Raw genomic sequence first — 1,052,776 nt, 5'->3', positions numbered from 1 at the left:
AAGAGAGTGTAACAAGGATGGACAAAAGACATAGAAACCCACAAGAAAAACTAATGATGAATCATCATTTGAAGGGTGAGTCATGCCTGAGTGCATGCATATGTCAAGCATGAGACTGGCATAGCTTCACTTGATTAACCCACATGTGCTTTGTTTAAGCCTTCTCTTGCAGCTCTGCTTTTAAGAAAACAGTAACACAGTGTAGTTGTTTGTACAGTGATTTTATTTCCTATCTATGGGAATATTTTGGTGGATCCCAGCAGAGAAGCCGTGGCTGAAAGAGATACCCAGTCTCACTTCTACTCCCAAGACAGGGTCAGTTCCGCTCTAAATCTTTTTAATAGAGGTTTGTCTGGTCTGCTCTTTAAATTCACTGGACATGGACATTCAGATCGTCCCCATCCACCACCGTAGACTCAAATCTCTCACAGTCATCATTGGATTTACAAGGAGAGGAGCAGCTATCCTTTAACAGGGGCAATTTCAGGACAACCCAAGGAACCATCCTGCTTTCAATGGCACCCTGCTCTCCCTGGAACCCCTTATCAGTGACATGGGGCCACAGAGCAAGAGATCTGTGCTTCTGCATGGGTGTCCCCGACGGCTGCCTGACCACTGGGGCTGGTGTGAGGGGTGGGCCCGGGCTGCAGCAGCAGCAGCAGCAGCAGCAGCCCAGGGTTAGGTCGGTGTGGAGCGATGGAGAAGCTGAGCCCAGGCTATCATCCCTCGTGCGGTATCTCCGGCTGCACTTTGACAAACACAGTGAAGAGTGGCAAGTGATGCTGAGTGAGGTGATGGTGGGGCTGCAGCTGCTGCTGGCACGGCTGCCCAGCGTCCCCAGAGATTAGCTGTTCCCATCAGGCTCTGTTCTGCTCCCTGCCCCGTGGTGAGGCTGATCTGCTGTTGGCATCCCTGCCAGCAGCAGGGCTACCTCGTGGTGGCCGTCAGAGGTGGGCTGAGCACTCAGCCGTGTCCCTGTGCTCGTGTGACACCGCAGCTGGGCAGCACAAGCCCATTTACTGTTGCAGTGCTGTGCTGTCCATATGGCTGCTGGACTGCTGACATCACCAAAGCTCTGCCAGAATTTGTCTTGAGTGCCACCAAAAAAAGCCACCAAACCCTATTATACTTGTTTCTATGTTTTTGGATAGTAGGAGGGAAGATCTGCTTCATGACAGCAGAAATTGTGTAGCAGCCTTCTGTGATAGGCATGCAGAATTTTCCACCAAAGTATTCACGTCTTATATATATATATATACTTGTATAGTAACTGTTAAGGATCCTGGGTCATTTTCTGCACTGATACAGAAGGATTTGGATCTTGAAACTTATTTAGAAAAGGATCCAGTGCTGGTAAATGCACCAAATTTTGCTAGGCAACCAGGTGGTCTGGAGAATTCATGATTTCTAGTCAAGTGCTGAGCAGCATAAACACAGAGATAATACTGTGTAACTCTTGCAAGCATTTAGCCATTGGCAAACAGCTGCCTACCAATCTCTTTATGAGATTTATTTCTCTCTCATGGTTTTGTCAAGGAAACAGTAGTTGTTGATAACATTCAGAAACACAGAGGTTCTATTTAATACTTGGGATAGTGAACAAACCAAAAATCTGCTGTAGAAAATAAGCTTGTGTGAACATTTGACTTTTAAAATAATTTTATAGATTATATGTGCCTAGTGTTTATAATTCAGGGAATATTTGTTTGCAAGTAACATCAGCCCCAGTATCCCTAGAGCTATAGGCTTTGTAGTTCTCTCACCCCTAACCCTAACGTTAGTGGCATCCTGGGGCTGGGGCTGAGGTCCCCAGCATCCTGAATGACCCAGATTAGAAATTAAGTGTACACAGCAATGTTGGTACAGTGCTGTGCTCCCTTTGGTATGCTTTTTCCAGCCCCAATGCTCTAGAGCTGTGGGCTCTGTGGTTCTCTGACCCCTAACCCTACTGCCAACTTGAGTCTGAGGTGCCCAACAGTAGCCCGGATAAGAATGGTGTGGAGGCAGCATGTTAGTGCAGTGCTGTGCTCCCTTTGGCATGACTTTTCCAGCCCCAGTGGAAAACTTTTTATTTTATCCAAACATCTCTACTCTAACAGGCATTTCACACAGCATTCATACTCTTGGTTGCAGCAAGATCACTCATCTTCCTGCAGGCAAATCTCTGTTTTGTTTTGACAGTCATTTCCTTTTCTTTTTGGAAAAAAAAAATCAAAACAAGGCAACTTACCCAAGATAAGACTTCGGGCAGCCATGAGAAGGAAACAAAATTGGAATGCAGTTTGCCCTGTTGAGGCATTTCTGCTTTTCCTCTTTCCAAGCAGAGCTGGATCATTGCTCCACAAAGGGTCAAACTGGGCAGCCAGTGCCAATGTCTGTCTAAAATTGAAGTACCTAATTTTTTCCTCAAAACAAAAGCACTGCCTTGAGTCCTGAGCCTGTGGGAAAACCACTCCTGACAGCTGAGCACAGTTGCAGCATGCCGCAGCTCTGGTGCTTGCTGACTCCTTTTGGAAGGGAGAGAGGGGAGACTGAGAAAATTACACTTGAAAATTTATTTCAGCACATCAGAGAAAGCTCCATCCCCTCTCACCTGCACAATTCCAGCAGATTCACCCTGCGAGAGGCAGCTGGAGGCCACACACCAGGCAAGATCCATGCTGCAGCATAACATTTTGCCTTAATGTTGGCTCAGTGCCACAGAAGCACCCCTATGAATCCATCCCTGCAGGCTCGGCAGGCAGCGCACGGCTTAACGCCATGTTAAATTGCCTCTTTCATTCAGCGCAGCGCAGCACAGCAGCATTGGCAGAGAGAAGGAAATGTAAAAGCATATCACATGAGTCAAGGAGATTCTGTACTGCAAACTTGCTCTCTCCATTAGGGCAGCTTTATAAGGGCTGATTGGTTCCTCTAGGGGGAAAGATGGGATTTGGCACTACAGTGCTCAAGTGCTTTCTCAATAAGAGGAAAAAAAGCTATTACAGCCAACTCTTATATCAGGGCTAGTACTGAGCTTGCCTTTAAATTACAAAACTGCATTTTATGGTTTTGCTTCTTTGCTGCTTATATTTTCCTCTGTAGGGATACTGTTGCATTTGGGAATTTCCATATGTGTTTGTGATGTGAACCAACTGGTCAAATCCAATTTCTGCTCAAATTTATAGCGAGTTTTCACTCCATCAAAAATAACCCAGATTTAATACCAAGAACATTAGAGTCTCTCAAATGCATACTTTTTCCTCTGACTCACAAGTAAAGAGCAGTCTTTAGGCACATCCTAAGGACACTAGTGTACATCATCAAACAGCTCCCAAACTGACAGAATGGTGTCAGTTCAGCTGAGGAAACAGCCTGCTCTTGCTAAGCTCGCAGCAGGGAAACGAAGGGATTGTGGCAGGTCACTGTTTTCACACCTAGGAAAGGACTTCCTGGGCGCTTCAAAGCTTGGTGCATTCCCTCTGTACTTCCGATTCCCGGGTTCATTTCCCCAAATAGGCATCACAGAATTGCAGACCCCCCCGGCTCTGCGCACCAGCAGGCAGAGCAAACAAGGAGAGGAGGAAGGAGGAATTACCCGATGATCCTTCCTGTGATTCCCCAGCAGCTGCAGTCCTCAGCTGACCCCGGCGGGGAGAGCCTGTGGAGTTACGCTGGATTACAGATCCCAGCTGCTCTTAACCCGGGGGCAGCCGCGCCTGCCTTGGCCAGTGGTGCAGCAGGAGCTGGCTGCATGCATGGCTTCATTGCACCCAGGCAGTCATTTATGCAATCTTCCCGAGTTCCCTTTTTCTTCCTTTTATCCCTGCAAATCCTTACTATGCCATTGTGCGGCAATAATATCATTGCCACTAATCTTGAGAGAGTTTGATTCTTACATTTTTGAATTAAAGTGGGTGGCTAGTCCTGGGAAGCCCCACAGCTCAGCAGAGCAGGGAATCTGGATCCTAGTGGAAGCTGATGGTTCTTTCGTCTGCTCCTTTCTTAAAAGGTCCTTCCTACATCTTGTGCTATTGACTGGTACAAAATGAGAGGATGAAATCAGCATATCTGGTCACCAGGACAGTCCCCAGTGGTGGAGAAACTCTCTTGAAGAGCAGCAGTACTGCAGTGAATTGGTTTATCTGATGGTAGCTGGGACCTCATACCTTTTCTGTTTGGATTCACCTGGGAATTCACACCTCTTGTGCACAGTGCATTTTTACTTCATCCAGGGGAAAATGCCTGCATTTCTCCTCTCCAGTTTTGGAATATTTGTATTTTATATTTGGTCTTCAAGGAAAAAAATACTTGTACTACCCACATCACTTCTGTCCTGGTAGCTTCTTGTTCTGTATATAGCTTTATTATATAGGGATATACCTCACAATCAATTACAACCATAATTTTTACCCCTCCTACCCCCCACCACTGCAGCTAGGCATGCCCAGAGCTGCCCTGTAAGAGCAAGGTAGCCTTGGGAGGACCCAGAACCGGGAGATCCCCTCTGCCCCCTCCCTTATGCCTGTCTTAAAGCAGCCCTGGCAGTGTATTCAATGCACTGGGGACAGTGTAGGGTCTCTGTCTGACACTCACGCTCATTTTTGCTTTTGCAGAATAAGAATATTCAATGCTCATAGCAGCAGATTTCCTAGCCTGCATGAGTTTTTCTCCCATGACAGAAGGTTTTGGGCAGCGTCTGGTGGGAGACTCACACACAAACTCCACAGGCTGGGGGGAACTGGGGAAAAATGCAGAGCCCTCAAAACCAGCAGGATTTGGTAGAAAATTTGGGTTTGGCCTCTTCCTTCAGCTGAAGTCCCTTTAGAGGGAATATTTTGGTTATTTTTGAGGCAGTCCTATTATAAAAATAAACCTGGGATAGGTTTGTTTGTTTGTTTGTTTTTGTTTTTGTTTTTTTTTTCATTTTGGTTTGGTTTTTGTGCATTATTTTTTGTTGTTGTAGTTTTTTTTTGTTTGTTGACTTGTTTTATTTTTTGCTGTTGGACCATCAAAGTACATTTTTACTCTGCCCTCACAGAGTCCTTATAAAAATCTAATGTTTGTATAATACATAGTTGTACTTAGAACCTGTTATTAGTCCATAGGTTTTTTTTTCAGAGATTTCTGTTGCACATTTCATTACCATAGTCCTGAATCTGTTCCATATATAGTGAATGGAAAATTAAATCAGTTCTGAATTAAATTATTTTCTATAGTTACTGAACATATTCTTTATAAAAAGAATCTCTGAATTCTATGAGAGATGATCAGGTCGAGGAATGAGCATTGTTGTCTAACACTCTTGCTTTATTCCAGAGATCTATATAATATTTAAAAAATTACCAAGTGAAATGTTTTGCCCTTCTTCAAGGGCTGCTGTTACCATTCTTCTCGTCTTCTGTGGATGCTACAGACTCTATCTCACACTCAGCACCACACCACAAGGTTTCTGGAAAGAACAAGAAAGGCCAAGTTTTCAACAATGACTTTTGCTTTCCTTTCTTTAAGAAAGGACTAATCCATACAATGTGGGAAACTAAGCATCCAGCTGTTCAGGGCATCATGTAAGCACATGCTTATCTTGAGGCCGCAGCTATGAATGGACATGAGCAAAGTTATGGGGTTTTGCTCAGCCACAGCCTAAATTGTCCAGCATATATTTCACTCCTGTGCTTAGATATCTAAGTCACTCCAAACCTTATTGACTGATCAAGATCTTTGTGTGTGAGTTTATGTAGCTGAAAATGCCACGTTAGATGTAACCAAGACTGACAGTCTTCAATTCCCAAGAATATGGGACAGGTCCATGCTCTGGCTGTGGGAAGCGAGGAGGAAGGAGCACTGCAGATCTGGCATGATCTGCCAGCAAGCAGAGGACAGGCTGGCTCTGTGCAAATCAGTCCTTCCAAGTGCCATAAAGTCATGGTGCTTATTGGGTGAGAAACCTTGAGCTGGTGGGAACAATTTCTGACAGTGTACACCAGAGCAGTCTGGTGTGTGAACACCTTTATGTTATCAGCAGTGGGTAGGAAAAGAAAAAGCCATATTCTCTCCAAAGGCAGTAAAATGCCTTGTGGCCCTGGCTACTTATGAAACCCCTAAGAATAGACCACAGTTTCACAAATTTGTGAATTAGGTTACCTGTTGTCAGAAACAGGAACTCCTACATAATACCCTCATAAATACCCACAGGACAGAAATGAGTCTGCTGTTCCAACACTTTCTGTTAAATAAAATCCTACCCTGCTTTGGTTAATACACTGGATATTTAAAACTTCTTATTCTTAATCTGTGTTTGTGTGCTAGAGGAGTAGTAGCCAACTCCAGATGACAGGACAGATGGAGTTTTACAGTGCATAAAAAAAATTGGGTTCTCGATAATAAGTCATATGTTACTCTTGCACATTCTTCTACAGAATTAAGATATTTCCTTTAACAATTAACAAAAATGGAAGAGAATTGGCACCACAACATTTTGATGTAGCTCTAATAAAACTGCAGAGCTGAAACTATGGAACATCCACATCCTTCCCACAGGACACTACCCAGAAAAACAGATTTAAAGAAGCATGGTATGCTCATCGGGCTATACTGCAGCAGGAATTAATTGCTCCTCTTTCTGGGTCAGAAAGGACTCTTTCAATAAAGAAGGCCACTTTTCTCTTGATATTCACAATGCACAATGGACTCTGAGACAACTGGGTTGGCTCAGCTTTCAAATGCAGTCCTCTCCAAAGATGTGCAATAGGAAAAAGAGTGTAAAACTTGAATTCCCTCCATCTTTGCTACCTTTTAGTAGCCAGCATTGGACATCACCTTCACCTCATAGCCTTCTAGTTGCTCCCTCTTCCAAATCATGAGGAGAGGAGGTTATCAGTTCCCAAGAAGTGGGACACACTCCCTCCACACCTGGAGCTCCAATGTTTGATGTTGTTGAGTTTCAGATCTAGATAGTAACTAAAAACCTTTGCAAAGACTACGTAAAGATTCCAGAAAAGATATTGAAGGCAGGTTTTCAACATCATCCAATATGGGTCTGGCAGCCACCAAGCTAGCCCTCAAGCCAAACCACACTTGTTTTTTAAATCTGTATCTTCTCTTTTCAAAGTAGTTGTTTCCTTGGTGATCACCATGACCCTAAGTTTCCACTCATGTTGCAACAGAAAAAGAAAAGAGAAAAAAAGCTAATACAGAGAGAAGGGTTTGCTAAAATGACTTTCATCTCCTTACTAACTGCAGTGGTAATCCAGAAAGGAAAGTTTTTACCTGCCTGCTTTCTGATTAAAGATTTTTTGTGTGATAATGGTATCTTCTGGAGAGGGATATTGCAGCCACAGGACATTGCATTATTAAGTGAAGGAGGAGCCAGGTCAGATCCTGAAACTTAAATCTCCTCCACACTGTCGCCACCTTTGCTGAGACCTTTACTTGGAGACAGCCTTCCTTGTGAACATTTTCAGGAGCAGATGTGCCAGTCCCAGGCCAGCCTGAGAGAGCCTTTACTCTCTGTATTGTCACAGCCTCTGGTCCCTGAGCAGCACTCCCTTCATGTAGAAATCCCAGGGGTGAAGTCTGCAGTCCAGCATGAGTATTTCTGATTACCTGGAGATAAATCCCCTCTGTCCCTTGACAAAATGTATTCAGCTTCATGATAGCCACAGAAGCAGAAAACTTTCCCTGGAAACTCTTTCCCATAAAATGTCTCAGAGCCCAGCCAAGTGCTACACTGATCACTCTGCTGATGAGCTCAGAGCAATCAAGCACAGCAAGTAAAGGGCTCGCAGCTTCTCAGAGAAGATCTTCAGCATCGTGAAGATATCAGTATGATGCACTTTCCCATAAGTCCATAACTGAACAATGCTGGAGTATATTATTTTCTTTCTGTTTCTACTGATACTTAAAGCTTAGTCGCTCCCTCTGATGGCCTTAGGTTAGGTAATTTCCTCCCTGTTATATTTGCATAAACTAGCAGATAACAGGTGCTGTCAGTATTCCAGCATCAGTTGGTGGGGAATCATCCCCACACCTACATCTGCTGGTCTAATCTGTAAAGAGGCCAGTTAACAATGATGTAGATGGCTGGGAAGGAAAGCCAGGGGTGCATGGGGAGAAAAGAAGCTCCTGGAGTACCCCTGGAGTTCTTTTCCTAAGGCACCCCATGAAATGGCTCTATCCTGTGCCAGCCTTTTATATATTTATTTCTTTTCCTCAAGAACCTTGCAGCACAACTCAGCCCTAAGGGCAATGCTCATGACTGTGTTTCAAAAAAGTCTTTGCTAATAATCTGCACTCAAGCAAGAAATGACTGTATCTTATGATATACCCTTCTGTAGGACTGAATACTTCATTTCAGGTAGCCAGATGCTAGGTCTCACACAGTCTCAACAGACTGCAGTGGGAAAACATAACATTTTCAGTGGGAAAAAAAAAGGATCTGTAATTTTTCCTGCATTTTTTCACTTCAGAACCAACTCAAAAGGATCATCTCTTTGGATTTGGATCCTGTCTTCAATTTAGAAATATTTTTTTTGCTACAAAGAAGTATTTTGATTGTGATAGTTCAGAGGTGAGGACAGATTTTCAACAGCTATGGGTTACCAGGGGTGGGTTTTTGTGCTTTTCACCTTATCAAGCAGTTTTGAGCAATTCTAGTGAATATCTGGTTTTCTATGGCTTTGACTGACTGCTTTTTCTAACTGAATCATATTCAGACTTTCTGTCATCTCTGAATATGTCTATTTTGGTGATAAAATGCAAGTGACTATATTTATTTGTAGAAAAAGTAGGTCAGGGTAAAAGTTGTTAGGTGGACATTAGAAATGGAGCCATTGGAAGAACTTCTTGGTTTCTTTTCATAGCATTTCTGAGCTTTTTTAACACTTCCAAATATTCTCTCCATCTGTGAGTATTTTTGACTTACATTTGCAGTATCATTATAAATTTGATATTTATTTTTGCCTGTTTCTTCATGCAGAACCATGAAGAAGGTTGGTTCTGAGGAAGAATGAGAAATAAAGACAGATTCTGATGGATTCTTAATGACAACTGCAGTTGAGAGTGTATGAAATCTATGCATCATTTCTTTGTTCTTACATAAAAATGATGGGGGATCATGCTGATGTTAAGGTGAGTCTCAGAAGTATAAGCACCTCCATAATAGACCACTATGGAAACATCTACCATAGGAAAACTCTCTTTAAATCCACAGCATAGGTATTTATCTTAGATGGTAAACTCTGAGGGTTTCTGTTCCATGTGTAGAAACACTTTCCATTTCACTGAAGGTATTTGCATTGTCTGTCTGTGCTTTAAATCCCTTTTGAAATATGTATGTTTATATTTGCTGCTCTTTTTGCATCCTCCTGGGTTCCCAGTGTCTTCACTGAGATGATGGTGAATTTACCAGGGTGTCTCTCCTTTCTCAGATAGACTCTACATGAATTCTTCTGTACCAGCAGCCATCTCCCTGGCAGCACCTCTGTAAGCTATGACAAAGTCATGGGCCAGCTGAACTTTAAGAGCTTCATGCACCTTGCAAACAAGTTGTTAAGAAGTCATTAGCCAGCAGGCAGATAACCTTCTGGGAGAGCAAATGAACTCTGAATGACAGTTTGGTCCCTTCTTCCATACCAAATGAAAGAATATAAAACTAGAAAAAGTCATCTCCTGAAACTGCTGATATCACAGGTCTTTGCAGCCTTCAGAAAGTTCTGAAGGAAAATGGCATGTCCTTATACCAGAACTATTGCTCCCAGAAAAATGCCTCCCCTACCATATTTGACCTCAGTTGTCCTTTGACTATGCTCCAAAGGCAAACCTATACTGGTAGACTCCCAAGAGTAGATTGTCTGATCTCCTTGATCTGATTTCCTTCTGAGGAACAAATTTACCTAGAAAGTGTGAATTTAAGGAAGCCCAGGAGTCTCTGTTCTGATGGGAGCTTGTTTGGTGACAGGTTTCTTCCAGTTTCACTGTTTCTGCTACAGATGTCCTCCTAGAAAATTAAAGAAGTTTCATAGAATCATGGAATCATGACAGAATCACAGAGTCACTTATGTTGGACAAAACCTCTGAGATCATTGAGTCCAGCCTTTGACTGACCGTTGCCTTGTCAGCTCCACCATGGCACTAAATGCTACCTCCAGCCTTTCCTAAAACACCTTCAGAGATAGCGACTGCACCACCTCCCTGGTCATTCTGACATCTAATCACCCTTTCTGTGATGAAATTCCTGCTGATGTCCAGTCTGAAATTCCCACGGCGCAGTTTGAGGCTGTGTCCTCTTATCTTGTCACTCATAGCTTGGGAGAAGAACTCAACTCTCACCTGGCTACAACCTCCTTTCAAGTGGTTGTGAAGAGCAATAAGGTCACCTCTGAGACTCTTTTTCTCCTGCCTAAACAGCTCCAGTTGCCTCAGCTGCTCCTCACAGGACTTACCCTCTGGACCCTTCACCATCTCTGTTGACCTTCTCAGGACATGCTCCAGCCCTTCAATGCTTTTCTTACAGTGAGTGGCCCAAAACTGGACAAAGGATTAGAGGTGTGACCTCTTCACTGCTGAGAACAGGAGGACAATCACTGCCCTGGTCCTGCTGGCCACATTATTGCTGATACAGGGGTATCAAGCCAGGGTGCCACTGGTGTTTTTGGCCACCTGGGCTCACACTGGTTCATATTCAGCTGTTGTTAAACAGCACCCTGAGGTCCTATTCCACTGGGCAACTTTCCAGCCACTCTGTCCCCAGCCTGTAGTGATGCCTGGGGTTGTGACACAAATGCAGGATGTGGCACCTTGCCTTGTTGAACCTCATACTGCTGGTCTCAGCCCATCTGTCAGTCTATCCATCTATTTCAGCCTGTCTAGATCCTTCTGCAGAGCCTTCCTGCCCTCCAGATGATCACAGATTGGCTTAGGTTGGAATGGACATTAATGATTATTATGTTTCAACCTCTTGTCCCTTCTCCCTTTCACAGACAGGAATGACGCTCACTACATCAGTTTCCCTAATTTCTGTTGGCTAATTGCTGAGAAAGTGAGATTTGCTTGTTTTGATGTTTGGAGCCCAAAAAGAAAGCGATCTAATGACTGACACCAGGTGTTATGTTTTAACTGACACCAAGTGTTATATTTTGCTGTATTTGTTGTTATAATTCTGTTCTTCTCCATTTAGTGGGCAGAATGGTGAAAAATGAGTCACTGCATCCAATAGATCTTTTTGGTTAATTCATATTGAATGACAGAGTCCTTCAATTAGCCAGTGCTAGCTTGGAAATCAATTACTTGGAAAAGTGCATATAACATCTTGCCTAATGCACCATGTCTCATAGTTTGTATCATCTGCTTACAGCCAGGTATGAGCACTTTGCACTGTAGTAAATGTGCCACTCCATAAATAAAATTTTAGTGGATGGAAAAGGAATAAAGATGCATGAGCTTTGCTCTAGTACTGAGGGGAATATCAACAGGGCAGTAAAGAATGAAGACATAAATTTATGTGGTACTTCTCTGACACTGATTTGCAGACACATATGCACACAGGAGAATTGTCTCTGTGACCTCTGCTTGACAATGATAATATGGTAGTGATTGACTTCTCACTATTGTGTAGCTATTAGAACAAAAATGAACATACATCTAGAAGCAAATTTATCATGTGTCATAGCTCCATCAGAAATTCTTTTTAGGTATTTTCTACCTTAATTCAGCTCTGGAGCCTAATTCATTTTGTAATTAGCAACTATGGTGCATATTGAAATATAGCACATAGAGTAGGCAAATTGATGTGAAATTAATGTGTATGGTTCACACCAAGTTCCTTGAAACCTGCTATTTCTGTTTTTCTTTTTCATAATATGGACAAGCAAGTCTACTTTAAAGAAAATTACTCCTTGGCAACAGTGACCCAAGAGGTCTGCAAGTCTGCATAGCAAGCAATCTCGACAGCTTGATTATTTGTTATAAGAACAGCTCTGAAACATTTAATCTATAGAGCATGCTATGATTTCAGCTGAGAAATTTCATCTTCAGTATTCCTGAGGACTAAACTAAAGTGAGAGGCGGGCAACTGCAAGTCACTCATTAGTACCCACACCATGGTTTAATCCTTGTTAGAGAAGAATAACAAATGTGGAAGGGTTCATTTCTCCCCTCACATGGGAAATGCCATTCAAAAGTGTATTTTTTAGCCTGCTCAGAAGCATGCAAAAATAATGTTCATTAGCATTAAGGAAGATAAGATGCTGTGTGAGAAAAGGATATAGCGATGATCATTGATTCTGGCAGAAGACTTCAGGAGGTCTCTTTGAAGTCTGACAACAGGAATCTGTGCCCAGATTTGCCAGGCTTTAATCTGTGACAATTAAATTAGGGGATAATGAAAAAGATGGTGCTGTCTTCATTCTTGGTTGAATTAATGATTTCTGCATTGTGGGAAATGCTTAACTTTCAGGCTGGTCGTTACAGAACTTCTGTTCCATCAAACTTTGAATGTAATACTGGATTTAAAGCCCTCAAAGCACCTACAATTCTTCTTTCCTGTGACTCCACTGTTACTTCTGCAGACCACCAAGTGCACAGGCTGTAAATGCTACTGGGATTTATATTAATGGTGGTCCAGGAGGTGCAGCCAGACATGCAGGGGGCAGCTTTTGGTGATGGGGATTGTGTTGGTGGCATAACGTCACCCCTCTCCATCCTTGTACTGCCTTGCTCATTTCTCTGTCACATCTCTACACACTGAGCTTTTCTTCTGCCTAAAGCTACCCACAGCCAGTGCCTGCACATCCACTGCACGCCTGCACTGCTCCTGCAGCTGAACCGGGTTCATGTGACCTGTTATAAAACCATGTTATTGTCTAGTTTAAAAATGACATAGCTCAAAAATGTCCCAGAGTAGCTTAAGTTTTTCCTTCTGGAGAATGCTTGAAATAAGATTTACAACACTCCCATTTAAAAATCATGAAGTTTAGTAAAAAGAAATCACTATTTTCTTCAGCGACAGCTGGATTACATATTGCCAGAGGTACACAGCTAATAGGAATTTGGAGTTTATTAATATTTGTCCTCGATTTTTTATACTGTTAACATTTCATCATATTGGAATGCCTTACCTATGCCCCTCAAACAATATTTACTTATCATTACAGTCAGCATTTAGAATGTATGACGTGACAGCTAATATTTATATAAATGTTACAATAACGGATATAAGTTCAAAGTTCCCTGAGTTGATCAAGAAATCTCTGTCTAAAATATAATGTGATCCTTAAATTCCTGGAGGGAAGGTGAATGTTCCAGTCAGGCATTTTGTTTCAAAAAGTCCATTGTACTACAGCTACAAATAAAAATCTGCTTATTTTTCATAATTTCTCCTAAATATGGAAGAAACCAACATGTTTATTCTTGAATATAGACAAGTTATGTAAACTTGGAAAAGAAAGAGTTGCATTACCTCAAGATGAATTGCTGCTGGGGGCAGGAGATGCAAACCATTACAGCTTTTTAAGCTCCACATTTGGAAATGCATTAAACTTTATTAAGCTTTCAACATATTTTGTGTGTTTTACTCCAGTTGTACCGTGTCTAGGCAGGATATATCTGTTGTAACTCGGGCATCTGAAAGTCAGACATCTAGGTTTGACTTAGTCAGCCAAACTCCCTTTCATAGTCAAAGGACAGAGGCAAGCACCTGCAGAGAGTATTTCATCTCATGGTGGCGCTGGGGTCTAGCAGGAGGTCAGACCAGCTGCCCCAGGGGAGTTACAGAGTCTCATCAACCATTACAAGATAAGCCTCGAGTGACCAGCCACCTTAGATCTTGCAAACATCCTAAGTTAAGCGTGACAACTTAAACAGAAAGGTTCCCCCAAGACTGGTGATGACAGAATACTCACCCATTTACAGAGCAGAAGGCTTCAGGCTGGTTCCTGTAAAGAAGATGAAGTATGTGACGTGCACCAGATGTATATGAGTGACTTCTCTTGCCAAATTTATTGTATCATATTTGTCTGGGTCTCTGTAAGTCTTCATGGGGACTAAAGGATGCCAAACTTCTTGAGGTCTGATTAGTTTCAGCAATGCAGAGCCTTTATGGGGATGCTGCTGATTGACTCTGAGAAGAAAACAGGACTAAATTGCTCTGTTCACTGTGTTAATTAATTAAGGCTATCTAGCAAGGTAGGCTGCCTGCCTATTTATTTTCATCCCAGTTTCAACAAGAAGCCAAGACAAAAATGAGGCAGAGAATTAGCCTGAAAAAGCAGTTGTCATGGTGTAGGCAGGCATTTCAGCTACACATATTTGTGTACCATAACAGTTCTGAATTTGCTGAAGTTGAACGTGATATGTTATAGTGCTTCCACTGATATTTGCCTTGTGCCCTAACAGAAAATGAGAGCCACTGTCTTTGGCAATATGGAAGATAAATGTTTACAACATTTTTTTCTATTTCAATATAATTATTCAAATATTTAATACATTATTCTATTTTAATTTCTAACATATATTCTGTTTTTGACTTGCCTGCCAGCCTTTGTGGTTTTGACTGTCTCTTAGCTGCTCGATAGCATGAGACAGACACCTGACTTCCACCTCAAGAAAAGCCTTTGCTGTTCTCTTCTTACCTTTGTGTATTCTTGTCACCCTTCCCCAGCTCTGGTGGAGCCTAGTGAGAGAATCAAACTCTGCGTCACGCAACAGTTGCCCCAGCCTAACGCAGAGAAAGCCATCAGTATCCCAACAAGATTAACTGCTGATTGTGTCTGATCTCAGGCAAGATCCTGGAGTGAGCCACGTGCACTTACCTGCTCTGCAGGCTGTGTAGTGTGCTCCTGTGCACTGCTACAGCCTAAAAGGGCCAGAGAAATGCCAAGTGGCCAGCCAGGGTGGGGGAGTCTCCTGAAACAGTTTGTGAGCCAGTTAAATGCAGAAGCTCTCATCCAACAGAGAGGCATTTCCATATCTAAGAAGGGAAAAAGCCCTGTTATTTTATTTAAGAGAGTAGTCAGAATGCCTTCTGGCAAGGAAGAAATAGTGTGAACTGCAAAATGACAGATGAAACTGGTCTGGACCCCTCAAAGAGCTCAAAGTGAAGCCTGAACACAAAAGATAATATGATTATGAAAGAGAGGTGAGCTGATCTTGAAGCAGAGGTGAAACACAAGGAAGACAGGCACTGGGGACAGCTCTCTGGTGGGGCTCCCCCAGAGAAGCTGTGCATCCCCAGTGAGATGTCTTGGAGGTGTCCCAGAAAATGAACCTGGCAGTGCCATGCACAATGTCTGGAGTCCTGGATGAACTTGTCAGGTCTGGGGACTGATGGATGTCTACCCAATGCAGCCCCATAACTTCCTATTGAATTTCATCCATTGCCTATTCTATATACATTTGTAACTGTGTTGCCTGTTTTGGATGCTATGAATAAATGACTGTATTTGCCTTTTATTTTAACCTGGTTGAAGTTAAGTGTGATTTCAGGTAACAGGATAACAAGCCTTTCTTTCCTCAGAGATACAACAAATCTATAAACAAGGGTCTGGTTTAGATGACAGGTCACTCCTGCTATCTTTTTCTCTGCCATCTCAAATGATGGGTGTCTGTGTGGGGTATCGGTTCAAACAGCAGCAATGAACCATGCTGTAATCAATATGATGTTCTGGGATGGAATTTCAGTCTTCCTCTTTTGATTTTTTTATAAACTTAGGAAATTAGTAGCACAGACCATGTTGTACAGAAAGAATATTAGTAAGGTACTGAATTGGGCAACCAAAACCTAATATCAAAGACACAGTCAGTTCTGTACATACACATAACACTGACCTAAGACAAGATCCTTTAAAATCCTCTCTGTTGCCTCAAGATGTCTCCAATATATTTTTTTGGTTTATCACTGGTAGATGCCTTTCAAGATATCTTCATACCACCTAATAACTCATGCAGAACACAGTCCCATTTTATTGTTGATTCTGGGACAGTTGCCTACAAACTTAACACCATATCCTCAGTGGATGTATATTATCATAGTCACCATGGAGGTCAACAAAACAGAAACAGTTTGTGAACCTATCACAGGAATAATAGGACAATTCAGATTGGAAGGGATCTCAGGAGGTCTCCAGTCCAACCTCCTGCCCAAAGCTGGGACAGCTTTGAGGTCAGGCTGCTTGTGGCTTTGTTTTGAAAAAATTCAAACAAGGAAACAGCACAGCCTCTTGGAGCAACCAGCTCTCTCAATCAGTTTGGATTGGATATAAGATGTCCTTATATCCAATCCAAAACTCTCTTTTTTCACCTTATGGCTTTTACTGATCCACTTGTCCTGCGTTTGAATCACAACAACACCAGACAGTGCTACAGGCTTGGGGAAGAGTAGTTGAAAAGCTGCTTGGTGGAAAAGGACATGGAAATGCTGGTCAACAGCTGGCAGAATGGGCCAGTGTGTGCCCAAGTGGCCAAGAAGGTCAGTGGCATCCTGGCCTATATCAGCAGTAGTGTGGCCAGCAGAACCAGTGCGATTGTTCCCCTGTTCTCAGCAGTAATGGGTCCACACCTCTAATCCTGTGTCCAGTTTTGGGCCACTCACTGCAAGAAAAACATTGTGAGGCTGGAGCATGTTCAGAGAAGGGCAACAGAGCTGGGGAAGGGTGTGGAGCACAGGTCCTGTGAGGAGCAGCTGAGGGAGCCGGATCTGTTTAGCCAGGAGAAAAGGAAGCTCAGAGGTGACTTTATTGCTCTCTGCTACCACCTTAAAGGAGATTGTTTTTTCTCCCAAGTAACAGGGATAAGAGGAAATAGCCTCAAGTTGCACCAGGAGAAGTCTAGATTGGATATGAGAAAAATATTCTTCATCAGAGGAGTTGTCAGTCATTGAAACAGGCTGCCCAGGAAAATGGTTGAGTCACCAGCCCTGGAGGTATTTAAAAGACATAAATAATGTGGCACTTGGGGACATGGTTAATAGTGATCTTGTAAGTGCTATGTTAATGGTTAGACTCTATGATCTTAAGGATTTTTTACAACCTAAACAATTCTATGATTCTGTGATTGTTTCTCACCCTCCAGCCTTGTGAGTCTGTGAAGTGCCAGGTTTTGGCTTCTTCATGGCCTCTCCTAGATGCTGGCCAGCTGTTAGGTCTCCTTGAAGCTGTCTCTCCTGCAGACTGAGCAAGTCCAGATCTCCCCTGCTCCACACGCTGATGCACAGGAATTGCATCTCCCTCTGCTTTCTCACCCAAGAGTGAGGATAAAAACACATTTTGCTCCTCTGGATGTGCAGAGCTTAGCCCACCACACATTCTACTGGTGTCAGAAGATTTTTGAGGGGTGGATCTTGAAGCACCCACTGCGTGAATCCGGTTCCTATACTTGGACTTATGACTGTGTACAGGTCTTAAAAGTTCTGGGTTTTTTAATGATAGCACTGTCTTTGCCTCCCCTTCATTTGAGAGTGAGATAGGCTCTACTATCTCTCTAGATTGTGCTATCTCTCATTTTCAGCTAAGTGCACTGTGCTGTGGTGTCATTTTTCAAACAAAGCCAAAAGACTTGCTCTATCAGGCGCGATTTTGATTTCTTACTTTACCCACTCCCATCTCCCTCCTCCCTGCAACAAGATGAAAACATCAATATCTGTTTTGGGCTCCCAAGGTATGACATAATGTCAATGGAATTTGTTTTTAATCTGGGTGACTAACGGTTATCTGACAATTCAAGTAATATTTCTCCACATCCATCTGTCAAACTCCAGCAAATGTACAGGGGAGACAGTGTCAGATTTAGCAGCCAGGCAAGCCCATTAACACCCTGAGACTGCAACTTCGACTCCCTGCAATACGATTTTCCCCATGCCTGTCCTGTGCTGCCCTTTTCATTTTTTATTTATGTAAAATTATAACTCTTCTGTTTGAAAGTCATCTTCTTTTATTTCTGAGGCTGTTCCCTCCAGTGAGTCAGGTCAGGCGAACTATTATTAGGACCATGTTTATTTATAATGGGTAGTTTAGCATTAAGCAACGAGTTGTGACAGGCTGTGCATTTCTGGAGGACGATGGCAGGCTCGGGGTTCCTGTGCAGGCACGATGCCCAAGGCGGAGGGCTCCTGCCACCCCAGCCGGCCTCCAGACACGCCGAGCCGCCAGCGGCTCCCTGCGCTGCGGAAGGGAGCTGGAGAGCGGAGCGAGGACATGCTGGAGCCAGCACCGGTGCTGGGGGCTCGGGCAGCGCGTGACCATGTCCCCCTGGCAGCGCCATCCCTGCCTTGCTGGGTGCCCTGGTGAAGGGCAGCTCACAGGTGGGACTCTTGAGGTGCAGAACCATGTCCAGAAACGGAATTCTGCTGCCCTAGTTTTTGTCCAAGTGTGCCTATTTTTCACAGCCTGTGTTGCCTTTCATAACATCATGGAAAGGGGTTTATTGCCCCCTCTCTATGCTGTATTCCATGTAGTTTTTTGACCCTACAGCAGCGCTTTCAAGGTAATTAAGCTATTTATTAGTTTTTATTCTATTCCATCTTCCCTGACAGCTTCAGATTCCACAAGCCTGACCAGAGGGCTTGCCTAAGACTGCAGAATGTGGATGAGACAGGCACATTCCTGCAGTGATACCCAAACCAGAGCAGCAAAGAGGGTCAAGGGTCATGGAGACCCTTCCCTTTAGTGGAAGGTAAGGCAGATATAATTCACCACTTGACTGCCACACAGTGAGGCAGCCTACGCAACCCACCTCAGCTTCCTTTGGAAGAAGATGCTGGTTTTTTTTTTGCCATCTTTCCTCTGGTCCTGTACCCTGAAGAAGAGCTTGTGCTAGTTGAACTCTGTGCAGAAATGTGTCAGGTTCAGGCACATAATTTCCCCCCTTTCCCTCCCATGCACCTGAATGTCAACCTGCAGCTCATGTGGAAGGCATCTGATTTAGTACAATAAATTCTGCTGCTGGAGGCCCAGGCAGACACATGCTGCTGAAGGTGTCCTCAGGAGAGATGGGACCCCCACACTGGCAGGGGTAGGATGCATGTGTTGTGGCCTTGACCCATGGCCTGTTTCTTGCCGAAAGCAAGCTCACACAGCATCCTTGCAGCTGTGGAGGCTTTCATCTCTCCTCTTACCTGACTCCAGTACCTCTTCTATTTCCCTGTGAATGTGAGCAGTGACAAGGAATGTGGTACTGGGGATTGGTGAGGGGATAATCTCCTGTTTTTTTATCTTTTTCTAGTAAATCTTCGCCTGCACTTTTCTTCTTACCTATGGGTTTGCGTTTGTTTGACTTCAGCCCTCATTTAGTTGAGGAGATGGAGAACCTACTTGAATGTTTATCATCCAGCAAATCCAAGATGACATCTGTGCTTCTGCATCCATCTCTTAAGTGAGAAGCTGTGACCATGGCTGCAAGGAGATGCATGTCCAAATCAGCTACCAAGGAGCTAATCCAGCAGCTCATTCAGTTCTTAGCTTGGCAAAACTCCAATGAAGATAAGGAGAATTTTAACTGATTGAGAATGTCAGGTTCCAATAATGAGCATGGCTATAGTTCCTGAAATGTGTGTTCATGAATTTGCTCAAGAGTATATTGCAGAGGTGTTTCTGACATTTGGCAACATTAATATTTAAACGTTCCTGTGTTATTTTTGCTAAAGGAATTAGAAATTAGCATGCCATGATCATAATAGAGGAGCTGAAAATAAAGAACCAGATTGTGCCCTCAATCCACATGCGCAATTCCCATGGATGTCACTGGAGGTTGTGTGCACATGCCTCTGAGGGCAGTTTGGCCCAGCACACCTCTTTCTGCCGCGCCCGTGCTGCGCTCGCTGCTGACAGCAGGAGAGCAGTGCAGGCCTGAATTGTTTAGTGCCCTAGCCACCTGCTGTGTTTTTCCTGCTGTCTTTTTTCTCCCTTTTTCATAGAGGCTACAGCTGATGTCTTTGCAGGCGAGTCCTGCGCACCTCTGCTAGCAGAAGGGCAGTGAATCGCCTACAAGGTGTGTCTATGGCAGACCATCCTATTGGAATCTGTACCATGGGATTACAGAGGTGTCACTGGGACTGCCTTGGGCAAGGGCATGAGCTCCATGACCTCTTGCTATTCATTGCAATTCAGCCTGGGATAAATCGTTGCATCTTTTCTGCCCTTGAGCTGGGACCTGGTGGACTTGACGTGTTAAATGTTATCCTATTGAAGGATGCTTTCCTGAGCCAAGAGTTTTAGCTGTAATTTTTTTACTCTACATGACCTCTGAAGAATGTTTACTTGCATCACATTTATAATGATTATTAAAAATAGGAAAAAAAGGAAGGTTCTGATTTAAGAATTGCTCAAAAGGTAAGGACAGGGATGTTTCATTGAAAAATAGTTTATTTTTTACTTTGCTCCTCCAAAATACTCAGAAGTAAGCCAGTCCTAAAAAAGCCTTGATTCATCAGCAACAGAGTACTCGCACGTAGCAAACTCTAAAAAAGGTGTCAGCTGTGACAAGACTATATGTGCTATACATATGCTTTAAAAATGAGTAGTAGCAGACATTTTGAAACACCATATTGTGATCCAGCAAATTACACAAATACAAGTCTTCATCATTCAGGCAAGGCATCTAACTCAAACCTTGATAAGGTTTAAAGGACTGCTTTCCCATTGACTTTGTTGATGTCTGCCCTGCCCCAGTTACCTGGAAGGGCAACTTCTAATCAGTGTCCCACCAAGTCACAACTGTCAATTGCAGAGAGCTGTGCTGGCCCACAGTCTTACTCCCTCTGTTGCTTCCAGCTGCAAAATTTCAGTAAGAGAAACACACCAAATACTTTCCTAATACTATTTACCCATGAAAGTAGTGGTTTTATTGTAGCTGCCACACGGATCAGATGCCACTGAAACTAGAAGTACTTGCTTTGAATATGGTCTGCCCTGTGAAAATGTGAATTGGTTTTTCCTATACTTCCACTTTGTATTTTAAGAAGAATGGACATGCAGCTTATAGATCTTCCCAAATGAAGAACGTGTGAACTTCAGTCTCTATCCCAACAAAGATATAGCCCATCCCTAGGCATTTCTGAATGTTTAGGATTTCAGGCACACAAAAACACACCTGAAGAAAATATCCAACTTTCTTGCTCCATAGTTAAGTCAGGCAATCAGTGAAACCAAAGACAAAAGGCACTGGCAGCAGATTTATGCATCTGCTGGCATAGCAAGAAAGAAGAATTAATGCTCAAAGTGGTGAAAAGAAAACCATTACACAGGATTCTGTACATTGCACTTTAGGAATCGGAGTTGATAAGAGGCTTTCAGAGCTCTGGGACAGCATTTCTGGCATCATTATTAAACATTCTGTATGAAATAGTTATGGCAGACTGGGGAAGAGTGGGTCAGGGGTTGCAAATCTTGCTGTCAGTTCTAAGGCCTTGCTCCTGCTCCCAGTAAAGGGAAGGGGACATCTCCTGAGGCACATTGGAGAAAATATATGAGTTGACACTTTAAAAATTAAGCCTCCCGGAACTGCTGTGTCGATTATTATCCCAGAGACAGCTTAAGTGATTTGCCTACAGTCACGCAGTGAATTGGGGTTGAGCCAGGAATAGAAGATAGGGCTCCCAGCTTCTGTTCTTTTTCTCTTACCAACCAGGCACATCCCCAGATGTACAGTGTAATCCACATGGGGATGAAAATCCAAAATCAAAGATTTAGCTCACTTCCTAGCACAGCTGTATACAGCTCTGCAGCACAGACACAGAGACAAATCTTACTGCCCCAGTTAAGCAGTGTAACCCACTGATTCAAGAGGAGGTGCTCACCTGATGAATTTTAGTCTTCTCAATACCAAATAACTTAAATCCCTAGAGCATCAATGCCCGTCATGACAAGAGGAGACTGCATGACAGCCCAAATTATGTGCCTGGGATTAGAGCCTTGAACAATTTTAGCTGAATCTATGATATAAAATTACAGTTGTGTGTTACCAGTGCTTCACTTGTCAACATGCAAAGGCAAATAACTATGCTGGAGCTCTCAGTATCACCTAGCTATGCAGGGAGGAGAGGTTAAATACAGAACAGACCATACTTGTAAGAAGATTAATACATACAACAGGGATAGTAGCAGGCTTCTGCTGGGTCTAATCTGGCATCTGACCGGGACAGAGAGAGAGAGAAGGAAACTCTAAGCCAGTTAAAGTACTGGATTATTGATGACAGAGGATTCACAGCTGATAGGGGAGCTGGAAAGAGCAGGTAGTAGGGATGAAATGCAGGGCACAGCACATAGCAAAAAGGAGGTAGAAGATACTATATTTTACAGGATAAGTATAAAAAATGTGAAAGACTACTGAGCAATGAGAGAAGGACCCAAATATAGCTTCCTCTCTAAAATTGTATCTTAGACACCAAGGAAAAAAACTCACATCAAACTACTGTTCAGGTATTTGTACTTGGAAAATAAATGATCCAAGAAGATGTGCTGGGTAAAAAGGCTTCCAAGACCTCTCTGACTTGTTCTGCTCAGACAAATATGGAATGGAGAATAACAATTTAAATCACTGATAATTACTGAAAGTCTGTCTGAAACTTCTATGTAGATAATGTTATCTTGGGTAACAGGCAGCTGAAGTGGGCTGGGGAGTGCAGGACCTCTGCAGCACAGCTAGCTAATCACAATAACCCTTGACAAATATTTTTTAATGACATTTTGAGGAAAATATCTAACTTTGTAAAGTTCTGGAGCAATGTTTAACAGGGACATTTGGGAGTAGCTTTCTTCTTTTTGTTTGCTTGCTTGTTTCCAAAGGAGGGTGCTTCAGGCACTGAGAAAGGTTCCAAGGTATCAGGAGTAGGTGACGGCTTTGAGGTGAGAAGGGGAAACCAATTCCTTCCACTGACAAGGAAATTTGATTTAGCAAAATGGCAAATTCACAGTTGGCAAGCACTTATTAGGGCTTTCCTATTACACCTGACAGGCTGGGAAGAGTTACTAATAAAGCTCTTCTAAGGTGTTTCTAAGAATTAAAATCAATGCACTTAGAGTGTTTCTGGCCTGGTACAGAGTTTGCTGAAGCCAGCACTATCACTGCTTCTTATCTCTGCAATTTCTTCTTGTACCTTCTCTGTCTCCTAAGTCCTGGCCAGTTCTGCCTGAGCTGACATGTCTGCTCCAGGTGGCTGCTGTTTTAGCTAGGTTTTTCTCTTCATTTGGGGTGTGACTAGGACAACTTGCCTGTAGCAATGTGTTGAGATCATACTATAGTCTGTATTATGATTAAGTTACAGTAAAATTACAGACTGTCTAGAAGAAAATGAGCTATCTCAGCTCTGAATATCACAGAATACATTATCTCATAGATTTATTTATTTTATATTGCCTGTTTAAAATTCTGTGTGACTCCCTAAGCTATCTATAGGCACTAGTTTAAATCAGAAAGGAAAAAAAAAATGTATGTTGTGTTATATTTGGACTTAGAATTTTAAAAATGAGACAGGGTTTTGGTACACTTAGTTTTGTTAAAACAGTAGATACTGCTAATAGTTGATACATCAAACTAAGTTAAAGAAACTAAAATCTAAATGGCTTGAAAACCTAATTTCAATTTCCGTGACAGCTTTGTCAATGTACAACCTGTTACTGATTTTCTTGCAGGAATGTATTGGTTATGTAGGTACTAGAATTTAAGAACAACTCATTTTCTTTTATCTTAAATCAATTTCTAATCAACTTAGCCCAGCAGAAATAAACTAGGTTTAAGTGTTTAAGTGTTTATTGAACATCCACATTTTACTCATTTGGCTATACTGATTTAAACTGAGACCTTTAGTTAAACTGTCCCAAAGACAGATGCAGGTAAGGGCCTCTCCCAGTGAGTGCAGTGTGGTGGGTCTGGGGCTCTGTGTGCTGAGAAACAAAAGAGATGTGGCCTGAGCATGACTCAGTCATGAACACTGCTTGATGGCTGGCTTGCTCCCTGGTCTGCTCCTGAGCTGTTTCAACTGGGGAACAGGTCAGCTGCAGAATTTCTCCCCAGAATCAGCAGAGATAAGAAAGAACCAGGTTTTGACTTCTCTACCCTACACAGACCTCCTTGAGGCTTGCACATGCCCCATCCTACCGCCTACTGGTCCTGTCTTGGTCAGAAATAGACACATAGCCTTTGTGACTGGATCCTGAGCAGGGGTAGACTGAGACCTCCAGGGCAAAGACAACACAAAGTTAAAGGCAATAAGAACAAAATCAAAAGTGTCTCTTGACTTTTGATGGATAGGCATGTGCAAGTTCAGTCAGGTGCACACAGTAGTCTTATCTTCTTGTTGGTTAGAAAAATCTGATGACATTTGCTGAGCATCTGCACTAAGCACTTAACTGCCCTGGTTAGTCAGTGTCTGTTGCCTACCCCCCATAGTAAAAGAATTTCTTATAAAATTCACTTTTCTTCCATACTTTTAACAAATGAAAAATGTACCTCCTGTCTTTGTGCTAGAAAAGAGCAGGTGGAGAGGGTCACCTCTAGTCTGGCTCTTCCCCCTGAGCTCAGAGGTAGCCCCCCTGGTCTCACATTGCCTTGCAGGTTTGAGGGAGCAAGATAGAACTGATGCAACCTGAACAGTGAGGAAGAGGATCAGTGCCTGCACTCAGTCCATGTCCCTCTTACCCAGATGTCCAGACATCACCTCTGACTGCCCGAAGGGCTTAGAAGGTCCACAGCACCCCGGGAGTCACCATGTTCCTCTTGCCAGGAAAAAGTGCAACCATGGGCTGGGATGCACATGGTTCACTCACAGCAGTTTGGCTGTCTATTCCTACAAATATTGACTCCCTGTCACCAGCAACAGGAATACTGGGAAAGGCTAAATCAAATCTTTATCATCTTCCCAATCCTCAAGAGAGCAGACAAGAAATGTTAGTCAGTACAGCAGGAAAGAAATCAAGTATGTAAGAATTTGGATGGATATAACCAAAATATAGTGTTTCAAGTTTCAAGTTGCAAGGATACAATTTTACCTGATGAGTAATTTTCTCCTGACCGAGTGATGGAAACACCTACAAAAGGAAAAAAAACCTCCCAACCCCAAGAGAAAGATGGAAACCAGATGCCAAGCTCTCTAGCCCCAGTTTGCTCGGCCCCTGTCAAGTTTGGGTGGCATTTTGTATGTACCAGGGAGGTCAGTTTATACCTCAGACTATGCCCACACATCCTTGGGGAACTTTGAAATAGCAGAGATAATGTCAGCCCAGTTACCATATGCTTTCAGTCTGCCCAGGCAATGATTGTATAATAATCCCTAACAGAAAACTGAAGACGAGATTTCAAGTGGCTGCCAGAAAACAGTTTTTCACTTGGAGTGGCAACTCTGAATAAGGAAGCATCTGGCACATTTGATCAGACAAAGAAAATTAGGTCACTCAGAAAAATATTTTATGCTCTTCCTGAGGAACATAATACTAAAAATGCATCTATCTAGAAAGGCTGCATTCTCCTCTTTGGCGCTGTTTCTCATATTGTGATGCGTTGCATTGTTCTGAGTAACGGCACTATATTTAGTATCTGTTAAATAGTGGAATAAAGATTATATAACTGATCGTTTTCCCTCTGCTAGTAATAGGAGTTTAAAATCAAAGAGGGTTTTTTTGGCCATGGGTTTTAAAAAAAAAATCAAGGCAGGACAACTGTTTTTGTGCAGTTGACTGCTGGATGTTTTCTATGAGGTATTTTTTAAAACTTGTGTTGAATTAAAAAGTAAATGATATTTCTAAAATATTTTTCTTCTGTTGGTTTTAAGAACTCCCCTTTTTTTATCCTTCCTGAACAGTCAGTGGAATGACACTTCACCAAACAGATCTCAGAGAGGGAGGAGTACTCTGCTAAATGCCCCTTGTCAGGGAGAGGAGGGGATGAGGATTGCAGGGAGGGTCATGGCAGGAGGGACAGAGTTAAGGGTGTGATCCTTTGCTAGGTGAGGACAAGTGTTTCTGCTCACTATTCCTGCCTGGCAATCATGTGCCCTCCCTATCCCAGCAAAATACCATCTTCAAGGTATTCAGAATGGTTGAGGAAATAAATACAAAACAACACCAGTATAAGTAGTGCTGAGGTTCTTTGATGACTTCAGTGAAGGGAAGAGCCAGAAGCTGAAAAGTCCAAACAATTGCATTTGTAACATGAAGACATGCAGTGGGATGGGCTTGGGCTGTTGCTGAATCCTAGGGCCTGGGTTATGTTTTGCAGCAGCCAGCAATTCAGGGGAACAGCCCAAGCATTTCAGACAGCTGGCTACAAGTGAGCTGGTGCTGACTCCAACACTATTAATCAGCACCTGGGTGGCATGGCTTGTCACTGCTCTGGGAGATTAGGGAAAAACAGGAGTCCTCAAGACAAACTTTTGCTAGCTGAATAGTTGGCCTTGTTTGTGGCTTATGGAAAAAAACACACATCTCCAGCATTCTTGCTCCATTTACTTAATTTCCCAGAATCCATCCTCAAAGGGAGTTTTAAAGGCAAAAATCTGGATAATTAATGTAGCTTTTCCAGCTTCCTAAAAACAGGAATGGAAGCAGTGACCACAGAGTTTTCAGACCCTACAAACTCAAGTCTGATTTAATACATGAAGACATGGTTGTTGCTGCATTAATCCTTCCAGACGGCAAATGAATCAGCTTGTGGTATTTTCATTTGATTGTAAAGATGTCAGGTAACCAAAAAGGAGTTCCATGCTGCCATCTCAGCCTAATTTGTGGTAGTGTTGTACCATGACTGGTTTATTCACATCAAATATATGATCCTTCAAAAACTGTCTAAAGAACTGAAGTAGTTATATGATATGCATAAAATCTGGTCTTGATTTTCATAATATTTTAAACACAGATGTGAAAGTGTTCTTACTTACTGCCATATTTAGTCTTACAAATTTTATCAGCTGTTGGAAGAAAGTTTAATAAGGTAAAAAGCTTGCCCCAGGTCAAGTGGCATGTTATTCAGAAGTGGAATTAGGCTTCAGGAGTTTTTTGCCACTTAATCATAATCTTGGTTCATTGGTCCTGCCTCTTTACAGATTCTCTCATTCAGTCTTTAGTTTTTACAAAGGTTTAACTGCCCTCATAAATCATAAATGCAAAAGTTTTGAGAAGCTTATTATATTCAACAGCCTCAGAATGGAGTTTTAGCCTGAAAAGGTTCTTTTGAGAATATACAAATTCAAAGCATCTGGTGTAAAAGGTGGCTGAATAAATGGGATAGTCTCAGTTTCCCAGCATCTATCCCATTCTCCCCAGCCTGGAGGAGCTGCTTTTCCCCCCTCTTCTGCAGGCTAAGCACTACTTTTTTAATCCAGATGAGTTATTTCACTCTCTTGATTGTAAAATTGTGTAAATGGGTAAACACTTGCTTTAGGCTCTTTTCAGGTTCAGATCCAGTCCACACCACAGAGGGATTGCCAGGGTGGTATGTCAGTATGCAAACTTTTGATACAAAGTCTATTGACAGATCCACATTTTTACCCCTGGGAGCTGTAGACTGGGAGGTGTTGGGTCAGTGGGCTCACTGGTCAGGTGCAAAGGGTTGCAGTGAATGGTGATATCTGACTGGTGACCTGTCACTAGTGGGTTCCACAGGGCTCCAGCCTTGCCCCTCTGCTCTTCAACATCCTCATAAAGGAGGGCTTTGGAGATGGTGAAGGGCCTTGAGGGGAATCTGTATGAGGGGTGACTGAGGTCAATTGGATTGCTCAGCTTGGAGAAGAGAAGCCTGAGGTGTCCCTCATCAGGGTCTACAGACGCAGTCACTGATCTCTCTGGTGATCAGTGGCAGAAAATGAGAAAACATCATGAAGCTGTGTCAGGGGAGGCTTGGATCAGATATTAGAAGAAGGTTTTTCACACAGAGTCAGGCACTGGAACAGGCTCCCCAGGGAAGTGGTCATGGCACCAAGCCTGACAGAGTTCAAGAAGTGTTTGGACAATGCACTCAGGCATATCTTGGGGATGGTTCTGTGCAGGACCAGAAGCTGAACATAGCTTGTGGGTTCTTTCCAACTCAGGATGTTCTGTGATTCTATGAGTGCTCCCATTTCCACTTGAGGGTTGTGAAAGAAGGGCACTGAGCCCTTCAGAGCAGTGCATGATGGATCTCCCAACAGAGAAATAAATATTCATGATTTTTATTGCTATTTATATTTTATCACAAGGCTGTCCCTAACCAGGAATTTATACTAATAGCCGTTACTGTTGGAAGCTTTGGAGAGAATCTTTTTATTTTGCAACATCACCAAAAGAAAATGCATTTTATTCCTTATTCAGTGTTGCATAGAAATGTTTCACTTCTTTCCTCTATTGACCAGAAACCCACCAAAAAAACAAGTTCAGGGAGCAGATGTCAGCTAATCCCAGAGTCTGTGCTAAGAACACAATGGCAACTTCACAGAGAGTTCAACAGAATCTAAATGTCTTGCTGGTTTGGTACAAGATTATGCTTCTAGCAGATAAGCCCCTGCATTTTAACTTGGGAGCTCAAAAGGGATAAATAACATTTCTCGAGCCAGCCAGCCAGCAAATGGAATTTCTTAGCACAATGGAATCTTGCTCTGGGGGTTTTCTCAGGCACGTGTTTCCCATTGGGTGTTGTTACACTGCTGCATGTATAGGGCTTATCTCCAAGCAAAGGTGGTAATGCTCAGCCATTGATACCCTACAACTTATTGAAACTGTAAGATGGATGAGGAAGGATTACTTGAGGCATTTGATTCATAGCTGATACTTTTAAAATAATTTCAAGCATGTGACGTCACTATTTGTCATAAGTGTTCTTGTTGTGGTAAGGTGTGTACATGGCAGGAGGGGAGAGGAGCTGCAATCATGTAGATAAGCCAGAGAACTCTAAATCATTAGCAATGAATAATTCACTGCACAGAAGAAAATAACAGAACGATGTCAGGCAATGGAATAGTGCTAGTTCACTTACATATCTTTCTGTGCCTCTGATGAAAGGTTTTTAACCTTGATTATACCCTGTCTTAACCATGAGATTTGCTTTCTGTGGGGATGCTCAGCTCCAGGCAAGATAGAAGGATGTTCCCAAATCCAGTAACTGGGTCAAATCTAATTATCATAGATAATTTGCACATTTCATTTGTGGTAAAGGGAAATGTGTCTCAAGGTAGGTGAATCCAGTTTGGTTTGACAAAGGCAGACTAAAATAGCTTCTAAACAGAAATAAAAAGGTCTTTCTGCTAGACCCAATTACTGAAATGAGAAGACAATTTTAAAACCTTCATTCCAAACCAATTTCAGCAATAAAATTAATCAAAGCTCTGACAGACAGTAAATCCCCCTGAATTTCTCCAAAGCCTGGAGTTCCCCTCTTGTCTGAAATGCTGAGAAGTCAACATGCATCACAGCTGAAGATGAAATGGGAATTTCCTAATTTTTTTGCAGGAAAAAAATACGGGATTTTTTCCTTACAAATTTAACCATCTATCCTACTTGGATGTAGCCTTCAGTTAGGACAAGATTAAAATACTGACAAGAAGTAATTTTTTCATGTAATCTAGTTTATTACAAGTAATCAAAGCATTTCAATGTTCTATTTTGAAATAAAAGTAAAAATAGTAGTACTGAAACTGAACTTCCTGTATGGTCAAGGGAAAAAATGAATTAGTTGTCATCTCTAAATAGATTTGATGAAGTAATACAACCCTAGAGAACATTATTGTTCTCTTCAATAGAACAGCATTTCTGTTTGGAAGAGGGTTGTGCTATATTTTACAAGTACTTTACACCACCCGAAGTTGGAGGTGAAATAACTTTTCATCAATGTCTCTTTTGCACTCTCTCTTCAGTGTCTTAAATGCAACCCAACCAGATGTGAAAATACCGTAGAAACTTTCAATGAATGAAATAAAGAGATAGGTTTGTTACAGTAGGAAGTTTATTTCTGTGCAGAATTAGTTTCTTTAAGTGACTTTCTTAGAGTACATTTGTTCCCTCTCTATCTCCTTTTTCTCTCTGTTTAGCTAAATAATAAATTTTAAATACCTCATAAAAATGTACACAGCCATAATGACTGGGAATTTTATAACATTTTTAGCACTCAGTATGATCAAGCAGCTTTACAGAAAATATCTGCTTTTGGATAAATATCTGTGCTCTTGAATAAGCAAAATGCAACAGATATTCATAAATGTCCCTAAATTTACTATGCTGTGTGTTCTGTATTTCTGAAAAATGGATCTGGAATATTAAATGTGGAAATGGTTTATGCACAAAGTGTCTATGTGTATGTGTTTAGGCCCAGGTGCTTGCTGAGAGCTGGCTCAATCAATATGTCTATATGTTTTCCTCTGCCTCATTTTTTCACTGTGAGGTATTCATATCCTAGCATGCAGCTGTGATGGAAGTGTTCAAAAGTCAAGTGCTGTAATTGGTAATAGAGGCTTTTTGAAAATAAAGGAAAAAGGTGGGGTTAAGGGGAAGAAAAGCAACACAAGGCAAGATAGTGGAGATAAAAATTACATATTATTTCATAAGAGAAGTATGGAGCTGCTGAAAAAAATCAAAGAAATTGAGGGAAAATTATTTGGTTTTGTTTTCTTGATGTAACAAAGAATGCTAAATCTGGAATCATGTTTCTTTACTTTTACCTAAAATTCCAAGAATGATCAGATGCTCTACTTCAGCTTCAGTCCAATTTTAATACCTCTGGGTTATTTGTGCCTCCTGACTTCTTTCTTTCTTTCTTGATTCAAAAACAAGTGGAAAGGGAGCTGGGCATGCTGTCATGCCAGGAGTCTCAGAAGGTATCAGTTCTTTCATTAATTACTTCTTTGCTCTCCCTCTGCTTTATGTTAAAAACAGCCTAGCTGAGTATGTAGAAGTTGTGTTGGCTGCAGTGAAAACGTACTTATGGGACCCTTTAAGCTGTCAGGTTACATCACGCAAACTGAAGGGATCATATTCAAACAATTGTAAAACTATTTTCTTGCCCGAAAGAGCACACCATGATGCCATTTAGCTGGAACCTGAAGCTATGGGTATCCTGCTGTGGTATCATGTGCAGCGAGTGCATGTGATTGTTCTCCTGAGGCATTTGTTACATGCATCTTGTTAACCCTAGTTCAGTCAAAATAACTGCCTTCACTGCTGCTTGACCTATTTTAGCATAATTTAGCCCTGAATGTGGTGGGTTTCGGTTGCAGTAAGTTATTCTGCTGGCATTAATACCATGGGAACTTAAAATGGAACCATAAGGGTTTGAAAATATCAATCTTATTAACTCAATAGTTTGGTTTCAGTAATTTATGCATCTTTCAGAACTGACCTAATACTTAAATGTACATAAAAGAGCAAGCAGTAATCAATCCCAGACTTCTCAGAACAAGCCAGGCTTTTCCCAGGTTTCAGAAAATGGAGCATATTTAAGAGTTTTCTAAGCCTTGTGAATAGCTGCATCTATATGACTTGTAGAAGTGCAAGGAGGATTTACTGCCATTTCTGCAATAGTCAGAATAGAGTTAGATTTATTTAAGAGTTGAGTGCTAAGGGCAAGATCCAAATCACTTCCTTACTGTCTGTGTTGAGATTGAGGCATAATTCATGCATTTGTTCAGAAAGCACCCAAATCCCAGCAGGCACTCCTGTCTGGCCTGGACCTCTCTGGGCAGCTGCTGCTGTGATCTGGCTCTGTTGCTTGCACAGGACACTCCCTGCTACCCAAGGGGTCCAGCAGGTACCCAAGCCCACAGCACATACACAAAGTTCAGCTTGAAGAGCTGTAGCAGTTAGAATCACACTTGCATAAACATCCAGAGCAAGTCCCCAGTAAAAAATCTCCAGGAAAATGTTTGAATCCACCAACTCCAGTACATGGGCTTACCACCATGCTAAAGAGGAAGCAGAGCAAACACAGTAGGAAAGTGCTGTGCTGGAAAATTCTTGTGTAAGGGCTGCTGTATTAAAAAGAGGCAGAAAAAAGGTCCCAGGCCCACTTCAAGAATGTTTCTGATTTTCCCTGGTAATTGTTGCATGAAAAAAAACATGAAGGCTGTGAAGATCAAGAACCTCCCAGCTGAGAGTTATAATCAATTAATTGCACCTCCCCAGCTCCTAGAAGATGATGGGGAGCAGCTGTGCCTGCAATGCCCAGTCCCTGGTTACCTATTTCACCCCGCCAGATCCTCTGACTAGAAAAGGCATAAAATCTTGGGTTTCACGTGAAGAAAAAATCATGACAGTCCTGCTCAGAGGCACAGGGCAGCACCAGGACTTGTCAGTGCCTTTCAGGTAAGGGGGAGACTGCATAGTCCAGGTTCTGCATGGTGAATGGGGTTGGTTATCAGTTAATAATCAGGCCCTGAGCTATAGAGGAGGGTCTCTAGATCATCATTTGTATCTCAACAGCTCTGTCTTTAACAAAGAAGGTTTCTGTAGAGCCTTTATGTCTCAGTTACCCTTCCCACTGCCAAACTGGTAACTGTACCTCTCCTGGGGCCAGCAACTATTGCTGTGGCATCACAAAATCTCAACCTGACAATTAAAGTACAGATCAGCAACACACACTAAAATCTGGTCGGAATGTGCTTTTTAACTAATAAAACTGCTGTGTGCTTAAGGTTAGACACATACTTATAGATGTTGCCGAAATGGGGTCAAAGAATACAGCTCTCAATCTTTGCTTCAGGAATTGTTGTGCACTAAGTTATTGTGACCTAAATATTGTGGCCTCTGCTGACACTTCATGTGATAAGGGAAAATCCATTTTAGAAATTTTAAGGGTGACATATTCAGTGGTGGGGAGCAATAGCAGACAGAGTTTGCCAGTACTGGGACTACTCCTTCCTTTCCTTGGGTTTAAATTAGCATGACATAATTTAAGGTTTGGGCTTGCAGCCTTTTAGCAAAGGGTGTAAATTCTGGATTTACACCTGCAGTCTCCTGTGTGAGCTCTGTGACTGACAGGAATGCCTACAACACATATTTTCAGCTGCAGCAGAGGACTCGTGGTCCCAAATGCACATCTGCAGAAGTGAAGGTCCAGCCCAGGTGCAGAGGAGGGAGAAGGAACCAGAGCAGTGCCCAGCAAACCTCACAGCAGAAGGGATCTGCAGGAACTTTACGTGGAGTCGAACTTCACTTCCCTTGTCAGCCTGCTCTGAGTGACTCACTGAAGGTGCTGAACAGACTAACGAGTGGGAGGAGGAAACAGGGTGGGGGGAGAGGAAGAAAGGGAGACAGGCAGTGAGATGAAACTAGGAACATTGATATATGACCAAAAAAAAAAGAAGAGAGGCTGTTTTTTAGAAAGTTTCACTACTCTTTCCACTAGTCCTTTTCCAACTCTAATGTGAGTGGCATAGAATCCAACATCTCCAAGATTTGAGGCAGAAAAAAGAAGTATGAATAGCTAAAGTGAGATGATATCACTTTTAACCAGATAGTTATGATGAAACTCCAGGGGTTTGATTTATTCAGCTGTCACTTACTGTTCATCCCAAGCATAACAAAGGACATGTTGGAATTTAAACCTTTATTTAGGGTTTGTTAGCATGATTCAATTTTTTACTGGCCTTCTGGGAGTTATCTTTCATCTTTAGGCAGTTATCATTGCTACAAGGAAAAATTTTTTTTTTCCTTTTTTCTTTTTTCCTTTATTATTTTTTTCTTTTTTTTTCTTTTTTCCCCCTTTTTTCTTTTTTCTTTATTCTTTTTTTTTCTTTTTTCCCCTCTTTTCTTTTTTTTTTTCCTTTATTCTTTTTTCTTTTTTTTTCCTTTTTTTTTTTTTTTTTCTCTAGCTCCTAGCACAAGGATGTTTTTAAGTAAATGGGAATTTGAGTTTGCTGGGGTGTGTGCTGGGATGTCCCCTGACTTGTGATGGGAGATACTGCAGTGTTGGGTTTCTTTAGAGGATCAGACCTATAGGGCAGAAGTGGCTCTTTTGGGCATCTCTCCTTTGAAGATACTGCAGAAGAGCAAGTATGCTTAACACCAAACCAGTTTTTTTTACTATTATTGAAGAAAGGTATTTTGTTTGGAGAACTGTGATAGCACAGGGACACACAATGTCTCCAAAGACCAAAAGTAATGTTTCTTACTTTTTCTGGAGAGGCTCCCTGTATTTTAACCTGCCTGTGTTCCCCTCATCCTTTCCTTACCCCATCCTACTTTCAGTCTCACCTGGATCTCCTGAGAGCTGTTTCTCATCAGAGCCTCTGAGTTTGCCATACTCTGCATTGGTGGTGTGATGTTCACAAACAAACATTTCTTTGAGATAATTTTCTTCATTCAAGGAGTAGTTTGAGATTTATACCCTGATGGCCATAAATGACAGGCCCCAGAGTCTGTGGTCTGTGCCCGTGGCCCCGGATGAGCTGGGGGATTGCTGTCTCCACTGAGACTCCCAAGGGCAGCCAGTGAGAGTCGAGAAGTGGCTTTTCCATCCAAAGCAGGCTGACGTGAAGGTACATCAAAGAAAACAATGAATGCCTCCTGCTCTGACCTACATATTTCATTCTGAGAGACTCAACTACATTTGCTAGACCACTTGGAACAACTGTTATCTTTTAGAAATGAAAAGTCATTTCTCCAGGGAATAGCGTGGGGGGGGGCGGGGAGGGACCCTGTAGTGGCTTGCTAGGGTGCAGAACATTTAAACTCTGCTGTATTGATTGTAGTTTATGATTGAATGTGATCATTACTGTGTCTATATTTTTCTGTTTCAATGAAACCATCAGGCAGTGAGTCATGCTGTGCATGTAACCCGGAGGAAAGTGCAAAGAGGCTGCTGAGGAGTAGCAGTACAAAAATACCATTGGCATCTTTTCCCTAGGAGAGCAGGGCTCTGGACAGTTTCCACAGTCTATTGCTGTTTTTCTTTTACATGCATTTGCTGCTAAAATGTGTAATAGAATTGAGGACACGGTTGTGAGTAAAGAGTCTTCTCACACATGCTGTTCCATAATTAAAGAACAGCTATAATAGAAATCCTGCTTTGCTTCTTTTCCTTTTTTTCTTTTTCTTTTTTTTTTTTTTTTTTTTGCATTAATGAGCTCAAATTCTTATAGGCATTAAAAGGGCATATGCTTTTCTTCTAATTTAGAGATTAAAAAATCTCACAGCAGATCAAGAGGAAGGCTGCAGTTTGAACTCTTTAGTGAAAGAAGATGCACTGTCATTAGCTACAAAACAATTTTAATTAGCTTGGTCCTGGATTTGTGGTAACACATGCCAAAAGGATGGTAATTTGGAAGAATGGGAGATACTATCCTCTTGGTTTAGTACAGAGGGTTCAACTCCATAAGAAATGAGCACCCTTCAAAATTTTTTAATTGTAGTTTTTAGTTACCTGGATTTTAGATAACATTTTTGTTGTTGGGTTTGCCTTGGTTTTTCCCACTGAAGATACTAAAATCCAATTTGGGAATTCTTTGCTCTTCCCTAGAATTTGGCTTGTTTCAGTCCAATTTGTGGATGGAGCGTATTTTTATTAAGCTAAAGAGAAGAAAGTCATTAGCAATGCCTCATTGCATTAGAAATCAGGGTCTGTGGCTATCAACCTGTGGAGACACAGTGGGAAGACATGATTGCAGTTTGATTCAGCTGTGCCAGGCACTGAGTAAAGATTATGCACTCAGACAGGAGCCCTGTCTCGGAGCACAAGTGAAGAACGCTGTCCTAACTGCACAGAGCATGGTCGTGCCAGCGTGTGAGCAATGGCAGAGCCTTGCTTTCGTGGTTTGAAATGTCAGCTCTGTTGAGCTAAAAACCAGAGGATTTCTAAGGGAGTTTCTGAAAAACCTCATCTCTGGGACATATGTACCAAAACCACCCCAGCAACTGCATGCTGCAGCACAGTGGCTCCTCTTCTGCCCCAGCAGAGCCTGGAAAGATTTTAAAGAGAAATGCTAATTGCAACACAAGGTAACTGCATGCCGGAGCTGGCTAACACATAAGTCTCAATTTCTCATCCCCCTGCTTGCTAACTTATATCTGCTGTGGTTAATGGAAAGCAGATGCAGAGCTACTTTAATAGTGCCCTGCAGTGCTGTTTCTGGGCCTCCCACCCCACAACTTCCCAGCTGAGGGGATGTGTTAGAATCATAGAATCAGAACTGTGTGGATTGGAAGGAAACTTATGGATTATTTAGTGACAGCCCCCCTGCCATGGGCAGGGACATCTTCCACTACACCACGTTGCTCAAAGCCCCATCCAAACGGGCCATGAGGTATCCACAGCTTCTCTGGGCAAGCTGTTCCAGTGTCTTACCATCCTCACAGTAAAAAATGTTCTCCTACTATCCAGTCCAAACCTTCCTTGTTTCAGTTTGAAGCCATTCTCCCTTTTCCTACCGCTACATGTCCTTGTACTTCTCCAGCTCTCTTGCAGGCCCTTTTAGGTGCTGGAAGGTGTAAAAAATCTCCCTGAACCCTTCTCTTCTCCAGGCCAAACTGCTCCAAATCTCTTGGCCTTTTCTTTGTAGGAGAGGTGCTCCAGCCTTCTGATCATCTTTGTTGCCATCCTCTGGACTGTCTCCATGTGACACACCTCCTTCTTATGCTGGGCACCCCAGAGCTGGGAAGCGGAGGATGAGATTTGTGCACGTGGTCATGGTGCAAACCCTCCCTCCTGCACTGCCCTGCTAAATGACACTCTCCATGGCAGGAGAAGCAGGCACCACTGGAGAGCACCTGCCTGCTGAGGTGTCTGTTGTGCACCTCTGCGTGGTGGCCCTGGACACTGCCACCCCTCTTGGGTGTCCAGCCCACCCCACTGCCCCTCCTGGCACCCAGCACAGTCCTGCCAGGGGGCTACACCACAGGGCTGCAGGGAATGCAGGAGAGGCATCTCGCCAAGGCATCCCAGGCTTAGACTTCATAACCAAGTCAGAGTTTAATTTTTTCTATTTCTAAGAAAAGAGAAAAGAATCACTAGTCCTAGGGGCATCTTCAGGAAGAGCAGGCGCTCAGGAGCCCCTGCAGGTTGACAAAGCCTTTTTAAATATTTAATTTCACTTGAGGTGTGATATATTTTTCTGTCTCCTGGGAGACTATTAATTTGTGCCCTTTTTTTTTTCCTGAGGGACACTTTACTCTTCTGGCTTTTAAGTTCATTTTTGGTATTCTGTCACATATTGGTGTGTACTCTGAAGGGATCTTGTCAATGGAGACAAAATAGCAGGGGTAGCACTTCTGGTGTTTCGCACTATTTACTATGGTGAGGGCCTTTTCCATGTTACTGAGAAGAATACACTCAGAAAACCTAAGCAGGGATTGGGTTTTCACTCTCTTTATTGCAGCAGAGCAGTGAAAGGTGGCATTTTGGCACTATGTGTGGTTAAATCAGATTATATGACTTGGAAACAGAGGTAAATATGAGGAATTTTTTAACAAAATCACTAGCTGTGAAGGAGGCCCTTCAAAAGAAGGGTCTCTTTCATAATGTCTGTGAAAAAAAACCCCAAACATAGCCAGTCACTGATAGCTCAGAAAAAGACTTTGACCCAGTAGTTTTGTGGAAAAGGGGGCTGGATTTTGATAGGAACATCTTGTTAGGTTGTTGAATCCTATGTTGCATGGAAACAGCATGAAACAGAAACACAAGTGCAGAAATCAGACAACTTGCCTAAAAATGAATGGAGAAATGTTTCTTCTTTCTTTATGCTGGGGTAAAAGTACATTTTACATCTGTCACGTGTCACTAACCCTAGGGGTGGCCCAGGCAACCTCTCACTGGCACCAGCTTCCTCCCTGTCCAGCCTGGCAGTCTGAAACCTTGTTCTTCTGCCAGTACACAGAGCATATTTGAGCTACTCGTCATTGGGATGGCAGAAACCCCAGAATGTCTGCATAAAAGTAATTTTTTTTCTCAGTGGAACTGTATTTTCAAGAGAATTTTGCAACTTACTGGAAAAATACTTCCACCTTGAAGAAACAAATGAATGGAAGTAGTCTGCATACTTACACAGACAGCTGTTATCTATTGTATTAGTCAGTGCTTGGATCTCAGACTCAAAATCTGAAATTCATCAACATTGGCAACACCCTACAGCATCTTCCCAAGAAATGAATACTTCTGACCATAGGCATTTTGAAGCAACTTTGATATTGGCATAAAGTTGCTGTTCAGAATTATTTATTTGGGAGGAGATTTCACAAAACTCCTTCCTTTGTTAATTAGAAATGTAACATATCAAAACACAGGCATTTGGATCCAGTTAACAATAGCAAGATTTTTCTTCATTAAGAAAACAGAGAACCACTTCGGCCCACGCTGTTGTTCCTGCTGATGGGGTAGTTGTTAGGAAATAATTTCTAGCATCTTCTTCTCTTTGCATTTTTATTTTGTGTACTGTCTTCTGGCAAAGGCACCATATGGGGTAATCTTTAAGCCTTTTCAAAATATGGGCAAATGCTCCTTTTTTTTCCTGAAGTTGCATACTAAATTATAACAAGGAGCTATTTCATTTTCCACTCATTTGTCTAGGAGAAATAACCATTACAAAATCAGAAGTAATTCATAATCTCCAGACAACAATGTTATGCTTAATATGAGGGAAAATATTTTCCATTTATGTTACTGCCACACAGCCCTCTCAAAGAGCACTTGGCGTGTAACTCTGATAGTACAGTAAAGCCTGACTTTCAGCCTAGATTTCGGGAAATCTGAGATGGTCAGGAAAATATTCTGGAAAGTATAGTCCCTAGATTATTAATTTTTCTACTAGAATAGCAAAATACATCCAAAGCTGGGATTTTCCAGCTATGCATCCAATGATGTATAACCTGGATGTGGCACATGTGCCTGGATTTGTGGGCATGTGTGTATATAGGCTTTTGGTTCCCCTTTAATGCTGAATTTCCTGACAGATGGACAATGACTACTCCTATCTCCAGGTGCTACAGAGATATTGCAGTAAATTAGGAGAGGCTAATTTTCAAACACCTCATACAGACTGTGAGTTTTTGCAAGTCTACTCAGCATTCTCAGCTGTGAGAAGAGTGGTTGAAAACTGAACTAGCTGTATGGACAAATCACCTGTGAGGCTGGGAGCATGTCCTTCTAAAAACAGTTTCCTGGTTCAGAACAAGGCACCTGGGTCTGGCACCTCTGTGCACCAGCACACTGGAAGCATGTCAGGGATCTGCTGAACTTCCTCTTCCCACTTTTGGAAGTACTCTGTCAAGAGAAGAGTCAATGGCCTCTGTTGCATCTCCTCTCTGTGACTGAAGCCCAGTGGCAAGTATTGCTGTCCTTCAGCTTGTCACTACCTCCTTACCTGCTCCTGGGAGTCAGCTCTCTGGGCAGATGCCTTTTTGCCCTAATATCAGGACATGACATTTTCTGCAGGATTTTTCTTTTTCATTTAAATGTTCCTTTAAAATGCATATTCGTTTCTCTTACCTCATAAAAGGAAAGCTTGGCCCCTCTTTTTTTATCACTTAGATTAAATTAGCTTCTCAACTGATGGTAGACAAGATATACTTCATATTCCACAGGCAATCTGACTACAAGGCCTGAACTGAGCAAGAGTAATTCAATTGACTCAAGCTGCACTAATTTACACCAACTATAAATTAGTCTTTTCTTGTGAAATATGTCCAGGAGTGACCTTGCGGTATCCAACTGACAGAATTAATTCTGGGCAGCAACTCACCCTTAAAATAATGTAGAAGCCCTTTTTAGGAAATTAGCCAAACCTTTGCATTTTCACCTTTAAAGGATAAGTCAAAGGGCAGCACTCTAAGAGAGATGACGGCAGAATTAGGCCAATCTCTTACACAATCCACATACTAACTATATTTGTCTATGATATAGGTGATGAAAATATAGTATTTTTCACAGAATTTTTATTTTTTCTCCTTGCTTGTTCCTATCTTTTCATGGTATTTTTTGTTTTCATTTCCACACAAAAGCCTGTACAGGCTGTATCAATATGTACAGTTTATTAATATGAAATACCACAGAAGATGAAAGATACAGATGGCTGCATGGAGGCTGTGAATCCTAAGAGAGATCTTTGCATCTTTGTCTTAAGCCACCCATGTTTTGGCTTTTTGTGCAGGGTCAGTTGTTGACAGGACAGCCAGCATTGCTTCAGGGAGACGTCATGCCAGAGGAGCAGGGTGCTGTTCTCCCCAGGCAAGGAAAGGCAAAAATGGGCGCATAAAGTTTTCTATAAGGGACACTCGATTTCACCCAATGAACTGGGGCTCAGGCCAAGCAAACCTGGCCATGCCCTGCTGCCTGCAGTTTCTTTGCCACCACCATGCAAATCCATATTCATGGAATCATTCAAACTGAAACGTTGTTGTGCTATTTGGGACTGCAATGGCAAAGGTCCCAGTCAGCCTGAAGCTCCCTGGTCTTTCTATGCCAACATAGATTCTGTGATTTTATTCTATGATTCTTTGACTTACTGTCCCTTCTTTGATGAAAAGTTAAACCAAAATTCCCCATCCACCCTGTCTACCTGGCAAATGCAATCAGAGCTCTTTACTTAAAGTAAATAACCGAATACATTTGCCTTAAGCTACCCTTAGCACCTTTTTAATCAGGGAAAGAAAGCACTTACAGCAATTAAAGCAAAAGTCAATGTGTAAAAATCAGCTTTTAAATTAGTTTCTCTTCACTGTCAATTATTTTAAAAACATTTTTGACTGCTTAAATTAATTCTAATTTGAATTCAAGATGCACATTGCTACAGAATGAAATTCAGGACAGCATTTTTTTCCTCATCACTACTGAGCTTTTCATATCTTTTCTCTTTAATTTTTTTCTGCTTCTCTTGAGTCATTGCTAATGAAAGTTCTAAATATAGGTATGACTAACAATGCAAACTTTAGAAACTGTATGTAAACTACCACAAGAAAAACAGATCAGAGAGTTATGCTCACCAGAAATTCAAACAACTGTTGCCAACCACTACATGCAAGTGATGATTACTGCATTTTTCTCATTAGAAAGGCAGCTGTCATATAGCTTACGGTTTGGACAGAAAGAAATAAGTTAGCATATTGCTTAAGAGCTGTCTGCTAAATCCTTGCTCTATTTTGCCAAAAATACACTAGAACATAAAATCCTTCATTCTGCAGAATAATAAATGTCATGTTTCCCTCTCCCAGTGTCTTCTCAGATGGTTTAAGATAATCAGGATCAAATAAGACAAACACAATGAGCTTCGGACCTCAGACTTCAAAGCAGTGGTGTTGACACTCCAAAGACAAGTGACAAACCAAGCAAAGACTAAGTGCTTGGTACTGTTGCTTAACCCATCACAGGAACGAAGTTTTTCTCTTTTAATCCCATTTTTTGACAAGAAGCTACCAATACATCCCGAGACCTCCACCATCAGACAGTAACCCTCAAAAACTGGCAGGCATAGAGTCAGGACCAATAACAATTATTTGGCAATTATTTGCCAAGCCCAAGTAGAGGCATTGGAATCAGATGGGCAATCAAACATCCCTGAAGATGTTTTGGGCTGGAGGACCCAGATAAAACACCAGCTGATCAACCACCAGTTGATATTTAATACTACTACTCCTACTACTAGTAATAACAATGATGACGCCAATGGGATAATGCCAAAGGAAGTTCACCACTGGGCTCCTTTTCCCCCAGTGATTCTCTGCCTCTAATTCCCCTGTGTTCAAGTCAATTTTTCCCAGTATCTGACAGTCCAGATTATTTGAGTATTTTTTTACAACAACTGGTAAATGGGTTACTTATGGTTAAGACCATTCCTACACAATTGCAACACGTAATTGGACAGGAAAAATCAGGGCTGATTATTTCTAGCATGTGGGGTAATTAAGTATTCCCTGTTACTAAATGAAATTTATTACCATGAAATTGCTTGAAGAAGTAAAAACTAATGTGAAGATAGCTTGACCAACATCTAACCAGTGTTGATGCCAGATTTAGTAAATTCAGTGATGCTGAATTTAAAAGAGTTCTACCATCTTCTGTGGACTTTCACTGGAGTCTTCTGTTCTATCCTATGCTATTGTCAGCACATTCAACACTGAATTATCTGAACCCATAAGGCTAGCTTTGAAGAAATATGTCAGTTTGAGATGAGATACTCACTGAGATTTTCAAAAGAGCTTATGTGTTTTTTTACCTTGGCGTTTAGAAAACTGCCACGTTGATGAGAACGATTCCCCAAGTTTTGCTGTACCATATGGTCCATGTGCTGTTAGGAGGCCATCTACTGTGTTTCCTTGTTAGTCATTCAACTACATATTGCGTCCATCTGCAACTCTCATATGTAGTTTCACTGTAATTGCCCTTTTCATAGTGCATTTCATTCTGCTTCGTGCTGGCTTGTGATAATGTTCTTTCCAAGACATACTTCACCAAACACTTTTTGAAAGGTGCAGCAGTGCCGTGCTGAATGGCAGTGTTGATGCAGGCGCAGCGTGCAGCTCTAGTGTAAAGGAGGAAGGGTACAGGTGCTCATCTTGGGGATGAAGAAAGAAAAATTACTTTCCTTGCTCTCCTTCTCCTCAATCCTCAGCAAAGCATTTCAGCTCTTCCAGAGATGCAAAGGGTCTCCTCAGCCAACTGGGCTTGCATTAATCTTTCATTCCCCACAGTTTGCCACACTTCAGAAAATCTTGTGCCAGCTCCGCGTCTCCTGAAGAGTCATTAAGAAAACTGTCCTCAGCCATTAGATCATCGTATCCTTAAAGACCCCTGGAAGCAGCCCTAAGAGTGGTATTTGTGAGAGGCTGGGACTGTGAACAGATGCTGCAGCCAGATAACTGTGCTGTGATCACACCACTGGCTCCAACCTGGGCAGGAGCAGCCAGTGTGAAGGTCGTACACTGCACTCTGGTGTCAGCAGAGTGAGCAGGAGGCACCTTCCCCTCTGCCGGCGCCCGACAATTCCTGCACAGTGCTGGCTTTTGGGATAATTCGAGGCTGACACAATTTGTATTCCCTTAAAGACCTCATTACACATATTGCTCATTTAACCTTTAAAAAAGATGGAAGAAAGTGTGCCAATGGATTCTGGCTGATAAATATCTAAATTAAGTAAATTTAATTAAAAACTGTTGTAAATGTCATCTAATCTGTGGATGCTGTGAAAATTATGGTTGAGCTTTGAACCAGTTTCAAAATGTATAAGGATCTCCTTACACAATTTTCTACAGAATAATTTTTTTTCTTTTTGGTTTCAGAAGAACAGTTAAATTGACTTAATTTTATTGCTCAGTAAAAATATTGCACTCAAAACTTGGAGAACTTTCTTGCATCTTGTTACTGCCAGGTGCTGCTGGCTGTAACACTGGTTTCTTTCTAAAGCTATTAAGTATTATTTTGCCAGATAAAAAGATGAGGAAGGAAAGAAAGATATGTGCTAAGTTTCATCTAGGGAATCCTACTTCTCAGTACACAGGAAATAAAAAGATCAATGCATTTTTTTTCAGCTTCTATTTTGGCCATGTTGTGCTGTTTGGGTGAAAACACCCTCAGCCCCTACGTTACTTTAGTGCACACCAGTGACAGCTACTCAGTGGGGAGCACAGTTTGATGAATTTAACAAAATCTTGTTGGCTGACCTTTCCATGCTGGAGACATGATTTCATTTCTGTTGTCTGAAAATGAGCACCAACAAGACAAGTTATTTCCATGTCTCAGCTGGAATATCAGAATCCTAATGTGTTTCCAAGTATCTCTTTATCATATAAATGCTATGACTTTCAGGTCTATCTAAGAATAATAACATTTTTTTCCTTTCTGCTTTCTTTGTGTACTAGCAAAAAGCTTATTTTGATCTGTTGTTTTCCAGTTACTCTGTATGCCACCTATATCAATCCAAAAACCCCTGCTTCTTGGAACAGTGTGGTAGGAAAGCTCCCAGAGATGTATTTGCAAACCAGTGCTGAGGCACATGCAGAAACTGGTTCAAGACCCATTTCACAAGTAGTGTCCACCAATAAGTAGGATCCCAGACAGACAAACTGAGTGGAGTACTGGCGATCCAAATTCAGTATTTTATCCCAGTCACCTTCTGCCACTGCTGCCAACCTAGTTCTTCTGGTTTAATCATTCTTCTGGTGTCATTAAAACTTAAAAGCCTGATCCTACTGTAAAGGGCTGGGGTTTTCTTTTTGGTTTGTTCTCATAAAGGCAAAGGGGATCACTCAACAGATCATTTGTGGAGAGGGTAACCTGGCAAAGCCACACCAGCAGAGTTGGTGACCCCAGAGGTGACCAGCAGCCAGGAAAGGAGTAACCAGCAGCTACAAGTAACCCACAACAGCAATAGGAACAATTTATCAGACTATGCTCTTAAACTCACCATCCTCTGTGGAGGTGTCAAACCCAAACACCTGTTTTCCTAAGAACTACATGGATATAAGGCGTGTCTGAGAGGATTCCAAGAAGCAGTAAGTGTCTAGGAGCCCTTGGTGCTTTTGCTAATATTCCCCTGCAATTGCACCCTTCAGTGGAGTGGCTCATAAATCCCAAAGAAATGCAAAAAAGTGTAAAAAAAGTTCAGAAAATTCAAAATATTCAAATCACTGTTCACTAGGTCACAGGTTAACCTCTACCATGGTTTGAAATATACTTTCATCGCATTTAATAACTCATCTTTTGAAGAGTTATGAAACCTTTCTTTTCTGCCAGAGAACAAATTTGGCTCTAAGGAACATTTATGTTTTTATTGCTTTTTGTTCAGATAGTACAAAGCAATGTACCAATTCTGCTCCCAGTGAAGCTGGTGACACAAGTAAAACTGAAATGATGGAACAAATTCAATAAAAGGTGAAATAATGCAGCTAATACATGTATGGATGTACAAAAACTTGTGGTTTGGGTTAATCCTCTTTTGGGACAAGGAGAGAGGAGCAAGGACAATGTTTCCCTCTTAAAGTTCAGATCTCAGGTTTTTATGAGTCTACTTATTTCAGAGAGAATTCCTTTCTGCTGTTTTTTCCTGGTATCTCCTATGCAGGGATGAGCAATTGGTTTTTCCAGTTTTAGCTGAGGATTACTATAGCAGGTACAATATGGAAAAAAAGATATAAGGTACATTGATTTCTATTTGCAACATATTTTTCGGCTTTGCCTTCGGCTTACTCTTGAGACCTTATTTCTTTATTTCATACCCTACTACTTTCATATCCCCCAGCTAAAAATAGCCTTTACCTAGGAAAAAAATCCTGCTAGCAGTTCCAGATCTAGATAGAACATACACCCCAGCTGACTTCAGAATCTCCTCAGACCACATTTTTCTCTATTACTCTTGTTAACACTGCCTTTCTTACCATTTCCCACACTCTGAGCTTTCCTTGGGAGCATGATGACCTTGCATGTGGCTATTCTGCCCCCAGGTGTGCCTTTGCCCAGACCCTTTGCCTCAGGAAGACATTTCCAGGCAGGTGCTCCTTGCAAAGCTGGGACTTGGTTCCTGGTGGTCTTCAAGGCACAGCCAAGAACAAGCCTCAGTGACAAGAGCTAGTTGATCCTGCTCAGTTCTTGGGGCAAGGGCAGCAGGATCCCACAGCTCTATATCCTCCTCTGGCTCGTGCTGCATGGGGGAAGAGCGGAGGAAAGGACAGGACATCAGCCAGGGAGAAAATCTGCCCCATGCTTGCTGGTATCTCCACATGCTTCCCAGATCAGCATGCAGAAAATCCCAGTGCTGTAAGTACAGCTCAATTACTTCAAAACCTGATTCCATAAAAGACTCCCATAGAAATTGTTGGGCCAGTTTAGGAGAATAAGCTCTATCCATGTTAGCAATAGCTTTTAACACTGAGCTGTACGAGGGCAAACCTGAACATGTGTAACCCCAACTCTTCCTGTCTGAATTTCCATAGATACTATTCTGCTGTTCAACAGAGCAGAACATCAAGGTGGATGAGACTAAAAACCAACATTCTTTAACATTCATTTGCACATATTTTCTTGCTGCCTTCTCCCTCTTTGAAAAAAACAGAAAAGAAACCCAAGCACAAAGACAACAATTTCCTCTTCTCAACATTCACACAGTCACTGAGCTGGTTCCTGTACATGCACAGCCAGCAACAGAAGTGGCAGGTAATCTCACATTCTCCTACTTGCAAGATGCCTATCATATTGCACCCTTACAGCCCATGAGCTTTTCCGCTGAGCTGGACACCCAGCACTGTCACTCCTAAAATATCTGTGAGTGCTACAGGATTTTCTAGGGAAAGATTTCTTGAGGCAAGATTTAGTCAAATGTAATCCAAGTCACTCGGTGCAGCTCCATTTGTTAAGAACAGCTCCTGTGCTTGAGAAGAGCCCATCACTGTGTTTTGCCTCACAATGCTGCAGAACACAATAACAACAACATTAAACTCAATACCCTGAAGGGGCAGTTGTAGTCAAGGGTCACATTTTCCTTCATTCCAATTAACCTACTTGTCATATTGGATGGTAGATGCACTCTGCAAACTGCCCTCAAGTGTTTCTCATGCTCTTTTAGTAATAGAAAGTGGGGAGAAATAAAATAGTTCATGCTTTGCTGTTTGACATGTCCTTGGTATTTTATCTTATTGGGAAACCCAAAGAAATTAATACTATTGTAAAGATTTTAAGTGTCTGAAGGCACAAACAGGCTTCTGACTTGTGCAGTATGCCCGGAACACCAGTTCTGGCAACACCAATCCCAGAGAGAAGAGGGACCAGATCCTTTGGTTCCTGACCAGATTTCGCTCAACCCATCTGCCCTCATGCAAAATAAAAGAGTTGTGGTGGATGCCAGGTACCCACCAAGGCCATTAAATATCTTCCTCTCCTCAGCTGAACATGGGCGAGAAAATATAATAAAAGGCTTGTGATCAATAAGGACTGAGAGGGATTGCTCACTAATTACCTTCACAGGCAAAACAGACTCAACTCAGGGAAAAATTAACTTAATTTATTACCAGTTAAATAAGAATAGGATAATGAGAAATAAACCCAAATTTTAAAAACAGCTTTCTCCCCTATCCTTCTCTTCTTCCTGGACTTAATCCAGAATTCTCTGCCTTCTTTCCATCAGTGGTGCAGTGCAATGGGGAGAAGAGGTTACAGTCAGTACATTACACATTGTTTCTGATATTACTTTTTCCTCAAGAGGAGGACTTCTCACACTTTTCCCTTCCCCAGCATGAGGTCACTCCCACAGGAGACAGTCCTCCATGAATTTTTCCAACCTCAGTCAGTCCCACAGGCTACAGTTCTTTACAAACTGCTCCAGTGGATCTCCTTTCCATGGGATGCAGCCCTTCAGGAACAGACTGCTCCAACGGGGTCACAAGCCACAGAATCATTAAGGTTGCAGGTGATTATCTTGTTCAACTATCAACCCAGCATCACCAGAAACACCCTTAAACCATATCCCCAAGTACACATCCAGACACCTCTTGAACACTTCCAGAAGTGGTGGTTCCAACACTTTTCTGAGCACTTTTTTCTGATGTCTAATCACTCTTTCAGTGAAAAGTTTTTTCTAATTTCTTATCTGAACCTGCTTTGCCTCAAGGTAAGGCCATTTCCTCATGTCCTTCCACCTGAAACATGGCAGAAGAGACTGACTGCCACCTCACTACAAGCTCCTTTCAGGTAGTTATAGAGAGCAATGAGGTCCCCTTTGAGCCTTCTCTCCTCCAGACTAAACAACCCCAGTTCCCTCAGCTGCTCCTCCTTACACGTGTTTTCTAGACCCTTCACTGGCACTGTTGTCCTTCTCTGGGCATGCTCCAGTATCTCAATGTCTTGAAGTTAGGTGCCCAAAACTGGACACAGGAGGTGTCACTAGTGCTGAGTACAGGGGGACAATCCCTGCCCTGGTCCTGCTGGCCACAGTATTGCTGATACAGGCCAGGATGCCACTGGCCTTCTTGGCCATCTTGACACATGCTGGTGTGCCTTCAAGGCTCTCCAGGGTTGTTTCTATGTGGGTAAGAAAGGCAATGTACAAATTTGTATGAAGCACATCTGAAAGTGTGAAAAACACTGTTCTAAAGAGCATATTTGCAGCTACTCTGTTTCTTCTAAGTTTGTATCTAATTTCCAAATCCTGCCCTTGTGCTGGAAAAAAAATGTCATCTATATTCAGGACTTGGTTTTGCATGGTAATCAGTAATCTATACCCATTTTCAGCTAATTCATCCCATAAATACAAGCAGAAAGTGTTTTGTGCCTGTTTCTCCCTACTAAATTGAATGTATTGCTTTTGGGAAAGAGTTCTATCAACTTGTCAGAGGCACCTCATCACCACTTTATTTCACATGCATAATGAAACACTTCTGAACTATGCAAGGGCCCTGTCAAGCCAAAAGAGAGCAGTAGATGTTTTTGGAGACCAGAAATCTCCCCTTTCTTGGCACCCCAATGGCTCATAATCTGCATACTCACCAAATCACCATCTTCATCTCTGCAAAGCTGTGCTCCAGCCTGCACCAGGAGTGCAGCCACAACCTGTCCCTGAGGAATCCATCTTCGTTCTCACTCATACCTCAGAGTGCCCAATGCTGTCACTGATGCCTTTGGCATCTTGAATTGCTTTTGACAGTGTGCTGCAGGTTCACTGGACATCGCTATGAAGTTTAGTGATTTAGATGATTAAACTATGAATACATTTCAGCTCTCCAGTTTTCCAGGTGTGTTTGTGTCTCATCTTCATCTGGTTAGAACAAGTATATGCAGCAGGACCAGCAAGCTTATGTGACTTCCCCATATGCCTTGCTGTGTTGATTTCTCTCCTGCTCATTTTTATGGGGAGTTTGGCACTTTTAACATTTTCATGCTACAGTTTTATTGTTTACTTTTCCTGCTTGAGTTAATTGAAAGCTATAAAGCACCTGAAATGCCTCAGAGGCTTCCACTGTCAATAGTGAGATGAGCTTTTCTCATCTCTTCAATTTCCTAGGAACATTTTGCTTGCAGATACAGGATAAAATGCAGCTGGAACTTTGCTTGGTTTTTTCCCCTCTGTTTCCAGATGGTTTTGAGCTCAGGTGAAGATTTTAACTGCTCCAGTAATCCATAAAATGCAAAAATATCTCAGCACAATATTTGATACTGTGAGACACTGGGGCATCTCTCTGAAACCAATCTCTGTGCTGCAGCAAGGATATTTCACTGATATTTCCAGATACTGCACTGATATTTCCAGACAGAAGGGACATGGCTTTTCACAGCTGTGAAACCTACTCTTCTCCTTGCTAGCTCTGCCAGAAGTGGGAGCTCTGCAGGTCTGGATGACAGCAGCCTGACATACTCAATTTTGCTTTTGCCTAAGCTGCAGTTCGACTCTCCTCCTTGCTCTCTGCCAGCATTCCTCTTTCACTGCATCCCTGTTCTTCTATGCTTTGGGTATTCCTAACCTTGAATCATAATGTCCAGCAAATTGTGTTTTGTCTTGACTTCAGCCCAAGCCTGAAATATCCTTTTTACTGAGCAAATGGCAACTAATGAACAAAAAGGATGTGGGGATCATCCCATCTTCAACCTAAAGATGATGGATGAGACCTACCAAGCAGTGCAGACCACTAGGCAGCCATGGGGGACATGGATGGGTGTGGGACACTCATCTGCATGCACCTTGTTCTTAGGTGGCTTGCAGATGACTTGGTGTCACACTGGGGCAGCAGCAGCAGCAGTCTGCTCTCCACAGCCATGTTCTCCTGTCCCTTGGCAGTGTCAGCAGAATGCCTGCCCTGCACATCTCCAGGTGTGAGACAGAGGGGCTGCCACACAGAGCCATCCTCTAATGAAAAGCCAGCTGGCTGAAAAAACTGCACACCTTTTTCTTGAAACAAAGAAGGTGTTTAGTAGCCCTGCAAAATCACCAGGGAAAGCAAGGAGCTCTGCTTTGTCATAGAACCATAGAATCACAGAATGGTTTGAGCTGGAAGGTACTTTAAAACCACCAAGTTCCAGCCTCCCTCCTATGGCCAGGGACACCTACTACTAGACCAAATTGCTCAAAGCCCCATCCAACCTGGACTTGTCATGAACTTGTTTTTCTCCTGGGTCTTCACCTGGAGCTCTGGGACTCAGCTTGCATTGAATGTGAGAGCTGTGCAAAAGTACCCTGATTTATTAAAGCACGTGCTGGATTTTCAGAATACTGTACTGAACTCTGGTCTAATAATTATCCAGCCTGACAGGGTTCCTTAGATGGGGAACTTCCAAAAGAGGCTCAGAGCGAGGGTTTGAGCTGAAAGCATTTTAGCCTCAAAGAGATGGAATTTCAAAAGCCTGAATTACTGTATGATAGTACCAAACATCTTCCTCTCAAGCAGAAATCTGGGAGCAATCAAGATGGGTCTGCCATACCAGCTGCTTCCACAGAGCACAGTGGTGTTGCTGTCTCCTTGTAAGCAGGATGAGGGGAAAGGCAAAGGAAAGGCTCCCGTGAAGTGGGGATCCCACCAGTGCAATGTCAGCCCCAGTCCACTGCCACAGGGGAAATCCTCACAGCTGATAGCCCAGCTATGGATGAGGAGTTTCCTAATCTGGCTCATCTCTTGAATCCATACAGTTTATCCTGACCCTTGATACTCAGCTCTGCTTCCTAAGGACACATTAATTTGCCTGAGTTTGCATGAGCACAGAATCCTATGAGCTCTCAACAGAATTCCAAGATCTTGTTCATTACAGGGACATAACTGAGGAGGCAAAGTGGGGCACCCATGCTGATAATTTAATTTTATCATCACTTCCCTTATTTTTTTCTCTCTGGCAAAACTGTCTTGAGCATCTAGTTATTCTCTGACAGTGAGAGTGATAATAGGAGGATTTTTTTTTTTTTTAAAGTATGGTGTTATTCAAGATCAGAAGACTTCACATCATAAAATATCATTAAAGTGTGAATTCAAGGTTGGGGGAGATGAGGCCTTTACAAGACTAATGCAATTAATTCTGCTCATTAACTACAGGCTCAAAATACATACACAGAGGCTGATCTCACTCCTGCTGTGGAGACTTAGGTCTGAAAAATTATTATTTTCCAGTGTATTTCCCAGTGATAAAGTGGCACAGAAAGCTCCCTCTCTGTATTACATACCAGTGAACATAAAGTCATTGCTGGAGGAATGCTATATGCTCTAAATCTTTTGGTGTGCACTAACTTTTTGTCAAAGTAAGAAGCTTAAAGAAATTGAGGTCCAATACTAAATAATTTTAGTAATTGAAATGTGTTAGATTGAAAGTGGGTTTCTTTGCCTTTTTTTTTTTTAGTATAATCCTTCTCACTCTGCAATCTGTCTGAACACTTGAATTCTGGAAGGCCTCAGTTCTCTACAGTTTACCAGAGCTAATATCAGTCCTTCTTGCTTTCTTTTCACAGAGGAATTCTCACAGTGGGATATTTTGAATATAACTGAACTTTGATGTAAAAAAGCAATTTATTTTTCCAGCAGCTCTCAGTATTCCCTTTGCTATAGCTGAAGGTATAGCAATATCACCCTCATAATCAACCTCTTTATATTTGGTGCTACAAGAAAGCCTATGCTTGTTTGCCTGCAATCATTAAATGTGTGTGTTTGTGTGCATGTGAGAGAAAGAAGAAGAGAGGGAAGAAATAAACATTTGTCCTACCAATATACAACCTTATTTTCTGGGCCCTGGGGAGCTTTCCTTCTCTCCTTTCCCTTTGGCACACAGTCACACTGCTTTCCTTATCTCTGCTGTGATTGCTTGTATTGTATTCCCACAACTCCTTGGGAGACAGCTCCTTGGGACAGGGATATTGTCCTATGAACCAAAAACCATAATGTCACCACCCCAAACTAGCCATTCTGCAAAGAGCCAAAGCAATGAAGCCTGGTGTCCTATGGACATGAGGTGGAGGGTGAGAAGGGAACGGAGGGAAGAGCAAATAAAGAAGCTCTTAGTTCTGCCCTGCAATGGGGAGAGAAGAGATGGGTGGGTTTAGAAAAACAAACTCACTGAAAAATTTCAGAGCTAACTCAAACAACTTGCTAAAGTTAATGATCACCAGAAATTTGATTCAGTGCAGTATATTTGGGGTTCTGCCTTGCTTGTACCAAAAATGCTGCCCTTGGTTTACTTTTATCATTGCGTGAATGCGTCTCTTCAATGCTTGTTTCATAATTTTTGTTCCATCTTATGGTCTTAGTGTCTATTAGAAATATAGCCTCGAGGCAAACTTTCTCACAGTAGTGCCTTACTTGGTTGTATGCTGCAGTACACGTAGTTGGCTCTGACAGCATTAGTTTTGCACTGGTACACTGTCAAACTGGCTGCAAGAAGTATTGTGAAAAAACAAACCATCTGCTAAGTGAAAATAACATCCTGATTTGGGTTTTTATGCAACTATTTAACTCCATTTAAATATCCTATTTTCCCACATCTAATTGTGAGACCAAAATCTTACTGCATCACTTGCATTTGACGTGACTGCCAATCTGAGTCCAACTGATAACTGCTTAATGTGGTTTTTGGGCTCCCTGTCTGTCAGCCCTTCTCTGAACTACTCAAAAGTCAAGCAAAGTCATGATCTGACTGGTTTCTTGGGTCCTTCTTTACTCAAAACTCCCTGAGAAAATATATTTGGGTTGGATTGGATAATCTTAGAGGTATTTTCCAACTGAAATAATTTTATTATTTCATCCTGAGGATGCTAACTCAGCCGAATGTGAAAGTTTCTCAAGACCCAAGGCTCTTTCAGTAAACCTACACCAAATATTCCTGTTTAATAATGACACAATAAGAATCAACAAATTTTGCAGTGAAAGGTACACACTGCTTATATTGTATGAACAACACAAACAGTTTCAACATCTTCAAATTTATGTCTGATTCAGCCTTTACCCAAAGCATTGGAGCCTAAATGGATCAAGCATAGAAGCATCTCAGCCTGGGGCACTGGGAGTGTATCTCTGAAGGCAGATAGGATACTATGACATGGGAAAAATAAAGTGATCTGCAGAGTTTTAAAAAATATTATTATTATCATTAATCATTTTATTATTATGATTTGGTATGTACAAAAAAAAATGCACAAGTATTGCCTGCTAGGGAAAGTAGTGTGACAGGTGATTGCCATGCTTGCATCTCATGTCTCTCAGGTGTTTGGGGCTGGTTTAGAGGTCCTCCAAAGGTAAGAATTGCTCACATGACACCATCACCTCCAAAGAAAGAGGGCTGAGGATTCTTGTTATTTTCAGTTGCTCTTTTCCATTGAAAAAGTGAAGAGACATGCTCAAAATCCCAGAGTGGCTGATGAGAAACAGGCAGCTGTAAATATAAACAAGCCTTTACATCTCGGCTGTTGGGTCAGGGTCCATGTGGGAAAAGTAATAGCCTTGCTACCTTTTCTCTCTTCTCCCTGGAAGGTGCATGTTTATGCAATGGGTGTAGTGGAGAATACTTTTAATTTCTCATATATTCTTTTCTCTGGTCGCTGTGATGCTGCTCATTATTTCTTCTCACTTCACTGGAATTCTCCAGCTGGCAGAAATGTAATGAGAAATGTACTCTTGTGAGGGCATTAGATAAGGAAAAAAATTGTTTTCAGAAGGATGTCATAGATGAGATCCTGAAACCATGTTTGCATAGCTTTTAATATTTTTTGCCATATTGTTTATCCTTAGTGAAGTGTAAAACTGAAGCACATCAGTGTTGCCTAGGAATCAGTATGAGGCGGCTAAGACAATTTGTTAGTACGCACTTTTTCTCTTACAGCACTTGTACGTATTTGTGTATGGAAAAGTACAGTGAACTTTAAAAAGCTGTACCATTATTTAACTGTACTGACACCATGTTTTTCTCTGGAACGAAGGAAATATGTTTCAAACTTATATAAAGACTGTCACTTGTGTCCCTTTTAATATAACTCATTGTTCATGCTGCTGCACTGACGAAATAATTATATTTTTAAAGCTAATGTAAAATGTAAGAAAAATAATGTATGTCTATTTCTCTCTCTCTTTACCTTAGCAAAATACTATTTGCCATGTCTCATATCCAAATTATTTTTAGAAACATAAGCAAGACCATTAACTTAAAACTGCTGTTACAATTTGTGGTTGGTTAATTTTCTTGGCCAAACTCAGATATGAAATTGGTATTGCAGCTAGAATTACAACTGAACATAGAAATGCATAGCCAAGCCCTATTAAGTTTCCATAAGAATAAAATAAACCTGAAATAAATAAATATTGTAATATTGTTTGCATTTTAGGTTAATTTTATTGAAGTGAGAGTACCTCTCCCATTTTGGTTTCATCTGGAAGCTAAGAGTTGCTCTGCCATGAAAACCAGTGTTTTAAGTGGGGACAGTTGAGATAGTCCCTCCTGAAGTGCACTCCTGATCTGAGCTGAAATACCAATGTAGCTCATTCAGAGTTTCTGCCAAAAAATGACTCACAACATCTGCTCTGAGCTGCTTTCTGGAAGTGCACTGGCTAAAGAGGAACATAAGAGAAACTATGCCTAAATGTCACTGTCCTGAGCCAGCATGAGCTGCCCTTCCTCTTTTCCTTTCCTACCCTACCCTGGCATTCCCCGCATCCCTTAGATCACTCTTCCATTTCAGCTTTTTGTAAATAAAGAAATAGTCTTAGTTATTGTTTTGAAAGGCTTTTTCTGTCATCCATAGCCTATATTTTGTGGTGTGTATATCTGGTATCCAGCTTTTCCAAGTTTCAGTGACATATTGCAATTAGGTTGTACGGTAAAAGTTTGGGAATTAAGTTACACAAAACTCACTTTAAGCTCTTGATTTTTCTGGCAAAGTTACAATGAGAAATCAAAGTTTCAATTTCCCAATTTAGAAAAAAGGATGATCAAGTAAGAGCTCAGAAAAAGCGTGTCTGAATTACTTCCTTTTTTTTTCTTATGGAAAATTGGAGAAGGAGTTGGGTATTTGGGACACAAATACCAATTCATTGTGTACTGTCCTCATTTTCCCCACATAAAGTGCAGTTGGGAAGAAAAGCTCTCGTGGGCTCACATGCTAATTTTTCTCATTGCCTCTTTAACTTGCACAGATTTTTCAAATATTGACTAGGCTTTGAACTTGACCTACTTAAGGCACTGGATATGGTTTTCACTTAAACAAACGCCCCTTCAGATCATGTCAGTATTATTAAGGGGCCTTGAAGCTACTTTGAACATTGAGAATATCAGCATCTTAATACTCCTTTATACTACTGGACATACTGTGAGGGAAGTCAGCTGTCCTTCTCTGCTTCTCGTGGCTTTCAGTGTTGCTCCTCAGGACCAGTTTATGCTAATTGGTATGAATTTGAATTTATTCTCAAGACCTGCTGATCACCTCTAAGTTGAATCCCTCAGATCAGCCTTAGTCTTGAGCTGTGCCTGAAGCAGGAAACTCTTTTTTGAGGCAGGGTTGGAGGCTGAGGAGCTTCTCTGTCCTCTCCTTCCCTGCAGCAGCAAACTCACAACTCATCTTCCTTCTGCATTTCATCTCTCCTCTCTGCTGCCTGGCGTTTGGGCTGCTTTATTTACTCTTCATCATTCAGGGAGGCGTTTTGTGCTTTTCATGCGATCTTCCTAGGTTTCTGATTATGCTCCATGGGCAAAGAAGCAAAATACAATTCAAAGTCAGCCTGGTGAGAAAACTCAAAGGCATCTGCTGACAGAAAGAAAAAAAAATTATACAGTGTTGTGGCTTGCATGGATTTTTGAAATGGAGACTTGCATACATTTTTGATATATAATCCTTTTCCTTCTACACAGTTTAAGGAATATCCTTACTGTCAAGAATATTCTCAGCTCACCTGAGAAAAACAAAATAAATGACCTTTGCAATCTTAACATTTTCAGTCACCCAAGAAGAAAAAAGTATATCTTTTCTACTCCTGCAAAATCAAAGTACTTCAGTCTAAAAAGCAAGGAGAATTTTAATAGTAATAATAGTTAAAATAATATTATACCTTCTTTGTCTAACCAAGATTTCTGCAATGAAAATAAACATCATCTAGGAAGCTGGAGTACAAACGGGACAGGGAGGGTGAGAAGAGACAGAGCTTTACCCTCTGCGAGTGGAGGGGTGGTTTGTGGGCTGGGAGTTTGCAAAGGGGAGGAAACTCAGAGAGCCAAGGAGGGCTGGAGAAGCAGGCCCCAGTGCAGAGGAAGGAGGGAGGTAGCTATCATACAGCTCTGGCTCTCAGCTGGAGGGTGGTGAAGGGTAAAGGAGGGCTGCAGAAGAGCAGATGGACAAACTTATCTGGGGACTGGGCCACGCTGATGAGTGACTGGCCAGCAAAATACGGAGCAGCCCAGCAAGTGACGATGGATCTCGGTATCCCAATCTTCCGTGGCTCCCTAATGCTTCTCCCCTGCTCCGCGGGGCAGGGTCCCGCTGGAGGGATGCTCCGCAGCACGGCCCCAGCCCACAGCTGCCTTCTGCCGACGGCCGGCAGCCAGCCGTGCTCAACAACTGAGCGCTGTTCACTTCTTAAACCCGCGCGCACTTTAGGCAGATTATTTTATTCAGCCTGATGAAAAATATTCTGTTTGATGTTTTCACAAACAGCATCTTAAGGCGTTACTTCTACTTCTTCTCTAGTGCTGCCCTTTCCGAAGTCATTATTACTCATTAGGTATATTGTGTGGAAAGCAAAGTAGGTCACGGATGAAAAGCCCCATCTTAGCGAGAGGTACCAGTATAGCACAAAGCTATTTTCAACTTTCATGAGATAAAAAATGTTTTCTGTAGGATGAAAGCTGTCACTGCCAGCTTACAATTGAATGCCAAGTATGTAAAAACTTCCATTTTGGATTCCCAGGCTTTCATATGTTAAATGCATTGTTTTAGCAATTCATTTCAAAGACAATTCCCGCTGTATAGCCCACACTGACTTACAGGTACCAGTAGGGTATGTGCTGAGGACAGGTACTCATTGTCAGCTCCATCAAGATGGGGCCATCTCAGCCCATGAGGATCTGTCTGCAAGAGTCCCCAGAGGGGGAGCAATAGAGGAGGTGATCTGGGTGGGTGTTTGGGGGTAGGATGGCAGCCTGGAGCTTGGGCTCTGGAAAATCCCTCATAGCCCTGCCTATCTGTGCACGGCACTGAAAGAGTCAGTTGGCACCTGCAGTCTGGGATGGCCTCAAAAGCCAAGATGACAACTTCAATTGCAGCACCCAAGTGCACATCACTCTGCCATCATTATTGCTTTGCACTCTGACACATTAGTTAAAACAAAGACTTAATTTTTGTTTGATTGCTCCTCCAACTTTTATTCTTCATCATTACTTTATACTATAATTACTTTATACTTACTTTATACTTTTATGTAACTACTTTCCTAGTTGGAGATGTCAAATAAAGATGCCAAATATAAAGTCAGACATTCTGGAATGACCCTTAATCTCTAAATTGTTGGGTGTCTCTCTTCTGGCTCTCAATTTAACAAAACACTCAGCAAATTTTTTGTTTTACCCAATTTCTAGTAGGACTTAAGCTTTGGGTTTAAGTAGGAATTAGACTGCAATCATAGTATGTCCCTTCATCAACAGAATATGTCTGAAGTACTTTCAAGTGCTAGAGAGGTAATTATTATAATTATACTTTCAAGTTCTTACTGCATTAAATAAGTTGACATATATGGCAACAGAAATGTTGCAAAATATGTTTTGTTGGTGCAATCAACTTGCTCTACTGATTTGAATCTATTGATATTTTAATTTAAAATCTGTACATTACATTTGAAATGAAATCTTATTTTTCTCTTAAAAATATTAATTGCTTAAAACTGAAATGTAAAATATGACAACATAAGGGAAAAGCTCTATTTATTATCATAGTTAGAATAACATAAATTACAATAAAAGTAACCAACTATATTATTGCAGCCATTGCTTTAAGGAAAGACAGCCTTCACCTATGGAAAGTTATTTAATAAACACTTGGAAATAGGGTTTGCTACAGTTACAAATAAATTTTTAATCAGCGATAACTTCTACTGTAAGTACAAATGGAACATCTTCTGCTTTGTATTTTCTTCAAGTAGCTTTGGTAAAGGACTAGGTCATTTAAATTGAAAGCCAAGTACTCACTTAGAAAACCAAAAACACTCCTAGTGAATGAAAACTAATTTAAAAGGATAAAAATTACTAGTTCAAAGATAATCAAAAGGTAGGTGGCCATAAGTAATCCATTTAATTAGACAAACAGAAATGTTACCTTCTCTGTTTATTACAGATATTTAGTTGCTTAAAATGCTATAGCACATTCACTTTGGGGAACACAGACAGTGCATCTAAGTTAGCTTTGCTGAGATGATTCAAACAATTACAAAGCATTGATTTCACATCTTTTAATTAATTCCATTTTCATTTATATTGTAAGTAAGAAGGAATAATCATCTAATAAATAAGAAATGCTTTGTTTGGCATTTCAAAATTAAGTAACCCACAAATTAAGGATCTGAATAAGTGTTTGTAAACCATAACTGCACAGGTAATTTGATGTGGATTTGCTCACCTTCTAGTGTTGCAAAAAAAAAAAAACCACATCAATTATTGATGAAAGGCTTTTGTGTGGGGAAATATACTGAAAGTATTAAGTTAAAACAAGCAGAAAAAAATTATTCACTGTTTTCTGTTAATGATTGAAATCATAATTAGAAACAATTGTTTACTTTATTTGGATTCAAACCAGTATCTATGACATGTAGGTATCCACTAGTTTATTATACACCTCTTTCAAGACATACAAAGGCAATTACCTCCTATGAAATCCAGCCCTGAGGACCATGCATGTATTCAGGGGGCTTGGCCTCCCTTCCTCCTCCTGCTGTAGAAGTGCTCTCAGTGCCAAGTGGATTCTTTAATCCTTCAGAGGATCACAAGCTGTCCTGTCCAGTACAAGACTTTCAGGTCCATGATCTCAGTAGGCATCCAGAACCACCCTGACACTGAGTAGAGATGTTCTGTGCTGTTTAAATGTATACAGTGACCTGCTGCTGCTGCATGCACCACTTGGTTTATTATCTCATTGTCATTTCAGAAAAGTTTAAGCTAAACCAGGCAGGACAATATATAGCATGTGTTTGTCTTGGTGTGGGTTATTTTATTTTGCCACATCTGCATTTTGGTTTTCAAGTTGCCCAGAAAAGATACAATGCCATCCAAAAAGAGAGCTGAAGTGCATGGAAATTATTGTATGAAAGATAAATAAGAAATCTTAACTCCAAATTTCTGTGCTTTCCTATGTGCATTTTTGATACCTCCAACCAACAAAGGATTTTTGTCAGATGTTTCTAAGAACTAACGTATCATGAAGGATTTCCAAGTCGCAGCAGATTTCTTAACCACTGACTCTGAATTTCCTGAAATGGGCTTTTCAAGGTGGGGTGAAACACAAAATTGATGCCAGAAGAAAGGTAAGAGAGATGGAAAAACTTGGCGCCAAAGTAAAGTAGCACAAAGCAAGAAATTCTGATTAACTTAGCAATGTGAAAAAATCCCCCCAAAAAACAAGCGAAAACCACACAAGTACTTGATTCCTTGATCAGAAGAGAAAAATGAGTAAACCACCTGGATTTGTTTGAGGAAAAAACCCTTGGGTCTATAAAAAGAAAGGTAAACTAAGTAAAAAGAAAGAGATTAGGAAAGCCTGAAGGCAAAGGCTGCCATTGGTGAGTCTCTTTTGGGGTGGCTAGAGGAGGCTAAAGGAACTGGACAAGCAGCAGACAGGAATGCAGGGATGAAGATTTGCCTGCAGGAGGTCAGGATTGCATCCTCCCTACATGCCCAAGGGAACAGGACTAATTTTCCCTCCCCATCACTTGTTCTTCACCATGTATAAGGGGAAAACCACAAAGCAGCTAACAGTGCAAGGCCACAAGTGGAAATTCCCAACATTGCATCTATCACGTCTTCTTGGAAAATGAAATGTCAAAAATACTCCAGGCTTTTAGGAGGACATAGAAAAATGAAAATCATTTTAAGTAGTGACTTAGTCAGTAATAGAATAAGACCATAAGAGTTTCTAAAAATCATTTGCAGTAGACTCAGGCACACAGAAATTGTAATATATGTCACTCTTTGGTTGTAAAACTCCACATCTCTGTAATGTGATTTGTGAAGCCCACACAATATGAGAGGATGAAGGTATTTCAGTCTCTGAGATGTCCACAGATCTGCATTTTGGCTTGCAGTGCTTGAACTACAAGGCCTATTTAGAGAAAATTATATGCGCAGAGTGTATCAAATGGACGACTGTGCTAAACCTCTTCCTTTTCAGCAGGTCAGGGTTTATTTCCTGTCAGGTTTGCATTAATGACCCACTGACCTACTTTTCTGATCCACCAGGCAGAACTCTGCATCCCTGAAATCTGAGACTTTGCTTCAAAGATTTGTTTTGGTTAGGTTTTGTGACAGAAACCATTAGGAGAGTGACAGTGCAGATAAAAATGAAATGTGCTCTGCTCTTTGCTATCACAAGCGTATTTTTATTTAATTGTGTAAGCGTTATCCATCATGATAGAATTGCCTGCTCCCTTTTTTTTTTAATGGTCTGTTTTATAAGGTTTTCTTCTCCCTCCCTCATATTACAAAGAAAAATGAGCTGTGTACATTTATCCAGTGATTTCTAACCAGTGCTGCTTCTTTGCCTGCGCTAGAGTAAGAGTAAGTGAAAAGGCAGGCATAATGGATTAGTGAGGAAAAGGCATCTTCTGCCTGTCTTAAATCATCTACTTTACAGAGAATCTTAAATTGCTAGAAATAAAAAAAAAAAAAACTCCTTGGCAGCGTAACAACTGCATATAAAACAAATCATATTTTTCAGTGAATCGTAAATGTCACCATCTCAGATAACATTTATGCTTTCATAGAAATAGGAACTTAATTTTCCCCATTTATATTATTAACTTACTTTGGTGAATCAGATCACCTACATTAAAACAGAAGCAGCCGGTGACTCAGAACAATGATACGTTTAAAGATCAAGCACAGCATTTGCAAGTACGAAGCAGTACGCAGATGGAACTGCTTCTTTGAACCACCAGATAAAGATTGATCTGTTAAAATCTTGCTAAAAACGGGCACCAAATGCTTGTTGTCAGAAGTGACTGACAGTCTTTGTCCAAAGCTGAAATGAAGTTGTGTTTGCCTATTCATTCAGTGGGTGCACAGTGACAGTGCAGGAGAGAGGGAGGGCTGCAATGGGCTGGGATGTGACAAGCAGATTGCCATTGCTTTGCTGTCCTTTTATAAATTCTCCAGGCTAGAAAATAAACCCAACAAACCAAAAAAAACCCTACCAAACAAACACCTCTGTTATTGCAATACATTGTTTAATATTTCAACCTTTCTGGTTTGCTCCCTCTCCCTCTGGCTTGGAACTTTTATGGTCCCTCAACACCAAACCTGTCATGACCATCTAGAAAGCCAACCCTGTACAATATAGAAGCCAGAATCTTTATTCCAGCTTGTCAGAAGAGGAGTTAAAAGAAATATTAGGAAATACCAAGGCCTCACAGAAAAATGCAGATTCAGTCTAGTGCCATGACCACAGTCCTCCCATCTCCTCTTCTCCATCTATGTGCACTTCATTTGTTTAAGAGCTGGCAAACAGTGACTAGAATATGCCCACAATACTTTGTAGGCAGAAGCAGCCTTGCTTTGCCTGTGCTCTGGAGCAGCCAGGTGTGTGGTGTTGTGAATGAACACAAAAGTGGTACCATACTCAGCCTGGTACCAAGTATGAACCCTTCAGCTTGCTGTGTCTAAGGGTACACTGAACTCAGCACTAAACTCATGCAGCTCCAAGAATGAACAGAGCCCTCTCAGGACTCACTTGCTTTCTCCTATAGACATATCCCTAGTAGGGATATCTCTCATAGGGCAAAGACTGGTCTTACAATATTCAGTTAATTCATTTCCCATATGACAAACTAAAAAAAAATAATATTCACAACACTGTAAAAAGCAGATATCTACCTCAGTCCTAGCAAGTAAGCAGCTGCATGTAAGATAGCTGCATTTAAGATGGGCATTACTTATTATAATTTAATTTTTGCTTGACTCATCTCCACTTTAGAATAAAGAGATGCTTCTGGTGACACTGCCAATCTTTTTCATGCAGTTATATATTTACTTTAAAGTAAAAAAGCTCAGAGACTGACACAAATGCTTTGAAAATATGAGCTGCAAGTCTAACTCACACAAAAATATATGTGTGAATGATGATAGCAAATCCTGCATGCCAGCAGAAGTCTGGGTGATGGTAGTATTTCATAATTATACCTAAGTGAAAGGTTCTCTGCTAGTTTAGGGGTTGTGGCATCTAATCTGCATTTTCATGAATTAGTGGTTTTCTCCACATGACGAATACATCTTGATATATTAATGAAAGCAAAGTAAAGCATATGTCCTGTCAAATTCCAAGCAGGAAAAAAGTGATTATATTTCTCACCATGTATATCACAACCATTACAGCCACATGCATATTCTATTTCATCCTAGCATCCCTTACTTATGAAAGCAAAATGAATCAGAGAGTAGACTGTACAGCTATTTGATTCAGTCCCTGCAGATTGCATTGATTTTTGTAACACAATAAACATTCTTTTCAGCAGTATGTTTTGCTCAAAAGATGTTTATATTGCACTTATTAGACTTCAGAGCTGTTGAGTTCAGAGATATCTTTTAAAGCAAGTCTGTAGGGGTTTATTTTTATGTTTCTGATTTTAAAGGCTGTCTTGACATGTGGCTGATTTAAGTCTCTTTTTACGATGCTAATGTTGAATAAAACAAATTTACAGGTGTCCCTGGATTCAACCATGGTTCTTCCAGAAACCCCTAAGGCCCCAGAGTGCCCACTAGCGACATTAGAAACATGGAGACACAAATTATGGCCCTATTTATTTATTTATTTAACTGTGGAGCATTAGAATCTGTGACCCAAGGAGCAGTCATCAAGGAAAGATACAGAATTGTTGAATGCTTGTGAGCTGACCCACTGTGAGTATTTATCTGTATTCAAGTGTCCTGGGGCTCAAAAAATGCAGTCTAATAAACATTTCAGACATCTGAGCTTCTTTTCACAATTTCTATTTGTTCCATCCATTCCAGTCTTCATTGCTTGCCTTCATGATCTTTGGGGTCAGTAGTGGCTTGTTTTTCAAACTAAGCCTATGTTGAGCTTAATCCTCAAATAAACATCTACATACACACATTCATAGATGTTCCTCCATAAAAAACAGAAAAGTAGAAAATTCAAAGTTTGCATTTGATTTAATGTTTTTTGAGTCATTTCTATGATGATGATGATATTTCTAAATAAATAAATATTTCCTTTCCAAATGGGAGCTCCATCCTGCACTTTGGCTAAGTGCCCTCCTTTCACAGCCCTTGAGTGGAAATGGGAGCACTCACAGAATCATAGAACATCCTGAGTTGGAAGGAACCCACAAGGGTCATCAAGTCTAATTTCTGGTCCTGCACAGAACCATCCCCAGGAGTCACACCATGTGCCTGAGAGCACTGTCCAAATGCTTTTTTAACTCTGTCAGGCTTGGTGTTGTGACAGCTTCCCTGGGGAGCTGCTCCAGTGCCCAACCACTCTGTGGGTGCAAAACCTTTTCCTAATATCCAGCCTGAACCTCCTCTGGCAGAACTTCAGGCCATTCCTTTGGGTCCTGTCACTCGGCACCACAGCGATCATTGTCCATACTTCCTCTTCCCCCTTTCACCACCTAGGACTGCAATGAGGTCTCCCCTCAGTCTCCTCCAGGCTGAACAAACAAACTGACCTCAGTCACTCCTCATGTGGCTTCCCCTCACGGCCCTTCACCACCTCCACAGCCCTCCTTTGACGCTCTCTAATAGCCTTGGATCCTTCTTATGCCTCCCCAGCTCAGAGCAGAGCAGGACAATCCCTCCCTTGCCCGGCTGGCCATGCTGATCCCCCCAGGACAGGGCTGGCCATCCTGGCTGCCAGGGCACTGCTGGCTCACCTTCAACTTGCCACTGACCAGGACCCCAGGGGTCTTTCCACAGGGCTGCTCTCCAGCCTCTTGTCCCCCAGCCTGGCTGTGCATCCAGGGTTCCCCACCCTGGGAGCAGGATCCAGCACTTGTCATTGCTAAATTTCATGTGGTTGGTGATTGCCCAGCCCTCTAATTTGTCAAGGTCCCTCTGCAGATTCTCTCTGCCCTGAACAGAGTCAACAGCTCCTCCCAGTATAGTATCCTAGGCATACTTACTTAGTAACCCTTTGAGTTCTCTGTCCGAGTAATTTATAAAGATGTTGAAGAGAACTGGGCCTAAGATGGAACCCCACTTGACTGGTCAGCAGCCCCATGTAGCCCCATTTACTCCAACCCTTTGCAGCTGATCCATGAGCCAGAATGCCTGTCTTGGCATTTTGCAAAAGAAAGCCCCCAGGCCTCTCTTTTCCATGCCTTTTCTTTCACATCTTCAGCCAAAGAGCTATCTATAATTTTTGTCACTTTCATTTCTAGTATGTCACTATGGATTATGAAATGTAAGCCACTGTCCGCCCATTTAATGGAGCACATCACTGTGGATAATCTTCCTGGAATGCAAATCAGTTTACTGTTACCTGGTTACTGCTGGTATATGCACAAAATGGAGAGGAAATGGCTCTAGCAGGCTGTAGCTTTAATATATGGTGTTGAGTATCTATCAGACCTCCCTTATTTTAATAGCTGTGCTCAGAACAACACAGAGGTGTGATGCATTCATCTGCATGCAGGGGAATATGTCCATCTGTATTTAGAACATCATGATGATAAAATAATTCCCACAAGCCAGGTTTAAATGGAACTTGCCTATCACATAATTTTTTTTCTTCCAGAGGAGCAGCTTGTGGTCTTTCCAGGAGGAATCTAAGCAGACTGCCTAAAGGGTAGGAGAGGGTATCATGCAGATTCGGAAGAAGGTCAGCCTGGGTCACAGAACTCCATTCCTAGCATGGCATCCACCTCCACCAGTCTGAAGGAGCTCATGTCAAACAACTCAGTAAGCATGGCATAAACCCTCTCATCCCTGCAATTCATGTCTAAATTGGAGAAAAACATTGCAGAAAGGAGCAAGATCCAAATCAAGCCTCAGTAGCAGCTCTGGGAACAGAAGGTGTGGGGCTGAGGAGAGCATTTGGTGCCGCTCACTTGTCTGACAATGCTGATGCCATTGTAGCTTTAAGTCAATTGTCACTGAAGGATCCAACATCCTTTAAATCAGTTTTTCTCTTACAGGCAGACTTTCTTTAATATGGTTTGAGAAAGGCTCTGCCCTAGAACTGGAGGCATTACAATAATGATGTAGGCTTGCCTTGCTTTTGTCCCCACAAAGTGCTGAACACAGGTATAAGGGTATTCTGTTTCCACAGTAAAGGCTTGTGAAAAAGCACATATGCACATGCATACATGAATACAACACACAAGTGGTCACAGAGATATTGGCACAAAAAGATGCTGAACCTCTTAATGGACATGTCAAAACCTAAATCCTTTGTATTCTGAAAAGCTGTGGCATTTTGATGGCAGAGTTCAATACACTCTCTACACTTACCCACGTAGAGAAGTGTTTGCTGCCAGAAACAAGGGCACTTCCTAGCAACAAGTAGACTATGTGGTGTTTATATTTTAGCACAGAACCCAATGGGCCTTACAGGAATGACCAGCACTGACAGATGTGACCAAATTGTGTCTGAGAGCAGTGACAACCATGCAGCTGACCCCTAATGACACTAAGCCCCTGAAGACATTGACCAAAACTCTTTCTGATTCTTGCAGGATGCCACGTCTTTGACAGGTTGTATATTCACCATGCCAAAATATTTTATGACTATCATTTCCTATTGTGTTGCATTCCTAGATGTGGTCCTCAGAGCCTGCCAGGTGGAGAAATCTCTATTGCTAAGGAAGTCCCAGGCAGAGGATGAGGAGAGGGGACAGAACAAGGTTGTGAAGGTGACTAGTTTTCCTTATTTGTTCTGGGGAGAATTCAAGGGCTATCTCACAATGAAACCTAATTTGTCCTGATCTCTATGTAGCAGTGTCCTGGACTGCTGATTTAATTAATGGGCATTTGACAGGTTGAGGAGTGGGTGGTCTAACGAGTACCTAACCAGATCTTTGATTATTTTGCAACATTTAAAATATGTGAAGTCCTCTGTTCATAATGGATCATTACTTCTTATTATGAGCCTTTATCTTATGCCATTGATCAGTGACTGATTAGTGGAACCTAATCTTCAAGTGCAAAAATATTTTGCTTTACCTCATTCTGCCAAGTTTTCAAATTTCCTCCTTTTCTGTTAACAAAATCACTCTACAATAGTTCTGATTTTCATGCCAACATGCAAGAATTCAGAGACTCTTTCTGAATTACACAAGAAAATTGATTCAAGTTACCTCTTGAGCCCACAAAGGATCTTTTACATTATCTGTTGGCATGGACATTTTTCCTACAATTGTATCTAAAGATTATGCATATTGCATTCAGGTTCCCTTCCTTGAAATGCATAAAGTTAAAAGAAAACATTCTCAATATCTTATTGTGTAAATCCTTCTGACACAATTTCCACGTTTTTGTAGGAGATGAGAACTGATCAGTACAAAGTATGTCAAGAACTCCTAAGAGACACAGTGACTGCTTTTGATTTTTCTACCTTGAAGTTCAAAGAGCATGACTAAGTTCATTGAATGAGGAAGAAATGAGTTATTTAAAGAAATAAGGATTCCATTTTACATGCAGTGACCAGAGAACTTGAGAAAGAGGAGCAGGTCATAAACAAGGTGGGGTGCACACGCATATGCATGTGCTTGTATGTACTTTCCAAATATTGTTTTGAGACAACACTACTATTAATTGAGGATGAACTCCTCCTAGCATTAAAATTTGCTCTTTTAATAATGAGTTTGGTAAGAAGTTTCATTCTATATGCTATATCTGTACACTATGTTTTATATAAACCACAGTAGAGCAGCTACATCTTCAAAAAGTTTACTAGAGCTAAGGACTACATGGACTGAAATTTAGAAAAGACAGCAGCTACCCTCTCCTTCAGCTTCTGTAAGCTAACATAAGTAGTCTTTCAGCATGGGAACTGTATATTTTTACAGGAGCTGTACCCAATAAGCCACTTGGCTTTAGGACCAGGCATTAGTACCTAATCCTCTTTTGTTTGCAGCACAGATATTGCCTACATGTTTATGGTGTAGAGCAATAGAAATGTTAAAGAGAGTGATGATACACACTAGTGAGGAGTCACAGGATTGGGACTTAGATCATCTGTGAGAGAACTATATCCATCGTGAAGAGTGACATTTTTCACTGTTCTTCTGTTCAAGGGACAAACTAACTGGGGAGTTTCAGGGGCATCAGCCTCAGCTGCCACACGAACGTGTGCCAAATCAGGTAATGAGGAAAGAGCTGCACCACCTCAGACCCTTCTGGCCACATTGTGGATGCCTCTGGAATGGTGAACTGCCATTTAGGAAAGAAATCAGAGGAAGGTTAATGTGACAAATGGAGACAAATACCAAGAAATGATGGAGGATTTATCCCAGAAACACTAGCATGGTCAATTTAAAAGCTGTTACTTGGATAAATTCCCCTTTCAAGTTGTGAAAGATGTTTGATTAAAGCTGTGTAGGTGGCTAAATTCTGTTCTGTAGAGCTCCATCACTATTAGAGATATACCCTTTGTTTCATACCAGAGAGTGGGCAAGAAAATCTGTCTGCTGAATTAGAAGTAACATGAGCAAAAATTGAAAGTAAATCGCTCCAATTTACCTTGAATTTCTTTACTTTATATATTTTTGTTAAACACTGCATATTACTGCCATTTGAAAATAGGCTTTTCGTGCTCTGCACCACTGAAAAGATGTGCTATAACATGACAATGAGCTCTTGCTCATTCATGCTTTCAGTGGTCCACTCAGAAAAGTCATAGGAGATGGTCTGTACCTCCTATAGCTCAGTGGTGGTGTCTGTCTCTCAGCAAGTCCTGGATTTGCCTCAGGAAATGCCTCTTGTCCTCTTGCTTTGTGCTGTGAGTGTTCATCCACTGCCAGGCAGGCGTGCTTGTTGTGTGGTACCTAGGGAGGAAGGGTTTGTTTTGCCCTACAGCTTTCTCAAGATAGAGGAATATTAGTGAAAGGATTCTCTGAGATATAGGATTGCTTTGCTTTGATAAAACTTCACCTATGAACCATACTGTTGGAGCACCCAGCTCTCCCTGAGCCCAGCATGGGGCAAATAGGTTTTCTCTGGTGGTCTAAGAGCACATCCTGTCTCATGGCATCTGTGGCCCTGGCATGAACAGGCATCACCTGTCAAACATAAGCACATAAAGCTGTTGACAAACACAAAGGCACAAAGAGTATTTTTAGAGGCTTCTAAGCCTTGCAACTGTTGAATAATTATAGGAATTAAGACCAATGTTGCAAGCTGTGATTGTCAGAGATAAATGTAAGTCATCATTAATAGTGAAGTAATATTTCTTCCTAGATTGGCTGATGTAGCTGGGGAAAAAAAAAAATAGCCAAGATGAACCCCAGGGAGCAGAAGCCCTTCTTCTGGTTGCCAGGTTCTGTTTCAGACCTTGATCACAGCCCAACAACTAGTCTATTCTAACTGAATCAGTGAATGTAAGGAGAGATGCTACTTCTGCTAACAGCCCTCATCTAGCTAAAGTGGAGAAATCAGATTTGCAGCTCTGGGATAGGCTGTTTGAGAATAGCTCTGATTCTTTTTCCTGCTGTGCAGTGACCTCAGCCAACATGAATTGCATAGCTCTCCTTCACTAACCTGTGAGTCTAATTGGTATTCTGTAAAAGTCCTCACAATGCCTTTTAGTTAAAGCAAATGTCAGAAAACACAAACTCCCGTTTTCTTTGTGAAAATTCCTCTAAAGGAAATTGCAAGAACCCTAACCACACAAACACTATCTCTCAGCACAGGCTGCACATCCAAGCACTTAATTTGGACTTTTGAAGGAAGGGCTGTGCAATGCAAGCTTCATTATGTTTACTTTCCAAAGTCTCTTTCTGGCCAAGAAGAATGACTTCATTCACAGGGTGGTCCAAGCTTTGTTTTGTGTTCCTGGAGCCCAGATGCCCTTTTGGAGACTCCCCTCATGAGCCATGTGGATACAGCACCTCCCCGAGCTGAGGGTTTCGCTGCACTTAAGCACAGTAGGAACATGAGGAACTGCTGGACTTCCCCCAGGGTGCAAACAGCTGCTCCCCATCACCTCCCATCCCACCACAGTCACGGCAGAGGCACAAATAAGACAGATGGAGTCAGCCCACAGGCTGGATGTGGCCTCCAGCTGGAGCTGTCTGACTTCATAGCTTGGAGCTAGTTAAGCTAAGGATTGATTACTTGATGGCATTTTATTTTTCTCTAATGACATTAATATAATCTGTGAAAAGCATGACAGTTTTACTCTGGTGGCTACTGGCTATCCTACCTAACCTCGGATTCCTGCAAGTTAGGCTTTGAAGCCTGAAGCAATCACCCGAGGCTCCTTGTATAGCAGATGTAGGGACATGGGCATCTCCAGAGGGTCAGTAGTCTTATCTGTTTTTGCCATCTCTTCTTCTTTTTTTCCTACAAAGGGAGTAAAAGTCTGTCTTGGCTTAGGCTTGAACACTTTAGCCTTTGAGTATCAAACTTCAGGCAGATGAATCTCCCACTTAATAAAGTAGATTACCAAATTAACTAGAAAGTCTCACCAGCCCCTTTCTCGAAAAATTACCCTCTCAGAAAGCTGGTAAATAAGTAGGATCCTCACTCAAAAAATCCTTCTGCCCTATATGTGCAAAAATAAAGATTACAGTCTCTGGAGTATGGTGATTTTCTGGCCTGTTTCTGGGACAGCCTATTTTACTGTACCTAAGAGCTTTCCTTTTATAAGAAAAGGTAGCAAGCCCCCGTCAGATTTTCCTTTTCCATCTCCTTTAAATAAGGAAGCAGCACCTTTCAGTGAGCATGGGGATCCCTATGTCCCCCTCAGTTGTCCATCACTTGCCAAGCAGGTCTGCAGTGGACCCCAGCTAAGGGGCCCACTCCTCCCAAATCTTGTCATAGGGCCTCCAAAACACAGCCCTGCTTCCCTCACCTGAAAGCTTCTTTCTAGCAATTTCAATAGAAAAAGCTGGAGAGAAACCCTGCTCACCTCAGTCCTTCTATTTCTCCCTCGTTGACAAGAGAGCTTTCAGATGGCGGACAGGTATTGAATTTCTGTGTGCCTGAGCCATGTGCAGTGCAAAGCAAGGTTAATAGATTTTGCAGCCAGAGGGAGTATTCTGATCACCTCATCCAACCTCCAGCATCACACAGGCCAGAAGCAGGAGCTGTAATTACACCAAGTTTCCAGCAGAAATGAAAGAACACAGTCTGGACCTAATTGTCCTGCCAATCACATCATCCCACAAGTCCCCAGATTCTTTGACCCTCAGTAATTTTGCTGAGGAGAGTTTATAATCACAAGGTGTCTCAACATGCAGCTCGCATCGCGTGCTAAAGAAGACTGATGTATTTGGCTTCAAAAGAGGAAGAGAAGAAATCCACATGTACCTTCCTGCAAGTGAAGTTCTTATTTTGCTTTTTACATTTTTTCTCCACAGAAGGCTAAAAATGCAAAAGGTAGGTGTAGCTTTCTTCTTCCCTGACAGCTCTTTACAGCTGTTTACAGCTGTGTTACACTCTCTCCATCTGAGAGAGGCTGAAGGGCAGCATTTCTTCTCCTGCCTGGATGCAATTAATAGTGGCTGTTGGCCTCTTGACCTCTAGTCTGGTGATGTGTTTCCAAATGCATTTCTATGCAGTTCCAGGACTCGAATACCCTCACAAACTCAGAAGACCTACTTGGAAAAGTATATAGAGGGTAAGGAAACAGTTACCAGACAGATTTATTGCTGAGTTTTCTTTCCGTTCAGATATGTTAATAAAATGCCATTCTGGTTTAAGGAAACTTGGACCAGGGAGTGTTTAGACACGACTGCAATTATTCCTTGGAGCTGGTCTCATGTAAGCTTCTGCATTAATGAGGGATCATCTCTATTTGCACCAGTTCGCCAGCAGCACGACCAGCAAGCAATTAAATTCTAACAAGCACTAGGCTTGCAAGAAGACTCTCCCTGCACACAGACAAAGGTTGCTTGGGCTTGAAACCAAGCAGGGGGATACAACTCTCCTTTTCTCACCCAGCCAGCCCCTAATAGATATGGATTTTTTTTCCAGTTAATACAGTGGCATGCCCTTATCAATTGCTATGTCATCAAGTCCTATGGAATGTGTAAATTCTCCCTCTGCTGGAGTGTAATCCTATTTGGCAGAGCATTACAAGGGCTGTACCAAGAGTGATTGAGAGGTCGCAGCAGAGAAGCAGGAGAGGACTTTTGCCAGGGTGTTTTCAGCTGCAGGGGCCAACTTGGCAATTTTCTTATCATCTCTTTCCATTTCCATCCTCTGACATTCCAGCTCAGTGTTTAGCCACCATTTAGAGCAGGTGTACCTCTCCTTTTTGGATTGCCCCGATAATACCCTCCGAACCACCTTTGGCAGTGCCAGGCTCCCTGAGGAAGGCAGGAAATCTGCCTTTCTCACTTGGATGATCTGGAAAGAGGTGAGCTTTCTGGAGAGCAATACTGCTCCTGGGTACATCAGTGGCTCAGAGATGCCAAGTGCAGTCCAGTACTGAAATATGCCCTCTCCCCTTTACATGCTGTTGTTTTTGTACTACCTTTTAATGTTTTAGTATGATATGCCTAGTAAATCTTGAAATTATGATTTTTAAAGTTTCTAAGATATAGAAAAGCATTAATAAAAACTTTATTATTTTCTTTTTAAACTTGCCACTTTACTAGTAGTTGAATTTCCAAGTGAATTACTTTCCTATAAAATGTCATACTAATAATAATGCCTATAACTTCCTAAGTCATCTGTTCCTTTCCTTTGTCCAAGAGGAACAGTTACTTAATTTGGTTTTAAAGACTCCCAGTGGGGTCTGGGGCATGTCTCCTCACATGATTCTGTCCAGTGTTTCATTTTCCATCCTGTTAGAAAGCTTTTACATAATGCCTAACTTAAGATATTCTTGCTGCAATATGAACCCATTATTTCTTTTGCTTTCTCAAGGAAGAAGAACTTTTTCCTCTTCTCTCAGCAGCAGTCTTTTGCATATTTGAGGAATATTATCATTCTCCCTTCCCCCATTCTTAATCTTCTTTCCTTGAAGAAAAGCAACCCAAATGGAGTAATTCTTTCTGGTAGGTCATTATTTCAAGCCCTCTGATCCTTCCTGCAGCTCTCTTCTGGATTCTCTCCAGCTAGGCCATATCTCTCTGGGATGCAGTGCCCAGTGCTACACAAAGTACTCCAGCTGAGACATTGTCTCTGCTGAATAAAACAGACAAGCTAGTGTATGAGTTTTCTGTGCTACATTTAGTAATTTCCAGAGAATCTACTTTTCCAGAAAGAGTAATAAATTATGCCTTTGATCCTGATCCAAGCAGACTTTCTTACTAAAAAAACTGGGAAAGAGAGAAATTAATAGAAATCAAAACTTTGAATGAGTCTAGGAAAAGAAAACATTCTTAATCCCGTGCATGGTGCACTAGATATTCTTACATAAACAAATATTTGCTGATATGTACTGGCAGAACAGATTCAGGAAGTTAAAATAAGGAGGTTTAGCTGCTAGTGAGGAATGAGGTCTTGTGTTTGCCTAGTGATCTTTGGTAGACAGCAGCCCTTAGTCTCAGTGTTCATGGTTCCCAAAGTCACCACTGTTTTGGAGAACCCTGGGATGTAGCACACGGTATCAAACTAAGCAGCACATCCAAGGCAGTTGTTCCTTCTGTTCCAAAAGTCTAGCTTAGGATCTAGCTTTTCTTCCCTTACACTTGTGTGCTTGTAATGACCCTCATGAACAATGAAGAGCAGTGCCATTTCAATAGGGATGAGGTTTTGCCGGAGAGCCTTGCATAGCAGCACAGGAAGGTGTTTCAGCTATGGTAAAATGAGGACAAAGTTCACCCCGCTTGCCCAGAGCTCCAGGGCCCTCCCATAAAGCCTGCAGAGCACCAGTCTCCTTTGCTGTGGAGACAATGACTGGCACAGTGTGAGAGGTGCTGCTCAGCCCCGCTGGTACGGCAGAGCTGCTGGGCTTCAGAGCGGTGAGCGCCCCAAGCCCACCTCTGCCCCACCATCCCCTGCCTCCAGCCTGGGCTGCTGGCACCCAGCCCATACAGGTTTCTGCCAGCAGCCTCCTGATGTGGTCAGCCTGGAGCCCTGTGTGTCCCTCTGCAGTTTGTGAATGTCACCTTTTAGCAAAGATTATTAGTAGGCTTTGTCTGACTGACAAGCACTTGTGTTTCGCCTCGAATCTTCGAAGGCAGCAGGCGAGGGGGCAAAGAGCACTAATAGAATTCTTCAATGTCATTTTAATAGGATCACTGCTTTGTGCTAGCTATTTTTTCCCTTCTTTATCTTTTCCTGTCCTCTGCAAGGCTCTGTGTTAATGCCCTCTGGTGATACTGAATTCTTTCCAAGTTTCTCAAAAAAAAAAAAAAAAAAAAAAAAAGTCCCACCAGCATTAATTATTGTTCCAGGAGGATATCTTCCCTTAAAAAGATGCAAGGTTTCTCTGAAGCCATCTGTCTGGATTTTCTTCCCTTGGGACAGAGAACAGTTAGCAACTCAGTATTTCCAAAAGGAAAATCACAGCTCATGTAGATAATACAAATGACCCAGTTGCCCTGGGAAGGGAAGGAATCTCGTGTGCAGTGTGGATATGCTATCCAACCACCTTCCTCAGTTAATGAGGCTCAGACTTCTTCATGCTGGTCAAGATAAATATAAAGCTCCCTAACCCTGAAATCACCATAGTGAGGTTGCCATGGAAAAAAAAAAAGAAAAAAAAAAAGGGAAAAAATGATCAGTTTATCACAGATTATGCTAAAACCTGATGCAAAGAGAGGCACTAACAGTGCATTGAGACATGAAAACATGCCTGTAATGTTCTCCAAATTACTGTGGTCTTGGTACAGTTTAGATTTTATAAAATATCCTGTAATGTTCATTTTTCTAACAAGATACATTGGGATTCTGCCTTATGGGAAGATGTTCTGAGAACAGGGCTGGGATATTGGAGCTTACTAAACATCTAACTCAAGTATTGATGTTGAGACACAAGCAGAAATACTGCTCCACACTACTTGTATTAATGTTTTGTGACATGACCTGCAAAAAAAAAAAAAAGATATCTCATCCAAAATTTAGTTCCCAACTCCACATTTCAATTCTGCTGTTGATAACCAGGCAGCTTAATTACCTCCCTGAGTGATTATGAGGCTGGGTTATTTAAAGTTTGAAAAGCTCTGTGGAGGTTCTAATAACTGAATGTCAATCACATACAGGAATAGAGATGTATGGGGTGCTCTGCCTATGGGTACGGGCCATAGGCTTGTATGGGCACTGCACATAGCTAAGCCCAGAAATTTTCTGACCCACTGTGGACACTATGGAATGCATGGGCCCTTGGAGAGCCCTTCTGCTCTACGTGAATAGCATAAATTGTGGATTGTGACTCCTGCAGATTAGAAAACTAAGCTTAGGAACCTGAACTGCAGAATCCCACTTCAGCAGGGCTCTGAAGGAGAAGCAGACTGTCTGTTACACCTGGTAAAATGTTTATTTTGCTCTTTTCTGAATGAGTATCCACAATCCAAGCAATAAACAAAGAAACAAGACACAGAATCCCGAAATCTCACAGAAACAACATCACAAAATCACAAAGCACAGCATTAGATCCTAAGACTTGAGAGACCATACATCCTCCCTTGACTGCAAGATATGATGTCTACTCTGTCACTCTCATTATCAATGGGATTCTGTTGTGCTCCAGCAGTTCTAGTTGGGTTCTCTCTGGGCATTTCCTAGTGTGCCCAGACAGAGTCCAGCTCTCATTTCTAAAGCGTCCAGGTTTTATTTCTCCCCTCAGCCTCATACTTGATGGTCTTTGGCCATAAAAAGGGGTTTGACTTCATCTCTAAACAAAGTTTCAAAGCAATACTCTTATGAAAAAATTTCCTCTGATCTCAGCAGAAAGATCAGAGGAAAGTGAACCCATGAAGAGATGCTGAATCACTATCTGTAGCAGAGAGTTGGGACAAAAACATTATAAGAGGTCTAAAATCTCTCTTGGTCTGCTTATGAGGGACAGACACTGAAAAGTTCCTCAAACGATTATGCACCACTGTTCGTGCAGATGGAGGGTGCCTAACCCTCAATTACTGAGCAATGCACAGGACTGCACCTTGATGTGCCCTCACCGAGTCTATAAATTATTTTTGCTGGAGGAGATGGCAGATTGCGCTGCTCTGCTCCTCTCCAGGGCCTGCAGAGCGCTCCCGGGGGAGCAGAGCTGCAGCGGGCAGGCAGCGCAGGCTGCAGCGGCGCGTCCTGGCGGGTGGCTCAGCCGGGGACGCCGGGAGCGGCGGCTCCGCAGCCCTGCCTGCCGGGCCCCTGGCCGCAGGGACCGGGGAGGCGCGCCCTGCCTCCTCCTCCTGCCAGCTGCCTCTCCAGCGGGGTGGCAGCCACCACCCCGCCTGGTACCTGCAATGCAGAGCCAGGGACTCTTCTGAGTCTGATCAGAAGATCAAAGGGCCCTGAAGGGACTCTCACATCTGATCAATCTGGATTGCTATTTATGAATATTCTTTACAATCAAAACCATTATTCAATACAACTTTTTTTTTTTTTTTTCATATTTTAACTTTCTGGGTCTTTCTTAACACTGCTAGCCCTCAGATTCTTAAATCCAGATGTTTTCTTAGTCTAGAGGTGTCCAGTCCTGTGGTTTTCTTGGTCTAGAGGTGTCCACTCCTGGTCCATGGTGCTCTATACTCTGTAAATCATGTGAGTCCTAATTCATAACCCATGTAGCTCACGCTGTGAAAGTAATCTATTTATGCAGGTGTTTCTCCAGAGGAGTGTAGATGGTACTAGAGAAAGGCATGGAAATTATCTTACCTCAGATAGGAACAGCGACAAGGAACTCGCAGCCCTGTGAAGACTTTCACATGTCTCATACATTGGGAGGCGCCTGCCTTGCTACAGACAGCTCACACCTCAGTCTTCTGGATTTGGATCCAGGTTCTTTCTGGAGACTGATTAGATGTGATGTTGTTGTGGACAAGACATCTGGATCTGTGGTGATGGGTGAATCAGAGGTTTTCACAGTCAGCTATTGTGACGAACATGGTGCAGATTTATTCTTCCCAAAGAACAGTCTTACAAAGTTACCTGTCCAGGCACTAGGTTTAAGTGCACTAATAGTCAGGTCATAATGCAGAAAAAACAAGCTGAGGCAGGTGCATTCACTGGAACTATTAGAAATCTCTGGGACAAGTTTACACGTGCCTGCAGTGAGACACATTTGAACATACAAATGGAATGCATATCTCACTCTCTGTATTCACACGGTAGAACTGAACACGTCAAGTGCTGCCACTGGCATTTTACAGAAACCAGATCATGTCTCAATGTACACAGGCACTTTAGCAAGCAAGGAAGGAAAGGTCCTTTTCGTGGAGAACACTGCCATCTTGTGCACAATTGCATTTACTTAGTTCCCGGCATGATTGTGAGAGATGATACTGCAGGACTTGCTCACTCTTCCTGCCTCTCATGAAAACTCCAGCAGAGTTCAAGCCCTTGAATAGAGAAGCATCCCTAAAGAGCATCAGCTGTTCCAGTCCTCAAGGAATGATAACAGGATCTGAACTGCTTTCTGGGCTAGCACATTTTTCGTCTTTGTCTGCCCAGGACCTTCAATAAGTATATTTAATGGAGAAAGCAGCTGTATTGCAACGAAATCAATAAAATGGAAAAGCAGGACTGACAAAGTTCTACAGAAGTTTTTGCTCTTTAACAAGTGGAATAGCAGAATTTATTCAGAGACTATCGGCATGTGCGGGAAGCCATGCAGACTCACAGTAAATATAGCAACAGAAGAGAACTCCTGTTCCTGCCAGGAAAACCTGGCACAGATGGACAAATAGACAAACCAACAACTACTCTAGTTTAGCAATTGCCCTCACACATTGCTTCATAGCTCACTGCAGATATAAATTACAAGAAAAACTTGAAATACCAATATATGGCCAGTAAACAGGAACGTGAATTGTCCTGGTGAGGAATATGAGACCCAGAGAAGCTAGGTTTTTTATGTAAGGAAGAGCTGCCACAGCTATAACAAGAGAAGCTGATCCCATTTCCATGCCTCATCCATTAGTATATCCTCCCTAAAACATAGAACCATGCATATCACAGCAGCCTGAGAGTCCTTCTGCAGAGGTATGTGGCAGATCAGGCACTCCATCAGTCTCAGGATTTCCACACTGTGTTGCCATCCACACTCTCTTAATTATCTCCTTCACGTGGGAAGGTCTGCTCCAGGTAAGTTTTTGTCTCCCTGTGCCAGCAAAGCTGGAAGTGAGCCAGTGACTCCAAGCACTCCCTGGATCCTAGTGCACCTGAGTACCCCAGCAGCTGCTTGCTCTCACCCAGGGTCCCATCCTCCCTCACTTTGGTCTGCACATTGCCCCCCTTTTGATGGGGTAATAGAGTGAAATGCACCAACACTGTCACTGCACAGAGGTGCCCCATTCGAAGGGGACCTTTGTCCAGTGAAAACTGCTTGGGCCTTTTGACAGAACCTCTATGGAGGAAAGATGAGACTGCAAAAAACTCACTTTCCTCCAGCCTATATCCAGCTGAGCACCTGGATCTTCAGGGCAGTATCTGCATTTCAGAACAAGGTGCATGATGTACTACCCAGGGCCTGGTTTCTTGGATACCTCTGTAAGGAAATCCCACATGGTTTACAAAAATTTGAGTGAGAGCTACAGCTGGTGGGGCTTTGATGATAAAGATTTTCCCCTGATTGAAGCCTAGAGTGACAGAAGCATACGGGTATTTTAGTTGGGAGGATGTCCCTGTGCTCACTGGTTGTCCTACCACCAGGAGAGGAAGAGGACGGGGGGGGGGGGGGGGGTGTGTGTTTTGCAGAGGGGCCACCAAAACCCTTGGTCACCATTTTGTCACCAGGAGACAGCTGAGCTTTTAAAGCCTGAAGTGTCAGCTACTCATCACTAAAAGGACAGAGATGTTTTTTTCCCCTTCTCCCTTTTCTAGCTGCATTCAACATGGGACTGCTACTGATAAGCCAGTGATGAGATTGTTATCAACTGTATTTAAAATGAAATTGATATCTCTTATATAATACAACACAAATGCATAGGGCAGCAGCTAACTTTGAAAATGACAGTGTAGTAGTGTTTTTAAACTAAAAATGCCATTTGACATAATAATGTAGTGAGGAGGCTTGTATTACCCACCGGGCTCTGTAACATTACCCACTGGGATCTGTAACATGTACCAGATGCTACGATGCAGTGAGTGCTTACTATGTCTTGTAAAACTGTATACAAACAGTGCCTCTCACCTGAAAGATTCAGAACTTTTCCTGAGCTTATGCTAAATACAGCTTATTAGCAGGCAAACAGTACAGCAATATATTTTCCTGGTTTGAATTGCACATGATTATTTTCTTACCAATCAATTTTACTTATTGAAAACCTGCCTGATTTCTACTCTCCGTGGTGCTCACTTGCTCATCCCCCAACATTTATCTGCAGATCACAGCATGCATCCTTACCTTTTTTATTCCTATACACTGAAGTAAGGGAAGAAGTTTTCATAGGTCTGCATGAAATTTCCTCTGTGATTTAATGCTGCCATCCACTCTGCTATCCTGCACAGTCTCCAGCTACATACACAAAGTCCATCTTTTGAGAATAGTGCTTCCCTCAGTTTATCCCAACACCAAATATTCCTGAATCCTACCATAATGCAAGCTCTAAAATTTTTCATTATCTTCTTCACCTTTGCCCTTCTTCTCTAGCAATGGTCAGATTGCTCTTCTAAGCTACTCATCTGAACTCCTTTCATCTTGCCTGTGCCTCTTGCCCTTGATCTCTTCCACTTTCTCAAGGGCTTTCTCAAGGGCTCTTGCTTCACTTTTGTCTCAGGGGGATAAGGAAGACAAGGAAAAAAACTTCTTCAAGGTCTTCCAGGATGAGACCTTTGATCTGGACTTGGTTTACATCTCATTCCTCAGGACTATTAAATTTTCTAGATAGACATAATCAGCTGGAGAAGTTTGGGGATGTTTACAAGGCAGAAGGTTCAACTCCACATCTTGTATGTTCTCCTGCTTTGCTACATCTCACAAAAATTTGTACCCTTTTATCACCAGCACTTTCTTGTTAAAGACTGTAGTTGATGCTTTAATGTTGCGGCTGGTCTTTGCAAGTGTCTGTTATTGGGCTTCTCTGCCATGGAGGCAGCCCTCAAAATTTCTCTTCTAATCACCTGAGGCCAACATCTAAACCACAGGAAGTGACAGCCAACTTGGAGGATCCAGGATATCCCTACTTTCAGCTTAACAAAAATCATCTGCATATGACAGACAATTAATGAAGTTTCCGAACACCCCCAAATGGTCTCTACTAATTCACAGAAGGATAAGCTGCAGTCATGCAAGACGGAGTTTGGTACCTGTCTTTGCTGCCCTCCTTGTAAATCAAAGTATTCCCATGGATATTGAGGGAGGGGGATCAGGATAACACATGCTATAGCATGAGTCAGTTTCTGTGGGGGTAGGCAATGGCTGTCTGAAAATGCAAGACTTGCTCTCACTAGCAAATGCTGTAACTTTTGCCTTTACAAGAATCAGTTTTGTATTTGATGGAATACTGGAATTACTTTTTGGAAGAGACATATTGCAGCAGAGGCTTACAAGTATGCATAATTACATACATCTCATTGTCCATTAATAACTTTTATATGGACTTAGATCACAGTTTCTTCCTGATTTTAACATTTGAAGTGTTAAATAGAAACAACCTCAGAATTACTTGATATTTTCCTGGCATTTTTATCAGACCTCAGCTTCTTCAGTCAGCTCCATAAATTCAAATTAATGAGAAGTCCTGAAAAATATGTCATGTTGTCAAGAGATTAATTTTTTAATGTGGAATATGAAAACAAGTTATATTGTTCATCAGTCTCCCACAGAAGCCTGGAGAGAATTTCTTGCTGAGAGTCTCTTGCTGCTTTGTTTTCATTTTTAATGGTTCTGCCTTCTACAGGAGGGAATGAAGGTTTTTCCTGCATTACAAGAGCCATCTGCAAGTAAAGAGACCTAAGAAGTTCAATACTTCTTTTTAATTCTCTGAAGAGATAAATACATCAATAAAAAACTTTATGTCTCCTACAACCCTTTGATGACTGAATTAACTAAATGAGATCGAAATGAAGAGTGATTTATAATGGGCTGTAATAAGAAATGAGAAATGAGTTCAACTGCCTTCCAAACAATTGACAGGGAATGTGTTAGTTTTAGCAATGAGAGAGAAGAATTCTCCTTTGATCTCAGCCAGGGTAAAGTTTCTTTAGACATGATCCAATCACAACAAATATGCAGCAAAATATTCATATAAAGGTGAGGGATTTTACCTCCTTCACAAAAGAAGAGCTACTCCAAAACAAGTTACTGATGCTTCTGTTAGAAGTTTCCTTTCTCATTGCCTGTGAAGTAGATTAACTTCTCCAGATTTCCAGAACAAAAAGACAAATTACTCTGAACTTGAGTTTTTAAAACAGGAATAAAAAGTGCACCTTAACTTTCATGAGAATCTCTGTAGATCAGAACTACTTTCTTCATGAACTCTACAAAGACAAATACTAGTGTGCACATGTCAGGCTAAGTTGTGGCTTAGCATTGTGTGCCCATCTTGAGCACTGATCCAACAGAGCTGGATGCACACACTCAGCTTTCTCGTAGTGAGCCATCTCACCTAAGTTAAACTGCTCTCAGCAACAGGGCCAACCAAATATCTACCTGAGAATATTTGGGAAAGTGAGTGATAGGACAGCCACAAGGAAGAGGCAGGAGAGGCTGACCTGAGCCCTGGGAATGTAGGACCTGGCCAAAACAGGTACAGGATAGCATAGCCATTCAAAGGACTCTCCTTTATTTCACTTTCTGCAGCCACAGTCCTGCAGATGCTTCTATCTGTGTACAGGTCCCTGACTGTGGGACCTGGCTGGATTCAGGATCTGGAGAACTAGCAGCCTCACCATGGCTTTGCTCTCTTTGCACAACACCTGGCTCTCCCTCTGCAAGTGAAATTGATGCAAAACACTGCCCTGCAGGTTTGGTGAGACCATATTGTGAATAAAATATTTGAAGGGGAAAAAAAATCAGAACAGTAACTTACCCAGATCAGGGCAGCCTGCCGTGAACCTAATGCAACTGATCACACAGCCTGGCTAAACAGCAGACTTCAGACTTGCACCATGAAGAGAACTGTTTTATTACTAGTGGTGCATTTACATTTCACACAAAAAAACTCCAGAATGACTGTCCACTAATGGCAAATCATCTGCCCATCTACAGCCCAAAGTTACTTTTCCCCCTCCCACCACCCAGTGGCACGGCTGCAGTGTGGGATGAGTCAGGGATGCTCTCACAGCAGTATGCAGGACAGTAACCCACACAGGCCTCAGCACTCAGTTTACAGGATCACTGCCTCTGATTTCTCCCATGATAGCTGACAGAAAGACCCTTCTTACACCGATGAAAAGTGAGCATTGATCTGACACTAACTGTTGACAGGCTGCAAAAATGTTGATAGTGCATTTAGCAACAGTGCCCCAAGCCTTGGCAAATGACAGCTCACACTCTCCAGTTATTTTTTCCCATTATATTGCCCCTTTCTGCAATGTGTATTAATTAGCTGTTTTGGTTTGCTATTTAGCAGCCAGCTTCCTTTTAAGCTAAAGCTCATTCCCTTAACTGTTTCCACAGCTCCTGCTCTGCCAAAAGGTTAAACAGACCTCATTATCTGTTTCCTGCAGAGACCTAATTTCTACAAAAGGCCTTGATCACGGCAATATGATTGGCAGAAAAAGTAATAATATTAGAAAAAGCTGTTTTCACACCTAGCCAAAGAGTGAGAAGCATAGATACCGTTTCAAATGATGTTCCACGTGGGTCTCATCAGCCGAGCAGGACATTCAGCCTCTTCTGGGTTATGATAATTCTCACATCTGCCCCTTTCAGCATGCCATTCTCCAGTGGCATCCCCAAGGTCAAAATATCTCAATTTCTCCTGAATTACTGTTCCAAAATACAGCTGCCTATGAAACTGCAAGGCAGCCCCTGCTGTAGCCCCGATAGCAGGGAGCAGGCACTCTCCCACTCCCCAAGGCAGTCTCCTGTGTAAACCTCCCAGGCAGACCAGGTCCGCTTCTCTCTGCGACCTGGGGGTGCCACAGTTACCATTCCCAGGCACAGGAAATCTGGCTCCCCACAGCTACACAGCTTGGGACAACCTATATGCAGCCCTGGTCCCCTTCAGGGGACTCAGTCCTCTCAGTGGTCCAAGATCTCACAAACCCCATTACACCACACACAAAAAGGGAAGGCAGCTATGGTTTTAAGACCCTGCTAGAAGAGACTGTGAACGAAACAGTCTGAAATACCACCTCTCCTTTTTATTCACCCCCTAGTTTCTCTAGTTTCCTCCAAAAGAAATGCAGTCCATGCGATCAGAGGTCACTCTAAAGCACAATTCAATGTGAACAAGCAAAAGATAAGCAAAATACGCAGTGTAGGCTTCTATAGAGAAGAGTGGTTCTCCTTCTAGACTGTATGAAGTTGTAGGTGAGCACAATGAAGCATCAAGTCTTGATAGCATTTGGGATTGTCCTGTGCCATGAGAAGAGTGCTGCTATGTAATCATATTCAGGATCTATCAGCATTTATTATACTGCATTTGGCTGACTTGCACAAGATTAATATTTTAGCTACTCTGCCAAAACACACATAAAAGAGACAATTGAGACTCAAATCAGCATTCACATCTCAAAGAGGAAGTTTTCCATCAGGATCTTATAACCTCACCTGAAGGAATGGTTAGTTGTTGTTTGAAGTACACACTGATTTGTCTCAGAGTGCAGAAATTGTGCTTGAAAGTCACTACAAACTAATAAAAAAAAAAATCTTAAAAATACCACTGCTTATAGAGTATAGCATTCTTTACCATCCACCCAAAAAATTCACCAGCAAAGTAACAAAATGCATTGGGGCAGCCTCATTAGCAAAAACCCTTGGAGACTGCTAGCCTGAATGTAGACCAACTGAAAGTGTAGGTGGACATTAAATCCAACCCAAAATAATCAAGCAGCTCCAAATGTCAGCAGATCTATAATCAAGGTGATATTTAAATTCATGCTCTTCTAAGGCATCACTTACTGTAGCTGGAAAATGGAAGTCTTTAACATAGCAAGATGTCAGTTCCTCAAACATCATCCTTCCTCCCATTTGGCAATGGCAGTACTGCAGGAACACCTGACTTCTGATATGCTTGAAGAAATGAGAAGTTTCACACTTGAGCACCACTGTCTTGAGTTTCATTCTGCAATTAACAGGCAAAATGGTGCACAAAGTTCAACCCTTGTGAAAGGCGAAACAGTGCTGCTAACTCAAAAGTGGCATTCAGGATTCAGCAGATCCCAGGAGAGGCTGGCCATCCTCAAGGCCTCTCTCAAAATGCCTGGAATACCAGCTTATAGCCTCATGTTGTCCCTCTGGTGCCAGCACATCTCCACAGAGGACCACACATCACCTTCAGAAGCATCTGCATCGTAGGTACCACCCGCCACAACTTTCTGTGAAGTCCAGGCTGTCAGAGGTCTGAGCACAGTGGGCTAAGAGATGGCTCATTTAAGTGCCATAAGCAATTATTTAAGACAGCTATTTAGATTTGATTTGTACCATTTAAGCTTGTTAAAAACAGTGCACTTAAGACCATATTTCAATTTTTTTTAAAAAGCAGCAATTTACTATTAAAATAATAACAAGAGACATGTTTCTACTCACGTCTATATTTTAAAACCTTTGAGTAAGATTTGCTCAGGCTTCACTATACAAAATGTCTTTCAGCATCTTAAGTGAAGCTGAAATTTTTAAAAAACATAAAATGCTTTAGTTTCTAGAGGTTTCTAGAATGGATGTCTTGAAAGGCTACCCTTTCTAGGGCTCAGCAAGGCCTTGAGGAGTGTCTCCAGTGCTTGAGGTGGGAACACTGGCTGCAAGTGCACTGCATCAATCTGGATGCAGTCGCAGGAATTAGTCATCCTCTGAGTCACTCTCCCCTCTGGCTGGGACACATGCCCTGATTGAGGACATGAGCTGGTCCTGGATCTGCTTCCTGGGGTTCTCTTCAAGGTCTGTCTTGATGGCACCCGACTCAGAAATCTTCCACTCTAATTCTGTGCAGTGCAAAACAAGAGTAATGAATGTAGGGGAACAAACTGGAGGAAGCCCACCCTTGGCTCCCCAGATGACTTCCCTTATCATCCTACCACCACCACACCAGGGCCCTCCTCCTCTTCTTCTTCCATACCCAGATCCAAGCTCCTGCCCTGTTTACCACACCAGCTCCAGCCAAGCCCTCCTTTCCCAGTGCCTAGTGCTGGCACAGGTCTCAGCCCAGGGCACGAAAGTCAAGCTATTGCTCTGTACCCACCAGTGACATCCCCAGTGTCACCCTGCTCACCTTGCAACCAGGAGTGCAAAAGAGGTGATAGATACAGAGCAGCAGCTTTAGAGGCAACTCTCCTGTGAAAGTGAACTCTACCTCCTTCTAACCACATAAGGGCAGAGACATATTTGCACATCTATTGCCAGTGAAGGAATACTGCTCATACATTACAGCTGTTCCCATCATATACTGAGCTCATCACAATCAGAAGAGGCAGGGAATGAACTTAATAAAGGGAAAAAATTGTGGAAATTTTATTTACACATCTGAATTATAGGTATTTTCCAGGGATGTACCTGATAAATAGAATTCACCCATTTGCCTCTACATCACACACTAAATATTAGTTCCTTTAGACAGTAAATAGAGACTTCACCACCAGCAGTAGGCCAAATTGGACTGAATTGCTTTCCAGAAGTGGTAGAAAGTCAATACAACACATTCAGTTGAAACCTTTCACCTACTCCTGCTGACAATCCTATCATCAAATCTAATTTTTTTCAGATATTACAGAATAATGAACACAGCCTCACACTTTCTTTAATCTTCAGTGGAAGGCACCTATGCTTAGGGGAGAAGGAAAACATAAAAGAAAAGTGCAGAAATTTCAGTACACAGCTTTCTGTGATGACTGAATTAAGCTGACTCGGTCAGGGACAACAGGCAAACATATGCCATCATCTTGAAAATGAAACAAGGAGCCCTATAATCCAGTAGGCAAGTGCACAGATTATCATGTCACTGCAGGCAAGGGCAGTTGTTCATGTCCAAGACACCCTAAGAACATACATGGGTACTGTTTACCCTTTAATATATCCAGCAAAATTTGTTTCACCCAACACAAGGCATAAATACTTGCACACACAAGACAGATACCTACATGTTGGCCTATCACTGCTTTTACAAGACAGCCATGTGGTTGAGCCATAGGGGTGAAAAAAAAATCTAATATCGTTTTCAGTACGTCCCTTCTCCTAAACCACATTTCTCTCATTCCCAGCAAAACAGTTTGCCTTTTCCTTTGGAAGAGCAGAGATGCAGACACTTACCATCCCTTGTCAGGTTCATGCCACCAAACACCAAAGGCCCAATGAACTGAGCTTTGATGTCTCCGTCCAGGTACACAAATATCGTGGGCAGGTTCTTATCGGGGTAGTTGGGAATGCAGGTGGTAGAGATAGCTTTGATGAATTTCACATCTCTGAACTTCTTTGCAAGCCCGCTCATATGTTGATTTATTAAGGCACAGAGCGGAATTCTGTGAAGAACAGTAGCAGACACACATGAGGAGAAAACAAGAGACAATTTAAAAAATAAACAGTTCCAGAAGAAAGGTCAGAAATATCAGATTAATGACTTTCTGGAAAGGCAAAAGTACCAGAAGCAACTTCTGTATTCCAGCATTCAAAGGAGATCATCACCACTGGAGATTTTGGTGTGTGGTGAGTTTTTTGTCTTAATATATTAGTAATGCAACCTTTCCCTCTACCCCCTTTGTATTCAGGGAAACTGGTTAATGAATTTAAGATACTTAGAAACTGCATAAGCACAGGCAAAATAAAAGCAAAGCTGCTCCGGGAAGAAGGTATGCAAATGATGATCAACACCTATGAGGCAATTAGAGACAAAAAACAGCAGCAAGTATTTATAAACTTTCAAAAAAAAAAATCTAGCAACGTTAACAGACCTTTTTGACAAGGATTTCTATGATGATGACAGGACAGCAAACCTTTCTCACTCCATTTGTACACCACTGGAAACCAATCACAGCCCCTTGCATTTAATCCAGAATAATTTCCAAAGCTTGGATATTTCAGTGGCAGCAGCTAACTCTATGGAAGCTGTATGGTACACATCTTGCTGTGTTATAGAGATGTACAAAAAAGCCACCTCCTGGTAACATCATTCTAGAATGAAGATTCATGAACATTCAGCAGTCTTGACTCAATAGTATTAAAATTACTAATTTGTTTTTATTTCTTAGAACTCCAAAATCAGTCCTTAGTTCTAAAATAACTACACATTTACCTTGGAGCATTTTCAGCTATTGACAGTGCAGGGCTTAATGGTTTAAAGAAAAAAATCTTACCCTTGCTTGTAGAGGTGTAAGACTACCCATATATCTTTTCCAGCTTTTGTAACCTCTTGAACATAATCTTTTCCTGAAATCTCCAGAACTTCCCCGAATTTATTCTTCATTTGAGCTGCCTTCATTTCTGCTAACCTTTGCTGCCTGAATAGCCAGGAATGAAAAAGACATCTTGTGAATAGATGCATTTTTTGACAGAACATAACTTGAAGGAGCTGGTTGAGGCCTAGACTTCAGAGACAAATTACAAACTTCTAATCCCAGAGCAATAAAAGCAAAATGACACAGTACATGCTCTTGTATTTGCATCATAGGCTAAAGCCACGTGCAAGAAGTAAATCTGTGTTTAGTGAAATGCTTTTTTTCTCTCATTTCTGGCTTCACTAGACATTTCTTCTGCACATAACACACTACCAAACTAAATGGCAAAAGCCATGAGAGATGTTACGAGATAGAGGGAAACCACCACTAATTATGCAAATCTGCAGCACCTTAATCTCATTCACACAAAAATTAGGAAATACTGGAGGTGATTTTCAAAGCTCTCAGGTTCCCTGGCCATACACTCAGCAGGTGCACATTATCTCTGCAAAGCTAGGCTGTAGATAAAGGATACTGAATTCAAACGCTGTTATCCTTTTAAAGACACTTAGAAGCTCCACAAGACAGCAGAAACACAACCCCCTTCTTCCATCATCTTAAAAACATCCTTTCTCTTCAACAATATCTAAAAGCATATAAAAGAAAGACCCTCCAATTATCATTAAAGCCAAATTCTGCACACTGCCCTGACCTGTACATTTCAATAGCTCTCTCATCTTCCTCATTAAATTCATCTTCATTCTCTTCTAGCTCTTCCAGAGTCATGTCCTCATAAGTTTTCACTAGAATAGAAGAAACATTAAATCAGCAAAAATCTCATTCCAGGATTAACACTCATTAACTTTCATCAGTCCAACAGAATTTATTTACTCTAAAGACAGATTAATAGAAAGTATGCTGTGGATTTTTTAAAATATTATCTTAGAATAATAGAATGGCTTGGGTTGAAAGGCACCTTAAAAATCATCCAGCTCCAACCCTTTCTGCCAAGGGCAGGGACACTTTCCACTAAACCAGGTTGCTCTAAGGCCCATGAAACCTGGCCTTGAACACTTCAGCAATGGGACATCCACAGCTTCTCTGGGCAGCCTGTTCCAGTGCTTCATAACCCTCACAGCAAAGAATTTCTTCTAAATATCTAATCTAAGCCTACTGTCCTTCACCTTAAAGCTATCCCCCCTTGTGCTATCTATCACTATATGGTCTCGTAAAGTTGGAGTTGCCCTTAGGTGTTGGGACTTCAGTGATCCTTGTGGGTCCCTTCCAACTCAGGATATTCTATGGTTCTATTCTAGGATTCTAAAAAGTCCCTCCCCAGCTCTTTTTTCAGTCCCTTTGCCCCTGAGCCTTCTCCACTCCAGGCTAGCTACCCCAGCTTTCTCAACCTGTCATTATTACTCCTACTGGATTGTTAGGAAGTGCTATGTGCTTTAGACATACACATGAAAAGAATATGATGGAAAAGGCCTCTGAGCTGAAGGCTGCCTAGACTAGCACCCAACTACCTGCACAAGCTTTCAAGCTTTGCAGCTGCAGCACAGCCATGCACATTCACCTAGCAGACTCCCTTTGCACTGTGCTTCAGTTTCTAAACATTTACTTCCATAAAAATACAGAGCTCATAAGAAGAACAAAGCTTTAATGTGCTGGAAGAATCCATGTGTTCAGGAATGCATTTGTTTGATACCATTAACAGCTGATCATCCTGCACAGCTGAAGCTTTGGTATCCCCACAGACCCGGAAAATGACACATTGCTTTACAGGCTTATAAATATTGATGCTGGTCATTTCTTTGAGAAAGCTTCCCCCAGGAGCCATTCCAAGGCTTGTTCTGCTGCTGCCTGAGTTGGCTGGTCACTCACCCAGAGATTTCTGAAGGATGGCAAACTGCTCCTCTTCCTTTGCCCGTTCCTGTTCCTCCAGGTTTTCCTTTGGAGGAAGGATACCTTTCTTGCGCAGAATGTCATTCCACTCCGTGTCTTTATTTGGATCCTAGAACAGGACAACACATGGGTATTTCTTCAAGGTGAACTTTACAGAAGTTCGGAATTTAACACAGCTGCTAAACTGGTAACTGGACGGATGGTGCCAGAAAATCACAGTGCAAATCCTCCTGACCTTGAGGCTTCTTTCCAGCCCCAGACCTGCAGCACCCTGAAGACTGACTTTGTTTTATTCCATCACACTCACAGCACATAGAGGAGGTCTTGGCTGGGTACCAAAGTTTGAAGCATTGTAACCACTGCTGCATCTCTCACAAAGTGCAATGAAAGGAGAGGGTATTAGCTGGGTGACACAGAAGCATGCTAGCCAGAGAGCTTCCTTATAGACTCTCAGCAGGACAGGCCACCAAACCAATGGTCACTGCATCAGGAAGCACTAGTGACAAGACACACACAGGGACAAACCTTACAGACCTAGCTCTCAGTACATGGGAAGTCTCCTTGCTATATTCAAGTCAGAGTGACTATGTAAGTGCTTAGAGAAAAGCAAGCCATCTCTGTCAGCCAAGACCATTGCTAAGGATTCAGATCTAAGTCTATAGCTAGACTATTCCTGAGATTTTTCTGTAAAATAGTTGCAATAATCCTGCAAAACAAGGTCAACACACCCCTATGTATTGTTGAAAAGCTGAGTAGCTGAGTATATGCTTTTCCTATTTAGCAGGCAATTTTATTTTTTTAAATACAAGAAATCTCGGTGATAAACACCCACAGGTTGATTGTGCTTCCTTGCTATCTTGGCCTAGGAACTTTAGAAACTGAGCATACATACTGCTTTGCTATAGCCCGCTTCAGTACACCTTACAGCAGGTCTGTTCACAGCCATATAACCCTATACCTTCGACTAAGCCCCAGTACTTACGGACTATCGGGGACAGGAAGGGAGGGGTAGGGGGCAGAAGGGGAGAAGAAACATAAGAAAATAAAGAAAAAGAACAACGTAGCTCAGCAAACACAACACTAGATATCTTCACCCCCTTCTCTGACGGCGGTCACCTTTCCCTCGACCCCGCATTTACTATCATTTATTATCACACTGATGCAGTGCCTGAAACGCCGACCGCTCACTACAGTAGTGCAATGAGTACCGTAGCTGCAAAAAAAGCAACACACTGCCACAAACCCAGCCACGGAGCTCCCGAACAACACCGCCGGGAACAGCCCCGAACAACACCCAGCTCTGCCCCGAGGGCGGCTCGGCCCTCGGCCGCCGGGGGGCTCGGCTCTCACACGGCCGGGAGCGGGGCTCGGCTCTGGGCCGCCGGGGGGCTCGGCTCTCACACGGCCGGGAGCGGGGCTCGGCTCTGGGCCGCCGGCGGGGCTCGGCTCTCACACGGCCGGGAGCGGGGCTCGGCTCTGGGCCGCCGGCGGGGCTCGGCTCTCACACGGCCGGGAGCGGGGCTCGGCTCTGGGCCGCCGGCGGGGCTCGGCCCGCGGCCGCCGGGGGGCTCGGCTCTCACACGGCCGGGAGCGGGGCTCGGCTCTGGGCCGCCGGGGGGCTCGGCTCTCGGCCGCCGGGGGGCTCGGCTCTCACACGGCCGGGAGCGGGGCTCGGCTCTGGGCCGCCGGCGGGGCTCGGCCCTCGGCCGCCGGGGGGCTCGGCTCTCACACGGCCGGGAGCGGGGCTCGGCTCTCGGCCGCCGGGGGGCTCGGCTCTCACACGGCCGGGAGCGGGGCTCGGCCCGCGGCCGCCGGGGGGCTCGGCTCTGGGCCGCCGGCGGGGCTCGGCTCTGGGCCGCCGGCGGGGCTCGGCTCTGGGCCGCCGGCGGGGCTCGGCTCTGGGCCGCCGGCGGGGCTCGGCTCTGGGCCGCCGGCGGGGCTCGGCTCTGGGCCGCCGGCGGGGCTCGGCTCTCGGCCGCCGGCGGGGCTCGGCTCTGGGCCGCCGGAGGGGCTCGGCTCTGGGCCGCCGGCGGGGCTCGGCTCTGGGCCGCCGGAGGGGCTCGGCTCTGGGCCGCCGGCGGGGCTCGGCCCTCGGCCGCCGGCGGGGCTCGGCCCTCGGCCGCCGGCGGGGCTCGGCCCTCGGCCGCCGGCGGGGCTCGGCTCTGGGCCGCCGGCGGGGCTCGGCCCGCACACGGCCGGGCGCGGGCCGCGGGGCACGGCGGCTGCTCACCTGCATGGTGCCGGCGGGGCCAGGCCGAGCCGGGCCGGGCAGGGCCGGGCCGGGCAGGGCCGGGGCAGCGGCGCCGGGCCGGGCCGGGCAGGGCCGGGGCAGGGGCGCCGGGCAGGGCCGGGCAGGGCCGGTCCCGGCGTGCGCGGCGCGGCCGGAGGAGGCGGCGCTGCCGGCGGGGCGGGCCCGGCGCCGCCGCTGCCCGCGCCGCCTAATAAGGATGGGCCCGGCGGTGGGAAGGGTGACGGAGTAGTTTGGGTTGAACGGCGTGTGAAGATCGTAAATCGCCCTGCCGCGGGGATTCACGCCTTCCCGTAAACCAGGTTGCTGCAAGCCCCGTCCAGCCTGACACAGAGTAACCACGCTTGAGCAGGGACGTTGGGCAGGCGACTCCCTGTGGTCCCTTCCAGTCTCTCTCTGCGATTCCCTGTAACTTTTGTTTCCACTGACCCTTTTTTAGCTGTTTGTATTTCATACCCTCTTTTATTTCCCCACTTGTTAATCTTCGTTTTTTCTTTCCCTAATCTGCTAATAAAATAAAATAAGCAATCAAGCCTGTATTATCTATTCTTATTAGGCACAATCAGCTTTAATACTTGTAGTATTATTAGGATTGGATCATAGCCAACTGGTATTACCAGAAATTTGTCTCTTGATAGTTACTTTTATTTCAGTTTTGAGTCTATGTTAAAGTGTCACTCAGAAAACACTGAAAAGAGTGTTGCATGTGGTGACCCAAATCCGTTTGGGATCCCACCCTATTCCATACTGTTATAAATGAAGTTCTATATGTCTAATTTAATAAACAACAAAATTGAATTTAGCAGCAATTTTAATTGAACTCAAATTTTTTAGAAATTAATACAATCAAGTATGCTCAATATAATCAAGCATATACAAAAAAAAAATTGGGAGTGACTAATTAAGTATGATTAAGGTTCATATAAAGCATAAGCAAAACCAACTGGGGTACAGGGAGGGCTTCTCACCCTGTCTCACGTATGAAACAAAGGAATCCAAACTAAACTTATGTACTGTATGCCAATACATATTCATCAATATTTTTCTGTAAATCTCCTCCTATTTTTGATTCTTGAAATCTATGTCACTACACTGCATGGTGCTCCTCTTGTTGTTAGGGGGTCTCCTGGCTTTTTGGTGGTCTTTTCAGAGGAAGGCTTGCTGTCTTCCTCACTGTCCTCTGAATAACCTTACAGGTTGCACGCATGCACTAAGCTTTGTGCTATATAAGTAAGCATTATATTCCAAATCAGTCGTATTATTTCATAGATAAAACCACAACTTAGATTCCATATCTGGGATCATCCCAACTTTGCTCATCCCAAGGCTGATTCTGCTTTGGGAATCATCCCAACTTTGTTCATCCCAAGGCCAATTCTGTTTTGGGATCTTGCTTATCTCAATACTACATCCTGTATCCTGTTTTTCACACCTAACATCCATGAAGGGGCCCATCTGCTTTTCCTCTATTACTTTATAACAATTATTGATATAGTTACAATTTAGTTAGCATGAATCATATCCCTTTATCACAATACAAACAGGCACCTAGACCTGCCCTTTTGAAGAACTGAGCAGATCTTTTCAGCTTTCTTTTCCAAGAGACATAGCAGAGGGAAGAGACCTGCTCCTGCCTCCCTTCCCCTCCTTTTATGCTCTAGCCCAATGGACAGCATGCTTACCCAGATCTCAGTCCCCATGAAAGAGCCCTAAAGAACCTGCCAGCAGGTCTTAAGAGTGTGTTTAAGCATGTGGAGCAAGGACTGTCTCGGCTCTGGCAAGGGCCTGAAATGAAAATTTAGAAGCCCCACTTCCACATGTATAAGATTGTGGGCATCCCATTAACAGCCAGTTATTCTGGAGTGGGCTGGCCACTTTCTCTGAGCTAAGTCTGGGTTGCTGAAGGGAAGGCACAGGCACCTTTTCTGTCTCTGAATTAGAAGAAATGGACAGCTGTGCTTTGAGAGGACATCAGTCCTTATGGTGAGCATTTGGACGTGCAGAGGGTACCCCATACTGGCTGTTCAATGCCCTGAGGTGGCAGGAAACTCAACCTCACTCAGCTTAGACTAAATGCTCATCCGTGTAAGAAAAGTGGGTGGGTGCCACAAATGCAGATGCTGTGAAGCTGTGACCCACATCTGGTGTCTGACAGGCAGAACCAAAGGCTGAACTGTTCATGACAGTTTTGTTGTCTGAGTGTTTTGCCAGAGCCTGGCTTCTGGGAGTACCCTCTGGTTTAAATAGTCATCTTCTGTGGCTGAAATACCATTCACACCCAAGGCTCTTGTATGTTGCTGGTTGGAAACTCCTTTGAATGCCAGAAAACAAACACAAAAAGAGCATGAGCAAGAAGTGAGCACTCATTTCTTTAAAGGCTGCTCAAAAATATTCCTTTACCTGAGGTGAGGTTTTTGCTCAGGCGAAAGAAGAGGAACTAGCCAAGCACCCTCAGCACCAGAACCACAATAAACTCCGAGCCTCATCTGGGACAGACTTACCAGAAAAGGGAGCAGCCCCATCACATCATTTGGTGGGGCTCAGACACAATGTGAACCAAGCATGACTCTACTCAGGACACATCTAAAGCAAAACACAGTTTTCTCTTCCCACCCAACTAAAAATATATTTACAAAGCCCATTTTTCCTATGTACTTTCTAAAGCAAGCTTCAGCAGAAAAAAAGAAAGGCTATTTTTACACATAGCACGCAGACAGAAATACTCCAGCTAGAGTAAGTGAGAACTGGCAGTGTCATAGTGAGGCTGAAATGTAGCTATGGTTCAGCCCTTGCAGACAGCCTGCCTTCTTCCCCCTCACCCCAGCCAATTTGCTTCTGAGCAGCTGTAATGTATTTCTTCTTTTTGCCCCAAATCAGGGATTAGGTGAAGGAAGATGAAGCATGTGTGTAAATGACTCATTAATTATCCAGGTGATGCAGTGATGAGAACAAAAAGTTAGTAATAAAAAGGTTCTGAGCCTGGGGTTGAGGTGTTATGTGGCTTGTTTGTGCTTGAGTGTAGATTGTAGTAAGGTACAGACTAGGACAAAATAAGAATTTTTGAAGGTAATGTGATGTACTTTTAATTTATGATGCATTGGGGAAGATTTGGGGTTGTGGACTTCATGTTATTTTGTAAGATAGCTGCCTGTATTACACAGTATGACTGTACTGTGAATAATTTAGAAAAAGTATTGTCTGGTAATAGGGATAAGGAGTTATAAGGAAGGACTTTGTTTGCTTGGATTTTATTAGGAGCTGGGTTTTTTAACTTTTACTATTTTTTCACATTCTTTTCAAAGCTCATTCTGATTTTTCTTAAATAATTAAATCTCTTAGTAAAACCCCTACATGTTAATGTAGTGATGGGTGTTTTTGTATGTTGTAGCCAGGTGTACTGGAAGTTAACCAGCCCCATTTACTTATAGACTAGAAATGTTATAAATAAGTAGTTTTGCTACTCCAGTTGCAAGAATGTCCTAGCTGGGCTGAATTTCCTTTGTCATGAGGTGGTAATTTCTGTTCTTCCGTCTGCATAGTGCTGTCCAAATAAGTTTATCCTTTTCTTGGTACAGAAGACCTCCAGTAGTATTCTCAAATAAGCCAGAGAATACCATTTAGGGAATTAATTTAAAGCCATATGAAATGTGTGAAAAAGTCCTGAAGTATTTTGGATATAACAAGATGTAGGCTGCAAGAATTTTTCCATTTTTAGATTTGAAATGGAGGGAAGTTGTTACTCGATAGTAGAAGTTGTAATGCAGATTGCTCTTGAAGGAAGAGACAGGCCTCAAGTTAGCTTTGAGGTAACAGTTGTGGTGTTTAAAAAAAATCTTGCTGAAGAAAACCCACTGTGCCTCAACCCTAAATACATTCCAAGTAGCAGGGGAAGCTTGTCTTCTTTTGAGCCCTTCATATCTAACTTCAATAACCCTTGACAGGTTTTGCAATGAGATCCTTCTCCAAAAAGGCAGGCTGTAAAAGGGCAATAACTGTTAAAATTTTAGCTCTGCTGTTGATGAACTGTGGTGTGCGGTGAGCTCTTTCCTCAAGAGAAGAATGAGCTTTCTGCTTGATGTGGAAGAGCAGCACTGACCTTGCTGTTGCCTCCTCTTGCTATCCATTAGCTGTAGCCCAAGTTTTGAAGCCCTCCAGCCCTCTGTGTCTCCTCGCCTGCCAGAATGTCTGGACGTGGAAAGAAACAAGCAGTGGCTGGCAACCCTGGAAGTGGAGCAAAGAAGAGCAAGTCGTCCAAGGCAGGTCTGCAGTTCCCTGTGGCCCGTGTCCATGGACTCCTGAGGAGAGGGAAGTACGCAGACAGGATTGGCTCTGCCACTGCTGTCTGCCTGGCTGCGGTGATGGAGTATGTGACAGCAGAGGTGCTGGAGCTGGCGGGGAACGCTGCGCGTGACAGCAGGCAGGTGAAGATCCTGCCCAGGCACATTCAGCTGGCTGTGAGAAGTGATGATGAGCTGAACAAGCTCTTTGCCTGTGTGACCATTCCTCAAGGCGGGGTTATGCCAAATATCCTTTCTCAGCTCCTTCCAAAGAAATCTAGTGGAAGTGTTGCTTCTTCTCAAGAATATAGGGGCAGCCAGTGAAACTTGTTCTCCCTAGTCTTGTCCGTGCAATTATGGGGGCTCAGCACCACTAATTTATGTTTCCTTCAAGTATTTTATCAACTGATTTTAAGGCATTTTAAAAGTGTGCAATAAAGTTTCTAGAATGCAACACTCTGGTCTCCTTTTCTCATGGATGGAAGAACAGAGAAAATGAAATTTTTAAAAATAGCCCAGCATAGCATCTGAATAACTTCTTAAAAAGTTAAGTACATAGTTACATTTGGAAAACTGTTGCAGGTAAGTGTTGTGGAGCAGGGAAAGGAGTCAAGACACACACTGTGTCTTGGAGCAATTAGTTCAATGCCTCAGAGGATAACTCTGCTTTAAAGATTAGTAACCCTGTGTCTTTTAAACCCTTTTTGCACGTAAAACTGTAGTGAGCATCTGCCTCTCTTTGGACTGCTCCATCGCTCCAAATCTCTATCAGGGAAAAGCATGCAGAATGTGGTAGTGCCATGTCTTCTCCTAACACAGATGACAAATTCAGTGTTTTCCATTGCACGAAGTTCTCAAGAACTTGAGAAGGGGTCTACTCCCCCCACCTTCTCCCCTCCAAAGTCTGTTGGTTTTCTTCTATAGATCCATAATTTTTTTTAAATAGTAATTCTTGCATCTTTAAAAAAAAAGGCTCTTCTGTATTCAGGGGCATTTAACTAACTTTGACTGTAGTTAACAAGCAGCAGGACCTCTCAAAGGAGACTTGTTCTGGTCTCTGCTTCATAGCATGTTCTTCTTCAGAGCATATTCACTGCCTTTTCCCTCTGTATTGGGATACTCTGTGCTGGGGCAGCAGGAGGAGGAAAGGGTTAAGCAGAAGTTGTCATTGATGAAAAATAGTTCTGAAGTGGTAAGAAACAGTGTGAGAATGGAGATGAAAATGCTATAAAAATAGAATGAGAGATGAAGAAAAGAGCAGCACAGATGTCAGCAGGAAGCAAATGTAAAATTTATGTGAGGTAGCATTTCACAATAGAATAAAGAAAAGAATAACTCCCTTTTTGGCAGGAAGAACTGGGTGATACTCTTTTGTTTACACTATAAAGCTTGTCAAGCAAGAAGAATATCAGGATACTTTCTGGTTGTTCTAGCTCTGCATTTATACCTGCTGTCCTGTTGCTTACACAAAAGCACTACTGATATTTTCTAGACATTCTTTCTTCCACAACACTTGTTAAAACTTAATGCAGCTCATTAAGCTTCAAACCAGCCCTGGCATTGGCCACCAACAGATCAAATGTTCTGCTGCTGAAGAGGAAACAAACAGTTATGGCTCTTCACTGCTGCCTTACAACACATCAACAGTGAAATTATAGATCCTCAGAAACCTGGGGCTAGAACAATGAGAAAAGTTGGTTTGTTCTGGGCTTCACTTTTTTCATAGAGGAGTTGCCACTCTGAGAGGGGAAAAATGCAGAACTCAGAACCCAGTTTTGCAAAACATGTGCTAAGGAGTATTTAAACATTTACTGGAGTAGCACTAATTACACTGATAAATAATGATGCATTCATGTAATCAGTAAACAAGTTTTTAATCAATCAAGTGTCTTATTTGATTATAAGATAAGCTCTCAAATATTACTAGTCTATTATGGTCATTTATGCCATTATTTGTTCCAAACATAGGCATTGGGAGCAAGTTCGGACAACTATCCAGATAATGAACATTTGGCTTCCTTGGAAAGTTAGGGTTCTATCCAGGTTGAATAATAGGCACTCTGGATGATTTTGAACAGAAATGCACAGAGTAACATAGAAAAATGTTGAGGCTATGTAACCATACCCTTTTTCACAAAGGGGGAAGATAGAAAGGTGTTATCAGTGAAGATGCTTAGCTTCATACCCACAGGTAGTACCCTGTTCAATAAAGTGCTTGGTAAGTTTAGAAATCATACCTCTAGGTCATTCTAATGAAATTGCGATAAAAATTTTTTTTCATACAGTATAGGAGAGCCTCTTCAAACTACAAATGCAATAGCAATAATTTTACTTCTTCTCTTGATCACCAAAGTGCTCATTTATTTTGAAGAAACAAGACATTAATTGCATGGTATTTTGGCACATTACTAGTTCTCATGTCTCATGCTATAGGCTTCAACTTAGCTCAGTCACCTGTAGCTGAGGCTGGTATGTGACTTAGTTAAAAATCAAAGCAAAAATAACCCATTCAAAACACAGTTCCTCTGGCTTCTCTCTTGTTACTGATGCTGCAAAACACATTTATCTTGATGTGGTGTTACTCTCCTAACTTAGTTATGCCCTGGCACCAGGGTGTCAAGGAAAATAGATGTCTTCAATAACACCCATTAGGGAATGTGTGCACATGGTGCTCCGCAATTCAATGAAGTGGTGAGCAGATGGAAGCATGGGGGTGAAATGATGCCTGGAAAAGCTCTTCTTTTACCTGTCTAGAGGACTGGATGCTGTTGACGGATGTCTTGGTTGTGCAGGGTGCTTGTAGTTCACTTTGCACTGAGATTTGTGTGTTTATAAGCCTGATATGGTCTGTCACTTTCACTTGCTGTGTAAGGAGAGGAAACATCCCAAGTTATGGGCTGAGACAGTCTTGTCTTGGTGAGCACAAGGGATACACAAGGTCTGAACCCATTCGCTACCCGAGCTGGTCAAGCATAGCACCGTGGAGAGGGGTAAAGCCCAGAGTGCCTCTGCTTTGAGCATCCCAGATTTGATGCTGGCCTTGCCCTCTGCTGACCGGTCCCAATACTGCAATTCCAAAACACCGTTGTCCTCTTGGAAGTTAAGTGCTGCTCGTTTGAAAGTCACAGAGTAGTGAATTTGGGTTATAATCTGAGATTATACATAGGCTGTGTAACCCTGCAGACTAGACTGAGCTGTAAAAATGGAGGAAAATATGTTGTACAAGACTACTGATAATCAAAGGCTATTTTGTCATTTTTTCATGTAGCATGGTCTCTGGTGTCATTACTGGAGAGATCATGCTGCCCAGCAGGTTAGGTGGCTGTGGCCCATCAGCTCACACCACGTTCATGAGAAGAAATATGACCTTAATGCTATGCTGAATGAGGCTCCTGAATTTTGCTTCTTTTTGGATGGATCACACGATTGCCTCTGGGTGCTCTGAGGTCAGTTCACACATGTTCTACATTTTTGCATTATCTGCTGGAAGTTCTAGTCCATGCATAGGAATTTTTCTGGTTGATGTTTAGACAGCTGTGCTCCAGAAAGCTGTATTTATGTGTACACATCTTTCAGTGCCATGATCCAGCAGGTACTATCTGAAATGACTGTATAGTAATCCCCACATGCAGAAGCTTTGTAGTAAATATATCCAGAATTATTTTCTTTCAAGTTTGCATTATGTTCTCATTCAGACTTCCTCTACTGATCTTTTAGCAGGTTGAAGGCTAATAGGGAGATGAAGTTTGGTGTACAAGGTTCTTTGCACCAGAGAACTGTCAAAATTTTAGGTGGTGAATCATAGCCTGCCATAAAATCAGTCTCATTTTTGGTTTTGTACACTGGAAAAAGTTGATCCAGAAATGACTGAAGGACACTTAGTAGCTCCTTCTAGTTGTTCCGTGCAGAAACCTATCAGAGCAATGAAGACAGTTTATGTAGTCCAGCCCAGTCAAAGATATGTTTCTACCCTGTTTAATAAGGTATAGGAATGGCAATTGCAATGTGGGAGTTGTCTAGAACAGGTAAATAAGTCTTAAGAGTGATTGCCATATAAGCAGCCAGTAGACATCCTGGGATCACTGCTCGACTCTAAAAGCCCAGCAAATAAGTAAACACAGGCATTGATGAATGCTGACAGGGATGGTGAGTTTAAAATTAAGCATTTTATCATTCCTCTCCTCACACTTTCCTTCTTGCAAATCAACCCCACTTCATTCAGAGTTCCAACTTTCCTTGACCTCTGCCTTTCCTCTTTGTTGGTTGTTCCTCTCTTTCTTCTCCTGTATTGCTCTCCACATGAAGCTTTACTACATTAGCAATGCAAGCCCTCCCATGTAACAGTCTCTACAGTTTCTTATTCATTCCACATTGTATTTTGTGTTCTCCTCAACACTATGATATTTGACTGTCTAGTTACCCATTCCCTTTGCTGCAAAGCTGCAATTGTTTATTCTTCACTATGTGCAGTCACTTCCTCTCATCCTCTGTGAGCTGTACATATTTTTTTCCATATGTATCTTTGCCAAGGTAATTCTTCTGAATGCTGATTCTGTCCTGCAGCATTGCCATCCCTCGCAGCTTGCCATCACCTCAAAATTTACTAAGTGAGCTCTTCCCTGTGGGAGCTGAGCAGGGAGTGAAGCTGTCCAAGGCACAAGATCACGAAGGACCAGAGAGAGGGAAGTAAAACACCAAGAAGGTTTTCCTCTTGTGCTTCGTGCTCTGTCCCTTTGGTGAGCAGCATGTCGTGAGGCTGGGCAGCACTTGCTCCTCCACAGTGCATTTCCAGGTCCCTTGCTGTGTGCTCTGCTGAACAGCACCTTGCTGAGCCCAGCTCCAGCTAGGCCAGCCTGAAGTGATTTTTGAATCAAGTTAGGTGGCACAAAGACATGCACTCCTGAATATCCCTGCCTTTCCAAGAGTCCACCGAGCTGATCTTAACCACACGCTCTAAGCTGTGGCAACTGATTCCAAGAGTTAAGTGCTACAAAAATTTTCTCTTTTGCAGCTGAAACATGTTGCTTCTCAGTGTAATTGAGTGTCCCTTTTTGCTGCTTTTTATGACAAGAGGATGGATAAGTACCCAATTTACTGTTCTAAACACACTAAGTACTTTGAATATCTTGACATAAAATTCTATATTTTTCTCTTCTCTGCCTGACAGGGATAACTGAGCTTTCACCTCTTTTTCTTGCAAAAGTATTTCTGTGCTTCTAATTGTTGTCACCTGTGTCTGCACTCCTGAATTTCTGCTGTGAGTTTTTCAGTGGGATATTCAGAATGAATTTCAGGCCAGAGATGACCTTTGCATTTCTATATTACTAATTTCTCCTCTTTCACAGGTGACATTTGAATTGCTTCAGGCAGCAAAGATTTCCACTGGGCAATGAATAGCTCTTCTGTGCTTCTTACAGAGGAGCCACAGTTACTACAGATATATGACTGAGGAACCTAAGATAGGTTCTCACCTGAAAATTATCACCTATTTATAAACATTATTTAAGTTTCAAGGCCCAAATAGATGTTATTGTTGAAACCTACTGCGGGTGAAGGAAGCCTTTGCTGACTCTGAGAGCACAGCACAAGTTGTTTATGGTACAGTACTGCTTCAGTATCACCTCACCCATCTTGTTTACTTTCCCCAGCAGGATGGGGAGAGAATTAGAAGGGTAAGGTGAGCAAAGCTGTGGGCTGAGACAAAGACAGTTTAATAGGTAGAGCAAAGTAGAACAAGGAATTCATTCATTGCTTTACATCAGCAGGCAGGTGTTCAGCTATCTCCAGCAAAGCCAGGCTCCATCACCTAACTGTGACTTGGTTTTGTACACTGGTTTTGACTTGGGAAGACAAGCACCATCACTCTGAAGGGGTGTGTGTCTGTGTCTGTCTGTCCCTTTCTCCTCCCCAACATTTATGGCAGAGCATGACAGCATACAGTGTGGGATATCCCTTCAGCGTTGTGTCAGCTATCCCAGTGGTGTCACCTCCCAACTCCTTGTGCACCCCCAGCCACCTCACTGGTGGGGTGGGAAACAAGTCTTGAGATTGTGCAAGCCCTGCTCAGCAACAGCTAAAATATCACTGTGTTATCAACACTGTTTTGGTCACAGATCTAAAACCCAGCACCATAAAAGTTGCTATGAAGGTGATTAACTCTATCCCAGCCAATACCAGTACAAATACTTATGTAGACCCAAACAAAATTTGATACTTTTCAGCTTTGGACTCTGAGATGAAACAAGGTAGAAGTGCTATTGCAGTACTTTCGTAATCATTATCTCTTATTTTTTGCATTGACAGAGTGCATCCCCACCACTTGTATTTGGCTTAGTTGGTCCTTCCAGAGGGACATCCTAACTGGTCCAAGATACCTGAGAGGCCAGAGGAGCCAGCATCCCTTTGGTAGTCTTTCCAAGGGCTAATAATTCCCTACAGGATTTGACAGTACACTGAACAACAGCTGTCTGCTTGATGACCCTCATATGCACTGGAGAGTCTGAAGGCATCCCTCCTCCAGACTGAACCAGCCTAGTTGCCCTTGCATCACCTTAGGGGCAAGTGATAGAGTTCTCACCACCTTGGAGGCCCTCACTCCACTTTTTCCATGGCCTTCCTGTATTCTGAGCCTCCAAACTGAATACTCTGCCTTAGATGCTGTCAACAATTGCCAAACAACTCATCGCTTCCCTCTAACTACCAGTCAAACTTCTGTTAACACAGCCCAAACTGGGAACTTATCCAGATAAAACCCTACTAAAAACCCCACAAAATGACAAAACACCGGTATCTCAGGGTTTGTTTTTAAAAGCAAAGGTATCTGCAAATCTGGTTCACATGCAGCTGTGCCAGCATTACTGGAACAGTACTATACCACAGTAGCCAAAGAGAAGGAGGGGTAACAAAGGGCTCAAGGAAATCAATTCAGCCTCATTTGTATCTCCAGAGCCTCAATTTTACTGTGCTCTTTTCTTCCTAAGGAAGTAACTGCATAGTACTTAAAGTTTTGTGTCCATAAATGTCTCCACGTACCAAAATATTCCATACAGCGCAAGCACAATCAGCTGCACTACATTTTCAAATGCATGATTTCAGAAAAAAAAGGGCAGATGTTCAGAATATTTCTAAAAAGTGCCTCATTTGTGCTTTATGATAGCCAGCAAGGCAAGGCTGAAAAAAAATGCATCTGATCAAATAACATCTGTATGTAGCAGTACTTGTTCCTCTTCTTTCAAAGTGCTTTGGATTCATCAATTATTACACTTGAGCACTTAGTTACTCAAAATAAATCATTAAAATGTCCATGATGATTTTAGTATGGTGTTGTTCAGGATGCCTATTCTGAAATAATTGGGAAATATATTATCTAGTCGAAAGGACAAGCTTATCATTTATGACCCTATTAAAGAAGACGTTATAAAATTCACTGTTGCATTTTAAAATTGTCGATATTGAAATGATGGATTTTCTTTGATTACAGCTGGCACCAGGCAATGCTAGACTATAGCCCAAGGAAGCCTAGTATGGGCTTCAATAAAAAAAGGACAACAAAAAGAATTACTGATTGCAAATTTATTACATGGAACAGCAAATTCCAGACAACTGAGTCACATAATAGACAACCAGTGCAATGGGACGTCTCTTTCCTTTATGTAAACCAAGTCATCAAACTGGTGAATGAATCCATGAACGTCACATTCCATGATATTCTGCAACAAATTAACACAGTGTCATATCTTATGTTGAGATGTTGATCTGAATATGACTTAGTACTCAGCTCTGTACATCTGGTTCTTTTCAAAGCTAGAAATTAAATAGCTTCAGATTCTATAACCAGAAGATTTTGATATTTGAAAGTCCAGAAAAGTGCTCAAATCTGTTACTTGTACTCCAACATGAATCCTTTCTTCTCACAGAGTTATCTTTCTACCATACTGTAACCCTGCTGATCTTATTTTAGAGTATGGAAGCTTGACAAAAAATACCCACCCATCTGGCAAGGGTGTGCACTCTAAGTCTCTGAGCATGAAAAAACCCTACATTTCTGTCAAGACAATTTTTAGTGTCCATATGAAATATGTGTATCTAGGTTTGTACTAGGTTTGTAATGCTTCTCAGTACCTTCTTTTGTCATGAGGCTCCTCACTGGTGAAAAGGCAGAAGAAATTCTTGACACTTTTGATTGCCTACTTACCACTACCTTCAACAGTTCTTCCATTTCGAGGCTGAAAAACATAATAATTAGATGATTGTACATAAGCAATGGATTACAGATTTATAAGCACACCAAAACACATCCCCATCATGCAGACAGGGTACTGTATAAAACTGCAGTGAGATTTTCTTTAAAACAGCAGGTCAAATACCAGGGGGATCCATGCAGGGTGGGTTATGTTTTTAAATATGAGAGAAAAAAAAAAAAAAAAGAGAAAAATATGCCCAAAAAGCTAAACATTCTGGCTTTAATTATTCTCATTCAGGTTTGGGTTTAAATTCATTGGGGTAGTATAGGCACATGCCTAAGAAAGAGCATGTAAATGCCAGCACTGAAAGAACCTAGGTGAACACACTTGAAGCAACAAATAACTTGAAATTAAGCATAAATGACAGCTGAACTGGTACTCTGGTTACCTGACATGACCTACTTTACAGTATTTTAATTCTTTTTTTAATGTGTTGAAGATATTCCTAAAACTTAGTTTGGTGTTAATCAGTGTGTCTGAACCAGCACACTGGGCATTAGACCATATCATAGCTCAGCAAGCCAATGGATGAAAAATGTGAGACAAATTATGATAATTTTGCTCTGGTTTTTCACCATTATGCAGTGTGACTTCACTTCCTGGGCAGACCTTTCAGGCCAGGTGGGCACTCAGCTCAGGCACATGTTTGATCTAATTTATTTAGCATCAGTGCACCCTGACAGCCTCAGAGATACAAGCCACATGAATGATTTGGCTCAAGATAAAACATTTGCAGAGCCATATCTTCAAACAAAAAGAAGTGTTTAATCCACCAGTACCCCAGATCTCATTATCTTGTCATCTTTTAGTCAAACCAGAGCTTTTTGAGCAAATGGCCCCCTAAGCTTTCAAGCATAGGGATATTTGGCTTCTATTCAAAACAACTGCAGCAAGAATTTGTGAAACAGCTGCTTGTTTGTGAACATATAACAATATCTGAGATTCAGAATCTTTAAAACAAAGAGATTCAGATACCCTGAAAAGGAAGAAAGGCCGCCCCAGAGTTCCAAGACTGTCCTATAAAATCAAACACAAACAATAACAAAATACTTTTAACTCAGTTCCATAGGTCTGTCACCAAAGTTCACCATTCTATCAAAATATTGGTAATCTGGAGCTTTTTTCAGCAGCATGCAAACAAGGTGTTGATAGTCCCCAATGCCCATTCATCTGAAATGCTGATTAAAAATTAATGCCTTAACTAGCACATTATGTCTAGTGTAAATAAACTAGGTTACCATAATTAAAGATCTACAGGGTTAAAAGAGATATAAAAGAAAGCTTTACATGTAGGGTATGAGCAGGGTCATCACAGATCACTTCCCAACCACTGGAAAAACCCAAGCTGACTTTAAAAGAAACAAGGAAAGGGACATACTTCCCCATCCACCACTGCTACTGCCACTGCTTGTCTTCATATTTACATACCTTCTTTGTAAACTTTGCAGAAGCAATCTGGGATTCCTGCAAGTGGACACTGTATGTTAATCAAGATGCCAGCACATTTTGGTTTGTTACAGTGACCCTCTGGTACTGATGAGGTTGGTACACTCGGTGTGAGAAGAGAGATAACCTTACACTTATCACAGACAGATGTAAGAAAGCAGCAAATGGATCTTTTAGAAGACTGATGTGAAGCCTTTCCTGGAAGTTGCTCTGTTCATTACCATCATTCAACAGGCTTCCCCCTCTGCACAGCAAAGTGCAGCTGTGCTCTGGGGGGTGAAGCAGAGCTCAGCCTGGAGCTCCACTCCTCAGGCTTGAATTGTACTGATAGCTCTATCTTGTAAAAATGGGGCTGCTCTTCACCTTTCAGACTGCCCTTGGTTTTAACCCAGGAAAGATTGCTGGGTCTAAGCCTTCCCCTGCACTCTTTATTCTTCAGAAAATTGCTTATTTTTCTACTCAGCCTTACTTCAAGGAGTAGAAATTTTCCCCATGACTTTATATGAACAGACCAAGTTCTACATGTAATGCAGCCCTGAACCTGCAGCCTGTTTTGAGAGCTCTCCTGCCCATGACACATCTGCCAGGCTGTATGCTCCCAGCCAGCCAGGAATGAGATGGGATGTCTGTGTGGCACAGCCCATCAGTCACCCATCAGTGAGTGGGTTTAGTTACCTGGAGTGGGCTTGAAAAACAAATACATGTCATGGGCAAGAAAGGGAAGATGGGCAAGAATGCAGGAAAGCATGTGGATTGGAAACTGCAGAGAAGGAGTTTTAAAAGACAAAATACACAAGCAAGAAAGAGGGAATCGTGGTTCAGGGTATGAGAAAATGATTACTTTGGTTCAAGCAGCAAGACAACAATTTATAGAGTGACTGACATTAACTTACAGGGCTATGAAACACTAGGGAAGAAAAAAATGCTTGCTCAATCAAGGTGCTTTAAAGGATGCAAAGGAGGAGACTACTACAGAGAGACAATATGAGTGCTACCTTTGTTCTGAGTTCATTATTACACACCAAGCAGAGATAGAGATTGGCTCATGACTCAGCCTGCAGTTTCAACTATCCTAATTTATAACAGGTGAGAGATTACTATGTGGAAGAAATATGGTAAAAACTAAGCTTTTAAATATCTTTGGGGTGGAAATCTCAAACACACAATGAAGTGATTGGACATTGATGCTAAATATTCTTAGTTCTCACAAAATATTTTAAATTCCCCAGGTGGGGTCAAAGTCCCATTCAAACCCAAATTGCTATGGACTTTGCCTTTCACAGTGCTGAGGTCTCATTCCTTCTCTTAAAACACCATCTACATTCTCTATAGGATCTGTAACTCTGACTGAATATTTTTTTAATTCACAGAAATATAGAATGATGTAGAAAGCTAAATTCAGCTGACATTAGTAGGATTTCATAACTGTTTCACTGGGTTCACTACATACAGACTCGTGTTTGTAGTGTCTTCTGAAAGTTCCTTGTGGGCTAGGAAAGTAGGATTTCATGTAATATGAGATTTGATCAGCTGGGTAATACTTCACATAGTTCTTTGTCCATATTTCACATATTTATTTTATTTGCTGCTTTACCCAGACCACATCTAAAAATCATATTGCAGGTGTGTAGCTCTTATAATTTTAAAGGATATTGTATGAGATTCAGCTTCCAATCTTGAGGACACAAATTTTTTTGCAAAGTTAGTAACTAAAATAGTAACCAGGAATAGGACGCTGTTCAAAGTTACCAGGTGATTCTGGACATTCCCTCATTGGCTAAGATGTGGAAGCATAAGAGTCAACAGTGAACTCAAAAACATTTATTAGATTTTATGACTGAAATGCTAGAATTTTTTATACAATCAGCTTCAGTATTGTAGAGTTTAGTGATTGCTTCAGGAAAGCATGCTTAGAATTATAATAAGCTAAAGACACTGGCAAGAAGAGATACTAAAACGCATTTCAAAATACTTCCCATTATTGTCTTGAAGGATCTACTCCTCTTTTGAAACAGCAGAGGACTCAGCCTCCACAAGTAAATTGGCTTTTTTTAGCATATAACCAGGGTCTGAATGAATTTTATGGAAAAGGTTCTTAATGAAATGGTGCTAATAAAAAAGTGATATAAAGCATTGAGGTAGGTCCTTATATGACTGCACCAGCAAAGAAGAGCTATACTCAATAACTCCAACTTAATCTCTTTACTCTGAGTCAGAAACAGAAGAAACCCAAACACAAATAGAGTCTTAAAATCAGTGAAGCAATTCATACACATCTGTGTCCTGCATAATCTAAGGTTTGCAATTGATACAACGTTATGCATATTTTTAGTGTATTTAAAGGTGTGTTATTCAAAGTTGAGGATCAGGTTAAAATACTGACTGACTGTAAGTGAATGTTTTTGTTCTTAAGCTCTGAATTGGTGAAAAACATCAGTTTCATATAAATAATTTAAAGTAACTAAGAATTACATGCAAACTACTAACAAGAAGAAAATCTTTTATATACCCTCTTACATCTCTTAAACCATTATAGTATTAGATTATACATTATTGTTCAGAGAGAAATATCAGAAAGTGGGTCGTGGAGTGGTTGCTTTCTATGAAGGGAGTGCTTTGGAAAAAAACAAGCAATTGCACCTTACCTCATTTTTATACATGTTGTTGAATATGGAATAACAGAGATCCAAAACAGTGCTTGAGATCTGAAGAAAAAACCAAACAATACTTTAATACATTTACTGGGAGAACATGGTGTACATGGTTTGATAGAAAACAGGATTGATTCTGATCCCAGATCAATTTAGATTGAGCACAGTTCACTAAAAAAACTTAGAGCAAGGGAAAACTTACTGAAGCTATTATGAGCTGAAAAATTAGTCTTTTGTTTGAGGAGAATACCCACAATAAAACCGTTGTCAATACAGTCTGGTGCTATAAATAGATCAAAATCAGCCTCTTATATTTAAAATACATTTTTCTATGCTAATTGTTCTAGGGGTAGCTTTGGTTTGAGGCATGTTTAGTCTCTGCTCATTTTTAACTACTAGCCTTTTGGTCAATCATATAATCTTTACTTATATACTGAAATGCACTGTCCCATACTCATTGCCACAGGATGGACACTTGCTTAGGCATTCAATTGCATTAGATGAGAACTACAGCTCCAAAGGAAGTGAGGTGTAAGACATCTGAAAAACAGGCTCTGGGAACTGTTTTCTACAAGTTTTGGTTCACAAAACTGCAACATTTCATAAAGAGAAAAATCAACACAAAATGTTCAAAATTTCCAAATACCTCCTGATCCCGCAAATATTTTTCTCCCTGCTTTGAAAATGATCCTTGGGCTCGATATTAAATGAAGTACAGCTAATCTTTCACATACTGATCTTTTCTTTTAAAGTGCTTGTAAGCCTTGGGCCAGCAGAAATGATCTGTGAAAACATCCCCTTGCTCCCTTCTCCTTTAAGCACCCCAGAAAAAACCCATCCACCATCAAGCACCAAGCCAGGACCAAACAGGACCTCTAAATCCTGCAAAACTCTCTGGCACATCTTCTTTCAGTGTTAACTACTACTGGCATGGCAAGAATGGGAAAAAAAAAAAAAGTGCTTTTCTTTACGTCTGCATTAGCTTCATGAGGAGGAGAGCACATACACCAAGAAACTTGCTCTTCTCTCCAGAGCTGCTGGCTCTCTGGCAGAGGCTCTGCCACCTGCAGACATCGATGCTCCAGGTTACAGAGGACAATTAGTATGTCTGGAAGAGAGAGTCTCAGCAAACACATTACAGGAGTCAAGTTACCTGGGGTTGATCGGACATTTCCATCCACTGACTGAAACACAGTGCCAGTTGCTTTAAAAAGTAAAGAACAGACATTAACAGTGTGTCTATCGTACCTTCGGACCTGTGTTTTTGCTCGGAAAGTCCGGGCTGGCTTGTTATTAGCCTGTCTTTTGCTGACCCAGGTGTCCTATTCTGCACCCTGCTGCACTCCACACCCCTGCCCATACCTGTCCCACCTGCCGCTGCCGGCGGCAAAGGGCGTCAGCGTCCCTCCTCTCTTTACCAGCCCCCAGGGTATTTAATAAGGTATTTATTAAGGTATTTATTAAGGTATTTATTAAGGTATTTATTAAGGTATTTATTAAGGTATTGCCAGTCCGTTGCCGATTTCCTACCTCATTTCCCTGCCACATACGAGCCTCGTTTCCCACCTTCCCCGTCTCTTCCCTGCCTCTCCAGCTCGCATGGCTGTCAGACGGCAGTGACAGACGTACCTGGTTTGGGGGCAGCTCCACGCCGTCCCGGGAGCGCGAGAAAGGCTGCGGGAACCCTGCGGGACGGGACACGGGCGTGTTGGGATGCCGCGGAGCCCAGCCGGGACGTGGCTCCTCCAGAGGAGCCGACCCTTTCCAGGGCTCTGCGGCGTCCCCCCGCCCGCGGTGCGGGACGTACCTGAGCCCCGCGGCAGGGCGCAGAGGCAGCAGGCGGCCAGGAGCCAGGGCAGGGCGGGCGGCGAGGGCATGGCGGGGTGGGGACGGGATGGATGGATGGGCGGCGGGGCCAGCGGACGGGCGCCTTTATGGGGCCTCGCCGAGCCCCATATGGAGCCGCCGAGCCAATGGGCGCCGGGGCGGGCCCAAGCGCCGCTCCCACGGTCGCTCCCGGTGTCGCTCCCGGGGCTGGACAAGCGCTGCCGCCCCCGCCGCCCCCCGGCTCGGCCCGCCGGGACGAGAAACCCCCAGGCCAGCATTAGGGACCCCGCTCTCCACCCCCTAGAACCCTCCGTCAAAACTGCTTCTCTAGAAGAGGTGATCGAGAGGAGAGAGTGAGAAATGAGAAGATGCTGTGCCTGGTCAAGTGACAGAGCAACAAAAAATTCACTTTCGTAGTCGGGCTGAATGTTTGGAAATTATATCTCCTCATAGCAGCTTGGGAAATAGTTTGCCTTCTAATTAGAAGGGTTGTGAACTTTCCTATTGAACAAGTCCTATTTTAGTACATTTACCTTCACATGAAATAAAGAAAGCCATCCACCTTTTAATTAATTTCTTAGCGGGTATGGCTGTAGAAAAGATACAGATCTGCTATCAACAGAAAGTGATTCTCCTTTTTTCCTGATTTAATCAATGGGTTTGACTATGGAAAACTCTCCTTGATTTTCTCTGTGCAAGTTCTAAGAGCAATGCTTTCTAATCAGATCACAGACTTAGAGAGGCAGAGTCCTCCGGAACTCTTTTATTTCATAGACTTTGGGCCTGCTGAAGCAAATATATATTCAGTTGTCCAACTTCTAACATAGCAAGGCTGGAGCTACATGATCCCTTCCAGCCCTAACTATTCTATGAGTCTGTGTATTAGACATGCTTGGGAGGCAATGGCTCCTGCGTGGGATATGAGACACAAAAAGCTGCAGAAGGTATTATTGTCACAGCATCCCACCTCATCTCATAATGTCCCTCAATGGCTGTGCTGCACACTAAAAGGATGATGGCAGGACTGTTCCTGGTGGGTGCATCTCAGAACAGTCAGGGAGGAGACACACCTGCTTTCTCACAAAGGAAAGGGGAGCCAGACTTCATCGACTTTTGTCAGCCACACATCTGTGTGTCCTGAACACATAAAGAGGCACAGGAGTAGGCAAGTGACCCCAGCACCATTAGTTCACCCTTCCCCTGGGAAAGATGGCTGTCTTTGCCTCATCACAGCCTTTTGGGGACAATAATCTGAGTGAGGAGATGTCAGGAGAGGTCAGATGTTGCTGGAGCAGACACTCAGTTGTCAGATTCTCACTGTCTTAAGTGGAATGAGAGATTCAAGACAGAATAGAATTCAAAGAGATTAGTCCCTCTGACTGTATAATTTTTATCCTCTGTGGGAGCTAAAGCAGATTGCAGCAAGTTTTGTGATGATGGTTTCTCACAGCAAATCTGCCCAGGCTTTCATTAACAAGAAGATGCAGTGTTCCAGGAAGCCCATATATCCTTTTTGCAGAGGACCTGCTTTCTACCCAAGCCCATGAAATCCTGGAGTGAAAGCATTCTCTGTGTTTGTTAAATTTGCTCATAAAAGGAGGATGGTGTTTTATTTTTGATGGCAGCAAGAAGCAGGTTTTTGTTTGGTGTAATTTATTTAAGCCAATGTAGTAACAGAAATGTGAAAGCAGAGCACCACTAAGTATGAGCTGGGCTCATCAGAGGTAGTAAAATGAGAGAAGGTAAAGATACTTTGAAAGATTACACATTTTCATATTAATTATCTTCTTTCTGTCTTTCAACACTTTAACCAAACTTAAAATTATTGTCCACCAGCAATGTTTCTCTTGCCCTGCTTATCACAGATTTTGTATCCAAATCACTCCCATGCTGCAGAAACACAGGATCTTAGAGAGCCATTATAGATTCACCATTTGCTGTTATTTTTTAATATTTACATATGAGATACCAATCCTTTTAAATCCTAATACTTTGCTATTTTTTACAAGAGAATAATATTAAATTATGACCAGATTGCTAATGATGGTTCATGGAAATGGGATGTGCTTCTCTGGCTTTCCCTCTTTGGTGATAAAAGCACAGTCTTCTGCTTTCTGCCTGTTATATGGTAGCCTCTTTCCACTTTTTCAAACACATTTGAGTTTAGGAGTGTAATATTTTTTGTAATAGCATGTGATCATGGGTGGGTAAAATCTACTTCTACCTTACACAAAATGCTGGATGCTATCTGGACCTTTCCTTCCTCCTTCTCATGCACAATAAACCATCTGCTGCTTTATTCCACCTTTTACCAGGGAGTAGCCTAAGTGTACTCTGTGCCTTCTTTCAGCAAATTTTGCCTACAGTGAAGCCCATGGAGCTACTCATTCACATCAAGTGAGGTTTAATACTTGAAGATGAGAAAAAATTAACTCATTCAAGCTCCACTAAAAAAAAAAATCACAACTTATTTCCTAACTGAAAATAGTATTTTATCACAGCTATGCAATATGAGAGAAGAATGGGGAAAGTGTTGAAAACTAAAATTTCAAATATATGATGGTGTTATATTATGAACACATTCAGCTTCCTTAAATCAGAACTTTCTTTGCTGCTAGATGTTTCATTTCAAAAGTGTTAGCTAAGGTGCAGCCAATTGATATATCAACACCAAGCCACATTAATGAGCCATACTTTCACTGCATAAATAAATTTCCTCTTTCAAGGTCCTGGGCTTTCTGCATGAAATGAGAAAAATAGGGTGACTTTCAGTGTCCTCAGTGATTCACAATGGAATTAAAAATGAAGTTTAGCAGGAGGTTGATGAGAAACCAAAGGATTTTTATTGTGAGTAAGGAGTCTTGGCATATATTTAGCAACAGCAATATTATGACACCCATAATTTTAGAATAAAACATGCTGTGATTGATAAATGAATAAGAAGAAAATTTGGCGTCAATGGGCAAAAAAAGGTAAAGGGCTGGTTTCATTTTTGTAAATGATTTCTGCAATGAAATCAGTAGTTGTTGCAGACAGAAGGACAGAAGTGTGCAATGTCACGACTGAGCAGCTCTTGAGTGCATCCCAGCTCATCCAAGCTGCTTCTGCTTGCTCATGCCTCTTCCCCCTCCACAGCTCAGCAGTACTTTGTACAATGCCTTGTCGTGCTCTGAGGACTTTCAATACCTCACCCACGACCTGTTTGGAAAGATGAGGAAAGCTGCAGAAAATGGAGGATATTTATTAGGCAAACCTGCCACAGAGCCTGCAGATAGCTCCCATTACTCATCTTCTATTACATATGACAGTGCCTACTTATGTTGAATACAAGGCTGTGTTTGATGTGGTTTTAGTTAATACTTATTTACCTTTCCAGCACAGACAAGTAGTCCAAACAGTGGGAGCTTGTCTCATTCTTGTTTTCACATGGGCTCTACTTGGCACTCAGAGCTGTATGCCCAAACTTTGTTTTACCAGCACATATCATACTTTTGTAAAACTGACATCTGCTAAAGGTGCTGATTTGGTTGTCAGAATGTCAACTAAGTATGATATTATCAAGTAAATACAATCTTATGCTTTTTTTGTGGTTGGGTTGCTATACTTTACAGCTGTAAAGCTACATTCATAAAGTTGAGAAGGCCAGAAAGTAAATATTTCAAGGGGATCAGTTAAAATCATGTCCCACTGGGCAGGAGTTCAAAGACAAGAGTTAACCAAGAACATCAAAATGGAGGACAAATGCTACTGGTGAAGTTAGGAAACTAGACCAGGAATCTGAATATTTGCATTCTTTTGGATAGCTTATTGGCTAATTTTTGGAGAAATGTGATTTTATGTCCGCTAAACTCAGCCAGAGAAATGTAAATTCCTCTGAAATGGAGCAATTTGCACCTACCATGCTGCGCTGTATGGAAACAGTGCTGTAGCAATGGGCTGTATTTGGCAACAGTGGAATAAAGGATCAGTATAATTTCTAGATTTTGAGACATTTGGAAAGATTTTTAACCTGGAGCTCTGACTTGGCTTAATTTTATTTGGTGTTGCCCCAGCTGAACAGGGAGGCAGTATGTTCTTCCACTTAGACAACTGGTGAGATAACTCAATATCTGCAGTTTAGCTTTCACCGAGGATTTGTCCAGAATGATTCATTCCTGGCATCTTAGGCCAGCCATAAATTTCCAGGTGGTCTCTGAGTCAAATGCTGGCATGGCTGACATATACTTCACACCACCAGCTGAACAAATTTGATTTTAATAGCTGAATTATAATGCTGACACTCATTCATCCATGCCTCCTAAATCTGAATTATTTAATCTGTAGCTTTAATTTTCTCTGGGTAAAGCTATATGTAAATCATAATTTTGTGTTTATAGAGGGATCACCACAGTCTATGGACACCTTACACTGATTAATAAAGGATTTAGATTAACATGCATACCATACATCTCAGGGAGAGCCAGTCCCAGACCATTTTTACTACCTGACCATGTTTCCTTGAAGATCGCTCACTCTAAACCCACCAGCCAGTGAGAAGAAATCACCAGACTATGTTAATCCATTTCAGTATCATATGACCCATCCACCCTGTGCTGGTGATATGACCCATCATCTGCCTGACTTTAATATGATACACAAAAACCAACTCATCTGGGAAGCTGCCTGCTTAAATAACTGGAGCTCAGGCCTTGGACACTGCAACTTATGTGTCACTTATCATTGAGTGAGGAGCAAAGAGTTTAACCCAAAAATATGCTTCCCTTAGCTATACTTACCAGCACTTAATCCTGTCAGACATCTGAGTTGAGTGCTATTCAAAATCAGTAAGTACTCAAACATTGTCACTCACAGTTATTGCTGAAGGTGTCTGTATTTTTCTTCCTAAGTAATTTGACTTAATTAATATGAAAGCATTCTGTTTCAAGTAAGCTATATCTTTACAGAGTATTGCTGGTATTGAAAATGAAGTGATTACTTCTTTGACATATTCAATGTCATTTGTATGAACTGTTGTATGCCTTCTGGCTCCTGACTTCAGCTGTAAGACTTAATCTAACTTTTACACTGTCCTTTGACCAAAGTAGTTATGCCTTGACACTCACTGGCTTTTTTTTTTTTTTTTTTTTTTTTTTTAATCTCATTAGATTATATGACTCCACAAAAGCTTTACTGGAGCAAAATGCAAAACTTTTCAGCTGTTAGAACATTTTATTGGCCTGAAAATATTGGAATTGTAATTAAGTTTCATGGAAATGGCCACTCCTGGGTCTAGCAATCAGACTAGACTGTAAACCAACAATAAACTAAGAGCCATTAATACTAATTCTACTACTTGGATTAGGGTCCAAACCTGTCTGTCAGTAGTGATGCCTTGTCCATAGCCTCTACTGAGAATTGCTCAGAAGCTGTTTCTCTCCAGACCTGAGTCCTAGAACTCTTTGTGCACAGAACACATACATCTTTTCTCTATGGCAAAAGATCTGCCTTGTCTGCCTGTAAGCAGCTGTCTAGAAGAATCATAGGCAAACAAAAGGCAGGTTTTCCTTTGAAGGAACCATTTTACAGTTGAATGTCTTCTAAAAGCCTTTCATCTCCTTCTCAAATAAATTTGAGTGAGGTTTTTTTTTTTTTAATTATTATCCTTTCCCAAAGGTCTGTCTGCAAAAGCACGGTGGGATTTGTTATACATGCAGAATTAATTTGTGTCCATTAACATCCTATTTACATATTATCTTGTGGATTTTAGGTGCTCCATGTCAGTCAAACCTTGAATTAAGAAAGCTCTCCCTGCTTAGGAATAGACCCCATGAATGAGCCATTCTGCTTGCTTGATGTCTGCTCTGGGAACTGTGTGTTACTCAGTCCTTTCCAGGCCCAGCAGGGGCCAAAGCTCCAGTCCAGGATCTAGATACACCATTAGACACAAATGTATAGAAAAAGACCTCCCATAATATGATGCACCAGCTAGACAAGAAAAATGAGGGAAAATTATAGTGTGGTGGCAGGAATACAGACATTTGTAATTCTTATCCTCCATCTGCATTTACTTTATCTTCTTAATAAGTATTTCTTGACAGCAAAACATTGTGTGGGGGAATGCTTTTGTGGACCACCCTCAACAAAATAGCCTGGTAAGACAGGAAGTTGAGTGTCAACAATTCACATGAGTGGAACACCAGAAACTGGCTGAGAAGATGCTTGCCCAAACTGGTGCTGCTTTAGGGGAAGAAGACATCACCAGGATTTAACAGTAACCAGGAAATTGAAGTCTTTTAAAACAAACTTAACTCGAAAAACGCACAAAAGACACACCAAAATTTGCAACTGTCAGTAGGGCCCTGGTGATTGCAACAAAGCAGGGTTTGACAATGACAGGGGCCCTGCTCAGCACCAGCACTGCAGCACCCATGTGGATTGGGGGACACAGAAGCCACCCAGGAGGAGTGATCCAGTGGATGTAGTGCAGATTCTGCACCTGTGCTCCAACAGAACTTACTTGGTGACATGAAGGTTCAGAGAGTGTAGGGAGCAGTGGGGGCTCACACACAGCCAGAGCACACACATCCCCCAAAGGAGAAGTGGGGAGGTAGGGAGCCCCTTACCCTAGAGAAAGAGGTAGGCACTTGTCCCTCAGTGTGCAGAATTTGAGCATTTGGGGATTAGTTATACAAGGGTGTTCAAAAATTTCTAGTTCAGTAGCAGTTTGTGAGTATCTAATGTTGAGGTTTATCTGTTGTAGCTCTTAAATATATTTTTCACAAATTGCTGATCAATTATGTGCTGTTAATAATTAAATAAACTACTTCAGTCTTGAGTTGATTTAAACTATGAGAAGTTTTTCCCTGGGGAGAGGTTTGGCATAGATGACACATTGGGACCTCATCTCATAATTTGTTATTATAAGATACAGTGCAGTAACTGGCAAATCCTGTTTGGTTTATCACTGTAAACCTCAGAGATTTATTATGGAGAGAGGTATGTGACTATAATGAAGTCACATGGAACTGGGGATTATGCTTATTTCTCTGGATGAATAGTCCTGAGACAGAAGAATTAATTGCATTAAATTCCAATTATCTTTTTCTTTCTGTTGACAGTGTTATCATATTCCTTGTTGGCAATAGACTGTCTAAAGAAGATGGTGTTTAATGGAATAGTGAGGAATTATTTAAAGTTAAAATCAATTAATCTATTACAATCTACAGTAAGATAACTGAGTACAACATTAAAGAAGCCAATAAAGATCATGATAAAGCTTCAGGAGGCATAATAAAGTTACAAAAATAATTTCTAGAGAGTATATGAAATATATTTCCAAAATCCAGGCTATCATTGGAAACATATTTTAAATGTGCTCTGTTCTACAGGAGAAACATATTTGTGTATCCAGTTTCTGCTGGTTTTACATTTTAAAAAATACACATTCACTTCACATTGTAGTCTGGCAGGTTCTAGAAATTTGCTGAGATTTTGGAATAAACCAGAGATGCTGCTGCATTTCCTCCTCTTTCTTGCAACTCTGAAAGCAGTCTTGAAGTAACTTCTGTATCAAACTACCATTATCAAACACTTTTTAAAAGCAGCTTTGTTTTTGTCATGGAATCAATAATGTGCCTTGCTTATCCAGTTATAAAATTCTATTGAAGAAAAGAGATTTCTCCTGTATGAAGGAGTTGGATAAGATTAATTCTGTGTGCAATGGCTTAAGGATAATCTCATAATGATTACAGTGTGACAATAAAACTAAAAAAAAAAAAAAAAAAAAAAAAGAGAGAAATCAAGCAGAGCTCCCCACTTTCTGTTTGGAGAAAACATACCCAAAAATAATTTTCCTGTTCTAACTCCAGCAATATCAAGAGAATAGCAGAAGCTGATATGACCCAATAACTTCTGTAACAGGAACACATCTAGACAACAGTGCAAGGCACAGTGTGGCACCATGAGTTATCCAAGAGAATGAGGCTCAGTGTGTTGCTGTTGTTTATCATTCCTGAAGGACAAAATAATCTGGCCTCTTTGCAGTGGCTGGATCAGTGGGTCACTGCTCAGTGACACGGTTTCCTTAATAAAGTGAGTGCTCAATGAAGATGTGTAAATTAGGAAATAAGGATGTCACAGCAGAGTACATGCTAACTGCTCTGGTAGGTTTTTTTCAAACCAGGAAAGCCCACTAGTTAAATGATGTAAAATATAAAAGGACAGAATGTCTAGAGGGAATTGGTAAGTGGGTGGATGGATGGCAGCCTCCTTTTCTGGGGATACAACTTAAAACAAAGATAGTGTTGCTGTGGAAATATGCCTGCCTAAGTGATGTGATGCTTCCAAATGCAGGACTGTTCCTTATAATAAAAAAAGAAATAGTTGTAATCCTCAAAGATTATTGTGAGCACAGCCTGAAGGTGAACAGAGGATCTAGTGCCCTTCAGCAAGAGCTGACAGCCTAAGGAAAGGCTTGGCTCTGAATGGCCAAAAAAGATTGCAAGAATTTATGATGTTATATGGTAAGAGAGAAATGCTTAATACAGCTGATATGGGCTACTCACAATATTTTTAAAGAAACTGACAAAAGAGTCCCTAGGATCTGTGCTACAAGATGGTACCTTGTATCACTGAACCAATGTACTTTTTATGATAATACTTAGTTCACACTTGAAAACCACAAACCACATCTTGGCTTGGCTTACTCTTTTTAAATTTAATTTCATAATTTTGAGCTCAGAGTAGATTTTGCAATTTAGAGCAACATGACTTGAAAGAACACATCATGATACTTTCTTAAACACTACAGTGATGGATGTAAGGCATTAAACAATGATGTTTTTCTTTGGTTGAAGTATAAAGCTGGCAACTTCCATATTGCCTTTATCAAATACCAATTGCAATAATAACAGGTGACTTATTAATTTAACTGTGTGCTTTTTAACTGAGTATCTTAAAATACTTTTCAGAGATTGTCTGTGAAGGTGAATTCAATCTTGTTAACCTTCTTTCATTTAAGTTGAATACATAGCAAGAAGATGTAAAATCATTCTCCCTCTTTTTAAATGAAGAAATTCTAGAGATAAAACATAATGCTTTTCATGGTTGATCTATCATGGGTGGTCCTGACACAAGGTTTGATGAATTACTAGTGTCACACAGTTCCAAAACAACCACTGCTGTCTTTGGGTGAGCTGAATAAATGGAGAGGCTAGTTGGAAACCACCAGTTATACTTTGGGAGATGTCAAATGTTATATTAAATGTTGAAATCATCTTATACACTTAAGCCTTTTCCTTGTAGTGAGGCTGAAAGCAATGTCACTAAAACTTTCCATATTTACCCTATGTCTTATATTTTCAGGTTCTTTTTGGTCATGGTTGTCATAAGTGGTTATTTTAGAAATGGGCATTTTCAAATAGACAATCTCCCATGTGTTTTCACCTAGATGAGAACAAGTTTTATTGTTGCAGTGCAACACTGTGCAGGGCTGTGCCCTAATATCGTGGGAAACATTAAGCTGAAGGAAATAAAATTTGCCACAGACAGAGAATCAGGGTAAAGCTAGGTCTTGTGAGCCTGATGTTTCTGTATTTCAAGGGCAAGAACCTTCAACATAACTTTCAGTGACTGAAGAATTTGTCTCACCTCAGGGTTGCAAATCCAAAGGTCACATTTTTCAAAACAGTCCAACTTCTCCCTCTTATTCTTTCTCCCATCCCTATTTCTGTCTACGTTGTGACTGGGGAAGTTCCTTGTCTTTTTTTTTTTTTTTTTTTTTTTTTACTTTTTACTATTGTAACGTGAACATACGTGATAAGCTCAAGGACACATGATAACATAGTTAACAGCTCATATTCAGAAATGCAGCAAAAAAAAATCCCCTAAAAACACAAAGAATTTTCAGCCTGTGTTTCTCTTCTTTTTGTGGGCGAGGGGATTTTTTTCCTTCACCTATTTGTTTGTTTGTTTTAAAGAGTCAAGGAAGCCATGGAATAGGCTCCAGACTCTGTAAAATGGTGGGCTCCTAATTTCCACTGGAAACAGTCACACATAAATAGCTCCAAAATTACTCTTGGATGAGGACCATGCCCCTAGAGGAGCACACTCTGAGGTATGGCACAGGAGCCACACCATGCAGGAGGACATGGGACTTCCCTGGGGAGCTGCTCCCTATAGCCAGAGCACAGCCTGCCTTTGCATGGCCTTGGTCAAGAGGATGTGCCAAGAGCTGTGAAGTCCCCCCTCTCCCAGACTTGCCCTCCTGAGTATTAAGCTATAAAGATGTGGGAAACAAATGTTCAAATTCCTCCTGATAGATACTGCATCTGCCACCTCCCAAGAGCCAGCCCTAAACAGCAAGTTATAAATTATTTGAAGCACTCAATGTCCCTGCGAAAGCTGTTCCACTTAATGTAAAACATTATAATCCTATATACATTCATTAGGAAATAGGACCCAGGTTCTGTACCTGCCTCCACCTCTTTTTTTTTTTTTCTTTTAATCTTACACCCCCATGACCCAAGTCACCCCTCAGGCTCCCTCAGGTGTTTCTGCAATGTCACTCTTGCAGCTCCTCTTGAGTCAAGGCACAGAAGTGGCAGGTGCATGGGTACCTGCAGCTTACCCCCACTGGAGCCTACGTCACAGATGCAACCTTGAGCATTGTACCTGCAGGGTCACAGCAACTTTGTCACCTGGAAATAATCTGTCTCTTGGGGAATGCAGCAGGTGAATTTAAGGTTCACCTGCTTGATGAGTTTGACTGCCAGCTGAATCCAGCTGTCTGATTTGGGCCATGGGGAAAGGGGAGGGTTAAAACAGGGTAGCAGGTCACTTTGCAATACTTGTTTTGCACACTGATTCAGTCAATTGTCTTAATTTCACTACTTCAGAAAACACCCATAACTGGGACTTAAAATTCAATTGTTATTTCTGATTTTTATTTAAATAATTTACTTATCTTGCTACATTGACATGATAATTTGTCGATTGGCTACACTCATTTTATGACCCATATAATTAATTTTGAATCATTAGGTTCAATTTTAATTGACATTGATTTGATAATTAAATGTAGTTTTTTGCTACTCTAGTCCACTCCTAGCAGCACATTTTGTCCTTTGCTATTAATACACTTCACAAATCTGTTTTCATTTTCAGACTACCAACTCAGACTAAATGTCTGAAGAATACAAGATAAATTAGATGGTTCAGCTAATGACCTACTTACCTCAATCTAAACTTTTTTCTCCTTCTTAAAGGGCAATCAAATGGTGTAATTATATGCAAAGATTTAAGAATTCCAAGTCACTCATCATAAAGTAATACTTGCTTCTAACCCAAAATAAAAAGTTAACTTAATCTTCAAATGAACATATCTCATTGTCTGCTTACAGATTTAATTTTACCCCCACTACAGCCGGTATGATTTTGCTGCAGATATTAGGCCCGAGTCCCCCCAGTCCCTCCACACACCTCAATTTTTCCTATGAAAGAGCTGGTTTTGATGTGCACTTTATGCATTGTTATAAAAACAAAATAATCCAGGAGACACATTACTTTATAGATATAATATTTATGGTGTTGTAAATCATGCATCTGTATGAAGTTGTACCTCCCTGAATGTATTGGCCTGCTTTTTTTTATTTTTATTTTTTTTTTTTTTTGTTTCTGCAGTGTCTCTTAATAATGTAGAGGCCACCAAGTAGTCTATCTTGTATCAACACAAACCACATTTAAATAAGCTCCATTAAGATCCAGAAAGAGACAGAATCTGGTGATGAAGATTACACTCTAATAAATGTATTAATACTAAAGGTGCCATGTCTGACCTGTAAATCAAGGTACTTGTACATAAGAGGTCTCCTCTGGTGGTAAGTCATGCCTCAAAAATGCAGTCATGAAGCAGATGGATGATTTCACTAATAATGGCACTGCACTAAGAAAAACATGCCTTCCTGCTGATTTAAATAAGATTTATTTAAATACTCGTGAGTACTTGATGCTGAGCAGGTGACTTGCCTTAAGGTCAGCTCTTATGGAAACAAAGCATGACTAAAAAGGGCTACCAAGACTAATCCTAGTAACTGGCATTGGATTAAATCCTGAAATAACAGCGAAAAGCACAAAATAAACGTAGCATAAGTTTAACAATATGGGCAAGCCTAGGCTTCTGCTGAATAGGACAAGCTTGGAAGGTGAAGAAAATGAAGGTTCTTTCAGTGTGATTAGGCTAGATGTGTTCAAATGTAAACTGCAGTATGGATGATTACTTATCTTGTCCAAGACGGGGCTCACTTAAACATCTTGGTATGCTCAAATGCCATTTAGAGTTAACTTACATTAAGGGCAATCAAGACAGCCTGACACTGACAGATAACAATTCCTTAAAATGCTTGAATGAGCCACACCTGGTCTTTCTTGACTGGCAAAGCTGCAAATGTGGATCTTCCGTAGGACCCTTGCAGGAGAAATGTGAAACCTGGAATAAACATACACAAGAGTTATTAGAGCATACATCCTTTTTTTAGTGGAATAAACATTGAACATATTATTAAGATGAATTTTTTAGGTTTAGGCCCATGTCTTTACAGAAAAAAATTTGTACATCACTTCCATTGGCTTTAGCATCATTTATCTGAGAAAGACACTTCAGAATATTCAAGAGAAAGCAGGATGACTTTTCACCAGCTCAATTATCCTTTACATTGCTCTGGCAATGTAAAAATTCTCTAGTATTAAAATTAACCCAGACTCACACATTGATTTTGCTGCCTATTTAAAGCACTAAACCCTACTACAGCTTAGCATTATTAGTAGCAAGAATCCTGTTGCCCTGAACTAGCAACTGTATAATCCAACAGTACAGTTGCCTATGCAACACATTTTTCAACTTCATCAGACACTTTCAGGCTCAATTACTGACAACAAAGCTTATTAACTGGGCTTAATTTGGAAAATTGGTCTATTTTGTACTGGATTAATTATTATACATGTCAGTAACAACATACTTGAAAGGTTAAAATTCCTAGGTTGAGCCTGATAATCTGGCAGGAATTGGTTCCACAGCTGGAGACTGCTTATTCATAAATCCACGTGTAGCTGCAACTGTAGTCATCACTGAAACCTGGAGAAAGGAGCAGCTTTCTAGCCTGTGCAAGACTCAGACTGGTGACAGCCACAGATTTCCAATGTGCTTTGCTAAAATGGTAACTGTCACAATCATAATTTCTATTTCACAGGCAGACAGGAAGGGATGCACAAGAATGTGGTGTCCCAAGGTGCCTGATACAAGCAAACACAGAGTCTGGCAGAGAATTAGGTTTCTGATTACTGGCTTTTGGCCATTGGTTCCCAGTGAGAAAATGTTTCTGCTATGTTTCTACTGCTTCACTGGACACCAGAAGCCACCAGTGTAGTACTGAACACATGGTTGCTAATATTTTTGCATTAGCCTGTTCTACTCCATAGGCTGGCCATGGTATCTGTACCAGTGACAGAATCCTTGGACTTCCTTGGTCAGGCTTCAGCAAAGTGCACCACAGTAGTCAAGTCTGAAAATGCATGGATCAGATCATGGTCTAAATCCTCCTCTAACAAAGAGGAATGCACTGTAAGACTGCAATATGTCCTCAAGAGGACCTATTTAAAATAGATAGTTAAAAGAGCACATCACCAGCATCTGGTTTTGATGGGGTTTGTGGGTATCAGAGTCCTGTAGGTGAGCATTTTGCTTGTCCAGCGAGCAGAGCACTGAGTGCAATGACTGTGTGCACGACACAGTGACTTTGGGGGAAGCCTGGGCTGGGCTACAGCAGCATTCAAATAACACCTGCCATCACACTACAGCTGTTCTTCACAGTGCTTTAGGACAGCTTTCTTCTCCTGGGGCCTACACCCATCCTGTGTCTGCCATGTCTGAGTGAGGGGCTGGGGAATGCCTGGCTCTGCCAGCTGCTTTGGGGTGAATTGTTTAATTCCTGCCTGACCAAGGACAACTTTTCTGCCTGATGGTGGGCTTCAGAAAATGGAACAGTAAGAGGTGTTTGGAGAAACATCAGGGAGGAAAAGTCACATGGAAAGGGACCCTATTGGTCTCAATTCCCTAACAGGAGGTTGTAGGCGTGCGTGGACAGATTTCATGTCACAAGCAGCAAGTGATGGGACCAGAGGAAACAGCTTCAAGTTGTACCAAAGGAGATCTAGGTGAGGTTTCTTAATGAAAAATTTCTTCATGGAAAGGTTGTCAAACATTGGCAGAGGCTGCCAAGGGCAATGTTGGAATCACCTTCCTCAAGCGTTCAAAAACCATATGGATGTGACCCTCGGGGACAAGGTTTAGTGGTGACCTTGGCAGTGCTGGGGGAACGGCTGGACTCAAGGATCCTAGTGGTCTTTTCCAATATAAATTATTCTGTAATTTCCAGATGCACATATATTTTTTAAACACGAGCGTATCTATCTACGTATTCGATATCTATCTACGAAAGCTATTTTAACAGTTAAAAAAACCCAAACATAACATCCCAAGCACAGGCACTCAACGGTATACGCGTGAGTCCAGCGGGGACGCCACGCTCGAGGGGAAGGAGGGAGAAGGCGGAGAGGGGAGGGCAGAGCTGCCCAGCCCGCCCTCTATTCCTCTATCCCTCCCTCCCTCCCGCCTTCGGGCGGCCGGGTGCGGCGCTGCGTCTCCTCCAGCCGAGCCGGGCCGTCCCCGCGGCGGCCTTCATCCTCCTCCCCTTCCCGGCGGCGGGGCTGGGGCCTGCCCGCGGCCCCGGGAGGAGATGGAGGCGGCGGCGGCAGGCCCGGGCGGCGGCGGCAGGGGCTGAGCGGGGCCGGGAGCCGCCGCCGCCCGCCGCCGGACGGGGGGGATGCGCCGGCGGCCGGGGCCGCCCGAGCGGGCCGGCCGCGCCGCCGCGTGAGGCGAGAGCCGCCGCGGGCCGGGCTGCGGCAGCGGCGCTGGAGGCCGGTAAGTGCGGAGGGGCCGCGCAGGGCCGGCGGGAGGCCTGGCGGCCGCCAGCCCCACACAGGCTCCTCCGGCACCCCGGCTCGGGCGGGGAAGCCAGCGGGCGCTGCGGGCAAGTGCTGTCCTCTCTGCCGGGTGAGGGGAAGCCCGCTCAGCTTCGTCCTCCTCCTCCAGAACGGGAAAAGTTGATGTCTGTTCATCCCAGGTCCTTGAGCCCGGAGCCGGGCTGGGACCGGGGCCGGGCATTGCCTCGGCTCGTCCCCTGCCAGCCAGAGCGCGGCCCTGTTCCCCTCTGCTTGGCGGTACCGCTCCGGTCTTACGGAATGATCGGAGTCCGCGTGAAGCCTGGACGCTGCCGTTCCCAGCTGCGAAGAGCTGCAGCGGGAGCTGGCTCTGTCGGACGGGGCACGGCTGCAGAGGACAGGAGGGTGCCGGTGGGAGCTGGCTCTGTCGGACGGGGCACGGCTGCAGAGGACAGGAGGGTGCCGGTGGGGGCTGGCTCTGTCGGACGGGGCACGGCTGCAGAGGACAGGAGGGTGCCGGTGGGAGCTGGCTCTGTCGGACGGGGCACGGCTGCAGAGGACAGGAGGGTGCCGGTGGGGGCTGGCTCTGTCGGACGGGGCACGGCTGCAGAGGACAGGAGGGTGCCGGTGGGAGCTGGCTCTGTCGGACGGGGCACGGCTGCAGAGGACAGGAGGGTGCCGGTCGCAGCCCGGGCCGCCCGCCGGGCCTGCCCCGGGCCCAGCGGGTCACGCAGCAGGTGCCGGCGCCCTGCCCTGGTCCTTGGTTCGCAGCCACTGGAGGTGAACTGCGAGCTGGAAGAGCAGACACACCGGCCTTTGGGAGGAGGAGAGCCTTAGGAAGGAACCAGCCTGTTATGCTGTATGTTAGAACGTTAAGTAGCACCACGCAGCCTGCCAAAGGAGCGTCTGTGATATATGTTAGTCTGAATGGTTTTTTTTTAAGTATAACAAATTGGCCAGATTTTCTTACCTGTAAAATAACACAAAGGAAGCATTGATGAAAATGTAGTAGGTTGTCCCAGTTAGCTGTTGCTTGGCCTTCCTTACCGGTTCCATTTCCAGTGATGTGAGTCATCATGTGCTGATGGGCAAGCAGTTGGGAGTTTGAGCCTCCTGGCGTGTCACTGCCATTGAGCCATTGACAATGCATGCAGGGATTGTCCCTGTGCAAAAAGCATAAGCTGCAGGGCCAGAGACTGTGCACCGAGTTTTAATGCTGCTTACATCGTTTGCCCTTTGTCCCATCATTCACTTGAAGACAGCAGTCTTCTGCAAAGAATGAGTGTTTATTCAAGGTAGCAGGTTACTTGTGGGCCTCGGGTCAAGCCCGCAACCTGTGTCTTGATCTCTGGTTTATGTTTGTGTTGGGGTGTGTGTGTTGGTGATCTCATTTTTTCTCATGCAAAACTCTTCAGCTGGCTAATCTGAGGGTTATGTGATCGTTTGCCTTTGTGGTAGCCGTGAGAGGGAAGGACAGAAGAATGGGTGGGGACAGGAGTTTTGAGACCTCATGCTCCTAAAAAGTGTAGAATTGCAATAAGAGGGAGAAACTAACCAGAGAGCTGTGTATTTCATGATGAGAAAATGGACTAAACCTTCAACATATTTCTTGCTTTTGTCTAGTTGTAAAGAAAAATTATGTTTTAGACAACCAGAAATAGAAGATTGTTTTGGAAGCTGAAGGAGCCTTTTAAAGAGAAAAACCAGAAGTTAGTACCTGTATTTACTAGAAAATAAGTGCAGGATAGGCAACAGAAATGCAGTAAGGTTACAGATAAAATAGGGAATGTAATAGCCCTATGTGAAAACAACAAAAATATTAAGGTAAAGACAGAGAAACAGCATAAACATTATTTTTTTTTAAGTACTGATTGTTGCATTTAAGTGAGCATAATTGCTGAGGTACTCCTCAGTATTCTGTAACTTCGAATAGTTCTGCTTCTTGAGATCAGTGAGGAGCTGCTGATACAGATGTACTTTAAGATGCTAGAAGTAACAGTGTAGTAACATAATAATTACAATATGACAGATCCTCTGACAAGACTCTTACATTCATGAGTATGGTTGCAGATTTCCTGTGCTCATTTAAAAAAAAAGAGCAGACAAAACTGCTTAATGTTTTCCTCTTAATGCTTTCCTTCCACATCTTAAAGGGTAAAAGGGGTGGTTCATATGGATGGGGCCGCAGTTCTGACCTCTTCCTGCTCTCTAAGCCCTGGCTTTAAGGTGAGAATTGTACTACTTGTAGGTGTCTGGCTGAAATGCTCTCCTGTCCCTACAGCACAGGACCTGGCAGCAGGGTCCTCTCTCCACTAACTGCATTTCAGGTCAGAGCACACAAGAACTGCATTTCCCATGTGATTTAACACAATTTCTTAGAAATCCAATAAATAAATTACATAAGGGGTTATAGATCAATAGTCCCTACTGAATGGTGTGCATCCATCATTGTTACAGAAGTGGGCAGACTAGCAGGGATGCTGTGAATGTTGGAGGCCATTTCTACCCTGCTTTATCTAGGACAAATATACTGAGTTGGGCAGAGAGATTTGGCCCAGACTTTTCATTATACCTCTGAAAAGCCCACAGCTGATTGTTAGAGATTTTCCTCCTGCAGAGTGTTCTCTGCAAGCTTCTGTCAGTCTGCTGCATTCAGCATTTTGAATGTTGAATAGTTCTCATGGTTTTAGCAGAGCTACCTAAAAAGTAAAAAATGTCATTGCTACAGTTATGTCTTGATATCATATCTGAATTTTTGTCTTCTGTGAAGCTGGAAATTAATGCCATGTCTGAGGGGAAAGATAACATCTCAGTGCTTAAGTGGAAGACGGTGCATTTCACAGCAGACTGAAAAATGAGGACCTTTGAGACCTGGTGGTTTTCAGTATGAATCTTAGGGCAGGCTTGCACTAGTGCAGTGGTAGGATGGGGAATAACTTTTGAACTACTTAGCTGAAAAGAGGCCGGTCTGATGGAATTCCTATGATATTTGTATTTCCTGGTCAACAGTTTTCCAGATCATGAAGACTAAACATGTTTGGGATGTTGCATGATCAGTTGTCAGCCCAGGAATTGCAGCAAAAAACAGGAGATGACAAACATTGTCTTAATGGAGGTCACAGCACCTGCAGTTGTCCAAAAAACAATTAATACTTAGATGTGGTGTTTTTAGAAGTACTTAAAAATGGACTCAAGAAAGAAGAGGGGCCAAAGAAAGGAAACTTTCAGAAGCTGAGCTGAAAAATAAGATAAAAATAAGCCTGAACACTGCCATCATTGCTAATTTTTTTCCCCTTTAACTGGAGATATTCTGTTCTTTTCATCCTCATACCCATTTCTTGTATTTCTTGGCAGTTCACGTAAATGCCAGTATAGAAATTGTGATCACAAACCATGCAGACATGACTCTCATTGAAGTTGCATGTGGCCACTTTAGGACTGAGTTTGATCCTATTGCTAGTTATAGGATTGTTGTGAGGATGTCATTGTATGAGATTTTTGTATTAGAGCTTCCCTCTTTGGTTAAATGCTTGGATGTTGTGTTGCATGTGTTCTCAAAAAGGAAGTTCACTTTTTTCAGCACCTGAGTTTAGCCCCTCAGATGTCTTATCTCTCCAGCAACAGTAGAGACAATAGTGCTATATTTTTGTAGGTTTTGGATGTGGGTTGTTTTTTTATTTGCAGTAGAGCTTTCACAGATACCTGGTGTCCACCCCTGTGTGTATTGCCCATCAGAAGTTGGAAATTCAGCTAAAGATACAGCCTAAAATTTTCTATTTCTCTTAGAGGATGTGAACTTCAATCTTACAGTAATAGAAAAAAAATATTAAGATAGCAGTTTCAAAAATCAGGCTATAACTGCATGTATTCAGTCAGTTCCTGTGGGTGGTTTCTTTGCACATTAAAACTACAGTCTCAGTTGTTTGGGTAACCCTTCCTGCACTCATGAGGAAGTTCTGTCTTTGAGGCTTACCTGCAGGGAAACAGCTACAGGTAGTAGGCAGTGCTGCAAGGAAACTGAAAAATACCTGGTCAGCTTAAGCTGAGTGTTCCAGCTTGGTAGCTTCCAGCCTGTAATTTCTATAGGCTGGGCAGGGGAAGAGTCCATGTTACATATCATAAGCTGACTTGGGATAACCAAGTATAGTGTTAACCTTACATGCACCACTGAGAGCACTGCTTTCTTCATTCTCCCTTCCTTTCCTACGATGGGCTGTGTTGCTAAGATGAATCAAAAAATAATCTCTTATTTTTAAAAAAATGGTGTTTTTAATGTATCTCTCCAAGCAGTCAGACAATGCTATTCCCAGCACAAGCAGGAATGGGGAATGTGTACTCGGGGGTGAAGGAGTGAAGCCTCCCTTTGATAGCAGTCAGTGGTTACATTGTCTCAGCCTCAATGTTGCTTAAAAATATTGTTGAATGGACAAAAAGTTAAACGTGGAATCTCCTGCTATGGTTTATGACACACGTACATATTAAAGTTTTTTATTTTTGGTTATGGAAAGTATTTTTTCTAAACTGTAACAAAAATAATTAATGTGTAAATCTTTTCTATTTCAAACAGGGAGTGCCAACTTTATATGGCTCACATCTGACAACATGCACCACCAGTGGCTGCTGCTAGCTGCATGCTTTTGGGTGATATTCATGTTCATGGTTGCTAGCAAGTTTATCACATTGACTTTTAAAGACCCAGATGGTAAGTTTAGCTTTAATGTTTGATGTGAAACAGAAAACTGAATAGTGCTTCACAAAAATACTCATTTCTGTGAAAATAGTTCTTGGCATGTTATCACTTCTTCATTAGGACTGAGAACAGAACAACTAAATTTCTGGAAGTGACAGTGCTGATATTCAGCTCCTTTTTTTGCTAGAAGTCTGCAAAGCTAACATCACAGGAAATTTTTTTGTTGGTTAAGAACAGAAGAGATCATGTTTGGCAGTACTGAAAAACTTGCTTTTTCAAATACATTTAGTTTCAGTATTGTGATCTACTTGGGGTATAAGTTATGTGCAAAAACAACAGATCACTATTACCTGTTTGAAGTCAGAAGAGACTCAGAGGGTACTGAAGAGTTAATTTCACATTATACTAGTTTCTTGTATGGGGTTTTTGTCTGCTGCTTTTCTTGTTGCTGAGGCATTATGTAAAACTTGTGGAAAGTTTTATTTCATTTGCAGTGCACTTTGCCTAGCCACCTCTGGCCTGCTTCTTGCGTTCAGTTTTATCCCCTGCTGTTTGACTTGTAAACAGCTTATAGGCTTTTGCTTAGCTTAAGTAGCTGAGATGTTATTAAGATGATGAGGAATTTAAGCCATTTGATGATTGATGACACCACACAGTATGTTACTTTTGCGTCTGCTTGGGAGCTGCTCTTACAAAGTCACCCTAGAGAGAGTTTTGGGTGTAGGTGATGATATGACTTCAAGTGTTAAGAGATCTTCCTAAGACATGTAAAAAATATGCAACTTTTGAAGAATTGAGACATTATCAATGACTTGATAATGAATAAATAAATTAGATGTACCTTTATAAATAATATGCATCTATGTGAAAATTTATTCAGCAAGTCTTACAGAGGAGAAATGTAGACTAACTTAGCTTTCCTTGGACCCAGCTGTTCCATCCTCATACGTCTGCAAATCAGCTACTCTTATGTTAGGTAGTTATATGTTCCAGTATCTCACTCTATGACGACTTGTTTCCCAGCTCAGGTATTCTTTGGGTGTTTATTTTCATCAGGATTTATCAGGAAAATTAAAATGTAGTTTAAAAAATAATTACTAGAGCATAGCCTCTGCATTTATTTGCTTTTTATTATCTTGGCTTGCCAAGTTTTTTCTCTTTTTTTTTTTTTTTTCCTATGCTGAATCTTCCACTCCTTTTGAAATAGTTCTCTGAGCAGATAATACATAAACTCTTAAGGTTGTCCTGCAAAGGCATGACTATAGTTAAGTGTATATATGTGTTGGAGTGTTTGTAATAAAACTAATTAAGGGAAATACTTTGAATATACCAACAGAATTTTGGAGGAAGTCCAAACAGGATGGCAAATCCTAAAGAAGCTCTTCTAGACTTAATAAAATATGACTTGTCAGAAATTTTTCTTATTTGGATGTGTCTTCCTAGCAGATGGAATAAAACCAGCAGATGCTCAATGAATCAATGTTCTTTTGTTTAAGCCTTTTACTGATGTCTTGGGTGCATGAGCAATAGGAACTTCTTAAGGAGCAAGTTTCTGTCCATCGTTGGTAGTAGCATCTACAGGCATGCTTTTACACAATGATAGTGGAAAAATAGTTTAGCTGCTCTTTCACTGAATCAGATTACTTGTATTTTACAGAAGAACACCATGAAGCAAGTATGTGCACAGCAACAATTACAGTTTCTGAATGCTTGAATGCTTACATTGCTTTCAGTTTTAACTTGCTTTTCCATGCATGCCCTTTGTTAAAATCCAGTGTAGGCAGAGTAGAGTACTCCTTGAAGAAAAGGACATAGGCAGTGCACACATTTTCTCAACCATGAAACAGTAAGCCCCTGTGGATGCAGATGAGGAAACATTACTCACAGAAGAATCTATGTGAAGGGAAAAGTAATCCAATATGGATGAAAATAAATTTGCAGGGAGAAAACATGTTCTTTTTGCTTTGTAGTTAGGGAAAGCTGCTTCAAATTATTTTTTATTTTTCTGCACTGTGTAGACTAAAGCTAAAACCTTGTGTTATTTTTTTGTTTTTCTGTACCATACTAAATGCAAAAGATGAAAAGGGTTCTTCCTTACATGCTTTAATTTAGCTGTCCTAAAATCACTAAAAAAGAAAAGGAATATCAGCTGAGTTTCTTGTTGTGAGAATCTCTAAGGAAGTCCATTGGTCCAAGTAATAAAGGAAGAGGGGAATCTTTTTTTATTGTTGATTATAAATGCTTATTTAGAGTACCACAGAAATAAAAGGGTGTCCATAATGACACTTCTTTTTGCAAATTTAATAGTCTACAAAAGAAGAAACGTTTTTACTAGTATAAGGGGAGAAAGGAACCTGATAGATTTAAGTTTTTATTTGGACGTGCTTTGGCAAGTTCATTGAAAAATAAAAATCTCCTATGCAGAAGTTATATCAAATTGTCTATCAGTTGCAATTTGGATTCAAGACGTTGATGTCTCTGCACACTTTTTAGAAAAAAAGAAAAGAAAACAATAAAAAAACCAAGTAAAATATAATGGGTATGTTTCTTTGATAAAACTCAAATGAAGTTGCATCCAAAATTCTCAGAGTATATCCTTTAAAATATTCATAGTCTGTATCTGTCTTGTCTAGTACCTTTCCATGTAGAAAGATATCCTACTAGTGTTTTGTAAGCTTAATACAGAAAGTAAAGTTCATGTGTTTTAGTTGTAAAGCAGAAATAGTTACTTTCCCCTCATCTTCCGTAATGCTGTTATCTCTCCTTTTAGGCTATGGTGCCAAGCAAGAGCCATTGATATTGACAGCTGTGACAAAAGTGGAAGAGGTACATGTGCCAGAGGAAAAACATTGGCCTGAAGAATTCCAGGTGCATACTGTTGAGATAAGGGTTATGTGTATTAAAGAGTAGAAGAAAATAAGAGATTAAGGAAGGGCTTCCTGTTGTTAAGATGAATTGCTAGAAAGGAATTATTTATTCAGACTGTTCTATTTAGATAGAGCCGACAGAATTCATTTTTACTTCACAAAGCTGGTTTGTTATGGTAACCTGCTGTCTTGTATCATCTGAATGATTCAACTTAATGTGTTTCCATTTCTAGGAGAAAATTGTTACGGTACTCCTTTATCAATTCAAGACAGTAGTTTTTGTTAGCCTTTTTAATATAATGGCCCAGTTTTGTATTTCTTGTGTTCTATCTTGCCATAACAATCAGGTTTGTGGTTGTTGAGGGCAAGCCTGTGTCTGCTCTATTTTCTTAGATTTCGGCCCAGTCTCTGTTTCGTTTTATCGCTGTCAATTTCTTCTTTGTATTTTGTCCTCTTTCATTTCAGCATTTTTCCAAAGTAGAGCATGAACACAATAGTAGTCAATACCAGTTGATCTTTTAGATGCATAGTTCTGTGCTTTCAGCAAATCGACAATGAAACTCTTAAAATCCTTTATACAAATGTAAATTTGAGACCAATTGCAGAGTGCACTAAATCTTTTTTTTTCTTCTTTTGCATTAGTACATAAGTAATTTTGTATTTAAAGTATTTTTATGCTGCATCATGGAAGGTAGGTTAGCTGTGTAAATGTGACTCTTTTTGTTTTCATTTTTCAAAAGCACAAAATCTAAGTTACCTTCAAAATACTTGGGAAAAACATTTGTTCAGTGGAAGGTAAGTATGTATAGAGAGTTTTAATAGCTTTCTTTGCTAGTATGGAAGAGGATAATAAGGTTTCTGGATCTAAAACAATTCCCTCTTGACTTCCTGACAGCACGGAAAGTAGACTAACAATATTAATTTTGGTTACATGCAGAAAGAATTGTTTGGACAGATAAAATAATCTGACAGATGGTTCAGATTACATTCTGAGCATCTGGGGTATTGGAGAAGAGTAACAAACAGAAAAAGGAGATTTTTTTTTCCTCATGAAAGGTTGGGACAAAAAGTAAAATAATTCCTTTTTCATCTGTAGCTTGGACATGGAACCTAAAATCATATAATCACAGAATGGTTTCAGTTGGAAGGGTCTGTTGAACATCATGTAGTTCCAAGCCCTCTGCTATGGACAGTGACACCTTTCATTAGCCCAGGTTGCTCAGAGCCCCATCCCACCTGGCCTTGAACATTTCTGTGGTGGGTCACCCACAGCTTGTCTGGGCAACATGTTCTAGTGCCTGACCACCCTCAGAGGAAAAAATTCCTTCCTAATGTCTAAACCTGCTTTTTTTTTCAGTTGAAAATCATTACCCCTGTCTTGTCACTGCAGGCTCTGGTAAAAAAATCTGTCTTTCTTACAAGCCCCTTGTGAGCATTGAAGGGCTGCAGTGAGGTTTTCCTAGAGCCTTTTCTTCTCCAGGCTGAACAGCTGCAGCTGTCTCAGCCTGTCTTCATAGGTGGGGTACTCCATCTTGGACCATCTTCATGGCCTCCTCTGGACCTTCCCTTAGCAGGTCCATGTCTTTCCTGTGCTGGGGCCCCAGGGCTGCATGCAGCACTGCAGGTGGCAGTAGAGCATAGTACAGGGAAGAATTGCCTCCTCTGACCTGCTGGCCTCTATGCTTTTATGCAGTCCATGGTGCAGTTGGCATTCTGGGCTGCAAGTATGCACTGCCAAGGACATATCCAGTTTTTCACTCATCAGTATCCTTAAGTCCTTGTCAGGGTTGATCTCAATCATCCCCTAGTCTGTATTGATATTGGGCATTGCCATTCAGTTAGTGGAAAGGTGAAAATTTGTCAGTAGAAATTTCAACTTTCCTATCACCTCTTAAGGAGAGATGCTCCTTTTGCCTCTCCACTATTTGTGAGGCAAAAGGTGGTTGTGGTTCCTTTCTTAGTCTCTGAAAAATGAGACATGTGAAACAGCTCATCCATTTTTGGGGAGATGTATCCTGCTACTTCTTTTATTTGTCACACTGATGCTCATTGTTCACATTTTTATTTACCTGATTTTATTTCAGCTTGGATAAATGGAAACACTGAATGCCTAGAGGTGCTAGAAAACAGCACAACACAGATCTTTCATCTTAATTTTTTTTCCCAGCTAGATGAGTCACAAAATATTCTGAGTTGAAAGGGACCAACAAGGATCATACAGTCCAACTCTTAGCCTGCACAGTATGTCCCCAAAAATCACACCATGGTCAGCCCCATCTTCTCAGAGCTTAAAGCATAATTTATGTTGAAATTCCTGTCCTAACCTCTCAAAAATTTTCTTACAGGTTGTTGAAACTCTGTGGGAGTTCCAGTATTTGATCATGGCATGTTTTATCCACACATATAAGGCTCTGCTGCTGTGCAGCAGACTTAAATTGTTGTATGGAAAAGCTCTTACTATATACTACCATGTAATGTGTTAAGAGCTGAACCAAAGTACAGCAGCAGCACAGAAAGCAAACAGTGGGCTACTCCTTTTGTTAATACGTAGCAATGTTTTAATCACGAATATGGGAGTCATTAGGGTGCATAGTTTGGGGATTTATATACTTTAGAATTTGATTTGAAAACTAAAGTCTTTAACTCTTGTTTTTTTCTTTCTCCTCTGCATTTCATAAAGCCAACTGGAAAAGCTTTTTCAGGAAATCTGATCCGCCAGCCCCTGGTTCATATGGAAAGACTTGAGCTTCTCAGGAATGTCTGCAGAGACGCTGCATTGAGAGATCTCTCTCATACTGCAGTTTCCAAATTCGTCTTGGACCGAATATTTGTGTGTGACAAGCACAAGATCCTGTTTTGTCAGACACCAAAAGTGGGCAACACTCAGTGGAAAAAAGTCTTGATTGTTTTAAATGGTATCTACTTTTCTGTGGGTGTGTAGCTTTCTTTGAGGAAGAGGAGGAAATTGCTCTAACTGGGGCAACTGAAATGGATTCTTTCTGCATTTCTGTACACTGATACTTAATTTCAGCGTTTCATTTATCACAGTTATTTCTAGTCTATTCAAAACATCCCCTTAAAATTAGACCTGTTCTTTCTGTAAAAGTAAGTATTGTTATTACTAGGCTCTAAAGTTGAGTCATGACAAAGTATCCATATGCATGTAGAAGGTAGGTTTCTTATCTTTGAAGTAGTGCACCAAACTAAAGAATTTGAAAGTTTATTACAAGGTATTGCTAAGTAACAATAACATGAAATTTCTGGCTAAAGGCAAGTGACTTATAACTAGAGATTTTAGCCATGAAGAAAGCCAGTTAAAAATTGGCAGCTCCTGTTGGGCTGTCTTGCTGAAATTTTGTGTGTGTTCTGTCAGTGAACCATCTTGAGAGTTATGAAGATTCTGAGGTGCTTAACACAATAGTTTGGTCACCAAAGGTCTGTTATAAAAGATGGTAAAAGAAGGAATAAAGGGATAAGTGTGTTTGAAAAATTATAAAATGAGCTGTGTCCCTTAGCAATGCTTTTCTAGCAAGCAGTACTAACATTAAAAACTTTAATGTTAATTTCATCCTTGATCTATGGATGTGAGCTAAAATCTAGCAGATATTCTCATTCATGTATGTGTATATTTCTTAATACATATGAAAGCCACAAAGTACTAAATATGGAACCATGTAAGGGCATTGGAAGTACCTGCTCTTAGCAGCATTTGAGAGATAACATGCAAAGAATGGCTCAGGATGGGGAAGCATGTATTGGCTATGCTGAGTAGAGGATAATTCACATCTTAACAGCAGGGTTTCACTTTGAATTTCCTAGTTCTGTCATGTTGGATAATGATAGAAAATTGCTTCCACATAAATACTGGTCTCTTTTGCCTTAAGCTGCCAGCATTGGTATCTGCTGATGAAGGCTACTGCTGTAGTTGACCTTACTTTCTCCTCTTTGGGTAGACTCAGAAGGCAAGGCTGATACTTGAGGGGAATAATTTATATACAAATGCCCAAGTGGTATTTGGAGGTTCAGGAGGGGGAAATGCAGCTGTGGCACTGTGAGGGAGCTAACTCTTCTACTGCTTGTACTGACTGTGTTCTCTGAATGAATGTAAGGTATCGGTTTCTGAGGGTATCTCATCTGACATCTGTTGTCCACATGTGATTCACCTATGGAACCAAAAAATACAATTGGAAACTTGAAATTGATAAAATACAACCCCAGTCCCTACCCCTCACCCCTCTAGGAAAAAAAAAAATTTGGAAAACTGAGCAGCTGAGTGGTGTGTGTTACTTCAGTTCTGGAAACAAGAAGGCTGTAGAGGCATTCACTTAACAGGCTTGTTTTGTAGCACTCTGTGCTTGTTGATATTCTGAAACAATGCTGTTGTGTGAAGGCTTATGCCTATAGCCCAGGGGGCCACATGAGATGTTTCTCAAGGTCATAAAACCTTCCAGGATCAGGATACTAAAATCAACACAGCAGAGTTAAGTGATGTTATTTTTCTTGTCAGCTCATGTGCTTGCAGAAATGAGTATCTGGAGACTTATGTTGTTAATTTTAGTGCCTTTTAATCTGTGGAGTATTCTCTGATTGGAATTTTTGTTTCAGAACAGCATACTTGTTAAAAAAACTTTATGGATCCTGAAAGCAAAGTACTTTTGCACTGAAACAGTTCCAAAAGCAGCTCATAGCATTTATTTTTGTTGGTGGTTGAAGCTTAGCCAAAAATCTGGTTCCTTCTTCTGAGTTAATCCTGAAAGTCTTCCTCCATTTATATGTGCAGGCAGAGGGAAAGAGAATGGGGACACTGACATGTGAGGAGTTACAGGCTTAGACATAATTGCTGATGAAATTTGCATAATATGCTTTTCTGAGAATTTTGGGGCCATTTGGTCTTGGACCTTGATGTCACATACCCTGAAGAATTTTAACAGTTTTCAGCTTCACAGTCAGAATCTCTCATAATTCAACAGTTTTAAACATAGTACCTTTAAATGGTAAAAATAAAGACATAAAACTGTCAGCCAAAGGCATGCATGCTTGCTTATACTCACTGTTGTTTTTTTTCCCCTTGAATGACTCACTTACTCTCATTTTGATTTGTCCAGGAGCATTTTCTTCCATAGAAGAGATCCCAGAAAACATTGTACATGATCATGAGAAGAATGGCCTTCCACGCTTGTCCTCCTTCAGTGACTCTGAAATTAAAAAACGGTAAGTGGCCCTGCCAGTGAGTGTGGGAGGGGTTTGAGGTCAGTGGTGTTATGAGCAATTGAGGGTACAGCTGAAGTCTGCATCTGAAACTGAGGGCAGCAGGGTTTCTGCTCCACCACTTGTATTATGGCACTATTCTGTTATCCTCACAGATGTTGCTGTATCTGCCTTCCTACTGGCTTTGAAGGAGAACACCAGTGTAATTTGTGATATAGTTAGGTGAGCCAACCAACTCCCTGGGATATAAGGTTTCTGTAATTCATGCCTACTTAGTTGTTAGATAGCTGACCTTCAGAACTGAAGGTTTAATTGGACAGCCCATCCTGATGTCTCGTGTGGTAAACCTTACTGCCTACAGGTAAGATTGTCATTGCAGCAGACTTACTTACTGGGATTGAGCTGGTTAGATTTAAATTGTTAGTGCTTCTTAGCCCCAAAATATTTTCCATTCAGTGGAACCACTTTGTCTTCCTGTTTAAGTGTTTCTGGTTATTTTCAGAATCAAAAATACTCTGCAATAGAACTTCTACATTACTTTGGCTAGATTTTTAACTGTGCCTGCTCTCATCTCTTAGAGCCTATGCCATATATAATCCCTGTAAGGGGTGGCAACATGGAGAGAACAGGACATAGGATGACTGTGGACACTTGTAAGCATGTGCTTGCATGAGTTTGTGTGCATTACACCATTCTGAAAAGTCAGCCCTTTATACCTGTGTCACATGTTAGTAGAGCTCAGCCCAAGGGCTTTTATTGCATGCAGTGGCACAAGGACATTTATCACAGCTGTGCCTGTAGAATTGGGGTAACTTGATTGTGTTGATAGTGTCCAAAGGAAAATACAGTCACTGCATTCTTGAGAATGTGGATCTGTTTCCCTCCCTGTGAGCAGCCCTGCAGAAAGGAGCTGTTCATCTGGGGGTAAGCCCTAGTTAGGATATATGAAGTTGAATCCATTATTGCTTGGGTTGCTGCATTTTGCTCAGTATGGAAGCTATGCTGGAGGTGTGTGATATGGGTTTGGTTTGGATCTGAAATTACCAGAGTTTTAGGTGTGGAAAGAAGGATGGTGTGGATCTGTTGACTCAGTTTGCTGACCTCTATCAAGCCCTGCCTGGCTAGGAGTAAGTCAGGAGTATCTGAAATATGATTCAAGTGGTGTGCAGGCAGAAGAATCCATCCACGTCCAGTTTCTCCATCCTTATTTCAGTGAGGACTGGGCTCTCAATCTCTTTTTTTAGCTATTTATTGAAATCAACTTTGTTTTCAATTTATTCCTCCTACAGATAAACTGACTACAGAATATTACATGTTACAGTATCACAGTAATAAATTAAATTATGTTGAAAACTGGTCTCATGTTTCACTGGTGCTCTCAGCCATTATTGAAAGCATGACAAAACATCAAACTAAAATGCCATTCTTAACTTCTTTGTACTTAAGCAGCAATTTATCTAACTGCCTGCCACTGAAAAATGCAGCCTTCTATATGCATTCAGCTGCACTAATGCACTTTTCTCCTTGTCCTTATGTATTTTGGTTTTTTGAGCTTGATCACATGACATTACAAATATCTTTAACTTGGATCTCTCAGTGTATTTTGTCTCCTGTTTATTATGGATTGAGATAAGCTAAACTCCTCCAAGTTGAATAAAATGTGAAAACCAGGATTAACCATTTCTTCTTTGTCCTGTATGTAAAGACTGCTAGTAAGAAGACAGAAATTGTATTTAGTCCTATTGATTGTAATATTGAGGGAAGTGCTCTTAAGATTCATGTTGCTGTGTCTCTGGTCAAGAGTTCACATACATTTTGTAAGTATATGCTAAACACTTTCCTTAATTATTTAATTTTTTTCTTCCTCTGTCTAGACTGAATTTATACTTCAAGTTTTTTATTGTTAGAGATCCGTTTGAGAGACTTATTTCTGCATTTAAGGACAAGTTTGTGCACAATCCTCGGTTTGAACCTTGGTACCGGCATGAAATTGCTCCCGGCATCATTCGTAAGTACAGGAAGAATCGCACAGAGACCAAAGGGCTGCAGTTTGAGGATTTTGTGCGCTACCTGGGGGACCCTAATCACCGATGGCTGGATGTTCAGTTTGGTGACCACATCATTCACTGGGTAACATATGTGGAACTTTGTGCTCCCTGTGAAATCACATACAGCGTGATCGGACACCATGAAACCCTGGAGGACGATGCTCCATATATCTTGAAAGCAGCTGGCATAGACCACTTGGTATCATACCCCACAATCCCACCAGGCATAACAGTGTACAACAGAACAAAAGTAGAGCGTTATTTTTCAGGAATTAGCAAGAGAGACATAAGACGCCTCTATGCACGATTTGAAGGCGATTTTAAACTCTTCGGTTATCGTGAGCCTGATTTCTTGCTTAACTGACACCTGGGATAAGATCTGAAAAAGTGTCTCGTGGATTAATCTAATCCTGTGTGAATGCCAGCTGCAACACTGGCAGAGCTGAGAATGACCATTTGTTTTCTAGCTTTTTGATGTTGCTCCACTTTTCAGTGAAATATTTGTCATATGAACAAGTAGGGGCTTATAGTTGTTATTTCCTGACCATGTTTTCAGTACATTATCGCAATCTGTTAGGAATTATGTCTCTGTTATCTAAAATACAGAATTTGACTTCTCCCCTCTTCCCTCCAGGAAAAAAGAGGGAGAACAAATGGGCTATGATCTTCCCCTCCTCCCAGACATAATGCCATTTTTGAAATACTGTGAAGTATTTGTAAAGATGGCAATTTCACTGTAGGTTAACTCTGACATGTGGGTAAACATAATGATTCCTGTTTATGAGAAAGTCATGTAGTCTCCCATGAACTTTGTAAATGAGGCCAGTACAAGACTAGAAATTAATTAAATGCTTGACAAATATAACCATCTAGGTTCTGTCTTGTGACTGCTGAAATAACGCTGATCTAATCCCATTCTTGTTTGAACAAAAATGAACTTAATTAGACAGAAGCTTTTAAGGATGTAAGAAAACAAACTGGTTCCACATCCCAATTGTCTTTGTATTTTTGTCAAGTGTTTACTGTATTTACTACTGGTGTATTGAGCCTCATAATTCTACTTTTGATTTTCAAGAGATTATTTAACTCCTGGCTATGTAATTTATGTGAGACCACCAGCTGCAGGTGGAGCATAGAAGAAATATGAAACTGCTAAGGAAACTGTTAAGGAAAATTAATTTAAAGTATCAGTTGTATTTGTGGGAGCAGATATAATAATCACAAGATGCTCTCACGCAATTTAACTTGTCTTTTCTTCTAACAGTTAAGATTAATAAAGAAGATACAAAAGCAAGATGTCATATTAAAGACCTGCTTACTTGGATTAAAGATCCACCTTTTTCTTATATCCAGCCTTGCCCAGTTCAGTACGTCAGAGAACAGAGAGTTTGTCCCCTCTGAAAATTCATCTCCCTACTGCTAAAGGAGAGAAGGAGACAAGATGAATCCCCGATTTTTTCAGTGATTTACTGCCATGATGTCCCAAGTCAAAAATTACTAACATTTATGTTGCTGATGTGGTAAATTGGCTATTTGCCAAAAGTTTAAATGTTACCTAAATTTGTGTACCCATTTTATGCATTAAAAAAAATAACTGAATTGAGTGGATGCAGCCATCATATTTGCTTGTGCTTGTATTATGTCTTATAAAGAGCAGTCTCTTGTCTGAGTTCACCAGCAATAAAAATCAGCGTGCTGCCAGAAGACAGATGGACCAAATATCTGAAATACAGGAATTGTTCTGTCGCAGTGAGCATGTGAACTGTATTTTTAAATCATAGTCCCAAAAGATTATGTTCAGATCAGCATAATATTGCTGGCTAGAAATGCTAATGATGGCCAGTGCTGTGGAATCTGCTTTTAAATCCAGCCGCTGTGTGTTTTTGATAGCTTTCTGTATTAACACAAGGAAGCATCTTGCACTTATGTAAAAGGAAAGCTGTGCCAAGCTGACATGTGCTGCTACCCACAAACAGGAAGCCTTGTTGTAGGTGGAAATGATTTCAGAAAGATCTCAACAGATGAACTGAAATAAAGGAAAATCATTAACTGGGCATTGTTAGCAAGAGAATAATCCAGGGTGGCAAAGTTGGAAGGTAGGATATTTTTTCAAGTTTGTTTGTTTTGATTTTTTAACAACAGTTACAGAGCCCTAACTTGTTAGTTCTTAACCAGTGATAAAAAGATGTTAGCAGCTCCAGGTTTTTCTGTGGTTTTCTTAATATGGAAACTTAGCAAAATGCACTGAGAAAGGCATTTTGGAGCTAATAACCTGATTGATTACCTTGCTGCCAATTTGAAATGTAACAGTGAATAATGTGTAGTAAATTCAGGCCTTAAAGTTTAATAAAGTAGAATTGTTTTCCTCTGAAAGTATAAGCTACTGATCACACAGAAAGCCATTGTATGTTTTTCTTTTTCTTGTAAATTACTTAATGTATTGCCTGCTTAAAAATTGCCAGATGAAAAGTGCTACAAAAATATTAAGTAATAATATTTTTTTCTGATAACTTTCTCTGCATTGAGTTCTGAGCTCTGAACAGAATTACAGACTGACCTAGGCAGAGGTGTATAATCTTGTCCCATCTCTGTGTTCCCATGCTTTTCAGGCTGGAACTGGAATGCATGTTACCATTTCTTCAATTCAAATGAAGCTTCTCCTTTCAGTTATATGTTCCTGAGCTATATTTTCTTTCTGGAAGTGTGTTTTGTTGTTTTTTTTTTTTCTTTCATGGCTGAAATAACAATGGTGCAATTTTGGCACATCTCTTGAGGCAACTTGCATACTGTGATGGTCCTTGGCAGGGTGTAGTAGGGGCTCTCCTTAAATTGGTGCGTTGTAGGCAGGACAGTCAGAATGTGCTGTGTTAGGGAGGAGGCTCTTGCCACACCAGTCATGATAAATTAAATGCTTGTGGTTTGTTTTAGCTTGATTGTACTCTGCACAAGGCTTTTACAAATGTAGTCTCAGTGGCACGCACAAACATCATTTGGCTGTTCAGATGTTATTTGCATACCACTTTCAAACTGCAGATGATACTTATGTCATATTTTTGGAACTGCTGCCCCAGATTATTCTTTCTCCTTTCTTATTATTGTTGTTACAGTTTCAGAAAACAAATTCACATCCTTACTTTGTGCGTCTGTGTCTCTTTGTTGTCTCTTCTCAGCAGCTTTTGAATCCTTTAGCCCATTGAATTCTTGGTCCAGATTTTGCAAAGGAAATTCAAGGGGGAGTGAGTTGAAGTTATTTTCTTGAAAATAGGAGGAAAAACACTCCTGGTTTCTAATGGACTCCCTTCCCAAGTGCTCCCTATAGTATGGCCTCTTATCTCGGATAACAAAGACAAAAAGTAAATTCAGCTGTAGTGCATGGGTCTGTTATCGTCACATTCCTAATAAAATTGAGCTGACTGGGTTTTTTGAGATCTTGGGAGTAAGAGGGTTTGTCTTGTGAAAACGGATTCGGAATTTATTTGCTTGTGAAATAACTTTATGGTAATGCCTATCTCCTTTCCTTTTAACTTCAGCACGCAGCTCATTGTCACTGCTGTGCTTTCTGATTGTGTGCCATGAAGATGTTTTTCTGTAGTTAAAAATACATGTGCTTTTTTTTTATTTTGGGAACTGTTCTGTCAAAGAAAATGTCTCGAAAATACGAATTCTTCCCAAAAAAGCATGTTGTTTTCTGATTCATGCGCAAATGCTGCTGTGTTTGTACTGGGGGTGAGGCTCCCTGCTGTTCAGTTGTGTCTCCATCCTTAGATTTGGGAAGCCATCAGACAGCTCTGGCTTTTGTGCAACATCACTTTTTCCTTGAGGTGTTAATAACTTTGTTGGCTGGGAAAGCAGCCTTTGATCTTATCTGTGCTTCAGAAAGTTTGCTGAGAAAAAGAGTGATTATATAGGGATTGCTTAAGCTTATTTTCTCAGATGAAAAAGGATGTCTTTTCAGTGTACCTGCCTGTATCTGATATCTCTTAATTGACAGAGAGAGAGGGAATGATCTTTCTGCTTAATGATCTTGTATTGACTTATGCTAAGCCCTCATCCTATTTTTTGTTATAGCAACATGAAGGGACCTGGAATGAGGTGTAAAGTCAACATGTGCTTATTTGAAATGTGAGGGTGCAAAGGAAACCTGAAACGGGAGTTGGTTGCCAGAGATTTATCGTGTCCAATTTCTTGTTACATGTCATCTGCAGAGCTGGTGTGCATTCTTTGTGGCCTGTGCTTGAGAAGATTTATGCAAGGTAGAAAGAGGCTTGTGGGTGGTGGAAAATTCCCTTTCTGCTGAAGTTAGCTGTGCATGTTCCTGGGCTGCTGCTGTGGGGAAGGTTTTAGAAGAAAATGATCCTATTAGCAGCAAAGCCTGCAGTGCTTGGGCTGGTGAACGGAGTGCCTCTTTCCTGGAGGAGGAGTGACTTTGGCTCCTAGTGATGTGTACAGCCAGCTTTGGTGCTGCCTTGTATAAATCTCTATTTTTGTGTGTTTAATGCAGTTGTGTGCAGCTGAGCTGTCAGCTTGGTTTCCTGCGTGTGGCAGTAGCCTGAGGTGACTCATCTCTTTGCCACCAGAGTGGCTTTGAAAGGCCTGCAGCCTGTTTTGCTATGCAGCAGGAGACATTTCCCTTATGAAGAGAGCAGCATTAAGCCTACAGCCATGCAGCCAGTGGCAACTGGCTGGTGTAAGCACAAAAATGGTGCTGTTTGGGGCTTCCTGATGAAAAATAATCATTTTCCCTTTTAATCCAGGCAGGAGTGAAAGAGAACAAAGATGTGTGTTTGCTTTGAGTCATGAAAAGGAACCATGCTGTTAGAAATTCCAGACTGGTAAACCCAAGTAGGGCAAAGTCTGGGACAGCAATGCTGAAGAAAACATGGGCAGTTTTTTTAAGGTCCCCTGAGATGCTGAACGTGTTGGAGAGTTGCTGAAGCTTCCTGGGAGCTGTCAGAGGAGCAGATGCTGATGGGACAGCAAGCACATGGCAGGCTGAAAGTGTGAAGCATCCACTGTGGGTATCTGTTTGAAATCACAGAAAGGAGGAAAGAAAAAGAAAAGGTGTGAAGGAAATCATGGAAAAATAATCCTGAAGGTGGCGCCCCTGGAAATGCAGTACCCAGTCTTATTGCCAAAAACATGCCAACTGCCCTGGATGTGTACAAATAATTTCTGAGCAGTTTGCAGGACTAAAGCAAATCTGCAGGTGGGAAGGTAAACCACGATCATGGGGCATCTATATGTGTTCTGGAAAGTGATTTAATACTGAGAAGCTAGCCAAGGCTCCCAGTTGTGCCTAAGTAAGTGGATCTCATCTAGGAAAATGCATAGCTGTAGTGAAACCATACAAGTAGAAAAAGCTCGTGGGGGATAATTAGCTCTCTCAACAACCAAGTGTCAGGCACCTGCTGTGATTTAAGAAATAGGAACATTTTCTCTTGAAGATCCTTTTTTTCCTGTTCTCTGCAGCCTGTCTGTTTTCTTCAGTTTTCTTTCCTGTGTCCTGAGAGGTCTTTGGATGATACACTGCAGTAGGACACATCATTGTTTTTTTGTCAGAAGGGTGGAAGAGGCTATAGGAAATAAAAAATATTCTCCATAATTTTGAGAAACACAAGAAAAATACATGCAGTTTTTATCAATCATGAATGAACTTCAGTGGTGACTGAAACATTAAGATTGCATGGGTTGCTTCTTAGATGTTTCACGTGTTGGGCAGAAATCTACTTAGTGAGAAATTATCACTGTTCTGTATTTGCCATCTTTGTTATGTTTTGAATAACCCTCAGTAAGATTTTAAAGCAAGTAAAATTTGAAGTTTCCAATACCACAAAGCTTCAGTTTGGATCCACTTATTTTGCTCTCATTCCCCTGTAAGTATTTTGTTAAGAGTACAGACTTTGCCCTTACTCAGTTTCTTTGATTTCTGACTGTTATTTGCAATGCTGTAGCACTTGTACGTGTGAAAAGGGAATGATAAAGAAGAGTCAGCAATACTCTGGAGAGAACAGGACTCCAAAGCAGACCTTTATTTGTATGCTGCTTCCATCTACAGCATCTGCTTTCATTATCTTTTCAGTCTAGTTCTTTGCTATAAAACCCATTGGGGTGCATATTTTTGGTTAAAGCTACAGATTTCAAAATATAAGAGGAAAGGGATTAGGAACAGTGTTGCAGCAGGAAAGAAAGAAACTGCATGAGGAAAGGGCTTCCACACCCTCTTTCACAGTTCGAAACCTTTATCTCCATCTTGTATACTCTTGTTTGACAGCTTTCAGGACAGGTTCTTGGCCTTACAGGAAGCATGGTGTGTAGGATAGCTGCATTTCTCAGTGTCTCTGCATTGAGTTCTGAGCTCTGAACAGAATTATAGACATTTGGTTATATGCTTGCACACTCTTGCTCTTCTCTGATGGAATCAGGGAACGTTCTCATAGGTGAGACCTTTGTTCCATCAAGTGTTACAGTACTGCGTAGCAAAGATGGAGCAAAGGTGTTATTTCCCATTTCTGAGCAGTAACAGTGTGTTCCTTATTTCTCTTGACTACCAGATAGTATAAATATGATTTCACTTTTCTGGAAGATGACCAGTGATAACAGCAGTGTTTTTAATCTTAGCAGGCTGTTTAAATGCATCTCTGTGTGACAGTAAGGTACTGCAGTAAATTGTAATTGGTTTTTGTGGGTTTAGAGTTGACTTAATAGATAATTGGAAATGCCATTCTGACAGAAAACAACTTAGGTGCATTGCTTCTGTCTCCGTGTAAGGATCTGTCATATGATTGCTTACCAGTCAGAGGAAAATAACTTCATAGATGGCGATGCTTTTTTATTGTAATCCTCTTGTGGATTTGGATCTTAAAATACAGCATGGTAGTTTTGTCTTGTGTACTCCCCTCCTGTTCTAAAGTAGTATTGGCAAAAATTTCATACCTCTGTTATTTTGGGAACTCTTTTCTGCAGCTTCTAGTTGAAACTGTTTCAGGTTTAAGCACATGCATTGGAAAGTGTGTAATTGGACTGTGGGTGCTCCAGAAGGACAGTCTGAAGGTTTTTGTGAAGAACTAGAAACCAGCACTGTAACATGGCTGTGAGAAAGCTACCACCTGATTCTGCATCCATCCAGGTAAGTATTTCTGGTAAGTATAATTGGCTATGCTACTGAGAGGCCAATAGATATGAGTATTGTGACTCAGGCTGTGGAGAGGCCTTGCCTTGACCCCATTTCCAGTTCTTGTCAGCTGTGACTCTGGGGAGCTGGCAGAGTTGCAGAGCTGCTGGTGTTTGAATGTCTGGAACTTGTTCAGCCTGGGAAAGGAGAAGGGGTGTAACAGGTGTGTAAACCCGCACTGGGACAAATGAAGGAGCGAGAGAATCTCACATCAGAGAAGGAGGGGAGCCAGAAGACAGTGCAGTCACAAAGACAAAGCAGTCGGAGTTGGCCAGGAGCTAGCTGAGGCTGGAAAATAGGAGGTTTCCTACCCTCAGGCTGTGTGTTTTCATTTGGTATATACAAAAGGAGCAAAATAATAACAGGCTGCTATGCCACTGCCTGTTCAAGCAGCAGAGACCTTGACTTTGTAGACTTGTTTAGGTTGGAAAATACCTCTAAGGTGATGGAGTCCAGCCATTAACCTAACACTGCCAGGTCACCACTAAACCATGTTTATGAGTGCCACAGCTACACATCTTTTAAATACTTAGAGGGATGGTGACTCTACTGTTTCCTTGGGCAGCCTGTTCCAGTGCTTGACAACCATTTCGATGAAGAATTTTTTCCTAAAATTCATTGTAAACCTCCTGTGTCACGACTTGAGGCCATTTTCTCTTGTTTTCTCATTTGTTACATGGGAGAAGAGACACATGCCCTGCTGGCTACAACCTCCTTTCAGGTAGGTGTAGAGAGCAAGATGGTCTCCCCTAACAACCCCAGCTCCCAGCTATCCTCCAGGTCCCATCTCTTAGCCCAGTGAGCTGTGGCTGTGAAGACAGCAGGGCAGGGCTGGTGCCTGAGTGCTGGGTGGTCTGACTGGGAGAAGAAAGATCCACAGAGGTAAGGTTTTGCAATGCCACATAGATTCAGTTCAATCTTGTATGCCATGGTATGGGTTATATATATCTGGGGAGATGTTGCCACCTCCTGCCCCATTTTCTTCTTTAGCACTTCTTAATCACATTTAGAGATGGTAAAAGAAATGTCAAATTTTGAAAGAAGCCAAGAGCACACTGTAAATTCCGTGACATTTTCTTTAGTGGAAGATTTATTGTTCCTGTAGAAAGCTTATGGTGCTTCCCTTGTTAATGTTTGATAAAAACAGAAGTGACTTGGTAGAAAACAAGGGGAGGTAAAGAATCTCATTAAGTAAATTCTTCATTTAAAGTTTTTGGGATCCCTGGCCTCTCTCCCTTCCTAATCCAGGGGGGAGGTTGGACAGCATGCTGCAACCAGACTCCAAATCCAGATATCCCATCTCTAATTGGCCAGACTGACTTGACTGTCAGCATGGCAGAGTGCATGTAGATGTCATTGCTCAGAAAGACCTCTGCAAGGCATCACTACTGCACACTCTGCTGATCCCATTCCAACAGGTATCTTCTCTAGAAAATGAATCATGAATGTCCACCTCCTCTTTCCTGTCCCTGAAGAGGAGATTAAAGAGCACTTTTCTGCAGTGGGGATATGCCATTGCCAGACATGAAGCTATCGCTGTGGGGCAGCACACCAAATAAAGCTTTATTGATGACTGAACCTTATAAACAAAGCTTTTGGTATGAGGCAAAGTCCTGAAGGTATCAGTAACACATTTAGAAAATGTGAAAAGTTCCTGTAGGACACAGAGCAGAACTAAAATATTTATGGCTTTATTATCAGCAAACACCTGTAAAAGAGAATTGTAACCTCTGAGTTCAATCACGCAGAGTGAAATTAGCATGCAGGCTGCCAGTGCTTACAGCTAACACAGGGTACACAGGATACTGTCAAAAGCTTATTTTGATTCATTATTTTAATTTTTCCCCGACACACAAATCATCAGGGGTGTACTTGCAATCCGGAGCAACCTAATGCTCCAGACTGCGAGCAGTACTTTGATTTGCCATCTGAAACTTTAACGTGTATTTGAGGGCTTTCTTTGTAAAGTATTATTCTGAAACACACTAAGTCAGCTGCTAGGCATTTCACTTGAACTAAAGGCACAGAAAGATCTAGTGTAGTCTCTGCTCCACCTGGGAGGGCAGAGTGTCAGGGAACCTGGACTTCCATGCAGTCACCTGAGTTTTGCTTTGTTTAATATCTGTTACTTGAGATGAATTGTACTTGGAGGAGCTTACAAGCAGTTTAGAGCATTTGGCTGAGGTAGTTAGTTTTACAGGCTGTAGAGCTGAAGTTGCCATGTGCAATTAAATTTCTGAAATGCTTTCTTTATAAACTTCTGGCTTTGATTATTTCTAATTTCACTGATGGTATCTAAGAGCTAAAGTGATTATGTGATTTCTGAGAATACCCTTAAGTAAAGTTACTTAGGTTGTGTTCTGCCCTTGATGGAAAAACTCTTGTGCTACACCGGTCTCTTGCAGGGGATGAAGGATTTCAAATTCAGTGAGAAGGTGAAGTCCCTCTGGTGTTTGAAATGTCCCCATGCTGTCTGTGGGACAGAACCCCATGGAAAATGGCAAGCTTTTGAATACAGGCCATGCAACCCAGTAAAATTGTCCTAGAGCTTGGTGGCTAAATCCTTTATACAGGGTATGTCCTGGCCTGGCCTGTGCATAGTGAAGAGGGCTCTTCCATCAATCACTGCTCCTTGCTTCAGCAGCTTACTGCAACCTCAGGTACTAGACCTCCCGAGCCACTGGAGTGGCAAAGATAATTCAGGGAATTCAGCATATAGGCTTGCATAAGGAGAATGAACACTTAAGGGAGCTTTTGGGAGGGAAGGTTAATAGTAGTGAATTCCAACAAGGTGGGAGGTGGAGTAAAAGCAAAGGACTGACTGTGCAAGAAGTCTTGCAATATAAGAACTTGGAAAGGATCCTGAGGGTGATGGGATGATAGGACTTGCTTTGCTTTTTCCCTTTTTTTTTTTTTTTAACCAATGTCTAGAAATTTACATTGAGTAATTGCTGAGTTTGCACCAGTTGGTACAAAAGGCTGGGGCATACCAATTCTAGGGACTTCCCCCATGCTCTTTTCACCCACATTTCTTAGCATAGAAGTTATTCTCATGACATTGTCACATGCTATTTTTTCCACAGAATTCATGTCTCATTCATTATACTGCAGAAATGAGGCTTCTGGCTTGAGCAAGTCTTGAAGATGAATAAATACCTATGGTTCTTCTTTCTTACCTCTTGCAGAAAACAGGAGGTGGGTACTGAGAGAGGAGAGAACTTCATAAAGAAAAAGAATAATCTTGTAATCTGTGAGCAGTTGCCACAAAAGTTTTGCAAAATGCCAATTACGTGACCAAACCATGAGTCTCACAAATCCTGTCCCTGGTTACAGGTTCCTCATTCTTTAACTGCAAACCTTCAGCTATGACTTGTACAAGCCCTGTTTGTTCACAGCTGCAACTGAAGTCTGAAAAGGCAGGAGCCTCAATTGGATGCTTGAGTTTAGGTACCTCAGCTGACAGGCCAAAACGGATTTGTATTTTTTCTTTAGGCTGCTGTACAGTAGCTCTCCACTTACAAACCCAGATTGCTCCATCTCACAGGCTTGCTTTTTGAGAAAGTAATTACTGGCTAGAAAAAGAAAATGGGGAGTTTCTCAGTCAGTGTCATATAAACATTATCTGAAGGACAAAACTAAGCAGAGAAAAGCTGCTCAGCCATGAAGGAGGAGAACCAGGCACAACACATAGATGGGGAGGGGACAAGTTAGGGAGCCAGGATTAGCAAGCACATTTCCCTAGAGACCAGAATTTCTCGTATTAATGTTGGCTATGAAGTCATATACTGTCCAGAGCATGCCTTTGTAGAAGTTATGAGTGGGGGTCAGAGCATTTCTGTGAAATAAAGCTCTTACTGGCCATTCCTTTGATGCTGTTGTTCAAATGTTTTGTTCATGCAGCATGAAAACTGGGCTCCTCTTATGATTGTGAACACCTAACAAGTCCTGCTGAATAGAAACCCCTCAAGTGTGGATGTAGCATCCCCATTTATTGATCCTGTCTTCTGCTAGACTTTTGTCCATCTGATTAACATTACTTTCTTCAACCCCTTAGCATGCAAGCAAGACACTTTGTAGAATTCCTTGCATTCCAAATCCCCTATTTGAGACACAAAGTTAGCTTGGCTGTACTCTTGACCTCCTTACCCTGTTTTCCACCAGCACCTTCGTACCCAGGCAATGTGATCTCCTGCTCACACGCTGTTTTCCAAGTAACATAGACTGGGTGTGACGTGCTGGGCAGAACACAAACAGCAATTTCACTTGTTGGGAGTTCCTCTGCCTTGACAGCTCATGCTGTTGACTCACTGGGAGGCTTTTAACCTGGAGCACTACAGCTGTGGGACCCAGTTTTACTGAGGCCGGTCCCTCTGGCACACCTGACTGGCTCTGTGCATGTACTGTGCCTTTCAAAGATACACAGTCAGGAAGTGTTTGATGGCTGCTACGCATTGCCTTGATTGAAGCCTGACACCCACATAGCAACTGGGACATTCAGTGTATGGTGGGAAGGGAAACCACTGATAGTAACCCTTCTACAGCTGCAGAAGCCATAAGATATTTGTGTGAAGGTAATGAAATGTGCATGGAGAAAATCCTTATAAATGGGTAATGATCAGTTTACATCATTACTGCTTATCTGGTCTGTCATGAGGGGTTTTGGTCATTTTATGGTTTGGGAGGAGGCCAGAGTCAGACTTCAGCAACAAAGAGTATTTTCTGTTAATTAAGAAAAATTATGCTTGAGTTCTAAATTAAATCAGAATACTCTTAAGCTGCCCTGCTGCAAATGCTTCTATGCAGATCTTCTGGCACCAAGTCAAGCATTGTCACCACTCCTGTGCCTACTATTTCTTATTTAGGCATGTACATGGAGATTTCTGGTGAAGACAGGGCAATATTAATGCTGCTGTGCAAGCCCTGGGTGAAACTTCATCCAAACATGGGCAAACAACTCTGAGAGACTTCTGAACCAGAATGAGTGCAGAGAAGCTTGGAAAAAGATGTATTAAGGATCTGTGGCCTAGACTGATTCGTAGGTTGTACAGAGACTTCGTAATAATATTTTCTGACTTTCTGTATTACACAGCCATTAAACTGTACTCCTGGATTGACTCTGTTTTGACCACAGGTGTATGTTTAGGAAATGGCAGGAGGAAGGAATCTAACCTGAATTTACAAAAGTTTGTTGATGGAGAAGTCATCACAGCTCTTGGTAAAAGGTTTTAATCCTTATTATCTTCATAGGTAATTACCTTTCATTAGCATCACCACAGTTAAATGCTTATTATTAATTTATACTCTAAACTTTCTTCAAGCTTCATATGTTCAGGCTTGGGATGCTTTAGTTTGCTACAGCCAGGAGATTCAGTGTGATGTCTGTTCTGGCACAGATGCCAGTGGAGGATCCAGCACCATACCAGAAGAATCATTAGAAGTGGGAAGAACCAGGACTTGTAGCAGTGGGGTTTATAGCCTAGTATTCTCATGTGTGTCACCAGTCCAGTAACCCTCATGCAATAAGGCTCTGCTTCTGGCATGCACTGCAGAGGCACAGTCAGCTTTTCAACTTCTTTGACCTTGTATGTCAGCCCCATGATATGTGGGATCAAGAGAAATTCACTTTAAGAATCAAATCAAGCTGACAGAGCCAGGAATTAACAAGAGAGGCATTAGGAGCTAATTTATTTCCTCATGGTGTAAATCTAAACCCCTAGCACGGTATCCAGAAAACATTTAATTTTGTAACTGCATAGCAGCAGTCTGTATCTTTCTGCAAATCACCTTCATCTATTCACATTTAACAGCACTGTTGTTTGTTCTCTCTGACCTGACAAATCAGAGATGAGAGAATTAGGTTTCCAGACACTGTGAGTCTTAGTGACCAATTTGAATTTGAGGCTCAAGTGAGCCAGTTGACTGCCTGGTGAGATATGGCATACCTTGGAACTAATGAGCCTTGACTATAGTTGTAATTCATCAGTGACACCTGCCTGTAATATTTTACCTGGTTAGCTGGCATTGACTCTGTGGTATGTGAGATCTGCTGTCTTTATTGAAGGATTGAGCAGACTGCCTCACTTAGAACACTAAAGACACTGAAAGATGCCATCTAAATAAGGTTTACAGAAGACCTTGGCCAAGCAGTCTGGAAAGAAGAGACTGCTGAAAGAGATCAGTGGTGTGTAGTCTGCTGATTACTAGTTTAATAAAACCAGAGAATAGGTGTGTGTATATTGCAGGGAGAATAGGTGTGTTTATGTATATGCAGGGAGAATTAAGGGAGACTATGTATTGTGCACAGGTAAGCTGGGAAAAGATCTATTCGTGTAATAACCAGTACATTAATGGTCTGCTTTAGTGGTCAGCTGTGGCTATCCCATAACAGTACTTTATAGGAATGACCATTTAAAATAAACCTCCCTATAGGTCTTCAAAGTAAGTGCCATGTATTTCTGGTTTTGTTTAAGTCGTATGGATAGAAGAATGTTCTTTATGTATAAGCTTCACAAGCACTTAAAAGCCATATCTAGTTCTGCATGATTCTGCTAGCTGTTCTGAGTACATTTCACTGGAAACCTTAACAATTTTCAGAGACCTCATTCTAAATATCTTGAAGAAAGACATTCTTAATATGTTCTTATGCATTCTAATCATAGCTTCTTTTATTAAAAATTATTTTGAATGAAAATCACTACAAACTCTCTACACCTATTTTTATACTCTTTCCATGTACAAAAAAATTTCTTGCATGCTAGCTAACACACTGCAATTGCAATTAATCACAGAAATATTTTTCCCTTCTTGTCTTATTTCTTTCCAAATAATTAGTTTTAACTGGGGAGATTATTGTTACACAAGCACTCACTTTCCAGTGTTCTTCACCTCCTGGACAGTGATTCAAAAAATATCCATTTGTTTGTGATGGAGCCAATACCTACATGTTGCTTCTGCAGTTCTTTTGATAGACAGGGATGTGTTCAGATATTTCATTAAAGAGGCTTATCCTTTGAAGTTTTACTATTGGCTTCCTTAGATTTATATCAGTCTTAAAAGTAATCAGTTCTTAGCTGGATAACACCCAGTGAATCTGGGTGGTAATAAAGCAGAATTAATAATATCATTTTTGCAACTGAGAAAACCTAAATACACATAACCTTATTTTTGGCTGCCAGCTCCCTTAAGTGATTTTGTCTTCTTCAGTAATTAATGATGAATTCCATTTACATAGTTTAAAAAAAAATCTAAGCAAACATTTTATCTTTTTCTCCTCTACTTTTCCCATCCTCCTATTCCTGTGGCTGAATCCAGTCTTTTTTACTCAAAATTCTCTCCACTTGGAATCTTGCTTATTTCTTCAAGGTTAAAAGACACTTGAGACAACATCCCAGCTTTTTGAAAGAGTCTGTTCTGTTTCATACCCCCATGGCACTGCTGCTGTAGAAGCTTAAAACTTCTTGCCTTCTTCAGCCTCTCCTTCCCTAGTGACTGGAGCCTCTAATCTCCTGCCTTCTCTTACCCTTTCCTTGTGCTTCCCCCCAGCTTCTTACCAGCCTATGTGGAAAATGTCAATTCGTGCAGCTGTCACACAACATAGCGCTGCCCTTACTGCCTGCCACCCCTCACCTCCAAACACCATCAATGTGCCACTCTAATTCTACTTTAGGTCACTCCAGTATTTTTTTGTGTCCTACCCAATGTGGTCTTCAGTAACTTCCTGTCCTGTGTGGAAACCTTGGAACCATTGCCTTCTGATTCCCTTTCTTTCAGATCTTAAGGCAGAAGAGTGCTGTCCCTTAGAGCTTTCCTCTCCAATGCCTCTCTGAGTGATGTGAACCCCAAACACAGCTTCAGCTCTTAACTTCATTCTGCCCACAGATAACTCCCCACCAACAGGATTCATGCTCCTTGGTGGGTACCTAGCTCTTGACTAGCCCACTTAGTCACAATCAGCAGTATCACTGTACTTCTTATACATCAGACCTGTAACCTTGGTTTCCTATGGTTAGATCCTAATGTTCTGGTTTTGTCTCAATAGTTTTGTTCCTGCCTGCCCTGCGTTTTCAAAACATGACCCCATGTCTCTTCATAATCCTGTATTATTTTCCTGGTCTCAGCCACACTGTTCCCATATAACTGAGTAGCCTGCTCTCTCTCTCTGGCCTCTTTTCAGATGATGCTCATTTATTAGTGAGTTGTTCAAATCTCCTTCCCCTTCTGTTTGTTATTCTCTTATTTCTCCTTCAGGTTATCTTACTTCCTCACCTATTCCTGAAAAGGAAACCCCATCAGACTTCTCCCTCCTCCATAACTTTGTTCAGCCCTACTTGCCTGGCTTCTTAGCTTCTGAAGCAGTCTGTTCTGCCATGGTGACCCAAAATCAGCTTTTGATTAAAATATGAGAAACCACTATACTCTTCTTCCAATCCTTGCCTCTCCCCCTAGAAAACCAAACAAAAAAAAAAAAAAAAAAAAAAGACAAACGCTCACTGCTTAGGAGATGAAAACTTGCCTTGTTCTGTCTGTTTATTACTGGCAAACAACAACAGATATTATAGTTTTGCTCTCCCCAAATTTTATCATTTAACCTCCCTATGCATTTTGTAGACTGCCAGACTCCTAGTATCTGGGATGTCATTGAGAGGTTTCTAGTGCTTGAGCTGATGAGAGTAACGTGACTCAAGATGACAGGTCCTCTGTGAGGGATCCACACCAAACACTTTACCAGGAATCACTGATAGCTGCAGTAGGGACTTCCAGAGCATTCCTTGAGTGGGGACGTGAAGACAGCGACTAGCAGTTTCCAGGGGAAACAAGGCATGGTACTACTCCCCACCTGTAAGAACATGATCTCTCCTCTACCTTAACACTGTCAGCTCTTCACAATGTTTTTCCCATCTGACCCACATTTAATTTTGCCAGCATAATGTCTGGGAGTTTTCATGAAAATGTGTCATAGGCTGACTCACAGTAAAGAAGCAATTAAAACAGGACAAGAAAATCTCTTTCAGGCAAAATAGTATCTCATGTATGCATCTAACTGATGTTATTTGCCTTTTTCTTACTAGATTGCCACTGAACAAGAATTTCAAAGTTGGAAAAGAAATGTGTGCTTGAGGTCCAGCTTTCCCTTCAGTGAATCCCAGGCAGCATTCCCTAAATGAAAGCCCTCACAGCTCTGTTAATAAGGGTAGTACCTGGGCCTCAGCACACAGAGCATAGCAAACTGTGACCACAGGTAGGATGCTCAAATGCAGCACTAGAATGTCCTCCAGTCTCCTAGAAAACTCATTCCGGAGCACAGTCTCAGAGAAGACTTGCTGGCCTGTGGTGTTACTCCAATACTGTAAAACTATAGAGGAATTTCTTATTAAATGAATTTAAAGTGCTTCATTTCAATTGATACTTTTCCAACTAACAGTAGTAGTCAAAGAACAAGATGAAAAAAAAAAAGCCATTTAAAAAGAGAGATGTAAGATTATATGTACTCAAGTCAGGCGTGACATGGATGAGAGAAAACATCTGACAATATAATGGTGTCCTAGCAGGACTGGGAGAGAAGTTTGAGAAAGCTCCTCCTCAACCACATTTTTCTCCCTTGAGAAAAGCTTCTCCCCAGCCACATTTTCAAGGGAGACCATATCCCTGAAAAATGTTAGTGCAGGGCTGCAGAAATGGAAGAGGCCCCCAGATGCCAGTAGATGTCTCTTGTCCCCATGGAGATGACACCTGTGGTGCCTGCCATCTGACTGGATGACCACCCTTGCGGATGGCTGGCATCAGAGGGATTTGGTATGCCATGAATTGCAACATGCTGTCCTGCTTTTTAAAATGAGCTCAGTGCCAGATGCCAGAAGAGTCCTGGGTATGTTGTAATCTCACTGAACTTCAGGATGCCCTGTGCAACATGAGGCAGGTGACTGCTTTCCACCGTGCAGGTAAATGCACCTGGCTGTTGCCTTTCAGCCTGGGCCAGGTGCTGCTGCACTTCAGCATCTGCAGCAGCTCAGAGGAGTGTGAGATGTGCTTTGTTAAGTCACAGCTCAAACAGGGATTGCAAACAAGTGTAACTTCACCCAATTTCACCATGGATTTGTTTGCAGAACCCTCTCCCCTCAGTGGGCAAACTGACCCTGGGTATCAAAAGTTGGACAGAGATCAGCATGAGGACATCCTGCTTCAGCCCCGTGCCTGACAAAGGCCCTGATGGTGCCAGCAACAAAGAGAAACACAGGTCTTGATATTTCTTCAGGTATGCGAACTAGCACAGTGGAAAATACCAGTATATTATTCTGAAAATCCAAACTGATGTTTACCAAACAAGACCAAAAAGTTCCCTGATTCTGTGCTGGGAGAAAGCAAAGCAGCTGGGACTGGGCTGTCCTTCAGTTTTTTACTCTAGCAGAAACAATGCTACCTCATTAGACTACAGTGTATAATGTGAACTAATACATAAATTGAAAAAGTTAATACACTTCATTCTATAAAGACTGATTGTTGTCGTAGCTAGGGAAGGGGGTTTTCTTAGAAGTGCTTATCTCAGAAGCTATTGGAAAGGAATCTGATAGTACACTTTAATTGGCTGCTTTTGCATCATAAGATGTGTTAATGATTTGTTGGACAATTATTAAGCTGTTTAATCTTCCCATCAGCCCATGCAGGATGTAGTTATGAATAACATTGCTTGTACAGAACACACGTGTGACTCTGGAAAGATGAGTCCCTCTTTAGGATCTTGCAAAGAAAAATGAGAGTTTACAGAAACAGTCCTAGCTCCTGTAATTCACAGCAGCTGTATTAATATATTACTTGTCTTCTGGGGAAAAAAAAGATCTTTGTTATGTTTAACATCAGTAGATTTTAGCTAGCACCTTTTTCATCACTGGCACTACCCTGCAACTTTCTTACAAAAATACTTCTGAAAGAAGGCTTTCTTAAAAAAAAACCAAAACTATACTATTGCTATATAAGTTGGGGCAAATTCATTAAACTGGTAAAGACTTTCGTAGTAATAAGTATAAGCTGACCTTTTCTTTTGAAAGCTGGAAAACTTGTAATAAATGAATCAGTGATTAAGGAAGGAGAAAAGCATTTGAGTGCTGGCTGGAAGAACTGCATTCAGCAGTCTGCTGTGGGTTTTCTCTGTGCCAAAGTGTAAGGCATTTACATCATGCCTTGGGAGGTAGTGGTGGTGCTAATTGTATAGCTCTTGTTTGCAGAGTGTTCTAGCTGAGGCCCAAACACAGACTGAAGTCTCAACACCTCTGTCCAAGTTGCAGCCCAACCCAAGGAAGATGTACTTCTGAAATAATCTGCATATGTGAAAAATCATATTCTGAAATTTCATCCACTAAATCCAGTGCCTCAGGTTAGTGGCCACTTTGAACCCACCTCAATCTTCTCAGCTCTCAGAGGATGAACTATTATTCCTTTTGACTTATACTCTTGTTGAAAATATAAATGTGTGCATATTTGTAAATATTCCAGTGCTGTATTCTGAATTTTACAGAAAAACACACAAGGAAAATTATAATTTTGCTACTGCAGCAAATTATGACTAATACAAATTAAAAGGTACAAGGGGACTTTACAGTGACCAGGGAGAACATTACACTTTGGATGCTGACTAATCATCTTCTTTCCTGTGACTAAACCAAGACAAGCATGCATCCTGTAGAGAAAATAGTATGTCATTAATTAAAATCATATCAGGTTAATGCATGAAGGAGACATTAAATAAGACTACACAGACTTAATTAACCTGTACCCCAATTTTCGTGTCTTTGACTTTACAACTTCAGTAATATTTCAGCATGGTACCTGTATGTGTGCCTGTGCATTGATTATAGCCTAATTAACTTGTTCTGAAGTAATAAAAGACAGATTTCCTCCAAAAAAATAATCATCAAAACAAACTGGAGTTTAATACTTCAAACTACCTTGGAACAGAAAAGTGTTAGAGGAATTAAAAATGCCTTCCAAATATGTAAATGCTGTCACTTCAAAGTTACTTCATCTTCTCCTTTACCCTTCAAGCTCCAAGTAAATTCTACCCTGGGGAAAACCCTGTGGAAGCTGGGCCTCAGGAAAAAGTTGAAAATTAGGCTATGAACTTAGAGGCAATCTCATGACAACTTTGAAGTGTGTAACCATGACTCATTGGAATAAGTACCTGTAATTCTCCCTTTGGGAAGTGAATGGACTTCTACACATTGCTTGAGAGTGCGTGATGAGGACAGTCCTAAAGAAGCACAATATTAACAGGAAAATAATATTGCTAACAGAGAGAGCCTCTAACAGCCTGCCACAGAGCAGCCAATTTTGGGTGATGGGGCTTTTTGAAAAATGATTAAGTCAGAAGCAGTTTTACCTGCCGGTGAATTTGTGAGTACAAGATAAGTCAGAAGCAGTTTTGCCTGCTGGTGAATTTGTGAGTACAAGAGATGGTCCTTTATTTCCTGTGGTAGTTAACATTTCAATCCTATGTAGTAGCTACAGCTTTTCTTCAAATAAAAATTATAAATCAACTTGGTGTTTCAGTTCCTTTATGGAAAATCCATTCTGTTTTGTGGCTGTTGCAATCAGTTGCTTGTAGTTTGTCCAGCAAGAAGCCATAAACCACATGACCATGTCATGGGGCACCTATTCCTCTGGACTTTCTTGGCAGGAGTCCCCATGTCACGTTTGCTGTGGTAGGTGTACTACTGATAATTTCAGTAAGAAGAATGAGCTTCTAAGTATATATTTTTAATAATTTTACTTTTTTTTTTATTCCTTTCCCCCAGGTTCTTGCTGTTTCTTAGTCTATCATTATCATTCTTTCCTGAAAATTATTAATACTTTGAGGTGGCTCAAGTGGTGACTCCACATTTTCATCATCCCTCCAAGATCTGCAGCTTAGTGAATTCTTACGAATTTTGCAAAAGGCAGCTGCATTAAAATGGCTTTGTTGCTCAGATAAGAAAAAAGCAAATACAAGTGCAGTTAGATGTAGAAATGAACTATGTTCCAGAGCAAGAAGGCCTGTGAAAGAGCACAGTCCCCAAAATATACATCGGGGAGAAGAGTGATACAGGTGTGCTCAGACACAGGTGGCAAGCAATTCTGCTCCTGGGAAGCAAGGAAAACATGGCATGCTGGGCCAGTTTGAACAATGAGGTAATTTTATTCCCTTGCAAATAAATGCCTTGGGAAAAAGTAGAGGCTGTGTGCCAAGAGGCTATTGATCATGTTGCTAAATAAAGTAGTAGCCTCACTTCATGGGAGGTTCTTCAAGAAGAACCTGCTAAGCACTCATGAGGAAAGGACTGGAGCCATCTCAGCATGCCAGCCTAGCACAACACATGCACAGCAGCAAATGGAGACCATGTTCAGTACCAGCCCCTGAGCCAGCAGCTCCAAAATCACCACCTGTGGAGACACTGGGGAGCATTTCCCTAGTTTGGGGAGACACTAGAAGCTTCCCTCAAAAAGCTGTTAGATCCCATTTGCTCCTTTCCCTGTTCCCGTGTCCCTGGGCCACTACCTCCCTATTCCCTGATTGGTCCTCATCTTTGTACTGCTCAGAGACCAGGTTCACCCCTCCGGACAGGGGAGAGCTGGGAGGCAGAGCTGGGGATGGGTGTGCTGGGGGAATCTCTCTGCATCTCAAGGCGTGGCTGAATCAAACATCTGTGGATACCATGCAAAGGTCTTTTCTGCTTCTTTACCCTGGACTTGTAACAGTTCAGACTGCTACAACCACCCATCAGAAGGGACAGGTGGAGCTGAAGGGCCATCACACAGCAGTCCAAAGACACGTGGGGAAAAGTGGCATGACGGGATGGACTTGCCTGGTATCTCCTTTCTCAGGAAAACAAGCAGGGCTGCTGGGGAGTTCCCAGCTAAAGAGCCTAATCGCCAGATGAGTGGGATGGAGGCAGTCAGCAAAAATGCTGCTGTTCCTTATTGGGATCATAGGAATGAGAGAATAATGCTGTGGAGTGGCTCAAGCAGTGAGTCCACATTTCACCTTCTGTCCAAGATTCCATGGCTTGTCCTTGATATTACAGAATAGAACGAGCCACTGTGTTTCTGTCTTCTATGCTATCAATAATGTCCCTAAGTGACTTAGATAAAATGGCAATGGGATTCCATCCTGTGATAAATGGATATGATTCACGCTAACTAAATTGTCACTATACCAATATTTAGAAAATAATTGTCATATAGTAATAACGGAAAAGTATATGTGATTAGTGTTACAAAGCTGATGGGCCCCTGTGCAGATGTTACATGTGAAAAATAGGATACAGGATGTAGTATTGAGATAAGCAAGATCCAAAACAATCAGTCTTGGGATGAACAAAGTTGGGACAATTCCAGGTATGGAATCTAAGTTGTGGTTTTATCTATGAAATAATAAGGCTTATTTTTGGAGCATAATGCTTACTTACATAGCACAAAGTTTAGTGCACGTGTGCAGTCTGTAAGGTTATTCAGAGGACAGTGAGGAAGACAGCAAGCCTTCCTCTGAAAGATCACCAAAAATGCCTGGAGACCCCCTAACAACAAGAGGAGCATGCACCATGCAGCGTAGTGACATAGATTTCAAGAATCAAAAATAGGAGGACATTTACAGAAATATATTGATGAATATGTATTAGCATACAGTATATAAGTTTAGTTTGGATTCCTTTGTTTCATACGTGAAGCAGGGTGAGACGCCCTCCCTGTACCCCAGTTGGTTTTGTATATGCTTTATACGAACCTTAATCACAATTAATCCCTGCCAATTTTTTTTGTATATGCTTGATTATATTAAATATAATTAATTGTATTCATTTATATAAAATTGCTGTTCAATTAAAAGTGTTGCTAAATTCAATTTTGTTTTTTATTAAATTAGACATATAGAACTTCATTCATAACAATCCCATCTTAACTCCAAGTGAACATGTCAAGAAAGGGAATGATAAAATACTAACAGGATGCCAAAGTCACCTTCTGAGTAGAAACCTTGAGCCAAGGGGGAAGGTACAATTGTTGGAGCAGTGAGTGTTGCTCAAAGAATCAACTGTTAGAAACATGAACAGTGCAAAATGGATAAGTTCTGGAGCAACTTAGTGCAAACATATTACTATTCTGAAGACCAACAATACTTCTATAGCCATCATCCATCTGCTTCTTTATTGACTAGATATCCCAGAGTCAGTCTTGCTGCAGTTTCTAATCTATGATGAAGGTAAGAGGAGGGTTTTACAGAGGTACTGGAGGGGCTAGGATGGCTGGCACTATCTTGGTAGTCCCTGAGTATCCTTTATCTGTCATGAATGGCTTTGAGGATCTGAGGAACAAAGGTCCTGTTCCCTGCTGTTAGCTGGGGTCCTTTGGTCATGCTCATTCCACCATGGATACTGATGCTTACTTAAGCCAGACTGCGCAGTATGACATCAACCACACACATCTAAAGAAAGTTAATACCTTACTATTTAGAAAATCAATACACTTTCATAGTATAAAGACTATTTGGTACAATAGTTAATGAATGAGATTTTCCTGATTAGCTGGGGGCCGGAGGCCTAAAAGGAGAGAGGCAAAGCCAAAAATACCCTCTGTTGTCCAGCTGCAGCCCAAAAAGCAGCTGGATGTGGGTTATCTCCCCATTGGATTGACAGGCTTTCCGCTTCTCAGAGCAGTTTGTTTACAGCTGTGTCCAAATAAACGTTGCCTAACTTTATTTTTTTTTCCCCGCTCCTGTTATTCCTGCGGAGCAAGTTGGATTCCTCTCTGACTCACCCATGATTAACTAACTTCCAGCTGCATTATCTTTATTGTTGCTGCCGATGCACAAGCCAGCGCTCAGCACGACCCGTGGATCCCAAGCTGTGCTGGCGAGGCTGCCACTTACAGAAAAGGATTTTTTTTCCAACAGTTGTGGTGTTTGGGAAATGTTATTATTTTTTTATTTGTGTATTTATTTATTTAAGAGACAGCAAGTACCTGCTGTCTCGGGGACCAGAGAAATGAAAAGAAACAACCGATAACGCTCCCGGGACCGCACGGAGCGGTGCTGCTGGTGGAGAGGCCGCGCTCGGCGGCGGGGCGGCACCGAGGGGGCCCAGGCACACGGCGGGACGGGAGGCGATGGGACAGGAGGGTCCGGGAGCCCCGGCGAGGAAGCGGTTAACGCCGGGCACCAGGATACGGGAAGGAAGGGGCTGAGCTCGGCAGGAGCCGCACGGCGGAAGCTCCCCCGACCCCGACCCCGACCGCGCTCCCGCCGGGAGCCGCCGCCGGACCGGGCGCACGTGCGGGCGCGGCGGCGCAGGGGCACGTGCGGGGCGGGCACGTGCGGCACCGGCACCGGGCAGCGGCGGCCGGGCGGGCACGGAGGGAGGGGTGGAGGGAGGGGAGAGGCGCTCCCGCCGCGCCACCGCTGCCCCCGGGGAGGGCGGGCGGTCTGCCGGCCTCGGGTGCTTTTACCCAGCCGCTCGCCCCTTACATAAGCGGGGAGCCGATCCGCCCCCCGCCATCGTTCCCCGTTCCCCCTTCCCCCTCCGGGAGCCGCCCCCCTGCTGCAGCGATGTGACACGCCCCCTCTCCATCCCTCCCTTCCGTCGCCGTCCCCTCCCAGGAAGAAGCCGGAGTCGGCAGCGCCGCGGGCCCAGCATGGAGTAGGGCGGCCCGGGGCCGGCGGCGCCGCGCGGGCATGGAGCTGGGCCCGGGGCCCTGCGCGCTGCCGCCCGCCGCCGGGGCCGGGGCGAGGGCGGCGGCGGCAGGGGGACCCTGCGCCGAGATGCTGCAGGTGGCGGAGGAGGCCTTCCGCGGCGGCAACTTCGAGCTGGCGGCCGAGATCTACGGCTCCGAGCTGGCGGGGCTGCCGCAGCCCGAGCGGGGCCTGTGCCTCCGTCGCGCCGATGCGTTGGCCAGGGCCGGCCGCATGGCCGAGGCGCTGGACGCCTACGGCGCGGCGGCGCGGCTGGCGCGGCTGCGGCCCGAGGAGCTGCGGGAGCTGGCGGAGAGCGTCGCCCTCAGCATCCGCGACAAGGAGCTGCGCCTCCCGCCCTGGGGGAGCGGCGCGGCCGGCGGCGGCGCGGCGGAGGGCGAGGGGCTGGGCGACCCGGCGTGCTGCCGCCCGCCCGAGCTGTTCGCCTGCCCGCTGTGCCGGCGGCTGCTGTGCGAGCCGGTGACCCTGCACTGCGGGCACACCCACTGCCGCCGCTGCGCCGAGCCCGGCGACTGCGGCCGCTGCCACCGCCCGCGCCGCCCGGCCGAGCCGAGCCCTGCCGCCGCCGCGCTGCCGCCGGCCGCCGGCCGCCCGCGGGTCAACGTGGTGCTGGGCAACCTGCTGCACAAGTGGTTCGGTGCCGAGAGCCGGGCGCGGCGGCTCCGCGCCGAGGGCGACGCGCTGCGGGAGCGCCAGGAGCTGCCGGCCGCCCTGGAGAAGTACAACCAGGCCCTGGAGATGGGTGAGTGGCGCCGGCGGGGAGGAGGAGGAGGGGGCGCGGCGGGGGCAGCGCTGCCCGCCGGCAGCGGGCTGGCCCCCGCAGCCGGGCGGGGAGGGGGCGCCTGGGGGAGGCTGCGAGCGGGAACCCTGCCAGCGGGTCTCCTCACGCCCGCCCCCCGCTCCAGTGAATGGCTATTTTTGTTCCACTGGTATTTTTGTCCTTGCTCTGAAGGTGCTTGGCGTTTAGCTGTTCGCTGCCGATGACTCATTATGCAGTATTTCTAGAAAACCCGCTTTCCTATTTATGGGGAAGCCATCATTCAGTGTAGGATACGCAGTAGTGGTCGTGTTGAGTGAGTATGTGGATCAGATTCATTCAGCTACGTGCAGCTGCACCTTCAGCAAGATAAAAGCTGTGAAAACACCTAATGAGATACCAGTAGGTGTAAAGGCTCCGAAAATTTCCTTTATCTTGCACTGTGCAAAATACTCAAGATTATCTACGTTTAGCCTTGGAGAGATGGTCCACTCTTGTGGACCAAGAGTGTTTTGAGCGTAGCTTCTTTGTTGACATGCAGGATTTCTGTGTGCAGGGTGTTCTCTGAAGAGCTTGGCTTTAAATAAAATTGCCTGCCTTCGTACTCTGCCAAACCGATGGCAGCCTTATTTTATCAAAACTAGCTTGTTTTCAGGTTCTGCGCCGAGTAGTAGGTGGATCCTGTTCGCTCGGTTGTAGCCTTGTAGTAGTGGATGTGTGCGTGCGTGCGCCCGACTTGTTTGCCCTGCTAGCGGTGGGGGTGGTACCGCACCGTGGATGTCTGGGAGGCATGGAGCCGGGAGAGCCGCGATCTCGGCAAATCCCCCGGGATCTGCCTCCCCTCCGGTCTCAGCGTGATGGATGTCTGGTTTAATCGAGGAGGAAGGGGGGAAAAAAGCCTCCGTCGTTTTAACACTGACGAAATCCTGCGGGTAAATGTCTTTGAAAAACAAGTGTAGGGAAAACTGTGCCGCTCCTCTGTCATTGAGCTCCTTCCTTCCGTGCGTTGGCTAAAAATCGTCTTCCTTGATCGTAGCTGTTACATGGAGGGATTCATGGCTCTGATTTCTTTACATTTCTTTTGCCGTGGAAGGAAAAAATTTCACCGTTATTCCAGTCCTTGACTCACTTTCATTTTTTTTTGCCACGATTTAATGATAGGCATTGGAGATAGAAGAGTTTGGGATGGGATAGCATATTAGCTCCTCACAGCTGATGCTGGCTGTGGAAACCATTACTTCCACTGTTTCTTCCACTTTTCCAGCTAGATGTGACAAGTTTTCAATCCTGAGTGTCTCTATAAAACTATTATGTAGTTTAGCTGAAGTAATCCCTATTAAAGTAGGGCAGGATGGAGCCCAAGAAGGAAGGTGAAGCAGAGGTAGAGGAGAGGCTTAATGTAGGTCACTGGTGGATATGGTGAGTTTTCAGTAGGGAAGCATCCTAATATTTTGGGTTCAGGGTCCTACTGCTGGGGAAAATAGCATCTCATCAATGAAATTAGTGCTTGAAGTGTTTTTTAGAGAACTGTTTCTCACTGTTGTCTCTGCTTCTTGCTGTATCTGCATGGGGGTGAAAGGAGAGGGAAGACTGGTGTGCTGCTCTTGTTGTCACACAGCACGTGTCTTTCTCCTTCCTGTCTCTGGAGCACAATCTCCAGCCATGGCTGTTGTGCATCAGAGTCTCAAGATAACTCCTTTGCATTGTCCTCATTTCTGTCTTCAGTGATTTCCCAAGCAGCCTGGGAGTCCGTTCAGAAACTCCTCACTCTGTCAGCAAACTTTCATTTTCTTCTTTTTAATAAAATTGTAATTGGAAATAATAAAAGGTATCTTGCTAGCTTTTGAAATCCAAAAGCCATAGGTTCACATGGTGTGACTTCCCTGTAGTGGATCTAAATTCCTCCTGATGAAGGGCATCATCTTTTTTTGATGTTTTGTGCATGCTATGCTGTTCCTCACAAATTGAACTGCTATGTATGAGCCTCATGTTCTTAAATTCTTGCCACATGTTCATCAGGTATTGCTTTTGGCATGCTGGAGTTGCCTTCTTGTTTTCCAGGCGAGTATCATGGTAAATAAGGAAGAAAAACCCCACAGCTCTTTTCTAATTGTTCAGTATTTAAATGTTAGCATGATTTAAATGCACAGGACAGCCCTAAGAGTCACAGCAGATGCCTGAGAACATTGTCCAAAAGCTTCCTGAGCTGCCAATCTTGTGGCTATGACCATTTCCCTGGGGAGCCTGTTCCAGTGGCCAGCCACCCTCTGAGTGAAAAATCTTTTCCTAAAATCCAACCTAAACCTCCCCAGACTCAGCTTCATGCTGTTTCCTCAGGTCCTGTCCCTGGTCACCAGAGAAAAGAGATCCATGCCTGGCCTTCCACTTCCCCTTGTGAGGAAGCTGTAAATTGTAATGAGGTGTCCCCTCAATTTCTTCTACTCCCAGCTGAACACACTTCTGATATGAGAGAAGATAAGTGCTTTTTACAACCTCCAAATGCTCGTGTATTGCACAAGCGTGTCAAGGGCCTGGGTATCATTAGAATTTCTTTTTAGTGACTGAAGGCACATGAACACATTGATTATATAATTGTGATATAAAGTTGGGTGAAATTCCAGGTTTCTTGGCAGTGCACATACTTCAGTGGGATTTTTTTACTGGTGTTTTTTGTGGAATATTTCCTACTCTATTTATTACAACTAGCTTTGGGTGATGCAATATTAAAGCAAGTTTTCCTATCACTTTGGTAGTTCTGATTGTGACCTTCTCCTGATTCACACTTTAGTTCTTGAGGTGCTTCAATTCTTGAATTACATTTCTGGTGTCATCTGGAATGTCCGGTACATATTTCAGGCCTGGGAAAAGGTCTACATGCCTTCAAGTTGTCAACTTTTTCCAGTTGAACTAGTTAGTCTTACAAACTCATAGTCTTAGTGAGTATGTTCATCTTTTGTTCTTAACGCATCTACAGCAACAGTGCTGCTCCCGTGTTTACTCCTGTAGTCTGCTATAGATTCAGGTGTGGTTGAGTGGGGTTATAGTTCTTAAGAAAATCATCTTTTCTGTTTGATCCTTCCAGTTCCCTTGAGATGCGATCTCTGCTGTATTATACAAAGTCACTTGCCTTTTTTTTTTCCCTGCTGTAGACATTGTAATAGATCCTCCATTATTGTAAGGTATCTAATTACCACAGCTTCAAAGCAAGCATATGTCAAGCTGCTTGAAAGAAGGTATTTATTTCCAGATGGATCGTTTTTTGTGCCAAGCTTTATGCTGTTCAGCCATCATAATATCAAATATTGCCCAAATGTTGCTCTCATGGCCATTACCCCAGCTTTCTGAATTTCATTTCTGTGGGGATCAGAGCTGGGCTTCCACTCTGACCTCTCTTCTCTTCTAATTAGTCTTTTGATTGTCTGGACTCCTAGGTTAATTAAACTGAGATATATGATATATGTGTGCAGGATTGCTTTGTTTGTGGGGTTGTTTTCTTTTGTTTATTTGGGTTTGGGGCCTCTTTGTGCAGTATGTGCTTTCTGCACCCTTTTTTCTTTCACCTCCTGCTCTCTTGCTGATGGAGATAACTCTCTGGAGGGACTGTGCTTGGGAGGAGTACAGTCATTTCCCTATATCCAGGCATACAGACTCTTTAAGTTGTGTGCCTAAAGTTAAAGTAAGCTAGATTTCAGTGACAAATAAATGTATTTTGAGAATATGCTTTTCGGAGTGTGTTCTGGTTTTGGTTGGTTTTTTGTTTTAATTTCTCCAGTTCTCAGTTACAGAAGCAACAGGTAGCTGTTGCTTCATTGGGAAGATTGTGAATAGAGCTTTTCCCAAGTATAGCTCTAAAAGAGATGAAACTCTTGTTGGGATGAGGGTACATTCATTAGACAGCATAGATGTTACAGGTCTTGGGTGGTCTCTCAAGCCTGCCCACAGGGCTGTGGCTTTGCTGGGGAGAACTGTGACCTTGTTGTGACCACCTGACCCTAATCTTGAATGAGCTTCTTTGGGTGTGGAGAGGTGACCCTGCCTTGGCTCCTGTGGTGTGATGTGTGGTGTTTTTTTTGCTTGCTGTGTGCTGTACAGTTGGGTCCCAGCCCTGAGGGTGGCACACATCCTATCTGGATGCTGGCATTCAGGACACCTTGTTTCTGCATGAGACATGTTGGCTTCGGTGTGTAGTTACCCACTGCTGCAAAGTTTATCAGGCCCGAGAAGATCATTGTTTCTGGAGGGCTGTAAGAGCTCAGCAAACACTCAAAGTGGTTGTGTTTACTTCTGGTGTGATGGGCTCTTTCTGAGCAGAAGTATGTTTGTCCTGGGGCAGGGGGGGATAGCTAATGCATGCAGCCACTCACATTGCCCAGAATTTTTCATCCCTGCCAAGGGTTCCAGAATGAGCGTATAGGAGATAAAGCTCAGCTGTGTCATGGAGTTTTCAAAACACAGGGAAAGATTGAGGCCTTAGGAGGAAAAGGCTCCTTTGCACATACATCCGTGTGGATCTTTGTTTCAAGTGATAAAGGATGGTGGTGTAGGAAGGCCAAGGAGAGGAGGTGAGTTTGTGCCAAGCCCAAAGTAGTGTTAGAGGTAGCAGTGGTGCAGAGCAAGCAAGGGGGATGCTGCTGTGTGGCTGCTGGGGTTGCTCCATCTCTGGTCTCTCAGAGTGGAGAGCTGCTCACTGACCTCTGGTCCACAGGGTGGTGGTTGTGGTGTAGCTAGAAACAAAATGCAGAAGCTTTCTTGAGCTTTGGTGGAAAGAAGAGTATCTACCTCTCTTGGCCAGACCTTGGAGAACCCTCCCCTCTCATCCCAGTGGATGATCATCATAAATTGGTCTCATCCAAAAGAAAGCTAATTGTGGCCACTCAACACTAATTACTTTTGTGGTAAAGCAATTAATGGAAATTTATCTGATGCCTACCAAATTCTCTCTGTAAGAGTTGAATTAAGGGGGTGAGGCAGGCCAGGAGGCACTAGAAAAAAAGACAGAAGAAACTACAGACCTTCAGTGTGAATTGATTCAAGAGCAGTTGCTGTAGATTTTCCTGCCAGATAAACGTCAGATTGTGGGGTTGTACTCCTTCCTGGAGAGCATGGCATAGGTAAACTTCAAGCCGAGCATTCTTGGAGTTAGACTGAGTGCTTACAGCCATAAGATAGGTGTTGGCAAGTGCTCTGCCATGCCCCAGAAATAATTTGCTCGTGCATTTTCCTTCTATTTCTAAGTTGTTTCAGATAAGGGAGGGAAAGGATGATCAGAATTTCTTGGTGGACTGGTGGAACACCCTTCAGGTGCTTTCCTACTGCAGCCCTGACTAGTGATGGATTTCTCTGTTAGTCCTGGGTCAAGATTAGAAGAAGCAGAGTCCCAATCTGTAAAGGGACTGAGCTGTCTTTAAAGAAAGCTCTGCTTAAGTTTTTTTAGAGATGGCTGATGCCATTGTATGCATTTTATTAATTCTGTCACTTTCTAAGGTCGTACCCTTGTTAATGGTGCACCGAAGTCTTGTTCAAAGAAAACTGCTAGAGAGCATCCATATGCACCTGTATATGCATTACATGTATTAGAACACTTTAATGGTCTATTCTTTTGTATACCATTTCTACAAGGCTGCTATTAAAATATAAGGTCATTTGTCTTTTCCTGATGTGGTAAAAAAGATGTTGGTCAAATCTTCCTTCCTCACAGGGTCTTGGGTACAGTTTCCTGTTTGCCGTAGTAAAGAAGCAAGTCTTTGATGTTGTACCAGCCATTTAGCAAAATGGCAGACAGCTGTCATGACTCCTGCAACAGCAGCTCGTTCGGTCATTTTAATAATTTATCAGAAGAATATTTAATTTTTTACCTTCTAATGTAAGGTGACTTTAAGAGAAGAATAAGAGGTAGTGTTTCTGAAATTACCTGCTACAAAAAATAGCAGTTGCTTGCTGCTTAGAGGAGTTGTGCTAAAAAAGGAACTTTCCCATCCCTCTGTAAAATTATGTCTTGGAATACGCTTGAAGTGTGTGTCCAAAACCTCTTCGCTCTGTTCTACATGGACAGAAAATGTGTAAAAGTAGGAGTCAAGGTTACCTAGAGACTGTTGCAGTAATCCCAGAGTTATTTTTAAACTTGAAATATTTTGCAGAGTTCTGCCCTTCATTGCCTCCCCACCTTCTTCCCATCCCTCCCCCCCCCCCCCCTTTACTGTGATTTAGTGCTTGAAAAAATAGTAGTAAATACTTCATGTATGTCACCACTGGAAACATGTCAAGTCATTTGGAGGAGAAGTTCATGTTACTCTTGGTTTGTACAGAGCTTGTGGTTGAGTGCTCCAGTCCTGTAGTTGGATCTCTGGAAGTTTTTGCCTGCTTGCAGAGGGTCTGCTGAAGGCAGAGGCATTGCTGAGCTTCAAGACAGGGTGGTCAGGAGGCTTATTCATCACTGGCAAAGGGGAGAAGGCATCATGCTGTGTAGTAGACAGTCTTGCTGTGGGTTTTTTGGTGTTTTTTAAAAAGTAATTGACATTGCTCCTGTGACTTAGTCCATCTTAAATGGTACAGAACTGTATTTTCCCCTCCCCCTTCATTTATGTAACCCAGATGTAATTTCCTATAAATAATTGAACTACTTCGGCAAATGTTGAGAATGAGCTATATCTACTTAAGAAAGTCTGAAGAATTTTTGAAGTCTGTTCAAACAGCATACTCTTTTTTCTTTGATTAATATAACAATGTCTTTTGCTTTTGAAGGAAGACATTTATAGAACTGGCTTGTGCTTCCTTATCTTAAAATTAGTAGGGTATTGCAGTACTCTTTTCTTTTTTGCAAATGTATTAAGGGACCTACTTGTTTTGAGGACAGAAGAAGTGAGGTAGTAACAGAGAAACAAGAGGGTCCTTTTTTGCAAAAGTCAGAAATTATGAAACAAGCTTTAACTGGAGGAAGAGCTTACAGAGAACTGTTCTAGAAAAGTAGCCTATGTAGTAATCATGTCAAAGAAGGCAACTATGTTGTCACTGGTAAAGTTGTTTTATGATAGAATATCTTGTTGCATATCTGTCTGTAAACTGATCTTATATAAACTGTGATTGTGGGAGATCTACTTGGCTGGTCCTGCCTTGTCTGCAAAGTACAGTGATGTCTTTGGAGTCTCCTTGCAGTCAGGTTCTTTTGCACCTAGCATAGATCCCTGTTTCTTTGGGAAGATCAGAACTTTTCCTTGGGTGCTTTGAAGATCTGGAGAGGGGGACGGGGGGTTTACCCCTTAATGTTTTTTGTTTTGGTTTTGAATCTTGCTTGTTATATCGTACTTCAGTCAGTAGATACCTTGATTTGGGGCAGTCTCTGTACCTGCTGTTTGAGAGGATAATTCCATTCTGACTGAGGCCTTGGTAGGAAACCTTTCTCAGCCTTGAACTAAATCCTGGGTGAATTTGTAAACATTTGAAAAATGACTCATATTTGTGTACTTATTGCTCTTATTATACTGGTGGCAAGAGGCCATAGATGAGCTTGGGGTATGTCATGTGAAGCAGCCCAAATGTTCAAAGGGTAGAGTGGGAGCTGAAAATACAGGGAGAGTGTGTTGTTTCATGCTATATTATCTGGAAAGAGTAGCAGGTATCTATCAGCGTGTTGAAATATTAGGATTTGCATAGGAGGGAGCAATGACCTCATATATTGTGCTTAGCTCTATGCTGGGGTGTTCTTCAATTTGGGACTTTTGCTGCTGCTGCAATTCATGACATGGATTTGGGAAGAAGGTTATCATTGACTTTGGAGTTGTGGACATGGAACCTAAACTGTAGGTTAATGTAATTGGTAATACATTAACTTGTAATAATGTAATGTAATGGGCATGCTTCTTCCTCATGAGGCCAGAGCTACAGCACAAAAGCAAGGATGCAAAGTTAGCTGCATCATCTGTAGCAGCTCTTATGGGTAGCATACAACTTCCCTTACGGTGTTTCTCCTGAGTAATAATGGGAACAGTGATTAGCTGTGCTTAGCAGTGATGACAGTCCAGCTTTAAATAACATATGGAGCTTCCTAACTGAGGACTTACTGAGCCTGAAATAAAACTGCTGAGAATCTAAAGTATTTTGTTCAGCACACTGCAAGAGCTGTGTTCTTAAGCCTGGACTTTTGTGCAGCAAAATACAGGGGCCCAAGAGAAATTAGTATCAATCTTAAAATTACATCTTCCTTAAAACTGGTGGCACAGGCTTCAAGTGGAGGATGGTGGTGCCCTGTGCTCCTCACCCTCACTGCAGCCTATTTCAAGGGTACCTAAGGCCATACACTACTGTCTGCCAGTGTTGGTCCCTTGGTCCCCCAGGGAAAATGCGTGCAGAATTCTGTCACAACTGTGTGCCTCAGAAGTGCTGTGGGACGGTGCTGGGTTGCACAAGTAGACTTCTAGAGGAAGAGCCATCTTTTATTGCATTCTCTGTGCACTAAAAGCTCTTGCACATTTCCTCTGGGGTCTTCGGTTATTCCACTTCAGGAAGATGGCAGTGATGTAAACGCAAGGAGGAAAAGATATGTTATTAAGAAAACATATATCCCTTATAAAGTCCATTGTTAATCCAATTAAGTGGATGATGATTTAGAAAACATGGGTTTGCTGATTGCAAGCAGGTGGTCATGTTCATTGTCTCCCTTAATCAGGTTTGGGAAGCTGACCCTACTTTTCATCTTTGCTGTGAAATGAAGTTTTATTTTAAAGTCCTGAATGTCTATTACTTCTGCTAATTCTTTTATGTAACCTACACCTTTCTCTTTGCCACCCCCTCTTTCCCTACCAAACAACCCTGTGCACCCATTTTTTGTGTGTGGACTTGTCATGCTTACACGAAGTTGGAGATGAAAAGCTAATTTGCTATTCAGTTAATTACTAAAACTTGCTAATTTCTCACTGAAATGAAAATATATGTTTCATATTATTTTTCAAGCTTATTAAAGGCTTTCAATACTGAATTGTTCAGTACTAAATGCATAATGTAGCATAACAAGCCAAGTTTCTTTCTCTCTCCAAGCCAGAAATATATTTAAAATGTGGGAGAAGTTTCTACTGAAATACTGTGCAGGCTGACTCGCACAAGCAAGAATGAAAAGAGTTTGTGATGACACTATTTCAGTTCTGCTCACGCTTTCAGGGAATATGCTTAGTATTGAAATAGGTGTGAATAAGATGCAATTTTTTAGGAAGAATTGTCAGATAAGGAGAGTTAGAGAGTTCTAGCAGCTTCAAACCTGTTCTTTCTGTTCTGAGTTCCTGGAAGAAATCACAGTGTAGTTTATTACAACAAAACTTCTATCATAATCTATGGTCAGTTGGGCAAATTCTCATAATTCCTCTAACTGCCTTCCAGACACAAGGAGATTTTGGGGAGCCATGTTTTCCTACCAGCCTCTCAAACGCAGCAGAATAGTTTTTTATAAAACTTGAATTCTTGGGCATATCTAGAAAAGTAATTTTGGGTGATAGCTTCTGCATAAGTGAAAGCATAGTATAACAAACATGCAGATGAGCACAAACATTGTGTGAGAGGAAAATTAATGATTTTGGAGAAATCCAAGCTGGCAACCACGCTCAAGGTAGGCAGTATTTGGTGGTCCAAAGGAGGGTCCAGGAAGCAAAGACCCAAACATACCTCTACTCTGGGCCCTGTATGGGCCAGGGTTTTGTCTGGTACAGTGGAATTACGGCTGGGGGGAAGGGTGATGCTTGGGAAGACTTCCAGGACTTGTGTCTTGGATGAAGTTCCTGTATTCCAGCTGCCCAGAGCTGCAGATCCTGGGAGCCTCAGTACTGCATCCCCGATGCTGACAAAGACATAAATTTTGCTGTGCAGCTGTAGATTCCCAGGAGGGGATGGATTCACAAAATGCCATCTGCTGGTATTGTGGAAACAGTAAAACTTTTTACACTTGTCTTTTTTAATATGGCCTAAAATAATAAGTCATTTCATAAAATAAACATTGTTTTTATCTGCTCTTTATCTCCAAAAAAGAGGGTGCATTATTTAAAACAAACTTTTGACTATTGTGCCGCTTTTTCTTTTAGGGTTGTTTCTTTGGGTTTGTTTTGTTTGTGGTTTTTTGATTGTTTTTATTTTGTCTTTTGGTTTTTGTTTATTTGTTTTTAATTGAAAAAATAAACTTGACAGTTATTATACTGTAGAATCAAAACGTTTGGAGTTGGAAGGGACCTTAAAGATCATCTAGTCCTATGGGCTAGGACACTTTCCACTAGATGACTGGACTAAGTTGCTCAAGGCATTGCCAAGCCTGGCCTTGAACACTGGTATATTTCTATATTGGCATCCAGCAGCGTTCACAAACTCTGTACATCCTCAAGCCCTCTTCTTCCACCTTTTGTGACTAATTATTTTCACCACAGCATTTGCTGCGGCATGGAACAACTCAATATCATGGTGCTCTCAAGAAACCCTGTAGCTGTTTAGGCTGCAGGTGGGTATACACTCTTTGATCCCACTTCCACATTAACCTTGAGTTGGAGTCAGATAGCTGATACCTCAGTTCCACTGACAAAGAATGAGGTTTCAGTCCACCTAGCTTTGCCCTGATGAGATGCAGACCCTCCTGGGACAGTTCTGCTAATAGCAAGAGGCTGGGAATTAGGGATGCATGGGTTGGGTGTAGAACCAGCAAGATTTCAGGCTGTACTGCTTGTGCTGTGAGTGAGGTGAGCCTGAATGGAGGTGGCTAGGCACCACTCTAGCTATGGCATCTAGTCTAGACGCTTCATCTCGTTATAGAAGACCTGTTACACTATGGCCTCATAAATACTGTTATCTTTAGCAAAGTTGTTTGATTTGTTGGGTTTTTATCCTTTCTCTCAGTTAACTAAACATTCCTTGCCGGTTATTCATTAAGATGGGCCACACCTTATGCTTTCTGACTGAGTCTCAGTGAATGAGAGGTGCTAGCCCTGAATATACTTAACTTTTTCTGGCTTGCCTCCAGGTTGGTTTATTTTCCTTTCACATTGTGAGACCCTTTGGACTGTGCTTCAGGAGGATCTGCAGCCACTGCCACACTGCTCTGCAATGGCTTTTTTTTTTTTTTTTTTTTTTTTTTTTTGCTTAAAACTTTTGCAGTGTAGATAAGTTCCTGAAGAAGAGCTGATGAACCTGTTCTCGCTCTGGATCTTTTGTGTGTATGAACTCTTTTGAAGAGTAGAAAGCATCAGTGTGGCCAAAATGTGCAGTAGTGAAGAGAAGCAGAAAGCTGACTTGCTTTGTCCCCTAATCTCACACTGCTTCCTTTCCCTGTGGTGCCAGAAATACCCCACCCTGTACCCTGCTTTCCTGAGGAGGTGCCTACTCTGCTTGCTGCTTCTACCCACCTCAGCATACCCTGCAGCTGGGTACCCTAGAGCAGTTACAAATATGGAAATACAGTATGAATTCCTTACTGTTCAAGTGCAGCTAAATAATTTATTTGAGTATTTGCTAAAAGAAACAAAAAACTTACTTGAAGATCTTTGGTTAATTGCTTTTCAATTTCATTTAACTTTTTAAAAACCATCAGGTAGAAATGTGGATCACTAAATGCAGCAGTATGTGTGTGTAATAATTAAAAAAACCCACAACAAATCATGATAAAACCACACAAGGAAAAACCAGTGCAGAACCCCACCTTGTGAGCTTTTGCACTACACTCACTACATGCTTGAAGTGTAGTCTCTAGCTGTCACTGCCTGAGACCAGTTGGAGAAGCCCTGGTATGTCATGCTGCAGTTAGTATATCTGGCATCAGTCCATGCTACAGCCAAAAAAGGCAGCGCTCCTTGCTGCTTCTTTCCTTTTCATCCGGTGTCCTGGCACTCAAGGTTGTGTGGCTGTACAGTGAACTCATTGAGGGGAAACTGATCCTCTTAAACCTTTCTATTTATTTGTTGCTGTTGAATTAACTTCCAGTCAATTGATTCTTTGCTCTGGTTCTTGGTGCAACCGTGTGAGCCTGGTTTGCTGCACAAGCAGTAGCCCAAGAGGGAGGAGGTGGGAGGGGGATGTGATGTTGGGCCATCCCTCCTTGTAGGTCCTTGAACTTAGAGTGGCGGCACCTGCAGCAGTTGTGCTTGCTCTGTGTCCATGCATATGTGTTGTACCTGGGCTGTCTATGGGCAATACAAATGTTTTTACTGAGGGTGTGTTTAGGATGCTGGTGCTGAAGTGAGATCCAAACAGTGAAGCCAAAGCAGGCTGAAGAGACCAGGAGAAGTATGGAGACAGGAGCCCTGTGTGTGAACACGCGTAAGGTGACATTTCTTGGTAAAGTTTAGATGTGAGCTAGTTTGCACGTGAAGTTTAAAATTTACAGAAATGTGACACTGTCTCTCAGCACACCTTGGTGCTTTTGTAAAGTTTATTACCCGTTCTGACACTTTTAACCAGCTCACATTTGAGAAAGGATTACTGCCCTTAGCTGCTAGCAGCCCCCTTCCAGCCTTCCAGAGGCCTCTCCCACTACATGAAAGTCAACAGTGACCAAGAGTAAATGTCAAAAATCTCATCACCTATGATGACATATTTGTTCTAGTGAACAAAAGCAGAACATTATTTGGGACTTAGTGTGTATTTTGCAAGGATGCTGCCACAGCCTGCTGCAATGTCCTTGCCAAGCTGGGGACGTTGTGGCAAGGAGGTGGAGTATTGTTGGATCATGGGCATGAAGTGGTCACTAGTGGCTTGAGAGCTGCTGGGCAGATGGCTGTTTTCCAGGTGTTGGTAGTGAGGTTGATGCAGTTCAGCACCTTATTAACAGCTTCCATCACAGGCAAGATGTTACTGTGTTACTGATTCCACTGTCAGTGACACCAGACTGGGAGAGGAAGAAGTGATTCATGTGTTGAAGGGCACGGCTGCCATTCAAACCAACAACCTGTGGCATGGGCTGACCAGTGTTGCCTACTTCTGCAAAGGAAGTACACCTGGGACACAGTAACTCTTTGCAATAGGATGGGCTGGACTAGACAGCAGATCTGCAGAAAAGAGCTGGAGGTCCTGGACAGGTTGATCATGGATCAGCCAGTGTTTCTGTGGTTCTGTAAAATCAAAATGTGTTCTAGAGACCTTAAGAAAAGACAGATTAACAATGCTTGGGAACCATATAATCCATGTGAACTTAATGATTCATACATTTGTGGAGGCAAGGTGTGTGATCATGAGAGGTTTGCTTGCCCTGGGGAAGTCAAGCAGATATGAAGTGTAAAGGCTGCGTGCATTTTTGTTATTTAATGGCTTCTGGGAGTGTTTTAGCTGAAGTCCTGCACTGGTGATTTCTTTCTCCATATCGAGGGTAGAAACACTTGCAGCTTTGTTCTTTTTGCTTTCTGAAGTGCCCTGTAAGCAAGATGGGGAAAAGAGCAGTGGCGTTCTGTTTGTGGATATGAAATATGTCCTGCGAGATAAAGCACAGAGATTGCTTCAGAGTGAGAAGAATATATTTTAAGCAGGAAAGAATGAAGGAATTGCCTCTTTTTCCATTACAGAAGAGTAAAAATGCAGTGGGTGGGAAGAAGTGATTTTTTTGGTTACGGTGGTTGAATATGAGGTTATATATTTATAATATGCTGGTACTTCTTTTAATGAAGTTCCTTGCAACTGTTTTTGTTTTCCAGCTCCTTGCAAGTGTTCATTAATAGCACAGCGGGCGGAGCTCTGTACGTTGATGAAGAACTACCAGCAAGCTCTTCACGATGCAGACATCCTGTGCCGGAACAAACCCCACTGGCCCGCGGTACGGTGCTCGCCTTTTGTAAAGATCAAAATGAAAACTGCTTCTCCTTGGGGCTTCTCTGTGTGCTGGGGACAGTGCTGCTGGGAGTGTTGTTGGAAGAACATCGTGGCATTAACAGGGCCAAAAATGTCTTAAGTTCTTCAAAGAATAAGTCTGGAAGGTCCTCAGAATCTCTTCAGTGGTGGGATTTTGGTAGTGGGCAGCTGGTGGTGTGGTTTTGTTCATGCTGATGCCTATTACCTGTTACAGCTTGTGCTGCAGCTTGGCAGCTGAATTAGTCCCTAAGGCTCCGGCAGCCCAGGATGGCCCTTGTGGGATGATGTGTCCCCAGGAAGTGGGTGGCTTTGACAGCCTGCTGGCCAGTGTGTTTTTCTGAGAAGCCACCCAGACTGTATTTCAGGATTATTTTCTTTCCCTCTTTAATCCTAAGATTTCATATCTGTGCTGTCTATCTGTGTCATAGAGGTGTTTCATAGAGGGTTTAGGATTTTTTTCATAACCAAAGCATGTGCTACAAGGAGCAGTGGGCAATTTGAAGCAAGTATCAGAAATTATGTTAGGAGAGAGAAATGGAAGAAGAATGTGGTGCCCATAAGTAATACTGGTTGCCTGAGGTTGGACTGAGTGTCCAACAGTTCACCCCACCTAGGATTACACCTGCAGTCAGTCTGCAGCACAGGTTTGAGCAGATAAAGCCTCTGGATGCTTACTAGGGAGAGTGTGGCATTGGGAATTGGAGAAGGATTTTAGGCAGACATTGTCTTCCTGTGGAGACTAAGTAGGTGTTGCATAAATGTCTCGGCCTCCTGCCTGAGCAAGCAGGGCTATGCATCTAGTGCTCCATTCCCAGTCAGGGGTGATGCAGGGCAGGCAGAGAGGTGCTGTCTGAAACACCAAGTCTCTGGCAAGTTAGGTAATTTTCTCTGAAGGCTATCTGTGCTGTCACCCATTAAAGCCTTTCATGTTGGAATGCAGTTCATAATCTTCCCCTGCATCCAGTTTGGTTCTCTGTCTTGGATAATTTCTCATCAAGTCAGAAATCCCATCTTGGGTGATGCCGGCTGTGTTTCTGTGCAGAGGGAGAAAAAATAATAACGCACGTTCAGATTTTTTCTTGAAGTGTCTTCTGTTTGCCTGAATCCATGGAAATGTGATGCGTGTCAGTCGTAGGCGGATAAAGGTTTCATTAATCACATCTCTGAAGAATGTTAATTGAAAATGAAATTTGTCATCGTGGCATAACCAGCAGTGTCTCAGACGTACTTCACTTGTGCTTTCATGTTTTTGAGGACATCAACATAAGTTGCGCTGACCCAGAATCTATGTTCTCCAGGAGTTCTAGGCATCTGCTTTGTTTTGTGTATTGCAGCATCTTATCCAATGGCAGAGATTTGCTCAGACATTTCCTGTGTAGTTAAAAAAAAACAAACCCAACACAAAATTAAACTTAATTCTGAGAGTCGCTCCTAGGATGCAAGTGTTCACCTACCGGTATCTTTTGACTTACTGGTAACAGATGTAGGCTTGCTGAGTTACTGGTGAAACTCCTTGATATGTTGTAGTCATTGGAGCTATAGATAAGAGTGTTTCTTTTCAGTTGTATGAAAACTGGGACACTGTAAGGCAGGGAGAAGTCCCCAGTTGTGTTTTTATATAGAGGGTAGACAGAGGTGCCCTCCTGCCTGCTACTCATGGTCCTGCTTGGTTCTTCCCTTTAGTCTGATGCTTGTCAGCGGTATATGAAAATAGAAGAGGGAAGGTGGCAGCAGTAGTCTCTGAAGTATAGGGACCTCTTGTCCCTGGGCCTAAAACCTGATGTTGGATCTTTAGGTACTTTGTCTGTGGACCACCCAGCTCAGTCCTTCCTTGCAGGTCAGATAAGGACATTGCTCTTAGGGCCTCGAAGGACAAGTGCAAACAAGCTTGTAGGCTCCCCAGTGCAGTGCAGTAATGCTGACAGTGATGGCAAATGTGTAAAAGATTGTAGGGAGGTTGTGCAAGCATCCAGCTAAGAAGGTCAGGGTCAGGCCTCCAAGTGTCTCTTCTTACTGCATTAAGGAAAAGAAAAATGTATCTTTCCTGGAGAGAATCGATGTGTACTGAAACTTCTTGCACAGATCACCAAATGATAATTGTGTTAACCTGGCCTATGCAGTGTTTGCTGCTTGCTTTTGTCATAAGCTTCCTTCTTCCAATTCCAGTGGAATGGTAAAGATCTTAACAGGTCTCAGCTTGGACAGCAGTATTGAAAGAATGAGGGAGTTACCTGCTCAGGAAGACTATGTGATACTGGACCTTTCAGCATTATTATGAAGCAAGAAAAGTGGATCTGCTTATCTAGCCAGTTTCTTAGATGAATTAAGCTGTACTTCCAGTACAGCCTAGAGATGTTCATGTGGGTCAGGGGTGGACTTGCAGAGCACACTTCTGTCTAATAAGCCAGAGGGAAATGTTTAAATGCACACTTAGTTTCTTTTCATTGTAAAGGAAGTAATTTCCATAATCAGATTAGAACAGTAGTTTGATATCTGCAGATAAATTCAGAGGCAAAGCATTCCACTTTTGCTACTAATAACAAGTAAAGTAGGATTTATTCCCAAGCTGGCTACCATAACTGTTGGTCATGGATGTGTTACTCCAGAACATGGGAGAGGTTGGGTAGGCTAAAATACTTCAGGTTAAGTGTTGGTACATTGCCCTAAATTAATTATGCTTTTGGGCCAAATAAAGCAGGTGAAAAATTATCTCTGTCCTAGTAAGACAACCAGGAGAAGTGGCTATTATGAACTCTCTCAGCTGCCAGTTCCAGGCAGCCCTGTGCCACTGCCTTTTCTGTGTAGTTGTCTTATTTTTTAAGTTTGTCCTGGTATGTGAAACTGTTCTCTGGTGTATCCAAGCACAGTGGGATGTGTAGTAGACTTTGTCCCTGGGGGGAAAAACACCCTTCCTTATTCCCAGTTCTTCTCTCAAGAAATGAGCAGTGCCTTTGGCAAGGGATGATGCAGCAGAGGGTTCCTGGGGAATCTTATTTTGCCAGAAGGGACTGAATTTCTTTCAGTCACACATGTCAAAGAGTCTGCTACCTCTTGTTACCTGTTCTTCACCTGCAGAATGATTTGGACTTTCAGGTTTGTTTTCAGGTGTATTGCTGCCACTTCTGAAATGATCTCTAGATTGTACATTTCCTTTGTGTGAACAGGGCCATTATGTGAAAGCAAAAGCTCTTTCTGGATTGGAAAGGACCGAGGAAGCATTGAAGGAGTTTCTTTATTGTGTTGCCTTAAATCCTGAATGGAGCTCAATGAAGAAAGAAGCCCAAAAGGTATAAAATGTATTTACTGGCTATTTGGCCGTTGTACTGCTTTTAATCCCACAGCCAAGTAAAATTCATGGTATTTCAGGTGATAGTAAACACCCAAAGGATAGTTTGATTCAGAAGATTCTCCTCTAAATTCTTCTCTAAAAAGATTCTTCTCTAAAAAGTAAACTTTTTTAGCATTATGCTTTGTGAGGCACCTCTTGGTTTTGGTTGAAGCCTCAGCCAGAGGGATTATGTATTTGTGAATTCCACTGCGTAGGCTTAAGGCTGCTAATTTTAGTATCCATCAAAAAATTACTTTTATGTTGGAAGTGGCAGAGGATTGAGGAGAGGAAGCTGTGTGCTGCCCTGTGCTGGAAAAATCCTGCAGTCTTCCTAGCATTTTGTTCCTTATGGGAAGTTAGACACATTAAGTGCTAAGAGCCCATCATCAGGTTCTCTGTGACCATCCATACAGGCAACTTTTTATAAAAATGAGATGAGGATTTGGCAAGATGCTTGGTGTGGACTGGTGAGAAGAGGAGCAGGCTTTAAGCTAGGGGTTAAATCTGCTTGAGGATGGAGGAGATGGATGAAGAACACAAGGAATGTTTAAACACATCTCTGTTAACTGTTTTTGATGGGAAAGCATGGTCTGAAGACTTCTGGAGGCAGGGTCAAAATGGAGATGGGTAGGATCAGGAGAAGTATGTAACAAACTGCTGCCCTGGATGCTCTTGGGGAGCAGAATCATTTTGGAAGGGAGATGGGCACTGGAGGAGCACCTTGGCATGTGACTGGTTATAGTGGGCGCTGCCATTCAGGTTTCCTATGGGCACTGGAGAATGCAGGATGTCTTGGATGTTGCAAGCTTCTTGGCATCTAGAAACTGTGAAGTTTGTGCATCTGTGTTCACATAAACATAAATATCTATGTTGTAATTATTATATTTTCTTTTTTTTTTCTCTCTAATTGACTAGATAATGTGTGAGATGTTTTTCCCAGCCTTTGAAAATGTGCATGATAGTCTAACAGCACCTTTCTCTAGTCGAACATCCCATACAAGATTGAAACCTGCATTTCTGAGTAGCATAAACACACAGTCAGCTGTGGAAGATAACTCTGTTGCTGGGTCCTCAAAGGTAAAGCAAACATGTTCAACATAAAAATAGCAAAAATAGTATATGGATCTTTCTGGTCTGTGTGACATTGTCTGCAACTGAGTGGGCTTGGTGGTAAATCTGGTAAGCTTGTTCTCTTCATTGCTATCAGATCTCTTATTGGGATGTACTTCCTCAGAAAAATAAGAGAGTGAACCTTTTTCTTCAGAAAACAATGTGATGCCTTCAAGTGGGGTCAGTTGTGTTTGTGTTTTTTCTGCTGAAGATCTTAGTCTGACAGGAACATAATTTCTAGAGGCTGGAGCTGTAGGGACAGGCATGGCCCTACTTCATGCAATTGGGAAGTGATCTTTGATACAGACCTTTCTCAGTTGTTAGGCTCCTTGTGGGAACATTGATCTATTGCTAATAAAACTGACAGATAAAAGCAAACCAAAGTTGTCTTATGATGTATATAACTGTTCTTATTCTTTTAGGATACTATGTTCAGGTTAACAAAAACCCCGTCCCAAGAATCTGATGTATTCAGAAGCACTGAGTCCTCTGTTACCCATCATGTTCTGGATCTCTACTTTGATGAGAACAAGAAGTCTTTGGGAGCTATTCTCTCCAGTTTACCTGGGGTTGGCTTAAAAAGAAAGCTGTCCAGTGATACGAGGGATTTGCAGAGTTTGGATGTCCCCAATAAGATTCTTAAAAAAGGTTTGTGTTGTGGCTTAGAAAAGTGATTTCTCTTGCACATACTGTAAAACTATAAACTTTTTTACTCTCCTCTTTTTATAGGAGTCAATAAAACGTTCCCTACAGGAATTGGGATAATATTTTATTCTCTGGTGTGTCTGTTTCTGCTCTGACAACGTATTTACCTTATTCCAGAGCAGCTTAAGTTCACTGACTGAAAGCTGTATTGTTCTTTCTCAAGTGGGCTATTTCCAATGTAATATGTGTATAATGCACTTGCAGTTTAGTCTTCATGTTGGTAGTGCCATTTCCATTTTCTAGGTCTCAGCTGTAGCTGAACTTTATTGTCTTTCTATATGATTGAAAGATGGAGTAAGCCTGGAAACTAATCCTTAACTGGCATTAGAAATGGTCACATGCAACTTTACATGAAATTTTCCAAGTAAACAAAGAAGCCTTTTAATGGGTAATAAGCCCCCACCCCCCAGTTTTCTGTTACTTGATAGCTGTGTTTACAATTTGCGTGCTTCTCAAGCTTCTAACAAAGACCTCCAGAGTGGCTTTAGTGCTCAGGGCTAAAAATGCTGAAGGCAATACTTTACTGAGTAGTGTAATAATTGGTTAACATAGACTTTGAAAATGTTGCTGTGCTGGTATGACTTTTTTCCCTTAGAGATAAAAAAAACCCAACCTACACCTCGATGAGTTTGACTTGTGCCTGAAAATGTTGCAAGTCTTCAAGTACAGCTGTCTGTCTTTGACCTCTACAAAAGATCAATAATATGGCCAGTTTTTGATCACCTTGCTGTGGAGGAAAAAACCCTGTACTTGCCTGTGAACAGCAGACTGTGTACATAGATTGTGAAATGTGACCCACTTGTATCTTTACAGGGAAGGCCAGAGATCGTGTTTTACCCATAAACACTAATTTATGGTGTGTTCTAGGTCCCAGTGCCACGTTACTATTTGCAGAATTAACTCAGCCAGGTTCTTGCAATTACTAAATGCTAACATGTGAGATGTAGGTTAAAGATAGGACTGTTTTTCTTTGTAGGCCACATACCACCTGTCCTGTCTGTGCTGGAGATAAACCAGATGCTGAGCATAAGTTATTCTTTAACAAAGCATCCTAGTGTTTTAACTCAACATAAAAAGTAGAGCTTTTAAAAGATCAAGAATTTGGTTAATAAAAAACATGTGGAGGCAGCAGTCACGGCTCTGTTGCAGCTCATCACAAAGATACAAATTGTAAAAAGTTGAGAATTTGCTTGTGTAAATGTCAACAGAAGCTGGAGTTGAATAATTTTTGAGCCTAAATAATGCTGCTGTGAAGTTTGAAGTGCATACCCTTAAAGCGAGTTAAACCCAGAGATATAAACCACCCCCAGAAATCAATCTGGGTACAATTTTAAGTGAAGTGAAAGCGTCTCTCTTTGTAGTTTGTTGAGACAGTAAAACTGTGTTAGCTAATGCAGTTGCAGTAGTCCTTTTAACTTTTAAGCTGTCTAAAATTTGGGATTTCTACAACAGCCTAGTCTAGAAAAATGTAAGCCTTTTTATATTTGTAAGAAAAATTACCCTTGCTGAGAAATCCATAATAAACAGTGATGAAATATTTTGACTGTGTGTAAACAAATTAAATTCTGGACTTAATGTACTTGAAAACATCTGGCCTGGCTGATGTGGGGGTAGTGGTGGGAAAGCAATAGCAGAATATTTTAAAAACTAGCCTAGAAAAACCCACAACACAATCATTTTTGGAGAAGCAAATAATGGGTATTCAGCTCTAAAGTGTATTGTCTGGCTGCAGACATCATCCTCTGCTCTCCAAAAGATCTGCCAAAAATCTAAAACTTAGTTGGGAAGTATGTTTGTTAGAAACAAAACTTAAGAAAAGACAAGAATTGGATTTTTAATGAAAAAGTCAACAGAAAAAAGATTGGAAAATGCAATCATGCCTACATCTTTAATATTCTTCTTGACTACTTAGATGGAGATGTTTTACCTGAAAACACCACTGACACTTCAAGTGAAATACCAACAACTCTAGTGGATGCATCGGACTTTGAGTGTTCCCTCTGCATGAGGTATGACTGCGTTGACCTGGCATTAACATCACAAAGCCTCTCTAGCTTCTGAAAAAAGTTATCCTGGTGTAAGAAGAGTATGTCTAAATCACTACTCTGTTCCTTTTTGCTGAACCTTACATCTGGTGAATCTTTACAGATGCAGTTTTCTCCATTATGTATGCAGTTCTCCATTGTTTATCACTTGTAAAAATGAAAATCTCTTTTGTATCCTTGGATAACGCTGTCACCTGTGCTTTATAAAAATGCAGAAAAAAAAAAGAAAGAGCTAGGACTAATCACTTCTCTCCACACATTGGGAATTGTTTTTGTTAACAGCTTAGCATTTTTTATTCCATGTTTTCATGTTAAGGTTGTTCTATGAACCTGTTACCACACCCTGTGGACACACCTTTTGCCTCAAATGCCTTGAGCGTTGCCTTGACCATAATCCACTTTGCCCGCTCTGCAAGGAAAAGCTGTCAGAAGTAAGTATATGTCCTTGACCCAATTAACAAAACTGCACAAACTTGTGTTCTTCTGAAAACATCTGTGTGGATATTTTCTGTGCTCTACTTGTGAGCTGCATCCAAAGCAGTGTGGCCAGCAGGGTGGGTGAGGGGATTCTGCCCCTCTACCCCACTCTGGTGAGACCTGCCTGGAGTGTTGCATCCAGCTCTGGGATCCCCAGCACAGGGGAGCAAGTCCAGAGAAGGGCCATGAATGTGGTCTGGGGCTGGAGCACCTCTCCTGTGAGGAAAGACTGAGTGTTGTAGTTGTTCAGCCTGGTAAGGAGAAGGCTCTGGGAAGACCTCTTCTTGGCCTTACAGTATTTCAAGGGGGTTTATGAAAAGATAGGGACAGTCATTTTATTAGAGGGTAATGCTTTTAAAGTGAAAGAGAGTTGTTTTAAAGAGATTAGATGTAAGTAAAAAGTTTTTTCCATGAGGGTGACGAAACACTGGAAGAGATTGCCCAGAGAGTTGGCAGATTGTCCATCACTGGGAACATTAAAGTCATGTTGGATGGGGGGCTCTGAGCAGTCTGATCCATTTGAAAATGTCCCTACTCAAGGGGTTAGACTGGATGACATTTAGAGGACCCTTCCAGCCCAAACTTCTATGATTCTGTAAAAGCAGAACAAGACAGTACTGACACCACCAAGCTGTACACAGACCTCATTTACTCAAGGATATATTTGGCATTCAGTGGAATACAGATGGTTTCACTGGTTCTTAAAAAAATGGAGGCTTCCAGTATCACATCAGGCTCATGCCTGGGGACGTCCAGCCCATAGCTGTGTTCATACCAAATTTCCAGTTTATGTGGAAACTGGTATATCAGGAATGGTTGCTCCTTGGTCAACACTTGTCAGCAGCAGACACAAGGTATCCCATGCCTAGTGCTTCTTGCCAGTAAGCTGACAGCTGTAGATGAAGAAGATACATGTATCTTTGCAAAAGTGAGGATGGACTGCCTTTTCTTCCTGGTAGTACAACTTTGCCAAAAAAGGGGATGGAGTTAAAAAGGACGGTGGGGTGAACCACATAGGCTGAAGTGGAAGTTGTGATGCCCGGAGGCTGAAAAGGGTAAGGAATTTGTACAGTCCTAACTAACGTGTACTTTGGCTTTGGGGGAGAATGGGCTGGGATGAAGGGATGTTACTTCTTTTCTTGTTACCAGACTTAAGAGTTGACTGTTCCTTGTAGTTTCTGGCAAGCAGAACTTACAAGAAGACCGTCCTTACAGAAGAACTGATAGTCCGTTACTTGCCAGAGGAATTATCTGAAAGGAAGAAAGTTTATGATGAAGAAATGAAGGAATTGTCAAAGTAGGCTCTCTTTATACTACTGATAGCTGTTAAAAAATGTATTTTTCAGTCTAAATTACTGAAGAAGATTAATTTGCTTATGAAAATGCACCAAAAGAATGAATTTGTAAATGAACCTGCCAGATGTTTTGTATTTTTGATGTGTATGCTGCATCTAGATAAACAAGTAAGAATGTGCTTGGATGGTGGAGAGGCAAAACAGTATTCTTAAAATAAAGATAATTGCTTTTTCCTATGAAATAACATAATAGCTTTAGAAGTTATTCTGGGAGTAGAATTCAAATTATCATTGGGTTATACTTCAGGTCAGGAAAAGTTCAAGGATCCAGTTTTGTCAGTGACTTGTGAATGTTGTGGTGTAAGTCAGCAAAAAACTAAAACAAAACATGCAGTTAATCCTGAAAAAATGAAGTGGATTAATAGCTTTGAAATCAAAAGGGTTTACTGAATTTGGGGATTCTCTGCCATCTTGCTTTGAACATGGCTGGGTCTTAAGTACTTTATTACTGTGAAAAGTTGTCACCAAAATCTTGCCATATGTGTAAGCTATATCACTGTGCATGTTTTTTGGCAATTGGCTATTTCTTGAGTTTTTTTCCTTTATGGAAGTAGGTTAGAGGGATTGTTTACCTAACATATTAAGGGAAAGAGTCCTGAAATATTTTTTTGTCTTGTGAAAATGGCAAACCTTAAAGACATATGCATTTACAAAGATTGAGTCTAAGGAAGCCATTTGTCTTGTATTAAGGATATATACTGAATATAGCAGCACTCAGAAAAAAGTGATTTTTTAAAACAATTTTCTTACAGTTTGAATAAAGATGTTCCCATCTTCGTATGTACCATGGCCTTTCCTACCATCCCTTGTCCGCTCCATGTCTTTGAACCTCGTTATCGCCTAATGATAAGAAGATGCATGGAAACTGGTACCAAGCAGTTTGGCATGTGCTTAGCTGATGAATTAAAAGGGTAAGGAGATGAGCTGAGAATGTCCTGTTGTTGTAGAGGCTGCTGTGAGCTAATGGAATACTGCAACACAGTATACTTGTCTCCCCAAACCACTGTGGTTCCTTCCAGTCCTGTATGAACCAATACTAAAGTTGGTTACTTCTTAGTTTTGAACTTTAAACATTCCTTTTTACACGAAGATGTAATTTTATTACTCCCCTGTTGGATAATACCAAGAATGCAACTCATCCTGCTACTACAGGCTCCAAAAATAGCATTTAATTGGCTGTGTTTTTGGAAAGCTTGCTGGCCTGTTTGTTCCAGTGAAAACTGACTGTCTGGGTAAGGTTCTCCCTCTGTCTACTCAGTTTAAAAAGAAACAAAACAAAAATAAAACAAAACATCCAGACCTCCCATTGCTTTCCCGAAAGAGTGGTATCATTTTAATGAGACAAAGTATACACTTGGCTGAGAAGTATGTTTTGCTGCTGGATGTTGAATTTGAATGTTTGTCTTTACTGCTGTGTTGCAATGTCTAAACTATCTACAGTGAGTGGGTTACATCGTCTTTCTATATGATCATACCTTTCATTCATATTTGTGAATTCTGACACTGATGTTTTTCCAGCTCCCTATGCAGAGACTGACTAGATTAAAGGTCCCTTAGGACACAAAACTACTCTCTGATGCTATGAAAGCCTTCAAGTTTAAGTATTTCACAGATAATGGGGTTTTGAGACCATGCTCATGGAAGAAGCATGAGGTGATCTTGAGAGGTTTGCCTTATGAAGTGCAATAGTTGCTGACTTCAGAAGCTACATTGGCAGCCTGTAGAATGGATGACAAACATCGGAATTTTTAAGAACACATTAGGCATCCTCAGGAGCAGCATTTTTGTGTGTGATCATCACTGGAGCTGAGAGGGGGGCAGTCTTTACTGAGGCTTGGCAGCCTTTCCTTGTCCACTCCATGCTTCTTGCAGGGGGGAAATTTTACTTTTCTCCCAGACTGGACAGTAAGGTAGCTGTAAGAATACAGGAGATGCTGCAGCTTCCAGTCAGCTGTGGCTGTGCTGCAATGCTGTTTGGCATGCTGTCAGTACTGCACACAGTGGACTTCAGACTCCAGCAGTAGCTGATGCTCCACAGTCCCTTTCAGGTCTGTTACCAATTTTCTGGAAGTGAATACTTGTGAGAGTGAGGATAGAATTACCCTAGGACTTCAGTGATAACTCTGCTGACATCCCTGCAGGCTTGTGGAAGGCCAAATTTATTTGGAATCAGGTATAGTAATATAACAGAGGGCCAAGGTATTATGATCCCCAAAACACAATAATTAGTTTGTTACATAACATCATGAAGGATATTTTACATTGTAACAGTATGGTTAGATTTGTGTCCTGTCTGTTTTGAGTTACTAAAATAATCAAACTTTTTGAGCATGATGACTTAAATAAAACACTGAAGCACAGGAAACCTTAATCTGTAGACACCTGGCAGGCTGTTCCAGCTTCTTGCACAAGTAAAGAAGTTCTTCTGTTTATTCAAAATTGTGAAATCAGCTTGGGAATACAAGAAGTGGGGAAACTTGTTTTGCCTCATCTGCTGAGACAGGGATACATACCTCCCTTTAAAAACACAGTGACAAAGCATGTTTAGTTCATTACCTTCCTCTGTTTTACTTCTCCATTTTAATTTATAATTGGTAAAAGAATATAAGCTCTTAATGCTGTCAGCACATTTTATGCCTGTCTCCAGGTACTTTCTTGTCTCTCTGATTTAGGTCCCTGTCTACCCAAAAGTACCTCTTCTAATAAAAAAAAGAAAAAAATCTTCACTTCTATATTAATTTCTAAATCCAGTATGAATGTCACTAAAATCGTTAATTAAAAACAATTATATAGCTATTTAAATAGTGTATAGTGTAATACTGCTATAATAAACTAACAGACCTACTTTTTGAATCAGTCCTACTGGTAGAGCACCAGGACTTAGCTGTGTGGAGCTCTGCTCCTCCTGCTCTTCCTGATTTTTTCCTGTACACTGGCTGGGAAGAGAATAGTTGTTCACAGTGGTGAGCTTGCCCCCTACCTCTCCCAAACCCATGATTTCTGGTAGAGCAGAAACATGAGTAATTTCTTCATCACTCCATTGTAAGAAATTACCAAACCCTAGTAAAACAAGCATTTCCATGATAAAAAATTTATCTGACCCTGTAGGGTTTGGTATCTTGAAATGAGACTAGATATAGTGCTTTCTCGTGCTTAACAGCAGGCTGAGGTATAGGCCTGCAAATGTATTGTGGTGAAGAGTCATTGTGTAATCAGCCTCTCTAGTGAAATCACTGCACCACAAAGGTAGAGTTAAGTAAGCTTGATAAAGTAAAAGTTAATTTCATGCCTTTTCTCAGGGTGTTTTTTTTTTAAAACACAGTACTACTTTAAATATAGTGGATAAAAATGCGTTTTTGAAGAGGGTATTTTGAGTTTGATTTGACTTTTTTTTTTTTTAAAGGAAACAAATGCAAGAAAATACTTGTTATATAGAAAGCTTTTTCTTTCTAAAGCCTACAGTCTTCTGTTTACACCTTGGAGTAGGGGGATAGCCCTCACAGCCATGCATTTGTTTCTCACTTTCTGTACTTTCCTTACAGTATCTTTACCCATCTTGTTTTCTTTGCAAACCAGATGAATTTGCCACCAGCAGCTGGCAACTCCCAGCATGAAACATGCTTCATGTAGTTTGCTGTCCCTTTCCAACCCTCCCACCCCACAAACCTGCCCTGAAAATGCTGCTGCCCAGGTCCTCTGAGGGAAGGCAGAAAGGGTGGGGGTTGTGTGACTTATGTGAGTAAGCAGAAATGTATTGTCACCAAAGCAGAAACCTCTTTCAAGTAAGAAATGGTGAATTAGGCCCATTATTTGTCCTGATGTCTATAAACACTTGTTGATGACTTCCACTTTTATGCCCTTCTGTCATTTCAGATTTGCAGATCATGGCTGTATATTAGAGATCAGGGACGTAAAGTTTTTTCCTGATGGACGCTCAGTTGTTGATACAGTTGGTGTCCGTCGTTTTAGGGTCTTAAGCCATGGCCAGCGAGATGGATATAACACAGCAAACATCGAGTATCTTGAAGATAAAAAGGTGATCTATGGTGCAAAGTTATTCATACCCATGTATTGCTGGATTCACTTAAATAGCCTTTCCTTGTTGCATTTCAAGCTAGCTGTGCATTATTTTTAAGCCAGTATCATTACAAATACACTAAATCTCTGTTTTAAAAACCATGGACCAAACTTTGTATCTTCTTTCCCTTTCTTCCCTTATAATTACCTCTGCTTAAAGTGTTATACTCCTTTCATGGATCTCAAAGTAGTTTCTGGGATGCTGAGGTCATAGTGTGTAGGTGAGGTCAGAGTAACATTTTAAAACTGGTACAGAATTTAAAGCCTTCTAAAAGCACATGCTCCTGTTGGTAGAGAACTGACTGTTCTCTTGCACTGAACAGACAGTTGGCACATTTCATATATCCTCCCAAGTTTTCATTTACAGAACAGGTCCTCAAATGTACTAGTCTGCTCTTAAAATGGGTTCTTAGGGGCACATAGTTAACCATGCCCTGTACAAGCATCCATTAGAGCTGACTGAGAGCAGAGAAAAATGCAGAGAGGAGAGTAGCTTTTAAAAACAAGTCCTCTTAGCAAAGCTGCTTCAAGGCAAGTGTTTATGCTGGGTGTTGGCCGAAAGGTGAATTTTTGGCCATACTTTCTGGATCATCTTCAGACCATATCTATAAAACCTTGGTGGCTGTTAACATTGAGCTTAGCAGTAATCTCCTGCTGGTTGATGAAGTCAGTTGGGTCATACAGCTCTGGAGCACTCTCACAATTGAAGTGAAAGTCTGTAAAGCCTTAGCACTGCTTTTCTGACCTGTGCAGGGTGATAGAGTTGTTTGCCAGGGCATGAAAGGTTGAGTTCATGGAGGTGTCCCTGCCTTTGAAAAGCTGGAATAGGCAGTCTTCTCAGAGTGAGGGCTGTGCTCTGTTTAAATCCTTAGTGAAGAGTAGTGGAACTCGGGTATACTGGTATTGTTTATAGATGGTGCCAGAGATCCACCTCTTCATAATTAGAATGAGATTTACCTTGTCTCACAGTGGAGGCTGGTGTCTGTTCAATGCCCTACATCCATATGTCTGATGGTCAGGAATCTCAGTCCAAAGATACCTGTTTTATATGCTCTTAGATACTTTCAGATGAGATTAATTGTTCTCTAGAACTGCTTCTCCTTGATTGTGAAGGGCATCTAGAGCAGGTAGATCAGATGTGTACCTGAGTGAGTGGTGTAGGTGAAATCACCCATGTGATGTGCACATGTTAAAGGGAAAACAACCAAAAAAACAACCCCAAACAAAAATCCAGAATCCAAACCCCCAAAAAAAACAACAAATCACCAATTTGTAGTGGTTTTTGCTTATGCTTTTTTTTCCTCTAATAGCTAGTAGTAGGCCTGTGCAACTAAGACACTGCTTCAATAAGGGTGTTTCTTCATGGCTGTTTCTGGTATTGGGAAAGCATCACTTTCCCTGCTTCCTACCTGCTCGGGTGTCTACCCTCCTCCTTCTCCTTGGCTGTCCTACCATGGCCTTACCACTTCTAGAAAATAGTGCTGGTCTCTGAAGTGCTGTAGCCCCCTCGTCTCTGTGCTCGGTGGCAGTAGTGTTTGTTTTGTTTTGCCAGATGATGTACCACTGTCCAGAGGTCATTCTCTAACAGGGACTTGAGGTTGTGGGTTTGAGATGATAAATATGTCCCAGGATTAGAGAGCATACTCTGCTATTATGCCAGCATTTAGGAATGGATAATAGTGAGGCAGTTACTGCTCCAAGAAATACCACATCAGAACACCTAGGGGAGGGTAAAAAAACTCCAGCATCACAGGTTTGAAATCTGAGACTTAGGCTCAGTTGGTTTACATAAGGGCATTTGAACAGCTGTAGTCACTGCATTATTTTGCTTCGTTTGCTTCTGGGGAAGCATATGGACTCTACGATATCAAACCTGTTTTGTTCCATCTCCCTTCTTTTAACAATAAGGTTGAAGGACCAGAATATGAAGAACTTGTCCGCCTTCATGATTCAGTCTATGATCAAGCTGTTGCCTGGTTCACTTCACTTAAAGACAATATGAAAGTGCAAATTCTCAATCATTTTGGATCTATGCCAGGAAAAGAACCAGAGCCACAGGTAATAAAACCTGTCTACTTATGCAGCCTTATTCTACACAGAATTTTAACACTAGACTATTTTCTGACATATTTTTGCTGTGGTTTATACAGTCTAGATTTACTTACCCAATTTTGGTCTGTCAGCCTGAAGCATGGTAAACAATATACCTGTGTAATTTGGTAGCTGAAGAGATAAATCTTAATGGTGTATACAGATAAAGAGGACACCTGCAATTAAGTGTTCAGTTGTTGCTTGTTTTGTGACTTTCTTAGCAAATAGAAGGCGACAAGGTGATGTTCTTTATGGGGCTGGGCTGGTGAATACATAACTGTGTTTTTCCATCTTTTTGCAGAGCAACCCCAGCGGTCCTGCCTGGTACTGGTGGCTCTTGGCAGTGTTGCCCCTGGAAAACAGAGCTCAGCTGGCTATACTGGCTATGACCTCCCTGAAGGATCGTCTGATTGCCATCAGGCGCGTATTGATATTTGTGACTCGCAAAAGACCCAGATAACATGGACTTCCGTTGTGAGTGGGCACCAAAAACATCTCATGACAGGTTGTTCTGGGGGAGGGCAAAAGGGGAGGGGTTGTTTTTTGTATTTTTTTAAGATTCCTTGAAAAAGGAACAGCCCTTTCTGACTGTGTCCTGCATCCATTGATTGCATTGGTTTGTTATCTGGGTATTCACCAAACCTTGCACACTCTCCTGTTGTCCTGGTGAAAACTGAGCCTCTGCAGAGCTGTGCTACATTTAGAATGTAGCTGATGGATGTGAATAATTGCTTCAAAGTACTTTGATAGAATTGATGTTTCTAGTCAAGAGAGTTAAGTACTAGAGTAGTGCCATTGGCCTGCATGTGATCTGAATTTTCACTCAGTAGGAAGAGGAAACTGGACAGTGGATTGAAGAGGTGTTTCCTAGACTTTCTTGAAGGTAGTGAATAGAAGAGGAGTAATGCTGCCCAACAGTATGCATGAGAACTACAACCAACAGTACTCTCTGTTAGTGAATTGGAAGGCAGTCTGTCATACACCCCCATCTCTCTCTCTCTCTCTCTCTCTCTCTCTCTCTCTCTCTCTCTCTCTCTTCAGCAAATAACAGTCTGAGGAAAAAACTGGTTAAGCTGTTTGTAGTCAAGGCATCTGAGGATGTTTATCTGAAAGAATAATAGCTACTGAATAAGCACACTATTTGGTAGCCTTAGGTAATCCCTCCTTTGTGATTTACATGTTGTAGCAGAATAAGTATATACAAAATATTTTGGTTTCTTTGAAGAGAAAACCCAAATCCTAGCCAGTCTTACCGCTAAATTCAAACCAAGCCGCTCACTAAAGTATAATAAACACTGCTGTGAAATAATGATTTCACCCCGAGTATGAGGGAGGCGTTCTGCAGTTTGCTCTGAACACCTGCTCTGTGAGTGGAACCAGCAAGGATGAAAGGTGGGGAGGTTTCCATCTCCCTCCTTCCTGCAGTGTCATGCTGACCTCCTGTTACGTTGGGGTGGTCTCTACTGAACGTGTTTCAAACCGAAAGTATTGTAGTTAAGTACCAGTTGCTGTATGTGACGGAAATCAGTCCACAGTAACACCATGAAAGGAGTCACAAACCGAACCTACAAAAGCACGTCTCAATGCAAGCTTCAGTCAGGTGTTAATCTTCATTTGTCTCTTTGATTATTTTTTTATGCATTGTTTTGTTAATCTCTAACATTGATAGCTATTAAATTGATCGCTTGTCAGTCAAATGATCACCATATGCTCAACTGCCAATGAAATAACTCAGTGTTACCAATTCAATTGGCATAGTTTTGTATAACTAGAACTGATACTACCAACAGGGAAAAAAGTTGACTTGAACCTCCATGTGCTGCAAGCATAGTAAGACCAATGTAAAGACTTGTTCTTGTGCAGAAGTCTGGTAAGAAGAAATGGCTGCTTACCTAAATGGTCAAAGTGCCTGGTTTCTTTGTTAGTTTTTTTCTCCTTATTTGTCAGTGAAGAGGTATTTAAACTTTTTTTTTTTTTTCCACTTTGTACATGAATTCTGGAAGAAGACTGCATTAAAATGCAGTAATTGGGATATATTACCTGCTATCTTTGGGTATTGTAGTTATAACCTCTGTGGTCTGGGAAACAAAAATTCCAGTTTTTTTTTCCTTTCAGCAAATGGCTACCACAAATGGTTTCTGTAACATACCCTGAATGTACTGTAACTGCCTCTACCTTGAACACGCCTTTTCTATTTAAGTGATCTGTAAGTGTATTCTCTGAATTGTGAAGTGCGTAATATACAACCAATGATGTCATAACCTCTAGAGTAGCCTTCTGCAAGTTCTGCTACCACCACCAAAATACTCAAAATTCAAGTTGAATGCATTTCCTCCAGGATTTGAAGATGATGAAGAGGAATTCACTGAAGTATAAGGAATTGTTGTATTTGTGGGGAGGAAATGTCAGAAGTCAGTAGGTCTTCAGCCAACTGTTAGCTGAGCTACTGAAGGATGATTCACAAACTAATTCTCGGACCAGAAGATGGACTGTATTTGATCTCGCAATCCTTTCTGTTTAGCTTCCTGTTCTTCCCATTCCTTTCCATGCTGTGTATTTCTTCAAGACTCATTCATCTTGCTTGTTTGTGTGTCTGGCCGAGTTTTGAGTATTACTAGTTTAGCTGGAAGAGGATGTTGATGGTATTTGTATATTGCTGGTCTCTGATCTTATATGTGCTTAATTTTACAGATAGGAGTGCATTTAAGAAAAAAAAAATATCAAGGTGCTACTAGTTAGTGTCTTCTTGGCTTTGCCTCAGTAAATGTTAATGTTAATATTCTTCTCTGCAAAAGTGATTTTTTCCAGGTATCTACTTTTGAGGTACTTCTGACAGAAAACCCTATGAAATGAGAGGTTGTTTACTGCTGTTTTGTAATGTATAAAGACATTCTACATGGGACGTGACATTACTGTGTTCATGAAGGCCTGCATAGTTAATAGAATGATTGTTATTGAAAAGAAAGCTGAACTGTAGAGGGATTTTTTTTTAGTCAAGGTTTAAAGCAGTTTGTCAATATTTCAATGACTGATGTTTTGGATAAATGATAACAACAAAGGAATTGTCTGTGTATGGATGCAAGTAATAATATTAGCAGCCCAAAGCTGACATTTCTTCCAAAACATTGTATGCTGATCAAATAGCAAAGCTTTAATAAATAGACAAAATCACCACTGCCCTGTGGTACTTGGTTTTTAAGGGGAAGTACCAGTTTCATTTTTACCAAATCACCTCTGCCATATAATATCTGCAGCATCCAGTAGTACCTCATGGGAAAAGCTGTCTCGTTGCTCTCTAGAGGAAATGTCCACGTTACAGCCAGTCTGTGCTTAGGTGTAACTTGTTGCCAAGGTACATGTGGAAGCATTGGAGCTGAGCTCCTGGAAGAGATAGACAGGATTTGTTGCCTTTCTAGCTCATTAAACTTTTCTTGCTTGCTGTCCAAGCAAGGATGCTGGGATATATGATGAGTCTTTTCACTGTGGTGAATGTGGCCCTTCTTTATACATCGTAAAGAGGCCAAAAAGAAAAAAAAAAAAAATCCCTCTACCTCTACACCTGTTGTTCACCTGTAAAATTTCAAGCTACAAAATGATATATATATATTTTAACTTTTTTTGTCTTTCAGAAGCATACTAATTGTTTGCCACTGAGGCCTTTTATCTACTGTATTTTAATATGTTCATTTGATAGTCATCAAGATCTCTTTGTACTTCTAACCTGTAGAACTTGTCATGTTTCTTACTGCTCCTTTTTCCTTCTTCTCCAGTCCACTTTTAAATTGATAAATAGAAAGCTGTACACTCTATTCCTGTTACATTTTACACTAGTGGAACTGGTATTTTGGTAGCGCCTTAATTTTGCAGTTGTGAAATGATTGTATCAACTCTTATCTGGGGCTTCTGACCAGATGTAAATGAGTATGTTTAATGTAGATAAACTTGAAACCATTTTTTACTGTTTTAAAGCTAGAAATGAAATGGAGTGTGTACATATGTATAAATATAAATTATTAATCTGCACCTTTTTGTATCTAGTAAATACAGGAGAAGTTCATGTTCTAACCACATTTGGCACTTCTTGTTGCATAAACAAAGCCAAAACTTTTTTTAAAAATTGCAGTGTTCATTTCATGTGTATTTGCAATATTCATGGGAAATGTGTTTAATTTATGTGATATTTGGAATAAACCAGGTTGAATTTATGTGAGTGTGAGTTCATGGGGAAAGCTTTATCACTGTGAGGACTAAGAGCTAGAGCTGAGGTGAATACTGTCTGAAAGAAACAAGCCACTGATGAGCTGCTGTCAGAAAAGGGGTGATAGTTTGGTTTTCCTGACAGGAGCCCAAGGGCTGACAATTGGTCTGATGAGGCTTTAAGAAGCAGATGACATCCCAGCAGCAGTGGTTAGATGTTGGGGTTCATAAGTTGCAGTTTTAGCCCCTGTGCAAGGAAGTGGGGAGGCTGCAGAGGTTGTGGCACAGTGGGGTTTGCTGGCACCCAGGGCAGACTGTGGCACTGGGTGTGAATGTGAGGGGTGGATTTGAAGGAGGGTTGGTGGGCCTCAAAATGAGGGAGACTGGAGGAGTTGAAGGGCCCTCAGCAAGGGCTGGGATGGAGGAGGTGGACCTTTCTCAGGAGTGGGTTGTGACAAAGGTGGGGTGTGATCATGAAGTGGACTTGTCCTTTTGTAGCTTATTGGATTATTTGGTGGCCCTAAGCATGACCTCACTGGCCCATAAACTAAGCTCTAAAAAAATACATGGTTACAGTGAAGGACAACAAATGCTATATTGTCTAAGCCCAGTAAAATAAAATACCTTTAGGGTGCTGTGAGGGAGGCAATGTTCCAGAACAAGGCAACTGGACATGGCTAGCACCAGTGTACTGGGGGGTGGGACACTGGTCAGCAGCAAAACTCTGATGGTCCTCATGGGTTTCTTCCAGCTGAGGATATTCTCTTCTAAAAGAAGAGTTATGTGAAGGCAAAAGCCAAGCCAGATTGTGGAAAGCATATCACATTCCTCAGTTACATCTTCCTGCCAGCTAAGCTGTGGAGCAAAATTGCTGTGAAGTCATTTTTGTAAATACTAGCCTTTTTTTTTTATTTCCTTTCGGTGTTTGAGTGACTGACCCTTGTGTCTGTATTGATTGAATGTCTGAGCATACAAACATCAGTTACAGGACTGCTCTTTTAGGTTGCAAGTGTGTATGAGAATGTCTATAAATGCTGCTTGAGTTGCTTTGATATCCTGGACAACAACTTTTTGAAACAACATTCCTTTCACTGAAGAAAGGTTATCAAGGTTCCCTTTTTATTAGCCAGATCCTTGAGACTTGAGAAGAATAGAGGTAAAGTAACTGCATGAAGTTAGTAAATAGTTTTTTCCTCCCCATTGCTCTGCATGTCCTTTGCTAGTAGATAGCAAAGGGAAGGCAGCATCTCAGACTATTGCCTGCTTCCCTGAATTCTTAGAGTGTGGAAACCTTAGTGGTCTGTTGTCTTGCCTCTAATCAAATCAGGAATCAAAAATGCTGCTTAACTGTCCAACAGGACTTGCTTGAAGCTGTTACCTTTTGAATAATAGAGTAAGAAAGATCAGGAGAAAATCTGATACTATCAGGTGCAAAAAAGAATAAAAAGAAAGTGAATCCATGCCAACACTTTGCTTAGTTCTTCTAACGACTGTGCCTACTACTTGCAAAGCTAAAAGACAAGCATGTTTTCCATTGCATTTACGTTACATGGTAGGAACAAGTTGTTTCTAAATTGAGATGAATATCACTTGCTGACAACTTTTATAGCTCTGTTCTGCCATATGTGGGGTTCTGCCTTGTCTGCTAAATTTGGGACTTCATGCATCCATGGAAGAAATGTCTTCACTTGTAAATGTTGCTTACGTTTTTTCTCATAAGCATATGCTGCTCTTTTTGTGCAACAGCCATATTGGAGCCCTGCTCCTGGGAGGACCTGGATTTTGAACACAGAAGCTTTTGTTGGGGTCAGGCTAGTTAACCTCACCATCAGCAAAGTTATAGAAACAGCTCTGGTCCCCTTTTGTCTACCCAATGTGCTCTAGAGGCAGAGCTGGAACTTTCGAAGTTGTAGACCTTTGTCCTTGCAAACCTGAGGATGGCATGTTGAGAATGGTATACAGCAAGTGATCAAGAGGAGAATCTGTCTTTACCATAGCAAAAGCCAAAGGGAGGCATCTCCCTGTAGCCCCTTCAGCCCATCAGCCTATTCCTGTTCACAACATCATAAAATTCTCAGTTCAGCTCACAAAGCCCTCAGGAGACCTACTACCCATTATCCTGAATCTTGCCTGTGATTTTCTGCTCCTTCTCATCACAACATTTGTTCTTCCCTTGCTGACCCACTGGCTTTCTTTTCAGGGGAGAAAATAGAGGAAAGATAAATAAAATCCCAGGAAGGTTTTGCTGACTTTTGCTCCAGTTGTCAGTTTTTTGGCCAAAGCTATACTAAGAGAGCAGGTTCAGGCTGCAGGGCTTCTTAAATCAGAATTGATCTAGCAGGGAAAGGAAGATTTTTCTAAAGCAGGAGGGAGGAAATATAGTGTCCATCATCATAAGTGGAGAGATCTCCAAATTCAATCTTGGCCCTGCCTTGGAGTGAGTACCTCATGTTTTCTGCTATTGGCTGGGATACCTCACAGTGCTGGCTGGTTGCCCTTGCTGGCTAAGAGAACACAGACTTGATGCGGTTAAGTAGTCATGGTATCAGAAAATGCCTAACTGCTGTGTGCCAGCTTTATTTTCTTTTATCTGAAATTATTCAGCTTGGGCAGAAGGAGGAAGATAATCAGATGCCAGAATGGAAGTCCACCTAGCAAGGCCACAACACCAGTGTGATTTCCCTGTGTGTTCAGGGAAGATCTATCACCATGAGGCTGCATGGAGATCTAAACCTGTCACCAACATGTCTTTCATCAGTTCCAGTTAAATCACAGTGATGATGTGTGTTACAGAGACCAGGTCTTATATCGAGAGGTGTACCAATCTGCCACTTAGGTACATGTCACCAGAGCCTAAGCTGCATCAGGGGCATTGCTAAAGGGTGACTTCATTACTGATACCTTCATGCATCTGCCTGGAGCCCTGCCCATACTTAGAGAAACACTGTGGAAAGGACATTGTTGTCTACAGGCACGTCAAGAGGCACTTCTTCATGTGGAGCACGCTCAGATCAACTTTTTAATTAAATCTGTGTAGACCCAAAGTTAATTGGCCAATGGAAACCAAGATTCAAATAGATATATATTCAAAGAAAACAGAAGTTACTTACCCAGAACTAGAAATCACTATGTAATTTCCCCTTCCTCCTGGTTTTTTCTTTCCCTGGTCTCTACTGGAGGTGGAGGGCAGGAGGGCACATGAAGGAACATCTAAACCTCAGGCACTGAGCTCTGTGGTGGGGCCACAGTAAATTCCAGAGGAAAGGTGAATGCTGAAATACCCAGCCTGGTTTGCTTAAGGTGCAACGTTCCCAAACTTTATGTTTATTTGTGGAAAAACTGTTTGGAAGATAGGAAGTTATTTTAGGGTAAATTTTTATTCTCCCTTGCTTGCTGTTCTTATGCATTGACTCTGCCCCCACACCAAGTTTACCTGCAAAGCTCAAGATTAAGCTCATTTGCACCCAGGCAGAGTAAATGCTCCCTAAGAATTGGATCAATTTGCAAGTAGGCTAATGTTCTTTCTCAGTATTGAATACTAGCAGACACTTGAACAAGAAATTATTGAATGAGAAAAATTAAAAGAATCTGGCAAGATGTTTCTCCCAAGTCCCTCAATCTGATTCTTCTACACATCCTGGAAAACTTTTTATTTTCCAAATTTATATATAGAATTTGACAGAGGCTCTGAATCTGAGCTAGTAATGTGGCGTAATCATGTCATTCATAAAAAGCAATTGATTCCTTCTATAATTCTGCAATATTGTGACCTCAGTACCACAGTGTATCAATTCCTCAGATTAATTGTGCATAAAGATCTTCCATTTTTCCTCATTTTTGCATTGTTTTGTCTAGACTCAGAGCTTCTCTTATTTCTGGTATGTTTTGTGTTGCTTAGAGAGGCCCAAATCGATCACACTTTCCTAAATAAAGGAACTGTAAAAAAAATGTGCCTCCTACTCTTCACACACTGAAGTGTTTTGTTTGCTGTGTAGACAGCTACGAGGTTGTGTTCAGAACTCTTTATCTGAATCACGCGCTCCTCATTTCACAGAGGTGCCTCCTTACCAGATGGTGCTTTCAAGAAAGCAATTTTCTTGTTTACTTTGCAGCAATTGATTCTGCCTAAATGCTGGCTTTGGCCAGTTATTTTCAAATATTTTCAGTATGTGCTAATTCTACAGTGCAGAGGCTTCTTCATTTTATTGTTGAGAGTAGTAAGAGGTAATTCCTCTTGGAGAATGTGTAAGGGCTGATGTTCTTCCAGTTGTAAGACAGCCTGGGTTTACATCCTTTTCTTAGCAGCAGTATCTGTTCCCCTTTAAACAGACGGCTGCTTATTGCAGTTTGCCTTTTGCTCAGCACTCTGTTTCTTCTGCGTCTGGTGCTGGAAAATCTCCTGGCACAGAGGAGTTAAATATTTCTGAGCTCTCACTTGAGTCATCTGTCCCCGAGTGGGGAGTGGGTTTGCTTGCAAGCACGTCCTGCTTTGGAGCTGGTCCTGGAACAGGAGCGCGGAGCTCACGTCCCACATGCACGGCACAGGCAGGAGCCAAGGCACAGCCCTGCAAATCCAAACGGCAGCGGGGACGGGGAGCCCAGCCCTCGGGAAGGAGTCGCCAATGGCACTGTTGTTTTGCCTCCGTGCATTCCAGGTGGAGGAAGGAATACAGGAAAATCAGGGATGGTTTTGGCTCTGCCTCTGTTCATAAGCTGCATGTGAGATGCTTTCTGGCACAGGCACTGCTTGGCACAGAAGAGATGTGTGTGGCTGCAGTGTGAAATCCTCTTTCCCACCCAAATACACAGCTTCACACAAAGTACCTGTTGGGAATGGTTCCTGAATTGTACAAATTTGAGGAGCTGGGGAGGAAGCTGGTGTAATATTATCTGGAGTCCAGGGAAATACTAGTACTTAGTTTCTCAGCCTCTAGCACTGAAGAGACTTCCTAAGTTAGATGTGATCTCTGTGTGTTTCAGAGCCCTTAGTACATCTCACACCTTTATTTTTTATAGCATCATTTTGAGCCCACAGACTTTTTTGGTGAGGATGTCCACAGGCTGACTGGAGGGTCTGTAAAGGATTGCTTTTCATTTTGGACTATGATCTTACTGGCTCTTGCATTGGAAGATTGGAGGTAAACAATAGGAACTTAGACTTTGGGGGGCTCGGGTGGGTGAGGATAGGCTAGTGAAGGCAGATTTTTGGAAGAAGCTATGGGCAGATGGCTTTAACCTATCATAATTTCTTCCAATAGACAAAATTAAGGGGCACTAAGAGATGAACAAGGAAAGAAGTTGTTCTTCCAAGCCAGTGGTCTCTTTTTTTTTCCACTTCTGCTGCACTGCTAGTGTTTTATCCAACCACAGTCCAGGCTTAGTCTCCACATAGATCCCTTCTGTAATTACTCGAGGTCAGCCTTTGCCTGAATGACCCAGCATTATCAAGAGAATGGTCCTGTGAGGGGCTGAGGGAGCTGGTGTTGTTTAGCCTGGAGAAAGGGAGGCTCAGAGGAGCCACTTCAGCTCTACTCTCCCTCTACAACTCCTCTGCTCTCTCTCTACAACTACTCAAAAAGAACTTGTGGTGAGGTGAGGGTTGGCATCTTCTCACAAGTAACAAGCAAGAGCACAAGAACAGTCTCAGTTTTACATCAAGGGAGGTTTATACCAGGAAAAAGTTCTTCACCAAAAGGGTTGTCAAGCATAGAGCTGCCATCCCTGGGGGTATTTGAAAGACCAGCAGATGTGGTACTTGGGGACATGGTTTAGTGGTGAACTTGGCAGTGCTGGGGTAAGAGTTAGACATGTTGACCTTAAGCATAATTTCCAATTTAAAAGATTATGTTATTCTGATTCATCCAAATGCTTTCCTTCTGAAAAATCTTCTAAGTCTAACAGTCCCTTGCTGAGTTTTCCTGTTCTTCGTTGCCTAGGCCTTTTCTGTCTCTTTCTCTTTCCTGTACTGGAATACAAAGGAGCTCACGGGTAAGGAGGGGAGCAGAGGGAGCCTGAAAAGAAGCCAGAACTTGGGTGTTTTTGCTAAACCAAATCATTGACATCCCAGCCGGATTCACTGCACTCCATCACTCATGCCAGCCCCTCCTGGATGATGCAGGAGATCATGGAATTGTGTGTAGCTGTTGTTATGGTGTGCTGGTTTTGCTTGGGATAGAGTTGGTTTTCTCTGCAGTAGCTGAATTTTGGATTTGTGCTGGAAACAGTGTTGACAACACAGATGTTTCAACTGTTGCTGAGCTGTGCTTACACAGAGTCAAGGCCTTTTCTACTCCTCACCCCACCAGTGAACAGGCTGGGGGTGCACGAGGGGCTGGAAGGGGACACAGCCAGGACAGCTGACCCCAGCTGACCAAAGGGATACCCTGCACCCTATGGACTCATGATATAAAGCTGGGGGAAGAAGGAGAAAGGGGGAAAGTTCAGAGGGACATTTGTCTTCTCAAGTCACCATTATGTGTGATGGGGCCCTGCTGTTCTAGAGCTGACTGAACACCTGATTGTCTGTGGGAAGGGGTGCATGAATTCCTTCCTTCTCTTTGCTGATTGTGTGTGGCTTTTGCTTTACCTATTACTGTCTTTAGAACTGTCTTTATCTGAACCCACAAGTTTTTCTACCTCTACCCTCCCAGCTCTCACCCCTATCCCACCAGGGGGAAGGCAGTAAGTGGCTGTATGGTGCTTCATTGCTGTCTGAGGTTGAGCCATGTTATACAACATGCACACAAATCTTTTATTTTGGTTACCACTGGTTACCCAGCTCCCCTCATTGCATAACGTCTGACAGGAGCACCAGGTGACTTGTCACCTTATCTTCTGTCACCTCCACTCACCTCTTGGCTCTTGCTCAGGCAAAAAGGCAGCTGCCTGTGCTGCACTGAGCCAGCCCCAAGGGCTGCACCCTGACCCTAACCTGGAGCCACTTCCAGGCACCAGGGAGAGGGGCCCTACATCAATCCTCCCTGCCACGCCCCACCAACTCTGTTCTTGACCATAACTTATGCCTTCAGGGCTGTACATATGCTGTACAGATGCAAATACAGAAGTATTTTTCCTAGGCACACTTGTATGTTCTGCACCCCTGTGGGAGTTTTTAGTACTTTGGGAAAATTAGTATCTTTATTCCTGGGAGCCAGGGGTTCAGTGCATGTTCCCAGAAGAAGCTTGGGAAGAGCCCTATGAACCTGTTTGCATCCACACATCCTGCTCAGAGAAACTTGGTTGCTGATTGCTTCTGGAAAGAGGCACTGACACTCCTTCTAATGCCTCATTTCTCTTGCTAAATTTTTAGATAGAAAACCCTGCCTGGGTGCAAGGTGGTGCCTCTGTTGTCAGCCACACCAGTGCAAGATGACTGAAACCAGCTACCTCTCCCAAGAACTAATGGGAGGTAATTACATTATCCTGCCCCTGCAGACTGCTGGGACTGAACCATGACAACCACTGACAGAGGCAGTGTTATGTTGCAACCACTAGTCATTATTGTGGTTAAAATATACCCAGAGCACATAAAACATGAAGTAATCCTTCCCATCTTTCTAGAGGGCTCCAAGTGCTGCTGCCAGCAGGGACAATAACAGTGGGACTCTGTAAGGTCTCATGGCTGGAGCAGCAGTCCTTCCCTCCACAAAATTTTAAGCTGTTTGGTGATTTCAGCAAGATTTTCCAGTGAGAGAGAAGCCTCAGTTCTTGTAGCTTTAGTGAAAAGTGGTGGCCACACAGAGGACAGAGACACTGATCCCAATTCCTGTTCCTGCTAAGGAAAAATCTGCATTTTAAGAGATTATTGATCAAGCAGAAGGAACATAAATTGAGAAAATAAGATGGATGGTTCTGAGATCCCTGGGAATGACTTGTTTTAGTATTAATCTGTTGTGTTCTCTTGTTGCCTCAGAGCATGACTAATCCTGCAGTACACTGCAGGGCTCTGGCTGTCACTCTGCCCAAGTGTGACCAGAGCAGTCTTTGGCTTCTGGACTTGTGACTAATTCAGGACTGCTTTTATTTTTGTAGGCTTCCAGGCAGGAACCTGGTCATCCTGTCCTTGTACCCCTCCTGCCCCCTTACCCAGACTACTGTGGGTTTCCCCTTATCCTTTTGCTGTGCTCTGGGACATGGTGGTGCTTCTCTCACAAATTTGTCTTGCCTGGGGGGCAGCGCTCTGGCACTGGCCCCATGTTGGTGGAGCACTTTAGCCCAGGAATCACAGGGATGCTGTGCCTCAGCTTCAAGGAGAACCCCATGTCTCAGACTCTGGCCAGGAGGACAATTACATTACTGTAAATGACCATGCATCACTTCAAAGAAAGGTAATTAAACATCTGAAGGCCAGAGACCTGGATTAATGGGAAGAGAGATCAATCAAAAGCTGTGGGGGTAGTGTCACTGCCTAGGTGAAATGCTGACCCCTGGTTGTGCTGCTGCCAGTCTGCTGTTTCTGAAACTCAAGAAAGAAGTTTTGAGACTTATGGAAATTCAGAAATCATATTAAGTGATGAATCTTAAAAAGTAATTACAGAGAAAGAAAAACAAGCAAAATGAACAGTGCTTTTTTTTTTCCCCCCTTCCTCCCCCATGTGAAATGGTAATGGAATAAGCTTTCCTGGTGTGATGCTTTAAGTACTGCATGTCCCAGTTTCATGATGTTCCGTACAATGTGTGCAAAAAATAATATGAGTATGTTGTGGTTAGGCTGTTTATCAGCTATCTACTGTACTAAGGAGAGATTTCTATAAAGGTAGTGTTTTCATTATGAATTAACTATATAAGTAAAGAAAATGAAAGATTTTTACCAGTAAATTTAATCTCACGGGATCCTGAAAAGAAGCTGCAGGAGACAGTCAGTGTCAAGAAGGTAATCTTCTGGGGTTTTTTCCTTCTACTTTGGCTTTTTATTGGTGGTGAGGAGGAGGGAGCATGTTATTTGTTTTAATAAATGGTTCCTGGATAAATAAAGCAACTACAGTGGCACTTTGCAAAACTTACTGTGTCTCCTATCCTCTGCTGTAAGTCCTCAGAATATGAGATTACTGGCATCATTCAGCCATCATTTTGTGCCAATACCTGCAGCTGACAGAATGTTCCAAAAGTCCATTAACAAACCCTGGTTCACATTTCTAATGACTGGTCATTTCAGCCAAGTGTATGTTCCTTTTTATTTGCTCTGCATGGAACAGCTTGTTTTCTTCCATAAATGTAAGTTGTTGCTTTTGTCTCTTCCATGATGTATATGGAAGGGGTGTTTAAACTTCTTTTTGCTACACGTCACTCTGTTTGCAGTCCCTTCAGGTTCCTCATATAGTGGTGGGACTTTGATCCTACACCTACTGCAGACACTGACTGGTCAAAGCAAAGACTGCAAAAGTTTCTAGGCTCAGTGTTGGTGTCTGCTCTACAGATTTCCCCTTCCATGTCCTCCAGCCCAACTGGAATGGTTCAGAATAATCATAATTTTCTTCTTCTTTTTCTGGCTGAAGCAAGATAACTTTGTCCTCTTCTCTGACAGTCAAAAGTAGCCCATCTCTTCATTAGATCATTTTCCAAGTCCCTGTGTCCTTATTATACATGCCTAGAAATGCACACTCTATTATATTCCAATATTTCCCCACCTGGATGGGACACCCCTCTCAAGACTGAATCTTCTCCTTAATGGATGCCAGTGCCATTAATGGGCCATCAGAAGCTCACTCTTCCTTTCTCTCTTTTCAGCATTTCCAGGTTTCTCTTCCTATCTTCCAGATAATTTTTATTGCTACTTCCTAAAATGTATTTTGCATTATTGAGTTTCATTTCCATTTGGTTCAGTCCTGTAGGTGTTCAGACACATTATCCTTTTCCTCCTCTGTGCCAAAGTCTTTCAGCTTTGTAAAACACTTCCATGGGTATGTAAACCTCAGGAGTTACTAACAGGAAGGATTCCTCCCAAGACTAGTCTTGGGAAAAAAACACTATGTATTTTTTCCCCATATCCAGCACATAATTCCTTTTAATGAAGCATGGATCACCTCTCCTATGAGGAAAAGGATGAGGGAGTTGGGTTTGTCCAACCTGGAACAGAAAAGGTTTTGGGGTGAACAAATTGCATCTTTCCAGTACCTACAAGAGAGCTGGAGAGGGACTTTTTACAAGGGCATGTAGGGACAGGACAAGGGGGAATGGCTTCAAACTGACAGAGAGTGCATTTAGATTAGATATTAGAAAGAAATTCTTTCCTGTGAGGGTGGTGAGACACTGAAATAGGTTGCCCAGAGAAGCGTTCTCTGAACCTTTCAAAGCCAGGTGCATGGGGCTCTGAGCAACCTGGTCTAGTGGAGTGTCCCTGCCCAAAGCAGGGAGTTGGAACTAGATGATCTTTAAGGTCTCTCCCAACCCAAACCATTCTGTGTTTCAATGAAAGAGATATTCATGGCCTGTGTTTGTTCATCTGGCCTTTCTGCAAAAACCTACCAGCCCTTGACCAGAGTGTAGATATGACTCAGCTGCTTTGGCATAAAGCTCAGGCTCCTGGTTTCAAACAATGCTAACTGCAGACCACACATCTGTTTACGACTTTGAGAAGCCACAGCTAAGACCAAGTAAAAAGTGGCACAACATGCAGCTGGAAACAAAAAACAGAGGTACGGTGCAGAACATCCTATGATACTAGTCCAAAACTATATTTTGTGTCTGAAGTCAAAAGACAAATTTGTTAGCCCAGGTGAAGTTACTACTGACTGGTTTTGCTCAGACAGATGTCACCTCTTTAACTGGAAATACCAAAGTCTGTCCATGACTTCTAGTTACAGTAGTATACTTAATTAGTAAGCCTCAAGCCCATCCATTTATTTTTTAAACCAACTCTCTTCCTGTTCAATACATGTGCTATTTTCCTTTCTAACTTAAAGATCTGGTACACTGAAATCAGGGATCTAGTAATAAACTTGATCAAGGGAGAATTTGTTTCTTCTTTTTTTAAGTTACAAATGTATTAGAAATGCCAACAAATGGATCCAAAACTACCACCAGGTTAAAATAACTTGAATTAGAAAAGATTTTGGAAATATCCACAAGAGGTCACTGTTATCATTAGCAATAGCTAAACAGAACTTCACACTTGAGAGCCTTTCTCCCTTAGAGGAAACATAAGGTCGTTCAGAATAAATGTTCCCCCAATTATATCTCTCTCATCTATCTTACAAAAAAAAAAAAAATCATTGAGATAACAGAGTTTTATTCCTAAATTAGTCCTGAGAATCCCAGATTTTAGAGAAACTAAAGCTATTCAACATTTTCCTTGTCAAATAATGACCTTTGCAAATCAATATATTTTAACTGGAAGGATTTAAAGGGATGTGCACACAGTTTCTTTATGGTTTCCCAGGATACTACAACAGAAAATATAAATAAATAAGCCTCAACATTTTGTCTTTTTTAGGTTGGTGGAGGATGGAAATCTCCCTTTGGGGAGAAAGGGGAGAAAGGTTGGGGCCTTTTCTTAAAAGGCGTGCAGACTGGAGAAAATGTGTGAAAATGCCAGCAGAAATAAAAGCATCCATCTTTTAATCTTACAATATAAGATCCATAAATTTCTTTAGGTTATATTAAATAGTAACCTGATACCCTGACAGTTAAATTTGGTGGTAAAAAAAAGGGGCAGTTTTGGTCTCGGACCTCCAGAATGCCAAATTTTCAATCCCACAGAAATACAGGGGCTTCCAGTAATTTCCACCATGCCAAACACAAGGGGAGAGTAGGATCCATGTTATTTGAGCAATCTCCTTTTTCAACTAAATTGCTTTCTCTTACCTTGAAAGAATCATTGAAAAGCATCATATTTGAATGATTACGATGCAGACAAAGGTGCCTTTCCTTTCTAGGTCCTCATATGAAATGGAAAAAGAAAGTAGGGAGGTCACCATAATGTGCTATAGACAGTAATTCATAGCAGCAGCGTTGCCTACTTAGCGTGATTGCGCCAAAGTGCTCTGCTGTCCAATGGAGGCAGTCACTCCTCACAAAAACAGCAGTCTGCATCCTCAGAGGGAAACAAACAGGATGGAAAGGACAGAGGGATATTACTTTAGGACAGATGCAGATCAAATGAAGCAGTGCTTGACTTAGGCCTTCTGCCCAAATGACAGTGTAACTGCTGTGTTAATGGAAACCCTGGAGGTGGAATGAATATGGGCCTTTCTCTGGGCAGGCAGTTGCTGGACCAGAGTAATTCTATACTGTGATTGAGGCACAGATGACAAGAGACAAAAAAAAGCTTTGGTTTTTTTTCAGCATCAGTTTTGATCCTGCTAAGTAAAATCTTCCAGGCTGCTCCATATTGCTCCTTAACCTCTGGGCAAGTTGGTCCAAGAGCATTTCTAGTCAACACCTCTCCTGACCTTTCTTACCTGAGCAAATTTGCTATAATAACTGTTACAGAATACATTATCTCCCAAAAGTTGCTTGGGAGTGGTTCTCACTAGGTCGTGCTAGTTGAAGGAAAACCAGTGCATTTCCAGAGGGCAGTGATTATTCATGGGAAATTATCTTTTTCAGGAAAGCAAACCTACCTGATGAGCCATTCTAGAGGAGCTATTGCAGCATGTGTGTTTTGGAACAGTTGTTCTGGTCTAAAAGGGCCAGAGGATTATCAGATAACCTGGTGTTCACACACCCCCACACCCTGCAGCTGGCTGGGAGCGTGCAGTTGTGCACCTATCTACACAATTATGTGGATATATTACATGGCCAGGCACTGACAAGTATTAGTGGCGTGTGGCACTTACTGATCACAAAAGATGCATTCTGTATGCAATGGGAAATATTGGACAAATGTTGTAGTTTTTCATATCACAAATTCATAGAATTGGTAAAATTGGAAAAGACCTTCAAGTTCATCAAGTCAAACATTACCCTTGCACCACCATGTTCACTACTAAGCCACGTCCCCATGTGCCATATCCACATGTTTTTTGAATGCTTCCAGAGATTTCACCCTTCCCTAGGCAGCCCATTCCAATGCCTGGCAACCCTTTTGGTGAAGAAATTTTTCTAAATATCCAGTGATTTGGCCCTTGTCTGTAAAATATAAGGCTGCCTTTGTGATTGAGGTGGACAACTTTAATTTCTCCTCAAGTAGCTTAAAATCTTTAAACCTCCTTTTTGACACGATCATTGATATATCTGAATTTTTCCTCTCCATACAGCACTATTACAAACTGTAATAGTCTACCACCATAATTACTTGACAGTGGCATGAAGTACAGCTTGTTTGTGAGCTTGCTCATGAACCATTTTTGCAGCTGATGGAAAGAACAGCAGCATCTGAGCCCAGGCATTGAAGAGGTAAATCCTGTGTGTGAGAGACAAGCAGGGATGGCAGCACAGCATAGAGCTGGAAATCCTTTTGCAGTGGTTTTCCTGTGGGAAGTGAAAAAAGTTCTCTTGAAACACAATTAAGTGAAAGGCAAATGCTAAAATTGGTGCTTTGAAAAATGAACGTAGACTTTTCTAGGCCATCTGTTTGCTAAATCTGGGAGGCAATCCAGTCTGGAAGCGTGTTCCCAACCACCTTTCATGTACAGCAGGGGGCTTCTCCCACCCAAAGCTGAAATTTTTTCCAGGAGTAGGTGCCCTGTAGTGTTCCCGAGCTCATCATATTACCTTAGATGATAACTAAAGAACAGGAACTTAAGTGATTTTTTTTTTTTCTGATTCAGCTATAGTTACTATAAGGAAGGGTAATCTGTGGGGTGCACTCAGATATACCTTGTGATTGAAGTCCACATCTGTGACACAGTTTGATTCACACTCGCTGAATATTAGAAAAGCAACATTCATGATAGCGATCAATATATGTGCTGCATATAACAATGGCAGTTCAGGTAATTAGGAAGGATGCCTAGAATGAAGCTGGCATCTGAAACCTGTAGGTTTCTCTTCAGAGAAAGGCATAAAAGAGTAAAGCAGGAGGAATTAGCACATTTGGCTTTCAAGCCCTGTGGAAAAATTCTCTTTGCCAGTGGCAGAGGCTCTATCAATCAGAGGAGGATTGCTGCCTTTGAACCTCTTTGCTTTCTTACCTCACAGAGCTTTGGATCATATCAAATGAGGGATGTTGGCAAGGATGTGTGTGCACACACAACAGCAGCAGGTAAGGACATTGTAGCCACCAGAAAGAAAGGTTTCTTCATTCAGCCCTTGTAATCCTTGGGCAAGGCTTTATTTAGATGTTTCTAATTACCACAGTATGTTTAAATAGATACCCAGAGTAATCAGCAGGGAGCAACAGCTCTCCTCACTGCCTGGCAGGGCTGATGATGACAAGGGTCGTGTAATGGCTTAATATGATGCCACTTAATATCCTACTTAAGCAGTGTAATTACGGGGTTTATTTGATAGAGCAAGAAGGTTTATCTCCTGCAGAAGGCGTGAATGAGATTGCCAGATGCAGGTGCTGCTGCATTATAAGGTTCATTTTTTATATCATATAGTTTTTACAGCCTTGTCCACTTGGGTGATTATGATTTTCTAAATCCAACGCAGTCTGTCTCTTCAGTCTGTCTCAGTGGTGCCCCTGTATAAATAAGCCACTTTTCTCTAGTAGTTGGCAGCTCTCATTACAAATATTTTCTGCCAGCTGCTCTTGGAAGATTTCTTTATTTTAGCTTTTCACCACAAAATGGAGATCTCAGACACTCATCCCGTGTTTTAACGTAGTATGCCTCAAAGGAAGTGATTCAGTCTTTGTATACAGTCTTGGTCGACAGCAAAGTTTTCATGCAGAAACATAAAAAAGAGATTTATGTAACTAATATAACACTGAAAACAAACAAGCCCTCCAACCAAGTTCAAAGCACCAGGTTAGCGTGTACTTTCTAAATAAATATGGTGCTTTCAAGTTCGTCTAGACCTCATGATCTAAATCTTAAGATGCTCAAAAGAGCTGAGGGGGAGGGAGGGGGGGACTGTGCTAAAATTTCAGAGCCGTTGCGGGTTTTCTGTAAGAATTCACAAGTGCTGAGCTCTTGCCACATCTTCTGAAGGACTGTAACAGGAGAGGAGGGTGCCCAGCACCGAGGGCAAGGGCAAGGCCCTCTGGGGAAGTGTACCCCCATCAGTGCAACACTGGTTCCTGCAAAAAATACTGAAACAAATAATCTGACACCTGGAAGGGAGCAGGGAAGGAGTAGCTGCCAATGTAGGCTTGTCAAGCAGACTTATTTCTTTATGTGACAGGGTGACAGATCTGGCTGACAGAAGCAAATGCATGTGTGGTCACGGCGTCTCCCACAGAGCGCTCACAGGCAAGTGCAGCAAGTGTGTGGTCTAGACAGATCTACTGCGTGGTGGGCACAAAACAGCCTGGAAAACATTACTCAGAAAGTAACAGCGATTAACTCATTATCAAAATGGAAGTTTTGATCAAGAAGGGCTCAGTGGGAGGCTGCTGTGATTGCTCAGAGTCTTGGGCAGTGCAGCAGTGCCGATGATGGACTTGAGAATGAGATTGGTGCATTTACAGACAGCAGCAAAGAGTGAGCACCTCAGTGGTGCTGGGGGCAGGCTTCAAAAGGCTTGAGGTATTTAAGATATGTCCTTGTAAAGAAAAGAAAAGAAAAAAAAAAGGCAATTTAATGCAATTTAAAAAGAAAGTGTCCAAAGTCCAAATGCCAGAGAGGGATCAGCTCTGCAAATAAACAAATCTATAAAAAGTTAAAAACTCTGGTGGACTGGTTGTTTAAAGTAAAAATGATAAATCTCATGTTCCTACATGTACATAAGAATTTGTAAAATAATGCTTTAACTGTGTTCAGCTCAGGCATGGTCTTAGCTGGAAGGTTATGTCAGGTTTGTGGTACTGCACCTGACAAAAGGTGAGAACCAAGAGGAAACAGCACAGAAGAGACCCCTGGAAATGCAGAGCCAAGAAAGCAGGATCTGCTTCCCAGATCTGAAAGACATGGGTTTGGTTTAGCCTGAAGAGAGACAGCTGATCCACCCTTCATGCTTCTCCTAGAGGAGACAGCTGAACCCATGCTACAGCAAAGGTGGTAAGGTTAGACATAATATAGGCTTCCCTTGCTGAGGCAGGAGACATTGCCAGGCCTCAGTCCCAGTGGCTGAAGGAGAGCTGAGACAGACATCTCTGTGGAGCAGCCCCCATGCAGCAGACACAAAGTGTCTGAGGGTGGTGGTGGGTGACCCTTCAGGGAGGGCAGCCAGCTCTGCTGGAGTGACCCAGGTGCCTCCAGCACCCACACATGAGCTTAGACATCCGTCACTTTGCTGAGACTGGTGGCCAAGGTGGTCACCCTTCTTCCAGCTCTTAAACTTGGCTTGCTCCCTCTGCTAAATGATGAGAAAAATAATGGAAAACATTAATGAAAGGCATAAAGTTGTTCTTGGAACCTAGGAAGTATATGCAAGTGACCTCGATGTGCTGCCTGTCTGGCATGTGCCTGTGTACACATGTCTTTACCTTGAAGTCAGTGAGACAATAACCTGTGGTTGGGTCAGCACCTCTCTTCAAATTTCTGCAAGATTTATCTGTATATTACTCAAATGTAACAGTTACAGCAAGGTGTTATTTTACAAATGCTATTTAAAGTATTGAGTCTTCTGGAGAAACCAGTGAGTCGTGGGCTGTATGGAGTCCCATGGTTTGAAATTCTCAAAAATATGTAGGTATCTTGTGGTGAGCTGAAGTACAGGGCACTAACATCTAACCTTTCTTTAAATAGGTAGTATCTTGCTTTTCTTCCTGTCCTCCATCTAGTACAAGGGCATGGCACAGTCACCAGATATCTTGGGCTTTAAAAGAAAATGAAATGAAATGGAAATGAAAATGAAAATCAATGAAAAGAAGCTGCTACCATTCTTACCTCAAGAAGAAACAGCTTTTTGTCCCTGGGGAGAACACAGGTTTGTGACAAACTAAGGGGAAGGACATCCTGCTCTGCCTGCCAGCTTTTGAAAGCCGTATCATGCCCTCTCAGCTGGCACAACCAAGGAACTGGCTCTCTTCATGTCCACGGGGAATTAAGGCTGGCTGAAGGAACTTAGAAAATCTGAAGTGATTCAGACAAGCATGACTCAGCCACCCTGTCACAGTAAGTTTATAATGCTGAGGAAGAAATTTACTCTTGAACATATTTTAATTGACACACCAGAAAATATACACTGAAATAATATCTTTCAAAATAAAAGATGACAGACTTTCAACATCTGGTCTAATTCCCTGCAACTATACTAGCAGATGTAAACTGTTATGTATTCCATTAGCAAATATCCTTCCTTTATTTCCTTTTTCTAAGAATATAAATGCAGATGTATATATTTTTATTGCAGCTATAATAATCTATCTTAATTTTATATGTTCATGCTTGAATTCTTGATTTAAACAAAAACTGCTCATGGTGCACAAAATTCTGCTTGCCGTAATGGCAAGGAGTTTTGCTAATTGCTTATGTGAGGCCAGGATTTTGCTCAATAAGATTATTCATGTCTTGGGAGTTTCTAGAAGCAGTATAAACTGTGAGTCTGAAGCTGAAGTTGTGTTTATATGAACAGTAATTGCACCAGAAAAATTCTGGGGTTTTTGTTGTTGTTGTTGTTGTTGAGCTTATTTGCATTTTTTCTTCTGGAGCTGATTGAATGAGGATTGCTTATCAGCCCTTATTTTGGCTGTTTCATGGTGATCAGAGAATGACAGAGTGGAAGAGCTGTTCCAGCTTCACTCACTGCACCCTGTCCCATGAGGACTCAGGGAGGTTTTGCAGGGATCCAAGAAGGGCTCCCAATTGGGTCACTGAGGCCAGGGAAGAAAACCTGCCAAACTACTGGTTCAGATGATTTAAAATTTAGCTTTAATTTTTATTTATATTTTTCCTGCCCACAGGAATTCCTCACAAAGATTCCCAGCTTTGGCTGTCCTTAGCCATGCCAGCTCTCTGCTCTGGTGCATACCACCTAACCTCTGTCAGTCCCAAAAGCTGACTTAGCACAGACTCAACATTTCTCCCTCATTTTCATATGGGCACCTCAGCTGCTAAATCTGGGGGGCAGTAACTTCCAGCAAAGCTGTAGTGGAAGTAATTGGGGTGGGTGACCTTAGCCACTGGGCAGAACCAGCTGGCACAGGATGTGTCACATCCTGTGCCCCACTGTCCACGACAGCCAGTGTTAAAGTCCCTGTTTTTATTGACCACACAGAATTGTTTTGGTAGGGCTTTACTCAAAGCATCTAGCACAGCATCTTCTCAGACAAAGTGTGTTAATGGAATGGGAGGGGGAAGCCAGCCTCTGAAACAGCAGTAGGCTGTCAACAGACACAACACAGTGCTCATTCATCCAACATCAGCTTCTCCAAATATCTGAGTTAAAAAGTAAGCTTTGAAGCCAGCTTGGGAGGTAAAAATTGAAGGAGATGAGAAATTTGCATCTTTTTTTGTGCATTCAGTCAAAACTGCTCCTGCAAAAACACATAAAAGCCTCTAACTATTATGAATTTGTATATGTAGATTTAGTTTTTCAGCTGCTTTACAATAAGACAGAGAAACCTGTCAACAGAAGCACTGTCGCTATGTTCCATTACCATGTATTCATTTACATGACTATCAGAGACCAGCCACTTAAATACATCATTGTTAGGGAAGTGGTCTACTTAAAGAATGTGTGGCCCATTCACCCATAAAACACTAATTATCACAGCAGCACCTCTCCAATGAATCACTGGTAATGAGACACTATTATGGAAAGTATCAATTTTCAGTGCAACTCAGCCACACTGTATATGGTCAAGTAATTGTACCGAAGTGCCTAACAAATAAAACTTTTCCATGAAAATACATTGCTCTCTGAGCAAAATCATTTTCCAAGAGGGCTTAGCAGGTTTTTTTGTTATTTATATTAAGAGCAAATAACACCTTGGTCTGCGTGTTGCCTGTTGCTCTTAGGAAACCTGGATAGATCATTACTAACAAGAAGAGGAAATCTGTCACAACCTGTCATCCTCAGGTATGAGGTCACGTTTGTGCTTCCTTTCAGGACCAAAGAAGATTTACAAGGCTTTTAATCAGAATCACAGAATTACAGAATTATAAAATGGGAAATGTTGGAAGGGACCCCAGTGGGACATCTGGTCCAACCTCCCTGCTCAAGCAGGGTCATCCCAGAGCACATGGCACAGGATTACCTCAAATGGTTCTTGAAAATCTTCAGTGATGGGAAGGAAACTCCACAACCTCTCGGGACAATCTGTAACAGTGCTTGGTCACCCTCACAGTAAAGAAGTTCTTCCTCATGTAATGTGATTTCATGATGTGGACATGCAATTGAAAATATTCTCTGTTTGATATTTTTGTCCACTTCTTGGTAACATCTAGAGGCAGTGTATTTTTGTCATGAAGTAGATAAAACAGGTTTTTCAGATTTTCTGATTGTCTTTGTAAGATTTCCTCAGGAGCATATTTCCATATACTGAGAGGCAGAAAAGGCATTTTTTTAACAGGTGTAAAATAGAGCAGGGCTTTGGTTCATGGAAAAATAAAATCTGCTTTCTCTAAGAAGTAGATATCTATCTCAGATGTTCTGTGAGTCAAGAATCCCTTCTCTGAAGCAGGTGCTCTACATCTCTGCCCTGACAGCACACATTACAGAGAATCAGGTCATTGCCAGAGCTCATTGCAAGCTTCAGGTTCATTTTAATGGAAGGAGCTGGTGCCTCTTGCTGCAAAGTGTCTGGAACAGCTGGAAGGAAATCTGCACAGCAATGTGCCTCCCTTTCCTCCTTTGGAAGGAAAGCAAGTGAAAGGACAAGTCACGTCTGCACAGGGCTCAGGAGGTGGCAGCCTCAGGCAGTGACAAGTTCTCAAAGCAGGTGCCTTGGCAGTCTATTAGGCAACCTCCACTGCTGCTGGCAGAGCTTTCCAGGCTGTGGAAGCAGGCAGCAAGGGGAAAGACAGTGCTTGTGTTAAGCCAGGGAGCTTTTTACACTATGATAGGCCCCCGTGTCATGATGTCCAAAGCTGGACAAAGACACTACTCTGCCAACAAGTTCCAGAGGCTGGCTTCCTCCTAAGTACATCAATGAGACAAAGCAGGACCAGGTTGATAATTATGGCTAGCACTTACCACGGGGGCTCTAAAAAAGAGAACATACCATGGTTTTTCTCATCCTTGATCTATGTGCACACTGAAGGCCTATTGTAAAAGCTATTCAACGAGGAGCACATGGCATCAGTCCATAGAAGGGACCAAATACTTCCTCCTGTCTGCTCTGGCTGCAGTGCCTGGTTTAATTTTGAATGCATTCTTGCAGGGGTATGGATATGGGCCTCTCCTTCATCCTCTGAGGACCACAGCTGCACACTCATACGCATCACAGTTCTGCATGTCTCATGTATATAGATATATTTCCCTAAAAAATTCAGTTTTCCGTGTTGATCTCTGTAGGCTGACAATTCTGCTCACTTTTCGCATTTACAAGAGCATCTCCTAGTGTCCATGGGATGCATTTACATAGCCATGCGCTGCTTTTATCTTACAACATCTACATGAAGTAGGTTTTTTGGAGGCTTGCTCTTTTGAGGGATCTGCTGATGCCTGGGATGTTGTTGGGAACAAGACAGCAGGACATTTATATTCTTCTCTTTCCTTAAGCAGCTGTCTCTTCCTGATTCTCTTGTGTGAACTCAAATCTCCCAGCTCAGTTGTTCACTACTAAATATCTTTTTGCTTTCTTTGATATGGGACTGTGCCAAGGATATAAGTATATCATAAGAGGATAGATGTTTAATATTTTTCAGTCGGAATGGGCATTTAGTGGGCATGCTGCCTGCCTCATTCCAGAACAGTGTAAGCTTGTGAGTAGGATTTTATGGGGCCTGATTTATTACAGGTTCGTTTATCATGGATTCAAGCAGCTGGCAGGAGTGGCAGGTGCTTGTTCTCCAGGGCACAGGGCTCTGTGGCTGCAGGCAAAGCAGACCCACAACTCTCACCCAGGTCCTGTTCTCGGGTGCTGCCCTTATTGACTGCTTAATTGCTCCTGCCAATGAGCAATTCAAAACCGCTGGTAGGCAGCTCTGGTTTTGGCAGGACAGGAGTTTCCTCTGATCCATGAAATACTTCTGGCTGTTGACTCCACACATCAGGTTTCTCTCTGCAGAAAGCTCAAGGCAGCAGCAGATATACACTTTGTGGGTTGGATTTTTTGAACCTTCATTTCTCAAATAACTGCCCCTTGTCAAGCCTGGGTCTCGTCCAGGGAACAAGACTTACCCCCACATTCTTTAAAAATATTGTATTTATTTTTTTTGAATTAAACACCCAAGTGAGCTATAAACAGAGAGTAACTGCCATCCACAAGAACAAAGGGTTTGCTAAGCAGTGATAAATAATAAATTGCCTGGGAAAAATGCATCCTGTACTTTGGGTTTTATTTTGCTTTGGCTTAGCACAATTTCCACAAAATTTTTGCAATCATGCTGCCATTATCTTTTCATGACAGAGTCTCTAGGAACTTGTCCAGCCCACAGTGAGAGCCCTTTATGTACCTACTAATGTGCTGGTTCACAGACAGACAGAGGAGGATGCTGATCTGAATAGCAATCAGATGCCAGCGTACACCGCCTCTCTACAAGAACTGTGGACATTAATAATGTCTCTGGGGAGTGGCTGCAGCTGTAATAAAGAAAAGATATCTGCAGTGTTTGCACAGCTCTCTTCATTCATCCTGATATGTAGTGAAGTGTGATAATAAGGACTTTACAAAATCTGTCAGTTTTGGGGGGAGATTCATCATGGGGGGAAAAAGATGGAAGAAACATTTGTTTCTGCCAAGCATAGTTGAAACACAGAGATATTCTTAAAAGTTACCCTCTTCTATTTTTGTGCTTTTTGGATTTTTGGGGGGTTGGTTATTTTTTGTACATGAAACAAGGGTCACAACACGGTCACTTCTGAGTACAACTGAAGAGATTTCAATTTGGAGCTCTGACTCTGGAAAAATGTTGCAACACGGGTCTGCATGCCTTTTATTTTCCATCCACTACAACAGTTGTGATTAAAGCAAGTTCAGAAAAAATAATTGCTTTTCCTCTGAAGGTCCAGATACAACAACAGATCAGTTACATGGTGAAAAACAAAAACTGGCTATCTGGTACTTTTGAAAATATTATAGACCAGTTCCTGTGAATGCAGCATGTCCTGAATCAGGCCCTTTGTGCTTCGTCCAAGACATCAGGAGTTAAGTATCAATATACACAGGATAACCATGGTGGACTTGCACTGCTGCATAACCTCCTGGGGCTTCAGGAGCTGCTCACCTTCATAGGGCAAAGCAATACCTCAGGCGCTTTCCCGAGAGTCACAGGGCCTGAACTTGGATGCAGTGCCCAGTGTTTCCCTCCCTGGGAAGTGCCAGCAGATGCCCATGAGTCAGGTCACAGCCAGGCTCCAGCCTCAGGGTTAAATCACACCTCAACAGAGCTAAGTAAATGCAAGGGGAGACTCAAGGCACAGCAAAGCTGACCTAGCATTACGTTTCCAATCTAACATCTTTCTTTTGGTGGCTTTTAGGCACGTAACTTCTCATTTGTAATGTTGCAGCAGCATGCAATCACCTCCTTGCTCCAAAAATGAGGGAAAATTCAGAAACACCGAGACAAAAGTGTTGTGCCAACTTAGTGACTCACATCTCTGACTTGCACAGCAGGTCAGTCTGAGCCTCAGCAAAGAGGAGGAGATACATCTCTGCAGTTGCTGCCCAATGAGACAGAGATGACAAGGTACCTCAAAGTGTTTGGAGCACAGTTTAAGGTGTTTCAACCTTGGTTCCAGTGCAAAATCACATTTCCACCAGCAGTATCACTTGGAGCCATGAAGAACCTGGGGCAACTCTATATTCTCTGATTCTCTGTAACAGGAGTGCTTTTGGTGACAGTAAAATGCAAGATGGGAAAGTACCTATGGACGACAGAAGTAGCACTTAAATTAAATGCAAGAAAACTTACATAAATAGATAGGTAAACAGGCACAGTGTCAAAAAATGGAAAACTTAATGTCTCAGCAGTGTTGCCAGGTCTTTTTACAAGCTTCTGCCTAATTGAGCTTTAAAAAAATCTCAGTTGCTGGAGTCTTTTGATTGTGGAAGGATCTCATCTTCCACTTCAAATACCAGTTGGACTGCTAGTCCTTTTGGCAGAGTATAAATACCCTGAAATGATGACTTTAGGATTCAGAAATAAAAAGAACTCCACATTTATGAACTTTAAAACACTTTTGACTCTTAATTGGCCTACATTGCATTTTGCGAAGGCTTCAATTTTAGGTCATCTGAGCATCTTACACATGCTCAGTGTAAGATATTTCTCCACATAGCAAGTATATGACAGGTATAAGGGTAGAAGTAATCCCATATGCACATATTAATGCATCCCTATATTCTCTAAAGATATCAAGAATGTGGATGTCAAGAAAAAAAGTCCCTAAGTATAAAGATGTCACCGGTTTATTATAGGGGTTGGTTGTTTTGGGGGTGGGGGTGGTTTTTTTCAGTTTATGACAAACTAAGATGTAGTGCTGGGCATGTCCTCATCACGAGTCCCCAGTCTGCCTTTATGCTACCTCAGGGGTAGTCTGGGGCAAGAAGAGCCTCATAAAACCAGTTTGAGACAAAACTGATGCTCTCTCAAAGCTGTGAGTGACTCCACTGGCCAATGCTCCTGTCTGGCTGTCAGCAGTGCTCCACCACAAATGCTTTTCTTCACTGTCAATGGGCAATTCAGAGAAAAACATGATCCTTCATCTGCTGGCTCATGTTTGGGTTGGTTCCAGCTCCCAGTTATCCAGGCTTGGCTTAGCTCAGAAAGGATGTCTGAGGCGCTTCAGCAGCAGCAGTAACAGCAGCTGGGAAGCCATGCTGCAGGAGTGCTGTCAGTCCATGGCGTGGCTGGGTGCTGGGGGCCTTCCCCGTGTCCCTGTCAGAAACATCACCTCCCTCTCCACCACACAGAGGGATTTCAGAAGATGCCCAGCAAGGGCTGGGACAGCACGGGGTGGGGATATCTAAGCCATAGCAAAGAGAGCTCTCAGTGGGACACCACTGGCACTGAGAATTAATGAAAAGTGAGATACCAACCCATCCATCTTTCTTTCACGTTTCCCAGCCTTGGAGACAGTAACTGCTCTAATGGCAAGAAAGGGTTTGCAGGATGTATGGCAGAATAGTTGGTGTTTGCTTACACTTATTTTTTTAAGTGGTTGAAAGGGGACAATGCAAAGTTTCAGAGTCCCCCTAGTTCCTTCACAGAGCATATATAGATGTTATTAAGAACAATACAGATGTTATTAAGATAAATTCTGTCTCTCCATATTGTAGTATTATAAAACTCAGAATCACGGGCAGATCACAGTGTCTCACTCTAACTAAATATACCTGTGCCTGTGCAGGCCAGACAGTCACCTTTGTGCTTTCACAGCAGAGCAGGCATCCGTCAATCCTCCAATATGTGCTTCAGGCCCGGCTTATATATGTCTAAGTGATTAATTAATCTCTGTGCAGCAACTGGAAAATGTAAAGTGCTACATAAAAGATAAGTATTACTATTACTAAATCTGTATTCGACGAGTGTGACTTGACATAAAGTGGCAGGTTTTATCTTACTCATTGCCACTATCTGAGAGAGGCCATTGACAGCAAATTTCTGGAGCATAATTTATTCCGCGGCCAGAGTGGGGTAAGGTGGTGCACGCGAGCAAGTTGCGCGGGGCGCGCTGCGGGGAGCGCTCTGCCGGCAGAATCTGTGATGGGGTTTCACACATCGCTCCACTACCTGTGACTCGGAGGCCCAGGCACAGGGGCATCAGATGGGTACGCCGCGCTCCCTCGGGAAATTTGGACTAATAAATCCATTGTGGCATATGGTAGCAGAGCCCCCAGCTAAGGGAGGAGGGTGGGGGTTTGCGGAGTGTGGCAGACTAATGGCAGAGGCGTGACTGGAAAGCGGTGACGCCAGGGGGGTGCTGAAGGGCTGCGGGAGAGGATGAAAGGAGATGGACAGCAGCTGACAGTGTAGGTGGAGGGCGGTGGTGCTTAAACCTCTCCAGCTGGGCATGTCTTACAGGGCTCATTGGCTGGGTAGAAGCAGCAAGGGGGGGTCAGGAAGGCAAGCTGGCAAGTAACGCAACTGGTAAATACATATATGAACTTATGTCGGGTGCGCTTGTGGGGAGCCTGGTGCCCTAGTGAGTTGATCTGACTATTCCCTCTGGGCCCTATGGTAACATAAATATTTAATATTAATGATAATAATAGTAAAGAGCTTTGAAAATGGAGAACCCTGTAGGCAGTTATTTTTATTAATAGTATGGGCTATTTGTGACTTAATGGCTGCCAAAAACTTTCAATTGATTTGAGTCTATGAAGCCAACCTGAGCACATGATGGAGGCTAGAAGCTTAGTGGCTCACTTGATTTCTTTGAATTTGGTCTTCATTCAAGAAAAATAAGTGCTAGTTGAGCTGGCTTCTCCTTTGATTTTTTTCAACCTTTCATGGCTCTTGACATCCTTTTGCAAAATAATGAAGGAACCAATCCCAATGCTCACATGAGCATGACCCCTGCCTTTGGCCCTTGACCTGACTTTCTCTGTCTCTGTGGCCACAGCCTAATATCATGCACATGTTTGTCTGATGCAATGTATGCTGGAGGGTGTAAATCCACCTGCTTAGTGGTTCAAACCTCACTTTTTTAGTAACTCAGGTGATACAAGGCTCTGCTTGGGATCCCTCCCATAACAGATGCAGTCTTTTGTTTCAGCCTTCAGTCTACCATTCCCTCTGGTCATTTCTGGTTTCCCAGAGTTGAGTAGGAAGTGCTTAACTTTTAAAGGGCTTTAAGTTAATAAATGACAACTACAGCTACTGTCAGGTAATGTGTCATAGCTTAAGGAAAAGAAAAAGGTCATGAGCAAACCTCAGATGCAAAATACGTGGTTTCCTTGAAAAACCTCAAATGCTCCAGGAGAAATTTTTCTTCTTGTGCCAAGGAAGGTTTCTGGATAAGTTCCCAAGCACCACTTTCTTACGGGTCTCTTGCAACATCCCCAGCCCTGCACTTAAAAATTTAGCTAGCCTCTGAATTTGCAGAAGAAACAAAATTAAAGTAGCTGTAAGGAGAAGGGAAAAGACCTCTGAGTTGTGAGGAAGTCCTTGCAAAAATGCAATGAGGACAGATAGAGTGCCAAATGGAGGCAAATGCAGGGGAAGCGTGAGGAAGAAACAAATCTGGGCTGCCAGTATCAAACTGGTATTCCAATTTTTTTCCCTTCTTATTAGCTAATTTGGCTATCATCCTAGTTTTCAGCAACAATCCCACACAAGCAGACAAAGCTGGCTCCACCAGAGAAAACTGTAAAGAAATTTTATGCAATCCAAAGTTAGCTGATGCACCAAAAATATGTGGTGAATATGGTGACCTGGAATCATTCTAGGGCCTTCAGTGAAAAGCACAGAAAAGGTGCTACTTTAACCTGGTGAAGGTCAAAAGAAAAATGGGACCTTAAGCAGAACCTAATCAATTCTGCAAGTTTTTCGACATGATCTTGAAGTTCGTGGCAGGATTTAATACAAAATTCACTGACTGCATTTAGTTTTGAGTGAAACTTCTGCTATAAGTCTCTCATTCTCTTGGCAGATGTGACTTCAAACTTCTCAACCCCTGAGGTGGACTGTTGTCCCCAGGTGGAGCTATGCTTGGCCAGGACACTTCTTTAGCAGGAGATGGGATAATACAAGATGGAAATCAAGAATAGAAACCTGAATGAGGAGGGGATGGAGAAATTGGGCAACTTCTTTTGTTGGGCATCTGTTTTCAACTCTGGTGGCAAAATTCCTGTTTTGGCCCCTTTTTCCTTCTATCTACAACATGTCCACTTATCCAGTGCTTGGATCAGGGGAGGTCATGGGCTGAGGGAGATCATAGTGGGTTTGCTGTGCTTGGCAGCCTCTTGCCTGTGCCCATGCCTGCAGCTCATTGCTGCCAGCACTGCCTCCTGTGATGGGGCAGGGGGGAAATGCTAAACTCTGCCTGCAAGCAGCTGACGCGTTCCACAGCACTGCAACTTTGCAGCTCTTCAGATGCTGCTCAGGCATGCACACAGGGGTGAGATTTTTAGCTGTCTCAGCATCCCAGAAGATGTTTGGGTTGTGGGGTTTTTTTTATATTACTATTTCAGCAAGTTGTTTTTCCACTTCTTATTTCATTGTTTTATAGCCAGTCTCTGCGAGTACATCACGAGCCCTCCATTTGCAATGGACTGTGGGTGCTGTGGAGTTATTTGATTGAGTATCAAACCACTCAATACAAAATTATTGAGTAGTCTTGTTATTGAAGTAACCCTTTGGTGTCTCTTACATTCCAACACTGGACCTCTTCCATTTATTTCTGTATAGTCCTGCATTTGGAAGTAATTTGGATCTTGGAACAGCAGTCTGAAATTATTGGCTAGCCTTGTGTATAATATAATGAGTGCTAGACATTTATAAGCTTAGCAAGTTTGTCAAGAGAATATCAGCTTCTGCTCCTCACCCTATTACCAAAGGTGTTCTGGCTGACCCTACAGTTGCCCCAGAGTTTTAGTCATCTAGAAGTTTTGGCCTGAAAATCAATACAAGTTTCAATGATGTTCATATATTTTCAGCCATAGTAGAAATCAGTGGTCTCTGCATCCATCTGATCTTGGAAGCAATGTTATCTAATAACTGAGAGAGCAGACAGCAGCTGGGCTGTCTTGGGCATGCTCTGCTGAAATGGATTTTGAGACCTTGAATAAAGCATTTAGTTTTTGTGCTTATTTTGTGGTCTCTAAAGTGTGTGTGTGTGTGTGTGTGTGTGTGTGTGGGTGTGTGTGTGGGTGGGTGGATGTGGGGGGGGGCTGTGTGTGAAAAGAATGGATAAAGGAAGCAGAGAGAAAAATTTCTTCCTGTAAATTTCCATTATTTTGTACAAAATTCTGTATGGGGTGTAGTTGCACACACAGCAAATAGAGTGTCTATAACAGACACTTGAAAGAGGTGGAGCTTTGCACCACTCTTGGAGACCTTTCTGATGGCAGATGAGAGAGGTCAGAATCTGTTGTAATCCATGCTGTACTGACATGCACAAATTCTTAATAAAAGTTAAGAGAAGCTACACCATGTGCTCAAATGCCCACTAGAGCCATGTAGATGAAGGATTCAAGCAGGACATCTTGCTTTAGCTGAGCTGCTTTGGTGATTTAATGTGCATATGTTACTTTGACACCACCTATTAAAAAAAAAGTAAACAAATGCATTAAAAATATGACACCTGGTTCGTTCCTCTAGTGTGGTCTATTCAAACTAAACAGATGTACTTCACCTTCCAGAGAAATCATCATTCCTCATTCTCTCAGTTTGAAAAATACTTCAAACATACAGCCAAGCCACTTGATGTAGAAATGTTACCAGTGAAACAGATTGGTCAGTGTTTTGTTACAATTCTCTAAACATTTAGTAGTCACTGACCTACAAGTACAACAGCTATAGCCTCAATAAGGTTTTCCAGTAGTGTAGATAAACACTGCAAGTGAAGACTTGGCTTCCACGCTTGGTTCTGTTCCGTTTTCTGGACAGATGATGGCATTGCAGTCCTGCTGTACTCTGCAAACCCAGCCAAGGTACTCCCAGAGCGAGATCTTGTTTTGATTGTGCTATGCACGCTTTAGCAGCTTAAGATTTTGTCTTTTGCTTTTCATGTCTTCAGTGAAACAGATGAATGCTATAATAGCAGTACTTTCTAAAAGGAAGACATGAAATTCCTACATTTATAATAAAAAAGTGTTACCAACCTCATTGTAATTCAGACTTGAACTGTTCACCCTGTGCACGTCCAGAAACTCATTCTCTAATACTAGATGCAATGATCTCTGGAGGGAAGTTTTCCATCTGTTTCCTTATGATGTTAAGCTGTTAGTGCTGTTCATTATTTATTACATCTACTGGAGTATGTTAAGCTATGATTTTCTTCTTGTCTGGTATTAAGAATTTGACTTGGTTAGTATAAAAAAAAACCCCAAGGATTTGCATATTACACATTGATATTTAGTGTATTTGGACGGAGGGGTGGGGGGGGGGGGGAAGATAGGGGGCTGTAATTGCTCCCAAGCTGCTTTTGTGCTAGCAGATAATTTATATTTAATTCAGCAATACAGAGCTAAATTAACCACTTTAAATGGAGATAAATATAGATGTGCTATACATAGGTTGAATCTGCCACCCATACTCCTATTAAGGAGCGTTATCTCTGCTTGACTTCAGTAGGACTACTGCAGGGTAAGATGCTTCTCATTATGAGCAAGGTAGGCAGAATTGGGCCCATCATAAATACGTATGAGTATATATTTCACCTATATGAATGAAAGTGAGAGACTGGGATCTGTAAAATATGAGCATGCAGTTACCAATGTGCACATTAAACAAAAGCTCACAGGAATACGGTCTGATTTCTGTGTTTTCACGTCTTCTATTACAAGAAGGTGTGGCAGACTTTGGTTATTATGTTATTCTATGCAGAATAAATGATACATAATAAATAATTATCTCCTTGGAGTGAGGGATGGTTCAACCTGATTCTCCATTTCTTCACAGAAATTATTACATATTTCTGCAGGTAGATTTCTCATTGAGTTTATCCTATTTTATCACTGGTTCCATTAAATCCTGACAACAGTTTAGGTGTCCCAACATAGCCAGAAGGGATAGTGTTTGTGTTATTATTTGTACCTTTACATCCAGTGTATTTCTCACAGAAATATCTTTGAAAATGTACAGCAATTAGATCAGTTATCTTATTATACTGTAATTAAAGTATCAGTTCAGGCTGTGAAACACTATCTAGATCAACCTTTGAGGTTACTCTTAGCAATACTGGTTCTTTTGGAATAAATATATGTGTTTCCAAACTGCATAATGGCAAGGTTTTGCATATCATTCTCACATGTAGTGTCTTTTGATGTGATGGAGAATTGTAGATGAACTGAAATGTTCACTTTCCTGTCATGTAGCTGGTTCTTTATCATAATATAGATGTTATTAAGATAAAATCTGTCTCTCCATATTGTAATATTATAAAACTCGGAATTAGAAATGCTTTATCATTTCTGAAGAACAAAGACTATGACTACTTTAAGCAGTATCAAAGTCATACTACCTATATCAGGGGGGAGCATGAAGGAAAGAACCAATATTTGCAAAGCACAAGTTAATTCTTGTCAGACTTAAAACAGGATATTTGCAATTACCAGGCAGAATAATCACCAAACGATAAAATAAACAATTTTTCCTAGTGGTTTTTTAAAGTGGTAGCAGAAAACACCTACCTGATAACAAGATTGTTTGATTATGCATCTGCTCTTTGGACTACCAAGCCAGATGCTTATGTGGAGTAAATCAACTCTGCTTTGGCACGCCAGTGGAGCTATATTGATCAGCACCTTCCAGGGTATATCTATAAGATACTAAGTTGGTAAATTTAAAGGTCATATTAAGGTGTTCTGAGCACTGGAAAAATTCTTGGATTTGCACCCACTGAATATCACATGTGTAATACCAAACTCATCAGAGAAACTTTGGAGAGGAAGTTTGCATTCAGTCATTGATAGACTTCTCACAATGACATCACCCAGTGGTTTTTGTTTGTTTGTTTGTTTTGGTTTGGTTTTTGTTTGGTGTTTGTTTGTTTGTTTGTTTGTTTGTTTGTTTTTAAGGGACATGGAAAAGGGTGGTTAATCGCCATGTGGCCATAAGGATCTCTCCTGGAGCTCTCAAAACCTATCCTCTGTGCTGGATCTGGAGATCATTTTTGTAATATGTCTCTTACAAAGAGAAGCTCCTCTCCCCACTTTCCAGACAGTTTTAAATGGAAGCTATGGTATTAAATGAACAATTTTGTATTCCTCCTCATACATGTTATGGCCTTACTGCACTGTCATTCTGCAAAAAGTATGTTTTGTCCACCCAGCCAGGTAGCTGTGCAGTTTTCTTCTTCAGGCACCCTTCCACCTATTTTCTCTCTAAGATGGACACATTCTTTAGTCCTCTCTGGCTATTGCCGCACCCTTTCAAGAGTTGACAGACCACCAGTAGATGCTCTGAGGTTGTGTTTCTCCATGCTGTCAGGTGGCTTTATCAATGGACAGTTATATGTGATTATCTGGGTAGTTCTGAGAGGTGGTTAAGGCATTTCTAGGTCAGACATTCCCACTGTCCAGGCACTCAGGCAACAGCAGTGTTCATATACTTTCAATCATGGCCAGTTTCTGGATGCCTTACAAAGAATTCTTTGTATCAAAGTGTTTCAGGTTCCAGTTTAAATGTTTTTCAAATTTTCTTTTTTTAAAAAATATTTTCATAGCAAATTAAACAGGCAAATATGACTGTTCAAAATAATTAGAAAAGCACAGATTGTACTGTATGGTTTGTAAGCTTATTTTTCACAGAAGTATATCTGTTGATCCTCACTGAGTTTGCCCAATAACCTCTTAGAACATTTGATTTCAGAAAATGATGCACAAAAGTGTGGAGGTTGCTTCCATACTTCTAACAGATTTATAATGTAACCTATGACAATTGCTGCATGTTGTCCTGTATTAAACTGGATATGAAGCAATGTGGAGCAACAACAAATTAAATAATTTTGATATTGGTTTGGAGGGATTCTTAATTACTGACAAAGTTTTTAATTCTTTTTTACAGTCAGTTCTTCAGTATTTTAAGTTAATCCAAAACATTAGCTCCTTACTCCTATTCCTAACATTAGCTTCCTACTTACTATTTCAAGTGTATATTGAATGTATAATTCAAAAATCTCCAAAACAAGTAGATGGAGTCCTTAATGGAGTGAAATAAAAATACAAGATTTTTGACTCTTTGAGCTTGCAGTGCTGCAGGGTATACCACTAGAGGCCTACTCTATTAAATAATTTGGGGACATACCATTTGGGATCAGGCTCAGATGGCATAGGTTTAGGAAGTGCACATCCTACTTAACCAACTTGACCTCCTCTTATGACCAAGTGACCCACCTAGTGGATGAGGGAAAGGCTGTGGATGTAGTCTAGCCAGACTTCAGCAAAGCCATTGATACTGTTGTCCTGGAGAAGCTGGCAGCCCACGGCCTGGACACATGCTCTCTTCACTATGTTAAAAACTGGCTGGATGGCTGGGTCCAGAGCACAGGGTGAATGGTGTTACATCCAAGCAGCATCTGGTCACTAGAGGGTTTCTCTAAGGCTCATTATTGTTGATAGTCCTGTTTAATTGATGATTTGGGTGGTGGGAACAGCTCCACCCTCAGAAAGTTCACAGAGGAGAGTAAGTTGTGCAGGACTGTTGGTCTGCTGAAGGGCAGGAAGGCTCTGCAGAGGATCTGGACAGGCTGAGGCCAATTGTGTGAGGTTCAGCGTAGAGTTGTGTTTGCACTGTATATCCCCTCATAATGGTTTGTCCCTCCATATCCCCTCTTTGTACCTGTTTGTCCATCCCAGCTTCCCCATCAGTACCTGTATGTCCACCAAACCCCAACCCATCCCCCTGTCTCCTCCCAGGTGATGTGTCCATCATCTGGTGACCCTTCCCCTTTGTCCAGATCCTTCTCCCAGGGTCACAGGGTAACTGGACCCTGGTTGTGGCTCCTCCCCGACCCCCTCCTCAGGGGTCACTCTGAGGCCTTGCCCCAGAGAGCCGCTCCCATGTCCTTCCCCATTGCCTGCTCGGGTTTCCCCGCCCCCCCATATCTGGCAGCTCTGGGCAGGGAGACTCTCTCTTGCTCTGGAGGTCCTTCGGAGTCAGATGTGGCCTGGGATCTCTACAGACCCCCATTAAACTTTGGAACTAATCCTGAGGGACAGCGCCTCTTTCCTTTGCTTGTGGGACCAGCTCGTCTTTGGACTCACGTGGGAGCTTCTCCAAGCCCCCAGGATCCAAGGAGAAGTTCCTTCCCTCTGCCCAGCTCATCCCACTGCCCAGCTGGCCGGGATCCACAGGGGATCTGTCCCTGTGGATTCAAGGCGGAGACGCAGCAGTTCGGTAAGGCAAAGTGGCGATCTTGGGTCACAACAACCCCAGGCAGCACTGCAGGCTGGGGGCAGAGTGGCTGGAAAGCTGCTCAGTGGAAAAGGACCTGGGGGTGCTGGCTGACAGCAGCTGAACATGAGCCAGCAGTGCCCAAGTGGCCAGGAAGGCCAATGGGATCCTGGCCTGTATCAGAAATAGTGTGACCAGCAAGACCAGGACAGGAATTGTTCCCCTGTCCTGGGCACTGGTGAGGCTGCACCTCAAATCCTGTGTTCAGTTCTGGGCCCCTCACTGCACTGAGGTGCTGGACCACATCCAGAGAAGAATAATGGAGCTGCTAAAGGATGTGGAACACAAGTCCTGTGAGGAGTGGCTGAGGGAGCTGGGGCTGTTTAGCCTGGAGAAAAGGATCCTCAGGTGGGACCTTATTAGTCTCTACAACCACCTAAAATTAGGTTGTGGCCAGGTCGGGGTTGATCTCTTCTCCCAGGCATTTCTATTTCTTCAAAAAGACATCTGGGAAGACACAGAATTGAAAAGCCTGAAAATTGAACTCCCCAGCCCACTCTTTTCTCCTGCTATCTTCTAGGCAGAGAGCATGGCAGAGCACAAACACCAGTTCTGGTCAGGGAAAAAGGTATCTCAAAATTATGTGAGAAACCTGAATGACCTCTCCAGAGCAAGTACTCCAGAGCCACCCAGAAATGTACACTCTAAGAACTAATAGTAATGGATTTGTCAACTATATATTAATGCAAATGTAAAATTTTATCTTGTTATATATGCTTTTAGTAGGTGGATTGCACAATCATAACAGTAACACTCTGAAACCACAACTAACATGGCACTTACATTCTAAACCTTATTTTCTGTCACTTACAACTTTCTGAGAAAAGTAGCTTTCACGTTGATTTATCATACTCCACCTGGGACCAGACACAATCATTTTGTCGACAAAAGGGAAGTTTTATTAACATCCATCCAGCCACTTAGCCAATTTGGAGTTGTCTGACTGAGAAAAAGCCTTTTTCACTTTTAAATCCAGCACATAAATTTTGAGGGCTGAGATAACTCCAGACTTCTTTGTTTTAAAAAACCCACCAGCAAACTCAAACCAGTTTCAACTGGCTGGAGTAGAGCCTTCATTTGTTCCCTGTCTGAAGAAGAAATAACAAACTTAAAAATATCATAATAGCATTGCATGAGAGTCCATGCTCACACATCTGTATGTGTGCATATGGGAGTGAATGTATGGACCAGTTTCAAAACCAAACTGCCACAGGCAAAATCTTCAACTTGGGTCCCAGATACTGAAAGGGTCTAAAACACATGCCAGTCTTTAATATTATCCTCCAAACTCCCCACACACAGAAAGTGCTTAAGTCTGTGCTAAACTGGAGTCCTTGAAAGAAAGGAGATATTAATTACGGGGGTTGACAAATCTCCTTAGCTTTTTGACTGTTACCTGCACAGTGGTTGATAAAATGTTCAAGCTAATGGTATAAAGAAGTCAAATAATGATATTGCAGACTTAGAGGTTTATCCTGGGATTAATAAATTGCAGGAGTCCACAGTGAGTTGTGTTTGAAGGGATAGCAGCTGGATCCTTGAAAACAGATGGCCTTACTTGTCAAAGTAGTCTTGATCTTGTCTAATCTGAAAAGCTAAGCAGGTTTGGGTCAGAAAGATTCACCAGAGAGTATCTGACTCTCCAGGTTATTGCTTCTATAGCAGGAATTGCTGCTCAGCATTTGATAAGAAATTTAATGATAATTTTGTGAAAATAAATAAATAAATGCAAAAATTATAGCTTGATTTTATGGTTTTTGTATTACTCTCAGTATCATATTGTTAGAAATTTTCTGTGTTCTCAGGATGATAGGAATTTAATAGAAGTTTATTTTGCCTTAATATATGATGCTTTGTTCAAATGGGAAAACATTATCAGCCTGTTGCTGTGACCTGCACCATGAGTTTGAGAAAGATTGTTCTCAAACGAACTAGAGAAAATTGAAAATTCCTGAAAATCCTAGATCCCCTGCATTTATAGCATTTTTTGACTAATGAGCTTTTTTGGCTGCAGGTTGGTTAGTTGGTTGGTTGGGTTTTAATTGCATCAAATGTAATTTTCTTGCAGATTTTCTTGAAAACTGGGGCAGTTAACAAACTGCATGACCTCAGAACACTGCAGTATGACAATTCAATCCTGGCAGATACTGAGCTGATGCTACTTATTTTTCTGAAAGCTGGGATGAGTAAAGATTTTGCCTTTGGCTTTGGTGAGAGCAGCGTGAAGCCCTGGGACAAGTGGGGAGCATTTATAGGTGACCACTGAAGCTGGCAAACACTGGTATTCAAGACTGATCAGATTAATTAGTCTGTCAGCATGGAAGGATCAGGTTTATAGCCACTTGACTATTTGTTATGGGGCTTTCTCTCTGAGCACTGTTAACCAAACATAAATGCTTGAAAATTGCACTATTCATGAATCAAGTGAACATGGAGAGAGTAATTGTCACCTTCTTAAAATGCAACAATTCAAAATGCTTTATATAAGAATCTAGGATTAGAAAAATGCTGTTCTTTTCTGGTAATTTATTTTATATTGTACTGTATGATAGTCAGTGTAGTAAAGACCTATATCAATTATAGCATTTCATTACACAGTAACACAAAACATAATGTTGTACAATAGTTTGCTTGCTCAAGAATAGGCAACTCTATCTCAGACAGTAAAACCTCCCTTAGAAATCCACAGTTAAATTACATCAAACATCTCATACTGTTGCAATCAAAAAGAGCGTTTTATAAAATCCAATTGAGCAAAATTAATTATTTCTACATAAGCAATGTTTCAACAACAGAAAATTTTACAGCCAAGCTAAAATTTTTGTGAATGATTATTTTATGCTTGTCATAGAATTTCTGATTACAAAAGGAAACCATTATCTTGTAGTAGTTTCTTACTGAACTCTTAAAAAAGACAGGCTTGCAAGCAAGGATATTACACAAGTATTTATATAAATGCAATTCCAGATCTCCCAAGTACATAAGTGTAGATAGATGCTCATGCACAACACACAACTACATGTGATTGCTTTCCCATTGACTGCAGTGTCCCTTGTAGCCCATTTGCCCCACAACATCAGTTCAAAAATTTTCTAGGAATTGAGTCTCTGCAGACAGTGATGGCATTATTCTAGCTCCTAGTCACTTGCAAGACCGCATACTTGACTTGCATATACCTTTATTTTTGTATTTTTCTTGTTATAACAGAAGCTGTTTTTGAAAATCAGTGTTCTTAAAAATCATTGGATTGTGCTGCCAGAGGTAATGTGGATTAATTTTGTAATTTTGATATGATGAGATAAATGGGCAAACAATAAACTAGCAAAAACCATTTAATACTCTCTAAGACAGAATGTAGTTTCTGCTATGGAAATACGTTCATGAATTTTAGACAAATTACTAGATAAGAAAAGTGAGAAAGGAAAACTGCATGTTTAATCATGTGGAAAAGTCATTATTGGAATATCAAAAATATTCCTCAAAAATATAATCTTTAGTGATTTTCTGAATTTTCATCTTTGCGCCAATACTCAGTGATAGGGGCCAGCTACAGTTATGAATAGGTACTAAATTTTCTTCTGATTACATGGCCAACTTACAAAGGAAATGTTTAATAACAACATGTGAGTGTTTGCTCTGTGTGTAAAATATGACAACAGTCTTTGCAGCAGCCACAAGAAGAAACAAATCATAGCGGGTTTTTTTTTCCTCAAAGCAGAAAGGCAGGTGACCCTGCTGCTTCTGAGAAGAGCCCTGACTATAGCACTTTGCATTTCTTCAGTGCTCTTCACATCACAATTTCAGTGGGGGAAATAAAAATGTGCTTCTTAATCTAGCCTCCCCTTGGGTGCTAAGTCTCGTTGCTCCTATTTATGTTTGAGGAAATTTTTGAGTGCTCTTTAGAAAGATTAAACCCCTTTGTTTTTTGGTAACCCAGCTTAAGCTGGACCAGCCTCTATGTTCTGAGGCGTCAAAGGGGCTGCATCCCCTTCCACCCATGGGAATTGGCAAGGTAAGCACTTCTAAATTCAGTTTTCATGAACGAAGATAAAACTAAGGAAAATAATAGTGAAAAGAAATACAGCAATGCCCCTTTTTAGAATTAATTTTTGAGAACTTCTATCCAGTGCATCATTAGTTCACTTTGGAAACTGGTGGAGGAGGATTTCAGAAAGTATTCCAGAGATTTATAGGTCCATAAACTTTTCTATGAGACCAGAATGATTGCCAGCTCACTGAGGCAGAAGTGTCAGCTCTTGTCAGAAGGACAAAGATGAGGAGGAGGGTGAAGGAGAGAGAGGAATGAGTAGTCTGAGGGAGCAGGTAAGTTTATTAGCCTGGGCTGAGCTACCCAGAGGCTGCTACAAGCACTGCGTGATACAGCATCAACAACTGCATTTGCTGCTTCCCCAAAGGCAGACCTTGATATACTTGTTTGTGTATTGGTGAAGAAGTCAAATATTAAAATTGACACACTGTAAGAGGGTTTTCTCAACTGTACTGAATAAAAGGGAAAAAACTCCAAAGGTTTATCAGGTTGAATAAACCACTAGGATAAAGGGAGCAAAGTGATAAAGGCTTAGATCCAAGCTACAGAAACAAGCATGAAAACACTTTTTTTTTTTTAAGTACATGGGGTGTTGGGTCAGCCAGCTAGTGTGTCTGAACTATGCTTTTGAATGAATGTGAGATCTTACAAAAACAGCTTCCCTCATGGGAAAACAGGGAAAAGCTGTTGCACTTTCTAATGCAAAAGAACTTTGAATGGTAGCACCAGTATTGGCATTGGCATTTTCATTTGATCATAGTTCACTGCAGGGACTTTTCCTTTTCTAAAAATAATTGATGAAAAAAATATAATAAATATTTTGCAAATCAGATCTGTACCTAAATAAGACTATTCCAAAATGTATGCAGCATTGGAAAAACATGCCTGAAATGGAATAATCATCCTGTCAAATAGAATCTTGCTATTGTTCCCTTACTTTAGAAGGGGAAACATATCTATATAGATATATATAGATATTTCAATTTGTTGTTTATGTAACAGTTAATCTCATATATATATATATATATATGTAGCTACCTCATAGATTAATTATTTTCCAACACTTTCACAAGTATTGTAACTGTCAAGATAAACTTCCAGGACAGTCAGTGAAAAAGTTGATTTCAATGGGATAAAGTCAGTGAAATTTCAAAAAAAGATAAAAAATCCAAACCAAATAACAAACCCAAGCTACCAAATCCCAAGTATTTCAGAACCTTGCAAAACTTATAAGGTTATTTTTCTTTAATGTTCATGGAATTATACTGTAGCTCTTTGAGATGGAAATTTGGCCTGATGACCCCTTCTCTGGCTAATTAGCACTGGCTTCACCATTCTGTTTTAAGTTTATAATTGGCTCAACTTGTGCAATAAACTCTTTTTTAAATTATTTGACTTCATAAAAAACTCTCTGTTTGTAGCATTGATTTTCTTTGCTAAAGAGATAAATAAATTTAGGAATGTGTTCCATTGAACCATTTAAGTGGGTTCACACCCTAAAATACTTGTAGAGCCCCATGGGCTTCTCCTGTTGAGGTTATATTCACCACTCTCATATTTAAATGCTAAAAAAAAAATTATTTCATAATTTCGCTTTCCCTTACTATCTTTCCTACCCACCTTCTTCTCCTTCCCCTCACACAAAGAATGTGGTTTCCATTTAGGATGGAAAAGACTCCCAAGATCACTGCTTATAGTATTATGTCTATTCACAAACTGCAAAACAGTCTATTAGCCAATGCAAAATCCAACACACTCGTAGAAGATATTTCGGAGCCATGGCTTAGTTTGCTAGAGCTTCCTGTGGTTTACCAGAGGCAATCTCAATCCAATATTGCATTTTGTTTGAAAAGCAGTCGAATTCATGTGGTAATCTTAGTGGAGACACTGCAGGTTGTAGGGCTTATGGTGCACCACGCAAGGGAATGTCATAGGGAGAGTTGCTGCCTTTTACTGCACGTCTCAGACATGGCTGGGAAAAGTGGCCAAGCTTCCAGTCTCTCTCAAGATCCCCGAGACCTCAGCCCACCTTTTGCAGTTATGGTTCCCTGTTCAACAGAGGGAATTTATTTTCTCTGTGAGCTCTGCATCAGTTAGATGGGAGGTTCTGGTACCTCTCAATTCTGCCAAGTTGGGCAGGCCACTGAGATCAGGGCCAGCAAGGGTCTCAAATGCCACACAATACTTTGAGCTGAGGTAAAGATGAGCCAGTGCTGGGACAGGAGAGTCTCCTCTAGGTCTAATTTTCCTTCTGGTATTCAAAGAAGCAACAATAAGGAAGGAGATTTTACACATAATGTATCTCCAAAGGTGTTGAGGCACCTTTATGAGATATTACTTTCATAGTGTTCCCTGGAGTTATTATTGGTTCCACCCACACTAATTCACTTTCACAGAGCCTGACTCAGAAAAGAACTAGTGCTTGTTTCATCTGACAATATCCTAAAAATTAACAAAAATGAGTGAAAAATAGCTGAAGAGGTTATTTTATGATGTCTATTTTCAATAGGAAAAGGAAATGCCACTGGTTTTCTTCTTTTAACTACATATGATATTTTGTCAGGTGTAACTCTCAAACCTGTTAATTGATTAAAAGGATATATTTTTTAAAAAAGAATACTGCAGTACCTGGGCACAAAATTTGCAGAGTGGAACAACCACATGCAGTACTCTTGGTCTTGATACAAAGGTCCTTGTTAAAATGTCAGTAGGGTGATATTAAAAGAACCACTTGAGTGACTGGGTCAAGTTAAGGTACTTTGGCATCCACAAAATAGAACACTACTCTAAAAGCTCAAAAAAGGTGGTTGAAGCTTAACAACCAGCAAGATGTTGTGTTGGCGTGTTTGTGAAAGAGAGAAGCACGCAAAAAGTCTCCAAGTAAGATGCTTGCCTGGAACTGGAAACAGATTTAAAACCATGTTGAGCTGACAGACTCAGCAGGATCTCAGTAACCTTAATAAGCCTGGAAAAATACTTGCTGTACTTATCAAGCCAAATTGACCTACATTAACTCTTCTTCTGTTTCTTATGCTCTTACATTTCTTCTTATGCACACTTATAAGATCTAAGTTTTTCACCCTCACTTCAGTGTTAGGATGGAGACATGCTTTATGACACTGAAAATTCTCAGCAGCGACTATAGCACACTTCTGTTCTCTGGCTGCACAGCGTGGCCACAACCTTGCTGCCAATCCACAATGGTTAAAGATAGATTATATCTGCTGCAGAAAAAATCAAATAAGGATCAAAGCAGCATATTGATTTATTAACAGCACCTAATTAACCAGCAATGAGTGAACAATACTTTAGGGATCAATACCAGCGTGACAATAGATAAACCACAGCACTAGACTCCCCCACATATGATTCAAGCACACCAGCAGAACCTTTGAAACCAAGTCTATTGCTATATCAAGGCAACATAGAGCTGCTTTTCCACATTATTTGCTTTTAGCTTATAAAGAAAAATCAATTTATGGAAGAGTTATAACCTTGTGGTAAGTCAATCCAGAATTATGAAGGTATGCGGAGCTTAGAAGAGAACACTTTGGGTTGATCTAGATATGGAATCAAACGTGATCAACTCTTCCTGAGAGAGAACTACAGTCCTGACCTGTCATTCCTCTGCCCACTTTCAGCCCATACAAAATGTAGTGTGAAAACCAGCGTGAGCAAGGTTTGCTTTGTCAGAGAAGCTGGTACAGAAACTTCTTTTACTATTTTTGCTTTTCATTGCAAGAGCAATCTTTCAAAGATACTGACCTGCAAAATTCCAAGTCCAAGCCACTGGCATTTTTTTAAGGGGTGAGGACCTTTCGTAGGGTTGGAGGTAGGATTTCTCTGGAAGTGACTTCTGCAGAGCAAAGAGTCAGGGATGCAAACAATATAGGGAAATTTTTATTGCATTTTCTTTTAATTTTTCCCAACACTACCACATGTAATTGAATGACGCATCTTAATTTCTTTTTGTATTGGTGTTAAACCTCTTTACCCTTGCTTTTTGTAGTCACTTTCTTCTAGTGATGATGAATGTTGTACAAATAGTGCAAGCATGATAAATCAGTTCTTAATTTCCTTCTAGTTGATCTTGGATTTGGCTGGTGGCTATAAGTGAAGCAAATGTACTAGAAAAATAAATTGTAGGTTTTGATTGTCATAGCCAAATAGTCATTATGAGTGTTAATCACCAAAAGTGAATTCCAGTGTATACTTAACTGCACACCTGTCTGACATCTGGAAAATTGAACTAATCCATTTTCTGAAAGGAACTCCAACTTGGAAATCACATTTGCATGTGGCAGTGTTATGCCTACTATTGTTACAAATAGCCCTGAAGAAGATTAGAATGGAAGGAAATAAAGGCAATCTCCTTTGTTTTGCAGGTTGTGTATGTCGTGGTTTTGACAGCACCGGGAGGGAGTTATTTGACTTGTTTATCAGCACAAAGCTCACATGCAGCACCAAGAGTGCTCCTGAAATGCTTGCCCCAGGGTCTGCAAGGGAAGAGTTACACAGCAGAGATTTTGGGAAGGAAAAGGTGCAGGAGGATGGGCACCAGGGCTGGGAAGGGGTGCAACTTGTGATGGAGGAGTGAACCCCATTATTTGGTATTTTTCCCCATCTCTTACAACTGTCTTAGTGAAAGCAGAGCAAAAAATGGAAGGTTTAATGTTGTGCCTACCAAAAGTGTTGAAAACTCCTTTGGAAGATTTTCCACATTAAAATAGCCAATTTGTTAGTGGCCCCGTTTCAAAATCTTCAGAATCATCAGGTGAGTTTGTTTCTCTTGAGCAAAAAGGGGAGAACTACATCTCATGCATCACCCACAGCTTCTCAGGATTCCTTAAGCCCACCAGCATCTAAATACAGGTTTTGGTAGCAAACCATAAAAGTGAGTGTCCAAGAATCAATGTGCCAGAGATTAAATGGGCATATTTATCCTAATATAAATTCATTTTATCATAGGTGTTTTTTATTTTTTTATAGCTTTTAATTCATCTACCTGTAAATAAAAGAGTATACCTTCTATCACTAAGAGTGACAGTTATTATACCATAATTTTGTATTATCTTTCTTAAAAAAATATAGAGAATCTTATGGGCAAATATATTTATTCCATATGTCTTAGTTGTTTTGTCATAATAGCGATACCTAAAAAAAAATAAAATTACACATTACAGAAAATGAATCAGGAAACTGATTTTAATTTTGGATTTTTTTAGTCCTCTCATAATGTATGATTGAAAGTTTGTGAGGTGCTCAGTGTAGTTTATAAAACCCTGTCAAGCTTGTAACTTTGGCAAAGAAAGACTTCTTAATACACAGTTTTTAATGTGAAATTACCATATTCTCTCTTAGCAAGAGAGGTCTTTTTCAGCAGCTAAAATTAACTGTTGAAAAACGTTGGAAATGTGCATGGTAATGAGTTCATTCCTGTCAAAATGAAATCATTAATATTAATTTTTATCCTACTCTGAGTGACTCCTGCACCATTTTTCAAGTTAGGAAAGAAGTTAAAAAATTTGCAAGACCATTTCCAGCAATACAGGGGTAACAGGTCTCCCACCATCACCAAAAGACTATTTTAATGTCTTGACTTCTCCTTTGAAAACTTCTTAATTCACTGTTTAACTTTTCCTCTGATTATTTACATATTTACATATATAACTGTAAAGCTGTTAACTTATAAAACACATAGGATGTACAGACCTTGAGATTGCCATAAGATGGTCTTCCAAAAGGTTTTGGGGTTTTTTTTGCAGCTAAGTAGAGCATTACATCTGAGTTCATACTGTTCCCAGAGGACCTGTTTTCACTGAAGTCAATGGAAAAATTCCCATTGATTTCAGCATAGCTGGATGAAGTCCAAAGTTCAAACATTTACAAGAGGTCTCTGAGTACAGCAAAAAAATAGGAGGATTCACAGGCTCTTTATTCTTTGGAAGATTTGAGTAGGTATTTAATCTATGCTGCTTTTATTACACTTAAACATAACACAAAAATTTTAGTTTAGCATAAAACTAAAAATAAAATAAATATAAGCATGAATTTAAATGTCTTTTAAAAAAAGTTCAATTTATTTTAAAAACCCCACCCAATACTATAGCTGTGCTTACCAAGCAGGCAGGTAACATGGAGTCTCAGTGACAATAGCTTTGAACAATAGAAATGTTTCATTTCTGTGTTAAAATTGCAATTTTCACTCCACAGTGCATTGTAAAACTTTTAAAAGATGACACTAATGCAGAATCTTTTTAATTTAAAAATGTACTGATATTTTTAACTGGATGTACCTTGTTGGCTTTTGTTTTAATTTGGGGGGAAGGGGAAGTGATCAACTTTTATCCTTGTTTAATGCCAGCTAAATATTCCTTAGCTACTGAAGTGACTTAATGACATGAGTATGTGGTCTTATCAAAGTCCCATTATTGTTCTGACAGTATCTCATTTGTATGCAAATCCACTTGCATGCAACTTATTCTTTGGCAAACGGTGCTAGCAAGCCAGCGAGCGTCGTTTTAATTATGTGCATGTCTGTGCACAGTGTATTTGTTACTGCACAGGAACATTATGCTGCTGTAACAACTACAGCACCTTATATCACGCTCATGAAGGATGCTGCAGACCATCCTGCAATCTTTATTGTGAGTGATAGACATGCTCTGCCAGTCTCTGTCACCCAAGGGTAATCGCAATACATAAGGCAACCTTTTAGATGAAATATTAATGGGGCACTTTTTTGTGTATTCCCATCTTTTTCATAATGATGCCCAATGCATATCTGTTCAATTGGTGCCTTGCCTTCTCTTATTTCGCAAATTCTTGACAATTAAGAAAAATTAATCCTATTAGATGCAAACCAAGAGGGAGAACACTGTGCACTTGTATGGTAGAGGACAACTTCTGCTTAGCAGATGTAGGTTAGTGTCAGAGGATGACTGGTGCCAGTAGATGTACAGAGGGGAGAGGAATAGGGTGTACATGTATACCTGATAGGGGGTATCAACCCAAAAATAAGGGGAATTTGCCAGGTGACTTACAGGGCCCCTTTCTGACACCCCTGAGAAGGGCTTCCTGGGAGATCTGGCCCCTTGCTGTGCTTCTGCAACCTCTAGAAACACTGCCTAGAGGATGGTGGGAGGGACACTCTCTCTCCTCAAGGCCTTATGGACAAATCCATCCTTCTCTGCACTTCATCTGGCTTGCAAGATAAAACTAACTCTGCATTGTGCCATTACTTCTGATACAACCCATGCTAGGGGAATGCTCTATGGGGACGAGTATCATCATATTTGGAAAGATGACTTCAGAATTGCATGATTCCAGAAAAAAAAGGACAGTGTGAATGTCCCAGCTTCAAGCTAGCAGAGTTTTATCATGAATCTTTGGAGGAAAAAAAGTGAATCTATCAGGAGAAACATAATAATGCAAAAATTAGTTAGCAGAAACACAGAGGCACAGATAAAGTGCAACATCCACTTCTGAATGTAGCCTTATCTTATATGGTTAAATAAAGGTGGATGTGAGTGTACAGCACATCCATGTGTGGTGCTGTGGTTGATCTATTTAGGAAGACAGGGCTGGAGGAGCTGTCTAGGTCATTATCTGCAGTGTTCTGCAATTGCATATGCCCCTGTATATGTTAATGTACTTCTCTGTGCACGGGAAGCATAAAATCTGCACACCTGCAAAGTAAACTGCATTCAGAGAAACATTTTCTGTCTGCAAGGAAAGAGAGGCTCTAGTCGAACCAGACAACAAAACTTCTGCATTTACTAATAAACCTGACAAACTGATTTATGGCTGTTTTTCTTGCTGTGATTTGTTGACAGATTGTTCTTTATGCAAAAATTACCAAGGTTTAAATCTGTATCATATGGCCTCTAATTCAACTGACAATATGTTACCAATTAAATTCCGCTTAAGCTATCATCAACTAGCAAACCACAGACTGTGTTAAAGAGAATGACAGTCAGATAGCCAGTAAAATCATTTGTGCCATTATTCTGAAGGTTGGCCTATAAAGGAGGGACATTAAGTAACCATCTGAAAGATAAAAAGATTTTTTTTTGTAGTGAAAATCTAACTGCTGCTGTTTTATTCATTTAAGGAATCTCCTGTTGGAGAAAAAGAGATGGGATTCCTGTCCTTGGCATCCCATACTGTTCTCTCATGCAGAATGAGAGGCATAGCAGGGTCAGTGGTTAGTGGGAGGAGTATTAATGAAACTCTACTATTTGCCCTTTAATTTGATCTTCAATTACTCTTTGGCTGAATTCTGGGTCTTGCTCTCCAGTACTGTTGTTTTCATTTGTAGGAAGAGAATGCATTTTCTTCCAGCAAATGTGTAGATCTGTCAGTAAAAAATGTGTTTCTAAATGAGTTTAATTTCCCCAAGTAAATTTCTCCTTCACCAAGGTGAAAAAAGGACTTAGCACACAGAATGACATTGAATATCATAAAGAAGAACACAGGTCCTCCCTCCCAATACTGATCTTGGCAGCACATGGAATTGGGTAGGGCATTGATAACCCACCTTTGCAAATTTGCATAGGCAACCTCACCTGCAAAAGACATTGTTTAAATGTTCCTGTGAGATAAAAGCTGCTACACATCAAGGTCTGTGAGAGCTAAAAAGAACCACCACCAACAAAAAAGTGCTTTTCTGAGCAGCCATAAGCTGGATTTTTTCCAGGAGAGGTGAGAACTTCCTGGGAGCCAGAGTTGTGCTGTGCAAAGTGGGCTGAGGTTCGCTTAGGTGTGGAGGTGGCCTGATTTGCTTTCTTGGCTTAAACACTGTAGTGCCAAAGCCCAGGGTTTAAGCAGTATGGTGGGAGCTTGTCTGTAAATGCTGCATTGTACAGAGCTTCCTGCTGTGAGCATTATCTACCTCCTTATCTCAGATTTAATGTTGCAGTTGAGTATTAAGTGTATGCGTGCTCCAGAGAATGGGTAGTAATCTTTGTTTAGAAAATAGAGCCTATTGCTATTAACCCTAGTGAATTGAAATTTTACTCCTTTCCCCACTACATCATCACTGCAGTCATTATTTACTTAAGAGCTTTTTAATGGTTTGATGTCTGTAGTGTTGATTGCAGTGTCCTAGGCAGGGACTAGGATGTAGAGACTATGATTTTGGGATCTCATTGTGAGGTATCTCTAATGAATGGTGAACTCCCCTTCATTTCTGTATGTTGCAATATAATAACATGAGCCAAAAAAACCCCACTGAGATGCAACTAAAATCATAACACTTTCAAAAATATAAACATCCCTCTTACCAAAGATTACAATGTAAATCAGGCATCTATTATTTCTGTGTCAGTATAATAATTTAAAAAGAATTTGCACATGATAAGAGGCATCCTCTAAGGATGACAAATTAGCTATAATAAAACAGTTCGATGAGAACATAAACAAGAAGGCATTTGGGCCTTTTCTTCCTTTGCAGTCATACAAATAAACAGTTTGGAGGATACACTTCTCTGCTTACAAAGGCTCACAGATCTCATCAAGTCGCTTGTCCCAACTGTCCTCCACAGAAAGGAAGGAGAGGAGCAGCAAAGTCTTTGGTCCTTGCCTTGCATCATGACTTTGTGGTCACAAATGTAAAGATTATGCTGCCATCTCACACCTCTCCATCGTGGACAGCTGTGCCTGCCCTACAGGTAGTTGAGAAAGAAAGACCTGGGGCAGAACAGGCTGCCCCTCTAGTCAGCACCAATATAATGGTTACACATAAAACTAGATCTATGTCTCTGTAATGTCTATATGTATATCAGTGAGGTCTCCATCAGCTCTTGTTTGTACAAGAAATGCAGGGATATTCTGATGTAAACTTAATTGATCAACTTCATATATGTTCCTACATGAAATAAGAGACAGTCCCCATGCTAGTCAAAATTAACTCCTTCATTTTATCAGCATTGCCAGGACGTAATGTTTTTCCTATTTTTTTAATCTCACCTGGGCATCTATGTGTGGTGCTGGAGAAAAAGGCAGTCCTGCAACATCAGGTGAACCTCTTGCTGACAGCTCTTCTATAGTACATTTGTCAGTGTTTTCTGCTGCTCTGCCACCTCGTTCAGATTTTTTCTGGCTTATTTTATAGCTTGGCCTGAAGACCACTTGGGAATGCAGATCACTTCTGCTGAAAAATATAGTCATGAGGGATGTCACACCAGGAGCAGGGATAGCTTTCTCTTCTCCATTTGCTCTTTGAGAAGCTGACACTGCAGAAGCCCTGGGAGCCTCAGGTCTCTGCAGCCCTACTTTACTAAATCTGGCAGACTGCATGTTGCCTCCAGATTTCTGTATCTGAACTGCTGGGCGTGCAGGAGTAAGATCCAGGACCCTACTGTTCAGATGCCCTCCCACTCTCCAATTTCCCCTTTCACAGAGAAGCTCCACCTCATATACAGCAGAGGAAAGAGGAAAAGTCACCTCACTTCACTACAGACAGTGTTTTATTACAAGCAAGAGAACAGGATGGAGAAGTCATAGACCATTTCCTCCAAAGAGCTGGGTGATCATGAGCAGCTGACGTAAGTTAGGGTAGACTTTGTTGTAAATCAGCAGATCCTGGCTCCAGGATTAGCCATAATGGTCCCTCTGCTCACTTCTGTCTCAGCACAGCATGGGCCAGACGTAGCTTAGCTCCCCGCTTGGGCTCTGAAGAGGAATGCGTTTTGGACTGCTGCTGCAGTGGGATATATATATATATATATAAAACGCCCCAGTGGGAACCTCCCTCCTTGTCTGTTGCACTCCATGCAAGGGGCTCTGCTTGTTGTAGCAGAGGTTCTTCCTACTACTCCAGGTCCCCAAGCAGATGGAGAGCATAGCTTTGCATAAGCTGGGTTGGTAGTGGTCAGTATTACAATTTAATTTGAATATTTGGGAATACAAGACTGCCACCCTTCACTTTTTATGGAGCAATGATATAAATTAGAAAAACTTCATTAATATCTTGCTGTCTTCCATCCTAGCTTTTTTACTCCTTCTTGATTTTTCAGATGAAAGTAGATTTGTTCAGAGGCTCTCTGATAGTGATTGCATGTTTTAGTTAGATGTAATGAAGAGCAGGCTGCATGATACTTTGCAAGATTTCCCTTTCAGTTTTATCAGCAAACAATAGAGATAACCACTGCCTTCCAGATTTCCATGCTCCGTTTCTTTCTGGACATGGTCCAACTTGTCCTCAAGGTAGTTCAGAAATTTTCTCTGATTTTCATGGACTTTGGTCTCATCCTTTTTAAGAGAAAATTTAATTTATACCAGAAATGCACACTTAGTGGCATCTAAACTGCATGTGGACATAGGAAGGATATAGGGAAAAAAGACCGCACCATGAAACATCATCTAGTCCCAGTTACTGTATTTGATATATTTCCTAATTTCTACAGTGATTTAATATGACAGCAGGTCCAGCTCATTGAAGTAAATTTATATGCAGGAGCACTATTTTAATCTTAGACTTAAAATAATTTTAATTAGTAATAGCTTCCTTTTCCAGTCTGTTAACATACCTCCACCTCTTGGCTTTTTAAGAAATAAGGTAAATATAGAAATAGAAGTATTAAATTATTACCAGGCAACCAGAACAAGGAAAACACCCAAACTGTCAAACCTAGAAATGTGAAAAATGACCTAGACTTTCCAGTTCCAACCTATCTCCTCAATACAACTTTACCTGGTTCCATCTTATTTAAGGCTTGCTAATTTGACTAAATATTGAAATGAAATAATGAAAATACTATAATAGACCATCTCATCCTTTATTCTTTCAGTCACTCAGGTGCCAGGTTTCTTTCTCAACCTGCAACTGCTAACAAATATCACCTTCATGACTTTGCCTGCGGTGTTTATCCTGCTGCTGCTATAATTTTGCTTTCTCTTTGCAGGAGACAGCTGCTCTACATGGGTAGCTCTTCTGCAGCACGGTGAGGCATTATCGAAAAGCTTATTGCTGATGCTAATGGAGCTGGTCTAGCTGCTGACACAGAGCATATGGCTTTACTGGATTTCAGTTCCAAAATGCTGACCCCCTCTTTCAGGAGGAAGGAGCATGGTGATCTGGAGGACGTGGCTCAGCCACCTCCTCACCATAGGAGACTGAGAGATGTATGGGCTATTTCACCCCCCTTGGTTTGGAAGGGAAAATTAGCGTGCCTACACTTCCCTCATCCAATTTAAAGAAAACAAACAAGAAATGTTGTGTTCAGAAACCATCATGCTGGTACCAATAGGGTAAAAATTTCTCCAGCAATGTGCCTTTTCAAGGTTTGGATTTTTTTGCTATTACTTGGATAAAAAACCCAATAAAGATAAGACATGTGTATTTCTTTTTCTAAGTTTGTACTAATTTAATGGTTGAATGTGAAAGGGGGACACTAGAAGCATCCTGAATATATTTTAAATGAGCTTAAAATTCTAATTGCTTATAGCTTATGAAAAAAGTGTCTTAAACCAAATGGTCTCAGTGGGGTGATGCATGGGCAAAATGTAAAATGACATATAATGAAATAAAGTAATTTTATTTGCAAACCTGTTTGAAAGGCTGGTACAGAATGTAACAATTGAGTAGAAGCAGTCTGGCATTTCTCTTGGTGTACTTTTGCAGAATTATGTGACCCAAGAAAGAAAACATTAAGATGTTCTGATTTCACCCTATAGGACAGAGAAATACACTTTGGTTAATGCTTACCATAATTCTATCTACTTGGCTCAGACAGTTATATTTTTATGAATCTTACGTTACTTTCTGTCACCCTCTAGGCAACAATATAGAGTTATTGCAGTATAAAGGAAAATGCTTCCTGTTGAGCTTATACTTGAACAAGTCTTAACCAAGTGGAAGCTCTTAATAAAAGGGCAAATATACTCAGGAATAAACAGGTAGAGTGAATAAAAAGGACATAGGCTTTATGGATGCTTAGGTTGATGGCACAGACCAGTGAAACACAGAAAACTCCAAGGTAAAGCTGACATGCTAAGCTACATCAGAAATCTGAGCGGGTTAGAATTTTGTTAAGTGAATTTAGTGCTCATTAAGGGATTTGCGGTGTCAGCATTATAAAGCAAAGTCCTCTCTCGCCCTCAGAATTGGAACAGCACAATGCAGCAATATTAATTCCACGGCCGTTCCCTTCTTGGCCTTGCCAATAAAATTATTACCCAGGGACCCAATTGTTCGGCACTGCTCGGCGAGTGCCTCCTCACTAGAAACGGAGCTGAGATCACCGGCTCTTTTAATGTGGCAGACAGATTGTAGCGCACTGTGCCATGCCAGGCTTGAAACACAGACAGCTTCTGCCTTTAGTTTAAGGGAAAATATTGTGAATTACTCTTGTTGCTTTCTGTGTCTCCCTGAAATACCCACACAAATGATTTCCTTCTGCTTTACGTCTCTCATCATTTCCTCCTTTGTTCTCAGCCCAGTTATTTTGACTAGAAGTTTATTTTGTGCAGCATAGGAAATAGAGATCCACAAATACTAACCAGACACAGAAAAAAAAATATCAGTGTGTAGGTTTTCAAATCAGTTGTGTGGAGCAGAGATCTACTGGTGCAGAAAACACTGATGAGGTTGAAAAAGCTGTACTTGCTCTCTCTGGTTTTATTTCCTCTCTCAGCTGAAAGTCAGCTAGATATAGTTTTCATTCCAAGGAAACTCTTCATAACAAGTATACATTTATATTGCAAACCCTTATTCCCTGTGGCCTCATGTAGCTTTTTAAGACCAAATATAAAGCCTTCTTCAGCATTACTTTATCCCTTTGTCTGGACATCATTCAGAGCTACAGCTGATTTTCTAAATTACATCATATGTAAGTAGATTTATTTTTACTTTTCTGCAGATATAGTTTAATTTCCTTTTCCAATTTTCATGGGTGCACACTCATAAATTTTAAATATATTTAACCTTTTTTCAAAGAATCCTTTTAATTTCTCTAAGGTCCATGACCTTTAACTTTGATACACAACATTTTGTACATTAAAACCCCACAAAAACATCCAGAAATAATGCTTTGAACACCTTACTACTCTTCCAAATGTCTTCTTTTTTCCCTCATGAAACAAAACATTCCCCTGCATGGTGCTCCTGGTAGCCCAGAAACAAGGGCTTCAGCTGAGAGGCATTTGCTGGGGCTTTGCTAATCACAGAGTTCATCAAGGATCTACTTAATGAGGGAAGATTGGATGGGCCACTCTGGACCCAAACAGGAATCTTGCAAGCCCAGGAACTGATCAGCACCTCTGGCTCCTAGAGGAAGGCAGAGAACACATTTCCACATGGCTGTGATAGGTTAACTTGCACCCATAGCAAGTCCTTTGTCACCTCCTGAGATGTTACCAGTGATGAAAGGATCCCACCTTAAACTGTGGTGTTTTAAGTGCCTGCTATTTCTGAATAGTCACCTTGTCACCCAGGCAGATTGTTACCACTGTCATCTCTTGTTCCTCACCATTATATGTCCCTTTCTAAGAGTAACTTCCCTGGGAAGTCCATATCCACACCTGCCAGGGGATGATGCTGGACCATTTCCCTGGATCTAATAAACCTTTGCTGTGAAGGGCAAGGAGCAGGAAGCAAAGGACGTGCCCCAAGGTGAGCATCTTTGCTTAGTTTTGAAGAACAAGTAGCAGCCTCCAAGCCCAGTTTGGGTGACCTGCCTAGGAGAGCAAGAAGGGACACCCTGTTTCAGGTGCCAGAGAAGATGACCAGGGGACCATTACTAGCCAGCATGGGAATGACATGTTGGCTGTAACTACATTTCCAGCTCATGCTCCACAGCAGGTCCTGGCTGCTGGTACATAAGTCCAGCTCATAGTAGCACCTGAGATCCCCAGAAAGAGCACACAAGTCTCTGGGACTGTTCAGTGAGGATCATCTGCCTCCTCCTTGTTTTGGTTTGCAAATGCAATTATCCCAAATATATCTATTTGTACATACACATACACATACACATACACATACACATATACATATACATATACATATACATATACATATACATATACATATACACACACACATATATATTTTTAATTTCACTGCGATCTTTCTCAGATTTCTCAGTACTGGCACTGCTCAGGGCTTGCCTCTGAGGTGGAGGCAGTGGAACAAACACAGCCTCTGGCACAGTGTGGAGGCAGGCAGGGATTGTGCTGTGCACCACTGCCTTTGTCTCCAGCTTGTCTCTGTTCAACGAAGGCTGCCAGGCAGCAACCTCGGTCACATGGAGGTTTTCTTCAGGGAGCCACTGCTCCAAGAGATACTCTAAAAAGATGCAGCCTTAAACTGGTGCAGTCACTGAGAATTGTAATTATGGCATTTATTAAAACTGTTTACAAGGCACAAATGTAAGACAAAAGGAAATAGGTAGTAATCACTTAACAGAATCTGACACCACTCACAAATTCAGAAATCTTTGGAGGAAAGATAAGGGATAGGTTAATAACCTTTCTCTTTTGGGTTCAAGGGGCATTGTGTGCTGCCAACAGCAGTGACCAGCTTGAGTGTCCATCCACTGATCCCTTGGCCACCTTGTGAGATGGCTCCTGACATCTGTTGGGGGGTGACTGGCTGGCAAGTGTAATTGGGAGCTGTCACTGGGGACACCCTCTTTGCTTCCCCCCTGGCCCCTGTGCCTGACCCCAGCCTGCAGACCCCTCGGTGGGCTCTGGTTTGGAGGGTGGTGTGTACCTGCCATGCTCATTGCCAGCAGGTCGTGCCCTCCCCATCACCACAAAGCCACCATGCAGCAAAAGGGCTTTGTTTGACCTGGACCCCAGGGAAAGCCCACTCATAGCGTTGTGTTCAGTCCTTTTGTTTCCAGGTTAAAAACTTGACCTTCCCCTCCCCTGAGCTTGAAACAGCCCTCACAGCACTTCTGTTCGGCAATTACATTTTCTTTTAAAATCTTTCTTTGGGGCTCAGGTGACAAAAAGACTTTGATAATATAAATAGGTCTCCAGACCTTTTGTGTGGGTAAAAAACTATAGGAAAGAGAAAAATAAGCAGAAAAAAAAAAAAAAATCTGTGTCTCTCTAATTGGCATAATTCCATCAGCCCTGGTTTATAATTTAAGATGGATCAATTCTGCAGCTGACATGATAGATGTTGTCATCAATACTTGGAAGCAGCAATTTATATTTCTTTGTTTGGGGACACAGCCATGCACCTACCTCTGTGGCGGTATTATGTGTGAATCAAGAGCAATATGTGGCCAGTAGACTAAGACTTGACTTAGACTTCCAGCCATGCACCTTATTAAAATAATAAATATTTTCTTTATCCAGAGAATCCATTATAGTTCTCTGTTTTAACTATTGTTAACTAATAATTTGGATTAATTACCAAGTTAAATCATTAAAAATTAAATCCATATATTTTGCTTCTTTAAAAGAGTGATAGCTTCAACCATTTGTGTATTATGCATGTTAAGTGGGAGAGTGATGAAATATGTTGTGTTAACTTAACTTTGACAGCATCTGTATCCATGCCATATTACACTCTGGTCTTATCAAATCTCAGAAGCTACAGTGTATAAATAGACTGTGATGATATTTACAGGAGAGAAATCATTCACAATATTTTTGGCATCTTTTGTAGTGACTAGAGAAGAGCCACCTAACGAATACAATATACAATAATGCAATAAAGGAGCGTGTAAGAGCACAGAATCAAGGAGCACTTACACCTGCTGAGTCAGTTAAGGTTAGGCGTATGTTAGTGATCAGGCATAAACACAAGTTTCATCCTAACGAATTTCAAAGCAGATTGCAAGTTTAAATAAATAGGGAAACACAATTCAGAGCTCATTTCTCTCTCTGCTGAAGCAACGCTAACCATTGTGCTGGAACTTATCACTGATTTAATGAAACATTATCTGGTTGAAGACATAAAGATACAGGGAGAAAGTAAAGTTAGTTAGAGAGAAAAATTGTTCTCAAATGTGCATTTTATTACATTAAGAGTACTAAACTATGGACTGTGCATCTGCTCAAACTGCAAGTTACTGAGCTCAATATGGGAAGAACAGTGATACTGGATAGGCTGTGATATACATATGGCCAGACTAGATAATCCAGTGGGTTTGCCTTTGCTGTAAACTATGAGGTCATGAAAACCCACTACTATATTGAAAACTCTTTACACTTAAGCGTGTAAGTATCCACATTGGAACACTGTATTTGAATTTAAATAGCAAACCTATTATAAAGTATACTCATTAGACTACTTTAGAGACCCCTGGAAAAACAAAACACATCCAAAAGCACTGAGGGACTGATTCTGCAAAACTAGCTCTAATTTAGGATCTCTTGCCCCTGTGGAGCTGGTGCCCAGCAGAAATAGGTACTGCTCAGAATGGTGATGAGATGCTAAAGCAAGACTAAATAATGCTTCTTGGCTTTTCAACTCATGGAAGAGATTTGTGTCTAGGCGTTTTGCAAACACTCACCGAGGAACCACGTGTGTCCTGTCACAGCCTGCACAAGGGCTCAGAGCAGTTACCAGAGCTGCCATGGGAGCACTGCCTTGCAGTGAGAGGTGGAAGTCATCACACTTCCACACATGTGACTGTTTGGTAACCCTCCCTGCCAAACAATGCAGCAGTCTGCCCTCTGAAGGAATTGCTGATGGATTAGGCTGTTGGGACAAGAGCAGGCATGGATTTACTGAAGAGATGTGGTGAGGTGTAACAGCCCTCACTTTGTCTCCGACACCACAAGATGTGACATGCACTGTCTCATCCTGGACCACGCTGCATGTACATGGGTTGTCTCCAGAAAACACTGAAATTCACAGGCGAAAAAGAGGTTCTGCCTGAGTCCCACCACTCTGGTGTATCACAAGTTGGGCAAGATGTAGAATTTCTTCTTCTTGAGACACGCTGTACTAATGCTAAAACATTTCCTAAACTGGCCACCTCCAGAATTCCTCTCTTTTATTCTTTGAAAGCATTCAGCTAAGGTCTTATGAATTCACTAGGAATTAATTTCTTGCTGGGTACATGTTTTAAAGGTAGGTCATACCAAAGAGATACTATGGTGGTATTTTGCGTACAGGATGTTGACTAGGAATGTAGTATTTCTCACCTCCCCCTTATTTTATGTTACATTAAAATTATCTTTACTCTTCCTCAGGCAGTTGCTATGCCACACATAAGACAGAGAGTCTGAGAAGAGGGAAATGTCAACTTTTAAGATGATGTTCAGCTTCCCTGTTGCATGCAATCTTTATGTAAGGGATTTGAATTGCATATTGTTCCTAGGCCTTCTGGTCTTCTTAAAAAGTCTGCTTGACTGGGCACAGTTGCTTGCTTATACTTATTGAATAGTTGTTAACAGGAAAGAGCACAATGAAGAGGCAAGTAATGTCTATATGGATAATGAAAAGTATATGTATAATGAGCAGGGTTAGCACATGACATATTTTTATTTATATAATGGCACGCTTTTGTAAAAATGCAGGTTTCATTCCCTACAGGAGTTGAAAATACATTGACAAGTCACACAGCAAGGGATGACAGGGGATTGCTGGTGGCTGTGGGAAAGCTGTGGATTGCAGCAGGCAGTGGGGAAGGACTTTCTTCAGTCACCATCCTGGAGTTTTTTTAAACAGTCTGTGTCAATTTACTGTATGTTATGGTTTTGATCATGGAACCCACTGAAGATAGATGGGACACTTCTAAGTAAGAAAGCAGCAGGTGAGTTTACTGTTCAGTGGCTGGAAGGAGGGAAGGATTTGAATGAATAAGACATGGAGCACAGGGGATGCTCCAGCCAGAGGGACCATCCACAGCATTATACTGAGGAGCCAGCAGAGGAGCCCAGCCAGGCACATCACAGAGGAAGCAAATTTAGGGGTGGAAGGTTAACCTGTAGGTGAGGTCTCACATACAAAGAGTTTAAAAAATGCCACCAGGGTCAGAGGAAACATTAAGCACCTGGCAGATAGCCAAAGCAGTTGGGATTTTGAATTGACATTAATTTCAATGCAATTAGTCTTGATGTTCTCTGCTCTGCTTGAGAGGAGAATCACGGCCATGATGGGAAAGAAAAGAACACCAGGATAATGATACACAATCAAGAAATGTAAAAGAAAAATAATAATTTTTTGTGCTAAAACATATTAAAAACAAAACATACTGCCTATCATTATGTATTACTCTTTGAAATTTAATTCACTCAGTGCTGTTTATGCTGTTTACATTTTCTATTGATCTCAGTTTGGAAGATGAATTTTGCTTCCAAGTCCCCACACTTCAGCTACCACTTGTGAGCATTGCAATCCACCTTGCTCTTTACAGAATGACCTGGGGTAAATTCCAGCACTGGTGTAAAGGGGGTCCCACTTCTAGTGATATAGTCCATAAAGGCAGCGTAAGCTTGCCCTGCTGTATGTACCATTTCAGAGGTGATTTAAGCACTTCTGCAAATCATTGCTTAAGTTGGGTCTCAGGGAAAGAATAGGGGTCATGCTGCAATGGGTGTTGCACAACCTCCCTTAAAATAAGAAGAGTGAGGCAGCACAGGCTGTGGTTTGAAAAGGTCAGCATAAATATGCTGCCCTTCACTCCTTCACACATAAGTAATGTATTTGTTGAGAATGTTACCTGCTTTCCAGGCTCAATCTTCTGTTGTGGTAAGCTTTACCCCAGCTGACAGAAAACCTGTTTTCCGGTGGCTTTATGTGCCTATTAATACTGTACCAAGCCTGGCATCTGAACTGGCATGAATTTTTTTCATTTTCATTTCATTTGCTCTGGGTAGGCAGGGGATGCCACAAGACTGCCCAACCGGGACACACGCTGGGCAAAGTGAGGAGACAGGCATTACAGGAGCCGGCTCCCATGTGTCACTCCAGGCTGAAGATGTGCCACATCCCGAGGGTCGGGGGACTTCTGGCAGTAGGAGGCAGCACCACCTTGGCTGTGGAAGGGAACAGAAGCAACTGTGGAGTGGCTTGGGACTTTCAGATGACTTGTCGACATTGGCGTGCAAACTGTTTTCAGACCCGTGCAAACGGGTTTTCGAACCTTTTCCTTGGAGGGTGCCTATGCCGCAGCCGAAGCTGCGCCGCAGCTTGTGCAAGGTTACCAGCCCTAAATTAAATCAAGCTAACTCGGGAACGAACAACATACAATCACAAAATCCAACGAAAAGCCTGCATAAATACTTGAGCCTGAGCACTGCTTTGGGCTGCCAGGGTGTCATACACGTCAGGGTGCCCTAGCCAGCTGCCAGCTGGGTTGGCTCGGTCTCCAAGAGCAGGGATCTCCCAGTGTGGGATCGCTCTGCAGATATTCACGTTGGTGCTGTTGCATGAATAGCCCCGTTTTCGTCACGGATTTTGCACATTTCTTCTCCCTGTCTGCGATGACATGGCAGTTCTCTGGCAGCTACTCACAGCTTAGCTGAAAAGCCCAGTATTCTGGAAAGTATTTAATGTGTGTTAACCTCTCTTAATGTGATTCAGCAACTACAAATCAGAAGCGCCTGCCTCCCCTGGCCAGCCAGATATCACAGCCGGTGCCTCACACAGGCTGGATGGCAGTGCAAGGCATCTTACTCGCTTTGGGTGGCAAATGCTGATGATTGGTACTTTTATTTTTAACCAGAGATCACTCATTTTTAAATGCTTTGTGCAATCCAGGGACCTTTATTTGCCTGTGCAGGTCTAGGTGGACCTGTACGGACATGAAGACTTGCACAGGTGCAGTTTATTACATATCTAATGAAGAACTGGTGCAAAAAGGCCTTAACCCAGCCCAACCCCTGGACTGCGGAGAGAGCCGGTGGGAGCATTCCGGGCCGCTGGCTCCATCACGGCGAACAACGGCTATAGCCCCGGCCCCGGCCCACAATAAATGCCACAATTTCTCCCCAGCGCTTCTCAGCCGAGCATCGTGGTGCTTTACCACGCGTGAGGTGCTGGTGACCCGGGGTGTTGTGGGCCACCCCAGGGTACCTGGCCAGGAGGAGGAGGAAGAGGGGGAAAAAACCCACCCCAAACCCAACTTCGGCGGGCCAAACCCCCCACCCGGGCGCAAGTTGCCAGCACTCCCCCTGCCCGGCGGGCTGTGCCGCCCCCCCGCGCCGGGCGGGCGCTGCGCGGACGCGGGCGCTGCGTGCGCGGGGCGGGCGCCGCCTCGGCCGCGCTCCCGGCGGCGGGCGGGCGGGCGGGAGGGAGGAGGAGCGGGGCGGGAGCGGAGCGCGGCGGCGGCGGCGGCCGAGCCGAGCCCAGCCGAGCCCAGCCGCGCCGCGCCGCTCGCACACGAGCGGCGGCACCGTGTGCTTTCTTCTGGGGGCAGGGTGCTTGCTTCTTTCCTAGGGGGAAGCGGAGGAAGGGGGCTGTGGGGTCCGTCCCCTCCCGCGCGTGTGCGGAGAGCGGCCGGCGGCGGCGCCGGGGGTGCTCCGCGCCCTCGCCCTGCCCGCGGTGCAGTTACGATGCGCCCCGGACGCCGTGTGGTTGCAGCGCGGCGGCGCTGACATCGCTCACCATGGACAGCTTCGACTTAGCTCTCCTTCAGGAGTGGGACCTCGACTCTCTATGGTGAGTGGTGCCTCTGCTCCCCCCGGGCGCGGGGACACAGGGGCTGCGGGGGATGTGCGGTAACTGGAGGGGGCGCGATAACTGGGGCATGTGCAATAATTTGGAGTGAGTGTGCACTTACCTGGAGAGATGCAGTAAATTTGGGGTGCAGCAATAGTGGGCGTGCAATAAGGGGGGTGCATTGGCCCGAGGGTACAATAACTGGGGCAGCGGGTGTATTAGCAGTGTCTCCTCTGTCACTTGCTCTCCAAGCATCGCTGGCTTGGCAGGGGCAGAGGGACGACTGCCCCCATCCCCTGACTTCCAGGGTGGGTCTGGGAGATGAGTGTGGTGTTTGGCTGGAGGGGTCACCTGCACTCGTCCCTCCGCCCCCCCCTCCCCCCCCACCACTGTCACCCTCTTCCCCTCAATAATACCTTGTGCCCACCCACCTCTGGTACCTCGAGTTGGACTCATCCCCCATCTTTTCTGCACACCCCTTTCACCCCCCACCCCCACCTTCGCTCCTCAACTCCCTCCCGGGCTGTCTTTATTGCACCCCCCGCGCTGCATGCCCTTGACCTCCCCCTGCACACCCCCGTCCCTGCCCGCCACGGCGGCGGGTGCGGGGCTGCCAGGGAGGAGGGGAAACAATTTCTAGAAATGTCATTAGCGGCTGGAGGTGGGAAGCGCTGCCCTCCCCCCTGCACCACCCTCCCCAAGCTGCTGCCTCTGCCAAGTCCCGGAGTTTGCTGCGGGAGTCACGCTGCCCCCGGGCGGCCGCCGCTCCCCGCCGCCGGCCCCGGGGCGGCGGGCCCCCGTCGGGTCCAGCGGAGGTCCGCGGCGTGGGGAGGAAGCGCTCCGCTCCCCGCTGGAGCCCCCGGGGTGCGGGGAAGCGCCGGGACCCGCGGGGCGATGCCGCGGTGGGAGCCCGCGGTGGGACGCGAGTGCGGTGCCGCGGAGCCGGCGCGGGCAGCCGCGCTGCCTTCCCCCGCGGGCCGGGCCGGGCCGAGCCGAGCCGGGCCGGGCCGGGCCGGGCGGGTGCGCTCCAAGCGGGCGCGCTCCGCGGAGCAGCGGCGGCACTGCGCGCCCGCCCGCCGGCTCTGGAGTGCGGGGAGCTGGGGTTTCTTTTGCCGGGAATCACATACCGGTGTGCATTTTGTTTAAAACCGTGTTAGGTGAGCTATGGCTTCTGTCAGTAGGGTGCGCGTTCGACAGCGCCGGCTTATCTCCTCGGTGGCAGGTGTAGCGAAAGAAGCTGGACCAGCGAGTCCCGTTAGTTGAGCTGCCTCTCGCAAAAGACTTCAGGATGATGAGAACAGCTTGCGCGGAATAATGTGGGTGCTCATAAATGCATACATTGATAACATTGAGCCCAATAAAACTTTTACATTGCTATGGGAACTTTAAAGAGCGTGGATAATACAAAATTAGTTATTACCCCATAAAAGTTTTTAATTATAGTGTTTCTCTCTGTGACACAAGTTAAGGTTATGTCCTCGTTTCAATTATAAATACCGATATTCAGTTTATATCCAAACCATAACATTTATCTCTGGCCTGATTTTAAGTTTACAGTCCATATGTATGGCTTTACAATTAAATTACGTGTTTTTTTCTATTAAACAAAAGTGGCAGAAATAATGCTTTTACACATTTGAGTGCTGTTCCCTTTCTCCTTGAATAAAGACATACATTGGGTCTATTTTCTTTTTCAGCAAAAGTGGGCTGTCCATTACTCTGTTCTCTGAGCAGGCTATTTGAGTTAATAATGATTTGAAAAACTAACAACGTAACTCTGGGACATTAGGGATCTAGGCTGTGTCTGGCCATTGCTTCTTCTCATAACCTTTTAAGCACACTTCTTGACTGCTCTGGAGCCACTTTCAAATGACTGTGGTTGCCACAAGACTCCTGTATGGGTCCAAAAAGACATCAACTCTTTTCCAGCTAAATTACTGTCTTAAAAATATCTGTATTTGCGTTTCTTGCAATCTTGTGGTTTCATAGCTCTTGTTACTTGTTTTCCTCTACAGCTGTTGCAGTTTAGAAGGTGAGTTCATCAGAAGGACTCCAAAAAGCACATTAGAAATCATTGCATAGTGGCAGGCCTGCATTCACTGCTAAACTTACCCCTTTGTAGGGGTTGAACTGCACAAATACGCAGAGCAGTGCCTAGTGAGGGGGGCAGGGGGGTTGCTGTCGTGTTTCTGAGTCCTTTTTGGGGCACTAAGTTTTGCCATCAGCTTTAGCTTGGAGTATCAGATCATGGGCTGAAAGTTTATCACGAAGCAGCTGTTTGACAAGTGGTTTGGAATAGTAAGTTTTGAAAAGTCGAGCAAACAGTAATAAATAAAAGCTTACTTTGGCTTAGTGAAAGCTTCCAAAGCCTGTTGTGAAGGTCAGCAGTGCCCTGGGGCCCTGGGTCATTCTCCCATTTGCAGGCAGGGTGGATGTTGCATGCTGCCCTCCTGCCATCCTGCCTGCTTGCCACGGGGCAAGTTATGGACATTCTCAAGAAATCTGGTGTGAATTCTGTACTTAACTGGCTAAAACAAAGCTTTTGAACTTGGTGATGTTCAGCTATGAAGACTTATGAGAATGTCTTCAAAGTTGTGCAGTTGTTGCCAAAAAGGGAAATAAAATACACTACATAGATAGAAAGTACTTCATGGCAAAGAGCAACACTTAAAGAGACTTAATTTTCTCTGCAACAAGAATGAATGTTGTCCTTTATTATTTTGAATGTGGCCATAATGGCAATTTGTGCACTTAATTTATGACTGAAAATCCACTTTTTGAAGTATTTGGTGAACATTTTGCTTAGAAGTGCAGTAATTAAATATTAATGTGTTGTTCTAAAGTGTTGTTTTCTTTTTTAAATTTTCTTAATTTATTTGAGATGTTTTTGGAAAAATCAAAAGGTGTTTCCAAATGAACAGAGGCATGCTAACCAATTTTAATAGATTGTTGCTATTATACTATTAATGAATTTTGTTTCCAATTAATACATGCTATGTCTTTTGCTTTGCTGTAACACAGAAAATGTAATGATATATCATGTAGTGACTATAAGACAGTATTTAGCTAGTAAACTCTAATGGTAGAATATTGTAAGCTATTTTCTACTAAACAGTAGTTTTCCCAGATTGTATGGATGCCAATAGCGCTTCTGCTTTCCAGAAAACTACTATAATTCAAATAGTGAAAGCTGAGCACAAACTCAAAAGGAATTTTAAGAAAACATACCAATCTGTGGCATAAACAAAACTTGTGCCAATTTGGGAAGCTTTTTTTGGAACATTTTAGGGTGATCAGCCCAACTTAACTCAAGGTGTTGTTAGTGCTGACCAACAGAGTAATCTGTTATATGTTATCAACAGACTTCAAACCACAGCCCTGACTCCTGTTCTTCTTTCTCTATGCATTTATTTGTGTGCTACATGTGTAGTTTTACTTGTCCAGTGTCAAGGATGTGGATTCTCCAGTGTGTTACAGGTTTGCATTTGTTTACAGTGGACAAAAAGAGATGGAAAATCACAGATGGAGGTGTTTTATACGCCTGTTGTACATCAGTAAACATACTATACATGATGGAAAGCAGCAAATGAACAGACCAAAGGACCTAATCAGAGTGCCCAGACTAGTTCTGCATTACAGGCATTTGTTTTGTTATTTGCTTTATTTAACAAATCAAGATCAAAATTCAGCCAGGTCCTTAACTCTGTGCTTAGGTTTAGGCACAGCAATAGTGAAGACCAGTCAGTAAAGGCTCTCCTCAAAAGCTGATGTAAGATACATGCACAGGCAGAGTTGTTCCCCACTCATTAAAAGCAATTAGCAGATGTATTAAAGCACTTACTGTGTTGTACCAACCAAGAAAATAATTTTGAATGTAAGATGTTTGTTAGCCACAAACAAAACAGTGTTTGTTTAGGTAAAAGAAGCTGAGTATGTAATTTGTTTATTTGGTAGTTACCTGATACTTCTGTGCATTTTGAGTTAACATTAGTTTTGTAGGGGTTGGATAGTCCTGTAAAAAATGTATGGCTGTATAGCTTCCAAGCTAAGATCAATATCAGATGCCACAGTATAAGATGGCCCAGTGTGTTTTACAGACCTTGTACTGAATTATTAGTTCATTTGCTATCTTTGGGTCTGTTCCTGCTCCATTTGAAGTCAATGAGCGTTTTGTTTGGAAGTTGCTATTAACAAAAAGTGGTCAGACATCCAGCAGTCTTATAAATGAACCTTTTGTAACTTCTTGATTCCAGGTTGCTTGGCTTTTAGTCTCTACATTTTATATTTGAGTAAGGCAAGATTTTTTTTTTCTTATGTTGCATGTTGTTTACCAGAGACAGTTTTAGAAAGCTAATTCTACACATACTTCTTCAGTCAAAGTAGGAGATCACAATGTTTACTTTCAGATAACTGTAAGCAGCTACTTTGGGGTGAGAGGGGTCACTCTCTCAGTATGGTAACAGGCTGGACCAGCTTGACCTTTTTACAGAAAATGCTCAGCAATTATACCTCCCTCTCAAAAAAAAAAAAAAAAAAAAAAAAGTGTCCTCTTTTATCTCACATCTCCTTTACAACTCTACTCCAGCCTGTGTCTTGGACTTTACCCCTTATTTTTTTCTTTTTACCTCTTACCCCTTTTCAACCATTAATGCTTGAAATCATCTTTGGCTTTTTATTTCTCTCTGTGTGGTGTTTCCTATTGTCCCTTCCTCCCAGTGTCAACGCACAGTTACCACCTGTCCCTCACTGAGATCCCATCTAAAAATTTTCTCTTTCTGTGATGATTATAAGTTGTAAGAAAACAATAGACAAGTAATAACTATAGATTGTTCCCTTCTCCTGCTTTCACAGCATGTTCTCTCTTCTTGATGCTTGTTTTTTAGGCTGGAAGCCCTTTGGGTCAGGAACTGCTTTTATTGTTTGAACTTTTTTTTCTTTCAGCACTGAACAAATTGTATGTGCTAAAACATTATAAATAATAAGAAGAGCAAGCTTTTCATGGTCAAAGTACTTTATAAACATTGGCTGAATAATAATATTTTAAAAACATGTCTGCTGTGATGTGTGAGTGTTCATTTGCTGGATGTAATATACCACATCCTCTTCATTTGAATCTCCACTGAGTCCAGAGGATTTGCTAGTTTACATCAGATGAGAATCTGGACTATTATCTCTAATTCACAGTACTTAATATTTTTTTTTAAGAATAATTAGTTTTTAAGCTTGTGATTTGAATTTGTCTAATAAGTAAAATTCTGTTACACCAATAGGACAATGGATGTGCTTTCATTTGTCTCCCTGAGGACTGTTTGAGTACCTGTGCCCAATTGTGTGATGCAAGAGATGAACAACCCTTTAAGTTCATTCTGACACTCAGACGTGTAGATTTGTTCTCCTCTGGGGATGTATTCATCAGAAGTTGAGGCAAAACCCTTACTCTAGGTTATTGGAGAAGGGTTCAGAAGAGTGCATGAGATGCATGCAGCAGTTCTCATTCTTTGTGAATATTTTGAGGAAAATACCAGGTTTCTTAAAACTAGTTGACAAGAAGCATGGGCCATTAAAAAGCAGCATTCCAAAGAATACTGGCTGTGGGAACATCTTGTCATCCATATATTAGAAATAATTTCATACTCAACTCCATGACACTGTCATTAAGGAAGCAACTGTTTAATTACAGGGGTTTCTAACTTCATAAAACAAATTAATCCATTTGCTTCATATTTATGACTAGGAAATGACAAATCATGAATAAAAAGAGAGATATGTTACAGTCAGGTTATTACTTTTTTAATAATAGGAGTGATAGAGTAAAAGCTGTAGAAATGAAGAGAAATTGGCATCACATACAGGTAAAAATCAGGGAGGTTATATTCTGTGTGACATGTTGTCTCATCAGACAGACTGATCAGGTTGTTACTGTGAAGTGGCCCTGTCAAAAAATGAGATTTCAAAAGGATGGCATTTTCTAGGAAACCCATGGAAACTTTCTGTGTATATGGTTGGTTAGCTGTAAGGCTGATTCCAGGGGAAAACCATAAGTTCTTAGGGAAAAACTGGAAGTAGGAAAAGGGAAAGCTGCGATCAAACTTCCTTGGTTTTGAACAGAATTAGCTCTTCATAAACCCTGCCCTGCTGGCAGTGGGACTCCCCATTTTGGTACTGCTGCTGAGGACTGGATTCACTGTCTGACTGCTCCCAGGGGGGACACTGGTCCCTGCTCTGGCCAAATCCATTGGAGTCACTTAATTGCCAGTAGGGCAACTAAGAGTAGGACTACTCTTCTGTCTCTTAAAAATCAGTATTAAGACATTGGTTATACTTGCTGGTTCTGCCTAAGGCCCCAGGAGAGCAAATAATGGATACTTACAGTTGAATACTCAGGTAATACTGTGCATAATTTCTGAATAAATTGTGGGTAACTACAAATTTGTACTTAGGAGAAAGAGTGAATGAACTGTAGTGACAGTTAAATGAACATAATGACAATTATTAATATTCTGTGCTAAACGTTTTCTGTATCTTTTCAAAGGTAAAAATGCATAACTTGTGTTCCTCTCTTACAACTTGATAGCAAAACTTTCCTAGTACCTTAAGCAAACAAAAATAGTGTTAGTGACTTAGGAGGACTGCATTTTGTCCTCTTAGGGAGATTTAAACCCGAATGCATGTACCAAGGAGCTGGATACAAATGTATCTTGGGAAATATGACAGTAGGAATGCAATTTAAACTTAGCCTCAGAGACCCTTTATGTATTTCTTAAAAAATAAATTAGTTCCAATGCAGCAGTGGTGGTCTCAGCAGGAAGGAAACACTTAAAATTATGCAGAAGGGACCAGAAATCTTTGCTAAGAAGCTTTTTGTTGCTATGTTTTGTTTCTTAATAAAGATGATCCACAACTGTAAGTACTTAAAACTAAAAACAAGAGGGTTGTATCTGACAAAGCTCCACAACTTCTTAATGTAACCCAGTCTTTCTGTGTGGTTGTTTGCACATGTTCTTGAGCAGAGAAAGAGTCCTTTGTGGCTCACCCTGGTTTGACTACATGGCAGGAGTGTACAATCAGAGGATGAAGGTTGTGTCTTCTTACAGTGAGCATGTTTTGATTGCTTTGAGCTGCAATCATTTCTTTCTGCACATATCACTTTTGAAATATATTAGGGAGAAACTCATGGCTTCCCTGGCTCGTGCATTGCCATGATGGTGCAGTCTAGGTGCCAGGTATTATGATGACCTGTGGTGGTAAGAAAAATGCAAATATGACAGATGGATCAGAAGGAAAAAGGTTTGTTGATATGCATTTGCAGAGTTCAGATTCAAAAGCCATTTCAGCAGTAGTCTCTCCAACCATGCATTTCCCTGTTTTTCTCCTTGCCTTCTTTGTTTTGGTCACTGTGAAGGTTTTGGGGAGCCTGTTCTCAGGCATTGATGTTGGCAGGTGTCCTAAATCTTCTCTGGGGGGATGTTACCTTTTGTTCTGCTGATGCTAAATGGTGTCTACATCCTAGTGATGCACCAAGAGAAAATTGATTCCTTCTGTCATTGACCACTTGTGATTGACCAGAAGGGTTCATCTCTCAGGTCTGTCAATTTCCTGAGAGAGTGATGTAAATAATGTCTCATTTGCTTTAGAACAGCAACTGCAATAGATGGTTGTACCTTAGCCTAGAAAAAATTAACAGACTGAGCTGACAGAGACTCTGGAGAAGATAATTACATTGATATGCATCCAATAGAGCACACTTTTTAATATTTTTTGTTTCTGACATAGGGAGGGAACTTGTCATGTCATCAACTGTTTTTAAAGGACAAAGTAACAATAAAAGCTAAGCATGCATTTCTTCATTTGTGTTTGGCAAAGAGAGTGTAACATTTTCTCCAGGATGATGACCTTGAATTAACTAAATGTCACTAGTTTAAAGAGTAAATTAATGTCACAATGTGCTTTATTTGTGGGTAGGCTTGAAGACTGTCAGGAATTTCTTAATACAAAAGGTGTTTTTGTGCTAGTCCATTTGCCAAGGCTCCCCACAAGGAAACCACCATGATCCTGACTTGCCTGAATTTGTGTCACCACATTGCCTTGTACACCAGCATGTTTGCAGCTCGTGGAGCTCAGCCTTTCAAAGTGTATCATGGAATCACAGAATGGTTTGTGTTGGGAGGGACCTTAGAGACCACTTAATGCCAACCCTGCTGCCTTGGACAGGGACACTTTCCACCAGACCAGGTTGCTCAGAGCCCCATCCAACCTGGCCTTGAACACTTCCAGGATAGGGCACCCACAGCTTCTCTGGGCAGCCTGTTTCAGTGTCTCAGCAGTGTCTTTACCCTCACAGTAAATAATATCTTCCTAATATCTAATCTAAACCTGCCCTCTTTCGGTTTGAAGCTATTCCTCCTTGTCCTGTCACTACATGTCCTTGTAATAAGACTCTCCCCAGCTTTCCTGTCGGCCTGCTTTAGGTCCTGGAAGGTGCTAAAAAGTCTTCCCCAAGACTTCTTGTTTCCTTTTTCTAAGGAGTGAATCCCATTCACAACCCAGTCTCTCTCTAATGTGAAAAGGGAAAGGAGTATAGTTGGGTTTGGGTCTGGTTTTTGGTAGCTGCCAGTGTCTATGAAAATCTGTTCCAAACCCATAGCATCGGTAACAAAAATATACGTATTGCCAATATCTGTGGTAATGTATACCTGTTAATGTATCCCTGGCCATTTAGTGCAGATGATTCTGCAACATCTGAGGTAAAATAGTGTTGAGATAACCCCAAAAAAGGAAAGCACAGATAAATGCTTTTGATGCTGGAGCTGAACCAGCTTTTGTAGATCCAAGCAAACTATCTCTTTATGGCATTCTTCAAGGCTTCACACTTCACAAGACCTTGCCAACTTGGGTGTGTGGCTGTGTGAACATGATTACATAGCAAGTGGTATAAATGCAACCCTTTTTTTTTTTGTTGATCTTAGAAGTATATAAGTAGCAGTATCTTGAACTAATTACAGCTGATGTAAAGCACATTTAAGGAAACCCATTAGCAAAGAATTAAAACTAGAGTAGATTAGCTATTCTTTAATGGCCTTAACTGTAGATCTTTTGATGCCTTGGTAACTTTTCTAACACTCATTGCTCATCTGTCTTTATTCAATGACTGAGAAGCTTCTTTCAAGTCACAGTGTGGTTTTAATGTGAATAATTTGCTGTTTTCTGCTGAAAAAATGATTACCTGGAAAGGTAAATTCTATGGAGTTCTGTACTGTCTTTGTTGTTGAGATTTAAAGCATTTTGCTGCTCAATGTGTCTGTATAATAGAATGAGCAATCCTTAATATGCTTCCTAGGAGTTATTAATTATTTACTTTCTTGAAATACAGATCATAGACAATTTTACATTACTTCCCTTCATACAGACTTTCTTGACTCTCTTTTTATTTTTGTATGCTTTGCAAATGCCTATAAATTCATTTTCACTGAAAGGGGAAATAAGTAATTTAGATGATTGCAGCTGTTTCATAATTAATTAATTTCAATTTAAAATAATCAAGTAGTGCCCATCCATTGTTCTGTGTACTTTTCCGAGGCATTAAGATTCACAATGTCAAAATAAGTTCCAGATGGCAGTGCATACTTTATAATATGAGAAAAAATAATCTAGTTTTGTCAAAAACCTGAAGATTCCTGCCCTGATCTAAAAAGGAAGTATTATGTTTAAGCATATTTTTCAGGCTTTGAGCCATTGCTTTAGGAATTACTTGAAAGTCCCAATTTGAAAAGTTTTATAGGGTAGTAACTTACAAACAGAACTATAGAGTAAGAAGAATATATATGGCTATATATTAATTTGTTTCCTCAAATATTCCTGGCATCTGTTAAAATGTAACAAGTAATAAGGCTTAGCACATTTCCCCCTTTTTTGCACTCTTCTGTGATAAAGAGAAATATTTGCAATTATAAATCATCTCTTTTCGAATAATCAATAAATATCACATTCTCCTGATAAAATATTCATGGTAAAATGAAATAAAAAAATTGAGGGGAAGGAAAAATAGTGGAAATGGTGTGCTGAGAAAGTTGGTATGTTCTTGTACTTTAATATGTGCTAGGGTTAATGGAAGAACTTTAAGGTGGCAGTTTGCAATAGGAATAAAAAATATTTTCTGAACTTGAAAGACTCTTATGTAAGAGGTTTACATTATGTAAATGTTAGTGTTATTGGCAATAGCCCATTATAAAGGAAAACTTCATATTCAGAAAGGCATTTGCAAATAATGGCATAGATGCAGCAATCTCTACTCCTCACTTGGACAACTTTCTCTTTGAAGTCAATGGAAGTTTTGCCTGAATAAGGTGGAAGAAATTAGCCCATTCATTATTATCTGAATTACATCAAGAGCTGACTGCTAAACAATAAAATCATGATTCATAACGTAACAGCTTCACTTAATTCTTTTGTAGTCTTAATATATCTCATTATATGGTACTTCTGTTCTTTCCTCTCTGTGCAGTATTCAAATTAATAACAAGCACCTTTACATAACTGATGGTTCGACATGTTTTGCTGCCTTAGCAAGATCAAAGGATTTTATATACCCTTTTTGGATAGATATTAAGAATAGGGTGATCAATCTCTTCAGTAACCATTAAGCACATTGTAAATATCTCAAGGTACCCAATTAGACACAAGTGGTTTGCCAGATGCTGAGAGCATCACCAGTTGTCAGGAGATCCCCAAATCTGTGGGACAGTCCAGAATTTATTAGGGATTAGTGGTGGTTTGAGTTGTCACTCCACTGATTTGTGGTCATTCAGCTGTGCCCTTCCATAAGCAGCCTGCATGATATGTGGAGATAAGGTTCAGGTGACAGGCATTTTGTCTTGCCCCCCAGGCACCTTTGGGTGGGTTGGGGGCAGGGATGGATGGACACTGGTGTTTCAGTTCCTCTCTTGTGACCAGAGAGGAATGCGAGTCATAGTAAGTGAAATAGCAAAATTAGAAGGGCATAAGAGAAGCAGACTGAAGAGAACAGCTCAAGAAAAGGGACCCCCAAAAGGCTTTATTAGGAAGCTGGAGTTAACCCATTAACCCCTCTCCAGGAAGCCATCTGCAGCCTTCTGGGTTTAAGAATTCTTTTTATCTAGAGATGTAATTGACACAAGATGTGTAACAGCTGCAAGATGTCAGGTTTGTCAAAGTAACTAGAAAAATTAGTTCTACGACACACACAGAGCAAAGTAATGTATAGCTAAAAAAAGGAAAATGAATAAATTATCATAAAGGTTAAAAAGAAGAAGAAAAACAGTTGAATAATGAAAGTTGCAGTTAATTCTGGAGCATTGATGATTTGAAATTAAGTTACAATGAAAGTTTCCAAGAAGAGCCAACATTCTAACTATTTACCCCAATAGAAATAATAGTGAAACTCCTTATGTTCCCATTATAGCCAAACTTTACTGAGGGCCTGGAATGGTCAATGTTCTGCACTGAATCCAGAGTAGGGTGGCTGCTGTGTCATTTTACCCTTCTGCCTGTTGCTGTTGTTATTCAGCATTACCACTGCACTTTGCATCTTCATAGGGACCCAGATTTGCTGTAACAAGAGCTGCTGAGACTTGGGACAAAAATCCAGTCATGGTACTAAAAACTTCATAGACAAAGTGAAAAATTGAGGAAAATTATGGATAAAAGGCAAAACTGGTCAGAAAGGAAAGACTGGACTATTTTAATAATCTGAATAAACAGCAATTGCAGCAAACCACCAGCCTGACAGTGCTGCCAAATCCATGAGTGTGAGCATGATGGGAAAACGGAGAACTTTCTTTTTAAGAACCTCCAAAGGAACAATGAAAAGATTTGGGCATGTTTATGAGGACTCCTCCCAAGTATGAGTGACAGCACAAGAATACCCTGAGGGGGATTAGCTGGAAACTTGGAGAGCCTTAATGGGTCAAGAGAAGACTAGAAAGCCTTATTGTAATAATTTTTGGTAATGACTTTTCATAATGCTGGCGACAGGCCACAGAGGGCCTTCATGGTGAGGAAAGTGGGAACCAGTGAAGGGCTGTAAAGAAAAGAGGCTCATAGTCAAAGCACCCTGCCTGGGAAATGCTGTTGGCTGTGGCATCTCAGTTGGAGATGGCTCTCATTTGTGAAATCCAGTTGTGCAAACTAAGGCATTTGCAGCAGCAGAAAAATGCCCTTGCCCAACAAAGTCACAAAGTCGGATGGGTCTCAGTAACACATTATAATTTAGAGCTCCTATAATCCCAATGTGTTAAAGGTCTGATACTGTAATGCTGATAACTATTGAGTGTTCTGTAAGGCACTTCAGCACCTCATTAGACTACATGTGTTACCAATGGGAACTAATTAAATATACCTATTACAGTACTACTATGGAGTACTGCTACAGTACTGCTGCTTTGGATCAGACTGAGTCTTGGAACATTGACCTGGATGCCCATCAGATACACCTAGTTCCCACTTTCCAGAATTACTTGGAAATATAGTAAAACCTTAAAGAAAATGGAAAGCCTTAAAGAAAATGGAATTCTGATTTTTTGAACAAATATGTAGCTCGAGTGTTTTTCCTTTGCTCAACTCACATTCATGTGCCAAAACAACTAATAAAATTTCAGACTTGCTTATATTGTAATTTGGTTGGCAGAAGAAAAGTCATCTATTAAAGCTGAAGTCATCATAACTCGTTAGGTGCTAATGTATCTGCTGTGCGGTAGAAAAGCTCTGTTGAAATGCTGCTAGTTTGCCCTCATCCACTCACAGTTATCTCTTGAGGATTGGGAAGTATAAACAAGTTTTCTAGGAATATGTGCTAAGAGTATGCTGATGTAGCTGCATTTACTTTATCCCAGAATTCTGTCTCTCTCTTCAGGCAAGCATGGAACCAAAGCGAATGCAGAAGTTTGGGAATGGTTCCTGTATTTCCTTCTAGGAAGTCTCAGGGGAATAGGTGATTGTGTGTGCTCACAGATGTCCTGGGTATATGCAGTAAATCCAACATTTTCTGAGCATGCTTCTGGCCTTGCTGCACCTGGTAATAAACCCTGGCAATAAATCAGGTGATCTGCACATGCATAATAAATCCAATGCACCTGAATGCCAGAATACAGGATGCACATGCTGTGCACAAACTGGCGGCTTTCCAGGTCTTCTGGATGTCAGGTTTCCACTGTGACAGGCTTGCCTGGGAGTTCTGGCAAAACTGCTGACATTCTCTTTTTATTTCAGCATTTCCAGGGCACGTCCAGGGGGAGGGGGACATATGGGGGCTGCTAAAGCTTGAGCATCATTTTTAAGTGTGCCTGTACTCATTCGAGCCATGATACAAGCCTGAAAATATAAACAACCCCATACCTGTAAAGGTGCTCTTTCTGTCAACTTAGGCATTTTAAAAAAATAATACCCCAATTTCTTTAAACTTCGAATCTATTCTCCAATTTCTTTACATTAATTTTGTGTGTATCAGGTGAATGTTCTTACAGCTTCAAGGCATCATCATCTTGAGTACCCTCTCAGCATGCCTTAAAATATTTATTTTTGTAGGAGAACTTTAATTCAAGAGCTGTCAGTGTGTGAGGACCTGTGAGGACCTTCCTGAGGGCCATGGAGGTCAGAGCATCCCAAGCAGGGAAAGACTGGAGCCTCTAGTCATGCACTTTGATTGTGTATTGTTCTGTCACCTTGGAGGATGCTCAAAAGCAGACAACTTCAAGATGGGTCATGGGTTGTTCCCTGCCCTGTAGGCCAACTGACTTGGCACAAAATACCTTCACATGCTGGAAAGTAATAGAATTACAGACTCATAGAGTGGTTTGAGTCAGAAGTGACTTTAAAGATCATCTGGTTCCAACTTCCCTGCCAGGACAGGGGTGCCATTCACAAGACCCCATTGCTCAGAGCCCCATCCAACCCGATCTTGAATGCTTGCAGGGATGGAGCGTCTACAGCTTCTCTGGGCAACCTGTTCCAGTGCTTCACTACCCTCTGGCTAAAGAATTTCTTCCTAGCATCTAATTTAAACACACCTTCTTTCAGTTTAAAACCACTGTCCCTTGTCCTGTCACCATCTGCCTCTCCCTCATTTTTAAAAGCCCCCTTTAGGTACTTGGTGAGGTCTCCTTGGAGCCTTCTCTTTCCCATGGTAAACAACTCCAGCTCTCTCAACTTGTCTTTTTAGGAGAGGATCTCTGATCATCTCTGTGGCCCTCCTTCAGGCCTTCTCTAAGAGGTAAATGTCTTGTGTGGAGGACTCCAGATCTCTATGCAGTATTCTGAGTGGGATTTCATGACAGCAGAGTAGAGGTGGAGGATTGCCTCCCCTGACCTGCTGGCCACTCACCTTTTGATGCAGCTGAGGATTCCATTGGCCTTCTGGGCTGTGAGTACACACCCCTGTCTCATGTTCAGCTTTTCATCTGCCAGAACCTCCCAAGTTCTCAGCAGGGCAGCTCTCAGTGACTTCTCCCCATCCACTCATATCTAGGATATACCCAGGTGCAGCACCTTGAACTTGGATTTGTTGAACATCATGAGGTTTGGGTGTGTCCACTTCTCAAGATTTTCCAGGTGCCTCTACATGGCATCCTGTCTTCTGTTGTGTCACCTACCCCACTCAGCTTCATGCCATCTGCAAACTTGCTGTTATGTGGGACCATATCAAAGATTTTACAGAAATCTAGATAGATTAAATTTGTCATTTTCGTGCCAACCATTGCCATAACTCCCTCATAGAAGGCCATAAATAGTAAATAGGACCAACTAAGTTTTACATTAGTAAGATAAAAAAAGGTAGCCACGTGCAGCTTATTTATTGAAAATGCTTCCTTACCACTTGGTTATTGGAAACCCTAAGTATATACACTAGGGTTTGATTTTATTTTGGTCTGAGTGATGGAGGTAATGAGCCCCATTGAGAAATGGCAGCAGAGAATCATAACGGTGACCAGACTGGCACTTCCTTCATCCCCACTTCTGCATTCATTTGGGAAATGAGGGAAAGGACCTCAGTGCTATGAGAGTTGGTGACTGATTTTTTTAAAAATAAAAGCATCTTCTTCTTTATGTTATCTAGTAAATGATCCTTCTTTACCATGATATGGGCTGCATAGAAATGAAGCAGGGGACTTTACTGGACTGTATGTCACTGCAGTTGTGTTTAAATAAGGAGTATATTCAGGGCAAAGATGCTGACTTGATTTCAATAAACCAGAAAGCATGTAAAATACTACTAGACCCTATTGACTTACAGTGCTGTATCTCCTTTGGACTTTCTCATGGTGGTTTGCTGCGCCGATTTAGGGCAATGCCTTTAAGCTAATTAGAAATTCTGAGCAAAGTTGGAGGGAATTTGTGTTTTTCTTCATCTGGGTGACATACTTATCAAGTCAGCTACCCCCAGTCTGATACAGGCTGCCAACAGACCTGTCACAGCAATGGAGAGGGATTGTGGTGGAGAGAGAAAGTATAATGAAAGTCACATCTACCAATTAAACACCTACATTTCCTACATTTCCTTTAGACTCCAAACAATGGACGTCTTTCCTTTTGCAAAAGAGATTTCTCAAATCAAAGCAACTCATAGAAGAAATATAAATTAGGAAGGAAGCTCTGAGCAGATCTTTAATGAGTCTCTGGCACAATGACACAGTGAGGTGTGACACATTCATGAATATGATGTAATTGAAAAGATTTAGGTTTGCAAAGGTTTGCTCAGCAATCAGGCAAAAGTAATGCAGCCAAATATGAGACATGTTCAGGTCAAGTTTCTGGTACCTTAATATCAGTCTTATGGATAGGAAAAGAGTACACTTGATGCTTTTCTTAGTCTGTGATACATAGTTTTAAGACCAGAAAAATAGCATAGGTTATATTTTTACTCAAGTGAACAGAAACTGACCTTCTTATAATAATGACAAGACATAGAAGAAGATCTTTGAAAATAACTGTGGACTAGTTAAGCAGAGGATGAGGTAGAGCCTGGGCATGACACATTCAGCAATACTGTAGATATAGAGGTAGGAGCAGGAGCTTGAAGAAGAAAATTGGAAGAAAATCTCTGGTATAAAAATTTAATTGCAAGGACACAGAAGAGCAGAAAAGATACTTCAGGGAAAGGGTGTAAAAATTAACACAATTATCATACAATTGATATGGACCATATAAATTGAAAGATAGTGGAAAAGTATACTGGGTGATGATAAAAACAAATTGCACTATTGTTATAAACAGTGGGCTTGTATTTACCTGAGGTAATGTTGTGTGATACTTGCCATCAGGTGCACTGAACATCACATCTGCAGAGCTGTAAAAGTTCTGCTGTGTTCATAGAGAAAAACATCTGAGTTGATCAGCTTTGTCCATGGTTGTTTTTCTTCATGAGAAGAAAGTAACTATTTTGGGCTGAGCATCATGCAAGTACATCTATGCTGCTTCTAAAACAAAGCTATAGGTCTGCCTGGTGCTATATGTGAAATCCCTCCTCTGATCTCTGTTAGCTTGAGGATCTCTGCCCTGCTGTGCTGTGTACATGTGCCCAAAGCTTCCCAGAGGAAGTGAGCCAGAAGAATCCTCTCTCTGTGAGCATGAGCACCTTATAGGCTTAAAAAGAGAGAGGTTAGCCAGGCTTATTTGTGAGACTGTTTCCTAAGCATGATAGAATGTCAGCAGATTGGTTGTTGTACAGTATTTCGTACAGTGATGCATCCATCTAAACCTGCAGTCTGTAATCTAAGATGTGTGATTACTGAGAAATTCAGTCAGTTCAGGCAAGAGACATTCCTTATGAGGAGAATGGGCTAAAGGAGCACAGAAGAACCTTAGGTCTTCAGTGGAAATCAAAACTAGGCTGTTCTGGAAGGTCAAAGTACAGGAGTAATCCACAGAGGGTGCTTGTTAGCAGGCTGGAGACATACCTATGTTGGAAGCTGAATGCAGGACTAACCATATACTAGTGCCCTATTTATCCAAACCACTAAAAATCACTTTGATTTTATCTGTCATTTAATGTGCCTAGCAATTGCAACATCAGCTAGAAATTCCTCTGGCTTATTTGGAGACTGGATTTTGATTTTTTTCACTGAACCAGGCAGAGCAAGTTTATGCCAGGAGATTAATTTAGCTGATGATGTGCCACTGAAGCAGACCCTTACTTGAGTTTTACCACTTTTAGGGAAGGTGCCACATAGTGGTTTATGTGCACAGTCTTGCCAGAATTAACATAGCAAACCCCATGACCCAGAAAAACCCCATGACTCCCATACAACTGCACTGGGCACCCAAGATGATGTTTTCTGGCAGAAGAATATTTAGATTTAGCTCCAACTTTGCTACTTCACATACCTAGAAGCAATTTGGGGATTATCAGACTCATTAACCTGGTGCATGAGGGCATGGAGAAGTCCAAGATACGCTATGGCCACGTGCTGTCTGTGCTGCTTGCATGTCACACATTGTTGAGTCTTTGGGGTGATACCACCCAGGGGCATCAGGACTCCCCTTTTCCAGCTGAATGTTTCATCCACTTTACTCCTGGCCTCATGCTCCCTCTCTTCCCAGATCAGGCTCCAGGGAATGTGCTGAAGGGCTTTGAAGGTCTTCCAGAGGTAGCCTTTGACCTAGTAAGTAGCACATATTCCTTGAGACTGAATCTCTGGATGTGAAATTCATGCTAGAGAGATACTTGGATCTGGACTTCCCATTTTATTATGCTGCTGCTTTAACCACTGGAGCCTTAGCAAAACAGAGTGTTTAGCTGTGTCCTTTGGTTTTCTTTTCAAAGAGAGGTATGCCCCCCTTGTCTGACCTAAATACCCAAGAGGGCACATAGGTGACACTCAAGCTGTGAGTTCTGCTTCCACTGGGAAGTCTAATCACAGCAAAACCTGAAAGTTCTCTTTGACATTTTCTTTTGGCCAGCATAAGATTTGCTTCCTAATGTAGCCTCTGGATGTTAAGAACTGGCTCTTTGATGCTGGCTTCTCCCCATTTTCCCTATGGGGAGCTTTGGCACCCAGTGAAGCACACTGAGTTGCATTTTGAGAGTTGGGTGCCAAACTCTGCATGCAGCTGTGCAGCTCATCCCTGTACCGAAGTAGCTTAGAAAAAGGTTTAGATTTTAATGTCATTACATTTATTAAGTTTATTGTTATCCCACCAGATTAACTGAAGCCAGCTGCTTCTCTCTGGCAAGAGGTAGTAAATATTATTTCAGAAGAGATGGGAACATTTGTCCTATCTTTCAATTTTTCAGTTTGCCTGGAAAATATATCCTTTTTTTTTTTTTTTTTTTTTTTTTTTTTTTTTTTTTTTTGTTAATGCTAAAATGGTCTAAAAAGACAGAAGATAATTCTAATCTAATCTATTTAGAGTATTTCTGGAGAGCCCATTACTGGTGTCTGAGTGACAAATGAAGGTCTGGATTGCACCTGCCAGGTATGTGCCATGGGAAAAGGCATGTGCAGTACATAAGGGTAAAGACATGCCTGTCCTCATGCTCTCATGCAGGATTTATCCTCTATCCAGCATTTTCTTGTGAGACATATTATAATTCCCAGTAGACAGCAGGTCAGATTTCTGAAAGAATATCAGTAACTATGGCCATACCTATATATGAGCAAGCAAAATACATGAGGATTTAAACTGAATAGCCTGCTCTACAGTCTGCAGGATGCTGGCATTGATATGTGGAAAATTACACACATACAAGCAGTTATTTAACTGAATTTACATGTATAGATTTAAAATATAGCTAATGTAATGCCTGTACCAAATTCTGGGAGTTTAAGAGTGAGAAGTACTACTATAAGGTAGAACAGTCAAAATGAGCAGCTTCTATCCAAATTTTGATGATAGCCTCTACCTGTAATTGGCAGCTTCTCTCATGCTCAGCCTGGTGCAGACACAAACATGATGCACAGATTTCAGCATTAGCAGCAGCAGAAAATTTCCCTCCAGAAAGAAAATGGGACAAATAAGCATCCTGTTCTGTTCCTGTCAGCAGGAACATTTCTATCTGTTCCTGCTGCAGTTGCTCACTCCTTAGGGCCACTGACACCAAACAACCCGGAGCAAACAGTACGAGATTTCACACCTCAGGCTTCAGCTGTGCCTTTGCAACACTTCTGGGCTCTCTTAGGGAAGTCACTGGCTGGTCCAACATTCTGCTTCCTGTCTCAGTCTTCTACATGAGCTGCATTGACCACAAAGGATTAGGACCAAAGCTAGGACTGGGTTGTGCTGGTCAGCTATGGCCATAGGAGAAAGGATGATGCGCTGTACAGGGATGTGACAGTGGGAAATGAGAGTTGCTTGGGGTGAGGCTGCACATAACTGGCTCTGAGAGGCTGGCAACTTGCCCTCCTTAAGGGAGATGCTGACAGCTTCTCAGAGCTGCTTCTCAGAGCAGCTCCTCTCCTGCTGTCCCTGACCATGCAGGAATGCCATGGCAGCAGAAATGGGTTTATTCAGGGGAATGAGAAAGAGAAAAGACTCCCCACGCCCTTCAGGATGCTGGTAAGCATCACTCATCTGACAACCAGAGAAAACAGGGGAGATAAGGGGACTTCAGATTTCACACCTCATCTCTATTCTGCAGGCTTGAGAGGGGGAAGAGAGGATGGCTGCCTGCAGAAGGTTGGTTGCTTCTCATGTCCCTCAGCTATTTGGTTCCAGCAAAAATGAGTTTCATTCATGAGGATGATGGGAGCTCAGTGGAGGGTCTTGCCCATTGCTGCTGTGCTGCAGTGGGACCCTTGCCTCCCACCCCCAATATTCGGTATTTTCTCATCAGTGAAGCATGTAGGAAGCTGGGCAGCAGCAGAGCTTTGTGTCAGAGGGCTTCTTAGTTGGAGCAATCTTTATTTGCTGGCTGTGTCTGGCCTCTCCCAGTGCAAAGAAAAACAGGGAATCTGGCTGTTAGCATGTATCCTCCCTAGACCTCAGCCTGCACTCAGGGATGTGGGTTATTTCTGGAACTGGGTACAGTGCAACATGTATACATTAGCAAAATCAAGTCCTTATGCTGTTCAGGAAAATTTGGCTCGGAACTGAATAGCTAAAAAAGCTATCTGTCTGAGCTGCTTAGAATACTGCACAGCTTCTGCCAGCTGAATAAAACCAATAGCATTTCTATGAACAGAAAGCTTTTGACAACAACCTTTGAATTATGAGTGGCAAGAACCATTTGCTTCATTTTTAACTTCTAACCCATGATGTATAGCATAGCCCTCATTTGAGGATAAGAGGTTACTATCTTATTGACTTGGCTTTAAATTGCATTTCATTGTATTAAAGAGCATCTATCTTTTTTTTTTTCTTTTTTTTTTTTTTTTTATTGAGTGAGATATACTGTAATGTATTACATATTTGATTTCCGTTTGGCTGTAAGGCTAAACTTCCAGAAACATTCAGACTCAAAGCTAAGATGGTATTTAGTGGAAAACATCCCAGAAAATTAAGATTATACAATTACCTTATTGGTAGTTTGATTTTAATATAGTTTTGTTGATAGCTACCTTTGTACTTAAGGATTGCAAATTAATTAGACATACTGCTTCATCTACTCAGGAGGCAGGAGAAGAGCTGAGCTAATAGCTATGGGAGTGCTGTACCAATTTGAGACTGAGGCTAAAATGACATGATAGAGGGAGAGGTTAGTCCTCTCCCAAGGATGTCACTCCTGGTCACATTTTAATGTGAATTTATTAGACTGAAAGAGGTTAAAGAGGTAATTCTGGAAAGAAGAGAGAAATTTCTAACATAAAATGGAACTCATCAATAGTCCTGGTGTCTATGGGGAGTTGTCAGATTCCATAATATTAACCATGTAATTAACAGGATATATAAAGTGATGTGCTTTCAAATAATTTATATTTCAGATGCCTATCGATGTGCTAATAATACCTCTATTTTTTCTTTCAGTCTCTTGAAATCTCTGCATTCCTTTTTTTTCCCCCCTCTCATCTGTACAAAACCCTTTGCATCTATCAGAGAGATCTAACTAGTGCTTATTCCCAAGGGTGACTTAATGGACAAAGTATAGATAAATCCACATGACAAATCCACTTTACAATATGGCACAGCTGGCATTCCCTGCTCAAGTTCAGCTCACAAATAAACTTGTAGGGGAACTGCATTGATGCAGAGTGCAGGGCAGTGCTTATTGCCTCACTCTGTCCTGGAAATGACCTCTCATAGGCATGGTGGTGACACACCAAGTTTTGCATCTCGCTTTCAGACAAACTGGGGTGCAAGGGGTCATTTACGCTGTGCTTTGCAAGTGGCTGTGTGCTTTTGTTGCTCTTCAAAACCTTATTTTTGTTTTTAGTGATTGGGCTTTGAATACCAGAAGGGTATTGACTGACAGTTGCTAGAAGTCAGCAGTTATTATTATTATTATTATTATTATTATTATTATTATTATTGGTATTGGTATTATTATTAATCTAGATAGGAAAAGAAAAAGCTTCCCTGAGCAGTGGAATAAAAGCAACGCTATAGTTTTGTGTCCTGTCATGCAGGTGCCCCACTGCATAAACTCGTTGCCAGTGATGGCATCTTCCCTTGTGCTCCTCTCTGGTGACATGGGGAGGGAACAGGTCTGGGGCAGTTTCAGGGATGTGTTTGGACTCAGCAGGGCTCATGGGTTGATGGACAACTGGCTGCCATCAGCTGGTATGGATAAGGACCAAGTTATCAGCACTGTTAATAACTAAATTTCTGCTGATTTCAGTAGGACTTCTTGGAAACTTCTGTCAGATTTGGCCGAAACCAACTAGCAGGTTCAAAAGAACAGCTGTCTAGATGCTTTGCTTTCTAAGGAAACCCTGTTGACCATGCAATACGTGTCAAATTGTGAAACAAACATGGGTTTGGAAAATAAATCTTCCTTTTAAATATAGTTTCAAAACCATATTTATCATTAGATGAAGGAAAAACGTTCAGGTTGAATATCTGGCACTGAGCCCAAAATACAAACTCGCAGGAAATTTCCTTATGGGGTAATTTAGGTCTTTCAGGAAAAATGGTGTGTAGGAGGCACCTGGAGTCTGTGAAGTCACTGTCCATATGCTGGACCTAGTGCAGCATCTTGAACCGGAAGAATCCTGATCTCTGGTGTTTTCAGCTAAAATGATGAAAAAGCTACAGAAAGCTGAAGGGAAAAGAAGAGTGGAACCTGGACTTGATTCTGACGCAGGCCACCTTTCCCAAAGCATACTGAGCAGCACATGGAGAGCCGGGCTAAAGTCTGTACCCTCAAACCCTGCATGTCTGTCTGTCACATCCTGGGCTTGCAAGATCACTGGATTGGTGGGCAGTCTAATGATTACCTTTTGCTCTGACTGAAAATGAAATGCCTGGTCTAGTTACAGGATGTGGGCCTGAACATAGACCCATGTGAGAACATATGTTCACACAGAGTAGCTGAAGGGTGTCAAGCTAGTTTTCCCTGCTATATATAAGCAACATACGGGAAAAATTCCATTTCCACACTCATTTATACTAGAAATATTTTTCTCTTATATCCATAATACTTATAACTGATCAACATAATGTAATGGCATTCTAGACATATTCTAGTGACTGCATGTGTTTCTATAAAGTGTTGTCAAAGAGCAAGATTGTATATTTACATTTGAGGCATATCAGAAATTGAAGCATTTTCTTCTCCTATGCCCTGGCCATACTATTGTAACAGTTCAGTCTTACAACCACTTCCAGCAACTGAACAATAAAACATTTCCAGTCACCCTGCAAGTTCATTTTATAGTAATTTAAAACTGCCTGTTACAACCAATAACTGGGTGCTGGAAACGAGTGCAGCAGTTATAAAGTCCTGGCATATGACTTCTTATGGAAAGCAGTGGTTTTATCACAGCCGTGAACACACAAGTGACCCAAGGCATAAAATTACTGCTCAAAAAAAAGAGATCTTATCTCCAGAAAATGCTCAGATACCTACTTATGACAATTACAACAATGATGATTTCACATCTGTTAGGCAGACAGTTTTAATCTGTAAAAGGTTAAGTATTTGACAGTTACTTGTTCTTACATACAGATTAGCTGCTTGAAGGTTTAACCTTTAGATGTACTTAAGCAACTACTCTTTAAAATTTATTGTGTAAAACCACCCAAATAAAAACTGTCTCATCACTTGTAACTCAGAAATACAGGATGTTTCTTAGGTTCAAGATATTTTCACCTTCCTTCTTACCAAATTGTTTAGCTGACTTTGCTTCTTCCTTTGTGCCTGAAAATATTTGTAAGCAAGGCTGCTTTAATTTGAACAGGCATCACTTCATAATTAAAGGATAAAAGAAGGATTTTGTGATTAAATGTGTGGAATCAGTTATTTTGACTCAGTAAAGAAGGCTGCTGAGGAACATGATTATTCCTTCACATCACATTGTCCTGAAAAGTTGGGCTGGGTAGGGGGAGAGGGAAAGAGGGAATGAATCTTTATGTGGCCTTTGCACTACCTAGGAGTGGAGGCAGAGGAATTATTTATGTAGTAGCAGACACATTTCCAGATTTCTGTAGGCTTTTATTGATATTTCCTAAGCATCATAAAACATGAGATGTTTAAAACCTCTTGCATTGTTATAAATTAAATTAAGAATTATCATATGGAACTCAGATTTTCTTTTCATTTACACGGCTAGAGTGAGTCAGTGGGAAAAGCTTTCTCATTCACAGTAACAAAGCTGCCCAGTTCTCATTTTTCCTTTAATAGGTGTATCAGACTATCAGTGCCCATATGTGTTGGGTGAGCATTCCATATGGGCAGCAGCTATGGTGGGCATGCTGCTCATGGACTGGAAGGAAGCCTCAGCACACACACTGGGCAGCAAACGTGTTCCTTTCCTCTCCTCTCCTCTCTCTCTCCTCTCCTCTCCTCTCCTCTCCTCTCCTCTCCTCTCCTCTCCTCTCCTCTCCTCTCCTCTCCTCTCCTCTCCTCTCCTCTCCTCTCCTCTCCTCTCCTCTCCTCTCCTCTCCTCTCCTCTCCTCTCCTCTCCTCTCCTCTCCTCTCCTCTCCTCTCCTCTCCTCTCCTCTCCTCTCCTCTCCTCTCCTCTCCTCTCCTCTCCTCTCCTCTCCTCTCCTCTCCTCTCCTCTCCTCTCCTCTCCTCTCCTCTCCTCTCCTCTCCTCTCCTCTCCTCTCCTCTCCTCTCCTCTCCTCTCCTCTCCTCTCCTCTCCTCTCCTCTCCTCTCCTCTCCTCTCCTCTCCTCTCCTCTCCTCTCCTCTCCTCTCCTCTCCTCTCCTCTCCTCTCCTCTCCTCTCCTCTCCTCTCCTCTCCTCTCCTCTCCTCTCCTCTCCCCTCCTCTCCTCTCCCCTCCCCTCCCCTCCCCTCCCCTCCCCTCCCCTCCCCTCTCCTCTCCTCTCCTCTCCTCTCCTCTCCTCTCCTCTCCTCTCCTCTCCTCTCCTCTCCTCTCCTCTCCTCTCCTCTCCTCTCCTCTCCTCTCCTCTCCTCTCCTCTCCTCTCCTCTCCTCTCCTCTCCTCTCCTCTAAATTAGAATATTTAAACTCTGCAATAAAAAGGAGTTAATAAAATCACCTTTGAAGTTGAAAATATGATTGAGGGTAATGAGCTGTTTTTTCTTCAGGTGTTTGAATAATAGGAATGTTTTTAAAAGAAAATTGATCTGTCATTTTTTAAAGGCCAAGAAACACACAGAAATATGTCTTCTTTTCCTGTTTTCTCCATATATTTTAATGCATATTTAGTAACCTAGAGTTTTATCTCTTCCACATTATAATGAACTATTTCAAAACTGATAACTGGTTGATTCATGTGTTTAACCATAGGTTTCATTTCATATATAGAGTAAGAACTTCACTGAAGATACAGAATGCCAGTGGCATGAATATTGCACTTTTATAGTTTTTTCATCCTTTCTCTCTCTGGGATTGCCAAACCCATCTGTCTGGCCTCTGAACCTGTTTACAGGTATCTAAATTTAAAAATAAAAATACCCTTAGTTGCAATTTCAGAACTTTTTGGTGAAAGTGGGGAATACTCACCTTATTTGTGAACTGCAAAATAAATAGAACAGGTTTTTTTTTTTTTTTGTTTTTCCCTTTTGTGCTTCTGGTGAAGTGCAGTATATTGTATTTCAGTTCACTTAGTGGGAAGTTACAGGCCAGACACACAATGTGTAAATTGGTAGAGCTACATTGACTTCCATGGAATTAGACCAGTTGGCTGATGGTAGCTATGGATGTGGCCATCAGAAATAATGAAATTCATATATTAGCTATAGCTGTCATGTGTGGAAGCTATTATTTAGGTTAATTGAATTAATTAAAATAAATATTTATGCTTAAAGCAAAACAGTTTGTGTTCTAATAAGATAACAGACACATTTTACACATCCTTTTCTTTGCTGGGTTTTCTTCCCTGCAGATAATGATCTTTCAATCTCTGTTCCATAAATATGCATGTCATGTTCAGGTTTCTATTCAATGCATGCATGAGTAAGTACCACTGAATTTGATTAACTTCATTAACGATAAATAATGAAGAACACTATTTTAACTATTTTAGGACAAACAGTCACCTGGATAATGTTACTTGCTTGAGTAACCTTCATCCTAATGGGATTGCACACAAGGGTAAAGTTACTCAGATATGTATGTGTAGGTTCAGTCTTTTATTATGTAGCAACCTTTAGAGCTTTTACTATCTGGCAAGCCATCATTTATATCCTTTTTAAAAAATATTTATGGCTTCCTTGACTAATTGCTTCTTACATGACTTAGAGGCTTTTGCATTGGTATCATTTGTTAAAACATATCCAGAAGCAAGCAGAGCAGAATCATTTTTCAACTTTTTAGTGTCATTTTTATAGACAAATAACACTTGTAAATGATGGATAATAGCCAGCAGAATGCTGTGTTGTATAAAATGAGCATGAGTTATATTTGCTGGGAGATAGAAGGTTAACTTGGCTATGAACTAATTGAGGAACCTCATAGTAAATGCAAAGTGGTGCATGCACACTATAAACAAGACTTGAACTATCTAAAAGGAGGATTTAGGTTAATTCAGTTTTCTTTTTTTTTTTTTTTTTTTGCACACTAGCTGGTGTTCTCTTAAAAAAATAAACCTCAAAAGCCATATTGAGTCCTAACGAGCTTGTAAAAAGTCTAGAAGGAGAGACACCAACAGCATGTTTAAAAAGATGAGACGTTAACCTGTCAGAGTATTGAGGGTAGATCTTGTGTTCCTTCAAGTCTGGTGCAGGCATGGTCACTTCCATTTGCAGTTTTGACTTGAACATTTGTTTCTTGTCTCATAAAATACTGCTTACTTGGCCAGTATTTGAAAAAGTCATTACATTTTTTTGTGTTCTGCAGTTCATAGTTTACACTTACGCTGTATTTTATGGCAGAATTCAAAATAACTGCCTTTTCTTTACCCGAGAAATATATGCAGTTGCATATTACCAATGTGTGCAACTGAATAACTTTTTTATGGAGAGTACTTGACAGATGCCAGTTAACGTCAAGTGATACAAATGCTTGGTGCCAAGCGATGGCAGGATATACAAATCAACCTGGTACCAAATTTTTTTCTGCATAAACAGCACAAGGCTGCGACCTAAATGGACCCTGTGCAAATGTTTAACTTGATGCACAGGAGGAGTTGCAGTGATTTAAATGGAATTATTCGAGTATTTTAAATATGTGTGCTTATGTGCTCACAAAATGGGGGCTACATGAAGTAAAATCAGAGTTTGAGCTTTATGGTTCTGTAGAGCCCTGTGTAAATGTTCTTTCACTCACCCTAAAATTCCAAATAGGATCACTTTATTTCTTATTAGAGGGGCTGGATCCAATTTGTCTGTGCTACCTGACACTTTCAGAGATACTGCTGCAGAGCAGATGTGGCCAAACTTTCATCTGTTCACTGATTAGATACTCTTCAGTCGCTTTGGGGTTTTTTTTTTTGCACCTCATTACTGGCAGGCTGCTTGCCTGCCTCATCACATTGGCTGCTTTGGTTATGAGAACTGAGAAAGCTGTAGACCATCTAAACTGTTGTGGTGGTCTGTCTCAGGGGTGGTCAGCATCTCCTCCCTGATATGATCAGATCAAACACGCCTCCAGCATGGCCAAAACAAAGGCATTATTCATGCTGGGCACCCCATGCCAACTCCTGTGCAGCTCAGCTTTCTTGCTCCAGGACACCTACAGGTGAAGGTCATGGTCTGATGGGGTCAGCCCTGTGCCCACTCTGCCTGGTGGGACAGAAGCTGGGGACAGTCCTGATCCCACCCTGGCTGCAGGGCGGGCACCACTCCTATAAACTCAGTTGTCACAGGGCTTTCCTCAGGGATCCCAAGTGTTCTCTGAAGCCCAGCTCAAACAGGGAGTTTGAGATGACCTTTTAAATTTGTGTTCCCAGAGGTTTTTCCAGTACTTGAGTAGGGCTAGCTTGCCCTTGTGGGTCATTGTAAATACTTAACATTGTATTTACTCATCCTGTCTTTAATTTTTGCAATGGTTTCAATTTGACTTTTAAATAAATATTTAGGGTGGGGATAGAAATTAAACAGTTGAACTCTTGCCAATATCCCTTTTTTGTCCTTTTTCAAAGGCACTCATGAGACTCAGATGTAAAACTCTGGATAATATCCTTCCAGTTATGGCATCTGGCTTCTTGGCAGTCTCTTTGAGAAGTTGGCAGGCTTGGTGTTGCCTTTAAATCCAAAACTAGCTCTCTTGTAATTTTTTTAAGATGCTTTCTCCTTCTGCTTGCCATTTTTGCTTTCTTTACCTTTGATTCAGATGAATTCTTGCTTTATTAATAATTTGATTCTACCATGCTTGCCCAGTTTTCCATCTAGCCAGAATCTCATGGTAAAAAGAGATTTTTTTAATGGTTTTAAGATGGGTACATATATATGCTTTAAAGTGATCTCCAACTGTTTGCAAGAATCTGGTTTTGGTTTTTTGGGTGAGGTGGTGGGTTGAGTGAATCAGGAATAAAGGTAATCTTAACTATACTGGAGTGGGTAGCCTGAAAGCTGTGTTTCAGCAGCTTCTTTATTGCTACAGTAGCACTCAGGTCCATGTTTCTAAAGTGATAGCTCTTTAGAAGGTAATTTAACACCTTTAGCAAAAAAGAGTTTTTGTAGGGAATATTTTAATACATCCACTTTTCAGATATTCTCCCCCCCACACCACTTTTTTTCCCTTGCAATTTTCTTTGGTTTTCAGGATCCATGTGAAACCTGAGGATGTCTTTCAGTTTCTTGTAACTTCTCTTTTACTGTATTTTCCCCCCATGTTGTACATAACGTGCAGCTGCCCATGTGTGAGTAGGTGTTGGGGTGTGAGCATGAGTGGGAAGCAGCACTGCCTCAAGGTGGCTGGCAAGCCTGCAGAGGAGAGCGTGCCTGGGCACACACACTGCCGTGCAGCCCCCTGCATTGCAAATAGTCAAAACATTCTTTTCTTTGTTTTAGTTGGTATTACAGAGCTGCTCCATGATATTCCAAGTGGGTCTGGGGGAGGTGAATCCTCCATGGCACAGTTTCACCCCAGTCTCAGAGAGAAGGGCACCGAGGCTGTGATACTTCTTTGTCGCCCAGGGAGAAATATTCCATGCTGAGGTCAGTACTAATTGAAGCCTTTTGCACAGCAGCCGCAGGAGCGGGCACCAGACAGGCTCCCTGGGAAGCAGCCTTGCCTTTTAGATAGTGTCAGATCACAGACATGGCTTAATGGAGCTGTTGCTTATCCATCAGCCCTGAACTGAAGATGGATGCATTTTCCCTGTGCTCTCTGTGTCTGGGACGTTGGGTTAAAATAGTGTTACTTTCTGCTAGGAGTAATAAAGAACGTATGACTTGTGTGCTAATCTGTCTGTTTGCACAGGTAGGTTTCCTCTGGATGCAGTATCTTTGGTTCATCCCCTTGTTCTTTTGGAAAAGGCTGTCATGCCTCAGTCTTTGTTTGAAAGGCAAGAGGAGAAGGACAAGAGGAGTGTAAATGGAGGGTTCTGTACCCAGCTGGTTCCCAGCTGCACCAGCAAGGCAGAGTGCCCCCCTGGCTGGCCAGGCAGAGCTGAGGCTGGTGTGCTCCTTCACACTCAGTGAGCTTACTACCTGGTGGATGTGGGCTAAAAGTAATCAAAAATCTCTGAGGTGGGTCAGCATTGCAAGCATTGAAGAAAATACCAGGCTTCTCTATGGTTGTTTTTTTTTGTGTCAAAATGGGCTGTGGTGGGGTGAAAAGAATCAGATCAAGGTGAATGGTTGGTTGGAAAAGAGCATATATCATTGCTTTTAGTCAGTTGTTGCAGATAAAAAAAAACCTTTTGGGAGCTGGAGGATGCATATTGAAAAAGCCTAGAAAGTGCCAGCCCATGGTTACAAGAAGGTCTATGTCAGTGGGAAAGTGTTAGAGTAAATCAATATATTTCTCCTATAAACTCATATTCTTCTGAAGTATGCTTAATATAACAACTACAGTCCTCTTTTTAAAGGGAATGTTCCTGCTTTACATGTATATTTCCTAAACCTTTAGAACTCAAAATCATTACAACTGCTTGTACCATACAAGTACATGTATTTCTGACTTCAACAAAATAGCACTACTACCTTCATTTAAATTTTAATTGCTCATGCCAGAAGTTGCTTGTGTACTGGCTTGGTTTTGTTACAAAACATGGCTTTCTCCATTTTAATTTAAAAATTTAAAACAAAAACACCGATCAGAAATTTTTACTAATTACATTTATTTTCAATTCCCATTTATCATACATAGTTGTGCCTCAGACTCGATTTGGTATCCTACACCTCATTATTAAAGATAGTTAGCTGTTAGAAATGTCCAGTGCACTTTGTATAACCTCCTGTCCCCGCGCACCCTATGTAAATAAAAGAGAAGGTGCTATTAGTGTAAGGTCAGAGATGGGGTCCATTAAGTCAGCTTTTGCTACCAGTGACCACACAGGGTGGATAAAGGTGACAGCAGAACAGAGGAGGCACTAAATACTTGAAGTGAGCTTCTGTACATTAAAGTGTGTTAAACCCCTGCATGACCGTGTTTGGTCTATCCTCAAAGGGATCTTACATCAGTGCAGTTGATCCCTTTTCCTCTTGGCGGAAGGATAAGCTGCCATAATATATGTTCATCTGACTGGGAACTGACTTCATTCCCTCCGTTGATTTGCGTTGACTTTCCTGAGAACCCCTGTGAAGATGAATCTTCAATTGCAGCAGTATCTCTCTCCTCTTAACCTACAAAATAATTGCCTCAGCTGAGATATGTCTCTGTTAGCTTTTTTAAAATGCTGACTTTTTAAATAGCTTTTTCTGAATTACATCAGGCTTTCTATTTATATGCTGTTTTCTCTTCTGTGTTGCAGTGGGTTAGGAGAAAGGAGGTATATGATCTTTGGCCACATAAGATAATTAGATTTCCATCATTATTTATGCATTGTATGTTAAAGAGAAATTTAACTAGAAACAAATTCCCTTTGTGACAGAGGTATCAAATGAAGCCCAAGCAGTCCAAAGTGTGATGATCTAGATTCCTGTATTTGGTCATTATAGGTGGCCCTGCTGATAGGCACAGTTGTTGCACATCATTCCACAGACAACCATTGCCCCTGTTTGGGGGACTGTAGCCCTGTGGAAGCCACTTTGACAGCATCATTGGCTGCATCCTTTGAGTGCCATGCAGCTGCTGTGCCCATGGAGTGACAGTGGAATAGTAAAAATGTTAACCTTGATGGCTGAATGAAACAGCACCTTGTGACACGGAACTCACTGAGGCTTCCCCCCGGCTTGTACAATTTTATCTGCAGTTTTATTTTTTCAGAGAGCTGAATTTTGTTGCAAGTACTGAAATAATGTTATTTGAAAGCAACAGTATGTTGTGTTACCTGCTAATATCATTTGCATAGAATAGGAGCAACAACTATCAATTAGAAACATAACTCTTTTTTAACCCTCACTTAAGGTTTAAAATATAACACTAGGAATGAGCTTCTGGGAGGTAATTTGTAAAGAATTTTTATGACTGTCTTCCTTTTTTTATCTGTGTGAGTGGATAGATAATACAGCTTCCACTGGAAAAGCTCAAAGAGTCATATTTGTAAAGGATAAAGACATTACCTTTTGGTTCCCAAGAAGTTTAAATTGCACCCGATTTGCAAATTTATAAAGTACTTTGTAATACGTAAGACTAACTCTAGATATCAGTGGATGAGTTTTGTAGTAATTTCACAGTGTGAGCATATCTGAATGAACTGTGGGCTTATCTGCATTGATCCTGAGTTTATGATTGCTAAAGATGGTTCACCATGTCAGTGGTTTAAGATCTTTGATGAAAACAGTTGTGCTTGTTGTTTAAACAGAATATAATTCTGGTAATCTGCAATTACTGAATACAGATTAACAAAAATCAGAGAAAGCAGTGAGGTCACATAGAAGGTGATACCCAGTCACCAGATGTATTTATTAGTGTCACATATGAAATTTATGAGGCAAAGTAGCACTGAAAGAATTTGCTGTCTTTCTAAGCAGTAGTCATTTGAGGAATTGCCCAAGATAAATGGGTTTGGCTAATTGAATAATACACTTTCATAGTGTGCTACATATAAAAGTAGACTAGGAAATAAATATAATTAAAGTAAACATGCCCTTCTAATTAGTAATTGTTTCTGCTGTTTTAAGCGAATTTCAGTGGCACAAAGTAGCTGTTCCAGTACAAACCTAATAATGAAGGCTGTAATAACAGGTGTAAATTAACACAATGGAAAACATTTACAGTGTAACATTCTAAATTAAAAATGACATTAACAAGCCTGATTTTTAAAAAGCTGTATAATTAACATTTGTTCAACCCCTGACAAATTAGTACAATACAAATACTAGATGATTTTATTTATAGCTTATAACATTTTTTTCATTTTATTTTTGTTAACCAGTAAATGGAGCAAATGTGGTTCATTTTTTCTGAGAACATGTCATATAAGGGCACTGTCAAAGGAAAGGCAAAGAAAAAGAAAAAGCAAAGATATTTACCCAAAGGCATTTTTTGGTAAGTGATGTGCAGGAATTGTTTGAATACTTAACAATATGACCCAGTCAGTGTTCTTAGTTATGTATGCTCTGAAATAAAATGTTGCAAATGGTTTAAGTTTGGAGAAATGAAAGTACAAACAGAATAATATCTACTGTGCAATAAAATACTTTGATTCCCCCAAGTGCATCTTAAAAAAAAAATAACATACTGCTAAGTGCTTAGCATTGATGCCTGTCTCTGGAAGAAATAACACCAACAGTATTTTCTTTTTATGGTGGAAGTAATAGAATGCCATGCCATGAATAGGTAAGCAAAAATATCCAAACTAGTTAAAAAAGGAAGTCTTTACTTCAATTTGTGACAAAACATGTCATATTTTCACCTTTTAGAAAATATCTAATCTGATCCCAAGCTAGAGTATAATATATCTGTACCATACAGACAAGTTCTTCTCTTCTTTTTTTTTTTTTTTTTTTTTTTTTTTTTTTTTTTTTGCTAAACTTATAAGACCAGAAAAATAGTTTTCTGGTAGGATTAGGGGCAGCTGTAATTTTTTTCAGCTTGCCTATCAGTAAAAAATCATCGTTTCATTTACTTTTTTTTTTTTACAATGACTTCTTGGTCTGTCATAAATTACAACACAAGGTAGGCAAATTTAAATATCATGACTTTTATTCCCAAAGTGAATTTGTTAGACTGTATTTACCTCACATTTGCAAATCCTGAGAGAAAGTGAAAAAGTAGTCCTTGTAATGTACCGTGTACAGTGAACTTAAGCTCTGGGACTCAGCTTTTGATGCAGATACCTTCTTGCTAGCCATGATTTTCTACCACATTTCATGGACGATCCCAAAGCCCATTCTGATGAGAATTTTTCTGACTTGGTTATGAATGGCTGATGCTTAGTGTTTGGCTTTACACTGTTGGGAATATTCAAGATGTCAGGTGTTTGAGTTTGGTCACAAAATCATCTTGCTTATAGGGACTACCTTTCCTGTTGTAAAATGGGATCCAGATCTTTTGTGCACCAGATAGTTTTAGGAATGAAGAGTAAATTTCTAGTAGAAAATATAAATAGAACTGCCCTGAGTAGAACCCCATCTGTAATTTTTAGTGTCAGAGGTAATTCTAAGTTCTTTGTAAGCAAGATATTTTAGAAAACCTCTTACTTATTTTTGTATGTCACCTTTTGCATGCCTTGCATGCCTGCAGCAGCTGAACATAGTTGATTTGGAGGTCATGGAAAAGATGTTCCTACTCTCCCATCTTACAGATCAGTTTCTGAAAAAATTAAAATTTCTTTGTCCTTTAACCCATATATTAAAAGAAAAGCACAAATTATTCCAAATAAAAATTACTGCAAATGCTGGGCTGCATAGAACCTTTATTCCACCCCCAGCTTTAAGTCAGAACTGTCTCAGGGTTCTGTGGTCAAGATGACCCCGAGATCGTAAAAAGTCTTTTTCTCCCAGCCTGTGCAGCCAAAGAAGAAGTTGGAATGCGTAGGATTGGCTTCTCAAGGTTTTTTATTGTCTCTTATCTATAACTTGCTTTCTCAAGGAGCTGTGGTCTGTCTAGCAGGTCAGTCTGCGACAGACTCCAGCCCCCTTGGGGTGGTGTTACCATTTTATACTAAAAACTATGCGTACTATGTTTACAATAATGTGCCAATATCTATCATTTATGTTGGACAGTGTGTTTCTACCTTAAACCAATAGACAAGTGTCACCATCACAGCAAGACATGGAGAGCAAGGAGAAGGAGGTCAGGACACGTCCATATCCGTCCATCTTGTGCCCTTGAACCCCTTATTTTAAAACCCTAAAATTCTACTTTTTCACCCTGTGTTAATTCAACTACCCCACTATTCAAAACCCTTGTGGATTGTAATTCCTCATACAAAGTTGGCAATTTTCCCCATGGGCTAAAATTGAAGCCACAGATGTCTTTGACTTTGTGCCAAGGTCTCTGAGTCACCTGACAGGGTCTGGAGCCAGCCGGGGCATCCAGAGGGATTTCCTGGGTTCCCACAAATTGCACCTAGGACAGCCTGACAGATGAGAATCTAACCTTTATAGTGCCTATGAGTCCTTCAAAATTGTGGAGTAGCCACACAGGCACTTCTATAGGTCCCTACTCCAGAAATAACTCTTTTTGATGTATGTTCCTCCCAGAAAAGTGTCTTCATTGTTAAGGAGAACAAGTCTTACTTTGGTAAATGATAACAGGCAGGTATTTATGAAGGAGGAGCATCCCTGTAATAGTGTCAGAGGGCAGTTTTACTCATCTGGAAGGAAGATAAGATGTTGTGTTGTTCAGTGGATAAAGATTTCCTATTCTTGCTTATTTTATGTATTAAACCTGTCTAAGAAGGAACAATCTTAACAATAACTGTCTGTGGTGAGGACAAGTTGTGAGGAAACTGGCATAAAGAAGCCAAAGACTCTGTGGAGTTGATAGCCAGCCTCTTAGAACCCTTCCTTTTAAAGTTAGATAGCATTTCTAAAATCGTATCTACATCTCCTCTTCTGCAAATTAAGTTGCATGACTTAACAGAGAACACAATTAATCATTGTCCGCTCTGCAACAAGTTTTTATAGGTGGGTAGATCATTATCATGTGTCTTCTCTTTTCTAAACCAGACAAGCTCAATTTGTCCCTTTTCATACCTCACTCCTTTATCCATCTGTCTCTTTTCTGGGCTACATCACAACTTTCCTACAGCAGAGGTCTTCAGGGCAGCGTGTGATTTCCTCAGTGCCCAGCTGTGGGTCAGTTTTGGGTGAATCACAGCATCACAGAACGGGTGAGGTTGGAAGGCACCGCAGTGGGTCATCTGGTCTGGCCTCCCTGCTCAAGCAGGGCCACCCTAGGGCACATTGCACATGAAGTTTGTTATCTTAGCTTTAAATGATACTACTTTCAGCTTGATACTTAGGCCTTACCAACTATTAAATTAGTTTTAATTTAATGGAACACATAAGGAACAGCAAAATGTTCTCTCGAACCATGTACGAAACTCAGAAATCTTTTTTGAGTTACTAAGAAAGAAATTGTCTTGGTTCACAGCAAAATAGATCCATGCATATCACAGTTATTTCATAGTATTTTTAAGAAACAGCCCCAAATAGAAACTTGAACAAATTCACTGAGCTTATTTTCTTTTACTTGCATTAAAAAAACACCTAAGTGGATTATCATAAGTTTTTTGCTTTCCATAAGCTAGCAGGAAGTAATTTTCTGCCATTCCCTTTGTCACTGAGAAACTGTCAGCATTGCTACTTAGGAAATTTTAAGGAAGGCTAAATGTAGTAGCAGTTTCCTGCTGAATATGGCATGTTAACAACAAAATATTCTCTTGTTAATAACAGCTTCTGTTTATTTTTTGCACTGGGATATTCCAGTTACCAAGTGTAAAATTTACCTTGGTTTGTTTGGTTTGAAATAAAAATCAAGTTCACTGGTGATTGGTGTAGTTTTGTGCTCTCTCTAACTCTCACCTCTGTCATTTTTTTCCTCACTGTGGAATCCATCAGGGTTAGGAAGGAAGAGCAAGCAGGTTCCTCATCTTTCTGTGCAGTGCTGCTCTGGGTTTCTGCAAGCCAGCAGCACTGTGGAATGCTGCCACTGTTCACTTGTCTTACAGCCCACCCCAGGAACCGGCTTTTAGTGGGAAAAAATTGTTCTACTACATCTACCAGAATCACCCTACCAGTGTCTTTAAAATGTTAAACACCTTCCATGAGGTTCAAATCTTATCCCTTGACAAGAATTTGGGTATCTACTGTGAGGGTTTGGATGCCATCACTTTCAAGACTAGAGAGCCTGAGAGCATGTGAGCAGTGAAATCCAAACTGCGTGATTAGCCTACTTCGAAGTTCAGGATTTTTAGCATGGTGAATGTGAGTTTGAGTGAACTGAAGCTGGTTAGGGATCAGGGCAGAGCTTGTCTTATTTTCAGAGTCCTTTCTATTTCAGTCCTGTCCCATCCCCAGAGAATTGTGGGATTGTGGGTTGATAATCTGCCGATACAAAGAAGGAGGATGGATTCCTCCAGTATGGAATCTTTTAACATTGTAGATCTCTTATCTTAGGCATCAATCAGCATTTTCTTCGCTTTTCTGAAGTGGAAAAATCAGGAGAATTTCCTTTGGCCTTGTTTCCTGGTTTTCTTTAATTCCTTTTGGTTATATTCTATTATCCTAGTGAAACAGAACAATAATTAAATTCTGGCCCTTTTTTTAATGCACCACCTGTCAGAGAATTATTTCAGTCCTTCTAAGTTGTTCCCATGAAATCAGCTTCAGTGGGCTTACTGACAGGTCACACAAATTTGATATTCATGAGCACTGTAGTGAGAGAAGGTCAAACTGAAGTCAAGTGTTTTGAAACATTAAAAAAAAATGTAGAAAAAATTACTCAAAGATTTCTAAGCTTCCTAACACAACAAAAAGGGATCTTTACTACAGAAGATTCAAATAGAAATGCTATAGACATCTCCCAAATACATGTTTTTAGAATAATACGTACAATTTAGATCCTTCCTCATGTTTCTGCAACTGCACATAGAATTTAGATACCTCTTAACACTTTCAAAATGAAACACTGAATAATTTTACACCTTATACTATACAGGTAAATAATATCCTTGTAATTTACTGTGACACAAATATACATTTATGCACTCAGACTTCAAGTAGAGTATGCAGTAAAAATAAAATATTTCTCTTATAAGCTTTGTTGTTCTTGGTAAAGCTAAAATTTGCAGAGAGAAAAGTAGTCAGGTCAAGGGAGCAGTTAGGGAGTGAGGGAAAAATGTATCCAACTTCAGCAGGTCACTGGCTTCCTGCTCTGGCCTGGAACCAGGCAGATTCCCCCAAGTGACAGCATCTGCTCTGGCACCACCCTCACAGGCATCTCTGGCTTCTGCATCTATCACAACCATTGAAGCTTCTGGGTGATTTTTTTCTGTCATTTTTATGTCATTTCCTTCCAATTATGAAATATTTAAATGCAATTTAACCTACTTGAAAGTGAGGCACTTGAACAGTCACACTGTTTCTGCAAGTTAAAATATAGGAGATGTTTTTGCACTTAAATGTCATTTAGCCTTTTGTATTTCTGAAGTATTTAAGTTTTGGTTTGGATTTATGGCATGGCCACTCTTTTTAAACAGAAGCAGAATGTTAAGGGAGGCACAAACTGAAATTGTGATGCAAATGTTGGAGGTTTTTTTTCTATAATGAGAGATAAAATACCTCACTTCCCATTGCATGTGACTTAAGGGGGGAAAAACATGGATGCTTCTCTGTGCAGCTCTGAAGGTGAGCATGAGTTATGTGATATAGTCATCTTTGTAGTCAGAATTAATTTGGACTAGCATGAGTAAGAAACTTACATGAATTACACCAGTCACAGGGCATAAAAGTTTTAATTTTTTCATCATTTTAACATGTATGCATCTTTATTCATGTATGGATGTAAATTATTCTTTTATTCATGGGTATGCTGGTTTTGACTAACTTCTCTTTCTAATTTTGATTGCATAACCCTTGGGGCTAATGTGTCAAAATGTGATAGAACAAGAAGGATATAATGAATAAGATACTAAAAATGTCATATGTTTTGTGTGGCAGGCAGTTTTCTTAGGCAGGTTCTGAGGATATGTGGTGATACTATTATTTGGTAAAGCATAAACCTCATGTATAGTTTACATTGTCCATTTTCACAAGAAAGAACTGGGAAGGAATTTGCATTTTTCTTAGTTTAAATGTATGCAATGTATTTAAGAGAAGTTGCTTAGCTTTATGGCACCATGCAATGTTTGGCTACTACTAGTATTTTGTGAAAGGAGAGTGAAATATCCTCTATATAAGCCTTTTTTTCACTGTTTGTATCTTGAAGTTATATAGCCACAACTTTCTTAGGTTCTTGAACCCAGATTTATTACAGTGGTCCTTTTAGTTCTGTGAAAGTAAGCTGCCTACATATGTTCTAGAGAGATAGATTTAGGTATAAATTTATATATATAGCCATCTTTATAAATAAATATGGGTGTCTCATTCTATTTTCTGTTGAAATGTTTTCAGTTGAGCAGAATGAAGATGGAATTTCATAATTCCCCGTAATTAGATTTTATGCTTACAGACACTGATACAAGCAAATTATTGTAAAAACAATCACATTTTCTTCTTCTAGTGAGCTACATTTCTGTGTTCATGTAAGCAAAAGTAGGAATATTAGTGGAATTATTATTTAGGCATTTACAGAGGTTGATTTTTTTTAATCTCTATGATTAACATAGGATTTAACTTCTTTGGTTGTTTTATCTGCATGTGCAGTTATTAATATCATCCAAAAACATCATCCAAACATATTTTTATCATGTAGATATGCTAGTACAGATCTGTTTAAAATTTATTTCAACCTTACCTGTATGGAGTGATGGTTTCTCTGCAATATATATAATAAAAGAATGAAAAATAAATCAATAAGATTGTCATCTATCTATAAGATCTGAAGGAAAGATAAATTAAAACAAGGCATCTCAAAACATATTAATTATATTTTTACAGAAAGCTAACTCAGTGCCTGTCTGCTGAAGATCCTAAGAAGTGATTTTCTGTGAATACATAAAATCTGATGACTTACGCACTGATTTGCTAATAACATTTTTTTTTTCACAATGGGGCTGTTGTGTGGTTTCCATAATGCTGTAAATCATGATTAAACACATAAAAAAGATTGTCGCTCAAGATCCATTTTAAGCCAAGTGAAACATAATGCAGTATAAAATTTACATCATTTTCTTGATTAACCCTGATGAACCTTCAGTCATTATCCATTGTGGTAAAAGTAAATTGGAAATGTTGCTTTGTTAATAAAACATGTATAGACATTTTCATGAGTCATAGATTTGATGGTTATTAATAGCTGACACATTCATAATGAAATACTGTGCTTTGGCTTTCTATGAAAGTATAATGCTGTGTAAGGCTGCAATCCTGTGTCCTGTACTTCAGGTCTGTATTTTGGTATGCTTTGGATATCAGATAATTGAATGTTGATCTAAAACCAGAACAGAAATACAGGAAAGAGTTTTCAGAATCTGTAAATTGAGATGCTGAATTTGTGTATTTTTTCCTCCTGTTTTATAGGAATTCTTAGCAGCACCAAAATTGTTTAACTACTTAAAGCTACTCATCTTTGTCATCCTGTGAACTTTTTCTCCTTCTGCTTGCACGTCAAGAATGTTTTTAAATACACACTCTGTTACCTCTGTACTGGTAAACTGGTCTTGGATGTGGCTTAATGATTTAAACTATGTTTGAATTGGGAAGGGTATAAAATCAGGCTCAATAGAGATAAGCCCAGGGGTTGCATGCCAGTGTTGGTGTGAAATGGATAGCCCAGCTGAAGTGCAGCTGCACCAGTGCAGCAGTATGAGGAGCAAGCCAAGGAGCTGGAAGCCATGGTGCACCAGGAAAGCTGCCACATGGTCGCTGTCACAGAGGTGTGGTGGGATGACTTTCGTGACTGGAGTGCTGCCATGGATGGCTGCAAGCAGCTCAGAAGGGACAGGCAAGGAAGGAGAGGTGGCTCTGTACGTCAGGAAGAGTTTTGCCTGTAGGGAACTCAAGCAGAGTGATGATAAGGTTGAGTGCCTGTGGGTGAGAAAAGGGGGAAGGCTAACAAGGCAGATGTCCTGGCTGGGAGTCTGTTACAGACTACCCAAGCAGGATGAAGAGGCAGATGAAAGCTCCTATGAGTGACTGGCTGACATGTCATGATCTCTACCCCCTGTTCTGGTGGGACACTAACTTGCAGGATGTCTGCTGGAAACACACAGCAGAGAGGAGGCAGTTTAGGAGGTTCCTGGACTGAGTGGAAGTTATCTTCCTGACACAGCTGGTAAGCAACCCTACCAGGGGCAGCGCCCTTCTGTGCACTGCTAACGTGCTGTTCATGAACAGAGAAGGGATGGTGGGAGATGTGCTGATCAGAAGCCATAATAGCAGTCACAAAATTATAGTAATAACAAAATTATATTGTTTTCATTTCTTGGTGAAGTAAGGAAGATGGTCAACAAAACCTCAGCCATGGACTTTCTGAGAACAGACTTCAGCCTGTTTAGGACACAGTTCAGAGAGTCCCTTGGGAAACAGCCCTTAAAAGCAAAGAAAGGCTGGGCACACATTAAGACAAAAATCTTAAAGGCACAAAAGCAGATCATCCCAGTGTACTGAAAGACAAGCTGGCAGGGAAGAAGAATGGTGTGGCTGAATAGGGAACTTCTGCTGGAGCTCAGGAAAAGAATGAGAGTATGACCTTTGGAAGAAGGGGCAGGCAACTCAGAAAGAGTACAAGGATACAAGGATGTCTTTAGGTCATGTAGAGAGAAAATTAGAAAGGTGAAAGCTCAGCTAGAATTCTATCTGGCCACCACTGTGAAAGATAATAAAACATGTTTTCATAAACACATTAACAAAAAAAAAAAAAAAAAAAAAAAAAGAGGGCTGAGTAAAGAACATCGAGGTGCTGAAGCAGGTCCAGAGATGGGCAATGGAGAGGAAGTCCTATGGAGTCAGCTGGGGTTGTTTAACCTGGAGAAAATGGAGAAAAGGAGGGTCAGAAGTGACCTTATCACTCTCTACAGCCACCAGAAAAGAGGCTGTGTCCAGGTGGGGATCAGGCTCTTCTCCCAGACAACTATGAACAGAAAAATAGGAACCTCCCTCAGCCTGTGTCAGGGGCGGTTCAGGTTAGATCATCAGGAAGAATTTTTTCATTGAAAGGTGGTTAAGGGTGTTTGGAAAGGGGTGTCCAGGGAGGTGCTGCAGTCAAGTGTTCAGGAAATCATTGGATGTGACACTTAGGGCTGTGATTTTGCTGGCATGGTGGTATTTGGTCAAAGCTTAGACCTGATCTTGAAGGTCTTTTTCAACCTCAGTGATTCTGTGATTCTCTAATTCTATGATTGTGATCTTTGCTTTTGCTACTTCAAGTCAGGTCATATCAGGGTGAATTGTATGGTAAAATTTTTCTACCAGTTGCAGAGCTTTGAATTTGTGCATACCATGTGAAGTATACCTTGGAGTACTTAGCAGTCCTGCAAACAGCTGTGGGTAGATGGGTCATTCTACAGAGCCCCCTGGAAGGAACAGGCTACTTAAGTAGCTTTAAAAAAATGGAAGTGAAGAGGGATTTTTTTTTTTCCCTAAAATACCTAGAGGCAAAACATATTTTTTCACAATTTTCAGGACACTTTTTAATTTATTTATATTTTATAAAGTCTCAGGAAACTTTTAAACTTTTATTAGGTTAATTTTTATGAGTTTTATTTTTTTTAATTACTGAAACTAACACTGAAAATCTTTATTGACTGAAATCCAGTTTTCAGCAAACATATCAAAAGGAAGTTCAACAAACATTTTAAATAAAGTATTAAACACTTACTGCAAAATGTCAAATAGATTTTTTAAAAGGCCAGAATTTTTTCATTACATTTTAAAAGTTCAGAGCATCCCTAGAAATCAGGCAATGATAAGAGTAAATTCAGTTTATGGCACCATTCAGTCTGACCAAGACTATATGAATAATTTATCTATGTGTGCACATTCTCTACAAGGATGAAAAAAAATTTTAAAAGTTGCATTTTTTGACTAATTATGACTGTAAGAAGCCTAAAGAATAAAAGCAAAGGAAAAGAAGAAAGTGCACAGGCTTGGCAGTTTGTAACTGGAACAGTTTCCCATGCATAAGGATATCGTGGAAAGCAGAAATCATTGTGGAGGAAAACAGGCAAAGGGGTGTTGTGTCTGACATCTTTGGCAGGGAAGCAATAGGAGAGGAAAGTGCTCAGATAGAGGAACTGCTGAGTTAGGTAAGGTCTTTTGTAGCAGCAGCCCAGGGAATTCAGCACTGTTAGGTTAGGCAGAAAACAATTGTTCTCTCAGCTGGGAGCAGCCTGAGGAGGAGGACTTGGGGGTGCTGATTGACAAGAAGCTCCATGTGGCCAGGCAGCTGGCACTCACAGTCCCCAAAGCCTGCTGTACCCTGGGCTGCAGCGAAGCAGCGCGGCCAGCAGGGCAAGGGGGGACTCTGCTCCTCTGCTGCCATCGGGAGAGACCCCAGCAAGGCTACTGCACCCAGCTCAGGTCCTCAGCACGGGTAGCATGTGGACTCGTTGGATGGAGCCCAGAGGAGGCCATGGAGATGATCAGAGGGCTGCAGTGCCTCTGCTGGGAAGACAGGCTGGGAGAGTTGGGACTGTTCAGCCGAGAGAAGACAAGGCTCCTGGGACACCTTATGCCACCATCCAGGACCTAAAGGGAGGCAGCAGCAGAGCTGGGAAGGATCTTCTTACAAGGGCCTGTAGTGATAGAACAAGGAGGAATGACTTCAAACTGAAAGAGGGTGGGTTTAGGTTAGAAATGAGGTAGAAATTCTTCACTATGAGGATGGCAAGACAGTGGAACAGAGCTGTGGATGACACATCCCTGGAAGTGTTCAAGGCCATGTTGAATAGGGTTTTGAGCAACCTGGTGTAGTGGAAAATGTCCCTGCCCAGGAGAGGGGCTTGGAACTAGATGACCTTAAAGGTCCCTTTCAACCCACACCTTTCTGTGATTCTGTGGTTCTATGGGCTGTTGTATTTTTAAAATAGAACACAAAAGTAACATTTACAAAATTAAATTAAAGGGTATTATTGTGATCTGTCAGGTTTGTGCTCTTCAGTCTTAATTTTTTTTTTTTAATCACTACCTGGGTGATATGGATGAAGATACAAAAGGAATACTTTGTCACATCTACAGTATCTGTTTCTTGGTAGGCAAGATTTTCACTCAATTTCTGGGGGTTTTAAATTTAATTTTGAATTGTGAAGAAAAAGGAACCTTTTCCAGGTGTAAGATTATTGTATACTATTATTAGTGGTAAATTTTACACTTGTGAATATACTTTCAAAGAATATATTGTTAGAGCAGTGCAAAATTAAAGCTGTTGTAATGTTTTGTTTCTAGCTCGGCTCAGTGTTGTTTTAAGATCTTCAACCATTTTTGGCAATTTTTCTAGCAGATTTAGGGTTATAAAAGAAAATAAGGTATTGAAAATAGGATTACCTACTAATACAGAGTGGTGAATTTTTGAATATCTGTGTAATGTAAGTATGGACTGGTAATTTTTATCATATGATGAAGTTATTTTTCCTGAAACTAAAAATAAATTAGAATTATGTCTCAATTTCTCATTGAGCAAAACTTCACAGAGGGAAGAAAATGTGCTTGTTTTGTCTGTAGCAAGGCTGGAAGAGGTGCTCTTTCAAAAGCAGGTGTTTAACTAAATGCAAATTTTCAATGTTCCTCTATGGTGATGTTCTGACTCAACATCTTAGGTTCCAGTCTTAACTGCAGTCCTAGGTCTTCTCAGCATTTTGATACATATTTAAAATTCAGTCAGGTTGCATGCAAAGCACTTACATTTTGTGAATGTCAGGTAGCGTGCCTGTAAGGTAATAACTGCACCCACAATTAGCCTTGGTTCCTTCCACTTGCCTACTGTTAACCCTCAGAAGACCTGACCTGAACACTCCAATGCTGGTTTTGCTGATATGATATGTGTATATTCATTTGTTTGGTGGATGCAATATATCTGCCCCTGAAAATACAGCTCCTTGTTTTGGACTTGGAATTTCCAGGCAGATAATTAAAGTAATCTCACACCTTCCAACCTGCACCTGCCGCCGTGCGAGAGGCTGCCCCAGCTCAGCTTCCCTGATCATATTCATGTTTGGTCGGTAGTGTTTCATGGCTAATACAAATCATAAACAGGCTGTAAAAGCTGAAGCGTCAATGAAGCCTAGCTTTAAAATTGCTGGAAGCTAAAGTTTTAAAACTGATACTGCAAAGTAAAAAATGAAATTTAACCAGGCACTTTGGTGAAGGAAAAATAATTTATTGGATGTAAGATGAAAAGCTGTGAGAGTAAACATCAATCTCATCTTAGACACATGTCATTGATTGATGTTTGCTCTGTGCTGCTGCCTGGAGGTAAACTCTTTGAAATAGCAAAATAGGTACTTTATCTGTCTGTGGATAGGAGCACAGTTTGTTAAGTTACTGCTTTTTTGAGACCCTGCTACATCTTTATGTTCAATCAAAGTGAAAACAGTAAATCAGAGTAATTGCTTTACCCCACGGCATTCCTGTTTTTAAATGGGAAAAAATACTGTAAAAATCCTCAAATTAACTTCTGCTGTTTAGGACAGATAAAAAGTCTAAAAAAAGCCAGTTGTAGCCTAGGAAGGTATTTTATTGATTATGACACTTGTTCATCAAAGGCAGCTCTTTTGTTATAATTTAACCAATAGTTCAAATATCATTAGGGAACATATTTAATGCTCAAAAATGAAAGGTTGCCATACCTTAGAGTTCCCTATACCATGTCAGCAATGAGTTTTTAAACATACACCATTTATGCTTCTCTGGAAATGGAACTGGTACCTAGAAACTGGCCAGCAAAAACCATGGACATGACCAATGAAATAGAAAACATTACCATGTTATGCACGGCAATTCAGCTAGCAAGACAATCTCAATTGTTCCTAAATTGTTAGAGTTAAGACTATTTTCTAAAAATGTTTGGAGCTTTTGCCTTTACAGGGTCTCAGTCTGACTGGTCCTTTTGAGATATTAAATATGGCAGAGATACAGGAATGATGGTACATTAAAATGCAGAATCCAGTATCCATTCTGAGTTGAGTTTCATAATCACTGTTCTGCATCAGGGCTGGACTGCTTTTTTATGGTGTTGTGTAAGTTTTTCCTTTGACTTACTCTATTTAGCTACTTTGGCATAAATGTAGTAATTCAGGGGAGAATTAGACTATTAAATATTTAAGAAAATGTCCTCACTTCAGCCTGAAATTTAGTATATTGATTTGTGTGCCAGATTAAAATTTGTTGGGAAATGTTGAGAATAATCAGTAAACCATTTTAAAATTTATTTGCTTGAAATATTGCCTGTTTTCCACTGCTTTGAAGCAGTTCTAGCTTTGTTCATAATTCAAAAATGACCGTGTGCTAAAATTTAATTTCAAAGATATATATGTCCTTGCAGAAAACTTGTTCATGGGTCTAGGTTTATTCTTGAAATGCACATATCTTTTAGTCACTTACTGTATGGGTTATGTTTTTGAGGTGGAGTTTTTTGTTTGTTTGGACCAACATCAGCATGTGCTGATGTGGGCTGCACCCAGCAGCTTGGGGATGGTATCACTCCCATGAATGATACCCAGGAGTGGGTATTGTAGTCTGATGATATTTTGATGGAGCTTTTTAATTTCCTGATGGAAGAAGAAGGGTCAGTTGAAGAACAAGTGGGGAGGTTGACAAAATCTGGGAAAGAAGTTCAGCCCTGGCAAAGTTCATTTCTTCCCTAGCAAAGGATTGCCAGCAGCCCACAGGAACTGTGGATTTGCCAGTTTAAGCTCTGCTTTTGTAATTATGTCTAGATTTCAGGTTCTGAATGTTTTGTGCTATGTGCCACAGATAGCTGCCAAGGTGAAGGAGATCAGCCTCCTAGGTGAATATTACCTGCAAACAAACAAGTTGCTCCTGCTAAATTTCTATCACAGTGTTTATGTGCATGGGGAGGTAGAAGGAAGATGTGCATGTATGTGGGTGTGGCAAAGCCCTCACAATTCAGAGAATAATGAACTAAGTCTTTGGACTGGAAAATTATATTGGAAGGTCTGGAAAGGCAAAGGCAAGATTGCAGGGTGCTGCAAATGATAAGTTCAGAAACTGTGGCCAGGTCTCTGAATACATGGGTAACACCTTCCTCTGTCATGCTGGTAACAGCTGGCTGGGTCACAGCCCCCTTCCTTTTCCAGAAAATAAACTGATGCCAAGAAAAGAGAGTACCAGCAATCTCACCCTCAATTTACCTATCTGTGTCTTTAACAGCCTCAAAGATGCCAGCTGTTAGGAGGATGGTGATCTTGTAACAGAATAACAGTACTCTTTCAGAATCTCCCCTCTGTGATGCAGCAATTTTGTGGTTTCTGAAAAGGTCAAGCAGCATCGTTAATGCACACCATGTAATTCCTCTGTGAAGGTGCAGTGCTTCGTTTGTGGAAAAGGACATCTTCCTCTGAATGCAAATTTGGGTGTTCCCAGACTGAAGGACAGGAGGATATGTTGTTGCACTGTCGCCACCTCATTCATCATGGAGATGAGACCATTTTATTTGAGTTGCTCCAAAAAGTGATATCTGAGCAAGTCAGGAATAGAGTGTTTTGGTTTTTTTTTTTAAGGAAAGAAAAGAAAAGGAGGCTTTTCAACACCTAAAACTTTAAGCTTTTTATATTATTTCTTTCAGCCTAGCCTGAGAAAACATAACTCTTTGGACTTCATAGGAGATTAAATCCAGCCCCAGGTTTCTCAGGTAAAATTATTGCTCTGCTCTTAGGCTGTCCCCTGAGCCATCTCTGTCTATTTCTAATTAAGGACTAAAGGAAATGGTTCCTTCTGGTGGCAGCTATAGCATGAAGAAAGCTGTGAGTGTTTTTGTGGGGAGGCTGGTGCCACTACCACCCTCCCATCAGGAACCTGCATGCCTAGGCTCTCCTCTGCGGGCTGGTCTCACAGGGAGCCACGCTCACTGTGGCATAGCCAAAGACAGGGGACCATCCAGGTAATCTGCCAAAAGGTATCACAGCAGATCAAAATTCATTAAACATACTACTCTGAGATGTTTAGCAATTCATTGGAAATCTGATCTGGCAGATATCTGGGAGTACAATTATTCCATGTACCCTGGAAGAAGTAGAGGAAGTAGAGGTTCTGTGACCAGGGTGGTGGCGGTGTGCTGAAAGCTCTTTGAGCCTGAGACACTGGCATTTAGGCACAATTCTTTGCTATATCCAGTATGTGTCTTGGCAGATCTTGGGGCTGAGATAAATCAAAAAGCAATGTGCCAAATTTGAGAAAATTGAATTTCTATAGTACAACCTTTATTCATATATAACTTTTGCAAGTGTTTGACTTGTTGCTCACGTTCTGGTTCATGTCCTTTAAGCATGATCTTCAAACAGATGCAAAATTTAAAAAATAACAGTATACCATTTAAAAACTGTTTGAATTCACCTTTTGGAATTTGACCTGTATGAAACAAATATAATTGACAGTGACTTTTGAGTGGTGAGTGTTTGCATGTTTTTTGGCTCCAAGTCTTACAAAACTGAGCATGCATACTACACATATATATGCATAAATCACTCACATATGTAAAAATGCCCTGATGAGGAAAAAGTAATGAAGTTTTCATGAGCTTGTTCTTCATGGCTTAGATATTGAAAAACACACGTTAAACCATTAAAAGGTACCTCTGGGATTGTTTTAAATTGCAAATTTAAAAAAAATAAAGAAGAAATCTATTAAAAAGAATCATTTTCCATTAACTGAAGTGTTTGCAATAAAGACAATTACAGCAGTTGGCAGTATTCTCTTTGAACCAAAACAAATAAATACATTTGGTGACATACGTTCAAGGAAATGTGATTGCTGCAATGTTCATGCAAATAAGGAGCAGCTTCACAAATGCTAGACATTTTGCCATCTGGTATTACCAAAGGAATACAACTCTCAACTTGTAGCTCTTCCTAACTTACTGCTTGTAGATGGTGTATTAGGCATTGTCACACAGTTCTGACATTTGCATAATCATTCTGAATTACTGCAGGTTGTGCATTGCATTGCCAGCAGTGAATTCATTTGAGAAGAGTGTTGAGAAACCTGATGACTTGTATGGCTTCATCAAATATATCTCTGTCCAATAAAGAGATAAAAATCTTCTTCCACTTTAGGACTACCACACCAGGGAATTTTTAAATTTGTTTGAGGACTAGTGAAGAATGCTGCATCCGTTTACTTCCTAGAAATTGGGTAGACACCAGTATTACAATTAATCTCAGGGAAGCTTCCCATCTCTATTTGGCTGCAGGCTAGAGTGCAAATGCAAATCATCTCAAAGAGTCAAGAAATTCTGGATGGGGACACATAGTTAAGGATGAAGTTATAACCTGATCTCTTAAAACTCCAGAAAAACCCAACCTGACAACAGTTATTAAGTGTGACAGAAGTCTGGTTTAGACACAGGTGGTTGTTAACTGACAGAGCTGATGGGAGGAGGCTCGATGGCACAATGCAGTAACTGAAGACCCCTGCTCTCACAGCATCAGTGACAGCTGGTCTGCCTCTGGTCTCAGCAGCGTGTACAGCATGTGCAGTAGGTGATCTCACTCCCAGGAACACATGCGGAGGCCTTCACCATCCCCTTCTTTCTGGAGGAAGACATTTTCCATGCCCAAAAACTCCATCCCTGCAATTGTCTCCTCGTTATGCTGATTTTCAAGGAGAGGATTTTGGAGCGAATAACATGCATTGCTCATGAAAAGTATGGGATAAAAACCCAAAAACTCTCAGCCACCTGTAAGTGGTTGTAAACAAGATGGTGTTTGGATGCTGTCTCCAACCTGCTGTGCTGAAACCCTGTGTTCCACAAAGAACCCTCTGTTTGAGAGCTGTGCTCGGCCCCTGGTGTCTGCCCTCCGACCCATCAGAAGGCGACTCTGTGGTCCTGTTCTAGTTAGCAACATCAACAAGCAAACAAGGTTTTCTGTTCATTTAGTGACTGTTGAGGCATTGTTTTTAAATACTAATAGCATCTAACATATCCTGTGTATTTTCAGCTCCCTCAAGTCCCGAATTAGAATCAGATAGCTGTTGGCCTTTTGACTGCCTTTCCTGAGGCATGCTAGGTAGCATCATGTGGGTAGCCAATGCAACATATGTTTTGCTAACTGGGAAGCTGGTTAGCAAGACGTTTATCTTATTAACACATGGTGCACTTACATGACATTAATATATATTCCTACTTTACAGATTTACTGTGCCAGAGGAAAAACATTAGCTGAGCTAAGCAAAATAGGAATCAGCATACTTGTCACATTGTCCTGGAATAACATGTTAACTTTGTTAGACATGTTGGCTTCCTTTGTGAGGAGAATAAAACATAATAAACTGAAATGTATAAACCTGAAAGGTGTTGTTCCATAGAAATTCAGAATAAGAATTCTCTGGTTTATGTTGTCATGTATTAAACTAGAATTAAGAAAATAAAATAGTTAATTTTTATTCTGAATGTTTATATTGGAGCTAGAGTTGTTAATTTCTAAAAATTATTGCTGTTGTGTAATGTAGTGATTTTATTCTCTCTCCAGCTACACTCTACTAGCCATACATACACTGTTGTGCCACTATTCATTTATTAATGTTCTGTGGTGGTGATAGTGTCAAATCCATCAGAAAGAGGAATTGTTTCAGTAGTAGTTTCATGACTTGGCTGATTAGCAGAGATCAGAAGAAGCAACCTAACTGTGGAAACCACTCCAGCATATAGTTTTAACAGCTCTTTAGGGAGCTAGTTAATGAAAGAATCACTACAGAAACACAGCCATGTGAAAAAAAGGAGCATTTTCATACAACACTCAGAGGATATGTCATAAGTGGGAACATGTTCATAATTTCTATTTACTCACAGCTGTAATTACCATCTGCCTTAAGAGAACTTCTAGTCTTTGTCAAAGTTGCTTAGATATTTCCTTTGTCACGTTTCAAGCTGAGAAGTTCTGTACAGACTAGATCCTGCCGTGTGATTTCGTTTCTATTTTTCTGTAAGAATTTAATTATCTATTCTCTGTGTGAAGAAAGCACCAGCATTTCCAGAGACCTGAACCTCCCCAGCCTACTTGAACTGGCATTCATCTGATTCATGTTTGTGCTTATTTTTGCCATCTGTCTTCAAAAAAGGGTTCTTAACTTTTAAATGCCCACTGGTTTATATGTTGCCCTCTAATTTTTAACTCTTAAAAAGCTATTTTTCTTTTCTTTTTTCTCTAACTCCAGTGTCTATGAGCCAGATAGAAACGTTCTGCGAAGGAAGGAATGGGAAAGGAGAAATCAGGAGGCCCAGCAGGACAATGGCACGTTTAACATGAGCTATTCCCTCTTCAGTGAACCGTACAAGGTAGATGCTTCCCAGCTGGGCAAATCTTTGCTTATTTATTTTTTCCACAGTACAAAAATGTAGCCTGCAGAAGGCACTGTCCAGGTTTCATCACCCTCCCACAAGTGGTAGCTTCCCAAAATTCACAGAGAGTATGCATGATTCCCTGAGAGTCAGATTTTATATATATTTATATTTATGTATATGTATAAAGTTTCTTCTAGTGTTTATTAGCACACGAAAGTGAAATAAACTAGAAATATCCCAGCAGTATTTGACATGGAATTAAAATTAGGAGGTGAAGGTGAAGGTATCTTGTTTTTGCAATACTTAGAAAAAAACAATTGTGTTAAACTAGTGTGTGAAGGTCAAGCAGTATTGTAAACATTGTGCCCTGGCCAAGGTTATTGTACTGAAATATCCTTTTTCCCCCCCTATAACAATTACCAGGATAATAAGAAAATTTGTCTGCTATACATGTTTTTCCTCCACCAAAGGCAGAAGTAGCTTAAGAGTCTCAACTCCCTGTGTTGTTCCTCATGGTAACAGCAGCTTGATGAGGCACAACTCTCTTTCATCACTCCCTGTTAGAAGGTCAAGCAGGGCCTTTTACCCTCTGCAGAAGCTTGAAAATGGTGAACAGGACCAGAGAGCAGTGTCCCATGGGGGCTGCTCCTCCCAATGACTGCGTGTATGTATCAAACCATCATCATGTATTTTCTGCTGTGCCTTTCCAGAAATGTCCAAGTGACTGTAACAGCTGCCACACTGTGAAGCCTTTCCCTCCATGCAGCATCACTTGCCCTTGATGCTTAGGGTGCTTTAGTGCCTCTTTCCAGGAGACCTATTTGGAACCTGGGACCTGGCTGCTGTTTTGACTTCCATGCTTGCACTTTAATTCTTCTGCTCCAGGGTCAGCTTTTAGTTTGCTCTTCTTCCAGATTGTTGTTTGTATTTAGTTCCTAATAAAAAAGAAAGATCTGCCACTTTCAAACCATGTCCCTTGAAGGAACACAGCTCTGTCTGCCTTGAAGCTGACCTCCAGCAGCCTGGATTTCAGATTCATTACAAAGGCATTTAGAAACCATGTCAAATGTCTTGAACTCCTCAATGACTTACTTGAAAATGTCTACCGTGAGACCAGTCAAGGGCTAATCCATGGAAAAAAGCCTGGAAAGCATAAGTCAGCTGTGTCTTGGCATTTCTTGAGGGCTGTGCTGCAGTGACGACTTAACGATCTTCCATTTGGTCCAGTCAAATAGACCACACACAAAAAGGACCTGGCCTTTTTATGTGTCCCCAGTACTATTTTGTCTTTGGTGCCTCAAGTTGGTGATACTGAAGCTCAAACCACTTTTAAAAGTGGTAGGTATCACTTCTATTATTACTTCTGTGCCAGTGTACCGACTGTCATGGCACAGCCGTGATGTGCCATGGACACACCAGAAGTTTCTGAGTTAGAATGTCAGAGGACACCTCTGTGCAACCACAGTATAATATAAAGTATATAAAAATATACTTTAGATATAGTATATGCAGTATAATATGAATAGAATAGAATAGAATAGAATAGAATAGAATAGAATAGAATAGAATAGAATAGAATAGAAGTGGATGAAAAATCATTGCCATCTCCAGAAGCAGAGAGGATACCAAGTGGATAATCCTATGAGGCAAGCAGAATAATGGCTCCATTCCTGGTTCTCACCTTTAAACACTGTGTCCCTATTTTGAACAAATGTGTAAAGAGAGTGCTGCATAAATACATCCTATAGCTAACTTTGTCAAGGTGACATGGGGAAATGCAAAGCCCAGGACAGTAGTATAACTCACAGCTGTGTTCGTGTAGCAGAGCTGCTTGGGGTGATCAGTCATTCTGATAGTATTGGACATCAAAACTTTTATCAGTGTCATACTCTGATTGTCATGTATACGCTGGCGATGGACCATTGGGCTCTCTGAACTAAGCCAAGCATTTGTGAGCCTTCAGTACAGGGAGAAAGAGATGTGGCTTTCTGGTCTGGCTGTGGAGAGAGCCTATCTGCAAAAGAGGAAACCTTTCTGCAAAAGCAAAACTGAAACCCACTTGTATTCCCTTTAAAGATCATGTTCACCTTTTAGGGATTTCCAGAGGGGAATGAAGTTATAGCAGACATTCACTGCAAGCTCTGATTAAATTCAGTATTCCACTGCTCAGCTTGAGAAACACAAGCTAAAGCCAAAGGATATGCTATTCAGAAGACCATATCTGAAAATCAAAGGCAGACTGGAAATCTCTTAAATCTTACATCCTCTCTCACCTTGACATGTATCACTACTACTGTAACATTGAATTTTCTCAAAAATCCTGACTCTTCAGGTTGCCCCTTATCCTGTTCAAAGTATCCATAGCAACCCTCTATGAAGGATTACAGGAAATCCAGTATCTTTTACATAAAATCTCTTTTATAGGGGAGTGAAAAAGTAGGAAATTAGTTCTGGATATTTTCTGGACAGAATACCTTGCCCCATTACCTATGTAAGTATTTTTAGTGAAGAAAAAATTCTGCTGGCCTTCCATGCAGCCATCAAGTTTATTTTTAGAAGCATTATATGTTGCCATCTTCAAATGCTTGGATTTGTCTTGCTTTGCAGAAGAATATCAGAGCACTGTAAGTAAGACATGTTTGCACAGATGCTTTTCCTACTTACCCATTTTGTGACCATGTTTTCCCTGTGGGAATACTTAAATAAGGCCAGCAATATTTCAGAGAAGATAATAGGACAAACTAAAGCTCATAACAAGTTACCTCAGATTCCATCATGTTCCCAAGAGGATGTAGGTGAACTCTCCTGTATGAGATCAGCTCAATACAAAATTTCACCTGAAGCTGTCCCCAGTGCATCTTGAAGGAATAAACAGCACAGACCAGTTGTCAGCATATGACATGATACTAGTTTGCTGCAGTTATTCTTGTAGTTATCTGGGATCTCTCAGTACAAGATATTTATGTGTGACTTTCACATCACATCCATGTAGAAGACAACCTGATGACTTCTCTGAGCTATTGATAGTCTACAGATAATCTGCAATTAGGCTTTTGTTTCCTTTCCATCCACAGAGCAGCCATCAGCAAAAACAGATCTTATTTTAGGGAAGTTGGACTTCTTAGGGACAAAACCTGCCTATGAATTTGTTTACGTTCATGGAGCTAGAGGTAGATGGGTGGAGAGCTGTCCTCACAAGATGTCCACGCTGTGGGAGGGTGGTCCCCATTCCATTTGGTGGTCATTGTTGCCATGCTCCTGGCAGGGAAACAAACCTCAAATGTACTCTGTCTGAATAATAATGAGTACAGGCCCAACAGCAGATTTCTCACCTTAGAGGGAAGCTGAAACAATACTTCTCTACAAGGTATCTACACAAGGCAGAGGATCCAATGAAGCATAAAGAGATGCACTGGGTAAAAGGAACACTTTGATGTGTTCTGGAACACAATTCTGCTGGTTAAGGAGATGCCCAAGTTTAGAAGTTATATCATTGACTTCAGGAGACATTCTTTCTTTTCAGATGTATGTGATGCTTCCCACATCTTTAGCCTCATGAATAGTTTCCTCTTCTTTAGGACATTGATGTAATTCCTGTTAAGTGGAAGAACACCCTTTTTTAAAGAGACTTGCTATCTGTGAGTCAATCCTTCAATTTTTTTTTCCATAGCAGGTTTTTATCTTTGTAACAGTAACAGCCTCATGTGCAGAGGGAAGATCAGGCTGTAGTGGTTGAACCTTGAGCCATCTTATTCCAAGTTTCCAATGCAAAGTTTCAGATGCAAGACTTTCACATTCTTCCCTTCCTACCCCCCTTCAATATATATTGATGATATATATATTTAGCTCTGTTAGCGTAGTTACAAAAACTTATCAGAAAGCTAGGTGTAATGCATTTTACAGATACAAGGTAGTGTCCTTGAAATTTGAGGGGAAAAGTTTGAAGAAAAACAGGACTGCTTCTACTGTTAGACGTAAGGATGCTTCCACTGTAGACCTCTAAAAGTCTGCATGTGGCATGTACAGCATTCATTTACTGTGCATTTTTTTTCATGGGTTCAGGTTTTCTACTCAGAAACCCTAAAAAGAAAAGATTCCAAACTGGGGAGTTTCCCTTGAATACCTTCCCTTCCATATCCCCAGTTTTCCAGAGTAACTGATGTGGTTGACACATCTTTTGTGTTTTTAAGTGTAACTTTAAGGGGATCTCCTCCGCTTCCTTTACTCTCTTCTCTCTCCTTCTTTCTGTTTTCCTCTAAAACAGAGAGTCTTGAGATGAAAACTTGGCCTACTGAAACCAATAGGGGTTTTCCCATTCACTTTCCATATCTAGAAGAGAGAAAGGTGAACTCCACTGCCTCATTACTGTCTTCCTCTGAAAACATAAAGCAAAGGACATAACACGCCTGAATCTTGGCAGGGTTCAAAAAAATCTCTGCGGTAAAAATACTAATGATATACCCTTTTGATTGCAGTGGCTTTTTAAAGCAAGAATTTTCAATCTTTTCCAGTATGTTTTGTTTGCTTGTTTTATTTCTTTGTGAAGCTTCTGCCTTTTCAGTCAGGAAGTAAATGGATCATTTTTAAGACAATAATTAATCTTGAAGTGGAGGAAGGGTGGCTGTATTCCCCTGCTATGCACAGCAAGCACTGAGAAATGTGAAGAATTTGGCAAGGGTTCTGTTCACCTTTTTTTTTTTTTTTTACAAGAGGAGAGTGCCCTGGAATGAGCACCCTGTCAGAGCATTTTTAAAGAAAGGACATAATCTGTACTTTTCTCATTTCCCACAAGCTGTTTTCAAGTCACCTCAGAGCATTTGGCTGGCTTAGATGACAAATTCATTCAGCACTTACATGGGATGTTGTGTGGCTTCCCAGATGGTTATGAAAACTTAGGCAGGCTGAGGAAGAAATTGGGAATGCAGTGTTTTCATTCATGACTGAAGGAGAGCTTGCATTAGGTTACAGGAAAAGTTTTATCATGGTCAGGTTTAATCCAAACCATTCTGTGCAGTTGCAATAATAAATTTTCCAGTTTCCAGGTAATATACTTTAACTACAGCGTGATATCTGTGATAGATTTCTTTTTTTATATACTCAAAGGCCCTTTATAGCTTTTCCAGTTCAGGGTAGATTTAAGATGTTGACAAGTGTCTTCAGAGACAATAAGGATTTTTGATTTCAACCCTCAACGCTGCTGCTGAATAAGGCTGTCTTACTTCAGTAAGGATTTCAGCAGAAGCATGCAGGGAATTTTGTTTTTCTTATGTTGACTGTAGCAGAACACTCGATTTTTGTTTTGCAGACTAACAAGGGGGATGAGCTTTCCAATCGCATCCAGAATACTTTGGGCAACTATGATGAAATGAAAGACTTGTTAACTGACCGGTCAAACCAGAGCCATCTCGTTGGGGTTCCAAAACCGGGGGTTCCTCAGACACCTCTCCCCAAGGCTGATGAGCATCATATTGCAGACTCGAGACCACCACCTCCTCCTCCTATTTCCAGCACTACTTCTTCCACACCAGCATCCCTAGCTGCCCAGCAGAGCAAAAGTACCACAATGGGCTGGCAGAAGTCAGGGCATAATGCCACTTCAGATGGCCAGCAGAGAGCAAGCAAACATGGACACCGGTCGCTGGAGTCACACAAGGGTGACTTCAAACTGGCGAGCCAAAAATCTAATTTGGAGAAACTAAAACACTATGCATCGAGTCCCACCTCCTCCTCTTCCTCCTCCTCCACTTCCTCTTCCTCCTCCACCACTTCCTCCTCCTCCTCCTCCTCCTCCTCCTCCTCCTCCTCCTCCTCCAATACTGCCCAGCAAAGTTCACTGAGGGCCACATTAGGAGACAACACCAATAGAGTTCAGCAGCCAGCAAAGCTCAGCTGTAGCTCAGAAGGAGGAACCAAAGTCCAAGAGAGGCCAGCAAAGCATGGTGGGGGGCACTGCGTCCAAAACTTCCCACCCTCTCTTGCTTCAAAGCCCAGTCTGGGTCAGCAGAAGCCAACAGCTTATGTAAGGCCAATGGATGGTCAAGACCAGGCTCCTGATGAGTCTCCAAAGCTGAAGTTACCAGCAGAGACGACCAAGTCATATCGGGGAGTGCCTTCCAGCAAGCCTGATTCGGCCAGGACCAAGTCAAAGATCACCAAGTTCAGCATTCCTAAGCAAGAAGAAGTAAGTGTTTTTATATTTCTTATGACATACCTCCAGTGATGGATGGATGGATGGATGATGTTGCTTATTGCACCTACCTCTTTATAAATTTTTAACATATTGATTTGCATGCTGATATTTTTGGTGACATTGATACAGTATATTGCAAATAGAAGCCTCACAGTAATTCAAAGGTATCTCAACAGAAAAATGCTCATTGTCTTCAGGACCGAAACACTTCCTACAATGGCACATTTTCTAGTAGTATATATTATTTCACTGATTTTTTCCAGAATGCTCATTTTTAAAACCTGGATTTTTTCTTCCTGGCAGGTGTATTGCTTCTTGCTGTTCATATTTCATTGATTTCTTTCTCTTTGGCAAAGATGAAATGAAGTGAATGTGACCAGAAATAGTTCTGCCATCCTCAATGTCAAAGTAGTTTCACAATCCAAATAAATTACTTACACAGTATGAAATCTGTGGAATAGATTGTGTTTCAAGCCAATTCATGAGAAGACTGAAGTTTCCTTAAAGAATTTCCATCTGTAGAAACCTGGTGTAGTGGGTTGACCCAATACACCTGGCCATACTGCAAGTATAAGAACTTGTCTGAAAAAGCTTTTAGACAACATTTATTTATCAGCAATAGATATAAAATATTTCTGCTTGGATTTACTGTATATTCATTTATTTTACATTCCTTTAATGCCAGGAGGACACTTTCCTTTAGCACTTTGTCTGTGATTGTTTTTTGACTATTTGGTCTTTTTCGATGGGAAGGAAGCGATTCGTTTTGGCAGAATAAAGGGTATTTTTTTATTCAAGGGTGTATTCAATGGCCTGCATGTCAATACAAAAGTGGTCACATCATGCTCTTGTGAAAATTGATAGATCTCCCATGAACTCAACAATTTATAGTATTTATAGGACTATAGGACTCTATTTGACTGAATCATGGTGACTTTGCCAGAGAAGAGGCAATGATTGTTTACTATTTTTTACAGCTGTGGTGTGTCTTGAGATGTTTTAAGTCTTAAAATCTTGTTCCTGGCATTGTTAAAGGAGAGGAAAAATTTAATTTTTGGTGGAGTTCTCTGGCCTCTTAATGCCTGCTTTTCAGAAATGGAGTTGACTCGTGTATTCCCCTTGGGTTTAGTTTGGGAAAGAAATCTCTCTGGAAGCAATTATTTCTGTGATTTTTCTCTAAGTGAAAGTTCCATCAGTTCCAAACAACATGTAGGTGATATGCTGTTCCTGAAAAGGGGTTGTTTTAGGCTTTTAAGCTAGATCTTATAAGCAAATTTAGCATTCACAAAGTGCTGTAATTGTGCAGATAGATCAGGTAACGGCAGATAGTAATATCCATTTAGCTGTTATTGCCTCTTTCAGACTTGTGCTAGATAGTAATCTGCAACTGGGAAGTGTTGTTAGAATTAAAGATGCCTGTGGCAATTATCTGACTCTTTCAAATTTCCCCCCTTTACATGTATGCAATACTCTAAGGACTAGTATGGAAAGGAGTTCTGATAGGCAATCATTTGTCTGAAACTCAGGATTTACCATTTGCATTCCAAATATGCCTACCTCTGGAAAGAAAAATTTAATTTGTTGTATGCAATCCATGCTGCTGCATAAGCATAAGTTTATACTGCAGTTTCTAGATGAGGAGACATAGCTGACTTTAAACTAACTTGTTTAGATACTGATGACAATGTAGATTATCGTAGGAGAGAGTGGACTGCAGGTTACCTACTAAAATATTCACCAATTTGTCACAGATTTTATGTGATGCAGTGTTAATGAAACAGTATTTGATAAAAGAATATTAACATTCAACTGAAGTTGAAGGACGTGGACCAAAAGCAGTGTCTGCTGGTTTAAAAAAGATTTTTACGAAAAATGATGGACAAATTTCTAAGGCGAGGAATAGTAGGCACTATAGGTGTTGGGGTTTGAAACTGGAGCTAATGAAAGACAATGTTCAGATGTGAAAAATCAATGAAAGATAACAGACCAGCTATTTTTCATTTATCCTGATATTTTGCTTGTTCTAACTTTTTCCATCCCAAGTGGCTCAAGTTGAAACTTGTAACCCACTTGTATTGCTACAGGGAGAAATATTGTCCAAGACTGAAACTTTTTTATTCAGTGTTGCCTAATCCACCCGCTCTTTGATTTTCAGTTGGACTTCTTTAATTTCAAAATGTTTTTCCATTCCTATTATTTGTATCATAAATCTTCTAGTAGAGTTGTGTAAGAATTCCCATACTTTTAAAAAATTTCTGCTATTAAACTCATAAATTTTCTCCTTTACATCAAATGTTTGCCATCCCCTCTTAGGGCCAGAAGTTTTAAGCTGCTTGCAGCACAAAAGCTGCCATGGGCCTGTGAATGTTTGCAGGCAAAATGAGTCATCTGTTGTTCAGAGTAAGGCTAAAGGTGCTGGCCAGGACAGACCTAGTATCCCTAGAGGCTGTGGGAAGAGTAGAGATGTCATATAGGATCACTGTGAGGGAAAGCATGCGGATAAGTAAGCTCCAGCAGCCTGGAAGCTACACAGAAACAGAAATGAGAGTGGCAGAATGCTGCTTAAGAGCAGCCAAGAAAGAAGGAGAGGAGCAGAGGGCTTGGGGTAGGGTATCTGGTAGTGAAATGAAGCTCTATATCTGCTAAAACAAAAGGTGTGTGTCTGAGATGGGCTAGGTAGGGCAGTCACTGTGCTCTGGGGTTCGTGCAGGCAGCGCTGGGAGGCCTTCCTGGCTCCTGGGCAGCTTGCTGTCCACCAGAATCCCCATGTCCTTCACTGGAGAGGTCATGTCCAGCCAGTTAGTTCCCAGCCTGTATTGTTGATGAGGTTATCCCTCCCCTCAGTCAGTATTTTCCCTTTCTAGATTCTTATCAATTTATCTAATACCAGTTCTGGGGCCCCCAACCCAAGAAGGATGTGGACCTGCTGGAGCAAGTCCAGAGGAGGGACACCGAGCTGATCAGAGGGCTGGAGCACCTCTCCTGTGAAGACAGGCTGGGAGAGTTGGGGTTGCTCATCCTGGAGAAGGGAAGACTCCAGTGAGACCTGATAGCACCTGGACCTAAAGGGAGCCTGCAAGAAAGCTGGGGAGGGACCTTTTACAAGGGCATGTAGTTACAGGACAAGAGGAAATGACTTGAAGCTGAAAGGGGGTAGGTTCAGATTAGATATTAGGAAGAAATTCTTTATTCTGAGGGTGGTGAAACACTAGAAAGTGTTGACCAGAGAAGCTGTGGATGCCCCATCTCTGGAAGTGTTCAAGGCCAGGTTGGATGAGGCTTTGAGCAATGGGATCTAGTGGAAGGTGTCCCTGTCCACAGTACTGGAGTTGAAGTTAGATTATCTTTAACGTCCATTCAAACCCAAACCCATTCTATGATACCTGTGCACTTCCATTTGTGTTACCCAATTTAAAAGAACCACCAGTGGAAAAATAAACACATAATGAAAGAAAGTTAAGCTTCGCTGTAAGGACTGGAGAATAAGAAGCAGTGTGACAAAAAGTGTGTGTGTGTGTGTGTGTGTGTGTGTGTGATCAGCAGGATAGAAAACCCTCTTCTGCACATTACATGAGGTTTTCAGAGAAACAGGGCAGAGTTGGCTGCACTGCAATTATTATCCACTGGAAATAAGATCTCTTGAATACAAATTATAGACCATTACTTTTCAATACATGAAAAGGGTTGATTTTTAATGCAGTTCAATAACTCATTTTATATTTTTAATCAGTTTTGGAAAGCCTTCAATACCTTGACACAGACTGAAGCTTATAAATTTTTTAAATTGTTTTAATGAGAATAATTTGGATAGACCTGTGTGTAGAAAGGTAGCATTTACTCATTTGGGAATTTAATCTTTAGTAGCCAGGTTCAATAGTGTTAACTAGAATCCATACCCAACCTCCTGGTCATTCCAAAATTATCATACTGCTCTGTAGAGATGATAGCTCATCATCTCAAGTACTGGTATTCCACATTTTCAACTACTTAAAAATTATATTGCTGTAGGTAAAAGTCCACTGCATTGGATAAAAGGGAAGAAAAATTTGATACCAGAGTATAGAGGAAAAGAGGCAGGGAAATCAAGTGCCTCTCTTACCTAAATGTTCTTGAGTGAAACAATAAGAAAAAGCAAAGGGTGGCAAATCATATTCTTTATATCCAAGTTCTGTTTTTGAATTTCATCTCGTAGACTGCATGCTGCATTTTTATTACATTGAAGAAGCCTTATCTATTGTTCTCTGCTTGCTTTTCTTAAGGGTTATGAAGCAAAGAAATAGAGGTTGTATTCAAAAATGACTATGAGCCTAATGGTAAAAAAGAAGATTTGGTTTTGTTAAATTTGGAAACACATTTATGTGAAACATAGGGAAGGTCATCATGAGGACATATACTTTCTTATTCACTTCATAGAGTACTTACACAACTTCTGCAGCAGAAGGAATGCACCATAGATTAAAGGTTGAGTTTGGGGTTGTTTTTTGTTTTTTTTTTTTCCTTTTTCTTTTTATTTTGCCCTGATGATCTTACTCAGGCAAATTCCTATTTGCTTGGGTAAGATACTCTCTGCAGTCACTCTCCTTTGAGTGGCTATTTATAGCTATCAGCATCTGGCACACACTCTAGCAAGTGTCCTTTGAATCTGCAATCTCTTTTTTGCCTATTAGCTCTATCCCCACGTATTAATGGAAAGCAAAAACACCTCACAACTCTTTTCTCTGTCTGAAAGAACTACAGTTTGGCCTCAGTGTTGATAATTTTATCAAAATCAGTCTCTTTGAAGAAGAAGTATGTATAATAAGCAGTTCCATTCCAGTTTAAAATTGAAGATGCAAGTTCATGTGCTGCTACATTTCATTTGAGAACAGAAGGTCCAGTGAAAAAACTAAATAGGGAATATAGTCAGTTCATGCTTCATCTGGAAATCCCACATATCTGTAGGACAGTAGAGGGGAAACAGTATCTCATGAGGAAGGAAAAGGGTTTAGAGGAGATCTAAGTGCTTTTCCTCAGAGGCACAACACCACATCCCCCTGGCTGCAGTGGAGCCTGTTGAAGTGTTGCAGGACTAAGAGTAGAATCAGGTTTTTCTTCTCTGCTTCCCAGGGTGTTTACTAGAAAGGCAGAAATGAAAATAAAAGCACAGTCAAAGATGCTTTTAGATGAAAAGGGAGGGAGAAATTGAATGCATTAGCAAAAGGGTCCAGACTTCTTCCGGCACCGTTTCAGGATGCGCCCGAAGAGGCTGGAGACATAAACACAGAATTGTGTGTTGATACTCCTCTACCATTTATTGACTTCATTGAAGAATTGCAGTGCTTGAGAAGCCAGTTAGCAATCACAGCACTTGAGTACTTGTAAGTATGAGCCAGTTGTAGATGTTTTCTTTCCCAGATGTTCGTGCTGCATTTACAAGGAGACACAGATCAATTCATCCCTGTAATGGTAGCACTGACCTTCCCCACAAGTAAAGAATGTTTTCCCACATTAAACAGGAAGAACTGCACAACAAGAGCAGTGTGGTGCAGTGATCCCTGCTAGTGGTGAGTTACTCAGGACCTTCAAGTGTGTCTGTGGGAGGGCTGTGTGTTACTGCCTGTATTTATGTAGCAGAGTTCAACAGGGTAGGACTTTGAAGAAACAGTGTATTAAATAGAGTGGTATTGGAAATGCTCTTAACAAACACAGTGGAGACCACAATGTGAAAGGTTTTTTTTATTTGGTATAGTTTTTGAATCATGACACAAGCCTTTGCCTTTCTCCCCTTCTGCAGTCTCCAAGGCACACGACTGTGTGTGAGGGCAGCTTCAGTGAGCACAGTGGGCCTAATCTCTCTGATTATTCTTCCATGACAGCTCTTGTAGAATGGAAATGCTATTTAGACACCTTAACTTTACTTTTAGAGCTCCCTACATTTACTGTTTCTACCCTCAGTGAAACAAATTTCTCTTTTGAATTAATAGTCAATATATATTTTTTTTCTGGGACAGCACTAGCTAAACTTATTGATAGGTTTTTGAAAATAAAGAATTTAATAGAATAATAACCTGTAAAGTTTTCTGTATGGATTGATTACCATATGGTATGTGCTGTGCATTTGTTGCTATGATTAATCACTTGTTCCTCATTGTTTTTCATTGGTAGGATGACTATGATCAGAGAAAAATATCTTGAAACTAGATGTAAATTTACAATTTTCAAGGATATTCCTTAATGTTTTTGCCTGTTTTTTTGGCTAGTTTTCCCTGAGATTGTTGTTTTTTAATTATTGAAAACATGCTTGAGCAGTTCATTCGGATCTCTCATAAGTCAGATCCTCCCTTTGATAAAACTGGTCTTTTCATCTTTTCTGAAGTGGGAAAAGTAGCCACTTTTGGAGTAAGGAAAGCTCAGTGGATGTAAAAAACAGATTAATTGTGAGGAACTTTTCTTGCCTTTTAGTTTTTAACTGCCCCTCCCTGCCCCCACCTCCCTTGAGTGGATGGTTTAGTTTATGAATCAGCTCTGGAGCTGATACAAGAGTGCATACATAAAAATGTCCACAACCATGTTTAATTGCTTCTTTAGTTCCCTGTGGTAAGCACTAAAGTTATTGATGAAGGAAATAAGATTTCTGGAATTACAAACCCCAGATTTTAATTGCACATTTTGTCTGATTTTTTTTAATCCATTGTAGTGCTTATGATGATAACTGCATGCAATAAAAGTTGTCCTGACCAGAAACAAAGTAGTCTAATAGATGTTCTTTGTAAAATGTGCCTGAAAAGATACACGGTATTGCTATCACTTTTCCACCTTTGGCCCCATTAGCGTGGATTGCTCCCAGGCCTGTAAGGTGTTCAGCAGCTGGAGAAAGCAACTGCTCTGGATGTGGTTGCAGGAGCTGCATGCTGGAGCATGGCATTCCTACCAATACAGAACTGTCCTCTACGTGAAGTTTGGCTGAGCATGTTCTCCCCATCAGTTTCATGGCTACTTAAACTAAAGAGAGGGTCAAGGTACGGAGAGGAGAGCAAGGGTGGGCTTGCAGTGGAGTTCAGATTACCAGTGGGATACTGAGGGACTCTGTTTCCCAGACCTCCCCTTGCACAGCACTGGAGAGTTGTGTCAATGTGCAGCCAGGTGAGGAGTCCAAGCCCTTGCTGCCTCTGCAGAGTACTTATGTTAATACCAGCTCACATCCTCCTTTCCAATAATTATAGCAACGTAGGGCATTTCTGTCTACTCTTCACCTTCACAGCAATCTGTCAGGGATAATGTAGGATGTAAAGGTGGTTTAGGATATTTTAAATTAAAAAAAAAAAAAATCCATGAAAATTATTTAACTTCTTTGTTCTGTAATTTCCCAGTGTTTCATGAATCAGAATGTCATGAAAGTGCTACCACTGAACATACTCACAGGGTTCAGGTATGACTGATGAGTAAGAGAACTAAAGGAAAATACAGTGAGCTTCACAGATCACTGTTAATTCCAGCTAAATAAATAATGTATATGTGCTGCTTGATGTATAAGGTTAAAGAGGTCAGATCTCCGGCAAATGTCACTTCATCCAGCCAGGCCAGAAGCAGTTAAATTCTTTATTATTGGTCACATATTCACATAAGGATAAATGAAGACAAATATACTTTCAAATATCTGCATGTTACATACTTGATTTACACTGTCTGTTGTAAAGTTTTCATTTTTGTACCACTTCTGAATATTGAAGATCTATTCCTGTGGTATCACAAAATAGCTTCCTAGAAAAGTAATTAACAGGAGGGTGTTTTTTTTTCAAGTTCAGAAAAGATATATAATGTAAGCATCTGATTTCCTGTCACTCTTGGTTAACTTTGTATGAAAATGGATAGCTTCCAAATTAAAGCAGGCACCGGACTGTCTGGAGAAAAATGCATCTGTAAAGAAATGTGTACATTATATATTCATGTTGTTCCAAATCTCTTAATTGTATTTCATACATAACAGTTGCATGTTCTGAAATATGGTACCTTTTTTATTTCATGGGTCAAAACCAGCATGCCAGAAAGGATGAGGTTGCTCCTTACATGGTTTAGGACAAGTATCTCCTTTCCGAAATTCCCCTATACATTTCCCACTTTCTTCCCTTCCCACCACTATGTTTCTCTGAGAAATGAAGGCATGATGTGAAGTCACTTTTCACCATGTTTTATTCAGAAGATAAATATACAAAAATAATTCAAGCCAGCGAGCCACCAGGTCAGGAATACTGAGAACCAGCATTTTCTCTCAGAACCAAAAATTGCTATTCATACTCCTCTGCATTTACTGCAAATGGCTGTAAGGGAAGCTTATGTAACTAGAAAGAAAGGAAAACCAAGAGCATTTCATGTTAGCTCTTATCACTAACAGATGTTTAAGGAGAGGGCTGGAAGACTCTCTGCTTTGTAATTACTTTGAAATGAGATATTAAAGGTGATTTTTTTTTCCTTGCACATGCTAAAGATTATTAGTGATATTGCTAATCAAATCTTGCATTTATTTAAAGGTAGTTGTATAACCACAGTCAAACACAGAGGTAGATATAACTTCATGTGACTGCTGAAACTTTGAGATCTGAAGTAGAAAAGGGGAAGACAGCTGTGAGATTATTGATCACAGATATAATCAAACAAATTATTAATACAAAGTGTATAAAATGACCATGATTTGGCAGTTCTGAAATATTTTCCAAGAGGATTTCTCTGATTTTAATTACACTCTCAGGGACATCTGATATAAGAATTTATATTATCAGAGACATCTGATACAATAAAACGTATTATATTAATAATTTCTGATTTCATGGAAGTAGCAGTCCAGAGCAGAAGTATGCTGTCTAGAAAAAAGGCATGGGATGAAGGACCAAGTGTAGTGTGAGAAGGACAGTTGGGAAAATACCATTAACAGATGATGAATTGTCTTCCTTGCACCAAAACTTTAATGTTTAGCATGCAGGAAGAGTTAAAAGTACATAGATAGAGAGGACATAAAAATGAACTGTGCTCTATAACAGTGAAGGAATCTGAGAAAATATTTGTGTGGGAAACTGAAAAGAATGAAATTATGCTTTGGGAAACTCACCGAAAAGAAGTTAGTCATGGTCTAAATTTTTGTCCTCATGGGAGGATCAAGTGCAATGTGAGACAGTTTGAAAAATACCGTAAGCAGCAATCATAATTTATGATAAGGTCTGCATGCAAGATCTTTCAGTAGCTTAGAGATGGCTGAGCAGGGCCCAAAACATTATTGTATTCTGTAGTGTGTTCCCATGAGGAAGCCTTAGGACAGCCTGCCTTCCCATGCAGTTTCTGCTCCCAGGTAGGAATGGACCTATGTCCAGACTACACCGCTGAAAAATAATCAAACTTCATGGTTGTGGTTATTTCTAAAGAAGCTTGTCCTCTCCCATGAGAAGAAAAATTTAGATAGTGGGGCATCACTGCCTTCACAGATTGTGCAATCACTGTCTCAGGAGGAAAATGCATTACCTGTTTTGCCCTCATAAGCAGGACTGCAAAAGGCACAAATCTGGGCTTGTGTGTACAAGTAGTTTCTGTGGGAGGTGGAAGAGACAAAACCTCATTCTCAAATGGTGTCTAAGTATTTGTGAACAACCTCTACAAAGAGCTGACATCTGAAGCATGGCAGATCCTTTTTTCCCTCCACCCCTACGCCTAGGGAATATAGCTTTTGATAATACCCAGATGCATTCTTATCAATAAACAAAAAATTCTGGGTTTTACTACTGTAATCTATTGCATTCAGGAGTTTCAAAGCTCTTCATAAGCATTAATGACATCTCTGAAAATAATATTTTGAATATGGTTACAAAAGGGATTAGCTGAGGTGAAGGCAGATGGGGACACCTTCTGTGATACTGCTGCTGCCAGAACAGGCCTGCTTGCCTTGGCCCCACTTCCTGGTGGTCTTAGTGGAGGGGTCAGATGGAAAATATGTGAGAGGCTGCTAGAGGACAGGATGGCACACCTGAAATATGCACCTTATTCCATTCCCAGACCAAGACTGGACAGAGTTATAGTTGGCCACAGGCTCACAGTAAGCAGAGCCAGGGTGTTTTGGTGTCAAAGCTAAGTGCAAAAGCGCCAAGACCAAACCCCCAGTTCCATGTTGTGTTGCCTGTGCCACAGCTGACCCCATACAGAGTGACACATGAAACTCTTCCATAACTTCGCGCTGGAGATGGAGGTAAATGCAGAAACATAACTAAAGGCATCTTACTAAAGTCAAATTAGTGTTCCTCACTGTATTTCTTCCTGTCATTTGGGTCACTTGAGGCAGAGACCGTTCCTGAGTGATTATGTCACTTATGGTTTACCACTTCCATCTGAGTTATTTACTGCACATCCTCCACTAGAAATTAATAGGAGTTTTGCCATTGCATTCAGTGGTATCAAGACCAGGGTTTGACAGGGAGGAATATTTCTATTCTACATTGTATGAACTTCCTTTGGTCAAGAAGATATTGCTTGAGGGAAGATGGTCTTTTGTCTTCAATCTTCCTTTGTTTTGTTCCAGAGTGCAGATTTAACACTTGTGGTTATTTTTTGGTGTCATTTTTACTTTGAAGAAAGTCAGCGATAGTAATACAGAATAAAAATTGGAGCAGAAGCCAGCATTTGAACTCAGAAACACTATGGTGCATTAATCTATTAATTTCAGGTCATGTCTTTAGCGCATCAAAGGAGCTTCTTGACCAGTCTGAGGTGCTTGAGTAATTTTTTTCTCTTGTGTAATTAAAGTTTCTAGCTCTCTTTTCAGAATTGGTTTCCTCACCAACTGTTCAGTGAATAAATCTACGTGAGTGATTTCCTGACAATCGTACATTAGGAATTATAGCATATCTCTGCTCATAACTTACAGAACTATCTCAGTACAGAGAAGAGACCATAAAACATGCCGAATGGGGATTTCTCAGATATGCTAATTGCTGCTATATAAAGAGCACGGGATGAAGAGCTGCCACAGAGGAAGTTCAGCTAAAAAGTATCTGCCACAAATCTTTGAAGGTCCACAGAGAAGCAAATCCTTCTGCTGCCACTTATCGGCAGAGCTCTGCTGAGCAAAGGCATTGTAGCTGAGTGAGCTTGGGCAGGGAGGGCTGGTGGCTCCCTGCAGCCCAGTGCAGTGGCCAGCAGGAGCTGGGACAGGGGTCGGCCTCTCCAGGATGCTGCCAGCATCTGGGGGCCTGTGGGGTTGGCACAGGACCAGTATAGGAAGCATTCCCCACCTTCCTGGATTCTTGGTTGTGGTGCCCAGGCAACGTTTTTGTCTATTCTAAATTACACCCTAAATGAAGACCTAATTAATTTCTCTTGAAATGGACTGGATCACATTTCCCACTCCCATCTTCTCCTCTATGAGATGGCTCTCAGAATAAAGCTGCTGTTTTCTTAATTTTTGTGTATTCAGAGCAAGGGCTAAACTAACTAATGGACATCCACTGCCTCTTCTGAGAAGCTTAGGTTTGCCATTCAGTGACAGGAAGATGGTGTCCATGTAAATACTTTCCTTTTTTTTTTTTTTTTTTATTTATATGAAATTGATAGCTGTGCCAGACTTTGCAAATGAACTCCTTATCTGTAGAGTACCACAAAAGAATTTACAGCATGGAGGGGAAGATTCAGTTCAGCAAATCTGCTGTAGCCAGGTGTGAGTTACTCTCCTGTAGCTTTTCTATATGATGCATTTTATGCATTGACTACAGATAGGTATTTTTGCACTCAGCAGAGTGGGGCTGGATCACTGAACTAATTTTAAGTAGGCCATAAAGTATCATTGTTGAATACTGATTTTTAGCCATTGCACTTCACTTTTGCCGCAGATTGACCCAGTAGACAAAAACCAAAATTGCTGTGCCCCAGGAACTTACTGCAGCTCTGCTACTACTACTGATACACCTATACACTTTTATTTGTTTTGTGAACAAGTTTTCTGTACTGTGAAATATGTATCTTACTGAAGATTAATATGGAAAGATTAAACCACATTGCTATTATTTATTAATCTTAATATGGACTACTTTTAAAATAAATCAGCTAGACAAATATAACAGTACAGAAATGGAATGTGCCTTTGTAGGCGCTGTGGGAAACTCAGCTGTTGAACTGAGGGATATCAGTTTCTAGACAGCAAAGATAGTCTGCTTATTTTAAAGAAATAAGTTCAACTATTTGCCTCCTTATTCTAAAATCATGGTTTTGGGCATGATCAGACAATATGAAAAAAGTAACTTTCAGTGCAGCCTTGTGTGTTTTGAAACACCAAGTGAAATACGATTAACTTTAAAATGGTAAATTGTAATGCTAAAAAGAAAATCTTCTGTCTTCCGGGTGTGACTATCTTTTTAATTTGATGATGTCACCCTGCAAGCCATTAAAGCAATATCAATGAGCAGGCTGTGCATTTTCTAATGATTACTGTGGAGTTGAAAAAGACTCTATAATGTTCCTGCAGTTTGTTCATCATTTTTGTTTGATAATTGTCCTGAAAATCAATGACAGCTACTGAGTACAGAAATTTGATTGAACCAAGTATAAATATAGGCAGCAATTTAGACTGTTCTTACTCAATAGGAAAATGTCTTTGGCTAATAAGTGGATTCCTATCTAAATTCATGAGTTCTTTTATGACATTTTGGGCTAAGCCTGAAATAGATTAATCTTTTTCTGATAAAGTTGCATAAGCTGTGATTTTTCTGGTGACCACATTTAATTGGATATTAAATAAAGTGCTTATCTTTACACCAACAGGTTTTATAGGCTGGATTTCACAGATTAAATAACAAGTAATAGGCACACACAGTATTTTTCTGATTAAACCCTGATATGCTCAGATTAAAAATTAAACTGTCCTGATTCAGGTAGGCTTTTGAGGTGCATGACTACAGCTGTGGGTTAAATGCACAGAAGAGAGGAAAACTGCATGATGGTGCAAAGAGCTGTGAGAACAGGTCAGCTCTGTATATTCTTCTTTCCTGCTTATTCTTCAGCAAATATACAGGAGGGTGGTTTTCTGTTGGGTTTGACAAGAAGCTTGAATTCTTGATAATGTTTTTGAAAAGCCTGAGGTTGGGATTCATTATGCAAGGTGCTGTACAAGCACACAGCGAGAAGTATCCTGTGATAGAGACTATCAGCCCTGGAAAGGCAGAGGAAAGGTTAACAGAAGCCTGGAAAGTAAATTAACCTATCGCACCTGAAGGAAGAAGATAGCGACAAGACTGAGAGAAGTACCCAGACAGAAAAACATGGATGGTGTTTGGGAGGAGGAAGTCTTAATAGGGTGAGCAAAGACCACAGTTGGAAGGAAGAGTGAGGTAAGGAGGAGGGGATGGAGAAGCTGAAGCTGAAAGCACAACTCGGCTGTTAGAGGAGGCATTTGTCTGGTACTCTGCGATGGAGAATGCAGACTGACAAAAGAGCTCCGAAGAGGCAGAAGAGAGTTAGGGCTCACTGCATTCCTTTTAATGATAATGAAGGACACTCTTTGGAGCTGAAAGGACACTTCTGTCCCAGAAAAGTGCAGGACATTGAAAGAATTCTGCTGGATGGCTCAGACGAACATATGAGATCAGTGGAAAGGAATAGAGCAGAGGGGAACCACCAGTGTGAGGCGGAGGCCTGCATGGGGAGGAAGTAAATGAAGACATTTCCATTGAGTAGGCTGTGCTAAACCAAATGATGTGGAGCTCATGCTAATTACAATTTTTTCCTCCACTTGTATGACATACTGTGAATGTGAAAAGAAACTGATGCCTCCCGATGTAACCAAGTCAAAAGATAACTTGGTACATGGAGCTGGCAGCTGGCATGTTTTGTTGATTTTGTGCTCATACACAGGTGAGGGAATTGAAGTAGCACTAAGCTCAGGAACTTGGACAGCCCTCTCCTGATGGATTTATTTTGACTCTCACAAGATCAGCCAGAAAGAGTTGAGGTGTGAGTTTGTCAGGTGTTTTTTCCCCTAAATAAAATTGACCTGTTGCACATAGCGTGCAATTGTTCTTGAGCTGATGTCAGACTTGCAAATGGTAATTTCTCATGAGAGGTTGGTTCCTTCTCACAGCAAGTCAGTAAGGCTGGCAGGGCTACAGGTGGCATTGTTGCCCAGGCTCTGGTGACTCCAAACCACTGGCATCATTTGGCTGAGACTCAAGGCAGAAGGTGTTAAACATCCCAACGGTGTTACTGAAAGATAAAAATGGAAAATAGTTCCACTGAGTAATGGGAACAAGCATAATGGCCTTGTGCTGCGCTTCAGTCTGGGGTCACTGGGCCCTGTCTTTTTGCATAGTTGAAATAGCTGGTGTCCAGATGATAAAGATGTTGACAATTATCTTCTCCTTCCTCCAGAGACCACACAAAGCTAAGCCTTTTTCTTTCACTTTTACATAACTTCCTTATATTTTGGCTTGTCATGACTTTTGATATTGGCATGAGGATATTTTCTGGAGGAATTTCCTTGGCCTTCTTGGCATTTGGTAATGCAAAGCATTTTGTTAAGATTTTTTTCTTTGAAGCCGCATTTTTTGTTAAGACCTTTCAGGATGGTGTTCTATTTGCTGCCTTTCACAGAAGTCATCTAGTAAATTAGCAGCTGCTATTTCCCGCTAAGCTTCAGAAAAATGGTAAATTACTTAAAATTTTTCTCTGACTTGTCTTATGTTTCTGGTAAAACAAGTATTTCCAAAGAAACATCAGGAAAGGGATGACAAGCTTCAGAGCTCGTGTTGGTTTTGGAGGCCAAGAGCTGGTGAAGGGCTGTATTAGCCCACATACAGTGGCTTCTGTGGCGAGGAAGGCAGCACAGGGCTGTCTGCTGGCAGCCACAGCCTGCCCTCAGAGACAAGACAGGATGCATCTCAGTGCCCAGCTGGGAATTCCCAGAGATGTCTGCAACCTCTGCTGTTAGCAAGCAGGTGGCATGTTCCCTATGCACTTGAGGCAGTGATAAACTATTATCTGACTAGCTCGGAGACTTGAACTTTTCTTAGCAGAGCTGTGTCTGTTTCTAAACCTTGTGTAAAAACAGGAGTACCTAACTTAGCACACAGTGTACCCTTAGAGATGTGGTTTGCAAGGGGTCTGTTTGTGTGTAGATCTCATTTCTTCCCTAATAAGTAGGGAAGACTTATAATAACCTGTGGAATTGTTCAAGGGGAAGCAGATCTCTGCCAAAGTCTCTGCCTTGTCAGGGTGCCGGTGCTGATACTGAAAATGCAGTATCTAGATCAACACAAAAGATAGGCATGTTTCATTTGTATGTAACATCAACCAAGGCTCTACAGGTATAAATTGGTCTCATGCCACCAACACTAGACATTTACCTCTTCACTTGCTGGTGTCTTAACTAGATGGAAATAAGTTCCCAGTATCTATGCACCCTAACACTAGTTAGATAAGGACTGCCTTAACAGAGGGTCTTTGTAAAATTTGTGTACGCAAATAGAGTGTTTCTAAATTGCCAACACAACGGCAGAAGCTTAAGTGCAATTTTTATTCCAATAAAGATGTGATGAAATTATGCCTAATGGTCTGCAGACTGCACTTTTATATGCACTTGCAATGCTCCCATTGACTTCAACTGCTGCTGTCAAGGTATTTCAGTAGTACTGAGCTAAGGATCATTACCCTGTGCTATTATAATACATTAAACTAATGCTACCATTTTTCCATTATAACAACAATACCTGACGACTGAAGGCTACCTCCGACCCAATAACTTGCAATCAAATATTTGTTTCAGATTTCAAAAGACATATAAATTATGAGGCTTGACGAAAATGTTCAGATAAGACTAGCCCATACCTCCACCCTGGTCTTTAATTCTTTGCATGCAGACAAAGCAAGCTTGGCACTGATGGACAGTGTAGACATACTTAGATTTTTAAGAACATGAGGATTTTAGTTTGTAAGCTAGTTTGGTAAAGCTACATTTGAGCTAAGATTTTCCCGACTTTCATGCAAACAGCATGAAATGATATATCTATACTGTTCATATTCCAAATCCCAAAGCTTGTGTCCTTCAAAAACAAAGCCATTCCTAGACTGCTGTTGATTCAGCATGCATTAGGGAATACCAGTGTCCTGGAGCTAATCTCAGTTGTCTGATTTCTGATATTAAAACCAACCCACCTTTTTTTTTTTTTTTTTTTTTTTTTTTTTTTTTTTCCCTGAGTCCTGTTTGCTCTTATGCAACAAAAATTACTGTACTTAAGTGCAAGGGGGAGATAGCTTTGCAGAGGTTAGTCTACTGGTTCCTAAGAAATTAATAATTTTAAATATATAAAGGAAAACAAGACTAATTATATCACCTTTGCTACACTTGCTGATTGCTTGCTACTTCTTTTATCTTTTTTATAACTGACTAAAAAAGAAAGCAATAAAGAAAAGGAACTGCAAAATTCTTCAAGAGCTGAGTGATACTGCCTTTATGATAAAGTGAACCACAGACAAGATAAAAAAAGAAAGAAGCCCTGAGTTCCCTTGGAAACCTCTGTGAACTCATATTAAAAATGTACACACAACATCTGCCAGACAAACAGGAATGAGGACTTGATAACCAAAACAGAATCCAGATGTGCACAAAAATAGGCTTCTTGCTGATACCCTTTTGTCATTTGTACTGCATATATAGAGATGAGATACACAAAACCATAGGTGATTCATATAGCAGGTCCTTCTGATATTGTTTTCTCTCCAAAATACTTTTTTCTCTTTTAGTGTATATTGCTATATGTTGTTTGTCATTACAATGGGAAATATCCTTAACCCTATCTAATTTTTTCTTTACTCTTTTCCTTTTAAGAACCTGCTTTTAAGAGCTATTCTTCAGGATGAAACTATTGTTATGAAAGAACAAATAATAAAGTTACGCACAGATCTGGAAAACTGTGTTTTTCAAGACATCAGGCCAACAAATTTCATTGCAAAAGTATTTCATGGTTCAAACTCAGGGCTTACTCTAATATGGCTAAGAATTTTCTTTGTGGAATAGATGCAGCCTTGATTGCAGAAGTCCTAATTTGGCCACTTTTTTCTATTCATGCAAAGTTGCAGATACAGATTCACCTGCTTGTGCATCTTACTTTAAGTGATAGTTTATCAATGTGTAAGGTCTACTATTGGCATTATAGATGTCTTCAAACATAACACTACCTGTACAGTGTGGCACCTCTCATCTCCCTTGCTGAAGGGACAAGTAAGATGGGGGAAAAAAAAGGATTGGCTGGTGCAGGATCATGTAGTCCTGTGTCAGAGGACACATTGCAGTTCCCATTAGGTTCAAGAGATCTCAGTTTCTGGTACTGTTACCTCCTTGTTGTTATCTTCTACTGCCTGTGAAAAACATGGCCAGCTCTCTGTATTTCCAAGAACAGCAATAGAAAGTGCTCATCTTAGGTCATTTGTGCTGCACAAATCATCTCATCAGTGCTGCCACACTGGCTGAGAGTGGTAGAGGCAGCTGGAAGGTTTAATGGAGTTTCTTGTATTACCTGGAGGCCCTTCCTGCAAAACACACACAAGCTGTACATAGAAAAAAGGCATATACATATTAGCACCACTTTGCTTTCCTGGCTCTGTAGCCCCCCTCATTTTTAATGGAGATTTAATTGAAATTCTTTATGCACTGGTTTGCTGTTAAAATCTTGCCATTTACCATTTGCAGATAGTTATGTACTTCTGTGAAATAGCATTTATGATGCTTTGGTTTAATTATTTGCCTTATAATGGTGTCCACTCTCCAGGAACTGGTTCTCAAGCAATAACCCTTTTTTGTAAGCATGCAAAGATGTGCATGCAGATATCTGCAGGAACACTTTACAAGTCTCAACCCCTCCACTTAAAGGTGAGTATCACTAAAATGTGCAGATTTTAAATCCAAGCTTCTGCTTCAGCTTCTGAAATGAGTACCAGAAGAGGAGGAGTGAGGACACATCAGTTTGAGTACTTACAGTAAGAGCTGTATTCAGGCTTCTTTTATCAGACATGCATCCATCTGAAAAAAACTGCGCTTCAACTTAATAATCTAGTTCTGCACAATACTTAAAGTAAACAAATTAATTCTACAGAGGGATTTAAATTGAACAAATGTATTCACTAGGGAAAGCATAGTGGCATGGCTGAATGGCTTAAAATACAGCTGAGGCGAAACTGTTCTTCAAATTATCAGCAGATCTGCAGATTTGCTCCTTAAACAATTTATAGACCTTGATAATCACATTCATTCTGAAATTATCATAGATTTACACGCAGGAAACAATTCCAAAAAACTGCTATGATAGTTTGACTAAAGCCAGTGATATTGAGCTATGAAATAGCCCATAGCTTGGAAAGATGTGACTTTGGAGTGAGGAGAAGACAATCTAAAGAGTCATTGTGTTGTAAGAGAGTCTCTCAAGATACTGCAGCTTCTGATGGACATGCTGCAGTTCTGGGGGCCCAGTCACTTTTGCATTAATAATCCTGCCCTGCTTTCACAGGGCATGATGCTATACCATTTTTACTTTGAGAGGGTTGCGTTCCTTCTCCACTAAATGATGCTAGGTGACCTTTTAAAATGTGTGGATAAATGAAAGGGCAATAAATTTTGTGCTTGTCATGATTTAAGGAAGTAATTGTCATATTTTCCTCTTTTTTATTTTGCTTTTAAAGCATGTCATTTACAAATAGAAGTGCCTCAGGGCAGTTCAGAAAGCAATTCAAAATTGTATCTTATTTGACATAAAAAATTTTGGTATTGGATTGCATGACTGAAATGTGGCCTTATTAGGTATTAGTGTTGCATTATATTTCACATACTGATTGAATGAATATGATGAGCAAAGACAGGATTATTATGCAAACCACCCCCATTGTTTCATATTAAAAAGTGAATATTTAAGAGCTGAAAAAGCAAATTTGTTTCAGTTACACAGCACACATTTTTCAGTATGCAAATGTGCCACATCTGTGTATTTGTTTTGCTGCAGATATAACCAGCAAGAGTTTAGTGATGAAATCTGTTCTTAATTATGATAGCAGCTGTTGGAGCAGTAGCCATTTTTTCCTCCTGATGTGAAGTTGCCTGATTTACTCATTTTTGTCTGCATTTGTCAGGGCTGCCAGTGCAGAGAGAGAACTCTTTGTGAGGGGTTGCAATTTGTTTTCTGTGCGAGAGCCAGTGAAAATTGACTAAATCTGCGCAGCGGGGTAGTTTTATCTTTTCTTTCCTTGCATTGCAAGCTGTTGTACCTCTGCTCCAGCACAAGAGGCCTATAAAACTACCAAACAAATGAGGGAGCTGTTAAGTGTTCCAGCAAGTATCTTAAGCAGCAGTTCATGTAAACGAACTATGCCTTAATGAAGAAGGAAGAAAGAAGTCTGACATCATAGCTGTGGGACAGATGGCATTAATATAATGAACTGATAAACACTTTGGAAGCTTATTTTTCCTTCCTCAGTTATTTCATTTCCATATATGAGCATGAAGTTTGTAAATTCCAGACAGTTTAATACTCTCTTTCCTCAATATTTTGATAATAGCAAGAAGGAGTGGGAAGGTTATAAAAGGATGATAAAATCCTCCTTTCTGAATACACGATATCTTACAGTAATTTGTTAACGAGGCAATACTGTTGCAAATCAAGACAGAAAACGACCAAGAACGCTTCACAGCATAATGAAAAATTGGCCAAAAATTGCTGTGCAAATGAAAACAGAATAAAGAGAAGACATAAGTTATTGATACTAAAACTTCTGTGCTAAAAGCCTACTGAATGAAACATTTATCGTCTCCCTACAATCATAGACTAATCGTCTGTTTCACACTGGATTGTTTCCACACCAATATTTTATGCCTTGTTTTTCTTTTGATCTAGGCAACACTAAATTTAAACAGATTTCAGCCTTGTTTGTTTTTCAGTTAACTTTTTGATGTCTTATCCTGCATCACTGAAACCAGTGAAAACTTGGCCACAGAACACAGTGAGAGCCTGTATAGTTCTTGAAAGAATATGCAAAACTTGCTGTTCTTTATTGAGAGAAGCAATCTGCTTTTGCTTCCACAAACAGAAAAGGGTTCAACAGATTGTGTAACTCTTCACTTAAGGGTTCTCACTTTATTTTCTGCAATTCAACTTTTCCTCTTTCACTTTTGACCTTCAAGTGTTGCATTTAATTGAAAGAAGCATAAAATCATGAGAAAATGAGAGAATGCAGGTAACCTATATCTTACTTAAAAACAAAGGGTATCTCAAAGTTAAGCTATCTGAAGTAGTAAATCTGTAAGTATGAAATGTCCCTCAATAGAAGAATATGCTTATATATCATGGACATGTTCAAAATAAGAATTGATGTTCAGAATAAGAATATGGGCATGGGTAGGATGGGAGAGTCATCAGGAATTCCTGTCCACAAGTAGTTGTTTACTTTAAAAGAAACGTAAAAAGAAAAAGAGGGTTATACAGTGGATTCCAGTGAGGAACTGGAATGGTATAAACACAAAGTAGGTAGGCAGGAGGACACTTTATCCAGTGATGGGCAAAGCATGCTGCCCATGTGCAGGGCTTGCCTTGGGTACCTCTGCCTGGCTGCTGCCATGGCAGCTGCCTTCGTGGTGAATGGCAGCAGGGCTTCACCACTGCAATAAATAGCATCTCTTACCATCTACAAACTCCTAGTTTGCCTTATTTTTCCTGAGCTTTCCAAGATGTCTGGGCATGGCAAATTTTACCCTTTTGAGCTGCATACATTGTTCCCATTAGCCCATGTATTAGAATGCAGCCTTGAACCTCTGCAGTTGCTCATATTTTTCTTAAACTTGACTTTCTTCAGGAAGTTACTTCATCTCCTGTAAGGAAGCCCAGGTGCTATTGCTGCTGGAATATAAAAAGGATTTTTCAGACTTCTTGTCCATATCACATGCATGTTTCTATATCATGTGCTTATTTGCTTGAGAAGTATAGCTGTGAGGACAGCAAGAAGTTACCGGATAAGTGAGGAAGCTCTGGATTTTTCACTGAAGTTACATTTGAAATTTTTCTTCTCTGACTATTTATTTTCACCATTTCTTGTCTTCTGTCTAATCTACCATTAAATATTTCTAATGCAGAAGTGAACTAGTGACTCAAGGCTCTAGCTGCACTCAGTTGAAATAAATAGGCTATTTTTAGCTGCAATTAATCTGACCTTCCCAAATATCCATTTAGAATAAGATCAATCCTTAAAAGCATATAACCCTCTCCATCAACCAGCAAGGGAATGTGGAGCAGTTGGATTACATTTAGATGTCCACAGTTAGTTAGATAAATCCCTCACTTTCTGTGTCTGTTTTCTATTGCTGCTGCGCCAAGCATGTTGCATACCTAAATAATTACTGTAGTTTTAAACAGTAGTCACCGAGTCTGTAGCTGTGAATTGCATATTATTCACTTAGTGGATTTTTTCTTCTCAAAAAAGTCCCATTTACAAGAGGTTATAGGTTTTAGCAAGGTGTCTTCACACTTTAGTGTTGTGATTACAGTAATAAATATACAGAAATGTTGCTCTGTAGCATTATGTCACTGAAATTTGCTGACACAGTAAATCGTAAATGGGATACAGTGATTTATGGCTTATGACTTCAGCATATGTTACATAGGGTACTTTAATAGAAGAGAGGCGTATGATACTAATTACCCTGTGAAATCACACTATAATAATACTTCAAATAATCACACTTCAAAGTGACAAGATTTTCTGAAAAGACATCCTGTCAGGAATGCTGCCTGTTCCAACTTCTTATGCCTGTTCCTTATTATGTAAGAAAATTTACTTTTGTGTTGGCAAATAATTTTAAATATATTTCCTATAAAAGCAAAGGTCTGATACTGTATTTAGATCCACAAATGCCATTTCAAAGCACTTGAGGCAGCAAAATCTTTGCTCCTCCTAGGTGACTTGATGTGAAAATAGAGAAGATATGGTCTTCCCACTGAGGCAGAGAAAAGATTTAAAGATGTATTTTAGATGTCACCTCCTGCTATTGGGTAATTTATGGTCTGTCAGCCAAGATAAGGGAAAAAGATGCCCTATACTCAACACCTCAAAACTTGAATGGTTAAGAAATGTGTTCTGTCAGGAATTTGGAGAAGAAACCATGCCCAATCCTTGCTGATCTGAGTAGCATCTTTCCAACAGTTCCCCAGGGCTAGGAAGGAAAAAGTGGGACATTTGATGCACTTCTGCGTCTCCACCCTACCACCCCACATTACTGCAATTACAACATATTTGAGGATGAAGTAGACAGCCCTGCTTCCTGATGGAGATCTACCCACAAATACCTGAGGACTCAGCTCCAGCATCCCTCTCCATGTGGGATGTGCTTGTTCTTACAATGTTAGTTATCTTATAAGCATCATTGCCTCTGCAAGATGTTTGTAGGGAATTATTCTTCCTTGGATAACATGAATTCTTTTCCTCCCAGATGATTCACACAACTGACTTCTGGAACAACAGTTCAAAAAGTAGTAGCTTATAAGCAAGTGCATAATGCATAAAATCTATATCAGTGTCGCTTAAAAATTCAGAGTATCAGGTTTGCTCACAGCCCTTTCTAGGAGAAGCACAATATCTTTATTCTGCAGATAAAGAAAAAGGGAGAAGTCTGACTCTATTGAAGGGAAAGGTAAAGTTCTCATGAGTTTCAATGAGGGCTTTTTTAAAATGTTTGACATATTATTGATAGAGCAAGGTTAATTTTCTGTTTCTGATCCTTCAAAGAGGTTGGTGTAGAGACAATTAACTGCTTTAGCTGAGAAAATAAATTTTTAAAAAAAGAAACATTGAAATAGTTACAAAATTTCAAAGTCAAATGTTTCGGATTTTTAATGTGAAAGAACTCCCTCATTTAAAAATTTTCCTTAGTTTCTTACTCTTTCAAGTAATGAAATTATCATAATATCAAACCATCTGGATTCAAATAAAATAAATTATTTTGATGGACGTAGTGTAATTTAATATTCCTTCTTTCCTTTTTGAAGGAAAAAACAAACAAAAAAATATTCAGCTCAAATGAGAACAGTTTTTCTTACAATTTTCACTTAAGCTGCCAACCCAGAAAATCCATTATTTTCACATTTTTAATTCATGGTATAGTCTTAGTAGCTATTTTGGCCTGTCACTTGATGGGCATATTGCATAAAATACCTGAAATATTTATGAGTGTATCAAACTCTATGACACAAGTAGCTTGACTATCAGATTTGTTTTCTAAAGTAAACTTTACAGATATAACTCTGTATAATGAAGAAAATCTTGCTTAAACTGATGCAAGAAACATCTAATTATAAAACACATGGCTTAAAATAGAAGTAGGGGAACCCAGAAGCTAATTTTTGTCCTTCTGTCTTGGGTCATTGTTGACTGAACTACACTAAATGTTTCATTCATGACCAAGAATATATGATTTTTAGTAGCTCTTCCTGCTGGAGTACAGCCCTCCGTGACTTAATTGGAAATTTAATTTAATTTAAATTGAAAAGTTTTCTCATTTGTGATGTATTCCCATCAGAAATCTATGATATCCTGCAGAATTAGACTCTGTATCATTGTAAAACCCTTAATTGACTATTTGCCATCAATGTGTTCTCATAGTCAAAAGTCTCTGTGATGAATTTTGCATTGTGTGTATTTGATGATACATTCTCTTCTTTAATGCATGAATTTTTTCCAAAAAAAAAGAATGACAATGAAAATAATAAAAATTACAGAGACATTAGGAAGTTATTAATTTATTGATAATTTGCTGAGAAAATGTTGAAGTAAACCCACAATACAGGTGTTCTGGATAAAGAACAAGGACAGGCTAGCAAGGAAGATTAAAACAAACAAAAAGCCAACTACTGCATGGCTGGCTGACCCCAGTCTGACTCTGGTGGTCATTTCTGTGCTCACTGGGGGCTGGGCTGCAGGCACAGGGAATGCACTGGTGCTGGGTTGGTGTTCTGGGGTTAAAGCTCCGTGCCAGCTCCTGTAGCACTGCTGGGGAAGCTGGAGAGAGCCAGCTTCACTCCTGGGTCTGTACACCATTGCCATGAAGCTGGAGAAAAGGCTGTGCAGAGTGGAGCATCCATATCCATACTGGCAGCACAGTATCAGCATTTGAAAGTCGGGCCAATTTGTTCCAAAACTGGAAAACTAAATACTTATCTCTAGGCATTGAGCTCATGCTCATGTTCTTCTGTTGAAGCCTTGAAACCAAAGCCCACCAGACCCTGCATACTTTCATGGTCTAATTTTTAAATTTCCTGACTCAGACTTTAAAAATAATGATTCTTGAAAACATTTTCCTAAGCACAATGCACAGAAAAAAAAAAAAAAAAAAGTTGAGAAGTAAGATCAATATAAACTATATATGGTCTTATTTTTATTTATCATAAGGCTCCTTTATCTTGCTTTTTATCTCCATTAAAAAGAAGCCCTAAAATTAGTGTAGAAATTGCAATTTAAAACCCATTACTCTCACTGTAAAGCAATTCACTGTCAGGATGAAGGAGGAGAGGCATGGTTTGGTGATAAAGAGAATCAGGCCCATTATTCCCAAGAAATCCAGTTTGCTTGAGTGAGAGAAGGGGAACTTCTAGGTCATTTCAGTAGTTATTTTATTCAGTAAAGAATAAATAAAGGAGACTCTGTACCACTGGCAAATTTGATCTATAATGCCTCATGCACAAATCAGATTTTTCAAATGAACCTTGATGGCTGCAGAGGAGTGTAAGAGAGACTGACAGGCACTGCTTGGTTTGAAGAAAATAAGTTTTTGTTCTGCAGCTGATTGACTTGCTCACCTCTTCTATAGAGATGAGAAATGTAGTTTACAGGTGGGCTTGTGGGCACCATTCCCTACACTTAAGTAAGGTTTTTTTACTGTATGAGACATTCAATATTTGTGTATATGTGGATATCCATACACTTTGGGAAATACCGTATTCTGTTCCTCAGTGTGCTCTCTAAATCACTTTCACTGTAGTTTCCTCAAGTTAGGAGCACTCCCCAATAACACTGCTCACCATGTTTACCAGTATTTCAAGGGCCTTCTCCCTGCTCAGAAAACAGTAGTAAACTATATTTACTCACTTTTGTTCATGGCTTAAAAATGGCTTAAGGGATTTAACTGAAACTACTTATCAGACAAGGCCAAATGTGAACGATACTAACCAAAATGTTAAATATTTTGAAAAACTGTAAGCTGAAAAGAGCAAGAAATTATTATAGAGACAGTTTTGATTAGATGCAAGTAAATTACCTTTATGAAATCATGTGATAAAATTTTAATTTTCTTCTCCCATTCATGACATACTGAGGTAAATTAATGGAATTTTTTACTTTACCTATTGTAGGTATGCTAGCACCTATCAAAATATATAATCTTTTTACACAATAACTTAATCCAGTGCTGATTATAACACCAACAAGACATATTTCTGCTCTTCTTGCTCTTCTTGCTTTGGAAATAATGGCATGTAGGTCCAGGAAGACAGGCATGCCTTTCTGAGTTGTCTAATCTTCACTTCCTTTCAATTCCATAAGGAGTGTTAATACAATTGGTTTGTGAACATAGAAAGGGGAACGTGTGTTAATAATTTGTAGATCAGTCTCTTGATCTCCCAGGAGGATTTTATCTTCTAGCTACAGTAGTATGATGAGGTATATGACTGGGTTTTGTTTTAATTAATGTTTTAGGCTTCTCATTTCAGAGAGTGTGGATGGAGATGGTGTGGTCATATTGCACCACTGTGTCAGGGGTGTTGAATAACACACTTACTTCTCTGCTTGGAAAGACTTAATAATGAGTTCACAGATGTTAAACTAGAATTGTTTTAAAAGTCAGGCACCAATTAGTTTCTCAGCATTGGTTAGGACAAACTAAAGAATAATCAGGTAATTTTGAATTCCTATAGTAAATTGCTTCTTTCCTCCAAGGCACTGCATTCTGACACCTAACAGGTTTGGATTTTTTTATCTAAAGAAAGACTAGCCTTACAGATAGGAACTCAATTGGTGTAAACCAGTAAGTTTGACTAACTGTGTCTCTCTCCTATTGTAATACAAAAACACCCTCTTATCCCAAATCACTGCTAAAGTTCTATTCCTTTTGGAATAATATTCAAACAATGCAGAAATAGTGACTTCTGGAATTAATTAATGTTTCTGCTGGTTTGGGTGTCTCTCTTGTCTCTCGTGTTCTGATTACAGGACTTGACATGAAGCTCTTATTAAGAAAGTGTCTCATTAGTACACGAGTTCCAGAAGGGAAGAATCCTCAGCAGACATTTCCTCCTGTTCGGCAGATCACAACACAAGGTCCTTGCCACAACGATTAAAAAAGGAAATGGAACCAAGCAGCCTAATTAAAATAATATCTGCTGAAACTGTATGTGCCACCAAAGACCCATACATGAAGTAATCATTTTCTGTAAAAGGTTTCATAAATAGAAAACAAAAGAAGCATCTAGTTTCAAATAAAAGTAAAGAAGGAAACTTCTAAAGGAGGAAACACAGTATTTATTTGTAATTAAAAACATGTAAGCCCAGCTTCATCAAAACCACCTTTGGAGAAAAATGTTGAAAGAATGTCTGTTTTTGCAATATATATTACCTCATGTGTTCTCAAAAAATATTGAATTATACAAAATGTCAAAGGCTATCTATCAACCTTGACAAGATTGAAATCTGTGAATATACACAGAAACAAGGACTAAAAAACCAAGTTGAAATCCCTGAGCAGAGTTGTGAGAAGGTTTTTTAAACATCATTTTAAACCTGTTTTAATCCCCCTGCAAAAGTACATGAGACTTGTGCTGGATTCAGGCAAGGGTAAAATAATCTAGTCTGAATTAGCAGCATTAGCAGCACTTCAGCAGGGAGAGGGAGGAAATGATCCTTTCAGAGCTTGTTTTAAGAAAGCTTCAACTCAGTGAATAAGTAGCTTCTCTTATTAGGGCATCAATAAAAATCCCTCCCTTATCTATGTTACCATTCAGTTAATACTAATGTAGAGATGAGCTGCAAAATAGTGGAGAGGGCTTGCTTTTGAGAGTTGCTCATGTAGCTGATGACAAGAGATGATGGAAGTTCTGCCAGGGATGAGTGCGGGCGCAGGATGCTGAGAGGAGCAGGTTTAACTTCACCAAGCAATCAATATGTTGCATCTGAAGGTCAAAGGAACTTGAGAGCATTCAAAAATATATGAGGTATGTCAAGAAACTTGAGAGGGTTGCAAACTGTACATCTTTCTTTTGGTCATTTTCTGGGCAGACAGGTAGCTGATGTGATTTTTGCACAGGATGTTTAAGGGTGTATTTGGGTAATGATCATTTGGCCAGATAAGACAGTCATGATAATTTCCGAATAATGATGCAGGTGTACTGATACGTTGTGACAAAGCAATTGCAGGTGGTTTTTGACTTCTTATATGGTAGAAATGTTCAGTTAATTTCAATTGATGTCATCCATTTGGCCTTTTAAGGAATGATATCTAAAGTCCACAGGCAGAAGAAAATCTGGAAAGCTTCAAGTCATTCTTCAAGAGCACAACAAAAATCCCCATCTGAAGGCAGATTCTTTTTACCTGGTTAAAGCACCAAATGTGTGTCTAGTTGAAGACAGGACTAGGTGAAACCACAAATTTCCAGTTTGAAGAAAGTTTTGATGTTTCAAAAATTTGTTGTGCTTTCCTTCAGGGTCCCCATTAATGTGCATATTGTATTGGTATATCCTGGCTCCTCCATCTGAGATAGAGGTGGCTCCCAAAGTCTCTGGGTCATTTGGAGGAGCAGTAGTGATTGCCCCCAGCTCATCTGTCCAGCATCATCATTCCCCATTGGGAGAGCTTTCAGGGAATTACATGGGCTAGTAAGAAACCAGTCCAGCTTGAAGTGGGCTGGGAACCCCCACTTGGGAGATGAATTTCTAAGGTTCCCAGTTTTTTTCAAAAATAGTATACAACTGCAAGACAGACTGCAGTACTCTGAAAAAAAGATCTCTTTTCAGATAGTCCTACAGCTGTATCTGAAGCTCAAAATGTGCATTATTAATTCAAGTTCCCTTGTTCCAGTTGGTATGTATAAAACTGGCTCCATAGTTATTATCAAATATGGATGTACTTCTAACAGCTTCCTCTTAAGTGAACTAATGTAATCTGAAACATACTTATGTCTGTGTCAGATACCTGTGGTTGAAATAGATAATTTCACTGAAAGTCCTAATGCATGTTATGTCAAGAAGTGTTTTCCAAAAATGTCACATTTTACAAAAGAGACAAAGATTCATCAATACCCTTCAGAAACAACTGTTCAATTTCCTGATCACTTTTCCCACACTACAGTGTGTGGTTTCTGTCCAGTTCCTTTTTTCCTTTCCTTTCTTCATGAAATGCAGGCAATTCCTATGTATCACACATTTGCTTGACTTACAAAGGCAAGTGTTTTGGAGGACCATCAACTGTGAAATCCAGGAGAAGGAAAAGTAGTCTTTGTGTATGTACAGTGTACGTTATACATGGTTACTATTTAAAGTAAACCTGTAAAAGAGTAATGTAAACACATGGTAAGAATTTTAAAATGTTCAGCACTAGTCTTAATTCCCACTGACTCAAATGCGAGCAGAGAGAGGTTGAATTCAGTAAGAATATTCTTGAAAATGTCACCCATGGTGGTTTTGGTGGTGTTTTATGGTGTGTGGTTTTTTTTTTTTTTTTTTTTTTAAGCTAGTTTGGAGATTGGGAAACAATGAACATGTTCTGGTCTTTGTCAAATGATGTTTGCTGCCACTGAGAGCAGAGAAAGTAGCAGAAATGGAGTACATTTAGAAGATGCTACAAATATACCTTCCTCCCCATCAGTACTTTGATAAATAGCATGTGCTCTGCTGTGTTTCTCTTGCAGGGCATTCAGAAGCAGTAGAGTTACACACACACACACTCATTTTGTTTATATGACAAGCCTTCCGTTTGGAAAAAACTGATGAATGAAATGCCACATGTACAGCAGTGAGGGAGATCTCATTTCTCTTCAGGCTGGGAAACACATACTGGCAGCTGTGCCGAGGAGTGCAGCTCAGGCCTGTGCCAGGGCTGCCTGCTGACACCTCCTGCAATGAGGCAGTGGGGATGCACTCCCCTGGCCTCGCCTCTCCCTGCTGCAGTCTCACTTTGCCACTGCCCACCCCCAGCTGCACCAGTCCCTGCCAGTGCAATCCCTGTGGCCTTGCCAGCCACCACCTGCTCTGGACACTGCAAAGGTACGGTTTCTCTGTAGCTGGATGTGATACAGGTGAACGGATACACCCACTTTTGGGTTCAAATTCCTGTTCCTCCTTTGTGTCATCCCACTGTTGGTTGATTCTGACCCCTGAGCTGCACGTGGCTCCCTGTGGGAATACATCCCATGGCGCTCTAAGGCAGTGCAGGCAAGGGGGGTGGAGGGGTAACCCAAGAGGAGCTGCCAACGCAGCCAGGTAGAGATCAGGCTCTCTCTCACCTTACAGGTGTGGGTGGTACATGTCTGGTGGGTCAGAGAGATGTTCTGTAGGTGGCCCAGAGAGGCAGGGAGGTTGATAGCACTATCACAGCTTAATGAGTATAGCCCTGGGCTTCTGCTTCCCATTTAGCAAGGCTCTGGCTCCAATTTTGGCACATAGGGTCATAATAGCACTGCCTGAATATTCTGTCACATCATCTCACCACATGTGAGAAGCCCAGAAGTTCATGCTTCCTTCTCATTACTGTGCCTGGGACTCGCCTCCTCACAGATCCTCTCCATGATGATCTTATTTCTCATGCCATCTCCTCAACTACCCATAAACAGCTTATTTCAGGGGCTGAGAGTCCTTGTCTGGCAGCTTTCTCCAAGGTCCACATCTTTGTTTCACACAGAGAGCATGTGTATTAAACAGTTTGACTTTTGCATCTCGGGAGACCCCCTTTGCCTCCCACATACCCTTTGTGTTTCTCTGGGGCAGTGGTGCCAGCACTGTCCTCCTCACAGTCCCCTAGGAGCAGTGTTGTTGCCCTCCATGGTGATGCTTCTGAATTAGACAAAACTATCTGCATTTTCTGTTTTAGTGCCTTCACTGTTTGGTGTTTTTCTCTTGAAAAGTCTATGCCATATTGTGTATATGTCTGTGGTAAAATCCTCCAGCCTTAATCCTGTTTTCTGCTAATACCTGTGTAATCACACAGTACACGTGCAGATGTACATTTTTCTTTATTTATCTTTGTGTGTGCCTCTTACATCAGGTGCAATAGGAGGTGGGTGAGCTTTTTAACTGGAAATGACCACAAGGTATTGCCTATAGAAGTTTTGAAAGCTGACCCTGTAAACCATCTCAGCAATATCTGAGAGGATGAGCACATGCTATCTGCCTCATAAAAGCTTACATTCATGCAGTTAAACTATTTACTCATGGCAAAGGGGTGTTGGGTCAGAGAAGGAGAGAAGAAACATCAGGCAATTTCTTACTACAGTGCATGTGCTGTACCACAGATCAGAAAGGCAGTGGGTTTTGTATTTTAGGAGCTTCAGGTGTCCCTCAAGATTGGCTTCATGTTGTCCATGCTCAGTGGAACAAACTCTTCTGATCAATCCATATCCAACAGGATGAGGCCCCTCCTGGGCAGCAGGCTTGAGGCACTGCGTGCTGGATGCACACCACCCCATATATCCCACCTGTGCCTTTCTTTCCACTCTGCTGGGAGGAATTTAGGCTCATGGTAAAGGGAAGAGTGGTTTTTATATTTTCTCCTTAAAAATGCTTCATTCTTGGCCCTAACTTGCATCTCTGCGTGCTTGGCCTCACAGCAGCCAGCAGATTCAAGCCAGCTAGCTGCAGCTCCCCTCTTTTGCTGCAAGAGGTTGTCTCTGTTACCCACACTAAGTGTTTCTCTCTCCATCCAGCCTCCACATCACACCTTACCTGGTCCTGCACATCTGTGGAGGCCAACTGCAAATGTAGAATCACCTGCAGTGACTGTGATGTCCTGAACCCACTGGGAAATACTGGGGCTGGAGAATGGAGACCATCTCTTGTAGCAAAGGAGGAGGAGTTCTGAGCTGTTGAGCTTGGAACTGGCCAACACTAACGAGAGAAGCACAATCAGAGTTGTTGAAGTGGCATCATCTGACTGTTTATGGCTGTACCATGACTGAAATTACTTGTCTTGTTTTATTCCATTTTTTGCTTATACCACAGGTATGTTGGACTAGATTGCATTCAGTGGTCCCTTCCAGCTTTAGCCATCCTTGATTTTTTACTACCTGCCAACTCACCCCTTGTTTGCCTTCCTGTCTTCAGTCTTTAGGAGTCTCAAATTCAGGCAGCATCTGCTTTTTGTTTGGAAAGTTCCTGGTGTATTGTAAATGCTCTTGAATTAAACAAATGAAGACAATAGTGATGGCAGTGTAATGTAGACAACTTGTGAAGTGAAATTAGTGATTCCCCCAAAGGAGTTCTGGGTCAAATTTGGCTCTTCTTACGTCCATACAAGACGAGAGAGTGGAATCAGCTTAGATTTGTGGGAAGACAGAAATCTGATTTTTCTGGGCTCAGATATAGATTGGAAGGGAAAGCAAGAGAATTCTGCTCCTGATTATGCTGTAAATCAAATTAAATTTACACGTCTGTTATGTCTTTCAAGTTTTGTGTTCTCTGAGTTACTGCCTTCATGTTTACACTGTTAAAGGTCTAATGCATTAGCAAGCAGCAATCACCACAGCTTTGCTCTACATTAGGGAAAAAAAACCCACTCTCTTTACCAAGAAGGACTGTCAGGGATTACTGCATGTGCATGTCCTGACAAGCCAAACAGCCTCCAGGGTACTTATCCCTGCTGCTGCTTACTTCATGTTTTATCCATTAAATGAACATTATGATGGTATTTTTTCTTATTTCTGAACATCACTTAGCATGCTGGCAAAATTTAACATGCAGTCATCTTGGCTCAGTATAAGAAGTAATGTCATATAAATTAGTTTTGAATAAATAATTTTCCTTTTAATCATGGATTAAAAAACCTCCCTTGTTCACTGTATATGTTTTCAAGGGAAAGACCTAGGTTCAGTAGGTTTAAATTTGGCAAGATTAAGATAGGTATGAAAAGTTTTCTCATATCACGGGGGTTTTATTATTGCCTTGTTTTTATGGGAAGTATACACATTTTAAAATTATTTCAATAATACATTTAGGTTCATCACATAGAGAAGTCAACTGCTAATATAGCACTACTGTAATTTATAACAGAGCTGGACCTGTTTTTTTTTTTTTAACAGGTCTTTCCAAAAGAAGAGGAAATGTTTGAGGAAATAGGTTTATTGTAAATGTGTTGGGGTTACACTCAATAATGGAGTTGATGTTCCCTGGGAAAAAGCTTTTCCCTTTTTCTCTGTTGTATGTCAGTCTTTATTTGCATTTTTAAAACATTTTCATTGCACTCTGTGGAGTTTCCTGACTTCTTCTTTTAAGAATTTAACATAGCTGAAAGTGATATTTGTCTCCAGTTTCTCTGGGAAAAGAACAACTGCTGCTGAGAAGACAGAGAATTTCTGATTGTTGAGTTTTTCCACAGAACTAATTACAAAATTGCGTATTGCCGGGCATGACAGTCTTTGAGCTGTGGCCTCAGTTGGTTATGGCAGGATGAGAGGGCATACATGCCTGGCCTGCCAGATGGGATTTGTATTATCAGGAAAATTCTGGTTTTGACAGGGCTATCGTAGCGTCCCGCTGCTCGCCTTCCTCAGTATTGTAGGGACTGCTCTATTCTTCAAACACTGCCTCATCTCTTGTGTTTCTGATGTAGAACACACATCAGACACGACAAGAATTTCCTAGATCCTGAGGTGGATTTCCCCTGAAAATTATTTCGCTTGCTGCCTTTATCATCAATAAATTTTGACAGCCAGACAGCACAATCCGTCGCCATTCACATCTTGCTTTGTGTGAAAGTTACCCTGAACCTAACGGGAGCCATTTGATCCTTTTCAAACTGCACGCTGTCTTTGGTGAGGTCCTGCTTTTCAAATACTGTGCTGCAGCTTCAAACAATTGTTTTGCCCTTGTCATCACCGTCGTCATCCATTGTTCTTTTTCCCCCAATTGTAGTTAATCTCCTATATCGAAATCCAGTCTTGCATGTAAAATAAAAGCAGAAAAATTCTCTTCACTTGGTTGTGCATGATAATATTTAATAAAAACAAAAGTCATGTGGTAGATAAACATTTAAGAATTATTCAGGTGCACATTTAATCTGAGAATCATTTACTAAATATAAAAAGGCTACAATGCCTCCCTGACCACAGCATTCTGTAAAAGCAGACCTTTACTCAAAATTATCTGTATCCCAGAGAAGAAATGAACCAGTTTGGAAAAAAAAATATTGCTTTATTTTGTGGTGTCTTTGTACGTGTGGGTATTATTAATAACAAGATTATGCCCATGAGTAGAGCTGGTTTTATTGGGTTCTGTGCTCTAACCCTGGTGCATTTTTGTAGGTTAGAAGAGTGCTCTCATTTCTCCTGTTAGTGTCAATCCCTCAGAGGCATGAAACACCCTTATATTTTTGGTGTGAAATAAAAAGGTCCTGGAGTCAGAGCCCCATACTCTGGGGACCAGAGTGGGCCTGTTGTGTCACCCAAAGCTTATTTCTTCTCTCCATCTGCAGATCCATGCTGTGAGCACCCACCAGTTCACATCCAGTGAGGGCAAGATGTGCTCCCATGTAGGTGCCCCTGAAGTCATGTGAAGTGTCAGACAGCGAGGCCTCCCCAGGGGATGGTCAGCTATGACACAGGTATGGTCTGTGGTATCCCAGCTGGTCTGGAACGAGAGTCAGAAACTCCCCACAAGACCCCACTAGTGGTCATCCAGTGGCCCAGGAATTGCAGCTGCCACCAGATAATTTTTAAGGTAAAAGTGTAATATATTCAGAGGGTGTGTTCTGCTTTAAATCTGGGTGAACTACATGAACTCAAGTAATCTAACATTAGATTTTTCATTCTGGGTTTCAGAATTTTCAGACTTCTTTAGCTTTAACACTCCGTCTTCTCTCTATCAATGACAAAAGCAGTTCAGTTACTGCAGCTTCATAATTCACAGCCTTGATTTGGTTTTAACACAGGATTTGGAGCTAGAGATGTAAAAAAAAAATATTTTAAACTTAAAAAGTAAAGCTTCAGGTTGAATTAAACTGTGTCAGTCCAGATTGAAGTAGTTGAGGATTGGCTCCATAGGCTAGTTTGTAATAGTTCTTGAGTTTGGTTTGTTGGCAGAAGACATTTAGATAGCCAAGCCCATATCCAGTAGGAAAGAAAGTCAAGAAAAAAGTTGTTTTAAAACATTTTTCAATGAAAAATCATCAGATTTTGAATACCATTGTATTTTTTCCTTTGTAAGTCTTCTATTCATTCATTCTTTTTAGGCTGAAAGAGCCAAAGCCTATAAAATACTTTAGGTATTATATAGGAATTGCTTGAATGTTTTAGCAAAAACTTTGCAAGCAGCTTGAGCAGCAACACTGAGACAATAAGCTTGCTTGGAATTTTAGATCATTAATCAGGGTTCTTTATATGGAAATGTTGCTTGAATTGGCACAGTCCCACACATTGATGGAAAAGAACTGCAGAATGGAGAAATCCTTTTATTTAAAAGCAAAAAATAACACTGTAGAAGCATGACTAGCAATGTTATACTAAAAATAGATGCTTTCTTTGGCATTTTATCTGATTAATTGGTTATGTAAGAGGAATATTTATAGCATAGGAGCAGCTCAACCTGCTGCATGCCCAGAAAGCATTGCATGACATGTAAAATTTGGGAAGAGTAGCTGAAAAAAAGTCTTGTCTTTCCTTTTGTTCTAATAGTATGTTATGATATATGATATATAATTGGCTTTGATTATTTGATATGATTTACCACTGGGGCCAAGAGACAAACTAAATGAGGATTGATTTAACCTCTTTAGTTGGTTCTTGGGGTGACAGATTTTCTATGAATGAATGAATGAATGAATGAAAAAATTTCCTACAAGCAGAACTGGTCGGTAGGTTTAGGTTTGATTGGTGGATTGTAGTAAATTGAACACAGCAATGTTAATGTCTCATAGTAATGACAGTTTCTCTCCTTCACAATTTCAAGTGACTTTACCTTGCTATGTTTAGTATTTTTCTTGAAGAAGTGAAGGTGCCATATGCCAAATATGTTTCATGTCATGGCATCTCCACCAACTCTGAGTGATACATTACATCTGTCTTAAGGATTTGACTCCATTTTTGTCATTTTATGTAAGACTGCCAAGGTTTTCTCAAAGCAACCGAAGCCACTAACTTACCAATCTGTTGCCAACGCATTAGGAGTAGAGAAGGAGTAGAGAATAAGAAATATGTGAAATGCATTCTTTTTCCTCTTTCTAAAATTTTCAGCACTTTTCATTTCCTTGTTTAAGGATAGGCTCATGAAAATGAACTTCTGTGCTCTGCATATTTTCTGTTTCTGGTACAACTCTTTTATTCTATGCATATGACAACAAAACTTTTCTGAGTTAATAGCATGTGTGAGATTAAGTAAGAGGTGAGAAATTACCAGCCAAATAACAAGTAAATCTTGGCTGCAGCCAAAGCAAAGGAGGAGAGAAGGCAGCACACAAGGAGGGAATAAGGACTCCCAGAGTGAGAACATGTAGAAGTTCTGTCTGCAAGTGTGTTGTTGTCACTTCTCTTTTCAAAACAGACTCATGCAATCTTCATCATTATTGCTGCCCCTTCTGACTATGCCCTGCCATTAGCACTGCTCCTTACATAAGAAGACTGCATTCCATGTAAATGCTCAACTTTTATTTTCTGTAAGGCAAACTGAGAGAACAAGCTGTCCACAAGGGAGTGAAATACCAATTCTTCCCCTTAAAAGTTAATCTAAAAAGCATAAAACTGTTTTTTTCCAGTGCAGCTACATCAGTGCTCTAGTTTGGATCAGGAGTTGCATCTAAAGTCAATCTTGGTCATCCTCACTTGTCAAATTTTGGTTTAGGTTGCTGAGCAGTCAGTGTCCAAACTAGGTTCTTTTCAGGCGAAAGTAGCCCAAAAATTTGTTCCAGAAGCATGCCTAACACACTAATGGGCACTCTAAGGAGCAGACTAAGTGCTAGTCTGCAGTATGACACACAGAAATTCAAGTAGGGGGCCTCAGCACAAGCTGTTTCAGTCTACTATTCCACTTTGTCCCCACTAGTCAGTGAAATACTCTTCTTTATACAGGTTCTCATGCCCTGACTGTAACCTTGGTTCTGTAACCAGTCTGTCTCTCCCCCAGTTCTGCCTGCACTGAGGCCAGTTCTTCCCTTCACTGTTACAAATCAGCAAAGCATGAGGAAGTGAGTGAAGTGACATAGCTTCATACGAGCTGAAGATCTCAACTCTCCTGCTTTCATCTGCCAGCTCTGTCTCTCTCATGCTCCAAAGATGAATAGAAAGAAAAGTAGGACCTGTTGGGATATACACAGCAGCATATTTGTGACAGATACATCCAGTTTTATTTCAAATTTACTTCAACCAGCATTTCACCTTTGGATTGATTTTTAAATGGTAGTGTTTATTCCTTATTAATAACAAGACTGTCTTATAGTAGACAGTTTTGGACCAAATCTGTCCAGTTATCACATGTTTGAATAGTCACAAAAGAATTTTAACAGTTGCCTATAAATTTAATTGCTTCATAGCAATTATTATACAGAATAGTATATGTTTTTTATTACCCTCAGGTCCCTTTTAATAGGAGTGCTGTGCTTTGTACAAGTCAATTATTTTTGATAGCTACAGTAATTAATGTTTAATTATATTTTATTAGTCTCATTTTGTTCAACTATCTTGGAACCAATCCAAGTATTTCTAAATGCTATACTTTGTGTGTGCATGTGTGCACACATCTGCATACTCTTCTTATGCTGATAAAGGGAACCTCTGAGTGCATTATTCTCACAGAGAGGGAAATATGAAACTCAGAAGACTAAAGAAACACATGTGCAGTCCTCTTTCCCATGGCTATCAATGATATCCCTCATGCTCATCTCACAACTGCAAGACAATATCCCAATTTTCTCTTACACAGATATGTTTCTGATGTCTCCTGATAGATGTTTCTCAGGAGTTTAGAACTGTATTTTCAATGGCTTTCACTGTGCATGTGTGTGAGTGACTTTTTTTCCTCTTCCTTATTTTTCACTTTTTCTTCTTTGTTGGCTTTCTGCCTTTTTTCTCTTTTATTTCTCTTTTCCCTAGGAATTACTTTTGCTACTATTTCTGAATCCTCTTTGTGCCTTTTTTTTTTCCTGTAATGCTTTTCCCTTTCCTTTACTGTCATTCTTTTCTGTTTTAAAGGGAGAAGAAAACTTCTGTCTTCCTCTGAAATCCTTTTCCTAACTCTCATGTTACACCAGGTGTAGAGTATATCTCAGAAGTAAAACAACTCTATAATTTTATATTTTGTTTGACTTTTTCTGTTTGGGTTGGTAATTCTCTCCTCCTCTCTCTCTTTCTCCTCAATTTTGTCACTCTGCCATCTCTCCTCTCCTTCCTCAATAAACAAATTGTTTTCACTTTGTTCTTTCAAAAATGCATACTTTTTAATTTTGGCTTTTCATTGTATCTTTGCACACTTCATATGTTTGTCAGTTTTTCTGTGAAATGACAATAGCATGAAAATACTGATAATAATTTACTGGAACTCTTTTTTCTTGAAAGAATATACCACCATTTGAATTGCAGTGACCAAGTATTTTTTCCCCAGCAAATATAGTAGCTTGTGATCTTAAGAATCCATAGAAAATCTGTTAGCTACACATACATTCCTCTCTGCTGTCTTTGTTGTTTGGCTTTTTCTAGGTTCCATGTTTGACCTTTCTCCATCAGTGCAGCAGCTGTGATTAGTCTTGTTCTGAGTATTATTTATGTTATGGGAGTATCCAAAGGCCTTAATCAATCCTGGAGATTCATAACCTGAGTGTCTTACATTCCTAGAAAGGAAGATTCATTCATCTGGAGGACCTACTGCTTAAATGGCTGCAAAGAGAGCTTTGCTGTGTGCAGTTTTCAAAACTAACCTTTCTAGCATATTTGCCTAGAACACAGTGCAGTAAAAGGCAGCTGCTCATGACTTCTTGAGGCTGTCATTTCACTGACAGGTGTTTTCAGTTCCCTTCAGTGATGATTGAGTTCATCACAGTGAATTTTGCACATAAATCAGGCATCAGAGTCACCAATGAAGTGTGGGAAGGCGCCTGAGTTGTCTCACTCATTAATTCCTTTTTATTGATATAACTATGGTAAACTAGTGTTGACAATGTCATATTTTGGGGACAGATATTTTGCATGTTGAAGGACAGCCAGTGTTTTGAAGCTGTCTCTGCTTGCTTCTTGTTCCTGCTTCCTTCCACTTTGCTGTGAGTACTTGCAATGCAGTGTGGTATTCAATATAATCCTTCTCACACTGGTTTAATAATGCTCACTGGGTATGAGTTATGAAGAACACACTGGGAATAATACAAATGGTTGTGTACTGACCACATGTTAAAGAACATTTTAGAACTGCTGAAAGAAAAACTTCTTTACACAGTATATTAGATAGAGCAATGTAAACACTGAGGAAAATTATCTCTTCCGAGAGACAAGGAAAAGATAAATAAAAAATATTTCCCACAGTATAAAATGCATTGACAAAAAGGCAAGGTTCTCAAAAAGCCACAAAAAGGCAAAGTTCTCAAAAAGAGATCACACCTCAGAAAGACATCCAGGAGAAAGAATGGATTACATGACTCACTGAATGCTCCTAGAGGTGGACAGAGAGGGGTTCTGCTGTCCTACACATACTGAGTCAGAATTATGGTACAGGTTTACTTTGTGACTTCTTAAAGATTTCTGAGTTGGAGTGGTCCTTGCCTCCCTCCAGGCAGAATGCTTTTGCTAATACTCATTATCAGATCAGACCAAATATCTTCTGAATATATAAAAATTCAGATTCTTCCCTAATAAATCAGAGTGGGGCCTTGAGTGAGTACCTGACTATTCATCTACTCAGAAGAATTACAGGTTTTTTACCACTCTGCCCTAAAGAACCTATCCAAAGCCACTTAATCAAACACAATATATTCCTATTAAAAGCTTGAGCAAATCAGCATTTCCCATCGCTTATCATGAGAAGTTTACCAGCTAGTTCTAATTTGTCAAATCTAAGTGCCAAGCCAATAAACATTTGTAGAGGGACTAAAAGTGAGTATTGCTCATTCATCCTTAACCCTTTGCCTGAGCAAAGACTGCAGAAGGCACAAACAGCTTTGGCAGAAGCACTTCTTGTCCTTTGTACCAAAAACAAACTCAATGGCAGCCTGCTCAGAGTTATCCACCACCTCATAAGGATGTGTAGTGGAGTACTCAAGGGAGTTCTTCAGTCACACAACACTGTTCAGGAATTATTCAGCCAAGTGAAATGGCCCTGTTCCTCACTTCCCTGCAGTAATGCTCACGGGCGTGACATTAAACAAACTCTTACCACGCATCTAATTAAATGGGGCCTGAGCACTGCGTCCCTCGGTGCTTGAGCGCGTTGTGGATTCTTGTGGCTCACTCGCATCACGCCAGAGATGGCTGGTTTGTAATGAGGTTACAAGATCTGATAATAGCTCTCCAGTTATTATCTCTGTGCCAAGACATTTGTAGCTGTAAAAGGTACTATGAATAGGAGACTGGAGGGTGCACTCCTAAGCCTCTGACTAGTAGATGGGAAATAACTTTGCCAGTTGAGCAGATTTACTACTTCCCCCAAAGAAATCCCTGTCTTCCAGAACTGAGAAAGACAAATTGCTGGAGAATGCCCAGATGTGATTGTGTGCAGCCACTTTTGCTCCTGTCAGCTCCAGTCCCAGGCATCTGCTTGCAGGCTTGGACCCAAGCAGCATCAATCAATGAGCTGAAACAGCGCAAGAGGAAACACCAATTCCAAAAAACTCATGGGAATTTTTTGCTGGGTGTTTCCCAGCAGAAGACTTAAAAAAAAAAAGACTAAAAACTTTGTAGTTTCCAGTGTGGTTGGTACTAGCCTAAGAATGCAAAGGCAAATTCAAAGAGAACATTAATTCAAAGAGATAGCACTTAAAAACAGTGAAAATACCAAGCACTCTGCAAACTATTTCTTAATCTTAGTAATAAATGTAGACTGTAAAATATTAACAAAGATAATGACTAGCAGATTAGAATTTATTATGCAAGACTTCTTCACCATAACCAAGAGGGATTCATTAGAAATATATTACAATGTACAGCAATAATAACAGACAATTATTGAACATAATAAATCTATGTAAAGAGAGGGATGAGTTAATGTCTGTCTTTTCTATTAGATGAAGAAAAAATTAATCCGATCATGTAAACTCAAGTCACTCTGTTCTGTCTTCAGATTTTCCAGTGAGAATGAACAGGTCTATGTGTGACAGAAGAGAGGCATGAAAATCCAGAAATGAACTCAAGGAGATGTTGCAGAAAGAGTCATAAGTTCAAAATGCCCCACTCACTTTTAGGTTTTTTTTCCCGTAGTTAAGTGTAGCCTTATGTAACAATCACAAATAAATAGATTGGGTAAGGATGAGATACATGACACTAGTAAATCATATATTAATATTTCTATCACAACCAGCATATGCTATTTGTTATTATTCTACATTTTTCTTTCTTACTCAGTTCAGTTAGATTGTAAGCAAGGAGGGTATGTGCGGTTTTTAACACAGCTTTAATTAATATTCAGAGTGCATTGTGGCATTATATTTCTAATATTCTAAATTTTGATGTTATTTTAGGCATTTTATTAAAAAATTTATTCCAGTGGGAACTTGTTTTATAGTGCTTCAAATTGTCAAATGTTGTTATCTGTGGCAAACTTTATACAATTCCACCTGCAGGAAACATCTGCTTTGCAAATTTTCCAAATAGTAAACAGTTTTTTTCTAGGTTCTGTTGTCTTTACTCTGGTTTTCCTCCAGACTTTCAGTCCTTTGCCAAGCTCAACACAAGAGAGCTAATCTCAGAATGATCCAGTGATCATGTAAGGCCATTTTTCTTAATCTGAACAGACAGACTTTTCCGATGTTGCCAGCTGACTGTATTGGGACCCAGCATGTTGGACTTACTCATGAAGCTTCATGGATCTTACAATCAGTTGAACTTTGCATCCAGCTCCTCCTGGGTTGCAGACAGGTGGACACTTGTCTGTGTCTTCTGCTGCAAAGAGCAGAACCTGTTCCACTGGCTGGTGACAAATAGCACTATTCTTGTTATTGCTCTTATTACTGAAAATAATTATGGTAATAAACGTCGCATCAAGAGTTACTTATTTAGACAAATGTGTTTCCTTTTCCTTTTTCACTAAATAGGTACTTAGGTGGTGTATTTTTTAAGAAGTTAAATGTTTCATTTTAATGAAGCAGTCCAAAGCAGCTGGCAGATACTCACTGCTCTTCAGTATGATTGACCTTAAGCATGATGCAGTGTTCAAAAATTTAAGGGTTACAAAACATAACTTTGAGAACAAGGCTCTTGATGCTATCCTGTGAATTTTAGCCCTAAATCTAAATTTCTGATCTCTGTTGAAAAATACAAGTAAAAGCTGATAAGGCTAATAAATCACTCTCTGATTTGAACTGAGCTCCATTAGAAATAGAAATTTGTTGCTTATAAAGTGCACCTCTCGGCTCTCATTAAATCCTTGTAGAAGTGATATGCTGCACTTGAAAATCATAGACTGGAAAATAAACACATTCAAGCTGCATTGCTGGGCCAGTACTCTGTATCCCAGTGGTAAACTTAGCCTATTAATGGCTAATGCTTTAAAGAAACACAAAAGCCCTAAGGCTACACTTGTATTGCATTGTAGCTGCATAGTAGCTGTGAATATTAAAGCCTTTGAACTTGTGAAATAGCACATTGTCCTTGATTATCTGTAACTCAATCTAGACCAACTTTTGACACATTTTGGCTAATTGCTCCTGCCTGAAAATGCCTGGTATCTTTTATAAAATAGCTTTATTCTCCACTTAATTGCCCAAATAGAGCCATGCTCAATAGGTCACAAAGCAGTGTTAGGCATTGGATACTGGGGACCTGATTTTGCACAGATGTCCATGCTCATCTGCTCCTTTGATGTGACTTCAGGAAGCCCCATAGAAGTCCCTCTCTGCCCTTGCTCTCACATCTCCTTCCCTGCCTTTGCAGTGAGCAAAGACCCTCAGTACTGGACCTGTCTTTCTGACTTTCTTCCCTTGCCTTCCTCCTACCCTTCCAACGCAGTCTTCATCTGAAGTCCCTTGAGATAGGGAAAAAGATCTCTCACTGAGATTAGAGAAGAGTATTTGCAGCTATAGAGATCATAAGAACGTCCTTCTCTTCCTTCCTATCCTTCTCCCTTCCCTGCTAACAGATCACTGGGCTTTGGGGACTTTGCCGAGTATTGGCTGTCCTGAGCAGCTCCATGCAAGGAGAGAAGACAAAATCCTCTCCTGGCCTTTCTTTTATCCTGAGACAGACAGACACACTAGAGGAGTGTCTTTTCCTTCCATTCTGATGGTCTACATGAAGCACACAGTGCCAGCGGTTACCCTGCCACATCTTGGCTGGCTCAGTGGTTCCAAGAGCATCCATCAGTACTCCTGGCTCAGATCTGGGCTTAAAGAACCAAATGTTTTAGTCTTGCAGTTGTCTGACACCTCTATTATGCAGCATTCAGAGGACCAACACACAGAACATGGTACAAGTATGTTCCAACACTTTTTCCCTGTTTCTGTACTTTTTACATGGCATAATTACATTGAAATCCTAACAAGCAGGAGGGTATGGGATGAGGTAGCCCCTTTATTTCCAGAGCTTTCTCACAGAAGCATGCTTGACCCCTTGTGTGTCACGAGTGGCTGCATCTAGTTCCTGTGAATTAACACTGCATCAACATAGAAAATTTGAGCTGCGTCACTGTGAAAAGAAACAGCTCTAGTGACATGAAGTGAGTCACCTTGGAGTGGCTGGCAGCAGACTGAAGGGCACAGTATGCTTCTTGGGACAGTAGCTGCTCCAGGATTTGTTTTTCCCAATCTCTTGTTATGAGTAAGGAGCTAAAAAAGAGTGTTCTGTGCATTTTTCAAACTCCAGGAAGGGTATCAGTCAATCTGATCTTTATCAATTTTGTAGACAAGCAAGCACAGTCAGGAAGAGTTGCTCTCCCACTGTGATCTGTTTGGGCAGCCAGCAGGCACAGGTCCTCCAAAACCTCAAACCTCTTGTTCTGAGTGTGGAACCTGTTAGGCTTAACTTAGGTCTTTCCTGCCTGGTTTTGGTCCTGTCACTGATTGTTCTATTTACATGTGGTTTATGGGACTAAATGTTGGTGGTGTTGCACTGCGCATTCAAACTACACCAATACCTTTCTTTTAAATTTGGTACTGTTTGCCTTCTATTTATCTCAGGATGTACAAATCTGCAGTGTAATTTGTTCACTGTGAAGGCTGTGCTTACTCAGTTTGAGAGCTGAGAAACTGAAATTGCAGATTGCTGTCAGAAGACATGGACCACTGTTTTAAATATTCTTTTTACAAAGCCATTTTATTTTACACATCCAGTGTTACATGGGAGAGTGATTTCAGAAGGAAACTATGAGGGAATACAGTATAAATTCAACTTGAAAAGGTTGCCTTTCACTAGTTACAAACAGAGTTAAATAATATCACCACCTTGTTCTAGGTTCTTTCCAAGATTTAGTTGTTTAGATTATGGCATTTTATTCAGACACGTAGAGCAGCAGCTTGTTGAAGATTCATATGGCTATGATGTCTACAGTCTCAAGATGAAGAACTGGATGAAAATGATGCACATATTTAAGTTAATTTAAATCTATTAATTAGTTTTAAAAGAGCAAATAATAAATATTCGTATGATAAAATATAATAGAATATATAGAATCCCCAAAGGACTGAGCTTATATCCTGGATGAGTGACTTGCAAATTTACCTTTAAAGCAGGGGCTGGGAAGAGGACACAACACTATTTTTTAGTTGTAAGTTAAGAAGAAGAAGCAAGGTAAGCCAGAAAATATAGATAACAGCACATGGTTCTGCTCTTTTCCAGGTTTGTTTTAACTGATTAGGGAAAAGAGTGAAACCTATTTCACAACTCAGAAAATGTCAACAAATGGGTTTTGAGAGCTGTAATTCAATATCAATGATTCCTTCTCACATTCAAGCAGTAGCATCAAGCTTGAGAATAAACATAATTATAAGAATTAATAAAATTAGTTAGAGGACACACCATTGTGCTGAAGATTTTCACTGCGCAGAAATATTCTCAGCTGGTATAAATCAGTATGGCTCCATTGACGTCATTGACGTCAAAGGCTCTGCAGCAATCTGCACTGGCTGGGGAAGCAGTCTTCTGTGGCTAAGAGTGTTTTCACCCAGGCCAGACCTGCTGAAGATTTTAGAAAAAACAGAAGAATGCTTCATGGTCTTGTGACAATTGCTTGTTTCTGTCGGAGAAAATATTGTACTCAGTGTGCATCGGCACAGGCTGCTGGAACAGAAAGACACCTTCATTTGTGAGAATTATATCTGAACACTTCGGACATTATTCAGTTTTACTGGCCTGTATTTACTTTAACTGGGTTTATTTATTTTCTTTCCATACAAGAATTTAGTGCATACACATAATACTTTCTCTCTTCTTTATGATTTGATTTGCTTTATCAACTTATCTCCCTTAAATTTGTTTTAGTTATAACTGAGCTGTTACTTTTAACATATAAACAATGAAATGTAGGAATTGCCATTCTGGGCAAAACCAGCTATCCCTCCAGTCCAGCATCCTTCTTCTGGGCTCAAGGCAAGGCACTGAGGTTAAAAATAACCTGCTGATAGGGAGCATTGCTTCCACAGTCTTGAGGTTTCTAGGTGCTTTATACTTTTGGAATGTGAGGCTTTATACTTCTCATTAAGAAAACTGTGTTTTCCAACTAAAGTAACAGAATGTGTTCTCATTACCTGTGTAAAGATCCTGTTCCTTTTTAATCCTGCTATGCTCCAGGCTTTTCTCATTACTTTGTGACAATGAATGCCGCAGTTTAATTATGTTCCACCTAAAAAAAATTAAATCTGTCTTCAGCATCATCAGCTGTTCTCTTATGTTGGTATTGCAAGAAAGTTCAAATAGCAGCATCCAATTGACTTCTGCAGGCATAATCTGTGACCCATTCTTCTCTCAGCTAAGCCATTCAAGTCTTCCATCTGTGTTCATCTGGAAGTCCACCCATGCCTTTATCATTTTTACCGGTTATGTCAACTCCTCTTTTCACTCTGTCCTCATTTGGTCTCTGTCCTAACTGTAGGACTTCGCAGCCCTGATCCCCCAATGATCAGAGAGATTTCTGCAGCATATTGATGCCTCTTTTCTCCCTACATACTTACTTTCTGTTAGAAGTCAAAGCACTGGGTGGTGCTTAAAAATCTAAGCAAAGGCTGTTACTCAACTGGGCATTCTTCCCCAGTTAAAACACAACTGTTGGGACCTCAGAGCTGAGAAGTTCTCACACACCCCAGAGTTAGACAGCAAGAACTAAACATCACATTACAAGGCAGGTCATTAGTTTCAAGCAAACAAACCTTATCTCTTCTAACTGGAGGGAGAGAAGGTAGGAAAGATAAAGGGTCTCACTAGATGTGACCTTTTACCTTATGAGATGTGTCCTCCTACCTGAAATGTAGCAAAACTGATTTGCAGATTTGTTCTACCATCTTGTTGTCTTCACAGCATGGTGACTTTGTCCAGGGTGTATTTACCAGAGTACAGAATACTCAACAGTGCAAAGATTAGAGTGAGTAAGCTAATCATACAACACATTCCATATGGCACGTAAGACACAGATGTGAAAAAAAAATATTGCCATTATGATGAGATCAGTTTTAGAGCAGAACAGAAGACAGAAATTTAAAAATCTGTAAGATTGCCTAGGCAACATCAAAACCATAAAATGGCTTGCAGCAATTGGTGGGAAAAACCACAAATCACTATGCAAAACAAAAGATATATAGGGGGGCAGAATTATTGCCCCTTAGCCCATATAGTATTTATAGATATTGCTTTTATTTGTAGTCATGCAAAAGAGAATAAATGTAAGTATTTCCTTATTTTTGATAAAAGAAGAAAAAATAATGTTTTAGTATTGCCTTAAATTTATAAACAACTTTTTGTCATGAAGGATCCCTGACTGACAGGGGAACTGAAATGCAATATTCAAAATGCATCCTTCAAAATGCTACACTTCATATTTCTGGTAGCATTGTTCATTTATTTGAAACAAGAGCCTCTTAAAGCTCTGTCTGTCTTTTCTATGTTCAATATAAGTTTAACAATTTTGGAGCTCCACAGATAAAAATATGCAGTTGAAGCAGATTGCTCTTCTAGTCTCAGTAACTAAACTATGGCCTAGAAAAAATGTCTTTGCCTAAGCTAATGGCATCTATTGGTGTGTCTTGGTGAAAAGATCTTCCTCTTTTGCAGAGGACAGGGTGGTTGCATAACAGAATTTTTGCTATATTTGCAGCAGAGCTGTTTAAAATTATGACTCTTTATGCACCTCCTCTAAGAGTGTCCCCTGCCATCTCTAGCATGTAGTCCTCTTCCCCTGAAGGTAATGCTGACCACAGTACTGAAAAAGAGCATATTCTTGAGTGCCAAGTAGGGTGCTAGAGAAGGGCCTTCACACCCACACTCGCAACAGAGCTGTTGTTGGTGAAGATATTTATGAAGATTATAGCTAATGTCACTTGACAAGTGCAAAAGATTCTTCCTCGAGCAGTCACAATGGCTGCTGGATCATTAGGTCTCCGTTAGGGATTTATGTCTTTTTGCACAAGAAATAGTCCTGTCCTGATTTTTGGACAAGTGCGATTTTTCAGTTCATTTTGTCACTCTGCCATGGACCCTGAAATCTAGTGATATTAAGCAGTGTTTCAGCCAAACTGGTTTTGAGAGTGCCTCTCTTCTTTTCTGCTTTCTCTTTATTTTTCAATACTGTCAGCTCTCTCCTCTAAATTGCCAACCTGTGCTTTATGAGCGTCTCAAGTTTTGTTTTAAGCAGTATTAATACAGACAGGCTGTCAGCAGCCTCATTGTGTAAATACTCCATTGGTTCCCTGAGGGAGCCATCTTGCTTTGAGCTACTTAGCACTTGGTCTACTGGTTGGTGGCTGTAAGGAGGCTGGTGTCCCTGAGGAGCAAGGTTAAGCAAAACCCCACAGCTTGTCTCCTCTTCGTTTTTCCCCTCCTGCCTTAGTGAATGCAGAGTGCTTTTGTTGGCAGCTGCTAAATGGATCCCTTATATAATAAAGCAGCAATTTTTATCATTGAGGGCCATCAGGCTGAGTTTGACTGGGAGAAGGAGGACCACAGAAAGAGTAGTTCTGAATAGTGGCCCTTAGCTTGCATGTCAGAAATGTACAGCATCATCAGGCTTCAGTCATGTTGTGCCTTCTCAGCATCTCCCCCAGTTTAGCGGCAAAGCAGAAGCAGCTGTCAAGATTGCCAAGAAAAATACATTGAAAAGGCAAACTGAAGAGATAAACACATGCAGACCGTGCTGCTGGACTGGAGCAGCACACCCGCAGTAGGCACGAGCAGCCTAGCGCTGCATTTCATGTCACACTGTTGTGCAAGCTCTCCGTTGCCTGCAGCAAATGAACTCTCAAAGCCATAATAGTGGAGCAAGTGACAGGATGAATTAAAGAGCTGCAACAGCAAGGCAGTAGTGGAAGCACAGAAATAGGGTAGCACAGCTTATAGGGTATCAGAAGTGACATCCAGTAAGGCTGCATCTAATATTTGAGGACAAAAAAGATGGTTAGGATCTCTCTACAATGTTATGGTCATAAAGTGACATCCATGTAGTGTTACATGGGACACCCTAGTGAACTATCAGTCTCCTGGGATAGTTCAGGTGAATCTTTCCATATGGGTGCTGTCAAAAAGCCCTCTGGACTCCAACTGGTCCATCTCCTTTTTATGCAGGGGACCCCAGAGCTGGATGCAGTGCTCCAGTGGGGTTTCACCAGAGAGTAGTGGACCTGCTAGACGCTGCTTTTGATGAAGGCCAGAATACATAGTTGGCTTTCTTTGCTGCAAGTGCACCTTGCCAGCTCATATCTAATTTTTTGTCTTCACTGTCCTCAAGTCTTTCTCCTTGGGGCTGCTCTCAATCCATTCTCAATCCATATGTGTTTGTGTATAGATATGATATCTCAGAAAAGGCAAGAAAATGTGTTACAGTCTCTTCTTTTGATCCTTTCCTATAATCCATTGATTAATTGTTTGTTGAAAGGAAAATCAGAAACTGGAATTCTTCACTGGATGAATGCCATGACTACCTAGCCACACAGTTATTTTCTTGTCATTAAATACAGGCTTTGCTGTACTGCATGTCTCATAATGAGAACTTTGCATCTGCTTTTACACCAGACATTGTGTGATAACAACAAATTTCCATCACCTAAGAAAACATATTGAATATTTTTGAGGATATAGTTAATATTAGTATTTCTGTGTCTATACTTTGATGTTCTGTTCAGTCCCAATAACAAGTGCTCCCCTTCTACCATACCTATAACATCAGTCCACAGAGCTGAATTTTGGATTTGGCAACACTTAGGTAGGTATTTTTCTGAAATATCTAAAATAAAGGGGGAAAAAGGCAGAAGAAAAAAGTCCAGCATTCAAGGAGCTGCATTATAAGTTTCTCACTGCAAGGCACTTTCTCTGCAGCAGGTCAAGCATCACTGACTGTGCTGGGATCTACTCAGAGCTGAGCACATAAATACCAAATCCATGGAGGCTTATGCTGAGATGGCATCAACCTCCAGGAAGGCATGCTTTTCCTTTATACAAGAGAATCCTGTGCATGTGGGAGCCTGTAATCTCAAGCATTTTAAAATATGCATAAGAACTTAAATTTTTTTTTTGATTGTCAGAGGAACCAGTGTTAACTCCTGCTGGTGATAAGCAGACCTCTCTGGAGTGTCTCAATCCCTTCCCTCCTCCCACTCCTATACAATTTATAATGCTCCCAGGCTACTTTTAGCCAGTTGCTAGAGTGAATTGGAGGAAATAAATTCAGGAAATAACCATTAACTGATTGGTTTTGCTTAAAACTCAGAAGGTTCAGTTCCACTATTATCAGTCAGTAGCAATAGGAAAGAAGAAAAAGGGACATACAGCCTTGTGTATGTTATATTTGCTTTCTTTCAGTTCTCTAACCAAAGAAAAAATACATTAAAAATGTATAAGAATTATCTGAAAGTGAAAATACAAGGAGTGTTTTTTTCATTAAAATCAAAAACTAGAGGAATTGTTTCTAATGGAACAAAACATCCTACTCAAACCCAAAGGTAAAATGCTGCTATAGAACACCCCTGTCCTGCAAGCAAAGCCACTATCAAATTAGACTGATAAAATGGGATGAGGAAGAGATGGCACAGGTACCTCTACCTAAAAGCATTTGAAGGACAGTACAACTGCAAGCCTGCAGGATACTTCAGAGAGGACTGAGAAGGATTTTCCACCCTTTGCTTTGACCCTATTCTACTTTCTTCTTGCAAACTGGTGCCTGGCATGGAGACTAGAACCTAGGCATTCTGTGTCCTGAATTAATTCCCCATAAAGCAAGGGAGCTATTTACTAGCTCCCTTTCTTATTCAGTGTAAAAATAGTGGAACAGCTTTAACAGGAAGAAATTGCTTATGTCCCATCTTCACATTTCTGAGTGGGAGTTCAGCTGTGCTGTTACTGGGACCAGGATGGATCTAAATGTAGCACTCTGGTCTTCCCAAGTGCATCTAGTGAGCACGTGACATGCACAACAGGGCCAGGCTCACTCAGTCACTTCTGTGGGAGATATTCCATTTTTGCACCCTGCTTAAACATGCAGTGAACCAGTGGGAGAAAGTGTGATGACCTAGGCTCAAATCCCTGCTTGCAGTCAATCAAGTTGCTGAGTATATTTGCTGGTTCTCATCCATATTGTGTGCTGAAAGTGGGGCTAACAGTAAACAGATTGCTGTCAATGTAAATGTATACCTGATTTTCTTTTCACCTCAAATAATTTAGTAAGTTTATAAACAGTTCTGTGAAGGCCAGCATTGAAATTTGAAGTTCAGCAAAATATTTCTACACTAAAATTTTGAATCTCTTGTCTCGAGAACGTGATCCAGGCCTCCTAGGACTTTACAGATAAATTGCTGAATTTTCATGCAGAGACAGCATGAATAGCCATAAGCTGCTGTGCAAGCATGGTGGCCAAGCATGATGGCCCTGCCAATAACCTGCAGAAAGCAAGTCCAGGTTTTTATTCTTAGAGAGAAAAATTATGGTATTTTAGGTGATGAAACTTATTACCCCTCAATTTATATTGTGCTTCACCAACGTCCAGATCTAAACAAAGCAGTAATTCAAAGGTTCTATCCAACATAGTGACCCTGACCTATGGTCTTATAGGCAAGCCACAAAACTGATCAGGAATTTCAACCACTACTGTCAGGATTTTGCAATGTAATGGGGAAATCATTATCTAAGTCTTGTATTGTATTCACTCCAGTACTAGCAGTAGGGTTTTGCTATATTCAGTCTGGAATTGGAGTGATGACACTGTGTTGTAGGGTGGTCACACATGTTATTTTTTTAAATTCCTGATAGTCATTAAGTTCTATTTTAGAGAGAGCTATCTTTCATTCCCGTCTCTAAATATTTTATGTAGTTATTTCAAACTTTTAAGGGTCAACAGATGAGTGTCAGCCCTCAAAATCATTCACAGGTCACTGTGTACTCCTAACACTTTTAGTTGAAAAATACATCAATGAACATACTGCAAATGTACTTGGAAACCATTTACCATGACCATGAGAGTCACTGGTGATCACTGGAGCAGAAATTAGAAAGAAATCACACCAATAGCAAGGCCAACATAGAGAACATATTTAGAAGAGAGTTTGATACATCTTTTCCCATTTGAAAGTGATGTACTAGTATAGATCCTTCTTCTAATCAAGTAACCATGATATTTTGAAACACGGTGACATCTGAGATTTGAATGCAGTTCAGAATCACTGCGTGATACCGAAGACAGTAAATGAGCTACTTAGACACTGTCATTGAAAGATTTTAGGGGAAGGCTCTATGGGTCATGCAGTTGTTCTCATGAGTTTTTAGGTTCACTGCTACATATCTGTTTGGGAGGAGGTAAAAGTGAAAAGTTGAACTGGAAATCTGATCCTCTAAGTACTGTTCATTCTGCTCGTAAATACTGACTTCTCTCCCACCAGTAAACTGGTATGAAAAAGACAATTGAAAAGTAAAAATTAAATCGTGTGTTTCTTAGGTGAAGACGCCACTGATAGAGACAAGTGCTGTGCTATTTAATGCATTCATTTTTGTTCTGATCTTTTCAGAATTATTCCTCACACAATTTAAAGATGCAAATATTTGGGAAGGCAGGGGTTTTTTTTTCTTTCTTAATGGTAAATTAAGGCCTGTCTCCAGTAGAAACATTGTACTTTTTCTTAGAAATACTTAGACTTCTTCATCTGTGAAAATGTGAAAAAATCTGCTGGATGGAAGCAATAACTAAATGCCTAGAACATAATCTCATTTGCTAAAAATGTAGGCACTTGAGTATTCATGGTTCTTCCTCTCCAAGAAATCTTAGGTTGTGGGACATTCTGGGGGTGCTCTGTCCAGGACAAGCAGAAACTTCTTTCTGCATCTGTCAGTGCGTAGAGTGTCAGCAGGGTTGATCATCTTCTGACTCCCACTGTGTGATCCTATTCTGCACATAGTCACTTCTAGTGTCAATGAGGTGCTCCAGCCTGTGTCTGCTGAGTTTCCTGACAATTCTGTGGGGTAGTTCCCAGACAGCTGAGAACCAGTTTGACATCACCGACTTGTATTCAGTTATATAAAGAATCACAGAACCATAGAATCATGGAAGGGTCTTTAAACATCATCTAGTGACAACTCTCCTGCCATGGGCTGGGACACTTTCCACCAGATCAGGTTGCTCAAAGCCCCATCCAACTTCACCTTGCATTGCATTAAGAATATATATGTGCCTGTGTCTATAAGCTATATAGGTTTGTCATTTGAAAATGTGGAAATTGTGAAAATTTACATAAAAAATAAATCAACGCAGTCCATACTGGTTTCAGAAATAAGAAAAATAAAATGTACACCTGAACTCTTCTCAAGCTGGCAGCATCCTGTTGGTGAGCTCACCTGACCAAAGGTCTCTATGTGCTAAAAGAGGCAAAGGATTTTAAATGCTTAGATTGTAAACAAAGAATGCTTTATATGGTAAATGCGAAGTAGAATAAATTTTTTAAAATAATAGGAGAGAAGTACCAGATTGAACAAGCTGTAAATTATTTATTCCCTTTGGACAACTAAACTACACTGAAAGAGAAAAGCTTTTATAAGAATTGATTGTGTACTAGTGCATTATGACTGGAGCAATACCACACCAAACTAGTTCTTCAGGGTTTTTATTTCTATAATATTTTTATGTAATAGCCAAAACAATAAATAAACCCCAGAAATTTCTTTGTACTCTTTGTGTGGTGGGATAATGCAGCACCCTTGTCAGGCAAGAAACTACACGGTCTGTCATTTATTCTTATTATTGGCTAATATAGTATCTGATGTGGGGATGTTACTTCATGAGAAATCTAGACAGGAAATAACAGGAAAGGCTGTTAATCCCCATTAAGAAGAATAACAGTGTCATGAGAAATACGAGGACGCTGTTCCATTACGGGTGTTAAATGATGGGGAATGCACCATCCTAAGAAGCTCTCACTAACATCCTTTCTATCTGCAGGTTTCCGTGAAAGTGCATTTATGACCCTTTGCACAGCATTTGTCATCATGAACATAACCTTTAGAAGGTTTCCCTAGGTAGCTCCTGTCTCCCCCCTTTCTAACACCTGGCCTGGGTCACAGTGCACTGTGTCCTTAGCACTGCAGGCAGACGGAGGACAAGGGAGATCTGTGTTTGCACACATCCAGTGCAAACACCGTGAGGATTACATCCCCCAGCTATAGGGAGAGGACAGTGCCTGCATGGAGGAACAAGCTGTGACCTTCTGCTTGGTTTTGTCATGGCCTTCAACTGCTCAGGAGGAGCTCCTGCGTTTGAGACCAGTAGTTTAAATATCACAGTTTCATCAGTAATTGCTATGCAGGCGTTAACCCTAAATCAAAATCTATAAAATGACAGCCATAAACTTTGGAATACAGATTTTACTGCTGACCTCTTGGTGATATCATGGCCAATTAAAATTGTTAAGGTGTGTTCACTGTGCTCCCTGGAACCTGAAGTTCAGTTCTATTTCCAATACATAATTTGCAAATGCTACTGCCCTGAATATTATATATGTATAAGAGACTGAAAATGTCTGTAACCTCAGTATAATTAAGGAAAGTAGTTAAAATAGGGCACTGGAATGCACAGCAATATATCACTATGAGCCCCTTTTTTCAGAAAGTACTATTTCAAACAATAAAATTTTAAAAGCATTTATAAAAAATGACCTTTAATTTTTTAGAGATCAGTCAAATTTATATTTTCAATCTACCGCATTTTAGATTCATTCTGCTGTCTTATATATCTAAAAACCTGATTTCTTGATGGATCCAGATTGTTCTATAATTCTATATATATATTAATTTCTGAGTTTAAAACTCCAGTTTGTTATAAACTTTTGCCTCATTAGATAGCATCTGAAGAACATAAATTCTATATTGTTAGAACAAAAAAGTTATCATATTTTTAACAGGATCATTAAGTTAAATAAAAATCTGAAAATCTTCTGAAGAAACTTAATTTTTTTTTTTTTTTTTTGCTGTGGTAAGACAGGGTTGTGACTCTTTGCTAATTATTTGTACTAATCCAATCAATCATACATTTATGAGCTGTATTTGGCATAATACATAAAATTTTAGCTAAAGGTAGAGCTACTGTTTTGCACTTTGGCTGGCAAATACTTTTATATTGGTCATAGTTGTTCCCACTCTAAGAATTTAATAACACCCAACATTGCTGGGTTAAGTTAATAAATGGGAAGTTAAATTTTATAGGCTAATCATTCCCACTTATCAAAGTTCACTTCTCTATAAGGAGAATACGGCATTTTTGTACACTTTGTACTTTCCATTTCTAAGAACTTACAGCATGTTTTGTCAAAGTAATAGCAATATATTACATCTAGATAGCACAGTGCATGGAGGTTCCTGTGGGTCAGGGAGAAGCATCCAGAAGTCCTATCAAAGCTGTCCATGTGGCAATCCTACAAACAGGGCTGTATTTTCGGGCTGCTCTCCTCCCCAAGGCTTGTGCCTCTAACTCTGGACTGCAGCTAGGTGCACTTGGCTGTAGGTGCAGGAGAAAGGATTACAAGTGACCTCACCCCGGGTAAGTCACAGTTCTAATTACCAAAGGGGAACAGCCTGGCCCTTAAAGGGTTGCAACTGTGACTAATAAAAGTAAGTGTGATAAAAGGGGTGGGCTGGCTGGCCAGGGAGGGCCTGGAGGAGGTAGTTCAGCCCTGTGGGAGGAGAAGAGCTGAAGAGACACAAAGAAGAATGAAACAAGGAAGAGAGTTGCTGCTGCAAGAGATCTGCTGTGAGGTTTGTCTGGGTCTGATAGAGCTGGAACCTGCAGTCATAGCTGAGCTAGGTAAAAGCCTGTGGTCAGAGGCAGCAAGGAAATACTTGCAGTAATATTCCAGCAGGAAATAGCCAGCAGTCAGTTTGTCAGGAAAGCCTACAGTAGGAGCTCGCTGTAGTTGGAGACAGGATGGCTAAGCTGTAAAGAAGGATAAACTGGGACCCTTTTCAGTTGTGAAATGAGAGTCTGAGTCTTGGCTCATTTCTACCCCTAATGAAAGGTCTGCTGCAACACCTGAGACTAAGACAGGATAGCTGAAGGCAACTGATAAAGAAGGAATAATCTACCTATTATCTGGGCTGCAGCACAAGGGAAAGGAGAGCTAAGGCCAAAGGCCTCCTCCTGCCTACAAACTCCCTTAACTGGATCTAGTGGTTTACAGGCACAAGAGTAATTAATTATATAGTCCACCTTAAACTGGGAGTTGATGGGATAATGATCTGCCAGCTTGATCATCTTCTTGAAAGCATCATAAATGAAGATGAAGCTGGTCAAGGAGGAAAATCCTTTGGTGAAGCAGGTGAAGTACTTCACCAGGAAGCTGGTGTCAGCAGCCACAAGAATGAGACACTGAAAGGCTGACCAGAGGTGGAACCCCAGGTAGTAAAAAACATTTTATCTGTAACACTTAGCTACTCCAAACTTGCTTGCTCAAGCCACTAGCTATCCTGACAAAGTCCTCCAAGGCAAAGCTGTCTGAGGTGCTGCCTATTACTATCTTTTTCCCTTTACTACTTCTTCAGCAACATGTCAGCAGTGAGAGCACTCACCTGGAAAAGAGAAAGCCCATTTTCTCTCCTTAGTCTGACAAGTTTTCAGTCCATGTTGTCTGTCTGATAGATGCTCTCAGCTCCTGCCAGCTACCACCCTTTCTCTAAGGGCAGATGGCTCTGCACCTGTCCCTGCTGGTTTGATTTTTCCCTGAAATAGAGGCTCTTCAGACTGCTCGAACAGTGTTCCTTAACCTTAGCAAAGTATCCTTGCCAGGGAGGCCCTGACTGAAAGGAAACACCATTCTCCTGAAGGTCATGTGTTTTGTGGTACCAGACCTACAGTTGGTTGCTAAAAGGCTCCTCATGGTGAGAGCAGCAGGCTGGGAAGCTCGTTGCAGATCTTTACCTTGGGGCATGGGATGTGTGCGTCTCCAGAGCCTGAATAAAAAGGTGTCTGAGCCACTTCAGTACAATCCTGGTGCCCACACTGGGTGATAACTAAGTCAGTATTTTCCTAACTGGGGAGCATCCCTTTTCCTCAAGGAAAGGAGCATGGAAATACTTGTGACTGCAGTGGGAGGAAGCAGGAAGCACACAGCCAAATTTTGTTCATCTTGGCACATCCAGTAGTAAAACAAAGATGCAGTGTGTGAAGGGACAGGGAACTTCAAGGTGTAGAAAGTTCTCTCTAAAGATCCTAGGCTTCCACGTGATAGACTGAGGTGCCTGTGGGTCTAAGTGACAAACTGCTCTTTTTGGGTTGTTGATGATTTGGCTTCTCTCTGTTTTTAATATGGGAATCTTCTTGGGTCATTTAGTTGTGTCTGTTCCATTTGTATATTCTAATTTTTCCAGTCACTGTGCTTTTTTTTTGGTCTATTACACTTTGTAAGTTATGCATTTTTATGATTTTTTTTTGTCCTACTGCTAGTAGGCTTAATGGTATGCTAAAAAAAATTATTATATAATTGCACTTAATTTTTTTGTTGTTTTTGTACTTCACAGTAATGAGTCTCTATCTAATATAGTCAAATAAAGGTTAGAAAGAAAATAAAATCCAAGTACTTGTTACTTTACAGAATGGAAAAAAAAACCCAGCCTGAACTGTTGCAAACTTACTTACCTGTCTAATATAAAGGCACAACTAGTGCCAAAAACATCTGACATAAAGGCTATAAAATCATCTTTATCAAGGGCACATGAAGGAGGCTGAAACATTGCATTTAATCTGAACCTCCACAGATCTTTCAGAAGTGGCTGGCTTGTAATATAAAATTAATTAACCATGATACAGGGGAGAAATGAGGTGGACTGGAAACAGCTGCAGAGACTCTGGAAGATGCCATGTAGCCCATGATGTAATTAGGTATTTTAGTCAGGCAGGAGGGAGGATATTCAGGGAGATGTAGGCATGGCAAAGGTTACAGAGTGCATGGGAGAAGGTGCTTGCGTCACACAGGTCGTGACCATGCCTGGAGCTGATGGCAGGATATGTTGTGCAGCTGGCAGAACCCACTCCTCTTGGTAAAGGGTTTGCTGTCCATCTCACCAGCCACTGATTCTCTTCTGGGTCTCATTGTACATTATATGATGGACTCTAAGAAGACCCAGGTATCACAATTTGTAAATTGTTGAGCATCTGAGCCTGAGTGTCTCCCATGCAGGTGCCCATTGCAAGGCCCCTGGGAAATAAAATGTACGTCAGGGTGCCACACCCTATTTACTCTAGCATAGCTGATATAAGAAGAAAAGATGGCACATGGCATCTATGTCAGTTATGACCCATGCTGAAGTCCCAGGGCATTGTCTCCTGCCTCTCAGGCCTCTGTAGTTGGGTGGGGTATACACCAATAGGTAGTACAGCACCCAGGATCACTAGTCCTATGTGGTTCAGAAGGAAACTCATACTTTTGAAAGGGTATAGTAAGAGTTGTATGGGCCTGGACATATTTGTGCTATTTAATTTGTTTGGCAAAAGTTTGTGCAGATAATCTATCTGAAGTGCACATCTCATGATGGAATAGTCTTTTATGTCCATAATGCATGACCATTATATTATAGTAACAGGCAGGACAAGGAAATAACAAATGGGAAGATAAGAGATTAGTATAGTCTTTAAGAAATGTCTATTATTATTTGAAACTCTATAACTGTCATTGCTAAAGACAAACTGTATTATGAAAACACAGTATAATGTTACCTGAATTATGGAATCATGTCTTCTAGTGGCATAAATACCATCATTTTGGCATTTCTGCTATGATGTCAGTACATAGTTCTGCTTGTTCCATAGAATGTGGAAAAGCGAAATTAAAGTTTCCTGATGCAGGAACTTCTGATTCAGCAGTTTTTACAATAAGTAGAGGTTGTATCTACCTGAAAGCCTGTTTGAAATATAAAAGAAAAAAAAAAAAAAAGGGAGTGAAAAGAGAGCATGAAAGACAAGAGGCAAAGACAAGGAAAGAGACTAGAGACATGGAGAGAGGTAAAGAGCATCTGCTGGGTGCTTCATCCAGTTGGCAGCCAGTCACTAGTGGGGTTCCCAATGGCTCAGTATGGGGGCCAGTCCTGTTTAATATTTTTATCCATGATCTGGAGAAGGGGGTTGAGGGCATGCTGTCAGTTTGCAGATGACACCAAGCTGGGTGAGAGTGTTGATCTGCTGAAGGGCAGGAGGGCTCTGGACAGGCTGGATCCATGGGCTGAGGCCAAAAGTCTGAGCTTCAACAAGGTGAAGTGCTGGGTGCTGCCCTTGGGTCACAACAACCCCATGAAGTGCTACAGGCTGGGAAGATGTCTAGTGGAAAAGGACCTGGGGGTGCTGGTCCACAGGAGCTGAACATGAGCCAGCAGTGCCCAGGTGGCCGAGAAAGCCAATGGCATCCTGGCCTGTGTCAGCAATAGTGTGGGCAGGGCAGGGATTGTCCCCCTGTACTCAGCACTGGTGAGGCCACATCTTGAGAACTGAGTTTAGCTTTTTGGGCCCGTCACTGCAAGAAGGACACTGAGGTGCTGCAGCCTGTCCAGAGAAGGGCGACAGAGCTGGGGAAGGGTGTGGAGCACAACATTTACAAGGAGCAGTTGAGGGAGCTGAGAGTGTTTAGCCTGGAGAAATGGGGGCTCAGGATGGGTCTTATCAGTCTCTACAACTACCTGAAACGCTAGGTGGGGATTGGCCTCATTCTCAGGTAACAAGTAACAGAATGAGAAGAAATGGCCTCAAATTGCACCAGGCAAAGTTTAGATGTGATATTAGGAAAAGCTTCTTTGCCAGAAAGGTTGTCAAGCAGTGGAACAGACAGCTCAGGAAAGTGGTTGTGCACCATTCCTGAAGGTAAAGACATGTAGATGTGGGGCTTGGGGACGTGGTTTACTGATGGACTTGGCAGTTCCAGGTTAATGGTTTGAGTCAATGATCCTAAGGGTATTTTTCAGCCTTAATGATTCTGTTATTCTCTGAATACCAGACTGAATAAAAATCTGAGGCCAACAAATGTGGTTAAAGCATAGTTATTATCCAGTTAACTCAATTTAACTTGAACACACATGGAAAGTGTGTTCAGTTGACCTGGTTAATGAATAGTTCATGAACTGAAAGTCTTCCTTCTCATGGAGAAGAGAACTAGGTATGATTTGTGCAGCTTAAATGCCTGAGCAAAATACATTATTTTCAGTGGCTTCTACTCAATTTGTGTAAATTATTTGCATTACTTAGATTAATCAATGAAGTTAATTTCCTGTCTTCTCTGCCCATCTTCTAAACAGACCAGAACACATAGAGGAGAGGTAGAATTCCTCAGCTCCACAGCAATACGGGGTGTCAGTTTGTATGTTGGCACCTGCAGACAGATGCCACTGGAAGGCAGCTCTGTGTGGGACACTAAGACCCAATGTCAGGGACCTGCATGGCTGGTGAGGTGGACAGCTTGCAGCTTACAAAGACTTTGGGCACACATGCTCCAGAGAAGACATATAGACTGTAATATTAAGGGAGTCTTTTGAGCCTTTTTTACATAGAGATGCTTTGTGTTTGTTGGCCAAAGCAAACTTCTGCTTATAGCCTCTTACCTCTGCATGAAAATCATTAAGGATACCAGTAAACTTCCTTTTCCATCAAATTCTTAAGGAATATATAACTGGTATTTTAATATTATCTTGTGTACCTGCAGCCAATTTTTTTTTTAACTGTGGTTAGTCACAGTATTTAATTAATATGTGAGTACCTTGCAATGTCATATGAATTTTTTGGGGTTTGCATTAACTGTGACCATTAAATTGGTAAGCCAGCTTGTCCTATATGGTGCTAGGGATTGATTTTCTTAACTTTTTGAAGTTATTGCCCAAATCTTTCCACACAAAGAACCAACTCTTTCCCCCTTTTCCACCATGGTTTGTAAAAATGGGATTCAACTGATTGGATTTCACTGCCAACATCTGAGCTAATTGCCTAGACTGTCCTTGCTGTCACAGGAGAATAAAGGTCCTCATCGGTCTCAGTTCACTTAAGACAGACCAGATGAGTGGCACATTCTCAGTGCATGTTTCTCTCTGGTGATTCATGTGAATCAAGATGCTGTGAGTGTGGATGCTTCAATGTAAGTGAGTCTTTACCACCTGTGAGTGACATCTGTAGGGGAGGGATGATCCCCCTTTAGCAAGGATTGCAGGTGTAAGGGACCTTACTGAACAAAACAGGTTTTGATTATTAATTTCCCACTGCATTTCTTAGAAACACTTTGTCTCTAGAAGAAGCATGCATTTCAGAATGATTCTTACATGCTGGGCTTATTTTGGACTGGTTTGGGTTTTGAGGAGGGAGATGTTTTGCTTTTCTTCTCCCTCTTCCATTGAAATGCTTAACTGTGGTTTGTTCACCAGAGTTTCTTGTCTGTCTATTGCAAAAATGTTCATGTGAGAAGCATGGCAATGCTTGAAGTCATGGCACTGACTTTCATTGCTTTTTAAAGACTCTTTAGGAGGTTCCTAGAATTATCTTGGGACCAGGAAGAAGTAGTGCTGTGAGTATTCGTGTTTTAACACGAGTATTGCCCTCAATGGACTAGCATCTGCTGCTTCCCTAATGTGCTGTTTCTTCCAGGAAACTGGATCAGTAACAGTCAAGTTTTATCTTGAATTTGTGCTGATAGTGTGATTCTTTATATGAGAAGGGGAGAGTTTACCTAAATAGCCAGGAGCAGTGAAGAGTTCTTCAGTTTCTGGAGGTATTATGAAAAAGTTAAGCAGCTTTTACATTGTTGCTAACTAAAAGAAAACCAGCACCAGCCATATCAAAAAAGAGTCAAAATAAGCCCCACCTCTGGGTGGCCAGTTGAATAGATCCAAGAACAGATTTCATCCTTATTAAATAGCACAGACACTTGCCATGGGTTTTGCAGTCTGTGTATACAAGAGCAAAATTCTGCCTTTTGCTGTCCTGCTGGTAAGCAAGGCCAGATCCTTAATGACCTACTTTTTATTATTTGGTAAAACAATAATATATTATTCAGCAGGCTTTCCAATTAATTGATTTTCTGCTGTTTGGGATGTAAGAATTCAAGCTGATAACATAGATGGTGTTCATGATGGTAACACAGGCAGATAATGCTAGAAGGGAAGATCCAGGGTTTTTTGGCTTTTAACTGATGCAGCGAAGTGTGTTCATTTGTTCATTAGAAGTGCATTTAAATTGGCTTAACCATATGTTCATTTAGCTCTTCATAATACTTTAATACTGGCAGGAGTGAAGCCTCCCAAAGAACAATTCCTTTACGCTTCCAAACATGATGTTAAACAGATCTGTTTTAATATTCTTTCACTGCATAAAGCAAATGTGTAAAACAAACTCATTTATCAAATGAAAAGAATACAAACACTGAAATACAATTACTTTTCTGATGGCTGTTGAACAGGTGCTATATTGTAATGTATGATAAAATACCAAACAGATTCATTATGATTATTGCTCACCATTACAATAAAGGCAACCTTCTTTAGGATCTGATCCTTTAAGCATTTGTATACCTGCCTAACTTTGCAGACGACTTCAAAGCAACTGGTCCCAGGGGCATGTTTTCAGGATTGAGAATTTAATGCCTGGACTCTTAAATAATACATCACTTAAAGTGTAAAAAAGTGGATGAGTTAATTATTTAGCTTGTTTTTCCTGTTGAAAACAGTTGCCAGGGAGTAGAACAGATAGGTAAGAAGAGTCACAACCTGTAGTGATTTTTAAATACAGAACAAAACACACAAAGCATTATCTTGCCATTTTGCATACATTCCTAGAAGTTACAGAGAAACTCAGCTTGCAAATCAGAAATTGTGAATGAATTCAGCACATTTGTCAAATAACATGATTTTAAAGTAACTGATGGGTATAGCATACGTCAAAACAAGCCAGACAAGGCAGCTTCACTGCCCATGCTCCTTCTTCTGAGGGAGTCAGAAGAGACTTGCTATCAGCCTTGCTGAGGAGAGAGGTTTACCTCCCTTTGCTGGGAGAGGGCAATCTGCCTGGAGCCTGGCTGCACCCTTACCTCACCCCACCATCCCTCAGCCACTGTCCCTGGGCACATCTGTGGAGCTGTGCCCAGCAGTGGCTCTTTTATCCCCTTGCTAGCAGGATTTCTGTTCTCTTTTGAGTCAATTGCCTTCCGTGTCCGATGTGTTATGGCTCAGAAACATTCTGCTTCTTCAAAGCTTTGCAACAACAAAAATTTGACAATCTGTTGGTGTTAAGCCAGGTTTATATCAAAGAACAGAAGTGAAGTAATACTGCATATAGTGGCTGCGGGACTGATTTTTCCTTTCAGAGGTATGGTTGATTTGCCATCTTCCCCAGACATATGGAAGATCTTCAAAGAACAGCATTACAGAAGGGGAAGAGTTTTATTGCTGTCCAGTTCCTGAGCCAAAACAGCATACCAGGCCAGAGGAAGCATACTCTGTGTCATATACAAACCAGTGGGAAGTAAAAAAAATGAAGTAAGAAAGAAATTTATACTAAAATACATTTATACAGAATATATACTCTGATATCTGAAAAATATTTGTATATCATGCATGAATATTGCTGCTGGAACATGGGAAATATTGTACCTCTACTGTTTGTTTCTGGTTACTGTTGGAAAATTAATGGTTTTCTGGAGCAAATAAATCATCGCTTAGCAGCTGTTACTGGCAGGACGGGGAGTAAAACACACATATGCTATGCACAATATTTGTCTCCTTTTCTTTCTTATGAATGTGAACGAAATAAAGTACTGGTAGGTGTTTCCAACCAGCATTAAGCTGTTCTTTGTTAATCCTGTTGGACAGGATAAATACATGAAGATTGGCTGTAGCTGATTTTCTTTAGTGCCCAGCTCTGGTTCATTCCGCAAGTTGAAGTCATATCTGCACCTGGGAAGATTCAGACATGTGAACAGTTTTCTTGAAGCATGTTTCACCAAGAAGAGTCTGGATGAGTGCCTGGGATGGACCCTAAAGTTGGCAGATCCTTGTCATTGAAATGTAAAGCACCATCTTCACCTCCTGAATTCTGTCTGGATTCATTTATTGTCTGGTAGTCATCTGTGCTTGGCAAGGGATGGTCACCTGTGCGCCAGTGAAGTTTGCCACTTGGTAGCCAAAAGCAGTAGCTGCTTTTATTGGATTCCATTAAGGCTCTGTCAGTGTAAAAGCCTACACAGCAGGTTAGGATTTGTAGTCTTTTTTACCAAAGAGTGAAATAAAACATGGTGCTCCCAGGATTTTCTCTTAGGTCTCTGAGATGAATGGTATGTCCTATGGATCTAGGTGGTTATCTGAGTGGTCATCTGAGGAGCTGTGTGGGGGTGTGGCCCTGATGTCATCAGAAGGAACCTGGATGTCAGTTCTCCTTGCCCTCGCCTGTCCATGGCAGGCCTTTACAAAACTGTAGGGGCTGCCTTACTTTAACCTCAGGCAGCAGGGCTGGAAGGTCTCAAGAAGGCCATAGGGGCTATCTTGCAAGACTGAGGTATGGTGGTACTTCTCAAATATCAATTGATATGTCAAATCAAAGTTTTTTTTCCATTCAGACTAAAAATAATGGTCCTGGACTGTGCCAGTGTATTTCTTTCAATAGAAGTTTACATACTTAAACCAAAAGGAAACTTGCTTGTTTATTAAGTCCTGTCAGCTTTTGTTAGTTCTCTTTTCTTCATGCCCTTCGGTTTCTTTGCATTAACCACCTAACAAAATCTTTTTTTTCTTTTATTTAGCTAGCTGTGCTTTTGTAGTCCTTCAGGCTTTGAAAAACCTCTGTGTCTAACCTCTTTCTTTCATAAGAAAGTATCTCTGCCACTTACAGACTTCTGCAGCCATTCATGCTGAAGTTTCATAAAGTTCCCTTTCCTTGCTTCTCTGTTTCCCTGTCTGCCAGCGTCTCCCCTGTAGCTCCAGTACCTTAGATAAGGAGTCCTCAGAATTCTTGTTCTTCAAGGGAGAGCGGGGCACTGCCTTGTGAATTTTACAGAATTAGTATGCTGCCTGATGTGAAATCAAGCCCTTTACTTTTCTAAGCAACCCTGTGCTTTCTGACTGCCTAAAACGTGGTAGCCTCTTCCACTGTTCTTCCATGAGTTTCCCACAAGCCCGCTGAGGAGTCATAAACCTGGATATTTCTTCCAGTGTCATCACTTCATTTAACCTCATGCAACCATTTAAAACTGCTAAAAGTCTAAGATCATCAGTGTATCCCTGTTTTGTTTGGTTTGGGTTTTTGGGGACATTTCATTGGGATTTTGGTGAGTTGTTTTAGTTTTTAGGCTTTGTGGGGGTTTGGTTTGTTTGTCTGGGTTGGTTGTGGGGGTTTGGGTTTCTTTTGCTTTGGGGTTTTTTTTTCTTGTTTGGTTTGGTTTTGGGGATTTTTTGGGTTTTATTATAAATTTGATGACTACAGGAAAGACAACTTAATTTGTTGAACAACTATCTACTGCTCTATCACTTTGGTGAATTTAGGATGTCTTTCTTATCACTGATACTCTGCATAGGATTGATTTCCCTTCACTTGCAATGTTTAAAATTTGCATGTCCAAGACTACTTTGGACTCTTTTCATAGTCAAAAGACCAAAACAGGTGTCTCCAAAAGATGATTCATCTGTTTTTTTCTTAGGCAAAAGCCACGGAAGGGGAACCACTTGCAGAAAGTGTCTAATTCCTTCCATGAACTGTGAGCAGAGCAGAGAGTGACTAGTCATGACCAGCCAAGTAGAGTTTCTAAAATCTTTAATTTAGACGGATGGCATCCACCTGTTACCTGAATGTCATATAAATAAAAAAGTGCCACACACCTTCTCTGTCATTTTAACTCAATGCCACTGCATTTATTTTCTTTTTCTTTGCATATATAGCTTTGCAAAAGTAGACTCATAGTTTCTTGCAAAGACAGCAGTTCTTTATGTCTTAGACAAACCTCATGTTTGTCCAAATAGTCTCTTACCACCTTAAATTCACATCATAATCACAATGTAGCAGGCTCTGCGTGACTTTTGCACTGTAATTTTTATAATATCCTTGTGACTTCTTGAAGTAGTTATTATCCTGCTTGCAATTAAAGCTGCATAAAGTCACTTCAGAGCATTCTCATTACTTATCAACTTGAATATATTGGCTGTTACCACATGTCTTTTATTTTTTAAAGCAGAATGCATCAGTACAATTGTGATTCAGATTCATTGCAAATATAAAGGCTCTTCTCCCTTTTTGTTTCCTATCATGTATTTCCTATCTTGTGGTTATATTCTACTTTATATACAGTAATGTTCATCCTAATTCACCAAGACACATTCAGAATTGCAAACAAGGCATTGTGCCTCAATGGTGGAAAGTCATATTTTGTCCTCCTTTTTAATACTCAAAGCAGCATAAATATAATCCTGATTTTTCAGCTCAATGCCAGCAGTCTAAATATGTTCCCATTGTTCTCAAAATCTTCATATGGATAGTATTTCTTCATGATAGCATTTATTTATCAAAGTTTATGCTGCTTTGACTTCTTATAAAATAACAGCAAAGATAAATGAATCGATTGACCCCAAGAGCAGTTTATTTATCCCTTTAGTCACACTTCAGTGGCAAAATCAATACGCTTCTGAAATATCTGATATTACAGTGGTTCCAGTAAATACTGACATTCCTGAACTATGTGAAGGGGGAACAAAAATTTATTATCAACTTAGATTTTTAGTACCTTTATTGATTTTTCTGGGGCTGCTTGAATTTTTATTTATCTGTTGCTAAGTGACCTTTGTTTCAAAAAAACCCCAAAACCTGCAAAGCGAATCCAAAAAGCCTTAAGTTTAAATCCTGTAAAAACAAAAGGAGAAAAAACCACACATCTAACATTATCAGTGACAACAGTTTTTGCAGAAGAGTGTATCTGGTTTTAAATGATGCATAGCACATCACTGTGTGTTCTTTTTCATGCCATCTCTGCATTTGAAAGAGCATAACATGTAATTTTTTTTTTATCCTGATACTGTTGACATTCACTTTGTGTGACAGCAAAGATGTTTCTGAGTCATGCATTGCTACCAATTATTTTGATACAAGGGTGAAAGATATGAGTGACCTGAAAGAAAATTTAATTGTACACAACAGGTTACATCTTTCATCCAATAAACTGATCTAATTCCTGGAAGTATGGAAGAAAATTTTCTCTCTCTTACCCTGAAAACTTTTAAAATATAAAAACTGGATGCAAAAGGTAGAATTTGAGGGAGTTCCTGAGGGCAATGTGGAAATTCCAGTCTGAAACAGTGTTTGGATTGTATAGCAGAGAACAACTAATTTTCCCAGTCGTGCTAAACTGAGAGGAAGCCACAGGATCAGAATTTGGAAGAGAGGTTTGACTAAGCCAGTTTGGGGCAGACATGGTTGGGAAAGCCTAAATTTAGCAGTCACCAAGAAGTGCAGGCTCATCCTAGGTGGACACAAAGGGACAGGAAGAGGTCATCAGGGGTCTATAGCAGCCTTGCCATTCCATGCTTATGTGCCCTGACTTGTGGCATAGTTGTCCCAAGATGTGGCAAAGTTGGACTAAGAGTTAATACATTGCTTGGAAGATTCCATGTGACTCTGCTATCCCTTTGGAGCATAAAAAGGATACGTGGAATGAAGGGGATAAGTGGAAAAATCAAGGTATAAATCAGCTTTCCCACTGTTTAGTGCCCTGGACAAATGCTGAATATTGCCCACGTTACTCACCTGGGCAGAAAAAAATTGAATGTAAATTTGAAATGCATGTAGAGGGGGTGCCTGCATCTGCATGTTTATATAAAAGAGTAGAGTTCCTTAGGGAAGTTATCTTGGAAGAAGAATGACCTTTTCAGTAGCAGAATATTTGAGACCTTCAAAAAATTTGTAGAAACTGGCAGAAAAGCAAGCCATAGTTTGAAGTTTGAAAAGTTACTATTTTCTGCCAATTCCTTTTCTTGCTGGGATAAATGTGCTCGATTCTGAACTGTTTTGATGTTCTTGAAACACATCTAGATTTAAATCTTGAACATTCTTCGCCAAAATTCACCAAAAAAATAACAGACAGCAAGTGCTTTAACTTGGTTTGTCAGTCCTTCAGCTGTCTCTCTGGTCAACCCTTTACCTCTACAAGTCTGTCCTACTTTCCATTGGCATCGCTCAGAAACACGATCTGCCACCAGCGAGAACTAATGGTATCTGTTTATAGCTCCTTGATGGAAGTGTTGTTCTCTCCAGCACTCCTATTAAGAACAAAGATTAAAAGGCTCAGTGGTCCTGTACAGACTGAGATGTAGGCCAAAAGGTGTGGAAACTCAGCACAAGCTCTCGCCATATGTTGGTAGGTACTGTGGTGAGAGTCAGTAAAGCAGAGGTCTTTTGTGAATAAAATTCTCTCCAAGGGCTTTTCACTGTTCCTGGTACTGAAGTATTCAACAAGCACATGTAATATTAAAATCCCCCCCCCCCCCCCCGACATTTTCTATGGGGTTTTTTTCATTCTTTTCTATCTACATCCCTTGTTAATCATGAAGTCATCCAGAGAGAACTATCTCACTGAACATTTCCTCCTCCTTTAGACCTGCCGAAAGATTAATCTTCTTCATAGAAAGAAAATTCCATAGCTTCATTCCATCACTTCCTTTCAAAAGACAGTGTAATTAAAATACATTTTCAGAATTTGTATGAAAACCAGAAAAGCTTTAAGTAAAAGTTCTGATCCATATGAAAACTAAAATACATGTGTGGTTTCAAACTTAGTCATTGCATAAACTTCACATAGACGATGGGTTAATCATGACCTTCACTTCTTTGCATAGGCAGGGATACAGACTATTGAAACAAACAAAAATACCCAAACAAAACCACCACCCTATTTCAAGCTGTAAAGCTAAAAGAGAACTGAGTTACTAAAAAAAGGTCTGGGAGCAGATAACTTTCCGGAAGTTTCAAAAACATCGGGACAGTGATTGTAATGTCTTGGAGCTAGAAACAAGAGAGTACATGAGGCCAGTCTACAAGTATTTTTATGCTGAATCTAATATCGAGAAAAAACTTGCCAGAGGACAAAAGAGAGAAAATAGACTGAAAAATGTTCAGAATGGCTGTTATGTGATGGAGATTTTCTCTCCAAATGTTGCAATGCTCTTTCCCAGGGCCCTTTCCTGCTGTGCTGCTCCTCCAAAGAACTGATAAGTTCTGTCTTATTTCCTTGTCTTCTATCTCTAATGTCATTGTTATAAATCTGCTGAGAATCAAGTATATTTTTCATTTTTTAAATAAAGTACCACCAGAAATTACTGTATACATTGGCAGATCTAGAGTAAATTTTCTGACAGAAGCATTTCTCACAGTTTCTCTTAAGTCTTGTTTCACAAAGTTCATGCCTATAAACTGAGTATTGATTGCTTAATTCCCCAAAACAAAAGAAAAATCTATTTACCAATGGATTCAAAATTGGCTGAAATTCTGAAACTTAGTGCTATTTATAAATGAATGGATATCTCACTTTCAGTTAAAATCACTATGTCTGACCAAGCAGAACCACATCATAATTAGTTTTACTTTGAAATAGCCCCAGACACAAAATGGTTTGGAAGCTGGCTGAGTGAAGAATGTTTCCCTTGCAGTTTAGTGTGTCAGGTGCTGAAAGGTTGTACTAGACCAAGTTGTTGTGTACGCAATTCTCCATTAAATATAGGAAATAAAAGGATGTTAACAGATGTATGGGGAGAAAGACTTAGAATTCTCTGCTTGCTTTTCATTTCTACCCCATTCCCTCTGTGGCAAGTGCCAGCATATGTGTTTGGAGCACCAGCAAGGGTTCCTGCCATATGCCAGCCCATTTCAGTGGCTCTGCCTGTATGTGTTTGCTTATGTATTCATATGCATATATGCATACAGGTGCAAATGACATAAGGTCAGTGTTCAGTGCCAGATATGGAAAGCAGTCAGTGTGGAGGAGGGGGAGAATCATAACTTTGACTGCTTTGAACTCAAATTAAATGTGAAAATGAGTAGTTACTTGAAATGGATTTGTCAAAATAGCCAAAGGGAGTTTTGACCTCATCACTGATATATGAATGGCTTATGGACAACTAAATCCCTGGGCTCCTTGAAAATCCCAAATCTGAAGGATGTTTTTTAGAGCTAGCAACAAGACTCAGTGCCACTGACATACTTCTGAGAAATTGGCATCATGAACCTTCAATCTGATTAGTTACACAGGTACTTGTGAAATTGCTTTATGCCAAAGCCTTAAAAAAAATTTACAGGATATATTCCTGTGCTTGGAGAAATCATCACTGTAAGAAATACAGGGTGCCAATGGGAAAAAACAAGTCAATATTCCCCTGCCTTCATATTTAGCCAATCTGCCTATCCAAGTATTTTCTTTAAATTTACTATAAATTTAAAAGGTTTAAGGGCATGCAGTTGTATCATCATTTTTAAGGCAGCCAAATTAATTCTTTCATGCAGTGCTTGAACTTAATGGAGATTGACTGTCCTGTTTTCCTATTGTAATGATGTGTACCAACTCAAAAATGAAGATGTTGGAGGATAAAAAATAGTGCTGTGACTGCTATTGATTAGCTGTCTTGTTTGCTTCATTGTTCAGGTTCTGTTGGCCTCTTGGGCAGAAGGACACCCAAGTATAACATCCCTGACATTTTCCTGAAAAGATGCATGCTTTAAAAGTGACAGCCTTACTTAAAAAATACAGTTTTGATGTATAAATGTGGTAGTTTTACCTGAAAGGATTCTGATGGATTAGAGCAGACAAAGAGAAAGATTTCTGAAATGTACCTCAGGTCAGCCTTGTATTGAGAATAGATTTAATAGCAAGTGTCTTACATGATGATGACACTTCTAGTGTCTCTGCATTTCCTTGTGTGTGGGAACGAGCAAGAAAAGTGGAGTTTATCTTCAAAGACAGAGTGATTAGGTTATTCTGACTAATGTGCTCAAGTTTCATTAAAGGTTTGAGTGGTCATGAATTCCAGAAGACTTGGCTGTGTGTGCTGACGAAGAAAAGTGGCCCTTGAACTGGCACATAATTTTATCAAAAATATTGCCTGTATTTTTAAAAGTGGCTATATAGATTGTTTTTTATAGCCTTCAGGCAGTGGGCTATTTGATACCATTTTGTTTATTCTCTTGCCTGTTTTTCATGCAAAATATTTAGTACAAGAGTCACGTAATTAAATTTGTAAAAACAATCTTTCTTAATTGCATACATATGATTTTAATGCCATGTGAGTGTGTATATTCAGATGTGGCTCTTGCTTATACAGAAAAACAACTCATAATTTACTGAACTCTGTCAAGGTACTTAAAAGAGTCAAGTACACTAAGTGATTTCATGCATCACCTCTAATGAAATGCACAAACATATAAGCATGACTGTAGGACTGGGTTGCAGCCAAAGTTAGAAATGCCTCTGCTTTTATCAGTGTTATGTTACAAAGGGCCAGATTCTACTATGTGTACTGTCATGTCTGGGAGAAAGTAGATTTTGCCAATGAATGACTTGTCACTCAAAGGGGTGGAGATATTTGAGACTCAGTTTGCTAATGGCTCTGTGGCAAAACTATGCTTTTCATTAAATCATGTAACTACTTTGCAAGAACCTGGGCAACCAATTAGTAAGTAGAAATCAGCCAGGAAAAAATGAGGTTTCTGATGCGCTTCAACTGGAGGTATTGCAGCACTAATCTGACTCTTCCTTTCCTCTCATCCTGTGCACCTGAGAGCAAGCCAGGGTGCTGCTTCTCTTTCATTCATGCTTTATGAGGGTCCTGCCTTCACATCTAGTCCTGCCAGTTGCTTGGTGTGTCTCATCTCCTGGTTCATGGCAAGGTATTTTCATTCTGCTCCTGCAAACACTCCTCACAAAGACCACTGGCAACCTCAGCCCATTTCTTATCTACCAGATCAAAGTTACATTTCTTCTTTTCCTCCTCAAAGCTGCTGAGAAGCTTGTTCCTGTCCTCTTCTTCACTCGTCCCCAGTGAGCTCAATTCCCTGCTCCAGTGGGGACACAGCGTCTCCTGCCCTTCTACCTGTCACTTTGGACAATGGAGCTCTGAGGAAATGACCCTCAAGGTCACAATTCTTCCCTTATTCAGAATCTCCAGGGAATTAATCTAGCCTGCAGCATCCACTGAGATGTTTATTTATTAAAAGTAAACTCTAGAAAGTCTGACAAGTCCAAGTCATCCCCTAGCCCACTCAGTTCTCTGGTATGTTTTGTTCTTCTCTGCACGTGGTATTTCTTGAGTCCATTTCAATGGCAAAATATTTTGGGGATAGAACCTGCTTCTTGCCTTCTGCTTACTTATGTGTTTTTGAATGAAATGACTTGAAAATTAAGTTCTCAAAATTGAGCTGCTCTTCAGAACTGAGAAGCAGCTCAATTTTGGCAATGGCAATCTTAATGACAATCTTAATTTTCTTTCCATGTGCTGTGATTTGATGTTTCATTATATGGTCCTGAACTGTCTCTCAAATAATACAGCATATTTTTTTGGTTGAACTAAGAATCATTAGACACATATTTGAAGTATCTTACAAGCATTACCGTGCATATATATGCATACATTCATACAATTACTTGACATAAGAAAAATCTTCAGTAAAGTGTAGATACAGTGAAGATGGCATGTACAGACACAAAGCATATTAAAATGATTTCAGGCAATATATTATCAGGTGTAATTTACCACCGAATTAACTACATGCATGTTACTTGGAGCAGAATCCATGTTTTAATTCTGTGAGTACTCATTTCAAAACATGCAAGTATATGATAAAAAAGTGCAGTGAGTACAATGTCAACTGTAGTAAGGAAAAAAGGGTAATCTGACATATTCAATGTTCATTTGCATCTTTCAGCACTCTCAAAATCTATTTCTTCTTCAGCATTCACATTTTACCCATTCTTGATGGGTTTTGTTTCTAACTCCTGTGTGCTGTACAAGGATATTCAGAAGAGGTTTGTGACTTTCGGGACAGCAAAAGCTGCTAAATGCACTGTATAAAGGATTTTTTTTTCTTCTCACTCATTGTCTGTTCTGCCCAATTCCCTTTGTAATAGTCATTTTTGGAGTCTGTACAATGTAGAAAACCCTCAAGTGCAATGAAGGAGCCATAGCTACTGCTGCCAGAGTCAGACTAACAAGCTCCCATGTAACAAGCAGCAGCACATGAAACCAGCCAAGGAGCAGGAGGAGCAGCATGAGCTTGGGGGGATGGGAGCATTTTCCACAGATAAGTTTAATTCTGCTACTTCCTTTGTGTTTTGAACTATTTTGCTTCCATCATTGTTGTTAACATTGTAATCATTGCCAACAAGATGAACCCTGCATAACAGTCCACTTTGTCAGGACCATACCTGGGCTCCAAATGATGACACTTATTTCAGGGTGTGCTTTAAAGGGCTGCAGGTGCCAAGGAAGAGCAGAGGTTGTAAGTTCTGGTTGGCACCAATGGCTAACTTCCATGTAGCCTTTCCATCTGCTGCAGGAAGCATTGAGGCTTCTGTGATACTGAAGAAAGCCAGGATCTTTGGGAGCAAGCCTCAAGGGCAGATCAGTTCTATTAACTTTTCCTTTGTTGCTGTTTCTGTTAGATTTTATAAATCAAATTAACACTGATAAAAGGAAAGGAAAGAAAGAAAAGAAAAGAAAAGAAAAGGAAAAGAAAAGAAAAGAAAAGGAAAAGAAAAGAAAAGAAAAGAAAAGAAAAGAAAAGAAAAGAAAAGAAAAGAAAAGAAAAGAAAAGAAAAGAAAAGAAAAGAAAAGAAAAGAAAAGAAAAGAAAAGAAAAGAAAAGAAAAGAAAAGAAAAGAAAAGAAAAGAAAAGAAAGAAAAGAAAAGAAGAAAAGAAAAGAGAAAAGAAAAAGAAAAAGGAAAAGGAAAAAGAGAAAAGCAAATTAAAAAGCTGTTACATCCTGTTCTTTTTAAACTATGCCATTAAAATTGTGGCATTGTGGATGAGCTTTAAAATAGTGAATCTATAGTATTCTTATAATGCCATAATGAAATGCACTCTTTTCTAGCCGATAATCAAAGTAAAGGGTTTTTGGTTTTTATTTTCTATTTTCTCACTTTTTGGGTGAACTAAAGACTAACAGGAAGATTTTTCTGGACTCTTTGTAGCTTTGTGATTCAGTTTTGGACAGCTAGCTGGAAAAACTCTAATTTGACCCAGTATATAGGATCCAAGGATCAATGTTTTGACTGTAGTGTAAAGAAATAGGTAATAAAAGGTACTTAAATACATCAGTGAAAGGATAGTTAGTAAACTACAGGTAGTGTACCTAGGTGTATTGTATGTGCACAAGGATGTGAAAGGCAGACTTTTCATCTAGTCAATATTCTTGAGTTTGAAGATTAGCTGAGCAAAGTATTAGCTCAGATAGCTGCTGCATCATGCAACTCTTTGTGACATATTGAGTATGTTTGAAGTATCTTCAAATATCTTTTCAGCTTCAGCAGCTTATTCTGCAGGCATAAAGTCTTTACTTAATTTGTAAATTACTGTCTTCATTTATAAATTACTATACTGTATGCATTTATTTTAATCAATCACTGCAGTTGTGAATTCCAGTCTGATTTCTGAATCAGCACTCAAAGATAAATGATAGATGGTTTGTTAAGCTCTCTCAGCTAGAGTTCATGATGCTTAATTTTCTTAAGTGATAATATTTCATGCCATAATACTGATCTTTTTTTATTCTTCTTTCTGTTTAGTTGAGTTTAACCTAATTACATGTGGTCTCTCTAACAGTTGCAGTATAGAACCTTCACTGAACTTTCATAAATCACCATTTTAACTTTTTCAGAAGAAACCCTACAAAAGGTCACCTGTCATCAAAGATATTCTAGCTAAAAGTTCTAACACTTAACCTCGTCTCTAAGCTCTCTTAACTCAATTACACCAATGCATCACTCAGCTCTCTTTGGGTTTGCAATAAAAGGAGTATTGGTCTAGGGCCATTTTTTTGGATCCTTGGCAGCAAGACACCACTCATGTACTTACCTCATTCACAGCTGGATGGTTTCATTGTAACCCCTCGTGTCTCCCTCCAATATTTCAACCTCATAAAAGCATAATGTCACTAAATACTGAGATTTGATGTAATTTATTCCGAAGATTGTGGATTTTAAGTCTTACATATGCAGTTTAATAGCAGCATTCTTGTCATCAGGCAAACTTTGCTCTCTCAATATTTTCATCTGCCTTTTGTACACACAGAAACATATATACACCCAGATTAAGCTCAAGATGTTTTTAGAAGCATTAGAGGAGGAGGAAGAGAAGGGAAGAGGCAGAGAACAAGATAACTGAAGACTAATACCAAAACCAGGCATGCTTTTGCTGTGGTTTTTTCCATTCCTGTTATATTTTTGTTTGGATTGGCTCCAGAGAAGCCTTGTTCCTTGTCGCTCTTGTTGTTGTGTGTGTGCTCATGCATAAATTCAGGTCAAGTATGAAACATCTTTTCTGCATTCCTGGTAAGAATGTATAATGTCCTTATCAACAGCTAACAAGAAATCTGAACTAATTTAGCTCATGACCCTAGATTCTTTTCTTTTTTTCTGCCATTAGCAAAAATACAGTGTTTGCTTAGTTGTTAATGTATTTGGTTCAGTAAATTAGAGCTGCTTGAAATTTCTTCTAATCCTTTTCCATTGAGGGTTTCCCTGTACTAAGTGACACTGAATAAAACAAAAAACCACATGCACGCACAGGTATCTGAGATTTTCTGGATCAAATATAATTTAAGGAGCACAACATTTTAAAATGAGGAATTGTGCTTTTGTCGGTTTTGGGTTCTTTTGGTTGGTTAGTTGGTTTGTTTCGGGTTTTTTGTTGGTTGGATGGGGTTTTTTTTGACTTTTGGTTTTTCAGTGGTGGTTTTTTTTTGGGCTTTTTTTTTTTTAATTACTGTACCAAAAGCAGCAATGAATAAACAGTGTTTACTGAAAATATGCTTTGCTTGAACTTGGTCATTAAAGCATACAAGGGCTAAGGGGTTATTTTGTAATGAAAGAACGGACCAATATATAAGGATAAAAGTAGAGAAAAGGTTTAACACACAGCACAAAGATGTTTTTGAATGAATCAGTCTTTGCTATTTAATTTACATTTTGAGGGCTCATTAGGATGACGAATGACACTGCTGGAGAATAAAACATACTTCCTGAACAAAAGAAAATCTCTGTAGCCTAATAACATTTTATGCCAGCACTTACATTTGTCAGAAGTGGATGCTATTTATCCCTATGATTATTTAAAAATCATTTTTATTGTCCTTTGTGCTGTGTCCTCTTCTGGGAATTTTAATTCAGAGTTTGACACCTACTTATTAACTTCCATGAAGTATGGAGTACAAAGGCTTATACTATATAAATGATTCTAACGAGCCATGTTTATATTGCCTGAAGCTGTATACAAATTAGCTGAGTTTGGATTCATTTCTCTTAGAAATGGAAAAAAAAATGGAGTTGTGTAACCTTTACCACCTCAGCAAAGTAAATGTGAGTTGAGCACGGCTGACCTCAACTTACCAGGATATGGCAGTGAGTCAAAAGAACAAAGAGGAGAAGTTTATGGCATTGATGGCATGAATTAGGAACCTCTGTGAGTTGAGAGCACTCTATTTCATGTCTTCACCTTCCTCATCTGGAAGGATGAGGGTGAAATAGGAATGCTAATGTTTGAAACTTCAAGCCCATCCACTCCTTAATCAGTAAATAATTATTTGCTGTCTTGTCTTCTTCTGTGCTTATAAATGCCTATACTCTAGAGTCAAAGATATGCAAATACCAGAAAACAGACTATCTCTGGAAAAATGTCAAAATATTTTGGCAAATTATACGCTATTATAATAATTGTATTTTTATGGTTTGTCTCAGAAGATGCACTGCTTTTGTATCAAATATTAGATTTTAGACCCTTAATGAGTGCAAATCATCCTTTCCCCTACACTCTCTCTTCCACTCTCCCTGCAGCAGATCTGCTCAGCAGCAGTGATATCCAGTGATATCCAGCCTGAAGAGAGAAACAAGTCAAAGATCCCGTTTGTCCTGCTGGGGGAGTGCGCTTGTTACTCAGTTAACTTCTTGTGAGAGCATGTAAAACAAGATGATATACAGATTTGTTTGGTCATTATGATAGGATATGAGAATGTTTGATATTGTTTTCCTTCCCTTTTCCAAAGCCATCCTCTATGCCCTTCAAGAAGTCTAGCTAACACTAAAACAAGTATCTGTGCAAGAAAAAGTATTTCCTTATATCTAATTCTACAGCATTTCATATTGATTTTTGAGGTAGTGCTAATCATCTGGAACATTAGATCCCAAATTTAGCTATCATTTCATTTTTGAAGAAATTGCTCATGAGCCTCCAATATATTCCAAAGATTTTCTCTGTTTCATATTTTATGGGCAAATAAACTATTGGAACACTTTGTAACAATATGTGCAAATGTTACATGACTCTGTGCAGGTAATGGGTGAGCAGAAGGAACACTTGGCTACTTTAATCCCCAAATGTGGTAGAGGTATTTCTGGGCATCAGTGGCAGACTGCTGTTTGGAGAGCTCCCATGGAGTTCTTGCAAGCCTCCTTCCCTTGGCTGGTCCCAGCTGCTATGAGAGGAAGCCCTGGAAATACTGCTCCCATCCTATGAAGGACTGAGCTTGAGAAAGCTTGATGTCTGCAGGCTTGATTTTGAAAAGCTGAGGTCTTGTGGACAGGCCTTATGTTTGTTTTCAGAATACCCATTGTAGATTTTTAAAGACATGTGTGTGCATGTGTGTGTATTAGAGTTTGTTAGGACTTCTCTTGTTTCACTTGGTACTGTAATTTTCAGAGGGAGTTCCATTCTGCCTACCTAAAATGCTTCCAGCCCTTTATGCTGCACAATGTACTCTTTGTTATCTTTCCTAAAAATAAATAGTGTTGCCCATATAGAACTGTAGCTATATCTTGTATTTAAAGTTATATATACCAATGCATATGCAGATTGTGAAGTGCTATACAAGCCTTCATGGTAATGTGCATGCCTACAAAATTCAGATTATTGCAGATTATTTTCAGTCAAGACATCTGTTTAACATTTTTGTTGGTGGCACAGACAGTGGAATTGAGTATACCCTCAGCAAGTTTGCTGGCAACACCAAGCTGTGTGCTGGCAGCAATGTGCTGGGGAAGGGACACCATCCAAAAGCACCTTGACTGGCTTGAGAGGAGGGCCTGTGCAAACTTGGCTCAGGGCAAGCCCCAGCACAACTACAGGTGGGGGGGATGAATGGATTGACAGCAGCCCTGAGGAGAAAGACTGGGGGATGTTGGCTGGCAAAAAGTTCAGTGTGACCCATCAATGTGAGCTTGCAGCCCAGAAAGCCAATTGTATCCTGGGCTGCATCCAAAGTGTGGCCAGCAGGGCAAGGGAGAGGATTCTGCTCCTCTCCTCCAGCCTGGTGAGACCTCACCTGGAGCCCTGCATCCAGATCTGGGCTCCCAGCACAGGAAGCACACAGGTCTGTCGGAGCAAGTCAGGAGGAGGACCACGATGATCAGAGGGCTGGCTGTGATGCTGTGATTTAATAATTTTCTTTTGATCAAATAGCAGGATATGCAACTTTCAAAGTTGCATCTTTTGTGTTGGTAGCTTTGCTCGAGGTCTGAACCCTAATGAGACACCATGGCTGACTTTGGGTAGGTTCACACAGCAGTCTCTATCTACCATGGTTAGTCCTTGCAGAGGCTGAGAGGTCTGATGCACAGGTGGACACAGATGAAGAGCTTCTGTCTCTGCTGTAGAGATCCATCAACTATTTATGCAAATTGCCAAAATCAGTGCTAGTTTATTTTAATATGCTAGACAGCAAACTGTAGCAATTCAGCAGCTGCTATGCAAGCAGGAACCTCTGAGACAGTATTGGTACAGAGAGATAAGAATGGAAATGTAAGCTCGGATTCTGTATAATTTTTGATGGTTTTTTTCTTTAGCTTAGAGGTACAGTTATTCTGGGTAGCAAATGAACTGATATCACACCTTTTCAAAGGCAGTGGTTTGATTTTGCAATTATTTCCTAGGAATGAGAAATCCCATTGTACCTTAAATTTATATATAGGTGCTGTCAACAAGGCAGCTGGGGCAGTGAGTAAGGGGTAATTGTCACCCTGTGCAGACAGGCTGCTGTGCTTATACAGTTCCCATGGATAAAGTGATACAGGTATTCAGCACATAATATTGATTGTTTTCCCAACTGCAGGTATTTAAAATCCCATTGTATTTCTAGCATAAATATATATAAAATTTATATTAGTCAGGAGCTGTTCTTAGATGGGGATTTTCCTAGTAACCCCCTAAAGCAGAGGCAATAGTGACCAGCCAGTTCTTGGCTGCCAGGTCTGTGCCTTCCCCTGCACAGAAACAGTTAAAAGTCTTTGCCTGAAACCCTTGTTAGAGTATCTTGTTTCATAGCTGTATTTCTTTACCAGAAAAAGAATCATGAAAAAGAGAGATTTTTGCCAAGAACATTTTATTCTGTTCCTCACAAAATACCTGTAGCTGCAAATGGTGCAGGTCAAACCATGTTTTGGAGTGGCTTCCCCATCTTCTACCTGTCCTAATATAACTGGGCTACAAGGGACTTGGAATGACATCTGCACATAAAACATTCTGGAACTGGAAGTATGGCTGGGGAAAGGCAAACTGGAAGCTTGAGGAAGCCTTTAGAATATATGTAGCCTTTTGCATCTTCATTTTTCTCTGGTGTTACTGCCTGATGTCCTTATATGGTGGTATGGGCACACAAATGAAAATCAGGGCCCAAGTGTAGTTTTGCCTTTCCCTCCTCTCCAACAAGAGCCAGGAGCTGAAACTCCAAACCCTTCACCAAATAGTTAATTCTCAGGAGAATGAGCCACTCATTATTCCCTTCATAAACAAACAAATAAATAAAAGATACAAGGATCTGATCTGTTTAATACGCACCCTAAAAAAAAAAAAGAGTGCAGACTAAACATAGTAATCTGATGATTACAAATTATTCAGTCCTATAAACAAAGCATGACAATTGATGACAATGTGGTATCATCTATCATAAATGCAGAGCATCCTCTCTCATCCATAACAAATAATTTGGAGTATTTCAAACCCATAACAAATATATTTAATGTAGTTCACTGTAAAACAATGTGTGTTTCTCTGTTTCTAATGCTATATTCAAAAGCCAGCCAAGAGCTTTTTGTGTTTTATTCATTATATTCATTTATGCTGCCAATTCTACTTACTATTCTAGTATTCTGATTTGAAAAATCAAAATTTAATGTATTTCAAGCAACACTTAATGCATGTGTATCTTCAAATTATAGGAGATGGTTTATAAAGTACATGATGAGACCATAATATAATTCCTGAGTTTCAGACAGATTTTTATCTTGCTAGTTAAAGTATTGATCACAACCCTTACATTCTATTGGTAGCTTTTTATGTGAGGCAAATCAGCTGCCATTGTTACCAGTGCTGAAAATCTCCCTGAGTAACTCATGATAGGTTTATTACATAGGAAGCTTTGATCCTCAGGAGTCAACTAAGATATTCAAGGTTCTTATAAAGGTGTCTTAGAGACTGTGATACAAATTCAGATGTCTGCTGTCAAACGACTCCTATTCAACAAACCCCTATGAGCCACCTTTGAAAGTGAAACAGCAAGATGACACCATTCATAGCTTGGCTTTTGGAGAGATCTCTGTGCTTCCCTCCCTTTCGGTACCTGACAACTCATTCCAGGCCCTATCAAAGTTGCATAACAGAATTTGTAAAAAGCTACATAGAAGGGTTTAATGTGTTGAGAACAAATAACTTCTTTGTTGATATCCACTGTCAGATCAAAGTGAATGAGGGTAATAGGCCCAGGACTGCATTACCTTCAGTTACACCGGGGAACAAAAGAATAAAATAAAACAGCAAAGGGCAGCAGAGAACAATAAAAAGAGGAAAATACTAACAAGTTTAAAGGATTCAATGTCCTGAAACATTAATAAAAGCCACAGAAATAAATTCATCAAGATCACATAACAAAAGGGAAGCATGTGGCTTTTCACCTGAAAGGCTGTCCAACTGCACTCCTGCTTTCTGTATGTGTTGCTGAAATTCAGGGTGCCACAAGACCTGCCATTTTCAACAGGGACAGAGAGCTGGCTCTACTGCTCAAAAATGCAGATTTGTTGTACTTGACCTAGATGGAAATGTCTGTAAGCAGTATTAGGGATTTTCTCTCCATTTAGCTTCCATTTAAAATGAAATGGGGCTACACTGAACATTTCTTTCTCCAGAGACCAAATAACCTGTTTTTAAGTGGAGAATTGTTGAAATAAAAAAATCCTGGAGGTTTTTTTGAAGCTTTCCAGTGAAGGTTTTGGAAATCAACCCAAACCAAACCTAAGGGCAACATAACCTTTCTGTGAAAACTCACAGACCCCTTTAAGACATGGTGGTCCATTAGCTGTGTGGGAGGGCTCAATGCCAGCAGGTGGAAAATGTGTGCTTACTGGAAGGACAAGCATGCTTTTCCAGACAGAAAGTCTGGGAAAGCTGAGACTAGTTTTTCTTTCTACTTTCTTTCTGTATTTCACTGTTACTTGTAACAGTGACAGCAAAAAGAAAATCAGAAAACATTGTGACATTCAGATGCAATATCCCCTTTAAAAATGGATGCCTTGAGAGACTATGAAAAGGGAAAGCCAAAAGAAAAAGAACTAGGATCATTTAAAGCAAACCTTTTGTCCTCCAAGACCAAAGAACCAATGTGGCTTCCATCAAAAAATGTTAACAAGTGCCATACCAGTACTTGGGAACTACTTGCAACTCTCCCCCAAATCTGGGACATCATTTGTTCTCCTGCTCTTGGTCTTTGTGATTGCCCAAAAAGTGGGGTGCTGTCATAGAGCCCACAGGAAAGCAGGGACTAGTGCTGGGAATCTGCCCCTCCTTGGGATGGGTGGTTTTACAGATGTGGAGATATCTTCAGCCCGGAGGTAAGGGGGCATAGGATAGTGCCTGGCTTCTGCCTAGCTCCCAAAAAATAGGACTGATATAGGCTTGCAGTGGAGCAGTGGCAAAAAAAAAATTTGTAAGTGGGATTTGGGAAAGAGAAGACGGGAAAAAATAAGGAAGGTATTTCTCTATTCTGTAACTTTATAAATGTGATGAATTTATTGGTTCCCATATTAAGACTACTGTTGATAAGATTTGACACTTGTTTGGTCAGTTTGGGCATCTCTAGGAAACTTTTGGAGAGTTTTTTTTATGTGGCATGTACATACTACATGCATGTGTATGTATACCTTGGTATATATATTATACCTTGATGTATACATGGTGTCATGTACATTCCTAACTGGAAGGAACTTATATCTGTGAGCTCTGAGACATCCAGTCCTGACATTTTAGTTGAAATTTTATGTGTCCTATTAACTGCAATACATTTAGAAAGTACTGGTTTCAGTAGTTTTGTTGTGAGTATGTTCCCATCAGTCTGTCAGTGACCACAGTATGGCTGGATTTTTCTTTTGACTTTCAGGAATGCTGAAAGCACAATAAAACTCTGCCAAGGTTTTCACTATAGCTTGAAGAATTGTGCTATTTGTCAGCCTCCATGTGGATTTTAAGAGACTCTGCCTGAGCTTACCAGAGGCATCAATGGATTGATTTAAAGATGCAGATGCATACAATTGTATTTCTTCATTGATAATGCTTTGAGTTTTCAATAACAAATTATAACACTCTTGGGCAAATAAGTGTCCAGGTCATAATTGCCATCACCATGATATGTTTTTTGTGTTCTTAGCATTAAGACTGAGCTATCCTTATCAAAACCATGTAAGGCTCTCTTCCTTACACATAATAGATGATTTTTTTCAAAGTCAGTTGTGATCCATATATTCTATGAAGCACTTGTACTCTGTGCAAGTCAGGGAAATCAGTGCAGTGTAAGTGAAGGGAAGGGAAAGGGAAAGGGAAAGGGAAAGGGAAAGGGAAAGGGAAAGGGAAAGGGGAAAAGCAAAGTAAATATGCATCACCTATGCCCAGGCAAGGTAGAAAAATGGTCTAGCTCTGGATTTGCAAATAGGTTATTTGACTCTGCTGTCTTTACCACCAGATGCTCACTGGTCAGACTGGCTCAAAGGTTCTTGATGCTTGTTGCCCTCACAGTAGCAGTTACAATGAAAGGTTGAGATTTATTTCCCTGGGGAGGAGACACTGTCAAAGCCAAAACTGTCAGATGTTGGTGACATTCTTAGACTAACAAAAGCTGTTAACAGAAAGCCTCTGGTCTCCAGATCATGGGGATTTTTAGATTTTTAGATCAGTCTCAGTCTCTAAAACTGTGAAGCCTGCTTTCAGCATTAGGGATTAGTGAGAAGTTTTTTCTCCCCAGGAAAGTTTTTTCATCTCTGTGTGTTTTAGGAAATAATCCAGTGTTACCTTCTGGAGCTACAGGCTGCTGATCAGTGTTTTGGGCTTCTGGCTGCTGCTTGAAGATCCTGTAATACACTTTTAGCTCTCTGTGAAAGCCTCTGTTCTTAATCTTTGAAGGAGGTATTGGGTAGAGTGACATCCTTGTTACCCATCATGACAGAAAACACCCTTGTGTCCTTTGTCCTGTCCTCAGCTTCATTAACAGGATGGTCATCCATATTTTTGGTAGCATTTCAATGTTAGTATCTTTCCTGTAAACTTTGTAGAGATGTTGTTTGGATGATGAATTTTATTAATATTGAATTTCTCATGCAAGGTTCCATTTCTTATTGCCTACACCACTGCCCAAAGGGTAGGTTTTTTCCCCCAGTGTTTTCTAAATAGATGTAAATAGGCTTTGAGGAACACCTGATAGTTGTTACTCTTTCCACCAGCACTCATGTACAGGGGCATTCTTCCATCAGGGGCTTTTTGTGGGAAAGATTTCTCCAGAGCTGTGTACTGTAAAGCCTTCAATCTATAAAAGGTTTAACCCTTTCTGCACAACAGTTTGTAATCACATAACCTTTAGCTCAGTGGGAATGAATACCAATTATCATTTATAAACAGTTCCTCTCATTATGCGCCTATTTATGGCATCTTTTATAGCTTGCTAATTACAAGCACACAAAACAGAAATGTTTGGAGTTAAATAATGTAAACAGGGATGTAATTGATTTTCATCTTGAATAGTTTTTATTGATTTATCGTTAATTAACACTTTTAAAGGATCTCTTGGCAAAGTAATCCATTTAATTTATTCAGTGTTATACTAGCTGATGCTAAATTCATGTTAAAATTCACAAAAATATCAACAGTTCCCTAATACCTGTTTTTCCAACTGTTGCCATTATGCAGATATTACATATTCTCCCCAGACAAACACAGACAATATATTAAATGCAATCAGTCAGGCTCAGTCCAGGTCCCAGCCAACAAATGTCCACATCACTTAAAACACCACATTCCAGCTGGCACTAATTGGCCATCTGTGCAGCAAGGAGGACAGGTATCTAACGAGGAGAAGAGCTCATCTCTGTCAGTCTCAGGGCAGGGTCCTTGGGTGGGCTTTTGGAGAAACTGCATGGGCTGAGGGAAGAAGCTCATGATTCAACTAAAAATCCTTTTGTGCTGCAAAACCAAAAGACTCTGGTGTCTGTAATGGAAACTTTCTGACAAATGCACCCCTGTGTCAAGCAGCAGTCACTTGATGTGTTTTGGGCATGCATATAGTACTGCAGAAAATTTAACATGCTGAAGACTTTTCCAGAGGTCCCCAATGGCTTTTCCAGTTTTTTCAGTGCAAAGGAGGGACTGTGGAGTCCATTCAGGGGAGTTTTGACAGCATTTGCATGTATGTTAGCTCCCTTCCTCTCCTGCTGACTTTTCTGAAAGCACAGGTGACTTACTAAGCACCTCCCCAGGATCAAGCATCTAGCAAGGAGTAAAATTGCAAGGTGCAGTCTTCATTATTACCAGCCCATTATATTTTTTAAATGGGTAGTAAGAGAGTGTAATCACAACAGGCCCTGTTTTTTCATTAGTGAAGAAAAGCATTAATATACGGTGACATGGTATTGATTTGATGCAATCAATCTTTCCGAATAACAATAAAACCTTTATATTTTATTAATAGAACAATGCAGTTCATCTCCATTACAGCTCCACTTTATTGTTCTGGGTCATGGTGTAACTCTAGCATGTTTGGAATTTTATTTTTATTAATATAATGTAAAAGCCTGTAAAATCACTCCACTGATCTGTCAGTAGGTTTCATTTGAGGCTCCCAAGCATCTTTTACTAGATGAAATGTTACCAGGGCAGCTCCAGTCATTGATTGTTCAATGACCCTTAGGGGTGGAGAGAGTGGGGAGGGTTAAGAAGGGTTCTTGGCCTTTAATTGTCTCCATTTTTTTTGTGGTGTGGACACTGAGACTTAGACTCAGACTATCTCATCAGTTTGAAGACCTCTCAACACATGGCCAGACCCACCTTTTCCAAATACTCTCCCAGCTGGGCTGTAGGAGGCTGAGCTCTGCTGAAGCACCCAGCAGCTATGCAGATGGCAGCCCTTCAGCATCATTTCGCTTTCTTGTCCTGGCTTTTCAACATTTACTGCAGGCCAGGCACTACATGGACAGGAAATGTCTCAAACTCTGGAGCAGGCCATGGGCACATATTGGAGGACTCAAGCTCTAACATCACTTCCTGGCTCTTTTAAAACAATCCAATATGGTGAGTGGCTTTACTTACACATCCACAGTACATCCACCTTCACCGAGACTCAGATCTGCTGTAAGACCAGCACAGCCTAAGGCTTGTGATATTCTGGGTGATGGCTCTGTGAACTCCTCTCTAGTCTTTCTTCTGGAGGGTCTTGCTCTCCAAAAGCTGCTGATCTGCCTCAGCTGTGGCGGAGCTGCTGTGCACACTGCTCTGAGAGTGTCATTCACCAGGAGCAAAATGGGCTCTTGCTTCTCTTTTCTAGTGTGCACAGCACACAGTACACAGCACTGGCGTTTCTCTCTATCTACAGATATTTTTGATGCATCTCCTTTAATTAGCCAGAACATATTCCTGGTCCTGGTACAAGACTAGGGCATCATGATATTCCAGTTGCAGTGAGGCCCCCAATTAGTACAGATACTTTCATTAAAGCAAAGCTAGATGACTTTCATCACTTGCTTTTTTTTTTCTCCTTGAAATAAAATCTTTTTAAAAGCTACTCCTCTTCCCTTTTGAACCAAGAACAGTGTTGAAAGATCCCTTGGTAGGAAAAATAATCCCCATAAAAATATGATGGGTCCATTTCAAAAGATATGGGTTTATTAAAGGTAACAGTTTATTAACAGTGACTGTGAAATAGATGGATTTAATGACTTTAATTAGCACAACACTTTCTGACACAGACCTTGAAGAGAATTTAGCTCCTCTTTCCCATCTCCCTCCTGCACTTCTCTGTGTCTAAAGAAGTGTCAGCAATTCCTCATAGTAAAAGTGAAACAGCTCCTACTCACAGCAATGCAAAGCACAGGAGAAAACTACTGTATCAACAGACCGTGGCCACTGGAACTCCAATTAGTGGTAAGGCATAGCATGAGTGCAAAGCAAAGCTTTCAAATATCAGGAACAGAAAATCAAGCTTCCTGAGCCGTCTCTTTATATCTACTTCCTTGGTGTAACCTTACATAACTCAGCCCTGCTTGCCTGCATCCTCAGGGAGAGATTAGGAGTTTTCTTCACAGAAGGCACAAATATTATTAATGCCACCAGTGAGATGAGGGTGACTACAGTGTGCCATGGATTCCTGAAGTCTATCCCTCTAAAGGTATTGGAGACATTGCTGATAGGTCTCACATCACTCAAGATCAAAATGCCATCATTGTTAACGAGGGAGAAATAAAAGATAAATATAATTTTAAATTCTGGTCTGTTTTTTCCTACTCACTCCTTTTTCTATAGGATATCCCAGATTATCAGAACTGAAAATGTGTGCTTCCATGTTGATTTTGACCAAACACATTTTCATTCTTGTTTGAAGAAAATACTTCCTTAAAGTAAAAAACTCTAATATTTGGAGACAAATATTTGATATTTTGCTTTAACGTCTTCTTGATTTAGGCCATATCTTATTCTGTGATTACAGATTATATTTCTTAAAATTTGTCATTTAAGTCTTTTGATCTGATCAAATTTTGATTTCTCAACTGAATTGAAGAACGGTTCATAAAATTTCATTTTTAAGGTAGTGATGTGACACGATTGCATTTTGAATGGAAGCATAGCCAAAGGGATAAAATCAACAAGTAGATAGTCTGCCCCCAGGTACTCATTCAGAATTAATTTTTGACTAGTTTGAAGCCTAATCTTTTTACCAGCCCACATGTCCTGTGGTTCAAAGTCCTGCCTTTTCTCTCCAAGAGCTGTGTGGGTTCAGCACAACCACTCCATAAAGAGCATTTTGGAGGATGTAGCACGTGTAAGGAAGTCAGTAACAAGTTAAGCCCTGAATATCTGAAAACCCTCCTTGGGCATCTGCAAATGGCACTTCCCTAAAATTCCTTTCTACAGCCTGGCTATATTTCTGCAGAACCTCCAGAAATCATATCTCTGATCTCAGGCAAAAACCCCTGTTAAACTCCAGCAAATTCCACAACTTGAATGTGTTAAGATCTCTTTAGAGAAATGATTGAAGGGAAACTTTGAGAGTAATGATTCTCCTGAACCCAACAGGCAGAAGTCACACTTATGGATATGTAAAAAGATAAGGAGTTTACTTCTTCATACTGGATATTCCTTTCTAGCAAATGGATTGCATAGAAAATGTATATATGTATCTGCAAGTGCATGTGTGTGTGCCTGGCTAAGAAGCATTTCTAATATGCTATCAGATTAAGGTCCATCTAGGTGGGATTTTCCCCCCTCTTTTTTCCTATTTTGTTTCATCATGGATTTAGGTTATTGCCTGCCAGCATTCAGTGCCTGGAGCTTCCCTTCAGGCCCCAGGGGAAGTCCTGCAGCCCCACAGTGAGCAGTGCTGTGCTGTGCCCGTGCAGTGTGGGGCGGACATGGGGTGGCCGCTGTCATACTGCTGGCTGGAGGTGACACAACCAGCCTGGCTCCCAGGGGAAGAGGATGGGTATGTACCTCAGGCTTCTGGAGACTGTCCTCACGCCTAATTGATACTGGAGACAAAAATCCAATAGCTTCTGAACACTTTGTAGAAACACCTAGCACAGTCAAAATAATGACAGCACCAAAAGCTTGAATCGCAAAAATTTCTTGGGCTAAAATGGAAATAGACACTTGCAGAAGATTTTTCTTTCTTTCCTCAATATAAAGATTTGAAAGGAGGGAGAAGTATCACAAGATAGGTAATTCCTTCCAGAGAGGTTTCTTTATATATCTCCATGTGAGCGCTCTAGGTAAGGGAAGAAAAAAATAAAGTAATGCTCTGAAATAAAATTTGTACAGAGGTAGCTTTTTTTTTTGAAATGACATCCCGTTTCCCAAGAATACCATGTAGCCTTTAGTCAGTCTCGTTTCTTACAGCTCTCTGTGCTTTGCATGGTAATTAGCTGCTCGTGTTATCAGCAGCACGACGCTCCGGGCTATTTCTCCGGCAGCCGCCGCGTTATCCTCGGCAGCCGCCCGTGCTGCGGGAGCTCGGCAGGCTGCGCTGGCTGGGGGACAGCATCCCAGCGGGAAGAGCCTGAGCCCACTTTCCCTGACAGGTCCCCAGGACTTGCCAGAATTTCGCTGATGGTCCGCTGGAGGTTCAGTGAGGCAAGTTTGTTATGACAGATCGCAAAACAGAAAGGAGAACAAACCAGACGGGTTCGTCAGCGTCAGAGCAAACACCGGGGAGCAGCTCCTCAGCTTAGTTTGCGACGGCAGCCTCGAAGTCTTGATTTAGTTTTAATTTCCATTTAAAAAATAATAATTAAAGCGTTCATTGCACGAGTGTCCCGTGGCTATGAGAGGGTGGAGGGACCGCTTTGCCAGCGGCGGCGGCGCCAGCCTTACGCAGGGGCTGCGTCACGAGCCGGCACCAGCGCAAGAGCGCTCGCACGGGCAAGTGCGCCGAAGCAAATCGCGTGTCGAGGGCTCCGTGCTGCTCGTTCCCCGCAGCTAAAGCAATCCCTTCTTTTCATTTACATTTCAAGAAACATTTGCCAGCTCTTGTTGGTTTGGTTTTTTTTTTTCCGAAGTTAAACTGTGGCCACAAAGTTAAATTCAGTTTGCCGGATTCCATGGCAGCGGATGTTCCTCTGTAATGTCAGCAGAGATTTTAGACCACCCACTGATGGTCTAGAAAGTAATGTTAAGATGTTCATAAGTACTCAAAGAAAAAAAAAAAATTAAGAAATTTCTATTTGGCACTCAAAAAATGAAAACCAAAGAGGAAAATGTAGAAACTGAGGGGTTTCCCCCAAATTTTATATCAGTTTTACATAGTCTTTAGTTTTATGTTTCCAGCTTATTTTTCACCATTTGAAATGCTGCATGATGATATTGAGAGGAAGATGTGAAAAGTTTTTACTTCTTGCCCAGAGAAATGATAGGCTAGAAAGAAAAGCTAAAGTTTTAGTTGTGGAGTAATAGAAAGCAAAATTTCTTGCCGATGGGTACTTGCAGAATTTTTTCACTACGCTTCTAGGAGAGTTATTCAGTTTTGTAACAGACGCTTGTTCCTAATCCTAGTCTGAAATAGCCTGTTGCCAAATTCACATTCAGTATTTTTATCCTCACAGGGAAAGTGAGATCATAATTTTATCATATGTTCAATGTAGTCTGTACAGCATCAGATCATACGGTCATCTCATCCCTTCTTCTGTAAGATGGCAACAGACTAGAACAGACAACTTAAGGATGGCAGTGAATTTGTTGCTCTCTGAACAAGGCATTCATGATGAGGATTTTACACTCTCCACTGTTAGTGGGATAACAAGTGAACAAACTGGGGCTTGGGGAAGGAAAGGGGAAAAACAGGTGGAAACTCACAGAGAAGAGAGAAATAGCAATTATCTAATACTAATTTTTAAACTATTAAATATACAAAGATTGTTGTTTCTCTCCATCTTGCTAGGTTCACTGACAACATGAACACTTGTCCTCCTGCTCCTGTGACAAGAATATCACACATGGTGCTGTGCAGCTCCTCAGGGGCAGGTCTGAGGTCAGAGAGCAACTATCTGCTCAGGGCAGCAGGTTCTCTCCATCATCCATATATCAGATATGAGTAATTCTCCAAAGTCTCACTTCACCACATGTTTAGTACCTTTGCCTTTGAAATCAGTGGTGTAATTTGTAGTGAACTGTAAAGCTGATGGACTGTGTTTCACCAAGTAGAGTTAATGTGATTCATTTGTCTAACAATCAAAGGCCATATTCAGCAAAGATTCAGCAGGAGTGCAGGCAATAAAGCACTTACGACTTTCTATGAATTGGCGTGAAACAACAGCCACAAAAAATTGGAAAACATAAATTTTTCTTTTGCATATACATGGCTGTTGTTCTCCTGACCTTGGTTACAGCTGGTGGGCTTTAGGCAGCTGAAGATCCAGATGTCCTCAGTCCCTCAGCTCAGACTGGAGAATGGTGATAAAAGTGTCCAGGACTAGCACAAATTGGTCTGTATGATCGTTTGGCTTTAGTATGCAGAAGTATCCATTTTTGAAAATGCCTTGTGATTTTTTGGATGCACAAATACAGATGTAGTAGAGAAGTCCTATTTCCAGATGAGAAGAACTCAGCAGTTTAGAAAAACTAATTGCTATATCTCCAGGTGCACACCTGAAAATTCAGAGCATCCAGGGGTTTTTTGAAAACAAGAGAAGACCAAGCTTACCTCTCTGCTAGCTCTCTGGGTACAGTAATTAGCAGATGGATTTTTTTCTATCCCTCTTTTCCCACATGGGAAGACCTCAAGTCCCCTGCTTCCTGAGTTACTTCTGTTCTGCAAAAAGAAGGAAGCCTTTTATTGTGGGGGATTGCCAGGGAGTCTAGTGTGATGAAGGAAATCCCCTGACAGCTTGCTGGATGCAGCAGCCACCTGTATCTTGTGGAGAGCTGTAGGAGATGGGCACCCCCTTGGCATCCTCCGTCCAAGTGTGCCCTCTGTTCCCAGCTGTGCTGGGCAGTGCAAGCAGCCTGTGGGCAGAGGGCAGGCAGGAGGGAGGGGGTGTGTGCTCTGTGTCTCATGCTGCCTCGTCCTTGCTGGCAGAAATTTGGTTCCAGTGAGCACCCAGGCTGGATATGTAGGTGAGGCACCATCTGGATGGTTCTTGCCACATCTCTGATTTCCCCTGTGCAGAGTAGCTCTGGAGTGAGCCATACTGCTTGGGAGAGAGGAATTCTTCTGTGCCCTCAGTCCCACAATGCATGGGTGGGCTTAGGGTCGGCACTTGAGGAAATCACTGAGTCTTCTCAGGACTGCTGTGCCCACGCTCGGTGTTGCTGCCTGTGTTGCAATCTCTGCAGCTCTCCCCTTGGCATCACATCTACCCTGTACATCCCCAGGCTTTGCACAGACAGTGTCACTGCAGAGCTGTGCTGCACAAAGGATGTGGAGAGATGTTATTGACTTAATAGAAATAATTGTGTATTGTATCCATGTACATGCAATATTTTCTTTGCTTCTGCTTACTCATATGCAGTAGAGCCAAAACTGCAGAAACAGCACCCAAAAGTGGTGTGAAAAAAGTCCGTTGAATTTATAGACAGATGTTGCAATCATATGTAAACACAGTAAATATTGCATCTTCCTGTGATGCTGATAGGGAATAATTTGAGAATTTTAAGCAGTGCAACTTTTTAGATGCTGGAAGACTTGGTCTCATTTTGAATCTGTAATAGAGGTCGGAATATATTTCATGTGACAACCATGTCCTCAGACCAATTTGTTGTTTCTTTTTAAAACATAAACAAACTGTCTTCTCATTTTGTTTACAGGACAGTGGAACAGGAGATAACAGCTGCATTGAAGAAATATTGCGGGTAGGAATCCTAAAAAATCATTTTTTCCAGTCCAATTTTGTTTGCTCTGAAAAGACAAGAGAATAATAAGAATATCGCAATTACTGTTGTTAAAATTTTCCTACTTTGGATTGTCATCTTTCTAAGGAAAAAGTAGGCAAAATTATTTCCTTATGAAAAATAATTGAAAAATTTGTGAGAACAACCTTTCAAAGCCTGTGGATTTCACTGCTACTTTATGCCTGTACAGCTGACCTTCATGCATGGAGAAGCAGATAATGGGATAAATTATAAACTGAAATGTACAATGATGTTTCAGGTTTACAAACCATGCAAAGTGCATGTTTCCATTAATCATGACTGTCAAAAATCTTAATTTTGAAGGGAGGTCTAGGAAGGTCATTTGCCACCTGGTTTAATTATGTAATGTCATTATTTTCATTATGTCCATTACATAATGACAATGTGCAAAATCTGTAGTTATTTCCATATTTCATTATTATTTCTTTTAACTTTGTAATTTCTAGTTTATTTTCATGGAGCAAATTAATACACATCCAGACAGATCTTGGCTTGAATTAACTTGGATATTGATTATTTTCTGTGGCAGAAAAATTTATAAACAGTGAAACTTTTCTGTAATATTTTAACTCATGTAGTCATTTTGCTTTTTTTTCAAAAATGATAATTCAATAATTCACAATGCTTAAAAATCTGATGTAAGACTGATTGAAACACAAAGCTAGGTAGATGGAATGATAAAACCTCACTGTTACTGTGTGTGCTTCTACCTCTTGGATATTCCACGACCCAAATATTTCTGATGATTTATAAACTACAGGGTTATAAATATTTGGTTTGGAGGTTAGCAGTGCATCAAGCCTGTTGTTTCTAAAGGCATTTCTCCATTCTCCCGCAATATGTTAAGTGCAGCTTTTAATTCTTAAGCTGCATTAAGAGTTTATGGAAGGGTGATGATGTATTGCTTATGACTTCACTGGCAGAGTTTTTACTTAGCTAACAATTACAAAGTAGGCTTTGTTAGGACTCAGGTGCATATTCAACAAGCCTAAGCCACAGTCCCTGGTGGTTTGTTACAAATTAGTAGCAGATATCATGAATTCATGATGTGATGTGACACTCAGACTCCCATTTTCATTTTAAAGCAAGGCTTTTAAAATGAGCATTCAGAGAAATTGGTCTTCCTCCTTTAGTTTCTGTAGTTTGACTCATGCAATTGAGCTGAAATGTAGAAGAAGCACAATTCCTTCCACGCAGAGGAAGAGGGGTGTGTAAGAGACCCCAGCTGAGAAGAAAAATGCACTGTATGACTAAAGATAGTAAAGTGCATCTCCAAAACAATGAACACAGCTGCTGCTCTCTTTTTTTTCCTTTGCAATGTTCCTCAAGAAATATTTTTGTCAAGCTTCATGGTGGGTAACCTCACCAATCTACCCCTCTTCCATGTCTGCAAACCTGGGCATCACTTTCTATTCTGACCTTCCCTTGTGTCTCTGTGCCTACAGTACACATAAATCTTCCAGGCTGTTACTCTATTGTATTTCTGACTGAAGCTCTTTATTTTCAAGGGTGTAAGTCTTTGGTCCAAAATTTTCATTACACACTTTGATTGCTGCTGCACCCTTTCCTAGTTTTTGACAAATGCAATGCTACCCACCTCCATTCATGCTGCTGCACAGATCATTTTCCTAGCTTGACATCTTGCCCAGAGACATTTGTCTTCACATCTCACCACTGTCATCTCCCTCTCTATCACATCAAGTATGGCTATTTATCTCTGATTTTAAGGCCTCCAGTCCATGCTAACATATTAAATTCCACTTTAGCTTAGCTGGTGATGTCAGAATATTGCTAAGTTTTACATCAATTCATTTCTCCAGTGTTTCCCATCAGATCTGGGAAGAGCCTTGAAAACTTTCCCAATCAGCTCCATAGCTACCTCCCAGTCTTAAGGGGTTCCTTTTTTCCCAAGGATGGTAGAAAACCAGTGGTGAGGTCAGGGCTCTACCACTGTTTCTCATGCTTGAACATTTTTGTCCCAATTGTTTCTTGTAGTACTGTCAGGTCAGATACATCCATCTTCTCTCTTTTGTACTGAAAAAGGGATTTTCTATGTCAAGGAACTGCTGTGTATTACAAAAGCAATGCTTAGGTACTCTTGTAACACAGATCCAGATCTGCAGTTGTTGATGTTGCTGATAATTACTGAAAACAGCAACAGTAATAGTGTGCCTTTGCTGCTCACTTTGTAATTTACTGGCATCTCCAGTAAATCACATCTTCCATCCCTCTCCATGCCCTCTTTTTGTACTGAGCAGATCCATGAAGTTGTAACACAGATTTTCTACTTTTCTGAAACAGACTGTTTATAAGGAATGCCATTTCCATGGTTTTGTTGGAAGTGCTATTCACATCATAAAGCCCAAGTTTAGCTTCTTTTTAAACAATATATGAAGTTGCTATACAGGTGCCCAAAGGCAGACAATGAAAAGCCACAGCAGCTGAAATACTTGTCTTCCCCTCAGAAGAGATGGCTGGCCTGCTGGAATGTGTTTATTATGGGAAGAGCCACTCCTAATGTATGGAGCATCAGCAAAAGGAAGAAGATACTTAAAATTCATCCTTTTAAGGAAAGTTTCACTCTATTTGGGCTGTCTATTGCACAACACAAAGCAGAAAACATCCCCAATTTCTAAGGGATGTGTTCCCTGAACAAGTCAGGCTGTGGCTTTTCCATGAAGCAGATACTTCCATAGCATGTCCATGTTTCCTCAGTCAAAAGTGAGGGCAGTAGTAAGTGTGCCCCAGGTCTGTTCCATCTGCTTCCCTGTGTTCCCTTCCCCCAGCAGGTGAGAAGAGGCAGGTTTGTGCACAGATCTTGTCACCCTCTGGTTCCAGCATGTGGCCATGGCCAGAGCTAACATCTGGACCTGGGCTGCAAATCAATTTAGGCGTAGCTTTAAAATCACCAAATCTGATGTTGCACTCGCTGTGACATGATTTTACAGTTTTTTGCTGTCTGCTGCAATACAGGTTGTCACAGCTTAAATCTAGCCTTTTTTGATATTGTTTTACCAAATGTATCAAAGCTCTATAGACTTTTTAAACTGACAGATACTTCTGCACAAAACTGCAGCTTCTAGAGAATGCCCCCAAGTACTGAAACACGGAACCTCTTCCAGTCCTCAAGGAGGTTGATTAACAAGACAGTAACCCTGTTGAGTTGGAGCTGTTGTAAGGTCTCCTGTAGAGTTTATAATCACTGCAGGAATCCTGAACCTCATCTAACCCCATGCACTAATTTATAGCAGCTTCTTCAAAGTGTGCTGACTTCTCTGTCCAGCTGCAGGCACACACTTTGAGGATTGAGAAATTTTCAAGACAGTCTTCAATGTAAATAACTAAGTAAGACTAAGTTACAGATGTAATGTCAAAACATGAGAGAAAATCCTCATTTCTTGCTAGTAGATTTGAAAGGCAATTCCTTGTAAGTTTTGCATTGTTCATGGAGGGCATGATATAAAACTTTGAAGTGGAAAATAAAAGTTAAGACTACACAAATACCCGTTGTTCCACCGTGCATGGAGCAGTTGCTGTGTGAGTTCCTGAGACATTGCCAAAACCAACCTACTCACTTCCTTGCTAAAACACAGGCTGGCTAAGCAAGATTTCTTCAGTTCTGGGGTCCCCAGCACAGGAAGGACATCAACCTGTTGGAGCAAGTCCAGAGGAGGCCACCAAGGGAAGGAGCACCTCTCCTGTGAGTAAAGGCTGAGACAACTGGAATTGTCCAGCCTGAAAAAGAGATAGCTTAGGGGTGACCTAATTACCGCCTTCCAGTAACTAAAGGAAGCCTACAAGAAAGAGAAAGACTTTCCACAAGAGCATGTAATGATGGGACAAGGGGGAATGAATTCAAACTAAAAGAGATTAGGTTTAGATTATACTAGGAAGAAATTCTTTACTCTGAGAGTGGGGAGGCACTGGGACAGGTTGCCCAGAGAAGCTGTGGATGCCCCATCCCTGGAGGTGCTTAAGGCCAGACTGAATGGGGCCCTGAGCAACCTGGTCTCGTGGAAGGAGTCCCTGCCCTTGGTAGGAAAGCTGGAACTAGAAGATCTGGAAGGTTCCTTCTGACCCAAACCATTGAGTCTGTGATTCTATGATAGTAATTTTGGCTGATTTCTATTTGACTATATTAGTGTGTGGAACTGTGTATTTTGTTATGACTGTCAGGGTTTAAAGTAAACATTCATTTTACTGTAGTACCTTCAAGGAACAGGAGCAACAAGAGTCCTGCCTCTCCACAAAGTTAACTGTTGCAGTCGATATTGGAGGCACTCTGAGAATATTTGCTATGGAGCTAAGTAAGGGAGTGTGTTGAGTGCAGGCAGTTCTTGATTTGTAAGGTAAGTGGAGATTGATCTGGCTATTCTTACAGTCTTAGCTGTGATTTCCTAGAGCTGTGGTAGGAAACCCACAGGCAAGCTGAGCTTTTGATTATTGAAGAGGTTCTTTGTGAATTCCCTGGATTTTTTTGTGTTGACATGAGCAGTGTCATTGAACTGAGTAGAGAGAGGCATAGTTTGGCCTGCAAATGGTGTTTGGCTGCAGAATGTGAAGACAGCGGGAAGCTGGAGGAGCAACAGGAATGCAGAAGAAGGGCTGCAGAAAATCTGAGGACAGCCAGTCAACACAGAAAAAGCCACGTCCTTTGAAATGGCAGGGAGCAGTGGGGAGACAGGCTGGGGTCTGCAGTGGAGGAAAGATAATTTATTTCAGAAGAGATAGAAAAAGCCATTGGGAGGCAGGGAAAGGACATGGACTCCAGCTGAGAACATCCACCCTAGTGAAGGACAACTCTCCTTGGTGCCATGAACCTGCTATGCAAGGAGGGATAAGCACCCACAGATGGCTTTGAAATAGGTTGTGACTCCTCAAGGCCACAGGACATCCACTTATGAAAATGACATTTTAAGTGTGATGGCTTTGATAAGTGATTTACTTGATTCTCTCTACCCTGTGAATCTAATCAGAGTGTGTAAAGCACTGCACTTCTTATTTGAGCAACACAAAAAAAAAAAAAAGAATATAAACAGAATCTAATTCTGTATTTTTTCCCTTCCCCACTTGGGATCCCTTGGCTCATTAGCAGTCTTGCTAATTCTTTAGCAGAAAGCATTAAGGATCAACCCATCAAATATTCAGGGCCTTTTTTCAAACCTGAACAGCCATATGTGCCATGAGATCAGCTGCACTCCATCAGCTGATTGAATTAAAACAAGAGCAGAGGTAAATTAGAAACTGTCTGCACAAGACAAATCCTGTGAAAACATGAAATTCTACCAAACACACTGTCACTGTGAATAAGCATCACAGTCAGTGAAACACGTGTCAATACTTAGAGGGGAGAAAAATCAGTTTCTTAGAGGTAGGTTGTTAGTTCAACAACTGTGAACTGCTGCCTTGTAAATGTTAATGACTGTAAGATCCCACTGGCTGCACTTAAGCTCCTGGTGGAGTTGAACATGTGAAGAATTACAGAACACAAATATGGTAATCAGCAGTATATTTCTAAACACTCCTGTTGCTTTCCAAAGTAGAGGGGAAACCCTACAGGTGGAGTGAGACCCACTTTGCTGCACAGTGCTCATGCAGTAGCTGCCTCTGCACTAGCAGAGCGTTTTGTTGCAGTCTCACTGCTGGGAAGAAACTGCTGGGCAACATTAAAAGGGAGGTGAGAAGGCCAGCCTCAGACCAGCACCTTTCTGGAGAAATTCAGGTTAGCTGTTGTGACTGAGCCTGATGGGAAACTCCTGGAAAAGTTTCTAGAGGAATACACCAACTTCAGGCAAAAGAGAGATGGTCAAGGAGAGAGAAGGTATGGAGATTTATAAGCAGCCCCAGTTTTCAGACACTTGATTAGTCTCATTGAACACAGAAGTGCCAGAACTCATTGAACTCCAAAGTGTCAGAATCATATAAAATAATGTATCAGATGCATAAAATACCACTCTTTTTTTTTATTGCAATCTTTCAGAAGAACTTCCACAGCATGGCTTTGCTTTCAATATCCTAAATTTCAGAGCAATTAAAGCATTATTCTGGCTGATGTATACTGTTCATTGAATTTCTTTAGTATTATTCTTTTTGTCTTTCTTACTCAAATAAATGAAAAATCATACACCCCCAAGAGTGTTTGGAAAATCTAGCATTTCACTCAAGACATTAAATCCCAGAAACATTAAGATACATTTCAAGCTGTCTCATCCAACCTGCAGTACTCACCTATAATCGTTGGCCTTCTTACCACACCTACACCAACTCATCTGTACAGAACTCTCTGAGCAGTCACTGTGCCTTTGTTAGCTTTCCTCCAGTCAGGCTGGGTACTGCTAGTGGTGTGGACAGGAGTAATGTAGAACTTCAGCAAGCTCTGCATGGAGCTTCTCCAGCTTCTCAGTGAGAATTAGCAGTCCATAAGGTACCTTGTTCTGTTAGAGCAAAATTAGCAGCAATACCAGAGCTAAAGATATTTTGTCTTTGTCCACATAAGCTGCAGTGATTACAGAGAGCCATACCTGTGTACACCACCATCCCCTTGACTCCTCACACCATGAAAATTTCAGGACATATCCTCTGTATGTGATGCCTTGGACTATCTCTGTGTATCTGCTTGAGCCAGGGTCTTTCTCCATCCAAAAGGCTGGAGGGAGATTGCTTACTTTTCACACATTTTGTCCCTTTTCATGCTTTCTCAGATCATCCGACTCCCTCTCCACGTGACTTGTTAAGTATTGCTAGCTCATCTGAATAGAATCTGCTCCTGGTTTGGCCACCACGCATGGCACATCATTTTATTGCCCACATTGTGGTTTTCAACTGTCAATAAACCTTCACAGCCAACATTTTAAACCTAGACATGTAAATATTGCTTCCCGACCCTTAACAGATAGAGTCTAAGGTACAGAACAACATGTAAAATGCATAAAATGCTACACTAACAGTTTTAATGTTAGCCAACCATAAATTAATTGTACATCAGCTGTTCCCTTGAATTTTCACTCTTTGATTTTTTCTGCCTCCACTGGTTTTGTTGAAAATACTATCTCAAAGGAATCTGAGGTTGGAAGTATGCTGTATATTTAAACCTTGAACATAGTAAATCTTGATGTCAGTTAATAAATACCACCTTAAAAAGACAAAAATTATAAATGTTTTAGTGGAAATAGGAGATCAAGCTAGAAACTCATATGTAAGACTATAACTTAGAACTAACACCACTCAAAGGTAATCTGTCTTTCACTCTCAGGTGCCAGTGCAGGATGTGGAGGCACACTCTCTGCCATTAGCCACCCATGTGCTGAGGCACATTTTCAAATCCAGCAAAACCTGGGTTTTTTTAACTGAATAGGGTGCTACAGACAAAAGAGACCCACATTCCTTTTAGAACTCAGGTAGCTGGTGTGCAAAGGCTTTGTGGTAAGGAAAGTCAGGTCAGTTTAAAAATGAAACACTACAGTACTAATTTAGTGGAATTAGTTTTAAATATTGCTGTTTTGTAGAGAATGCATATACCCTGTTATTTGACAAAGCACAACAGAATCCAGAATGAATTATTCCGCCTCTCTGTTATGCAAAAACAATACAGTAAAATACTTACTAATTTTTCCCTCCGTTTAGAGTGTTTCACAAAGCTGGGGAAAAAAGCACAATCACCATCTTGTTCCAAAACAGAGAAATGATTCCTTGTTATTAAGGGCAAAGGGCCAGATAGATCCTCATTTTGTATAGCCCTGCCACAGCTCCTCTGAGGCCAACAAAATTAATACCAAAATAATACCAGAAAGGATCTGTATTATCAATCCTAACAAAAGAAGAATAAAAATTTGGCAATAGCAGGTATCTGCACTGCTGGGAGCCTGGGGCTTGAGCCTTCAGCTGCTGTCTTTAGAGAAAAACTGACTTTCTACCCCCTTGGTAAGACTAACACAAAACAAATTGAAACCACAGGGAAGTGTGACTTGAGATGACAGAGCCCTTCAGTAAACCCTATGGTGACAATAGTTTCCTTCTTGATTAAACAGACATTAAGGAACTGACCAAATGTAACTAGATGCTGGTAAATCGTCTGTCTGTACAAAGTTTTGGTTTGCCATGTTTCCAGGGATGGCTGTAGGGCAATGGAGGAAGAGGCAGAGCCCATACTCCATGTGTTCTGGGCTGCAGACTGCAGCTGTGGCTGCAGGGCCAGGCAGTCACTGCCCCACGGTCCCTGATGCCTGCAGACACAGCCCTGGTTTGCCCTGCAGGGTGACAGACCTGCTGCCATCCCCTCCTTCAGCTGTGTCTCCAAAATCCTGCGCTGGTTTGAGGTGCGCGTTTCTGTGGCTGACACTGCACAAGTACTTTGGCCATGCACCTTTTGCTGTCTCCTACACTAATATTTTCAGTAGACATTCTCTTACATCTAGGAAATTCCTCTGTGGTGCCTGATTTTCCACAACTGGAGATGATCAGCAGGAGCTCTCCCACCACTGTCACATTATGGTCTGACCCGGGACGCATGAGCTCTCTGTTTATGTCTGAGAGAGGCAGCTCTCCTCATTTGGAAGCTGACACAAATATTCTTTTGTTAATCATATTTAGGAGCAGCACATGAGTTAGCAGTTAGCTTCACTTGGCTGAAAGACTTCAAGGAAATTGTGGGAGAAGAGAGGAGTATAATAAAAGGAAATTAAATCACTTTCAAGAATATTCTATTGCAATGTCTGTACTTACTAATAAGTAAAATGGACTAATTGGTGTTCTCTTTGCCTGAGGCTAAACAGCATTGCATGGCTCGTGCCCAAAAAGCTAAGCTGTCTTGCAGCAGAGTGGCTTCACCCATGCTGCCTGTTGGGAGAGACCCCAGGCATGCAGGGTTTTTCCTTACAAGGGCCAGCCCCAGTCAATCCATGCTGCTGTCAGTGATTTGATGATACGAATGGCTGTGGGCCAGCACTCAGGTGTGATCCCCTCGCTGTGTTAGGAGGCATACAGTCTAATTTTCTGTGGTTTCCTCCTGCCTTGTGCAAAAACTCAGACTTTACAATACAGTACAATACAGTACTAGCCACACTGCAAAAAAAAAATGTGGTTGAAAATCTGTAACATTTCAAATTCTATCTATTTTGGCACGTTTTTGCCATTGTAGTTCTCTGCACTTGGGACATACTGGGTTTGGTTTTTCTTTGAAAATGTAAAATTTTGTTTTGAAGGAAATAGAAGAGCATAAGCAGCCACTTGTCTGCAGTGATGTTAATAGCATCATTTAAGAGAGACTGAATACCAATCAAGTTTTGACCAACCAAAATGCCATAGTAGCTGTCCTTTGTGATTAGTGCTAAATGCTATTTACTGTGTATGGTGCATTGTGTCATTCTTCAAGTTATTTAGGATTTAGTAGCTTAGGAAGTAACATGCTATCACATGGGTTTCAAAAGTGAGATACTTGGAAATCATGCAGTTGCTTAATGTACAAATTTTTAATGTTTTCTGAAATGATGGGCCTCTGAGTGAGTTATCCAAACAGTCCCACTGTACAGATTGTAATGAAGATGGTGATAAAACATGATAAAACATCACATTTCTGGCAGTTACTGAAAATCTAATTTTTGCCAACAGAATTAATTCAGTTTAAAAAAGACTTTTTTTTTTTGCAATAATATTGACTATACTTAAAGTCACCCAGACATAAAAGGGCTTACATACAGGCTTCTGTTAAAAACCATGCAATTTTATATAGAAATTGCAAGCCTGTCACTTTACCCTTGGAGGGAAAAAAAGTTATTCAGAGTAATGACAATAGCTTGGTGGGAGAGAAAGCAGACTTCATGCAGTAAAAATGTTTCTCCCCAGCTGTGTGGGTTTTCCACAGAATTTTTTTTCATTAATATTATCAAGTTATTTGTTATTTACTCATGAATGCTGAATAAATACTGAGCAAATCCAAGACATTATTAATTTTTCTCATATTGCATGTACGCATATGTAATGTTTCATTATAACTCTGCTTTTTCAGAGTATTCCAATGTAAATGAAAAGAGCCCAATTAAAAAAATTGTAGACCCTGATCCAACCTTTGTTGACTTCAGATCCTGATTTTGAATTAAGCACCAAAAGAGAAAATCACGCCTATTAAATTGAGTAAACATTTTCTTCATTTATCTGGGTGGCTTTTTTCTGTCAGTGAAAACTATTTTTTGCTAAAAATGCCAACCCTTAAAAACTTAATGAGTATTAATGAAAAGCTGGAATAATTTAGCATGGACAAAAAGAGGGTAATTTCCCTCACACATTTTGTTAATAGGAACTGAATCTTAAAAGGTCTGTTCTCCTAGTGGTTTGTCAGAATAATTCTCGTTATAGGTGATAGGTACTAGGTATATATGCATCAATAGCAGAATAGACTGCTAAATATAGCTGCTGCTGCAGCAGCTGGTTCTCTCTCCTGTTCATCAGATGAGAAAGCTCAAAGCTGCAGCAGCCTCATAGCATAGGAAGGATGATGCTTGAAGAAGATTTTTCTTGGGAATAGGGACATGAGCTTGTTTTTTCAATTCAGCCACTTCAGCCTTTTTCCAAGCACATGGACAATGCTCATCCTGCTACCTGTGGGCCTGCCCAACAGGGACAACCAGCCTGCCTTAGCCTAAGGAGGCTACCCAGATGTGCTGTGTGCATCACTTTGTCCAGGCCTTGTGACCACAGCAGGTTCTGCTGGCTTTCAAAAAATATAGGTGGTTGGGGTTGTTCCCCATTAGATTGAGAAGCAGTGTGTATCTCTAGACAAAGTAATAAAAGATTTGCACACTTTTCCTTATCTAAATTTTCCTATCATGTTTTGCTGTCACTCCTCAGCTCCCTTGCATCTGAAGATGACATTTCCACTCCGTCTTCCAGGTTCAGCCTGGCTTTCCCTCTCCCCTCCCAGGCAGCAGCATCTTTCATCCTCCCTGGTGTCTTTCTGCTCAGAGAGCTGCCTCCAGGCTCTCCTCTCCTAAACAAGCTGCCTTTGTCTCTGGGCCCTTGCAGTCTCACAGGAGTCACTTAGGTTCTCTGATTTTTTTTTAAGACCCAGGATTAGTATCTGATATCTTTTTTCACTTGTCTGGGATTTTCCACTATCCACATCTAGACCCCTCTGGAGAGGCAGAGGAAAAAAAACATGGCCCTTGTCATGGTTTGACACTGGCACAATGCCAGTGCCCCCATGAAAATGTGATCCCTCCCTTGAATGCTGTGAAGTGGAATCTAGAACAGAGCAAAGCAGGCTCAAGCTTAATAACAGGGAAAAAACTTTATTAACCACGGCACCCTTAACCTTTTATTTGCTTTGGGTAAAATCTTTTCAGGTGCTGATGATCTTCAGCTATCAACCTTCTCATGCACAGACATAAACTTTTTTTCCTTATCTTCTTAGCATATGGAGTATAAAGCATTACATAGTAAAAAACAGCCATAAGGAATTCATAAATTATACATAGGCAGATTCCCCAAATCATCAAACATTCCCTTCTGTTAAAGATGTTCCCTATCAGTTGTTTTTTTTTTTTTCCTGTGGTGTATCTACCTTTCCATATCTTGTCATCTAAGCTTTCATAGGTTTTTTTCTTCTTTCTTGTTTTTCTTGTTTGGTTTATTTGTGTTGATTGGTTGGGATTTTTTTTTTTTTTTTTTTTTTGTTTTGGTTAGGATTTTTGTTGTTGTTTTGTTTTGTTTAAAACAAACCAACAAGAGTCTGATTTTTTTACCCCTGTCTGTCTGCCTTTGCTAGCAGAAATCATGCAGCTTGGGTGAACAAGTGAAGGGATTTCTCAGTTTAGACCCAGACCTAGGGTGTTTGGTTTTGGTGTCCTTTCTCAGATGCTTTGCTTGGCAAAAGGAAATTCAAAAGCTATGCCAGCACTAATGTGAGCACTAAAAAACTCTACACGTGCAGAAATGGGTTGATCCATGATGGCATCTTATTCTGCTGTTGAAGTGCCTGTTTTTTGGACGAAACCCATTGAATTAGTACGCACAGTACACCATAAAAAGCATGCAGGATGTAGGGCCAGCAAGTACTTAGTTGTGATGAAACCATTATTATATGATCTATTGCAATGTGTCCTCAGTTTTTCCACAAAAGATGCCACTCTTACTAAGTTTTTAAGGTCATGTTTCAAATCAAATCTTACAAGTACAAATTTTGGTGTCTTTAAAATACAAACCAAGGATTTTAAAGCATTGTTGGCTTGGCAGATGCATTTTTATGAAGCTCATATCCCAAAATAAAAGCACTTTAAGAGCCCTGCAACTTAAAGCGTGTTAAAGTAAATGAAAATGGAGCATTTTTTGAGATGAAGATAAGGAGAATCAAATATTGAAGCCAACAGAGGTAAAAGGGTAAATATAGATGATCATACGCCCATGCACCGCAGCCATTCCTCTCCAGCTCACCTCCACTCATCTCTCAGCTGCTCTGTTGCTGTTTCTGTATCCAGAAGGGATTTGGTGGAGGGTCAATCCAGCCAAGCACTGCAGTTTTTCTGTGTGGAACAAGTCAGGCTCCTGCTGTGAATCACGCTCATGCTGCTGCCTCCTGTTCGCTGGGTCCCGTGAGAACTGAGAGGGAGCAGGAACCCAGCCCCGAGTTCAGGGTCAGACACAGCCAGTGTGAGCACCCCGTGCAAAACAGACTCAGCACTGACAGATGAATGCTTTGTGTTGCTTCTGAGCAGGAGGGATTTGAGCAAGAGCCTCAAATCTAAGATGTGATATGTTATAAAGATCTGCAAAATTAGATGCTTGGTGTAGGAGAGCGCTGACTCCATCTAAGCTGTTGGTGGCCAGGAGGTCCCTCTGATCTCACATGCCTATCTGGGTCCTGCCTGGACAGCAGGACAACAGACCTGCATAAATCAGTCCACACAACTTTCCTGCACCCTAGTTTCAGTCCCAGATCCCCTGGATGTATAGGTTGAAGGGAGTCCCAGTGTAGCTCAGCTGCATTATGGATCTAAGAAATCAAGGAGCATGGAAAGCAAAGTACAGCTCTGCAGGTGAATTCAGACTAAGTCAGAAGGAAATTGTTCTGTTCCTGTACTATCCAATGTTTATGTCATTTATCTCAAAATAGAGTTAAGGTGTGAGAAAGCCTACAAAATGCACAACTGCATTGCTCTGTAAAATTACAGGGTTCCTTCTTTTTGGAATAATGACTGTAAATTCTTTGGTATCGTGGAGACTACTTAAGGTCACATTTACCAAAGCGTATTTAAAGAAAGTTCAGACCTTTTGTGTCTGACACATTCTGATTATCTATCTGGAGGCAAGGCTCCTCATTTTGATATGCAATGAATAAAATGCAGAAGTGGAAGGAATGAGGATAATGAATTTGCAGGATAATTTTACTAATTATCTTGTTGCTGATCGTAAAACTAAGGCTCTGCAAGTCAATCCTACCGCAGCTATTAATATGCAATGCCTAAAGCTGTTCTTGTAACATTTATTATGCATCTCTCTGGTTCTGCACAAGTTGATAGTTTACTATTAAATTTGTAAAACTGGGGTTAGTAACATGTGCATTTTTCTAAGCATGACATGTAGAATTACACAGGTTTGCCAAAGTCTGAGGTAAGCGGAAGCATATAAAATAAGATTTTCTTTTACTGTGTGAATATTACATGATGAGTTGAGATGGAATTTATCTCACCTTGTTGTTATCTGAAGATAGGCATCTAATCTAAGTTAGGAATTTAATCTCCCTACATAGTCACAAGAAAGAGGGACAAATTAGCCTCTCAAGATGATTTTCTCCTCGCTGACTACACAGGGATCACAGTACCTTTGCTATTTTTTTTTTTTTTAACTATTAAAGCTAAAACATATTAAGTTTGTTGTTGAGAAGTGGTGAATAGGAAAATTTTCCAGGAAAAGAGTCAGAAATAAGAAATAGTATGATAAGGTTATGATTGACCCACCAACAATTTAGATGACAATGTTTAAAAGGTAGTTGGAGGACATAAACATAGAGTCAGTCCACAGTGGTGAACAAATTTGGGAACAAATCAAGAACATGAAAAACTATTTGTCAAAGTGAGACAAGCTCAGGAGACATAATGGGATGCTTGGTTTTGACTTTAGGAACAGGAACTGATGAGTGAGTGTGAAAAATTACTGGCAAGAAAGACAACAGCAAACACAATACTGGAGAAGTGAAAGTGGGAGGAAGAAAGTGGATCCTGGCACCTATTTTTTCTGCATCCAGAGGACTGGGAGCTCAATCTCCTCCCTCCCCAGCAGTGCAGAATTGTCTCCCTCCCTGTGTAATTGACCACAAATCTCCTAAATTGTTCCTGTGACCTTCATTTCTTTGCACTTCCCTATAGAGAAGTTTAGATAATACCCATAATTTCTCCCATGTAGAAAAATCTGGTCTTTAATTCATTATGGTGCAAGAGGGAATCTAAAGAGAAAAATCTGTAGGCATTAGAAATGAGGAATTCTGTAGGATGACTCTGGCATGGGAGTGCTCTGGGAAAGTGGCATGCTAGATCTTAAGCCTGTAACCTGAGTTTTGTGTCATTCTGCCTGGGCTCTGTAGGCACCTTGTCTCCACCTCACTCAATATTTGTTTAAGCAGACTGTAGTCATTGGCACTGCCCATATAATGGAGAGCATTGTGATGGGTATACAATTTTTTCTTAGAAAAAAAATACAAATCCTCCCAAAATGATCTATTCAGACTACTTCTGCAGGAAGCTAAGATACCATAAAGTTTTTGATAACTAAATCCATTTGGTGTTTCATCTCCCACCTCAAGTCATTTCCTTCTGATATTAGACAAAACTACAGCACAATAAAAACCAATAATGATCTGACACTTGGCTTAATAAAAGAGTCTTTTGAACTGCCATAACAACATAGAAAAGAGGTCATGCATTTCAGCATAGATCTTAAAGTTAGCTAGAAATATTTATAATATTAACAGAAGAATCAAAGCTGTTTCTCTGCCAGCCATGCCACAAATAAGAATTCTGCAAGTAAGGACTTTGGAAACCCCACAGGACTCTGCTTTAATAAGCAAGTCATCTAAAAGCACTGTTGCAGACAGCCATGGGGTACAAAATAACCCAGACCAGAAATTATCTGGCTGCAGAGAGACATTGGAAGCAACAGGTTCTCTCCAGATAACAGGATAAAAAACAAGACAGTTCTGAAAAATAAATATTTTTCATGTTGCCTTTTTTTTTTTTTTTTGTTTCATGTCTTGCTTGGGCTTTTCTCTCCCATAAAAGCTCATCAGAAACAAAGTGCTATTTGCAGGTTTTGGTTTTGTTGTTGTATGAAATGGAGAGCATACTGTGCTATAAATAAAAATTTGTAAGCAAATTAAAACCTGCCTAACAGGAGATTAAGATGGTCTGAAGTCACTGACTCAGATCATAAACAGTGCCGCCGTTAGCTGAAACTATTAATCACTGTGGGATGAAATAAAAGAGGAAATTTGTTAAAAAATAAGCAGGGGCAGGATGCTAACTCCAGGGGCATGCTGTTTGGCTCGTTAATAATGTATAACGAAGCGTGTGCCAGATCAAAAGCAAATCACATGCAGCTGGCAGAAAATGAAATGGCATTAGGCAAAGTATTTGTCTAGCTATGAGGCTATTTAAGAAACTGCTGTCTATTAATGTGATGTTGATTAAAGCTTTTCAAATTAAGCTTTTCAAATTAATTTTTGCTCATAGAAACCCCATCAATAAAACATGGTATTGCCTTTTTATATATAAGGTTTGCACGCATATGGGGATACCCAATTGTATGTATTATATATTATAAATGCCACAAATATTTAGTCACAACTTTGCAAAATTAGCAGGAGTTATCAGCAGCTAATTAAATCATCCTCACATTCTTATTGTAATTGATACTCTGTGTGTGTGTGTAGTGAATAATCGTTATTTGTCTGTGTTACGCTATTTTTGATGTGACAGACATTGATGAAAATCTATACCAGAGGAAAAATTGAGTGCTGATGTCACATCCCTGTTCCTCACATGTTAAATTGTTGGTTTCAAAAATCTAGAAGGGACACACCTGTCTGCAGAGCTCCTTCATCTTTGACTGTGTTAGCTGAGCAAGGAGTCAGGAAGCTGAGGTGCAGTATTTACACAGATGGATGCTTTTCCACGTGCATTCTGTTTTTAAGACGCTGATACACCCATAATGGCTGAGGTTAGGCTTGTGCAGGAGGCCAGAGACGTGCTTCTCTATCTGGGTGCAGTGTGAACCTGTTTTCCATCAGTGAAAGCCTGAAGCACCAGGCCTGGCCTGAAATACCCATGGTCTAACCCACAGACTGGAGACGTGACCCTTGGTCGTGTCTGTTGGGCTGGCTTGGGATTTTCTACCTTTGCCAGAGGTCTAGCTTCAACAGGAGGGAGTGGGCAGTGTTTCCTCCCAAAACTCAGCAGGGTCTGAAGGTCTCCTGAGAAGCAGGAGCTCTTTGAGGCCGGCGAGAGCTTGCCCAGTCCCTGGTGTTGCGGCTGCTGTGGGTAGCGGAGCACAGCCAGCCCCTCTGCCACCAGCCATTGAAAGCGCAGCCCCGCGCCCTCCGCCAGCCGCCAACAACGCTGCGCTTCTGTCACCGCTTACTGAAAACATGGCACAGTTACCGAAATAAGGGAGCACTTAAGGGAAACCCAGACCTTTTATGTCTGCCACTTATTTCCTGATTATCTTCCTGGAGGTCAGGCCCTTAGTTTTGACACTTAATGAATAAAATGCCCACGTTGCAGGAAATGGGATAATGAATTGTGAAAAGACATAATCAGCAATGACTAAATAATTAAGGGAATTGAAATGTAGAGTCATGTGGGAATGTATTAATAATAACATGATTTTTCCATATGCTAAAAAATTCTGTCTGTTTTTAGAAAATCAGTCATCACACATGCTCCGTGGATAAAAAAAAAATTAATGTAGACTAATATGAACTGTAATTAGATGTTCTGCTTTTAAACAGCTGAATAAAAGATGAAATCATATAGAAAGTATATTTAGATACAAGCCAGAAAGTAAACTGATTATTATTCATAGTACTGTTAATAGGAGCTGTAATTTATGCATCTAGTGGGAATCATGTTAGGCAATTAGGAAAGGGAGTCACACTTGACTTCCCTTTATGCATTTACATATTTATATATTTTTCTATATCTTGCCAATGTCTCCATCTTTTCAGTTACCTTTAATCTACAAAACTGCTTAGAATAAGACCTCTTACACTGAAATTTTCTGTTGGAGCTCAAAACTTGGCCTTCACTTAGATTAAAGGAAACCACACAAGCTTATCTTTGATCTTATTTGTCCCCTGACACTGGACTTTTGCAGGTCCTCAGTACTACATGAAGAATGGGAATTTTAAATTTTTCTCCACACTTCACCTTCAAAGTCTTGCAGCAGAAATTATCCTGGCAGTAGATTCGGATTGTGCCTGCTTGTGCTCCCCTCCGCCTATGCTGCACTCTCCCTGCTTACCCAGGACCCAGGCTCTCATTTGCTTTGTCCCTGTAGTCTGCACCTGACAAATCCTGGAATCCTATAATTCACTACACTCCCAGCACTGAAATCCCAATGATCTGGACTTTGCTTGCTGGCATTGCTGAATTCATAGAATACACAATCCATTATGAATATTTAATACTTTCAGAAGTTCAATGCAAGAATGCATTGTGCTTACCTTGTGCAATAACATGGTTAATGTTTTCATCTGAAAGTGTCCTGGTATCTAGTCACATGCTAATGCAGACTTGCAACAATCCCATAAAATATGGGTCAGCTGGAGAGGGTCACATCACCAGATATATTTGAACAGATGGGTGGGTTGAGGTACAGGGAGCTGTTGTGGTTTGCTCAAGGTAAAAAAGCAAGTGGCAGAGCAAAGATTAAAATTCAAGGCATTAGATCGGCAAAGGATTAAGTGCCGTGTTCATCTGCTTCATTTCTAGACATATATAACATGTATCTCAATTAATCTGCAGATTTGGAAATATTCCAGCATTTGGAAATATTCAGCCCATAACTTTCAAGAAAAAAGAGGCAGGGAGATATGACAGAGACTGGGGACAACAAGGGACTATAGGATGGGGTGGAGCAGTGACCCTTCTCCCACAGGAGCTGTGCTGCCACTGGGTTGCAGGGCAGTTTCACAGGTATCCTGTCCCTGTGAGTATGCAGGAACAATGCAAGGTGATAACCTGAGCCAAGTCCCCACTCACAGCAGATAAGAAAGAGATTTTCCTCTCTGTGTAAAGTGTAACTGAGCCAAACTACCCCATAAGCCTGACACTGGATGCTGCCAGACCTGTCTGAGAGGAGTCCTCAATGAGCCTTGTGATACATTACCAGTCCTAAACTTTAGGTTATTGTGATCTGGTTTTACTTGCCGTGTTTTGCTAAGGCTGTTATTCTCATCACTTAGCTGGATGTGATGCTGCAGAAGGAAAGTGAGCCCCCCACAAGACCTGGGGCACTTCCCCACTCATTCTGTTCCCTCACAAGCCCTCCTAGAGATGAGGACCTGGTGTCTTGGCACAGCCCTCTGGCCGCAGGGCTTTCATTTTGGCCGTGGACCATCTTTTGTAATTGGGCTGGCGAGTGCTGCCTCTGCTTGTGCTTGGGGCTGGACTGCCAGTGCCAGCTGCTCCCCCTCCACCCAGGCTGCAGATTGCCCCAGCAACACCCAGAGGCACCTCAGCCTCTGACAGTCCCCTCTTTCACCCTGTGATACAATATTCACAGGACTACTTTTAGCAGACATTATGCAGTCACGACCCACTCTTTGGCACACCCTGACACCCTCCTTGCCTCTCCCATTCCAGAGCCAGGAAGCAGGAGGTACTCTGTGAGCAATATCATGTTAAACTACAAGCCACAGAAGAAAAGAAAAAGCAATAAATGCATTCCCATGCATTCCAATAATGCTATTTTTTATCAGACAGAAGGTGATTTTAATTCACCCCCCATAAATGCATCTCTCTCCCGGGCGTTGCACGGGTCTGCCTCATTGCATTTGTTCTCTGTCAAAGTGTGATATCTTGGGATGGATCCTGCAGGTTTAAAATAGAAATGTTCCTGCTTGCTGCAGCTGATGTATCATTGGGTAATCATTAAATAAATTCAGTGTTTTACTGCATTAACAAAAACACATGATTGTTTAACAGAGTATATTACAGAAGATGGAGGCTTTAATGGTCTCTATGGATTTTTAGTTTGTAAGAGTACATTATGAAGCTGTCTTGGTAGGGTGCTGTTTTCATATGTGAAAGAAGTTACTGGCGTTATACATCATTTTTATATCTTGTTGCTAGGCAACATATCATAGTGCAGTTATTGCAAAGGTGTCTGCTTCCTCGTTAAAAATCTTCATGTTGCTCCTTAATTCTGCAAAATTAGCCCTGTTCTTGATCCTATCCTGCTTCCTCAGATATCTTTTGATTGAGGTTTCATCTGTTGAGTTTTGGAGAAATATAACAGGTCTTTTATTACCTGAATTTGGGGTTGAAGCCTAAAGCATGTGCATTAGTGCTAATCTTTAGTTTCCACCTTCATCGCAATTTGTTTTCACTCAGGGAGCCACACGTTTCCATCCACTTGGGATTCAAAATCAGAGAAGTCATTTGAGTGGTGGTGTATTTAAGATATGTCCTATGACAGCTAGGGTTAAAAAAACAGCAGCAACAAAATATAGGGACTACCTAGGGTAGGAAACTTATAAAATTCCCTTTCAAACTCATTTCTTCTGCTCTTCAACACAATCTGCAGCTCCTGCTTCAGCATAGTGTTGTTGCAAACTCGTAGTGTATTAGCATTTTCAAATCTAGGGACAGCTTTTCCTCAGCTTGGGTCAGATTGTGTAGGATTTGAGGCTTTACAGGACTGAGCTGACTTCATCACCTCACTTCATTCTCACCTGGAGAAGGCAAATCTATTTCAGAAAAATGCAGTTGGTAATAACAGGCAGTATCACTCACAAATATCTTCCACACAACAAAATAACTTTTTTTTTTTTTTTTTTCTGAGTGCCAGCATTTATTCCCTTCATTGCCAGTTCTCCCAATTTTCTTTGACTTGGAGAGCTGTCTGCTAGGGCTGTATGTGCTCTCCAGGCACAAGGGTGGCTCTGGCACGTGTACCCCCCACCCAGATGCTTTTGCAGGCTCACATGGATCCACAGCACATGAAGGGGCTGCCAGCACTAGGCAAGGGGGAGCTGGGGGCTTCCACAGACCTCAGCATGCAGCAAATGCTTTATTATCCTCATCCCTCATACCTTTGTTGGTAGTCTATTATAACTCTTTTCATTAACCAAACTTAGTGCACTGGCAGTTAGTATACCTACTGTTCATTTTGGGGCAAATGGTGCTATTATAATATCTGGTTTTAATTAAGCTGTTCTGGATAAAAGCTGGCATGCTAAAAGCTTTTTTAAATGCTGTTGGTACACACCCACACAACAACAATCAGTAAGTCAATGGGATTTTGTCTAACATCTCCCTTGGAAGATATAATTTGAGGTGTGGTATCAGGGCAGTTATTTCTAAAGGCATGTGCACCAGAGGTGGGGAGGAATGAAAGAAACATGAAAGAAGTTAATTTTCTTATTCTTTTTAAGCTGTAGAAGATTTAAAAACAGATATAAGACTTATGCTCTAAAGCCTACTTTTTAAAGGATAAATGTGCAAATAATTAATTTATATTAAGACTAATTTCACAATTCTGTGAAATTTTAGTAGATAAAATTGCAAATGAAAGAAAAGAAATTGCAAAGGTCAAAATGTTTGACTTCATTATGAATAAATGTACCTTACTAAAAAATACCTGCAAATAATTTTGACAGTGATTTAAAGCTGATTAGTTAAAGCTGATAGTCTGAAATAACTGCGTACCTGCAGATTTCACCCCAGAAACACACTGGACTATGTCTGAATAACCACATGGCTCCAATTTCACCCTACCTACTGTGACTTGCAAGGAAAGGGATAGAGTAGACTCATGCTACTCTTCCATTGCTTCCAACCACACAATTTACCTTTAATGTTTGAGCCTCTGGATGGTACAACAGCTTTGACTCTGTTCCTCCAACATAATTAGTGAAAACATTAGCATTGTTTTCCCACTAACAATTTCTCTGCTCTGCACCCAGGTCTGATCTTGCTAGAAGTGCGTGATGCATATCCAACCTGACCAGCTTGGTCTAATTCCTTTCTTCCCCTGGCTCCCATCAATTTGAGGAGACATTGTTAAAATGCATGCAACTCACTGTAGTCCAAGAAGTGTAGTCCGCATCCAGAGGAACCTTCCTTCCATTTCAAAGAAAGGAGTTTTGAGAATCAGCACCACTTTTAGTATCTGTTTATCCATAAAGTCGTATTTTGTTTGAGCAATTTTACCAGTTCATCTCCTTTGGTCCATAGAGAAATTGCAAAAGCAATTGTATCCCTTCATGACCGATGAACTCAGTTATCAGTCAGAATCACCTTAACTGGGACATTTCTAACATAGGTAGTTGACTTGGCTTAATTACTTGTCTTTTCTCTGTGCAAAAGACAGAGGAGAAGTCTGTCTTAACCCATATCCAATTCAAAAATTAACCAAGACCATGCCACAGAAAAACAAGAGTACACTTGCGAGCATTGAAAAAGCTCTTGCTTCTCACTCAACAACTCCAGAACAAAATGGAAGGCACTCCAGAACAAAACAAGTGGTGAGACTCCAACTCACACATCATGCCTCATACCTATGTTGTACATTATTTCACTGGTTTATAAAAAATGCATCTCTGGTTTCCAGTGGCACTGTAGCTCCATGGGTTCCCATTGGTTCAGAAAGGCTATCCTTCCTATCAGTAGGCCAGATGTGCATCAGGACTGCTTCTTCTTACACCTACAACAGTACTTCCCATCATGTTGATGTGCAGGTTGTCAGCTCAGGAGTGAAGTGGCAGCCTCTGTCTTGGATCAGTGGCAGACATGAAACCGCACACAGTCCCATCCCAGGGACACGCTGTCCCACTCCAGGGACAGTGCAGGTAATGACAGGCAACCTTGCCCTCTGCCATTACACTCATGAAACACTTCATCTGGGGCCTGGGGAACAAGAAGGGGGGCTTCTAAATTATTGTAAAGTAGACTATGCTTATTTCTGGCTGCCACCAACTGGCACAGTCTGTAAAATGCCCTACCCCAGCAACTCAGCTTTTCAGGACTCTATAGGGATTCATGGATTAAAGAATAGCTGTGACCAGGAAGAATGATGTTACCAACTTCTATTTGCAATCACTTCATTAAAAACCCCTTGATGTTTTACTTCAATAAATTCTCTACTTCCCCACTGACTCTCTAGATGCCTGTAATTCTTAGAACACTCAAATAAACAGAATCAAGACAATTTTATTTGTCCAATGTGATGAATCTTCCATCCCTGTCTGTTGCCTTTCTGTGAATCTTAGTCTCCCAGGACCAGAGCCAAATTTAACACCTGGTGCCAGCCAACACCTGATAGTCCAAGTTCTTTTGGCCAACACTCCTCAAAACATATTAGTGCCAGAAAGCTGATCATAAGAATTGTATGGTCTGGTTTGCTTCACAGCAGCTCTCTGATCAGCTCAGTCATGATACATCTTTCTTGTTGGAGCCCAACAGCAGCATCTCACCATCTCATATCACCATAAGTGGTCTTGCCGTTTCTATTTCAGTTCAAGTTACCAGGAAAAATATAATAAGCCAAAACAGAAGGAATGCCGATCAGCATCTTCAATCATGGGACAATATTTCTGACATCTACTTTCCTATATTTTCAAATATGCATGCCTTAGGCCTTGATGGTCTTCCCCCAACTAAGTTATCATCTCTTGGTTAGGATACAGAGGTGAATGTTGCCTTTGATAAGCCCACTTGTTAAATGTGCTGTGGTACTTCTAGGGAAAAAAAAGAGCAAATATGCCTAGTAGCACTTGGACTTCAAAAATACTGATACACAATCTTAGTGTGCTAAAGTCTATTTGGTAGTCAAAATTCGGTCATTGTTTCCATGTATTGCTTCTTTTGTCTGCATTGATCTTGAATTTCATCTCATATTCGGACTGTCAGTGTTTGGGTCAGGAAATGCTTTTTCAGTGTCTCTGTGGGGCACTTTGCTGACTGGATCCAGACCAGGACTCATGAAAATAACTACGTTTGCACCTCCCATTCACAATTACCATACAGATTCACAATCCAAAGGCAGATTATTTGCAGGGGTCTTGTGTTCCTAACTGGAATGGACCCTTCTTCTTAGCATTTCAATATGGTTTACAGCAGCCTGAAAGTACCTAGAGAATGGGGGAGAGATCCAGAATGTGTTGGTTCACCCCTCCACTGCTTCATCCTTTGAAGGACAAAGTTCAGCCTCATCTGAAATTGTCCCCTAAGTTAAAAAGATTCTGAGAGGTCCTCAATCCTGGGTTCCTTTTCCAATAATTATGTATCTGTAATGTGTATCTGTAGCTTTACTTGTCATGAGGCATTGCTCCCAAAGGCACCTCCACCTTAACTAGGCCATTCCAACTTCAGGCTCTTGCAATGTCTTATGAAGATACAGAAGTGAACCTGTTAAACTTGTTTATCTGGAGGAAAAAAATTATAATCCCTTCACTACCCTAGAGCATTCATTCTTCTGACAGCTTTCAATAAAGTCCTGACACAATGGAAGTTCATCACTGGAAATGTTTAGCTTATGCCATGACCTGCAGACGGTTTTGGAGACTTTTGCAGATTTCACACACATCTCCAGCTCCATCAGTTCAGCCTTCTACTTGTTTTCTTCCCAAAATCTCAGTGCAGTCTTAAAAGAAATAAGGTGGTGATATGTCATTTAACATGTAAAGGATTGACACTTCTAAGTGATCCTCCAAAATGGCTCAGATGTCCAGTATGAAAGGGTTAGAAACCAATTTATTCCTATGCAGACTTGTCCAAGTAGATTTTGTACTATATTGCTATTTCCCATGAGTATCCTCCAGAGGATACTCTAGGCTTTGGGACCCCTTTTGACTTGGCTTGCTGAGGTATCTCTTCAACTTCCCACTTCCAGCAGAAAATCAGAATGCTGATCAAATGTTGCTTTTTGGGTAAGATTTCTCCCCTTGCGTCTCTATTTAAAATATAGTTGTTCATTACGAAGAATTCTTCATCTCTTCAGCACTTGAAAGAGAGGAGCAGGTTCCTTGACACTAACTCTGGTTTTCTGCAAAAGGTTTTCTACACAAACTCAATGACCCACGTCTTTTCACTGCTGTCACTGCTGGCTTGGAGCCCACTGCTCTGACACACCTCACTGATAAGGTACCAAGTGGCAAATGCCCTCCCTATCAGAACCTGGCCCTGGAAAGGGTCTGGATGGTGGGGGTGCACCTGGGGCCACCTCAGTCTTGTCACTGTAGAGGAAGCCAGTGACCCCTGTACTGGAAACTTGCCCCTAGAGCAAAATCCATGTGGAAGCCTCTCTTCTAAAACCACAGTTAATGCCAGGTAAGTTACCTTTTTTCCCCCTCCATCTCTAATTAGACATCCCAATTATGCAGTTTAATCTAATTAAAGTAATGATGCAATTATACAATAATTGATATATAATCGACATGCAAAAGCCTGTTTAAGTATTATTTAACCAAGACAGTAAATTTTAGATGAATCTTTTCAGTCTCTTAAAAGTGTATTATTTGAGCAACCAGCTTGAGGAAGGGATTTGGCCTAGTCAAGCATTTATAAATCCTTACTGCCACTAATAAAATTACTTTTACTTACTATTTATGGGCATTAAGCTCCCATTGACTTCAATGGGAGTTCCCACAGGCAGAAGTAAAACTTAGAGCCTCCAAAAGGCTCACCACAATTATCTCATCAAAAGATGGCAAAGTGCTATGAAGTCATTTCAGGAATGCCTAATACTGGATTGCCTGCTGCTACAGATTATAAAAAAATATAATAAATCTTATTGTAGATTGCAAGAGAAGACATCTCTATGGTACCTGTACTGGTACTTTCCCAATAAAGCTTACCACTTAAGATAATTTTTTTAAATTAACTGCAAATTGCTTTCTCATTATCCAAAATAAATGTGCAAAATGTGCATATTACATATGCACCACACTTGCAAATGTATAAACTAAGCCTTAGCTGTGTATCCACCAAAATGATAGTGTGAACGAGGATGCAGGAGTACTGGCTCTAATAGTATAAGCAAGAACCTGGTTTTCTTCATTCGTTTTTCTAAAACAGATAGACTGAGAAGTATTGTATGAGGATGTTAGCTGTATCTGCAATAGCCAAAGACCCATGTTCTGAAATGACATCAGAGACCTGGGGGCTTGTCTGATAAAAAATGGGATTTCTTCTCATCCTTGGATAATGCTTTCTTTAGCCTACTCACCATCCCCTTTCTGTTGTGCAGTGAACCGTGCACTCTATATGGGTTTTTCTCACCTATGATGTGGCTGAATATCAGCAATATTTTACCCTTGTTTTGGGAAGCACTGCATTCTACATTTATATAATACTCTGTAAGTAATCCAGCATGCCTGGATGTGTGAAAAAATGAGAATGGTCTGTCCCTTTCTTTGTCTCTGTTGCATAACTCATGCTTTAAACTATGTGTGTTGTATTGAGAGATGTTATAAAGTGAGTTTTTCAAAATACCCCAGTATCTATGTCAGTAGAACTATTTACAAGCAGGCAAATTTCAGAGGAAAATGTGAATGTTCCCTGACAGGCAGTCACTTCAGCTTTTGTTGTTGTCATTTTTTGCACGATTTGCTGCTAAGGTTCTAGTTTTAATTGTTATTACCCATGTGTGTGGAAGTATAATTTTGATTTGATCCATATTATTTTTAATGCCAAAATTGCTGAGAAAAGCCTTTTAAATTTGGTTTCAATTCAAATATGATGGGTTTACTGTCATTTTTTAATTGTCAGTATTCATATTGCTGGTGTAAGTGTTTAATCCTTTTCATGATAGACACTGAAAATATGTTTTTAAAAAGCCCACAAATGAACAACTGTTCATTCCTGGTGATATAAATTTGGCTCTACATGTGGAGTCACTGTGAGCCTGCATATATGGCCCACAGTTTCCAAGCTTAAGAAGAAGTCACAGGTGCTCATCACTGGTAAGGGTCACATAGGGAGGAATTTTATCTCACAACATTTTTTTGTCTTCCCACTTGGTGGTTTCAAACTGAATGTAAGAGGACAGACTTGGCTAGGCAGTGTATAATAAAGTTTCCAGTGCATACTGAGTTCTAGTTCTTTGACCTAGAGGATGCAGTTATTTCAAAGACAGGGGGGAAAAAGCCTTTCCCAAACCTTTCTTAAATAAAATTATTTTATTGATGGCCTACACAACATCAGTAAGTCCATCAGAAAAGACTGCCCAGGGAAGTGGTTGAGTCAACATCCCTGGAGATATTTAAGAGACATGTAGATGTGGCACTTGGGGACCTGGTTTATTGGTGGACTTTGCAGTGCTGGATTAATAGTTGGACTTGATGATCTCAGAGTATTATCCACACAGAGGTCTTTTCCAACCTAAACAATTCTGTGATTTAGTAGCAGTGATCTAGAGATGGCAAGAAAGCAAGGTAAATGTTGCTAAAAGGTATGAAAAAAATCAGCAGGCATACTATTGCACAAAAACTCCCAGACCTCTAGCATGTTTATATTCCATGGAAAAAGCCAGCATAAAAACCTGGACATAAATGTCCATTTATTTCACAGTTCTGTTTATCTCTATTGCTAACAGAAGTCTCATCACTGTAGATTGCAGGCAACATCATTGTGCTAATTTTTCACCAGTCCTTTTTTTTAATCAGCAAATTCACTCATATTTTTTGTAGGAACTTGAGTCTGAATTTGCCAACAGTTTAGTGATTCTGGTAGGCCACGGGCTGCCATCTTTGGTCAAGATACAATAACTACAAAAGTACAGCTGATCTCTTATGGCTGAGCATGATTTAAAGGGAAATCTTTGAAAGAAGTATAACTGCCCAAATTACTACTCTTTTATATGTTTTTAAATGAGAATGTAAAGGCCAAGGGCATTTTTTCTTATTTAATACTATTAAATCCATCATTAAATCTCTCACTGAACACTGAGAGAATTTAATGGTGCCCTCAAGTGCCGATGCTGATGCTTGACTGTGTTAATATTGTTGTATATACAGATACAATAAATAACACTTAGCTAAGGTCGTGTTAGCAACCTTATTGGGTATATCAATACAAATAGCTGCACTAATGAGATTAAACATCAGAAACCAATGGCAATGTGAATTGAGGCACTGAGGCTAAAATATGGATAGGGATTCAACACATTGAACCTATCAATAAAACCGAACAGACTCTACTAAAAGCTTTACTGCTAGTTGGCATTAAAGGATTCATTTGAAAGTACAGTTTTTATCTTTTCTCATCTCACTTTATCACACCCTCTGTCTTAAAACTCCTCTCTTTCTGGTGCACAAGTATTATGAGTGCTTCTGTTTGCTGAACAGTCTGCAAAACCCTTTGGTGGGTGATGGTGCTGTGCCTTGCTGTAACCCAAGTTCCCTTTGGTTGATGTAATCCAGCACTGGGAATGCTCTGGGTTTGTACCACTGGTATTTTTTATGTCTGGTATTCTGAACACAGAGTTGCACTAGTTGAGTCACCTCTAGATCACTGTTTTTTCTCTCCACATTACAAACTACATCTTTTGGATGTAGCTGCTTTGCCCATGCAGATTATTTTAAGCCACTTTAATTGCAGGAAGCCCAAATGTTCATTTTTATGGTACTCTTTTACCAGTGCAGAGATCTCCAACTGACTCCATTGCATTTTGAGGGTATTTCCAATTTATGGTTTTATTGCTAGTAGAGAAAAAAGCTTTATTGTTGTGGTCTTTCTTCTGATGGGCTTCTATGTATGCTAAAGCTTAGAAGAATATATCCACTGCTTTATTTTACTCTTTCAAAGTGAAACTCTTTCGAAGTGAAAAAGAACTGACCTAAAGGACTAATTTTAATCAACAGGGGTGAAAACCTTGCTTGGGCAGAGAAGTCCCTGAAGGCTTAAGTGGAGATTAATTGCTACATAGACATTATCTGAACCTTCTCATTTCAATGAATTGCAGTTTGATGCTTCTTATAAAGAGAAATCAAAAGAAATTAATATTTGCTGGCATGAAACAATTTTTTGTGACTTTTAGTATTTTAAATTTCCAGTGGTAAGGCAGTTATTTTTTATTTTCTGCACTCTAAAAAATAGGTAACATAATTAAATAGTGGTAATGATATGTCCTGTTTCCTTTTTTTATGTATTACTTTAATTTTCACACATGATTTCTATGAGGTTGGAAAAAAAGAAAACATATACATCCTCATTTTTTTAATGTCAGCAAAGGAATGTTAATTATATTGTAAAGTGGATAAGTGAATCATGTAGTTAAGAGCTCAAAAATAAACAAGCATTTGTAACCATCTTATTTCCTTGCATATCTCTGTCATAATGTAGCCTGTAATTTCATAATCACCTACAGTTTGCTGGCAAACATATTGAGGAATTTTTTAGAGAGTCATAAAAACTTTTGCTAGCATCATTTTTCATATCATTCTAGCTGTAAAACCAAGCTGTCTTTGTGGTGAGAGTCTGATTCAGCACCAGCAGAGAATACCTAGAAATGGTGAGGCAGTGTGACATGCTGTCTCACATAGGTTTTCTGTGCCCCATACAGGCCCTTCTGCATTTCAAGTAAAACAGTTAAAAACTGTTTCAAAGATCTGCTTATTTTGCCTTCTAATAATTTAATGTGATTTTAGAAAAATTAGATGAATCTAAATGTATTTCATTTTAGTTAAAATGGCTCAAAAACAATTGCCTTTTTTTAAAAATAGATGTAAATTTCTTATTCAGACAATGTCTACAATAATGCATAAGATGCTGATGTCAATCTACTTTTTATGAAATAAATGGTGTAACGGATGAAGCCAGAACATGTTTTCAGAGTTGATTGAAGTCTTTGATGTATATTTTCATACCTTGTACTGTTTTTTCCATCTAGAATCACAGATTGTCATTGTTACCCTCAGTGCCATTTATATTGAGACAAGGATTTTCTTAAGGGACTTTCTGACTCAAGATTCTTTCAACCTTAGTTCCAATTTTATGAGTTGTAACTCATAACAATATTATGGTGCTTACAGAGATTAGGGGGGTGCTGGGATGCCTAATTCAGGTGTGCAGACTACCTTGCAAATGAAAGCCAATGCATATAATAAACACAAAATACTGTTTCAGAGCTTAAAACAGACAACGCTTGAGACAATAATATTTTTGAGGAACACGTTTAATATAAGCACTAGACAAATGTAAATTGCACAGCTACAGAATGGTCCCCTTCACTGCTCCATGGCTGTGTTTGCAGCTAGAGAGAAGCACACACACAAAATGAGCTTTAACAAGAAATGCCAGATTGCCTAGGGACATCTGAGGCAAACAAAGGGGCTCTGCCTGCCTCTGACAGCATCACAAAGGCCACCCCATGTGTTGCAGGGAGAAATGGTTAAGTGCTGTTTTGTGCCCATGGAATCTGGAAAATATGAAAGCTAAAACTCAAGGCATCAGCGCTGGCTCCTGAGAACAGGATGGTGAGTAGAGCTCCCAGCCAGGCAGGCTCCCTGCTTGAACACAATGTCCTCACAAGGACTCCTGACACACCGTGCTGCTGGCAAGCCTAACATTTCTCTACACAACAACAAGGGACTGGCCTCCAGCTCTCTCCCCGCTCTTCTAGAGTCCAGTTCTTAGGTCCACTGATGTGCCCCATGCTATCTTTCTGCAGGCCATAGCAAGAGTCTTGGGCAAATGCCTCCATTGTGTTTATCCCGACACTCAAATCCCCAAGGTTTATTGTGGTGCATTGGGAGCGTATGAAATCAAAAGCAGCAGAGGACAAGTATGGGCTATAGGTTACTGATACATAAGAACATAAGGAACTTCTGCTTCTATGTTTTCTAAAGCACAATGGGACATTCCTTTCTCAGAGTCACTCATTTTGTGGTCAGCACCTAACATTCATGTGTGAATGCAAATGGTTCACGTGTTTTTTGACTTAAAAAATATGTATCGACAGCCATAAATGCTGAAGATTTTGATGGACTGAAAAATAAACAATAAAATTAGCTACATTTTAGGTGTGAGTCTGAATAGTGTATCTTATCACCCAGAATGACTAGTGGTCTGACCTGTGTGACAAGCCAGATAACTTCAGCCACTCTCCTCTGTCTTGAACCTATTGTCTTGTATTTGATTGAAGCATATAATTTGGAAAAATATCCTTGATCTTATGACTTGAAGACATAAAGATGGGCATTTCCATAGCACTGCATCCCCGCAGTGAACCACCAGCTCATGAGAAGTTGTTTTTTTTCTACCTTCACCTTGCCATTTGGTTCTTCTATCCATTGTCTCACAATACAAGAAGTATGTGTATTGTAACCGTAATGATTTTAGTGATTTTTTTTCTTTTTCTATTATTGTGGACTGTCAACAGTTTCCACTGATTTTTTATGTCATCTCTTGAGAATCCTATTGAAGATGTTGAGTAGAGGTTCTGCCTTTTCTGGGGACACTTGACAGTTAGCTACAAATAGATTTTCTAGAAGCCATGTTACAGGGGGGTTTTCCCCCATGAAGATGCTTACACAAATCAAGCATAGTGGCTCTTAGTGTAACAGAGCTGATTTAATCTGTGATCTTTCCTCTCTTCCATTTTTCTTCCCCACCTCTTCAGAATTACCAGCATTTCTGAAGAAACGTGTTCAAGGGAACAAGCTATTACAGCATTGGCATAACCATTTCTGTTATGCTACCTTATTCGAATGCACCCCAATGGATTGAGCTCCTTGGGCAAGAGTATGAGATGTGGGATGTTTGTTTTTAGTTTCCTGTCCTCTGATGACACCTTTCTGGGTCCAGTGTCCCAGTCTATGGTATTCTTAATTTCTGGACACGAACCTATGTTCAATTCTGTACACCTCTGTACCCTGAGCTGAACTAGTATCTGTTGGCTTCAGACATCACATTGTGCCACTGTGCTACTTCCAGAATACAAACCAGCAAGATTTAACATCTTTCTGTCAATTCAGATCTAGGAGGCACATGATGTAACCTTGAGAACAGATGGCTGAATTCACATACACTGAAGCACACAGTGCTACGCTGATTTCTTAATCTCATTCAGAATAAATGACTTGTATATGAACAGATTCCCCAAGTTGTCAGAGCATCATAAACAAAATTGTCTGCTAATTGCAGTCAGCCACATCCATGCAAGGTTGTCCAGGAAGTATTTACAGGCTGCTTTGCCTTGCAGAGCCTCTTTGTTTTATGGCAGGGAAAAGGGGAGTCTCTGTCTTGGTGCTCAGCTCTTCAGTCCAAGGCTCCAGCCTGGTGTAAATTTCACCTGTAAATTGAACAAATTTAATTTAATTGCATTAAGAAACCACAAGTGCAAAACCTCTTAGAACTTTACTTTATAGAGCTACATTTGACAGCGTTTTAACTTCTAATACTTTAATTCTGACTTCTTTCTTTTTATGGATTTTTCTTACCCTCTCTATCATCTTTTCACACTGACCCTCTCTATCATCTTTTCACACAAGTTTGTTGTAGTAGCACAGAACAGAAGCTTCCTTGCTTCTTGTTATGGTTGGCAGCCTTCACAGGTATGTTAGCCAAAAGGCATTCTGGTAGCACTTTAAGCCAGAGTTCAAAGTACATTTACTTCATGTAGTCTCTGCCCACAACTTGTGCACAGAGCACACAGGCATCACTGTGTTACCCCTAAGTTCATGAAGGCTGACACGCTCAATCAGTTGGCTGAACAAGCTGAGCTAAAAATACCAATTCATACCCACCGGTGAATCTCCTCTGTGGATGCATAAAAGTGCCCTTTGAGTGAGCCCCCAGGCTCCCAGGAACCAAGTAAGTCTTTATGGTACCCCCAGTCCTCTTAAATTTACTTCAGGGGTATGAAATTAGAATTAATGGCAAATTAAACCAAACCAATGACCTGTTATTTCATCTTCTGACCAGGGAGTGATCTAGGACTGCTAATGCACCTATCACAAATCTTCCTGCCTCCCACAACATAAGAAAATGGAAAAAATTGTCTGGCTTAAAAAAAAAAAGTTTAGATTTTTTTCCCCCACAAAATTTGCTTCAATGACCTCCCTGCATTTAGCAGTGTATTTTTGTCTGAATTAAAGGCATGTTTATATTAGAGCATTGCATGCATTTGTGGAAAAGATATTTCAGTATTGATAAATATTTACCATGATGGTATTTCTGTCTTCTCCAAAACACAGATGTTTTCCTTACTAAATGTGTCTGGTTTTCAGCTTTGAGCATTTTTTTCTCTGCTTTTTTTGTCTGTATTAATACAATCATCCATCAAAACAAGAGTAAGACCCTGACCAGCGTTGTGGTATTTTTTTTCAATAGCCTTTGTTTTAACTTCTTGAAATGTTTCCAGAGCAATTCTGAGGCCACTACCATTGCCTAAGAATTAACATGCTTGTTACGGTCTCTGAAAATGTCAGCAATATGCACTTTTTCATTATTATCTGAAATCATGCAGAGATCTGGACCTTGAAGTATCCCAGGTCTTTTCCTTTCCTCTTCTTCCTCCCCCCACTCCCAAGAGGCAGCTATTCATCTTCATTAGCCACTTCTGTTAGCTTGCTGCCAACTGAGAGTAGAAAACTAGCTGCATCAGTCTTGCATGGCAATTCAGGAATTAGAATCCACAGTCCTTGGGTGCAGGAGGTTAATGTACTAATAAAGATTGTACCTTGATTAACCACATCATCTCAGCTTGCCCAAGCAAGGTTGGTTTTCAGACACTTTGTTGTATCATATGGCTCAATGCATTCATCTAGAAACATAGCTTCTTAGCTAGGAAGAGATATTCATCTTTGTGACTGAAGGAGAAATTTTATCTTTTTTTTTTTTTTTCATTTCAGTGAAGAATATATTAAAAAAAAAAAAAAAAGGAAATGTCTAAATGCTTTTCTGTGATTTACCTGCAAAAGAACACCCTCCTTTCCTAATAAGTGGGGGGAGGAAGGTTTGTCCTAAACTCTGATATGAGAGAGCATGTTATAAGCTAATTAATTTATTTTCAGAATGAAACCACATTTCTTTTAGGTATCCATAACTTCTTCTAGACTTACAGGCTCATTTATTTCCCCCCCCCCCCACAAATGAATAAAAATTTGCAAGCCTCTACGTTAAAGTATTATAATCATACAAATTAAGGACCTAAATAAGTCAATTTGATAAGTAAGCAGCTGTAGCCTTCTTTTACATTTATCTGTCCTAGATTGCTGAACCTTGACTAAGTGTTGAGGTTATTTTCAGGATGGTTCCACTAAAGCAGAGATAACATATTCCAAACAGAAACTTATTGCACTGGCATTTCTGATTTGCTGTAGGGTGAATTGATCCACAGATCGCGTTGCAAATGTTCATGATTTGGAATGGTTTAGTTCTGTAGATACCAAATATCTGGAGATTTAATACTGAACATATTCTTTAGTGCTGCAGTCAGCAAAATCTCTTAATCTTCTTCCTTTTCATGGGCCAAATTTCTCTTTTTTCCTTCCCTTCCCAGCTCATGGGCATGCACACACACATACACACACACACACACACTCCCAAGTCCTGTTACTATCAAGCAGTTTCTGCTGATAACTATCTATGCACATCTGAAGAACCAAGCACAGCAAAAATGGCACAGTCACAAGCTACACAATTACCTTTATTTCTTTGTTTAGAACAAAAAAAAAAATATTCCTTGACAAGTACTTGGCCCTGGATTGTCATCCATCTTTGGACATTGTACCAATGAAGCCTAATGAAAGGAATTCATATTACAGAAAGCAACAGAGCATTTGGAGAGTCTTGGGACTGGTGCCAAAGGGGAAATGTGGTAGAATGTGTTTGCAGCAGATTGCCATGAAAAAAAGTGACTCCCTGAAATCATTTTAGCAGGAGTAGGAGAGACAGAAGAACTGCTGACTGAAGTTCAGTGCTGAACTGACACCCAGCTCAGTGTCCTTACTGCAATTTCAGCACCGTGACAGGGAGCTCACTGTAGTTCCCTTATTTCATCCTTCAATTATTGGGTGAAACCATGTGTGCCACTTACCTCAAGTTTAGAAAGCATTTTGCATCATACAAGACAAATATTAACTATACATTAAAACCCACCAACCCACCCAAATGAGCGGAGAGAATGTAAGTGAAAAAGGAAACAACAGAAGCTGGAAAATTACAAGGTATTTTGTCAGGTGGTGATGGTTCTGAATAGCATGTTATCAAAAGCATAATGACCAATAAGAGAGGCTCAAATGGAAAGCAGAAAATTATCAATTGCTCAAAGGAAACTATGGGGCTGATGAGAAAGTAGAAAAAGAGTTCTAAATATGGATAAGTGACATCATAAAGAAACAAGATGAAACAGCTTCATCTTTCCATTTTATAGGTGCATATTGGAGATTTGGGTTAGAAAAGTCACAGCAATGACAGATACTACAGGAACCAATTTTGAAAAAAGAAAATTGGCTTTTCACATGATAGGAACCTTACCACAGTGAAATACTGTCAGCTTCAACAGAGTCTCCAAAAGTCTCAGTGTCTGACTCTTTGCTTTGGATATTTGACACTAAAATCATAGCCATGTTGTCAGCTAGTGGCAAGGTAGCCTCATTGAATTGAAAGGGATATTTGCCAACTGACAGCAGTTAAAAAGAGAGACTCGTATTTAAAAAAAAATTAAAAAAAAAAAAGATAATATTGTGAAGACAGAAGAGTAACGTAACTAGATTAGAGGTTCTCAGACTGTGTCTTGTGATCACTTGCTAAAGGGTCTTGGAAGGCTCTGCATTAGTTTTGCATGGCCTTGACTTCCAGTGAATAAATATATCTAATGCTTCCCTAAAATCTACATTTCAGTGTAAGCACTACAAAGACAGATCCTCTTCAGTCCCCCTGAGCTAACCAGCAAAAGTATTTGCAAAAGAAAATTGTGTCTCACAAATCTCCTATAATTCCTGTGACATGTCAGTAGAGCTAGTGGATGAAGTTGAGTCAGCTAAAATAATTTTCAAAAGGTATTTGACAGGGGCCTTTATGAGGTGCCACAAATATTTCTTAAATCATCATGTGTAGAGAGACAAAACATTATGAATCAAAAATCAGCTAGGTGAGCACAAGCAGAGAGGAAGATTAAGCAGTTTGTTTTCTTCATGACCCAATGATAAGTTCTAGTTTTGGCACCGAATGAACAGCAAGATTATTCATGTGGTGAGACTTTAAATCTAGATGATACCCATCTCCCTACTTGTTATTAATTATGATTTTTCTAAATCAGTTCAACCATTCCCGGTATCATATGCCACACAGCAAGACCAATGATACTAGGTAAATAGCATTGCCTTAAACCTAGAGTGAATACTATTATTTACCTCTGCATGGTACTTTTCCTGAAAAATTATCAACAAGCCAGGGTTAAAAGCTCCAACAAAACACTGCCAAGCAGTCGTTAATCCCCAAGAAATGTCTGGTTCCTTAATTGTTGCTGCAGAAACTGAAATTGGAGCAAGGATATGCAATACTATAGATTTCTTTATTTGTAGGTTTTCCCTTCAGTGAGAAGAAAAGCCAAGTTGGCATGTTGAGTAAGATTAACTAGGCTTGGACCTTTATAGCTTGTAAAACTGGACATTTATGTATGACTGCTGAAAACTGATTTACTACAGGTACAGAGGAGTAGAGCTGCAGGGTTGTAGAGTTACAGTATGCGTGTGAATGAGATGTGTCATCACCACCAGCACCACAAAGATGCCAGTGCAAAACAACATTGCTGCAACTCTCACAAGGAGAAATGTGTGTTACAAAAAAAAAAGAGAATCTCTGAGCTGCTCCTCAGACTTGGGCATCTGGCTGCAGGAGGAGGAGGGCAGTCATTGTCATCTCAAACAAGCTGTCTTCCAGTTGGGCAGGACATATCATTATCCACATATATATTTTAAGCAGCACACCACCACAGCTTCCATCTTTGATCTAGAAGTCTTTGTTTTCCCCACTTCTGGACCCCAAATATTTTCTCAATACTTTCTTTAGTTGACAGTGTTCAGGCTTTAGGATTAAGTTAATCAAGTTTGAAGAAGACTATAAATTTGTTTTAAATTGGACTATTATCTTGTAGTAGCTGGAACATTTTCTGGTGCCAGGTGTTTCTGACTTACTTGTTGTTTGATTTCTGCTAAAAAAGACCCTGTTTTTTTCTCTTTATAATTTCAAAAACCTTTTGTGTCAATCAATGGTCTAACAACAATTTGAAGGTGCTAAGGCTCTTAAATACATTTAAATTTTCATCAGTCCTTTTCAAACCATTTTTAGTCCAGTGGGTGCTTTATGGCAGTACTGCCAATCCTAAACTCCAAAAACAGGCAATTTTTATGAGAAAATAAGATGTGCATGAAAGTTCATTTTACAATAAAAGTTGAGTCTTTTCTTTAGTTAGTTAAATAGTTGCCATTTAGGCTTGCATTTTCAGACATTTCACACCATGTACCAAAAAAAAGATCTCAGTATAATCATATGTCCCTACTAGTGTTTTGAATCTGTTTCAAATATCTTCAGATATAGTCTAAAATCCTGAGACTTGGCACACTTAAACATATTCTGGATTTGTTTCTGCTTGATCTTGCAAAGTGTTGACATTTTCTGGACACCTAAATCCTTTCTCCTGATTTTTGAGGCTCTGTTCCTGGCAGCCAGAAGGAGACTCTGCACATAGTTTAATGTTTGTATTTTCAAAAAAATATTATACTACATTTAAATCTTACCACTCCTTAGTGCTGACAGCCTGTTGTTTGGGACATTTTTCATTGTAGCTTTCTGATTATTTTTTCCTAATTTTATTTAATTTTATAGTTGTCTGAATTTCAAATGACAGAGATAAATAAGCAATATAATCACAACTCAATGTATTATTATAGTAAATTCACATTCAGATATTCATTATAATGGCAATTATTAACCCTGGCAGATATCAGTAGTCTTACTAAATCTTTGTGTCAGAAAGGGTTACATCAAATTTAAATTATGTAGAAGACTTTATTATATACCACAACTGAAAGTGAAAAAAGGAGAAGAGAAACTAGTTGGGGAAAAAAAAAAAAAAAAAGACCATTAAGGCTATTTTTCATTGAAGTGTGAGTGAGAAATAATGTTGGAGAAAAGAAGAAATGAAAGATTTTGACATGTCAAAAAAAAAGGTCACCCTTATTTTTAATCAACCCTCTGGTCCTTTCCCTGGATGAAGGCATCACTGTCAGACGTGGGCAGGCAAGGTGGGAGGAAAGAGCTCTGCTGCCGTAACAGATTGGCTCGTGCTGGCACAGAGCAGACTCCTCAGGAGACGTCTCCCTGAAGGTGACACTGGGGTCACCAATTGTATAACCTGGAAGAACTGCATCTTGAGCAAATGGCAATCACAAGCACTGAATAGAATATTTCACAAGTAGCATAACTTTAGGTCAAAGCCACCAGACGCTCCCAGTCTGGCTGCCCTCATTCTTCAGTTGACAGAGATAACATAAAGCATTGCCCTTTGGAAGAAAGGGACACTTAGTCATTCCCATGTGTTCTTTTGGGTTCAGCACCTCAACTTGCAGGGAAAAACACTTTGGTTGGGAACACGGTTTTAGCAGTGGAAACACCTCTAGTCTATGTAAGCAACATCACATTTCCTACAAAATAAATGGTCCTCTGAGGGAAAAGCAAGAAAGGCAGGTGTGAAAGTGGTACTTTTTTAGGTAACACACTTAGGGTTAAATATCCACATTGCAATGTTTCCACATTGCATTTTTGTCAATCTATAGTCATACACCTTTACTGTTGGAATATTCCTTAATACATAATTCCTTAATCTTTTGCAAATAGTAGCATGTGTGCCAGATACTTGAGGCAAACAGCAATCTGATTGCCTATGTTTTTTGCTGCCTGAGTTTTAAGAAGTTACTGTGTATTAAAAATTGCTATATACTGTTATTGCTGGCACTTATCAGATAAGGAAGTCATAAGATGAATGATCTGCCTCAAAGAAGTGAAAAGCAAAGCAATTCTGATACTGAAACTGCAAACCAGATGATGCTCTGATTAGAGGCATGCACATAGATTACAGAAGTACAATAAATCATGTAACTTTTTAGCCCCAAATAAAATAAAAGAATGCAATTTTTATTAGGAAATAAACTGTTTATCAAGAATGCTTTAAAGGTGACATTTATTGCTAATAAACTGTGTTGAAAGGGCTGGTCCTTTCATTGGCACAACAGCTGGCGTCTTTCCACTATGTAAAAAATGCAGCAACTCAGTCTGTGCCGGGTCAGGAAGCAGTTCTGTCAGCACTAATGAGAAATGGGCAAGAGACTCACACACACTTTTTTTCAAACAGGAACATTTCTCTTTAAAAAGGAATGAGTCATGGAAATATAACTCCAGCATTATTTTGGGAGGTTGTGGATCTCTGCATGGCTCCTTGGAATATCACTGAGAAACAATTCCACAGTCAGTTAATGGCAGCAAAACCCAGCAAAGCATCTGCCAGGCAGACTCTTGATAGCGTCAGCAACCCCCCTGCTTAAGTCAGGATGTTATTGGCTCTTCAGTTCTTCTAACATATGAGCCAACTTTCAGGATTGTCATGCTTGGCACTATTTCTCATATTAATTCTCTTAAGTTACTGCGTACCAAATCCTGTGGCTGTTAGTGATGAAAATGTCAAAGAAACATGTCCATCCCTTAAGATCCTGCATTAGAGAGGAACAAACTTCTTGTCTGAAGTGTTTAATTTACCTCTCCCCAAAAGCTGCCTTGCTTTGGAGACCAACTCATTCAGACTCGAATCATAACAGTATTGAAGCATGTGCCTACCTTCTACCTGAAGCTGTGTAAAGGATGATTACATAAAATTCAGGTCAACCTACATCTGTCTCTTAGGTATGAAAAAATGTCCATTAAGATGAAACAGAGAGGTGAAAAATGTGGGGTGCAGCACACCTCATTTGGGGCTTTCCACATATCTGTGTCCTGCAAGGCACAAACACGTTGGAGTTAGGAACTTACTCAACTCCTTCACAATGATAAAGGCAATTTTAGGAATTAACTGTTAGCAAGTGGTAAGCATTTACCATTCTGACCTTGCCTGTGAAATCTGTTTTGTGATTAGTCCACAGTGTGTATCCCGTTACTTGGTCATGAACTGAAATTTCTATTCCCCTCTACAAAAAATGCTCTTCTGTTAATCTCACCAGCCTGAATACCTTGTGTGATTAAAATGTATTTGCAGATTGTCAGAAAAATCAAACCTTTTGCACTTAAGATGCATTATTTATTCAGGAAAATGAGACAGTGCTTAGGAACTGCTCTCAAGAGTGTAAAAATCATTGTAGCTCATGTTTTGTCTAGATTATAAGAAAACTGGGCATTTCCTATAACTTGATACTCCTTAACTTAAATATTCTACTGCCCAGGTACTCTTCCTACTGATATGCTATCATTGTCTCCTTTTCTACTGACTTTCTAAATGCAGTTTGCTGAACAATATTGTTTTTCAGGAGATGACGCATTCATGGCCTCCGCCACTGTCAGCTATTCACACACCAGGAAAGGCAGAACAAAGCAAGTTTCCCTTCCCAAACAAGGTAAGACTTTCAGCATCATGTAGAAACATTCCTCCTGCACCTTAGAATATGTCCTACAAAGCCCTAAGTGAGTGAGGTCTCTGGGCTGAGGTTGTGATGCCCTGGTGATGATCTTCATGTGTGTGTGCCAGTGTTCCCTTTCTTTTCCCTTCTTACAGCCTCAGCAGGGCTACACAGTCTGCATGTCTTGGCAGCAGAATTGATGGGGGTCACAGGTGCCTCACCTCTGGTGGGATGTTCAGATGGGGTGGCCTCTGCTGAGGCTGCTGACTGATACCTTAGGGCACAGACAGCAGTGGAAACTCAGGGAGCTCCTGCATCCATTGCTCCTGCATCATTTGGCTTCACCAGCTGAGATTTTGGTTGACCTTTGACCTTTGAGGTCTGAGGAGGCCTTCACTAGTACACTGGCCTCTAGTTGAGCCTGAGGACTGGCCATAATTGTCTGCCACCAGCCTGGCTTCAAAGGGGCAGCTTCACAAGAGAGGCAGTCAACCCAGTGCCATGATGCCCAGAGAGGCCACAGAGGCGTTTGCCACAGAAACATTTGATCCCCCAAGAGACCATAGCCACTAGTCCTGCTGATGCTCCCTTAAAACCAGCCCCACTATTGGATATGTATCCAAGGAAGGATGCAGTGCAGCATGGAAAAGCTCATCAGCACAAGCTTGGGGAAACCACATTATTTATACATGGTAAGTCAGGAGGGAATGAAATCAGCTATCTTGTGCAAGAGCCAATAAATTTCACATTGTATCACCATATACTGTGTAGATGTCACAAGCATATTTCATGGAGCCTTCAAGCTTGAAAGATGGTATTGATGCTGTTTATAGTCTTTCTCTTGTTAAAGCAAGCTCGTTTGGCAACTTTTAAGTCCATTCTGCAAAATTTAGTTCAGGGAATAATTATAACTACAAAGCCAAGAAAACTTCATTTGCTTACAGTAAAAAAGGTTTTCTGTGGATGAGAGTGTCATGATTTTGAAATATCAGGGGTGTAAACCAAGACATCTCTAGTATGTTATGAAAGAAAAATAAGGAAATAACTCACTATTTGCTCGTTGAAGGCAGACAAATGACTGAAGATGGTAGGTGAGCTGGAGGTTTGTTAAGTTAGAGTAAGTCCTGTAGGAGAGAGGTGGATCAGCAGCTTACAAGCAGGTGAAGTGCTTGATAAGGATGACAAAGTGAGGTGGTGCTTGTAGTGCTGAATTTCCTGCCACGATTATCACCACACAATTGTTTCTGTGGCACACGTGCAGATGAGCATGGGCAAGGCACCTGTCAGTGGGTCTGTGTGGCCATTGTGAATCCACTTCCTCATAACTAAATGTGTTGTGATAAATACAGGAATAGGAGAACCACAGAGCAGAGAGCAAAGATACGTGAATAATGGTTGATATTGACTTTCTCATCTTCTCTCTGCCTGTTCATCCATCTCTCTGGGAAATTTTCTATTATTTTGAATTGCAGAGCCATTTCAGAGATCTACCATTCATTTTTAAAGACCTTTTTCAAGGCGGCTTCTTTTTTCTTTTACCAAAGTAAAATTTCCTTTTTTTTTTTTTTTTTTAAGCTTAGGATGAACAAGATTTCATCTAGCAATAAATAAGCATATGTCTGTACATATAATAACGTCACAACTGTATTGTGGCCTGGGTGGTCTGCATGGCCAGAAATTAGAGTGCTTTGTGTGTGATGGGAAAGAAGTACCTTAAAAAACTCACCAGACTCCTAGAACAATCAGGTATTACTTGCCATAGATTATGTTAATTTTAGACACCACTTCTATTTTAAAATCTTTTAAAATAATTAAAAGCTATTCTGTGGCTTAATCTGGTAATCTGTACAGTTACAGACTATAGAAAGCTTTTCAGGCTCCAAAATGCAAAAAACTAGTTTCCTAATTTTTCAAACATGTTTTTCAAAATTCAGTAAGCTAGCTATTGCTTTTCACAAAGCATGGTGTAAAATCTTTATTGGACCTCATAGGAAATGTTTCCATAGGTCTTGGAAAGCTTTCCTACAGGTAAACTACGTAGCTGTCCCTATTTTTTAAAACCTGAGAGCTTCACCAAACTTAGTGGATCACACATTATTCAGATAAATGGGTCTGTCAGTTAAGTAGTGACCAAGGCCAATAAAGAGACTGAAAGGATAAAATCAGGGCAACAGTTTCATCTCTTAGTTCCAAGTCATGCACAGTTACATTATTTCCTTTTCATTCTTAATGGCAGTGTTGAGACATCAGTCCAATCCGTTGCAGAGACTCTTCCAGAAAGAGAAGCAAGTATGCTGCACCCACTTTTAACAGAAGACAGTTCCCAAACATAAAAATACTCATCATTTTGGGAATAGGAAAAAGAGAAGCTTTTCAGGCTCTTGCCCTGTTACAAGGATGCAAATCATAACTACTTTTCTGTCCATGAAAACTGAGTGTCAGCATCATTAGTTTGCATTCACGCCACACTGCTTTTAACCTGCAATTCAAGTAATTAGCGATCTGACAGCTTGAAACTTGAAATTTATTAATTAGGCTATTAAAGTTGCAAAGGCCACAGCAACTAGAGCTAGAGTGGTTTTGAAATCAGTCTAGTAAAAAAAAGCTAAATATCTGAGATTTATATATCACAAATATAACGGAATTCCACATTTGAAACTGCACATGTGGATGTATCAATCAATATAACTAAATACTCATTTGATGGAGGGGATGGCTGTGCATATGCTGTGCTTCTATATGAAATCAGGCCTTATTAGCATGGGAGGTTTGCATTGATTCACAAGAATGAGAGGAGAGTCTGGGTCAGGTTTGACACACGTGGCAGTGCCCAGTAGGTTTCCAAGTACTGTGCTGCTGGAGAAGCACCACTAGAGACCTGTCCTTTATGTAATGGAGGGCATAAAGTTCCATTTCATCCTTAACTTTGAATTTTCTTTCTCTCTGGTATTAATTTGTACTCTTGAATTTACCAGGAAGGGGCAATGACAGTCTCTTTATTTCTTGTTTTTCAAAGCTTAAGGATAATTGATTGAATGTGTGATGTGACAAACTGTGTGTGCTTTTCTTTCTCCTATCTCTGCCAGACTTTGTTATGTACAAATGATCAGACACTTCTTGATTTTAATTTTATTAAAAGCATCTTAATAAATAAACTTTAAATGAATAATTAAATTTGTAAATAAGAGCTCACTTGATGCTTATGTGGATGGGCTTTCATGTTCACTCTCTTGTGCAGGAAAAAATGCTGTTAATTCTGCTGCCTGCTTTGCTCTCTTTCTTCATTTTTACTGTGATTTCTTGTCTTGATAGTTTGATCAGGTGTTTGATTTCTGGTTAGGTATATGTGATATTATGGGATCAGCCATCACTTTGTTATTTGAGAATTAATTTAGCTGCTCCAGGAGAGCTGGTTTCTTGTCACAAAGCTATTGGGTAATTATTCTCAGCAGATGCTAGGTTATCATAGTGATGTTGCTCTTTAGAAGTGCAATTCATTTGTTTTTTCCTTTCTTGTTGGTTTTAACAAGCTGGAGGAAATATGCCGGACAATAATCTTCAGAAATGAAGTCTTCACCTTTTTTATAAAGTTACGTTCTTTTTTTCCTCCATTAGTGGGAACATCCTGTATTTCTCTAGGAGATATTTTTACTAGCCTTTGGCAGAGGCAAGATACTGTGCTCAGTCAAAGGGGAAGGTGCACTCGTCCTGAGGTTCATGAAAAGGTAAAAGAGTGAGCAAGATCCTTGTTTAGAAGTTTCAAATACAATTACTTTTACAAATACAAGGAAATTTCCCTCAAAATTGTATTTCCCTGAACTTCTCCAGGTACATAAATTCTCTGTTTTGGAAACGGAACATGCTCTAAAAGCCTATTTTTATTGGGAGGTGGTTGGCTACAAGAATAGCATTTAAATTCAAGTGTACATACCACTACATCACCGCTGCAAGTTGATCTTGACTTTTTAAGATGGCATTCAGTCACTCAAAAAAAACAGGCTTTAATCTCTCTTCATCAGAAACATTCACAAAAAGCTGATGAGATTTGTCAAAAGTACACAATTTCAGATTACTGAGAAATTATTCTTGGCATGTGAAACATGGTACAGATCTTTTCATATTGCAGTTGATGGTCGAAACTCTTGGGGCATGCCCAAAAATTGGACATCTCACATTACAGGTATGTAGGATGGAAGCAAGTTGTAGATGTGTGTTATGGTATTAAAATTACAGATCAAAGCCATGCAGTCTGGACAGAGCAAAATGTGCAGATCGAGGGATTCTGATCAGCTGAGCCCTCAAGACACCGGGGCCTGCTATCCAGCCAGCCTCTGTTTAGAGGGGCCATGAAGCTCTTGGGTCCCCAAGCCCTTGAGAAATTCTCCTGAGTGACTTAGCATCCCAATCTCAGCCCAACCAAGTCAGAGCATCCTCGGCTCTCTGGGAACCTGCAGTTGCTCTCCCATGAGCTCTGTGCTTGGCTCATCCCTCTGTCTCTGTGGACCTGGATCTGGTCCAGCGCTCAGTTCCTCACTGAAAATGACCCCATGTGTTCCTGTGGCTGCCTGGCCTCTCTGAGCAGTCTTAACTACAGCTGTAACTGCAGCATGGATATGAGGTGGTGTTCCTGTGTGTGCCTGGGTTATTCAGAAGCAGAATTACATATGGGATACTTTTCCTGCTGCCAACCATGGCAAAGAATTATTTTTTTTCCTTTATTTAATTATTGCTTTTGTTATGGTTTATAGTTGTATTTATAGGCTTTTTTAATATATCTTTTTATGAATGCAAAAAAATTCTGTGAGTAAAACACAGTGAGGTAACATTTGCACTTGAGGTAAAAGTGATCTGATTTATTGCACCACATTCATAGATATTGCTGTTGTCATACAGGATCGACCTTGTAATCTCAGGGACCCAGTGGATTTTCATTTTCTGATGCTGTCAATGTCAACATGTGAAAAGACCAGCTGTGCTACTACCCCAGGAATCCAATGGTCCATGAAACAATATATTGGCCTTCTCTCTGTCTTCTCGTCTGAACTTGTAGAAGATAATAGACGAGTTTTGGCTGATCAATACATGAATAGTGAGCAGGAGAGTCATAATAGCTGTACAAGGAATTGCATCATTAAAAGGTTGTTTTGAAATAAGTTTACAAGCCTAATAATTAATGGATTTTCCAATAAATATTGGACTTATTCTTGTAAATGAAAATTACTTTGAAACCAAATGGACAATCATTAGTGATGTTTGTACTGTTAAGGTTATGTCAAGCAAGTATTGCAGCAAAAAAATGCTGAAAAAATAATACACCTTCCTTTTTTTTCTGTTATCACTGTAGGAGTCACAACAGGGATCTACAGGACACAGCAATACAAGTAAGTACCAGCTCATTTTCTGCCTTCATTGGGTGGAAGGGTAGACAATTACTTAGAAAAAGAAGTGACTGATGAAGTAATGGATCAGTGGGAGACTGGAACAGCACAAAGCCTTAGCAGGCAGAACTCAGCTATGGACAAATATGGAGAAATGAAGAGTGACCATCAGAATGTCAGCTCTTTTGGTGGCCTGGGAAGAACAAAAAGTTTTCATTTCACTATGGCTATTCCATTATGTAAATGAGAAAGACTGAAAAGAGCAAAAGAGTGGTTTTTTTGGAAAGCCAGAAAAAGGCTGACCTACTTGTACAGTGAGATGCAGGCTGCCAGAACATTGTGCAAGAAAACTTGTAATCATTTATCTTTCGTAGGCAATGGTATATTTTGTGGCCGTTGCACAGTAATAAGCTGCATAAATCCTGCCAAACTAACACTAGATAACATTTCAAAGACCCTATAGCTGTGAGTCTTTTTAGTTGGCAGTGTGGGTAGGGCAGTGATGGGTGCCTGTGTGGCTCCTGCTCAGGTCTTTCCAGTGGACTCCAGTTTACAAGTCATGGTGCACATCAGTAGCACTTTAATTACATTTAACTATGGTAAAAAAACTTAGCATCTGTTTTGAACAGGAAGATTGAATTGTTCTGCAAAACAAAATATTAATCCTCTCCTTTGACACCTCTGATGGTTGTTGATGGTGTCTTGCATATTAAAAATACATGATTCTATCCCGCTTTCCACATAAATCATCACAACCAAAAGAATTATTTTGCTAACTTCCTGACCTGTCAGCAAACACAAAGCCCAGTTTGCAAATTGCAGGGCTGTGACTGAAGGTGAAAAATGCCCTGAGCTTGTAGATAAGACTTTGAAAGGGTCTGTTCACCCACTATGTGAGGGAAAAGACATCCAGAGAGACAAGGCTGGGATATGCAGGCTTTTAAAATGTTGTGGCTCTTCACTGGGGACAGGTCAGCATGAGGAAGACAACGTTGTGAAGAAACATGCAGTGATGTCACTTAATTGGTTTGATATTGCTGCAAGTACCAGCACTAAGGAAATAACAAAAGGCAAAGGGTATGAGGTTCTGTCAGAAAATAATGAATACAGTAATGAGAGAAAGAAGCACAAAAGAACCATAATAGAGAGGGCTATGCAAACACAGGCAGAGGCACAAGCATGACAAACACACCGGCTGAGCTGAGGGCGTTGCAATGACAGCAGAGGACACAGTATTTAGCCAGCTTTGGGCCTAGCTGAGTATTTCCTTCTTCCAACACTTGAATAAAATAGGTTGTTCTGCAGATTTAATGAAACCTGCATTCCTTTGTATTACAAAATGAATCCTATGACCTTACAACTTTTCCCTGCTTCTTATTCCTGTGGTCTCTGACCCCACTTCATTTCTTATTCTCCCATCCCTCCTACACTCCCATACTCCAGTTTCTCCTCTCTTCAATCATCCTGCTCAGTAAAATCTGCAGCTGGGCAGAAGCTACACTTGGTACTGCCTAGCTGATGGCAACCAAACTGAAGAACAGCTGGACCCATGCAGAAATATTTTCTTTATTGGTGGCAAAAGTCAGGGTCACTGTTGGATGCTCAGACACATTTTCTAACATCACAGAGTTTGACTACCTCTGAGAGCTGTATCCATGAGAATTCCAGGTGAAGTGCTGGAATAAGATATCAGATAAAACACTGTTAGAATGAGATATAGAGTTTACCAGTCATGTATGTCAAACTTAAAGGAAATCTGGGAAAAAATTATTCAGATGTGTGGTGGGTTGAACCTGAGTGGACACCATGTGCCCATCAAAGCTGCTCTATTACTGTCCTGGACACAGGAGAGAAAATACAACAAATCGTGGATGGAGATAAAAACAGGGAGACAGCACTCACCAATTACTGTAATGGGCAAAACAGACTCTACTTGAGAAAATAAATTTAACTTATCACCAGTCAAATCAGCATAGGACAATGAGAAATAAAATCAGACCTTAAAAGCACCTTCTCCTCACCCATCTCTTCATCCTGGGCTCAACTTCACTCCCAAATTCTCTACCTCCTCCCCACCAGCAGTGCAGGGGACCAATGAATGGGGGCTGCAGTCAGGAAATCAAATTGCACCTTGTCTCTGACACTCCCTCCTCAGGGAGGGGACACCTCTCTGCTCTGGTGTGTGGCCCCTCCCACAGGAGACAATCCTTCCTTAAATTTTCATGAGCCCTTTCCACAGGCTTTGCTTCTCATAAACTGCTTCAGCTTGGGTCCCCATCCACAGGGTGCAGTCCTTCAGGAACAGGCTGCTCCAGCATGGGTCCCACAGAGGGTCACAGGTCCTGCCAGCAAACCTCCTCCAGTGTGGGCTCCTCTCTCCATGGGTCCACAGATCCTGCCAGGAAATATTAGCAAATTATTCTGTGAGAAACAACTCTAATGGTCAATGTATTGTGTTATCCAAGAGCACATCTTCAGAGTCCCAATTAGCTATTTTATTCCCATTGCTCCCTGACTTCTTTGGAGTGGCTCTTGAGCCTGTCATCTGCAGTGGTTTTACTGCAGCTGCCAACATTGTCTTTCTCATGGATAGCATTTGCATTTCTGTCATCCTTCCCCCACAAGGAAATCAAAGCATTTAAAAACTCTTAATGGCTGAAATTACACTATTCCTTCATAATAAATATCATTCATCCCTGTTACCCAGAAAGGGAAACTTAATCTGGTTGAGTGATTCACCAAAATTCCAACTAAGAGGAGAAAACTCCTTTTCTGGCCACCCACTATTCAATAGGGGAAATCCTACAAAAGTTCATTTGAAATTTATTTTGAAATTTGAGAAATCTGGACACATCTTCTGCTTGAATCTAAAAAGGTTGGGTAAGACATTTGATGAGATGAGGCAGAAACTAGCAACGACCTCCCAATTCTGTGGCTAAGGATCTGTGGATCGACTATTTCCACTGTGTGTTTTCTGCATAGACTGATGCACATCTGTTTCAGGAGACATACACGGTGCTTAGCATCTGAAACAAAGTGTGCTAACAGCAATCCCATAGCAAGGTGGGTAGCGTGTTCTTTGTTAATTCCAAAAAGACTAAGAAAAACAAAGGTTCACAAAAATTTGCCCATAAGAAGCAGTCAAAACTAGAGAAGATTTAGCAGTTCAGCAAATGCCAGCCTCCCTCAATGGTACCTGCATGCATTTGACAGGTTACATGAAAAAATCTAAAGCAAATCTTAATTTGGTTGAGTGATTCACCAAAATTCCAATACCTTTTACATACCCTTATCCAAAAATATTATCTGTACTGTATCTGTGACATTCAGCTGTGCTTAGGCTATACTCATTTGTAAAATTTCTATGATTCAGTCAAGTGAGAATGAAGTTGGTAAGAACTGATAAAGCATTAATGGCCAGATTTTCTACTCTGATAGGCTGGACTGATGCAGTTCTACCATCTGTACAGGCTCCGTCCTTCCTCTCCACACAGAAGTATGCTAAGTGACAATTAGCATAAAAGCAGCTACAAATGCTTATGGTAGGGTAATCCATTAATATCCAGTTTGGCTAAATCGCAGACATTCTGTTTCCTCACAGTACGTATGCTGTTTCCCTTGTTGCTGCATTAGCATGCATTGCTGAAAGTAGAACTGATGTGAACTCTGCTGGCAAAGCACTCAGGAATCCATATTCCCTTTCACACTCAAACAAACCAGTGTTCATGGTAATAATTCATCACTTAGAGAAGACCCAAGTTACAAATAGAAAATCTTTGAATATATGCCAACTGTTACTGTTGGTTTCTTGTTCCAAATTACCATAATGCAGATGAGCTCCAGGGCTCCAGGCTCCGGAAGGCTGACAAAAGTATATTGTAGCAACAGCTTCCTAGCCAGCAAGTTCACCATCTGGATATACTTTCTGAGGTCTCTGCTGAAAGTGAAGGGTGCCCTAGAGATTATGGAGTGGATATATTCCATCCTGTGTAGATGCCCTGCTCATGCCTAAATTTTAGGTGGCTTTAGCTGTCCTCTTACAGTGAATGCTGAGCTTCCCTAGACGTCCATGAAGGCATTGGTGGTATTGAAGCCATCCAGAGTCTTACCCATCCTGTTCAGTAAAGTGTAGACACCTCAGCTGAATAGACACAAACCCTACCAGAGGGGAGGATGACATCTAAAAGCACTATGTCAAGGTGTTCAAGATACCCAGAACTACCACTACGGGACAGCTACCTCCAGAAGGTCACTATCTAGAGTGTCCTTGAGCTTTCTTCTGTACTGCAGTGGAAGAACACTGGTTGCAGAATCCTGCCTTTCTGAAGGCAACAGCAAGTTTTCCAGAGGTGCCTTTACAGCTGCTGCTCTGTGGAAACTGAGGGTAAGGTCTTTGTCAGCAGCAAACGGATGATGCGTAATGCTCATGTGCATGGACTAGGTCGGGACTGATTCCAAAACCCACTCAGCTCAATGAACAGGACATCAGGCAACACCAAAACAACCCATCCAAAAGAAGAATTTCTCACATTTTTTTCAGAAGGAATAGGTGGATTTTGGCTTAACACAGCTCATTATAGGGTAATGGAGAAAAAAACATCCATCAGTAAACCAGTCACATTCAACCTCTGCGCCTCCTTGTCTGCTAGGCAACATAAACTCATGTGAAGACAGCTATTAGCATCCAGCGACACACAAGAGCAACAGCATCTGCACACTCACTAGGCCCAAAATTCAAGTTCAAGGTCATTCAAGTGAAGTAGCATACCCTCTAAATCCATGGTATAGCTACACAGAAATCTTACACTGGAGTGCAGCTCTCTCAGATTACTCAGAGAACATTAATTACAGCAAATAACATCAGCCTTACTGTTTTTTGGCAGGGGTAGAAAGGACTGTGCCTGACTCAGGAGAAGCAATACCACCCCACCTGCTAACACTCTCTATGCTATGTAACTAAGTTGTGTTGGGCAGATACATTATTTTGGACCCAAGATGGGGATCATCACAGGCTAGCATACCAGGACCCATATGATTCATAAGGAAATGTGCAGAGGCACCCCTTGGGCCTCTGGTGCCTCTCAAGCATTTGTGTATTTGGCTTCTCCTGGCACTGAGTGCCTAAGCCAGCATAGCAGAGAGGGCTTCCCCAGCCCCCATGTACAGAAGCTAAAGCTCAAATCCTTAACGTGACAAAATGAATGTGAACCAAAATACCCATTGGCAGAACTGTGCCCTGATCACTGCCTTCCTCTCTCGGCTGATGCTGTTTTGTTTTGTATTAGACAATTGCTGTTCCTGGAGCAGGGTTCTGGAGCAAGTGCATGTTGTATGGAGTACAATCTCAACAGCAGAGCTCTAGGGCCCTAGAGAAATCCTTTTCATTGTTCCAAGGTCTGGTCTCCCTGGTAAAGCCTGTGTTCTCTAAGCTTCTCCTCTTGTGGAGTTTCTCTGCCTACATTTACGGAGCACTTGTCAGTGACAAGGAAAGTCAAGTCAGGATTGACTGCCTGCTTGCAAATGCTCCAGCAGTGCCCCTGCAGCCCTGTGGTTGCCTCCACAGCTGTCTGTGTGTGTGTGGCAGGAGTGGTCAGTGTTAGCAATGAATAAAGCATTGATGACTCACATCTGAGCAGTTTTTTTACCCATTTCTGATGTCATTTTCTTCTTCTCTTTTAAAGGGAAAAGTGATGTAGAGCCAAAGACCCCAGAGAAAAGCGCAACCCATACATCGTAAGTCACATTTGCGTTTAAGATTGGAGAAGGCAGCTGTGTTTTTATCAGATTTGTTGGGCAAAATAGAATTTGTTTGTTTTCATTAAGATAAAGCTCTTTCACTGATGCTTTTCGTAAAACGGCTTTTTAGATAATGACTAAACATTAATTATTCCTAGAACTTCTGCATGCTAGTAAGTCAGCAATCTTTGCAAGTGAAATGGCTCCATATCACACTGAATAGATATGAGATTATTTTTGTGGGTGTGCAAGGCTGTCCTTTAGAACCTTACTTCAACATTACCTTAATGCTGCTGGAGTTTGTCACACTTGCTAAAAAACATCATGTCACATATGCCTTTGATGTACTGATGTAATTTTAAAAGACTGCAGTCTGCAGCTTCACCTCTGAATTACTTGAAATCCAATTACAGTTATCTCTGGTCTCTCACGATTTTGTTGATGTTTTTGAATTAACGAAAGAAGTCAAGAAATAGATAGGAACAGGCACTTGTAATATATCAGTGTTCACCTTCACTTTAGTGCAACAATAGAACCTTTTACCATTTTTTACTCTGGTATACAAAAGACTGAATTGTTTTGCCCACATAAACCAGTCTATGAAACAGATAGGCTGCAAGTTAAAAAAATTTAAAAATAGCATCAGTCTTCCAAACTAAGCAAGATAAGTTAATTCTTTTAATAACTACCAGACAGAAGCATTATGAATTTCTGCAAAATCATTCACCTTTTTAATTCCATTTGAGAGAGAGAAGTTCTTCTAACAGTCAGTCATGTGAGTTTTAAAGTGCATCTGGCCCATAATTTATGTTTTCTGATTCCTGTTATTTAAATTCAGAGCATTATATCATGTAAATCTCACAAGGTGTCACCATTTGTTACATGGCCAAAAGTAGTCACAGAAGGAGGTACAATAACAGTGATTTATGGTGGGACATTTTGATTTCTGCTGCAAATACGCATTAAAAATCTTCTGGAAATTAATCTGGAAAAAGATTTGACACGGTGTAAGAAATGGCTTGTCCTGCAGATTGTGTTGTGGAATGTAATTATAGTATGCAAGCGCATTTAGGCAAACTTATTAAATGAATTAAGCATTAGCAACCTTATGCCTTCTGATAGCATGATTGCTGGGAACATTTAATAGAATGATTTCAATAATTATCATTTTTAAAAATAATATTGCAATAAAGAGCAAAAGAAGAAGGGTTTTAATGCCATCTGGAGGTATTTTGGAGAAATGAACACATTTATTTTTACTGATATTTAGCAATATGTAAACCATAAGCCATCCTCCACAGTGTTTTTTCTAGTTAGTATTTTATTGATAAGGAATGTTCTTTTCTTCTTCATTGGATTAAAAACTGTAAGATTTCTGAACCACAATAGTGGTATTTCTAAAACCAAATCATGGGTTCAGAGGTACACCCCCATATAGTTATGGTCTGGATTTGAGACTACATACTGGGTGATATAGTGTGTCAGAATCATGGTAGGTGTGAAAGGTTTCTTGCCTAATAAGAGATCTTGGTACATTCTGAAACTGTGCTGTCTACTAGATACAGTATATTTCTAATGCTTATCTTTAAATTATTACTATATTCTAAGGCTACCCCACTGCATACATTGGTTCCCAGAAAAAAATTTTAGAGGCAGAAACAACTTGTTACTGTCGATAAGTTAATGCATCCAGGAACCAGAGGTCCCTCTAGTTAGCAAAATTCCATTGAAATGGAGGCAAGAGAAAAAAGAGGAGATGAGAAGAAGGGAGCTAACAAGTGCTGTGTCAAGAGAGAAGGAAGAAAGTTAGAGAGATACAGTTAAGAAGTTGGAAAAGGAATTGCAAACATCAAGTTTTCAGAACAAGATACAAAACTGGGAACAGTAGAAAAGAAAATCAGTGATCAGAAACTGAAGACAAGTAAAAGCCATTAGCAAACTAAAGATGTACATGTTACTCAATAGAGGGCTGGATCTGTGAGTGTTAGGAAAGGAAAGTAACTCACACTGATACGTAGGCAGACACCAATGCCCCAGTTCTCTTTATGCTACTCTGCTGTTGGCCTTTTCTAGGTTTCTTCTCTTTTCCACCATTTTCTAGGACAGCTTTTTATCCCTGCTATCTCAGGCAGTCATGAATACAGAACTCCTTTGCTCTTTTGGGGCTGCAGCAACTCGTACCTGTGCATGCAGTGCGCAGCCAGAGAACCTGCGGTGCACACCTGCACATGAACCTGTGAGCCTGTGTGCCTGGTCTCCCTGCAGATGGATGTTCTCTTCCCTAATGCACGTGGAGATGACCACGCCTGGGCAAGAGCTCCAGCTGGAAGCCTCAGGGGTATGTGGGTAGCATGAATGCTGCCAGGGGTCCCTGTAGGTAAAAAGGCTGTACCCTCTTGCAAGGTGTCACTCCTCTCAGAGTGTCAAAGGAGCCCAGTTGGCATCTCCTAGCAGGGGTGCTAAAAAGGAGCAACATTGATGTAGGAGAGAGATGGCACTTTCAGGCCTGACAAGGAGAAACTGTGGATGCACCTCTCTGTGAATCAGCGTTTCCCTGTGAAAATGGAACAAACAGCAACAAAAAAGCCCCCCACAAAGTCATTTTTGCCTAGAGGAAAACTACAGAAATGATAGGGAGGTTTAAATTAATGTTTTTTTTCTTGAAAAGGTCTTTTTTATTTTCCTCAGGCATGTTGCAAGCCTCACACTCTAGCCAAGCGTATATGATTCAATGGCAGTTAATTCATCCCTGGTGCAGATATACTACCTCTATCCAAACATTATTTATGCAGCTTCAAAGGACAGGTTGATTACCCTCCTGAATCAGGCAGTGAGGCATTTGTGAACCAAGCATTAACATGACATCTCCCCTCAAGATAACTCTTGTGCATTGCCCACTGGGCTCCTGGTCCTCAAAAACAAACATAACCCTGAGACCTGGAGCCCCAGGACCAGAGGTGCTATCTGTAACCTCCACGGGTACAGAAAATGAGAGTAGTGCTCTGTTCAGAGGCTTTGGGTACAGGAATCATTTGGAACAGCATTATGCATAGGGGCTTTTCCTGTATATCTAATTCTCAAGATAGACTCATTGCGACATAGCCCTCCACTAATAATAATATTAAACATTAAAAAAATAGTAGGCATTAGATGATGCATATTAATTGATGCAGCATCCTAATGAGGCAGATGAATAAGGGCAGTTATTGCAATGCTAAGGATAACAGAGATGGATTTAGGAGAATAAGACTTACGGAAAAGCAGGAGGGAAATCTAAGCAGAGCTGTATCATTTTGCACAATATTCCTATGGCTTTCACGGCCTTGGCATTCACAATAATCACCTGAGCTGGCACTAAAGAATTGCAATAAAAGGTGCAAACAATACAGAAGTGTTAAGCTGTCTGGAGTCTTCCCCAGTTGATTCATGTTCCTTGTAATTGAATGCTTTTAAAGCCATGAGCATTCTGTACTTGAAGGGGTTTTGTTGTCATTGTATTCAATATATATAGCTCTCTATGGGTCATATGGTTATAGCTTTGCTGAGAATTTCCAAACTTTTAGGACTGATCAGAAATATCTAGTGATGTTTTGTTCTTTTGGTTTTGTGATCAGAGGGTCAATTTTCAAGGGTCACAAAACTTTCACAAATTTTGTTTAAAACATCTGATTTTTATTAAAATCCTCCCCTCCCCCCCCCCCCCCCCCATTTTTTCCACCAGAGTCTGGAGAGCTGCATTAATACATGGGTATGGATAAAGGAAGATTGGTCTTTGGTTCTTTGATATTTGCAGTTACACTATTTTAGTCTTTCTTTGACAGATCTGTGTCAAGGGCCTTTCATTAAGCCTCAGATTGTTGTAATTAAAGCTTTTAATTTTATAAAGCTTCTGTGCAAGGCAAAGTGATTCCAACCACTGCATATGTTTCAGAGGACCTTGCAGGGCCACATAAACTCCTCCCTGTGCCAGGGATCTGGGATCTTCCATCTTCCCACATGCAAATATGACAATAATTTAAAAATGGCAAATATACAAAGCACTCAGCGTGACTCCTGCTCTTGGAATGACTTTCAATGTACTGTCTGTTGCGATGTTCTTCAGCACCTTTGTGTTTGTAAATGATTTCCAGTTCAGACTACCCAAGGTTAATCATGCCTGACTGTGATTCACTGCTATGCATTTACCTCGACATTTCTAGTGCACTTACTTAATGATATCAGGGCTAGCAACTAGATACCTCAGTGCTGTCTCTTTATTAACCCTCCCACAATTGTTTTCATGCTGAGCTGCTCCAGATTTTTCCCTCCCTTTTTACAAGAGAATTAACTAAGATTGAGGGAGGCTTTTACAATTTATGGCAGTTGTGCAGGTTTTGTCCTTTGCTAATACTCTCTGAGAATCACGGTGATCACTGTGTGTGTGTGTGTGTGTGTGTGTGTGTGTGTGTGTGTGTGTGTGTGTGTGTGTGTATGTGTTTGTGTATGTGTGTGTGTGTTGGCTTGTTTGCTTTTGCCAGGCAGAAATAGATGTTGGCTCTGTTCCCTTCCTGTACTGGTCCCCAGCACCATGTGCAGAATGGTTTGCTCAGGGGGATCTTCATTAACAGTGCTAAAGTCAGCAGCTTCTAGGCTGCCCATTTGCAGACATTAGTGTTACAATTTCTTGCCCATCCAACACCTGCTCATCATTCTTACCACCCTGATTCTCCTTCAGGAAGGAAACATCATGTTGGAGCAACATGTTGTGATGCATCTTTCTTCCTCTCTTGTCTTGCCCTTTGTATCTTTGGAGTGGCTTGCAGGTAGTTATTCAACAGCTAAAATCACCTGCTGGTTTCCCCCTTTGCAGGGGGAAGCAGGAGGCAGAGGGGTTACAAGGTGCCTGTAGAGAGCAGAGAGATTCAGTCTCAAATACAGATGATCAGTTTGAGCAAGTGCTGCCAGCTCACCATCCAGCTCTTAGCCCTCAGGGAGCTTCTCCTCTCACATCTGCTGACATGTGGTCTTGACCTCAAGTCTCTCAGGCAACAACTGCAACCCGATGGGACATTGGGAGTTGGAAGAGTAACCTTAATCCCACCTCACTTTACTGAAAGCCCTGGTGCAAGTTATTTTAAGTTAACCTTGGGCTTTTCCCCGGCTAAAATAATTAGACCACCGTGAAAACTATCTCATTAATATTTGTACCAAGTGTTGAAAATGTAATGTCCTGTAAAAAAAGCTGAAGATTACTCACCCAGAACAGTAAAGGAAATGGTAGTAGTTTAAGTTTTCAAAGACAGATTTGGGTAGTAAATGGTAGATGTACTGAGGAGTACATCACATGTAGGGAGAAAGGGAGAGCAGAAGCTGCTGCCTTTCCCAGGTACCCACAGACCTGGAGATCAGTGGCAGCTCCTGCCCCATCACCATTCTCCCATCCTCTCCCGTGAGTTTCAGTCTTGGAACAAGGGTCACACAGTTTAAATTATAAAGATTTGGCTTTAGTCTTGCTGAACTGGAGGGAGAGATGTGACAAAGCATAAAAACTGCGGAGGAAAAAAAACCCTCCAGCAGTACATCTTCAATATCCTTCTTTTTGTTTGCCAAAAGGACCATGATGGATCAAGTCAATTGAACCAGAAAATAGCTAACAGATGGGCCTGGAGGACAATGGAAGGGGTGAAATCCATGCTAGTGAGGAAGCTGGTTCCAAAAAAAAAAAGGCTGCATACACTGTTATGGGATATAATCCACTTTTCAGCTTTCTGATTAAGATACTGGGGCAACTTTCGAATCTCTCACACTCAGCTTGTGGGCAAGGACATCTGCAGCAGACACATCAGCCAGTGATTTGGTGAAAACGCTTTTACTAACTCCATGGGCTCTATCCAGGGCTGTCCTGGAGCATATCAGTCTGCTCACAAACCACAGATGACCCTGCTTTGCTGAGAAACACAACTTCCAAAGGATGGTAGCCAATATGAAACAGCACCCTTTATGATAATTTTTGAAATTTTTGTTTCTAGAAACTTTAATATGTCAATGGCTTTTAATGTATATCTGAGATGTTTCTGAGAGAAGTCTTGTAGTCCATGAAAAAAAAAAAAAGGAAAATAAGAAAGAAAACAACTCCTTACTATGATGAATGAAGGCAGTGTTTTTCAGAGTGATGGAGGTCTTTAAAACTGCAGAAGTGAAAGTCTGGTGTTTATCCATGAACTAAGTCTCTGGCAGAAGAAGAAGGCTGGTTTCATTGCACTATTCCACCTGTTTACTTGAGCCTCAGCTTGCAGAGCTAGCCCCCAACACTGCCAGATTCTCACTATGCTCAGCCAGTCCATCAAAGGCAGCTAAAATTTTAAAAACCCCTCCTCAGCTCTCAAATTTCCATGAAAAAGTTCATTTTTTCTGCTCTCTTCCCTGAAATATTACCATTAGTCCATGTATAGAGTGTTTCTCTGTGTGTTAAATATATAGACTGTTAAAAAGGCAATTCTACCATAACTTCCCACTCCCAAAAATGAAGTGATTTCACCTCTGGGATGCATCAGAGTCACCATGGTATTGTCACAATGCTGATGTGAACTTTTCCTGCCAATTCCTAACCTTTTCTGAGCACAGAATTTTTGAGTTTACAGAGCACAATGCTGCTGATATTTGACAAAAAAACCCTATTGTAAGTTGATTCCAAGAAGTCTATTTTGTTCAAATGCTATAAAGACATTTTCTTGGAAGACATTTGCTCACACACATCTTGACTGAATCGGTCTTTAAGATCTACAAAGTTCAGGATAAAGAATAAATTTGTATTACTGGTCATTTTTTTTGCCATGTAAAAAATATAGACACACAGGAGTCAAAGTTGATACAAGTAAAAATAATCTTTAAATATCACCTAAAGTCATAAAAAGATCTCAAAAACATGATCTCCCTAAAAGAAAATGAGTTGGATCTGATTTGCTGAGTTCAGAAAGAAAACATATGGAAACATGGAAACCCAATTTGACCTTAATTTCAGCTGTGGTTTTCCTGGGACAAAACTGAGCTTCTGTTGACTTTGACTCAGACCAAAAAAACATTATCTGAGATGTCAACAAAAATGGGATAGGTGATTGCTAAATAAAAGTACTAGTGAGGTCTGGTGAAGTTTTGTTTGAATTAGATGGGGTGAGATAGGGCTTTCGCTGTCCTATTTTTAAATGCTATCGCTCTCTTTTACCAGATGTAACAAATAGCTTGCATTAACCACCTTTATGGCTCAATGCAGAGTTTTATTTATAAAGTACCCGTGATACAGGCCCTCCTGTGTAGCACCTTCACTTTTACTATCTACATGTACTCTGCACACTGTAGGGAAAAATAATTAGTTGCAGGAAGCTGCCCTCATTTTGATGCCACCCTTGGCTCAAAGCTGAAGGGGAAAGTGGTTTTATGCAAGAGAAACCTTCACTCCAAAACAGCAGCTTTTGTCCCATTGGAAAACTTGCTATTATGCAGGGCATTATTTCTAATTTTATACCAAATCAAAATTGCCTCTGTATCACCAGTGTTCATTGAATGCCATTTAGAGTAAAGCTGACCAACTTAACTGGATAAAATATCATCATATTTGAGGAAATGTTTTCCTGTGTTTCACTGAAAGCATATTTTTCTCTTAGGGACAGTTTTCCTTGTACTTTGTAATTTGTAAGGGACTAATTAGGAATTTTGTTTGTGTTACATATTAGCTCAGAATACAGTGGTTAGAGAGGGGTTGACAGGAAGGTGAGGAGATGCAGGTGCCTGGGAAGAAGTCTGTGTCATTGGCAATGCCTCCAAGAAGGCAGACACCACCGACCCCACGCTGTATTTTTCCTCTGAAGAAAATGATAAATGGAAGCTCAGCGTCTCGCACGTTGGACTCGCGGTGTGCGTGGTGGTGGTTTTTGCTGGGCTAAAATTCCTGGTTGCCAGGGTAACACATTTTGGAAATTCTCTACCCTGGGCGAAAGCTGCTGCAACTTGAAACCTGCCGTAGCTGATGCTTGGCGGGGGCACCACCACTGCTGTGTGTGGGGGGCTGCTGGCTTTGCCCAGGGGTTTGGGGCAGGGAAACAAAACAAAATGGGTCCAAAGGAAGAGAAGAGTGAATGGGAGCGTTCAATACTTCCAGACTTCCAGGATGTCATAACCTGATTATTTTCTCCACAGCATGTCAGCCAAAGATGAGGGGGTTACCTCATCTCAGGGCTGAATTGCTGGGTGGTGGGAAGAGGAGAGGTGTGTGTGTGCCTGGAGGGTGGGGAGAGGAGGAGGGTGAGAGGGGAGGAAAGAGAGATACAGGGTTCTGGCCACCTGCCAAGAAAAATAACTAACATTTTGCAAAAGAGAAATCCTAAGACTGAGGTCATAGTATGGAAAAAGTCTGTTTCACAGACTCTTGAGCCTGAATACAGGCCAAGTTTTTAGGGCTTTTTTTTTTTTTTTCCCCCTAAATGCAGGCATCCTATTAACATTTGAACACTAAAGCTCGTCTAGGAATGGAAAGATTTTGGTATCTGAAGTGCCTTAGTTTTACATTTTATTGGTACACAGATATAATTTTTTAATAACAAGAAAGTGAGATTCTGAATGAGAAGTGCCTTCATTTTGCTGTTAACTTATTTTATGACTATGAAGAATAAATTAAAGGAATCTAAAGAAGCGCCTGTTTCTCCTACAGAGTGACCAACTCGAAAAAAAGAGACATTTCAAGCTTGGTGGACAACTTTTTATTTGCCATGCAAAATACAAAAAGATACTGAAACCTGAAATGATGATGAATTTTCCTGTGTGGAAAAGTCTGACTGTTCAGCCATGAATAGCTATGATTTTTTTAAACCTTTATAGTGGCAGGCCGGCAGTTTCATGACAAATTACTTTTCATACCTAACTAAACAAACTATTGAAGTTCTTCTGCCTTAATCTTTGGATTTGGATTAAAAGTCAGAGTGTGGATATTTTTTAACTGGGGAAAAAGAACCCTTTGGATTTGTTAGGATGTTATTGCAAGCAAGTTTTCTGGTCTTTGATTTGCTAAGCTACAACTGGAGTCTGCCTTCCTCAGGGTAAGAATATTTCCACATTATCATTTCACCTGTGGTATTTTAAGAGGAGAATATTATATCTCAGCATGTATCTTGGCTTTGTGCATTCTGTTCTTTGTTTAGCATGCAGACAAGCTTCATCTCCCAAAAGAGATGTGGAATATATTTATCAGCAGTTTTAGAACTGATGATAGATTTGACAAGCAAGCAGGGTGACATACCGAAGCTATCAAAGCTGGAGATGAATCAGGACAAAGGTTTGGATGAGGTATATTGTTCCTGAGATTCAAAAGGATTATACTTACTGATCATTCCAAAATCAGGGCAACTGTACCACTGACTTACAAAGATAAAAGCTAAGTTTTTCCAAAGGACAAAAAAAACAATCACATGGTTTGATTGGCCCACAGACCTTTTATGGCAAAATAGTGCAATTACAGCTGGCATTTCTGCATGCTGGTTTTTATTAGTTTTGTAAGGTATTTTGTCAGGATTCATTTGTGCTGATTCCCCCTTTCATAGCATAAACTGTAAGCAATTGTCAGTAGAGAGAAGGAGTTTCTCGACATATTTCTTTAGAGACACACTCCAGGAGGTGTGATAAATCAGGTATACTAAATTAAAACAGAACTGATCTGTTACCTGGTAATCATGTGAACTTACTGACTATTTAATTGTATTAGAATTTTGTGCAATTATGGGTAAAAATCCTGTACATTCACCATCAGCTTTCCTACTATCAAAGCAAAGCAGACAAATCAGCACAAATAATATCTTAAAAGTATTTAACAGCACAATACAGACAAAGAATGAGCAAATTACCCTTTTATACCTGGCTTGATGACCAGTTTTTGTGGCATTCTAAGTGGGCATAGAGGGGGGCCTTCTGTCCTGAAATCCCCCAGGGAGATGAGGCAGCCACCAGATGTGTGACCTCCCTTGATGTAGTTCCGATGAAGGCCAAATACAGAAAATAGCAAGGAAAATGTCTGGGGCTGGGAACCCCAGAACATCACAGAGCATACCTTCAAAAAAAATTTGTCATTACTCTGGTCTATATTGGTTTTAACTTTTGGTCTTAAGAAACAATTCAGGTCCCTGCTCATGTAAAATACATGTTTTCCTTGTAACATACAAAAATGTGATACGAGGCACAAACTTTGAGGCACAAACACAACAAAATAGTTGTTATAACTGCAAGCAATGGCAATCTCTGTACACTTCTGTGGAACAAACAATGAAGCATTTTGCCACAAACTTAAAAAAATTTGCATTTGTCACATGGGAAGATTTTGATCTCATAAATAACTAAAGACAAGCATGCCTTTTAGCAGGACTTCTTTCAGTATTTTTGTTTGAAAGACCAAGAATTCCTGTGAGTACCTAGATTTCTGCTTGTGCGTGGTGCCCATCTCCAGTTCAGTTAGAAACATTTCCCTGAGAGCAGCAGGCTTTACTGAGAGCAGCCTCAGTAAAGCAGGATGACTTGCAAGTGTAGAAAAAAGGGCTTGCTGCAAAGTGACTGCACATGGAATGAGTCGGGGGTTAAAAAAAACGTGTTTGTCAGAGTGGAGGTCTGCTTTTCCTCCACATCCCTCACAGCTGCCATCAGCACCCTGAGGTCGTCCGGCAGCACAGCAATCGCAGCACGGCTCCGGTGAGCGAGCGGTCCAGCTCCGAGGCCAGGAATCCCAGCAAGACCAACTCAGGACAGATGTCCTGTCCTCTCCTGGAGAGTTTTACTCTTGCAGGCTTTTTTGGTTTTGTTTTTGTTGTTTTTTTTTTTTTAATTCAGGAGAAGGAAAGCTCACCCTAAGCCTTTTGCATGTATTTCGTTACTGTCTAGGAGTGGCTGGCTGATGCTCCTCTTCAGCAGGCATGCTCTTGTGAGGAGCCCCACAACACCCACAGCAGCATCCTGCGACTGGTGCTGAGTAGGCAGGAGTCAGGGACCAAATTGCCAGCTCTGAAGCCTGGGAGAAAATGGAATAAAGAGAGAAGGGGGAAGATCAGAGGTATGGTAACAGAAGACTTGTCATCCAGGATTTTAGGAGTTTTATTACTATTTGTAACATGTAAGACTAAACAAAAATAAAGACATACATAATACATAAACAATGAGAGGTGGGAAGAGAGCTGGATGCTAAAGGTGAGATTCGTAAGACCTATAATACTGATATTATTCCAAATTTGAATATATTCCCCTCAGACAAAAGTAGGTGGATTACTTAATAACCGTCATCTCCAGGCCTTGTAAAAAGATTATATATAGCAACCACCCTCCTTTTAAAATTATTTTGATTTATCTTTATCTAACAGAAATGGCCAAGTATCCCTTTAGTGTGATCCCATTTGGCTCAATGATATTGCAGAGCTATGAATTCAGTATGAGAAGAACAACTCTTTCTGTGCACCAAAGACCATAAAAGCTCGAGTGCCTCACTGCAAAGCAAATACCTCCTGCTCAAGCCACTTATGTTTTTCTACTTGAGAGAAATTAAAATCTCATCTTATTTCTTTGCATGCTCTTGTCATCCACTCAGATATTTGTTCAAATAAATCTCTGGTTCTTTTCAAAGAATGGCCTCTCTAAGAGTTGCAGTAGCTTTAAAGACTCACCAAGAACAGCACAGTCCAGGCTGACACTCTCCCATCAGAGAAGGAACTGTATGAATCTTATCCTACAAATTCTGCAGCTCAGTTAATTAAGTATTTGATGTCCTAAGAAGCTGCTGCCTCCCAAAGCCAAGGAGAGGAAGCTGCCAGACCCCATTTCCATCTTTGGCCACCAGACACAGTGACGTTCAGAGACTTTCCACCCATCACACCATGTTACACAACTCTTCCCCTCTCCCCAGCCCATGGTGTTGATGAAATTAAGTAGCATGAAAAATTAACCCCACTGCTGTTGTAATGCAGCTGAGTAATGTGTGGCCTCATTTGTTGCTGCAGGAGAATATGTGTTTGATGCTTTGGTAGTGTGGCACTGTGAATGGGGCAGAGGGTAACCCAGTAGAACAAACCCAGGGAACAGCCCCAAAACCCTACCCACTCTCCAGGTGCCCTTGGACACCTTAGGCTCAATGCAGACTATGATTTCTGATTTCTTTTTCGTTGCCTTGTTACTTGCTGTCCATCCTTTGCCTCCCACCCCTTCTACTTTTTTCCCTTCATTTTCTTCCTTGCTGCAACCTCTCTGCTGTTTTCCTACCATCGCATCCTGTTTTTGTCAGGATTCATCACCTGCATCCTCATTTCTTATTGTTTTTCATCTGTGTGGGCCCTCCTGTTTTCTATATTTTCCTTACAAAACATTACTCCATGTCTCCTGAAAAACAGAAAAGAAATAAAGGTATGTATGCAACAAGGGATACAAAAAATACACCCACAGTAGCTCAAGTTTCTGGATTAGTGCATATCATCATTTGCCTCCTTTCTCCCTTGATTTTTCCATCACATCATCTCTGTTTAATGGTAAAGACTGACTTTTAACTCTTTTGTCAGGTGATAGGTATTGGCCCAATCTTCCTTTAGGGCACATAGTTTTTCATTACTTCTCTTTTAAGAATCACATAAGAAAAAGAAAATAAAAAGAGAAAGAGAGATTAGTATAGAGAAAAGTTTTACTTAGCTACAAAATGTTTTCCTTTTATAATTTTAGACATGATTGACAGATAGGTTTATTTAATCAAATTGCCTTTTCTGACAGTGTATTATTTAATGAGAGAGTTCTCTTTTTATGATTGCATAGGAAGTGTGGAAGCATCTGAGAATTTCTGATGTGCTATTTACTTATCCATTATGTTGGGAATCAGTGTAATTTTAATGTCAGCAGTGGAATTAATAACCATAACTGTTATCTGTCACAGAATGATCTATTTGGGGATTTTCTCAGCAAACCAGGATATATCCCCCATCCTTACACCACAGAAGGAAGTTTTAAAAAATAAGTCAAATTTGAACATATTTGTGTTCTGATTATCCCTTCCAGGCTAATGGTAAAGGCTCATATCTTTGGGGTTTCATTCAGCATGGAGTCACTGATATTAAATCCTTTAGCAACATAAATTATCCCTACTTTTTTCCCACCAAAAACACCTCTGTCGAGGATGGCTCCCCATTTAAGTGCACCCTCCCTTCCCAAAAACAAAACCCCAAACAAAACAAAACCAAAAACAAAACAAACAAACAAACAAACAAACAAAAACACCAACAAAAGAAAACAAAACAAAAATGTCCCTGACATTCTAGTTTCCAGAGACAAGAAAAAAACCCCTTTTGGGGATTTTAGTGTGAATTTAGGCTGACTTTGTTCTGGTTTTGGTGTTGTACTTCACCGTGTGAGAGCAGGGGAGTATCTGAGCAGACAAATAGAATTACATGAGGGAGGCAGACAGGACCCAAATCTGATTCTACTCTCTTTAGGTTATGTGCAGCCTCACATAAGTAAATAACTGATAAATGAATAAAACCTTTCAGCTGATACATTTGATAAGTACCAAGACTTTTTATATTACTCCAAAGTAAGGGCAGTAACTATTAAATTAATAGCTTTTTAAATAAAACACATAAGAGAAATTTTTAAATCCTTCATTGTTCCTAGAAGTGTTTTAGTGCCTCATTAATTCTTGATTAGCCTGGTTGTTAAGAGGCCGTTATAATGTGGTAATAAGGTGTAGGAAATTACCTCTAGGACTATAGTCATGTCACACAGACCTGCTATAGTTAGCACCTCATCAGGTGCTCAGACCAAGTGCCCATGGTGTAAATCAGGGGTGCCCCACCTGTGGTGGGGCTCAGGATGGTGGCTCTGTGTGATGGGCTGTTAGCTGGGATGAGGTGAGTCCTCTGGACTGAGAAGTCGTGACAAATTATGATCCTCTCAGCAGCCTCCAGTCCTTCAAGGGCTTGCCACTCTTGCTTTTGACAGAACAGGAAAACTGCTATAAAACAGTGGAATAAAATTATTTTGCAATTACACTAATTTAAGTAATTTAAAATATGCCTGAAACTAGTGTAGATGAAAGCTCACTCTTTGCTATATGATTTGTTAGGTAGAGACAGAGGAGATTTGGTGCCAGTCCAAGAGAATATCCCCAAAGTAATGACCTCTTCAGGTCATTAATATTTCTTCTGAGCTCACAACCACCCTCAAAGCCTGCTACAACCACTGGTAAAGCTAATTGTTATTACCCTTTTGCAAATAGGAAAATGAGCCTTGGGGGCTATTTTATTGTGATTTGATGCAACATTAATCAGCATTCTACGGAAAATAAATATTTCTATGTCCTAGTCTGCATTTATTTATTTTTCAGTGCGTATTATGATTTTTTTCCCTAAGTCTTTTTGAGGTTGGTGATCTAATGCTCACATTATACAGCTCTCATTCATTACCTGTCCAAGGAACTAATGTGATACAGCAGCATCACCATCTTTGAAGAGCATTGAAGATGCTCCAGCCAAAACCACAAAGTGAATTCTCACTAGTACCTTCCTCCTTATTCCTTCCTTGGGTTCAATATTTGCACAGCAGATGAAGCACAGTCCTCAGAGGAGGGAGAGCAGCTCAGGGCTGGTGTGACTCCAGTGCCCAGGAGTGATGCTTTGCAGGGTGTGCCAGCACCTGCTCCCTGACTCTTCCTGCTGTTGGGTGTCAGAGGGCACTCACACCTTGGGAGTGGTGCCAGAGCAAAGATGCTCATGTTTTCCTGAGCCCCTAAAATGGGGCTGTGACCTGGATTTCAGTCCTAAATATCCTTGTTTGTTGTTATATACTTAGACACTCATTTCTGTGTGCTTTTGCCCAGGTCTTCAACATTTTTAAGCCCCTGGTGTGGTTCCTCTGGGCATGTGTGACAGTGTCCCTCGCCCTGGCCCTGAGTGCCATCCCAGAACTCCTCAGGGACTGACCCTGAGCCACAAGCAGTTGGGGAAGGACCCCTCCCATGTCTCCATTTCGCCCTTAGTCAGCCTCAGAGCTGGGACAAAGTCTCCATGCTTGGTGTTTCATCTGCATCAGAAGTAGCCCCAAGACCTGTGCATGGGTAGGTGCTGCAGGCTATTGGCACCACTCATCTCATTCCTGAGCCACCAGATCCCAGTGCACCCCAGAGGGCATGGCCATCCTTCCAAGCTCATTTTCACCCACGCTGTGACAAGGGACACCCCCGAGTATGGCGCTGTATTTGGCTTATTTCAGGGGTGCTTGCCTGCCTGGCGGGTGACAGAGACGTGGCAGTGCTGGGCTGGGACAGAGCCAGGTCCCCACAGAAAGCCGTGCTGGTGATGCCTTGTGAAGGTTGACCTAGAACAGAGACTGGACTGAGCTGGAGAATAAAATAGGTATTTATTAAGAGGCCTCAATGGATACACCTTGGGCAGCATGAGAGCCCAACCAGGGCTACACTCAAGATGAACCCAAAATGGTCACAAAATGGACAACCGGTCACGGGGTCTCACACTTTTATAAGTTCTGGTCCATAAGCACATTGGAGCTAATTGTCCAATTACTTGTTTCCTCTCTTCAGTCCACTGTTTATGCTCTTGGGCCTGAAATTTGGATAATTTGGTTTTTTTTCCCCAGCTAGAGAAGAAATTGTTTTGCCTACCTACTCTGTGAAGAGAGTTTACTATCCCCTAATATGAAGCCCAGAAGTACACACTAAAGCAGTACAGAATCTGAAAAATATAAAACCTAAACCTGAGGCATCCCCAGCAGAAGAGCCATCCCCAGCAGACAGGCAGCCAGGGCCCATCACCCCAGCTGCAGTGACATCCCAGTGGTCCCAGGAAGGGCTGAAGAAGGCATCTATCTGCTGCCCCTTCGTACTGCTGAAATGTATTTTTAGTATCACATTATAATAATTAGCAGGCCAATTGTCATAGGTATTATAAGGATGGGGGGAAAATCTCCACCAAAAAAACGAGTATTTAAAGGGTACTTCTCAGTACAGTTTCAGACCTCACAAAAACTAAAGTGATTACAGCCCAAACCAAAGACTTTAGGAGTTAATAACTGCATGAGTGTAGCAGTAAAGAACATCAAGAATTAACAGTCCCAGTGTGATAAAAGTTTATTTAATCCTACTCTAAACAAGCAATGGAACAAATCCTTGTTAGGAATGAATGATCTCTCACATGTAGCTTAAAACAATCAAATTTTGATGTAAAATACCAAAATAAGTCAAATGTTATGGGTTTTTCTGGAAGAACTTGAAATCGTCCAGTCCAATTTTATTTTTTATTTGCAGCATTTTGCAGATGAATAAAAGCATTCTTTACATAAAACCTGCTTGCTCTGTCTCAGGTAGGAATGCCTGTTTGCCAGAGAATTAGGGGCTCTGGAGTGTTGACATACTCTGTTCCAGTAGCTCTGCTATGCTCTGATAGAAGAGAGATTGTTATATGGAGGAAGGTACAGTTTCTGCACCTCTTCACCTTCCCACCTTGGCTTCGGCTTTCTTTCACTTAAAATTTCCTCCTAGCACAGGCTCCAAAGATGAAGTAGAGAGCAACCCAAAGATGTTGGGTCACAGGCACATCCGAGGCAGTGCCTATCCCAGCAGGACCTGCAGTTCCCTTCCCAGCTCTGAATCTGGCTGAACAGTGTAGTGTGACTTTGTTTAAAAGCAGTGAATCTCTTTGCCTCTATTTCCTCTTTCTGACTCAATGAGAATTATTGTGGGTTTGCTCACTTTTCATTTCAGGGTGTTGGGAAACGTACCTACACAGAGATCTCTCACTAGAAAACAGTTCAATAGGATAAAGCCCAGTAGCAAATTGGTCTTGATAGGATGGATCCTGTTTCTTTCTAGTTAATGATCCTGGTAGTGAGGAGAACAAGTCCTCATGCCTTGGTGTTCAGCTAGATGGAAGAGTGAGATAAAGTATCACTAAGAAAATTCTGACAGACCTTTTTTTACTCCCTGTTCTTCTTTGGCACTCCTTTAAATTGCAAATAAACTTGAAGCTTTCGAGACATTTATAAAAAGATGTAATGAAGGCTGGTTGCTGCATTTTTGGAACAGGAAAAACCTTTCTATAGTACACTGAAAAATACACAGTGATTTCTTTAGACTAATAAACACTCTGCTGGAGATAATCTAAGGGTTTGTAGAACTTCTAGAAAGTAATTTACATATTTCAAAGCTCTTTATTGTCAGTCTCCTGCATTTTGCCTATTTTATTTCTTATTTTTATCAGCCATCTCTGCAGTTATCAGCACTAAAAATATTTAAGTGCCTGATGTAATACATACATCTGAAGTTTTTTCTCTTATCAGTAAAAATCACTTGCCTTGAAGGTAATATAGTGAGCTAAATTAATTGCTGATGAAATTGGTTTTACTAGAGTGACACTGATGATAAAAGTAACCCAATACATTTAGTTCAGGAGATCTACTTTTGACCATAACAGTGTTAATACTAAATTAAATTCTTCAAAAGTCAAGTTTCATTCCTTGTATATATGACTTTTTGAATATGAATTGCACAATATAGACACCACATTTGATCACAAACTATTTGCAGTTGTACTAAATTAATGTATGATTATCTGTAGAGTTTATTCTTACTTAAATATCAAACAGATAATTATCCACAGATCTGTCAATATTAACTCCTGCATATTTTATTTCCACACCCAAAAATACTTCTGAAATAATAGTGATTGTTTTGATTGGACTCAAGTTGCCATCAAGTAATAGCAAGTTAAGTGGTACTTAAAGCCATTTTTTCAAAGGTGGAGGCCATAGGTAGGTCCTGTTGGGCCTACATAGAATTCTTTTCCTGGGAACTCAGTATCAGATAATCATAAATGTCAAACATACAAACCAAACAACCAGCTATATAATGGAGTAGATTTAAGCAAGTGCTCTTTATTCCTGTCTGATTCAATAAAACAAACAAACAAAACTAAAAGCCAGCAACATAAATCCTTCCATTTCAGTCATGTAGCAATCTGAGAATCCATCTCCTGTATGCTCAATTCATTGCAACACTTGTTCATGACACTGCTGAGGATATTTGCATCTATTAATGTCAATCTGACAACTGATGACAGAAAAAAATATTTCACTAAAAGTTTCAATTAACTGCCAATGAGAGGGAAAAAATGAAAGAAGCCAGTAAGTATTGTAGACTCATATGAAACTCAAAACAAATCTAGGTTTAGAACTTTACAAATGGGATTAAATTAGCTTCTGAATCAGCATGGGTAATTGATATTTTGCTTAGTTCAATAAAAACTATGTGGGGCAGCTGAAAACAAAAATACTTTTGTTAATTTTCTCAGCAAAATGAAAAAGAACTACATTCAGGGCTAATAATTTCATTTAGGTTACCTTACTCCTGATAGCGCTTGGGGAGCCCTGTTACAGTACTAGATACAAGCATATTTCAAAGTAATGTTTTTGAAAGAAGGAAACAAAAGCACAGCATTTCATAAATGTTGAGATTTATAATTTTATATAGAATTTAGACTTCTTTAGTTATTTATAAAAAAACATTGCTCAAAGCTAGCAATTGCTAAACATTTTGGCTGGTCCTCACACTGTTCCTGATGGTTAAACTGTGTTAGAAAATTCCCTTCATCTCTGAGTCCCTCACACAAGACTCTAGTTAGTCTTGTCCATGTTTGAGCCTTTGTGAAAAATTATTGTTAACTTTTTTTTCAAGATGATTCAACATTTCCAAAGCTTTAGGATGGCAGAAACCATTATCAGACATCATTTAGACTTCCAAATGAATATTTTTTATGAGATGGTTGTGGTAGTTTGCTGCTGGGTGGTAGAAGTTGGCAATCAGAATATAGTTGTGATTAATTCGTTTTTATGCACTATTCCTATTAGTTAAAAAAGAATATTTGCAAGTGACATTACAATCCTGACATAGGATTTTTGACTGATTTTTTCTCAGAAACTGCCAGCATGATACTGCCAGTATGCCAAGCTGGTGTCCAGAAGAAAATTTAAGAGCAGTGATAAAAGGAAAGGATAAAATAGAAGTGCTTCTTGCAAACAAGGGTTTGTAATAGATATTCTGACATGATATGAATTATGAGGGATGGAAAATTCATAAGGTTGTGTGGAAGTGCAACATACACTCTGAGCATGGAAGACTGACCTATAACTCATAAGATAGTGTGTTTCAAGTGAGTTATGAGAGTTGTTCCCTGGTGTATATTTAAAAAGAGACATTAGAAAGGAGATATAGTGTGGTTTACTGTTTGAGAGCTAAATTAATAATTTTTTCCAAAGAGTATTTCTAAGAAAAAAGACTTTTTCTTTTCTTTTTTTTTTTTTTTTTAATACAAATATATTGGAGTGCAGGTGGTGTAATTCTGCACAGCATGTGCATCTGAATGCTGGGAATAAAACTCCTCTCATCCAAGGAGCAGCCCTCAGCTGATTATTTTTGCTGTTGCTATGTCCAAAGGAGATTATTTCTAAGAAAGAGGAATAGCCAATTTTGCATCGTAGAAGGGGTTATCTCAAAGTGAAACAAGCAGGCTAGAAGCACTTGGTGACATCAGACCCCAGGGCAGCTGAGCAAAAAACCCCTCCCACACCTCCACCAGAGCTGCAGAGCTCAGTTTGAATTAATGGGACCCTACATGAGCAACCAGCCCTTCCTGGCTGCTCTGTGGGAAGCAAAGGGATTATCTGACACTGCAGGTTGCACATGTTGTCTTCCCTCAGCAGCAAAGTTCATGTCCCTGAACTTGCCCCAGGTGCCAGTGCCAGCCTCCATCTTACCTGTCCCTGCAGAACTTGTGCCCCAAGTCCTGGAGCACCCTTCGCAGCCCCTTCCCTCCCTCCCTTCTTCATTCAGCCCATCCTTAAGCAAGCTGAGCATTCCTGTATTTTGGTGGGACTACTCTCAGTTCAGAGATCTCTGCTTTGTTGGGATTATCTTTTCCCCAACATATCAAAAGAAGAGAGGAATAGAGAGTACTATTACTAATGTACAAGCTCCTAATCAATTAATCTTGATAAGCTAAGCAACCCTGTAACCCTGTTGGAAACACCCTGGCCATGGATGTAGCTTCAGGAGCAGTGCATTCCCTCTGTCTGAGCAAGCATGCAGGGTGCAGGATTCCCAAGGAGCAGCAACCCATCTGCCCCATGGGGCAGAATCTGCCTAGTATTGGGCAGAGAGCTTTGCTTTCCTTTTACAGTCTGCCTTGGAAGGAAAAAAAAAAAATGCATTTTTCCCTGTGCCTATCTTGGCTGAAAATTAAGGGCTCTGAGAAATCTGCTCATGGGAGAGGTTTAAGCCCATTTCCACAGAAATTTGAGGGCTGGAAATTTTGACAAAAGTCATGATGGCCCTGCATGTTTAACGCACAGAACTCTCTACAGCTCACTCCTCACCATGGTACATCACCTTGGCCATATGTGAGCTTTCAGGTCTTTCTGCTTTTGTTTCTTTCTTTTCCCCACCCTCTTTCCACACAGTGAAATAGTTATTTGACAATTTATTCTGACATTGTATTATTCCAACAATAGTGGAATGTAATGGCATGTAATTAGGAGCCAGAATATAACAGTGGTATGAAGATGATTTTTGCAGTGAGATTTTCTTAAATTAAAATTTCATTACTTGAAAAGAGTCATGCTTTTGCCCTTTCCAGAGTGTGAACAGTGTCCATGAATGAAAGAGATGACCCTCAGGGACTGAAAGCATGATTTTCAGTCTCTTGCACTCCAGTTGGAGATTCTCCCAAGGTACTGCTCTTCCATACTGTGTGAACCTATAAGGGAATGATATATTTTTAAAGTCTCTGTAAAGTGTTGATTTTACAGTGAAACTCCTTCCACTTTTGAGGGGGTGGGGTTGTTTAGGGAGCTTTCTGTGTAGCATCTGGAGTTGTGAGAAGTCTGTAGCACTACAGACCTGTCAATTTTTTATAGATTATCCTCACAGCCCATATCTTTAAATAAAATTGTATGCTTCCTTTCACAGTAGCCAACTGGATTCTTGTCTGTTTATTTTCTTGTTTTAATAATTTTTTCTCCATCTAGTCAAATAAACCACTAAATTCAGTCTGTATGCTATGGAACTTCATCCAAAACTCTACTGTCTCCTTTCTGACAAGGCTGACAGAGAGTATAATCACTTGTATTGTCCAGAGTACTGTTTACATAAAGGAGCAATAAATACCTGTTGAAATTTTTACTGGAGGCCTCCCAGATGGATGGTTCATTTATTATTACAGACAGGGTTTCATTTACTTAGTTATTAAAAAAAGCAGGCCGCTACAGCCCATTTATAACTATATTAAAACTAAATGAAGCTATAAGTATTGCAGACGGGACTGAGTAAAATACATTTAGTGACTTTCCAGGAAATGGCTAGGCAAAGTATTTGAAAGGAAATGCTGAAAACTTCGGGGGTCCTGGTGTGTCTTTCACAGATGTGCTTCTACTGGCTGGTGCTGCTGAGGGAATGGAGGAAGTATAGTTCCCATATGTTCCTGTGCCATTCATATATTCTGCAATAGCCTCTCTGTATCAGCCAGTCAGCCATGTGTCTTTGGGAATTGTTCCCTTCCTCCTCTAGCCTGTCTTGACATGGAAAACCCCAGCTCAGGATGTCCAACAAACTTCTTATTTATCCCAGAGACAGAATATCAACTGAGTATCATCTCCAGTTACAAGAGGGGATGTAGGTGCTCCATCAGCATCAATCTGTAAAGGAAAGGCAGGTTTATCAGCTGGATTGCAGAAATCTTAGTTTGGAAAGTAGCACCAGAGGTCCACACAGACTGCAAGTGAAGATTGTAGATGGTCTTTGTGGCACTTTTCTAGCACTGATGAGGTTTCACCAGACATTCTCACCCCTCCTTTGAATAAAGATAAATTGGTTAGTGGATGGGAAGCACATGGTTGCCTGTGTACCAGGCCATGGTTTTATTATGTCCAAGCTAGACAAATAAAGGACAGTCCCAATAAGGAAAGGCAGGTGTCCCAAAGCATAAAAAATATTTGACCATAAATTGATGAGGTAGAAAAGGTGAGAAACAAGGCAGCTTGAAATTTTTTAAGCAGTTTGTTAGGTTAGCAAAAAGCTGCATTTCCACAATCAAGACAAAAAAAACTTTACTGAAAGCTAGTTCAGCTTCAGTGGTCAAGTAAAAGTAGTAATTAAAAAGAAAAAGCAATTTTTGCAATAGACATGAAATTTAAAATATATGTAATGTGAATACATATATATGACATATAACAGTCTAAAAAAGAAAATGTAAAATACTGAATATGGATAAAAGGAATGGATGATACTAGACAAAAGCTCAAGGACAATGAGAATATGGGGTTTCTTAACGTACATAAAAACAACATTAATGAAGAAATTCTAGCAATTACCCCTGATTAGCTGGAAGTATTAAAGCTGTAATAATGTTAGAGTCAATAAATATTTTTTAATACATGAGAAAAAGCAGGTTTGCCAGACAAGAGGCTGAACAGTGTCTAGAGACAATAAGTTATTTAAAATCAGCTACCCTAGAGAGAAGTATCCATACACCTCAGATCTTCCATGTCACACTGCAGGCACTGGCTGGAAGACCACTAGCTAGTGGTCTGAGGGTCATTCATGATGTACCTTGAAATGTGGGGTAAACCTCACCTTCATGATGACTCCAGCATAAGGACAGATGCTCGTCCTGCTGGGGATTAGGCAGTAAGAGATCATTTGAAAGGAAATAATCACTGAATACAAAATCACATGCTGCACATTCAGCAGGGAGACTTGGCAGTGGCAGCTCTGTCTCAGACACATTAAATTCCCCAAGATTTCTGCCACAATGGCTGACACATTGGCAGTGCTGCAGTTCATGCACTCTTACTTCATTTCACATTTGAAATGAATATTTTTTTAGGTGGCAGCATCAGCAGTGGCTCAGAAATCAGAGGGAGAGGGTTAGTAAATAACTGCTAATCACACCTAGAGAAGCTTTGGGGGTGCAGGGGCAGGGAGGCAAGAAATAGATCAGAAAATTGTGAGCAGCACATTCAAAACTCTTATTCCTCAAATGTGTTTCCTCCTGTCACACAGAGCATGATTAGCCATGAAACTTTGGCAAGCCCTCAGACTGATTGGACTGCTTAGGCGTGAGCTGCTGATAAGAGCTCATCACTCTTCCCTTTTTCTGAGTATTTGTGCATTTTTTTGGTGGCCTCCTTGCTCAGGGAGTGGCCTCACAGGGGTTTGTTTCCTTGCTTTCCTGAATCTCTCTTATTTTTAAAGAGGTATTCTGGGTCCTTCTGCCCAAACATCACTCTCAGGAAGTGCTGTGCTCTGTGGGGCACTTTCTCACCACCCTGACAAGGACTTAAAAAATTCAGTGTATGATTCAATTGCATTTGTTGTCCCTTTCTTTGTAGGGGAAAAACATCACCAGGGCAAACACAGTTGCTCACAGGGGCAGCTGCTGCAGAAGAAACCTTATTTCAGCTTCTGCTCCTAAGAGAGAGTGATGGCTGTATCCCTTGGAGAGGGCTGCCTTGCATTTCTAATGAGACCATCAGTGTAATGGGAATTTAGCAGAATATTTAGCTGGTCTAAATGGTTTTGAAGAGCAGTGCAGACCAGTCTAGATGGATTCAAGCCAAGGACAGAAAACTTTTCCTTCAGAGTATCTATTTTTTATTGGAATTGCTAATTCTATTTCTGTAGACTAAGTCCGTTTTTCAGGCATTTAAATTCTACGCTCTGGAATTAAATCTCACATTGATATATAGGCTTCATTCCAGCATTAAGTACATTAATATTTCACCAGCCTGATTTTACTGGCTTTCTCCCTCTGTTTTTAATTAGATTTGATGGTATTCCATATAATCATGTTTTCCTGCATGTTTCTGTGTAGCAGAACTTGCACAAACTGTTTGTTAGGGGAATTTTACAACTTAAACATCATATATTCGGAATGAATTTTAGATGCTGCAAGCAGTGCTTGCAGAGGTCTTACAATCCTGCTGAAAGCTCTGTTACAGCACTTATAAAATATCCTCTTGATCTCACTGTTTACCTTAATCCATAAGCTTTTGACTTTATTTTGTATAAAACAAAATTAAATACTACTCTTTTCAGATAATATAAATGCATGAGCTTTTCCAAAGTGAAACATTTGCATCAGTTATAGCACTAGAGTGAAAAATAATTTCAGCAATCAGAATCTTATTAATTAAAAATTACTACTGTATAAAACCAGCCACTCCTATATTTAGGATTAGTAAATAAAGCTATTTGAAATACCTATTTTGGCTGTAGATAAGTAGTGAATATAACTGTCCATCTGTTATGTGCAAGTAACCAAGGTTATAGCAACAACATTAGTTTTCCTTTTCTTCTCTCTATCTTTTCATTTTCATTTTCCTTTTTTTTTTTTTTTTTTTTTTTTTTTTTTTCTTTTAAGAAATGAAACATGTTCATCTGTTTCTTATGAATTCTCTGTACTTCTTACCAGGCATATTTTTCCTAGGATTTCTCTTTTAGAAAGCAATGGAAGACAGCCAGAAATTGAAGGTACATTTGTCTTATCCGAGCTTAAGTCATATTATGTACGTGAGCACTCATAGGTGAAACAATCCCAGTAACATAAGGGCACAATCTGGGTAAGAACATCAAATTCCCACCTTGCATTCTCTCTCATTTTGCTGGGGACAAGAGTTAAAGGTCTTACATTGTGCTGTGCCCCTGGGAAGGTTTTGTTTTGTTTTTCTTTATAATGTGAAGGAATAATTTTCTTCTCCTATATCAGCACATCAGTTGTGACTTTAAACATCTGGGGTCAGTCTGAAAGTCTTCTAGCATACTGCTACTTAGAATAATACCTGTTTTCTTTCTGGTTTTTTTGTAATATCAAAACTAATGTCCAGTTCTTGAAAGGTCAGTATGCATTTATGGGAAAGAAAATAAAATGCCAAGAAGGTACATTGAAAATAAGTTAATTTTTCAAAAGCATTCAGAATGAAACATTGTGGTAGCCTAAACTTGAATGAGCACTTAGTTATTTGATTTTGGTATTTCATTACAACTCTTTTCTTAGTGGGGTTCCTCTTCAGATAAAATCAAAGCATTTTTCCACTACTGAAGTTCCTTTCCTACATAAGGATCTGAAATCATAGAAGTCCATAATACCCACGGTATTCTGACTGAGATGCTGTCTAGAATTAAACTGGAACAATATACTTGATCAGATTAACACATGTACAAAATATTTTACAGATTACAAGGACAGCAACTTCTGAGTTTATTTAAATGACAGTTGCAATATACATGTATTTGTGCCCTGGCCTCACAAACCATTGGCATGCTCTCTCCTAAAGTATTAGTGTTAATGATTTAATTGCTATCAATACTTTTCCCTTGCCTTCTTGATTTTTTTTTCTGGTCATTACAATTATCAAAATTATCATGAAGAATGACTTGTATAGTAGCTTAGACCACCAGAGGGACATAGAGTTTTGTCCCTCATTTATATAACCTCTCTTGAGATGCCAAAAGAGAACCTTTCATAATTTGCAGGGAGAAGGAAAGAAAAATTAGGCCAAGGAATGTGAAATTTATCAGAGGTTAAAAGGAAATACAAGGTGTGGTGCCTGCTGCTTCTTTCATGTGCACCAGCAGGTGTGAAGGATGATTCCAGGATTCAGGCATGTCTTCACTGTGGAAGAAAATAGATATCCCTCAAGCAGGGCTATGCTGGAAGCACCTCAGAGTGGCTCCATATGTCAGAAGTAACAACAGATTGTCAGCTGGCTCTTGAGGACAGCCTCCTCCAGAAACTGCTGCATTGGCATCTCCTTCCCCAGCAGCTCCTTCTTCTCAGAAGGAGAATCTTCCAGCTCTGTCAGAAGTCACTGACATAAGGTCTGACTCTACCCTCACACTAGAAACTTGTTGTTACTTGGATATTAGTTCCCAGAGGAGAAACAATGTCTTCCTGCTACTCCCTGCGCTCAGCTGGGGCTGAAGATAACACTTGTTTGGACTTAGCTTTTCTGCAGTGACAGATCAGGAGAAAAGGCAGCCAAGCAAAACAGTGGAGTTGCAATTCTCAACTATTCCATTTGAGCAAGGTGGTTCCCTGGAAGCCTGTGATGAACTCTTATCCCAAATCCCCTGTAATTTTGATCAGGAGCAACTCCTGGCCCCTTGACATGTTGGGATGAGCAAGAGTCCCACAGGTCTCTCTGCAGTCCACCACATGGCTGCCCCAGCCCCAGTACCCTTCTGAAACCAATGGAGTGAATAGCCCTCACATTAAAGCAGGTCATGGTTTCTAGTAATCTGGGTAGGAAATTTGGACACATAGTCACATGTTGCTTATCAGTGCCCTCTAGACCACTTTGTATTTTTCTCTTGGTGTAAGTAAGCCTGCACACCCCCTCCTTTTCCCCTGTAACTGAGTGGCCCACCACCCCAGGCTGCAGCCCCTTGCTTACTGGAGAATGAAACCAGCTGGCTTGCTGAGGCATTTCTCAATATCCCAAACCCATCCTCCTTTCCTTTCATTGTGTCTCTACCTGTCACATTCTTTGTAGAGAAAGGAACAAATGCATTAATTAGAGAGCAGTGAGCACTCCTGCCTGAGCCCACCCCTCGATGCCTCCACGACCTCACAGAGCTTTCACTAAAACGTATAATTAGGTTCTGCAAAGTGACTTCCTGACCATATGTGCCCTTTTCAAGTGCAGAAGCACTAAGTGGTGCTGTGTATTTTTCAGAGTACCACTTCATTTTTCTGGCTTTTGTTTACAAGGTTGTATTTGCTTACCTCTTTACCAGTGCCTGAATACATCAAATTCAGATTCATTTTAAAGAATCTGAAAGCCCATGGATGATGTCACTTTCTGGCCTGAATTTTGCATGTTCTGAAAAAAGTATAAAGGCTGCGTTTACATATGAGCTTGTCCGTGCTTGTGTCCCCATCCTTACACAAAATTTGCCAGAGTATTTAAAGAAATCCCATCCCAAACAAGGGTTGTTTTAAACATGGTCTGAAGTGCTCTGCTAACAGGGTGTACTAAAGCTCATTCTGTGTCAAAGTGCTTTTGAGATAAATTACAATTTAATGTAATACCTCTTGTGAGCTTAAAGTATTTTACTTCTATTCTCATTCTCTTCAAGTGGGGTCTTCTTGTCCAGTTGTAGAATTTTTCTTTCAACCACCATTGTTTTCATGATGGAAATGAGCTGTTTAGGAGAAACATTCCTCAAAAGCATCCATACTCAAAATTGATATACCTTACTTAAGACACTTGCAACATGGAATCCCTGTAACATAAACATGTCCTCTTCACCCTGGGTATGCTTCAGCCAGGGCGGTGAGAGCTGCCCTGGTGGCCAGGGAGCCTCTCTGCCCAAGCCAGGTGACAGTGTGTCCTGCTCTGGCTATGGCTTTGTGGATTAGGGCTGAGGGTGAAGGCTGTCTGGGAGCCAGGGAAGACTTTCAGGCACAGAGGTTATACCTGCACAGCTCCTGCTTTACAAGGTAGACCTGTGCACTGGCAACCTGATACATCCTTGTATCAGCCAGATCCTGCTCTGGGGGAAAAAATGGCAAGCAAGTGAGCATTTGATGATGACTTGGTCTTTTTCCTATCCCCAGTGTTAGGAGCATGTTTGTAGTATGATGATAGTTCCAAAAGGGGCCACGAGCCCCAGGCAGGCAGTGCTTTTCTTGGAAAGCAGCACTTCTGAAATGAAAAGCAGACAGGGAAAATAAAGATGGTCTAAGATGTACAAGCAAGGAGAGTTTGAAGGATCAGTGCTGCCGTCTGTTGTTCCTTTTGTCTGGGTGGTACTGGATCGTAGTCCTTGTCTCACACTGCCACACAGCCTGAAGGCTTCTAAATATCCTAGTTGGTTCAAATGACAAGCTTACAAAACACTTTTTATATGTTAATACAAAAATCCAGGATAGTGATAAATACACAGAGGTATCTAGAATGTTTCATTATATGCTTTTGATTTTTCAGCTTGCATTTAGGAGAAGAACTAAATTGCTAAACCTAAAGTAAATGTACTTAGCTACCACATCAGTAGCAGAAATTCACGCGCTCAAGGAAGAGTAAGAGGTGACACCCTGGGAGTTCTTTTCACAAAAGCATACCACTTCCTGGTTAAATCACTAGCACTGCAGATTTCATCACATAGGTGCCAAATCTCAGATCTGAACTTTCTATTTTCATGTGCTGTTTTATGAGGGATGGCCTGAACAGATCAAATTAAATGAATGAACAATTATAAGATTGTTTGGAACCCTGTAAGTGACGGGATCCAAGGCCAGTGTGGATCTTGTGGTGTTTACAGGAAGTTCTGCCTCTGTGACGTGGTTTATCTCTCAGGAGTTGTGTCCTGTGTTATCACACCTGTCCTGTTTGCCCACTTCTCAACAGGGCTTGTTAGCCGGCTCAGTGCCTGTGTTGATACATCCATCAAAAGGAGAAGGCAGAGAGAGCTCTTTCCTGACAATGGACATACTTTGAGATAAAAAATAGGCAAGTCCTGCTGGGAGATTGTCAAGTCCCTCCAACTCAATATATAGAGTCCTATATATTCGAGGTGTCTGCATTGCCAAGAGATTCTGCTGAGTTTGATACGTTGATTTTACAGAGGAGAAATGTTGGCACAAGTAGAAGGAAATGTGGGAAAAAAGCAAGAGGAGAATCTTTAAGATGATGAACTAGCAAGAATTTCTGCTCCGACCTCCAGTGCTGTTCTTATACACCTACGTTCCCTGAAGGTGCCGTGGGGAAAGAGGGAAGCAGCTGTGACAGCAGCAACAGGCAGGGACTGTGCGTACAGCGAGGAGCTGAGCAGAGCGTGGTGAGGCTCTGTGCTCTTTTCAGACACAGCACACCATGCAGCCCATGTAAGAGTCATGCTTTTCAGGCACGCTCCTGGAAGATCTAGGCACAAGTACAAGGAGGTGGTTTGAAATTACTACATATGTCTTCTTGCAATACTTACACTCCGGGGACCACCCACGGCACAGGATGTGTTTGAATTGCTCACCAAGCTTTCTTCTGGAGCCGAGATGAAATTACAGATTCTTTTTTCCCAGAGTGCAAGAAAAATTAGCAACTTTCTGAATTACTACTATTATTACTGAGGCACTTTTTAAAAATAGGTCCTATTCTCTAAGACTTTCCAAGCACTGGGGAAAATCTTTGCATGTCTTCAACTCCTTTAGCTTCTGGTTACTTAATCTTAGATTGTAAAAAAAAAAAAGTGTGGAGGTAAAATCAGATTCCTTTTCTATGTGAACCAGCTTAATCCAGTTGGGGAAAGGATATGGGAAGGTGGGATGAAACCCTTATTAGAAAAGATGCTTTATTTTCTACATTTACATGATGGTGAAATCCTGTGGATACTCCTGTGCACCAAGAAAATATATTTTAGTTTTAATTGTTTCAGTCAATGTCATTTTTATATCAAATATGCAATAAAGTAAAAGTGGCCTTTGGGAAGCATCACTGAACCTTATTTTGTGCTGCAGTATTGCCAGTGTAAACATCTACTTCTGTTTTGTAAGCTCAAAGCCAAATGGACAAAAAATTTTCTCTCAGGGAGACTACTGACCTGTTACCATTAAATATATTATTTTTAGCATATAAACTTTCTTGCCAGTGATTGTAATAACAAAAATCTTTGCAAAATCCATTATTACTCTAAAAAACATTTTCTTTTAGGCAGCAATAGTAAGAAATTAATTCAAATGTTAGCTGATAGCAACTGGATAAGATATAAAGTGTCACAGCTACAAAGTTCCTGGGAGAAAATATATTTTCTTTCTGTTTACATTATTGAATATTTACAGTAAGTCTGAGAAAATATCCAATCTATAGCATTTTGATTAGTTATAATTCATTCTGCTTGCTTTCCAGAATGCTAGAAGATGACCTCAAGTTAAGCAGTGATGAAGAGGAGAATGACCAGGTAAGAACCAGACAAGTAACATGTCACTTGAAGCATTTTTCATGTTGAGACTGAGCTACTGCAAATATTTTGCTAATACTTTTTCTAAATATACAGAAAGGTTATCAAAATATATGGCAGTACTGTAACTGGAGCAACAGATGTTGCTCCTCAGAGCCAGCCTGCGTGTGCTAACTGCTGGATTGGTAGGGAGCAGGCTGCAGTGCTCTTGATTTATTACCTTGATGCAACCCAGAAGGTTTTTGTATCAACTTCCTTCTGATTTGAATTTGTTTTGTTTTAAAGAGTGGCCGAGGAGGGGAGAAACAGGAATTCTGGATTAAGGGTTCAGGCCAACTTTGCAATCATGAGCTGGCCCTGGGGATTAGCTGCTGGGCTGCTTATCTCTTATCTGCCTCCGGCATCCCCCCAGCCCTGGCCTCTCCTCTGAACATTTTTGGTCCTGACTCTGCATGGCCCATGCCTGCTAAGAAAACTAAAGAAAACTGAGAAAAAGCCTTGGCTGTGCATTTGATTCACTCCATAACAAAGTGATTACAGCAGCTCTGTTTTAAACACCCTAAACTACATGACTGGCAGCAGATACACCATCCAATGTTTTCCATGTGTCAGGGGAGCTGGGTTTTGTTGGCTGTAGGACTGTCTCCCAGTTTTTCCTTAAAATATTGTAGTGTTTTGTCTAAATAGTTAATGACTCAGTAGAATAGGGCTGGAGCTTGACTTTCCCATGACCAGCTGATTGCCTTGTTGCCAAGCAGTGCTATGCTGTGTTCTCTCATTCTCAGTATCCTGGCTTGGATGATTTGGTTGGGAATAAGAGGCCGAGACCCCCTTCCCTTCCTTCTTTCCTTAAAATGCACGACCCATGCCTTCACCAGAGTATATGAGGGTAATACTGCTCCTGGTTGCATCTCACAGATATGTGGTTTTCTCTCCTGGTTTGGCTGGGATAGAGTCAGTTTTCTTCCTAGTAGCTGGTACAGTGCTGTGGTTTGATTCAGTGTGAGTATGGCATTAATAAGTCCTTGATGTCTCAGTTGTTGCTGAGCTTACCTCAAGTCAAAGACTTCTCAGTGCCTCCTGCTCCACCAGCGAGCAGGTGCACCAAAAGCTGGAGCAGCCCATGGCCAGGACAGCTGCCCCAAACTGGCCAAAGGGGTTTTTCTTCCACAGAACACCATTTCCAGTACATAAACTGGGGGAAGTTTGCTGGGAGGTGCCAAACACTGCTTGGGAATGGGATGGGCATCAGTCAGTGGATGCTGAGCAATTGTATTTTGCATCACTTGTCCTTCTTTGGAACTTATTTCTGTCTTTTTGTTGTCTCCCTTTTCATTGCAATTCTTTTTCTTACAATATTATTATTTTATTTCTTTTATTTCAACTGTTAAACGGCTCTTATATCTACTTATGAACTACTTTTTTTCCCCTGCCTCTCCTTCCCCTCCCACTGGGGCAAGGGGAGTGGGCAAGCAGCTGCATAGTACTGTTGCTGGCTGGGGCAAAGCCATGTGAGCTTCAAATGTGATTATTTCAGTCATGGGTAACTGGAGTACCTAGATGAGCAGGCTGGATGGATATCTAGAGGTTGCAGAAGATAGATAAACATGATTATCCATAAATAATACAGCCAGGATGAGAACAGTTCTCCCAGCTAGCCGGACAACGCCCCTGCCTACAGATGGGTCCTGGGGTCACGTGGACTGTTCCATCTCACCCCCCAAAAGATGTACAGCTCACCATGTACCTCTGTCCCTCCCCTAAAACATCAAGTGCCTGTAACCCCATTGGCCCAAGCCTTGTTCCAGCCCACCTTGAATTTCCTTGAAAAGGGGGCTTCGAGGGGCCACGCAGTCTCTTGGAACTCCCTCCCCTCTCCTGGAATTTCCCCTCTCCTTGAGCATCCTTTTGTCTCTTCCCTCCCCCACCTCTTTAAGCCTCACCACGTGCTGCATCTGGCAGCTTGAGGCAGGACCTTTCTCCATCCCCAATAAACCTCATTCCCCAAGAGCAACCTTCAGAGATCTCTTGCCTCAATCCACCTACACTGTCCTGGAGCTGGCAGCAATATTCCACATCTAGACTTTTGAAATTCAGGAACTTAGACAAATAATTCTAGGTTAATAGGATAGGCATGATTTTCTTTAACTCTTTTTATTAGATGTCCCTATTTTACAATATATTCCAAACAACAGGTAAATCAAAACTTTTTAATATTTATACTAAACCATTGTTTTATCTATTTTGAGCAGAGCTTCTTGGTGTTAAGATTCAAGACATAGATTCTATTATTTACATATTTATTCAATTTCTTTCTGTTTAACATATTTCATCCTGAAACACTTCACATTTAATTACTCTTCCTGCTTGTCTAGATAGTTTAAAATATAGCTCACAGACAGCATAGGACAAAGTAAAGAAAGGGATGGAAGGGATGTCTGAAGAGGAGCAAAAGCAGACCAAGATGCCATGATATTGCAGCCAGGGGCTTGGTGATAGGGGAGGCACAAGCTGCTGACCAGGAGAGATGTCCTTCAGGCAGGGGGACAGAATCCTGAGTAATGGATGTTAGAGCGAAACAGGCTGGGAGACCCAGAGAGAAAAAATTCTGACTTGCTTCATAGCAAGAAGAAAAGGACATGTGAAGGTATTTATTGTGCATAAAGAACATAAGTAGCTTAGGCAGAGAAGGGATTGTGGAAAAGTCCTGCCAATCGAGAAGACACACATGGACCTCTGGTTTAGCACTGACTTGTAACTATTAACACCTTCTGTGTGTTCATGTGCTGTGCCAGGTCTCTGCTCAGTCACAGGGCTCCAAGATGCAGCTGATACAGGCTGGGTCCTTCACCTCGGAACTCCAGCAAGCTCTGCAGAGCCAGGACAGAGCTCACCACCCACGCAGCAAAGAGCAGGGCTGAGATCCCATGACTCACTTCTAATCATCACAGGCCCTAGCATGAACAGACTTTGGAAATTACTTATTTATTTGATCCCCTTTCCTCGTCACAATTTTTTTCCTAACTTGGCTCTACAGACAAAAATCTCCCAGAGGCATAGTCTGGCTCCTGCTGTATGAAATGCTTTGTAGAGCCTTAGCTGAGACCCCTAGGTTTGCTTAATGAACAATCCTAAATAAATATACCTGCTGAAAAAACAAAACACTACCTTTCCATCCACCTTGCAGGAAATAGACAAAAAAAGAGTAACACAGACTCTCTCTTCCAATAACTGCTCAGATGGCACTGTGTTTAAATGTCAGCAGAACTCGTTTCCTTTTACTTCCTAACTCAGATGCTCTTTAATCTCATCTTTCCTGAGCTCAGAAACGGGAAAGGAAAAAAGATTTAAAAATCAGAGATTAATAGATAGGAGCAGTACATGAGAGATTCCCAGATATTCCTCATGTAATAAATTAACCTTTGAGCAGTTAGACTCATTCAGGTAGTCCAGCTCCTCAAAGAGCTGAAGGTGAGCTATACACAAGCTGGCAAGATTTTAATTTTGATGATTTCTAAATGGGGAAGTTTAGAGGAAAAACTTTGAAAACTTTGGAGGAGATTTTGCATTTAAGTCTGAAATTGCCAAGCAGAAAATGGGAAGTTGTGCAAAGGGGGACAGGTGCTTCTGTGCTCCCAGGGCTGTGACCAAACCAAGGAATGTGAGCCATGGGTGAGGGACGCCAAATGCAAGACTGAGGCATGATTAAAAGCTTTGAGACTGCAGTGAGCAAAGCATTCCCAACCCTTCCCTCAACACCAGCAATTAAGGTAGTGAGATTCACAGACCCATGAGAAGCCAAAGAGGCTGGCTTTCAGCTGAGTACATGTGCACCCACAGTAATTATATTATCCACACATATTAGTCTCATAATTTTAATTACATAAATGTATTTTTCCTCTTTAATGAGCATAGTTTATCCATTTAAACTGATCGTTTCAATTTTACAGGCAATGATCATAGGATCTAATATGCAAAGAGAAAATTTCCTGTTGGCATATTTTACACCACACAGATTGAAGAAAATATACTTTTTAATCCTCAATCAATATCTGAAGAGCATGCAATTAGCAGATACCAAGGTAGTTAACATAAATCTGCAAGTTAAAGATCCAATTCATTCTGATTTATAACACATAGAGTAATAATTTCATCATCATCTCTCCCAGAAAGCATCTGAAGCTTTGTAGCATGAAGATGTCAAAATTGTACTTAAGATTGTTCAGACTACTGAATTGTAGTGGTTATTGCCTTTTGGTTCTTTGAAGTGTGGCACAGCACATGAAACAGTCCCCATTATAATACCCTGCTCTTCTCCATAGAGGTCACTGGATAACTTAAATCAGTCTTGGGTGAAATATTAAAAGGAGATTGTCAATTGTAATGTGAACAATTCTTTTTTCCCCCCCTCACTTGTCCTTTTACAACATGAACATTTTGTAATAGAAAATAATTCCTTTAAGGGGAGAAAGATCCCTGGCATCATTTGTGCAATTCATGTCAATCAATAGCCAAATAAATTAACCGACTGGTACACATACATGGAATAATAATCTAACATATTTTTGCAACCCAAGTCTGCTTCCTCATATGCATTTTTTTTTGCACAGGATCAGGTTGGTTGCCGCTGAAGTTTTGTGGCTGTGAAAATTTATTACCCACAGAGTCAATCTGCATTCTGGCTGCCAAGTCTGAATAAATAGAGTCATTGTACTTGTCTGGAATATGTAACCAAAGTTCATCGAGTCAGCTTGACTTTCACATCCCATGAGGTTCATAAAAGCCAACACCCTGGTATGTGCTCTTGATTCCTGCCAAAATTTTCTAAAATTGTATAAACAGAAGTTGAAGAAGCAATCAGAACACACTCCCAGGGACATGGCTCTGCACTGTAGACCTGGCTGATCTCAAAAGGAAAGACACAAGATTTTTCTTTTCAAATAAAAAAATAGTATGACTATTCTCCTGAGGTGGCAAATAACCACAGGGGCTCAAGATGCCCCCCTCGCAGAGTGCACAGGGAGGCAGCAATCAATCCTCTCAAGTTCCTTCATTTTGCTCATGTGTCCTGCACTGAAGGAAGAGATCAGGCAGCATTTGCCTTCAAGTGGCCACCTTCCTCAACAGAGGACAAGGACAGACTGGCCCGGCAGGGAGTGAGTGGTGTCAGCGAAACCAGCCCCTCCACAGGCGAGCCAAGGCAAACAGAAAGCCTTGTCATTTCACAGGAGACCTCAGGGGAAGAGCAGCCCCAGAAAGTTCACAGCTTTAGCACAGTAAAAGAAAAATCTTGTCAGCCTGATCTGGCTCGCCACTCAAGCCCCATAGGGTGATGGAAGCCCACCCAGCCTGGCGCCTTCCTGGGCATCTTGGGGTTGCCTCCCACCCACGGCAGCCCAGGGACAGTCGGGGTGGGCTGCTGGCCCTGGGGGTCTTGTCCTTGCTTCAGCATCACCCTGGTCATGGTCAAGCCATAAAAACTGATGCTGATTGGAGTTACACTTGTAGCTCCCGTGGGAACACACATGCCTACGTTTTGTTCCCATCCTGTATGCGTTGAGGGTTACCAGGGCATTGCTGGAAATGCATCTTTCTGGTAGAACTCTCAGCAGCACAGGCATTTAGGACAAGCCAAATCTGTCACAACATTGCAACAGGACAAAAGTCCATCTATGTGCTCGATGGCAATTGGTGTGGGACTTTTCCCTTTCACTTCTGGATATGGAGTGACAAGCAACAAAAAGAGGAAAATCATCCTGAAATTAACAGTCACACATCTAGTCACCCAGAAGAAATGATTTTTAGTAGAGTCATTATAAACATTAATTCTGCATATGAAATGAAATATTTCAGCTAATTTGAAGCTGTCTGTAATGAATTCTGAAACAAATTGATAAAGGAGTGAAGCTTTCTTTCTGTAAGCATGTTAGGATAGCACTTTCCAAAGTCAAAGATGAACTGAGCAGAGCACCAAGGCAGGAATATCTAGAGAGAAGTTTTATTGGGCAAATTGCAACACAACATTGCATAGCTCTGTTCATTATTAGAACCATTTTTAGACAGTGCTAATTGCGTTCACATATGCCATGTCCAAATATTTTAACCACATTATGTAATTTTAGTGTTTTATTCCCTTTTATTCACCTCTTCATCAGTGCAATACTTGATGCTTGATCAGAAAGGAAAATGAGTGAAAAAGAAGATGAAAACACTCAGGTTTAGAGAAAAAGTGCAGAACCTGCATCATTTCTGCAAATGAATTTCTCTCAAAAAAGTGCCTTGATAAACTTGGAGAAAAATATCTTTCTGATGAGAAGTTTTTCACTCCACTGAGCACAGAAAATTTATTTGATGAAGTCTGGCTACACATGAGTCTGACTGCAACCAAAACTGCACAAATCAGAGATAAGCAAAAGTGGAAAAAATTAAGTTTTGGGTAAAGGAATGGCTGAAACTTCAGGTAGTTTTTGGTTTTTTTTACTTAATCCAAGTGCTCTGTTCAGCCTCCTGTCACTATAATGTGAGTGTGCTTTTAGACGAGAGGACTAAGTGCTGTAACAGCCTTACTTAACTTGGGTAAGTCCATTATTTCCTGTGTATTAGAGAAGCAATTCTTTTGGTATCCAACTTAACTAGAATCCAGAGTAAGATTTAAGCCAGCTGAGCCAAGGTTTTTTTGTGGTTTGCCAGCTCTGATTTTAAAATCTCCATGACATCTAAATATGCACTTCCACAAGGCATGACAAGAAGACCAAGATTGCCTCACTGAAACTGTCAGATGAAACAAAATAAGAGCTCAGTCTTGTCCTGCCAACTTGGCTCACATCACTGCCTATCTTACAAAATCAGATTCTAAGGCTGGCAGGCTGGATCAAGCTCTAAATTTGAATGCCACAACTATAAATGACAGTGAAAAAAGTTAGAGATCTGCTTGGATCTTGGACATGCACAAAATTTGGGGACATTTGAGCATGGCACTTCGATCTGCATGCTCCTTAGTAGCAAAACTCCAAAACAGACAGGAAATTAAATTTAAAGTGTAAGGGCATCTTCCTTGTCTCTTCATGTGGATGCTGTGACTAAACTAAGTTTTAACTTGGTAAATCTCCAAAGCCTGCCCTTTTCCACTCATACCACTTTTTTTTCCCAAGATTTCTTTCTCTGTCTGATGTAACATACTTAACCCCATCTTCTTGACATATTTTATTAGAACTTTTCTCCCCTTGTGAAGTAGAATTACTGTATGAACATCTGTTTTGAGTGGCGTGGGAATGTATCCTACTGCAATCAATTCAGCGGTGTTGGCTAACTTGAGGCATAAGGAAGGATTAGCTCCAACATTTCCAGGCTGGATTTTGCTTCTCCCTGCCTCTCATAAGCCTTCCAGGCTGTGCAGTTTTCTTCCTGCTGCAGAGAGCCCTTGCTGCATCCAGACACTGTGCCTGAGTCTTGGTTCTGCTCAAGCCTGGCCACCAAGCTCTGTTTGCCTCCAGGCAAATGCATTCCAGCATGCTTGCAAGAGAATGGTTAAATACCCAGCAGTCACAAATAATCAGGGCTGTTGTAACATCACAGCTGTCTCTCACAGGTGTGCACACACTCAGGCTTGCACACAAACACAGTCTCACAGCCTCCCTAGGAGCTGCCTGTTGCTCCCTGCAAGGCAGGAGGTCAGGCTCACTTCTCTCCCCCTGGCCACGGAGCCCGGGCAGGGCTGGTGTCAGCACGAGGAGCTGTGTGAAGGAGATGTGGTGCATCTCCTTCACACAGCTTAGGGGTGGCACACTGCACAGGGGTGGGAGAAAACAAAAACAGAGAGAGGCAGCGGAGAGCATGTCAGAAAACAAAACGAACACAAAGGTGAAAGGGATTAAGGGAAAAAAAAATTAATGAAGAAAATAAATTGTGCGAAGAAAGACATTATAAATGGAGTAGAAGCTATATTAGAACATGATGAGAAATAAGTAAAAAGATTCAGAAGACAATCCCTCAAAACTACCATTTAAGAAAAAGAGACTGAGGAACCATTGCTACAAATTTTCCTGTACCTGGGATGAAAACTGCCTTCACTGAAGTCAGTGAGAGTTTAACCACTGGTTTCAATCAGCCTAGGATGTTACCCCTGTCTTCTTTTTTATTTACTTGCACAATCCAAGCAGATACTTGGGTAGTAGCAAATGCATCACAGTTGATTGACATAGCACATCCCTGAGAAGTGTTACCACTATTTGGGGAATTTAGGCTTGTCTTTCCCCTATTTTCACATATATGGACTTCTCAAAAAAAATCTACTTTAATTTCTGAGCTTTCAGACTTTCCAATAAATCTTTTAAAGCCTATGGCACAACACTGACAATTCTTGTCTGCAATAGCCTAAGTGCAAGCAGCACTTCAACCAAGTTACTTTTTTCTGGATAAGGATACTACTTCTATTGAGACAGAGGGGGTTTTCCAAGGTGACTTTGCAATGACTTTCCAATGTTTGCAATGACTGAGACCTTCCTAACAGTGGCATTGGAAATTAACCATTTATTAATGTAAAATAACAAAGATTTTTCTTCTGCTCATCTCCACTGAAAAAGATTAGTTAGCTCATCTGTGTTGAAACCTTGCATGGTTTTTGGGGCCAGACTGCAGGAAAAATCTGAGCAGATGCAGGACAGAAGACTAAGCATTTACAGATTTATAAAATTCTCTGAATGGTTAATACCCATGATGATTATACAGCAATTTGGAGATCCAAATCACTTTACAAGTATTAACTACTTAATACAATGCCTGTGAGAGGTATTTAGGTAGGGCTAAGCAAGAATTATTATCTCAGTAGTACTGACAGTGAGACTGTGGCTGAGATGTGGCTTGTTTGAAGCCACACGACAAGTCAGCTGCAAAGTCAGGATTAGCACCTGGGTCTTTCACTCCCAGGTGCCATGTTCAAGTCACTAGACTGTGTTGCCCCCGAAGATTAATAAGGATTAATGGGCAAAGCAGAGGAAAAAGAACAATATATGCCAAGAACATAATAATAAAACTCCAGGGTGAAAAATTTATACTGAGGTGTTGAAAGACCTAAGAGAAATCATGAAATAGAGAAGGAGTTTTACAGTTTCTTAAAAGATGTGGATCTGATGATAACCAACTCCAAAATGGGAAGAAAGGAAGACCCTTTTAAGTCTTACAGTCTGTAAACCTTAAATAAATATGAACCAGACAGTGAAAATCACATTCATAAATTTATATTGCAAATTTACAGAGAACCACTCAAGTTGCAGTTTACAAGTGATTTTAAATCCTTCAGAAATTCACACTGGAAAGCAATCCTCAAACAAAGCCCCTAGGAACAGTGAGTACAGAATAATGCAGTGAGAGAAGGCATGTCAGGAATCATTTATGATAAATTGCCTGACCTGATCTCCTTGGGCAGCTTCCTGTGGCCACAAGAGACTCATGGGCATTTAACCAGAGTAAGTCTGTGGGTGCAAGAGGTTTCCAATACCCCTGTTTTCAGCCCTGATGAGCAGCTCTGCACTCTTCAAGGAGAACACCGAAAACTGGAGAGAGTTCCAAGGCATGGGAGAAAGATGCTTAATGCATTGGGAGAATATGCCTTGGAGTAAAAGATATCCACAGGATGAACTGAGCTTGTCTAGAGCAGGGCTGCTGGCTGGCTGGCTGGATCACAGCCTATAAACACCTGAGCAGGGAGGGGAGCTGGGAGGCTGTAGGGCAGCTCTGTGGCACAGGCACGGGTCTAACTTCTAGCACAAGAAGGTGTTTATAAACTCATCTTAATGTGGAGGGTGGAAAACTGCATGTGGCTGGACTGAGGTGGGTTCACAATAAGAGAATTATCCAGAAGTTTTGCTCTGGATCCACAACAACACCCAGGTTTGAAGCAGGAAAAAAACCACTCTGTGGAGTCCCATCGTCCAAATTGCAGTATGAAATCAGGTTGTGCCCTTCACAAAAATTCCTTCCTGGCTTCACTAGCTTAAGAATAAACTGCATTTAAGCTAAAAAACAACAAAATGTTTGGAAATGAAAGTCAAATCAACATGGAAGATATGTGAAGAGTGAAATGTGAAAGAAGACAGATATAAAAGTGTTTTTCCTGGTTTGGTTCCCAAATGGCAGTATATAGTAATGACATCTTTCCTTAACCCTGGCTTGGAAAAAGTGTGTCTACAGCTCATTAACTGCAGTCCAATACAGGGTGACATCCAGCACTCTGGGTGGTTGCTAATATGAGAGCGGCTGACTTAGAGAATAAATGGTTCACTGCACAGTTCCAGGGCAGCATCTACCACCCAAGGAAGACAAACAAGATGGTATGGAAGCTATGCAATTTACTCATGCACAGGCAGCATGTATTGCTTCGCTGTCACAAAAGAAATGGTTCAAATTCTCACCACATGTACACCTGTGCCATCTCAGGGAAGTCTCTGGTGTAGCTCATGTAACTCCATACAGTCACTGTAACTGAGCTCTCTCACAAAAACAGCAGTTAATCCACAGGACAGGCAAGATGAAAAGCAAAATGTCTGAATCTGCCAACAGCCAATTTATTGGCTTTTATTTGCCAAAGGTTGCTGTGGGTGAGGTATAGGAAAATGCATCTACAGTCAGCCTGCAGTGCCTCCATGACAGTCTTCCAAGCCCAACAGAACATACTTCAGTAGTTTTCATTTGTTTCTTATCCAAAAATGCCTGTGAGCCCAGCAGTTTATGAAGAAATCCTTTTGCAGAAAATTAAAAAAGAGGGATTTCTGGGGAACACTTTTAACACTCCTGTATCTCCATCTCAATAGCTGTATTCAACCCGTTCTGCACACTGCTCAGACCCAATTACAATGAGCTAGCTCACTGCTCAGTCCCAATTACAATAAAAGTATTTAATTTCCTCTCTGATTTCCCTTCAACAACAGATTGCAACTTGTCACACTTCAAGCTAATTTTGGTAGCTCATTTAACACACACTGAAACCTGAATATGTTCCCAAGCTCTGGCTCACTGCAATAAAGGATAGAGAAAGGAGATGAAATCTCTGGAGATTGAGAACCTGACCATGATTACTGCTGGCTGAAAACTTGTTTTGTCCCAGTAGTCTTGGGGTACAGCTAGAATCTTCCATGAATGATTAATACCCTATAGACAGATCAATGAAACTCTGCCTTAATTGTATCTGAACCAGCTCAGATGGGGATCAAAGAAGTCTTACCAGCCACTGTCCTGTAATTTGCAATTCTTGATGTAGTGAAACAGCAAAATTCATACTAATTTACTGTGGCTAGTTTCTCTAGCTGAAGTACCTGAAACACCTGAGTGATTGGTCTTTTCCCTTCCCTGCTTCCTACTCAGCATTTAAGTTACTGTGTGGTAAGTTGGCCTCCAATATCCATGTTCATATTGAGGAGAATCTTCCTCCATTTAGTAACCCCACTGATTCCAAGAACTGAAAATTCAGGATTATGTTCCTTGCTAGTGAACACTTTCTACCACTTATCAAGAGAATATTAAGCTTCCCATAAAGCACTTTTTAGTGCTAAGTCCTGTAGATATTTAAATTCTGTCAGCAATATCAAAATTATTTCTTATCCCAAATTTCTATAACCAGCATAGTAACTTACTTCCAGGAATAATAAAGACTGTAGAACATATTCTCAGATTTCTTGATGGATGATGAGTTGTACTCAGTAAAGTTGTTAACGATGTAAAATAAAATGCAAATTAAATAGCACAATCAAAATGTAGCTATTAAAAAAATATTCATGCAGGCATTATATTATACTAAGTACCACCCCTTTGCTTACATTGTTAGATAGATAATACCAGCATATTAGAAACATAATAAATCACAAAAAACCCGGTTTCTATAGCTGTGAGTTCTTCAAACTATGGGTCATAACCCTCCATGGGGATTCCTGAATGAATTTGAATGGGTTCATAAACTGTTAGCAAGAAGTGAGGGCAGATAATTCCCCCTAAATTGAGCAGCCCAGTCCAGTGGCAAGGAGGGGAACAGGAGACCAGATTGCAATTAGTGGCTGCAAGTATTTATACTTGCTAGGGAACTGCTAACTACCTTTAATTACAACAGCTCACTTTCTCCAGGAGAGGGGAGCAATATAGGCTAGAATTAAAATTGCTGGATAGTTGCTAACTGCCTTTCATTGCAGGCAATAGATCTTTTTCTCCAGGGAGGAAGAATAAACTTGTGACTGGATCTTATTCCCCCATCATTTAGAAATAGGGCCATTACCAACTCAGGGGGTCACACAAATATGCAGTCCAACACAGTTGTATTTCCAGCCTGTGTAAGAAAGAAATCAATAGTCTCATTTAGAGAATGTGTGACCACCAGATGAAGACTGAGGTGCCCCATGCAATCTGCATTGCACCTCAGTGGAAAAAGATGTTTATTAAAGGACTTAAAATGAGAGGGTAATTGAAAAAGTAGAATGATCTCACTGAAACCCACTTGTACATTTCTTTCTGTGTCCCTGCCTGTCATCTGAACCCATTTTCTTGTCCAGACGTGATCACCTTTTCAAAGCTTTCAGCAACTGAATGCATCAAGATGGAACCTGAGGACTGGCACTTGAGGCTGCAGTTCGCACAGTCTCCTGGCTCAGTTAGCACAACCAAATGGGTCAAGACAAGGGACCTCTCCTCTTCCCTCCTGAGGGCAGCTTTCCTCAAGCCTGGAAGAGAAATTATCCAGCCCTTCTTCCTCTCAAAATTAGGGATTTTAGGGAAATACAACAGTGATATGAATCCCACTTCCCATATTTGGGGCTTTTAGCATCCTCAAAGTTCATGTTTGCTTTCTTGTGGTCTCTTCAATATCCGTGAGGCCTGTGGCTGCAGAGCAGCCTGTCTCCTTCAGTGCCTTCTGGCTACCACAGCAACCATGCACCTTTCTCCAGGATGGCTCTGCAGCTTCAGAAGGGAGTGAAAACAATGTCAGGTGGAAGTGACCTTGTTGGTGGACATGATCTTATGTCAGCAGCAAAGGTCTCCAGTATTCCCCCAGTGCCATTCAGATTCTCACACTGCACCCTGTGATGTGACACCCTCTCCCTGGGAAGCAGCTCAGAAAAGGGATCTAGGTTAGAAATAGCATAGGGGAAATCAGGAGAAAAAAACCCAAAAAACTAAGGAAAATTGTTATTTTTTGACTGGATCAGTTTTCCAACCTGTTTTATTGCACAACCACATGAGCAGCTGTGGTGGCCTGAGCCAAGAGTAAGAAACATGGAAGTGTCTCGAACAGCACTGCCACATCGTGGCTGTGTGAGACGGAAAGACTGGCCCTGGCTATTGTGGGGAGGAAAAGAAGAGGTGACCTGGATGCTGTCTACACCACTTGGCCATGGAAAATGGCTCAGATAGTGAGAGAAGCTCCTGAGTTTCACAGACGAAGATGCAATGTAGTGCAGGCATTGAAGCTAGGCAGCTTGAAATTCAAAATGGTCATAGCCTCCTGCTAGTGGAAGTGATTAGGCATGGGAGCAGAGGAACTTGTATGGGCCCTGGGTGTTTAAAAAGAGTTTAAGTCATAAGTCATTCTTAAACCTAAGTTCTGGGTATCCTCTGAATTTGAACTTGCAAGAATGTTGTCCTAACAAACCCCTTGCAGAGGAGAGAGGAAAAATTATGCCAGTCCATGGAACTGGAGAGTGGCAGCACTCTTTAAAGACTGTAGCCAGTGGCATGGATAGTTTTGGACACAAAGAGCATGGAAATAGTATGACCTCCTGGAAACAGTGAAAAATACCAGATTTGCCATGTTATTTTCCTAACACTAAAAACAGTGTGTTCATGCCATGGGAAAACTCCCACTGAGCTGGGACCTTCCAAGCCCTTCCCACAGATTCTCTGCCCACTGCAGAAAGTCAACACTAAGGAAAAACTCTCCTGTGAGCCACGTCACTGTCTTCTGACAATCTGGTGGGTAATACACATCAAACTACATCTCTCCAGAAACCCAGCAGGCCCAAGTTGTTCCAGAAAGTCCCAAGGGCAGAAATCCTGTTCCCAGAACCAAGTGGAAACTCTATTCACTCCTGTCAGATCTTCAGAGGTCCATTCAGGGGATCTTTTCACACCTTTCTGTGAAATACAATGTAACTACAGCCACAAGTCAGGTTTTCTCAAGTTTTTCTTTGTAATTTGTCAGCAGCATTTTTGCCAAGCCAGAAGGTTACGTCCATACTCTCTGGTGCTGAGCAGGATACCTGTAAGTCATCTAACTTGTTTGGAAATAGGGATGCGGCCCCCAGCAGGCTGATGAGACAGGAAGAACAGTTTCAAAATGTATTTATTGGTAACTGCAATGATAAAAACTTTTATTTCCCTGCCCCTTGACTGTAGCTCTATGTCTATTCTGTGTCGTGTGAGGGACAGCCTGGACAGGTGCAGCTGAGGATAGGACACTCTGGGCATGTCCAAGTGGAATAGAGTCTTTAAGGCAGATTTTCAAAACATTATGGATTTCATCTTTGCTTAGCAGCTGGTTACTATGCCAAAGCCATGAATCACCACTTGAAGTGACTGAAGGAGGGGGGAAAATAATATTAGTAAAGTGGCAAACTAGCTCAGGGATAGGTTTTGTAGTCCTACTAAACTTGAGAGGCTACAATTTCTATTCCCAGACCTGGAGGTTAACACAAGAACAAGAACCATGTTTCCCCACCCCATCCAAAGAGTTGTACTAGGCAAAAACTGCAGAGCAAACCAGCAAAAGGTCAATCCTGTACTGTGTAGACAAATGTTGCCAGAAGATTAACATGGCAATGTTCATGAAAAGTTTGCAGCAGTTCTGGCAAGCTTTGCAAAATTTATAATTCATCGCAGAGGAACCAAATATATGATGTTTGTTTCTGTGGAAGAATGGGAGGAGACTAATGGTAAAGGAGAAGGAGTGTGAGTGAGGAAGCGGGGAGAGGGGAAAGCAGAAAACTGAGCCCTGGCGAGTTTTCAGGGACCTACAGACAAAAATTGTCTAAATAGAGTAGTTCAGACCTCAAATACCGTGCGGTGCTTTGACAATCTTCTGGGTTTTGGCATTTTAAACAAAGTGCTCTTACATTAACTAGGCTGGAATGTCCGTTTGACTATAGACTCTCTGCTACTTTGCTCATACTTTAACATTTTGGACATGTGACAAAAATGTGTGTAACGCATTTTTTAAACTGTTGATTATGCTCGTAATTTTCAAGTCAGAATATAAAATAAACATCTCTGCCCTTTCTTCCAGCAGGCAGCACAGAGATCTGCTCTCCGCGTTCTATCTGACAGGTACATTTTGTCATTTTTATGAACTATAAATTGCTTTATGAAACGTTGAGCCCTATTTATTGTGGCATATAACTCATAATCGGATTTTGTCCCCAAAGTATCTGTGAACTGGGATGTTAAACATTTTGCATGCTTGGATTTGTCATGCATGTGTAGAGTTTATTACTGCAAAAATCACAGTCTTGTTGTATTTCATACAGAGTATGCAGAATCCCTTGTTGTGATACCAAATGAGAGATAAGAAACTTACTGGAGAAGGCATGAATGATGCAGTAAATTCTGAGCTTTAGAGTTTGCTGAGATATATCTGAGCTCATTTCTCAGCAATAAGTACTTCATTTATTCCGAGATGTTATCTTTTGACTTTTTCCAAATCCTTTCCCTGGGAATTATTCTTCCTTTGATGAGATTCTCTGTATGTTCTATGCACAAAAACAATGCCCTTTTTTACCCCTTAAGTTTTAAGAGATTGATATTTTGGAGGAATTTAATTAATTTTTTCACTTCTTCTGGAACTGCAGCAGTGCTCCAGGCAGATAAGCAGGGGACCAAATCCTTAGTGTTCAAGTTTTACTCAGCTCTTTTTCAAGAAAAAAAATCTATTCACTTCAATGGGAAACTTGCCTGAGTGAGGAATTCAGGATCTGGGCCATAGTAAATGTTATAGTTGGGCTGTAGGTCTGCACAGGTATTTACCTTAAATGACTTTTATGAAAGAGGATTGATTGAAATATAGGGTAGCTTTCTAAGACGGTGCTGATTTCTTTTCCAGTTTTGGGAAAGGGGGTAGGGAAGGGGGAGGAGACACTGTACATTTTAGTGCCTGTGAAAAAGAACTAGCAGATTTACATTTTTCCACAAATGAGGTACTGTGTCATGCAGGCTGACACAGAGTAAATTTCCCCATGTCTTGTTGGCAGCCCCCTCTGCTCTGTCTGGCCCCCAGCCCCCCGCCTCCCTGGGAATAAGTGGTAATTGACTCTGGAAGCCAGCTCAGGCCAGGATTTCTCCAGAGCAGAGCCTGTCACTTAGGCTGAATTATATGTTGTGCATGGATGAATAACATTTCTCTCTGCTCGGAGGGTAAGACCGCCAAAATTATTGACCTTCCCTCCCCAAGTTTACAAACACCGTTTTGTTTAGAATTTTTTGCCTGCTTTAAGGAAAAAAAAAATCCTGAGTAAAATGTATGGGATGTGGGTGAAATTGCTGGCGCAGTTAGAGGGCTCAGAAGTATTTGCTGTAACTGGAATGAATGCAAGAAGAAAGTGGAGTTGGAGTCAGCATTATGCCCCTGTCTCTGGAGGTGTGCAGGCTCACTGCCGAGGCAAAACAGATTTTGCACTTGGTGCGGGCAATACCGTGACCAAAGGAAATATGGGGATTTTTTTCACAGCATTCTCCCCCGGGCTGCACGTGGAACATTCCTGCAGGAGTGGCCCTGGAGGTAGTTAACAAACCCCAAATCCTGCAGTTTGATTTCTGTCTCCCTGGAAAGAAAAGTGGTGGTGATGGATAGATGTTCCCTACCTCGTCAAAGGTGGTGAGGTAGCTGGGTGCAGGATGCCTTCATCCACACAGCAGAAGGGCCTCAGTATTAATAACCATCATGCCTCAGATTTAGGATTTATTATCAAATATTTCCCTATCTGCCCCTAAAACATGTCAGGGACTACAGCTTTTCCAACCTGCTCTGCAAAAATTTGGCTGCCAGAGTACCCTCCTTCTCCCCCCTCTGGAAGGGGTGCTGGGAAGGCTGGGGGTGCACCCTGGGGGTTTGCCTCCCTGCCACACATGACCTCACTGCAGCAAGCAAATGGGAGGGCAGGAGGCCAAAATCCCCCACTGTGACCGCAGTTTCTGTCTCTTCTTGGCTAGAGCAAGGACGCCTGTGATACTGCTGCTCATTAGTTGTGTCCCAGTAGCAATTCAGAGCTTCAGCCACACACCAGCACTTCCCAGCAACAAGGGAGAAGGCAGCTTACTATAAAGCTTTTTTAAAAAATATTTTCCAGAAGTTCCTCTTGCAGTTCTTGCTTTCAAGTTCTATTAAAGATGTAACAGTTAGCTAAACTAAAAGATGAGGAAAAAAAATCTAAACAAACATAAAAGAGTTTTTAAACATAGCCATTTATTTCTGTAGTGTATCACACTCAGTCTTGTTTTCAGAATGACACAGTAACCCCCAGCAGATTTATGTGCAAACACAAAGATTAGTGACCCAGAAGCTTGACTGAAACAGCTTTTCTGCTTCCAGAAGACAGGTTGCTCTGCACATGCACTGACTATTTTGTCAGCAAAGATGCACTGGCCCCATTAGCTTTTCATTCTCTCATGAAAAGCCCTTGGTGTTTATTCAGCACAGCTTGGTTTTAATTTTATTGTGCTTTTCAGTAAAGTGGTCAAACTATGCAGATGACTCACTTTCTGGGACAGGGAAGAGCAAGAACTTAACTCATATACCTTAATGGTATAGAGCTGGCATATTTTCAATTGTCTCCTGTATCTACAGCCTGAATAGCTTTCAAGTGAAGAAAAATGCCTGTAACTAAAATATCCAGCATGTTCTGTTGTTATTTAACAGTAAGCAGTGTGGTTAAGCCAGGTCTTAAACTTGCTTAATCCCACTGAGCTAAATAGATTTTATTATTGACTACCATGGTTCCAGAACTCTGACCTTAAGGCTGAAGTTAAAAGCTAATTTTTTGCAGTCTGTTTCACTAACCCAGAAGCACTTGCTTGCTGGATACCTTTGCAATGGAGAACGTCCAGCTGTAAATTACAGCTGTTTGCAATTCTATCCAAACACAACACTCATTATTATTCTTTTGTTCTTTTTAGACTGAAAAGTCTGCCATGAGGGAGACCATACAGTACTTAATCCACACATTAAATTTACTCACAGCTCATATTCATGTGCAAGATAAGATTTTCCATGAAGTAAAGATTTACAGTGGTCCTAGGGCACTTTTATTGCCCTGGCTGTTTTTAGTTCTCTGTGCTGGAGTGTAGGCCAAGTGGGTCTGCTGAAGAGTTTTGGACACTTAGAGGAAAGTGGTGGTATACCACTGCTGAATTTCCTCTCTGGTTGTAACAAGGGAAAGACAGGTCCTTTGCCGAGTGCTTGGGTGGTACCTGGGAGTCATGCTGACTTCACAGCCACGATCTGTTCTCCTTTCTGTGCACTTGTACTGGAAGAGGCAGGCAAAACCCACCAGCTCTGCCCATACAAACCTCAGTGCAGGCGTGTAAGGTACTGGCAGAGCTGAACCCAGTCATCTCAGCAGCCATACAGCTGTGCTGGCAGGCCTGCTATTCCCAGCTGATAAGCTCTGTAAAGAGTCCAGCTCAATAGCTTGCTCTCAGCACCTCGGTGATACAAACACGTTGTCCAGACCTGAACTGGGAAGCACAGGCAATGATAAACCTTTTAGATCTACCACCTCCTGCTGTTGACAGAGCAGGCATCTCAGCACTAGCATCCATTTGGCAGTGCAGACAAGCCCCCTTCATGATGGCTGGTGAGCTACACAGCCTGTCTTGACCTTCATTCTGGACAGGAGGGATAGTGCTTGCACTTCCATGTAACTATGCCTCCTCTGTCCACATATGATCACGGTTAGGACACCAAAATGCGGGTCGTACCAGACATGAGCTGGTTTACCCTAATGGGACTGACCAGGGCAAATGAATTTTCCCCCTTCCCCACTGGAGAAGTGAAGAGTTTGGGCAGCTGAGAAGCAGTGGAGCCTCACATCTGTGGGGAGAGACATTTGGAAGCAGAGATGCTGCTGCACTGCCTCTCATGGCTGCATGCATGCATTTAGCATTCAGGTGCAAGAAAAATCATAAAAGTTGACCTTGGACAACCCAGTCCCTTGCCCTGATACTGTAAGCAGACACAGAATTGATGATTAGTCCAGTGGGATGTGTAGCACACCTCTTCTTCAGACAAAGCCACATCAAAATACACTATTTGTGTTGGGAGGCCAGGCAAGGCACTGCCTGTAAAATATTAAAGCAACAGTAAGAGTCAATGTAGATTTTTTAATAGATCACTTAAGGCAGGCAAGGCAGCTGTTCAAGCAGACTTAAACCTTTTTGTGAAAAGAGACAAAGTTTTCTTGTTCTCAGGTATCTGCTTGAGCTGTGATTAGGTGAAGCAGTTAAACTTACAATACCCCAAAGTAGGTAAAGAGCCCAGTGACAGCTAGCAAAAACACTGCTGTGCTTCATGTCGCTCACATACTTAATGTTTGTGTTGGACTGATGTTTTCAGTAACGTCGCCTTTCACACCATGAGAGCTCTCCACATGAGAAGCTACATGGTCAGCTTATCAGTGAGTGACTCAGCTAGCTGGCTGGCCAGAAAAGCTTCATGTGGCAGCACTGTGCAATCCGTGACAGCCAGGGGAAGCCTTGGCTTGGGACAGCTGATCTGGGACCCGGCAGAGAGTGATGGAACTGAGATCACAGGCTCCACAGGAGTCAAAAAGGTTGGCCAGAGAAAACCATACGCACACAGTGCTCACTGCCACAGAGGCAGAAATGCAGCTCTCAGCATTAGCACATTGCTTAAACTTTCTGGATTATCTTTGAGAGGAAAAAGAGAATACTTCTGAGAGGGAATATATGGATTTATCATTTATGTCTTGCATGAAAGCTTGGCTGTTTGGAAATGCTGGTGTCTCACACTTGCCCCCTCCCTGTCCTCTGCCCTAATATAAGGTAGCAAAGGGCAGCTGCTCCTTGGAATGGTCTGGAGTTTCTCAGCCCTGCTACTTACACAATATGAAGGTGGAAAAGTAATGATACATATTGTATATAGGATAGTTTCTCCAGTACTGGAGAATGTTGTGAATTAGTGAAAAGCGGCTTTAGCAGAAGAGCCTGTGTAGATAGCTTGGAGTGAAAAGTAATAGGTATCTCTGTAAAACTGAGACTCCCTCTACATAATTTGTGAGCAACACCTGTAGCACTCACCTTTTTGCTGCTGGGTGTTTTGTCATACCTTGACTATTGCTGGTGTTTTAGAATTGTTCTACCATAGCACCAAAGATGTGATGTGGATGTATTGTGTGAGAAGGTGGAGCAGAGCTGTCCCAGGAAACTGTGGCAACTTTGAGCACTACTAAATACTGGAATTCATTTGATGTTTAAAGACAGAAAAAGAAAAGTTAAGATGTATTTTTCTTTTCAAGGAAGTGATAGCATTTTGCTATCATGACAGCCAAACATTTCCCACCTCCCTATGGGTAACCTCATGCATTTGCTCCCAAAAGATATCTAGGGGAAGTCAGTCAGTTGTAGCTCCCAGAAACATCTGCATTTTTAAAAATATCTATCTGCTAGAAGAAAGGTCTGACTAGTAATTTCTCACGTATTTTGTTTTACTTCCTTTGGCTTTTAAGAAACAGTGTGAGGATAATTACAGCATGAATGTGGAAGGTAAAAAGGCAAGGTGTAGGTCTGAGATCTTTCATATATTAGTAAGGAGAAAACAGGTCCCATTGCTGGCTGGCAGCATGAAGAATATGCAAAGTGCTGTTGGGAAGAAGAGTGTATATGTGTGCAGCATCTGAAGTGCCTCAGCATATGATTAACCTCACCGGGTATGTAGTAAATAGTAGATAACTGTGATAAAAAAAGTATTCATGTGATTTATCAAACTGAGCAACTGTGCATTTTGCAGTGAAGCAGGAGGTCAATCCTGAAATCTAGGGCGAGTAGAGCAATAGGAAATTGCGGGGACTAAGAAGTTAATCATAGTGTTGGACTGCTTCCATCTGGTTTTGAAAGACGGAGTCAATACAGTGCTAGCGAGGATGCTTCACAGCAACAGATCAGGAATTAATTTTTTCAGCAAATCTTCAGCTATCATTTGTGGTAACACAGGCTTATAAAAATGTAATTTAATTTCTTTGGAATAAATCAAATAGGACAAGAAGTGTGAGAGTGTTTTTTAATGTGTGTATCTGAGGCAAAAAATAAAAAGTGTGAGTAGGAGAACAGCAACAATCTAAGAGGAAACAAACATTAACAATATAAAACCTGGAAGGCATATATGGCCATCCAGTTAAATTGTGCACATAATTTTCTTTGAAAAATTAGTTTTCAGTTGGGAAACTTCTACATTTTTATGACCCTTGGAGGTATAATCTTGTCTAACCTGTCTGTCCATCTTCATAAATGTGGATCAAAGGAGCACTGACCTAATGTTTTGTGGAATTGATGCTCTGAACACTTAGATATATCATAAGTGCACCGCTATAGGCAGCAAGTTTGTTAATAAATTCTGTTTTCCTTATTATTGATACTACTTATGATATGTAAGTGAGATTTGAACATCTGGGCAATAGAAGTTCCTGTAGGCAATGAGCATGTTGTAAAACAAAACAAAAAACAAAAAAAAAAAAGGGATTTTAACCCTGATAGTAATTCTGCTAGCTAAAACTTGCTTTCTTCAAACAGGCAGGAGGACAGTTAGCTGATAACTTTATGCCTTTCTTATTTCAGCAGTGGGATAAGAGAACAGAGACCTTATACCAGGAGTAACATGTTGTGCTATTTTTAGTGGTAGGCTGCAAAAAGTGAATGTTGTAAATACATTAGTATCAATTTCCTGGCAGTCTGATGAAAGAGAGCTCAGGTTTACACAGCACCAAAACCAGGAAACCGACAGCCACTCTGTTCACACAAATCACGACTTTCATTACCACTTTATTTTAAGAAAAGGTGAAAATTCATAGCAAGCAGCAACACCTCAGCCTGGTCCAGTTACATGACATGAGTTTGGACTTTTGACTCCTGTATGCTCGTGAAGCACATCCTAGCTGTAGCTTGGGGAGTCTCCAGAGCAGGTGCAGCAATGCAGAGGAGAAATCTCAGTTCCTGTTGAGTGAGGCAGCAGTCCATGCAGCAGATGGAAGGAGATTCCCCCCTTCAAGCTTTAATCGTTCGGTAATCAGCCAGGCACAACAGGGCTTTCTGGCACCAGCTCCATGGATGATGACATGCTTGCTCCAGTTGGTTTTTTCTGCCTTCCTACAAAGATGGTTGAGAAATCTTAGTTAAATTTCTAGGTTTGCCTTTATCACTGATAAGGCTATCTGCCTTCTGTTCTCTGTAGTTTTTAATTTTAGATTCAAGAACATTTTCTCCTTGCTCTTGCTTTTGTTCTGACCCTGGCAACAATGGAGACAGAAATTGAAAGGGGAGACTGCCTCGCTCAGAAGAGAACAGTCAGGTTCTGCAGGAGGCCAGTCCTGTGAAAAAGATATGCTTGTGCTGAGGATGGGCAAGGGATTCCTCAGAACAGGTCTTCCTGAGGCCCCAGTGGGGACAGCACTGTGCAACACCAAGTCTGTGCTTTGGCTGCCCCTTTGTTCTCTGAGGGGTGAAGAAGGTATTACAGATACAGAATTGTGTCCAGTTTCTTTGCGGGCAAAAAAAAATAGGATGAGTTAGTACAAAGAATGAGGTACCCTGTGATTTGTCCATGGGGATTAGTTGTGGTTGATCAGGCCTGAAATGCTCCTGCAAGAAGTCACATTGTTGTGATCTGAGATACTTTGCTCCCCTATGCAGTCCCATCCAGATGTCTTCTCCGTTTTTTCATGACTACCTCAATTTTGATGTAATTTGCAGGAAAAGTTTTATCTTTTCCTTTCTCTTGGAAAAGTATTGGATTTACTCTAGCGTTGAGGAAGGCTTCTACTGTTCTAGGTTTCTTGCATTTCAGTGAAACGAAATGTGTGATCTTTGAAAAACCTGGGTTTCCTCCCAAAGAAAAACTGAAGCATTTGTGAAATTAAACAAAGCTCTTAAGGTGGAACAGCTTTTTACCACAGCTATTTCACATATGCTGGTGAGAAGGTACAGCATCAGTGCAGTAGGCACTACTAGCTCCCCCAAAACCCTCACTGGCAACCTGATGGGCAGGGAAAGTATTCAGGCTCTGGAACCATTGAAGCTTTTTTGTTGTAAACTGAGATCCAAAAATCTCAAATGGCTCATTTTCTAAAGTTACAAGGTTGTGGGTTTTGTTTTTTTTTTCTCACTCAACATTTCCAGGGAGTCTGTCTGGTGACATTTTCTTTACAAATTTTCAGACCAAACACTTTCTGCTTTATTTTTCATTATTATTGCTTTCTTTTGAGGTTCTGTTTCATGGGTAAATTCAAAGTTGGAGGGCTTTGTTCCAAACTGGAATGGCATGAAATTTCAAATTCCTTCTCCAAATGGAAGGCCTTCCTTCTCTCAAGAGCTATATTTAGTGTAGGCTGCCCTTTTTGCAGTCAGAGAGAGGCCAGATTATATTATCTGTTATATTAGACATGTTTGCTCTAATGTGGTTTTATCTGAGAAGAAAAATTAGGCCTGGATTGAAACTGGGTGTAAAAAGTCTAAGTTCAGACATTACATTTTTATAACCTGAAAATTGTATCATTTTGAAAGGCAGAAATAAATAGAAATTACTAAAATTAAATTAGGTATCTTTCCACTACATATGATTTAAACATGATACATGCTACCTTTAATATGGTCTGCAATCTTCCTTCATTTTAGTCAAAAAGAAAGTTGTTTATTTTAAAGGTAGGTATTTTATATCCTACAAAATTTATTTTGTATAGCAGTGTATCTTCTGTGTTAGATTGTTATCAAGATTTTAAAGGGTTTTTTCATTCTTGACTCGGGGGCAGAACTCTTTTTCAGGCTGAGACACTGCCTCTCACCCACACATTCCCCCAGAAGAGAATAGGCCCTTCTCTGTGAAAATTTAGAGGCCAAATAATTCACAAATAGCTCTCACCTATTACTTACTGGCACAATCAAACATAACTGCTCTAAATGAAAAGTTTGTCAAATAAAATTAAAAGCAACAACAACAACAAAAAACAAACAAACAAACAAAAAAAAAACCAAACCACAAAAACAGGGAAGTAGGGGTAAAGAATCACATGATTCTGATTTAACAGACAAAAATCACCCCTCAAAAAGTCATAGACACCTGCCAAGTAAATTTATTGCTTTGCAATGATCCTTTAAGACACTTGATATGCTCTTTCGGGGATCTGCTGTGGCCATGGTTTCATGCATAGCCAGGGAGGTTTGTATTGTTTCATGCCCAGGAACATTATTCCTGTTGGCAGGGAAGGTGCTGGTTAGGGGACAGCTAGACCCTGGTTCCCAGCAGGAACCAGGGTCTAGCCCTAAAGGACTTTGCTTGACATTCCCATCTTCCTTTTCTTCCTTCCTACATCACTTTTAGAGGGAGAAGAGGAAAACCAGACATGCAGCCTCTGTCTCATGCACCTTCCCCTACGTGGACTCAGAGCTCCATGATTTTGGCTGAGTTTCCCAAGGGGACCTTGTCCCAGAGCTTCTCTGTCAGTCCATCATGGACCCTTGCTGTGTTTCTTGCTCAGGCTGCCCTTTCCCCATTCCTCCAAACCACTCTGACCCCACTGGGGTGCCTGGAGCCCCCATCTCCTCCCAGTCCCCTCCAGCTGCCCCAGTCTCGGCTGGGCAGCAGGAGCCAAGCCCTTCTGCTCTGCAGTGTCACCAGTGACGCCCAGTGCAGGGTACCCAAGCATCACCCACTGCTGAAAGCATGATGTGGACCCCATCATTGGAGGGGAACAGCGGAGGAGCAGCTGTAGAGAGGACCAGCCCTGTTTTGCCTTGTTTCAGCCCCTCCTTTGGCTGAGCCAGGGCTGCGCTCGGCTGCCGGCCCGTGGTGGGGCTGCCACGCCAGCAGCTGGACACGGGGCTCGCTCTGCACCTCCAGCCTTTGCATTCAGCTCCCCGCAGGGACCATTGCTCTTCCCTGCCCTCAAACACTGATTTCCTGAAGCCACTTCTAAGGCCATGACGTCCCTTTTTCGAAAACCTTATAAGCTTGATACTGACCATGTGGAGTTAGAGTGGGTTTGTAAATATTTGTATCTTCAGTATTATTTCTTTGATAGCAAACACTAGGACAATAATTCCCACATTAAAAAGGCTCTTGGGAAGGGTTTAGGAACTCTAGCCAGGCAAAAATAGTTGCCTGAAGGAAGAGGAAAAACCTTGGAGAATTAACAGACTCTTTTTTTAAATTTTGAGACAAATGGACTTTTCAAACTTTGCCCTGAAAAGGGATCTGGTCATGACCTACTATAAATCTCATATGGTCATTTAAAACCTCACAGTGTTCTGGTTAAACAGCATTGCACCAGACAAAACCTCCAGGGCATGGGGACATTGCTGCGGTTTTTCCCTTTCAAACTTGTATATTGTCCCCATAACATATTGCCAATGTTCACAGGACCAAATGAGACTGTGGCCTTTCTTTAATGTACTCAGAGCTCTTGTGTTGAGAGCCTGTGAGGTCAACAGGAAAACATGGAATGAAATCTCAGCTAAATATCGTTTTTTCCCAGGCTTCCTGGCAATTTCCAACTTCTCACTCCTTTGTTTTCACTTAATAAGATAGAGCTTGTCCTGCACTCAATTAAAAAAAAAAAAAAAATGTTGTGAAAGAGCTAAGACTCAGAAAATGAGCAATTTTATAAAAGCCTGGCAGATTCCCAGTCTGCTGAACCTAATAAGAAGCTCACTCACTTTTCCAGTTTGAAACTTTTTGGTGCAAACACCCCTAGTGCAAATATCTCCCACAGGACTTGTGGGAAGAGTGCCATTGTATAGAGAAATAAGAGTGCTGGTATTCCAACATGAAAGCTGTAGCCTACGTTTTTGAAATAATGGTGTTGAAAAGTGGAGCTCTGAGAAGAGCCTAATTTTGGGCTTCTATGGCTGTCAGATCATCCTCAGCTTTTCTACTTCTCCTTCTGCTAGAGGGACTCACAGTACAGCACCTCTCTCTGTTAAAGCTGAAGAGGAAAGCAACAACTGCAACATAATTTGTGCAGACCCAGAGAGCAGTCTGAGAAAACAGCATACCTAAACAGTCCTTTGAGATTATAATTCTCTAATTGATAGAGATATACCATTTTCTGTATTAGCATATTTTGTGCTTGTCAAGTTCAGCCAAATTTTAACTTCAGATTGCTGATGTTTTGAGTATTATATAAATGTATATACATATTTCCTAAATTATTGTAAAGGATTTAATGTTGATGAAAAGCAGCAGGTTGACACCTGATTACCCGGGAGTTTTTCCCTTGTGTTGCAAGTACATCTGCCCCCTCCTGGAGCCTTGAGTTATCCCCATGCATATTCTTTATGTGTGCAGACAAAGGGCACTGTTGAAGCAGATGAAGCCTCAGCATTTGATGTTGTTAACTAATCTGAGCCAATACATTACTTTCTAAGAAATATAATGTATTTCTGCCATTGTCTACTGTATGTTGCTGTCCTCTGCCTTTGTGACCAAAATCTGGTATCACTGTGGAGCAGTAGTAAAAAAAAACACAATGGATCTGGTTTGAATTGTTTGTATGTCAGTCATTTACCACACCAGCCTTTTAAATATATTACAACAAACTATGAAAACACTCTCTGATTAAATGAGGGAATGTATGGAAAATTAATTCCCACTGTCCCAAATGGAGAAGACATACTTCAGTGTCACAATGCACTCCTTGTCTGTTTTGGAGTCAAGCTGCACAGGGATATCGTGCACCAGTGTTCATCTGCTGAACTGGGAGGTTAGCTGGAAGAACTGGTGACTGCAAACTCTGTAACTGTATGGACCTGCCAATCACTCCTCTCGTTAATCAACAGCTGCAAGGATGAAACAGAGGTGCAACGCAGGTAGTCTGGCCAGTATAAAAAGGGACATCATGGAAGGAAGGTAAAATCTGGAAAGAGAAAAGATGAACCTCTGTTAAGAGATTCTTCACTACTTTTTATTAAGGCCATACCATACCTGAACGAACAGATTTTCTGATACTGTTTACAGGTTGTCATAGGCTGCAATTTGATTAAGTCAAGGCTTAGCTTCTGAGAATATTTGGGGTGTTCAAATACACTTTCTGCACTTGTACTGAAAAGAATAATTACCCCCAAAAGTTGCACTTCTTCTTTTTTTTTCAGAAGTGACACTCAATTCACATTGCCATGATGATTCTAAAATTACCAACATGTGTCCAAAGCTAAGACGTGACAAGGGTTTGCTTAGTTAGGAAGCAATTGCACTGGATTTGCCTTGCAGCTGGTGAAAGGCTTGTTAAAGGCAATAGTGAAACCCTGAGTTTTTCTGTGTTTAATTTCTTACTGAGACATATTTTAATATCTTTCTTTTAATGTTGATATGGTCTTGTCAGGGTTAGAGTTATTTATTTGATTGCAGGCCCACATGCATGGGAATTATGTTATTAAAATTACATACATCTTCAGTTGACATGACTCCTGTTACAATTGAAATGAATAAGCCAGCCCTATATACTAAAAATAAGCAAACAAATGTAAAACATCACCATATTAGCAGAACCACAACATGCTGATTAACGGTGGACAGCACAGTCATCAAATCAAGGTCATAATCAAGATCTGTACCAATGAATCAGAGCTCTGAGTTTTCAAACAGACGCATTCAATGAAGAAGTTAAACAGCTTTACATTATAAGCTTGACATGATTTGGAACTACATTCAATTAGTTTTGCATCAGGAAAAGCTAAAGAGAAAACAGTTCACGTTTCAACCAACCTCCTCACAAATGTTCAAGTCAACACAAGCATTGAATAAGGCAATCGAGTACAGCATTCTTCAGTCCTTGCCAGTGGTGCATGGAGGACTGGTGCTGTTATAGTTCAGTCCAGAAAAGTCCACCCATCAGAGCAAATACATCAGTGATGCAGAGTTTAGAATTTCCTTCTCATGTCATATAGTTATCATGTATGATTATTCTTCTGCTCTTATTCTCTCCTGGCCATCAAATTCAAGTCAGAGGTCACTCTGAAAATCACATGCTTTTGCAGCTTTTAAATTATTGATGTAACATTTATGAAAATACTTCTTGCATAATTACTAGGTAAGGACTATGAATAACTTCTGGAATAACTCACTAGCAGAAAGTGAGGGATCTAAGAATCAGGCATTTGCTGCTATGCAAGCAAGCAATTAATATGTGCCTTTTCACTTTTTTTCCTTTTTTGGCTAAACAACTATGCATCTATGTGAAATAAAGTGGGATCTTTCCCTTAAAAGAAAAGAAAGCGTTCAGCCTCATCCTTTCTTCCTAAGGATCTTTATTTTACATGGTTGCTGGCTGCCAGCTCAACATGGCAGAAGCTTTGGCCAGGATAATGACAGACTTTAAAACTGACATCTCCTGCTTGGTGGTCCCAAAAAGTGGCAATGCTTCTCACAGATCCATCCTTTTTCCTGCTTACTTCACAGCACAGCTGGAGCCTTTTTTCCTGGATGTGGTCAATACAGCCTGGTGTCTGGATATAGATCACTGCTGGATATACCCATGGCCTTGCAGGCAGAAACAACAGGCTGAGGTGTGACACACCAGCCTCCTGCATGGTGTCTGTTCCAGCAAGTAATGATGACCTTTTCCTGCAGGGAAAGCACTTAAAACCTACACTCAGCAGGTGCCACCTCCTCAGGACAAGCTAATAACCTCATCAGCACATAGTATCTCCATGTCTTTCTAATAATAATCACTTCTTTACCCTAAATTAGGAAGCTAATATGAATCAGTTCACAGTTTGCCCTGATGACTTTTAATCTAAAGACCACAGCTGGCCTTTGTGCTTTTCATCAGATTAATTCCAATAATCATTAAACAAAGTTTTCTCAGTTCTCCTTTAGGTCTGGCCCAACATATCTAGCAGACTTTACTCCTGTGCAACACTGGTAAAATCCTGCCATCCTGTAAAATCAGTAATGGCAACATGAATAATGAATTGTTGTATTTATACAGCATCAGACTTACAGTTATTTTCCAGTTGTCTATACTTCTTTTCTTTGTATCTATTCTTACCCTGGGGAATACAGAGAAGTCTGCAAAGTTTTAGTCCACGAGATCATCCTGGTAATTTCTTACTGCAGGCACTGTCTGTCTAACTTTGGTTCCCCATGTTAAATAATTGTGGTATTGTTTCTTTAAAAACCTTGACAACAAAAATCAAAACAACCATAAATAATCCACAGACATATGGAATTGTTTTGAGAAGGAAAGCAAATTGCTGAGACTCCTTAAAAATGGAAACCTACCAAGGAAACCCCAGCAGCCTCTTTGACAGTCTGTTCTAAAACTTTTCCCTTGCTTTGATGTTGTTTGCAATTTATGTTCCTCAGAGGCTTTTAGATGAAGGAAATCATCTGTTTTAATAATGTGAAACCTTCTTCTGGCTACTCGAAATGGGAATTCCTGACCTGTTTCCTGTGCTTCTCTGTCATGGCCAAAAGGGGAAGGAGGGCTTAAAAATTGTAAGGCTGTTCGTGATCAAAGCTGTGGCATCACCACCATTTCAAAATGTCGACCCAAATATAACTTACCTCTCACTGTTGAAGTAACATGTTAAGGAAACCTGTCTTTTTAAGCTCATTCTCCACTGTGGTGTTATTTCACTGTATTAGTAATTCATAACGATAGGTTATGTGGTAACAAGTATAGGACAAAAGCAATTATTGAAATAGTCCCTTTAATTCAAAATTATTTTAATTACTAGGGATACCTGTCTTTTTTTTTTTTTTTTCCTTCATTTCTGTCCTAAGTCACTTCATGATTCAAAAATTGCCACTGGGCTATCACCTCTGGTAATTACCATTCTCTGAGCTGAGTGAACAAAGGAAAAATTAAACTGGAGTGTGTCAGGCAAGCAGAATAGGAAATATATGTTCCTGCAGGAAAGCTACTCTCCTTCTAATTACCCTGAAATTGCCAGGTTCAAAATGTAATTTATGAGAAGCATAGATAGAATGGCTACATTAGTCCATTATTTCATGATGATCTTTTCTACTCCTGATTTCAGAAAGAAGGGATTTTGTAGCGGTCAGTGCATTGACATTGTCAGCAGCTGCTCTGGGCAATGATGCTAAACAACTGCACTGGAGAGATACTCCCAAAAAAATGTAAAGCAGTCTCCTAAAAGCACAGTTTTATAGAGGAGAGGTGCTGTAAAGTACAGCTCAATAAATAAAGCTTAATCTGATGGGCTGCCTCAGACACTGCTGGTCACATTCAGAAACAGATCCAGAAACATTTGAAGAAGGAAGTTTTCCAGCCTGCGGCTGCTGCTGTTGCACATTTCACTCACTGTGAAATACACCGAATGCAGTAAATGAACCTCATAAACATGCCCTGAGTTTATTTTATCCTGACAAGTATGGAGTAGCCTGCAAAAGGATGGAGTAGGGGATGAAGCTGAGAACATGGGATAGGCAGCTGACATGTTTCAGCTGTAGGTTTGGTGCCTGAGGCCAAATCTGCATTTCAGTCAAGTTGGAGCAGTGACATACTTGTCATCTGAGTGAGCTTTAAACACCAAACAGGGGGACACTCATGGCCAGATGGAGCTCAGGATAACTGAGCCCAGGATAACCCAGCTCAGGATAACTACGTGCCCACGTAGTTATCACATTATCACATTAGCTAGCACCAGTTTGTGGTACTCGAGCTAGTCCCAACAGGGTCACAGAGTGACTGAGGCTGGAAGGCACCTCTGGGGATCATCCAGTCCCACCCCCACTCAGAGCAGCATCAGCTAAAACAGTTGCTCCGGGCCAAAATTGGATCTTAAATATCTGCCATGGTGGAGACTCCACAGCCTCTCTGTGTAACTTTGCAAGAGTTTGACCATCCTCACAGAAAAAAAGAAAAAAAAGTTATATTTAAAAGGAACTCCCTGTGTTTTGATTTTTGTTCTTTGCTTCTTGTCCTGTCATTGGGCACCACTGAGAAGAGCCTAGCTCTGTCTTCTTTGCTTCCTCCTGTCAGATATTTATCCCTCCCAGTCATCTCAGTCTCCTCATGTGAAAGAAGTTCTAATCCCTGAATCATCTTCACGGCACTTTGCTGGTCTCCATATCTCTTCTGCACTGCAGAGCCCAGATCTGGATCCACGGAGAGGCCAGGGGAAATCAAAAAAGTAAAATAGGAAAGGCTAAGTTCAAAGGCAAAAGGGAAAACTGTCTTGCTGATTCTGGATGTGACAAACCTCTGAGTCAACTGCCTGAGAGTTCATTGCCTCCCAACTGTACACAAAGTCCATCAATATTTTTCTTTGTTGCAATCTAAATCCATAAGGAAGCTTGCCCCTTCCCTGAGAAAGCATTAGATTATATTGCTTGGGAGTATCAGTCCTAAATATTCTGTTTCAGTTTCCTGCAGAGAAAGTTGGACAGAGTGCTCTTAGGAATGGGAGATGCCTGCTCTGATTCATTCTTCCAAGGTTTTGTTTTTACTTTGCCCCTGAGGAATTGGCCATTTTTAATGACTTTTATGATTAATAAAACTGTCTGAAGGCCTGCTGGGGTCTTCAAGCTGGTAGTTATCAACAAAGTCATCTAGCTTTCTCCCCTAGTGTCTAAGATAATGACAAAGACCCAGTGCTTGATCTTTCTCCCCAAGCTGAAGCCTGCCTAGCTGCACTTAGGGTCATGTTGGGGTGGTAAAAAAAAAAATCCCCAAGAGATACTTTCATGCTGCACTGTATGGAAAATCATACTCTCCTGGAAATCTGTGTCTCATCTTAGCAAAGCTCTCGTGCAGACTCTCCAGCTTTCCCCCAGCTGTTTCCCAGCTGCAGGCAGGTGATGTGATACCCTTTTAAAGAAGCACTGAATGTGTATCCTCACAGCTGGGCACTGAACTCCCAGCAGCAGCACATGTTGACTCCTACACCTTTTACAGTCTCCATGCTGGGTCCCACTGCTGAACACACATTCCTGCTCTGAAGAGGCTCACCACTTGACACAGCACATCCTAGGCCATGCAGGAGCTCAGGCAGGCAGAAGCATGTTTGAGGCACTGCAGTAAGAACGCTGCCAGAAAGGGACTATTGGCCTGGGGGCAGAGAGAGGAAAAAGGCAGCAACAGCTTGTTGTGCCACTGGGAAGGGGAAGCAGCACCAACTAGCAATATTCCTCCCTGTCCATGTACCCTTTCCCCACTGTCAAATGTGCATTTGCTTTCTGCCCCTCTGGGAAAGGCAGGGAGAGAAAAATATGCATTGAAGAATAAGCAAGGGCATCTCCACATGCTTTAGTGACATTGTAAATTCACAGGAAACCTAAAAAGATGCATGGTGGTTAATGAACAGCAAAACACGTGAGATACGGATTGAGAGGTATATTGGAAGATATATGTTTAACTACATCAGGACACAGCATGGTATAAGACCAATTTTTTTTTTTTTAATTAAAATGTCATACAGATCTAGTGTTTTTCGTAGTAGTTGGTAGCACATTTCACAGAAATAAAGGATTGATAACATCCTGCAGGAGGTTGCAGCTGGGGAACCACTGAGTCCAGACACATTGGTACCACAGTGTAGATTAATAAAGCAAATAAAATTATATTTACTTTGAAATTTATTTCTGCCTCCCCTCATCATCTGTGTGTGCATGAGTAAACCTCAAGTTTACTTTCCATGGATAACATCTAACAAAAAGATGCAATTCACATTCAATTTTCCTTTGATTTGTAAAGGGCAATTTATATAACTCTTTGTAACATTTATATATGTATGTATATCATACTTCTTCATAGTTTTTCACAGATCACATTATACCTGAGGAAGGCACAGCAAAAGTTATTCATAGACACTGCTCTTTGCTTCAAAATCCTTCATCAAGTATCTGCACACTGTGTTTGCTGGGTTACAGTGGGTCAGATCCTAACACCCCCACTAGATAGACTATTCCTGCTCTTCAGGAGCACTTCTGAGTACTCTTATACAGGCTGTAAAGTATAATATCACTAAACCAGAATAAGGGGTCAAGAATCTGAGCCTGGTCAGAATGGGAGAAGTTTTTTTGCCAGTGGCTCAGACCCCTGAAAACCTAAAGCTGAATCACAAGCAAATACTCAACAGCTAAAGGTTCATTTTAAACATTCTTTGTTCCAGCTAACATGTCAATTATAGGTAAACAGTGTATTCTGGGCAACTCTTTCTGAAAACATATCAAAGTATTTTTGGATTACGATGGAAAACAGGCTGTGCCTACAACAGAAAGGAGAACAGAAGAACCTTTTACAAGTCTTCAAATAATCTCAAACTAATTAGCTTTAACATCCTCTCTACTACAATTCTGGGCTTTATTAGCTGTTCTGCTTGCCATTCCTGAGCCTGCCTAATGTCTTCTGTAGAACAACTATGCGTTTTTTTTCAGGCATTTGTCATTTCTTGAAACATATAAAAGAGAGCACTTGGATTCAAATAACAGACCATCTAAATGCTGTTCTGCATAGGGAGTGATATATGCTGACAAGGACTAGAAGTCAAATGTTCTTTTTATGGTTCTTTATGGTGAGCAAACCTACTTAAAACAAGCTTCTTCTCAAGGCAGCATATTGATTAGAGCTGACGGGCCAAAAAGACCTTTGGGAGACAACAGAATATGGCTTGAGTCAAAGAGTAACACTAAAGCTGGCAGCAGCAATATTAAGAGTCAGTGAAACCTAAGAGAGTTTGTCTCATGCTGAAATTTATTGCACCCATTTGGACAGCCATTATGGTAGTTAGTAATTTTATCTGCACAAGTTCATCTGTATTTGGACTCTTAGAGCTTAGTGAGAGGTCTTGCAAGGCAGAACCCTACCCAGGGCTCTGCTGACTGAGGCAAAGGATTTCTGTGCTGAGGCAAGGTGTGACTGTGTCTGAAGACTACGAAAGGCTGTTTTGATGGCCAGCCACAGCATTAACAGTAATTCTGAAATAAGGTGATGGCAGGCCGGTGCAGATGAGGATTTTCTAGTCTGCACTACTGTGGTTTTCATCAGAGGCTTGATGAAGCTGTCATTCGCAAGCAAAAATGGCTGTTCTCTTGGATAGAAGCAAATTTACACTTCATATTTTAGGAAATAAATGAGCAAAAAGAGCAACACCCAATCTAATATCCAGTGAAACTGTATGAAAATCTCCTCATGAGATGTATTGAAAATGGTGGGTTAAAGCCACTCTACAGAATATATTGCATTGCTCCTTTGCCTAGTTTCTTCAATTACCATTGCAGTGAAAGTGCCATTGCAATTTCCAGTGAAGATGTTTCTTATCTTCACTGATGACTGGTTCCAGTGCTTTCTAACATGTCTCTTGGCGAGTTGAAGCCAACCCAACTGCTGGAATCACCTTCAAAATTTTAGTGGAGGATCTGTTCCTGAGACAGATATAATTGTTCCTGATACAGATATAATTGAATCTGACAGGGCTTTTGATAGTGGTCTAATGAAATAATGGAGTACTGAGCTGGGAGTGGATATAGGTCATCTTATTGGATACCAACCTCACCTTAGGACAAGTGGAGAGAGGTGACTGAACCCTGAAAAGAAGATTATGAAGAAGAATCTGAACCAAACTTTCCTGGCTTCCCATACAGGTTACAATTCACAAGGAGCTGGGCATACCAAGCACACAGTTTAAGCAATCCTTAGGATCTTAGATTCTTTCTGAGTCCATCAAGAGAAGTAGGAATCTCCAGAGAGCACAAACTGGCCTTGACCAGACAACAGCGGGATCTCAAATAGAAAGTTCCTTCCTATTTGAGAAACATGGCCAAAATAGCAAAAAAAAAATAAATAAATAAATAAATTGAAAGTTCTGGGGTGCATAGGAAGGAAAACACACAAAATCTATTGCCCTTGGTCTCGGGGAAATCAGAAGCAGTGTTCCATGACTGAATCTTCTCAACAACTTTATCCAGTTCCAATTTATTTCTGCCCCACTCCTCCTCCCCCTCAAAAAACATCTCTATAAAGATTGCTTCCTGATTTCATATGGGAGGCAGAAGGGTGTTGTTCATGGACTATTCTCAAAGCTGTTCATCATTCTCCAGGCCATTGGTCCAAGGCCATGCTCCAAGGACAATATAGGACATAAAGACTATGCCAGTCATTTCTTCAAGTCACTGTACTTCGACACATTAAGAGACTAATTAATCTAACAAGGTAAAAAGAATCTATTAGTCCTCTTCTACTAAAGAGTTAACTTGCCCGGACCAGGGGTTCTCTCCACTCATATTCATCTGATGCAAGGTCAATGACAAACACACCAAGGAAGTCAGAGTTGCTTTATTTTTCTTGTGAGCAGGTCAAATAAAACACTGCTGATGCTCCATTTATCTGGAGCGACAAGCATACACTTGGCAGCAGTGGAAAGCAGACGCTGGAATCTGGCACCAGGCTCCCAGCACAGCTGTCAGCTTGCTGACTAATCACTTCACCCCCACCTTAATGCTGCTCCAGGTCTACTGGACCCCTTCATCTCAGATACCCCAGCACATGCTCCTCTTGATAGACCAATTTATACAGAGGTGTTACCATTAATTGTTACATAGCAATTTATTTTAGGAGGGTTTTTTTACTAAAGGTGTGTTTTTTCTAGTGTCTTTCTCTTCTCTACCCTATTCCTTCACAATGGGAGCTGTGATTTGACTGCCTCCAGTCTCATCTAGACCTTAAGTAGACACCCCTTGCCAGAATGGATTTTCTTGAGGGTTTTTGTATATTTGTGTAACTGAGCTTCACAGATTGTTCTTTTAAACTGCCTTTCCTATCTGTAGGAACGACGGTGGGTAGGACAGTCGGGACAGACAGAGACGAGAGATCTCTTAGGCCAGGTCTTGGAACTTGCAGTTCATTGCAAAGGGCGTGGGTGCAGGGGCCCTGTTTGGAGCTGCCAGCCACAGCTCGGAGCAGGCCCAAAAAACAGACCCAAAAGAGCAAGAGGGCAAGAGAGGCCAGAGAGAGAAGTTCTGTTACAATACAATAAATCTTCTTCTGTGCTGAATATACTAATTTCCACTAACCAATCTAGTAAAAGATACAAATGCTATAGCATTTACATACAGTCTTTAAGAATCATTATATTACCATACTGTGTTATATTTTAAACCCTAAAAACTACTCTTTGGACCCCTTCTGCCAAGCTAATAGGGTCTGCTCTGACCCTTGGACCTGTCAGCAAGCAGAGGGTATTTTTTAATCAAAAGGACATCACCTTCAGCCAGCCATACTATTGTTTTCCATTTGTTCAGTAACTAAGGCTTAGTATCTCAAAGCTTGCCTTCATTTCAATCTCGCTTACAGTTTCCATATTCTCAAAATCTTTTGCCAGGCAATCATATTTATAAGACTTTCCTTTTTCATCTTCCCCAACACTATAATTTTTTCTTTAGTGACTATTCTAACAAGCTGCAATTGTACAGTGCACACCTGACTCTTCAGATAGATCTGGTTTGCCTTCAGTTTGCGTTATCAGATGATACTTGTAGTCTTGTCAGCACAAACTATTTAAGAAGCTCCCTGGGAAAGTGTTAAAATATAGGTAGGGCCTATGAACTCTATTCTTGGCAGCTGTGCTTTATTAGCTAAGCTGTGCAAAGGTGGTGCAGCTAAGGTAATGCAGTGCTTTCACAGAAGCATTATATATTGTGACAAGCCAAACAACCTCCAGGACTCTCACTCATCATGACTCTTATTTCATACCTCATCCATTACAGGAATGAGGTATGAAAACAATTCTCTGTTTCCTAAAGATATTAACAGACTCCTGGGAAATCGTTTACCTGTAGAAAGGAAAGTGTTGAGCCTCATTTTTTTGTGATCAGGCTGAAACAGCAGGCCATGGCAGGATTCACTGTCTTTTCCTGTTAGTGAATGATAGGTTTTTGCAATTGTTAACTGGAAAAAAATCAGACATTTAGTTGGTTTAATGCTTATAGTTAGCAAAGGCACAAAAAAAAAAAAAAAACCATAAATTTGTGTCATTTTCATACTGACTTCAGAAAAAGGATATCCAAGTGCTTTTTAAAGAATAATGAAGGACATCTAACACACTGATGGTAGGAAGTTCAGTCACACCTATGTTTGGGATGGTGGCTGGAGCCAGTGAAAGGTTGTTTTGATTTGGTCATTCAGACACAATGGGACAGACCTAAACCTAGAGCAGAGCCTTATTATCACAAAAGCATAGAGTCATGGAAAAGCTTGGATTAGAACAGACCCTAAAGATCAGGGGAGTTGGAACTAGATGATCTTTAAGCCATGGTGGTATCTGTCTGTTGTCTGTGCATGTTCTAGAGTTTATGGTATCATTTCCCTTTTCTCAGCATGGTTTTGTCCTGAAACAAATGGATGAGGTCCACCTCCATTCCGTAGGCTGTCCTTATGGTGCTATTTCTTGGCATTCTACAGTTTCCTCAGAAGGTATCTCCATATGTTCTGTTACAATTTTGGAATGGCCTGTTCTTCAAGTCCTTATAATTCCCATGCTTCAGAGGTCTTTGCTAGAAGAGAATTTGAAAAATGCACAGGGACAGCAGCAAGAAGTGGGCATTTCCATGGCTTCTGTGATCCATTCACAATTATTGAGACAGGAATTCCCTATTGTGTGCATGAGAGACGTGCAATATCTTCAGTGCCAGGCAGCAGAGATATTTATATAGATCTTGGCACAATGTTCTGTGCTTTGAGGAAGCACCATGTGGAATTTGCTTCTTGCAATAAAGGGATAAAGAGTTTTCCATAAAAGACCTTCAATGTGTAGTAGGTTGGCTCTGAGGGAAGAAGGAAGTGGTGTTTCAGATACTTTAATCTGGAATCAAAATAGAGACTCTGCCAACAGGGCTCCTTTAAACCATGGAATATGTTTTCATCACTGAATTTGAAATACTGTTTCAGAGTCTTGGTCAGATTTTCTGTTGGATTTAAATCACTGTAGCCTAATTGAAGTCAATGGAGCTATGACAGGTTATACCAGCAAGGGGACTGATGTCTGTTTCAAAGTATTGTTTTCCCACAATTGACCTTGATTTCTAGACAGTGATAGACTTTTCTTCTGGGTATCCCAAGTACTCTAAGTATTTATACAGCCTTTCATAGGATTTTCTCAGGTGTTTGTGATATATGAATTTGGATCACCTTTTCCACGCTTACCTCTCAGTGTTGGCAATGTGATCCCTAACAATGTGACCTGTTTATTCAAATAAGCTCTTCTCACTGTTTATTGCATTTCTCTCTCCTCTGGGAAGTCACAGCAATTTAGCAGCTGCACAGCAGAATGAGATTTAGAAGAAAAAGAGTTTAGATGATCAGCTGTGCAGATGACACTGGATAAATTGTGTCCTATCTCTAGACACACACAAAAAAAAAAACCCAAAAAAAAAAAAAAAAAAAAAAAAAAAAAAAAAAAAAAAAAAAAAAAAAAAAAAAAAACAAAAAAAAAAAACAAAAAAAACCCAAACAAGATAGCAGATAATGTCTGATAGTGTTAGTGACCTTTTTGGTAAGAAACCTTTGGATGCAATTCTTGTAAAGTGAAATTACACAGACCAATTGGACTCTAAAATATGACTCCTTTTCCCCCTGCTCAGCACTGGTGAGGCCACACCTCAAGTACTGTATTTAGTTTTGGGCACCTCACTATAAGAAGGACATTGAGGTGCTGGAGCATGTCCAGCAAAGGGCAACAATGCTAGTGAAAGTTCTGGGACATAAGTCCCATGAGGAGCAGCTGAGGAAACTGGGCTTGTTTACACTGAAGGAAAGGTGGCTCGGGGTAGACCTTATTGCTCTCTACAACTACTTTAAAGGAAGTTGTGGTGAGGTGGGTGTCAGCCTTGTCTTCCATGCAACCAAGGAAGGACAAGAGGAAATGGCCTCAAGTTGGGCGAAGAGATGTTCTTGTTGGATATTAGGAAAAATGCTTCACTGAAAGAGTGGTAAAGGGAAGTGGTAGAGTCACTATACCTAAAGTGTTCAAAAAATGAGCAGACATGGCATTTTGCAATATGGTTTCATGTGCCTGGTGGTATTTGGTCAAGGGTTGGACTTGGTGATCTTGGAGGTCTTTTCCAACCTTCATGATTCTATGATTCTATGAGCATTTGTGTAGCCTTTGTTGTGGAAAAGTATTTGAGATATGTTCCTTTAGCTGAGTCATTTCTCCAAGGCCTGATTCTCCCTTGCATTGCTCTTCTTGATAATCATTCATGCCTGTGTAAAGAGGTATAAAGTGCCTTCATATTGTAATGCAGTGAGTAGCTGGGACCACAAATTCTGCAGCATCAGAGGGATTTTCCTCTTTATATTGTCACTGAATACTTGCAGTTTGGTAAAGAACTGCTTCAGTTTTACTTGTATTTTTATCCATGCTGCATGTCTCTGAGCATGAATTCCTGCAATGCAGCATATGCCTAGCCTGGGAAATTCTTGTGGCCAGTGCTGAATGCCTTTATTTATTACCATGGGAAGTAGTGCAGCTGTAAGCAGCAGCTTAATATGAAGCATAGAGTGGGACTCAGATCCTGCATGATTAACCTGAAGAGGTCTCCTGAGGGCCACCAAAGTAATCTCATTTGGGAATCTGTCTCCACTGACTGAATAACCAGCTCTAGCACCTTCCTGCATAACTGTTCAAACCACCTTGGTGCCATTCAAAGTCTGGCTATGGCCATGCAGCCTCATGGGGCTAACAACTTGTCCCACACAAATAACCTCTAGGCCTTGTCCAGGGATTGAGATGGCTCCACCTCTCAACTTGGATCACAAGTTAGTTTAAGTGGGGAAGAAGTATTAATCTCCCCAAATCACTGGATTTCTGAACCTGCACATATGAGAAAAATTGCGGCTACAACGAATCTAGCAGTTCTTTTAAAAAACGTCAGATGTCCACTAGACAGTACAGGAAAACAGGCTATTGGAGACCTGCATGGAAATTAGGTGCCCAGGTCCCCTGTAGCCAGGGTAATGGGAGATATTTGATCAGAAACTTCAGATGGTGTGCTGATTTTTAAATGGTCTTATTGCTGAACTTCTGGCAAATTTACAAGGTATTTAGTCTCTCTCTTAAGTCAGAGAGTGCAAGTTCTGATTAAGAGCTTTAAAGAAAAATGGGTCTCACCCAAATGTCATTTAATTCCTTAAAATAAAAATAGAAATTCTCTGATGTGGTAATTAACTCTGGGACATAAACCAGTAGCAAAATACGCTCAAATGTTATGTCCCACAATCATTAAAATGTAGATCAGTCTAACTGCATGATCTGGCTTACATCCTTTAGAAAGAGCAGTCCAAAATAAAAGTTACCAATTTTTTAAAAAGGTTGTTTTTAATAAGAATGCATGAAGACAGATGTAACTGTTATTACCCTGGTCACTATAACATAATGAGGATCCTTATAAGGATATGCTATATTTCAAATTTCAAAAAGTAGAAGGGGGATAGGAGACTTCAGCAGTATCAGCATAAATGGGAAAATATTGTAATGTTTAATTTTTTTAGTATATTGGCTACCATTAGAACAGCAAACATAGATTTCCAGATGTTTGTGAAGAGTCCAACAGTTATATTTTATATCTAGGGCTGTAGTAACAATTTCTGTTCAGCAGCCTAGAAAAACATTTCCTTTCACAAAAGGAAAGAAATATTACAATGGGCTTTTTCCCCCTCATCCCCTATATAGCAATTTCTAAATATTTCAGTCAATGACAAATAAAAACGATGGTTTAAAAATTAAAACCACAGTCACTAAGGGCAGGACATAAATGTGCAGATGTTTTGTGATGTTCAAGAACTTTTCAGTCACAATGCTGCTGTGGAGAGGACTGGAAATCCATCAGTCAGACACTGTCAAAGGCATTCCCTAAGCTATGCTGTCTGAAAAGGCAGTTAACTTTTCATATTCTTTCCACATTTTCTTGAAGAAAAAAAAATCAAAACCACAAAACCTACTCATAATGGCTTGTATATAGCTCTCACTATTTTAGTAGCAAGGGATTAACTGCAATCTGTTAATGTAAGTGAGCAACTTAAATCTAGAGTTCACTGGGCAGCCTGTACAAGTCAGGAAAGCTGCATTGTCCTGAAACTGTTTACAAGATATCCATTTTGCTTCTCCGAGAAGGAATTTTTTTTTACAATCTTACCAGCTGTTTCTGTCACCTCTGTGCCTTAATGAAGTTATACAAATGGCTGCCTGAAAATCTTGTCTTTACTGCACCTACATGGCTAGACAAAAAAACAGGTTCTTAAAGGCACTCCTTGTAACTGATACATTTAATGCCTGTGCATGAAGACAGACCTCTTGCCACCCAGTAGTTGGCAGACACTTCTGTGACCACGCTGGTGGCACCAAGCCATCCTGACAGAGCACAAGCTTTTACTGCCACCTCTCTCTCTACTGTCCAGTAGTAGTTACAAGGATGGAAATAAAAATCAAAAATATAAATAGATGTCAGCTCCTCCCTCTCCTGTTTATTTTACTTGCTTTTAATTAGTAGGGTGAAATCACAGCTGAGATTTTTGTCCACTGCCTGGTCCCACAGTGCTTTGAAGGGTGTAGAAAGCTCTCCAACAGTGTCAGGATTCCCCAGGCCACCACAAACTCTCTGGAGCAAGAAAGCCACAGGCAGCTGTGCCACTTCCCAGCAAAAGGTAGCATGGATGCTGCAAGGCAATGTGGTGAGAGTACTGGTTTGTGCAAGACAAGTGGTCCAGAGGGGAAAGGCTGGCAAATGTTAGGGGAGGCAGGGAGAGGGCCAGAAAGTGTGCAGCCATGGGGAATTCAGAAGTTGAAACTGCCTCTCTGATGGCCTGGCCCTTTTTCACAGCCTCAGGAATTGCCTCTCATATGTGGCTTGTGCAAGGTGTCAGGTATCAGTTTTCCATAATGAAAAACACCATTACCACATAAAGAAAATTCATTAGGCGAAACATAGCAGAACTGTAATTAATTATTAGATATTATTTCTCACAAAATGCATCTCCAAGATCACATTGCATTAGCCACAATATTGGACTGATGGAGCATAAACAAGGGTAATGATAAACACCGGTGAATGGAATTGGGAGAGATGGTTATCTGGGTACCAGTGTGTTTCACATGGGGTTTATTTAACAGTCTCATTAATGATCTGGAAAAGGAAGTGAATAACCATTTAATTAAGTTTGCATTTGGTACTAAATTAGAAGTTGCTGCCAACACCTCTGAGGGCAGCAAAATAAATCAAAAGGAGCTAGAAGCTTACAAGGTAAAAAAGGAAAATGAGATCTGGTATGAAGAAAAAAAGTGAGCTAATCTCTCTGTAGCAAATAATCATGTAGCTATCAGTAGAGGAATTCTGAAGAAAGCAGTGTTGAAAGAGAGGTAGGGATGTTAATGGACTATACATTCCCTCACAGCTCGGATATATGTTTACAGAAGCAACGCATCAAGGAGCAGAAAGGTAATAGCCCTTCACTGCAGGGCTATAGTGAGAAGCCATCTATAATGCTGCACTCTGTTTTGGGCACCCTGTTATCAGAGAGATATAGACAAATTGGAATGAGTTCAGAAAAAAGCCATAAAAATGATCCCATATCCCTGGAGATAATGACTTATGAAGAAAGATCAGAAGAAGCAAATGTGTAAGGCCTTGTCTGAAAGATGGCTGAAGAAAGACAGGAAAGCAATCTGCAAAAATGTGAGAGTAAAAAGGGAGGATAATTTATCATAGTAACTATTAGTAATACGATGAAATAATAAGTAACAACTATAAATTCTAAAAGGGCAACTTCTGGTTGAATGTAGGAAGAAATTTCTGACAGTGGAATTTGGGTTAGTTTGCAGAGAAGTTTCCCAGGGGTAAAAGTAAAAGCTGCATTCAAGTCATTTAAAATCAAATTGGACAACTCACTAGAAAATGCACTCTGCTATAGGGAACAATATTGCATTACCTAGGGAATAAGCTGGATGACTTAACATGATATTTCACACTCAGGTCTTTATCACTGTGATATTTTTAATATGTATGGTCAACTGTTTCAGGAAAATACACATTTCTTCTGCTGTCAAGCCTGATAATACAAATACTTGCATGCAAACATAACTTTAAAGAAGGCAAGTAGCTCTGCTGACAGCACTGCACTGCTGACATGCAAAAACACAAGCCTAAGCTCTTCAAGTTTTTGCAGGCTGAGTCTTAGATCTTGAATTGTCAATATCAGGATGGTATATGCAGGTAACCATATCATTTATGGGTAGGTAAAGAAGTGTGCAATATGGAAGATGGGGCTGTAAGCTCCAGTGAAGATGTATCATTATTGTTATTTTTATGGTTATTGCTATTACTACTTATGACTGGTAGTGTGGGGTTCAACTCTGTTTCTTAATTGCTCACCTTTTTGGTCTCCTGCTTTCACCTCTGGGCTGAGTGTTCATTAGACAGCATAAAACTGCTTCCTATACTGCTTTTTAACACTTAGTACTTTTAATATATCCTAAAATATCTGTGGAATGGGAAAATAGACAAGGTGAAGTGAAAACTTGACTCTCCCCCAGGTGAAAAAGATGGCAAAGGCTATGGATTTAAATGGATATGAGAGTAACCCCATATTTTCCCCCCAGTTATAGCAATGTAATGTTGAAGTCGTTTCACTATTTATTAGCAGCAGAGACAAGCTCACAGGCATTCAAAGAGTATGCTCCCTAAAATAGCATGGTTCTTATATGTGGGGTTTTATGTTTAAGTTCCTGTTTTCTTCTCTTCCCTCCCCTGTCCCCACACCCCTGCGGGCTGTGTGTTGGGCTGGCAGCCTGGTGGTGCCTCAGTCCAATGCCCGAGCCCCAGGACTCTCCAGCAAGGGGTCGAGCAGCAGCAGCTCCAGTGAATCCGAGACCAGCTCAGAGTCTGACTCAGAGAGCGAAAGCAGCTCTAGCGAGAGTGACGGCAGCAAGCCCTCGCATTACTCCAGCCCAGAGGTAAGGGCTACTTTATGATTTAGGGTGGCACTCCATCACTACACACACCCACACCTTTTCCCAGCCAAACCAACACAAGGAGGCTGTGTGGAGATGCATGAAAAAAAAAATGGTAGAGAATGGCCCAAGGATCCTCCTCCTGGCATGCTGTGAAATGCCAGTGGCAGTGGATTTTGGGGCAGATTAAAGCATTTGAAACAAAAATGAAGAAAGAAATAACCCTGTTACATTTTCCTCAAATTAGAGATGAGTGGAGCACCTTGCAAGGCTCACAGCATGCTTGAAGTTTTATGCAACTCTGCCTCCATAGTAATGCTTGCTTAGTGTATAAGTCTTGATGTGGGCTCCCAGCACTGCAAGGGAACTAAAGGCTTCTCTACACAGGGAAGCTATTACAAAATCAGTTTGAGGGTAGATTTTTAAAAGAAACCAGTTGTTCACTCTCGCACTTCCTTTGCCTCACACTCTAAGTGAATTACTCACTGCTACTGCTGCCTTTATACGATTTCTTTCAATTCACCTCCAAAATGGACTAAACTGAATTACTCATGGTACAAAACACTGAGGCCAAACTAGTCATCTGGAAAGCTAGCACTGAAAATTTCCACATGTAGACAAGCCCTAGCCAAACTACAATTAAGCTGCCAGTGCTGTGACACCTTCTGCTTTCACCTCTGCAGAAAGCTCAACAGACACAACAAAGCTTCTTTCTCTGCTCTGCTTTTCTACCAGGGTTGACATTTTTACATGTTTTGGTCAATACACACGTTTAGAATTAAACTATGAACTCCACAGCCACATCACACACATTAATGTATGTAAAAATATTCAAAAATCTAGTGGCAAGATTGTAAATACACATGAAATACTGTCTGTGTATTTTCCTACTCCATATAAACCATCCAATCACTAGAATCCTCCTCCCAGAACTATGTCTCACCTATTCTCTCACCATGAAAAAAAAAAATATGCTGCAAAACCAGCAAACCTTTCCTCATATTTTCCTTGGTTATTTGGAGATGTATTTCCAGTTGAGCAAAATGCAGTACTCACAGAAACATCCTTAATATATTTTTCTCAGGTTCTGTCACTTTTGTTCCTTGTTTAACACTTATCTTCTGTCTTTCATTCACAGTACTTTCAGACCCATTTCCAGTTAATTCTCCTTTCACTTTGTCCACTTCCTACGTCTCTCTCTTCTTTCCAGTCTCTCTTGTTACTCTACCTGCAGTACCCCATGTCTCATTTCCTATTCTGAGCTTTCTCATCTGACCTGTTAATACCTTGTTCTCTATTTAATTCCCTGCTGGAATTAGTGCAAAGATCTCATTCTTGGTTTCTCCTCTCCCTGTGGGACCTCAAAAGGAAGAAAAGGAGCAAAGACAATAAAGAAAGGGGAAGGAAATATGAGATGAAAGGAGGAGAAGCACAGGAAGGGAGGAGTGGTTACTATCTAGGCAGATATCCATGCTGCTTGGGCCCAAGAGCAGAAATTTCCGAGAATGCACAAAGCTAATTAACCGAGGCAGATCTTGGATTTCATCAAGTCCAGGAGAGAACTAAGTCACAGAAACATGGAGGAAGTGCCTCCTCTTAAGCATTTTATACATATCCTCTTGAGATCTGTGGAACTACTTTTGTACAGGGCCTGAGCTGTCAGTTATCACTGTCATGAAACAGCTGCCCCACTCCAACAGATTGCTTGTCTCTTTGCATTATATATGTGTGGTTTGCCTTCTAGGACATGCTGTATGAAACATGCCTACACAAAAATGTAAGTGACTCACAAATGTGATGGCTGCAGTGTTTTTCATAGTCAATTTTCATCCCTTGGTGGGATGTAGGAGACAACACACACAGATAGGGTATGGGTGTCCCAGGGAAGTAGAATACCTGTGTTTTCCTCAAGGGTAAATGCTTTCCCAGGGCTATCATATTACTGATGGAACCAGTTCAAACATGTTCAAATGATGTCTCTGACTGGAAGCCCTTTTAGCTTTGCATAAATCCCTTAACTTACATTTATGCACCCATAAATGAAGTGAAGCCATATTTCTAAAGTACATACCAGTTTCTTACTCAGTAAATGGAAAGAGACAGGTCCTTGGAAGCTCCCTAAAAGAAGGCCATGTCCACCTAAGTTTAAGTAGTGGACTCAATTCTAGATTTAGCCTTAAAATTAATGTAATCTATTGGCTAAGACAAATAAATTAAAAAAAAAAGTAAATAAATCTTGATTTTTGATTTAGCATTAACTGTTGCTTTCAGGTTTAATGAACTTGAGTAGTCCAGCACAACACTGGGCACAACACTGGGCAGACATGCCATATTTAAAGGCTGGGAGGAACTTAATGTAAAAATCTGCAAACCATTATGATGCCTTCATTCTTTTTTTCACCTCCATAATCTGAAACATTATATGCATATACTCAAAGATTTTTATTTCTCGGACAGTGTATCTTCTGCATTTGAGGTTATATAACAATTCAAGTGCTGTTTCATGTCTTCTGTAATTTTTTTCTCATCTAATTTTGAGATTTTAAAGTTGTCCTCGGGTGCCTAAATGCAGTTGCCTAGAGTGAAAAAGCAGCTCATTGTAAAGCATACATATAAAGTAGATTAGATGAATTGCACCCTAAAAGTGTCTGTTTCTTTCCACTGACTATTTAGAGCCAGTAGTGACTAGCTCAGCTGTCTTCACTTTATGTCTGCAGTAAACTAAGAATAATGGCTGAGCTAGAACAGGAGACAACATTCAGACTAGTTTCAGTGATGTGGACAAATTAAGGTGCCTCAGACATTAATGGGAGTAGTTAAAGTTTTGTGGACTGCCAAACCTAAAATTACGAACAAGGAACTGAGACTTCTATCTCCTGTTTCTTTGCTGAAGTCGTGAATTCTCTGAATGACCTTAACGTCATAAATGAGGAATCTGGAAAACAATGACGTCTTATCCTTTTTCAGATGGCTGAAAAAATTTGTGTGAAGTATATAGAAAAAGCTACATTTCTAAAGTTAAAAATTTGGGTTGTTTGTTCTATGTTCCATTGAATTATCCTGCAGGCCTTTACTAAAGCTTTCTTTGGTTAGACAACCATGAATTCCTACTATGAGGGAGGACAAGAGTGGAGAATGGGCAGGAAGGAAGCAGAGAAGCTAACCCATGGGACAAAGGATCACTGGCCTCACCAACAGTAACCAGTCCAGAAAAGACACCCCTTTCTGAGCCTCACCAGCCCCACATACCAGATGCAATGGCCTTTACAGGTTTTGCTGTTGTGACTAGCTCACAACCTTTAGTTTCTTTGTCCTTTTTAAGTAGTCGCATATACAAAAGAAAATGGAATTTTACCACTAGACCATCTGTAGACGCTATAGTTACCTTTGCAAGTAGGACTCGTGAGTTTTGGCTGTCCTGCGGACTATTATTGACAGACTGCAAACTATACTCTCCCATCCCTCCAGAAAATTTGTGTCAACTACCATCCCTTATAGTATAGGTGTGCTGTGTCTAATACATGGGAATGCCCAGTTCTAATTTGTTAAAGCACTAGCAGCAGTGTTAATAGTAGCAATTAAGTAATAGTAATCATCATCGTCATCATCATCATCTTCTTCTTCATTGCTATCTGCACCTTAAACATAACAAGAAAGCACCACATTTTCATTGGGCTTGCCCTGGATGAAGTATTTGATAACAAGGCAGCACAAGCAAGTTACCACAAGGGTAAATTAGTACATGGATTTACAACAGGCAGAGTAGCTTGTAGGGATGGTGTGTAAGTCCATGCATATGTTATGGGCTCTCTTATCTCTCAATTTAAGTGGTGCTGTACTTCAAGTTTACCACATACTAGCCACATTTTAGGTCCCTGTTTGTAGTAACAAACATAGAGTGACCCTATTACACTGGAATTGTTTAACAGCCCTTTATCCTAGAAAGCATTTCTGGATAACATTTTGACAAGTTTCTTTCTGGATGCATGCCATTCATGCCTCTGGTTGCACTTGCAGCCTTGAAGAGATCTGAGACATGCTGTGTGGGAGTCATCCCACCTAAATTTGCACACTTCTCCTGTAGATACCTACATCTGCTCACCACCTCAGCCTCCCCTTTACAGTCTGTGGAGCAGAAAAGACCATTTTAGGGCCCAGCTCATCTGGCCTATTTCATATGTCTATTTCAAGAGGGAATTTTTCACACCCTAGAAGAGTAGTCCACTGACTGAAGAAGGAACTTGTTGACTAGCTAAGATATAGGTGTCTATGTTGTACAGATGAATCCACCCAGAATATTTAAGGAAATGTATCACATCCTGTTTCTTCATGAAACCTGGCACATGTCTGTGGTATGTTGATCCCTGAAAGTATCTTTGTTCTGTTAAGTTTCCTGGCTTGAGTTTTCATGCCAAACCTATATTTAATTGCAAATCAGCTGATCACAGAGTGTTATTCCTATTACTAGTGCCCATCTGGACAGCACTGGCTTTACCCCAGTTGAAAACTGCCCAGTTCTCTAAAAGGCCCTAGGGGCAGCATATTTCCATGACATCAAAACCAATGAGCGAGAGCATTTTGGTCTCAGAATACTCTGGATATATATTCATATGTATTTCTGCTGAAAAACTTCCAATTCAAGTAAACCAACTTTTCTTCCACAGAAAGGTTTGTGAAGTGGAAATTAGGGATTTTCTTTTTCTCCCACAAATAATTATAATAAGGCACATATAATGGATGGGCAAAATTATCAAGTGAATTTTCTCAGTCCATTTTTTACCAGGCCTGATATTTATTCTTAGCTGTCATGATTTGTTCTCTTGCAAGGTGCCTTTTTTTTTTTTAATGTGATCTCAAAATACAGTAATTTTCAGCTAGAACAATCAATTGAATAAATTACTTCCAAAAATGAACTGGCATCACTCATGTACACTGAGAATCTCAAATATTCAGAAATGGTATCAGGGCCCAGAATGAGTGAGAAAAGTTTTAAAGTTCTGATTTTTTAAATTTGGATTCTTTTAATTTACCTGATGGGCTGCAGACATTTTACTTTTATCAGATAGATCTTCAAGGATTTTTTTAGCAGACATATCTTAGGGATTATTATCAGAAGCCACAAGGATTTGCATTTTTATTTAACTAAACATCAAAAGTGCACCTGAAACTCCTGACAAAACCAGTAAAGCTGGTAATACTGTTGATCCTTTTTATTAAACTTCATAGCTGGCAGATAGGTTGGTAGGACTACAGGTATTATGCCAAATAGAAGACATACTACTCTAGAAAAGTCCTAGAGCACTGCCATGTAATGACACTGCAGGGTGTAATCACTTTTTTCTCCTCATTACTGTGATCCCTTGAAATCCATGACCTACCATTTTCAAAAATTACAAGATACATAAAGAGGCAGAATGGGATGTTATAGATGAATTGGAAGTTTTTTAAACTTTCAAGCGACACTCACTTTGACCTATACTTATGGGCAGAGGTGTATTTTTCCCTATGTGCTTCTGATGTATCTCCTTTTCTGAATACCTCTGAACAGTGGAAAGACTTCAATGTATAGTGAACCTTTTATTATACATCCAGTAAATTCAGTATGTGAACAGTGAATGGCACCAAACAAATCTATATGTATCTTCAACAGCAATAAAAAAAATGCTGTTTATTTTTAGATAAAGAGTTAAGGGTTGTAAAAATACAGCTTCATCCAAGAGAAATATTGACCATCTATTTGCAAGATTTACAGCTCAGGAAAGAACTTCTTCATGTAAGATATTAGGGAGTATGCTTCAAAAAGCATAAATGTAACTCAGTCCTGCAAACTTCCCATAGGTCACAGCTAGCTCAGTAATGAGTAAATTAGACACTTTAGCTAGAAGGAATAGTTTTGTCATATGAATTCAAATGTCTAATTTTTTTTGCTTATTTTAGGAGCTTTTGCTCCATGTAGAGTGCATACAATCCTCAGTGGGTGATTCTGAAGGCGCCCTTGGCTGTACAAGAAACTTGTGTTGCCCTCAGGCACCTACTTTAAATAAGAAGTAAGATGCTCTTTTAAGTTAGACTGTGGATATTCTCTCTTGAGCAAACTTTCTTCCAAAGCACTGATGGTTTTCATGTTTGACTCATGACACAGTTTTTGATTATTCACGTGCAATAGCCTAGTGAATCAAATATTGGTTCCATCTGAGGAAATTAGGAAATTTCTTGCTTTGGCTTTTGTGGGGTTAGGTTATGGCTAGCCATCTACTCCATCAGCTATTTCTTTTTTGCCTTTCCTCTTGGTTTTATTACATTCAAATTACTGATTGCAAGAAACACTAGAAAACAGTCACAAATTGTTCTGAAATAATATGTCTCAACTGTGGTTACATTTTAGATCATAATTATCACACTTCTTCCCTGTCCGAACACCATTATATTTTAGATGCACACTTATAACTTGATAGTGTTGTGATAGACATTAAAAGAAAAACTAACAGGCACACAATGCTCACAAAATGAACCCTTGACAGCACCACGACACAACAAATATTTGTGGATTAAAATGTCAATACTAATCAGGTTATATGAAGCGCCTGGTTAGCCCTCCAACTCCCTACCTCATGCCACTCTGTATGCTTCTTAAATGCTTTCTGTATTTACTACAATGGCACAGGACGCAAAATACACATCCCTAGCTTTCCTGATAGCAATCCTCCCCTAGCTATACCTCAGCTACACCCTGCTATACCCTCAGCTATACCCTGCGTTGTTTTCCTCCCTTCCTATTACCATTGCATTTTTTTCTATTTGGAAACTTGGAAGTGTTTCCTAGTAGAGCCAATGGCAGTACTGCTGTTGTGAATCACCCTTGGAAATTATGCATCACAGAAGCCCTTCTCCTTCTCATCTTTAAGCCTCATTCTGACACCAAAAACATCCCCGCTTGCAAAGCACGAGCCCTGTCCTGCGACGCAGGGCCAGTGCCAAGGGGTTGCTATAGGGTGGGGCGGCTCTTGGACCGAAGGGAAATCTCCGCGGTGCCCGGAGGGATGCGGCGTCCCTCCGTCCCAGAGGGATCCCCGGGGCGGGGGCAGCAGGGCCTCGGCACTAAGCTCGTTGCCATCTGTTTCCCTTTCAGCCCGAGCCGCCCTCGTCCAACAAGTGGCAGCTGGACAAGTGGCTGAACAAAGTTACCCCTCACAAAGCACCCATCCTAGCCCACCACGATGGCCCGGCGCTGGAAGCCCATCCCTACTACGGCCGGGTGAAGGCAGAGCGGCAGGAAGGACAGAAGACCCCGGCTGAGGGCCCGGCCGAGCACCGCAGCGAGGAGAGCCGCACCGCCGCCAGCGCCGCCGCCGCGGGGGACGGGCCGCGGCCCAGGACCGCCAGCAAAGCGCCGGGCAGCAAGGGCAGCCGGCAGAAGTCACCCCTCGCTGCCGACGGCGGGCCGCCGAGGCGGGCGGCAGGGAAGAAGGCGCCGCGGCGCGCCGAGAGGAGCTCGGCCGGAGACGGGCCGCCCTGCCCCAGCGCAGAGGAGCTGCCCCGGAGCCACGGCTTCCCCGACAGCGCTGCCGGCGAGGCGCCCAGGGCCCGGCCCGCCGGCGGCTGCAGAGCGGGGCACCGCCGCGAGCCCCGCTCAGCTGCAGCTGGTGAGAAGCGTCGGGCCCGAGGGCCGAGCAAAACGGCGCCCAAATCCAAGGAGTTCATCGAGACCGAGTCTTCGTCCTCATCATCCTCCTCCGACTCGGGCTCTGAGTCGGAGCGGGAGGAGCGCCCGCTGCCCAAGGCGCCAGCGGCAGCCGGGCCTGAGCCGCGGGGTGCCAAGGACGCGGGGACCGGCCCCGCCAGCAAACCCCACGGCGGCTGCAGTGCCTTTGGCTCTATTAATGCCAGGACTAGTAGTGAAATAGCAAAGGAGCTGGAGGAACAGTTTTACACCCTGGTTCCTTTCGGTAGGAATGAGCTCCTGTCTCCTCTGAAAGACAGTGATGAGGTAAAGTCGCTGTGGGTCAACATTGACTTGGCTCTTTTGTCCAGGATTCCAGAGCGTTTGCCCGAAGAACCGCTGGCCATGAGCGCCGGAGCAAACCAGGCGGCCAGCTTCCCGCAGGGTAGTAGTGCTGAACCCCCCGCAGAGAAGGGTTTACCGAAATCTAGAAGGAAACGCAAGGTGAGCTGCTGGGGAGCCGATCACAGGGGGTAGGGGAGCCTCCAGCAAGTGGGAGGCTAACACCGCTTGCACCCACGTCCAGTGCTCGATGGCAGCATCTTCTCCAGGCTGGCCTTTCAGAGCTGGGATTTGTCCCTGCTTTCCACGTAGGGAGTGGCCAAACTCCTGAGGAAATGCCAGCCCTGAAGGTGATGAAATTCCTGGCCTCGAGGGATCACAGCTCCTTGGAGACAGCGTTGACTGCTGTGGGCGTGCCTTTGCGTGCCTTAGCGAAGGCACTGCCTTTATAGTAGCATAATTTTATCTCCTGAGGCTTCTCTCAAAACCTGAGTATTTGGAAATGACGCTCAGGTCAGCGAAGGTCCAACTGTCTGCTGCCTTGTCGTAGCCGACACAGTATCACTGCATGTATGGTAAAAGAGGCAGGATCTTCTTTCCCTTCGGACTCAGCAAGAGGCAAGCCCTTCAGGCACAGCAGGGAGCCCTGGCTTTGTTAGGGATGCATTCGCAGAGACCTGGGACCTGACTCTTTCTGGATGTTGGATCCTGGCTTCCTCACACCCTGGTGGCCCCATTTTCCCTTGGGGCTATAAGTGTAGGACCATAGTCTGTTAGCTGGCCCCTCCTCAGCAACACTGTCACAGTGCTTGGGTGGGCACAGCCCTCTGCTCACATCCACCCTTCTGCCCTGCTTCTCCCACTTACTTTCTGTTGCCAAGGGGAAGGCCCCCTCCGCTCCATTGCCAAAGCTGTACACCGTACAGTCTTTCTGGTCTGTTTGTACTGATCTGACCTCAAAAGTCATTCTGAACTGGAATCATCATCTGCTCAATTTCCGAACAGTTTTCTGTTGCCCTCTAAGCTACTGTATGTGTGCAGATGGATCTGTATATTTTTTGAGTACCATTTATCTAAAGCAGTCTTCCATATTGTTTTATCTTTCTTAATTTTTTCATTCTTGTTTTATTAGTACCTGAAAAGTGGCAACCCTGGTTCAAGTGGGGAAATGGTGGAAACCAAGTTTTATATTGTACCCATCTCTTTACATGCTGCCTCTTGAGATTTTATTTTTTAAGACATGGACCAATCGTCTCTGATCCATGTTAGCCATATACTCAAACAAAGTATCATCATTTGTAACAAAATGACACAAAATACCAGTCCCTGACTTACTGAAAGATTTTTGGATCTGTAGTAAATCCAAACCATAAAAAAATATTACTTTTTTCTTCACTCAGTGTGAGAATGAGGAAGAGTGCAGAGACAACAAGAAGACTCACTTAGAGCGGGAGAGTTCTTCACGTTTAGCTGCCTCTGCCCAAAGCATCACAACAGCAAATCACTGCAATATAAATGAAAATAGGTAAGCTTTTTCCTTCTTAGTTACCACTGAATCATACAACTAGTTTCAGTTTATTGACAGGTGTTACTTTTTCCTTTAGTAGGATTTATTTTTTAATTATTGCATTTTATGTTGAAAATTTAACTGCTGCAGTCTCTGTTCTTCTGCTTTAATGATTAAATTGGTAGCTCCTGACACATTCATGTACTTGCATTTTTGCCCTGTTGCACAAAGAAGTTGTGAGCTCAAGTATGAGGTTCATGGAACAGGTAATTATAGCCAGAGCAGTGTGATTGTCCAGGACATCTTCCCTAACACTGTGTTGTAGGCAGCAATTCACATATACAACCATCCTGTATCCCTTTCTTTACTTATATTTTCTTTAATTTCTTTACTTACAAGTTTCAAGCTTTATGTTTGACTGTATAAATAGAATTATGTATCAGCTCTGTGGAAAAGATTGAAAAAAATATTCATAAAAATGCCTGCAATACTCAGCTCCAGAATATATCTGAGAATCAGTATTTTTGAGATTACAAGCATTCCATTCTGTGTAATTAGTAAGAACTCCAGGACAAGGAATTTAAGACTTTTTTAAAAGTGAGATTTTCAGAGGATATAGGGCATGAAACAAAAGATGAATATTTAGCATTCACTGGCATGGTTTATGCACACAGAGCCCTATCAATGTCAGAGCAATCACACTTGAGTTTCTCTGGGGGCTTCCAGCAGTCAAACTTAGACATGCACAGTTTCAGAGTTCAGCTGCATGCTGCTTGGTACATGCTGGCTATCAGGTTTGGTTTTTTTAATTATTTTTCTGGTAGTATCAGGGTACTTCTTGGCATGAAACTGCTACAAAATAAGAAAATATTTGCATTTATTGTAGTCGGCTTTGCTATTGTACACATTTTTTATGAGATTGTCATTAATAAGAGAAGAAATCATTAAGAAAACTGATATATATAGTGTTTATTAAAAAATATGCATTCAATTTCTTTGTTCTGACATGTCATATACGTTTCATAAAGTGAAAACAATGCCCAGAACAATTCCTTTCTTTTGTGTGGCTGCATGCAGACATGCTGTTCCTGTTACCCCAGTGTCATATGTTTTATGTTGCTTTAATTTTCAGAGAGTAGCATGGCTGACATAGCTTGCTGTGTTACAGAGTTAATTCTGTGCTTCCTGGAAGCAAGACAATAATTTGTGTTTTTCTTAACATTATATTCAGTACATCAGTAGCAATTGTGTGTTAGAGGAACAAAGAGTTTCTGAAATGTACAGTTGCTTCCTAGTTCCTACAGTTGCCTCCTGGTTTGCTCTGCTTCCAAGGTGTTCCTGTGGTTTGTGCCGTGCTGCAGGACATGATATCAAATGCTGGTATTCCCACAGCTGAGGAAGAGCTACGGAGGCTGTAGCTAAACCAGCAGGGCAGATATCAGGACCTCCTGGTCCTCTTGCAACCAACATCTGCTCATGCTGGCACATCCCCTCTCCAGTTATACCATGCCTCTGAGGTTCACCTGTAAATATACTCAAGAAACTTGTTTGAAACCAAAACTATTTCTTCTTTCCTTATCCTTATCCTTTTCCTTCTTCTTTACCTTTTCCTTCTTCTTAATTTTCTTCTTCTTTTTCTTCTTTTGCTTTTCCTCTTTTCCTTTTCTTTTTTTCTTTTTCTCCTTCTGTCTCTTTTACTTACCCTTTTTCTTTTTCTATTTTATCTTTCTTTTTCCTTCTTTAGTTTTGGGTATTTTGTTTGACAGAGGAGTAGTATTCATCTCCCAGTAAAGCCACCCAGACAGTTTTGGCAGCACAGCTGAGGGCTGGTAGCAATGAGAGGAGCAAGACCACCTTTAGCCATAAACATTTTCTATTTGTGGAATTACAGTCTGGAAGGCAGACTAAGTAATGTCCTTTTTGACAGGAAGGGCTGCAGGCTCAGAAATACCCAGGTATCTTGCACCAATATCAGATCCACAGTCTGCTCATTTCCAGCAGATCACAGCTCTGACAGTCCTCTGCTGCAAGTTGTCCTGCATGGCCTCTCAGTATAACATGTGCTGCTGCACTTTGCCTGCTCACACTGTTTAGGTGGGCCCTACTTCGTGACCAAAGGCCATGTAGAAGTTGTGCAGCACAAGTAGAAATTTCAGCTACTCCTCACAAGTTCAGAGCTAAGCTTTTGAGGGTTGGGTATACTTCCAAAGAGCCATGGCTTCCCTTGGATGCTTTGGGCCCACACTTTGACAGTGATGTATAAACATGGGTTGCCAAAGCATGGATTTGTGTTTGGAAAGAGGAAAAGAAATGACAGCATCAGCCTGCACATTCAAAATAGTGCTAAAGAGTTTGTTTTTCTTAGGGGGAGAAGAAGGGCACAGTTGTCTATCTTTCACACTCTGAGTCTTGCTTTTGTAAACACCAATTGGTCATTAAAGCAAAACAGTTGACATGGTGTTTTAAAGGTACTATGCCATGTGAAACAGTAAAGGTTCTGAATTACAATTAATGGCTTCTTTTACAGCTACTTTTTAAAGACTTGTCAGATAAATGGACAAATGTATGATAAGAGCACATTTAATTAGCTCTGTTCCCTGAAATTATGTGCAGAAATGAAGTATAGTTTTTACTGTATTCTTTTTTGTGATTCCATTAAGTGTATACTGCCTGATACACTTCTATAAAGAAGTGAGAATTGTCCATAAAAACTAATAGGCTGAATAAAGGGGAATGTGACAGGGAAAGGTATAGTATTAAAATTGTCTTTCTGACCTTAATCACAGTTTTAGTCTTAATTCCAACTATCTTCTTAAAAAAACTTGCAATTTTTGGGTGTTGTTTTAAGTTTTTCAGCTAAATATTTTCTTCAAATGATTGTATCTGAGGTTTATTTCTGGGCATATTTATATGGTGTCTGATTTCTCATCCAAAACTTCTCCCAAGTAAATGAAAGCTGAAAATACTGTCTGTATTACAGCTTTCTGCTTTAGAAGATAGAGCAGCTCACATTTCTCTGTGTCTACTGTTTGCATATGTTTCCTTTTGTCTGCATTATCAGCCTATCTTTCTTTGTCTTCAAAATCTGTATTTGATTAGTATAAACACTGCTACCAAAGGCTGGGCACTGAGCACAAAGACAAGCCAGTCATCTTTAAACCCATTTCCTGTTTTAGTTCACATATGGTTTTATTGCCATGGCTTATAAATTGTCACCTGTAATGGTGAAATAGGGCTCCATAACCTGAACTTACACTTCAGAGCCTAATCTTCATCTCCAGCTATCCCTTAAGAAATGGTGAGCAAGTAGCCATTTATCTCTGTATTTTTTTTCAAGTACTCTGATACAGACTTTATATTAACTCCAGAATGACAATTTGCCTTGAAGGGAAAGAGAAGAAACATGATACAAATTTGTAAATGAACTCTTGGTCCCAATACTGTAAGCTCGTTTCCAGATACCAATAGACTTTATCCTGCCAGCAGGTTTTAAATTCGAAGTTTTGGTAATATATAAAACATTTACCTTTCTCAAAGCCAGCTTTGTGACACTCCATTACTGTAATTTCCATTTCCAGCTTGGCAATACCAATAAATAAAAATGAGAAAATGCTTCGGTCACCCGTCTCTCCCCTCTCTGATGCATCAAAACACAAATATTCCAACGATGATTTAACTTCCTCCAGCAGACCTAATGGCAGCAGTCTATTACCTTCAATCTCCTCCAGCAAAAAACATAAGGGTGAAATCCAGTCACAGCCACATCCTGGGGACCTCAATGTAAGTGTGTGCTGTTTTTCACAATATAAAGCTTAGCAGTATATTTTCCACTTTGTATTGCAGTCCGTGATAGTTTTGCAGAATATTATGCAAAAAAATAAAAAAGTTGTAATAATGAATGTTATTTTCTAAGTTCAGCTTTTCTGGTTTGGAGTTTAGCAAGGCATAGAAGAAAGGAAAGAGGGCAGGCTGTAAAACAAGCAAATAGCAAAGGCTACATAAGCAAAAGGTAAAAGCTAATAGTCCAAAACAAATGGCTTTAGGCCTCCAGAGCATCGCTTGGGCATGATGCAAGCCCCCTATTCATAAGCATAAGGCCCTACTGTATAAGGGCTCACTCAGCCACTGCCTAACCATGGGTGTGCCTACAAATTCTTCTGTCTTAGAACAAACTTCATAAGGTTCTACTTATACTTGTGACATCTTAGCACCAGCCTCACAACTGAGTTCCATCAGAGTTGTATTCATATCCTCATAAGAGAGTCTTGCTCCCACTAAGTGTGCCCAGAGTGCTCTTCCAGATAAGGCTGTATTACAGCACTGCATTGTGGCCTCTGCCTTCAGAGCAGAGAGAGAGTAGATGCTTCCCCCATTTCTTCATGAGTTCTGTGATTAGAATACTGGAGTGAAGAGCCTGTTAGCTCTTTTAATTGGAGGAATTTCCATCTCTCATCTCATCTTTCAAAATCATACCCTACCCTCTAGCCTACAGACACTGTGAGCAGATGGTCAAGGGCAGACTACCGTCACCTCCTGCCTATGACACTGTTCTGCATTATGTGAAATACCTAGAAGAAGCAATTTGGATACCATCATCTTGATGCCCAATGCTGTAGCATCTAGAGAAGCTGTTAAGACACTCTGCTGCCCATGCTCCTCTCCTTGCTACAAATGTTATTAACGTTTTTTATTCTTTATCTATTTTCTGTGTTTGTTATTTGATGCAAAAGAGGCTTCAAAACCCTAAGTATTAATGCCTAAGCAACTAGGAAAACAAGCTATCTGAATGGTAGCAGTGGCCTCTTCCAGCAATTTTTGCTGTGGGGATAAGTGGCCTCCTTGTATCTGTTAAGCATATATGTTTATACTTTTTTTTTTTTTTTTTGAGAGCAAAGGAGGAACTAGTAGATATAATCTTAATTTTGGACATGTTTTCAAAAACAGGTTAGCAAAAATTGTGTTTTCCAAGAATATCTCACAGATGCTTTTGGTAAATTGAAAAAGAACCCAATTACATAAAATATTCCAGTAAAAAGTCCTTTAACATATTATAGTTATTACTTTATTTTTCATTAATTAAATGTAAAATTTTAAACATTTTAATTTCCAAAACATAAATTTTAGAAGTTTATAACCCATTCAGAATTATAATTATGATTCTTCACTGGGTATCTTGAAAACAATTTAAATTCATTCTCATGCAAATGTGCTGGAAATCAAAAGTAAAAGGTGATTGCTTTATGATCCACACCCTTAGCAAATGGATTTCACTGAGATTTTCTGCATAGCCTAGCAATGCACCATTTGGTCAACATTTAACAACCTTTGCAATAAAATTCTTATGTATCTGGTTATTCATCTGAAAACTTTAGCCTGATGAGCTGATCTGGATGCGCCATATAGAAGATGAGAGCTCATGAACTATAAATGTTAAACTTTGCTCTGTTTTATTCCATCTTCTCATCTGGCACCCAACTGGCAGGCCCAAGTGAGAAACTGCACTCAAAGCTTATCCACAGTGGGCATTTATCCATTTGAACTTTTTTCCCATGTCCCTGGTGCCTTTCTGCCTGTCATCTGACATTGGAACAGCATTTTTTGGTTATCAAACAAAAACCACCTGGAGCCCTCTGTTTTGCTCCATACCAGTGCACAGTAGCCCCCACAGCAGGTCACTTGGTGGGATGAAGGTGCTCAGGAGGCCACAGGAAGAACAGGGCTGCAGCTGAGGGAGTGCATGAGACCCTGCCAAAAGACATGTGCTTCCACTGCAGCACAGAGAAGAGGTCTTACAAGCTGATTAGGGGAGCTCTGGAGCACAAAGAAACCTGGACTACAAATTCATACAGCACAGGCACATCACCAGTGTAGCGTGAAACACGTCAAATATGAGCTGTGCTCTCCTAAGCAAGGTACTATGCTTGGTTGGAAGCTGAAGGCAAGAGGTATAAGTTAATCTTCTAAATGACAACAGATCTATTCTTTAATAATTTCACTTTCTGTGTTTCAGAGTACTTTAATAGTTACTAAGAGTTTAGCCCAGTTTATGCTGTTTATCATATTGAAACTCAAACCCTTTACAAAGTGCTTTGAGCAGTATCTGTGACTTTGTGGCCATCAGTGTCAGGACACTTACACATACTCTCTGCTGAGATAGCAGGAAAATTAACTTTCAGTATACATCACAATGCAAAGACTCTCTGGTTTTTGTTACTTGGGTTTTTTTTTAAGTTATTAGCCAATTCCTAAATGTCTTATCTACTGTTTGTTGTCTAGAAAGCAATTCACATCAATTCAGAAAATATTCTTCTCTGCAATAAGCCACAGTTCCAAACAGAGCCTTGGCCACCTCTATCCACCACACCCAGGGACTGCAGAAGAACAAAGCTTATCTTTGATGATATGTGAGTACATATGACTTTAAAATAAAGAAAACAATGGTATTTAAAGAGAGAAAAATACAATTTGTCCAATGGGATCTGAGACATTGCTAGAATCATGGAGTCATAGAATGGTTTGAGTTTAAAGGTACCTTACAGATCACTGAGTGCCAATTCCACTCTGTGGGAAGGGCTGACACCCACTAAACCAGGTTGCTCCAAGCCCCACTCAACCTGTCCTGGAGCACTTACAGGTATGGGTAACTCCACAATTTCTCTGGGTAATCTGTTCCCATACTTAACCTCACAGTAAAAAATTTCTTCCTAACAGCTAATCTAAAACTACCATCTTTCATTTTGAGTCACTCCCACTTGTCCTGTCACTGCAAGCCCTTATCAAAAGTCCCTGATCATCTGGGAGCAGTGAGGACTGGCTGTTCCCTAAAGGACAGGGAGCCAAGAGCCAGGATGCAGCTGGCACCAGTCCAGTCCCACAACACCCAAGCAAAGTGAGCAGGGCAAGCCTGAGGTTGGAGATATCCCGGCCTCCCTGAGCCTTGACAGCTGCTGCTGTCATGGCTACTTCTGCTCAGCTCAAGGTATCACAAAGGCAGGGGCAACAGGAAGCAGCAATGGTTAGCTTGAGTATCTGGAGGGATACCTGGCCCTCCCCACTTCCACTTCATTCTTCACATATCCTTCTTCTTAAAATAATTTAAGCTTGTAATTGTCATTATTTTTGGTAAAGGAAAAAAGTTGGTTTGTCCCCAAGGTCGTTTAGTACATAGTATTATTTAGTGAATATAATGGTGAAACTGAAGATTGAAATCCTAGTATCTAGATGTGGGAGAGAGAAAACCCAGTTTCTTTTTGACTGTTAATGCTATGGCATGCAAATATTGATATTTGTTTCTGGGTAGTGTAGAAGAGGTTCTGTTCAAGGTATGCCTCAAACTGCCTAAAGCTCTGAGCTGTGTCACCTTGACATATTTTTAATATTTCCAGACTTTTACCCATGACATCTCAAACTCCTTTGTACCAAAGGAAACCCTGGGATAACAAACAACCTGATTTCCTAAGGAACTGCTTTCTACCAAAATTGTGATTTTTAATTTTATTATTATTATTATTATTATTATTATTATTACTGTTTTTGTTATGCTTGTTCACACTATCTGGTCTCAAGGTTAACTAGAGAAACAGCAACCTCTCATAAAAAGAAAACATATTTCCTACCAAAAGGTATAAATAATTCCTGTGGACTTCAAAAGGATGTATCTGGTTTGTATGTCAAGAAAAGAGGACTGGTGAGATTAATTTTTGTGCATATTCATGGCAGTCATAAGCAGTTGTAACTGAATAAATGCAATCAGTTTTTCTGCCTCTTTCGGAGAAAACTCTCCTGTGTATATATCCTTATTCACCCTCTTTCTCCACTTCCCTCCATGTTTTTAACTCTCTTGGTACACTTATTCAACAATCTCCATTGAGGAAACATGAAACTCTTTATAAGTACTACTTAACTCTTCATATCTCTTAAAATACTCTATCATCTATAATTTACTTGCAGCTGCTCAATTGTTTTTGCTGTTTAAACATGTACATACAAGGCAGAAAGGTGTCAGAGTGTCCGATAAAAGTCAAAATTGTAGGATTAGAAAAAAAAATAGAAACAGCTACAACAAAACTATTGTGTCTTCATCTGATTTTCCCTGAAGCTGCTGCCAAAAAAATAAAAAAATAAAGGGGAACTGGTTTATTTTGGTTTTCCCCTAGGATATAGTCATAGGAGATCTGCTTTGGTCACCGTCTCTATCATCTAAGGCTTTTATCACCAGCTTTCTCCATTAGTGTTACAAGTGATTCCTCTGGCAAGCATCTCCAATAAAACATTTTCATCTTTCCAGAGAGAGATACAATTAAACTGTTCATGTGTAGTGCCTTCCATGTAAAATATCCCCAAGCAACTTGTAGACCACTAAAACAAAGTTTAAAACGGCAAAAAAAAGGTAAAACACAGAAGCAAATATGTTCTAATTTGGCCTAAAAAGCCAGAAACGGTTAAATGTCAGTTGTGCTAACAAGAGGAGGGAGCCTGTCAAGTACTACAGCTGTCATCTTGTAGCTGGGATACACCACCAGAATACCAGCTACACTGGATCTTCATTCTGAAAATCCTGTACAGAGCAGTCACTGAAATACAGCAGATTAGACTGGCTGCAAATGTTAAATGTCAACAAATTTGACTCACATGTTAGAAGGATCAAATTAAATATGGCAGCCAGTGCCTTTCAAATTTGTATAGCACCACAGCAGAGGATTTGAAGGAATGCAATACAGTAGGTCAAAATTATGTAGTAATCCTAATGGCAGCATTCATCGTAAATGATGCCTATGAAGTATTTCATCTCATAATCCATGAAGTTCTGAATTACTGTAATCCAGCCATGGCTTTAAAGTCTTAATTTTAATCAGACTCTAAAGTTTTAAAGATACTAAATCCCTTCTATTTGATTTAAAACAACAACTAATTTTTTTGACCAGTCAGTGTCTCTTTATTGTAATCTCAATTTATTTTCTCCAGATCATTGACAACAGCTGTCACTAGCAATAAATTGGAACACAAGTAGGTCAGTAAAAAGTATATCTTGCTTGGCAGAGTGCTGTACACACATACACTGCAGTGTAACAGTAAATATAACTAACTGTCTTCAAAAGTCTCCTTCCCCTGGTTTGCCATTGTTTGCTGACAAATCTGAATATACTTAAGAGGTACCCGGCATGCCACATGTGTCAGTGACATCAATGCTGTGTCCAGTAGTAATTTTTAGTGAGATTTCCTGGATTTTTGGAGATTTCTGACTCCATGAAGAGAACATTTTCAAGGCTCCATAATACTGCTTAAAGCCATATTGAGTACTTACGTAATTTCACTGAATAACAGAATTCTCAATAACTGCATTTAGGAACAAATACTGTTGTCCTTGAAGTGCTAGGCATAGACATCCTGTGGGTGCCCAAGGGCACCCTCAAAATACTGCTTGTGTAGTGTAAAAAAATAGCAGAGTGTACCCAGCTTCCCATCTTTCCTTAGAACTAAATCAGAATATGCTCCTCGGGGTTATTTTTTTGCTTGAATTTTGAGTTATAATTTCAAACTTGGTGTTGGTTTTTCTTCACTTACACTTAATTTTCTTTTTTTCTTGCCTTATAGGAGCAAGATAATACATCTTCAACAGCATTTTTTTAAGTTCATATTTTGCTGAATGTCTCTTCCACCTTATGGGTTTAGGTGCTACAGACAGTCATCAGCTATACGTTGTCTAAGGGACATATTCTGCAGTGAGATAGAATTCCTGCGTTTGCCAAACAGTAGACTGTATACCCAGAAAATATTCACCTGTAAAGGCGTTACACATAGAGCTTATGAAAATAACTTCCTGATGCATATCTTTGTTTTGACTTGAACCCCAAGTGTCTCATTTTCAGACTTCTTTTCCTTGTTATTCCTCCTCAGAGTGGAAAAAGTGTTCTTAGGTTGTGACTCATACATCTGGAAGTGATCTTACTTGAATTGTTCAAAATGCCTTAAGGATTAGTGGAGTATTCAGAGGTACTTTTGTGGTGTTGAACACATCCTGAGGAGCACAGTTCAGGAACAGAGAGTGGCTCCTCTTTCTTCTCATCAATAATCTAGAAAAGAACTAGTCAGACCAACACCTATGACACTAAGTTCCTTACAAATTCCTAAGCTTACTGTGGACTGCTCTGAGTTTCTTGGCTTTAGGGGATTTCAAGACTTCACCTGACCTACCCAGTCTTCCTCTTCCTCCCTTCTTACTCATGGCACTGAATTTCTCATAGGTATGCTGACCATGAGAAAATAACATTAGACATGCCAGACACTGCCTCCTGTGATTAGATAATTTAGCTGCCTGCTCTCTGCAAGGTCACCTTTAAAGGGACTCTTTATGAGGGCTTGTTTTGGTGGGAAATAGATGCTTCATAAGCTCTAGCAGGTTTTCACAGAGTAAATTTTTAGCCTCTAGTCCCTGTCATCAAAGGAAAGCCAGAACTGTGGACCTCTTTTGAACTTAGCTACATCCATGTGCCTCCTCTGCTCCTGCAGGCAAGTGGTTCAGCAGGCTTATGTTTATATGATTAAACTGTCTTCACTCCCCAAAACAAAGAACATTCACTGCCTCCTGAGAATAGTCCCTAGCCTGTGCTGACTCCAAGCTGTGCCCAGGCATTGTCTGAGCTCAAAACTATGCCAGGGAGAATATTAGCAATTACACTGCATGGATGATCAAATGATAAAGCTGGCATCCTTGCCCTCCTTATTTCATTTGCACAGGTATAGCCAATGGTTTTATTGATGGACTCAGGTCTGAAATAGTCTCTGAATATTTTGCTACTTATGAAAGAGAATTTGTTTGTATCAATTAATTTTAATGTAGTTTTTTCTTACTCTACAGATTGACTAGAAAATACCTTCAGTCCACTTTAAATCATAACAGCAAGCAAGACAAGGGTCTTCTAATCAGGTTCAGCAAACACACTCTTCCAGGTTCCAGAAGTAGAACTGAATTTCACAGATGGGAGAAAACAGTCTCTTCCACCCGTCTCTCTTGGTAGAAGAGAATCTTTCCTCACCTCTGCACAGTGAGCCATGAGCAGATGTCAGCATTGAATAACAAAGACAGTCCAAACCCTGCAGCTCTTTGAGTAGTCTGTCTCACACTGAATTTGAGGAAGTCTCATCCAACTTCCCATTGTTTTTGCTGTTCTGTCACATCTCTGGTTCTTGTCAGAGCTTGTTTCCCTAGGTTTTGTTTTTCTACTAATATCTACAAGTCCATCACAGTGTTACTGGGGATTTGTCTGCTTATGCTGGATCACAGAATGATGTGGGTTTTCATCATGCTCAATGCCAGGATTCATGGCTGGGATGTGGAAAAGGTAGTCTAATGCCTCTATCTGAGGTTTAATTCCCAAGACAGTTAGCTGTCCTTGTGGCAGTGGAAAATAACTTTACATATATTTGAAGAATGTGCTTCAAATCCATTTTTAACAATATAGTTACCCAGAAGTTTCCCTTTTAGACAAGAAGGCTCACTGCAATTGCCCTAGGGTGCAAAGGCTGTGATTCCTCAAGGATGCAATACAGCTTTTGTGATCATTCTTTCAACATATAAAGGATGTTTTCATCTTTCAGTGATGACAAACCATACTGGGAAATAACAATAATCTCTTTAGAGAATCACAGGTAAACCATTCAAACTGATTTTTGCTCTGGGAATACCCTGTTCATTTTGAGAACCAACAATAAGGCATAGAGCTGGAGAGGGGTTGTGATAATTTAACACAAATGAGGGAACATAAATTCCCAAAATCCTTATCAGATGTCTTCCTAGTCTTTAGTGCCTGGTTATGATTTCTTTCAAATCCTGTGATTACTGAAGTGTCTTAGGCAGTCTCCGCAGGACAGGATCCCTGGATAGGATCTTTGTTTCAGGATCACCTGCTTTTTTCAGCATAGACACCCCATTCACTGACCAGTCTTTACACTTATTCTCACCCAATGGTTTCCCCCATACCTTGTCTTCTCCCTCATCAGTGCTAGAAACATCAGAGCTGGCTGCCAGGTGGACCCTCTCCCAGGAAGGTCTTTCTGCCTTTGCTTTACAGATGCTTCTTGAGAATTCAAGGTGTCATTCTGTGACATTTTAAAACAAAATAGATCTGGACTGCTGTGGTCCCGCCCTGTCTCTGTAGGACTGATTATAAAGGCTGTTGCTCTAACTGAAATTAGCTTCATTCAGAACATCTATTTAACTTACATCAAAAGAGACAAAATTGTAGTTTATCGGCAAGCACATATTGTTTTCTGCCTCTGCTTTTAAAACAGGAACTCAAGTCCCTATTGTGAATAGTTGTTCCATTCTTTTCTCTTCACTTGTACACTTTGCCCTTGTGTGTTTTAGTCTAGATATTGATTTCACAGGAATATCTTTAAGTCATGAATCTGGGTCATACACAGGAATTTGTATTAGATTTTGACTCTTTCTCATGTTCTTCTGTATTTCATTACACTGACATGGTTAGTCAGGGGGATTTTGCATTTTTGCCAAAATAGGAGTCCCCACTTACTTTTGAAATTCTGCATTTCATTTCTGTTAGATGCCAGGCTTTAATTTTGTCTGCTATATTTTTGCAACAGTAACTCATCCTCTAGGTATCTGTGCAATTCATCTATTCATCTTATCTAAGCTATTGGCCTTGTTATACTAAACCAAACAAGATAGTAGTTGTGTAGTAGTGTGATTGGGTAAATTTTTCTCACATTTTGGCCCAACTCCAATCAGATCCTTTGTTCCTATCTTTCTGAAATACCTATAGTACTATCATTTAAAAGGCTCGATATTTGCCTCCTGGCCTTCTTCACTTGCATGCTCCTCTGCTGAACTTCCAGGCTTGCTGGGTCTGCCAGAGTGATCATGAGACTTCCATAGAGCTGGGTACTCACTTTGGCAATGCCATGGGCTCTCTCCCAGCCTGTGTTCCGCTATGTGTGCCATGCCTCAGACACAGCAGGCCACAACCCATAAAAGAACATTTAATTTAACTGGTGGAATGGGCAGGAGGCTAGGATCCATCGGGGGAGAGCACTCTTTTATATAGTAACACCTGCTGAGCTCTATCATTCACCCCAAAGATTAACACCCATATCTATGACCCAGCATGTCAAACAAGCTGGGTCATATCCTGTTATGAGACAGCAAATAGGCTGTGTATACCTGCCTTTCACATTATGTGGTTTTCCTGCTCTTACAGGATTTGCTTCTCCTGGACCGAAAGTTCAGGGCATACTGGCACAGCTTCAAAACTGCTCGTGGGTTCACCCTGGCTCGGCTATTTCTTCTGATTTGCCCCTAGCTCTAATCATATTTTAAAGTTGCTCATTTTGCTGTTCTACTCCTTTCCAACACATTCATTTTTTTTTTTTAGGGTTTAGATTACCAAAGTTGTGAAACTGCTCCTATATATAGAAAGATGATTTAAGCTGCTTTTACTACATGAAATTGTTGTACATTGAGGAAGCACTAGGTTGTTTTTTTACAACACTTCAGCAGTATTATCTCTGAAGGGTATTAAAATATGCACTTGGCTACATTTATGATGTTTAATTGAACTTTTATTAGGTTTTTTTAATGTATCCTCATAAAGCACCATACAACAGTAAGAAATAATGTACAAGTGGTAGATTATGTAAATGAAGCAGAAAATGCTATAGTTTAGTATTTTGTTCACATAAAATATAAAAATTAGATTAAAAATGTGGTTTTCAATGCAGTATAATTAAAATTGTATATTGGACTCTAAGCTACACCATACTCTGTAAATACCAGTGGCTGCTCTGAGTTCCAAGGAGATTTTGCAGTAGATGCTGATAAATTACTATACAAAGTAAGGCTTTTATTGATTCACTTTGTTTGATTCTCTTCCTTTTTTTTATTGCATGAGTTTACATTTTTGCAATTATCCACTAAACTGGAGTAAATTAAATTCAGAGGAGTCCGCAGAAGACAAAGGTGGCAGAGATGCACTGTAATGGCATGGAGCAAAATAGGATGAGAGAAGCTACACAGACAGGCATTCACCTGGGTAGTGGTAACACCCCTCTTAGGAGCTCAACAGCCTGGAAATTCTGAAAGGCTGCTTCTGGCAGAGGAGTAATTACAATGCCCACAGCCATCTCACCTCACGCTGGGATCCCGCGCAACATAACAAGCAATGGATATGCTGTCCTTCCTGCTGGTTTTCAACAAGCTCCCAGGGAAAGTGGTGCCAAGGCGAGTGGGAGAAATACTGGACAGTAGTGGATTGTTTGATAAATTTTATCCTGGATTCAGCCACAGCAATGCTACTGAGGCTGCCCTTGTCAAAGTCATAAATGGTTTGAATGCCACTGCTGAAAAGGAAGCCTGGCCTTGTTTGTACTATCAGATCTAGCCGTGGGGGGGGTTGTTCTGTAAAAGGCTGGATTCTGTTGCAGTGCCTAGGTGACTGCTTAGTGTAGACTGAGAATGCGTTGAAATCGTTCCAGCGGTACTTGATTGCTTTCCCCAATCAACAGAGTAGGATAAATTCTCCTCGAGAGCAGCCAGTTTCACATAATGACACTTGATCCCAGGGAGAATTCACCAGTGGCCTGACTTAGTTGGCTCTAATGCTTTACACTCTTTCTCTTGCCATTCAGAGAGATATATGAGAGGCATTAGAGCAGTGTATTAGAACTCCTTTTTGGCTTTGTTGAAGAGGACTATATTTCTAAAAGTACCAACAATCATATATTCAGAAACAAAAGACTTTCTTGTGCAGTTTAATAGAGATAAAACATTTGTTTCTACCTGTTAATTTGAAGTCAGACTTCTTTTTAATTTTTTTTTAACAAGAGGTCTGAATTCTGTTTGTAAATCTGGAGTGAAAGTTATGATGCCTATAGATATATATAGTTGCAACTAACTTAAGAGGAGAATCTGACTCAATTGTCTGAAAACCAGAAGTCACTGAATAAGTTTTCTTGTGACTTCAGTTTATATTCATAAAGAGTATCCAGTGCTGCTTCTGCTGCTCACAGGCACTCCAGTTCAACCAGTAGCCTGGTACCAGAAATTGTTTTATTCTCTTGGTTCTCTGGCTGTGGCAAGGATGTGATCTGCAGGGGAGTTAAAATTTTTTCCTGTTCTCTCATTTCTCAGGTTATAGTAAGGCTGTGATCTGCAGGGGGATTGCAAAGCAGAGACCAAAGACCTGAAAAGGGTTTAGCCACAGATCTTTTTGAATCTCATCAGTGGGAAAACACATTTGCTTTTCCTCAAGATGCCTCTCTTCAATAACATATAGTATCTGAAATTAGCATCCAGTGACATTACCTGTAAAGTCTCCAGTCTGAGATTATCACCAACATAACTAAATAGGTCAAGCTGCAGAGGAGGTTTGCATAGACCTTCATGTTTGTAGCAGACATGAATTCTTGGTCACTGTAACTTCAGAGTCTGTAAAATCAGGATATGACTAACAAACTTCATAGATAAAAAATGTGCAGTATGAAAAAGAGCTATCCAGAATAATTAATTTATGCATCAGTTTTCTCATGTGTCTGCATATATCCGTGAGCTCAGGCAACGTCTTACCTTCAAGGAGCCCACAAAATAGGGTGCTTTTCTTATTTTTTTACTTCATGACATAATAATTTAAACTAGTACACTGAATTTAAAAAGGTAGATTATGTTCATGGGCAGTGGGAACCTAAACAAAACTGAACTTGAAACATTTAACTCTCATAAAAAACCCTAGAAAATAATTAAATTAAGCATCCCTTTTTGTTACTAAAATGATACAAAAACATACATTGATTCTATTGGATATTTTAGCTTCCCATTTTCACCTAACATGCACATTAGTTATCTGAATAGAAAGGTCATTAACATGTAGCAATAAATTGAAGAGTAGTATTTCATAGGTGGCATAAAGACACCAGAATTTGACTTGGCATGTTTATTAACACTACTGAACAAGTTCTGTTTAAGAAGCTAATAAAAATGATACCCTATCCATTTTTTCCCAATGCATCTTAATTTCTGTTAGGCATGCCCTGATTTTTAAATCAATCTTGTATTTTGCCTATGGAAATACCTAAATGTTCACATGGAGAATATATTTATGCTTTGCTTTAAAATGGCATTTTAATAGCTTCTTTTTTTATATTAGATTTTGCCAGCAGCTTAGTACAAACCAATGGCTTCAGTTTTTGTCTTAGGCTTAACCATCCCATAGCAAGGCCCTCAATGCAAGTCTTCTTGGTCCAGGAATGTTCATGTATCCTGCTAATACCTTCATTGCTAATCATAACTCAGGAAAATAAATCCTGCTGCAAGTTGAAAACCATTTTACAATTAACGTATAAATAAGTCAACCATAATTACATTGTGTTATCTCACTTTGTTTTTACAGCCTCTTACCATGCTTCAGACAAGAAAATTAGGCATATAGTGCTGGGTGATATATAGGAGGAACACTGGAGAGGATGTATTTTTATGACCTGAGTCTGACAGGCTCATGTAAAAGTTCATCACTTTCATCACTTCAGAGAGATGAGACTTGGTTTGTTCTACTTGGCTTTGTTTTTTGAGTTTTCACAGTAAACCATCTTCCCTAGGTCATTGCACAAGACAAAGAGAGACAGAACTTAACATTTTTTTTAAAATGCATTCACTGTTTCTGAAGGCATAGCTATTTTTTTGCATCGAGCTAAGACTGTTTCAATGTGTAATATTTTATAACTGACCAAGACCAGTTTCAGATCATTCTTCTTATTAAGAATGTCTTCTGGGACATAGGAAGTATTTGCATTGGCAGTAGATTATAAGAGACTAGGACACAAATCTGTCTAGTTCCCTTTCTGACCTAATGGGTAGAGTAAGCTGGGGTGAAATTTCACTCTGTAGGAGAATATTTAAAAGAGAGTTGGAACAAAGGAACTACTTTTCATATCTACAAGGTCTTTAGGACAGAAATCATTCTTTGAATTTCATTTCTATCTAGTCATATTTAGCCTTTTTTCTTTTCAAAATAAGGTTGAATAACTTCCTCTGATGCAAATAACTGTCCTTAAAACTGTGTGCACATAAGTAGAAAGAAACAGACTAAGGAAATCCCCTGTTCAAATATTATGTTCTTGAGGAGGTTTTATGGCTGCCTTCTTCTGTCAAGAGGTTCCCCCATGCTCCCACTTACCTCAGTTATGGATCTGAGCATGTTCTTACTGCTATCAGCACCAATGTTTTACTCATTCATTCCACTTCACGTTTTAGATCTGCATATTCTGTGACTGACACAAAACATTTTGTTGAATACATGTGCTCAGAAATCCCACTTTCAAGAAAAAAATGTTAGGAATATGAATTTTTTTGGCTGGAATAGTCTCAAGGCCTTTACTGCCTCGAGGCCTTTTCTGCCTCTCACCCCACACCTCCAAGAGGGAGGCTGGGGTTGCACAAGGAGTTGGGAGGGGACACAGCTGGGACAGCTGACCCCTGCTGACCACCCCATGGTGTCATGCTTGGTATATAAAGCTGAGAGAAGAAGGAGGAAGGGGTGAATATTTGGAGTGATGGCATTTGTCTGCCAAAGTCCCTGTTAATCACATTGAAACCCTGCTTTCTCATGTGATGGCTAAACACCTGCCTGCCCATGGGAAGCAGTGGATTAATTCCTTGTTGTACTTTGATTTATCTGTTAGTCTGTCTTTATCTAAACGTGCAAGTTTTCTTACTTTTACTCTTCCACACTTTTAGTCTTCTGATTCTCTCTCCCATCCCACTAGAGGGAAGTGAGTGAGTGAGTGTGTGTAGCTGAGCTGCCTATTCGAGTTAACATACAACAGATTGCTGAATGGCAATAATAACATAACGTTTACAACACCAAGCTCTTAAAAGCATGAGTAGTAAAAACATTAGAATTCATACTCCAAATACTCAGGAATATCTTGTTTTCTTGAAATGAGGACAAGGGAATGACACTCTAACTGATACTAAGAAAACTTTTTTGCAAGTCAGAACTTCCCTCTCTGAGACAAGGATGTCATAACCACAGTATAAGCTAAGAAGAACCAGGACATATTTTAACTAAGTAGAGGAAGGTCACCTCCCACATATATGAGACAGGAAGAATCTGCAGGGTCAGGAAATGTGAAGACTTTTATGAGAGGCAATGACCAAATATGCAAGGTTATGGTCTGAAATGACACAGCAAATGGCTCTTCTCCACAGTGACTTATAAATGTGCCATAGGGAGATCTTGTGGGAGGAGATGAAGAAATTAGCTCCAGCCATGAGGAGCTCACTGACACAGTGACAAGGAGACGTCAGTTTGTTTCCAGTTTGAATTAGAGTGGATAAATCTGTTTAAAAATGCACTTGTGAATTTCAGGAGAGAAACAAGTTGAATTTGTGTCCTGCAGCCAGTAGGTCAAGTAGGTTAAGGAAGGGTTGGAATCTCCCAGATCTATTTGAGGAGAAATCAATGGAGAAATTGGCATGAGGAATACCAGTGGAATTGCATGAGGTGGCCCAGCACTGAGTCAGAGATGAACTCCAGGAAGCAAAAGTAAACAGTACTCAGTATGCTTACACATAAGAGGGACAAGAGCGAGATGTAGCTGTGGAGGCAAGCAGGTTCAGTGTGTGTTTTCAAAGTGGAGAGATTAAACACACACTTGTTTTGAGAGGAAGAAGAAGCCAAGGCAAATAACAATGTACACAGAGGAATAGAAAAAAAGGTAAGCAAGCCACCAGGAAGAGGAGAAGACAGAATATCTTTTTCTGCTCAACACATGTATCCATTTTTCAGATCAGAATTGCACTAATTTGGGAAGCAGTTTATATAATCCATAAAAATGCATTTTATTAGCCTTTCTTTACTTGAATCACTGACTTCTAAAGAACGAGAACAGCCATAAATGCTATTGTCTCCACAGGCAGAAATTTGAAAATAGAAGATGCATGGTTACACGATAAGTGTATTTTCTTCATAAAAGATGTTTGTAAATCAGGTTTAAAATAAGGGAAAAAATAACCTTAAAATATTCTGCACTTCAGAAAATAATAAAATGTCTTCTTATTTTCCCCTGGTAGACCACGCAATGCAGATTACTTTATGCAGGAAGCTAAACGGAAGAAGCATAAAGCAGATGCAATGGTGAGAACATTTTCTTTCCAGTTACATTGCTCCAAATAATTTTTGTAATGCCGTTTCTTCATCAGCACAGTATTGCTGGGGTAATTATAAAATCTATTATAAGGATGGCTAGGCTTGTTAAATTAAGAAATGTTTATATAATCAAATGTTCATAGCCCAGTAAACTATGACTTAACAAATAATGACTTACTGAGATAAAGGCCTGGCTAAATAAAACTTTCCATTTATCCCTTTGCTTTAATTAGTAACTATAGTAATGGAGGCTGCGTAAAAGATCCACATACCTATCTTGTCAGCTTAACTAGCTGGCTAGATCCTATAATTGCATCTCCATCCAAATTTGGTCTGATAGCTGAGGTACTTTCACTTTTTTTTAAAGAGCTTTGGCTTTTCAGTGCCAAAAGAATCCTGGTTTTGTGGCAGATGTTTCCCAACATAATCAGAAGCACACAAAGAATTTTTGTAACTCTAGAGGAACACCTAGCACACAGAATACTGTTGCAACAAACAGATTCTTCAGCCTGGCTTTGACCTGTCTAAAAATGTAGCCAGAAAGAAAAAGGGGAATCTGAGGTTATATGGAGCACTGAAGAAATGCTTGTCTTTCCAAACAAATGGGTGCAAAATATGCAGCTCTGCTCTGCAGCAGAGCTGTGCTTAGCTGTCCCTCAGTTCTCTGCAAGGCTTTGTTTGACAAGTGCCACAGATAAGCCAGAGCAACATGAGGTCTTTGAGATGGCAGTATATGGAATGGGACCCTGCATTAGGGTGGCTGCATTGCTGGTGGGGGTAACTGCATTCCTGTCTTGCCCTGTCAGACAGACAATTTGTTGTAATACCATCAGGAAAGAAGAAAGGTTTTTCTCAGCTGTGCAGAATGTAGAGAGGCCAAGGAAGTAGAAACAGGTCCTTAATTTAGAACACTAACACAGTGTTTTACACTCTACCTGAGTTTATTAGCACAAATTTCTGTGGTTTATTCAGTTACATATTACTCTAAAGTGAGTCTTAAAATCAGAAAATATTGTGGAGAAGTACAAATGGTGAATTTTAGTGTGTTGCTTTAAACAGAATGGAAAGGATCACTTAATATGCAAAGGAAATTGTTAGCCTGGAGAGAAATGTTTTTATGGTAGACTCCCAGAAAGCGGAGTTGCAAGCATTATTCTGTGCTGTGCCACAAGTTTGCTTCATGAAAGTCACCTAGGCACAGTTTAAATAGCTTTCTATCAGTATCAGGTGATTGAAATATCCTCCACATTCAGCTTCCCTTCACAGTGGACCAGCAGCTTACTTACACCTTGTAAACAGCCCTTCGCAGGTGCTTCCTCTCCCTCCCTGGCTGTGTAGGCATCCTGGGGAAAATGCCATATTGCCAAAGTGCCTCCAGGCACTTTGAATCACTTTGCTGGGCTCAGCACCTCCTACTTTGGCACTGCACTACCTGACACAGGCACTCACAGTGAGCAGCTTGAAAATTACTCTAGGTCTCTCTGCTCCTCAGTCCCCCATCTGTGAAATTGGGATAATAGCACTTCCACCCGCACTGGAGCATCAGGGGGAGAAATATAATAAAAAGTTTGTGAAGTTCTCTGGTATGATCGCAGTGGGAGTCATATAAGAACCTAAAATAGATTGAAGCTAGTGTGCCATTCCAAAGTTACTATTTAAAATCTTTATCCCTTAGAAAAGAATAAGGTCCATTAACCTTTCACTGTGTGCATCAGATTTCAACCAAATGCATCCAGTCCATTAATGGGCTTTATGTACCGCAGGAGTTCTGACTGAAGGAGAGAGATGTCAGGACAGAGAGGTATTAGTATGATTCATCTCTCTCTTCACATGAAAAATTAAATTTTGAGGGCAGATAAGTGGCATGTAAGTGTACACATATGAATATTAGATGCAGATTTGCATGTACAGTGTTACTGAGGACATCCATGTATAGGCACATAAGTGCACAAATACACACACAAAGTAAAAGAAGTACCAAAAATAGGAGAAGAAAAAGGTTAAGGAAGGAGGATGGCAGAAGATGCTGAGGCTGCAGAGCAGTCCCTGAAAGAGGAGAAGGATATAGAAAGCAAATTCCTGACAAGAAGAGAACAATGCTGAAAATGGTAAGGATAAGAAAGACAGGAGAACAGAGATGAGCCTTTGTATAGGAGTTAGTAGTCAAAGCATTTAATTCTCATCTCTTAGTTCACGATATCTGTTACCATTCTTTGTTGAATGATAAAAAACTACACTTACAAAGATGTGTGAAACCCTTTTTAATGAAAGATGAAAGCTGGAACAAAAGGCAGCATGAGTTTGTGGAATTTCCAGCACTGGAAGAGCTTTAACAAACACTGTTGGGAATGTCCTAGGCACAGCTGACCCTTCTTTGGACACAAGACTATGGAACAAATCATATCTCAGACCCTTTTCTAGTTCTATTTTCTGTATCTTATGATTTTCACTGATGCACAGGGTTTGATGGGTACCTGAAGATAAACTTGTGTCAAGTTTACAATATTTGTTGAGAAAATCCCATCAAATGTAACAACATCTTGATGATTACACTACATCTCTGTGTCCTTATTTTTTCTCTCTAGGTGGAGAAGTTTGGAAAGGCACTGAATTATGCAGAAGCAGCACTATCATTTATTGAGTGTGGAAATGCAATGGAACAAGGCCCAATGGAATCTAAATCCCCTTATACCATGTATTCAGAAACAGTTGAACTCATCAGGTAGGAAAGGAAGGAGATGACCCCAGAGGTTGCACTGTGCAAACACGATCATCTGCATTATCACCTATTTTCATACATGCAGTAAAAGGGTAGAAGTTAACTCCTTACAAGGGCCTGGTTATTCATATGTAATGTATATGTATTATCTGTGATTTCTTTGGAAATTAAATCAAGAAACTGAAGAATGAAAAAAAAGAAAAAATTAAAAGAAATAAACAAAAACACAAACAAAAAACCCCAAATATTTTCCTATTACTTGAGTTGCAAATTACTTCAAGAGTTTCATGATGTAAGTCCTGAGCTACTCAGTGGAAGAAACCAGTAATCCATAATAACAAAACATTTCATAGAGTGATAACTTGAAAATATTGCAACATGTGTATGATTGCTGTGTAAAGATAACCTGAAAGAAGATGTAAACAGTGATAGAAAAATGGACACTCAAAGTCCATTTGATGTGAGTGCTCTAATTTAGTCAGTGAAGTCAGGAGCACAGCTCACCCCAGAGCTACCCCTACCTTTAGCTACCTTCATGGCTCTGCAAACAGGGTAGTCTAGAATCCAGTGCCATCCACAGTCCCTCTGAAGTAAGTATGTCTCTTAAGTCCTTTTCACCATTATAGCTAGTACCTAAAATTGATGTTATTGGCAGTGTTATTGGTAGAGAAAACCATTGCAGCAGCTGAGGGACTGTGCAAGAGAGCAACCCCAGACACACTAGTGGAGAAATCTGCACTGACAGTGACCATGGTATCATTCCTTAGGACAGTCAACCATGCAGTTCTACCCAGTGAGGATTAAACTCATAGGAGGTAACACATTTTCTTTTTTAATCATATCCATAGTGAATCAGAGCTTCTAAAACAAAAGCATTCTTTTGGACTTAGTGTTGATGTGAAGATTTTCTTGCATGTTAATAATTCCACTGGCATTTTATTCCACTTAGGGCTGTCTTCTCATGCATTTCAGTGGATTGAGGCCAGCTTTCTAACTGGAAGGTTATTGAACAAAATCAAATACTCAAATACTTTTTTTTTCTGTTACAGAATAGTACATTCCATCTCTGCAATTTTTTTCCTTCTTTTTTTTTTTCCATCTATGTAATTTATGTAATTCCTCCCTTCTTTTTTTTTTTTTTTCCCAAAAAGGCAAAAACCTCTTTTTTGTCTGCCCTGTCTTTTCTCATGGTAGTAAATATATGGTCCTAACTCTGGAATTGAATTTGCTTGCAGGTGCATAGCTTTCAATAATGTGTATAGCTGTGGCTATGTTGTAATGTGAATTGCTGTTGATCTCTCTGCAACTCAGAAAAATAAGTGGTTTGCTAGGTATGCCTGTAGAAACAAAATGTTCATACAGAATCTTTTCACAGATATCAGAATTAGAGTTTGAAAGCAAAGGTAAGAAAAAATCACAAGCCGCTAATTATGGGGAACAGGTATTTTTCTGGAAGTGAGCCCAGAAGCGCTGTATGTTGTTCTAACCTTGTCTGTTGTTCAGGTATTCAGCTGGAAGCTGAGATTTCCAGAAACCAATTTGTGTTTGCATAGCACATACACTCTTGAAACACCAGTGCTACCTCTGTGGATCTTTAATATTTATAGAGTTTGAATGTAATGTCATGTGAGCAAAAATAGCTCTGAGCCACATGTTCCCCCTCTGCTGTGCTGTGCTCGGAGGAGCAAATCTAGGTAGACACACTCAGAACTGGCAGGGTGAGGTCAGCACCAGCTTCCAGGCAGGCTGTCTGCCTTCAAAAGCTCCAAACCCCTTTCTGCACGAACTCTGTGTAACTGTGTCTCTGCAGCAGCAGAGGTTATTTTGGCAGGACAGTGTCACCTCGCCAGCTAGGCTCCCCTCAGGACTGATGGATGATCAAGGGAGTTCACGGCTGTTTAAAGAGTGCAGGGATGCACTGCTAATGGCAAAACAGCTCTGAAACACAACTAGGAACAACACATGTATGGCTGGTAACTTGAACAAATATGTATAAAGGACCAGATCAAGCGACATTGGCCAGCATAGCTCTCTGATCAGTAATACAAAGCTGTCTCAGTTAACTCATGTTGGCTTTTTTCTTCTTGCTTAAGGTATGCAGTGAGACTAAAAACCCACTCAGGCCCCAATGCCACGCCAGAAGACAAACAGCTGGCAGCATTATGGTTAGTAGATCAAGCTTTCCTCAAAAGCCTTCTTTTCTGCAGTGAGCCAGTTCTTGAAAATCGGATGTTGGATGCAGCAAGATAGAATTATGTTCTCTATTAAAATTAAGAGAATACTTTCTTCTCTGGGAAGGTCCAGCCCTTGTATCATTGTACCAAGTCTGCATTCTGTCTCTGTAAATAAGCAATTCATACTTATTTATTAATTATGACAGGTTGGCTATGGTATATCAGTATAATTAATTTTTGAATGCCTGATGGTTTGTTGTTTTTATGAGTGATGCACTTTTGTACCAGCAGCTCGGTAAGTTCTTTTGTGGCTGACATTTTAGGCTCAATAATCGTAAATTATATTTATGTTATATGAAGGGTAACATTGTGATGGGGATAATTAAGCCTCATGGATTATCTATTAAATTGAGATTTCTAAACATATATGTAAGCACCTTAGATTCTATATGAGAGTTTTTGATTGCTAGTAAAATACTAGAATGTTATTAAAATCAAGTTTTAATTTAATATCATTGTAGTTAATACATAAAATACCTATTACATGGTTACTGAGTCACAGTAAGTGGACATTTACAATCAGCAAGTGTGTTTTTAACATCTATTAACCATCTGTTAAAAATCCAAATTAAATGCATCTTTAGCCTCCATAAAGAAGGAGTCCTAATTAATCATTTGTATAAAAAGGAACAAAATACTCAGAGATGCATTTTTTTTATTGCCCTTTCTCTGTCACTGGTTTTCTGTTCCATTGGGAGGCCCACAGAATGCATTAGTGGCAATTGCTTTAAAAATGCTTAGGTGGGAAAATGACTAAAGAACGGTTTAAAAAGGACATTTAAAGCCATATTACAAAGGCTTGCTGAGAACTGCCGGAGCGCTTTGGTGCGTGCAGAAGCACATCCAAATTCAGGGAGCCGCTGCATCTGTTCCAGCAGGAGAAAGGTCAGCGCGAGGGAAAGCAGACGGAGCCTTCTCTGGGCGATGAATGGCAATCCTAACTCACCGTCTGCCAGCCAGCAGATGAGCTGACCCCATTTGCATATGCGCTGTACCTGTGAAGGTGACAGAGGGAGAGTGATGGTGGTGGCAGCGCGGCCGCCGCATCCCGCGGCTGCTCCCGGCGCCCGCCGGGCAGGCTGCCAGCCCGCCGCTCCCGGCCCGCTTCTCCTGGGGAGACACTGTCCTCCAGCGGCCACGGCCGGCATTCCAGCTGCCTCGGCAGCCCTGCCTGCCATTGGCTTTTCTCAGACTATTTGCTAGTTCGAGGCGTTCGCTGAGATGTGGGCAGATCTTGGGCGCGGGGAGATGGGGAGCACTCTGCACTTCCAAACTCAAGGCACTTCCTGGTGCTCCGGATTGGCTCCAAGACTAAATACTGCTTTTAAAAACGAGGCCTCTGCTGCCAAACAAAAAGCAAAACATACGGGGATTTTGCTTTTAAAGCAGTATTACTGTGGGGCACTTTCACACTTGCCCCAGTTTTCACACTTTTTCAATCCAAGAACCTTGCTGGGTAGAGATGGTGGTGATTCTCAATTCAGAAAACAGACAGGTACACCTAACACCAGTAGCAAAGAAAAGTGTATGTGTCCTGAATACTGACTGTTGTGGTACATTACTATAGTCAATAGTCATTACTCTCATTTAATTATGTAGCTTTAAAGATGTGTGGCACTCTGCAGACTAAAAAGGAGCACAGAGGCAGACAGTACCAGTACAGCACATTTTGTTTTTCAACCCACTGCCTGATTTACTTTGGGGACCAAATTAGGCAAGTAGCCTGGGAGTAGCCTCCAGGCTCCAGCACTGTTCTGGTTTCCTACAGAGAAGCTTGGCCACTGAAATCTGTGCCAGATCCAAGGTTTCCCTTTATCCCAGCCATCTCCTGCTGCTGGAAGAGACCACTGGATGTATACAAAATACATCCACTATGACTCGAGTTCACTATATCCAGGCTATTGCAATAAAGTCCAAATATGTCTCAAAAAATTGTTTATGCATTTGCAAGTAAATTTTTTTTTAAATGTGTATGTTGAGTTCCAGGATGTCTCTTTTCATGGGAGAGGCTTTTGATCAAGTGTGCAGACTTCAAGCCAGAATGAAGGCCTGGGAGCCCAGACCCTTCTGAGTATGGTTTGTCTAGTACCTCACTGTAGCGTTTGTCAGTATGACCTGCCCTGGCTGTAGTACCTAGCTCTGCTCATGAATCCATGTCAGAGTGTGAAGAACTGCCGACAAATGGTGATAAAAACTGTAAGCAAGGTGCTGTCAGCCTTCCACTCTGTATCAGTTTGAGGATTTAAGATATTCATTGGGATTTCTATTCAGGAGTCACCCTTTACTTTCTGCTCTCACTTATATTCCAGTTACCGCTGCCTGGCCCTTCTGTACTGGAGGATGTTCCGACTCAAGAGAGACCACGCGGTCAAGTATTCAAAAGCGCTTATTGAGTATTTCAAGGTGCATTATTTATGGCATGTTTTTAGATCGGTGTGCCTTTACAGGAGATACAGCATCTTAGTAGATCAGTAGTTGTGCTGGGATTAGTTTTTCCCCTGTGAAGTCAATGATGTTTTACCACAGACATCTGAGCTCTAGTTAGTTCAGTTATCTTCACAAGGGTCCCTCTTTGAAAAATACACACTGTGACCCTTCACAAAGGATGATAAATGTGTAGTACTAACAAACAGGTATTTTCAGATTATTCTTGGTCCATTGCCTAGTGCTATCCAGCTCTGTTGTGAATAAGTTTTGCAGATTTTGCTCTAAGAATCCCCTTTGGGATTACACTTCCCACGAGTTGAAGACTTTGATCTAGATTAGTCCTCAGATGCAGGCCTTCCACTCAGCAGCACCAGTAGTAGTGCAGTGGGACATCTTACCCAGGGTACTGTCAGACAGCCCACACTGAGTTCAGGAGGAATTGTACAGAAACATTAGAGGGCAGACAGACCTCCTGCCATGTATTTGACATGGCACTCTTGGCTTCCCCTTCCTGCTTTGCTTCACCTGTTACTGCTTCAATTTTTAATTTCTGACAAAGTGAAACTTCTTGCAGTCAATCCATCCAGCATGTGATGTACAAGCACAAAAAATAGCCATTATCTTCCTAAATGTAAAAAAAAAAAAAAAATGAATATACAAATGTTCTAAGACAAACTGCTTTGTGGGACCTGAACAACCATTTGTCTCTGAACACAGGGCTCATCTGCTGGGTTTTTTTGTGAACAGAATAATCTTGAAATGGAAAAAAAATCCATCCTTTGACATTTTGTTAATAAAAAAATTCAAATACAAGCACGAATGCTTATGACCAAATTCTGAACACTTGAAGACAGGGATGGGAATTAACAGATCTGTTATTGTAAAATGGATATTGAAGTCAATGTAATTGCTTCAAAAGTTTAGCAGTATATAGTTCAACACGTTATGTTTCTCTAACAACTACTTGATTCCAGGGGAAAGAAATATGTGCCTATTGAAGTACTTTATTTTTCTTGACCAGTTCAGAGAATAGCTGTATTAAGAACAGCTCTCAACCATGTAAAATGTCTCCTGCTAGCAGACGGAGACTGCTTCACAGGAAACATAAAATGGACTTAAACTCTACTGTAGGCAAGAAGAGTTTGTTTCTTTGCAGAGCTCCTGCTGACACAGTGATAGCATTGCATCACATTAGAAAGGATTCTCACCTTTAAGAGCAAAAATGGAAAAAAACATCCATTTGCTATAATTTTCAATGGAAAGCAAGCCAATTATTCACTCCTTTCATATTTGGTATCTAAAAGCTTTCAAAACCAAGTGACATGAAATGCTGACTGCATTAAGAACTTCCTCATATTATCAATCAGGGAAGGATTTTAAATCACACATTTGCAAGGAAAATTAGACATACTTTTCTTTTAGATTCTTTAAATCTCCTTTAGGTGTTTTATTTCCATTACAGAAAAAAAATGCAGCAGAGAATTAAAAAGAAGGCACAGATATTCAGGGGCACATATGAGAGAACAAAGAAAGCAGGAGAATAGGTTGCAGCAGGGAAAGTGGGATAAGAGGTGGTCCCTTACAACATTATACTCTTTAGAATCCTTACCCCTACCATTCTGGTGCAGAACTGAGAGGAAACTGAAGCAATATACCTAAAACATGAGAAAAAAGGTGTGTGGGAAGTTGTAGAGTAAGGCAGAGTTTGGTTACATTTACAGTGGAAGTATCCACTGTAATGTGGATAAATGTACTCCAGTTTTCAAATTTTCCTGCTTCCAACTCTGTAAGTAAACAACAGGCACTCCATTTCCATTACACTAGAAAGATGAAGACAAGTAGCTCTGAGATAGATCAGAAAAGAAAAGGGGAAAAAAAATCTATTCTGTAGCAGAATCAAATGCTGAGGATTCCCAGGTTGGTTTCATTTAAAAGAGTACATGAGAAATTTTTCATCTTATCACACTTTAGCTTTTCCTGTCAAAAGAAAAAAAAAAAAAAGAAGAAGAAAACCCTCTGAAGGAAGAACCCTTGTGGGATACTCCAAAGCTTATTTTTCATGTCACATACCTGGGACATAGAAGACCCAATGTCAAAATGCAGGAAGAATGACAAGGTACACACAGCACTGGCATGATCACTGCTAAATACAGCCAGTGTTGGGGTGCACATAAAAGATGTGAAAACCTGTCAATACCACAGAAACCCAAGAGGCAGTTCAGAAGATACATTACAACTGGGAAAATAAAGTTTTTTAAAGAGAGGGTTAGGGAATGTGTCCAGTTTAGTGCTGAATGGGTAAAGAGATCATTGGAAACAGAGCTGATAATTTTCAAATTACATGCGGTTTTGCTGGCTTTGGACCAACAAAATCCAAAATATAGCACTTTCAATATTGAAACTGTGAAACAGCATTTTTTTCCTAATTGTGAGGCCTGCTAAACATAGAACAGGACAGAGAAGAACAAGGAGGATAAATAGTGTCTAAGAATTTCTATATGGCTATCTGTCCTTTTTAGAAGGAATAAAATAAAATACATTTCTTAAGTAATTTATCTTTTCTTAGAAGTGGCATGATTGGTGGAAAACAGACATTGCAGATTGTGTGCACTGCAGGATTACTTCTGGCCTTGAAATCAATGAACATTTGAAGCCCCTTGTTTACCATTTTCCTTCCTAAGCCATGAGAGACCAAGAGGTTTTGTACTGCTGATACTGCTTGTAACTCCTGCAGTTTACACCTACAGCCTTGCATTTAAAGCAGTATCCATAAACAGATCTCATGCTGCAGGACATGGAAGTCAGGAAGAGAGGGCTGTTCTCCAGCACACAATTACTTGCAGGTTCAGCTTCAGGGGAGAGCACAAGGAGGTTACTTTCCTCTGAAGGATCAGGCTGACCATTGCTGAATGTGAGGCCATGGATAGGATGGACTAGAAAACTTATTTTTTAGACTTCTTTCTCACAGGCCTAGGACTAAATCAGTCACTTGGGATAGAGATGGAGTTTTCCTCAGGTCAAATGGTCAGGAACCAGTGACTGAATTCCCTCCAGCTACCGGGGTTTTAACTGCTAAAATAATTTTAAAATTATAAAATCATTTATCCAGTCTCCATTACTGCTGACATCTGAATTTCTCCTGCTTTGTAAATACAGTGCTTGTACAAGGTAGTCTCTCCTCAAGTAATGAAATTCTTTAGCCTAAGCACAGTATACCAGAGAGCATCTTAGTGACTCCATGTATACAAGAGACCACACTAAATGATCAAATGGCCCCTTCTGAGGTTCTCTGGGAAATGCTCCAACTATGAAAATGACCAATCTACATGGGCAGTCTCTCTGACCTTGTGAATGCTGCCATGTTTGGACCAAGGGGAACAGCTCCATAAGGAGCAATCATGAGCAGGATTTTTGAGCCTGGTGGTTAAAACACCCACCTGAGCTGCAGATCCTCAGATTTACATCCCTATGGATGCTAGGCTGAGCAGATTTCCACAGTCTTGCAAGTCCTAGGGGAATGACATTGTCACTGGGAGCAGGAGAGTGGGAGGAAATCTTTCTGATTTTCTTCATCACAAGAAATTCCAACCTAAACTTCACAAAGACTCCTGCAGCACTTTTTTTTTTTTCCTGAATTCCCAGGACTTCTGTGAAAAGTTTCCATTTCACCTAATGTTTTTTTAATCAGCCCCTATGCCAGGGTGTTGAAAAGACTATGTTTCAACTCTGTTCTGCAGCCCTGCTTCATCATAACATCAAACTAGGCTGACTGGGCTTATTACTTCATGAGATGCAATTCCATCACTTTCCTTACATTTCTATACTTTTATATTCTTTAATGTTTTCATTTTGTAGTATTATATAACTTATATGCATTGTGAATTACTCTTTCCTTTCCAGAATTCATCAAAAACTCACCAGAATCCATCTCCTTGGGGTGCCAGTGGAAAGTAAGTTGCACAGAAATTTATATCAGATTGGCAGTTAGAAAGCATATATTTTTACCTGTGGTATGTTCGGATACTCTTGTGTTTTTAACCCCAAACTTTTTAAATAACTGTATTAACACTGGTTTCTAGGAGCACAGGAACTCCATCACCTATGTCCCCTAGCCCTTCTCCAGTCAGTTCTGTAGGATCCCAGGGGAGCACGGGGGCCCCTTCCCCATCTCCTATCATCACCATCCCACAGCGCATTCATCAGATGGCCGCCAACCACGTCAGCATCACCAACAGCATCCTGCACAGCTATGACTACTGGGAGATGGCTGACAACCTGGCCAAGGAAAACAGAGGTGAGCAAGGCAAGGCAATGGACTATTCTAGAAGACCGTTGCATGATTTGGATCAGGAAAATAACTATTTTGATATGAAAGCTATCTGCAGAGATTATTTCTTTCTTCAGTCTGCTCCTAGTTTGTTCCAGAACAGCCAAAAAAGGCAATTTTGATATCTGTCTCACTCAGGAGAGCTGAGCCAGGACATGACAGACAGGTCACAGATTTGGCTGTGAGTAGCACTTCCTGCCATCTGTGCATTCTAGAGAGAAAGGTTTGTGGGAGGTAAGACAGCTTCCTGCCCCCAGAGTCATGGAGCTGCATGGGATGTGTTTAGTCAGACCACATCAAAAAGCAGGAGCACGCCTCCTTTCTGCAGAAGGAATGAACAGCCCCTAGCCCTTCCCCATCCATAGGATCTGTAGACACAGATTGGAACAAGGTGCCTGCAGCAAACTTCTTTCAGGTGAACTGGTTCCCACAAGAAAATGCTTTAGCATCTGACTTGATGGTGAAGTATTCCTTAGTTTTCAGGCTAATTTGTGCATTTAAGGCAGGGACATGGGCAAGATCCAAGTCAAAACAAGGGTACCTAAGTGAAGGTATGTAGATATGAGTTGGGGTCTCATCTCCCATTGCAACTGATGGAGCTTTGTTCAATACAAACAGCAGTTCAGAGTGCTGTTTATTCAACCCTGAAAGGGAGACAGGGATACAATTCACTGAGATATTTTTACCTAAACTGCCACTCCAGAACTCTCCTGCACATCCAGTATTAGATCTGCCAGTCCAGGCTGTACATATCAACTCCCTGAGAGCATCTCAAATGGGCACTGCATGCCTCTGAGTAGACAACTGAATTGCCCCTGTCCATTGCACAGGGGTTAGAACTGGCTGATCTTTAAAGGTCCCTTCCAACCCAAACCATTCTATGCTTCTAACTCCTGACTGGCTAGTTAGCCAAATTACTCTGTAGGCTGGGTTGGCCGTGTTGTATAGGCCTCTATTTCTCTGTCATGGTAGCTTAAGTAAATAGCATATCACAAATGTGTCATTGGACACTTGTATGTGGGCTTTTTGATCTACTTGTCCTCAATCTCAGAATAAATCTTGCCCAGAGTCTGTTTGCTTTATCAAGACTCAATGGAAATTAATGAAAAGCTAAACTGAAGAACTCACTGCTTTGTTTGTTAAAAAGAAAATTGTTTTGCATCAGCCTGTAACATCATGAACCACAGGGCTTTAAAATTAATCTCACCAACACTAAACTTTCATTCCCATGTAATGTTCAGCCTGACTCAATTTGCAAGAGAATAAAATCTGTTAAAGGGTAACAAGTAACAAATAAAGATTCACTCTTCTGATGCTGAATTCCTGCAATTTTTTTTCCCCTGCAGATTTTTTTAACGACTTGGATGCATTGATGGGACCTATTACCTTGCACAGCAGTATGGAGCATTTAGTTCAGTACACTCAACAAGGACTTCACTGGGTGCGGAATAGTGCTCACTTGTCATAATGACTGTGTGCCATTCACATGGACAGTATCCCTTTCATGGATAATTCAGTTATTCTGGACACTGTGCTACAGAAATAGTCAGCTACAGCATTGATCCAAACAAAGGTGAATATTTCTTCAGTATTGAGCAAAATTCTTCTGAGTGTAGACATGTATGTGCACAGAGGTACAATATACAATAATGTCTCTTCAGAATGAATTGTTCTGTATCACTCTCCAAACATTTTCATACACTAGAAATACTATAAAGAACTGATCTTAATGCACAAACATACCCTTTCTATTCTTGTACTGAAAAACTCAGAAACCAAAATCTTATGGTTTGATTGAACCAAGTGCAATAAGCACAGATCCCTATTCAGGAAAGCTCACAATAAATTCTTAACTTTAAGCTTGTACTGAAATCCTCATGACTTCAGCAGAGCTTAAGCACATACACAAGAGCTTTCCTGAACTGGAATGAATGAGAGCAAATTGTAGACATGGAGAATTTTTACTGCGAGCATGGACACATCATGGAAGTTCCATATTAATGTGCCATCTCCCTGTTACTTCTCCACTGGAGCACAGAGAGGAGGTGTGTAATCTGCATTAAGTCGGAGAAAGACAGCATTCCTTCACGTGCAATAAGTTTCAACAAATTGCATGCATTTCTTTATCTCCTGTCTTTATAAATAACTCTATATCTCGTTCAGCTCCTCACCAACAGTGCAACCTACAGTATCAAGCAAAAGGAAGGCCTGAAAACAGATATGCTGCAGGAAAAACTTAAAAGAGATGGTGGGAAATTGCATTCTGTTACTGACAGTAAATAGATAAGGAAAAGATATGGCAAACATTATTCCCCTTAGGAAGGAAAATGTGTTCATTTCAACTGCACACACACACAGACAGATATTTATAACAGTTGTTGGCTTTGCATGGGAAGGCTTCATCCTGCAGATTTTGACTTTCATATCTTTTTCATCTAGCAGAAGCTTGCAACATTTTCTTCCAGGCTGTATGGGAGCATTACATGCAATTTCCTTTATCTAGGAAGCTGAGTTTGCTGCTCATCAGGCTAAGAACTGTTTCCTATCATAATCCTCTCACTCTTCACGCATAATCCTCAACTAGGCTTTAACGTTTCTTGATTTATGGGATGTTTTCAGTTCCCGTTGACAGGCTGTGTTTTTCATGCCAGAGAATTAATCCCACAATAATTGGAGTTTAATTTAGGTCAGATGAGGTCAAGGCCAGTTCATATTAACTGCGCTTGCACTTAGTGCATTTTTGTTCATTTTCAGTGATTTTCACATATTTAGGGTTTTTTTTTTCCTATATTGGAAATATTTTCTTTTGCAATCAGATTTGCTGCCTTTACTCAAATCAGCAGCTCCAGCGACTTTCAATTGACCATTCTTGTTCGAGGTATTAGTTGAACCCTTTTCCTGTTATTTTCTAATCTAATTTGCTTACACATTAAGAAAATGTGTAAAGACATTTTCAATAGAAGATACAAGTAGAAGTAGCCACTGATACAAATGGTTGATTAATTGGTACTTGCTGCCTTTATTTTTCCATCCCCCATTTTTGAAGAGCTGCATTTTGAAGAAAAGATACCAAACAATATGGCACAATTTCTCAGTCAAATGTCTTTGGTAGCACAGACTCCATGTACCCCGTGGTAAAGAGTGGGCTTATGAGCACACTGAGCCCCACATAGCTGTGTTTTTCTGCCAAGGCTGCTCACCATAACTCCAGCTATTGCTCAGACTCAGTATTCACTGTGTTCTCTGAAGCAGCCACTAAGGACCTGCTCAGCCCCAAGCCATCCTGGGCCAATATTTATGTGCCCATCGGTGCTCAGATACTTCCCCCCAGGAGATTGCTTGTAGCTGTGGCCACCTCTTAGCATGGACTTGAGCGTTATGATGTGGCTGGCTTTAGGAGAGAACATGTACTTGCCTCTAAATGACAAAATACATGACCTCTGAGTCCTGCCGTCACCCTTAGCCCTGGCTGTCACCCACCCTAGAAGGAACACAATTTGTTTTGTCACAAGTATCATGGAGAACTCGATTGGTGCCTTTCTGCTTATCACTTGCCTGATCTCCAGCTGTGGAAGTCTGTCAGGATTTGCTACACTAGTAGCAAATCTGTCAGCTGCTTCAATGCCATCTGCAGGTACTGCAGGATTTCTCCTCAGATCAGGAAAGTGAAAGTCCAGCTAGATTAGCTTCTGTTTTCTTTGATGGTGCCTATGATGTTTATCTTCAGATAAGTTTGGGGGTGTGGGAGCCCTTTCTGATATTTAATGTTGAGAAATTTTAGAAGTAATGTATATTACTTGCCTTAAATGGAGTTTAGTTTTATTGCACATGTGGCATTTGAGTTTCAAATATGGAACTTTGAAGCATGTTTATTTTACTAAGATTGGGATATTTTTCTTAATCATGATGAACTCTTTGTATGGATATAATATGTCAAGAAACTTCAAAGAAATGCAAGAATTAATGGTGTTCTGTTGTAACATTTCCAAGTACTAAGCATCTCTGTAGATTATTGTCCTTTCCTGTACTTTGCTCTTATATTGAGTTATTTCAGCTAAAATACCTATTGCTTCCATGGAAGTCTTACTGATTTTTAGTTTTTGTGCTGGCGTCATCTGTGTCGTCTGATGAGCACACTGAGCCTTAATTTCTGGTGGTGTCACAGGATGAGTGGATTAAAGGGTTTGGCCTTCTCTCCATAGGGTTTCTTGCAGCTCTACTATTTTAGTGAGGTTATTTAGAATACTCCTGTGCAGGCTATTTGCTCTATAGGGTTGCTGCTGATTGGATGTCTGAATGTGGGACAGTGACAACAAATCTAAGGGCCTGGTCTGCAAAAGTGCATGTGACTTTAGGTCTGGTCCAGTTAAGCATATGCACCACTTTAAGAACCGGAATAGTCTTAGGCATATAACACTGAGAGTCAAAGATGCTCTGTGTGTTTTGGATGGGACCAGAGGAGACTGTCCTTTTTTGCAGTTCCATGAAATACACTGACTTATTTTAATCTGCTGTGAAAGGCCAGGAACATGCAGGCTTCTTTAGCCATAGCAACATCCAGGTTCAATTTTGGAACAGTAAGAAGTCATTCTGTACAAATCCAGAAGGATTATGTCTGGAGGAAGAAGTTTGCTTACAGAGGCTTCTGAATCAGTAAGAGTTCATACAGCAATGGGAATGGATGCAAAGGAACTGTGTATTGCTGGTGGGCTTGACAAATCCAGAACAACCTCTAAGATTCTCACAGAGAGCAAGATCATACAGAGCCCTTGGCCTTAAACCTTTATAGTATGGCATGGTGGCATGAGTGTCAGATAAGAACAAAGCATATGCAGAGGTTCCAGTGTGGTCAAAAGCCAGACATAGTCCTTCCTGTCACATGGCAGGATACCCAAACCCCTTGTTTGCCTATTTCTTTTGTTCAAATACCAGAGCTCCAAAGGAAGAGATTATAGTGAACAGAAGACCTTAGGTAAAGGAGGTTAAGAGGATCAAGCCCTAAGTGTAGATACAAACATATATGTATATACTGTAAATCTAAATAGTAATAAAAGTCACTCAGCATGAAGGGTATTACTAGTGCCTACCATTGATCATCAAGTACTCATCACTGAGCAGCCATATCACCTAAGAAGTGCAGTAGCTGTTGTCAAAATAATTTGTGTAGCTAATTAATTTATATGAAATGCACCTTTGGGACTGTGCCATAGTATCTTTTTGTAATACAAATGTTCAACCATTTTTCATGGCTACTGATTCAAATCAGAAATGTCAGGATATCTTTTCTTCCCCAGATGAGGACATAAACTTAGACCTGGCTAATCTGTACTTAGTTTATCTACCCAAGAGACTTTAGTAGTCACCAGCCTTAATGCATGTACAGTATATGCTATTCACTGGCTTAGTTGTAGGTTTTCATCCAAATGAAATTGGAATTTTCAAAATTACTTGGATTAATGACATCTGCCTAGATATCCCCCCGATGTGACATTAAATGATTCATGATTTTAAGCAGAAAAGTTTGAATTTTATGTAAATAACAGTGGATTAATTCCTTGATCTTTTTACAAAATGATTTTTTTTAAATGAAAAGATTGTCAAAGCAATAGGCTTTTTTTATTCTCCTAAATTTTTGGCAGGTCGTGGGTTCATGGTAAAAGCTATATTAAGAACATCTCCTTCTGCAATATGCCTTGTCTTTACATAATCCTCTTAATGCTTAATATGTCAGAAAGAAATGTTTCTTGTTCACAGCGATGGCAACGTTTCCCTCCCCCATTCAGTGAGAATCCTCAAACTTAAGAATAAAATTTCCTGGCACAATAGAAATATAAACAATGCCTGAAGTATACAGACTTGTTAAGGTAACAACAAGTTACCTTAGGCGCAGACCTAACATGCCTCTCATTTTTTTAATCTTTTTGTTATCATTTACACCACATATTTGACCTTACTGTGTTTGAAACTAAATAATTAGTTTAGTTTTCATGTCTTAAAAATTCCTGGTTGGTCTGATCAGTATCATTATTTTAACTGTTATATTAGGTTATGTGCTGTGCACCAAAGGCTGGGGAGGCATATAACCATATATAGATTTTCAGAATGTATTTAGAAAAGCATTTGGATAATCTTATCCAATATTGTTAGCATGAAAATTCAGCTACTTTAGCATCTCTCACAAAGATGTTGTTTGCCCTCAAAAAGGCCAAGCCTCCATTTCCCGTCTCACTAGCCCCATGCTATAAATAGCTATTAAGTTTAATTAACAAACTGGGAAAGTCACTTTAGGTCTTGTTTGTGCTAACCTGACTAAAGCTTCAGAGAGGAAAACACTAAGATTTAGAGCATCCATTGGTCTTTCAAAAGACTATGGTTTTCCTTGAGTGAGATGGGTGAGACTAAGCTGGGGCTATTTCTTCAAGTAATTCCTCTGCCTCCCTTGCTGTCTAGCCCTGTTGCTCTTGGCAGCCCACAAGCACGCCTGACTTTCAGGGGTGTTTCCCACTTTGCAGCCCAAGCTACCTTTCCAATGGGATGCTGGAACATGGAGCAAGTAACTCACAGGTTGGATAAAGGGCCTGGCTTTTGCCCCCAAAACCAGCAACCAGCTCCTTCAGTTTTGCAATTGTGTAGCTTGAATTTCACACACTGCAGCTTGAAGCCCAGCCTTATCCCTGTTGCCCTCAAAGAATTCAAGAAGGCCCAAGAAAAACAACAGAATTGGGGGGGGGGGGGGGGGGGAAGGGGGATTTCCTCTGTCTCAAGGCATTTAGTAGTTTTTGAGAGCAAATACAGTGAACATCATGAATGATAAGGCACTCAGGTCTCATGTTTCTCATATGCACTAACACAGGGATACTTAACATTTATCTGCCTCATAGGGCTTTATGAGAATTAATTAATGTTTGCAAATCACTTTGTATCCTCAGAAGGAAAGTGCTGTTGAAGAGCTATGGAAAAAACAGCTAAGTACACTGGATGAATTTCACCCCTGAGTCCAGAGCTACAAGACACACAAAATCCTTAAATACTATGTAAGCTCTTGGTGTAAGCACCAGAGTGTATAAAACTTGTGCTTAGATCCAAAGGGTGTCACAGTCTAGGTGAAATTGCCATTCCCAGAGTATCTATGACTTTGATCCTGGCAGAGAGCAAGAATCACAATAGTACATAACGGGACAAACAGCATAAATTAACAAAGTGCTGCATGGCCATCCTAAGAGTGTCAAATCTTTTAATGTCTTTCAGTCACTTTGTATTTCTGCAAAAGAAATTTATACAAAGCATGTTCCTTAAAACAGCCTCAAGCATACAAATAATTTTTAATCCAAATCCAGCTTCACATAACTTCAAATCAATGGAAATTTTCTTTTAGCATGGTGCACTGCAGATAACAAGTTGTTTAACAAAACATTTTTTAAAAAATTCTCTTGTGACAAAATATATGTCTGATTTTGATGCACATTACCAGTAACCAAAGTGGGAAGTCAGAGATTGGTTGGGAACACAATGTTCTCCCACTCTGTGTGGGAGTGACCTTCCCAATCACACCATTGTGTATCTCCAGGGCAGGCTTCCAGCTCTGTTCTGACACATTACCCCTAGAAGTTACCAGTAAAGCGCTGCACCAAGGACTGAACATCAGTCAAATCAACAAAGTATTTCTAATGTGGTTCATGTTACTCAGTCAATACTAACAAGTCCTTTCTTTGCAGTAGTTATCCTTTTCTCCTCCACTTGGCATTCTTATATATGGAATTCTCTGTCAACAGACATGAAAGGAAACATTTCCTGCAGGAACAAGCTAGACATAGATAACATTTACCAAAGGACAGGCCCTTCTTATTCTTTTTCTCACTTACATTTTAGACTATACCTCTATTTTTAAAATAGTATTTTCCTGCAGTTTAGATTTATCACAGAATCATAGAAGGGTTTGGGTTGGAAGGGACTTTGAAGATCATCTAGTTCCAACTCCACTGCAGTGGGCAGGGACACTTTTCACTAGACCAGGTTATTCAAAGCTTCATCCAGTCCAGCCTTGAACACTTCCAGGGATGGGGCATCCACAGCTTCTCAGAGCAACATGTTCCTATGTCAAACGATACTCAGTGTAAACAATTTCTTCCTTAGATCTAAATTTCCTCTCTTTCAGTTGAAAAATGTTTCCCCCTGTCCCATCACTATAGGCCCTAGTAAAGTCTTTCTCCATCCTTCTTATAAATCCCCATTTTGTACAGAAAGTTGACAGCTACAGTAAGATCTCCCCAGAACCTGCTCTTCTCCAGGGTGAACCCCAGCTCTCACAGCCTGTCTTCATAGGAGACGTGCCCCATCCCTCTGATCATCTTCACAGCTTCCCCTGAACCTGCTCCAACAGGTCCATGTCCTTCCTGTACTGGAAACCCCAGATCTGGACACTGAACTCCAGGTGGGCTCTCACAACAGCAGAGTAGAGGAGAGAATCACCTCCCTCAAACAGCTGGTCATGCCTTTTTAGCCTTCTGGATTGCAAGGGCACGTGTCTGGCTCATGTTTAGCCTATCATCTGCCAGCACCCCCAGGTCCTTCTCGGCAGGACTGCTCTCAATCAGTACATCCCTCATCTGTATTGATACTGGGGCTTGGACAAACACAGGAACAGGACCATGTTATTGACCTTGATGGGCCTCATGAGGCTCACATGAGGGTCTTCTCTCTCTCAAGGTCCCTCTGGATGCTGAGGTCACTTCCTGCAGTTCTAGACATTTTTTTCCTCAACTCCATCTCCAGTCTTGCGACATGCAGGACAAGGTAGAGTAGAAACTGGTCACAGGAAAAAGGTGAAAGGCAGTGCAGAGCTCTCAAGCAGTTCAGGACCTTCCTGCTTTCTTTCCATCTGTGGGACTGGCATCTACCTTCTCCCCTTATTTCTAGCAAGAGAATTCAGTTTCCTGTGGAGGAAGGACAGTGAGTACTGATGAGTCCATGCACATTTTTTGACATGTCTTCTGCTCAGCATGGAAAGGCAAATGGGAGGGACCAGTAATCTGGGGACCAAGAGCCCTTAGTGCTGGTGACTCAAATACCTTGTGTGAAACAGCAGTGCAGCTGGAGGGGTGCCAGCAGCATCTCCTGGCCCAATGCCTTGGCCTGACTTGTGCTACCAATCCACTTGAGTGAGCTTTGGCACTTCATGGCCCTGCAGTAGAACCAGCAGGAGCTGGTGGTCTCACCTGTACAATGACCTTCCTTAGGCCATGGAGGATACACAGTCAGCCTCGTAACAATTCACTGGGATTAAATAGGAAAAGAAGATGAAATGAGATAGTAAAAGGATTCTGATTTAAACACAGAAGTTGGAAATCACGTCATCCTGAAGGTCTAAAATAAATACAATTAATCTCACCCTAGAAATTCTTATCTCCACTGGCTAAAAAGGGATTTTAGGTAACAAGCTGAGATACAGAGGTAGTATAAATCCCATCCCAGGTTTACGATCATACCTGTTGCTGACAGGAATGCCTCACGAAATTGGTAAATATCTTAGGATGCACTGAGGCAGGATGGGGCTGAGATTATGTTGGGAGGGAGCACATGTGCAGGAAAATAGGTATGTGGTAAATACATTTCTTTCTCAGATGTTTCAAGTACATGTTTCAGACTAGGACCACCTCTTGACCAGTCTGTAATTTACTAGGCCTAAATCCAAAGTAGATCCTTGAGAACTGAATGTGCACCTTTTTCTATTAAGATTACTGAAATATCAAGAAAATACATTTTACAGCTTACTAAATTATTGCAGGCACTTTTTCCTTATGTTGCCTGGAAGTAGAACTGGACTCCTTTAAAAACAGATGAAGTTTTTCTGTAAATGTTGAAAGAGATGAGATTGGCTGTGAGCCTAAGTGGGGCCACCAGCATTACTCTCTTTTTTATGGAAATTCAACAGCATTTTTCAATTCATTATGTGAAAATGGAAATTTTATCCATGATGAACAGCCCATAGGCCACATGGGGCACACCTAAAGCTCGTGGCCTGCCAGCAGACAGTAGTCCCACAGCAGCTCCTAGGGCTGGCTTCCCTTGCTGTTGGTGGAGGCAGAAAGAGCAGTGGTGTGTTGGGAGCTCCAGAGCAGCCAGGTCAAGGTGGGCTTGCAGTGCCATTGTCTCTTTCCATGGATGGCAACAGGAGGGGCAGGAGCCAAAGCAGAGGAGCCAGGCAGTGATCTCTGGTACTACTGTGCAGGAGCATTGTTCCTTGCTGACGCTGGGAGATGGAGACAATAGCCAGAGTAATAAATCATGGCTGCACTCACATACTGCTTTTGGCAACTCCCTGACTTCCTGGGCAGATCATTTATGGAAACCTGGACTGCAGTGGTGCCTGCTGGCCAGTGCCATGTTGCATCCTCCTGCAGGATCCATGGAGTTGCCACCAGGCAGAAGTCAAAACCAAACCACACTGTGAATGGGTGAGGGAAACAATTGGGTGGGGATGGCAGTACAGGGTGGGCAAAATAACAGGAGGCTTATATGTGTCATTACTTCTCCTGCCAGTTGCAACAATCACAGGGTTCCCTCCCCATTTCCCATGCTGCACGTACCACCAGTGGCTGAAAAAGCAGTGTGGCAATCCCAGTGTGGGATCAGCTGTTGGCTGGTAGCGCAGACAGCACACAACAAGGAACTGCACGTTGTGACTCTTCCCTATCTCCCTTTTCACACAGTGAACTCCTGAGCGAGGTTCCCTGGCCAGGTGAGGTATGCAGAGACCAGTTTATGACTAGAATTGTTTTTGTAACAAACCACAGAGGTTCATTTCCATATTTCATTTATAGCAACAAACGTCAGCAGATTTTTTGTAAAATTATTCAAGTCGCAACAGCTTTGTTTGCAGCTCATAAAATAATGCTCATGTTGCTCTCTGAGGATGTACTACCCACCCTGCTGCAGCAGTTTATCTTTCTGCTGACCATAATCCCACAATATGTCCCCATACAGCAGGCAATATTGTTTACACAGGTTAATAAACGGAGTATTCTGTACAGTAATTTATGCTGTAAAGTATGTACATATATCACAGTAGCAGTCACAAATGCTTTAAACTGCCTTATTTATTAGATTGGCTAGCATTTCCCCCCTTGCTCCAGAATACTTTAAATTATTTTTATCTTTGCATTAGGTATTTTTTTAGTTGCTGCATTTTGACCCAATTATTGGAAAAAAAAGTTTTTACAATAAATAAATATCTAAAATTTAAGTAGAAATAGCAAATTCACTGCCCATCCAACTAATATAGCTCTAATTATGATTACAAAGAAATATGGTATACTCTTATCTGTGTATCATAGTATATGCCAGAAATCATATTCCACTTGTAATCAATACGAACAAGAGCTTTAGTAACTTTCACCTATTTCATTCTTCCATTGTGAGACAAAAATATAATGAACTACTTAATGTAAAATGTCCCCCGTGAGAGCCCTGGTCTTATTCTTCCCTCAGGCAAAACTCACTTTGGCTTCAGTGGGAGATTTGCCTAAGTACAACATAGGGACATTACAAAAATAAATATATGGCATATAAACAGTACTTGTGCTTTGTAGTCGGTCCTTTTCTCTTTAGTGAGATACATAGGGTAAATGCTACATCTGTATTGCTCCTGTCTCACTCCTTCCCTTCTGCTGTATGAGTAAAAAATTGGGATTTAAAACCAGTTGTATTTGTTCCATTTGCTCAAAAAAAAAAATATATAATTATTTTGTGGATCAGTTCCAAGCCAAACTAGAAAATAAAAGAAAATGTTGCTTTTGTTTCTTTTCATGTTAAATTATGTTACACAATTAAATGGGATAATGCATACAAAGGCAATGAAATTATTAATTATTTGTTTTACTGTTTGGAGATTTTGCTATGTCCACAGTTCATGTAAAACTCATGTAGCACAGTTTCTGGGATGGTGAAAAATCCTACTGTAATGTAACAGAATGAGCCTTAAGGATTTGTAAGAATAAGCACTTTTATATTAAAAAGCAAATATTAATTCATCAGTAATATTACTTTTTTAATGTGACAATAAACCACGAAATCAACATCCTTCTGTCTCAATTATGCCTCATCTGTTTCTTTCTTAAACCTTTTTCCAAGGGAAGCAATTGCCTGGTTTTTTATCACAGCTTTTTAATCCCATCACAGTCACCTGTGTTCCTGCCTAAGTCACACACCCTCATCCACACTTCCTTCACGGGTGAGCTCATGAAATCTTCGTACAAGGAAGGAGGAAAGGCTCTTTCATTACAGCACATCTCTGTAGCAGGGCACCAGTTTTAACTGGGGTGTATGGCAGAAAAAAAGAATTATGTGAAAAGAGGCAGCTCTCTGGGAAAAGGAGAGCAGTCACTGCTGCATTTTAGTGAGGCACCAGATGAACACATCACCAATCTGTATTTCTCTTTATGCAGATGTAGGAAACAAGCCCCTCTACTTAAGACCAGTAACATCTGTAAGTAGTGCCAAAGCCAGCCACAATTTCAGCAGTTGCAGAGCAGGAGTTCACAATTTACAGCCACAATTATAATAAAACCACAAGAAATACAAGTCACCCTCCAGCCTGCCTTCCCGTGTCCTCACACACACACACACACACAGTGTTGACAACTATTTCCCAATTCCTATGGCTTCTTCCCACACAGGACTGCCATCTTTTAGGAGTACTTATTCCATACTTAGGCCAAAACCTAAATGCTGCTGTTTTAACACGGCTATTTTGCAAGTGGTGGAGTCTTGTGGTTCTTTTCTGCATTATCAATATCTGTGGAGTCAAGGGTTAGACATTTTCATGCTTCTTGCTGAGGAAGATGTATTTTTCCAGGCAGCATCTGACAGCCAGGGCAGGTACTGGTGGAACATCTCAGGTTCAGCACAGAAAAAATGACCAAACAATGTTCTGCACTTTGATGAGTCACCACCATACACAAATCCATGCATTCAATGGACTGTAACCATGACAGGCTGATGCACAGCTTCACAGCTATATGGAGAGCTTTGGTCCTGAGGATGGAGAATGGATTTCAGGAAATGAATATGACTCAGGATGGGCTGACACATGGCATTGCTGCTCCTGATCACTGCCAGGAGACTGCTGCTGGGACAGAAAAGCCGGCAAAGGATGGTGTGCCCAGGCACTGCCTGCAGCATCGAAGGATGGGAGATCACTTCCCCAGGCACCGCCTGCAGCAGCTGAGGATCTGATGAACCACACACAGAGGGACAGTTCCCCATAGCTGTGTTTCCAAGCCCACCAAGGCTCAGAGTGAGCCCAATGCCATCTCCCAGTGATGGTTCAGTCCTACACACCAGATACGGTTCATTAACTTCTGCCAGTTAATGGAGCTCCTTGTTTTAGCACTGCTCCTTCCTCTGAACACCTCAGTGCTTGGCTCAAAATCCTGTGAAATATTTAGAATATGCAGAATTTTACCTCCTGGCTTGTTCCTCTTAAACTTCCTCTTCTCAGTGTAATTCAAGGTCAGGAAAGAAATTAGGCACCCCTGAGCTAAAGACCTGGAGGGCCCATTACAATGATCTAGTCTTACTTTCTAGGAAAACACAGGCCATAACATTTCATCAAGGGATTCCATTATGAAAGCCTAATAACTTGATGAAGAGAAGCCTAACCATTTATTAAGGCACCCAGTCTTGATTTAAAGACACAGAGCAATGAAAAATTTACCGCAGCTCTTCAACTCTTATTTGCTAAAAATTCTGCCCCAGTGTTTCACCTTGAATGGTATCAAAGCTAACTGCAAAGTTATAAGGAAAAAGAAATTAAAAAAGAAAATTCAAAACCTGAAGATGGGCTATGTGTTCTGAAAGAGGAAAAAATAGGGGAACACTTTGCATTTTAGGGGAATTTCTGTTCCAAATTTGAGGAATGTATGCATAGACAGTAGCATTTGCTATTCTGAAATAAATTAGTCTCTGATCTTGTTCACTGAACATGCAAATCCACAAGACAAAACACAAAAGGAAACATTGCAACAAGTCCAGCAGAAATGAAGGCCCAGTCATCATACTTCCACATTTGCATCAAGCTCACATTCACAATAACATGATTCTTACATTTCTTTAATTTAAAAGTAGGAACCAGCAGCACATCTTAATGTTCCTTAGCATGAAAGCCAGGCCACTGAACTGCCTGGATAGGGATTATTAACTTGAAATCTCCCATCCTATGAGGAATTACAAATCAGTAGAGATGCACTGTAACAGTGTCTTCTAGGACCATTATGCAACTGCTGACAAGTGTGAATTTTAACTGATTTGATATTCTGTAGTCATTTTTCAAACACCAGTGTTACAAATCAGCTGTAATAAGCTAAGGTTATGTATATCAAGAACTGTGACTTGAGAGCACATATGTCTACATGCAGTTTAAAATAATGGGGAACACAGTCCTATAGATACGATTTTTCTTTTCTTTTTTTTTTTTTCCTGCTCCCTAGGAAAAAAAAATATTAGTCACACAGTGCTATGGACTGCTTATGATTTACAAATCCTTGCAGGTACGCAGGAGAATGAACACTAAGCACAAGGAGTATATCCATTTTGGAAAGCCACTAGGGAAAGCATACCCATCTTTAAAAGATTTCCCTGAGAGATATTCCCCAGCCCTCTCACTGCTGTCACGCTTCTCAAAAAGTACCAAAACCAAGCTTTTGTAGCCATGTCTGCTTAATGGTTTAGGCTTTGTTAGAAGACACATCCTTTCAGGTTCCTGGGATCTGGATGACTTAAATGAACCTCCACTTGAGGGAAGAGGCCCTAAATCCAGGCAGACAGTAGTGCCTAAGCAGGGCAGTAATCTCCAGTCCCTTCTAAATTATCAGTACCTGATGCAGAGCCCCAGACAAGACCTTCCATCCAGCTGGATTAAAAAAAGTACATTGCTACAGGTGTTCCTCAGGGTACCAAGCAAACCTCTTAGGAAATGAGTGAACCAGGCCACAGTTCCAGGTTGGGAGGTTTTGATTTCTTGTTATGGGGTTTTCTTTGCAAGGTAACACAGCAGGTTTTTTGTTATGCCTTATCATGAACAAGCCCTCTCTCAGGAAGAGACCCCACTCCAAGCTCCCCATTGGGATCAAGTACCTATTTATAATACTGGTGTTTGAAAAATGAGCACAGAAAATCAAATCAGCAGAAACTCACACTCCCAAGACAGGTCCACAGTCCCAACACCAGCCACAATACAACCTCTGCCAAGGGCCTGTGTGACCTGTTCCACCACACCAAGTGTGATCCATCTTTATGTCATTCTTTCACATCAAACACTAGCAGCAGCTAGTAGGAAAAAATTAACTAGTCACTTAATGGTCCTTTAATATGATTAAGAGAATATTACTTAGTGGTATCCTAAACTCACTGATGAACCAAAAAAAAAAAAAAAAAAAGAAAGAGGAAGCTAAGATTGATAAAAGTTCCTTAAACTGCAAGGATATAAAATGTAAATAGGGTGTCTGCTTCTGCAAGTGAAGACAACCTGGTCAGTCGGGATTCAGTGAATTTTTTTTATAGCTCTCTTCATGATGCTGAATGGACTAAAAGCTTAAAAACAGGTTTATATAAGTCAGACATAATTTGTTCTTGTTTCATCCGAACATATATTTTGACTGGGAAGGGATTTAAATATCTAAGCTTAGATCCTGTAACTACCTTGAGCTAATAGTTTCTAATCAAAACAAGGTACTCTTTGCTGTATATGAAGTTATTTGAGTTAAAACACTGCAAGAGTGAGGATTTAAGCTTAAACACTGTAAATGAGGTATACACGACAATTTATTTTGTATTGGCTGCTTTAGATCAGGCTCACAAAAATCATCATCATCATCCAGACAAAACCACAAGAAGAGGATAAAGCTGTCCTGTCTGTTTCCAAGCATAAGACAGGGGTAATTTGATAGCCACTTCACATGCTTTCATAAAGCTCCTGTAAAAGCATGAATAGGTGCTTTGAGACGACAGAAGGCAGTTGGAACGCTGAAAGCAATCCAAAATTCTCTTTTGATTATACGTTTATCATGCATGCTTTCTGAAAATTTTACACTAAAGAAACAGAAGTGACCCACCTGGGTTTGCTTCTTCAGTTCAGCTGTTCTATTCACCTTTCCATTTGCCTTACCAGTGCCAATTTAAAACATGTGGGTCAGGCACAACTGGCTCCTAATGAAGAGATGACATATGGATTACATTGCATTAATGAAAGTATTATTAAAGTAAGAAAAAGGTTTCACTAACAGTTTTCCTAATTTTAAGTAGTAAATTGTCCACCATCCTAGTAGCCCTCCCTAAAATAACCTGGACAGATCCTAATTCCACTACAGCTCTTTTTTGAGCAAGATTGCAGAAACAAAAGCTTTGTAGATTTCAGCACATAGTATCCCCATCTCAGCACTGAATCCCCTCAGCAGCATTTTCCCAGATAATACTCTTCAGATTACTCCTGAACATCATTCAGTCAACTTCCAATTCACTCACAACTTCCTACCTGTGAGAATTTATTAATTTCCAAAATTATGTATTAATATGAAAGACACCTTGGTTTATTTAGCCAACACAACAAAATAGCACTGTAATGTGAAGTAGGCTCAAAAAAATAAGAAACACCTGAAAGTCAATTCCTTTTTCTGCTTCCAGAATGTTTGGAGTTTTAGTTGCAAAAGACAGACAGGGCCCCCATACAAAAACCATGGCCCACAAGAGCTGCACGGGAGAGGAACCTTTAACACCAGAACTCTAAGAAAGCTTGCTGCACTGTCATAACAGGACAGGAAGATAAGCTATTTAACCGAGATGCAATTTAGTGCCTGGTGCCCCTGACAGCCCTGGAGATCACTGCCTAATGCTGAATGAATCATCTGTGACTTTCCAAGGAGCAATTCTCACAAGCAAGAAAGCACAGCCAGCAAATGAGTACCTCAATACCAGAGCATTTAGCACATATAGTCAAACAGGTGGTGAAGTAGTTATGGTTCTTTTGACATGGAAGACACAAATTTGCTTTAATAGAACTACTCTATATACCAACCTGGGCTGAGTGGGTTGTAAGGGATACAACTCCTGCTAAATATCAAGGGGAGCTCCACCTTCATTGTGCTGCTTGTGCATTCAGATCTGGGTACATCTTCCAGGCACAACATGGAATTCCAGATAATCCTGCCTTACTACCCTTCACTGCATCTGGGACACATTTGCAGAAAACTAGACTTTTAGGATGTTCTGAATGACTACAAAGAGGTAATAATAGGAAACCCTTAGATTGGCATGGAAAACCTCTTACTATGGAGACAGCACGGACAGTGTGGGCAATGCATATCAAATCTATTAATACATGAAAAGAAAGTCATAAATAGCTTAAGGATGGCATAAAAACAGACAGACAGTAAAAGGAAGTATTGAAAAGGCTTTTTCAATTAAGGGTAAGACCTGTCTTCTTGAAGTGGTAGAAAAAAGGGTCTAGGAAGGGGAGATAAGGTCAGGTTATCAGATAATGCAGTCTTTCTGTGTGGCAAGATATCTGCCAAATTAAATGAGACAGCATGAATGTTAGAGATGTCAGAGAGGAGCTGATTACAGTAATTAAGGTCTGAGGTGCTGAGCTCAGCACCAATTTCCTAAGAAACAGTACAGACAACTTAACCAAGACATCTGACCAGGGTACAGCTGCACCCCACACTGCTAACATGATATTCAGCTACTCAGCCACCACTGAATTCTCCTCTGGCATACTGTCCATGCCCCTCCCCAAGCAGAGAAGATCCTGGGAGACAAACAGAGATCAGAGAGTAAGAATGAGAATGAACGAGTTGGAGGTCAGAGGGTGTAAAGGTAGAGGCAGAGACTATCACCAGAAGAGATTGAAAGGAATGAGATTTGTTTATCTCAGAAAAGAGGCAGATAGGAAGGCACACAGTAAGATAAAATACCAAATATTCTAGAGAAGAAATATCTGACATTTTTCTCTAACTTGCTGCATAACACAAGAATAAAGGAACATTCAATGAAATGAAGACCTCACGCATTCAAAGCCAATCAAATGAAATTCTCTTTCACATAATGTGTAATTGGACAGTGGAAGATATCACCACAGGAAACACTGAGGTCAAGAACTGTGCAGGATTCAAAGAAGGATTGGATGGCTATATGGATCACAGGAATATTCAGTCAGAACAATTATGCTAAACTTTGGAAAAAGTAAAAAGACAGGCTTTCAGAATTTAAGCCAGTACCTGACTACAGAAGAATTGAAATTAGGTTTCTATAAGGGTAGATTTTCCCACATCTTTCTCAGAGGTCCTTCTGTCTTTGCAAGAAGTTGATGTTGTTCTCTTTAAGCCAGCAATTTGGTCTGCATAAACTACACAATTTCTATCTTCCCACTTCCATATAAGCTTTAGAGGCACTGAATAGCTTTGTGTAGCTGCAATAATGTCAGCAAATTCAAACCCTCCTTTTTTCACAGCCATGATACCGCCATGGCACCACCTGCAGTTAATCAGCACAAGGTGTTTTTATCTCAATTTCCTTTAACAGAGTATGGTTACAACTGTGGAGCTGCAGCCTTGCAGACATGGAGTGACAGCATTCTCTACCACCCTCATCTCACCCCAGAGACAAGCTCAGTCTTGTCAGCTCCTTTTCACTGTCTTGCATTCCCTCTTACAGAAGAGACAAAACTTGATCAGGACCTGTGCTTAATCCAGTAGCAAGCTCTCTGTTGGAAGGCTTGTGTGAATGAACCTCTAATTTCCTGACCATTACCACAAATACTCTCTTCTCTGGCCATGGTGCTAAATGGACCAAGTTCCTGTCAATGTCCATGCAGTTAATCTGTATGCTCAAACCATGTCTACCAGCTTCAGGACCTCAGGACTCGGCAGGATATACAGTCTCCATCCAACTCCTGCTGCAGTGGCAGCAGTTCTGTATTTACACCTCAGCACAGGTCAGTAAATTTACTTCAAGTGCCTCTCTAATGCCTGCCCAACCATGCGCTATTTTTCTAGGCACAGATAGTTTCCTAGACAGGCATAGGCACCTGAAACCTATTTAATTGCAGTTTTAGTGTTTACATCCACTTTTGCAGGTATACCTGCTTCCAGTTTTTCCCTCCTTCCCTAGCCTGGTAAACTACCTGTTGACCTCAAATTCAACCTGTTGCTATCCCAGCTTTTCACAAATAGCAGCCCAACAATCTCTATCTTAACTAGACCTGAAGGAAGACAGGGCAACATTTACCTTCCCCTTACCCTTTTCTTCTCCTCTTTGAATGTGGTTTGGGGGAACCCACATTCAGTATGGCTCATATGCAAAGGTTGTTCATTCTATTAGTAGGCAGGTAAGTACAGCTTAGGAATCTGCACAAACAGAATCCAAATAAAAACAAACCCTGAAACCCTGGGGAGGGATTCTTCCCTCAAATGATTTTCCTACTTTTATCTGTCTTTACCTGTCCCCCTACTTGTAGCACAGGACACCTCCATGCACTCTAATTGTGCATCATTCACTTGACTGAGTTATGTGTTCCTGAAGCTGTATTTCACTATAGCCAACTCCATGGAGTCAGAAGGTAACTGTCCTTTTCTTGTCCAGCAGTTTGTGAAGTTTCTGCTCTCTACTCAGTACCACTTCCTTAATTTTTATAATCTTGTATTACTACAAGTATTTTCTGGTATCTGTACTTATCATTACTGTAAATATAAAATCTCTTTAAGGTCTCTTTGACCCCTCAGAATGAGCCTCAGAACTTTGCCTCAGAACTGAAATCATTTAAACCATTAAGAGTTTAGTTGTTTTATAATGGACCTTTCTCCAAACATAACCTTCCTGAGACAGTGACCCATGCTCCCTGCTGTAGTCTGAGGCCTAATAACCATTTTCCAGGGCACTGTATTGCCTCTTTGGTGGTGTGTTATAGCTCACTGTTCCATCGGTCTAGTGTCTTGTTTGCCTTTTTTATTGCAGCTGTGCACTGAAGTGACATTTCCTATGTGCTTTTTTTTCCACAGTAACCCCTTTCTCTCTCTGATCAGTGTGTTGAATGTAACACCCATTCCCTACATTTGCTCTTTGTTCCCCGACTAATTACGTTTCATTTTCTACACCAAGCAGCATTTGCCATCTGCTGGCTCATCAACTAAATGATCCAAATCCCTTTTGAATCTGCTTGCATTGCTCCTTATCATTTCTCTGTGCTTCCAGTTTTACATCCAACCAGTGGAGATTCCTTGCACACAGTGCTCAGCTGAGGCACAGTGGCAGAGAAATGGGAAACCACATGATCTTCTCATACCTAGGGTAGAGTATCCTGCCTGCATTTGCCACTTGCTGCATTCACATAAGAAAGAAGGGTTCCCCTCGGAAAAAATTAGGCTCACATATGCTTCAGCCTACTTAAGATAAAGTTTGGCTTTAAGCCCGGGCCCTGAGCTGGAGGACAGCTTCAGGAGCAAGGCAGTCTCTTCCACCAGGGATCCCAAGATGGGATGCAGCTTTCAGAGACCTCATCTGGTATGCCCCCACCAAGACACAGCACGTACTCCACTGCCCACCTCACAGCTCCCATAATGTGTCCTGGAAGTGGCACATTTGTCCACATCTCCTTTTTGTGTGTGCAAGGGCCTGCACATGGGGAAAGGGGAAAAGGAAAGAGGAGCATGGAAACAAGATGAGATTTCACTCATATATAAACCAGCACCATCATAGCCCTACAGGCAAAATTATTGATTTCCTCTCAGCCCAACAGGGCAATTTGTGAAAATCCAGCACAAAGACCTAATTGGGTCACCCAGTTGTGGCCTTATGGTACTTGAAGGGAGAATACAAAAAGATAGACAGAGACTATTTTCAGGGGCATGTAGTGACAGAACAAGGGGGAATGACTTCAAACTGAAAGAGAATAGGTTTAGATGAAATAGTAAGAATAAATTCTTTACTGTGGGGGTGGTGAGGCATTGAGACAGGTTGTCCAGAAAAGCTGTAGATTCCTGGGAGCTCAAGACCAGTTAGATGAGGGACTGAGTAACCTGGTCTAGTGGAAGATGTTCCTGCCCATGGCAAGGGCGTTGGTACTAGATGATCTTTAAGGTCCCTTCCAACCCAGGCCATTCTATGATGATTTTATGAACTTGTTCTGAAATACCTCAGGAAATGTCCTGTGTGTGGAAGGCCAGATGTATGTGTAAGAATCAGGGGTCAGCTGGGGACACACATTTTTTCTAGGCTCTGAGAACCAGAATAGTGTGGGCTAAGCACTGATACTTTTAAAACAGGGGTTTGGGGCAGCTGATGCTGTGCTGAAGCATGTGCCACACAGCATTCTCTTGGAAACTCTTTTCTGTCTCAGCAATAGGAACTCTGACTTGCTGGTCTGTTGCCTTTGCCTTATTTTGTTTCTCATTTAAGGAAAAAAAAATGTCTTGAATCACCCAGAGTGAGCAATCTTTGGGATGATTTTTTTGGTCTTCCCTTGAAAGCATTGCACACACTTGATGGATTAGCAGTTGCCTATCCAAGCTACATTCAGGTAAGAGAACTAGACAATCTGTGCATTGCTTGCAAATTTTCTAATAATTTATTTATGTGGAAAATGACCACAGAGTGGTTCGTTCAGAAGGTTACCATTTTGCAGCTGTTTTAGGGTCCACATGTAAAATGATCTATTTTTTTCTTTACAGTTCATTGATTTTCTGAATCCCAAGTTCAGAAAGACCAAGCTTGATTTCAAACATTTTCTGCTCCCATTTATAGCATTTTTACATGGTGATTTGAGTTAGGACTGCAAAACATAGATTAAGCTATGAACGTCACAGGAAATAATTTGTGCTATGCCTTTCTCGGGCAGGCAATCAGCATAACCAGCCAAAGTAACTTGTCCTTGGCTGTGACTGGAGATACTACTTTTAATCCCCAATTTTTCATGTTTAAAACCAGCTGGAGTTCTAGATGCTTGGCATTTTTGAAAAACCATTTTTAACTCTAATTGAGCATGGAAAAATTAGCGTTTACTCCTTACTACACTCACATCCTCTGTTCTGCTACAACAGTGCAGTAGGAAAAAAAGAGTTTTGCTAATTCATGGCATTCTTTATTAATATGTAAATCAGAGGAATTCATCACAGTCATGAGTGGAAACATTTTTCATAGTCTTCCTTTTAGTCTTAGGCCTCTAATAAAAGAATGAAGCTCCATGAATGAATTTCACTTAGTTTCATGTCTGAAGAGTTAGCATTCTGGGAGAACAGTGACAGCCAATATTCAGCATTTTTAAACAGAAAAACTGCTGCAAGCTTGTTTAGACCCATTCCTGTACATCACAGCTGTATCATTTGTACAGCTCACAGCCTCACAGAACTGCCTGGAATTTAGGAGTGTGATTGGACCATGCACCTCTAGGATTATTCGATTCACTGGAACTTCTCAAAACCTTCTCTATCATAACATTTAGACCCCACCTGGCACCTCAGTCCTGGTTTCTCTTCTGGCAAATTTGCATACAATGAAAATAGGACAGGGATCTTGCAAAAAGGGAAGCATTTCAATGTTTCCTCAATGACAGTAAAATTTGCTCTATGTCATAATATGAAGCAATTTAAATTCTCTCCAAAAATGCTGCAGAGACCTCTGTCTACATGCAACCCAACCAAACCAAAAAAAACCCAAACCTGGATTGACCAGTTTCCTCCTTTGGCTCACAATCATCTTTTCATACCTCTAGCCTCAGCAGAGATTTTTTTTTTCCTTTCTACTACTTTCTACTACTGGCATAGTTGTAACACTCACGCCATTTCGTCCTTGCTGACATGCTGTCCTCTTTTTTCCCATTTTACTATCCACATTCTACTTGTTTATCCCTTCCTTTAGTGTTGTGGCAATTCTGACTCTCTCTGGGACTCCACACTGGGCTGAGAGCCAGCATAGGCCAGATCCATTCAAGAGGCTGTTTTCTCACGAGCTGTCAGCTTCCCTGTACCTCAGAACAGCCAAAGGATAAAGTGTTAAGAAGACTGTGATGCATGGCAGAGAAGTGAGAAGAATATGAAAGACTGACTTTTGTGACTAACATTCATTTAGCTAATATCAAACATTCCAAACCCCAGACATTTACATATGAGCTTGACACCCTAGAGTCTGTATAGTCAGGTACATTCAAGGTTTGCTCAGCTGTGGGTATCTAAATTAGGATAAATTAATTCAATCCTTCACTTCTGGTTCAAATTGCATCTTCTGTATCAGCATTCACTAAATCCACTACATCCACTTCACTGATGCCAATACTATTTTTCAATATTTACATTCTTAAAAATAACACAAGCCATAACATGAAAAAGTATGCCAGAGTACAGCTCTGTCTTCCAAAGTACCTCAGGATCTTTTCTGCCTGTTAACTGCAAGTAGCAACAGAATCTGTAATTTGTTTGGTATTCACCCTTACTCAGGAACCCCGAGAGACAGAACAAATACACTGACTAATTTCTACCATGGAGAAGCTGAGCTCTCCTATGGCTTTAGAGAGAAAGAACCCTAGCAATAATTCCTTGCCTCTGTGCAGAGAGAAGAGAATATGTAAGCCTGTTTGAATGTTGTGAATGACATCCATTAAATCTCTGATCGCAATACCCACCAAAAAAAAAAAAAAAAAAAAAAAAAAAAAAAAAAAAAAAAAAGAAAATCTTGGCAGGAAGTAAAATATGTGGGCTTCCATACAACTGAGATCTCAAAAGATTCTGAGGAGGAAAATACTAGCTCCAGGCAGAAAAAGAGAAAAGAACTAGAGGTAACTGGCCTCATAAGAGAAAAATCCTTCCCCTTCCTAGAGTTCACAGCAGAAAATGAACATTTCAGAGGGTAAGAACTCTCTTCCTATGCAGCTTGTAAACAGGTCAGCAAGGGGCCTTGCAAAGTCCTGCAGTCAGCAGGGAGTGCATCTGCTGGGTCACTGTCAAGAGAGATCCATGTCTCTGGATAGGGAGAAACAGGGCAATTAGGTAAGAGACACAGCTTTAGGCTTCCTTATATTTTTGTGATCCAATATGTCTACCCAGGGTTTTGTTGTTGGTTTGAGGTTTCTTCCAGTTGTCTGACAGTGACTGTTGTTTTGAATAGACTGTCCTATATTGTAGCAAGCAACTGCTTTAGGCAGAACCCTGTATGAATGTCTGTGTCCAACAATGCTCTGAGCTCAGCTGGGAACAATCAAGAAACTGTAAGAACAACAACAAACAACATCAAGGACTCCAACTTCTCTTTGAAACAGAGAGGCAAAACTTGTAGTTTTGTAATTAGTGAGTATTAGCCTATGAAGACTAAGAAAATAAAAGGCCAACAAAATAAAGGTACACATTATATCTATATATGCATAGTATACTCTTACTTAATATCTTTGAGTACTGAGCCCCAGTTTCAGATTCATTAAAAATCAGGCTGCAGGTGGCAATCCAATAATGTATTTTTGCTCTTCACACAAGCAATTTTGCATGGAGGGAACTGCTGAAATGGAGATGCCAGAGCACTATTGAGATGATGTAGAAATCTCTGCAGATGTGCAATTTTCATCTAAAATAAATTCTGCTGCAGTGTCCTAAACTGTTTCAGCACAAATTAGCCAGAATAAAACTTATTTTTATGAATTCTTCCCAGTTGCAAGGGCAGATGCAACCCTGATGTATGACTGGAGGAGGATTCTTCACCATTCAGCTATGCTCACAGGGTCTGCACCAGCTAAGAGTGTTGCACCCACCAATGGTAATAGGCAAGAGGAAGACAGAACAAAGAGATCTTTAGACTCTTCAGTAAATAAACACTTTGTGTAAAATAGGCCTGATACACTGCTCTATTCTGGGCACTAGTGCACCTCTCCAAAATGATTCCTGGGGGGTAAAGTAGGTTTGTAAAATAAAGCCATGAGAACAGGCCCACATGCTGGTATAGTAAACACGGTGTTCAAGCAGCAGGAAGAATGATGCACAGAACTCAAATGACTTCAGAAGGCTAATTAATTACTTTATTATACTATATTATACTATAACTATATTACACTACATTACACTAATAAGAACTATCACTAAACTAGGATAACTCGTGTCTCTCTGCCTGAGTCCCAACACAGCTGTGGCCTAATTGATCAATTAATCCGAAACACCATCACCAGAATCCAATCAAACAATCACCTTGGGTAAACAATCTCCAGAACACATTCCACATGAACATAAACACAGGCGAAGCAAATGAGGTAAGAATTGTTTTGATTCTCTCTTCTCTGCTTCTCTCAGGTAAAATCCTGAGATAGCTAAGTCTCTCTCTGTTCAGAGGGTATGTGAATACCACATGCCAGAATGTTTTACTTGTCTTAGCTGGGCAGTTTGAAGACATGAGACAAATATATATTGGTGACACCTTTCCCTTCAACCACTGGTCCTGTAATCTGCAGTAGTAACACAACAACCATATTGCTCCATCATTAGCAAAATGCCTGAAGCTAAGGTTGGCTCTGATTCTTTCCAACAGCATTTCCAGGTCTGTTTGTTTTTCATAATTGCTTTGCTTCCCACAATTTTTTACCTAGTCTTTATTTTTGCCTTGAGAATGCCTTTTGTGCAAAGAGCCTCAGAGCCAACTCCCCTGATGCCAGGCCCAAACAATATAGACTGATGCTCTCTGCAAGTTTTGATTTTATGTTATTTCATCCTTTCAGGACTGTTCTTAGTTACACGCTGAGAAAAATGTTTGGGGGGGGGGGGGGGGGAGGAACAGGTTGGTTGCAAGTGTAGATTATCCTGCAGAGGTTTGGAGGGTTTTTGTTATTTGTTTGATGTTTTTTTTTCTGTGATGTTTAAAAATCCTACCAGTGGAACAGGGATTAACTAATTAATCATAATTGTAATAAAACATTTATTCCGCTTCAAAATATCTGACTGCACTGTGGCTTAGGAGCTAACAAAAACAGGCATCATGATTAAAAGGTAGGTGTAGGCAGTGATATGTAGTATATTAATGCTACAGCTGAGATTTTACAACAGCAGTTTCACTGGTTAACATGAAACAATAGTGCTCGGCCAGGAAACGACTGCAATAATCCTGCAGCTTTTACATGTCAATATTTAGGGCATTACTACGGCAGGCTGTGTTACTACAGCATTGCAGGAGTTGTGAAATGCGTCTCGGCCTGCGAGAGCGGTGCGGGACTCCGGACGAGCCCGCTGCCCTCCCTGCGGCTCCGCGGCCGGGCCGGGAGGGCGGCGCTGCGGCCGGGCACTGGAACAGCCTTCCGTGCCTTGGGCGGAGACACGCACCTGAGCGAATTACAAGGCTGAACCTGGTGGTATGGAAGGGTCCAGAGACACAGATGGATTCAGTGTCTCCTATTCTCATCCCTGTGCTGCCCGAATAGCAATCGCCTCCGAATGTGTGCCTGAGAACTGAACCCGAGTTGAACCCACCCAGCGCGAATTCGACACAGGTGATCCTTCCAAGAGCTCCTGAACCAGGAGAACTACAGAGTAAGAAGTAAGGACCTTTCTCCCGTGGAACAAAGAAAAAGACCACTGCTGCTATTCTCAATTGTTTATTTGTCTGTCACAAATGCTGCTCACAGCAGCTGCAGGCTGGTGATTGCCATGGTAAAACGGTGAGCAGCAACTGGTTGTCAGTTTCACCTTATGGACTCTTTCTGGACATGGATGAAGATGGCAAAGACATCTACGATACAATCAGATTGGCTCTGGTAGAGCCAAGCAATTGGAAGTGCTCTGCTCTTTAAACATAACTACCTGCAGACCAGCAAAACAGCAAGCAATGGCATAGCCCAAGTTTTCTTCTTCCTCTGTGCACTGGCAGAAGACTGGCGCTCTGTTGGCCCTTGCATCGGTGTGTAGTTGACAGGCCAACATTGCCCTGGGAAATACGTGAGCCTAGAAAGAATACACAGAAATATCAGCACGGGGAGGGATCTTCCATCGGTGGCTTTACATGCCCTTTCTGACAACATGAGATGCAGAGATATCCCGACAGAAGCTCTCAGAGGCCACAGCAGCCACAGTCACTGCTTGGTAACGCCTCCTATATGAGGCTGCAAATAGCATGGCCCTGAGCCTCTCGGGTTTCACCTGGAAATGCCTTTGTGCTGAAGTTACTGAAATTACATCAGACCTACTTTCCGTAAGTTGGAGCAGATTTTGACTCAGAAAGTGAGATTTATAGGTAATGGCTGCTCAACAATAACACCTCATTGAGATGCCCCACCTGAAACCCCAGTCCCACTGAACACCTAGTGCCTCTCTCCCAATCCTCAGATTTGATTCCAAACTCAATGAACACAGCAATAATGCTTTTACTGAAGTCAGCAGGCTTGAACCAGGCTTCACCCTGTAAATATTTACCAATGACTAAGCAATAAACCCAGTTCCAGTGTGGCTACTAAACCAAAGATGTTTCTCTGTCAGTTCAGGAGCTCACTGGTGAAAATGAGTTATATAGAGGGAGTGAAAGCATTAAAAGACAGAAGATAACTCACTACTTTTCTTTTTTGGCCCATTTCCTAGACTTCCCTATTTTTATCATCTTTTTAACTTTAATTCTGTTTTCTGTTTCTTCCTAAACTAATATTGGCCTATTTTAACTAACTGTATCTATTCTTTGCTCAAAGTATAGAATGGCTATTTCAGATTTTTTCACTGGTAACTCTTACCCCAGCTATATTTCACAAAACAAAATAGCTGTCCCCACATGCCTCTCTAAATAATTGTTGGTTCCTCTTATAATTTGCTTATATGTCAGTTTCTATTTAAAAATAAAATACAATCATTGACTAACCATTTTAAAGCTGTTCTTGCTAACTTAAATTAATCCCTATTCCACTTGTCTTTCTGCCTTTCTGCTCCACAACTGCCCCCTAGAGAAATAGCTCTGTAAGAAAAAAAAAAAATTGCACATATCCAGTCATGCAATACTTTTAACAGCTAGTTTACTCCAGACTGGCAAGGACTGGGATTGGTAGTCACTGTCTGGCAAAACTGGAAAATACTGGCCCAGTGAAATGGATATATCCTAGATAACATATTTTTAAAATAGTATTTTTCAGAATTTTTTTTCAGGTAATATAATTGCTGATAAAAATTAGACTGAAAGCAGCCAGCCACAATGTCTCCAAAATTTGATATAAAGCTGGTCAAAATTCTAGTTAATGCTTTCCTCTGGCAGGAAACACCCACATTGTGAAGACAAGTTTCATTAAAATACTGAGCAAAAGTCAAATATTTGGATTTTTCTCATGAAGGTGCTAAGAGTTGAGCTATAAATAATTCTCAAAGTGAAATGAAGCAACCATTCTGGCTAAAACAGCTGATGCTCAGCTGAGAGACACAGACCTGAACTCAAGTTTTTCTTATCCTGCATGGATATCTTAAGCAGTGTGTAACTAGATATGGGTGAAAGGCTGGACATTCGTTGAGTTTTTGATGTTATCAAGGAAAGTAGAGGGGAAAAAAATTGAAATGGTAACATTTTTCACAGAACAGGATAACTGTGGCTACGCAGACGGAGAAAAGAAGGTTTCCCATAAGCCCTTGTCTTACAGAGACAGCTTTATCCCTGGAACTAAATCCATATGGGTCTGAGTCCATCTGACTGGTGTGGTTATAACCAAATTGGAGTTTTGCCTAGTACCACTGGGGATTCATAGCAGATCTGTTTACGTAGACACAATTGTAGGACTGCAGCTATTTGTTATTTATATAACAAATTCCATATACCAGAATCAGAAGAAGTCAATAGTAATTTTTATGTAAATTGCATAAAGTAGCACAATTAATAAGGCTGGTGTTTCTAAGTATTTCTCTCTTGTTTCCCCTACATTCCCACACCACTATTACACCTGCTTTCCTATACAGGAATCTCTCCCCACAATTGGCCTTCTGTTCTTTCCAGCCTCCCCATGAATACACTTCAGAGTACCCCCAGCGTACTGAAAGGAGGTTGTAACCAGGTGGGGGTTCACTCTCTTCTCCCAGGCAACTACCAACAGGACAAGCTGTGCCAGGGTAGGTCTGGGTTGGACATCAGGGGTAATTTCTTAATGGAAAAACTTGTTAAATGTTGGAATGGACTGCTCAGGGAGGTGGTGGAGTCACCATCCCTGGAGATGTTCAAGAAAGAACTGGATGTTGCACATAGCACTATGGTTTAGCTGACAAGGTGGTAACTGGCTAGAGGTTGGATTTGACAATCTTGGAAGTCTTTGCCAATCTAAAAGATTCTGTGATTCTGCATTTTTAATTGCAGAATCACATGGGGAGTGCCAGTAGGTGTTATTCCTGTATCCAGCACGCGAGTGGAACACGCAGGCCCTTCTTCTGTGGAGGAAAGCCCTTCTACAGCGAGGGTGGTGAGGCCTGAGGCTGGCTCAGCTCCAGTCCTTCCAGGCGGACCCAGCCTGGTCAGGGACAGGGCTGGGCGGTGACCCGGCTCCCGGCCAGAAGGGCGAGCACCGCCGCAGCCCCGCTCGGGCCTTCCCCGCCCGCTTTCCGGCCGCGGGGCGGTGCCCGGCCGCGGGAGCCCCGGGCAGTGCGGAGCACGGCGACTCCCGGCGCCCGCTCCGCTCCCGTCCCGCTCCCGAACCCGCGCCCGCCCGAGCCTGCGGCGCGCCCGGCCGGCCGCCAGGGGGCGCCGCCGCCCCGCGCCCGCCGCAGCCCGTCCGCGCGGCTGGAGTGGCGCGCGAGCTCTCGCGCCGCGCCCCGCCCCTCCCGCCGTCACGTGCCGCCGCGCGAGCGCCCCCGCCGCCGGGCGCCTCTGTCCGTGCGCGCGTGCCGCCAGGGGGCGCCGCGGCCCAGGGGCCCTGCCCGGGCCGGCGCGCGCCGCTTGTTGACCGCGCGGCGGCGGCGGGTTGGTGGCGCGAGACTCTCTCGTGACGCGCTCGCGGGAAGGGAAGGGAAGGGGTGGGGGTGGAGGAGGGGCCGTGCCGGGGACACCGAGCGAGGTGCGGGCAGAGGGAGGGGGGGGGAGAGGGAGAGAGCGCGGCTGGCGCTGGGGCGGAGGAGGAGGAAGAAGGCGGGCAGGAGGCGGCGGTTGCGTGCGTCCGTCGGTGCCGGAGGGGGAGCCGCGATGTGAAGCCCCACGCACACACACACACACACACACACACGCACGGCCCCGCAGGGCAGGAGGCGGCGGCGGCGCTCCCGGGAATGTGCGTCTGGGACGCGGCAGAAGGTGAGCGGTGCGGAGCGGGCTCTTCCCCCCACGGCGGGAGGGACGTGCGGAGCGTGGCTCGGGGCCGGGCGAAGGCAGGCAGGGAGGAAGGGAGAGGAGCGGGAGGCGGACGCGGGGCCCGCAGCCGCTGCCCTGCCTCCCAGCCCCTCCCTGGGCCCGCGGCCTGGGCCTTCCCGTTCTCTTCCCGGCGCGGGAATGGGGGGAAGGGAAGGAAGGGAAGGAAGGGAAGGGAAGGGGGCCGGCGCGCGGCGTTATGTAACCGGCGCGCGGGGCCTGGGCCGCGCGGGAGGGGGACACGGGGACAGACCCGCGCGCGCCCGCGAGGCGCCGCGGGGGCGCGCCAGGTGCGCGCGTGTCCGGGTCACCCGCCCCGCCCCGCACCTGTGCGTCCGTCTGTCTGTCTGTATCTGTGTCTGTCACATGGGGCCTGCGCTGTAGACACAACACGGGTCCCCCAGGCAGAGCGGCGGAGAGCGAGGCTGTGCCACAGCTGTCTGCCGGCGCGGAGGGGTCACTGCAGGGAAATAGGCTGGAGGGGGAGGAGAGGGGAAGCCCGAGCCCTGGCGCTGCCGTGCCCTCTGGAGCGCTCCCCGCGCTGTAGCGGCGTGAATCTTGTCTGCGGTTTCCCGTAGTGTTTGTCACAAGTTGTATTTGCTGAGCAATAGTGCTGGGTATAACTGGTGTGCAGAAGGGAACAGGGAGGACCTGTGCTTGATGAGTAAGCCTGTGCTTACCAAGACTGAGGGACAGACGTGTTCACATCTTGACCCCTTCCCAGTCTGATTTTGATGCTTTTTGCTATACAGATACCATTGACTTGACCTGTGATACTGAGCTAAAAGCCCCTGATGGGAAATGGGCTGTAATGGCATGTTAACCTTAAGAAGGAAGAGGAACGTAGCACGTTTGTTTCTTTCCTTTGGTAGACAGTCTGTGTTGTGTGCTGTAATATTCCACTGTTCCTGATGCTTTAAAATTAAGATTACAGTCTTCAAAATGACAGGGCTGTGAATAATTGTGTTAATAAGTGTCTTAATGAAAAGATTAGTTGATGTTTGTTATGCATCTTGATCTAAGATCCTGCCTCAAATTTGACACCATAATCCAAAGAACCAAAACCAGGGGACTTTAATTTTATAATCTGAATTCTTTATTCATTTAGATGCAATTGTTGCTCAAATAGAACTGTTTTGAACAGTTACCTAATAACCATTAGTTGCAAGAAGTTACAGCTAAAATTTTTTTCTGGAATAGTCCTGTCTTACTAAGGTTTATGGCATTTTACCCAAATTTCTGACAAATTCCATGCCATCTTGCCTCAAGCATGTAGTTATTGTCTATTACCACCATATTGGACTTTCATTCAGTCTGTTTCTTCTGCTGGATAATGTACCAAATCCCCGTTAGTAAATAATCCCAAACTGTCACAGTGGAGGTCACTGGTAGGACAGTGTTAAGTAGAGGCACAGTGCAGACACCTACCTTGTGACTCACTCACGTTTAACTTCTTGAAGAAAGATTGTTTTAAAAGCAAAGCGCTAATAGGAAAAATTCATGAGTATAATTCAAGCCTCAACTGTGAAGTGATGGTATGTTTTTTTCTGTATACAGTATGTCTTTTTTCAGTACATTATTTAGTAATGAGCCCTTCAGTCCTAGGACTGGTCCATCTTTCTGAATAGTAGATACACTCTGGTACAGCCTGTTCTGGTGCAGTGATAGTGTATTGTAACAGAGTGCCAATTTTCATTAGTTGTTTCTGATCTCTTGACCCACATGACTTCTTGAATGAATTTTTATGGCAAGTTTTCAATCTTTATGCCATCCCTTTCATTTACTAGAGAGATTTAAAAAATAAGAATTAAATCTGGCTTTGAGTAGGTAGAAAAAAATTAACGTGATTACACAGACTTTTTTTTAATAACCCAGGACAAGCACGAACAAAATAACTGGCCTGACCCTGCCATGTACTTTCCCCATTTAATTTGTTAGCTATTGTTTATTTCATAGAGAATGTTTTTTGTTTTTAAATTCAGCATTTTTCTCTTTGAATTAAAGGGGTGTATTATTATCACTGAGATTTCTGTCAGCTCTTAGGAGGTTTTCCTGATATATGTATAACAAGGGAACTAAATATCCAAATGTTGAAACCCTTCATCCAGAATACAAGGTAGATTAATTTGGTGATAGTGCCACATGTTTACTTAAGCATAGCAAAATGAGGAAAAAATTGGAAACGAATAGAAATGAGAGTGGCCATGGCATTATGAAAAAGAGTTGGAAGTAAGAGAGCAAACCTTAAGTGGATGCAAAAAATCATGAGGGATTTTTAGACACGTGTCATACACTATACTTGTGGAAGTGTCTTTGTCTAACAGAGAGGTATTTGTAGTGCTCTGCCCCAAGAGCAGGTTTTTGCTCTATTGTGGAAACCAGACAGCATTTAATTGGACATACAAATGTTTTTAGGGAAAAGGGCTTGCTGCGTCTGTGATCCCCTCTCTCTGTATTTCACGTGGAATATCTGGTGCTCATAAGATAGAAGTCAGAATTAGGAAAGGCTTCTCTTTCATTGCTCAGCAGAAAACAAACGAGTATGCAGAACAGCCCTGAATTCTGGGCTGTAATGATAACTTCCATTCCTGTGGCTTTTATTTCAAAATTGACTTAAGGACTGCTGCTATTGTAGCTGAGGAATCTGTGACCATGAAATTCCCCTAGGAGATACTTTTAGTTTGGTATACCCATAGCAAGGATTGTATATTCCATATTCCTTGCTTTAAATGCCTAGGTAAACTGTGGTCCCTGAATTTCAGAGTTAGCTCTTGGGTAAAGGAGCTCTTTTCCTATCTCAAGGTTTCAAGTTTCCTAGTTGGTATTCTACCTATTTGGTAGTACTGAAACTGGTGATTTGAAATTCAGTTACTTGCAGAAGTAAAGATTAGTCATGCTGTGGTTAATTCTGTTGGTTTTGTTTTTCCATTCCCAGCTACATATAAATACTTTACCCAAGTCCCAGTGTAATTGAATTCTTGGTTGTAACCTCCTTATTTGGTTTGCCTCAACTAATGCACATCTCTTCAGTGTCTTGATTTATGAAATCAAGAACAGGGAAAGAACAGAGAAAGGTGGATTCTCTTAGGAGAAGACACTGCTCAGGTACCTTGCAGAGTCATTCTTGCACATGCAGGTGGATTGGTTTGAATGCCAAAGTGAGAAAGCAGTGCAGAAGCTGTGCAGGGTAGGGTCAAGAACTACTCTAAGGTTTTTCCATATTAACACAGAGACTGGCAGTCTTTGGTAAGGTGAGGTATGTGGTGTATTTTGGCAGAATCCTGGGGACTGTTGATAGTATGTTTTGTCAGGTTCTAGTTGTCAGTGAATATCCAAAGTAAAATAAAAGTTCTGTCTTCCATGTTCATGACTTCATCACTTTGAGCTGACTCGCATCAGGTGTTTGTTCAGGGCATGATGAGTTAGCATCTTGAACAAATGTTTGAGCTCCACTGAGGTCATTTTGGAAACCTAGGAGCTGTTGCTTTTTAAAGGAAGTGATGAAATTACTATTAATTCTTACAAACAGGAAAGCCCCTGACCCCATGGCATGTAAGGTAAATGATTAATGCGGTTTCCCAAGTAGTGTGAGTATATTTTACCATTCTGTAAAATTGAGTGTAACTCCTAGCTGAAGTAAAGAACTAAAATAATGATTTATATTGAAAGGATACTGTTTCTGACTTCTGAATCTGCTTGTTTTCAGGAAACATTAGAGCACTCGGCTCAAATACTGCCTTTTCAGTCACAACTCCTTGATTTTCCTGCTGTAATTTCATTATTTGTTAAGCAGTTCCAAGAGTCCTCTTAATAAATCAATTGTAGGAGAGAGGTACAGTTGTAATTTGTAATGACTTTTTACTGTAATTTCAAGCTGATTTGAAGTTTTACGTGTTGCCCCTTCCTGTAACTTCTATATTGATTTTTAACCCAAGTTTTACAATTGTAGCATTTGCTTGGGATAGGCCATTTTTGCTCTGTAGCCATTTTGTGTTGATCTGTCTCCACTAAGCAGCAGTGTAACTTCGCTGGTTTTATGTCAGAGGTGCTTAAAATACCAATTTAGAACCAGTACTGGCCAAGAACACAATTCAGATTTGAGTTTAAATTAAAGGATCTTGAAGAATTAGAGCATTTGTAGTTTTTTGCTGTATTTTTCCTGGAAAATACAAAAAAACTGTGCTTTTCATATTTTTCTTTGAATCTAGGAAGAAACTTGGTAATATGTTGGGTCAGATCAGAAGTTTGTTTTGTTAACAATAAGCAAACACACGGAAATATTTTCGCTTTGTGTTCTGAGCTTCTGTTGTTTGTTACCTTAAAAAAAAAAGTTTTTATTCCATTTATCTATTGAACAGATACGGACTTTTAGCATCCTTGGCGTCCAGTGTCAGATAATCTTCAAATAAACTAGGCTATAGATTAAAAAATATTTCCATTTCTTTTGATCTCTCCACTTGCTAGTTTTATCTGATTCTTCCTAGTCTTGTTGGTCTGAGTTGATGAAAAAAAAGTACTATCCGTGGACTAAAGAAAGATGTAGAAAACTTGAGTAGAAACTTGAAGCTTCAAGGCTAAACACAGAAGCCTTATGTTGTGAAGATTTTACTTCAAAAAAGCTTTTGCAGCTTTGAGAGTTTCAAAGGCAATGTCAGAAAAGCATTTGGGAACTTGACTATGCAATGTCAGTTGAAATTAAGTAGTGTCATTCAAACACTGCTGTGAACGGAAAATTTACTTATTTCAATACTGAATCTGTAGTTATCAATGCTTTTGCTGGTGAAGTTGTTGAGTTCTTAGAGTCTTGCTGCCCATACATGAGTAAAGAGTCCTCCTTAGTATCTGACATCATCTGCCATTTGCAAAGTGGATGCCTTCTCTCTTGTTTTCCTTGAAAAGCCTGGTAGGATCAACACTTGCTCAGTGGTAACATTGGGTTGACCATAAAGCACAACAGCCTTGGGCATATCTCCTAAAAAATCCCCAGCATCATCATGGAATAGTCAGGGTTGCAAAGAACATTAAAGGTTGTATAGCTCCAGCTCCCCTGTCATGGGCAGGGACACCCTCCACTAGGCCAGGTTGCTTAGAGCTCCATCCAGCCTGGTCTTGAAGACTTCCAGGGGTGGGGCATCCACAGCTTCTGTGAGCAACTTGTTCCAGTGCCTGACCACCCTTACAAGGAGAGAATTTCTTCCTAATATCTGATCTAAAGCTACTCTCAGTTTGAAACCATTCCCTCTTGTTCTGTCCCTACATGCTCTTGTAGTAGTCTCTCCCTTTTTCTTGTATTCTCCCTTCACATACTGGAAGGCCGCAGTTAATCACCCTGAAGCCTTTTCTTCTCCAGGCTGAATAATGCAAATTCTCTCAGCCTCTCCTTATAGCAGAGGTGCTTCATGCCTCTGATCATCTTGGTGCCTCTTGTCTGGACTTGTTCCAACAGGCCGGTGTATTTCCTGTGCTGGGACCCCAGAGCTGGACACAGCACTGCAGGTGGGGTCTCACCAGAGCAGAGCAGAGGGGCAGAACCCCCTCCCTGGCCCTGCTGGCCACACTGCTTTGGCTGCAGCCCAGGCTATGCTTGGCTTTCTGGGCTGTGAGTGCACATTGCTGGGTCGTGTCCAGCCTCTCATCCGCCAACACCCCTAAGTCCTTCAGGGCTGGTCTCGATCGGCTCATTCCACAGCCTGTATTGATTCCAAGGGTTGTCCCCACCCGGTGCAGCACCTTGTGCTTGGCCGTGTTAAGCCGCATGTGCCTTTCATTACACTGGTGACAGCGCTGACCCAGGGCGGGCAGTTGTTTCTGTGCCAGTCACTACTGCCAAAGTAAGTGGTCAGTCTGAGTAGCGACCACTCGCGTTGGTCAGCAATAAAGACCAGTTTGTTGTATGTGCACGTGCATACAGATATCCATACACAGGTGTATAGTCAAATACCTAAATCAAACAAAAAGATGTAGTTTCTTCTGAAGGATTTCACCCATCTCCTGAGCTGAAGTCTGGGGAAGCTGAAAGTAGCATATGTCAGGTTTTCACAAGCACAGTTCCTCTGAATTTGATGTTAATAAATTCAGAGCATCCACAGATTCCTTGCTTTGATCATCTCATGAAAATTTTGCAGTTATTTTTGAATAATTACACCTCCACTTACCCACTTTTTCTGCCTTAAGTTTTTCTTTAGCTTTACAAGAATGTTTTGGTTTTGCCTGAAAAGTCTTAGAAAGTCCTAAATCATTCAGCAATAGCAACTCTTCTCATTATTTGGAGTGGTGATCATGAGTTTACTTAGGCTACCTACTGACTTCTTGGCCTCTGCCTTAGCATAGGTTGCTTGGGGAAGACAGGAGTTGTGGGACTGGATTGTCATACTGAGTGCACAAACTGAAAACCTTCTAAACAAGTTCTGTTTATTTATTAGTTATAAAATTAACATCCCAGTCTTCATTTTCAAAAAAGAAAGATACATAATTCTCCCTTCTCAAATATTATAGATAGGTAAACAGAAGGGATTGAAGGAACACTAGGCAGCTCATAAGCTCATCTTGTTTCTTGCTTTGGATACTCAAGTCCAAGAGAGCATTTCCTTTTGGTGATTTAGTCCTTTCACTGTGTTGCTATTTAGAGTCCTAATTTCACAAAGTGTGTTTTTTATTCTGATTTTACTTAATGGTTTTTATTCTGAATTCTAGGCACTTAGAAGTTGGCATAAAGATTATCAATGTGCAAAGTCCTTTTGGGGTTGAAGCCCCAGAAGAATTTAAGCACAGAAAAGAAACTAAGCCAGCTGATGGAAGTTTGCTGAAACTTATAATTGTATTGTGGCACTAAGAACCCTTGTGTGAAAGAAGTGATGCTTGAACTACAAAGTGAATTGAACTACCTGGTTACATATAGCAATAACATATGCGAAGAGAAGCTGTTCATCACTGGAGAACTCTAAAGGGGCTCGGGAGGTCATGACTTAGACAAAAAATGCAGGAATGTTGAAACTGAAGGCCAGTCTTCTGTAAGCAGAAGAAGAAAACAGGTTAAACCACTACTTGTGACAGGCTATAAAGGGACTGCAGCTACTACTGAGTGTTATTCCTAGAGGGGAATTGATAGTTGGTTTCAGGTAAAATCTGTCTTCCTATTTTTCAAAGAATTAACCATCTCAAATGCCATGTATAAAAGCAAAAACGATATATTGAAAGCAGGTTGTTTGAAGCTGGTGTAGATTGTACAGTGATCCTGATTTCTGGACCTCATGCTCATGCTTCCTCAAGTTGTGACAATTAAAACTTGTCTGTCCCAGACTCCCAAGTTAGTTGTAACAAGGTATAAAGACTTTTGTCTTGTACAGCTCTGATATAAACAGTTACCTGCTATACAACTTTTGTGCTGTTTTTTGTGTTATTGTGACATTTAGCCAGCAAAAGAAATCTATATTTCTAAGTTGTTACTTGTGTGTTAAGTATTTAGTCCATGATTGTACTGATTATGAAAAACTGATCTGAAATAAGGATCATTTTGAATTGCAAAAATAGTCAGTTTGGAAACTGGATTAGTTTAGCAAAGACTTCTCTTTCTAGGGGACCAACTGAACTGGAGGTTCTCATAGTATCATTTCTTTGCTTTCAAGTTCAAATGAAAGTACACACATAACATAGTTTTAGAATAGTTATCTGCTCATAAGGAGTTGATTCTGAATGACTTGGGGGTTTTTCTATGTTTTATGTGAGTTGTATGGTATTTTGCCTTTCTAGCAAATGCCATGGATGCTCATAATTTAGACAAATGGTCTTTTTAAATTTCTCAAACAGTTTTTTCTAATATTTAAATTGCCCAAGATTTTGAAGTTTATTCTTTCCTTATTTACACTCTCATCTTTACAGGACATGGAGGTAGTGTTGGGTGTTTTTGGGGATAGCTATTGGTTCAAGCATCCTTCAGCTAATTTCATTTCTCTTGGTTTAAAATATCATCAAAGATTGAACTGCAAAACAGAACATGCTGGGTAGCCCTGCAACATCAGGTGCTCGTAGTTAGCAGTGCTTATCCTGTAGGGACAGGTGGCATAAGACATTGAGCTGTTTGATTGTAACTTTTTTTTTTAAGCCCTTACCCTATGGAAAAGGTAAGGTAGCCTATCCCTCTGGTTTATTGCAGGGAAAAAAACATAACCAGCATTACTTAGTGAACAGTAGCCAGCTCATTGGGACTCTGTATTTACATTTATACTGCCATTATTTATAGTCATGACCCAGAAGTTAATTTCTAGAAATGGCTAAGATAACTTTAAGATCCCATCCATTTCTCTTTCTTTGCGTCTGCTTTGGCTTTATCTGATGCTTTTGTAAGTCACTTTGTCTTGCTAAACTTGTGGAAAGCAAAACCATAATATTATGTCATTTTTATGTTGATTTAGTGGGCTGAATTGCACATAGCACAGGTGTGAACATAGGGGTCATGTGAGCTTGGAAGTACTGTAGAGGTTGGGGAAAACCTGTTAGGCCAGCAGAGGCTGAAGAGCAGAGTCATCCCTTTTGGTAGTCAGCCAACAATTTGGCTCAAAAATGTTAGGAAACTTCACCCTGAGACTTTATTTCCCACCTAGAATAAAATTCAGTTGCTTTGCAATGTACTATTTAGTAATTTTAATGCGGAATAGTAGTGCTAACCTTGAATTGTATGAAATCACAGGTGTTTAGGCATATAATATCTTTAAAAAAGCTTTTGACTTTTTTATGAAAGTTTTTTGCTGGATTCTGGACTTCTTAATATGTGGTAGAAAATAGTTTCCTACCCTGTAGCAGCAGCTCTTTTCCAGAAGACTCAGCCAAGAATAGGACTCTTGTGCTTAGAAATGTATAAACATGTAAGATAGTTCTTTGCTCAAAGGGCTTGAAGACTAGTGCCAAGCAGAGTGGTGAGTTTGATGTGGGAGCTGGAATGTAGAGGCATGAAACTCAAACAAGCCACAAAATACCCACTTGATGGAAAAAGTTTCTAAGCCCTACTGAGCTGGGATGAATTCAATCTACAGTTCAAGGAGAAGATTCTGATACTCATTAGCAGTGGCCTGAGACACCCGTATTTCTGCTGGAGTTGCACCTTTTATATAGCCTTGTGGCATGTGAATATGTTAAATAAATCAAGTTCTTTTGCAGTAGAGGACAATGACAGCATGGGTCTACTCTGGTCAGAAATGCAGAATAGCTTTTACAGTATGTTATACTTCCATGCAGCTTTCAGTTACCAAAAAATTGGATTATCTGGATGGAACATAACTTGTGTGATGTATTTAGACACAATTTTGGCAGGGTTATTTGTTGAGTCAGAGTGCAACCTCATTTTATCTTTGGAAATAGTTCATATGTAGGGAAGAACCATAAAGTTTATATTCTGCCATGCTCAAGTTGACTACTTGAAGAGGTAGCAAAAATACATCTGCACTGTATATATGCTTGGCAGAGAGACTGGTGAAACGTATGACAGAAGCAGGAATTAGTACTGCACTGGAATTAAAAAGCCCATGACAATCCTTTTTCACCTCTTACAGAGTCACTGAGATCTGTATTCTGTTATCCCAACCATTTTCCCCCATAATACCTATGGTTTTTGTCTGGTTTGGACCCCTAGCCATGTTACCCCAACTGCCCAGGATAATGGAAAGCCAATGTCTTGCTATCATTTATAATACAAATATTTTAAAGAAATAACTTTCTTTAGTCTGTACTATGGATGAGACTGAAACAAATATTAGCATCAACATTCAGATCTACATTCCTTGCTGTATAAGTCCTATATGCACCAAGACATGTTTATAGAATTTATATAATGTACACTTAACATTTAATTCCATTACCTGATCTGTGGACTTTGATAAGCAGTCTTTAGTACGAGGGTTAAGTGGTTGTGGATTGGGAAGTATAATGCTAGACCTGTGAAGCAGGGTGCAAAGAGATGTTACATATCTTTGGCTGTGTAGACTATTTCTGAGCCACTAGTGATGTACAAAACATCAAAACTTATTGTTTCTCTTCTAGCTTAAATATTATCCAATTAAATTTGAATTTTAGCTAACCCTGGCTTGTAGAATGATAAGATTTTAACTTTTATATATGATCTAGAAGGAGATAGAGGGTCAAATTATGCTAATTTTGACCACTGGAGTTCTTAACTTTAGTTTTTTGCTTGCAAAGTTATTTCTCTTGCACTGAAAAACACGAATGTATTCCTAGGAATACTGTTTATATCTTTTCAGGCTTTTGCAGAGTTTCAAAGTTTGTTGGTGTTCATTTTTTTAATTGCAGAAGATTTTGTTATGGTCACAGGTTCAGAATGTGAGCATTTGAATTTTATTTAAAAAGCTTTTCTCTGGGCAGAGGGTCACTTTGTAGCTTGTTGTTCAGGCTCTAGAAGTAACCAAAAAACAGTAACTATAGTGGTTTGCTGAGTCTCTGTGAATTTGTGCAGAGAAAACTGTTCTGAAACAATTTAGGTACTTTAGAGAAAGAATTACAAGAAAAATGAACTCTTGTCTGAAATTGGCTTGTTTGTGATGGCTGTTGGAAGTCCCCTGTCTTGATTTCTACCCACCCACATCTCATCTACTTCCCACCTTCACAGGTTCTTTACTAAGTGTTTCTCTTACTCATCCCTTGAGGGGAGATCATCATACCATCCTTACATTTCTCATTTCATGAACCAATTAGCATTTTCCTCTGGTTTCAAAAATCTTGGGGAAGATATTTCTCATGCTCAGTTGTTCCTTAGGTTTCATCAAGGCAGCTATAAGTGGTTACTTTCATTTTCAAGGAAAAATTCACACTGTGAGGACAAGTCTTTAGCAGAGAGGTTTCTCTGTAGTCCAGAAGCCTTGGTTTATCATCCAGTTCCTGTAACTATAAAGGGAGAAATTAGTCTCCCATGTTTTCATATCAGCATTGGGAAAATAATCCGTGACCCTGAAAGGGAAGACTTGAGCCAGAGGCATCTAGTAATCACTGAAGTACCATGTTCCTAACCTTAGTGTTCAAAATTTAAGTGGACTGGCTTAGGTGGACTGAGTCAAAAATTGCATTTGCTAAGGAAATGGTAAATCACTCTCAGATGTTTCAGGTAGGAATTATAGCCTAGTTTCTCTAGTTTTGCAGGCTCTAGAAAGACATCTTCTGAGCAATTGTTACGTCAGGTTTTTAGCACCTTGACCTAAGTAGTTTTGTTTAATTCTAATTGTAATCAAACTCTGCATGTAACCATGACTCTGATTTTAATTGGCTTCACTTTCAGACTAGAGATCTTTCTTCCTCACCTTCCAGTGTCCTGAATAAAAATGAAACATGTTTCAAGGTTTCAGAAAAGCTGATTCTTACAAAGTCAGTTCTTCAGTTTATCAGGCATTAGATATTTTAGTTTAAGCAGGAGGTCGTTGTATTGGGGTCAGAGTTAAGACCTATCAAATCCTGTCTTCTCAGTGATTTGAGTTGTGGTGATTTGTAGTATGCATTTTGTACGGTCTTTTTTTTTTTTTCAGAGCAAGAGTTTATATTTGTATGAGTTGTTTTTATATGCTCTTAGAATGATAGAACAGTCCATATTGGAGGAGACCTCAAAAGAGTACCTAGTCCAACTTTTCATGGGTAGGGAAGCCTGCTTGAGGTTATCTGGTGCCCTGTCCAATTGCAACATGAAAATCTCTAGAGACGAGGACTCTGCTGGGTTCCTGTGTTCCAGTCATTGATTGTTCTCACTCTAAAAACTATTTTTCTTTTGTCGAGATGAAACTTCCTGGTGCAGCTTGTATCAGTTGCCTCTTATGCTCTCCATGTGGCTCCTTATGAAGAGAGAGTCTCTGGCATTTTTGTAGCCACCCTTTAAGACTTTGTCATCCTTTATTAAGAGGGAGAAAGAGTTAGTTAAACTTCTGGTGTCTCGTATGAGCTCATACACTGATATCTGTAGTATCTAAAAAAACTAGATGACAGTTTCATTAATGTTTTTTCTTTTTCCATGAACTTACCCTTTTCTGTTTTTCCAAGAATTTCTTTGTCGAAAGTGATAGATGTGAAATACATTTCACTTCAGCTGATGGAAAAATACAAATTTTCCATATGAAAGAAGTTATCAAGCCATTTTCACAATACACTGTCCTCTACAGGAAAAAGTCAATTTTGTATCTTATGTGGTCATCTAGCTCATCTTCTCTGTTTCCTCAGTGTTCCTTGAGAGTTCTGTTGTACCTACAAATGCAATCCAGACCACTAAAAATTAATTTCAGAAGGCCTGATGTCTTGGAAACAGGTCTCTGGGTAAGAAATGCAGGTACCTAGAGGGGAAATACAGCAGTCTGAGAAGGGGTTGCTTTGTTGTGGATGTTGGTGTAGAGCTCATCTCCTTGACATGGGATTGATCTTCATAATTGCACATATAACAATGTGTACATCAGTTGTGTATCAAGTTACAAGCAACTGTTAGCATAGAACCAAGTGCATCATGATCTTTCTGTTTGTGGAGGTCCTGAAACAAAAGAGATGCTTACCTTTTCAAAATACCTGCTACCTTGCTTTGACTATAATTCTGTGTTTGCCTCATTTGACATATTTGCAGTAGTCCGTGAAAGTGATAGTACTTAAAAAAACTTCTGCTGCATCTATGTCTTTTTTTGCAAACCTCAGGGTGCTTTAACTGGATATCAGAGTATGCCTGCTTAGTCCTCTAGGACAAACGGGAATTAAGAAACAAAAGCTAGAACTCACTTTCTAGTAGGTTCATAAGAAATGGAATGTTAATACAATAAATGAGGCAGTAAGTGGCCTGGATAGGAAAATGGCCAGAATGTGTTGTCATCTCCATACACAACTGTATTTGCTTTCTGGTGAGCTGGAAACTGAGTGAAGCTTCTGTGCACTTCTTACTGGACAATGCTGTGGATAGTCCAGAGACTCAAAAGCAGGCAAGGATGGAAATAAAACCAGTTGACTTCCTTTTACGTATTTACTGTAGCTTTGCATGGTTTTTAGGGAGGATAAAGGAATATAAATTAAATATTTAATGAAATAGAAGACTTAAGACGGTCACCTTTTTTAGTTTCAGAGACTTGTCTTGATCCTCTAAGAGCTGATAGACCTAAAAGACTATTTTGTCTTTTCATTTAGAGAACTATTTTGGTTGGAAAGTGAGCAATGTAATGGCAGGCAGTGACCTCATGATCTTACCACATCATTAATCAATATTCTAAAATCAGTTTTACAACAGCTGTAGTAAATATGAATCACTTGGGTGCAGTGAACACTTGGCCACAGTCCAAGCACTGCTTTTTCTATCCAGTTCCGCTCTAGCCAACTACGAGCTCATCTGGGGACATAGTGGTCCAGGGATAAGTGTCTTGCATAAAGGAAAACTGAAATTTGTCTGGTTGGGTTTATTTCTTTATTTATTAAGCAATGCAAACAAAAAGCCCCAAAGACTCAAATCACAGACCTAACTATAGATCATACTAGGTCATTTAAACAGCTGCCTTTTCTTTGACCATAAGATCACCTTTGATTTTTTGCTTTGATGTGATGTATTGCATTACAGCAACATATGCTTGGATGTTTTATAATCAGCTGCAAATCCAGTGGTGAAATTAAGCCTGTCTCTAATACCAGGAGGGGGCTGCCTGCATCACACCATGTCTATGGTATCAAACAGGAAATAAAAGATAGTTCATGACCTAGACAATATTTTGCATGGATATTAGCAGTTGTAGTTGAGAACCTTTTATTATTCCTTTTTTAATAGGAGATGTATGATGAACAGAAAGAATTTAATAAATTGTAATGGACAATGAACATGTAAGGAGTTTTTTATATTCAGGGTGAATAAAGCAAAACGTGTATATGTGGTTTTTGATATGTCGCAGAAACCACAGTATGCATTACTACAAAACTGAGGAATCAGGTTTTATATGCTCTTGCATTTCTAGATTGGCTGTGAAACTTAATACTTCAGTGAAGTATTCAGTGAATACTTCAGTGATTTAAAACATTTAATCTTTGTGATAATCTGTAAATGGCCTGTAGTGCCATCATTGAAGTGCCACTGATGAACATTTAATTGATCAAGCATTGTTGTTCCTCTGCAGAAGCTCCAGTATGAGGCGAGGTGGATGGCGGAAACGAGCTGCCGATGGCGATGGATGGGGAATATGGGTATGTTCAAAACCTAGTGGCTTTTTTTAAACAGGTAAATGGTACTGTGGTTAAAAAGGGGTTACAATTTTGTTTTACATGCTAAGACAACCCTATAAATTAAACCCTTCTGCTTTACTTGAAGACACATAATTAAGTTGGAAATAAAATTTTTAATTACCAGGTTTTGAAGTCTGTGTTCACAATAATCACTAAATTTCATTATTAATAAGTGCAGGCCCTCGAATAGTTTTAAATCACCATTTAAAAATAAACTTAAGAAATTTCAAAGCTATCTACAGTTATCTCCACCTGTGGTTGCACAAACACTAACTGAGGCACCTAATTTACATCAGGGTTTATAATACTACTGTCCCGTATATATTTAAGAACTGAAAAAATATGGAACCACATTGTTTTTTTAGGCAATGAGTCACCAATTTAGCACCCAAATTTACATCATCCCATTTTTTATTCTTTCTTTTTATTCTATAAGAGTATTTATATATATAGAATCTTTTTTATATATAGAATCTTTTCCTATAAGAAAAAGATTTAGTATAAAATAAATTCTGCCATGTTGATAACAAGATGAAGTTATCTAAGTTTATGGTGGAGTATTTGCTGTTTTTCACTTGAAAAATGAATGTCTTTCGTGTGTCAGCCAAATACAGTTTGGAGGAATGTTCCTTACCTTTGTAGTCTTATAATTGATCAGTTTCTGTATGTAAGTATTAAAAAATAGGACTGTCATCATGGGTTGTGTTTTGTTTTAATTTAAAAACTAGGGTGGGTACATGTCAGCAAAAGTTAAGAAATTGGAGGATCAGTTCCGGTCAGATTCAGCCATACAACAACAGAGGGATGGAAATTCATCAAGTATCTTTAGTGGAGTCGCCATCTACGTCAATGGCTTGACAGGTGAGCCTTTGTTTTTTTTAAGAATCTGTATTGTGTTGTTCTCATATGTACCATCCTGAGTGGAAGTAACTGCAAAACACATGAATTTGCAGCTAAGTAAATACATGACAATTACTCTGTGTGTTTTTCATGATTAAGGTTTTCAATAAAAAAATCTGATTTACATTCTGAATATAAATATTACTTTACTATGTGATTTACATAACATAACTTTTAGAAATAGGAGTAGTTTCCATGTTTCTGTGATCTTATTATTTGAAATCAGGCCTTTTAATTTCCTCCATCCACTTACACTTACTAAATTTTTAATTTTTCAAATTAGTGATGGTTAGACTGTATGCCTTACATTTACATTTGAGAGAATATGTTTCCTCAAAGTTTTCTTGCTCAGAATGGTATATGGTGTGAGACAGAACCTACTGATAGTGGAAGGAGGAAGAAGAGAAGAGGTAAGAGATTTATGTATTGGAGGGACCATCTGTGGTGGACTAATAATGCATGTTAGCTGGAGTAAGGTTTTTAATCTACCATGCTTATGTTCATACTTCTTACTTCTGTAAAGCAGTTTAATAACATTATGGAAACTCCCCAGAAGCCTTATTCAGGGGTCTCTGCCAGGAATGTTGTGATTATTATGTAACTGATGCATAGAGCTTCTATGGGATAGATTAGTGCTGGTTTAAGCACAGGGCTCAAATGGATTGAAAAAGGTTAAGGTGGATATGTTGAACCATTAATACATCTGGATTGGTTGTTTAAGCAGGCATTTTCTTTAGTGAAAATCCAGCATTTGTGTATTCTTCAATTGGCTAATCCCTAAAAAGAGCTCTAGAAGATGGTTGTCCAAAAGGCTGGAGTAGGAAAGGTAACACTTGGACCAAGTGTGTGCTATTTTTAGTTACAAGTTGGAGGAATAATGAATATTAGACTTATTTTGAGAGTTGACAGAAAGGAATTGTAACTGTATCCTTTAAAAAATTTTTCCTCCTTCTCATATTGTTTGACTTTTAAAAAAAAAAATATCTTGTGCTAGATTCACTATTCAAACATTGTGTTAGTGGTGACCCAAATCTTTTGGTGCCTGTGTGACGCCACTGCAAACATTTTCCAAAGCTAACACTTTTTTCCTTTTTTTTCTCCACCTCTGCTTACAAAATAAGTACTCTTTTTAAAACAATTGAGGAGATCAGAAAAGTTGTTGATTTTTAAGGTATTCTTTGTTCCTTGTAACAAAGGTATTCTTTGTTCCTTGCAACTCGAGACTAACCTGGTAAGGAAGGAGTGAGTTAACTGCTTCAGTACATCAGAAATTACATAGTAGGAGTTCTGTGTGGTTGCTAAACACTTTTTATATCAATTATTTTCTGTTGCTTCTGGGTATAAACTATTCTCCTGAACTCTGGTGAAAAGATAATCTAATTTTGTATTATGTTGATATAAAGCATTTTTTGATATAGTTTAACATTACATCTGCATGAGTATTTTTTCCTACCTTCTGCCATTCATATTGTGGGAAGCTCCTCTAAAGCAAGTAAAATATTCGCATTTTGAATTAGTGTTTTCAAAACCACAGTTTTCTGCTTTTTTTTTTTTGCAAAATGTTTTTCTGAATTGTTGTTTGAAGAACTTGTAAGTTTTTTTCCAGAGTAAAACAATGGTTTGCACTCTTTCTGACCATGGCATCGTATTTATCAGTTAAAGTTCTTTTTCTCACTGTAGTTGCTGACACTAAACAGGAATATTTCTGGTTTTAATTTTATAGATCCCTCAGCTGATGAATTAAGACGGTTGATGATGTTACATGGAGGCCAATATCATGTGTACTATTCCAGATCAAAAACAACTCACATTATTGCCACCAATCTTCCAAATGCCAAAATAAAAGAATTGAAAGGAGAAAAAGTAGTTCGGCCAGAGTGGATCGTGGAAAGGTAAGTTTATGTCTACTGTGTTTGGAGATTTTCCCTTTTGGGGGGAAAAGAAACCAAGAAAAAACTGGGGAGAAAAAAACTTCAAGATTGCATTTTGAGATTATGGTTTAGCTTAAAAATTAAGTCACAGAACAACTGAGTAGAAATACTACTGTTACACTGAAGATTTGCTTCTTGGGGATCGTTCTCTAGGAAGCTTCACCAAGAACATTCAGAAAGTCTCAAGCATATTAGGAAACTGAACGTTATCCTGTTAATTCCATTTATTATCTAACCAGTTAATCAGACTTCATCTCAGGATGTTAAATAACTACTATGTGATTGTTTTATATCTCCTGTCATGTGATTTGCATAAGTTTCATGTCATCTGTATATAAAGGAGGATGTTAATTGAAAGTGTTCTCCATCTAAACATTTATTGTGTTGTGACTTCATAAGAAAATAATAAAAACTAAATTAAAAAAAAAGTATGCATTTTATTTACAAAATATCTATGTTCTTTGGTTTCTCCATGCACTGGAATATATAGAGTCCACTGAAGTTGTCCTTGATAAAGACAATAGCCAAGCTCAAAGCAGTTAATGTGGCTTGCATCTCTCTTCTTCCATCTGAGGAATTCACAGGAAATAGAATAGGCAGGAATATGTTCTAGAAATTATCCCGCCAGTGTCATGCCATTCTTAAGTAGCCTCTTTCTTAGATAACCAGTAGAAACAAGCAAGGAGCTGTTCTGCAATGCATGTGTGAAATCTTATTTTCAATTTGCTGGTATTCAGTCCTTTGTAATCAGCTGTTTCATATCATGTATCTTTATCGTCAATTTTTAAACTTTAGTTAGACATTTTAAGTTACTCAGTTTGAAAAAGACTTCAGATAGATTCTCACCCCCCCCCCCCCCCAGCAGTTTTAAGGCTTCACCCCTCTGTTTGAGGACTTGGAAAACTGATGGCAAGTGTGGTTTTATTTGGAAGATGTGACTGTTTTTAATTGGTGCCGCTAGAGCTTGCTATTATTTTGACCAGATTTGAAAGATCAATTTGTATACATTCAGCAGAGACTTGATACAATCTGATATGTCAGATCTCCTAAAATTTTTATTCTGGTTTCAGGTTCTGCATTGCGGCTCTGGAAGGTTATACTGTAAAATAAGTCAGAAGAACCAAGTATAGACAGATACATGAGTTTGAGCACAAGGAAATGGGGGAATTCACTGTCTCAACAGAACAGGGTACACACCACATCTAGAATAGAAGCTAATTTCACAACCACCTTTCTTTTTGTTTCTCTTCTCAATAGTATTAAAGAATACTCAGTGATTAAATAATCCTTCTCTGTATATGGAATACCAAATTATGTTCTCAGTACATCAGTATGTGAAAATTAGTGTAGTAGATGTAGAGTTTCCAGTTTCATAGAATTGAAAGAGACCTTAAAGATCATCTACTTCCAACCTCCTTGCCATGGATTAGGTCACCTTCCACTAGACCTTGGATGAAGTTGCTAAAAGCCTCATCCATTCAGGGATGGAGCATCCACAGCTTTTTGGAGCAATCTGTTGCAGTGCCTCGTGATCCTCACAGTAAAGTCTTTCTAATACCTGATAAAAACCTACCCTGTGTCAGCTTCAAGCCATTCCCCCTTGTCCTGTCACTACACACTCCTGCAAAGCACCTCTCTGCAGTTCTCTTGTATGCAATATGATAGGTTTGCAATTTTTTTAATTTGGTTAAGAATCTACCCTAAAATGTTGCTGTCACAAACTGCTGGTAAAAGTGTTGTCAGATCTTTGGTCTTGTCACCTAAGGTTGCAAAATTAGGAAGTTTTTTGTCTGTGGAGCTTTGATTTGTTTCTTATGTGCATCTATTATGATTTAGTCCTTAATTACATAATCACATGCTATCTTTTTTCACTATGGCACCTGCCACATTCTCTGCAAAGAAAAGATTGAGTTCAGGATGCAGACTGCTAATACAGTGACATGGCTTTTCCTTTTGTCTCCTGTTCGTTACTTATTGCATGTGACTTGAATTCTTTGCTGGTAATGAAATGAATAATTAATTCCCGTCTTTTATTGGTGCTTATCACTGTAGCATCTGTCCGCTTTCCAAAGATTAATGAATGTAACATAGCACCATTACAATGGCTGTTATTTAATTTAATTTTTTTTAGAGCCACCTAAAGGATATTGAGGTAAAGCATCAGAAATGTTCATAATTTGGAATATGCCATGGAAATTCTGCAGAGTTACTTGCATAAGGATAGTAAGGCATATGTAGAACTTTATCGCTGCATTAAAAGCTTTGAATATTCTGAGCTATGGTCTAGAGTCAGACTCTTATAAACCTGTTGTTAAGTGGAAGTAGCTCTAGAATTTTGCTTTAGTTAGCATCCCATAGAGATCTTCTCTAACAGCAGTTGCAAAATCCTGTGTTGCAGGGTAATAGTGTGGTTGCTGTAGTGACAAAATTATTCTTTCTGCATGTCCCTTATTGTGTGTTTTTGCTACCTCTCCATGTTTGCAACAAATGAAGAGAATTACAGGCAAGCCTCCTTTCTAAGTCAGTATTCCTTTATTTGAAAAATACACAATTACTTTATTTGAAAATACATTCATTTATTTGAAAAATGCACCGTTACACCATACTACCATTATGTAACATGTAAAGATTGTTGTGTAGTGAAAGCCAAATTCAGATGATCTGAGAGCTTGACTTTCAAAATTGAATATTCTTTTAACATTCTTTGACATTTATAATCACTTTTCAGAGACTGAGGATAACTAACATGAGGTACCAGTATTTGTGGATTCCTTATTTTGATTTTCAAATTAGGTGAATATTTCTCCTAAAGACCTGTCTTAATCTAATACAAATATGAAGAAAATAGTTTAAAATAATAAGAAAAAAATGCTATTCTGGTATGACACATAGTTTTCCGATGAGGATTGCAAATGCAAAGGAGAGGAGTAGATATCATTTGCTATGACTACGGTAATGCTTTTGACACAGTCCCGTGTTGCATTACTGAAGACAAATTGGGGAGGTATGAATTGGATAGTGGGCTGCTGGCTGAGGGATGCAAGTACTGGCCCTACTGCCTTGGTCACCATAGTGGTCAGCAGTTTGGAGTCAAACTAGCAAATACCCACAACGGGCACTTCTGAACGGTTCATACTGGGACAGATAAAGTTTATGTCTTCACTAACAACATGGACATTGGTGATACAGTGGAAAGTAGCTTCAGCAAATTTGTGGATGATTTAGAAGGCAACAGCTGAGATACTGGAGAGAAGGTCTGTCCTTTGGAGAGCATCAACAGACTGTAGGAATGGGATGGCAGAAACTTGGTGAAATTCAACAAAGCAAAATGCAGAGCCCTGGACGCAAGACAGAATTAGTTCCATGCAACCAGAGAGGCTAGGGACTCCCAGGCTGGGACACACCCATGTAATCCACCAGGACCCTCAAGTCTTACCCTAAAAGATAACCATGAAGCTGCAGTTGTGCTCTTGTGGAGATAAAGGCTAACAGTAACTGGTTGCATTGGCAAGACCACAGTCCAGATCAAGGCAAGTTATTCTTCCAGTTTGATCAATACTTCTGAAGTTAAATCTGAAGTTGTGTGTCAACTTTTCAGTAAGAGAAGTTACTAACAGCTGCGGTGTTCAGTTCAGAGGAGTACCACCAATAGGAGCATGTGATACATAACAAGAGACTGAGGAAAGGAAGCTGGTTCTTCTCTGCTTGGAGAGAGGACTAGGATGGGGTCTAATTGTTGTCTTTCATTACCTGTATGGAGGTTACAGAGGGTGTGGAGCCAGATTTTTCTTCAAGATGTACAGCAAGAAGACAAGAGGCAATAGTCACAAGTAGCAGCAAAGAAAATTTCAACTATAAGAAAGAGATTTTTCACAGTTAAAAGAGAGTAAGCAATGAAACAGGTGCCTAGAGAGGGTTATAGAATTTTTGCATTTGGAGATACTCAAAATTTAGGTGGACTTTTTGTCCTGGACAACCTGATATGACTTTAAAACGTAACGTTTTGATCAGTGTTTGGGCTAGAGACTTCCAGAAGTCCTTTTCAATGTAATTTTTTTTTGTGATTTTGAATTCTGTGACACCGGGAAGGTGAAATGGGTTAAGATGTTGAATGGTGCATCTAAACTAGTATTCCTATTGCTGCATGTTGGAAAAAAACAACTGTTTGTTTATCTAGTAATGCAGCTACTCCAGTAGTTAAAACCATGACATCATAAACAAGTTCTTAAATAAATGTAAGTTTGTTTATTCATCTTGAAATTGTAGCAATTACTCTGAAATATTACCAAGTTGGTTCTGCACCTATGTTCACATGGCCTTTGGAGAAACAGTCAAGTCAGGCATTTTAAAACTCAGTTGCTGCATTACCATTTTGTGTACAAGAAAGCTTTGGAACTCTCCCAGGGGTATTTTTAATTCTGTTTGGCAATGTTTAATGCAAATAATCTTCCCTATGAATGATACATATTCATGTATCAAACAATATTTAATTGATACATTTTTGGGGCTGTTTTGCTATTCCATTTCCATAGAAACCTTACCAGGTATATGTATATGCTTAACTAGTTTTAATTTATCTAATTGGGGAATGTGATCTCCTGCTATATTGTCTCTAATTGCAGCCAGAAAGCTCCCAAGGGCTTTTGTTTTACTGTCCAGCTCCCTTGACAGTAGTACAGATTGGAGCAAGAGAAAGCATTCAGGTGCTGAAAAACAATAAAGCACAAAGCTAAATTATCTTTAAAATCTGACTCCAGTTCTGTCTTCAAAACTAAATGCTAATACTAATCTGCTTTGATATGGGGGAGGTTCCTCTGCTGGAAGAAGTCCCAGCATCTCTGAGCCAGTGTCCAGTATGAAGAATTGTATACAGAGAAGAGGTGAAGTGTACGCTTGGAAGGCTGTTACTGCTTCTGCCAACAACAGGTGTTGAGGTGGAGAGATTAAATCATCCTCTGGTGTATTTTTGAGACTATTTCACTTCCAAGTGTGTGGCTTCCCTAAGGAATTTAGCAGTTACTCAAGTATAATTGCAGTTTCAGTGGAAGATGAAGAGGGAGATAGACTGGAACACAGTAGGAATAACTGGAATGATTGCTGTAGATATTTATGAAAGGTCTGTTTGGAAATTATTCTTCTGTTTCACTTGCCTCAGTGAATGTTTTACAAGAAGAGGTAATTAGTCTCGTGGAATGGAAAAAGTAGTTAATTTTTAACAGTGAACCACATCCTAGCTGACCTCTTTCAAATTCTACCCCAATTTGTTCCATGTTAAAGAGCTCAGTGAGTATTGTTCAGGTAGAACAACCTGGACCACTAACCAAATGTTTTCTGACTGTTTTGTTTAAATTAAATATTTGAGGTTTATGTGTGTCAGTTGGAAAGAGAACTGGATTTAGACTACTGACCAACACATCTTTGCAAATACCGTTTGTTGCACCAGTTGCCACAGCACAAATTACTTTTCAGTTAGTCCAGTTAAGGTGAGAAGGGGGTTGTGGAAGGCACTACATGTACAAATAAGGGAGTTCTTTTAGCAGAGAACGTTAGTTTTTTTTTTTTTTTTTTATTTGTTAAGCAGTAACATGGTTTTTCTTTTTGTTTTTTTTTTCAGCATTAAAGCTGGACGTCTCCTTTCACACATTCCATATCAGCTTTACACCAAGCAGTCAGGCTTTCAGAAAGGTCTCAACTTTAACAGCATACACAAACCTGAAGATGCTGTGCCAGGTCCAAGCAATATAGCTAAAGATCTCAACAGGGTGTAAGTATTTCTGATTTTGTAATGCAGATGCTCATCATTCACCCATAATGAGTTTGCATTTGTAAATAGCATTTTTAAAGCTCATTTCAGCATTGTAAGAGGCAAGCTTTTGAGGAGCTGAAATTTAAAAGTAAGGTATAGCTGTATAAATAGTTGAGGAAAAAGATCACCGAGCCTTGTCTCTAGTCTTTGGACCACAGTTTGTTTGATAATATGACCTAGGAGTCCTAGGATGTAATATATCTGTGGAACCAACAGGCATGCATTAAAGGATTCTGATAGGTGACACTGAAAAGTGAGGCTTTATTTCAAAAATAAAAAGCTGCTGACTACTTTTGCTAAAGGTGCCTAGGAATGAATATAAATGCATTCTAGTTATTAATCGCTTTTTTTAGCCTCTTAAAAAAAAAAAAGGAAGTCACAACATACATTATGTATGCTAACACCAAGGTTTAAGTCATGCTTGAGAGAGAAGATGGATTGAAAAATGAAATTACAATATAAAAAAGTATTCTAAGAGACCTAAGACCTTAACTGGCAGAGGAATTGGAATTTGGAAAGAAACATTCCACTTGAGCGTCTATAGATTTTTTTCTTTTTTATTAAGAAGGTTCCTCATCTTTTTCAGAAATACACATTTGTTCTTTATAGGCAATAATAATAATATTATAGAATTTTTTAGTTTGGAAAAGAAAGCTGGATGTCATCTGGTTTAATACTACTACTCAAGCAGGGCCAAGGATATTGTGCAAGATACTATACTTCCTGATTTGAACTGGTGATCTGAGTTCTTCCAGTCTGCTGATTTTTTTACAATCCAGTCGTGCATAATGCTGAGGAGACTTCACCACATGACTGGGATTTGTCTGGAAAATAAAACCAGTCTCACAAAATTACTATCATAAGCAGTATTTCATACCCATATTTTAAACAATCACATCTTACTATTGTGTTGTTAAAGATTTTTTAAATGAGAATATTCAGACTTCCCAGCATGTCAGTGTAGTCTGAAAAACATGACTTCAAAAGCCTGCCTATCCACTAAGTATGTGCCACTTAATATACCATTTTCAACCACACAACTCTTCAAAAATACTATGTTTACTGCAGTTTATGTTTGGATAATCTTAACCAAATTGTTTTCATGCTTAATTGAGTTTCTGGTTTCAGTGGTGTACTGAATAGCTAATTTTTTCCCACATTTTTTTGTGTACTTAAATTACTAGCTTTGGGAGCTGGGAGTGATAGTTGGGTTTGTTGTTCTTTTTTTCCAGCAGATCAAGAGTGTATAGAACTCATGAAACACTTCGGTTTTCATTTCCAGTGTCAATTTTTTGAATGGAAGCTTTATCTTTGTGCTAGTGTGCTTGTGACAGAATATTTTGGTTTATGTGCTTAAAAGCTGAAAATCAGTTTGTGGTTTTTATCAAAGCTAAGTGATTTCTAGAGCTTGAACAGATTTTTCATTACAAAAAAACAAAATGACTCTAACGGAAATCTAAAATAATTCCCCAAAAAGTAGTTCTCTGTGTATACATTCTCTTTTCTTTCTGTTTGTTTATAACTAATTAAGGAAAATCACATCTCCTGATAAAAGGACAGCTCCTTCTGATGATTTGCATACTCCTGCAACATTCATGCTGTGTGTGGCAGTACAGTTCTGTTAACAAACAAATAATTACTGTAGTTCAGTGGGAGACAGCCTGCCGGATTAAAGGCCTTGGAAATAGCTTTTCTCATGTGAGCATGGTCACTCCCATATATACTCCTAGTTAATATTACATGAAATCTGTAAAATCTTTGGTAGGGCATTATATTTTGTGCTATTGAGAGAATGTGGCTCAGAATTTGAGATAACTGTCTTGGGAACGTAAGTGAAGTATAAATTGAGAACAGTTAAGAAGGAAATGCTTGAAATTACATGTAAATGTGCCTTTGTTTCTAAAAGATATGGTATTTAATTATTATATGTTTCAGAAATCATATTAAAAAGTATGAAATGGAAAATGAAATCACACCCAATGGAATAAACAGCTGGAATGAGGAAGAGGAAGAAGAAAGTGACTATTTTGGATTTACAGAGCTGGAGGAGATTCTTCCCATACGGAAACAAAATGGGATTCAATCTCATAAAGACAGCACTACCCTTTTTAATGGACACACACACACTTCTACCAGTGCCTTAAAGACACAGGATTGCTTGGTGCCCTCCGGCAATGGTGTTGCAGGCAGGTTATCTCCAGGCCCTGTGCAGGAGGAGGGGAAGACTGACAAAGGCATGGTTGACTTTAGAGACTGCACAATGCAGCAGTTGCAGCAAAGCAACAAAAATACAGACTTTTCCTGGAGTCCACACAGGACTATGAGTAACTCATCTTCATCTTCATTTTTGCACAGTAATGCTAAAATAAATGGTGCTCACCACTCAACTGTTCAGGGGCCTTCAAGCACAAAAAGCACTTCTGGACCTGCTCCTAGCAAGGCAGCTTCCTTACCTGTGTCCAAACCTTCAGATTGTAGTTTTATTTCTGACTTTTATTCGCGTTCAAGACTGCATCATATATCAACATGGAAGTGTGAACTGACAGAGTTTGTCAACAGTCTGCAGAGAAAAAACAGCGGTGTCTTTCCAGGAAGGGAAAAAATTAAAAAATGGAAAACAGGCAGGTCTGCACTTAAAACTGACACAGGTAGATACTTGTTTAAGAAGGTCTATGTTAAGAAGATGCCTTGTATCTTCGTACATTAAATGTTCAAATGAGACTACATAGTTTAGTATTGAGTATTCATATTATAGTCAGACTATCTGGAAAAACTTGATGACTTTGGTGCAGTGAACACTAATGGATGCAAGTGCTTTTGGCTTTGTTGGGGTTTTTTAACTTAAAATGTTACTTAATGTGATACTCTGGTCTATATTCAACTCTTCATTGTAGAAATAGTATTTCTGACTTTACCAAGATACCTGGATTGATAAGGGAGAAAAATACTATGTATATCTGAATACACAAATCTGTAGTTGCTGTGTGAAAATCTGGAGCGGGGGGGGAAAGAGAAGAAAAACCCTTACTGTTCAGCATGAGCATTTAAAATATGAGTAATATTTAGACGTGAGTTAAAATCTAAATTTTTTTTGTTAGTTAGAGTTTTATATAGCTCTGCGTCTGTTAAAGTGGGTAGTAGTGTCATAAAGAGACTTTTGAACCTGGCTTCAAGAGAAATATTTAATGTCATTGCAACAAGGGCCAAAGTGAAAAGATGTAGAATTAATTAGAGTCAAAGTGTTACAGATAAAATATTTTGCATCTTTAGAATCTCTTGTTTACAGTCTTATTAAATTAAAAGGTTAGCTCTGTACCATTAAAGAGATTCTGACTCCTGTGCTGTAAAATTGCTCACTTGTAATCATATGAAAATATGCTTGAGAAATTGCCACATCAAAAAAATTGTTAGATAATAAATTTACTTATTCTGTGTTTGTGTTAGGACACCCCAGTTATCAAACATGTTAGCTTATGGACTGCTTAATGTGTATTTTTTTAAATCAGAATGTGGTATAAGCTAATACATTTTTATTTTCTCTTTGATTTGGCCTAGAGTATTCAAATAGTTAATGCCTGTGATTTAGTTGGCAAGTAGCAGCTCCTTTACTTGATCGCTTGATTTGTAAATACGTCATTATAAGACAGGCCTTATTTTTCAAATAATGAGTTCAAAATGTAAATTATTAAAATGAAGAGGATATTTTTCTGATTATTCAGTAATTAACTCAGAGGTTAAGTGGAACAGTTCATTTGATGTATTGAAGTATTTTTTCACTGTTACGCTTTATGCATTGTTCAAGTTAAATTTTTTTGTTAGATATTGCCATCTTTAGTAGGTCAGCTACATAGAAATGCAGACTTGAACTTGTAGAAAGCACTTCTAGTATTTTAGGCATGTACGATTTTCAGTGAGGAATCACCTTGCTCATCTTCGCTGAATGTTTGCATGCATCTAAGTACAGCAGTGACAAAATCCAGTTGCATGGGACTTTCAAAACTAATTGTGGTGTGTTTAATGAAGAATAATGGTAGCTCGTAGTGCAGCTAAACATACATTTTTATCTTGCGAAGCAGTCTTCTGATGAATAAAAAGGAGCAAAATTCTCTTCTGATTCAGTGTTAACACAGCACAAGTAAGATCAAGTTCCAACAATATGCATTAGTCTCCTTGGATTCGGGGAACCTTGTTAGGGTAAAAGGTGTTAATTATAAGAAAATAAAAACCAGAAACTCTTAAGTTAATTCATTGTTTAGGCTGTTTGTCTACTGCTTATGTTTATCTTTCTCAGAGTAAATACCTTCTTGGTGAGAGGAAACAAAAATATTTATGGTTTAGAGGTGGTAAAAACTAGATAATAGACCTTGATGACTACTATGAGTAGTACCAAAGTGTATAAATTAGGGTTCAAGTTTTCTATTGGTGTATCTTCATACTAGGTAATGTGTCTGTTGCGAGCTCAGCCAAGCCACAGAGCTGTATAATGCACGTGGATATGGATTGCTTCTTTGTGTCTGTGGCTATCCGAAATAGACCAGATCTCAAAGGTGAGTATTTTAAGTCTATGTGCTACAGTTTACTTAGTTAAGCCTCTAAAAAAACCAAACCTGCGCAATTATAAAATTAATTTGGCATATTATCCTTTTTTTTGCATCTGCAGTAGTTAGGCCATGCAACTTTCGTATTCCTGTTTATTTTCTCACAATCCAAAAGCAAGTGGAAGAGAGAACTGGAATTCTCCTTGCTATGTCCTTTCAATATCTAAAGTAAGAAGAGAGAAGTTAAATCTGTAGTAATTATTCTCTGTGACATTGTACATAAACTTACTCAGATTTCAATCTACCATATTAGAAATTGGAAATCAAATTCCAGTTATATTAAAAGTGGGGTATGGACATTGTCTATTAAAAGAAAAACAGATAAATTAAACAAAATGGGATAGCCTAATATTCTTCCTGAAGTAGTTTAAGAAGCTTCGCTTAACTAGAAAAGTGGAAATGTTGTGGTTGAGAATTAATTGTCTCTACCTGATGCATATTTTTCAAGAGAAGTCTTGCTTCCCCTTTCCTTTCCTCTCCAAGCTATTACACATGAGCTATTATAAGAGCTGGAGAATTCAGAAACAATTTGGTTGGCATTTTAGAAGTCTGAGTTGCATGATCATCCTTAAGACCTATGAGAGTTAGTGGAACACCTTAGCAAATTTTGGTGGGTTTGTTTTCTCCAAGTGTACCATTCAGAAGTGGAGATCCTAGTTCTGTGCAAACACTGAACTTCAGGGATGCACAAGTTTGAAGACTTGTTGCAGTGGTGACCATCTCACTCTCCCAGCTCTCACAGACCCTGGGAAAAGAGTAAGATGCATATATGGTTCCATTGCTCTCTTCTGTCCAAAGGCAGGAGCAGCTGTATCAAAGATTCTTCTGCTATGTTTGGTTCTTTAAAACTTGATTTCCTGCCAAGTTTCAAATTCCATTACTGGAACATAAAGAACGTAGGCCTTTCCTGCAAAAACTTTTTCTGTTCCACAGAAGTTTGCCAGACTTTTCAGTGCATAAATTAGCTTTCTTTGGAAGCAGCATGGAGGTGTTGATATTGCAGAAAAGTCAAAAGTTTACTAAAAATTTTGGTTTTCACAGTTAAACTAAATGGAACTAAGTGTTTTGGCATTTTTCTGATATACTTAAGCTAATAAACATGTTGAAGTATTTAAAATCAATCCAGTGTTTGCTGTATCTTAAACTAATGAATCATTAGGTCATTGGTGAAATTTCACAGCTTCCATTTATATTTTTTATTAAAGACAAACTAGTATTAACTGTCTTTTCACTTGTGAAAAACTTTTCTTCTTTACATGTGACTACAATTAAGACAGGTTCGTTGTCACAATTCCAAGGCCGTTTCGTAGCTGTTCCATCTTTAGTGCCTTGAGAGCATCTAAGCTTGAAAGAAATTATAAAAAGTAAATTAAAAAACCTTATGATCTTATCCTAATTGTGCTGTTATTAAAATGTAAGCTATTACAGGTATTGACCTATAAGTATATGCATTTTTTCTCCACAGGAAAGCCAGTAGCTGTTACTAGTAACAGAGGTACAGGGAAGGCACTGCTGCGCCCTGGTGCAAACCCCCAGCTTGAACAGCAATATTACCAGAAAAAGCTATTGAATGGCAAAGCAGGTACAGATAAGTCTGTCTGTATGTATGTTTTTAACTGTTGTTGTGGAAGATTTTTTCTTTAAAATTATTCAGAAAGTGTACCATGGATAAATTTATTTCTTTCATGTGGGAGATTTCAGAAAAGAAATACCTTTGGACAAGAGAGTGCTCTGTGGCCTCAGTAATAGCAGGACACTGTGGCTTCTTGTCAGTTAGTTAGTTAGTCTACCCACACTTTGCTCAGTGTGGTAAATTTCAGGTTTTACTCACTTTCTTGAGGTTGAGTGTAAGATAGAATGTTAGTAGTTATTTCAAATGAAAAATAAATACAGGTTGTCGAGGATCACTTTTTTCTCAGAAAGTCAAGTATAGATAAGGTAAAAAATAAATTTTAAAAGTCTACTTCAGAGGTTTTTTTCTGTAAAAGTAGTAAAAACAGCCCATGGCCAGTGAGAAACTGATTGTTTGAAGTTGGCTTTTGAGTTGCATATGTAGAATATCTCTGTACAATGGCTTAATTTGGGTGGTTCATAGAGCATTTTAGGTCTCTGGAAAGTCTGTGCCATTTTAATGAATTGTTAGTTTAATATTTTGTTTTTTGAAAACCAGGTTGTGTGTTGTAGTTTGAGAATTCCATACTTGCCTGCAATAATTTAGAAATATGTTACTTTCTATGTCCTCAAGTAGTAGTGTACTAATATAAACCAAAGTTTTATTAATAAGTTTTATTATACTGCCTGAACTTTATTTAGTATGAGAAAGTATATTGCTGAATATTGGCAACTTAAGTGGCCAGTAACAGTCCTGTGTAATCATCTAGAAGTGTAGTTCTTGCTACAAAGTTGGTAAAAAGTGCATATGCAAGGGGTAGCTGCTATTTAAGTTTGATTTAGACGTGAAAATTTAATTTCTCCTTTGCTCTTTTGTCTAGGCAGTTTTTACCAAATTTGTGATACTAAGTACTGTTGTTATAAAGTTTACACCTCAGTTTTTTATTTTGGTGAGACAAGATGGGGCAAAAGACAGGCTGTTCTTCCATGGTTGTTTATGAAACATTAGTTCTTTGGAAATTGGCAGGTTGTTGGGGGTTTTTGAAGACATTTACTGAACCAAGGTATTACTGGAACTGATGCCATTTCATTTGTCTTTTTTGCTGTTGTTTAAGAACACTTCAAAACTGAGGTAGAATATATGTTTGTGGAATCCACAAGCTTTTAAGGACTTTTCAGTATGCTCTAGACAGAGATAGCTGTGGTCTTTATGGAGTTGGATTTTCTGTAGTAGAGCTTGTGTATGAAGTATTTATTGGTAGTTCAGTTTATGCAGTGACTTGTTAACTTTTATTAGGGCCTTAGACTGGATAAGGATGTGACTATACAACTGAGTGGTTTGGAGAGTTAGGTGATTGAATTACAGTTTAGCTGATACGTAGCATGTTCTTTTGATTGACAAATTCACTAGTATCTCTTCTGCTGTATTTATTGCTTAAGTGTACAGCAGCTTTCAACCTCATTTGTATAACAAGCTCAGTTTCTTACTGTGGCAGATTTTTCTGTATATCACACGTTCATTTCTTTAACTTCAGCATTCAGTCTCAACTGGCTTGCATGCAGGCAAGCAGCTACCTCTCTTTCTTTCTTGACACTTAGGCTTGATTGTGTAGCCTGTTGTTTTGGTGAAAGGATTTTTTCCAAACACTCTTTTTATAGTCTCAGTTTCATTAGCTACCGTTCATAATATTTTTGAGTCTCTGTTTATTTTATCTCCATGTGTAATTGTTTTGCCAGTTAAAAAAACCCAAACCTGTTGTTTCTGCTTGCATTTTTTCATGGTTTGTCTTCTTTTTGGGGTAAAGAAATTATAGTTAGTTATGGCCTGAGATGTAAAGGTGGAATTACTAATTAGGCTTCTCAGACATGACAGTATCTTAGAAAGTGACACACTTCACAGCATGTATTTAATTGTGCCATGCCAGAGGGAAATACAGTAGCAGTAGGCACAAGCATTACATGCAAGAATGCTTTTACAAAAATGTCAGAAGTACGGAATAGTGAATTAGACTGTTAAAACAGACACAATGGGGACATGTTATATAAATTAAATAGAAAGGTCGTTGGGAGGAGCTTAGAATATGAATATATTTTTACATCCATGCTTCAACATGGAACCCACTTCAATTTTTGGTGCTTCATACTTCCCAGGCTGTTCTCTGATATTGCCTTCTCCAGATCTTGCTTATTTGAAAAAAGGTTCCAAATTACAAACCAACCACGGAAACAGAGCACCTCGCCCCCTCAAAAAAAACCCTAACAAAAATATAACCAAAAAAGCCACCCAAACACAAAACCCCAAACCCTTGTGAATCACTTTTGACCAAATACTGAAAATACTGAATTCTGCTGCTTCATTTACTTCTTTTTTTTTAATTACTTCTTTAGTGATACTAGTTCCTGACTTTGATCTGCATTGCTAGACAAGTATCTAGTGTCAACAGAATCTTCAGTCTTTTATGAAACACTTTCTTTTTCTTGTATTGATTCATCTAAAAATGCATAACTTTTAAATTTAAAAACTTGATACCATTCTCACCCTAAGTCCCCAAATTGGAGATAGGCTTTCTAGATAGTAGAAGTTACTTCTCTACATACATGCCATCTTTAACATCCATGTTCTAAAGATAAAAGATTAACATATGTTAATCAGGATTCATAGTTTGGGGTCTCTTCCATGGCCAGGATGCCCAAGATGTGAATGTTTTCTAGACTTCCTTTCCCTCAACCCTAGAATCTCCCTTTTCATTCTAAAGAGCAGCAGATTTTAACCATCATATTAGTCACAGATTTATTCTCAGCGATTTCTTTTTCACAGACTTGGGTCCTGGCCTCTGATTTCTCCATCCGTTGCTCCACATTCACCATGTGCCTGTCTAGTTTCCCAGCTTTTGAGGAGAGGTTCTCTACCTTGCCTTCCATTGAGGACAATGTGTTCTGCATTGCCCTGAATTTCACATGAAGTGACTCCATCAGCTCATGGGGGGATCTGCTCAGCTGCGATGTGGAAAAAGCCGACGAATCCAGTGAAGATAGACAAGATGACAGCATCATCTCAGGCCAGGGCACAGGAAGGCATGGACTAAAGAAGTTGTTCTTGTCATTCTTATCTTTATTTGGGGCATAATTTTGCTCTAATTTTCAATTGCAGACATCTTAGGTAACTTACTGAGCTCATCATAAACTAAAATATTTAAGAAATTTAAAAGTGCACAAATTTAGCAGAAATTCTGAATAAAAGCAGTTTTCCACCTGAGTTAGGCTCTCCCCCTGATATCTCCACTCACTCATTACACCACTTTGTCTGGTTTGGTAGCTACTCATATGTGCACATAGCACCAGGTTTCTTTTCAGTCAGATTGTCGGTGTGTAAGTTGTTAGTACTGTGGAATATAGTTAGGCATTGTGGCACTCTAATGAACTCCCATTTATTGTATTATGAAGGTGTATGGTATTAAATAGACTACAATAATGAAAAAGAACTGCGTAGTGGATTTCATTTTAAATAAATAGAAGCATTTTATCTGTATGATACCTCATTGTTTGATTCTGATGGGAGTTGGGCAGGCATAGTAGTTTCTGTGTCTAGTGATTTTTTTCAAGCTGATTCATATTTAGAGTATAGCACATATTTCAAGGTTTACATACTGTGAAAACCCAAGTAGAATGAGAAATCTTTTGCTTATTTCCATTATTCAGTGTCATGGAATTCTGTCTAGTATCTAGTACTCAGTGGGCCTGAAGGATCCTTTAAAATTTATTTAAGACTATGTAGTAAAGTTTTATAGAATTAGGGAAGGTCTGTCTCATTTAAATCTGAGGTTGTGGTACTTGTAATTGCATCATTTCGATCCAAGATAAGTTTGCGGTGATATTTGAAATTAACATATCCTAATAAGGGAATTATTAGTAAGTAAAAGCAGAAGATATTTCAGTTTCTATTCCCATAAGAGCGTTAAAGAAAATAAAAGTTTCTAGCTAGTGTTTTTTATCTCAACTAATTGGCATTCTGGTTTTCACTTCTTAAAATTCACTTAGTGGTATCTAGTCTATTAGAAAAATAGTTTTAAGTACAATATGAAGTGGATTTATATTCTATATGAAATTTCAGTATTCTGATATCAGGGTGCATTTTATAAAAAGGAATATAGCTAAGTGTCTTCCTGTTTAGTTGAGCAGTTGTTAAATAATTTTTATTGTCTTGTATTTGTTGGCAGGATGTGGTTCTAACAGTTAGCCATGTGTGTTTGATCATTTTTATGGTCAGTTAAGCTAAGATCATTCTTATTTTACAGTATGGTATATGTAGACACCAATGAGCTGCTGTCTAGGGATTTTTCTATTAATATTGTTCTCAGTAGTATGTACAGACCTATCCAGAAAGATATTACTGGGGAAAGGGTCTGGGTTTTTTTCTGGACCACAATATGAATCAATATTATTAAGAACATCTTCGTCCAAAGAGATAACAGTATAGAAATTGTATAAGATAAAATCCATTATTTTTATTCTATTTGCATTCATTCTGTTGAACTCTAAGGAAGAATAACATAGACAACTTTTATTTTTTTAAGCAGAAATTAGAGTACCTGATCAGTTGGACTCATCAGTCTGGGAGAATACGGATTCCACACATGTGAATGGAGCCAACTTCAATCTCACTGTTCTGTCCATGGCTGAAATAGCTTCTTGTAGTTATGAAGCCAGGTAGGTCAAAGTTACCTAGAAGTTTGCTTGAAAGTCCCATGCAGATAGGCATAAGGTGCCAAAAATAGTGGTTATTAGTGTCTTTGAATTTATCTATAGAAGAAGTTTCTGTTCAAAATTTGTAATTATATAGGTTGTTTGAATTTAACAGAAACTCCTCCCTGTGGATGCTGCTGCTTTGTAGATGCTGCTCAGTAGCTCTCAAACCAGCCTAGGTATAACTTGAAATAAAGCCTCTGAAGAAAAACCTTGTGCCTTTCTTTCACTGTGATATTCTTGAATTCATGTTATCATCCTGTCTTTGTATCAAAGTTGCAGTAGAATTAATTCTACATTCTGAAGGTTTTATTTCAAACCAAAAGTGTAACCATTAAAACCATTTTTTGCAGAGACTTTGCTGACTATCTCCAATGACCTAACTTACAAAGGTTTAGAATATGAAACAACTTTTATAAATATAAGCAGAGTGTTCAAAATACAGAGGGTTTTCCCTGACGGAAATAATACTCCAGAAGTTACTTCTTGGTTGTAAGCTTTCTTAAGCTTGCTAGGATAGACAGACTTCTATTTGTATCTCAGAAAGACTTAATTTATTAGCAGGAGCCTAATTATGTAAGCTTGCACCTTGGAATATAACATCTCGCTACCTTAGTCACTGTAGTATACGTGTGGTTTTAATTTGAAACAGAAAATAGCAAGTATGCTTTCTGGAATCTTTGTCTTTAGCATTTTCCTGAAGGGAGATTTCTCATGCTGCATGGCTTAATAATAATACACAGCTTGTTCAGATATTCTAGTTGCAGTTATTATTTTTAACCTGTTAAATTTCTATCTTCTATTGACTGAATTCTAATTGCCATTTTTGTGGGAAAAGACAAATAATTAAATTGAAAGTACTCCCAGTTAATTTATGGAAAAGTTTGCACTGCGTTTACTTGGGGTTTATTTTATTATTTAATTTTAGACAAGTTGGCATAAAGAATGGAATGTTTTTTGGCCAAGCAAAAAAGTTATGTCCAAATCTTCAAGCAGTTTCATATGATTTTGATGCATACAAAGAAGTTGCACGGACAGTATATGAAATACTAGCAAGGTAATGTGCTGTTTGTTTGCATAATCTTCATGGTAAGGTTATCAAGCATATTTTGTTTGCCGCTACTGAGTGCTATTATTAATTTTGTATTTTCATCTCCCACTCTTCAACTTCAGTGAAGCTATTCCTGTTTGAGGTTTTCCTTTGTAGTATTTTTGTTACTTTAAGCACCATCCTTCTTGGCATTCTTTTATCCTGAAGCCAAATGCTGTAAACAGTCTACATCTTACTTCCAAATGAATCACTGTTAAGTTTTTTTACTGTGAGAAGCAGATCCCTGCTTAGAAGGGAGATCCTTCCAAGAGATGTTTTTTGAGTAATTTAAGAACAGGTTATTAGAGTAACATCTATCAGAAACTACTTTCTGGTTTAAAATGCACTTGAAATAAAACAAAAAATTTGTTATTGTCAGTGAAAAACAAGTATTCAACTTCCTCTCTAGCTGTTCCTTTAAAATCAAAATGCATGTTGAAATTAGTCTTACATTATATTACTGTAATTTACTGTTTTAGCACTTTTAATATCTAAGTGATGTGTAATACAAAATAGGCAGGGAAATGCCACCACAAAAGGAAGACTTTATTTGCTACGTATTTGTTTTAACAGATGGTGAGCTGTTGCTGGTGTTTCACCTCCTTTACTTTGTGTTGATAGCTATACTCATAACATCGAAGCAGTCAGTTGTGATGAAGCACTAGTAGATATCACTGAAATCCTTACAGAGACCAGACTGACTCCTGATGAATTTGCAAACGCTATCCGCACTGAAATCAAAGACCAAACTAAATGCACAGCTTCTGTTGGGATGGGTAAGTAACTGCATTTCTGTTTACAAGCATTGACTGCTTTTGCTCATGTATCAAAGCTGAGTTTGCTAAAACTCCTCAGTGTTTTTGGAATATGTTATCATTTACATTAAATTAGTGTGACTAAAAATGCAATAAAATTTTCGTAACTGGAAGGTTTTAAGCAAAAATGTATAAAATTTCCAAATCAGAGATCACAGGATGTTCTTCTGAATTGGAAGAGACTAGCAAGGATCATCAAGTCCAACTCTTAAGTCAACAGCCTGTCCGGCTATAATTTCTCCTTTATCTGAACACTATGCTAAAATTCCATTCTTACATTCATTTTTATGAAATGCTTCCAGTAAATTGTTTCCAGTAAATAGAAAAAGAAGCACAGATTGTGTTCCTTAATGGAAATAGCATTAGGAGTTTATAGGCTGACATGATTTTGCATAGTTATTAGAAGGTATTGAGGGCAAAGATTTGTGTGATTTGTAGTACGTATTGTATATTAAATCACACATCTGAAAATACTTCCTTGATTTGTTTCGTCTTGGCTGGTTCTTTTCTCCTTTCTTTTTGTTCCTAATTAGTATTAGAGTTGAGTATCTGTACATACCTGTACTGAGCGTATATAAATGTGTGAAATCCACTTGTGAGACAAGCTGAAATTCATGACTCCAAGGAGAATTCTTCCCTTATTAACTTTGCAATTGCAGTTAGCACTACATTTTAACTGCTGTTAAGGCAAATAAGTGCTGGCTGGTAATTTGAAGGACACATTGCAAATATAGATGAATAGATTTCATTAAATTCTTGGTAAAAGTTAAAGAATTTGATTGTATTTTCTGCATTTTTTCCTTGAATGTTAAACTATGGCATTCTACTTGAGAATTGACAGAAGTTACAACAGACATGCTTTAATTTGTTGTTTTTATAGGTTCCAATATTCTGCTGGCCAGAATGGCAACTCGTAAAGCAAAACCAGATGGACAGTATCACTTGAAACCTGAAGAAGTGGATGATTTTATCAGAGGGCAACTTGTTACCAGTCTTCCAGGTATTCCTATCTTTTAGAGGGTATTTTGCCTCCTATTAAACCAGTTTCAGCTACAAATTTGCTTTCTAGATCAAACAGGATTGGCTGCTGTTATTCCCTGTTTATGATCCAAAATGTGATAGACAGTAAAGACATATGGCATCCACCTGTATGAAAACATATTAATATTAAATATTTAAATATTAATAGAATATTAAAAGGTTTGTAACATAAAGCATTTTCTGGCATGTAACTCTATATTGTTATTTAGTACACATAGACAGTGTACCGTGACACAGGCATAGTGCAAGAAGTGCTGAGTAAGCACTCATTTATGTTTTCAGTGATCAACTGACCTCAGTCTGCATGTATACACATATATTTAGTGTTAGATATTAAAAAATAGTATCTATCTGTTGAAGATAAAACAAGAGGGAGGGACAGTAAAATACAGGCAGCCGTAGACACTGAAATAGAAGACTGGCAGAAATAGCATCCATAGACAGGTGCAGGTTTGCCAGAAATTCTTGTTACGTAACCCTTAGTGGCCAAACACTATTTACAGCACTGTTGTGCTGTAATTTATCTTTGGCATTACTTACAGGAGATATTTTTCCTCCAGACTATTACTTATATAGTACTGTGCTTTGACTTTAACATTTTAAAGTTTTCAGAATTCACTTGCATGTTCATAGCAAAAGCATTTTAGTATTTGTGTTAATAATACCCTCTCAACAGAGAAACAGATTATCAATAATAGAATCTGATTACCTAAGATTTCCAATTTTTGCTGACTTTGGTAGTGTGAGGTCATAGGATTAATATTTTCTGGAAGTAACAGGCCATCTCTCCAAAACCCAGAAATATACTTCAGTTTATCACACTTCCATATGTGCCGTTGCCATGGATACCTACAATTTCCAGTGCTTGGTAATTCAAAGCACAAGTGATACAGGTATGCTATCACTTCTACCTGAAATATTATTTTTCTGCCTAGGAAGCAGTGCAACAATGGTCAAAATATTTGGTGGTTTTCATTTAGATTAGATCACTTGTACATGAGGGGAAAACATATTACTTGTTGGACACTCATTTTGGACTGAGTTTGGACTGAGTTGTTGGGGGGATTCAGAATGATATAATCGTAACAGGCAGACAATTTCCAAGCGGGATTCATTCATATTTTACCCAAAAATAAACAAACATTCTGTAGTGTGACATCTTAAACTAAATATGTGAAACAGATTAAAGATACACTGGTGATGACAGCAAAAGTTTTCATTCAAACCGTTTTATGGAGCAGAATTTATTTTATATATATTTATTTGTTAATTTGATATGACTTAATATAGGTTTAAAAATAAAAATTTTATGTAATCAGAACCTAACTGGCTTTGAATTGTATAAGGTTAACAGAACTAATTGCTTTGTTGTTAGGAGTTGGCAGGACAATGGAATCTAAGCTGGCTTCTTTGGGAATTAAAACCTGTGGAGATCTGCAGTGTGCTTCAATGTCAAAACTACAAAAAGAATTTGGTCCAAAAACAGGACAAATGCTCTATAGATTTTGTCGTGGTTTGGATGACCGACCTGTTCGTACAGAAAAAGAAAGAAAATCTGTTTCAGCAGAAATCAACTATGGCATAAGGTTTACACAGGTAAATTAAACTTGCTTCTTTTTTGCAGTGACTTCTTTCACCTGTAGAAAAATCTTCTCATATCCTGATTATTTTCACTTACACTTTGATCTGTTAGTGCACCATCTTAGCGATGAAATAGAAATGGGGAAAATGAAGAAATAGGAGACCAAACAAGAGAGAAGAGACTGCAAAAGTATTGTGCTGAAAAGGAGCTTGCACAAAATTAGCTGGCTATTCTGTATTTGTTACACAAGTCTGGTACAGAAAAAGAGAAGTGCAGTAGGTTTGTCAGCACCTAGCATTCTCTTTCATTTAAATGCTGATTATTAGAAGATGCTAGTGCCTGGCCTATCACCAGCTGCTCCCATACAGCATTTTTATTAGATTTTTTTACAAATATTTTTTGTTTGGGGGGAGCATTATTATCAAAATTGTATTTAAAAAGTAACTCAGCAGTTTTTTGAGATCTTGAGTATTTATAGAAATGATAGGGGAAAAGGGAGTTTGAAGAGACCTTATGGTGTTGTGTAGTCCAGACCTTTACTCAAAGCAGGGGAAGTTAATAAATCAGACCAGTTGCTCAGCACTTTATGTAGTCTGGCACTGGAAATCTCCAGGAACAAAGACTGCAAACTTCCTTGAGCAACATGTTCCACTGCTTGACTTTCCTCATGGTGAAAAAGATTTTAAGTCCTATGCTCTTCATCTTCTAGATTTCTGCTTAGACTTGGAATTCCGTGCTGGAGTTTCTAAATACATTTTTTAAAGACGTCTTTCAGCATTAGGACAGGAATCTGCCATCTTGCCTAAATTAAGTGAACTACAGTGAAAGCAAACCACTTGAAGTTAAATGAGACAATTGCTTATGAGTCAGCTTGCTCTTTTCAGTGTACACAACCTGGATTGTATTAACCCTTAATGATTTACTTTCAGTATTTGAAAACTAGCAATTATCTAAACATGTTGGTTTTCCCCTTCAGCCGAAGGAAGCAGAAGCTTTCCTTCTGAGCCTCTCAGAAGAAATCCAGCGTAGACTTGAAGCCGCTGGTATGAAGGGTAAGCGATTGACCCTTAAAATTATGGTCAGAAAGGCTGGAGCACCAGTAGAGCCTGCAAAATATGGAGGTCATGGAATCTGTGATAATATTGCCAGGTAAGTACTAGGCATGAACACACTTCTGCAGGATCTAAAATTTATAGGAAGACAAGACAGAAATTTCAAAGTGCTTGGTATTTCTTTGTCTGTGTATAAAACTTGCACCAAAATAAGTAGAGTATTATTATCAAAACTCCTATTACTTTGTTACTTCTACTCTTTGTTCCTTATTGAGAAACTGGATGATGTTTACTAAATATTTTTTAATCTGATTATTATTTATGTACTTGCATACTAAAAACACAGGGATATAATCTAGGCATAGAGTATCATATTCTGTTTCGTACAAGATTGTCGTGGAACCTGCATACACATATATTCTTCAGGCATACACTTGTTTATCAAAGCAGTTGTTCTTCAGTACAGGATGATCCTGGCTTTTGACAGACAATAGGTCTTTCTACTTTTCCTTCTGTCTCAGGTGGTTGTAACAGACTAATCCCTCCTGAACTGGAGGTCGTTTGGCGGGTGTTGCTTCTGACAGAAGAGGTGGTGGAGTTCACAGATCACAGAATATGCTGAGTTGGAAGGAACTCACAGGGATTATCAAGTCCAGGTGCTGGCCCTGCATAGCACCATCCACATGCCCAGGAATTGTTTCAGTGGGTTAGAGTTAAGTAGTAAGACTTGCATGCATAGAGCCCATCATGCTTGTGATACATAGAATTCAGCTCTAATAAAAGCTGAAACAACAAAATTCATGTTTCACTATGAGAAGCTCATCACTTTTTAGAATTGGTATATATACCAAGAAGAAAATCCCTTTTGTCTTCTGGCTATCCTGAATTCTTTGAGCTGAAGATTTATTCTTAGCAGCCTAAGAACACATCTTAGTATTGAGGTAGAGCTTTATTCCACCTTTATTTTAACTATTGTCAGAGTGCTTTTTCCTGAACAGATGAGTGCTTTGGACCCCTTTTCTGTGGTCAGACATGCTTGTGTGTACACATGCCCTGAAATTTCCCTAATTCATAAAGTCTTCAGTAAGGTCAGGGGGGCACCCAGGAGTGAAAAATTGTTCACACATCACTAAAGCAGTTCAGATGCCAGGATTTTGTTTGGTGTTGTCTCTGTGCTTCTGGCTTCCAGTGACCTTGTCAACCCCAGTCAATCCAGGTTATGCTGTAGGTGTTCTAGTTCTGTCTTTGTTAGAGCATTTGTATTCAGCCCAGTAAAAAGCTTTTTAGCTGTGGAAGGGTAAAGTCCAGAAGTTGAATCCAAACAAATGGATTAGAATCTCAGTGTGGTGTTCCCTCAAGTGACCAGTTTCTCTCTTCAGTTTAAGATTTTCTCTAGCTATAGCTCATGACCCATTTCTTGCCCCTTTGCCTCACGGGTGAATGGCTTGCTACGCTTTCTCATCCTACAGGTCAAGATCCCCTAGGATGATAAGCATAGTACTACAAAGGATTCAGACTTGCCAACATGCTTAAAATCAAACTCAGTTTTTGAGATTAAATGGTATTTTTACTGCATCTCTGAAACCCAGTTATGATAGTTCAGCACAAACCTTTTTGAAATATCTTTCTGAAATGTTGTGTACCTTTAGTGATACTGATCCTGATTCTTAAAAATACTAACATGTAAAGCTTAAGGAGATCTTCATGTGGTTCACAGTCTGAGGGTTGTTTTCATATTGGCAGAACTAGACCTTTCCAAAGAGCACTTGGACGTTCATGGTGGTTTCTGACATATTCAGAAGCAGAGGAACACCATCAAAGTGTTTAGTAACTTGACAGGATGGCACCCTGTCAAAACACCAAACTTAATTTTGTTGATAGAGCCCACCCAATCAGAGCTAAAACTGCATCAGTTATTCAGTGAGAAACTTTACATCACTCATGTGCATTTGATGAGCCACTTGAAATTTTGTCAAAGGTTAGACAATTAGAGAATCCAGAGCTATCCAAGCACTCCTGCTGCCCTGCCATACTCTCAAGTAGTAATCTGTAAAACTCACAGCCAGATTGTTTTGTGAGACTTGTTGCAAAAAATTGCCCACAGCTTAAGATAATTTGGAATGTTGTTTAAAGCTACTTGCCATTAATTTGAATTCCTTCTTGCTTGTAATCCACATGCACATGCCTACATCTGCTTCCTCTCTGAGTTCCTTTTGAAACTCTTGCTGTAGACAATTGACAACTGAAATAATACTGACCAAACTTTCTGTGAACCAAGCTTGAATGAAAGACAAAAATGCAGGAGTGTGTTTTTGTGCAAAGTGTAAACTTCTTGTGAAACTTTTTGTCTGGCTTCAGTAGATTGCATGTATATATATATATTTATATATACTAAATTTGACCTTTTAATGTGTGGACTGCACACCAAGAATGTTCAGTTAGTAAATATTCTGCTTTTCTTACTTTTCTGTAGATCATGCTTAGTTTTCACTACCTTTAAAAAGAAACCACAGGACAAATAAAAAGTGTTCAATTTCTATATGCCAAGAAATTATGATCTGTCTTTCAGGTCCTCTCTAGAACAAATACAGAATTTTTGCCTTCAGGATTTGTGACAGTTTGCTTTTTAACCGTACTTGTTTATTCTTTTTAGGACTGTGACTCTAGACCATGCAACAGACAGTGCAAAAGTAATTGGGAAGGAAACTCTGAACATGTTTCACACAATGAAACTGAATATATCTGATATGCGAGGGGTGAGTTCATGGGAAAACTGAAATTCATTCTCTTTATCATCCTATTTCGTTGTCTTTTGTGGATTTTCTATTCCTTATGGTAGATGATAACCAAACTTAAGCAAAAGTGTAGATAATACAAAGCTTATGTAAATTAGTGTATGCAGTTATATCGTGTTTTGTAACCTTTGAAAAATGTGGTTACAAAGCAATAAATGTAAAAAAAATAATTTTTTTTTTGTGGTATAAATTAAGGCACAACTTAAAACATCCTGAGATGATGAAGACTGTATCTTCTACAGTTCTATCAGCATGTGTAAATTTTGTCTTAGAATTTTCTGTAAACCTTTGCCATACATTAATTGTGTAACTAATGTAAACTAATATTTAACAATTTGTAATGCCAATCAAAAATGGAGCTTTTGTTGTAGACTGCAAGTTTTAGAGCAAGAAAAGTTACCAGCCCATGTTTTGGCCTTTGTTTGAAGGTGGTTTTCTGGCTCATTTGATTCATGGCTTATCTGAGAACTCCTGCTCATCCCAGTTGTTTTGTCATAGCAGTGTGACCCCATGATGGTGCTATTTTGACATCGGTTTGTTAAAGTTACAGTAGAACACAGAGGATTTCTAAAACAAACCTGCATTAATTCATCATCTAGATATAGAAGTAGGGTTTTGGTTCACAATGTTGCCTTGCAAAGTTAGCTCCCTGGCTTGGAGTTGAGGAAATATTTACTTTAAATATCTTATCCCATTATTGCAACTAAGAAGGTGTTAATAAACAAAGTCCTTACTATGTAATTATAGAAGAAATCCTGGCAGAAATATATGCAGTAGCTCCTTGATGCTTTCTGAGTCCCATATATAACTTTTTCTAAGTGTCAGGTTTCGTTTCTTTAAATTATGGAGGATTGGCAATAAACTCATAACAGTGCACCACTGCATTCTTAATTAAACACGTTTTGAACCCCTGCTGATTGGGTATTTAAAAGTTAAATGAAAAACTAGGATGTCAGGAAAAATGAGGAACACCTCATCTAAAAAAAACTATTTCTACCAAAATACTTTCATCCAGTGAGACTTTGCAGAAACAGTGTTTACAAGTGAAACAATAGTATTTTTCTCATTTGTAGACTGAAGTGGTGGATTTAGTATAGATTGTCTCTGGGGAGAAGCATTGCTGGGTAGCCAGATTTAATACTAACCACATTTTGTCAGTATTTCTGTATTTGTTAGTGTCTAAGAAATTTCATAAAAAACATATTGCTTAATAATCCTGTTGACAGCACTTTTTTATATCAGGGAAGTTAAGATGGTAGTACCTTTGTAATTTCTTAGTTGTTGGATTATGGTGGGTAATCCTGGGATTTGTTTGGGATGTTTTTAGTGGCTGTTTATGTGTATTTCAATATATTTTTATTTGTCCTACCTGCAGCCACAACAGGCAGGCAATTCCAAAGAAGGCAATGTTATTATGATATAATTACATAATTTTAAATTAATTTTATGTATTTCAGACTTCATTAAATGAATGCATTTATGTTTTGGATTTAGGTCGGAATACAGGTACAGCAGCTAGTTCCCATCAGTAAAACAACTTCAGCTCTCTCAACAGTACAATCTGGACATTTACCTGGTGGATCACATTCAGTTGTTGATCTTTTTCATGTTCAGAAAGCAAAAAAACACTCAGAAGAAGAACCTAAGGAAGGTCAGTAAGCTTTGTACTTAGCATGTGTGATCAGTTCTGAAGGACCCTAACATAGATCACCTTTTGTAATACTTACTCAGTATTATATCAGTGTAAAATACGCAACATAAAATTTCTGAGTGGGGTTTGCTGCTGCAAATGAAAATGCTATTAATAAAACTTTGTACAGGATTAGTCCAATTGGGTTTTTTGTGGTTTAGTTGTTTTAGTTAATAGTAACAGAGTATAATTTGAAATAAAAGGTGTTATGATGGTGCTATTTGTTGTGTAAACTCTTCAAATAAGGCTAGAAAATACCTTTTCCTGTGTCTTGAATCTTCAGAGTATTTTAAACTATTAGATGATCACTCTGTATTTTCTTTCCATATGTATAGTATTTTTGGCTGCTATGGACCTTGAAATATCTTCTAATTCAAGGACGTGCACCTTCCTTCCATCTCGTGGTACCAGTGTCACACCTGGTCTCAATTCTAATGCCAACAACACTGAGTCTGCTGTCAAGTGGAATGGTGTGCATTCTCCTATCAGTGTAAAATCCAGGCTCAATTTGAGTATTGAGGTTCCATCTGCTTCACAGGTAAACCTGAGAGTATTAAACAGCTGCAGTATATTGTAATAACTTGGGATTGTCTGTTTTATTTGGACAGACCCAAAAGGAGCTCTTCTTAAATAAGAAGAGTTCTAGTAAAATATAGTGCACTGTAAGTAACTTATTGATGAAAAATATTTTGCCTTAATAAAATAAATAATGTTGAAGTTAGGATGCACACTTAACATTTGTACAGGATACCACTATTTAGATGGGAGGAGGACAATCTTTATTTAAGTAAAATATTTCTGTGCAATTTGGAGTTTTTTTTAGCTGTGTTTTAACAAAGGGACAGCCTTAATTATTCCCTCTCCACATGCTGTTCAAGTAGACTCTGTTAGAAGTGTCTGCTATGAAACAGCTGCACAGACTTCTGCAGGTATTTTAGGTATAAGCAGATTTACTTGCTCTTCTGTAAAAATGTCATTTAAATGTCTGTCATTTAAATCTGTAAAAGCATTTCTGATGTTTTTTAAACAGCTTTCTCAAGTATTTATCCATTTTAAGAAGCAAATTATGCTTTTGGCAGGAAACGTTTTCCTATAATGCAATATCCAAGCCAGCTCAGGATCTAAAAGTAACTTGACTGAACAGTGCAAAGCTCTGTACACTCAGATGCTGCCGTAGCAGGAATATGTATAAACAAGCGAAAACACAGTAGCTGTTCAGCAGAGTTCCTACTTTGCTGGCCTTATGGCACAATATAATATGGAATGTAATAAAAAATTCCGGGCTGGGAAGGAGTGGTGAGACTTAGTGCTACACTGCTGTTTGTATACTATTACTATTTTACTTTACTGACATTACATATGTTCGTATACTGACAGATTTGCCAGAGTTGGATGATGAAATAAGCTTTTACTTACTATCAATTATTCACTTGAAACAACTGAGATAACCCCTCAGTGTCCAGAAGCTGCTGTGTATACAATGACAGCTCCACTAGTGACTGAATGAATACAACTGACAAGCATAATTTTTCTCACAAGTAAAATTTAAATAAAACTATGTAGAGAAATGCCAATGTTTGCCTCTAAGTTCTGCTGAGTAAGACTTCATAGCTATGTTACAATAGAACACAAAGGATTTCTAAAACAAACCTGCATTAATTCATCATCTGCATATATAGAAAGTAGGGTTTTAGTTCACAATGTTGCACCTAGAACTGTATAAAAAAACTAATTGCTTTACAGCTTTATGCTGGACACCAATTTAGCATTCATATCAACCTGTTGCCTGCATAATTTGAACTCGGAATTCAGGTTACTTTATCATTAGGTAGCTGTAGAGGAAAACCCGTCTATGTTTTTTGGTAAAAAGACTGGTCATCATAAAAAGATAAAACTGAGCCTTCATATTTACTGAGCTGCTTAATCTTAAATGATATTTTACTGCTGCAGAGTGTAACTCTCAGGTTCCTAAGGATGTTTGCTTACACAGGGTAATATGTAGCAGATTTTGTAAAATTCAGGAACTGTATAATTAATGTTCTGACTAAAATAGCTCTTACCTATTCCTTCGAAAAATCTAAAAGCTTTTATGTATTTGTAGCTAGATAAGTCTGTGCTAGAAGCTCTGCCACCTGATCTCCGAGAACAAGTAGAGCAACTCTGCACCATTCAGCAAGGAGAGAGTTACGGGGAGAGCAAAAAAGAGCCAATAAATGGATGTAACCCTGCACTTCTGTCACAACCAGTTGGAACAGTGCTTTTACAAATACCAGAGCTCCAAGAACCAAATACCAATATGGGAATCAATGTAATAGCCTTGCCAGCTTTCTCACAGGTAGGATGTTTGCATGGTATCAATAAACAATTACTTTTCATCTGTAGGAAGTTAGAAGCTCTTTCTTGAGACAGCATTAACTGGAACCTATGACTTCCCACAATCAATCATTCACGGTCCTTTAATGTCTTTTAAAAGTCTGTTTTTAAATGTTACACTATCTGTCAGAAACATAGTTTGGTAATATTTATTGAAGATTATAGTAATCAGTTTGCCTATGTTTTTGCTCTTGTTTAATGTAAAACCCCCTCATATATGGTCTGCTTTGCAATCCAGGCTGTAAATCTCTTTTTTTCTCTATTGCAGCTGAGTTACACTGAACTGTAAGTCTGAAGCAGTCTTAAAATCAGCCTAGCTAAGTCACAAGAGACTCTGGTTAAGTGTGTGTTCTGATGGGGTAAAGCCAACCTCTGCTAGCTTCTCTGTAGATGTGTTTGTTTGTATCCCATTCCTGAGAGAAGGGTAGCTATGGCTAAAGCTTGTGCATATCTCCATAGCTTTGAAATATACAGCATGTCCAGGATGAGAAAAGAACAAAGATGTTTGTCAAAATAGGGACCTGAAAGGGCAACAGGGAGCAGTAAGAATGCTTCTAATTGTTAGTCTGCTCTTCAGCCAAAGAAGTTGCTGAGAAATGTAGTGTAAAAATTAAAAGAAAAAAAATTAAAAATCAAAGATTGGGTTACCCAGAGATACACTGTCTTGCACTGCATCATTTAAAATGGAGCAGTGTTTTTATTTTTCTGTTTCATTGCACCTTTGCTATTCTTAAATGAAGTAATTCCACTTAATCACATTTATAGAGATCTGTTGCTGTTTCTAATGCATGATGTTGCTTAGCTGACAAAAAATCCAGGGAAAATAATGTAGAAATTCCACTAAATAAGGAATGCATAATTGTTATTTAAAAAAAAAAAAAAATTGTAGTCTATTCTTTTACTAACATTTCCTCACTTTGATTCAAGTTTATTGGTTCAGAAACGGTTGTGTCAGTTTTTATTCCTGAACTGCGAAGTTTGGTTTTCCCTATAGATTAGTGTGCAAATAATGTCTGAGTTCTCTCTGCCCCTGCTGTTTTGAATTTTGTAGTTACATCTGTCCATAAGCAAGATGTGTGTTAAATTAGGCTGTGCTCTGAAGTACACTCCTCTGCACTTGGCTTGCCACTCAGTACTGTTTTTCAGAGTAAATGGTAACTGTATATGGCTTTCTAGAAAAATTCTTTTAGTTTGTTTATGCTTTATCTGTCTAATAATTAGGTAGTCAAGAATTGATTGTTATTTTTTAAAACAGCATTACTTTTTGAAGTTTTCTTTAAAGGACCTAGGTTTTTTGCACTGTTTTTTCTGTCTCTGTCTACTAATGTATTTTGTGACCGGGTTACTTGATCCAAAAATACAACTTAGTAGAGCAGCCTCTTTGTTTGAAGATGTAGTTCAAGAAGAATTGAGTACTTTCTATTTATTTGTCAAGGATATCTATACTATCTATTTGAGAGTGCCTTATGCTCATACTCAACATTTTTTTGTGAAAGCCTTTCAGCTTTCTTTATTGGCAAAAAGAGGACTAATACTTAGAATTTTCATTTTCTGAGTTAGGTCCAAGTTTCATACCTAGAATAGTATGGTTGAAAAGCTTCCTGTAGGCTTGGTGGTGAGAAAAAAAAATGCTAAACCCAGTTCATTAATACAGGAGGAATTTTTTCTGTGTTAAAGTCAGACATTAATTTAATTCAAAAATATCATCTTACTCTAAATAGTTTGACACATTTTTTCTCTTGAAGTCTTCGTGGTAGTGTATATGCTATGACTGCATACAAACATTTAAATATACTTTGTGGTCCGTGAAGCAGTGAAATGAGTAGTAATAGGTTTTGGGTATAGAAATACTGCCAAGCACTCCAAAATGAGAACTTTACATCAGAGGTAGATTATGCCCTGCCGTCTTTTTATAGCTTAATAAAGTTTGTTTTGCAGCTCTTCATTCCTTTTGTCTGAGCTGAGATTTTATGATCAGGTGCAAAGCTAATTGGCTGATACTGATTTATTTATTAGAAAACATGTGAAAAGTTTCCTTTGTTGGGTAAATTTCTCCTGTGAAAGGGGTCTAGATAGGTTGCATTCCTTTCCAGCAGTTGCTGAAGTAATCTTAAAATTTAGAATAGCTGTATATCTCTGTAGCCTGGATCCTGCAGAAGCATGATGCAAAAAGTAAAGATTACAGATGCGTAGAAATGGATGAAATTTGTAATAATGGTGTTAATTGATGGTGGCAGGTTTTCATTTAATCCTTTCAGTGTCTTCAAGTGGTTCAGATTCCTCCTAAGGAAACTGATGTAAGCACATCAGAAATACTGATAGCTGTGTGCTGAGGTCATCCATGACTATAAAACCAAGGTTCTCCATAATGTGAAAGCTTTCAGATATGACATTGTTAGGACATTGTACAATCAGTTACCTGAAACTCCAGTTATATTGGAGAATTCATGTGAATTCAACTTATGGCTCCTCTAATTGAATTTTTCCATGTTACACTCTGAGTGAGCAGTGATAGGGGAATAACAAAAATGCTTCCAGTTCATGTATTGCATTGTTTCTGCACAAATTAAGTGGTGTACACAAAAACAGTATCAATGTAGAGCATTCCAAATCCTTGACTCTTGAATCTTTACCAGAGAGCATTACCTTTTTAAAAATGTTTTATGAAGTAAAAGTTGTATTTAAAAAGATAACTTACACCTGTGATGTAATTGGCTGCATTCCACTATAGTGCTTTGTTCTGCACAATCTATATGGTAATTGAGGCCAGAGCTGTTCCTGTTTCCTTCTTCAATTAGTGCATATTCTGTGGTGAAAAATTTATGTTGACTCATGGAGTTCTGAGAAAGGAACAAACTTATGCTAAATTGGTGAATTCTAACCCGTAAGAGCACATTCATATTTATGATCTGTATTATTTAGATATCATGTGTGTGACTAGCACACTGTACCTCCCTGTCATAGTATACATGTTTTGGTTTAAAAAAAAAAAAATCTTTGTTGAAAATAAGAGATACATTTTAATAACTTTCCAGATTGATATTAATATATACAGTATCTCAGATAATGATAGAAATTGCATTGTACTCTTAGAATAGTAATTGTCATTTTGACCAATTTTTTGTTGTTTCTGCTCATCTCTGAATTTTACCAGTGAAATGAAGGGCACTCTCCCACTGGCAGATTTATCCACTAAACTATAGGTTTGCTTTGAATTAGGTTTTGAAGATTATGAGCTAAAAACACTGTTTAGTTGTAATGGGAAACTCCAAATACAAGATGAGTCTGTCACTGATGTGCTACTTCAGACATGCAATGAGAAAAAATAACTGATAATACAAGAAATTTTATTTTGTCCATATAAGTGTGTCTGGCAATTGGCATCAAATTATTTCCTGATTAGAATCCAAGTCCCTGGCACAGTTGCTAGGGACTATGCTTTTCTCAGTCAAGCAAGTGGTGGTCAACTGTGGGAGATTAAACCCTTTTGTGCTAGTTCAAAATATGACATAGCTGGATTTGGCTTTTCCTGTCCTTAAAGAACTGAGACCATTTCCAAGAATATTCTGAGTTATATAGCAGCTTGCAGGAATTAGAAGTATCAAAAGAAAAAGAGGAACAAAATTCTGTCAGTCATAAGGTTTATGTTTTGGAATTTGAAGGGGGAATGCTCTCTGGGTTAGGCTTAATCCTGCTCTTAACCAGCTATACTGGGTATCAGTAGGTGGGTAAAGATGGTTAGTGCATTATATGCTCATAATAGTAATTTTAATAAATAGAGTAATATTAAATGTACATTTTGTTGGTTTTACAAACTAAAATATACAAAGAAAATGTACAGTGTGTTTTACAGTATTTCAGTTATATCTCCTTTATTTTTGCTTAGCATAAAATGTAAATACCTTTCTCATATGAATGACCTAGAAGGAAGCAAACGGTGCTGCTCACTGCTAAAATAATCAAATGAATCTGTTATTCTTCAGGTGGACCCTGAGGTTTTTTCTGCACTACCTGCTGAGTTGCAAGCAGAGCTGAAAGATGCATATGATCAAAGGCAGAAGCAATCAGAGCAGCAGCCTGCTAACACTTTAGGTGAGAATATGTAGTTGTGCAGTTGTCTTCTGGTATAGGAGTTGTTTGCTACCCAAACAGCTATGCAACCCTAAGTAACAAACTGCAAAATATAACCAAAGCTTCTCTGAAGATGCTGTGTTCAACTGAATTTCTGTATTTATTTTTAACAGTCAGTTACCACCAGCTGTGGTTTCAGTTTGCAAACAGGTGCCCAGCTTTACACAAATTGGTAATTAATTCAATTTGTGGCACTAAACTCGCCCACATCCATATACTTGTCAAATGGAATCCAAACTTCATGTCTCTTGTGATTTAAAGTAGTGCACTTTAAATCACAAGACACGGTAGTTAAACTCTTTTCAGGGTTCCCTGAAACCTGTAGCAGTGGCAGCTTTTTGGAGCAGCTCGAGAAAGATATACTGCATCTCACTGACTGTCTGATAGTCAGCTGGGTTTACTCTGAGCTGATCATCCAGGTCTCCTTTCTATAATCAGTAGAAAGAAATAATTCCCTGTGAACATGCTTTGTCATAAAAATAAGTTGTAAATGTTATTGGCTTGATTGCCAGTTAAACACTGCATTGTAATTATAATCACACCCTGATTTCATAGCCAGTGGACTAATGCAGATATGTGAGAATGATGGAATGAGAGATTTCCTTTATAAACTGATAAAAGCATTGTGGAGGCTTTACACTGCTGGCTTTGCTGATAACACTGGTGGGATAACACAGTGCTCTGAATGAGGTGAGGCAGTTTGTCCAGTAGATTCAGATTTCACCAGCTGCTTAATGTGAGCATTCAAGTACTGAAATGCTCACATGAAAAAGCCTATGAACAGCTGAGTGTCCTCTGCGTACACTGAAAGTCCTTTTCAATTTGAAATGGTGTGTGTATTCAAGTTGCTTTATCTAGGCTGTGTTTTCTCAATTGATTATTAGATTTTTGTGGGAGATACAGAGTCCCCCTTTCAATGAAAAAGTATTAAATTTTAAATGTATCGACCACTGACTATTCTTGTGTTTTTCAGTGTCAAAAAATCCTTTGCTACACCTGAAGCATACAACTGTGAAAAATAAGAAAAAAATACAGAAAAAAAATCCAGTCAGTCCTGTGAAAAAGATTAAGAGTCCTTTAAAAAACAAACTTATTGGTAGTCCTGCAAAAAACATGCCAGCTACATCTGGAAGCCCACAGAAGCTAATAGATGGCTTCTTGAAACAAGAAGGAACAGCTGCTCAGGTACTTCTAACATGCACAGCTTTTGGTAAAGCTGTGTCTGCTTCTTTAGACTGAGTTCAGGTTGCTATTTTTCTTTACTGGATTCTTCACTGACATTTTCCTCTGTATGTATATGGTGCTCCCATATTTGTCAAGACTGAGCATTATCCACTTCCATGTTTGGAACAGGCAGAAGCAGTTCCATCAACTTCAGATTCTGCAGGCCCATCAGCTGTGCAGACGGAGCAGCAGCCAGGCTCGTTCAGGCCACAAGCCCCAAACCTCGCTGGAGCTGTGGAATTCAACGATGTGAAGACGCTGTTGAAAGAGTGGATCACGACAATCTCAGGTGCGGGATGTCGCACTGGCTGATCTTGCAGTGCATCACAAAGAAAGCTGCTTAGAGTAGGCTTTTTGTACTTCCTTTCTCCTTCCCTTTTCCTTTTGCTGCTTATTTTTCACTTGTACTCTTGAAGTCTTACTGCCTTAGCAGTCTTGGAAGAACTTGATTCTTTTTACCAGTTGTTATTCTGTGGCTTTGCCAGCTCCCCTGTCTTGCTTAACATCATGAAAAGTAACATGATCCCTCTTCAAGCCATGTGTCTGGTCATTGTCCTATGCCACAATCTTACTTGTGTCTGAGGTTTACTGTCTTTTTCCAACATATTGCAACAACTAAGATGAAAGTTCTTGAAAGGGAATTCATTTTTTTTTGTGAAGATCTCTTCTTAGTGGCAAAGGAGTGCAGGGTTTGGGGTATCGTCAAAATAAATGCTGGGAAGAACCCCAGATAAAAAAAACTGTGCAACTGTGATATTCTTGCTAAATTGTGATTTGAATTAGGTCAGACAAATAGCAACTCCTTAAAACCTTGGGAAATTTGACCTTCCTGCCCTAGACATTGTTACTCTCCTAAGAGTTTCAAAACAGCCATTGCTTTCCCTTTGGTTACTGTTAGCTTTGCTGTCAGTTGTTCTTTCTGAAAAAAAAGATGTCTACAAGACAGGCATTTCAGGACCGTGAAGTCCTGTTATGAGCAAAGCTTCTGATGTTGGGAAGATGTGTGAGACTACAGAAATTGTCAGGTGGGCCCCTAATATGCTGACACTGCAGAATTTTTTTCTATTGTATTCCCATTATTCCGTGATTATATTCTAAGTATACTTAGAGAAAATACCTGATTTTTAATTTTTTTTTTAATTACAGATCCTATGGAAGAGGACATTCTACAGGTTGTGAAATACTGTACTGATCTAATAGAAGAAAAAGACTTAGAAAAGTTAGATCTGGTTGTTAAGTACATGAAAAGGTAACTTAATTGCTAGTATTTGTGAACTTCAGACTATTTCTGTTAGAATCTATACACTAGATGCTGCATTGTGAGCCCATTAACCCATTAGACATTCCACTGATGAATGGTTTTAAGCTTGAAAACTGGGGTTGAGGGAAGGAGTTGGAGCATTAAAATAGGTAATTTGTGAAAAATGTAAGAGTAATATTTAGTAGTAATTCATAGAATCACAGAATGCTTTGGATTGAAAAGGAGCCTACGGGTCACCCAGGCCCGACTCCCCTGTCATGGGCGGGGACTTCTTCCACTAGACCAGGTTGCTCAGAGCTCCATCCAGCCTGGCCTTGAACACTTCCAGGGATGGGGAATCCACAGCCCCTCTGGGCAACGATTTTGAGACAAAGATTGTAGTTTTCATCAGCATTGTCCCTTTTCTTCATCCTGTTTTTGTTCATTTTTTCATGGTATCTCTTGACCAGATTTCATTCTCTTGCTGTATCCAGATTCTTTCTCACCTCCAGCCTTTAAATGCATTCCTGTTACTTTGTAATTGTGCTCCTATTACTCTTCCCATGAGTTTATGAGGTTTTAATTAATTTATGACTTGATTACTAACTAAAGGTTAACCATGGGGCTCAGTTTTCTAGGTTTTAGATCTGCAAAATATGTTTCACAAAATGAGTCAACACCAAAAAGACTACAGAAGTGTAGGAAGTTCACTGGGCTTTTGTATTATGAGATATCTTTAGGCCCTGGAAAATGCACAGTACACTGTGCAATGAACTTTTTCATGAAATCTGTATAGTAAATTCTTTATAAATTCAGAATTGTCAGAATGTCCCATTCCTGATCCCTGCATGTTGGATCGGCACTGATGGCAGTGGGTCTCTCCAAAGGGCTCACACTCTCCCTCCAGAGCTCTGAGTGTAGGAATCCTCTGCTCCCCTGCACTACAGGGATCTAGAAGGGAGACTGAGTGCAGAGCTGCTTTGTTTTCCTTGGGCAGTTCCTTCATACACTTCTTGTAGCTGCTGATCATAAGAGTAACTCGCATCATAGGGAGAACTCACAGTTCTCTGTGGATTTTGTTTTTAGCAATAAATATAAAAAATAAAAAATTAGCATAAAAATAATATAGTGCCCCAAACCCTATTATTTAAATGTGTTGACTGCACTTGGTATTTGTTGGAAATAGAGAAATATTGTCTTGGGATGAGCAAGTAAAGATCAGGATTCAGAAGCTTGCCATTTCTGGTCTTCAGTAGGCAGTTGGTGGAAGGTCACACACTACTTAATTCACAGGCTCACACCACTGCCATATGCCAGCATTCACAAGCTGCTGTGACACTGCTCACACTTAAGTAAGGCTTGGTGTGTTTAAGTAGAGAGGGAGGGCTTTACCAGGACTGAAACAAAATTCCATTTGTGGGGAACTGTTGTGATCTTGTTTTCCAGTGTGAAGACCAAAAATTATTGTAAAAAGGACTGGTTCTGTAATGGTAATTTTCAGCCTCTTCTTCCTTTTCCTCTTCAGGTTAATGCAGTCATCTGTGGAATCGGTTTGGAATATGGCATTTGACTTCATTCTTGACAATGTTCAGGTAGTTTTACAACAAACTTATGGAAGCACATTAAAAGTTATCTGAACTTGTAAAGTAAAGAGCTTGATGAGAGCCTGGAGCTCTCTGCTAGCTGTGCCATAAGTGCTTGTGAGGTATTTGCAAAGTGCATGATAGTAATGCCCTGAGTTTTTATAATTTCAAATTTCTTTTTAAACAAAAAAGTGTTTTGTACATTTCTTTTCAGAAAGTGCCAAATTTGTCAGTATTGCATGTAAATAATTGTGTTAAAATTCTTTTATTGTAGTATAGAATCTATTTACAAAATGTTTGTTTATAAAGTTTTATGGATTTTTACAGTGAAGTGTTTACAGTTGTTTAATAAAGAACTGTATGTATATTTTTGTACTGATTCTATTTTGTGATGCTTCAGTTTGAATATAGTGAACCCCTTTTACTAAAGCTGCAGCTTTGATTCATTTCACAAAGTTTTACACAGTGGCACTGCCTCAACACATGGAGAAGGCTGCTGTACAGGCACCTGGCCACTTTTTGTTTCTTCTCCACTAATATTATTACAGATTTTAAGCTGAGGGAAGAATATTAGTTCATTTTCAGTTTCATCCTTCAGAGATGCAAGCCAGGGTGGCCCAGCCACTCCTGAAGCACACACGGGATGTCAGCTGAAGCCTGGGTGCTGTCTGACCTTGGGTGTCCTGTCACATTTCACATGCTTCTGGAGGAAGGCAAGTCACCCCAAAAAGCAGCACCGTAAGGAGGAGGGAGTAGCCAACACGGAGCATTGGTCAAGCCTGCACCCATCCTCTACACTGCCCCTTACTCAAGATAGAGACACGTGTAAAACACTACCGTTCTCCCCAGCCTGTGGCATGCATTTCCTTCATGCAGCATAACAAAACAGGTTGTAGGGAGTGGCTGAGACAAAATAAACCATCCCATCACTGTGTCCCTGCCTGGGGGCTGAGCTTGCATCCCGGCAGTTCGTTTTCCGGGCAAGTCTGCTTTTCACAGGTGTGCACCAGCCTCACACAGTTGTACTTGGCCCAAGACGTTCAACAAGGCTGTTGGGGGATCTGGAGAGAATGAAGAACACTTGACAAAAAACAAGTTGGTAAGAAGAACCTCTTCTGAATAAATGATAGGGGGAGGTGAGAAGTATCCCACATAATGCTGGGTGTAGAATTGAGAGCAGGAATGTAATTTAAATGGAAGCACCTTGCCTAGCACAGGGCAGGAGCTGCTGCACTCAGAGCAGCTGCAGCTGCCAGTACAGCTGGGGCAGAGAAAGCTGTGTGGTACATCCCTGTCTGCAGCACAGCTTACAGCAGTGGCAGCATGGTTTTAGCTTTAGGGTGTGACCTTGGCTTCCTCCTGCCAAACACTGGGAGAGGTACCAACCTCTACAGCTGGGTGATGTTTGAGGAAAGGGCAAGGAGATGTCACTTCCCATGACATCAGTACAGCTTTTTCTTAAATCTCCTGTACCATCCTCAGGGAGAAGCTGATGAAGTACAGGCTGGAGAGAGAGAAGTTTACTGAAAACTGGGCAGGCAGGCCCTGGGCGTGGTGGTCAGTGATACAAACTCCTGTTAGAGGCCAGGTCCAAGTGGCACCCAGAGCCAGTACCAGGTCCAGTCCTGTTCATCACCTTGGTAAAGGACCTGGGCGATGGGGCGGTGCAGCCTCAGAACGTTTCTGATGACTCAGGGTGGGCTGAGAGGGTGGGGGCTCCTGCTTCCAGGGTCCCAGCAGGTGCTGGGAACCTCATGAGGTTCTGCTCCCAGGGAGGGAGGGGCCAGCTCCGCAGTAAGGCCTGGGGCTTGCTCAGCACAGCACAGGCAGCTGCCAGGCTGCAGGAGGAAGATCCCCAGGAGTCAAGGCAGGAGCTCGTTTGCTCTGCACTGAGAGGCAGCTGCAGTGCTGAGCCCTGTGCTGGGCCCCTGGTACGACAGGCACAGAGCAATCCTCAAAGGCAGGCCCCAGTGGTGCCAGTGGGAGCGGAGCTTCTCCCACAGCACAAGGAGGGCTGAGACAGCACAGACCTTGAGCAGGCTGTGATCCATGTGAATGATCACCTGATGGTGCTCATTTCCCTGCATCCAGTCATCGATACCATCATGTCTAGAGAGATGGGCATTGTCTGAACCAAGATCTCTTAAGTTTCCATTAGTTTCCAGGTCGAGTCTTTTGGGCCCCCTTCAGTCCCTGCTTTGTACTCTTCGCCTTGGTTTAGAAAAACCAGCACATCAACTGCTCACATCAAGGCAGGTATTGCTGAAACTCAAGCAGGTATTTTACCAGTCAGGTTTCAGGTACAGCCCTGGTTTTGGAACCGGCGCTCAGACAGTTTAAAATTGGCGTCTTTAAAAGAACTCAGCATTAATTAACTGTCAGGCTATTTTCAGTTCCACAACAGGAGCCTGCCAAAGGAGCGTATCTGTTTCCCAGAGACTATATCTGTGCAAAGAACACCCTTAGGGATTTGGGAGAACAAAGAAGAAAATGTTGACCACACTCTTAGACATCTATGTTCTTAAGAACATTTTATTAGTGTAGTTTTCATGATTGCATAGTTTGCAAAATAAAATTTTAACAATTAAATGCAGTCTCCTCCCTCTGATCATTGTGTTCACCCACTGATGGGAAGTTGCACCACACACCAACCATAGTGAAAAGTTCCTTTTCAATGGCAAGTTTAAAGTGTAACCAAAAAAAAAATCCAGAAAGTTAAATTCCATTTGCAAAGGAGGCAAGTTACTAAATGTTCCTTTGCAATGGAGTCTACATAATCTCAATCATAACATTCAGATTTTTCCAACACAAAAAATAATCCAAGTGACAGAAGAAATATGATCAAACTGCATGTTGAACGTTAAACTCTTGTAAGTATCTTAAATGCTAAAAATCTCAGCTGCATAAACAATCCTTGCTTTTGTTTCAGCTTGTGCTTCTGAAGAGTGTTTTGCTCCCATCAACATGAGCTGCAAGTTACCCAGAGACAGCCTCAGCAAGAATACCTCAAGCTGTCATTCCAGGCAGGGAGGCAGGGGGGGTAGGAAAATCCTGGGATTACAGTGACTCCAGGTCATCACAAACATCCGCGCTGGAGCTAGTTCAGACCCACGCTGTCAGGTGACTCCACAGCTGGGATGCAGCAGCCAAAGTTCACAGCTCCCGGGCTGGAAGCTGTTGGCAGGTGCTCACACCCCTGAGCAGCAGCTGGAGAAGAGATGGCAGCTCTGAGCTCCTCCGGGAGTTGTGCCGTGCTAAACACCTGGCTTGCGCTCCTGTGCCTCGGGAACACTGACATCACCGCCTTGAGCACACAGGAAGTGGATTCTGAGAAGGAAACGCCTTTGCTGGAACAGCCTCCACCCTTCTGCCGAGCAGAGAGAGGCAAGAGGACCCCTGCCTGGCCTTTGCACGTTTACCACAGCCCAAGAACAGAAATTTTGATTACTGAAGCAAACTGTAAAACAAATGGGCTGCTATGTCCATCTCCTTTATTTGTGGCTCTGCATTATAATGATTACAGGTTGACTTCCATGAACTGTACAAGCAGAAAAAGGTGGGCAGCTATGCTTTACAACATTGTTTCACACAAAGCAAACAGAAATACCCAATTGCCTAATTTTCTATTTTAAAAAACTCTATAGGCACAAAGCAGAAGAATGTTGGAAAAGAAAGTCAAGAGGTATGCATAAATAAAGAAGTATTTCTTACATCAAAAATGTTCTGAGAATCACAAAGTCTGCAGAAGCTTGGTTAATCAGATACTGCAGTACTGCTCTCATCAGTATAAAAGTGAAAGAGCTTTAGTTCTGTAATAAAAATTCAATTTATTTTATTTTGGAGAGAAGGAGGGAGAAAGGGTGGAAGGAAGGTGTAAGAGAGGGAAGGGCAAACTTTAAAACAGCAGCCAGTATTAGGAAGGGTAATAGGAGAGGTGAACAGGCACATTGGAACCATGGGAACATGTAAATTGACCACTGTCAAACCAGTGTAAATTTCTTGGTTTCTCATGGAAAACATTTTATCCACATATTTTCCTCCCAAACATATATCCAACACTGTCTTCAATATAGGACTTTGTTGGTAACTTTTTTAGTAACAGGAAGAGTGCGTTTATTCCTGCCTCCCCATTGCTGTAGAAGTTATCTAGATGATTTCAAACACTTTCTTCAGTTCTACTATAAGCTGCCAGTCAGACTTCTGCATCTCATCCCTGAACCAGTCCTTCAGAGCATCAATGGACTGACGGCTGATCTGTAACACAAGACAAACCCGTCAGAAACACAGAGGAATTAACAACAGCTTTCAGCACACTGGAAACAGTTATTCTGAAGAAAAGACAGTCTGCACACCAGGTACACTCATTCTAAGCCCCCATTTGCTACCGATTAGCTGAATTACGCACTTTATTTGTTTTCCTTCATTTCTCCTCACACCATGTCCCTTGTCTAGAGGGGCTGCAGCTGGACAGACCATCCCACACCTTATGCTGCAAGGCAAGAACTGGAGAGGTCTCCTGCTTCCACCAGGGCCTAAGGACCAGCAATCCCAGCCTGTCCCTCTCCCAAGCCCTACTTGCCCTTCATTGGTGGGCATACATCCCTGACACATGTGTGGCAGGAGGTGTCCTATGACATGGTGCTAAAGCAGTTGGGAAGGTGGAGAGCTCTGGCTTTACTTCCAACAGCGAAAGACAGAGCAAAGGATCATCTCATTCAAGCCCAGTGCCACACAGTCAGAGCAACTGGAGGATCACTATTTGTTGTGCCATTCCAAGCACAGGCTGTGGTGCCCTGGAGGACTGCTGAGCTCCCTGTACAAACAGTTGGCAAATAGTGAGTGTGGCATTTTGCCCTCTCAGGTGCTCTGAGCTGCAAAGTCTTTGCAGCCACAGCACCTTTCCTTTAAGCCTCTGCGGAGGCACCACTATAGACCTCAAACCACGGCTCCAGAAACTTGGGCTGCACGATGCACACACACACCCTGCCAAGTTCATGTCAGTCTGTGACAGAAGGCTCCTCCCATTTCTGATGCTTCATGCTACATTTCCACTTGAAGCAAGCTGCCACTCTGTCCTAAGCCCTCTCCACAAATGCAGACTGCTCTTACCTTGCTGACGAGGATATCTGTTGCTTCAAAATGTCGTCCATACATTTTAGGTGATTCCCCAGGAATAGGTTCTATTTTAACACAAACTTCTTGGCCTTTCTTTGCAACATCCACTGGTTTGTGGTTTATTTCAATACTTGTAACTATTCCAATTTCAACAAACTGTAATACAATGAAGCAGCTGTAACACATCCACCAAACCTCTGTGCACACACCCTTCTCTAAACTCCTCTCTGTAGGTACAGACTTGCAGGAAGTGCAGCACTGGCAGAGCTGCTGCCTCAGCACAGGCAAGCCAAACACACAGCACAGCAAGTGCTCCGTCCCAAAAAGGGCAGGGACACCAACAGCTCATCTGGTGTATCAGCTGGTTGGCCCTTAAAATCTCAAGAGTCGGTTGTCCCCTTTTTTTAGCTACCAGGTAGGACAATTTTGCCCATTACTCAGTAGTAGAGCACAGAACCAGCAGGTGCCCTCCAGCCACACCTCCTGTGCCCCGCTCCAGGGCTCAACTCTTCTGGCAGAAAGCAGTGAGATATTTGAGCACCAGAAGAAAGACTCGATCTGCAAGTCTGACCCTCATCTCCTACCCGCAATCTCTGCACTGAGGAAATGCATGCAAGCACTCTATGGTGCATCATCCCAGGAACTACCAGCTGGATCAAACATGCAGTGGGAAGAGCCCTTACTTACATTTTTGCTAGGTACACACATGGGAGTCCCCTGCTTCACCTGGCCGGCCTCCACCACGACACCCATCACTATTGGGTCACGAGAATTGAAAATGAACTGAGGGAGTATTTTCAACTTGCATGGAAACACTGCTATATGCCTGGAAGATGACAAGAAAAGGCACTTTGAAAGATACACTGGAATGATGGATGTAACATTAACAGTTCTGCCTTCCCCCACACTTTTTGGACATTTATTCTAGGAGTGTTACTTGGAGAAAAGCAGGGAAAAAAAAACTAATTTCCAATATTGCTAATTCTAGTCCATACCTGTTCTTCAAGAACTACAAGGAGCAATAATCATTCATGCCTGGCATGGATTTTAATTTGACAGGCTTGAGCACTCAACTTCGACCAAGACCAAAGGAGTAGTAGTAATTTTACAGCCTCACAGGAACGCAGGAATATAAATACTACTGCCTGAACTCCAGAATTTCAAGGTGGTTTTTTTTTTGCCAAATGAACAAACACATTTAAAAGCTGAGCTAAACAAACTCAAGTTGGGATCAATATGAAACAAAATACATTTTCATTTATTTTGACGGTCCTTATTTTACTGAAGGCCACCCAATGACACATGATTCCAAAAATTAATTTTGGGTCCCTATAAATCCTTGAATGATTACATATTCATGTTACTGCAGTCAGAATTAAGCCCTCTAGACTGGGATCACATGAATATGAAACAACAGAATCCAAATCCTTTTAGTTTTGTTTTTTTTTTAACTCTGCAAGACTAACTCATCTGCCACAATCCAGGAAGAGAAGCCAAGTATAGAAAGCAAACTGTAATAAAACACTCCATATTATACAACAGTTTTAGCTGAATCCTGCATCTGCTGCACAACTTTCACAGCTCTCACCCTAGTAAGCCTAATCCAGATCTAAACAATTAGACTGGAGCACTGAATTCTTGAAAACTATCAATTTATTGTCCTACCATTTTCCTCCTCTCCTCCCTTTCCATCATAACCAAATGCTAAGTAATAAAGAAACAAGTCGTTAAATGCAGCTTCATTTATACTAAAGTAAGAGAGACATTCATTTGGAAAACATCCAGAACACAACTGCTCATACTTACTTGAATTCCTCTTGTTTCTGTTTTTTGTAATCTTGTCTGTATTTTGTGAAGGCATCAAATAAGTGATAAATTATTTCAGCACTAAATATCCGAACTCCTAAGCTATCAGCCATCTCCTGTGCGTCACGTTCAATCCTCACATCGAATGCCAGAATGACGGCGTACCTGCAGGGAACAGCCCAACAGCTCAGCAGGCTCACCACAGACCCAGAGCAGGCCAGGCCTGCCTGCAGCACCACTGCACATTTATCAGCACAGTAAAGCAAAGCTACTTACTGTGGGTCATGCTCCAGCATAACTGATGCCTTCATAACATCTTTTTTATGGACAGGACCTATATTAATTCCTGAATACTGTTGAAGAAAACCACAAAAATCAAGTTACTAATCTCTGAGTGAAAAGGAAACATTTACTGAATAAACACAGAATCAATGGCATCAGACAAAGCACAAGTAGTACTTACTGGCACTTCTGATGTTTTAAGAAATTCAAGTAATGCCTCTAAAGAGCCTAGAGTAGAAGCCTGGACATAAACACCTTTCTCTTCTAATTTGATTGCATTCAGTGTTTGCTTCAGTTCATGTATTAGTTCATCCTTTAGGGAAAAAAAAAACAGGAGAGAAAAAAGCAAATTTTAGTTCTCTTGCTATTTATGCCTCAGGGTACAAAATCTTCCTGTTCATGAGTTGCTGAAAACATGCAAGAGCCATGGTGATAGGTCCCAAGTGACACAACTGCAGTGTAAATCATAAACAGCCTGTGAGACACTGACTGTTTCTAGCATTAGAAAAGCCCGAGCTGAACTAGACCTGAGGATTCTGTAGGAAGATGATCATATGAAACTGAGCAGATGCCCACCTTCAGAGCTGGTAACATTTCTCTGCAGACTACACATCTCTTTCCCCAGCACAAGTTTCTGTTGGCAAGGCTGAGCAAACACATGGCCCACACTGTGTGGCAATGCCTTCAGCTGCCTGAGGATCAATGACAAAAGCCGACGTCTAAAACCACGAGCTGGAAAGGGTCCTGAATACTCTTTAGGCCTGGGTACCAAACAGGATGCAAGAGCAGCAAAGCCAACGTGTTGCTTTTAGAGAAGTGAAAAAGCCACATTTTTCAGAGCCTATGCCTTCTAACCTCAAACACTCAAGTCTCTTCCTCTGGCAGATGAATGGGTTTTGCCATTGACTTTTTAGCCATTGTGTATCTACTACCAGTAGTACACTTGAAGTAAATATTCATACAGACCCAGCAACAAGGTGTATGACTGGACATCCCAAAAGTTCAATCTCCCTTCGAAGGCACAAGTAAGTAGACAGAAAACTAAAGGAAGACTATGATTAAAAGTAAATTAGCAATGTGTAAATTGGCAACGTGTAAATTAAAAGTAAATTAGCAAACTAACTTCCTGCCTTTGGAGAAGGCAAAACAGCAGTTTTGAGTTTAGGATAGCTACATCCTTTTCTCTACCATTTTTAACATGCAAGTCACAAAATAAATTTATTGCAAAAGTCTTAAATTAGTATTGCAATTAGGAGTTTACAGAACTCCACTAGTATATATGTACCTAATATAATTTGATTAGAATACATCCATAAATTACTACAAATACCAAATCAGTAATTAACAGAGTCAAACTATGCCATGATACTTGTTTTCAAACCTTATTCTAGCAGCAGAGACACCCCAGCAAAACACCAGGAAAAAAACTAATGCTCAAGATACTAAAAACATCACACCACCAAAGTGTCACATGGGCACAAGGCTAAAACATGTTACTGGAACAGTTTTTAAAACACCAAAAAACCCAGTTATTTGCAAACTGAGCTCTCAACATTTGAGTTTCATTACCAGAAAGCTCAAGTTACCCTCAGTGTGTTCAACATCACCCACCTCACCTTGAGAACTGGGACTTCATCCTCTTTATGAGCTACAAGCAATGGCAAACCAGCCAAGGTTTTTTCCAAATCTTTCCCAAGAATCTTCACGCCTTGAGCAGCAACAACCTCTTTGTGCTTTTCATACTGGTTCTGAAAAAGAGAATATACACACTAGCAAAGGGTTCTGCGCAGAGCAGCTGAAGAACACAGCAGAGAGCAGTGAAGTGCAGCAGCTCCCTACTTTGATCATGATCATCTTCACTTTGCACTTGCATGTTTCAGTCCTCCTGCTCCTCTCCCTTCAGATACCCCCTGCACCTCTGCCAAGGTGGGCAGCGCACAGGGAAATCTTCTAAAAGCAGAGAAGGGGGCCGAAAGGAACATAGAGTAGTAAAAAGCAAGCAACAATAGGCAGCTAATCACTAATAAAACCCCACAAATTCAGCCACATAGGCAAGTGATGGGAAGATGCCAACAGCTTAACAAAAACACTAAGGCTTAGCTGACACACAGTTCAAGCCTCTCTGCAGGAAAGGCTGTCTTACTCTCCCACTGGAGGCCATCCAGCCTTGTCCAGTGCATAATTTCGTGTTCAATTTCCCAGGTTCTCTCCCCATCTAGTGCTGCATCTCTCCCTCAAATCCACAGGGATAAAACCTCTGTGGAGCCCGGCCAGCTGGGCAGTGGGGTGAGGCGGGCAGAGGGAAGGAACTTCTCCTTGGATCCCGGGGGACTTTAATCTAGGGGAACCTCAAAGATCTCCACTCAGAGCATGGCTCTAAGACATAACAAAACCAGTTATTTCTGAAGATCTTTAAACTGATGTTGGAAGGATTTTCTGGTTTGTTTCTTAATTTCTTTTATTTAGATGTCCCACCCTTTTCTTAAAACTGCAAGGCAGCTTCCTTCCTCAATAAGCACTTTGTTCCTCCAAACCTCTATCCTTTAGCCCTCCACCCCAAAAATTTGAGTCTTATTTCAAGGATGACAATTCCAAATGAATGAGTTGAATTAAAATGCATCTTCACTGCCTGCCTCAAAAGAGCCTAATAGCTATGCTAGGTTTACTTCCCCAGCTCAGGTTCCCTAACCTGAAAGGCCTATCCTATTACATTCACCTACTTTATCTATTTGGTTTTCTTTGCCTTAAAACAAGTCTGTGCAGATATTTATTCCTTCCCTTTTAAACAGGAAACATCAGAACGGCTCTTTTCATCATCTTTGAATTGCATGCATTAGTTTTAATATACATTTTTTTTTTTTTTCAGCCTTTTGATTCTGCGTCAACTCCTCGTTTTATATAATGCCATGCAGGAAGATTTCAAATTCAGAGCTAAGGCTAATAGGACTAAGGCAGCAGAACCTACAGCTCCTGAAAACACCAAGATGCTGCAGATTCTGCAGAAGTCCTGGTCACTGCCACTCACCAATCAGCCTTAGAAACTCATGCGTTCACTTTTCTCAAACATAAATGCATATGGTTTTTGTTACTAAAAAAACCACTTCCATATTTTCTACATTATAACTTTAACTCAGAAGCCACTGTACCAGTACACTCCAGTTTCCATTTAGGATGAGTATCTCCCTCTCACATGTAGCCACATACTTGAATCTCTTATTAAAGCACACACACCCTAATCCTCCTTGCAAGGTAATTCCTTGATTGTCCTCCCTGCCACTGCTGTGACCACACCCCAACAGGAACATACAAGAACATTTGCACAAAAGACACCAGATGTCCCCTGCATCCTCCTTAAAGCCCCCTTTAATATAACCACATTCTAGTACATTATCTTTTTATAAAGCTTGATTTAGTTTTTTCCTGGTTCTAAATGTCAGTACAGTAACCAGCTGCCATACCTTAACTCGTAGCTCCTTCATAGGAGGAGGCAGCAGCAGACCTCTAATCTGAGTCACAATAGGACCTTCTACCCCAGGAACAATAATGGTGTCTCCTTCTCTCAGACGTCCATTAATCAGAATAACATCTATGGTAGTGCCCATGCCTGGAAGTGCTTTAACCTGAATGAAAGGGGAAAAAAAGTCACTTCCTATTTAAGCACTTCAAACAGAAGGAAGGATGCAGGGAAGGGAGAAAGTTCTATACAAATTTCAAGAAAGAGTTTCTGTATTACCTCCATGACTTGAGCTCTCAGCTCCTGACACTCAGCCAGTCTCTTGGTCAGCATGGTTTGTGTCAGCTCAACAAGAAGAGCTATCAGACTTCCCATGCCATCCCCTGTGTGAGCAGAGGTAGGTACAAGAGAAACAAAAGTGCGGGGATCCTTATTCTCATAAAACAAGGCAGCGTTCAAGCCCTGGAATCAGGATTAACAGTTAAATAGGGAAAAGCACATCAGCATTGACAGTAACATTCAACCCCAGGCAAATACCACTACATTTTTAAAATCCCAATTTAAAAAGCCAACACTATTACTGACAGAATGCTATGGAACATGAAGCCTCAATCCACACTTGGAAACAGTGTGGGATAATTCTACAAAGCTAATTACCCCATCTAGCTTCTAGACAGCATTGTATGTCACCAACAGAGGAAGCTCCCAGAACTGATGTGATTCATACCCTGCCAGCATCCAAGAGAAAGACACAGATGGGATTCTCTCAGGCTATTCCCAAAGAAAGAGAACAGTAACATAAAACTTCATCTGCTATTCATGACTCCATTGACCATGCACAGCAATTAGCTATTTTTCTCCAAACCAGCAGTAAAGATGGAGCAATTAAAATTATGCAAAATGCAAAAACAACAAAGTTTGGTTTATGAGAGATTAATACCAATGTGTCAGAAGAGATGCAACAATTTTCTTGATATTCCAAGTTGTTTTGAAGAAAGGGAAAAAACAAAACAAAAACCACCCATTAACCCAAAACAAATCACACCACACACCCACCCCTCTTTACTACCACTTTTAAGCAAAGAACCTTGAATATTCCACCTACCTGTTTTGCAAATTCCACTATGATAGCTTTTGCACGTTCTTCAAATTCATCTTTTGTATTTTTTTTCTGCTTCTTTAAGGTGATAGCTACATCTGTATCTGGACTTTTTTTCCAGTCATATAACCTATCAATCTTGAAAATACAACAGTATGTCAACTTATGCAGTTTACTAAGAAGTGTCTTTATGCTTATGCCACATCATCAGTGAGAAATACTTTATTAACCAACTCAGCGAGCCATCTATCTGCTCCAGTAATCAAATTAAAGTGTTCTTTAGCTGCTATATTTAGCTCTGTTTATGTCAGGCAGTATTATAGAATAGCAATATTACTTCAGATTTCAAAAATTCAAGCTATAGTAATCTTTTTCATATGGAAAAAGTTTATATGAATAAATGACATCAAAATTAAAATAAAACATTAGAAGAGACCTGTTTATAGATTCACATACATACAAAAAAATCCCAAAACCACAGAGGTGTTTGTGGTTTTTCCTGAATAGAGACTACACCGGTTTTACAAAACTTCTAAAATTTACTGGTAAATATGGACCCCTTCCCATGTTGCTACAGAGAAGGCACCAGAGTGGGGTTGTTCAAAGACAACTATTTCAGAAACATTTCCTCACAATAGCTGCCAAAGCAGGACAGACTCAGCCCAAAAATCTACAAAAATCAGACTTAGCCCAAAAATCAAAGCTACATCTTATTATAACCAGGTGAAATAATACAACTATAACTTAAAATGCAAGAGAAAATGCAAGAGCTCTTAGCTATTTAATTTCAGGCTTACTGTAGGCCTTTCATGCCAACGAGAGTCAGGTCTTTGACCAAGAGGGAACTCTCTACTTCTCTGCCATAAGGCCTGGACACCTCTCCATCCAAGAGGCTGCATTCTTTCAAAACGTAGCTGGTTTTGGCAATGAGATAATGGCCTCCTCAATTCCAACCACCTTCAATCTTAATGCTCCTTTCATTTTTGAAGTATATTGCAATTTGTACAATGCACATGAATAGCCTTCTGACAGCTCTCCTTCAGCATGTCAGATGACTTCCAAAGTCATTGGACATAAGTAATTTCCATATATATATAAAATAATTCATTGAGTCATCACAAACAGGCAGCATAATTTCTCATGCATAGGATTTCTAAAAACAGGGCAGAAAATAACTGGCTGATTTTCCATCTAATATAGCAAAGCCCAAAACACTTCGCACCAGTGATCAACATTACTGCTCCATGGCCTAAAGTCAGCTTGTCTTTAAGTCAAACTGACCAGTATCAGTGGCTGAAGTATGACTCATCAATCTGAAGCTTGTGTTGGAATTTTATCAGAAAATGCACATAAATCTATATAAGTAGGCACAAGGGAAAAAACCCCCACAACTGAAGTACAACTTCCAGAAGTATGAATCATATACAAAAGTTACATAAGGCAACAAAATTTTCCAGTCAGGACTCCAAGAAATTCTGATTGTTCTGCAAAGCTCCCATAGAGCCATTGTGGTATCAAGGATACAGAAAAATGCAACACACAGGATCCAAGAACCACCCCTTTAGATTTTACACAAAACAATTCCAGTTCAAGGAAGAAAACAGAAAATTGTAAAATGCCAAATGCAGCATTAGAGTGGAGGAATATACTATTAGGATAAAAATCTATCCTACCTTGTTGAGAGCTACTATAAAGGGGCATTTCTTTGATTTCAACAGATTTATTGATTCAATTGTCTGTGGTTCCAAACCATGCATGATGTCAACTACAAGTATAGCAATATCACAAAGAGAGCTTCCTCTATTTCTTAGATTGCTGTGACATTAAAACACAGAAAAGAAAAATCAGTCCTTTAGGAACAGAACCTTTATAAAAACACCAAGTACAAGGTCAAACTTACACTGACAAACAAAGCTAAAGCTCATCAGTTATTTCCCTTCAAAAATGTAAACTGTTCAAATGGCAATTTGTAATTTTCGTTTAACAAAATACATTAAAGAATGTGTAAGCAAAACTAAGAAATTATTACCCTCAAAGTTTTCATATTATTATATATTTTTACAATGTAAGATATATTCTGATCATTTTCTGAGCAACAATTGAGACAGTTAAAGTGAAATGCAGGAGTGTAAAACCTGAACAAGACTTTTTTAATATACTACTGCATAAACACTATCATGATTTTATACAATACAAGGTAAAGAGACTATCACATCTTTGTTGCCAAACAAAACCTGGCTAGAAGATGGAGAACTGTAAGAGGTACTATGCCAAGGTATTGATCTGAACATTACCAATCCAATGCCTTCAAAGGTTTTTACTGAAAAATGCCACATCAAAGTCTTAATCCTTCTGTTTCGAGATTTCACCCAAGATCTCAGTAAGTTCAGTTATGTATGTCAAGCTGATTTAGTGGCTTGCCTGTCTGCCCTGGTGTTCCTCGAATACATTTGATCTCTGCTAAGACTCAGATGACTTGGATAATTAGTAACTTCCAGTCTTACAAACTCAGTTACCATAACTGGGACACTATGAATGAGAGTCTAGGAAAATAAATTTAATTTTTCATAGCAGAGTACTTAAGTCACCTGAAATCCTCACCTTTTTCCTCCAGCTAGCTTCCTGCTTCCATCTTTCCTCTTACACTAACTATTTATTTACATGCTTTTTCAGATATTCATGGCTCAATTGGCACGAAGACAGAAAATTAATCAGCTATAAAAGGCCAGCAATTAACCAGATATAAAAAGCACCTGCAAATGAAGCAAATCCACTTAATTCCTCTACTTTAAGTTGGTTTTGTCGGACTTTTTTCAAGTGAGAACCAAAATAATGAATTAAGCAAAGACCACACTTGACTAAGAGTATCTCCAGATGCTTTTGCCATCAGTTCTGAGAAGTACATTATGAGAAAATGTTACCTGAAAGACTCATGTCCTGGAGTGTCGATTATCAGCATGCCTGGAATTTTTATGTTCTCTCTGTCAAACTAACATTTCAAAATATTAGACATCTTGTAGAGATCACACAAGAAAAAAAAAGGAACAAAATAAGAGCTGGCAACATTACTGATAGCCTACACTTCAAAAATCCAGATACATATTTTAAGGCTAGCACCCTCTATAAACCAAATCAGTCAACAGTCATTTCAACATTAAGAAAAGTGATGCAGCACATTCCTCCAGGTGCCAACCGGCCACAAGCTAAGATGAAGTCTGTAAGACAAGGCAGCCTACAGAAGAAAAACCATTTCTAGGTACTGAGATGTACCACCCTTATCTTGATGATTTTCTTCTCTCCCCTACATTTACAGGTTTACTAAGTTGAGCAAAATCTTGGAAAAAGCCATTACTACACCAAGGCTTTTCAGCCAGCTGCTTCTGCAAGCAAAATAGGATATAGTATCCAAAACAAATGATACAGAACAGTTACTATTTCTGTAACATGACAAAATTCATCACCCAGAAACTGGCCAAATTTCAGCATACGCAGAAAAGGGTATGTTCTTAACAAAAAATATACTCAGGAGGTTTCAAGAGTCTGAATTTACAATCAAAATACTGACAATAAGCAGTCTGTGTACATATGTGCACTGCCCAGAACACAGTAAACAGTATTCGCATATTTTTCTGAAGAAACAGCAATGCATTAACTGAAATCAGATGTATGAAAAATGAGACAGCCTCCCCTTTGCTGGTGGAATGATAGGAATTAAAAAACAATCAACCACAAAATTGGAGACGGGGGGGTGGGGGAAGAGGTACATCTGTCCATGTCAGGAAACGTCACAAGGCCTTTATTAGTCTACAATCCATATTTTTTAAGATGCAGTTGCTGAAGTGCTGTAACTTACATTTTTCACCATCTTGGTTTGTTCATTAATAGCTTCAAGAGGAACATTAGTTGCACCAATCTGCTGAGTGATACCACCAGCTTCACCATCCTGCACATGAGTGTGGCGGAGCTAAAGACAAAAAAAAGACCAGAAATACTTACATAGAAGGGACTAAAGTTAACTGTCTGAGCACTCTCTAAATCTTTCTGTCTTCAACCAAAAACAGAAATACATGAACAAGAGGCACAGGCAGTGCTTTCACACTCCACACCTTACCTTATCTAAAATTTTGGTCTTGCCTGTGTCTACATGCCCCAAGACACAGATAACTGGCGCTCTGAGCTTTTCAGTGTTCATATTTTTGCTGTTTTCAGCTCGTCGCTTCTATGTAAAAGACACATAAAAATTGGTGAGTATAAACCAAAATTCCCAGCTCACCTCTTAACTTGATTACATACATACAAACACAGACTTAGATGTGGGACTTACATTTTCAAGGCAATTTAAGGGCTGTCATTTCCTCTTTTGGTAAATCAAAAGATTTTGACTAACAGTTACATTTTTGTTTGGTTGGTTCTTGTTACAATTTAGGAGGCTAAGCTGTTATATCCATTAACAGTAGCTTTGCTAAAGGTGCATTCTGAACAAGCACCTTGGGTGAGGAAACCAAAAACATTAGCAGCTATGAAAGCACTGAACAATTTAGACACATCTTATAGAACTTGAAAATATCTATCTGTAAAGAATAAAAGCCTCTTTTTCCAGGAGGGATACAGAGGTGAAGGGGAGCAACACTGAAGTTGCCATCTTTGTGGTCAAGTAACCAAAAACAAATACTTTATCTTCACACAAAACCAAAGGCTTTTTTTCTTAATTAATGCAATTTCTGAACCTTCTTAAATATTAGCCCTGACACAACCACCATTTTGACAAATTTGACAAAATTAACTGAAAATTAATCTGTTTGGTACACAAGAATCCAAGTGTATTTTAATACCTCAATTCTCCGTTTAGCTTTGTCATAAGCACGCTCCTCCTTAGTGCGGTCATCATCAGAGTCATACTCGGAATCAGAGCTAATTTCCTTGCTAGGCTTTTTTTCCATAGATTGTTTTCCAATAGCCTGGGAGTCTGGCTCTCTCTCATCTGAAGTCTTTTCATCCTCGTCTTCACTGCCTTCACTGTCTTCAGATTCTTCACTCTCTTCTTCCTCTTCCTCCTCTTCATCTTCTTCCTCCTCTTCATCTTCCACTTCATTTTGTTCTTTGACTTCAATATGGACAGGTTTGCTCTCTGTTAAAAAAAAAAAAAAAGTAAAGTAAAAATTCTTTATTAAGTTCACACTTCTGGGGGGAGATAGCACCAAAAAGCAAAAGAGACTATTAGAGAAGAATGAGGACTGAAATAGGTTCTACAAGAAGTGCTTGTCAGGATAATTTTTTAACTTCCAATGTGAAAAAAAAAGTTTAAAAATTGCTTCATGTTCAGAGTTGTTGGCTTGTGTTTCAAATCCACAAAGAAAACAAGTTTAGGGTGGAGTGAAGAATGATATTATCAGCACACTTATGTTTAACATTATTTGCAAAAACTCAGACATTCTTTAAAGTCATGTGCGCTTCATAAAGGAATAATGCACCAACACATTTTTAATAAAGCCGAATCATTCCAAATTATTACTATATGGGTTCTGTACACTACTGATCAGGAAGGCACATTTAAGCAGATGCAATAATCAAAACAAATGGTCTATTTTATACAAATTTTAAAAAATCTCATCTTCAAGTTCAGAGATCGACATTTTTCATAGGAATTCTTCAATAAACAAAGAATTATCAATAAGTAATTTTCTTTCTTTGAAAGCTTCCTATTTATAATCACCTGTAAAATCAAGAAAGGCAAGCTGATGATCACTTTAAAACCCTGGATTCTCCTTCTTACAAAACTGGCTGGCAGGCTCACTGCTCTTAGAAATTAGTAATGTTTCCTTGCTACACTTATAGTCCATCAGCTTAGTAATACACCAAATCTAATTCCCAGGAAGGCTCTTTTTCTGTATCCCATTGGCAGAGCCTTCAAGCAGTAAGAAGTGCTGTGTCCTCTCCAGGCAGTGGTGCCAGACTAGAACAAACATTCAAGAAGGCGAGCAGCCCTTAGAACTCAAAAGCACCAGAGGAACACACCTGTGCTGGAATTAAATTCATTCTGGTATATGTATCTGTATGCCAAGTATTACACTCAAAAGTATGGTGTCAGAAGCATAGGTAACAAGTACTTGATGAATAAATAGTCTTTAAGCATAAGAAACAATTAAGACATTAAGGAAGCACCAAGTCCAGTAATCAACTCCTGTTCAGGATGGTTCACAGAAATACACTTTCCTCTATCACTGGAATAAACTATCTGAGAAGTTATCCCTGCACTGTAGCACACCCCTATGTTTCCCATAAATATTGCTGTTGAGTACAAACAGAATATGACCTTTTGTATATATGCACAGGAATATGTATGTTCTGGCAATTCTTTCCTTTCTTCTAAACCTGCCTCTCAAAGAAGCACATCACAGAATCACAGAACGGTTTGGGCTGAATGGGACCTAAAGACCATCTAGTTACAGCCTCCCTGCCAAGGGCAGGGACACCTTCCACTAGAGCAGGTTGCTCAAACCCCATCCAACCTGGCCATGAACACTTCCCGGGATGGGGATCCACAGCCCCTCTGGGCACCTCTTCCAGTGTCTCACCACCCTCACAGTAAAGAAGCTCATCCTAATACCTCAACTAAACCTACTCCCAGTTTGACTCAATTTCTCCCAGTTTGACTCAATTTCTCTCAGTTTGACTCAATTTCTCCTTGTCCCATCACTACATGGTCTTGTAAATCGTCTCTCTCCATCTTTCCTATAGGCTCCTTTTACATACTGGAAGGCTGCAATTATGTCACCCCAGAGCCTTCTCTATTCCAGGTTGAACACTCCCAATTCTTTCAGCCTCTCCTTGTAGAGGAGAGCTTACAGCACATGCACACTTAACCTTCACACCATTTTATTCCTCCACTTCTTTGGAAACTTCTCACAGGGGTACTCTCCTAGATGCTGCCAGATTCATGTAACAAAAATACTAAAGCTTTGAAATTATTACTAGAGAAATACAATATCAGGTAAAATGTTTCCCCAAGCTCACAAAGATGGCTTAAGCACATATTAGAGGACTTTTATTCCCATAACAAAGAGCAAAAAATTACAACCCATTTATTTTAGATGGTAACTCCACATAGGAGTATTTCCAAAGGGTTGTTTTAAGCAGTATGTGCATAGCCTCTGAAAGCTCTGCTTTTGGGAAGAGGTTATTGTGTGTATTTATCATCATACTTACCTCACCATTTGTCTAACAGAACAGAGGAAAAATCTAAGTAAAATATTGTTTTCTATAGAAACTGAAAACTTAGCCCAAAGCCTCTGAACCAGAAAAAACATACATTTGGTATTTACATGCCCACCTTTCTCTCCATCTTCATCACTAACCATAGCTTCCCAGTCATCCAGACCTGCATCTTCAGTTTCGTCTTCTTCCTCCTTTTCTTCTAAAACCAAGAAACCCAACACTGAAGTTAAAAAACATCAGTCCGGCAACATATAACATTTTTAGATGCCCCTTCTTTTGATATACTGACAACTGCAACTTTCAAGTTTGCTGTTACCATAATTCTATTGAAGTATCTCCACATTCCATAAAAAGAAGATGCTGCAAGCTTAAAAAATAATCTCCAATTCTGTCCACAAAAATCATGTAGTGCTAGCAGTTTTGGCTAGACAAACCTTTGTGGAAGACACAGAAACCTACTCATCTAGTTCCTGTCTGCATATCATGCCAATACCTACATAATGCCTGCCACACAAACCTGTAACACAATTATGATCCTTGCAAGGAGTTGCCCAATTAACAGTCACCATGTGTAACAAAGTGGCAGAGAAACAAGAATACAAATTACAGTAGAATTTTAACTAGTGAGAATATACAAATTGTCTATAAAAATGACACCGGGTGCCTTAACATAAATATACCATGGATTCCAGAAGCATTAAACATACTCATTCAGCAGGAATTCTATTAAGATTTCTGAAAAGACAGCAGCTCTTAGTAAGAGATGAATGGAAAAATGCAAACACACAACCCTCTCCAAAAAAGGCATTACACAATATATATTTGCTGCAGCACATGTGTCATACATTTCAGGCTCTCTGAAATGAAGACTAAGTTCCACACTGCTAGAATATTAGCTAGGAACTAGTGTTCTGCCAGTGAGCCCTTCTCCTAAGGCAACGGAATAGCAATCATGAGATAAGTCAAGCTAGAATCACAGGACACATTCAGCTTTGTTTTCAAAAGCTGCATTTTTTGTCAGGATTTGTCTGACTTAATAAGGGCAAAAACTGAAACAGTCTCTTGCAGATAAAGAAGTCCAGTACAATGTGATTTTGACCAAGCAAGTACTGTGTGCAGGCAAATATGTGGGCAACAATCTGATCAGCAAACTTGCTGATAACTCAGTTTCACAAGTTAATACATATCCTTTTCATTCAGCACTTGTGAAAGCAAAGCATCTGGCATAAAAAATTCAATCACTGAATATCGCACTATCAGTTTTAGAAGCAGTATACTTCCTCCCTACCTCCACCTAACTGTTGACAAAATAGACTTGGAAAAGCAAGTGAAAAGTCATGGGAGTGAATAAGGCATTGAATGTGCTCATTTGAGATAACTGACCAAGCCAGTTGAACACTGGTGTTCACCCAGAATAAGGAACCTTTACATGATCATTCTGAAGCTTCATGCATTCTACTCCATAAAATTTCATCAGTTCCTTCCTTCAGAAAGGGAAAAAAAAGAAAAAGGCAACTACCTCAAGAAAGGATGGCCACTCAACCCCATCCAGCAAGGTATGATAACTATGATGCAGCACTGACACACACAAGCTTAAATGTTTGAAATTTATTAGCATTACCACCAACCTGGATCTACAGGAAGAGCAGCCTCTTCTTTCACTGGTGTTTCCAGTTCTACAGCATCTTCAGCTGGGGAAGTTACCTCCACACTTTCTGAAATTGTAAGACAGGAAGTTGGTTGCTACATACTTTCAAAGTGCAAATTGAATGACTTACACATACAGCTCCACTCCAGCTTATTTGGTAAACAGGTTTTTAAGATAGGTCAGTTACTGACATTAAAAACTCCTCCCTTTTTTAAAAGACAAGAGAAAATGAAGTAATACTAGTGAATTACCCACATCTCCCCTACTGTTTCACTAAAATTTTAAAATAAAGATACAATTTAGATAAGCATCATTTTCAATACTTTACACACACTCCATAAACGATAAGCAGGCATGTAACTAATGTTAAAAAAAAAAAAAAGAAAAAAAACCCAGCTAAGCAAGAAATACATCTGAAAATTTTAAACTAAGGGATAGTCTTCAGAAAAGCAACAGTAGTCCCCCAGAGGAAAGTAACAAAGCACAAAAGTAAAAAACTGACACATTCAACCTACATCTACCAGTACAACTAATTCTAAGGTTTCAAAAATGCAAGTTCTTTGAACTGCCCTGAACAACTTGCACCCAGAAGCTGAAAAATGGTTTTATATACCAGAAAGCAAGAAAACAAATTGTCTCCAATTTAATAGTACTAAAACTAGGATCAATGTATTTTCATCCTGGAACAAACTCAGACTTATAATTAAGTCACTATTATTTAAACTACTTTGTATTTGACATACATATGTACACAAAGCATTCAACATCACATTTGTAAAAGGCCTTTACACCCTGTACATCTCCAACATTTAGAAAATCTAAACCCAGAAATGTGACTGATCAACTATGTATCCCTATATGCAAATTACACCTTCTTTATTTTCTGGCTGCTGCTGCTTCTTTCTCTTTTTGTCTTCATATATTGGCCTCTTCTTTGGCACAGAGTCTTTTGATGGCACTTCAACACCTGCAAAACAAACCAAAAAAATGTTAAAAATAAAATCCAGATAATTAATAGACAAAGTTCAGTTTAAAGGAGTACAGGTTTTCCAAAATTGGAAGATGGAGGAAGAAAGACTAGGAAGTAGGTTCAATGTATATTTTATCTTTTATAGAAGTCTGAATTCAAAAGCTAGAAAACTTGAGTTAAGTATAGTTCCTCAGATACTCATGTCTGCTCTCAAAAAAAGTCAGATAACTGAGGAAAGTGATGGCAATGAAACAAAAAATAAACAAAACAATCAGATTCTATGACTGCAGGTTTGAAGTTATCACAAACCTGCATAAAATACATCATGATTAACAATTTAAGATCTCCTATGCAAAACATCACTTAGAACCCGTCTGCCAATGGTCCTAGTTTCAGACAATTTGGAGTAGTTCACAGGCAGAACCCTTCTTAAATGTTAAGTTTGTCCAGCAGATAATATTTCCAGCAGATAACCTTTCCTCAGTGTGGGAAGGTTTGTGGTTTTTTGATTTGTTTTGTTTGTTCAGGTTTTTGGGTTTTGGTTTGTTGCTGTTTTAAGGGTTTATTTTTTACTTTTACAATACCGATGGTTTCAGGTATCAAAATAACGCCAGGTTCAATGCACGAGCTTGATCTTTGCCTCATCAGGAAGTGAGTGCTGTAATATATGAAGGGATTAATGCTGCACATCCAAATTTTTTTTCAGACACAGAGATTTATATTGCAGATCTAACAAAAATCCATTTGTAGGGGCACATAAATAGAAAGATTTTAATAGCTACAGCAACAACCAAGGAGAAATAGCCTTCACATATGTTTAAGAGCTCCAAACATTTTACTAGCTACGAAAATTCCTACATTTATACATCCACCTACCAGTAGTGTCAGATAGTGTACTCTACGAATACCCTCAGCTCCCACAAATTACTTTTTTTTTAGTCACAAACCAATTGCCAAGAACCATTTAGGACATTTTACTTACAACACATTGGACAATTTTACTTCATTCCAATGGAGACATATTCCACAGAAAAGCAGGAAAGCTCTTACATACACCTGGCAAATCCCAGAGAAAAACATATTTTCTCCAAGGACTTACCCTATTGTTTTTTAAGCAATACAGCGCACTTGCCTAACTAAGCATGTGAATTAATTCAACAAGATCTAGGTCTTACAAGACCTTCAGCACAGCCCATGTGCTTTTCCTGGCTTTTACAGTACACCACTTTAAGTGCTTTTTCTGGAGTTCCACACGTAACATCTTTAAACTGCAAGTAGACTGTATTAATCAGCTGGATATTCAAAGTGTACAATAGAAATACAGGCACTTAAACCTACTTAAGAAATAAAGGGGAAGGGAGGGCAAAAACTGCCTTCCTTGGCAAGGCAGCAGCTTTACATGGAATCACTCAGTACTTGCCCTCCTAGCTCCAGATAGGAAAAAAAACAAACACAGAACCATAACAGATATAATGTTTGGTTGGGTTTTTTGGTTCCATTTTGTTTGAATTATTATTAAACTCTACTGCTTACCCTGAGCTTGGAGTAGTTTAAGAGTAGCCTCGGCTCTGGCTCTGGCTTCTCGCTGAGTTTTTGTTAAAAGCTTTCCCTCTTTCTTCAAACGCTCCTTCCTCTCTTTTTCCTTCTGTTTCTTCCTTTCTTTCCTCTCTTGCTCTAATCGTTCCTAGAGAAAGATAAATAAACATGCAGAAACTCTAAAGTATGCTTTACACAAAAGCTTCCCAAGTATATTCTGTTTATGAGAAACATATTAAGGATTAATTCACCAACTGCACCGGGAAGCAGACAAAGTTACTCTCTTCCTTATTTTATCCCTGGAGTGAGATATATGGTACCTCCTCTTTGCGTTTTGCTTCAAGTTCCTCCAGTCGTCTTATGCGTTCTTCCTCCTCTCTTTTTGCCCTTTCCTCCTCCTCTTTCATTTTAGCCAGGGCCTCTTGCATGGCTTTAACTGTGGCTTTACTGGGACCCTTCTTCTTCTCTTTCTCTTTTTCTTCTTTCTCACCTTTCTTTTTTTTCTTCTCTTTTTTCTTTTTGTCCCCCTCATTGTCATCAGCTACAGAAAGGAGAGGCATATTTTCAAAGACCCCAGAAATTTCAAAGATACTCTAAATACAATATATGTTTAAAATATGACAAATAACATCAGATGAGGAATATTCTCACTGGCTACTACATAAACATTTCATAATGAAAACATTAAGTCTTGGCCTGAATTCTTAAAGTATCAGAATAACAGGGAAGTGAAAAAGTACTCTTGCAATACAGAACTGTAATCATATACTGTAATGACAATTCACCATTTGGCTTGTTTGCTCACATACCTGAACAAATTGCAGGCCAGAAAACACAGCCACCTGTCAGCCAACACAGAGAGGCAGACAAGGCTACTAAATTTCCAGTATTCACAATTCAAAATAAACCGAACACACTATCCTCACTGCCTGGCATCCCTCTGGTCTTATAAAAATGGCAGTATTTAAATTAAAGAAACCATGTTACAAACCTTCTGCTCCTGCAGCAGTCTCTCCTTTCTCCCCAGGGCCAGAGATTGCTGTAACTTCAGGAGAAGCCTTCTCTTCAGTTTTTTTTAGCGATTCCTTTGGCTTTGCTGGTTCTTTACCACCTTCTAATTCTTCCTTCTCTTTCTGTTTCCTCAATTTGGCTTTTTCTTCTTCACGTTTTTTTCTTTCGCGTTCTTTTTTTTCTGCCTTCTTCTGAGCCACTGTTTTTACTTTGAATGAAGGTTCCTCTTCATCATCCCCACTCTCTGCAGCAGGAGCAGACTTTGGCTTTTGGTTTTTCTTTTGTCCTTTTCTAGACTGGGAAACCTCATCTGATTCATCACCACTCTCACCTGTAGACACTCCTCCCCTGCGCTCTTTGCTTTTCTTAATTTTAGTTTCATCTTCTTCTGACAAATCGTGTTTTTTATTTGACTTCTGAGTTTTCCCTTTGCTTTTCTTAAGCTGTGTCTCATGATCATCATCATCACTACCAGAAAGCATGTCGTGTTTAGCTTTCTGAGGTTTTTTAGATCTTTTATCTTTATCTTCCACTTCCTCACTGTCATAGTCATTTTCCAGATTGGCTTTTTTACCCTTTCCTTTTCTTGTTTTATCTTGTTTTGATATGCTTTCTTCATTATCATTTTCAACCTGGTAATTAAACAATTCAATAATCAGCCATGAAAAATTACTTGCCATCATGAGCTAAGCATTGAGACACATCAAGAAAAACCTCTCTTATGGAACACAAAGTTTGAAAGCAATAACTATTTCTGCTGAGTGTACCATACTTCAGCCCACAAGTAAGATTTATTCTGACTGCCTTTGAATAATTATCAGCACGGAGACGTGTTTTTTTCATTATTGACTTTTTACTATGAAAAGATGATTAAATTTAATTAAAGAACATAGGATTTCCACTATACTACAACTAGAAGTTCTCTGGGACAGAAGTGTCTCATATTTTAACTATTTCCTATTAAAAAGCCCACCTCCCTCTCAGTGTTCACCTTTCCTGTAGAAGGTTGTTCCCTTTCAATTTTCCCTCCTTGCGCCTCTATTGACAGTTCCTCCAGCTCCTTCAGGATATCATCTTCACTAAAATAAAAAAAGAAGTTAGGGTACTTCAGCAACTGTGTTTTTGTACAATGGAGTAAGATCAGGCAGGTGTAAAAAAACCATAACTCACTCAAAATCTTGTTTCTTCTTCTCTTTTTTCTTTTTGCCCTTGGATTTTTGAGGCTCTTGATCCTTTGCAGCTCCTGCACCTTCTATCTCAGCAGCAAGGGCATCAATATCAATATCATCTTTTGCACTAAAATTAAAAAAGAAAGCAGAGTTATCAGCACTAAAATTAAAAAGGAAAGCAGGGTTATCACTAGTTCAAACATTAAGTTTACAAAAGTAGAAGCCATTGGACTAAAAAAACAAAGTTTCAAAATGCAAAACTAATCACAAAATATATGTAACGCAGGTAAATCCTCCACGTTTAACACATGATTATGCACTGTTACCTCATTCCACTCAGTAGGAAGAGAAGAAAAAAACCTCCATATGTGTGGTCTGCTTGAAGGGAGGTGGAACAATAAAACACATTCAGTTCTTGCAACCCCAACTTTAAAAATTGAGCTGTGCAATTTGATGCAACTTCTCGGAAGAACATAACTAGATGTTTGACTTTGGTCATCTAAAAGATAAGTTGTTTGGCCCTTCAATTCACAGGTGTCACTGTTAGAAAAGCAGCCACTACAATCAAAGTGTAAAAATGAAGCACAAATTCACAACCAGGGGATCCTACAAAGAGATATTTATCTGTTCCTTCAAACATCCTTTAGTAAAGAAAGAAACTACTATATTTTTATTTAGAAAATAAGTGGAAGTTCTTTGCAGCTTCCAAATCACAATAACAGTTGTCTGTGCTTTGCCATCAGACAAAAAATTTTATTGTCTTTAAAGAAAAGTCACACAGATTAAGAGAGTTCAGCCCCAAGCCACACTTTCAAGCATATCACAAAAAATACCTATGTAGTTGGCAAGCAATCATTTGTACCATTTGCCTTAGTATTACCTCTGAGGCCTAAAGAAAGCCAGAAGATTTTGTTCAGACATTTTTACACACACAGACATTTTTACCTAATCACACTCACAATACACTTGTAAGAAAGGAGTCTTACTTATTCCATGCTTCGCACTTGAGCTTCAGTATTCAGATCAAAACTGGTCTGACACTACTTTTACCACAACTTGCAGTTTCAAAACCCATTTACTCAACAAGCTGTTAATATTTCATTTAAGTGCCTCTTAGATAACTGGACAGAAAACCGCTGTTTTAAAATTTAACTGTCTCATTTATTAGCACCCACTCGGGATAAATCAGCCAAAGGCTGACTCACCAAATACCCAAAACTATATCCAGAAAATAAGGGAAAAAGTTTTTTTCAGATTCAGGACTTTCAAGATATCAGCAAATTCTAAACTACCAGTGCTTCAGTTGTGCAAATATAAAAACCCAGAAGTTGAATCTTAATAAAGAAAAACAAGTATTTATTTATTCAGCTACAGATTCTAAAATTCAGTTAGTCTAAGTTGCAGGTCTCTTTGCAAAAAGGAAAGGGCTGGATTCTCTCTCAAGTGAAAGTCGACATTAACAAACATTTTATCCGACATATTGGGAATATGCAAGTCACCAAAAACTGTCTACATGTGGCAACAGCACAAGTAAGCAACAAAGTATGTCATTTCTTTAAAGGCCAAGATTGATTATTTGTATTTTTAAGATCTTGTGTTTTCTTCTGGGTAGACTGAACAAACCAAATAAAAAGCAGCACAATGAAGTACCTCACAGTTCAGCACCTGTATTGCCAGAAACTTTTAGTCAAAAAAAAAACACCTAGTAACACTTCCTCATGTGTTGACTTGACTTCTAATACATTTGTCAAAAGAAATGTATCTCTGAAATAGTTAATGCAAGATCTCTAAAGTAATCCTCACCTCCCTCAACAGAAAATACATATTTTGGCCATTCTTACTCTAAGATGATTTGATGTTTCAGCAATTAAAGTTTAATTAATTAAAGCAGTTTAATTGGCTGCATATCAGGGGTAACAGCTGAACTAAAAATGCCACTCACTTCTATACCTAGAATTAAAGCCCTAATGTCAGGCTAACTACATTATATCCAGGTCTACACGCAGGCCCTTGAACTTGTTTTTGCATTAATTGCTAAATATCAATTTTATTAAGCACACTTGTTTACCTTCTTTTCCTCTAGGAGCTAATGGAGGAGACTGAGTCATAGCCAACCTTGAAGTAGTTTGAAAACACATGTTCTACTACTACTACTTCTTCCAAGGCAGTACTGCTCCCCTTACTACAGGATCTTCACCATGTGATTGTTCAGACACCAAAGCACCAGGCCTTTAAACAGCTCATATTTTACATAGCTATCACCAAGGCTGACTTTTCACAATGCAGTTTAGCAGAAAGTTATGTCCAAACATAAAACACATGTGTTTTTTACTACAAGCAAAGATGTCAGTGGTATCTCATGTTTTCCAGGGTACAGGCTTTAAGAGGGTAAGATTTTATTTGCTGTTAAATCAACTCACTTCAATCAAACTTTGAAAACTTCTTTAGGGAAAAAAAAATCTCAAACCCTGAAAAGGCTATTTGACAGACATTAAGTTTTAACATCCACCAACAAGAACACTTTAGGAATTATAACAACAACAACAAGAATAATAATAATGATCACCCAGCTGTCGCAATAGCAGCATCAATACAAAAGCCTTTTCAGACTTGCCTTTCACTGTTTAGTTTCTGAAAAAATGGTCAGTGGTTTCTGACAAAAAAAAAAAAAAAAAAACACTCAAACCAAGCAACCAAAAATCCTCTCTACTTTTCACTACACACTTCCATTTACTAAGAAATGACAGAGCAAGCTTCAAGTATTTGAGCCTCAGTGAAGTAAGAAGTAAAATTAACACTGCATGCAATTATATATACAGCTACAACTCACAAGAGCTAACAAGCAAGAATAGCATTGGAAAGCCAAGGAATTCAAAGATTGTTTTCTATTACTGTGAGTTTATCCCCATATTCATCTTGAATTTCCTTAGCTTTTAAAACTCCAATAATATTCCACTAGGAATTTATAAGAAAGCAGAAAAGAAAACTAAGAAGTTGCTCCCCCCACTCCTAGGAGATTCTTACTCCTTTTTATAAGGAACCCACTAAACTTACAACACATAACATGTTTCACATTTCCTATGGGTATTGTTAGATACACCATGGAACTTCTTGTAAAGGTTTTTAACCATTCCTCCAACACACATTTCAGAAGCTCAAACATTCCTTTAGGATCCTCCTTCTCCAAGATCTCCAAAAGGTCTTCATTCAGCCTTTACTAGGGTCCAACCCTAAGAGGGCTGAATATAGGAACCTGAAAGGACTGGAATGCTCATGTAGTTTTCAATTTTGACCTCGAACTGCTTTTGCATGATGACTTTACAAACAGATTTCACAGTCTCACTACTTTAAACCATTCAAGCTCATAATGCTTTGGCACTAAAAAAACCCTTACATTTCCCCAACACAAGAAGCTCAAGGAGATCTGGAAAACAAAGTGCTGCTGCACCACAGAGATGGAGTTACTTCCCTGATACTCCTTTGTCTTTGTTTCACAGGTGAAGCCTAAGCCACCTCTGTTATTAACGTACTTTGATTCCAGCCTCTATTTTTGCTGCCAGATATAACAAGAGCATTGATACAGCTAAAGCAGTATTTCAACGCATTAAATTACAGCAGGAATTAGGTGTGTGTACTTCACTCAGACCTAAACAAGCAGTATTCAAAAAAATGGCTGCAGACATTTTTCCACAGAGGTCTGTGCCTAAGATAGGGCAAAACTCTGCAGTGGGAAAAGACAAGTCATGTTAATTAAAGCAGAGTGCAGTAATCAATAACATGTACACAGAGATCACTATATTTCATGCATCAAACAAAATATTTTTTCTTTAGCATTACATCACTAATCAAAAAGAAAAAGTGCTCAACATTTTCCCTATAGAATTTCACTGCCTTTTGCCATTTAAACAAGATTACAGTAATGTAAATCTTTAAAATAGCACACAGAAGCATTTACATACTTTATACTGAAAAAATATTTACCTTAATGCCCTAGGAGTTACATTAAGAACTCTACTGTTTCCCCAAAGGGTTTCAGTACAAGCTGTCTGCACAGACTAATGAACAGTTGTATTACATGGGAGAAGCCACTTAAGGGATAGATTCCTGAATATTCACTGGGTCACAAGTTAAATGCTGTGCTAACACAGCATTCTGTACCAAGCCAGGATCAAATATTCCCAGACCATCCCAAGTAAGTGTTTGGAGATTTTTAAGATGGACACAGGCAACAGAAGAAGTTCAGTAACCTCTCACACAAAGAATCAAATCAGGCCAGTTGCAGAAATTGATACCCAAAACACAACCCAAGTTGCTCATGTTACATGTTAAACAAACATGTTCAACAACAAATAAAGGTACAATTCCAAATCCTGTCTATAAGAGAAAGCATTACATTTCTTTTAGTGTGAAGATTAAAACAGCTAGGAAATAAAAGAGCTGTCACCTACCACTGCTCAGTCAGATGTACAAAGACATCCAGTAGCTCTGCTATTTATAAGATCCCACACAGTTGCAAGCTATTGAGTCAGAAAAGGGAAAAAAATTCTTGGGACTGATAGAGGCACAGTCTGTAGAAAACAAACAAACAAAAAAAAAACCTCGGCTGTATTTCTCTTGCTGTTATAGCAAGGAAACGCTATTAAAGACTAGAAACAAGCTTTAGAAACAAACCAACCAACCCCTCAGCAAAAACATCTGCCAGAAAATACTAAAAACACCCTAAGGTGTTGGGTTTATTTTATTTGAGGGGGTGTTTGGTTTTTGTTAAACATGAGTAACAAGCACAGTTTTGCATGAAGTTCTTTTTCTGATGCAATAGCCTGCAACAACCAGAACCTAGAAATTCCCTGGGGAAGCCATCTGGATACCAGAGATGACCTTAACACAAACTCTGATTTACAGATACTATTAACGTTAATCCTAGTTTTCACATTCTAGGGTTTACTCTAGTCTTTTACAGGAATGCTTTCCCATTTTGCTTAAAAAAAAACTCTCACACACTGAAGTTCACAGTTTCTAATACTTGTTCACAATTGGCAAGATTTATTTTTAAGTTCTGAAGTTCCACCATTTCTTTCAGTCAACAATATTACAGGTGTTTATCAGTGCATCACTCATTAGAACAGAAGCTGTCATGCTCCAAGTCAAGATTTAAACCTACAATTCTCAAATAACAAAAAAATATCAATGCTCCTTAATAAAGTACATCAGAACAGTTACAAGTACATTTCAGCTATTTATCACTTCTCTCTTCCATGGAAGGTTAACAACTTACTTCAAGTACTAATGTAGTTAATACATTCATCATTAAGGGATTTTCATAGTGTGAACCTGCCATACTAAGGACAGATACTGTCCCAGTATAATCTCTGCAACAGACAAATGTAGGCACGGAAATTTGAAAGACTTCTTCAGCATTGCCCAGGAAAATAGAGCCAAATGCAGAAAGACAGTATTACAGCTATTGAAATAAGAATTAATAAGCTTTTATAATTTTTATTTGCTCAGTGAACTTCTGCAGTTAAAATGTGTAATTGCCTTTCGTTGCCAAACAAGCTCCTCCAGCTTTCCCTGCTGGTTCTAGTGAAGGAAAGCCTGACCACAGACACTCTAACAAAAGACAAGCTCATCACATTAGTAAGACCACCAGCAAACATGCATGTTTTCCTCCTATGCTTTCATAAAACCACACACAATTAGAATTTCCAGTGCACTTATTACAGTACCTATAATACATATCCCCAGACAGAGGAAAAACTTCATTATAAACAGGCACCATGCAGCTACAGAGATGGTATCCTGATTAGGCAGCAGAGAGATCAAGGGTAAAGGAAAACTACTAAACCATTCACAAACGGAAAGAGTGGAGCAACAGATTTATACAATGGAGCTGCGTTGCCCTCATTCATATCAATTTGACTCTATTGAAATTAGGTAAATGAACCTGCAGAATATAAATGGAAGAATTCAGCTTAAAATGAGACAAGCCCTAAATTACTGTAAATCAAACTTCCAGCTTTGCAAACAAAGGATAACGCTGTCCCGCTGAAACCAAAACTAAAGTGTACACACAGGCTAAAAAATTACAAGCACTTTTTGATCCATTGCACTGAGCAACACAAATACAATTACTGCTATGCTTCCCTTCATCTTACAGTGAACATGCTAACTCAAATCATGCTAAAATCTTTTATTTAGGATTGGTTTTCAGCTGTCTCTGTTAAGGTGAAGTTGAAACATAAGAAAATACTGTACAATTAAAAAAAAACTGAAACAAAGAAACTAAACTTTCATGTGCACAGGGCACAAGAGTCAGCAAGTTGACACAGCAAGAAAGTTGCATCACTGCTGTGAACTCACTGCCCACATTCCTGCATAATCAGAAGACTCATTTTTGCTGAGGCAACCTTGGAGATATTTCATCAGATACATTACACCAGCTCTTCTAACCACCTTCAAAAGAACGTCACTGTCATTAAGTAATTTTATTTGCTTAAGAAAAAATGTCCTTGACCTTCAAAAAGACTGAAGAAAACCTGAACCACCTCTTTCCATGTGTTTGGTTTTGCAGTAATTTTAGACCAAGTAAAACTAATACCTCTAGACAGATCTTTATCATTGTTTCCCTAGAACACCTTATCCATCCTCCATGTATGTGACCTGTAAGCCCCATAATAAGATGCATTTCTAAATACAAGATTATCCAAAACCAGCAAGTTACTAATGCTGAATGACATACTTGTTGTTTTCACCTGTAATATTAAGATTGTTTGAAAGACAGAATGCTAATTGAAGTTCTTCTAGAGCAACTGGTTTAAACAGTACCAAAACATAAGCTACTTTGGAAGTAATAATTTAATTGTTCAAAACCCTGCATCGCCAACTTGTTCTTTTAAGTGGGTTATGAAATGAAAACTGCAGGCTTCTGCTAGCTCAGCAAGGCTATTCAAAACATGAAAACAAAGCCCTGGCCTTTTTCTCATTTTGGCCTATCAAAGTACATCAAGACCCCGAGCTTCTTTTTTTTTTTGTTTTGCTCCACTGAAAACATTTAACTTACATATGACTGAGACAGTCTGAAATTCAGGAAAGAATGAACTGTGCTCCTTTCTCAGCCCAGAAAATGAAGGAGTGTCCACGTGAGTACCAGCTATGTAACCCACAACTGCTGCTTAAAGAATAAAAATAAAATCTCAGCCCCAGAAATAGGGCACCCTCCTCTTGCCTTTTCCTCAAACCAAGATGTAGGGGAGTGAAAAATTGACATCCTTGCCCATTCCCAGCCACATTCTCCCCTCTTACCAGCTCAGGCAAACCTGTGGCCACAAGTCCATGAAGAAAACCCTTTTTGGGCAGCAGATGAAAACACACATCTGATTTGTACTGTGGGCCCATAAGCACAGAACACACTGCAATGGAAGCAGGTACAGCTGGCAGCTGGGGACAGCAAGAGCAACACCACAGGGTTTGAAATGTCCAGCAGCTCAGCTGAACTGGGTTTTACTTGGAACTACACCTTTGTGATTTTTCATAGATGAAGGAAGCTGGTGAAGCTACCTAATTACATGAGAGAGCAAGGAAGTAAAATCTGACTAAAAGAGTAATTGCTTTTCATTCAAGCTCCCAAGACAATTATTCCATTATTAATATTAAAGAGTCATGCCTTCTCTTTCGAGTTTGGCTGGGGAAAAAGAGTGGTATAACTATCAGCTAAGAAAAACCTTCTGAAGAAAAAGATAGAGAACTACACTTCTAATCCAAACAGATTCTAGAAAGATAGGAAATCTCCTTTATATAACCCCAATTAAAAAAAAAAAAAAAATCAAACCTAACGAGCAATCAACAAAAAAGGAACAAAAAAAAAGTCACCAAAGGAAAAAAAAAGCACAAACCACAACCCCACAATTTAAAATTCCCTTAAACAAAGATATAGCAAAGCTTCAAGATAAAAAGCTTCTCTTCATCATCTCAAGAGAATAAGATGACTAAAAGCATGGAATATGAAACACTAAGTAAAAAACTAGCATTCAGTCTTCCCTGAACAAGTTCTCTTGGGTTTTTTTTTTTGTTTAAGAAAAGTGCAAAGACAACAGAAAGTACCAAGTTCAGTGTTTCAGAACTTCCATATCCTACCTCACTGTATAAAATCAAAATACATCCCAAAAACACCATTTAAAGCAACTTCAGAGCTACACTTTACATTGCCTGTAATCCTGAAGAACAAACAATGCCCACCTACATGAACTGTAATTAAAACCAATACTTCATCTTACAGCATGTATTTAAAGAAACATATTTCAGACTTTCAGAAGTCTTCAGAGAACTGAAACAATCTACAATTCCCGATGGCTTGCATTGTACTATTTTAATATTTTCCTTGAACAGTAGTTACACATGAGATTTAGATGCCACCATGAAGATAATAAAAAGAATAAAGATTTCCACAAGAAAAGCAGCTTCTTTCAACCTTCCTAGTGTAGTGCAGTGTTTTTTGGTTTATGCTGCCCTTACCACAAATATTTCATGATCTTTATAGACTTTTTACAATCATGCTTTGCTTTAAAATAAAATTCAACAATTTCTTGTAAAGATGAAATGCCTGTGTTAAAACCTATAGGTTTGGGGGGAACAGAAATACAGAAATTTGTTTTCCTGTTCTATGCAAATGTGTAATGGCAAATTTATTTTGCATTATTTTACTCCATCTTTCAGTACAAAATCTTCCATCTTCCAGATGAGACTGGAAAAACAGGGATTTCAAGGGTTTATCAGTTATTGTCCTTGATGGAGCTGCAGAAGCCTTTCCTAGTGGAAATATTTTTGAGAAGCAGATAACTCACAATGACACTCCGGTGTACAGAATGTTTCCAAACTCCATTCTAGCCTTCACAGAACTTTCCTACACAACATTGGAAAGATTTTTAACACACTAATAGAAAAGGAACCAAACATACTGAGTAGTAGACAATACCAGATAAAAAGCAACACACAGTATCAGTAAGAGCACTCTAAGTCTTATTTTAGCAGCTGTGTTCACTCTCGGCTGCAGAATCACAACCAGCACCTGTAATTTCCAAACCAATAAGCATGAATGATCAGAGTGGAATGCCTAGGCAACAGGTCACATTATTAAAGGGCAGAAGAATAAACACAGCTAAATACTACCTACTGGAAGCTAAAAAAAAACCTATTAAGAGAAAAAGAAGGTGACTTAAAGCTGGGAGAAGAGGAAAAGCACATGAAAAGCTAACACCTTCAAAGGGGAAGCCATATTCTAGGCAAGCAATAACCTGTAATGTAGAATACATAGCACACTCGCTAGGAAGTCTACAGCAGCAATCTGAGGCTCAGATTCAAAGCAGAGTTCTGTAGTTTAGAACAGCTTTTCTTCACAAACATTAAAAACAAATCCTAACTAAATTCTAAAGACAGTAAGATAGAGCCTTGACAAACCTTCTACTATTACAACCATATCAAAGAACCAAAGCATAACACTCATCACAAAGGGAGCTAGACTACACATCAGAGCACCTGCTCTTCAATTAGGAAAGCTTGAAAACTCAGATCTCTCAAATTTTTATTGCAATATTTGCTCTGACATTTCATTTGAAAAATAAGTGATTACCACAAACACAAAAATTCCAATGAGGAAACAATTAAAGCAACTTCCCTATTCAGGCTTAGGAGCTATTTTTGCCCAAGCCACTCTCCACCTTTACGAAGCACCTAACACACCACAAAGTGACCAAGTATTTGACCATTCTAGATAAATATGTTCTTTGTTGGCAGATGCACAGCAGTGGGAGTCACTAACAGAGTTCCAGAAGGGCATAACAGAGGTGATGGTATAGTATAGATTTGTTGGTATAAATTTGTAGTGTTTTCATAACAGTCTTGCATTTTCATTCTTTTCCTGCTCCTAACAGCTATCATTCACTCAGGGTCTTACTATACAAACAGGATATAAATACACAGGGACAAAATTCATCCTCAGCCTCACTTCCCCGCACACATCAGTGTCCACTGGTATGACTGCTACCATACTCAGTGGAAAGAGGGGAGGAAGAAACTACAGAAGTCCAAACTATGGGGCTGAGGGGAAAAAAGCAGAGTAAAGATTACTTGCACCTTACATAATTTGTCTTAGTGTGTCAAGCAGAAAATCTCCTTCCTGTCACCACATCAATTCTCAAACAAATATTCACAGCATAAACATAACCACCTGCACCTTCCCACATGCTTCCTCTGGAGAAGACAAGTTGTGCCCATGAGCAGCTATGTGCCTTGGGAGCTGCAGCCAAAAAGGATATAAGGGATTGTACCTGTAACATAACTGTGGGGGGAAAAAAGGAAAAGGAGGGAATAAATAGTACAGCACTATATGGCACAGAACTGAAATGCAGCAAGCAAATCCACCTGGCAGCCTTTGATTACACAGGGCCATTCCTCTCTCACTTGACTGGAAATGGAGGGGAGACTGATGGGGGATTTTGGAACACCAAATGCAAGCCACAGATGAAAACATGCAGTGCATCCTCTCTCTCAGGGGAACTTGACATTCACAAAGACGTCACCTAGAACCAAGACCATGAGAAAATTAAAGTTACCTCTACAGGTAACACCGGTTCCAAAACATCACTGGCCTTCCAGGTCCATCCTCACTTCCACCCCTCAAACCCCCTGCTAAAAAACACAGCCAGTGTAACCATCCTGTCCTCTTTCCTCAAAGACCTGCCTGTTTGTATTCTTGCACACCATCCCTCCCCCTGCCATACTACTGCACAGTCCTGTGACAGTACTGTCACTGGCAGGAGCTATTACTAAGCTCGGTACCGCATTGGCAAGACCTCGGGACTAAAGCCTATCAAGGCTTACTTTGGCTGAACTCCTGACCTGCCTGCAACTGTTCCTTGATTTAGCTGTGACACCGATTTCTCTAATTAACCAGGTGCCTATTCCTCATTGGTTCTACTTTTGTTTACCTGGGCATGCTTAGTTTCATACAGAATCAGTGACAAACAGTCACTGCACAGAATGAGATAACCACAAGTCCACAATAATCACGTAGTATAGAGAAATACAGGCCTGGTATAGGAGCAGTGGCCTTGGGAAGGGAAGAGACAGGACACCGTAGGGCACAGGCATGTGCAATAAACAGAGATGGCTTCTACTCTACAGACACGGCACAGGACAGCCCACAACCTGAGAGACACTGGCTAAAAGAAATGCAACCCTGAATAAAATTGGTTTTAGGGTAACAAACCAGAAAGAAATAGTATTTAATACACAAGTGTACTGTGGAGCTAACCAATGGAGGTAGATAACCACAGCATGGAGCTTCATGGAATAATCAGAGAAGAGCAAAGCCACACTACCAAGCATATGAAAATTATCTCAAGTGGATCCTAGAGCAAGGAAGATGAAACCACAACCATGAGCAATCACACACACCTGGTGAAGGACACCTGATGCTGACAGCTCTCTGTATCAGCTCGCCACCTCCACCAGGATGAAACCACTGACATTAGGACTTGGCAACAGGGGGCACAACTACTGCAACTGCACTATTATTCTTTATTTTTTGCAACATTAAGCTCTAATGTAATAGTAACTAGACTCTCAAGATTTCAACTTTCTAACAAGAAATTCTTGACCTTTCATTTAAGGTATGCTTCCATTTTTAGACAAAAATGACATTTTGTGTGTAGCACACCAGAGAGGCTTGTGCTCAGTAAGTCACACAGAGAAATATGTGCAGAGATACACAGAAAGAATTAAGCATCCAGTAGGCACCAAGACTCTCAAAGTGTTCCCTGCACACCACCACTACCCCTGAAACAGCCCCAAAAGCAGAGTTTCAGTACCCGAAGGCTTTTCCATGCATTTGGCATCTACCACACTGCATACAAAGATGGGCACAAGGTCTTTTTTCCTTTAGAGCATAAATGTCCAACCCTTCCCTCTTCTTTCTCACGTCACACTCAAGTCACTTCCTCACCAGAGCTGCTCCCAAGATATTCCTGCGAAATACAGCCCGTGAAACACGTTGATAATGACACTAAAAAGCAACACACATGGCATGGCAAAAGGCATCAGGAAAAACAGCTAGATGAGGAAAATACCTCACTGAGAAAATACTCATTACCCAGAAAGGGCTGGTGAAACCAAAACAGCTTATACCCTAACCTCATACAGAGCAACAACCTTAAGCAAGCGTCATTACGTGCTTAAGTAAAAAGTTCTTAGCGATGAATAGTATTTTGTGACATAGCTATCATGGGGAGAACTTCCAGAGGAGAAACACTTAATGGCTCCAGGAAAAAACGTTGTAGTTTCTAGTTCATACACATTTCAAGACATCAGCTTTCATTTAATTACCTGTCACTATTAAAATCTAAAAACACTCTGTGAACTGATTGTTTCTTTGTATTATTACTTTATAGTGATAACTAAAAATACATTCTCTCCCGCTATTGTATATATACACTATGTCATTCAGCCAGCATTCCATATGGTTAATACGGCTGCCTTTATAGGAAACTCTTCCACACAAAAAAGTTCAGATGGGGCATTGTCCACGACGATATGAATATAGCGACAAAGGCGACTCTCTTATCCTCCAACCACTAAAATATCCAACATTTGCATTTATTAAGCGAGCACACGAAACATGTGTGAAACCAGTGTCACAGCACGACCTACAGCACTAACGCCCAGTCAGAGATAAAGAATAATTAAGAAATCCACATCTGAATCACTTCGACTGCGCTAAGCAGCTATTTTTCACCTGGAAATCGAGCTGCCCGCCCCTTCACGGACAAACACACGCACGGCCAGGCCGAGCCGGGCCTGGCGCGCCCCGCCTGCGATGAGGCCGCGAGCCCCGGCCGGGCCCGGCGCCTGACTCAGCGCCGTGTGGGCCGTGTCACGCCGCCGCGGGCGGCCCGACGCGGGGTCCCTGCGGCGAGACGCGGGAGCGGGAGGAGGTTTCCCTGCATCCCTCACCTCTCCTCGCTCCGGTTCTTCTGCTTCTTGCCCATGGCGGCGGCACCGGCACGCGCGACCCCTCAGCGCTCACCGCGCGCCGCCCCGCGCGCCGCCCCGCGCATATGGTACCGCCGCGCGCCGCGCACGCGCCCGCCCCGCCCCCGGCCCCGCCCCGCGCGCCTCCGCGCGCGAGCGCCTCCTGCCGGCCGGAGGGAGAACGGGCCCGGCGCCGGCGCTCTCGGGCGCTCCGGAGAGCGAGCGGCCTCGCGAAACCGGCTTTGTTCGCCTCGCTTTGGGCGTCGGGCAGCCCCGGAAAAACGTCTAAGCGACGCCCCGAACCTTGTCGCTTCCCTCCTGGTCCTCAGGCAGCCCCAGAAAATGTCTAAACGATGCCCCCCGCTTGTAGCTGCCCTCCAGCAGAATTCCCGGCAGGACTGTGGCCCGTTTGGCCAAGAAACCTGACTGATAGTCGAAATAAGCGTGTTTGACAAAGTTTACCTGGAGGCAAATGGGATAGCTAAACCAAAGTGGGGAAATGAAGAGGCTAAGGGGGAAGTTTTTATGGAGCAGGGCAGCAGTACAGTGACCAGAAGTCATTTCGGTACGGGACTTGCCCAGGACACCTCCCGCAGCCCTTCACGGGGCTCGGCTGGTCCGTCACCCCCAGCACCTCCCCGCCGACCCTGCAGGCCAAGTGTAACCGGTGTACCACCCACCCTGAGGTGACTGGCCTTCTCCCTAACGGAGGGGCTAGGAGGCAGCACTGAGTTCATGGCACTGACCTAACGGAGCTCCAGCAGTGGGAGGCACTTAAAGTACGGTAACTCCTTCCCCGCTACCACATTTTCTCAGTGTACAAAGCTTTCCCTCCCACTCCCCTCCAAGGAGTCTAGGGAGCAGGTGCTGCGCCCTCTCGCAGGAGCGCCCGGCTCCTGCGGGGCAGGGGGAGGTGGCCGGCGTTCGGAGAGACGGAGAAGGGAGGCAGGAAGCACCATGTATTGGGGGCGGATCGGCTCTCAGATGCGACCTCACCTTCTTGTGACCGCTTTCCTCCGGAGCAAAGCAAGATGGAGCAGAAATAACAACGCCCACAGGCAGCACAGATATCATTTAATGTATTTATTTAATAGGTTTTGAGAGCTGCACGTATTTTGTTGTCATCACCCTGCCACCGTGACTCCTTTGGTGGACAAAGCAAGGCTTACTATTCTCTACACCTTTCAACCTCAGGATCGCCACCTCCATAGCACCCTGACTTCTTACTTCCCTCTGCCTTTATACGGCTGTAGCTGCTTATCAGTCTCTCCCACCCAGGCTCCCAGGGACTGCAGATAAGGCCGAGTTTATCTTCCCACCGTACCTTCCCCGTCAGCGCATTTCGGCACCAGGGAGCGAGATTTCCAAGAAAAGAAGAAAGCAGAACTCGTGTGTCGGGGTTTGTTTTTTTGGGTGGGTCGGTGTTTTGGGGTTTTTTTTTGTTTTTTTTTTTTCCCTTGGAGTTGCTGTTTGCTTTTCTAAAGAGAACCACGCTTTAATATTCCATTACTTATATGGGCGGATCTTGCACCGCACTTATAGGAAGAAGCAAAGAGACGGCGAGCCGCAGCTGCTGCAGCACAGCCCGGTTCTCGGCTCCCGCAGCGTGACTTACCTCACGCCATCGCTCCGGGCCCGGCCCCGCCGCTCCTGACCGCCACATCCCCGCCGGGGCCGGCCTCGGCCTCACGCCCAACCCCGAGCAGGAATCCCCCAAAGAGCAGCGGCAGCCGCGGGTGCTGCCGCGGCTCCTCTGCAGCCGCCTGAGCGCGGCGGGCGAGTGAGCGGCCCCAGCAGGCCGGTGCTGGCGGAGGCGGGGCCGCCTCGGGGCGGGGCCGCGGCGCTGCAGAGCGGGGGGGCACCTCGGGCGAGCCGCGCTCCTCCCGCGGGGCGGGCGGGCTGCAAGTGCGGGGCTCCCGCCGCAGGTGCGGCCTGCGCACGCGCACGCGCACGCACGCGCGCCCGCGGGGCGCGGGCCCGCGGCCACTCAGGGCGTCCGGGGTAGTTCCGCGGGTGCGCGCGCGGCCTCCCGCAGGGGCGCGCGCCCGCTTTCCCGGCCAATCAGCGCGCCGGGGGGAGTTCCACGCGCGCGCGGTGCGCCCCGCGCCGGCTCTCGCGATAGCGGCGGAGGGGCGCGGCCGGCGCGCGAGGAAGCGGAGGGTGAGCGGCGGCGCCGGGACCGGGTCGGGGTCGGGGTGCGGCCCGGGCGGCGACACCACCACACCGAGCCCGGGGCAGGCCGGGCGGCGCGGCACCCCTGGAGAGAACATCCTCAGCCGGGTGCGTTGATTGCCTGTGGCGTTCTGTGTAGCGACACCGCGGAGGGAGGGGCGCGGCGCCTGCGCAATGCCCCCGTCGTGTGCCGCCCCGCTCGACCGGGACCCCGGCGCCCCTTCCCGGCCGAGCGACGGAACCGCATCCCCGCCGGTGGTGCCGAGGAAAAGCCTTTTGGCACGCGGGGTTCCGCGACCTGGGAGCCGGGATACCGCCGGGCCCCTCGGATTGCAGTGGGGTCTGGTCTAGCAGGGGCTGGTGCTGTTTTCCTTCCTGAGTGCTCGGAGGACGAGCCTCCCTTTGCCCCAGCTGAGCAGGGTCTCTGCGTTGCCTGGAGACCTGCCGGCCTCTGCTCTTGGTCGGCAAGGTTCATATTCCCTCTGGAAACATAAGAAAGGGTGTGGGGCAAACAGAGTTTGTAGTTATCACCTTTGGGAAGAGGGAGGCAGAGCGAGTGTGGCGGTGACACGTGTGGCAGCGGCCGGGCACTGCGCTGCGGTACTGCACGGCTGCCGCCGTCATTGCGAACTTGTCCCGTCGTTACTTAAATGTTTTTCTTTCATGTGTGTATGCAAGGTGTTCGCAGAGCCAGTGGCGCTGGCAGTTCGCCTGCTTTGAAATGCAGCCAAGAGTAACGTGGAACCCAAATTCAGCGCCTCAGATCCGTGGTCAGCAGGTTGAGAGTCTGAGTAGGGTGACTGTGCACTGTCACTGTTTCAGAACTGTCAGTCACTACACTGATCATTTCCCGCAGTGTAAGTTTACTGAGGAGAACAGTCGATTGTGTTGCCACAACTCTTCTTGCACTCTGATTAGAGTTTTGTGTCTTTTGATGTGTTTGGGCAGGGAGAACTTTACAGAAAATTATTTTGGCTGTGTTTCTTCACACAGCAATTAAGTAGTAGCTTTAAAATCCTCTTGCTGGCTGCCATAGGGTGCTGTTTGCAATAGCAATTTTCTGGAACTAATTAAAGCAGTGTATTGGCCTAGAGCATTTGCTGTTGAGCACCTTGTCTTTCTTGTAGCTGAGGAGAGTTAATTCAGATTTATATATGTTAATGTGCCTGAGCAGCTTAAAGTAATTGCATTTAAACTACTGGCACAAACTTACGTACTGAATGTTGCTTAGACTTGTTCTGAGGCATCTTATACCTCCTCCCAATAGCTTGGAGCTCTCCAACTGAATCTTCTTGTTTCAGAGTATTTGTTAAAGTAGGTACATCTGGCTCAGGATGAGTATCCTTTTGGAACTGATGAATTTTTCTTCTTAATATTAACAAGCAATTTTAAGTTCCTTTGCATCTTCAGTAGCTGCCTTTGGGGCTGAAATAATAAGACTTGATTTGTATCTTTGCCATCTGTGTTTGTCATGAAAATATTCTCCAAAGTGGGTTACAGTAAAGAAAAGAACTATCTGCTAACTACTCCTGTCTTCAAATAGCAGAGAATTTTGTTTTTCCTGTGGTGTGAACTGCAAGCAAAGAGAGACCAGAATTTTAATTAATTGTTTGTATAAATGCTAATTCCTTGTATCAATGTTTCCACAGCTCTGAAGAGACCACTTTCCAGCTGAAGATGGCTGCTGATACCCCTGTTGATATTCTTCAAAAAGTTCTGGAGAATGAAATACTTCAGTCAACCAAGGTTGTGGAAGAACATCTGGATGCTGAAATACAGAAGCTGGACCAAATGGATGAAGATGAATTGGAACGCCTTAAACAGAGGAGGCTTGAGGCCCTAAAAAAGAGCCAGCAGCAGAAACAAGTAATTTCTGTAGTGCAGACTCTTGATGTGTAGAGTGTAACAGACTTTTTGCAAACTGTATATGTGAACTAAGTGTTTTGGGGTTGTTTGGTTGGGTTTGTGGATTTTTCTCTCCTTTCTGTGCTTATTAATTTTAAAATATCCAGGAGAGTGTCTGTCCACGTGTGCATGCTTTGTGTTTTTTAACAGGAGGTGAGAAGCACCTCTGTGATTGTTACAATAAGGATAGGATAAGGAGTCTCATACAGAGATTTGAGTCTCTGTGTTCACAGAATATTGCTATCTGGAAGCATAAGTCCTGTAGGTAACCTAACCATAATGCTTTAGGCTCCTTCTGAAGTGTATTCCTTCTGAAAGCTTCTGGATTTTTACTCACAGCATGTGATACGCACCCTCTTGTTAAGGTATTTCGTAGAAGTGTGAAATGGGATTTTTCCTTGTTTGTAGGCTGCAATTATTTGTCACACTCCTTCTAAGCCAATGAAGTGGTCTCTTTGTATGACTGCTCATTTCTTCTTACAGGAAAGATATACTCCCTTGGGACCTGACACCTCATGTCAAATGAGGTCTTTATGCTCCCTCAGAGCTCTTTTTGAACAATAGTTTACACCAGAATTTTGGTGACATATGGTGTGAGACCTGAATTATAAGTAAAGAAGCTTAGGTTTCTCAGCTTACTCATTCTGAGCTAACCTAAACAAGAAATTGATTGTGGTGGGGAAGAAGTGAGTTGGCTGGAAGGAGATGCCTGGCTGTGATGGAGTCCTTAAAAGCTGATGCCAGACTTTGAAATGGGAATGCAGTGAAATGGCACGGCATGGCTGGGATGCCGGAGGATAGGCAGCACCAGCAGCTTTGGTTCTGTAAATACAGAAGTAGAGAAAGTGGCACACTATTCACTTGTCTTCAGAAGTTCAGTTTATGTTTGATTCAAGTGTTTTCCTTTTTCAGAAGTCAGAACACTTAGATGTCCTTGGATGTGAACATGTGATAGATCTCATGCCAAAACATTTTCATGTCATTTGTTCTTCAGTCACTGTTCTCACACACTTTCAAGTGCAAATGTGAAGTAGGATACTGCTCAGTAAAAGGACTGTGCTGTCACACTATTCTGGGATAAATCTGTGGAGAGGGGAATTAATGCATAATCACTGTTGAGGAATAAGTGGGTTCTTGATTTTCATCATGCTGACTTTTTCATATGCTCATACTTCCATGAATTTTTAATGTATACAGTATTCAGGAGATTCTTTGTTCTGTCCTGTTTTAGCTTACAGGATATCTTTGGTTTGTTTGGAAACCTTTTTTATGTTTCACCTTCCTAAGACAAAACTGCAAGATTACGAACAGCAATTTGTCTAAATTTTTCCCCCATTGGAAAGTTAAGGTTTTTGTAAAGTTTTGTCATACTGCACTACTTCTAATCATTTAGATTAGTCTGTACTTGTTTAAATACACTGCAATTACCTTTTAGTAATGTAGAGGCTATAGGTTTTTTCTATTAAGCATGTTTGTTGAAAATGTGGAAAATTAGTTCTTTGGAAATTGTGTTTGCACACTTAATCAGACAGTTTTTGAAGTTACCTCTAAATTTTAGCTTGTGACATTCTGTGTCAGCATCGATGTTATGACTGATGGTGCATACATGTTTCTGAGTGATTTTCTGTGAGCCTGGTTCATGTTAAGATCCCTTCAATGTATATTTGATAGGTAATCCATCATCTATTGCAGATGGGTTAGTAGGCTTTTTCTCTCACTGATTTTTTCGTAGGGTAAAAAATTTATTTAATTCATGTAATTACTTGACTAGGTTTAGATGAGTTCGAGTGTACACAAAAATTTTCAAATGCCAGGAGTTTCTGTTGTATTATTTGAACTATTCTTGTCTTACTGAGAGCCTGCATTGCAGAATTTTATGTAGCTCTGTAGAAGATTTATTTTCCAAATAAGTAAGGTGGCCTTATCTGTGTATTTTTAAAGTAAAACTAAAAGGGGGGAAGTAATTAGTTTCTCCACTACTGTATGAAATGTGTTTTCACTGCAGGCCCCCTCTTCCATTTTCTAAAACTGTAGAGTTTGCACAACAGATAGACTAACATTATTTGTTTTTATGTTTTTCAAGGAGTGGCTTTCAAAAGGACATGGAGAATATCGAGAAATCCCAAGTGAGAGAGACTTTTTCCAAGAAGTCAAAGAAAGTAAAAATGTGGTTTGCCATTTCTATAGAGATACAACATTCAGGTACAGTAAATAAGCTGTGCTGAAGAAACTTTTGTTTAAAGATGTCTACAAAAACAGATGTATTTTTTGTTCTTTCAAATCCTACTCATGATCAGGCATTTTTAGAAGTATTCACATTGCTTCATTATAATTCTCAGTCACTTTTCAAGATACTGGATTTTTTTAATGTATTTTTTCCACTACAGTTAATCTGAGAATGATTGGACAACAATTAGTATGCTGCTACATAGTTGATTAGAACATAGCTGTATAACCTCTTTGATAATATTTGAGAGACTGCTGTGTTTCATTATTGATCTAGCTTGAGGCAGCTAGGTCTGTAAATGTAGACCATACAAGAGCAGCATTTCTAAAAGATGGCTTTGGTTAGTCCAGATAGAGATAATCTGGGTGGTTCCGGCAAACAGAAAAAAAAATACCCAAAAATCTTGTCTAGGCATCTCAAGAATTTAACTTTTTACTTTGAAAGGATCAGTTGCAGCTGCTTTCCCTTTGTGCCTGTGCATTTGTGATTCTGTCACTTTTTTTAGAGTGTGAGACACCTAGATCTGAGAATATGTGGTGACTCAGAATAGGAACCCAAACTAAGATGTCCCACTTCCTTGGAAGAATTTTGGGAGCTCTGAGTTACAGGCTGTTCCTCACTGGGTCTCTCTCAATGTGTTCTGTTAAAATGCTGTTGCAAAGTAGAGTAGTTTATTGATGGAGGAGCCAGTTGTCCTGGTTTTGGTTCTTTGGGTTTTTTTTTTCCCCAAAGGTGTTACATTCTCCCTAGCTTACAGAATATAAACTGAAAGAGCCTCCATGTGAGAAATCGAAAGAGGTCTAGAGTGGATTTTGCAGTGAGGTATCCATTTCATACATTTCCTAAGTGTTTAAAGAAGTTGTGTTTGGCTAGCTTTTATTCAAGAGGGTGAAAGGCTGTCACTACAAATAAAGTAGCTTTGGACAGGTTTGGGTTCTTGTTTCTTGAATCAGCAAAGTCTGTAGGCTCAGACAGGAGAAGGAACTTCTGAGAAAGTGCTTTGTAAAGTGTGTCATGCTGACAGACAGGTTGAAGCTTGTGTGTTGGGTTTACTAACCACGTATCAAGTTGCTTTCATCTTTGCCCAGTCCAGCTTTTTGATCTGTTCAGATCTCCTCTCGAGTTTAAGAACAGTTGCATCACAGAGTTTATGCAGCTAAGACAAACTGCATAGAGAAGACAATCCAGAAAGCTGAGACTGCACGTGACAAGTCCACAAATCTCTGTGATCTGACAAGTATTTTGAGCAGTTCACATCACTGTCCCATGGCTGAGAAACAATAGTTGTATGCTTACTCCTATTCCAAGTCAACAGAGAAGCAAAATATTTTTGCTTTTAGCATTACTGTGTAAAGGAGTCTGTGCAAATCACTTTTTTTCCCACTTACTCTGAGTTACTGCATCTCAGCTGTGAAGGTAGTGACTGCAAAAATCCAGAACGTTCTAACGTGCTGAGAGAGTACTTCTCTGAAGAAATCTTCTGTAGAGAAATTTTTCCAGTTGACAGGCAGTGAAGCTAGAGCTGGAACAATAGAAGGAAATGTAATCAGTAAGTGCAGGCCTCCAGAAATGAGAGTGAGGCTTCCAGGTGTATGGAAGGTAATTAGGAAGAAATTAGAGAAAGGGATGGTATAATTATACAGTAGAGGTGCTCCAAGCTGTTCCACTATTAGTCATTAAATCCAGCTACCTCTGAAAGTTTCTCTTCAAACTAAATTCTCTATTACGGAGGTAATGTCTAAGTATTAACATGATAGAACGAGCTCTTAAACTTTCTCTCAAATGCATGTTCGTCAGCTAATTCATTCTATCAATTTATATATTTTGGGTTACTCTTTCCACAGGTGCCAAATAATGGACAAACATTTGACTGTATTGGCAAAAAAGCACATTGAGACAAAATTCTTGAAATTAAATGCTGAAAAATCTCCTTTCTTGTGCGAGAGACTGCGCATCAAAGTAATTCCCACTCTAGCACTAATAAGAGATGGAAAAACACAAGACTATGTCGTGGGCTTTACTGACCTCGGTAACACTGATGACTTCACTACAGAAACCTTAGAATGGAGATTAGGCTGCGCAGATGTAATTAATTACAGGTAATTAAGCATTTTGTGATTCTTTTATTTTCAGGTTAAGTACAAAGAAAATGAGCTTGCAGACAGGAGAATCTGAAAAGTTGTAACTTTAATATGTTGTATGCTAAAAAAGACATGTCAGAGTTAATCTAGTTACTTAATTTGTGTGTTTCATCAAGGAAAATATGATAATCTCTTTGACAAAGTATTGAGACATTGTAGTGAGTGTTGAGTTGTCCTTTTTGTAGAGTAATAAAAAAAAACAGTTCTTGTCATGAGGTGTGGATGGAGTATGAGAGTGATGCTTTGATATGGTTTCAGTGTTGTGCATCTAATGTAATCCTATAGCATCTATAGATGCTTCATGTCACAGTTGCAATACAGTGAAGTCTGAGCATTGTTCATCCAAATTCAGTGAGTCATTCTTAAACGGCGTCTAAGTCAGTATTACGTACATTATTACATACATGAATATACTTTTTTCTTCAACAAACTGTACTGAAAATAATTAGAATAAGTGTAAATAAGCTTAGTAACAGTACAATACAATCATAATAAATACCTTGTTAAACACTACAGAACAAAAGGCAGTAGAACATATCTGTCACCACAATAGCCTAACTTTACAGGAGAATAATTTACCAAAATTCTGCTTTCCTTTTCAATGTGGTTCAAATGTCATCTCTCTTTTTAGATTAATTTTGCTCTATTGTTTTGAATGCCTTTAGTGCACTTTAAATTATAAATTTCATTACCTGAATTTATTTAAATGTCTAATGAGGTAAAATTTTGGCAAGAAGTATTGTATCTTAAAGCCAAAGGAACTACTACTCAATTTGGCTTAGTAACTGTTGAACTTGGAGTGAAATGACAACAATAACAGTTAAAACAATACTAGTTAAAACAACTGGTATTTCCCAGTTCAGTAAAAAGCAAATATGCAGAGACAGCTTGGATGCATATTTTAGACAGCACCAGCCTTTTATGGTAAAATCCTTCACTGGAGTTGTATCAAGCACCACTGAATTTGCTAAACATTGATACATTGGCTTATGGCATAATTTTACTTCTACTTCACTCTACTAGTACTGTGTATTTGTTCTTAGCTCCTTGTGGAGAGTGGGAATTTTGTTTTTCATGCCTTTTGGCAGACTCTGGCTTTGCAATGCGAGCCACAGTTCCTCACTGCTCTGAAAGTAATGTCCCGCTCTCTGGAGCTCCTGAAAAGGGCATAGGCCTCCTCAGAGCTTAGAAATTGTTCTTTTCCTTCACCCTGTGGGATAGCAGATTGTAAAAGAGTGTACTTTATTTAGGGGAAAAGCTGTTTAGGTCAGATTATTTGTCCAAAATCAGGATTCAAGTGGTATGTTAATGTATGTGATTAAACTGCCATCGGTCAACTGTATATTTAGGATTAATTTCAGCAAAAGAGTATTCACATTTTGTAAAGAACTACAAATTTCTAAGCACTCCTTTGTAGCTAGTTCCAGAAGGTTATAACTGTTGTATTTGCTCACACAGTCACTGACGCTTGGATGCAAACCCTTCACAGGTCATGTGAGCAAAAGCAGGGCACACCCTTTTCTGAGCAGCCAGCGGGGATTTCCTTCCTTGCCCAATTTGCTGGAGGAGAAGCAGGTGCTCCAGTTTTATGTGAAAACCTGTGCTCCCAACAGGGAGGGCAGGCCCATTCCCATGGAGGCCGTGGTGGTGAGAGAGCCCCTGCAGGATCATGGGGGCACTCTGAGGCGCGAGTTCCACCACATTCCTGTAGAAGACTGCAGTCCTGCAGGGAAGAGATAGCAGCGATAGCACAAGGTGGCTTCCCAGTTTTGACTCCAAAGACCCTGTTAGCAACATTTTAGCTTCTTTTGTGCTGGTGGCTCCTCACCTGTTTTGAAAAGTCTCTCTGTAATTCCCTAGTTGCAGTTTAATCTGACAGGTTGTTGTCTTCAGCATGATCAGTTCACAGGAAAAGCCTTTTCAGTTTACAGCTCCACTTACAGGTGCTGTTTACTTTCACGCTCCTGTCTTAACTCCAGTTATCCAGCCCATTTTGACCAGGGTGTGCTATGCTAGCAACACCACAGTGCTGCTTAGGGTGGCTGTGGCATATAGGCATTGTGTTATCTTAGAATGTGCCATTAGACATGATGCTTACTGTCTGTATGAATATGGCTTTAATTAAGTTTTCTTACCCTTTTTCTGTAGTGGAAACTTGATGGAGCCACCCTTTCAAAGTCAAAAGAAATATGGAACAAGCTTTACGAAGCTGGACAAGAAGACCATCAGAGGAAAGATATATGATTCAGATTCTGATGATGACTAGAAGAGCCACTAAATATATTTGTAAATCATCTTTTGTTTATGCGTGGTACATTTCTAAGGATGTTTTTTATAAAGCTTACTGCTTTTCATTACATCTGCACATAATTCTCATTTTTCTATACAGTTTTATACAACCAAGTCACAGCAGGAGAAAGCTTGAGTATTTTTTTTCCTCTTTTGGAAGTCATTTGTAATTTGAAAATCTTAGTCCTTCTAACTAAATGACATGGCAAATGATGAACTTAAGCCCTTTGTCTTAAGTATAAGTTTATGAAATGTTTTGAAGTAACTTAGAAACAGCTGTAACAAGTCAGACCAAAGGTCCCTCTGGCCCAGGATCTGGTCTCAGTGGCTAAAAGGAGATGTGCAAGGAAGAATGAAAACAGGGTTACCAGATAGCAATGCTTCCCCACACTCTAAGCAATCTGTGGCTTGGGAAACACTGTATCTGAGAGCATTTGCTGCTTAAAATAATGGAAGAAGAATCTTTTTAAATCCTCATAGTATCCAGGCATCAATATCATGTGGCAAGGAGGTTACAGTTTAACTGTGCTGTGTGAGGAACTACTTCCTATTGTTTTCATTGTTTCTGACAAGGGTTTTTTTTCTGTTTTTCATTATTAAAGGAGGTAATATACACTTCTAAAAAAGATTGTTCTTTATAAGTTCATCTTCCAATTGTCTTTTTATATTTGTTATTACTTACATTATCAGTAAAGCACCACAAAATTATTAGTAAAGAAATTGTGCATTTTAACAAATAATTGCTTTTCTTATGGTGCCATATCATGCCATTGAATAAATTAACTGCATTACACTATAAGTTATAAAAACAGTCATAACTTCTGTGAATTCTGAAATAGATGGCCAAGAGAAATGCCCTTTTACCATCTACGAATGCTGCATGTCAGAGCTGATACAGCAGGCAATAGCACATAGCAACAAGCATATTGAAAACAGCCTTGTTCACAGGCTTGTGTCATTCTGTGATTGTGAACGTGTGGATTTTATAGCAGATGCTTTGTACAAGAGAGTAGAATAGAAAAAAAGTATTTGGGAGAAACCTTGATCGTTTAGATATAGTGCTGCATACTGTGTACTGTTCTTCAGTCATGGACAGAATTTTTAAGAGAGATCTTCCTTGGATACAGTGAACCATTGATGAGTTTTCTTTTCATTTTCAGAAAAAAATGTTTGCTTTGTGCTGAAGGACCATTTTGAAGTGGTAGTTTGAACTCAGTTGGTCCAAATAGCAGTGAAGTGGGTCTAGCCAGTCTTGCTGCCTTGTAGTAGAGAACACTTGTGATTGGGCCAGCCCAGCAATATTTCTCTCTAAGTTTAAAAAAATATATTTTATTTCTGTTCATGTACATTGAAATAAAATTATTTTAATTCTAATGTTGTCTACTGTATCCTTTCAAAGAAGATCTAGGTGCTGTGGAATAATTTCTCTATTAATAAAGTCCATCAGAAAGTTTGTTTGAGCCCTTTCTAGATTTTCTAACAAGTGATATACAGTTCTGTCCTAACACAGGATCACTTTGAGAACACAATCAGCTTAAGATGTACACTGCTGCCTCTTGATCTAGGGAAAGCACAAAGGAGACTTGCTTCATGTTGATCCCTTTTTTAATGCACAAAATATTTAAATGCATTAGAAAGTGCTCCTTTTTTCCCCTGCATCCAGTTGTATGAAATCCAGGAAACCAATGTTCCAACAGTATTTTTACAAGTGTGTTAGCAGGACTCATCATGAGCCCTAATTGTGTTGAATAAGCTGTGTAAATATAAAATCACCTCTAATGTAGTTGCATGCTGTGTGGAAATGCGTGGGCTTGTCAGGATTCCAGCACAGTGCGTTGTTGGAAGTTACTCAGTTCCACACGTGAATAGCCTCATTACAAACTCAGTGCAAATCCTACTTGGAGTCTGTGGTTTCATGTCATTTTAAGCTGATGATTTTTTTTTCTAGGTTAATCTTCCTTCTTCCTGGGACCTCTTCCTTCATCAGGCTTGTAACATGACCACACATAGTCTAGTGCTGATACAAGGAGTTTGCAGGAATGTGTGGCTTGGGTAGAATCAGGCTCAGGGAATGGGCTGGGTTGCAAGGGACCCTAGAGATCATCTAGTTCCAACCCTCTCTGCTGTGGACACGGGTAACAAGGGAAGTTGAGACTGTTCATACTCTAAGTTTAGATTTATTTTGAAAGTAGCAATCTCAAAGATTTGATCCTTTAAGTCTTTCATGGAAACTTTTCTGGTTTCTGCATATTCTGTCTTGAATGAACATTAAAACTGTTACCAAACAGTCCTTTTGGTTGCACCTCCAGCCTGCATATTACTTTGAGATTAACAATTCAAATCTAAACATTTTATTTTTGCTGAAATCTAGAAGATTTTTTAAGAAATGGGAAATTCATCTAGTTTGAGTAGTGAGGAACAAATTATTCTTTTGTGGTAGAGTTTAATGATTCTGCTGTGCAGGTTAAATTAATGAATTGTTTATGATCATAAGACCTGGGACAGCAAGCTGCATGTTTCACGATACAGAGAACACCAGCTCAAATAAATGTCAACTGTACAGACTTATAAAGCAGAAAGATTAACTTTGTCAACAACAATCTAGTGGCCATATGGCTGATAGATGAGATGATGATGATTTGCAAGATGCAGAAGGAACGCAGGTTTTAAGTGATTAATTGCTTACTGCAGATGGATGAGGTATGTGAGGACATGACTGACTAAGGTTCCTGAGCCTCGACCAATCACAAAATGGTACTTGGTCTGGCATGTGTCAGCCATGAAAGGTTGTTAGACAACAAAGAGATGAGAAATGTTCAGTTATAGCTTTGGAAGTGATGGGGCTTATGCCTGAACTCAGCATATAACTTTAATGGTGATTAGTGCTTAAGTCTGTGCCTGATGCTTGGTATGAAATAAAAAAAAAAAGATTAAGGCAATAATAATAACCAAACAAGATCTCAGTTGTTCAGCTCTTGATGCTGAATTATATGGACATGACTGGACATTCCTTGATCACTGACCTTGGGTTTTGTTTCTAGAAATCTACCCCAAAGTGAAATGCTGAATTGAGCTTTTGGATTTGAGAGTGTGAAGAAGTCTGGTCCAAGAAAGAGGCAGGATGAGAAACAAATTCTGGAGAGGGCATCGACTGAGTAGCTGCTCTCAGATGCCATTAGTAGGCTGGATTACCTGCAAGTGTCACAGGGGTGGAGGGAGGACAACTCAAAAGATGAATTGATGCTGTCAAGTCCTATGTTACAAGTAAACCCCTTTTTTCTATCCCCCACCTAGAAATACAAAAATGAAGGCTTTTCTATGGAAATTTCTATAGAAATTTTGGCTTTGACCAGTACAGTTTCTAAGAAAAACCCTTTGTCTTTCCCACAAGAGTAAAGCTGGTGTTCTCAACCTAGTGTGAGGGATGCTGTCACATCATTTCTCACATACACAAAAACAAACACTAGCTGATGCAGAAATAACATGGCTTTTGTACTCATTGCATATACAATAACTGCGTAACCCACTTTTTGAAAGGAAAACTGTCAGTAGTGGCTGATCTATCTCTTTAAAACAGCTGTATGTGACAGTTTGAGCATGAGAATTATGCTCTGGAGCTGAAGAAAAGCATCTAAGAATCAGAAGGTGAGGGTACTTGATGTTACAGTAGACTTCTTGAGAACTCTTCTGAGGAGTATGTTGCTCCTGAGTCACGTTTAAAAGATAAATAGAAATAAGTTCCACCACATTTGACACAAAAAAGGTCTACTCTAATCTTTTGTTCTTGGATCATGCTTGGGAGCCTTCAGCATTCAGCCAGTCCAATATGATTGTGGTGATCCAAGACATTGCAGTCTGCCAGATGCTCCTTGTTCCCTGTCCCTCTGCAGAGCACCATTCTTGTATCATACTAAAGAAGGGATCTTACGCTCATACCTTCATCAATTTAAGGTAACACATCAAACTGGCTAAAGCAGTGCATAACACCCCAGAGCATCACCCAAAAATACCTTGTTCAAATTTGGTTAATTCATATTAAGTGCATGCACACTGAGAAATACTGGGTGCTTGTTGATGGAAAGGAACTAGTTAAGAAAGCTTACTTTTACAGAGCCCATAAGATGCATATTCTAAAGCTATTTTTTGGGTTTTGATTAATTGTTACAGCCATGGCTTGAGCTGCCTAAACTAAGCCAACACTGGTCCAGTAGCCATGCAGCTGTGTCAGATCAGTGTTGAATCTGTGTTAATACAATCTGTATTTTGGAACACAGCCTGTTCAAGCATCACCCAGCAGTCATACCTGGCGGTATGACTTCAACATGTGACTCATGTAAGAAAGGTTTAAAAATTAACTTACCTTCTTTGCAAACCATGCAACCTCCAGTAACACTGGCTTTTCCCAAGATGACATTGTATGAAAATCAGGTGATTGTAATACACAGAATAACATTAATTACCTTCCTGATCTACTTCCTCCTTGATAATTACTTCTTTTGTTAGTGCACCACCCTAGAAAAAAGCCTGAAATGGTTTCCTGTTTGTTTTGCGGAATGTTAATAGACCTCAATGCTTTGTATCATTAATGTCAGGCACACAGAAATGTCCTTAATAGTTATTGTCAAAACACAGAATGGTTTGGGTTGGAAGGGACCTTAAACATCAAACCCAACAGGCAGGGACATCTTCCATGAGCCCAGGTTGCTCAAAGCCCTATACAGTGTGGCCTTCAACACTTCCAGGGATGGGGCACCCACAACTTCTCTGAGCAGCCTGTTTCAGTGTCTCACACAAAGACTTTCTTCTTTGTATCAAGTCCAAACCTACCCTCTGTCCTTTTGAAGCCATTCCCCTTTGTGATAGCACTACATGCCCTTGTACAAAGTGCCTCCACAACTCTCTTGTTTGGCCCCTCTAGGCAGTGGAATGTGCTATAAGGTCTCCCCAGAGTATTTCCTTTTCCTAGCTGAACAATCCAAATTCTAGCTTGTCTTCACAGGAGAGGTGCTCCAGCCCTCTGATCATCTTGATGACCCTCCTCTGGACTTTCTCCAGCAGTTGCACCTCCTTTATACTTTGGGAGCCCAGATCTTATGCAACTGTAGTGGAGGGGCAGAATCCCCTCCCTCAGCCTGCTGGCCACAGCTGACTTTGCTGCAGCCCAGACACAGCTGCCTTGCTGGTGTGTGAGTGCATATGGCTGGGTCATGTTGAACTTCTTATCAACCAATGCCCCCAAGTCCTTCTCAGGGCTGCTCTCAATCCATTCATCCCCCTGCCTATATCTGTGCTTGGGATTGCCCCGACCCATGTGCAGGACCCTAACTTGGCTCAAACTTCTAATTACTTGCTTTAGGTGACAGATCTGTGTTTAAGATGGGATGTGAACATGCTCTCACAGAATCCAATCCAGTGACCTTTTTGCTAGGACACCTTTCCTACAGTAAAATTAAAAACTTAATTTTAGAGAACAAAAGGAAAATACTTGTTTCCCTCCCTCATAAACACTTCTGGCCTTAGATACTTTATGTGAAGGCCAAAGAGTTGCAGAGTGGGGTGTTACTTCAATGCTCATCTGGATTCTTCAGAAAGGCAAGGTAAAGGAAAAGATTGGGACCCTCAGCACTTCTTTGCTTCTGAAGAGAGTGAAAACTGACAGCTTCATGTGTTACAAATTAGAAGACTTTTGAAGATGTGTAGATGTGGTGCTTAGGGCCATGGTTTAGTGGTGGAATTGGCAGTGCTGTGTTAATGGCTGGACTCGATGATGTTAGAAGTGTTTTCCAGCCTAAATGATTCTATGATTACTTCCAGGTATACTAGATGTTAGAAAGAAAAAACTATGGAAATTTAATTATTAAATTGGGTGTGTCCCTTTGGGTGTATTTGTCTGAGATGATGCTACAGATGCATCTTGAGCTGGTCAGTTAGTGGCAGGTATCCAACCTACGTCAGCAGTGATGGGCAGCTTCCCTATAAAGCAGTTACAAAGTCTGAGACTATCTGGTGTTACCTGTAATTACATCCAAGACAAAAGGAACAACCTGGGAAATTCACCTACCTGTTGATGTTATGAACAAGTTGAAATTCACAATGGAGACAATAATTAATGTGGGTATCATTCCAAGTAATTTAGATGGTATTCTCACCACCCAGTGACATGTGATGCTAAAACCTGCAACCTAAAGGAGAATAACATGTGCAGCATGTAGTCCTCTTCAAAATTATGCTCCATTTTGATCACTTCTCCATCAAGCAGAATGTAAAAACTTCCCTTGGCATGAAGGGAAAAATATAAAGTGAAAATCTGTGAGTAGGAAAGAACTGTTGGTACTGAACCTTGTTGTGCTTTACATCTCAGGAGTGATCCCTTCTAGTTTATGTAAGACAAGTGGAAAATGCTATTGTGTCAGGTAACATTTTTTGTCCACTCTGCTCTCCCTTTGCCTGAATGTAACCAACAGCGTCATTGACAGACCACAGAGAAAGCGTGTTTGTGGTCACTGACTGCAGCTTAATGCCAGGATGCCCATGAATACTAGGAACCTTTCCTGCTTCTTAAATTTAAGAAGATGCAGATACTATTGGTAAATGAACTCCTCCTCTTTCTTGACTTCCTTCCCCTCCCTCCCAGTCACACACTGTGCTGACCAAACCCAGCACAAGGAGAATAGGTATTGACACTACTCCTGATGAAAATTTCCAAATTAAATCTACCATAAAAATGAAAAAATATGTTGTACTAGTGACAGATGCAGCCCACTCTCATTAAGTGGCTCATCTACACTCAATGCTCTCTGTTTACACAGCCCCACAAAGATCTTTTAGCAGATGGTATTTTCTAACATGGTGCAGCTCTTATTAGGTGGTGGTGCCTTGGACAAATGCACTAGCTGAGAGCCCTGCTCCATTAAGTGTATATGAGCATAAAGGGTGCTTGCTTTTGGCTTTTACTCTAAAAGGCAGTTGGAAAAATTTTTGTGGATAAAGATGTTTGAGCTAGAAAAAGTCCATAGCACTGCTGAAAAAGTATCCTCTTATTTGGGCTTACAGTGGATTTTGTAAGAATACAAGGAATCTGTCCCAGGGACCTAAGAGCTTATAGCAGCACAGATAAAAACTTGCATTTAAAACATAACATCCACTACTCAGTGAGTATATAAGGAGCAATGCAATGCAGAATAGGCATTAAGAATTCATGGGACTACTGTGAAATGTAGAAAAATGTGATTACATGGCAAAAAATGAAAGTGAAAAATATGTAGCAAAGACGAACAGTATTTAAATTCAAAACTTTATCTTAAGGACCATAAGCAAGTGGACAACATATTAGGAAATAAATCTTATCTAAGATTATAGGCTACTTCTCAAAGAAAGTCCCAAATCATCAGCATGAACACAGGCTCAGTGACAGAGGAACTTTAGTTTTTTGTCACTAACATGATGCTGTTTTTATAAAGGATACCCAGATGTTAATACTAAATTGTTATAATTTATTTAAGAGAATACATCTCTTTCTAATGCAAAATTATTGTCTCATTCTGTAGAGGATAAATGTATGTATCTACTGGGTTTGCTGCCATCAAGCTGTGCCCTGTGAGCTTTTCCAGATAATTTCTTCTTGTTGTCCTTCCCTTCAGCATATAATCAATAGCTATAGCCTTTGAAAGGACTAAAGCACACTGTACATGTGATTTTTCTATTTTCTAAGTGTTAGACCATGACAACACCACAAAGATGTGCACCTTACATTATGTCAAATGTCACCTTCTGCTGTTCAAAATGTTAGACCCCCGTAAAATCCCAGTAAAAAGTTAGAATCTCAATAAAAGGATTACGTGATAGTCTAGTCTGAGATACCACAGAAGATATCAGGTTTGTGCACAAAGAATTATTGCCTAGCTTTGTTGTAATCTTTGGGAAGGTTTCAGTAGGAGTTCTATATTTAAGACTCACCTTAACCCTTATACTAAACCTCCTGTAACAATGTCTTTTTTTGAACATATTCATTAGTATCTGGCCAAAACAGCATTTCCTACCTGCCACATCAGTCCCAAAAGAGCAATGGGAATAGATGGATTCGTGATGCATTAAATAATAAAGAGAAAGCCACCAGAAGAAAACCTTGGCCTTCCTAACCTCCATGCATGCTAGGCAGAGTCTAGGGAAGAGAAAAATGTGGCAAAGGGAACAGGATTGAAGGGCCTCTCAGACTGTCTTTCCTTTTCCAAGTGACTCAGATGTTTTAGGTATGTGAAAAGTGTCTTGGCTGCAAAGTGGAAGTCTTTCAGAGCCCCTCTGTGTGTCCCCACTAACTTCAGTTGCTGAGAGACCAGTTTCTTCCTCCAAATTTTTGCTGCAAGCTCCTGCCTCCCCACATCTTAAACTCAGACCCTGCCTCTTCTCTCAAAATCGTCAAGTGCCCATCCTGAATTGGGTTTATTGTAAACAATGAAGCACTGGGATGATTTTCCTTAATAGTCCTTGTTAAAATTCATATGGTATGTAATTAAAGTATGATACTTAATTAAGTATGATCTTAATTAAAAGCTTTCCTATCTGAAACCATTGAAGAAACAAGACAAAAACAATCCTTCCAGAAATATGTCCAGATGCAAAGCAAGGAGAGGACTACACAGGGATCTGTTTTTGCGTAGCCTCTGCCACTGATTCACTTCAATAATTTCTTCAAGTCATTTTCTGTGCATCAATGTGCTTATTGATGGAGAAAAACCAGTGTTTATTTCCTTTCACAGAGCTGTCCCAAGTCTGACTAACCACCCTTTGTGCAAGTCTTTGGATGAAAGAAATCATTGGAGTTTTAAGCTCATAATATATATTACTTAGTGTAATATAAAACAGTCATCACACTAGGTAGGAATTAACATTCCAAAGCCCATAGGGTGGATACCTTTTCCCATGCATATATATATAAAGTCATCAAGTGACCTGCCTCAGAGGAAGGACAACTGAATACAGGTGAGTCTGAATTCACTCACAGAATTTTTATTAAGAACCAGAAGCCTTGATTTGTTTTGATTTAGAATTTTGCCAATATTGTGATTGCTACAGTGTTTCTATATAAGGCCTGTGAGGTTTTTGTGATGGGAGTGGAATGAAAAAAAATTCCTGCATGTGGAAACAGCTATATCCTATAGCTTTCAATAAGGATCAGATGGATTTGCCATTGAATTCATTCAGGTGTTGGGTCAAGCTGTATTGAGCTGGTCTTATGAATACTTAGCCTTAGTGTTAGAGCTCAGACAGAGCTACCAAGTGTACTCTGATCTGGCTGTGGGCATTGCTGGCCTGAATAAGCTCAGTCGGGACAAGGGAGTTTTTCCAATGATACTGGTGGATTATTTGTGTTTCTGCATACCTATAATCTGGTTTGCAGTAGAAATGCAGGCTAGAGAAATGGCTACATGTTATTAAAACTGATAATGTGTGTTCAAGTGTTAACAAGATTAGTGTTAATTGCCTACAAAACTCATGGTGTATTTTGTGTTTGAAATCTTCTTGGGGGAAAAAATTTATAAGCCATAAAGCTGCTCAGTTTAAATGTGTTCATCAGCAAGGCAAATATAGTCAAGTTTTTCATTTGATAGCTATCATCTGGTGATATTTTGGAATTTTTTAAATAGGCACAACACACACATTTATTAGTAAAGTGGTTATTTGCCAGCATCACACAGATAAGTATTATTTCACCAAATAAATATTGAATTTGCCTTGCATGCTCTTAGCAGAGTATTAAGGGTCACAGTTCTTGATTTTTGAAAACAAGTTTTTCCAAAAGCCAAGGAAAAATCCTTTTTGAACAGAGAGGCAGGGGTTGTGTGCACTTTCTAGCACATTAGACTTCAAACACCTATTCAAATTAAAGCAAAGCTAGTGGACCTGCTCATCGTAAAGACACATGATGGGCCTTCAGGAGGGGGAGTGTGAGCAAGCAATGACAACTGACAGGGACTAAAAAGGTCCCTGCTGGTCCAGGCTGCCAGCAGGGACCTCCCTGATCCCAGCCTCCCTAGGGGGAGAAAGTTCCTCTGTTGCCCAACCCCTGTTCAGCTAATGCCATCCCTGTCTGGCACTCAGGGTGGAAGCTTTTGGCATGCCAACTTTGCTAGAGTGCTGTTGAAAATCAGCAGTAATTTCTTCATGTTTTGCAAACCACTGTGTTTCCAGGTCTCCCAGGACAGCTGAGGAGAGCCATCACCATGATCCCTGCACTGCTGTTGCTGGGTCTTTCAGCCCTTGTTGGTAAGACAGGTTTGGGTTGCTGTCAGAAGCACACTGGGAATTGTTTGCAGGACCCTGGAGAAGAAGTGTGCAGCAGGCCTGAGGTTCCCTTCCTGCATGGCTCTCTGAGATGCTGTGTGGCTGAAGGTCCTCAGCTGCTGTGTGAGGCTGCTTGCTGCCCACGTGTGTCTTTTAAACCATCTCATCTGGAGGACAGGACTGAAACCAAAGGAGTCACAGCCATGTCTCCTCTTGGTGTTCCTAGCTAAGCTTATTCAATCTCCCTGCCTTCTCAGAAACGTTCTCACAAAAGTGGCAATCTATTTGATGGAGGCTATTTGTTCCTTGGTTACTGGGGAAACAGGGTAATTTTCCCAGACTGAGGCAAGCATTCTCCTGAATTAATTCCTCACCAAGTTATCGAGGGACACAGCAGGCAATCCCAGCCAGGGTGCTCAGTGACCTCCAGCCATCATCTGAGTGGTTTCAAACACTGGAGGGCGTTGAATGGGAACTGCCCTCTGAAATAAATGCAGAGGCTCTGGTTCTCCTCTCTCACACCAGCCTTTAGGCCTAACAGGGCAGGTGCATATTAATCTAAACAGTCATTAGATCCATTTGCTTCAATATTCAATTAGAAAAGAACCAATTTTTGTTCTCTACCTTTCTTTGATAACACTACTGATGGAGACCAGTGGCAACTGCACAAGCAGGGCCAACACAAGAGGATGTGGATTGCAGGCCTGGACTCTCTCATGCTTGATTTGTATGCACTTGAAGGATTTGAACAATACTGCTCTGAGATATTATGTGCTCAAACAGCTCCGTTTAATATTTCAGCTCCATCCATGAGCTACAGTTGCTATGGTGATATAAGTGCTCTTCAAGCCCCCACGATCTCCTGTACACCTGTAAGAGCCTCTGATTGTGGTATGTATCATTCATTGCTTGATGTGTCAACTTGTTTGTACCTGATAGAGAGATGCCTTACCTCCCGTCATTGCCAAATTAAATGTGGTGCAGCTATTCAATAAGCCAAAAGGGAGAAAGTGACACTTCCTCTCCCAAAATAGCAGGTGAAGCCTCCAGACGTGATGGGAAGTGGAAGGACAGACTTCCTGTCCCATAGTCAGGATCTTTGGCCTCAAAGCAAAAGGAAATAGCACCATCACTTTTCAGTCAAAACAGCCTCTTTGTCAGCCAGGACTTCAGCATCAGCCGCCTCACAAAGTCCCAGGGCTTGTCTGCTCCAGGGTAAGATACACAGAGCCAGGTCCTGAGTGCTGGCATGTTGGCTGAGCTGGCCAGTGCTGCACATTTCTCTCTTTCTTTCCTGGTGTTACTGCCTGGTGTGACCACACAACTGACTATGTCACATTCATACCACTGATATCTCCAGGGATTTTGCCATGTTCCTCAGATGTAGGCTCTTCCAGGGCAGACGCCTGACTGTGGATGTTCAAGCATAGATCTGAACCTGCTTGCTTATTTCCAAACTGTTTCAAATTTGCTTTAAAAAAGCCCCCACTCTCTAGAAATGGAACATAGCTGCTACTGAATTGTGGACAATCTGTAGTAACACACCCCTCAATTTTTTCAAATCCATTTTGAAACTTTGCTTTTCTGACTTCAGAGGTGCAGCAGAAGAAGTGGACCATGCATTCCACCTCCTAAGAAGCCTCCCTGTTCCCCTGGTCATCCTTGGGCAGTGGAACAGCAGCTTCCTGGCCATAGTCAGAGCCAATAGAGCTGTTCTTGTTCCTCAAACCCCACTTCCCAACTTGATGAAGATGTGATTTCTTAAAAACTTGAGTTACTCCTTTGACACACCTGCTCAAGGGCGAAGCAAGGGTTTTGTACAGGGGTGTGTGTAAGTCTGCCTTTTCCTATGCAGCAGGATATGCCATGATACGGAGGACTGCTGAGGCAGACCTCATACGCCTGAGGAGATACGAGATCCCAATTAAGAGAGTAGCCAGAAACCTCTGCTTGGACCCAGCACTCATCGGAGCCATCATGTCCCAGGAGAGCCGTGTTGGCCTGCTCCTGGACAACGGCTGGGACCAGGGACGCCAGAAGTACGGCCTGATGCAGGTACTCCGGGGTGATAGGCGTGAGCAACAGCACAGAAATCCAGTGCATTCCCCAAGGTTTATCTTAGCAAATGACTGTGCTGTGTTTGAAAGAGCACTTTATTGCAAAGGCTGTGCTTAGGTGTTATCCTGAATAAGGTCACTTCAATGAGTGGAAGCCTGGGAGTGCAATGAAGAGGGAGTGGCATTCAGAGGGAAACCCATTTTCTTGCTTGTTTTCCTAGATCAGCAGGCAGCAACTGCAACCTTATGTGGCGTGGGATAGTGAAGAACACATAAATCAATGCTCAAATATCCTGGTTCTTTCCATTAATGAAGTACGGGCAAGACATCCCACCTGGACCTGGGACCGGCAGCTGAGAGGTATGGAATGGGCTTTGTACTAGGGAGGGACATACTGACTGATGGGACTGCTGTGTGCTTGTTGGTGTCACTTTTAAAGGAAAAAGAGCATCAGCCTGGCAGATTTTACAGCATCTCTTACAAACAAAACAAACAAACAAAAAACCCAAAACCCACCAAAACTAAACAAAAAAAAAAAACCACAAAACAAAACTGAACTAAACAAAATAACTCCACAAAAAATCCCAAACAAACAAAAGAAATCCCCAAAGTCCCGAAATAACAACCAGAACCAGAGCTTTCTAGTTTAACAGAAGCAGTACCAGACCAGCAGATTGGCAATTAGAAATGGCTGTTAGGACAAAAGTCACTGGAGAATGCAGAATCTGAGGCATCACAACACAACAGAATTATTGTGGCAACCTGTTGTGTCCAGGAAGATTGCAATCCAGATTTCCTTGTATCCATGCTATTGGTGCGCTGGTTTGTTCACCCTATGCTGTTTCTTACTCTCCCTTCCTTGCTCTGTTACTGCCCTTCTTTTGCTCTGACTACACCCTTTCTGGTAACAGTGTTCCATTTCCACCTGCATTTGGAGAGAGTCATGGGCTCCTTCACTAAAGCAATAAAGATTTTACAAAACCAGTCACTTTTCAACAATAATGCACAATTGTCACTTCGTCAAGCAGTTCCTGTTTGGTGAGATGCATGGCATTTTTTGCTACAAACGTTTTCTCTTAAATTTCTATCTCTTACTTACAAGCCCATAACAATGCTTTCTTAACTTTTTCCAGGGGGAATCTGCACCTACCATGCAAGAATGGGCAACCTCCAGGTCTACGAGGAGGACCCATGCAGCAGCGACTACAACTATGTCAACAGCGTGATTAGGCGAGCCCAGTACTTTAAGAGAAACGGGTTCTAGGTCTTAAACCCACCCCTCCATGGAGCCTCCCTTCTGCAGACTGGCCCAGCAGTGATTGTAGTACCCAGAGCAGTTCCTCAGGTCTCCTGGCAGGACCGATGCTGGTGGCATTGCCAATGTCACCTTGCTCGCTCCAGCAAATCCCAGCCCCCTGCTCGCTGATGGGCAAGCTCAGCACAGCCTTCCAGGAGACGCCCAGGGATGAGATTCCGCAAGCTCGAGACCTTTGAGAGGCAGATGGGGACAGACCAGCAATGTTTAATTTTGAGTGAGGAAGGTGACTCTTCCTGTTCAAAGCTGCACCTTGGGGCTGTTTGTGCATCTCCCAGACATGGACACAAACAGCTCTCCCTGGGCACCAGCTGTGCTCTTCCCATCTGCATCCACCTTCTTTCCTCTCCATGGCCAATGCAGGCAATGAATACCCTGTTTTCTTCCCTTAGTGCTGCTGGCTAAGGAGCAATGAAGAGACTTCTCAGTGAGCCCTTGGTCTCTGCAGTAGCTGAGTGTTCCTGTAGCCAGCCTTGAGGGGGACAATTCTAAACATGCTTTGGTTGGTCTCCTGAGTCCACAGCCATGATGCAACTGGGGACCTCATCATGGCATCTATATGTAAAATACTGCAAGTCCCACAGCAGGCAAAACACCTTTCCATCAGAGAGCAGCTCTTTGGAGCAGGAGTCAACCCCATATGTACCCATGCTGGGAGCCGTATCACAACAATAGTTTTGGTAAAAAACCCCACAACCTTTCCTGCTTTAGCTTTGGCACATTTATGCTGAGTTTCCTCCAAATTTAAAAGCATTTCAGCATCCGTCTCTCTGCCAGGAATCCCAGTTTCTAATACAAGTGAATGAGCTCTGGTCTGTTTGAAAGTGGATGGCTCTCTCGATGCCAATTTATTAATTAGAGAACAATAACAAGAATAAGATAGAAATAAAAATAAATTTTAAATCCCAATGTTTATTTTTTTCAGTTTCATGGGGCTCAGTGGGTAGCAATCTACAGCTTGAATACTCTTGGAAGGGGTCTAAAACTCAGTTTGAGAAGAGAGAGAGAAATATGATGCTGCAGGCTGGATAGGTCAGAAGACCTGGGCCTGAGCCTGGCTGCTGACCCAAGCTTGTGAACATGCTAATAGAAATGTTCACATTTAGCCTTTCAAATAACCATTTTGGAGGTGTCAGGGCACTTTTCTTCCAGCTTCCACCATTGCTGATGCAGAAGTGATGCTCCTAGCAGTCCTTGCCTGGCAGTAAGGGGCAGTGCTGTGCAAGTGCCTGAGCTGCCAGGCAGGGTCAACACAGGCAGCATGAGAGCTGGGTTGGAGACAGCTTTTGCCAGCAGAGCAATTTTAATACTGTGCCCCTTGTCTTGCCAGTCACTCATCTGCTTACCATCATGGCAAGGACTCTGCATGGTTAACATACATTACAAGCAAACTAATTTTATCATCTCTGGAGACCAGAGGGAACACTAGGTTGTCTCAAATGTCACTGATTTTTTAAGACTACCATAAACAGTTCAGTGTTGAGCAACCACAGATATTGATATTAGTATTTAATGAATTTTGCATTATATTGATATAATTTTACTAAAATAATAACTTTGCAATACAAACCTATGAAATGTATCACATGGTTGTCTATATTACTTATGTAAAATTCATAGGATGAAGCCTTTGGTGCATTATGTTATGTAACCCTATGTTACATAAACCTCTTATATAAAGCCTATGAATTAATTTTTGGTAGATCAGCATAAACTTCACATGGGGCAGGGAATCTCATTGCTGCCTATATGTACAAAGCTGGGAGCTGAGTACCAAGGGTGAACAAGAGTGGAGCTTTCTTTGGTTGCCTTCATGTCCTCCTCAGTTACTGCCAGCAAGCTCCTTGTCACCACTACTGGTGCTGCCAACCCTGCAGATCTCTGAGCTCCTCAGGAGTCCAATTTGAAGTCATGAGGCTGCTGCTTCACGTTGTGGTAGCAACATTCAAGGGCCTGCAGACCTGCCTGCTGAGTTGTGGAGCAACACCACAAAGGATTATTCATATTTTAAAGTCTATTTAAAATTCCAAGTTATGGAAATTCCATATTTTGTTCCAAATTTTATTTTAGAGTATCAGCACTTTGCAGCAAATACAGAAAATCTCTACAGAAAATGAGTTGAAGCTTGATAAATTGGTAGGAAGGAAGAGTATTTCCAAATAAATAAGGAAATTTTAACAGTAGCATACTGCCTTAAAATTTGAGCAAAAGATTTCCTGACAAATAATGAGTTCAGATTGTTGTTCCTCTCTGATCTTTTTCTGGTCACCTCTGTCCATGTTACTGGAAGTTCCTTTACTGCCTGATGTAGACAGAGCAGCTGCAGTTGCACTCTTGGTCACCCTTTTGACCATGGCCTATTGAAAAAAAAAACAAAAACAACAGACATCTTGCAAAGCAAATGATCTAATATTAACTAACATATAAGAAAAAGCAAAACCACAGACAAGGAAAGATAAAAACCAAATCAGAGGAGAAAGAAAGGTCCAAGGAATCAAAGACCAAGGCACCTGCCTGAAATGTTGAGGAAGGTTGGCTAGAGTAAAGGATTGAATGGTTTCTTCAAGAGATCCTATGGGACAAGAAAGCAGCAAGAAATTTCAGGAGGGTGCTGGCAGCCTGGCTTGGCAGGGAAAAACCATCTCAGATCAATTAAAATCTTTATCTAACTGGGTAAGTGGTCAAGAGAGAAGTCATGGTTGTGTCAGTAATGCTTTCAGCAGAAAAATGAAGTGCCCTTGTATGTGAAGGGCTTTAAAATAAGTGGAAAAAGCACTGGTTAGCAGAAGCTTATAAACTGCTGGCCAAACTGGTGAAATTTTCAAGTGGATATACACAAGTCTGTCCTACAGCAGCTTCTCTGAAATTTGTGGTCAGAAAATGAATGGAGGATGTGAGCTATCAAACCGTGGGCTACATTGAAAGGGAACATGAGCATTTCCGTGGTGATTAGAAACTGTGAAAACCTGTTAGGAACCAAAGCATAGGAATCAATTAAACACAGATGCAAACATTCAATAAGGTCAAGCAGCAGTGTAGCAGGTGGGCAACCATCCCACAGAAAGGGCTCGAGATCCTAGTGGGAAGCAAAGTTGATGCCAGAGACAGAAGAAATCAAAAAGAAGGAATGTCTCATTTGAATATCTCTTTGTTATACACACACCTGTGTGTAAAGCACCTGGGGTAACTCTTCTCTCAGCTATTCAGCTGTCAGTCAGTGAGGCTTGGCAACATTTTTTGAGCCTGTTGCACCAAGAAAAATATGCTCAGGACAATCACAACCCTGATGGAAAGTACAGTCTGTGGAAATAAGGAATTAGATTTCCCCCCTCCCCTGCCCCCCCCCCCCAAAAAAAAAAAAAAAGAGAGAAAGCACACAGTTATGATTTTCTATTATGCAAAAGAAATTAAGGGGAAAGACCTACATGCTTCCATTCCCCTTGAGGGCAAGACAAATAGCAGTGAGTTTAGCAGCAAATTTGTTGGATACTTTAAAAACTTTCAGGATAATGAAGCAATGCAACATTTCCTGGATGTTTTAAACAACATTCAAGCCCAACATGTAAAAGTAGCTGTACACCATATATAATCATAAAATGGTTTGAGTTTGAAAGGACCTTAAAGATTACCAAGTTCCAGCTCCCCTTCCATAGGTAGGAATACTTTCCATTAGACCAGGTTGCTCAGGGCTCCATCCAACCTGGCCTTGAACACTCCTAAGGATGGGGCATCCACAACTTCTCTGGACAACTTATTCCAGGGCCTCACCACACTTGCAGTCAAGAATTTCTTCCTAATATCTAATCTAAACCTGCTCTCTTTGCAGTTATATTTTGTAGAGAGGGAAATGCAATAAGTGTTGTTTAAGGACCTTTCCAAGCTAACACTGCTAAATCAGAACCAGCAAATGGAAAACAAATTGCAGACAGGGAAGAAAAACCTTCTTTGTTGGAGTCTTGTGATTTGGTTTTACAACTGATGTTACAACTGGGAAATCTATTTAAATGTTCTTCCTACAATAAAAAGCAAGTGTGAGGTGGAGTCTTTCTCTCTCATCAACTTGTTAAGCTGCAGGTGGCATGGGCTGATCCCTCCATGCCTCAGGCAGGGATCTGCCTGGAGTCTGGAGCTGCAATGACTGGCTTTCATAGAAACCAGGTAGAGGGACCAATTAAACAATCTGTTTCAGCAGTAACTGAAGCAGCAGGAAAACACCATCAAAAACAAATCCCTATTGGGTCAGAGCCCTAAGCTACGTGGGAGAACAGATTATTCTGATGGCTGATTCCAAATGCTGCTGGAGCTGGATCTGTCCAAGTCTATCTCCCTGAGATTTGCAGAAAACAAAGGGAACACCAGCACAATGCAGTGCTGAATAACTGTGTTTGTTCTGCTTAGTTACTCATTGGAAAACCAGACTGGGATTTCCTGGCCAGCAACTTCTCTCCAGGACAGCAACTCTTACATTGCCCAGGACAGGCACCAGCCTGTGGTCCCAGGGACCCCTATGGTGCCAGTGCTGTAGCTGGGGGTAACTGTTTCTAATGATTGCCTCCGTTTAATTGCATTGGATGCACATGGCCTGCTTTCTCCCTTTTCAGTGTTAAGAGATCACATTGTAGGATTGCAACCTCAGAGCAGTTTCTCACCAACATCCCTCAAACATCCCTTGTGCCTTTCTAGCATTTGTTTCTCTGGGTTCCTCAACCAGCTTGTCCTAGAAGCAGGGATTTATAGCAATCAAAAATTCTGCTTCTGCACCTCATCCTGATGAGGCACTGATCCCGCCAGTACGCAGGCTCCCACTCATGCCACCATCCCACATTTACTGCTCCCCTGGCCCCACTGACCACTCTCACAGAAATCAAAAAGGATAATACAGTCCTACTACAGCATTTTTATCAGTAGCAACTGGGATTTCCACCCACAGGTTTTTAGGGTGCTTCTCTTTTTCTGTAATATTTTTATGCTGTAACATTTTTATCTTTCACATGCAGATCACTCTACATACAGCATCACACCTCCACATCCTACTCAGTGGTTCCTGTGAGGCTGGCAGTGCTGTATCTCATTGGTTTTCTAGCCTCCACCAAGTCTCTGAGAAACCTTCTGTGTCAAGGTTGTCATTTGAGCCAGGCATTTGGGTTTTGACTTGATTTTGAAGTCTCTAGCAACTGTACAAAAACACTTGCAAGTTTGTCTTTGCTTTGTTGCTTAATACTGTATGTGCCAAATGGTAGCCAGTGTATTCTGTTTTGTCTTTCTCATGATCATGCTGTTTATTTCCCTCATGGTTTTATCAGAGGTAAACTGAAGGTCAGCCTTGTCCACCTTGCAGATCACATGAGTTCAAACTAGATACTCCTCTGTATTTGTCAGCTTTCCCCTCCTTCTAGTGGAAATGTTCCTCTAAAAGCTCTTCAGTTTCCAGTGACACTGGTTGTCTATGCTACAGCTCAGGCACAGCCTGCCCCTTCTATGCCCCTTCTATGCCCATCCATGTTTTGCCAGTTCCTCACATGCCTCACCCACCTACAAATCCCTGCATTTCCTCATGAGGCCATCTTGCACCCTTGGGACACAGACCTTCTCCCAGCATCCAGAGCACCGTGCCTGCCTAACACAGTCTGGGTAACCTCCCACAGCCTAAATGGGCTTGATTGCCTTGGGAAGCTTGTCAGCCTAATATCTCCCCTGAAAGCATAACTAGGATCACTCATTTCTTACCCACCTCTTATTTAGCTAATTAGCAATTAGAAGAAATGTTCAAGAACGTGAAAAAACCCACACAGTGGGGATGTGGCTGACCTGAGACTCTATTGCTGCAGTCCTCAGTCTTCCACAAGCACTCAATTCTCAAGAACTGGAAAGGTTTCTTGTCCCAAAGCAGGCAAGGAGAAATTTGACTACTCATTTTTGTCTTTTAAATCAGGTTTTATTTTATTAATTCCCTAATTATTCAGCCACCCTTTAGCTGATTCAGATCAAGAAACTAACAACGTTTTTAAAGGGGCTTGGGTGTGTGCACAGTCACAGAAACCAGGTTTATAGATTCCTGTCATAATAACAAAAATCCTGGCAGCATATTTTTGTACCTTTCCTCTAGAAATGACAACAAACTCTAAAAAGGCACAGCTGCGTGCCTGACACATAAATGCAGGACCAGATTATCTCACAGATGTTTGCCCTGAACCATTTAATTGCCAGAGGCAATTCTTCCTCCCTGCCAAACACATGAGAGAAGAGTGAAGAGTAGCTGGTACTAGATCTGGTCCAGTGCCCTGCAGCCTGGCTTCTGGGTAAATAAAATTGGTCCTCCCCTGTGACTCTTGTGATCAATAGAGTTGCTTGCTAATTGATCATGGATACTGATATTGAATGGATCACTGTGGCCCTTGTTATATGTACTATAGGTGGATGTCCTACACTTACCACATGCACAAAATATTTCAGTAGTAGAACTGTCAGGTTACTCTATATGGAGGCTGAAGAGCTAGCTGAGTATAAATAAAGTTCCAGGGAATTCAGGTGAAACTGTCCAGGTGTGGCAAAGGAGGTTTGTATAGAGAATATGGGCAGAGAATAAAGTTTTTCACGGTGGGAGTGTCTCAATTACTGTGATGTAGCAGAAGCAAACTAGTACATTATTTATGTTTCTGCCCCAGAAATAAGGGAAGAGTAGCACAGACCACTTGGAGATTACTGGTTTGTGAATCACCTTTGGTGGTATTTTGAATTTTTTAAATGTCACTTGTTTTGAGCCACATCTGTTCTATTCTCCTTCCTGTCAGATGCACTTTCCTGTTTCAACCTTCTTTACACGCAGCCATAATCGTGAACATGAAGAGCATGAGCTGCTGTGACTTTTTACAGCTGGTTCTTTATGGGAAGTATCAACAGGACAGCAAAAACTTACAGAATCTCTCAGTGCAAAGACACGGGACGAATTCCCCCGCTAAAAATGTAAAAGAGCTGCTGAAAGAGCAAAACGGCATTTAACACCCTCAAAATCTCCCGCGGGGGAGAAGCGGGTCAGGACAGATTCTGCCGCGGGAGTTCTGCCATCCAGCGGCTGTTTTCCTTTCTGCTGAACAGCTACAGTAGCTTTGAAATCCACACCGCCTGCTAATTTGGGGTTGTTGACCTTTGCTGTTTCTGCACAAGAGAGGATAACAACAGGGGCCTGGCGTAGTCTCTGCATATCCGAATTCTCAGCAGTTGCAGCTCTGGTCATGTTATTATTCCTGGATCTTTGCCTGCAAAAATGTCATTAAATCCAGAAGCACATTTTCCCGTTGTCAGCATGTTATTGCTTCCAAGAATTGAAGGGGAACAGCTGTTTTCAGACAAGGTTCCTCCAGTTCCTCCATGGTTCCTAGCAATGGGACTTAAAATTAAATTAAAAGCTATTTCATTTTTAAAAATTCTAATTGTGTTTTTGCTGTAGAACAGAATCCCTGTTGTGTTTGGGAGGATGCACAAGTTGTTAGGTGTTTCTGTTTCTTGTAAGACCAGCAGGGGTGGGAAGTGCACTAAGCCAGCTGTTCCAGAACACTGCCAGCAGATACAAAGCCCATTCGTCTCCAGGAAGTGCATTGAGAATGTGGGGAGACATCCTGTAGCAAACATGTCAAGTCTGTGATCTTTGTCTAATATTCTTGTAAATTATTCACTATACCAAAGTCTGTATTCCACTAGGTGAATTGTTCCTCTCAGTTGATGTTTGCGTGTTTTCCCTCCTGCAATGGTGTGTTAAGACAACAGAAAAATGCAGAAAAATTGCAAGTCAAACAATCTGCAAGTCAGATAAATTGTAATGGGTGTAACTAAAATATGTTTCTGTTTGATTTTCTTGCAGCTATGGAAAAGCAAGCTGGGCCCAGTAAAGGGTGTAGGATTTCAATTGGCTCTCATATTTTTTTACTTTAAAAAATTTGGAATAGAAAACCTGCCTTTTTGAGATGCCATCCTCCACTGGCCATGCAGGCAGCCCAAGTCACAACCTTAGATTAAGATAAGTTTTAGGTAATTAGGGGAGATGAATTGGGCACAAAGCACCAGTTCACAAGGTACATAAGCCAGCATAATCAAGAGGTAATCCCCTCCAGAGCAGGCCATACACACCATGACTGCATCTGCTAGCACAACACCTGCGCTAGTGTCAAAAGGATGTCATGGGTTTCACTCCGGGATCTGAAAGCATTGTAACAGCACAAGTCACACATTGCATTGGCCTGACATCTGGTTGTAAATACTGCTCTGTGCTGGTTTCAGCCGAAACCAGTATGTGTTCTTAGGCTGTTCAGAGCATTAGGGGAATATACTGCATGTTGATACAACTGGAGTTTTGGGGCCAACTGTGAAACCAGACAGTCTGAGCTATGTAGGTAGGCACTAATTCAGTTGCTCATCCCCCCTTACACCCATACACAAGCTCATGCCTATTATGGATCCTGGTCTCTGACCATCAGTCAAGCAGCAGATTTTTTTCACAATTAGCAAAGATCCTACTTGGGCACGTAAGTTTATATTTGGAATAGAATTGCCTTTGAGATTACATTTAAGACTATCACAGAAAGAATGAAAGTTTGCTGGGTGCATCCAATCTCTGAACCTACTTTTTTCTCTCCACTGAGAGTTTCCCTGAAAACCTGAACATATAATGGAGAACATTCCTCCATTATAGTCCTAAATTAAAAGAGACTAAATCTGGGATGAATCCACACAAAGGCTTAGATTTAAAAAAGACTCACCTCTCTCTCAATCTGCATTCTAGATAACTGCCCTCCAAATCTGAACAAAGAAGTATTTTATATCATCTGTATATTGATTTCTAAGGTACCTTTCAGTAAAACCAGTCAATTCTATATTTGTTTTGCTCTAAACAGATTTAGGATTCAAAATGCCAGCTCAGCCATAATGACCTTTATTAAAACTGGGTTTGGATTCTAAAATGAAAGGCCAAGTCATGCATGTCATGTTGTAGACGAGTTCCTTCCTCAGACATGGAGAAATACCAGGCCAAGATGGCAAAAGCTGGCAATGGCGAGGATCTTGCTCAAGCTGTGATTGATTGCTGGTATTACCTTTCAAGGGCTGGGACAGCAATGAAGGACAGCCTGGGTGACCATGGGAATGCATTTGGCTTAATGCAGGTATAGTCATCCCTTCTTTGAAGCAGAGGCAGAAGAGTAGCGGGGCCCCTGCTGAAAGACAACCCCCTAAACATTTTCAACCAAGGCTTTGGCCAGGTTAAAGTCCATGCTGATGAGGCTAAAGCTAGTGCTGGTCAGGATGTCAGCTCCCAGCACCAGGGAAGGACCTGGGTGAGTATCAGTGCACAAGCAGACTGCTTTTACACTGTGAAACTGATGATTGCTTCCCAGCCTTCCCTTGGGATTGAAGAGATTACTTTTTCCTATTTCACATTTAGATAATAAGTCTTGTTTCAAAAAGCACTTTTTTAAACTGAGTATGCTGTAGCTGCAGTTACTACCATCAAGTTAATTACACTATGCACCACAGGGGCCTGGGTCTTGAGGGGTCTTGCTTCATTATTCATGCCTACATTTGTGCCTAACTTGTTTGCCAGGTTGTAGCCTTATCTGTAAAATCCCTAAACATTTGCTGCATGTATGGGATCTGCTTTTGTAACAGCTCCAGCCCCCTCAGACTTGAGCTTTACTACCTCATGGATTAAGGGGAGATCCCGATAGAGAATGGATTTTCCCACCCTTGATTCAGCTGGGGAGGAGAGGAGCAGTCACCTTGCATCTGGAAACACTGTGAAGCAACAGTAATCCTGCTTTCTGCATACTGTCACCTTCACAACAGCAGCTGTGCTCTTTCTTTAAGGCTCTGACAGACAAGGAAGTAGAGCCAGCATTCCTCTTCAGTGCCCAAATGTCTACCCTTCACACACCTGCTGGCTTTGCCTGTGCTGTGAGAAGTGCTTCTGTCCTCTCCATAGAGTCACAAAAGAGGTAAATCCTGAGATTGAGGACCAAAATTAACACAAGCAGCCTGTAAGCAACAAAGAGCTCTGGATAAATAGTGGGGTATCTGGTGTGCTGATGTTGCTGTCTCACTTTCAGGCTGGCAAACAGTACCATAAGGCTGGCGAGCCATGGGACACTGAAGAGCACTTAGCACAAGACACAGAGATTTTATACAGGATGCTAAATCTAGAAAGAAATCTCCATCTTGGACAAAGGAACAGTTGAGTTTTGTTAGCTTTGAAACTCTTCACATATATAAAGTCAAGCAGGATAATGCTGTAAGCATTGCAGAAAGCTAAACACATCCCAGTCCCTATGTTCATGTGGAATAATATTCCTCACTATGCATTAAAAGGAATAAAGGAGTAAGATTAGCCTTCCAGCAGGATTTTTTTGAAACCTGGCAAATACCATGACATTTTTCAGTTGCAAGGAATAAGGGTGGGCTCTCCCCTCCTCTCTCCATTCCATCTGTTTTGTGGTTGTATACCCACCTACAAAAAGTAACCTTCCCTGGTTGCCTAGCCTGGCAACTCTGAAGTATTATTTACCGATGAAGTAGCACTTCTGTTTATGTGTTTCCTTCATCCTTTTTCCAGATGGGATCTTAGCCTATAATGCAGGAGTTAGCACTGTCCAGACTGATGACAAAATGGATATTGGCAAAACACACAACTATGCCAATGATGTGGATGTAAGAGCCAGGTTTTATAAGAAAAATGGATATTGAAATCTGAGTAATTATTAGATCTGAGGCCCTGATTGCATACTTTGTTTCTAATTAAAAACATTCGGAATTTCTCCTCCAGAAACAATAAAAATCAGGCAGGACAACAAAGCCAGGAACAAGAACAAACTTGCAATGGGTTTTTTTCCAGCTAAGGCTAAAAAAATAACTTAAAAGATAACATGGCTAATAGTCCAAAATGAAACTTACCTTTAATTTTCATCTTAATTCATGAGAATATTCAGAGTTTTCATCTGTGGCTGCAGTTTCTCAAGCAGCAGATTAATGCTGCAAGGAAGTTGTAACACTACTTAACAAGATTTTACCTGCCTTTGGTTTTATCTGTCGATACAGCTGTACAAAATAGCAGCACTGGCTGTCAAGAGAGGCTGAGCTGTCCCTGTCAGAGGCTTTGAAGACCCAACTGCACAAAGCACTAAACAACCTCATCTGGCCTCAGTACTGGCCCTGTGTTGAGCAGAAGGCTGGACTAGAGACCAAAAAGGTACTTTCCAATCAGAATTTTGCAATCATCTTAAGTCAGTCTGCTTGTTCCCTACACAAAAAGGCAATGTCTCTTATGTGTGCTTCACATGGAGCATTACAAAGCTCCACTACTGAAAGGGTGTGGACACACACTGTATTTGTGCACATTGCTGGTTCGGGTTTTAGGGTTTGAGAGCAAATCTTGAGAGAATGTATGCTCATAGAGAGAAGGCTTGGGTAGCAGATTAACAGTGGGGGTCCTTGGGGGAAATACCATTTCAGAAACACCCAAACGTTCACATATTTTCTTTTCATTGGAACTGTCAGCTTGTCAATTAAACATCTCTGTTAAGATCTCTTGCAGCTGGATCTTATTCAGAAATAACAGGTACTATGTATTTTCCCTTCTACGTGGGAGCCTGCTATTAGCTCTGCTTGAGCTTCAATAGTTTATCAGACATTTCTTTAGGTTTGAACGGTACCAAGCCTTTCATCAACCCAGTCCCTCTGGGATACCTTGCAGCATTTTTGTAGATCCATAGGCAAATCCATCTGCAGAGCGTGTGGGACAGACCTGGCAGGGCCCTCTGCTGGAAGCTCCCCAGGCTGCAGTTCCACGGACGTGAATCCCGAACGTGCCTGGCAAGGCTGAGCCAGCCTGGCCCTGGTGATCCGGCCACAAAGACTTATTATTTCCTATCCAGCAGCAAGATCCATTTGCCTAATTTTTTGTGTCCTAGTACTTGCACCATCTCTTTTAAGAATGCCCTATGCCTTGGATGCACTATGCATGTCCTTCAAAAGGGCTCAAATTCCAACTTGTACCTCCCTGTGGGAATATGGTCAACGCCTCACAGAGACTGCAGTTACACTGCAGCACAAGATGCTGTGCAGATGCTGGAAGAAAGAAGGGAGGTGATAAAAGCAACATTAATTTATCTGGAAAATTATTAATTTATCTATTTTTATCACTTTTTCCATGCCACGTTATTTCAGCTCAAATTCTTATTTCTGCCTTCAGCCTGGCCATTGGGGCCAATACATTCCTCAATGCCACTACCACAGCCTATCCTTTTCTCTCTGCATGGTGCCTCCAGCTCTTATGTCCCTGTACTGATTTATCTATTCCTTTGAACTCCTACAGGTGCTTACTCTTCTCTGCAATCAGCCAGAAAGGATAAACACTAATTCTCAGTAACTGCATCCCTCTGATGTTCTCACAACATGCAGTCATTAAGATTAAAACCTCTTCAGTGTGCCTAATGTGGGAGAGGCTCACAGCGTGTTAAATTGCAGAATTTATCCTGACTGGAATGCAAACTACTTTATCATTTGATATAGCAGCAGCTTGCTAACTTTGGTCACAGATATTAAAACTGTAAATAAAACTACATACATGGTAGTATTTTATAAGCTTGCAGCCCATAATTCTAACTCACATCAGAGGTTTTCTTCAGGGTCTCTACATTTCTAACATTTACCATTCTAGAAAAGGAAAAGCATTAACTTTCACATAGACTGCAGCTCTTAGGCTGTTCTTACTGAACAGCCTAAGGATCAGGGGAACAGCAGGTTTTCTGAAAGATAAATCAGACAACCAACCAAGAGGTGAATAACTCCCGTTACTCCCAAATGGAGAGTTCACATGCTTTGTAAGCTACAGAAGTCAGATGACAGACTGTTTGCTAGGGAACAAGTGTGACATCTGGATAACCGTGGTAAATCACTCTCTGTGGAGAGCCAGTCAATTCTTATATGACAACTAAACAGAGGGCTTTTCAATTCCAATTCCAATTCCCTCCTCTGTGCAGTGAAAGTCCTCCAGTATTGCTGTAAATCCTTACTGCTACCTGTGAAATGTCCTTGCCATCATTAGCTAGAACTATTCTATTTGCTTCTTTGCTTATTTGACTTTACCAATAAAGTCAAACTATAAGATAACTTACAGTTAGCCAAAAACTGCAGCAATCTAGCCACAAAATTAAAACACAAAGACAGAGAGCCCATAATTAATTTAATATTTCAGGTAACTATTAACAACATTGAATTTCATATCTGTACACCTGCAATCCTTCTTTAAGCATCAGCATCACCTTTGCCATTCATACCAGAGTAAGAATTTTTACTTTTCATACACAAACTCTTAACTGGGGATTTAAAGTATTTATTTTATAAAAATCTAAATCCAACCACCACACCTTATGACTTAATTTCTTTCTGCTCCACAGGTTTCAGGCGCTTTTTAATGATAAGCTCTCCCCTGGTTGTCAGAAAGGTGCTGGACAGTTCCTCTTCTGTTGGCAGCCCATGGGGTAGTTTCAGTGGCTGTATTCTACAGGCAAAAGAATCTGCTTAGTCAAGTCCTGTGACTAGAAGGGTCTTATATTAAATATTCCAAACAAACAAATAAATAAACAAATAGTTAACAAACCTTATCAGATGTTTAACAATTTTCAGTCTGGAATTCACAGAAGGGATATTTTTGTGCAGTCTTGGCTGATGTGCCTACATAAGGGATAAAACAAGTTTTACAGATGTCTTGCCAAATCCCAAATCTTTGTTCACTGAACTTTGCACACTACCAGTACAAAAATAAACCACACTTGCAAATGCAAGATTTACAGAAGTGCCATGCATCAAGAACATACATAAAAATACGCAATCAGAACTCGATTCCAGTAAAAAAAACAATTTCAGCTTTATTCCTACTTCACTATAAATGCTTTTTTCTTCCAACTGTTAGAAGTACTGAAAGTGTAAATACAAGAGCTTAGGGGTAAAACTGCTTTCTTCAGTTATAGCTTAAATTAATCAAGCACACATTTTTTTCTCTGTAATACAACACTGATTAGGCAAATCTTTGCATAATGTGCAGTTGGCCTGAAAAACTTGGATAAACACATATTTGACACAAACTTTTAGAGTCCTGAATTTGGATGCCTTTTCACTGATAAATGAATTTTATTTGCCTTGCTACAATTTGAGAGTAATTTGACACAGAGAGACCTGAATTCAAAGTATTTACAAACCTATTTCTATTATTTTAGAAGAATTCTGTGGGTAAAGTTCTCCTTGGACAATGCAGCACAATACCATAAAGGGGTATTCTGAATTCCCACTAAAAGCACATTTGTCACAAGCATTCCCCTCAGCTCTTAAACACGTCATCAACTTCTCAGATTGCTTTATGGCTGTGACTGCAAAATGGAGGTCCTTATAAAACCCACCACCTTAGTGCTACATTTCTGACATACACAAGTACAAAAAACAATCATACTTTATGCAGCCCCAGATCACGTATTATCTTCTTTTCCCAATATGGGCGACCAATGACACTTTTTATTCTAGTAATAACGTGGATTTTGTGGGGCTCCTCGGGGTCACCTCCATACTTTTCATGATCTCCAGGCCGTGGCTTAAATACCTAGAATATAAAGTTCACAAAACAGAGGTTTTTTCCCTAAATATCTGGTCATCAGTGCTGTCCAAAACATACTTCAACCTTGGTAAAAATTCTTACATAGTTTTCTTTTCAGGCAAAGCACCAACAAAGTGACCTCAAATTTAGCTGTTATAACATGAAGTCAAACATATTTCTGTAACAGTTTGCTAATAAGCATAGTAACTCCTGAGTTTAGCCACACAACGGCACAGAAATACATGGACAACACCCTGTATCAGCACAGCACCTAATTCACATCCATTTTATCAGGGAGACTGTGCTCAGCCTCTCCATGGCAAGTTTTTCCACAGGCTTTATGAACGCTTTTAGGGAAAAGAGTCAACTGACACTAGATGGTATCTTGCGAAAATAAACTAAAACTAAAAATGTAAAAATGTAAAGTGCAAGTCAAGTACATACCGAGTCTGGAATATTCGACCTGGTAAAGAGACAACGAACCCACAGCGGGGACCCCATCCCCTCCATCCTCTTCCCCAGCACCTGCAAAGAGAGGATGGCATAACCCGTCTGCGCGTTCCTCAGAGCTGTGAACACTTGCGAGCAGAAGACACAGCTGGGTCCCAGCCCCACCTGGCTCCCCACCTTCGCAGCGGCCGCGGAGGCCCGAGTAGGATCCCCAGCTGGATCAGCCCCTACGAGATCCCGCGTGGATCCCCACTTTTCCGGAGGCTGCAAGCCTCATCCCCAGCCCAGATCTCTCCCTGGATCCCCCCCCGAATTCCCCACATCCCCCCTGCCCACCTTCCCAGCGCCGGCCAGCCCCAGGCCCGCCCGGCCCGCCGCGGCCGCCATCTTCGCGCGCTCCCTTCGTCCCGGCCGGACACGGTGCCTCGGCACTTCAGTTCCGGGCGGGCGGAAGGACAAAGGTGAGACACCTCCGCTCCGTTCCCCGCCCCGTCCCGTTCCCGTCGCCATCCCGGTTACCGTCCCGGTTACCGTCCCGGTTACCGTCCCCGTCCCGCTCCCTGTCCCTGTCCATGTCCATGTCGCGGGCGGGGAGCAGTGGCACTGCCGCGCTGGAGCGGGCCGGGGCGGAGACGGTGAAGCGGGCGGTGCAGCTGGACGTGGCGTGCCGGTTCCAGGAGTCGCTGGTGTGTTACCAGGAGGGCATCGACCTCCTGCTGCAGGTGGTGAAAGGTGCGGGCTCGGGCTGGCCCTGGGGACACGCGAGCAGGGCTGGAGCGCCGCGTCCCGCGGGGAGACGGCAGGGATCCCGGGAGAGCCGGGCAGGGATCCCGGGAGAGCCGGACAGATCCCGGGAGAGCCGGGCAGGGATCCCGGGAGAGCCGGGCAGGGCTCCGGGAGAGCCGGGCAGGGATCCCGGGAGAGCCGGGCAGGGATCCCGGGAGAGCCGGGCCGGGCTCCGGGAGAGCCGGGCAGATCCCGGGAGAGCCGGGCAGGGATCCCGGGAGAGCCGGGCAGATCCCGGGAGAGCCGGGCAGGGATCCCGGGAGAGCCGGGCAGGGATCCCGGGAGAGCCGGGCAGATCCCGGGAGAGCCGGGCAGATCCCGGGAGAGCCGGGCCGGGATCCCGGGAGAGCCGGGCAGGGATCCGGGAGAGCCGGGCAGGGATCCCGGGAGAGCCGGACAGATCCCGGGAGAGCCGGGCAGGGATCCCGGGAGAGCCGGGCAGGGATCCCGGGAGAGCCGGGCAGGGCTCCGGGAGAGCCGGGCAGGGATCCCGGGAGAGCCGGGCAGGGATCCGGGAGAGCCGGGCAGGGATCCCGGGAGAGCCGGGCAGGGATCCGGGAGAGCCGGGCAGATCCCGGGAGAGCCGGGCAGATCCCGGGAGAGCCGGGCAGGGATCCCGGGAGAGCCGGGCAGGGATCCCGGGAGAGCCGGGCAGATCCCGGGAGAGCCGGGCAGGGATCCGGGAGAGCCGGGCAGATCCCGGGAGAGCCGGGCAGGGATCCCGGGAGAGCCGGGCAGGGATCCCGGGAGAGCCGGGCAGGGCTCCGGGAGAGCCGGGCAGGGATCCCGGGAGAGCCGGGCAGGGATCCCGGGAGAGCCGGGCAGGGATCCGGGAGAGCCGGGCAGATCCCGGGAGAGCCGGGCAGATCCCGGGAGAGCCGGGCAGGGATCCCGGGAGAGCCGGGCAGATCCCGGGAGAGCCGGGCAGGGATCCCGGGAGAGCCGGGCAGGGCTCCGGGAGAGCCGGGCCGGGCTCCCGGGAGAGCCGGGCAGGGATCCCGGGAGAGCCGGGCAGATCCCGGGAGAGCCGGGCAGGGCTCCGGGAGAGCCGGGCAGATCCCGGGAGAGCCGGGCAGGGCTCCGGGAGAGCCGGGCCGGGATCCCAGGAGAGCCGGGCAGGGATCCCGGGAGAGCCGGGCAGGGATCCCGGGAGAGCCGGGCAGATCCCGGGAGAGCCGGGCAGGGATCCCGGGAGAGCCGGGCAGATCCCGGGAGAGCCGGGCCGGGCTCCGGGAGAGCCGGGCAGATCCCGGGAGAGCCGGGCAGATCCCGGGAGAGCTGGGCAGGGCTCCGGGAGAGCCGGGCCGGGCTCCGGGAGAGCCGGGCAGATCCCGGGAGAGCCGGGCAGGGATCCCGGGAGAGCCGGGCAGATCCCGGGAGAGCCGGGCAGGGATCCCGGGAGAGCCGGGCAGGGATCCCGGGAGAGCCGGGCAGATCCCGGGAGAGCCGGGCAGATCCCGGGAGAGCCGGGCCGGGATCCCGGGAGAGCCGGGCAGGGATCCGGGAGAGCCGGGCAGGGATCCCGGGAGAGACGGACAGATCCCGGGAGAGCCGGGCAGGGATCCCGGGAGAGCCGGGCAGGGCTCCGGGAGAGCCGGGCAGGGATCCCGGGAGAGCCGGGCAGGGATCCGGGAGAGCCGGGCAGGGATCCCGGGAGAGCCAGGCAGGGATCCGGGAGAGCCGGGCAGATCCCGGGAGAGCCGGGCAGATCCCGGGAGAGCCGGGCAGGGATCCCGGGAGAGCCGGGCAGGGATCCCGGGAGAGCCGGGCAGATCCCGGGAGAGCCGGGCAGGGATCCGGGAGAGCCGGGCAGATCCCGGGAGAGCCGGGCAGGGCTCCGGGAGAGCCGGGCAGGGATCCCGGGAGAGCCGGGCAGGGATCCCGGGAGAGCCGGGCAGGGATCCGGGAGAGCCGGGCAGATCCCGGGAGAGCCGGGCAGATCCCGGGAGAGCCGGGCAGGGATCCCGGGAGAGCCGGGCAGATCCCGGGAGAGCCGGGCAGGGATCCCGGGAGAGCCGGGCAGGGCTCCGGGAGAGCCGGGCCGGGCTCCCGGGAGAGCCGGGCAGGGATCCCGGGAGAGCCGGGCAGATCCCGGGAGAGCCGGGCAGGGCTCCGGGAGAGCCGGGCAGATCCCGGGAGAGCCGGGCAGGGCTCCGGGAGAGCCGGGCCGGGATCCCAGGAGAGCCGGGCAGGGATCCCGGGAGAGCCGGGCAGGGATCCCGGGAGAGCCGGGCAGATCCCGGGAGAGCCGGGCAGGGATCCCGGGAGAGCCGGGCAGATCCCGGGAGAGCCGGGCCGGGCTCCGGGAGAGCCGGGCAGATCCCGGGAGAGCCGGGCAGATCCCGGGAGAGCTGGGCAGGGCTCCGGGAGAGCCGGCCCTGTGTTCAGCTGGCCCGTGACTCTTTGTGATTCACAGCCACGACAGATGAGGCGAAGAAGCACCGCTACCGGCAGAAGATATCCGAGTACATGACCAGAGCCGAGGACATTAAAAAACACATTGAGAAAGAGAAACAAGGTATAAATACTAAGTGGGGGGTACCCAGTGGAGGGAGTCGGGCCCTGCCCCGTAGTGCCAGTCACCAGGACACAAGGCAAGGGCAGAAACCAATGCACGGGAAGTTCTCCGTGAGCATGGGGAAGAATTTCTTCACTGTGCGGGAGACCGAACACTGGAACAGATTTTCCAAAAAGGTTGTGGAATCTCTTTCTCTGGAGATACTCAAGAACTGTCTGGACACAATCCCGTCCACGTGCTCTGGGATGACCCTGCTTGAGCAGGAGTTGGACTAGATGTCCCACTGTGGTCCCTTCCAGCCTGACCCATTCCATGATTCCATGAACTGGGATGTACCCGATATACCCTTTTGCTTTTAAATGGCTGTTGTTACGTGAATGTTTGATGGACAAGGTGGTTTAACCTGAAAATGACGTCCTGACCTTTACTTCAAAAGTGATTTACTTTCTTCTCAGATGGCAAATACCATAAGCAAATCAGGATAGAAGAAAATGCAACAGGTTTTGGCTATGAAAAGCTTTTCCACGAGTACCTCACTGAGATTGTTTCTGAAGTTTGGGTGGAAGATCCATACATTCGACAGGTTCATCAGGCAAGTTGATATTTGGTGTAGTTAATACAGATGTAGCCACTAGAGAAATTCCAAACTACTAAATTAAATAAAACTTTTTCAGCTGTATAACTTTCTACGGTTCTGTGAGATGCTAGTTAAGGGGCCATGCAAGGTGAAAACAATCCATCTCCTCACTTCCTGTGATGAGGTAAGTGTCTAGATTTTGGGTTCTGTTTCCCTGCACTGATGATGCCACATGGAAAACAAAATATAAAAATACAGACTTATTCCTAGATAGTTTAACATAAATAATTTTTTAAGTTCAGAGTTTTCTGGTTAACAAATTCTGAGTAAGCAGAATCTTAAATTGAAATTTCTGTAAAAGTTTTGTTGTGGAAAATGTCATAAAAACCAAAGCATCTGTTGAGACAAGTTTTTTTTTGCTCTTCCAACACCTGTATTTGTCATTTTAGAGGCTTTCTTGAGCTGTAATCTGTCGAACTACCACTGCACTTATTTAAACTATTACTGCACTTAAATAGTACCTATCTAATTTCAAAGGGCTGAGAGTGAGCTCATCCTCCACATCCCTCAGCAAATATACCGTAGTCTGTCTGCTTTTTATCCTGTCTTTGAAACTGTAAAAGTGCCTTCATCCAAGTTTCTTTCTTTCTTTTGATTTGCCTTGATACTGAAAAGATTTTGTGTGTGACTTTAAGAAGTAGTGACCAGAAGTAGAATATATAGTTTAAAAAAGAAAACAAAACCCCATCATGTTATTTTTACTTTTGATAGGGTAGTAGGAGTGAACAGAGGATTGCCTTGGAAGGAATACAACAGTCATTGAGTAATTATGGAGTAACACTGAGTATTGAATTTTCGTCTTCCATACATGATCGAGAAATCAGGTAGGTGATGTAAAAAAATGACCAAATGGCAGTTATTTGAAGTCAAACTATTTAACCCTAACTTGCTGTGGGTAACAAAGTAAGAGGCAGTGGCCCTCACTGGATGCAATCAGCCCACTGTAGTTCTATATTTTCTAATTGTGAATATAATACTAGTATTACATATATAATATCTCTAGAGAATGGTGCTTTCTGTGGACCACACAGGTATTGGTGATGTTAGGAACTAACTGTGATTGAAATAATTCTGATTGAAACAAAAGAGCTTGTGCATCATGTGGATGTAACCTTTTTATTGTGCATTTTTAAAACAGATTCAACAATGGATGGATGATTAAGATAGGAAGGGGTCTTGATTATTTTAAGAAACCACAGGTAAGGATGCTTTGACTTCTTTAATTAACTTAAAATGAGCTCTTCTACAGTATATGTTCACCATGTAAATTCTGTTATCTCTGCAGGGTCGTTTCAGCATTGGATACTGTGACTTGGACTTGAGACCTTGTCATGAAACAACAGTGGATGTCTTTCATACTAAACACACAAAGCAAATGTGATCAGAAATTACTGCTTTTAATAAGTGTTTTCATAAACATAAAAATGTAAGACTGAAAGATATTGCTTGAGTCCAGCTGGTTGCCCACAGAAGCAACTCTTCTAAGTACTTAGTGCAACACAGCTTTTATGATCTATATGTTTTAGAATATTTGAGGCTTTCCAGTCTGAGAAATCAAAACCGCATGATTCCTTCATTGTACTTCTTTTGTTATCTTAATACAATCCATGTCTAAATTTTATCTTGATTTGATAAAGACCCTCAGTAATGTCTTTCAAAAGCCTCTTTAATGCCATTTCTATTTTTACTGTTGATTTTGTCTTGAGCCTGTTTTGGATTTTATATCTTTAACTGACCATCTCACAATCATTGGAAGCTGGGCTACCACATGTCCTCTTTTATAAGCAGTCTTATTTATTTCCTTTAATTCCTGTATTCTAGTCATGACTACTGTTTTGCTGGGATTTTGTCAATCCTGTAATACTTTATTTCCCAGACTTTACTAGTAATCCCAAATTTCACATTCCACTTTCCAACCTCTTTGCCTATAATTGTGGTAGTGTTCAGTACACAATCATTTTAGGGTTGTCTTATGTGTCTCTGCATAATGGATTTTGGACTGGGAAGGCTGCAAACAGCTGTAATCTCTTCCCTGACACTCCTGTGTATTCTTTTATTCCATGATTCATGACCATATACCTCATACCATCTTTTGCATTAAGTGTGGCAAGGATGTGATCCTCTCCTGGTCTTACTGTCTGACTTTAGAGTCTAATGACTGGCTTTTCATGCCACTCTCAACTGCAGTAAGCTATTTTGCTACTACTAAGGTAGTCCCCTAAAAAGAATAAATTGAAGTTTTTTCAGAAGTTGGGTACCCTGAGTATCTCAGTGGGTCAGAGCATGGTGTGAATAATGCCAAGGTCATGTGTTTTATGCCTGTAAGGGTCATTCAGTTAAGAGCTGAACTTGATCCTTGTGGGTTCCTCAAAATATAAAAAGTCCCTTAACTTAAAATATTCTGCGATTCTAAGCAATATGCTATTTAGAATAAAGACAGTCTTCCCTTGTCATTCCTTCAGCCTTTGGAAGCTAGAAGGTATTACTAGAAGTGCTGCTTTTTCTGCCCAAGTCATACAGTCTGAGATAAAAAACAGGCCAGTGTCCTCTTTTTCAGGTCCCATCCAAAACTTTTCATCCTCAGGACTGACAAGTGCCTTACACTTTCTGCCTTGTAATACAATAGGCCTCTATAGTCTCGTAGCTTATTTATTGCTAGAACTTTTTTTGTTTCCTATATTTATTTTTCCTGATGGTTGGTGTATTCTGTTATCTTTTTTTTCCCTTAATGTACTTTATTATTTCATCTTCTGTTATCTAATGCTGCTATTCTTTTCCTCTTGCTTGTAACAAACAATCTATTCCACAGCAACCAGTAAGAAATGGAGCTGGTCTTTGCCTTATTTTCTGGGTCATAATTAGCCAGTAGTCTGCCTTCTTTATCCTTTCTCATAATAATGTTTCAGCTTTGCAGTGTTGCATCAGCAGAATGAATAATATGTGCCACAGAGCTGTGTGCTATTAATCATTCCCCTAAACATTCCATAGGAGCACCCTGGTTTGCTGCTGTGATAGGAAGTTCCTAGTCACTTGTGAATTTCATTCAGTTGTGTATAATATATGCTTATTTTTAATGGGAATAAAGGTTATTTTTTATCATTTGTAGCTTAAGTCATCTGTTTGATTTCTTCACAACATCAGGAAATTCATAATAATGCCTCATAGATCCAGCCAAGCTCTGGAGAAGGCTCACCGTAAATATAGTAATTTCCCAAATGTGAAGCTTTAAGTCTTTTAACCTAGTCCATCAGTTTCAAACATAGAGAATTAACTAGGCTGGAGAAGAACTTTGAGATCACCCTGTCAAATAGAGCATGGCACTGAGTGCCACATCCAGTCTTCTTAAGCACCTCCAAGGACGGTGATTCCACCACCTCCCTGGGCAAGCATTCCAATGCCCAATCACTCTTTCTATGAACAATTATTTCCTAATGCCCAGCCTAAACTTCCCCTGGTGCAGCTTGAGGCTGTGTCTTCTTGCCCTGTTGCTGGTTGCCTGGGAGAAGAGCCTGAACCTCACCTTGCCACAGCCTCCTTTCAGCTACTGTTCTGACCTAATCAAAATTGCATTACCCTTTTTCTTCAACACCAGTGAAATACATCTTGAGCCTTTCTTTAATAATTTTACTATATATATAACTATTATTTAACAATCTATCACTTTCAGTTCATTGCTGCCTTCTAGGGGAAAATCTGCTAGATGGGAACATAAGGAATCTCTCCTTGTTCTGTATTTGCATTTCCAACTGTTTAGCTTTGATACCAGTACCCATGGCAGCAGGGACTCCCAGCTTTGTGCCAGGCACAAGACAGTCAGAAGGAGACACATGTGGCCTCTGTCCCAGTAAACCCCCACACTGAATTTCCTAATCTTCCCCTGCTCTGGCACATGCATGGACAAAAGCCCTAACCCAGGGTGGACCTTCCCACACAGCTCAGTTTGGGCTCAATCCACAAGGAGCACGATGCAGGCTGGGGCATCCAGTGCAGCAGCACAACGCCAGTTTTACACCTACCCCATTCCATCTGTGTCAGCCATTTGCACCTTCTCTGCTACAGGGCCAATTTGGGATGTCCCCACCATTTTCCCTGGTTCAAGCAGCAATGATGTCTTGTCAGCAGCGGTTTCAATCCTACAGTTCGGGAATATCAGGTGCAGGTAGGGTGAAATTTAATTGTAACATTAAATGCAAGCACAAGATTGAACAGTTTGTTTTCTACAAGCTGATTTTTTCTCTTGGTAGTGATTGTTTTAATTTTGGTTTTGATACATTAAGTAAAAAAGCAGCAGAAGTTTAACTTACACTTTCAAAATGCAAGTCACATTAACCTTATCATATTCTCACATAGTAAACTCCACCTGCTGTGCAGCTCATCATCTTGTGGACACACTCTTAGCAATGTTGTAACAAGTGTCGTGGTTTCATTTGGGCAAAACTTACTGCCAATAAGACTCTTGACCAGTTCACTGTACAGTTCTGGTGGCAGCCACTTCTCTGGCAGATCAATGTTACATACTTCAATTCTTCCGTGCTTTACATCCATATTTACTTTAATGTCAAGAACAGAATCTTTATAGGTCATGTTAAGACATGTGCTAATGCTGAACTTTGGTGTCTTTCCATACACCCATTCCCAGGTTTGTAGTTCTTTAGTTTTGTTACTAATTCCAGGAAGCAGAGTCTCATCAGTTGGATTTATTAAGGTGATATGGTGATCTATCTGGTGTTGCACAGCATATTCTTTAGCAATGGCATCCAGGAGCATCTCAGAAGTTAAACTAGGATCCTCTTCAAAGAGATTTTTCACCAAGGCAGGCACGCTAGGAGTGGCATTGCTCTTTAGCCCTTTAAAAGGACTTTTTAGCACAGAAGATAAAACAAACTTGTCTGCATTACAGAGTAAGGTACAGTGGTGATAAGCACTTGTCCTTCCCAGCTTTGCAGCAGTGCCTGAGATTTTGTATTGCCTGTCTAGCAAGATGTCGTATCTGTCAGTGACATGTACATCTAACTGGGGTCGCAAGGCTTTCAGTGCCTTCACAACGAGCTTCAGGTTTTCCATTCGTTCATATTTTTTTCTGGTTGTGAAGAAAGTCAAATTGATATTACCTAAGTCATGGTAAACTGTCCCTCCTCCACTTCTTCTCCTGGCTAGTTTTATATTTTTTTGCCTCAGTAGCCTGAGGTTGCATTCCTGCCAGGGATTCTGATGTCTCCCTATTACCACAGCAGGGGAATTTCTCCAAAGGAAAAGGACCTGTTGCTTCTCTAAATCCATGTGGTCATGGATCCAATCTTCCACAGCTAGATTTTGGTAAACATCATTAGAAACAGACTGGATAACGAGGGCTCCACCAGCTGTGCTCCAGAAGCAAGCTTTTGGAGTCCTGAGGCCGCAGGACAGCCAAAGGCAGTTTTTTAATGAGTGGAGCACCATGTTTTTAATAACTGCACAGCGGATGGAAGGAATGCCTGCTCTGCTAATGCTGAATGCGGCAGGAGCGCAGCCGGCTGCTGTGACAGAAGCGAAACGCCGGTGGCGGCATGAGACAGCCAGGCTCTTCCCGAGCAGCAGCGAGCTCCCGGGCACGGCGTTCCCCAGCGCTGCCGCTCACAGCCGGCGGCAGCCGCACCGGACATCCGCGGGTCTCACAGCACCTGCTCCCCGCAGTCCCGCTGCCTGAAACATCAAAGGAACAAACGGAACGTGTAGTTTCCCCTGACTCAACCCAGCCTTCCCAATTCAGTTTCACTTCGCGCAGTCCAGCTTTGCTAGGGTTTTTTGCCTTCTTTTCCACGGGGTTCCTAGCGCGGCGTCCCTGAGCCCCCGACGCCGCGTCTCCGCCCGCACAGCCCCGCTGCGCTACTCACGGTGAGGAGCAGAGCGCTCCCGGCGCCCGTCCCTGCTCCCGCGGGATCCTCGGAACCGGCGGCCTCGGCAGCGCCTTCCGCTTCCCGGGTGAGAGGGGCCGGGCGGGCGCTGCGCCGCCGGGGCCGGGCGGGCTGCGGTGCGGGTGCTGCGGCTGCGAGCGCCGGTCCCACCGCGGCCACGGCACTGGCGGGGATGCAGCTGGCGACAGCGAGAGTGGCCAAGGCACAGAATCACAGAGCTGGTGGGATTGGAAGGGACCACAGTGGGGCGTCTGGTCCAACCTCAGTGTGAAAAATGCATGGTTTATGATTGGCTTTTCGCAAATATTACAATGAATATTATATGTGTAATGTTAGAAAGTTATGCTGTGTTAATTCTCTTACGTAGTGTGTTAAATATAGTTTTAGGTTCCAGCATAATGTTAAAATAGAGATTATATATGTGGGGGGAGTTGTTTTTTTTGTTTTTTTTTTTTTAGGAATGAGATACTGGCTTCGAGGAACACCTAAATCTTCCAAAGGAGAGGAATTTATTGCTTCTTATCAGAAGAAACTAATTTCTTCAGACCTTGCTCAGACTTGAAGACGCCATGGGGATTAAAGGAAACAGCTGACATACAACAGACAGAGTTCTTGGTTTAAATAGAATGTATGCATAACCATGAAGGCTATATAAATATGCAACAGGGTATTGTTTTTAAGGTTATTCCTTTTTTCACAAGTCATGCTTTTCGTCGTGACTTAGTGTCCGAGAGCATCCGGACATCTGTAATTCTTTGCTTTATATTGTCTTGTAATTGTCCTAACTCTAAACTTTATTACTCTAATTGTATTACTATTTTTATAACCATTTTTATTATTATTAAATTTTTAAAATTTTGAAAACCAAGTGATTGGGGTTTTTCACACTCAGGGTCATCCCAGAGCACTTGGCACAGGATTGTGTCCAGGCGGTTCTTGAATATCCCCAGTCAGGGAAACCCCACACCCTCTCTGGGCAACCTGTTCAGTGCTCGGTCACCTGCACGGTAAAGTCTTCCTCATGTTCAGGTAGAATTTCCTGTACATCAATTTCTGGCTGTTGCTTCTCATCCTATTGTTTGGCACCTCCAAGAAGAGCCTGACTTCATCCTCTTCACACCTTTGCATTAGATACTTTTGGGCATTTCCCACAATATTTACAGGGCAACAAGAACCAGTGCACAATGCATAAAATGGATGATTTTTCTTGCAAGACCCAGATGTGCAGCTCCTCTCTGCAGGATATTCTGGATGCTAGAAGTTTTTATGAGTTCACAAGGAGACAGAGATAATGGAAATGCAGAGACTTGTGAAATACACTCTCTATGGTGCTCATGAAGATACAGAAGCTAAATGTTGATAGCATAATTCATTACCAAGCTGGAAAGTGATCAAAAACTAGACGTATTTCTGGCAGCACATTGTCTTCAGATTTGCATTTAAGCCATTCTTAAAGTCTACCTGACCTTAGCTATAATTCTTCATCAAAAGCTATTGTCTGTGCTTAAGCTTACACCATGGGACAATGTTCAGTGCTAGCTGAAGTTTTTTGTCCACATAGTAGTATCCCTATAGGCAAATATGTGCTGTATTTCTCTTGTTCATTGATGTGTATTTCTAAAAGGTACATTACATGCCTTTGTGTTCCATTCTGCCTTAAAAGAGCTGTGTGGGTGTAGTAGGGCAAGTAAAAGTAAGAAACCATCACAACATGTGTGCTGCTTGTGGTAAGTGAGAGAAACAGTCTCTAAAAGGATCTTGATGTGATGTGTATGCCAGCACCTTTAATGTTGTACTGTCATATAAAAACAAAACTTAAAGCAATTTGAAATTGATAGAGCTTTTTGCTGAATTAGACTGGTAATACTTTTTCATTGGAGTGAGCTATCCTGTATTGCACAAGGTAAAAAGCATGTGGACTTTGTCCATAAAAATGTGCTGGAAATCAATGTTGAAAGCAGTTGACAAAATGCAAACACAAACCTGTGCATTCTAACACTGGTCAGAAGTATGAAAATGCATCTTGTGAGGCAACTGATGTTACTAAAATCCCCAAAACATGTGGGACCACTTGTCTCCTTTTTGGCATTTGATTCTTGAACGTTTGCAGTGTGTCATTTTGCCACGGGGTGTCCCTAAAAACCTTCTGTGAGATGGTGCAGTTTGTGTTTTTCTAGTCAAAACCTGTTTTCATAGTTAGAACCATAATTTGCTAAAAAATTTAGAGTGTGCAGAATACTAGGTGGACAGATTAAAATGTCACGGGTCTGTTTCTGATAAGCTGAATGATGAATTACACATACAACAATAAATGCCTTCCTATTGTTGAAGACAAATCCAGCAAGATAATTAGAAATATTCTGACAACAAGCAAAAAGTATGAATTTGTACATTATTTATTTATCTCTTCTGGACTGGACATTTAAAATTTTTTATGTCCCAACTACTATTGTATAAATCACATATCTGTAAAATACACCAAATATTATTTTAACTTTTGAAAACAATTCTATATATGAATCTAATTTCTTTTTTGATCAACAGAGCATTGTTTGATATTCAAAAAGCAATGCAACTGCTCTGCAAAACATTAACCAGCATTAAGATATAAAAAATAATTCACCATATGTCCCTTAGAGTACCTTAGACATACTAGAACAAAACCAATTAAAATGTAGAACTATTAAAAATGTAGAACCATACTAGAACAAAACCAATTAAATAATTTCACTCCTAAAATGAATTTTCGTTAAGAATAATTTTGTTAAAGTTGTGAAAACATGAGATGTCCTTTTCACATCTTTTTTGGAGATAAACATGATAATACAGAGTCTCTACTTCCACCATACCAAAATCTGAAAGTAATATTTACAAGAAATCCAGGATGGGGAAAGGAGAAAGAAAAAGACTTGTTTCTCTAGCTCTGTTTGTGGAAATTAAAATCTTCCAATTTATTTTCTGGCATTAGGTGGGGATTGTATTTCAGAGGTATTATTCATTCTTAATGTCTAAAAAGGCAAGCTGTATCCATGAGTGCTTAATCATGGCTGCTTGCCAAAAACCCCGTTACTCACCCTGCACTGTCTCCAGAATATAAAACCTGTGCTAGTGGCTAGCAGGGAAGAGAGGACATTTTGTCTGGTTTTTCTGTTCAACTCTGGGACTACCTAAAGCAGCCTCTTACAAAGGCTGTTTGTATCCTTGCCATGAGCAGGCAATAGGAGTCACAGGGTTCACATGGCCTCCTTACCCTTTTTGCATCACTTTCTTCAAAGGCACCAGCCTGCTTGGCACTGTCTGTGCTATTCCAAGAAGAAGATATGTGCAGCCAGAGGTACTGTAAATAAGAACTCCTACTGTAAATAAGAACTCCTATCTTGGGATATAAGGAAACATAAGAAGCAATTTCTCTGAAAGTACTTTGTCAGTGGAATGCAGAAAAGCTTAATTAGCCTTGTAATACTCTGATGTTTTAACTTCATGATGTCTGTAAATCAGTAATATGTTAGTCCTGGCATTAAAAATCAGGAGTGAGTGCAGACTGGAGTTTATCATATGAGTGAAGCTAATGTTTGACACTGTCAAGGAACAAGTATAGTGCAAAGAATAATATTTATTCTGGACGATACAGCTGGCACATAGGCTTACAAATAGATACATAAATTAGATGGGTTTGGATAGAAGATAAGGTTTAATTAAAGGAAGCTATTTTCACAAGATTAAGTCAGTCCTATCGTAACACTTTCTTTGTTCTTGTCAGGCCTGAGAGACTGTGCAGCAATTGCTGGAGTTTTCATCTGGGAAAGTGTCTCCTTGGATTTTAGTTTCTGGAAGTGATGAACCTAATTAGAGTAGAGGTGTTCAGTGGAGCTCCCGGAGTTCACTGTCAGTCCTGCCTGATCAGCTGTGGCAGTTTCAGAGTACCCATCTCTCTCCTGGGGCTGGACTGACAAGACTTGGCTGCTTGGCTTTGTCTCTGAAATCCTGTGACCTGTAAGCATTGCTCATGCTGCCTTTCCCTGCCTTTTGCTGAGGCTTTTGCATTAACCACAGGCAAGGCCTATGCTCTATGTGTGGGCCAGGGAGGTTTGGGTTAAAGGTGCTTTAAAGGAATTCTTTAAAAGAATTTCACTCAAAACAACAATGGATGGTTGTATTGCATGTATCTGAGTGTGCCAATTTATGATCCATCCTCCTGTTTTCATCCCCAAATAACTATGAAGAATTTAATTATTATTTGAGGAAGTAATCTTCCTATCTGTTAAGGTGTAGAGTGTTGTGTCACTTGAGGAGAAGCTTGGCTTAACTCCCTCCCCTAACAGAAAAGCTCTTCAAAAAGATGTAGCAGCAAGTGGTCACTCAGTATTCATTTGTACTTAAAATCAGAAATAAATATGAGCACCTTTTCTTGACTTTAGTAACGTTTGTTGAGAAACTGTACTCCACATCATAAACCTGATACAGAAAGTTGAATTTTCATATATAAGAGTTATTAAAAAACCTCACAAGATGAAACCAAGTAGAGAAATAATTAAAATTTCTATGAAAGCAATGTGCATTAATATTTATATCAGCATTAATGGGAAAAGGTGTTTATTGATAATTTTGTACAAGATTTTACAATCCATCTTTTTAAAAATTATTTTTAGGAATATTTCTAACCTCTCATTTTGTTTTGCCTATAGAATTTCAGTCATATACACCTGTAGGGACAACAGATATTATGATCATCTTGGAAAGCAAGAGTAAAGAAAATAAATTGCAGAGATGGCATGCTTGCTAGACAAATATTTAGGTAAGCTGTTGTGCTGGTACTGAGCCAGAAGTCAGTATGTCCATCACAGCTGCTTGGCTTCTGTCCTACAGAACTCCTGACTTAAGGAAATCAGAGTCATAGAATAGTTTGTGTTGGAAGGGATCTTAAAGACCACCTAGTTCCAACTGCCTTTTCATGGACAGGGACACCTTCCACTAGACCAGGTTGTTCAGAGCTCCATTCAGCCTAATGTTGAGCACCCCCAGATGTGGGGACTCCCCAGCCTTTTTCGCCAATCTCTTCCAGTGCCTCATCACCCTCCAAAGAAGTGAATTTTTCTTGAAAATATACAACTCCTCCCTATAGTCTAATTTAAACCTTCTCTCCTTCAGCTTAAGGTCATTCCCCCTTGTCCTATCACTACATTCCCATCCAGGTGAGCTTGGGAAGTCCCAAGCTTTGGAAGAGGAGGAATATATTTTTTAGAATATATCTCATGTTAAACTACTAAAGCTATAACTACCAGGAAGAAAAACTAGTTGATTGTACACAGAAGGATGCATGAAATAGGAATGAGCCAATAATAGATGTTTTCAAACCAGATATAATAAGAAAGTGTTTCAAGTTTTGTTTCTCTTCTTTAACACTATATCACCATATTCTTTAAGGAAGTGTTTTCTGATCCAGAAGTCTTGAAAATATTGAATATGAAGAACTTGAGTCAATATGGAAAATAAATGAATGTCATGGCAGAAATTCAGGGTAACTTCAAAGTTTTAACAGCTGAAAGAGACAAAATTCTCAGTCTATGAACAAGTAGTTGTATTTGCGATTAATTGAAATAACAAGGTAATGTGCAAGAAAAGCTTTTGGCTTAGTATGAAAGAAAAAAGAGAGAATGCAAAGTATTTGTTTAAAAATACTTTTTTAAAAAGTTATGGAAATTCTGTGATTTGAATCTGTCAGTTCAATAAAAGTTTGTAAGTGCTGTCTTGAGTTAAAAATGCTTTCCTGAATCAAAGAATATGTGCACAAATGATTACTTCATCTCTGATATTACATAGTTTCTGGGATGCTCTACATTACCAGCCACAGGACCCAGTAATATATTCTATGTTTCTGTTATTCTATAGTTTTAAAAACTGGCACGGAAGGAGATTTCCCAGTTTGCCAGGAAGTTATAAAATGCCCCAGGACTCCTAAAAGTTATCACTCATGTGACAGCTCAAGCTGTTTTAAGACACATGCAGATAGAAAGGGATACAGCACTGTCGTATTTCCGAAGGATGCCTACAGAACATGATAGCCTCAGGGAGCAGTTACAGGTTTGATTCTGTCCCATCCCACCTCAGCCCCACCCCACACATTATTTAAACATGAAAACTACCTAGCAGTGTAATTAAAGTTGCTAAGGATTTATCTTCTCGTCCTGAGAATTAATTGCTTTACAAGTCTGTGGTGAGTTGAGACTTGTTTTATATGTGCTTTTGTTGTTGGGTTATTTGATACGGATTTCCCAAGAAAGTGTGTTTAATGAAAAGGCTCATTTGGAGCAGAGAATTGAAGAGCTTTAAATTACTATTCACGATACAAGGGAAATTATTTATGGAATTGTAAATATAATACAGGTGATGTTCCTGGTTAATCCTGCAGCACCAGCCAGACTGCTATCAGGAAACAGCAGGCTGAGAGCCGTGAATGTTATTTACCAAGACTCTTTCCCCCTCTACTCTGCTCTGGTAAGGCACCACCTGGAGAACTGTGTCCAGCTCTGGGGTCTCCAACGTTAATAGTTACATGGACCTGTTGGAGGCCACGAAAATGATCAGAGTGGGCTGGCGCACCTCTCATACAAAGACGGGCTGAGAGAGTTGGGGTTGATCAGCCTGGAGAAGGGAAGACTTCAGGGGCATATTTTGGCACCTTCCTGTACCTAAAGGGGACCACCAAGAGAGCTGGGGAGGGAGTTTTCACAAGAACATGTAGTGACAGGGCGAGAGGGAATGGTTTTAAACTGGAAGACAACAGGTTTAGATTAGATACAAATTAGAAATTTGTGACTGTGAGGGTGGTGAAGCCCTGGAACAGGTTGCCCAGAGAAGTTGTGGATGCCCCATCCCTGGAAGTGTTCAAGGCCAGTCTGGATGGAGCACTCAGCAACCTGATGTGAGCAGAGCAACCTGCCCATTGCAGGAGGTGTGGGACAAAATGGTCTTTAAAGTCTCTTCCAACTAAAACCATTCTGTGTTTCTGTGATTTTAATATTGTACCAAGCTTAGGCAGTGTTACCCACAGTGATCTTATATCCAGATGAGAATAGGTTTGTTTCACCTGGAGTAGAAGTGGCTTAAGAGGGACATAAGTCCTACCTGCCAGAAGGTTTGACATCAAGAAGTCATTAACAGACTTTTTACTCCAGTGCTTGGTGGAAAGATGAGCAACAATAGGCAGCCATTGAAACTAGAAGAGTTCAGGCTGAATACAAGGAAATACTTGCCTCTCATGAGGGCAGTTGAGTAGTCCTCAGCCTTGGGGATTTTCAGGGCTGGACTGGACAAAGCCCTGAGCAGCCTCGCCTCAGAGCTGGTCCTGCTTTGAGCAGGGGTTTGGACTAGAGACCTGGAGTCTATTCAAATGTGAGTTCCCTTATGACTGTGTATTACTAAGACCCAATGCCTCAAAGCTAAATGTAATTGCACTGTTCTGGCAAGTCGTATTTCATATGGTTTTAGTTACTTGTGTGTGCAATTGTTTGCTAATCAATGGCACAAAAAATAGAAAATGGAAACCTTAATAAAATGAATATAAATCATAAATTTACTTACAGTCTTGGTTGATTTTTAAATAAATAAATATTGATTTCTGCTGTATATCTTTCTTCTAGATCTTGTGGTTATAAATTTTGATTTATCTTCTTTTTCTGCCTCAGCCTTCTAAAATCCTGATAAGCTTATAAATATAATACCACAGTTTATAATATTAAATGGAGTGCATCGATATGAAGAATACACTGTAGGCTGAAATAGCTCAGAGTAGAAAATTAACTTTAATCACACACCTACATTTGACATGTAGTGAGTATTGGGAGCCCTGTTTTATGTACATCATGTTATTTTTTCAGTTCTTTTGGTACCCTTTGAGGGTGATACATCAACGTGAAATTTATGGCACTAGTATTGAAGAAGCTACTGTATACCAGAAGCTTACTGACTTAATCTTTAGAAGCCTGTACTTTGATTATAGTAACATAGAAATTAGTACTGAAAAATTTGGTAAAGGAGGAGAGGGACGGGGTGAGAATTTTTGTACTTTAAAAGATGTGTTTCAAATAATTTAGCAAGGACAGTCCTTTGAATGTTAAGTGTAAGTATTTTAATAAAAAGATAGAGGTTTCTTTAGACTGAAGATTTCTAACCAGCTTTGCTGGAGTCTGTGGAACAGGTTTTGGATCTGTTATTTGTTTTAGCTACAGACCTGAAGGCCTCATGGTGGTAACTTGGTTACATAGTGCTTTATGCAAGCATTTTACAGTGATTTCTCTACTTAGTTATTGACATAGGCATGCAACTTAATAGAGGCCTAAAGCCATTATTTGTCATGTTGTGTCCCAAACCATGATTTCTCCCTTCATAATGGTGTTTTCTTCTATGCTATTTTGTGCTGAAAATTTTTAATGTTGATCAATGACAAATATTTTTTGTCCTTGGGCATAATTACCAACCAAAAATTTATATGAATAAATGAAAATATTCCCAGAGATCTGAAAGATGGGAAATTGATTTACCTTCAAAAGAAGTGAAAGTCACATTTCAAGTCTTTGCCAACTACCTTCAGTAAACTGAGTCAGGTCTTGAGTAAATTAAATGCTTGGACATTTCTTCTTCAGCAAAAGATTTGTGCTAGAAACAGAGTAAAAATTGAAATAAATTATATAAATCAGCTTTTTTTTTTCCCCCTCAGCTGTTAATATTTGATTATATTTATAGTTAGATAGTGAACAGTTAGAACAGATGTCTAAAGTGGCACTGATGAAAGACACCACTGAGTCTTTAGAAACTGAGATGAAAAGATTGACAAGAAAAGTACTGGATTCTGAAACTGAGTGAGTTGACAGGAAGCTGACTATGCTTCTCTTAAGTAAAAGTATGTCATTGCATTCATCTGACTGGTAACATCAGCCTGTGTGTTGCCACAGCAGGCCCCCGGCTGGGTAATGATTAGCATTGACTCCATGATTCTCAGAAGGCTGATCAATCTCTTTATTAGTCTGTTCTTAATAAGAAGCCAATTGCTTTTATAGACAGTTACAATCCAGCTGGACCTAACTGGTCCTCCAGTCTAAACACCATCACCATTGGTCAATTAAGAAACCACCCTTTGGTAAGCAAATCTCCGTAACACATTCCACATGTTCACATCAACAGGTGCAGCAAGTGAAGATAAGAATTGTTTCTCGTTCTTTTCTCTGATCTTCTCACAGCCTTTCCCAGAAAGGCCTGGGAAAGTTGTGTGCCTCTCTCTGTAGCCAAAGAGCTGCTGCCACACCTATGTTCACTGGTTTTTGTAACTGTTATATGGCTCAAAGGGAAATAAATTTATGAAAGCTGCTTATGAGACATCCTTATTTTGGAATGAAATTGTTTTCTTCATTGCCTATTTATATGTAAATGTTCTTGTCTTATTGATATGATGATATGGTGGAAACTATCTTCAGTGAAAAAATAAAATTCACGTAATTTAGAGTTAGGAGCTTTCTGTTAGAAACTACAGGGATTGATGGGTTTTGGTAAATAGTATATGAATAATTTTATTTTTTTTTTTTTAAATAAAAACGGTGAAACGTGTAAACTAGTGACAGTCATGTCGTTAGTTTTAAAGATTAATTTCTTAGTCTTGGAGCCTTTTCATGAGAGGAAGTAAAACTGAATCTTTGTGTAGGTCTTCTGGTCTGCTGCTCAACTGGAGTTCCCAGCCATGCTCAGAAGCACAGTGGGACTAGACTCAATCAAAGCCTTTAGAGAATAAAACATATGTCAGTGAGTGCTGCTTTATAATAAATTGTAAGATTTATGAACACTGTTGAAAACTAGGCGCTGTTACTAAAAGATCTTTTTCTTTACACCCCCAAACCAAACTGATGATTCTTTTCAGTTTCCTGAACAGTGTGAGAATCACAAATATTACTACATTTGAACAGATAACTTGGTTATAACTGAAGCAGGTCAGGCATTCCAATGGATGTCCCAGGTGATGTTTTTATTTTAATTATTTTTGTGACTTCCTTATAATCACCTGTTGCAAAGAATTCTTCTTACTTTTCTGTAGTCCTTTATGCAATTATTCAGAATTTAATACACTGAGATTCAAGATAACATTAATGAAATATCCCAAACAGTCTAAAATAGATAGAAAAATTCTCAATTTTTCCTATCTTTTGCAATTCTAGTGACATTTATAAAAGAAAAAAATAGTATATCCGTGTCTGAATTCTCCTGTTTAATGCTTCTGCTTTTCCAGTTTATTGAATGAAAAGACAGAACTGAGTCTTTCATAGATTCAGTGAAGCCTTGTGAAGAAAAAACTTCAAATGCAACTTAGTTATAAGAAAATTATGAATTTAGATTAAAAAACTGGTGAATAACAGATCCAATTTTTATAATAAAATTCAATGGGCTGATTTTAATATTCTGCAGTCATCTTTTTTTTTAATGGGTTGAAAGAAAAGGCATTGAATGCAAATAAATAAATAAATAAACTTCTGAAAGTTTTAGCATTCTGAATGCAAAACTCTTGTTTTCTTTCATTATTGAAAGGTTTTTGCATTTTAAAATTACGTGACAGAGGTCTGGTAAGTTTCAGTGACAACACATACTGTATTTATGTTTCTTCAAGAGCCGATTTTGGATAGAAGATACTTGAAATAGTGTGTTATAATACAGCCTTACATTATCTACTGTGTTTTTTATCTCTGTGCAGTTCCTGGTGAAAGTAGTTAAAATATTTGAAGTGTCATCTCATGCACACGCAATACTCCTGCACCAATATGTTTTCCATGCAGATAGAAATCTAGCTTAATACATGTAGAAGTTAATAATTTCTATGGTGATGTGGTTTTCTTCTCTTTCTTCAGCTTCTCGCCTTCACTTAATTTTTCTGGTACTTGATCTGTGAACTTACTCTACTGCTCACTTGACTTTCTCTTCCTCTAGAAGTGCTACTCAGTTTTAAAGGAGTAAATTAACTGTACTTGATGTCAGATATATAGAACTTTTAAGTCATTAAGGGTCCCTTTTAAGTGAAGAAAAGTCCTCCAGGAGATTCATTCCACCCGAGTTCTTTAAGTGATTAGTTTTAGCTTTCTCCATTATAGAGGTAGTATAGCTAATGGCTTTAGATCAGGTGTTTAATTCTTTGTTGAGATCACTTCCCTTCTGCATAACTTTTCTCCCAAACATTCTAATTTTTTTAAAGTGCCCTCCTAGAAAAGGTGAGGTTGGTAGTGGCTTTGACTCCCAAAGGTTCACCAGGGAATCACTTCTTCACCTCTTCTTCGAATCACGCTTTATAAGGATGATATCAGCTGGTACAAAATGCAGCTTCCTATTGCTCCCAGCTACATTTGAAAGTTTCACAGTTTTCTTTGCAATACCTGGATGCTTGTAGAAGCAGTTGAAAACAAAATGTCTCATAGGATTAAGTACTTTTTGTAGGATTGCCTCTAGAATATGTATTAGCTCCTCCAGGCTCTTCCATTAATTGAGCTGATACTCCAAGTATTAGAAGTATTATCATTATTTGTTTGGGTTTACTGGAAAATTTCCAGAACACCTTTCTCAGGAACTCACAGCCTTTTTGCAACAGGAATGGGGGTTTCTCCAGAGAGCCCTCCCCACACTACCACACTTCCCCCAGTTTTGCAGCTGAATTCTCCTAGTAATTTTTGCACAGAAGAAGTTTCTAAACTGTGCAGTTCAAGACAGCCTTTCTGCAGTTCTTTTTCCTTCTTCTGTTCACTTTCTCAAGCAATAATTCTCAGAAGTTCTGTGTCTGTTCTCCTAATACTTGTGGCTTTATTTTTCCTGATTGGGAGATAAGCATTTGATTAAATATAATGTAAGCAATTCTGTAATAATTAAATTACTTAATTTTTTATCTGTCTTCTAGTTTTAAAAATATAAGCTTTTAAAAAACTGTAATGTAATAGAGATGGAACTGATTGAGCTCTGCTTGTTAAATGGGACAACCTAGATGCTAAATAAACCATCTGTTTTTTTTCTTTTTAACTGCTACATTCCTTTACAGTTATTTTTCTTCTTTTTAATAAGATTTAGCATTATTTATAAGTAAAAAAAATATTTCTCAGAAATTAAAAATTTGTTTATAAACATACACGTAATTTACATTTCACACAGCCTTTAAAAATGAGTTAATAAAGCTGTAGACCTTAGATTCTTTTTTTTTTTTTTTTTAAGGTACAAGCAGTGTACTTAAACCTTATGGAAAAACCTTTCTTCATTGGTACTATATAAAAAACTAGCAAAGTACCAAACTGAGTTTGATGATATGAAGTTGAAAGCACAGGATTCAAACGGAGATATTTTCAGGCTGAAGCATGTGCTGAAGTCTAAAGTGAGTATACAGATTAAAACTGTTGTTTTTTTAACTAAAAATTACATTTTTAGATATCTCCATAGAAGAATTTGCTTCCTAACCAAAACTCATTTGCATTCCCTTAATTTAGTTTTAGTAGTTTGGACACATTTTCATGGCTGTTTTTGCAGTACAAAATTAATGTACAATACTTCATTGTGGTTTTACATATATATATATATATATATATATATATGTAAAACCACAATGTATGTATATATATATGCATATATGTGTGTGTTTATTAAACTTAAAAAGTCAGACAGGGAATAATACAGAGACCTGCAACTCTTTTCTCTTTATTATTTTATGGGATTAAAATAAAAAGAAATATTACTGTGCTATATTGCTATACTTTGTCTAATGTTAACCTAGCCATTCTTAACAGATGTCTATTGATCATTAAAATGTACTCATCTTGGACAAAGCTCTGATTCTTGAGAAGTCTCTCAATGTTTTCACTAAATGGCAGAATTTTCAGTAGAAAAAGTATATCCAATACCAAATCTGTAGATCTATAAATATCCCTATTTTTTTGAGCTTACTGTAAATTATTAAATAAATAAGCTTTATGTGTTAGGAGGGAGAACTGTGAGTTCTTGGAGAATTATCACAAAGCCTGTGAACAAGGAAGTTGTGAAGCAAAATGCCATGAAAGAGAAACAGGCTTTTCCTGTTGGACTGGCACTGATCAGTGCAGCCTGAGAGCCACAGTTGGAAAGGAAAAATAGAGTCCCTTGAAACACAGATGGAGCAAATGAGTTGAAATAATTCTTTCCATAGTTCACCCTTGAAATGGTCTGGTAATATTTTTAAATTATGTATAATGCCACTTCTATTTCAGGGAGATTTTCCACCATGCACTGTATGCATTTTACTTTATATAATAATATTATCAAAATTCCACTAGTCACACTTGGGAAAAAAATATTTTTAAAAATTTAAGGAAAGCAAAAAAATTAAATGCTCTCATGATTTGGAATCACTGAAGGCATTAAGTCATACACAACTCCACAGCACACCTGAATCATATCCTGTCATATTCCTGTCCCTGCTCTTCTTGCTTTGAGCTTCTTAGTCTTCTTTCCACTGTTTTAGATGTCCCATAGAGCCTCTTCCCATTTGAAAATCTGAAGAACTTAAAGAAAAATTAATAGTGTGGTTTTAGAAATATGTTGTGAGCATATAAACATGGTTTGGGGGATCTCTAATATTTGTTGCAGATCACCTCTGCTTCTTGAACATCACATAAGCTGCTGAGGGCTACTCAAGAACATTAGATACTCTAGAGGAATCAAAATGTTGCTGTTAAGAAAGTGAATGAGAACACAGCAATAATAAAACAGCACAGGAGGGTGGTGTGGCAGATTTTGGCATTCCTTGAAGAGACAATAAAACAGGTACATGGTTCTAATTTGTCCAACAAGCCTGAAACTAGCAGACATTTCATCCTTCTAAGTCCTTCCCACATGCCTGCTATTAAGTATAGGAATGAACAGGCTTCTTCATGAACACTATGTCAACATATTGGGTCAGAATTCTAAATGTCATATTCCAGTTCATACAGTTATATGCAAGGCACATATCTAAAACACAGAAGTTTGTATTCAAAAATCTTAATGTGCTCAGCAGATCTCTGTATTCCTTTTTTTTTTTTTTCTATGTGATATGCTCCCATAAAATAATCTTTTTGGATGTCATTTCTAATAAATCCTTCAAGCAAATCACAGTGCCTTACTTCTCAGTTTTCTCTGTTAACCTCCCACACTCATTCTGCCACCCACTGAAACTTAAGGAGTTGAAAGTGGCTGACCAGGAATACTCCTGGGCAAAGTACAGGCATTTTTCAAAAAGGGAAAACCTAGGTTATGTTAATTTGAAATGTTCAAAATTCTTAATGCTTTTAGTAAGACCTGCTTCTGCTGCCTTGTAGACTCCACTTTAATGTGACACTCATTAGTCAGGCCTGAATTTACAGGTGACAGTGGTATAAATATGATTGACAGAATCTCAGCATTCACAGATCATCTACATACAAAACCAAATTTTATTGCTAAAATAAGAGGATCTCATCTGAAAATAAAATGCAGTCCATGGCAGAATTTTCAACCTTATTAGCTCTGTAATCTAGGAATAGAGTTTAAAATGCCAGAAGACAAGTTTGCTGTCAGAAGCAAGAACTCTTCTAATTTTTATATACAGGAGTAATTTAAATAAATAATTTTAAAGTTTACTGTAGAATAAATTACTGCAGCATCTTAAAAATTGCCACAATTATATAGAGATATTTTGTAGGATTTTGTAAGTTATTTTAATTTTTTAATAGAGTTTTGTATTGCATTTCTGTATCATTTAACAATAGAAGCAGCATACAAGTCTCTTATTTCTGCCTTAAGCAACTCTCTTGTGAAAATGGGCAGAGGGCCTTGAAATATACATTTGGAGAGAGTCTCTGTACTTGAAAATGTCACATCTACACCAGAACTTTGCATTAAACCAGATGCAATCAAAGAACAATTAAATTAGCATTTAATTTCCACAGAGAAGGTAGAAAGGGTATGTGAAATATATTAGAAAAATAAGTTTATGTTAATGTTAAACTTAAGGGATCCAAATATACTTTAGAGTAATGAATGATCACGTTTTAAATTTTTTAAATGTTTAACTTGGCATTTCTCATGAGCTTACTCCTCAAAGTGTATGAGTTGAACACTTTTTGAAAGGGACACTGCCTCACTGCTTTGCAGGATTTTACTATGAACACTCAAAAGTGAGGGCTAAAAATTACTGTTCTTTTCAAGAAAGATACCTTCTACATCTAGTCACTAGATAAGCAGTATAACTGGAGCAGATTATTAGCAATGAAACTTGGTGGGAACTTTAGAATGATTGACTATTTTAGGAAGTATCAATATCTTTTATATTTTCTTAATTCTCCTTAAAAATCAGTTTTTGTTGACCTTGATTTTTACAAAACTACAAAAATAATGTGTGATACATAATTTTTTTAAAGTTCAGTTTGGATAAACTTTGAAAAGTTGTTCATACACACGAAGATTATTCAGCTATTTTCAGTGTGACTCTATTACTGACCTATCCATCCTCTACTCCAGCTGAGATAATTTCTTGTTCTTTATAGGCTTCCAGCAGTCTCTGTAAACCTTTATGTATTTTGGAAGCACAGTGGGTAAAGCTGCTGTTTGGTAGTTGGTTTCGCATTCCAGCCAAATGTGTGTGATGTCTTTTGTATCCTTGGGAAATCCTCTATGATTCTTTTGATATGGAAGAGTTCCAGCATATGACATTTATCTGAAACTTTTATGAGATCTAATATGGCTCAGCCTCCCTGGATCCTTCTGCGAAGGGTATTGGTGGCACTGTGGAGAAGAGCAAGTTTCGGAAAAGAAAACTGCAGAAATGAGAATTGGAGAGTTGGAGAAAAGTCAGAAGTTGGGAAATTTAAACTGATTTTTCTGTATCTTTCAGCCAGTAGTCTTTCATTAGCCATGTATAACCTTCAGATAAGGCTCTTACTTTACACAGTATTCCAGTGCAGAATCTGCCTTATTAGATTGCAGCATATTTATATTCAGAAGTGGAAACTAAGCCTGATTCTGAATAATATTGTTCTTTCACTGTTTCTAATACAGTTTATTTTCCTATATCTTCTCTGTCTACAGTTTTCAGTATTCTTTTTTTCTGAAATACAGATGTAGAATATCAAAACTTTTTCTGCAAAGCAACTAGATTTTTGAGTGACAGTTCATAGAAAATTGGATCTTTCAGAATGAAGAAACCTTTCAGTTTACTTTGGTAAAGGAAAAAAAAATACTTTTGTTTCAATAAATTACAAATGCTTTTTTCTTTTTTTCCCCCTTCTGTTGGCCTATGATCTGAGTTCTTCCAGTATCTTCCTCCTTTGAATACACAAATGGTTATCTTCTGAAATTTCCAAGAAATGTGCTGGAGAGGTGGAGAATTTGTTAAGATGTCTCAGTTCATAGATTTCCCATGACCTTTGGCTGAGCATTGTTGTGCTTAATGTAAACTAGGCTTGAGTAAAATACAGATAAAAGTGTTGCAGCACCCCAAACAGACTCAGTTAGTCAGACTATAGTGCGTACATGAAAAAATGAAGGGAAAATAGCATCCAGTTTACTTATGCTAAGATTAAAACAGGCAGTTTTCTTTGTCTCTGTAGCTGACCCAACTGATTTTTCTGTTTCTCAGTCTCTGGAATTATTTTTTCAACGTGTGTGTGTAGCTATGTCTCCGCTATATCCATTGTTCCCTCTGCAGTTAATTATATTAGGTTTTTTGGGTATTCTTTTTTAGGTTCTGCAAAGATATATAGATATTAAACCTCCTTGATTGGATTTTATTTGTTTTCCCTTTCCCCCCAGTTTATTCTTGATGCTCCTGTAAGTAAAATAAGTGTAATCTCACTCTGCTGGTGATGCTGGTACTGTTTTGTAGTACCACATGTTATTTCTTGCGTGCAAACAATTCATCAACAGCTTCTTGCCTCAACAAAATGTGAAACTTCCTTCCTCTTAATTAATGTTTCCGTCTACAGGATCCATTGATCCATATATTTCATATCATTTTCTCATTTGTATCAAGGATATTTATATTAAGATATATGCTTTGGATGATTTTATAAATCTTACAAAAGATTTTGACTGGGAAAATATGAAACTACCCACTCATTTGCAGTGAAAATGAATTTTGTCATTGATCCCATTGATCTTTTTTTTTTTAAGATTACCCCAATAGTAAGCCTGATGGACATACATACACCTGAAACTTTAAAATCTTTGGTTATCTGCAGAGCAATTGTGAGCCGAACCATTCTGAAACAGAAATGCTGAGAAAACAACTGGGAAATGAAAAAGCATCTATGAAAAACCTGGAATCTTCACTTGTGTCCAATTGTGAGAATGAATTTCAGTCACAGAGAGCAAACCAAGAGAAAGTCTCTGAAATTCAGTTTCACAAGGAACAGCTTCCTTCAGTAGAAAACAATCTGTGAGTAAATGACAAGGACAGTATTGCAGTTTTTCTCATTATTTCCAATGTATTTAAACAGATGTGGTTTTATATCTAGCTGCATTTTCAAATGGCCAATGTGCCTTGACTACATTAATAGCAGAAGATACCAAAAACCTCTTTGGATTTCTCGGTTAAACCCTAATAGACTCTTCTTTATAGTGTTGTATTTTGCTCTAAAAAATGTTCTTAATCTCATTTGCATGGTATAGCTGTCCATTTAATTTTGAATAATTGCATGTGGCTACATGCTTAGAGAATTACAGTTACTATCTAATTAATGTGTATGGACTTCACAGTGCTGTGCAGAATCAAGAATTTACTCACCTCAGAAACAGAGCAACTCAGAGTCAGAACTGGATATCACCAAAACACAGCTGGGGACTGAGCACTTTGATAGTCAAGTATATGTTTTTGTACTGTGCTTCCTGCAGCTAATTGGGGTGAAATGCAGTATACTACTGAGACTTAGGCTAATTAGTCAGATAAAAAACAAAATTTGGGTTTACACTGCTGTACATGTCCTGTGTGTTCAGAGACTATTAATGTAACTAAATTTAGTCTATTCAGCTGTTACACATGCTGTCTAAATTAGTTGTGTAGGTTGCCTGTATAGCCAACAGAATGAGACAGTGAGATTAACTACCCTCTGGAATGGCCTGGTTTAGGATGAGGTGGGTCACTTTCCTGAAGATATTCATCTCTCTTCACTCATTTGTACTGATGGCTGAACTGATCTATAGTGAAAATCCAGGTGACTAGCTGTTTATCCAAGTGCTTTAGAGCCTACTAATTCTCTGTGCCCCCGGAATGATTTTCGCCTGTGCCAAACCCTATTTTTCCAGGTGCTACTTGAAGTTCTGTGGGTGGTTCCCAAATAGCAGTATGACAAATACATGTATTTTTTAATTTTGCAAGAAGAGAGTTTAACAACATATAGGAACTATTTCACATGATTTGACCACAGCACCAGAGACTGGTCCCTGTCCTGCTTCTTGCATTAATTTATGTAGTCTTGGTGTCTTACAGAGTTTTCTTATATTTGAAAAAACAATACTTCTCTTTCATGAATGTATTGAGGATAAAATATTACAGTTTTGGGTATTATTTTGAATACGTAAAACCACAATCTAAAAGAAGCAGAGTGATGTGATTATTGCACAAGTCTGAGAATGAGGTGTGTCATTTAACCAGTAAATTGTTGATATTCTGTTCTCCCGTAAGTAAGGATCAAGGGTCTGAAGAGTACATCTTTGAGATTATCATCTTCTTCATGGGAAGAAATTAAGCATCTTCTCAGAGCCAAAGTATTTTTCTGCCACTAGCAAGTGAAAAACAGAAAATTTGCCATATAAGAAAAATACTATCATTAAAGTCAGTATCATGTTAGTACATAATGGAAGCAACAGCTGCGAGTAGTAGTGACTGGTTTGGTTTTGTTGTTAGTTTGAAGAAGTGGGTATATGCTATCCTTTTCATAACAGTAGATGGACTAGTCATACTTATTTACTGCCTTAGTGCAGAATGAAATAATGCCTGAAATTAGGAGGTGGAAGTGCCAACATTGTCAGACCTTTAATAGGCACCAAAACAGTGATACCAGGAGGCTTCATCCATCAGTCTGGCTTTCTTTTTCTTTCTTTACCTCCCCATCCCTCCCATCTCTCTGACTGCAGAAGGAGTTTGGACTCCCGTGGAAAAAACAGGTTTTAATTATTGTCCTCCCCTGGCTATGATGACCAAGCACAGGGACTGTTGGGTTTGCTGCGCTGTTGTGGCTCAAGCAAGTCCTTTTGTTGTCCCTAGATCCAGCTCCCTGGGCCAGTGCTGAATGTGATCATTCCCCAGCAGGCTTTAGTTACCTCCTTCAGTGGTCCACTCCACAGGTAGGTCTGTGGTAATGGCTGGGCCACACTGAAACCCAGGGGTTGTTGTAGCCACCCTACCCAGTAGCTTCCCAATCCAACACAGACTAGATTCTCCTTAATGTAAACCACTGACAGACTGAAACCACGATCCCAGAGATCAAAACTTTCCAGTGGGTTATCCAATCCCCACATACTTCCTTCCCATACAGCCAGATTCGGGAGCTATGGATTGATCTAATATCCAGCCCCATCTCTTGCACTCAAAATAACTGGACTTCCATTTTGCAACTTTCCCACTGGGGATTCCAGCATCTCTTAAATATCCATCAGTTTCAGGGCACTTCAGTAGACTCTAGTCCACTGGCCTTGCCAAATCAAACAGCATAGGAATATCACAAGCAGCACTGTTCTTACTTTTGAATAACTTTATAACTTTAAAATTAGGCTCTTCCTCCCTGGAGATGTTTATAGTTTTTAGTTTTAAACCTGCATTTATCATGGATATCTTCTGTCTTTCAGGGGGAATTGAGACAATGGATACGTAGAAATAAATCTCAGTAAGGGAATAATACAAAGAGATTCACTAATGTGTCTTTCAGAGAAGAATATGATGAAAACTACATTTCCTTTTAAAATAAAATTTAGATGCTGACAGCATGCATAAAAAAAATATTGCCAGTGGAGGGAGGAAGAAGTCTCAGTTCATGACTTGCTTTTGAAATTACTATGTACTTCCAAGTTTAATTTGTTCACTGAGATTATTTCCTTTGGCACTTGACTAATCTTTGCTATCAAAGGCTTCTCTAAGTATTAAAAATGGGTCCCAATAAAATGAGACAAGTTTCCTCGGGTCAGTGAGCTGGTTCTGGTGCCCTTAGGAAGAAAACACAGTTGTGCATGACAGCTATTTTTTAGCTACTGCTAATCCTTGATTGCAAGTACAGGGAGTCTTCATTCCTCTGATAGAACTGTGTCTACTCCTCCTTCATCTGAGTACACTGTAGCCCTTAAATTTGTTGAAAGAAACATTGTGTCATTTGGAACAGTTTCATTTACTTTTAATTACCATAACACTTGATACTTGAGAAGAGGAAACAATCCGGTAGTCACCACACTGATACTAACAATTATGGTGCTTTTTCTAGTTGCATTTCTCCCTTTAGAGGGTGATAAAATTCCACTCCAAGAAGTAAACTTCTTGCTTAATAACAAATGAAGACTAATCTTCAGCAAGCTAGATTAGAAATTCAATTCCTATCTTGCTTGATGTTCCTTTCCTCCCCCCCCCTCCCCCCCCCTCCCCCCCCCGGTTTTGTGGGACATTTTTTCTTGGCGTTCTGTTCTTTTGGTTTGATTTGAATTTTTTTATCCTGGTTGGCCTTATGTGACTTTTGCACATGCCTAGGGTACAATGAGTTTAAAGACTAAAAATAAAGTAAGTGAGCCAGGTATGTTCAAAATTTTCAGACTGTTTTAAGCTAAATTTGTCTTAATTAAATCAATGTAGATTTTGCATGGCAATGAACTCCATTTTTCTGTTTGGTCATTTTTCATTTTTAAGAATTCAAGATATCTAATTAATATGTAATAACTAACATAATTAATAACTTATTTTCCTTGTTATATTTTTTGCTACATGGGAAGGACTAAGGTTGTTTCATACTTACAGGATCCTGGAATTCTAGAATGGTTTTGGTTGGAAGGGATGTTAAAGACCATCTAGTTCTAACCTTCCACTAGACCAGGTTGCTCAATTACCTTGAGCACTACTTAGTTACTTGTTTATGCTAAATGGTTTTGGATTGTTTGCATTAAAAAAAAAAAAAAAAAAAGCAATAATTACTGAAACATTAGCAGTCTGTGCTACATTTTAAAAGCTTCAATTGAAAGAATTTATCAGGTTTCTGTACTGTAGTGGTACAAGGATGAATGAAATAGCCTGTTAGAAAAGGCTGTCCTAAAATAGAGCAGAGATCTGAACCTGGAAATGTCTGCTTTGTATAAGTGATTTACATTTGATCTGCATATTTGCTTTAATGTCCACAGTACTAAAGTTCTTGATAAATTTATGTCAAGAACTTAGAGTGTCAATCAAGAATGAGATGGAATAGTAGAAATATATGAAGTATCTATGAATGATGATTTCCCTCTCAGCTAACTCTAGAAAGATTTAGAAAATTCATTGAGACCACAAAAAAAAAAAAAACAAAAAAAAAAAAACAAAAAAAAAAAAAAAACCAAATGTAGAATATTGCCTGAGAGTAAAAGCAAGAATATTAATGCAAATATTTGGGTGTAATAATCATCAGCATAACAGAATTAAGACTTTAAAAATAGATATTTGGGGAATTGATGAAATACGATCTAGGTGTAAATTCCTGTTAAGTAGTGTACTACTATTCCAGGAGGGTCCTCCTGGAGAGGAAGTCTCATTTTTCAGACACTGTAAGAGAAGTCACCAGGGATTGAAAAAGGTACTGTATAAACAACTGCTAGAAACTGAAGAGGCTTCTTCCACAGCTAATTTTTGACTCTGCAGTATACATGAAGTACAACGAGATAGTGGTGTTGGAATCACAATTAATGCCCTTCCTTGTCTCCAGCTGCTATTTCAGCAGACAGTCTGTGATGGGAGATGAGGCAGTCACCTTTTCATTCTGTGGAGGATGTGATATCTGAAGTAAATTGGACAGTGACTTTTTCTTATTATTCCGTCTTTCTCTGTCTACTTATTGTACCAGAGTCCTTGCTCCAGTAAAGTGAAAAGGATGTGCCCTGCACATCCTTTGTGTTGCAGAACTGGTGGGAAAGACCTTTTCTGTCTGGTTTTCTTAAGTGATAGGAGTCCAATGCTATGACATTTTTATACAATAAAATCAAATCTGTCAAATGCTCTGGATTGACTGTTAAAGAATCTAGGAAGTTTCCTCAAAGTGTTTTCAGAATCCACACCTAGATTCATCTTTTTTGCTATCTTCATAGAATAATTAATTAGGTCTCTGGTTTATTTCTGCAAGCAAAGACATGTTGGTAACAATAATGGGCTAAGCATAAACTTCCACATGTATTCCTTTATGGGAATTTTTTTTTTTTGGTGATAAACTGACTGCTCAAAATTAACATACATGTCTGAGTAATAATTAAAGACAGCATAACCTATCTGAATGCTCCTAATACTGAAATAAAGGAAATGTGTTGCTTTTTTAGGAACAGGTGGCTTTAGAAAACCTCTAAAATAGTTTAATGAATAATGTTTTTAAAAAGTTAAAGTATATATATATATGTGCAACATAAATTTTAGGATTATTTTCCACAACAGTAACATTATTTTTCAGTACAGGTGAACTGATTTTAATTTGGAGGTCCTGGTTCTTCATTTTTTATTTGGCAGACAGCCACAGAAGTCATATCAGCAATCACCAGTGTTAATGGGACTGCTTGCAAGTAATAAATAAAGACTGTAGGAGCAGACACAATTATATTAACCATTGCCACATTATGCAGTTATTAAAAGGCATATTGTACACTTTTCCCAGATGAGACATGATGATAATTTCATTATCCTGGAAGATGGGAAAGAGATTTGTTGTTTTGCAATCATACTGTTGTATTGATTTTTTTTTTTCCTAGAAGATGATCACAAACCAGTTTGAGATATGTGATCTTAGTCTATAAAACTAATACCCTATCATCTAGAAGATGAGAAGCGGGTATTAGATAAACTTAGTACAGATAAAAAGAGCTCTTTTTGGGAGTGGATATGCTGTGTAGAGGCCCATGTCCTAAGAAGTAATTCTTTAGTTGCAATAATGATGATTTTCCATGTAACATAATAAAAAAAGTCAGTAAAGAGGGGCTAGGTACTCACCTAAAAAGTAAAATCAGAAGATTCTTAAGCAATTTGGACTTAAAAACTCTTCTCTTATGCAGAGAGGAATAAAGGAATATGAGATATAAATATCAATATATAATAAACCTGTTTTGGTTTTTTTTTTTAGTACTCTGATATAGTAATAACCTTTTTATTAGGGTTAGCCTTTCTTTAAAAAAAATATTTTGGAAATGAAAACTTTAATTTTTTTTGCAGGAAAATTGCAAGGGGATTACAATATCATGGATAGAGCCAAAGGAACTTTTGTCATTGGTGATGACATACAGACTTCAAGTGACTTCTGACAGCAATTAATTGCTGCATAATTTTTGATGGTTAAGGAAAAAAAACAATTCAAGTGAGCATATCCAGAGAGCAGGATCACTGTAGTGGCAATACCCCTATGTCTGATCTACATCAGAAACTGAAAGAAAAAAAAAAAGAAAAAAAATAATTGAATTTGCTGAAGTTTTCAAACAATTTGTTTAAATTTGCTTGCTGGCAATGTCTGTAGTAATAGCCCAAGAGGACTGGAACAGTGTTTGTTGGTTGGGAATTGTATGTACTGCCCCAACAGTATATTCTAGAAACCTTCAGACCATGACTGAATATTAAAGGCATTCAATAAGCTCAGAGTTTTTACAGTTCTTTACTTTTGGTTGCAAACAATCTAATCTGTAATACATCTTAATTTTTTCAATACCCAGGAATTACTGTTGTATATCCCAGCCTGAAATGTGTTACACACTTTGTGATTGTGTCTATTTCCTCATGATGTGGGTTACTTGTGATTTTCTTGTCATTGCTTAGTTACAATATTTTGATTGGAAAGAGACCTAAAAAAAATCTATTTATCCGTTGTTTGCATTTGTGACATTTATTTGCAACTATGAACAATGCTATACTTGATTTTTATACATATATTTAAATTGCCTCTTACCACAATATTTTTACATAGGCAAACTTGAAAATACAATTTGTGGTTTTATAAAAAATAAGAGTATTTTAAATTCAGCTATACTGTTATGACCTAAAATCATGCGGTTTGCATGACAAAGAAACTTATAGTATTTGTAAAAGTATTCATGATAATTTTTAGCCACTGGTAATATAGTTATTTCTCACTAAGTTTGCTTACCTGTGGTAATGGAAACTGTCCCCACTACTTAGTAGAAGATATTTCACTTGAGCATAACTGGTTTACAGGGTTTGTAGAAGAAAGAATTCAGTATCTCTGGTGTCATCCTCCTTATTATCTTTTCTGCATACTAGAAGAAAAGTGGTATCTCCATTACAATATGGCATCTCTTGTTGACCCCTTATTGACCATTGTCATCATTCCATCTTTTCTTTTTCTTCTTTTCAGTCACTAATAAAGCATGAACTTTAGCAACATGTGATCAGAATTAAGATTCTGCTGTCAGTGTTAAAGCAAGTGGTTTCAGTCTTTGAGCAGAAAAAATGTTCATGGTGTGGGGTAGTGTTTGGTAGTACTACAACTGAATTTTTTGTTCTATCCCTTCTACCCCTTTTCTTCTCAGACCAAATAATCCTGTTGGAGTCAGTGTAAGCAGTGGGGTATTAGCAACATGGCTATCAGCATCAGGTACAGTTTAGGAGTTCTGTTACTCAGTTGCTTTTCTGTATTTATTTAATCTTCGATATTGGCAGTTACAATGATAAGGCAGAATGCATAAGAACATAGTATATATTCTGTATTTAACTAGTTAACTTGCATTAGCTTCTCCTTCCTCATCATTTTGGGATGAATAGCCCTGCAACAAGAAATGCAAATTGATTTACTGATACAGAATGGAGGGTCTGTAAAAGAAGTGTGATCTTTTATTAAAAGAAGCAAAAGAGGCTTTTTAATGTATGTTGCACTCTTAATGATCTTTCCTCTGATCCACTGAACTTTCATGCTAATTCCCAGCAGAGGGAGTAAGTGAAATGAAGATGAATGAATCATACATAGCTTTGTGGTATTAACATGCACTGTTATCTGAACACGTGGAAAGGTACTTCAGTTAATTTTACATTTTGGACACTTTCCAAACAGAAGAAAAAGAATTGATAAGATGGATAAAATTTTAATGTGACTCTACTTGGATTGAATATATAAAAAATGCAACCGTATTTCATTACAAGGATCAGAATTTTTAATAATAAACTTTGAAAAAACAATACTGGTTTGTAATTAAAACACTATGTATAAAGATAGGGCCTGAAATGATGTTCCCTTCCAATGGATTTCTTTTTTACCTGACTCTCTAATATACTGTAATTTGATTTTTCTCTAGGCTGTCCCACATTTGATTTTTATTAAAATCCATGAAGCAGTTTAATAATTTATTTCAGCACATGCAAAATTCTAAGCTTAGTTTTAAGTTTCCTATCTTATGCTTCTCATCTAAGTTGTATTTTTGGTGCTTTTATTTCCTGTGGTGGGAGAAGAACAAACATTTTTTATCTTGAATGCAGGCTACACCCAAGCAATTATATAGAGTACACAAAGCAGAAAATGTCTTTGTTGTCAGAGTTGCAGTGCAACCGAGCAAGTGAACAATGTACTTCTCAGATTTGCTTTACGTGGGGGTCCATCTTTCCTGCACATAGAAATATTTTATAAAATCACTTTTGCCAATATAGCATGAATATTTTTAAAACAATGCTACTTGGCAGAAATAAAACCTATAATTAAATTTCTTTTTTGACCACAGTAGTGTTGAAATGATTTTTCATTTTAAGACTGAGTCAGTGTGCACCAGCTTTCCATTTTCATTTCTGCCTTCCTTATCAGTGCCCTAAGAAACAAGCAACCTCCACAGCATTTTTCACTCTAATGCTTTTACCTTGGACTGAAAGTCAGTGTAGTGTGGTGTTCATTCATTTATTCATTTATCAGGTAACATCTGTATTTTCTATCCAAAAGCGCTGTCCTCGGACTCATTGACTTTACATGGGAGAGACTCTTTAGGGGGAAAAAAAAAAAAAGTGCTCATGTTGAAACCAGAACTCATAAGTTTGAGAGAAGTTTATTAAAACAGATAAAATGCCGAAGTGGGAGACCAACTAGATGATGTTATTTTGGTCAATTCTTCCAGTCAGTTCGTCCAGCTTTACTTTCTCACTTCTGGCATAGAAGCTAAGCTAGAAACATCCCATTTGAAGATCCAAGGGCACTACTGTTCTACAACTACTGCATCTGTTGTACAGATACAAGCGGCTTCAGCCGAAGCTTTTCACCAGATACCACCGCAAGGATCCTGAGTGTAGCTACGTGCCGCAATTGCCCCGCCACCTCCAACACTCGCTCGAGAAAATCACCTGGAAATGGCTCGTCGCTACCTGAAGCCACTTAGGGCAGGCGCAGGGGGAAAGAAAAGCCGAGGTGGAAAGTTGTGGTGTTGGAATCGCCCTGTCTCAGCGCCTGGCCCGCTCCTCAGCCCGCGTGGCTCTGTGAGCCGGCCGCGGTCGCTGTCCCGCCGAGGCGAGCACCTGAGCGCCCCGCCCGCCCCGGGGCAGCGCCGCGGGCTCGCCTCGCCTTTGGCCCCGCGGGCGGGTCCCGGGCCGCGGGTGGCGGCGGGCCGGGGACGGCGGGCGGGCCCGCGGGCAGGTGGCGGCGGCTCCGCGGCCCGGGTGGGTCCGCGCCGCCCGGCTCCGCCGCTCCCCGCCGCCGGCACCGCCGGCACCGCCGGCACCGCCGAGCCACCGCCGGCACCGCCGAGCCACCGCCCGGGCCGCCGGGGCCGCCGGGGCCGCGCCGCCCGCACGGGCTGCAGGTGAGTGGGGGCCAGCGGGCGCTGCCTGCCGCGGCTCCCTCGGGCCAGCGGCCGCTGCCGTCGGCCAGGGCTTCGCTTCCTTCCCCACGTCCCGTCAGGACGCTGTTTGCGAGCACAGCGACGGGAGACGCTTAACCTGAAGCAAAAGAGAGGTTCGATTAGGAGGCCACACGTACCCGGTGGGACTCCGGTTTCCATGTCCGCTCCTTGGCGACCGGCGGGTCCGGGTTTCTGGAAGGTGTGAATTGGTTGCGGTGCAGAGGCTTGTGCTCCCACCTGCAAGGCCGAGCTCAGCAGGCAGTATATTCCTGCCCTGAAAGGCTGTGCCTTTTTCTCTTCCTGTCCTTAAATATCTCTCAAAATGCTGACTGATCCTCTACCCTGAAATTAGCCGTAAATTCTGTGACTTTCCCCCCTTCTTTAATGTATTTTCAGACATGAAATACCACAAATGCATTGTTTTCATTATTATGCTATCTTCTGTTGCCAAACTTTACTATCCATAGTATATTTAGTGTATTGAATTTTAATTGCCACTGATGGATCTTAGGTTGCTGTATAGGAATCTCTTCAATTCAAAACCTTTTAAGAGCACAATGAAATTTTCATTGTGAAAACATCAGCTTGCCAGTTTTGCCGCAGAATTAGCTGAAAACCACCGATATAAAAAGAGAAGTTTATAGGAACACCCCAACAATATAAACACTAATTATTTGCATATTTTCACACTAGTTAAAAACCCAGTTTTTTTTTCCTATAGCTATTATAATTGTATTTAAATTGGATAAAGTACTGCATGTCTTATGCTTTATATGCATATAAATACCAAAAGCAATGTTAGTATCAGCTAGAAGCATGCAGTGGACTGTACATTGCATCCTTTGTGAATTGTTATTCCAAGTAGACACACAAGATCTTCCAGAAGCTTTTCCTGTTCTCTTACTTTGCCATTATAAATCTTAGGTACCATAACTATCTTCCATAAATCTTTCTTTGGTTGGACTTCATGTTCTCTACTTAGTACTGTACATTCTCCTGTATTTGTCATCATTAAGAAGTTCATTTGCTTTATCACTCACAGATCATTAGCTTCCAAAAATAGCAACCATACATCAAAGCCTGTTTGATGTTGATACAAGGCTGTACATAATTTTTTGCATCAGAGTAATTTCTCAGTCTTTGTATCACTATGCCAATAAACACTGGGGCAACAGTCCTTTTCCATGCAACATGATATGGATTGTTTTCATGTAAATTTTAAGTGGAACTGAGCTCTCATCAGCAGTTTCTACAGGGCAAAGATTAAATTACAGAAAGAAAAAAATGTAACTTTATTACTGGCACTTGCCTTGTAGCTCTTTAATCATTGAAAGAAGGCGTTTTCAGGGTAGGAGTTGGCTTATCATTAAAGAAAAGGAAGCAGGTGCATTTAGGCTTATCCAGTGATGAGGTAGGAACTGTCTGTGGTTGTTTATAGTGATGGGTAATTAGTTTGTCTATGTATAGACGTCAGAGTTTAGAGAAAGTAGAAGGTCATGTTTCTTTGCTTTCACAGAGACCTTGTGAACTTAAATTCTGCTGTGGTTTTAATTAAAAAATGTTTTATTTAGCATGTGCTTCTGGGTGTATAGGGTCTAATTCTTCTCTTGGAAAAAAAAACAGAAAAAAGAGCTAACCTGGCAGTGCTGTTTCTAAGGCAGTGGATGGGAATACGAGTGTGTGCTGCCTGCCATTGAGCTCTACAGAAGAAAGGGTTCTGCTCCCACTCAGCCTGTGGAGGTGCTGACAGCCTCTGCTGTCCTCTCTGTCCTGTGCTGTCCTCTCTGTCGTGCAGGACATTAACAGCTGTACAGTACTTGGCTGGTAGCCTCAGTATTTACAGGCATGACAAGAGTAGCAAACAGGAGAAAAAAAAAAAACTCCTAAATAACAAGGATTGGCACTGAACTGTTACTGAGGAGCTGAAAATAGGATTGAATTTTGGAAATGTCTCAGGCAAATATTTATTGCAGTAGTAAAGCTGCATTTCAGAATCACCAGCACAAAAGTGAAATCATCAATGTCTAACAATACATAGACAAGTTCTCCCTGTTTTATGTGAAGATTTAATAAATGGTCATTGCCTCACAGCCCATCTGTTCCACTCTTGATTTCAGATGTGTGTTTTGAGCACAACTGGTCTTTGACTGGAGAGTATAACCAACACACATTGTAGATGGGGACCTGCAGAGCACTCACTGTGCAGGAAGTGAAGGTGACTCTGAAGTCTGTTGTTACTATATCACAGGTCTCTTTTCCAGTGCCCTGCACAGCTGGAATCCATCAGTTCTCTTGTTCTCTGCCCTCCTGCTTCATAACAGCAAGCTCAGGCTTTGGCCCATTAAACGTAGTATATACCCAGCCATGCACAGTTCATTTATCTTTTTCATTACAGAAGCCTAGAAGTGCCTTTCTGCAATTGTAGGTGCTGATGAACTGAATATGGCTAGTTTGTAAAAGTCCAAAATACTAAAGGATGTCCACTTGAACATGGGAATCTTTGTTGGAAGGCAATAGAATGAAGGCTGTACATGCCAGGATTGTAAGATGCTCTTAGGAAAAGCTGCTTCATTTCCAGCTGTGCATATACTGGAAGAGAGTTAATCACAAGAGAGATGGAAGTTCAGTCATAAAATGTAATTTATCCAAGGTATTAAATATACAGTCTTGCTGCAAGATTTATGTTTCTGTATTATTAAAGGGAGAGTCTGTGCAAAAAGGTCAGGAAAGGAGACCATTTACCTACCCTTTTTATTGCAGTGAAACATCCATTCCTTCACTTAAGGAAGATGGCTTTATCTGTACCAAAGCATTTCTGTGCATTGCTGCTCATCCTCAAGACAGCAGAACTCCCTCAGAATTATTTGGATTAGATAACCTTGTCTCAGTTTGTTTCTGAACTGGTCAATACTTGCACAAATCCCTCCCCAGTGCCTTCTCAGTGTGGCACTGCAGTCTCTCTCCTTCCACACTACACATGAAGAGGGTTAAGCTAAGACAGGCTCATTAAATCTGTGTCATCTCATAAAGTCATTAATAGAAAGATCTTCCTGATACAGTATTTGACTAACTTTTTGGAAGTAGATGTGGGTAAAACAGTGCAATATAACAATTCAATATAAGAGTCTGTTCTGAAATACATTTAAAATGTAAAGTTTTGAAATTAAGCATAAAAGTAAACAATGCAATCAGTACAGGGATTCTGGAGTATTCTGTTTTTTGGTATCTGTAAAGACTGCACATAGTGGGTTGTAGGATTCTGAGTGTAAAATGCCTACATCTGTTTGATGAGTTATAACAGGATTAAACTAAAAGTCTTGGCAGCTCAAAGCCAAGCAACTGGGTCTGTTGCCCCCTGGGAAAATACAGACAGCAGTCTGGGAGCAGAGTGTAAATGTATATGTTTCTGTGAAAACTATCAGCAGTGATGCTTCTAGTAAAGCTCAGACTTAAATAATCATTTTCTTAATTTCAAGGGTACCATTTTACCATTTTCATACCTCTTGCAAGTCCTGTTACTCTTGATGCCTGTACTCTATATAGCCTCAAAGGGAGTCAGTAGAATTCCTCTTAGCAATAGTGGCTTATCCAGTTGTAGGAATGTAACAGAAAATGGTCTTGGAACTCTTTAAACAGCAGATGGTGTATCTGCTCTTGTGCAGCACTTTTGAAATGCACCTTGGGAGTAAATTTCACTGTAGAAATTAGTGATGCCTTAAATTCTGACAAATTTTGAAATAATCAAAAGGAAGATTAAATCAATGACTCAGAGAAATATGCATCAAAACAAGTATAAGAGAAGTGGGGCTTTTTAGCAGTTGATCACCATTGACTCTTCATGACCTTGAATGAGTCTAGTGAAGTGTAATTACTAGAGCATTTACTTAGGACAAATGTTTTTTTAGCCAGCCAGTTGATGTTCAAAGAGAATGAGATAAAACAGGGCACTGATTTCTTTGGTATTTCTTCCAGTGCATTTGGTTTCTCAGAATTCTCAGGCCCGTGGTTTTCCGTGCTCCCAGCTGCTTCAGAGCAGACTTTATCAGACAGCTCCAGAATGTGGAAAACCTACACGTGTATATTCAGTAGTGTCCTCTGCCAGCTGGTTCTCTGCTGAAGTTTGTTGCTAAGTTAAGACAGAAGTAGCTTTGAAAAGAGTCCTTCAAGGAAAATGTCTTGACAGCACAACTTTTTCTTTTATGGAAACACTAAATGATTTTAGGGATAATATCTCAGTTTACAGTCTGAGAGTACACAGTTATAAAAAGTGCTTCAGCTTGCACTGAGATACAGTCTCCATAAACAGTTTGTTTGTTCAGTGGATAAAAATACACAATAGATCTGTTTTTTTCCCTTTTTAAAAACAGAAAATCAGTTTATTTTTTTAAAAAAAGCAATTTATTTTTAATGAAATTGTTTAATATTGCATCCCTGAAAAGCTAAAAGCTCAGTGTGTTTTGGTTTGTTTGTTTTTTATCTGCAGCACATAGAAGTTTTGGGCAATGGAGACAAGTAGCATTTTTTACTCCTTTGTATCCTTAAGTGCTGACTGAGATGGGAAGATTACACAGTTCTCATTCTTAATGTCATTCTTTTGTCACACCAACTTTGGCAATTCTGCTATTTAAAGAGACAGAATATAACAAAGGAACTGCTCCATCTTCTAACTCATCGTCTAATACAATGCAGTCAGCTGCCTGTATTTTAGAATTATGGGATTTGTTTGATTCTTGAGTAGATTTCTTTCCTTCCTAAAATGGAAAATATTCTGGAACTGAACAAAGAAGCTATAAATATAATATAATATGGAACTTAAAGGACTCAGGGCACTGTATGCCATCAAAATTAGTAGCTCTTTTAATCTTACAGTTATGGCATTCCTTCTTTAATACTGGAATCAGTATCACTAAGGTTTTTTCAAGGTATTAGGGGGTTGGGCAGATGCAGGAGTTGCACTGCATCAGCTGACCATGGAAACATGCAAGAGTTTCCATAGGTACTTGGACGAATTGGAGGTTAAGGAGGAACAAACATATGTCTACCTATCCTTCTAATTCCATTCCTAGAAGAAGAACAAATAGCTAATTTCTGCAGCTACAGGCCTTTTGATTGGTGTAGTGGTGTTTAATGCATCACCATAGAGTTGACAGTTTCATAGGTAGGAGCACTGTGCAAAACATCCCTGTGGCTTAGGTCTCGACTGGTAGGACTACAGGACGGAGAGATTCCAGATCCGCATCACTTTGTGTGTTGCTCTGCAGTGGAAGGCATGTATGTCTGTTCTATTTGAGGTCTGCTTTTTATTTAATGATAAATTAGCTTCAGAAAAGTACAGAAAAGCATCAGGAGAGGAAGAGAATTTATGTCTCTGCTTAGTGGTCCTAATCAGAGTACAGAAGTAGTGCATGAATGAAGTATATATGGGAGTATCTGGTGAGAATTCTCCTTTAGGCCTCACAGAAACTTCAGATGTGTTTTTCATCCTGTCTTCTGCACTGTAGGCTGATTGTGTAGTGTGTTCAGGCATCCTCTCTGGTGTTTGAAATTAACAGTTCATGCTGGTTTAATAGATATTCACCTCTGAGTCACCCATTCTTCTCAGACCTTCTGAAAGCAGTCTCTTCATCAGAGAACATCAGAGTATCCAAAACTGAGGAGAATACTTGGTGGAGCTGAAAATCACAGAGGAAAGATGACAAAAGCGTGTCCCCTCAAACATTTTATTTGATGTTTTCATTGCTGGGTGGGGTGATGTGGAAAGTTTTAGCAAAAGATAAACAATGCATTTTTTAGAAATTTAAATGCAAATCAAAACTGTGCAGAGGTGGTGTGGTGTTCAGAAAAACTATAGGTGGCAGCATCATAATAAAACAGAATTTATTTAATGTCATTAGTCAAAGAGAAATCAGCCCTTAGTTTCTTCAACAGCATGTCATGAAAAAATACATAAGACAGTGTGAAACAAAAGGAGGAGATGAGAAACCTGGAGTTGATCATCATTTAAGCAAACAGTTAATATATGCCAATCAGTCTCTTAATCTGTGTGATGTCAGTTTTTGCAAACACGAATGAACATGCAGACTTGCAGAGATCCTTCTCCATATCTTGCTTGGTGCATTCAAGCTATCAGTGATAGTTGAATTTTGCCACATTGGCACATAATCCAAGCAAGAAAAGAAAATGCTATTCTCATTAGGACTGTTGTGTCAGGATTTTAAAAAGGAGTATTTGAAGAAAGACAAGTTAGTGTATTTCAGTGAGGTGTCCTGTCCCAGGTGGCTAATGTCTTTGAGACATTGAAGGTGGATAGACTAAAGGTTGATTTTTTAATGGAGAGAAGTACTCAACAGTTTATGAAAATTGAGCCCATTTCAGGTATTTTGGATGTAGCTTCCTAACATGAATACTTCCAAGTTAATTCTGAAAAATAAATCTGTTTTTAAAATAAGGAGGACAACATTTTTTACTTTTGTCCCTCTTAGTTGTCATTAAGGTTTATAGGAACTGTTAATGAGGAGTAGTTTCTCATGTCAATGTACACTATCATTTTCTCCTAGTATTGGTTTATAGGAGAAATGAGAATTTTTTTCACTGCAGCCCAGGGAGAACTGTCAGACTCATTTGACAGGGCCCAGATACACTTTTTTTTTCTTGTCCTAATGCATTCCCCTCTAATCACTCAGTCTAAAATTATCAAAGTGAAGTCACAGGCTGTATCTGGTCCATGGGTTTCTTGTTCCTCAGCAGCCTGCTTTATAAGATACTGTAGAGGTTACTGCTCTCAAATATTCAATTGAATATGTACTTCTCTCAAAAGTTATTTGTTACAAAATCATGGGAGCACAAGTATTGGTTTTTTTTTTATTTAATATTGTAGCCTAGCTCTTTTTCAAATTTTATTGTGAGATGAAGTATGGTGCAGACTGTAAACTCAGTTTGTCTAATTGCTACTGAACCAACTGATGAAGAGTGCTGTGCTTTATTGGTTTATTTTTTTAAAGCGAGGTGCTAGATGTATGTCAGTGTTTTAAACTGATTGTGCAGATTACAGAGTTCTGGGTGACTTGCATCAGTGAAAGGTTGCTGGGGGAAAAAAGTCAAGTGTCACTGTGAAAATTATTTGCTCTTTCTAATTACTTAAGGTTCCCTTTTTTTGATTATGTCTACAAAATCTCTTTGACCAAATGACAAACCAGTGTGCATTCAGCTATTTAACTATTTCTGCCTGTCTCACACTACCAGGTAGTGTTGAAATTCACCCGAGCAGCTTCCACAGGACTTCAATTTCTTTGCTCAGAGATAGAGATGAAGCAAGACTGCAAAGCTGGAATATGCAGGTGTTATTTTTTTTACCCAGCAGAGGGAGGAAATCACTTGCCTGTACTATTACTTCTGTATTTCTTTCTTTCATAAGCCAATGTTATGGAGACATTGTACTTTCATGTAAAGAGATAACAAAGGCATGACACTCAACACAGAGACTTTCAGCATCTTCAGGGATAAATCCCAGTCAACTGCAATAGGAAGGAGACACCTAACCTCAAAATCCTGCTGTGGATCTTGTTGGATAATGATTCCTATTCATTGCAAGTGATGGCTCCCATCTCTAGGTATTTAATAGCTGTGAAAACCTGGCCCTCAATAACTATTTATCTGAAGAGTGGGTGCTCATAAGGAGTACTTCTGAACTTGGGAGCACGGGGTGTGCCATGTCTGTAGCAAAGAAACATGTCTGGTTAGTAGTTGTATGTGTGTCATTTTCATCCTCTTTCCTTGTTCACATGCCTTGATTTCAAGGAAAGGAAATTCTGTGAGCAAAGAAGGCAGCTGCCATGTACCTTGGTCATGCTACAGATCTGAACAATTCAGGTAGGTGGACAGGGAAGATGCATCTAAACTACTAGTGCAGGAAATGTTCCTGGGTCAGGCTGTCATTGATCTTGGGTTGTTGGAACAGCTCTGGATGCAATCGTGGTTGGATAGGTTGGTGACGGTTTGCAGCAAGTGGAGTGGATGTAGTCAACCTCTTTTGAAGATCATGAGAGTTTAGCAGTTTGGTTTCAAGCGTTGCCTCCGGTGCCACAGAACAGTCCTGAGAGTGTTTCACTTACAAGAGCAGATGCAGCCTGAGGCAGAGGCTCCTAGATATGAGCTAAGCTGTATCACCCACATCAAGCAAAGTGATTTTGTCCTTACCCTGGCAGGGGTCAGTAGATGAGCTTTTAGGTATATTGAAGGGGAGGGGAAATTGCATCTTCTGTTTTGATGATTTTTTTTTTTTTTAAAGCACAGTTCTATTTTCTGTGCTAGTCTGTGGACTTTTTATAGCTTGGTATGAATGATTTGTGTTTGATCCCACAGCTAGAGAAAGCACTTCCAGTCTGTAGGGCAAAGGAGGTCATTTATATGTTGCTGTGAAAGGCTGTGGGAGCAAATGCCAATTTTCTCACAGTCACAGCTCACACTTCTCTTTACACTTTGGGGCTGGAGGTAAGGTCAGTGGGCAGCAGGGTGCCGATAAGAGTAGGAGTTCACTGGAACAACTGAGTATTCACCCAGCTAACACTTATTTCTGTCTTTTCTTTTGCCATAAGATTATAGCCCCTAACTCAGAGATGGCCCTGTACAACACTGTTCCAACAGCTGCTGTAAGCAGAAGATACTCTGGGTATAATCGGACTCTTTACACTGATGACTGATCACACAAATCTGATAAATTCTTATGACAGGATCTGTGGCTTTGAGGTTCATTGTAGAAGCCAGATTGTACCTTATTTGCTGTTAAGGCTTAATAGAATTGCCCACTGATTTCTCTGCAGCCACGTCCCTCAAGGGATTTATTCATTCAGGGATTAAAATTGTTCCACGGTTGTCTGATTTGTTTAAAGCTCATGCATTTCTCTTAATTGGAGACAGTGACCTCAAAAATAGCTGAAACCTTCCATTATCCTTATGTGGAAGAGAAAGGTGTACCAAAAAAAGTATTATTCTAATTATTGAAGGCTTCTGCATTTCTACTTTTTTTACCTTTCTACTTCTGCTTGCTTGAATAGAATATGACTTAAAATATCTGTCTGATGAATTTGTTTGGAATGAAAGGAAGCCAAGAATTATTTTAACAAATGTTTTAGCTTGACACTGAGTATGGAGGCTTAGTTTGCCAAGCTGGAAAAGTGAATAAGTAGGCACTTTTCATGAGGCTTATATAGGGTGTGGGTCATCTTGAATGTCAGTTCCAATCTGTGTTACGTATTTGTAGAGGAGTGTATATCGTGAATGAATGGACATGTTCTCCTCATAAGTCTTGTGTTTCTCTGAAACAGCAGATTACTTTTGAGAAACTGTGGCACATAGTGCAGTCAGCAGAGAAGCCGAAAGGACTTCAGGAAATCAGCTCCTTCTATGTGCTGGACAGAATTTCTGAGGTACCTGCAAATGTGTCTGGAGGAGTGTTGTGTTGGGTGCTGTGATGGTGCGAAGAGAACGTGTCTGGTAAGCTGGGGTGCAGAATACAGTGAGGAGCATTATGGCTTCTGGGACAGGTGGATGGAGTTCAGCACAGGAGAAGGGAGCCTGTGAGAGCAGGATCCCATGGTTTGGTGGGCTGCAGAGCTATTGTCCTATCTGTGGCCTCTTGGCTGTAGAACAGGCTCTCTTGGTTCATTTGACAGGTGTGCCAGTGTTAATGCTTCCTACAGCTGTGAAAGAAATCAACAAAAGCCAGCTGAAAGTCAATCTGCTGCTGCTTCCACTTTCACATGGGCATTTGAGATCACAGTATAGTGTGTATGAAAAGCTGTATGTGGGCAAGACAGAGCACGGATCTGCTGCAAGGTCAGAATTGGGTCATGTCCCTAGATTAACTTGAGATCTAAGGCTGTCAAAACTTAGGTCAAAACCAGGCTTTTAGCTAATGTTAATCTGATGATGAAGCTAGATCTAATCCTGGTAATTAAAAGCAAAACCCCAAACAAACCTTGATTCCATGAATGAAGTAGAATTCATTGAAGAGGAGGGAGGCTTCTCTGAGCATCCCTCCCTATTTTGTTCCGCCACCAGTGAAGTGGTGCCCTATCATTAGCCCTTTTTAGGACTGATTTTTCAATAACAATTCTTCCTTTCCCTCAGACTTTCTGCAGCCTTTACTACTGTTTCCCCTGCAGAGTTTCTCCTTCCTTGCTTTCTTCTTTTGCACAGAAACATCTCTGCCATACAAATACCTGCATTTGTGATGGCAATCTTAAGGGACAACTCTCTGCCCTAGAACATAAGTTGCTCCTTTAGACTTGCCACACATTTATAGATAATGGTTCTGCTGCTTTCATTATGTCCTTGGATAAGGAAGCTCTGTTGCATTTTACTCTTGTTTTGAATTGCGTCAGTAATGCTTAAACCTGTTGCAACAATGGATTATTAACTTGGAATTTAACAGTGGAAGATGATGGGAGGAAAAGAAGTATATCTTTCCTAGAAGCAAGTTGAAATAATGGGTTTTTAATAATATAGCACTGCATATCTGATAACCCAGGGTCCCCAGGAGGGCTTCAACCCTTGAACGGGCAAAGTTTTATGACACTGAAGGTTAGTCCATTTCAGAAATACCTGAACTGAGTAAACAGTCTGGCTACTCTGACATTTGCATTGAGTCTGCATTATACAGAAGAATAATAGTAGCTGGCCTGCTGTTTTGACAAAATTATGCTCTTTAAACTGGTTACCAATGCTTGCGTAACTCAACACTGTTAACACAAGTGTATGAGTGTTTTTATTTGGACTCTGAAGGAATACTTTAAGGAACTGCTGTCTGCTCTAGAGTAAAGAGGTTGTTTCCATGACCTTTCTCACAGTGAGAGGATGTTTTTAGCAATAGCTAATCCTGTGAATCTGATATGAAATGATTCTGTGAGCAGAGAGCACTGTAAATTGTCATGTGTCCACAAAGGATTTTTGATCAGTTTTCTTGAAACATTCTCTGCAACTCTTGCAATGAGCCTGGTGTAAGGAGTTTCTTAGTCAAAGTGAAATACTGACAATTAGACTTTAAATCAAATTCTGTAGTTTTTACTTATATTGCTTCAACAGTCTGGTTTAATAACCAGCTCAGCTGCTTTGCTGTCGTATTCTAAATGAAAGTCACAAGCTGTAGCTCAGTCACAAGATAAGAGTACCATGTGTGCAGATAGGTACACCTCAACTTCCTGTCGAACTCCTAGGTACTTTGGATCTGTGGATAATGGTGTGAGAATCTCCAGCAAGGGCTTCCTTCTTCCACCTCCACAAAACAAACTTGCAAATTCTGCTGAAAAGTATTTCATTGTTTTTCAACCACATCTGTTCCTACACAGCACTGTTTGTCAGCTGTATTTCCATAACATAAAGTCTCATTTCCTCCTAGCTTTTTGTATCTGACTAGTTGTTATTTTAATAGCATCTATTTCTGAAGCATAGGGCAAAATAAAAGTGACCAATCTAGTTTTCTTCATAGTATTTATAAGTGATTACACCATTTTGTTTTTTCCATCCACTCTGCAGTATGGAATGTGGTTGAAATTTACAATAGCACTGAACATCATTCTAACTCTGTTTATTTGACTGTTAGAATTAGACTGAGGCTGAATTAACTCAGCCCAAGCCCAAGCCACAGTCTGCTGTGATGTTATTAAAACTTTTACTCCACAACAGTCTGTACAGTTTATAGTGATCTGGAGACAGTATCTGCTTTAAAAGGTTAGGGTAAGGAAGCAGAAGCCATTTGCTAGTGAAGGCGGGAGTGCTACTGTGATAGGAACATGCAAATGGTCTACTTACATGAGAAGGTTCGTTATCAAAATGATCTTCAACTTTTAGCTAGTCTTTGTGATGTTTCTTATTACTTGGCCACTTTGCTTAGTAACAATAAATTGCCAAATACTGGGTGAGACCACTTCAGTTTTTAAATGTCTTAATTAATTATATTGGATGCGTAATGCCTGATAACATTCTGTTTGTTAAACCAGAACGCCCTGGCAATTTTGTGCAGACTGCTTGTAAAGAGCATTATTTACTCTGCTGAGTCAAAGCACAAGGCTGAGTGTGTCAGAACCAAAGTTCATTGTGGAGCTGTAACCTGCCTCTTGTATGTGGGGTGGACTCCAGTTACACCATCACAAATTATTTATCCTTTTGTCCCTTTACTCACAGGACCTAAAAGTCCTTTTGTCCCTTTACTCAAAGGACCACCTGCCAAAGTTATGAGGGACTATAATGAGGGAATATAATAAAGGAAATTAATACAAGTATCACTGCTATCTCTAATAAAATATCACTGGCTTACAGTGAAAACCTGAAGGGAAGTTAATCAAGAAATAAAGACACTGTGTGCTGCATAAATCAATGCTGATTTCATATAGCTGTAAAAGTGAAAGTGTAAATTTTTTATATGCAATTGTCAATTCTAAGACTTTGAAAACCAACTAAAATAGAAAATTACTTTTTCCTAGGCTTACCTGTCATTGGAAAAAAAAAAAAGTACTTAAGTCCCATTTTCTTAAAGGCATTGTAGAATTTTACATCTTATTCTAGATTAGGAAAGTAGTTTGCTCTGCTGTGTAAATATCAAATCAAATCACACAACATTTAGCAACTAGATCACACCCAATTTATTTTAAAACAGATTATTTAAAAAACATACCATGTAGTTAGTATAACATGGAAACAGAAGATATATTTAAAAAGAGGAAGGAACATTTCTGCTTCTGTTTGGATATTCAGGTGACTTTCTGGCTATGTAAAGGCTTTGTTTTCCTCAATTTTCTTTCTATTTCCCCTTTCTTTCTGATATCAATCTTTCTTGCCTCTAGTAAAACCCAAGAAAAACCTGGACCCAAAATAAGCTGGAGAATTTGACCATATGCAGAGACTCACATATCTAAAACTAAAAATTGTGGCAGAGGCAGTAGAATAAGAAAAGGAGGTTATTCAAAGAAACTATATTTGTAGAAATTTTTCATCCTTTTGCTTCAGAGGTTATGTACAGCAGCATGGAAGATGTTGCCTATTTCTTTTGTTCTGTCTGACTTCTGCCTGGCAGCTCCGCATGCAGGCACCCAGAATCCAGTCCAGGTGGGCTCAGCTTAGTGCTGGTGATAGTACTGCCCTCCTGCTCCAATGATGGTTGTAAGGAAATGGAGATAGATGGCAGTTCTGTCTGTTCTGTCTGTGAGTGTTGTTTAGGGAACACAGCAGTTGGGAACTCAAGTGGTTGCCCTTTGAATCATTTGAATCATGGAACATGTGTGAGGACACTGGTATCACTCTGTGTTGCACGGAGTCTTTTGGCTTTTTAATTCTTCTGAAATTGCTTATACTTCCTCTGGACATTGTCCTTCAATAGTAATAGAACTTTTATGAGTAGTCATGAATCAGTATAAATTGTAAAACCCAGCCTAGAGCTGATGCAGTTTTGTCATCATAAATGTATTCAGAGCATACTCATACATACAGAGGGAAATAAGCTACACTAGTACTTGGCAATGCTGGATTAAAGGTTGGACTCAGTGGCCTCTAAGATGTTTTCCAGCCTAAATGGTTCTGTGATTGGTGCCTAAATACTGTAACCTGAGAGCTGCATAGAAGGCCATTGTTTCTTTCTGGTCTTCACATCCCACCCAGCCAGTGTATGTCTTGGGTACTGTACTGTATTATGTATATTATAATGGGTTGTTTGAATGGCCACTGGGTGTGTTTGCATCAACTTCAGCCTAGGTGGAACAAGAGCTGTGAACATGCAGAGACATGGACCACAGTACAGGCTAGACAAGCCCTCTGAGGACTGAAGATGTCATGTTGTTCTTTTTTCCGTGTTGCTCTTATGATACGGAGGTGCATGTGTCCCCAGCCTAAATAATCTCACTAGATGGTGTGAGCTATTTAGCCCTCAAAGGGGAAAAGAATTCTTTGTTCCCCATTTCACAGTTCCTTTTCTCAGGAGATCCTCTCTTAGTTACCATGGATATGTAAACTGGTGGTACAGTCTTCCCACCCTTTATTCATACACCTACTAACATCTGCACCAGTGCAGCTTTCAAATATAGACCTGGCTTGTGCTGGATCTGGATAAATCTGGAGCTGTTTTACACATTTCTTTGACACATTGGTTTTGGCTGGTCGTTCTACCTTTTAGAGCAGATGTAACATTTCATAACTTGTCACTGAATTTTTATCCTTCCATTCATGATGGTGACAACCAGAATCTGATTGCAAATCAGCAACATGAAGCATATAAAGCAGCTTGGGAATTTAAAGAAATTTGTTTCTCAGCACCCCTCCCTTGAACATTGGGTGGTGTACGAAGTATCAGGTAACATGGAGACCTGGAGCAGGTGGGTCAATTCCATACAGTTCAGCAGCAAAGGAATTTGCATTGCAAAAGAATTTATACATCTTATTCTTTAGTGGCACTTGAGCTTAATTGTGCTTTATTTGACACTAACTGGCTAATTAAGGAGTTTTTCTTTAGGCTTCAATGGACCTACAGAGCTGCTGAGACCAAGAGCACTGAACCACCAGGTTAGGTTTATTACCTTCATAACTGAGGTAGCAAACTCTGGAAAACTAGGATCAGCTCTGTACTATCGGCATTTATCTAAACATTAAGAGATCAAGACATTGCAAACGTCACACCATTTCCACTTACTTGACCATGTAATGTGTGCAGAAAGTGAAGAGTAGACAGGCTACTGGATGTCAGCTGAGCCACCAAAACCATAGGGGAAACAGAAAAAGACAAGTGTATTTGCAAATTTAGATATACATAGAAGCATTAAAGTAGGAATTCTCAAGCTTTTGTTCACTTACATTGTTTGGATAAACTGTTGGTCTTTTGTGGCATTCAGATATGAAATACAGTTAATTTTTTTCATGACATTTTTTCTGTCTTTATCCATAAAAGAAAGCCACAATAGTAATGAGAGGAGTAGCAAATGTGTTTATTGAGAGTGTTGCTGTGGCTGTGATTTTTCCAGAGCCATGTGAGATATTCTCATGTATGAATAGCATCAGGCTTTTTACTGCTCTTATTATTCAATTGTATTCTTACAGTATTCAAAGGACTCAGCACAAAAAGCTATTGTGCTTGGAACTGTGCAAACACTTGAGACAGAATATTCCCTAAAAAATTCTGAGTTTAACGTAACGAGACAGGTAAAACATGTGCATTCAAGCAATTCCGTAATACCTTGCTCTTAGGCATTTAGGTGGGGTCATAACAAGACTTTTTGGCACCTTTCCCTTGCTCCTCCTCTTGTGCTGCTTCTGTCCTCCTCCTGACGCCCTTCCCAGCCAGCTGCAATTGCAGTTTTGCAAGCCCTTGTTCTGGCACTGCCCCTGTAGTGCAAACCAGGCTGGGCACCCTGTGGGGTGAAGGCACAGTCGCATATCCACATCAGTTATTTCACAAGAGTCCTCATACATTTTCAGTGAAAAGAGCAAGACAGTTGCTGAAGACTCTGGAAAATTATTTCAAGGTTTTGAGTCAAGTTTTTTCCCCACACAGCATTTGTTTCTTTTGGAAGTCCATATGTGATTCTCTGCATTCAGCTGCTGCATAAATTGATTTCTTCTCTTTGTACAAGAAGGCCCCTGCCAGCTGCTGGGGCTGCAAATCCTGCTTCCAAGAAACAGCTGCAACACAGACCACTTTTCATCACTGAACGTGGTTCACAGTTCTTCTTGGTACCTGTCTTTTGCTCTGGCTTTGTACTTTGCTCCATCTTAACTTAAAACTTTGCTCCTATGCTAATGGCTGTCAAAGGGACAAGGACAGAATTTCTGTTGGTGGAGCAAGGCATCACCCAGACCTGCCAGTCTGCCTGCCATACTATTTTGGATGCCAAGTTGACAGCAAGAATGAATTTATGCTATAAGATTGAAAAGGAAGTGTATCATTCAGCTGTTTGGACCAGCAGATGGCAAATGTAAAGGAAAAAAAATTATCTAAGAGCCAATTCAGAGAACAGACATTAAATAAAGCCATCTGGCAAACATATGAAGGGAAAGAAGATGATGAGACCAAGTTCTGCTTTAAATATCTGCTCACATTGAGAGGAAGTTGGTGGGAACTCATACCATGGGAGAGCAGGCTTTGAGCCTATAAGGAGTCCTGTGTAGTGCCAAAGCCTGTGGCAGATTTGAGGATTTATAAGGACCCTAAACTATCAAGCAGGCAGAGTCTAAGCAGTAGCATTCCTGCCTTTGTGAGATACTGGTGATACTCCACATAGAATAGTGACTACAGAACTGCTTGATCCCCCATGATGGGATTGAAAAGACCACACCTAGGAACCTTGTTTTTAGAAAGGGACTAGAAAGACAAGTGTGGGAGTAAGCAAATAGGGTGATCTAATATTATTTGTGGATGCCCCATCCCTGGAAGTGTTCAAGGCCAGGTTGAATGGGGCTTTGAGCAGCCTGATCTAGTGGAAGGTGCCCCTGCCCATGGCAGGGGGATTGGAACTAGATGATCTTTAGAGTCCCTTCCAACCCAAACCATTCTATAATTCTGTGATATCACAAATTCTGAAAGACATTGATAAATCTATTTTTATGCCAGTGGTATGGCATTTTGTTACTTTGCCCTACTACAATAATTCCTGGATAATAAAGATGTGTGTGGCTTTGCACTTAGGCTTTTACGTAAAATTTCAAAAGAGAAACATTGTCCATTGAAAAGGGAATTGGTATCTTACATAAGTGCCCAGCCTTTCTTTTGGAAACTTGCTCTCAGGAAATGTGATTTCAGAGCCCAGAAGTCTAGCAGATGTTATTACTATTTCTGTTTTACAGGTCAGTGCTTTTGGTTTTTATGCTCTGAGAAATGCCTACAGCTGCTAGCCTGTCTTTTATGTTAAAAAACAAGTCAATTCTGTATCATATTCTTAAGTTATACATGATTTTTTTCTTTTTCTGGTAAAATGAGGATACTGTTGAACATTGCAAAAACATCTAGTAACCAATAGTTTTGTTAGCAGACTGTGTCATCTTATTTCCATGAAGGGCAATGGTGGATAATTTTGCAGTGAATTTTGTTCTTGACATCCAGTTCTGTGGCATTAAACAGAACAAATAATCCCACCACTTAACTGCAAAAAAAGGAAAATATTTCAGTATTGTAGCCTAAAAATATCTATTTTCTTTCCATTTCCTCTGTGTTGTTACTGTGTTGGCTGTATCTGAGAAAGTTTTCTTTAGTTTCCCTCAGTGTCTAATAGCCAGACTAACAAAAAGGCAGTATTTCTGTCCCTCTGCTCAGATGAATAATTCATTGCCCTGCATTTTATTGTGTCAAGTAAATTTCAACTCTTGCTTTTGTAAAGATGGTTTCTGAGAGGTCCTGGACACACAGAAATTAATTTGCTGCCTTCAGGCACATCATTATCTTTACTGAGAGGGAAGTAACAGTTTATTTCTGTTAAACTTTGGCTAAAGAATTTACTGTGCTGAGTGTAAGACGATGGTATCCTTTAATTGAAGTTGGAATTTGGCAGGTTTTTTCAGGGCTGTTCTGCTGCTATTCTCCCCAGCTCAGTTGAACAATGGGCTGGAGAGATGCTGGCAGTGTTGCTTGGTTACAATTCATCAGCGTGAATCAGTGCTTCGTGCAGCTCCTTCTGCGGCTGAACAGCCCAGAGACTTCTCGGCACTGTGTCACTGATGTGAGTGGAGATGTGAGCAGATTAGGGACCGTCTCAATTACTGTAATACTACACCTGTGCAGAGGGATTTGAGCAGCAGTATTTGACTTTCAGTGGTTGAAGTCAGGCAATTTGGAGCTGTCTGTTTTACATGGCTTTGCAAGTATAGAGCCAAGTAAAGCAAATTTTAACACTGTGTTTTGTTGCAAGGTGTGTTGACAAGTTTGGCACTTTGGCATCTATCTGTATTCATCAGGGAGATTAAATTCTTCATTAAGTATGTTCCTCTGGAATAGACACACCATTTGCAGAAGGCTGCCTGCAGGCAAAGTGAAACATGTAAGAGAACTGCTACCTTCCTCTTATAGCATTTGACCAAGTCTTAAGCTGGCATAAAATGAAGTGGGTGGAGTTATGCCAGTTTAGACAATAAGAAGATGCAACAGGTTATTTTTAACACTATGGAATGAATTTTCTCTACTCCACTTAAATCCGTTTTGCTACTTACGTGTTCTTGCTGTTCAAGACATGACAGGAGGAAATGCTAAAAGAGAGAAGAGGTGTCCAATTTGTGCTTTCCATGGAATAAGCATTTCCAACAGCATTGTTTTTATCTACATCTTTTTTCTAGCTTTTGCATGAATCCTGAAATTATTTTCTTCTTCCTCTCTCTTTTGGGCTCAGCAGTTCTCCATTTCTTCTCAAATCTACCATACTTGTGTCTTTTAATTTATCTTTGCCTCTATTAAGGACTTCACTAGTAAAAGCTTGTATTTGCCACACCTTTCATCTTGCCAAGCTTCCTCTGGTTTCTCTAGTATCTGCTATTTAATGCACCTTGTTGCGTGGCTGAACATTAAGACCATTTGGAAGAATTCATAGGAAAAGATGCACTGAAGTTCCATCCACTTCACTTGATTTGCAAAAGCTGAATCTATGTTAAAAAAAATAGTCTAGAGCTATCTAAAACACAGATATTTCTATGAGTAGATTCTCTGCACTGTTTTGCCTCCTGGTGATAGTATCTGTAAGATGGCCTTTCATCAGAAAATTGTTTCAGAGTATCTGCATTGCTTAAAAATCAGTTGTACTGCATAGAGATGTGTTTTCTGATTTGTGCTGTGTTGTTACATGCTCGGTTTTTCTTTAGTAGCAGGTGAGTATATATTTAATATCTTAAATTTTCAGCATATTTCCTCCAAATGCCTACTGGTTATCTATAGGGATTTCTATATTTTGAATCTATTTAAAACCTGGATTAATTCAGTCCCTGCTGAATTCAGACTGTGACATCAGTAACTATTTTATCTGGAAATTTAAGTGCTTATGGGTTAGGACTTAACTCTGAGCTCTTTTTCTGCAATAAAATGAGAAAGGGAAATGAATGAAAGAACTATAATTTTCTTTTCAATAGGAGCTTTGGCTCCTGTTCAGAAAGGTACTTGAAGCACCATAATACTCATCTGGTTTTGGGCAGTTATAATTGCTGCAGGGATAGTCTGATTCCCTGGATAAATAGACGTTTATGGGGAGGGAAAGATCTGAAGCATAGTTAAAAGACTTCTTCTTGACCTCAAGTCTGTGCTGAAAACAGATTTATCAGGCCACTGAATTCATTAAATCTGTTACGGTACATTTTTGGGGATACATTAGGGGTATGCCTTAGGTGTGCCATTGAACAGCTGAGCAGGGCTGCAAAGACACTTGTGTGCCTTTCCTTCCTTTAAAGCATTGCTTTGTTTCTACCAGCTAGAAGGCTATTGTGGAATGATTCCTTTTAAGGTTATTGCTGGACTTCTCTTGGCGTGACAGGACAGTTCTGCTGTCCCTGAGACCCTTCTTTAGGAGAGCAATTGCCTGTGTAGTGGTTGGGTGTAAGTACACCCACTGCAAACAGAGGTAGGTACACCCACTGTGAACTCATGCAGAGATATGGAAGCTAGTGCCCTGGCTGAGCTAGAGACGTCATGGAAACCCCTGTCTGGGACTGGCAGAATCTACATGAGCAATGAGAGAGCTGCTCACATGTGACAATGTGCTCAGATGTGATGGGGAAGCAGCTGACTGGAATGAAAGGGTTTGTTTCTGCACCGATACCCCTCAGCCCTCCCAGCCTCATGGGCCCCTCCAGCCTATGGGAGCGTTGTCACACATGGTGTGCACAGCACTGCTTTTATGCTATTTTTGCCAAGATGTTCCTTGGAGCCAGTAGAAAGCAAACAGGCATCTTTTCCAGATAATTGGGTTTTTGACATTTGTGTTATTCTGCATATGAGGAGGCATTATTTACTTTTGTTATACAGGATTATAGGGCTGGGTGTACCACATCCAAGGGACTCAGAGGCACTTAAGCTCTTCAGGTCTGGCTCAGCATTTACTTTTCATCTGTTAGAAAACACATCCTGAGGAATTTGCAAGCTAAATAGAGTAATTAATACATGACGATATGTGGCATGGCAATAACTTGAAATATTTACATGGCCAGAAAATGCAGTGTTCTCGTGTCATCATAAATTTCCCTGATTCTGCTTCCTTCCAGTTTTCTATGTTGAATTTGGCTTTAGATTATACTTCATAGTATGGTGTATAGGATAACTTTTTTTTTTTTGTTGTTGTTTTCACATGCTTAATATTCTCATTGCATTTATTAATGTTGAGGCTGTACACAGGGTGGGTGGTTTCTTCTGCTTTATTTATTATCAGATTTGAAATAGATCTTATTTTAAGGTTAAAAACTTTCTGGTTTCATTGGCGTGAGGAGCAGAAAATGTCACCCTCCATCTTTGTATGTGTGCTTCCTATTTTCACAACAGGTGCCTTTTTATCATAAAAATAGCTCAGCAGCTGTCCCTTTGTCCTGGGTGCTACGCAGTGGCCTTTACAAAGCCAGGAGTAACTTTTGGCTCTCCCTTTCCAGGAAGGACCCAGCTAAGCTTCCTGAGTAACATCAGCCTCCACTAAGAATTCAGGTCAGGATCTTCCTGCTTGTTACCTAGCAACTGGGGGATACTGGTGCTTTTTCCTCTGACCGACTCCTTCCGCGTTAGATACAGGGATCACTTGGGAAAGGATCAGGGCAGCGCTCGTAACTCATGCTTTGGGAAGGCAGAGTAGCCCCATGCTGTGTCTGATGAGATGTAGGATGCACTGTCCAAGTCGAACTGAATTGAGACTTTCAGGATTCTCTGCACAAACTTGAAAGTGCCTCTGTTGTTTTGCTACCACTTAAATGTCTGGCAAGGTGACAGATCCCTTCTGAAACACCAGTAGCCTTTTGTGGTGTGTTGAATCTGACAGAAACCTACGCAGGTAAGCAGCTGAAGAAAGTTTATGTCTGAGGTACTTTAAAAGTTGTTTTCCTACAGGTGAAATGTGTTTCTTGGTTACACAGGTGCACAACATTCAGTTCTGGGACTATTGACCTGCCTTTGTTCTTATTAATGTTTCATTGGATGGTAAGTAAAAAAGTTAAGTAGGAAGTTGAACTATCTTCCCTTGTTCTTTGTGGTGTGTGTTTATATATAAATTGTTGAAAACAACCTTTAAACTTCTCTAGTTAATTTATTGTAGAACTGGCTAATGAAAAATCTTTAAGTGATCAAGAGTTATTGGTTGCCATGCTCTCACTGCAACTCACTGTTGGTAGCATGTTTGCAAAATAGAAAGCAGCAAGTCCCTCTGGCTGTGTATTGTTTGCAGAGGCCAGCAATCATTGCCTCTGGTTAGTAACACAATGGCATTTTGTTTCCCTCTGATAGATTACAAGTAGAAGCCCTTTGTCAAATGTAAAAATTAGAGCAATATGCCATTCTAAGAAAAATACTTATAAACAAAATTTTTCTTCCTTGTGTTGTAGCTTCTCCACTGACAAATAGTGGCAATCAAACCAGAGTATGTTCATATCTAGTACTGGTACAGGGCTGGCATGATAGTTTTCTGAAGGACCACTCTTCACAGAAAATACAATTTTTATATTTTGAAAAACATGTAAATTAATGTTTCTAGGTGCATACAAACTGTTTAACTTGCCTTTTTCAGAAGTCTATAAGCAGCACATTCAATCTCTTCAGAAATATGAATTAATACAGCTCAAATTAACTTGAGCAAAGGCATGCTAAGTGACATCAGCCAAAGATCTGGCTGCACATCTCTGGGACAGGTACACTGTAAGCATGTTTATATGGTTTTTGTACAGAAGGTTGTAGTGGTGGATCCTGAATAGGGACATAAAAAAATCACATTACTTTTAAGCAATATATTTTAATTATTTCTAATATGGAGCTGTTTAATTTGAGTGCTGACTCTAAGGCATTCAGAAGCTGATTTCTTCAGAGAGACTAAGTGCAACTTCAATTGATATTTTCCACATTTAGTATTCAGAAAAACAATTCCCAGAGTCTGAGATTACATACCTGATACAGCAGCTGCTTTTTAAGTGTGCATGTCCAATTTGGTATCCCAGACTTTATGTCTCTATCATACTTATGGGAGAGCTCATACATTCATTCCTAGGACTCGTAGGGTGTGTGTCCACATAAGAAGAGTGAAAAAATATATACCAGGTTTGTATCTTCATGCGGTTCACGATGTCCTTTATTACAAAAAGCTTTCCCAAGTGTGTAACTTCATACTACTGTCTGGTTAGGTGATGTAGGACAGAGTAGGAAAAATATCTGTTTGAGGAGGTGCTTCACATTTCATTTAATTGTTCTGATCTCTAGGTCAACAACTTTCAGGAGGCAGTTAACAGCAGAAACCTCTTCAGTAGCTTTGATCTAGCTCTTTCAGTAAAATAGCACTCTCAGAGCATAGCATGGGACCTGAGAGATTTAGTCACCCAGCACCTCCTGACCTTTTCTCTGTTCACAAAGCCTGGTAGTGTCTTCTTAGTAATGCTCTTCTGGCAGACCTAGGAGCTCTGCTAGATATTTCATTCCCTACCCATTGCTGTGACTCACACATATCTTTAAAATGTTTAAAAAAAGGAGGCCTCTAAGTAAAGAGGATCAGAATTTCTTCAGGCTTGAGCTAGTATATTTGCCAACTGCATGTAAAAGGCTAAATATTTTCCCATTATACCTAAACCAGAGACACTCTGTGGATACACAGATGGCTGGGCCCTTGCAAATTCAGCCAAGGGAGCATATGCTGGCACTTTGGGGTTTGAAAAGAAACTGGAATGGGTCCTGTAGTCTGGTATTGGCAGTCAGCAGCAGCATCTGGGTGATTGGACCTAGGAAAGAGCCAAGTCTGGAAAGGTTATTGCAACACTGGCCTTGCATGAACAGTGCTCCTTCATAGTAAATAGCTCAAACATATACTTGGACTCTTCAGTAGAGTAGTCAAGAGGAGGCAGGTGAATGCTTTCTCTCTGTTTGTCTATCAACATGTACAAGCCTAACTAGGAGCTGGGAAGCTTAAATCCAAGAGTTATCTTTGTGTCATTTAACTATAGAGGCTGCCTGGGACCCAGTGTCTGGTTCTGGGCATCTGGCTGCCAGAAGAGGTAGGCTTGGAGCAGGGCAGGTGCAGAGAAGAGTTAGTAAAATGTCAGGATGATAGAGAGGCTCTATCTGTGAGGAAAGTAAGATGCCATGACTTATTTGGCTTTGCATATGAAGGCTGAAAGGGAAGATAGACATCTTCTCTAAATACCTGTGGAAAAAGAAAAAGGCTCCTTCAAGGAAAATATTACATTAGCACAGAACCAAACAGGTATACACCAGTCATTTAGTCTGGGATTTTCTAACCATCAGAGTTACCAAGTCCTGGAATAGCATTTGAATTTGAATAGTTTTCAAAATAAGACTTTAATCACCCTGTGAAGGGATTATATTGAGTGTTTGCTTGCACTAAATGCTCAGGAAGTTCCCTCTGATAGTATGTTCCCAAGTTTTATTCTGAAATACCTATATGAAATGTGAAGATATAAGTGTACCAAGACATTCCTCAGGATTTCCCTAAGGAGTTTTCACCACATGAGGGAACTGATAAAGTCCAGGCAATGCATGGAGCTCCTGCAATGAGGAGGGTGCATCTGATAGTAACAGCTCTTTCAAAACCACAGATCTAATGAGCCTTTGTGAGACTCATCTGGCTTTGGACCTGCCCAAGGGACCAGCAAAGGCCAAGAAGTGCTGGAACCCTTCTAAGATACTGTGAGACTGATTATTTTGGGCTTGTGTTTCTGATTTGTTGCTGTAATAGCTCCATACATACAGAATTTTCACCTACCTCCCTGGGAAAGCAAGCAAAACACAGAAGTTTGAGGCAGGGAGTTCCCCCCCTAGGAGTGATGGGGTGACCCTGGAGGTCTGTGCATGCGTGAGAGGCAAGTTGTTCCTGACTGAAACCACTTTGGTGGTTCACTCTGCACCACCTGCCTTAGTAGGAATTATTACAGACCCACAGGAGGTGGGAGAAAAGCCCACACAAGTAGGGTTTTTTGCACAGCTTTGCTTTTTGAACTTTGATTAGGAATACTGCTCTGCCACCCTCTCTCCCAGTGGTGTCCCTTTTGCTGCCCATGGGGATATTGTCTGCTTCTCCGTTTCTCTTTCTATATCTGGGCTCTTTCTAGCATATGAATATCAATGGAATTTAATTCTGAATGCTGCAGTATATTTTATTGTGCTTGTTTAAATAAGGCAGAGATCAAGCATTGTACAGTCACATGTAAAGGTGATGGCAAATGAGTGCTCTTTATGTCATGCTGGATTTCTGCTGCATACTTGCATTTATATTTGCCAAATTACAGGCAGGAAATTTTTGAATTAATGACAAATATTTCCTAACAGTAGTTACTTAAGTACCTGCACATGTTAAATTAACCATAATAATCTTGTCATAGTCATGAATTAATAACCTGCGTCTCTGGGCTTTTGAGAATTAAAGTAAAACATTTGTGGTATATTCAAAGAAGGGAGCCTGGGGATAAATGGAATGTCTCCAAATGGCTTTACATTCCTGTCCCCATCATCCTATCCCCCTTGCCAAGTAAGCCCCAAAGGCTATACAGGAACCTGAAAGTTAGGTTTAGAAGGGATAGAAAGGAAGAGATCTCCTCTGCAGAGGGGTGTCTCAGATGAAGTGATTTAGACTTATTCACTCCTGAAATGTCTTCCTCTCCATTGCTGAGCGGGAGATGCTTCCAGAAGCAAATGTGTACACAAGAGATTTCTGACAGAGATCTTAAGCAGTGAGGAGTTTAATAAGGAAGGTGCCTATCATGTCAGAGGGGGATGAGAAGAACTTCTGTCCCAGTGGCAGAAAGGAGAAGAGACTGGGGGCACGTGATGGTGTGGGAAAAGGGAGACATTGCTCACAGTGCATTCCCCATCCGTGGTCCATGGCACCCATTACAGTGGAGACCTGGGGAGCATGATCAACTTCCCTTTGCCTCCTGAATTCCGCTACCCCACAAGGTGCCAGGGGGAGCTGGGCCCTAGGCCAGAGAGGGAACCTCAGTCTGTGCCATTGGCTCCAGCTGAGCTGGACCAAGGGATAGGCCTGGAGCTGAGCATTGCTTCTGCATGACAGACTTACTCTGATCCCTGCTCTGGGAGAACATCAGGAGAAGCATGTAACCTCTCTTGTGAGGAGAGGCTGCAGGAGCTGGGCCTATTTTGTCTAGGGAAGAGAAGACTGAGAGGGAATCTTATTAATGGATATAAATGTCTTAAAGGCAGGTGTCAGGAGGCTGGTGCCAGGTTCTTTCGAGTGGTGCCAAGTGACAGGATGAGAGCAAAGGTGATAAACAAAACCACAAGTTTTACCTCAACATGAAGAATTTCTTTATGTTTGACGATGACAGTGCAGTAGAATGGGTTGCCCAGGGAGGTTGTGGAATTTCTCTCTCTAGAGGCATTCAAAAACCCACCTGGACATGTTCCTATGTCACCTGCTCCAGGTGACCCTACCTTGGCAGGGGGCTTTAGCCAGATGATCTCCAGGGGTCCCTTCCAACACTAATAATTCTGTGATTCTATGATATGTTTTCTACTTCCCAGTCCAAGGGAATGAGTGGGCTTGTGCAGGTGGCACACAAGAGACTTGCCTCTGGATTTCTGACAAGGTGGCAATAAAAACTATTAGGCTGCATTCAGGGTTTTGACTTTCAGAAGTCTGCAAGTCTAAAGCAGTAGTTGGAGGTGATACATACAGAATGGCTTGCCAGAGGTTATATTTGCTGAGATTATTGCTGTAGGGTAGGAGTGAGTGAGAAAACAAAAATCTGAGCTAGTGGCAGTTATTTCCATTTGCTCATCTCCTTGCTTTGGAGCACAGTGTGGTTTGGAGCATAGACCTGCAAGTAAATGAGATAAGAGCTACAGAAAAATATTTCCTCTCTTTCAAATATAAAGAAGAATTACATCCTGAATAGATATTAAGAATGAAAATTTACAGGTTCATGTCATGAAGGGAATAAATGACAAATAATTATGGCTCTTACATTGGTGAAGTCCTGACTGTTTTCCTTATAGACTATGGAGAAAGGTTTCAAATGAAGAGGAAGAGACTCAGCCATGATGTTTATTGTGGCATGGACAGAAAGCAATCTTCTAGTCTTTTCTTTTTGTGTAGGAAATTATTTGGATTATGAAGTCCAACTTAACTGAACTCCTGAGACCTCTGAGGAAGTCATACATTACAGTGACTTTGTGTTAAAAATCTCATACTCTTTTTTCTAGAAATGATCTGAATGTTACTGGTATGAAGGAAAGATAAAGGAGTCCGTGGCTTATCTGTCTCCCATCAGAGCTCAAGAAAATAATTATCCTTTGAAGGCTGAGAGGGCCTGAATTAGTAAGAGTCAAAAGAGGCTAAATATGGTTCTTTCCAAATAAAAACATGCCACAAATTATCTTAGAGCAAGCCTTGTACAGCAGTAAAACACAAGACTGTTCAGCTTTGCATTTGACCTGTGGGGTTTAATGCAACAGGAATGTGGAATGTGTTTACAAGGTAGCGGTTATTGCTGAAATATGTGAATGCTGTTGCCTGGGGAAATTTCAGAGGATTGTGACTGTGCTGACAGTGGCTGTACCTCTTGGATGGACTGTGTGGATATTGGGGAGAAAACTGGCCTCAGAGTCTGCAATCTACAGAGAGAATGCAGGGCATGATGCCCCCCTTCCCCATCATGTCCCACTGCCATCCTGCACCTTCATCTGGATCTCATTCCATTCCTGCTGCTCCTTCGTGCCAGGATGACCCAGGAGTGTGACCTGGTCCTTTGCTGGAGACATGGCTTCTTGTTATCCCTGCATCCGAGGGGACTCCAGGTTAGCACACGGCTGCAGCCGGTTCAGCAGAGTGGTCTGGGCTGGAACAAGGTAGAGCTGAGGGCTGAGAGCCCCTGATGGCACCTTTCATGAGCAGGTCCTGGAAATCAGCCTGCTTATGTTCTGGCTAGACTCAGCTGGTAGGCTGGTGTATCTCTGCATGGAAGGACTCAGGCTTCTCCTAGAAATATCTATTTCATTCTCTTTGTATTTCCAACTTTCTTTTTTATTCTCTCTATTTTAAATGTACAATATTAAGACTATTCTGCACATGGTTCATAGATGATTTCAATAATTATTTCATCCTTCCAGCACAGGAATTCCCAAGGAAATTGGTAAAGCCCAGCTTAATCCCTTTATTTCTTTCACTTTCCTTTTTACTAAAGTTTGCCTAATTTTCATAACAATAATGGCAAAATATTTAGAAAGAGGCCTAGGATATAACTATATTTTGTATTCAGTTGAAACCAACATTTTTAAAGATTTTTCATTAACTTTTAAAAAATTTCATAAAACTGTTGAAATTACACTGTTGACTATACCACACATTATGGACCTGTAAAATTTGAGCCAAATTCAGCTCTAGATGTTAGCAGTTGATCTCTGTATCTGGTTAACTTGGCCCACTGAGTCACCATCAGAATAGCAGATAAAGCTGAACAAGGATCTCATTCCAGGTACTGCTAAACACTTTCTGCATCTTAAACTCCCATTAACCTCTGCACTCTACAAGAGCACCCTTACATTAGATTAACTGATGGGGCAGCAGGTGTCAGTGAGCTATTGCTCAGGGCTTGCTGTGCTTACAGGGGAGACTTACTCTTTCTTCACCACAAGGAAAGTGTGTCTATGCAGATGATTAGACAATTTATTGTATTAATGGTTCCAAAAAAACAAAGAGGGATCAATGCCCTGTTATGTTTCCATGAATTTAAAGGTGCTGAGACCTTATAACACTGTTGCTACTTCTACTCATTCTGAATACCAAAGACCTGATATAATTATTTTTTGTGAAATAGCTTCTGGAATGTTCCCAGTACTGAATTCAACAGTAATTTCAATTGCAATATGTAGAATCAAATGTAATTTTGTTCTAACTAAAGAAAGGCCTTTTACTTTATTTTCTCTTTTGCTTTTTCAAAGAAGCACAGTGAAATTTTAATACTTCACTTGACAGACACTTGACTCTGAGTGATGTTAGCCTGCTGTTCTAAAAAAGTATGACCTTCTTCAGAACATTATTAGCAACATACTCTATGTAAACACTCAATATTATTTAAATTAAAAATACAGATTGTGCTTCTATGAGTAGAAATGGCTGGTACAAACCTAAAAGTCTGGTAGTGTGCTGAGCTGTTTGTGCTCATAAATATAGCAGAGGATCTCTGGTATGAAGCTAGCTAGGGGAGATCTTGTGTTTATGTATAAAACAGCTATGTCTTTATTATCCCTAAATGCTGAGGAAGAAGGAGAGCCAATGTGCCAATGTGGCTTTTTTACTTTAACAGTTCTCTTTATAATCATGCTTTCCATGTTGGTGGAATAAATCTCTTGGACCCTCTATTAAATCACAAAAAGTAAAAGACCGGAAGCAAGAAAGAAGGATTAGTGCATAGGAATATGACATTTCACATGAGTTTGCTTTATTCTTTTGCCCATGCAGGCTCCTCCCCCCGCCTCCCTTCCTGTAATTCTTTTATATGGTTGTTTGTTTCCTTTAGTTTTGGTTTGTTGGGTTTTTTTGTTTAAAGAAGCTAAGGCTTTTCCAATGAAAAAGTATGACCTTTTTGAAGGTGTATATCCTCAAGTTACCAGGCTTTATCAGGGAAGAAAGTTCCCTTCACCCTTCTGGAACAGCTAATTCCCTTCACTATCCAGGACACCAGACTGGGCAGTCTGACCTCTTTTGTTTGTGTTTTCTGTAGCAATATAGTGTTTTAAAAAATAAAAATCGCACTCCTCACAAGCTGCTTGGGAGGAAAGTTTATCTTATGGAGTATTTCCCACCTCTCTCAGAAATGCTGAGGGAAGGAAGGACTATTAATTCTTAGGAGGGAGAAAAGAGGTAGAAAAAGAAGGTTTTTACCTCTCCCTCCCATCTCTTGGAAATGCACTGTGCTTGTAATAGAGAAAGGAATGTGCTCTTGGCAGGGGCATGGCAGAAAGGCTGATGAGAATCTGCACAGCGTTTGGAATAGCAGGGGCAGATGCATCAGAGGGTAATTTGGGCTGGTTAGACAAAGGAAAATACACACTGCCCAACAGCAGTGGAAGACTGAAAACAACTGAATGCCCAGAAAACTCTTCAAGGATTCAAGAAGAGTTCTCTCTTTTGGCTCCTAAAGCCTCACCTGCTATTCATGGCAGGCTGTGTGCTGTTCGCACAAAGACTTGGGCTTGAAGTCCATGCAGCAAACTCTATCCTATCTCCCCTGTCCAGTCTTCCTTTTAGCAGGTACTTTTTTACATGTCATCCCCTGATGTCTCTTCTCAATGATCACAGAGACATCCAGCACCACCTTATGTTTACATTGTATGCAACAGGAATTTGAGTGATAGATGCAAGTACTGCAAAGGCAAGGGCTGATGCAAAGGGGCAGCAGTGTGTCAATACTTACACATTGCTGGTCCTTGTCGCACAGCTTGGTATTCTTCCACCTCCACCCATGCTGGAGGTGGAATAGCAAACTTGGGTGCAAACAGCAGCATTGGAAGAGATATGTGCTGGTGCAACTGACTTTTATTAGTTATTTCTGAGAGAAAGGGCAAATCATCCACAGCTAGCTCTATTCATTATGACAGTGAGTGGGAAGAGGATTAGAGGATCCTGAACTGGCAGAATTTTAAAAGAGAAGGAGATTGACTTTATGTTCAGGATGTGTGTTCTCACCTGGATGCTGGCCTAGGACTTGTGCAGCCATGGAGAGGATGCTGTTAGCAAAGACGTTTGAGCCAGACTTGCTCTGAGCACAAGGAGTGGTTCATAGGTTCTCACCACACCAGTGTGGTTGTGCAATATGCAAATTATCTTTTAACATAAGAGCATGCTACAAACATTGCATTAGCTGGAGATAAATGTTAGCCACAAGCAAGGAAACAAAACCTTTTATTATCCAATAATGCAGATAAGAAAAGATGGGTAAAGTGTACCAGCTTCAGTGCAAGACAGACGAAAATGGATGGCAAACTGTCCTTTAGACAGCCAATAATTTGTCAAAATACCATGTTTTGTTGATGTTCTCATGGACATCAGTCAGTGTCAAGTGCTAACAGCAAAGAACACATGAAGTCATAGACATAGCAAAGTAATACTTTTTGGTTAGAGATACACACCATTTGAACAAAATGGAAGGAGATGATTGCCCAATTTTGAAAACAAAAGGCAAAGTTGCAAACAAAAAGTGAAAGGGTGTTTTTCTTCCTGGTTTGGCATGAAGTTTATTTTTGATATTTTATTTAGGCTTGGTAGTACAAACCAGTGCAGAAAATGTCTCAGAAAATGTCTTCTTTTCTCAGAAAATGTCTTCTCTGAGCTAAATTATTTTTAATAATTTACAAATTATGAGGATGCAGCTAGAATATGAACAGATACTGTGGAGGTTCTGACATATGGTAGAAAGGCAGAATGACCATTCAGTCCCAGTGCTGGCACTCTGGATAAAGCTTCTAGGATGGCTGTGTATATAAGCATGCACTCAGGTGCATTTATTCCCTTCATTTAAAAATTTGAGGCCAAATTAAAAATGAAAAGTGAAACTCCTTTGACCTAAGGAGAGGTCTGAAGCAGGAAAATGTATGGCTTTGGAAATGGTGTTGCAGTTGTTATGAAATTCTCCTTTTTATGAGCTTTTTGGATGTGTTTATACAGATTAATGAGATTCCCAGACACCTGCACCTCACTCATGTGGACACTCCTAATACCTGGGCTCATATGTGCTGTGCTAGCTGACGGGGGAGCACTTTGCTATGCTTTTTAGACCTCCTCTTGCAGGTTATTTATCTTACAAAGAAAAGCTCAAAGTGATGGCTGCCCTTTGGAAGTGATTTTATAATTGGACATACTGTGAGAGATTTAGTTTGGGCTAGGCTCAAGCATTATCACTTGGGAGCACTGAAAGTTGTCTGAGAGTTTGAAAGGAGTGGACAGTGCTCTCTGTAAGCCGGAGGAGGTCTGAGCAGAGAGGTGTGTTGAACAGCAGGGTTTCTTGATCTGTGTGAATACCTGCCTGCTGCCCTACACTTCTTTCTGCCGCACCCTGCACAATGTTTTCAGTGCAATGTCTCCCCTGGCTGCAGACAAAGCTTTGCTTGGGAGGCAGGTGATCACAACACACTTTTGGACCTGCGCTATGCCAAGGCAGGGCACCCTGGGGCAGTGCCCAGGTGGTGCTCTTGCTGATGCACATGCCAAAGAGCTGGACTGCCTCCAGGGATGTGAAAACACTGCTGATGTGCCTGGGATGGCAGAAGACCATGGCAGGCACTCTGGGCTTGCTCCCTCAGGAAACTGTGACCTGTCCCATTTCTGCAGTCCAAGTGACAGGGGAAGAGGCTGTGTGGCCTCTGGATGATGCCTTTATTTCAGGTCTGAGTCCTCAGAGAGTGGGAGGATGAGAAAAGGCTGCCTCAGTCTTTGCTCCTGGCACTTAGGATGGTTTTGCGCTGGTTACTCCCTCAGCTAGAGGAGTATCTCTGAGTGTTTGGGTTTTCTTTATATCCTCAGAATCCCTGCTTTATTTTCTTCTTCCCCCCATCCCCCTGCTCAGATCTTCAAGGCTGTATAATACCAGTAGGAATGTTAGTGTATATTGTGATGTTCTGAGAGAAGAGCAGCTCTTCATCTCATGTGAAATAATTTCCCTAAATTCAGATTTTTTAACTCCCCATGTTTCTACTAGAAAATGGATATTATTATACAAAAGAGAAGTGAAAGGTGTAAATTGCTGTTGGTTTTTGGATAAACACTTTTGAGCGTACTGGCATTTGGAAGGGATAAAAAGGGAAATAAAAACCTGTTGTGCTGCTATATTCCATCTCTATTCTCTGCAGTGGAATAGTCTCAGATATATTTCTTGTATCACAGCTTATCAAGAAAGGACCTAGGAAGGAAGAAGGAAAGTGAAAAAAAGTCCAATATAGCAAAAATACTGTTATAAACAGGTAATATTTATAAATTTGTCATTAGACATTATATTTGGCTTATAAAAGCTCATAATGAATTGATAAACCAAGTATCTCTGGTGTTCCACTGTGAAAAGAACCACACATACAATGTGGAAAGAAAAGGAGGAAGAGGGTGTGACTGCCAGTAGTGTGGTAAATTTTGCCCTTGGCTAACAAGGGAGAACCAATCCAGGTTGCTTCTTTAGGATGAAAATCTTGCTGAGTTTTCAGATCATGGATTGATTTAATTAAGTGATGGACTTCAGTAAATCCTTGGGGAAACTGGAAATGAGAAAGCTCAGCAGCCAAGCCTCTAGATCCAAGCATAAGTGCACAATGAATGCCACCCCTCCCATTGGGTGCCAAATACAGAGCTGCTGGATTTTGTCAGTATTTTGTTGCACAGCTCTTAAGCCTGTAAGCCATTATACATTTTGCACAAAGCTTTGAGGGTAAAAAAACCTGGCTCCAGAGCAAAAACTGCAATCTCTGTTTACATCAGGGAAAGGACAAGCAATTACAGTCATATCAAGGGTAAACTCTGGATTTTTTGTTTCTCCTCTTAAGTGTCATGTTTTAATCAAATCTTTCCTATGATGAATGTATTAATACTGTAGGGCTTGTTGCAGATGATGAGGAAAAGGTTGAAAGATTGAAAATCTGCCTAAAAATTCCATTAAAATACATTATACTGAAAGAAAAAGGGAAGATATAGATTGTATGGTTCTCTGAGTTTATACCTTTGGGAAAAAAATAGAATTATCTCCACAGGTAGCATTTAAAAGGAAACCCAGCTTCCCCCATGTTAATAAAAACAGCAGTAAATTTTAAGGTAGAAATTAATGTGATTGTCCACATCTAGGTTTGGTGAGACACTAAGGCAGGTAGTGCTTGGCTTGCAGAGCATCACAGAGGGATGTCTGGCAGCTGCTGGATGCTCAGCAAGGACCAATATTTCTTCACACGGTCTTGGGATATTGCTCCAATGCAAACCACCACTTGGCAAAGTGCTCAAGCAAGTAGCTAAGTGTCAGCTTTAGTGTTTGCTCAAAATCAGGGTTTGCTAAAAATGAATCTATTGACTTTTGAGTATTTTTCTGAAAACCTGAACACCAGCACACTGCCCAGAAGCATTTTACAAGTTCTTCCAGTCCTCTCTGTGGCCTGCTGATTCCCCTCCACCCCTTCTTGGGTTAAGGTAGCATGTATCCATTCATCCCTTGATGCAAACAAATCTCCCTTTGGTAATAGAAGGCACAAAACTCTTCCTGCATCCTTGGTATGGGGCGGGTGGCTGCACCTCGCTGCCCTTGTCATTGTGTGTGTTTGCACAACATAGTGACTGCTGCAAGGGCTGCTGTCACCTTGTCCTCTGTGTCAGCCACCACTGGCCTGGGACAGTCACACCAAACCCTGGGTTCAGGCTGGAAGCTTGTCTTTTGAACTGAAAACCAAATCCTTATAATGGCATGATGAGTTGAGAGACAGTGTTTATTAAAAACGTTACAGTCACCCCGCTGCAAACCCAGTATTGCTTACCTGACTCAAACTTACAGCATTTATTTACCATAATTTAAAATAACCATTGCCTTGCTGAGGGTAAAAGAGTCTCTGGGCTCCTGCACAGGAGGTTGAGGCCACTGGTATTTGTGCCCAGTGTCTCCTGCACCCCGGTGTCTCTGACCCACACTTTGGGTTGCTTTCTGCCTCACTCCAAAGTTATCTTACCTGGACAGCCTTCCTCCCTGCACACAGCCCCGGTCTCTTGGGCAGCTCTCCCACAGCAAGGCAGCCAGGTTTTTCCCCAGGTGACACTGAACTGTCTAGGGATGACTCTGGCAGCAGAGCTGTTACGGAAATTATACATGCCAGCCACAATAACTGGGTTCTGTTATGTTTCTGCTCAATCAATAAGCTGAAATACAGATTCCTCTGTAAAAGTATTTAAAAAGTACTTTTTTTAATAGCATTACAGCTTGAGTTGGGCATCTCTCAGGAAGGTCCTTAAACAAAGAAATCCCTGGATAAAGCAGTACATGGAAAAATAGTATCTTTCAAGCAATCTTTGTGTGTTTTGCTGGCAAGTAACAAATTGTTTACATACTGGACAAATTTAGAACCCCCAGGAAATATAGTATCTTTCTGATTTTCTCTTTGTCACTCTGACAAGTGATCCTTAAAATAGTTGCAGATGTCAGAAGCCGCTGGATCCACAAATACACTTGCTACTATATTTTAATATAATAAATAATAATAAAATATTATTAAGAGTCTGGAGAGTCATTTTGTTGAGCCCTGTAGCTCAGCAGTACCACTACAGTATTTTGTAGTAGTCATTATATCTTACTCTGGTCTCTGTCTCCATTCCTGTACTTTAATTCCATTTACTCATCTCCTCACAAGCTCTAATCACACTTTGGGAGTTATCTCTCTCTGATTATAACAATCCAAACCAGGATCAATCTTAGGCCAGACAGCAAACTTCCCCTTGCCAGTAGGTCAACTCCACATGTTTTTTTCAATTGTTTCAGTGGATCATGCTAATCTTTGCATGCATTATGGTGGAACTAACTTTTTTTTTTTAATTGGTTTTATTCTCTAGAAATTTGGCTGCTAAGGTTTGGGACAGGAACATAATTCTGGTTTGTCAGGAATATAAGATACTATCCGATTGAATTTTGCCAGAGGGAACATGTTTATTCTTGCATGCATGTTTTCACCAAACATTGTCACTGTGGCTTTGCTATTGAGAACTAGGGAAGTATGGCATACAAACATTTGGATAAAAAATAATATACCTCACCTGACTGCAGCTGAATGCAGCAGGCTGATGCCAATGAACCACAGATGGGCATGTGAATTATGTCATCCACAATTTATACAGAAACTGTAGACTCCCACTTCTGGATGTGTGTAGCTTATAGATGCTACAGGGCATGCATAAAGCAGCTGAAGCTTTAAAGGTATTGATTTACATTCCTGCCATTGCTACTGCAACGTGACAGCAGGAATCTGAGACACCCTCTTTAACAATTGACTAGGTGTGCCACAGCCCACTATACATATTTATCTGTCACCTCCCAGTGGACATTTACTTTAAAAATAAAGGTATCCTAGAATCATATAATTGTTTGTGTTGAAATGGACCTTAAAGAACACCTAGTTCCAACCTCCCTTCCATAGGCAGGGACACCTTCCACTCAACTAGGTTGCTCAAAGCCCCATCCAGCCTGATCTTGTACACTTCCAGGGGTGAGGTATCCACAGCTTCTCTGGGCAACCTGTTCCCAGTGCTTCACCACCCTCATCCATTTTTTTTTTCCCCCCTAGGGTAAATTTCTTATTAATTCTCCATACTTCAGGCAGATGCCCTTGACCAAAAGTTGCTCACCCTCATGTTTGTGTGAACTTTGATTTAGTACCCAGTGGGTGGTGGCAGGGGGTGTTTCACACCCAAGCTGTGGGTCTGACTGGTGCAGCAGCCCTGGAGCTGCCAGGCAGTCAGGTGCCTTTGCTATAATCCTGCAGCCCTGCACTGTGGCTCAGCTCAAGTGGCTGCAGATGGCTCAGGTGATGTGTTGTGTTTTAGATTTGAGTAATAAAGGTTTCATTTCCATTTCACCAGCTTGTTGGATCTACAAGTCTTATTCCTTAAGTCTCCCAGTACTACAGTGGATCAAACTAGCCACAGTCTACTCACTCCAGGTTGTGGCAATCTACCACCATTACAGCCCAAAGAGTGACTCTACGGCATTCAACTCACTATCCAGTCAGTGGCATACATGACTTTATTCTCACTTGACCATGAAATTATGGCTCTCCAGATGAAGAAAAGAGAGTACAAACAGATTACTGCGCAAAAAATAGAATTTAAATTACAGATCTAATGTCTTCAGGCTTTGGACACGGAGTTTGCAATTATTTTTTAGTTTAGGAAACTTAATAAGCAAAGTAATACTTTGCTTCCAAAAAGTAAAGAAAAGAGAAGAAAATAAGAAAATCCATTGTTTTATTTTTACTTGGATTTCTCTGTTACTATTTCTCCTTAATTCTGTTATCTATCCAAAAAGAAAGGAATGGGAAGAATCACTACCTTTCCCCAAGTTTTTTTAGAAAGAAAAACCACAATCTGTAGAATACTTCAAGTTCAATATAAGTAAGGGGAAAATACATGGGATTCTCTACTATTGTTACTGGTACACTTGCTTAAATGCTGTAATTTTGTCGTTTTGTCTCTGGTCCTAAATGGGCTGAGAAAGGGAGAATCAAAGATGCCCACATCCCCTGATACATATTTTTAGAAGCATCGGCTAAACTGTCATGTACTGTTGTCTTCTGAAAGTGGAAATAGTCTGTGTAATCTATTATAACTCTCTAGAGCCTAATAGGTACCAGATGGGATATTTTTATATATTATGTACATTTAATGCATATTTATATATAATGTACACATACATGTTTAAACATCTATGGAGACTTATATAAGCATACATGTAATATTCTATTATATATATATTTATATTTTAGCAACTTGCTGTATGTATGTGTACACATATATAGTAAAGTACTGTTATTTTGTTGGTACAGCTAACACTTTTTGTACCACCTTTAGTGATTGCCACATGAGTTCCTCAAGGACAATGGACCCTAGGATGAGAGATGCTGAAGGAGATGGAGAGGACAATTCAGGTATAATTTGTCCCTTCCCTGGTGAATGAAAAGTGCTGTGACTTCTTGAGCTTCTATGGCTTAGCTCTATTATAGAAGCCAATTTGTTTGTTTAGAGAATGCATTCTGCCTTTCTCTTCACCGTTTTCCAAGAGCTGTTACATGTTTTCAGCATTTTCAGAGGCTTGAAATAAGATTTTTATAGCATCTTGTGACCAGGCTAACTTTTTTACCCAACAAGATGCCTCGTGGTACTGTCATGTCAACTTAAACAGGCCAGGCACAAGTTGTTGGAATTCTTGTGGAAAACACTGATTTAATTTGAAATAGTTTCCTTCACAGAGCTGCAACTGATCCTAATTTAGGTCTTTCCTCACTGAGCAGACTAGAATTGCTTTTCAAGATTATTGCTTTATCCTTAGATGAATACTTTGTGATCCATTGAATCTTGTAATCAGCATTAAAAATATTCTCGAAGTATTATAAACATTTTAAAATCATTAGCCTCCCAACACTGTGCATTCACCTATATATGCCTTTTCTATGTTTAAATTGGTTTTGGTAGCATTGCTCTTATCATCACTTATTAGCTTGCTGAACAAAGGCAGTGGGTTTCCAAGTAATAATTTCTTTTTCATATCCCAAGCAGTTAAGACAAAATTTTTCCTTTACAGTTTAATTACCTCAAGAGGCAAGTAGAAACTCTATTAGGAGTGATCCTACACCATTGGTTACTTCTTGTGTCTCATAAACATTGTAATCCATTCTCCAAGATAACACTAATTTCATGCTATCCATAGAGTCTTGAAAGACATTGATGCAACAGTGGACTGTGTTACATTTTCCAGGAAAAAATCCACTTATGCAAAGAAATTATAAAGAAATGTTATTTTTCAAAAATTTGCACATGCTTCTGGTTTATGTTTCTTCATTATGTTTCTTCACTTAGGAAAGAAAAAATCTAAGTTCAAATCTTTCAAAAAGTTTTTTGGTAAAAAGAAAAGGAAAGAGACATCTTCTGTGACCAGCAGTCTGAAGTTGTGCCAGTCAACAAATGATGTCGCAGCCTCTCATGACATGCGCACTAGTTATGATTCTGAAGATGAACTTGAGTAAGTCTTTAGACTCTATTTGGTAAACAAATACAAAATTTTACAATGTCTGTAGATTAAAGACACCCCAAAATTGCCTCCTCACCTTGTTCATAATGCTGTATTTTCAAACAGCTGCTTTTCCCAAGAAAGTACAAATTAAAATGGTTGATGCAAGGCTAATCAGAAGGGAATTGTGTGGGGTGTAGCAAGAAATATTAATGAAAAAAGCTTTCATTTAATCATAAATAAGCCTTGGGTTAGAATGTAATTCCCATCTTCAAAAATGAATTAGATAATTGGTTTATATCCTACCAGGATTGTCTGTTGCCCCTAAAATGTAACTAGTAAGGATTGTTAGAGAAAGTCAGATGACTAACCATTTATGCCAGGGTTTGAAAGCAAGGAAGGAGTAATTGGATGACTGTGACTGAAATAAGGAGGAACCAGAGGCTCTGAAGCATTTTTTTTCCTCTGTATCCATGGGATTCATCTGACCAAAGGAAAAATGTCTGCATTTGAGTTCTAGAACCACAGACTCATAGAATGGTTTGAGTTGGAAGGGTCTTTAGAGATCATCCAGTTCCAGCCTCTCCACCATGGACAGGGACTGTTACCTACCAGCTGCATTTTATAATCGGAGAGAAGTCAGCATTACTAATGAAGACTGTACCACCCTTATGCATGAAATAGGCTCTGGAGGTGGCTATATCTCCCCACTGAATGTAAACAGGAGCCTGGGATAACCACCTCCAGTGTAAACGGCTGCAATTTGATGTCTGAGGTTAGACTAGATGAGTCCCATCCTGTGTACTTCTTTGCCTCAGATAACCCTGCCTTCATGTTACCCACTATGAAAAGTAACCAAGAGGAAGCCAATCCAAACATTGAGATATGTCTCTGGACAGAGAGGTGGACTGAAGAGCCCCTTCGATAACTAAAAAGCAAGTCTTTGCATTGGTGTATGCTGTGCCTCTCAGAACAAGCCTCCTGGTCCTCAAGCGAGGGCTGCTGCTGTGCCCAGGAATGGGAAAGGAAATTATCCTGGCCATTTAAAACGACATTATTCGATGTGGCCACCAGGCAGCGCCAAACAACCAGAAGAAATTACTAGCAATTTTTTTTTTCTTTTTTGATGGTTTTGTATTTTTCTTTTCCTTTTTGCTTTCATGGCATTGGCAATAGTAATATTAGTTAGTTGAGCTTGAAGCCCTTGGAGTTCTGGGCTGACAGCACCAGGTGGTGTGAGGTGCTGTTGTTCGACAATTTATTACATCTTGTAAGACATGGATGGTAAGATTTTTATTTCCCCTGTGTGTGGCTTAACAAGGTCATGTCTGAGTGGGTGCTGTCTGTGGCTGTTCTGGCTATATTCTTGTGCTGTAACCTGAAACGTTGTTACACTATTGTTTTTTTAATATTTTAGACAGACAAAGACCAGGAAATTATTTGAAAGGAAGGAAAATTAATTTGAACACTTTTAATCTGAGGAGACATGCAGGGTACCTCCATTATGTGTCTGGAAGGGATGCATCTGCTAGAAAGAGGAAATGAGGATGGAATGCTGGGATAATGTGCCCATGCAGCAACACTGCCTGTGTTGCTGCCTTCCTTGTTGAGTGCTGGTGCATGGGGCACCCCTGCAGCCCTGACTGGCACCTACTCTGCAAATTGCTATAGATCTGTCTGACCTTGGATGCATTACAGAGATCACATTTGCACTCAGATGAATTGTTCTTCTAATGTCTCTAATGCATTAAGCAGAAGTAGCAGGCTTTCCTTCCTTCTGCAGCAAGAATGTTAGATCAACTCTTTCCTGCTATTGTTTTATCAAATTTATTTATAGCAGCCACTATGAGGAAAATGTTACTGTCTGTCATGATTGTTTATGTTTCTTCAATGTCCCTATGACAGTATCTAGGATCCAGAAATACAGTTCTTTTTTCTTTTCTGCACAATTCATGTGATAGTTACATAAACCCAAACAATTATCTATTCTGCACTCATTTACCATTTCATAGCTCCCTGATTTAAAAATTTTGAAACAGGTACTCTTAAAAAATACTGTGTGCACACATTTCTTGTTCCTTCTCAGTAAGGGTATGAGCTAAGCTGAGGAAAATGAGCACAAGAAACCTCCTAGCAGGTAGCTGTCTGTATGTGGGCCTCCTCTACCATTCCCATGAGGAAGCAAGGTGCTCACACCCCACATGCACCACTTCAAAAAGAAGTTACATCACATATATGTCAGAAGTAGGAAAGAGAATATGAGAGAAACTGGCCACAAAGCATCTCCTACTTCCCCAGCTAGGCCACAAAGCTTGTCAATGAAAAAATGTGTCCCAAAGGCTCATAAGAGAAAATTCAATGGACCTTGATCTAGAGCACAGCACCTTTTAAGGATTTATGCAAAGGATTCCATGAGAGGATGAAATTTATGCATCCATAAATGTATGCATCCGTACATTGCCTGAAATGTTTTTTGCTAATGATCTATGTGGCAGAAATATATTAAATGCTGTACCACATTTAGATAGTAAAGGTCCTTATTGTTCCTATGGCAATGGTCACTTATTTGCAAGACATGGTCTTACATTAGCAAGAAGTCTCAGTACAGACTCATTTATATGAATTCCATTTTGCACCTGGGCTTGCCTGTGGTACTGTGACACCACCCAGCTGCTGGCTTCCACTCAAGGGGCAGTAGCTTTTTCCATAAGACATAACTCATCTTCTGGGGTTAAACTGTCTTTAACCTTGATTCAGTTTGTTAACCTGACAGATAACAGCATTTACAATTTTTTGTCTGGTTGTTTTTAAAGGTATTACTTAGGTTATCCTGAATGGCTGTATCCATGGGGAAGTCTGGAATCTTGTTTGTGATGCTGTACATCCCTGTCTCCCATTCCACATTCAGTAGACCCCTTGAGTTAAGAGAAATGGCAAGAAGTTTGCATGTTTTCACTCATTTGTTATATTATTCTAGGACACATAAAGGCATTATGGGAAGCAGAGCTCTATCACATGATAGCATTTTCATCCTTGAGACTGGGCAAGAGGCTGCAAGGCCAGTAAGAGTGTTTTCTCAAGAAAACATTTCTGATCGGATTAGAGCTTTACAGGTAATTTAGACAGTATAATTTTTTTTTCAAATGCACGAGATGGAATGTCTTTCCAGGCTTGATTTTTTTTATAGTATTTGTGGTTGAATGTTTGATTAGTAAGTAATGTCTGTCTGGAGTTTACATCAAATGTTGCATTTGTTAATTAGACAGCAGTATCCCATTTTGGTTCTACATAAATGATAGCTGAAAAATGGGTAGTTTATTTGGTTCCCTAAGAGAATGTGTAAAGTCAGATGTCTTGTGGCCTGGATCATTCAGTTGTGAAGTTAAAATAATGGTAACTCATTGACCCCAGCTAACAAAATGTCCTGGGGAAACCTCTATCACTATCACAAGCTAATGTATTTTATGCCATGCTGAAGCTGAAACTCCAGCCTACCATGAAATTGGGACCTCCACCTCCATTTGGACTTCATGCAAAGCGAACAGAGGATACCGGGACCAGTTCTGAAGATGATGGATTACCCAGGAGCCCTCCAGAAATGTCTTTGCTTCATGAAAGCCTAAGCTCAGGCATGAGAACAAAAGTAAGTAGTTCCAGTGTTGACAAAAATGAATGTTTAATAACTTGTTTTACCTATATGTGGATGGCAGAATAAAGTATTTGGTTTTACGTATCCCTATTTTACCTCTGAGCAATTCAGAAATGCTTTACTTGAATTGGGAAAACTCTCTCTGTAAACAGCTACTTAGAATCTGTGTTCCTATTAAAACATAAATATCACACCAGAAAATGCAGAACTAGAAAGAAGAGTATGTGATTGTGTGCATGAATGGGAATGCTGTGTTTTTTATAGACTACAAAGAACTGCCAGGCATAAAAAAACAAGGCTGAAAAATCTGTATTCCCCCTTGTGTGTGTTGATAAGGGAACTCTCTAATGTTCTTCTAGGTTGCCATTGGGAAAAGAAACATAAAATAATCCGATTTTTCTTAAAGATAGTTTTCTTAGACATTATTTCATTCTTTATCTGCATGTCTTACACTTTATGTTTGCAGCGTCCTTGCTAATCCTTAAGATTGTAGAGAAAAACAACTTACATTGTCAGTACTTTTGTGCACTTTGTGTAGATGGTTTCTGCAATTATATCCACCTTGTTTGTCATCTTTTACTGAATCTCTTCCTCATTCCATCCCACAGTTCTCTGACTCTCACAAGCATCTTAGCTCTTTGAGTTTAGCTGGAACAGGCAGTGAAGAAGAAGAACAGGTAACTTCTGCCAAATGTATTAAGGGACAAATAATTACTCATAGTTTTTAAAAGAAATACTAAAAAAATGTATTTTGTTGCCTGTCTACTGCAGAAAAAACAACTTTGCATGCATGTAATTGCTTGCCTGTCTGTTTGTTGTTTAAATGTGTCTGTCTAACATAACAAACTATGATTATTTATCAACGTAATTCTGATGAAAAGACATCCCATTATTATCCCATTGATAATAATTAATGTCTCTAGAAAAGCTCATATCCTTTAGCAAACTCTATAGACATGATTTAATCTCCAAGCACAATCAACCAGATTTAGACACTGAAGTAGCGTCCATTTTTTCCAAGATGGGAAATTGCAGTAAAGGCTGCTTGAGTTACATGCAGGATAAGCAAGAAAGTTTATTGAAGAGATGGGAACAACTCTAGATCCTCTGAAACATGCCCAGACCCTGCTTTAAGTACAAAGTTACCTCACACTGACACAGAAAGTGTTTGCCTGATGATAGTGGCTGACATTGCTGCTTAGTCTGAGTTCAGCCTTCAGTGGGATTGTGGCTGTGAATTTTGCTGAAGTGATGTTTTTCAGAGCTCAACTATAGGCACATGGATGGCTTTCTTCAATCAGAATCCAGCCATTTTGTCTGATTAAAGGGCTGTTTTGGAAAGCTCTGGAGAGTCCCTTTTAGCTGTCTGTAGCTGCAGTTATGGTTGAAACAACACAGGGGGTAGAGGGAAGAGCATTTTCTAGGAATAGGAGGAAGGGTGGAGGGAAATTGCAGAAATGAAATAGAGAAATTAGTCCTGAGCTGACCATTTCTTGGTAATTATGCAAAATGTATTTCAGGACCAGCTGCAGCAGGGCTCAGCAAAGATTTCTGGCCTTACTTCTTAGATTCCACATGAAGTTGTTTGAAAATACTGCTTATATGCAGTGCAATTTTATTAGTCTTAAAATAAAAACAACAGAACTCATGAAGGAAGTATTTCTTGAAAGCTGTTATGGGCTCATTGTAATTGTGCCCAGCCCAGACACATGTTTGCTAAAAGAGGATTTATGTCTCCCTGTTGTTGCATTAACATTACTTTCTGACTCACTTGCTGACTCCTGAGTCGTGGCAGTGACTACACAGCTGTTTAGCTTTTTCCACATGCCCCATCATTTAGCTCAGAGTTCTCTTCAACCCATGCCAGTCTGAGAGTGCAGCCAGAATGCAGTTCCATCTAAAGTCTTTCCTCCCAAGCCACAGGATCTACTACCTGGCATTTTGGAGAAGTTAGCCCTGCTTCTAGAAGTCAGAGGAGACCAGTTCACAGGGCTGAGGAATTTTGCACAACCCAGTCCTGAGGTTTTGGGCAACAGTGACACCTTGCTGTGTCTTGGCAGCTTTTCTGGATTGAAGAAAGGAATCATAACTTTCTTGTCTGGGCTTGGGGATGGGGTTTCCTCCTGGCCCCCTACCTTGTGCCACCCAGCACGACCAGCTGAAGGATGACTGAGCCATGTGCACATGAGATTTGGAGAAAGGGGTCTGCCAGCTCTTTCCTTCTCCAGCAAGCTTTGTCAAAGCCAAGCTTTGTGGGACAAACAACTTCTTCAGCTGGCTCAGAGCTAGCATTCACTTAGGCTGCTGAAATTTAAATAAGAAATCAGATTTTGGATTTTTCTGGTGTAATGGCCAACACTGAGCACTGCCAAGGAGAAGACATGCAAAGTTCTCGAGGAAAAGCAGGAGCCAGAAGAAAGGCAGGCAAATAATGACACGCTTTGAAAGAGAACATATGCTGTGTTTTTATCATGGAGCTGAAATGTCAATGTATTCACTGTTAGGTACTAATATATAATGCAGCCACCTATTGGTTGTTGTACATTAGTCATGTTTGACTACTAGACTGCAGATATTGTAGAGTTAAAATTAATGAGAGCATCCATTATTCAGCATGTCTGAGCTACCTTCTTTTTCTTAGGTAGAAACTATTATTAGAAAGTGTGGATCCAGCCTCTGCTAAAATCAATGGGAGTTTTCCCCTTGACCATTGAGCAAGCTGTAGCAGACCCTCACTACACTACAGAGTATCTTCGGGCTGAAGTGCATATTGCAGATTTCTACTTGCAGAAATTGCTGATGCTTTTTCCCTTCCAAAATAAAATGTACACCAACCTGACCTGCCTTTCTCCCATCCAACTTCCTTAGTAAAATACCACTTCCAGAAATAGAGAAAGAAGAAGAAAGAAGAATGCCCACAGAAGAAAGCATGACAAAGGAGGAAATCTCCAAAGAAATGAACCAGAATTTCAAGCTTACAAAGGGAGTGCTGTCATGAGTTGTCAGAGGTCATGTTAATGCTGTGACAGAGAGTTTGGAAATACCATTTTTCCTATTTACAAAACTGAATCTGAAAGGAAGGAGGAACCCTTTTTAGAGTTTATTTATTTTTAATAAATTTTCCAGTGTTCTTTTTGCATCATCCCTGGAACTAGGGTAGTTTTTGTTGAAGCTCACAGGCAAGCTGAAAGTATGACACCCCTTGCAGCATTCAGGAGCTGTTTCTAGATGGGTTATTTGCCTCTAGTAGAAATTGTCCATCACTTCCTTCCCCAGAATAGTCTACTATTGAAACTTTACATTTCCTGTAAATGCAGATATAAATACATGAGGTAAAAATGCAAGCTGACTTAACTGTCAATGCCACTAATTCTTCATTTTTTTTGTCTTTGGGGGAGGGTATTGTGGAGTTGGAAGAACCTGTTGACATTCAGGAAGCTAAAGATGCTCAGCACCAGACAACTGTGGATAGTAGCCTTGACAAAGATGCTGGAGGACAGACCCAGAAGGGAAAATGGCCCTTTTTGTTCTGTAACTGAGTACTCTTCATAAATCTGTCTTCTAAAACATGCTGTCCATGTATTTGTGTTCTTTAGATGGGATTTGCTCCTTCCTACTGGACAGTAGATCATAATAGTCAAGTAACTAAAAATGCAGAATTGCTAACACAAGTACATCACATGCAACATTAGGAAATGCAATGCATTTTAAAGAAATGTCAAAAAGAAAAAGAGAAAAACTTAAAATGGTAATAAATATGCCTACCTATTTGTAGAATTGCTATTTTTGTGTCTTTGTTTCTTTGTTTGATTCTCCATTTGGGGATAATTTTTTTTTCAGGTTACACTGAGTTCTTCTAGATCTCGCTCTACAGACGGTCAGCTATTCACTAGGCATGGAAGTACCAAAACTGGGTCTCCCCAGACATCTGACAGTACCATCTCCCCTACAGCCAATTTTGACATTCCACCTGAGCTTTCTGCTTTCTTGGATAATTCTGCTGCTAAACATAAGCTTTTAATAAAACCACGGAACCAGAGATCCAGTAGAATGAGAAAATTTTCTCAGGTACATGTGAAAATAAACTGTCTCACTTTTGACACAAACCCAGAAAGCTCTTACTGGACTTTTTAGTTCAAACTCAGATATGATAAATGAAAGTGCATACTATTTTAAAAAGGCTATTAAAAAGTGTATAATATTTTTTAAAAAATCTTTTTTTCTAAACCATCCTAAACACAATTTATCTGATCCCTTGTCATATTTTCTGAAGGACATAGCTTAGTTTTTCTTCTTTCTTTCTTTTCTTTCTCTCTTTTAGCACTAAAGCTTTAAACTTTTACTACAGAATTTATACTTTACTGTTCATGGGTTTTTTGCAATGTTTTAAATACAGTAAAACCATTAATTTGGCTTGCTTACTACCAGAAATATTTTTCCCTCTGTCTCAAAATATTACTAGCTGATATTCTGTATTTCTCCAAATCTGTGAGTGACCTTTCAGCTTGGTAGAACACTGCTGTGAGCAGCACAATGATAAGGCCAGTTATTTAGAAAAACACATAAAGCAATAATTCAGCGATCAATCCTTCTTTTCCATTCTAACATTGTTACTAAAATATGATTGCTTTGTCCAGACTGCCTATAACTGCCAGCTGACTGAGCCCTTCTGGATTCCCACAGAGAGTGTTCACATGTTTTGATAAAACAATTTTTAATATTTTCTTGCCCCAGTCTGCCTGCGCTCCTTGCTTCTGGCTAACTGATATTTTCTGCTTTTATGTTCTTGTGTATATGGATTGTGAATGCAGGTGGCATTGCAACTGGGGTTTTTTTGCAATTGCATTTGCAAAACAAGAAATTGTAAGCACCTTAAAATATCTTCAAAGTGCAGGTTTTGTGTTCTTAGAATTAGGGCCTAGATCCAAAGTATATATTTACCCAACCAACTATGGGGAAACAGTGAGCTAATACAGGCACCATATGAAAAGGCGTATTCAGCAGCTCAGTACTGTGCTTTCAAATAATCCTGTATACTTAGCCAGTCCTCACATCAAGTTTAATCACAAGACCTCACAGATAACTACTTATGAATTTATAAACTTTTATAAACTATATATTAATTATATAAACTTTTATATTATTTTAAATTATATTAATTTATAAACTTTTATCAAATAGTTTAACTCTTGAAAGAAAAAGAAAACTTTGACACAAAGGAAGCAAGGCTGTAATGCTGTATGACAGTGGGATTAGAAAAAAGACTTCCACATGGGGCAGATACTCAGCTGGAATAGGTTGCCATAACAGGATGGATTTATTAAGCTTTTGCTCTTGCTTCTATGTACCCTTTCCTCTTCAGAATCATGCTTAAGGAAGAGTGGGATGTTTTATTTTTAATGCTAGTATGAAGTAGCAAAATACAAAGAGACAGATTTTTCTCTTTCAAGTGTTGCTTTTTGCCCAAGAGCAGCACAACATAGGCAGTATGCTCTGGAGAATCAATTGCCAAGGACAGTCCAATAGCCATTGTTCTGATGGATTTCCCATCTACAAGGGCATGAAAGCACTAGTTGTGCAGAAGGAAATGTCACACATTGCTTTTATATTGGTTAAATACATTATTCCAGGATCTGCTTAATTAAAAAAGCATCCAGTCTGTAGGTCAAGGAAACTGCAAGCTCAGCACTGGAGGCAAGTATTGCCTTCCTCTCAAAGATCTCAGCTGTAAATGTAATGGTGAATAAGAAAAAAAGTGAAGCTGTACATGGTGATGGGGCTTTCTGGATTTCTTTTTTACAGAGGACCCAGTCTGAATCTCTGACTGATTTGAGCTGTACCCCAGAGGAAGAAGAAGAAGAGGATGATGCTGTTTTCAAACCCAACAATCAAGAACTGCCATGCAGCACAGCTGCAATGCAGGATGTGGCTTCCTGGCCAAAGCCCAGAATGCCTGAGGACCTCCCCCCTGCTTTGAGACCAGTGATGACTCAGTCTGTTTCCGAGTCTGCTGTCGGACAGGAAACCCTGCTACCAGAGAATAAGCCAGAGGACTGCCAACCAGCACTGGAAATTACATGTGAGGAGTCTGAGTCCTCACTGCCCTCAGAAGGCAAAGACTCTGTAACTTCTTCCTATTCCAGTTCAAACAGAGAAGTACAAAAGCAAGAAGATTCCTCAGAAACGCTTGTTCTGTTGTCTGGAGATGGATCAATCAATATCGTAAATCAAGAAAATAAGGAGCTTCCTACTGTGTTTCCATTAAATAAATTACCTTCTGAAGAAAACATTTCAATTAGTAAGAATAATATTGTTTGCTTGGGAAGCTCAGAAGAAAATAAACAGAAGGATGATCAGTTACCTGTGGAAATGCCCTGCAATAAAGGGGAAGACAAAGAGTTTACCCTATTATCAGAGTCCAGCAAGGATTTTTTCATGGGTCCTTCCCAGCCCACAGACTCATTCCATGTTTCACATCCTGCTTCCTCAATGCAGATGGGATCATCTACATTCTGCTCTCCAGAGAAGATAAAGACTGCACAGGAGGCAACTGCTTCTAATAAGGAGAACAGTCAGTCCCTGGTCCACAGGGAGGAACAGTTGGGGAAGAAAGCTGTAAAAGCAGTCAATGAACTCAATGCCTTCAAAAAGTTTTCTGTTTCCTCTGCATGGGAGAGACCAAGCATCAGAAGCCTGTATTTCCCAGAAAGATCAGAGTCGGAAAGCCCATTAAATACTGGATTCTTCCTGTCCAAAGCAAAGGTCTCCTCAAGAAATGAGAAGTGGCAAGATGACTTTCAGAAGGGATCAGATCTGGACGAGGAGAAAAGTAGCAGCAAAAAGGAGGCTTTGCTGACAGAGTCCCACTCTGAGAACACAGGCCAACCTACAGAAAGTTTGGCCAGTTATGTTTCCCCAGCTGTTGATCCAGTACCAATGCCAAGCAATTCTTCAGTGGTATCTCAGAATCAGCCAAGTTGTAAAGATAGAAGTCCTTTTCAAGTGAAACTTAGATCCACCTCACTGTCCTTGAAATATGAAGACAACTCACCACCAGAATCAAAAGGGATTAAAAGATACAGTGCAGAATTTAATTTAGAAAATGGGGCATTGTCTTCCTTTTTAAAAGGTGATAAGGCAGAGATCAGAAAAACAGCCAATACAAATACTGGTGATTCTTTAAAGGAGAAGATCAAACCCAAAGCAAAGTCATCTGAACAGCTTAGTTGCAAACCTCCATTGCCTAAAAAGCCAGTGTTGCAAAGCATAACCATTCCAAACATTACTGCAAGCAAGGAGAAGCAGGACAAAGCTACTGACTCTCCTGAATTCAGAAATGAAGACAGAGACTTGGAAAAACAGTCAACTGCTTGTAAAGTGCCTGGTAAGACTCCCAAGTTTATGAAGTTAACCTTCACTTGCAAAGAGTGACTATACCTGTGAGAGAGCATGAGGCAGCACTGTTATGTCTGCTGGGTGCGCATGAGCTGATGGCTCTACCTTCAGTGAAGTTGCTCCCTTATTTTCCCTTCAAAAAGACAGCAGGGAAGAAACAGCAGACAGAATAAGATATTTTTACCTCTGATTTTTGAATTTCAGAGTATTGTTTAAAGGATGTTCAAAGTGACACTCAAAAAATAAAGTACACTAGCATGTATTGGAAAACAGAAATAGCAAGCCACTAAGTGTCCCCATTTAGAGCTGCTTCATGGCAATTCAAAATCCAAAAGCACGTATTAAGTGTAGTGCCCTGTGTGTGACAAGTGACTCAGGCCTCTAGACCTTCTTTTTCACCATAGCATGGAAGCAGAAATGCAGTGAGGCCCTATCACTGCTTGCCATGGTAAACACACCACTTATTTATTGCCTTCTGTGAGGTTTTCTTATTCATTTATCTGTCTTTATCATTACTCATTCCTTGTTTAAAACAAAAATTAACAACCCTGAAGCATCCTGGAGTTCAAAGCCAGAAGAGACCATAAGAACATGTATATTGCAGATTGTTCTATTTTACCCTGTTGTCTGTATTATATAATTGGGTTAGAGATAAAAAAAAAAAAAAATCAGACCTCTGGAGACTAATTATACACTGTGGACTAGAACAGAAAAGACTGTAAGTGGCACCACTGTCTGGGGTCTTTTCAATGACAATAAACAAGTTAGGTGAAGCCCACTCGAGCAGTTCTGGCAGGAGACCTCTGATCATCACTTCAGAGAACAGCTGAGAGGGGAAAAAATAAATCTTTAGGTCTTCTGATATGTGGAAGAAAAGTCTTCCCTGTCCTGGACCTGTATGGGCATGGGTTTGATGTTACGAATGTGAGAAGATGCTGGCCAAGTAAATAATAGGCTGTCTCTGTGCCATTGCAGAGCTTCCTGGTTGCTCTTCTCTGATGGGGGTCTGTCTCTGAGCTTTGGAATAGGGAAACACCAAAACAGAAGAAGATCTCAGGGCACAGGACGCCACTTGTCCTCTAGGGTGACAAAAGTCTCTCCCTGGCCCCAGAGGCAACTTACTGATGTCCTAAGTGACATCTGATTCCAGTTGTCTTCTGCTGCAGCATCATATACATTTTTGCAGGACTTTGGCCATGTTCATGTTCTCCCAGCCCTCATAAAGGAAGATTCATTAAGATCCACAGCTGGATGGGGTCCCCACAGCCTTCCAGCCAGAGCCTCCCCACACCCTGGGCAGGAGATAGATACATATGTAACCCAACACTCCTTTAAAGGCGTTTTCCTCTCTATGTTGCCCTTAGTTGATTATTTGTAGTAGCCCACATCTCTGATGGACTGAGATTTTGGGGAGGGTCATACTGGGACAAGAAAGGAGAAGACCTAGCATAGTAGGGTTGTTCTGGCAGGGTATGGAGGAAAGCAGTGGGAGTACCAGTGTTCCCTCACACAGCCCTTTATCACATCCCTTCTGCTGAGTCCCAAAGTGCCTGCAGATGGACTGGAATGTCTTCTTGCAGTGAAAGATAATGAGTGCTGGAGAAGGAAGAAGGGGAAGAAATGAAGCCAGGGGGCACATTTCTCCTTCAGGCTTCTCCTGTGGCTCCTCAGCCCTAGGATGAAGGAGACTCTACCCTGAGATGCAGGACTGCCCTCTGCAAAATAGGATCTGTAGGCTGTGCCTTGGTCTCCCTGATAGAGATGCATGCACCTGGAGTTTGGAACAGGGTTAATAAGTCCTGCTCTGCTCCCCTCTCCCTGTAAGTATTACACCAAATCTGTATGGTCTGAGGGGTTAAAATCATGGTTCAGATTGGTCTGTGATGGCAATTAGTTTTCTTCCTTTAGACACCTGACCAATCACCTCCTTGTGCCTAATTGCCACATCAGCCTGACCTGGCCACCTAAAGTCACAGGTGAATGAGGTGTGCCCACCTCCTCTGAGTGCCCTGGAACCACACCAGCTTTATTGTGAAAAGTTGCACAGGACCCCAAAAATCATGTCCCTCTGTGAGGCATAGGAGAGTCATGGGATGCAGTGAGGACTTGGCAGGGCAATAGACCTGCCCAAACATAATTTTAAGCTCTTTGAAAAGTTTCCCTCAGTTCAGTGAGTCAGGACTATGTCTTTTCAACTGCAAATAGGAGAAATCTGGCAAACACAATCAACATGGCCCCACATGTGTCTTATCAGGTATCTCTGGCTTACGGATCTGCTTGGATGCTTCTTTTTTTTTTTTACTTTATTCTCCTAGCCCTTGAGTTCATCAACCTTTTCAAAGAGCTGTGGTCAACATCAGGACATGATGTGTATTTATGCTGTCAGGGAGTTTCTTCCCACTGCATGTTAGGAAATCTGTGTGCTGAACAAGAAGACAAACTGTGAAATGGTGATACAAGGGGATTCAGTTCCATTCTCATGCACATACATTTCAAAACAGTCAGTTTGCTGTGTCATTGAGGACAGCAGGAGCAATGTGGTTCATTCAGTTCACATTTTTGCTTTTCAGCACTCTTGGTACCAAAGGAACGGGAGAGCTGATGGGATGCTGGCTTATCACTCCTGCTCCCCAGAGCTTTCTGGGGAACTAATGAGGGATTGCTTTCCCTCCCTCAGGCTATAAGGGAGGCCTTTAATGCCTGTGTGAAATTAGTCACCCCAGGAGGAGTAATTTTTAAGTTTCTGGAGCTAAAGGCACAAGTCCTTGCAAGCTTTAAAAGGTTAAGATGCATTGTTTGGAGTTGATACACTTTGCTATAAATCCTATAAAGGGCAGAAACAATTACCATCTGTTAACAGGTTATTACAACAGCAAAACAAGTAAGCAATACTTGTCTGAATCTGCATATTAGGATAAACAAAAATCAGTGGCTGAGGAGCTGTAGTGGGTAGACATCCTCTGAAAAGAGCAAAAGTGCTCAAGGAAGAACGATGGATGTTATGGTGAATGAAATTGGTGTGTATTGTCTGGTAAATACAGGCTCTGGAATGACAAGAGAAGTGTTTTTCTCTACATCAAAAAGACATTGCTTTAATGCTGTCCAGGCCATGGCTGAAAAACAAGCTGTCTGTTTTTTTTCCCCCAAAAAAGAAGTTGCTTTCTCAGTTGTGTCAGTCTATTTTGCAACATGGCTGTTTTCCAGCAGTGAAATAGACTTTGATGCAAACAGCAGTTTCTTGTGTAAAAAAGACTCTTCTGGCATTGGTGGTATAGATCTAGTCAAAAGTCAAATACCTCTCAGAGCAGCTTAGGGAAGAAAGAAGTGTCAGAAATACTTAACCAAATCTTTAGAATAGTTTTACCTGAAATTAAGGAATTGAGTGTGCATGCTGACATGAATGCATGTAGTAGTTTAATAAACAAAGGGAAATATGTACTCAGGACTCTAAATGCTATATGCATTTGTAAAGCCCTTCTTAAAATAACTGGAGTTTTATAAACAAGTGAAGATACAACAGTGTGGAATTAAATATGCATGCATAAGCAGTGTTATAAAACAATGACACTTACATACAGAGGGTGTTATCTCCCTGTGTAAAGCTGTTTGGATTAGTTTAGAGTATGTTTGCTTTTAAAACACTCAGGGAATCCATAAGCTAGCTTTGCTTGGTGTTAGTGGTTTGACTTTCAAAAGACTCTAAATTCTGGCTCTGACCTTTCACCTGCACACATGTGCAGCAAGAATAACCACTCTTTGCAGTCCTTGCAGGCATAAGATATTCTTTTCCAAGTATATGACTTCCATGTCATAAAGAACTTCTGCTACAATTTGTGTGCACAGAGGCTTTTAGATGTAAAGAGAACAGGTATCATATTTAAAGAAATCTGAGGCCATCTCTAAAACATACAAAGTTAATCCCTAAATCTCAGGGTAATGGTTAAATACGTCTTTGTGGTATTTATCTGTATAAGCAGCACACACAGAGAGGTACATTTGAATACATGAAGTATATCTGTCTGTCAATAGACAGAAGTAGGTATGTCTTTTTCTTTCAGTTCCTCTGTGTGTGTATAAACCTATGCACAATAACAAGTCAATCATATCTCCTTTTGTACATTAAGATTAATGTATTATCTTCATCTTATTGTTCATACAACCAGTCTGACACACATTACAGGATAATATCCAAATATCACTGAGAAGTGATATTTCCACAATATTTAGGCAGAAGAAATTTCATCTGTAAGATCAGAGCTTTAGTCTGAGGGGAAAAAAAGGAAGTTGTTTTAGGAAGATACTAGGAGAAACAGACACCTACATGAAATGGTGTTGCAGCAGGGGAGTTTCCCCTCTCTAGAGGACCAGTGAGGCAGCCAGCCTGATGCTTTCAGACTCAGTGGAGGAAAGCTCAGGGGATTCTGATCTGCCAGAGGGAATTGAGAAGGTGGCTATGATTCACTTGGCTTCAGAGCTGTCCTCAGTGGTTGGTCTGGAAGCTGTGGAAGTGGTGAAGAATGCAGCAAGAACAGCTGACCTTGTGACTGTCCCATGTGTGTTTGTTGGCTGTGGAGAGGACATGAAGGGAAGGCTTCAGCAGCCTCTGGGTGTGGTTTCAAGTGGCAGCAGAAGATCTCAGGAGCTTACATTAATTGCTGGCTTTTACACATGGTGACATTATGCATGGACTGGCTTGACAAGTTCTGACCTGGTATCTTTCCATTGTTGGTGGCTTCCAAGGGGAAGAAGGGGCTCCTCTCTTTCAAAAAAGCCTGAGGCCAAGCCAACTCCAAGGAAACCAGGGAAAGATGCAATCACGAGGTTAAAGCTGTGAATGAATGAGAGACAAATTGCTGCCAGCAATATTCTTTATTAGCTTATGAAGTTATTAAGGAATGAGTTGAATAGCACATTGTTTAAAATAACATGTTGTAATATGAAATGAAGAATATTATTTAGATTTTGGTTTTGTTCTGAAAATCTCTCAAGTGCTACATGGAAAGAAGAAGCTCAGCCCTGCTTCAACAAAGGAGAAATGGAACACAGGGCATTTGTGAAGGCTGTGATCTGCCAAAACTGACTAAGCTTTGGATGGAGGATACCACTGCTTGCATTTTGTACTTCTTTGTTATCTCCCCAAGAGTGGCATTTACCAGCTGGGAGTTTCTGTGTCAGTTATTGTGCATGTGACATGCAGCGGAAGCAGGAATTAAAATTGTCCTTTTGAGTACTTTTGGTTCCACTCTGGCTACCCAGTTCCTTAAATGCTGTGCTTTGCCACATGGTGAACCATAAAAGCACATGGACTATCCCATGACTAGATAAGACAGAGCTTGTTCAAGGTAATCAGACAGTCATGAACCCAGAAAGATGTGTGAGCAGCACTTCCCTTGAGAATAGTCAGTTCCTGAGAAAGCTTTTTGCTTCTTTGTATCCCTTAGGGTACCAAGAGCTTCATAGGACAGTCTCAGGTCACCTTAAACTGCCAGCTCTCTTCGCCATACTATCTCCGAATTACTTCACCACCTTTCATCCTTCTGGCTGGAACAATGGTGCATATATACTGCCAAGAAACCTTATCTAATTAGAGGTGGGAGGATGTAAAGGACCTCTGGGCAATGGGAAAGAGAATAAATAGTGAATAAGCCTCTTCTACTTCTTACAGTAATTCTGGCTGATGGATGAGGTAGGAAATCCTGAGTGGGTTGCATCTGATGTGGTTTGGGTTTTTTTGGGGTTTTTTTTCTGAAGATAAGGCACTTCCTCTGCCTTGCTGCCTGTCTGGCTTTCTGCAGCAAAGAGTCAAAGGAACAAGGGTAGAATGTAATTGCTTAAAGATACAAGAAAGCCCCTCCCAGCAGCACATGCTTTCTTGATCCTCTGTAGGTGATACTACTCTGCTGTCCTAAGTTTGCCTGTACAGATACATATAAAATCTTCAAGATTATGATGAAGAGCTTTTGTTCCCTACTATCAAAGGGACATTTGGATACCATCTCTTATGGAATGATACCTGGCTCTAAATTGGCTGCCTTCTAATTGGCATGACTAGGATGTCTGGCATCTCATCAGGGAGAACTGCCTGACGAGTAAGGGTGCTTGATGCCTTCGTTAGAGCGTCTGCCTTATGGAAAACATAATACCAGCCTCCAGAGAGATCACTGCAGGACTGGGAACCCTGTTGTCCCAGGAAATGCACAGTGAAATTACAGCAGGATGAATCCTAAGTTCATGAGGATGACAGAGAAATGGAAGCACAGGTAGCAATAAGACCATTATATGTAGTGCAGTAAATAGAGCCAGGGCATAGCATTCATTTTGTCAGTGTGGATTGTGTGGCTGAAGCAGAGAAGGAATAACCTTGATATTTACATAAAGCTCCCATGGTGTGACAGGGAAAATGGAACAAAACACAAAGGGGGATTTGGAGTTACAGCACCGAAGATGTACATCACTAGCAGTATCAAGGCAGAAGCCAGGTTCCCAGTATCATCAAAAAGTGTGGGTGGATTGAAAAGGACCTTCAGGATAAAGACATTGAAGTTTTTGAGCTCCAAGACATTACAGACTGTGAAGGAAGGTAAAGAGGTGGTGGAAGAGTATGCATGTGGGGGCATATCTGCAGCTGTACAGCCAGAGAGCTGCTCCTCAGCTCTGAGGAACAGGGGACATCACCTTCAGTCGTGGCAGCTCATCCACGTGCCGCAGGAGCGCTGTGGGAGCTGATGAAGCACAGCACTTGGTTTTACTGGGCAATGCACTAGTAAGTCCTGCCCAAATTGCCCACCACCTGAAAAGGTGCAGATGCCTGCAGATGGGCTTAAGGGTATGGCTGCAAGCAAAGGAGGAAATGTGATGCATTAGCAGACATCACATCGTTTCAGCTATGTGGCTTTACTTACGAAGATCCCAATGAGGTTTGTCCTAAGACAGAGAGAAGATGGGCTAGCAGACTTTGACTGGACTGCCTTGGAGAGCTGTGGAAGTTAAGGGGACTGACTAACGTGTACAGAAAACCATTCCAGGTGAAGTGGCGTAGTCCTTCCATGTCATGGTGCTAACAGTGTTCCATCATATTTGAAGGAGATTTGACTAAACTAGGACAATTCCTACAAAAGAAAGAGTGATCTAGAGAATATGATTAATCAGAAAAGTTTAAAAAGTAGGGAAAATGTGGTCTAAGTCTTCAAATGCATAACAGGCTGTTGCAAGGAGACTATGAGTAATCTGCTCATGTCCATAGTGTGTAGGAGAAGTAGTTATGGATTTAAATTAGAGCAAGGAAGATTTTACTTACCCAATAGGCAAAAAAAAAAAAAAAAACCAAAAAAAAAAAAAAAAAAAAAAAAAAAAAAAAAGAGAGAGAGAGAGAGAAAAAGAGCTGTGACATTGAATAGGTTGCCTAGGGAGACTCTGAGTCCTGTCCTGTTTCTGGAGAGTTAGATATATATTTGTGAGCAAACAGTTTCTATGAAACTGATCTTTCAGCTGATCTTGCCTTGCAGTTGAAGGATAGACTACAAGACATATTGAGATCTCTCCCAGCCTTATTCTTTATCATCCTGTAAAATGAGATAAAAATGAAGCAAGGAGAGCCAGTTGAAGCCTGATTGAAAAAAAAAAAAAAAAAAGACAGTGATTGGAAAAAGATGAGAGGAACAGCTGTTGTCATGCAAAAATGGGGGTTAGGTGGAATGCAGAGAATTGGTGTAACATGCTGTAAAAGAGGGAGGGAAGCTTCTTCAGTGTTCAGGGACCATGTTTTGTTTGTGCTGCTGGACTTCTGAGTTGTTTCTTCCAGAGGTTTTCCTGAAAGATTGCATGAGGTGAACGTGAAGAGAAATGCAGGCACCAGCTGGCAAAACATCTTGCTTTGGTGTTAAAGGGTTTTTCTCTTTTTCATTTTTTAGCTGACATAGGCTTTACAATGTTTTCTTGTTCAAATAACTACTCTTTCTCTCTGGTGAGGTATAAAAATGACTTGAGAAAATCCCTGAGCAAAGCAAGTTTGTGGGCTTTCATAATATGCCTGTGTTGGCAGACTCCAGCTCTTGGGAGTGCATCATCCCTTTTATCTTCCATGCCTTCATGAAGCATCTCAATTGTGCCTTCAGAAGCATTTTCCTGCTTTCCTGATCAGGGCCATATTCTGCCAAACTAGACCATAGTGCTCCAGGAATGTGTCTGACAGCTGCACAGGGTCCTGTGGCTGGCTACACTGTCAGCAGAGCAGCTGAGCTCCCAAGGGACCCTAGGGCAGTAATCCTTTCTGGCAGGGTCTGCCTCCTCCCAGGCCCCTGAACAGGATGCTGACTAAGTAATAAACTTTTCCAAAGAGCAGGATCACACGTGATTTGAGGATGAGAAGCTTAACTTCTGCTTTGCAAGAATGCTCTTGCAAATTTTGATACATCAGTGACCAGAACTGGCTGGGAAAGGTGAAATCAATCTTCTTGGGTCTGAGGTTGTTAGTCCTGTTCTTGTTCCTCATTTTTATTACACAGAAGCTCTACCATTTGTTGGGAAACTCAATTTTGTGTTCAGTATTAGTCAAAATGGAGAACCAGGGGGATGGAGCCAATGGAGCTGCTGAGACTCTTCTCTTGACTGAGTTCTGTTCAGTGAATAGACAGGATTTCCCTTCTCAGAATATTTGAATATTTCTCTTTCCCACAACCCTGGATTTCTCTTTCCCATAACCCTGGATTCTACATGTCCTTGGGTAGCAGTGGTGAGGTCAGCAGGGTAGTAGTTTTGACTTTCATCTCCAGAAATTGTCTTTTTTCCTTTATTGTCACTCAAGTCTCATTTCTGGTAGAGCACAATGGAAGTTACTGGCCCCAGTGAAGACCATGGTCAGCATCAGCAGGGATAAGTCAATGTAAACCTCACATCAAAAGACCAGAAAGTCACTCTGTGGTTTTAGCAGTACTTCTGTGTGCTCAGTCACCACAGACTGCTGTGCGCAGGCACCCATGACTGAATCTGCACCTGCAGACTACACAGAGCTGAGGTGGGGGGCTGCTCCTAAAGGGGTGTAAGAAAAGCAGGAAACAACTAAGGCACAGGCTGCTGCTGCATGGGGGGAAGCTGCTCCTAAAGGAGCAGAAGGAAGGCAGGAACCAGACTAAGGCGTGGCTGCTGCTGTGTGAACATCAGAAGAGTGGGAGCTGAGGGATGCCAGAGTGGGGAAAAGTTTGCCTTTGCAACACCACAGTCCCTCTGTGTCTACATTTGAATTGTCTGCTGCTTGTCTCTAAAATACTGTGGAAGAGGGAGCAGAAGGGGCAGACCTTGGGAAATGGGTAGAGTACAGAAGTTTGATTCATATTTCTGCATCTCCCTCATGTGAGAGCAGTGACACTGTGACTCCAGCTGAAGAAAGATGCAAAGCATTTCTCACTAGTAGAATAATAACTTAAACCTGTGAGCACGGGAAAATTGCTCTCTGGAGACCAAACTAAACAGAATTCCTATTTATCCAGGCTGGTTTCATATCCTGGGACCAATCAGTCTATTGAGAAAGTATGAGCTGAAGCTAATTACAACTTTGTTTCCTCTAACCAGACATAAATAATCTGTCAACAGAGAAAAGTGTGCCTTCCCCCATGGCTGCCAGCGACTCTGGAAGAGATCCTGACACTCCTACAGAACCAGCCTGGATTTCCATTGCAAGGCAAAAGCAGAGGGGCATGCATCAGGAGAAGGAACTCAGCAGAGAAAAACTTGTGGCTCCAGATAATAAGTCAAATACAGAGAAACAGAATAAAGGAAATGAACAAACAGAGGTACTTGCAGTACAAATTTGTGATGCTTTTGTATCACCTCCTATAGTATTCTTTGGATCTACTGCTATGTTACCAGTCATGTCATAGTCATTATAGATACTTAATGAGTGTAACTGTAACTAAAAAAGACACTGCTCTGATAAATGTGTTACAGATTCAAAGTTCTCTGATTGTTCAGAGAACTGGTTTTGTGTCCAAGAAATCCTGGAACTCTGTGAAATGTGTAAAATTTCTTGGCATACCTACCAGATCCAACATGTGTATTGCATGCTGAAATATCCAAAAGGAAGTGCTAAATTGTAGTCTTTGATCCTCCTCAATGCAGAGGAAATATGTTCTCTTTTAACTATCCTTCTAAGCATAGCCTTTCATTGAACCTCTTATATCTCCTGACTGAGTTAACACCGAATGAACAGCTTGGTCCTAGAAGCTCCTTGGTAACAATTTTTAGAGCCCTGAGAAGTGAAGTAGGATAAAAATAACTTTTGAATTTGTAGAGAGTGCTAATATATAAATTCTGGCTCCCTGTATATGGATGGAGCCCATGTGGTGCCATGGAATATGGGCTGACACTGCCTCTTCAGAGATCCCATGCAAAACAAGGTGATTCCTGTAGCTAATGAGCTTCCCAGATGACACAGCTGTGCCTGTGGAAGTGCTTGGCATGGATCCAGAGCACTCACCTGCTGCCTGTTTTGTGTCCTGCACAAAGAAGAACCCTGCTCTGATGCAGGAGCATGTGTGTCCTATACCAGTATGGCATTCCCAGTGCAAATTACCTACATTCTTGCTTCAGGCAGGCACTTCTAGCATCTCAGGCAGGTGTATTATATCCTGGAATAAGAGATGGTTTCTAGATGATGAAAAACAGCAGTGGTTAGATTAACAAGAAATAATACCTAATAAGATGTCTAGGCCAATTTCTGAACTGCAGTAATGCCCAACATGATCCCAAAATACAGTTCCTATGTCAGAACAGGAAACTCCAGATTTTAGTTGGCAATGATCCCTGAAATTCATGCCATGCATTTTATTTCCCTGTAGCAGCTAGCAGAGAAACATGCCAAGATGCTTCTGACTGCAGCATGTGTGGCTTGGTGCCACTGTACTACTCCCACTTTCTCCCACATGGCACCAGGCACTATCACTTCAGGGTAGTTTTTGATACTGGCAAGTAAATCTGTTGGAGGACATGTTTGACTTCTTTTTTATGAAAAATCCATTTATCATCAACTGTCCAAAAATACAGTGTCCTAGCCCACAAAATTTGGGAGATGGAGGGAGAACATGAGAGAATGAGGCTGTTTCCAAATCCTGTGTATGCTTGTAGAGATGTGCAAAGGACTTGGAATACATTTTGCAGTGAAGACTAGAATTATCTACTCATACCATTATGAAAAGTTTTAATTAGTAAAATTGAGTATCATGGATGTTATATGAAAACACTGTAACTTTCTGAACAGGCGTCAGCTTAAGGAAGAGGATGGGGACCAATGTCTCCTGAACTGTGGCAGGCTCCCCATCCACTACTTTGCTTGTGTTCTTCCAAACTGAACTCATTGTCCCTGAATTACTTGGATTTTATCCTTCTCTGTGCTTAGGGGCCAGTGAAACAACAATGGAATAAACCTTCACACTTGGCACCTAAAAGCACTTCTGAAGAGCAGGGGAAAGACTCGAAGTCTGCAGAGAAGCCCCTGTTGAGAACCAATTCATTGTCACATTATGTCCCTGGTAAGAAACAAAATTCTTAAAATATAGGTTGTTACATCTCAACCTTGTCAGAAGAAGTCCTGCTTGAGTGTGCTGCAAAAGGAGTAGGGGTAGATCATAATCTCTTCCTCAGCCCCACATCAGCCAGGGCAAAGAATTTTCTCAGCACACATCTGGAGTTTTATTTGGTGTTTTATTTATTTATTATTTTATTTGAGGTTTAATTTATTTATGTTCTTTTGACCAGTTTGATTACAAACAAGAGTAAAAAGGGGTAGCCAAGAACTTATGTTAAAGAAATGCGAATCAAGAACTTCAGGCCCTTTCACAGGACAGAGGCCAAATGCACTATCCCAGTGTAAAATGTAAACAAAAATATTTACAATAGCATTCAATTTAAATGTGGCTTCCTCAGCCAGCTGAGGAATGGTGTGATCACAAACTGTCTGACCGTCAGTCCTCCCACAATGAGTTTGTTTTAAATCTATTTGGTAAATTAAAATTGGAAAGAAGGTCAGAAGTTTTGAAGTAATAAAATTCCTGTGAGCTGAGGGCTGAGTAAAGGAGGAATTGACACTTGAATACTTTAGCTAATGAAAAGACTCTCACTTCTTTGGCGTGGGTGTTAACATAGGGCACAACAAGGAATCCAGGTCATCATGTTGAGTTTTGGTAAATTGAGGGATCAAAATATATTAGTGATGAGAAAAACATTATGTTATTTAGAGCACAGAATGGTAATTTTCTCAAGAACTTATTGCATAAGAAACTTCCATGTGAAATGTAAAGATTTTCTACCACAGGGCAAAGCATGAGAAGTATTTAATAAAGAGGGTGTTTAGTTGCTCAGCAGGTAAGTGTAAAATGTCCATGTGCTTTATTCCCAGTATCTCCATCGCCTGCACTGGTGGATAAGGAGGAAATAAGCCACTTGAGGAAAGCCAGTAATGCTGCTCCCAGTCAGCCAGCATGGATGGAGCTGGCCAAAAAGAAGTCTCAAGCTTGGAGTGATATGCCACAGATTATAAAATAGAGAGATGCAAACACTTTTTGCATAAATAAGTGAACTACTTAACTGAACTCCTACAGACCAGCTAATCACAGTGAAGAATCTCTTGATACAGAGGGTTTTATTATACAGCTGTGGAGAAAGTGTGCAATAGGTGCAGTCAAAAAGTTTACCTTCAATTTTGTAGCAATCAGAATTGCAATGTCAATGGATTACTTAAATTGTGCTAAGGACATACTTACACTTTGGAAAATAAAACTTTTGCCTTATGTATTTCCTGCATTTTCTGCTTTTACTTATGATTGTATCCAAACAGGATCTTTGCTAAACTTTGCTGAACTTCTGTTATTGCTGGAAAATTCTATTTGTTATGGTTTTCTCTGTTTACAGTTATAAATTGTGCACTTACATCCTGATTCTCTTGATGTGTTTCACTGGAATCACATGACACACTTTCTGCCAAAGCTGTTAGGCCCATGGAGGTATTCCTGAATAGCTGCTAGTGAATACTCCATTAAAATGTGTTGCTTGAACTTCAGGTTTGCCTAGCTAAGCCAGTTGTACAGTTTCTGGGGTTAGGTTGCATTTCAGGAGGCACAAATATGCACATTTATGTGTGACCATGAAAAAAATTCTCAGTTCTTTCTGTGAGCAACCTGAGTTGCACAGTGTTTTCGAGCAGGCAAGGAGTAAGGAAATGGAACTGCAGCTGGAAGCTCATCAGTGCATTCACAGTTGCTTTCCTACCTGGATTCATCTGTCTGCAACTAGCTTTCCTTCCTATGAAACCTTCCTCCCAGTCAGGAGGATAGTATTAGTAACAATGGTCAATATGAATTTAATTAACAATTAAGAACTGAAAATCATGGAGCTGAAGTTCAAACTGAAAGGCTGGGGAAAACTGTGAATTTCATCACAGTGCCAGCTTCACATATCATCCCCCACGTAATCTTAATTCCTCATTAAAAACCAGTAACATACAGATAGCATGTCTGTACTTATACCTCTGTATAACATCCTTGTGCTCATTGGCCTGAGTCTCCCCCACAGTTTGTGACTCCCACTCATTAAGTCTCCAAGGCTCTTCACTTGTTTAACAAGATTGACAAGATAAATCATTTACTGCTGATTGACTGAAACTACTCTGAACATATTTTAAGACTTCCCTATGAGTTAAAGAAGCAAAGGACAAACCCTGTGATGCCTCACTGCTAAGACACACATTTAATTTTGTGTATGCATGGGTGAAGTACTATCTTAGCACTGCAATCCCTAGGTTTATTTATGTTTATGTTAGTGGTTTTGTTTTTATTATCACATTACATTCTCTTTGGAAATATGTGGGGATACTTTAGGAAACACAGGATTTTATAGCACCTGTATTTTCAGTTTTGCAATCTTGTCTTCTCTACAGAGGCGGAAAGGAAAACCTGAGCCCCTCTCGGTATTGACAACTGCATTTAGTAATGAATAAAGAAATAGAGAGTTGAGCACGTGAATATTCAAGACGCTGTTAAAGGTTTTCAGTCAGGTTGTGTTTCATTGTTGAAAACAGGAGGAGGAAAAGCTAGTTTTGTGTTTGTCAGAGCCTGAGGACAGAGCAGTGAGCCTGCATTGCTGTCAGGGTCAGCCTGCATGGCTGCTGGGGTCCTGAATGGGCCCAGACCTGCTGCAGCCCATCACAGAACTGTCAGTAGCCCTGACCCAAACAGGGTTCTGCCAGCTGCCCCAGGGTTTCCTCCGTCCTACAGATGGCAAAAGACAGTGTGAGATACCTGCTGAAAGCACAAGTGGCAAGACAGCTCTCTGTCAAACAGATCCACATCAGAAATTGTAACTTAATTACAGGACATGCAGCCTTGGGCTCCATTGCCCAGAGGCTAATTGTGCAAAAAACTTTCACACTTCTCCCCCATGAGCAAGCATGCACAGTCCTTAATCTCAAGTGATATTTTTTCATTTTGATATTAATATTCTAGGACCCACACTGGAAATTGACACATTTTTGAGATACATTAAAACCATCTCAACTCCCTCTCTTTTCAAAACACTCTTTCTGAAATAAATAACTAATTAGCAAAAAATATAATTTTGAGATACGCTATTAGCTTTTGTAACAATCTTTAAAAAAACTCAGTTTCTCTAATTAACAAATATAATATATTAAAAAAGACCAAATTTGTACCCTCTAATTATTGCTGCCCCATGAAGAGGTTTTCAGGAAATGTAGTTAAAAGTCCATTATGTCTTCTTACAATTCCCTCCCTGTTTAAAACAATTAAAACTGCAAGAACCTTTGCAATCAGTAGTCTTTTTCATATTCTCCCACCACTGCAATGGCCTTGGCCTTTGTGCAAGAGAAGCCACTTGGCTACTTGAACCTTTGATACGACAGCCAGGGGAGTTTTTACTTTCTCATAGTGCTGTTCTGTCTCCAGATTTCTAAGACAAAGGGTCATGCAAGTAGGACTTGCTATAGGTGTCCTGCAGCAGGTAGGCAGAAAATAGTTTTAGAACACATGTGTTTTTCTTTGATGAAATGGCTCATTTGTGGAAAGAGAAAGATGCAAATAAAAATACAGTTCTCTCCTCTGTATGAACAGTGAGGTATGTTTCACACTCAATGCCACCAGAAAAGCCTTTCAGATCTGATCAGCTTTCCTGAGGACATCATTATACTTTTCCAGCTGAGAGGTAGTATGACTAACTCAGGCTGATCCATTTTTCTTAGGCAGCTGCAATATATATCATTGGAATATGATACCTAACAGGGAAATTAAATGTAAAAATTCACCTTTTGTTCATGACTCACGCACATAAACTAACAGAGTTGGAATTACAGGCAAAGCACAACAACAAAATGGACTTGAAAAATAGAAGTTTCCTCTTATAGAAGTGCTGCATGAGACATCTCTGGCTTTCTGTTTAATGAGCAAGGTGCCTTCCCAGTAGTGAAAGGCCTCACATAATGAAAATGAAATAATCTATCTCTCTGTCATCTACCTATCTTGTGTCTTTCAGCACAAAAGCCCTAAATTTGATGATTCATGTAGTTTACTAGTCGGATTACCCTAATTAGCTACCTCCCAATGTTTAGTAATTTTATGCAAAAAAAAAAAATGCACCTAAATGATTTTAAATGGACTGTGAAGTACAATTTTTAAGGCCAAAATATGCCATCAGTCTTTACTTTCATAAGGTGTTTTGCACTGTGCTGCCTTTGACAATAAAAACTGTTGCACTATTTTTTCAAGATGAAGAGGAACATAAAAATCATGTTTCCAGTGAAAAAATCCAGCAGCAGTGTAGCAAGCAGCTTGCTGTAATTTTGCAATGCTATTAATTCTGTCTTAGTCTCCAGGAAGACAATAAACTTGCCAAAATGTTTGCTTTGTATACATGATGAGCCCTTTGCTGTGGGTAACAAAGGTTTAATTATAGGATTTTGTGTTTGTGGTTAGAAGATAACTTTTGTATTGTTATAGAGTAAAAAAAAAACCAAACCAAAACAAAACTAAAACCAAACAAAAAAACTCAATGTGAACACTGGGCAGTGCTGTGTGTCTGTAAAAACCCCAGGGGGGAAGGTAACCCTGTGTGATCCTGCACAGTGGGGCTGCATGGGATTAACTCTTTTAGGAGAAGGCATTTCAGCTCCAGTGGGGCACAGATCTCACTCAGGCTCACATACTCCCAATGTTTGCCAAGATGCTCAACAAGTGACAAAAGCCATTGAGTTTTTGTAGCATGGGACCTTTTATTGTCCGACTTCACAAAATAAAAACCACGTACAGATTTTTAATGGATTATTACTCACAGAGAATTCACTTTGAAGCTGGGGACTGATGGGACATGTACTCACAGATCATTCAGATCTTGTTTTGGAGTATTCTTGCAGATTCTAAGTCTCTATGTATGCTGGCTGTATTCCCAGAAGAAAATCACTCTAGCTCACTTAAGGCAACTTAAATGGAGATCATTCTGGGAAATGCTGAACTATCTCCCTCTCCAGGATCCAAATCTCTCTCTTAAGAATTGTTAGGAATGCAGCTAAGAGCATATAAATATTACTGAAGCAAAGTGATTGAAGACAATTTTCCTTCCTTCCATCTCACTCACTATCACACTGAATGCTTTCACTGTTGATTTCTTTTTGCTTTGCTCATTTACCTATGCAAATAATGTGAAATGGTGTATTTTGCAGGTTCCTAATTCCACTGGAGCAGATTCAAGGTTGCTGAGCAAAGTACTATCTTAACTCATTGTAACCAGTAGTCTCCACTTTTTCCCAAATATGGCTTGGTTTCTCAAGTTTAGAATTGACATGTAAATTATTACCCTCCCTTTGAGAGTCAGTTCTTCCTGAGAAAGCTCTAATCAAAAAGAATAAAAAGAAAGAATTCTGTGTCACTGTCTACTAAAAAATGACACTTTGCACCAATGGGTCTTGCAACAATTACCAGCACTTGTGACCCATGCTGGCAGCTCTGAGACAAGGCAAACAGGCCATCCATGCTGCTTTTGGGCCAAGCAGACCCATCAGAGATGGTGACGAGGCAGAGGAATCTGGCAAGACCCTCCTATTGCCCACCATGATCTGTGCTGCTTTCCCCAGCCAGCAGTTGGTACCAAAACACACTGAGGTGAGGCCAACATTTACACATCTCTGGGGTCCCATTCCAGTTATGGGACTGTTTGTGCAGGTGGCAGTTCAAGGTGCTGTGAAGATTTCAACACTCTATCAGAAATGAGCAGTTGCTGAACTGCAGAGCCAAATTTGTCCCAAAGTCTGGCTCTGGTGATTGTGTCTCCCAAAGAAATCCTATGTCCATATTATTTTTATTCTTCCTGCCCCAAATTTAACAAGACTACCGAGTCATTGCCTCCATTGAAGAACCAAGGAGAACTGTCTGGAAAAAGCAAAGGGAAACAGCCAGAGTATGACAAGGGAAGAATTCAGTTAATTACCCTTCAGGAAACTAAAAGCCACCTTTCTCAGCAGAAATAACAGAGACTCCTGTTTAATAAGCTGTTGGCTCATCCTCTCTGCACTCAGCGCTGGAGATAATTTTGATGGGCAGGCTGCCTGCAGACAAGGCAGCAGAATAAGGTCCTGAGCCTGTCCAGGCAAAACAGACATCATCTTCCCCATCTAGCCACTCCTTATAATACAACTTGCCTTCTTTTAACTCCTTTGCCTCTTCCTGCAGCACTCACCTCAAGTACACAGTAGGGATTGCTTTTTGCTTCATGAAGCCTGTAGGTTAGCTTATGCCTTTATGTTAAACCACAACAGCGAGAGTCCCAAGTAAGACAAGTCATAGCACCAGTCACTCCCTGGCCCCCAACCTTGTGACACTGCAAAGCTTCTTCAGTAAATGCAGCTCCAGTGCTTACAGGATGTGCTCCAACACCTGATAGGCTGCCTGTGCTTTTGGACAGCACGGCAGTGTGTTGGGCACAGCCTGGCTACGGTGCTGCTACAATCTTGGAAGGAAGAAAAGCAATACAAAGTAAAGAAGTTGGAGCTAGAGGTAGCAGAGGGAACCTTTCCAACTCAGCTGAATTCTGACTGTTGGATTTCCTTGAGCTTCCTCCTCTATGATTTTCTGTTTGTTTTCCATACATACTGAATCAGCCCAGAAGAGCTGCCTGCACCCAAGAGTGTCTTATTTTTCTGATCCAGCTACTGAGCTTGGTCCAGCAGCAGAGTGCAGGGCACTTTTAATGGTGGATGGTGCTGTCAGATGCTCACCAGAGAGCCTTTGAATTGCCTTTTCATGCCCCAGCTTTCCTCATTAAAGTGAGAATATATTTTATCTTACCTTAGGGTTGTGGAAAACAGATTGGAGACACAGATTTTGATTTGTGACCTACTGCCCTAAAGCAGGATGGGAAGGAAGGTTTGTCTGAGGAAGAATGCAGCATTTGCTGTCAGAGCCTGTTTATGTGAGCCCAGGTGTTCATGTGGCGAAAGCAGAGGGGAAGTTTTGGCTGAGGAAGAATGCAGCATTTGCTGTCAGAGCCTGTTTATGTGAGCCCAAGTTTTCTTGTGGCAAAAGCAGAGGGTGGTTATTGCAGCAGATAGACTTGTGCTGGTTTCCCTGGTTGCTTTATCCTTTTGCACAAACACCCAAATTCACCTACCAAAGTCAGCCATCCCCTCACCACGTCCCGAGTGACAGGACCCCTGGCACCGAGCCACAAAACAGTAATGCTCAGACTGAGCCCTGCAAGTTACACCAACGGTATTGGAGCAGGAGAGATGGTTTCCTTGGCTGCTTTTATGTAATTGATAGACAAAAAGGGAGCCTCTTGACTATATGCATTTTGCAGAAATTGGCTTGAGTAATATAGAGTTCTTGTTAGCAAGTAACAGATGACTTTCAGAGAGGGCAGAAGGACACAAGCTTAATTTCTTGCATAATGTTATTGAAATACAACTGAAATATAAAGTTAAATTTAAAAGAGAGGATAAAAACCTCAATCTTACCCAAGTAAAATAACATAACCTTTTAAGTTTATGCTTCTCTTATATGCAAGCTCATAATTTCAAATTATTAAAATATTTGACTTTAGAGGTGAATGCTTGTTTCCACGACATAAGACATACTTCCTCTTAATTTAGTGGGCAATTTTCCCTTTAATTGAGAAACAATCTCTGTTCCTGAATTTTGCCTTCCTTTCAAACAACATAATACAATTTGGTGCTTTTACACTTGTGCAAAAGAAACTATTTTGATCAAACTGGAGTCCAGGAGGTGACACCAGGGTCTGCCTCTTCCTTTGCAGCCTGCAAATTTTACTTGCTTGAAAGAACCTCTGGATCTTGCCTTGTGCTGGGATATCCCGACACATCTGTCAACTTCAGTCTCTGACCATTAATTTTAGGAGAATGTTTGTACTTACACACCACAATGACTGAGATCCAAACTCGTCACTCTTCCCTATCATCAAGCAACGGTGCAGAAATGCTGCAGAAGAAACCCCTTTCTTATGCCATCAGGGCAGATGTTTCTATTTATTATTTTGGCTACTTTACTAGATGCTGTTTTGCTTTTTTCCAGTCTGTTAGGCAACTGCCTCAAGGAACCCTATGAAAAAAACACCCCTATCCCAGGTGCCACTGGGTGGGACAAATGTGGGCCAGTCACCTGGCGCGCAGGCCCAGGCACCTTCCAATGGGCAGCGTGTCGGAGCAGGAGCCTGCAGATGTCTTGTCCAGGCTGCAGCACCACGTGTAGGCTTCCAGCTGACTCCAAATTTTATCTTCCATGGACAAAAGGCTTACTTCAGCTGGCTAAATATATTTGATCCACTCTTCGCAAAATGCTATGTATTGATTAAAGAGTGATTTAATGCATTGAATTCTGGCTCCCTGACCCCTCCAAGTTACAGCTGCTGAACTGTTACACTTTTAATTGTCTTCTGCTTGGTTGCACCTAGGAGTTCATGCTGGTGTTTGCCTTGCCTGGGGACCTACTTTGGAATGGCATATTTTGATTACTGTAGATGCAGCTACTTGCTTTTTTCTGACTAATACATTTCATGAATCTTCCCTGCTGTTAATAAACATAGTGGTGTTTAATTATTGAGACATTTCACAAAAATGCTTTTGAGAGGAAGACAAATTTTATGTTCTGCCTAAATAATTAAACATTATGCAAATGTTTGCAACCCCAGCATTTTGGTTATGCAAAACAATATTTGGATGATGGTATTGTTTGCACACTGCGTTAGTATTGTTGGGCTGTAATTAGCAGCAGATACAATATTAAAAATATAAACAGGTTCTAATGAAACAGGATTGGTGCAATGGTAAGACTGAGAGCCAGGCTGCAGCCACACTCTGTGAGAAGAGAGTCAGATGTGTTTTCTCCAAGGACCACATACCACCTCAGCTGGGCTCCCTGGTAAGCAAGGCCAACCCCAGGCTCACACTCTTGCATTTGACAACCTCACCTAAATGCAGAGGGAAAAGGAGACACAGCCTGCAGCATGGGAGAGACAGGGAGGAAAGCTACTGCTTTCCAGACAAGTCCACTTCACCTGTGTGAAGCTCTCTGTTTTTTCTTTCCTTTTCCCCCACTTAGGCTCTGGCAGTCAGGGAAAACACCTAGTTCTTGGTGGTTTAAAAGTTTAATTATCCATTAACAGGAGTCATCCTTGGAACATTTTGCTACACATGTGGCCTCTGTTGCTTGTAATCACCTTAAAAAACAAGGACCGCATGTGTCAGTCTTGTCATTTATTACAGCTCTGTTTCTCTCAGCATAGGGATAACGACAGTATTATGCATGACATCCATTATGGCAGTGATACAGCTGTTGCAGTTATCAAACTCGTCATCACCAACATGGTACCAGCCTAAGAAAGGGTTTATTAATTGCTCAGTGTGCTCCATCTGCCAGTGGTACTCCACAGCCTTGATTGGAATCTGCTCTTGACCCCTGTCCTGTTCACTCTCATTACCTGCACATTTGGTGGGTGGAATTAGCATTTGCCCACACGGCTGCACAGCACATGGGATCACACTAGGAGCTGTCATTATGAAAAGTACTATTGGGAATAAAATATTATATCAACACATTGCTCTTAAACTGCTGATTTCCCTTTGTATGCCAGGAGAGTAATCTGCATGCAATTGAGAGGAGGCTGAACATCTACTTTGCAAGTGGAGATAGGAATCTAAAGCTTCTTTTAAATCAGTGAAGAAAGGGAATACACTGCTTCATTAAAAAATGTATGTCCTCACTGTCCTTCTTGGGGGAGGAAGCTGCCTGATAGTCCCAAAGCTCTTATGTTATTACTATAATTTTTGGTGCCTGTTGGAGCTGCAGCAGTGCCTAGTTTGCTGCTACTTACGTGGTATTACAGCTATATGGTTAGGGCTCCTGTCTGACTGAGGTTCACTTCTCCTTTTCCTGAAATTATGGTCTAAAAAGTCCTAAGACCTAGGAAATTGCACTCATTATTTCTAAATGCCACAAAGAATGCTCCTGTGCTATCTATGTTTTCCTTGCCACCTACCATCCTCCACTACTGCTTGGATAACTACAGGTTTGCTTTATGGGGAGGAGATGGGATTCTAAATTGGCAGAAAGATAATGCTCAAATGAAAGAAACATCACTAAAGCCTTTAAGGCCAGTAAGAATGACTTAATACAGCCTGGATCCCTGCTGTGATAGGGCAAAGCATGAGATCTTTTCATTACAGCAGAGCAACAGCTCTTCTAGTTTAAATGGAGAGGGGCTTTGATAATTATTTTCAGTGCTGCAGTTCACAGGCTCACAGTGATTATCTTGACACTTGATGTGTCTTGAAAGAAGGGAAGTTAATGTTAATGATATGTACTACAGGTCTAAAGGTATAAATTCTCCTACTCCTTCACCCCCCACCCCAAATCGCCTGCTGACAGAATCACTTGGGCATAAACCTCAGGTTCAAGCAACAAACCTCATCCTTTCCAGCCTGGATTTGAGCCTGCTGACAGAATCACTTGGGCATAAACCTCAGGTTCAAGCAACAAACCTCATCCTTTCCAGCCTGGATTTGAGCCTGCTGGTCCATGGCCCTGCTGTGGTGTGGAATGACTCGTCATTCCCTGCTCCGTGCTGTCTCTAGTGACAGAAAATGTTCATTCTAGTGCTCTCTCTTTATAAATAAAGAGGTCATGTCAGCATGAGGAAGCACAGGAAGCTTTCCCTTGCTCCTCCATATGTAGAGCTCATGTTTTAATGAGGCTTTTTTCAGGCTATCGACCCCCATCAGAAACAGAATATAAAGTGAAGGGATGTGGCAACAAATTCTTTATTGCAGTTTGGTCTGCAAGAGATGTCCAGATCTGCCATTCAGCCAGCAGTGTAAGGAAAAGACATTAACTCTCCAGACATCTCCTGAGTGACAGGGCAAGAGCTGGAGGGAGCTACTTGCCCCAGAGTTAGATTTTAGCCAATAGCCTGGTGCCTGGTATTGACTCTTTAACATCTGGTTCTAACAAAGTGGATTGAACCATGCCCTGAATCACCCCACCTTCCTCTGGGAAGAAGGATTGGTGAAGAGGAGGGAGGCTGGGTTAGACAAGAAGAGAGATGAGACAAAGTGATACAAAGACTAATGTGCAACCAGCCCAATCTTTGGCAGGAGAGCCTGTGCCAGAAGTCTGGAGTACAAAGTTTTATAGTTTGTGCCCCTTGGCAGTCAGTTATTTAGATTGGCATTGCTTTTGCTAATTTTAGATCAGTCTTTACAAATCTTCACATCTTTAGAAAATACGCTAGAGCCTTAACTGTGCATTATTCAAGTAGGTATTTGGGCATTTGCAGTGAGAAAATCGCTAGAGTTTGTAACAATTTTGCACAAAATAATTAAGAGTTATAGAGGGGACACAGACTCTGTCTTTCAAAGCTATCAGTGAGACACTATGCTGGATTTTGACAGACTCTTCTAAAATATCTTATTTTTCGCCTGTGCAAGTTGCCTTGGATTCTTTTGCCATGCTGTCTGGAATATAATCAGTTTTTCTAGGTAAGAGTGAAACAGACCTTTTCTAGATGAAGACCTTCAGAAGACCACACTTGCCAAGGACCTAATTCAGACTTCACTTTAACTGCAGCTTCTTGGCCATCAGTGGATCATCCACCAAATTACCCTGAGGTAAGTTACAGGAGCCACCTTCACAGTGTGTTTTGCTTACAATGAAGATGTCCAGTTTCTGAAGTCTATTTATCAAAATTTCCCTGAACATTTTTTTCTAATTGTGCAAGAGCACTACCACGAAGCAGGCAACTGGAAAATGAGTTGACAATCAAAATTCTTAATTCTTGATGTGATTTCCTTTCACTTGGAATATCTCTTCAATATAAGTGTATCTGACTGCTTTTTACCCAGACACTTGTCCTCAGCTATCATCAACAATATTGGCACACTATGAACTTCACAGTTTCCAGGTTCATGTTTATGTAACAGTACAAATGCATTGTAAAGAGAGAGATGAATAAATGTAAGTGTTCATCACCTTTGAGTATGGCAGAGGCATTTGTGGCTCAGAATTTCCACAGAGGGGGGAATGACAGTGATGTGGGGGTGAGGGTAAAGAAACACAGGCTCAATTATCTTATTGGTCTTTTTCAACCTAAATGATTCAATGATTCTGTAAGTTTGGAGACCAACCTCTGTTCCTACCTTTCTGAAAGACTTCTCAGACAGATTATTTGTTCTCTCTCATTCCTCAGTTTTTATCTTGTCAAAGTGGAAGAACAATCTACCTACTGGAAGGGATCACACCTGATTTCTGAGCAAAACAGCTCTGTGTAGAGATGCATCATCATAACACAGAAGACTATTTCATAATGTTATCATGGAAAAGACAGAGAAAAGACTACCAAAATGTGGCATTTTATGGCTACTAAACATTTGTATATATAATTGTATTTCAATATGATTTTCTACGTCCCTTGAGTATTAGTGCTACAACAGGTGCTACATGAGCCATGAACTCTACATCTAGCAGCTTTGTGTACAAAATAAGTTTACAATACTATAAACCAAAACCTGTATTTTGCAGACTAGCTCAGCAACTGAGGTGTTAATTTGTTTCAGCTTACATCTACAAAACTGGAATGAGATCTGAATTTGCAGGAGCATGAAATCTGTCTGTGAGATGGGAAACCTTCTCTATTCTCATGCCGTTTAACCTAGTCATAGGAAGGGGATGGGAAAGCTCCTCTTCTTCCTCCCTTGCCTTCACATGAGCCGGGTCTCCTGCTGCCCTGCCATGGTGCCTGGTGCGGGCCTCAGATCCTCCCTGTGCTTTGCCATGACTTGAAGCCCAGCTCCTCAGCCCTCTGGATTTAAGAACATGGTTGACTGGCAGTTGTCTTTTCCTTCCCCCATCCATGTACTGTAGGGATGGCACATGGCCTTAAGCAGGAGCTAGCCTGGAGCACAGAACAGTTGCAGGGGCAGTGGGCAACTGTGGCCAGTCCTTCTGCGATACACACCGGGTGTATTTGTGCCTTCTGTGATACACACTGGGAGTATAGAAAAGGCTCTGAGCAAGGTGCTCAGCTAACATAAAGCAAAAAAGATACGGTCATGAAAGGTTTACAGTTGAAAAAAGAAAAACTGAGGTTAAATTGAGGTAGAAGCAGAGAGGAATTTTGCTCTGTTAAAAAACAGGGCTAAGTGGCAGGCTGGGAATAAATCTTGTCTCTAAGAGAGAACTCAATTTTTGGTTGGGAAATGCAGACAATTTTCAGATGGCCATTTTTCAGCCAAACAACCATTCAGATTTTTGCTGCCCCTGCAAAGCACCACTACCTTTCTTGCATCTTTCTCAGGGCCTGAGAAAGCCAGAACATGAACACAGTGAAATGCAAGAACAACAGTTGTGCTTCTGAAGGGGTCAGGAAAATGCTTGGATAAAACAAGCTCCAGATCCCATTAAGAGCAACAACCCCTCAGCTATATAGAAGCTGGCTGCTCAGGTGTGCAGTCACTGCAACATATATGAAATTATGGCAGGCCTGGAGCATCTTTTACCAATTTGTCTTTACTCTGATATTTAGGTAATACCTTAACAAAAATCTCCCAGCGTGAAATCTTCCCTTTGTTGAAATATGATTATTCATTTCTCGCTTGTGTTGTTTCCTGCTGGTATAGAATAGCAATTTTTTTTTTCAGCAACCAAAGCTGGGATACTAGAGATTTAAACTTCCTGTATTTTTAAAATTTTATTTTCTCCCCTCAGGTCTTCCCAGTTAAGGCTGTTACAGTGTATGTACCTTACACTTGCATTTAAATACAATTTTGGAAGTTTCAGATTGCTTCATCATCTTTCATTTCAGACACATACTCCAGTTCAACAGCAGTGGTTGCAGGATGAAAGAACTCAGCAGGAAGAATGAATTTAGAAATTTGCTGCCATTAAATATTGTTCAGGCCTAAAAGGAGGCTGCCATCTTCACCACAAGTAAGGGATGTTTCAGTGTGCCTGTCTCAACTCCTTTCCACTGGCAGCTCCAGCATTTCCTTCACTATGCACTTTGTCCATGCATCAAGCTGTGGAATATGCTAAGAAGCATTTGATTATTGCTGTAGTAGGTCAGATGAGGGCAATGTGGATTTTTTTCCCCTCAGTTTTGAACTTTGCCTTCTTTCTCAGGAAAGACGCATAACTAACTAAAGAGGAAGACTGCCAGAGGAACAACTACATTACACACTCTATTGTTTGGGGAAGTTAATAGTTAATTGGATGCTGTCAAGTTCCAGTCAGTAAACCGCCCCAATGTAAACGTTCAATCAGTGAAAGGACAAAAAGTAGGAAGGCTCAGACAGTCCTTGTGAAATAACTGTCATTATACCCATCTTGTAACAGTCTTTCCTTCAGCAGACTAAGCTCCCCTGACAAAAGGACTTTTATCTGAAAATGTCTCTGCAAGTTTTTTTCCCAGCACAGAAATGCAAAAAATTAATATCCCTAAGCAGCACTAATCTATTAGATGCAAACAATAGTGCCTTTAAATGTTTTTAGCTCATTGGGATCTTTACAGAAAATTCTGCCATAGATATGTCTGTGTGCATGAGAATGTGCATGCTCTAATTTTTGTTTGAAAGTTATTGTGATAAATTGGTTTTTTAATAAAATATCCACTTCATTCCACTTATTTGTAAAAGGGAGTATTGAAGCATACATTTACATAATAAATTCTCACCACTCAGTGAGTAAAATCACAGAACAGCCTGGGTGTCAAGACCTTGCAAACTTCTTCTGAGCTTCTTTATTGCGATCTGCCTGAATTTCCACCAGACCCTCTTTGAAATCCTTGAGAAAGACAGAAAAATCACTGAGGGCTACTGTGCAGGTACCCGAATGTGTAAAAATACTGTAATGTGTTGAAGCACTGTTAAGAAAACATGAAAGCATATGGAAACTTGTTAAATGTCACTCTGCAAACAGAATAACTTGCAAGATTTTTCCACAGTTTCTGAAGTTCTAGTGGGGAACTATCCCACTACATCAGCGTAAGAGCCTTAATGGAGAATAAAACCCCACAGGTTTCCTAGAGAAGTTATTGATGCCCCAACCCTGGCAGTATCCAAAGCCAGGTGAGATGGGAGTTTGAACAACCTGGTCTAATTAAAAGTATCCCTACCCATGACAAGGGACTTTGGACTTAGATCATCTTTAAGGTCCCTCCCAATACAATCCATTCTACGATTCTGTAATTCTATGGAGATTAAAAGGGTATACTATGGACTTTGAAGTAGGTGGAAGGTAAGCACAGAAGGGGAAGAAATCAAGTCCATGAAAAGGATGGAACATTGCCAGCCAGTTAGCACTACATGTCAAGAGCAGAGCTCTTGTGAGGTAGATGGGACTGTACCTGAAGCTAAGCATGCCATCCGATTTGAAGTTTTCAGACCCTAAAGGAGGCATGGAATTCCTGGAACACATGAAAGAAACCACTGAAGATAGGGGATTACTTACATCATTACCCTAAATAGTACCCATAGAGCAAAGCTGCCACTGATTTTCTCTCTGCGATCGCACAGTGCAGGAACCTCTGGAGAAAACCGAGCTGATTTTCCCCCCACACGGCTGTACCTGCCAGAGCGGGACAAAGCACAGAGCGCTCCTTTTACTGCCGAGAAGCAACAAGCCGCTCTTTAATTTCAACAGCTCCCAGTGCAAGCCCCGGGAGATGTTTATTAGCAGGGTATGAACTCAACGGTAAAATTCACGACTGTGTCTTTTTATAAGCGATGAGCCAGCAGGTCACACGGGACACCGATCCGTGCGGCTTGTGCGGCACTGACAGGCAGACGGAGAAACACCCCAGGCTAGGGGCTCAGCCCTGACCCAAGCTCAGAGTGCACCTCCCCAGGGGGCAATGAGCACCCAAGCGCTTGGTGCAGCTAAGCCGCTTCTGGGGCTCTGCCGAAGCCACACGCCCCGAAGAGCGGCTCCAAAAAAGGGAACACGCGGTCGAAAGCGGCACTCCAAGACACCTCCCCCGCTCTCAGCTCCCGCCGCAGCCGCTGAGGGAGGCTTTGCGAGACAGCGCCATTTATAGCCGCGGCCGAGGAGAGTGACAGGTGACTCAGCCAATGAGTGGCGCCACCCGCGGCGGCGCCCATTGGCTGCCCGCGGTGCCGGGGGAGGGCGGGGCGGGGCTCCGGGCGCTCCATGGCGCTCGGGGCGGGGGGCGGTCGCCGGGCTGGGCGCGCCGCTGACGCGGGGGGCGGGCGGGGAAGGGGAGTGAGAGCCCCGGCAGAGCCCGCGCAGCCCCCGCGCCCCGCGGGTCTGCCGTGCCGGAGCGCCGCGCACAGGTGAGGACGGCAGCGGCGGTCAGCGCGTCCCGCTGCCCCTGCGCGCCCCGCGCCCCTGCGGAGCGCCGGCTCGGCTCCGGGGGGGGGGTCCGGGGACGGGCGGCTCTCCTCACCCTCCGGAGCGGCAGCACGGCGGAGGCGCTTCCCCTCCCCGCGGGGCTCTGCGGTGTCGCCGAAGGGAGGCTGGGGGCCGTCCTGCTCCGCCATCTGCCCGCCCGCTCTCCTCTGCGCTCCGTGCACCTGCGTGGCGGTGCGGGGAGCGCCGGCCGCTCCTCCGCAGGACTTGCTGCCGCCTCTCCCTTCGCCCGCTGCTCGGGGGTGCTCGCGGGGCTCGGGGCAGAGCGGCGCTGCGCCCTCTCCCTCTCCTGCTGGGGTGCCTGGCGGATACCCCGCTTCCCAGTCTTCCTCCTTGCGGAGTTTGCAGTTTCCTGTGTCTGTTCCTTCCCCCGCAGTCTCGCCGCGATGCCCCGAGCGCCGCGCAGCTCCCCGGACCGGCGCTCTCCCTCCCGCGTCCCTCCCTCCCTCCGTCCCCGTCAGCTCTCGCCCTCTGCCGCCCGGCAGAGCTCGCGGTTCCCGGTGCCCGTCACCCCCCCGCTTTTTCGCTTTCCCGACAAAATAGCTACGACTGGGGCGGAGGGACACCGGGGAAGGTCCTGACTGACTCGGGCGGTTTCCACGGAGGCAGCCGATCCCTCTTCCCGGGTTTGGGGGCTGCGGGATGCCAGGGCGGCGGGTGCGGCGGCCGGCTGCGCACCGCGGGCTGTGGGGGAGCGTGTCAGGGAAATACAGCAGAAAAGCCCATGTTTAGCAGGTCCCCGCCGCCTTCGCCTTTTAGCTGCCGTTTCCTCACGGGCCGTTCTTCCGTGCCTTCAAGAGCAACCTTTCCAGTGCAGCAGTGCTACCGCGGTAGGTGATTTCGCACCCTCCCGGCAGGATGGGGTCTGGCTCATCCTCTCAGAAGTCTGGCACGCTTCGTGCTGTGATCCCGCACCATCCAACCTTTCAGCAGCTGTGTGAAGAGCCTTTGCAGGCACAAGGGAGTGCATCAGTTTTTATGGTTTGCGGTTGGGAATATGCTTTGTATGTATTTTGGGAGTATCTGGATACAAGCGGAAACTTCTTGGTTTATTTAAGATGTGATTCAGTAGGGTTCTGCTCAGCATCCGAGGGGTGCTGGCACCTTCAGCACCCTTGGCCTTCAGCATCCAGCCGGGTCATTCCCTTCGATCTGCAGTGGGAAAGGTTGAGGTCATAATGGCGCTGGCAAATTTCATAGGCTTCATCTGTCTGGTTATACCCTATCATACTGTCATCTCAAACTGGATTACCCCTCAGCTAAATTTGTTTAGATTGTGCAGTAAATTATTGAACAAACCTAAAGTGACCACCTGGGACTTAAATAATTTATGTGCAACTACACATGTATTTCTGCTGGTTTAGCTATATACATTTTTAAAAGCTGGAACGTGTCTGGTTTATGCATGGCCTTGATGTATGCAGTTTGTTATAGTGAAATGCTTAAATAATCATCTAAGTACTGCTGAGCTGTAGCTGAGCTGCTGGTGCTGTGCTAAGAGGAGTGGTTACAACACCCAAAGAGAAGGATGGAAGCAGAACCAGCAAACTCAAGCTCATGATAGTTATTGATTGAACACAATGTTGTGCATACTGACTGGCTGGTTGAATAAGGTTGCTACTGTTCCTTTTACTTTTTTTTTTCTGATTTTTTTTCTGACTGTTTTTGAGGACTCACATAGCACGAGAGGCCCTGATTTTGTTGCAGCAAATGTAAAAATTATGCCCGTGTTTTCTGGAGAGGCAGACTGTTCACTTTCCTTGCATTGGATAATATTTCTACTCGCCTGGTTGCCCTCTCTTGTTTGCACATTGGACCAGCTGTCAATCGCCCTCCCTGGGATAATCCCTCTAGCTTGCCAACCTGGTCCTTTGTGCACATCTGAGCTGCTCCAGAGAGATCTGACTGATCTAAAATAATGGGGAAGCTAGGTAATAGTTTCAGGATACTGAAACAGGATAACAACATCCTTGCTTCAGAGACACTTCATCTGAGTTAAGCTGTTCCTCTTGGTATCCTAGTTGCTCATTCTAGTAGTTTGGGAATCACGTGAACTTCCTAAATTCTCATAGACAGTCCTTATAAAACTTTGGGACTTGGGATCTTTGCCTCTCCTTGCTATTAAAGTTCATCAAAACAGTTATCTTCGTTGGTACTTATGGCTTTTATTATGTCCATCTCCCATTCAGAGTGCTGGTACTGATGGTATTTCTGGGCATTCTGTGCTCTCTGTCTTAGCCCTCTGTAGATGTCTCAGTTGTCTTTATCTCTCATTGTGTTGAGCTTGGGTTTCTCATATCATAAGGTGTTTTGCAGTTCTTTCTATTTCAGTTCATTATTTTGTTTCTCATGGAATTTTACCATCCATTGTGTCTGCTTCCCATGTACTTGTATTTATTCCCTTCCTTGTAGGTATTGTGGGCTTTTTGAGTTAATGTTTAAAGCCACAAAGCTATCTGTGCGTGAAGTTCCTCAAATAGAGCACATTACTGGCATTATAGGTGAGGTAACTGCAGTCCAAAGGTAAACACTTCCATTAACCTAGATGATGTGACTGAGATTTGAATACAAGAGCGTGTAGTTCTGCAACTTTATTGATCATTTCCATTCTTTTGTTAACCATGCTTGTTGGTTATGCCTTGTTTTACCTTTGGTAAAGGTAATATGTGCTGTGATATAAGCTTGGGAAGATAGTTCAAATTTGACTGGAATCTCTTGGTACCGTAATAATAATGTTTTTTTCCCCTGTGATTCTGAATGCAGCAAGACAAGAAGGTGACAGAGACTGCTTCCAAAGAAAATGCAGAGCAAGTTATTTATTGCTGAGTAACATACTTGTATCAGATATAGTTTATAGTGGGAGAAAAATCTTGGCAGTGCCTTGAAAGAACGTTGACTGCTAATGTTTGACTACTGTAGAGATGATTTAATGCTTTGAAAACCTCTCCCCTCTCTTTTAAAGTTGGTTTCTTTATTGCCCTATACTTTCTTTGTCTAGCTTAGGACAGTGTGATTAACACAACTGGCTATGTTTGGCCAGTTGATGATTTTCTAATACCAGGATATTGAACCTTCCTGAGGGATAAAACTGAACTGTAGATAACTTAGGTTTTATCTTTATGCCTGTGAGATATAGAGAAGCGATATGGTCATATAATGGTTTTTGGGGGCTTCTGGGTTGATGCCAGCTGGTATGGATTGAGCAGTCTCTCTGTGTGGGACTGTAGTCTGTGCTTTAGCTACAGCTGAGATAGGAAAAAAATGATTGTTGATGGGTCAAATCCTCTTGCACTGAGCCAAGATGAGAGATGTAGGTTTGTACACAGTGTTCAAAGCTCTGGTCTCTCAACTCACTGGAGATGGTTCTGCTTCTGCAGTTACATGAGACCTCACTGATTTCAGAGGGGTTTTGTTGAAGTGAGGTCTTAGGAGTGGGGCTTTGAATTACTACCTCCTGAAAGCAGCTTTTGTATCAGTTTGCCAGGTGACACATGACTTTCCCTTGAGTTGAGAATCAAATTGTAATGTTGGTGGTGTATATGTTTGTCCTTCAGTGACCAAATTCCTGTGAAATACAGCTCCCCTAGATGCAAACAGTATTAGGAAAGGCACACATTAATCTAACTAGTTCTCTTCTCTGAGCCAAGACTGAGGCAGTGAGAGGGAGGTGCACCTAAGACACAGCAATGAAGGTGTAGTGTATTTTGGCTCCTGGGGGGCTCTTCTAAGTATTTTTGGCATAATCTGTTAAAATTTTGTTTCTTTTACACAGGACTAGAAGAATAAAGAGGAGTTGGATTGATGAGAATTATAAGAAAGCATACAGCAGGAATGGATTGATTTATGATACATCTGATATGTGAGAGCTACATTTTGTATCGCTGTTGTCCAGCTGCTGCTGGAATACTTCAGCTGACTTCATTGCAGCAAGCCCAAGTGATAGGTCCTCACCACTAGCAGAACGTAAGCAAGTGTGATGCTGAAATGAGATGAGGCTCCGAAATGGAACTGTGGCCACCGTGTTAGTTTTCATCACTACTTTCCTCAGTCTGTCCTGGTATACTGCTTGGCAAAATGGAAAAGGTAAGGAAAAAGCTCCAAAACCTAATCACCTTCACGTGTCTGCATTTCTGTGTGCTGCTGCTGCATGTTAGCAATCTGTAAGTTGCTTGTTGATTGATTCTGCTATGAAGGTACTGCCTTGGTGAGAAACAAACACTCTTTAAAAAAGGAAAAAAAAAAAGATACCTTAACAAAAACAAATGCTGCTCTTGGAGAAATGGGTTGGTCAAGGCTGAGGAGTTGTGCTTCAATTTTATTATTTTTCTGTTTTATGGTTGTTGGAGAGACATATGTTTGTTTTTGGTTGGTGGTTTATTTTTTTTTCATGTGTAACATATGGCCAATGGACCCAACAAGAGAATGTTATTTTTGGTGCTGCTTTCTTTCTTTCCTGGTGATTTACTGATGGCAGTGGCAAACTGCCAGTCAACACTGTTGAAAGACTTTTCTTACTGTCTTTGAAAAAAATCCAAAATACTTTTAGTTAAAGTACCATGTGAGAAGTGAAATAAAATTGTGAAATCCACTAGGTAATAGGAAATGCATCTATTAAAATAACGAGCAATTTTATGAAATACTTAAGTAACTGTGTTGTATAGTAGACTTTTATCTATTCATGTATCTTTGATCTTACTGCACTTCCTATGAACCCTGAAAAATTCAGTTTTTCTGAGGGTTGGGATTGTTTATGAAAGTAAGGTGATTTGGTTTTGTCCTTCAGTAAAGCAAATAAACTTGTTCAGCAGTGTTTTCTAGAAGAAGAAAGGATTGGTTTTTTTTATTTTATAAACATCTGATCTCTTGAAAAACAGTGGACTATGTCCTTCAAAGATCAAGTAATTTTAAAACTAATAATCATCTTCAGTGATTGTTTGTTCTGATTGTTCTGCAGAAAAAAATATTTTTAGTTGTGCCTCAAGTCCAATTAGAGGAAGCTGAGGTTTTCCAGGAATACTGTCTGTTGTAGCATGGCCAACTACTGAAGTATAAAAGAAGCAGATGAGTTCTGTGGCATGCTGAATTTTTTTTCCATTGGACACTTGTGGAAGAAGCAGATGCTTTGTGGTGTGATCTGTGCTGTAGCAGTTGGTTGGTAGGCTACCCTTCTGAATGCAAGCAGCAGGAAAAATGTCAGGTTCTCAAGGTTATGGTAATATATAGAATTTTAAATTAGACAACAAAAGCATAGATGTGCCTAAGACAAGAAAAGGGTGTGTGAATAGCACTGGAAGTAGTACTTTCTTCATTTTGACTACTAATTTCTTGCTCAAGAACCTTGTAAGAATTTTGTTCCCTCTTCAGCAAAGATATGTTTCTATGAAATTCTTCCAAATGTGTTTTTCTTTCTTACCTGATATGACGTACAAGTCTTGTTCTCTTTTGTCAAAGCATGACACAAAGAAAAGTCTCTGCTAAATCAACAAAAGCCTGCTATTTGGAGAGTATACAATTTGTGGCACTTTGCAACAATTTAAGCTTTTTTTAGTTAGACTGCTCTATTTTTATTCTTTTGTTTTCCATCTGAATGCTTGAAATCAATACTTTCTTAATGCTGGTATAAAAGTTCTGCATTTATCTTCTTCAAGATCTTGCTGTTCAGCGTTAACATGATAATTTGTGAAATAAAAATCAGTGTAACAGACATCAATGAGTTGTTAGTAATCATGAATCACAGTAATGAAACTAAAGTCTAAGTAATATTGTTCAAGAGAAATTTATACATAGAACATTGTTTTTACATTTTTCACAGGTTATTAAAAATCAAAACATTTGAGTTAATTCAGTACCACATTTTCAATCAATGCAGAATGGAAAGGTTTCTGAAACTGATGATAAATATTTACTCATGTTCTTTTTTGCAGGTCAATGTGATTTTATAGCCTTGTGGGATGCTATTTTAATTCATTGATAATGCTTTCATTACAAATTTTTGAGTAGATAAGTTAGAAACAAACATAGCTTGCTGTTCCCATTCACTGAAAAGCTGTGCAGTATCACATTCTTTGATCATCATATTTTGATTTTCATTACATTTAGATTCCTGTAGGCATTTGTCAATCTTTGGGCTGCAAATTAAATCTACAGTTAGAAAGAAAGTGCTGTTTTGCACTTTCTTAAAAAAAAAAACCCACCTCCCCTCAAATTGCTCTATGATAACTAAAACAAATTCTGCTTTTTAAAACAGAAGCATAATGCTTTTTTTTAACTACCCTAATCAGTTTTCAAGTGATTAATTTTAATTTAGAAGCTAAGATCTTGGATAATTGTCACTTAAAATGCAGAATAATTTGTAGAATACCAATTAGACTGGGATGATATATTTTTGTAGATCATACCTTCCTCTAGTAAATATATGTAGACTTAGTCTATGCAGGATAGGATTTAGACATTTCTAAGTGATACAGACTTTTAAAGCACGAGAGTTTGTCTCAACAGAACAATGCTTTGCAAACTTTAAGATCTGCTGAGAAGTTGTCAGGAGTTTCAAGTGATGTTGCTAGAAAGAGCGTGACTGAATCTTACCCAGAGGTTTGATTAGGTGAATAATATTTCACAAGTCTTGTATTGCTATTTGCATGAAATGGCCAATTATATGATTTTGCTTTTAAAACAATGGTATTTGAAGAAGGTTGACTGAAATATCTTTGGTCATTGAAGAGAGTCTTCAAAATTAGTCCAAAGTCTTTGTTGCTTTCTGGACTTTACACAATGTGTAGGAGCACTGGTGTTGTAAGGAAGCAGTACAAGACCTGAATGCGTATGGGAAAGACCTCTCCTGGGCAATTCTTGCAAATCAGTTAAAAGACCACTTTCTAGGATTTAAAATGTACTATGGTTAGCATGAATGAAGTATATGTTGGAGATGGAATCTTAAAAAATGCTGATTACTGTGGTGCGCAGAAGAAATGCTTTTAAAGGGTTTGCAATCACTTCACATTCACAGTTAGTTCAGTGTAAGATGTCCTTGAGTTCCTCCTAAAACTGAGCTCTTCTGCAAGGAATAACTTTATGCTTAATACCATCTCTTCTGACTGAATCATGTTTTCTGGTACTAGTGACCTGCTCAGGGTCACTGGTCTTCACCACCTCATTTGTGAGCTCTAGGTAGGTGGTGGGTTTTTCACCCTAAAGGCACTGCTCTTAGAAGATCTAACCAGTACAGAACAACACTGCATACCTATTAGAATAGTCACAAAATTTACATCAAAGCAGCTGTGTGCCATGTAAAATATGTAGTTTTGATGTTTTGTTCTTTAATTTGACTATTGGTCTGAGTACATAATGTTCCAGGAAGAGCCCTGTGCTCCATAATGTTAAAGAACCTTCCCTTCTTGGATCAACAAACTTCCTGATGGGTGTGGAAATTGGGAAAGAAGGTAAAGAACTTTATTGAATTAGTGCAGGCATGGTAGGATGGAATTAAAGTATTTTTTCATTTAAAGTATGTGACTTCTATTCTCAGTCAAAGGCAGTTGTTGGCAGTGACTTGCTTCACTTCTAGGAGATGTTTGGCTACTTGGAAGTGTTGAGAACAGGTATTGCAATATGTATTGTGAAAATCTGATGCAATTTAGTCCTTCAGAATTGGCTAAGCTATATAGTTTTCACAGCACCCTGAAACCATTAGTGTGTTTCATCATTCTTCTTTAATGATGAAGAATTAGTTGAAGAACTTCTGACTTTTAATTCATCCAGGGGTGTTGTCATAAATGCAGGATTTCCTAACTTCATGGGGATGCCTTATTTTGCTACACCAATACAAATTCCCATGTGAAGACCTCCAGGAGAACTTTTGAGGTATTTATCTCGCTTCCTGGTTCACTGAACAGTCTCTCATGCTTAAGTAATGAAGGTTGAATGTGTTTTCTTTTAAGCATGAAGTTTTCTCTCATTTGGAGAGAAAATGGCCTGGGCTTGATAATAAAAATGTCATCTCTCTCCTCGGTCTGTTTTCACAAAATTAGAATTGCAATGCTGGTTCTCGGCCACAATAGTTGTAAGTGTTCAAAAACATCTAAACTTAGCAAAGATAACAAAACCTGAGACTAAAACAAAAAACCTCAGCCAGTGTTGGCTAATTTTGGAGTAAGAAGCAGCAATATTTATCCCTAGAGGAAGAAGAATCCTACAGAAAGAACCACAGAGGAAACAAGGCAAGGAGGACAGAATCTGTCCAATCTTTCTTTCCATCATCTCTCTTTCCATCAATCTCTATCTGTCTATTTCCCCCTTGGCAGTGGTTATGCAATATTCTCATTAAGAAAAGGAGAGAAATCTGAGAAGTTCATGTATTTTGCAGCTGTAACCCACCTTAGTTTCTACATGGATCCTAAGAGAAGTTGTTATGCAGGTAAATGCTGCTACAGCTTTCTGACTGCGTGTTCTGATTTTCAGAGTTAGACACTCATTTCCCACTGATGTGCGAGTTAAGACCAACCAACCAAAAAAGTTAAATGGACTACAAACTAGGAGTGAAGGCAGGGGAAGGGAAGGGACGGGCTGGGATGCTAAAGTGAAAAGTGCTTATAACAATTTATTCCAGTTTGAGGAAGAGAGGGCTCTTTCATTTCTGTTAAGTAGAATGAAAATGTTGGCTTCTTTTGGAAATTCTGTTGCATGTCCTCCAGGAGCTGAAATTAAAGGAAGCAAGAATTTCCTTTTTCTTTTTAACACAAACACATTAATGTTGTTCTGTTCTTTATCTAAATTACATTTCAAGCTTGTTTTCAATAAGGAATTGGCCTATAGCTTACTGATGCTAAAAGTATATAATGTCTATACATATATATATATATGTATATATATTGGTTTGGTTAGTGGGAGTCCTGTGCAGGTAGTGAACACCCTGTCCCAGGTGAATAACAGAGAAGAGCTGTATAGCTGTTTGGGTGGGACAGTGTTTAGGTCTGCAGCATCTTTGTGTCTGTCTTATGACTGCTGCAGAAGAACTCCTCTGGCAGCAGTGATTTTTGGAGAACTGCAGTGAAAAGGATTGCTACCAGAGGGGTTTTGCAGCACTGCCTTGCTCCTTGCGTTTTTTGTAACCTGCTAGCTAGGTTAGCTCATATGTTTATGGGATTATAAATCTTGGTTGCTACCAGAGTATTTAATGGGATCTGGCTTAGCCAACATCTTGAGGTACTGCTCTTGATTACAACCTAGTGTTAGAGTTGGGGAAAGCCCATGCTTCTGCTCAGTGTAGCTTCTCATAATTCTTCAGCCTGAGTCTTCTGTGCTTCTATGAGATATCCCCTCTTGCATCTAGCCAAACAAAGAATGCCTGCTTCTTAATGCTACGTAAGTGTTAAGGAGTTTTACTAATTTTTGGTAACAACTCCTCCAAAATTCTGGTTGCTGCTCATGTCCAGAGACTATTGAGACTATCATGGGCATAATTTAGCCAAGCCAGGAGAGACAGTTGCATCTGACACAGCTGCTCATACCTTACTGTAACATTTTTAAGTGAGTAAAAGGGGCTTTGACATGATATGTCCTTTTTTGATAGCAGTTGATATTTTCCTTAGTGAATCTAGATGCTTGGAGGCAGAGAATTCTTACTGGATTTCAAACAACACCGTGATGGGAGGAGCGACAAAGAGACAAAGAGATTGACATTTAAAATTGAATAAGCAAATTGGAGACTGACTCAGGAAGCAGGGTGAATGGTGAAGATAGGTGAAACTGTCCCAGTCACAACATGGGGTGCAGTAAAGAAAACTAAAATCAAATGTATACATTGAAGAATTAGGAAGAAGATTTATGTTGGCATTATAGGTAGGAATGACAGTCATACTACATATGACTCATCACATTGTTGCAGAAAACAATAGAAGTTGAGCAAAAAAGAGGTTTAAGGAAATACGTATGAAATCTACTGCTCCAGCAAGACACAGGAAGTGTTTTTGCTCTGCTTTGTACTGTGTCTGCTTCAGGATGGTGCACTGGAAGGAAAATAAATTCGTTAGATGGGGTTCAAAGATCCAGAAAGTCTACCCTGTAAGGGAAGGGTCAGTGTCTCGACATTCTTTACCTTAAAGGAGAGGTGTGAGGAGAGAGACAGGAAGATAATTTTCAAATACTTTAAAAGTTCATGCCAAGAATTCCTTGTCAAAAAAAGAAAGAGAAAAAAAAAATCTATTGTTTGTGGCCCTAGTGAATCACAGGATCTAAGGGAATGAAATTGAATGGGATAGGAAAGTTTGATAATGAACAGTTTTTGTAATGGCAAGTATAGTTACATATTAGAGTAGATTACTGGGGAGGGGTTGGTGGTGAAGAATTTCCATGTGGCCAGTTTCAAGACTAGTTAAACCAGCAATGGCAAATAAATGATACCATAATTGGTACCAATAGAGATTTGGGCTAGCACAAAAAGAGTGAGTTATACTGCTTTTTAAAGTCAGTATGACACTTCCAAAATAAATCTTAGCTAGGGAAGACCTACAGCTGGCAGGAATGCTCCAGCTTTGAAGTAGTGATTGTGGTGAAATTAATTTTGAGCAGGGGATTGGGCTAGATGACCCCCAGAAGTCCTTTCTAACCTAAATTATATTAGTTATTCTTGGCATTTGCCAGGCTTGTCTCTCCTTATACCAAGAACAACACAACAGCATGTTTCATTACTAAATAAAATTGATGTTTGCATGAGATATATGAGAGTTTCCCTATCTTATAATATAATTTGATCCCTTAAAATACATTAAATATTTGCTTGTATTTTAGCACATTCCTGTATCTGTTTATTTTTAATCTCTTACTGTTATTAACAATAAGCAGCCACTGCTATAGCTAGAGCTGTGAACATACTGTGTTAGAAAAACATCAAAAAATGACTTACTTTTGTTTTCAAGTGTGATCTTTTTTTTCCCTTTATTTTGTCCCCTTACTCTCACAGTTTGGAGTAGTATCTTACTCAGTAACCTTTTTCCTGCTGTGTAATCATGGCTTTATTTGCTGCTGGGATGACAAAAAAGCTTTTTTCATTATTGATACAATCTTTAGGACTAGAATCCTGATTTTTTTTTTTTTTTTAAGATGATAAACTAGTAAGTCTATAATTTAGTTTTGTTTATAATGCACTATATTTTGTTTTCCTGAGCATGGCAGAAACTGAATAGAAAGCAGTTTCCTTGCTCTCAGTGCAAGGCTTTATTCCAGCTAGTCTCTGCCTAAAAAGCAATTACTCTGCAGTATGTTGGAGCTCTGCTTCCAGCTGTTTTTCTGGTTGTCTCCTCAGCTTTCATGCAGATTTCTGCCTATTCCTGTGGATGCTTCCCACAGATGTGCCACCCATCTGTCTAACTGTAAACAGAACCCCTCTTTTTTACTTGTTACAATATTCAATTTTACCATAGAATGCTCAAAAAGAATTTAAAATTTTTCAGTGCCTATCAAGCATAAATTTTGCTATAGTCACCTGCAGATGCATTGTGATCTTACATATCAATGCCATGGATGTGTAAGTTTCCTCAGATAGTTCAGAGATGAGCTGAACTCAATCTTTTTTTCCATTACAAATTACTAGTGTAGTACTTGTGCCAATAAACAGCCCTTATACTTGGTTGCACAACCCTTGGAGACAAACTGTAGAGATACTGTTAAGAGATTTGAATAAAACAAATGTGATGGGATTACCTTTGACTTACAAGGTTGATATTTATTTGCAGCAATGTGTGAGCATGATGAAGCTTTGATCCTGAGTTGCTTGCAAGGAGGACAAGTTAGAAAGAATGTTCTCCGAAACAGTTTGTTCAACACATTGTCAAGGCACAAAGAAACAAGGAACGTCAGCAACCTCAACCCACGAGCATGTGTGGAAACAATAACCAGACTTCTGCAATGACTTGAGCTTTGTGCCCAGGCTATTAAGAATTTCTAAAAGTTTTAGCTCTTAAAATAGTGCTGGTAATTTTGAGGTGGTAGCATTCCTCTCACCAGTTATTTTTGCTAGATCAATTTTCTTCTAATGTATTACTATGTTAAATATTTTTCTGTAGATCAATGATTGCCAATCTCTTTTTAGTTTAGGAAGCTGGGTTTTCTTGCTGTAGTTCTGCCTTGCATGTATATGTTTCTGAGAGGAGGGAAAGAAATGGTTTAAAGTAAGTGTCTTGATTTGTATGTACAGAAATTTACTGAGTTACTGACAGTTCTGTAGTAGAGACAAATCATGTTAAAGTGTTTGGAAGCTTTCAGGTTGTCAGAAGTAGTCGCTTTTTCTGTGTTCTGCTTTGCTGTGTGCTTTGTTTCCTTGTCACATTGGATTCTAAGTTAACTATACTGAGAATATTCAACATCTTAACCCTCAAAAATCTTGAGCCCTGAATGTTCAAGAATATGTGATCATATTAACGTGGTAATTCTTGGACAATGTTTGAGACACATACACATGGGTCTTCCTGGACAAGACTTCAATTTCTTCATGGAAATTCAGCCTGGGCAGAAATCCCTTCAGATGCAGGGCCTGCAGCCTGGATGGGTGGGTGCTGCTGCACAGGCATCCTGTTGCCGATGAGGTTACTGCATGACCAGAAACTGCCATTGTGTACACACAGACTGAGCGTGCACAGTAAATGACACCTTTGGGAAGCTTTATGTAAGTGCATATTTGTGGTGCTACATTTTATAACACTTATTTGTGATTAGTAGTTGCTGAGGAATTACACAACAGTGTTCAAGTCCATGTGCTTGGGATGTCTGAGAGGGGTCAGCCACTCAGTTACTGTGCAGTTGATTGGTGTATGTGCTGTGAGCCACATTCTGGAGGATGTGTGGAGGTGCATGTGTTGTAGAGTTTATGTGGAAGCATCAGGGTTAAACGTTTTTGCTTTGCACAAGGATTGTTTGCACCCTCTGTTGATGAGAGAGGCTCTGGAAGAAATAGGGGAGACCTTTCTGGAATTCACGTGTGTACACACATGCTGGTAGAATAACTGCTTTCTCATAAGTAAACTCCCTCAGGTCAGGGCTCATTTTACCTTGTTCTCCTCCTCCACATTGCTTTACTGAGTTGTATAGAATGCTATTTTATATTACACAAGGACCCTGAAAAAGGGACTAATGCTTTACTCTGTATTTGTAGTACATTGCTTTAGACCTGTGTTTAACTCAGTTTGAGGAAAGTGTTCTGTATTTGTAGTACATTGCTTTAGACCTAACTGTGTTTAACTCAGTTTGAGGAAAGTGTTTAACTTGGAACGAGTTGTAACTGAATGAAAGTCTTCTCTTGTTTTGTTTTGGGGATCCAGCAATTAATTGAATTGTGGTTTGTGGTATTTTAACCACATGTAGATTAAAGTGATCAAGGGTTTGAATTGGGTGAAGCTGGGAATTTATTCTTATGCAGGACAACAGTTGAAGTTAGGACATTAACAGAATGTTTAGTTATGGGCTTTAAGTTGTTTTAAGTGCAGTCATAAGATAACTTAATATCTTGGATAATGAATGTAGGATGGCTTTTTCCAAAAATTGCATTTAAAACATGCTACTGTATCCTCTTCTTCCCTCTGTCACTCCTTCATAATACTGTTTTAGTCTGGCTTGGTTCAAATTTACTGCAGAATAAAAATTAATGTTGTATTCCTCTGAGTTTGGAGGAGTACTCTGTGCTGCCACTGCTCACGTTCCTAACTGCGTGGGTGCAGAGCTGCTGCAGCACTGCTGCTGCTGGGGGTTAAAGGCATGGGTAGGGGCAGAAGGTCTGTTGTGTATGGGAAAACATACATGGGGAACAACATTAGGGCTGGTGTGTGCTTGGCCTGAATGCTGGTTTTGAGGGCTGGGGCAGAAGAACAGAGGGTCTTGGGGTGTGGAAGAGAGTCTTGGGAAAGAGCAGGGGCTGCTCTGACAGAACCCCCTGTAAGTGAGGAGGGGAGGAAACTGCTGGAAATCAAATCTGTGATGCTTGTGTGGATGCAGTACCTGTGTTTGAGTTTGGGGGTACCCTCCTCACCTCACAGTCTTGGCAGTCCGTAGGCACACAAACTTTCCAGAGTGCCAGGTGAGAGAGATGGCTTATTTAAAACTCAGGCATTTACATGTAAATTGTATGCCTTAGTTTTGGATCTTTCATGATACTGCTAGTTCAGTCCTTCAAAGTGTAAGACAAACTGCTTGTGACAGTGTTCACAGTCGTATTTTTGTACTTGGTAATTTTATTAATTAGTGGAGAATAGCTCTCCAAGCCTGGCAAGAATCTGTGCTTCAGCTTTTTGCTTTTATCTATACCTGGTGTTGTGGTACATCCTAACTTTTTGTCCATGTTGTTGTTAATGTTAAATCTACCATGGAAGAAAAAGGCATTAAAGGCTACTTGGCTTTATTTATTGAGACATTAAAGATGCATTTTTCAAATGGAAGTTAGATGTAGGAATTTTTTGTTAGGTTAGGTTTTTATACCAAAGGGGAGTATTGCCATTTGTGTTGTTTAGGTGGAACTGCAGCGTGTGTGGCTGATGCAGTTGACTCTGCCCTTCATTCTCAAAAAGAAAAAGCTTTATAGCAAATTGACTTATATACTGCAATAATGGTATGAAAGGAACAGGACACTTAATAAAAACTTCTATGGATTTATTGATTTGCATCTTTCAAGATTAAAAACTGAATTTTCCATCCAATTTTGGCAATGCAAATTTTTTTGGATACAAATCTTTAACAAAACATAAAGTCTTCCTGTAAGGAAAATAAAAACTTTTTTTCAGTTAATCTCTATTAAGACAATGCTTCTTGGATCTCTTCTTCTGTGGGAGTAATTACTACGCTGTGCTAGTTCTTCTACAAACTCCTAGTTTCCTTGTTGCAGAAAGGATCAATATGAAAATTATAATTCTATTCAGAAATGTTAACCCATTTGGAATACAAATGGTGCCATATTTCTCAGTGTTGTAGCATCACTATGTTTAGTACTGATGAAGAGTACTGTAGTGAATAAATAAATTAAAATATGTAATTAGCACAGTGATTTGGAAAATTTTAACCAAAATGCTTATTTTCTGCACTGAGCTTTTTGGAGATTTGACTTGTTGCCAAAAACATTTAAAATTTCACTTCGTATACCTTGTGGCACACACATTCCTATGGCCTTAGTCAAGTCTAGCTAGAAGCTCAGTAGTGCTTCATCTTTGTTGTGCAAACATCTTTGTTTCTGTTTCAAGACCATTGTTTTGCTGCTAATGAGGGAATTGAGATTAGCTCAATTGATCGGAGCATGGTGCTAATAACACCTCATCCAGCCTGGCCTTAAACATTTCCTGAGATGGGGCATTCACAGCTTCTCTAGGAAACTCGTTCCAGTGCTTCATACCCTCCTAGTAAAGCATTTCTAGCTTGCATCTAATCAAAATCTACCTTTTCAGTTTGAAGCCATGCCCCCTTTCCTGTCACTCCTTGCCATTAGAAATGGTCCCTCCCCAGCTCTCTTCTTGGCTCCCTTTGCATACAGGTAGTGCTGTAAGGTTTCCCTTCCAGGCTGAACAACCCCCAACTTTCTCAGCCTTGTCTTCATAGGGGAGCAGCTCCTCTGATTGTCTTTATGACCTTTCTCTGGACTCTCTCCTACAGGTCTGTGTCTGTCCTGTGCTGGGGGCCCCAGAGCTGGATGCAGCACTGCAGGTGGGATCTCACCAGAGCAGAGCAGAGGGGCAGGCTCACCTCCCTCGCCCTGCTGGCTGCTTTTGGTGCAGCCCAGGACACGGCTGGCTTTGGGGACTGCGAGTGCTCATTGATGAGTCCTGTTGAGCTTCTTGTCAACCCACAAGTCCTTCTCCTTAGAGCTGCTCTCAATCCATTCTCCACCCAGCCTGTGCTTGAGCTTGGGATTGCCCTTACCCAGAAGCAGGACCTTGCACTTGGCCTTGTACTTCATGAGATTCACTTCATTCCTGTCTCAAGGCTGTCCAGGTCCCTCTGGATGGCATCCCTTCCTTCCAGGGCATCAGACACCATACAGCTTGTGCCAACACAGTGGTGTTGGCAAACTTACTGAAGGTACAGTCAGTCCCACTGCCCTTGTCACCAACAGAGATGTTAATAAGTGCCAGTCCCCTTACTGACCTCTGAGGGTGCCATGCATCGCTGGGCTGCACTTGGACATTGAGACATTGACTGCAACTCTGACTGCTACCATCCAGCTAATTCCTTACCCACTGAGTGATTCATCTGTCAAATCCACATCTCTGCAGTTTGGAAACAGGGATGTTGTGCAGGACAGTGTCAAATGTTTTGCACAAGTCTGGCTGTTGGCAAGAGGTGAGAGAGGATTAGAGGAAGCTTGAATGATTACCAAATTGCTAATTTTATGGAAACTTGTCTTCTCTTTCAAATCCCTTTTCCAGTTTTAACTTACCAAGTCAGTAGCAAGGAGAATCAAACCCCTACTTCCATGAATTCTGTTACAGTACAGAATGCTGTGTTAGTAAGTGGAATTAGAAGTTCAGTAGGTATGCAGAGAAATATTTTTCCTTAAAAAAAAAACACCAGAAAAGAACCCCCCAGGAATTTGAGACCACTAGATAGCATAATATCTTAATATAGGTATATGTGCTTGTTTGTTAAAACTGAAAGTATTATTGTCTGATTGAGATCTGAGGAGAAACATGAGATGTCACAGATGACTTGTAGTCAAACTGACTCTAAGAGGTCAGATTCCCTACAGGGTAATTACATTTATTTACATGGTCAGCAAATCTGTAAGTGTTTCAGGTGAAGAGCTTGTTTCTTGTGCTCTTTTAACAGATGTGAAAGAAGTGTGTTATATTAAGGTTAGGTTTTGTTGTTATTTTTAATGTTGAAGCTATGATACCATGCAGAAATGCTGATTATAAAGCCACACACTGCTCAGATCAGATCAATGGTTATGGCTTCTTTGATATGTCCTGTTAGGAAGGAGTGTAACTAGCTGCTATGTGGTTTTTAGAAGATACTCTTGTTCATTGGTAGCAATAAAATGTATACGTATATATACATCTAAATTAAATGATAGAAGCAAAGATAATAAATAAATGCAACATGTATGCTTAATACACATGTTTCTGCAGAAATGTAGAATGGATTACTTTAGTATGTTAAAAAACAATAGAAATGCTTTTTTTAACCTATTATGCTTCACTCCTTCAGTATTGCCAAGAGTGCAGGCTAGCAATTGACCTGTCCTGTATCTTAAGTGTGTTTCAGCATTATGGTTGTAATGTTTGCTTAAACTGAAGCTTTATGCTTGCTTGAGCAGTATAGTTACAGTCTTGCTTTTTATTTGGTAGTTAGTTTGAAAAAATAATTGTGACATGATGATTTTTGTAAAAGCTGTCACTGTAAATTGTGGTTTTGAGGTAAAGCTGTGTTGTTGAAGGTTTTCTAGTTTCTTTTACACTTTTGTACACTTTAAATCTTGTGAAAGACATGTCAGAAATGTCAAAGTGGGATGTTTTAGTGACAGTTACTTGAAGGTAATTTTTTTTCACTGTAAAGGATTACTGTCCAGGTTACATGAATTCAGTGCTTTGTATACTCAGCTGAGCTTTTCTTTTACCAATTTCTTAAACTGGACTCTGTGCAATGAATGTCTACAGCAGAAGTTGCAATAATTTTTGTTGTTCTGCTTTGCTTCTTGGGAATAGAATCTGTGAAGCTTTTATTTATCCCTAGTGTTTCTGTTCAGGGATAGAGATGTGTTAAATACTGATTGCTTATTGTGGGACAGATTTCGCACATGATTTCAGTAATGTTTTTATATCACTGTCGCCTTAAAGAAGAAATGCCAGTAGAGGTGGCTTTACTTAGCACTGGGAATAAAATAAGACCCAAGTAGCTGGAATGTAAAAAGCCCTGAGGTTTATATTCATCCATACTGTGTTTTGGGCAGTGTTGTTTACTAGTAATAAAAATGTCAATCCTAGTAAAGTAAACAGTCAGATCAGGACAAATAATTTGCAAATATGTGATTGTGCGATTTCTTTTTTGGAGTTCTTTTTTTGTTTGTTGGTTTGGTTTGTGGGGGGCATTGGTTGTGTTGTTGTTGTTGTTGGTTGGGGTGTTTTTTTTGTTTGTTGTTGTTTGCTTTTCCCCTATCACTGTAGCTTGCTGTTCTCTGCTTTAAGAGAAGACCTTCAGCTCAAGTGTTGCCAATAACTCTCCTCAAACAAATCATGTGTTTAATTATCTTTATTGTCTGAAGCAAGTGCACAGACAGAGGCCCATATGCTTCTGTTGACTTGACCTCCTTATTTTTGGGTGTCTGGATTTTCTGATATATTATTCTTTTTATTCCTTGTGTCCAAAGGAACATTCAGACTCTCTGCCAGCCCTCATCAGGGGAGATTTGAATGTGGTCGTACTGGATTTTATAATTGATTTGGTAATCTTCTAAATTGTGACCTTTCTCTATTGAACAAATTATATATAGAAGCAAAGGTGTGCAGTTGCATTTGGAGACATTTAAAACTCTTCCTGGCTGTTCTATCCAGCTGTGAAAATACTCCTTAAGTAAATCATTCATCAGTTGTCACAATTCTAGTTTGGCTTCTTTGGCTTTTTAATTTCTTAAGATTTTTTTCCTCTAGATAAACGGTGAATTTTTTAGCTTTTTAGAAAAGAAAAATAAAACAAACATGATGTACCATTTCATGCTTTTATTTTGATTGGTAAGCTACATAATTTTTAGTGTATTCATATTAAAGATGGAAAAAATGGAGGGAAAGCAGGTTCTCAGATCAAAGAACTTTTTACAGGAAAATTGATGCTGAAATTTGGAGTTCAAAGTAGAAAAGTTTTACCAGTTGATATGACAAAAGGATTGTATTCATATTGCTTTCAAAATTTTAGAGAAAACAACTTCAGCTCCTGCTGCAAAGGAATGTTTAAACAAAAGTATTTAGATTGAGATTGGATCAGGCCCTAAAAGTTTCAAAGCTAGCACTTCAGACTTGTGCTAGTGCACTAAAATTGGAGAGAACAAAAAACATTATTTGTTTACAGAGATCCTTGAAGTGCAAAATGTGGAAAAAATTGCACTGAGAAATTAAGTAATTCAAATTATTGAGGGTTTTTTTCTACCAAAGTTAGGAAAACCTGCAGAACCTTCCCTCAAAAACAAGTTGTTCTTCACAACAATGAAAGCTAGTTGAGTTATTCTTCACACATGAAAGCTACTTGAATACTTGAATGAACACTTTTTAAAATACTTGCAATACTAATAAATACATTTCTATGTGGAAAACAAGGGAAATAAAGAGTAGTTCTGATGGATTGTTTTGGTAGATTAAACTAGTGAGTTGCTGAAATGACCCATCAATTTGAATAACAAGATTAGAGATAAAGAAATTACTTGCCCACTTATTTTCCTGCATCTTGATTTTGTTTGTTTGTTTCCTGATGCAGAAAATGTTTTGTCATGATTAGTAGGATGTATTTTTTTGTAAATTATCTAGCCTATTTCCTTGTCTTTAATTTCACAGAGTATTATACTTACAAAAATTTGCACATTCCCTAATCCCTTCAAAATAATAAGATAGCTTTATGAATAGGCATAGCTGCAAACGCTGTAACTAAAAAGGCCTACAGAATCAAGTGTTCAAAGAGGACTGATAAAATTTGACCTTGAGCAGTTTTCTTAAGAGCTTTTATTTATAGCATGTCTTGTTGTTAGCCTTTACAGTATACTGCTTTATTTGTATTTGCATGGTTGATTGCTTTACTGCTTTAGATTTTATAACTCATCATAGCTTGTTTATAAAAGGTTTTAATTTCACTTTAAGAGCAGGGAAGCTAATTAGCTTTTGTTGAGTAGTCATCCATGGTAATACATTGTAACATTTCAAGGACACCATATATCAGCTTTTAGCCAGTTTTCAGATAAGTCAGAATCTGATTTGTGAGCACACTTGAGGTTTAAACTTTGGGGACAAATTTTGTTAACACCTTCTTTACTCTTCACTGTTTGACATTGCTGATTTATAAATATGATCTGTGCCTATGTGCAGGTTTTGACACATGATAATTAGCTCAGCTTGCTGCAGCGTTTTGCTGTTTTTGTAAGTCTAAATGTCACAGGAGGATTCTGGAACATCTCTAATATCTCTCTTGTGTGGACATAGCTTTTTGTCTGTGCCTGTGTGATTGGTTTGACAATTCCTCTGCTTGCCTGCCCTCGGTTGGACATTTGAGAATGCAGTGCCTCGTCTGTGCCTTGTGAATATCTTCTGAGCTCTGGAGTCACTTCCAAAGGGCAGTGGAAGCAATGTGCACACTATCTCAGTGGCATTTATATGCGTATTTTGTCTGTGCATCTTTGTGTGGATATTGGATGACTGCACAGTTCAGTAGGAACAGAATTTCATATCAAAGTATTGGGTAATTGTATTTGCAGTTATATTTGGCAAAACTTGTCTAAAGAGAAAGTGTAGCCTTTGTCAAAATAAGTGTCAGTTTTAAGATGAAGTTTAGAATTACTTAAGTGCTAGCTTGGTAAGAATTTTATTTTATGTACTAGAGAAATTCAGATTTTTTTGGGTGACAGTGGAAATAATTTAGTCTGCCACATATTAGCATAGCAGGATTTTAATTAAAAAGGATATATGCTTTTAAGAGATGAAGATAAGTATTTTATCAGTAATATTACAAATATGATAGCTTGTAAGGTACATAGGTATTAAAAACCAAGCATGATCTAAAAAATTCTTGTTGCTTACATCTGTGGGAATGAAGTGTAGGTCCATGCAGGTATCATCATGACTTACAGGATACTGATTTACTTGATACTACAACTTCATGGATCATGTAAAACATCTGAACTGATTTTACAGGAAGTGAAGGACTTAATTTTTATACCTCATGTAGTTCAAACAAAAAGTATTCCTGTAAGAGCTGTGGCAGGTTGAATTGGCTGGCATGTTGACAAATCCCTAATTCACTGAAGAGCAACCTCCTCTTGTCTCACCACTGACTGTATGAAACTCAATGTGGAAGCTCGCTGCCAATTCAGAGCTCTAGTCTGTATCAACCTGTAAACTGATCAACATCCTTGATGGGAGTGTAATGAATTAATACATGAAGCTTGTTAGTGTCTCTGACCCGTGGCATGATGGTAACTACTGTAGGGTTTTTATAATGGGAGTAAATGAGTTGTAGAATACCTAATCACCGAAATACCTGTATTAGCACTTACCACAGTGTGTTCTCACAGATTCAAACATTTATTTAATGGCATTTTAATAACACTTCAACAGGGTGTACAGAAAAATGAGGCTTTTGCCTTGGCAAATGTAGGATTGTGCTACACTGTTGACTTGAATAATGATTTAAAGTTTCGCCCCTTGGGTAGGGGAAAAGTCCTTTTGTATCAGGTATCTGTTCCTTCTCTAGGTGTTTTACTTATTAAGTATTTGTGCACAGTGTTTTGTTGCCAACCAGAGCCTTTTGTCTGTGTGTCCCGTTGTTCTTTAATAAAAAAAGGGGGTGAGGTTTCTATGGTCCAGTTGGGCAAGGGCAAAGGCAAGAAATATAAATCAGGCCTACAATTAATTGGCAAAGCTAAGCCCTCTGTGCTTGGCTTGCTATCTTTTTTGAGTGCCAAGTCTATTGCTGATTACCTTTTAGTCTGTGTGGCAGATCCATCACTTTGGGTGTTTAGCTGGTTTGGAGTTTGAAGGAAAGCTCAACTGCCTGTTTGTGATATGGGAAGGTCATAAAGCTTTTCGTGATCCTATCTGACACATCTGCCTTTGGTACAGCCAGCCATACTAAAACAGAGCTCTTGAGTAAATTATTGCCTGTCTTTTATTTATTTAATTATTTATCTATGTGAATGCAGCCACCTTAGTTCAACAATCTTAATTCAACATGTTCAATTTTCAGTTGTGAAAATGGCCTGTGATTTAACGTGTTTGGGAACCTGCTTGATTGATAAGATAAATAATAGCTTGCAAAGCTTTCATACTGCTTTTTATGTTGTAGACTGTAGTTCTTTTAGGAGACAGTCAAAGCTTTCCTTGAGGAATAATGATAATATGAGAATCGCCAAAACATTCTTGGGTTGTGAAAGGTTTTTTAGGCAATTCTGTTTCCTTTTACAAGTGTGCACTCCACTCAGTTTAGAGGTGCACTCAAATAGTTTCTTCATAAAGTTTTCATGTTACACTAGACTAGACTGTTTCAATTGGAAGGGAACTACAGTAGTCATCTAGTGCAGCTGCCTGACCATTTCAGGGCTGACCAAATGCTAAAGCATGTTGTTAAGGTCATTGTCCAAATGCCTCTTAAACACTGACAGGCTTGGGGCATTAAAAATCTAACTTCGCTAAGAGAGTAACATGAAGAAAAAACTAAGCTGTTGATGATTTTTTTTTACTTTGAAGCTGTATAGTCTTAAAATTGCTTTGATTGAGTTTCCACAGTATTTTTTCTGTTTTATTGTTCAGTAGATATTTCATTTGGAATTAGAATACAGCAAGTGTTCTGACAGTGTTGGTAATTTACCTGCAATTCAGATTTATGCTATTTCAGTTGGGTTGAAATTCTCTGTAAAATGCTTTTCTAAATTCAAACAACAACCTATTTTCTTATTCCTTTACTTATATGTCCATTTTTATGTCAAGGGAAAGCTCTTTTCTGTTACAAAATGCAGGGGTTGAAGAACATGAACAGATTTTTTCAAGAAGTACAAAAGCCCAAACTAACCAACTAAGTGTTTCCGAGATGCTAAGATGTTAGAAACTTCATGTTTTAAAGCTTTGAATTTTTCTTCAAGTTTAGACAACTCTTTAGCAATTTATGTAGTCAATATTGTCTGTGGCTAAGAGGAGAATGAACCCAGTTTGTAATTTTGATTAGTGATGTCTTTTTGGAATAATTTTTTAGCAGTTATTTAGTAGAAGAACTGTAAATAACCCAGAAGAGGCTGAGAGCTGAGGTTTCATCTCTGGTTAAAAACTGGCAAACCATCCAAGTTTCATTTTAATTTTCATTTTTCAGAATACTGCATCAACTTTCAAGTGAACTTGTCTAAATTCTAAATTCTGCATATTTAAGAGAACGTATTGCAACAAAGGAAAAAAGTTAATAAAGTACCGATTCAGTTGACATAGTGTTGGGAGAACTGTACAGCATCTGGCCAGCTGAAATGTTTAGTCTTTAGCTTCGAGAGTTTTGCTGAGCCAACTAGAATTTAAGAGAAAAATTGTGAAGAATTAATGCTTTCAGTGCTCAAGTAATTTCTTAACAAGATATTTTATTTATATTTATTTGATATTTTATTTGCTTTCTGGCTTCCAGAGAAAATTGTGGAATATCTTCTCATTTCAATGTAAAATAGTACATTATTCTTGAATAAAAATATACTTGTATGCTGAAATTATTGGAGACCAGATGTCTTCAATATTGGCTACAGCTGCTATTAGAGGGATATTTAGTTTGTTGGAGAACAGACAGATATGTTTGGGGTTCTTCCATCAGTGCTGTAAGGCCAATAACTTACTGTCTGAATTCCTTCTTCTGTTTCCTTAAATAACTCTAGATTTCAGTATGAGAATAAGAACAGAATTCATAATCCTGTAGAAAAATAATCCTTTTTTACTTATGATAATGATCACTGACCTCTGTTTTCTCTTCAGTATTCCCCTTTTTACTGTAATAGCAATTAAAAAAATGTTTTCATACCTCTGGACAAGAAATCAATTCAATTTATTTTGGTTTTAGAGAAATCTCTGGACAATAAAACACTAAATGGTCAAATGTATTTTGAAAATATCAGGTGCACTATTGACTTTTGTATATACAATGCGTACAAGTCAGCTTGTCATAGAATATCTCGGTTGGAAGGGACCTACCATCAATCATTTAGTCCAACTGCCTGACCACTTCAGGACCAAAAGCTAAAGCATGTTATTAAGGGCATTGTCCAGGGCATCTCATAAATACTTTATGCTCTCCAGGAAACCTGTTCCAGCTTTTTACCAATGTCTCAGTAAAGAAATGCTTTCTAATGTCCAATCTGAACATCCCTTGGCATAGCTTAGGACCATTCCCATGTGTCCTATTACTAAACACCAGAGAGAAGAGCTCAACACATCCCGCTCCAATTCCCCCCCTCAGGAAGGTGCACAGAGCAATGAGGTCACCCCTCCAACGTCCTTTTCTCCAAACTAGACAGACCCAAAGTCCCCAGGACAGCCCTTCCAGCCCTGTCACCAGCTGTGTTGCTTTCCTCTGGATGCATTCAGAGGACTCCACATCCTTTTTAAACTGTGGGGCCCAGACTGGACACAGCACTCCAGGTGAGACTGCACCAACCACTGCCTTACCTTCATGTTGCCCTCATCCGTGAGGATGGTGATTTTATCACAGAATGACACCAAATTATTTAAATAGGACTTTCTCTACCAAACTTGAAGTCAGTCAAAGTTTAAATAAAAATAGTTTCTTAAACTTAATCTTGTAGGCTCATTCTCACGTACTTAGTCAGGAACTCTGAAAAGTCAAAGTAGAATATTTTTAAACTGCTGATGGCTTAAGGGATGCTTTTCTAAAGTCTGGGACATGGTCACTGCTAATGGTGGTACTGTAAGAGTCTAAGAAGTATTTTCTCCTTTGCAAGTGCCTTTCTGTATGAGATAAGATTTGTTGTGTTTTTTGTTTGTTTGTAAGTAATAAGTATCTGAGCAATTATCTTTGAAGTACTGAAAGTATGCTAAAAATATGAGTGTCAGGTATTTAAATTTAATTTGTTTAGTTTAAAAGTACAACCAACCATATTATAAAACAAGTACCAAAATGTCAAATTACACATTAATCTCCAAAAACATGAAAAGTGCTCGCTTTACTAGGGTTAGAGATGGAAATATTTTAGGTCACGTAAGTTCACGTAAACAAATAATAGTTTTTAAATTTCATTTTGCATAAATAATTAGAAAAATACTCATAGGGTAGTAGACTTTAAAATCTTATTGTATTTGTAATCTTAGGATTTTTTAGTTATACTTGACTGAATAATATTGTGCCTAATGGAAAAAAATTGCCTTATATTTGTGGAGGATAGGTGCCCAGAGTTTATGTATCTTTTAGAGCAGCCTCCTTAACCTAGCTATGTCTGGTTGAAGGAACTGTGGGAAGTTGACTACTTGTCTAGTATTTTTCAAAGAAATTAATGCTTTTGAGGTCTCAAGTACCAAGAATGCAATACCAATACAGTTCACTGGAAGCATCAGAACTGAACTACTTTTGTTAGTTATCATTGGCAAATAAGAATGGCCTTTATCCCAGAAACTCCAAAAAAAATTTCCCAGTCTTCTAAGTGCTGCTGACTAAAGCATCAATTCCTATTTCAAATAGCAGCCTGGATTCAGTCAGCAGTGCATAGTGTGCCTAGAACTGTGTTGTGGGCCAGCATCTGTGTTCTGGGTTTGTTGGCACAAAAGCAATAACCATTTGGTTTTAATGAAAGAAGCAAAATAAAGCTGGCAAAGGAGATGTTTTTAAGAGGTAGTGAACTATGTTTTTATTTTTCCATCTTTAGAACAGAGCGCATTTTAGTTAATTAAGTTTTCTAACCATAATGGGAGCTGTATATCCCAACTACCAAAAAAAAAAAAAAAAAAAAAAAAAGAGGAAAATAGATGTAAATTGAAAGAATTTGGAGGAAAAGCAGCCTTATTAACAAGGGAAGTTGACTCTAATTCCTTTTTTGCCCTGTGTGTTATGTAATATAGCAACAGGAAGGGTTTCAAATTGCTTGCTAAAATTCTGCTTCCCTTCCCAGTACGAAAAGTCTAGAAATTGGTAGGTAAATAACAATAGAGGTATGTCAGTGGATGTCATCTGAGTGGCTGGAATATTGATTATGAGTTACAAATTCACTTGAAATACTCCAGTATTCCTGTATATTGGTTGAAAGAGGGTGATAGTGATGATGGCGAGCAGAAGATTTGAGGAAATTACCAATAGGAAGAAGGAAGGATACAAAATCTAGGCCCACTTACTTTACTGGGTGTAGGGAAAAGGGAATAAATATATCAGCAAACTGGTTTTGGTGTTTCCATCTCCCTTTTGGTCCCCTTTCAGGACTATATGTATGTATCAACATCAGTAGAATTTTGATAAAAATTTTGTTCTTCAGTTCTCGGGGTCTGACGATAAAGCCATAAAGTTAAAACTTGGGTTTAAAATAGATATGACTGAAATACTGTCAAGGTCCACTCATCCTTACAAAGTATTCAGAAGGGTGTTTTGCAAGATGTAACCTGTGCTTTTGTAAGGGGCCACGTCTGTGTGGCTTCTTAAAAGAAATGGTTTGTGGGCATCTGTTCCAAGAAATGCTTCATAACTGCTTTGTGCTGAGTGCTGGATACTCAGGGTGTCCCTGGTCCGGGGCTGTGGTGAGGGGCATCCCCCCTCAATGGCTGCCCCCATCCCAGTGTGTGCAGCTCTACCCTCGCTGTGCTGGATGGGTGCTGGCACCCAGCTCCTCAGGTGGGGCTGTGCCAGGCTCTGCCTTCTGGGAGCATTCCAGGTGCTGCAAAGCTGAGCAGCGTTAGATGCTGGTTGGATCTGTCAGTAGGTGCGTGTTTCCGCAAATAACCTGGATCGTGGTTTTTCTCCCTACAAAAGTTGATTGCCTATTGTAGCACCCATTACAGGAACTCCCTCCCCTCAGCCAATTCCCAAGGGCATTGCCTTGGAAAGACAATGAGACATAGAGTTCATTCCTCCTGTGGGACAGACGAGATTCCCTTGTGGACCTCTGCCCTTTCCCTGTTTCCTCACTGGTTGGGTATCCCTGGTGGCTGCCCCTCTCCCCTGGGAGACCAATCCCCCTTGCCCTGCCCTTAGCTCCATCCCCCATCCCTTCCCATTCTTAAGCTGTCCAGAGCACGTGGTAGCCCTCGTTTTTCGCCTGGGCTCCCTTCAGCTTCCACGCAATAAATCATGCTGGAATTAGCTCCTGCAAAAAGACCCTTCTTGCCTCTCTCACTGAGCCAGCTGTGGTGAGTGTGGTGTGTGAGTGACTGCACTGCCTGAATGTTAATCCAACTGGTTTTTCCACAGGAGACGCTTGTTGGAAACAGATAATAGTCCACCATCTACCTCTTGCATTGGGTGTTGGCACCCAGCTCCTCAGGTGGGGCCATGCCAGGCTTGGCCTTCCTGGGAGCATTCCAGGTGCTGCACAGCTGAGCAGCGTTAGACACTGGTGGGATCTGTCAGGAGGTGCTTGTTTCCACAAATAACTTGGATCGTGGTTTTTCTCCCCAGAAAAGTTGATTGCCTATCAGCGGGAGTTTCACGCTTTGAAGGAACGCCTGCGCATCGCCGAGCACCGCACGCTGCAGCGCTCCTCCGAGCTCAACGCCATCCTGGAGCAGTTCAGGAGGGCCGTGGCAGAAACCAATGGCAGTAAGAATGCCATGAATAATTTCTCAGGTACACGCTCTGAGGTATTTTTTTATGACTCTACAATGCCAATATTTCTTGTTATTACTATATTTCTTATTATAGAATAAGGAATTGCTCCCAAGAGAGCTGAATGAAACATTCAGCAGTGTGAATAAATAATGTGTAATAAGTTGTATATGATGTGGGTGTTTTGGTTTGTTTTTTTCCAGTTGTTGTCCTTAATGATTCACACACCCTTATTCGCTCCCTAAAGTCATAAGAATTATTCCACACCTAGCTCCCAAAGTTTGGAACTTCTGGTTACTTATCTATTACTGGTTACTTGTCTTTTGTTGAATGTATTTTGACAATTAATTTACATCACTTTTAAATTCACTCAGAGGGGAAAAGTGAGAAAACAGAAGAAATGAATGAACTTGAAGCAGTTAAAATAAGCTTAAAAGTCAACTGGAAAGTATTAAATCATACAGACTAAAGTATTGCTTATGATTTGGAAGATGTCTCCCAGTTTGGGGACGGATGGTTCACCAGACTATTGATGTTAATGTTTAAAATCACACTGTTACTGTTTCATTGCTCTGATTTTTTGTGCATGGAAAATGAATTGCAGATAAGTACAAATTTTCTGTCAAGCTGTCTGACTTGGTAGGTTACAGAAATTTCACTATATTGGTCTTAAGGAGTTGGTTATAAGGAATTGAAACTCAGAGTTTTGTAATTCAAAAGCCTGGAACAAGATTTTTGAATTTGTTGTCTACTTGCATTTGTGCTATGATTTACTATTTTCAATAGTTTTTTTTTTGTTGGGAAATGGCTATAATTATAGGCTCCAGTAGTGATGCCACTCATGTCAGACTCATTAGTCTGACACTAATGGCCTGATCTCAGTAGTTCCCTGTATCTCCAGGAATTGCACAGATAAAGGTTACATTTAGCATGGTCTATAAATCTTGTCTTCCTATTTCATCTGTGTGGTTTTACTTTTAAAGTAAAGCATGGAGGAGGTCAAATGATTTTGATTCTGGATTTAGGATTAAGTTATTACCACATTTGTTTCTAAAACTGACTTAGCTTGCTTTTAGGCAATATGCTTATAAGGAGTTACTCTCTTCTGATGCAGCTGAAAGTACTAATTCATTTAACATTCTACCATGTCTGGATCCCAGCTGGGATGGACATACACATTTTGCCATGTAGAGTCATAATGGGAATCCAGCTGAATTACTCAGCTTTTGTTCTCAGAACATAGTATTAGATAGGTTTTTATTAAGCTTAATACGCTTAAGTATACATAATACTCTTTGCTCTCTTTGAAGCTGAAAGAATTCCAGATTGTTTTGTGTAGATCCTTATTCATTCAGACAAGAGCTGTCATACTTGGACAGAATTTAGTCCAGATTTTGCAGATGAAGTTAAAGAAATGTTAGCAGGAAAAGTAAAATGTGCCTGTATTGGAGTCTATCAAAATGGACATACCTACTTATGGCATCTATTTACAAAGCTTTTTGTGAGGTTTGGCATGGTTAGGAATTTAGTTTCACCTAAAAATAAATACTTTAAAAATCCTCAAACATACAGAACCAAAATCCACAATAAAACCCACCTATCTTTGTAGAAGCTGTGCTAAGAATCTGAGAGGAATTACACTTATGGCTTTTTCTTGCTTCTCAATTTTATCTCAAGAAACCTTGACTATGATTTTTTACTTGATATTATGAATCCCATAAGTTTTCAAAGATCCATATGCTATCATATTTTTCATTTGAAATGAGTTGTTTTCACACTTGATGCAAGAAAATCAACATACCCAGCAGGGTAATTTTAAAAACTGTTATTTGCAACTTTGAAAGCCACCTGGACATACTGAAAGGCAGTTGCACTAGAAACAGCAAGACTGATTCTAATGGAATCTAATAGGATAATTTTATTCTAATGGACTAAATTAAATTTGCCTTTTTTTTTTTTTTTTTAGGAATACGCAAAATATCAACTGTATATTTAATGCTATTTTATTTTGTATCTCTATGTGCAGTATATTCCAGTATGTGTTCATAGCTCTGAAAAGTTATTTGCAGTAGTGTTTACTGGATGGTGATGACCTCTGTAAGCAAAAGTGAAAAATTATCTAGGGAAATAAGCCTCCCATTTGTTTAATTGGGAAAAAACCCAGCAAAACCACCAACCCACCCAAATAAATGGAGCACTTTATTTCTGTAAATTCACACTAAATCTTATGTGATCATGTAAATATTAACTGTATCTGTAATAAGATTATAGGTGCAAAATAGCCTTTGTCATCATTTTTTTAAAAAACTGGAATAAGAAAAGACTTCCTTTGTAGACAAGATACAATGACTCAGAAAATTGCACAATTTATTCTGGCTTTCACTTAGGGCCAAGCATTTTATACTGTTTATTACTGCTTAAAACTTTATATAATTTGTTTTCTGCATCACTGATTTCATGTATGTTTGCAGATGAGACGCTGAAATTGTTAAAAGAGCTAACAAGTAAAAAATCTCTTCAAGTGCCAAATATCTATTACCATTTGCCTCATTTGTTGAAAAATGAAGGAAGCCTTCAACCTTCTGTGCAGGTTGGCCTTGGAAGGACAGGAGGTATGCTGATATGATGGTTATTTCATGTTTTATATCTGGAGGACCTTCTAGTTTTAGGAAAAGAATTTACTGCATTTCGTGGTAGATGAAGGTTATCTCATTTAACTTGTGTGATATTGATATCCTTTGAATTCACACTGAATCTGAGATGAAAGGAGCTTGGTTTCAGCTTTGCTCTTTTCTGCATAATCTCAGTCACACCACAAGCTGTGTTAAGGTATACATTAAGAAGCATTTAATTTGGATGAATTTTTTGTAGCTCAAAGGAAACAAAGCTCAAGCATTTTAGATTCTGAACTGCTAATGGGTATATCCTTTTGGCTTTTCAGATTTGCAGGGCAACCATGCATGGTTATAATTATTTTAGCATTGATGTTTCTCTTGTTCTGAACAGTATATTTCAATGTATAAATTAAAAGTTGCAAGAACTAAGATAACCAGATATAATTGCATCAATAAAATCTGGACAGTGATTGGAGGGGAAAAAAAAAATCAGTGTTGTAGTTACTCGTGACTTGTATTTTTTCATTACTTCAGTTTGATTGCTTCTTCTTTTAGCAGAAGACATGCCTGTATGAGAAATGTGTGGGCTCAGGCCACAAGTTTATTTTCCTGACTATAAATACCTTTTATTTCAATGTTGTGGTTCAGGGGGGAAAAAATCTATTAATTTGTTATTATTTTAAGTGAAGTCTATATTATGTCCCTCTGGGAATATATGGTAGAAATTTGGAATTAGAAAATAGGAATCAGATTTATTTAAACAGATGGAAGAAATTCAGGGTTTTAGGACTTCATGAAGTCTGCTTTATCCTTTCATTGAATTCCTGCTGTTATCTGCAGTGTTCCCAGTAAGTAGCCAGCCCTGGGTACAGTGAAGAAGAAAAACTATGGAAAGTTAAGCAGCACAGGACTCAAATGCCCTGCTGAAAGATCATAATAACATTATAGCTGGGGTTGTATTGCTTTGCATTTGTGGTGCTTTTGTCAGAGAGAAGAAATTTTGTTTAGGAACTTCCATGCAGTTCTGTTGTCCTGGACTTGTTCATTTAGAAGAACTGAAACCAGGTGCAAGGAAAGTAATAGAGGCTTTCGGCAATATTATTTTAAAAGATGACTTCTGAGAAGTTAAATACTTGAGTTTTGAAGAATGGTTATACCAGTTTATTTTTAAACTTCAGTTAGGGAGTTTAATCACTCTTGGTGAACCTTGTCTGAATAATACTGTGGTTGTTGAATATTTCCCTTTGTATTGGGGTTTGTGTGACAATGTTTTGGTAGCAGGGAGGCTACGGGGGTACTTCTCTAAGAGGGGCCAGCAGCTTTCCCTGTCTCCAGTGGAACCAATAGCCAGACCTGCACCACGGGAATAACAAATTGAAGAGGTGGGGGGAAAACTGTTCAAGGGCAACTGCAGCTGGAGAGAGGAGTGAGAACATGCAAGGCCAGTGCAGTAGGAGAGAGGAGGTGCTGCAGGTGTCAGGGCAGAGGCCCCTGCAGCTTGTGGTGAAGAGCGTGGAGAGGCAGCTATGTCCTTGCAGCCTATGGAGCAGATATCCACCTGCAGCCTCTTGAGGACCCCATGTCATAGGAGGTAGATGCCCAAAGGAGGCTGTGACCCCATGGAAAGCCCACACAGGAGCAGGCTCCTTGGCAGGACCTATGGAGAGAGGAAGCCATGCTGGAGCATGTTTACTGTCAGGACTTGCAACCCTGTGGAGGACCCACACTGGAGTAGCCTGTTCCTGGAGGACTGCAGCCCATGGAAGGGACCCATGCTGAGGCAGTTTATGAAGAACTGCAGCCTGGGGAAAGAACTTACTTTGCATATGTTCATGGAGTACCATCTGCCATAGTAAGGACCCCGTGCTGGATCAGGGGAGGAGTCTGAGGAGTCCTTCTACTGAGGAAAAAAAAGTGGTGGAGATCATGTATGATAAACTGAATTCCAGCCTCCATTCCCTGTGCTCCTGGTAGGGAGGAGATAGAGAAATCAGGTGTGAAGTTGAGCCCAGGAAGAAGGGAAGGGTGAGAGAAAGGTGTTTTAACATTTGGTTTTATTTCTCATTATCCTATATTAATTTGATCAGTAATAAATTAACTTTCTCAAGTCTGCTTTGACTGTGACAGTAACGAGGGGTCTCTCCCTGCCCTTATTTCTACCCACAAGCCTGTTGTTATATTTTCTCCTTCCTGACAGTTGAGGAGATGAGCGATAGAGCAGCTTTGGTGGGTACCTGGTATCCAGTCAGGATCAGCCCATCACACCTACACAATAGTCTGGCATGTCTAGGATTGAGTTTTTTGGTCTTCTATGTTTGTTTTGAGAATTGGTGTTAGCTGTTAGTCATACTCCTGATGCCGAGTGGCATATTTTTAAACTATTTTTAATTACTGCTATCTCCACCTTTTAAACCTTTGCATTTATTAAGCAATGCCTTATTGCAAGATTTTTGTTTTCTATCTTGTGTGTGCAATCACTGAAAGTACCTTTCTGGTTTGTTTGATTTCAGTTTCCATTGTAATGGGAATACCTACAGTGAAAAGAAAAGTCAAGTCTTACCTTACAGAAACTCTCCACTCCCTTATTGATAAGCTGTCCCCTGAAGAAAAACTGGATTGTGTTATGGTTGTCTTTATAGGAGAGGTAAAATCACTTTAATTTTTTAATACAATTTCTAACCTGCCTTTAATCACAAGTAACATTCCTTTCAGGAACTGATGAGGATCTACTTTTTTTCAAGATGTAGACAGATGACTCTCCTTCCAGGAAAAGGAAAGTGTCAGTCTTGGGTTTTTGAGATACAATCCTGAAGAGCTCAGCTTTTTCTGTTTATAAGGGGAATGGTAGATATGGATTCAGTGGAGTGGTTATTTTGCAAATCTTAGTTTATATTTAGTGGCAAAGATGTGCTATTCTTCAACATAAGAATAATGGCTAAGGAACTCTGTTGTAGGGGAGGATTCTTCCCATTTTCTTTGTGCTCCTGCTTAGTCCTCTGTCAAATGAGTGCTGCAGTTGGAGATGTGAGGCACAGATTGTTATTGAATTAATTTTCTGGACAATGTGAATGTTTGAAGCCCAGACCTTTTTAATGGATTAATTCAGTGTTCAGTTGGACTGTTTGTTCACTTTGGCTCTGATTTAGTGGAAATCAAATTTAGGAAAATGATAGAGTACTTTCAGAAATAATTCTGTTGTATGCTGGGAATTGCATGTACCTGTTTTGTTCTCTATGCTTTTCTCAGAAGTCTGACTTGGACAGTGGGAAATTTATATTTATGTTTGACCTTCATCCATCTAACTGTAGTGCTCTGCTGAAACAGTCTTTTATAAATCCCACAGATGAAAATTCAAATCCCCAATTATAACTGAAAATTATTTTAATTTAGAGAGCCAGTGTCCATTCAGGGATGAATCAGTGGAAAATCGGGCATTTTAATACTTCTATTATCAGTATATTTTAAAACTTTCATTAGAAAGTTTTTGAACATTTTGTTTTTATCTGAGAATTATTTCTTAGTGTTTTCTAATGTGAATTGCTCTATTTTCGTTTTCTTGACAGCCAGTCAAAAACTATCTGTCTGGATAGATACTGTTTTTCTGGAAAAAAAAGAGATGTTTTTAAAGCATATCTTGGTTGGGAATATCAGGGGAACAGAATGCCTTCTGAATTACTGGAATGCTGTGTTTGTCTTCAGTGTATTAGTTGGAGAAATGTTATTGCCTGTGAGTGTGGCTTCTTTTTGAGGTTTAAAACTGAAGTTTCTTTTTGTTTTGCTTAAAGAAGTCTGAGCTATGAGATCTGTCTGTTTTCATTGGATTCTCTTGTCTTCTGCAAAATTTGGAATAGGAGGGAAGTGTCCCCATCTGCACCATCTTTTTTTGCCTTAGACAAGCCATATTGCTGTACCTGGGTTTTCCATAGCTGGAAACTTCCTTTGAGGTGCTGTGGAATACTCTCACCTTGGGAGTGTTTCTACAGCAGTGATTACCAGTGAACTGAACATTTCAACATGGGAGCTACTGCTCCTGTGCCCATAGAGAGTTTTGTGGGTACACAGCAGTTACCCCCTGTGTGTTACCTCTTTATTGCACTTTGGGAGCAGTTCTGTGTGCTTGTTCAGGCACCTGTTTTGGGCACTGTGAGTCAGGAATGTATGGGAACAGTTGAAGAACCAAAGTTTACATTTCTGTTCTCTTGTAACTGCTTGCTAGATTTGCCTTTCTTTTTCTTTACTCCATCCAATTTATTATCTTTCCCTCTTTATTCTTGAACCACGTTTTTATTTTCTTAAGCTCAATATCTTAGAGTTTGCTTTGCAGTTGCTACAGGGAACTCTACATAATTAGTACGGTGCGTTAAATACTTCATCCTGAATTATGCTGTGCTTTTTCAGAGTTATTCTGTATGTTTCAATTTCCTTCTGCAAGATGAAAACTGTAGGTTCATTAAGCATTTTCTCTGGCTGTTTGAAGGAAGGCCTACTCCTCTGTTTCTGATTTCTGTTTCTCCTTCAACAAAAAGAAGGGCTGTGTCTTTTATAGCCTTTTCTGTGGGGTATCCTAGCCTGAAATGCATTAAACTGTTGCTATCATTAGCATGTGCAATAATAAAGGCTTATTTAAAAATACTTTAGAACTTTGACCCACTATGCTTTTGTTAAAAATTATGTCAAAAGTTTCTAAAGAAAGGTATGGCCTCTGCTCAAACATATGTGCAGTTTAAGTACAGTAAGAAATGGTCATAGGGTGAGGTTATATAATTTTGCTAATAAGCTTAAAATTACTATCTGTGCCTTGTCTATAGCTTGAAGCAACAACAAAAAAGGGAGCACAAGATTACAAAAATGGTTTTAAAATATAATTAAAGAAAAAATAACATTTTAAAAGGATTTTAGTATTTTTCTTGCTATTTTTGTTTGAGAAATCAAATTTACAGTGTTTAAGAAGCACTGGTTAGAGCCACAATCGTGGACTGTAATCACTTTGTGCTAAGCATGCTACACAACTCTTCTAATACTGCTATTTTTTCAGTAGTTCAATCTCACTCATTTCTTGTAATTTTATTTTTTACTAGAAAACAAATTAGAAGGCTAATGGCCGTCTGCAAACAGCATCAACAGTGTAAACAGTGGAGCTAGTAAATATAGATGAATTATGGTTGCTAAATAAAGAGATCTGCATATTCATTTACTGTATGGATATTTCTCAGTAATATAATTGTACACAGTAAATTTCCATACTGGAAGTTCAAGAAACTCTGAAATACCTCTGCTGATGTGACAACTAATCACCAATTTAAATAATTACTAGAATTGCTTGACAGTAAACTGTTCAATTGTCCTAGTTACTGACATATGTCTGTGTTCTCCAATTTGTTAAAATAACTTTATGGCAGAATAACTTGCAGGTATTCATTAGGATGACTAATAAATAGGTATGATTCATTATTCCTTAACACTTCAAAATCTTTTTATTCCCCCTCACTATGTAGCTAGTTCCTAGCTCATATGAGTTGAAAACAAATTATTTAAATCTCATTAACCTGCTTTGTATGAGAACTTGCTTTCGGAATAAGCCATAGACTCTAGGTTTGAGAAACCATGAACTCTGAGTTAAAGTTGTTCTATAGTATTTTTATTTATTAGGGTTCGTAATTAATATGGGAAACATGGTTTTGAAGTACTTTAAATTATCGTAGTGGAACAATAGACATATATATACACACACAACTGAATATGAGAGAAATTAGAATACTTTTCTGGTATCTAAACAAAATGTTGGGTTTTTTTTTTTTTCTGTGGGGAGATAATTTACAATGAAGGAATTGCATCTTAGACTTGTTCTAAATATATCATAAATTATTGTCAGTCCACTTCATTAATCAGAGACTGCACTTAGCACAGTCTTTTGTAGAAACAGTAATCAGTGTGTGCTGGAAAGACTATAAGCCCTTGATTTGACCAAAAATATCAGAAGGACAAATCATTTCAGGAAGAATTGGAAGCCACTACAGGTATGCAAAAGCATTTTGCTATTTCTGTGTGCTGCTGATTACATCTGACTAGGTAGTAATTGACCAGCCATTTGTTCTTGGAGCATTAGGCAACAAGTTTTACTTTCTTACATATTCTTTATTTAAATCTTACTCTGTTGTTTCATGTATATACAGTTCACTTAATCTGGAAAAATTTGCATATCTTGATTATCTTTTACTGTCACTGTGTTTTCCATTTATGTAAAGAGTGGCTACTAAATTAAGAGATGTTGATCTTTAGTAGTGTTTTCTCTGATCTCCTTCTGTGGAGAATCTTTTTTTTTTATTTATTATTTCTTTTGAAAAGTTTCTGTCCTGGTTAGGTCAGTGTGACACAAGCACCCAGCAAGGTACCATCCTATGCACGGATATGAACAAAGCCTTAGCAAATTAAGGACTGAGTGCATGTACTGGGTCAAATCTTGCTGAACCTGTTTTGTTGGTATTGACACTGCAGTGCAATATGTAAACCTTCTCCACAAAATAAACAAGCCTCTATTTTCACCTCTTCTTGCTCTGGGCCTGTCTTGCTCTCAACCTGGATGTATTAGCATCATCTCAGCTGCAGAGATGTTCATGCTTTCTGCTAATTGTTTGTGATCTGCCCACTTCTTGGTATTGCCCTGGAGAGTGTATTCCCAGTCCGTGAAAGATCTGACCATGCATCTTGAGTTGGAAAAAGTCTGATAGATCTTAGTGTGTACATAAATATGTGTGTGTGTGTAATGTACATATATTTTTTAAAAAATAAAAGCGAACAAAGCTGTTATGTCAAGATACATTATCTACACCAAATAATATTAAAGGCCTACACAGATGGGAATCTTTGTTTTGGACATCTCACTCAAAGTTGATCAGGATGAACACACCTTGATACTGCCAGCTCTTGTATCTGAAAAGGTAGCTTGACCTGTCAGTGTGAATTTGAGATACTTATGCTGTTTTTACAGTCCCTGCTTCTTGGTCACCTAAGCTTTGGTACACAGAAGTATGGACTGCGATACTGGGGACCAGCATAGGATTTTATGCTTCTCTTTTCATGTCAGTGACTAGCAAATTTTCTATAAGGAATTAAACCAGTGATAAAAATATTTTTTGATCTAAGAGAAGGTCCTTGACATGATTTGAAAACTTGAATGTACCTGAGACAAATTTGCTATCTCAGCACAAAGATAAAATCCAGGATTTTGCTCTTTCCCCAAGCCCTAGATTTGTATGACTGAAATGGTTCTCTGAGATACTTGTCAAGGTGCACCTGGGCCACAGTAACTACCTGATCCTTCTGGTAAGGGAGCATCACTATTGATAGCCAGAGATGTCTGATCTCTGGTGACATCTAGGGTATTTGTGAGGTGGGAAGTAGCAGTAATAATCTTATTTCAGAAGCATTGTAGCAGGTGACTTCATACTTGTATGGTGGACTGAATTGGCACTGAATTCTTGGCAACACTATCAAGTTTTGCTACAGTGATCTGCCTTGACCTAAAAATGCCTTCCTTCCTCCAAATAAAGAGCTCAAATTGTAGAAGGGCTCTTTAGACTGTACACAGCAACTGCCTATCTTCTGGAAGACAAGCTATCTAGACCATTTCACCAATGGCTTCCCCAAGGACAACAAAAGGTTTCCCATGCTGCAAGGCAGTATGTGCTGCTTTCTCTCAGATGCCACAAGACTAGTAGTGGTTGTATGACACTAGCATGACTTGCATCTGAATGTCTGGTCTTGAGTTGTAATGTGATGCTTTTTGCTCTGGCTGGCTTTCTTAAAAACTCGACTTGTTCTTTGACATGTTGTTGTGGTTCACAGCACAATCCATATGGATATTTGCTCTCATGATTGAGGATCTGACAGGCAGGGCACAAGGGTAGGGAGAAACAAGAGTGGAGTGGTACAAGAGTATACTTGTATTCCTGCTATTGCTGCCAAAGGCTTTTGCATTATGAACCCTTTCCTGAACTGCATTGGGTTAATCACAGAAATGACTGGAGAGAGAAATAAATGTCTTGCCTATGTGGTAGAGGGGGGAATTTTAGGGAGAGATGAAGTCATTAGCTCATGTAGGACACAGGCTGCATTTTGCTTATGTAACATCAGCTGGTTATGTTATGACAGTATACTCATTCCTGTTTCTTGCCTTACTAGCTGGTATCATGTTCCCTGTATTTAACTTGAACTCACTGCTTCAGATTTGAAAGATGACACATTATTCCTGAATATAATTATTCTTCAGCTGCATTTGTTGAACTCTAAAAGATGATACTACCTTTTTCCACAGGCTTTGTTTATATATATACACTACAACCACTGGAAGCCACTGCTGCATGTTTATTCCTTAGGGCTTTGTCTTCACTGCATATATATCCCAAAATAGGTCCAAATGCCACATTAGTGGCTGATTTTTCCTATGAAAATTTTATGCCTTGTATATAGGTAATGATACTTACATGTACTTTTACTATTTCAAGGCAAATAAACATGTAGTTTGCCTTTTCTGAAGGCTGTAATTTTATATTGCTTGTCATTATATGTAATACGTGGTAAAATTATCCCACCTCTGTTTTATGGGATGATGAAAGATTAAACAAAATTGTAATTAGTAAGCAATGAAATGACCACACTATGCAGATTAGCATGCTTGTTTCATTCTTTGAAAGGTGTCCTTGAATAAAGTAAATCCTGCTTCTAATAGATTTCATTTAAGAATTGAGATCTGAATAATCTAGATAATCTAGTCTAGATAAATTTTCAAGATGGTGAAAGTCCTCAAGGGCAAGACTTTGGAGGAGCAGCTGTGGTGTCTTGGTTTGTTAAACTTTGAAGAGGAGTCTGAGAGGTGACTTCATCACAGTCTGCAGCTTCCCTGAGGTGGTCAGTGGAGAGGGAGATGCTGATGTCCCTTCTCTGGTGACCAGTGACAGGACACATGGAAATGGTGTGAAGCTGCATCAGGGGAAGTTCAGACTGGGCACTAGGAAAGGATTCATCACTGAGTGGTCAGTCATGGGAATAGGCTGCCGGTGGAGGTGGTCATGGCACCATGGTTGTCAGAGTTCAAGAAGCATTTGGATGATGCCTTTAGTCATATAGTTTAGTTTTAGGTATTTGAGGAACTTGGTGTTGGTCTTGATGAACCTTTTGGGTTCTTTTTAGCTTGAGAGATTCTATTATTGCATTTTTTTTTCTATGCATCTGCCACTTGGGACAGTAAATAAACTTTTGGTCTTAAATGCAATGGTTTTTCTTACATTGTTAGGAATAGTCTATTTTCTGTCATTCTTGAGGGTATCAAGTCAGCATTCAACAGTATGAAAGGGCTGATTCTTAAAAGAAGAAATCTTGGTTTTGTAGGACATTTGGCTAGCTGTGCATCAGAACTTTCTAACCTCTCATTTTGTCTACTAGCTAATGTATTCTACTGCTTTGCTGCGCACATACTCACTAATAAAAATCAATAAAGGAAGTACAGAAAGTTCACTGCTGCTATGGCTCTTTCTGCATTTGTTGAGAATAATGATGTCTGTTCAGACAAATGTTAAAATAATCACAAACTTGATGTGCAACCTTGCCAGAACTTCATAAAAGGGCTTTAGAGAACTGGAGTACATTTTGCAAAAACAGAGGAAACTTGAAAACTTATTTCACTGGCAATCTGCAACTTCAATTTGTTCTACAACAGACTCTGAGGCTTTTTAAAAAGAGAGATCATCAAATCTACATGCATTTGTCATCAAAATTGTTGATGTAAAGAGTTAAGCCTTAGATACAGCCATGTTCACTGGTTTATGGAACTCCAAAGATCTCATAAGCTACAATCTTCTTTTCTTGTTGAAAATTTAGATAGGCTTAAGGAGATGCTAATGAGGTACCAGAAGATGAGTCTACTGAGGAACATTAAATAGATAAAATCACATCTTTCTCAGGAAGTAACCTGAACTGAAAGTGCTAGGAGCATGGATGATAGCAGGAGAGGATGTTGTATGTGCTTGTCTTGTTCTTGTTCTTATTCTTTGCTATGTATCATTTCATGGCTGCCTTTGATGGAAGCAAGGTGCTGATGAGAATCAATCCTTGGTCTGGTGTGAATAAAGGAAGATGTCTTACTTTAAGTGTTTTGCATTGCCTTGAAGATGAGTAATTTCATATAACTAGGAAGAAAGAACAGGCCAAAAGATTTGGACTGCTGGTACCTCCTTACACCTTTCATTATGAAGTTCTCAGAGATCCATTCACCAGGACGAGGTTGTTTTTAAGGCTTCATGTGCTTCATTGATAAGATGCATCCTTGTGGCTGGAAATTAAACTCTTTGGTTGGGGCCTAACACAATTTTGCACTTAATTGCTTTAAAGGGATTTATTCTTAAAATATTAATTTGTGCTTCTTTTTTATGGGTCCAGAATTTCTAAGGATTTCTTTTAATCTTCAGCCTTAGGAGTTTTAGTTAGAAAAAAATGTAGTTTTAGTAATGCTTTGGATTTGATAAGCAAAAGCATTCATAACTGTATTGTTGCGATCATCATCAACATTTTATTTCAATAGTTACAAGCAGCACTGATACCATGAAACAGATTTTAAGTTCATCAGTCTACTCCAAAGTCAACCTAGTATCTAGCAAATATTTTTTGCTGGAAGCCTAAAGAACACATTTTCTTTCTTGGTGACTTCTTTTTTATAAATCTGGATTTGTCTTTTCCTGTTTAAGATTATTGGAGATGAGCAGTCTTATGTCCTTCAGGTTGATATTTTTGTCAAGGCAGTAAACACTTCATTCCTCAAACATGGGGAATGGCTTTTGATTAATAATGGATTTTTTTCTGTTGCTTTTAAGTTGCTGATTGAATTTACTGATACTGCTTGAAAGATCCTTAGATTTAATTTAACTATTCCAGATTGCCTTCTATTACTACCCTGCAAAATCTTCTGTCTACTTAATGCTTCCCTTGCGTATAGTCACAGCTTGATCAAATTTGTATAAGTATTCTCATACTTATTTCATGATGTTGTATGAATTAACTTCAAAGTGCCACTTTCCTGGGACATGTCCATGCCAAATGGTATTGGCAAAGATCCTATTTATTGTTAGACTGGGCAATGAGAGGACTTGATTGTCTCTTGAAGTTCTGATGTAGAAAGAGAACAGTCAACCTGAGGGAAGGGTTGTGTTGAAATTCTGGTTCTAAATCTTGTATGGTGTTGGTAGATATAAATACAAGTGCTTATTTAAAAATGATGGCAAAATTCAGTGTTTTAATGCATTTGATCATGTCAAAAATTACATAATCTCTTCTAATCTACGTGTTCTTTTTCTTTCTAAGTGTTGTCTGCTTTTGCACTACAGTGATACAGTGATTGCAGATTGAGGAGGAAAGGTTGCCTACTAAGCCACAGTGGTATTTTCTGTATCTCATGTTCATAGCAGTTAGACCAGACCCTCTTGACTTTTTGTGACAACCAAAACTACAACATGAGGTTGGAAAACTTCAAGCTGCATCTTTTTGATGTGATCCTATTGTGATTGCAGCTCTGACTGGGGGAACTGCCAGCCTTTCATGTGAACACGCAAACAAATAGTGGGAAGTAGGGAGAAAACTCTTATTCCAGAGGGTTTTTTTTTTGTTTGTTTTTTTTTTTTGTTTTTTTTTTTTTTATTATGATGTTTTCTATCCAAGAGTGTAAGGTTTTACAAACAGTAGCAAGGCTTCATGGTAGTTTTGACCTATTTTCCAGACTATGTTCCCACTCAGGAGATGTGCACTAAGGCACAGGCTTGTGATCAAATATATGCTTCCAGTTGGCATGAAGTCTGGCATTTATTTTAATCTCTGGAAAACTGAATAGAAACAAGCTGTCTTTCTGCTGAGTGTGTGTATGTAGATATATATAAATCATGTTTTTTTCTATGCAGTTTCAGTATGGACTGTATTACATGTGTTTGAGTTCTTAATGCTGGACTGAGTAATTGAAATTTGGCATGCCAACTGAAATGCAAATTTTTGTCTTTTCACATGATGATTGAACTATACTTTCTGTATTTTTAATGTTTAAGAGTTTTGAAAAAAGACAAAAATAAATACTTCAGTTAAAGATGGATATACTAAAATTATTTTTAGGTAGTCACTAGGTTACTGTGATTTGCAGCTGTTGCACAGAAAAAATTAAAAAGAAAAGGTTATGTCCAATTCCATTCTATTAATTAAATGTGTATAAACAATCCATAAAAGTATTTAAACAGTGATATATAAAGGTCCATATGGACTTGTGAGTCTCCTTGTGTGGAACGCAGTGTGAGATGAATTTTAAATTGTGAGCACCTTACCAGCTTATTAAAACTTCTGCCCACCATTAGGCATAGCACTTAAAAGAAAATACCTATGATAAAATTATGAGATATACTTTCTACTCACATGTTCTTGTGGTATTTAAAATCTGCTTTTGGAAGAAATCCACTGCTGTTGTTATCCTTCTTGAAAAACGTGCGTCACTGGCATTATGTTTGATTTCATAAAAATAAATCTTTAAAAAATAGAAATGGTGATTTTTTTTTTTTTTAAGATCAAAGTCTGAGCACCATTATCAAATAAGATTAACAGTTGTAGAAAGGCTTGGGAGGAATTTATTCTCTGTGTATAATCCTTTAATGATATCCTGTGTTACAAATTCATCAGAAAAAATTTGAACTGTTCCTTTGTTTCTGGCATTTCAAAGACAACTTTTTCTCCAGAATCCTCATGAGCCAGAATCTGGGTTGATTTATAGACTGTTCTTTTCAAAAATGTAAACAATATGTCAAATAATTAGATTAGTAAGTGTAACAAAGACCAGGGTTTTCAGTCACATTTATGAGTTCACAAATTCTCTTGTCTTGGAATGCATGTGTACAGCCAGGTTGAATAATTGCCCAGTGCTGGCAATTTAGATGATCTAGACTTTTCCAGAATGTCACAATTTGTATTTTCACCAATGAGTCATTTTTAGAATTGTTGCATCAATGAGAACTGAGTGATTGATAGGATTGGTTGTCCCTCAAGTTTAGTTTCTGATGCAAAAAACAACCCTAGTCAGAAAGGCAGCAGGCTCACTGCTGTCTGTACTTAGGACATTTGCTTTAAATGCAAAGCTTAGGAGATGTAGTTTTGAAAGAAGTGTGTGTGTGTGTGTGTGTGTGTGTTCAGTGCACTGTTTTCCAGAAAGATTTCTTTGGTAATATTTTCTTATTTATTATTGTTATTATTGTTTAATCATAATATGAAGTTCTTCCTACACAAACACTCAGCGATCATTTCGTCATCAAGTCCATGAGTTTTAACAATTTTCTGTTAAGTGTAGGTATAATTATTCCCCTGTTTACAAAAAAATTCTCGTATTAGAGGTAAGACATCGCTACATGTGTGATGCGTTCTTTTATTGCTTCAATATCTTACATAATGAAAGTGGTTTTCAAGGACAGCCACCTGCAATGTTTATTGTACTTCGTTCTTTTGATATGTAACTCGAGAACTATCAGTAATCTTTTCATTTTTTTGTTTGTTTTTTCCCCAGACTGATCTTGATTATGTTAACAGTGTTGTTGCAAGCCTGGAAAGAGAGTAAGTTATAGTTTTAATTGGAGATTTCTTAGTTTATTGATGATAAATTAAATCAAGTTGTAATAAGCAATTAAAAATATCCTGGAAATAAGAGATAATGTCTTTTTATTTCGTGGAGCTTTGGACTTTTGAACAAAAAAGTAAGACAAACTAGGAGGCAGTGATTCAATCAGTTAAACTGTAAAACAGTAAGTGGGATTAAATTATTTGGTGCACCATAAACAGATGGGATTGTTTAAACACGAACAGAAATTTGTGACATCTGTGTTAGGGCCTTGTATTCTGTATGTTCAAAGAGAACTGCAGGAAAAAAATCACTAGTTTCTGAGAAAACACAAAAAAAATGTTTAGAATGTAGTTTGATTCTGATTGGCAGAAGGTGATAGTGCTCTGAAGGACATGCTAAGGAAAACAATACTTTTTCCTATGCTACTGTTATTTTATATGGCTCCTTTGAGCAAGTCCTCATAACCAGACACCATAACTGTTCCAACAGACAGCAAACAGGAACTACAGGACTCAGAATCTCACATGTGACTTTAGGATGTTTCTATTGACAGGTTTTCTACGGAGATCAATTCTGGCTTGGTGGAAGTAATAGCCCCTCCTGCAACATACTATCCTGACTTGACAAACTTGAAAGAAACATTTGGAGATTCAAAAGAGAGAGTGAGGTAGGTTTATTCCCCCAGATCTTTTCCCATCTCCTCCCACACCCACACTTTGGTTGTTTATAAAACGACAAGTGGGATGTGAATTCTTGAAATGTTTTCTTACTGTAATTCTTGCAAGTGTGGGGATGCTAAAAGCACTCTGTGAATCCATCTCATTCCTAGCTATATGCTGTTCTGTGCATGATCAGAGCCTATGCTTGGTTGAGTCTATTTAGTGTTAAATTTTGGGAGGAGAACTGAAACTTTTGATATACTTTTATTCCTGTATGTGGACTCTTTCATTTGCTGTTTTTCTTCATGAAAATACAGGGTAAAACCCAGTAGTTCTTGTTGAATTACCATTTTAAATGCACATGCACATGTGTTTTTAGTGACATGGCAGGTAGTTGTCACAAAGTCAGGTTCAAATTAAGACAGTTTGATGCCTGTGTTAAAGCATAAGGTGAAAGCTTGGTTCCCTTTTTTTTCAGACAGTGGATTTCCTGCGGGAACAGTGCCAAAAGCAGCTGTCCTAACATTTCACTAATATATGTAATTCTTTTAATGAAATTTACTTTATGTTGTTAGCTTGTATTGAAATAACATTTTTTCATAAACCTTAAGCTTTCAATTTAATTTCAGATGGAGAACAAAACAAAACTTGGATTATTGTTTTCTTATGATGTATGCCCAGAAAAAAGGGGTTTATTATATTCAGGTAAAATTTTCTTTTTTATTTTGAGACAAATTTTCAAATGAGTCTCCAGAAATTATGTTGTTGGATACATCAGGAAGACCTACATAGTACAGAGAACTTGTTCTCATAATTTAAAGAGGGCATTAAATATGGTGGTTATGGTATATGGGGAAGTAATTTGAAGAGAATACTGTCTCAGTTGTCTCTGAAGTAGAAAGTAATTTATTCTGTGTCACTTCTCTAAAGAGGCCTAGCAAAAAAAGTGAAGGAATCCAAGCAGCTTAACTACTGTTATTTTCTTGTCCCCAAAATGAATAATTGTTTGTTGAGTTGCTCAGGCAAAAAAAAAAAAAAAAAAAAAAAAAAAGCCAGAATAGTTTTTAGTGGGAATGAAGGTAAAATCTATTTTTATTTTCTTTTGAAAGTGCAGTGTCACTTTAATACCATTGTTGTGTATAAATGTAGAATTTTTCTTTTGTTTTTTTTTAAAGACACTTCTAACAACAGAGTTAAGTAGTTCTTCACTTTAGCACAGAATTGTTCCTATCATGTGTTTCTGCTTTGAAGTAGAAGTCTTACCTACAGGTATTGCACATTTAGTAACTGCACTAATGATCTTTATTTAGATTTTGTGCCTGTGTCCTTGGGGTGTAAAGTCCCACACATCTCATCTAGTTTTCACAAAGCTATGCTGACTCCTCTCTGAGAGCTGTTGGAGTCTCAGCTCTCTGGGAAGCTGCAGAGCCAATAGCATGTGACAGTCTGGTTTGATACTGGAAAGTTGCACAAATATTAGTTCCAGCACAAGGGGGAGGGCATGACTGCACCGTGAGAAGGACAGGAGAAGCAGGATCCTTAATGCAGTAATGGCCTGAATTACTGTGAATTAAAGGGATTGTAGCACCCCATGTTGGCAGTTTTGCAGCCTGGACTAGGTGATTATGTACTGTGCACCTGTGCTTCTGTTGGACAGGTGAAATGAATCCTACCTCTGCAGATACTGTATCTCTTAGCCTCTTGTCTCAGAGGAGGAACTTTTTCAGTGCTCTTACATTTGTGAGTCAACAGTCACATTTGCGTACAAATAATACAGATATTAAACTTGTTCTGATGATGCCACTTAGACTAACATTATTTCATGGATATTTTTCCTTTGAAGAAAGAAGCTGGAAAAACAGTGTTCTAAAGTAAGAAGCTATGTTTCTGGACTCTTACTAGTTTCTGTATTATTTTTCCACAAGAATTCTGTATTAGTTCTCCACAAATAGACTGATCCAATAGTTATTCCAACTTGTGACATCTATGTTTTATATCAGTTCTAACATTAGAAATACATGGCTATGTGTTAGCAACATATTATAAGTCAGTATTTCCTAGCTGTACTTTTTTCCATTGCTTTGCTAGTGCTTTTTTTTAATGTTGATATCACTTCTACCTTCCTCTAGCTTGAAGATGACATTGTTGTCAAGCAGAATTATTTCAGCACAATAAAAAATTTTGCCCTTCAGCTTGCTTCTGAAGATTGGATGATTCTAGAATTTTCTCAGCTGGGTTTCATTGGTAAGAAAATGTTCAGTTTTGCAGTTTGAAAGAACACATTCATACTCAGACTGTGAATTAATAGTGATCTGACTTCAAAGCTGTCTTCTTTGTAATGAAAATAGACCAAGAAGTAGAAATTCATTGCCTTTTTCAGGAACTCTGGTTTAGCTCATGGTTGTTGCTTTTGCCCCTCATTTGTTTCATATACTTTTGTATGATGTAGGCAAACTAAAACTGTTGGAAAAGAGGGAATTTTTTAACCCAAAAGTTAATTTATAAAAATACTAACAATCAAACTGCTGCAAGGCATGAGTTATTTTTAATTTAGCTCCCGTTAAAACCAAAATGTAATTAAGACATAACTGACTGAAATAAAGATAAAGCTTGAAAATATCTTCATTGGTGTTTGTGCCAAAATTTTCAAGAATTAGCAGGTATCAGTTTGCTGCAAAACCTGTTTTATCTCCATCTTTCTACTTCATGAAGGAGAAGTTATGACAATCTGTTCTTTCCTACATGCAGTTACAGTCTGTCATTTGCAATGAGCAGTGGTGAGAGGAGTTAATGCAGCATCTTGGGTTGTGGGTCGACTGCCAGGGTGCTCTGGAAATTAAGGTTCTTTGCTCTTACACTGGCATCTTTTCATGGAGAGATACTAGACTAACAGAAAAGCAATGATGGAGAAGTTTGGAAGGGATTGTACAAATAAAAATGCTGTTTCATTACTGCACTGATGTGTCATGATCTTTTTAAAAGCAGCAAGCTAGAGATCTGCAAGGAAAAATCAAAAGTAGACACTGGAGATTCCTGTGGTCAACACAAACAATTCCAATATGAAGGCTGTAAGTTGAGTTCAGAACAGAAAGAAAATCCTACATATAACAGATAAAAGTGCAGCCCTAGGTTCTGTCATTCTCTTGGAAATTCTTGTTCTCTTTCCTTTGGATCTACTTGCCAGAGAACGGCTTCATTTTTAGCTCAGTGGCCTGTAATGGTTGTACTGAGAACTGAGAATGTTTGCACTTGAATACATTTACTTAAATACATGTCCTGCTTCCAGCTCAGCATCAGGTGTGCAACAGACTTTGGAGGTCTCAGAGGTTCCTGGAGTAGAAAGGAAAACAGAAATTATCCCTCCTACATGCTATGTTAGGGTACAGAATGGTACTTTGTAGACTTGCCTGCCAGTTTAACCTACCAGTGCAGCAGGGAGGAGGAAAGGAAATGGGCAGTGTGAAGTCTCCTTATATACCTTGCCATCACATAACTGCTTTGGGCTACCATCAGAGGAACACTGTTGCTGAAATAATTATAAAATTGGCTCTGTGGCCTTAGAGGTGGGAGAAATGGGAAATTATGCTGCTTAGAATAAGAATTTAAGAATTAAATAAGAATTTAAATTACTGACATCTTGCCCTAAATAAACCTCTCCTTGGCTGAGGAACTCCTTCCTACATTCTGTTTTGTGTTAGCAGGGACTAGTTGAATATAGCATTTGATAAGACTTTCCTTCTACTGTTGAACAGTTAAACACTAACCCAGACTCAGCCCACAATTTGAGTTTTAGCTCCAGCCTAATTGCACTTGAAGTGTACATTCTGTATGAAGTTTCTGGGCTATAGAATTTACAGCTAGTCTACGTTTGCCTGATTTAGTAGTAGAGTGTGCTTGCTTACAAATTGCCACTTTTTAAGAATGACACAAAATGTGCATAAAACCAAATGTACATAAAACCAGCTTACACTTTAGGACCTGTGCTGTCTACCCCATGCAGTTGTATTTCAGGTCACTTAACTTGCTTAGTATTTTTGTATTTCACCCCCTCCTTTCTGTTCTCTGTGCTGTTGTAGAGGGCACAGTGTTTAAACCTGGTGGGGTAGGTAGATAGTTCTTAATACTGACTTGGCTTAATCAAAAGCACAACTGTTTAAAAATACCTTGGTTTTTTATATTGTCTGTATACTTCTGGGCAGTGTGAGGTCAGAAAATAGCTGTAGTTAAATTTAGTTGTTAGCTCCTGCTGCTTGTACCCCTATTCTTTGTTCCTTGTATCATATTTGTTTGCCTCCTTTTAACTAGATGATAGCAGTAAAATTTCAGATGCATTTATCTATGGAACAGATCTTAACATTGCTTTTCTACCTAGAAAATTAAATTAGATTTTTTTTTCTTCTTCCAATATAGCTACTTAGCCTGTTCTTAAGTTTCGAGAGAAAAATTAGTATTCATAAGAGCAACTAAAATTTTTGGCTCTGGTACACATTGGTGTGCTATAACCATATATTGCTTGGAAATTTTATGCAAGTAATGTAGATTTTTCTCATCTCTGCTGTCCCTTTATGGATCTTGATGCAGAATGATACTGTGGCAGTTTGGTAATGCAGATGCCTTTGGGAAGAGCAACAGTAGTTTGTAACTGGGGATCAGTTTTATGTGTAGATGTCCAAGAAAGAATGCAGAACACTGAATTCATAGAATCATAGAATGGCCTGGTTTGGAAAGGACCTTAAAGATCATGTAGTTCCAGCCCCCCTGCCAAGGGCAGGGACATCTGTCCCTAGACCAGGTTGCTCAGAGCTCCATCCAGCCTGGCTTTGAACACTTCCAGGGATGGACCATCCACAGCTCCTCTGGGCAACTGTTGTCTAGATGCTACTGATTTAGAAATAATGTCTCAAAAAGAGAGGTGTAGCTGATTCATGGTTAGCTGTTGGAAACCTTGTTTAGCTTGCAAGTTTGCGAGGTAAAAATGTGTGATTTTTTGTCATAGTGTATTTCTGAACTGAAAATCTAATTTATTCAAGTGCTACATGAGGAAGTGGCAAATGTAGCTATTTAGGCTGACAGCAGGATTATAGAATTCTGTCACCTCTGCCACAGAACAGACGTTGCTTCCTTTGGTTTTTTTAAATCCTGAAAGCATAGTCTTAAGTGCTGTCAAGTATCTAATAAATAATGGGTGAGATGCATGCTGTTTCCTTAAGGAGCTCTGTGGAAGGAAATGTATCTTCTACTCTTCTGGATTCTTGTTTGCACTGTGAGACCTGTGACTTAATGTAGGAAAGTTCTACTAGCTTTTTATGAGGAGTAGTGATTTGTCTTCCAACTGCCTGCAAGCTGAAGTGTTTTCCAGAGGAACTGCAATCCTTGTAGCTATAATGCCAGCTGTCACAAACATTTAATGGAGTGGTCTGAAATGGCCTTTTGGTTGTCTTATACAGTTCCTCTGAGTCTTATTGTGCCCTGATGGTTTAAGGCCTGTTCTGATTATTTTAAGTTGTTCTATTGCAGTTTTGCTCAAGCTGTGCACATCGTTGGAGTTTGGGAAAGACTAGAGCAAGTCAAACGTTTGAGCTTTAAATAACTTCAAAGAGATTCTGGTTTTAATGCCAGCAATTTGCATATCATTACCAGGGAAAGCATTGAAAACATCAGCTAGAGCTAGAATATGTGCTTGCAGGTGTAAAATTATTGTTGGTGTAGACTCAATATTGGTGATGCTCATGTGGAAGAATTAAAATTATTTAGGTATTGGCAGTTTGGAGAACTAGAAAACAAAGTGTTTAATTTTGTGTGTGCCTTGTATTTGCCAACAAAATACTGAGACACCAAGAATAATTCACTAAGGATGGCCTCTAAAAGGACTGAAAAATGAATAGAAGTCTTGTCAGGGCATAGTAAATCAGAAATTTACTGATCCCACAGGGTTTTTTTTTTCAGTTCTGATTGTCAATTTTATCAATATAGACAGATAATTTGGAGAAAGTCTACGTTCTGTATCTCTAGTGTTTTATGGAGCAAAATTTTACCTTTGTCTCTTAATTCTTTCAGATTTTGAAGTTTCTTCACAATGGTAGGCTGTATGCACCCAGAATCCAAAAGCTCTAAAATTTTGTCAGCAGAGTGTCCTGGATTTATGTCTGTCCCCATGTACTGTACCAAGTGCATGAACATGGTCCAAGATGAGCCATTGCTTCAATTCTTTCACAGAGTTTGCAGTTAGAGGCAGTGTGTGTTCACTGCAGTATTTTGCTTAGGTCTCTTTGGCTTGATGATTTTGGACTGCATATTGGGCATGGCCAGTGGGCAGTCCCTAGGTTGGATTTGGGTGGTGTCTCAGTGGTTCTGTGGCTCACAGCACTTTCCTCATATGCTGCTGCATGGGAGCTGCAGGACAGAAGGACCTCAGCAAATGCTGCTGCTTGTTTTTGGGCTGTGGCTGTGCCCTAGGGAAGCCAGGCTGCCGCTGTTGCTCTGGGTTAGGAGAGACTAGGCAAGGGCTTGGTTGATTTGGGTTCAGAGGGGCTGGGTGTTGGATGTGTGCAGTAGGAGTTGTACTGGGCTAGTTTCCATTTCCTTTGGCCACTTAGGAATCCAGAGCTTTGAAGATCTGTTTAACCAGAGACTTCACTGCAGAGCTCTGGTTTTGAGTGGCTGCAGAAAGACTGTTCTGATGGAAAAAAAGGGGACATGGATCCATGGCAGAACTGCTGTGCAGGTGGTGTCCTGAGACAGAAATGACAGATGAGTGAGGCAATTTTATACAGAGGGACGAGGGGCTGGGGCCAGACTGTGCCAAGCTGTGTGTGGAAGGTGGTGACAGCATTTCAGAAAGTGCTTTGGGGATGTCTGTCCTTGGTTACTGAAGGAAGACAAGGGCTTGTCTTGGGATCAGGGTGCTTCCTGTTCACCTTTGCTCCAATGTTCATTAGGAATTAACATGAGAAGACTTTGTCTCCACTGTTGAATACTTCCATGGTGCTGTGAGTGTAATCAGAGAGGCCGCTTGGGTCTAAAGATGCCAGTGCAGGTACAGCTGGCTTACCTCATTTATTCTGCAGTTTGATGTGTCAGAGTGGCTTGCTTGGTTGGTTGGGTTTTACTAGCTTGTTTGTTTTTCCCTATTGTGTCCTGTGACATCACCATGGCAATTAGATTATTGCCCAGGTCTGGGGTGATTGACTCATGGTGAAAGGTAGAGTGCCAGTTAGAGGAAACTGCCACTGAGCCAAGACAAGTTTGCTACATGGAGGTAAATAATACATTGATATCCTGCTTCTATTTTGTGTAAAATTAGGATAACTTAAATTAGGGACAAGAGTAAATTCCTACTCTTGCCTTCAGTCTTGTAGGATCCTCTACCTTCATGACATGTTCTCTGGTCTGGGAGTGAGGACAAAATGATAATCCTTATGTTCTTCAGAAGATGAGCTAGTCAAAGGAAAAAATGTCAGTGCGATTCTTCTGCTCTGTCCTTGGGTAGAAGAATAAAGAGATTCTAGAGCATAATGGGTTTGTATGGATCCTGGAAGAGGCATTGAAATTAGGGCAATATTGTGGGGATATTTCTGTCTTCTGACTCTCATCGTATTGTGCATCTCTCTGACATCGCATGGAAAGGTGCACATCCTATGGAAACAGATGTGATTGACAGACTGCCTCAGCAGCTGTCACCTAGAAATTATAGTTTCAATCCCATAATAATCCCAGAAACATCTGATTAGTCCCATTTTTTATCTGGTGTTTTGTTAGGGCTTACCATATTTTTCTCCTCTCCTGCCCTATGCCATTGAAAGCAGTAGGCAGAGATGAATCACCAGGAAAATTGGGGTCTGTTTAGTTGGAAGTGTGACAAGCTGAAAGCTGTTATTCTGCATGACTATTTCACACAACATTTAACTAATCATATGATTGTTTCCTACCCATTTTTAAATATTTACTTCCACAAATAATGTTAAACAATGTGAAAATATAGTGTGTAAATACTAACAATGTACTAATAAAAACAACATCTTTCTTATGTCTTTTAAGAATAAAACCTTGAAATTGTCCCTAACTTAGTAGGAGTTGTCCCTTGTGTAGTGGTAGTTTTAAATTTTATTTATAGAGTATTATCATGAGGAGATACCTATTTGAGGACCTCGTTGCAGCAGCAACTTAAAAGTTATGACAATATTTTGCTTTGCAAGGGGCTAGATGAAAAGTTTCTGTAAGGGACAACATTGATATAGCAATGTCAAATCAGTTAATGTTTTATCACATTTACTTTTCCACCCCAGTGTGTAAATTGTCTACTATAATGAGTATAGCATAATTCTAACAGGTGAAATAATTGGTACTTTAGTCAGGTGCTTCTTCCATATTTGTTGCATAGCATGATGATGTAGTCTAACTGAGACACCTACAAACTCCTCTCAGAGTTTCCATTGAGTTTTCTTGCATTGGTTTTGTTTGATAAGAATCCGATTTCCAATACAAAGTCATAAAGAAAAGAGATTGCATCAGACCTGCTTTCTGAAAAGGGCAAGGCTCTTCTAGTGATCTCCTTTCTATGTCTACTCCAGCTGGATTTCCTGAGAGTAGGAGAAAATATTAGAACCTGTACCATTTGTGGAACTTGTTATTTAGAAAGCCTATGGAGGCCTCTTCACAAGTGGAAATAAATCCTCAAAACATTTCCTGTGCCTGAGTGCTGTGTGTTGGACTCCAGAATGTGGATAGACAGAAGACTTGCATTGGAAAAGAGCTTCTGCTGGACTCTGATCCACTGGTGCACACATGCCCCAATAGCCCATCCCTTAGTCCAGCGCTGCCCACATCTCCGCAATATCTGCAGAACTGAATCACTTCAGCCAGAGTCTTCCTGAGAGATTCATTGTTACATGATTCTTTCTTCCTTGCCTTCTCTGTTGTAACCTAGCAAGACTCCAGGCTTCATCTGCAAACCTGGTGATGTTTTCTCAATCTGCCTTGAAATCTGGAACTGCCTTTGGGATTTTAGCTGGCATGTGGTCATAGCATCATTTTGGTTGGAAAAGACCTCAAAGATCATTGAGTCAAACCACTAACTGAGCACTGCCAAATCTACCACTAAACCATGTCCTCAAGTGCCACATCTACACGTCTTTAAATACCTCCAGGAGTGGTGCCTTAAGCATTCCCCTCAGCAGCCTGTTCCAATGCTTTAGTGCAGTCCCTGGTACAAGCACTTGTCAGTCAATCTTCAGCCTTGGACTGCCCCACTCCCAGCTGTGTTACTCCTGGTAGCAGTGTTTTCATACAAGGCACCTTTTTCAAGTGCTGCCTTCAGATTGACACAATAGCCCCGTGTGTTGGCCAACTTTCTCTTCAGACACCTCTACTGCCAGAGTTTATTTCACAACCACGTAGGTGATTGCTCCCATTGATGTTATATAGACTTTCTTCGTCAACAGTAAGTTTCCTTGTTTTGCAAAGGCCTCCTTTAAGTCTCACAGTCTGCAGGATTTCCAAGAATCCTTTTGCACAGTGCCACCCAGAAGTCCTGCTGATGGCCTATGCACTACAGAAAAATACTCTGGTCACTGTGGGATGTCTCTTTTTGAGTTGCATTGTCTCTGGATATGTTCTGGTAGCTTCCTTCTTTCCCTTTGATTTTGTGCCCTGAAGGCTCTGAAGTTAGTACTAGGTGTTTCACCTCTGCTTTCTGTACCTGCAGAAGCTGAAATTGTGTGACTGGGCAGATAACACTTGCAATACTCCTCGTCTCAGGTGCTTGAACTTACACGTGACATGGGGAATAACAGATGCCAATCCATAACTCTTCTTTTTCTTAATATTTCAAACTGACAGTTTCTAAGGAGATTGTGTTCTGGTACATTGAATATACACTGAATATTTTGATAGCACAAAGTTCTTGTTTGAATAGCTATTTTATTTAGTTGAAAGGTATGGAACTTCTCATAACATTGAAATTTCAAGTTGTTCAGTGCTAATATTTCTTGTCTTGGCACAAATATTATCATCTGCTATCTCATTGATTTCAAAAGACAGTGTTATCTCTAATCTAAAGTAACTTCAGTTATTCTTAATGTCACCCACAGGTAAAATGTTCCAGTCTCCAGATATCACTCTTATTGTAGAGTTCATATTTATGTTTTATAAGGAGAAACCTATTGATTGGCTCCTGGACCATATCCTCTGGGTAAAAGTGTGTAACCCTGAGAAAGATGCTGTAAGTTTGTTTTTATTATAAAGCTTCTAAAATGTTTTTATGATGAATGAGTTGATTTTTGTGAGCTGAAAGCCAGCATAGTGTACATTATGGTTACTGCATGCTCTGGAAGAGTCTTTCTTCCTGCCAAGATTTTTATCTCAAAAAGAAAGGGGGACAGTTCTCAGGGGCATCATTGCTGTTATTGCTTCAGATTTTGGAGATGGGCGTAGTAAGGATAAAAAGCAAAACTCTAGTAAGATTCTATGTGTAACAGACTTAAAATAAACTTATACATTTAACCACTGTAGAAGCTCTGCAGGGTGTCACTGCTTGAATAGCAGTCTTGGAGAAAGTTCCAAATGGGTAATAAACTTCATATTTTGGTCCTTCATTTCTCAAGAGACACCATTGCTAAATAAACAGGTTCTGTGCAAGGACCTTGAACAGTATTACATTTGCACAGCAGTCTTGGTAGATTTCTGGAATGAAAACAAGAAGAACTGGATTAATAGGGATAGGTTCTTACCTTGTGTTGGTTTTTACTAATGTGTTTTTTTGTTTTTGTTTTTTATCCCACCCTTACCTTTTCCCCCCACCATTTCAGAAACATTGTGATCGACAGAAATCTAACCTACGGATACGCTTCAGGCCTTCTCTTTTCCAGCATGTTGGCCTCCACTCTTCTCTAGCAGGGAAGATCCAGAAACTCACAGTTAGTAGACAATATTTACCTTCCTTTACAGAGCAGGCTGATTAAGTGAAAAACATTGTGGAGAAAATAGGCCTTTTCTTGTTGTCTTGCATTTTCAAGCATGATGCATATTGCTCCAGCTGGAATTAAATCTGTTACAGACTGGTTACTATAAATCAGAAGAAGTGCTAGTCCAGTTTATTTATGTGGATTTTTGCTAGGGGATATTTTTTCTAGTTTTTCTACTTTAATGACATGTCCATATTACTGAGCAGTACAAGATCTGATGCACCCAAAATGAGTAATGCATTAATTTTCCATTTTATGCCAATGTTGGTTTTAAGTGTATCCACTTGGGAAAGGAACATAATAAATGAGGTTGTCTGACGAGCATGATGTTTGTCTGTCTTTCAATTAGGATAAAGACTTCCTGAAACCATTACTGCATAAAATCCACGTGAATCCACCCGCAGAGGTTTCGACATCTTTAAAAGTCTACCAGGGGCATACGCTAGAAAAAACCTACGTAGGGGAAGATTTTTTCTGGGCTGTCACACCAGTTGCTGGAGATTATATTCTCTTTAAATTTGACAAGCCAGTCAATGTAGAAAGGTTAGTAATTACTTGCTACTGGTCTCATATATGAAGTTGCTTGTGCCAAGAATGTTTTAAGGTAGAATTTGGGGCTATCATTATAACCTAGAGTGAAATGGCATAGGACATTTGGAGTTCAGCTGAAATAGTTATACCTGTCTTCCCTCTGATTCTCTTACTATGGTAAATTTTGTCTTTTAAATTTTCTTTTTCATTTAATCTGGAGCCTTTTTGAAAAATGCAATGCAAAGCCAGTGCTTCTCTGATGCAGAGAATTTAAAAGAAGCCAATTTAGTCCTATTTGTATTTGGTTAGTCTGTTTCTAATTACAGAGCAATTGTGCAGCATGGCATGTGGTACAGTGTTGTGCCCTGTGGCCTTGGTCCCTTGGTTGTCCAGATGAGAAATCTTGCTGGAGCATATAAGGTGAATTGTTAAGAATTTGCACAGACCTGAAAGCTGGGGATTCTGAAGGGCAGTATTTTTAAGATGTAGCTTTAGGGCTTGAAACAAGTCACTGTGCTAAGATTCCAGGCTGACCTGTTTAAGAAATATAAAATGCAACAAAAAAGAAAGGGGTTGTGTGCTTTCAAAATAGAAATAGCTGAGATTTGATGGAGGACTACAGGTGACTTCTTATCAACTACTGGTCAGATTAATTAAGGGTAATCAAGGGTAATTAGCGCTGTAGAGATTAGTCATCCTTTAGTTTTCTTGAGACTCATTTGCTGCTTTGCTGGCTACTGTCTCACCAACACAGTAATTCAAGATTTATAAAATACATGGTTTATTTAATGTCCAGTTAAGTGTTGCTATGTTAGTGGATTCCTTTTCTCCTTACTTCACATGCCTTATGTGTTTTTTTTTATAGACCAATACCTATAGCCTGGTAGAACAAAGATTCTTTGAATCAGTTTGACTGGATGTTTTTCTTGTAAGGGAGAAGTTTTTGCTGTCCTGAACTAAATCCAATTAGTCAACTTCTCTACCTTGGTACATAATCAAAGGATGAGTCTTCACCTTGACTTAGAACAACAGTGAAGATCAGTAGTTCCCTTGTGACTATGTTGTTCCAAACTAGTCTGACCTATGGAACTCAAGGTTGTTTGAGATGTCAGATTACTCTCTCAGTTGATTGCTGTGCTTTGAAAGACTTCCCTGGTTAGCTTTCCAAGGTGCATGTGTGGAGGAGCATAACTGCCATACCTCCTTGGATTAAAGGCAAAATATTTTTTCTATGCCAACACTTGAAAAAATAAAATTTTTTATGCCTGTTGCCTTAATGCTGAAGGGAACTAGGGGAATGAGAAAGTACTAATTATCTTTGTAAAAGGTGAGAAAAAAATGTTCATTGTTGTGCCCTGGAAAATTGTAGCCAGGCCTAAGGTAGTTATGTCCACCTGGTGTGTTAAGAATAGTCTTAGCTGTAGAGGGTTATGTTTTGTTTTTCTCAGGGGAAGAAGTGGGGTTTTTCAGGGTCTTGTTTGGTTTGGGATTTCTGTTGTTTGTGGGGATTTGTTTTGGGTTTTTTTGGGGGGGATGGTGTTTTTTGTTGTGGTTTTTTTTTTTGTTGTTGTTGTTTGTTTAGTTTTTTTTTGTTGTTTTTCTGGGGGCTTTTGTGTTTGTTTTTTTGTGGAGGTTTATTGATTTGTAGGATTTTTTTGGGGATTTTTGTGTTGGTTGGTTTGTTTTTTTGTTTGGATATTTGATTTGGGGGTTGTTTTTGGTTTTTCCTTTTTGTTTTTAATTTATTGAAGAAATGCATTTTAGTTTTAGAAGACAGGAAACAGCTTGCATTTTATTGCTTCCTCAAAGAAAGTCTACAAGTTTGAATGATGCTACCTATTCAGCTATCATTGTAAGCCATTTTAGCTTCTATGGCCACAGCATCCTCAAAAATAGAGTATTTTACCTTTCTGAAGTCAGTGACTAATTAAATTTGCAGATGTTGTAACTTTAAATTATTGGGGACTTGTTTCTATTTGTCTGTAACTTGAGCAGCAGCTGTAGTTTTTGGCAAGTGCAGGTCTAGTAGAGCAGGGGAGTTTCCTGATATTTAAAGGATGCTTACTGAAGCAATCAAAAATAAAACTGTGACTGGCACATTGAAACACAGAAAAAGGAAAATGGACCAAGCATTGGATAGACTTACCTGGTGGGGAAATACATCTGATGGTGGAATTCAGAATAGAAAACACACGTTTGGTATCAATTTTGTGTCTGTGAAAAGATGCAGCAGGCTTTTTTTTTTTTTTTTTCTTTTAAGTATTAGAATTGCTCTTTGAATTTAAAGCAAATTATGTCTGCCAAGTCAGTTTGAGGTAACTGCTTAGTAACTGCCATAATAAATTTGTGATGAAGAAGTTTTTTTAATGGAAATACTGACCACAGCTCTGACTGAATAAACAGCACATCTATTGCACTGTGACAGAGCACTGACTTGTTCCTGTAGTTTACTTTTCCACACCAAATGTTTCCCTGAACTGAAATTGAATTTTCTGCAGTTCACTAATTAGCTTTCATTAAGTCTTTAAATATTTAATTTTTGAGATCTGAGAATATTGTCAGGGATAACGCTGTCAAGGATCTCTTAACTTAAAGTAAGAACTGAGCTTACTTCACTGAGCAGAAAGTAGCATTTGTGCCTATTTTATGCAAGACCTGGCTGGCAAATTCCTGCTGAATATTGAGCAGTCAAATAGATGGTGCTTGTTCTAAACCACACCTGGAGAACAGGGACATGTAAATTGAAATATTCTAAGGCTTACTTCAGTCACAGCTCTTGTGCTGAAACTTTCTAACTTCTTTCCAAGGAAAAGTTCTCCAACCAAAACATGATAAAGTCCCTTAATAGTAATCTAGGGTCTCATCCTTTGCAGTAAGAAAATAGATACATTTCTTTCAGTAGAAAATCCTTGAGAAGAAAAGTAGATTGAAGGCAGTTCTTCTTAAAAACAAATTGCTTAACAGTGTTGAAGATATGTTTGGTTGTGGTTGGTTAGGTTGGTTTTTTTTTTTTAATAAAGGGATGGACTGTTCTCTAAATGCTCAAAACAGCCTACATTGTAAAGATAAATAATATTGAATTTCTGTTCCCTCAGATTTTTACATATTTAATGAAATCCACTTTGCTGTTTTCATATGTACATTGCTGTTCCAAGCACAGATTTAATCATTAAAACTGACAGTTATATTTAAGAATTTCTTTATGAGCCAGTCAAAACACTGGCTCAAAATCTGAGCAAGACATTCCATTGCAGCACTTAGGTGATGCTGGTGTCCATCATGATCACAACCATTTCTTTTTTGACTAAGTTACAGAGTCCTCCCTATAGGTGTGATTGACACAAATCAGATGTTGTTTCAAAGAACATATGCACTAATTACTTTGAGAAAAGCCTTGAAAGTGCATAACTTACGGCTGTTCTGCAACAGGAATTTAGAATGGATATTTTTAGAAAGGGGTTCAGGTTTGCTTCACTATAAATGCATTTTAGATGCTGACTTTTATTTTAAAATAAAAAAGCTGCAGGAAAAGACAAGTATGTATTTTATACTGTGGGAAACAAAACCCACCAAAAACCAAAACTCACCCCAACCTCACTATATGTATTTATACATATATAAATTTACTTTATATTTTTAAAATATGGGGCTTATTGTTTCTTGTATGTAACTGCTTCACAGAATCATCAAGGTTAGAAGAGACCTTCAAGGTCATCTAGTCCAACCATCAGCCCAGCACCCCTATCCCTAAGTGCCACATACAGTTGCCTCTTGTAAACTTCTTGAAATGGTGACTCCATCACCTCCTAGGACATTATTCCATTATTCAGTGAAGAAAATATTTTAGTATCTAATCTGAACCTCCTCTGATGCAACTTAAGGCCATTTCCTCTTGTCCTTTAGACTGAGACATGGGAGAAGAGACTGACCCTCACCTGGCTCCAACCATAGGACTTGTGCTCTAGACTCTTCTGCTATACTGCTTCGTAGTGTTATTTGGAATATTTTCAAAAGGATTAGCTGTTTACTTTTTTTAGGGGAGGAGTAATGTGGTTTTGCTTGTAGTATTGGGTTTTTTTCCATTCTGTAGTTGCCTCACAGCTGGTTGGCCTCTCCTTTTAGCAAGTTACTGAGTGGTCATCCTCATGTGACATTGACTATTAATGAAGTGATTTTATAAGGTACAATTTGCTGACTGGAATTTCAGTTTTAACGTGGAATCTTTATAACTTGACAAACCACCTTGTAGATTGCATTTACCAGCTTGTGCTCTGATATTGGCATAGATACTGGATGTGCAGTATTTGAGGCTGTTCATCTAATTTTCTGTATTCTGGACATTGGAATCACAGGGAACACATGATATTACTCACTCATATTTCCTGTGGCATCTTCTCACAACACAGAATTGATAGCCATGCAAGAAAATATATATTTGACTATTTAAGCTAGAAAATCAATGCATTGAGTGTGAATAGTATCTTGCTGGATTCCTGGTAACTAAACATATACATTATTTTGTCTGCTTTGAAATTATTGTGACAGTGCTGAAAAATACCTGCATAAAAAGTGACAGATGGGTGCATCATATTTTGTAAAGCAAAATAAAGGCAGCTTTTAAAACAGGTTCTCTAGCAGTGAAAAATAAAATAAATTTTTTTAAAGTACAAAAAATTTACCAAAAAAGTATCATAGCAGTCAGTCTTGTTTGTATCCAAAATATAATAAATTATCCATCCTACAAGGATGCACATCCTCCTGTGGCTAGAGAGATACAAGATCAAATGCATTACATCAGGAAAAAAAAAAACTTCCTAACAGCTTTCTAAAACTGGAAATGAAACTTCCTCATTATTTGCTTTTGCAGTAACAACCACTCAAAACCTAGGGACATGCAAAATCGTTTTTGTTTTAGATGAGTAAAGCAGTGACTTACTTGATGTATAAGCTGTTCTTTGTTCATAATCACTATTCAGTGTAGAAGCTCCCCTTCAACCCAATATATTAAACCTTTTATGGGCAGTTTTAGCTCAAGAACCATGTAAGTACATAAACATAGAGTGTATAATTTAGAAGTAATTTTTAATTCTGATTCTAAATATGTATGCTATTAAGGTGCAACACCATTTTATTAAGCTTGTAATGGTCATGTCAGCTAGGAAATATTTGAAAATCTCTGAGTATGTTATTTGAAATGTTTTGGTGTTTGTCAGTACATTTCAGGTGGGATAATACTTTGTACATAAAAGAGAATTTGAGAACTCTGGTTTTTCTGTTTGCATAAGCTTCTGTACTAATGAGTAGAACATCCTCAAATGGATGCACTGACAGCAGGGATTTGGCAGGCAGGCTCCCAGGCACTGATGCTATTTGTTCTGGGCATGGAATTCTGCCCCTAACAATGAGGCCAGGACTTCATATGAAAAGGGAAAAAAACCTCAAAGTATGATCAGAGACAGAAGAAAAGAGCTGCCTAGAGCCAAGGACATGCTGCTTTTTCCTTAATGGTACTAATATCCAAGATTTGTGTACTTGGCAGTGTTCCTGGATTTATAGTTCTTAGTCAGAAATCTTGGAGGCTTAATGCTGTTGCCAAGATGTTAGATGTCTAATGCCACTTGAGATACTCTAAAATACCTCACGTGATTTCCAGAAGGACTGGAGTCTCTGAGATGTCATAATTGCATCCTTCCAGCCTTTGGTGAGGTCACATACCCAAGTGCAATCTCAAATGGTGGCAAATGCCTGTGCATAAGAAAACTGAAGGGAGTTATCTGTGCTTCCCCAGCCAAGCTGTAGGGTTAAAAAATGTTTATGTGCATGCATACACCCCCATACACACACACACACACACACACACAGAAAACTTTTCTATATCTGACTGGATTAACAAAGCCTTTCTATATCTCACTGGATTAAAAATTAAAAATAACCTTGTAAAAGAACAATCAATCACTCCCAGCAAAAAGTGCAAACAAACAAAAAAACCCTGTCCATGAAACAGAAAAAACCCAAATAAAAAAATTAAGATTAATTTAATGCCAGACTTCTGTATTGCAGTTGATATGAGCCCACTCCAGAGAGAGTGTAGCTTTAGAAAGTGGATGTCATAGTCCTGTCTGGGAAACAGTAGAAGAGTAGACCAGAGAATGAAATTTTCTTACACAGCTAAATACCTTCTACACATACTGCACAAATGAAGAGGGTTAGGAAATAGTATAGGTTTCATTGACTCAGATTGAGTTTTGAGCTGGTGTGAGAAAATTAATTTCTTAGGCATGTGATGGATAAAACAGACTCAGACCACTCCCCAGAATCCTTCCATCGCTGCTTCAGTCAAGCTACTTTGTGGTCCACTGATAAACATGAGAAAGTTCAGTCCTTTTAGTACACTGGGTCGACACTTCTGTGAAAATGGGCAATTGAACCCTTGCAGCTCTCAACCATGCAGCCCAGTTTACATAAAGACACTAAGATGGGCTCATTTTGTCAGAGGAAGTGAAATATTACCAGGCATGTTGTATAGAAGGTAATAGGGTAGGGGTATTTTTTGTTTTGTATTGCTTGGGGAGGCTAGGGGATTTCTTCTTTCTTTGTGGGGAGTTTTTTCTGAATTTGGAATTATAACAACAAGATGTTTCATATATATATATATATATACTGGAGGAATTACACTTTTTTTTGGAAGTATAACCAATTTTTTTCAAATAACTTAGTAAGAAGCATGAAGAATAGGAGAATAAATTGAGCTCGAGAGAAGGAAAATAAATGATTCATTTTCTGTTTGTGTTTTGCATGAGGAAATAATGCATGGTTAATACTGGTTTCCAGTGAGAGTAGAATAAGACTTCCTAATTAGGATCTGAGAATGTGACACAAAGGAGGTAGATTACTTTTCTTTTACCACATTTGCATCCAGTGATCAAACATGCTGGGTAGAAATGGTGAATAATGATTCTTGCAGTGGATGATGACATCTATAGAGAGCCAAAAAATTGCTGACTGAATATTGCTTTTACAGAAAGCATGTTGTGCAGAATTAAAAACTCTTAAGGCTGCATGTTGCTATGGATAATTTGTTCAAATGTGGAAGGAAACATTTCCTCTCTGCGTTCCTATGTATTTTCCTTTTCTGAAAGTGGGATATAAAATACATCAGATTGCTGAAAAGAGACATAAGGAGAATATGTGAAGAAAAGGATTTTATTCCTGATGTTTATAGAGTACAAAGTTTACAATACTGCATTCTTATATTCTTAGAATCAGGTTTAGTATCAGGTCAAATAACTTGTTTCCTTCAAAACAAAACCCAGATATATTGACAGTGAATTGTGCTGTTTAAAGTATTTTTATTTTATAAAACTGCCCTTATTTACTAATAAAATTGTTATGTATTCAGTTCTATTTCAATTAGAACATTTCTATAGATAAAAAAATAATTGACATATTATTTGAATAAACTATAGAAGATTTTTTAACACCTAAAAGAAATAAAATTGGGTAGTAGAGAGAATAATCGTTTTTTGGCCATAAATACGCTTGGATATGAGAGAAAGAAAAGAAGATTCATCCCTTTATAAGCAAGATAGGGGACGGGTAGAGGTGTGCATGGTTGTTGGGGTTTTTTTTGAAAGCACAGGTGATGAAAAAATTTAGCTATTAAAAGAGTATTAAAGTCAACAGTTCAGATTAGTAATATTGATTAATCCATTTTATGGGGGATGTTACAAAAGGTGAAAATCTTTCTGGGTGCTCACTAATGGAAGGGTTTTGAACTTGGCTGGGCTTTTAAAGTAGTTAACTGCATTGGCAAACTAATGGTACCTTCTGTCAGTGTACAAATGATAATCACACTTCTACCTTTCCCTTTGTATGTTAGGATGTGTATGAATATTTGTTTCATTTATTAGCTGGGGGGTTTTCCCCTTTTCCCCTCTGTCTTGATTTTAGATGTGTATCTAGCTCCATGGCAGCAACTCAACCCCTCAAACTGGGTAAATACTGAAGTCACTGAGTATGGAAACAGAAGTTTTTTTTGCGGCTTTGATTTTGCTCCATTTAGTTTGGTGATTGGTGTTGAGGTTTTTTTTTGTTTGGTTGGTTGGGTTTTTTTTTTTTGCTTTTTTCTTGTTTTTTTTTGCTTTTTTTTTTTGTATTTGTTTTTTAAACCCTCAGTGCTCTTGAAATTCTGTGTATTTTTAATGTTACATTAAATACTAATACTTAGCATCCTCTTACTCTCATATCACATGGAGGTCATGAGCAGAATGTATGCAAATGAGTTCATAGATTTAATTTTTACTGGTAGAGAGGAGGTTTGTCTCTGTGTTTGAATATCTAGAGTAGCTGGTTATTGTCTTTGACCTGCGACTATTTAAAAAGACACTGCCAGCAGAAAAGGTTCTCTTAGATTCAGCTATATTATTATTATTATACTAAGTTAGAGTTACTTTTCTCTGATGACTTTGATAAAAAATGTTCAACTGTGTTCATGTTTGTATTTTGTAATTAAGAAAGTAGTGAAGTAATATTCCATAAGGCAATAGTAGGGTTTGGGTTTTGTAACTTTAAGTGAATTTGTGTTTGGTTTGAGTTACTATATTTACAGATCCATTGCTTTCAGAAGTTTTTATTTGAAGGAATACTTCAGAAGGTGTTAGGTTTAAGCAGCAGGTAGACAAGGAAATTTTAGTGATTCCCCCTAAGAGAAATGTTAAGTAATTAGGGAAAAAAGCACATGTTTTTACTGTTTATGTGGACTGTCATGTGTAAATCCCAGGACAGGTGTCAAAATAATTTAGCAATTAAAAGCAAAGCTATTCCTAGGTCCTTCACTATCTCTATTGAGAAATAGCTATCATAGTCTGAAAACCATAGAGTCATAGAATCATTTAAGTTGGAAAAGACATTTAAGGTCATTCAGTCCAGTTATAAACCAGTGTTTCTCCCAAAAGAAAAAAGGACTGGGCCAGACATTTTACTACTGGTGTAGGAATTAAATAAAAGGAAACAACCTCGTAATCCTATGGCTATCAGCTGGATTACTCTACATTAGTGATTTAATGAGGACCCTAAATGTTCTGCAAATGTCTCTGTGGTTTTTAGAAATGTCTGTTTTACTTAAGAAATGTCAGATTAATAAATCAGTTTATTAGTTAAGGGACATAAGAGTCTTCTCTCTACCTGGGAGGGAGAAACCCTTAATACTCTCTTGTCCAGTTAAATATCTAGCATAATAGCAAGTTTGTAAAAAAGGTCTTGGCATATAAAGAGTGCAAACCCAAAAGGTTTGGGGAGGTAAAGATAGGTTCCTTAAAAGCCTATAAAAAACCCTTTCAAGGGTTTTTGAAAGACAGGTTTCACTGACCTTTGTTGTGAAATTAGTTTTACTCTCTCAATCCATTTCCAAAGAATCTCCATTGGAAAATGTCCCCTGACAGAAAAGCAAGTTGTACAAAAGAATAGCTAATGACACTTATTTTAGGAGCTGTAGAACATCTGTTGTTCATAAATTGAATGTTATTTCAAATAAAATGTTCTAATTGGTAAATTTTAGTTCTAAAATAAATATTATAGATATGGATTGACTGTGTATGTTTATTTAGGCTTCTGTTTTCAATCTGTGTAACTTTTAATGTCTAAGTAGGTGTTATCTGTCAAGTGTTGAAGCAAGGCTCAGATATAAAAATATCCCTTCCTTTCTAAACATAATTTAAAATGTGATATGAGCATGTGTTACATTTTGTGTGTGCATATGGATTAACAGATAGTTAGAGAAAATATACTAAAATAGCAGGTTTGATTACATGGAAATCAGGTTTGATTAATTACTGCTGTAAATTGTTCTGGCACTGTGCCAGCTGAGGAGTGCATTGCTCTAATGGAGTGACAACTGCTGAAGGAGGAAGCTGCAGCTCAGTCTCAGAGCTGATGGCACAGTAGGAGAAATGGTTGGCTGCAGCTTGCAGGGTTGTTTTTAAAAACAAGCAAACAAACCCAAATAAATAAATGACAACCCCTCACAAACAAACAAAGCTTGCACTGCTACTGCTTCCCCCAAAAAACCCATCCAAACCTCCAAAGCCAATCGTTGTTCATTGAGAGCACGGGGACCCCAGATCTCAGGCAGTTTCTTTGTGGACTTTGAGGTGTGTCTTCTCAGAACTAAGTGCTAAGGGAAAGCAGCATGTGTGTGGTTTGGGTGTAGCATTTGATGGGAATACCTTAGATGGCAAGTTCCATTTTAAATTAAGTCTCCTTAGAATTTCCAGTGTTTTCAAGAGGAAAAATGGCCAGTAGTGCTTAGGAGATCTGATTGACTAAGGAATGACTAGTTAGATCTATTAGGTCAAAAGACAGCAGAATGTACTTTTAGTTTTCTGGTCAGCTTTCCTGAGAGTTTTGTTCTGCTTACTATTAAGATATCCAATGAAGGCATCTTCCTAGAAAAAATTACTATTGCTTCCTGGGGTTTTTTGGATGTCAATAATGTCTACATTGAGTCACAAGATTTGTTTTTGAAGAACTGTGGATGCTTTAGGTAGCTTGTATACTTCAGAATTGACTAACCTTTACATTAAAGTACAGTGTGGAAATTATTTTTCTTGAGACACAGTAGTGAGGCTTATTTAGTCCAGTTCTGTTTTCCAGTACAACTGTGCAGTTCTGCTGAAACCAATGCTATAGAAATCAGTGTGGCTTTCTTGTATCACAATGTGAGGTGTTACTCCTTTTCTGAGCCTTGATAAAATAAATGTTCTACATGTGTGTCCGTTTTCTTAAAATACTTCTATCATTTTGGGGTCACAGACATTTCTGAGTTAGGGTCAGAGCACTGTTTTCTTCTACTTTCCTTGAGCTTTGACGTATAGATTAATAGCAGGTATTCGACCTGGCTTCAGATATATTGGATAAAGACAAGTTGGAATTTACATTTCTAACTGCTTCTTAATCAATTGCAAATTGGGATAATGTTTTAAATTTTAATCAAGTGATAATTTCTGAACTAATTTTGTCTCTGGCTGGTGACATATTTAATGTTGAAGAGAAATTAACAGTAAGTGCCATCCAAGTTCCAATTGAAGAAAGATTTGAAATGTGTTGATAGATTTTTGCATATTCATTTAAACCTAATAAAAGTAAAACAGTCTTCCTAGAAGTGGTATCTGAGTAGGTGTAGGATCTAATTAGTTTATGACAGTAATCTGAATTTATTCTGGTCCACTAAAAAAAAATAGCAAGTAGTGAACAATTTTCAAGCATTGATTCCACCTAGTGGTAAAAAAATATTATTACTGGTTTACAAAATACATATTCAGAATAACATTAAGTTCCTGTTATGTATAAAGAAGGAAGAATTTAACTGTCTCTTTTGTAACATAATCTACATATGTGCAGTACTGCAAAAGCTGTTCAGAGTAGGCAGCTAGAATTTGAACACTTCACTGATTGATACTGATAGGGATGGCTTAGATAATGTTTCAAACATATTTACTCTGTCCAATTAAAAAAAAAAAGTTAATTGCACAATTGAGTTAGAGTAATGGGGACTTTGTACAGGTTTAAAAAAAGTCATTTTTATGTGCGTATACCTGTCAAAACCAGGCTTTTATGGTTTGGTGTTTATTGAGGGATTTTTTTTTCCTTAAATAAAGCTGGTTTTGGAATGGAAGTTTGAATTCAGGTAACACGAAGGGTGTGGATGTGGGTTGGGAATTCCTGGCACAATAATCAATGAGATTTTGCAATGAACCATGGTGGAGAGATGGACTTGGGGAACACTCACCTGGCAAAATATTGACTTGGCTAAGTTCCCAGAAGTGTTTCAGAATGGCTCTGCAGAGTTCATGCTGTGGGCACAGGGAGAGGGTGATATGTGCCAGGGAGAGGCTGAAGGAAGGCAGGGCTCCTGCTTCTGGAGGATACCAGGGTGTACCAGGCAGTAGTGACTACAGCTTTGTGTAATGCAGTCTGGCAACATGATGCAAACTCCCTTCCTGTGGAAAATACTGCCCAACTACTCTTCAGCAACTGAAAACCTTGACCCCTTCCAATGACAGTAATATGTGAAAGCATCTTAACCCCATCTGTTGTAGGCTCAGTATAAAAATGATATTTATCCTTGTAACATCTGTATGTGACAATGAACATGTAAGACAGTAACACAGCTGATTGCAACTCATGTATATAGACTGTCTTTTGTTTTCCTTTTCATTTATAGGTACTTGTTTCACAGTGGCAATCCAGAGCATCCAGGAGACATACTTCTAAACACAACTGTAGAAGTTTTGCCTTTTCAGGTACAAATGTTTTGATTTGTATCTTCTCCATTACAGGATAAAAACAAAGTCTCCTTATGTCTTTTTTAACAGTGAGGAGACATAAATGCTTGTTTTAACTGTATGAACTTGATGTTCTGATGTTCTCATAATTTTCCTTCTTTTAACTGGATATTCAGTTGTTCATTCAAGGTGCAGTCTGCTACAAGTGCTGTTGGTAAATTTGAGGTGAACAAGGTCATTTTCTTCCAGTTCATTGCTACTATTTAAAACAAAAAATAAACAGTCTTCCCTCTCCTGTGTATTTTGGGAAATGGGAAATCTAAGTCAATCTGCTATTTGAGTTAGTAAAAAAGTCTTAATTTAGGGATTGACACACATCCAAACCCACTAGATAGCGAAATACATAGATTCTTAAACAGAATGTGTGCCTTTCTCCCAATTTCTGATGTTTTTTTCCCCATAAATGAGCTAGTTTTACCACAGGAGAGTACTGCACTATCAAAAGTATGTTCTTGTTTGAAGTCAGACGGTATGAGTTATTTTTCTTTGACTAGATATTACAGCTAACTATTTATATCACAAAGACTGAGAGGATTAAGACATTACTTCAGACAAATTTATTTTATTTAGTATTAAGATGGCAAAGTATCTCTACCTTCCCTCATATACCTAGTGTAGGAATCTTGAAATCTAGGCTGAAATTGCAGTATATTGAATAGTTTTTTAACTTTCCTTTTATCTGTTTTTTGAAGTAAGTAATCATGGAGGAGTTAATATCTCCATTTTCCCAGTCTGCCTTCCTTGGAGCAGGCAAAAATATAAAATTCTTACTATTCCCATCCTTAAAAAGAAAATTGTTGGTTTGGTTCTAATTATAAAACATGACATGCAGGATATTGTATCATAAGATCTGAGGGGTTTGTTTCTCAACACCTGTGGAAATACAGTCAAGCACAAAAAACAGCAGCAGCCCTCACTTCATCTAAGCCCAAGATACAAGAATGCACAAGATAACAGACAAAAATGTGCATCAGGCATCTCTTTTTTGGCTTTACTTGGCTGTGGAATGTCTCTCACTGGAGCATCCTTTAAGGAAGTAATGATACGGAGGTTCTGTTGTTATTGATGCAATTTGTGGAAAAGGTAAACAGGAAATTCTGCATCTGGCCTGTTCCTAAGCTACTGGTGTCAGAAGAAAATATTGTCAGTAAAATAATATCAGCTGAGGACAGCAGCTCCTCAGAGCCCTGTTTCTCCACCCTGGACTTCACTAGAGCTAGAAACTCATTCAAATATTTTAACAGTGATCTTCCTTAAGTAGAATTCAGAAAAAAAAAAACCTTAGAAACTAGAATACCCCCAGATTGGATTTGTCTGGAATTCAAGCAACATACTAAAAAAATCCCTCAAGACAACCTATAACAAAATCTTGCCCCTAACACCCAAACAACAACAACAGAGAAAACCAAAATACTTGACCCCCAAATAAAGAACCAAAAACAGTCTCACCACTTTTTCAGCAGCCTTAGTTCAAAATAGAAATAAAAAACCCCACCTAATCAATTTAATCTCCATTTTGCCAAGGATTTTTAATTAATTCCTGGGAAATTCTCAGAGTGGGTCTTTCAGTATTGGATCATGGTTGTAATTGTAAAGCTGTTTTTCAAGATCTGATCCCCATCCATATAGTGAGGCAGTGAGAATTGTGGTGCTTCCCTCACTGGTCTGATGACTTTCCATCTCAACTAAAGTCTTAGTAACCCAAAGTAACCTGTAAGTTTTAATTTGTCCAAGTGAGAAAGCTCTTGTTAAGCCATAGAAAAAGAAGGCAGGTCCTGCCTTTGCTTGTCTCCTACTGTGTATGCCAGTATGTGCTAAGTATTCTGTTCACGTCGTAATTGCCATGCAAGCTTCATGGGGCACTTAGAGTACTTGATTTTTCTCCTTTGAAGCCAAGTATTGTTTGGTTCTGGAACACTGCTGCTATTTTTTTTTCTTGGGTTTTGTTGTTTTTTTTTTGTTTTGTTTTGTTTTTTTTTTTTTTGGGTTTTTTTTTTTTTTGGTGTGTGTTGGCTTGTATGAGGCTATAAATAACTATACTCCAGGCTTCTTCTTAATTATTAGGAAGAAATGGATGCTGAATATATAAGAATGCACACACGTTTGTATTTCTCTGGCAAAGTCATATGTCAAAATAAATTTTCATTTGTGCTTTCTTGTTCTAGAGTGAAGAACTGGTATTAAGCAAAGAAACCAAAGACAAACGCTTAGAGGATGGTTACTTCAGGATAGGTATGTAACAGTAGAAAAACATGTGTATTCTTACTATTGCAACTCTTAGAGACATCTTTATTAAAACCAAAACAAACCTAAACCTGAGTTTTTATCATTCACTTTTGGCTACATGACCCCCTAGGCTTTACTTAATATTGTGTCCACTAATTATTTTCAGAGAATTATGTACTAGAGATCTCTTGTGACTCTTAGTTGTAGTGCAGCTACATCCAACTTTTCTGCCAAGATTATGACAGAGGCATTTCCAGGTTTTGTAAGATTACCTCCTCTGTCCTGTGACTGCACAAGTGCTTTGGTGTGAGTTGTGTGCTTGGCCTGGATTTGAACCCACCCTACAGACAATCAGCTGTCTCATCACAGGATGAGACTGGCATTTCAACAGCCAAGTGGCTGTTGGGGAAGATGCTTGGATACATGTTGTCAAGAAAGAGAAATTTTACACATGGTTTTAATTAGTTTCTGGACACAGTTTGGGAAATCCTGTAATAATAGAAGCACTTTTTTTGTCATAATAAATTAGTTATTGTCTATGTGGCTTAACTGTAAAGTCTAACTGGGCTTTTAAATTGAATTCTTACTCATCCTAATATAATTGAAGATGCTTTAAATAGCAATATGTTATGCATGAATGATATTCCTTGTCCCTAATCCTATTTGAAAACACATAAGTCAAAGGCATCATATTAGTTCTGTGATATTAAATGAATACCTGTGCCAAAATCTTTGCAGAGTTTGGGGTGTTAATGCCTTTAGACAGTTTAAAAGCTTTTATTTCTATGTGTAATCCTGTTCAGTTTGGTGTGTGCTGATGATGCGCCCCTTATTGTTTGCTGCTGCAAAACTGGATTTGATGCCAAAATCACTGCTCTTTATTTTGGGAATGATACTGGTTTCACTGTGATTCTGTCACAATGATACTGTGAATTGTGATACTGCAGATACATTTTCTGGATTTTGTAATTCAGTTTGTTGAACACGACTTAATTATGTACTTTTGCAGGGAAGTTTGAAAATGGTGTAGCTGAAGGAACAGTTGACCCCAGCCTAAATCCTATTTCATCATTCCGGCTTTCAGTGATACAAAATTCAGCCGTTTGGGCAATCCTGAATGAGGTAAGAGGTGGTAGAACATTGAAAAACATAACTGGTGAATGGGAGATTTCTTCATCCTGTTTTGAAGCTCAGACTTTCAGCTAACACTAAAAATAGTTACCTCTTATTACTGGGAAACGTAATATACTAAACCATGACTTATTTCTTCTGATTCTCTATTTCAGATTCATATTAAAAAGATTACAAACTGATCATGGAAATCTGCTTTAGAGGAAAAAAAGCATTCTTGAAAATTCTTCCTGTAAAATCTGACATCCTTAGCAAGTCACAAATTGAAAATACTGAGCATGCACCTTATTCCAAATGTCATTCTTTTTCACTTGAACTCTACCTCTTGTGATATCTACTGTAGATGAGAAGATTGTATTTACCCCTTCTTATCTGATCCATCCAGAAACTGATGCTCCACACTGATAACGTTCATCTGAGGCCCAAGTTGTCCTCCACTGTAATGTGACTTTACCATCTTATGGTTGCAGAACCCTGCTACGCTTAAGCTGTACTATTTTGATAGTATAGTAATACAGAGTTGTACATATTGTTACATTCCTTGAGGAAAAAAAATATAATTATTGTTAAATAAGTTTTATGAAGGGGGTACTTTCGGAATTCCATTTATTTTCTATAACAAGAACCCTCTTTTATAGACTGTCAGGGATATATATTAAAAATGTTAGGGATATTTAATTTATTAAAATAATTTGAAAAGTACGTATTTTTATGCAGTAAAATTTTAAATTGATATAGTTTTTTTATGAATTCTCTAGTTTAAGTTATCTTTCTACATTTTTCTTTGGAGATGCAAACATAAATTAATACCATATTTCAAATGTACTGCCATGTTTAAAAAAAACAAGATTATGTTTCTAAATTATGTAGTTTTATACACAGAATGTGAATGATGTTCAAAGACGTAAACAGAGTTCTGAAGAGCATTATTCTTTGGGGCTATGAAATTCCACTATGTACAGTTTGTAGCCACATAAAAAGCATGTTGAAATGTCTTGTTTCATATTATATACTAAATCTGCAGTAATTTTAGATTTAATCCATTGCATTTTAGAAGAATTTTTTTTTACTCCAAACCAGTTCTTTCTAAAAGTATTTGTAAACATTTCCTAGGCTGAACAAATTCATTTGATGTACTGAAGAAAATTATTCTCCATCTTTGCTTTGGAGTGACAAGAGGTTACCTTTTATCAAAAGAAGGAACAGTACATACAATTGATTTACAGAGGTCTCCTTTTAAAAAGTTCTGTTGTTTCAGTGTTTATTTTGGATACATTAGTGAGTAGTTACAGTTTATTTTCTTCCTTTGTTTAAGAACAAGGTCTTAGTTTGACTCCTTTTTGCAGCAGTATGGAAATTCACACTAACTTTATAGTAGGAACTGAATTTGGCCTCAAGTTAGTGGCCTGCCTTTTTGTTTCAAGGGAGACAACAGTGATCTTAATTGAATCAGAAATTGGGTCAGGAACAGAACGTGGTCTGGATTACAATCAGAGTGGAACTGTTGCAGTAATGATGCTGCTGTTTTCTTAAGAGTCCTTCTGCTTAGGTGTTTATGTGTAAGGACTCAGACATGGGAAGATTTCAGTTAGTCAGAAATGGCCAGGAAAGAGAGGCAGGAATTCCTCCCTTTTAATATGAATGAAGTGCCTGATAGACATTGGAGGGAGGCATCCATGCTGGCTTGGGTATTGTCAGTTGTGCTGTGAACCAGCCTCCTGGAACTGACATCTCACATGCTGGCCAGCTTTCCCTGTGGAAAAAACACTCTGCTACTCCCAACACAGAATCATAGAATCACTTAAATTGGAAAAGATCTTTATTGTCTTTGTAATCAGGACACAGGTACACAAAACCTGTTGCAGGTTCCCTGATCTAGAGCAAGGATGTTGAATTTGTACTTTGAGCAAGGGTCTTCAATTTGCACTTCCCTATTAAAGTTTAGCTGATAGATTTGGGCTCCCTTTTATGATAGGCTTGTAAGGAGCAGGAGCCTAAAGCTGCCTCACTAGCACTGCAAGCACCACTGGATTATAGTGTCAACCTGTCTTCTCTTCTGCCTTGTTGGAGAATTGTGCCGTAGCATCGACAATTCAGTAATATTAACGTTGAAGAACTTAACTACTTGTACGGACTGTTGTAGTTTTGGTTTAGCTATGTTGTCTGGGGACACGGGGAAGACAAGATTTGTACACAGAGCAAGATCTTCTGTTTAGATTGACTGGTGTAAGTTCAAGAAAACTTAGATACCAGTAGGATCATGTTTACTTTTCCTGAATGCATCAGGTGGTGTAAATAAAATGTTACTTGGAAAGCTTGTGCTGCCCATAGAAGCTGTGGGCATAAGCTAAGCACTGGTCACATAAATGGATTTTATTCTTGGATTTGGGAATATGGGTGACTAGGCTCTGAATCCTGTGTGATTCTAGCCTACTGTGGTGCTACAGCCCCATTTGTTTCCTGTATAATGCCCTGCCATCAAATTACTGACATGCAATGGCTTTTTATCACACATCAGCTAGCAAAGGTCTGAGAAAGTATTTCTGTTTTCTTCTCAGCTCTGACTGTGAAAGAATGATGCAAGTTATGTAAACTAGGGTTATTTATTACAATCCAGACTGCAGAAATACATTAGATATTGCAGTTTCTTAATATAATTAGTTTTGCTGACAGTGACCTTTTCCATTTCTACGTGAGTCTGGAAGTTTACTGGTACCATTTATCTAAGAAACCTGTGTGCTTATTCTAAAAGCATCACTGTTCTTGACATTTCACAGTAGTTAAGATAAATCACTACTAATATATTTAAATACATAGAACCTGTACCACATTGATTGCAAGACTGGTTAGTAGTGTACTTAATTTTCAAAAATGTTGAGAAGAAATGATTATCAAAGACAGCAAATTAAACTAGTGTGTGGTAAAATGCGGATTGTTTTCTAAAGATTGATGCATTTTTATTGCATTGTAGTAGCAGGAGTTGAAAATACTCTGGGCTGCTTCAATACTTTCAATGCTCCTGAGCTTATAGGCTCTCTAGATAAATGTGCCACATGAATACAAATTGTATTTCATAGATCCAGGTAAATTCAGAGCTGGTGTAATCAGGTAGATTATTTCTACAGACAGCTATTTTCAGCTTTGTACCTTGAAATTCCAATCCGTGAGTCAGGCTTAAGTGGCGAAGGTCTCCTTCCTGGAAGTATGGTGAAGTAAGACCACCTGGGCTGTTAGGCTCATCAGCCTTTAGCTTGGGTTCTGTTTGGGACTGGGTCTGTAGCAATGGGCCAGTGTCTCCTGCGTGTCTCCATTGTAAGGGACAATATTACCATAAGAGATCTTAAACAGCATCTTAAACCTATTATGTGTTTTGAGGGAGTTTTTCCCTACATGTATTCAATTTCAAGTTACTTTTGTTGTCACCTTAAAAATCCCCTTGAGGCCACTGAATCCTAGTTATCCAATTATGGAAAGTGTTTGAAAAAAACCTGCCCTTATCCTATATTCCTGTTAGCTCCTTCTGATGCTGTTAAAGCTTCTGAAAAGCAAACTTTTGTGAAACCAAAGGCATAGCCAGAAACCTTCATTACCTGGGTAAATGATCTTATACTGGATGCCAGACTGGCTGATGTGAACATTTGCTTTTTTGAGCTGATCAGGATTGCTTGGGACCAAGAAAACACAAGACTGCCAGTATAATCTTGCTTTGCTCATTCAGTGGGTCATCCTACTGAATACTTTGTAAATAATGTGAACAGGATGTGATTAAATTAGAGTATTTCTAAAGCACTGTATAAGGTTTTGAGCTTTTGCAGGCATCTCAGCCGTGTGTTTTCATTGATGGAAAAAATTCCTATGGATATATTTTTTTTGTACTTAAAGATGGCTTAGAAAAATTCATATAGATGTGATTCATGGACCAAGAAAAGACTGGAGTCTTCTGTCATATCACTGCTTGTCTAGCTGTTTTGAAGCAGTTTCTAAATACCTTGAGTCAGGTTAGAGCAAAGCAATTTATACTTTGCCTGTGTGAAACACAGTTCCTTGAATGAGCTGAAGTGTGATTAGTCTTTGGAAAAATTTGGGAACTGTGTACAAGTTTCCTTTGTTTTCTTCCTCCAGGTATATTATAGTTTCAGTAACCTCTGTATTTTGTTGGAAGTATTTGCTCCAGATTAAGTATCCTAGTAGTTTGTAGTTCGTCTCCAACTTGGAAAGTATTATTTTAGTCTCATAACGGAAAAGAAAAATTAAATCCTCTCAAGTCTTGCTTCCCTTAAATATATGAATCCTAGGTTCTACATTTGTTCTTACTAGGAAGGATGTATTCTGAAAAAGCTAGAACAAGTAACTCTAGCTAGAAATGGGGGGAAAAAAAAGTCCTTGTGTTTTAAAATCATCTTTACAATCACCAGCATAAGGCTGAAAAGCTATTAAACAACTGGTGTTTTCAGGCTAGCATTGATTGCTGATGTAAGACACACAGCCCATGGAGACCTGTTGAATTAGTCTTTGAGTGTCACCTTTCACCTTAGTGGTGTATAAAGGGTTTTGCTAAGTTCTGCTGTAAACAATGAACTGCTGGAAATTGAAGCAGCTTAATTTTGAGAATGATGAAGCCTTGTTTCAAGGGGAAAAACGTTGATATCTCTAAAGGGAAGGTACACGGGCCCCAAGTCCATCAATGGTATTGCACCACAGGGCACCAAATATGAAGTATTTTTACTGTTGAACTGAAGTGGAGGATCAGTGATGCTAAGATTCCTGGTTAGGAAAAGGTATACAGTTAGGCTGCAGCTGCCTGCAGGACAGGAGCTTGTGCTGTTATCCAGGAAGGGAGCAGATCCTGACTGGAATCCTTCACCTTCCATGGATCAGCAGTTCACTGCTTTCCTTGTTTAAAGGAGAATATTGCTCAGCATGTGCTGAGAGGGAAACATGAATCTCTTAAAGCCTTAACAGTGGCTGAAACACACAGTACTGTAAGATGCACTGCCAGCATATTTGGTATTTTAAGATAAATTATAGTTTTCCTTAGAGATCAAATTATAGTATTGAAATTGTCTTACTGTAACCAGTTTACTCTTGTGTTGTTTTGGAACCTGAATCCCAGTGCTCATGTTTCATGCTGAACACTGCATTGGAAAGCTGTCATCTTTACTTTCCATAAGTTTGTGATGATCAGTTTCTACTTCTACCTTGTGGACTTCACAGCTGCAGGCATTGTCATGAGCCCACCCCTGTAGCCAAACCAACTTGTATTTTCCTTCCATATTCATTGATTGACCTGCCACTCAGAATGGTGGATGTAGTCATACCCACTGGACTGCTAGAGATTGGGTTTAAAACTTGCTGCTATCTTTGGAAACCTGATATGGGTCATGTTAATTGTGCCTTTCATCACTGTTTCTTCTGTGTGCCAGAGTTGTCCATGTATATTTGAAGTAGTCACTAAAGAAAATCTGTTCTCACAATCTCTTGTAGAAGGAGAGGACAGATCTGTATCTAGAGCCAGTTGTTGCTTTACCATCGCAACTCTATTGATCTGTACTTTCACACAATCCCAAGGCAAGGTATTCCAATATTACTCTTCAATAAAACTGCTTTTTTGGTGTCACTTAAACCCCTCATAATGTAGAGCTTATGCCAGTATGTGCATAGTATCTGCAGTAAGAGTTACGCTACATAGACTTGTTGCAGACTTGTTAAATTTAAGCTACAGAAATGTACAAGTAACTTGTTTTTAGGAATGTACGGCAAAGATATTTGAACAAAATTGCTAACATGTTTACTGTTGTAAATATTTTAATAAAAAAGGACACTTCAAACTTTTTTACACAATTATCTACAATAAAGAGAAATTTACAACCATTTACATACAAAATGTTCTTAATTTTTTCTTTACTGTCAAAATGGCTATAAGGTAGAAACAAAATAAACATTAGGTATGTGAAGTCCTGGTTTTATTTCACTCTGTATTTATAAAAGGAACAAAGCATCTTGGTGAAGTTCCATCCACATGCTAATGAGATCAAATAGAGCATGATGAGAAGTGCAAATGGATACAAAAGAATAGCTGTGTTCTTCAAAAAGGGCAATGCTGAAATAGAAGCAAATATTGAAGCAAGTATAAAGTTGTGCTCTTTAAAAAAGGTGCTTCATGTAGAGTAGCCTTGGGGCAAGGTAGCAATAAAAAATGGCTCTACTCTGCTGTCCTCTTCAGACAGCTCTGCCCTACTAGCCCTACAGTTATCTCAAAATGCCTGGGTGAACTGTTTTACCTAAAACTGTGGTATTAAACTCATTACAGAATTTTTATCTAATGCAAACATCTTCAAGTGGATTTACAGAGGAGCAAGAAAGCTAAGTTGTGGTGCTACCGGTCTAATACAAGAAGGAATTTGGTGAGGTGGAGAATATAAATTCTTTGGTTAAGATGTCCATCTAGCTGAAAACATGAGTTGTTACATTTCTATCATACTTCATTTACCACAAATAAAGAGTTATTTCAAAATTCAGCTAAGGCTCTGCTTTACAAATAATAGGCTAAGATCAAATTAATAACCTGAATATATGATCTACTTTTTAGTCAAACAAATATAAAAGAAGTTGATGTTACTCACCACTGTATCCTAGGAATGTCACATAGATGTAATAGCCAATTGCAATCAGCCATAATGTATTCCCAACAAAATACCCAATGACAGAATCAGATATTATGACATCTGCAAGAGATAACTGCTCTCAGCTGTTTCGATAGTGCACCATTTTGAAGCAGAGATTTCAAAGTATTCTACTTACAGTTGATGAAGAACAGCTGGATAAAATGCAGGATAACTAAAAGAGGGTAGAAAGCATTCAGATGTACATCAAAGGCATATCCCCACTCCACATCATAATCTCTGTTCTGCTGCTTCACTAAGTACTTATTTGAAATGAACCTAAATGAAAAGATATTTGAGCCTGTTGTTAATATGAATCTATAAAGGTGACTGACAAAACATAGGTTTGATGTAGTAAGTCATACGTGATCCCAACTCTCCACCACAAAGTTTCTGCTATGTGGGAATAAAAAAGTACAAGAATCGTGCAGACCAGACTATTGTTAAAATGGTTTTGTTCAAACAATCATCACATCCCTTGCATACTACGGGCAGCTGAAATACCCTGCTGGTAATACAGAAGCAAAACCTCTTTATAAAGAAGAGATCAATGTTACAATTTATCAGTCACAAGCTGCCACTTCTCTCTGTACATACAGGGGGATAACTTCAGTGAAGTGCTCTTACAGGATCAGCACACATCACACAGAGATGGTTTCTTTGATCTCTACAGAACTGATGCACTGCAAGGACAGGAGAAGGGCAGGAGAGTGCTCATAACATGTGCCTATTATTACTGAAAAGATGTACAAGTGCAATGTGCACTGCCTGGTATTACAGGCTACTGACTGAGCGTCAAGGCTCTTTCCTTCCACTTAAGTTCTACTGACATCAGAATATTTATCCCATATAAAGGAGGAACAAGAAATCGATACATGCTCAGAAATGAGACCAGATTTTTCATGGAAGCTTCCTCTGACTTACTCTTTGTGCCAAGGGTGGGGTTGCAAAGAGGCAGAGCCTGGATGCAAGGTGAGGCAAGAAGGAGTTTAGACTGATTAGGAATGGAGGGAGTTTTTGGGAAAAAAGGTGAGCTTGCAGTGGAAGAAGGAAATTGAACCAAACTTGAGCCAGGTGACTGGTATTGAGGCCTGCAGGAAGCTGACTAAAAGACAGAGGAAAACCAGCAGATGCTGAAATCTTCCTGGCTTAGGAGACTGCATCCTGAAGCACAAATTGCTGGAGGCCGGGGACAGGGAGCATTAGTATAAGCTCTTTCCCCAGGCAATGTATGGGTTGCTGTCCCAGACAGGAGCATAGGTCAGGTTGACCTTTCATCTATCACTACGTTTCTTTAAGGCACTTCATTCTCAATTTTGCAATTACAAGCAGGAGTTCCTGATAATAGTCAGGATTTATCCTTTTTCCAATCGCCATCATTTTAAGATGTCAGCTCCACCCCTACAAACTCTTAAATGCTCTTGCTTTCTTAAGTTCTTTGTAAAATAAAAATTCTTTCTTGGTGCCCTACCCTTGATGCAGCACAGAAACAGTGGGTTCCTGTAATTTCATGCTGCAGGACACATTTATGGTGCTGATGAGGTCTGGACTGTAAAATGACCTGCTCCTGTCTCTCTACTTCTGCAAGTCTGTGGACAGTAGAAGATAAAACCGGCAGTACCTGCCAACAAAGCAGAAAGGTGCCAAGCAAAAGACAGAAGAGATGTGGCTGTAGTGGCACTAGCTACAATCTTCAGCAAGAAGCAAGGACCAAGTGTATATGGCCCTGCTTAAACAGAATCATCCTCAGGCTTATACTACTTGACTTCTTCATTCATTATTTTGATTTTTCTTTTTTTAATCACTTTTTTTAAAATTTGGAATTACTGCTGAACATTAACCAGCTCAAGAAGAAAGGAAAAAAGCTGGAATGTTCACCATAATACAGACCTTCTGACCATTTAACCTTGTTGGAAATAGAAAAGAAAGAGATGCATTATTTTTTAAGGTATCATTTTGAAACAATTATTACAACAGCATAAAACCTATACTCAATACTTGAGTGTAAGTTTACCCCAAAGAACCAAGTGTCTCACAAACAGCAGAGGACTCCATGTCTGAACAGCAATACTGAACTCGGCTTCAGAAGTCACTACTTACCACATCAGAGTTGCAATCAGGAGCCCCACGCCTACGCAGTCTATGAATACAACCCAAAGTAGCAGTTTTACTGTTTCAAAAAAGCCCATGTCCAACACAAATCCAAATCCTACAGTAGACACTGAAAGCAGAGAAAGGTCATTAAAATCAGCTGTGGAAATGAAAACATAAGATCTTAAACTGATGGATTTTTTAAGGTATCCTGTTATGAAATCTCCAGTTTCCTTCTTCTTTTTCCCCCAAGATTTTCAGTCTAACAGCTTTTTTCCACAAAAAAATAGATATAATGTAGTTTATTTGTAATATGAACACTCATCTATACTTGGGTTTAATTGTAATGCTGCACCCAAACTATTTTTTAAAAAATTCAGACAATGCTACAATAGGACATTCTTTGTTTTATAAAAGCTCCTTGTTAACCCGAAAAACATGTGCAATTTTATCTCAGTAAAGAGTTTTTGTATTATGAACAGGAATACACACTATTTAATAGAAGGCAACTGAGACAATACTGAATTTGCAGTTCAGTCATTTATACTAGCCACTTTTTTATAGCTTAATTCTGCAATATACAGACTCTCACCAGGGCCTTTATGGTAAAAACAATGTTTTATCCATAATATTCAGTTAAAGCAAATATTCAGTATTTTTAAACAAAAACACTGCCATGTGGGATAAGGTTTTCTTACTGTCTGTAAACTATGCAGTTCAAAACACAACAGAAAATGAGTTGCTGCAATGAAGAGATCAATTCAAGACTACAGAGTACTACTTAAGCCTACTCTAATTTCTACTTCCCACCTTAACTTCAAAAAGGCTAGGCCTTTTTCTTCTGTTCTACTTTGATTAAAAGATCATCCATACAGATCGGTCCTTTTGTGTGTGTGTAATTAGAAGGAAAGTAAACGTTCATCCCTGAATTTTCTCTCCCTCTTCCTTATGCTGTCTGTTCTCCCACACTCACCGCAGAGCCAGATACTGAGTAGCACAAGGAAAGCCGGATCATCTCTTGCCCACTGGTCCTTTGTCTGTTTTCTGTAGTGAAAGTTCCTGTAAACCCTTTGTGGTGAAGTGAACAGGTAAAGCATCTGCCAAAGTGCAAACTCGAAGTCCATCTGTCGGAAGTGGAAGAGCCTCCGGAGGTACTTGTAGCGTTTTGCTCCGGCCGTGTGCCTCGCAGCATCCCTGCGGCTCAGCACACCATTGCCCTGGCTCCCAGAATTAACCAACGTGGTTGGCAGCATCTTGCTAAAGAAGGAATTTCAAATTACGTATTTGATTTTGCACACAATATGGGGCACAAATAAAATAATGCGATGCAGGCCACGGCTGCAATGCTGAAGTGACTAAAACTGAGCACAAGCATAAACAGCAACGTTGGTTGGAGCAAGTCCAGAGGAGGCCATGGAGTTGGTAAGAGGGCTGGAGAACCTCCCTTATGAGGACAGGCCGGGAGAATTGGGGCAGTTCCGTCTTTAGAAGAGAAGGTTGTGTGGAGACCTTCTAGCACCTCCCAATATCAGAAGGGGGAAAACAGGGAAGCTGGGACACTTCACCAGGAACTGCAGTGATGGGACAAGGAGTAACGGGCACAAACTGAAACAGGGGAAATTTAGGTTAGATACAAGGAAGAAATTCTTTACTGTGGAGGGGATGAGGCACTGGCACGGGCTGCCCAGGGCGGCTGTGGGAGTCCCAGCCCCATCAAGGCCAAGCTGGATGGGGCTTACAGCAACCTGGTCTAGTGGGAGGTATCCCTGCCCACGGCGGGCGGCTGGAACCATACGGTCTTTGCGCTCTCTTCCGGCCCTTAGCAGCGTACGACTCCACGCCATAGGAGCGGCCCGGCCGCCGCCGCTGCCGCCCGCCCGGCCGCCCCCTCAGCGGGCCCGCGCGCAGCTGGGCCGAGCCCCGCCCCGCTCGGGGTCTCACCTGCTCCCGGCCCGCGCCGCGACCCCCGCCCCGCCGGCAGCGCCAGCACGGCCGCCCCCGCCGCCTCCGCCGCCTCCGCAGCCCCCGGCGCCGTCCGCGGCGCAGGCGCTCGGTCCCTCCCGAGCCGCCCCGTCCCTTCCTGCCGCCGCCGGAAGCAGCGCCCGGGATGGCGGCGGGCGGCGGCGCGTAGCGCGGGCTCGCCGCCATGCCCAGGTACTACGAGGACAAGGAGGAGGACGGGCGCGCCTGCAGCGGCGTGCGGGAGGACCTGCGGCAGTGCCTGCTGGAGAGCCCCTGCGTCCTGCGGGTGAGCCCGCTGCCCTCCGGCCGGAGACCCGCAGGGCGCCCCTGGGGCCTCTCTCCTCTTGTTTGCGTAGCTTAGGGAATTACCGTTCCAGGGGAGAGCGCAGGTCGCCGTACCGAAGCGAAATCCCTAGTGAACTTCTCTGAAGTCGGAAGTAAAGAATCCTCAAAAGCCCCTTCCAGTTGGCCAGAGCGTGGTGCCAGGGTCGTGGGTCCCATCCCTGTATTGGCCTTCCCTTAAGGGTTGGACTGGATGAGCCTTGTAGCTGCTTTCCGAGTCACAGTATTCCGTGATTCTGTTCTGTGATTGTCAAGTGTTTTGATGTCTCTTTGATGAGCTGTAGAAATCAAATTTTGAATCTTTATTTTTTCATGTATTAGGAAAACAAAAGCCCTAAACAATGCTTGAGGGAAGGACACTGTAGGAGTTTGCAAGTGACATTCTTTGCATGCAAAAGATCAATGGTAAGTGTGCGGTGTTTTCTGCTACTGGCCTGAATGTTTCCTGTCCTTTCCCCCCTCTTTTTAAGAAAAACACATTATTTTACTACGGTGGGTGTCATTAAGCAGAACAGCTCTTGCCTTTGAATCCAGATTAAACTATGGGTATTGTACTCAGTTCTCATGAAGAAGAAGCTACAGAGTAGGAAAAATTGGAAAAAGGCATGTTTAAATTGGATTAGGCTTAGAATGTCACAGGTAAGTGATATAGGTATTTTCACTATTGTTTTTAGTAAAGTTTTGGGTTAAAAAATGTTAGTAGATCAGGTAAAATATATCAAGTAAAAGATACTGGCAAGCTATCTTTTGCCTGTAAGGTCTTTCAAAAACATCTATAAAGAGAACATTTAAATGAAATGAGACATTTACTGTTGAAGCAAGATTATGCATTGAAGTCGTTGAGTCATTAATTTTCTTGGAGTACTAGAATTCATGATAAATAACAGTTTGGCTTTTTATATAATGAACTATCCTGCATGAAAATGACAAGTAATTTTTAAAAATGTAATTAGATAAAGTTTTCTGTATTTTGATAGAAGTTCCATGTCCAAAATGTTTTTGCTTGTGTTTCCATAACATCTAAAACATATTTAAGATGTGGTAAAGATGGTATTAAAACTTTGCAAACATGAGAAGTGCAGGGCTCATTTCAATTTTTTTTTCCGATGAAGAGTGTACAGCTGCAATGGTACTTTAAATTTTTCTTCCATTTTGTATTCATTGTAGGAGCTTTTTGTACTTCTTCTATATGAACCATATTAATCCATAAAGTGACAAATTATTATTTCTGTGTATGGGAAGATGTTGTATATTAAAAGTTTGAAATACCTATATAAAGCTGCAGTAGCAACATATGCATCTCCAGATGATGTGTCTGTATTTTTCTGCCTGTGGATTGTTAAGGGAGCCTGATTAAAGTTTCTAGCTAAATGCCTCCAGTCATGCAGGGACTGGCCTGGCTCTTAAATGATTTTATTTAACTCTTCCAAATTTTAAGATTGATGAGTGTCCTGTTAATTCTGTAAATCTCCGTAATCATGTTCAAACTTGGTATTGATTATAATAGTGAAACTTAAAGAGTGTCCAAAACCAAGTTAGAGACTAAATACAGATATAACTTGCAGTATGCAAAAATCATCTGGGGTTTTGCCTCAATGCTGTTTTCTTTTCAAGGAAAGAGAAAGTCTAATCAGAGGAATAACTTTAGTAAACTTTAGATGTTGAAGTAGGGCCAAAGTTGAAAGTGAAAGCTGCTTGGTTATTGGACAAGCTGTGTCATCATGAGTCTAGCTCTTTACAAATTTTGCTGCAGTTCTGAATTCTGGAAAAGGGTTAGTTAATGGTGGTAAAAGAAACCTCCTCAGTCTAATATCAGAATATGGCTTAGTTGCAATCTGTCACAGCCTCCCTCTTCAAGATAAGTTCAGAAGAATTCTCCCAAGATCACAGTATGTTTTTCTGCTGCATTGGGAAAGAACTTGCAGTTTAGCTTCTATAAGTACTGCACTGTGGCATTTATTTTAGCTTTACCATCATCTTTAACCTTTCATTAAATGCTTTTTCTGTAATTGCCAAGATTAAATGTGCAGATTTTACAAGTTTAATAATGTTTCTGTTTTTACTGATTGGCTTATATTTTTTCCAGAAACTTCGTGTATTTAAGTTACCCCACTCCTCACAGACATTTGTAGTGACTCCTACTTCAACCAGATCTGAATTTTCCTCCTTCACTTTATCAGTTACATTTGCAAAATTATCTAAGCAGATTTACCTTGTTTTTCATGGGTTCCTTGCCATCCTACTATGTTGTTCTATAATTTATATTGTTTATTTCAGAATGCATAGGACACTTACCACATAATTTTAGTTTTGTGTGAAGTTTAAGATTGTATAATCTCTCTTTCATCGGAATCCCTTGTGGCTTGTTGGCTAAATCACTAGTTTTCTTCTGCTTTATTCTGGCCTTTGTTCTGTTGTTACGAAGTGCCAAGGTAGAACAAACACTCTACAATATCTCTTTTGGAAAACACCTGCTCTTAATATATTGTCTTCAATTTTCAGTTGGATACCAGGGCAAGATTCAGAGGAAGGAAGGGATACTGAAGTCCTCGTCAAGAGACCTCACCATGGAGCTTTGGGGTTCATCAACACTCTACACAAAACAGAGACTAAACCAGGAAGATGGTACCTGCTGCATCCTTTCATACAGCATTTTCATGGAAGGTGTCTACTCCTGAGTATTCCAACAGATTAACCTGGATGTGCATTTAAATGCTAAAAAGAAGGCAAGCATAAAGCTGCAAGTTCTGGCCAAAATGGGTACCTGTCATGTACTTGCAATAAAAATGTGAAATTCAGAACAAGCTGCAGAAGTTGTAATTATGTTTTGAAGTTGTCTTTTGTGACTTTACTGTAAATTCTGATAATCTTTTACTATTAGAAATTATACAAGGTATGGAACTGGGAGTTCACTTGATGTGTTGAGGAAGCGTTTCCTTAGTAGATGACCATCTCAGAGGGTTTCTCAGACTAGAGCTATTTTCAGAGATGAGGACTTGACCAAGGTTGTAAAATGTGTGTGCAGGCTGCTTCCTCTCCAGTAGATTGGCTACTCAATAAACCTGTAACAGATGAGAGCAGTGCTGTTTTTCAGTTCCACACTGCTAAGGAAGTGGGATTTATGGGAGTAAGAAGCATTAAATAGTGCTTGAACCATGACTGTGGTAAATGTTAACTGGTTCTGTATAAGACCTGCTTTACCAAAGGAACATTTCCTTTTTCTTCCTTCAGCGTCCCCGCCTCTTTAAGTGTCAAGCCTTTAAGAAATAAATGGTGTTGTAACTCTTACATGTGGAAACTCAACTTCAGACTGAAGTTATTTGTGAAGCAAGATGAGGAAATAGTGAGAAGGAAGAGAGCCATGGTAACTTTTCTTGGCTGAAGTTTATAGCCATGTAATGATACACATTCAGTCTGAACAGATGCATGCTACACTTATTGTGTGTTTCTAAAACTGATGACTTCAGTGAATGAGCACATGTTGACTATTTAATTCTGTCTTCAGCAACTGTTCTGTAATGAGTCAGAGAATGTTTATATTCCATGTATGTGTAGGACTTTATTTTTGCCACCTAAATCAACTCTGATTTCACATTTTTGTGTTCTGTTGATCATGTGGAAGCTAGTTCATTTGTTCAAGTGCTGTAAGCGTCCTCTGTTTTCCACAGCCTACTTAACCCTATTATCTTTTTACATACACTAAAATGATCATTTATGTCCATAAGAATATTTTTAACTTAGCACTCTAATTCCAAAGTATTACTCACAAGCCTTTTCCGGGAGGAAAAACATAAAAAAGGTACTAAAAATAAATATAATGCCAGATGGCAGGTATTTTAATGTCATTTAGAGAGAGGAGTGGCAATAGTATGTGAGGTGGTAATCAAGGATTCTTCCATGGTATGCCCATGGTATACATGGGTTTGTAGGTTAAGTGTTCAAGTGATCTTTATTCCTTTCTCGGCCATAATCACTAAGCCTCTCCTGATGGTCCTAATGGAGCAGAAACATTGCTACATCTTAGACAGACATACTTGTTTCTAGTAATCAGCTTGATCCAGTGGAGACCAAGTGTTAAAATTAAATCCATTGAATATTTATGGTTTAGTAATTAACAGAACACATGTATTATTTGATCCAAAAGAATATTAGTGTCAAAACTTCCTAATGGTTCACTAAACTACCTAGGATGGTATAAAAATACCAGCAGTAGTTTGATACTGATTTGCTCAAGAGACTTGTTCAGTTCCAATATTGTGTAACATAATACTCTGTCTAAAGATAAGTAATTATATAATTGTCTTGGGACTTTGAGCACTGTCCAGCTTGAGAGATATGAATGCTCCTTTGGGAAAAGTAGTTCATTTCATTAATGCCTTAAGTCCTATGCATTTGATTACAGCTTTTTCCCTAAAGCACAAAATTATTTTATTTAAATATATTGATGTTTTTATCTCATGCCTTGTGCTACTTTACTGACTTTTACTAAAAAAAAGACATGTTTCTATTCTTTGGTAGATTTTGCAAGATGAGATCTATGAAATTGGGTTGTTGAGGGCCAATGGTTGGCATGGTGCTAAAAGGCTAATACTAGTTTCAGAACCCCAAATATAAGCAGTGCTAATAATTTGTACTGAATAAAGAATAGAGTTTGCAAAGACCTCACTGCTGCTTTTGTTCTTCTCATTTGTTTTCCATGATGGAGAGTCAGAGGGTGCTAAATGCTGTCAAGATTGACGTCGCCGTCTGTGGCTCTGAGTGTTAGGACCTGTCTGTGTTACAACATCCTCTTCCAGCAATTAAAATGTTCTCTCTGTGGTCCAGTCCTCCAAACAGTTGTATTTACAGAGCTGTAAACACATCCTGCAGAGCTGCTCACATGTTTATGATGATAAAAAATAGGCTGTGGTTATTTACTCTGAAAATTCTTTAGGCTGTTAACTGTTCTTTCAAGTTAGTACAGAGCGATAAGCATATGAGTCTGTTTAACAAAGGCCCATGTGCATGTATGTTGAAAAGTGAGGGAAAAGCCTTGGTATTTAAAAAGTATCACGCATTTAGTATTTAAGATGTGCCTCTCAGAAGGAGACAAAATACAAAGTATCTCTAAAAAACCCTTTTGAAATATTTTCTGCACCTGGACTGGGTGCATTTGTATTCTAAAGAGCTTCATTATTCACTGGGTGGCATAAGGAATTGGTTGTCCAGTCTTTCTTCACTTCTTAAAGTTTCTGGTAGCAGGTTGGATGAGATGCTTTTTTCCAAAGAAAACATTTAAAATTACATGTTTTCAGTGAAAGCCTGGAACAAACTAGGTTGACACCTTCTACTCACAAGAGCAGCATTAAATGAAGTCATCATCTAAAAATGCAGCCACAGAATGTAGGTGGTAAGCAGTATTTGTTGTTCAAGCCTGTGGTTAGAAAATTTACAAATACAGAGCTCTGGCAGCTTTGTTAACATGATGAATTTTATGCTGCCTTGATATATGGCCATTTAGAATCTAAATACATTTAGAATGTATTTATTGTAAATATGTGTCTTGTCTAAAGCTGAAGAGCACAACAGCTTAATTCCAGTCATAAGTTGTAGTTGACAGAATAATAACCAGACACCTTAAGATCCTTTCTCATTTTTCTTTTTCCAAATCTACTTGCTGAATTTTCTGGTTTTATTGCAGATATCTTCAGAAAATCATTAACCAGTTATTTCTGTAAGTGGCACATTTCACAATGACTTGGTTGACAGTTTGTAGAAAATTCTGTGAACATAGAGAGCAGCTTCTTGAAGTGGACTATGCTTTATTTTCAGGATTTGCAGTAGGTTAATTTATAATGTTCTTGAACACTGAAAGTGGAAGAAGCAACAAGGTTAGCATTTTAACAGTTGCTTAATTAGGTAGTAGAAGGTAATGTGTTTCAAGTAATAATGTATTTTAGTAGCTGAACATTGGAAATATATTTTTATGTCAAGCTGAGATTGGTGTGTCTTGATGGAGGCTTTCATATGCAATATTCTTTCTTGGCTGGCCTGTAGGTACTAATGGGCTGCAGTGAAATGGAATGGAATAATTTCCCTAAAGATATTTTAGTAACAGAGGAAATAATACAAGTAAATCTCTGTGACCTAGAACAAGATTTTTTAAATCTGCAGTATTGCTACTATTGCTTTAAAAGGAGCTACGGAAAAATAGCAAAGCAGAAATTGGATTGGAATTCATAAGTTCTAATGATAAACTGTGCTACTGTAAAATTGTATTGTGTTGTCTTTCATTACCACTCAAAGGAAGAGGAATATGAACTTTCCCCAGTCAATTTCTGACAGGAACTTCAGAGGCTCTTTTGGTAGGGAAAGTTTTGAAGTCTTTCCGAGGTCACAAAGGTCTAATATTTATTAGCTGTTTTCTCAAGCTGTTTTGGTTCTGAAGCAGCTGGACCTCACCAACAGTCATAGCAGGATGATTTCTGGGATTCTTAGTGGGAAGAAATCTGTTACAGGTTGCTGGATTGTTGGCATGGTGAGGAAGATGAGACTTAATAGTGTGTTGAGGGGATTGATAATTGGATGTTTAAAAATTTGTGTTGGTCAATTTATGGGCAAAAACTCCATAAAGCCCTTTATCAGCTGAGATGGGAGATTCAGGTCCCTTCCTGCTTTATATTAGTAGTTAAGGTAACAGTATGACACCTTTCATCTAGTCTGAACTTCTGTGAAGCTTTTTATGCCAGAAAAAGCATCAGGTCTTGAAAATGGTATAAAATCTGATTGTTTTCTCTTGATGGAATATTTCAATAGCTAGTAATCCCTCTGTAGAAAGAGCATGTGTGTATTGTGATTACAATTTGACTTCAGTTTTCACTTCTTGGAGAAGAGGAAGGGATGGCTCTGCAAAAAGGTGAGTAGTATCTTACATTGTCCTGCTGAAATGCATTTGAACGTTTAAAAAAAAAAAGGCAACGGAATGTATGGGTTGACTTCCTAAAATCTTATGTTATACCTGCCTTCCTTAGTCCCATCACACAATTTGCAATCTTCTTCTAGGAAGGAGATAAATCTCTATTACTGTTTTTTGCATTGATCTCTGTACAGGTAAAATCCCTGCTTTCTTTGTACACTATTGATTGTGCTTCCAGGGTGAGTGTCACATTTTGTCACTTAACACACCACGCTAAGTTGAGATCTTGTGCTCAATCCCCTGTCCCTTATGACCTTGATCCCTTTTTCAGAGTCAGTAGTTTTTCACTGTGATGTTTTCCCGGTGTATGGCATGTTTTCCCCGGGTATAGCTATGTGTTCTTTTCCTGGATGTGTAACCTGAGATGTGGGTATTGAAGAATAATAGAAGTTTTGAACAGCATGCTTTATCATTTGTTGCAGAACTTCTGTGTGATGGCCCAGTTCTTTTGTTCATCAGTGTCAGCTGTTGGGTTGTCCACAAATACAATTGGCAGTGAGTTTATGCATACATACATACCTTTGAAGAAAATGTGAAGTAATCTTAAACCTGGTAATGGTCCCAGAGCAGTTCTCTAAGTACTCTACTGAAATACAATTCCCCTCTATTTGTGAGGTATTGTTACATATAGATTAGGAAAACATAATTAAAAAAAAAATAGGTAAATGGAAAACCTCTCTAGCATATCCATTCCTACCCTGCTGGGTTTTCTTGTATTTTGCCCAGGGCAATTCAGACTGCTCTGCCTACAAATAATATGGTGACTCTCCACATCCTCCAACACTGGTGCAACATAAGGCCCTTGTGGTCCTTTGGGCTTTAGTGCTGTTTCAATTCCCTAATACTAAATGAATATCAATAGCAAACATTGTTCTTCCAGAGTCCTTGGTGGGGAGCTGTCCAAATCTGCTGTTTAAAAAGGTTGTACTTTGATGATGATTAATAATGTCATCAGCTGCAAATAAACTCTTGATTTTTTTTTTTCTGATTTTTTTTTTTAATTTGAAAGGTGCTAGTGACAATGTCTACTTGCTTTCCAGCTTGTTTTCACCAAGTTAGTTTGGTATGCAGAGGAACTCTTATTTTCTGTCTCTCTGTTAAAGAATGTGGCAGGGTTCATTAGCTTTATGCTAAACCATAGGCAAAGGTAAAAAAAAATTATGTATGTTTGACTATGCATTGAAAACATCTCTATAAGTTCTGTGTGATTTTGAAACACGGAGCCCTTCATGGAATTTCACCAACAACATGCAAAAAGAAAAATGAAAAATTCAAGCTGCCTCTGCTGGCATCTCTATCCCAATTCAGATTATACTGGGGACTTCAGCTGGCATCTTCCAGCATGAGGGATCTGCAACAGGCAAATTAAAATTCTTACACTAGAGGGGTGTTGGGACTGACTCAGCTGCTTCTTGGCAGCAGTCCTCTTCAGGTCATACCCAGTTAGCTGGAAGCATCCAGACGAGTGTGTCTGTGTCTCACTGATTCCCCACTTCAGAGTCTTTCCTCTACATCAGAGCCCCTCACCTCCCTCTTGGGAGTTCCCACAAGGTAGCTTATTAGTAACCTGTGTTCTTGGCTTTTGTGCACCATGTGAAAATAACAGAATGAGCCAGAGCTGGACTGTGACCTCTTCCTACATTCTTTCAAATTATTCTTAACATTGCTTGAGCACGATAAATCCCTCATTGATAGTAGCAGGGTACAAAAGTTGGTTAAGAAATGGAGCTCAGCCTCCAGCCACACAGCAATTTCACCACATGTGAGTGAGACAGTTGTCAAACAACTTCAGGTGTGGAGGATGGATGGATGGACGCATGGAGGAAACATGCTAAAATGTATCAATATGAGCAGCAAGACTAGGGAAGTAATTCTCTTGTACTCCACATAGGTGAGGCCACACCTTGAGTACTGTGTCCAGTTTTGGGCCCCTCAATTCAAGAAAAACAATGAGGTGCTGGAGCATGTCCAGAGAAGGGCAGTGGAGCTGGAGAAGGGGCCGGAGCACAAGTCCTATGACGAGGAGCTCAGGGAGATGTGGCTGTTAGGCCTGGAGAAAAGAGGACTCAGGGGAACCTTAGTGCTCTCTACAACCACATGGAAGGAGGCTGTAGCTGCGTGGGGGTCCGCCTCTACCCCCAGGCAACCAGCGACAGGACAAAAGGACGTAGTGGGTAAGCTGGGCTTGGGGAAATTTAATTTGGACGTTAGGAAGAATTCCTTCTACCTCCGATGCTTAACTGCAGATGAAGAGAATCCTCGTTTCTGTATTACTGAATCTTCCGGAGCCGGAGGTGATACCCTGGCTCGGGCGACCGGCGGGGCCAGCCCGAAGCGCTCCGGCGCCGGCGGTGCCGGCCGGGCCGAGGCCGCAGGGGGCCGGGCCGCGGCCGGGGCGGGGCCGCCGCTCCCGGCGCCGTCAGAGCGGGCGGGCGCCGGAGCCGCTGCGGGCGCGGGCCGGTGGCTGCCGCGGGGCGGTGCCCGGCCGGCCGCGGCTGCGGAGGTGAGCGGCGGGCGCCGGCCGGGCGGCCGCGGAGCGGGGGGCAGCGGGAGAAGGTGCGGGGCGGGGGGCAGCGGGAGAAGGTGCGGGGCGGGCGCCGAGCGCGGCGGGGTTTGCCGCGGCGGGCGGCGGCTCCGCGCCGGGCGCGCACGGCCGAGCCCCCATCTTGGCAGGGCCCGGCTCGGCCGCCGGCGCTGTCACCGCCAGCGCTGCCGGCGCTGCCCGTGCGCGCCTGGCGCTCGCCGCGGCTCGCCCCGAGCCGTGCCGGGCTGCGGCGAGCGCCTCAACAGCGCGTGTGCGAGGGACAGCGCGGAGACAGCGCGGGGACAGCGCGGAGACAGCGCGGGGACAGCGTGTGTGCGAGGGACAGCGCGGAGACAGCGCGGAGACAGCGCGTGTGCGAGGGACAGAGCGGGGACAGCGCGGGGACAGCGTGTGTGCGAGGGACAGCGCGGAGACAGCGCGTGTGTAAGGGACAGCGCGGAGATAGCGCGTGTGTAAGGGACAGCGCGGAGACAGCGCGTGTGTAAGGGACAGCGCGGAGACAGCGTGTGTGCGAGGGACAGCGCGGAAACAGCGTGTGTGTAAGGGACAGCGCGGAGCTAGCCGCCTCCGGGGGGACGCGGGAGCGAGACAGCGAACACAGGGATGATGGTTAACCTCCCCTGATTTATTAAAGGTTGGGGTTCACGATTCCTTTCCCGTGTTGAGAAGCCTTAAAAGGAAGCAGATTGTGTGTTTATTTGGTGCATATTTCAGATTTTTGCCCGTTTATTGAGCTGGAATATGGTTGTGAAATATGGTAGAAATGCCTTTGCAGTACTGATGCACGATCATCCGTCTTATGTGGGTTTGGCCAGCAGCGTTAAGAATGAACTGGAAGCTTTATTCCAGTGGCATACATTTCCCCCATACCATGAGTAAAGTCTATATATGCTGATCAAGCCCGGCTTGGATTGCAGAGACGCTAGAGGGGCTTTTGCCTGGGTGATCCAGCACGGTGTTGACAGAAGCTCTCCATCTGCAGGCCGATACCATCCCTCTGCAGAAGCCTCTGCTGTTGAGCTTGTCTAGGCTGGTAGTAGAGACCCAGCTGGGAGGATCTTGCTGGGTTACTTCTTAAGCAACAGAGCAGAGACTCATGTTTGTCTCTGCCCTCAAACCCTAGAAAACCCTCTTGTGCTGTAAACAAGATTACTTTGCAGTTTCCCACTGCAGAACAACTGTTTGCTAATGCTTTTCACAAAAGCTCTTAATTAAAAGCTTACTAAGTTTTTCTTCCTGCTTCTCATGATCCTAATTCAGTGGACTGCCTTGCTTCTAGGAACTCAGAGAGCACAGTATCTTGCCAATATTTTCACAAGTATCTCTGACTCTCTATGCAAATGTTAGGTGGGAGCAAATGGCGGGGGGTGCATTTTTATTTTTGGCAGAACTTGACATTCGGTGTTCTTAAATTTAGAAGTTCTGGCACTTTCAAACTTTTGAGGTGGATGTGACCTCTTTTACTCACTGTTTCCTGCTGCAGTACTAAGTTGGTAGCAAATCATGATTTCAGGGCTGTTTTCAAGTGTCTGTATCTAGGCTGTATGTATTTTGCTAGATACATGACAACTTTGCCTCTGATTAAATTTATTTTTAATGAGCTAATTTTAACTTAATCTATAGTGGGTGGTAGCTTGCAGGGAGCCATGGAGAAGCAAAGAACCCTGCCAAACTGTGGCAAAAGAAACATGTGATCTTCAGAGGGTGTTTGGCTCCCTTACTGAAGACAGTAATGACACCTCTGCAGTAACTTGCTTATTTTACATCTGTCTAATTTCCTGTCAGTTGAGACTGAAGGCTGTACCTCTTCTCAGGTAGTAGAATTTTCAGTCTTAAGGTCTCAGATATATTGAGGGCTGGATGTCATGAATCCTCTCTTAGACCTGTTCAAGTCCAGTCTGATTGTACAGATTCTGTATTAAATGGAGGTTCTCCCTGTGAACTGACTGCAAGAAGAAATGACTGCTTTGTTTCCTACATGTTCTGGTTCCTTAGTCTCTGTATTATTGTATTAGAATTAGGAAGGAAAATGAGAAGGCCAAGGATCCCCTTTCAGTTCATGTTTCCTTGTTAAGATTTAATTAGGCTTCTGGGCTGTGCTCTGCTGCAACAAATTTTAATTGCCCAATTCCTAGTGCATGAGATGCACCGTTAGAGTATAATACCTAGAGAACCCCCTTTGTAGATATCTCTGTTGGAAAACCCCCCATTTCTTGACTGGATATGAAGAGCAATTGCCTTGCTTGGAAATGAAGTTTGAAACCTCTACCTGTTGTATTTGAAGAGAGATGGGAGATCAAATAATACAGGCAGCAAAGCTCAGTTCTTTGCTTCTGCTTGCCACTTACCTTCCTGTTTCTTGTCTGATAAACTGAATTTCCTCTCCATTGTTGGTTTATCTACCTAAATCTCAAACAGACATCCTTTGCAGAAACATTGTTGGAAAATGTTGTTGACCTTGGAAAAGGAAAGCTTTAGGGTGTATCTACTTCGTGCACATCTGTCAGACAGATGGGCATAGCCTCAAAAGTATTTAAATCACACCTATTGCTGCTTTTTCTAATACAATAATCTCTTTCCTACAGATGAAGTTGATTCTTCTGGCTCTCAGATAGAAGGAGGCATTTCCCTTCTCTGTTTTACAGGCACCTCCTGCTACCACTGCCTTCCTTCCTTTGCTTCCCATGTTCTGTTCTCTGTAGTGCTTTGCTTACTGTGAGAAGTGTCACCACGGGCTGGTGGCACGTGAGGCAAAACCAAGTGACAATCAAGACAAAGCAGGTAGACAATGAAGAGCAAATCAAGTGAAGTACAGAAAATGACAGGAACATTGTAAATTCAGGACATGACTGAGAGGAGGGTGTGTGTCTTGGCTGCACAGGGGAATGGTAGGGTCATAGTCTTTGTGGTTTGTGTTGTACACGGTAAGGTAAACACTCAAGGCTTTCCTGGCAATTGCTGCTCTGTTTTCCCTGTACCATAAACAGGTTAATGAAGTTGCATGAGCCAACACAGGTGGACATTGTGCTTCTGTCAGCCCATTGATCCAGCTACTTCTGTCTCTCACAGAAGAAAGGCAGGTGCCAGTACTACAGGCATATGTTAGCACTTCCTGAAAACAGCATTTGAAGCTTTCAGTTAAGTATATTCACTCAGCAAGAGGGCTGTTTCTGGACTTCCACTGAGTGTGAAATTCTTGAATTTATGAGGATTTTACCAAATATGTAATAAATAGTGAACTGGGAAATTGAAGTACCAAGGTACATCCTAACTTCGTTAAAACCATCTTGATGATATATAAGAGAGTAATATAGTTTTTCCCTGAATTTCGAGGCAAGTTGAGATCTTTAACTTAGGCAAAGGAGATTTTCTGTCTCCAGCTTGTAGTATGTGACTAAGGATTTCTCTGCAACAGAGGTTTGTAAAAATGCATCAGTATTCACTAAAAGTAGTCATTATGTACAGCAGTGAGATACTGCTAAGACCTTGCATGAAACCAGCAGGGTATTTTCAAAAAGACATTGACATTCTTGAGCTGTTATGTTTAGACCTGGCCCACTGGTGCCCTTTGATGTTCTTGTATATCTCACAAATGCCTGCATCTTGTTTGTACATCTGCTGCTGTGGTGTGCTGATGGAGAAGCCTGTTGCATGTAAGTTGCTTCTCTCTAAATACAGCTGTGTTCTTCCAGTTTGTTGCAGACAGAGCAGATATTGTGAAGGAGGTAACCAAGTGAGGTAAAAGGGAATAGCATAGGAGAAAAGGAGTGTGGATATAGAGGAGGGGGATGTGAAGGTAAATGAGTGTAGAGGATAAGACAGTACAGGAAGGAGGACAAATAGTGATAGGAAAAATTCATCCAGTATGTTTCTCATCAAAGTTTTGTAGCATTTTCCAGTGGAGCACTTGGAGCTGTAATTTCTGAAAAAAAATTTGGAAGTATCCCAGACTTGTAGCTCTAGCTGGGGTATACTTGGGGGGAATGCAAAAGCAGGGGCTGGGCTTTATAGCTGGGCTTCTGTGGCAAATGCATCCTGAATCTGAGCATATAGGAAGCAAGTGAGGCTGTGTCACTCTGAGTGAGAACCTGCAGACAGAGGCCTGCTACAAGGTTTGTGTGCTGCCAACTTCCATTGCTAGGTAAGATGTTTTAGAGCTGTTGGGGTCATTAGCTCTCACAAGCATGGGTATTTTAGTCTTCCTTAACAAAATAATATGTGTTACCGTCATCTAAACTTTTAGAAAAATAATTATTCTTCTCACAGTATGACTAATTATAGGAAGCGTGTATGTACAGATGTTGCAAATCTTTGGAAATAGCACACTTCAGTTCCCTGGGGCAGTTTATAGTTAAGGTACCCTTACTGCAATGTTGCAAACTGTGCAGAATGCTGCAACTATAACCGGTTCCTGTGAATGCCTCTGCACATGCTCTGTTCCCACCTTTTATGCAAGGCTAAGAAGCCCAGATTAACTCTGTGCTTGAAAAACTGTTTCACCTGGCTCTACCCTGTTGTGTCACTGAGTTTTCTCTAACTTCCTTTGAGTAAAATGAAATGTGATTAGAAAGAATTTCATACCTGCATTTTCTCCTTGCCATGAATAGAACAAGTCTATAAAGTGGAAATTACAGCTAGCAGTGGAGACACAGGGATTTGCTAAGACTTTGTTCTTCCACTAATTTTCTGTTGTTAAATCTGTTGTGCTGAAATGCAGTGCTGGATTTACTGCTAAGGTTAGGCATTAGATCTTTCTATAATTCCTGTTTATGTTTGCTTCAAGTCTTAACCCTTGGCTCTCTGAAGCTTGGATTCAGAAAATTTTTAAACAGTTGTCCAGTCTTTAAGAGTTATAATAAGATTTCAGAATGAAATGGCTTTGTATTAGATATTTTAAAAATACTTGGCCTGCTTAGAGTCTCTTCTGTTCCTTTTCCAGCTCTTTCTCTACATTTTCTTTGTGATGACCAGTGTTAAGAGAATAATTTTTCATAGTTTGCTAAGCCTCCAATTTTTCACAGTGCTCTTTTAAAAACCAGCTTGGGAAGTGGGGGGTGGTGTTTGTGTTGCACTGAATAGAGTAGGTATTGATCTCAAAATATCTAAAGATTTATTTTTCTTAAGTTTTCCCCCTTACCCACCTACATTTTGTCATGCCAGTAACAAGTCTTTCAATCATGTACCTACTTTTTTTACATTCATTAGGCTGGAAACTACTGCCTCCCACAGCAGGGCAGGTGGAACGAAATGTGTCCCTACGCTTCAGCAGCTTTAGTGCAAAGTTCAGTGGCTTAATTTAAACTGTTGGCTTGACATTTCTGAAGAATGTTCACTAGATCTGGTCCATTGACTTTGCTTGGGAGGCTGTAAACTTGAACAGCAATGTGGTAATATCTTCAGTCACCAGAGCTAATTGCAGAACTCTTAGTGCCATTTTTCTGTTATATTTTTTATCATAATTTGCTAAGTACTAGTGCACTGTTACAGTTCTGTAAATATTAAAACTTACTGTACATTGCATAATTTCTTTTAAAAAAGATTCTCATATGTTGTCTTGTAGAAGATGCTACACATAGAATGTAAAATCTGGGATAAGTCTTCCTGTCCAAGTCCAGAAGTCTGCAGAACATTTCTCAGCATTTCCATTTTTGAGAATGGACATTATCTGCACAAGAGAATTATCTCATAGTTATCTTATCCCTTCCAGGTTTTATGGGTCACTTTTTAAAGTTCAAAATTGTACAGTATCACACAGACAGTTACAGCAACAATTAATATGATAACAGTAGATTATAATTTCAGTATAAAGCCTTATATATATATATGTGTGTGTGTGTGTGTGTGTACATTTAAAAGTTGATGTCACAGCTAGAAGCTGGAAACTTTTGGCCTGTGACACTTAACTCCCTCTGGACTCACGAACTTGCTTTGTTGTCCAGTTGCATATTTCTGTGAACATGGATGAACACAGTCCTTGAGCTTTTCCAGTGATCATAACTTCTACTCCCAAATTCAACTTCTACTCCTCATCATTTCTGAGACTGGGAGAGGTGCTTGGAACTGGTTCCATGCCAAATGGAAAGCAATGCTGCTCCGTATAAATGTGACAGTTCAGAGGCATGAATACAGCATTTTAAACTGCAAATGACCCACACTGCTGTCAAAATAGCTGTCTTAAAAGAGCAATCTATGTAGCCACAGTTTGGCCTCGTGGATTCCAATTATGCTAAATCTTTAGTTAGATGATCTACTTTTCTCTTGTTGTATTTAGTGCACAGGAGGGGTCTAATCTGGGGATGAACTGTTCAGTGACTATCAGGGAGTGTAACAGCTTTGTTTGTTGCAGAAATTGGAAGTTGTACAGCCATCAAAGCAGCAGATTAAAGGAAGAGGAGGACAAAATTGTTTTTTTAACTGAGAGCTGCATCCTTCCAGAGGCCTGTGACACAACCTACCACTCCTCAGAGTTTCTGTGTGGTGCAAGGCAAGTCTGAAAATTTTCCTTTTGCCATTGTTTGGTACAATGTTTCTCAGATTTTGTGTGCCTGATTTAAGATTTGGTTTCCGTTTCATAGAACATCTAAGCCCTCCCATCTATTACTGCATTTATTATGTAAAAGGCTGTATACTTCCAATGTTGAATTGTGGGTGTCTTGAGTTGGACACCCAAGCTAGTTGATACTTTATTCTTTCTGCAGAATCTGGCTGGTTCTCCCTTGAAATCTGTGTCCAGTATCTCTCCCATTCCCAGAGATGCTTCCCAGCCTCCTTGCACTAGTTTAGACCGCTCCCTTTGGTTTTCCTCCTTATGCTACTTGTCCCATCTCTTTGGTTTGCCCATTTTTGGCAATTTCCCAGCTCTTTACTGCAAAGATTCCTCTCAGCCATGTTATTTCTGACCTTATTTCTGGCTCCAAACATCAGTCCTGGTCTTCTGACAACTTACCAGTATTGCTCTTCAGGTACTTTTTCTGCTCCAAAAATGGCCTTTGGTATGACCATTTTTACCTGTGTTTTTGAATTTGATATTTCTTTCTTATCCCTGAAGTCTTGTTGTAGAAATACAGGTTCTGTTGGCCAAGTTCAATATTTAGCCAAACTGTTGAATGATAATTATAAGGAATTGTCTTCTGAACCTCTTGGGTTGCCTGTAAGGCAGTGCGTGATACCTGTGGAAATCAAGAGTGCTCATTCTTTTGGTATCTTTGGAGATTTTAGTTGTGAATTAACCTTTACTGGATCTGTCTTTACTGTGATTTTTTAAAGTATTTCAGTAGAAAGGAAAGACGTACAGTTGGTTGGTTTTGGATTTTTTTCATATTATGCAAAATGTTTTTTCTTTAGACCTTACTCTTGGTAGCAACTGAACTGTTTGAGCTGAAACTGATGAATTTGTTCTTTAAAAACCAGTCCGAGACAAACACTCGGCATGAAAAATTTCTGGGCATGCACTTTGGAAAAATGTAAGCAAGTGAAAAGAATAGTCCTTTAAGAAGTGGTGTTGAGCAGGCGTAGTTACAGGCACAGATGCTACTGGTCCCACCTTCTGATTGCTCCTCTTGTGCTGAACAATTAAAAAGTGCTTTACAAACTGTTCATTCACTTTATGGGAGCCTTTATCTCAGCTGTTGTTCAGTGGCATGGCAGTGTAATGTTTGACATGCAGTGGCATATAAGAGGTTTTTAAAATAGTGTGGGACTAATGATGGCATTTAAGTGAGTTGGCCATTAGAAAAATAGGGGAAATCTTGTGTTAAGGAGGAACTGCTTTCACTGTAAACAGAGATTTTCCTTCTCTTCCCCTTTAGGTAAGAATAGTGGAAATGTTGAAGTGCACCTTTGCTTTGATGTCTAGCAAAACCCTTTCTCTTCCCAAGCAATGCACCTTTTCTCCAACAAACGTGAGGAAACATTTGTTGAGCAATAACCCAAAATGTATGGTTGCTACCATCCAAGTTGTCAGCATTACTTAGGGTGTTTTATTTCAAGTAATAGACAGACTTCATTTTACAAAGTTTGTAAGACTTGAGAAAACTACATATGCTCTGATTTAATCTTTTCTACAATATGTTTCTTTTGGCAAGAACAGATTACCCAAGAATAAGCGTTCCTGTTGGTTTGACCCAGTCTATCTTTTAGTGAAATTACCCTTTCCAAGAAGTATCAGTAAGAGATGTATTTCTGCTAGAAATATTAGTGGCTGTGGTAGCAGTGCTAGAGACTCAGACATCCAGCATGAGCTATGGATTTACAGCTTCACTTGATCTAGAGATAGATATAGAAAAGAACCTTTTAATTCTATATCAAGTTCTCACTTTGTTACTGCTGTGTCATGGTGTTTTGAAATGTTCTGTACTTAATATATGAATGGCAAGTTGCAGTTCTGTGTTCCCAAGAGGCTTTCAAGCTGATTATACAAGAAGATTGTATATTCTATAAAAAGAAAACACAGCAAAATACAGTCAGTCAAGAGGAGTTTCAGGAATAGCAGAATTTCAGGTGACACACAGCATGCTATTTTACTATTTTTAATGGAGAGCTCCATTTGGCATGCCTTTTGTAATTCCACTGTTCCTGGAGCTGTAGGCTTTGTGGTTTTCTCAACCATAACCCTGAGGGTAAGCCTAACTCTAAGTGGAGCTGTAAATGCAGCCTTTTGCTGAGGCTAAGGTTCCCAGCACATGGGTAGTGCCAAGGAAAATGGTGTGGAGGGAGCAATGTTGTGGCAGTGCATGTTCCCCTTGGTCTGATATTTCCCATCTGAGACCTGCTGCTGGGATTTATAAATTAGAGCTTGTGAACAGTTGGTATAATTTAAACGGTGAGATCTGAGGATTGGAGGAACCAAGAAGTGCTAAAAATCCATCTATTTTCTTGCCCTTTTTGTTTGTTTGTTTGTTTGTTGTTTGGCATCCAGTTAGAGAGCCCTTGAAGAGACATTCCCCTAACGAGGGTAATGTTGTATAGTTCTGGAAGGAGCAGAGCTTCAATTTACCTAAAATGTTGCAAGAGTTTGGGACTAAAGAAAAAAAACTGTAAGTGTAACTTCTGTAAATAGAAGTAAAATGTATTACTTCTATAAGTAGAAGGAAAAGGGGATTTTTTTTTTTTCATGACCCTTTTTTCGTCATTGCTACAGTTATGATTCCACATTGGGATTAGACTAGAATTTGGATCAGTTGAAACACGGAAGCTGTGGAGGTGGAAAGAGATACATGCCTGAACAGAAAGGGTGCTTGCAGAGCACAAGTTGAGGGGCATGGTCTGCCCATGAAAGTCTGGCAGGATTATATATGAGTTGTAGGCACACAGACTTTAAAAGACCTCTGCGTTAGTTTATGGATAATATAGGGAAGATATAATTTATCTATCATTTTGATGATATTGCTGGGAAGGAGGTAATGGAAGACAATCTAGAATTATGATTGAAGATCAGGAGAACATAAAATGCTGCAAGAAGAAAGACTTGAAAAAGCAAAAAAAATCACCAAAATAATGCTCTAAAAATATTCTTTAAAGAAAGGAAGGAGAACTGTGAATTCTGAGAGAATTTTGGTACTAGTAAATTACCAGAATTAGCAGTCAGAAAGCAAAAGTACGCAGAAGTTTAGAAGTTGGGAGATTGGCATTTCTCAGAAGGAAAATAAAAGGAGAAGCAGCCTACTGCACAATAAATTTAAAAAAATACTGAAATAATGGTTTAAAGGAATACCTTCAAGGTACTGTGCAAATTAGAAAGTCCGGTGCAGAGGCTGTGGAGAATTTTTAAGTGATAAGAATTTGCTCTACTTTCAAAACCAGCATGCTAAAGCATAAAAGGAAAAAAGAAAACTTAGAAGTGAAACATGAGCTTCCCATGCTGACTACTATAGATACCTAAATCAAAGAAAACCATTAATTTTAGCTGATGCATATAAAAATAATATTTCAGTTTACATGGTTATCCAAAAATATTCGCAGCTACTTTGATTTTAGTGATGATGATTACTAATATGAAAACTTCTTTAATGGCTACCCTGTGGGTAGAAAGAAGTATGCAAATGTAATTAATTTACAGAGAGGAAGAAAGATGACTTAAAAATAAATCTATGGTTGATAGTTGACTATGTCTTTAACAAGACATTGACATCAAGGAAATGGTTTGTTATATTGTCAGTAACTCTGCATTCTGGATCTCATCTTTGCTGTTTCCACCAGCTGCAAGATACATGCCACTTTCTACTATTTTGGTCTAAATGAACAGCTTTTCACTTCTGACAGACTGCTTTGTAAGGCTGTTTGTCAAGGTGAAACACTTGCGGCTGGAAGTTTGTGTTGAAGCTGGAAGTTTCATGCATTACTAAAATGTTGGCTTGTAATCCTTCCTGACAGGTAGCTCTGAGTACTATGGCATATGGGATATAAAGGGTTTTTTTTTGTTTCCTACTGAAACAAAGTTGAGTAACATCCCATAGGAAATAAGCAATTCTATTCTCCTCGAGGCTGGGCAGCATGAGAGGTGATTCTAGTCAGCCTCTGTCTCTGAAGAGCTGCTTGCTGACCTCCCCAAAGGCTAAGCCTTCCCAAGCTGGCAAATGGAAGTCAGTCCCCTTCCCCATCCCATCACCTGCCTCCCTGTTTGCCTTTGAACAGCTGTTGTACTCTTTTACAAGGTTAATGGGTGTGTATATAGGAGGGTTTTGGTTAACAGTGTTTAAAAGCATTGTGCAAGTGGGTAACTTAGAGAAGAGCGTTTTTTTTTTTGTTTGCTTCATTTAGTCAATGTTCTTTCTAAAAAAGTCTTGCATTTATCTGAGATTGTTTGCTGATGAGAGTGGAATGATAAAACAGTGCAGGATATATTTATGCTCTCCTGTTGTACTGTATGTGGCTGGAAATAATCTGGGTGTAGACCTGGTTTTCTCCTAAATAATGCATTGAACACAGCTGAGAGCAGGCACTGTGAGGTAAGGTAATGGGGGAGTAGGTTGAAAGGAAGGTTGAAAAGGAAGGTAAAGGTAAATGTTATCATTGAAGAGTTTTGTTGGCTTGTTTTACATGTTTTTGGGAATTCATTTGAATATTCTTCAGTAAGATTTAGTGAAGTTTTCTGGGAGAAAAAGCAACTGCATCTCTATGTGTATATAGAATGTGCTTATATTTACCAGTATACCAGCACAGTTGATAACTCTTGTCTTTTTCTGGCAGCCCAGCTAAAGCCATTTCCCATGTTACCTTTCAGCCTCATCCTGCTCTTTTCTGTCTGATTTTTACACAAAGAAGCTTTACCATATGCTGTTTAGACCTGTTACTCTGTGTCTGTGTGGTTGAAATGCTAAAAAAAGTCCCTTCCCAGAGACCTCCTGTCAGATTCACATTTGAAAGTGATATTTTGGTACTGATGAGTGTGTATGACATTGCATTTATCAGATACTGAATTCCTCTGCAACACTCAGCATTGGGTACTAGCAGGGGTGGAAATGAAGGGAGAGTTCAGGCTCAAAAAGGGTGTTCCTGGCAGTAATGATCAGTGTGGAAATCCTTGAAATGACAGGCATAATGAGTAAATGTGTCAAAATGAGTAGTAGGGAAGCAGTCTTCTCTCTGAACAGGAGGGGCATTAAGCTGGAGTGGGAGCTCTGTGATGTCCCCATGAAGATGATTTTTACTGGAAAACGTGATGGTGGGTGATGAGATGGACATGCAACACATTGGAAGGCTTTGGAAATATGATACTGTCATTTGTTTGCACTGCACTATCATTCCTCTAGAAAAGATTTGCTAACAGCTGTGTGAAAATCTTACTAATGAAGGCATAGCCCCATGCAGCAGCAGTAGTCTGTCTACCTGTTGGATCTGGAACTTCTCTTTTATAACTGCTTGAATCTGAAATCTCTTGCTGTTTGACCTCCAGCCTTTAACTGAATTTCCATATTCAGAGCACTGGATGTTGACTTTCAGATGGAAGTGGAGACAAGTTCTCTCATAAAGAGTCACAGAAAATCTGCTGTCTGCACCTTCACTTGCTGATAACATAGCTTTTAATATCATGCTCCTAATTAACTTGATACCCTGCTTCCATTTCTTGGTGCCAGAAGAATGCCCGAAACAAAGTGGATTTGTTCCTGTAATTGGAGAACTGATTTCAGGCAAAGTTAAAAGGAGAGAGGAGGGGTGGGGGAGAAACATTATTGCAGTTTGATAACATATTTAAATAATTATTGTAAGAAGGATTTTTGTGTAAAAATCAGTTGTCTTCTATATATCTATAGAAGTCTTAGTTTTAAATTTTTTGTTAATGTAAAATGCAACACTTGAGATTTGAGATGGCGTTTCAGAGAGTGTCTATATTTAATGCTGGAGTTTCATCCTCTCAGGAACACGGTATTTGCTTAATCATACCCTCTTGGATCCTATCTTCTTCTTTTCCCACCCATCCTATTTACCCATAGTTCAAACGGCTGACTGAGTATCTGTTCTTTGGATGCATCAGCATGAAATTTTGCAGATGACCCACCTGTCTTAATACATGTGAAGCTGTGATCACAGTTTTCTAAACAGTGCCAGAGATGCTGAATTATGTTTGCAGTATTGCCAAATCACTTTAATTAGTCTTGACTGAAAAAAAAAAATAAAAAAAAAAAATGGAATAAATCCCACTTTACTAATGTGCTTCTGTGAGTCATTAGCAGTGGTTTATCTAGATGTGATTGCAAAAGATAGTTTTTACCAATACAAATGGGCCAGGGCAGGGCAAGAAGGGAACTACTGTGGTGTAGCTTAGGTAGAGTAATTTATGTTTTTGGACATGTAGGAGAAGAAACTTCTCATGTATTTTGTTCCCCATAGTACTTTATAGCTGGGATCTGGACTACCATGCTATGATATCTACTAATCAGACATGACAATAAAGTCTGTTGTGTATGATGATTGCTGCTGCATAAAGTAAACATACATCCTGTACTCTGACTTTGGGAGAATTCTGTATTTCTGTGTGTTTTTATTTTGGTGTGCTGTAAAACTCTGGGTTTCATTTCAGATGGTGAATTTGCTCAGATCTTTCTTTTCCCTAGACAATTCTAAATGTAGTTAAATGTATTGCGCTGTATGATGTGAATTTTTTTTTTCTTTCATTCTTTCAGCTATAATCCCTTTTTAAGTAAAGAAAACCAATCCTACAAAACTAATTTCATGTTTTTGGATTCCCACATCTATTTATGGCTACTTGCATCGTGGGGGAAAAATGCAACACAACTCACAGGAGGGTGACATAGAAGGCTAAATGTGGCTGTTGACTGCCAGTCCTTTTAGAATATCCCAAGAAACAGTATAAGCAAAAACCTCACAAATAGCTTTTCGGTTTTTGGGGTGGTTTAATTTATGTTTTGGTACAAGTCACCACCTGGTTTAGAATCTGCAGGCTTTGCTTCCCTTTGTTGTTGCTGGTTTTGTCCAAGGAATCACTGGTAGAAGGGGTGAATGGCCATGGGTAGACAGAACCAAGAGAGATGTGAAGTGTAATACTGCTGCTGGTGATTGCAATCAATAGTGATGTTGCTTTGGAAAAAAGTATGTGTTCTTTCCCAGGCATGGTGAATGTAGGCTTTGAGATGGAGAATTTTCTTAATGCTTGAAAAATTAAAATCAGTGCTTACTTATTGCTCAAGGAAAACAAAGTCTAAAAACAGAAACAACTCATGATGGTAAATTATTTTGCTGGACAGAGTTGTTGCTACCCTTGAAATTGGCTTTTAATTTCAGAGAAACAGAATAAAATTGGTAGCTGTCTATTATTGTAAGAGCTATGTGTGTTATTCAGGAGCTCTCCAAAAACAATGCAAAGGCCAATGAAAATATTGTGTTTTTCTTTTTGACACATTGGCTATTTTCCTCTTTCAATTTGACCTAGTAATGACACATTTACTTAAGATAAAATTATTTGAACTTTTTTTTTTGTTTTGGCTATGGGCCAATAAAAAGGGGAGAGATAAGTGAGACATCTGTAGATGGTTTTCTGCTCAGAAAAAGGTGTTTGTCCACATATCTGTAGGTGAGAAATATCTGCAAAAGTGTAAATTTACATATGCATGTCAGTTCCATATACACAGGAACTCTTAAACTTGTCTGTGCAGGGTATGTATTCAGATAACTATGGTCAACAGAAACATATGTAGGTAAAGGAAGATAGAATGAAAAGATGTAATATTTTTCAGAGGTTTAGAGATTTTTTTCCCCTTTAAAAAATAATTTCAAGTTCTATTCTGTTGCAGGAGAATAAATAGATTGCAGTGTGCAAATGAATTTCATATGATAAGTATGCTGAGAATGAAGACTACACAAACCCATAATCTTTGCTTATGATACCTGCCAGGACTCCTGCTGAGGAAGACTTTGTTCTTGGCACTTGGTATCATTGAAAACTGTGAAAGCCAGACACAGAACAGACCTTTTATGTTCTGGCTATTTTCCTCTCTTTATGGCCTGACTTGTCTCTTCCTCTAACATCAGTGGGTGTTGGATCAAACCTTTACTTCTGTGGAAGTCGTGCAGAATCATAGAAAGAAAATAACATCTGTACATTTTTGTAGCAGGAGAAATAGAACAAGTTGACATGGGGAAAGGTAAGGTAGTAAGCAATATACAGAAAACAGAAATGCTACTAGAACTAATAGCTCTGATGGCATCTAGTAGTTTTAGATGAAAAAGTAACTCCTTTTAAATGAATGGTGTCATGGTCTGGTTCATCAACAAAAGCTTTGTAAAAGGTTTAGCTCTTACAGGTGTGAGTTCAGATGGCCGCTTCTTTGGGGAACAGAAAAGCACAGCTTTAACTGCTGTCTCCTTTCTACTTTACAAACCTTTGGAACTGAGACATTAATAATTAATGTAATTAAACATACTTTAAGCGAAGTTAAGAGTTTTCGAGGTAGCTGTTGGAAATGAGCTGAAACAGGATATACTTGTTTGCATCAGCACTGGTGTTTTTGTCAAGGCTTTTGTAAGTGCACTTATATTGTCTGGGCTTCAGCCCAGTTGTCTGCATGCTGAGAGACACGAGCCTGCTGCTGGAAGCAGAATGGGAGTGAAGGGCTGGCTCAGATTGTTTTTTCTATGGGTTTTACTGGTGTAACTATAACAGTAACAGTTCAACAGTCTAGGTTGAACTGACTTGCTGGGGTCTCTACAGGTAGGCATGTTAGAATGTCTTATAGCAAAGAGGTGGAAAAGTATATGATCTATTAGTTCATTCTGCTGAAGGGTTATGGGGATAACAGTTGTGAGCCAGAGGCAAGATAAAGTCTAAAGCACCAAAAAATTTCATTTGAGACTTGGAGACTGCTATTTGAAGGCAACAGATTTAGTCAGAGGAACCTGAGGTCTCTGCAAAGTTAAATACTTCCGTTTTCTTAGTGCTTTTAATTGTATCACTAGAATACTTAAAGTGGTTTTCTGTATTGAGCATGAAACAAGAAAACAGTTGCTAAGAATGGTTGCTCAAGTAGTTTACATATTAGAGTAGTTGTTTTGCTGTCACTTTTGCTTATACCTATCAGAACCCTGCAGAAACGTGGATCACAGATGTGGTAGATTTTGCTGATCTTTCCTTTGGATGTGCTTATGTCCCCACAGATTCCCTGATTTTTTTTCATTCACTGCCAGTTGGATTACTTCAGCCTTACACAAAGTGAAGCAATTCAGAGTTACATATAGTTATTGATCAGTGCTTCCTCGCAGTTTTAGTTCTAAAGGGGACAGGTTTGCACAAGACATCTGAGACACTCATGACTGATAACGTTTTGGCTTTCTGCTCTTCCTGTGCTCAGAGGCACAAAACTCACGCCTTGAGAGACTGACTTTTTCCTGTTTGTCACCCAGTCCTACATATTGAAAACAGCTTGAAGTCAAGCCTTGGTGTCTTTCCTGTGCTAAGTAAGTTATACTGGCATTGGTGAAGTTACTTGCAGAACAGGAAGTTAGTTATCTGACTGAAGTTGGTGTTTTAAGTAACTTCTGTTTAAGAAATTACCTGTAACCATAAGGAAAGCTGTTTTGTGCTTGAGCATTTCTAAAATACAAATTGAAAGGAGTTACTAGAGGAGAAGGGGAGGTGGCTTTGCTGCTTTGCTTGTGGATGTATAGCTACAGAGGCATAGGGAAAGCATAACTGAGTAGAGAGTACCCTGTAATGTAGCAGTGGACAGAAGATGCCTTTGTCTTTTTAGAGGAAAGTCTCACATTGGTGCTGTACTTTTGAGAGAAAAGTACTTTCTATATGGAGGGAACCAACTTATTTTTTTTGTCTTTTGTGCCAACATGTACCCTTCTTTTTGCTACTTGAGCCTGGTCTAAATATTTCTGCAGTATGCCAGTCCAAGCAACTTGTAATTGGGTGCAGCTACCTTATTGCCAGTGGTCAAAACTCACTATGCAAGCTAGTTGTAAACACTGATGAGGTTTCAAATAACCCTGAGCTGGAAATCCTTCTAATAGTGTTTTTGCACTTAAACTTTTGTGGTTCAGGTTTTTAAAGTTCCCTCTGCTAAAACACAAAAGAGTAGAGATTTGCAGTGATGGCTACTTAATTTTAAGAGTCAGATCTGAAACTTTTACCTAATCTTGCAATGTTAGCCATTGGACATTTGAGGAAAACATTGAATATCACAGAGTTTATATTTCCTGATACACTATATACATCCATAGGTGCTTTAAAACTTCTGACTCTGTCCCAGCCTTAGGGCAACTTAAGAACAGAGGGTGTATCTTGTGTACCTTATGCTTCTCTCAGTAGTTTAATCCTAAGGTGGTTTTCTGCCTTAATTTTCTTTGCAGAACATGTCTTTCCTTGGTTTGATCTTCAGTCTCTCCATGCAGCATTGAGCCAGATGTGGATAAGTATGTGCAGTAAGATGGGTAGGCCTGTACCTCCGTACTGTCCTCTTAAAGTATTTGCTAAAATTATCCTAAAGAGATTCAAGTTTTATTATCTTTGTAGCTTCATGTTCCAAGTGACATTTTTTCAGAAATGTACTAAAGGAATTTTCATAAATACAAAAGTTACTTTTTCTACATTGTGTAGATACAACAGTTACAAGACTTAAACATTTGATGTTACTTAAAAGAATGCCAGGAGAAAACTGTTCCTACTTCAAAAATTACACCTGTCTATAGGGATACTTTTCAAGCAGTTAATTTGCTCTGAGTGATTTTGTGGCAGCAATGTTTTAATAATTTGAAGGGTGACAAAGCAGATAGACTTGAGGAAATAGAATAAAATTACTACAAAAACTAGCTGACTAATTTTGTGTTTTCACCTGCAAAGAAAGGTAAGTGCTTTATTATGGTGCATGTGCACATAAGTGTTGGCATTACCTTTAATTAACCCCAAGTGTACAAGTCTCATCCTTTAGTACCCATGGTGATTGTACAGTGCAAAAATAGATTATATTGTGTTTGTTCAAACAGGCAATAGGATAAAAAATACCTAGGAGATGGAAAACTTTTTCGATGTTTAACTGGGTAATCTCTAAAGTATGACCAACCAGCCTAATTACTTATATGATTTTTTTTTTCCTTTCTTTCTTATTAATTGTTAGCTCTGAGGCTTGAAAGACTGAGGACGGAGAAAAAGGACTAACAGTAATTTCCTGAATTATCTCATTCTTGCAGATGATAGTAGAAGTGCTCTGGGACTTGATAACAGTTTAGAGATTAGCTTGGAGACATGCTGCTCTGCACCAGCTGCTCTTAGTTGCTCTCCCAAACTGAATACTCAGAATGCTATCCCCCACTTCTTGCTGGGATTAATTTGATGCTATTTTGAAAAAACTAGGGTTGGTCTGCTTTGGTACACAAATTGGGCTATGTTGAGTTATGTGAGCTAAAGACAGTAATTCATTCTGCTGGTGCTGTTATTCTCCGCTGTGCTGCATTTAAGCCAGGTCTGTCCTGTAGTTCAGCTGCTATGCCTTTAGTTTCTAGAAACTAGGCTGAGACTGGAGTACCATAGTACTGCCTGTATTCCTATGTATCTACCTTTTTCACACCTTCCTTCAGTGTTCTAAGTGTTCTTAGAGAAAACTGATGAGTAGCAGAGGTAGTGATGAAAACTGATGAGAGCTGTTTTTGGAGGAAAAAGGATGAGCAGCTCCCAAAACTTCCAAGAGGTAAAAAAGCAATCCTATTAGTTACATTTTCCTCCTGTATTTGACATCCAGCTCTCCAAGAAGACCCTGTACTAACTAGCTGCTAGAAGTACAAAAACTAGTGTGTGGACTTAAAGAGGACAATAAAAGGTAACCGCTACAGGTAGCTTTGTTATAGATTTCAGGGTGTTGGTAACAGAGTATCATAGAAAGGTTAAACTTGCAGTACCATTTTTTCCTTTTTCTATGTGGCTTCTGCAGTATTAGAGGCCACATCTGCCACAGTACCTTTCCAGGCCTGAAGCCCACACATTAGAATATAATGTGGAGGCTCTGCACAGCAGTTCTTCTAGAGTTACTGATATTTTTATTCTTGTTGGCTTTTTTGTTGGTACCACACAATTCTGAAAAATGGCACCAGTGCCAATCTGGAAAGTGACACTTGGAGAAAGCTGTGCTGACAATAAAGGAGTATTTCTGTCATGAGCCAAAAGGCCAGGAGTTTCAGTGATGGGTGGTCCAAAACACCATCCAAGCTCAGCCTCTTATGTGGTTTATGTAACTGTGCTCCAGCATGCTCAGAAATCCTGGGGGGCTTGCATAACTCCATATTGCAGCTTCAGGAGCCAAACCTTTGAGGATTGCTTAATGCCCAGCCAGGAGTTTTTGATTGAAGCACTGCAAACTTGTATGGTATTGCTTTCCCTTTATTCAGTATTATTGCCTTTATTGCATTAAAGAGGCTAAGCAGACCTTAAATACTTTATGTGAAGTGGCACTGCTTTGATATAAGAAGTTGCCTCATGGTAAATGGTTAGTCCCCTTGAACAAGGAAGGGAGTTGTTTTTGAAGCCTCTGACTAAATAAAGCTTTATTGGTTGAGTGTCTCACTTGGTTTCCTGACAGTCAGACTCAAACTTTCAGGGAGTGTTATGTTCATCTGAAAATGTAATTGGACCTTTTTCCAGACTGAAGCCTACAGAGCTCTTCATGGTGAGGAGCTCTCTACAGCTTCTATACAGCTGTGTCAGTGGAAGAGGCCTTGATGCTGTCAAGGAGCATAGTTAACTACAGCAAAGTTTTATGTACAGCCTTCAAACTCTTCTGCCTAAATTCAGAACAAGGGACAGACCTGAAAAAGTTTGGGTCTTTTTCCACAGAGAATTAGCAAACGTTGTTTTTGTTGCCAAATAAGACTTCATGAAGCTTTCCTGATGATCTCTTCCCAGGTCCTTTTGTCTCCTCTCTCTCCCTTTACTGTCATAGCTTCTCCAAGCACCTTTCTTTACTCTGAGCAGCCTGTCAGTCAGTCAGCTCACTCTTGCCTGGGGAAATGTGTGCCTGTCTCTGCCTGAGTTCCTCCTGTCCTAAATCCACCTCTTTGCATCTTTTCCCATCAGAGTTAAGTGTGCTGTTTTTCCTGCCCTGCCACACTTTCCCCTAAGATGACTTGCAGTGCACTTTTGCCATCACTCCTCCATTTCCTGCTCTCTAACCCAATTTGGCCAATTAGTCAGCCACCACAGTGCTATTGTCTTCTCTTCTTTCAAGACCATATGCTAAGAACTGCTCTCAGGTTGGTATGTATCCTGTCGATAGTAACATTGATCTTTGCCTTGCTGAGAGTCTTGATTCCCCTGCTCTGACATTTTCTTGGTTTCTTATATTATCTTGTACAAAATCTCATCAGAGATTTTTCCCAACTCTGTTCTATTTTGAGCTCTGCTTCTAGTGGATAGCTGTTTGACTTAATCTACTGCAGCATTTCTGTAGCTCTTGTGCAGAATTTATGTGTTGGTAGGCCAGCAGACTTCATTCCCTCTGTGGTTTTAGAGGGAAGCAATTGCCTTTGTAGGGGTGATTCCTGACACAATCTAAGTTAGCAGCCTAGCTCCTGCCTAGCTTAGGTGCTCTGAATTGCACTCTGCCTGTCTTCTTGCTGAGAAAGTAGAGAATACAGTGCATTTTCTGACTCTCCTGGACATTCCTGTTAATGTAGTCTATTTATCCTCCACATTGCATATAAGGGGTAGCATGAATTGTAGTAAGTTTCAACCTATTGAAGTGATGAAAGGCATTGCAGAATTTTAAAGCATGACTTTTTAGCTTCTGTACTTAAATATTCCTTTATTCCTATTTAGCAGGCTGCATCTGTAGGAGGAATAAATAAATTTGTTTCTTTAATGAAGTATTTTGAGTTCCCACTTTTTCTTTTCCTTTTTTTTTTCCCTTAATGGGACATTTTTTGATGAAAAAAACTAACTACTTCATCTTTTTAGTATCTAAATTACAGGAGTTTGCACATTGGAGTAATAGACCTGAAAAGGCTTCTCTTAAAAGCAAACAAACTAAAAGATCAGAAGTAAAATACCAAAAATATGTTGCTTTCCTGTGTGGATTTCTTTTCTATGCAAGTAAAAAATTATTATTTCCTTTTCACTTTTTTATATAGGTGCTGATTGCTACCAGTTTCATACTGATTGCTTCAGTTTCTCTTTTGGGGGGAGAGAGCAGGTTGAAGAAATATACTCTATTTTTGTAGAAGAAAAAGTCTTGTGCTGACTACCTATTATAGTCTATAAAAATAAATTTTTAGCTTATTTATATGAAGCTGACAAAGCATCAAGTTCTTTTGAAATAGTATTTAGCCAGTATTTCTGTGGTTTCAGTCTATTATATGGATTCCTAAAACAGGCAGATTATTTAGAAACTGCCCAAAACAGGTGCTGCTTAAATCTTACCCTATTTTAGACCCACTGTAAAAAAAGAAAAGAGACGCCCATACTTTTAAAACTGGTTTAATGTGAGGATAGCTATTACTTGTCTTTTATTTTAATGTTTCTGTTTCCTTTTCCATCTTAACTACAGCTGTAACATTGAATTACTGCCTGTGTATTTAAAGAGTCCTTCCACAGTTATGGGTGGGGATCAGGTGGTTTCCATGCTCTGTGTTCTTCCTCTTTGCTCAGCTTGCTGTTTGTTTACTGTTCATATAATCAGCAAATGTTCATATATTGTAGTCTGTTTCAGAAGGCCTTGCATGGAGGGTTATTAGAATTGTTTTTCCCAAGAGAAATTAATAGAAAATTAATGCTATTTTGGAATATAGCAATTGATTAAGAGTTTTCATACTACCTGTCTTTGTGCCTCTTGCTGATTTGTACTGGTGGGTTTGTGTTTATAGTCAGTTTTTTTCTGTTCATCTTCTTTGTCTCTTAAATGATTTAATGAATTTTTGAAATCCTCAACTTGCAAAAATTAATGTAGTTTGGAGTGCACCTTTCTAGGAATGTGACTGTCATTTATTAAATAGTTCTTTGAAGTGCTCAGCATTGACTAGAGTCAACTTCACAAAATTTGGATGGGAGATAAATGGATGTCTTCCTTCCAAAACTAAGCATTACCCCAGAATTACTTAGTAATATCCTAAAGAAATCTTGTCCAATATTAAATGCACTAATTAGAGCTTAAGATTCAGTTCCCAAGTCTCTGCAAAATGTCAGACAAGTAATGAATAAAATCATTACCAGCTCAGTTAAGTAGGCCCTAGAAACTTGTGCCTCTGAGCCTCAGATTCAATCTGCTTCATTCTTCCATTTGAAAAAAAACAAAACAAGACATAGCCATCCAGTCCCACACCTTGTCCCCCAGAAAAACCTAAAATGAGCTGGGGGAAGGAAGACCAGCCTTCCTTTGGTTTGGGTTAAAAGCTATGAGGTAATCTAGAGAACAAGGAATGAGGATAATGTGACCTCATCTCCAGGTGCATGCTTTTTCTGTATCCTCAGTTGTCTCGGATGCAAAATGCAAGCCAGGAGACCTGTCCTTTTTACCAAGTGAATCTCTGTGTGAAGGAAGCTTTGGTTCTGTGGCCCAGCCAGGCTGGCAAGGACAGCTGCAGCTTCAGGGGTGCAGAGTGGCAGGACCTGTGGGCTGTGACCATCATCAGGCAGGTGCAGGAGTAGCCATCAATTCCGAGGAGCTGAAGTACGTCACAGAATTAGAAGAAGGTGGAAACAGGAGAGAGCAGGTTGATAGAAAATACTTGTTTTATTGTCTTTGTAGTACAAAAAGATGATGCCAGCAATCTTACCAGTTTAGATTGGTGCAGTTTAACTAAAAACAAGAGGTTGTATGTTAAAATAAAATTCAAGGATTTGGTCTTTTCCCAAAACACTGTATGATGCAAACGCCTTAATCTTGGTCTCACCAAGCCATCCCATGCCAGAGACCTTTTACTCTACTAGGAAGTGAAAATACTCTAAACATATAGCAATATATTAATGCATGCTTATGGATTATACATAAACAAATGAAACTCATTGAAAAGAAAAGCAGAAACCCACACAGAGCACAGAACCTGCTCTTCCAACAGATACGTGGAAAAAGATGTCATAACTGGTGGGTCTCTTTGGGACCAGTATTTTTATGTACTTGCCAGAAAAGAAAATGGTTCATTTAATAAGAGATTCTAAATCGATTCTTTTTAAAAATCATTATTACTTGCCTACTTTTACTGTCTCTGTAGGTTTGCTGGTTTGGAATTGACTGTTCTTAGAATAAGACATGTAGCCTTTGACATAAAGATTTTTTGAAATCCCATTAGGAACACCCCAGTGCTACTTTTAGTGAGCTTTTTCTGTGACCTAATTTTAGGAAAAATCCCAAATGATCTCAAATCAATTAAGTTCTGAATGTTAAAATTTAAATTAATAATGAAAGAAACACTTCCATTATCAACACTTTTAATAAGCTTTTCCACCTTGGGCTCCCCTCTGGATGCACAACTCATCATGTACAGTATCTTAATCTTTGAGTGGTCCCATTGATTATTTGTTGTCATTAATCTGGAGAATAATTTCCTGTGTACCACAAATACATAATGACTTCAAAGTTGTGAGTTTACAGATAACTCTTTATGATTGTATTGTTTTCTAATATTTTTAATAATTTCTTCTTTTGAAAGGAGAAATAAAGAATTTTGAGAAGGAAGAAAAATGGTTTAACCCTGTGGCCTTTAATTTTATTTTTTTTTTACTGATCAGCTTATATTTGAGTACCCTCCTAGCATTTTGTGAAGTGCTCTATTACACTGTACTAAGAGCAGGACTTTTTTTTTTTTTTTTTTTTTTCACAATGAAGGCAAAGAATGACAGAAATAAGAGAATGAGGCCTGTAAGCATGCCTAGATAGGCAGTTACTTTTCATGGCCTTACTAATTAGGAACCTATGGAAATATGATTTCCCTACTGAAAATAGGGACTGGTTTACTTGAAAAAAACTACAGTTGAGTTGGTAAGGCAACACAAAACATTAGAAATCTGTTGTGCAACCACAGAAATCTCACATTATAGCTGCTTTTTCTTTGTGAAATGGGGAGTAGATTTTATAACAAATACTGCAGGAATAGTCATAAAAAATGTCTAGCTTTGCACTCAGTCGTACAGGGCTTTGATTTGTTTTCCCCAGTGCAGCAGATGGTACTGAGAAAGCAATAAGTCTTTGCATCCACTTTCTCCAGCACTGACAGTTGTTCTTTCTGAGGCATTTGAAGAATCTACCAGTCATGGGTCACCAGCATGAGATCGGCGAGTCCTGCATCGTGGAGACAACAGGAAAAACTTCAGTTTGAAAATGTTTAGAGTATATTGAATGAACAAAGTGAGTGGATTTAGAGAATGTCCATCAGAGTATAGAATTTTGTTAGACAAGGTGAAGAACTGTGATGTTCAAGTCAGATTTGCCTCAAAATGAGTTTAAGCCTGGTTTTGTTTTGATGTCTTTTTTCTTAGGATTCAAAGGTCAATATTCAATTGAAGTGACTGTATGGGTACAGGAAATGAGCATGCTGATTTGCAGCAGAGGGGTAGTTGTGCTTTGTACAGAAAAATAAATATTGTTTGGAATAAGGAATTTGTGGCTGTATTGATACAACAAATTTTAATGTTGTTGGAAGCCTGGGGAGACTGGGTGTGTTCTGACTTACTTTCTCTGTTATCCAGAGTGAATTTATGACACGTATGGAAGATTTGAGATTATGGATTCTTCTGCGCTTGCCTTATGTTGGGATTTTTTAGGAAGAAACTGAGTTCTGAATATCAGGGGAATGAGAGTGGGCACACAGTAACTGCAAATGGTGCATTGCTTGATTATCAGGTTTAATGTGTCATTAGGGTCTTGCTGACCTTTTCCGTCAGTGCAAAACATGGGCAGATGTTAGCATTAGAGAGAAAAAGAGAGCAGAAGTGGATAGATGTGAGCAGGCTGGCTGCCAAAAGATCAGCTGACACTATGCTGACATCAAGAGCAATCTGGAGAGTCCTCCTTACCCAAGCAAGCTTGAGCAATGTATCATTGTCTGTATATGCAGGAGCCACAGCAGTGTCTGAAAACCAGTCTCTCATCTGGTCAGTACATCTTTGTTGCTATGAGATATAGTGTCCTTGTTTTGGCTGATTTCTCTGATCTTAGTCTCTGCAGATTGTTATTTCATCTGGTGGGAAAAGACAATTAAGAGGAAATGGGCATTTAGGTTGTCTTTTGCATTTTCATTGGATTTGCAGAAGTACTTCCCTCTGAGATCTGCATGCAGTGTGTTACTGACAGCTTGTAACTTAGTTGTATCTTCCTATTGCAGTCTATGTAGCTTTGGATTGTTAGGGAGTCATAAAAAATATATTTTATGTGGGTCACGGTTATAGCAGTAGCTTCAGGAGGTGGTCCCAGTGAAGAGATGTACTTGAGTGGAGGAAATTATTTCCTACAGCCTCTTGTGAGTTGCTTTGCTAACAGCTTTTTAGAGAGGTCTGCAAGGTACTACTGAGTGGTGGATGATGTAGTGAAGGTAAAAAGTTCAACTGCTACAGTGTGTCCTGTTATTTATCTTCAGAAACCTTGAGATAATTTTGATAAGTGCATCATCCTCTTCCCTGCACCCCATACCCAATCACTAAAGTTCTGCTTTCATGTGTGGCTTCCTCTGTTCATTGTGTGTCCAGGGTAATGATTCTGGTTCTGACACTTTTCCCAGCAGGAGTCTTAATTTTCCTGAGAAACAAACAGTGCTTTTGTCATGGCATATCAAAATACCCATGAAAGGTAATTAGGTGGAAGAAAGGAACCTGCTAGTGAGATGCACCAAAAGGGAAGTCTGATAGTCTAATAAGCAAGACTCTGAGATCTAGTTTCTGCATTTTTCTTTTCTATGGATGTGTCAAGTCAGTCAGCTGGTTTGTAAGATAATGCAAAAAAATATTTCTGTTTCCAACTTTTTGCCTATATGTATTATCAAAATACATGCTCTTTTTGAAGTGGGTGGAACTTCTACTGTGTGCGTGTGTGATGCTCACTTCCATGTATGGCTGCTCACTGGTACTTTGGAAAGTATTTTAATGCCTATATCAATGATAAAATGAGTATAAGCCTGTTCAGGAAATTAGCTCTGCTTTTCCTCTTGAAAATGTGTGTCGGTGCTCCTCAAAATTAGTGTCTCTGAGCTCTTACCTTTACACAGGGCTCAGAAAAACAAGATTACAAAACATTAGGATGCAGCGGAAAGTGTGGCTGTTGAAAAGATGATTGGAAAGCTGGGAGGGTGAGGGTGGAAGGAGGCACTGTGGATATTGGTAGTTGTCCTCAATCTGGTTTAGTTGCCTTACTGCATCAGGACCCAGGTCTGTCCTTGAAGAAAATGAATGCTTTTTTTTTTTTTTTTTTCTATTTTCTCCCCACCTCCAGACAGTATAACCTAAGAAGTATGAGGCTCAGAAACAGGATTAGAGGTTCGTGTTCTCGATAAGGACAATCTGAGCTTTCATGAGAAAGCAGGTCAATAAGAAATCTGACAATCTGGAATAGGCTGTGGGAAACCATTTCCACCATCACTGGCTTAATGATGGCTTTTAAAATAATTCCAAACAAATTAATTCCTAGAGACAGGGAGGTGATAAGGAAGAACAAGATTCTTGAGCCTGGTACCATGCTGAATAGGTACTATAGAAAAGCCTTTGCTTGCTTGTCACCTAAAGGTGAAGAAAGAAAAAACATTATCCATAGACTGTAAAGAATGTATAATAGTCTACACTGTCTCTTAATGCAGAATCTCTTGTAGCAGTGTTTAGTTCAGAATGCTCTACTACATTTCTGGTCAAGATTTCATCCGTATCTGTGTACATTCACTTTTGTTGGGGTAAGAAGCTTCAGGTTTTCCCACTTCTCAATCCCTGACCCAGCCCCTTTCTACTGCAGAAGGTCCAGCAAAAAAGACTGATCAATTAAACAACAGGAAACTGCTGCCTACAGCAGCTAAATCACATCTGATTTGTAGATGAGGTCACTTGCAGCTGAGGCAAGCACATGCATTTTACACAGTGGGTGCTCACTCTTGGTGTGCTTTTATCTCTTTGAGGCCTTTAACAGTTCTTTGAGTCAGCTTTGATCCAAATCTTCCTTCTTAGCTGGACAGCAGCACAAAATTGAATGTAGATATACAATTTCATGCCATATATATTAAAGGAGACAAAAAACACAACTCCTCACCTCTCAGGAGAAAACAAATTACCATCCTTAAAGTATCATGCAGTTTTGTCTTCTTCTCTGCCTGTGTCATAGATACCATTTGGACCATGTTAGTTTTCCTTACTAAAATCCCAGGGGTCTTGGTTTGGTTTTTTGTTGCTGCCATTGTGTTTTTTGTGTTTTATATTTTTTCCTTGGTATGCTGTGGTTCTTAGCATTCTCTTGCCTATTCAAGCATTTAAAACATTAAAATAAAGCCTTGGAATCTTAACAGGAGCAAATATTCACTGTCATTAGTAAATTGCAGGAAAGGATAGGATTCAACAGAAGATTTTCCAAGTGATAGAATACTAATGATTTTAGGGGAAAGAATTTAATTCTGTGTGTCTTCATAGATACCAGCTATTCTATATCCCCCTTGTTTATACTGTCTCCATGACCATGCTTCAAGAATTGTTTTGCCAAGCTTGATTCCTTCTCACCTCTTGATCCCTGCCAAGGCAGTGTTCTTGGCTGCTTTGAGATACATGGAGTAAACATTCACCCTCAGTAGTACAAAGTTTGTTCAGCAGTTTTAACAGCCAGATACAGTCCTGAAGAGTGCTGCAAACATACTTGGTTTGAATGGGCCTTTCATTTTACTGGGCTTTGAAAAAGAAGGAATTCTTTAAAATGACAAAATAGACAGACCCATGAAAGTCATGCTTTGATATTAGCCTTTCCATGAGAAATCTCAACACAAATCTGTTTAGCTGGGTGATAGCCAACTGGACATTTGCTAAGTATGAGGGAAAATGTTCAGCTGTAAATGCTTTGACATAAACCAAGTGTTTTTTTCCCCAGACTATCTGGGATGTTTATCTGAGTGGCTGTATAGCAGGTCTATGCATTTTAGTAGCATTGTTCCTTCAGCCAGCATCTTCTTTTGACAATACTTGCTTGATTCATCCCACTATAATTTGTTTCCATGTACTTAACCCAATGGCTTAGTACTAGATGGCTTCATCTCTCTTGAAGGCTGAATCTGTTTAATACTGCAACTGCTTAGTACAATGTGCCTTTCAGAAATAAGTGGGATCAGTACAGCAGTGCATATCAAGTGTCCAACATTAAGTGCCTAACTGGCTTCATGGTGCCTGTTCTTGCTGGTTCATGGTGGGGAGTCTGGCAGGCCTGAGAAATAAATATGTGTTAAAAATGCTTCTTTGACTAGATTATCAGTGCCTGGTGAGATTGATACATGTGGGGGTGGCTGCCAGAACTCAACCCTAAACCCAAATGCACTGTTCCAGTTTATAATGCAGCTATTCTCTTTTCCTATAGGCTCTTTTCCCTGCTAAACTGGTGTCAGGCACACAGCACTTCTGCTCATGTGCATCCCTTCTTACAGTCCTTCCTGTGGCTCTCTCATCTCCCTGCATTTGAGATCAAATTTGCCATGCCCAGAGTACTTAATGAAATCAGACACTTTGCTCTGAAGTTGTCATGAATAAGTGGATATTGCCCAGACTCAATACTTCCACTTTACAGTCTTTCCTGGTTTTTTTGAGTTCTGCCCCTATTCTTGACGAGATATGTGAGCCCACATGTATCTTGTAGTAGTGCATCACCTGCCATACCATGATATTGACTTGGTCTCCTGAGCAATCTTTTGCATTCCCAATAAATATATTTGTAGTGAAGAAGCAGAATTGCTATTCTGGGGGGAAAAACCCAAACCCTAAAACAAACAAACTGAAACTGCTCAACTCTCCAAGATTATGCAGAAGATAAAATCCAACTTCTGCTGCCAGAACAAGCTGGGGGGGCAGTCTGCAGGCACACACAGACACAGGCAGGCAGCGAGTGCCTGTGTGAGCGGGAGCTGGAGCGAGAGGAAGCCTTGAAACTTAAACTCCTCCTGCAGCTCTGCATCTGCTCTGAGTCACTGGTATGACTCACACTGACAGTGTTCACGTTAGCTAGCGTTCAGATGGAGCAGCTCTGGCAACAGAAGAAGCAGGTTTTATTATTGATTACCTGCTGCAGCAGACAGTTGCACCAAGATTCATTTTTACGAGCACAGATGAAACAGAGGAGGCTCTACTGAGCATCACTATAATTATTAGCATTGTTTTCTTAAGGTAAGAATGCCTGTTTATTGAAATATGTACCAAAGGGAATTTGGAGCTTGTGAAGTCTGAATTACTGTTGCTGTTATTCTCAGAGGATGATGATCTTTGGAGCTGTGTTACTGCAGAGCTTTATCTGGACTGTTTGCTGTGCCATATGGAGAATCATATGGCTAATGGGCAGTGTGTGTCCTAGGAAACAAAATAACTACTTTCTCATTCATTGGTGTTATGTAAGGCATGGCAGCCATGTTAAGGACAGAAGACCTCTTTTGAAGAAACAGTGCTGCTAGACGGTAGGGCAAGGAAAACGAGTAGTTTTTAAGCAGGTCTCTGTTCTTTGGGGAGTGCTCCTGTCCTCTAGTTCTTGCTTATTGAATTTCTGTGTCAATAGAATAAAGAATGCAGTTGCGTTAGAAGTAGCAAAATAATTGTTTACCTTTAGAGCCACTGTGTTGTTTTGCCTTCAGCATTCAAGCTAGGACTGTGCATGTAATGCATGCAGTGCCTGGATGTAAACAGTTTCTTCAAATACTATAAGTGGTACTTCAAGATACTGGGGTGATTTTCATCTTGTGCCACTAAAAGCACATATGTCATGTTCTGAAAATTAGTAATATGCAAAAAATGGGATATATTCCAGTTAGTGTTGACATACGCAGAGTAGGTATAACATTTGTTTGTAGTGGCTTTACTGCTATTTTATTCACTTTGGTGCTATAATTTTAATGTAGGTTAGACTGGTATAGTTTATTATGCTCATGTAGAATCCTCTGAGTCTTGAGCATTTGCTATATTCCCCACAAGATATTTCATAAGCTAGGGATTCTGGTTTTGAACTGCAGTAGTAGATTTATCTTAATTTTTAAATTTTCTCCTCTTTTTTTTTTATTCCCCATTTATTTTGTGTTTGCAAAGCAGTTTCCTTTTAAAGTACAGTGAGGTTGGCAGCTGCTTTCAGTAATAAGGAAGCCAGATCACTTGTGTTTGTTTTCAGAATGAGGGAATGAGGGTATTTTCAAAACCTGATCATTTCCTAGATTGCTTTCAGTTACTTGAAATTACCACTCATTTCCATGTAGAATTTACATAAAAGTGACGACTGTCATCTTCTCTGTAAAAAATATTGTGCTGTACTAGTAGCATTTAAAAACGACAGCATACTTTATGTTCTTCTTCTGTTTGCTAGTTTATAGCATTTACTGATGTCCAGTGCTTTCATGCTATGAATTAACCAGATTTGGTGTTAATTTGCTTTTAAAATAGATTAGGTTTCTTAATTAAATGGAAAGTAAGGTCTGTTAGTGCATATGTAGTATCTTTGTACTTCTGATGACATCCAACTTGGAGAACTACAGTGTGAGAGGAGCATTTAAAACAATGTCTGTCAGGGATACCCAACTCCCAGAGGAAAAATTTTGTTGACTAATTTTAATGACTTATGTTTCTAATATTAAATATTTCTCATGTTACATCATTGTAAATGCAAACTAGTTTAAACAGTGTTAGGGTTGGTTTTGAGATTGTTCACTTACAAAGTTCTGGCACATGACAGCCTCCTTCTCCTCCCAGATCTAAACAAGTAGAAATAAAACATTTTTTACAGTCTGAATTCTTTCACTGATTTGTATCTTAATTACTGTTATTTAAGATTGTGTCAGAACTGTGCTTAAACAATTGCCTTGAAGTATGCATTTAGGTACATAATATCTGTGTTAAGTGCAAAGGAACCAGCTGCATTTGATCCTTCTATGGAGGGATTTTGCAGTAAGTATGACAGGGTTTGTCAAAGTCTGCTCTCTAGGCACCCTGAAAGTTGGGTTTTGTTACCTTAAGATAGCTTTGTATTAGGCTGCAAAGGTAACAAGTGGCAGAGGCTATTTGGATTATTTCACTGGCACTTTTGGCAGGACTTGAATTGTGAGAGTTGATGATATCCTTGGCCTTTTTTTCTGTAAATGCAAACAGAAGATCCCAGCTCCCTGTTCTCCCCTCCTGTTCCTAACCAACAGGATGTCACGGCTGTTTTCCTCATCTCTGCATTACTACAGAGCCATGCTTTGTTATTTTTGCCTTTCTAAAGCTTTTGTGAGCTTCCTGCTGAAATTTAAGCCCCCTTTTCGATTCTCACTTTAGCTGCTCAGGTGTAGATTCTCTCCCCTTGGTAGGTTTTCCACCTAGGAAAGCCTTGAATGCCACAAAGCTCAAGTAGTTCAGCACTTCCCTTTTGCTCCTTGTGCTACTTGTGTTCTGAACAACAGGTGGGGTGTTAGGGCTGTCCTTCATTTGTTTCTTCCTTTTGTAAGACCTGCTTTTTTTTTTGGTGGCTTCTTTTGTGGCTATGCTCTGTGTTACTCAGAGCCCTTTGTCAGCCTTCCTGGCAGCTGCTGGATTAATTCTGATCTCTTATGTGTTCTGCTCTCTCAGTCCTTGAGCAGAAATTTCAAAACAGACAGCGGCATCGTCCTTGGGCATGTTGTTCTACCTCTTCCTGCCATGACAGAGGGAAATAGCTGCAGGAAACAGAGCTGTTGCTGTGGCTAGTATGTAGAGAAATTAGGACCCTAGAGAAAAGAAAGCATTTCTCCAAAATTCTTTAGTGAGAGGAAGCACTTACTCTCCTATTTTACACAAAAGCTGCATTAACAATGATTTATAACTAGCCTTGACTGATGAAGAACTTAGAGGAAATCCAATCCTGTCATTGCAATTAATTTCATTTATGGGAGGCATCTTTAATATGAGTGATATTTTTTTATTGTATTACAGTTTTAGCTAATGATCAGTCCAAACTGGACCACTGCTGTGTCAGAAGCTGAATTTTACACAGAGTAAAAGATGGCTCATGCACTGAATAAGGATTTATAGTTTTTATCCAGAAAAAATGGGGAAAATTGCTATATTTTCTATGGTGATATGCTGTTTGACATTAGACTTCCTGAGAAAGGACTCTGCAATGTATGAAAAAGCAGCTTCTTAGTTTTTGTGTAGTACATCCTTGTCAGAGAACAGCACAGCATTTCTGTTTTCAAATAGGAATTTAAAATGGAGGGATGTAAAAAATTGTATGAGTTGGGGTTTTTTAAAAAGTTTTTGTTTCTTTTTTTTGCACATTTGAAATAAGCCCATGTAAACTGGAGTTGTATTGAAATAAAATCCTTGCATGTGAGCAGTATGACTAGCACCTTTTACAGTACTGGACCATCTTGTTTGTTGAAGAACTTCTCATTTTATTTGTGTAATTTTTAGAGATGAAAATTTTTACATGAGTGATTTTTGAGGTCTTGTATAAGTGTAAGCATCTAGAGGGCATCTCCTTGGCCCCTCTGGCTGTTTTCTGAAGACATCTTCTTAGAGGGATTAAATTTGTTGCCTGGTTTTAAAGAGGAGGGGGAAAGAGTTGTTAAATCTTTGTAATGTGTCCTGAAAAGCTCTTCACTTAGTCCTGGAGCAGTTCAAGCAGGGGGACACAGAGGGAGGTGGTGAACATGTCCTGGTTGCCCTGGAAGGCCTGAACTGTTAGAGGAGCTCCCACCTCATTGTGTGGCACCAGCTTTTGCATCAGGCAGAAAAAGTCACAGTCTCATTTTTTTGTCTGTTTAAATCTTTGTGTATTTTGAAGCTTATGCTGGTTTAAATAAAGAGTGAATGGTACAGCCTATACTCTGAGGATAACAATGATGGGCCTTTCATTTGCCTTCAGGGTTGGGCTTTTCACTTGATTTCATGACTGTAGTCCCCCTGTCATGCTCCAGAGCCAGAGCCAGTTTTAACGATGAGGGTAGTTCATTTTGCTCTGGTTAAAGGAGGTTATGGCCTGGATTATGGTGGCATGTTATTTCTGTGCAGAATTGTCCTTGTATTTTATAGGGATGCAGAAATCTGGGATTAGCTCAGTTTTGGTTTCAAATTGATGCTTTGCCTTTAAAGCAGCAGAGTACTTCTGACTCATCTGTGTGAGCTTAAATAAACAGCACATAATTGGTAGGCTTGATGTCTCACATAATTGTGAATTGAACTCCTATGTTCAGGTGAAACACAATTTAAAGGGAGTGGGTTCATGATCCTTAATTCAAATTTACTTTTTAGATAGATACTACAGGCAGAAGTAACAGAGCATGGAGGTTATTTGGACAGCAAGTCTGCTGTTAAAAAAAATAAAGACAGTACTACAATACTCTGGATTAGTCTAAATGCCAATAACTTCATCCAATTTCCTGTGTGTGATAGGTGAATGTATTATAAGTCACAAATTCCTGAAATACAAACGATAAAAATTTTAAAATACTGCTATAAAAGATTTCTTCTGTCTCTTTTCAGAAATAGACACAAGTGGTCTGACCTTACAGGATAAGGTTTATTTTTTTTCCAGGGTTCAGTGTTATTTCTGTCAAGCAGTTGGAAGGGCTTCTCCTGAGGATATATGGAGTAAATGGTAAAATATTGATTTGTATAATGCACATAAAGGACATGAAATAAATAATGCCATGTTGACAGTGTCCTCTATTGTTTCAGGAAACCTTGGAAGAAGAGCTCTTTTGAGCTCTGTATGATACATGGATTTGTATGAAAAGGATTGTGTCGCAAGTATTACTATCATTAAATATCTGATATCATGACTCTAAATATTCAATATTATGACTCTAAATATGTGACATAAAAATGCATGCAACTGAGCTGGCTAGAGTGAGCTCTTCCTGTCGTAAACATTCTCTCAAATGTGGGTGTCTGGGAAAAGTTACTCAAATGATTCTCTGTTCCTGAGAGAAATAGATGACTTTCAATTGTGTTTTGGTAAACAGGAGGTAGTGAGTAATAGGAAGAATGTGGCCCTTGTGGTTTTGCCTGCATAAGGAAGATTTCTCATCATTGTCCCATAGCTTTGTAGATTCTGATGAGAACATGATATTATAATGCTGACACTTCTACAGAAAACTGATTTTACACAGGAAAGTTGCTTGGAAAAGTGACTATTCTTGCTGGTACATAGTAAGAAAGGCAGATTTTGCTGGCGTGTAGTGAGACAGAGTGCATGGTTATAGTGGAAAGAGATGAGCACCTTCAGGGTACAGAGAGCAGTGAGAGGGGTGCCTGGTTGGGCACATGGAAGGATGAACCTCCATTTGCACAAGGAGAGTGTGAAGGCAACAGCTCCTTTTATGTGTGGAAGTGAGGGAAGGCTGCCAGTGTCTATGTGTGTGTGTGTGATCTGAGGAAGAGAGGGGTTTGGTTTCAACACCCATGTTGTCTTCATTGTGACTTCCTTGTAAGTGCTTTGCCTTTTCTGGTGGGGGGGATGCAAGTATTTCCTAATACTTCAAGAAGGAGTGCATGTTATTTTCTGTGTTTTATATGGATTTTTCTGTGTTTTGTATAGTGGGATTTATATTTAAGATACCTAAACATCTCCATAGTCTTTAATTTAATGGAAAATCAAAATGTCACAAGGAACCGTTAATAAGATTTTATTGTGGGCTAGAAAAAATTTAGCACAGGTAAGAACTGTCTCTTTAAAAACCAGGGTTGTCTTTAAATAGCAATTTTATGTAAAATTTAGCAGAAAGACAAATGGAGGACAGAACACTTACCAGAGAAGATCTTCTTAGGTGGTGGTATATTTGTGATAAGTAGGAGTCAAGAACTCTTGTAATTTGACTCAATTTGTGTGAAGATTTGATCCCCCTTCCAGTCATGAGCAAGTATCCAGGATAAATGAGAAGAGCTTTTTCTTCCTAGCATAGTGCTTTATTGTCACTAGCAGCATTTGTAGGCATCTAAAAGATTGTTAAGAAGGTATGTGTCAAATAGGCATTTGGGAGGGCTGTGGTAACTGATGAAGGAAGAATGTTACAGTGTGCAGCATATATTTTTTGAAAGTATGACATCTTTCCCAACTTCCCTAGAGTTTGGATTTTTTCCCCTGTTCCTTTGTGATTCACATTTCTGGAAAACAGCCTTCACAGTAAACATGACTATTTATATGAAAAGTAATAATGCAGCCTAGATTTTTCCATATTGTACTATATGTTTCATGGCTGAAGTACCCAATATTCCCATTTACATGAGCTGTCAAGCTGCATTTGGGGGGTCATAAAATGAACATTACAAGAGGTCAGTGCAATAAGGAAAACCCATCTTAATGTCTCAGCATCTTGGGAATTTGTGTTATACTGAACATCCTTAGAAAAGTATCGATTACACAGCATGAAGATAATTTCTGGCCATTGTTTCTTGGATGTTTAGTTTTACCATGAAATATTATCTAGCTTGAAAACATTGTGTCCCATGATAAAAAAAGGGAGAGGCATTATGGGCATTTGGTAGCTAAGTAAAATGTGTCTTACTGTGACAATGATAGAATAGATTAAAGAAGAGAGTAAGAATTTTAGATACTGGACACCATTCATTTACTATCAACACTACTACAAAATTGTTCACAAGTTGGTGCACAGTGGTCCTGGGTGTCACCTCATCACATTGCAAATGGTTGGGTCAGTAATGCTTGTGAAATGAAAATGTCTTCTCTTTAGTATGTAAAATAGAATATGAAATACAGGATCTACTTGTGCAAACCCCTTTGACCTTGAGGCTGTCTTTTGTAATTTCTCTTCCTGGCTTCCCCTTTTGCTGAACTGGACTCTTTATCTAGGCTGACTTTGTGGAGGTGTGTATTTGACAGTGTTGAGGAATGGACCTAATGTTGGGTCATGCTCTGGGTTCTGACTCTTTGTGTTCAACCTGGAGAGGTATTGCTGTGTTCTATGATTTTCTTTTCATAAAAATCAGGTGCAGAGCAAAAGTAAATTGTGTTTCTGCCCGACAAGTTGTGACTCCAGAAAAACAGCCTAGCATTAAGAATGTTAAAGCACTGCTGCAACCAAGTGATAGAGTTGCAGACGTGTTTTATTTCTTCACAACCAGGAGCTGAGAACAGATAAAATTTTAATGTTGTGTACATAATGTGCACAGTACAGGTTGCATACATAATGCAAATGAATCTGAAATAATTTTGGGGAAGTGACATGAAGGCAAGGCATGTTTACTTTTTTTCTGGAGGGGGTATATTTTGGTGTAATGGTAATAGCAAAAAGAGGTACCATATTGATCACAATAATTATTTGCTCAGAATGAAGTGAGTTTATCTTCTTTATATTCTTGTGTTTCCTGTAAACTGGTATTTCAAAATGGGGAATGAAGAAAGAGTCCAAGAAATAATGTATTGCAAGAGTTGCAAGAGAGTTTAGACAATGCAGTATTTTATTTGCCCCAAGGCAAAGGAGATCAGCACAGCAGGGCACACAGTATTTTCTACCTTCTATCTGCTAGAAAATGAACACGCTGCCTGTGTTTGTAGGCTGATTATTGGAAACTTGAGCCTCTAAAATATGTTTACAGGAAATATCTTCTGAGCTACACTGGGTCTAACAACTTGCTTTGAATTAGCATTAGTTTGCAGCTGTGCTGTCATGTGGTTCATCCTCAGAGGTTCTTGCTCCTCACATTTGCCAGTATTATCAGCAAACAGTCCTTCCCCATCCCAAGCTTGTTAAGGAGCTTTGGTTTTGCATTGTACCTTTTGCAAAGTGTTCTGTTTTGCTCTTTTTTTCTGTCCAAGTATTCTGGAGAGAAGTTGGGTGAGGTGGTAGAGTTGGGTGGTATTTTTTGGTTTTTTTGTTTGCTTTTAATGTTGTGTATTTGGATTTTTTTTTTTTTTAAGATGTTTAGGTAATACCAACCATGTGCTGTTTTGCTGACAGACAGGAGGGGAAAAATGAGGAAGAGAAAAGCAATGGGAGACAGTAGTTTAGATTGGCACAGCTCTTGAGGGAATAGCACATATGTTGGACTGAACCTGGACAAACACTATCAAGGCTAACCTTCAGTCAAAGCAGCTCTGTTTTTTCCTAATTAACTAATAGACAAAATCACACCTGCTGTCATGGGTTGCTGGTACCCTTCAGAGGTGTTGACACCACATTTAATTGCAAAGGAAAAGCGTTAGTTGTGCCTTCCTTCCTGGAATGATTTAGCTGCTATCCAGTGAGTCAGAAAGAAGGAAGAAGGGAACATGGAGGAGAAAGTGAGGGATTTCCAGTGACAGCATGTATACTCCCTGTTATTTTTATGTTTCGTCTTTATCACACTTATATTTTTTTCTACAGAAAATAGTGTCATGCACTTCTCTTTCTGCAGTACTTTGGTATAATGGTGTGGCAGATTTAATAGAGAAATTATGTTCTCCTTACTTTGTGTAGTAAGGAGATGCAAGGATAAGTGATTGGAGAGAGAAAAAGCCTCACTATTTATAAATTCTGTGTCAGAGAGGAAGACTTAAAGACGGTCTCTAGAAATGTAGTTGAAAACCCAAAGTTGCTTTCAGAAGGGGGTGCAGAGCAGGAAGGCATTTGCAGGAGGTCAGAAGTTGCAGAGAGATTGGTAGGGGTAGGTCTTGCCTTCTCTGCAGAAGTTGAAATATTTTTTTTAAAGTCTCACTGATGGCTGATTTTAAAACACATCACCAATCTCAGTGTTGCAGGGTGGGTGTGACTTGCTGAAGGTAGTGAACAGGTTACGAATATTACTTGGCAGCAAAGAAGCTCGATGTATTTACTAGGTCTCATTGTCTCTATTTTACAGATATGTGAGCTAAACCACAAAGTTGAAAAGAATTTGGCTGTCTCCATAGAACTAATCTGTTTTTTGTCATAGTATTGTAAATAGAATTTTTATATTCCTTTATCATCTCTGCCATTTTAGTTTCTTCCTTTAAATTAAATAAATAACTGACCAGTTTTAAGTTTTATATTAGATGTCATGAAGGTGAATGGTGGTACAGTATACTACAGGATATTAATGCAGTAGGTCCACAGTATAAATCCTTGATCTTGTGACTGTGACTGGCAATGACTTGCCTTGACAGTAGCCTTCGTGTTATCTAGGAGCTTTCACAGCACTTGCCCTGCTTTTAGAGTGGAAAAAGAAAAAAATAACCATACTAAATAAATGCAGTTGAAGTTATAAAGAATATTGAATTGGAACTTTGGAACTGAATTTGCCAATATAAAAATTATTTTGAATACTATATTACTTTTTTTTCTGATAACTTTCATATCACATTTATCCTGAAAAGAGCTCCATATAATGTTAATGTCTCTCTCCTCATGGAGGACAAAAAGCCAGGGTTAATTAAATGCTTTGTAACTTCTCATCTGAACTGACAGTCATAGACGTGAACATTGAGTTTGTTCTGCCTTCACCTTGGACAATGAAAAGAGAACCTAAGCTGCTTTGCAGGCCACTTCTATGAAGAGGTATAATTTTGCAAGAAATTTTAGATGCTTTCCTTGTGAGTCCATAAAAGCACAGGGCTGGATGCAGTTTCCTGAGTTGTTAAATCTGGTTTTAACATTGGCGTGACACTCCTATAATATAGAATACAAGGTTATCCTTGGCTAAACAGTCTTTCTTCCTTGCTATGATTCAGCTTACATTTGTTACTTTGTTAGCATTCTGTTTACCTTAACACTTTTCTCACCTCAGTGGTGAAAGGCCTTGTCATGTATCTCTGAAGGGCGAATTGCAGCTCATCTCAGCTTCCCCTTTGGCGAGTTGAGCAGTGTCTTTGCAGAAGGCGGCTGGTCCGTGCCTGCACAAGCCTTTCTCTACATGCTGCAGGCTGAGCTGCATGATGTTCAGCTTACTGTAGCAAGTGTTCCTGACGTAGTTTCATTGCTGCTTCTTGTAGCAACAGGAGCACATTGGCTGGTACACCCCAGTGAAGTCCCTCCCTTTTTGTGGCTGTGTTATCTGACTCGAAGGCTTTCTTTCTTCTTGTTTTGTTGTTTTGTTTTTTTTTTTCCCCACAGCTGATAAGCTCCCAATTGGTAGCAAAAGTTCTTGTTAGTCTGTAGTATGCTGTTTTATCTTAGTACTTTTTAACTTCTTCAGTTCTGGTTCTGCTTTGTTAGTTTTGCTGTAAGATGATGAATTGCATCTTGATTACTGCATCACGTATTTGAACACTGCTTTGTATATGAATCTTTCCTGAATGTAATGTTTTGCTGAGTGCTTTTCTTATGACTGCATTTTTCTGTGAATTAAGGATTTACCTTTCTTAATCTCACTGTATATATTATATGGTTGCCATTTGTGTACATTTTAATAGAGAAGCATTTTCTCCACATAGGAACCTGTTGACTTGCCACAGTTTTGTGGTACCACACTCAAAGATTTCTAACATGCTCTCTTGAAGCAAAATGGTCGATATTTCAGGTTAAAAATTGTACTGGATTTGATAAGTTCATGTTTTGACCTTAAGATAAAAAATTTGATTCATAGTTATTTCCTACCTCCCAGTTGTACAGACTTTGCTCTCTGAGTGTCAGTAAAGAGGTGAAGGTGTGAAACTGAATGAATGATTTTGTTTCAAATTATAGAGAAGCTATGTTATAAAATGTTAACACTCAGCATTTTTCCACATATTTTTAGTTGGGTTTAGTTCCTGTAATTATTACTTACTGCCCTGCTCTGCCCTCCCCCCCCCACCCAAAAAATAAAAAATCCTATACTACTAGCTTGTTTGTATGGATTGACTCAGTCAGAAATAATTTGTGCTTTTTGTGTCTTTCAGAACTGGATACACATGCTGAATTTCGTTTGTGAAAGGTGGAATAAGGTAAGATAATTTTAGCGAGTACTACTGTAATGTGTGATGATCTGTTTACACTGAAGGCAAGGATTCAAAGATTCATCATATATTAGAGGCAGAGAAATCCAAAAGGAACTTTCAGCCTTGGAAATAATGAAGCACTAACAAAATCTGACATTCTGGTACCAGTGGCATGCTTTTACCCTAAGGTTTGTAGTGTGAGTAGTTCATTATATTGGCCAGGGGTTTTCTGTTCTTATTTGGATGCATTGCCCACAGAAGGTAAGGAAGTTCAATAGCTAGTGACAGTATGATATGTTTGCATTTGAACAAACTATGTATTCCTAGAAGTCTGTGAGAGTTCAAGTACAGCCTATGCTGAATGACCAGTATTTGTTGCCTGTTTCTACCGTAGGAACAAACCAGTCTTTCTTTACTTTTTCTCCTTAAACATTCAGAGATGTTGATGAAGAAGGCAGGTCTGCCTGTCATTGAGCATACAGCAGCATCCTTCAGGATGGAAAGTGAACCCTCCTGGGCACTTCACAAACATTTGTCAAGTATTTACTTCTCCACAGTGAAAGAGCTGCTTTGTGTCCTGTGGTGTGGTAGGGTGCAGAGTATGATGGTCACATTACTAGGCTCTGAGAGAGAAATCTCTGTCCTGGAGGGGCTCCTGTTAGCAGAAGGGAGAAGACTCTTGGCCACTGGTTTCCAAGCAAAGTTCAGTCATAGGACTCCTCTTGCTTCCTTTGTGCAGAGCAGCTGTGTTTTGAGCTAAGCAGCTGCTTCTGGTATTCCAGAGAGTAAGAGAAGCTGGGCCACATGTACTGATGAGATGAGGGGATGTGGCCTGAACTGCAAGGCAGTATGAAGCAGACTAATAAAATGAGTCTTCTGGTAGAGGGAGGAAGTTTTGCTGATGTGGGAGTAGGAAGTAGTCAGAGGAGTAACAGAGTACTCTTGGTCAAATGTAATGCTTACAATTGCATGCAGAAATTGAGGGTGGACTTCAGTGTCCTTGTCCCTGATGTAGTGCCCTTAGTGCCCTTTTACAGAGTTTAGCAAATAATGAATGGTGGAGTAGAGTCAATGGCGAACAGTATTGACTTCTCAGAGATATTATTCCCCTGCTCCTGCTCAGGGAGATCAGTTTGTAAGGTCAAGCAGACAAGTCAGCAGATGCACTTTCTCCTGCAGCATTACTTTTCTTTTGTTAAATGTGTGTCTTAATGCAGACTGAGAATCAATTACTGAAAAGTCTAGAGAGGTGTGCTGCCATGACTGTGCCTACATCTGAAATAAAAGCAAATGGTTGATACCGTGGACTCAGTTATTTAATTGGGGCAGAATGGAATAGACTGCACAACAGGATGCTCTAGGGGCTTATGTATATTTTTTTTCTTTTGGCCATCTTGAACTGCTCAGTGAAGAACAACTTAGGAATCAGGCATGCGCTTACAGATCTTTCTCCATGCCAAGAAGGCCAGGATAAAGTTGCCAGCAGCAAATTAGCATTGCCAGATCCTGCAGCTATATTATGACTTAAAAGGAATTGCAGTAATACTTGTCATTCATAGTATCTTTCTTTTTTTTAATAATCATTGTCTGCATTGGAAAAGAAATGCCTGAGGCAAGCCTTCCTCTCCATCAAATGCAGTTCTGTTTCTTGCTGAAGAAATTAAAAAAGAATTGTTATTCTACCCCAAGACAGCTATGACTTCTCCTCTGTGGGGGTCTGTCTCCACACTTGCAGAGAAATCCATAATAATAAAGCTAAAAGCCAGCATTTGGGGTTCCTCTACAGGGAGAGCATATCATCCTAATTAAATGTTTCTCAAATACGGCCCTGGCTGTGCAACCCACTCCATTTTTTGTCAGATCGCACTACCTGCTTGAAACTTTGTGTTAGAGTAGATCTGGAGAGAAGATAGGAGAGAAGGAAAAGACAATGCCACCACTTCTGTTTGCCTGTTTGTTTGGTACTTTGGTGAATATTTTCTTTCCAGTGATGTAGATTTAGTGTCTTCTTTATTAGAAGTCAAACTCTGTTGCATAGGTAAGCTCCACATAGTTTTTTTGATTAAGGCTTCTTAGTTGTGTATAAGACGGGTTATGACACTCTTTTTAAGTAAAAGTCATAGCTTTTTCTTCAGTGAGTTCTCTGGGTGACGTCTCTAGAAAATGTGCCCTGCTGAAGTCTATACTGGTGTAGATGATGAGTGGAAAAACAGCACAGGTGACTGACCAAGGAGGGGTGATCATTAATATAAGCACAGCAAGCTGCTTTATGGTTATTGTTGTTAGCTTTTACTGCAAATTTACTATCTGCTTTTACACTTTGGGGGCTTTTTAGCAAAAACTATCAGCATTTGCTAGTTTATTCCTTTCTCCTTCTTTCCAGTTTGTAAAGTATAAATGCAGAGTGGGCCATGTGTGACTGCATGGCTGTGTTAAATGGGCAGTGATCTTGTTTCTTAGAGCATAATATTCATCATCCTCTTGTTAATGCTTGATCGATTCATGTCCCATGCCAGTGTTGCATGATGAATTGCAATACCTACACATGCAGTCATTGCATAATGTGTGGCACTTGCCCTCTCTGTAATATTCTGTATTCCATTAGAGGGTTTCTGACTGCTGGCTTTAGTACACAGAGCTAACCATGGCTTTTAGCAGTGAAGAGAGAGATGAAGAACTGAGTTTGAATAATATGTTACATGAAGGCATAATGGTATTGAATATAGCCTGAATCCAGAGAGAGGGAAAGAAAGAAGGGTAAGAGGACATAATGTCACATAGCTAATGAGAACAGCTGAAGAGGGCACAGAGGGAGAAGGCAGAGGCAAAATTTCAAATGTTTTGAGTGTCTGGAAATGAGAATGATCTGTGGGCTATTACTTTGTTTCTTTTTTATGACTTCTATCTCTTTTTACAAATATTTTGTCTATATTATGTTCTGTGCAAGCACAAAAATCAAGCTTTTTATGGAATTAAATGCTACTATTACATCAAGCTCTTTAAAGTCTTTGGAACTTTATCCAGTCCAAGTTTGCATTCAATTCAATAACATTAATTTTACTCTTGTGTTTGCATGTTAGTTATAAAGCTGTTACAATGTTTAAATTACAAAATGTCCAGTACCTAATTATTAATAATCTCAGTGTTATCCTTGAGAGATACATAGATTAACTACCACAGAATAATAATTAGGGTTTCAGCAATAATTGTTTCACTAAAACATAATAAGATAATTAACACTTAATCTGAACCATCTAAACCAACCTTCAAAACCTGCTGCCTACCATGCTACTTTCATTCTTGGAAGCTCTGCATATGGATAATTTCCTACTTCCATAAGTATTTTCCCTTTAGGTGGGAAGATAGAAAGTGACTGTGTGGGTCATCAGGTAAAGACTTCCCCACATCGAAACGTCTGGACTGTGCAGCACAAACCCTTGTGAACACTCTGTATGGTCTCTATACATATGGCCTGCAATAGCTTGAAGCACTGCATTAAAAGACAAAAAATCTGCAGTTTGCTTCAGACTGAGGCATTGCTAGCATGCTGCTCTCTGAAGAATAAATAGCAGAATAGACTCATAGTTATTTTTAGCTTTAGTGCAGGATTTTTCATAACCTTGGGGGGGCAGGGAAAATTTTCAAATTCATATCTTTAATCTGTAGTCAAACATCTCAGTAAAAGTCCTTTGTATGCACTGAGGATCTGCAGCCCTTGGTGAAGTCAGGAGAAATTGTCAATGATCTGAAGTCTCCCAGAAAGTCAGGTCAGTCTTAAAATCTACACCAGGAGACATCTTAATTTTTCTGCTTGCTACAGTGGAACTGAAGCTTTTAGTTATGTGTTTGCTCATGTGCTGCCCCTAAGCTGAGTCACCTTGCTGAACTAGAATTTATTTGATCATAGAATCTCCTGAGCTGGAGGGAACTCACGAGGATCATCAAGTCCAGCTCTTGATCCTGCACAGGACAGCCCCAAGAATCCCACCTTGTGCCTGAGGGTGTTGTCCAAATGCTTCTTGAACTCTGTCAGGCTTGGTGCTGTGACCATGCTGGGGAGCTGTTCCAGTGCCCAACCCACCTGGGTGAAGACCCTTTTCCTAATATCTAACCTAACCTTACCAACACAGCTTCATGCAATTCCCTTGGAATTCTGTCACTGGTCACCAAAGAGAAGAGATCGGTTCCTGCCCTCCCACTTCTACCCTTCCTATTAGATGCCCCATAGCTATTAATTTAGCACAATTGAACATTTTTAGCCATGATATTCAAAAGAAATCTCAACTGCTTGCCTATTTTGACTATTGTGTGACATGTGCAGGCAGCTACAAACCTACTTCTAAAGCACCAAGATGCACAGCTCACACTTTTGCTGCTTGAAGAATGAATCAGTAAGTGACTATATTAAAATTAAGGCCAAATTTGTCTGAAGGAGGCAACATATACAAATATTACCTTTTAACAAGATGATTACTGCAGCTCAAGGCAGAGAACTGCAAATGTGGGTCAGAAAAAGAGTTTAAAATTGCAAATTAAGGAAATGTTTTGCTCTTTTAAGGAGGTTTTTTTTTTTTTGCATTTTATGTCAAGCCAGTAGAGATACCAGAATGCTAAAACAAGAAGATAAAGAAAAACAAAAAAAAATTCTTACTGCATATTAACAGTTTTCTTGTAATGAATAGTGTATTTATTCTTTTAAGAAGCTTTTGAATGTTATCAAGAAAATAATTATGCCTTATGACAGAAACTTTTCCAGATGTTGCATGCTTGAGTGACCCAAGTAACTGAAAAGCCTACATGAACATATTCAACAGTTTGTGGATATAAGAAATTATACTGAATAATGACAATTTAAGGTACTGTGTGACTCTTAGAGGCTTGTGTAACAGAATTATTTGTAACACAAACATTCCAGATTTGCACTGGGATTTCCCATAGAATGATTAAGACTGGAAAAGACCCCCAAGATCATTGAGTCCAACACATATAAAGTTATACACGGGCTTTAGCTATATCCTGTTTTTTGTGGTCTGAGGAGGTTTCAGGAAGTCTTGGGTGTTTTACTCATGATTTCTGAGATGAAGCATCCAGTTTTTTCATCTCCAATATTTTAAAATCAATCAGACTTTCTGGCTGTCAGAATGGCTTTTTAAGTTGTTCCATTGGGAGTTTCCAATTTGGGAATTTCTTCAACGTACTTTTTATATGTGTGTTTGAAATATAGATCCATTGCTAAGAATTTTCAGAGGATTTTTATTACTCATACTGTTGAATTTTACATATATGGAAAATATGATCTAGGCAACTTCAGACTTGTTAATTTGACCCTAATAGGCTTAGATTTTTTTAAAAAAGAATAAATAATTAAAGATAGGGGAATTGAGTGGAGGGAGGATGAAACACAATCTATTTTTCTAAGATAGGTCATGTCAAACTGGCCTAGTATCTTTTTTTAATAAGAAATTAGGTTTTCTAGAAATATAAATGGGTTAGATCTGGTCTCTCTGGATTCTACTGAGCCATTTAACATGGTGTTGCATCAAAAATACTGTTCAAGCTGGAGTAAGACCTATAAATGCACACAAAAGAATTGCCATGGGAGAGAAAGAAGGAGATTGATATATATGACAAATTATTCTCTGGGAGTTGGTTTGTTTAGTTTTCTTGAGGCTTTTTTATTTGGTTGGTTTTGGTTTTTCCTGGAGTTGATATTGTTGGCATGCTGTACTGAAAGCAGGCTGTTGAAACTTGTGGATTGGAGGGAGACGTTAATTTCTAGTGCACAGTTTTAGATGGAGTGACTAAATAGTTAATTGGACAACTAGATAATACTAATGGGATGGAATTCAACCCAGCAACGTGTCAGGCCACACATTGTCATGAATTCTCTTACCCAGTTTAACCTTGGCATCAAAATTAGCAGTATGACAGTCTGAGCTCTTATGTAATCAGTGGAAAGGGGCAGATTTTTAATTAGGCACCCAACTCCTGCTTTCTGTCTTGACTGTTAACAGAGCCTGGGCACCTGACTGTGGCATCAGTGCTGAATGCCTGAAACTGGATGGTGCTACAGCCTCAGCTTAGGAAGTAATGCAACTTTTCCTATGAAGAGGGAGTTCAGCAATGGAAGATTTTGAAGGAGAAAGGCCTATATGAGGGTAAGTGGGTTTAAGTTTGTTTAGTCTGTCAGTTTGGCACCATCGTGAAAATGATGTATGGGGTACAGGCAAGTGTCAAAAAGAGGTATTTCCAGCTGAGGGGGGGAATCTCAGCTGGGTGCATCTGGGCTGGGACCTGATACAGCGTAAGTGTGCAACACCTCTTGCAGTGTCTGAAAAACTTCACCTCAGTATGTGATAGAGGCAGAGAAAACTGAAAGAGGGTGGATTGAGATTAGATATGAAGAAGTAATTTTTTACAGTGTGAGTGGTGAGATATTGAAACAGGTTGCCCAAAGAAGCTGTGGATGCCCCATCCCTGGGAGTGTTCAAAGCCAGGTTGGGTGGAGCTCTGGACAACCTGGTCTACTGATTGAGTTAGTACATTCACCTAGCACTTGGATAAAATATTCAGCCAACATAGAATGCATAGTGATAATTGCATAACACATGACAGTAATCAGTAGAAAAATGCTTTATGTGCAGTTAGGGGCAAGTTTAAAGATTTATGAAGGTCAGTGATTGCTTGGATTCTTAGGACTTAGGCTGTTTGGCAGCTTGTGCTTTTCGATTACTCCTGCAGAGTGTGATGCTTACTGTCTGCTGTATTGCCCTGCAGTTCCCCTGCACAGCACATGGAAAGCTGTGTGATAAATCAGGCTTTCAGGGAATTTTTAGGGCTGGACAAAGGCGTATTAAGTTTAGCCTGTGACAAATATACATTTAGAAGCTGACTGCTGCATAGCAAACTCATGACCACTGAGAGAAAAGCTTGCTCTGAAGAGAAAACTGGTTGTAGATCCCTGATGTGCCTGTAGTGACAAGTGATGGGTGCAGCACTTACAGTCAGTGAGAGCTCTTGCCCCAGAAACCTCCTTAGTGTGACAAACACTGAAACTTAAAACTGTGCATTGGTGAAGAGCTGCCCTTTCCCTGGATGCTGTTTGTCCCAATGCTGGGCTCGAAAAGGAGTTGAATCCATTGAGCAAGGGTGAGTAATGCACTTTCTGCTTTGTTGCAAATCCTGAGTTGCTCTAATTTGCTTTGTCAGCTATTTAGAGATTGATCAGGTTGCTCTTTACCAGAAATCTTCATAAAATAGCAGGAGGAAAATACCACAGCAATAAACATTTTTAATGTACTTCTGGTAGCACTATGCTTAGTTTTCTAGTTATTTGTTCATTAATAAGGGCTCAGCCTGAGATTCTGAGGTTTTTAAGTGCTGAGAAAAATATCAGGAGAGAATAGTATGGCTTCTCTTTTTTTCCCACTTCTGCTTTGTAATAATTATTGTATAGTGGTACTCCATTGTTATTGTTCTGTGGTAAAAACAATTGTATGATGATCTCATAGTCCTTACTTGGAAAGTTGCCATAATGAAGAAATACTCTGTTTATGCACTGGATTGTCAGTAGTTTGGAAGGGGGTTATTCTGTTGGAAACAGAGTGCTTTGAATGACAGCCCAAAAGGGGGGATGACAAGGAGGGGAGGATTGAGAAGATAAGTGTGAATATGTGTCAGGGCTCTTTCAGGTTTATTTTTTATTAGAGTCATGGTCAACTAACTTAGATTTAGAATCGGTCCCAGTGTATATGTGGCTTTTTTTTCCCCCTCTGTATTCTAGGTTTTATTTAGCTCCAAGTCATGTTTTTCTGGCTAGTAAACTGGGGTTTTTTTTGAAAATCAGTCTAAGCCTCTTCCTGAGAGACAACACTTGGAGCATCTTAGGCCTGTATGGCTGTCACTTAAAATGACCAGAAAAACTGGAAGAACATCACTTCCAGAAGATGTTTCTGGAAAAGAAAAGATTATAAGGTCTGAGGGAACCCTAAATTTCAGGAAAAAGATATTTCACACTCATATTGGGGAAGAAGAAGAAACAGAAGAATTTCCAGCAAACCCACATTCTTTGTGTGTGGGAATGGGCAGTGAGGAGGATGGTGGTGGATCAAATAAGCACAATCTACTGCTGTAGATCATTACTAAACATGAGATGCTGGACTGCAAATTTAATCTTGTTTCATAGCCTCTTAAAATAGCTGTTCGAAAGTTAGAGAAAATGATCTTTTGAAGATTCCTATCCTTCCCTACTCAATTCTATCTAGTTGCCTCTTTTGCTTAACTTCAGTACAGTTCAGTGAAGTGAATCCCATCCAAAGACTGTACTCCTCGTTTAACCTTTTCATAGCATGGTGTTTAATCTAAGTAAACACTGTCCTTGTTCTTTGTTCACACACATTCTTAAACAATAATAAAAAACTAAATATTTTTCTACTACAAAACCACGTGAACTAGTGAACTGTGTCTTTGCTGAGCTGTGCACAGCACAAGAGAGGAGGTTATTCCAACTTATTTGCATATTCTGTCATGATATTTTTAATAGTATGTTTGCTGTTAGGATAGAATATATGCTATAAAAACTGTAAATTTTGCTAAGGTATTTTGGGGGTTTGTAGTCAAACATGATAGAGATAATTTATGCTTGAAATGTGTTTTGAAACAAGAATATATACCTTGCAGAATATTTATGTTCAAGATCATTCTGTAATTTTCATATTTAAACCCCCCTATATTTGATACAGTTCCTGCTAAATTTTAACTCCAGAAATGTCTAGAATGTGAAGATAAAATAATCTGAAATATTCTTTTAAAACTATTTCTTTTAATAAGTTGTCTGAAATTATATTTCTGCCTTTTCTCCATTTTAAGATGAGCAAAGAAAGAGTTTTAAAAGTGCTGCTCAGCTATTAACATTGAGCTGTTTTTACTGTGACTTTTGAACACTGGTCTGGTGTTTCTAAGTGTAGGCATTTTTCACTTGTGGTTGTGCATGTTCATTTTGAAGACTTTCCTTCAGTCAAATCTGCTGTGGTCTGAGACAAGGTGGTTTTTGGAGTTGTCCCAGGCAGCTGCCAAATACTGTCAAACATTCAAAGTAGAGGTGTAGAGAAAAATAGTGGTGTGGAGGAAACTCCAGTTGTATAACTCCAGTTGTCCTGGGAGCATCCAGTTGTCCTTGGGATAGTGGGATTGATGGGCCAAAAAACTTGGCATAGAATTGCAATTATTTATCAACGTAATGATTTTGATGTTTCTGTAGTTACTGGAAAAAAAAAAGCCATCACTGCTCTATTTTGTTATTGTTTTGTAGTTCATAGACTGAAGAAACATGAACTAGGTAAAAATAGAAATTAGAGTTTAAGGGCATTTTACATATTTTTAACAATAAGTTAGGGGATAATACAAAGTTTTCAAAGTCAACAATGATGCACTATCACAGATGAACTCTTTTTTCACAGCTGTGTACTTAAATGGCTGTTGAAGATAAATTCTGAAAAAAGTCTTTTGTGAATATTTAAGACATATGGCATGTATCAATAGTTTGACATGTAGCATTTCACTTCTTTGAATTACTTTAATAATAATAAAAAAAGTGTTAATAATTTCCTGATATTTCACCATTAATCAGCTTTGAAAAACATATACTAGCAAAAGAAAGGCTTTTTCTATTTTGGATTCAAAGTAGGACAAACCAGCATTGTTTTGTGTGGTGCCTGTTGGTGCATTTTATCCTCAAACAATGGGTTATATGTGTCAACCCATTTGCTTTGATGGGTTAAGTAATAGTTATCAAGTCAACTCTGCCACACAGGGTCTTCTATTTCTTTGAGAAGGAAGGCTAGGAAATAAACGTTTTCAGATAGTATTTGATATGGAAAGAGAAAAAATTGAAAGAAAAAGGTTTTGAGGACTGTTTTTTTAAGGAAGCTCTGCTGGGAGCAAAAGTCAAGCTGGGGGGCAGTGATTATGGATACAAAGGAAAAAACAGATGCCCAGAGCTCTGGGAATGAGTGGTGTCAGCTGGTCATGTTTTGTTATGTGTTTGTTGATATTTATTATACTTTAGGAGTTGGAGAAATGCACTTGGTTGTACTCCAGCCAGTCTCTAATTGAGAATTTGGGTATCTTGCTGTGCAGTGAAGGGAAGAGGCAAATGCAGACAAAAAATGTCTTTTGATTTTTCTTCAAGTCTTAAAGCAGCTTGTAACTGTCCCAGGACAGCTCCAGTCATCTGGTGCCACTCTTGTGGGTCTTGTTTAAAAACTGTACTTCTTTCCCTTCCCCAGGAGCACCAATGAGTACCAATGAGTATTTGGCATCCATTACAAAACATCTTTCATTAGACTAGACTAAATCAGCTTGCTAAATAGGAACCTCACAGAATAGGAAAGATCTCTTCTATGTCCAGCTGCATCCATCACTAGAGAGATGACACTGGCATATTAAATGTCTTGGCTTTGAAGTCATTTAGCACAAAAGGAGTATGATAGCTCTTGTCCAGGGGTCAGTTTCCATATTAGTGATCAAAAAGGAAAATCTGAACATGAGATCTGAAAGGATTTTAGTTTGTAAAAGTGCCTGGAAAACAGGGCAATTACCACATAGTCACTGGTTTCCTAGAACTGAGGAGGAATTAACAGTATATTTTGCCCTGTTGAGGCCTGCATTCTGAGTTGTGATCTTGGCACATTAAGGAGTCCTTGTATAATGTTACAGAATGCATTAGAAAAATCCATTTGGATAAGTGTTTACAAATTCTATTCTTACTTGTGCAGGATGGGCCTGGGGACTGTCACTAGTGAGAAAAATTGAATATGTTTGTTTGAACTCTAATTATTTGGATGCTGCTGTTGTCCACTCCCAGGCGATCTAATTTTACCTGCAGATGTAAAAGGCAGATATAGCTGCAGTTTCATGACATATTCTTTTATGCAAATGTTAATAAATATGTTAACTTTTGCATCTTCTACATGACTGTACAGTCACATTTCTATACCTTCTCATCTCCTCTGGATCTCTGAAAACACTCATCCATTTACAAGACTGTACTTTATGGTACCAATCATTTAAATTAGCTAAACATTTAATGGGGCTTAGGTGATATAATAACTTGTAGAGTATAAATGAAGGATAGAGGACATTTTTTGTGACTTTTAAAGACTTTATTGTGAACTGAGGCTACATACCTGATGTTCTCTAGCACTCAGATCATTTCATAGCCAAAATAAGGATGCAATTCAGTAGCTCATTGTCTGTAAAATGCTCCTTAAAAATCTTGTCTGTATAACCCCAGAGCCATCCCTTCTAAGGTATTTAGCCACAGAGATATTCAGAATGTTTTTGTTGGATGCACACTAATAACACTTTTTCTGCATCATCCTTTAGTAGCTGGGTTTTCACAGGGCTTTGACACTGTTGTGGCTTCAGTATTAGAAGGTCAAGGCTACTCTCCATCATTTCGACCAGTGGTTCCTGACTTCTTCCAAATAGGAAATGCCAGACTGATTTTTTTTCTAACTCACTTTGTTTTGAACTAGCAAATATACTAATTGTTTGTAACTATATACTTTACGAAAACTGTTTGACCTGCAGAGTTTCAGTTACACTCTGTTTTCATTTTCTTTGTTTAAAAAAGATGGCATTCTTGAAAAAAGATTGCTTTCTTTTTTTTCCTTTTTTAATTGCATAAAGAAAGTTATTAATAGCCTTTCCCTTTTCAGAACTGGAAAATACCAAGAAAGACATTTGCTCACACTTTCCAAATACAAATTTGCTTCTAAATTGAGACCAAATATGGAAAAATTTAGAATGTTAGGTGAGTATTTTGTGTAGTTCTGAGCAGATGGAAACAGCTGTTTAGTTCTTATAATGTTTAGGTTGATGGTTTTAAATTGTCCATGAACTATGCAAATAAAATTGGTGGGAAGTGACTGAGGAATACAACCCACGATCAGTAGCTCTAAATTAGCTTGTTCTTCCACTGGAAAATTTTCAGGGCGTTTTCAAATCAGAAAAGATTGAAAGCTATTGATAACCGAGTTTAATAATGTCTCATTTAGTTTTGTCATGCAGTTCTAGCTTATTTCACTTCTAAAAGTTAAAAAGTTGAATTTTGTGACATTTGCTTTTATTTGACAAAGATGTAGAACAGTGTTGTCCATGATTCACAGTGGTATCTCTGTGGGCAGACAATCATATGTTTTCAGTGGAAGCAGGTATATTGTGCTTGTAATGTGGAAGTTATCCAAATGATGACAAACTGTCCTGACTAGCCTCTTATGGCTAGCTCTCTTGCATCTTTAGTCTATAAAATCTCTGTAAATGAACTCTGTAGAGTAGAGGGGAGATCTGCAGGACCTGAAAAGACTGAAAACAGTAAAATTAGTGCTCTTAACTGTTGAATAAATTAGCTCATGAAGCATGGGACCACAGCATCTCCTGGTACATGTAAACAGTGAAGAATGGCACAAAATTCCACATACATGCTGTTACAATCACAATCTTTTTTATAAAAGTGCAAAGATGAAACTCATGTTATATTTAAAGACAAGTAGTTGTTATTTTAATTAAAACTCACTACAGGCCGATCCAGGAATCATTGGCTGGATCCAATAATCACCGGAAAATAAATAATGCTTCTGTATAGGACAAAGTCTCAATAAGTAACTATGCAGTTCAATTCATTGAACACATAAAGTGTCTACCTCTGTCATGCTCTAATGCTCACCTTTTGTCTCCCCCTCTGGACTGTAAGGTGGCTTCAGTGTGGTCGTGGGTGTGTGGAGGCGTTTCAGCAGTTGTCAGCATCCAAAGGACTTCAGATAAGGAAGGATCTGAATATCTGAGGAATATGATGTTCATGTTGGTAGTTTCTTCTTCTCCAATCTAGGATCCATTTAGGGTCATTTTTATATTTGCTGACAAGCTTTTAAATGTGGCTCTTTTCTCGTTGGTCTGCAGCTCTGAGTTACATCCAGATTTACTGTTTGTGATACCATACATAAAATTGATCACTCTAGAACTAATTTTGCCCAGCCTTAAGTCTGCAGTTCTTTAAGTGACCATGGGTGAGCTATAGCCACAGTCCCTCCACGTGCCAGCTCTGTGCCCTCTTTTCATCTCATGTTTCTACTCCATCCTATGACTCCAAGTCTGAAGGCCTCTGCTATCATGCCAGGCCTTTATTTTTCTACACTAAATCCATGTGCTGAGTTGTAAAATTATAATAGTACCATGCAAATATGAACAAAAATTAAAACAAATCAGCCACAGACGTCCGTGCAGTTGGAAAAAATTGTCACAGCTGAACCAAGTTCAATTGCAGGCTAAAACAAAGTTGCAGGCAGGTCAATAGAAGTTCAAACAAAGCAAGTCTGAAAAACCTCAATGCTCAATGTTTGCAAGCCCTGCTGCAAGGTCAGCAGGGTGATGGTGATGGCAGTGCAGTATCTGCAGGGCTACAGGGTAACAGAGCTGCAAGGGCCAGTGAGGGGCACTGGTAAAGACCTTAAATACAGATGTCTGGGTGTGATACCCAGCTCAGAAGTTCTCAGGATGCTTTTCAGCTGAATATAGGAGTGCAAACATGGAGATGCCACACAGAATACCAGTGCTGCTCATTTACTGTTTTTTCTCAGTCTCTAGTATTGCCTGCTCTCAGAGAAGACTCCAGGCTTGATTAAGCTTTTGTTCTGACCCAGTCTTTATATCCAGCTTTTGGTCCCACCCTTTGGCCAAAAGGTACTGCCTCTCCAGCAGAAACAGTGGGTGTAGGAACATGTGGTCACTCTGTGGTGCAATTCAGTAGCTTAGTTTAACCTGTTGCTGAAAGTGGCTTTGAAGAGGTGACGGACTGTTAATGCAGTGTGGCTGAAATGTAGCTACCTGTTCTCATCAGGGCCTGAAGATCAAGACAGGTAGCTATGGGCAAAACAATCATTTCTGCTGCCTTGCTCTGGAGGTTTGACTGCTGAGGTAGGCAGCATGCTTATGAATTTCTGATAAAGTGTGGTGGGAGGCAACAGAAGTTAGCAAAAGTCGGCGTCACTGTGGCTTGCCATAACATGCAAAAATTGGGAGTCAAATAGTCATGAGAGTGAGTTAGTCATGAACTTAAGAAAGGAAAGTAATTTGGGATACATCACTCACGTTTTCAGGCTTTTTTGTATTCATGCAAAATTTACTTCTAAAAAAAGTGAAATTCATGTAAACTTGGCCTGTAGTAACATACCAGTTTTAGAAGTCATGTAAGTGCTTGGAGAATTGACAAAACTCTGACATTTAAATTTATATTTTTGAACACTGAGTGCTGCAAGGTGGCATTAATATATATCCTTTGTATTTGCATACCATTTATAAATTTTTTGTGATTGTTGCTATCATCTCTGCAGCAGTTGTTATTTTTTAAAATTAATTTTTGAAAGCCACTAAACTGTATCAGTTCTAAAGATGTATCAGTACTAGCTGCTGAAATAAACCAGTAGATGGTGGATACAGCTACTTGAAAATTGTTTTTAAAAGCCCTGTACTCCAGAAATCATACTTTATAGGAGTGTTAATATTCTTTGAATTCCTGGAAATTTGGACTGAATTGTTTATTACATCTGGTCTGCTAGTAGCTGAAAGAAAAGAATGTTATTGTGGAATAAATTATTGCACAACACATACTGCAGCTACACAAGTACTTGTTACCTTCTCTGTCTGAATGGAGCATTTTAACCAGTAGTATGCTGGCATGAGGAGACATGAACCTTTGAAATAGGTACCTGCAATATTTTTATTTATCCTCAGCTGTTCATATATTTGCTCATCTTGCACATGAAAACTGTCAGAGCAGCTGAAATACCTTCTGTTACTCTTACCAAACTTTACTTTTTGTTGTTTCTGTCTCAGAGATAACATCATAATATCTACTACATGGCATTTATTTTCTTTAATAGCTTTTTTGCTCAAGCACACCTCAACAAAGAATATAGTATTTTGGTAAGGCTGATAGTCAAAACTGGGGAAACTCACAAGAATTTTCACAAATAGGGAACAATTTTTGAAATATGGTATTCTAATAGAAAGCTATTGATCTTAGATACTGATTTGTAATGAAACTCACAGAAATATGTCAGTGACATTTTGTCTGATTTCCTCTTATGACACTTCAGATAGTCAAGCCACTTACCTATTTTCTTTGTACCTTGTGTTCTTTATTTATTCCAGGTTTTTGCTACTGATTTGGGCTTTTTTAATTTAACAGCCAAATACCAGCCAGTTTCAATATATTCCAAATATAATTCCAGTATGTTTTAAAGTGATTGATGATCATCAGTTCTTATCATGATTCCTACATGATTTGGTTTCATTTGCTCTGCTACAAGTATGACAGAGTGGGTCAGGTTGGAAGGGACCACAGTGGGACATCTGGTCCAACCTCCTGCTCAAGCAGGGTCATCCCAGAGCACTTGGCAAAGAATTGTGTCCAGACAGTTCTTGAATATCCCCAGTGAGGGAGACTCCACACCCTCTGTGAACAATCTGTTCCAGGGCTCAGTCACCTGCACAGTAAAGTTCTTCCTCATTTTCAGGTGGACCTTCCTGAGCATCAGTTTCTGCTCATTGTGTCTTGTATTGTTTGGCACCAACAAGAAGGCTCTGGCTCCATCCTCTTCACACCCTTCCTTCAGATATTTGTGTGCATTGATGAGGTCCCCTCTCAGTCTCTTGTCAAGACTGAACAGGCCCAGCCTTCTCAGCCTTCTCTCATAAGAGAGACGCTCCAGTCACTTAATCATGTTTATTGCCCTCCCTGGGCTTGCTCCACGAGCTCCATGCTTCTCTGGCACTGAAGAGCCCAGAACTGGGCACAGCACTCCAGATGTGACCTCACCAGGGCTGAGCAGAGAGGCAGGATCACCTCCCTCGACCTGCTGCCAATGCTCTTCCTGATGGTCCCCAGGACACCATTGACCTTCTTGGCCCCAAAAGCACACTGCTTTTTCATGGACAGTTTGTTGTCCACCAAGACCCCCTGGTCCTTCTCTGCAGAGCTGCTTTCCAGCAGGTTGTCCCCAGTCTGTGCTGGTGCCCAGGTTTGTTCCTCACGAAGGGCAGGATTCTGCGTTTGCTTTCATTGCATTTCAAATGGTTCTTCTGTGCCCATCCCTCCAACCTGTCGAGGTCTTTCCAAAGGGCTGCACAGCACTCTGTGCTATCAGCCACTTCTCCCAGCTTTGTGTCATTAGAACTTGCTGAGGAGGCATCTGCCCCTTCATCCAAGTCCTTGATGAAGGACAGTAGTGGGCCCAGAATTGAACCTTGGGGGACACCACTAGTGACAGGTCCCTGTAACTTGTCAAGGAAACTATTTTAAGATACTGGCAGGAAACCAAAGCAGCACACCCCCTCCATTGTATGTTACAGGGTGATCTTACTGTTTACCCACAGGGTAGTGCTGGCATTAGAAAGGATTCCTTTCACTGGGACAGCTGTTCCACCGAGGCGTTCAAATGGGAACAGTGGTGGGAAGCAGAGACTGTTGTTGGCCTCTGAGGAGTTAGAGGCTTATGCTTCCAAACTGCCAGCATCCCACCACTTGTTCACATGACTCCATAAAGAAATGCAGGGAACAGCCCTGCAGTCAGGATCTTGGCCTGCAGCAACCCTCTCTCCCATTGATTTAGAAAGGTCAGTGTAAGCAAGCAAACAATTTTATTTTCCAGGAAGAAGCAATTAAAGCAGCACAAAGAAATCAGATACTGGAACAACAGAAAAAATATCAGAAATATATGAACAAAACACAGTTCAGGAGTACAAAAGTGTTGATGGAGAAATGTGCACCAGAAAATTTGCATCAGTAGCTTAAGACTCTAGTTTTGCTATGCTGCCTAAATCTTAGTAATAAACTTTGTGGAATATTACTCCTACACTAACATTTATTTTTAATTTTCTAAATACTTGACACTGTTTCAAATCCTGAGTCAATTAGTTATATCTTATTTTAAACATGTATGTTAGAGAAAGAATTTGTGCATTGCTGGTTTGTCTTTAGGTGCTGTTGTGTATTTTTCATTTATATAAACATTTAAAATAGTAAGTGTAAGTATCACAGAGAGTCAGAATAATGCCATGAGTGTATGAATATTATAGGCAGGTAGATCAGATAGTTCCCTAGACCATTTGTTGTAATCCAAACTTGACCAAAACTTTTTATTACAGATCTTGTTTCAGTGCTTTAGTCCCTCTATCTTATCTGTGGTCTCCCTCACATTGTCTGTATGAGGGAGAATATGTTAATGCCATTGATCTGTAAACAACAGCAGTATGAAATCTTTAGCAAATGTTATGTGTGTCTGGTTCATCTCCATTTCAGGTCATAAAGCATTGGGGTTTGGATTTTGTTTATGGTTTCTGCTTTGTTGTGGGTTTTTTTTTGTTTGTTTGTTTGTTTGGGTTTTTTTTGGTTGGTTTTTCTGGGTTTTGGGGTTGTTTGGTTCAGGGGGGGTTTGTCTTTTTTTTTTTTTTTTTTTTTTTTGTGTGTGTGTCTGTTTTTGGGGGCGTGCTTGGGTTTTTTTGTGGATTGGTTGGTTGGTTGGTTTGTTTTGTTTCATTGGGTTTTTTCCCTGCTGTTTATTGCAGCAGGAGGAGTTCAGAGAGGGAGTTTATTTTTTCCAGCTAGAGCAGTGTGTTTCTGCATTGTTAGCTTCATGATTATGTTGAAAGACTGCTCTAGGAGAGGCAGGTGTTTGGGAGGATGTTTAAAGGACCACCAAACTCTGAGAAGTGTTTCCAGTCCAGACTCTTCAACAGAAAATATATCCCCTGTTCTCATGGGCTTCTCCATGTCTGTGTAGGTTGTGTGAGAACCCCAGGTCATGAGGAGACAACTCATCCCATGCACAGGAAACTTTACCACAAAGTGTCCAGCACGTTTCTTGTGAAGAGGGTAAAGGTTAATTTTGGGCAAAGACCACTTGTAAGCTGTTTCAGTTTCTGCTGGTGAAGTGACAGAGGAGGCTGAGAGGGTTGGACTTCCAACTTCCCTGTAGCAAAACGTAGCATTTTCCATAGCATTGGACTGCGTTCTGCTTGATAAAAGCTGCTCTGCAAAGTGAAACAGAGCTGTGCTTTTTTCCTTTTTAGCTAACAGATGTGTGTTACTAATGCTCACTTCCACCTCTGAATGTGTGTATTTTTGTGCTCCTAGAAGCACTAAAGGAATAAAAATATCGTAATGACAAGTGAAATTAAAACAGTATCTCATTAAGAAGAATGCTGACTGTATTTCTGTTGTGAATATAGACAAACAGTTTTAATTTGCACAGAGAACTAAGTCACCTAAATTGCAGTTTCCTGTTAAAAGTACTCAAATATATTAAAGAGGTAAAACTGGGGTTTTAGATTATTTGAGTTTACTGAAGTTTACTGGAGACAGGATCAAGAATAAATTTTGTGACTTACAAACTTATCTTCAGCTAAGTGGAATCTGTGGACAGGAAAGCAAAAAGAAATCAAGCTACTTCCTGGTGCTGAAATGCCCTTTTTTCTTAATATCACTGAAAGGTTGCATTCAGGGATTTCCACGTTGCACAAATACATTTGTTACATCTTGCATTAGTTGATTTCATTTTCTTGTGGAAGACTTTTCCCTGTTCTTGCTGCAGTTTCTCACTCAGAATCCTCAGGGGAGCTTCAGAGAGTGACAAGAAGATTCTTCAGGCCAAACTTAATATTTTTGTCTTTGTTAATCAAGGTTCTGGGAAAAGGGAACCATTAACCAGGCTATGAGGGGAACCTAGACTTCAGAAGGGGGAGATACAGCCTCTCTGTGGAACTGACAGATTGGTACCAGTCAATGGTGTCTTTGTGGGGAATTAATCTCAGTGGGAGGCAAAGGTTCAAATTGGATGCTGGTACCACTTGCATTCTTTTGCCTTCCCAAGGCCTAGATCAGGGAATGAATGGACTGAAACTGTTGTCAGCCTATGGATCCGCAGCAGGCATAGTCTGTGTTGCTGCCCCTGTGAGTTTGGCTGGAAGGATCTGACTCAAGGTGAGTCAGAATAAACATTTGCATAAGTGAATAATAATAACTGAATAACAAATAAATATTCACATAACTGAAGGAAGGCTTGTTCAGAGGCCTTTTCTGAACAGAGGTCTTTACCAATACTGGAGATCAACAACAGCCTCTCATGCTTCTGTTGAAAACTGGGCTTGCAGCAAAGCTTCATGAAGTGCAAAGCTGCCCAGTTTGCCAACATCCACTGTGTGCTGTCTTAGTAAGGGCAGAGCCAAAGACTATGTGTAGATAAATCATGCCATCTTCAGGAGAGCTTGCCTCAACATGAATTACATTAGCCTTGGCATTGCTGTCTGCTTGAGTGGTACCAGTCATTGGAAACTATCCATTTAAGGATAGATACCATCTCAGGAAACTATGTGATCTCTTAATACTACCTTTAATTTGGTAAGAATGCTACTTCCTTTAGTTATTATCAAAAACATGATCATAAAGTTGTCATTCAGGAGAGGGATCAGAGCACCTGTTGTTTGGCTAAGCATTGAGTAAAGGGAACTCACCCCTGCCTGAGCTTGCACAACTGCAGGAGGGATCCAGTTTGCCCATCTGCATCAGGACTAAGTGAATCATCTAATTAATTTTTATAATTAGAGAGAGGTATCTCCAGGAGGTGACTCATCCCACCTACCTTGGAAAATAGTGACTTGTTCTCTGGAAGTGCCTGTGTCTCACCACTGACTGCTCAGAGAACCTGAGTGCTGAGCTGAGATCAGACACCTACCTCCTTCTTTAGGTGAGATAATACCTTTCTGTAAGTGATAAGAGCTCATACTAAGTTCTTAAGCCTTCTTGGGTAATTGGTAGGGCTGGTGATTAAATCAAACCGTGACTGGAATTCCCAGTTTCTTTTACTGCAATATGGGATAAATGGGAAGTCTTAAAAGACATAGCCTTTTAGTGTAAATGCACTTGAATGAGATGGCAGCGTTCAAGTAGAAACCTTCATTTAACCTGTGGTAAGCTTAAAAATAATTTGCTTTTACTGTATACTCATTGCCAGCTCTTTGTAGAAGCCTCCCTCGCCTAGTATTTTCACCCAATGGAATAAGAGACCTACATCCTGATCTTTTGAAGACAGGACACAGGACTGACACAAGATCTTGTCTTGTGACAGTAACAGTTAGAACTCTTCCAAACAATGTTTTGAAAGTTTAGCTGTAGAAAAGCAAGCATAGCAACAAATGCTGTCTCCTAGTCGGCATATCATATACATTCCTTTTTCCTAAGAGCACCAAGCCTTTTGATAGACATGTTTACGTATGTTTCTTACAGCTGTTCTACCCACTCACCAAATACTGCCCTGAAGTCAGTCCTTTTCAACATAAGCTTATTTCTTTGTGCTCCTACTCTGACTGGGTATTGCCATCACTAATGCTCAGCGAGGTCCAGTAGAAGATCAGTTTTTCTGTTTTCAGTAAACTTTATTGTGAGCACTGGTAATCAGAAGTTACATTTACAGTTAATCTGACAATGGTACCTGCCCACTGGATGTGATTTATGCAGTATAAAAAGACTGTGTAATAATATGACTATTATTTTGTTAATTTTTTTAGATGTGGATTTAACTGATACTATGATATACAAAATCCCTCCCCACATAAGGAAAAGAGCCCTCTGTAAGTATGATCCTTGTAAGTAATGTAAAGATGTATCATTGGATGATAAAGTAATATTGCAATTTAAAGGAATAGTTGAGGTCTTAGAGAGCCTGGGAAAATTACTACATGCACTAATATTTAAATAGAAATAGCTTCAAAACAAATGAGATACCTCTTTTAGCTTATCAAGGATTCATCCTTTGTAAGGACGTCAGGTATTGCCGAGATTTTAGCTGAAAAGCAGCTGGGCTCTTGAACCTAATTGCTGTCTGACCTGTACCTTGGTGAGCATGTTAGTTATTCTCTAATATGTTATTTGTAGATTTTGGGGGGAGGGCCTATGGCATTCTGTCTAAATCTCTGCAAGTACATTTTGTAGGTCTCTTCATCAGGCAGTTAGGTTTAATAGACTTACAGACTGTTAAACATCACGTTATATAAAGAACAAACCAAGGAAAGCCTATTGCTGAAAGAAGGGAAAAATATAGGAGAATGAAAAGCCTTGGAAACTGTTAAAGAATTTTGATGGAAGTTTCATTTGAATAAATACTAGGACAATCAGTACTATTTGAGAAAGGTTGGTTATTCACTAGCTACTTAAACATTAATAAATACAATAAAGTTTTTTACTGTGTGTGATCAAACCTTGGAACAACCAGGATGTCTAAAGAGGTACATTCTTGTTCAAAACTAACTGGACACAGTCCTGAGAAGCTTCCTGTGAGCAAGGGGGTTGGATTAGATAAACTCCAGAATTTATACAACCTCAACTATTCAATATGCATTGAAAATCTGCCTGCTTTAATATTTGGCTGTCAGAAATTTTGTATATAGGCACAGTGTTGTTTTGTACACTATCACTGAATTTCAGAGCTTTGGGGATGGGATGTTCAGAGATCTCAATTTCTGCTTCTTCCATTCAACAATTTTTTTTTCCTATTTGGAATTGACTTTTGACATGTTATATAAACCTGATTGAATCAAATTCTTAGTTCTAGGTAACAGACTGGCTTATTTTGTAGGCAAAGTCCAAATTCTTTCTTTCCTAGAATGAGCTCCTCATTTAAAATGTGGTTTCTATGCTGATGTAGATGACCAGGGCTGTGTTAGTTCAGTTTTCTTACATGCTTAACTTGCATTTGAATTTTTGATGTCCAGTGAAGCAGTGATAGTTAAGAAGAGGCTTAACTCTCTCCCTGTGGAGAGAGGAAGATTCTTTTGAAATCTTCCAGAGAGATATGCTGACTAATTAAATTCAAAGACTTAAGTAGGTTGAATGTTCCTTTGGAGGCCTTCTGAAAGATTTAAAGTGGTGTTTTAGAACAAAATGAAAGCTAGGTGCTTTAATTAAAATACATCTTGTTAATTGTTAGGTCCATCAACCTAAATGGAAAATAAATATTCTCCCATTTTGCTGTGTGGTTCAAATGTTTTCTAGAATGAATGAGGGACTGCTGGGAAGGTATTAGTTACTTTATTAGGTTTATCAGATTTGACTTCTCACTTGCTAAATTAATGGAGTTTGTCATAAGAGTGTGAAATAAATATGAAAGTTCCATAACTACAGTGCTAGCACAGTTGATTGAAGGAATATTCACATTTAAAATTATAACCAATTTTTCTGTAGGCTTTCTTTCCTACTGTAATTTTTCACTTCATAGGCATTGTGAGGGGAAGGGCTGTCATGGATGTCTGTAGTTCAGAAAAGTGGAGGAAAAGAATAGATGCTGCCATCTGCCACATCAGCAGGCACCCCTTTTTGCTTTTTCTTTCCACCACCATCCCAGAATTTCAACCTCTCTCTGGCCCAGCAGGCTTTATTTATAGTTTTCATTATCCCTTTCTCATGGCGGTAGAGCCTAGAACAGTGTGCTGACACTGACAACGTTTCCTGCCCTTTTGTTCTGCGCTCCCCCAACCTGTTGTCCCTTTGTCCTTATCCCTAGTGCTTCCTCTGCAGACAGAGGCCCCAGCTGATAAATCTACTCGTGCTCCCCAGGGATTAGAAGCCAGGAAACTTCATTAAGGATGGTTTAATAACTTAGACAAAGGAGAAGAGCAGCTGGTCTGTTAACTTGTCTCTCTCAAGCCCCATTCGCTGACAGAAAAGCTTTCTTGCATGCGGTCCAGTTTTCAACAATTTGCTGTAAAATGCTGCAGATGTAGTTTATGCAAATGGAATTACTATGCATTGGATCTGCCTTGAGCATTTTATTTGAATGACCTGAGATGATTTTATGGCAGTGGGTTTGCTGTTGTTGAAAATAACAGTAGCTTATAGTGGCCTAAAATTTTGATGTATGTTTTTGCTTTCTCTGTTGTTTAGCACGGTAATGTTAGAAGAATAGCAGTTGGAGACAACCTGCTGCACTTTGCTTCTCTGTGAGACAACCATCAGTAAAGCCAAGCAGCAAGAAAAGAAGGGCTCTTCATGAGAAAATGACAGCAAGAGAACACAGCCCCCGCCATGGTGCCAAATCCCGCACTGTGCAGAGGGCCTCCACCATTGACGTCACCTCTGACATGGTTGGCCTTTCTCTAACAGGTTTGTACCTTCCTGTCAGCTACTGCTCTGTAGCTGCTCCTTCCAGAATCTGCCCTGTACTAATGTTGGTTTTTTTCTTGTAATTGCTGGAAGATTTAGATCTGTGTGGTTATCTGGAGGTGATGAGATAAAGGAGTTATGCTAAAAAATTATAAAAATCTTGAATTTGCTGCTTTTAAAATAGACAAAACATTGAAATCAGAGGGGGATTAAAAAAATTAAGTTGCACTTTGTGTAGTTATATTTGTCACTCAAAAATAAGCAATGGGGAGAAAATAACAAAATAATGTCACGGGCTAAGAAGAGTCTTGGCAACTCCTTTGTTTGACATTGTATAAAATTTTCAAGAGTTCAGGGAGCTGAGGCTTGTCTCCCTTATCTTTTATGTTTTTTAAATTAGGATTCTAACCCTCAGAAGCTTGCTTTCATTAGTGAGAGAGACAGGTACTTTTAAATTTTGTCCTATTAACTACCACAGATTTAATAATTTGGAGTTAATAATGGCTCAGGCTTTAATCCTGTTGTTCTCTATTGAGATTAAGCATTTACGATTCCCATATTGCATTTAATCTCCTATAGTTTTACATATTTTAATATGTTTATAAACTGAGATCATCCCAGATTTTCTAAATAATTATTAGATACCAGGGATTACCAGATAAGTGTTTTAGATAACAGTCATGACTCACTGAATTAAAGAAAAGTATTTTTTTTATAAAATGTAATTTCTTTCTTTGTACGATTGCAACTTCAGGAAAGAATTCACATGGCAGTTATGTGAATTGGCTAATCTTGTGTTAATTTTTCTGTTTTACAGGAAACATTCAGGATCCAGATGAGCCTATTTTAGAGTTCAGTTTAGGTAGGCTTAGTGATTTTTATGCTAGTTTTGATAATGCATGCTGTTGAATATGTGTGGGGTTTTGTAAGTGTTGATTTTGAAGTGCATATCATATAGTAAGATTTGCAACTTTGCTCTGCTTTTTATGGAGATATGGTACAGTTTTCATGCTGCCTGTTCAGTATCTTTTGATAAGCAGCCAGCAGTTTAGTTTTGTGAAGTTTCTAGAAGTCCGTAACTAAAACATTGGTCTTACAAAATGTTTGATGTTTACTATGTGATTATTATTATTATTATTATTATTATCATCATTATTATTATATGTTTACTTTGTTCATGTGAAGACTCAGTGAAACTGCCTTCACTGTCAATTAATCAGCAGTTCAAGTCTTCAAGCAAACTGAAGATTTGCTAGAAACACCATTTTAGGGCAGAACGCTTTCAAAGAATTGCAAATTACATGTAACTTCTTTCCTGGGGTCGTTGCTATCTAGTGATAATGTGAGATCCAGAAGTTACTTGAGTTGTGAGATGGTTGAATTTGGACAAGAAGCATTGGCTCACCTCACTTGAAGAATAAGTGAAAAATATTTTTTTCATGAAAATTCATTCCACATTTTCAACTGCAGGATTTTTTCTTGGCTTAATAGTGGACTGATATTTGGAAGGTTATGCTCTTAACAGTGTGCTAATGAAAAATTAGAAAATGTTCTCAATTGTGTGTAATTGTGTTATGAATAATAATCTTAACAAGCATTCTCAGAGCTGAATGGGGTATTTCAATTATTTTCAGATAAATTAAAAATACCTAGAATTACAGAGCTGTTTAGCTAAATTTCAGAATTAACTTCCTGCATGTAGCTGAAGCCGAGTTGGACCACACTGTAGCTACTTGTATCTAGCTAGATAGAATTGATAGAATTTGGCTCTGCAGTTTAATGTAATTGTGTAGAGTCACTCATTGAAATTTTTGGAAGTTTTTTCCTACTCGCCATAGTCCTTTCCCAGCAGTTAAATTCACAGTAACATTTTAGAGGAAATAAATTGCTAACATTTTACAATTACAAGCTGGTTTTCCTTTCCTCAGTAGTGCTGCCTGATCAATGTTCAGGCACTTCTCTTGGTTATCCCTGGGCAAATGCCATTTGATAATGGGCTTAATGGAGTGTGACTGTGAGATTCCCAGGGGAAAACGCGTGCATGTGGGCTGTTAGGATGAGCCTGCCAAGGGGTGGACAGGCATGTATTAGAAGAGAAAAAGTTTAAATTGCAGCTCTAGAGCTTGGAGCCAGACTGAGCTGATTGCATGTTTACTGTTTGCGTGCACAAAGGTGAGCGATGTCTGCTTTTATAGTGTGGTGATAGAATGAATATTAAGCCCTTTGTGGTTTGCTTGGTCAGGTATATAACATGGTTTTATAAAAATTTAGAGTCTTACAGCAATATGAAAAAGATCCTGAATCTAAATTGATTTATCTGTTGCATACTTAAAGCTTGCAGCGAGCTGCTAACTCCATCGCTAGATCGAAAACCAAATAGTTTTGTAGCAGTGAGTGTAACTACGCCTCCCCAGGCATTCTGGACGAAGCATGCACAGACAGAAATTATTGAGGTGAGTGCTGAGGTTTAGATTTAAAATCAAAGCTAACACAGGAATCATTTCTTCCGTAACAAATATCACCTTACATTAACTTCTGGCTTTTTGTTTATGATTACAGGGAACAAGCAATCCTATCTTTCTAAGCAGCATTGCCTTTTTCCAAGACTCTCTTATCAATCAAATGACACAAATCAAACTCTCCGTGTATGACGTCAAAGATAGATCTCAGGGAACAGTAAGTTTTCTTTATTCTTGTTGCCTGCCCAGTCAGTATGAAGCAAGGAAATGAGAGGCAAAGAGATAAAATTAGTAACCTCTGTGAAAGAAAACAAGGGCATAGCATCACTGATCATACAGAAAGCAAGATGGGTAGGGAAAGGAGGAACTAATGAGATTGGCTTGGAAGAGTGTGAAATGTTGCCAGTTTTCTCAAACAAGGCTTGTCTGTAGCAAGTTTGGAAACCATGGATCTAAATAAAAAAGGTCCTGTCACTTGTGCTCTTACATTGTGGACATCTTTAGCAAACTAGGTAATGAATAGGGTATAACATCCCTAAACATGGCTTCTAGCCTATGCCAGAATGCCAGAATGAAACTGTCCTTTGGAACAGAGCACCTAAATTCTGGGAATCACCCTGTCTTGATACATTAGATTTTGTTCAGGGTTCAGGTTTGTTCCTTTACTGGAAAAAACTTTTAAGTGTCAGCACTTCCATGTTGCTACTTGGATTTGTGGGCAATACAGGCCATTTATTCTCAGACTGCTGTTCAGAATACTGTTTCAGGCCCCATGTGTCTGATCTTCCATGGCTTCCTCAGGGGCAGCAGAGCTGTCCCTCTCTGTTCAGTGCTTCATGGGGAAGCTCTAGGGAAAAAATGAATACCTCCAGAGGAAGTAAATTCCTCAGAGGGAGAAAAATTTGGGTCAAGGATGCAGCCAGAGCCCTGTTTAGTCATTGCTTTCAATGTTTCTGTATTGCTTGGCTTAAGCTCATATGTACTTAGGTGCCTCCATGTATATCCTAGAGAAATAAAAATACATACTATCCTCCAGTAGAAGCAAAACTTTTATAAATTATCAAATATATTAAATGTTAAGATATTTTAATTAGTTATATATGGCATATTTAGTTATGGTTTTGCTCTCAGACTTCTATGCATAATAATTGTATTTTGCACTTCACTGCTCTGGTCAAAGCCTTTGGTCACTGTAAAGGTAAATACAATTCTGGAACTCATCTTCTTTCAGATGTATTTGTTGGGTTCTGGGACATTCACTGTAAAGGATCTTCTTCAGGAGAAGTATCACAGGTTGCACATAACACTAAGGTTTGTAATATTTTCCTTCTTTTAAGTGTTAATTCTTCAAAACATGCTTAAGATGTGGTGAAAACCTGTTATGTCATGACTAAATTGAAATGGACTTAATTAAACTCCCTTGTTTTGATATCAAGTATATTCTGATTATCAAAATGTGTGAATACATGCATTTCTTCTCATTGCAAGGTTGCCCTCAAATGTATAAGCTGAGCATGGACTACTGCCTAGGCTGGCTTTAATTCCATAAAACATCTTTGCAGAATAAGGGGAATGTGCTCCTGTTGGAATAACTCATTATAAAGTTATTCCAAATGAAGTTGAAAAGCTTCCTGTTTAAAATGTTCTTTAAGTTTGAAGATTAATAGCCTTTTATAAGTGTTTCCTTGTTGATGAACAGGTCCTCCTCCAAAAAAATCTCAACGCAGAGTATTTGTTGCAGGTCAGCTGAAAGTGACCGTGTTGGTAACATCACAGTTATTGGATGGCAGATGGAGGAAAAATCTGACCAAAGGCCTCCAGTGACAAGGTCGCCTGATACAATTAATGGAAGAGTGAGTATGAGCATTGTACCAAATTCAGAAGAATGCAGATTTATTGTCAGCATTGAAATAAGCTAGGTTGACATCTGCCATCAACTTTCCTGTCCATCTTGATGCTTAGTAGTGCTTTACATTTTCAAAATACTGTAAGGAGTAGCCTAATGGTGGTGAAGCCATTTTGAGTTTTGCAGACTTCTTGGTGCTCACATGTGGGGTTAAAAGTATTGGGAAAATTTTTTAATTTAAAATTATTATGCTTTTGTATCAAGTACTCACATTCTTCATTGGAAGAGACTTCTGGTACTGTTCATTGGTGCACTTGGTGCATGGATAACCAGTTTCAGAGACATGTGGTATTTTATTTCACATTGTGGATTGAAGGTACCATAAGCAAAACTGTAATGAGGATGCTAGGGAGTTCCCAGAATTGTTTGAGAGCAGATGTTTTCAGCACTTTCTCAGCCTAGACATATATTTAATTCTGTGAAGCTTGTGCTTTGAGTATCATGGTGATCATTACACTCTTACATGTGTATTATATTCACAGTGTGCATTAGAATCCCTTTTTATCCTCCAGATCTCTTCATGCCTATTCATGTGGTATCTATAAAGACTCTGGAGCTCATAAGTAATTGAAAGCCTGGATGAAAATTTTGTGGCATTTTGCACTGTGCAGTAGAAGTAAATAGGAATGCTTAGGATTCATTATTCCAGTCTGCAATATTTTTTATCCACAGTAAAAATATTTGAAATATTTATTTAAAGCATGTATGGAGTTGAATATTTATCTGAAATCTTTCTGATGGGTCATCACTGCATATTGTTTGGACACTGAGGTTTCATTCTTTACTATTTCTGATTTTTCTTGGTTTTGTTTTTGTTCAGACTGTGTTGCCAGTTGATGAAAGTTTAACAGAATCCTTAGGAATCAGATCCAAATATGCTTCATTGAGGAAGGATGCACTGCTGAAATCTGGTAAGCTGCCCTGGGCTGTAACAAGTAAGCTTTAGGTGTCAATAAAAGCTAATCTCTCCCAGTGTGCATGCGGCCCCAGGGCATTTCAGCAGATGTTTTATTTGAATAGGAACAGGCTGCTGATTGAGCAGTCCTTTGAGGGTCATTCCAAAATAAATCTTTTTATCATATGCACTATTCGATATTGTAAAAACAGCAGAAGCTAACTCTTGCCATTAGATTGACTGTAGACTGACATTTTCCATGCTATTTCATAATCTATTCTTAAACAATTGTTGCAGGGTGAAGAGAGGGACAGAGGAAAGCAAGTTGCTTTAAAAAAAGAATCTTGCAGAAGGGTTAGTTTTCCAGCAAATGATTGCATGAGAGGAAAATGCACAGTACATAGACAAAAAAAAAAATTAAAAGGTGAATACATATTTAATTTAATTTCTTTAGCAGTGTAGTAAGTCATTTGGAGTGGAGGCTTTTCCTGCAAATCTGAAGAATGGCCATTGCAGAATGACCATGCTTGCAAAAGTTAGACTGGTGCCTGGTTAAACCAAATCTTTACAGCAGGGTGTTTCAGAATGTCAGTGAACTGAAGCCATTTACTTTAAGAAAGAATAGACTTTGTACACTTTAAAGTGAAACCCTAGGCTTAAATAATATGGTTTTAATTCTTTAGTGTTTGGTGGTGCCATTTGCCGAATGTATCGTTTCCCAACCACTGATGGAAACCACTTGAGAATCTTGGAGCAGATGGCAGAGAGCATCCTGTCACTGCACATCCCTAGACAATTTGTGAAGCTGCTTCTAGAGGAAGATGCAGCAAGGTGAGTTTTGGGATGGTTTAGGTGTGCAGTAATACAGCAGTGATGTGGCTGTTACTGAGTTACAAAGGCATAAATATATCTGGGTTAATGCACTGACTACTCAGTGAGATAAGAAATGGCTTTGAGAATCAGAAGAGTAGTTTTAAATGGAAAACTAAACAGAAAAAAGCAAGTAAAAGGAAATGCTGTAGTACAGTAATGACATTGCCTCATTTTAGGAGGTGGGAGAAGGAAATCTGTTAAGCATTTTCTAAGTTTATTCTGAATTTGCTTCTTTTTGAAGTAATTGACTCTCTTCCAGGCAACATACTCCTTTTTGAATGTTTCTTCCCTACATTTGTAGGCTGTGTGTTTTATATATTCATAAAGGCCGAGATTGGAATGTTAAAGAATTTTAGCTTTGTTTTTGAGTATTGGATTTTTATTTTGAATGTGTTTGAATCCAATCCTATAGACCTTAACTAAGTCTGACCTTAATTAAAACTAACTAGTGCTCTCGTTATTGTATATTAGGAGATTGCAGTGCCTTTAGGATATTGTGAAATAAAATCATGGGTTAATCCATTCATTGTAGGTATTTTCATATTTTGAAAATGACAAACTCTCACAGGTAGATGGCAGAGACTTTTTGTAATGCATGGGAAAGCTAACTGAGTTTCTGAACTTCACAATGATTCTTTTTTCTGATGTTATGTTTTTAGTGACACGTGCTTAGATTCTAGAAATTGAATGCTGTACCTTATTCAGCTGTCCTGCTACAATCTTGGTGGAGCAGACGAGGGATATGCACATTTAGTCATGGGTTATTTGTTTTTTATTTTGTATCTTTGTTTCTCTGCAGCTTTCCTCATGGTAGGTTTAAAAGCACCTATTCATGGCAAGGAACAACCATAATACTAAAGAGTTGGGAAGCTTATCCATAATGTGCCATGTATGATGGATATAATTTTAAGGACTTGAAGATAAGGAGAATTTAGGGTGAATGAGCAAAAAGATGTGTCTTTCTATAAGACTGTAGACAGTGAAGTTTGAGGCCCTGGCCATGGAATGTGACCGTTCAGGGGCTCTTGCTAAAATCGTGCAGGGATTGGTGGATGCCTGTTGTAAACAGGTACAGGTTAATAACAGCCCAGGTGATTGTTAATATTACCTTGTACATGTCCACTGGCTGGTGTGGCTCAAAGGTAAATAGGCCTTTGTGTAATTACTGAGAAAGGCTCCCTTGTCTCTGTTCAGTTGAGGTGACCCTCAATAATGTGCACAATCACACTTTGTATTCATAGAGTCACTCAGATTTGACCAAGCACGCTGTTCTCCATTCTCAGTGCTGCAGCCCAGAGGAATGACAGACAGCTACACAAGCACAGCTGTTTCTGTCTTCACATCCTGGTGACTTTTAAAATGTCCTTGGATAATCACAACTGCTGTCTCTGAGATAAAACTCTCCTGGGCCAGAGCCCTTAGAAAGGAAACATCTACTGGGGGGTGTGATATTTAGACTGCCTCATTATATATGGCATCCATATTCCTTGCTGTCTGAGCTCTATGGGAGAAACAAGTAAACTTTAAGTGGTAAGCTGTGCATTTACTTCAGGAAGACCAGGGCTTAGATGCATGGCTGGTTTTGAGCAGGGAGTTTGATGAGGTAATCATAATAGCATCTTACGCAGAAAACAAGTTTTATGATGAAACTGGAAGTGTCTTTTTCTAGGTCACTGATAAATATACTTTATGCAGTTGCCTGTTGGCAAATCAATCTTATGTTTTTCTTGGAAATTTAGCTCTTTTTGATAATATCCTAAGTAGTGTGGTGTGGGAGTTGCTCTGTGAAATGCTGTCTTATATTATTCACAGACAGTTGGTTAAAACTATGGTATTAGGGATATTGAGAGAACTGCAAAAAGAGCTGCTGGATCTTTTTGACAGGTGATTGTTCTACCTTTTCTGGGGCAATGTGCTGTTGAATTGTGTCTGGTGTTGTCTTGTTTATCTTTTCCCCTTCTTCCTTTATTCCAAATAATACACTAATCCAAGAAGAGAGTAATACAAATGTGACATGAAGTACACTGAGTATTTTCTCAGCAGCACTGCTGGGGAATGGTATGTAACACAGGATCGTCATGTGTGACTGGAAACCTGGCAGCTGGGGTACAAGGGGTGTTCCTGTTCATATCTGTGGATGTCCAGTCCTCCTTTATTCTACCCTGAGTGCCCAAAATCCTGGACCTCAGATGAAGGTTTTGTTGGCCCATCTTCAGTCTCTCTAAATCCTTAATGCTTACACTTCTTAGGCTTTCCCTGGCCTTGCAAACTGTTGTGTACTTAAGTTACCAGTGAATATGCTCCTTGTACCTAACATCAGAGATGTGCTAATATCCTACCTAACCTCTGTCAGAGTTTTTAATTAGTTTAAGAGCCACCACAGTTAAGTGTCCTTAAGAAGTCCTCATTTTCCCAATTCACCTGACAAGATGACAGTTCCCATGATTTACCAATCCTCATATAGTTGGAGAGCTCCTGTAGAAAGGTGGGAAGCTCTGCTTATGACCAACACTTGAGGCTCCTGGGGGGAGTATGGTGTATTCTACTTGTGAGGAAGCAATTTACCTCAGAGTAGTGTTCAGCCTGTGCTCTGGGCTGTGCTTGGGATGTGTGTTTGGAAGCTTTTCCAGTCTGGTGAGTAGCTCAGACATGGTAAATTGAGAGCGTGTCAGCTGATGATGGTGCTCTGTTGATACAATGTGAAACTCATTCTTGGTCAATTGGACTATGGACATAAACACCTCTCTTTCCATCCTTGCCTCCCCCTATTTTCTTTTTTTTTTTTTCCCAGGGTTTGTGAACTAGAAGAACTGGGAGAGCTGTCTCCTTGTTGGGAAAGCCTTCGTCGACAAATAGTTACACAGTACCAAACAATTATTTTAACTTACCAGGAAAATCTGACTGACCTGCACCAGTATAAAGGTGATTTTTTTTATTTATAAAAATGTGATTCTTCTCTACCAGGATTGTTAGTGCTTCTCTGAAATTGGGAATCTAGTATGTTTTATGATGAGTAAATAATGCTGTTATATTCTTTATTAATAATTATTGTGAGTTTGCTAATTTTCTGGGAATATTTGTCTTCTGTTCATTTTCTTACTCTGTTCACAAGATGTGAACAGTAGCAAAAAAAAATTGGTTTGTTTTTTCTTTTTAATTTTCTCTGCTTGGCGTTCAGCACATAGCAAATGATGATTGAAGCTTCTGAATGTTTAGCATAGGCACAAGAAGAAAGGTTTTATGCTTACTTTTGTCTTGCATTTCTCAGGTCCTTCATTTAAAGCCAGTAGCTTGAAAGCTGATAAAAAACTGGAGTTTGTTCCTACAAATTTACATATACAGAGGATGAGAGTCCAGGATGATGGAGGATCAGGTATTAGTTTATCTTCCTTTACTTATCTTGTTACTTTTCTCTCCACTATTTTTTATTTCCACTGTCAACCATACAGCCAAGTTTCTATGAACTACTGTAGTAGTGCTACTTGGCGTTTTTGTAGCAACTTATATTTTCAGACTCCAAATCTCTTTACAAAAGAAGAGACAGAAGTATAATTATTGCTGTTCTACAAATGGCAAAACTAGGTTCTGCAGTTAACTGAACTCTAGGTGGCACAAGTTAGCCTTTGTACTAGGGTTGGGTTAAGCTGCTGTGTCCCTGCCAGACATCCTGAATTGCAGTAGAATAAAAATGTTCTGACTGTTTTTCTTGTTCAGCTTGTGGGCTTTTTCTCCAGAATCAACATGTATGGTTATGCAAAATCACTTTTTTTCACATCAAGCTTGTTTCATCATAAATAACCTGGGCTTTCCCTTCTTTTAACAGTAATTCCCTGTGACCGTGGACACACACTTGTCTCGTGTGTCCAGGTGAGGGATTCCAGTAAAGGCAAGCTTTGTATACAGACCAGTGTTCAATACTTCTTTTTCACTGTCAATCTTCTAGATTAAGAAACAAAGGACCTGCATTCATTTCAGGTCTTTCACCTGAAAAACTGTTTGATGGATTTCCAGGGCCTCTAGAACAACTCAGTTTTCCATGTCTTTCAAACCATGGCAAAGGTTTCCAGAAATTACTTTCAGAGAAGTTTTTGAACTTACACAATTGTTTGTCTACATTAAAGATGACAGGTTTTCATTTGTAAGTCCTTTTTGTCCACCCCAGATCAGAACTACGACATAGTCACCATAGGAGCACCAGCAGCTCATTGTCAAGGCTTTAAATCAGGTGGCTTGCGGAAAAAGCTGCATAAATTTGAAGAGGCAAAGAAACAGTAAGTAGAAATACTATTGTGTCAGCTATTATTGTGCCTTTTCTTCCTGGTCCATGCTCAGTTATTTGGAAAATCATTCCATTCTGTTTTTATTTCATTCAATAGTACTACTATACAATATTTTGTATTGAAGATTTTTCAGTGGTTTTTTTTTTTTTTTTTCCAAAGAAGGAGAGGGAAAACTGTTTCCTCCTTATTTTACTGTATTTATTTGTTTACTGATGGACTCTTTCTAAGAGTCTTTTTATGAAAACTTTAATTTTTCTGAATACGTGTTAATTAATTTAATTTAGCTATTTTAGGTGTTGGGTTTGGGCTCTGCCTAATTGTGGGTCAGAACATTTGCTGAACCTCCTCAGCTGCACTACATCATGCTTCAACCCATTATTTTCAGGAGACTTTCACCCCTCTCATAGTGTCCAGGTCCTGTTGCTGAGCTCTCTTTAGTAGGAACCTGCTGTGCCTGATTGGTAAATTCCTTGTTGACAAAATGGGTTTAGTTCTGAAACTGTTGCTGGAGGCCTTCCCGCATTGCCTAAGGTTTATGCACAGATTGGGCTTCTGAATTTGGCCTCTGCCCTACAGGTAGGATATATGACCTCCATGGTCCTGTCTGCAGGGGCTGCCAAGTGACCTCTGTAGAAGTGTGGATGGATGAACTGTAGGAATTGCAGAAGCTGGGAAGGTCACATTTGCTAACATGGCACCCACTCCAGCTCCCAGAGAAGAGAGTGCTGCAGGGTCTGCATTGCTTCTGCTACTGTATGGACACAAGAGCAGCAGGACAAGGAGTCGTTTTAGTCAGGAAAAAGGAGACCTTGATAATGCCCTTCCAAAGAAAGGATTAGTAGGATTTAGAGCTGATAAGACATGGGAGTGACGTGGGAATCAACTTCAGAATTAATTTTGGCAATAGAGAAATAGCAGTATCTTGTGAATGTCAGTCAGATATGTACTGATAAAAAGATTGGTGTAAAAACACCTAGTGTTAATTGTTCAGGCTGACAGAATGCACTAGGAGAGGACTAGAGGAAACTGTAAACTTGGGAACACTGGTATGCCAGGCTCACCCTTGCTGTTCTTTTGATATAGTTATTGCTCTTTGAAGTAACCTTCTTCTGTCAGCATAGCCACTGAAGTGGGCCTTGCTCCTGCAATAGCTAATTTCCCATGTGGATTTGTTCTTTTTCCCCTTACCCAATAATTAAGTTGATTGGAGAGTTTAATTTCTATCCAGTACTTTTCCTCTAAGCTTTTCAGAACTGTTCCTTCTGGGTCCATGAACACTGCAGGTTGAACACTTGATGAACAGCTTTCATTTTAAGTACATCTATGTTATCAAAAAAGCTAGTATAGTAGAACTGAGATCCATCTCCTCAGTTTCATTGTTATATTCAGTTCCTTCTTCTTTCATTGGCATAACTGTGCTTGTTTCAGTCATAGCATTTGCCCAGATCAACTCATGGTCATCTGGCAATCTGTGTTGTTTTGTTTACAACTTCACATACCCACCTTATTGAAAAAATGACTCAAATAAGTTATTTCCCCAATCATACTTTGTTTTGTTTCTGCTTTTGGTATTTGCTAACAATCTGCTAATTTTATTTTGGTTTTTTGTTTTTGTAGCAGTTATGAGGAGTGTTGGTGAGTTTTCCGTTTCTGAGAGTTCTATAGAGGGTTTCTGTTTTCTGGGTTGTTTTATTTTCCTTTTGTTTGGCAAAGATCTGGTGTGTTTTAAAGTGTGCAGGGCTTTTTAATGTCATGCATCATGGCATCCCTAATTGTGCTCTAAGTAATTGTAGCTGCTTTGTAGAACATGATGTATGAGTGAATTTCATTTCATCTGCAACGTTTGTTTGCAATGAACAGCTAGTTTCCTGGCTCTCGCTGATCATAAGTTAAAAAACTGAAAATCAGAACACAAGGATTTTATATATTTTCCTTTGTTATTTCCAATGAAAACTATCTGGAATGAGAAACTTTTCTGCCAGTAATGGAAGATAATTAAGATAATTTTATGTATTTTAAAACCTTGATAGTAGCAGATTTGGCATGGTGTATATTTTTGTAATCCATGTCTTTATTTAAACATTTTCACATAATACTTTTCCTAATTTTGTGGTGTTCAATGCTGTCAAAAGCAGACATTACTAGGTGGTTCAAAAATGCAGAAGTTCTGCTCTAAATTACTCTTATTAAGATTGAACCACTAATTCACTGAGAATTTAAGTCTGTGTTACAGTTTGCGGGTATAATACAATGAGAGCTGTTCATTTGAAAAAGCAGTTGCAGGTTGGAAAGTAAGTATATGTGAACTTTACACCATATGTTTTTCCCCAATCATCCTAGCAAATGTTTATTATTAAAAATATAATAATTCTAAATCCAATCTCAATATGCTGCATGGCCTTTTCTGCCAACTATGTCTTTATGCATGTTAACCACACTGTCGTGGAAAGAAATTGCTCAGAGGAATTGTCACTAAGATCACCAGTCTCTAGAAAGCACAAATCAAGTACAGGGAAAGCCCTAACAGCTGAGATTAATTTGCTGTATGGGATAGCAGTACTGGGGAGTGGTTGTTCTCTGCCCCTCAGGTGGGTGACCAGAGCACAAACAAGGAAACTCTTCCAAGAATCACTTCTGAGTTACATCCTTTGAAAACAAATGCCTCATCTTTCTTTTGTAATGGAGCTCAGGCAGACACTGGTATTGGGCTTCTCCCTTGCCTTAATATCTGTTGAGGGACAAGAATTGGAATTGTGGCATGATTTTGAAGTGTGCCCCACACAACCCTCGTGTCCTACCTCACAGATACGCTTCAGAAATGAACAGCATTGCTCTAAGGGTAGCAGAGGAATTCACACTCCTTGGAAGTCATGATCTGTGGTAACTGTTCCTGAAAAAGAAACTCCTCTCCATGTAACCTCTCAGCATGGCTGTCTCCATTTAACAGTGCTGAGATGGGTGCAGACAGTAGGTTCTTCTGTGCTGTTACTATGCTGAAGCCATTCATGACTGGAAAAAGAAAAGAAAAAAAAAGATAATACACAATTGGTGTCCTGTCATGCTTGATGCCATGTTGAGAATGGACATCATGCTTGGCACAGCTGGAGATGATGTAAAGGCCTGGTATTTGGGTACCTTTCCTACTGGGGAGGAAGAACCCAGCATTTTGCTTGACAAAGAGAGTAGTGGTCAGTTCGTTCTAAATAATTAACTAAGAGCACAACCTCAGCTTGGAGTAATTTCCTAAGTTAAAAGGCAGCTTTCAGGTGGGATGAAATTACCCTTTGGAAGTGCTATTCTTTCTCCAGCAGTTGTAGAGCATCTGTCTTGGATCGAACAAGCAACTTCTGTAGACATCTAAACTTAAAAGGGCATAATCTGTTCGCCACTGTCAAACAAGCAGTCTTAGTGTAGCTGCATTATCCTCATATAAAGATATGTTTGTCCCTAGTTTAGTATATTGTGTGCTAACAGAAACTACAAAGAACAGTTTTGAATGAAGATGAATGTTGATTTTTTACATATCATAAAATTGCTTTTGCTGGTGTAACTTGATTCTGATCTGCAATAGAGGAAATCATATACTCGCAGAAGGACTTTTTGTTAATACAATAGTGTTTGCATTATGGATCTGGGTGGCATTTCTGTGTTAGAAGAAGCACAGATTTTCTTTTCATGATGTTAGTAGATACATGATAAAACATGTTTGTAAGCAAGGCCTCAGTGAAGTATCTGTGTTGTAAGGAGAGGGAGAATGGAGCAAGATGTCTCTGCAAAAGGTGGTTATGTATCTGATGGCAAAATCTGTCACCCACATTCTCACTGTCCCTCTGGTGTACAAACTCTGCCCACAACCACTTGGTATTAGGGATTAGTAAATCTGCACCTAAATACTTTTAGTAAAGGCAGGGAAGTCTCTAGGATCATGTTCCTGCTGTGCAATTGCCCATTGGACTTTCACTGCTGATCACTAGTTTAGGTACATTTTTGCTGTCTGCCATTAATTCCCCAGCATGCCACTGTAATGTGTGTACCTCTAGACCAATTTCCCCCCTAAAATCAATCTTTCTTTTTCAGCACTTCAACAGGTTCCCAGTCTATAATATACATCCCACAGGACATTGTTAGAGCAAAGGAAATTATTGCACAAATCAACACCCTGAAAACACAAGTCAGTTACTATGCAGAAAGGCTCTCTAGAGCTGCCAAGGATAGATCAGCTAATGGCCTTGAAAGAACACTTGCCATCCTAGCAGATAAGGTAGGAGAATAATTCACTTCCCTGCTGAAGCACAGTGTATTGTTTGTCCTGTCTGTACCTTTAGTAAGTTTTCTTGAAACATCTGTTTTACCATTTTCAGTAGTGTGTTGTAACATGCACAGACCTAAACAAAGATTATATCAGCCTTTAAAAGTTCCTGTTTGTATTTATGTTACCTCCTACTTTGGACACTCTTGCCTTCACCTCCTCTTGCAAGTGCAATGTCCTTGGATTCCCTCTATTAATTCATCACATTGCAGTAATATGCATTCTTCACTTTCTTTTATATCCTTTTCTCCATAACCACCTGGGATTTTTTAATGTTCTGAGTCATCTGTCAAGCAACAGCAACTGTGTGAAAGTTAATGAAACAATTCTATATTTTTTCCACTGGTGAAATAAGGAATAATGGTGACACAGCCTTTGCTTGAATAATAGTGATATAAACCAGTTATTTCATGATGTCTGCTAACAAAAAACAGACTGGAAACAATCTTACAGGGAAAAAAAACTCAAATACAGTTTTACTGACCTCTTCTGTCCTTGAAGCAGATCCGAAGGCTCTAAACAGCAGTAGTGGCCAATCAGCTTACCATAAATTGTCCAGAGGAAGGGATGCACATACAGCTTTTATAATAGGACTTCATGTAAATGTATTCTTTATTATAATACTCTTTCTAAATTAATACAGTGTACAGTTGTTCTGTGGGATTTTCTACAACTGGATTATGTATATCTATAACATATTAATGTCTTGTTTGTTGTTTTTTTAGTAGACACACAGGCCAAATAATTTTCATATTCATATGGCTTACAGAAATCCTTTAATACAACACGGCTAAATAAGACAGGGAACAAATTGCATTGATTAGTGAGTTATACCTTCAGCCCTCCTCTTAAATCTTGTTATGATTTCAGACAGGATAATTGGGGTGAAACCTGATCCTTCTGGTGTGGCAACTGTTGTGTAGAGTATAAAAATCATTTAATATAGAATATAGTGAATTTGAAGGGACTAATCAGGATCATCCTGGTCCTGCATTCCCAGACCCACACCATGTGCCTGAGAGCATTGTCCAAACACTTCTTGAACTCTGTCAGGCTTGGTGCTGCAACTGCATCCCTGGGGAGCTGTTCCAGTGCTCAAACACTGCACATGTGTCTGCACATTGTTCTAAGCTTTCATCAAACGGAGGATGAAGTGCAAATAAAGATGAATTGCACACTCCTCAGTGAAATTTTCAATAATTATGAATCTAATATAGTAGCACTGACTTTGGAAATGCATAACTTGTGTTTTGTGTTCTATACTATTTTTCAAGGTCATTATGTAAAGGTATTCTAAAGGCACCTTCAAGCAATAGTTTATTTTACAAAATAAAATGCAGCATAAATTGTGTATGGAATAATGAAAAGTTTTCAAAATGTGGGTCTTTTTTGCTTTTTAGACCCGGCAACTTGTCACAGTTTGTGACTGCAAGCTATTGGCAAATTCAATACATGGACTGAATGCTGCAAGGCCAGATTATATAGCTTCAAAAGCATCTCCAACCTCTGGAGAAGGGGAACAAGTGATGCTAAGGAATGATCAAGATACACTTGTGGCCAGATGGACAGGAAGAAATAGCCGATCTTCTCTGCAGGTGGACTGGCATGAAGAGGAATGGGTATGTTTGCATAGTGATGAATCCTTTGTTCTTTTTATTTCTTTTTTAATAAGCTCTGTAGCTGCTCACCAGATATGCATAGGATGAGTATGTAGGAGGTATTGGTCAGCTGGCAAAGATGTTGTGTCTATGCTGCAGGCAGTTACTCTTGGCATGGGAATACAAGCAGGCTTTAATAAATATTTCTGGATCTCCTAAACACTGGAAACTGTTTGAGTAGGTGTATAGCATTTTTAAGGTGAGGTCCAAGGGAAAGTAAATAGCTTTTCAAGTGAAAAATAGACCACACTACAATGGGCTTTTGCACTTTCCCAAATAAAGTGTATTTTGTGGGTGCTAGCTATGTAATTTACCCTTCCTCTTACAGAAATACTCCTGTAAACATTTAGAACTTGCAGTCAATCACTGTTTTGATTATGAACAGCATTTTAAAACTGTTTGCATAAAGTATTTAAATTATTTTCTCTTCCACACTGCCAATTAAAATGAGAATTGGACTGTAAATTATGTCATTGTGTTAAATAAACAGAAGTTAACTAAATCTCACAAATAGTCAAGATTAATTAAAGCAATTATTAATATTGGGAAATACCAACTTTTAAAAGAGATTCAATTCATTTTGGAAATGATTCCTTGCTAGTTGTAATTATTTTGGCATACGTTGACTTACAGTCAAAGTCACAGTAATACGATACAAATAAAGATAATTCAGTATTTAGACATGACTATAATATAGTAATTTTTTCTGAGTTACAGATGTTCATTGAGTTACCGAGAAAAAAAGATGTGTGATTATATACAATTATTATGTCAAACATGAATTTCAAGAGTAAACAATAGTGCCAGCTAGAAATTGGAATAATAGGGCAGGAAGAAGAACTTAAAATTGTTTGGCAAGCTTACACAGAAAATAACTTTGAAATTTACCACACAAGTCATGTCACTAGATATTGTTGACATCCTGGTATATGTTATTTATATACCCATAATTTGTGTGTGCACACATGCAACCACAATAGCCCAGAGGATAGTTTGCAGAGGAATTGTGACTAGAATCACAGGAGGAAAGGTATCGCCAAGGGCTTTGTTACCCAATGTCTCTCTTGGTTTTAAACTGAGAAAGAAATGTTTTCTTTTCAGGAGAAAGTTTGGTTGAATGTTGACAAAAGTCTAGAGTGTATCATACAGCGAGTGGACAAACTTCTCCAGAAGGAGCGCCTGCAGAGTGACAGCTGTGAAGATGTTTTCCAGTGTGACGTCAGCAGCACTAGTAAGAAAGGTAATCGGGACAGTCGTGCCTACTGGATAAATCCAGAAGATTTAAATGAGACCTCATCATCCTCACCACCTTCATCATCCTCACCACCATCTTCATCCACGCCATCCTGTGCATGCCATTCTCTCAAGACAAGTGCGTATGCCAGACACTGCTTCTCACTGCTGCTCTCTTCCTGTGTGCTGGCATCATTCCTAAGCCTCCCCTACTCCCTCCATGTGTTTTGAACTCAGTGGTAGTGTTAAGCACTGATGTCAGGCAGAAAGAGCTGTTGGTGTATTGGGAGCTGCTAAGCCCATTACTTATTTTAAAATCTTGATCCCACTGAAATCATTGCCAAATCCATTGATGACAGTAGCACTTGGTTTTCACTCTGTGTGTTTTAAGCTAATAAAACAGTTGTATGGGTAACAGCCACCACCATATGATAGACGCCACCTCTGGTAGATCTCCTGTTGGCTTCAGCTTCTTTGCAGCAATTAAAGCTTATTACAGGTAAATAACACATGAGAGAAGTGCAGGCACTACTGAAAAACTGATAGTCCCAGCTGGTCTGCTAAAGCATGGGAGAGGACCCCAAGCAATCCCATTAGATTGAGCTCAATGTAGATGAACCTAACAGAGTTCAAAGCAAATTTTAACCCAAACTGTGGTGCTGAGGCACTCAATTATTTAGACTTCTTGTAGCTGGAATGTAGGAATTGGCAGTGCAAGTTCTTAGTTGAATAATCCATTCAAAATTTAAACTCAAGTGAGTGCTGTATTGAACCCAGTGTGAAGTTGTGAGCATGTGAATGAAGTAAACCCTTATCAGTTTAGACTGACAGTTTGGCAGCTGTGAATTTCAGAATTATTTCATTTACTTATGTACTTGATTTATTCTCGCATTCTTTGCCTGTGGTCACTCTGATTTGGCACTTAATAGTGCAGGTGGGCAAAGTGAAGCTCTAAAAAGCCTGATCTGTGTTCTCATTTCCTTTGTCCTGTTCTGTCTTCTCGTTTGATGGCCCTTTGTCCCTATGTGTGTCTGTGACTTCATGTCCATCACATTGTTAGTGTTGCATTGTAGTGGAAGGCAGTGCCTTAAGAAAAAAAAGGCAAAAAGGAAGTGAAAATAAAGGTTAATATATTTTTTGTGTAGCTTTGCATGTTACCTATAGTTTATTTAGTGTCTTAGACAACCATATTTTTCTGGATTAGACTGACAGTTTTCTGTATTATTAAAAAACAGGAGACTAGGTTCTTGTTTCATTAATATCTGTCTAAATTTCTTCTACTGGTTTGATACCTATAAATGGTTTTGTTTGCTAGCTAGTTTACACAAAGATTTATATGTAATTATATGTAAGTTTAATCAGTAACCTTCAATGCACATTCACATAAATGATTAAATGTGGATTTTTAATATTAAAAATGCACAGGAAAAATCTGTGTTGACTGTTATCAGAAGCTTTTCCCAGGACAACTGGGTGCTGAAAACACCTTAGAACAATATTTTTCTACCATTTTCAGTGGATCTTTTAAACTACTTTGGATCTTGACAGTTACACCACATAAAAGTGGAATTGACTGTGTGACCCTACAAAAGATTTTTTTAGTGAAAAGAATTTCTGCAACTTTTCCCTGTTGTCCCTCAAAAATAGGAAAAAAAAATCCTTCTGTGTAACTGACAGAACCTGGGGCAGGATTGAAGGACAAGGGAGGTCCTTTCTCTAAGTTCAGAATCACAACATTTTGGTTTTGTGTATTGAAAGAATTAAAGTTTTTCCTGTTAGTAATTCTGAGTTTTGAATAAATGAGCAGAGAGCAGACAGAAATTATTTTGAAAGCAACATAAAACCAAGCCAAGCAAGATAGTTCCAGAATTGGTAAGAGAGGGACTGTAAAATTTTATTGAAGGGTCTCTCTAGGAATGAATGTTTGTGAAAGAAAATATTGCCTGAAATAGTAGAAGGGAAACTTAAAAAAGATATTTTCAAATGTACTTAGGTTGTTAGCTTAGATATTCATTACTAAAATCACATGGGGACATATAGTTTCTTTCATGAACATGATGGATTTTAATATACTGAGAGGTTTTTCTTCTGATTATCTAGCTGAGATGATTGTCCTGGTGCACACTATTGAATTTTATATTTTATGTTGTTATGTTCAGATTTATAATTCATTGACTAGTGAATCTAGATATAAACAACAGCAGCTTAAATCCTGATAGCTTCGTAAACTACTTTTCATGAGTGCAGGACTTGCTATAACAGGGTTTGTTATTTTTTATTGTTAGCATTGACCTGTAGTATGTTTTCATCTGACAGCTTGATCCTCCCACTGAAATGAGTATGGAATACTCACAAACTTCTCTGGTGGGGTTTCAGCCCTTAACATGTGTTCTAATGTTTCTGTTAATTATGTCAGAAATTGTGTAATGGAATTTTGACTAAGGTGGCAAAGTACTGGTTTTTTATTACTCTTATATTGTGGGAGGCTTAATGCCATTTTCTGTTAAGTGCATTGAATTTACTGCTGATCTTTTGCTCTTTTGTTTAGCAGCCTTACTGCCAGCTTAATCTGTAATTGCAGTAAACCAGTGGTTCTCAAATTATGCCCTGTGGATCCCTGGGGATTGACAGTGCACTTGCTGGTGATCCACAGCGAGCCTCTGAGCTAGCAGGTACTGGCTTTCCTCCAAGTCCCCATCCAGGTGTTCCTCTGATCAGAACAATGGAGTGGAGGAGACAGCCCATGCCCTTGATGCCTGTGGGCATCAGAGTATTTCTGCCTAGCTCCTCTTCACTCAGTGAAAATGTTTGAGAACCCTGGCACTGCGCATTTGAGTTGCTTGTATTTAGACTGTGTTGCTGCCCCTTAATCATGCATGTTGCCCCTCCATTTCTGTGCAGATTGCAGCCCTACTCCAGAAGAATCCGCCCCAGGTACGTGCATTCATGGCTTCTGCTTCTTCTGAAAACTGCAGGGGTTTGTTCATACTTAACAAATGCCTTGCTTTAAGATGGACCATTTTGAAATGGCAATTACAACACCATGTGAGTTACCCAAGCTGTTGAGCAGTTATTTCCTAAAAGTGCAGGGGGTACCTGGTCCTTTCACATGTTCAGATATGGGAGAGCGCTTGTTCAGGGCCTCTCGGATTTCTCCAGCTGATGTGTTCTAGCAAACTGATGTAGGTTACAATGTAGGCCTCTTCCAAATGGCATTGAAGTCTGTAGGAGTCTAAGGTTTCAGACATGCCCTTTCACATGGGCTGTTGAGCTGGTCTTTCTGGATGAGAAGTCAAGCAGAATATGGTGGAGTCAACAAGGCTGATGGAAAATCTCTGTTGTGGGTGCACACCAAGTCGTACTGGGGATTGCAAGTCTCGTGTTTCAGGATACAGAATTTAAGAGTCTCATCCCAGTGTTAACCTTCTTTCTTCTGTCCTTGTCCCTCTGTACTTAATATGAATATACTAAAATATATTTTCAAGGCCTTGGAGGACAGCTGTTTTAATAATATTTTTATTGCTCTGGAGAAGAGAGACCCTTGGGTAAAAAAAGCAAGAATGTTTCCCACCTGACATTACATCCTATAATCTTTATGTATTTGGTTCTCTTAATAAGACGTTAATTTTTTATGATCAGTAGTATATAGTCAGCAAAAGTTCACTGTGTGAACTCATTGGCCTTCCCAACACCCCTACCCTGTTCCAACCTAATTTGAGACAGGGAGTGCAATTTGGTTTTTTACTGTTATTTTACTGTTAATAACAACTGCCACTGACTAAAAAAAAAAAAAATTAGCACAAGAGACACCGCTGTGAAGTAAGTAAAGTTCAAAAATAATTTAGAACTTTGCACACTGACAAGGGTTTGTTTTTTCATGGCCATAATTTTAAACCAAGAGAATACACAGAACAGAGGATTTTTGCTTACTACCCCAGTTGAGTCCCTGCCTTCTATGTGAATGTTGGAAGAAAAAACCTATCTAATAATTGCATTATCTTTGCCAGTGTACTTTGTGATTACCAAAGATAAACATATCTTTAAAATAAAGTGGTGTCAGACTCACTACAGTTTTAAATCTTTGCTGAGTTAGTAACCATTTACATATATGTACATACACTCAATGAGATGATGATGTGCTGGAAGGTATTTTCAGCTCTTTTTATTCTCACTTGCTTAAGAAAAGCTCTTAAATGCAGTAAGAGAAACACTGTTAGTTTCATCTGTATTTTGCTTTTTAAGTGTTCACAAGGCCATGGTATGGCATCTGACTAATTTTGAGATAAAATATTTAATAGAATTTAAAAGACAAGCTGTGGTTCCTTGCCCATTCTTATGATGTTTTGTGCTTTTTTTAAGGCAATGAAACAGAGTCAAACAACTTCCCCTTTGTGTAGTTTGTTAGGTTATCTATCTATGACATAGAACAAAATCCAAAATGATAGTTCTGTTAATCTTGCCAGATATGCTTCTGTTAGCAGACTTCCAGAGTTCCCCTCTTTGGCTGGTTATCAAAGGAACATTTATTATTACTGACTCTTAGTTCTGCCTCTGAGTCAAAATCCCAAACAATTTACTTTCAGGGATTTTAAGTGTCTCATTCATGCAGGTTCTGGTCTGTTCGTTGCCTTGTTCCTACAGCCAGCTAGGGTGGGAGTTGTGTGTGTGCTGTTAGTGAGCTCTGGTGCTTTTAAAAAATAAAATATACTGTCCTGCCATTTAAAAAGAGAATGACTTGGACAACTCAGTTTCACTTGTGTGCTTCCTGTGCAGGACCTTGAACAGAATCCCTCTGGGTCATATCTTGTGTATTTCAGTGGAAGAAAAGCTCCAAAGTACTTCCAACAATCTGTATGACTCCTATCTAATTCACTATGTTTAATATTTCTTGTTATCTAACTTAAAGCCTTTAAAACTGCGGAGGAGACAGGAAACACTTAAAAGAGTACCTACATTAATTTCTCACCTCACACCTTATTATTCTTAGCTGCAAATAGATGAGATGAGCATCATCCTGCCTCACTGAGGTGCAATAAGAATCAGTAAGGTGGAGAAGCAATTGAATGATACACCTATGAGCCTAGAGATTCAAAAAGCAGGATGTTTGGGAGGAATCTCATTGACAGAAATGGCACATAGTCCCTATTTCTGTAATACAGTGGGCCCTTTACTGTCTGTCCATGTATGTGCAGTGAAAGGGTTTGTTTGAACATGAACATGCAGTTATATACACTTCTGTATATAGCTGTTCATGTTTCTGTTATGATTTCCAAATCAGCTATTGTACAGCCTGTTTTGTGGGCACAAATTCTGGTAACTTTTACATGGCCTGGGAAGTCATAAAAGCTTTACAGAGTAAAATTCTCCATATTTTCCTCATGCAATATCCCTACTGTAGGGTTACTTAATTATTACAAAGCAGGGAATAACCATCCAGCCAAAATAAAATGAGTTCTAAATTATCAACAACTTTGTCTTGCAACAGGAAGTTTCTTCTTAATGTGTGTTTGTTTCAAATAAAGTACTTCCACTGCTGCTAATTTTTTTTTTTTTCAACCAGGTGAATGGAGTGAAGCTCTTTATCCCTTGCTGACCACACTCACTGACTGCGTAGCCATGATGAGTGACAAGGCCAAGAAAGCCATGGTGTTTTTATTAATGCAGGACAGTGCCCCGACAATAGGGCTCTGCCTGAGCCTTCAGTATCGCAGGGATGTTGTCTTCTGCCAGACTGTAAGCAAGCAAATATGCATGATTTGATTTCACTTCCACATTTGATGGGGTTTCTATGAAATATGAAAGATTACTCTTTCCAGAATTTTTCAGATCTCTTCCCAGGTTTGACACTGATTTCCCCTCACAAGCTGTGCCATCCTGTTCTTACTTGTTACTTACATGCATTTGACAATTCATAAATTGTCCCCTTGGATATACAGTCATTCACTATTGAAAACAAAAATTATTCCAGAACTAGTAAAAATACTAATATACTAAAATATACTGCCTTTGCCTTCCAATGCCACCAAACCAAAGCAGAAGAAAGATGTGAGAGAGAAGGGCAAAAAGGTCTGTGAGTAGCAGATGTACTTCCTCAGTTAGCTTTTGTTGTTTTCTGCATTGAGAAAACCAGCAGGACATATGGTGCCTAAGGACAGAAGTCCAGCTGCAGGAAGAGAAATTAGTTCTGGTTTTTTTTCCAAGAAGTTCTGTTTCTGGACCTGCTGGCATCTCTTGTGTCAGACGCTGACTAGCAGATGTCTGCACTAAAAAAATTTCCACTGCCCACAGAAAAAAAATTCTTCTGCCCACTACACTTCTGTAGTGTATCTGCTTTCCTGTTAAATCACTATCTTGTTCATTTATTTCAAACAGTTTATTTCTTGGACTTAATTGGCAGGGCTTTTGTCCCATAATATAATATTAAAAATGTAAAGCTAGTGACAGGATGAGAGGAAATGTCCTCAAGTTGTGCCAGGGGAGATTTAGAGTAGATACTAGGAAAAATTTCTTATGGAAGGGGTTGTTAAGACCCAGAGTGGGCTGCCTAGTAAAGTCGTGGAGTCACTGTCCCTGACGTGTTCAAAAAATGTGTGGATATGTCCTCAAAAAAGTTGAGGACATGGTTTAGTGGTGTACGTGGTGGTGGTGCTGGGTTGGACTTGGTGATCTTGGAGGTGTTTTCCAACCTTAATGATTCTTTGATTCTATGACCTCATAGAGATAAAATCAGGGAATTTTCCTATATAAAACCCACTTCATAATGCAGATAATTTTTCAATTCAATCCTTTTAATATGTTTACCCATTAAGATCAGAACTTTATTCTTTTCTATTTAATTCTATAACAAAGTCATACACCTGTATATATAGTATATGGCCATCACCTGGGAAATTCCTTTGTGGACAGTGAATTAAAACTATTATTAGAATTAATCTTAGGTGATAGTACTGACCTTAGTACTAGATCTTCAGGATCTTGTTCTGAATATCTTGAAACACCAGAGTTTAAATCTGCATAATGCAAACAGATACTGCATTTTTAAGCTTTCTCAAATGTCATTTTTGAAAAGCAGTAATTTATTCATACTATCAAAGTTCTTGGCCTGGAACTAGCTGTGTTGCTTTTCTGTCTAAAACTAAAACAATTTTCTAAGGAGCAACTTCTGTAATTCATAAGTAGTAGACCCTACCACAAGTGATTGTGTTCAGAAAACAAGAAGGTGTGAGATCTACAGCAGCCCCATTTTGAGACAGCTTGTGAGATGAAGGCAGTGTGCCCTGAATCTGATTTTATGAATGTTTTGGGTTTTCATTGGTTGGCTGTCTTCAGCTGCAAGGAAAAAAAGATGTTTAAAGGAAAAGAGTATCTCTGTGACAGATTTTATTGCACCTCTTATACATGCTATCATTTTTGTTTGGGGCTGAAGAACCTTTTTTATTTTGAATAATTTCATTCTTGTCTGTTTCCTCTCTCACAGCTGACAGCTCTCATTTGTGGTTTCATTATCAAGCTGAGGAACTGTCTGCATGATGATGGATTTCTAAGACAACTCTACACCATTGGCTTGCTGGCACAGTTTGAGAGCCTGCTAAGCACTTATGGTAAGGGCACAGGGCCAGGGTCTGCAATTAGCTGTTGAGTCAGCAAATTCTGCATTAAATTGGCTACAGCAGGATCTGAGTGTTTTGGATAATCTGCAGCTCAGCTAAAAAATTATTTTGAAAACTAGAATGCAAAACTAGATTATAGTTGAAGTACTTAATTATCTAACAACTCTGAATTTCTTTGCACTTGAATTGCTTGAATTTCACAGTGGTCTTTGAGGTTTTTTTTCAGAAAATAATTGGATGAAAGTTCTGGTTAGCTGGGAGAAACTGTGCCTAAAATACACTTTTTGAATTTTCTTGAAACTTCTGTAATCTTGCAGCACAATGTGAGACTGAAGAGTGAATATAAAAAGGGAAAGTACTTCAGTCAGAAATGTTTCTTGTTTCTCAAAAACTTCCTGCATAGTGGTTAGCAAATGTTTTATTGGACAAATCCAGAATATCTTACGCAAAGGATATTATGTCTCTGCCAATGCTGAGAAGTACTTGCTAGTATCACCTAACTTGGAAAATCAGCTTATAAAATACTTAAACAACAGTAGTCTGGACTGTTCTAGATAAGTGGTGTTTTCCAGCCATGACATTGTCTGTAGGTCAAAGGGGAGGCCAGGGCTGCAGCACTGCTTCATCTGTGAAACTTCTGTATGGAGTGATGGCCTCCTGTTGTCATCAAATTGACAAAGGGAAGTTCTGCATAACAAGTAATTACAATTCACTTTTTCCTCTTGGATTTAGGTGAAGAGCTGGCGATGCTGGAGGACATGAGTTTGGGAATCATGGACTTGAGGAATGTAACCTTTAAAGTAACTCAGGCTACATCAAATACATCTACTGACATGCTGCCAGTCATCACTGGAAATCGGTAAAAACCAATAAATATACTTTATTCTTGATGAGTGGGAACATGCCAAGGTTAGGGCTTTTCTACCCAAGTTGTAGAAGAGCTGCAGTATTAATAAGCAGAGCAAAATCAACCATTGTCAGGAGATTGGTAGATCTGATGTCACATCCGTGAGGTTATAAATGCTACATTACAGGTTGCGGCAGGTTTGGTTTTGAACTAGAATAGACTTTCTGACTAGAAGCAAGTTGTGGCAGCTCCTCAGAGTCACTTTTGACTGATGGTTGCTTTTTAATGGTTATATTATGTTCTAGGTGTTATCCCTCTTTAGACAAATTCTTGGAATGTAGCTTTTTGATCTTTACGTCTAACAGCTGTGTATTTCTTTTCAGTGATGGATTTAATGTGAGGATCCCTCTGCCAAGCGCCTTGTTTGATTTGTTGCCTCGTGAGATTCAAAGTGGAATGTTACTGAGGGTTCAGCCTGTTCTTTTCAACGTGGGAATCAATGAGCAGCAAACCCTAGCAGAGAAGTAGGTGTCCAGTCAGGCAAGCTCAGCCTTGCTGGCAGTTCAGCAGTGGAGCTACGTTGATGTGGAATTGCATTCTTGCATAACTAACAGCAATTCAGTTTCTCCAATACACGAACATGGGAACAGTGTTCTAAGGGAATCTGCCAAATGCCAAACAAAAGGAGGTCCTTCTTTCTCTGCCACATAGCTGTGAGGCTCCTTACCTTATAGGTTTGAGATTGGTGCAAGTTTATGTAGTTCAGATGTGAATTTGCAATGGGAGATTTATCAAGAGCACACAGGTGCTCCTTGTGACTTAAGACCTCTGTGAGTGACAAGTTCCCTAGCGGCTGAGATCATTCTGGGTATTGCTGTATATTTGCTGTCTTGGTTTTGCACTCTCCCTGAGATTCCCTCTCCTGGTCACTGCCAAAATTCAGGATAATGGGCAAGGTGCACCTCTGTTTTAAAATACCCTTGCAACACTGCTATTGTAAAACTGAAAAATATAATTATGTAATTTTATTTGCTAAGGAAACTGCTCAGTTCTGGAAGAGCCAGTAGTTTCTCCCTGTTATGGCCACATCCTGTAAAGAGTGCATTGGCAGAGCACTGCTCCAACAGAGCACTCCTGTGAAGCCAGGCACATGCATGTTGTGACAGCAGCCTCAGTACCAGGCTGGAGTGTGCACTGTGGTGGTGAACAATGAGAAAAAGTCTAACAAAAGCATTCAGCAATTACTGTTGTCCTCTGTTGCCTACAAAGGAAGCCCAAGATGACTCGCACAGTTAAAGGTGTCAGCACTCTGTGTTTACATCTGTGTATGTGGATATATTTAGATAAGATGAATCAGGGCATTGTTGACAATATTTAGTACATTCATGGTTTATTAATCCTAGATCCATATTTTTCATTTACATACCTGAAGTCAGCATTCTCAGTCCTATCTACTGATATTATGGTTGTTACTATTAGTTTATGAACTAAACTAGTATCTCCATTATTAAAAGTTTAAATTGACATAAAACAATTTGCCAGGTAGGAATTAAATATTGAAAGAGAGACATGAAAGCCAAAGAATTTTAAATACCATTTTCTTCAAAATTTTTCTTACATCTTCCTTCCTTTTTCCCCCTCATATTCATATATTTTCTTTCTCTGTAATGAATCATCACCATAATTCTCTGTTACACTTTACCTGTCATTTGAGTGGTTAGGGAACTCCTGGGATAAATATTTAAACTGGTTTTTTGTAGACATATTGCCAAGTGCAGTTGTTTCAAATAAAAAGAGAAACATTTTACCTTGGGCTTAATTGTTCCTTTTTTCTCCTTTTAAAGGTTTGGAGACACCTCACTGCAAGAGATAATTAACATGGAAAGCTTAGTGAGGTTGAATTCATATTTTGAGCAGTTCAAGGAAGTTTTGCCTGATGATTGTAAGTATTTTGTAATTAATGACAAATTTGCTTGAACAGCACAATTCAGGCTGATTTTTTCATTTGTTTGCTTTATGTTGGTTTTTTAAATGTTGATGGTACACCAGCCTTATTAACCTCCAAGACATTAAAACTGTGTTTTAATTCTTCAGTACTAAAGTAGAGTTGATTCAAGAGGTTTAAAGGTCAGACTGATTAACTTTCCTTTTTAAGGTTACTTTTACATCTCTTTCTAAGTGGCTCTTTGTATTGTATAATCATCCAGTTGGACAGTGAGATTGTTGTAAGGTAAAGGTGTAAAAGTGACAGGTTCTAGCAGCAGCACTTTTATGTGCAGTTTTTTGTGATGCTCCCTGCACTTATGATAAAACCTGCACAGAAGAAACTCAGTCACTTCCCTGTAGTTGTTGCATCTGCAGCCAACATCAGAGAATCTGGAGGAGTGACAAAAGCTGCATGCTTAATTTTGACTGGTTTTTTTGTACTTGCTTGTTACTGCTTGGTTTTTTTTTTAGAAGACAGTGGCATAAGTGGTATTTACAAAAATGGTGAAAATTAATCTATTCATTATTATTACAATCAAACCTCTTCTAAGGTTATTTCATGTGCCCTACAGTTGCAATTTTATTCCAGAAATACAAATGCAGCAGCATGCAACAAGATAGTAAGAATTCTGTCCGTTAAAGTGTGTTATTGTAAATTCAGTTGCCCTGAATTTTTTTTTTTTATAGCTGAGACCACAACTTGCTTCCCTCCGTCCAGGCATTCATAATGCTAAATAATAAATTCTCTGGAACGTTAGCTGCAAAGTGTAATTCTTTATTTTATAGTAGTCTAGCATCAGGAGTTTTTTGTACAATTCAAAAATTAACCAGTTTAAAATTAATTTTGTTAATGTCTCTGTCTAATGTATTTTATAATAATAATTCCCATTCAGCTCCTTCCTCTCCTTTCCACTGTCCATGTCCCTATGTTATTAATTCTATACTCTGCAGAATTTCTAATAAATTAGTCTTAGTTCCTTGTCCTTGTTCTGTTAGTTCACCTTATCTTTAGAAAGAGGAGATGGCCTGTGCCCTCTTTTTGTTTACAGGTATTACTTTCTTTCTAGGTGTGGAGTTCAAGCAGGCCAGACCAGGACAGGCACAGTACCGTTAATTATAGAATAGAAATGTAGAATTGTTTAGGTTGGGAAGATCTTTAAGATCATCAAGTCCAACTCTTTCCCGAGCACTGCATAAAGGACTCCTAAACCATCTCTCCAAGTTCCACATCTCCATGTTTTTTAAATACCTCCAGAGATGCTGACTCAACCATTTCCCTGAGCAGCCTGTTCCAGTGCTTGACAACCCTTTCAGTGAAGAAATTTTTTCCAACATCCAATCTAAATCTGTTGCAGCTTGAGGCCATTTTTTCTTGTCCTGGTGCTGGTTGCCTGGGAGAAGAACCCTCCTGGCTTTCAGGTGGTTGTGGAGAGCAATAAGGTCCCACTGAGCCTCCTTTTCTCCTGCCTAAACAGCCCCGGCTCCTTCAGCTGCTTCTCGTAAGACTTGTGCTCCACACCCTTCCCCAGCTCTGTTGCTCTTCTCTGGACACCACTGAGGTTTCAGTATCTTTATGTCCTTCTTACAGTGATGGGCCCAGACCTGGACACAGGATTTGAGGTGCAGCCTCACCAGTGCCCAGTACAGGGGAACAATTCCTGTTCTGGTCCATTACTGCTGACACAGGCCAGGATGCCATTGGCTTTCTCGGCCACCTGGGCACTGCTGGCTCATGTTCAGCAGCTGTGGACCAGCACCCCCAGGTCCTTTTCTACCAGAATCTTCCCAACCACTCTGGCCCCCAGCCTTAGCACTGCCTGGGGTTGTTGTGACCCAACCTAGCACTTAGTTGTGCTGAACCCCACAAAAGTGGCCTTGGCTTGTTGATCCAGCCTGTCCAGATCCCTCTGTAGAGCTTTCCTGCCCTCCAGTAGATCAGAACTGCTGCCCAGCTTGGTACCATCTGCCACTGACCAAGGGTGCTCTTGATCCCCTCCTCCTGATTCATTGATAAGGATTTTAAACAGGACTGGCTGCAGAACTGAGCTCTGGGGAACCCCACTGGTGACCAGCCACCAGCTGGATGTAGCTCCATTCACCAGCCCTCTGTGACCTGGCCACCCAGCTGGGTTGTTTTAACCAGTGAGCAGTGTGTCCCGCCAAGCCATGAGCAGTTAGTCCAGGAGAATGCTGTGGGGAGCAGTGTTGAAGGCTTTGCCAAGGTCCAGGTAAAGGATGTCCACAGCCTTCCCTCATCTGCTCAGCAGGTCACCTTCCTGGAGGAGATCAAGTTAGTCCAGCATATCATTTGCTGTGAGAAGTAGGCCTAAAATAAAGCCTCATGTGTCGCTCAGGTGGGATTCTTTTTGTTACAATGTCATCTCTTACAGTGCACACCTCTGTATTTATTCAGTCACAACTTTAGTTGGTGTTCTTCATGGTTACTTCTTAAAAAAAAATGAAACAACAAAAAAGAGAACTTATTGATTACTTATAGTTGATTGTCTGGAGTATCTTGCTACATATGTAAGAGGTGATGTGCAACAGTTTGAACACAGAAGATGAGTGCTGAAGGTACTCTGAAAAATTCCAGCTACTTTATTTACACTTAGTGAAATATTAATAAACAGATCATGACAATGTGGTGTCCAGTGGGTGTTTCTTGTTACTGAAGGCTGAGCAGCTTGCAAATTTAAAGTCAAAAATGTGAGCAGAATATGAAATATCTTCAGAGTTTCTCAGAAGACATGCATGTTCTCCTGTCACATCTGTGACACACAAACCAAAACACTATACCAATCTTGCTCCCTTTGTTCATTGTTTTATTATACTGCTATTAAATTCTGAATCCCTGAAGTTTTAAATAACTGGAATTAATATTTCCAGTTGAGCTTAATTAAACATGAATTTGTTTTGTTGATGGTACTAAGTAAATCAGAACTTGAATAATTGTTCTAGTTGCAAGAAAAGACAAATGTATTTGCAACAGGCATATAGAAACACTTTGTAAAAGATCTGTTGAATACAGATGAGTAAGAGGAGTGTTTTTTGTTTGTTTTATAGGTCTACCTCGATCTCGTAGTCAGACGTGCCTGCCTGAACTGTTAAGATTTCTGGGACAAAATGTTCATGCAAGGAAAAACAAGAATGTTGATATCCTTTGGCAAGCTGCTGAGGTATTTATTTATCTAACCATCTCTGCATAGTTCAGCTGATTTTCTGTATTCGTATGTATTTGCCCTTTTTTTATTATTGGTATGTTTGAATTTCTTCATTTGCTTGCATGTAGCTTGCAAATGCTGCCAGGCTAGACCTTCTCTATAATGAGACTTGGGGAAATAAAATGTATTTTCCATATCAGATTTTCTTCTCAACTCAGACAATGAAGTTCTGCTCTCTCAAACGTGCCTAACTTTGACACTGAAGCCCTAGACAACATTTGTGTCTCTCTGAGGGGAAGTACAGGTGTTGTCTTTGACAGGAGGTTTCGCCTGTCTATTCCTTTTCTAGATATGCCGCAGACTTAATGGTGTTCGATTTACGAGCTGTAAAAGTGCCAAGGATAGGACTGCCATGTCCATCACCCTGGAGCAGTGTTTGATCCTACAGCATGAACATGGAATGGCTCCACAGGTCTTCACTCAGGCTCTGGAGTGTATGAGGAGGTAAGAGTTTGACCATATCACTTATTCCTAAATAAGGAACCATGCAAACTGCAGAGGAGTTGTGGTCTCTGTTTCCATCAAAAGAAAAACAAAAAAGTAACCTAAAGTCAGGAAACTGTAAAACTGACTGCTAGAATTCATCCCTCCTGTGCATATCAGTTGCATATGCTAAAGCTGGTTCTTACCAGATTTATATCAGATGGGCTTGAGTTTTCAGTAGAAAATTAGTGGTTTTCAGACAAGCATGTAAAAATATGTTTTTTGTTAATGCTGAGCTTGCAGAACAGGAAACTGGTGCTTCTTTGAAAGTTATTTAATGATGACTTTACCTGAACTGTCATAGCACTAGGTTTCTTAGTTCTAGCTCAGGGAGATTACTCAGGGATGATCTATCTTTTGTTCTTTGAAACACAGACACCTGCAGTTTGCACTGGTTTTCCAGTGTATTCTTTAGCAGTGGAACACTGCTCACTGGATGAAATGTCAGTATGAGTGTTTCACACTACAGCAACCAAATTTCATCACAACATGTCAGTGTGCTGTTGTCATATCAAAATAATGATGTTCTGTATTCTGAAGCAGCAGAGATGTTTGCAGAATTAAGTACTTTAAAAAAAAATCTGTTTACTGTTGTTCAATGCCTTGTTTCAAGCACTGCTGGAAAACTCCGTAAGTCACATACCAAAAGAAAGGATAAGAAATCTAGCTTTAGTCTTTATCAATGTAGTTCAACAATGCTGTTCAGTCCTGTTTTTCAACATTCACTCTTACCGAATGTACTGTACTGTGTGTCTTTTCACCAAATTCTCTAGAGTGTTCAATTCTCTTATCCTTTCTGTATGTTTTTGCTGTTTGACCCTTTCTTACTCTTCTAGTTATCTAGAAGAAAAATGTCTCATATAATAACACTTGCAACCTCTTACACTAGTAGTTTGGGGGTTTATGCATACATCTAATTGGGTGGCACTGAACTTTATTTTCAGTTTTTTGCTGCTCTTTCCGCTACATTGTCACAGAGTTAGTACAGTACATGAAAAGTACTTAAACCTTGATATTAGAAACAAAACTTAAAACAGCTTTGTGAGTGAGAATTTACTAATTTAAAACAGACTAAGTGGTTTTCAAACATCTTTATTTAAATTGCACAATTTGTTGACATAGACATCTGAAACTGTTATACAGTTTCACAGTCGTGTATTTAATAAGAACAAAACTAACTAGGAGAAATACTGGGAATCTTGTTACTTTCTGCAAATTCTTTAATGGGTCACCGGGTTTTTTAAAGCAATCACGGACACAATAGAGAGAGAGAGAGGTTAATAATAACATTGGGTACTTCAGTCTACCAATTTAATATAACACAGGATCAGATAAAATATTGACCCAAGAAAAATACTGCTTTCTGTTGACTTACACAGGGATATTGAAAGAAGGCCAATTTAATCAAAACCTTTGGCTTGAGTATTCTACCAACATCAGGGGCTTGCTCTGGCAGGTGAAGGACATGACTTTTTCTTTTGTTAAATCTTTGACTAAGAGAGATTGTGCAGGACAAATACTGACTAGTCCAGAAGGAAAACCAAGATTAGACCATTCTTCAAGCTGATCATTCTTCCTCACATCTTATTGCGCTTTGGGATAACTGGTTGTGTTTTCAAAATTATTTGTCAGCTCTATTCAGGAACAATGGCACAGCATTAATAAAGCTTAATGAGAGAGATAGGATTATGGAACAAATGTGTGGGAGTCCAACTCCACCAAATCCCATTCCGGCCTGGACAGTTTGACCTGACCTAGAAAACAGATACAGGATAAGAAAGCGTAGCAAATTGTACCCAAATTTCTTCTAGGGCATTCAGAAAACTTGGGTTTTGTTCTTTTAACTTGGATCTTTTAATTAACTGAACTGTAAAAGGAAGGTTTGGTTCATTCTTGAAGACTTTTGAAGTTTCTGAGGCATTTGGAGGGACAGGGAAGAAGTACTAGTAATTTGTGAGACTCAAAGTATTTAATCTCTTCTCTACTGACAACTTTCCAGAGAAGAAACCTGTCCTTTCTTATACCATTATTGAAAAAATTAAGAAAGCATCATCTTCTTCCATGTGATGTTGGTCTTCAGAGGTCTTAGTTCCCACTTACATGTCCTTAGGGACTTCCCTTCTTGTGATGATTATGTATCTGTGATAATTGTGTTCAATGAGCAGGGAGGGACATCAGAGAGGGAACATGAAGCGTTCTAGATTCTTGTAGAAATTTACAGATACAAGTTTGTGGCTTTCACTTTAGAAACAAATTTGCTATTACAATAAACTCATTTTCTGTAAATAAGTTACAGCTTTTGTGGTCCTAAATCAAACACACAGTAACTCCCAGCTCACAAATAGTAAAATCATGATGATATGCCTAGAAGTCCAAGCTAAGAGGACATGGCTACCTGACCAGTAAAGGCAGAACAAGAGTCCAAGTCCAGCTGGTTTGGGTAGCCTCTTCCATCTGCAGCCCATGCTCCCCACTAGATCTTTGACTCCCTGTCCTCCTTCTTCCTACCAGGTTTCTGTCTTGTCAGAAATGCCAGTGGAGCTGTTTGTGGGAATATGCTTTGAGGCAGTTTCAGTCAAGATCATCCTGGGTAGCAAAATCCTTTACATGTTTCGGGCAGCCCATCTCATTTTCATTAAATGAAATCAATTAGGAAGGTGCAACACAAGCAATTTAGCCAACAGAGAAGAGCCATCTCTGATAGGGGCTCTTGAAAAGCAGCTGAAAATGAGGTGAGGAAAATCACCATGGTGCTGACTAAAAGGATTAAATAATAAAGTCCTAGGAGTCATGTTTGAGTATGACCACTCACTGCAGTAAAAGAGCTATGATAAAAAGCTTGGTTGGATTTCTTCACTGATGGACCTGATTTAAAAATAAAATTATATTGAGTTGAGCTAGACCACTTGGCAGATGCCCACCCAGCTGCTCACTACCTTCTCCCAACAGGACAGGGGAAAAAATACATGAAAAAGCTTATGGGTTGAGGTAAAGGGGAGATCCCTTGCCAGTTACTGGTACAGAACTGGCAAAACAGAGAATTTTTTTTTTATTTATTTCCAATGGATTGGAGATATTAAGAAATAAATATGAAAATTAAAAAGCCTTGCCCTTCACCTCCCTTCTTATCCCAGGCCAAAGTATTCCACTGCTTCTTTCTCATCTCCTGGACCTTCTTTCTCCCCATGCTGAGCAATGCACAGTGGATGTGGAACAGGGCTTTGCAGTCGGTCCATAAGTCCTCTGCTCCTTCCTCCTTGCACTCTTCCTCCACTCCAGTATGGGTTTTTCCCATGGGCTGCAGTCCTTCAGGATGAACCTGCTCCTGCATGAGCTCTCCATGGCCTCCAGTTTCCTTCAGTAAATGTTCATCTGCTGCACTATGGGTCCTCCAGGGGCTGCAGTGTGGATAGTTCCTCTCCATAACTGCAGGGGAAACTGCTTCACCTCTTTCTCCTCTCTTTCCCTGACTTTGGTGCTCACAGGGATCTTTCTCAGATCTTTTCCCATCACTCTTCACTACTATGCAGGGCTTTGCCCTTTCTCACACACTCCTTCCTCGAGGCAGCAGCATGGCTGAGGGCTCAGCTGTGCCTGCAGTGGGTCACTGGAGCTGGCTGGAACCAGCAGTGTCCAGCATGGGGCAACCCTGGCCTCTCCTCACAGAGACAATTCCCATATGCAAGCTAAATTAGAAGGGAGTTTGCTGTGTCTTCTAACCCTAATCCTCTCCTAGAGGTAGTTTGCTGATGAATGTTTTGATTTAAGACCCTGTACATTTTGGAATATTTGATATTTCCGAAAGATGACTTTTCACCCTTCAACAGGGGCCAACAGTGACAAGGAAAGCACTTTCCAGCTCTTGCCTCCATTCCCATCATACGTGTCTGTATATATGTCTTTGTGTAAAATTGAGTAGCCTTGATGCTAATTTTTGATAGTGGAGATGTGGCATGTGATATTCATAATGTCAAGTTAACATTTTTAGCCTTCCTTTTTTACCTCTCCCATTGTTTTACATGTTATCTATATTCTGAAGCACTTTTCTTCCTCCAGGCCATTTAATTGAGTCTTTATCCACCACTTTCCAGTAAACACTAGGTTTCCACTGGCTGATTCTGTCACACACACACACTGTCCCCACTGCTACAAAGGTAATTGGGATTTGTAGGCATCACAGATTCAATCTGTTGTCCACTGTAGGCACTAGGAGTGAAATCATGTCTTAATCACCAATTTGGATCAAATCCAAATCAGAAATAAAGTTGGTTTAGTTCCTTGCCCACCTAATTCTAGTTGACTTGATGTGTCACCAGCGTCTAAATGCTCTTTTTCACCACCTTCAGGGTGTGTCTGATTTCTTGCATGACATTGTCTGATGCTTACATAACCCTGCTACTCAACCATCAAGGTTATGGATGGTTTGTTATGGATGGAGCAAGTTTACAAGCTCAAAAAGCGTCAGGCTTACAGATTGCATTTAGAAGGACAGAATAATAGAATTGTTTCAGTTGAAAGGGGCCTTGAAGATGATCTAGTTCCAACACCCTTGCCATGGACATATTCAATTAGACCAGGTTGCTCAAAGCTCCACCCAACCTGGCCTTGAACACTCCCAGGGATAAGCATCCCTGGCTGCCTCACCACCCTCAGAGTAAAGAATTTTTTCCTTATATCTAATCTAAACCTGTTCCCTTTCCCTTTAAACCTATTCCCCCTTGTCCTGTCACTACATGCTCTTGTAAATAGTCTCTCTCCCTCTTTCTTGTATGCTCCCTTCTAGTACTGGAAGGCTGCAATACAGTCACCCTTAAGGCATCTCTTTTCCAGGCTGAACAAACCCAGTTCTCTCAGCCTTTCCATGTAGGAGAGGTGCTCCAGGGACTATTCATCTTGGTCATTTAGTTGTTGCTTTGTGAATTAAAAATAGAGTTGTAGTGCTCAGGGTGTAAGAGTGATCCAGAATTAAAGACCACACTACAAAGCCTTCCAGGCTGCCTGAGGAGCTGTCCTTCACTGTAGCCTTTGGTGCTCAATGTAAGGATTGGGTGCACAATGAGATGGGCTTTGCAGCACGTCTTCAGAAATAAGCCTGTTTATATACCCTTGAATTCGTGTCCAAGCACAAAAATAGGTGGTTTTTTGGTTGGTTTTTTTTTTAATTAATGTGTTGGACAGATAGTTAAGAAGTTAAATTAAATCACTGCAGCCCACATGGAAAGACGTTTGAAAGGGTCAAATACTACAATGGTTATTCATGTTCAGCTTGCTTTTCAGAGCTCCACTTCTTTAAAGCATGGCAGAGCAGCATGGGGTATTATTGCTGGGTAATCTGAAAGAATGAACATGGAAAACCATTAATGTTCAACCTACATGTGTTTATTTTCACTAGACTACAGTACTTCTTTCTTATTTTTCTCTTTTATTCTCTTTCCCTCTCCTTATTTTTATAATTGTACTGATACATATTTTTGAGATGTTTTTCCACTCTTCCTTTACTTCATCTTCTGGTTTTGTTGTGTGTTCTTCCATGTTTTTTCATTTTCTTGCCCATCTTGTGTTGCCATCTCTTTTTATCCATACATTTGCATGTCTGTCTTCCTTTCTGTTTTATTTTCCCTCTTCCCAAACTTCTTCCTTTTCACAGCATTGGAACACGGGAGATAGTCACCCAGAAGAACTTGAGTGGCTTGGTGCCCATCCGAGATTTCAGACTAGATCCCAGCCTCCTCTACTCTATTCCTTTACTAGCTCTCAGCCCCAATTTACTGATTGTGTGGCTGTTTCTGAGCATAGCATACCTGGTGGCCAGATTACGTTGCAAGTGAAGATAGAGTTCAAAAACAAACAACCAAACAAAAAAAAAAAAAAAAAAGAAAAAACTACAAAAACCACAAAAACAAAAAAGTGCTTGAATGTGTATTGCCACTTGGTACCTGCTGGACAAAGGAATGTGTCATAGCATTGTCTGCCAAGAATTATTATTATGCCTTACAATTTTACGTTTCTATTGTACTAAACTGTAAATATACATCAAATTATTTTATCAAAAAGAATTGTATTGAAACTTTAAATTATTGTTCTGCTTTCAGTGCTTGTAACATAGTCTGACATTGGCCTGTTACCTCGTTACTTTAGCCGGCCTGAAGATCTCTTATCTCTTACCAAATAGAGTTTTGTGTTACTTGTTTCATGTATTCCAGAGAAAGGAACTCTGTCTGAAAAGAATTTGTATCTTTTTGTATATTTAAGGTGTATGCTAATATTGCCTTTCTATTTTATGAGGTATGAAGAGAAAAATAAAAACATGGGTGGGGTTTATAAGAAATTGTAAGAAATTTATTTAAAGAAGTAAATTTATACTTTCATTTCAAAGCATAATATCCAAATTACATTATTGAACAGTTTGTAGAACCATAGTCTTGTTCCTTTCTCATGGTTAAAATATATTCTAATAGACTAGAAAACATTCAGAAAACAACTTGTAGTGTGCTGCATGCAGAATTATTTCATTCTATTTGTAGATCTGCATTTTGCAATGTATTAAAGACATGAGGAAAATGAACCTTGTGGTTAGGAAGGGGATGTGACTGGCATTAGCCTGCTAACGATCCATTATCTATTTTAGGTGCTCTGTTATAGAACTTACTGTGAAAAAGGGTCATCCTAAAAGTTAAAGATAATGGTCTTTAATTTTCAGGCAAGAAGAGGGAGGTAATAGTTAACTCCTTTAGTAGGTGGGTTTCAGGTTTTCCACTGGGCTTTATTTTAATTACATTAGACTAAATATTACTGTTACTTCCATTTTTAAGCGTTGCACAGCTTTAATAAATTTTGATGCTGATAGTGACTTAGTGATAAGCAAGTGATGGTAAGTTAACTTTTATTGAAGTGGTGAGACTAAAGTGGCTTCCTAGTTTAGTTATGCAGAGTAATTGCAGATGAAATTTGATCCTCATTTATATATAACATCAAACTAAGGGAGGCCTATTTAAACTGAAAGATTTTGTTGATGCTGTGATCTGGCAGAGCTTGTCAATAGCAATAGCTGATTAAAAAACTAACCTCATTAATGTAGTTTGATAAATTCATAAAGGATTTTACTTTGCTTGGTGCCTGAGATGACATTGGGCTTCTGAGGAGAACTAGTACTGTGATTTATATTTTCTACTATTAACTTGCTCAAAAAATATAGATAGCTTTAGCTTTTATTATAAATTTTAATGGAATTGAGAGCTGCTGAGAGAAGTATGCTGAAATAAAAAACCAAAAAAAAAAAAACAAACCAAAAAAGCACAGTTAGAATAAAAATCAGAATTAAATCCTAAATGTGGATTTAATTATTCTAACTAAAAAAAAAAAAAAAGTGTGCGATTATATTTGTGTCTTCATTAAATCAGACTGTACAGTACACTATCTCTTAATATTTTTCCTCACTATTCTTCCAATTTTGTTTTTAAAAGAAAAACCAAAAAAACTCATGACAAAGACATGTATGTTTATTTATATATATAAAGCACGTATCATATTTATTTTTAGTTGCAATAGGTTTTGGTACATCCTCACTACTGTTGAGGGTTATCAAGGTGTGGTGGTTTGGGACACATCCCTGTGCTGTGCTGATACCTGCTGCTGCTGTGTCTCCATGGAAATCATCTGTTCTTTATGGTTAGCACTGGTTTGTTTGCTGGGGTGCCCCAGGCTGCCTTTTTACAAGGTGAGCAGTTGTCAGGTTGGACTGTGCCTTGATCTTGCAATGTGGGGAGTGTCCTGGGTTCAGTCTAACCAGATGTGAAAGTAAGTTTAGAATGACAGAATATCCTGAGTTGGAAGGGTCAGGGATCAGTTGCTGGCGTGGCACAGGACAGCCACAGGCTGTGCCTGAGAGCGCTGTCCAAACACTTGCTGCACTCGGGCAGACTCGGGTCATAAACGCTTCCCTGGGCAGCCTGGCCAGTGTCCAGCCACACTCTGTGGCAGCAGGCACATTCACTGAGCTCCCTGAGGTTATTAATCTCTTTAGAGTATGAAGGTGCTGCTCATGATTGCACCTTAAAACTCTTTGGAATGCAAGCCCAGGCTTTTTGGAAACAATGTAGGTTTTTTCTTCTTAATTTTGATGGGGACAAGTTTGGGTATTTTTTTCCTTTTGGAGTCTGGTCTGTGCTTTTGTTAAGGCGTTCAGGTTTAAGATGCAGTAGTGTGTCCTACTTACGTGCTTCCAAGAGAAGGAAGATGGCATGTGAAATGTGGGAAATAAATCCTTGTCACCATATCTGTGCCATGAGGGACACAAACAATAGCCAGATGCAGTGAAATGTGATATGAATAGAATGACTCACTTTGCAGTTAAAATGCTCACCTAGCATCACATATTTGCTAGTTAAACTTACTGCTTCTAGTAGTTCTCTGAAGTATGATTTGCACAAACTTTTGATGTATCTATTTGGCTGCAAGAACTGTCGGGGGAGTTTTGTGAAACACAAACCAGTGCCAGAAAAACAGTGTCATCACAGATGATCCATTCTATAAAAGGAAAGCACAGAATGTGCTCCGGAGACAAATTTCAAAGTTAGTTAAACTATTCCTTAAAGCAAAAAAAAAAAAAAAAAAAAAAATTACTGTATTTTATGAAGTCAAACTAGGCGTTACATACAGAACACAGTTACAGCCAGTTTCATGATCCAAAATTAGAAGAATGGTGAGGTCTGTAAGAGCACGAGAGTTTTCAAACTGAATCAGAATCCAAACCCTCCTTTTGAATCAAATGATCACAGCTTACCTGGTAGATGCTGCAGCATCTCCAAGGCAGGACTAATCTGACATTTCCACCATAAGATGCTGTACTGTACACGTTGCCATGAAGGTCTAGTAGTCATTGTTTAGGTCCCAGTCCTCAATCAGGGAAAATAATTCTCCTGCAAGCCTAAATTGATTTATAATACATATTTAAAAGATAGTGCTTCCTCTTTGTATGTGTGTTTTTTTGGATATAATCAAAGGAACTCTGGATTAGATTTACAAGTGTAAAGAAGCCTTATAACTGGAGTAGTTTTCTATTGTAGCACAGAACCTCTTTGTAATGTGGGGCAGTTGCACCAAAATATTGGGTGAAAATTAAATTCTGCACATCTTTGTTTCTTTGGAGTGATGACTGTCAGTGCAGCCAGTCTTTTTTTGCACTATTTCATGATTAGGACATTTTTTTAGATTGCTTTGGTTTTCACGTCCATTTATGCATGCAGAGATAACTAGAAAGGCATACATTATTTTTGTATCAGCTCTAATCTTTAAGTAAGTACTTATAATACTGACATACAGGGAACAATAAAATTACTTTAAATCTCTTATAGAGAGATCAGCAGGTTTGGTTTTTCAGCTTTATGTGTTAATAAATTAGCAGAACTGCTTTTAAGCAATCCCTTGGGATCCCTTGTGCAGTGAATGGCATGTGAACTCCACAAAAGTGTACCTTGAAATACATGAAACTGTGAAATACAGCGAAAGAACCTTTTCAGTAGATGTGCTGCTGCTTTCTAGAAATGCAAAACTAGCAATCAAACATAGCTTGTGTCCATTCTGTGTGCTTCTTACTGGCATTGTATGATGAATCATCTCTTTTAATATTTGCAGTGGCAAATTAATTAAACGCTCATTAAATATAACCAACTTTATTTTAATGCTATAAAATAACCAGTTCATTTCATCTTAGTTTAAGTCTTTTTTCTTTTTTTTTCCCTTTTACTGCTGTCATTTTTTGTGCTTGTTTTTTTCCCCAGTGAGGGTTGTCGCCGAGAAAATACAATGAAGAATGTTGGATGTCGCAAGTATGCATTTAATTCCCTGCAACTGAAGGCTTTCCCAAAGTATTACAGGCCTCCAGAAGGAACTTATGGAAAAGTTGAAACATAAGCATACTATGTCCTTTAATTGCTGTTCCATTAAAACATGTGGATACACTCTAGATTGACACATGATTTCGTCATCCAGAAGAGATAAATAACCTTTTTGTATGTTTTGTTAGGTCATACAGAGCATGTTACTGAATTGGAATCTATAGTAACAATTATTCTGACACCTTAGCTTGAGAATAGTGTGATGACTCTCTGCCCGTTTCAATAGCCTTCAGTGTATGTAAGATGAGCAGATACTGTGCTACTTAATAATTACCTATATGCAAATAGCTAGGTACCTCCTGGATGGGCAAGGACTCTAGGAACAGCATTTAGGCAGCTGTTTCCATAACATCTTTTTATACTGAGTCGATTTCAGATTGAGCTTTTCCTAAACTTTTTAAAACTGAGAGTAAAACTGAAAAGTTGTAAATAAAAAGGATCCTAGACAGTTAAATAACTGAAGAACACATAGTTACAATCAATAAAAGGGAGTTTCATTTTAAAAAAAAATCAGCACAATAAGAGCCAGGAGAAAAAATTGTTTTACTGTATATAGGATGCCACCTTCATGTATGAAATTTACCATATATAAAAGGCCAGACATGTGAGATCTAATTTATAATTCTGTTAAAATAAAACAAATTCTTGTCATCTTTGGCAGAGAAGGCCTTGGGCATACAACTGATTTTTAAAAGTATTTCAGAAATGTCATGATGCTTAACTATTAATGCCAGCAACAGTTCCCCATGCCCTTCCCCACTCAAAGGCAAGTGCAACAAGCAAGTTGCTGATGTTGCACGTGACTTGTTCAGTATATTCCATGGTGTTGTACATTAATTAACACATTTTTACCCATGGTTTTTTTATATCACTTCTGGATTGTAAGCATCAGTATCTCGGGGTGCTACATTATTTTGGTCAGTGTATGATTTTTCTGTATCGGTTTTGTATGTCATTACCAAAATGCTTAAAGTGCACAATGCATCCCCCTTGCTTCAAAATCAAAAATCATCCCCTCCTTGCTTCAAAATTGGTTTCTGTTTACCTTTGCATTTCACCTGTTGAGAGTCCTGGTGGGGGGAAGTGTGGCCGGTGTCAGGGTATTTCTGAGGAAGGTAGCAATGCCCTGTGTTGATAGAGAGGAACTGCTCAGTGCTACTGCTTGTGCCTGAGAACCACAGGTGGGTTCTAGCTTATGACAAAGGTGGTCAGTTGGATAGCATTTGATAAAAAATGTTCAACAGATCTCCTCTGAAATAATCTCCCAAAGAATGCCTTTGAAGCTAAGATAGCATTTTAAAAAGCAACTAAACGTTCATTTCCAGATTTTAACAGGATCCAGTAATCTCTAGCTAGTTTCATTCAGCACATGTCCTTTCCTTCTTGGTTTCTAAGGATCTGAGTTTTAGAATAGAAAAAAAGCTGCCCATTTATTCTGGTGGGAGTGGCAACAGCCAGGTAAGTATATGGCTGTTTTCTGATTTCTTTCTCCCACTCACTGATGTTTGTCTGTGCTGTCACTGCTCTATCAATCAGCCATGTTCATTCTGCTCCCATGTAGGTTTGGGGGTTACAAGTCCTGCAGATTTTGCATTTTGCTTTTTGCAGTTTAACACTGAGCAGCATGTCACAAAGCCAGGTCAGAGAGTTCTGCTGAGCTAGGCTATTACCATTACTTTAGGCTCTTTAGGATAACAAAACATGGAATTCTGTGCAAAAGCAATGTATTGTAGTACCTACCCCAGGTCTGAACAAATCATCTACAGTAGAACAGTCCCTCAGAAATGTTACAAACCCTGTTTGCCAAGTAATAAATGTTGATTTTGTTTTATTTTTTGCTAATAAGTAAACAAATATATGATGAAAAATTTTTCAATGGGATCTCTTTAGACATGCTACTCCATTAGTTCTGCTCAGCCTTCAGTCCCTAGCCCATTATTAAATGCTACTTTATTTTTGTATAAACTATGCTCTTTATATCCCTTAGTTTTTATGAGTTGATAATTATATTTTGTCTATTTCAAACGTGGTTTATTTCAAGTCCTGTATTGTTACACAAAAAATCTCCTGAGTTCAGCTTCAGAAGGAAATAACAAATGTCTCTTGTAACATTTAGCAGCGCCACTCTCTTAGATGGTGGCCAACAATCATTAGACCTGCTATAGAGCTTAGCAATCCTTTATTTATTTTGTGTAGCAGTGTAATCTGAAAAAGTTGCTGAATTTTGCCTGCGCACGGTGGAGCTGCAGCCCCAGGTGCCTCATGGTTGTGCTGGGGTGCTGAGCTGCCGAGCGCTGTGTCCCTCGGCATGCCCTGGGCATGGCACTGCCGGGATGGACACGGCACTGCCGGGATGGGCACGGCACTGCCGGGATGGACACGGCACTGCCGGGATGGACACGGCACTGCCGGGATGGACACGGCACTGCCGGGATGGGCACGGCACTGCCGGGATGGACACGGCACTGCCGGGATGGACACGGCACTGCCGGGATGGACACGGCACTGCCGGGATGGCCATGGCACTGCCGGGATGGACACGGCACTGCCGGGATGGACACGGCACTGCCGGGATGGGCATGGCACTGCCGGGATGGACAGGGCACTGCCGGGATGGGCATGGCACTGCTGGGATGGGCACGGCACTGCCGAGATGGACACGGCACTGCCAGGATGGACACGGCACTGCTGGGATGGACACGGCACTGCCGGGATGGACACGGCACTGCTGGGATGGACATGGCACTGCCGAGATGGACATGGCACTGCCGGGATGGACACGGCACTGCCGGGATGGGCACGGCACTGCTGGGATGGGCATGGCTCAGGCTCCTCCCGACAGCAGCGCCAACAGCGAGGGCTCGAGCGGTGCCTCCAGAGAAAACTGTGACACATGAAATCCACGTGGGACCTTCACAAGGGGGAAGGGAGCTTTTTTGTTGCACAGGAGAGGCAAATCTAAGGATTACTGTAAAATGAAGTTCTGTCTAATATTCCTTTTTTGAGTACATTTTTTAAATTATAAAACATACAAAGGTAAATGAAGAAAACTTGCCAAGTATGTTCTGTGTATGTTCTGTGAAAGTACCTACAGCACAGTTGCCTTTTTTTCATTTATACGTGTAAAATTATTGTATTATATGACACGGTTTTGTCCCAACACGACTGTATTTGCTAAGCTTTGTGCATTTAAATATTTTTATTTATTTGGTTTTGGGCAGTATTAATATATCATAAACATATGGTTACTGTTTTATATATTCTAGTTCATCCAATCCATGTATGCTGTAAATGTGCTAGTCTTTAGGATGAAAACCAATAAAGAACTGACAAGAATAACAATGGTGGCTTACTTTTAATATGTCTGTGGTAAGTGAAAATAAACACTTTCAGGCTCCTTGACTTGATACACTTTTATCTGTTGGAGCCAAGTTGTGCAGGGAGTCATTTTACACAGATGTGCAAGTCAGGAAGTAGTAACTTCTAACCCCTGCTCAAGAGCAGCTGATACAAATTTTCTGTAGTTAAAAGTGAGGCACCAGCTTGTCCCACATGCTTCACATTGTGCAGCAGCAGTTAAGTAAAGAAGTAATATGAAGTATTTTTCTTCCTTAATTTTATCAACTTCCTCTGTGAATATTCTCTAAGAGCTTCCTGAGCTTTGTTCTCTGTTCTTTCAGTTTTCCTTCCATTAGCAGAATTTTTTCTCTACTGCTGCTTTCCATTGAGCAAACTCATCCCTCCAAGCAGCTGTAGCAGTTGGGCTGCTTTTCAACAGGGACAGGTTGTCCTTGTTGATGGTCATTTGGTTTCACTTTACATAAAGTTTATATAATAGTGTAGGAGACAATAATTTAGGGCATTCTGATTTCTGTAAATGAAGAACACAAAAATATAATTCTGCTTCCACTGGGAGTTTGAGAACTGCCAAGTAGAATTTTCTTTCTGTGAAAGAGGGCTGAGGAGCATTGGTGGAGCTCAGTGAAATAGTTTTTTTTAGTTATATAAAAGAAAAACAATAGAAGATAAAAACCCACACTGCTTTCATTCGAAATGCAAAAGGAGAAGATGCTTGACAGGTAGGAATTCCTGAACTGTAAATGCAAAATCAGATTCATATATGTTCACACACACACATATATATATATACATATACACACAGATTGCAAAAGTTCTAATTGGTGTTAAAAAGGTATCTACCAGTATTATTCCTAATTTTAAAAGGTGGGGTGGTTAAAGAATGGTAGAAAATCTGACATCTTTAAGAGGCATTCTGAGCTCTCAGGAGAGTGTCACATGTTTGAAGCTGGGGAATGTGTCTCCATAAAGATTGCTCCATTTGGAGCCCGCAGTGACCATGGCTCTGGTTCCTGTGGCTGTGTGAAGGGCATTTGTGTCCCTGTGGGCTGTAAATGATCCCATGGGGAGCTGCTGGGAGCAGTAATGACCACACGCTCTGCTGAGGAGCAGAACTCCATCTCTCCCCCATGACTGCTGCTGCCCTTCGGGCAGGGCTTGAAGGGCTGGTGCAGGCATCTGTGTACAGGCACCAACATCAACAGCACTTCTGAAGGGATTAGCTGATGCCACAAATATGCCTAAAGTCTGAAACGTGTTCTGGGACAAAAGGAATAGTCACAGATGAAACACAAAAAATGCATGAAAGAATAGAAAACCAAGAAGGGTACAATAAAAAATAGCAAACCACTTGTTTAAACCAGAGAAAGAGTCCTCATCAGAAGAAATTGTATGTAATTTTTGTGACCAAGTGTGAGTGTTTTCAACGTGTTTCAGTTTGTGAATGCCTAAATATATCTAAGACTTGTATCTTAGAAACTTTATATATTGTTGCTGACTGCATGTGGGTTTGTTTAAAATATCTCTTCCCAGTGAACTACAAGACTTCTAGGCAATGAAGGGGAAAACATAACAGCAACCTCTTTTTCTCATATTGCTTTAAATGTCAGGAAAACTTTCCCAATTCATGAAATATTTTGCCCTTCACAATTTGGGATGGATGCAGTTTATCCTTTTATTCACAATGTGATTTGAAGAGGGGCAAGCAGGAGATGGGTAAGTAACAAGAGTGGCCGACATGGACACAGGTGTCAATGGAACCTTTCAGCTTGGACACCAGGAATGTCATAACCCTGCTCACCATGGGAAGCTGGTGGGGTGTGGTGTTAATAACACCAAGGTTGGGGGTTTGATCCCTGTATGGGCCAGTCACTTAAGGGTTGGACTCGATGGTCCTGGTGGGCCCAAGGGTGGTGGAAGGACTGGAACCGGGCTGGCCCCTGCAGATGGAAGGGTGGAAGAAATCTGGGATGTCTCCGTTCCCCCCCACAGAGTATTGAGAGAGAGAGAGTGAGAGACAGAGAGAGAGAGAGATACAGCAGCAGCAGTTTTTATCAGCAGTTCACCATGGGGAAGGAGAAGAGCGGGGTGGGGGGGGGCCGCAAGGTGCCCAGCCTGGGCATCGAGCCATCCCCGGGAGTCGGGACTTTTAACCCTTCCTGAGAAATGAAAGCTTTGTGAAATTTTTTTCTTCCTTGGTTTGAAAGAGAGGAAGAGAGACAGCTTGGACCCTGGGATGTTAGAAGGAGAAATTCTAGGTGGGAGGAGATGATGGAGTGGCTTTTGGCTGGACTTTTTCTTAGTAGTTACAGACTAAACCAATCTCCTCCAAGAGAGACTGTATTTTAGGAGGATGCCAGTGAGCCAAAGAGACCTGCTTCAGCTGGGAAAAGACAGAAATGGAGTGAACAAAGAAAAGTTAGGGGGTTTGTGGTGGTGTCCCCTGACCTCAAAGAAGGAGAAGAGAAGAAGATCTCTGTTCTTGGACCCTCGTCCCCAGGGGAAAATGGGGAGGGACTGTGGTCCCAAAAACTGAAAAACTGAACTGTTGTTTTTTTCCCCTCTTGGCAGGGCATCCTTGAAAGGAAAAATCCTAAAAGCAGTCTGTCCATCCATGCATTGTGGTGAGAGCACTGTGCATGGAAAGGAGAAGGGTCACCATGGCAAACTTTTTCTCCGGGCGGTGCCATGTGTGACATGGAAGCACAGGATGTGGAGCTGTGTTTCTTGGGGGGTCTGTGGCACAGGAGAGAATCCTGTTCCCTCAATAGACTAAATATCAATTAGAGAGTGGAAACCTAATTAAAGTCCAAGTTGTATCTCACTGTAATTTGTTAGAGTTAGGTGGTGAAAGGAGAAATACTTTACAAGGTTTTCATTTTGATCTTTGTATATGTTTTTTTTTCCTTTCTTTTTTCTTTTATAGTGGTAGCTTAATAAAATTTTTCCCCTGTTATTAAGCTTAAGCCTGCTTTACTCTGTTCTCAATAAGAGAACTAACATTGTGCCAGTGTCAAACCATAACACCCAGCCAGGGGTTCCTACTCCCCCACTTCCACCCACAGCCACCTGCATATTCCCACCTACACTGGGTGTCCTGGCCAGCCAGAGAGTCCCCACAGCAGTGGCCACTGCCTTCCTCTAGGAAGAGACAGTGGTGGGAGGGAAGGAGGGAGGGAAGGAGGCCGCTGTGGAAGCAAGGCTGGCCCGGTGGCATGGTGCTCACACACCATGTTGTCCCCTCAAACATCTCCTCGTGGGCAAGTGCTGCTCGGCAGCACAGACCATCCCCTCTCCCACTGTGCAGCATCTCTTGTGGAAACGTGCTGGGAATGTAGTATCAATTCATCTGGCAGGATTGAGAATCCTGCAGTGTTGCAGTGTTTGCTAGATCCTGCACTTAAGTGAAACATCCTGAGGATCATACTCTGGTTGCTGCCTATCATTTAGTTTTCCATTGGCTCAGCATATTGGTGCCACCTGAAGCTTCCATTTTGAAAGAGAGGCAAGTTGATCTTTGGAGTTCCTAAAATAAAAGCAGTAAAACAGGTTTACATGAAGGCAAGCTTTTAAGTGCTCTTAGAATTTGTCTACAAATTGCTTAAATTTGCCATGTCTCAAAATGCTGCTGTTAGCCTACAGTACAGATTTGAGAAGTTCTGAAATGCAATATTGAAATAACTCACTTATTTTTTAGGTATTTCAAGATGTTGATTGAATTGCCACCAGCTAATGTTGGTATCAGGGAAATGATGGCACTAGAACCAAGCACTGAAATAACTGAGATTACCTGCTGCTCTGAAATTGTTGATAAAATGCCCTTCATGTTTTATGTTTGTAACAAACATGAGGTGAACCTGCCTAGTTGTTTGAGAGACATCTGTCAGGCCTGGAATAGCATTTGTTAGCTACAACAGGATACCATCCTTTGTATGGGTTTTTCTGTATTTTTTCTGACAGCAGAACTCTCTCATTTGGGGGTATTCCTGCCCCCTTTTGTTCCTCCAATCGTGGTGTTTCATTCCGTGTTCTTCTCGTTGTGTTTTGACCAAATTTCCCATGAGTGTGTCAGGACTTTCTTTCACAGCACATAAACTTCTATTTTCAATAAGCTTTAGTTTCAAGTATCAGCAAGTGGGTGTTTTGAGTGGATGTTCCCTTGAAATTCTGGGGCCCTATCTAAAACTTCAAGGTCTGTAGGCAAATGGCTGAAGAGGAGTCTCTTTGACTTTTCTCACTTCCTTGTTAGACTTAGAATTTCTCTCATGAAACTTCTAGTTCTTAAAAAAAAAAAAAAAGTGAGCAAACTTTCTGTGTGGAAAACATGGCTTTACCATGCCTATATGGGATTAGTCTCTGGAAGTGGATAACTTTGGAGCACCCATGTGACATGGCAGGAGCGAGAATAAAGCTTATTAAGAAATATCAGCCAGCAGAGTGCTAATTTACTGAGGAAATGGGCAATGTTTGTGTTTGCTATGTGTGTCTAGGTTGATCCTGAGTGGTACCATGGGCTGACTCGGCACACAAAGTCCTCCTGTCATCCTTGGTTATGTGTCTGGATCTGCAGTGAGCTGCACACTCCAGATTCTGGCTCCACTGCTGCCATCAGTAAGGCTTTGTAAGAACCACTTGGACTAAATCTACAAATGACGCTTGCAACCTATAGCTTGCTCAGCTTGTCGATCTCTTAGTTGCCTGATGAATTTCCTAAGGCTTTCTATATTAGGAATTGCTAATGAGAAGTTGGGTCAGGGAGATTCACCTCAGCCCAGGCTTCCTTCTCTCACTGCCCAGTGCTGCTGATTTAGGCTCTGACAAATCAGTGGGAATTTTACTGAGTGGAGAGATGGGAAAGTGACTTCTCATTTTGCCAGGGGGGATTGTCAGTGAGGCAGGCAGGATGAGTGCCATGGGGCATTTCCAGGGACAAACAGTTTCTTGGGTGAATTTATCCTAGGTTAGCTACCTGTTTTCTCACAGTTTGGGGTGAAGGCAAGAAGCAGCCTCTTGTTTGTAATTCTGTGGCCCAAATGTTCCCTCCATGAACAGGATTCCTGCAGTGGGGCTTGCATTTCATGAGCAGTGCTGTTCTGCTGGTGAGGCTACCCAGGGGCCAGAGAAACTCTGATGTTCTGGGTCCTGCTTGGACAGGTACAGAAGTGAAAATTACTTATTTAAACAGGCAGTAGGTAAGATTCAGCAAGCAAACAGATTCAAGACTTACCAACCTGAATTAGAAACTTCAAAATATCTGTACTTTGTGATAGGAAACCCTATCACTAGTTCATGTCCTGTCTTGATAGTGGCTTTTACCTTATATCTGTGGAAGGGCAGAGTAAACATAGCATGGGATTTCCACATGTATTTGCACAGAATTTAAAAAAATTATTTGCATTTTTGGAAATAGGTTTGTCAGAAATGTTAGCTCCGATTTTATTTATTTAGTGCCATTATGGTATTTTTCCATTGTGTCACTTTGTCTTTACTTCCCCTTCTCTGAGTATTCACTTCTTTATTTCTTCTTGGGCTCTCATCATTTGAGTTCTCAGAGGATGAAGATTTTGACGTTTATGCAGATTGTGCATAGAATACTTGAACATGTCTCTATGGTGGAAGTAGTTAACCACAAAAATGATGGCTCGTCTATAGACTGTAGCTGGTTTGTTTGTTTGTTTTTATTATTATTATTGGTTTTATTTTATTGATACATTCCTGTCTACTCTCAGGCTAAGGACATAAATAGACAGCAATATGATCACTGTTCTTGTTTTCATATTATAAATCAAGAGTGATAGTTATTTAGAGAATACAAAACTGGAGAATAATGTTACTAAAAAGGTGGGGAAATAATTTTGTGTGGTGAGCAGATATAGAAAAATAGATACTGAAAACACCTATGCAGAAGAGGAAAGAAAGAAAAATTATTCCTTCTAGATAGTTTGATGAAAGAAATATTAGAATAAATACAGGAAATAAATAGTTTGATTGCATCAGGCTTGTCTGGCATGTTGTGATAGTATGCTTGAAGAGAAGTAAAAGCCTGGTGTGACTGGTTGTGGACTTTCCCTACTGAATTGCAAGAACTTTCCAGTTCCTCTTGCTGTAGGACTTCTGGCACATCACTGTTGAGGAAGCTGTGTAGCCTGGCAGTTGCAAAAGGAGTGTTAATTTTCCCAACGCACAATTAATTAAAGCAAAATGCTACTACTAAATCTGAGAAGTTTTTTTCCAGCAAGAAAAAAATCCTTAGAGGAAATGCTAAAGCTACTTGCACTGCTGTGGTGTCCAGCTTGCTCTTTGCAGCCACAGAGGGGGGCTGTTGATCCAACAGTGGAACTCTCATTCTTCACTCTGCAAAGGGAGGAAACAGCATTACTCACATTTATTGAGTATGGGGAAGTGTTTTCCAGTGTGCCAGTTTAATCAGAGTTCCTAAAAGCCATTTTTCCCTCCATGAGTTATTATTGCTGTATAGACCAAATCAGTCTTTTCACAAAGAGGCTCCATTAAATTACAAAGTCAGGACAAATGCTGTCCATTTTTTGAAGTTCTCTGGTGTTGAACCTGCTGACTTGAGCAATATTCAGTTTTTATTGTTCTAATAACTGCACCATATGGATTTTTGCATGCAGTTGATCAATGCAAGGGCACTAAGTCAGCTCACAATGCACTTCATTCTCATTCCACATACCTGGAACTGCGGGTTCAATTCACAGCCAGTGCCCAGCTCCCACATTTTCACATCTGAAATTAATTTCCACATAACCACAAGATATTCTGTGTGCTGATAGTCATAGCATGGATGTTTACTTTCTGTTTGAGCTGACTTTTCCATTTAGAGCATTTCTTTAAAATGTTGAGTTCAGCTGCTTCAAAGAGAGGACCAACTTTAACAGGAGCAGGACCATAGAACCATTTAGGTTGGAAAAGACCTCTCAGATCATCAGGTCCAGCTGTTGACCGAACACTGCCAAGTCCATCACTAAACTACATCCCTGGGTGCAACACATATTTTAAATATCTCCAAGGATGGCGGCTCCACCAGTTCCCTGAGAAGCCTGTTCCAATACTTGACAACTCTTCACGAAGAAGTTTTTTCTAACAGCCAATCTAAACCTCTTTTTTCCCACCCTCCCTTCTTCACATGCATGTGAAATCTGAATTTCTCACTAACTTGCTAAATTCAGCTGAACTATTCCTTGTATGCCTCCCTGTTATTTCAAAGCATTAATATAATATTTTCTCTCATGGCCTTTGCAAAGACTTAAGATATTATTGATGTATTCTTAAGAGCTGCTGATTTTTACCTCCTTGAACTGGAGATTCAATCTTCAGAACAGAATTTGGCAGGTGGCAAAGTTTGGCAGCTACACCTGCATTGAAAGCTCATAGGAATAAAATTCTGGTTTGGAATAAAAGAATACTGCTTAAAATTACTGTTGTCCCAAAAGATTTCTAGCACATCAGGAATTCCCCTGTGAGCTGTAAACTGTAAGCTGTAAGCTGTAATGAAGCATGTCGCATCGTTTTTAGGGACCTGCTTCATTCTTTGTTGTGAGACTCTTCAGCATTGGCAGGATTTTGCTGTAAATTAAGTGACTGATAAGGACAGGCTAGAGCCTGGGGGCAAAGCCAAGGGAGCTAAAAGTCCTTCCCTCTTCCAGGAAGCCAACAATAGCCACTGAAGGGGCATTTCAGTCTCTCCTCTGATTCCAGTTTCTGCATATTTCCCTCTTGACAGGCAGTGGGCCATCCTCACTATCTTCTCTTGTGTCCTACACTGCCATAAAGCAGGCTAATGTCCTCTCTCTGGTGAGGAGTGTCTTTCCTGAGAGTAACTCCAGAGTGGGCCAGGAATTGATACTGGATGAGGCAGAAGCTTCTCCAGATGCTGCTTTCCTGGTACACTTGTTTCCCAGCAAGATTCTTTTAACTAAGCTGAAACACAACTGATTTCATCCTGCCATGGACTCATATTAAAAATACTTGGGAAACTTTCAGAATAGCTAATTTATTTTGGTTTGGGGTTGTCTTTATGTTGTTTGGTTTTTTGTTTTTTTTCTTTTCTTTTGGGAATATTTTATTAGTCCCTTAACTATAAAATGGTCAGCCTGTATCTATTTAATTCTCTCTTCACCCACCCACACCCCCTTGGTGCACTGACCAGCCAATGCCTTTTTTCTCTCTTTTGGATGCTACACTCC

General features: G+C 40.3%; 20 protein-coding genes and 4 long non-coding RNA genes across 98 annotated transcripts; 14 read left to right on the top strand and 10 right to left on the bottom strand.

Annotated features, from left to right (window-relative positions):
• Positions 1-83,894: 83,894 nt before the first annotated feature.
• On the bottom strand, positions 83,895-91,018 carry PDCL3 (phosducin like 3). The gene is made up of 7 exons (XM_077781539.2): positions 90,950-91,018; positions 90,875-90,895; positions 88,624-88,753; positions 87,452-87,542; positions 86,659-86,802; positions 85,619-85,827; positions 83,895-84,297 (listed from the first exon to the last, which is right to left on the bottom strand). Exons 2-7 carry the CDS (start codon positions 90,878-90,880, stop codon positions 84,155-84,157), a joined length of 723 nt encoding a protein of 240 aa, XP_077637665.1. The 5' UTR covers positions 90,881-90,895; positions 90,950-91,018; the 3' UTR covers positions 83,895-84,154.
• Positions 91,019-95,073: 4,055 nt separating this feature from the next.
• Positions 95,074-95,493, top strand: LOC110474900 (histone H2A). Its single transcript, XM_021538697.2, has one exon. The coding sequence runs from the start codon at positions 95,074-95,076 to the stop codon at positions 95,491-95,493; it is 420 nt and encodes a 139-aa protein (XP_021394372.2).
• Positions 95,494-102,726: 7,233 nt separating this feature from the next.
• NMS (neuromedin S) lies at positions 102,727-124,145 on the bottom strand. Of its 2 annotated transcripts, none has more exons than XR_002466197.4 (9): positions 121,150-124,144; positions 109,317-112,534; positions 109,139-109,194; positions 108,663-108,713; positions 107,504-107,563; positions 104,841-104,876; positions 104,388-104,429; positions 103,291-103,394; positions 102,727-102,878 (listed from the first exon to the last, which is right to left on the bottom strand). XR_002466197.4 is itself a non-coding variant. In XM_085558021.1 (9 exons), the coding sequence occupies exons 2-9, from the start codon at positions 109,612-109,614 to the stop codon at positions 102,862-102,864; spliced, it is 591 nt and encodes a 196-aa protein (XP_085414147.1). In that variant the 5' UTR covers positions 109,615-112,534; positions 121,150-124,145; the 3' UTR covers positions 102,727-102,861. The 2 variants fall into 2 exon arrangements, 1 of the variants encoding a protein (XP_085414147.1); XM_085558021.1 differs by having other exon boundaries at positions 103,364-103,394; positions 121,150-124,145.
• On the top strand, positions 124,140-141,495 carry CHST10 (carbohydrate sulfotransferase 10). 2 transcript variants are annotated; one of them, XM_021538576.3, is made up of 6 exons: positions 124,140-124,289; positions 128,877-129,011; positions 131,770-131,867; positions 134,547-134,781; positions 136,972-137,077; positions 138,949-141,495. In XM_021538576.3, the coding sequence occupies exons 2-6, from the start codon at positions 128,912-128,914 to the stop codon at positions 139,484-139,486; spliced, it is 1,077 nt and encodes a 358-aa protein (XP_021394251.1). In that variant the 5' UTR covers positions 124,140-124,289; positions 128,877-128,911; the 3' UTR covers positions 139,487-141,495. The 2 variants fall into 2 exon arrangements, with proteins under 2 accessions (XP_021394251.1, XP_021394261.1); XM_021538586.3 differs by lacking the exon at positions 124,140-124,289 and adding an exon at positions 132,607-132,661.
• Positions 141,496-162,968: 21,473 nt separating this feature from the next.
• LONRF2 (LON peptidase N-terminal domain and ring finger 2) lies at positions 162,969-196,953 on the top strand. Of its 2 annotated transcripts, XM_021538709.3 has the most exons (12): positions 162,969-163,743; positions 177,402-177,520; positions 180,720-180,842; positions 181,799-181,960; positions 182,416-182,641; positions 184,611-184,707; positions 185,060-185,174; positions 186,396-186,517; positions 187,328-187,486; positions 190,449-190,611; positions 192,561-192,710; positions 193,045-196,953. In XM_021538709.3, the coding sequence occupies exons 1-12, from the start codon at positions 162,984-162,986 to the stop codon at positions 193,201-193,203; spliced, it is 2,355 nt and encodes a 784-aa protein (XP_021394384.1). In that variant the 5' UTR covers positions 162,969-162,983; the 3' UTR covers positions 193,204-196,953. The 2 variants fall into 2 exon arrangements, 1 of the variants encoding a protein (XP_021394384.1); XR_014949615.1 differs by lacking the exon at positions 190,449-190,611.
• A 58,446-nt stretch (positions 196,954-255,399) lies between these two features.
• On the top strand, positions 255,400-580,694 carry AFF3 (ALF transcription elongation factor 3). 6 transcript variants are annotated; one of them, XM_085557464.1, is made up of 22 exons: positions 255,401-255,711; positions 305,732-305,852; positions 311,164-312,039; positions 403,065-403,108; positions 424,773-424,899; positions 442,894-442,980; positions 448,328-448,364; positions 454,043-454,094; positions 484,038-484,089; positions 499,349-499,389; positions 528,081-528,246; positions 535,373-536,407; positions 537,646-537,770; positions 541,331-541,532; positions 544,029-544,156; positions 556,834-556,897; positions 559,495-559,631; positions 561,722-561,793; positions 564,172-564,265; positions 568,190-568,239; positions 568,369-568,583; positions 569,963-580,694. In XM_085557464.1, exons 1-22 carry the CDS (start codon positions 255,659-255,661, stop codon positions 570,082-570,084), a joined length of 3,900 nt encoding a protein of 1,299 aa, XP_085413590.1. In that variant the 5' UTR covers positions 255,401-255,658; the 3' UTR covers positions 570,085-580,694. The 6 variants fall into 6 exon arrangements, with proteins under 6 accessions (XP_085413585.1, XP_085413590.1, XP_085413578.1 ...); XM_085557452.1 differs by lacking the exon at positions 424,773-424,899 and adding an exon at positions 302,145-302,210 and having other exon boundaries at positions 255,402-255,711; positions 403,065-403,109; XM_085557434.1 differs by lacking the exon at positions 424,773-424,899 and having other exon boundaries at positions 255,403-255,711; positions 403,065-403,109; positions 499,352-499,389.
• On the bottom strand, positions 506,092-518,558 carry LOC110474856 (uncharacterized). The gene is made up of 2 exons (XR_002466167.3): positions 510,954-518,558; positions 506,092-506,433 (listed from the first exon to the last, which is right to left on the bottom strand). It is a non-coding gene; the product is annotated as an uncharacterized LOC110474856 (long non-coding RNA).
• Positions 580,695-595,202: 14,508 nt separating the features above from the next.
• Positions 595,203-612,890, bottom strand: LOC110474859 (uncharacterized). The gene is made up of 2 exons (XR_002466168.4): positions 599,241-612,890; positions 595,203-595,564 (listed from the first exon to the last, which is right to left on the bottom strand). It is a non-coding gene; the product is annotated as an uncharacterized LOC110474859 (long non-coding RNA).
• On the top strand, positions 598,477-653,703 carry REV1 (REV1 DNA directed polymerase). 3 transcript variants are annotated; one of them, XM_085557470.1, is made up of 23 exons: positions 598,477-598,532; positions 613,028-613,094; positions 613,862-613,994; positions 615,757-615,925; positions 621,579-621,728; positions 623,706-624,418; positions 626,210-626,317; positions 627,834-627,950; positions 632,554-632,686; positions 633,651-633,779; positions 634,434-634,588; positions 635,508-635,627; positions 637,044-637,264; positions 638,227-638,399; positions 640,956-641,058; positions 642,592-642,748; positions 643,123-643,325; positions 644,889-645,122; positions 649,144-649,252; positions 650,265-650,476; positions 650,645-650,804; positions 651,662-651,764; positions 653,281-653,703. In XM_085557470.1, exons 2-23 carry the CDS (start codon positions 613,038-613,040, stop codon positions 653,390-653,392), a joined length of 3,771 nt encoding a protein of 1,256 aa, XP_085413596.1. In that variant the 5' UTR covers positions 598,477-598,532; positions 613,028-613,037; the 3' UTR covers positions 653,393-653,703. The 3 variants fall into 3 exon arrangements, with proteins under 3 accessions (XP_085413596.1, XP_021402393.1, XP_021402395.1); XM_021546718.4 differs by lacking the exon at positions 598,477-598,532 and adding an exon at positions 598,611-598,859; XM_021546720.4 differs by lacking the exon at positions 598,477-598,532 and adding an exon at positions 598,614-598,859 and having other exon boundaries at positions 632,557-632,686.
• Positions 653,704-655,843: 2,140 nt separating this feature from the next.
• EIF5B (eukaryotic translation initiation factor 5B) lies at positions 655,844-693,492 on the bottom strand. 7 transcript variants are annotated; one of them, XM_085557416.1, is made up of 24 exons: positions 693,282-693,492; positions 678,645-678,770; positions 678,466-678,553; positions 677,455-678,106; positions 676,784-677,004; positions 676,461-676,611; positions 674,829-674,924; positions 673,938-674,024; positions 672,425-672,508; positions 669,927-670,222; positions 669,206-669,313; positions 668,948-669,058; positions 668,016-668,083; positions 666,768-666,909; positions 665,101-665,232; positions 664,275-664,457; positions 664,000-664,161; positions 662,158-662,289; positions 660,723-660,854; positions 660,536-660,612; positions 660,260-660,424; positions 659,141-659,279; positions 658,448-658,609; positions 655,844-657,592 (listed from the first exon to the last, which is right to left on the bottom strand). In XM_085557416.1, exons 4-24 carry the CDS (start codon positions 677,954-677,956, stop codon positions 657,485-657,487), a joined length of 3,258 nt encoding a protein of 1,085 aa, XP_085413542.1. In that variant the 5' UTR covers positions 677,957-678,106; positions 678,466-678,553; positions 678,645-678,770; positions 693,282-693,492; the 3' UTR covers positions 655,844-657,484. The 7 variants fall into 7 exon arrangements, with proteins under 7 accessions (XP_085413542.1, XP_021402398.3, XP_085413546.1 ...); XM_021546723.3 differs by lacking the exon at positions 693,282-693,492 and adding an exon at positions 691,649-691,772; XM_085557420.1 differs by lacking the exon at positions 693,282-693,492 and adding an exon at positions 683,092-691,734.
• TXNDC9 (thioredoxin domain containing 9) lies at positions 692,486-703,774 on the top strand. 6 transcript variants are annotated; one of them, XM_085557996.1, is made up of 6 exons: positions 692,486-693,065; positions 694,517-694,695; positions 695,488-695,704; positions 697,827-697,945; positions 699,815-700,069; positions 702,260-703,774. In XM_085557996.1, the coding sequence occupies exons 3-6, from the start codon at positions 695,516-695,518 to the stop codon at positions 702,375-702,377; spliced, it is 681 nt and encodes a 226-aa protein (XP_085414122.1). In that variant the 5' UTR covers positions 692,486-693,065; positions 694,517-694,695; positions 695,488-695,515; the 3' UTR covers positions 702,378-703,774. The 6 variants fall into 6 exon arrangements, with proteins under 6 accessions (XP_085414122.1, XP_085414112.1, XP_085414114.1 ...); XM_085557986.1 differs by having other exon boundaries at positions 692,520-693,079; XM_085557988.1 differs by lacking the exon at positions 692,486-693,065 and adding an exon at positions 693,787-693,826.
• A 138-nt stretch (positions 703,775-703,912) lies between these two features.
• On the top strand, positions 703,913-716,568 carry LOC110479378 (lysozyme g). 2 transcript variants are annotated; one of them, XM_085558017.1, is made up of 5 exons: positions 703,913-712,663; positions 713,483-713,572; positions 714,537-714,736; positions 714,960-715,098; positions 715,872-716,568. In XM_085558017.1, the coding sequence occupies exons 1-5, from the start codon at positions 712,621-712,623 to the stop codon at positions 716,000-716,002; spliced, it is 603 nt and encodes a 200-aa protein (XP_085414143.1). In that variant the 5' UTR covers positions 703,913-712,620; the 3' UTR covers positions 716,003-716,568. The 2 variants fall into 2 exon arrangements, with proteins under 2 accessions (XP_085414143.1, XP_085414138.1); XM_085558012.1 differs by having other exon boundaries at positions 703,913-713,572.
• Positions 716,569-720,163: 3,595 nt separating this feature from the next.
• Positions 720,164-728,805, top strand: LYG2 (lysozyme g2). The gene is given in 5 exon segments (XM_085588475.1): positions 720,164-722,352; positions 722,845-725,208; positions 726,148-726,235; positions 726,238-726,329; positions 726,614-728,805. Coding segments are annotated over 4 exon segments (531 nt in total). The 5' UTR covers positions 720,164-722,352; positions 722,845-725,025; the 3' UTR covers positions 726,782-728,805.
• A 460-nt stretch (positions 728,806-729,265) lies between these two features.
• Positions 729,266-731,542, bottom strand: MRPL30 (mitochondrial ribosomal protein L30). Its single transcript, XM_021546622.3, has 5 exons — positions 731,469-731,542; positions 731,127-731,207; positions 730,542-730,688; positions 729,696-729,769; positions 729,266-729,596 (listed from the first exon to the last, which is right to left on the bottom strand). Exons 1-5 carry the CDS (start codon positions 731,517-731,519, stop codon positions 729,464-729,466), a joined length of 486 nt encoding a protein of 161 aa, XP_021402297.1. The 5' UTR covers positions 731,520-731,542; the 3' UTR covers positions 729,266-729,463.
• Positions 731,543-731,613: 71 nt separating this feature from the next.
• Positions 731,614-738,178, top strand: MITD1 (microtubule interacting and trafficking domain containing 1). The gene is made up of 7 exons (XM_077781536.2): positions 731,614-731,864; positions 734,335-734,436; positions 734,892-735,028; positions 735,111-735,197; positions 735,785-735,897; positions 736,212-736,272; positions 736,359-738,178. The coding sequence occupies exons 1-7, from the start codon at positions 731,705-731,707 to the stop codon at positions 736,452-736,454; spliced, it is 756 nt and encodes a 251-aa protein (XP_077637662.1). The 5' UTR covers positions 731,614-731,704; the 3' UTR covers positions 736,455-738,178.
• LIPT1 (lipoyltransferase 1) lies at positions 736,171-741,841 on the bottom strand. The gene is made up of 2 exons (XM_021546621.3): positions 740,947-741,841; positions 736,171-740,755 (listed from the first exon to the last, which is right to left on the bottom strand). The coding sequence occupies exon 2, from the start codon at positions 740,510-740,512 to the stop codon at positions 739,394-739,396; it is 1,119 nt and encodes a 372-aa protein (XP_021402296.3). The 5' UTR covers positions 740,513-740,755; positions 740,947-741,841; the 3' UTR covers positions 736,171-739,393.
• On the top strand, positions 741,828-763,173 carry TSGA10 (testis specific 10). The gene is given in 13 exon segments (XM_085588469.1): positions 741,828-746,540; positions 746,868-747,043; positions 747,230-747,336; positions 749,710-749,824; positions 749,827-749,860; positions 751,241-751,356; positions 753,213-753,545; positions 753,941-754,033; positions 754,036-754,134; positions 756,121-756,143; positions 758,205-758,401; positions 758,722-758,765; positions 758,768-763,173. Coding segments are annotated over 13 exon segments (1,623 nt in total). The 5' UTR covers positions 741,828-746,460; the 3' UTR covers positions 758,974-763,173.
• A 2,620-nt stretch (positions 763,174-765,793) lies between these two features.
• Positions 765,794-767,673, bottom strand: LOC110479403 (uncharacterized). Its single transcript, XR_014949647.1, has 3 exons — positions 767,489-767,673; positions 767,014-767,132; positions 765,794-765,936 (listed from the first exon to the last, which is right to left on the bottom strand). It is a non-coding gene; the product is annotated as an uncharacterized LOC110479403 (long non-coding RNA).
• Positions 767,674-767,867: 194 nt separating this feature from the next.
• CRACDL (CRACD like) lies at positions 767,868-829,830 on the top strand. Of its 14 annotated transcripts, XM_085557835.1 has the most exons (13): positions 767,875-767,943; positions 788,569-788,620; positions 789,043-789,106; positions 804,711-804,787; positions 805,716-805,878; positions 808,844-808,979; positions 809,345-809,509; positions 810,124-810,192; positions 813,356-813,583; positions 815,318-816,899; positions 826,478-826,698; positions 828,300-828,432; positions 829,299-829,830. In XM_085557835.1, exons 4-13 carry the CDS (start codon positions 804,721-804,723, stop codon positions 829,442-829,444), a joined length of 2,910 nt encoding a protein of 969 aa, XP_085413961.1. In that variant the 5' UTR covers positions 767,875-767,943; positions 788,569-788,620; positions 789,043-789,106; positions 804,711-804,720; the 3' UTR covers positions 829,445-829,830. The 14 variants fall into 14 exon arrangements, with proteins under 14 accessions (XP_085413966.1, XP_085413961.1, XP_085414001.1 ...); XM_085557840.1 differs by lacking the exon at positions 788,569-788,620 and having other exon boundaries at positions 767,868-767,943; XM_085557826.1 differs by lacking the exon at positions 767,875-767,943 and having other exon boundaries at positions 767,958-788,620.
• Positions 829,831-844,637: 14,807 nt separating this feature from the next.
• Positions 844,638-927,370, top strand: MGAT4A (alpha-1,3-mannosyl-glycoprotein 4-beta-N-acetylglucosaminyltransferase A). 6 transcript variants are annotated; one of them, XM_085557925.1, is made up of 17 exons: positions 844,638-844,754; positions 848,603-848,913; positions 860,452-861,138; positions 872,128-872,295; positions 874,746-874,886; positions 877,400-877,533; positions 888,466-888,512; positions 889,073-889,186; positions 889,808-889,883; positions 891,308-891,422; positions 899,267-899,397; positions 899,984-900,091; positions 900,489-900,682; positions 912,891-912,969; positions 915,177-915,243; positions 916,247-916,359; positions 916,524-927,370. In XM_085557925.1, exons 4-17 carry the CDS (start codon positions 872,280-872,282, stop codon positions 916,548-916,550), a joined length of 1,362 nt encoding a protein of 453 aa, XP_085414051.1. In that variant the 5' UTR covers positions 844,638-844,754; positions 848,603-848,913; positions 860,452-861,138; positions 872,128-872,279; the 3' UTR covers positions 916,551-927,370. The 6 variants fall into 6 exon arrangements, with proteins under 6 accessions (XP_085414051.1, XP_021402360.1, XP_085414046.1 ...); XM_085557918.1 differs by lacking the exon at positions 860,452-861,138 and adding an exon at positions 845,566-845,660 and having other exon boundaries at positions 844,714-844,754; XM_021546685.4 differs by lacking the exon at positions 860,452-861,138.
• UNC50 (unc-50 inner nuclear membrane RNA binding protein) lies at positions 922,156-927,206 on the bottom strand. Its single transcript, XM_021546687.4, has 6 exons — positions 927,063-927,206; positions 926,095-926,378; positions 925,131-925,251; positions 923,170-923,309; positions 922,992-923,093; positions 922,156-922,468 (listed from the first exon to the last, which is right to left on the bottom strand). Exons 2-6 carry the CDS (start codon positions 926,372-926,374, stop codon positions 922,332-922,334), a joined length of 780 nt encoding a protein of 259 aa, XP_021402362.1. The 5' UTR covers positions 926,375-926,378; positions 927,063-927,206; the 3' UTR covers positions 922,156-922,331.
• Positions 927,207-932,090, top strand: COA5 (cytochrome c oxidase assembly factor 5). Its single transcript, XM_021546688.4, has 3 exons — positions 927,207-927,369; positions 927,747-927,830; positions 929,928-932,090. Exons 1-3 carry the CDS (start codon positions 927,268-927,270, stop codon positions 929,967-929,969), a joined length of 228 nt encoding a protein of 75 aa, XP_021402363.1. The 5' UTR covers positions 927,207-927,267; the 3' UTR covers positions 929,970-932,090.
• Positions 932,091-936,760: 4,670 nt separating this feature from the next.
• INPP4A (inositol polyphosphate-4-phosphatase type I A) lies at positions 936,761-1,044,554 on the top strand. Of its 34 annotated transcripts, XM_085557581.1 has the most exons (30): positions 936,761-936,883; positions 943,272-943,409; positions 953,735-953,797; positions 976,306-976,350; positions 982,359-982,502; positions 996,967-997,029; positions 999,338-999,556; positions 1,000,374-1,000,418; positions 1,001,891-1,002,009; positions 1,002,116-1,002,232; positions 1,003,247-1,003,326; positions 1,003,715-1,003,868; positions 1,004,742-1,004,832; positions 1,005,500-1,005,647; positions 1,008,481-1,008,611; positions 1,008,958-1,009,062; positions 1,009,852-1,009,960; positions 1,011,587-1,011,604; positions 1,014,047-1,014,230; positions 1,015,679-1,015,897; positions 1,017,038-1,017,308; positions 1,020,071-1,020,103; positions 1,022,730-1,022,902; positions 1,024,647-1,024,770; positions 1,025,512-1,025,638; positions 1,026,010-1,026,150; positions 1,027,471-1,027,568; positions 1,030,676-1,030,788; positions 1,031,123-1,031,277; positions 1,036,964-1,040,275. In XM_085557581.1, exons 7-30 carry the CDS (start codon positions 999,451-999,453, stop codon positions 1,037,142-1,037,144), a joined length of 3,042 nt encoding a protein of 1,013 aa, XP_085413707.1. In that variant the 5' UTR covers positions 936,761-936,883; positions 943,272-943,409; positions 953,735-953,797; positions 976,306-976,350; positions 982,359-982,502; positions 996,967-997,029; positions 999,338-999,450; the 3' UTR covers positions 1,037,145-1,040,275. The 34 variants fall into 34 exon arrangements, with proteins under 34 accessions (XP_085413707.1, XP_085413884.1, XP_085413838.1 ...); XM_085557758.1 differs by lacking the exons at positions 953,735-953,797; positions 1,036,964-1,040,275 and adding an exon at positions 1,041,096-1,044,554 and having other exon boundaries at positions 1,003,757-1,003,868; positions 1,017,038-1,017,176; XM_085557712.1 differs by lacking the exons at positions 953,735-953,797; positions 1,036,964-1,040,275 and adding an exon at positions 1,041,096-1,044,554 and having other exon boundaries at positions 1,017,038-1,017,176.
• Positions 949,081-982,363, bottom strand: LOC146768754 (uncharacterized). 2 transcript variants are annotated; one of them, XR_014949648.1, is made up of 3 exons: positions 975,211-982,363; positions 961,377-971,449; positions 949,081-960,642 (listed from the first exon to the last, which is right to left on the bottom strand). It is a non-coding gene; the product is annotated as an uncharacterized LOC146768754 (long non-coding RNA). The 2 variants fall into 2 exon arrangements; XR_014949649.1 differs by having other exon boundaries at positions 949,081-961,540; positions 971,264-971,449.
• Positions 1,044,555-1,052,776: the final 8,222 nt, after the last annotated feature.

The sequence above is a fragment of the Lonchura striata genome, chromosome 1, assembly GCF_050655825.1.
Source record: "Lonchura striata isolate lonStrDom1 chromosome 1, ASM5065582v1, whole genome shotgun sequence".
Classification (NCBI taxonomy): Eukaryota; Metazoa; Chordata; class Aves; order Passeriformes; family Estrildidae; genus Lonchura; species Lonchura striata.
Note: the sequence above shows the minus strand (reverse complement) of the source record. Positions and strands in the feature narration are given on the sequence as shown.

What these genes read in the sequence shown, in the direction of transcription:
- LIPT1 (XM_021546621.3), bottom strand. Translation starts at nt 740,512, where the DNA reads ATGGTGCTCCACTCATTAAAAAACTGCCTTTGGCTGTCCTGCGGCCTC.
- COA5 (XM_021546688.4), top strand. Translation starts at nt 927,268, where the DNA reads ATGCCCAGGTACTACGAGGACAAGGAGGAGGACGGGCGCGCCTGCAGC. An exon ending in AGAGCCCCTGCGTCCTGCGG is followed by an intron (nt 927,370 to 927,746) that starts GTGAGCCCGCTG and finishes TTCATGTATTAG; the next exon opens with GAAAACAAAAGCCCTAAACA. An exon ending in TTGCATGCAAAAGATCAATG is followed by an intron (nt 927,831 to 929,927) that starts GTAAGTGTGCGG and finishes TTCAATTTTCAG; the next exon opens with TTGGATACCAGGGCAAGATT.
- CRACDL (XM_085557810.1), top strand. Translation starts at nt 777,385, where the DNA reads ATGTGCTGGACAGAATTTCTGAG. An exon ending in GATTCTGAAGATGAACTTGA is followed by an intron (nt 805,879 to 808,843) that starts GTAAGTCTTTAG and finishes ATATTATTCTAG; the next exon opens with GACACATAAAGGCATTATGG. An exon ending in GAATGAGAAAATTTTCTCAG is followed by an intron (nt 813,584 to 815,317) that starts GTACATGTGAAA and finishes TCTTTTTTACAG; the next exon opens with AGGACCCAGTCTGAATCTCT.
- AFF3 (XM_085557464.1), top strand. Translation starts at nt 255,659, where the DNA reads ATGGACAGCTTCGACTTAGCTCTCCTTCAGGAGTGGGACCTCGACTCT. An exon ending in AATCTAGAAGGAAACGCAAG is followed by an intron (nt 536,408 to 537,645) that starts GTGAGCTGCTGG and finishes TTCTTCACTCAG; the next exon opens with TGTGAGAATGAGGAAGAGTG. An exon ending in CGCTTATTGAGTATTTCAAG is followed by an intron (nt 564,266 to 568,189) that starts GTGCATTATTTA and finishes TTTCCTTTCCAG; the next exon opens with AATTCATCAAAAACTCACCA.
- TXNDC9 (XM_085557996.1), top strand. Translation starts at nt 695,516, where the DNA reads ATGGCTGCTGATACCCCTGTTGATATTCTTCAAAAAGTTCTGGAGAAT. An exon ending in AGAGCCAGCAGCAGAAACAA is followed by an intron (nt 695,705 to 697,826) that starts GTAATTTCTGTA and finishes ATGTTTTTCAAG; the next exon opens with GAGTGGCTTTCAAAAGGACA. An exon ending in TATAGAGATACAACATTCAG is followed by an intron (nt 697,946 to 699,814) that starts GTACAGTAAATA and finishes CTCTTTCCACAG; the next exon opens with GTGCCAAATAATGGACAAAC.
- PDCL3 (XM_077781539.2), bottom strand. An exon ending in TTACACCTCTACAAGCAAGG is followed by an intron (nt 85,828 to 86,658) that starts GTAAGATTTTTT and finishes TGTTCTTCACAG; the next exon opens with AATTCCGCTCTGTGCCTTAA. An exon ending in CATGAACCTGACAAGGGATG is followed by an intron (nt 84,298 to 85,618) that starts GTAAGTGTCTGC and finishes TGCACTGCACAG; the next exon opens with AATTAGAGTGGAAGATTTCT.
- MGAT4A (XM_021546685.4), top strand. Translation starts at nt 848,820, where the DNA reads ATGAGGCTCCGAAATGGAACTGTGGCCACCGTGTTAGTTTTCATCACT. An exon ending in TGCTTGGCAAAATGGAAAAG is followed by an intron (nt 848,914 to 872,127) that starts GTAAGGAAAAAG and finishes TTTTCTCCCCAG; the next exon opens with AAAAGTTGATTGCCTATCAG. An exon ending in TGGCCTTGGAAGGACAGGAG is followed by an intron (nt 874,887 to 877,399) that starts GTATGCTGATAT and finishes GTTTGATTTCAG; the next exon opens with TTTCCATTGTAATGGGAATA.
- MITD1 (XM_077781536.2), top strand. Translation starts at nt 731,705, where the DNA reads ATGTCCATGTCGCGGGCGGGGAGCAGTGGCACTGCCGCGCTGGAGCGG. An exon ending in TCCTCACTTCCTGTGATGAG is followed by an intron (nt 735,198 to 735,784) that starts GTAAGTGTCTAG and finishes TACTTTTGATAG; the next exon opens with GGTAGTAGGAGTGAACAGAG. An exon ending in ATTATTTTAAGAAACCACAG is followed by an intron (nt 736,273 to 736,358) that starts GTAAGGATGCTT and finishes TTATCTCTGCAG; the next exon opens with GGTCGTTTCAGCATTGGATA.
- LOC110479378 (XM_085558012.1), top strand. Translation starts at nt 713,371, where the DNA reads ATGTGGATTGCAGGCCTGGACTCTCTCATGCTTGATTTGTATGCACTT. An exon ending in AGAAGTACGGCCTGATGCAG is followed by an intron (nt 714,737 to 714,959) that starts GTACTCCGGGGT and finishes TTGTTTTCCTAG; the next exon opens with ATCAGCAGGCAGCAACTGCA. An exon ending in CTGGGACCGGCAGCTGAGAG is followed by an intron (nt 715,099 to 715,871) that starts GTATGGAATGGG and finishes AACTTTTTCCAG; the next exon opens with GGGGAATCTGCACCTACCAT.
- LONRF2 (XM_021538709.3), top strand. Translation starts at nt 162,984, where the DNA reads ATGGAGCTGGGCCCGGGGCCCTGCGCGCTGCCGCCCGCCGCCGGGGCC. An exon ending in CAACCAGGCCCTGGAGATGG is followed by an intron (nt 163,744 to 177,401) that starts GTGAGTGGCGCC and finishes TTTGTTTTCCAG; the next exon opens with CTCCTTGCAAGTGTTCATTA. An exon ending in GAGTGTTCCCTCTGCATGAG is followed by an intron (nt 184,708 to 185,059) that starts GTATGACTGCGT and finishes TTTCATGTTAAG; the next exon opens with GTTGTTCTATGAACCTGTTA.
- LOC110474900 (XM_021538697.2), top strand. Translation starts at nt 95,074, where the DNA reads ATGTCTGGACGTGGAAAGAAACAAGCAGTGGCTGGCAACCCTGGAAGT.
- NMS (XM_085558021.1), bottom strand. Translation starts at nt 109,614, where the DNA reads ATGCTGGCCTGGGGGTTTCTCGTCCCGGCGGGCCGAGCCGGGGGGCGG. An exon ending in ACAACATGTATAAAAATGAG is followed by an intron (nt 104,877 to 107,503) that starts GTAAGGTGCAAT and finishes GTCCACTTGCAG; the next exon opens with GAATCCCAGATTGCTTCTGC. An exon ending in CTGCAAAGTTTACAAAGAAG is followed by an intron (nt 104,430 to 104,840) that starts GTATGTAAATAT and finishes TTGATTTTATAG; the next exon opens with GACAGTCTTGGAACTCTGGG.
- INPP4A (XM_085557641.1), top strand. Translation starts at nt 999,451, where the DNA reads ATGACAGCAAGAGAACACAGCCCCCGCCATGGTGCCAAATCCCGCACT. An exon ending in AGGTTGCACATAACACTAAG is followed by an intron (nt 1,003,327 to 1,003,714) that starts GTTTGTAATATT and finishes GTTGATGAACAG; the next exon opens with GTCCTCCTCCAAAAAAATCT. An exon ending in ATGTTGTCTTCTGCCAGACT is followed by an intron (nt 1,022,903 to 1,024,646) that starts GTAAGCAAGCAA and finishes CCTCTCTCACAG; the next exon opens with CTGACAGCTCTCATTTGTGG.
- EIF5B (XM_085557389.1), bottom strand. Translation starts at nt 679,142, where the DNA reads ATGACCAAAGTCAAACATCTAGTTATGTTCTTCCGAGAAGTTGCATCA. An exon ending in AAGCAAAACGCAAAGAGGAG is followed by an intron (nt 676,612 to 676,783) that starts GTACCATATATC and finishes ATCTTTCTCTAG; the next exon opens with GAACGATTAGAGCAAGAGAG. An exon ending in ATGCTGGAGCATGACCCACA is followed by an intron (nt 660,425 to 660,535) that starts GTAAGTAGCTTT and finishes TGTTCCCTGCAG; the next exon opens with GTACGCCGTCATTCTGGCAT.
- CHST10 (XM_021538576.3), top strand. Translation starts at nt 128,912, where the DNA reads ATGCACCACCAGTGGCTGCTGCTAGCTGCATGCTTTTGGGTGATATTC. An exon ending in GACTTTTAAAGACCCAGATG is followed by an intron (nt 129,012 to 131,769) that starts GTAAGTTTAGCT and finishes CTCTCCTTTTAG; the next exon opens with GCTATGGTGCCAAGCAAGAG. An exon ending in GACTCTGAAATTAAAAAACG is followed by an intron (nt 137,078 to 138,948) that starts GTAAGTGGCCCT and finishes TCCTCTGTCTAG; the next exon opens with ACTGAATTTATACTTCAAGT.
- REV1 (XM_085557470.1), top strand. Translation starts at nt 613,038, where the DNA reads ATGAGGCGAGGTGGATGGCGGAAACGAGCTGCCGATGGCGATGGATGG. An exon ending in TGCACTTAAAACTGACACAG is followed by an intron (nt 624,419 to 626,209) that starts GTAGATACTTGT and finishes TCTTCATACTAG; the next exon opens with GTAATGTGTCTGTTGCGAGC. An exon ending in AGAAGAAGAACCTAAGGAAG is followed by an intron (nt 642,749 to 643,122) that starts GTCAGTAAGCTT and finishes CCATATGTATAG; the next exon opens with TATTTTTGGCTGCTATGGAC.
- UNC50 (XM_021546687.4), bottom strand. Translation starts at nt 926,374, where the DNA reads ATGCTGCCAACCACGTTGGTTAATTCTGGGAGCCAGGGCAATGGTGTG. An exon ending in CTGATTGCAACTCTGATGTG is followed by an intron (nt 923,310 to 925,130) that starts GTAAGTAGTGAC and finishes CTTTTCATTTAG; the next exon opens with GTTCATTTCAAATAAGTACT. An exon ending in CCAGCTGTTCTTCATCAACT is followed by an intron (nt 923,094 to 923,169) that starts GTAAGTAGAATA and finishes TATCTCTTGCAG; the next exon opens with ATGTCATAATATCTGATTCT.
- MRPL30 (XM_021546622.3), bottom strand. Translation starts at nt 731,519, where the DNA reads ATGGCGGCCGCGGCGGGCCGGGCGGGCCTGGGGCTGGCCGGCGCTGGG. An exon ending in GGCTGGCCGGCGCTGGGAAG is followed by an intron (nt 731,208 to 731,468) that starts GTGGGCAGGGGG and finishes CTCTCTTTGCAG; the next exon opens with GTGCTGGGGAAGAGGATGGA. An exon ending in GGTCGAATATTCCAGACTCG is followed by an intron (nt 730,689 to 731,126) that starts GTATGTACTTGA and finishes TTTATATTCTAG; the next exon opens with GTATTTAAGCCACGGCCTGG.